This window comes from Cynocephalus volans, chromosome X (assembly GCF_027409185.1).
Source record: "Cynocephalus volans isolate mCynVol1 chromosome X, mCynVol1.pri, whole genome shotgun sequence".
In the NCBI taxonomy this organism is placed as follows: Eukaryota; Metazoa; Chordata; class Mammalia; order Dermoptera; family Cynocephalidae; genus Cynocephalus; species Cynocephalus volans.
The window spans coordinates 153,224,814-154,378,246 of NC_084478.1; the positions used below are offsets into that span (position 1 = coordinate 153,224,814).

At 38.8% G+C, this 1,153,433-nt stretch overlaps 2 protein-coding genes and 2 pseudogenes across 4 annotated transcripts; 2 read left to right on the top strand and 2 right to left on the bottom strand.

Annotated features, from left to right (window-relative positions):
- Positions 1-193,790: 193,790 nt before the first annotated feature.
- LOC134368488 (putative MAGE domain-containing protein MAGEA13P) lies at positions 193,791-194,874 on the top strand (annotated as a pseudogene).
- A 32,707-nt stretch (positions 194,875-227,581) lies between these two features.
- Positions 227,582-235,952, bottom strand: LOC134366793 (ubiquitin-conjugating enzyme E2 D2-like). 2 transcript variants are annotated; one of them, XM_063083229.1, is made up of 2 exons: positions 235,937-235,952; positions 227,582-227,934 (listed from the first exon to the last, which is right to left on the bottom strand). In XM_063083229.1, exons 1-2 carry the CDS (start codon positions 235,938-235,940, stop codon positions 227,582-227,584), a joined length of 357 nt encoding a protein of 118 aa, XP_062939299.1. In that variant the 5' UTR covers positions 235,941-235,952. The 2 variants fall into 2 exon arrangements, with proteins under 2 accessions (XP_062939299.1, XP_062939298.1); XM_063083228.1 differs by lacking the exon at positions 235,937-235,952 and having other exon boundaries at positions 227,582-228,025.
- A 72,683-nt stretch (positions 235,953-308,635) lies between these two features.
- Positions 308,636-313,029, top strand: LOC134368489 (prefoldin subunit 4-like; annotated as a pseudogene).
- A 61,785-nt stretch (positions 313,030-374,814) lies between these two features.
- Positions 374,815-888,542, bottom strand: FGF13 (fibroblast growth factor 13). 2 transcript variants are annotated; one of them, XM_063083445.1, is made up of 7 exons: positions 888,447-888,542; positions 887,606-887,818; positions 577,835-578,002; positions 446,035-446,145; positions 440,643-440,746; positions 377,703-377,901; positions 374,815-376,181 (listed from the first exon to the last, which is right to left on the bottom strand). In XM_063083445.1, the coding sequence occupies exons 2-7, from the start codon at positions 887,652-887,654 to the stop codon at positions 376,045-376,047; spliced, it is 768 nt and encodes a 255-aa protein (XP_062939515.1). In that variant the 5' UTR covers positions 887,655-887,818; positions 888,447-888,542; the 3' UTR covers positions 374,815-376,044. The 2 variants fall into 2 exon arrangements, with proteins under 2 accessions (XP_062939515.1, XP_062939516.1); XM_063083446.1 differs by lacking the exons at positions 577,835-578,002; positions 887,606-887,818; positions 888,447-888,542 and adding an exon at positions 448,038-448,224.
- Positions 888,543-1,153,433: the final 264,891 nt, after the last annotated feature.

Genomic DNA, 1,153,433 nt, shown 5'->3' on the forward strand with positions numbered 1-1,153,433 from the left:
TCTTATATCTGACAAAAAAGACTTTAAACTAAAAACCATAAAAAGAGACAATGAGGGACACTACTTAATGATAAAAGGACTGATCCATCAAGAAGACATAACAATCATAAATATGTACGCACCCAATGTTGGAGCAGCCAGATTTATAAAACAAACTCTATTAGACCTAAAGAAGGAAATAGACACTAATACCATAATAGCAGGGGACCTGAACACTCCACTGTCAATATTAGACAGATCATCTAGGCAAAGAATCAGTAGAGAAACACAAGATCTAAACAAGACTCTAGACCAATTGGAATTGGCAGATATCTACAGAACATTCCACCCAACAACCTCAGAATATTCATTCTTCTCATCAGCACATGGATCATTCTCCAGGATAGATCACATATTAGGCCACAAATCAAGTCTCAATAAATTCAAAAAAATTGGAATTATCCCATGTATCTTCTCAGACCACAACGGATTAAAACTAGAAATTAATAACAAACAAAACTCTGGAAACTATACAAACACATGGAAATTAAACAGCATTCTACTTAATGACATATGGGTCCAAGAAGAAATCAAGCAGGAAATCAAAAAGTTTATTGAAACTAATGAAAACAATGATACATCATACCAAAACCTGTGGGATACTGCAAAAGCTGTATTGAGGGGAAAATTTATTGCATTAAATGCTCACTTCAGAAGAATGGAAAGATGGCAAGTGAACAACCTAACACTTCACCTTAAAGAACTAGAAAAACAAGAACAATCCAATCCTAAAGTTAGCAGACGGAAAGAAATCATTAAGATCAGAGCAGAACTGAATGAAATTGAAAACCAAAAAACAATTCAAAAGATCAACGAATCAAAAAGTTGGTTTTTTGAAAAGATAAATAAAATTGACAAACCATTAGCATGGCTAACAAAAAAAAGAAGAGAGAAGACTCAAATAACAAAAATTAGAAATGAAAAAGGCGATATTACAACTGATTCATCTGAAATACAAGGAATCATTTGAGACTACTATAAACAACTATACGCCAACAAATTTGAAAATCTGGAGGAAATGGATAAATTTCTGGACACACACAAGCTCCCAAAACTGAACCGTGAAGACGTAGAAAATTTGAACAGACCAATAACAATAAAGGAGATTGAAGCTGTTATCAGAAGGCTCCCAACAAAGAAAAGCCCAGGACCAGATGGATTCACAGCAGAATTTTACCAAACATTCAAAGAGGAATTGACACCGATTCTTTACAAACTATTCCAAAAGATTGAAACGGACACAAATCTCCCAAACTCATTCTATGAAGCAAACATCATCCTGATACCAAAACCAGGTAAAGATATAACCAAAAAAGAAAACTACAGGCCCATATCCTTGATGAATATAGATGCAAAAATCCTCACTAAAATACTAGCAAACAGAATACAGCAACACATACGAAAAATTATTCATCACGATCAAGTGGGATTCATCCCAGGGATGCAAGGTTGGTTCAACATACGCAAATCAATAAATGTGATACACCATATTAATAAACTCAAACACAAGGACCATATGATCATCTCTATAGATGCTGAAAAAGCATTTGATAAAGTGCAGCACTCATTCATGACAAAGACCCTCTATAAGTTAGGTATAGAGGGAAAGTATCTCAACATAATTAAAGCCATATATGCCAAACCCACTGCCAATATCATCCTGAATGGGGAAAAGCTGAAAGCTTTTCCTTTAAGAACAGGCACTAGACAAGGATGCCCACTCTCACCACTCCTATTCAACATAGTGTTGGAAGTACTAGCCAGAGCAATCAGAGAAGAGAAGGAAATAAAGGGCATCCAGATTGAAAAAGATGAAGTCAAACTGTCCCTGTTTGCAGATGACATGATCCTATATATCGAACAGCCTAAAACCTCTACAAAAAAACTGTTGGAATTGATAAATGATTTCAGCACCGTAGCAGGATACAAAATCAACACACAAAAATCAGTAGCATTTCTTTTCTCCAATAGTGAACATGCAGAAGGAGAAATCAAGAAAGCCTGCCCATTTACAATAGCCACCAAAAAAATAAAATACTTAGGAATTGAGTTAACCAAGGAGGTGAAAAATCTCTATAATGAGAACTACAAACCACTGCTGAGAGAAATTAGAGAGGATACAAGAAGATGGAAAGATATTCCATGCTCTTGGATTGGAAGAATCAACATAGTGAAAATGTCCATACTACCCAAAGTGATATACAAATTCAATGCAATCCCCATCAAAATTCCAAAGACATTTTTCTCAGAAATGGAAAAAACTATTCAGACATTTATATGGAACAATAAAAGACCACGAATAGCCAAAGCAATGCTCAGCAAAAAAAATAAAGCTGGAGGCATAACACTACCTGACTTTAAGCTATACTACAAAGCTATAATAACCAAAACAGTATGGTACTGGCATAAAAACAGACACACTGACCAATGGAATAGAATAGAGAATCCAGAAATCAACCCACACACTTACTGCCATCTGATCTTTGACAAAGGCACCAAGCCTATTCACTGGGGAAGGGACTGCCTCTTCAGCAAGTGGTGCTGGGATAACTGGATATCGATATGCAGGAGAATGAAACTAGATCCATACCTCTCACCGTATACTAAAATCAACTCAAAATGGATTAAGGATTTAAATATACACCCTGAGACAATAAAACTTCTTAAAGAAAACATAGGAGAAACACTTCAGGAAATAGGACTGGGCACAGACTTCATGAATACGACCCCGAAAACACGGGCAACCAAAGGAAAAATAAACAAATGGGATTATATCAAACTAAAAAGCTTCTGCACAGTAAAAGAAACAATTAAAAGAGTTAAAAGACAACCAACAGAGTGGGAGAAAATATTTGCAAAATATACATCTGACAAAGGATTAATATCCAGAATATATAAGGAACTCAAACAACTTTACAAGAAGAAAACAAGCAGCCCAATTAAAAAATGGGCAAAAGAGCTAAGTAGGCATTTCTCTAAGGAAGATATCCAAATGGCCAACAGACATATGAAAAAATGCTCAACATCACTCAGCATCCGGGAAATGCAAATCAAAACCACATTGAGATACCATCTAACCCCAGTTAGGATGGCTAAAATCCAAAAGACTATGAACGATAAATGCTGGCGAGGCTGCGGAGAAAAAGGAACTCTCATACATTGTTGGTGGGACTGCAAAATGGTGCAGCCTCTATGGAAAATGGTATGGAGGTTCCTTAAACAATTGCAAATAGATCTACCATACGACCCAGCCATCCCACTGTTGGGAATATACCCAGAGGAATGGAAATCATCAAGTCGAAGGTATACCTGTTCCCCAATGTTCATCGCAGCACTCTTTACAATAGCCAAGAGTTGGAACCAGCCCAAATGCCCATCATCAGATGAGTGGATACGGAAAATGTGGTACATCTACACAATGGAATACTACTCAGCTATAAAAACGAATGAAATACTGCCATTTGCAACAACATGGATGGACCTTGAGAGAATTATATTAAGTGAAACAAGTCAGGCACAGAAAGAGAAATACCACATGTTCTCACTTATTGGAGGGAGCTAAAAATTAATATATAAATTCACACACACTCATACACACACACACACACACACAAACCGGGGGGGGGAGGAGAAGATATAACAACCACAATTATTTGAAGTTGATACAACAAGCAAACAGAAAGGACATTGTTGGGGGGGAGGGGGGGAGGGAGAAGGGAGGGAGGTTTTGGTGATGGGGAGCAATAATCAGCTACAATGTATATCGATAAAATAAAATTTAAAAAAATAAATTAAAAAAAATAAAAAATAAAATAAAAGGAGAGCCTGGGTTTCTCCTCTACACAAACTCATATGTTTCTCCTTCACTCAGTATACTATTTAGCTCTGTCTTGTGAATAGGGATTAATCCAGGAGAGAACATGCTAATGCCAATCTTCTGGATCAGAAAAATTATTAACTGACCAGTATCATTAAAAGAATTGAAGATCTAACCCATGTAGTTACCACTTACAGACACAAGTGATTCCTTGATAACACTCATACCATCAAGGTACCGTGGATAGAAAAGATCCTTTTGGATCTTACAGACCGTATAAAAAGTGGTGCTTGTCGAGGGGTATAGGGGACTCTGGCTCTGGGTATTTGCACTCAAAGGGGTAAATCATTAAAGACCAAGATCTGACATCCACAGAATGAATCAGAAATGGTAGAATTTCATATAGATTGAGATATAGAAAAATTATTTGCAAATATCTTTCATTTTATGAGCTATAGTGCAAACCAAGGAGTACAGAGCCTCCTTTTTCTCAGCAAAAAAAAGGCTTTTTGGCACTAATGCACCATGAGGTAGACCTATCTACAAAAGACCACAATTAAAGCAAACTTACTTTTACTTTGTACCAAAGATATGACTTATATCCTAGTCTCTAAAGATTAAAAAAGCTCATGTGCAAAGATAGAGACATCTATGCCTTGAATATTAAAGTTGTCAGTTCCTATTTTTAAAAAGTCAACTTAATGTGCAGTCCTAGATGTCTGAGCTTCATTTTCATTTGCAAAAGGCAGCAGCAAGGATGCTGGCTTCATTTCTCTATCTTTTTGTTAAGTAATAACTGGTCTGAAAGATGAGTTATTTATAATCAACTTATTCATTGTTTTTATTTTTTTTTTAAAGGACAGGTCTAAGGAGAAATCCAGTTATCTTCAGTTGGTTTGGGTTCAGTTGACAGGCTTGTCTTTAGAAAACTAAGTGTTTTATCTCATCTATTGGTGTACGCATTAGAAATTTATTTCAAGCTAGTCTGCTGGGCTTTGCTTTGTGCTATGCGGCATGTTGCTTATATATATATAACAAAAGTGCTCGATGATGCAATCTTACCTCAGAGGTTTTCTGTTCAAGCATTGTACATAAGTGTGGGTAATTTCAACCAGAGTACATACAATGGAAAGATGACTTCAAGTCAAAGCTCTGTCTCTATGACCTTGGACAAGTTACTTAACCTTCTATGCCTCAGTTTTCTCTTGTGTAAAATAAGATGCTTGATTCATTTATCCCACATGTATCATTAGAGTACCAATTATATGCTAAGCACTAAGGTTGTCACAGTGAACAACAGCAAAAAAAGCCTTTGCCTTCATGGAACTTGTAGCCTATATGTAGAGAAAGCCAATAAATATGTAAATAAATAATATGATGTATAATTTCAGAAAGGTGTATGGTTCGTGAAAAAAATAAAGCAGAATAAGGGAGTAGAGAGAGATTGAGAAGATGGGTGGAATAACTTTTTAATAGAATGTTCCATGAAGACTTCTTTGAAGAGGGAATTTTGAGCAGAGACCCAAAGGAAATAGGGAATCCAGCCATACAAAGATCTGAGGGAAGATCGTGCCAGGCAGAAGGAGACAGGAAGTACAAAGACTCTAAGGTGAGTGTGCTTAATATGTTGGAGGTACAGAGAAGAGGCTGGAGCAGACTGAGGAAAATCAAGACAGTAGGAGACATGGCAGGATCATAGAAGGCCTTCTAGGCCATGGTAAAGCATTTGTGTTTTATTTTAAGTAGGATGGGAAGCTATTGGGGGTTTTAGCAAGGCAGTGATTTGATCTAATTTACATTTTTTAAAAGGTAACTCTGTGTGCTATACAGAAAATAAATTGTAAGGGGGCAAGGACGAAAACAAAGAATGGTTAGAAAGCTGTTAACAGTTATCCAGGCAAGAGATGATGCTGCCTTAGACCCTGATTGTCATCAGCAGAGGTGGTGAGAACAGGTCAGATTGGGGACATATTTTGAAGGTAGAGCCCACACAATTTCTTGATAGATTGGATATGGTGTGAGAAGGAAAGAGAGGTGTCAAGAATGATTCTGAGGTTTTAGGCCTGAACAAGTGAAAGGTTTGAGTTGACATCAACTGAGATAGAGAAGATTAAGTGAATACAGCTTGGGAGAAGAATCATAAATTCTTGTCGACATGTCAAGTTTGACATTCTTATTAGAAATTTGAGTGGAAATGTTAAGGTAGCAATTAAATATCTGTGTCTGGAGCTTCAAGAGTACCTAGCTACAGAGAGGCATATTTGGGAATTTTCAGTGTATAGAGGGGTTTTGAAGCCGTAGAAATGGAAAAGTCAACTCCTAAAGGAGAAAGTATAGATAGAGAAGAGAAGAGGTCCAAGAATTGAACATGAGCCTCTTACAGTAAGAGGCTAAATTGATTAGGTGGATGCAACGAAGGAAACTGAGAAGTAACAGCTAGTGAGATACGAGGAGAAGCAAAAGAGAATGGTGTTTCAGAAGGAAGTGTTTCAAGGCAGCATGGCAATGGGGGTGATAAACTGCATCAAATTTTGTTGGAAGATTAAGTAAAATGAGACCTGAGAATTGGTCAACAGACCTAGCCACATTGAGGTTACTGGGAAACATGATAAGGATGGTTGCTGAATGTTTGCTGAAAGCCTGTTGGTTGAGAAGACAATGGAAGGCAAAGGAGGAGAGAAAATGAGTAGAGACAGCCATTTTTAGAAGTTTTGCTATGAATAGGAGCAGAGAAATTATGTAATAACACTATTGATCTTACTGGATTATAATGAAAGTGCTTTGTAAAATGTTAAGTTTATATGCAAATAATTAGTTTATAATAACAATGAATCACTTTCTCATGGCCATAACTGGCAGATTCACTTTACATGTTTCTACATATTCACAGATTATAAACATTTATTAATATTTTTTGTTGGCTACATTAATCTGCATTTTAAGCACATGATAATCTTGACTAAGGGACCCCCTGATATGACACACAAACCTTTTGTCATATTGGTATTAGCCGGAATCCGAGAGGATGTCTACATTTTCCCATCAGCCTATATTCTCTGAAACACACTGCCCAGAGGGATTATACCTCCTCTTCAGTCTTCTATAGAAGCATAAGATCTGTGCAGAAAACAAAATACACGCATCAAAGTTCTAGAGAGGGGCTTGAAGTTGGCATCATAGTTATGGAAAGTGGTACAGCATGTTAGAGAACAAAACATACCTTGATTTCTTTTTTTAAAAAATAAGACAATCATGGAAAGAAGAGGGAAATAAAACTTGCGTTGTAATGAAACATTCAAAGAGACATTGTGGGGTAGACATGCGATTGTCAATTTTTTTCATTCCAAGGTGTCTAAGGAGTTCTTTAGAATCTAATCCTGTTAATTTAAAAAATGGGGGTGGGTGGAGGAGTTTATACCAATAAATTACTGACAGCATTAACTAGTTCTAGAGATTCTGGTCATCACCAGTATTCTCTGTATTCCAAATGATACTTAGCATAAAAGAGAAATGAAATTTTACCTAAGGCAAAGTAAATATTGACTGCCACACCCTTTGTGCCACCAAATACCTAAATGCCAACTCTGGATAATGTTCTTCATGGGGAAAAGTAGTCAACAGATGCATAAACTCTGTTTGTTGACATATTTATTCCCAGAGCTGACTGTATTAATTTTCAAAAACCCTTGCTTTGGTGAGAGCTAGTAGGGAGAAAAAGAAACAAATTCCATGGCATTGTGTAATTATACCCATGTTTAAAAATTTCTTTTTGTTTCACATCAAGATGTAAGGCTTGTCATAGATTATTGTGCACTGACAGCTCTAATAGAAGAAAAAATACAGCAATTAGCCTTGGGGAAACGATATAAACTAATGCACAATTCATGAATTTGCTACTCATTCATACCTGCTGTGATTCTAACAGAATTGATGAGATACAACAGTGAGTGATTTTGAACAATTTTGATTTAATCTTCTGAAAAAACACTTGATGTCAGGATTATTTAAATATGACTTTTCCTTATGGCATGTATGCAGAACAGGCTTTCTTTGACAGAGATTAAGTTCAGTGGTATATGAGGGTACTTCAAAAAGTTCATGAAAAAATAGAATTAAAAGATAATACATTCTTTCCATGAACTTTTTGAAGTATCCTACTTTGACACAACCTTCCTAGGTATGGAATGAGATTCAGGGCAGCTTCATTATTGCCCCAAAAGTACCATACTATGGACTGAATGTTTGCGTTCCCCCCCAAATTCATATGTTGAAGCCTAAATCCCCAATGTGATGGTATTTCTAGGTGAGGCCCTTGGGAGGTGATCAGGTCATAAGAGTTGAGTTCTCGTGAATGGGATTTGTACTCTTATGAGAAGAGACACAAGAGAGATGAACTCTCTCTCCACCATCTGAGGATACAATAAGTAGATGACCATCTGCAAATCAGGAAGCAGGCCCTCACCAGACACCTGATCTGCCAGCTCCTTGATCTTGGACTTCCCAGTCTCCAGAACTGTGAGAAATAAATTTCTGTCATTTATGCTACCCAGTCTATGGTATTCTGTTGTAGAAGCCTGCACAGATATGCATGCCTTGATAGGATACAGTTTCACAGATACAGGTACAATCTGTAGTAGCCAGAAATCTGGGTAGACTCTAACTCAAGCCAGCTTATGCAAAAATGGGAATTTATTGGTTTAGGTTATCAAGTATAGAAGAAGAAGACATATAGATGGTTCTTAGCAATGACTGAAGGAGAAACTTGACTAACCCCTGAATATAGTCTTTTTCTTCATTGCCAGACCATTTTTCAATGTATATCAGTTTTATTTTCTCAAATTAGCTTATAAAATACTAGGAAAGAGATCTTATTGGCTGAACTTCTGTCAGGCTCCCACTCTTACATCAATGAATGGTTCCTTTAGCACTATCTCTGGGAAATATAAGACTACCCATGCTCCCATGAAGCTTGCAGAAATAAGCTTTGGAAAAGTGGTTTCTGGATGAATGCCAGCCACATAGCATTATCCGGACTAAGTCCGGGAGACGTGCTTACCACCTGCCTGGGGTTTGGAGCTATTCATATCTCAAACAAGATAGATAGAAAACCAAATGAAATAAATGTTAAGAATTCACAACTATATATATCTCCCTAATATATCAGTGGGTTTCATTTTGCTGGATTCCCTTCCAGACCCACAGACAACTGTGTTGGAGTTGGCAGGAGCTCATTACTTAGGCTTTCTTTCTTCTTTCTTGAAGCACTAGATAAATAGACATAGGAGCCAGGTGAAATTAAATATTTATTTATAGTCAGTAAAGCTGGATTAGAAGAAATGATTTGGACTGGTTGCCAAATTTGGTGTTCTATATTACTTCTCCTCAAGCTGATATCAAGGAGAGCGACTTAAAGTCTTGCCTGTAGAAGATAGGCCCTGGGCCCTGATCCAGCTATCGTTGCCAGGTATAGCAAGGATAGAGAGAAGAACAAGTGCCCCCAAAGAGAGAGCAAGCAAAAAACAGATGTATGCATGTACCCAGTGACATTTTCCCCTATCTTGTCAATCATACAAATCATTTTTTCCTCTAGGAGAGGAAAAAGTGAGAAATAAATAGAAGACCTTAAAATGTCTTTCTGATACTAATTCCTCCTTAGTAGTGAAGCAAAAGCTCTATAATGAGAACATGAGGACAGAGAAATAGCATCTACACATGCACAAAATATTATTTTTCCATAACCATTATACCATAGTTACATTCTTACTTTACACTTTTTTCACTTTTTATGTCATAATTTTTTTGTCATTTACATTGTCTTCCAAATCATTATTATAATGACTGCATAATGTCTCATCATTTAGATGATTACTGTTTTGCTAGATAATTTACAATTATTAAATATTTAGGTGGTTTCTTATTTTTCTACCTTAGACAATACTTAGACATTTTTGTGATTACAGTTTACTTTTTCTCCTTCTTTAGGATTATTTCCTGAAGTTGAATTCTCAGAGGTAGGATTATTATACTAAAGACTTCACATATTCAAGTTCAAAACATTCATTACAATTTATTCTGCCACCAGTAATGGGGGCATGTGCCAATTTTACCACAACTTTGTGAGCCTCATGGATGACTAATAACAGTTTGGTTTTGATTAATTTAATGGTTACAAAAGGCACTTTTTAAATGTTCTCTTTGATTGCTAGAGGGTTTAAATATTTTCCCATATGTCTGTTTACTGATAGCATTTCCTTTTATAAATTGTTCATCTCCATTACCCACTTATTTATTGAGTGTCTTAATGTTTTTTTAATAATTTGTATGAACTTCTTAGATTATATAGACATTAACCCTTTGCCTCTTACCTTTTTTTATTTTCTACTGTTTGCCCTCTTATTTTTACCATTTTTGTATGTATGTAGAGGTTTAATTTTCATGTAATCCACATCATCCATTTTTCCCTTATAAATTCTTCAATAGCTTCAAAGTTAAGTATATTATTAACCCCTCATTCTAATATCTTTTGGAGGATAGAATTGTAAAAAAAAAAAAAAAAAAACAGTCATGTTACACTTCTAAAAAAGTTTCATAAGAATCAAAGCAAGCTTGAACTAAACCACAGTTTGTAAATGAACTGTTTAAGCTTCAAGTTGATTCTTCCTTATTAATGATGAAATAAACTTTTTCTATTTAAGCAATCAAATATGGATCACAGCGGGAAGTATTAACTTTTAACAATTTCCAAAGAGCAGACCTTCTGTTATTCCATTCACATAAAATACCAGTTGACAGATGGTATTTGCCAGAAAATAGGGGAGAAAAGCATTTGAACAGAGATTTATAAATTGAAAATTTTTTCAAAAGAAGTACCTGTCTATTTGGTGGGATATTTAAGAAATAAGTAGTCTAGGGACAGTGTAGGAAAATAGAAAGAGGAAGGAAGGAAAGGAATTTTGGTCTTATGCCTGATTCAATTTTGACTATATGACTTTCAACAGCTATTTACCCACTCTGAGCCTAAGTTTTCCCCTAATTTTAATAAGGAAATTGGACAGGATAGTTTACCAGATATCTTTTGGTGCTAGCATTCTGATTCTTCATTCATTCATTCCATGAAAATGTCCTGAGACCATTATATGTGGAAGACACAGCTAGTTGCTGAGAATACAATGCTACTTAAGAAACAGTACCTATATTCATTGACCTTTAGTAGGGAAGAGAGAAAGACATAAGTTGAACATTAAAATTCCATGTGATTAGTTCTATAGTAGTGGTGGAGAGGTAGAGTTATGCCCTGGGGGGTAAGGGAGCGCAACAGATGAGCACCCTCTCCTCCTGCCCCCCACCCTCATCTTCATGCTTTACTCAGCACAAGCTAGTTGTCAAAAAGAAGATTTCTGGAGGAGGTGACACCAAACTGAACCTTAAAAAAGAATAGGATTTTGTTAAGGGAAGACGAGGTGTGGGCAGATGAGGAAGTCTCTGGAGGGAAATCAGTAGAAGCAAAGCCTGAGAAGCATAGAACAGCAGTAAGCATATGGAGAACTACCAGATTTGATGGTACTGGAGCTTAGAGTGTGAAGCAGAATAAGCGAGAGACAAGGCTAGAGGACAGGGCTCAGCTCATGGAGGGACCCTTGTGTTAGGCTATGAATTTGGAATTTATTCTAAGATATGGAGAACTATTATATTATTTCAGGCATGAGAATATCGTGGTCAGATTTGTATTCTGGCAGAAGAATACAGGGTGGGTTGGAGGAGAATACAAGTTGAGGCAGGATCAGGTAATGTATCAAAAAGCTATTGTCATAATCCAGGTGTGATCCCAAAGGCTTAAATGAGGACAGTGAGAGTGGCTGTTCAGGTTGTTCACTGCACAATTGTGCCTGACTGAGGGGGCAAATAGGAGCTGAAATACAGTCTGCTCCACATTGCCAAGTCTGTGTCTTGGTAGCACAAGAGGCTGTATTCTTCTGGAGAGAGACACTGTGTTCTAATTCATGCAAGGAAGTCATAAAGGCTAATATCGATGCTGAAGGTAGTTGTCATATACATGGACAGAGAGTTGAGAAATATTTAAGAAAGGTGGATGCAGGACATTTAACAAATGCTAGTATTGAAGAATCTAACTATTTGGCATTTTAAGAAAATATCTATATTATTAGGTGGCATTGACCTTTCCTCTCATTGAATTTGCATGTGTAAGTTATGAAAAATTAAGTTAATTTGTTTAATGAAAAACTACAAAAAACAACTCAACAGTAAAAACAAAACAAACAAAAAACAACAAAAATACCCCTAAATAACCCAATTAAAAAATGGGCAAAGGAGCTGAATAGGCATTTCTCAAAGAAAAATATACAAATGGTTGGCAGACATATGAAAAAATGCTCAACATCAGTAATTATCAGGGAAAACCACACTGAGATATCATCTCACCCCAGTTAGACTGGCTTTGATCAAAAAGATAGAATAACAAATGCTGGCAAGGATGCAGAGAAAGAGGAACCCTCCTACACAGTTGGTGGGACTGTAAATTGGTGCAACCATTATGAAAAATGGTATGAAGTTTCCTCAAATAACTACAAATAGAACTGCCATATGACCCAGCAATTCCATTGCTGGGTATATACCCAGAGGAATGGAAATCATCATATCAAAGATATACTTGCACGCCCATGTTTATCACAGCTCTATTTACAATAGCCAAGAGTTGGAACAAACCTAAATGTCCATTCACGGACAACTAGATAAGGAAAATGTTATATATTTACACAATGGAATACTACTCTGTCATAGAAAAGAATGAAATACTGTCACTCACAGCAACATGGATGACCTTAGAGAAAATTATTTTAAGTGAAATAGGCCAGGCACAGAAAGAGAAATACCACTTCTTCACTCATAAGTGGTACCTAAAAAAGTAAAGAATTTTTTTTTTAAAGAAAGATACAACAATCACAATAATACATTGAACTTTCAAAAGGAGAGGACAGAACTGAGGTTACCAGAGGTGGGAATGGAAGTGGGGGAACGTTAAAGGAGGAATTGGGGCACAAAAAGTGATTACTTTGTATAATATTGAATACACTAATTATCCTCATTTGAGCATCATGTATTGCACACAGGCATTGATATTCAACTCTGTACCCAACAGATATGTATAATCAACTATGTTTCAATAAAAAATAAATGAAAGAAAGGAAGAAAGGAATACTACTAGAATTAACAGCAATTGTTAGTTTAAACATTTCCTCTACCATATTTGGCACACAACTGCTGTCAGCTGGGTTGGGCTATGAGAGATGGTTATAGAACTTCAAGGTCTTTAGGCATATTCACTTTCTTTGTTACTTTTGGTTTTTATACAAACTTTCTAAGAAAGGCAGAGCAAATGGTCTTATTCCTTTATTGTAAAGTGAGAAACCTAGGATCAGAAAGGTTAAGGGACTGGGCATGGTCACACACAGAGATACAAGAGGAGAACCAAGGTTGTCTGGCTCCCAGGCCAGTGTTCATTCCTTCACACCAACTGGCTTGCATGACTATCATCCCTATTATAATCTCACTGCTAAACTAGTCTGAAAGACACAACAGTTGAAAATTCCTATATTAATTTTCAGTAATCATCATGCAGAAATCATATTAATACTTAGAGTTTATTAGTAAAAACAGTTTATCTAACTATAAGATATTACTAACAGTTAGTCCCATTAAACTAATGAAGCTATCTGAATTGGGGGAGGCTCCATTTCTCTGGTATTCATTCCAGCATCTGTGCCGTTGTTCCCTGTATTCACTGTCAAGTGCTACATAACAAATTATCCCAAACCTTAGTGTAATAGATGAATAGATTTAACAAAAAGTCCTATACTAGGTGCTGGGGATACTGTAAGACACAGTCCCTGCCCTCATATGCCTCATGGTTTAGTGGGAAAGGCAAGAAGGCAAGAAGGCAAGAGCAGTGGATTATGATGAGGACTCTGCTGGTGGTAAGCCCAGAGTACCTGGAAGTACAAAGAATGTAAGCTCTTATCTCAAATTCTATGATGACAGGAGAATGAAGGAAATCATCACAGAAGAGGTAAATTATTATTAGAATTCTGTTTTTAGAAGTTAGTATTTCAATGGTAACTGGGGCAGTGGGAGGAAACAGAGTTCTTGGTAGCCAGAAAAGGAAGTGGAAAAGCCTGGCAACAAAATGTTCTCGGGTTACTATATTAGTTAGGCTTTTCCAAAGAAATTGACCCAAAAAGACAGTAAGACGAGTATGTATATATAGGGGCTGTGTGTATGTGTGTGTGTGGAGAGTGAGAGAAAGAGAGAGATTTTAAGGAATTGACTCATACAATTGCAGAGGCTGAGAAGGCTAAATCTGCTGGGTAGGCCAGCAGGTTGGAAACTAAGAAAATAATTGTTGCTGTTTGAGTCTAAAGGCAGTCTGCTGGCAGAATTCCTTCTTGCTCAGGGGAGGTCAGTCTTTTCTATTAAGGCCTTCAACGGATTGGATGAGGTTCATACACATTATGAAGGGTAACCTACTTTACTCAAAGTCTACTGATTTAAATGTGAATGGCATGTAAAATATACTTTCACATAAACATCTAGAATATTGGTTGACCAAATATCCGAGTACTGCAGCATAGCAAAGTTGACACATAAAATTAACCATCATCATTGCTGAACATGATTGAGTGCAACAGAATTCAAGTGGAGAAGAAGGTTTTGCAAGAGAAGAAATTAGAGAGGCAAATAGAGTCCAAATCCTCTAGGATCTTATAAGTCAAGCAAAAAACTGAGGATTGTATCTTGAGGGCAATGAAGAGCTTTGTAAGGCCTAGATTTTCATTTTAGAATAACTCTTCTGCCTGCAGGGTAGAAAGTTAATTGTGGAGGGGAGGACATGAAGAACTAGCAGTGGGAAGACCAGAGAGGGGGAAATGGTTGTGATTCAAGCAAGAGATGATGGTAACCTGGACTAGGGAGATGGTAGCGGAGATGAAGATAAATGGTTGGAATCCAGAGGCAATTTGGAGGTAGCAGCCTCAAGAACTGATCATGGATTTGATGTGTTAGCAAGGCAGTAGTAGTGTAGGATGATACCCAGGTTGCTGATGGGGCACCAGGTAGATAAAGATTTTATTTACTTAGGTAAAAGGAGAAGGAGGAGGTAGTTTGAGGGAAATTATGAAGGGTTTCTTTTGTATATGTTGTTTGAAATACTGCGAGATTTTAGCTAGAGTGGCAATGGAATACACAGAGGTGTATAACTCCATCCTTACTGAAGCAGTGAAAAGTGCTTTTACCTCACCATGGTTTATCTGCCTTTTTCTCTTTAGCAAGCAAGCAAATACATTAACGGTGAATTCTTTTTTTTTTTTGAATTTGGCTCTCAGTGTTGTTTTATTTTTGTCATCTATTTGTTTATTCTCTTGTTTTTTATATATTACAAATATTCATGAGATACAAAGCTGATTGTCCCCCCTCCTGCCCATGATGTGAGGGCCAGATTCATACTGGGGGCATACCCATTACCACCAATTACTTTTGTACCCTTTGTTCCCTCCTAATTATCCCCCCAACCTCCCTCCCTCTCCCCCTCTCCGCTCAACTCCAATTTGTAGCCCTAGGAATGTTCCCTCACTCTGTTGGATCATGGCACTGCTGTGGTCTTTCTTTCCTGCCTTCTTTTCTCTCTTAGCTCCCACATATGAGTGAGCATGTGTGGTATTTATCCCTCTGTGTTTTGCCTGTTACATTCAACATAAATTTCTCCAGGTTCATCCATGTTGTTGCAAATGGGAGAATTTCATTCTTTTTTATGGCAGAGTAGTATTCCATGGTGTATATATACCACAGTTTCCTTATCCAGTCATCTATTGATGGACATTTAGGTTGATTCCATATCTTGGCTACTATAAACAGAGCTGCACTAAACATGCGAGTGCAGGTATCTCTTTGACATGATGATTTCCATTCCTCTGGATATATACCCACAAGAGGGATTGCTGGATCATACGGAAGATCTATCTGTAGTTGTTTGAAAAACTTCCAAATCGTTTTCCAAATTGATTGGACTAATTTGCAGTTCCGTTCTCTCCACACCCTCGCCAGCATTTGTTATTCACCGTCTTTTTTATTACAGCCAGTCTAACTGCAGTGAGGGGGTATCTCAATGTAGTTTTAATTTGCATTTCCCTGATGACCAGTGATGTTGAGCATTTTTTTCATGTATCTGTTGGCCATTTGTATGTCTTCCTTTGAAAAATGTTTATTCAGCTCCTTTGCCCATTTTTTAATTGGGTCATTTATTTTTTTACTGTATAATTGCTTGATTTCTATGTATAATCTGGATATTAGTCCCTTGCCAGATGCATAGTTAGCAAAAATTTTCTCCCACTCTGTAGGTTATCTTTTCACTCTGTTGATTTTTTCTTTTGCTGTGCACAAACTTTTTAGTTTGATATAATCCCATTTGTTTATTTTTTCTTTTGCTGCTTGTGTTCGGGCTCATGTTCATAAAGTCTGTGCCCTGACCTAGCTGCTGAAGTGTTTCACCTATATTTTCCCTTACTAATTTTACAGTTTTGGGTCTTATACCTAGGTCTTTAATCCATTTGGAGTTGATGTTAGTGTATGGTGAGAGATGCATATCTAGTTTCATTCTTCTGCATATGGATATCCAGTTTTCCCAGCATGACTTGTTGAAGAGGCAATCTTTTCTCCAATGAAGATTTTTGTTGCCTTTGTCTAATATCAGATGGCTATAAGCCTGAGAATTGATTTCTGGGTTCTCTATTCTACTCCACTGGTCTGAATGTCTATTTATTTACCAGTACTATGCTGTTTTGGTTACAAAAGCTTTGCAGTATAATTTGAAGTCAGACAGAGTTATGCCTCTGGCTTTGTTTTTTTTTTTTGCTCAGGTTTGCTTTGGTTATTCGTGGTCTTTTGTTTTTCCATGTGAAAGGTAAGATTGTTTTTTTCCATTTCTGTGAAGAATGTCATTGGTATTTTGATGGGGATTGCATTGAATCTGTAGAATGCTTTGGGTAGTATACACATTTTCACAATGTTAATTCTTCCAAGAGCGTGGAATATATTTCCATCTTTTTGTGTCTTCCTTAATTTCTTTCAGAAGTGATTTGTAATTCTCATTGTAGAAGTCTTTCACCTCCTTGGTTAAATTGATCCTTAGGTATCGTATTTTTTGGTGACCATTGTAAATGGGCTTACTTTCTTTATTTCTCTTTCTGTTAATTCATTATTTGAGTAGATAAATGCTACTGATTTGGGTGCATTTATTTTGTATCCTGCAATGTTACTGAAGTTATTAACCAACTCTAGGAGTTTTTTGATAGAGTCTTTAGGTTTTTCTATACATAGTATCATGTCATCTGCAAATAGGGAAAGTTTTACATCATCTTTTCCAATCTGGATTCCCTTTATTTCTTTCTCTTGCCTGCTTGTTCTAGCTAGTACCTCCAGTACTATGTTGAATAGAAGTGGTGAGAGTGGACATCCTTGTATCGTTCCTGTCCTGAAGGGGAAGGGCCTTCAATTTTTCCCCATTCAGAATAATACTGGAGGTGGGCTTGTCATAAATGGCTTTTATTGTATTAAGATATTTTCCTGCTATACCTAATTTGTTTTTGTATGTTGAACCATCCTTGCATCCCTGGGATGAATCCCACTTGATCATAGTGTATAACTTTTAAATATGTTGCTGTATTCTAATTGTTAATATTTTGTTGAGGATTTAAACATCTAGGTTCATCAAGGATATTGGCCTATAATTTTCTTTTTTTGCTGTGTCTTTATCTGTTTTTACTATCAGAGTTATATTGGCCTCATAGAATGAGTTTGGGAGAGTAGCATCTGTTTCAATTGTTTGGAATAGTTTTATGAGAATTGGTATTAACTCCTCTTTAAAAGATTGATAGAATTCAGCTGTAAAGCCACCCAAAACCCAGACTTCTTTTTGTTGGAAGATTGCTAATTACCACTTCTATCTTTTCTTGTTATTGATCTGTTCAGGTTTTCTATCTCTTCTTGGTTCAGTCTTGGTAATTTATATGCATCTAGAAACTTATCCATATCTTCCAGATTTTCAAATTTGTTGTCGTACAGTTGTTTATAATAGTCTCTAATGATTCTTTGTATTTCTGTGGTACCAGTTGTAATGTCTCCCTTTTCATTTCTGATTTTTGTTATTTAGATCTTCTCCCTTTTTTTGTTAATCTAGCTAATGGTATGTCTATTTCTTTTATCTTCTCAAAAAAACTTTTAGTTTTGTTAATTTTTATTGTTTTTTGGGTCCCTATTTCATTTAGTTCTTCTCTGATCTTAATTATTTCTTTCCGTCTACTGCCTTTGGGTTTGGATGGTTGTTGTTTTTTAAGTTCGTTGAGACATATTGTTAGGTTGTTTATTTGAAGTCTGTCCATTCTTTTGATATAAGCATTTACTGCAATATATTTGCCTCTTAGTACTGCTTTTGCAGTATCCCACAAGTTTTGTTATGATTTATCTTTATTTTCATTATTTTCTAGAAATTCTTTGGTTTCCTGTTTAATTTCTTCTTGGACCCATAGGTCATTCAGGAGCCTATTATTTATTTTCCATGTATTTTATAGTTTCCAGCATTTTGCTTATTTTTTTATCTCCAGTTTTAGTCCATTGTGGCCTGAAAAAATTGTTGAAATGATTTTTTTTTATTTAATTTGCTGAGACTAGATTTGTGACCTAATATGTGGTCTATCCTGGAGAATGTACCAGGAGCTGATGAGAAGAAAGTGTATTCTTTAGTTGTTGAGTGAAACGTTCTGTATATATCTGCCAAGTCCAGTTGGTCTAGGGTGTACATTAAATCCTGTGTCTCTTTGTTGACACCTGGAAGTCCTTTCCCATACTGAGAGAGGGGTGTTCAGATCACCCACTATTAATGTATTATGTCCTATCTCCTTCTTTAGGTCTAAGAGTGTTTGCTTTATATATCTGGGTGCTCTGGTATTGGGTGCATACATGTTTATGATTGTTATGTCTTCTAGCTGGATAGTTCTCTTTATCATTATATAGTGGATTTCTTTGTCATTTTAGATGATTTTGGTTTCAAGTCTATTTTGTCCAATATAAGAATAGCTTCTCCTGCTCATTTTTGGTTTCCATTTGCATGGTATATCTTTTTCCATCCCTTCACTTTTAATCTCTGAGTTTCTTTACAGGTGAGGTGGGTTTTCTGAAGACAGCATGTACTTGGGTCTAGCTTTTTAATCCAGTCAGTCAGTCTGTGTCTTTTGAATAAGGATTTTAATCCATTCACATTCAGAGTAGTTATTGAGAAGTGTTGTTTAATTCCTGTCATCTAATTGCTACTTGTTCAGGTGGTTTATATATCTTTTGATCATTATTTCCTCTTTTATTTCTCTTGTTCAATGTGAGTTGGGAATTTAAGGTGGAATGATTTGGCTTCTTTCCCTTTCTTGCTGGCATTTTTGTTTTAACTGTGGGTTTTGCTCTTTCTTGTGTATTCGTGATGGTGGTCACTGTTATTCAGATTCCAGATGAATGGCTCCCTTGAGAATTTCTTGCAGGGCTGGTCGTGTGGTGGTGAACTCCCATAACTTTTGTTTGTCTGGGAAATACACTATTTCTCCCTCATTTCTGAAGGAGAGCCTTGCTGGGTAAAGAATTCTTGGCTGGAAGTTTTTTTCTTTTAGTATTTTGAATATATCGTTCCACTTTATTCTGACCTGTAGGATTTCAGTTGAGAAGTCTGCTGTTAGTTTGATTGGGGTTCCCCTATAAGTGACCTGATGCTTTTCTCTTGCTGCTTGTAGAATTCTCTCTTCATCTTTGAGCTTTGCAAATTTCACTATAGTATGCCTTGGGGAGGATCTTTTTGTGTCAAATCTGTTTGGGGACCTTTGAGCTTCCTGGATCTGAAGGTCTGTATCTTGCCCTACACCTGGGAAGTTTTCTGTTACTATTCCCTTGAGTAGGTTTTCAGTACCTTTTCCTTTCTCCTGCCCTCCAGGAATACCCACAATTTAGATGTTAGAGCACTTGAGGTTGTCTGCTATCTCTCTTAGGTTTTCCTCATTACTTTTCTTTTTTCCTTTTTTTTTTGTCCGCCTGAGTTATTTCAAAAAGACCATCTTTGAGCTCTGAAATTCTTTCTTCTGCTTGCTCTACCCTGCTGCTCAAGCTCTCAGTTGTGTTTTTTATTTCATTGAGTGAGGCTTTCATTTCTATAAGTTCTGCTACACTCTTATTTATGGTATTAATCTCTTTGTAGATTTCCTCCTTCATATTCTGGATGTTTTTTCTTGTTTCATTGTGTTCTCTAATTGAGTCTTCCTTTATTTCTTCAAGTTTTCTTAAGATCATGTCTTGAAATTCTTTTTCAGACATTTTAAGGATTCCCTGTTCCAAGGAGTCTGACTTTGGGACATTACTGTATCCTTTTGGTGGTGTCATTTGTTCTTGATTATTTGTACTTCTAGTGTTTTTTTTTTTTTTTTTTTTTTTTTTTTTTTGCTAACCCTTGGTCATTTGGTAGGGGGTTTACTCCTTCTATTACATTGAAGTTGGCTGTGGAGTGGCCCTGGTTGCTACTGTGGGGGTTGAATTGTCTTTGCTTGATAGTAGGTGTGGTGTTGGTTATGTTAAACCACCTTGGTCCCCATTCGAGATTCTGTGGTCATAGAATGAGCCCCTAGCCCCGTGGAGTTCTGGTGGGCCGAACTCGGTGGGTCAGATCCATAGGCTGGTGCTCCCCTCTGGGTCCAAGGCAGCAGGGTGAGGGAGCCACGTGGAGCCACACAGTTCCTCTGGCTGGTACCTGTGGGTTCACCTGCTCGATGCCAGTTCAGGGTGTGGGGGCGAGGCCTGGAGGTCCCCCCTTCCTGGGTCAGAGGCTGCGAGGTGAGGTGGCCACGTCCACTGACATGGTTCTGCTGGCTGGTGTTCCTCCCAGCCCCCGCTGGCAGACTCACCTGCATCGTGAATTCTTCCTGTTTCTATAACCTAATGATTGTCAGACCTCCTTCCTGCAGTCACTGTGGATGCAATTGAGAATGACACAATGGAGGTGCACACACTAGTAACACCCAAAAAATTCCTGGACATCCATGAGATTCTTAGATTAAATAACGGAATGTGGATTTTTTTTGGCACGAGCGTCCAAGCCATTTCCATTGTTTCCAGAGTTCTGGCCAACTATTTGACTTAGGTGATATCAGATAGACTCCCAGAGTTCCCTCCTAAGTTGTCCTCCATTTTTATCCACACAGGAGCCAATGGGATCCTGTCACATTTTAAATACGATCACATTACTCTTCTGCTCAGAATCCTACCATGGCTCCCCATTTGGCTCTGAGTAAAAGCCAAAGCCCTAATAATGACTTTCATCCTACAGGATCTGTTCCTGACTATTTCTCTGATTTTATGCCATTCTCCCCCTCTTTCCTTCCACTCTAGCCACAGTGGTCTCCTTGTTGTTTCACAAATGCACCAGGTACACCTCCATCTTAGGGTCTTTGTACTTTCTTTGTGCCTGGAATGCTCTTCCATCACACATCATCATAAATGCCACCAGTCTGTACTCCAATGTCACCTCTTCTAAGAGGCCCTCCCTGATCTTCCCTGAAATAAATCTTGCATAAATATGCTACATTCAATGCTTGCCCCTTTGCCCTGCCCCACAAACACACACACATGCACACACACACAGATTCAGTCACTTCTCTCTAAAAGGAAAGTTACTTGGCAGAAACAAATGTTATTTTACAGAAGATCTCCCAAGCTAAGGCAATGTGGTATGATGGAAAAAGAGGGTATGCAGTGGAAGGCAGATGAAGTCAGCTTTCTTTGGGAACAGAGGTGGCCTGGTCCTGCTTAGGCCCTATACCCACTTCTAATGGCTTTCTCTTCTTTTTCTAACATTTCTGTAACATTGCCTTCTCCTGTTGAAATGTCATGTCTCAAGTTCTGCCTCTAGCTCCAGGTTCTGTGTCCTGATTAACTACCCTCAAAAGAAAGGAGCACTTACCTAGCTATTTGAGGTAGAAGACACTGTTCTAAAGGTAGTCCAGGCCTACGAACTCCAGTCTGTCTTCTTTCTCTCTGAGGTCTAGAGTCTTATTATCTCTCTTTCCTCACTGCAATAATCATGTTTTTGTCCATTTCTAGATCTTTTTCAAAGATGGTAGGGCATAGGGTATCCTTCAAAAGAGGGGTCTAAAATCTCCCTGGACTGATGAATGGTTGTGCTGGCTTGAACCCCATTTAGGGGCTATAATGAGTCGGTACAGCATCTCTGATCTAGCTCTGTCACTCTCCATCTCAGGAGTCTACCTCTTATTTCCCATTTGAACTTCTTGAAGTAAATGTTCTACTCTCAGCTTGTGGAGAATACGGTTCTGTTCTTTACCTGACATTTATGTTCCCTGTCAACAACTCATTAGATATGCTAGGGAAAGAAAAAGGGATGGGGTGAGGAATTGAGAGGAGTAAGCCAAAGGGACAGGATATCCTGAAACATGTCATTTGCTTTAGCATTATTCTTATCATGTCTCCTCATCCACTCGATCCTGAACCCCGTGATTGTCCCTGCAACATAAGTCTAATAAACACACCATTATAGTCAAGGAATTTTTTTCTATTGTTTCAAGGCAGTAGGAGTTGGCTTAACAACTTGGTTAATATGTTCAACAGAGACTATTCAAATTATAAATAAAGTGTCAACACTATGTCTTTCCATTTTAAGTTCTCACAGATGTATAGCATCTCACTTGCCAGAATGACAGTTCACTATCAGTGAGAAAACACAGGTAGAGGAAGAAAATACCCAGCAGAAAAATTGAAACTAGCAGAGAACTTCAACATACATCCCTCTATACGGAGTCTAATCTTGACCACTTGCAGTTAGGATTGGAAATCTAGGACAATGTCTCTAAGAGATGGAAATTTCAAACCTTGCAGATAGTTTGTTGCTCCACACTGGTTAGCTATGTTATACCTCTGTAGCTTTTTCACAGGGTTCACTGTCCCTGGAGGGTTCTCTCTATGGTGGCCTCCCTTTCCTTGTCTACCTTGCCAATACCTGTTTTTCTTTCAAGACTCAACTCAAGCCCCACCTCCTTTATTTTTCATGCACCTGTAACACTTTTTAAACTTTTTATTTTTAAATACTTTTTCATTTACAGAAGAGTTGCAGTGATAGTACAGGTAGTTTCTATAAATTCTTCGCCCAGCTTCCTCTAATGTCAGTATCTTACAAAATCATAGCACATTTATCAAAACTAAGAAATTAACATTATTTCAATACTACTAACTAAGCTGTACAATTTATTTGGATTTCACCAGTTTTCCACTGATATCCTTTTACTGTTCCAAGATTCAATCCAAGATCCTACATTGCATTTAGCTGTCATGTCTCCTTAGTCTTCTCCAATCTCTAACAGTTTCTTGGTCTTTCCTTATTTTTCATAATCTTGAAACTTTTGAAGAGTACTGGTCAGGTGTTTTTCAGAATGTCGTGTTTCTCCACTGTTAAGTTATTATTTTTGCATTTCCATGCTCTCTTCATTAGAAGTGACTCAGTAAATGCAGCCTGCACTGAAGAGAAGAGGAATGAAGTTCCACTTCCTGGAGGGAGGAATATCAAAGAGTCTGTGGATATTTGTTAAAACTACCATAGTAACTAATAATATTAGGGTGAGTACATTGAGGTTATGCAGATATTCCATGTCTCCTTAAAGCACTGCCTGCTGCATGTACCCTTGTAGTGTTCTAATAGTGATTTTCTATTTCTCTCATTCCTTCTGCATTTTTAATTGCAATTCTTCTGTGAGGAAGATTTGCTCCTTCTCCTCATTTATTTATTTAGTCATTTATTTATATCTATATGGACTCTTAGTTATTTTATACTTTGGATTATAACTCAAACTGTTACAATTTATTTTCTTGCTCACATTTTCAAATGTTAGAGAGCTATTTTATTTTTTATTTGGCTCCTGTGCCTTTTTGACATCACCTGTAACATTTTATTACACTCTTCTGGGTATGTCTCTATCGTGTCCAATTAGACTGTGAGTCCTTGAAGACAGAAATATCTTACTTATCTTTGTGTCTCCAGTGCTAACACAGTGCTGAACACATGGTAGATCCTTGATAAATGCCTGTTGAATGAATTAAAGGAGCAGAAAAATTGGAGTGGGAGATTTCTCTCACTAATAAAAGAAGAATCCATCACTTCAGGCCCACACAAGCCCATATGAGGCCACAGGACACTTGGATCCAGAGTTGTTTGTAAAGGGTTCATCATTTTCATTGGGATATTATCTAATACAATTGTAGACCAATTTGTGAACAGAATTACTGTGGCCAAAAAAAGAAGGGGTGTTGTTGAGTGGATGATCAGAAGTAGGGTACCCAAAATAGGAAGAGTGTCTCCAGAATCATGGCCTTACAGGCTGGAAATATGCTTTGTAAAGAGCCCTTGAAAGCTATCCATACATATACCTTCCATTTACATAGAGCCCTCACAGTGCCCTCTGACTAAAAAGTCCTCACTGACACCCTAGACAGCCACACCCCATCCAGGATTAGGAGAGTGATATAAATTTTAGAATAAGGTTATTCAGAAAGTCAGAATGTTTGGCCAAGGAATTTAATGCTTTCAGGACATAATTCCTATATCTTAGTGTTTCTAGCATTTATTTTTATTTTTTGTTTGCATTGTGGAAGAAAAAGCCAGCAAGTGGCAGAATTTTACAGAATCTCTGATTCTCATCCATTTTTTTCTTTGGTGAGGACCATCAATCCAGGTTTCCTGATAGAAAACATAAAGATCCTGAAAGCAAATACATATGAAATTTACCCAGGATGCTCTTAGTCTCTGCCCAGGTATTAAAGAGCTAGAAAAAGCTGCACATAGGCTAACCCACAGCTCCTCTAGTGTCACAATGTTCAGAAAAGGAAGATAACCAATCATCTTTGGGGTGGTGTAAAAACGTTTCAATAACTGTAACAGAGTAGGCTATGGTGTCTGTCAGACGAGTTGTAATTCTTCTCTGACTCTTATTTGTTGTATGACCTTGCACAAATTATTTACCTCTCTCAGACTCAGTTTCTTCATCTGTAAAATGGTGATAATAGTGCCAACCTAACAGGTGGTTTTAGTGAGATCATAGATGCAAAGTTTCTAACGAAGTGCTTGCCGTGCAGTAGGTGCTCAAGAATGATACCTGTTATGAAGACTCCAAACCCTCACATTTTCCAAGCTCTTCCTCTTGCAATTTCGAGTTCTTGTCTAGTCTACAGTAAATACCTGGTACTGCCCTACTCCCTCCCAAATGTGAAAACAATTCACAAGTCTTATTTTATATAGTCCCCATACCCCCTGGCTTGCATTCTTTTTTTCTAATTTTTGATCACATTTATAACTCTCCTCAAAATAACTCCAAAAAAGTTTCAAATTGTTACCTGCTGCAAAAGCCTCCAAAATCAGCCTCCTTCTTGTATGTATTGCCCTCTTCAAACATCCTGCCACTCTCTTGATAATAAACTGTTCCTCAGCACATTCTAGTAAAAAGGGATGAAGTCTCTTGTGTTTGTCCCTAGGAAGCCATGTTACTTTCTGATAAAGTGTTACAAGCTTTTTTTGTTCAACAAAAGGAGAGATGGGGACAAATTTACTCCTCATCAGCCAGAATCCCAAGAAGAAAAAAATCCCCATATGTGGAAATTATTATCAACTAAAAATTGATTCAAATGCAATGATTATTTCAGATTGTTACTTGACTTCTGAGTAGCATGAATCTAAAAACACAGAGCTGTAGCATGCATTTCAGCTTCCTCTATATCCAGTCCTCTGCCCAGTTAGGCTAATGGCGATGAATCTTTGAGTACAAGCCTTTACATCAGATTCTGGCTAGCATGGCACTGAATGTTCTATAAGCTGACAGTAAATAAGAAAAACATATCATAAGCACCTACAAAAATTATATGACCTGACCTCATGCCGTGCAAGATATAACTCGTGCAAGATATAACTCCTGTAATCAGGACCAAGTTGGCCATTTTTAGGACACCAGTTCACTGCTATAAATCACCTGCCTTCAGGACTGCGATTTGATCTGTGCAGCTGAGAAGGAAGTTGGGAGCAGCCAGGATATTTGCCTGTAAATATCTTAGGAGAATCTATAAAAGGAAGAGCTGAAAATTATTCAGTGCGGTCAGTGGGGCAAGAAAGAGATTACGGAAATTAAATTGTTGTTTTCCAAGTGTCAGACTAGCTACATCATTAAGGAAAACAGCATGTAACAAAGGGTGAAACAAAGGGCATTCTCAATACTCATCATTAGAATAATTTTACTAACATATTTGTAGGCAAGTTAGTCAGGGATAGAAGGCTACAAACCTCCCCATAGGATGAGTCTCCAGAATAAGAGGACAAGGTCAGGCAGTGTCACTATGACTGTGATTATAAGAATTGAAAACAAAATAGAACGGGTTAGCCATCTGTGGAAATCTTTTCAGAAGCAACCAACCCTAAGAGATGACTTGAAAATGTGTTGCTAATGAAATGAAAGAAAGTCCCTAAAATTTCCTCAGGAAGATGCCAATCAAAATGTCATGCATTTAGGATCTGCTGTAATCTTGGAATTGCTAATTATACTGGGAGACATAAGAGCTGGAATCCTACACTTACTTGTTGAGTGGCCCTGAAAAAGATCTTTGACCTCTCTGAGACTCAGTTTCTTCATCTTGCAACATAGTAAAGGCTTCTATCTACCTGACAGAATTGGCATATTATATGAAAATATTCATTAGAAAGTGCTTTGTGAATGATAACAGCCCTAAAATATTAGTGTGATGATGATGATGAAAGTGACAAAAATGCAAACGGACATGGGCTGTAGAAACAGGAGAATTGTAGCAGATGTTTCTCTTAACTGTGGTTGTGACTAGGTCTCCCGGCCTGGTTTAGGGATATCTTAGGATGCTACTGTCCCCTGTCTACTTCCTTTAACCCTCCTAGCAATAATTACCAGTGATTTGTCATCCAAAGTCCGCATTCACCTCAGAATCATTCCTGCTAACTGAAGACAAATATCTCTCCTTCACTTGCCAAGTCCTCCCCTTTCCTACTTTAAAGCACCTCCCACTTCTCCTTGCAACCATTTCTATGTAATGGAAGAGAGAGAAATCATGGTCTATTTTCCCTCTAACATCTTTCTCTTTATTTCTACCACCTTTTTTTTTCTTTTTGTTTATTACTCCCCAAAATACATATACGTGTAAAAGAAATCAAAAGTATCAGCCTTTGACTAGGTCAATAACCTCAGCCTTTGCTCTAAGGCCCCTTGGGGGTAGGAAACATACTGGTTCATTTGTTTTGTTTTGGGTCTATCTTTGAACACCACTGAGCATTCCTAAATATGTGGGGGCTGATGGTGCTACAGTCCTAAAAGACTACAAAGTCTCTATCCAATGGGATATTTTATCATCTGATTCTGTTACTGACTTCATGTGTATGTTTATCGTCTGCTCATGTTTCCACCCTAACCATCTCTTTTCTAAATCCTGCTCTAGAACTGTTGACTGGTCAAGATTTTGTTCTATGCTGGCAATGTATTGTCAGGATGCATAATCCATTTTGATTGCTTTGGAAAACACTTGAGACAGTGTCAGCATTGGAAAGAACATTACACCATGAGGTAAAGGAGAACTGGTTTCAAGTTCTCAGGCTACCATTAACTAGCTATATGACCTTGAACAAATCACGTTATTTGTTGAATTTCAGTTTTCTCATCTGTACAGTTGGGATCACTGTTTCTCTGCCTGTCTCACATAGCCATTGGGGGAATTTTTCAGTATCCTAGACTGATGTCTCTCATAGTGTTTATTACACTGTGGTTTAATTGTTTGCTTACTTATCTGCCTCCACCACTAGAAGAGCAGTTTCCTGAGGGCAGGACCCTAGCAGAAAGCCAGGCACATAGTAGGTGCTAAATGATACTTGTTTTAAAAAAAAAGAGCACATGAATGAATAAAGTAATGATCATGAAAGTTCTCTGCAATTATATAAAATTATTTCAAATCATTTCAAATGTTCTAGTCAGGTAAGTATTGTAAGTATTTGCATACGCATTTTACAGGTGGAGTGAAAGACTCAGAGGGGTAAAGTACATTGTCCAAGGTGGTACAATGAGTTGGTGATGGAGAAAGGAGGAGCTCCCAGTCTTTTGACTCCTAGTCTAGCTCCTTCTCCACTTTATTATACTGTTTCTAGTCTTGCACTCAGCATTGTTTTATTTTTCTTTTATTTCTTTTTTCTGTCTTTTTTTAATTGAAACAGAGTTGAATATCAATACTGTGTGCAATACTTGATATCAAATGAGGATAATAAGCATATTTATTATTACAATACGTAATCATTCTTGTTAATCTTATTGGTTGGAGTTTTCAGGTATCTTATCCTGGATGAGGTTGTGGTCATGCCCAATTTGGTCTGGGTTTGGGCTTTTCAGAAACATTATAGAGTATAAAAAGTGGTTGGTAGTGTTACCAAGTAAGGGCTTGATGCCTGATACACACAAAAGCCAATACCATGGCACCAGTTTTTGAGAAAAGAAAAGGCTTCACTGAAATGTCTACCAGCAAGGAGATGGGAAACAATGCTCTCAAATCTGTCAAGGGCTGGATGGGTTTTTAAAAGATCAGTAAGGATGAGGGACTGGGAATTGGCTGGTGCTTGTTCAGACCACATGGCTAAGCAACAGGTGATTGGCTGGGCCTGAGTCAGTCCATATGACTCAAGCAAGGGCTGATTGGCTGATGAGTCAAGAGCTGATTGGTTGGGCCTGAATCAAGTCCTTTGGTGGAGAATTTTCAGGTTCGTATGGTGACCAAGGTCATCTGGAGGGCAGGATCCTTTTCTCTGCACATGTTCAGCTTACACCATGCAAGATAACTTGTAAAACAACTTAAGATAGGGAAATAAAACCAGTTTCAGCTAGTTTTAGATGGTTTCAGTAGTGTATGAATTCCATTATGTAGCTTTTTTATCAATTTCATTCTAAAGTAATCTTCTAGGCTAATAAATTCAGTGCAAAAGGGCACAACTTTTGGACAGGGTCCAGCCCAGTAAGAAACTGGTACCAAAGAACTAAAGTTAAAAATATTTTCAGGGATGACCACAATTTGCTGATAATCAGACAGTTGGCAGGAAACCACGCTCCTCTAAATCACTCTAAACCATTTTCTTCTCAGGAAACCAAGTAATTTGCCTTTATTTTATTCAGAAATGGTTACCCTAAAATTCTTTTCATCTAGAATGGATGTTAAAGGGGCAATAATCACTTTTATGAAACAAGAGTAAGACAGATTTCAGTAGCCCTGAAATTGCAATGTCGTGTCTCAATCAATTACATTGAAATAGCAGCAGCTGCAGAGGTGTTGTTACTATAGAAACACAATAAACCTAGCGTATAGAAGTGGACAACAGGACCTAAGCACCCCATGTAATTCTATGTAAAGATATTTCAGCACATAATTATGCCAACTCATGCCACACACAAATACCCCTTTTAATACACAGAGCACAGTCCTTGAAATCTTCCCTGAGGCCCCTTTCTGGGACTGTATTAATAGCAAGTATTGAGTAAGCAAATCTAGATGGCTGCAAGAAAACCCTGTACTAGACTCAATTCATGCTAGAATAGGTCATCCTTCTTGCTCCACCATCATACTCTAGCCCTCAGCAGGATCTCATCTTTTCTCACCTGGGGTATTGCACTAACCTGTTAGGTGTTCCCCCATCCTAGTTTTAGACCACCAACAACTTTTCCTTTACATTGTTCCCAGAGTAATTGTTCTAGAATTCAAATATTTGATCATGTTACTGTCCTATGAAAACTCTTGCCAGTAGTTACCCATAACCTCAGCTGTGTTTCCAAAACTGTATTCTGAGGTTCCATTGTCAAATAAGTTTGAGAAATGCTTCTTATAATATTCCTGCTCCTGGGAGTTCTAGCATGCATAGAAGTGTAATGAGAGTTCTGAAAAGAATTACCATAGAAATTCTGTCTGATTTGCTTAAGCCCAGTTCTTCCTTACTTATTTGACCATAGAGCCCTTTCTTCATACTACACTTATCAACATGTCCAAGCCACTGACATACCAACTTAATAGTCTCTTCAGTGTCTAAGCTGTCTATCACTTTCCAAAAAATGATTGGGTAAGATGTCAGAAGTGAACGATTTCTTAGACCCATGTTCTTTTGTAGTAACAAGTTGCCTAGAAAATCTTGATTTGCTTTTAGCTCATTGGCTTGATCTCTCTCTCTTTTTTTAATTAATCAATAAACATTATTTTACAAAGCAGTTTTAGGTCCACAGCAAAACTGAACAGAAAGTACAAAGTTCCCATATAACTCTGTCCCCACACATGCACAACCTCCCCTACTGTCCACATCCCTCACCACAGTGACACATTTGTTACAATTCATGAACCTACATGGACACATCATCATCACCCAAAGTCCATAATTTACATTAGAGTTCACTCTTGGGAAAATCTTAAATTCTCAATATAAATTAAAATTCCTCATCAATTTCTAACATCAGTTGGGACTACACTTTTGTTTAAAATACAGGGACCAACCAGTTTATTTTTAAGGATCAGTTTTTCACTACTTAATAAAGGTTCTTTATAAAGAACCTTACTTGAACTTGATAAAGAAACTTACTTGAACTTCACAAACTTGGTAATACATCAACACCTTAGGAAATTAGTTGTTCCCATTAGCAACATTTCCCCAAAAGCTGAAGGCTAATCTTTTCCTACTATCAAGGGTGTGACACCAAGGTATAGTACACAAACAGAAGAGATGTGTGCTGAGTTTTGACGGGGGTATAGAAGTTTGCCAAGCAAAGTGGCATCAGGGTTATACGGGAACTTTGCACTTTCTGCTCAATTTTGCTGTGGACCTAAGCTTGCTATGTAAAATAATGTTTATTAATTAGTTAAAAAAAAAAAAAGAGAGATCAAGCCAATGAGCTAAAAACAAAACAGAACAAAAACAACAATAAAAAAAGTTTAAGGTTTTCTAGGCAACTTGTAGGGGAATGGCATCTGATATGGACTGAATTGTGTCCCCACAAAATTCATATGTTGAAGTCCTAACTCCTCATGTGACTGTATTTGGAGAAATGGTCTTTAAAGAAGTAATTAAAGTTAAGTAAATTTACAAGGGTGGATCCCTGCTCCAATAGAACTAGTGCTCTTATAAGAAGAGAAAAGAGCACTAGAGCTCTCTCTACACCACGTGAGGACACAGGGGAAGGTGGCCATCTACAAGCAGGAAGGGGGCCATCACCAGGACCAAACCAGGCTAGCACTCTGATCTGGGACTTCCAGCTTCCAGACCTGTAGAAAATAAATGTCTGTGGTTTAAGCCACCCAGTCTATGGCATTTTGTTATGGCAGCCTAAGCTGACTAATGCAACGTTCAAGCAGAGGGAATAGACTACGTAAAGGTAAAGTGTCATAAGAAAAGAGTTTGCAGAGAGTAGTAGGAAAAGAAGCCAGATTGCAAATGCCCTTTATGCCATTCTACATGTTTTGAAAACAGTAGGCTGACAAGATTAAGTTCAAGGTATGTTCTTTTCAGCAGAAGTTATGGTATTTCAGGAAAAATTTACAGAAAAAAAGAAAAAGAAACCAGTTAGGAAATAGGGCTGGAGCCAGTGAAAGCTACAGGAACTGAAAAGAAAGCTATAAGGTTGATAAAGAATGACCTGATTTTCAGAAGTGAAATTTTCAGTGCCTGCATAATCTTTCAACTGAATTATCACAATAGTTTCTTTACTGTTCTCTCCACATCTACTCTTAACTCAGTCCAACGCTGCCAACCCATTTTTTCTATTGCAACCAAAGTTGTAGAACAATGATACTCAAAATTTAGCATGCATCGGAGGGCTTGCTAGTATATAGACTGCTAGGCCCCATGCCTAGAGATTTGGAGTCAATAGGTCTGGGATGAGACTTGAGAATTTGCACTTCTAACAGCTCCCAGGTGATGCTTTTGCTGCCAGTGCTTAGAAGATACTTTGAAGACCACTGATATGAAGACAATCTGATCAGTCTCCTAAAACCTCCTCAATACCTCTTTAGTGCCTCAGGATAAAGTACTTACTCTGGCTGACAAGGTTCAAGATTATCTGGTCCTCACTCTTTTGCTTTGCCTCATGTCTCACCCCTTCCCTTGTTGTATCGCTTGATATTCTCTACTCTTGCTTTCTGTTTAATGCCTCCATGAATTCACATATATTTTTCCATCTCTGAAACTCACAATAGTCCCCTTTCTCCATGAAACAAATTTCTATTTATCTTTAAAAACTAAACATACCTATAACTTACAAAAACCTCCTCTTAACAGCTAATCAGAAAGAGATGCCCTTTATCTGGGCTGCTAAAACATCTTGTACCCGTTGTATTTACCATGTGGTATTGTAAAGTACCTATTTGCGTGTTTGTTTTCTCCTCTAGAACATGAGCATGTTTGAGGACAGTTCATTCATTTCTATGTTTTCTCAGTGCCTAGCACAGTGCCTCACATAGGAGAAGCTCAATTAGAGTTGAATAAATAAAAGAGTGAATGAATGCAGGAGCTTCAGCTTTAGTAAAGACCACAAGACACTGCTCCAATTTAATTCTTCAACAACCTGTGAGGTAAGCACTATTAGAATACCCATTGTACAGATGAGGAAACTGAGGCTCAGAAATTAAGCAGTCTGCCCATAGTCACACAGCTACTGAGTGGTGAGCCACAACTGGAACCCATGTATGTCTGACTATCCTGTCCAAATAACTGGTTACATAGAATCCAAACATCCTGTGAGCTGCATCTACTTTCAAACATGTAGAAAGTAGATGGCCAAAAGCCATATCTGAGATGTCACTTTAGTGCTAACTGGCCCTTGCAACAGGACTGAGAAATGCTTCTTTTCATCATCCCTCAATGTAGTGTTTGAGAAATGTATAGCCATTGATGAGACTCCACAGCAAAGCAGGAGAAAGAGACTCAGCTTAGCCTCACACACACACACACACAGAGAGAGAGAGAGAGAGAGAGAGAGAGAGAGAGAGAGAGAGAGAGAGAGAGAGATGAGGGAGGATAGCAGCATTAGGCAAAAAGAGGAAGAGGTTGAACAGTGATTCAGATCCAGTGAGACCTCGGCCACTCTGTGGAGTTCTGGAGTGAATATTGCCTGACAGAGGTGTATCCAGTTAGGCTAGGATGTTCAGCCTCTTATATTCTCACCTTGCTATTGCATTATAGCTACCAAAGACATGAATGATTATAAATGAGGTGTCTCAGCTGAAGCAGGTCCAGAGGAGCTGTGAATTGGAGGAAGTCTTCATACTGTATGTCCCACAGCTGGGCAGCAAGTCCTTCATTGATGGGGAATTTAGGCTGAGCATCTATATTAGTCTATTTTTGTTGTTTATAACAGAAATACCTGAGATTGGGTAATTTGTAGAGAAGCAATACTTATTATTTACAGTTTCAGAGGCTGGGAAGTCCAGACTCCAGGGAACACATCTAGTAAGGGCCTCCTTTGGTGGTGGCTTTATAGCAGTGCAGGGTATCACATAGTGATAACAGCAGAGCAGAGAGAGACTGCCTATTCATTTATTCTCATTTTAAAGCCACCAGAACCATGTACACTATTTCAAGAATGGATCAATCCATTCATGAGGGTACAGTCCTCACAAATCCAATCATTCTTCAAGGCCCCACCTTTCCACTACCACAATAGGATTTCCCACCCTCTTCACACTGTCATAGTGTGGGTTGGGTTTCTAATACGTGGACTTTGGGGAACATGATTCACCACAACAGCATCTCTGTGTCCACCACAGTCCACTCCTTTGGACATTTTGATGGATATCTTTTCCTGAGGAGAAACTCAGAAAAAAAGAAGTTAGTGGAGCCAACTACAGCACCTACCACTGCAGTTAATCTCAGAGCTGCAATTGGTACTCACTGTCTTTCCTTCACTAGCCAATGTAGATTTCTCTTACCTTTAGCTACCATACCTGCTGGTCTTATTGACTTCTCTGGTGGTGTGAATTTGACTCTCATCCCGGAGTGATATGAGCCCCTGATCACCATACCTTTCTCAGGTTGTACTGTTGCATTTGTCTATTCAAACTACAATGCAGTAAGGGGCTATCAAGAGGTGCCCAAGTTGATCACCTGGGTTCCATAAGTATTCATCCTGTTACCACCATGTAACAACAACCCTATCTCCTCCTGCTGACCAGTCAATGACTCCTGCAAGATGGTGACTCCTTTTCTCTATTGAGGTCCAAGGACACAAAGTTTCTCAAGGGCTGTAGTGGCAGTTGTAGCTTATAATTCAATGTTACACTTGCTTTATCCCCTGGCAAAATTGCTCTTCCATTGATGGCAAGGACCTCTACTATATCTTTGTTGAGCCCACAGTTGCAGGGACAGAAAACACACAGTCTTCCATTGGGTTATAGGAAGTAATAGTAAATAGGACCACATGTAATTTTATCCATTGGTTCTCAGGTCATTTATTCATCCTATTTAATCATAGCACCATATATAAGTCTTTGATTTAATTCATACACTGCACCCTATAAAAGGAAACCGCACCCTCACAAAGCATGCCTTCAAGCTAGCACTTACCTGAGCTTTCAGCAGGCCTTACTAGTACTCTATCAGGGTGGCGATTTCACGGTGGTACGATATGTGAAACAGCCAGTGGAACCCATGGTTTTACACCTACTCACATACTCCTTTTCTAATAAATTAGGTCTCCTTGTCCAATGAGATATTATGTAGGATTCCATTTTGACAGATCACTTGATAAGCCCTCAGATAGTGGTTCTGGCTGAGGCTTTGCAGGCAAGAAAGGTAAGCCTATGCCTGGGATACCTATCTATTTCTGAGAACAAATCACTGGCCCTTCCATGATGGAAGGGACCCCTATCTTCCATTTGCATCCTCAAACAATGGTTCGATAATGGGAGCTCAGTATTGGCCTCTGTTGCTTGCCAGTTGGACATTTGACACCATCAGAGGCGAGATCGGCATTGGTGAATGGGAACTCATGCTGTGGGGTCTATGTGTAGCCTCAGTTTTTTCTTCCATGTACCCATCATGCCAGTTCTGGGGTGGCCAATGTCAAAAGCCAGCTAATGTAACTGAATTATTCTATTGGGTTGTTCCGCGCTTCTCCCACAGTAGATGCTCTCTGGTGAGTGTTAAAATGTGAAAGAAAGATCTTCACACATTGTGCCCACTCAAATATGTCCATCCACATGGCTCTATCCCAGAGTTCCTTCTCCTAGGCCTGTCAATCTTTTGCTTTTCAGACCCCTGCCAGCCAGACAAGCCATTTGCCACTGTTCACGAGTCTGTACATGTATTGTAACCTCTAGCCACTTCTCCTTTCACAAAAAATGGACAACCTGGTGCACTGCCTGAAACTCTGCTCATTGGGAGAATTGTCCGTCACCGTTGTTTTCCCTGGCCACCCCTGAATTGTATTGCAACTGCCATCCATTTTTGGTTTGCACTCATCTACCAAGCTGACTCATCTTTAAATCAAGTTTGGGCTTTTTGAAACCTCCAGCATCAGCTGATCCTATGGGACCCCCAATAAGGCATAGGCATGGCCGAAGCAAAGATTATGGTGCAAATGTGGTAGATGACATTGGGGTCTCAGCTACTGGTTCATGTAGCTTGCTGGTAACCACTGGTCCTGCTTGCACTTGATCTCAGATGTAGCGCTTTCACCCTATGATGGGTTGTTGCTGGACCCAACAGACCTTATGATTAATGGGTCTGATAGAACCCAACTCAAAATGGGAAATTCCAGATAAGTAGTCACTTGGTATCCTAGAATCAGGTACTCTATTTCTACCAGTGCCCAGTACCACACCAAAAATGTTTCTTTTCAGATGCTTTTAATTCTTCACTCCATATGGCATGTCATTACTCCTGAACTCCAGGGGCTCGTGCTGTGATTCTCCGGCTAAAGCTTTCTACAAACTTCACAAAGCATCTTTTCCCTCACAGATATTTCCAAAACCATAGGGTCTGCAGTCATACTGCTCAGGCAACAAGGCTGCTTGCACTTTGACCTGTTACAGAGTTATTTTCTGCTCTGTGCCCCATTCAAGCTGGTATCTTTGTTTTTCACCTTATATGTAGACTGGAGAAGTATTCCAAGATGAGAAATATGCTCCCTGAAGAACCTAAAGAGGCACATCAGGCACAGTGCTTCCTTCTCTGTGGTAAAGGGAGCAAATGCAACAATCTGTCTTTTCCTTTAGTGAGAAGGTCCCAGCACACTTCTGAAAGCTGGATTCCTAAATACTATCCTGATCTGGCTGACTGTTGAATCTCTTAGCATTTATCTTCCACCCATTGAAGTGGACTGCATGTGGTCTACTAAGTTCTCTAACATGCTAACAGTCTTTTGCTGATATGGCCTAATTAGCACAAAATCATTGATTCAAAGGATCAATGTGATATCCTGCAGAATGTGCAGATCATCCAAATCTCTTCTGGCTACTTGATAACAAATGGTCAGAGATTTCACATAACCCTGAGGCAAAACTGCAAATGTATGTTGATTTTCATCCTTGAGAATGTGAACTTTTCTGATTCTATTTGATTGGTATAGAAAAGAATCTGCTAAATCAGTGGTCACATACCATGTACCTGAGACCATATTAATCTCCTCTAATAAGTATGTCATATCTTGCATTATGGCTGGGGTTTAAGCTACCACTTACCTGACTTTGTGGTAGTCTGTAGCCCGTAGACCATCCAGTGTCTATTCTGTTTCTGCGGGGACCAGACCTGTGAATTAAATAAGATATGATGTAAACTACCACCTCACATCCTTCAGATCCTTAATTATAGTAATAATTTCTCCTACTCTCAGGATGTAATACTGGTTTGAATTTACTGTCTTAGTTTGAGGCAGGGAAGGGGGTGCTGGGGGTCAGGTAGCTATTATCTTGTAGGCCAAGGACCCAGTGTATGGATTACTCCAACTGCCAAATATGCCAATTCAATTATACATTTGGGACCTGGAAAATGAACATTGGGTGTGTTTACAGACCCAGTAGACACACAGTAAGCCAAAACTTAGCTAAGTCTTTATTTTCTGTCTTCCAATATGCCTCCACCCTAATAGAGGAGTCATGACTTTTGCTTGTATCTTGTTTCCCGAACTAGGTGACATGGCTATTCCTAGCTGCAAGAAAGCCTGGGGAAGTGAGCATTTTAATATTATGAGAAGCTGAGCAAACTAAAAACCCAGTCACAATGAGTTCTGTAAGTAAGGAAGAAGTGGAAAATAGATGTTGAGTAGATAACTAGCTGTGTCTGCAACAGCAATGCTTGTTGGGTCCAAGAAATTTATTTTTTTGATATGCCACATTCATTTTATGCTTGAAGCTTAAATAACCAGTCTAGAAGAATTACAGCGATGTTAAGTATTATTCCATTTAAGGTAATGTTTACAAAATGTTGGGGTCTCCTTGCACCAGTGAGTCCATATCCTCAAAATCAGTGCCGATAGGACTCTAAACAACATCTCTGTCTCCAGCTTTTCAACATTTCAGAATCACATTTTCCCAAACTAAAATAAATTAAGAACATTTTCTGTTTTGTGCTGTCTATGACAGAGATAGAGAAAGCCAAATTTTCATTCATCCAGGATTATGTCCTTCCTACACTTTTGGTGGTAAAATTACCTCCTTTATGAAGTGATGATGATAGTAACTTGTACTTAAATCATAATTAATTTACTTAATATTCTTATCTGGAAAAACAATTTTTCCAAATATTTTAACACCAGAAATTAACCCTTAAGATTAAAGGAAGAATGATGCTGACCTTAACCAAATTATCTTATTGTCAGATAATACACAAATGCCTGAGTCCAGAAGAACACAATAAAGTGTTTTTTTCCCTTTGGGTGTTACTATATGTTTCAAATCATTTGAAGTCCAAAGATTATAAACTGTCTTCTATATCATTCAACCCATGATAAGTTTCTTAATGGACAAGAGGTCTTTATTCTACCTTTTCAACTTGAGGGAAACCGATTAAGAGTTATCAAGCATTCTGATCCTTAGACACCTGATGGTTTTCTCAGTATATTAGAAAAAGAGGAGTTTTAGATTCTGAGGGATAAACACAGGAAGTGTGAAGGAAGCTGTTACCTTTGTCTGCCTTCAGGGTGGAGTATCTAAAAAACAATCAGATGTTTTATACTGCAAAGATCAAGCTGCTCTTAGCACTTTCACTCTGCATTATTAGGCTAAAAGAATCTCTAGTTCATTTTTAGCATGGAGTTGCAGGACCAGAGAACAACTTTAGTTATTCGGGCCTACACATGCTTTGTACCACAAAAAGAAAAGCAGAAAGAAAGTAAAAATACGCATCCCAGCTCACCTATATCACTCCCTTCTTCAAACAGATTTTTGAAAATTGATGGGTATAATGAACTCCAAAAGTACAATAGTTGAATTACAGAAGGTTTGTAATGTGTAGTTAAAATAATCTCTAACATCAAAATGGCACTTTAAAGTCACTAAAGACATGCTATTATTCATTACCTCACTTGGTTTTCCTTGGTCTCCTGTGAAGGTACCTGAGCATGGTAGTCATTCACATCGATCACAAATATTTAAACTCTCTCTGCTTCTTGTCACATGGAAAGATTGTACTTTCCAGCCCACTTGAGTTAGATATAGTCATGTGACAAGCTTTGGCCATTGAAGTGTGAGCAGATGTGTCATTTCCTAGTGGAAGCATTTAGAGCCAGTCAATGCTTTGCTACATTTTCTTTTCCCTCTCAGAGTAACCAGCAATGTCCAAGCCTGGGTCTCAGAGTGAAAATGAAAAGTCAGAACAACGTTCCCAGACTACCCAGAATGAACACATACAGTGACTGAGAAATAAACCTTCATTGTTTTTAAGTCACTAAGATTTTGGAGTTGTTCATTACAACAGCATAGCCATGCTTATCCTGGCTAATACAATGAGGCATGACAAGATTGAAGTAGCTTGAATCTTAACAAGAGATTGTTTGTTTGCAAGGAATAGAAACCCATTCAAGCTAGCTTGAGAAAAGTAGGCCACAAAGGTATTATTGTATAAAACCCAAATAGCCAAGCCTTGTGGAACAGGACACATCAGATGGTCTCTCTCTCTTCTTTATTTCTTCTCTCTCTCTCTCTCTCTCATTCTTACTCTTTCTCTCTCACACACATCACATATGTTTCCCTTAACACCTCTGCTTCACTTTTTAGTGCTCACTTAATTTGCATATGGCTCAGCTTGCCTTCCTCCAGGAAATGGCAGTCTTGGGCCCCAGGTCTACATGATCAAATTAATAGAAAATAAGCTGATTGCCTAATCTTGAGTCAAGTTTTCTTCCCTGGATCCTTCGGCTGTGACCAAGACCACAGGGTCATGTGGGAAGTAGGCTGCTCACTTTGTGCTGTAGGCAAGTCATATTCTCTAAGAAGGAATGCACGGAGTAAAATGACAGGCATTTCTAGTTCACTAGTCAAAACTAGTAGGCTTCAGAGCCAGAAATAAAACTCAGATGTCCTGACATCTAGTTCAAGGCTTTTTCCACCACACCACCTGCTGCAGCTTCAAACTCCTGTATTTGGAAGAAATTATTGGACCTAAATTCTATCTGAACCCATGTAATGATAACACTTTAAATAACAGGACACTACTATATTTTTTAAAAATAGGCATGTACAGCAACACAAAAATAAACTGGTATCTCACAGAAGACATTCAGTTTTCATTGGACAACAAGTTAAAACCTGCTTGGATTTATAGCTGTAGAATAGGTACTGTAAGTCTCATTCTCTTGTCTTTCCAATATTTCTGTTTTTTTGTTTTTGTTTGTTCTGAAATATTTTTTTTATTTTTTATTGAAACATAATTGATCATGCATATCTGTGGGGAACCACGTTGAATATCAATACCTGTGTGCAGTATGTGGTGCTCAAACCAGGATAATTAGTATATGCAACATTATACAATGTAATCATTTTTTGTGGCCCTTTACCGATTTCTTGCTTGACCCCCCACCCCCCCTTCTCCTTTTCTCAAGTCTGGTAACTTCAGTTGTGTTCTCTCCTTTTGAAATTTCAATGTATTTTTGTGATGGTTGTATCTCTCTTTATTTTTATTTATTTTTTAGCTCCCACATATGAGTGAGAACATGCAGTATTTCTGTTTCTTTGTCTGGCTTATTTCACTTAACATAATTTTCTCCAAGCTCATCCATGTTGCTGCAAATGGTAGAATTTTGTTCTTTTTTATGTATTGAATAATCTATCTTTGTCCTAAATTCATCTAAAATTTTTTTAAAAGTATCTTTAATTCTCTTCTCCAGCTTTTGGAGATAAAGGTGTTTTTCTATTGAGATATTGTTGGCTCAATTTATAGTTTCTGTAAGTTAATACTAACTCTTTAACTGTTAATGTTTTTTAAAGAACTTGTAATGGCACTGAGATCATTTTAGTAACTTGTATTTCCCCTAAATTAATAAAGCTATTGTTTTTATGTCTCTTGTGATGTTACTCTCACTTTATACATAGTGTTCATAAGTTCAACATGCAAAACTCAATTTCCTCTGAAGATTTTTTGCACAATTTGGATAAGCTACTGCCTTGGATTAAATTGTGTCCCCCAAAGTCCATGTATTACAAACTTAATCCTCACTCTGACAGTGTTAAGAGGGTGGGAAATCCAATTATGGTAATTGGAAGATGAGGCTTTGAAGAGGTGATTAGATTGTGAGGACCATGCCCCAGTGAATGGATTAATCCATTGATGGTTTAATGGTGGTCATGGGCATGGTTCTGAAGGATTTAAAAGAAGAGTGCATGAGAAGCTTTCTCTCTGCTCTGCCATTTCTGCCATGTGAGACCCCTGTGTCACTGTCACCACCAACAAGGCCTTCACCAGATGTGTTCCCTGGACTTTGGACTTTCCAGCCTCTGAAACTGTAAGCAATAAATTTCGTTTTCTTATAAATTACACAGTTTCAAGTATTTATGTTATAAACAACAGAAACGGACTAACAGCTATCATACATTAAATGAGCAGTGGCAAGTTGGTTGTGGATCTGAGAATAGAAATGCCAGGCTTCCCCTAGCATTAGTTCATCTGTAAGACAGATCATAATTCTTCTATCCTCTATAAAGAAGGAAGAAGTTTATCTTTTTCATTCACTTTTCCCCACCCTACATATTATACATATTTTTGTATGTAATTATTGTATAAAATATTTTTATCACATGTTCTCTCTAGCAACCAATACTTTGGCTGTGTTTCTTAAATTTAGAGCTTAATGTTATCCATATAACTGCTCACCCTAAAGCTCCTTTTGGAGGCAGCATGGTGTAGTAGAAAGAACTCAATCCAGGATTAAGACACCTGTATTCTTTGCTCCTTTAGTAAGAGAGACCAACCTTCTACGAGTCATGTAAACTCTTAGCTTTCATTTCCTCATCTGGAAAAGACCTGTTACAATGCTGTTCTAGCCATCTTTCAGGTGCACTGGAGGCTCAAAGGAGATGCACATGAGGATAATTTTAGAAACTGAGAAACAATATGCAAATGTATTATAACATAATCATTATTTTCTATGAGTCTATCTCTTAACAACCTCTTTAAAAACAACATTCAAAGAAAAAACTTAAGAATAATCTTAAATCGAAGATTAAGTGATCTGACTTAGCAGCATCTGATTCATAAATGATTCATATATGCATTTTCCAACAGTTATCCCTACTGTTGTTGTGAATTTAAAAAACAATTGGAACTTTCAGACAAGCTGTAAGTTCACAAATGGAAGGAGGGAAAAAGCTATTTAATAAATAAATAACTTTGAGACACAAGGACAGATTCAGAGTCACACCCTGTAGCTGATGCCCAAATTCTAAATTTCACATGCCCCCGCTGAATGTTTTGCTGCAAGAAATCCTACTAATTATTGACTGCATTGCATTAATATACATCTTCTTTGAAAATGTAAAAATCTCCTCTTAACCCCTGTCCTGCAAGGATGGAGGTTTTGATTGAGATGAAAAGGAAGGTATTTTTGTGCCCAACCACACTTTGTGGGAATGAAGACCTGGGTGATTTTCCATGGTGGGGGACTAGGAGAGCATAAAAGTATTGGACTCCAAGCTTAGGAACAGGAAGGAAGAGATGAGGGGATCATAAAGATAACCTTCATCTATTTGAGATAGATGGTTAGCCTTGTAACCTGAAATGCAAAAAACACTATCCCACCACATTCTCCCACTCCTCCTCCTCCTTTTTCTCCTCCTTCTCCTTTTTTTTTTTTTTTTTTCCTTTTTAACACACCAGCCCTGTGTTAGGACTATAAAGATTATATGGTCCCTAATATCTAGGAGCTTCCTTACCTGAACCCCACATTTCAGGAATATAGCCTTCAGGATGCAGAAATCAGGCCAGTGACATTAAATCTAGAGTTTCATTTCCAACCATTGTTTGCTATATATGCTACCTTTTAGATCACTTTCCTTACGCTGATCTATCTGCTGCCTCTTAGATCAATCCACTTGTCTTATCATTCCTGAGTGTGTCTATGAAAAGGATGGAAGTAGAAGAAGGAAAATAGTGGGTTATGCCAATGGTTACATGAATAGGAGGCAACCGAAGAAAATGACCCCACTTTTCCATTTAAGATTCCAGTTTGATTTTGTGATTAAACTTCTTATCTCAAACTATATGCGAAAGGTTAATCCTTCCAACAAATATTTATTGAGCACCTGCCACATACCAGATACTGTGGTAGATAATATAGTATATTTCAAGATGGATAAGCCACTCTCCACATCCTAAAGAAGTTTACTGTCTAAAGGGAAATAGATGCAGACATCAAATTGCAGTACAGTATGATAAATATTGAACTGGGGAACAAACAGGGTTTATGAGAGGTCAAGAAAGACTTTCTGGAGGACAGGTTTTTAGACATATGAGAAGGAAGTTGGAAGAGTGTTCCTGCTAGAGGGACTAGAATATGCAAAGTTCAGCATCAAGATAAAGCATAACATATTTGAAGATGTGCAAAAAAATCTAGTGTGGCTAGAAGGTAGTGTCAGATGGGAAGGTGGAAGAGTAGCAAGAGACAAGGCTGCAGCCTGAGAAGGGAGCCTTAGAAGTTTTACTAACATATTACTATGTTTCCCTATTGATTGCCATGGTAATTCTGGCAGATTTTGGAATTGGATGAGGTCAGTAAAGAATATCCATCTGCCACATCTAAGGCCAGAAGTAACTGGAGAAATTAAAATAAGTCAGACAAATATAGATAAAAATACCAGCTTTATGTTGGAGAACATGACTTTATATCTGTTATAATGTCAAGGAAACTTGTTAGTACTGCATCCCTAACTTCTGGGCTGGCCACTAATGGAAAGCTATAGTCTTCTACTATAGCAGGTCAGCCTCTGTAAACTTTACGGCATGGAGGAACAGAGAATGCATGCTCCTGAAGGCAAACTACCTCTCAGAGAGAGAGCCCAAAAACTAAAGGATATGAGTTGTCAGATGCCCTGTAATGAACAACCACAATAGCAACAACAATAACAAACTCATCTAGATACATGACAGTAAAATATGAGAACAAAAACACAGAAGATGCCAGAACTCTCCTCCCTGCGCCCCCCCCCCCCAAAAAAAAATAAACACGGAAAAAAGTTATACTGCAAAGGAGCAAGAATCAAATGCCGGCTGGCCAGTTAGCTCACTTGGGAGAGTGTGATGCTGGTAACACCAAGGTCAAGGGTTTGGATCCCTGTACAGTCCAGCCCCTGCCCCTTCCTAAAGAATCAAATGGGCTGTTCATGAGCAATTTGTGCTCCTATGCATCTACTGCTCAACTATCACACTTGAATATCCTCTAACATGGCAAAAAATAGTTGGGTCGCACAAACAAGTAACTTCTCAAGAAAGAGTGAGTAAGGGAATATTTGGGACCTGAAATATTTGAAAAGGGCTTTATTCTGTGCCCAAACGTGACTGGTAAATTGCATATAAAATTCTAGGATGAAAATTATTTTCCCGTAGAAGGTTGAAGGTGTCACATCATTGGGTTGACTAGCACCCAGTTTTTTTCCCTAATAATCTTCCAATCTTCTTTTGAAACTCTAAATAGTCAAATAATTGATTTGTTGGATTATTTCTCTGTTTCTTAATTTTTCTCATATAATTGTTTCTCTGTCTCTTTGTTCTAAATTTTATGAAATCTCCACAACCACTTCTTCTAGCATTTTCTATGAGCTTTTTTTAGTTCTTCGATTGTTCTTGTTTTCCTGGGCCTCCTGGTTCATGTTGCTGTCTTTAAATATCTAGTTATTGTTTTTCCTTCATATTTTAAGATTTGGCAATAGGAAAACTTTTCATATTCAAGACGTTTGTTCACTTACAGATTTTGCTTTAAAGAGATTTCACGAAATGACCTACAGAAGCCATAATCATTCTGGAGGTGCTAACTGCTATACTAGTTTCTTTAATATCCTCACTATGTATTATTTAACTCCTTTAGGAAAGACCCTTATGACTTCATTATTTGTTTGCTTCCCCAGGAGATAAATTTCTGGTGGTTAGTGATGAAGACTTAGCAAATTTCAGTTTTGTGAGACCACATTTATCTTCACTGGTCCATTTGTGCTAAAATAGCCTCTCAATGATTCCACAAGTCAAACCAACCCTTTCCTTATCCCTCTGTCGCATTCATCCATCATTAGTCTTCCATCTACTCTAATACATATTCTAGAAATTTGTCAAAATCTCTTTCCACTGGTAACCTCCTCTACTTATTTTTGTGATTGCGGATTAAAGAAAGCCTCAGGGAAAAGAGTGGTTAAAAGTGTCATCCTCAACTGGGAGCCTTTATGAGTACTTCAAATATTGACAATGGTAGGCTACTTTCTCAAATGATTGTATGAATAATACTGCTACCAGCAATGTATGAGAGTGCCTGTTGCCCTGTGTTCTTAATAGCAGTAGATACTATTGCTCTTTTAATACTGGCCATTCTAATAGGCTAAAAAGTGGCATTTACTTATTGTTTTGATTTGTGGTTCCTTGATTAATAGTAAAGCTGAGTACCATTGGATCTTTCTTAGGTGTGCTTTCCTTTTTCTATGGTTTGCTTTTTTATATACTTTTTTTCTATGGGTTTGGGATACTTTTCATTCATCTGTATGAGCTCTTTGTGTAATACATGTTATATGTGTTGATGGATACCAAATAAATAAAAAGTCAGTTGTATTTTTTTAGAGCAGCAAAAATGTTGGTTTAATATGTTTAAAAATGTTAGTTGTTATGCAACAACAATGAAAAAGTGTACCTAGGAATACATGTAATAAAAGATGTGCATGACGTTTAAGTAGAAAAAGTAGAAAATCACAAAACTTTATTGAAGAACGTTAAAGAAATGGAGATGTGTGGCTTGTTTATGGATAGAAGTCTTAATATCACAAAAATATGAACTCTTTCCTAAGTTATCTATAGATTCAGTGTTAGGTCAATCAAACTCCCCCCAAAATTTATTGTGGAACTTAATAACTAAGAACAAAGAGTCAAGTGTAGCCAGTCACTTCTGAAAAAGAACTTTAGGGTAGAAGAGAGAGAGATAGTCTCTATCTGATATAGATATTTAAAATAAAAAGATAGTTATACACATAGTGTGGCATTAGTGTGGGGATACACAAATGGGTGGATAGAACAGAATACAGAGTCCAGAAACAAATCCAGATATATATACATATATACATACATACATATATATATATACATACATACATACATACATATGTGTGTGTGTGTGTGTGTGTGTGTGTGTGTGTGTGTGTGTTGTGTGTGGAAACCAAATGACACAGATAGGATTGCAGATTAGTGAGTAAAAAACAAAAATATTTAATAAACAATATGATACAACTGGTTTTCCCTATGAAGAAACAAAACTGAGTCCCAGCCTCAGACCTCACACAAAATCAATTTCAGATGGATTAAGGAGGTAAATGTGAAAGGCAAAAACATAAAAAAAAATAAGAAATCAAGAAAGCAAGCCCATTTACAATAGTCACACAATAAATAAATAAACAAACAAACAAACAAATAAATAAATAAAACACCTGGGACTCAACTTAACCAAGGAGGTGAAAGATCTGTACAAGAACTACAAATCACTGTTGAAAGAAATTAAAGAGGACACAAAAAGATGGAAAGACATTCTTTGCTCCTGGATTGGAAGAATTATCATTGTGAAAATGTCCATACTACCCAATGTGATCTACAGATTCAATGCAATCCCCATCAAAATACCAATGACATTCTTCACAGAAATAGAAAAAAGAATCCTAATATTCATATGGAGCAACAAAAGATTTCAAATAGCCAAAGCAGTCTTGAGCAAAAAATAATAAAGCTGGAAACATAACACTACCTGACTTCAAACTATACTACAAAGGTATAGTAACCAAAACAGAATGGTACTGGCATAAAAATAGACACTCAGACCAATGGACCAGAATAGAGAACCCCCAAACCTACAACCAACTGATCTTCAACAAAGGCACCAAGAACATACATTGAGGAAAAGACTGCCTCTTCAATAAATGGTGCTGGGAAAAATGGAAATCCATATGTACAAGAATGAAACTAGACCTGTCCCTCTTACCATATACCAAAATTTATTCAAAATGGATAAAAGACTTAAATGTAAGACCTGAAACTATAAAAATTACAAAAGAAAATGCAGGAAGCACTTCAGGAAGTAGAACCGGGCAAAGACTTTATGAATAAGACCCCAAAAGCACAGGCAAAAAATGGAAAAATAAACAAATGGTATTATATCAAACTACAAAGCACTTACTACAAAAAAAATAAAGTGGATGCCATAATTGTTTCCCTGCAACGTTACCATGAAAATGAGAAATAAAGTATTAAATGCACCAAGTTCCAAACCCCGAAAAATAGTAACTTTTTTTACTTTTGAAAGTTTTTGAGCAGAATGGTAATATAAGAGAAACAATAAAATATTTAAGAAAGACATATTGATGTGGGTGCTAAAGCCAAGGGTACCAGGTTGCCAGCTATTATAATAGTCCATGTGTGAGACAGTGCTGTGACCTGGACCCTGTGATCAGTGTGACAGTGAAGCTTCAGGGCATTTGCTACTTATGCCTATTTTCATATATGTATCAGATTTTGTAATCTCCCTTTTCTGCAAAGCTTTTCTTTCACCTCAAAATAATTCCAAAAAGAAGTGACTGTCAGGAATCCAGGTAGGGGCTACATATTGTCACGTAGAGATCATAGCTTCTAAAGTGATATTATCTGACAAACCACACAGTTATTCATTACTCAGAGCCTGGGAATTCTTTCTATAACTGAGAAGCTAAAAAAAGAAATGTACCCGAAATGTATGCGTCAAACAAAAATGTCCTTGCAGAGAAGTTGGAGAAATAAGTGCAAAAATTATGGTATGGCTGTCTGCTTCATATTTCAGTCATTGTGTCTTATCACTTCCACATGCCCATTAAGGGAGTGATTCCACAAGCAGATACTGAGATTTATATGAAGAAGTACTTGTTAACTTGCGTTTTAGAAAATATGAATATGTAAAGCTTTACATGTGAGAAATTTGGAAAAAATAAAAATGTTAGAGTATGAGTTCATAAAATATAATAAATCATATTAACAAGCATATACTTTGCTATGCATAGTAGCTATATCAGTCTGCCCCATTGATTTTCTTTTAGAAGATTTTATAAACCATATCATTAGACATAGACAACACAGTAAATTGGCATTTTCAAAGTCTAGTCTGATTCAGATAAATGATAAGAGGTACAGAAATGACACATGGACATGCCAGATATGTGGAGGGAAATTTACAGTCATTTCCATTGATTCATTTTCCTCATACCTAAAATCAGATACTGGACTTGAGAAGCATGAGAGAGATACTGATGCTAATTTGACCCTGAGATGTTAGGACAAAACGAACACAAATGAGACATCTTTTGATGCCACAGAAATTGCTACTGACGATTTGTGGGCCATTGGTTAAAATCAAGCTGGTGCTCGTCGATGTCGTTACAGCGCCCTCTAGGACACTGGCCACATTCCTTTCTTGTACAAGAATTTGATTGCGCTTAATATTGCTCAGAAGCCATGAATCAGAATCTGGGCTTGGCAATCTTTGTTACACAGAGGTTTGTATTGGGTGTATGTGTGTTGGGGGCTGAGGGTGATATAAAAATTGAGTATTCTGTGTTTAACTTGAGATTCAGATTAACTGAGTTGAACATGTTTCAATATAGACTTTTTTTTTCAAAAAAGAATTATACACTCAGAAGTGAATCTGTCAGAAGCACTTTAGGGCAGACAGCCTTCAGTATGTAAAAGTCACAAAAAAGTCAGGAAAAATGACTGATGTTGGGGCTACCCAAGGCTAGTCTTTCTCCATAACGGAGACTCGCCACCGGAGACCTGAAGCCATGGTTCTCCCAATGATAGGAAAGTGTCAGGAGAGGGAAATTCGGCAAAAGGAGGCCCTTAGTAAATGGATAAATAACGAAACGAAATAAGCCTGGACACTGAACCCTGCTGAGACTTAGAGTGCTTAAATTGACCAAGAATCGGCTGAGGGAGAGGATCAAGACCACCTTCTGTCAAGTAAGCTAGAAAAGAAACTACCATTCCTTTTTTTGTATTTATTTTGGTTCTCCAGTTGGCTACGTTGTTTTTTACACATGGTGCTGTGTTGAATGTTTTATTTGTTCATTCTACAAATATTTTTTAAGTAACCGTAATGTGGCAGATACTTTGCTCAGTGCAGGCATAAAGTGATGAACAAAATGTTAAATTGATACACTCATCAATTTAACATTCTGATAGGACAGGCAAATATTAAGCAAATTAATCTAGAAATATATGAATGAACAAACACATGCAAATCTAGATAAATACTCTAAAGGAAAATAATAGTGTGCAATAAGGAAAAATAGCAGGAGTACTACAGTTGATTGTGTGTTAGGGAAGGCTTCTCGGAGAAAATGACACATTTCATTTAAAACTCAAAAGAACTATAGTGAAAGGTGTTATTAGTATCCCTATTTTACAAACAAGAACAGGGAGATTTAAAGTAATTAAGTGCCAGCAGGTAACTCAGCTAGTAATGGGAGGAAACTGGAATCAAACCAGGTCTGCCCGACACCATATACATGCTCTTTAACTACAGACTTATACCAAGCATCAGGTTGAGGAGCAGGAGTCTGGGAGTTTCCCTGAACTGCTTGTTCAGGTTTATCTGTGTTCTGAGCAACAGCACTGTCTGGGCCACCTTTCAACCAGAGCTGCTTTACCTTCTTACAAGACCTAACCAGAAGTCAGTGGTCGTAGATTCACAGTAGGACATATCGTTAACAGCATATGATTAGAGTGAAACGTCACTTCATATTTTGGTTTAAACGTTTTTCTATATAAATCTGCTTAAAAATTAACGTTCAGTTATAATTGTGGAACTCTCTCCACCTTTTACAGAAAATATCGGTTAAGTACAGTGTCAGCTAGGCAACTTTTAGAACTACTCTTATTAATAAGGCACCTAGTTGCAGATATAGATACAAGGTACAGATCAAATATTTGATTCAATAATAAGAACAATGGAATAAAATCAAATAAGACAAAGAGCAAATTAATAAAAGGTTAAGAGCAAAAATTAATAAGCCAACACCTAGACCATACAGAATATCAACAACGGCAAAACGTGATTCTTTGGGGAAAGAAAATAGTGATAGACAAACAGCTAGCAAGAGCAAATGTCAGGTCCAAGAAACATTTCCTTATATTCTTTATTGTCAAATGTACCATCTCTGGCTAATTTCTTTTCTCCCACCACAGGAGAAAAAGGTAGCAACGCTTATTTAGCACATTGACATGACTTTTTTGTTTGCATTGAAACAGAATATATTGTTTTTACTCTATAATTTCCTAATAGAATTTACCCAGTGCTGGTTACATCATTACTCTTAACTCTGACCTGTGGCTAAGAACCCACCCAAGCCACATGAAATCATGGGACCTATATGCAAGCTATGCTCTATTGTCCCATCTGATTTCACTTACAAGACACAATTTCTTACAGAATAAAATTATTAAGAATTTCAAGATTGCAACCATAGATCCTTGACCCCTAAGTGTGGGGCACTTCTGAGCACAGGGCCCTGTGTGAGACTGAACTGACAATATGCCCATGAAACCAGCCCTAGTGGATCAAGTGATTGTCCATCACACAGGGACTTTTGCCAGTTAATCTCTTGTAGCTTTAACAGGCAAACCTACTGAGCTAATTCCTTCAGAAGTACATTCTCCAGACTATACCAGTAGAATAATTCTACCAACTAAAGGTTACTTGTTTCACTTTTAAAAATGGAGTCCTGGGGCAATTAAATCAACAAACGAATACTTACACACCCACTGTGCTGTGGGGGAAATTAGCAAAGGTAGTGGCAAGCTTCCTGTTCTCCAAAAGTTCTCAATCTAATTGAAAAGGGAGGAACAAGGTTTGTTAGAGTCATGAGGCACCAAATTGTCCAAAGACTAGCATTGTTAAATTTATAATCCGAGATAGTTAATGAAATATTGGAAAAACCAAGGCCTAAAAATAAAAAAAATCATTGAAGACATCCATGTCTGTGTATAAGCCCACATCCTTTCAAAGCTTGAAATGAGCCAGTTGACATTTGGGATTTTTTTCTGTAAATCTTAGATGGGGTCAAATTCTTTGGCTAGCCAAAATTCTTTCATGATTCATTAACATATCAAAAAAATCACTTAATGATTAGTTTACAATAGTTCATGTTTAAAAACCACAATAAGCCTCTTCACTGTAGAATCAGCTAAAAATCACTCTGTCTGTACAGAGATAAATTTCATATGGTAAAGGAAATGAAAATGGCAATAGCTTATCTCCATTCCTCCAGGAAAGGAAATTGAATATAACATTTTAACCTTAAAAAAAGGCATGAACATTGAAAGCTTAGAAATAAGTCAGTGATAGTTTTGGATAGTGGTGATATTTGCCCAAATCAACCTCTAGAACATTCACTTTCCTCTATTTTTATTACTTGATTAAACTACAAAATCTTAAGATCACAAGAGTTTTATGACTTCTGAGAAACAAGATGGCTACTGTTTAATGTCAGAAATATTTGACTAAAAATAATTGAGCAAAGAAATAATCTAATTCACAAATATATTCTGAACACTTACATTATAGAATGAAGCAGGTAGAGAGAACAGATATATAGCTGTTTTCCTTATGTTGTTCACAATCTAGTTTGGGAGACAAGGTATGTATTACATGGGGAGGGAGTGTCATGATTAATGGTATTCCATAGTAAGTAAGTGGTGAATATATAGAATGGACAATATATAGTGAAATGGAAAAAGCTAGAGCTCTAGGATCTAATCCGGCCAATTCCCCAAATAGCCACTGATACTGAGAAAGCCACTTCAACTCTCTGGTTGGCAACGTACTCATCTGTAAAAGGAGTTGCATCTCAACTCTGGTTGTGCATTAGAATCATCTTGCGATATTTTAAAAATCCCAGTGTCTCTGTCCCAGAGAGTCTGTTTAATTGTTCAGAAATGGGTCCTGAGTAATTGAAATGTCTCTCAGAGTTGTTCTAATGTGTAGCCAGTGTAGAGATTCACTAGACCAGAGGTCCTTTCTGCTCAAATAGCCCAATCATAGGACATTTGTGAATGTCTAGAAGACAGAGGTCACTTTCATTTAGAGGTGATGAGAAAGGCTACATTTGTGTAACTTTAATGGATAACTGGAATCTTAATGGCTAGAAATAAGAAGAAAACAGGCATGAGAGGACGTGCAAGAAAGAAAACGCAACCTGGGTTCAGATAATAGTACATAGACTATTTTTTTTTCAAATACTGTAGTAATGTTTGAAAAAGTGAGTTAAAGATCAATCTAAAGATTTTTGCACCCTATCCTATAAGTAATGGTGAGTTGTAGAAGGTGTTTGATCCAGGGAGAGACATTATTTATTTATTTTTGTTTTTCAAAGAGAATTATGGCAGGCAAAGCCAATTACTAAATTTGTGGGTTCCCTTGTCCAAAACAAAAGAAAAAGTGCCATTATAGGTACATATAAGGCTTTTTTTTTCTTCTGCCATCTCTTGACTTCTCATTGTGTTTTCTATTTCCTATTTAATGTCACTATAAGTTTTTAAAAAATAAGATTTTAAATAATTAGCATGAATTTTACTATTCATCTTTATATTGTGACATGCCAATTTTAAACGCAAATATCAGAGCATTTAACTTGTACGCAAAATCACTAAAATTACGCAATTAGTACTCATGGCTTATGCCTGGAGGTTGCCTAAAGCTAGCCAGGAGAAAAAAAACACAAGCCAGACTCAGGAAAGCTGGAAGGAGACAGAGAGAATACCCCCAGGCCTGGAATTGACTGAAGAAGAGCTCTTCTGGGTACTGGGATACTATCAAGGTGAATGCATACCCCCCTAGGTATACAGGGGCCTTGCCCTACAATATGAGACATGTTCATATACTTACTGCTGTCAGGCTGCCCCTCCCACCAGCCACTGGACCTATACACTGTTCACTGGAGGAGGAAAGGGTCTGAGGAAGTTGACTTAGAGGCATCTTACCAACCCACCACAGACAGGTGACTCCCAAAGATATTTAAACCTCTGCATTGGGATGTGCTTGGTACTTGGATTGGGGATAAGTGGGCAAGAGTCTTGCTCCCACCAAGATTCGTACTCAGGCTACACACCCATGAGACTTCATGTGGTACTGCAAGCCTCGGGTGGGGATAGCTGCCACCATGTCCCATCCTGAGATGTCACAGGGCATGCACGCCAACTTCATTTCTCCCCACACTTTCCCAGGCTCCTGCTGGGGACAAAGAGAGAGACCAGGCATGGCACAAGGTGCCAGAGGGTAAGAGAGAAGGGGGCCAAGACCTGTCCTGGGAAGGTGGCAGAAGATGAGAGTGCATGTGAGCCAAGACTCCAAGCCTCCAGGGCATGCACTATTGTCTCATCTGACTTAAAAAGAGGAATTTCATATTTTCTTTAACTTTTTAAAATTTTTATTAGCATATTCATTCTAAATTGTAATTGTTCCGCATGCCCTCCATCCGACCTATCACTCCTCAACCCCATCCCTTCCTCCTCCCCATTTCTAGCATCCTTATGTTTGTTCTCTCCTTCTGAAAGTTCAACATGTTTTTGTGGTCTTTTCTTTCTTTCTTTCTCTCTTCCTCTTTCTTTCCTTCTTTCTTAACACCCAGTTATGAGTGAGAACACGTGGTATTTCTCTTTCTGTGTCTGGCTTATTTCACTTATTATAATTTTCTCCAGGCTCATCCATATTGCTATAAATGGCAGAATTTCATTGTTTTTTATGGATGAGTAGTATTCCATTGTGTATATATACAACAGTTTCCTTATCCAGTCATCTGTTGATGGACTTTTAGATTGATTCCAAGTCTTGGCTATTGTAAATAGAGCTGTGATAAACATTGAAGTGCAGATATCCATTCGACATGATGAATTCCATTCCTCTGGGTATATACCCAGCAATAGGATTGCTGGGTTGTATGGCAGTTCTATCTATAATTGTTTGAGGAACCTCCATACTATTTTCCATAATAGCTGCATTAATTTATAGTCACACCAGCAGCATAGGAGGGATCCCCTTTCTCCACATCCTCACCAGCATTTGTTATTCACTGTGTTTTTGATAATAGCCCATCTAACTAGGGTGAGATGATATCTCAATGTGGTTTTGATTTTTGATTTCCTGGATGCTGAGTGAGGTTGAGCATTTTTTCATGTGTCTGTTGGCTATTTGTATATCTTCATATTAGAAATGTGTGTTCAGCTCCTTTGCCCGTTTTTTAATTGGTTTACTTGTTTTCTTACTGTCGAGTTGTTTTAGTTCCTTGTATATTCTGGATATTCATCCCTTGTCAGATGCATAGTTTGCAAATATTTTTCTCCCATTCTGTAGGTTGTCTGTTTGCTTTGTTAATTGTTTCTTTTGCTGTGCAGAAGATTTTTGTTTGATATAATCCCATTTGTTTATTTTTCCTTTTGTTGCCTGTGCATTTGGGGTCATATTCATAAAGTCCTTACCAAGTCCTACTTCCTGGAGTGTTTCCACTATTTTTTCTTTTAGTAATTTTATGGTTTTGTGTCTTATATTTAAGTCTTTAATCCATTTTGAATTGGTTTTGGTATATGGTGAGAGGTATAGGGCCAGTTTCATTCTTTAGCATATGGGTGTCCAATTTTCCCAGCATTGTTTATTGAAGAGGGAGTCTTTTGTTTTGTTTTTTGTTTTGTTTTGTTTTGTTTTGTTTTGTTTTGTTTTGTTTTGTTTTAAAGATGACCGGTAAGGGGATCTCAACCCTTGGCTTGGTGTTGTCAAGCCAGTGAGCCAACTGGCCATCCCTACACGGGATCTGAACCCACGGCCTTGGTGTCATCAGCACTGCACTCTCCCGAGTGAGCCACGGGCTGGCCCGAAGAGGGAGTCTTTTCCCCAATGTATGTTTTCATTGCCTTTGTCAAAGATCAGTTGGTTGTGAGTTGTGGGCTGATTCCCAGCTTTTCTATTCTGTTCCATTGATCCAAGTGTCTGTTTTTATGTGAGTACCATCCTGTTTTGCTTACAATAGCTTGTAATATAATTTGAAGTCAGGTAGTGCTATGCCTCTGGCTTTATTTTTTGCCCAGGATTGTTTTGGCTATTTGGGGTCCTTTGTTGTTCTATATAAATGTTAGGACTGTTCTTTATTTCTGTGAAGAATGTCATTGGTATTTTGATGGGGATTGCATGGAATCTGTAGATTGCTTTGGGTAGAATGGACATTTTCATGACGTTAATTCTTCCAATCCAAGAGCATGGACTGTCTTTCCAACTTTTTATGTCCTCTTTAATTTCTTTCAATAGTGTTTTGTAGTTCTCATTGTATTGATCTTTCACCTCCTTGGGTAAATTGATTTCTAGGTATTTTATTTTTTGGCAACTATTGCAAATTGGCTTGTTTTCGTGATTTCTTATTCTGCTAGTTCATTATTGGAGTAGAAAAATACTACTGGCTTTTGCGTGCTGATTTTCTATCCTTCAACATTACTGAAATTATTAATCAGCTCTAAGAGTTTTTGGGTAGAGTCTTTAGGTTTTTCTACATATAAGATCATGTTTTCTGCAAACAGGGGCAGTTTGATTTCATCCTTTCCAATCTGGATGTCCTTTGTTTCTTTCACTTGCCTGATTGCTCCAGCTGGTACTTCCAATACTATGTTAAATAGGAGTGGTCAGAATGGGCGTCCTTGTCTTGTTCCTGTTCTTAAGGGAAAGGCCCTGAGTTTTTCGCCATTCAGAATGATAGTGGTGGTGGGCTTGTCATAAATGGCTTTTATTGTGTTGAGATATTTTCCTTCTGTACCCAATTTGTTGAGAGTCTTTATCACGAAGGGATGTTGAATTTTGTCAAATGCTTTTTCTGCATCTATTGAGATAATCATATGGTTTTTGTCCTTGATTTGGTTGATGTGGTGTATTACATTTATTGACTTGTGTATGTTGAACCATTTTTACATCTCTGGGATGAATCTCGCTTGATCATGGTGTATAATTTTTTTAATGTATTGCTGTATTCTGATTGCCAATATTCTGTTGAGAATTTTTGCATCTGTGTTCATCAAGGATATTGGCCTGTAATTCTCTTTTTTTTTTGTTTTATCTTTGTCTGGTTTGGGTATCAGGGTGATGCTGGCCTCATAGCAAAAGTTTGGGAGAATGGCTCTATTTCAATTTTCTGGAATAGCTCGACAAGAATCATATTAATTCCTCTTTAAAGGTTTGATAGAATTCAGCTGTAAAGCCATCTGGTACTGGTCTCTTTGTTGGAAGATTGCTGATTACCGCTTCAGTCTTATTGCTTGTTTTTGGTGTGTTCAAGTTTTCTATTTCTCCTTTGTTCAGTCTTGGTAGTTTGTATGTTTCCAGAAATTTACCCATTTCCTCCGGGTTTTCATATTTGTTGGCATACATACAGTTGTTTATAATAATCTCTAATGATTCTCTGTATTTCTGTGGTATTAGTTGTAATGTCCCCCTTTTCATTTATGACTTTTGCTACTTGGGTCTTTTTTCTTCATTTTTTGTTGTTGTTGTTAATCTAGTTAGTGGTTTGTCTATTTTATTTATCTTCTCAGAAAACCAATTGTTTATTTCATTGATCTTTTGCAACATATTGGGGGTCTCTATTTCATTTAGTTCTACTCTGATCTTAATTATTTCTTTCCATCTACTACTTTTAGGATTGGATTGTTATTGTTTTTCTAGTTCATTGACCTGTGGCATTAGGTCATTTATTTGAAGCTTTTCTATTATTTTGATGTAAATATTTACTACTATAAACTTCCCCCTTTGTACCACCTTTGCAGTGTCCTACAGGTTTTGGTATGGTGTATCTTTATTTTCATTAGTGTCAAGAAATTTTTTGATTTCATGCTTAATTTTTCTTGGACCCAAAGGTCATTCAAGAGCCTGTTGTTTAGTTTCCATGCACTGGTATAGTTTCCAGAGTCTTGCTTGTTATTGACTTCCATTTTTAAACCATTGTGGTCCAAAAAGATACTTGGAATGATTTTGATTTTTTAAAATTTACTGGGACTTGATTTCAAATGTAACACGTGGTCTATCCTGGAGAATGTTTCATGTGCTGATGAGAAGAATGTATATTCTGTAGTTGTTGAATGAAATGTTCTGTAGATATCTGCCAGGTCTAATTGGTCTAAGGTATATTTTAAATCCTATGTTTCTTTGTTGATTTGTTGCCTGGAGGATCTGTCCAAGGCTGAGAGAGGCATGTTCAGTTCATCCACTGTTATAGTATTAGGGTCTATCTCTCTTTCTTTTTAGGTATAAGAGTGTTTGCTTTACATATCTGGATGCTCCAAAGTTGAGTGTATATATGTTAATGATTGTTATGTCTTCTAGCTGGATAGATCCCTTTATCATTATATAGTGGACTTCTTTTTTTTTTTTTTTTTTTTCTGGTTTAAAGTCTGTTTTATCTGATGTAAGAATAGCTACTCCAACTCATTTTAGGTTTCCATTTGAATGGTATACCTTTTTCCTTCCCTTCATTTTTAGTTTGTGTGAGTCTTTACAGGTGAGGTGAGTCTCTTGAAAACAGGACATAGTTGGGTCTAGCTTTTTAATCCAATGAGTCAGTCTGTGTCTTTTGAATGGGGAGTTTAATTTATTTACATTTAGGGTTGTTACTGACAGGTACTGCTTTACTCCTGTCATTTTATTGCTTCTGTTTAGATATCTCATATATCTTTTGTTTCTTTCTTATCTTTTTTTTTTTCATCTTCAATGTTATTTGGAATTTTGAAGTGGCATGATTTAGCTTCTTTCTCTTTCTCATTTGCATTTTTGTTTTAATGGAAGGTTTTGCTCTTTCTTGTGTATCCATGATAGTCATTATTGCTTTTCAGATTTTGGATGCAGGACCCCTTTGAGAATTTCTTGTGGGGCTGGTCATGTGATGGTGAACTCCCAAATTTTTGTTTATCTGGGAAATACACTATTTCTCCTTCATTTCTGATGGATAGGCTTGCTAGGTATAGAATTCTTAGCTGGCAATATTTTTTCTTTTAGTATTTTGAATATATCATCCCATTTTCTTCTGGCCTGTAAGTTTTCAATTGAGAAGTCTGCAGCTAGTCTGATGGGGCTCCCTTATATGTAAATTGATGTTTTTTTCTTGCTGCTTTTAGAAATATCTCTTTGTTTTTGAGCTTTGCCAGTTTGACTATAATGTGTCTTGGAGAGGATCTCTTCATATTGAATCTGTTTGGGATTTTTGGGCTTCCTGGAGCTGAAGGTCTGCATCTCCCACTATATGTGGGTAGTTTTCTGTTATTATTTCCTTGAATAGGTTTTCAATGCCTTTTCCTTTCTCTTCTCCTTCTGGAATACCCATGATTCAGTTGTCTGAGTTCTTGAGGTTGTCTGCTAGTGCTCTTAGACTTTCTTTGTTATTTTTAATTCTCTTTTTCCATTTTTTTTTTTTTTTGGTCTCCCTGTATTATTTCAAAAAGACCATCTTCAAGTTCTGAAATTCATTCTTCTGCTGTCCTAGCCTGCTGCTAAAGCTCTCTGTTGATTTTTTTTTATTACGTTGAGTGAATCCTTCAGTTCTAGGAGTTTTACTTCATTCTTTTTTAAGGTATTAATCAATTTGTAAATTTCATCTTTAATTTTGTGGATATTTTTTCTTGTTTTAACATGTTATCTAATTGTGTCTTCTCTTATCTCTTTGAGTTTTTTTAAGATCATTGCTCAGAATTCCTTTTCAGACATTTCAAGGGTTTCCTGCTCTATGGGGTCTGGTGCTTGATAATTACTGTATTCCTTCAGTGGTGTCATATCTTGTTTATTTGTAGTTCTAGTATTTTTTTGTTCATGGTTGGTCATTTATTAGGGCACTTGTTTCTTCTATTACTCTGCAGTGGGCTATGAGGAGAAAGCCTTTCTCCTCTATTTGTAGGCTCTGCTAGTGACTCTTTTTATATCAGTGCCATTGAGTGTGTGGTGGACAGCCTGTAGTGTGGCCCTGGCTGCTACTGCAGTGGTGAGCCACCCTTGAGGTGGAAGTACTATTAGTGGTGGCTGTGATAGACTACCTTGGCTCCTTCTTGGGCTGTGGGTGGGCCTCTCCAGGGCTTGGGTCTGGGTCTGGAGTGGTGGCGTGAGGGACAGCACTTAACTCAGCTCCTGCTCAGGTGGTGGGTGGGCCTCTACAGAAAAAGAAAGCAAAATTTTAAAGATAAAATTGTTTTTAAAATTTAAGAGGGCACTTGCAGAGCATTAAAACCCAGTGCCGGGCCTTTTTGACCACAGGGTCCTCTGCAACTGCACTGCTCACATAGCTATGAAGTTGGCCCTTGTGGCAGGAATGTGGAAGGTAGATGCAAAGAGTGAGAGGGGGTTAAAGAATAGATCCAGCCTTGAGGCTATTGTAACACCCTGAGTGAAAGAGCTGGAACTTGAGCAGTGTCAGTGTAGATGGAAATGGAGAGAACCTCTTGTGGCCTGTGGAGAGAAGTAAGTTTGCTGACAAAAGATGAGTATATGCCAGTATGTGTGGAAAGAAGAAATAAACTCGAGGTTGAATGGCTCAGGAAGGCCAAAGGCAATATTTTCTTAGATCAGAAAATATGACCTAGGCCATAGGACCTATACCACATTGGCATAGTCCAACACTGTAATGTCACAGGCAAAATGAAGTGAAAACAAGGGTAGAATAGTGAAGTGCAAAGGCAATCTTTCCCAAAGGCCTTCACTCTTTCACCTCCTAGCCTCTCTGATAGGCCTTCCCTTTTTATCTTTGTCATTATAGCTACAGTATCTATATAAATACTGCCAGGGATTTTTAAGTGGCTCCATGTTTTGCTATGCCATTTTGTGCTGAGCTACAAAAAATACTCTGGCTACCTGCTTATACTTGTATAGCACCTTGGACTGTTTGCACACATGTATTGAGACAGCTACTTCTCCTATCGATATAGTGAACCCTTTCAAGGACTCATTTTAAAAGGGAGTCTTCTTGTCTTCTTTACCTCTGTCTCCAAAGTTCCTGTTTTCTCTTCCCTTTCTTTGACCCTAAAGTTAAGGAGATGAAAAAACACAGCAGTACTTACCAAGGTTATTTTCTTTTTTCTCTGCTCCCCTTCCTCCTCTACAATTACATCTCAGCTGCTGAGAGACTTTTCTGTTAAAGTTGTTGATGTTTAATTTATGCAAAAATATAAGTATATAGTTTGGTAAGATTAGAGAAATGTGTACACCATGTAACATCACAAAAATCTAAATACAGAACACTTACATTATCCATAAAATTTCTTCATATACTTTGCACTTAATCCTCCCACCCTTCATCTTATGCAACCACTGATTTCTATCAACTATAGATTTGCCAGTTCTAAATTTCATAAAAATCAAATCACACAGTATGTTTTTTTCCACTGAAATGTGTGTCACATTTTCCTATTCCTTTGTATGTCTATTGATTTTTCTTTATTTTGTACTTGACAATGTTGATGACACATTTTAAACATTTTAAATTCTGTTATCTTTATCAGAAAACTGTTAATTTCTTTTTAATTACTGAGCAATCATCTTAAACTTTTGTTAGGTGACATTTACACTTTGGGGTAGGTAAGATCTATGAAAATTCCACAGTATTTCCCAAGCTTCTCCTACTTGGTGGAACTCAAGTTTTAAATTTTGAATCCCTTGAAAACTTTGTCAGGGTTTGGTTTTAGTCTTTCTTAGGGTAGTTCTGGAATCAGCCATAGTCTAGTTCTTCATCTTAAGGCACAGTCTTTCTAGTGTCTCAGCTGGATGCACAGGATATTATTGAAGTGTTAATGAGGACTATATACTCTGGCTAGGTCAGACTTCAGTGTTTCCTAGTGCTGACTGACCTCTAATATCTCTCTCCCTTCTCAACCTTATGGAAGCTGCTCTCTAGTAAGCACCATGCACTTGTACCCAGCACTTACAGAAACCAGTCTAGTAATAATGCATTGCCTTTTCTCAGACTCCTGGGTGCCTTTTCCTGTGCAGCTCCTTTCTCTTTAGTGCCCCACCTTACAGATTCCAGCAATTTCATCTTTCCTGAACTCTTATTTCTGCCTCCTCAGTTCATTGGGACTTCTATGTTCTGCTTGGATTTCAGTCCTCTGCACTGTGCTTGTGATATTTTCCTCAAGCAGAGAGCTGTCAGTTGTTTAAAGTCTGAAAACTGTGGTGGTTGCTTTCAATTACCATGCCTCTGGTTAGAGACATGGTGTGTAATTCAATGCCTTTAAGTTATCTACTTAATATATTAAGGTACTTCAAATTTGTTGTCAAAATACAGAATTAAATGACAATACAAATTTTTCTATGAACTTTTTGAAGTACCCTGGTAATTACTATCACTTCATAAAATTGCATTTACAAGATCAGAATTAGTGAGCAGATAGGAAGAAGACTGCATTAGTTATATTACATATATCACCATGGAATGTTCATGATTTACACTGCTGTTTAATACTTCACTCAGGAGTTATTTTTAAAATTGGTTACTTATTTGTTATTCAATACCTCTCATTCCCTTCATAATAATGAGTTTTCTAGTTTTCCATACAATTAATGTTTATTGAAAGTTTACTATAATATGCACACACACAGACTATACTGTGTACTGTGGATATAGAGATCAAATGCAGTTCCTCATGAAACTGTTTGGTGAAAGAAGCAGACAAGTAAACAGATTATTAACATGATAACCAAGTTGTTTGGATATTTAGTACAATAGCTGGGAAACTGACAAATAGGGAAGTATTGACACCTTTCTCACTGGTCTGTTACAAATTTTCCATTAATTTGATTATTCCTTAACATCTTATTTTCCTATCAACCCATGCTCAAACTTCTGTCTCATTCAAAATCGTCCTTGGTTATATCCTTAGAATGAAGAGTAAAGAACAAACCTAAAAAGGCAATAACATATACAACAACTATATAAGAGATAGGCAATATTAAAAGATGTAACTTGAAACGACAAAATGTCAAAAAGGGGTGGGGGAGATGATGCTAAAGCAAGAGTTGGCTTTGTTTTGTTTCTTTTTCTTAGTTATCAAAGTTAAGTTATTATTAGTTTAAAATAATCAGTTATAACTATAACATGATTTTTGTAAGCCTCATGGTAACCATAACACAAAAACTTATAAAAGACACACTGAAAATAAATAGCAAAAAAATGAAAAGACACTCTAGAGAAAACTGCTCAATCACAAAGAAAGACAGTAAGATCAGATAAAAGGAAAAAAGGATCAACAAAACAACCAGAAAAAAGTAATAAAATGGCAGTAACAAGTCCCTATATGTCGATAATAACTCTAAATGTAAATGTATTAAATGCCCCAATTAAATGACACAGAGTGGCTCAATGGATGTAAAACAAGAACCAACAATATGCTGCCTACGAGAAACTCATTTCACCTATAAAGACACACAGTGACTGAAAGTGAAGGGGTGGAAGAAGATATTTCATGCAAATGGAAACCAGAAAAGAACAGGAGTAGCTGTACTTACATCATATAAAATAGACTTCAAGCCAAGGAAAGTAAAAAATGATAAAGAAGGTCATTATATAATGATAGAGGGATCTATTCAACATGAGGACATAACAATTCTAAATATATACATACTCAACTCTGGAGCACCCAGCTATATAAAGCAATTCCTATTGAACCTTAATAGACTCCAACACAATAATGTCTGGGGACTTTAACACCCCACTTTCAGTAAAGGACAGATCAACCAGACAGAAAATTAACCAGGAAACATTAGAATCAATCTCTACTTTAGGCCAATTGACCCTAATGGACATATATAGAATATTTCATCCAACAGATGCAGAATACACATTCTTCTCAGCAGCACATGAAACATTCTCTATAACAGACCACATATTAGGTCACAAAACAAGTCTCAACAATTTTTTAAAAAGTTGAAATCATATCAACTATCTTGTCCTACCACAATGGAATAAAGCTAGAAATCAACGACAAAAGGGACACTAGAAATCGTACAAATACATGGATGTGTCAAGTAAGAAAACAAAAGGAGATTTAAAAATTCCTGGTGATAAATGAAAACACAATATACTGGAAAGTATGGAATACAATGAAAGTAGTTTTAAGAGGGAGGTTTATAGCCATAAATGCCTACATCCACAAAGTTAGTTTCTTTAATTCTTACTACATTGAGTAACACAATATAAACTTTTTCAGATATATCATTTTAGACACAAACATAAATTAAATGAGTTTAAATAGGTGTGTGTTATTCAAACCTTATAAATATGCAATTGCATTAGCAGGGAAAATAAAATACAATTTTATTTCTCCTTTGCCTATGTAGGAAAAATGATAAAGCCATACAATAATTCAATAGACAGTAATTTGATGATTAATCCACGATTGAGTTTATTATAGTTGGCTTCTCCAAATTATAGTGAGACAGAAGGGGTTGAGAAAAAGCACATAAAACACATAGCCCCCTCTTCATTGAAAGACTAAGGGTTTGAATAATTCTATTTGATAGATTTAGTATTGACCTGTAAAAGTAGAGAAAATAGGCCAGGGAAGAAGAGGTAAGCCTGTTGGAAAGAAGTTGAAGTGTGGTTGCTTTAGAGATATAAAACTCCTAGACCTGATCAAAAAGAGATAGACCAAAGGGGTCCTTTTATGTGCTGGAAAAAGTGTCAGAACATTTTCATGAAAAATGAGCAATGATCTTGCTTAACTGCTAAGTGGGTTTCCTGGAGACTTTTTCTGTCCTTATATTCCAACATCAGCAGTTTAATCATGTTTATTCTTTCTTTTTTTTTTTTTTTTTTTTTTTTTTTGTCGTTTTTTCATGACCGTGTGAGTGCACCGGGCATTCCTATATAGGATCCGAACCCGCGGCGGGAGTGTCGCCGCGCTCCCAGCGCCGCACTCTACCGAGTGCGCCACGGGCTCGGCCCGAGTTTAATCATGTTTATGAAGAGAGAAAAGAGCTTGTTGAAACTCCTGTTGCGACTTTTTTCTTTTTTTCCCTCTTTCTTGCACACTGTTCAAAAATCAACCAATAAGTGGAAAACCTACATGGTAATGCCTCAGCTCATTAACATGAAGGGAAAATGAGAGCCATACTGAATAAAGAATAAGTAATCAATCTTAAAAATAACTGCTAATTGATGAAGTATTAAACACCAGTGCAAATGATGGACCTTTCGTGGTGCTATATTTAGTATGATTGAGATTCTTCCATAAAAACTTCATTTTAGAGGAAATGGAAAATTGAGCTTTAGATGAGTGAAAAGTGGGCTTTCAAAATGAAAAGGGATTATATGAAGGATATCCAAATGCTTAGGAATGAAATGCTCAGGACTAAAATTTCAGCGATAATCTATTTCTCTTGTTTCTCTGAATTTTTAGCTTAGAGTGTCCAGGTTCTCAATGCATTGAGGAGAAAAATTTCATTATATAAGTAATAAATATTTAGTATCAGTGAAAGAAAAAGTACTGATAGTTTTTTGTGTTTTGTGGCATGGGGTAACAGAAGAGGGAAGAAAATAAATGTCTTCACTCTGCTAAATTTCAATGTAAACAAGACTAATACATGTGTTTAAGGGCAGAGCTACAAATATTTTTAGAAATACTATGAGTGACTACTTAATCAAAAGATCAAAGATATTTTAGATATAAATCTTTCTATGTTCTTTCGTTTTGAGATTGATTCTGTGTGAATACTGATTCTGTATGATCTGTGGAGCCAAACTTCTTGTGTTCATATCGTATCTCTTCCATTAATTTACTTAATCTCTCTGTGCTTCAGTGTATTCATTTTTTAAGTACACAGGGAATAATATTTTTCTTTTAGTTGTGTAAGGATTTAATAAAATTGTGTATGTAAAGCACCGAAGATAGCTTTGGGCATAAAAGTATATGGTCAATAAGTGACAGTTATGTTATTCACCAAAACGGAAACTCTATAAGAGCATAAACTGTGCATTATTCATAATCACATGCCCAGTATTTTCCCAAGAGCCAGGCACATAATAAACACACAATAAGCTCAACATTTTTCTAGCTTCAACATGAGTAAGAACATGCAGTGTTTGTCTTTCTGTGTCTGACATTTCACTTAACATAATGTCCTTTAGGCTCATTCATGTTGCTGCAAATGATAGGATTTCATTCTTTTCTATGGCTGGATAGTATTCCATTGTGTGTGTGTGTGTGTGTATATATATATATATATATATATATATATATATATATATATATATATATATGGCTCATGTGTTGATGAACACCTAGGTTGATTTCATATCTTGGCTATTGTGAATAGTGCTGCAATAAACATGGGGGTGCAGATATTTCTTTGGTATGCGAATTTTCTTCCCTTTGGAATGCAGCAGTGGCATTGCTGGATCATATGGTAGTTTTATTTTTAGTTTTTTTAAGGAAACTCCATACTGTTTTCCTCAATGGCTGTACTAATTTACATTCCTAGCAACAGTGTATCAAAGTTCCTTTTTCCCTGCATCCTCACCAGCATTTGTTATTTTCTGTCTTTTTCATAATAGCCCTTCTAACTGGGGTGAGAAGATATCTCATTGTGGGTTTGATTTGCATTTCCTTGATTAGTGATGTTGAGCATTTTTTCATATACCTGTTGGCCATTTTTTGTTCTCTTTTGAGAATAAATAAATAAATGTAGAATGAATGAAACTGAGTTACCCACTCTTAACAATTATATGAAAATTGGTCCTATCAAGATGGTGTTGTATGTTGGTAAATTCTCATAGAAAGCAACCATTGTAGCCAACAACAGAGTCCCATGTAGGAAAAGGTTGCTTTTGGCTCTGCTCTTACGTAATGCAGATGCTTGAACTACAATGCCTAACCACTACAGGGCAGAGAGATGGCAATCTGGTTCTGACTGCATACTGGTCTGAATAAATGAAGGTCATTTGGTTTTAATCTTTTGGTGTTTCTTCTTTAAATTATTCCATCACATCTGTGATACATAATAATGTTTTCTCCATAGGTAGTGTGTCTCTAGAAAGATTCTTCCTGAATACCGCAATTTAATCCATGTTTATTTAAGACTATTGGATACAGCAGAAATATTCACTGAAGGCATTTAATTTATTCCTTTTCTTTTGTTAAAGTCCATTTGATCCTCATAGAGTTGATTAAAAGGTACACATAAATATATTTATACCACTCTAGTCCCTTGTATTTTTGATCCCTTTTTTAGTTGAAATTAATCTTCTGGAAGAATACAAACATAAATGAAAAATTCATAATTTACCAGTAGTCAAATAAATAACAAAATGGAGGGAGAAAAGGTTAAGTGTAAGATGCTAGTAAATTCTAATTATATAAAACTATAGCAAAGATCTCATCTGAAAGAGAGCAGAGATAATCAGCAACCTTCTAGCATATATGCACATTGTATAAGCAAGTAAAGTCTGGTCTATGTAGGAAGTAGAACCAGCCAGCTCTGAGCCTTTGGAGATTATTACAGTGATAACATTTGGATTTTATCTGAAATTTGTGGTATTCTTACCAGAGTTATTAAAGGGTTTCCCTTTTAAGTATGCTTGCAAACCCTGTGACAAAATAAGTATTCTAGTCTTTCATATTAGCATACCGGCAACTTATTAACAGAAATGTGTGAATAAATTTTTGAATATAAAATTAACCTCACTTAATTGGGAGGCTAAATATTTCAGTAGATAAAAAGATAGGTATTAGAGTCAGGAAGACCTAGAATCAGAATCTGTATCAGTCACATATGACCTTTAACAAATCCCTTTGTCCTTCTGTACCTCAGTTTCTTCATCTGTAAAATAGAAAGGAATAATATCCAAATAATCCAACTTTAAAGTGTTTAATATTAAGTGTTAAATGCTTTCTTAATCATTTTCAATATATTTTATTAAGTAAGAGACAGAAAGAGGTGTATATCTTAAATATTTTTGAGCTTTAGATATGTATTTAGATTCTTAGTTGCTACTCAATAAAATTAATCACATTTCACTACATACATGAGACTTTTACAAACTAATAAAGTTAGATACTGAGCATTGACATTGAATTTCAGGAAAAGAGCAACACACTTACTATTTAAAAAAATGCCAAAATGATGAAATGTTCTTTTTGACTGTAATGTAAGTAATATACTCAAGTAACTTGCAGTGAGCAAAAGAGTTAGGCTGTGTCACTTGATTTAGAGAATCGCACCTATTTTATTTTAGATTATAAGTGTGATGGCTAGGACTTTCTCCTGTCTTTCAAAGCTATGCAGTCTATATGTAAGGGCAATGGGAATGATTAAGCTCATTTAGATAGGCACACAGATGCCTGTCAATCAGTGACCCAAGCCTTCCTTCAGGACCAACACAATCGGAGAAACTAACCTCTTTCACTTTAGGCTGCATTAAGAATCAGATGTAAATATGGGACTATTAAATGTATAAATGCATTTAGGCCAAATTAAGATAAAAGGCAAAAACTGAAAAGTTAGGAACAATGACTAGAAACAAAGCTTACAGAAGCAAGGCTAATGCAAATAATTTTTAATGGTTTTATTAAGACATAATTCATATACCATAAAATTTATCAATAAGTAGAGTATTCAATGAGTTTTAGTATATTCACAGTGTTGTGCAACCATCACAATGATTCAATCTTAGAACTTTTTTGTTGCTTGAAAGAGAAACCCTACATTTGTTAAGCAGTCAAATCCCATTATCCCCTCCCACCAGTGACAAGAAATCACTAATCTGCTTTCTGTTTCTATGAATTTGCCAATTCTTGACAGTTCATATAAATGAAATCATGCAATATGTGGCCTTTTGTATCTGACTGCTTTCACTTAGCATAATGATTTCAAGGTTCAACCGTGTCAAAGCACGTATCATCACATTATTCTCTTTTATGGCCGAATAATATTCAATTATAGAGATATAACAAGTTTCATTTATTCATTTGTGTTGTGATAGTCATTTGGGTTGCTTCCACTTTTAGGCTGTTATGAATAATGTTGCTATGAACATTCATGCACACGTTTCTGTATGGCTGTATGTTTTTATTTCTCTTGGATATATACCCAGCAGTAGGTCGTGTAATAACTGTTGAGTTGTATGAGTTCTCTTTTTTTATTTTTTTAATATTTTTTAAATTTTTTTTGACAGCTTTTATTGAAAGATAACTGATTATATATATTTGTGGGGTACTAAATCGAATTTCAATATGTGTATACAATATGTGGTGATCAAATCAGGATAATTAGTATATTCATGTTTACACAAAGAATCAGTCTTTGTGACCCTTAACTAGTTTCTCACCAACCCCTCTCTCCCTCCCCCTTTCCCACCTCTAATTAGCACGGTTCTGTTCTCATTTTTTAAAAAGTTTAATGTATTATTGTGATTCTTTCTTTGTTTTTTTTTTTTTCTTTCTTTCTTTCTGTTCTCTCTTTAATTTTAGCTCCCACTTACAAGTGAGAATATGCAGTATTTCTCTTTCTGTACCTGGCTTACTTCAATTCACATAATTTTCTCTAAGTTGCTGCAAATGGCAGTATTTCATTCTTTCTTATGGCAGAGCAGTATTCCATTGTGTATATACACCACATTTTCATAATCTAGTCATGGATATTTAGGTTGATGCCAACTCTTGGCTATCGTAAAGAGAGCTGAAATAAGCATTGGAGTGCAAGTATCCCTTTGACATGATGATTTCCATTCCTTTGGGTATATATGCAGCAGTGGGATTGCCTGGTCATATGGCAATTCTATCTGTAGTTGTCTGAGGAAACTCCATGCTGTTTTCTGTAATGACTTCACTAATTTACAGTCCCACCAGCAATGTAGGAGGGATCCTCTTTCTCCACATCCTCACCAGCACTTGTTATTCTCTGTGTTTTTGATAATAGCCAGTCTAACTAGGGTGAGATGATATCTCAATGTGGTTTTGATTTGCATTTCCTGGATGCTGAGTGATGCTGAGCATTTTTTCATGTGTCTGTTGGCCATTTCTATGTCTTCATATAAGAAATGTCTACTCGGCTCCTTTGCCCATTTTTTAATTGGGTTACTTGTTTTTTTGTTGTTGTTGTTTTTACCATTAAGTTGTTTGAGTTCCTTGTATATTCTGTACGTTAATCTCTTGTCAGATGCATAGCTTGTAAATATTTTCTCCCATGCTGTCGGTTGTCTTTCTGTTCCATTAATTGTTTCTTTTGCTGTGCAGAAGCTTATTAGTTTGATGTAATCCCATTTGTTTATTTTTTCTTTTGTTTCCTGTGCTTTGGGGGTCGTGTTCATAAAGTCTTTCCCCAGTCCTGTATCCTGAAGTGTTTCTCCTATGTTTTCTTTTAGAAATTTTTAAGTTTCAGGTCTTATATTTAAGTCTTAATCCATTTTGAGTCAATTTTTGTATTGTTATGGATCTAGTTTCATTTTTCTACATAATGGATTTCCAGTTTTCCCAGCTCCGTTTATTGAAGAAGCAGTCTTTTCTCCAATGTATGTTCTTGTTTCCTTTGTGAAAGATCAGTTGGCTGTAAGTATGTGGGTTGATTTTCTTGGTTCCCTATTCTGTTCCATTGGTCTGAGTGTCTGTTTTTATGCCAGTACTATGCTGTTTTGGCTATTATAGCTTTGTAGTATAGCCTGAAGTCAGGGAGCATTATGCCTCCAGCTTTATTTTGCTCCAGATTGCTTTGGCTATTCCATATGAATGTTAGGATTGCTTTTTCTATTTCTATGAAGAATGTCATTGGTATTTTTTATGGGAATTGCATTGAATCTGTAGATCACTTTGGGTGGTATGGATAGTTTCACAATGTTAATTCTTCCAATCCAAGAGCATGGTATTTCCATCTTTTTGTGTCCTCTTTAATTTCTTTCAGTCTTGATTTGTAGTTATTGTCCAGATCTTTACCTCCTCGGTTAGACTGATTCCTAGGTATTTCATATTTTTGGTGACTATTTTAAATGAGCTTGCTTTCTTGATTTCTTATTCTGCTAGTTTGTTATTACAATATAAAAATGCTACTGATTTGGGCATGTTGCTTTTATATTCTGCAATTTTATTGAAATCGTTTATCAGTTCTAAGAATTTTTTGATAGAGTTTTTAGGTTTTTCTATATATAGGATCATGTCATCTGCAAACAGGGACAGTTTGACTTTGTATTTTTCAATCTGGATGCCCTTTATTTCTTTCTCTTGCCTGATTGCTCTGGCTAGTACTTACAATACTATGTTAAGTAGGAGTGGTGAGAGTGGGCATCCTTGTCTTGTTCCTGTCCCTAAGGAAAAAGCTTTTAGCTTTTCCCCATTCAGGATGATATCATGTTTCCCATGTATGGCTTTTATTGTGTTGAGATACCTTCCTTCTATACCTGATTTGCTAAGAGTCTTTATCATGAAGGGATGTTGAATTTTGCCAAATGCTTTTTCTGTGTCTATTGAGATAATCATATCGTTTTTGTCCTTGATTTGGTTGATGTGGTGTATCACATTTATTGACTTGTGTATGTTGAACCGTCCTTCTATCCTTGTGATAAATTCAACTTGATCATGGTGCATAATTTTTTTGATGTGTTGCTGTATTCTTATTGCTAATATTTTGTTGAAGATTTTTGTGTCCATGTTCATCTAAGATATTTGTCTGTAATTTTCTTTCTTTGTTGTATCTTTGTCTGGCTTTGGTATCAGGGTGATGCTGGCCTCATAGGATGAGTTTCAGAGAATGGCTTCTGTTTCAATTTTTTCGGAATAGTTCGAGGAGAATTGGTATTAATTCCTCTTTAAAAGTTTGGTAGAATTCAGCTATAAAGCCATCTGGTCCTGGGCTTTTCTTTGTTGGGAGAATGCTGATCACTGCTTCAATGTCATTGCTTGTTATTGATCGGTTCAGGTTTTCTGTGACATCTTGGTTAAGTTTTGGTAATATGTATGTGTTGAGAAATTTATCCATTTCCTGCAGGTTTTCAAATTTATTGACATATAGTTGTTTGTAACAGTGTCTAGTGATTCTTTATATTTCTGTGGTATCAGTCGTAATGTCTCCTCTTTCGTTTCTGATTTTTCTTATTTCAGTCTTCTCTCTTCCTTTGTTTGTTAGCCTTACTAATGGTTTATCTATTTTGTTTATCTTCTCAAAAACACAGCTTTATATTTTATTGATCTTTTGCAACATTTTCTGAGTCTCTATTTCATTTAGTTCTCCTCTGATCTTAGTTATTTCTTTCCATATACTAATTTTGGTGTTGGATTGTTCTTGTTTTTCTAATTCTTTGAGATGTAGCATTAGGTTACTCATTTGAAAACTTTCTATTCTTTTGATGTAAGTGTTTACTGCAATTAACTTTCCTTATCGTACTCTTTTTGCTGTATCCCACAGGCTTTGGTATGATGTGTATTTATTTTTATTAGTGTCAAGAAATTTTTTGATTTCCTGTTTAGTTTTGGGCCCATGGGTCATTTAGGAGCAATTTTTTTAATTTCCATGTGTTCGTATAGTTTCCAGACTTTTGTTTACTATTGATTTCTAATTTTAATCCATTGTGATCTGAATAGATACTTGGAATGATTTCTGTCTTTTTAAGCTTACTGAGACTTGATTTGTGGTCTAACATGTGGTCTGTCCTAGAGAATGTTCCATGTGCTGGTGAGAAGAATGTATGTTGTTGGTTGAAATGTTCTGTAGATATCTGCCAAGGCCTATTGGTCTAAAGTGTGGTTTAAGTCCTGTGTTTCTCTGTTGATTTGTTGCCTAGATGATCTATTCAATGGTGAGAGAGGTGTGTTTAGGTCCCCAGCTATTATCATATAGGGGTCTATCTCCTTCCTTCGGTCTAATAGTGTTTGCTTTATATATCTGGGTGCTCCAGTGTTGAGTGCATATGTATTTATGATTGTTATGTCTTCTAGCTGAATAGATCATTTTATTATTATATGAGGGCCTTCTTTGTCTCTTTTTACGGTTATGGTTTAATGTCTATTTTGTCTGATATAATAATAGCTACTCCTGCTTGTTTTTGGTTTCCATTTGTGTGGTACATGTTTTTACATCCCTTCACTATTAGCCTATGTGCATCTTTACTGGTGAGATGAGTTTCTTAAAGACAGCATATAGTTGGGTTTAGCTTTTTAATCCAATCAGTCAGTCTGTGTCTTTTGAGTAGAGAATTTAATCTATTTAAATTTAGGGTTTTTATTGAGAGGTACTGTCTTACTCCTGTCATTTAATTGCTTTTCCTATGTTTATTTAAATATTGTTTGTTCCTTTCTTTCCCTTCTATTGTTTATCTTCATTTTTGTTGGGTTTTGTGGTGGTATGGTATCATTTCTTTCCCTTTGTCATTTCCATATCTGCTCTACCAGTGGCGTTTGTTCTTTCTAGTGTATTCATGGTGGTGATTGTCGTTTTTGGGGTTCCAGGCACAGTCCTACCTTAAGGATTTCTTGTAGAGCTGGTCACGTGGTGGAGAACTCTCATAGTTTTTCTTGTCTGGGAATACACTATTTCTCCTTCATTTCTGAAGGATAGCCTTGTTGCATAAAGTATTCTTGGTTGGCAGGGTTTTTTTTTTTTTCTTTTAATGCTTTTGAATATATCATCCCAATATCTTTAGGCCTGTAGAGTTTCTGTTGAGAAGTCTGCTGTTAGCCTCGTGTGGATTCTCTTATAGGTGACTTGATGCTTTTCTCTTGCTGTTTTTAGGATTTTCTCTCTGTCTTTGACTTTAAACAGTTTGACTACAATGTGTCTCAGAGAGGACCTTTTGGGGTTGAATCCATGTAGGGACCTTTGAGCCTCTCGTATCTGAAAGTCCATATCTCTAGCAATATTCCTGGGAAGTTTTCTGCAATTATTTCATTGAATATGTTTTCAACTTGGGGTTTCAAGATGGCGGTGGCTGCGGCGGTTGGCACGGAGTAGCTGAGGTGGAAAAGGTGGCCACTGGGCCTCAGGCAGCCGGGAAACTTGTGGACCTTCCTCTTGCCGTCTCTTAAGGGAGGACCGCTGCTGGTGGCCAGTCGTGGGGGGTGACCGCCAATTTGCCCCTGGCAGGAGAGGCTGCCACATTTACAGGCAACAGCTTTGAAGTGTGGAGCAGGAAAAGAACTGTTTCTTAGCTGCAAAAGCGAGTCTCTAAACAGGGAACATGCCGCCAGGGCTGCTGTGGATGCTGACAGGATCCCCGAGGCCGGGGCCGCGCTGAAGGCGGCCAGCTGCCCTATTCAGGATTTGAGGTTTCAGGCCAGCATTAAAGAAGATTCCTGGGAGTGCCTGAGCCGCAACACGGGACCAACTGAACAGCCCAAGGCGGCAGCAGCTGAGAACGGGGAAGGCGACAAACCAGAGGCAGAGAGTGAGCACCAGACCTGGCACAACCCTGTGAGTGACCCCTGGCCCAGCCCTGTTCAGGGGGCTGACGCCCACCTGGCTCCCACCTGCATCACCAGGCCACTCACCGCCCCGGGGCTGCCTCCATTTTCCCAGGGGCTGGCAGCTCTGCCCAGCTCGGCCCCTCACTGAGCCTTCCCACTTGCTTGCCCCAGCGCGGGGCTTTCCGAAGCCTGCGGGCCGGCCTCCCCTCCCACTCCCTTCATGGTTCTCTGGCAGGGCTGGTGGCGTGGGGTGTCTCCGGCCAGTGTTGGGAGGGCAAGGAAGTATGAGCAGACCGACTGTCACTCCACCACACCCTGGACTCCAGCCCCCAGTAAACTTCCTGTTACTGGGAGGCAGATACCATCTCTCCGGCCACCAGTTCAGAAAAACGCCTAACCAATTTCTGGTTGGGAATAGTGTGGTAGGAGAGTTCCCAGGTCCGCTTGAACCTGCCAGAGAGCTGGCTGCAGGTGGGCGCTAGATTCGGTCTATGCCGGGGGGATACAAAGGTGAACAAGTCCCGAGAAAGATGTACACAGTGCTACAAAGGCACCCAGAGCGACCGGTCGTCGGTGCCTACCAGAAACCTGGTAGACTTCCTGGGCGAGGCGGTGCCAAGCAGGGTCTTGAAGGCCCAGCTGATAGACGAGGGTTGCAGAAGACACGCCCCAGCCCAGCACAGTGCGCACAGAGTGGGGAGACGTGCGGCCAGGGAGGCGGACACTCGACAGAAACCACACACCCTGTGGGGTCGCCACTGCATGATCCAACAGCCTGGGCCAGAGCACATGGAACAGGGAGAAGTCCGGCACAGGAAGTGAAAGCTCAACAGAGATCACACACCCTGTGGTACGTGATCCACCAGCCCAGCAGAGTCCAAGCTGACCAGAAAGGTGGCTCCCTGGAGAGGCCCAAGACCCGAGGCAACCACACACACAAGGCACTAGAGGCCAACTGAGCAGTCACGGAGGTAGCCATACCAAATTGGCAACCACAGCAACATCTTTGTTAGTCATTAGACTCAAACCGGTGGACTGTGAAACCCCCTGCCGCAATGAATAAACACCAAAAAAAAGATACCAGAAATACAAAAAATCAAGAAAGTACACCACCAAAAGTTAATAAATCTCAAACTCTAGATCCTATAGAACAAGAGGCCCTTGAAATAACTGACAAGGAATTTCGAGTGATAATTCTAAGGAAACTGAATGAGATACAAGATAACTCAGCTAGACATCATGATGAAATGAGAAAAAGTATACAGGATCTGAAAGAGGAAATGTACAAGGAAATCAATGTCCTGAAAAAAAAAAATGTAGCAGAACTTGCTGAACTGAAGAAGTTATTCAGCGAAATAAAAAACACAACGGAGAGTTTAACCAGCAGGCTTGTCGAAGTTGAAGAGAGAACCTCTGAACTTGAAGATGGGCTGTTTGAAATAACACAAGCAGACGAAAAGAAAGAAAAAAGAATCAAGGACATTGAAGAAAATCTGAGAGAGATATCAGACAACCTTAAGCGCTCAAATATCTGAGTCATGGGTATTCCAGAAGGGGAGGAAAATGGAGATTCCATTGAAAACATATTCAACAAAATAGTGGCAGAAAACTTCCCAGGTATAGGAAAAATCACAGATCTTCAGATCCAGGAAGGTCCACGATCTCCACACGTATTCAACCCAAAAAGGCCTTCTCCAAGACATGTCATAGTCAAATAGGCAAAACTCAGAGATGAAGAGAGAATCTTAAAAGCTGCAAGAGAGAAGCATCAAATCACATATAAGGGAGCCCCAATCAGGCTAACAACAGACTTTTCATCACAAACCCTAAAAGCTAGAAAGGAATGGGATGATATTTTCAAAATACTAAAAGACAAAGATTGCCAGCCAAGAATACTCTACCCTGCAAGGCTATCCTTCCAAAATGAAGGGCAAATAGTCTATTTCTGAGACAAACAAAAACTGCAGGAGTTCACTACCACACGACCACCCTTACAAGAAATCCTCAAGGGAGTACTGGGTTTGGTTCCTGAAAAATAACTACCACTGCCATAAAAACCTAAGAAAAATCAATACCCACTAGTATAATAAAAATGGCATTCATGAAGAGAAAACAAGCAAACAAAAATGCTATCTACAACCTAAGGAACCAACAAACACAGAAACGAAACAGTAAATCAGAAAGCAAGGAACAAAAGACACTTAAGACAACCAAACAACCAATAAAATGCTAGGAATAAATCAACACCTTTCAATAACAACTCTTAATGTAAAAGGCTTAAATTCCCCAATCAAAAGACACAGACTGTCTGACTGGATCAAAAAGGAGGATCCAACTATATGCTGCCTACAAGAGACCCACCTCACCCATAAAGATTCACATAGACTAAGAGTGAAAGGATGGAAAAAGATTTACCATAGAAACAGAAAAGAAAAACGAGCTGGAGTAGCTATTCTTACATCTGACAAAATAGACTTTGAACTAAAAACCATAAAAAGAGACAATGAGGGACACTACTTAATGATAAAAGGACTGATCCATCAAGAAGACATAACAATCATAAATATGCAGATGACATGATCCTATATATCGAACAGCCTAAAACCTCTACAGAAAAACTGCTGGAATTGATAAATGATTTCAGCACAGTAGCAGGATACAAAATCAACACAGAAAAATCAGTAGCATTTCTTTTCTCCAATAGTGAACATGCAGAACGAGAAATCAAGAAAGCCTGCGCATTTACAATAGCCACCAAAAAAATAAAATACTTAGGAATTGAGTTAACCAAGGATGTGAAAAATCTCTATAATGAGAACTACAAACCACTGCTGAGAGAAATTAGAGAGGATACAAGAAGATGGAAAGATATCCCATGCTCTTGGATTGGAAGAATCAACATAGTGAAAATGTCCATACTACCCAAAGTGATATACAAATTCAATGCAATCCCCATCAAAATTCCAAAGACATTTTTCTCAGAAATGGAAAAATCTATCCAGACATTTATATGGAACAATAAAAGACCACGAATAGCCAAAGCAATGCTGAGCAAAAAAAATAAAGCTGGAGGCATAACATTACCTGACTTTAAGCTATAGTACAAAGCTATAATAACCAAAACAGTATGGTACTGGCATAAAAACAGATATACTGACCAATGGAATAGAATAGAGAATCCAGAAATCAACCCACACACTTACTGCCATCTGATCTTTGACAAAGGCACCAAGTCTATTCACTGGGGAAGGGACTGCCTCTTCAGCAAATGGTGCTGGGATAACTGGATATCCATATGCAGGAGAATGAAACTAGATCCATACCTCTCACCGTATACTAAAATCAACTCAAAATATACACCCTGAAACAATAAAACTTCTTAAAGAAAACATAGGAGAAACACTTCAGGAAATAGGACTGGACACAGACTTCATGAATACAACCCCAAAAGCACTGGCAACCAAAGGAAAAATAAACAAATGGGATTATATCAAACTAAAAAGCTTCTGCACAGCAAAAGAAACAATTAACAGAGTTAAAAGACATCTGACAGAGTGGGAGAAAATATTTGCAAAATATACATCTGACAAAGGATTAATATCCAGAATATATAAGGAACTCAAACAACTTTACAAGAAGAAAACAAGCAACCCAATTAAAAAATGGGCAAAAGAGCTAAGTAGGCATTTCTCTAAGGAAGATATACAAATGGCCAACAGACATATGAAATAATGCTCAACATCACTCAGCATCCGGGAAATGCAAATCAAAACCACGTTGAGATACCACCTAACCCCAGTTAGGATGGCTAAAATGCCAAAGACCCTGAACGATAAATGCTGGCGAGGCTGCGGAGAAAAAGGAACTCTCATACATTGTTGGTGGGACTGCAAAATGGTGCAGCCTCTATGGAAAATGGTATGGAGGTTCCTCAAACAATTGCAGATTGATCTACCATACGACCCAGCTATCCCACTGTTGGGAATATACCCAGAGGAATGGAAATCATCAAGTCGAAGGTATACCTGTTCCCCAATGTTCATCGCAGCACTCTTTACAATAGCCAAGAGTTGGAACCAGCCCAAATGTCCATCATTGGATGAGTGGATATGGTAATGTGGTACATCTACACAATGGAATACTACTCTGCTATAAAAGCGAATGAAATACTGCCATTTGCAACAACATGGATGGACCTTGAGAGAATTATATTAAGTGAAACAAGTCAGGCACAGAAAGAGAAATACCACATGTTCTCACTTATTGGTGGGAGCTAAAAATTAATATATAAATTCACACACACACACACACACACACACAAAAAAAAAAAAAAAAAAAACTGGGGGGAAGAAGATATAACAACCACAATTACTTGAAGTTGATACGACAAGCAAACAGAAAGGACATTTTTTTTGGGGGGGGAGGGAGAAAGGAGGGAGGTTTTGGTGATGGGGAACAATAATCATCCACAATGTATATTGACACAATAAAATTTAAAAAATAAATAAATAAAATAAATAAATAAATGAATATGTTTTCAATGTATTTTTCTTTTTCTTCGCCCTCTGGAACACCCATGATTTGGATACTCATGTGCTTAAGGTGGTCTGCTTGCTCTTTCAGTTTTTCTTCACTTTTTTAATTTCTTTTTTCTTTTTATTTATTTATTTGTTTGTTTGTTTGTTTGTTTGTTTGTTTGTTTGTTTATTTTGTCTCCTTGGGTTATTCCAAACTAGTGTCCTCAAGATCAGAAATTCTTTCTTCCACTTGCTCTAGCCTGCTGCATAACTCTCAATTGTAGTTTTTATTTCACTGAATGAGTCCTTCCGTTCCAGGAGTTCTGCTGCATTATTTTTTATGGAAATTATCTCTTTATCAATTTCATCCTTCAAGTCTTGGATTATTTTTCTTGTTTTGTTGCATTGTCTAACTGAATCATTCTGTATCTCTGGGTTCATTTAAGACTGTTGCTCAAAATTCCTTTTCAGACATTTCAAGGGTTTTCTGGTATGCAGGGTCTGGTACTTGAAATTATTGTATTCTTTAGAAGGTGTCATATTTCCTTGTTTGTTAGTATTTCTAGTCTCTCTACATTGATTTTTAGTTATCCAGTTGAGCAGTTGCTTCTTCTATTATTCTGAAGTGGGTTTTGAGGAGAGGGATTTCCTCCTGTAGATGTGTTTTATATTGGTTGCTGAGTAGGGTGTATTAGTATTGGTTCTGGGTAGGCTCAGTAGTGTAGTCTCCATGTGGGTGCTTCTGCCATATTCAGTGTCAGAGTTGTTTGTGAGTGTTTCTGTGGTGTAGTCAATGAGGCACTTAATGATTTCTTGTTGAGATTAGTTGGGACATTGAGATGAGGACTAGCTCAAGAGATCTGGGATGAAGTGCCTGTGTTTCTCACCACTCTTTGGCTGGGGTGAATGACACTAGGTGGACCTGTTGGCTCCCCAGCTAGTGTCCCATGACACTGATGGGTAGACTGGGGTATAATGGATCTCCTCAACTTGAATGAGTGACCCTGGACAAGGTTTCTCTTTCCTTGTTCCTGTAGACCAAGGCTTCTACTGGGTTCTTGCTTCCCTTGGTTGGGGCTGGGTTGGTGGTGGCTGGGAATTTTCTTCTGTACACTATTTGCCTATCTTGGGTTTCTGTATTCTCCAGGTTCTCTAAGTGTGACTCTCTCTGGGTGAAGGCAGTTGTGCTCACTGCACGGGGGTGGTTGGGAATTCACCCTGTGAATTGTGTCACTGAGGTGTGGATCTGCACTGACTTACCTCTTTTTCCTGTCTCTGTTGGTGACCCTTCTTTTGTCAATGCATGATGGCATTTGTGGGTCCTGCCCTCAGTGAATCTGACTGGTGCAGTGGCAGTGGTAGTGGTATGTGTGGCTGCTGGCAATGGCCATGGCAGAAGCAGGGGTTCAGGTGATAGCAGATGGGGATCCCATACCTAGCTAGGCTGGCTAGTGCTTCAGCATTGGCAGGGCATCATGCCCACTGCTGGTCTGACCAATGCAGTAGGCTGGGTGGTGGTTCTGTGCCCTGCTGATCCAGCTGGTGTGATGGCTATGGTAGCAGCAGCCATACTGCACATGACTATGGTGGGCGTTCTGCCCATAGTAGGGCTGGCTGGTGAGGCAACTTGGGCAGGTGTCCCATGTGCAGCTGGTCTGGTTGGTGAGGTAGCATGGAGGCCCCTGGCAATGGCTGCCACATTGCAGTAGGGTGTGGCTGGGGTCCTGGACACAGCAGGGCTGGCTAGTAAGGTCGCTTGGGCAGGGTCCTGGGTGTAGCTTACCTTGCTGGTGCAGCAGCATGGAAGGTCCCCAGCAATGGCTACCACATTGCAGGTGACAGTGTCAGGGGAGTCCCACCCACAGACAGGGTGGTTATTGCTTCAGCATTAGGAGGGGGTCCCATACTCAGCCTTTCCTGCTGGTATGAGATGACTATGGCAGTTGCAGCCACACTGCTTGCAACTATGGCAGGAGGACCCTCAAGTAGCTGAGCTGACTGTTGAGGCTGCTCGGCTGGGGGTCCCATGCATGGCTGGTCTGTCTGGTGTGGTGGCATAGACAGCCACTAGCAAAGGCCACTTCACTGTAGGTGGCTTCAGCAGAGGTCCCACGCTTGGCCAGGTTGACTCATGCAGCAGTGTGGGCAGGGATCCTGTGCATGGCTGGCCTGGTCATAGCTGTAGTGCTGGTTTGGATTGCTACCGGCAGCAGCAGCAGCTGGAGCCATGCTGCAGGTGACAGCAGCATGGGATGGGGTGAAACTCGAAGTGGGAAGGCAGGCAATGGTCCTAGATCCTAACAATGTCACCAGTGAGTGCAGTGTTGGTAGCGGTGGGCCTGTTGTGGTATTCTTCTGTGAGAGAAATGCATCCTAGTTTTCACTAGCCCACCATCTTCCCACAGTTCCCAGAGTTCTTCATATATTCTGAACATAAGTCTCTCATTAGTTATAAGATTTATAAATATTACATCACATTTTGTGTGTTATTTTTATACTTTCTTGATGATATCTTTGGACACACAATTTTAAATATTTTGATGAAGTCCAATTTATCTATTTTTGCTGTTGCTGTTGCCTGTGATTTGGTGTCATATTCAAGACTGCTGCCTGAGCCAAGGTCATATGATTTACTCCTATGTTTTCTTCTAAGAATTATGTAGTTTTAGCTGTTCCATTTAGGTCATTGATCCATTTTGAATTAATTTTTGTATGTGGTGTAAGATAGGGGTATAACTTTATTCTTCCACATGTGGGTATCCAGTTGTCCCAGAATCATTTGTCAAAAAGACTACTTGTCCACATTGAATGGTCTTGGCACAGGTATAAAAAATAAATTGATCATAAATATACAGGTTTATTTCTAGACTTTCAATTGTATTCTATTGATCTATACGTCTACTCTTAGGATGGTTCCACACTACTATCTTTATTACTGTAGCTTTGTGGCAAGATTTTCAAGATTGTTTTGCCAATCCTGGATCCCTTTAATTTCTATATGAATTTTAGAATCAACTTTTAAATTTGTGCAACAACAAACCCAGCTGGGATTGCACATAGTCTGTAGATTAATTTGCGGAGTATTGCCATCTTAATAATATTAAACATTCCAGCCTATGAACACAGGATGTCTTCCATTTATTTAGCTCTTCACTAATTTCTTTCAACAAATCATTTCATAGGAGGAAATTTTTTATGGAATGTCCACTGCCATCTCCTATCACCCTGTTTATTGTTCCTTTTTGTGTTGCTATAACAGAATACCAGAGACCGGGTAATTTATAAAAAGCAGAGGTTTATTTGGCTTATGATTCTGGGACAGCTACATCTGGTGTGGGCCTCAGGCTGCTTCTATTCATGGCAGAAAGCATCAGGCAGCGAGTGGGTACAAGCAGATCACATGCAAGAGGAAGGAAGGGTGGGGGGGCAGGGTCTTTTAAACAACCAGCTCTCACGGGAACTAGTAGAGCGAGGTCTCTCTAGCCACCCCTACCCTCTAGGGAGAGCATTAATCTATTCATGAGGGATCAGCCCCCATGACTCATACAGCTCCCAATACTGCCACATTGGGGATCAGATTTCCACATGAGTTTTGGGGGGACAACACATCCAAACTCTATCACCCTGTGACACCTCTTCTTGGCATCCATATATTCTCATGCTTTGGAGATTTTCAGGGATAATATAATAGACTTGGTGTTCAAACAGATATGGATTTAATATTGTTGTGAGGCACCCTCCTACAAGAAATGTATTTCCATGCCACTCGTGCAGAAAAGGGCAGTTTATTCACTCCAGCTGGCCAACGACCATCATCCAAGGAGAAAATAAGGAAGAGCGGCCTCGGGCCTTGGTCTTGTGGGGGTTTTAAAGGCAAAAACTGCACCCCGTTTGCACACGGATTTGCCCAGGTGAACAACGCAAGCTAGGGAGCTAGGTTACAGAGGCCGAGAATGAGCCATTAGAGCAATCAAACATAGAACTTTTCATTGTGTATGTTCCCATGTAATAGTTCACTGTGTATGGTTCCTGTTCCCATGTAATAGTTTCCTGTGTATGGCTCCTGTTTCTATGTAATGGCTTTTGTTTCTATGAGAAGGTCAACGGTTTCTCATGCAGAAGGGGGGGGGTAGTCTGCAGGTCAGACAGGGGGTAAAATGGAGTTACTTAGGTTAAGCAAGCAATTCTACAGAAGCAGATAGTGTATGTTATGAGGGTGTAGGGAGCTCTATTTCATTCCCAACTCCTCTTTAGGAAGGAATCAAACTATTAATTCATCGGTACTTAATTTGTTGTACTTAGTATGTAAAACAAGGAGTTTGACTGATTGTTCATTAATCAAGGTGACCAGGAAAAAAGATTTTCAAACCAATTTTTATTATTACTATATGACTTTTATTTTGAATGTGTTTCCTGACTAATGCAAGGCTGTTTTTAATACCCAAATGGTTGGTATAGAAACAACAGGTTTTCCTAGAGCCATATTTAATCCACCTTGTTAGTCTGATTGTGTGTATTATACATGGGTGCAGCTGCTGCTGCCCATTCAGATAGGTCCAGCCTCTATGTAGGACACAATGACCACAGCAAAGAGTAAAAAATTAACTTTTTACAACATTGTCAGATTGACCACTTGGTGTAAATTTTTTTATTAAAGCACTTTACATTTTAAAATTGTTATTTAATTGGAAAAACTCTTAATAAACTAGGAATAGAAAGCACCTTTTTTAATCTAATAAAGTGCATCTACAAAAAGCCCACAGCTAACATCATACTTAATGGTGAAAAACTGGGTGCTTTTCCCATAAACTGTGGAATAAGGCAAGCATGCCCATTCTTGCCATTTTTATGCAGCATTGTATGGGGCCAGCATTGTACACTAGCCCATCTGCTCGTGACAAAGAAGGAGGTGCAGATTGGAAAGGAACAAGTAAAACAGTCTTTATCCGTAGATGATATGGTCTTCTGTGTAGAAAATACTGAGGAATCCATACAAAAATCTACTAGAACTAAACATGTTTGGTAATTTTGAGGACCTATGAATAAAGAGTAAAAAGCAATTGTACTTTTATATACTAGCAATGAACAGTCAGAAAATGAACTTAACAATTTTATTCACAGTAGCATTGAAGAGAATAAAATGTTTAAGAACAAATTTAACAAAAGCATGCAAGACTTGTCTGTTGAAAACTACAAAATACTGTTAATAGAAATTAAAGACAATCTAAATAAATGCAGAGACATTTTATGTTTATGGACTAGATTTTTCCCAAATCAATTGGTAGATTCAATGTAACCCCTCTCAAATTCCAGGAGGCTTTTTGCAGAATTGACCGATTGCTTTTGTCGGTGGGTAGGCTACTCTCACAGTTATGGTTAGTGATTTCAGCAAGTTTATCATCTCTGAGGTGAGGCAACAGAGAGGGTGTAATTCCTTGTATGTAGGGGGTGCATTTAGCCCTTAGGAGGGCAAAAGGAAGGAGGCTCACCCAGTTCTCTCCAGTTGCTAGTTTTAATTTGGTAAGTGTTTCTTTTAAAGTCCAATTTATTCATTCTATTTGTCCTGAACTTTGTGGCCTATAAATATAATGTAAATTCCAATTTACTTTTTATGTTTTAGCTAATAACTGGGAAATTTGGGTTGTGAAAGCCAGGCCATTGTCAGACCCCAAGGTCACAGATAGGCCAAATCTGGGGAAAATTTCTTGTAACAATTTTTTTAGTCTTATCTGAGCGGTTTCAGTTTTGATAGGAAAGCCTTCTCCCCATCTAGAAAAAGTGTCTATGAACACTAAAAGGTAGCAATACCCATATTGTTCAGGTTTTACCTCGGTGAAGTTAATTTCCCAGTGTTCACCGGGGTTGGTTCCTTGTGTTCTGGTTCCCTTGATTTGGGCCTTGGATTTACTTGTGATCTGGTAACAATGTCTTTTGTTATTTTGTCAAGATCTTGGATGTAATAATATTTTTTAAAGTTTAGTTAATTTTGTGGATCCAAGGTGTGTTCCTTGATGTATGTGTTTAATTAGCAATCTGCCTAGAGCCTGTGGCAAATAAATCCTGTGGTCTGGCAGAATTTTCTAATTCATGGAATTGTTGGAGGCTTTTGAGATTTTGTCATGTTTTACTTCTTCTTTAATATAATGGGGAGTCGGTGGCAACTGAGATGCTGGAACGACTGTTAAAGAGTCAAATGGCCCCACCGGTTTTAATGTGGCCTTTTTGGCAGTCAAATGTGTAGCAGCATTGCCTTGGGTCTCAAATAAGTTATCTTTCAGGTGCCTCAGACAATGTATGATGGCCACTCTTTTTGGATACCATACGGCCTCAAGGAGGGCTAGTATTTTTGCTTTATTATTGATTGATTGATTGATTGATTGATTGATTGATTGATGTTAATAGTTCTTTTTGTTTGTATAAGGACCTGTGAACATGGGCAGTAGCAAAAGCATATCTGTTGTCAGTATATATGTTAACAGTTTTATCTTTTCCATGCTTTAAAGCCTGTGTTAGGGCTATGAGTTCAGCCTTTTGAGCAGATGTTCTTTGGCTTAAGGCTTGAGCCCAAATGACCCGATCTAAAGTTACCATGGCTGTCCCGGCATACCTGATTCCATTGGAGATGAAACTGCATCCATCAGTGAACAGCATTTCATTAGGCCTTGCTCAGGGCACATCAGTCAGGTCCGGCTGGAGGCCTTAGAGAGTCTTGATTGTTTCGAGGCAGTCATGGACAGGCTCAGTTGGGTTGTCATCCGGGAGGAGGGTAGCCAGATTTAGAGCTGTGGTTTTTAGGAGCTGATCTAGAAATAAAGCCTGATACTGGGTGAAGCAGGAGTTGGTGAGCCTACACTCAGGTGCACTTTGTAAGAGAGTCTGTACAGAGGGGGGACACTAAGCATATGTCTTGTTGGCCTCTTTTACCAGTAAAACAGCTGCCGTTATGGCTCAGAGACGGGTTGGCCATCCTGCAGCTACACTGTTCAACCTTTTGGAGAGGTAGGTGATGGGCCTCTTCCGTGGTCCCAGGGCTTGGGTGAGCACCCCCTTGGCAATGCCTTGCATCTTGGCAACAAACAGGGTGAAGGGCTTCATCAAATAAGGTTGGGGAATTTTTAAATCCTTGGGGGAGGTGAGTTCAATTTAATTGTCCAGAGTATCCTCCCCCAGGGTCAGTCCATTCAGAGGCAAAGAGAGGTTGTCTTACTTCAGCCAGCGGGAGGCTGAGGAAGGCATCCTTAAGATCTAGCTTTTTGGTTTGTTTCTCTTTTGGACTATCTCTATTGTTAAAGACCCTCTGGGCAATTTCAACCAGCTCAGATAACAATTTTCCTTTAAATTCTTCCTGTCTTTGACGCTTTCTCCTAATGTCTGGGGCTGACGGGGTAACAAAGGCAATATTTATTGCCTGCCGGTTTTCTGGGGTCTCAGGGTCCACAGGAGTGTAGGTCCTGTAAGCCTCCATAAGGCCTTCCAGGGAAGCAGTGAGGGGATTGTTTGGTCCCTGAATAGTTTCACTTACTTTTGATAGGTTAGTGGGCTTCCGGGCTGCTGTGCAGAGCCTCCTAAGGAGAGTCTGGTGATACAGGTTGCGCGCCCCCTTACCTTGGTCCATGTTTGGTCCCTGCCTGGGTCTGTTAGAGGAAAACACACATTTGAGGTGAACAGGGTCATCAGAGGGTCAGCCATCATGACCAGTAACAGTTTTCAGGGCCTCCCTCCAGATCCACTTGCATTTTTCTGATGTGCAGAGAGTCTGCAGGAGCTGCTGACAATCATCCCATGTAGGCTGGTGGGTCAAGAAAACAGTTTCCAAGAGGGAGATGAGGCCCTGAGGCTTTTCTGAGAAAGAAGGAGTTCCAGGATCAGGTGGGGGAGCAAGAGGGGGGTTTGGAGGAATGTCAGGGAGAGGCAGTGCTGCTCCAAGTATGGGAAACAGGCAAAGAAAGTCCAGAAATACATCCACAGTTCTGGTCAATTGGTTTCTAACAGAGTTGCCAGAGCAATTCTTTAGGAAAAAGCTATATCTATGTCATGAAAACTATTTACACTACCATTTAAATATTTTATTTATATCTACCTAATTGTTGACTCTGACAACTGTTACACTGTGGAGTTAATAAGGCTGTATATTTCTTTAAAGTAATGAACAGAGTATGCTTTCTTAGCTACCTAATTCACGTTCTTCTGAAGTGTTTTGTCAGTTAACGCTTTCAACCAACTTAAAAGTAATGTTTTCCCCATTTTCCCCATGAGTGGAAAGAATGCAAACAAACCTGTGTTTAACAATAAGGTCAGCATGACATAAAGTAACAAAAGCCAATAAATTGCAAGTAAGGTTGACATTATGGGACTAATCTAGCAGTCCTACAACAGTTTTTCAAATTCTTTTACGTAGCCTTATGTAGTTGTGGATAAGCCTTGGTGCAGCCTCCATGCAAATGCTGGGACTTCTGCCTTGGAATGTGGTCAACTCCAAGGAGGGGAACAGATCCCTTCATATGATTTTTTTTTCTTTTCTTTGGTTACAGTATATCTAGAGATTAAATCATTGCTGTTATGAATTACTGCTGTTTAACTTACCATCAACCTCCAACAAATTTTTCAGTCTTCTCCAGTGAAGGGAGAAGAAATTATTAAAGGAAATACTCTTAGCTTACTTTTAATTTTTAATGCGACCTTGGGTCTTCAGAGGCATCAGAGAGTATGGTAGGTGCTGTGGGGGTTGAAGCCTTCTCCAGAGAAGCTGGAAGAGAAGGCTTAGTTAAAAGCACAGGTGGTGTTTTATTTCCATTCACCCTGGGACATTTTTTTTTATGGCGCCTTTTTAGTCATGACAGCTTGTCAGAGATTATATCCAAACCTGTATGTAAGGGGGTTGTCCCACAGACCTGTTTGGAGGAATTTTGTCCCATTTGTTATATAAGACCACCATTAATGACACACAAAAACACACAACTGGCAACACACAAAAGACAGACAAGTGGCCATGTCCAAAATTACTCTAAGATATCCACAGACACAACAATCACAATGACAAAGACAAACAAGAAACACAGAAACACAATTCCTATTGACTTGCAAGTCCCAAATCCAAATCCAAATTACCAATTGGCCCAATGACATCTTGGGAGCCCGAGGACTAGGGGAGTTAATGCTGTGTCCAGTCAAGTCCAAAAATTGGTGCACTGTCCCTTACTGAGATCTCACCTACCTGGGGAGAGAGTAAAGTGCCCCATCTGCCTCCAGGGAGAAGAAGAGCAACAGCTTCTCTATCTTCTCCTAGGAGATAAGTGCAGGAAGGGATACACTCACAAGAGAAAGAATCTTGCTGGGGCCTCCAAAATGTTGTGAGGCACCTTCCTGCAAGAAATGTATTGACATACCACTCGTGCAGAAAAGGGCAGTTTATTCACTCCAGCTGGCCAGCGACCATCTCCCAGGGAGCAAACAAGGAAGAATGGCCTTGGGTCTTGGTCTTGTGGGGTTTTTAAAGGCAAAAACTACATCCCCTTGGCACAGGGTTTTGTCCAGGTGCACAAAGCAAGCTAAGGAGCTAGGTTACAGAGGCCGAGAATGAGCCATTAGATCAATCAAGGGTACAAGTTTTCACTGTGTATGTTCCCATGTAATAGTTTCCTGTGTATGGCTCCTGTTTCTATGTAACAGCTTTTGTTTCTATGAGAAGGTCAACAGTTTCTCATGCAGAAGAGGGGGGTAGTCTGCAGGTCAGACAGGGGGTAAAATGGAGTTACTTAGGTTAAGCAAGCAATTCTACAGAAGCAGATAGAGTACGTTATGAGCATGTAGGGAGCTCTATTTCAATATCAGCTCTGTCATTAAAAGTCTTTGGGATCATTTGAAAATCTATTCATTTTTCTGTGCCCCAATGACCTCTTCTTTAAAATGGAGAAAATGTCAGCATCAGGATTACTGTAAGGAGTCAATAAGCATTGAAAAGAGTCGGCATGGTTTCTAGCACATGGTGGTCATTCAATAATTGCTACTCTCCTTCTTACGCCTTGCTGACATTAAAATAAATCTTTCCATAAGGTTAGTGCCAATGGATAATGGGAAAACCAATCACTGGTAGTATATGTACTAACTCTCTTAAAATAATAGTCCTTTCTGAGAACTATTTTGGGGAGAATTTAGGAGATGTGCCTTTCAAATCACACAGCACAGGCCTCTCCTCCACAATTGTATTTATGACATTTACTACATGCATGAATCTGTGAGAAATTGCAGACATGTATATGGTGTCAATAATGTTTTGCCTAAAAATATTGACATTAGAGGTGGGGGGACAAAAAATAGAAAACAAATAATTTGTAGCTGTCATCAAATACCTGTCAGTATTTTCTCTAGGTAATTGTCCAAAATAAGCAGTGTGAGGCTTCAGAGGAAGGAAAGAAGAAATGTGGAGAGGACTGATACATAAGGCTAAGTGTAAATAATGTAACTTAGCCTTGAAGTTGAGTAGCCTTAGATAGGAAGAGAAGTGGGGGAAGAGAGAATGGAATGAGTAAAGGCAGCGTATATGTTTGTAGGTGAGGAGTCCTGTTCCTGGTTAAAAACATTTGTGTGATTGTTCAGGTCTGACCATAGGCAATTATAAAGGCTTTACCTAGCAAGCTTCATGCGGAAAAGCTACCCTCCCCACAGAATGCTTGGTGCACAACCATTAAACTGAAGTTTTTGAGGGTACTTGCAGTCAAGGACTTAAGCCCCTCTGTCCGGTCATGCTATTCACATTCTTGTATTCATAGGCCTGGCACCTTCATTCTTAAGTCTTTTTATTTGAGGCCTTGGACAGAGGTTTTCTTCAGGTGCCTCTTCCAGTGCATCCTTACTGGGAGAAAAGGGGGAAACCTTAAAGATACTTTTCCCACTCTTAACTCAGTAACCAGCACTTTTCCACTCTGATTTCCCCCGCCCCCACCTCCAGGAACCTTCCCCAATATCTCAGGATCCATAAAACATAGAAGGCTTTTCTTCAAACTGAGATGACCCCCACATCTGTGCTGATTAACCTGACCCTCGATCAGTGTATCATTCCATGGAGGAAAATGAAACAGGATGAGTTTGCACTTTCTTGGTATTTAGCCTCTCACTTACACTAACTCAGTAAATGACTAAAGGCTTAACTCTTCATTTGTTGGCCTGTTGCTTTAATCAGCTGTTCCCACACCTGGCAGCTCAGCAATCTCTCCAAGCTTAGCTAAGCTCCTGACAGTAGGTAAGAGCAACTTGCTCTGGCTAAATATGCAAAAGAGGAAATTTCTTGGAAGCATACAAGATAGCATAGAGAATTGAAGGAAAAGCTAAAGAAGCTAGTTTCAGAAAGAGCATAGGGTAGAGAACTCTAGGGACTAGGATCTAATTAACAAACTTTTAGGGATCACTTTCTGGATGAATCATGTCCAACTTTTGCATTTAGTACTTATATTACTTCATTTTGATTGAAAATTCCAGACAAAGGGAGTTTGGCTCAATAAGAGCCACATTCCCACTTTGGGTACCTTGTTTGAGAGTCTACCAAGATTGTATCCAACAGGGGTAGGGCAGTTCCCCAGAACAAAAGTTGCTACCAGAAGAAGATTAATGGATGCTGGTAGGAAAAACAAACAGGTGTATTGTAGGGAACCATACATTGTGTTTGAGGAACAGTATGGATTCTAGTTTCCCAGGACTATGGTGTTCATGTAGAGGAGTAGTATTGGATAGAAGGGGAATATCAAGAGCTTACTGTGTGGCATCTTAAAGGTCAGACTAAGAAGTTAGTTCTTTATCCTATAGCCACAAGGATCCATTAAAAATCTTTTGTCAGTGAAGCAGCATGATAAAAGTAATAATTTAAGAAGATTGCCATGGTACATAAGGACAAATTGGGAGGGAAGTGGGAGCAAGGTTACTATAAGAGTGTAAGCATGAGGTATTAGCTATCCGAAGTTTGATGAGTGAAAATAAATTGCTAGACACTGCAAAGGTAGATTTTCATAATTGACTGGTTGGATGAGGGGCAGAGGAGTCAAAGATGAAGCCTGACCAAGAGACGGATTAGAAAGTGAAGAGGAACACCTTGCTTTAAGAGAGAAGAGGACTTCAATTTCTCCATCGGTGTAATAAAGAAGTTAGACTATATTTCTAAAATAACTACTAACTCTCAATTCTTTTGATTATATGAGTTTTTTAAAACAGATTTATTGAGGAATAATTGAGATTTTAAAAAGGGTGCATACATAACGGATACAATTGTATGAGTTTGGACTTATGCATACATCCATGTAATTATCACTACAATCAAGGTAAAATCATATCCATCATCTCCAATAATTTCCTCATGCCCCTTTTTTGTTTGTGGTAAGAGCACTTACCATGAGTTCTACAGCCCTCAACAATTTTTTTATAATGCACAATACATTGTTGTTAACTGTAGGCACTATGTTGTACAGCAGATTTTAGAACTTATTCATCTTGCATAATTGAAACTTTATGCCCATTGAACAACAACTTCCCATTCTTGCCTCTTCCCAGCCCCTGGCAACAACCTCTACTCTCTCCTTCTATGAGTCTGACTATTTTAAATACCTCATATGCATGAAATTATGCAGTATTTATTTTTTTGTGACTCGCTTATTTCACTTAGCATAATGCATTCAAGATTCATTCATGGTGTCACATACGGCAAAATTTCTCTTTTTATAAGAGTGAATAATATTTCATTATAGGTGTACACTGTATTTTCTATATGCATTCATCTTTTGATGGACATTTAGGTTGTTTCTGTATCTTGGTTATTGTGAATAGTGCTACAATAGGTATGGGAGTAAAGGTATCTCTTCATGAACTTGATTTCGATTTGTTCAGATATATGCCTACACGTGGAATAGCTGGATCATATGACAATTACATTTTTAATTTATTGAGCAATCTCCATACTGTTTTTCATAGTGGCTGCACCATTTTACATTTCCACAAACAATGTACATGGGTTCTAATTTCTCCATATTCTTGTCAACACTTGTTATTTATTTGTTATTTTGAAAATAGCCATCCTAATAGGTGTGAGGTGATATTTCATTGTTGCTTTGATTTGCATTTCCCTGACGATGAGTGATGTTGAGCACTTTTTCATATTCTTGTTGGCTATTTGTATGCCTTGGGAGAAATGTCTATTCAGGTCTTTGGCCCAGTTTTTAATTGGGTTATTTGTTTTGTTTTTGTTTTTCCGTTGAGTTGTACCTTTTACCTTATAGTTGTACCTTATAGATTTTAGGTATGTGGTTTGCAAATATTTTCTCCCATTTTTTAAGTTGCCTTTTCATTCTGTTAATTGTTTCTTTCACTGTGTAGAATCTATTTAGTTTGATGTACTTCCATTTATATATATGTTTTGTTTGTTTATTTGCCTGTGCTTTTGGTGCTCTATCTAAGAAAACTGGTTTAATGCTGCTAGCACAGATCTAAAAAATTCAGAGAAGGTACATAACCCTGAGACTTCATTCCCAAGAGGGAGGAAGAGGAGTGGAACATGCAGCCATTATCCTGGCCTTTCAGTGCACTGTCCTAAGGAAAAGAGATGGTTGGCTTACTGCAGCCAAAATTTCTATGCGAGATTGGAAAAAGAGTGCAAACCTGAGACTTCACCCCCAGGAGGGATAGAGTGGAATGTACACATCAATGGAAAAGGTTTGGGAGACTTGCAGAATATTGGGCCAGGCTTATTGGTGAAGGTCTTTTCTTGTCAAAACCAATCTGTAAATACTGGGAGAGGTGGCTGTTTCTTCAAATGCATAGACACCAACACTAAGCTTCAAGGAACACAAAGAATCAGGGAAATGTGATACAACCAAAGGAACAAAATAAATCTGTAATAACTTACCCTAAAGAAATGGAGATCTGTGAATTTCCTGACAAAGAATTCAAAATAATAGTCTTAAAGAAGCTCAGTGAGATACATGAGAACAAAGATAGACAAATAAGTGAAATCAGAAAAATAAATATGATGCGTGAACAAAATAAGAATATCAACAAAGAGATAAGAAACAATAAAAAAGAACCAAACAGAGATTCTGGATCTGAAGAATACAATAACTGAACTTAAAAATTTACTAGAGGAGTTCAGCAGTAACCTTATCAAGCAGAAATGAATTTGAAAAGAAGTCATTTGAAATTTAACAGTCAGAGAAAAAAAAAGAAAAACAGAATGAAAAATAGTAAAGACAGTCTAAAGCCTAACAAATTATGAGACACCATCAAGTGAATCAATATGTGCACTATGGAAGTTCCAGAAATAGAAGAAAGAAGAAAATGAGAAGAAGACTAATTTAAAGAAATAATGGCCCCAAACTTCCCAAATCTGGGGATGGAAATAGATATGCGGATTCATGAAACCCTAAAGACCCCAAACAGGATGAACCTAAATAAGTCTACATTGGAACACATTATAATCCAATTGTCAGAAGTCAAAGACAAAGAGAATTTTCAAAAGCAGCAAGAGAAAAGTTACTCATCGCATACAAGTGAGTGTCAATAAGACTATCAGCAGAAATCTTGCAGGCCAGAAAGGAGCGGGATGATACATTCAAAGTACTAAAAGAAAAAAACTGCCAACCAATAATACAATAACCAGCAAGACTTTTCTTAAAAAATTAATGAGAGGTAAAGACTTTCTGAGAGAAATAAAAGCTTAGGGAGTTCATTACCATCGGTACTGCCTTACAAGAAATGCTAGAGGAAGTTTTTCAAGTTGAAATGGAAGGATGATAAACTAATATGAAAGCATATGGAAGTATAAAACTCACCGATAAAGGTAAATACACAGACTAATACAGAATACTGTAATATTGCAATGGTGGTGTGTAAATCACTAAATTTTAGTATAAAAGTTTTAAAAAGTATTAAAAATAACTACATATACACATTTTTAATGGATATTCAATATAAATTATGTAAATTGTAACATTAATAACATGAAGTGGGGGGGGGTAGAAATAAAAGTGTAAAGTTTTTTATGTGACCAAAGTTAAGTTATCATCTGCTTAAAATAGACTGTCTTAACTGTAAGATGTTTTATGTAAGCTTCATGGTAACCACAAAGAAAATACGTTTGCAAGATACACAAAACAAAAAGAGAAAGGAATCCAAGCATATCACAATAAAAAAAATCATCAAAACATTAGGAAAGACATCAGAAAAGGAAGAGAAACAAAGTAAATTACAAGATGGACAGAAAACAATAAATGAAATGGCAATCCAACTATGAGCTATCTACAAGAGACTCACTTTAGATTTATAAGTTTTGTTTTAGACATATCTGTATGTATACTAGGACTGTGCATGCATTGTTTAAACATATAGGCCCATTATTTGGGGTCTCATGCTAGAGCCTTTATTAAGACACTCATTTTGGTTTGTGTCTCTAGAACTTTGTTGGTCAAGAGATGGTTGGTGTTATTCTCTATAATTCCACAGTAATAGACACACATTTTTATATTTGCATGCCCCTTTACAGATAGAGTACTCTTCACATCTGTAAGTATTCTGCATTTTACCCAGTGAGGTAATCAGTACAGTAATACATACATTTTATTGATGAGAGAACTGAAGCTTAACAAGGTAAAATGACTTGCCCAATGCTACATAGCTAAAAGGTTGAGCTAGGACTAAGATTTAGTTGTTTTGATTCATATTCCAGTACTGTTACCCTATATTAGACTATTAAAAAGGCCTTTGAAGAAATTTAGGCTGCATATAAATGACCTAGGTGAGTGAGTTCTATAGCAAGTGACTATATTACAAGCATTTGTTTCCTTGAAAATCAGATAGCTTTCTTTCCAAAATCCAAAATATGAATTAAACAGAAGAAGGAGAGTCTTGTGCTGCAGAATTATTTCTTCGGGCAAGTTTCAATAATTTCCCTTTTATTTCACTTCTTAACACAATCACATGGTTCAAAATCGGGCACTTAAAAAGAAGCTTATTTGTTGAAAGATTTGATTTCAAAGATGGAAGATAGAAATGAGACCATTCATACAATATTTCTACCTCTCATTCCTGTCCCTTGGAATACTTTTATGGAATGGGCACTTTTGTGGAATGGGCACGGATGTTGTTTATGGTGGACAATATTAATGCATCCTCCTGGACCATTGGAATCTGCTGCACAAGTACCCTGATACTCCCTGTCCTTTATGTTTTCCCATCCCAGGAAGAGCTAGAAGAGAGCAGGCTTGGGTCTCAGGACATCATCTTGAGAAGCATGGATGTTTGGAATGCCTTTTAAAATTCCCACCCATCAGAGTAGAACCAGTTTCCCACTGTTCCTTCCCTCCCAAGGCTGGAACACCAAAAGGGAGAAGAGAGACTCACTGAGTTATTGCTTCCTAAAATAAAGACAAAAGAGAGGTAGGCCTAATAGTATTGGATCAGCTATATTATCTTCTTTAAGGGAAAAATTTAAAAACTCAGAATATCCCTCTGATTGGGTAATTCTGACCAGTACTAAGTTATATTTTGGTCCTCGATGTCCTTTGAAAAAAATAAATAAAGGAAATTTTTAAAAAGCTAGTTAAAATATGATTATCAGTTTGTCCGTAGTCTTTGTTTGTTATAAAAAGGGAAAATTCACATACAAAGTCTAAAATCTGCTTCACAATTTTTGGCTCAACCTTAAGATCAGATAATCACAAACAGAACTTTCTGAAATGTGCTCTACTGTCCATCAGTCCATCTGTCGTATCTAAGAAGAGGTATAGCAATCATCCTTTTGAGCCAACACTTTTATCTTTAAACCTCACAAATTCTGGCTAAGAAAAATATCCACCATAACAAACTAGTTTTCATGGAATATGATTATACCTGTGTTTACCATTAAATTACATAATGTTAGTCTTTGGGGGTGGGGTGGGATTAAGTTAATAGATTTTTTTTTCTATTTTAATTATTTCTTCCCATAAGTATTTTTATCTGGCACTTGCTAAATGTCTGCTAGTGAGTACTTATAGATAACAAAAAATAATTAGCAAATGGAAAACAGATGCTAACAGGAAAAAAGCTAGTAAAAATACTATCCATCTTCTATCCAATTAATATTGCTTTGCAGTATTTGGTAAAATTCGTCAGGTTTGTTTTTCATGCAAGTTTTTCCTCAGTATATGCATTTATGATTACTCTCAGCTTGGAACCGTTTTGACGACCTTTTCATCAAAGTCAGTGTGTATTTCCTGTTGACGCTCAACCCTGAAAGTAAATAGCAGATATTTTGTCCCAAACATTAGCAGATTGAATCTGATAGACCAATCTGAGGCGCCGAAAGGCCATTTCAGTAAAATTAAGATTCAGCAATTAGGAGTTTCAAGATGGCGGCAGCTGCGGCGGCTGGCGCGGAGTAGCTGAGGTGGAAAAGGTGGCCACTGGGCCTCAGGCAGCCGGGAAACTTGTGGACCTTCCTCTGGCCATCTCTTAAGGGAGGACTGCTGCTGCTGGCCGGTCGTGGGGGCTCAACGCCACTTTGCCCCCGGCAGGAGAGGCTGCCTCATTTACAGGCAACAGCTTTGAAGTGTGGAGCAGGAAAAGAACTGATTCTTAGCTGCAAAAGCGAGTCTTGAAACAGGGAACACGGTGCCAGGGCTGCTGTGGATGCAGCCAGGATCCCGTAGGCTGGGGCCGCACTGAAGGCGGCCAGCTGCCCTATCCAGGATTCGAGGTTTCAGGCCGGCATTAAAGAAGACTCCTGGGAGCGCCCGAGCGGCGCCGCGACTGAACAGCCCGAGGCGGCAGCGCCGAGAACACGGAAGGCAACAAACCAGTGACAGAGCGAGCGCCCGACCTGGCACAGCACTGTGAGTGATCCCTGGCAAAGCTCTGTTCGGGGGGTGGATGCCCACGCGGCTCCCCGCCTGCACCACCAGGCCACTCCTTGCCCCGGTGCTGCCTCCATTTTCCCAGGTGCGGGCAGCTCCGCCCCGCTCGGCCATCACTGAGCCCATTTGCTTGGCCTGGCGCGGGGCTTTCCGGACCCTGCGGGCCGACCTCCTCTCCCACTCCCTCCACGGTTCTCTGGCAGGGCTGGGGGTGTGGGGCGTCCCGACCAGTTTTGGGAGGGCTAGGAAGTACGGGCGGGCCGACTGTCACTCCACCACACCCTGGACTCTGGCCCCGGTAAACTTCCTGTTACTGGGAGGCAGATACCATCTCTGCGACCACCAGTTTGGAAAAAAGCCTAACGAATTTCTGGTTGGGAATAGTGCGGTAGGAGAGTTCCCAGGTCCGCTTGAACCTGCCGGAGAGCAGGCTGCAGGCGGGCACTAGACTCGGTTTATACCGGGGGGATACAAAGGTGAACAAGACCCGAGAAAGATCTACACAGTGCTACAAAGGCACCCAGAGAGACCGGTCGTCTGTGCCTAGCAGAAACCTGGTAGACTTCCTGGGCGAGGCGGTGCTGAGCAGGGTCTTGAAGGCCCAGCTGATAGACGAGGGGTGCAGAAGACACGCCCCAGCCCAGCACAGTGTTCACAGAGGGGGGTGACGTGGGGCCAGGGAGGCGGAGTCTCGACAGAAACCACACACCCGGTGGGGTCGCCACTGCACGATCTAACAGCCTGGGCCAGAGCACACGGAAAGGGGAGAAGTCCTGTACAGAAAGTGAAAGCTCAACAGAGATCACACACCCTGTGGTACGTGATCCACCAGCCCAGCAGAGTACAAGCTGACCAGAAAGGTGGATCCCCGGAGAAGCCCAAGACCCGAGGCAACCACACACACAAGACACTAGAGGCCAACTGAGCAGTCACGGCCGGAGCCATACCAAATTGGCAACCACAGCAACATCCTAGTTAGTCATTAGTCTTAAACCGGTGGACTGTGAAACCCCCTGCAACAATGAATAAACACCAAAAAAAAGACACCAGAAATACAAAAAATCAAGAAAGTACACCACCAAAAGTTAATAAATCTCATACTCTAGATCCTATAGAACAAGAAGCCCTTGAAATAACTGACAAGGAATTTCGAGTGATAATTCTAAGGAAACTGAATGAGATACAAGAAAACTCAGCTAGACATCATGATGAAATGAGGAAAAGTATACAGGATCTGAAAGAGGAAATATACAAGGAAATCAATGTCCTGAAAAAAAATGTAGCAGAACTTGCTGAACTGAAGAAGTTATTCAGCGAAATAAAAAACACAACGGAGAGTTTAACCAGCAGGCTTGTCGAAGTTGAAGAGAGAACCTCTGAACTTGAAGATGGGCTGTTTGAAATAACACAAGCAGACAAAAAGAAAGAAAAAAGAATCAAGGACATGGAAGAAAATCTGAGAGAGATATCAGACAACCTCAAGCGCTCAAATATCCGAGTCATGGGTATTCCAGAAGGGGAAGAAAATGGAGATTCCATTGAAAACATATTCAAAAAAATAGTGGCAGAAAACTTCCCAGGTATAGGAAAAATCACAGATCTTCAGATCCAGGAAGCTCAACGATCTCCAAACGTATTCAACCCAAAAAGGCCTTCTCCAAGACATGTCATAGTCAAATTGGCAAAACTCAGAGACAAAGAGAGAATCTTAAAAGCTGCAAGAGAGAAGCGTCAAATCACCTATAAGGGAGCCCCAATCAGGTTAACATCAGACTTTTCATCACAAACCCTAAAAGCTAGAAAGGAATGGGATGATATTTTCAAAATACTAAAAGACAAAGATTGCCAGCCAAGAATACTCTACCCTGCAAGGCTATCCTTCCGAAATGAGGGGCAAATAGTATATTTCTCAGACAAACAAAAACTGCGGGAGTTCACTACCACAAGACCACCCTTACAAGAAATCCTCAAGGGAGTACTGGGTTTGGTTCCTGAAAAATAACTACCACTGCCATAAAAACCTAAGAAAAATCTAAACCCGCTAGTACAATAAAAATGGCATTCATGAAGAGAAAACAAGCTAACAAAAACACTATCTACAACCTAAGGAACCAACAAACAAAGAAACCAAACAGTAAATCAGAAAGCAAGGAACAAAAGACACCTAAGACAACCAAACAACCAATAAAATGCTAGGAATAAATCAACACCTTTCAATAACAACTCTTAATGTTAAAGGCTTAAATTCCCCAATTAAAAGACACAGACTGGCTGACTGGATCAAAAAGCAGGACCCAACTATATGCTGCCTACAAGAGACCCACCTCACCCATAAAGATTCACACAGACTAAGAGTGAAAGGATGGAAAAAGATTTACCATGCAAACAGAAAAGAAAAACGAGCTGGAGTGGCTATTCTTATATCTGACAAAATAGACTTTAAACTAAAAACCATAAAAAGAGACAATGAGGGACACTACTTAATGATAAAAGGACTGATCCATCAAGAAGACATAACAATCATAAATATGTACGCACCCAATGTTGGAGCAGCCAGATTTATAAAACAAACTCTATTAGACCTAAAGAAGGAAATAGACACTAATACCATAATAGCAGGGGACCTGAACACTCCACTGTCAATATTAGACAGATCATCTAGGCAAAGAATCAGTAGAGAAACACAAGAACTAAACAAGACTCTAGACCAATTGGAATTGGCAGATATCTACAGAACATTCCACCCAACAACCTCAGAATATTCATTCTTCTCATCAGCACATGGATCATTCTCCAGGATAGATCACATATTAGGTCACAAATCAAGTCTCAGTAAATTCAAAAAAATTGGAATTATCCCATGTATCTTCTCAGACCACAATGGATTAAAACTAGAAATTAATAACAAACAAAACTCTGGAAACTATACAAACACATGGAAATTAAACAGCATTCTACTTAATGACATATGGGTCCAAGAAGAAATCAAGCAGGAAATCAAAAAGTTTATTGAAACTAATGAAAACAATGATACATCATACCAAAACCTGTGGGATACTGCAAAAGCAGTATTGAGGGGAAAATTTATTGCATTAAATGCTCACTTCAGAAGAATGGAAAGATGGCAAGTGAACAACCTAACACTTCACCTTAAAGAACTAGAAAAACAAGAACAATCCAATCCTAAAGTTAGCAGACGGAAAGAAATCATTAAGATCAGAGCAGAACTGAATGAAATTGAAAACCAAAAAACAATTCAAAAGATCAACGAATCAAAAAGTTGTTTTTTTGAAAAGATAAATAAAATTGACAAACCATTAGCATGGCTAACAAAAAAAAGAAGAGAGAAGACTCAAATAACAAAAATTAGAAATGAAAAAGGCGATATTACAACTGATTCATCTGAAATACAAGGAATCATTCGAGACTACTATAAACAACTGTACGCCAACAAATTTGAAAATCTGGAGGAAATGGATAAATTTCTGGACACACACAAGCTCCCAAAACTGAACCGTGAAGACGTAGAAAATCTGAACAGACCAATAACAATAAAGGAGATTGAAGCTGTTATCAGAAGGCTCCCAACAAAGAAAAGCCCAGGACCAGATGGATTCACAGCAGAATTTTACCAAACATTCAAAGAGGAATTGACACCGATTCTTTACAAACTATTCCAAAAGATTGAAACGGACGCAAATCTCCCAAACTCATTCTATGAAGCAAACATCATCCTGATACCAAAACCAGGTAAAGATATAACCAAAAAAGAAAACTACAGGCCGATATCCTTGATGAATATAGATGCAAAAATCCTCACTAAAATACTAGCAAACAGAATACAGCAACACATACGAAAAATTATTCATCACGATCAAGTGGGATTCATCCCAGGGATGCAAGGTTGGTTCAACATACGCAAATCAATAAATGTGATACACCATATTAATAAACTCAAACACAAGGACCATATGATCATCTCGATAGATGCTGAAAAAGCATTTGATAAAGTTCAGCACTCATTCATGACAAAGACCCTCAATAAGTTAGGTATAGAGGGAAAGTATCTCAACATAATTAAAGCCATATATGACAAACCCACTGCCAATATCATCCTGAATGGGGAAAAGCTGAAAGCTTTTCCTTTAAGAACAGGCACTAGACAAGGATGCCCACTCTCACCACTCCTATTCAACATAGTGTTGGAAGTACTAGCCAGAGCAATCAGAGAAGAGAAGGAAATAAAGGGCATCCAGATTGGAAAAGATGAAGTCAAACTGTCCCTGTTTGCAGATGACATGATCCTATATATCGAACAGCCTAAAACCTCTACAAAAAAACTGTTGGAATTGATAAATGATTTCAGCACAGTAGCAGGATACAAAATCAACACACAAAAATCAGTAGCATTTCTTTTCTCCAATAGTGAACATGCAGAAGGAGAAATCAAGAAAGCCTGCCCATTTACAATAGCCACCAAAAAAATAAAATACTTAGGAATTGAGTTAACCAAGGAGGTGAAAAATCTCTATAATGAGAACTACAAACCACTGCTGAGAGAAATTAGAGAGGATACAAGAAGATGGAAAGATATTCCATGCTCTTGGATTGGAAGAATCAACATAGTGAAAATGTCCATACTACCCAAAGTGATATACAAATTCAATGCAATCCCCATCAAAATTCCAAAGACATTTTTCTCAGAAATGGAAAAAACTATTCAGACATTTATATGGAACAATAAAAGACCACGAATAGCCAAAGCAATGCTCAGCCAAAAAAATAAAGCTGGAGGCATAACACTACCTGACTTTAAGCTATACTACAAAGCTATAATAACCAAAACAGTATGGTACTGGCATAAAAACAGACACACTGACCAATGGAATAGAATAGAGAATCCAGAAATCAACCCACACACTTACTGCCATCTGATCTTTGACAAAGGCACCAAACCTATTCACTGGGGAAGGGACTGCCTCTTCAGCAAGTGGTGCTGGGATAACTGGATATCGATATGCAGGAGAATGAAACTAGATCCATACCTCTCACCGTATACTAAAATCAACTCAAAATGGATTAAGGATTTAAATATACACCCTGAGACAATAAAACTTCTTAAAGAAAACATAGGGGAAACACTTCAGGAAATAGGACTGGGCACAGACTTCATGAATACGACCCCAAAAGCACGGGCAACCAAAGGAAAAATAAACAAATGGGATTATATCAAACTAAAAAGCTTCTGCACAGCAAAAGAAACAATTAAAAGAGTTAAAAGACAACCAACAGAGTGGGAGAAAATATTTGCAAAATATACATCTGACAAAGGATTAATATCCAGAATATATAAGGAACTCAAACAACTTTACAAGAAGAAAACAAGCAACCCAATTAAAAAATGGGCAAAAGAGCTAAGTAGGCATTTCTCTAAGGAAGATATCCAAATGGCCAACAGACATATGAAAAAATGCTCAACATCACTCAGCATCCGGGAAATGCAAATCAAAACCACATTGAGATACCATCTAACCCCAGTTAGGATGGCTAAAATCCAAAAGACTATGAACGATAAATGCTGGCGAGGCTGCGGAGAAAAAGGAACTCTCATACATTGTTGGTGGGACTGCAAAATGGTGCAGCCTCTATGGAAAATGGTATGGAGGTTCCTTAAACAATTGCAAATAGATCTACCATACGACCCAGCCATCCCACTGTTGGGAATATACCCAGAGGAATGGAAATCATCAAGTCAAAGGTATACCTGTTCCCCAATGTTCATCGCAGCACTCTTTACAATAGCCAAGAGTTGGAACCAGCCCAAATGCCCATCATCAGATGAGTGGATACGGAAAATGTGGTACATCTACACAATGGAATACTACTCAGCTATAAAAACGAATGAAATACTGCCATTTGCAACAACATGGATGGACCTTGAGAGAATTATATTAAGTGAAACAAGTCAGGCACAGAAAGAGAAATACCACATGTTCTCACTTATTGGAGGGAGCTAAAAATTAATATATAAATTCACACACACACATACACACATACACACACAAACCGGGGGGCGGGGAGGAAGAAGATATAACAACCACAATTATTTGAAGTTGATACAACAAACAAACAGAAAGGACATTGTTGGGGGGGAGGGGGGGAGGGGGGAGGGAGGGAGGTTTTGGTGATGGGGAGCATTAATCAGCTGCAATGTATATCGACAAAATAAAATTAAAAAAAAAAAAAAAAAAAAAAAAGAAAAAGGACTATTATACAAAGCTGCAAATTCACTCAAAAAAAAATAAAAAAATAAAAAAAATAAAACCCTCAAAAAAAAAAAAAAGATTCAGCAATTAACTGGGCCCACACAAAGTGCCAGGCACTTTGCTAGTTGATGAGGAAAGAAACCCGAATAGAAGAACGTCCTTACACTCAAGACCCTCAGGGTCTCACGGGAGATACAGAAATAAAAGCAAATAATTTTAATACAATGCAGTGTGATACCTCCTACAACAGAGATATGTTCCAAGTGCTGCATGGGCCAAACAGTGGAGGTGCACATCTTCTTAGGTGAAGGTAAGGGGAGGCTTTCCTGAGGTGGGGGATATTTACTTTGGGTCTTGAAGTATGATTAGAAGTTTTTAAGACAAGGCAAGATAGGTAAGGGCAATGTGAAAAGAGTAAAAACTGGTACTGAGACAAGAGGTGCTCAGTTCCCATGGGCTCGGGTTTCAGGACACACCTCTGGGTTTCAAACCACTCCCTGAGATATCAGATCCCCGCTCTAGGTCCTCCCCTAGTGAAGAGTTACTGTTGCTAGTTGGACCTATTTGTGGCACCAAGTGCAGGAAATTGAGACCTCAAGGGGCTGGCTTATGCAAATCCAGTGGCTGGGCATGCTCAGTAGAAAGGGGTTATAAAAGCCAGATGGCCAAGCATGCTCAGTAAAGTAGAATTTATATTCATTAGAAAGCATGAATATGTATTAGCAAAACTATGAAAGTTGAATCCTGGCAGAAGGCAGGGTTGTTGCTCACTTTCCTGGGCCAACCAGCACTTCGCTGGCTGAGGTGTGTGTGCTTTACTTTGTATAAAACTTACTTTCTGGAGGTGGCTGCTCACTCTCTTGAGCCAGCCGGCACTTTGAGCTAAACTCTAAGGGTGTATTTCTTACTTCTGTATTAAACTTGGTGCTGGCCTTGCTCAGTTTCTGGAGCTAGGCCTTACTCTCTCTATGAAATCTGTATCTTATTCATTATATTAAACCTGTTCTCACTTTCTACTGTGACTCTGCTCTTGAATTCTTTCCTGTGGTGGAGTCAAGAACCTGAAAAGAGGATGGAGTGGGTTGAGGCCGACTATCCGGCTTTCCCAGACCCCTTCTCCCGGCATCAGTATGAAGTTAAAATGACTGGTACAGCCAAATATATGGGGCAAAGTAAAAAATTCAAAAAAGCCCATTGGCTTTTTCTATTGATTTACAGCTTAATCATATGAGCACAATGAATATTTAGCGACTATATGATATAAAAAGAACAATCAGAATAAGCTATTATGTCTTCCTGAATCTCATTTAAAACTTAATTAGATCTGGTGGGAAGCTGGCAGAGTCCTGTCTGGGTGGAAGGAGATAGATCTGTCACTGTAAAAAAATATCGAAAGGTCAGCTTATTTCTCCACAAGCCCAGCACTTATCTTTAAACTACACTTTGCAAAGCTGGAAAAATAGATATTTGTGCTAAAAGAGACACTTTGGTTTAAAAATGCTTTTTAAATATGTTTTCATTTGATCCTTAAACCAACCTTTGAGGAGTGGATAAATTGGATATGTATTATTGTCTCCTTTACTCATAATATAAATTAACCTTACAGAAGTAACTTCTTAATTATTATTATATTATATATTATATAATCTTACATATATATAATATATTATATTATATATAATTACAATTATTACTACTATATAATTATTATAATTATAAATTATATTGTAATATAATATTATATATTATTATTCTTGCCTAAATGACTTTAGACAAAAAGAACTTGTCCAAAGTCACAAAGCATATCAGTTTGCAGAGCCAGGACCAAAATCCAGATCTTCTGATACTAAATCTTTTCTTCTCTACTATGCCACAGACTTCGCCAAAGTCTGCAACACATTTACAAAGCAAATTATGTCTTGAAATTCTAATTGTGCTTAAATTGTTCTATAGCAGTCTTCACTGAAAATGAATTGAATTAATTCACTTCTTCAAAATAAACCTATTTATAATCATATCCACCTGGAGTAACGTGTAGGCATAAGGTAACTTTTTTCCAGAAATCATTACAGTAGAAATTTCTGTATTCTTCTCCACCTTGTTCATTGCCCTGGGCAGTTGACTTGTGTAGAATCACACCAACAACCCCCCTTGCCTTTAGCTTCCCACTGGGTTTGGCCAGTGGGAAACACTGTCAGGTAAAAGAAAAAGGCGAAAGAGAGGTTGCAGTATGTATTCCCTTGGATGCCTCCCTGATGGCCTACAGTGGGGTGGCAATGTCCTTCTATTGAAGGCCTCAGCTCTTGCCATGCGGCCCTTCCCATATAACTATACTATCTGGGTTCTAATAATCATTTCCTCCTTTGTCTCTTCAAGTCCATGAGCGGTAACAGTACCCTTTTGTTCTTAGCCCTGGGATATTTCACTATTCCTTATTGCTATTCCTAAATCCTACCCATACTTTCATAAATAGTCCATGCATTAGATTCTCCTCAAATTATCCAAGATGAGTGTGCCATCTGTTTCCTGCCTGGACTCTGACTGATAACACCTTTAATCTTCCTTTTTGTTTCCTTGCATCTATTCCTGACAATCTTCTCATGAAAATTCCTTGTTTTCTAATGACCATCATATATTCACTGGGACATTCTCATTCTCACTGTTCCCCAAATTCTCACCTTCCAGTGCTAGCTCCTGGTCATAAAATCATTCATGTGAATGTCTCTGTCAGATGTGTTTAGTGGTTAAGGATGTAACCTCATAGATACCGAAGAACTGTAGGGTTGGTGCTTAAAATGTAATTGTATTAACTTAATGGTAGGACTCATCACACATTTCACAAATATGGGATATGTATACATAAGAGTGTACACACACACACATATGACACGACTTGATCAGGTGCATCTGGATTTGTTTAAAATTTTCAGTTTTATGCAGTTGACAGTGCACTAGTAAGTCAAAGCTATATGCCTAAATTATGATGACCACGAGTCTTAGAAACTGTTTTTGTCATTTACTACAATTCTTTTCTCAATAATCTTTATTTTGTTGAAAGCAAAAACAATAAGAAAATCAACAAAGAATCCTTATGCTAAGAATATTTGTTAATGTTCTGAGAGCTATTATTTTAAGTACTAACATTGCCACGAATTCTCAACATAAATTGACTTCTCCATGACTACAGTTTTTCCTACATTTAAAATAGGAACCATCTGAGAACGAGTTACTTTATGTTATGTTTCAGGTTAGCTCCTTCAGGTCACACATAAAAAGTCTCTACAATAATCAGAGTTACTTTTTTATGGCACAGTAGTATTCCATGGTGTGTATATGCCACAGTTTCCTTATCCCATCATCCGTTGATGGACATTTAGGTTGGTTCCATATCTTGGCTATTGTAAACAGAGCTGTGATGAACGTGGGAATGCAGGTATCCCTTCAACATGATGATTTCCATTCCTCTGGGTATATGCCCAGAAGAGGGATTGCTGGATCATATGGAAGATCTATCTGTAGTTGTGTGAGAAACTTCCATACTGTTTTCCATAATGGTTGTACCCATTTACAGTCCCTCCAACAGTGTAGGAGCATTCCCTTCTCTCCACACCCTCTCCAGCATTTGTTATTCATCATCTTTTTGATTATAGCCAGTATAACTGGGGTGAGGTGATGTCTCAATGTAGTTTTAATTTGCATTTCCCTGATGACTAGTGATGTTGAACATTTTTTCATGTACCTGTTGGGCATTTGAATGTCTTCCTTTGAAAAATGTCTATTCAGCTCCTTTGCCCATTTTTTAATTGGGTTATTTGTTTTTTTACTGTGTAATTACTTGAGTCCGCATGTCCTCCCTCATAAGTGGGAGATAAGAGAGAAAGAAGGAAGGAAAGAAGGACCACAGTGGTGTGTTGGACTTGCAGAGGGAGAGAGCATACTTAGGGGATAAAAAGTGGAGTGGGGGGGGGAACAGGAGGGGGAGGGAGGTTGGGGATCATTGGGTGGGGAACATGGGGTACAGTCGCAATTTGTGGTAATGGGCATGCTGTCAGTATGGATCTGGCCTTCACATCTTGGGCATGAGGGGTGACAATTGCTTTGTATCTCATGAATATTCATAGCCAATAAAAAATCAGAGTTACTAAGAACAGCTATCTGTACGTTAAAGCAATGCCTATATATCCACATGCCCATCAAATAGCTCAAATGAACATGACCATTTGAAGACTGATATTTTGCAGAGCCACCTTAACTCTGAGAATATTTCTGAAGTTCTCCCTCAGAATACTATAATACAGAGAAAGCATGAGCAAATACGTCAACAACAAACGTTCTTGTTTAGTGTTAGAAAACTACATTCAGCTCTTTTATTATGGATGTGCTAGCTGTTCAGTGAAAGAAACTTTCAGCTGATTCAAATAACTTGTGTATTTTACTGTTGTTGTGCACTAAATTGACTAGTAGTTGCTGTGGCTTTCTGTAACAGAAGGTAAGTTGTGACAAATTCTAGTGGATGGATGAAAACAATGTGGTTAACTTTCTAATGAACATCCACAAATGTTCACCACCAACAAAACAGCTATTGTGGGATTTTAAAAAGATTCCTAAACAATCATCAGAACCTTGATTCTTTAAAATTTGCCAAAGGTAGACAATTTGGTGGTAACTTCTAAAACTGTACTAGAACTAGGACAACTTCCACACACAGAAACAAAGAGAAGAATTTGTTGCCAGGATGTTCTAGTGTCCCTGGGTTTTAAAATAAGTCCCAGTTTTACTCCCAATCTGCAACATCTTATTATCATCACCAAAAAGAATATTTAGTTCTGACGTCTTATATATTTACTATCTTTAAAATATAGCCAGGGAATTGCAGTCCTTGATGCTTACACTTATCTAATTTAGTATCCACAGGCTTTGAATTAATTAATTTAAATTAAATTAGCAAGTGTTCAAATCAAAGAGAACTAAACTAATTAAGGAAAAATAGTCTAACCTGGCACTTTAAACTCTAAGATTTATGGCAGACATTCAAGATTTGAATTTGATTGCATTTATTGAATCAAACCAGGAAGCTATTTTATTCTAATGTTTGAGATGGGTTGTTCTATAGTGAATTTCTACCTAAGATTAGAGGTGGGAGTTCAATTCAGTTCAGCATTTTAATTCTGTGTGCCACATAAGTGCTAGTTACTGGGGATAGACAGATGACTAGATTTCATACCCTACCTTCAAGGAGCCCACAGTCTGAGAGGGATGGAAGAGAAGAGATAATATCACAAGGAATATCTGTTTTTATCTTCTGTCAGTATGAAGCTCACTCTTCTGAAGAGTATCTAACTTCCGAAGACACATTCAGTTCAGAAAACCTTTACTGAGCACCTACTACTATGTGTTGGAAAGTGGTACTAATTTTAGGAACTGAGAATATATAGATGAAATCCTTGTTTCTGTCGTTGAGATGTACCCGAAGGAGACAGAGAAAAGAAACAAATGTTTACAGTAGAAACACAACTTGTTCTAAAAGAGATAGAGGTGATGAGATGTTGCTAACTGTTGCATTCAATAAACATTTAATAAGGGCCCACTATGAACTAACCCATGGGGGTAAAAAGATGAATAAGACATGACAACTTCCCTAGAGGAGCTCACAATTCATTGGAGCTGTGTAACGCAAAGAGCTAAAAATGTTTGCATCAGATGGGTTATTATAGCAAAAAATAAAAAATTTTGAAATTCTCAGCCTTCTAAAAGATATATTGCTGACTTAAGGTAAAACACAAACAGAAAATTCTGAGAACAGAAATAATGAACGATGTACATTTAAAGACTCGAAACTGTCAATTAGATGAATATTAATAAAAAATTTATTTTACTAGGTTGTATCGTTCTTGAAAAATAATTTAAAACCTGAAGTTCAAAAATTATTCACAAGGCAATTATAATTTTTATAAATGAAATTATTTGGTTGCCTCAAATATTTTTCTTGAATTAAATTCTAATTTGTGACATTAGATTCTATTTATACAGCATCAAAATCACTGTTGAGAAAATGTAAGAATTGGTCCACTAGTTTTTACCTACTTTTTGCTAAATGATTTAAATATAACAACAATAATTTTCTATAAATAAAATGATGTTCAGTGATTCACAAAATTGTTGCCTTGGTACCTTTCTGTAATAACAAGAGTTGTTGAATTGTTTAGGTACAGAACTTCTTATGGTTACACAGAGCAGTTTGTTGCATTTATACAGATATATTTGTACTCTTTTCAAGTTCCAAAATTTTTAAATATTAAGATTGCATATGAGTGCCTCCCTAAGACTTCTGCTCCATGGCTAAGGAGCGATGCTTTTTTGAAACTTTTTTACATGCAACTTTTTTCCAGCAGTTAACTTTCTTGTGGGGACTATTCTTCCCCACATAAGTTTTTATCACAGAATTGTGAGGCTGACTAGAGAGCAATTATGCCACTTGCAGAGGAAGATGCTTTCCCCTCCAGTGGCTTCACCTACTATCCAAGTGAATATCAAAGGTTGCTAAGTGTGTGGGAGGAAGACAAATCACTACATCATTAACCCCAAAGGTCACTTGAAAGTATTTTGAGCCTTTAACATGAAATCCAAGAATGCTGTTCTGTACCATATAAATAACCATATCCTTATATTTTTAATATACATACCTGACAATATCTCTAACTCCCTGCCAAGAAATACAAGGATCTTAGAGATAACCCCAATCACCCTTCCCATCTTCTGTGTGTGTGTGTGTGTGTGTGTGTGTTGTCTATCATTATAGTCCCACCCTCTTTTTGATTACATCACCCCAAAATTAGTCACTAATATCATTGTTTATGCTGGAGGTTAGCAAACATGTTTTGCAAAGATGGAATAGTAAATATCTTTGGTTTTGCAGGCCATGAAATCTCTGTCACAACTAATTAACTCTGCTGATGTAGCACGAAAGTGGCCATAGATTTGAGTGGTTGTGTTCCAGTGAAACGGGTGGGTAGGCTTCATTTGACCTGCATGCCATAGTTTGCCAACTCCTGGTTTATATAGCCAGAGCTTTGTCAGCTTTACTTTAACAATTTTCTCCTCCCCCTTTTAAACATTTGCGTCTCACTCCTTGTAGGTTCAATTTCCTTCTTCCTCAAGTGCACCCTCTCTTGCAGCTTTTAGAGTGGGTCTCTAAGGCATAACCACTTTTTGACAGGAAGTTAATTCCTGAAGGCCTTCAATCTAGAGCCCCTAATCTAATTTGACTGGTAAGGATTTCAAGCTTTATATAAACATTACAAGCTCTGATCATTTTCTTGAAAAGGCCCTACAGTAATACAAAATTATACCTACCCTTTTTAATCATGATGTAAATATGGACAAGAGTTACTGAGCAAGGGATTGCTGCCTGATATGCACAGAAAGCCAAACTCTGTGACACTGACTTTTGTTAGAAGAAAGAGCTTTACTGCATGGCTGAACAGCAAGGAGACAGGAAGCAAGCTCAAATCTGTCTCCTTGATCCAGACTTAGGTGAAACTTTTACAGGTTAGAGGACAGGTTGGTGTGCGGAAGTGTTGGTGGTTTTGATTGGGTGGGCTTTAAGTTTGGCCCTTTATAGTAAGGTATCAAGTGGTGGGTTTCAGCACCAGAACTGCCTGGACAATGGACCCCTCTCTTCTGAACGGGTTCTGACACCTCAGGTTCTGGTCATCTCCTGGCCCCACTGGTTCTGTGAGGAGGAATGTTCATGTCGGGTGTTATTTGAAGGTCAAGAATTTTTCTACTGTGCACTCCCTGGTTGCATGACTTGCAAATTTTGGCTCTGGTCCATCTGCAGGGAAGCTTAAGCAATAGTTAAACAGACCCTGTTTGAGTGGGTCGCATGGTTACAAAAGGACTGAAAAGGAATGTGGGAAAATATAAATAATTGATTTGTTAGAATGGTAGGATTGTAGGTGATTCTTATTTTTCTAGTTATGTTTGCTCAATAAATAATTGTTAAAAATTCTTGCTTCAACTGATTCAACTTTCTATTCCTTGGAGAAAAAAGATATTTCTAGCTTTCAAGTAAATTGGTATAATACCAATATCTAAATAGAATAACATTGGTTCCCCTTTGTAAGATCCCAGTTTCTTAAAGAATACCTTAGGGAAAGCTCTTGACAACTCTCTGCAGTTATACTGTCTGGATGACAAAAATGTGTTGACACTGATTCCCAGAAGTATGCACTGGTTCCTTCCCAAGAGGCCTGTGTGTCTACCTCATTTGCCAAAAATTGGCGGCCTCTTGGCATAGGAGCTGCACTGCATAGTTACAGCACAAGTTCTATCAATATCATTTGTGCTGCTGATTTGTTTTAAACAATGACACAGTATTATTTTCTAATATACAGTCCATGATCTAATTCCCCCAGTTGCTGATTTAATCTCAGGCATATGTTGATCTTAATGCCCTTGGCAATGATTGTTTGGGGGAAAAAAATTATCATTGCATAACAAATTGCCTCAAAACTTAATGGCTTAAACAAGCAACTATGTTTTATCTCTCAAGATTCCGTGAGTCTCCTAGGATATTTTTCTGGTCTGGGCTGATTTGATCGATGTCTGCTCTGGTCACTGATATATCTCTGGTCAGCTAGTGGGTTGGCTGGCACCTAGATGTTCAAAAATGACCTCACTCAAGTGTCTGGTGCTTGTCGGACTATTGAATGGGACACCTTGGTTCTCCTCTGTAGCAGGTGCTGTGGCATGCAAACCAGATCCTCCTCTGAAGGGCCAAGATATTTTTCTTTCCCTCAGTGTCTGGAAGGGTTGCCTGCTGACAACTTACTGCTGAACCCATACTCCAATAATTGCTAAAATCAGATGCTTAGCCCAAGGTTGTACTGCCTCACTGAGGGCAGTCCTCATCTGGTGACTGGTTAATCCGAAGATTAAAATGCCTGGCCCATTTGCTGTAACATGGAGCAACTTTGAAGGACCATCTCAGCTCCAGAGCTTTCTAAGGGATCAGCTGAGACCTCTGCTTCAACTGTGTTTCAGCACAACTTTACCCTATGACCAGTCCTACACTCATTACTACATCACAGTTGTTGCCAATAGTACTCTCCCCAAAATTTCTTGCTTGGAAATCTCCATCACAGGATGTTTTCTGGAGAGCATGACCTAAAATATCCTCCATGTGGCTTCTCATCCTCCAGTAGGCTTTCTTGAACTCATTCATCTGAGGATAGTTGCAAGGTGTCCAGGTACATAAAAGTAAATCATAAGGTCTTTTGAGGCCTGGGCTCAGAACTTGCACAATTTTTCTTCTGTCACATAATTTTGGTCAAACTTATCAGTTATTAAAACAAATTTGAATCTGTTAAATAATCTTAATAGTAGTGATGATGATGCTTTTCAATGTTACTTTGTGTCAGGCACTGTTCCAAGCACTATATGTATACTATCTTATTTAATATCACAACCTTGTGAAGTAGGCACTGTTGTTATACTTTTTTATATATGAAAAAACAGTAGAGCTTCATCATGTATTTCCCCAAATAAGCTACTACAACATAAAATCAGTAAAATGCCCCAAGTCCTAACATGGAGATGGGTGACGCAGTTCTGTGATGTACAGGGTAATCATTCAATTGGCTGATTTCATTTGGGGGATTTAAATCATTGAACAATGTTGATGCTAGTGAGAAGTTTCGTTAATTTGAGAATTTTATCAAGCAATTGAAACTTAAAGTAGGAACAGTCAGAGGGCTCACTTATTCTGGTCTTTATTTGGATGCTACAAATGCTGTGGCTTTCAGTGTGCTTGAGCTCATAGACCTTTACCATATTTTATTTACTGAGGGATTTCTATGCTAAAAGAATTTCAGTTGAAGGATTAGTCTGGTATAGTCAAATCCCCTGTTGTGCATCCAAGTAGACATTTAAGCATCAAGCCAGGTCATATTTGAATAGAGCTGGATTTAGTTACTGATCCCATGTATTTATGCTGTCTGCCTTTTATTTTAATGACTGCTTTTCCCCAACCTCTTGATAATCAGAAACTTTCTTTTTATGGTTACTAAAACACTACAGAGACAACATGGATTTAGCAAAGAACTTTATAGAGCTAAAGGCTAATGGTCCCCTCATTCTTCGAATGTAAAAGTGCAGAAACCATTGCTAAGGGAATGTGAGAGCAGTGTTGCAACATTTTCACCTCACTGAGTGACAGGATGAATGTTTGTTCTTCCTGGCTGGTAGGTATTCCCTTTCTCTGTCACAATTCAACATATACTTGACAAAGAGGCTGACCTTTCCATATGGTAAAGATTGCTATTTGGTCACAAGCATGCAAGTTGCTGTCTTCTCATGCTAGAATTTTCAAACAAGTTTTTAGAGAACATAAAGGGCAGCTTAAATACCTTATGATTATAGCATATGCAATTTTCACCATTGCGATATTGTAAGTAGCCTAGAGTTATATTTGTGGATTCTCAGCCTGAAGCTCTAACACTTCCCTGTCACTTGTACTGTAGCTGGAATATTAAAAATATGAATTGTAATATAAACACACATCCCTTTCCCTCCTTAATAAAATTAAATAAAAAGTTATCTTCCAAAGTGGGGCACTGATCAGCTGTATTCTTTAAAAACTGGTCTACCATATGTTATCAGAAAATTTTGGCTGAGAAGGAGGGTGCAGTCTAACTACTTCCTCTAAAATGTAGTAATTGACCTAAAAAAATTATAACTATGTCCCTGGGATAGTTAGTAAAGTCATTAACAAAGGGTGACTGAGCACCAATAAAGTTTGAAAGCTTCCCCAATGAATAGCATCTAGCCAAACCAGAATATTAATTTTTCTTTTATTGTATTTATTACTTATTGAATGTATTAAATTACCAGAGCTCAATATTAGGCTTTCTGACCTCAACATTATTATTGATATTACTCACAGAGTAATTTTCACCCAGGGAAATCATTTTGATTAATCTCTCAGTGGACCAAGAAAAGGTTCTATCTCATTTTCTAATCCTACAGTTGTTACTTCATTCACTTCAGTTGGCCATAGAAAAGATGATTCTCTGAAATTGCCAGGTCATTCTTTTGTATTATATTCGAGTTTGTCTACTTCCATAAGTAGGACAAGACCATAACCTTGATAAAGAGTTCCTAGGGTCCCTGGCTATTCCTCTTCACAGGTCACTAGATATTGTGTCTGCCTGACTCAAGGAAAGTTCGACCTCACCAAGTAGGGCCAAACTTCCCAAACTGAGAGAACATCATCACTTTCATCAATACAGCAATATGCTAAAAATGCTTTTAGCAAATGATTTGTTATAACTGAGCTAAAAACATATAGAACTCCCTGGTTTCCATCTGGGCCTCCATTTGTTTTTATCTTACACAACTGACATGTCAAATAAGACATAGAGAAGCTAATATAATTTTTTTTTTCAAATTGCCCCAATCATAAAGTCTTGGCCCAGTCCTACATCTTGAAGTGTTTTCCCTATATTTTCCACTAGTAGTTTTATAGTTTCAGGTCTTAAACTTAAGTCTTTAATATCCATTTTGAGTTGATTTGGGTATATGGTGAGAGGTACAGGTCTAGTTTCATTCTTCTGCATATGGATGTCCAATGTACTGTGTTACTTGCCTCCTTTGTTATATACTACATAATTGCATGAAACTTTTCCATGTTATTACAGATTCTTAGTACATGTTATTTTAATGACCAAATAAATATCACATCCAAAAAATAATTGCCCCAAATAAGACCAGATAAAGGCCTCAAGGCAGTTTGTTTTCTTTTCTTAAGTCCTTCAATTCCACAGATGAGATCCTGCTCAAGAAGAATTAAAATCAAGTTATCAGATAATTTTATCTATATACACAGTTATTTTCTACAGTATTCAAATCCCTTTGAAATGGTCTTCCCTTTAGCTTTTAGTTTCTTAAGTGTGTTTTTGGTAAAAAAAAAAAAAAAAAAAAAAACCCTGAAATCATCATTATATTGCCACAGGTGGTTTTGCCTTGATTACATTTTTTTCTCAGTCTTTCCCTTGATGTAACTAGGAGCTAGCTTTCTGCTTTGATTTGCCTGAGATTTTAAAAACTAGAAATGCAAATACCATTTTACACCATGAACTGGAGTAAATTTTTTTTTTCTCAGAGTTCTTTGAAGGATCTTTGGTAATACTGGTGTGAGTTGTGTGGCTATTCCTAGCTATGTGGCATGTGAATTACTTTCCTAAAATATGTTCGAACTGATCTGGTCTTCCCAGTCAATTAAAGTCATTTATCAAGATCATTAAAATAAACCCACTTTTCATTCACTCATCTGTGTAGATGGTCCAGACCAATGTGTGTTAGGATCAGCATTTCAATCTACTTTCCCTAGCTTTCCAACTTGCTATGCCACTGTAAACGTGAGTGCCAACAGTCCCTACTAACAACAACATGCACACAAAAAAGGATTTTCAAATGCCAACACTGATGTTTATAACCAGTATTTCTCAGTTTGCGTGCAAAATTTTATTTGTTTTATGTGTTAGATAGCTAGTGGGATATCATTTTAAATATCTGTAGTCAAAGAGCCACCTCTTGATTTAAGCTGTGAATTCTTTAAAGATGGAAACCTCATTAGCCTTGATTATGGACCCTTAAGCTCTAGATTAGTGCTGTGGGCTCTGAGTACATTCTTGGTGAGTTATAGGCTGGTTAGCTAAAAAACATAGGCTGTGAAGAGACTGTTAATTAGGAATGAAATTGTGTAATTGATTAAACAGCATTTAATAAGTTTTAAGAAATTAAAGCTAAGTAAAAGTATCTACTAGTGTCCTTTAAAAATGACCAACACTATAAAAACCATAATTGGAAGTAAACCTGAATGCAAACAATCCACAAAAAATGCAGCATCAGACTCACACCTGTCATGTGTCCTTATTTCTTTCTCCTTTCTCATCATCTGGAGAAGAGTTAAATTAAAGAAGGAAAACCTCATGGGAAGTGATTCTTTGTTTATCATTCTTGTTCTCTTCTGGTTTACCTTGTTTCTTGTAAGTACCTGCATATATGGGAAGTGAATAGTAATAACGGCATCAAACTCATAGCTTGACACAGCATAACTAACTCAGTTTCTGTCCATTACTGTGATCATGAACAGAAAGAGTGTAGGTCTGGTTAATGTTCAATTTGTATCTCCTCCTGAATATCCAAGTATTAATAATATTAAAATAAAGGAGGTAGGTTACAGAGTTAACTGCAATTATTTTATGTCTTTAGCAACTCATGTGAAGCAAGTAGTGGCATTTAATGACAATGCAGTGCTTTTGCTTCCTCTTTCCCTACAAGCCACTTCTAGGTTAAAATTGGCAAAAACTGCTTTTTGTGGCCTCTCACAGTCTGTTACTCCATATGTATGTGCTCCTTTGTACCCTTTTGCTAATTTTTCGGTGAAATATTTAATCTCTTTTGGAGAAATTGAATATTAGCACTAGGCCTCTTCATCCTGCAAGTGAGGAAACTAAGTCCCAAGGAGGTAAAGTGACTTGCCCAATATCACCCACTTAGTTGATTGCACTAAATGTAAATACAATTATGCCGTAATCCAGGACCTGATAAAGCTGTTGTACATTACTTTTAAATACATTAATATTCTTCTATGAAAACTATTCGTAATGGGGGTATTAATGATGTGAGAGTTTTGTGAGGACAGAGGTAAACCCTACATGCAGTAAGTAACTTTCTTCATTTTTTTTAATGTAATAGGTCTATGTGAAATAACACAGTAAGTATCATGAAGTCAACGAGTACTTAGGTTATGATTTCAGCACTAGGAGAAAATAATTATACCACCAACAGTAATTTATCCCAGTTACTTTTACTTCTTTACATATATAGGATTTGAATCTGAACCTGAAGTTCTGAGAACCAGGAGCACTGGTGGTATAAGTCCCATTCTAAGGGCAGGAGAAGACCGATGTCTCAGATCAAGCAGTCAGACAAAGAATTCAACAATTCTCTGCCTTTTTTTTTTTTTTATATGGGCTCTTCACAGATTGAATGATTCCCACCCACACTGGGAAGGGCAATCTGCTTTATGCAGTTTACCAACCCAGTGCTAATCTCTTCTGGAAACACCCTCACAGACACACACAAAATAATATTTAACCAGACATATTGTCATCCTATGGTCCAATCAATTTGACACATAAAATTAACTATCACGTATGGTTAGTGCTTTTAGTGTATGGTATAATGAATCTTTACCTACCTCTAAGGTTGCAAATATATTCTTCTATGTGTTTTTATAGAATGTAGAAGTATAGCTTTTACGTTTCAGTCTATGATCAATAATACATGACACGACAAGCATACAGAAAGGACATTGTTGGGTGGGAGGCGGGAGAGGGAGAAGGGAGGGAGGTTTTGGTAATGGGCCACAATAATCAACCACATTGTATATCGACAAAATAAAATTTAAAAAATAAAATAAAAAATAAAGTAGGCAGTAGGAATCAAGTTTCAGCCTTTCTCTATGTGTTTATCAAATTATGCTAGCTCCTTATCTTGAAAACAGGTAATTTTTCCATTCAGTTCCTTGTTCTGTTTGCCAAAATTTTCTTGTATATGTTTAAATGTATTTCTGCACTCTCTATTGAGTTTCACTTATCTATGTATGTATCATTACATTAATACCATACTTCTTTGATTACCATAGCTTTATAGTAAGGATTGAAATTAGACACTATGAGTTCTCCAGCTTTGTTCTTCTTTTTCATAATTGTTTTATCTGTTATAGATATTCTGCATTTCCATAATAATTTTACAATTATCTTGTTAATTTTCCAAAAAACTTTACGGAATTAGGATTCTGACTGGGATTGCATTGAATCTTTAGATAAATTTGGAGAGAGTTAATATCTTTATAGCATTGGGTCTTTGGATTCATTTATTTAGGCCTTCTTTAATTTCTCTCAGCAATATTATGGAATTTCCAGTATAGACCTCTTGTCTATCTTTTGTTAAATTCAGCCCAACTATTTTTGCTGTTGTAAGTTCTATTAATTTTAAATTTTATTTCCCAAATATTTTCTGCTAGTACAGAAATACAGTTAATTTTTATAGATTGAAACTTCCATTTTTCAGTATTGCTGAATTTACTTTTTAGTTTCAGTATTTTTGTAGATTCCTTAGAATGTTTATATAAAGAACTGTGAAGTCTGTGAATAAAGTAATTTTACATATTTTTTTCTGTCAATGACTTATATTAATTTTTTGTGCCTTCTTGTATAAACTTAGCCCTCTAGAACACTGTCAAAATAAAGCTGGTAAGACCTGATATCATTGCTTTGTTCTTGATCTTGGTGGAAAGCATTCTATATTTCACTGTTAAGTGTGATTTTACCTATTACTGCTTAACAAACTAACTTAAAACTTATTGGCTAAAACTACACTGATTAATAATTTCTCATAATTCTGTGGATTATCTAGGGGCTTTCTCTTCTAGTGTTTGCCAGACTAACTCATGTGGATGCATTCAGCATAATGTTCCCCTGGGGGCCTGATTCAGCTGGGATGCTAGAGCAGCTAGGCCTCTCTTAACAGTCTCAGGGTCTTTCTCTCCACGTGGTCTCTCATCTTTCAATGGTCTAGTTGAGGTTTCCTTACATGGCTGCTGCTATAGGTTAAATGCGCCTTTGAGAGGTGACTGGATTCTGTGCCCACATGAATGGATTAATTCATTGATGGTTTAATGGATGGTCATGGGCATGGTTCAGTTGACTTTAAAAGGAGACCAAGAGAGGACGTTATCTCTCTCTTCCTCAGCCCATTCTCACCATTTGAAATTCTGCTTCTCTGAGGAGAGTCACCACCAAGAAAAATGCACTCACCAGATGTGTTCCCTGGACTTTGGACTCCCTGTCCTTCAAAATTGTAAGAAATAAATTTTATTTCTTTATAAATTACCCAGTTTCAGGTATTCTGTTATAAGCAACAGAAGCGGACTAATACAGCTGCAAGAGAATTTCAAGCAAAAAATAAATGGTAACTGTAAAGACTCTTAAAGCCTAGGCCAAGAAGTCATACAAGGACACTTCTGCCACAGTCTATTGGTCAATAGAAGCCACATGTCCTCACCCATAAGTGGATGCTAAGAAAGAAGGAAAGAAATGAAGAAAGATGAAAGAAAAAGAAAGAAAGAAAGACCACATAATGTATTGAACTTTCAGAAGGAGAGAACAAACTTAAGGACAGTAGAGGTGGGGGGAGGGAGTGTGGGCGTTGGGGAGTGATTGGTTGGGTAAGGGGCATAAAGAATAATTACAATTCGTAATAATGAATATGCCAATAATGATGATAATAAAGAAGGCACATTGCCAGCCTAAATTCAAGGAGAGAGAAAATAAATAGGTCTCACCACTTTGGGGGAGGAATGGTATGTATTTAAATGTGAGGAATTGTTAGTTGCCATCTTTGCAGAAAATCTACCACATTAGCTGTAGGCTTTTTGATAGAGGTCACTTACCAGATTGGGGAATTCCCTTGGATTCTTAGTTTGCTAAAAAAATTTTTAACATTAGAGAGTTTGAGTTTTATCAAATAATTGTACTACATTTATTAAGATGATCATATAGTTTACCTTCTTTATTCTGTTAAAGTCCTGAATTACATTGTGTGATTTTCAAATGTAAAAGCAGCATTAATAGCTGCCATTTACTTATTTATGTGTCAAGTACTTTACATGTATCACTCTTTTTTAAATTTAATTTTTATTTTTAATTGACAAATAAAGATTGTATATATTTGTGTGATAAATTGTGACATTTCAATACATGTATACAATGTGGAATGAGCAAATCAGGCTCTCGTTTTTCCTGAAAAAAAGGTGTTATTTTCCCCATACTATTGTTAAGAAAACTGTGTTTCAGTGTTCAGATTCATTTGCCTAATGTCACTCTGCTAATAAGTGTCAAATCCAAAATTCAAATATTGCTCAGTTGACTCCAAAATCAACATCTTTTTTCTGCATTCTGGTAGTAGGATACTCAAAAAGGTGGAAAATTTCCAGCAACCAATTTTTCTAGTTTCATAATTTTGATGGCTATCTTTATGTAGCTAACATTTGAAATCCTTGAAAACTATTCATTATGTATGGACTTGGTCTATCCACTTTAGCTTTTGACAGTCCACACTTTTTTTTATCAAATACTGAAACTCAAAATATTAAGAAAAATTGGTAATGACTGAATTTGAAAAAGTGTAGCTTCCCTTTCAGACTCAGTCACATTGCAATTAATTACAGAAATATTTTAAACAAAAATTACGTTACAGAACAATCAAACCCAAACTCTATTGCCACTGACTCCCAAATGTGATTAGATAGGATAAGAACATTGAAAATATTGTATATTTCCATCAAACACAATGAATGATCTTAGCTATGACAAAAATGCTGAATGATGGTGAACCTGTGACTGAACAATTGCAGCCCTTTGTATACTACTCCACTTAAAAATATATTTTTGACAATTGTCCTTTGTGATAGTGCACTAAAGGGAATAACAATCTGTTTTAGTCATTTTGAGAATATTACATTATCTGTATTCAATCTCCACTGCAAAAGATACATTTTTGTATCTTTTTTGGTATAATAGTTATAAAACTATGTCTCTATCACCACGTTAACCTATGTCTGTAAATAACAGTCCCATGAATATAAGCCTTTACCATGAATCATACTTAAAAATATTGCTCAGATACCTTAAACTGAGGTTCATGTCCAGTGGTCCTTTACTGCACAAGAACTGGCTCTCCTTTAAAATATGTCCATATAGTACATGTCTATAATGCTCTGAATTTATAGCTCCAAAAATAGAAACTGTTTCAATATAGAGAAGGCTCTTGTATAACACAGACACTGGGGCTAGCTGGTTAGCTCAGTTGGTTACAGTGCAGTCTTATAACACCAAGTTAACAGGTTCAGATCACTATACCGGATAGCCACCCCACCCCCCAAAAAATACCACACAGACACAGACTCTGGTGGTATAATACCAGGAACTCAAGGCATGTTCTTCTGCCCAGAACCATTTTTGCCACTCCTCAATGCCTATCATTCATCCACTTTGACTGGCAATCTTTTTAAAAATGTAAACAAGCAAAGGGTCAACAGATTAATTAAATGATAAGCCCAAATAACATTCTCTAAGACATGCATAACATTCTATATTTTGTAAATTATAATTATACTTTGGAAATTATAATTAGGAAATTATTTTCACCTTCCTTAACTTATCTGATCTTCATCAGAACCTTATGACCTAAGTGGTTACTACAAAATTAGTAGTAGTAGTAGCAGAAGCAGCAGTACTAGTAGTAGCAATAACGATATAATCCTTATATGGCACATACTATGTGCCAAACAATGTTTTAAGCACTTATGTCTATTAAGTCATTGGATCATCACATCAATCTTATGAGGTAGATTCTATTTATATTATTTTTAAAGATGATAAAGCTAAATCATGTAATAGCTAAGCTTCTTGCCCACACCACAAGACTGGTAATTAGTAAGTCAGGATTCAAATCCAGGCAGTCTTGTTTTTAGGGCCTTTGCTCTTAACGACTTACCCAAGATCATTTATTTGTTCACTTACAAAGGAATTATTTACTGAGTACATATTGTATGCCAGGCATTCCTCAAGATTTTGGAGATACAGCAATGAACAAACAATTTTAGTCTCTTCTCACAAGGGGCTTTAATTCTAGAGGGTTAAACACAGTAAATAGAAAGGGAAATTTTAGTTAGTGATAAGTTATATAAGAAAAATAAAGAAGATTGTGTGAAAAACGGTGATGAGTGTGGAGCTACTTATTGATTTTTTTCCTAACTTTACTGAGGTATAATTGACAATTAAAATTATATATGTTTAAGTTGTACAACTCAATGTTTTGATATCCATATGCACTGTGAAATAATCACCATAATAAAGCTGAGTAACATATTCATCACTTTACATAGTTACTGGTTCTTTTCTTGTTTGGGGTGTGTGTGTGTGAGTGGTGAGAACACTTAAGATCTACCCTCTTAACATCTTTCAAGTATACAATGCAGTACTATTAACTATAGTCACACCATTGTACATTAGTTGTTGAGAACTTATTCATCTTATATAACTGAAACTTTGTACCCCTTGACCAACATTTCCCCTTCCCACCCCCCACCAGCTCCAGCATTATTCACAGTAGCCAAGAATACTAGGTTGTTTGGTGAAACAACCTAGGTGTCCATCAACAAATGACTGGTTAAAGAAAATGTGGTAGGGCCGACCCCATTGCTCACTTGGGTGAGTGCGGTGCTGGGAGCGCAGCGGTGCTGGTAGTGCCGAGGCCGCGGGTTCGGATCCTATATAGGGATGGCCAGTGTGCTCACTGGCTGAGTGTGGTGCGGGCGACACCAAGCCAAGGATTACGATCCCCTTACCGGTCACAAAAAGAAAAAAAGAAAGAAAGAAAGAAAGAAAATGTGGTATATGTACACAATGGAATACTGCTCAGCCTTAAAAGGGAAGGAAATCCCACGATTTGTGGCAACATGGATGAACGTGGAGGACATTATGCGAAGTGAAATAGACCAGGCACAGAAAGACAAATACCACATGATCTCACCTGTATGTAGTGGAGCTACTTTTGGTTGGGATCTAAGAAGGCTATTCTGAAGAGAAGACATTGGAGCTGAGACGTGAATAAGAAAAAGAAAGAGCCACATAGAAGACTTTAGGACAGAATTCATAGTAAAGTAAAAATAGCAATAGATCTAAGGTGGGAATGACTAAAAAGATAGAGAGAAAGAGAGAAAATAAGTGTGGCTAGAATGTAGAGAATGAGGGGAAGAGTAACAGAACACAAGGTCAGAGGTATCGAAGGGGATTGATTCTCTAGACACACTTTGGATTTTGCTCTGAGTGAAATGAAAAGACATGAAAGACTTTTAAGCAGGGGAGTGTCAAGGTCTGATTTAAATTTAAATTGGCTATTTCTGGCTGTTGTGTAGAGAGAGAACTTTACAGAGTTAAAAGTGGAAGAAGAAAGGCACTTTAGTGAAAATTAAATGGAATTGGGGCATATTTTGGACTCATAGCTAGTAAAGACAACCTGGATGAGAATCCAGATTGTCTGCTCCTAGAAAACAAGTTTCATTTATAGTATCAAGGGGAGAGGGGGAGAGAGAGAGGAAGAAGAAAGAGAAGGGGAAGGGTGGAGAGAGAAGGGGAGGGAAGGAAAGGGAGAGATTTTGGAGTATGGAGCTCTGAGCAGTATCTCTCAAGTGAGTTGCCACAGTTGAGTGCTTTAGGCAGTAGAAGGTCTCTAGATTTGGGGAGCAGATATTTAGTATTACAGAATAGCAGAAGACCAATTTAGTCAAAAAAACCTCCTCATTGTAGAGTATGGCCAGACAGAATCTAGGTGGCTTCTACGGTGAGAGAAAAAAATATCAGTGTGTATGCTTCATGAAAGTAACTTCTTTATCCTCCCAACTGACAACCCTCCCTCGAATTGATAACCATTACAGAATTTAGTCAACTAAACATAATTTTTTCTTTTGCTTTTTTAATAGAGAGTAATTTAGCAGAGTTCTACCCTCTTTTCTTTTTTTTTCAAATAGGGATGTGTTTAAGCAGATCATGTCTCCTGTGCATCCTAGCCATTCTAGTGTGCTGTGAAAGCCTGATAAACGTTCAATCACTCTAATGACCTAAGACTTCTTCCTGGATGTCCTTAGGCTTTTCTCTGGGGTGTAAAGTCTACATTATTCTGGGAAGTAGTCACACCAATGGCTTGGTCAATTAGTATAGGCATTAGCTGTGACTAGGTCCAAATGATGAAATTGTGTTTTTAAGCATTTTGGATATAAGGCACAATATATCTAAAACTTCCTTTGTAGATTAAATCAAGTTACAGCCAATATTTCATCAAACTCCATTAAACAAAGCATGCCAAGACACAGAGGATCACTGTCTCTCAGCCTTTCTCTTTTGATTCCCTTCTATTGTTAAAACCTCCTCTAAAGAAAAAATTTGAAAGTCATTTTCAAAAGTGTAAATGTCTAATCAGACTTCAGCTATTTATTTACTACTCCAAAGAGATTCTTATTTTAACATGAAAAAAAATATTTAGTCTAAAGAATAAATCTCCAGTTATGAAATTCAGCCATCAATAATAGGGGCAGAACAAACAAATCAAATGTCCCCAGAAAAGCCAACAATGTAGTTCTAGTAAAAAGGTAGTCTGCTGGAGAATTCCCTCTTTCTAGGGGAGGGCATTGTTTTTGTTCTATTCAGGCCTCCAACTGATTGGATGAGGCCCACCCACATTAATGAGGGCAACCTGCTTTCCCCACAGTTCACTGATTTTAAACGTTAATCTCACTCAAAAACATACTCTAAGGAGTCCAGTCAGAGAGGCCCAAGATCTGTGGATACCACATGCCCTATGGTGATAGCACGTGACCCAGCAGGTAGGCCTCACAACAACCACCCACCACCATCCCCAGCCCAGCCAAGTCTGCGCCGATCAGAGAGGTGCCCAATTGGAGAGGCCCAAAACCTTAGGTGACCATGCACATGAGGCACCAGTGGGCAATCAAGCAGACACTGATGCAGCCATACCAAACTGGCAGCCCCAGAAGCATCCTAGCCAGAAAATAGTGTCAAACCAGTGGACTGTGAAATCCCCTACCACAATGACGAAACATCAAAGGATAGACACCAGAAATATGAAAAGTCAAGAAAGTACACAACCAAAGGGTAATAAGTCTCAAGATCTAGATCCTATAGAAAAGAAGCCCTTGAAATTTCTGACAAGGAATTTCAAGTGATAATTCTAAGGAAACTAAATGAGATACAAGAAAATTCAGCTAACCAACATGATGAAATGAGGAAAAGTATACAACACCTGAAAGAAGAAATGTACAAGGAAATCAATGCCCTGAAAAAGAATGTAGCAGATCTTGCCAAGCTGAAGAATTAATTCAATGAAATAAAAAACACAGCAGAGAGTTTAACCAGCAGGCTAGCAGAAGCAGAAGAGAGAACTTCTGACCTTAAAGATGGGCTGTTTTAAATAACACAGGCAAACAAAAAAAAAAAAAGAAAAGAAAAAAGAATTTAAAACATTGAAGAAAACCTAACAGACATATCAGACAACCTTAAGCACTCAAATATCCAACACACAGGTAATCTAGAGAGGGAGGAAAAAGGAGATTGCATTGAAAACATATTCAACAAAATAGTGGCAAAATTTCCCAAGTATAGGAAAAGACACAGATCTTCAGATTCAGGAAGCTCAAAGATCCCCAACTATATTCAACCCAAAAAGGTCTTCTCCAAGATATGTTACAGTCAAATTGGCAAAACTCAAAGACAAAGAGTGAATCTTAAAAGCCACAAGAGAGAAGCATCAAATGACCTATAAAGGAGCCCCAATCAGGTTAACATCAGATTTTTCATCACAAACCCTAAAAGCCAGAAAGGAATGGGATGATATATTCAAAATACTAAAAGACAGAGATTGCCAGCCAAGAATACGCTACCCCACAAGGCTATCCTTCCGAAATGAAGGGCAAATAGTATATTTCTCTGACAAACAAAAACTGCAGGAGTTTACTACCACACAACCACCCTTACAAGAAATTCTCAAGGGAGTACGGGGCTTGCTACCTTAAAAATAACTACCACTGCCATAAAAAGTCAAGAAAAATCAAAACTCACTAGTAAAATAAAAATGCCAACAATGAACAGAGGGAAAAAAAAAGTTTATCTACAATCTAAGGAACACAACAAATACACAAAACAAACAGAAAAACAGAAAGAAAGGAAGAAAAGACACTTAAGACATCCAAAGAAAAATCAAAAAAATGCTAGGAGTTAATCAACAGTTTTCAATAACAACTCTTAATGTAAAAGGATTAAATAGCCCAATCAAAAGACACAAAATTGCTGACTGGATTAAAAAGGTGGACCCAACTATATGCTGCCTTCAAGAGACCCACCTCACCTATAAAGACTCACATAGACTAAGAGTGAAAGGATGGAAAAAGATTTACCATGCAAACAGAAATGAAAAATGAGCTGGAGTAGCTATTCTTATATCTCATAAAATAGACTTTACTCTAAAAACCATAAAAAGAGATAATGTGGGCCACTACATAATGATAAAAGGAATGATCCATCAAGAACATATAACAATCATAAATATATATGCACCCAATGTTGGAGCAGCCAGATTTATAAAGCAAAGTCCATTAGACCTAAAGAAGAAAATAGACACTAATACCATAATAGCAGGGGACCTGAACACCCCACTGTCAACATTGGACAAATCATCTAGGCAAAGAATCAGTAGAGAAACCCAAGATCTAAACAACACCATAGACCAACTGGACTTGGCAGTTATCTACAGAACATTCCATCCAACAACCTCAGAATATTCATTCTTCTTATCAGCACATGGATCATTCTCCAGGATAGATCACATGTTAGGTCACAAATCAATTCTCAACAAATTCAAAAAAATTGGAACTATACCATGTATTTTTTCAGACCACAATGAATTAAAATTACAAATCAATAACAAACAAAATTCTGGAAACTATACAAAAACATGGAAATTAAACAGCATTCTACTTAATGACATATTGGTCCTAGAAGAAATCAAACAGGAAATCAAAAAATTTATTGAAACTAATTAAAACAGTGATACATCATACCAAAACCTGTGGGATACTTCAAAAGCAGTACTAAGGGGGAAATTTATCACATTAAATGCTTACGTCATAAGAACGGAAAGAAGGCAAGTGAACAACCTAATACTTCACCTTAAAGAACTAGAAAAACAAAAGCAGTCCAAACCCAAAGTTAGCAGACAGAAAGAAATCATTAAGATCAGAGCAGAACTGAATGAAATTGAAACCCAAAAAGTGATACAAAAGATCAACGAATCAAAAAGTTGGTTTTTTGAAAAGATAAATAAAATTGACAAACCATTAGCACGGCTAACTAAAAAAGGAACAGAGAAGATCCAAATAACAAAAATTAGAAATGAAAAAGGTGATATTACAACTGATAACTCTGAAATACAAGGAATCACATCAGACTACAATAAACAACAATATGCCAACAAATTTGAAAATCTGGAAGAAATGGATAAGTTTCTGGACACACACAAACTACCAACACGGAACCAAGAAGATGTAGAAAATCTGAACAGACGAATAAAAATAATAGAGATTAAAGCTGTTACCAGAAGGCTCCCAACAAAGAAAAGCTCAGGACCAGATGGATTCACAGCAGAATTCTACCCAACATTCAAAGAGGAATTGACACCAATTCTCTACAAACTATTCCATAAGATTGAAACAGATGCAATTCTCCCAAACTCATTCTATGAAGCAAACATCATCCTGATACCCAAAGCAGGTAAAGATACAACTAAAAAAGAAAACTACAGGCCAATATCCTTGATGAATATAGATGCAAAAATCCTCAATAAAATACTAGCTAACAGAATACAGCAACACATACCAAAACTACACACCATGATCAAGTGGGATTTATCCCAGGGATGCAAGGTTGGTTCAACATACGCAAATCAATAAATGTGATACACCATATCAGTAAAATCAAACACAGATGCTGAAAAAACATTTGATAAAATTCAACACTCATTCATGATAAAGACTTTCTATAAGTTAGGTATAGATGGAAAGTATCTCAACATAATTAAAGCCATATATATATATGATAAACCCACTGCCAATATCATCTTGAATGGGGAAAAGATGAAAGCTTTTCCTTTAAGAACAGGAACTAGACAAGGATGCCCACTCTCACCACTCCTATTCAACATAGTTTTGGAAGTACTAGCCAGAGCAATCAGAGAAGAGAAAGAAATAAAGGGCATCCAGATTGGAAAAGATGAAGTCACACTGTCCCTGTTTGCAGATGACATGATCCTATATATCAAACAGCCTAAAGCCTCTACGAAAAAACTTTTGGAGTTGATGAATGATTTCAGCAAAGTAGCAGGATACAAAATCAACACACAAAAATCAGTAGCATTTCTGTTCTCCAATAGTGAACATGCAGAAAGAGAAATCAAGAAAGCTTGCCCATTTACAATAGCCACCAAAATAAATAAAATACTTAGGAATTGAGTTAACCAAGGATGTGAAAAATCTCTATAATGAGAACTACAAACCACTGCTGAGAGAAATTACAGAGGACACAAGAATATGGAAAGATATTCCATGCTCTTGGATTGGAAGAATCAACATTGTGAAAATGTCCATACTACCCAAAATGATATACAAATTCAATGCAGTCCTTGTCAAAATTCCAATGATGCTTTTCTCAGAAATGGAAAAATTTATGCAGACATTTATATGGAATAACAAAAGACCATGCATAGCCAAAGCAATTCTGAGCAAAAAAAAATAAAGCTGGAGGCATAACACCACCTGACCTTAAACTATACTACAAAGCTGTAATAACCAAATCAGCATGGTACTGGCATAAAAACAGACACACTGATCAATGCAATAGAATAGAGAATCCAGAAATCAACCCACACACCTACAGCCATCTGATCTTTGACAAAGGCACCAAGCCTATACACTGGGGAAGAGACTGCCTCTTCAGCAAATGGTGCTGGGATAACTGGATATCCATATGCAGGAGAATGAAACTAGACCCATACTTCTCACCATATACTAAATTCAACTCAAATAGGATTAAAGAATTAAACATACATCCTGAAACAATAAAACTTCTTAAAGAAAACTTAGGAGAAACACTTCAGGTAGTAGGACTGGGCACAGACTTCATGAATATGACCCTCAAAGCATGGGCAACCAAAAGAAAAATAAACAAATGGAATTATATCAAACTAAAAAGCTTCTGCACAGCAAATAAACAATTAACAGAGTTAAAAGACCACCAACAGAGTGGGAGAAAATATTTGCAAAATATACATCTGACAAAAGATTAATATTCAGAATATACAGGGTACTGAAACAACTTTTCAAGAAAAAAAACAAGTAACTCAATTAAAAAAGGGGCAAAAGAGCTAAATAGGGATTTCTCAAAGGAAGATATACAAATGGCCAACAGACATGAAAAAATGCTCAACATCACTCAGCATTCGGGAAAGGCAAATCAAAACCACACTGAGATACCATCTCACCCCAGTTAAGATGGCTAATGTTCAAAAGACTGTGAATGATAAATGCTGGCGAGGTTGCAGAGAAAAGAGGAACTCTCATACATTGTTGGTGGGACTGCAAAATGGTGCAGCCTATGTGGAAAATGGTGTGGAGGTTCCTCAAACTATTGCGGATAGATCTACCATATGACCCAGCTATCCCACTGCTGGGAATATACCCAGAGGAATAAAAATCACCAAGTTGAAGGTATACCTGTTTCCCAATGTTCATTGCAGCACTATTTACAATAGCTAAGAGTTGGAACCAGCCCAAATGTCCATCATCAGATGAGTGGATATGGAAACTTTGGTATATCTACACAATGGAATACTACTCAGCTATAAAAAAGAATGAAATACTGCCATTTGCAACGACATAGATGGACCTAGAGAGAATTATATTATGTGAAATGAGTCAGGCACAGAAAGAGAAATATCACATGTTCTCACTTATCTGTGGGAGCTAAAAATAAACAAAAAAATACACAAATAACCTGGCGGGGTAGGGGAGGAAAGAAGACACAACAATTAGAGTTCCTTGAAGTTGATACAGACAAGCGAACAGAAAGGACATTGTTGGGAGGGAGGGGGAGAGGGAGGAGGGAGGGAGATTTCGGTAATGGTCCACAATAATCGACCACATTGTATATTGACAAAATAAAATTAAATTAAATAAATAAATCTTAAAATTATACCACTATTGGAAATTAATCAATTTTATTTTACATGTCCTTTTAAAAAAAAATCCTTTAAATTGACATAAAATTAACCATCATATCCACCTTTGATAAGAACTGTTAAAAATATGATTCTGTTTGTTTGCTTCTTATGTGGTTTGCGTTCCCCATTATATTTGATTCTTTTTTGTTTGCATGTCTGTTCAAAATCAGAAAAATAACCACACACATATCCCCATATCTGAAATGTTATATTTTCTTCTATCTGTATAAAGGTATGACAAAGAACTTTTCAGGGATGATTTACCATGTATATATTAACAAATTAACAAATGTTTATATTGTGCCCTTATTATGTGGTAAGGACTGCAGACAAAAACAAAAACAAGTAAGTTGTAGACTTTACTCTCACACACTATTTAAGTGAGGAATAATACAAGTTACCAGTTACCATAAGTAAGGCAGAATAATAATACTATCATATAAGAAGTATAAGCACAATGTTTGGGGTTTCAGAAAAGGGATACATCACATACTACTGAGAGAATTTATTCATTTCTTCCTTCCTTCCTTCAACAAGTATTTATGAAGTTATACTGTAGGTCAAGAACTATTTTAGACTCTGGAGGCAAAGCAGTAAAATGTAAAATAAAAATATCCCTTCCCTCATAGAATTCAGCTCTTAGTGGGGGAAACAGACAGATACCAAATGTCAAAACCAACAAGTAGAGTGGTTTTAGGTCCTGATAATATTACAGATAATGAACTACCATATGATCCAGCAATCCAACTACTGTAATCCAAAAGTAAGAAAATCAGTATATCAAACAGATATTTGCATTCTTGTGTTTATTGCAGCACTATTCGCAATAGACAAGCTATGGAATCAACCCAAGCATCCATCAAGATGAATGAATAAAGAAAATGTGGGAAATGAAATGAAATCTTGTCATTTACAGCAACATGGATGAGCTTGGAGGACATTATATTAAGTGAAGTAAGCCAGTCACAGAAAGAGAAATATCACATATTCTCACTCATATGTGGAAGTTAAGAAAGTTAATACTTAGAAGTAGAGAGTAGAATGGTGTTTGTCAGTAGCTGGAAAGAGTAGGGAGGAGAGGGGCTAGTTAGAGGTTACAGTTAATTAGGAGGAATAAGTTTTAGTATTCTGTAGAACTGTAGGGTTACTGTAATCAACAACAATTTATTGTATAGTTACAATTAGCTAAAGTAAAGTATTTTGAATGTTTGCAACACAAAAAAATAAGAAATGTTTGGGGTAATGAAAAAAAATCAGTCATTGCCAGTATTTCAGGTGATGAGGGAGGGAAGGATGAATAGGTGGAGCACAGAGGATTTTTAGGGCAGCAACATTGTTCTGTATTATACTATATGACATCATGCATTAGGCAAAACCCATAGAACTGTACAATACAAACAGGGAACTCTAGTTTAAAATTCAGTTAATAATAATATATCAATATTGATTCATAATTGTAACAAATGTACCACATTAACATAACATGTCAGTAACAGGAGAAACTGTATATGTGGGTGGGGGGAGAGTATGGGAACTATCTGTACTTTCTGCTCCATTTCTCTGTAAAATCAAAACTGCTATACTTTTTTTAATTTAGGAAAAGAAATATAAAACCTTCTATAGAGAGTGTAAGTTATATATATTTACATGGCTTTATAATATTAATTTGAGTCAGATGAGTCCAAATATATTGTAATACTTTATTTGCTATGTGCTTTTATTTTTTCTCTATTTTGCACAATGAGCAGTTCAAGACGTTATGAAATACTTGAGTGTTAGCCTCGTCTATCTGAAACTGTAAAAAGGAGGATTGAAATGGGCAGGGGGACTACCCCAGAGTATGTACAATATAATGGAAAATGGTCTTCAAACACCTTTGCTCTCTAATTTCACACTGAGATTCATATAAAGTAAGTAGCTCTTTTTATATGCCTCAGTAGAGTGTAAGTCAATCTTAACCTCTAATGTGAGAAAAATTTTGATCAGGTATTTGAATACTTTTCATTTCATATTCATACAGCCTCTGATAATTAGAAGATTTAAAAGTTACCTCATCCAAGCACCTGCTGATGCTGTTATCCCCACCAAGTGCTTGCCTACCTTATAATTTAACACAACTAATGATCTTTCTGAGGCATCCATCCCGTGATTGGTCAGCTTTGATGAAATCATTCTCCTTGTAGCTCACACCCATTTGTCTGAGACCTATACCTAATTAAGTCAGGGATCTTAATGACAGATAATAGAATCCACTCTAGCTAGCATAAACAGAAAGAGACTTATTACACATTGCTAGATAACATACCGAATGTCTAGAAGTGTCAGGGACCCAAGACTGGGTATTACACAGCCAGCAATGTGGAATGCCCAACCAAACTATTGGACCACTCTAGCAGAAATTCCACGAACACCATTGCTTACCACTCAGAACCTATAACTTTGGACAACAAAGAGTAGAACCTCTGCCATAGTCTCCCTAGAAGATTCTAACTCTTTATTCATGGTCACCACCTCCCTCTCAAATAAAAAAGGCAAGTGCATCTTCTTGGTGAAGCCGAGATCACGTGCAGAAGCTTAGATGCAGGGGAATCTAGGAAATGCAGTTTTGTGGTTACAGGACTCTTAGTAGAGGAAGGTAAGATAGAAGAGGACCAAAAAGGGTATTGAGTGAGCCAATTTGCAATATTTATCACATTTCCTTTCTGGGTTTTCTCTAGATTAAACATCTCCAATTCCTTCAAGTGTTGGAGGATGTTGAGGTTTCAAGACAGTTCACCATCTTGGTACTTCTCTTTTGAGCACATCCTAGTGTGTATACATCCTTCAAAATTTCACACAAGAGTAGGATATATTTTTCAGGTATCTTTTGGCCTGTAGAAAATGGAGCCAGCCTATTACCTCTTCAAGATACTGAAGATCTATTAATATAGCCTGATAACATTGTTGACTCATGGAACTTACTGTGTAAGATAGCAGGTCTTTTTCATATGTCTCTCACTGTTTTTAAGGCAGATCACCCCAAAATTGCTACTGTAGTTGTAAAGCTGGTTTTATACACAAAAGTAGGATTTTGAAATATATTACTGTTAAATTCTACCTTGTTAAAATCAGAACCCAAATTGTGATATCAAGAAGCTAAAGAGATGGGCAAAATCTGTTTTTTTCCAATATAAGTCAAATCTACTGGCTTTGTGTCTACTAAGAGTTGGATAATCATGTAACTATGTTCTCACTCAATTCATTAATATAAATGAATAATACAACAAAGCAGAAGATAGAGACCGATTAGAGAAGGGTTAGCACTAATTTCTAAATTAGGGCAAAGACTATTTAACCACATATATGTCAACACAATTATCTGGTCTCAATTTATCCATCTTATATGTATAATACTAGGAAAAATGTAGTAAAATGTCACATACAAAGCCAGTTATGTCATGTTCACAGAATACCCTTTATCCACCAGTCTGACAAAATTCAACTTAATTCACTTCATCACCTTACCCCCATAATAGATGTGCCTCTTGATTTCCCTATGTCTGAAAAAGAGGTTCTTTCTCTTTCAGGTCACCCAGGATTGAATGTTAAAACATCTGTGATACCTTCAATTCCCTCTTCCCATGATCAATTAATTACTAAGCTGCCTTTTTTGTTCTTCCATTATAATGCTCTGGCACTCTTATGTCTCCATTTTGTACTTTCACCACCCTAATCCAGGCCTTTATCTCTTCAGATATGGACCACTGCAAAAGCTTAACTGATTTCCTTCATTCTTTTATTTGGTGACAGTGTGAAGAATGGCTCCCTTTTGTTCCTGTCACTCCCATCAAAAATGCAATCACCCATCTCCTCTGCACATATTTATTAGACATTGTTGAGAGCTGTTTCTTGTTTTTTCCAACCTGTTTGTAAGCAACATGAAAGCAAGGATTACAGTATCAACCCCCACAATCATTGCTCACAGAAATAGTGCACAAATATTGTTTAACAGCAGTTAACTAGAGCCTAAATCCATTGAATCAATTTACTTATTAAAGGTAGCTATGGGATGTTTTTGTAGCACTTATATGAAAATTAATATACGTTAATTTTTTGGACCTAGAACACCAATGCCACATTGAGTTCATCTGAGTGGTCTTGTGGTAAAGTATCAAGAATTTGTCATTAAGAATCTTCCAGATGTATAGGCTACTTCAAGCAGAAATATATCAGACTAAACACTCTGAGTTCAATGCTTCACTTGTAGTATTAGGCTGAATCATATTTGGCAGTACTATCTATCCAGAGACTCATTAAAACCAGATAATGCTGAAGAATATCAAAATGGTTTCCATTTGGACCATCGTGCCAACTTAATAGATGTATGAAAAATAAAATGATTAAGTAGTTTCTTTTAAGGACATAGACCTAACTAGGCAGTTCCTAAAGACAGTCAATATGTGTACATTTATTAGGTCAATGTAGTTGACCTAAATACTTTGAATCATATGACCTAAACACCTGTGACAAGAGAGAGATGGCCTGATACCACACTATGTATGTTCTAGAATAGTGAAAATAAGTTATTACATAACTTTAAAGTCGAACTATTAGTACATAAATATGTTTCAGTTGTATGACTTAAAAGTGAGATAGACACTCCATGAGAGAACCACTTACTGATGGGGGGTATAGCTCAGTAGTTTTCAATCCTGTATATGATACACATTTATCTCAAGTCTCAAAGCAATTAAAAATGTTTTTTAGTCAGTAGAATAATTCATTGTCATTGTAGAGTATTTGGAAAATACAGAAGCATGATTTCTACCACTCAAATATTACTTACTCTTATTACTATTTGGTGGGACTGTATACAATTTTAATATATTTTATATGTAGGCATCTTATTTTGCATATTGTCAAAAGAAATATTTTCTACAGTAAAAATTGCTCTTCATTTTTTATCGTAGAAGATTAGAAATCTTGATTCTTGTTTGATTTTTAGACAGAGCTCTTTAGCTAAAAACCTTATGGGACAAAAGTCCTCGGTTAGGAGGCAATGGCCTACAGCTAGTGGGCAAAAGCCCACCTAATAAATTCTAATCACTGTTTAGGGATGGAATTATGTACTTTGATTATTTAACATACTGATTGTTGTTAAAACATGCTGAAAGAAAAAAAAAGAAAAAAAAACATATTGAAAGAATTGCTGTAGGGAAAAATTTGAAAAATGTTTGCTAACGGCAGGCTGTTGGTAGAAGCTTTATAGACAATTATACTTAGATTTAATCATAATAATGTAACTTGCTTAAATCATTTAAGGAGAGGTTACAGTTTAGATTAGATAAGGAACACAGTTTGATCAACTTAGCTTTTCACAGATTGTGCTTTGTAATGTCACATTGTTAATTTGAATGATGTTACTAGTCTCTATTGTTTAAGCTATGCTTAGCCATAGATAAATTTTGTAACACTGCCCATGTCTTTGTGCTCTTTTGAAATGATTGAATCAACTGATTTTTCTTGTGAAACTTCCCTGTCTTTACAAGAAAAATGGAAGCTAATTTTGAATCAGGGCTGTACCCAGTTTGGCCTGCGAACAGAGGAGTTGCTGAGGCGCAGTCCCTTCAGGCTTCTCATTGCATTCATGGTGCTTTGAGTCATCCTTTTGCATCTCCATTACACAGCGAGAAGTGCAACATTTATATCACTGAGATGCTGCCTAATTGATATCCATACATCTTTTCTTATCAGCATTAATATTCTTGTTGATTTTTATCAGTGATCTAACGAGGAAAGTCAAGAACATATGCACTGCCAAGATAACTGTATAGTGCTTATTTTAGCAATTTTGCTAGCTATTCTGAAGCCCCTTTCTAAAAGACCTCCCTGAAGGCATCATAACCTCTAATGAAATGAAAAGCACTTTAGTAGCTGTCAACAAGTGTCAAATATGCCCCTTCCAGGGAAGACTGAGTGTCTTAACTCTTGGGAGTCTCTCTGGTAAGGAACATTAGATATTGTGAAGACACTGGGAATCAGATCAGAGTTCTAATTCTGATTCTGACACTAAATTACCACTGACCTCCTTTGCTTATCTATATATGGAATTGGGCAGGGGGCGGGGGGAGGTTAGGAGAGGGAACATTTTAAATGATCTGAAAACTCACTGATGACCTAGTCTGTTCTATACAGAAGATGTAGGTGATCAATGTGTTACATATTGGATGTTGAATGACTGAACAGCATCTCTAGCTCAGAAAAGTTAAGCAATTATTTTTCTAGCATTAAATTAACTGGAGATGTAGGAAAAGATAAAGGAAAAAATTTTCTCAGTCCTAAAAATGCTCTTCAGTGAAAAACACAATAGAAAGATCTTCTTGACAACTATGGATATTTGAAAACAGGCACTCAATAATGCTAAGTCCCTGATTTGCTGAGGTTGGAGTCTTGACCCCCTGTTGGCTCCTTCCTATCATAACATTAGTTTTTCTTTGCCTGTTTCTTTTTTCATTTTAATATTGAAACAGTGGATCCACTTTGGTCCATGGTAAATACTAAGGGAAGTCATAAGCCAGGTAATTCATTATGGTAAGGTCTTGAAATATATTATCATGTGCCCTATCTATATCTTTATTAAAGTAGTTAGGGTTAATCTTTTCTGAACTGCATCTGCTGTTAATTCCTTTTAAAATGGACTAGGTAAACAATTATATATGTGTATTAGTAAGGTTTACTATCTAGATAGCCTGTTTTTATTTTTTGGCCCAATTTTAGTGACTCATGGTTGGAGAATCACATTAATTGTATGTCTTTTCAAAACCTTACAGCTGGCAGAGTAGATTATGAATGATAAAAAAGAGCAGAGCTCTGACAAGGACTCACAGTGATAAAGTGCTCGGGCCAGAGACAGGCAAAAACCTACGAATTTAAAATTCCTGTCATGGAAATCTTAACATTTTCGACACTAATCACAGCCACACTTCAGGAATAAGAAAAAGAAGCTCTGCTTCCCTAGCTACCTGCCCCTTTCCTCAGCATTGTTCCTGTGTTTGCCTTCATTAGACCTGGTTTCTCTTTCCTATATTCAAATTGTTCCCTGGTTTGCTTTGCCCACTTAAAGGACAAAGTCAGCAAGAAGTCTTTGTGGTGTCCAGGAAGACAAGAAAACTCTGGGAGAAATGGAGATTTTGCTTGTGAAGTACATTGCCCTGTTACTCCCTGTTACTAGCCATAGGAAGCTGGGGGCGGGGAAAAGGGATTGAGTGTCAGATGAAGGGAGGAGTGAAGGACAGAAGCATCAAGTATCTTTTTTCCCCCATAGGGATCTATGGGAGCTTCTCTCTGAAAGACATGGGGAAATATGAGGAGAAGTGACCAAGCACATTTAATTTCAAGTTTGAAAGCAGTACTCCCTGGCAGCAAGATAATAGACTGAACGATACATAAACCTTCCTCATTGACATTTGGATCCACATGCCACTAGCTCACAGCAGCACAGCAATGATCATCAGCTGAGGACTTCAGAGAAAAGAACAGGGACCAAGAACATTGCATAGAATCAGTGGCAGTTTATAGCATCTCAATAGAATAAGAAAGCGATAGGAAGAAAGATATTTAGAGAAAAAGCCAAATGCTCCATCTTCTTTGAAGTGTTCAGCTCACAGCCACGGAGGTTTCTCAAAGACAGCTCTTGGAAAAACCTTGGGAAAAATAAAAATTCAAGTTTCAACCTAATAATGGAAAGCAGAGGATTAACTAGATGACTGATAAAGCATGTCCCCAATCTTTCTTAATCATGCATTGCTATCAGTAAAATAATAATAATAACTCCTAAAATGGCTGACATTGGGCTAATATGATCTGTTGTTACCATCCATTTTAATTGGCCGGTGCCCAATTAGGCTACAGTACTTCTTAAGGGGATTTTTGAAACATAGAATTTCCTTTCTTGATTCTGCCTGATATACTTCATAGCCGTAAAGGCCTCTTCCAGAGAGTCACTGGGTAGGTCTGGTGGTTTCACAAGAAGCAAACATTGACAGCCCAATGCTGCCAGCTATATAAGGGCTGACAAAGTTAATAAGCCAAGGAAGACTTGGTTAACGGTCACATATAAATTAAAAGAACTAGCAGATACCAGATGATTTAGGATCTCCAAGAAGAGCCTGTTAAGTCTCTCCTCATGAGCTCTTCTACTATGGCTGCTTGCAAGTAGTTCTCATGGCTGCTCACCTCCACCAAAACCAGCAGACCTCAGAAGCTCTAGGTACTCTAAAAACCATGTACCCCAAAATTTCAAATAGCAGCAGGGACACCCTGGGTGGGCCCTCCTGCACAGCACCTATCATGGGTGGAGCAGTTGAAGTAACAGCACTGGCATCTCTAAGGCTGACAAACTTCAGGGTAAGACCCAGACACTAGGTGGTTCTCTGAGGTTTGGAAGCATTTAGTGTGTTTGGTCACTTGCCTATAACTAGTTTCCTGCTGCCTTTTTGTCCAGCTTGTGATTATTGGGTGAGGAAGACAAGCACAACAGAACACTGCCAACACCAGTTCAGTCTGAGGTGTGAGTGGAGGAGAGGCTGTGAGAGTGATAAAAGTAGCATTATAATGCAAACATTCTGATTCTAAAATAAAACATTAAATCCATTCCTATGAACAAGTATAGGAGGGTCTTTGAGGTGGATTAAAGTTCATAATTCTTGTATTTATGTCATCTTATAGTATAGGTGCAGTCCTACCAAGTGGCAGAGAGATAGGCTGTGATAGCCAAACATCTCTTATATTTGATTTGATGCTGTCAAGGACACTGTTCATCCGTGAAAGCTTAGTTCAAAATGGGCAGGTAATTCAGAGAGATGAGTGTCTTACAGAGAATGAGGTATGATGAAAAGGGCACAGATGTTAGAACCAGACAAACCTGGGTTCAGATCGCAGATCTGCCATTAAATGCATATTTTGTGACTTCAATCAAATGAAACTAATAATAGCATCTATTTACTAAGGTTTAATGAGGATTGACTAAAATATGTATAAAAGCCCTAGCACAAGGGCCTGGCACATAAATGCTCAGTAAATGATTCTTCACTTCCACTCCACTTTGCCCTCACTTTCTTGGCCTCGTAAAACAGAATGGCTTAAGGCAAAGACAAAGATATGGGTCTAAGAAGGCAAGAAAGTGAAGGCTGACTGAGCATGGGATTTATTTTCTCCAGACTATAGCTAAAGACAAACTATTTCTGGCTTCTGGGCTCCAAAAGTCTCCTCTATAACAATCTGGGGTATTTAGAAGGGAGGCTAAAACAAACAATTCATTAAACCAGAACATTTAACTTGCTATTACAGGAAGAAGGAGAGAAAGTGTAATGCCTTCTAAAGGCTCCTTGGTCTGTTCTGTGTATCCTTGCTCTGAAGACTCGACCCAGATGGTTTTGATAGGGGATGGGCTTGTCAGCGTTTGGTATGCTCAGCTGTGAGGGTCAGTGGTCTTCCAGCTTCACCATAAATGACTGATAATGGTCTCCATTCATGAAGATCTCATATTGACTCAAGAGAGAAGCCTAGGAATTGAAGAACTGAACTAAAAATTGTGTGGACAGCCTATTCTGAGAATGTAGGAGAAAAATACAAAGAAAAAAATTTCTTTGCTAGGAAGGATACAAACAGCAGTATGGCAAAGCAGGCTGCCCTACTGACCTTGCCTAGGATCAGCCATAAAGGTTTCTCCCAGACAAACCTTACAGATTAGTGGTCGACAGCCCAGGCATCACAAAGAACGTAATTCAGAAAATAGCTGAAAGATACAAATTGGAGCCAAGTTGTTTTCCTAACTAGACTCTGTGGGTGCTTTAAGAACTGCTAAAAAGAAAAAAAAAAAAAAAAGGCAAATATGTTACAAATGTATGACACTTTATATGCAAAATTGGAATTTCTTATGTTGAATTTGCTTGAATATAAATTAGAAGTCATTTCTTTATAAAAAGATTCCCATCAGGATTTTCTTTTGGTAGTGCCTTTTAAAAAGATTTTTCTCCATATGCAACTTTTTGTGAATGTGCCTATCGGGCAAAGGCAGAAAGTCCTGTATAAAGTAGGAAAGAGGTGATGATTTGTGAAGAGCCAAGAAAAGCAGAATGAACTGGACACAACTCTAGTCATTTGTTTAGCTGCCTTCTCTTTCATCATACTGTTTGTATTAATCTGTTTTGTGTTGCTATAACAGAACACCTGAGACTGGGTAATTTATAAAGAAAAGAGGTTTATTTGGCTCATGATTCTGGTACAGCTGCATCTGGTGCGGGTCTCAGGCTGCTTTTATTCATGGCAGAAAGTGGCAGACAGCCGGCGGGTACAGGCAGATCCCATGGCAAGAGGTAGCAAGAGAGAGAGAGAGAGAGGAGGTGCCAGAGTCTTTTAAACAACCATCTCTCATGGGAATTAATAGAGCAAGAACTCACTCACTATCCCCACCCCTCAGGGAGAGCATTAATCCATTCATGAGTGATCCTCACCCATGACTCAAACAGCTCCCAACACTGCCAGATTGGGGATCAGATTTCCACATGTCTTTTTGGGGGGAAAACACATACAAACTCTATCACTGTGCTAACAACCAGTCACGAGGAATAGCTGAAAAAATTACCCAAAAGGCTGAAATTATACGTGTGACAGACAACCTGAATTGTCCGTTTGAAATCAAACATTGCCACAAAGTTGCTATATGCACCATCATCTTTCAATAAGTATTATATTCTGCAGCTACATATTATTGTTAAGACCTATTAAGTACTGATTCTAGGCACCAAGGCAGTCCACGGGTGTCAGCTATAACTCTTTTGGTGATGGAGGAGAAATTATAATTTAGAAAGGCAAGAAGGAAATAAAATTAGTTTCCATTAAAATTAAAGGAAAGCATTAGCTGACTTCATTAAGACAAGTCAAAGCCATTAGGAAATGAAATTACATATCTAAAATCATGAAGCCCACAGATAGAGTAATAAGTATGAAATCTATTTCTCTTCTAAATTTATCCAATGTTTCCTCAAAACCCTGCCAAAAACATAATTCATTCTCTCATGCCCCCTTCCCAGTTAGAGTTATAGAACTTTACAGAAAAGGCTAAAATTACCACATTTGTAAGACGCTCACAAGGTTGTTATTCACATGTTTAGTTCTGGAGTTGTATACTGGCCAAAACAGTCTATACAATCAAGAGTAACTTCAAAATAAGCCAAGTCTTCATTTGTATTTATTAAATACTGCTGTATCAGAGTCCCAGAAGGACATAGATGGCATGTTCAAAGGTTATAATTGAGGAAAGTTTAATATAGAGACCATTTTTACAATGATATAGGCAGAAACCAACAAAGATGGTGAAATACCTAAAAACTAGCAACAGAGGGAAGCTATTGCCATGTCTACGATTAAAGGAATCAGGGGAGGGAGTGGTGTTACTAAAACCCCATGCAAGCTGTAGCTATGAGAGAACGGCATCTCAACAGGGTAGTAATCCTTAATAAAGGACTGGAGGCACTGCCAAAAGCATAACCAGGTTGGCTGTGGGGTGTGGAATCAATACCGTACCCAGTGTCTCTCCCTTCCCTTCCTTTGATCTTATGCTAGTGCCTCCCATTGACTGAATCTGAGATGAAGCGCTAGCTAGGGACCCAGGAGATTCTGTACCTAGAGCCTTCAGGGCACAAAGTAGAGCAGAGAATGGTGGACAATGAATTTGCAGGAACAAATGGAGAATAGCCAATACAACTGTGAATGGGGATTCATAAACCACAGCAATGCGTCCTTAAAATGCCCCATTTCTTTTTCATCCATTTCCTCCACAAATCAATTCTTCTCATAACCCCTAAAAAATCCCCTCTAGTTCTCCCTGTATGTACCTCTTTTTAACATCTTATGCTCCTGGCTTCCCTCTTTACTCTTGATTCATTCTACAGCATAAAATTCCAACAGTGAGTCTAATAAGGCAGAACCCACTTTCTAGTGCGCAGGAAAAAAAAGAGATGAATTATTACCAAGCTTGAATTCTCATTAGCAAGTAGGAAGAGAGAAACATTGGAGGAATTCATTTATTAATAATTTTTATCTCTTTACAATAGGACTTTCTAAAATTTTAATCTTACCACCCTTCCTTGCTATCAGCACCACCGCATCTATTACCACCATTCTATTGTCACTCTGCTAAAGCCATACCTACTAACCTTTAAGGTTGTCAGTCTTCTGTTTTGACTCCTCCAAGACTGAATGCCTCCGTGTTCTCTGCAACCTCTTACCTTTTTCACAGAAATTAGAATATTCTGGAAAGAAGTAAATTGGTGTTAAAATGAATTTTTTTAAAAAACAAAGCAGTAGAGTAATGAGCCTGCAACTAGTTAAGCTTATCATCTTCTGGGTGTGGTTAGGGAAAGACAGTCAAAGACAGTGCTGCTGAGAACACTGTCGTCTCAGGGTGACTTTGTGCATGCCCACGCTGCACACATCAAAGGTCTCACAATGCAGGGGAAAACAGACTTCACCGAAGTAACCCAGCCATTTACTAAACAATTAAAAAAGCAAGCAACAATAACAAGCCCAGGAGGTGGGGTGGGCCAGTACCCGGAGTTGCTATATTATATAATCTAAAATGTCCAGTTTTCAAAAACAATTATGAAACATGAAAAGAAAGAGAAAAGTCTGACACATACAACGGGGGGAAATCAGACAACAGAAAGCAACCTATAAGAAGGAGCAGATGTCAGTATAAGAGACAAAGACTTCAAAGTATCCATTACAAACGTGTTCAAAGAACTAAGTGATCCTCTTCATTTCTGGCACAACATGGATGGACCTAGAGGACATTATGCTCACGGAAATAAGCCGGACACAGAAAGGAAAATATTGACTGATATCCTTTATATGTGGAACCTGGGGGAAAAAAAAAAGTTCAAATATATGAGTACAAAGATAGAGAATAAAACAGTGGTTACCATAGGTGTTTGGGAGCTGGGGAGATGGGGAAATGTCGATGAAAGGGTATAAAGTTTCAGTTAGACCGAAGGAGTAAGCTTTTGAGATCTATTTCAGAGCATGGTGACTATGGTTGATAATAGTGTATTGTATATTTTTAAATTGCTACAATGGTAAATTTCAAATGTCTCACTACATAAAAATGACAAGTGAGGTAATGGATATGTTAATTAGCTTGACTTAATCATTTCACATTGCATATTTATAGCAAAACATCACATTGTACCCCATAAATGTGTACAATTATTATTTGTCAATTAAAAGGAATAATAATTTTAAAAGCACCAAGTGGAAATTCTGTAGCTCAAAAATGCAATAACTGAAACAAAAAATTTACTAGAGGAGCTCAACAGTAGATTTAAAAAGGCAAAAGAAAGAATTACTTTACCTGAGGATAGATCAATAGACATTATGCAATCTAAAGAACAGAGAGAAGAAAGAAGGAAAATAAATAGAGCTTTAAGGAAATGTGGAGCACCATTAAGTGCAACAGCATATGCATAATGGGAGTGACAGAAGAGAAGATAGAGAGAGGAGAAGAAAGAGTATTTAAAGAAATAAAGGCTCAAAATTTCCAAAATTTCTTGCAAAACATTAATCTACACATCCAAGAATCTCTACAAACTCCCAATAGGATAAAAGCAGAGATCCAAAAATGGTCACATCACAGTAAAAGTGTTGAAAGGCAAAGAGAAGGAGAAAATCTTTTAAGCAGCAAGAAAAAATGACTCTACTTATAAGGGAACCCCCATAAGATTAATAGCTAACTTCTCATAAGAAACATTAAAGACAAGAAAACAGTGTGATAATATTCAAAGTGCTCAAAGAAAAAAAAAATGTCAACCAAGAATCCTACATCCAGCAAAACTATATTTAAATAAAGCCATTCCCAAATAAACAAAAATAGAGAATTCGTTACCAGTAGACCTTCCTTACAAGAAATATTAAAGGAAGTTCTTCAGGTTGAAAGCAAATAACTACAGGCAGTAATTCAAGTCTACACACACACCAAAAAAAAAAAAAAAAAAGAGCAGCGGTTAAGGTAATTATGTAATTATAAAATATAGTATAAATGAGTCACATCAGCAAAAATGGTGCAGTAGGCAGCTCCAAGTTTTCATCCCATTCCCATCCCCCACTCCAAAAAGACATCAAAAAACAAGCAGAAACTTTCATAACCAACATTGTCAGAAATCTGAAAAATAGTCAGATGTTTATAGCAACCAAGCAAACAGTTAATCAAGAGAAAGGCAATTTAAAAATGATAGAAAAGTTTTATGATGTTTTCACCTGCTTTTGCCCCACTCCCACACCTGTGTGGCAGTGATCTTTGTCTCTAAGCAATGGCAACCTGCATTCCCAATGTGAGACCATGGTTCCCGGTTCTGGAGGGAGTAAAGCAGACCTAATTCACAAACTATTGTATATGTCTCTTCCAACCAGTCTAGAAGCCACCTGAAAAACTAACAGAAGGTGTTTTCACTCCTATGTGTTTTGCCTAAGTTGGGACTTAGGCTAAAAATGTGGCAGACTTTGCTGGAAGACACTGCAGGCTATACAAACAACCCTCAGATGCTGGGGGCAAAAAATTACAGTCAAAACACACAAGGGTACTTCAATTAGTCTGTGAAAATATTTGTATTATCTTTTAATTCCATTTTTCCACTAATATTTTGAAATACCATCATATAACAAATTACCTAAGGCATGGGGTAAAAACCTACTGAGAGTTTCTTTGTGAAACTAGGATATTCAAAAGCAGCAATGTACATGTGGTAATTTAGAATGACATGTGCACATTTGAGGCAAGACACATGCTAAGAAAAGACTTGAGAAGATCTTAAGCTTTCAACATGGGCTGAATCCTAGGCTCAATGCAATCCTTACTAAGTTTTGAAGCAGTGCTCTGACACAGAGCTAATGTGCAAAGACTGAAATAGGTGTCATTTGTCTGTGCTCCTGGAGGTTAAGAAAATCTCTGTCAAACACTAGTCTAACCAAGAAAGTGAAAGATCTCTACAATGAAAACTATAAAACACTGATGAAAGAAATTAAAGAGGACAAAAAAAATGAAAAGACATTCCACGGTCACGAATGGGAAGAACTGATACTGTTAAAATGACTACACTACCCAAAACAACCTACAGATTTAATGCAATACCTATCAGAATAGTAACAACATTCTTCACACAAATAGAAAAAAAAATCCTAAAATTTGTATAGAATCACAAAAAACCCTAAATAGCCAAAGAAATCCTGAGCAAAAAGAATAAAGCTGGAAGCATCACACTACCTGACTTCAAAATATAAAACAAAGCTATAGCAACCCAAACAGCATGGTACTGGCATAAAAACTGGCCATTATCAAAAAGAGAGAATAACAAATGCTGATGAGGACATGAAGAAAGGGGACCCCTCCTACCTGTTGGTGGGAATGTAAATTAGTATAGCCATTATGGAAAACAGTATGGAGGTTTCTCGGACAACTATAAATAGAACTACCATATGACCCAGCAATCCCACTGGGTCATAATGTACAATCAATTATGTTTCAATAAAAAAAATGGAACAGGAAGTAACAAAAGAGACACTTTTAACATGGAAGAAAACAGGGGAGCGAGATTGGAAAACAAGATTTAACCTTGGTCTTAGGCAAGTAAGCCTCCAAAATCTAAGGTTCAGATTGTCTTTTGGGAAAGAAGGGCAAGAAAAAAATTGTACCACTCACTATTTCCTGTTGAAGCTGAAAGAAAATATGAGTTACTTTCTCTATTAGGAAGTTTATCGTTTCCATTGGTTTGGCAAGGGTTGAAACTAGGCCAGGAGTTCTTGTTGAAGTGGATTAATGGAAGTGTTGAGGGCTGAGAACTAGTTACTATCTGATCATAGAAATCAGAGGAACTTTGTCCAATACCCTGGTTTTACAGAGGAGGAAAACAAGGCCAAGAAATAAGATGTGGTTTTACCAGAAAAATATTGAAGACCTAGAATCCGAGCAAGGCCTTAAGGGATGGTTTGCATTTTACATATTATTATTATTATTGTTATTATTATTATTATTATTATTATTATTATACTCTAATTTCTTTCTTGGCAACAAGGGAAACAAGTTATATGATACTGAAAATACTACGTCAATGTATTTTTTTAAATACCTTCACACACCAAGGAAAAATAGATACAGATATCACTCGTTGGCCTATTTTCTACATGGATCTAGAAACATCTGTCAGTACCCCCTTGAAATGTAATATTTTTAATTAAGTAAATAATGTCTAACTTTTATCAGGTGCTTTAGAGTTGATAAAGCATATATTCAATTTAATGCACACAGCGACCTTATGTGGTAGGCTTTATTATCTGAAATTTTGCAAGTGATGAAACAAATCCAAAGACCATTTAAATAAATCCCCAAGTGTCCAAAATCGTGCAACTAAAAAGTGACTAAAATTCAAACCCAAATTTTGTGACTTCAAGTCAATTCTAGGAATTATCCTTGACTGAATGTCTATGTTGCTACATCCTGTCAATCAAATCCTGCACGTTTTGCCTCCTAAGTAGGCCTTAAATCTGTCCCCTTTTCTCCATGCTTTCTACCCCTGGCCTACTCCAGGCTTTTGTTCTATCGTCCCTGCACTGCTGCAATACTATCTCAACTTTTCTCACCTCCATTCTTGTCTCACTTAAATTTAGCCTTCATGCAATAGCCAATATGCTATCTAAATGCAAATCTGAACATGTACTTATGATATTGCAAATAAAAATGGAAGAACAAGTAAAAAATCAGCAATATTTTAGTCTAAATGGATTAATACATTGTTAGGCGGGACTTCAACCATGTAGTGCGATGTAGTGTCTCTTGGTATATATGCATTCAGCAATTTTATAACTTTATTGAGGAGACAGGATTAACATTCTCAGCACCAACACCCCAAGAGAAAAGGGGGTATATAATAAAGTGCTAAGCTGCATATAATGAAGAGCCAGAATACAAGATAGAAGTACCATAGGATTTATTAGTTTGGTTTCAAAAATTGCTTTGAAAAGATCTTTTTTCAAATTGAAGAATTAGTATACCAGTAAAGTGTCCGCGTTCTTTTGTTTTTCTTTTAATCTTTAAAACACAAACATACACTCAAACACACACGATGCTGTACAATTCCATTAAGATCTCAAGCTCATTAATGAAAACAGTACCTCTGATGAGAACGGTGATTGCTTTCCACTAACACTTTCACACTGATTGGCACCATCTCTGTCTTTCTCAGCCCAAATTGCTTTTCAGGTTGCTGAAGGGAGTTTTTCCTCATCATCGAAGTGAAATGCCAGCCTTATAATAACCACTGCCTAGAGACAGAAGCTAACAATCTACTACACCAAACTTTGATAATCAATTAAACTACTTTATTGAATAAATGAGTCAAATTTTCATCAAGCATCCTCTCCAAGGCCCTAAAGCACAGCCATCCTTTCCTTAAATATCCATTTATCTCAGTGTTTGCCCTGCTTTTTAATTCTCCTATATATCTGTCCATTTTCTATTTTAGCAAAAGATGTATTGTGTATTTGGTAGGCCAGGGAAGCAGGTGTTAGTATAAGACCACTAAATAAAATTTTTTAGTGAAGAGGATGATGAGGATGGGAAGGGAAAGAAATAAAACAGTAAGTACTTTATTATTCTAAGAATGAATTATTTTTAAAAATTTAAAATATACCAAAACATCACAAAATCTTATTTAAAGAAACAAAGCTGCATGAGTGCAAACTAGGACACAGGCCATGTTACTGAATATGAAGATCCCACAGTACACAAATGATCATTCTTTCCAAATTATTCTATACACTGAACACAATAGAAACAATAACATTTATTCTGGAACATAATATTATGTTCATCAGGAAAAATAAATGTATGAGGTCCGTAAAGAAAATTGCACAAAAGGAAAAAAAAATTGAGGATAATTATATTACAAAATAATTTTAAAAGCATAATGTTATCACAAAACAGCTCAGTAAAACAGAACAGAAACTCAACAGATATTACATATATACAAGATATAAATATATAAATATACGATTTAAATGCTGTATCAATTTAATGGAGAAAAAAACAAGATGTCATACATGATGTAACAGGATCTAGCCGACCAACAGAACCTTATATGAGGAAAAAAAACTGTGAAGAAAATTGAAGTCAAATGACAAATCAAAAAAAAAAAAAAAATCCATACTATATAAAGTCCTACTACAAATCGAAGAGGAAAAAGTGACATTTTCCCCAAATTGGCAACTATACGAGAGGTCTTCAAAAAGTTCATAGAAGGATTCACATGATCTTTTAATTCCATTTTTTTCACGAACTTTTTGAAGTACCCTTTTATGAATTCAAAAAACAGAAAGCCAACAAACATGAAGACAATATAAAACATGAAAAAATTTGATCTCACAAATGATAAGGTGATGTGAATAGAGATGTAATTTCACTATTAAACTGGCAAAACCATACAAAATTATAATAATTTGTGTTGGCAATGGAATGGGGAAAGGGAATGTTGATAGGCTGAAATTGGGAGAGTAATCTTGTTAGTCTCTGAAGACAATCTGGCAGCATGCAAAAAAGTCCTAAAATTGTGTATCAGCTGGGACAGTTATTCTGCTTCTAGGAATTTATGTGAAGGAAATAATTATGAAAATGCAGAGATTTAGCTGCAAGCATGTTCACTTCAGTGTTATAATTGATACCAAAAATTATTTCTTATATCTTATTTTTTTACATTTTTTCTCTAAATTTCTATAATTAGCAGTACTTTTATTATAGAAAAAAATAATTATTGTTTGTTTATGAGCAGAGCTAAATAAACTGAAGAAGAGAGCCCGTACTGGCTTAATGGAAAGAATATCGGAAAGAATGACCTGAGTAACTCTTTTTTTTTTTTTGACAGGTAAGGGGGTCGCAACCCTCGGCACGGTGTGGTCTGCACCACGCTCAGCCAGTGAGCGCACCGGCCATCACTATATAGGATCCGAACCCGCGGCCTCCACTATATAGGATCCGAACCCGCGGCCTCAGCGCTAGCAGCGCCGCACTCTCCCGAGTGAGCCACGGGGCTGGCCCTGAGTAACTCTTTTTTTTTTTTTTTTTTGTCGTTTTTTCGTGACCGGCACTCAGCCAGTGAGTGCACCGGTCAGTCCTATATAGGATCCGAACCCGCAGCGGGAGCGTCGCCGCGCTGCCAGCGCAGCACTCTACCGAGTGCGCCACGGGCTCGGCCCTGAGTAACTCTTTTTTTAAAAGGATCTTTATTGAAGAATATGTTAGTTCTTGTTTCTGGCCTCTATTACCCATGCCCCCACAGCTCTTAACAAGCCAAGCTCTATCTAAGATCACCAAGCCTACCATCATCCCTGGCCTGCAGAAAAAAGCCACCATTGAACTTCTCAGTAATGCTAGGGCCCTTCTCACTAGCACATTCCTGAGAGCCTGGTGAATGGTGAGTCCTTTGGGTTCCCTTGTGAAACACAATTCTCTGGTTTTATGGCCCCACACAATACATCCATTCCAGCATTCTCACTTCCCTGAGCATTTTTATTCTTTCCTCTACCATCCGTCAGGAGAACTCTGGCATTTCCACTTCCCACAGCATGAGAGATCACTCTCTCCTGGCTTTTAAGAGACACTCTAGCAGTGAGTTTGTTCCCTCCGGGGGGGGGGGGGGGGCTTGCCAAGGTGTTAAATCCTGTGCCTTAAGGAAGTGCCATCAGGCAATGAATTCTTGATAATTTAGTCTTAAATTCCAGCTCCCTTGGAGAAGCATCCTAAAAATCCAGTCCCAGAAAGTACTATGGCTTCTGCAGGACATAATAGCAAATTTTAGTGGCTCCCTCAGGGTGTGATCTCTTTCCTCCCTATCAGACCCATCACATCCTGAACCAGGTTATTCTGGGATTTAACCCTGGTTATTGGCCTGGCAACCAGGAGAGGAGGTAGTATTCCTCTGGGGGGTTAGGGGGCACCAGTTGCCTTGCATGGGAGAGGCCTCTACAATTTCTTCCCTCCTGGGAAGTGCTAGCTCTCACTCCAGAATGGTGGGTCACTTCTCCAAGCTCTGAGAGGAGATCTACAGAGCCAAAATCCTCCAGAGCATCCTCTCAGATGTCCCCATCTCATGTTTCAGCATCCCTCCCAAGAATAGGCTTGACTTTAGAGTAACAGACTTGCCTCAGCTGACAATTTAAACATCTCTGGATCTCTTAGACACTAGCAGACCCTGAATTTTCTCCTCAGCTGTGTCTATTCTCCTCTAATGAACTACCATGTTGAGCTACCATGGAGATAGTCTGGCTTTCACATTTGGCCTTTAACTGTCTGATGTGGTTGTAGAAGATTGCTTGTAGGGCTGCCCTGTTCATGTCTGTTTGGCCATATCATCATCCAATGAAGAGAAAGGATATGATGCCTACTCCTTCTCATCCAATGAGGAGAAAGGATATGATGCCTACTCCTTCTCATCCAATGAAGAGTTGGAATAGGTTGTTGGCAGAGACCAGGATTAGCACTGTGATGAGGAAGGTGAGTAGGTATTTGAAGAATTTGTTAATGTCAGGGTCTGATTGTATATATCATAGTGAGAATTCCATGATGTGATGAAGAGGGCTACTGGGGTGAAGATCATTGAGAAATAGTCTAATTTGAAGCTGAGGGATAGTTTGATGGTGATTCAGTGTCAGTTAGAGATTACAATGTCTTGTCTAGAGTAGGTAAATATGAGGGCGGGTGTGAGGCTGTTTAGGAAGGTGAATTGGATTGAGGTCTTCATTTAGTGGAGGTAGGTGTTGTCTTTGTATGTGTTGGTGAGGGTAAGGATAATAGGTGTGATAAGAATAATAAGTGAAACTGTTGTTAAGGAGGAAAATAGGTTTATTACTTTTACTTGGAGTTGCACCAGTTTTTTGGTTCCTAAAGCCAATGGATCACTTCTATCCTCTAAAAGTAAGAAAGCCATAGTTTTAAGTATGGTGGCAGGAGTTAGCAGTTCATGCAGTCTTTCTTGGTAGATAAGAAGTTTTGAGCTTCTATTATTAGGCTGACAACCTAATGTTTTGTTTAAACTATATTTACAGTAGGAGGGTCCTAAAATGGTTTGGGGTTGAGGGATAGGAGTAGGAGTGGAATGATATGTATGAGTATCAGAGAGTTTTCTCATGTGAGGGATGGTTTGATATTGTTGATATGGTGTGTGAAGGCTCCTCATTGTGTTATGACTAGTGTGAATAGGGTGTATAGGGCTGTGATTAGTATGTTGAATCCCATGAGAATAATTGTGATGTTTGATCATGAGAATGATGTCATTATTGCAAATAACTCTCCAGTTAGGTTGATGGTTAGCGGGAGGGCTAAGTTTGTTAGGGAGGCTAGTAATCACCATGCTGCTATTAGGGGGAGGAGTGTTTGTAGTCCACCAGCCAGGATTACAGTTCGGCTGTGAATGTGTTCGTAGTTAGAGTTTGCAAGGCAGAAGAGTAGGGATGATGCAAGTCCATGGGCAATTATTAGGGCTGTGGCTCCCATGAATCCTCAGGGTGTTTGGATTAGGATAGCTACAATTACTAGGGCCATGTGGCTAACGGATGAGTAGGCAATGAGGGATTTTAGGTCTGTCTGGCGTAGACAGATGGAGCTTGTTATGATTATTCCTCATAGGGAGAGTACAAGGAAGGGGTAGGTTATAAAGTTGGTTAGGGGGCTTAGGGTGGTGGTGATTCGTATTATCCCATACTCCCCTAGTTTCAGTAGAATTGCTGCAAGGACTATGGATCCGTTGATTGGGGCTTCTACATGTGCTTTTGGTAGTCAGAGGTGGAGTCTGTAGAATGGTATTTTTACCATAAATGCCATTATGCATGCTGCTCATAGAAGGGTGTTGGATCATGGGGGTAGGGGTGTTCGAGTTCAGTGTTGGATTAATAATAGGTTTAATGAGGCGATGGACTTGTGGATGTAGATTAGTGCAATGAGTAGTGGTATGGAGCCAAGGAGGGTGTAGAATTGGAAGTAAAGTCCTGCATTTAGTCATTCTGGTTGGTTGCCTCATCAGGTGATAATAATTAAGGTTGAGATTAGTGTTGCTTCAAACCGGATGTAAAATATGATTAGTTCTGTGGTGGTGAATGTTATGATTAGGAAAATTTGTAGTGAGATTAGTATAAGGATATATAGTTTTTTTCATGTGGTCGTTTCTTTGGAGAGGTGATATTGGCTTGCCATGATTATTAGGGGAAGGAGTCAGGTTCTTAATATTAGAAGGGGGGTTGAGAGGGGGTCTGAGAAGAAGTTTGACAATGTGGTCATGCTGTTCTCGTTATTGCGATCTAGGAAGAGAAAGGTGGTGAGGCTGATCAACAGGCTGTGGGTTGTCGAGTTGATTCAGATTATACCATTGTTAGAGTACCGTGTAGTGGGGATGAGTGTAATCATGGGGATAATGAGTTTTAGCATTGTAGGAGGTTGAGGTTTTGTATGTAGTATAGGCCATAAGTGTTAGAGACTATTATTAGAAGTGCCAGACCTACAGCGGCTTTGCAGGCTGCGAAGACTAGAAGGATGATGGGGAGGGTGTGGGACAGGGTGAAGTGTAGGTTTACGGATAGGAGGGTGCTTTGGATGAATAGGGATAGTATTATGCCTTCTAGGCATAGGAGGGAAGATACGAGGTGGGATCGGTATATTAGTAGTCCTACGATGGATGTGATGTATGCTAGGATAATGTTGACGTAGACTGAGGGCCTTTTAGTAGTTACAAAATATCACAATTTAATGGGTCGAAACCAGTTGTTTTAATTAAACTAACTACTATATTCAGCTCATTCTAGGCCTTTTTGAGTTCATTCACAGGCTAGACCTAGTGCTAGAATGAGGATTAGGGTGAGTGCTATGGTAAGTATTAGTGTGAGGCTGTTTGTTCGGGTGGCTTATGGGAGAGGTAAAAGGAGGGCAATTTCTAGGTCGAATAGTAGGAATGTGATGGCTACCAGGAAAAAGTTTATGGAGAATGGTAGATGGGCAGATCCTATTGGGTCGAACCACATTCATATGGGCTCAATTTTTCTGCATAGATGTTTAGCTGTGGGAGTCAAAAGGCGATGGTGACGAGCAGGAGTGCTGGTGCTATGTTGGTTGGGAGAGTTAATATTAGTTTAATTATTCTTTTCTGGTTTGTGACCAGATCTGATTGATTGGAAGTCAATTGTACTAGCTGGTACTGAAAGAATAGGATCCTCATCAATAGATGGAGATGTATAAGAATAGTCAGACTACATCCACAAAGTGTCAGTATCAGGCTGCGGCTTCAAAGCCAAACTGGTGGTTGGATGTGAAGTGAAATTTTAGTTGGCGTAAAAAGCAGACTGTGAGAAAGGTGGAGCCAATCATTACATGTAGACCATGGAAGCCTGTTGCCATAAAGAATGTTGATCCGTATATGCCGTCGGAAATAGTGAAGGATGTTTCAAAGTATTCTGAGGCTTGGAGAAGTAAGTAAATGCCTAGAGAGACTGTGATGAAGAGGGCTTGGAGTATATGTTCACGGTTTCCTTCTATGAGGCTGTGGTGGTCTCAGGTAATGGATACCCCAGAGGCTAACAGGACCGATGTGCTGAGTAGTGGGACTTCCAGAGGATTGAGGGGGTTGGTGCCTGTTGGTGGCCAGCACCCTCCTAGGTCAGGAGTTGGGGCTGGGCTTGAATGGCAGAAGGCTCAGAAGAATCCATCGAAGAAGAAGATTTCGCATACAATAAACAGAACTATTCCGTATCACAGGCCCATTTGAACAACGGTTGCATGGTGTCCTTGAAACGTGCTCTCTCACACCACATCTCGTTATCATTGATATATGAACTACAAGTATTTTTCTCCCAGTTTGTGAGTTGTCTTTTCATTTTCTTAATGTTTTTTTCTAACTTTTATTTCCATAAGGTCGAACTTTTCAATATTTTATTTTTATGGATCATGTATTTGGTGTCATATTTAAGAACTTGTCTAATCCAAGGTCACAAAGATTTTCTTCTAAAAGTTTTATAGTTTTACCTTTTCCGTTTTGGTATAATAGATTTTGAATTCATTTTTTTGTATGGTGTGAGATAACAGTATAAATTCATCTATTTGCATATGCCATCTAAATGTCCCAGGACCATTTGCTGAAAAGACTATCCCTTCTTTATCAAATTGACTTGGCAACTTTATCAAACATCAATTGACCATAAATTTAAGTGTGTATTTTGAGAATTTTATTTCAGCTCCATTAATAGATATGCCTATCTGTATACCACTGCCACACTGCCTTTACTATTATAGCTTTATAATAAGTTTTGAAATTAGAAAGTGTGAATTCTTCAGCTTTGTTCTTTTTTTCCAAGATTGTTTTGACTATTCTGGGTCCCTTGCATTTTCATATGAATTTTAAGAAGAGCTTATCAATTTCTGCAAAAAGACCACGTGGAAATTTGATTTCATTGACTCTATAGATCAATTTGCCATCTTAACATTATTGAGACTTATAATATATGAACATGAAATGTTTCTCCATTTATTTAGAATTTTTAAAATTTCTCTCAAACATGTTTTGCAGTCTTCAGTGTATAAGGCTAGCTCTTTTGGTCAAATTTTATCTTAAGCATTTGCTTCTTTTTAATGTTATGAATAAAATTATTTTCTTAATTTTGTTTTTAGATTATTCATTGTCTTACAAGAAATACTCTATGATGATCATTTCTAGACTTTTCACACTACTTGCATGATAGAGTGTGGAAATGTATATAAATATGGTTTCCAGGACCATTTGAAATAACTCCATGAACACTGTCCCTCAGAAATCCAAGGCCCAATGTTTAAGAGTTACTTTCATATAAATAGAAAAAAATGGGTTCCTAAAAGTGTGATTTAAAAAAAAAAAAACTGAGCAAATATTGCTTTCTAAATTTAAAGGGAAAGGCTTAAAATAAAATCTCAAATAGACAACTTGTACTAATTTAAAGATTTTCTTTAGTTGGTTTAATTCCTGACAATCAGATTTTATTAGCGAGTATAGCTATATTTTAGAGTTATGATAAATAGGCTGAGAGATGGAGATAAAATCATTTTGATAAAATTCCTCTGTGTAATATTCTATAAATCTACTTGGTCTTCATTCATAGCAATAGAGTTCTTGTTATGGAATAATGTTACAAACCTTTTCACATGTCTTATACAAAATTTATCAGTTAACTATGGCCACAATAACACTATGTGACAAACAACCACAAAATCTCATTGGCATAAATGGTAAACATTTGATTAGCTCACAACTGTTTGGGTCAACTAATCTAAGCTGGGCTCTGCTGGGCAGCTCTGCTAACCTCAATCTTGCTTGCTCATCTATCTGGGAGGAGGCTGACCTAGGCTGGGCTCTGCTGTAGTGACAACTCTGCTCCTCTTTTCTCTCATTCTTCTTTGGGGTCCAGTGGGCTAACCGGAGTCATGTTCTTCTTCTGGCATTAGTAGAGGTCCAAGAAGAGGTGGAGACATGAAAGTCTCTCAAGACATAAGATCAGAACTGGCTCCCTGTTGCTTCCATCTTATCCTACTCTCCAAGGCAAATCACAAAGTCCTACCCAAATTTGAGTGTGGGAGGACACTGCTGCAATGAGGGATTTGAAATGACACAATCAACACCACCACCTTAAAAATAACTGATTACTGAAATTTGGAAATTAACATGAATTCAGTCTCATATTTGAGAGTCTCACCCTTAGATTCTCTCGAAATGACCTTGATAATGCCAACTCAGTGTCAGAGTCAGGGACTCCTGAAAATGCCTTATTATCTGGGATTTTGTTCTGCTTTCTGTGATTTAAGTAAATTTCTAATACAGGGCTATCCTGGTGTGCTGACCTCCACAGTATACCCTGAACTACAGACATTTATCTAAATAACGCTTTAAAATGTCACAACTAATATATTTAATTTGATAAGAAAAACAAATGGCTTTGTGCTTTTAATACTGTGCTCTTAGCATTTGCTAACCATTTGCACATTGCTCCCTCCGATTGTTATCCAGCTCTAATGGATGTATGTGCCACCACTCCCGCAGCCTCTTGTGAAGAGGAGACTCTGAGTGGGATGTTCAGCAGTTGGTATATGATTCCTAGTTGGCCAGACTCCACATAATCACTAAATGGTAGAAATATCTGAGTGTATTACAAAAAGAAGAGAAATGTTTGACATATAATTAGACTGTACTTATTTAGTAAATTATATTGAGAGCAGAGGGAAATTGCATTTTGAACACAAATATCAAGAAGCTAGTATTTCACCATAATTTATAGTTTTGCTATGGTTTCCATTCAGCTCTGACTAGGAAATTATTTTATTTAGTGAATTCTAAATACAGAAAAAAAAAATTTAAAAGACCAATTTACTTAAGTTTTAAATTTCCTACAAATCTTCTTGCGTTAGTAAAAAACTTAAGAATATTTTATAGTCTAAAAACTCATACGAAGTCACATGGCACCCAGATAATACCATGTCTGCAGAATGTCATGAAACCTAAATGAATTAGAAGTTTTGGTTATAGTTAGACATATGTTTGGAAAATAATAAACAATTGGTTAAGTACAAGTCCTCATCTATTCACAAATCTGCTGATCCACAAAGAAACTGACCACAGCCCTTTTTGAATCAATTGATTTTAACAACTGTTTATTGGGTCCTCATTATTTACGAGGCCCATAATAAGTGGTTCTAAAAGACCCAAGTCTAAGAAAAGAAATACATAAAGGAATATTAATGATAAGAACTAACATTTACTGAGTGCTTACTACGTGCCAGGTGCTGTGTTAAGTGTGTTACAGTCATTATAGTCATTATACCATTTAATCCTCACAATACCCCGAAGACATAGGTATTATCATTATTCCCATTTTACAGTTGAGGGAACAGAGATTTAGAATGGTTAAGTAACTGGTACCTGATTTCACAGCTAGTAAAACGGGTAGAGTTTAAATTTGAACACAGTCCTGTCAGTCTTAGTGTTAATCACCATTTTTCAGTAGGGAATAAGTGCTCCTATTTGAAAAAAAAAAGTGCAATAGGTTCACAGAGAAGGAATATATTAGATATTAAGGAAAGGATCCATAAGGGGTAGCAGTTAGGAAGGGAATTCCAGGCAGAAGGATATATCAGCAAAGCTCAAACTCTACAGAGTGCATTCAGGCAATGGCAAGGAATTCTGGCATGGCTGGTGCATTTGGGGGTATGAAGAGGAGAGAAATAAGCCTGGAATGATAGTTTGGGATGAGTTTGTCTTATGTTTTGAAGCTTTTCATAGAAATTTGGTTTTGTTTTTGAAGGCAGGAGGCTGCCATAGAAGGTATTTTATTTTATTTATTTTTTTTTAAATAACTTTTTTTAAAAATTTTATTTTATTTTGTCAATATACAATGTGGTTGATTATTATGGCCCATTTTAGAACAGGGTGAGATGAGTTTAAAATTATGAGATCTTTCTACTTAGCTAAGTAGTGGTGTCATGTGCCATGTGCTTCAGAAAGCTTCAAGCTTCCATTATTATGGCATGCTGGCCCCAATATGGGTGGATAAGAAAATCAGCTTGAAAAGCCCAGGATTGGGCCAGTTTCAGAACTAAATATATAGTGATGCTATTAGATCAAGGTTATATTAAACAAGACTCATATGTAGATGTTTGTAACATCTGGGCTATTTGAAATTTATTTCTCAAATGCATAAAACTGATAGTAAACATTCAGGAATCTCAGGAATCTTTCAGAAAATGTATGAATTATAAACTGAAAGAAATATACCACTTATATAAAGATGACTTCTGAAATGAGTTGTTTAATGCGGTGATGAGGTATCACATTAGGACTAAAATGAACTCTCTTATCCTATTGAAGTTCTTATTTGCATTGTTACTTCCAGAATTCCCATCCTGATTCTCTTGTAGACTTATGTAAATGTTTTTGCATGTAGCAATCCCTTTACTGGGAATGTCCTTTTCGTGTCTCTTTGATTCATTCCTAGTGGTTGTGCAAGACTTAGATTGAGCATCACCACCTTCTCCAGTAAGCTACCCTAGCACATTTTCCCTGTTCAAATCTTGTGGGCGATTAAAGCCCCTTATTCTCTCCTCCAGCTTCTCTTGTAGTTCTTCTTATACTGGATTGCAGTATTCTATTTACTTTTCCATGTCTCAATAACTGTGAGGTCCGTGACTGCAGGGATAGTCTTATTCATTTTGGGGGTGCCCAATTTTTTGATTATTTTTCCACATAACTAACTACATGTGCAATAAAATGTTTGCTGAATGAATGAGTATATATGTATCTGTGCAGCTAAAACCTCTGGGGAAGCAATTTGATTGCTTAAAAGCCATAACTTTAATCCTAAATGCTATAAAATGAGATGAGATAGCCTTTTGTAATGAATGTTTACTTTTATTTAATGATTATATGTTTACAAGGCAGAAAAAATGTTGAAACTAAAAATTGAATGAAATTGAACTATTGCAGCAAGCATCAATCTGAGAATAAATACAAAGACACTCAGAGGATATACTGGAAATAATTAACCTGAAGACCAGTTTTAAGTATGATATTCCCTCATCACATCAAACCCAAGGCAAGGCTGGCTCCACTTTGGGGCCTTTTGCATTTGATCTTCAGTTGATTCTAATTTTCTTTACTATTAAATTTCAGACATTCCTGGGTTAGGACTAAGACAGAATTCATTTTCTACTTTCAACTTATTGACGAGAATCTTTTGATAAGTATTTGAGCTACTGGCTTCTGTACTGTGATAATATTAGGAAAGGCATCTCATAAGTATAAGTTGGTATGTAGCTGTTTCTCTAGTTTGATCGCTAAAATCTGCTGAATTCAAAAACCTATATCATGAAATTCAAAACAAATCTTAGCTCTTTTTCCTTCCATAGTATTTATAAAGATAAAGGTAGCATCAAGTTGTTTTCCTGAACTCCACATACAAACACCCAGAAAATGATTGGTTTTCCCATTGGCATGTGGGCCTACTATACTACAGGAAGCAAATATCCCAATGTAGAACTCGTGAATGGGGCATATATGAGGGTACTTCAGAAAGTTTGTGGGAAAATAGAATTAAAAGATAATACAAATCTTTTCATGAACTTTTTGAAGCATACTCATATTTCTCTTTTGTAAAATATCTTTCTTACTGTAAAATGATTCAGAAGAATTTTCTTCTTCTTGGAGAAATTTAGGACTCGAGATTCCTCTCCTGTCAGGGGTGACCATTTATCTACAATGATGAGCTTATGCTTACATCATGGTTGGAATGTACAGGCGCTAGAGACACTTGCTGTGTTTCTAGTCATACCATGAGTATTCAGGGATATTAAGTGAGCTGATATTGGCTGAAAGCAGAGCGCCCTGCAGTGTAGAAGCTCTGGACCAGGTCTAGCATGGTTCCTGCCTCTACAATCTAGTAATAACATGCACATAGTAGGAGCTAAAAAGGTATATATATTAAATTAGAAAGTCTTCTACATGGCCACTTTTAAAAATTCATTTGTTTCTTGCATGCCCAGTGATATTATTATTAAATGATCAATTTGATACTCCTGCTTAGATTGCATTTTATTTTCCAAATGTATCATACCTTCATAATCTCATTCCTTCACTTAGAAACTAGAAGTTAAGTGTACTGTAATGATGAATAAGCTAACTATATGGATCTAACCACCACACATTGTACATAATTATTGAAAATCAACATTGCACCCCACATGTATGTATAATAAAATAAATAAATAAAATAAAATATGAAAATAAAAGAAACCAGAAGTTAGATGGCCATGCATATTTTATTGAAATCATTGTCTCTTATAAGGTCAGTCATCTTTCAGTTAACACAACCCAGAAATTTCATTCATGAGCATGATTCTAAAGTCTGCGCTTAGAATCTTAATCCACATCTCTGTATTTATCTGTACATTCCTTAAGGTAGGAAATTCTAATTGAAATAGTGATAGGCTTTCCAAATGTTGTTAAACCTATGCCTTCAAAATTGTGACAAGAGCTCCAGCCTTCCACTTCCTCCTTGCCGGGAGCCTGGCCAAGTGCATGTGGATCCAGGAGGCACCCAGCCAGAGAAGAGGAAGATCCACAGAGACCACACACCCTGCGGTGCTGGCACATGACCCAGCAGGTAGGCCTCGCTGCCGCCACCTGACTCAATCCCCAGCCCAGCCAAGTGCACATGGATCAGGGAGGCATCCAGCTGGAGAAGAGGAAGATCTGCAGAGACCGGGAGCCCTGCAGTGCCGGCACGTGACCCAGTAGGTAGGCCTCGTGGCCACCACCCAACTCCATCCCCAGCCTGGCCAAGAGCATGTTGACCAGAGAGGTGCCTCCCCAGATAGGTCCAAGACCCAAGGTGACGATGCACCCAAGGCACTAGTGGCCAACCTAGCAGACACTGACGCAGTCATACCACATTGGCAGCCCCAGCAGCATCCTAGCCAGACAATAGTGTCAAACCAGTGGACCATGAAATCCCCTGCCACAATGGCTAAACATCAAAGAAAGATATCAGAAATATGAAAAGTCAAGAAGGTACACCAAGAAAAGGTAATAACTCTCAAGCTCTAGATTCTACAGAACAAGAAGCCATTGAAATGACTGACAAGGAATTTTGAGTGATAATTTTAAGAAAACTAAATGAGATACAAGAAAACTCAGCTAGACAACACGATGAAATGAGGAAAAGTAAACAGGACCTGAAAGAAGAAACGTACAAGGAAATCAAAGCCCTGAAAAAGAATGTAGCAGAGCTTGCCAAGCTGAAGAATTCATTCAATGAAATAAAAAACACAACAGAGAATTTAACCAGCAGGCTTGGAGAAGCAGAAGAGAGAACTTCTGACTTGGAGATGGGCTGTTTAAAATAACACAAGCAGACAAAAAAAAGAAAAAAATAATTAAAAACATTGAAGAAAATCTGAGAGATATCAGACAACCTTAAGCACTCAAATATCTGAGTCATGGGTATTCCAGAAGGGGAGGAAAAAGGAGATTGCATTGAAAACATATTCAACAAAATAGTGGCAGAAAACTTCCCAGGTATAGGAAAAGACACAGATCTTCAGTTTCAGGAAGCTCAAAGATCCCCAACAGTAGTCAACCCAAAAAGGTCTTCTCCAAGACATGTTATGGTCAAATAGGCATAACTCAAAGACAAAGAGAGAATCGTAAAAGCTGCAGGAGAGAAGCATCAAATCACCTATAACGGAGCCCCAATCAGACTAAACCAACATCAGATTTTTCATCACAAACCCTAAAAGCCAGAAAGGAATGGGATGATATATTCAAAATACTAAAAGACAGAGATTACCAGCAAAGGAAACTCTACCCTGCAAGGATATCCTTCTGAAATGAAGGGCAAATAGTATATTTCTCAGACAAACAAAAAATGTGGGAATTCACTACCACATGACCACCCTTACAAGAAATTCTCAAGGGAGGACTGGGCTTGCTACCTGAAAAACAACTACCACTGCCATAAAAACCCAAGAAAAATCAAAACCCACTAGTAAAATAAAAATGCCAACAATGAACAGAAAACAAAAAAGAAAAAGGTTATCTACACCCCAAGGAACCAACAAGTACAGGAAACAAACAGTAAATCAGAAAGAAAGGAACAAAAGACACTTAAGACATCCAAACAAAAATCAGTAAAATGCTAGGAGTAAATCAACACTTTTCAGTAACAACTATTAATGTAAAAGGATTAAATTCCCCAATCAAAAGACACAGACTGGCTGACTGGATCAAAAAGGAGGACCGAACTATATGTTGCCTTCAAGAGACCCACCTCACCTATAAAGACTCACATAGACTAAGAGAGAAAGGATGGAAAAAGATTTACCATGCAAACAGAAATGAAAAACGAGCTGGAGTAGCTATTCTTATATCAGATAAAATAAACTATAAACTAAAAACCATAAAAAGAGATAATGAGGCCCACTACATAATGATAAAAAGATTGATCCATCAAGAAGACATAACAATCATAAATATGTACACACCCAATGACAGAGCAGCCAGATTTATAATGCAACCTCTATTAGACCTAAAGAAGGAAACAGACACTAATACCATAATAGTAGGGGACCTGAACATCCCACTGTCAATATTGGACAGATCATCTAGGCAAAGAATCAGCAGAGAAACACAACATCTAAACAACATTCTAGACCAACTGGGCTTGGCAGGTATCTCAGAACATTACATCCAACAATATTCATTCTCAGAATATTCATTCTTCTCATCAACATATGGATCATTCTCCAGGATAGATCACATGTTAGGTCACAAATCAAGTCTCAACAAATTCAAAAAAATTGGATTTATCCCATGTATTTTTTCAGACCACAATGGATTAAAATTAGAAATCAATAACAAACAAAATTCTGGAAACTATACAAACAAATGGAAATTAAAAAGCATTTTACTTAATGACATATGGGTCCAAGAAGAAATCAAGCAGGAAATCAAAAAATTTATTGAAACCAATTAAAACAGTGATACATCATACCAAAACCTGTGGGAAACTGCAAAAGCGGTACTAAGGGGGAAATTTATCACATTAAATGCTTACTTCAGAAGAATGAAAAGATGGCAAGTGAACAACCTAATACTTCACCTTAAAGAACAAGAAAATCAAGAACAATCCAAACCGAAAGCTAGCACATGGAAATAAATCATTAAGATCAGAGCAGAAATTAATGAAATTAAAACCCCCCAAAAATACAAAAGATCAATGGATCAAAAAGTTGTTTTTTTGAGAAGAGAAATAAAATTGACAAACCATTAGCATGGCTAACTATAAAAAGAAGAGAGAAGATCCAAATAACAAAAATTAGAAATGAAAAAGTTGATATTACAACTGATACCTCTGAAATACAAGGAACTGCTTGAGACTACAATAAACAACTATATGCCAACAAATTTGAAAATCTGGAGGAATGGATAAATTTATGGACACACACAAACTACCAACACTGAGCAAAGAAAATGTAGAAAATCTGAACAGACCAATAACAATAATAGAGATTAAAGCTATTATCAGAAGGCTCCCAACAAAGAAAAGCTCAGGACCAGATGGATTCACAGCAGAATTTTACCAAACATTCAAAGAGGAATTGACATCAATTCTCTACAAACTATTCCAAAAGATTGAAACAGAGGCAAATCTCCCAAACTCATTCTATGAAGCAAACATCACACTGATACCAAAACCAGATAAAGATACAATTAAAAAAGAAAACTATGGGCTGATATCCTTGACGAATATAGATGCAAATCCCTCAATAAAATACTAGCTAACGGAATACAGCAACACATACGCAAAATTATACACCATGATCAAGTGGGATTCATCCCAGGGATGCAAGATTGGTTCAACATATGCAAATCAATAAATGTGATACACCATATCAGTAAAATCAAACACAAGAACCATATGATCATCTCTATAGAGGCTGAAAAGGCATTTGATAAAATTCGACATTCATTCATGACAAAGACCCTCTATAAGTTAGGTATAGAGGGAAAGTATCTCAACATAATTAAAGCCATGTATGATAAACCCACTGCCAATATCATCCCGAATGGGGAAAAACTGAAAGCTTTTCCTTTAAGAACAGGAACTAGACAAGGATACCCACTCTCACCACTCCTATTCAACATAGTGTTGAAAGTACTAGCCAGAGCAATCAGAGAAGAGAACAAATAAAGGGCATCCAGATTGGAAAAGATGAAGTCACACCGTCCCTGTTTGCAGATGACATGATCCTATATATCAAACAGCCTAAAACCTCTACAAAAAAACTCTTAGAGTTGATAAATGATTTCAGCAAAGTGGCAGGATACAAAATCAACACACAAAAATCAGTAGCATTTCTCTTCTCCAATAGTGAACATGCAGAAAGAGAAATCAAGAAATCTTTCCCATTTACAATAGCCACCGAAAAAATAAAATACTTAGGAATTGAGTTAACCAAGGATGTGAAAAATCTCTACAATGAGAACTACAAACCACCGCTGAGAGAAATTACGGAGGACACAAGAAGATGGAAAGATATCCCATGCTCTTGGATTCGAAGAATCAACATTGTGAAAATGTCCTTACTACCCAAAGTGATATACAAATTCAATGCAGTTCCCATCAAAATTCCAATGCTATTTTTCTCAGAAATGGAAAAAACTATCCTAACATTTATATGGAATAACAAAAGACCACGCATAGCCAAAGCAATTCTGAGCAAAAAAAAAATAAAGCTGGAGGCATAACATTACCTGACCTTAAACTATACTACAAAGCTATAATAACCAAATCAGTATGGTACTGGCATAAAAACAGCACACTGATCAATGCAATAGAATAGAGAATCCAGAAATCAATCCACACACCTACAGCCATCTTATCTTTGACAAAGGCAGCAAGCCTATACACTGGGTAAGAGACTGCCTCTTCAGCAAATGGTGCTGGAATAACTGGATATCCATATGCAGGAGAATGAAACTAGACCCATACTTCTCACCATATACTAAATTCAGCTCAAATAGGATTAAAGAATTAAATATACACCCTGAAACAATAAAACTTCTTAAAGAAAACATAGGAGAAACACTTCAGGTAGTAGGACTGGGCACAGACTTCATGAATACGACCCCCAAAGCACAGGCAAACAAAGGAAAAATAAACAAATGGGATTATATCAAACTAAAAAGCTTCTGCACAGCAAAAGAAACAATTAACAGAGTTAAAAGACATCTGACAGAGTGGGAGAAAATATTTGCAAAATATACATCTGACAAAAGATTAATATTCAGAATATACAAGGTACTGAAACAACTTTACAAGAAAAAAACAAGTAACCCAATTAAATAATGGGCAAAAGAGCTAAGTAGGCATTTCTCAAGGGAAGATATATGAATGGCTAACAGACACATGAAAAAATGCTCAACATCACTCAGCATTCGGGAAATGTAAATCAAAACCACACTGAGATATCATCTTACCCCAGTTAGGATGGCTAATATCCAAAAGACTGTGAATGATAAATGCTGGCTAGGTTGCAGACAAAAAGGAACACTCATACGTTGATGGTGGGACTGCAAAAATGGTGCAGCCTCTATGGAAAATGGTATGGAGGTTCGTCAAATAATTGCAGATAGATCTACCATATGACCCAGCTATCCCGCTGCTGGGAATATACCCAGAGGAATGGAAATTATCAAGTCGAAGGTATACCTGTTCTCCTATGTTCATTACAACACTATTTACAATAGCTAAGAGTTGGAACCAGCCCAAATGTCCATCATCAGATGAGTGGATACAGAAAATGTGGTATATCTACAGAATGGAATACCACTCTGCTCTAAAAAAGAATGAAATACTGCCATTTGCAATGACATGGATGGACCTTGAGAGAATTATATTAAGTGAAACAAGTCAGGCACAGAAAGAGAAATACCACATGTTCTCACTTATTGGTGGGAGCTAAAAATAAATAAATAAATACACAAACAATGGGTGGGGGGAGAAGACACAGCAATTACAATTCCTTGAAATTGACATGACAAGCAAACAGAAAGGACATTGTTGGGAAAGAGGGGGGAGACGGAGGAGGGAAAGAGATTTCGGTAATGGGCCACAATAATCAACCACATTGTATATTGACAAAATAAAATTAAATTAAAAAAAAAAAACTTTATTGAAGATTAAAAAAATTTGTGACAAGATGCAAGAGGGGACTTTCCAACCCTTTAGCAACCTGAAACTCTTGTTTCATTCCAGGACAGTAGAACTGAGGTGTCTGTGACAGTCAGCTTTTATTTTTTTTATTTAGTTTTTTTTTTTTTTGATATTTAAAGTTTAAAGCCTCAAATCCTAAATAACAAAATTATGCCTTGTTATATAGAATATTGTGGTGAATAAAGAAATTAAAGATCTTTTGCTAACAACAGGAACACTAAGAAATGAGAAACCAAATTTTCATATGGTATACTGAGTTGATTTACTTTATGTAATATTTTAGAAGCGTCTTGCATTAGACATATCTTAAAGAATACATTATCAGTACAGCTTCTTTTCATGTTGTATTAGTGATCTCTTGAAATCCAAGCATTTCTTTTTAAGACATCCTCAAGGAAGAACACAGTTTAATTACAAGGAGAGAAGCCAACACAAATACTTTGGCACAGAATTTGCACTCTGCCAGAGTATAATTTATTTCTGTATGTACATGCATAAGAACATATATAGAGAAAAAGAGTATATTTTCTTTTTAGAGCACATTGTTTACTACATTCCCATCAACATAAATAGAAGAAGGGTTAAATAACAGATAATTCCCATGATTTTCACACTCAGTGGCAAAAGTAAGATGAACGTTCATCATTCATTCATTCATTTAACTAAACTTTATTATCTCCTAATTGCCATAATTGTTGGATTTCCTAGGATTCTAGTTCTGAGATGGGTTTCAGTATGCAGGATATTTACTAAAAAGGGCCCTTCAGACCAACGCCTATAGAAGGGAGAGGGAAATAAACAGGAATGAGCAGTGGGAGAAGTCGATTTGTGAGGCAGTCCAATGGCAGCCTTGTCCAACTCCACAGGAATCTCAGAAGCTATAGTTGCCCTTGAGAGTTGCCATCCCCCGCCCCCCGGGTGGGTAGGATCAGGCCTATATACTCCTGAATCAATTACTCATGCTTGGGCCACCTTGGGAAGGGATGTGATCTTGAGCAAGACACCTCTCTGCAGTGGAGGTGATCCCTGAAGAGGCTGATTACTGAAGACTGTCTGCTGACAGTATTCCCAACAGCTGGGCAGCATTCCTTCACTGAAGGAAAATTGGGGTGGCACATATTGTGTTTAACATAGCCACACACTGTGCTAGGGCCTGGAAACATAAAAGTGGGCACAGTTTTTGCTCTTGGAATGCTCAAAATCTTGTGGAATAGATTATCTTGTAAACCACAAACAAAAATAATAATAGTTACTTGTTTTGTGCTATTTATGTAATTTGTTTTGTGTATTTATGGCACTGTTACATTCTACATACATTATCTCTTTTAATCATCACCAGGACCCAATGCGGGTGGTACTATTAATACTCCATTTAACAGAAGAGAAAAAAGAATCAATGGTGAAGTGACTTTCCCAAGGTCCAATGGTGATTGGACCTGAGATTCAAACCCTTTAGTCTGACCCCAGTGTGATAACTGATAAAATAATAGATACTGTAGAAACACAAAAAAAAATAATGATCAACTTTCTTTGCAGAACTGTTTGTAGGTTTCAAAGAGCAGGATCTTTTCTCAAACACAACACCCAACATGTCACTTCCCTGTTTAAAAACCTTCAGTGACTACTCATTGACTTCTAGGACAAAGCCAAACTCATCAGCCTGGGGTGTTCTAAAGCCCTTTATGATCTAGCCTTCCTAGTTATTCATCTTTATCTTTTATTAACTACTTATGGCCTCTCTCATCCCTTACCTCCTCATTTACACACACTCAGTCAGGTTAACCAGCCAGTCCAACTTGCAGTTTCATTACCCAAATAAGTTTATGTTGTTTAAAACTTATTAGCTTTTGCACACACAGCTCCCTCATCCAGGAATGGTCTTACCAGAATGATCCATGACCATCCAACAACTCATATATTCTGGAAGACTGGGCTCAAAGGTCTCCTCCTCTCTGAAGCCCTCCTGAAATTTCCCAGGTATAGTAAATCATGTTCTCTTCTTCATTCCCCACTGTAGTTTGTACATAATTTTTCTATAGTTCCATCATACTGTCTTATAATATTTGTATGGATTTTTACTTCTTTTACCTGAAGACAGAGATTGCATTTTGTCTTATCTTTAGATTTCTAGTCTCTAGAAGTTTCTGGCACAAAGTAGAGGATTGATATATTTTTGGAGTGAGTGGATAAATAAGCCATTCTGGACTCCTACCTCTACTTCACTCCCATACACAATCAGTCACCAAGTCTTGGAGCCTCTTTGAAAAGATTCTTAATCTCTGCTGCCCTCTTCATCTCTGCAAACACTGACTAGTTCAGTGACTTATTTCATGCCTAGACTATGTCAGTAGCTTACTACGTGGTTTTCTTGCCTTTAATTGTGCTCCCTCTTCTGTCGTCTGCATGGTTAGCAGAGTGATTTGTCTGAAATGCAAATGGGATCACATCAATCTCATAGCTAAATCCCTTCCATGGATCCCAACCACACACAAGATAAATTTTATAATTTTAAGTTGCGTATATGGCCTGCTAGTTATTTGTTTCCTACCCATCTCTGTAGCCTCATCTCATTACTTCCTCATATTCAAAGCCAGAATGTTAAAAAATGATACTCTCAAGATGCCTCAAAATTTGACACCTAATCAAGGTCAGTATTCTTTAAATATTTCTTCAGTCATTTTTTAAAGTGAGGATAGGAAGAAATGGACTTCCTAATGATAAAATTATATTCCTCTTTATGTTAAAGGTAAAGGATTTATGACATTACTTTATTCCATCCAATTTCCAAATTCTGACAACTTCTTGGAAAGCAGAGTGAACCATTTAAAATGTAGCTACCAGATGAAATTTCTAATTCCCGATAAATATTCTCATACTTTGCTGCTGACTTTAGGTGACTGTACTCTGGCTGGTCATGGGTTTAATTGTGCCAACTGTAGTTGGAACATGCAACTGGCACATGTGTGTTGCAAAAAACATTCAACAATAAGTCAGTACTGCTAGGAACATTTTTTTTCCTATTTGAGGTACTGAGTATTTCTGTGAAAGAAGGTCCGATTTCTATTTTGCTGGTTATATAATGAGTTGTAGATAGAAACATGACTTAACTGGTGCCATTTACTATTTAACACTTTAATTTTTAACGCCCATAAAATACTTACAGCCTGTGCAGCTGCCTGCCTGGCCTCTTCCTGAGTCTGATTCTGTCCCTACCCACCTTGCCTGACCATACCATATATCTGCAAGTTTTCAACATGCCATAGTTTCCTCAACACATGCTTTTTGAATACATGTTCTCTCATCCTTCAATACCCTTCACTTTTTTTCACTAGGTTTTTTTATTTTATTTTATTGACAAATTATAATTGTATATAATTATGGTGTACGCCATGATGTTATCACACACACACGCACACACACACACACACACAGAGTGTGGAATGATTGATTTAAGCTAATTAGCATATTCATTACCTTAAATACTTATTTACTCCTCCTGTCTAACTGCAACTTTCCACACTTTGATCAACATCCCCCCCAATCCAAGAACCCCCCAGACCCTGATAATTGCCATTCTATTCTTTGCTTCTGTGAGTTTGACTTTTTTAGATTCCACATATACATGAGATTATGCAGTATGTGTCTTCCTGTGCCTGGATTATTCTGCTTAGCATAATGTCATCCAAGTTCATCCATGTTGTTGTAAATGACAGAATGTCCTTCTTCATTGAGTCTGAACAGTATTCTATTGTGTATATTCACACAACATTTTCATTATCCATTCATCCATGGATGGACACTCAGGTTGATTCCATGATTTAGCTATTGTGAATAATGCTGCAATGCAAATATCTCTTCGACATACTGTTTTCAAGATTTCTTTTCAGTGTCATCTCCTCTGTGAAGTATTTTTATGTTTCCCTAATGCCCACCTTCAAGCCACCAGAGGCAAAGTTAGCGTACTCCTTATTTTTTGTTCCTATAGGGCTATATACATGACTTCTAGATTTGTCTTCAGTGATTGAGTAGAAGGTGTCCATTACCAAGATACGTTATAGAGATGCTTGTGAGAAAGATAAAGAGTTTAATTTTGAATATCTTAATTTCAGGTTTCTTTTAGGACACTCGAGTACAAATGTCCAGTATTCTATTGAATGTACATGCATTTACAGTTCAGATGAAAAATATTGGGAAATTTCTTCATGGTGTTTCACATTTCAGCTTGTCTTAAGAGCAGAGTATTCTATGTAGAAGCTCTGGATATAGGGTAATTTATTTACCATGGAATGAGGATTCCCAAAGGTACAGTAGAATAAGACATGAAAGAATCTGTAGTGGAAGGATGATTTAATTTAGAACACTAAGACATGAGAGCAACTATACTCTTGACTTTTAAAATATCTGTATTTAATGACCCTTGTCTACCTAGCAAACTCCTATTCGTTCTTTTATTCTCAACTTAAGAGTCAACACCTCTACCAAGCCTTTCCAAATTTCCCAGAAGACTTAGGTTTCCCTTTCCTATGATATATTTATATTATTATCTACTTTAGTCTATCACTTTTTAAACAGTATTACTTCTGCTGGTTTACATATTTTTCTTTTCTTGTAGGGAAAGGAACAAACGAATAAAATACAAAGAACATAGTCATTTTCTTAAAGTGTATTTATTATAAGTGGGCTTCATGAAAAACGAGTAGAAGAGTATCTTAAATTGTGCTGATAAATATGACAACCGTAAGCAGAAACATACCCAGAATGATCTAATACAGAGCAGAAGTGTGATCTAGTTGTGGGTAGGATGGAGATGCTAAGGAGGATTGTTGCATGGCCAGTGAGCCAACAATGGGGCTTGACCATGGAGGAATATTTGTGGTGTGGAGGGGATGCATAGATGATGATGAAGAGCAGGACATGATGATAAGAAGTGGGATGACAGGAAATGGCTACATTGTTTGAGCACATATGCTAGGCACTTTTTGTACACTATTTCATTTAATGTTCAAACATCACTGCAAGGTAGATGTTGTCATAACCACAAGACTCAGAGATATTATGTAACTGACTCAAAGTTGCAAGGCTAATAACAAGGAAAAACCTTGGCCTGTCTAGCTTCAAATGCTTTTTCCAGTATATCAGCTTTTCCTAATCTGTGTATAACATAATACTGGTACTGTAGTCCCTTTTATCTTCTATTTCACTTTCCGTGGTTTCGGTCAACAATGGTCTGAAAACATAAAATGGAAAATTCCAGAAATACACTCATAAGTTTTAAATCATGCACCATTCTGAGTATTGTGATGAAATCTTGTACCTTCCTGCCCTGCCCCACCTGGAATGTGAATCCTCCCTGTGTACAGGGTATGCAAGCTGTAGATGTTCCCTGCCTCGTAGTCACTTAGTAGCCATCTTGGTTATCAGATCAACTGTTGAGGTATTTCAGTGCTTGTGTTCAAGTGACCTTTGTTTTACTCCATAATGGCCCCAAAGCACAAGAGTAGTGATGCTGACATATTGCTGTAATTGTTCTATTTTATTAGTAGTTATTGTCATTAATCTCTTACTGTGCCTAATTTATAAGTTAAACTTTATCGTAGATGTGTATGTATGTATAGGAAAAAACATACTATATATAGGATCTGGTACTATCCATGGTTTCAGGCATCCACAGATAAAGGGGGACTACTAAATATGCATAACTGGTCAGAAGTTGTTAAACTAGTGTTCCAAACTAGAGAGTTCTAAGGTCAAATAATTAGAGGACACTGAAATAAGTAAGTTATTAGCAGCAGAATTTCTCAGACCTCTTGATATGCTAAGGTTTAGTATGAACCAATAAGAAAAAGAACATAGCATCAGCATTTTCCAAATTAATTTGATTATACTATTGCTTTCTTCACAGACCATCCATTGTCATCTCTCATGACACTAGCATCAGGTCAAAGTCTGGAAATTCTATATCCTACCATGATAGCAAATGTCATATATGTAAAAATCTTATTTTGTTTAACAAGGAGATGTAACCAAAACAAAACTTGCATGGCTTTCACCCACTCATTATCACTCAGAAGTTATAAGCAAGCAGGTTATATGGTCCAGAGTTTCTATGAGCCAGTTCACATTATTAGTTGTCAACCTATCAATCCATTACAGAAGTATTAAAACGGACTTATTCCCTACAAGGGGCACTGACATTTTGCTTCTGATTGGCTCTGGGTAAGAAAATGCTCCTCTCTACCTTAGAAATATTACTCAAGTATAATTATAGATGAATAAAAAGATCTGCCAGTGATCTTATGCCAATTTTGGAAACACCAGTGTGAGTCTTCTTAAACTAGCCACTTTTGTATGTAAAAGTTTGGATTATAAACTCTTAGGGAAAAAATACACTATTCACTATTATATACAGCTAGGCAGTCTACCCGCTCTTCTTTGATCACTGCTCTACTTTGGATGGCCATTTGGTATTTAATTTCTCACCTTCCTGGAGAACCCAGCCCACATTGTTTGCATGTGATTGTATAGGCAAAGGAAAACGGAGACATTAACTAGCCAGTGGAGGCTCTTTTTATATTTCCATGTAGGTATGATTGCAGATGGGTTGCATTTCTCTCACAACCTCAAAATGAATGTAATCTATACTAACTGCTATTTTATTACAAGCGAGTGACATTAGAGTTCCATCTGCTATTTAAAGTAAATGCATTAGAATAAAATTTTAATCCAATTTGGCATAGCAGTTAAAAGTATTGACTCTAGAACACACCATGTGGTCTCCAGCCCTTATTAGCCAGGTGGCATGGAACAAGTAACATATTCTCTTTGCCTTAGCTTCCTCAACTATAGATTAAAGATAATGTTAATCCCTGCCTCACAGAATCTTAGGCAAATTTACTGAACTAACATATATAAAGCACTTAGGACAGTACCTGAAGCATAGTGATGCTACGTAACCAGTAGCAGATTTATTAACTGCAGGGCTTCTCAAAGCCCTTAATATGTTTATGTTTATTATGAATCTATAAGAGCCTAACTGTTAAGAAATGGGGTAGCATTCTATCTTTTTAGTACTGTACTAGAAATCCTAGCTAGCTAGCACTGTAAGACAAGAAAAAAAAAAAAGGTGGTAGGTTTGGAAAGGAGAGAACAGGACTGATATTAATTGCAGACCAGTTTATCTACATGGAATACCAAGAGAACATACAGACAAATTTTTGGAACAAATGAGAGAGTTCAGCTACATTGCTTCAAGTAATACCAGTATGCTAAACTCAGTTTCATTACTACACACTAACAACAAACAGAAATTGCAATTAAAATTAAAGTAACATTGATATTAGTAACACAAATACTAGGTACTTAGAAATAAATCCAATAAAAGATGTACAATAACATTATATACAAAATTATAAAATTTTACTCAAAAGGTATTTTAAAAGCCTAAATAAAAGAAGAGTTGTCATTGTGGGAAGACTCAATAGAGTAAATAGATAAATTCTTGACAAATTAATCTGTAAATTCAGTGTAATTCCAATTAGGAGAGTGAGCTCTGGAAAAAGACTCCTAGTGTTCTAAAGCTAATTTAGCCACTTACTATCTGACCTTGGACGAGTTACTTTACCTTTCTGTACTTCAGTTTTGTTGTCAGATAAATAGAGGTAATGAAGTATTTTTTTCTTTGGGTTCTCATGAAGAATAAATAAAATAATAAAGTGCTTAAAACATCCCTGGCACGTATTCAAGTGCTCTAAAAATGTTGCTTATTATTGTTGTCTTGCTCTATTAAGAACTCCTACAGGTTCATAAAGAAAAGAAACAGATGACCTAATGAAAATAGGAAAGCAAGCTAAAAGGAATTCACAGAATAAAAAATAAAAATGTTCAATATGCATTTAAAACAATTTTTACCAGTAATCTTAAACGGCAAATTTAAACTAAGATATTTCTCCAGTCATATTGACAAAGATTAAAATGAGTTGGCAAGAATGTAAAAGAAATAAGTATTTTTGTACACACCATGAAAGTATAAATTGGCACAACAATTTTGAAGGAAAATATGACAGTATCTAAGAAATTATAAAGTGTGCATACATTTTGAGAGAGCAATTCCATGTATGGGGATTTATCTTACAGAAACAGTCATGTAAGTACACTAAGAAGGAAGCATAAGGATGTTTATTGCCATATTGTTTGTAATATCAGAAAATGAAAAAATCCTAAAGGCTTATATTATTCAGTCAACAAAAATGAAGAGATAGATGTACATTAGTATGGAAAAAATATTTAAGACCTACTGTGAAGTGAAGAGAGCTCAATACAGAAGAGTAAGTCTAATAAGATACCATAATTCAATTTTTTTGTATAAATGTTAGTATACACATAAAAATCTTCTGGAAGAAAATACAGAAACTGATCATTGTGGTGAACTCTGGGGGTGTGAGGGGAGAGAAAATACATTTGTCTTTCATTATCTATTTTAAGCATGTCTCAATTGCCTAAAAATTTTACAAAGTGAGTGCATTACTTTTATGGCAAAATAGACTTACTTCTGCTAAGTTTTTGTTGTTGTTGCTGTTTTGTTTTGTTTTGTTTTGTTTTGTTTTGTTTTGTTTTAATTAACATCGTTCCCACTGTTAAGAATTTTTCTTAGCTTGCTATAAAGGTTAAACTATTTGTCTTCAATTACTAAATACCGAACACTTTTCCAATTCAGCAGAATAAGATGTTTACTTTTTAAATTTATAAACACTTTGGAATACTGATTCATTGACATTTTACTTGTACATTTTCAGGTGCATGCTAAAACTATTATATAGTTCCCAGAGCCAAATCACAGAGGTTTCAGTTCTCTGAATGTGTGAACAATTTTTGTCATTTCCCTATATATATCCTACTCCAGGCTTTGTTTGATCAGCAAGTAACTTCCCCAGCCAATGGTAACTTTGGGATGACTTGGACATTAAAAAGCATGGTTCCTGATACTCTGGGCAGGAGTGGGAGGGAATGCTAGAGAAGCCAAAATGCTCAAGAAAGAGGGCATTCATTTAGCACCTCATAAAGAGCCTTCCCCAAATGACCTTCCACCTCCACTATCTCCCTGTGTTTAATTCTGTTGGCCCACCTGGCAGGGAGAGGGTGTTTCCTCGAAGCCTTTCCCCGTGGCCACCCTATTCAGTCAGTGATTCCTTCTGTTCTTTCACCAAGATCTACTATTTTGGATGTCTTACCTAAATCCCTCCAAAGTAATGTGGCTATATTTAGTATTTAAGTCTTAATGGATATTTGAATCATCCCAATTCCTTCTTACAAATTTCTTTTTAAATCTAGAGGGTTGTGTTAATCTCAGGAAGTGTGTTAACCAGACTAAGGTTTTTTCAGTATAGGTGAAGAGGGAGCAGATATCCACATGCTGAAAGTTGTTCCAGGTGTTTGCATTCAGGAAACTACCTAAAACTGATGAGTTTACCCAGAGGCAGGAGGGAGTGCTTTGTACTGGAGATTCTATCCAGTGTAACTAGAGAAAAAATAAAGGCCTCTACACTGGACTTTACTCAGAGACTCCAAGATAGAGTATGTAGAATATCTTATCAATCTTAAAAAAAAAAAAAAAAAAAAAAAAAAAAAAAAAAAAAAAACACTCTAAGAACTAATAATTGAGTTTAACAGGGTTGTAGGATACAAGATTTTAATACAAAAGTCAATCGTATTTTTATATACTAGCAAGAAACAATTGGAAACTGAAATTTAAAACAGTGCAATTTAAGATAGCATCAGAGAACATGAAATACATAGTGATAAAGGAGCAAAAGATGTAAAACACCAGTACACCAAAAACTACAAATCATTGCATATATAAAATAACGAAAACCTAAATAAATAGTGATACAGGGAAAAAAACACCTATTGAGAAACAGATTTTAGTGGATTGAATTGTGGTCTCCAAAAAAATATGTATAAGTCAACCCCCAGTACCTGTGAATGTGATCTTATTTGGGAAAATGTTCTATGCAAATGTAATAAAATGAACAATCTCAAGGTGAGATCATCCTGAGTTATCTGGGTGGGCCCTAAATCCAATGAAAAGTACCCTTATACAAATGGGAAAAGACATAGAGCACACAAAAGAGAGACACGGGGGAGAAGGTTATGAGAAGACGGAAGCAGAGATTAGAGTTACACAGCTCCAAGCCAAGGAACCCCTGCAACCACCAGAAGATGGAAGAGGTAAGGAAGAATTCTCTCCTAGAGACTTGGGAGACAGTGAAGTCTTACCAACACCTGATTTCAGATTTCAAATCTCCAGAACTGTGAAAGAAAACATTTCTGTTTCAAGCTATGCTGTTTCTTTCTTTTTTTTTTTTTTGCAAGCTATGCTGTTTCTAATACTTTGTTATGGCAGCCCTAGGAAACTAATATACAGATATAAGAATTACAGTGAACCTCTCATCAGAATCCATGAAGAAAAAAGAGAGTGAAATGGAAATTTAAAATATTTTTAAAAATCCACCAACCTAGAATTCTATATCCAGCTAAATTGTTCTTCAAAAGTGAAGGAAAAAGAAAGACTTCTTCAGACAAATAAAAACTGAGCGAGCACATTGTCAGTGGATGTACTTTACCAGAAATGTTATAAAGTTCCTCAGACAGCTAGAAAACTATATAGGTCCAAACCTTAGATCTATATTAAAAAAGGAAGAGTGCTAGAGAAGGAATTAATGAAGAAAAAATAAAGTGATTTATTTTTCTCATTCTTAATTGACATAACTGATAACTGTCTAGTAACAATGTACTAGGTGAACATAGCATATACATAAAATTGAATGATTGCAATGTCATAAGGAATGGGTGGGAGGAATTTAGAATACTTTTAAATAAAATACATGACACGTGAAGCAGTTAGTGTTATTTAAAGGTGAACTTACATTAATCAAAACTGTATATTGTAAACTCTAGGACAACTTAAATTTTTTAAAAAATAAAGAAGTATATTGGATACATGAGGAGACTGAATGAAATGGAATTATGTTAAATACTCAATAAAAGGCAGAGAAGGCAGAAAAAAAGGGAGAAAAAATGAAGAATCAATTAAACAAATAGAAAACAATTAAAAACATGGTAGACATTAATCCAACTATATCAGCAATAACTTTAAATGTGAATTGTCTACAGAAATTTTTTTAAAAAGATAGTAAAAGTCATAGAAAGTAACACCAATTATATATTGCCTACAAGAAATTCATTTTAAATATAAAGACACAGGTTAAAAGTAAGGAATAGAAAGAGATATACTAATAACAATCAAAAGAAATCTGGGGTTAATTTTACAAAAAAACAGACTTCAGAACATCATTAGGGATAAAGAGGGACATTGCATAATGAAAAAAAGAGTCACCTATCCAAGAACATATTACAATACTAAATGCATATGCAACTAATTATAGAGTGTCAGAATATGTGAAGCAAAATCTGATAGAACTGAAAGGAGAAATAGACAAATCCACTATTATATGTGTAGACTTCAATGACATTCTATCAGTAGATCAAGAAGGCAGAAAATCAGTAGGGACATAGGTGACCTAAACAGTACTATCAATCAACTTGATCTACTTGACATTTATAAAATATTCCATTCAATAACAGAATAAATATGCTCCTCAAGTGACATAAAACATTCAGCAAGAGAGAACACATTCAGGTCCATTAAACACACTTTAACCAATTTTGAAAGAATAGAAATAATACAAAGTATGTACACAGACCACAATGGAATTAAAATGAAAATCAATAACACAGAGGTAGCTAGAATATCCCTAAATATTTGGAAATTAAATAACACACTTCTAAATATTCCATGGTTCAAAGAAGTAGCTCCAAGAGATATAAGAAAAAAATATGTATTTGGGCCTAACTTAAAATGAAAATAAAACTTTCTAAATTCTTGAATAAAGCAGCAGAAAATAAAAACAAAAATTAGAGCAAAAATCAATGGAATTCAAAATAAGGAAAGGAACAGAGAAAAATCAATGAAACCCAAAACTAGTTCTTTTAAAACATGAATAAAATTGGTACATTTCTAGTCGGGCTAACTAAGTAAAAAATAAAGAAGACAGAATTACCAGTATCAGAAATGACATGGGGATGTCACTACTAATCCCATGGATATTAAAAAGATAAATACTATGAACAACTCTATGCTTAAAATTTATTAACTTTGACATATTGGACCAATTTCCTGAAAGACAGAAGGTACCAAAACTCACACAAGGGCAAATAGATAAAAATGAATAACCTTATATCTATTAAATCTAATAACTTTCCAAGGAGAAAGCATCAGTACCAGTTGGTTTCACTGGTGAATACTACCAAACTTCTGAAGAAGCATTTGTACCAATTCTTTACAATCTCTTTTAGAAAATAGAAAAAGAGAGAATACTTCCCCACACATTCTTTGAAACCAACATTACCCCAATACCAAAACCAGATAAAAATGTTATCAGAAACTAGAGACCAATATTTTCACGAACATGGACTCCAAATCCTCAAAAAATATTAGTATATTATTAGCAAATCTAACAATGTATGAAATTATATATAATGATTTTATTTGGTTTTATAGTGTCCCGCAAGAATTAATGCCCACCCAGAAACTTAGAATGGGATCTTATTTGGAAATACAGTCATGCATTGCTTAATGACACGGATACATTCTGAGAAATGTGTTGTTAGGTGATTTTGCCACTGTGCGAACATCATAGAGTGTACTTACACAAACCTAGATGATATAGCCTACTACACACCTAGGCTATGTGGTACAGCCATATAATCTTATGGGACCACCATTGTATATGTGGTCTTTCATTGACAGAAACGTCATCATGTAATGCATTACTGTAATCTTTGCAGATGTAATCAAGTTAAGATGAGGTCATACTGGATTAGGAGGGCCATAATCCAGTGACTGGTGTCCTTATAAGAAGATGGAAATTCGGACAGAAGATGCACAGAGTGAACACTATATGATATAAAGGAAGAAAAGATTGGAGTGATACATCTACAAGCTAAGGAAAGCCAAAGATTACAGGCCACCACTGGAAGCTTGAAAGAGCCAAGAAAAGATCCTCCCTTAGAGCCTCCAAAAAGGGCATGGTCCTGCCAACACTTTAATTTCAGACTTCTAGACTACAGAACTGTGAGAAAATAGATTTTTCTGGTTTTAAGCCATCTTGGTTTATCATAATTGTTATAGCAGCCCTAGGATATTTATACAATAACCAAGTATTCCAGTTATGCAAGAAGCAAAATCATATGATCATATCAATTAACACAGAAAAAGTATGTGACAATATACAAAACCAATTTATGACAAAAACTCTCAGCAAACACGGAGGACAATTTTTTTCAAATTTTTAAAGATCTCTACAAAAAACCTACAATGAACATTATTCTTGATAGTGAGAAATTGTATACTTCCACCAAAGATTGAGAAAAAGGCAAAGATGTCCTCTCTTACCATTCCTATTCAACTTTATACTGGAAGTAGTGTAATAAGAAATAAAGAAAAGATATACAGATTGTGGGGGATATGGGCCCACCAGGAGAACACTGGGACACAGCAAGAACAGCTGACCTGCCCCCCAATCAGCACAGGACCACTCAGAGGACACTGGTAAGGAATATAGAACTGATTGGGATGCAGTTTGATGAAAAGACTCAGGCCCAGAAGAGAGTTTCTACACAACACAGGTGGACTGGGTCTCTGGAGAGACAGAAGCACCTATAAAGTCAACCATTATAATCTGAGCTGCACAAAAAGCCTTCTCTAGGGAATCAGCAGCAAAGCAGCAATTTAGCTCAACCACACAGCTCAAGTACTGGTCCCAACAGGAAGTTCCCCCACTTTAGAAGTAAGCAAAGAACAAAAAATTAGTTCCTGCCCAGGCACATTGCCAGTGCCTTGGGGCCAGCCTGGGGAATGAGGCATGGATCTGGGGACTGGAACCCACCTCCCACAACAAGGCACACCACCAGCACCTCAGGGCCTGCCTGGGGACCTGAGGCATGGACCAGGGACTGGACCCCCCTCTCACAACCAGGCACACCACCAGTACCAAGGAGCATGCCAAAAACATCACCTCCATGTGGGTGGCCCACCACAGCCACCACAATAACCATGGCTGCCACAAAAGTGGCTAGATGCCACAACCACCACACAGATGGTCTGCCAGCCACTAGAGTGCATTGACACAAGGAGAGTCACCAGCAGAGACCAAAGAAAAGAAGAGGATGTATCTCTCCACAAAGCCCATTCCAGAGTGACAGAAGAAACATCTGCTCTACTATAATATTGGGGCACCTGAACACACCTCTCATCATTGGACAGATTATCTAGGCAACAAATCAACAGAGTAACCATGACTCTTTCAGAAGAAGAGAAGAAATCTAGGGTAATTAGAGGGGGCGGAGGGAGGGAAGGGGTGATGAGAAGAGATTGGACAAGGGGCATAAAGAATAAGTATGATTTGTCACAATAAATATGCTAGTAATATTGATTTGATCAACATATCTCAACGCTGAACCCCCAAAATAAGTGAAATCAATTGTGATTCAATACAAATTTTTTTTTAATGGGCAAAATATTTGAATAAATACCTCCTCACCAGAGAACATATACTGGTGGCAAATAAGCACATGAAAAGATGTTCAATATCACTTGTCATCAGGAAATTGCAAATTGAAGCAACGGTGACATACCACTACATACCTCTTTGAATAGAATCCAAAAAATTGACAATGCCAGTTGCTGGAAAGAATGTGGAGCAACAGGAACATTCATTAATTGTTAGTGGGAAGCCAAAATGGTACAGCCACTTTGGAAGACAGTTTGCTAGATTCATATAAAGCAGAACATAGTCTTACCACATGACCCAGTAACCATACTTCTACTTATTTATCCAACTAATTTTTAAAAATGTCTTTATGGAGGTTCCTCAAACAATTGCAGATAGATCTGCCATATGACCCAGCTATCCCACTGCTGGGAATATACCCAGAAGAATGGAAATCATCAATCAAAGGTATACCTGTTCCCCAATATTCATCGCAGCACTCTTTACAATAGCCAAGAGTTGGAACCAGCCCAAATGTCCATCATCGGATGAGTGGATACGGAAAATGTGGTACATCTACACAATGGAATACTACTCAGCTGTAAAAAAGAATGAAATACTGCCACTTGCAACAACATGGATGGACCTTGAGAGAATTATATTAAGTGAAACAAGTCAGGCACAGAAAGAGAAATACCACATGTTCTCACTTATTGGTGGGAGCTAAAAATTAATATATAAATTCACACACACACACACACACACACACACACACACACACACAAAAACCGGGGGGGGGAGGGTGGAAGAAGACACAACAACTACAACTCCTTGAAGTTGATACGACAAGCAAACAGAAAGGACATTGTTGGGTGGGAGGCGGGAGAGGGAGGAGGGAGAGGGAGGAGGGAGAGGGAGGAGGGAGGGAGGTTTCAGTAATGGGCCACAATAATCAACCACATTGTATATCGACAAAATAAAATTAAGGGGAAAAAAATGTCTATATGATAACCTACACTTGTATGTACAGCACATTATTTTATAATCTCACAAATCTGGAAGCAATAAAGATGTCCTTCCATAGGTGAATGAATAAACAAACTATGGTATGATCATACAAGGAATTACCATTTATCAATAAAAAAGTATGAGCTATATAGCCATACAAAGACATGGAAAATCTTAAATGCATATTGCCGAGTAAAATAAACCAGTTTGAGCAGGCTAATAGTGTATATTTCCATTTATGTTACACTTTGGAAATGGTAAAACCATAGAGACAGTAAAAGGATCAGTAGATGCTAGTGTTTGGGAGGAGAAGAAAGAGTTTCAGGTTAGCACAGGGGATTTATTAGAGCAGTGAAATTATTTTTTCATGATACTGTAATGGTGGATACATGACACTATACGTTTGTCAAGCACCATAGAACTTTACAGCACAAAGAGTTTACCTTTCTGTATGCAAATTAAAGGAAATCATTTAAGAGGTTGGAGGATCTCAGGATTGTCTGGAGAGTACAATAAAACAACCTAATTGTATTACTAATTTATGAAACAACATCACTGAAGGGTTTGCAAGGGGGGAAGCTGCTGACCTATGAAACTCTGGAAATGAGTGGAGTTTTTAAAAGGTCAGAAAATGAACTGTTCATATAAACCGGCTTCTTATGATTGAATGAGTTAATTCTGCAGCCACTATACCTGTATACTAGAATTGAACAATTAGTTAAATGGATGGCAGATGATGGGAGCCATGTTTCTGACTGTTGGAGTGAATGTTACAGAAAAGCAAGGGGGGAGGCTAGAATAATCCTTCTGGCAATGGATTAGTGTTGGACACATCAATATGTATTCATGTTCAGTTTAATATAGACCCAGATAGTTACCTATACAAGTACATATAGATATGTACATATACATATGTTAATACACATGCACACTCACAGACAGTGGAGAAACCTGAGAAACACCACTTCAGCCAGGTGACCAAGGTGAACACTAACAGTGATAAGTCATGTTGATCAAAAGTACCCTTGATATGATGTGATGAGAATAGCACTTCATTTCTATAGTCTTCCTCTTTAAACTCCATAACTCCAGTTTCATCATGAAAAAACATCATAAAAATCCAAGTTTAGATTCATCCTAGAAAATACCTGACCAGTCATCTTAAAAACTGTCAAAGTCATCAAAACAAGCAAAGTTTGAGAAAATGACACAGCCAGGAGGAACCTAAAGAGACATGATGACTAAAAGTAATGTACTATCCTACATAGGATTTGGGAGCCAAGAAAGGACATTAGGTATCAATATTGGTGGCATCCTTCCTCCTGGTGGGGTGTAAGGGGCCCCTCAGCTCATGACCCTGGGACTCAATTTACAGATGACACCCAATCTCATTTTAGGAATCAATTGTCAGATTGAAGCCTTTCCAAGTACAAGTCCTAAATCTCATTTTGATGGATGAGCAAGACCATTAAGGCAATTCCAAGACAGACAGGTGATTGTTCATGTGCTAAAGGAGGAATCCTTCCCATTAATATCACTGAACGTTCCCTGACCCTTGAGGTCAGGGTTACACCAAGCTTTCTGTCCTCTCTCTCCACTCAGACTGCCCCTGACTTCAGCAAAGAGGGAGGCCTCTCCTTTGCTCCATTAAGTACTTCAAGCCCAGGTAGTGGGGTCTTTCTGTTAAACAACAGTATCTCACAGATATCCTCACCTGAGCAAGAGGAAAGTACATGACCCCCAAACATCCCAGATACTGGAGATCTACAGGGGAGTCTTTCCACTAAACAACAGTATCTCACAGATATACTCACCTGAGCAAGAGGAAAGCACAGGACCCCCAAACACCTCCCTCCAGCAGAAGCTGTCATCCATATGGGGAAAGAGCTAGGATTTACTCTCATCACATGCGGACAATCTGGCACTGCCTCTAAGTTAGTGAAGAATTCCTGGGCCTGTTCAGTGTGTCTGTAGCCAACCCAACCTTGCTTTATCAGGATTTTCTGGAGTAATATTTTCCAGATTACATTTCTTGGATCCCCAGAGTAATATTTTCCAGATTACATTTCTTGGATCCCCCAGGAGTCAGTAGGGGATCTAGTTTAGTGGGAAGTGGAACGAACAGAACACTGGCCCAGGTTGTTTTCTCCCCAGCCACCACTAAGTTCCAGATCCTGCTCTTTGATAGTGAAGGCCCATGAAGGTAGCAAGGCTGTCTACGTCAGAGACAAGGCAACAGAAGGAACAGCTATTTTCTCTCCTCCTCCCCTGCTCATATCATCTCCATCCCTTTTGTTACTGATTTGACCACTGTCTCTAGCGTCTTTCAGTCCTTTTCTCCTCCAGCCTAATTGATGCACTGATTGACCATGCTGCTAGCTTTGTAAATGTTAAAATATAGAAATGTTCATGTTGCAATTCAAAATGCTCTTTTGTTTGAAATTTTTATAATAAAAAATATCTTTGAAGTATATCATTAATTCTCTTAGAATTGATTTGTGTGTATAGTGTAAAGAAAGGTTCCAGTTCCATTTTGTTTTCTGTGTGGACATCCCTAGTCTACGATCATTTATTTAAAAGATTGTTCTTTCCCCAGTCCTCTGCAGTTGTACCTTTTTCATAAATTAAGGATTTGTGTGTAAGTGGGTCTGTTTCAGTTTCATTGTCTATTTGTCAACTTCTGCACCCATAAAAAGCTCTTAACTACTATAGTTTTTTGCCATTCTATCTGGTGGAGTAACTCCTCTTATATTCTATTTTCTCAAGATTATCTTGGCTATGCTTGGCTATTTACATGTCAGTTTAAATTTTAGCATCATCTCATCACATTTCACACAAACACAAAGAAAGAGGTACTCACAAACAAAGCCTTTTGTACTTGTTATTGGGATCGAAATCAATCTGTAGAATAATTTGGGGGCATATTAATATGTTTACAATATTGCAACTTCACAAATAAAAAAGAAAAAAAGAAAAAAAGAAAAAGAAACTTCACATCCATGAACATACAAGTATTACCATTTATATTTAGGTAGGTCTTAATTAATCTATCTAAATAATGCTTTTACATTTTCTCTGTGAATTTCTTAAACCATTTTCAGTATATTTATTCTTAGCTGCTTGATATTTTCAAATAAGATAAAAGTTATATTTTGTTTACTTTCACTTTCATACTGTTGCTTGCTGTAAAAATAAAGTTAATTTTTGTTAATACATTTTATACATAGCAACCTATATACTTTTTTATTGATTGAGTTTATCTTCATTTCTTTGGGATTTTCTTTCTGCATAGTCTAATTATCCATTAATTATGGAAGCTTTGCTTTTCACTTTCCGAATCCTATCCCCCATTCTTTTTTCACTTGTCAGGCCTTAAAAACTAACGCCACCTTAAGTGACATTACAAGTGGTACCATTATGGGCCCACAAGGGCGTATTAACGTGGCAGTCTAAGACGTCGCTGGGAGGAAGTAGGGTGGGAGTGTCTGTGGGAACCTTGCCTTAGCCCTTATTGGCCAAATACACGTGAACACTGCGTGGTTGCAATAGCTAGGCACTGAGACAGGATGCATGCTCTCGTAACCTTTAGGTTGATTGGAGGATGTAAAAAACCTCCCTTCCCCATTTGCCTTTAAAAGCAAGTGCTTGTGTGATAATAAACGGAACTGCTCGACAGAACCCCTGCCGCGTCTGAGTGTCCTTTAACGAGCTGGTTTGGGGCCGGCGGCTGTGCTCACCTCTCTTCGCGGCTCTCTTCCCCTGTCTCCTCCCAACGGGGACCAGAGGGAAAGAGGAATCCGGGCCATCTGCTCGCCCAACAAAAGGGACACCTAGGGAGAGACTGATAACAAGGCTAGGGCTGTTTGGGTCGGCTGGCGGCTGACCCGACATTCATTTTAACATTTTTTTGTGGAGGGGGGGCAGCTGGATGGGTATGGAAATGCAAACCCTTGAACTTGGTGTTATCCACACCATGCTCTAACCAAGTGTGCTAACTGGCCAGCCCCAAATCCTGTCCCTCGTATTTCTTGTGCTTTGCATTACCTTGCTGGCTAGTACACCTATTACAGTATTGAATAGATATGGGGACAACAAGAATTTTTGTCTAGTTCCTAATTTCAAAGTAAACATTTTCAACTTTTCACAAATAAGGATGATATTTGCTGTAGATTTTTCACACATCATGTATGTAAGTTGCTGATATGTTCTTCATAATTAATAAAATTTTACTTTAGAATAGATTTAGATTCACAGATACATTGAAAAGATAGTGTGGAGAGGTCCCCTATGTCCCACACCCAGCTTCCCCTGTTATTAACAACTTACATTAGTATTGTACATTTGTTACTACTAGTAGCAAAAGTCTATGACTTATTTCAAGTTCTATAGTTTTTACCTAAGTTTCTTTTTCTAATCTTCTCTATGACTCCTTAGCCTCTTCTTAACTGTCCCATTTTCTCAGATTTTCTTTGTTTTTTTTATCACCTTGGGAGTTTGGGGAGTTTTGAAGACTACTGGTGAGGTATTTTGTAGAATGGCCCTTAATTGGAATCTATCTGATGTTTCTGCCATGACTAGTCTAGAGTTACAGGTTCAGAAAAGGGAGACCAGAGAGGTGAGGTGCCATTTTCATCATATCAAATCTACAGTGCATAGTATCAGCATGACTTATCACTGATGCTGGCAACTTGATCACCTGACTGAAGTAGTGTTTCCTAGGTTTCTACATTGTAAAATTACTCTTTTTTTGTCCTTTTCATATTGTAATCTTGGAAAGGACTAGCTTCAGCCCACACTTAAGGAGGGGGGGATAACGTTCTATCTCCTTGAGGGTGAAATATTTACATAAATTATTTGGAATTCTTCTGAACACAAGATTTGTCCATTTATTAATACAATCATTTATATCAATATAGAGCCATGTATATTTGTTTTATACTATGGGTTTAACTTTTGTTTTTATAATGAATGGATGTTGATTTTTACTAAACTTTTTTTTGTATTAATTTAGATATGATTTTTTAAAATTTAAACCTGTAACTCTAGTCTAATCATGATAAAAACATCAGATAGATTTAGGTGATTTAGATATGATTGTTTTTTTAAATTTTTTAATATAGTATGCTTGTCCCAGACCTATTTGCCTTCAGATCCACCCCTCACTCATCCCTTGTTCTGCTCTCTATTGTACAGGGCCTGACACATGCAGGCTGAATTCTTTTCCAGTCACTATGGAATGAAACTATAAATCTATAGCAGTAGAAAAGCTGGAAAATCCACAAACACGTAAAAATTAAACAACACACTTTAAAACAACCAATGGGTCAAAGAAGAAATCACAACAGAAATTAGTAAATATTTTCAGACAAGTGAAAACAAAAACAAACATACCAAAACTTATAGTGTGCAGCAAAAGCGGTGCTGAGAGGAAAGTTAATAGCAGTAAATGCTACTCTAGAAAAGAAGACAGATCTCAAAACAACAATCTAACTTTACACTTCAAGAAACTAGAAAAAAAAAACCAAACTAAACCCAAAATTAGCATAAGGAAAGAAATAAAAATCAGAGCAAAAAAATAAAAGAAGTAAAGGGGGGAAAAAACAGTAGAAAAAAATCAATGCATTTGACAGTTTTCTGAAACCATCAATAAAATTAGCAAACTCTTAGCTAGACTAATTAAGAAAAAAAGAGAGAAGACTCATAACTAAAATCAAAAATGAAAGAAAAGACATTACAACTGATGTAACTGAAATAAGGATTGTAAGAGACTACTATGAAAAACTGTACACCAACAAATTTGATAAACCTGGAAGAAATGGATAAATTCCTAGAAACATACCACCTAAGAAAACTAAGCATTAAGGAACAGAAAATCTGAACAGCCTGATATTTAGTAAAGAGATTAAATCAGTAATCAAAAACCTCCCAACAAAGAAAGGCCCAGGATCAGATTGTTTCACTGGAAAATTCTACTAAATATTTTGAAAAGAATTAATATCAATTCTGCTCAATGTCCTTCAAAAAATTGAACACTAGGGTATACTTCCAAACTCATTTTATGAGGGTAGCATTATCCTGATACTATGAAGCTATAATAATCACAGCACTGTGGTACTGGCATAAAGACAGACATACAGACGAATGAAATAGAATGGAGATACCAAAATAAACCCTTGTGTATATGGTCAAATGATCTTGTACAAGCTGGCCAAAACTACATGGTAGGGAAAAGATAAGTCTCTTGAATAAACAGTGTTGAGAAAACTAGATATCCACATGCAAAAGACTGAAGATGGACCCTTATATTACATCTTATGCAAAAATGAGCACAAAATGGATTAAATATCTAAATATAACATCTCAAACTATAAAACTCCCAGAAGGAAACATAGGGAAAACCTTACGACATTTGACAAGGCAATGATTTCTTGGCTATGACATCAAAAGCATGAGAAACAAAAGCAAAAATAGACAAATGAGACTAATCAATAAAAAACTTCTGCACAGCCAAGGATACAATCAACAGAGTGAAAAGGCAACCTGTGGAATGGGAGAAAATATTTGCAAGCCATATAGTAGACAAGAGAATAATATATGCTTTACCACATTATTATTATTTTTTCTTTCTTTCTTTCTTTCTTTTTTCCCCCATGGCTGGTCGGTACAGGGATCAAACCATTACCCAATTCTAAATCCACTTCCACATCTTTAATTATTTGTTATAGCCATAGCCCTCTTTCAGGAAACACCATTTAGATTTATTTCCTGTGGCTACTGTAACAAATTACTCAATCCACACAAGCTACAAACTTAGTGGCTTAAAAGAAAAGTTCTCCCACAGTTTGGGAGACCAGAAGTTTAAAATCAGCCTCAATGGGCTGAAATTAAGTTGTTGGCAAGTGTGTGCTCCCTCTGGAGGCTCTAAGGGGGAATCAATTCCTCACCTCTTTTATTTTCTGGTGCCTTCATTGTGGCCACACCACTCCAATCTTTAAGGACAGTATCTTCAAATCTCTCTCTGATCTATTTTCACATCACCTGCTCCTCCGTGTGTGTCAAAACTTTCTATGCCTCCCTCTCATAAGAAAGCCAATGATTGTATTTATGGCCCACTCATATAATCCAGGAAAATCTCCTCATGACAAGACCCTTAATTTAATCACACCTGCAAATACCTTTTTTTTTTCCAAATAAGGCAATATTTACAGGTTTTCCTTTAAGGGATTCAGATCTGATATCTTGAGAGAGGGGGTTAACACAATATCAAAACCAAAATCTAAACTGCAAAACATGAGACATGCCTGGGGGTGACTGAAAACTGTGTTGTACTGATACTTTTGTTTGGGATATGGGAGTAGGGGGAGGCAGCAGTAAAGCTGGAGAAAGTCTGTAGCCTGCAATAGATATGCTACGGTCTGAGTGTGTCCCCCCAAAATTCATATGTTGAAACTTAATCACCAGTGTGATAGCATTAAAAGGTTGGGCCATTTCGAAGGTGATTAGGCCTTGAGGATTCCACCCTCATGGATAAGATTAGTGTCTTTACAAAAGGGCTTGAGAAAGAGTTCAACCCCTTTTGCCCTTCTGTTTTCTGCCACGTGAGAACACAGAAACAAAGCATCATCTTGGAAGCAGAGACTGAGTTCTCACCAGACACCAAACCTGCCAGTGCCTTCATCTTAGACTTCCCAGTCTCCTGAACTTTAAAGACCCTCAGCAAATCAGGTATAGAAGGAAAGTATCTCAACACAATAAAAGCCATTTACGACAAGCCCACCTCTAATATCATCCTGACTGGGGAAAAACTGGCTTTTCCCTTAATAACAGGAACAAGACAAGGATGCCCACTATCACCACTCCTATTTAGCATAGTATTGGAAGTACTATCCAGCGCAATCAAGCAAGAGAATGAAATTAAGGGCATCCAGATTGGAAAAGATGAAGTCATACTGTCCCTGTTTGCAGAAGACATGACCCTAAGACTCTACCAAAAGAATGCTTAGAGCTGATTAATAATTTCAATAATGTTGCAGGATATAAAATCAATGCCCCTGAATCAGTTGTGTTTATACTCCCCAATAACAAACTACCAGAAAGAGAAATAAAGATTATAAGCCCATTTACAATAGTCACCAAAGAAAAAAAATAACCTAGGAATCAATTTAACCAAGGAGGTGAAAGACCTCTACAATAAGAACTACAAATCACTACTGAAAGAAATTAAAGAAGACACAAAAAGGTGAAGACATTCCGTGCTCTTGGATTGGAAAAATTAACATTGTGAAAATGTCCATACTTCCCAAAGTAATCCACAGATTCAAGGCAATCCCCATCAAAATACCAATGACATTCTTCACAGAAATAGAAAAAACAGTCCTAACATTTATATGGAACAACAAAAGACCCTGAACAGCCCAAGCAATCCTGAGCAAAAAAATTAAAGCTGGAGGCATAACACTACCTGACTTCAAACTATACTACAAAGCTATAGTAACTAAAACAGCATGGTACTGACATAAAAGTAATCACTCGAACCAATGGAACAGAACAGAAAAACCAGAAATCAACCCACATGCTTACAGTCTACTGATCTTTGACAAAGGAACCAAGAACATACACTGGGGAAAAGACTGCCTCTTCAATAAGTGGTGCTGGGCAAAATGGACATCCATATGCAGAAGAATTAAACTAGACCTGCACCTCTTGCCATATACTAAAATCAACTCAAACTGGATTAAATACTTGAGTATAAGACCTGAAACTATAAAACTACTAAAGGAAACATAGGAGAAACACTTTAGGAAGTAGGACTGAGCAATGACTTTATGAATAAGAGCCCAAAAGCACAAGCAAGAAAAGAAAAAAATAAACAAATGGGACTATATCAAAATAAAAAGCTTTTGCACAGCAAAGGAAACAATCAACAGTGTGAAACAACAACCTACAGAACGGAAGAAAATATTTGCAAACTATACATCCAACAAGGGATCTATATCCAGAATATACAAGGAACTCAAGCAACTATATAGTAAAAAACACAAATAACCCAATTTAAAAATGGGCAAAGGAGCTAAATAGACATTTTTCAAAGGAAGACATTCAAATGGCCAACAGATACTTTTTACAAAGCGCAGCATCACTCATCAGGGAAATTCAAATTAAAACCACACTGAGATATCATCTCACCCCAGTTAGGCTGGCTATAATCAAAAAGTCAGAGATTAACAAATGCTGATGAGGATGTAGAGAGAGGGTAACTGTCCTATTCTGTTGGTGGGATGGTAAATTAGTACAGCCTATGTACAATGGAAACAGTATGGAGGTTTCTCAAGCAATTATGGATAGATCTACCACGGGATCCAGCAATCCCACTTCTGGGTATACACCTAAAGGAATGGAAATCATCATGTTGAAGGGATACATGCACTCACATGTTCATCACAGCTGTATTTAGAATAGCCAAAATATGGAACCAACTTAAATGTCCATCGACAGATGACTGGATAAGGAAAATGTGATATATATATACACTATGGAATATTACTCAGCCATAAAAAAAGAATGAAATTCTGCCATTCGAAGCAACATGGATGAGCTTAGAGAAAATTAAGTGAAATAGGCCAGGCACAGAGGGAAAAATACCACATGTTCTCACTCATAAGTGGGAGCTAAGAGAGAAAGAAGGAAAGAAAGACCACAGTAGTGCTTTTCACTTGCAGAGGGAGAGAACATACCGAGGGTTGTCGGGGGTGGAGGGGTGGTGGAGGAGGGAAGTCAGAGAGAGGTGGGGTGGGGACACAGGGAATAATGGCAATTTGTGGTAATGGGCATACTGATAGTATTGATCTGATCATCACATCTTGGACACAGGTGGTGACAGTCAGCTTTGTGCCCCATGAATATACATAACCAATAAAAACAAAACAAATTAAAAAAAATAAAAATGACCCAGTCTCAGGTGTTTTTTTACAGTAGCTGCAACAGACAAAAACAAGTCAGGGGAAAGATTTTAAAGGTTGGCCTCTGCTTCACTGCATAAATCTGAAGCACCGCCTCCAATCACAGATGTCATTAACTGTGGAGTAATATCACGGGAGCAGGAAAGATGGGGTTGACTGAGGCAATATGAATTGAGTCTGTATTAACAAATACCTGAAACCACTTTAGTGGAAGAGGACTGGTCTTTTTAACATGTACTATTTTAACAGAATATGAAGAATGGACTAGAAATAGAATAGCAAGTATAGTGAATCACACATAGTCAAGGTAGGTATTATTTCATTAAAGCATATATATGTATTCTATGCATACACTTGGTAGAGATGTAAAATATATTTCTTACTACAAATGAGGGTTAAAAAACTGAAAAAAAATCATTACACTGGATAATGCAATGTTAGATAACCTCAAAAGAGTAAGACCCCTAAAGAGAATGAAAAGATAAGCCACAGACTGGGAGAAAATATTTACAAATGACATACCTGTTAAAGGACTGTTATCCAAAATATACAAAGAATTCTTAAAACTCAACAATAAGAAAACAACCTTATTAAAAAATGAGCCAAGGGCTGGCCCATGGCTCACTTGGGAGAGTGTGGTGTTGATAGCACCAAGGCCACGGGTTCGGATCCTATATAGGGATGGCCGGTTTGCTCACTGGCTGAGCGTGGTGCTGACAAAACACCAAGCCAAAGGTTGAGATCCCCTTACCTGTTATCTTTAAAAAAAAAAAAAATGAGCCAAAATCCTGAACAGATACCTGACCAAAGAAGATGTACAGATGGCAAATAAACATATGAAAAGATGTTCCACATCAGGTATTATCAGGGAAATGTGAATTAAAATAACAATGAGATACCACTACACATCTATTAAAATGGCCAAAATCTAGAACACTAACAAAACAAAATGCTGGTGAGGATGTGGAGCAACAGGAACTTTCACTCATTGCTGGTGGGAAGGCAAAATGGTATATCCACTTCAAAAGACAGTTTGACAGTTTCTTACAAAACTAAACATGCTTTTGACCATATGATACAGATATCTCCCCAAAGGAGTTGGAAACTTATTTCCACATAAAAACCTGCATACGGATGATTATAACAGCTTTATTTGTAATTGCCAAAATTTGGAAGCAACAAGGATGTCCTTCAGTAGGTGAATGGATAAAGAAACTAATACATTCAGACAATGGAATATTTTTCAGTGATAAAAAGATATGAGCTATCAAACCATGAAAAGACATGGAAGAAACTTAAATGCATATTACTAAGTGAAAGAAGCCAATCTGAAAAGGCTACATATCCTATGTTTCCATTTACATGACATTCTGGAAAAGGCACAACTATGAAGGCAGTAAAATGATCAGAGGTTGTCAAAGATAAGGGGGTAGAGAAGGATGAAGAGAGAGCACAGGCGATTTTTAGGGCAGTGAAACTACTCTGAATGATACCGTAATGGTGGATACATGTCATTGTACTTTTGTCCAAACCTATAAAATGTACAGTACGAAGAATGAACCCTAATGTAAACTATGGACTTTGGGTGATCATGTGTCCATGCAAGTTCATCAATCATAACAAATGCACTACTGTGTTGGGGGATGTTGATAGTGGGGTACCCTGTGAATGTGTGGGGGTAGTGGGTACATGGGAGATCTCTGTACCCTCCTCTCAATTTTGCTGTGAACCCAAAACTGCTCTTAAAAATTTGCCGTTTTAAAAATGAATTTACTACAAAATGTCATAAAGTATAGCAGATTAAATTAATTTTTTTAAGTCTTTTAAAAAGAAGAAAAAGAGCAGGACCTTCCAAAATCAAGCTGCTCAGCCCCTTCTGTGTAGAAAATAAATCTTTTGGAACAAAAGGCTTGAAAAGTCTAAGTCTGTCTGGTGAAGAGACCCTGTGGGAAGCGGTGCTGCTTCTCTGACACTCCACCACGTGTCATGGGGGCTGCTGCTCTCCCTCTGAGCATCTAGCCTAGGACCGGAAACACTCCCTGCAAGAGTTGCAGCTATGCAAACGTTTACAGATGGCGGGGAGGGCGGGTGGAGGGGGTCTCTCACGGAGCATGTAGTCAAGAAGCCAGGACCCAAGGTGAGGACCCTCAAGAGGGGAGGGGGGTCAATATATTTACCCCAGAACAGAGAAGACCATATAGAATCCCATTCCACCCCTGATGTAAGCCCTGGAGACCCCAGACTGGGCTACTAGTCTAAGAACACCCCTTATTTCCAATTCAGGGGTCTCAACGAATTGAGGGCCTTGGTTTGAGGCAGATAGACTCAGGACTGCAGAGGGAGGAGGCCAGCTCAGTGTCGGGAGTCGCTGTGATGATCCTAAGGAAAGACTAAGCAGAACTCCCACCACATAAGATACCGGGCCCCAGGCCCATCCTGCCCCAGCTGTTAGCATTGGGAGGCCTTGGGGACATAATGGCCAGAGGTGGCAAACCCTGACTCCCACTGGGACGGGGAGGGGGGGAGGTTTTCAGGGAAGTGAAGATTTTGGTCTGAGGAGGCAGGACTCAGGTCAGCAAAGGGAGGAGTCCCAGGTCCTGCTTCAAGGCGAGGACCCTTATTTGAGGGCTGAGTTCACCTTCCACCCTCAAGGGGGCTCCACAGAAATGCAATTCTGTTGTCAGCCTTGGGAGGCCCCTCGCAGAGCTGTAAGGAGCAGGCGCCACCACCCACATCCTCCACGATTCTGTGGCAGGGGGGTGTAAGCTCTATCGGGAGAAAATACAAATACTTTGGGGAGGACTGAGGGACTCTCTAACCCAGAACAGAAAGAAAATCCCACAGAAACCTACTGCGCCCCGGCTGTGAGCTTTTGAAGACCCTGCACGAGGTCCAGATGTGGTGCATACTCACTCCCACCTGGTGGCTTCAGTGGCCAGACTCAGTTCAGCAGAAGGAGGAGTCTCAGGCTCTGCCAGGAGTCAGTTTGAAAACAGAGGGGACCCTCTAGACAAGAACAGATGAAGCTCAGCCCTTCCCTGTCCCTGCTTTTGGCCATGATAGGACCCAGGATCAGGGATCATCTACCCCAGAACAGTGGGAAATTCAGAGTCCAGCCTTGCTCCACCTGTCAGCCGTGGGGGGCCAGGGCTGTGCTTGCAGCCTGAGGAGCCCCCTCAATTCCTCTTACAGGGACTCCAGGAACTGGGGGTGAGAGACTTGCTCTGAGTCACATGACCTCAGGTCACAGCAGAAGAAGCCCAGACAGTGCCAAGAGTCAAAGTGAGGTACACACCCTGAATGTGTACCAAGGACCCCACCTGACCCAGAACAGAGGGGACCCCACATCACCTGACTCCACATGCACCTAAAGTCAATCCTGGAGCCTCAGGCTGTGATGGCCAGCTGCACCTGAAGAGCTTTCCACATCCTCCTACAGTTTCCCAGGACACAGGCTGATCAGGAGGACAGAAGACCTGTGCTGCCTTAGATCACTATCTAAAAGGGTGGACATGTTAAGACAGCCTTTATCAGAGCTGACAAGGTTAAGTCTCTCACACTCTTCCTCTCTTGCTCAGGTCACTTGGCCTCATCATCCATCTCCTGCCACGTGCCAGCTGACCCCAACACGAATTATGATGCCAAGAAGTCAGAAGAGTCAGCATTGCAAGCTTGTGGAAAGCCTTGATGCCCAAAGGGAGGCACCAAGCCTGATGGGCACCCAGATTCCTGGAGCTGAGGAGGTGATCAATGTACAGCTTCCTGCAGCTGAGGAGATGGAGGGTGTGCAGTTTCCTGAAGCCGAGGAGGTGGAGGTTGTAGCCTCCTCCTCTACTCTGATCCTGAGCACCCCAGAGGAGGCGCCTACTGCTGGAATACTGGGTCCTTCCCAGAGTCCACAGAGATCCTGCTCCTCTTCCATTACCATCAAATCCACTCCATCGAGCTGATCTGATGAGAGATCCAGAAGCCAGGAAGAGAAGGATCCAAACACCTTGTAGGCTCCTCCAGGTCCAGAGTTCTTTCTCAGTGACATAGTAGAAGAGAAGGTGGCTTAGTTGGTGAAGTTCCTGAGTGTCAAGTATATGATAAAGGAGCCCATCACTGAGGCAGAAATTTTGAAGAGTGTCATCAAAGAGCACAAGGACTACTTCCCTGTGATCTTCAAGAAAGCCTGTGAATGCCTGGAGGTGGTCTTTGGCATTGATGTGAAAGAAGTGAATTCTATCAACCACTCCTATGTGCTTGTCAAAATGCTAGACCTCACCTATGACAGGAGGCTGAGCAATGACCAAGGCATGCCCAAGACAGGCCTCCTGATGCTTATCCTGGGCATGATCTTCACAGAGGGCAACTGTGCCTCTGAGAAGATCTGAAAAGTGCTTGATGTGATTGGGGTGTATGCCAACAAGAAGCATTTCATCTATGGGGAGTGTAGGAAGCTCTTCATCAAAGATTTGGTGCAGGAAAAATACCTAGAGTACCAGCAGGTGCCCAGTGGTGATACTCCATCAGGAATGCTACGAATTCCTGTAGGGTCCAAGGACCCACATGGAAACCAGCACGATGAAAGGCCTAGAGTTTTTCTGCAAGATCTGCAGGAGTGACACAACTTCCTCACCATCCTTGTATGCGGAAGATTTGAAAGATGAGAAAGAGAGAGAGCAGGCTATAATTGCCTGGTCAATTCCAACAGCTTCTCCTGTCCTGAGTAATGTTTGAGGCAGATTCTTCACCCTGTGTTTGCAGAGAGCAGTCAAGGTTCTAAGTAGTGGAGAGCTGACTATAGATTTTATCTTTGTTGTTGTTTTTTGGAGGGGGTGGAATGGGGGTATTTTTCAAATGTTTCTCTTAAAAAATTTATTAGCTTCAGAATCTAAATTCTTGGATGACATTGGTCACACATTTATGGTTGTTTATCAACTTTAACAATAAGTTTTGCTAATATGTAAAAGAAATTGAGAAACCTTCCATCTTATTTTGTGATCTGGAACAAGATATCATGGTGTCAGGATAGAAATTTCCTTAGAAATGTTAAAGAGCCTAGCAATGAAATAGATGAGATCAGTAAATATAGGAAAAACATAAAAGATACTTAATCCTAGGATTTCTGTATTCCTTTTAGTCTTTTGTTTTGTAAGATTAAAGTTATATACCTGATTTGCCTGGCTTATTCAAGAATGTACAAGAAATTAAATCTTAGTAAAAGGGAATCCCAGCTCACTGGCTCTTTTATTCTCCAGATATTAATTGAGCATCTGCTCTTTAGAAGGTACTATTAGTAAAGGGGATTTCTAGGATAAGCAAGAAAGATGGTGAGATGTCCTCTAAGACCTAAAGAGCAACTAAAAAACAAAAAGAGTGAGGAAGTGGGACTCCAAATGTGAGCAGTCAAGTGTAAATGCCCTGAGCCAAGGCAATTTAGCGCTTTGGGCAACTGCAGTTGCTTCTGTGGGCATTAATTTTAAGTTAAGCTGGGTGGTGGCAGGAGCCAGACTCTCAGATGATGTGTTTTAGAGGTGAAAGAAAAGATCATGGGGCAGGTATGGAACGTGTCCTGAACTCTTGTCCTAGTGCAGTTGGACACAGTGCATGAACTAAGTGTTCTCTACACCTCATCTGCAAGAATTTCCTGAGAAATAGGGTGATACTGCTTTGAAGTGGTGCCCAGAAAGCCGTAGGGTGGCACTCTTTTCCCTGGCCTGGGAGAGCCAGAGCCACTCCACTGAAAGGACATCATAGTTAGGTGATCTTGACTGTAATTTGGCTAATTCTAAGTAAGGACTAGATTTTTTGTGGGGATGAAATGAATGAATATAGTGGTTTGAATGAAGGAGGAACTGGGAGGGAGAAAGAGAAGGAGTTAGTCCTTGACTATGATTCTAAGAGCTTTGAGTTGTGTCTGGCTGGGGAAAACTCCCCCACATCCAAATTAAGTAATATGTATACTAATAGGGAAAATTTACTGAGTTTTATCTACAAAGCAGCATTTCTGGCTCATTTGGTGTGTCATGTTCTAGAATACTGCATATCCTCTGAGATATCCTTGATCACACACACATAATCCCAGAAAAGGTGGGGTCATAATCATACTGGTAATTACTGCCATTCGTTAAAGATCCAGTATATCCCAGGCACTGTACCAGGTGCTTTACTTACATTACGTACATTCTAGCAGTCCTACAAGAGGGGGCTTATCAAACCCAATTTACAGATGAAGAACCTAAGATTCATAGCACTTGGCAGTTCGCCCAAGATCATGTGGCTAGTAAAGGCCAAGGCTAGGACTTGACCCCTGGTCTGAATTCATTTAGGCCCACAATGTTCCCAGTCCTCCCAGCCAGAGGCAGAAATTTTGTCTCAGTTTATTTCCCATCTCACTACTCCATAATGTCTTTCAGGCAACAAAAAGAAGAACGTTGTGGTCAAGGTACGAAAAGCAGTCCTAAAGAAGGATGGCAGCATGAGAATCAAACATGATTTGTGGATTGTCTGTGGTCTTTATTTACCTAGGTTCCTCCTGCCTGAGCCCCAGGGTTCTTGAGAGGTGACTCTGCCCAGGTGATGGCATTTCATCCTGTCCCAGCACTTTCCTGCATTACAGCACCCTTCCTCTGGTGTTACCCTGTGTGCCCTCTTGTCCAACTCTGGAACTTAGACAATTCTTGAGCAAATGAGCAAAAGTCTCATAAAGACTTTCTAATGTGGGAAATTGGGCTAAAGTGGAAAAGGTGTGAATATTTTTAATTTTTATAAATATTGCTGAAATTTTATTCTAAAAATGCTGAACGATTCATTTTCTTACAAATTGATGGATGTTTATGCCCTGCATGTTCAGAACCATTTAATATCATCAATCTTTTAAATTTGGGGCAAAGTTGTGGGTAAAAAATATTATCTCACTATTGTTTTAATTTGTATTTCTCCATTTTCTGATTACGTTAAGCAGAAAAATTAACCCCTCACCCATGCAAAACTAGATTAATGCAGTGATGTCCAGAGTAACAGGATTCCTCTGGAAATGTTTTAAAATTCTGAAGTGTCAACAGAACATTTCCACTTTACATTGAAAAGCAAGAATTTGGTCAGAGTGTTCAGGAGCCAGGGAAAGGGACCAGACAGTGCACCAACTAGTGAGGGCCACTGGAAGGATCCAGAGGAATGCAATCGCCACAGTCCATGAGCAAGAACAAATACAAAACCAGGAAAGCCCAAGGTTGACTGGCATTCAGATCTCTGAATCCAGAGTTCAGTGGACAGTGAAGGGACCAGGAGAGAAAGTGGGGAATCTGGGTGGGGAGGGTGACAGCAGAGAACAACTTACATGAACAGGCTTGAGGAATTTCTGAATTGTTGTTACTAGCCAGAAGCTTCCATGTGGTCTAAGTAGGCAGATCTACTGAAGGAGTGGACCAGTGGCTTGCCAGACATCCCACTCTGCCTTAAGTTCCTTTTTTTTACCTCCTGTCAGGAAAAGCATGGCTGTCTTCCCCACATCATTCTGGGTGAGTGACCTCTCTTGACTACTCTAGTGGTCCAGTGCATCCTGGCTGGTACACACATACACACAAACACACACACACACACACACACACGGGTCTTCAAAAATTTCATGGAAATGTGTATTATGAAAAAAACCTTGCATGGATTTCAAAAATTTTTTGCACCAAAATAAACTCATACTAACTTGTTATAACATGTCTGAATAGGATCTAGTTTGAGGCACTAAGAAGAATAAGACAGTTTGAAAAGAGCTCCTATCACAGCAATATGAATTCTGCTAAAATTGAGGCAAGAACATATATCGAATTTATGGTGAAGCTTGGGTGGAAGAAAGGTGAAATCGTTAATGCTTTATGAAAAGAAATCAGTAGTTTACAAATAGGTAACTCATTTTAAGAAGGGACAAAACAATATTGAACATGAAGCCCACAGAGGCAGACCATCCACTTCAATTTGCAAGGAATATATATATATATATAGTGAGTATATACACATATAGTGAGTTTTCAATCACACGTCTGCTACCTCAGGTCACTTTTAAGGCTCCAGTCTTACATACACCAATAGCCTAACCTAGTGTGGCTGTTTTAAGCAGCTGGCAGCTCTGCAGTAACTGAAGTTTGGTTTTTTTGTTTGTTTGTTTGTTTGTTTGTTATGGGAAGCAGAGCATGAGGCTGGAGGCAGTCTTGGACCCAGGTACCTGAAGGTCAGGATTCCATTATCCATCCTGTATCTACTTAGTGGAGAGGAGTTGTCAGAAGCATAGAGCTAATAAATGAGTTCTGTACATTTCAATATTACTAAGAGTAAATTCCTAATATTCTTATCAAAAAAGTTAAATATTTGAGTTGATGGATATGTTAATTAGCTTAATTTAATCTTTTCACATTGTATTAAAAAGTCATACCATTTTGTACTCTATAAATATATGCAACTATAATTGGTCAATATATAATGAAATTTTTTTAAAAAATAGATGAGGGGCCTGTCATTCAAACTAAAGCCTTCCACAGAAATCTAATCCATGAACATGAAAAAGGCAGAGCAGTCTGACTGCAGTGAGAACTCAAATCCTGCCCACTCAGTATCCTTTCATCTCCCTTGGGGGCAGTGGGCCCCCATACTCTGAGCACAGCTAGGAGAGCTCTGTGCTAGAAGACCTTTCATCAGACATGGACGTCATCATACTCCTGCACAGGCATCTATCTATGTGGACTCCATTCTGCCCAATGCACTGAATCCCTATTTTGCTGCCTTTCATACAAACTTAAAACATAAATTATCTAGCCATGACCAATGCCCCAAAATTTCAATCTTACTCAAATTAAAATCAGAATTGAAAGACTGTGGGACACACATTTATGTTTATTTAGACATATTTACATACACCTGGGAGAATATATAACAAAATAGAAAATATATTTCTCCGCTTGTTGAAATATAAGTGGTTTTAAAATATTTTTTTATTGATGGTATATTAGTCTGTTTCTGTTGCTTATAACAAAATACCTGAAACTGGGTGATTTATAATGAAAAATGAAATTTATTGCTTGCAGTTTTGAGGCTTGGAAATCCAATGTCCATTGGGTGGTAGCAGCAGTGACCCAGAGGCCTCATATTGCGAGATGGTAGAACCACAGAGAGCAGAGAGAGACACTCTCCTCTCTCTTCTTTTAAAGCCCTCACAACCACGCCCCTGACTACCATTTTTAATCCATTCACTACAGCATGGTCCTACAATCTAATGACCTCTTCAAGGCCCAACCTTTGATTTCCCACCCTTCCAACAGTCACAGTGGAGTCCAAGTTTGCAACACATAAAACTTGGGGGACAGAATTCAAGCTTCAGTGAGTTTTGTGGGGACATAATTCAATCCACACAGATGGCTTTGAAATTTTCCAACATTTATGAAACACATGTGATTTATCTTTATAATTATAAAATATCATGAATATTTTAAAATATGATTTAAACTACCAAAAATAAGCACATTCTCTAGGTTGTTTGTTTGCAATACTGATCAACCTCTAATGGATTCTACTCAGCCTCTGGTGTGCCTACCACGTGTTTAACTAGAAAGAAGAATAATTGCAATCCAATTAATAGGCTATGGTTAGTCATCCAACTTCCCTCACAGTTTCAAATACAATGCTGCACAGTTAAGAATCTATCTTTTTAAAGCACTTTCTCCAGAAAAAGTATTAACTTGTATTTTAAAAGGGGAATTATATGTACATTTAAATTATATTCTCCACAAAATGATTGCAGCTAATATTTATATGACAGTATACAGTCCATGTTGGGAGAAGGAATTACGATGATCACATTCCTTATTATATGTGTTGTTTTATATGTCTCTTGTCAAGGTGCATAACAAATAAATTGTTATTTAAAAATTATGTTCGGGCCGAGCCCGTGGCGCACTTGGTAGAGTGCTGCGCTGGGAGCGCGGCGACTCTCCCGCCGCGGGTTCGGATCCCATATAGGAATGACCAGTGCGCTCACTGGCTGAGTGCTGGTCACGAAAAAGACAAAAAAATAAAAAATAAAAATAAAAAAAATAAAAAAAATAAAAATTATGTTCTTCATTCATTATTTCGATTAATTTCAAGTTATGCTTGAAAATGCACTTTTACTTAAATACTTGATTATCCTATGAACAATAAAACATTTTCATAAGAGCAATTAGCATTATCCAAAAAAGGTACAAGTGAGCTAATAAGCACCAATATCCTTGCCGATACTGTTTTTTCTTACCAACACCATTTAATATTTAACCAGCATTTCTTTTTGCAAAAATAAAGCTTTTCCTGATTTTTCCAGATTATTAACAACTACAAATTAATACTATAAAATGTTTATTCATTTATATGATTATAACATGTGTCCTGTCATTTTTCCCTTTCTGAAAGCTCCTGCATCATATATCTTTTTTTCTATATGCAGAGTTTCCTAGACTTTAAGCTGTGTCCAAAGCCATTGTTTTTCAATAGTCTATTAAAAAGTTTTTTTGATACTTCAGCTTCTCTTATCCCCCCCAAAAACAGTTTTTGTCCCATTGATATTATAGTTTCTCTAATTTTAATTCCATTGATTTCTGTTCTTATCTATATTACTATTATCTTTCTGCTTACCTTTGGTTTAATTTACTTCTTTATATAGTTTCTTAAGGTGGAAGCTGGTATTATTGAATTAAGTCTTTTCTTTCTGTCTAATAATTTAAGCACTTAGTGACATAAATTTCCCACTAAGCACTGTTTTAGTTGAATCTCACAAATTCTGATATGCTGTAGTTAGATTTTCTTCAGCTCAAAATATTTTCTAATTCTCCTCAGTAATGTTTTTGAAACATGGTTTAGTAAAAATGTGTCACATAATTTCCAAATATCTGTGAACGTTGCACATATAAAAAAGTTAATATTGGGGCCCTAAACGCCAGAAAGAGGAGTTTGGACCTAACGTGCTGAACAGTGGGAGTCACTGATGATTTCTGAGAATTACATTCATATGATCAGAGCTGTGTTTGAGATAAATCAACCTTGAAGGGTTGAATAGATTGGAAGCAGGAAGTAGGTAGATAGGTAAGTAGGAGCCTGCTACTCATTCTGACTATACCATATCCTGCACTTACATGTATTGAACTTCTCAGTTTCTGAAGGATCATATCTCTAAGTATTCAGGCCACTTTGAATTTAAATCTCAATTTAAATGTACTATCAAATTCACTAGTTAGTGTCATCTGCAATCCTAATCAGCACACACTTTAACTATCTACATGAATGACTGGTTTAACTATTATGATGGATAGTCAAGTCAGTTAAATCATTCAAATTGGGCTAAAACTGTTGTTAGTGGATTAGATATTTGCATTTAATATATGCTTTAAAACTATACGAAATTGCTACTTAGCTACATAAAACCTGAAATGTAACCTTCATGACATAATTTGTATGAAATCAGAATCTTATATATCTGTACCTAATTATTCAGACTCATATACCTAGAAGTCTGGTTGCTGTATGTATTTAAAAGGTTTTATGATCTTTTAAATCAAAAAATTTATTTCAACAAATCTCTTGGGACTTACAAATACTGTGGAAGTAGCACCATTGTCACCTAACGTGTGACTTAAAAGGTAAGCAAGATTAATTTGGGCTGGTCTCATAAAATAACATTACATTCTATTTAGAAAATATTCTGCAATTTTAAAGGTTTTCATTATTTTTTTAATACAGTTAAGTATCACAACATTCATATTACGTAGGCAGGAAGTTGGAATAGTCTCTTGATTTGGTACATAAGGACATAGGGATAATTACTTGCTGTGAATGGGAGAAGGGAGAAACTTTTGAAGCCACAGCCCTGCAATTAAAACAACCTGGTAGGGCTTTCACTTTCCCTAACTTGGCTTTTCACAGACAAGACAGCATTGGAGAGACACCTGAATCATGGATTAGATATACAACAGTTTCATCCTGAAGTCACAAGGCAGCTTTCAAAGAACACTAGAGAATATTGTCAGTGGCACTCTTCTTAAGTGTTTTTGGGCATGGACTCCTTTCATAATCTGATGAAAGTTAGGGAAACAGGCACTTTTGCCAAGAAAATTCTCTCATATGTGCATAAAACTAATATTTTTGTCTATAATTTCAAGGCGTTGATAGATTCCTCCCTGTTGTGGATTAAATTGTGCCCCTCCCACAAAGATATATTAAAGTCCTAACCCCCATGTTGGGAAAATAGAATAGTTTGGTCAGGGCCCTCACCTCAGGTCCAGTTGGGTGTGGTTCAGCATCCTTTGTAAGTAAATTGTGTGTGTGTGTGTGTGTGTGTGTAGTTAGTGCACATGCACGCCAATGTATCTTTTTAGTTTTTTTGATATTCTTGTGTTCTTGAGAGAGAAAGAGAGAGAGAGGTAGCAGTTTGAGTGAAGCAGGCAAGCAGATGTCTGCCTCGGGTGTCTGCCTGGCGCAGCCATGCTTTACAACCTATGGCTCCAAGGACCTTTTGGCTGGTTACCTAGCTCATAGACCTGTGTGTAAGGGGTCTGGTGACCAAGTCTGGCATGTGAGGGGTCTGGGGACACAGCCTGGCATGTGAAAGGTTTGTGACCCAGTCTGTGAATGGTCTGGAGGGGTCTGGGAGCTCCAGAGCCAGCCCTAGCTCAACAATCGGCCCAATCGGCAGGATTACCAGCAGGTAAAAAAGCCCGCCAACTGGCATAGTCATGTAGTGCCACAATTGGCATAGTCAGGGCAGGATTAAGAGTGCTACAATTGGCGATGTTGACAGGATTTCAGACATTAGCCATAGCTTAGCGGTGGCTACACAATTGGCATAGTTGGCAGGATTCTGAGCAGGTACGGGAGCCAAAAGCCCTTGGAGGCGGGGAGGAAATGTGGCTATCCTTGATCATGTGGTGTCCGGTGGCCACTTTTCTGCTGACTAGAGCCTGGCTGCTTATCACTATGCTTCAAAATGATCAAGGCTTGTGGCAGAAAGCAGAGTTTTTGGAAGCACAGATAAATGTCCTGGAGGATGACGTGCAGTGACTGGCCACTCCTGCCTCTCACACCAGGGAAGACGACCAACCCAGTGGTGAGTTGGGGAAAACTGTGCATCTCCAGGCATGACCTGTTGTGCACGAGAAATTGAGACAGTAAAGCAGCAGAAATAGGGAGAGCCCCTGGTGGCTCCAGGTATGAGACCTAGGGGTGGATGGTGTAATGTGCTTTAGAGACTATGTAGTAAATGCATATTGCATTTGTCTGAAGGCAAAAGGCTTGGAGGGTACCACTTAAACCTGATGGCCAGCCGGGTGCCATAAAACCTGAGAAAAGAGTGCCACATGCACATAGGCAGATGACCCGAGGATGGGTACCCCTTCAAAATTTCAGGTATGTTTTCACCCGATGAAAAGGTGGAAAAGTTAGTCTCTGTTACTACATGCCTGTCTTGGTAGCAGAGGTTACAGGAGAGCCACAGATATGCACAAGGGCGAGGCAGCCACTCCTTGAGGGACTGGGAAAATGCAGTTGTTTGAACTGTGGGAAAATGCTGCAAAAAACTGCCTGAGACTGAGTGAGTAGCTGGTATAAGCTGAGCTGATTGAGGTAATTCAAAAGCCAGAGAAAAACGCAAGGGAGAAGGAGATGAACTGTTTGTTAAAAACATCTTGGTGGTGCGGCAGCCAGATGCTAAGAGCCAAAGACAACTGGGAAAAAAGCCCTAAATGCATTTGAGAAGTCTGGATGCGTGCCTCACCAATCACAGGGCCCGAGGCCTAGAAGGACTAAGTTGTCCTGGAGAGCAGACTTGAGGTGTCATTGCCCTCAGCAAACTGCTCCCTGCATCCCAGCTGCTCTGGCTGGAGCAATCCTGCCTCAGCACCTCCAAAGAAAAAAGGCCGAAAACCTTGGTGGCATTCATGTTGTGTTAAGTTTGCAGGCCAGCAGTATGTGAGAGTTGTGGAGGCATGGCAGACTCCACCTAGATTTCGGAAGATGTATGAATAAGCTGGGGAACTTAGGCAGAGACCTGCTGCAGGGGTGGAGCCACTGTGGAGGTCATCTATGGAGTAATGTGGAGCAGAAAAGTGGGGTTGGAGCCCCAACAAAGAACCACGGCTGAGGTAACGTCTAGTGAAGCCAGGATGGCAGGACTGCCACCGGGAGCCCAGAACCATGGGGCGGCTGGCAGCATGCAGCGCCAGCCTGGAAAAGCTGCAGGCACCAGGCAGCTCAATGATCTGCACTTGAAACTGTAGGAGCATGGTTACCCAATGCTTTAGGGGTCCAGGTGCTCCAGTGTGCTTAACATTTGCCCTGTTTGGGTTTTGGATTTGTTTGGGGACTGTTTTCCTTTCTATTCCTCCTTTCTGGAATGGGAATGTGTATCCAATGTCTGTTTCATTGTATCTTGGAAGTAGATAAACTTGTTTTTGACTCTTTACAGGTTCACAGCTGGAAGACTTTTGCTTTGGTCTCAGAGGAGACTTTGGACTTTGGACTTTTGAGTTGGTGCTGCAACAAGCTAAAGACTTTTGGGACTGGGATGGAATGTAAATGTAGTATGTAAATGTAAGGTCATTTATCCTCCCTAAGGGAACGTCGTGGAAGATCCTCAATGCATAGATTGTACGGCAAGGACCCTGAAGGGGTGGATTGTTGGGAAAATAGAATAGTTTGGTTAGGGCCCTCACCTCAGGTCCAGTTGGGTGTGGTTCAGCATTCTGTGCAAGCAAATTGTGTGTGTGTGTGTGTGTGTGTGTAGTTAGTGCACATGCACGCCAATGTGTCTTTTTAGTTTTGTTGCTATTCTTGTGTTCCTGAGAGAGACAGAGAGAGGTAGAGAGTAGTTTGAGTGAAGCAGGTGGATGGGTGTCTGCCTCAGGCATCTGCCTGGCATGGCCTTGCTTTCCAACCTATGGCTCCAAGGACCTTTTGGCCAGCTTCCTAGCTCATAGACCTGCATGTAAGGGGTCTGGTGACCCAGCCTGGTGTGTGAGGGGTCTGGGGACCCAGCCTGGAGTGTGAAGGTTTTGTGACCCAGTCTGTGAACAGGCTGGAGGTGTCTGGGAGCTCCAGACCCAACCCTAGCTCAACAATCGGCCCAATCGGCAGGATTACCTGCAGGTAAAAGAGCCCAACAACTGGCGTGGTCATGTAGCTAGACAATTGGTGTTGCAAACAGGATTAAGAGCTTTACAATTGGCACTGTGAGCAGGATTCCAGATATTAGACCTGGCTTCACATCCCAGAATCTGCAAATGTAATTTTATTTGGAAATAGGGTCTTTGCAGATGTAATCATGACATCAGGGTGAGCCCTAATCTAGTATCACTGATATCCTTACAAGAAGAGAGAAAACAATGTGAAAACAGAAACACGGAGAGACTGCCATATGAAGGTGGAGGCAGAGGTCAGAGAGTTGTATCTATAAGCCATGGAATACCAAAGATCCATAATAGTGTGGAGTTCCTTGACATCCACAGAAGACTGAAAAGGTTCTTGAGAATTTTACCAGCATAGCATTGCCAGCCTGGATAAAAGGGGACAAAGGAGGGACAAAATAAAAAAAGAATGACTTCAAGGGCAAAACCATGGATGCAGAGGCCAAAAAGAGCACAAGCCTTGGTGGCAGGGCTGCCACCTCCTGGTTTCCAGGGTGTGGGGCCACTGCACATGGCCAAGTTGGCAAGGCCATGTCAGTGGGCCCAGAGTACAGAGCATCAAGTCACAGAGAATTATCCCTAGGCATTGGAACCTAATGAAATTTGCCCTGCTGTGTTGTGAACTTGCTTTAGACCAGTTGCCCCTTTTTTCCTTCTAATCTCTCCCTTTTGAAATAAGATGTCAGCCAAGGTGAGCCCAGCAGTGGCAGCACGACACAGCTAGGCACGGCCCCTCCCCCTCCCTCCTCCTTGGTCTCAGCAGGGAGCACCAGCCCACGGGATCTGTCCCACCAAGTTGTGCCCAGCAGAACCACGTGGCTCTAGGAGCTCATTCTACCACCACAGATTCTGAAACAGGAACCAAGGTGGTTAAACGTAACCACCACCATACCTACTGATAAGGAAGTCTCCACAGAGTGAGCTGAAGAGCACCTCTGCCCGAGGCCTCTGATAAAGACACCCAAAGAAAAAGGTGTGAGGCTAGGGATGTAAATATGAGAAGATTATGACCTGCCAAGAGTCCTGAGACCTTGACTGCAACTCCCTTCAAAGACTGGAATTCATCGGGTATGCCCCAAGTCTGGTGTGGGGAGGGCAGCTTGCCCTGTGAGGCCTGCCAGATAAAGCCTTTGTAATTGCCTATGGTTAGGCCTGAAAAATCATAAATAGATTTTTTGACCAGAAGCCAGACTCATCAGGGCCCACTAAAAAGAGATTCTGGATTTAATGTAGCGGGTTGGGGGTTGATTGGGAGCAACATGGACAAATAGGTGGCCACACTAAATTACGCTGAAATGCAGATCTGTTTTGTGATACTGTAGAGGAAGGGATTCAAGGACTTAGGGGGAAATGAATGTCAGAATGACTTTTTCATTTAAGATCTGCTCACACACCCAGGCAGGATCCAGAAGACATGCTTTCACCACAACTATAAGAAATCAAATTTCTAAGGGGAGCGCCAGCATCCCTGAAGATCTTCTCTGTGATTGCTCTTCTCTATAGGTCAGAAATCACAGGGGAACTGCTGCCACGGAATTTAGAATCGTAAGTGTATTTGGGGTAATCGGATCCCTGGGTTGCAGAGGCGAAGAGGAAGTACGCAGTCACCAAAGGTCAGGTGGGTGTGGTTACCTTGGTAGCAAAGTCAAAGCAGAAATCAGAATAGTCTGACTTGCAGAGACTTAGAACATAGGCTAGTTAATCATGATGTTTCCAGAAGGGATATAGATAAGAAGCCTACCAATTTCTTATTGGACCTGTATAGGCAGAAGAGTTCTAGGTCAAATGAACAAAAGTCCAACTTGAATTATAAAATCAGAGAGTTACAGCCCCTAAATAAATTTTCAGACTTGAGCCAGTTTACATACCCCGAACTCCTTGAATGAAAGGACCCTGCTACTTTGCCAAAAATTGATATTACTAATCATTCTACCAGCTTTGCCCAAAGGGAACTGTAGCCTTTCACCAGGGTGAATGTGAAATAGAAATAATCATTCATTTAGGAATTACCGGGTATTAGCTCTGAACTGACACTACACAAGACTCAAAACATCACTATAGTCTTCCCGAGTAGAGGCTTATGGAGGTCAGGTGATCAGTGGAGTTTTAGCTCAGTTCATCTCACAGTGCATCCAGGAGGTCCCTAAAGTCATCCTATGATTATTATCCCAGTTCTGGAATGAATAATTGGAAAAGGGATCCTCAGAAACTAGCAGAATCCACTCACTGGTTCTATTACTGTGGAGTGAAAGCTATTATGGAAGGAAAGGCCATGCAGAAGCCAGCAAAACTGCTTCTACCTTAGGTAATTAATAAATCAAAAGCAGTGACATATTCCTGGAGAGATTGCGGAGATTAGTGCCATGATCAACGATTTAAAAGACAAATAAATAAATAAATAAATAAATAAATAAAATAAAATAAAAGATGCAGGGGTGGTGATTCCCACTACATTTCTATTCAACTTGCCTATTTAGCCTGAGCAGAATAGAGATGAATCCTGGAGAATGACAGTGGCTATCATAAACTTAACCAGGTGGTGACTCCATTTGTGGCTACCGTATGAGACATACATGCGTTGCTTTAGCAAATTAGTGCATTCTCTGGCACCTGGTATGCAATTATTGAGGTGGAAAATGATTTTTTCATCATACCTATTAGTAAAGACTACCAGTAACAGTTTGCTTTCAGTTGGCAAGGCCAGAAATACACCTTCACTGACCTGTGTCAGGTGTATATCAACTCTCCAGCCCTATGTCATAATTTAGTTCATGGTGCTCATTTTTGCCTTTCTCATCCATAAGGTATCATACTGATCCATTACATTGATAACACTGTGCTGATTGGACCTAGTAAACAAGAAGAAGCAACAACTCTGGACTTATTGCTAAGACATTTGTATGTCAGAGGGTGGCAAGTAAATCTGACAAAAATTCTGTGGCCTTCTACTTCAGTGAAATTTCTATGGGGTCAGTGGTGGGAGTTATGCTGAGATATTCCTTCAGAGATAAAAGATGAGTTGTTGCATCTGGCTCCATCTATAACCAAAAAGAGGTAAAATGCCTAGTGGTCCTCTTTGGATTTTGGAGGCAACATATTTCTCATTTTGGTGTACTGCTTTGGCCCCTTTACCATGTAACCCAAGAAAGCTGCTAATTTGAGTGAAGCCGAGGACAAAAGAAGGCTCTTCAATAGGTCAAGGTGCTGTGCAAGCTGCTTTGCTACTTGGGCCATATGATCCAGCAGATCCAATGGTCTGGAGGTATCAGTGGCAAATACAGAAGTTTTGGGGGATTTGGCAGGTCCCTATAGATAAATTACAGCTCAGGTCATTATGATTTCAGATTAAAGCCCTGCCATCCTCTGTGGATAATTACTCTCCTTTAGAAAAATAGCTTTTGACTTGCTACTGGGCTTTACAGAAGGACTGAATGTTGACCATGAACCACTAAGTTACTATGAAACCTGAGCTTCCCATCATGAACTAGGTTTTGTCTGACCAACTGCTATAGTTTGAATGTTTTTCCCCTTCCAAAACTCATGTTAAAATGTAATTGCCATTGTAACAGTATTAAGAGGTGGGACCAGTAAGAGGTGATTAGGCTGTGAGGGATCCACCCTCATGGATGGAATTTGTGCCATTATGAAAGGGCAAATTAGCCCCTTCCCTCTTCTTGGTCCCTCTTGCCCTTCTGCCTTTATCCATGGTATTACACAGCAAGAAGGCCCTTGCAAGATGCTAGATTTTGGACTTCCCAGCTTTCAGAACTGTGAGAAACAAATTTTTGTCTATTATAAATTGTCCAGCTGAAGGTAATCTTTTGTAGCAGCACAAAACAGACTAAGATATCCACCAAGCCATAAATTTGAGCATGTACGGCAGCCCTCTATTGTGAAATGGAAGTGGTATATATGAGATCCAGCTTGAGCAAATCCTAAAATAAATGTAAGTTCCGTGAACAAGTAGCCCAAATGCTCATGGTCACACTCCTGCATCACTACCTTCTCTTTCTCAGCCTGCACCTGTGGCCTTATAGGGCATTTCCTACAGTCAGATGACAGAGGAAATTCTAGCTTCTATTAAAGATGACTCTGTGTGATAAGCAGGCTCTACCCAGAAGCAGACAGCTGCAGCACTACAGCCCTGTTCTGAGATTTCCCTGAAAGACAATGGGGAAGGGAAATTCTCTCAGTGGGCAGAACTTTGATAAGTGCACCTCTTTGTTCATTTTGTTTTGAAGGAGGGATGGACAGATGTGAAGTTATGCATCAGTTTATGAGCTATGGCCAAAGGGTTGGCTAGATGGTCAGAGATATGGAAGAAACATGATTGGAAAATTGGTGACAAGAAGGTCTGATTAAGAGGTATGTGAATAGATTCTTTCCAAATGGGTGAAAAACATGATGGTATTTGTGTCCTATGTAAATGCTCATCAAAGGAAGTCCTCAACAGAAGAGGACTTTAATAATCAAATAGATAGGATGACCCATTTTGTAGAATCCAGTTAACATTTTTATCCATCCACCCATGTCATTTTTCAGTAGGCTCATTAACAAAGGGCACTTACAGAGTTTAGGCATGGACTCTGCAATATAGACTTTCCCTCACTAATCCAAACTGGTTCCAGCCACTAGTAAGTGCCAAATCTGCCAACAACAGAGACCATCATTGAATCCCTGATATGACGCCCTTCTCTGTGGTGATCAGCCAGCTACCTGGTGGCAGGTTGATTGCATTTGACTGCTTCCATCATGGTGGGGACAGCATTTTGTTCTTACTGAAATAGACACTTACTCTGGATACAGATTTGCCTATCTTGCATGCAGTACTTCTGCCAAAACTACCGTCTATGGATTACAGAGTGTCTCATCCACCGTAATGGTATTCAACACAGCATCCCTTCTAATTAACAAACTCACCTTACAACAAATGAAGTGTGGCAATGGAGCCATGCTTTTGAAATTCAATGATTTTACCATGTTGCTTATTTCCTGAAGCAACTGGCTTGATGGGATGGTAAATGGCCTTTTGAAGACTCAGTTATAATGCCTGCCTGCTGGGTGACAATACCTTGTAGGGTTGGGGCAAGGTTCTCCCAGAGGCTGTTTATGCCCTGTATCAGCTTCCAATATGAGTTGTTGTTTCTCCCATAACTATGATGCATAGGCCAGTAATCAAGGGATGGAAATACGAGTGGTACCAATATTACCACTAACCTACTAGCCAAATTTGTGCTTCCTATCCCTGTGACTTTGTGCTCTGCAGGCCTAGAGGTATTAGTTCTGAAAGCAGAAATGATTCCACCACGAGTCACAACAGTGATTCTATACAACCAAAAGTTAAGGTTAACATCTGACAACTTTGGGCTCCTCCTGCCTATGAATCAACAGAAAAAGAAGAAAGTTGCTGTGCTGTCTGGCGTGATTGATTCTGATTACCAAGAGTAAATTGGACTGCTGCTTCACAATGGAGGTAAAGAAGAGTATGTCTGTAATTCAGAGGAAACCTTAGAGTGTCTCTGAGTATTACCATGCCCTGTCATTAAAGTCAATAGAAAACTACAACAACCCAATTCAAGCAGTACTACCAATGGCCCAGGTCCTCCAAGCATGATGTTTTGGGTCACCCATTCGGGTAAAGAACCACAACCATTCAAAGTGCCTGCTGAGTGCAAAGGGAATATGTAACAGGTAGTAGAAGAAAGTAGTTTTGTACCCACTATGACCACATGACCAGTTACAGAAGTGATGACGGTAATTGTCTTCCTTATTATGTTATGAATGTGAATATATATCTTTGTCTTCTTCCCTTATTCTCTTATCACAGAATATAAATATATTGTCTTTATAATCACTTTGTATTTAAGTATTGTTGACTTTACATCACAGCATTCTAGGTACACAATATCAAGGAGAATGAACATCTCCTAAGGACTTTGTATCACCTTCCGGGCCAAGAATTAGTGTTTTTGATTTTATACGGGGCAGTTTTATCATATTAGACATATGTATGAACTTGCTATTGTCTTTATTTGGAAATTAAATATGGTTTTAGCAGATTTGCCTGGGTGCCAAGTTAACAATGGGTGAACTTGTGATGTTTAATTTTATGTGTCAGTTTGGCTAGGCCATGGTACCCAGATATTTGGTAAAACACTAATATATATGTTGCTATATTTTTCAGTTGGATTAACATTTAAATCTACTGACTATGAGTAAAGCAGTTTATCCTCTATAATGGTAGTGCGCCTTATCTAACCAGCTGAAAGCCTTAAAAGATAAAAGACTGACGTCCCCCTAGGAATTGGAAAGTTTGCCTCCAGACTAGACTGTCTTTGAACTTGACGTGCAAAATCAACTTTTCCTGGGTCTCCATCCTCCTGGCCTTTCCTGCAGATTTGGGGTTTGCCAGCATTCAGAATTGTATGAGCCAATTCCTTAAAATAAATCTCTCTCTCTCTTCTCTCTCTCTCTGTCTGTATGTGTGTGTATGTGTGTGTATATAAATATGAGGGGTCTTCAAAAAGTTCATGGAAAGATTTGTATTATCTTTTTAAATTATTATTATCTGAACGTAGTTGATGGTATGTATCTGTGGGGTACAGCATTGAATATCAATACCTGTGTGCAGTATGTGATGTTCAAATTAGGATAATTAGTATATTCAACATTATACAATGTAATCGATTTTTGTGGCCCTTTATCAACTCCTCCCTTACCCTATCTCCCCTCCCCCTTTCCCACCTCTGGTAACTTCAGTTCTGTTCTCTTTTTTTGAAAGTTCAATGTATTACTGTGATTGTTGTATCTTTCTTTTCTTTCTTTTTTTTCTTTTTTTTCTTTCTTTCTTTCTTTCTTTCTTTCTTTCTTTCTTTCTTTCTCTCTTAGTTGCCACTTATAAGTGAAGACATGCAGTATTTCTCTTTCTGTGCCTGGCTTATTTCACTTAACATAATTTTCTCTAAGTTCATCCATGTAGCTGTGAATGGCAGGATTTCTTTTTTTTCTTTTTTTTTTTTTTTATGGCAGAGAAGTATTCCACTGTGTAAATATACCACATTCTCCTTATCTTTTCATTCGACCATGGATACTTGGGTTGGTTCCAATTCTTGGATACTATAAACAGAGCTGTGATAAACATGAGAGTGCAGGTATCCCTTCGACATGATGATTTCTGTTCCCTTGGGTATACATCCAGCAGTAAGATTGCTGGATCGTATGGCAGTTCTATCTGGAGTTGTTTGAGGAAACTTTATACCATTTTCCATAATGGCTGCACCAATTTACATTCCCAACAACAGTATAGGATGGTTCCCCTTTCTCCGCATCCTCACCAGCATTTGTTACTCTCTGTCTTTTTGATAATAGCCTGTCTCTCTAGGGTGAAATGATTTCTCAATGTGGTTTTGATCTGCATTTCTCTGATGCTGAGTGATGTTAAGTATTTTTTTCATGTGTCTGTTGGCCATTCATATATCTACCTTTGAGAAAGGCCTATTCAGCTCCTTTGCCCATTTTTTAATCAGGTTATTTTTTTTTTACTGTTAAGTTATTTGAGTTCCTTGTATATTCTGAATATTAATCCTTTGTCAGATGCATATTTTGCAAATATTTTTTCACACTCAGTAGGTTGTCTTTTCACTCTGTCAATTGTTCCTTTTGCTGTGCAGAATCTTTTAGGTTAATATAATCCCACTTGTTTATTTTTCTTTTTGTTGCCTGTACTTTTCGGGTTGTATTCATAAAGTCTTTGTCCAGTCCTACTTCCTGAAGTGTTTCCTCTATGTTTTCTTTTAGGAGTTTTATAGTTTCAGGTCTTATACTTAAGTCTTTAATCTATTTTGAGTTGCTTTTGGTATATGGCAAGTAATACGTGTCTAGTTTCATTCTTCTACATGTGGATGTCCAGTTTCCCAGCACCATTTACTAAGGAGGCGGTCTTTTCCCCAGCGTGTGTTCTTGGTGCCTTTGTCAAAGATCAGTTGGTTGTAAGTATGTAGGATGATTACTGTGTTCTGTGTTCTGTTCCATTGGTTTGTGAGTCTGTTTTTATATTTTTATTTGTTGCTATAGCTTTGTAGCATAATTTGAAGTCATGAAGTGTTATGGCTCCAGCTTTATATACTTATTTATTATTTTGCTCAGGATTGCTTTGGCTATTTGGGGTCTTTTGTTGTTCCATATGAATTTTTCTGCAAACTTTTTGAAGTACGTGTGTGTGTGTGTGTGTGTGTGTGTGTGTGTGTGTGTGTGTGTGTGTGTCTATCCTATCAGTTCTGTTTCTCTGGGGAACACTGACTAATGCACATTGCCACCTTGATAAAAGGATGTCCTGCAGATGCCTTTGGGGCTGGCTGGGACAAAGATTAATGGTATAAACTTTTGGCAGTGTACCAGCATCTTTTCTTTATAGGACCCAGCCTCTTCTTCATTTGAGTGGTTCTAGTCTATAATCTAGCTCAAGTCAGAATTTTTTGTGTTGCTATGATGAATCTCTTTTTATGATTCAAAATAGAGTTTTGTTTACGTGACCCAGAGCCCTCCTGCTTAGATCCAGAAGAATTTAGTAAACTTTCTATCTATTATATTTCTATGAATACCATGATCTGTTGCTTTGCCTCCCACGGATTTGTCACCCCTTTTCCCCAGGTGACAGAGCCACCAAAGATTACTCAAAGCCAATCTCTTCTGGGCAGTGAAAAGCCCCAGAAAGGAGTTAATCTCCCAGAACACTCGAGAGAGAGGCATTCCTTCCATTTGGGAAATTAACCATGAATTGGGGTTCTCTTCCTGCATTTATTTTCCAGACCAGGAAGTTTCAGGAAGAGAACATAGGTGGGGTTTTTGCTAAGTATAGTTTAACAAGTTTAACAATAGAAGCTGGTAACATTAAGTAAGACAGGCAAGGTGACATTCCATAATGCAATTTTCAAGAAGTTAAGTTGATCCACCAATGAAAGCTTGATCTTAGCAAACATTCTCTTCTTGCAGCAATTTCCCAGTATCTTTAAATATCAATCAGTAACCTGTCTGTTCTTTGAGCCAGCAACCTTGCTGTGCTACAATTCTTTATCTTACAACAGAGACTAGCCTGGGGAAAGTTTTCTATCCCCTGCAAGGTCAACATTTTATATATGCTTTTAAGAAGCTAGGCCAAACTGGAAACTGCAAGGCTTTGGAAAACCAGGCCCTGTAAAATACATTTGCTTTATGTATAGTCCACAATGATCAGCTATCCAATGCCACAGGTCTCTGAGGGTCAGACTATTCTGATTCCTTTTTTGAATTTGCTGTCTATTACAGCAACCATGCCCACTTTACCTTTGGTGATTAAGTGCTGCCACTTGGCCCATGAAACCTACAGATCAAAATTGCATTTAGGTTTTACAGTTCAGGGGCAGCAGTTTCCCCTTGTATTTTCTGACCTACAGAGAAGAATGATCACAGAGTTCTTCAAGGATGCTGGGCCTACACTCAAATTTATTTCCCACAGCCATTATGAAAGGTATGTCGTATGGACTCTCCTAGGGTAGGTGAGCAGGTCTTAAATGATAATCCACTGTAACATTCCTTTCTCCCTAAGCCTTTAAATCCCTTACTCTACCATATACTAAGGCAGGTCTGCACTTCAGCTTTATTCACTGTAGGCTACCTTTTTGTCCATGTTTCACACAAGCTATTAGAGCTCTAACCCCCAGAGCTGCAACATTAAAGCAAGAATTTCTTCTAAGTTTACTCATATCAATAAATTTGGCCTTATCTAACTCTATGTTCCTTTCATAATTATCCCACACCCATTTCCTCACATAGTCCCTAAGTATATGCTCATATAAATTGGAAAACTATGTAGTTGTATTGGAGTGTAGCACACTTTCTCATGAATTATACTTTGTACTCCACATTTAGGGGCATGCTATGACTTGATTCTAGTTGTAGGTCTAAAAGCAAAGAGGGGTGGTAAGGTATGTCTTGAAGAGAATCATTAATCTCTTGCAAAGCACTTACCTCTGAAAAGTCCACTAGAGTTTCCTCTGCAAAGTAGGTTTAATCTGCTTAGACAAGGATAAAACTGTTGCTACTACTGGCAAAGAAGACTGATCAGAATTTTGAAGTTCAGTGTCTTTGGCTTTATCAGTATCTCCCCACTTGTGCCTATTACAATTTTCAGTATCCTATTTCTTCTCAATCAACGCCCTCACTTTAACAGTAGATACCCTGCTATGTTGGGAATTCAATTTGTGTTGTAACTCAGTCACTCGCAGTGTGTGTCTGCATTTGATTTTTAGCATTCTTAGCTATGAAGCTACAGGAGATGGAGATTTCTTTCAAGGAAGACCTAAAAACTTTCAGGTCATTTATGCAGCACCTGAGCTGGGAAATTGAATCCCCAAGTTTATCCTTTTTTTCCTCACTTTGTTCGGTGCAATTAGGAGCATCCAAGCAATCTCGTTATACTCATTAGTTTGACAAAAATATTTCAAGCTTATCAGGTACGTCTTCACTCAGAACCTTGCCTCTTTTGTATTTGATTAGGAGGAGTATCCAAGGTGATATTTTGCATACCTCTGTTGCCACATTGTGCCATTGACCATGAGTGTTCACTTTACTACTGGGAAGTAGCTTTAGAACTAATTTGATTAGACAACCAATACCAGAAACCCAAGAAACAATTATAAAACTCATCCTGTGACTCTGTTTCTCTAGAACCACTCTTAGTACTAGAATCTGTATTAGTCAGGGTTGTCCAGAGAAAGAGAACCAATAGATGTATGTGTGTGTGCATGTGTGTGTAATAAAGGAATTGATCCATGTGATTGTGGGGCTAGTATATCCAAAATCTACAGGGCAAGGCAGGGGAGACCAACAGCCTAGAGACCCAGGGAAGAATTGCTATTTTAGCTTGTGTCTGATGTCAGTCTGGAGGCAGAATTCCTGTTTAGGGGGAAGATCTCAGTCTTTTTCTCTTTATTTCTTCAACTGATTGGATAAAGTCCACTCACATTGTGCAGAGTAGTCTGCTTCGCTCAAAGGCTACTGATTTGAGCATTAATCCCACCTAAAAAATACCTTTACAGAGTCATCTAGACTAATTTTTATAAAATATCTGGATAGAGTGGCCCAGTTGACACATAAAATTAATCATCACACACACTGTCCCATCAGCCCAAATTTTGCCTTAGAAAACTTGTCAGATATTCCAGGCAAACTCTTCTTACCAATATCTGCCTGTATCTACCTAAGGGAAACACGTGATAACCTTGCCCCTCTCTCTACAGTCATTGTCTTTCCTCTGATTTTAGTTCAGTTGGTTCTTTTGCAACCTCAAAATTCTGATAGATTTGAAAAAGATCATAAATTTGAAGTTAACCCAGCTCAGACTGGGATCAATGCTGCTTCTAGCTCTCCATATCCTGAGGTGAAACCCATATGTCAGCACTATATTTAAAAATTCCATCCATGTTCTTATGTGTACATCTTACCTGTTGCTTCTACCTGCTGCAGAAGACTTCATGGTGTACCTCCACTGCATTTTGCTTAACTACCATGAAAAACACTGCAGTCAGCATCCTTGTGTGTATGAACTTACAGACCTGTTTCAGAATTTCTCTGAGTATAAATCCAGGAGTTTTTCTAAATTGAAAATTACCTATCTAGAGACATAATTTAAAATCGTCAGGTGAAAGGGCTTATAAATACCAAAGCTTTTTGCTGCTATTGTTCTTCGCTTTCCAAAAGTCTTCTTTTGCCATTACTGCCACCATTATTAGTCCAGTTGATAGAAATTAATAACAATATGTATATATGAATTTGTGTATGAAAGAATCATGAGTCACCAACAGTGCGGGCAAATCTAGAGCAATGTTTTTCAAACTGTTGGTTGTGATCCATGTGAAGGACCTAAGATATTACCTTATTTGCAAACTAATAATTTAACCTGCCACAGTATCATGGATGTTGGCAAAATAGCCTGAGATTTCTGGGTCAGAGACAAAAAACTTTATTTCTCATGGCACAGCAGGTAGCATAAGCTCCATGTTTGTATTACTTTCCCTTGCCACCAAGTCCCATGGGGGAGATGCAGAGCAGCTCAGGTAAAAATAAAAGCTACACACACAGTAGGTTTGTGTCATAGCTGAGAAAACAGGAACTTAGGAAACTCCACAGTCTTATAGGAAGGCTGCTAGAAAACTTGTCTAGTATTTGCTCCAGAGAAAGACATTATCTTTATTATCCTTGTCAAGAAGCAAACCTTCCCTCTTCCCAGAAAAGAGACACTATATCTTACAAGAATTTTTGCTATACAATCATACTCAAAAAGTTGGTTCAGAACAAAGGCCATTAATACCTATGCTTATGACAACATGAGAGATACATGGAGAACTGTTTTTCAATGATCTATTAGTGTGTCATAAAATCTCTTTAGTTGGTCACAATTAGAACATTAATACAGTAAAATGGAATACAAGGGTGCATATCAGGTAATATGCTTACTCATTGTTTTATGATATGTGTTCATCCCATTAATACATATATACACTTATGTGTAATGGATCACGATGTACAATGTATTTCTTACTGTTGGTCATGGTCACAAAAATTTGAAAGCCACTGCCCTAGAAAAGTTTAAATTGCAGAAAGTATAAGTAGGGTAAAGATTCATATGCAAATCAAAACCACACAGAGATACCATCTCACTCCAGTTAGGATGGCTAACACCCAAAAGACTGAGAACAGCAAGTGCTGGAGAGGTTGTGGAGAAAAAGGAACTCTTATCCACTGTTGGTGGGGCTGCAAAATGGTGCAGCCTCTATGGAAAATGGTTTGGAGGTTCCTCAAACAATTGCAGATAGATCTACCATACGACCCAGCTATCCCACTGTTGGGAATATACCCAGAGGAATGGAAATCATCAAGTCGAAGGTATACCTGTTCCCCAGTGTTCATCGCAGCACTCATTACAATAGCCAAGAGTTGGAACCAGCCCAAATGTCCATCATCGGATGAGTGGATATGGAAAATGTGGTATATCTACGCAATGGAACACTACTCAGCTATAAAAAAGAATGAAATACTGCCATTTGCAACAACATGGACGGACCTTGAGAGAATTATATTAAGTGAAACGAGTCAGGCACAGAAAGAGAAATACCACATCTTCTCATTTATTTGTGGGAGCTATAAATAAATAAATAAATAAATAAATAAACACACAAACAAATAAAGGGTGAGGGGAAGAAGACAGAATAACCACAAAAATTCCTTGAACTATTTAAGCCAAGTGCACAGATACGATGTGGGTGGGGGTAGGGGAGGGGGTAGAGAAGAATGGGTAAAGGGGCATGAAAATCAAGTACAATGTATTTTGAAAAGTAAAATAAAAACAAACAAACAAACAAACAAACATGAAAAAGATGTAGGGATCTGAAGTGTATCTTTTACCTTGACATTTTAGTTAGATATTTAGAAATACTGTTAAACTCATTGGAAATCTTTATGAACATCCTATAGTGTCATGACTATCAGGAGTTAGAAAATTATTTATTTACTTTACTTGGTTTGCTCATAGAATTTATAGTGGGTCTGTTGGAATTGTTTATCTTTAATATCCACTTGTAGAAGAAAACCCTATTTACCATGTAGACAGAAGCAATTTAACTATTGAAAGCTTCAAGTATTACTTGATCTGACTTAAAATAGTACTGCTGCTCATGGCCCTTATTTTGTTTATCTTTAAGTCAAAACTGATAGCTCAAGTATTTGAACATAAAAATCCTTATGAATGTTCAAAGAGCACAGTTGGAGACACATAGCTATGGCATTTTTGTTTTTTCTCATGGCAAATAATCTCACTTTGCATTATTAAAAGAAGTCTTCCATTTTTTAATGATGTTAGTTGTTATTCTTTTATCCAAATAATATACTTTAGTGAATCAATGCTTTCCCTCCATTAACAATTGAAAAAAGAAAACCAGAGATAGTGGCATGACTTCTGACAGTCACTGATTAGTATTCTAGGATTATAAGGAAATTAATGTTAATCCTCTTTTATTTTTTCTATTTTTTTATTTTAATTTATTTTATTTATTGAATCAAAATTGATTATACATATTTTGGGGGTTCAACATTGAGATGTGTTGATCAAATCAATATTACTAGCATATGTATTGTTACAAATCGTAGTTACTCTTTATGCCCCTTGTCCAATCTCTCCCCATCCCCTCTCCTTCCCCCCTCCCACCTCTAGTTACCCTAGATTTCTTCTCACCTTCTGAAAGAATAATGGTTACTCTGTTGATTTGTTGCCTAGATGGTCTGTCCAATGCTGACAGGTGTGTTCAGGTCCCCCAATATTATCATAGAGCAGATGCTTCTTCTGTCACCCTGGAATGGGCTTTGTGGAGAGAGACATCCTCTTCTTTTCTTTGGTCTCTGCTGATGACTCTCCTTGTGTCAATGTACTCCACTGGCTGGCAGACCATCTGCGTGGTGGTTGTGGTGTCTAGCTGCTTTTGTGGCAGCTATGGTTATTGTGGTGGCTGTGGTGGGCACACAGATGGAGGTGATGTTTTTGGCATGCTCCTTGGCATTGGCAGTGTGCCTGGTTGTGAGGTGTGTCTGGTCCCCTTTTCCATGCCTATGGTCCCTGGCAGGCACCGAGGCACTGGTGCAGTGTGCCTGGTTATGAGAGGGGGGGTCCGGTTCCCTTCTCCATGCCCCAGGTCACCGGGCAGGCCCTGAGGCCCCTGGGTGGGCCCTGAGGTGCTGGCATGGTGTGCCTGTTTTTGGTGGGGGGTTACAGTCCCCTTCTCCATGCCTCAGGTCCCCAGGCAGGCCCCAAGGTGCTGGTGTGGTGTGCCTGGTTGTGGGAGGGGGATACGGTTCCCTTCTCCATGCCTCAAGTCCCAAGGTGGGCCTCAAGGCACGGGCGTGGTGTGCCTGGATGTAGGAATAGGGTCCGGTCCCTGGCTCCAAGCCTTCATTTCCCAGGCAGGGCCCAAGGCACTGGTGGTGTGCCTGGGCTGGAACTAATTTTTTGTCCTTTGCTTACTTCTAAATGGGGAAACTTCCTGTGGGAATCAGTACTTGAGCTGTGCTGTTGAGGTAAAATGCTGCTTTGCTGCTGTTTCCCAAGAGAAAGCTTTTTGTGCAGCTCAGGGTTTAATGCTTGACCTTATAGGTACTTCTGGCTTTCCAGAAACCCAGTGGATCTGTGTTGTGTAGAAACTCTGATCTAGGCCTGAGGTATTTGATCAAACTGCGCCCCGTGCAATTCTGCATTCCCGACCAGTCTCCTCTGAGTGGTCCTGTGCTGATTGGGGGTGGATCGGCTGCCCTTGCTGTGCCCCAGTGTTCTCCTGGCGGGCCTGTCTCTCCCACCACCAGTGCTCCAAACACCTCTCATGGGATGGGCCTTGTGCCAGTCCCTTGCAATAACTCACCAGCCTCTGAATGGCTCCCTTTTTTCAGTTTTTCTGTCTCCTCGCTCCTGCGTGGGTCCACATGAACCCTATTAGTGGTCTTGCCGTCCTGGAGGCCACCAAGATCCTCTCCTCCTCTGCCACGTCCAAGCAACTCCATCCGAAGAACACAGCTACAGCTTCTGCTGACTCCTGGCCCATGCGCTCAGCAGTTCCAGCCTGGAAGCGGCCGTGGCCCGAAACGCTCAGAGCTGTTTTTACTTTCTCTCATCATAGTTTCTCCTGCCTTTATGAACTCTGTAGGTCTCTCCTCCTCTTCCCCTGAGTTCCAGCTGCCCCAGCTAGGCTGTTGTTGCATTTTTATAGTTGTAAATTGGTTGGTTTGTGGGAGAGAGTGATGCTGGGAACTGTCTATTCTGCCATCTTGACCCGAACTCTGTTAATCCTCTTTTTAAAAGGCAGCACATTTTCCTTCTCATATTTCCTGTTAGAGGAATCTCTCAGAGACAAGAGAGCCATAGCTTCCCTAGTGTCACCAGGACGATTGTGTGATACCCATAGCTCTACTTTTCACCTGTGTGTGAATGACTCTCAAAGCTATAAGCCTAGTCCATTATTTCCTAGGCCCCATACCTGATAATCAGGTTCATTCATCTAAATGTCTCACAAAAATATCAACTTCTCCACATATACAATTCATCTGAACTCCTCGTTTACCCTCCATAAACCTGTTTCCCTTCTTTATTGCTATTTTAGGAAAAGGCAACATTCTCCTAGTTGACCAGGTCAGAAACTTGGAATTCATCCAAGATCAGTGCTTTTCACTTTTTGGCTTAGGATTCCTTTACACTCTTAAAGATTATTGGTGACCCCAAATAGATGTATTATATGTATTAAATTTACCATATTAGAAATTAAAACAGAAATTTTGAACTATTTATTATTTTAAAAATAACAATAAACCCACTGCATGTTAGTATAAATAATGTATTTTTAAGAAAACTAACTGTATTTCCCAAAATAAAAATATTCAGTGAGAGAAGTAGCATTTTAAAAGCTACTTTGGCAAATCTCTATTTTCTGCCTTAGTAGAAGATAGTGGGATTTTCATATCTGTTTCTGCATGAAAGTTGTTGTAATATATGGTTTGGGTTGAAGTATGTGAAGAAAATCTGGCCTCCCACAGACATGTAGTTGGAAAAGGGAGGACCATGCAAACTGTCTGAACCATCTCAAGGACCCTAGGGTCCTGGGACCTCACTTTGAGAACCACTATTTTAGATAACTTTCTCTCATGCAACTCCACCCTATCATGAAACAATATCCAAATCTTGTCAATTGTATATTTAAAATATCTTTCAGGCCTGTCCTGTTTTCTGTATCCTTATTAATACTAGTTTCACTTAGGCCTGAATCATCTCTCATCTGGACTGTCAAAATACCTTGATAACTTGTCTCTGTATTTCACCTGACTTCTGTAATCTGGTTCCCATACTCTCTCTAGAATGATTTTTCAAACATGCAAACCTGACCATATCACTCCCCTGCTCAAATTATTGAATGGCTCTATCATTTAAAGGATCAGTTCTAAACTTGTCTTTAGTATGGCATATAAGACCGTCCGTTTTCAGGCTTCTGCCTGCCTCCAATTATTTGTGTTGTCACATTGAATGAAAAGCTGTTTCTTTTACACAATGTACTTTCTCATGCTTTTGTACCTTTGTGTTATATTCCTTCTATCCACAATGTCCTTTCTATTTCTTATCCCCTTGATGAAATCCTACTCATTCCTCAACATCCAACTCAGATATAATCACCTGGTACCATTCTCCCTTCCCATCCCCATGACAGAATTGGGTAGTGTCTGGTATCTCTGGCTGAAAAAGAATGAAGAAGACATGCATTAACACTTCAAAAATGCTTATCAAATAGGCCATGCTGAATGAATGCTTAATTTTCTTAATATAGTATGGAAACCCCTGCTTCGTTTTTGTTCCCTTACTACAAACATAAAATGCTTGTGAAGATTCATTCACATAATTGTCTAAGGTCATTTATTTTAAGTGGAGGGGAAAGGTTAGTATGTTATAATATTTAACAAGTCATGTCTTGATCGAGTTTTGAAGTCATGCCTAAAAACTCTCAATTCCCATTCTTGGTAGTTTGCTAAGCCCCCACCCCAATTGCCTCCCTCCTAAGACTCCCACACCCCAGAGACCAGGTACCAGATAAATAAGAACAGCCCCTACACCAATTATTCAACTTAACCAATCCACAGGAAACCCGTGAAACCCAGCTAACTACACCCCACTTGCCATACACATAAGCTGCTGCTTACAGCTCCAGCTTGTTCTTACCCTGTCCCCAGGTGCAATTCCTTGTATGGCCTCTTGTGGCCCTCTTCTCTCTTTTGGAGCTGTATGTATCAAAGAGTTCTGCCTTTCATCTGTACAAGGTTAGGATGTTGTGTCCCACAATCAAACAAGTCTTTAAATCTTATCAAACAGTGAGTAATGTAATTTGTAGTCTTAATTCCTAGAAAAATTTGTTGAAAGACTTCTGAACAGAATTGGATCACATGTTCGCAGATTTAGTAAAGCAATGCTGCTTCCCATAGAAAGTGGCAATAAATAAAGAGGACTCAAATTGATATTTTAAGTGGAAAACAATATTCTTTTAAGGAGCTCATCCAGAAAGTGTCAAAAAAAATTTAAACATTAATTGCATTCATCATTTGATAAATGCAAGGACACACTTTCCTGCCCTTTCTACAATCTGTACTCAGGTGGAACAACTCAAATTCTCTTATTTGCAAAGCTATAAAGTATGTAAGCTATACATATGAGCATAAATGGGCTTGAATACTGTCAATAAAGTTAATCTAAACACTTTTATGTAAAAAAAATTTGTATTGGGGAAGAGGTATATTGGTAACTAAGTCAAATTTCATTAACCTTGGCAATCTGCATTAACAATGCAAATTCTCACCTCCTTTTGTTAACAAATAAAAAATTGAACAAGAAGTTCAATGAAATTCAGTGCTCATCTATCAAGGGGTGCTCATTTTCAACCTGATTAAAAATCATTTTTGATTATTGTAAATGCAGATTACTGGGTCCTTCTAGAGGCCTTTGGAGGTGGGACTGGAAATCTATACTTTCAACAAGCCTTCAAATTGATTTTCACATAAGCTAACATCTGTATTTTTAAATAAGTGGGGATGGGTGGAGAGAGAGCTTGTGTGACATCCTTGTCAATGTGCCCTTTCATAAATCCCCAAATGAATTAAATTGACAGATTGTCTTGGTCCCTGCCTTCTCTTTCAGCCATGCTAGGAATATCTGAACTATAGATTTGGCCAGTCCGATCATCTTACTGGCACCCTAGCACAAGTTTATCTATAAAGAAGCAGTCTAGTGAAGAGAAATAATAATAAATAGAAATCCCATTATTGAATGTGTATTCAATGGCATAGGTTAGATCTTTTCCATGCATCATCTTTTTTTTCTTTTTAACTCTAGGAAATATTATAGATACTATTCTCATTTAATACTTGAAAAAACACAGGTTTACAGCAGTTAAGTAATTTATTCAGGGACATATAACTAGTTATTGGTGGAGCCTAGATAAAACACAGTTTTTTGATTCAAATACCCATGCTTTTTCCACACTGCCTCTGATCATAAAACATTAAATCAATTAAAATAAAAGACAAAAGAAAAGAGGTCTCTACGCCACCCAAATCCTCATTTTCTTTCATGGTAGCTAAAGTGTCACAGTCTTTAGGACTCCCCTACTGTCTTTACTCCAGGATCTCGGCTCAGTCCTGATAAGTCCCATGATAAATTCTTCCACCTCTTGTACATCATCAGCTATTTCATTGACTCTGTGAATTACACTAAAACTAAATGCTTATACATATATTTCCTTCCTTAAGGTCCAATTTTATGATACAATAGCCACTGGCCAAAGATGGCTATTTTAATGCAATTAACTCAGTTTAATTAATATTACATTTAAAATTAATTAAAATTAAACAAAATAAAATATTCACTTTCTTGGTTATACTCACCAAATTTCAAGTGGACAATAGCTACACGTGGCTATTGGCTACCATACTGGACAGTGCAGATATAGAACATTCTTATTTGGCAATACTGCCTGAATACATAGGTAAAAGAAAATTTCATATTTGAGGGGTTAGTACCTTTGGTACAGAAACAAACTTTTCCATATATTTATAGTCTTATTTTGATAAATATCTTAAAAATCTTAAGCCATTATTATTTTCATGTTTTGACTTAAAATTACAACACCTCATGTCTTATTCTGTTGCTGCTGCTAAAACAAAATGGCTGAAACTAAGTAATTTATAAACAATAGAAATTTATTTCTTATGATTCTGGAGGCTGAGAAGTCCATAATCAAGGTGCTGGCATTTGATGCTTGCTGAGGGCCTCCTTGCTGTGTTCTCACATGGCAAAACAAGTGAACTCTGTATCCTTACCTGGCAGAAAAGCAGAAGATAGTGAACCCACTCCCTCAAGCTCTTTTATAAGGGCCCTCATCCCACCCATGAGGGCTCCTTGAAATCACTACTTAATCAATTCCTAAAGGCCTCACCTCTTAATACTCTCACATTGATGATTAAATTTCAACACATGAATTTTGGTGCACATTCATACCATAGCACCTCCCCACTCCTTAAAAAGAGTAAGTTATTACAAAATATTTTTAAAGGTAATGATATCAGAAATCTGCTTATTACAGTGATTGGACATTCCTAAATATACAAGTTCTACAGGGAAGATTGGAATGTTTCAATACACACACATATTTTCATAAAACTAATTTTTACCTTTATAACCAGATAGATCCGAGCAGTTAAAACTATCAGGGTCCAATGCTCCATTGTGTTTATTTTTTTTTTATTCAATTTTACTTATATTTATTTTTGTAAGGTACAGTGTGTTGTTGCAATATATGCATATACTGCACGGTGATTCACTTAGGGAAGACAGCATAATTTTGTCCTCATTAGCTTTCCCTCATCCTCTCCACCTTCACCCCCCCAACCTCTGGTAACCATTATTCTACTCTCTACTTCTTCTTCTTTTTCTTTCTTTTTTTAAAAAACACACAAAGATTAATATCCTTATTCTAAAAAGAACTCTTAAAAATGAAGTAGAAAAATATAACCACAAATTTGGTAAAGGACATGAGCAGACGAGTCACGCACCCCAAAGAAGCACAAGTGGCTAATAAGTACATTCTAAGATCTGGTTGTGGGTGGGTGCAAGGCTGGCCCACCACCCTCATCTCAGGACCCCCGGGCTTCCACTGGCTGCATGGCTTGCCTGTAGGAGGCGGGGCCATCTTGTGGCAGCAGTTGTCTTGGACTATCATTTTAAGGTTTTTCTAAAAATTGACACGATGTAAATTTTCTTATTGATATACTTACTGATCTTTAATAATCTGATTCTCCTTGTAACAATATAAACAAAAACTAAAAATAAATGTAAAAATTGTGTCTAAGTTGTTAAAAAAGGAATTATTAAAAGTTCTATTTTAGGGCCGGCCCCGTGGCTAGTAGCGCCGAGGTTCGGTAGCGCAGGTTCGGATCCTATATAGGGACGTCTGGTGCGCTCACTGGCTGAGCGTGGTGCAGACAACACCGTGCCAAGGGTTGCGTTCCCCTTACCAGTCAAAAAAGAAGAGTTCTGTTTTATATTTAGTGCATTTTCTTAAAAAAAAAAAAAAAAAAAAAAAAACTGCTTTATTGAGGTATTGTTTATAGCAAACAGCCTTGGAAGATAGAGGTCTCTCCATGGCAGAAGGTAGATCTATTTGTCTCTGCTTGCTAGCAGTCCCCTTTCAAAGACTTGGGGGTTCCTACACCTGGGGTTTCTCAGCTATGACAGAAACCCATTGGGCATGCAGCACCCATCTGGTCTGCTCCCACATCTCCCCCTTGGAACTTGGTGGGCAAGGGAAAAGGGTGCCAGTGAAGTCATGCTGCCTGCTGTGCCATGACTAATAACAGCCTTTGTCTCTAACGCAGGGGTCCCTGTCATTTCTGCCAACCTCCACCAAAGTGTGACAGGCTAACTTGTAGGACTGCAAGCTGGGTAAAATCTCAGACCTTACTTGGGTCTTGAGAAAACGTAGAAGAAATCAGAGATAGTGGGTATGTTCTGAGAAGCCAGGAACAACCCAGAGGGTGGGAGAGAGGCACAGCGGGCATAGTGGTGGGGGTTGAAGGGGTGGGAGGTGGAGAAAGCTGGGAACAAAACATTTCATTTTGTAAGAACTCCTAGTTCATATCATTTTTGGCCAGTTAAACCTGGACCTCAAAATAGAGGATATGGATTCATATTAATCTCGGTCAAAACCAAAATACCTGAAGATGGACATTATTCAGAAGAAAATGGACTCCTAACCAGCTTTGTAGCCTTTTCCCAGCTTTTCCTAACTGTTGTCAATTCTGAAAGACTCCACATTAAAACTGTCCCCACTGGTCGGTGGAACTGCTCTCCTCATCCTAAAGCCACCCCTCCCCCTTGTTCGTGCTTTGTTTTTCAATTCTAAATCAATAAATTTGTAGTGAAAAGTAGATTAAAACTGGTCTCTTTGTGTCACGCTCCCCCCACACCCTCACATTCCCTCCACCCCACCCATCCCCCCATACCCCCTCCTCACACACCCTGATATGAAGGCTGTGCCCAGAAGGATGCAGAAGACGTTGCTTCATAGAAAGTAATCGAAAGACAACCAATTAATTGGACTACCACGTTCTCTATCTTTATATTAAGTAAATGGAATTATATTTGGGGATCACATGGCATATTTCTGAGTCCATTCTTGAGCTATCCTTTCATATCTCCTCCTGTCATTTTTGTAGATCATCGTAATTTCTGGTACCAGAGAGTCATCTGGGTTGGGGTCACACAACAAGGCGCAGATGGACAGCAACACTTCGGACACGGTCAGCACCGGAGACCACTCGGATCTAAGGATGTCCAGACAGATGTCTCCTTTTTTGTTAATGTTCGGGTGGTAAATGCGGGTGTTGAACGCGATGCTGGGCGGTTTGAAGGGATAATCGGGTGGAAACCGGATCTTCAAGAAGAAGACCCCTCCCTGGTAGGGGCTGTTGTTGGGCCCCATTATGGTTGCTTGCCAGCGAAGCAAATCGTCCCCCACTGGGCCAGCTGAGCACTGGGCCGGGGGGTCGTAGGCCAGGTCGAGGAGCTCCTTCTGGATGCGCTTGAGAGCCATCGACGGCAGCACGTGGCGGCCAATCCTGGTCGCAGTGCCCGGCACCAACTAGAAGGCAGCAGGGATCCCGGGGTGGGAGCAGCGGAGAGTGGCTGGGCCAGCGGGTGGGTCGAGGGAGGCGTCGGTGGAGGCGGTGAGGCGGAAGGTGGCAGAGAGTCAGACTGAGGATGCACGATTCGCTCTGTGAGGTCACAGTGGCACGTGCTGACCACGCATGCAGGGTTGCCAAGGGCGCGTCCCACTGGTGCTGGGGACCGGGGGAGAAAGTGGGGGAGGGGAGGGGAGGGGAGGGGAGGGACGGGGCGGGAGGCAGGGGCTGTGGGTCTTACCCAGAGCTAACAGTCTGCGGTGGCCAGTAGGGCCACACGCACGCACGGTCCTCTGCTGACAGTTTCCAGGATAAATACGATCAGTTCAATGAATTCCCCTCTACCCCTCACCTAGAGTCACCTTCCCTTAACTTCTTACCTCCTTGGCTTTATCCTAATGTGTGTGTGTGTGTGTGTGTGTGTGTGTGTGTGTGTGTGTGTGTGTGTGTGTGTGTGTGTGTGTGTGTGTGTGTGTGTGTAAGTCACACACATCATGGCCCTTTACCTCCATGTGTATTTCCTAAGAAAGACATTGTCTTGTTTAAACAACTTTAGTACATTTAATATCGATACATTTAAAAGTAACTTTTGGTAATGTTTTGGCAAATTTATTTTTCAGGAAGATTTAAAGTCTTCGAAAATTTAATTTGAAGGTAAAACCGCTTTAATTTTGAAGAACTCAGGACAGGAAGGAACAGAGGGAGGGAGGGAAAGAAACCAGTACTCTATGTGGCATATATAACCAGTAAATTTAACATTGATGCAATAGTTATATCTAATCTAGCATCTGTACTCCAGTTTTGTCAATTGACAAACGTCTTTAAAACTCTTTTTAAAACCCCTCCTGTACACGATTCAGTCTAGGATAAGGTAAACTGCCTTTAGTTGACCCGTCTGTTTGGTCTCCTGGAGTCTGGAACATTGTCATGGCCTTTCTGTGTCTTTTATGTCACTGACACTTTTGAAGAATGCAGCACATCCTGCCCCCCAGCCCCTCACCCACATTTCACAGTCTTAAACCTTTAATAATAAACCCAGACAATTTTGGAGACAGGAGGAGGAAAAAGTGAAAAAGACTGCTCTGCTCTGTATTTTGAATATTGTGGTAAAGTTACAAGCACTCCGTGATGTGTAATAGTAGGACATGTTCTCTATTGCTTTTTGTAAAATGAATGGATTTTTACTCATAGGAAATTGTATTCACCAGTCCTCTCTGAAAAGGTGAAAAGCTGACAAATCTTTAGTAACAATGATTATATTTTCCAAGAAGTAAAGTAAGAAATGGGAAGGTCATGTTGTATGAATTAATTGATTCTGATTTCAGATTAAGATGTCTGCGTGTATGTGTATTTTATATAGTATATGTATGTTTATATGTGTGTGTATTTGTGTGTGTGTGTATTCTCACCACTGAAAGATAATATTATTTGAATAAAGTGAATAATGTGAAGTACTTTGCAGATGAGCACTTTTTGTTTTGTTTTGTTTTGTTTTCTAGGGCTGCCATAACAAAGTACCACAAACTGGGTGGCTTAAGAGAACAGGAATTTATTTTCTCACAGTTCTGGAGTCTAGAAGTTTGAAATCAAGGTGGCAGTAGGGCCATGCTACCTCTGAAGTCTCTAGGGAAGAAACCATACTTGCCTCTTCCTAGCTTCTGCTGATTCCTTGCAATTCTTGTCCCTTGGCTAGTGGCTGTGTCATTCAATTCTTGTCTCTATGTTCACATTGACTTCTTCCCTGTGTGTGTTTCTGTGTTTGTCCAAATGTCTCTGTCCTTATAAGGACACCAGTAATTGTGTTTAGTGCCCAACCTAATCCAGTAAGGTCTCACCTTAACTTGATTATATCTGCCAAGACTCTATTTTCAAGTAAGGTGGAAGAAAACAAAGACAAAAACTAGGATACACACACACACACACACACACATACATGCACACACACATATATGTATATATGTTAATTTTATGTATCAATTTGACTGGGTCAAGAGGTGCCCATACATTTGGTCAAACATTATTCTGGGTATGTCTGTAAGGGTACTTCTGGATGAGATTAATATTAAAATTGGCATATTGAGAAAAACAGATTACCCTTCCTAATGTGAGTAGGCCTCATCTAATCAGTTGAATGCCAGAAGAGGACAGAGGGACTGATACTCTTGTGAGTAGAAGGGAACTTCTGCCTGACTACTTTTGATCTAAGACTTTTTTTTTTTTTTTTCTTGCCTTCAGACTATGATTTAAACATTGGCTCTTCCTGGGTCTTCAGCCTACTGACATTCACACTGGATCTAAATCATCAGCTCCCTTGGGCCTCCAGCTTGCCAAATGCAGATCATGGGACATGTCAGCCTCCAGAACCAATTTCTTATTATAAATCTCTCTCTCTACACACACACACACACACACACACACACACACACACACACACACACGTGCGTCCTATTAATCATATTGGTTCTGTTTCTCTGGAGAGCCTTAATATATATTTTGGTACCAAGAGTGGTCCTAGAAGAACAGAATTTTAATCATGAGTTTTCTGAACTGATTTGGGGATTTCTATAATTTGCTCTTTAACCTGAGTAAGTTTAAAGATGCCAATTACTCCATTTCCAGTAATAAAGAATGCACTGATAGTCCATGGCATGGTCTGGCAATACAGATGCACAAAATATCACCACGGATTACTCTTAAGAAATCACTTATAAAAAGCAAGATCTGGGTGACTGTGTATATGATACTTTAGAACATTTTTGGCAAACTATTAGTATGTTGAGATTGATTTCTTGATTGTAATTGTACTGGACAAAGTGAAAAAGAAAAGTATAAGCCCAAGGATTTGAATTTCCTGCTCAGGTGCTTCATAAATGACCTGAAAGTTGCTATGTGTGCCCTGAAAGAGAGCCTTATCTATTATAGCTACAGCGCTAGGATTGCTGGCAATCAAACCCAGAATAACACCCTGCCACTGGCTAAATTACAACGCAAGTTAAACTCCCAGGGTGTCTACTGTTAAAGTCAGGGCACTGATTGAGAAGGAATGGGATCCTGAATGTTGGAATCAGCACATGTGGGAAGACCCTGATAAAGCTGAGAATATTAAATCCCTAAATTCTGAGTCTTTTTTGCCAGTGGAAGAGGCTTCTCCATCCCCAGTAGGAGTGGCTTCTCCACCCCCACCCCACTCTCTCAGCCCCCATCTGAGAGGATTAAGACAGCATTGCCTGAGGAAACTGTAATGGCTCCCTCCAAGGCAATTGCCATTCAAGACAATGATGAGTTTCCTCGGGACTCACCCCTAAAACCGTTCTTGGCTTCTGAACCTATAACTAGACTCTAGTACCAGCAGGCCCCTAAAGGTGAGGTGCAAAATGTAAACCACGAAGAGGTGCACTACACTCCAAAAGAACTATTTGAGCTTTCTAATTTATACAGACAAATCTGGAGAACAGGTCTGGACATGAACACTAAAAGTGTGGGATAATGTTAGAAGGAGAGTAAAGTTGAATCAGGTGGAATTTGTTGATATATGCTTGCTATGCAGACATTTTGCATTTAAAGTTGCATCTCAGGGAGTTAGAAAGGGCTCTAACAGTTCGTTTGGTTGGTCGGCTCAAACTTGGACCAATAGGTGGCCCTCAGTGAACGAGTTAGCAATGCCAGCTTTGCCTTGGTTCAAGTAGAGGAAAGGATTCAAAGGTGAAGAGAGATTAGAATGTTACAGTAGATTTGTCATTTGTCCTTTAAGACTTACTCTCCAACCCTGGGAGGGTGCAGAAGACATAGCTTTCACCATGACTGTGAGAAATAAATTTGTGAGAGGAGTCCTGCCATCCTTGAAAAGTCTTGTGATTGCTCTTCTCTGTAGGCCAGAAATTACCAGGAGTGGGGAGGCTGCTCACACTGAATTAGGAAGACATTGGATTTCGGGGTTGCTTGGGCCAAGTGGTGGCACTTAATGACCAAAGAAATGGTAGGAATAGTTACCATAACAAACAGTAGAGTCAAAGCAATTGGAAGAGTCTGATCTGCAGAGACCTATGGTGTTGGATAGTTGATCATGGTGTTTCTAGAAGGGTAATAGATGTGAAATCTACTAAATTCTTACTGGATCTGTCTAAGCTGAAGAATTCTAGGTCAAATGAATAAGAGTCTACCTAAATCATAAAAACAGTTATGGCCCCTTAATCAATTCCCAGACTTAAGCCAGTTTACAGAGAACCCTTTAAATGAAGGAGAGCCCTTTGAAGAAGGGCTTTTAGTCCCTTTGAAGAAGGACCCTGTACACTGACAAAAAATTTATACTGTTAACTTTTCTCTCATCCTTCCCCAAAGTAACATATCGCTTTTCACAAGGATGACTGTGCATTGGGGAAAAGAAAATGTTCAGACCCTTCATGAACTACTGGACACTGGCTCAGAACTGATGCTAATTCTAGAAGACCCAAAACATCACCATGGTCCAGCAATCCGAGTAAGGGGTTATGGAGGTCAGGGGATCATTGGAGTATTACCTTAAGTCTGCCTCACAGTGGGCCCACTGGGTCCCTGAAATCATCCTGTATTTCCCCAGTTCCAAAATGTGTAATTAGAATGGTCATACTCAGCAGCTCACAGAATACCCAAATTGATTCCCTGACCTTTGAAGTGGAAGCCATCAGGCCTGCCTCTAACTAGAAAAATAGCAAATCAAAAGTAATACTGAAGGTATTGCAGAGATAAGTGCACCCATTAAGGACTTCAAAATTGAAAGAGTGGTTATTTTCACTACATTCCCATTCAACTTGCCTGTTTGACCTGTGCAGAAGACAGATAGATCTTGGAGAATGACAGCAGATTATTGTCAGCTAAACTGTGTGTTGATTTGAATTGCAGCTGCTGTAAAAGATACAGTTTCTTAGTTTGAGCAAATTAACACAGCCCCTGGTATCTGGTATTCAGCTTTTAATCTGGCAGTTCTTTTTTTTTTCTCCGTACCTGTCAATAAGGTTCACCAGAAGCAGTTTTCTTTCAGCTGGCAAGGTCAGCAATACACTTTCACTGTCCTACCTCAGGGATATATCAACTCTTCAGCTCTGCATCCTAATTTATTTTGCAGGGAACTTGATCACCTTTCCCTTCCATAAAACATGACATTGGTTCATTACATTGATTGTGTTGTGCTGATTGGACCTAAAAAGCAAGAAATAGAAGCTGTTTTAGGTGAATTATTGAGACATTTACCTGTCAGAGTATGGAAAATAAATCTGACAAAAATTCAGGGTACTTTTACCTCAGTGAAATTTCTAGGGGGCCAATGGTGTGGTGTATGTTGAGATATCCATTCTAAGGTGAAGGATAAGTTGTTGCATCTTAAAGAGGCACAATGCCTAGTGGGACTTTTTAGATTCTGGAAGCAATATATTCCTCTTTTATGTGTGTTGCTTCAGGCCATTTACCAAGCGACCTGAAATTCTGCTAGTTTTGAGTGAGTACCAGAAAAAGAAAAGGCTCTTCAACAGGTCTAGGGTTCTGTGCAAGTTGCTCTGTCACCTAGGCCATACGATCCAACAGATCCAATGGTGCTTGAAGTATCAGTGGCAGGTAGGGATGCTGTTTGGAACTTTTGGCAGGCCTCTATAGGTGAATTATAGTACAGATCTAAGGATATTGGAGCAAAGATCTGGCATCAGCTGCAGATAACTACTTTCCTTTTGAGAAAATGTTCTTGGCTTGCTTTTGTACCTTAGTAGGGATTAAATGCATGGGCATGCATAGTAACACCCCATCATCAAATGGAAGTAGTATATATGTGATTGGGCCTGCACAGACACTGAAGGCACAAGTAAGTTGCATAAAGAAGTGACCAAATGCTCATGTTCCTCATTTCTGCTACATTACCTTCTCTCTCACAACCTCTAACCATTGGTCTGCAGTGAGTTTCCTAGCTGACAGGGAGATAGAGTATTAAAAATGGTTCTATGTGATATACAGGTTCTACCTGGAAGTCGACATCTGTAGCACTGTAGTTCATTTCTGTGACATCCATGAAGGACAGTGGTGAAAAAGAATCTTTGTAGTGGCCAGAATTTCTAGCAGTTCACCTAGTGCTTCATTTTGTTTTGAAAGAGAAATTGCCAGATGTTCAATTGCATCCTGATAAATGGGTGTGGCTCATGATTTGGCTGGACGGTCAGAGTTTGGAAGGAACATGATTAAAAAATTGGTGACAAGGAAATTTGGGGTTTAGGTATCTGGATATTCCTCTCTGAATGGGAAAAAACAATGCATAAACATATTTGTGCCTCATGTGAATGCGCACAAAAGAGTGACATCAGTAGAGGAGAATTTATTTTTTTTATTTTTATTTATGTTTTATTGAAACATAATTGATTATACATATTTGTGGGGTACAGAATGGAATATCAATACCTGTGTACAATGTGTGATGATCAAATCAGGATTATTAGCATGTTCATCATTACAAAACATAATCATTTCTTGTGTCTGTTAACCGATTTCTTACTAATTCCCCTCCCTTTCCCCCTTTCCCACCTCTAGTAACAACAATTTTGTTCTCTTCTTCTAATAGGTCAACGTATTGTTGTGACTCTTTTTTCTTTCTGTTTCTTTCATTCTTTTTCTTTCCTTCATTCCTTCCTCCTTCCCTCCCTCCTTTCTTTCCTTCTTTCTCTCTTTCTTTCTTACCTGCCACTTGTGAATAAGGGCATACAGTATTTCTCTTGGTGTGCCTAGCTGGTTTCACTTAACATAATTTTATCCAAGTTCACCTATTCTGCTGCAAATGACAGAATTTCATTCTTTTTTACGGCTGAGAGTATTTTATTGTGTATATATACCACATTTTCCTTATCTGGGCATCCATTGATGGACATTTAGGTTGGTTCCAAATCTTGGCTATTGCGAATAGAGCTGCAATACACATGGGCATGCAAGTATCCCTTTGACATAATGATTTCCATTCCTTTGGGTATGTACCTAGAAGTGGGATTGCTGCATTGTATGGTAGTTCTATCTCTAGTTGTCTGAGAAAACTCCATACTGTTTTTCATAATGACTGCATTAATTTACAGTCACACCAACAGTGCAGAAGGGATCCCCTTTCCCCACATCCTTCCAGCATTTGTTATTCTCTTTTTTACAATAGCCAGTCTAACAGGGGTGAGATGATATATCAATGCGGTTTTGATTTGCATTTCCCTGATGATTAGTGATGTTGAGAATTTTATTCATGTACCTTTTGGCCATTTATACGTCCTCCTTTGAAAAATGTCTATTCAGCTCCTTTGCCCATTTTTTAATTGGACTATTTGTTTTTTCACCGTTAAGTTGTTTGAGTTCCTTGTATATTCTGGATATTAATCCCTTATCAGATGCATAGTTAGCAAACATTTTCTCCTATTCTGTAGATTATCTTTTCACTCTGTCGACTGTTTTCTTTGATGTGCAGAAGCTTTTTAGTTTCATATAAACCCTATGTTGCTGTTATTGTTGTTGTCATATACACTTTTGAGGTCTTATTCACGATCTTTGCCTAGTCCTACATCCTGAAGTCTTTCCCCTATGTTTTCCTCTAGGAGCTTTACAGTCTCAAGTCTTATATTTAAGTCTCTAATCCATTTTGAGTTTATTTTGGTATATGGTGACATGTAAGAGTCTAGTTTCATTTCATTCTTCTATACATGAATATCCAGTTTCCCCAGCACAATTTGTTGAAAAGGCTATTCTTTTACTATTGTATATTCTTGGTGCCTTTGTCGAAAATTAGTTGGCTGTAAGTACTTGGTTCAAAATACAAACGTCAATAAATGTGATACATCACATCAACAAACTCAAGGATAAGGACCCTATGATTATCTCAATAGATGCTGAAAAAGCATTTGAAAAAATTCAACATCACTTCATGATAAAGACCCTCAGCAAATTAGAAACAAAAGGAAAATATCACAGCACAATAAAAGCCATTTATGAGAAGCCCACTGCCAATATCATTCCGAATGGGGAAAAATTGAAGGCCTTTCCCATAAGAACAGGAACAATATAAGGATGCCCACTCTCACCACTTCCATTTAACATAGCACTCAAGATACTAGCCAGAGCAATCAGGCAAGAGAAAGAAATAAAGGCAATCCAGATTGGAAAAGATGAAGTCAAAATTTATCTATTTGCACATCATATGATAATATATTTAGAAAAACCTAAAGAATCTATCAAAAAAAACCCTATAGCTAGTTAATAACTTCAGTAATGTTTCAGGATACAAAATAAATGCCCCCAAATCAGGAGCATTTAAATACTCAAATAATGAATTAACAGAAAAAGAAATAAAGAAAGCAAGCCCATTTACAATTGTCACAAAAAGAACAAGACACCTAGGAATCAATTTAACCAAGGAGGTGAAAGACTTCTACAATGAGAACTACAAACCTCTTCTGAAAGAAATTAAAGAAGACACAAAAAGATGGAAAGATATTCCATGCTCTTGGATTAGAAGAATTAACATTATGAAAATGTCTATACTATTCAAAGAGATCTACAGATTCAGTGCAATACCCATCAAAATACCAATGACATTCATCACAGAAATGGAAAAAACAATCTTACCTTTCATATGGAAAAAAAGAAGACCCCAAATAGCCAAAGCATTCTGAGCCAAAAAAAATTAAGCCAGAGGCATAACACTACCTGACTTCAAATTATACTACAAAGCTATTTTAACCAAAACAGCATGGTACTGGTATAAAAGTAAACATTCAGACTAGTAGAGTAGAATTGAGAACCTAGATATACCCCTCGGGCTTATAGCTATCTGATATTGGACAAAGGCAACAAAAATCTACATTGGGGAAAAGACTGACTCTTCAACAAGTGGTGCTGGGAAAACTGGATATCCATATGCAGAAGAATGAAACTAGATATGCATCTCTCACCATACACTAAAATCAACTCAAAATGGATTAAAAACTTAGGTATAAGACCTGAAACTGTAAAATTTCGAAGGGAAAATATAGGTGAAACACTTCAGCAATTAAGTCTGGGCACAGGCTTTATGAACATGAGTCCGAAAGCACAAGCAGCAAAAGAAAAAATAAACAAATGGAACTATATCAAACTAAAAAGTTTCTGCACAGCAAAGGAAACAATCAACAGAGTGAAACAACAACCTTCAGAGTGGGAGAAAATTTTTGCTCACTATGCATCCAACAAGGGATTAATATCCAGAATATACATAGAACTCAAGCAATTATACAGTAAAAAAAACTAATGACCCAATTAAAAAATGGGCAAAGGAGCTAAATAGACATTTTTCAAAGGAAGACATACAAATGGCCAACAGATACATGAAAAATCCTCAACATCACTAGTTACCAGGGAAATGCAAATTAAAACTACACGGAGATATCACCTCCCCCCAGTTAGACTGGCTAAGATCAAAAGGATGGAGAATAACAAATGCCGGTGATGGTGTGGAGAGAAGGGAACACTACTGCACTGTTGGTGGGACTGTAAATTAGTACAACCACTATGGAAAACAATTTGGAGGTTTCCCAAACAACTACAGATAGGCTTTCCATACGATCCAGCAATCCCTCTTCTGGGTATATACCCAGAGGTATGGAAATGATCATGTCGAAGGGATACCTGTACTCCCATGTTCATCACTGCTCTGTTTACAATAAGCAAGACATGGAACCAACCTAAATGTCCATAAATGGAGGGCTGGATAAGGAAGTTGTGCTACGTATTCACAACGGAATACTACTCTGCCATAAAAAGAATGGAATTCTGCCATTCAAAGCAACATGGATATTCTAAGTGAAACTACCCGGGTACAGAAAGAAAAATACCACATGATCGCACTCATAAGTGGGAATCAATCCATCAATAAACAAATAAACAACAAAGAGAGAGAGAAAGAGAAAGAAACAGCAATCACAATAGTACATTGAACTTTTAGAAGGAGAGAAAAGAACTATGGTTACTAGGGTATAAAGGGGAGGGGAGAGGGAGAGGTAGGGAAAGAGGGAGCGTGGCTTATGAGGAATTGATTAACAAACACAAAGAATGACTATGTATTAAAATGATAAATAAGCTAACTATCCTTATCTGACCATCACACATTGTACACAACTATTGAAAGTCAAGATTTTTACCCTACATATATGTATAATAGTTTATCTTTAAAACAGTAATAAAATTAAATTAAATTTTTTAAAAAAAGAAAAGAAAAGATGATGTGAAGACACAGCACAGGGAGAAAGCCATGTGTGGATGAAGCCAGAGATTGGAGTGATGCATCCACACGTCAAGAAATGCCAAGAATTGCTGGCCATCACCAGAAGCTAGACTTGAAACAGATTCTCCCTCAGAACCCTCCTAAGGAACCAATACTGCTAAACCATGATTTTGGACTTCTAGCATACAGAACTGTGAGATAATAAATTTCTATTGTTTTATGCCACTCAGTTTATGGTAGTTTGTGTTTCGATAGCTCTAGCAAACTAATAAATTCACTCTTAAATCCCATCCATGATTTTTTTAGCAGTCTATAAAACCCAGAATCCTTCCATTGGCAGGTATCTGTTCACAGCCACACCTGGTGGCAAGATGCTTTGAATGCAATATAAAGCATATTTTGTTCCACTTTCTATGACTAAGACTAGATAATATTATACGTTTTAAGATCTTTGCATAATTTAATGAACTACTGAAGATTGTGCTTTAAAAACGGGACAGGTTAGTAGCAGAAATTTCATTTCAGTATTCTGATTCTCCTTCTGACAAACCTATTGATAAATGTTTTTACCTGTCTTCTTCATGAACATAGGGTTGAATAACAAATTTGCAGCTGACACTATTTAATGGATATTCAAACACACTCTTTTTCATGTGCCAGATAAAAACACACTATTAGTAAAATAAAATGTAAGCAATGGGCAAATAAACTTTTACCTACTAAACTGTTAGTGTGAGTTTCTTCTTAGGTTGTTAACTGGGATTTATATTATTCTCCAATGCCTATAAAGTCTTTGAAGTATAAAAAATATATGAGTTTAAAAAGGTATGGGTTCATAAGTCAAAAATCAAACAATAGGGACCAGTACATCATATGATTTTGAGGTCAAAGCAGTTGCTAAAAATTCACGAAATAGAGCAGGTTTCACAATGTTAAAAAAAGAAAAAATTGTTTCCATTAAACTTACTTTTCATTTTTCACTATTTAGAGAAAAATACACTGCTCTGTCAAGTTTGAGTTTTGGGCTCTATTTTAAGAAAGGTTTTCTTCTAATTGTTCTTGTGCAATGATAAAAAATATTCTTCCAGTTGGGTATAAAGAGAAAATATAAATATTAGGATCATGAGAATCATTCATTCATCAAATATTTACTGAGTACCTACAATGTGTCTGAAACCACGTTGGACAATGGAAATACCGAGACGAATAAGATATGGTCTTTACCCTCAAGGAATTTTGCTGATATGGAAGACACACAAAATAGCAATTAATGTATATGATGACAAGAGAATTATCTGATCCATCCAGGATTGGTGAGAGACAGTATGGAGGATGGATGTCCTACAGGAAATAGTAACTGAGTTGAATCTTAAAAATGGTAAGTGAATTCCATGTGATAGCACAAACTAAAATGAAATTAAGAAACAGCATGACTGGATGAATAGTATGGGGAATGCTTTTTTTTAGGGAAAATGAGAGGTTATATTTCAGATATGTTGAGCTAGTAGTGCTTGTGGGCCAGCCAGATGAAAATGACCAGCATGCGTCAGGGGAGCATTCTATGTTGACAATATGGATTTAGGAGTCATTAAGATGGAGTGAAAACTGTAAAAGTCAATTAAGAACATTCACAATTGCAGTTGGTAGAATTAAAATCTTCTTGAAGGAAAATTGCCACTCAATGTAATTGTAATCTTAGCTCATCAATACATCATAAAAAGATTCAATACAATGAGTACACAATTATGGCGAAAGGCCCTGGACTTGTCGCAAATTATGTGGTGGAGTTCCTATTTATCTTATTTGTGGAATTATTTTATATTTAGTACACCTGAATATAATGTGGGAAATTGTATCTAGGAATAGGCCAACTCATAGAAAAGCTGGCAATCAATATTCATTATGGCATGCACATATCATTCTCATAACATAAACAAGGTGATTTATATGTTCCAACATGGGCATTCATAAAAAAGAACTCTAGTCTTTAATCCGGTTTAAAACTTTTATTTTCTGACATTGGTTGTAGCTTTAGATAGGAAAGGAAATTGTTCAATTAAAAAAATTGCTCCTTTTTTTTTTTTTTTTTTTTTTTTTTGGTTGGCTGGCTGGTACTGGGATCCAAATCCATGATTTGTTCAATTAAACGTCAGTGAATTAAATGATGTTGGTGAGAAGGTAATGTTCAGATGGAGAGCAGTTTAACTTGGAGAGACAGGATACTTATATGTTAAATAAAACTGAGTCATCAGTGGCCTGTCAAGGCTCTATCATATGTACATCAATAATATACATAGAGGTGATTACTGAGAGCCTAACGTGCCAGGCATAGAACTAAACAATTTACATGTTACCTTATTTAATTTTCATAGAAATCTTATGAACCAGGTATACAGCCATTCCCATTTTATTATTGATAAAATTGAAACTCAGAGAAGTTACTTACCATTTACTGAGAGACAGAAATTTCCCAATTCTCCGTCTAAAAGTATTACACACACACACAGATATATCTATATATTTGTGTGCATGTATACAGATAGATAACACAAATATATATGTATGTATATATACATATATGGGTGTATATATGTTTGTATGTTATGTACATATGTGGGTGAATATATGTGTGCATGTATCTATAAATATATATTTATATGCACACACATATATGAGAAAATGTATAACCTAATTACTTTTTATCATTGCCAAAGTAACTACTATCTCTAATTTCACTGTTTGGCTTATGGTTCACATCATAAAATATTTTTCAAAGGGAACAGTATAACACGGATTTCTTCCTCTCTGAGCACCTATGTTATTAAACAGCCAACATATTGCTTTGCCATATGTCAATTTGCCTTCCTAGATTTGATCCATATAATCTCAGAGTTGAAAATTATTTTAAACTTTATCAAGTCCAACCTCTCTTTCTATGTAGGAATCCCTCTTTGACATTGTTGACATGGTTTCTTAGTCTCTGCTCAAATACCTACCGTGACCAGGAGGAGAAAGATCACCCATTCCACTGTTGGGCAGCTGCAGTAGGTTGTATATCTGTCTTCTAAAGATATGCAGAACCACATTCCATGTAACAACACTCTGCTTTTTGAAGATCTTTTTTACATTTTTTCTTTAATTCTCTATGCTTTTCCTTTTAATGAAATTTCCTTCAGCCTTTTCTTGCATGATTTGTGTAATGGTTTAAAAATATGTCCACATATTCTTTGATACTAGTCTCTTCAAGAAGTGATACTTAATTCTCCTTCTTTTGAGTACCACCGGGACTAATGGATGGAATATGGCAGAAGTGATCATGTAGGACTGCGTCATAAAAGGCACCATAGCTTCTTTCTTATTCTCCCTCTTAGGTCACTTGCTTTGGGGAAAGCCAGGTGCAACATCATAAGGACACTCAATCAACTCTATGGAAAGACCGATGTGGTGAGGTACTAAAGCCTCATGCCTAGATCCATTGCAACACTGAAGCCTTATGCCAAAAGCCATGTGAGTGAGCCATCTTTGAAGTGGATTCTCTCTGGCCCAGTCAACCTTTCATATGACTGCAGCCCTGGCTGATGTCTTGATCACAATCTCATGAGAGAGACTGAGCCAGAATCACTCAGCTAAGCTTCTCTTGTATTACTGACCACAGAAACAGTGAGATAAATGTGTGCTTTTTTAAGCTGCTAAATTTTAGAAGTAATTTTTTATACAGCAAGAAATATAACAAATATGATATGCTTTCTGGATCTTTTCATATTCTTGGCTTCCTCTTCTGGACACATTAAAGTTCGTTGATGTCTATCTTAATATATAACACAATAATTGATCAAATTTGTTCTGATTCCTGCCACTTTACTCAGTGGGACATACAATGAACTATTTTAAGAGTTGCAACATAATAGATTATGAACTTGAAATGAACTGAATCCTCAGATTTTTTTATGAACTTAAGTCATGCTTCCTCTATCCTATGCTTATGCAACTGAATTTTAAAAATCTAAATCACAAATTTGACATTTATCTATATTAAATATTATCTTGTTTGGGATCAAATGCTTCCACCATTCTGAACAATTTGTTTTTCTTTTTATTTTGAGATAGCTAGATTTGCATGAAATTATATGAAATAATACAGAGGGACTCTATCTAGCTTTCCTGCAATCTCCCAATGGTATAGTTTTGCGTAACTATAGTACAACATCACAACCAGGAAATTGACATAGATACAATTCATCTACCTCATTCAAACTTCATGAGTTTTAGATGTACTTGTTTGTATATGAATGTGTATGTGTATGTGTGTCTAGTTTCTGCAATTTTATCAGATGTGTAGGTTTGTATATCTACCATGAAAGTCAAGTACTGAACAGTTCAAAACTACAAAAAAATCCTTGTATTGCCCTTTACTAATCACACCATCTTAACTTCCTCCCCCCACCCCATCCCAACCTCTTGGTAACCACTGATCCACTCCTCAGTGAAAATAGCAGAGTACGTAGCCAAAAGAGATCATCCCTGCACAGAAATACCAAAAAATTGAGCAAAAATTGTCAGAATCAACTGTCCAAACTCTGAAAAATAGTCAACCATTTACACAAACCAAATGAAACAAGAAATCAAGAAAAAAGCAACATTAAAATGGTAGGAAAGGTTTTCTTTTTTTTTTTTTTTTTTTTTACTACTTTTTAAAATTTTTATTTATTTGTTATGAATATTCCTGAGATACAAAGCTAATTGTCACCCCTTTTGCCCATGATGTGAGGGCCAGATTCCTACTGACGGCATACCCATTACCAGAAATTACTTTTGTACCCAGTGTCCCTCACCCAATTATCCCCCAACTTCCTTCCCGCTCCTCTTTCCCCCCCAATCCACTTTGCAGCTCTAGGAATGTTCCCTCCCTCTGTAAGACCACCGTCCTACTATGGTCTTTCCTTCCTTCCTTCTTTCTCTCTTAGCTCCCACATATGAGTGAGCACATGTGGTATTTATCCCTCTGTGCTTTGCTTGTTTCACTCAACATAAGTTTCTCCAGGTTCATCCACGTTGTTGCAAATGGGAGTATTTCATTCTTTTTTGTGGCAGAGTAGTATTCCATGCTATGTATATACCACACTTTCCTTATCTAATCATCCATCGATGGACATTTAGGCTGGTTCCATATCTTGGTTATTGTAAACATAGCTGTGATGAATATGGGACTGCAAGTATGCCTTTGACATGATGATTTCCATTCCTCTGGGTATATAGCCAGAAGAGGGATTGCTGGGGTGTATGGAAGGTCTATCTGTAGTGGTTTGGGAAACCTCCATCCTGTTTTCCATAGTGGTTGTACTAATTTACAGTTCCACCAACAGTTTAGGCGTTTTCTCTTTGCTGCTAGCATTTGTTATTCACCATCTTTTTTATTTTAGCCAGTCTAACAGGGGTGAGGTGGTATCTCAATGTAGTTTTAATTTGCATTTCCCTGATGACTAGTGATGTTGAGTATTTTTTCATGTATCTCTTGGCCATTTATATGTCTTCCTTTGAAAAATGTCTATTCAGCTACTTTGCCCATTTTTTAATTGGGTTGTTTTTTTACTGTATAATTACTTGAGTTCTATGTATATGCTGGATATTAATCCATTGTCAGATGACTAGTTAGCAAAATTTTTTTCACACTCTGTAGGTGGTCTTTTCACTCTGTTGATTGTTTCCTCTGCTGTGCAGAAGCTTTTTAGTTTGATATAGTCCCATTTGTTTATTTTTTCTTTTGTTGCTTGTGCTTTCAGACTCTTGTTCATAAAGCCTGGGCCAAGACCTAGTTACTGAAGTGTTTCACCTATCTTTTCCCTTAGTAATTTTACAGTTTCAGGTCTTACACCTAGGTCTTTAACCCATTTTGAGTTGATTTTAGGGTATGGTGAGAGATGCATATCTAATTTCACTCTTCTGCATATGGATATCCAGTTTTCCCAGCACCACTTGTTGAAGAGTCAGTCTTTTCCCCAATGTAGATTTTCATTGCCTTTGTCCAATATCAGATAGCTATAAGCCCGAGGGGTATATCTAGGTTCTCGATTCTACTCTACTAGTCTGAATGTTTACTTTTATACCAGTACCATGCTGTTTTGGTTACAATCGCTTTGTAGTATAATTTGAAGTCAGGTAGTGTTATGCCTCCAGCTTTATTTTTTTTTGCTAAGGATTGCTTTGGCTATTCGGGGTCTTTTGTTTTTCCATATGAAAGTTAAGATTGTTTTTTCCATTTCCGTGAAGAATGTCATTGGTATTTTGATGGGGATTGCACTGAATCTGTAGATCTCTTAGGGCAGTATACATTTTAACAATGTTAATTCTTCTAATCCAAGAGCATGGAATATCTTTCCATCTTTTTGTGTCTTCTTTAATTTCTTTCAGAAGTGTTTTGTAGTTCTCATTGCAGAGGTCTTTCACCTTCTTGATTAAATTGATCCCTAGGTGTCTTGTTTTTTTGTGACAATTGTAAATGGGCTTGCTTTATTTATTTCTTTTTCTCTTAATTCATTATTTCAGTATTTAAATGCTACTGATTTGGGGGCATTTATTTTGTATCCTGCAACATTACTGAAGTTATTAACCAGTTCTAGGAGTTTTTTGATAAGGTCTTGAAGTTTTCCTACATATAGTATCCTGTCATCTGCAAATAAAGAAAGTTTGACTCCATCTTTTCCAATCTGGATTACCTTTATTTCTTTCTCTTGCCTGATTGCTCTGGCTAGTACCTCGAGTACTATGTTAAATAGAAGTGGTGAGAGTGGGCATCCTTGCCTTGTTCCTGTTCTTCAGGGAAAAGCCTTCAGCTTTTCCCCATTCAGAATGATACTGGTGGTAGGCTTGTCATAAATGGCTTTTATTGTTTTGAGATACTTTCCTTCTATACCTAATTTGTTGAGAGTTTTATCATGAAGGATGTTGAACTTTGTCAAATGCTTTTTCAGCAACTATTGAAGTAATCATATGGTCTTTGTCCTTTAGTTTGTTGATGTGACATATCACATTTATTGGCTTTCATATGTTGAACCATCCTTGCATTCCTGGGATGAATCCCACTTGATCATAGTGTATAATTTTTTTAATATGTTGCTGTATTCTGATTGCTAATATTTTGTTGAGGATTTTAGCATCTAGGTTCATCAAGGATATTGGCCTACCATTTTCTTCTTTGTATCTTTATCTGGTTTTGGTATCAGAGTTATGCTGGCCTCATAGAATGAGTTTGGGAGAGTAGCATCTGTTTCAACTGTTTAGAATAGATTGAGGAGAATTGGTATTAACTCCTCTTTAAAGTTTGATATAATTCAGCTGTAAAACCATCTGGACCCAGAGTTTTCTTTGTTGGAAGATTGCTAATTACCACTTCAATCTCCTTGCTCGTTATTTGCATGTTCAGGTTTTCTATCTCTTCTTGGTTCAGTCTTGGTTGTTTGTACACATCTACAAACTTATCCTTATCTTCCAGATTTTCATATTTGTTGCCATACAGCTGTTTATAATAGTCTCAAATGATTCTTTGTATTTCAGTGTTATCAGTTATAATGTATCCCATTTTATTTCTAATTTTTGTTATTTGGGTCTTTTCTTTTTTTTGTTAACCTAGCTAAAGGTTTGTCTATTTTATTTATCTTCTTGAAAAACCACCTTTTTATTTCGTTGATCTTTTCTATTGCTTTGGGGGTCTCTATTTCATTTAGTTCTGCTCTGATCCTAATTATGTCTTTTTGTCTACTACCTTTAGGTTTGGATTGTTGTTGTTTTTCAAGTTCTCTGAGGTGAAATGTTATGTCATTTATGCAAAGTCTTTCCATTCTTTTGATATAAGCATTTATTGCAATAAATTTACCTCTTAGTAGTGCTTTTGCAGTATCCCACACGTTTTGATATGATGTATCTTTATTTTCTTTAGTTTCTAGAATTTTTTTTTTGTTTCCTGTTTAATTTCTTCTTGGACCTATAGGTCATTCAGGAGCCTATTATTTAATTTCCAGGTATTTGTATATCTTGCAGAGTTTTGCTTATTCTTTATTTCCAATTTTATTCCATTTTTGTCTGAAAAGATAGTTGGAATAATTTCAGTTTTCTTAAATTTGCTGAAACTAAATTTGTGAACTAATATGTGGTCTGTCCTGGAGAATGTACCATGAGCTGATGAGAAGAAAGTGTATTCTTTAGTTGTTGGGTGAATACATGCATACATGTTTATGATTGTTATGTCTTCTAGCTAGATAGTTCCCTTTATCATTACATAATGGCCTCCTTTGTCTTTTTAAATGTTTTTTGGTTTCAAGTCTATTTTGTCTGATATAAGAATAGCTACTCCTGTTCATTTTTAGTATCCATTTGCATGGTACATCTTCTTCCATCCCTTCACTTTTAGTCTATGAGTGTCCTTACAGGTGGGGTGGGTCTCTTGAAGACAGCATATAGTTGGGTCTAGCTTTTTAATCCAGTCAGTTCGTCTGTGTCTTTTGAATGGGGAGTTTAGTCCATTCACATTTAGAGTAATTATTGACAAGTGTTGCTTAATTCCTGTCATCCAATTGCTACTTGTTCAGGTGGTTTATATATCTTTTGATCATTATTTCCCCCTTTATTTCTCTTCTTCAAAGTGAGTTGAGAATTTAAGGTGGAATGATAAATTCTCCTTTCCCTTTCTTGCTGGCATATTTGTTTTAACTGTGGGTTTTGCTCTTTCTTGTGTATTCATGATCATGGTCACCATTATTCAGATTCCAGATGAATGACTCCCTTGAGAATTTCTTGCAGGGCTTATCGTGTGGTGGTGAGCTCCCACAACTTTTGTTTGTATGGAAAATACACTATTTCTCCCTCATTTCTGAAGGAGAGCCTTGCTGGGTAAAGAATTCTTGGCTGGAAGTTTTTTTCTTTTAGTATTTTGAATTTATCATTCACTTTCTTCTGGCCTGTAGGGTTTCAGTTGAGAAGTCTGATGTTAGTTTGATGGGGGTTCCTGTATAAGTGACCTGATGCTTTTCTCTTCCTGCTTGTAGAATTCTCTCTGTGTTTTTGAGCTTTGTGAATTTAACTATAATATGTCTTGGGGAGGATCTTTTGGGGTTGAATCTCTTTGGGGACCTTTGAGCTTCCTCGATCTGAAAGCCTGTATCTTGCCCTACACCTGGGAAGTTTTCAGTTACTATTTCCTTGAGTAGGTTTTCAATACCTTTTCCTTTTTCCTCCCCTTCAGGAATACCCATGATTCAGATGTTAGAGCGCTTGAGGTTGTCTGCTATCTCTCTTAGATTTTCCTCATTATTTTCAATTTTTTTCCTTTTTTTTTTTTGTCTGCCTGAGTTATTTCAAAAAGACCATCTTTGAGCTCTGAAATTCTTTTTTCAGCTTGCTCTACCCTGCTGCTTAAGCGCTCAGTTTTGCTTTTTATTTCATTGAGTGAATCTTTCATTTCTAGAAGTTCTGCTATACTCATTTTTAAGGTATTAATCTCTTTGTAGATTTCCTCCTTCACATTTGAGATATTTTTTCTTGTTTCATTGTGTTCTCTAATTGAGTCTTCCTTTATTTCTTCTAGTTTTCTTAAGATCATTGCATGGAACTCTTTTTCAGACATTTCAAGTGTTCCCTGTTCCATGGAGTCTGACTTTGGAGCATTATTGTATTCTTTTGGTTGTGTCATTTGTTCTTGTTTGTTTGTACTTCTAGTATTTTTTTGTTGATATTGGTCATTTGGTAGAGCATTTGCTTCTTCTATTACACTGAGGTCGGCTGTAGAGTGGCCCTGGTCATTACTGTGGTGGTGAATTCTTTTTGCTTGATAGTAGGTGTGGTGGTGGTTATGATAAACTAACTTGGGTCATGTTCCAGAATGTGGTCATAGAATGAGCCCCTACTGCTGCACAGTTCTGCTGGGCTCACCTTGGGGGGTCAGAGCCCATGGGATGATGTTCCCTTCTGGGTTCAAGTGGGGGGGGGCTGCCTCTAGCCACATGGGTCTGCTGGGCTCATCTCAGCACAGGTCAGGGAGCACACACTGGCCCTCCTCTCTGGGTCTGAGGAGTGTAGGAAAGGTTTTTGATGTTTTTAATTGACCATCCCCCACCCACCTCCTTGGCTCAGCAGCTATATTGAAAATGGCAGCTCACATTCCCTGTGTGGGAGCCTGGTCCCTCATTCGGAAGGGAGCAGATTAGACATTATTCTCAAAGCATTGTGTTTGTCTGTTTCAAGCTGTCTGGTAGCTATCTGAAGGACTGATGCAAGGTGCTTATCTTTGTTTTGCCTAATTCAGAACTCTTGAGGTGGAATAGCGCCTATACCTAGGCCATACTCCAAGAACACTGTAAGACAAATTAACAATCTGCCACCTCTGGAAGCAAGAAATCATGGATGAGGCAAACAACACACATACTGAAAGCCTGGGAGGAAAATCTTGGAAAAGAGTTTTATGGAAAATTAAGGCATTAAAATTCACCTGCATACACAGGGGAATTTTGAAAGCCATGCTATATTAGTCACAGTTCTCCAGAAGGACAGAACCAATAGGATATGTACAAAAATATATGAGAGGGAATCTATTAGGGGAATTGGCTTACTCGACTTTGAAGGCTGAGGAGTCCCACTATAGGCGGTCTGAAAACTGGATGCCAGTAGCATGGTTCAGTCCAAGTCCAAAAGCCTCAGAACCAGTGAAGTCAACAGTGTGATTCTTAGCCCAAGTCCAAAGCCCTGAGAGCCAGGGTTCTCCTAGAACTGAGAGGCTGAAGAGTCTTGAGTTTGGATGTCCTGTGACAAGAGAGAAGACTGTATGCCAGCTCTAGCAGATAGAGAAATACTTTCACCCTCTCCTCTGTTTCCTCTCAGGACCCCTAGTGGATTGGATGGTGCCTGCCCATACTGAGGGAAGATCTTTCCCGCTCAGTCCACTCATGCTTACATGCTAATGTATTCTGGAAACACCCTAATAGACACACCCCAAAATAATGCTTTACTAAATTTCCATATTTTCTTTAATCTAATCAAATTGACACTTAAAATTTACCATCACACGTGCACATACTGAGGGTACAATGCATGCTGAGAAAAGATCTGAAAATACTCTAAACTTTCACCTGTGGCTGATTTCTAGGTTCAGCACAAGCAGGAACTAAAAGCTAAGGCAGACTTATGAATGGCCTGGTTAAGCATCGAAAGACCCAGCACCAGAGACAATCTGGGAAGACAAATTTTTTTTCTCCTTTTTTCTTTCTTTTTTCCACTATATGTTTTAGCTTCAGGCATTCAAGGAAATCTCGGTAAAAACACTAGCTGACTACAAGGTAAAGAAAGAGACTGATTCAGAGACTATACACAATAAGAAATACAAAAGTTTACAAAAATAGATGCTAAACAGAAAAAATCACAATATAAATAAACAAACAATTACAATGCGCTAAACTAAAAAAAAATCCGTGAGGAGGGGGAACAATTTGATTTCTAAGAGTTACCACATTATAATGCTCAGAGTGTCCAGTTTCCAACAAAAAGTTATATCACATGCAAAGAAACAAGAAAGTATGGCCCATTCACAGGATAAATTAACAACTGTCCTTGAGAAAGATCAGACATTGGATTTACTAATGAAAGACTTTAAACCAACTGTCTTAACTATTATCAAAGGACTAAAAGAAACCATACACGAAGAGCTAAAGGAAACCAGTAGAACGATGTCTCAGTAAACAGAGAACATAAACAAAGAGATAAAAATTATAAAATAAACCATACAGAAATTCTGGAGCTGAAAAGCAAAATATCTTAAATTTAAAAATTCACTAGAGGGCTTCAGTAGAAGATTTAAGCAGGCAGAAGAAACAATAAGAGAACTTGAAGATATATCAATAAAAATTATCCGGTTTGAGGATCAGAAAGAAAAAAAAATAGAGCCTAAGTGACTTGTGGGCCACCATCCAGCCTACCTATGTCCATGTAGTGGAAGTTCCAAAAGGAGATGGAAGAGAGAGAGAAAGGGATGAGAAGAATATGAGAAAAAGTAATGGCCTAAACATCCCAAATTTGACAAAAGGCATGAATCTACACATCAAAGAGGCTCAGTAAAGTGAAAAAATGATAAACATAAAGAGGTCCACACTGAAACACATTATAATCAACCTGTTGAAAGAAAACAACAAAGAAAAAATCTTGAAAGCAACAAAGATAAGTGACTCATCCTATGCAAGTGATCATAAATAAGATTAACAGTCAGTTTCTCAGCAGAAATCACAGAATACAGAAGGCATTGGGATGGCATATTTAAAATACTGAAAGAAAATACCTGTCAACCAAAAAATTTATATCCAGCAAAAATCATTTTTTAAAAATAAATGAGAAAATAAGACAATCCCAGATAAATAAAAGCTGAGAGAGTCTATTGCCAGTAGACCTGTATGACAAGAAATGTTATTAGAAGTGCTTCATAAATAAAAGAACACAAGACAGAAAGTCAAAGATATATAAGTAAGTAAAGAACACTGGTAAAGGTTAATAAAAAACCAGTGTCAATTCTAGCAGTTTTTTTGTAGAGGTTTTAGGCTGTTCGATATATAGGATCATGTCATCTGCAAACAGGGACAGTTTGACTTCATCTTTTCCAATCTGGATGCCCTTTATTTCCTTCTCTTCTCTGATTGCTCTGGCTAGTACTTCCAACACTATGTTGAATAGGAGTGGTGAGAGTGGGCATCCTTGTCTAGTTCCTGTTCTTAAAGGAAAAGCTTTCAGCTTTTCCCCATTCAGGATGATATTGGCTGTGGGTTTGGCATATATGCCTTTAATGATGTTGAGATACTTTTCCTCTATACCTAACTTATAGAGGGTCTTTGTCATGAATGAGTGCTGAACTTTATCAAATGCTTTTTCAGCATCTATAGAGATAATCATATGGTCCTTGTGTTTGAGTTTATTAATATGGTGTATCACATTTATTGATTTGCGTATGTTGAACCAACCTTGCATCCCTGGGATGAATCCCACTTGATCGTGATGAATAATTTTTCGTATGTGTTGCTGTATTCTGTTTGCTAGTAATTTAGTGAGGATTTTTGCATCTATATTCATCAGGGATATTGGCCTGTAGTTTTCTTTTTTGGTTATATCTTTACCTGGTTTTGGTATCAGGATGATGTTTGCTTCATAGAATGAGTTTGGGAGATTTGCGTCCGTTTCAATCTTTTGGAATAGTTTGTAAAGAATCGGTGTCAATTCCTGTTTGAATGTTTGGTAAAATTCTGCTGTGAATCCATCTGGTCCTGGGCTTTTCTTTGTTGGGAGCCTTCTGATAACAGCTTCAATCTCCTTTATTGTTATTGGTCTGTTCAAATTTTCTACGTCTTCACGGTTCAGTTTTGGGAGCTTGTGTGTGTCCAGAAATTTATCCATTTCCTCAAGATTTTCAAATTTGTTGGCGTATAGTTGTTTGTAGTAGTCTCGAATGATTCCTTGTATTTCAGATGAATCAGTTGTAATATCGCCTTTTTCATTTCTAATTTTGGTTATTTGAGTCTTCTCTCTTCTTTTTTTTGTTAGCCATGCTAATGGTTTGTCAATTTTATTTATCTTTTCAAAAAACCAACTTTTTGATTCGTTGATCTTTTGAATTGTTTTTTGATCTTTTGAATTGTTTTTTGAATTGTTTTTTGATAAATGATTTCAGCACAGTAGCAGGATACAAAATCAACACTCAAAAATCAGTAGCATTTCTTTTCTCCAATAGTGAACATGCAGAAAGAGAAATCAAGAAAGCCTGCCCATTTACAATAGCCACCAAAAAAATAAAATACTTAGGAATTGAGTTAACCAAGGAGGTGAAAAATCTCTATAATGAGAACTACAAAACACTGCTGAGAGAAATTAGAGAGGATACAAGAAGATGGAAAGATATCCCATGCTCTTGGACTGGAAGAATCAACATAGTGAAAATGTCCATACTACCCAAAGTGATATACAAATTCAATGCAATCCCCATCAAAATTCCAAAGACATTTTTCTCAGAAATGGAAAAAACTATCCAGACATTTATATGGAACAATAAAAGACCACGCATAGCCAAAGCAATGCTCAGCAAAAAAAATAAAGCTGGAGGCATAACACTACCTGACTTTAAGCTATACTACAAAGCTATAATAACCAAAACAGTATGGTACTGGCATAAAAACAGACACACTGACCAATGGAATAGAATAGAGAATCCAGAAATCAACCCACACACTTACTGTCAGCTGATCTTTGACAAAGGCATCAAGCCTATTCAGTGGCGAAGGGACTGCCTCTTCAGCAAATGGTGCTGGGACAACTGGATATCCATATGCAGGAGAATGAAACTTGATCCATACCTCTCGCCGTATACTAAAATCAACTCAAAATGGATTAAGGATTTAAATATACACCCTGAAACAATAAAACTTCTTAAAGAAAACATAGGAGAAACACTTCAGGAAATAGGACTGGACACAGACTTCATGAATACGACCCCAAAAGCACGGGCAACCAAAGGAAAAATAAACAAATGGGATTATATCAAACTAAAAAGCTTCTGCACAGCAAAAGAAACAATTAAAAGAGTTAAAAGACAACCAACAGAGTGGGAGAAAATATTTGCAAAATATACATCTGACAAAGGATTAATATCCAGAATATATAAGGAACTCAAACAACTGTACAAGAAGAAAACAAGCAACCCAATTAAAAAATGGGCAAAAGAGCTAAGTAGGCATTTCTCTAAGGAAGATATACAAATGGCCAACAGACATATCAAAAAATGCTCAACCTCACTCAGCATTCGGGAAATGCAAATCAAAACCACATTGAGATACCATCTAACCCCAGTTAGGATGGCTAAAATCCAAAAGACTATGAACGATAAATGCTGGCGAGGCTGCGGAGAAAAAGGAACTCTCATACATTGTTGGTGGGACTGCAAAATGGTGCAGCCTCTATGGAAAATGGTATGGAGGTTCCTCAAACAATTGCAGATAGATCTACCATACGACCCAGCTATTCCACTGTTGGGAATATACCCAGAAGAATGGAAATCATCAAGTCGAAGGTATACCTGTTTCCCAATGTTCATCGCAGCACTCTTTACAATAGCCAAGAGTTGGAACCAGCCCAAATGCCCATCATCGGATGAGTGGATACGGAAAATGTGGTACATCTACACAATGGAATACTACTCAGCTATAAAAACGGATGAAATACTGCCATTTGCAACAACATGGATGGACCTTGAGAGAATTATATTAAGTGAAACAAGTCAGGCACAGAAAGAGAAATACCACATGTTCTCACTTATTGGTGGGAGCTAAAAATTAATATATAAATTCACACACACACACACACACACACACACACACACACACACACACAGACACACACACACACACACGCACACAAACCGGGGGCGGGGGGAAGAAGATATAACAACCACAATTATTTGAAGTTGATATGACAAGCAAACAGAAAGGACATTGTTGGGGGGGAGGGGGGGAGGGAGGAGGGAGGGAGGTTTTGGTGATGGGGAGCAATAATCAGCCACAATGTATATCGACAAAATAAAATTTAAAAAAAATAAAAATAAAATAAAAAAATCCAGTGTCATTGTAAAGTTGCTTTGTAACTCATTTTTTTCTTTCCTATGTTTTTAAAAGTAAATGCCTAAAACAATAATTATAAATCTATGTTAATGGGTACATCATGTATAAACTTGTAATTTGTTACAGCTATGCATATATAAAAGATGAGGGAAGAAACTGCATGAGAGAAGAGGTTTTGAATTAGTATTGAAGATAAGACAGTACTAATGCATAACAGATTTTAGTAAGTCTAAGAGGTTAATTGTAATTCCTATGGCAATCATAAATAAAATAACTTAAAAATATGGAAAGGGAAATAAAAAAATAATCAAGATTGTACACCACAATAAATCAATTAAACTTAAAGAAGGCAGTATGGAGGAACAGAGGAACAAAAACGGTATCAAACATATAGAAAACAAATGGCAAAATGGTAGACATAAGTTCTCCCATATTACTAATTACTTCAAATGCAAAAGGATTATCTCTCCAGTTAAAAAACTGAGATTGAAATATACAGCCATGTGCTGCATAATGATGTTTCGGTCAATGACAGACCACTTATACTACAGTGGTCAGAGAAATAGGCTAGGTGTAGGCTATACTATCTAGACTTGTGTAAGTATGTACACACTGTGATGTTTGCACAAAGATGTAATCACCTAACAACACATTTCTCCGAATGTCTACCCATTTTCAAGCAAAGCATAACTATAGTTTGGAATGAGGGAGTGTGATGGTTCCAGCTTTGTTCTTAAGAATCCTTTGGCTATTTGGGGTCTTTTGCGATTCAATACGAATTTTAGGATTATTTTTTCTATGTCTGTGAAAAATGCCATTGGAATTTTGATAGGAATTACTTTGAATCTGGTCACTTTTGTAGTGTGAACATTTTAGCAATATTAATTCTTACAATGAACATGGAATATCTTTCTATTTATTTGTGCCTTCACTTTCTTTCATCAATGTCTTATACTTTTCAGTGTATAGATCTTGCTCCTCATTGGTTAAATTTATTTCTAAGTTTTATTGTTGATGCTATTGCAAATACAATTTTTTTCTTAATTTTTTTCATCTAGTTTATTGTTTGTATATAGAAATGCAACTGACTTAAACACTATGGTACTTAAACACATAAAACAGACACATAGACTAAAGGAACAGAATAGCAAGTCCAGAAATAAATCCACTTGTATGCAGTCAACTAATCTTTGACAGGGGTACCAAGAATACACAATGGGGAAAATATAGTCTTTTCCATAAATGATAATGGGAAAAGAGAATATCCACATGAAAAGGAATGAAATTGGACCACTGTCTCACATAATATACAAAAATTAACTCAAAATGAATTAAAAACTGAAATATTAGATCTGAAACCACAAAACAGAAGAAATAATAGTAAAAAAGCTCCTCAAAGTTGGTCTTGGAAATCATTTTTTGGATATAACACCAAAAGCACAGACTACAAAAGCAAAAGTAAACAAGTGGGACAATATCAAACTAAAATGTACAGGAAAAAATATAATAAACAGAGTGAAAAGTTAACCAATGAAATGAGGGAAAATATTTTCAAACCATATATCTAAGGGGTTAATATCCAAAAAATATAAGGAATTCACAAAACTCAAAAGCATAAATAAATAAATTAATTAATAAAAATGGGCAAAGAACCTGAGTAGACATTTTTCCAAAGGAGACATACAAATAGCCAAACATGTATATGGGAAGGTGCTCACCATCAGTAATCATCAGGGAAATGCAAATCAAAACCACAGTGAGATGTCACTTCACCTGTTAGGATGGCTATTATCAAAGAGACAAGAGATAACAAGTGTTGGTGAGAGTATAGAGAAAAGGGAACACTTGTACACCGTTGGTGGGAATGTAAATTGGTACACTCATTATAGAAAACAGTATAGAAACTCCCAGAAAAATTAAAAATAGATCTACATATGATCCAGTAATCCCTCTATTGGGTATACATCCAAAAGAAATAAAATTGGTTGCTCAAAGAGATATCTTCACCCCCATGTTCATTGCAGCATGATACAAAACAGTCACAAGTATCCATTGATGATGAATGGAGAAAGAAATTGTGGTATACATATATATGTATATACAATGGAACATTATTTAGCCACAAAAAGAAGGAATTCTCACCATTTGCAGCAATGTGGATGAACCTGGAGAACATTATGCAAAGTGAAATAAGCCAGACACAGAAAGAAAAATACTGCATGATCTCTCTTATGTGTGTAATCTAAAAAAGTCAAACTCATAGAAGCGGGGAGTACTACAGTGATTGCCAGGGTTGGGGCAGTGGGGGGAATGGGATAGGGTACAAACTTTTAATTATAAAATGCATAAGTTATTGGGATCTAACGTACAGCATGGTGACTATAGTTATACAGAATATTACTATAATAATATAGAATTATTATACTATTAATAATATAATAATATAGAATTATTATTCTGTATTGTTTACTTAAAATTTGATCAGCAAGCAGGTTTTAAGTGTCCTAATCATACACACACAAACACAAAATTGGTAACTGTGGGTGGTGATAGATGTGTTAATTTGACTGTAGTAATTCAGAACACAATGTATACATATATCAAGTCATCACATGATACACCTTGAATATATAAAATTTTTATTTGTTGATTAAATATTTTAAAATAAAAAAGCAGAGATGTGCAGAATGGGATTTTTTAAAGTATGATCCAAATATATGCTGTTTACAAGCAAGAGACTAATTTTAAACCCAGACACAGATAGGTTAAAAGTCAAAGAATGGAGAACAATATTTCATGTAAATTGTAAACGAAAGTGAGCTGAAGTGGCTACATTAAAATCAGACAAAATAGACCTTACATCAAAAATTATTACAAGAGGGAAAAAAGGTACATTATATACTGATTAAAAGGTCAATGAAGTTTGGATCCCTATATAGGGATGGCCGGTTAGCTCACTTGGGAGAACATGGTGCTGACAATACCAAGTCAAGGTTAAGATCCACTTATCGGTCATCTTTTTAGAAAAAGAAAAAAAAAGGTCAATGTTTGTAGCAAGAATATATAACAATTATAAACATATACACACCTAAAAAGAGCCTAAAATACATTTAACAAAAATTAAAAGAATTGAAGAGAGAAATAGTTCTACAATAATAGTTGGAGACTTCAATATCCAACTTTCAATAATGGATGGAACAATTCTAATACTAATAAAGAAAAAAGTACAATAGAGTAATAAACCAATTATATCTTGTGGACATATGCAGAACACACCACACAAAAGCAGCTGAACACATTATTCTCAAGTGCCCATGGAACATCCTCCAGGACAGACATAATGTTAGATTATAAAACAAGCCTCAATAAATTTAAACAGATTTAAATAATCCTAAGCATCTTTTTTGACAACAAGAAAATAAAACTAGAAATCAAAAACAGGAGAAACTGGAAAATTCACAAATATGTAGAAATTAAATGACATACAACATATTCTTAAGCAGCCAATGGGTTAACAAAAAAAATCGCAAAGGAAATTAGAAAATATTTTCAGATGACTGGAAACAAAAATACAACATACCAAAATATGTGGGATTCAGTGAAAGAAGTGCTTAGAGGGAAAATTATAGCTGTAAATGCCTATATGTAAAAAGAAAAACAAACTCAAATCAATAACCCAAATTTATACCTTAAGGGACTAGAAAGAGAGGAGTAAACTAAACCCTAAAATCAACAAAACCAAAAATTGGTTCTTTGAAAAAAAAATCAACAATTTGACAATTTTTTAAATGGATCAACCAAGGAAAAGAGAAAGACTCAAATTCTTAAAATCAGAAATGAAAGTTGAGACATTACGAATGACCTTACAGAAATAAAAATTATTGTAAGAGAATACTATGAACAATTGTACACTAACAAATTAGAAAACGAAGATAAAATGGACAAATTCCTAGAAAGGAACAAACTACTAAAACTGACTCAAAAAGAAATAATAAATCTGAACACACCTATAAGAACAGGTTAAATCAGTACTACAAAACCTCCCATCCATGAAAAGCCCAGGAATAGATGGCTTCACTGGTGAATTCTGCTCTACCTCATACCACATCACATTAAAACTTAATGCAAAATGGATAAATGAACTGTATGAAGGAGGTAAGAATGTAAAAGTCTTAGAAGAAAACATAAGTCTAAATCTTCATGACCTTGGATTTGGCAATGGATCTAAATTATCACACCAAAAGTACAAACAACAAAAGAAAAAAACGGGTAGCGAGAAATTGGTAAATGGACACAAAATAGCTAGTTAGTAAAAATAAGTTCTGTTGATTTACAGTCGAGCTAGGCAGCTATAATTAACATTAACTTCCTGCATGTTTTGAAATGGCTAGAAAAGAGATCGAATGTCCTCAACACAATGAAATGATTATGATTTGTAGTGATGCATATGCTAATTATCCTGATTTGATTATCACACATTATACACAGGTATCAATATTCAATGCTGTACCATACAAATGTCTATAATTAATTACATTTCAATTTTTAAAAAAGAAAAAATAGGTAAATTAAACTGCATCAAGATTTAAAGAAAACTTTCGTGCATCAAAGGACATTATCAGGATAGGGAAAAGACAATTTACACACTAGGAGAAAATATTTGCAAACTATATGTCTGACAAGAATCTAGCATCCAGAATATATGAAAAACTCTAATAATTCAACAAAAACAATCCAATTAAAAATGGGCAAAGAACTTGAATAGCCATTACTTCAAAGAAGATATCCAAATGACAAGCACATGAAAAGATACTCAACATCATTAGTCACTAGGGAAATGCAAATCAAAGCCACAATGACCATCACTTCACACCCACTAGGATAGCTATACTAAAAAAAAATGCAAAATAACAAGTGTTGGCAAAGACGTGGAGAAATTGTTGATGGGAACATAAAATAGTGTTGCTGCTGTGGAAAACAGTTTGGTGGTTCTTCAAGTTAAACATAAAATTACCATATGACCCAGTAATTCCACTGCTGGGTATATACACAAGAGATCTGAAAACAGATGTTCAAACAAAAGCTCGTACACAAATGTTCAGCATAGCCCTATTCACAATAGCCAAGAAAATGGAAAAAAACTTCAAATGTCCATCAAGGGATAAGTGTACAAACAAAATGTGGTATGTCCATACATGGAATATATTCAGCCATAAAAAGGAATGAAGTACTAATACATACTGCAGTATGGACGAACCTTGACAACATTATGCTAGTGAAAGAAAGCGAAAGGTCACATGTTGTATGATTTCATTTATATGAAATATCCAGAATTGGTAAATCCACAGAGACAGAAAGCAGATTGGTGATTGCCAGGAGCTGGGGAAAGGTTTAATGGGGAGTGACTGCTCAGTGAATATCACGTTTACTTTAGAGGTGATGAAAATTATTTGCAACTTGATATAGGTGGTGGTTGCACAACATTTTGAATATCCTAAATGCCACTGAAATGTACTCTCTAAAATGGTTAATTTTATGTTATGCGAATTTCACCTCAATAAAAAATGAGTGGTATGTAAGTGCAATCATACAGTTATGCAACCTTTGAGGTTTGTCGTTTTCATCCAACATAATTCCCTTGAGATCCATCTAATCCATCTGCCTTCTATGTTTTCAGAGAAAATGAAAGGGCCCATGCCAAGCACAAAGCCAGCTAACATGTCAGTGGCATTTTCTTCCCACATTAATATTGTTCTGTTCATATGCATGTATATTTCTACCAGGTGTAATGCCACTTACCTGTCCTATCTCATCTACATTTCTCCCTCTTGCTCCTAAGGCTATAGTGAAATTCTTTGCTGAATTGAATGAATCTTTGAGTTAGTTATTATTGCTGCTGTAGCAAACTACTACAAACTTAGAGGCTTAAAACAACAGGAATTTATTATCTTACAGTTCTGGAGGTCAGAAATGTGAGATGGGCTTCATTTGACTAAAATCATTGTTTCAGCAGGACTGCATTTCCTTTGGATACTTAAGGGGAGAATGTCTCCGTGCCTTTTCCAGCTTTTAGAGACTGCCATCATTCCTTGCTTAGTGGTCCCTCCATCTTCAAATCATATCACTCTAACCTCTGCTCCCATCATCACAGCCCCTCTCTGTTTGCCTAATTCTACTGCCTTCCTTTTATAAGATTGATTACACTGGTGCCACCTGGATATTTCAGGATACCATCCCCACCTCAAGGTCCTTAATCACATCCGTGAAGTTCCTTCCACCATGTAAATTCATATATTCATAGATTCTAGGGATTGGGATGTCAACATACTTGATGGGCCATTATTCAGCCTACCTCAGTATGTTTTGCTGAAATCCAGACATATTGTTTTAACAGCATTCCTTTGATTTACCAGCCTAGTTAGCCTTTCAAGGATCATCAGTGAAATCCATTAATCTAACTGCAGTACATTGAATGAAGTGAATGGAAAGAATCACATTAAAACGAATATATCAATTATGCTGCACCAAAAGCTGGAAACAACAAACTGACTTCTCTAGAGTTACAACTTTTATTAGAACACAACTCTTAACGTGCTGCTATTCACACACTCTGCCTGTTTAGGGACAATGCTTGGGATATTTTGTAGACTCCATATGCATTGATTAGTGAGTCTTTCCCACATGTCTTCACCAAGATAATATTTTGGTGGTTTATGTTATTCATTTGCACTTTCTCACAGTAAAAACACAGTAATACTTTGTACTGGTAAATACAATAAACTGATATTTAAATATTAAGTTTTTTGAAGATTTTTTTATTGTAACAAAGTTGATTGTGCATATCTGTGGGGAACAGAGTTGAGCATCAACATTCATGTGCAGTATGTGATGCTCACATCAGAATGATGATTATATTCAATAATATACACTGTTGTTGCTATTCGAGGCCCTTCGACCAAACTTTCCAGAGGCATGAGAAAATAAAGACAACATAATCTCAGAAAAGCTAAACAGTTCTTCTAAATATATGTAAAATACAAAAGACAGAAATACATTTAGTGTATTTTTATGTATTTAAAGTATGTTCAATACATGCAAAACACAGAAGACAGCAATACAGGTATATGCACACATATGAAATAAATATATATATCCCCTCCTCAAAATGTAAAAGTATATCCAAATAGGAGCATTTTATCCTAATCCTTACTATAGTGGGTCTCCAAAGGAAGTTTCTCATTACCAAACTAAAATTGATTCTCGATATATAAAAGCAAACCCCTTTTTCAGGAGTTCAGACTCAGCATTCCATTAGTACCTGTGGCAGTTACGAGCTGTAAATATAAAATACGTACAAAATTCCACCTTATCTTCTGGACCAGTTGGAAGCAATGGGAGCACTGGAATATTTATTCACTTAGTGTGAGATTCCAAAGGGACCTTAGGAGTCTTCTGGCTTAAATGCTATCTATTAGGTTTGTGGCATCTGTCCATTTAATAAACATGTCTTCTGGGTATTCATGGAATATGTTGACTAAGTAGAGCCAGAGACAGAGACTAAAGCAGGGAGGCCCCTTTAGAACTTTCTTGGCCTTCAGTCTTTGTTTGGATACTTCCTAAGGCTTCTTTGGGCTTTTCTAAGTTATCTGCTACCATCCCCCTCTCTCCTTCCCCTCACACTCTATGCTATCTGCTTTGATGATAATGCTCTTTGCCTGTATTTACACATATACGTGGTTGGACTGTTTTGACATAAGGGAGTTACTGAGGATCTCTCTTTAAGCTTCAGTTTTATTCTATGTTACTAAGTCCAAGGGACAGAAATCTCTTGTTACAGACTGTGGACTCTGTTAATGCTCCGATAATATCCTTACTGCAGTCTGCAGCAACTGGGGATTGCCTTACTTTACCTTTTCCCTATACATCAAATTACATTATTTTTATTTTTTAATCAAATGGTATATATTGATATTTCATTGTTTCTGTGTTTTTCTTTGTTTCCATTGGTCTCTCTAAGCTGTGAGCTGAGAGGGTTGAGAGCCAGACTTTGAAATGAGTCAGCTGTGTAGAGCCCAGACACTGAAAGAGGTTTCCGTAGCAACGAGAGATGTGTGGGAAAGCCTTATGCACACCATAGCTTAGGAAGCAGGATTTACTGGCTGAGGTGCAAAGCTTTTCCTGCATCCTGAAGTTATTTTCTTAGTATAGGGATACTTGGTTTGTGTTAGTTTTAGCTAACAAACATGGTAAAATCTCTTCTCAAGGTAAACTTTGCATTATGCAGAGATAAATTAAATACTGATATTGAACACTCTCTGTTTCAAAAATAACCATAAAAATCAATAAAGCACTATTAACCGAAGGAATCACGCTTTAGTCAACGGTAAATAGCAAAGATATTTGATCTCATCACAAACACATTCACTGCAACAGTGAATTTAATCTGGCAAATGTCTTGCCTCCATCCTTATATGTAAAGCAGTCCTTAAATACATAGAAAATATCTGGCACCTAACAGATTTCCTAGAAGAGATTTCATCTTTCAGCCAATCTTTATTTGATCTGTGATCAGTTGACTTGATTGGTTAAAAATGGTACTAAGTCAAGACTTCTGGTCTGATTTCCTGTTCCTCTCAACCACAAGCAGTTGCAGGTATTGGGCAAAAGTGAAAGAATCAGTGTATTTCCTCATGCACTCCTGGAGAAACAACTCCAAGAGCATTCTGGAAAACTCATCCTTCTGTAATGCAGAGGCCACATATTGCCTGAGGTTTTGAAAACTAATAACAAAAGTCTGTGTGATCTATGAAATATTGCAGTTGAAATATGGGAGTAGCTATAAATAAATTCTGTAATATAAAATTTTTTGTAAAATATTGTATCTTAACCTATAACTAAACATGGTACTTTGCTAAGTGAGGGTTATCCTTCCATAATCTCTGGAGCTATGGTGAGAACTTGGTTTATTAAGAACTATTCCTTTCTCTTTATTTCTGATCTTGTTCTCCACACTCATCTGTCCTCCACGTTGTTCTTACCATTCTGCTGAAAGCCCACAATAAGCTTCATCTCCCCTATAGAAAAATTTTGTTGACTTCTAAAGACCTTATAATTTTCAGGTAAGAACTACCTCAAATTTATGGTAATAATAACTAAAATATTGAATGGCCTTTTAAAAGAGACTCTTACTAAAAGTCATGTGGGGGTGCATATAAACTAGCGGCAATGTTTTGCAACTTCAAGAAATTACTTGCTTCTAGACTCGGCTCCATATTTATAGAATGTCAGAACAAGAATTGCTTTAGTAATCAAGCACCAAGTCCTTCATTTTACAAATGGTGAAACTAAGTTTTTTACTGACAGGAGGTCATTTCTCCTTAAATTTAATGAAAAGAGATTTGGAGATGCTTTTAATTTGAAACATATCTTTCAATTCCCTGTTGATATATATTTTAAAGTCAAATTACATTTAGTTAATATGACTATTTTTCTTCAAAGATCTTATGTATCTGCACTATGGTCTGAATGTTTGTGTTCACCCCAAATCCATATGCTGGAACTAAATCTCAAGTGCAATAGTATTAAGAGGTGGGGATTTTAGGTCATGACAGTAGAGCCCTCATGAGTGGGATTAGTGCCCTTTTAAGAGGCACTTTCTAGCTTCCAGAACTCTGAGCAATACATTTTTGTCATTTGTAAATTACACAGTCTACACTATTTTGCTGTTGAGACCCAAACAGACTAAGACAATCTATAAGGTATTTAATGAAATTAAAAATAAGATATAATCTTCTAGTTTCTATAATTTTTCTGAGACACCTAAAATGGTCTCCCCTCTTTGTTTATGGTAAGTGGAAAATGTTGAAAATTCATAATATCATTCAGACTACTATGCAATGTTCATACACTAAGTATATAAATGGCACACTAACTTTTATTTCTGCATTATTAGGCATAGCTATAGACTCAGCAAGCTACTTCATTCAAGACAAATAGTGTCTTATGGCTCAAATGAAAGAATTTTTGTATTGGTTTTCTGTTATTAGGTAGGCTCGAAATGGAAATAATTCCTATTTAATTTATTTAATTTTCAAATTAATGTACCAATTTTGCTATTCTGCCTGCTTTCCATCTTGGTAGTATTGAGGCAGTAAATTTAACTGAAAACCCAATTACCACTCTGTTGAACAATTAGTATTTTAACAAGTGCACAGTACATAGTTTGTACTTAGTAAATGCCTGTTGAATGAATGGGTGAATGAATGAATGAATGACATCTCTAATTTGTTTTTACCAGTCTTTCCCACAGACTCCTTATTTTCCATCTGACCCCCTCAGATTGTGAGTATTAACCAATTCACCACATTATGGTTTTAAATGCCACATCCATTTCTAATCTGATCCTTTCATTTGAGTCCTAGTTCTAATAGCTCAGCCTGGATACTAGACACGTCCCCTTGAATTGTGAGTTCTTCCTCCCCCACCCCAATCCAATTACGTCCATAAGTGAACTCCCTTTCCCACAGCTATCATCTCCAATCAGATTAAGTTCTATTCCAAATAACTCTGTCCCTGTTAACACTTTTATTATCTTAAGTTATTCAGACTTAAAACTTTGAATCATCTCTAGAAATTTCTACTCACATAGCTCTCATTGCAATTAGTTACAGACACAATTGGTTTCCTTTCAAAACAGCTGTCATTTCCATCATACTACTTTCCTTCTTTCTATGCCCATTCTCAAGTATTTATCTTCTCATCCTTAGACGACTGCAAGAGCCTCCTAGCCAAGCCCCTAGGTTCCAAGTTCTCCCTCACCCCTAATTACCTGTATTGCTCCCACTCTTTGCTATCTCCTACAGCATTTATACTTTGTCTCTCTCAGTTTAGCACAAAATTACATAGTTTTACACTGATCCTCACTGCTACATGTAAAGCCCATTTCCCCTATATGTTATGATCTCCTCAAAAGCAATATTTTACACTGCTCTGTGTTTCTTATAGCCCTGAGCACAGAGTAGCCATTTAGACAATTAAGAAAGGCATATGATTAAAAATAAAGAGAAGGCAAGGTAATAGGAAACAGAGAAGAGGAAAAAATAAAGTGGAAATGAAAGGAAGGGTTTTTTTGCAAAAATACCTTTAGAAGAGTGATATTTCCCAATCCTATCAGACCCTGCCCCTGTTCCACTCACCTTAGTAGAGCAGGTATAAGGCCTCTGTTCTTTAACTTACTCATCATTCTTTTGGTTGTTCTGAATAATCTGAAAGGTAAGAAGCAATAGCAGAGATGAGCTTAGCCTTACCATCAAAATAGAGCCCATAGCGGAGCTGATATCTTGGCTGGAGGACTGAATTTTGAGACAGTTTAGAGGGAGATTGAGGAATAAAGAACCTTTGCTAAAGAAACAAATGAAGGCTCTAATTTCTCTTACAGGGACCACCACCAAGATCTTTTTCGAGTTCCACATCTCTAGTTTCCAACTGATTTCCACAGAAACTTTCAAATAACAATAATGCCTTATGCTTGTGCTATGGCCTGAATGTTTGTGTCCCCCCAGAACTCATTTATTCATACCTAATCCCCAATGCAATAGTAGAAGGAGGTGCGGCCTTTGGGAGGTGATTAGGTCATGAGGGTGGAGCCCTTGTGAATGGGATTAGTGCATTTATAAAAGAGACCCTAGGGACTTTGTTCACCCCTTCCACCATGTGAAGACACATAGAAGGAGCCATCTATGAAGAACAGGCCCTCACCAGACACTGAATCTGCTGGCACCTTGATCTTGGACTTCCCAGCCTCCAGAACTGTAAGTAATCAATTTCTGTCGCTTATAAGTTACCCAATCTAAGGAATTTTGTTATAGCACCCAAAGAGACTAAGACATTTTGTAACATAGTGTTAATCAGAGGGGGCTTGGTTACGTTTCAGTCACATAGAGCCTAAAAATCTCAGAGCCTTAAAACACAAAAATGTATTTCTCACTCACACAAAGTCAACTGGCAATCATCTGGGAGTGTGGTTTTCCTCTATTCAGTGACTCAGTGATTGATGCTCTTTCTTTCTTACAATGCCACCATTTCAACATATTGCCTCTGTGGCTACTAAAGAAGGGGAATAAAGAGCCTGGAGATAGCACGTCAACTCTTAATGCTTTGACTTAGTAGTGACATGTGTCATACCTCCTCACAGTCTATTGGCCAGATCATTTACATGGCCCCAACATAACTAAAAAGATACTGGGGAAAGATAAATAATGCATGTTCTCACTCACATGTGAAAGCTAAAAAAGTTTATCTCATAGAAGTAGAGAGTACAATAGTGGTTACTAGGGACTGGGAAGAGTTGGGGGGGATTTGGAGAGGTTGGTTAATGGATACAAAATTACAGCTAGATAGGAGGAATAAGTTCTAGTGTTCTATAACACTGTAGGGTGACTATACTTAAAATTTGTTGTATAATTTCAAATAGCTAGAATAGGATTTTGAATGTTCCCTACACAAAGAAATGATAAGTGTTTGAGGTGATGGATATGCAAATTACCTTAATTTGATCATTACACTGTGTTTGCATGTATCCAAATATCACAATGTACCCCACAAATATGTACAATTATTATGTGTCAACTAAAAACAATAAGAAAGAGAGAGAGAGAAAGAAAGAGAAAGATACTGGGCTATATAGGGGAACCCACGGAAAATTGGGAATGCACTCCTGTCTATGTTATCCAATCAATTTCATATTTATTTCTTACTTGATACCCACAACAATTCTGTGAGGTCTGTGGGGCAGATAGCAGCTTCTTTGTAGAAATGTAGCAACCAAGGCCCAGAAGGTATAGTAACTTTTCTAAGGTCACAAATTTGACTAGTTCAGAGGTAGAATTAGAAACCAGGATGCTTCTTTTCACTTCTGAGTTCTTCGTGCTTAAAATATTTCCTCCTAAAAGGAAAAAAATCAAGAGGCAGGATCTAAGAAGATTAGAGATGGTCAACTCACTCTATACTCAGTCACTTTCAGCACTTCCAGATTTAAAATGAATATTTCTTTTTAGAATATGTTAATAATAACAAATTTAAAAAGCACTTATTTAGAAAGTTTTAAGAATAAATTATCAGATATTTGATTATTTTAATTAGATCCATGGACTTTTTTTTTTAAACTGGGGGAAAAAAAAAAAAAAGAAAAATCTCTGTTGACCTGACAGCAGTTAGCACCACAAAGCAGTTTAAAGGAAATAGTAGAGAAAGAAAATCTTGCTTAAAAGGTAAAAGGGATGCTGAAAATAAACCTAATCAGAGGAAGTTTAATACTAAATATGTGGTCTTATGTCATGGTCATTTGACATTACACATACACTCGTGAATATACTATGCCAGACAGATAATTGGTCAACCAGACTCAAAAATAATGGACACTCAGAGATGTTATCCAATTTTTAATTGACTACCAGGTTCAGGGAAAAGCATAGTTTTTAATTACTGCCTAATTTTTATCATATGAATGTAATGATTTATTTTCCTTTCGCTGGTACTCAAGTTGTTTCAAATTTGTCACTATCACAAATAAACAAAGTTGCAAAAAATACATTGCACATAAAAAAATAATGGATGTTGCCCATCCATTACTGTCTCTCTTTATACTCTTCTCTCTTACACTTATACACCTCTGTTGTAACACTTGTCACATTGTGTTATGATCATTAATATCAGTATCTCTCTCCTCCCCCAGCTTTTGAAGACAAGGACAGTGTCTTATTGGTTGTTAAAGCCACAACTTGCTTCTCCTTTGAAGGTTTTTCAACTTCTGTTAATCACTTACTCTTCCGTGTTCCTCAGCACTCTGTCCTAGGTCCTCTTTTCTTCTCTTCTCAATCTATACTCTTTTCTTGGGAGATTTCATTAACTCCCATGGATTTAAATACCATCACTATCGTGATGATTCCTGATCTCTGTCTCTGCTTGAACTTTAGACCCATCACCCATTGTCTACAGGACCTCTCCACTGGTCCTGAAACACAACCCATTTCCAGCTGATGCAATAATCTCCCTCCCCACCCCCAAACTGCTACTGTTCTTATGTTCCCTAGCTCTTTGAATGGCACCATCATCCAACCAGTTGCTCAAGACAGATATTTGAAAGTCATTTCTCCTCCTCGCTATCATCCACCATAATCAACCAATCGTCAAATCCTGCCCATTCTACTTCATTAAACATCTCTCAAATCCATAAAATTTTTCTCCATCTCCACTTCCACTAATCAAGACACTATTACCTCCCAACTGGAATATTCCAATCTTTCTTCTTCTACCTCATTTTCCATACTTCAAAGAGTGATCTGTCTAAAATACCAATATGATCTTGTCACTGCCATACTTAAAAATAATAAAGAATAATCTGTTATTACTAGGTGCTTTGAATATATAAAGAAAAAATGCCTGATTCTTTTACAGAACTTGAAATATTGATGAGGGTGGAGATGGAAAAAAGAGAGTGTATAATCAATTACAGGTTTTGTATACAAACAACAGAAACTGGCTGGCTAACTTAAGCAAAAACAAAAATATATATTGAAAGGATAGTGAATAGTTCACAGAACGAACAAATTGCAAGAAAGAAATGGTTGGCCTATTTGTTTGAAGCACCATAAACAATAATCAAACTTTCTCAGATAAAAGAGAACATGATTATTCTGAAGGGATCAAGGACAATTTACTGAAGAAGGTAGTATTTGATCCCACTCTACTTTAAAAGATGCCTAGGATTTGAATGGACATGAATGTAAGGAAGGATGTACACACTAGAAGGCACAGCATGAGGAAAGATTGCTGGATGGAAAAACAAGGAAATAGCTCAGATTAAGTTTTAGGGTCTGTGAAGGGGAGGCAAAATATAACCATGAAAAAGAGAGAATCAGATTAAGGGATTAATTTTAATCTCCAACCAGTGTGGAGATATTGAAGGTTTTTGAGTATGGAATTATAAAATTAGAACTATGCTTTTTGAAGATTAATCTGACTGTATTGTGTTCATTTAAAACAATCTATATAGATAAATTCTATCTGATATTACGGGACGTGTTTAATTTATACGATTGAAACTCATTTCTCTTGCCCTTGTCTCAGTAAAGATAAACAGCTGCTCAACACCAACAGATCAATATTCCTGTACTTGCAGAATGCTCTTACTGAAATGCCTAAGAAGTATTTAAGAATTGTCAGAAGACTTGTGAAGAGCTAGGTTATTGGTGTAAGATAAACCACAAACACACATTGCAATGCAGAATATTGGAACTAAATCTTAATATTTAACCACTTCTCCAGTTGTTGGTTGTTTCTTTTAATGTCTATATATCAGTATGCCAGATGTTAATCAGAATAATGAGTTAATGACAATTATTCCATAGTGAGTGAAATAGTTAAAGAGAAGATCAGCTCCAACAAACATTTATTGAGCATTTAATGGAGCCAGACATTATCCTAGGAAATTTCTATACATGATATTGACGTCAAGAGTGAACTATTTCTTGATCAAGCACCAGGAAACCAGTCTCTCTCCCCTCCCTCCTCACCTAATATTCCACCCTCCCTTCTTGGATGCAAAACAAAACTTCCATATTTGGCTCTTCGTTGTCTTTAGGAAAAGGGACTCGTAGTTTTCTTCTTTCAAAGTATCTCTAGTCTCTGCTAACCACAGGGATCAGAATGGTTATATATCAAAGATTAGCTGATTAGCAGCCAAATGCACAAAAGAAATGCAGTCTCAGCACATTCAATGATATTAGACCATTACTGCCCACTGAGTGAGCTATAAAAGTATCTTCACTGCCTCCACCCTCATCACTGTATTTGGCTTTGTAGTATTGTTCTCCCTATAAGCTGTTACCTGCAGAGTCTGTCATGACACATACTGGCCAGTTATGGTTGAGACTAAACTGCAGAATATTTGTGCTATGCAGGCTAAAGAATTTCTGGGAATTAAGGGTCTTCAGGATGACTTGTCTTAAAATTGATTATTCATGCATCTCACCAACATCACTAAAATACTATATAGTCTAGCCCTTCCAATCCCATAATCCTTCCCTCCAAACAACTTATTTTCTAAAGTGACTCCTCTTTAACTTGAGAAAACATTCTGCCTCAATATTCTTAAAATTTTCTGGTTATGTTAAAGAGGTTTTTTTAAAAAAAGACTTCATATTTAGCTGGTTACTGTGACTGGAAAGACAACATGACAGGGTGCAGCAATACTCAACTTTATTCTTCCGTGGCACAGGGAATGGAAAATGTAAACAAGCTTACCACATGCATCTGAGAAAGTCCCAGTGCACTAGCCATAACTACATACTTTTTCTTCTCATTCAAGAAAGCAGATCAGAATGTGAGAGACTGAGAGTGACCACATATTCTCCTGGTTTTCCTTCTATCCCGTTGTGTCCTTTGTTGGCCCTTTCTCCACAACATGACTTCAAAATTGTGGACTGGTTTGGGGTTAAGTCTTGGGGACATCTCTTCTCATTCTATACTCTTTTGTTAGGGACTTCCCTAGATATCTAAAGATTGATTTAATATTTATATGCTGATGACTTCAAAATTTATATTTTCAAGACAAATCACTTCTCTGATTTCCAGAAGTCCATCTGTTTGTCTATCTACTTGATACTGCCTCTTCAGTATTTCAAAGGCATTGCAAATTCAATTTTTCTCCATAATCTTCCAAACTCAGCTACGTTCTCTTCCAATATTCCATGCCTCAGTGAATAGCTCCACCATTCATCCAGTTTTATAAGTCCAAAACCTAGAATTCCGCTATAAAACCACTTTCTCCCTCAACATCTGTAAAGCTAGGGCTGGGTCTGGAGCTCACAGACCCCTCAAGCCCGTTGTCCAGACTGGGTCACAAACACTTCACACGCAGGTCTACAAGCTAGCTAACAGGAAAAAGGCCCTTGGAGCTGTGGGTGAAGTAATAACAAGCTTTATTTCTAGACCCAAACTCTGCTGACCAGCAGTTCAGAGCTGCTGCCTCACACACTCTGAAGAGCACACCAAAAATAGCTACAAGCTAAAAGGTCACCCATGTGCACCAACTCTACTCCCATACAACTTGTTTACAAAGAATGTGCTGCACCACACCCAACCGGACCTGAGGCAAGGGGGCCTGACTAAACTACTCTATTTTCCTCACAACATCTATAGCTAATCTATCTTCAAGCCAGTTACTAAAATTATAGATGAAGAGATGCACAAATTTAAGCAGATTAATATGAAAGACACACATTTCTCTGTGGAGCAATCTAAATCTAAGGCCGCAGTTGATAAGAAAACATTAATAGAGACTGTAAGAGTTAAGACTCAGGAGCTGTGAAGCCTGGATTCATTTTGGGGGGAGAGAACTTGCATCCATGACTCTTGTGATGATTCTGAATCTGACTTTAACTATGAAACCTGGCCATCTTAAAAGCTCAGTGTACTAAGCTAGTACCTGGCGTATAATTTGTTTTCCATGAAGGTCTGCTCTACCTCCTGGGTTGATTCAGTTCTGTCTGCTAAATCCAATTCTCTAGGAGAAAAGGGAGAAGAATGACCAGGGAGACATGGATAAAGATGGGAATAAAGGGAACAGAAGTGCAGTACTGAAGAAAAAAAAAAAGACAAATAAGATGGTCTTAAACAATAAGAAAATATTTCACCTATAGCTACCTCTGTCCTTTTGCAAAATTACAAAATCAATTTTATCATACACTTATAATTAGATATAAGCCTATGGCAATGATAGTATGCATCATCTTTTACCACTCTCCCCTTACTTATTCCCTTCTAACCACACTGTCTCTTTGCTATTCTTAGAACATACCAGACTTGCCTTAGGGATTTATACTTGCTGTTGCCTCTTCCTGCACCCATCTCTTCCCAGATATCGCCACCGCCTTCTGCCTCACTTCATTCAGGTCACTTCTCAGACAATATTTTATCAGAGATCTTCCTTGAACTGTACTTACTATTGCTCTTATTGTCTGTATCCGCCCAGTAAAACATTAGCTTCGCCAGAATAGGGTCTTCTCTCACCCGTTCTTTTCTTTCTTTCTTTTTTCTTCCCTGTGGTATCTACAGCATTTTAGAATAATGCCAGACTTATAGTGGGAGCTTAATAAATATTTGTTATACAAAAAAAGGGACAAATAATAGATACAACCTAGTGACGAAATACACTAGTGAAAGTTCTTCCTACTAATTACTAACAAATACTAACAAAGAAAGCCTTACTTTGTTAAGCAGCATCAATCTGGTTGGCTAGAATCCAGGAACTAAGACAATTTCTGCCAACACCCACTCAGAGCCCCTTTGCCCCATCCATCTGCTAAGTGTTTCTATTCATGTATTTGCCTGCAGTTTTGTTTTCAGTTCCATCTAAACTTTTTCTTGCCCAAAGGAAGAAGCATAATCTCAGTGTCTGGTACATGTTTAGCCTTTTCCTGTTCAAGATTTGGTGTTATTTCTTTTCCCCGGCATTCAGAACCACAACCCCATCTCCTCACAGGTTATCCTACAGCCAGGCCATCAGCCCTGCTCACCACATTGCTGATCTGAAACAGATTCAGATTTTCTACAGACTCAATTGAGTACCTGCTTCATACTGGGAATGTACAGACAAACTGACTAAGTTGTGTGGGGGCGGTACGATTGTGAGAACTAGTTTTCAAGCTGCTCTTAGGAGCTGCATGTGTAGTTATGCTTATGACAGTAAGCAGCAAAAGATTACATTCATGATCACTAAGCTCTAGAAAAAATACTAAGAATTGAGTTTTTCAAAACTGAAAAGTATAAATGTATACTTATTTGTACAGAACCAAATAAAATACTAATTATTCTAATGAAATTATGTTGGGCCTTTTTCCTATGAAGGTTTTGCGTGGAGCATTTTATAAACATGGTTAAATCAGTCTAGCAAGAAGAATAACAGGAAATACAACTCTCATGCAATAGTTCAGTGGTTATGAAAGGTCCATGAAATTTATAGTACAGACATACTTGAAACTCCCACCTCCTAACTTTTTCAGGGTGATTTTTCCAACAGAAAATATTAACTTAGGAGACAAGAAATAAAAATATTTTCTAGTTTATTTTGCATTTTAGTTATAGTTGAAATATTTTTATGACTCACCTCAGATAGAGCAGGGTACACTTAAAAGAACATTGAAACAAGAACCAGGGTTTAGTCACAGATCTGTCAAAAAAAAAAAAGGAAAAAAATGTCACTCAATTTTAAGCGAGTGACCTATCCTTCATGAACCTCAGTTTTCCCATATGGACAATGAGGAAATGAGTAACAGTGATTCTCAACTGAGGGTTGTAAAACACCTCCGGGGGGATTCTGGAAGCATATAGTGGCATTGAGACATTTAGCAAGCAGGTGCAAGTGGTATCAAAAGTCCTACAATGTACATGCCAGTCCTGTACAGTCAAGAATTGTGTCCCTTAAAATGCCAATTGTGCCCCTATGGGGAAACACTGGACTGGATGATTTTTAAGATTTCTTCCAGTTCTGACATTCTCTGATCTATGTTAATATGTAAACTATTAACACTTGGAACAAACAAAAACATTTTTCAAATGATTTTTTTGGATGTAATATGAAATTTCAACTTTTCTTATAGCTGATAAATTGCCTTGGATGGGAAGTATACACTGGATATGACAAAAATAAGACAAAGGATGAGGAAAAGATAAAATAGACCAATATAATTCCAAGGGGTCTATGTATTCTGTGAAGTGATAAGATATTAACTGTAAGTACACTATGAAAAGATAAGGAAGTAAGCTTCCAATCAAGATGACAGAATAGATGGTCCCCAGTGTCACTGTCTCCCACAAATCAACCAATTTACAACTATTAAAAAACAATGGCAGCCAAGCTGGGTCCATTAGAGCTCAGGGGAAGGGGAGGAGAGACCTACGGAGTGCATGAGGGTGGGAGAAGCCAAAATGAGAGAAAGAAAAAACTGCTCTGAGCATTTCGTGCCACAGCCGCTTCCAGGCTGGAGCAGCTGAGTGCATGGAGCAGGAGCTGGCAAAAGCCACAGCTGTGCCCTTCGGATGAAGTTGCTTGGAGGTGGCAGGAAAGAAGAGGGCCTTGGTGGCCCCTAGGCCAGCAGTACCACCAACAGGGTTCCCATGCACCCAGATAAGACCAAGGAGCCACAACAAATGAAAAACCTAGCCACTCAGAGGCTGGTGAGTCATTGCAAGGGACCGGAGCACAGCTCATCCCATGGGAAGTGTTTGGAGCACAGACAGTCAGGGAGACAGGCCCACCAGGGGAACACTAGGGCACAGCAAGGACAGCTGATCTGTCCCTGAATCAGTGCAGGACCACTCAGAGGGGACTGGTCAGGAATATAGAATTGCATGGGGTGCAGTTTTATGAAAAGACTCAGGCCCAGACCAGTGTTTCTATACGACACAGGTGCACCAGATTTCACCAGATCCAGAAATACCTATAAAGTCAGCAAATAAAACTCGAGCTGCACAAAAAAAATCTTCCCTAGGGAATCAGCAGCAAAGCAGCAATTTAGCTCAACCACAGAGCTCAAGTACTGGTCCCCATAGAAAGTTCCCCCATTTTATAGCTGAGTAGTATTCCATTGTGTAGATGTACCACATTTTCCGTATCCACTCATCCGATGATGGATTGCAACAACATGGATGGACCTTGAGAGAATTATATTAAGTGAAACAAGTCAGGCACAGAAAGAGAAATACCACATGTTCTCACTTATTGGTGGGAGCTAAAAATTAATATATAAATTCACACACACACACACACACACACACACAAACCGGGGGGGGGGGGGGGAGAAGATATAACAACTACAATTATTTGAAGTTGATACGACAAGCAAACAGAAAGGACATTGTTGGGGGGGAGGGGGGGAGGGAGGAGGGAGGGAGGTTTTGGTGATGGGGAGCAATAATCAGCCACAATGTATATCGACAAAATAAAATTAAAAAAAAAAAAAAAAAAAAGTTCCCCCATTTTAGAAGTAAGCAAAGGACAACAAATTAGTTCCAGTGCAGAGTTTAAGTGGTGGGAACAGCAAATAATCCGACACAGAACTGAAAGAAAAAACAAAGTACCCACAACCAGAGACAAAGTTTGATAACTAGTGGTCTCATTTCACCAACGAACAGCTATAACACCTAGAAGGACTGGAAGTTCCCTGAGTTACCAAGCCAGGAAGGGCGAAGGGCCAGGGGCCTCAGCAATGCCCCCCTACACCCACAACCAGTCCTGACGATGGGGGCCTCGGACCTTGGCCACACCCCACCAACAAGTGCAACCACCCCAGCGACAACTACCGAGCCACCACAGGAAAAGCCCCATGCTCTCCTGAGCTGGGGTGGCAGAGGGCAAAAGGCGTCATCCATACCCGCCCCCACCATATGAGCAACTAGCCCAGCAATGACCACCAAGCCACCTCAGGAAGCACTCTGGGCTCTCCCGAGCTGGGGCAGTGGGGGGCCAAGGGTCTCGACCACACCCCACTCCATGCTCAACCAGCCCAGTGACAACCAGCAAGCCTCAGCAAGAAGGGCCCCGGGTTCCTGAGCTGGGGTGGTGGGGTGTGAGGGCTATCGCTACACCCCCTTGACATCTGCACCCAGCCCAGCAGTAACCAAGCCACCAATGGAAGCCCCCCAGTCTCCCCTGTGGGAATGTGTGGGGTCCCACAGACCTCAATCCCACCCCTCCTCCTTCCTCCTTCTTGCACCCCATTTCCTTCTCCTTTCCCCTCTCCCTCTCCCTCCCAACTGCTCTACAACAACATCATAAAATGTAAAAAAATAATATTAATAAAATTAAAAAGAAAGAAAGAAAGAAAGACTATGGATCAAGGGGGAAAAAGTTAAGAAGTATACTGTAATCTCTAGAATAAATACTAAAATAAAAAGAGATACATTAATATGCATAATAATAAAAAATAAATAAATAAATAAAAATTATCACGTGCTGGAGAAACAGGAACTCAAACACTGCTGGTAAGAATATAAATCAGAACAGCCACATTTAGTGGCAATTCAGCATTTTCTAGAACTTGTTAAGATGTGCATGTCCTTTAAGCTAGAGATTCTAGTTCTAGATGTGAGAAACACACATGTGCACAAGAGGACAATTTCAATACAGCACTGCTTGGAATAATAGAAAAATGAAAACAGCCTAACTACTTTTTAATAAGCAAACAAATAAAACATGGCTTATTTGTAAAATAAATAAACTAATTAATTAATTAAATTTTAAAAGGAAGGAGATGTAGCTACAAAGCCAAAAGAAAAAAATAAATGGATTTCTAGAAATGTGTGTTCAATTAATCCAATAGGGGGCAGGAAAGGAGGATTAGTAGGGTAAACAACAGGGTGGACAACAAAAAATAAAGAGTAGAATTGTAGACTAAGTCTAAATACAACAAATATTACATTAAATGTTGATGGTTAATAAGCACTGTAACTAAAATGCAGAAATTGTCAGATGTGTAAGAACCCAGTTGACAGATGTGCTATCAACTAGAGATACACTTTAAATATAAAGACACAAATTGGTTGAAAGAATGTGAAATAAAATATAATATAATAAATAAAATATAACAAAAAAATATATAATGTAAACTGTACATATAGGGAAGCAGGGGTCACTGTATGAATATCAGACAAAACAGACTTCAATACAAGAGTATTATCAGAGATGAAGTAGGGCATTTTACAACAAAAGGAAGGTCAATCCAGGAAGACAAAACAGTCATAAATGTTTATGCACCTAATAAAGAGCTTCACAATAATGAAACAAAGTTGACAATGCTTAAAGCTGAATGACATTTTTCTTTTTTTTTTGTACAGAACTGTGACTAAACCCTGGTTCTTGTTTCAGTTCTCTTTTAACTGGACCATCTGAGGAGGTTGGTCATGAAAATATTTCAACTATAACTAAAGTAAAATAAACTAGAAAATATTTTTTTTTATTTCTTGTCCCCCAAGTTAATATTGTCTGTTGGAAAAATCACCCTGAAAAAGTTGAGGTGGGAGTTTCAAATATGACTGTACTGTAAATTTCATGGACCTTCCATAACCACTGAACTTGTTGCATGAGAGTTGCATTTGACATCCCTCTTCTCTTTCAGCAACTGAAGAATAAGACAAAAATCAATAAAGATATCATATTTCATAACTACATATCATTTATCCCAGGAAGATACAATTGGTTTAATACAAAAAAGTAATTAATGTAAATTTCCATATTTATTGAAAAAAGGAGAAATAGCATTTGGCAAAATTCAACACCCATTCATGATAAGAAATTCCAGCAAACTGGGTATAGAAGGTGTATTAGTCTGTTTTGTATTGCTATAACAGAATACCTGTGACTGGGTGATTTATAAAGAAAACAAAATTTATTGCTTACAGTTTCTGAGGCTGGGAAGTCCAAAGTCCAGGGAACACATCTGGTGAAGGCTTTCTTTGATGGTGACTTCAGTGACAGCAGGTGGAACAGAGAGAGCAAGAGAGAGAGAGAGAGAGAGAGAGAGAGAGACGCTCCTCTTCTATTAAAGCTCTGAGAACAACACCCCGACCACCATTTTTAATCCATTCACTACTGCATGGTCCTACAATCCAATCACCTCTTCACGACTCCACCTTTCAATTACCATAATAGGATTTCCCACCGTCTTAACAGTCACAGTGGGGGCCAAGTTTCTAATACATAAAACTTGGCGGACACAATTCAAGCTTCAGTGACTTTGGGGGGAACATAATTCAATCTACTACATTATATTTTTTTGCAAAACATCCCCAAATGGAAAATAAAATTAAAGCAATACAATTTGCAGTAGCAACAAAAACATCATATCTCTAGAAATAAATCTAATGGCAGATGTGCAAGACCTCTACAATAAAAACTATAAACCATTGCTGAGAAAAATTAATTTTGAAACAAGCATGATGTCAGTTATCTTCAAATTTATCTATAAATTTAATGCAATCTTTAACATAACCCCACTATGCTTTTTTGTAGAATGTGACAATCTTATTCCCTAAATGTATATGGAATTCAAAGGACCTAGATTAGTGAAAATAGTTAGAAAAATAACAAACACCTATATAGGACTGACCGGTGCACTCACTGGCTGAGTGCCGGTCACGAAAAAAAAAAAAAAAAAAAAAAAAAAGAAAAATAACAAACACTATCTTATGTCAAGGATTACTGTAAAATTACATTACTCAAGACAGTATGATACTGGCATAAGGATTAATAGAACAGAGTCCAGAAAAAGACCCACGCATGTATAAACATTATTTAAATTTTGCAAAAGTCATTAAAGCAATCTAATATTGAAAGGAATGTCTTTTCAACAAATGGGAGTAGAAAAACAGGCTATCTGTATGGAAAAATGATAAAACTCAACCCCTACCTCACATCATAAACAAAAATTAATTTGAGATGGATCATATACCTAAATTAAAATAATACATATTGCATATTTATACAATACAATACAACTTAGTAATAAAAAGAAACAAATTACTGATACACAAAACAATATAAAAAAATCTCAAAAATACTATGCTGAATGAAAGAAGCCTTACACAAGAGAATATATAATGCATGATTTCGCTTACATGAAGTTATAGAACAGGAAAAACTAATCTACTGTGGAAAAACACTATAGCATTGCCTCTGGTGAGGATGTGGGCAGGATGTGATTGGGAATGAGGCATTAGGGAATTTTCTGGAGTGATGGTAATGTTCTATACTTGGATAGAGATTTGAGTTACATGGTGAGCCTTTTTATTCAACTCATAGCCCTAGCCGTAAGACTAACAGCCAAAATCACAGCTGGCCACCTACTTACTCATTTGTCAACACTCATTGAATGTTGCACTTAACATTACACAATGCATTTCATTTTCTGTAAATTTCACTTTAAGAACAGAATTGTAAACAAACATTTAACTCTGGTAAATGATATGCAGGCTAAAGTGTTTCCTGATGAGGTAAGCTGATGTCTACCATTTATTCTGAAATGCATTAAAGAAAATAAGATAAATTGATGGATGGAAGGATAGATAGGTAATAAAGCAGGTAATATAAATTGTTCATTCTAAAATCTACATAATGTGTATATTAGTGCTCACTATACTATTCTTCCAACTTTTTTGTGTGCTTCAAAGATTTCATTACAAACTGTTGGTAAAAATCAAACAAACAGACAAAAGGAATAGATGGAAATGTTTATAAGGAATTGTCTCCGAGATATATTAAGTGAAAAAATCAATGCACAGATCAGTATGTATATCAATGTTTCATTTGTGTAATGTATATTATATGTGTATGTATATGTTAGATATAGATATACATTTTCTTGTATTCTATGCATAAAATATTTTGGGGTGAATAGACAAAAGACTGTTAATGGTGGTTGCTTTGTGGCTGCTTCAGGGGGTAGGGACTGGGATTAGAGGAAAACATACTTTTCATTGTATATCATACTATACTTATGAAACTTTATCATATCAGCATATTACTTTATCAAAATGTTATGTAAAAAACCCCAAATAAGCAGAATAATAAAAATATAAATTAATCCAGACATCTCCTTCTCATCTCTATTTAATGAGCTGGCAATGGGCAAGGCTAATTAGGAGAGACTAGGACTTGGAATCCAATTAAGTCTTGCTTGTGCTACTTATCTGGGCAGGCAAGTAATCGGTTTCCGGAAGATCAGTACACACATACTCACACACCTGCATGGACTTTAGACAAGTTATTTAAATTGTCTGAGCCTTTGTTGCTCATCTGTGTGATGGAGATAATAATGTAAGGCTGCAACTTTTAATTACATGGCATGTACAAATACACGGGTGGAGCAAGTTCTCGTCAAAGATCTTAGTCCCCATGATAGTAAACCTCAAAACAGAGTGGTAAAAGAAATCGATTGAAGATCATTTGACTTGCTGGATTTCAAGGAAACAAGGTACCTTTCTTCAGAAGAGCCACCAAAAAGCCCAAATGCTCAGGAAATCATTGATAAACTTCCAGAATAAATTTATGTACTTGAAAGACTTGCGTCCTCCATATTTTGGTAAGGCGACTTAGGTTTATTCTTAATGAGCCCCTGATGTCTGAATGCCTAAGAATCTTTGCTCAGGTGAACCCAAGTCATATGCTGAGTTCCTCGCCCTTAATAAATTTCTTAATGCCAAGAAATACATGATAAATTATAGAAAGAATTCCATTCATTTATTACTTTTCTGTCACTTAAGGGTTAATCTTTACCTAGAAAAATTCTTTATCCAAACAACTATTTTTCTAAAGATTTCAGTTTTATAAGGCTTATTCAACTGCTGGAAGGTTATAGGGACATGGCAAAATGCACATACATATCTGGTTCAGGTTTAGTTTTACACATTTCCACATTTGTCTTTGTACAAAGGGGAAAGGAGGGTCATTAGCAGGCAGGAGAAAGCCAATAGCTGGCCTAGTATACAGAGATGATCCTGGAAATCTGGATGTTTCCATTAGATCAGTGTTTGACTAATTCAGCAGATATTTATTGAGAACCTACCTATTGTGCAGTAGGCACTATGATAGCCACAGTGAAGGCAATTCTGTGAAAGAAAGATCAGGCTCTAGCTTCTGTAGAATTTGCATTCTCATTGGGGAAGATAGACAATAAACAAATAAACATACACAGTAAGGTAACTTTAGATAGTTTTAACTACTATAAAGAAAATGAAAGACAATGCTGTAATTGTGATTTAAAGTGGGGGGAGGGCATCTTTCTCTAGAGTGGTTTGGAAAGGCCTCTGAGGGGATCACGTATTAGCTGAGACTTGAATTATGAGAAAGAGTAAGCTAAACACAGATCTGGACAAAAACACAAGTGAAGGACCGACAAGGACAAGCAACAACAAGGACTAGTTCTTAAACTTAATGTACTGATTTAAGTGACAATTTCTGGGCTCCAACTCCAACTATTCTGATTCAGTAGCTCTGAGTTGAGCACCCACATCTACATTTTAACAAGCTTTATGCCCACCCCAAGATATTTCTGATTCTGATGATCTATGAACCACATTTTGAGAGACATGGACTAAGGGACGGTTTCTTGGTGTGTTGGATGGATTTTTATACTGAAGCCCAAGATGCCTTGGAGAATCCAGAACTTTAGGCCTAGAGAAAGTAACCCTAAAATTTTGTAACCCTAGAGGCATGGGTGACAATGGCAGACCATGCAGAATCTTGTAGCTTTGTCAATCAAGGCTGGAGAGGAGACAGAGATAAGGAGATCAGCTAAGGTAGGGTGGTATAGGCCACAGGTCTAGTCAGGCGATGTTCCAATCAGCAGAAATCAGTGAGATCCGTAAGAGTTGACGGCTGTTCTGAAGGCAGGCTGCTCTCTTTCTTGCTTCATATTTCCTGCTGTGTGGGGGTGGACCTGAGCTCATAGGTGTTGATCGGCAAAAAGAGGATTTCAGAAGCCTGCAGATGTACTCTGTCTCTAAGGGAGAAAGAGGTTGAGATGTTAAGTTTAATTTCTCCCACCAGTAGAAGTATCTACATGCTGTTGACTGAGAAAAACTTGGGTAGGGAGCAGAAGCGATCCACTTTTTATTTCCAACCCAAATGATGATAATGAGCTTTACCACATTCTAATTACTGATTTCTGCCTGGAGGAACATCTTGGCTTTTCCAATTAACAATAATTTAATATGTTATTGCTTATCCTTTGTTCTTTTTCTTTGAGCTCATCCAATTACTGCTTATTGCTTTTGTTTTGTTAGCCCTAAACACCAGTTTTATTATTTTTTTTCTTATGAGATTTTTCTTAGATCTTGTCCTAATAATAAAGTATTTCCAGTTGTATTTAAAATCATGGTTAAATGCTTTATATTTTTGGCGTGTATTTAAAAAGTGGATAAAGTATCATCTGTTTGTTACAAAATATATATCTGCAAGTTACAAAATATCTTTTTGTTGTTTTTTTTTAAACAAATCATTTTCATCTCTTTAAACTATTATCAGTAAAAGTTGTATGCAATTTAAACAAATTGCTTCTTCGTCATAGACCAGTGTCTTTGGAAATAACCCCCTATGTTGATTGGATAATCAGTCCAGGAGCCATTCTGTCCTTTTCTGTCTTTTACATAGTGTGGGACTCAAACCACCCAAGAAACACAATGGTTTCATCATTTTACTGAAATATTTTAGAAAGCGACCAATCACGGGCATAAAATTTTCCAAGATGCCATTCTATCTGCTTTTATTGAACAATAACTGTCTGGTAGGCATTGTAATTAATGTCTTTCAAACAGTGCTTGCAATCTATACCTCATAATTTACTGTATTGCAATATTGTATAGTTCCCAAATGTAACTATAAACTTCTTGAAGGCAGAAAACTTATTATGTCATTGTATGTCCCCATAATGTGAAGCAAAAAACGAGTCAGAGTGGGATTCCAAAGAAACTGATTGATGTTTCAATGCCATCTTTTCCTTTAATGCACTGACTACTTTTGTGTTATATGGGCATCCCTGTGTGTAAATTTCAATAAGGTTTATCTTTTTAACCGAATTCTTCATCTACAACTGCACTGAAATCATGCTTTAGCCCCTCTGTGGGTTCTTAGACAGGCTAAATGATCTGCTGATGGGAGAAAAAAAGAAGCTTGGAATAGACACATTTCTAACAGTTTTTCCAGCCTCCATTAGAAAATTCTATAGCCTAAAGGACAAAGTACAATTTTCAAGACCATTCTATTAACAGAACTCATCAGCTTTATTTCAATGATTTCATTTCTATAATTTCTTAACTAGTAGAAGGAATGTAACCTCTGAGCCATTTATTTACAAGAGGACTACACTTTTCATCATGTCGTATACTTTGGAAAAGGTTATAGATATTGCAGTATCTCAATTACTTAACCTACCCACCCATCCAAAGAGATTGGATATTTTGCCCTACTGCAATAAATCATTGCCTTGTACAAATAAATTATTAGCAACGTGTCTGTGAGCACTCTCACTCTATTCAAATTTTCTAAAAAGCTCTTTAGTCAATTTGTGGTTATCTAAGAGAATGTGTTCTAAATGTTGACCTAATTTCAGCTGTGGAATAGGCTGGGGGTAGAAGAATAAATCTTAAACTTGCGATTGGTTCTAGGCCTGACCATATCACTTATTACTCAAGTAACCCTCGGCAAGTCACCATATTTCTCTAAGGCTTTGACTCATCCCCTGTAATGTTGTCTGCTCTCCCACCTCTCAGGGCTGTGAGTATTTACATGATTTGTAAGTAGTTGAACACAATGCAAATTTAAGGGATGATAGCTGTGTCTTAACCAAACAAATTCTTACCTTGGACTGTTCTTTTATGGATTGAACATAAATTTTCCTGGGGGAAATTCTAATATATAAATAAATAAAATATTTAAAGTCCTATTGGCTAAAACTTGCTTCCCACAGGCAAACATCGCCCAGCTTTCTATCTAGAAATGTGCTTCTGCCCCCTCTTTCTGACTTGACTACCTGATTTCTAACTAGTGCTCTCTCCATTCAATTCCTCCTTATTCTTTCAGGCTGTTTAAAGTCTAGTTCCTCGATAACGTACCCACACCACACTGATTTCTTCCTTCATTGAACTCCCAGACATTTTATGATGGTCTAAGGCATTTGATAAATGCCAGCTCCTCCAGCAATCCTTCCCTGACCACTTCCACCAAATCTGACATATGGGTTCCTCCTCTGCCCCAGAAGCTCTTGGGTGTATTTCTCTTCTAGAAACTGTCACAGTTCATATTTTAAAGAGCATTATGAACTATATCTGACATAAAACTGAGTGAAATAATATTTTGATCTTTTATTTACTCACCATGCAACTTAAGAAATGACATCATTGATGTATTAAAGCCTTCTAAACACCTTTCCTGAACTGCATCCCTCTTCCTAACCCTCAGAGATAGCTACTATTCTGAATTAACATACATTATTCCATGCAATTCCATGTCATTCATCTACACACAGATGCATAACTATACAATATATAGTATTATTTGGCATGTTTTAAAAATCTTATACAAAATTATACTGGAAGTGATGTGCACTTTTACTTGATGTTATTTGTGATAGTCCTCTATGTTATTTATGATAGTTCTCTATGTCCTTGAGTATACTACATTACTCAGTCTTGAATACACTACAATGTATTCATCAATTCTTCTGATGCTTTATTTTTTCAAAAAATATTTTAAGATAACTGTGCTAGAAGCATTCTTTTTTTTTTTTTTTTTTTTTTTTTTTTTTTTTTTTTTTTTTGTCAAGATACTATGTGGTTGATTATTGTGGCCAATTACCGAAACCTATACTTGTCTTTTGCTGTGCATTTCTTTTTTTTTTTTTTTTTTTTTTTTGTAGAGCATATTTATAGAAATTGCTGGGTCACAAATTTATTTACAGCTTAGCACTTTGATAAATATAGACAAATTGGCCTCCAAAGTGTTTGCAAAATTTACACTCCCATCAACATTGTATAAGATTTGCCCTTGCTCTACATATTCTACAACACTTAATATGGTTAGACTTTAAAACTCTGATGCATCTTGTGCCACTCCAAATCCACTCTTCACTCTTTTCTACCCTACTTTTTGAACCGGGAGACTGAACTGTATGGAAGACAGCCAAGGGTTCCTTGACTTTGGCTTCAGCTTCTATTTGGGTTCACACGGAGAGCAACAGAAGGAAACCGAAGGGTGAGCAACTTTCATTCCTCCAGTCCCCTCTCTGTGAAGTAACCACACCACAGGCTGGAATCCTTCCAACATCATTTCTATTGGAGTGACCTTTTCCTTACTGATTTGCAGAAGTTCTTTACATATTCTGGATATAAATTGTTTTTGGAAGGTTATATGCATCGTAAATATCTTCTCTCAGCATATAGCAGGCTTTTCTAATTAAAAAATACTTTTGTATCAAGATTTTTAAAAATTTTATAGTGGTTCTACTTATCAAGTCATTCCTTGTACAGTGTGTAGTTTCTTTGTCTTCTTAAGGAAATATTTATCTACTCTAATGTCATAACGATATTTTCCTAAATTTTTTTTCTAAAAGATTAGTGAAAGTTTTGCTTTTCATATTAGACTTTTAATCCACCTAGAATTGATTTTGTATATAGTGTGAAAGACAAATCCAGCTTTATTTAATTTTCAAGGCCACACTGTCTCTGGGGACACTAGATAGAATCTTTCCTTGCCTTTTCCAGCATCTAGAGGCTGCTTGTTTTCCTTGCATTCCTCGGTTCATGACTGTTTCCTCCCTGTTCAAAGCCCATAGCATAGCAATTTCAAATCTCTCTCTCAGCTGAGTTTGTCATATCTTCTCTATTCTGTTGTAGAATTTGCCTCTTCTCCCATGTATGAGGGTACTCATAATTACATTTTAGGACCCACTTGGATAATCCATGATAATCACCCCTTCTCAAGATCTTTAACTTAATCACATCTACAAAGCCTCTGTTACCTTATAAGGTTACATTTGAAGGATCCAGGGATTACAATCTGGATGTACTGGAGGGCCGTTATTCATTCTACCACACACTCCATCAGATTTGTGAGCTTCTTGAAGGCCTATGGTCTTATTAGCCTTTAAATCTCTAGTGCATCACACATAACAAATATTCAGCAGATGTTTCCTGAATGAATATGATTTTGTTTCATTTCCGTGATATTATCACAAGCACCTTCAAAGAAGCCTTATCTTTCGCTTCTTTTATACCTTTTAATTAATCTATAATAGTTAATCCCTAGTAAATGTAATACATTTGAGACAATATGGTAGAGTAGAAAAAGATCTAGAATTCAGTCCTGATTGTATCACTTATCAGCAATGAATTTTAAGGCAAATCCATTTTTGCTTCTCTGGAATTTTCTTTCTTCACTGCTAAAATGCGGAAAAGAGAATAAGCTTAGCTGGTGAGATCCCAAGCACCTCACTCCTAATTCATCTGGAGCATTTCTACTTTTGTCTGTTCTATATAACCACAGAGCTTTTTTATACAAAATTTTATTTGAAAAAAAGAAAGGGTTCTGCTCCTTTTAGAAACGTTTGAAAATTATTGTTCTCATGGCAGCCCACCATGGGGATACTGGAGCTCAGAGAGGTGCACTGCTTTGCCTCCTGAATTTACTTTTTGAAACTATAACCTTGATACCATTCTTTTAAAACCACTATCTTGAAATCATTATGCTGAAAAGGCCATTAGGATCATTTCTATCTCTATCTTGGGGGTTGCTAACATTCCCTCTTGTCCCTACTCAAAGGACAACTGTGTAAGCTCTAAGATACTGTATAAACATATTACCAGTGGCATATTTCTTATAGGCAGACTAAGATCCAAATCTGCAGCACAATTTCATAAATGCAAAACCACAGCAATTATTTGGGAAGAAAAGGCAGAGCAACACCAGTCAGTCAGTAAGTCAGGCAACTTGCTGTATGCAGTGTGCTGGAGTGTACAAAATGCTCCTTGAAAGCAGAAAATGTCTCACTCCTATTCATACACACACATTTGTATTGAATAGATGACACTATATCTTCCCCAAAGGTACTTATACCTTGGTATGTTGTATCGTATGTGCAACTTTAATCTGTCTCCATCAGTAACACAGCCAAGCTGATTAGATACAGTGTGGGCCAATATTTGCAGTCACTCCATACGACTTACATTGTCTCTCTCTAATCATCACACAGCTCCTAAAGCTCACACCATACATCCAAGAAATGGTCAATAAAATTACTAATGAGGAAGATCTTGGCGTTTCTTTCATGAATTTCCACAGCTTTCCTAAAAAATAAAATAAAATCACAGCCTCATTTTGTTATACGAGAAAGAATCATGTTTATGTATTCTTATCACTTTAACTATCTGTGTGACCCTAAGCAGTTCCTTCCTAACCCTGTGTGTCACTTTTCCCATCTGTAAAATGAGAAGACTCAGACTAAATGATCTCTGAATTCCTGTACAGATTCAAGGGTCCATGATCTATTATTATGTTGAGTAAATACATCAATTTAACCCACTGAATTAGTTTTCTTAGAAGTCTTCATCACTCAGTAACTATTTATTTAATGCTTACTAGGTGCAAAAATTTTACACAGAAAGATAGAAAAAGAGCAGGAAGAAAGTGTTGATTCTGTTAGTAATAGCTAATATTATTCCTTGGCACAAATTGTGATTTATGGATATTTTTTCAAGTTGACCAAGAGTAACCTACAGCAACTTAAGTTAAATGGACTATTGCTCTATACTTAAGTGTCAAAGTCTTAACAGATTCATTCTCTGCAGCAATGATAGGGAAGTAAGAAGCACGCCACTCCTTTCTGAAGCTCAATTAGTTAAAATAAATGCAGTAAGATGGGTAATTTCAATGGACTTTTCAGAAATTCTGCAACAGATCACTTAAGGGTTGAAGAGCAATCTAACTGCTACCAAAAAATAAGTTTACCATTTTTTAAATGTCTCATTCTCTCTATACAACTTAAACTCAGTACTCTCAGTTCTTGATGAATGTGATAATCAAAAAGGGATCAATATTGTAAGTTTTTCTTATAAAAGTTAAGTCTGGTCAATTTTCAAAGTGATTGAAATCAGGGCACAATTTTTATTTTCTTATTTGTATTATTCTTTTGTCTGTAACATAAGATTTATTTTATTTTTTATTTTTTTTATTGAAACAATTGATTATACATATTTGTGGGGTAAAGTTGACCATCAGTATTTGTGTACAATGTGTGATGATCAAATAAGGATAGTTATTTTATTCATCACTACAAAACGTACTCATTCTTTGTGTCTATTAACCAATTTCTCCCTAACCCACCGCCAACCACCACAATTATTCCCCCTTCCCCCCCCAATAACGACAATTCTGTTCTCTCCTTCTGAAAAGTATTATTTTTTTTCTTCCAAATTTTCTTTTATTTTGTCAGTATACAATGTGATTGATTATTGTGTTTCTTCTTTCTTTTCTCTTTCTTTCTTTCCTTTATCTTCCTTTTCTTCTTTCTTTCTTTCTTTCCTTTATCTTCCTTTTCTTTCTTAGCTCCCACTTATGAGTGAGGACATGCAGTAATTCTCTTTCTGTTCCTGGCTTATTTCACTTAGCATAATTTTCTCCAAACTCATTAGTGTTGCTGCAAAGAGCAGAATTTCTTTCTTTTTTATGGCTGAGTAGTATTCCATTGGGTACATATACCACATTTTCTTTATCCAGTCGTCCAACAATGGACATTTAGGTTGGTTCCATATCTTGGCTATTATGTGTAATGGCTGCACCAATATACAGTCCCACCAACAGAGTAGGAGAGTTCCCCTTTCTCCACATCCCTCATCAGCATTTGTTGTTCTCTGTCTTTTTGATAATGGCCAGTCTAACTAGAGTGAGATGAAATCTCAATGTGGTTTTGATTTGCATTTCCCTGGTGCTGAGTGATGTTGAACATTTTTCATGTGTCTTTGGTCATTTGTATATCTTCCTTTGAGAAATGCCTATTCAGCTCCTTTACCCATTTTTTAATTGGGTTATTTGGTTTTTTACTGCTAAGTTGTTTAAGTTCCTTGTATATTCTGGATTTTAATCCTTTGTTGGATGCATAGTTTGCAAATATTTTCTCCCATTCTGCAGGTTGTCTTTTCACTCCGTTGATTGCTTCCGTTGCTGTAAAGAAGCATTTTAGGTTGATATAATCCCATTTGTTTATTTTTTCTTTTGTTGCCTGTGCTTTTTGGGTCTTTACTGGCATAAAAACAGACACAGGGACGAATGGAATAGAATAGAGAATCCAGAAATCAATCCGTGTACTTACAGTCAACTGATCTTTGACAAAGGCACCAAGAATATACATTGGGGAAAGGACAACCTCCTCAATAAATGATGCTGGCAAAACTGGACTTCCATATATACAAAATGAAATTAGACTCATACCTCTCACCACATATCAAAAGCTAGTCAAAATGGATTAAAGACTTAAATGTAGCCTCTCCCTGTCCAAGCCTGAGGATCCAGTACAGAACTCTGCAGCAGCTGTCTGTGGGCCGGCTTCTCCAGGTTTACAGTTCTATGTAAGGAGAGGCTGCCTCATTTACACGCAACAGCTTTGAAGTATGTAACAGGAGAAGAACTGTTTCACAGCTGCCAAGAATACTCTACCCTGCAAGGCTATCCTTCCAAAATGAAGGGCAAAGAGTATATTTCTCAGACAAACAAAAACTGTGGGAGTTCACTACCACACGACCACCCTTACAAGAAATCCTCAAGGGAGTACTGGGTTTGGTTCCTGAAAAATAACTACCACTGCCATAAAAACCCAAGAAAAATCAAAACCCACCAGTATAATAAAAATGGCATTCGTGAAGAGAAAACAATCAAGCAAAAACGCAGTCTACAACCTAAGGAACCAACAAACACAGAAACCAAACAGTAAATCAGAAAGCAAGGAACAAAAGACACCTAAGACAACCAAACAACCAAAAAAATGCTAGGAATAAATCAACACCTTTCAATAACAACTCTTAATGTAAAAGGCTTAAATTCCCCAATCAAAAGACACAGACTGGCTGACTGGATCAAAAAGGAGGACCCAACAATATGCTGCTGCCTACAAGAGACCCACCTCACCCATAAAGATTCACATAGACTAAGAGTGAAAGAATGGAAAAAGATTTACCATGCAAACAGAAATCAAAAACGAGCTGGAGTAGCTATTCTTATATCTGACAAAATAGACTTTAAACTAAAAATCATAAAAAGAGACAATGAGGGACACTACTTAATGATAAAAGGACTGATCCATCAAGAAGACATAACAATCATAAATATGTACGCACCCAATGTTGGAGCAGCCAGATTTATAAAACAAACTCTATTAGACCTAAAGAAGGAAATAGACACTAATACCATAATAGCAGGGGACCTGAACAGCCCACTGTCAATATTAGACAGATCATCTAGGCAAAGAATCAGTAGAGAAACACAAGATCTAAACAATACTCCAGACCAATTGGAATTGGCAGATATCTACAGAACATTCCATCCAACAACCTCAGGATATTCATTCTTCTCATCAGCACATGGATCATTCTCCAGGATAGATCACATATTAGGTCACAAATCAAGTCTCAATAAAATCAAAAAAATTGGAATTATCCCACGTATTTTCTCAGATCACAATGGATTAAAACAAGAAATTAATAACAATCGAAACTCTGGAAACTATACAAACACATGGAAATAAAACAGCATTCTACTTAATGACATATGGGTCCAAGAAGAAATCAAGCAGGAAATCAAAAAATTTATTGAAACTAATGAAAATAATGATACATCATACCAAAACCTGTGGGATACTGCAAAAGCAGGATTAAGGGGGAAATTTATTGCATTAAATGCTCACTTCAGAAGAATGGAAAGATGGCAAGTAAACAACCTAACACTTCACCTTAAAGAACTAGAAAAACAAGAACAATCCAAACCTAAAGTTAGCAGACAGAAAGAAATCATTAAGATCAGAGCAGAACTGAATGAAATGGAAACCCAAAAAACAATACAAAAGATCAATGAATCAAAAAGTTGGTTTTTTGAAAAGATAAATAAAATTGACAAACCATTAGCATGGCTAACAAAAAAGAGAAGAGAGAAGACTCAAATAACAAAAATTAGAAATGAAAAAGGCAATATTACAACTGATTCATCTGAAATACAAGGAATCATTCGAGACTACTATAAACAACTATACGCCAACAAATTTGAAAATCTGGAGGAAATGGATAAATTTCTGGACACACACAAGCTCCCAAAACTGAACCATGAAGACGTAGAAAATTTGAACAGACCAATAACAATAAAGGAGATTGAAGCTGTTATCAGAAGGCTCCCAACAAAGAAAAGCCCAGGACCAGATGGATTCACAGCAGAATTTTATCAAACATTCAAAGAGGAATTGACACCGATTCTTTACAAACTATTCCAAAAGATTGAATCAGAAGCAGATCTCCCAAACTCATTATGAAGTAAACATCATCCTGATACCAAAACCAGGTAAAGATATAACCAAAAAAGAAAACTACAGGCTGATATCCTTGATGAATATAGATGCAAAAATCCTCACTAAAATACTAGCAAACAGAATACAGCAACACATACGTAAAATTATTCACCACGATCAACTGGGATTCATCTCAGGTTGGTTCAACATACGCAAATCAATAAATGTGATATACCATATTAATAAAGTCAAACAGAAGGACCATATGTTCATCTCTATAGATGCTGAAAAAGGATTTGATAAAGTTCAGCACTCATTCACGACAAAGACCCTCTATAAGTTAGGTATAGAGGGAAAGTATCTCAACATAATTAAAACCATATATGACAAATCCACTGCCAATATCATCTTGAATGGGGAAAAGCTGAAAGCTTTTCTTTTAAGAACAGGAGCTAGACAAGAATGCCCACTCTCACCACTCCTATTCAAAATAGTGTTGGAAGTACTAGCCAGAGCAATCAGAGAAGAGAAGGAAATAAAGGGCATCCAGATTGGAAAAGATGAAGTCAAACTGTCCCTGTTTGCAGATGACATGATCCTATATATCGAACAGCCTAAAACCTCTACAAAAAAACTGTTGGAATTGATAAATGATTTCAGCACAGTTGCAGACTACAAAATCAACACACAAAAATCAGTAGCATTTCTTTTCTCCAATAATGAACATGCAGAACGAGAAATCAAGAAATGCTGCCCATTTACAATAGCTACCAAAAAAATAAAATACTTAGGAATTGAGTTAACCAAGGAGGTGAAAAATCTCTATAATGAGAACTACAAACCACTGCTGAGAGAAATTAGAGAGGATACAAGAAGATGGAAAGATATCCCATGCTCTTGGATTGGAAGAATCAACATAGTGAAAATGTCCATACTACCCAAAGTGATATACAAATTCAATGCAATCCCCATCAAAATTCCAAAGACATTTTTCTCAGAAATGGAAAAAACTATCCAGACATTTATATGGAACAATAAAAGACCATGCATAGCCAAAGCAATGCTGAGCAAAAAAAATAAAGCTGGAGGCATAACACTACCTGACTTTAAGCTATACTACAAAGCTATAATAACCAAAACAGTATGGTACTGGCATAAAAACAGACACACTGACCAATGGAATAGAATAGAGAATCCAGAAATCAACCCACACACTTACTGCCATCTGATCTTTCACAAAGGCACCAAGCCTATTCACTGGGGAAGGAACTGCCTCTTCAGCAAATGGTGCTGGGAGAACTGGATATCCATATGCAGGAGAATGAAACTAGATCCATACCTCTCACTGTATACTAAAATCAACTCAAAATGGATTAAGGATTTAAATATACACCCTGAAACAATAAAACTTCTTAAAGAAAACATAGGAGAAACACTTCGGGAAATAGGACTGGACACAGACTTCATGAATACAACCCCAAAAGCACGGGCAACCAAAGGAAAAATAAACAAATGTGATTATATCAAACTAAAAAGCTTCTGCACAGGAAAAGCAACAATTAACAGAGTTAAAAGACAACCAACAGAGTGGGAGAAAATATTTGCCAAATAGACATCTGACAAAGGATTAATATCCAGAATATACAAGGAATTCAAACAACTTTATAAGAAAAAAACAAGCAACCCAATTAAAAAATGGGCAAAAGAGCTAAGTAGGCATTTCTCTAAGGAAGATATACAAATGGCCAACAGACATATCAAAAAATGCTCAACATCACTCAGCATCCAGGAAATGCAAATCAAAACCACACTGAGATACCATCTCACCCCAGTTAGGATGGCTAAAATCCAAAAGACTCTGAACGATAAATGCTGGCGAGGCTGCGGAGAAAAAGGAACTCTCATACATTGTTGGTGGGACTGCAAAATGGTGCAGCCTCTATGGAAAATGGTATGGAGGTTCCTCAAACAATTGCAGATAGATCTACCATACGACCCAGCTATCCCACTGTTGGGAATATACCCAGAGGAATGGAAATCATCAAGTCGAAGGTATACCTGTTCCCCAATGTTCATCGCAGCACTCTTTACAATAGCTAAGAGTTGGAACCAGCCCAAATGCCCATCATCAGATGAGTGGATACGGAAAATGTGGTACATCTACACAATGGAATACTACTCAGCTATAAAAACGAATGAAATACTGCCATTTGCAACAACATGGATGGACCTTGAGAGAATTATATTAAGTGAAACAAGTCAGGCACAGAAAGAGAAATACCACATGTTCTCACTTATTGGTTGGAGCTAAAAATTAATATATAAATTCACACACACACACACACACACACACACACACACACACACACACACACACACAAACCGGGGGGGGAAGAAGATATAACAACCACAATTATTTGAAGTTGATACAATAAGCAAACAGAAAGGACATTGTTGGGGGGGAGGGGGGGAGGGAGAAGGGAGGGAGGTTTTGGTGATGGGGAGCAATAATCAGCCACAATGTATATCGACAAAATAAAATTTAAAAAAAAATTAAATTAAATTAAATTAAGAAAATAAAAAAATAAAAATAAAAATAAAAATGAAAAAAAAAGGGTTTCATAAAATATCCCTCTGAAGATTGCTCTTCCATTATTTTGTGATTAAAACTTTTATATTTGAAACTGCAAAAAAAAAAAAAAAAAAAAATTAAAGGCAAGTTTAACTTTCAACTTCTTCATGAAGACTTTTTGATCCCTCTGTATGAAATCACTCTTTCTTGCTTGTGTTCCCTTCGTAATGTACTAGTTCTTATCAGGTTTTCATTATAGTTGCTATGTTCCTACAAATTCTGACACAATATAAGCACTTGTATGTTTGAAGTGAATTGAATCAGTACATAATTTATACAATACATTGATCAATGTTGTGGTAATATTATTTTGTTGTAACATATGAAATGACTGTTTCTCTTGGTAAAAGAACAGTTGAATACAGATGATTTCACATATTTTACTTAATGTTTAGCTCCATAATTGAATTTTCTTCTATCATTTTTTTCCCAGAAATAAATTTTCACAGTATAGCTGGGTCATGATTTAGCTAGTTTGAGTGCCAAGATTTTCCTAGTTAATATACGGAATGTCAGTTAGACATTTTTATTTCTTTTCCCACCTTTTTAGCAGCCTCATTTTAGACTAGATCATGTCACCTAAACTACAGCACTAAGGTCATGTATGATCAAGGCTAACAGCTAAACAGAGTATAATCACTGAAGAAATGTTGGCATACACACTTAATGGAAAACAGTCAGTTAGGCCAAAAATAGTATGGCCAAACATATTGATTCAAAGGAAAAGTTTAATTTTGGTTTAGCTGATTTGGTTCCCCTGAGAGAATACTATCACATTCTTGCTGCACTTTACAAATGAGCTGAATTCTGATTTCCATCTTTAAATTCATGATGGCCTTGTACATAGGAATTAGTAAAGAATTTTCAAACATGCAAGTGAAATGCACTTGTAACTTCTCTATAACGCACTTCACTGAGTCTACAGAAGTAAATGCTTTCCTGGAAATAGGTAGCATATCACGATGCCAGTCAGTACACTGGAATTATATCTAGAATTTTCTCAACCAAATATGCTCTTTGGCAGTCAGATACACACTGGAAGTTATATGGTTTTATTGTCCTACATTTAAATTTTCTTTTTTATTAGCTAGGTCAATTAATGTCTTTAAAGGTCATAATCCATTGTCAACTGTGTTTCAGACGTTATATTGTTCTGGTAATTTTACTTAATGGCATATTATGAGAATGGTAGAATGATTCTTTAAACTTGGATAGCTAATTACAATTAATTCTATATAAGTGTTTAATAAATAATAATTTGGAAATGCCTTAGAAAGTTGGGGTTTTTTTAAGAAATACATCCTTTGACAAAATCAAGCATCCACTCATTCCTCCTGCAGATCTTGAAAGGAAAAAAATGGGTACCTAGTCAGCTGGCATTCTAAAATAGTTTCTAGGCTCAACCTATGCATTTGAGCCAGCATGAAACTCTTAGAAACTCCTATCTCACTCTTAAACCACTCATTGCTAAATCTGCAGGTAGCCCTGAAAAGAGGCTCAGTGAATTTCTTTAAGCTCCACCTTCAATTCTTCATCATCTATCTTTCTCTGGCCCTATATTGCGAGTCTCCACCCTACTTGAATCTACATCATGGATTCTGCCCTTAGGCCTCACTCTTTTGTCTACAACTCTTGGCTGGATTGTATGTTTATCTGGCTTTAATTTTGTTTTTCTCCCTCTATACTCTCACTCAGTACTCTGAAGATCAAGGCCAAATCCCTATACCCTTGGGATTAGAGCTCAGGTACAACACCCAGGCTTCAGGTAGTCCAAAACCTTCTAATACTGACCATTCTGTAACCTGAAAACCAAATCCACTTGCCAAATACTTTTGAAAGTTTTCAGAAGCCAGAAATCAGGAGAAAGGCATTTTGGTAACTAGATTAAAGGGGTTAAAAAAATAGGTGGGTGCGGGGAGCAGTTCAACAACATGATTTGGAGTCAGGAAGGTTAAGTTTGGATCCCTGCTCAGCCACATAGTAGCTGATGACACTGGGCAAGTTACTTAATTTCTATGGGCTTTTTACTCCTTATGTATAAAATAGGATAACACCTTTTCTACCAGTTTCTTAGGGCTGTTGTAAGAACTAACAAGATATCAGAAATAAAAACGATTTTCAAGCAAAGGAAAATTATTCTTATTGAAACAATAAGGACAAATAAGTAACATTTTGAAAGGAATAAAACCTTTGACACTTTACAAAGTGGCTAACAAAATCATTACCTAAAACATAAAGGTACCCCAACAAATCCTATTTTCCTGCAGCTCCTGGAGCTTCCAAGCAGAGTTAATTGTTCATGCTAACTGTTACTATTTTTTACTTGCGATTTCACCCATTACATTATCACTGATTGCTTACATGAAGAAATAGCTGCCTTTGCATTTCATGTCTTCTTTTCATTATCGAAACTAATACAGCACAGTGACATGAATGATAGCCAATCTGCCACAGCATGTACTACACCTCAAAGCATGATTCATCGATGCAGCTTTGGTAGTGCAGTGCTCTTTGATTTGAAGTTCTGGAGGTCTGTGGTTTCCTTTTATATTAATTTTCAACATGTCCTGTCAGTAATCTAAAGCCGTGTCTTTGGACTAAAGAATGCTGCATTTTAAATGACAAGGACTCTACCTTTCAGTACAGAACTACGTTTGCATACTGATTCAATTTTTTTCTTAGTTCTCATGACCTTGTTTACATAAGAAATAACTGTCACACCGCAATTTGCAAAATGATTTGTTTCACAAAATATTAAATTGCTTTTTCTTAGTTTCCTCTTGGTAAACAGCAAGGCTGAGTTAGTAGAGCTACCACCAAAAAGCTTTTTAATTGAATGAACAGCCATGCTGACAGCTATCCCATTTATAGCTTGTCTGTTTACTTGTAACTTAAAAAAAAAATCTTCCAGTACTTTCTGGGAGACTCTTTCAAAACTATGAGATAATTCTCTTTGTTCTGGGATATCAACTCTTTTCATATCCCCATACCTGTAAAGTAATGTATCTGTGGAGGAGTCAGTTCTCTATTTTTAGCTGTACTAATGGCCAATTTTCACACAATAGAGCAACCTGACCAAACAGTGACCTGAAACAGCATGTTCAGACAGATGACATGTAGACCTGCCACTACAATCCAAAATACTGGCTGTTAAAAGCTGTATGTGGTAACAGTTAAATACAGGGCTGTTTAAAGATGGCACCCACAGCCCAACTTGGGAGAGTTATTTTCAGCTCAGTTTCAGATAGACAGTGAATTCATGCTCTGGGACAATGGAACAAGCCCTTTTACTGGCTAAGTTTGACATTTCAACTGTTTGATACATATTTCTTGAGTCCTTGCCATGTGTCCAAGGCTGTCAAAGTGACTGAATTGTTTGACTGAGTTAGAAGGCAAATACAAAGTTTTAAAGTAGAGATCAAATTTATGAAGTGAAAAACTAAAAACTAAAATGAAAATGTCTGTACCAGGGCCAGAACTTGAGATACCTTAAAAATGCCTCAATTATGGTATCCACAGAACAGGCTGGGGGACAGCCACAACAAGAAGCAGCAAGAGCCAGGGTGCATATGGCCTCAGAATGGGACTGGAGAAATGAGGGCAGATCTCCAGTCATCCTGTTTCCTCCCATAGCTACCAGCTTCCTTAGGAGGGAACACTGGATGCCTCTGTTCTCTTTGACGTACAGACCAATTAGTCTATTGGTAAATATTAACTGACTGTGTGTACAATCTTCTCTAGGGACCATAAGAAAGGGATACAAAGAAACATAATACGGGCTCTGGACTGTAGTTATTTATAGTCTAGTTAGGGATTGAAGATATCTGTGTTTAACAGTCCTATACTAAAAGTTTATGTCACGTGCCAAATGAGAGGCATAGCTTAGAAAGGCTATGGAAGTTCATAGTTCTCATCTATTTAGATGAGTTTTCACCTTTCTTCCCTGACTTCATAAGCTAGGGCACATTCTTTCATGACAGGCTCTCCTAGAGCCTCCAGTTTTCTCGTAGTCCTTTCTTTGAGGATCTGTAACTCTCTGTGATTATTTTATTTCTAGCCACCTCCCCATATAACCTGTAATCAACATGAAAGACAAAGGTCATATTTTTGTTCACCACTGCATCTCCAGCACCTAGCACAATGCTTAGTTTCCCTCTCTGTACTCAAATTTAATATATTTTCTAATATTTATTTTAATGTATTTTAAATATGATTTACATGCAAGAAACTGAATTCATCTAAATTGTTCAAATGTTGATGGATACATACAGCCGTGAAACAACCACTACAATCAAGATATGGATCATCTTTATCACCTCCAAAAGTTCTCTTGAGCCCCTTGGCAATCCATCCCTATGTCTGATACTGGCCCCAGGCAACCACTAGTGTTTTTGTCTCTATAACAGTCTACATTTTCTAGAATTATACATATACAATTATACATTGTGTCTCGCTTCTTCCACTCAGCATAACTGACTATGAGATTCCTTCATGTTATTGTATTGCCACAATAATTTTTCTGCATCCTCCAACAATATTTTCGGGCAAAGAATGTACTTCCATTTTATTATTGTATTCTCCCATATATTATTTCAGTCATTTTCCCATGACAAATGAACAAGCGTGTTCAAGTGGTGTGTGATATTTTGTAATTGACTAATAAGTAAGAATCCTCAGAAAGGCTTCAGAACTATTATCACCGTTAAATGAACTTGGATAAAGTATTGGAATGAGTATTGCATAATTTTAAATATTTAAAAACTCTGGAGTTAACTTTCTTTCTTCTTTATTTTCCTTTTGGCTGACTCCTTGTCAGCTCTACTTGATAGTCATTGTTTTTACCTTGTAATACAGCTAAGAGCTTGTACGAGGAGTAGCAAATGTGTCAGATCTTCCGTTTACTTGTCATTAATTTGTGCTTCTGTTATTTGTATTAGCCTCAAATCTGAGTGTCTTTGAAAAAATATTTTTAAGTTGCCTGTCAATTTTGTAAAAGATTGTATATTTCAAGTTATATTTTTAAAAATCCACAAAGCAATTAACTGGGCTCACAGAAATGGTAACTAGTTGTAACCAGTGTAAAGTGCAGGGAGGAGTGGGGACACCAGCACAGACTCCCGTGTGTGGTGGAACTCATTCTCCAGGACATCTTGCCAACCTTATGCCATGGGTGTTTATATGAACTATTATCACTGTATGACCATATAGACACCAACTGAGGTGCCAGTGAATATTTACATACCCGGTAATAGTAGAGCCTTTTTCTCTCTCCTACTTTTTGAGCCAAAATATAGAAATAGAATATACCTCACTTGAAGATCATTGCTAGTCGGTAGAGTTATTAAGAGTTGTTGAGCAGAGAAGTGACCTGATTACAAAAGGGTGTTTTAATTATATTGACCTGGTGACACTAGAGAATGTAGCACAGGGAGTAGAGACTGGAGACAGAGGAAATAGAGGTGGTGTTTCTTTATTCCCATTTATTTTTTAATTAGTATTTTTAAGTGCTACGTACTCAAAGTAAAAGGTTTAAAGAAATACAGGGGATAAAGTCCTCTTACCCTCCTCAATTTTTGACCCAACTCCTCAGAGCTAGCTACTGTTAATAGTTTATTGTGCATCCTTCTGGATAGACTCTATGTGTATATAGTACATACATAGATGCCTATCCTTGTTATTTGCATAAATGTGATTAACTGTTCACACTGTTCTGAACATTGCCTTTTCACTTACAAATATACCTTGGACATCTTTTCACATATGTAGATAGAGAGCCACCTCATTCCTTTTCATGTACTACTGAGTATTCCGTTATATGAATGTGCCATAATTTTTTAACCAGTCCTCCCTTTTTTAAAAATTTTAATCTTTGTTAGAAATACCATAATGAACATATGTATATATATGTCTTGCATAGGATTATTCTTAGAAGCAAAATTTGCTGGATAAAAGCCCATATCATTTCTATTGCTGCATATCAAACTGCCCTGTATAACAACAGCTATTTGTTTGTTCATGATTTTGTGGGCTGGCATTTTTGGCCAGGCTCGGGTGGCATGGCTCATCTCTGCTCCACATGATGCCAGTGGTATCCACTTATGTGTTTTCAGTCTGTTGGTAGGGTGACTGAGGGCTGGAATGTCTTAGATGGCCTCCCTCACCTGTCAGGGGCCCCCGCTGTGAATGCTACCACAGCTGGGATGATTGGGCCTCTTTTTCTCTCTACATAGTCTCTCTTTCTCCAGGTGGTATCTCATACTCAAGGAGGTTAGCCCAGGCTTGCTCAAAAGGCTGTTGCGACCCAAGCAAGTGAGAGCAAAAGCTGCAAACTTCTTAAGGCCTAGATTTGGAGTCATACAGTGTCAATTCTGCCACATTCTATTGGCCAAAGTAAACCCATAGCATCCCAGATTCAAGGAGTGGGAAAGTAAGCCACCTCCTGATGGAAGTTGCGACAGTTACATTATGAAGATGTGTGTACAGAGACAGAAAAATATTTTGTGGCTATCTTTGTAAACAATCCTCTACAAAAAATTGTGCATTTTTATTTTGAAGGATCTTTCCAATTAGGATAATATGGTAATATTCAGGTAACTGTAGAATAATAATACAAAAATGATGCAAGACACATTGTAAAGGATGAGCTAAGAGAACTTGTTGACTGATTAGCTATGATGTGATAGGCAAGAATTAAAAATTATTTTAATGTTCAGAACTAGACCTCATTGGCCAAGTTTAGAATTTAGGACTGGAAGAAACCATGGGACTATTCTGCTCCAACCCCATCTAATGCTCAGATTCTCTCTACAAACACATTCCTAAGGTGCTTCAGCACCTCCAGTAATAGGAACATCTCTGTCCCTTATGAGAGTTCATTCCATGTTTAGAGAGTACTGCTACAGGGTCTTTTCTGAATCAAGCCAAACTTTACCTCCCTGAAACTTCAACTTCTCAGTCCTACTTCTGATCTGTAGAATCTAGAGAATGATTCTATTCCTCCTTTTCCATAAGGTCTTCAACTATTGAAGCCAATTACCATGTCTTCCTTAGTCTTTTCTTCTCTAGATTAAACATTTCCAGGTCTTTCATCTGTTTTCCATATCAGATCCCTTCCAGAATATTTATCTTCTTTATGGATAGCAGTATGTGGATATGCTCATGTTTGCCAAACTCTCTCTCTTTCAAAATACAGTATCCGCAATGAAATAAAGTACACAAAGATGGTCTGATTAGTAGACAGCAAAAGAGTCATTACCTCTCTCCTGTGATCATTCAGTTTTGATTAATGCAAACCAAGACTACGCTAGCTTTATTTGGAAGCTTCATTTTATACTTTACCCGTTTCTACTTTTAATAAATGAACAAAGTATGGTGTTTGTTTTTCAGATATGCTCCTTTTAACACTGTGCCAGGAGACCCTTGAAAAATCCTGCCCTTCCAAGCCATGAGCTTTTTGCCATTCTCCATGTGACAGTCCTTCATGTATATTTAAAAAATAGGTTTAATAAACTGTTGTTCCTATTTCCAGATAATTTACACATTGCATGCTTTATGAGGGATCAATACATGAAATGCTCTGCAAAATTGTTGTATCCCGCTTTTTGTCTTGTAATTTTTTAAGTATAAAGGAAGCCCACTTCTCAGTGTCCCAAATGAGAAAGGAAAACCTGTAATTAGACACTAAGACTGTCAGTTATCTTGGTTTTAGAAGAGGTCAGGTGTACTCTCACCTAAAAAGTAATAATCAGGTAAGCTTTGCTCTCCTGAGAAGGTAGAAAGGATTGGAGTTTATACTTTTCAAATTTTTAAAACAAAAGAAAGAAACTTTACCAGAATAGGGTCAAAAAATCATTATAGGCAAAAACTAATTGTTCCTTAATATTATCTTTAGTACAAAAAGGCTTTTGTTGAAAAACTCTTTTGACTTTCTTTTTGAGTTCAAAATCTTTTACTTACCTGCCTTATAAAAATAATCAATCAATTTAGAGCCTAGAAAGGAAGTATGTCCCTAGATATCTGTCTAAGAATTCCCTTAACATAAAGTAGCATTTCCCTATACTTACAAAACTGGATTTTTGTCAATGCAATTATGAAACTTTATATTTATTTATATTAATCAAGGTTCATATTTTATTCGGTCAAAGAGTCCAGCTTGGATAAATCTTTAAGTCTCCTGATTATGTCTTAACAATACATTCACCATCCCTACAAAATTCTTGCCATAAGCAGATTTTATATGCATGTTATAAATGCCTTCACCCAAATCATTAAAAAAATTGTTGAACAGGACAATCCCAGATTTCCAGCTCTGAAATATGGCATTAGAAAATTCCCTCCAGGGGAGGAGAGGGAGGAGGGAGGGAGGTTTTGGTAAGGAGCAACAATAATCAACCACAATGTATATCGACAAAATAAAATTTAAAAAAAAAAAAGAAAAGAAAATTCCCTCCAGGACTGCAGTGAGCCATAATCAGCACCTTTTTGGCTGCAGTAAATTAACGGGGGCTGAATCCACCAAGCTCTACTGGGCATCTAGCCCATGCTTGTCTAGCTCATCCAAAAAGACATCATAAGAAACACTAATAGCTGCTTTCCCAATGTCCTCTTTTGTTTTCCTGCCTGAATTCCTAGTTTTAAACTCAGCAAGGTTAAGTTTGTTTTATAGACTGGTGTTTATTTAAACTTCATAAGGAAAGGCATTTCTAATGCAGAGATATTTTTAAATGTCCCTAAGATTCTTTAATTTAAAAATGCCAAATTCATCTATACAACAAATAAAGTGAAATAGCCTAATGCACACTATTCTTAGCTCAATCTGCCAGAGCACATTTGCATAATATCACAATGTACTGATTTCAGCTGTTTGTAATACCAGTACCAGACGGAGCAAGGCCAGGAAACAGAGCGGAAGTGGCTATAGATGCTACAGTACTGCTTTTCATTAATGAGAACCTTAAAGAATGGCCTCCAAAAAATAACACTTGTCAGAGCCTCAAATGTGTGCTGTCTAAAGAGTATTGATTGACCTCGACTAGCTAGGAAATTAGAAAGAGGAGAGTCATAGTGCAACAATTCATCTTTGTCAATAAAAGCAATCTCTGCTTCTACTGAAAATCATCTCTCTCCCGGTTCTTAGGATGCAGTCTTCAAGAGCTGTATATTTCTGTAGCAATCTCCATGTGTTATCTTGGAAAGTCCTTCAATTGCAATAATTATGTGTGCTGACACTTACCACCTTAAACCACTTTTAATCACATTCACCTACCACGTGGGTGAAAGATTGACCCAATATACCAAGGAGTTTCTTAGTACTGTAACATTGGAAATGAAACAAAGTTGCCACTTATATCAATGAGAACTAAAATTTACATTCTATTATATTGTCTGTATAGTAATTTTTTTCATTAAAATGTAAGTGCCATGAAAGCAGGGATGTTATTTTGCTTAATGACATTTCCCTAGTAACAAGATGAGTGCCTGGCACATAGCAGACAATAAATATTCCTGAGATGGATAAATGAATTAATGGTTAACTACTTTAATATATCTACAAAATTTCTACTATGGGCAAGGCAACAGATGCTGTTGAAAATAGCCATTCATTTATTCAAGAAATGTTGACTGCGTATTGTATCACAGACATTGAACTAGGCTCTAAGGGTATTACTATGGAGAAGAAAGAGTGTGATCTCTCAGAGCTTATAGCCCAGTGACTCGTGCCCAGAAGTAAAAGGTAGGTTCTCTGCCCTTGGGAGTTAGCTATTTTAAAATCAAGTTGGGGAAGCAAGACATAAAAACAAAAAAGTTAAATAATGAGACTATAACTTATACAATACAAAAGCTGTCATCTCTTTTTTATATATAGTTCTTAAGTCTTACAGACATCACCTGCAATGAAGTTCATGCCCAGTTTTCTGTTTCGTTGTGTTTAATTAAGGCTTAGCTGCCCTTACCATAAACACATAATCCTATCCCTTCCTTTCTCCTTCTAACTATTTTATTTTCACGTATCATTTTTTCTTTCCTGTATACTGTAAACCTCCAACCAAATAGGAAACAAAATAAAGTGTGATACATCTTGTTTACTTTAAAACGTCTCAACCTTTCTGCCTACACCACCAAAAGCATCATACTTCAAAGTCTGTTGGCTGTATAATCTCAGCACTTTTAATTTAGATGTAGCTACATTTGCATAACAGTTTAGCTGTGGATTTGGCAGGAAATTTCTGAAGAGTTATTTTGGTTCTCTAGAGAGTGTGCCCAGTGTCTAATACACAGATCTCCTGTGCAGTATTGCATTTTTATCTTTGCAAAAAAAGTACCCTGGAGGCTCATACCTTGGCAAAAGCTTTTTTCCCAACAAATAATACGATTAGCAGCATTGCTTTTTCTAAGAGTGATAATGTGGTAAAGCCTGTTGAATTTCTGAAACCATAGTAACAATACAGGAGAAACTCAGTGAAAATGATATTTAATGTTTTGTATGGTTTAATTTTTCTGAGTATAAAAGAAATGCATATTCATAATTATGTATTTGAAAGATGCATAAAAGTAGACAGAGGATTAAAATCACCTACAATCCTACCACCTGAAGCTAACCACTTTAATATGTTGGAGTAAGTCGTTCTAGTTATTTTTTTCTCTGGGTGTATGTGTGTGTGTGCATGCATTTAACAAACTCAGAAGTATACTCTACAGACGAAAGATAGAAAGTAAGTGTTATTTCACGTGCTCCTCTGGTTGATTATTAGAGACTACTAATGTATTGAGGAGAATTCTTAGACAAGGATACTGTGAAGGATTAGTAATGGCTGCCCACTCTCCAAGCTACTTGATTATTACATTTGTGCACTTCTTTTTTAGACAAAATTTGCATACATTAAAATGCACTCATTTTAACTGCACAATTTTGAAAAACAGATTACACCCATATCCAGAAAGTTCTCCAGTGTCCCTTCACAGTCAATCCAGCCCTCCTCCACCTTGGAGGCAACCAGAATTCTGCCTCTTCCAGAATTTCATGCACATATACAAATGCAGTTTGTACTCTTTTGTGTCTGGCTTCTTCACTCAGCATAGTGCATGTGAGATTAATCCACGTGATTTCATGTATCAGTAATTCATTCTGTTTTATTGCTGAGTAGCTTTCCATTGTATAAATATGACATAATTTGTTTATCTGTTTTTCTGTTGATGAACAAAGCTATTTCCAGTTTTTGGCTATTTTGAATAAAAGTGCTATAAAAATTCTGGTGCACACTTTTTTGTATGCATGTTTGAAGATATATTTTTATTTTTATTGAATAAATACCTAGAAGAGAAATGGCTGAGTCATAGGGTAGGTGTACGTTTACTTTTATAACAAACTGCCAGATTTTTTCCAAAGTGGTTGTACCGTTTTCCACTTTACCAAAAATGTATAAGGGTTCAAGTTGCTCTACATCCTCTACCACATTAGATGTTGTATTAGTCCATTTTTGTTGCTTATAACAGAAATACCTGAAACTGGGTAATTTGTAAAGAAACAATATTTATTGCTTACAGTTTCAGCCCAAAGTACAGGGAACACATCTGGTGAGGACCTTATTGGTGGGTGGAGATGTTTCAGAACAACACAGGTGTCACATGATGAATGACTTGAGCTAGAGAGAGAGAATCATAACCACATCCATGATCACCATTAAACCATCAATGGGTCAATCCATTCATGAGGGCATGGTCCTCACAATCTAATCACCTCTTAAAGACCCCAACTTTCTATTACCGTAATAGGATTTCTCACCCTCTTAACACTGTCACAGTGGGGATTAAGTTTCAATGAACTTTAGGGGAACATTCAATCCACGGCACTGGAATCATCAGTCATTCTGGTGGGTATGTTGGCATTACACTGTGACCTAGTCATTAAGATGAAAAGGTTCCTAATACACACATTCTTAGGTCAAGGCCTGATCGGATCCCCGTGGGCACCAATCCTATCCCAATGTGTAGGGTATCATAAAGGCTGCTCCCTGACAAATAATGGGCTGCAGCATAGGGACACAGTATGCAGGAATGAACATTGATTTACCAGTGTCTTGAGAGACTCAGGCCAACTGACAATCAAGCTGGGCCAATCAAAGCAAAACCTAGAAAACACCATGTCTGAGAAAAGAAGCCATAGGAGCTCCTATAGGTGTAGGAAACAGACTTTCCCCTGCTCCACAAGAGCTGAGCAGCAGCTCCCTGTGAGCTGTGTGAACCGCCTCCTGCCAAAGAATTACTCTGCCCAGTGCCTGAGCTTGTCCACCCTAGTTTTTCCTCACTGCCATTCTCGCACACTTGGTGACCAGCCTACTGGAGCTGGCGGGCAAGGAGGCCCACACAACTGCAGGATGTGCATCACCCCAGAATACGTAGAGAGAGCAGTGAACAACAACCCACAGCTCAGCCACCTTTTTGAGGACAACACTATCTCTCAGGCAGATGAATTGTTTGATCCAAGAAAAACTGCTAATGCCTGAGTCCCAGAGCCTAGAAGGAGTTCACACGGCCTCTTCCAACTCCCAAACCATTCCCAGACAAAGGAGCCCCAGGCAGCTGTCATCAGCACATGCTATTAAAAACTGTAAATCCGTGGGCACACTCTGGCTCCTCTCAATTTCAGGCCTTTTGAGTTGAAAGTGTTTTTGAGACATCCATAAAGAGAAATCCCATAAAAAGTTGAAGGGATAGAAGGTATGGTCGGCTTGAGGTGTTTGATTGGATGATTTTAGAGAGGAGCAGTTATGAATGGTGACAGTGCAGGACTCATTAGCTCTGAGGAAGGCCTTGTGAGGCCAGGAAGTTGGCTAGGGGCTTCCTGGGCATGTTGAATTCCCAAATGATGGTGGTAGCTGGGACAGAGCTGAAGACCATGACTATAGTACAGAAGGCTCCATTTGTGAGAAGGAATGCCTAAAGGTCAGAAGGTGACAGCAATAGCAGTGGCGTGGAGAAGGTTGCATAGCAGTTGACATGAGATTAATGGGACTTTTAAATGAAGACTGAGGTATGATGGAGGAAATATTAAACAAATATACAAATAAAAGGAATTATACTCATGCTGATTTCATTTATTATTTATTTATACTCTACCTTATTCCAAAAAAGGTCATGAAGGAGGGATTATTAGCTACCTAGTTCTGTGGTTCTTCCTGTGGAATATACCTTTCTGCCCTCTCTTACAGACATCAGTAAATAATAATATATGTAGGCTACTATATAGCCTAAGGCATGCAATTCAAGAAATTCTTAATGGTTATTAAATATTAATGAACAGATTTATTTACTAATGTATTTCACTGTAAACACAATTATCGATCTCATTCTCAGATGAAACACCAATGAATCTAATGATCATATATTCGATAGAGCACCATAGAGTTATGAGTGATTAGATAAGTGTTTTAAAATGTGTTAGCATATTCTGTGTAAATTCTGACTCAAAAGGAAATACATTTCTTATAAACACTTTTGTACACTGTGCTAAGTTCAAAATAGGTGTCACATTATGTGGTGTAAAAATCTGAGACTAATTTTTAGAAAAAGTAACTATTCACCCTCCCCAGTGCATATCAACATTTGAGGTTCTTTCTTGTTCATCGGATAATCAAGGGCCATCCTCTATTGCCTCTTGTCCTTTTCATAAAGAGCTGGTAAGAGGCCACACAGTTGACTTGAACAACAGAATTAAAAAGACTAGGTTCAAAAGGGTAGTTTACTGCTTACAGTCAATGTGATCTTGGACACTAATTTATTCCCTCTGAGCATCAGTTTATCTATAAAATGGGGATAATAAGAGTTCCTCCATCTTCAGAGTTTTGCAAGAATCAGGTCATCTTATAATTCATTAATGAGAAGGCTGGAATGGAAGTAAAAGCCAATCGTCCCATGGAGAGGTCCTTCGAGAGGTTCTAGGGTCACATTCAGCAAGTTCATAAGATGGGAATAAAATACAGGGACTGTTAAAACAGCATGAATTTTAGGTTTCCCTTTCATGTTTGTTTGTTTGTTTGTTTGTTTGTTTGTTTGTTTGGCAGCTGGTTGGTATGGAGATCTGAACCCTTGACTTTGGTGTTATAACACCTCACTCTAACCAACTGAGCTAACTGGCTAGCCCCTTTCTTGCACCTTAAATATAAACAGAGGCCATATTTAACTAAACTAATGAAGAAAAGCAGCAACACAGAGAGAAGGACAAAGTTAAACAAAGCAATTGATTGCAGAGGAAATAGATATTTCAGGGAATAGTAGATATATTTAAAGAAAATAAAATCTTTCTAAATTAATATTCTTAGATTTGAGGAACTTGTATTACCAATAAAACCAGATATCATGAAAAAATAATGATTCAGAAATAACAAAAAGCTCTTAGGAATTAAAAATATGATTGGTTAAGAAAATTGAAAAGAAGAGACAGAAGAAAAAGTTGAAAAAATTTCCTAGAATATTGGGGAACAAATTAGTGACATAGAGGATCAATCAAAGAGGTCAATATTTGACTAAGAAGAGTTCCAAACAATTAGAGGAAGTTGAGGGTAATAAATTGTCAAAGAAATAACAAAATAAATTTTCCTGGGGGTAGAAAGACATGAATTGTCATATTTAAAGAACTGATAAGAGTTGATTAAAATGAATTTTTTAAAATCCCATATTCAGATTTTCCTCATAAAAGTTTAGAACAACAAGTATGAAGAAAAGATTCTAAAAGCTTCAGTAGGGAGGGAGGACAGTTCATCTGTAAATGAATGAATGTTGGACCAGCACCAGACTTCTTTTGTGTAAAAGTCGATGCTAGCAAACAATACGAGAGTGCCTTCAACACTCTGAGGGAAATGATTTTGACCCTAGTAGTTAGAACTGGCTTCACTGAGCTACATAGCCCATGTAGCTCCTCTGCTGTGTACATGATGACTGTCTTCCTGCTTAGTCTCTCCCTTGAAAAGGAAGATGGGTGAGATCTCTGCAACACAGGAGATTTTTTTTTTTTTTTTAATCATATTTTCCTGGCCTTTTGCATAAATGGAACTTTTTCATTGGATGTTAGAAATTGTATTTTTATGCTGTTGGGGCTTTCTTTGGTTTATTCTTTTAAATAATCTTGGACTTTGTTATCTTACTCAGTTAAGTTAGTTGAGACGACTTTGATCCTCTTGAGCTTGGCCTTTAAGTTTTCTTACAGTGTCCTTTACTCATGAGCTAATATATCTCCTCTACTATGGTGCTACCCTTCTGACAACTCTACCCTATTCCTGTGTGTTATAAAGTTTTTCCACTCTGGCTGGTGGGAGCACAAATTATTCTCAGTCCTGTGGGATTTTCAGAAATGGTTAGGCCTAGTGCTTTACAGTGATTCTATTTCCTGTGTCTGGGAGTTTCCTCTCGTGATGCACAGGAGTAAAAAGCCAAAGACTCAAGGGGAAACCTCTGCAGATCTCTGGAGCTTTCTCCTCCCTGGTACTCCACCCCACAATTACCAGCTGCATTGACCTCCCTGAACTTCAATCTTTGATTCCTCAACTCAGCAACACCACCAGGCTGTTTAGGTGTCCTCCTCCTTCCACACTGCAACTTGGAAAAATCTCCAAGCAATAAATGGGGGCAATTGGATGGATCACCTCACTTATTTCCTTACTCTTGGTAATTATAGTCCTGTGCTGTCTGTTGTCCAGTCTGAAAACCATTGATTCATGCATTTTATCCAGCTTTCTAGTTGCTTAAGCCAAGAGAATAAATCCAATAATTATTACTCTTCTTTTTTCTTAATTTTCCAGCTTTACTGAGGTATGATTGACAAAAAGTGTATGTATTAGGGTGTACAGTGTAATGTTTTGATATGTGTATACATTGTGAAATTCCTATCACTGTAGCATGAATGAATGCAGAAATATGTGACAAAATTCATAGTTTCTTGTCTCCTGCTGATCTTTTAAAGCTTGCCTTTTGTTTCTTTGAACACAGTATGCGTAGCTATTTTGTAGTTGATTGCAGATAGTTCCAATTTCTCAGGTCTTTGTTGGTTATTATTTTTTTTAATTTTTGCATAACAAATTACCATAAATTTAGTCACTTAAATCAACAACCAATTATTAGCTCACAGTTATGTCTGTCAGAAGTTCAGGTGGAGTTCTCTGCTTGGTGTTTCATAAGGCTGAAATCAAGGTTCTAGCCAGCCTGCATTCTCATCTGGAGCTGAGAGTCTCCTTCCAAATTTACATTGTTATGGCAGATTTCGATTTCCTGCAGTTGTAGGACTGAGTTCCTATTTCCCTGCTGACTTTCATCTGGGAGGTGCTCTCAGTTCCCACATGCTATCTGCAGTCCTTGCCACATAGCCCGCTCCAGTCTTCAAAGCTACCAACTCTCCCTTATGTCAAATACCAAGTTACTTCAAAAAGTTCATGGAAAAATAGAATTAAAAGAGAATACAGATCTTTCCATGAACTTTTTGAAGTACCCTCGTCCCTCTCATGCTTCAAATCTCTTCAGCAGAAACAGCCCAGTAAAATTTAAGTGTTTACCTGATTAAGTTAGGCCTACGAAAGATAATCTTCCTATGTGAAAGTCAATTGATTTGGGACCTTAATTACATCTGAAAAATCCCTCCACACAAGCACCTAGATTAATGTTTGAGTGAGTAACTGGAGAGGGAATCTTAGGGAGCTACAAGGGGGTGCATCTTAGAATTTTGCCTACCACAACTGGAACGTTTCAATTGCCTGTGGTTTTTGCTGATTCTTGCTCATGGTGTCCTATTTCCTTATGTATCTAGCTAGAGTTGCATGTTTTCTTGATACTGTATTTGAAACTTTACTAGTAGGAATTATACAAGGCCTGTAATGACAGTTTCCTTCTCCAGAGAGGACTTTTTGTTTGTTTACACCAGGTGCCTGTGGACATTACTATTCCAGCAACACATTAATACAAATTTAAAGTTTGTGTTTGTCTAGACCACCCAATATAATTTGTGGTCTCATTATTTCTGGTTTATTCTTATGTTGTTCTTTAGTATTCCATTTTAGAGTGGGTTGTAATTTACTCAATCTCTTTACCCTAGGAAGACCCTGGGATTTGACCATTGTCTCCATCACCCCAGGATATTGCCAAAAATGCAGGTCATTTTTGCAGTTGTTTCTTTCACATTGAAAAATGTTCTCAGAGCCAAAGTGGCTTTGAGGATTAAGCATCTCTCTTTTGTTTTTCTCTTTCTTAGATTTCAGCTATTTCTCCAGTGTTTTGGTTCTTTAAGAATGTGAGTATAATATTTCATCCAACTTGTTTTAGAAGTATGCCACAGGGCCGACCCCGTGGCGCACTCGGAAGAGTGCAGCGCTGGGAGTGCAGCGACGCTCCCACCGCGGGTTCGGATCCTATATAGGAATGGCCGGTGCACTCACTGGCTGAGTACCGGTCACGAAAAAGACAAAAAAAGAAGAAGTATGCCACAGAAGATTGATCTAATTATCTAGCTGCCAATTTCAGAAGTGAATGTCACTCCATTGTCTTCTAGGTTTAATGCTATTTTTAAGAAACCTAATGGCACTTTCATTTCTGTTCCATTGTATGTGACCAGAGTTTTATTCTACATGGAATATTTTACAAGGCAATCTTTAGCTGTGGTTTGCTATAATTTTATGATAATGTGCGTGGTATGGTAATTTTTTTCCCCATTAATTGTGCTGGGCAGTTAGTGAGCTCTTTTGATCTGGACACCTATCCTTCAGTTCTGGGAATTTGTCTCATATACTTCATAATTTCCTTCTTTGTGATTTCACTGTTCTCTCTTTCTAAAACTTTAATTAGTTCCATGTTTGGCTCCCTGTAATGATCCTCTAATTTCCTTGTCTTTACTCCTTTGTATTCCCTTTATTCCCTTTTTGCCTTTTTCTTCTATTTCACAGAGATTTGCTCAAATTTATCTTCTAATTCTTGATTAAAGAGCTCTTTTTTCTTTTTCTGAATATTTCTTTAAAATATCATCCTGTTCATGTTTAGTGATGAAATTTTTTTCTGATCATTGGGGGTTGTAAATTATGTTATTTAAAGTTTTCGTACATTCCCTGCATTACCTCTGTTTTCTCCAAGTTGTTTTGTTTTCCTCATTTTGAACTCTGTTTTTAATATTACAGTCTTTGCTTAAATGTGTAGTGATTATTGGCTATCCATTCATATCTTATAGTGAATTACTAAAAATGTAATTGGAATTTCTACACTTGAGGGACAGGACATATATGTGAAGTACACAATGTATCAGGAACCTGACTCAGCCAGAGATACCTAAATGTATGTGTGTGTGTATGCATCATATATATGTAATTTTATTTTGGGCCAGTTTCTATAGAGAGGATTTCTCTGATCTCTAAACTTTGGGGCCACTGTTTTGGGAGCCAACAGAGGAAGTGGGGGCTAAGGCCGGTATAAAAATTTGCAGCTAATTCAGTATAGAACCTTACTCCAGACCTTAGTTCAATTTAGTATCCCCCAGTCCAAAAGTCACCTGTGATTTCTTTGACTTTTTTCTCTTCTTTTCTGTATGTAACTGCTTCATTCTTGTAGCTGCAGGGTGGCTTTCTCTGAAATCTCTTAAATTTCCCTCTTCCGTATCACTTACTAGCATGAGATTGTGGCATGTCTTGGAGGCAAGTCTGGGCTAGCACTCCATTATATTCTATTTCAATTGCCTTCCCCAATCATGTAAGTGACTCAGTATCTCAACGCTTCAAATTCAAATTCTTAGGAAAAAGTACCAAATTAAACCAACACTGCTGATAAGTTTGTAAATTGGTATAAACTTTCTTGAGGCTCTTTGCTATTACATCTCAAAAGAACTGAAAGTAAGCATCCCTGGGTAAAAGAGGCACTCAGTGTGCTGGATGCTTGGACAGTGGGCGGGGTTAGCCTCAGAGAGCTGGGGGTATGCAGCTCTGAGGCTGCAGAAGATGTCAATGTTGCTTTCGAAGATCAACAACAGATAAACTAATTTGTGTGGAATATGACTAGAATCGCAGAACTGAAAGAAAAAAACAGAAGTAAAATAAGAAACAACTCCAAAATTTAGATGATGCTTGTGATGATAACACATCATGCTGGTAGATGACTGGTTAATGATACCTTATCAATTTGGTGATGCTTTCATTAGCCATTCTCAAGAATAAACACAGTAAATGTTAGAAGAAGCAGAGAAAAATTTGCAAGAAGAAATTGATGCCTTAGAGTCTATAGAGGAATCAATTCAACAGGTGCTAGCAGATCTGAAGTTTAGTTATACACAAAAAGTAAGCTCAACATAAACATTGAAACTGATAAAACATTTTATAATATTTTAAAATTTTGTTTAATAAATTTGAAAATTGTATTAAATGAAAAAATAAGCATTTCCTTTGACCCAGAAATTTCACTACTGAAAAATTTATCCTAAGAAAATAAACGTGGATATACATAAAAAACTATACATATGTTCAATAGCGCATTATTAACAACACACAAAAAAAACCAGTAAATCAACCTTAATATCCAACAATGAGACTGGCTAAAAATATGTGTGGCACATGCGTGCAATGGAGTAATGAAATACCTGTATCTATCTCTTTATATATGTATATATATACACAAATATATAAATATTTGTATTCTAAACATTTGATGACATGGATTATGACATTTTACATTTAAAAACAAGTTACAAAATTGTATATATAACATGTTCTTATTTTTTTAAAAAAATAGAATAATGCATAAAAAAGTAAGAATATATGTTCTCATGGTCAGAGTTGTTATCTTGGGTAGTGGAATTGGGAGTAACTTTATTCTTTTCCTTTGTATTTTTCTAAATTTTCAAAACTTTTACAGTGAACACATATCCCTAGATCGCTTTTGTAAATATAAAAAGTGAATAAATATTATTTGATTTGATTGATTAAATAAAGAGATATGGGTCTGTACAGATCCTGGGGTTTCTGTGCTAAGAGGCAGGTTGTAAATGAGAAACACTATGTCTTTTCACCATTCTGTTACATGAGAGGCAACATTGATGGAGTACTGATAATTTTTTTCAGGGCCTAATGAGTAGAAATTCTTCCCTGAATCTGTCAGTAGGTTGTCTGTCAGTCTCAATTTTCTGCCACTTTGAGTGTTTATCTTTTTATGTACCTTCATTGGTGGTTCAGTGGGAAGTTGTGCAAGGCTGCATATAGGAAAAATTATTTCTGTTGATCAACAATTCGGTTGTCATATATGTGATGGTATCTTAAGTGGGCATTTTTCTTTTGTATTATTACTTGACAAAGACCAGTAACCCCTCTCACTTCATGGCAGGTTGGACATGGCTTCCTGACATATTGGAGAAATTTTTTGTTTGGTTTGGTTTGGTTTGCATTTATCCCAGATTTCTGAAACAGAGGACAGGTAACCCATCCCCAAATGCAAAAGGAAAGAATGTGACAGTCAAGGGCTCTGGGAGTAACAAGCTTTGTCATTTCCAAAGATCACTTCTGGAGGCAGAGGTTGCTTTGGCTTTGATTTTCTGAATTGTGATTCTAATGCCCTTTCTGAAAAGGGAAAATGATCAGGATCCCAAATAGAAGGCCCTGAAATCAGTGCTGCCCTCTTGGTCTGCAGGAATTTCAAGCACCTTGTACTTGTTAAAGTGCCTGGGGTGAAATCACCCCAAAAGTTTGATTATATCTACTTTGAAATTAAGGCCACCACAAGAAAAAAATAAACTGTATATAGATCCCACTTCTAACGTATGTGTTGGTAAAATTACTCTTTAAATTTTTCTGCTGCAGTGCTGGACGGATACATCTAGTTGTACATAGCTTTTATGTAGATTGGGAAGTGCATTTCTCTTAGAATCTCACTGCAATTTCCTCCTAATATAATTTTCCTTGACACCTTAAAATAAAACTTCTTTTGAACTGCATACTTGTATTTAACGTCTTATATGAGGTACCCTACATATGCATCATTAAGTTGTACAGTTTTATGTTTTAAATGGAGTGAATTTAAAAATGTGAAAATAATCATTCAAAAAATGACGAGGTAGCTGTAGAGAGGGGTCGAGATTCAGTTTTGTGCTATCCTTAAGACAGTTTAATTAGTCTGAATTACTCTCGCCAAAATTAACAAAGCTGAAAAATCCTGACAACTAGTATCAGATTTTTTTTCTCAGCTTAAAGAAAGCTTGGAGATCATCTAAACCTAACTTCTTATATTATAGAAAAGAAAACTAAGAGCTGTGAAGAATAAAGATATAACCTAGGATCATACACCAGAGTCCTAAAATGACTCTTTCCCATGCTTTTTATGAGATGATCAACTGTATAATGCACAGTCTTCAGAGGACACCACGGCAGGTGCCCTATAATAACAAAACTCTGTACTTATTGGTTGAGCAATTATTGATTTTCTATGAAGAGAAAAGAATCAGAACATCTACTGCTTCTACTATCCCTTTAGCTACTTAAATTTAGTTCAGATTTTTTCAAAAGCCTATTTGGTAATCGCATAAAATCACAATCATTAAAGATGAGTCACTCTCCGCTCAAGCAAATTTTTATTCAGATTAATATGTGCTAATCAAGGATAATGGGCTGACCATGAGCAATGATATCAGCTAATAGAAATACATCAGCAAGTTATAAGAATGGTGGCGCTCTTAGGAATAAGCCAGTTTGTAATGAAACAGATCTGTTCCACCTCTGAGCTACAGCTATAGACCTGTCAGTCCTTCAAACTCCTTAAGGTTTATGTTCCCAAGCTTTGGCAGTAGCTAGCAGAAACTAAAAATGAATTTGTAATTCTTTCGCAAAAATTCTTCTGGCATTTAGTGTCTTGTTAAGCACCTAAACAGCAGATAAATCTCAGCTTCATGAAATCTATCTGTTTGGCTCTGCCTCTAATGGAGATGAAACTAAAGGAAAAGACCCTTATATTTCTAATGCCATCATTATTTCTTGCAAAATTATGTGAATATACTATTTTCATTCTGGTATGGACCCCTGTGATGGTTAATTCTAAGTGTCAACTTGATATGATTAAGGAATACATAGAAACCTGGTAAAGCATTATTTTTTGGTGTGTCTGTGAGGGTGTTTCCAGAAGAGATTAGCATGACAGCCTGAGTGGACTAGGTGGGAAAGACCCACCCTCAATATGGACAGGGACCATCCAATCCACTAGGGGCCCAGAGAGAACAAAAACAGAAGAAGGGGCAAATCTTTCTTTATATCCACTGGAGCTGGGATACACTCTTCTCTCCTCTCTGTGGACATCAGAACTCAAGACTCTTCAGCTTTTGGGTTCCAGGACTTACACCAAGGCACCATCTGCTTCCCTGTTTCTAAGGTCTTCAGACTGGGGCTGAGCCATGTTACCAGCATCCGTTTGCAGATGGCCTGTTGTGGGATTCTTCAGCCTTCACAATCACATGAGCCAATTATCCCAATAAATCCCTTCTCATATACTCATATACATATCCTATTGGTTCTGGAGAACCCTCAGTAATACAACCCCTATAGCTGTTTCTTTGTGGGCTTTCAGAGAACAGTTACCAATAGACTTCCCTGGGAATGTGATGGTTGTCTAATGATGACTCAGTTTTCCGTAAAATGTCTGGTTTTCAGAATGTGGTTAATGTCTCCAATTCTCAAGCTCTGCTGCCCCCAACTCCTCCCCCATCTGTCCCACAAGAAGTGATCTTAACCTAAAAATGCAACAGTAACTTCAAACCGATGTACAGTTCCATTTGATTTCTTCTTGAATACACGTGTACATACTTGAAATAGTTGAGGCCACTTTGAATTAAGGAAAATTCTGTATTTCTGAATGCTTTAGATGAAGAATAAAGCACTTTGCATATGGAGTACCTTTATGTTTCCAAAAGCATTTCAAATCCATTGTTTCATTTGATCTTTAAAACAGTACTGTGAGGCCGGCCCCGTGGCTCACTTGGGAGAGTGCGGCGCTGGCCGCGTGTTCGGATCTTATATAGGGATGGCCGATGTGCTCACTGGCTGAGTGTGGTGCGGACAACACCAAGCCAAGGGTTGTGATCCCCTTACCGGTCAAAAAAAAAAAAAACAAACAGTACTGTGAAGATCATGGCACAGGTATTAGCACCCTCATTTTACATCTAAGGAAACTGGGGGTCAGAGGGGCCGAGTGATCTTTCCCAGCTTATATATGGAGTACGTCTTGTAGTAGAGACTAGTACCTATATACATTGACTCCTATCTAAATGACTTTTCTTCTAAACACAGCTGAGACATTTCACTTTTTAAGCTAACTGTTATCACTGATGTTGGTATTAGGCTATTTGCATTAATGAATTTAATAACATTATTTAAATGAACTGTACTATGACTTATAACTAAATGAACATTTCTAAAGTGTTTGAAAAGAGTTAATGAAAATAGTCTTATTACACAATTATTGTTAAGATATTTGGAATTCTACATAGAAAAGTCAAAAAGTCAGAAGATTCTAGGTAATATATAAAAAGCTAGAAAACAGCCCATCATTTTCCGATCAAAAGTTGACCTTTTAAAATTGACAGGATGAGGTTAACAGGGTGACCATTCTCATTTAGCGTATTCAAGCTGGTGTTTCAAGTGGTGAGTACAAAATCCATAAGAACAGAAGAATAAGGCATTTTCACCCTTTGTAAGCCATTGTGTGTCCTCTTTGCCCCTACCTCACTTAATTGTAAGTCTTGTACCCAGCAGGTCTCTATCAGGAAGCTCTTCTTTTCTGATACTTTGAACTCTGGGAAGATACATCCAATCCACTGCCTTCTTCTCTTATGTATTCATCATATCTCTCTCCTTACATTTATCATGCTACCTTTCAATATAGGGGGCAGCATAGTGCTCAAACAAGGATATAGCAGTCAGAATGAGTAAGGTTTGACCTTATCACTTACTGCCCTAGCCACTTCCTGGGCATGTGACCTTGGACTCCTTATCCAAGTTCATTAATTCCTAATCTGTAAAATGGTGCTCATGTATTAATCTGCAGATGGTTGAATAAAAATTCTACATAGCAGGTATATGGCTGATACAGTGCAGGGATTAAGAATAAATGCAGCTCAATTGATCAATAAACCAGATAGTTTGGTTTGAGGATCACCTGTGTCACTTAACTTGGTTGTTAAGCTATTGAATTATGGATAGATAGGTAGGTAGGTAAGTAGGTAGATACATGCATACACACATACATACATAGACAGACATAGATATTGCTAGATAACATCTAGATTCCTCCAAGGCTAATTAATTATGCTACCACTCAAGTATAAACGTATCCTCTACATAGGTCTATATTCTCACATAGTTTCCACAGTTCATTCAACGTGAATTCTTCTTTGGGGATTCTATTTGTTAGGATATTTACGTTGCAAGTAACAGAATACTCAACTAAAAAGTGACTTAAACAATAGGGATTAATGATCTCAATTGATAAGAACTCTAGAGCTATTCCTTTACCAGGGTTTCTAATGGCAAGACCTTGAGTTGGTTTCTCTGCAATTATTTTGGCTTCCCCCTCATGGTTGCAAGATAGCTGCCATACTTCAACGTATCACATTGTCAGAGAACTGGTCAAAGAGTGAAAAGAAGGGAATTTTTCTTTCTCCTACTGCATCCTCTGCCATTCATCAGGAAGGAAACTTTTCACAGAAGCCCCTACCCCCAGCCCCATGCAAGAATTCCCCATATGTTTTTTACACAAGACTGAGTCACATGCTCACCCTTAAACAGCTCACTGGCAGAGGGCAAAGGAGGTACCCATGCTCGGTTTAGACCGGAGAGGTACCCACCTTCTCTAAGCTTGTCACTGCTTATCCTAAACAAAATCAGTGTTCTGTTAGCGAGGTAGCAGGGGGGCATGGCTAGGGCCACACAGAACAGATTTAACCTCTCTTGTAAATTCTAGACACACAGAAATTGCTCAATACCTTTTCCACAGACCAACCCTGAAAATATTTTTAAAAAAATTTATTGTGCACTCTTATGTCTCCTCTTTTTAAAGTTATTTGTCTCCAGATCCCACATGCTTTTATGTCCCATCACCACTCTGGTCCCTTGCTTGTACTGTCTGCTCATTTTAAGAGGGGCATCCAGAAAAGAATGAGGTCCTCTAGGGTGGATTGACAAGTGCAGAGTACACGGGAACTCATCTCCCTCATTCAAGATACTGAATATCTATTAAGGCAGTCCAAGCTTGCACTATTTGTATGATGATATGTAAATTGAACTCATACTGAGCTAGTTGTTTATTATACCTAAGCAAGTCTTTTTGTTTTTCATGTGCTAATGTTGCGCCCCATCACCTATATCATATTAGATACTGTTTGTATTATTTGTGGGATTTTTAGGGGAGGGGTAAAAATTGAATAAAGGTTGTTAAATTGATTCCTCTTAAATTTCATCACGTTAGGTTAAGGTGTCTCTTTTAAAAGTCTTATGCTCTATTTTTTATGCATCTGAATTATGGTAACTGCTGAGGTTCTGTAAAAAAGGGAGCTTTCAGAATTTGTTTAGATTAGAGGTCTCAACCCTGGTTACAAAGCAATATCACCTGGGGAACTGAAAGCAAAACAAATCAAAACAAATACATAAACAAAAACTCCGATGTTCAGGCCCAACCCAAAACCAAGTTAATTAGAACCTCTGGAGATGGGCTTGGGCATCACTACTTTTTTTAACTCCTCAGATAATTCTTATGAGTAGCCAGGCTTGAAAATAACTGTTTTCTATTGACATAAGGCTGGAAGTTCTGGATAACATAGGAAATGGTCGTCTAATTTTAGAATTATAGCTTACTATTATAGAGGCAAGATAGTCCTCTCATGTTTAGATGTCTTTCCAAAATTTTATATATTTTGGACACAAATTAGAAACTCCTTACATTTATTCACATAAAAATGTAATCTCTTTTCCACCCTAATAAAACTATTATTAATATTTTTGTATGTTTTCTCATAGTATCCCATGTATCTCTTTTTTTGTTTTTGTTTTTTTTTTTTTCACTTTTTAAATCAAATTCATATTAAGCCAAAATATTCTCAGGTGCTGTTCTCTATTCCTTATAGTTATTTTAATGAATGTGTAATTTTTCAATAAAGGAATGTAACATACTTTCTTTACTCATTTCACTATCATTAGACATTTAAGATGGATATTTTAGGTAGCACTGCATTGAACACTTTCGTCCATATAATGTTTATAATATTTTGAATAATTTCCTAAGCATAAGTCCCAGAAGTGGAATTAATTAGTCAAAAGATATGAATATTTCATCACATATTTTTAAGTTGCTTTTCAAGAGGTCTATAAAATTTGCAATAAAACTTTCTGCATGCGAGGATACTGATTCTCCCACACTGTTGCCAGAATTAAAATGTATCATTTAATTTGTAACAATTTAATAGACAAAAATGACTTTATATTGCTTTTTTAAAAATTGCCTTTCCTTGATTATCAGCAAGGTTAAATGTATGCCAACTTGTAAATATTTTCCCAATATACTATTTTCCATTTTTTTATTGGAGTGAATGGGGAGGATTGGGAAGAAATAATAATAATATTTTTTAAAGTAGTATGAATGGTCCTGTTGGGAAAACTCAAAATTCAAAATTAATTCTTTCAGTAGCCCGTTTTGCCTTTAAAATGGTACCTACTTATTGCATCAGCCTTATTGTTAATCAGCTGCTCGCGCTCTCGCTTCTGTAACTGTGCTTGCTTATTGCAATAGCTACTGCAGTAGCCACATGAATGCTGAGAAAATGAAACTTAAAGAACCCGGAAGAGTTGGCCTATATAAATCCTGTAAGACCTAAACTCAGGACTCAGATCTTGGAGTGCTAGCTCATCTGGGCCCACCAGCGTAATAAAATACCTGACTCTCCAACCCTCTGAGTGCCGACCACTTCTCTGTTGAGTCCATTCCATAAAAGTCCAATGATAATGTGGTATGATCTGAAGATTTTTATCAATACAATTTTTTGCACCTAAGACTTTATATGTATATACACAAAGCAAAGTAAATAACAGCCTCTGAAAACTTACTGGGCTAAGGTTTACAGACAAAAAGCCCTGGCTATCCTGGGGTAGGGGTAAGGAATAGAAGGGAAAATATAGGCAATAATTAAAAGACATTTGACAGAGTCAATTTCATAACCAGGTTATACTGTACTACACAGGAAAAAATACCTAGAAATAATATAAATTCTAAAAACTTGATCCTGTCTATTTTATGTGAATCTTTCCAATCTACCTTTTAGGCTTTTATGTATGTATTGTAAGTATCCACAATAATACATAATTTCTGTATTATATTTACACAAATAGTATTGTACTATACATCTTATTTTTTCCTCTATTTACTCAACATTATATTGAGATCTATCCCAATCAACTTCATTTGTTTTTACTACTGCATAATTCTATCCTTTGCATATTCCTCACTATTTATACATTCCCTTACTTGCAAATATTCTAATACTTTGCCGTTACTAACACTGCTGCAATGAACATGCTGCTACATATCTTTGTGTGCCTGTGCAGGAATTTCTCTGGACTCTACACTCAAGAATGAAACTGCTGAGTCCTGGGAAATGCACATTTCTGTTTTCCCTAAATTTCCAAATGACTTTTCATAATGGCCACACCAGTTTGCACTTTTACCAAACATACCTGAGGATTCCTGATTATACATATCCTTTCTAGCACTGTATATTATCCAGGTTTTAAAGTCTGGACTACCTGATGAGTATAAAGTAATATTATATTCCTGTTTCATCTCATATATTTCTAATTACTAGTAAGTTTGATCATCTCTTTATATACTTGTTATTCATTTATGTTGATCTTCTGTGAACTTTCTTTTCATAATCTTCATCCATTTTTCTATTCTGCAGCTCCTGTTTTTAATCTCACTGATTTACATAAGTTTCTTGTACATCTAAACCAATGATTCTCAGTAAGGGTAGCACTCCTCTCAAGGGACATTTTGGAAGTGTTGGGGGGGCATGTTTGTTGTCTCAATGATTGCAGTTATTAGCTTTAGTGAGTGAGGGTCAGGAATGTTAAAAATCCTAGATACAAAAAATACTCCCTTCTCTCTCCTGACTTGCAAAAGTTTTGTCAGATATTCATGTAGATGAAAAATCTTTTTTAATACAAAACATAATAGGTTTCAAGTTCAAATAATTTAAAGCACAAAGTAGTCCTGCATTTTGTTCAGGAATGCAACACTCTTTTATTCATAATTTTACATAGGTTTGTTTGGAAGAGCAGCTCACTAATGGCAAAGAGGTTCAAGAATCTGTGACTACAATAAAACATACCTACAGTAGTTTACATTTGTAGCTGTCCCATTCCTAGTGATTTTAAGTAGAGACACAAGCATCTCTCTGCTCCCTTATGTGTTCTAGTGTATTTGGCCTTAACATTTACATTTTAAAACACATATATTCTTATTCTAATTATACACTGTTTTCCTTTTATTCCTCCTGATATAACAATTAGGGCATTATAATGATTATTTTTAATTACCTGTATCAGTACTGGTAGGTAATATTATCTATTTTATTCCAGAATAATACAGGATGGTTGCAAAATGATAAAAGATGGAACATTTGATCTGATAGGATTGAGACCCACTATTTTACATTAATTTGTTTGTGTTTTAGATGTTGACAAAGATCTTCCCCTTGATAAAGTTCCTTATCGTCTTTTTTGTCTGCGATGTCTTCTGATGAACATAGCCTTGGATTTTGATATGGTCAAGTGTACCTTTTCCCATTATATTTTGTTTGTTGCCTTTTTCTTTAAAAAATCTTGAAACCCAATAGTAAATGGATCTTCTATTTTCCTCTAATATAGGTACAGCTCTGCATTTCATCTGGAGTTATTTTTTGTTCATAGTGAGAGGTACAGGTCCTATTTTGTTTTCTCAATGTGGTAAATCAGTTTTTCCAGTTCCCTTTAATCTATCCTTGATTTGTAACACAATTTTGTAATATGTTTTAAAACCTGGTAAGGCAAGACTTTTCTTTTGTCTTCTTTTTAAAAATTGTCTTAGCTATTTGTGAACATTCATTTACTTTTTCCTTTAAATTTTAAAATCTGTTTGCCTACTTACTCCCAATCTAATGCTGGATTTTTTTGTTAGACTTTCATTAAACCTATATATTATCTTGGCTAGAAATTCATACAATATAGTGTCTTTGTATGTGTATTCTTTATTCTCTAAAGTCCCTTGCATACATTTACATTTTCTTCATTGGGTTTTGTGCTATTTGGTTAAGTCAAGTTTTAGATACATTATAGTGCTGTGTACAGTTGTAAATTGTATCTTATTTTCTATTATATTTTCTAATCAAATACTGGTCTAGAGAAATGCTACTGATTTTTTTTTTAATGTTCACTTGTGTTCAGCAACCTTTTTGAACTCTTCAATTAGTTCTAATGGTTTGGGGGTTCTCTTCTGCTTTCTATGCAAATTATCATACCATCTGCAAATAACAAATAACCTCTTCTCTCATGGTATTAATACCTCTTACTCCCTTTACTTTTTTTATTGTATGAACCAGAACCTCTAGTACAGTCTGTTCTAATAAAGCGTATGCATTTCTAAAGAACACCATGCTATGCAAAACCATGTAATAAAACCCACAGGGCTTATGGAAAATGGGGTTTGGGGTACAACACTCAAAAACTTCATCAATCACACATTTTTTAAAAGATAGGAACCAAATAAAGTGATATTACAGATTTACACATGTCAAATGGTTAAGAAATATACAAGTACTTCAATAAATATGACATTTCACCTTGAAAAAGAATGTGGGCGGTGGAAAGGTTGCACCTTGTGAGTTCCTGTGAAGTGAGAGGAGGGTTATCTGAAATCAGGTGGAAAGTTGTAATGCCAATGTGAGTGAGTGTGGCTCATAACACATGATAAACTGAGGGAGCTGGTAGATGTTTGAAGTTTGTGTATGTGTGTATATGTGTGCATGCACACGTATTGGGTACTCTTATGTGGTTCAGTTCAGCTGGGTGTGATTTCCTGTGTTAACCTAGTGTTTCTTGTGGAAGAAATCATGCACAAAGAAACACAAAATGCATGTTATGCTCAAATTGTCCTTACATATTAATCGTATTGGAACAAAATTGTGTTTTCAAAATTAGCATTATATCAGAACCAATGTACTATAAGAAAATGCAGTGGTGACAGTCATCACTCTTGTCTAGTTTCCAACTTTATAGAAAATATGTATATGCTTTCTCCATTAAAAATTGCTTGCTGTAGATTTTTGGTAGATAACCTTTATGAAGTTAAATAGTTTTCACTCTATTCTTAGTTTTGTAATAACTTTTACCATAAAGAGATCCTCTCTTTGGTCTGTTAAAGTGGAAATTACACTGATATAATTTTTCTGGCACAAAACTATTCTTTTATCTCTGGAGTTGATCCTATTTGGTCATGATTTATTATTTTCTCTTATACACTTGAGTTCAGCTACCTAATAACATGTTTAAAGTTTTTATGTTAATAGCCTTTGAAATTTTCATTATTTTTTCTTGTAATATACTTTACTGGTTTTGGTATCAAGGCTGTGGGAGCCCTATAACATGAGTTACTCTGCAAAAAAATTGTATAAGACAGGAGTTAACTATTCTTTGAAAATTTTTAAAACTCAACCATACAAACATTTGGGCCTGGTGTTCGTTTGTAGAGAAGCTTTTTGATTAGCATTTCATTATTTAAATGTGATGAGTTTAATCAAATTTTCAAATTATTGTGCTAGTTTTGGCATTTTATATTTTTTCAGACTGATTCAATTTGTGTAGGCTTTTTAATTTTATTAGTGAATGTTTCTCCTAGTACATATCCAATGAATAGATTCAATTTTTTTCGTGTAATTTTTACACTAGGGTCTAAGGTTTCATATTGTATTTTTATTGTTTTTCAGATGTCTCCAGCTTCACATACTCATAGAGATAAGTCTAGACTATTTGATAAGGGGAAGTTGGTTTGACAAGGATAAGTTTCAGAGCTGAGTTCTCAAAGACAGAAGGGAGGAAATGTTCATGCGCTCTGTGAACGTTAAGAATAGGTAGCATTCTTGCATGCAAAGTTATGAATCAGCAGGTTTCAGGCTGGGGGTACTTGCATATATGCAAAGGACTTATCTCTAAGCATCATAGCTTTTAAAGGGGTGGCGAACATCTTGGTGGACAAATTTATCTTAGAGGTAATGGAGGCTGAAATTAGGAGAACTGACAGTATTTCAATGTATCATATGGCTTAAATATTTTCTCAATGACCACACTAGATTAAAAGTCAGAAATCTTTCCCCAAGTTATATGAATTACAGCAATTTTATGCAAAGTGATGTGTGGAACCTCAAAATAATGACTGAGATTTAATTTTCCACTAATTTTAGTGTTAAGGGCAAAGCCAGATTTAATTTGATTTTTTTTTAAATTAAGGAATGCATCATTTCTTTCACCCAAGTGCCATGGAGCGAATTCATATGATGTTTTTAATGTATTCATATCTATCTGTCTAGATAGATAGATAGATAGATAGATAGACAGACAGATACATAGATAGATCCACTCATTTTCTAGGTTCCTATTGCATTAATAACTTGTATAAGTTTATTCATTATTTATGTTCCTGTGTTCTCTTACCTGCCCAACTGGGTTGTAAGTACCTCAGTTGCTAACATTTAACCCTTTTTTTGCTACTGACTACAGGCTTAAGCCTTTTCTCCTCTTGGCGTGAGTTATCTGTGTAATTGTCACTCTCACGGTCATCTGTATAATGAAGAAAGAGTGTTGAAGCTCCTTATGGTATCTTCCAAATCTCATGTCCTGGGACTCTGTGGCTATAGTATAGCAGGTGCTCAAAAAAAATCATGTTGATTTCAATTATTTCTTAGTGACAGGGTAAGCTGGATATGAAAGATCATTAATGTCTTCTTCACACAAATGTCGTACTTCTCATGGTAAACTTGGAATGATAGAAGCAAATAAGCTTCAACAAGAGCAATCCATGACAGTGAGCCTAGAGACTACTCAGAAAATAAAACTGATCCAAGATCTGAAAGTCCTTTAGTAATTGAAAATTTATCTACAAGGTACTGTGTTCAGTGCTATAGGTTGTACAATATATTAGTCAGAATAGACTTATTTATGCTGCAGAAACAACTGCAAAATATGAGAGGATTAAAGCAACAAAAACGCATTTTTCATTCATACTACTTATGCATTGCGTGTTGGCTGGGGAGTCTACTGCATATCATCTTCACTCAAAAACCTATGCTGAGATAAGCTCCACTTCTGTGCTTCCGTAATTGCTGAGCCAGAAAAAGAGAATGTGATGGATCACATCCTGATTCTTAAAGCTTTGACTTGGAAATAACAAACACACCTTCTACTCACATTTATCTGGCCAACAAGTGACAAGAAGTTAACTTCAAGAGGGCAGAGAAGTGTCACCTACCTTCTACATATCTGGAAGGAAATCACAAATATTTGGTGAATAGCTATAATGATTACCCCACTTGATGATGAATATGAGATAATATGAGGGATCCTCAAAAAGTTCATGAAAAGATTTGTATTATCTTTTAATTATATTTTTCCATGAACTTTTTGAGGTACCTTCACATACGCTTTCAAGGAGCTCGAAGTCTATGACTCATGCCCACGAATAACTCCAAAACATGGCAGAATGTAATAAGCAACAAAGGAAAAATAAAACAAAGTATTGTGGAGCATAAGAAGAGACCTAGTTGGCCATTGCGGTCTGAGGGCCCACCATTCCCTTTTATAAATGTACTTCTTTCACTTCTAGTTTATAGGACCAAACTAATCTCTTTGGTGATCACATCAATTATGCAGATAATTAGGCTTCAGATACCTCACACGGTAATATTTAAGCACAAAGATTTCCAGGTGTACTGCATAGAAAAGATAAAAATGAACGTGAGATCATCGTATACATGTATAAAATATCATTTTACTCCATTAATATGTACAATTATTATGTCAATTAAAATTTTTTGAAATTAAGGAATAGTCCTTGATATTTTTTAAAAAATGTATAGTACTTGATATATACACACACACACGCAAATAAATGTGAGATGGAGTTAAGAGACCCATCAGTCATTGGGCTTGATCTCTTATTTAGCTTAGGAGACAGAATAAATTTTAGGTTCATGTATATAATTCAGTTCAACTGCTGTTATTGTGATTAGTCTGGAGTTTCCATCTATTTCAAACTTTCTTCCAAATACTTGGATTCCTATCTGAAGTGCTTCCCACCAACACTGGCAAAGTGAAAGTGAATCTCATAGTAAACTTTTCAGGGATGGTAGTTAGACCTTGGGCGTCAAAACTAATTACGTTCTGCAGCTTTCCATTTGCAACACAATGTTCACTGAATTACTGCTCGATTCCTTCTAACCATGCTCTGAGGATTTCTCAGTGGATTGAATTAAGGCATGTTTTATTTATTCATTTGTCAGTGATAGGGCTATTAGAACGTCAATTCTAAGCTTCATTATATGTGGAACTTAGATGGTTCTGCTTTTATTTGTGGATTTCTAACTCTCCCGTCATTTTGTAACCTTTGATAATGCATAGCTGAGTACCCAGCTAACTCCTGTTCTTCAGTTCTGCTTTACTTCAGCTGCTGATGCCTCAGTCCAAATACCCGTCCCGACATGAACAGACCCAGATTTCCATCGCTCATGGAATCCCAATCCCAGTCCCAGTGTTTGCCTCAATAATGTGAGCTCTAAATACCAACGTTCCTCTGTGTCACTCTCGACTGTATATTCTTCTTAGTACTATTTATCTGTGTATATGGTCCTCACAGTCAGACACTGCAAAGAAAAGTTCCCAGGAGTTTCTGTAGCCATGCTATTTGGCTGTGGCACAGTTTATATTTATCACGTCCTTATGTAATTTAGAAAGAGGGTTAGAATATGTAAACACTGAAATTGGTATTTTTTTTCTACAGCTGACAAAAATCATAATTTCATTGTTCTGCCAACAGTTTTGTTGTTTTCAAATTCTATGAAATGTTTTTATACATAACTTGTCATCAAAAATTACTAATGTGGTTTTACTCTCTTTCTTCACTCTTAGATGGTGAAATCCCTTCTTTTCCTGAGAAAATAGAAGCAATTAGAAGAGAATTTCCACATCCTCCTCCCTCCAGATCAACGAACCTAACTGCACAGTGCCCAAACACTGCCTCATCCTTACTCCTAACATCAACCCTTCCACTTGCGTAAAGGATCCCTGCACAAGGATTACAACTATCACCCCTTTCCACTGTATCATTCTGTGCTGATGAGAATGATCCGTGACAAAAAGAAAAATCAAATATGTTATATCTCCCAATGAAAAAGAAAAAGAAACCCTTCCTAAACTCTACAACCACTGTCTCCATGCCCCCCACCTCCAGACTAGTTATCTATTGCTATGTAACAAATTCCGAAACTTGGCAGCTGAAAACAAAGTAAATTATCTCACAGTTTAGTCAGGAAATTGGGAGCACCTTAGATGGTGGCTGTGGTTCAGGTTCTCTCATGAGTATCAAGAATCAAGGTATCAGCTAGGGCTTATAAGGTCATTAGCAAGCCTCAGTTTCTCATGGACTATTGGATGGAGGGCCTTAGTTTATCATCACACTACTTGGTCTTCTCTACAGAGTTGCTCACTACATGGCAACTAACTTCCTCCCCTGGCACCAGTGTCCAGAGAGAAACAGAAAAAGAGAGAGGGGCCAAGATAGAAGCCACACCCTTTGTCAATTAAACTTCCACTGCATTCTATCTTTAGGAGTGAGTCACTAAATCTAGCCAAATGAGATTTATCTCTGGGATGCAAGATTGGTTTAATATATGCCGTATAAGTTTGAGCTAAACTCCTAAAAAATGTAGTCTATATTCACCAGCTGGGATGTTGATAGGGATTCTTTCAAATCTATAGATACGTATGAGGAGCAATGTCAGCGACTGTATTACTCATCCAATCCATGAAAATGGGATGACATTCCATTTATTACATATTTCATTTCTTTTTATGATATTTTGTGGTTTTTAGTGTACAAGTCTTCCACTTCTGTGAAATTTACTTTTAAATATTTTATTCTTTTTGATGCCATTGTAAATGGAATTGTCTTAATTTTCAGATTGTTCATTAATAGGTATAAAAATACAATTAATTTTTGTATATTGATCTTATATTCTGTAAACTTTCTGAACTTATTTATTAGTTCTAACAGGTTTTTGTGGATTCCTTAGAATTTCGATGTGTAAGATCATATCATCTGCAAATAGTGATATTTTTACTTCTTCCTTTCTAATCTATATGCTTTTTAAAATTGTTTACTTGTGTAATTGTCCTGACTAAAGCCTTCTATATGATGTTTAGAAATGACAAGAAAAGACATCCTTGTCAGGTTTCTGATCTTAGGGGGAAATTTTTCAGGCTTTCACCATCAAATTTTATGTTAGCTATTGATTTTTTGTAGATGTCCACTGACATTTTGAGAAAGTGTCCCTCTATTGTTAGTCTGTTTTCTTATCATGAAAAGTTTTAGGTTTTGCCCAATTTTTTTCTATTTCTTAATACCTTAATCAATTAATATGGTATATTACATTGATTGATATTTATATGTTGACCTGCATGTAAACCTGAGATAAATCCCACTTGGTCATGATAGATATTTATTTAATATGTTGCTGGATTTCATTTACTAATATTGTGTTGAAGATTTTGCATCTAAATTTGTTAGGGATAATGGTCTGTACTGTTCTTTTCTTTTGATTTTTTTTTTTTTTCTGACTTTGGTATTAGGGTAACACTGACCTCACAGAATGAGGTGGAAAATGTTCCTTTCTCTTCTGTTTTTTGGGAGGGTTTGTGAAATACTGGTGTTAATTCTTTAAACATTTGGCAGACTTCAAAAACAGTGAAGCCATCTGGGCCTGAGCTTTGTGGAAAGTGTTTTAATTACTAATTCAGTTTCTTTACTTATTATAGATCTATTTAGATTTTTAAAATGTTTTTCTCGAGTCATTTTCTGGTAATTCATGTCTTTCCAGGAGTTAACTCATTTCATCTAGGTTATATAATTTGTTGGTATACCAGTGACTATAGTATCACCTAATAATACTGTTTATTTCCGTAAAATCAGCAGAAACATCCTCTCTATCTCTATCTCTATCATCTCCATCTCTATTTCTATATCTATATCTCATTTTTGTTGAATCTAACTAAAGGTTTGTCAGTTTTGTTAGTCTTTTCAAAGAACCAGCTTTTGGTTTCATGGATTTTTATGATTTTTTTCTTTATTCTCTATTTCATTAATTTTCACTTGAATCTTTATTATTTCCCCTTCTGCTTGCTTTAGGTTTAATTTGCTCTTTTTTTCTAGTGTCTTAAGGTGGAAGGTTATGTTATTTATTTGAGATCCTTTCTATTTTTTATCATAGGCATTTATGGATATAAATTTTTCTCTAAGGACTGCCTTAGGTGCATCTCATAAATTTTGTTATATTGTGTCTAATTTTCTTTGATTTCTTTTTTGTTGCATTGGTTATTTAGGATTGCATTTTTTAACTTCCACATAAATGTGAATTTCTCAAATTTCTTTCTGTTATTGATCTTAAATTTTATTCCATTGTGATTGAGAATACACTGCATAATTTCAATCAGTTTATATTTATTTAAAATTGCTTTGTAACCTAACATATAGAACATCCTGAAGACCGTTTTGTGCAGACTTGAGAAGAATGTGTATTTTGCTGTTGTTAAGTGGACTGTTGTATATATGTTCAAGAGGTCTAGGTTTCCATAATGTTATTGTACTTTTCAATTATAAAACACCTATCTTGTACTTTTGTATAATTTAATTTCGATTTCTTTATTGATATTCTCCATTTGGTGTTATATTGGCCTCCTGGTTTCTTTTTTTTTTCTTTTTTTGGTCTATGTTTTCCTTTGGCTTTTGAGTATATTTAAGATAATTGGTTAAAATCTACCAAAGTACCACATTTGTGCTTCTTTAGGGACATTTTTAATCAAGTACTCTTCTTTCTCTTTATGGGCCTCACTTTTTTTTTTTTTAATGCATGTAATATTTTTGTTGAAAATTGGGCATTTTATATAATATAATGTGTCACTGCTGGAAATCATATTTCTCTTCCTCCCTGGGGTTTCTTATTTTTGCTGTTTGTGTAGTGACCTTTCTGAACTAATTCTCTAAAGTCTGTGTTTATTATAAGAAAACTCTATGTTGTTTGTGGCCACTGAAGCCTCTGCTCAGTTAACTTAGTGGTCAATTAATGACTGGACAGAGATTCCCTAAATGCTTGGAACTGATAAGTACCCAGTGTCAGCAGAGTCTCTGTTTCCATGTTGCTGAACACCTTCCACACGCAAGCAGGTAATTTACAACTCTACCTTAATTGTTCACTCCCTGCTTGTCAAAAGGCATAAGTTCGGCCTAAAGTGAGAGCTTAGGACCCTATCAGGTTTTTCCCAAGCAGGCACACAGCCCCAGGAATGCACACAGCCCTACACATCTGTGCAACCTCCTCGATTTCCAGGAATATATTCAAGCTTCTCAAAGCTGCCTATGGACATCTCATTCCACAGCTTTTTTTAAAAAGCTTTTGATTAGCCTGTTGCTTGCTTGAACTGTTACCAACTGCCTCAGATGGTCATAATTTTAAATAACTGCTATAACTGTTTTTAACAAATACTCCCCAGAACAGGTAGTTAGCTTAGGGTGAATTTTGAGTCAGGTCAAATAAAGACGTTAGGAGTGGTGTCTTCCAGGGAACCACCAGACAAATTAAGTAATAATATCTCTGAGAATGGGGCTTTAACAGAGCTCCAACCCCATTCTGTTCTCTCCAGTGGCTGCAAACTGCTGGTTTTCATTCTGGTTGCAGGCTGTTAGATTTTTAAGCTACTGTGAAGCAAGGAAGGGGAGTTTGGGAATAGGGTAAATTAAAATACCACAAGGCTTGCTGCCCTTACCAAGATTCAGCCATTTTTCCTAAATAAATGCTCCCGGATTGTTGCAATTCTGTGGTTAATGTCCAAAGTTCTAAAAAAGTTTATTCTGACAATTTTTACTAGTGTTTACATTGCTTTTGTGAAGAAGAGGGTTTTCAAAGGTTCATACTCCACCTTTCCACTAATGTTGCCTAACTGCTGTTATTATATAAAACATTCGTCCTCCGGATCTTTGCATAGTTAACTACCTCATTTCAGTCAGATCTTTGCTCACACTGTCACTCCTCAGAGTGGACCTTCCCAACCACTGTTTCTAAAATACCCCTAATTACCTTTCCCTGCTATATTATCTTCATAGTGATGTTGGAGGTAGGATCCGGGGTGCCCTATAGCAGGCCTCAACCCACCCTGTCCTCTTACCAGGTTCTTGACTCTGCCCCAGGAAAGAATTCAAGGGCAGAGTCAGTAGAAAGAGAGAACAACTTTTAATATAACAGATAAGAAATACAGGTTCCACAGAGAGAGTGTGGCATAGCTCCAGAGACTGAGCAGGGCCCACACCAAGTTTAACATAAAAGTAAAAAATACTCACCTTAAAGATCAGTACAGAGTGTAGGCTGGCTCACAGAAGTGAGTAGGCACACAACCCTAGGAATGCACATAGCCCTACACACGTGATCCAAAGTAAAGCACACACACCTCAGCTAGCGAAATGCAGGCCACCCCCGGGAAAGTGAGCAACAGCCCCACCTGCTGCGGGGATTCAGCTTTTATAGTTTCTCTATGTAATGAATATTCAGTTAAGGGCATGGCTCCCAGTTAGGTAACATTTAGTCTTGCACATGCTCAGTTGGTCTCTTCCTGGAGCAAGTTCATTGGTCAAATCCCATCACATGCACCAGGCACATCCAAGAATGTTCTGTGCTCTCTAGTACTTCTAGTGGAAAGTCACTCAGCTACCAGGGTTATATAACCCCTCTCTACTGAGCATGCCCTGCCGCTGGATTTGCATAAGCCCAGCTCCTTGTGGTCTCATTCTCCCCATGCTGGTGTTGAAAATAGGTCTAACTAGCAACAGTAACTTTCCTCCAGGGGAGAGACCACAGGAGGAGGCCTGAGACCTCAGGAAGTGGCTGGAAACCCAGAGGCGTGTCCTGATACCTGAACCCAGAGAAACTGAGCACTTCTTGTACCAATAGTACCTGACTTCATAGCACCAGTTATGCTGTATATTTAATCATTTCCTTCTCCTGTAGAATGCCACTCTATAAGGAGGAGGACTTTGTCAATTTTGTTCACAGTTTTAAATCCCTCACATAACACTGTCCTTGGCATATAGTATGAGCTCAATAATTACTTGCTGAATGAATAAATAAATTGATGAATCACTTGTTATTCTAAAAAATCAAATACCTGGCTTAAGAAATCTGTTTTTGATAAAATAAAATTCATCATTTTGAATGAATATCAATGTAGTATATGCATATGGAAAATGTAGAAACATATAGAAAGAAAACAATACTATCCATAGAAACTATTGTGAACATTTTGGTATATATCATATCAATTTGTTTTACGGAATTGGAAATATTTTTTACCTGAACACATTGTTTTTTTAATGATAAGACAGACTTTATTCATACCTTCTCCATTTTTCAAACTTCTGCCTTTCTTCCCACCATCCTTGCCTTTCAGGATACTGTACCTCCTCCCTCATAGAGGATATAGAAGCTAACAGGAATGCACTCATCTTGCTGCCATTTATTCTGCAGATCTACTGCATCTTGCATCAGATGCATCCCTCCTGCTAACACAAGTCAATCCTCCACATTGCTCTGTGTCACCTCCCTCTTCAGTCATTTTCTTCCTCTCTCTCTTTTTTTCCCCTCTAGGCTCCACTCCATCACTAAAAATCCTTCCTTGTGTATTTCGCTCACGTGTTGGAATGTAAGAGCTCAGTCTTGATTTCTTTTCTGTCTCTACAAACTCTGTGTCTGAACTTACCTACTTCTATGGTTTCAAATAACACCCATGTGCTCATGACCTCGACCATTATATCTCTAACCCAGGTCTCTCCCCTGGAGACCAAGACTCCTCTCTGTAGTTGCTTACTTGAGATCTCAAGTCTATTATGTCTTGATTCTCTGCTCCCAAATCTGCTCTATGCTAGCCATCTCTACCTCAATAAATGGCACTTACTCCTGCCACAAACCTGGGAGCTATCCTTGTCACCTCCATCTCTTTCCTCATCCATTCTGAAATCAAACCTGATTATTCTGCTTCCAGTATGTATTCCTCGTTCATTCACTTCTTCCACCCCTCACATGCAAGCTGTCATCTCTCATGACAACCCAAGCCTTCTAACTGGTCTTTTGCTCAAGCTCCTTCCTCTCCATTCTCCACCATTGACCAGAGTGACATTCTAAGATGCAAATCTGTTAGTCTTGCTTAAAGCCTTCCAGTAGATTCTCCTTGTGCTTGGATAAATTCTGAACTCATCTTCGTGGCCTAGAAGCCCTGCCTGAGACTCTGGTGTCACCTTGTTCCAGTTTTGTCCTCCCAGAAGCCGGCCACACCAGCCTTCCAGTTCTTGAGCACACTATTCCTACCTGCAGCTTGACTCACTGCAGGACACATGCATTTAGTTCATGACTGTTGCCTCCTGAACTGCATTTGTTGCTGAGATTCCCCTGCCCATTGCTGATTCCACCTCGGTAGTCACTTGGGACCATGTGACCTCACCTCAAGTTAAAGACCAGCTTGCTTCCCTCTCCTGTATTGTCTCATCTCCTCGTCCTCTTCAGCTTCCTCACCCCACACCTCTAAGCGGTCACCTAGTTCTGCCAAGTCCACCTCTTAAATATTTCAGAAAGGTCTGATTCTTCCCAACTCTACTGTTACTCCATTTCAGACCACCATCATTTCTCACCTGATGTGTTTTAACAGTTTCCTACTTTAATACTGCTTCCCCAAATGAATTTTCCAGTAAGCAGCCTGGATGAGCTTTTCCATTCAGCAAATGTGATGGTATCATTTACTTTTTTTTTTTTTTTTTTTTTGTCGTTTTTTCGTGACCAGCACTCAGCCAGTGAGTGCAGCGGTCAGTCCTATATAGGATCCGAACCCGCGGCGGGAGTGTCGCCGCGCTGCCAGCGCAGCACTCTACCAAGTGCGCCACGGGCTCGGCCCGTATCATTTACTTTTAACTTACAACATGATAGTTTTCAACTCTAGGAATTTGATTTGACTCTTTTATATATACATATATATCTTCCATGTCTCTACTTAACTTTTTGAACACATGTTTTCAAAATTTTTTAATGTCCTTGTCTGCTAATTCTAACATCTGTGTCAGTTCTGGGTCAGTTTCAGTTGTTTAATTTTTTCTTCTTCCTCATCACAGGTCATGTTTTCCTACTTCTTTGCATGCCATGAATTTAACCTTTTTTCTCATGCTGGATATTTTTACATTTCTATAAATACAGTATTCTTAGACTTTGTTCTGGAATATGGATTGGTTACTTGGAAACAATTTGTTTCATTTGAATATTGCCTTTAGGGTTTGTTAGGCAACACCAGAGGAGCGTTTAGCCTTCTCCCTACTACTGAGGTGTAATATTCTTAAGTCTCTACCCACTGTTCCCTGAGTTGAGGTTTTCCAGTCTGGCTGATAGGAACAGACACTATTCCCGGCCGTGTGTGAGCTCAGGGTGTTCTTCCCTATAATCCTTGTTTTCTCACACGCATGTGCTGATCAAAGGGTTCTTTCTCTGTGCAGCTCGTTTCCTTTTTTTATTAATGGAGGTAAAATTCACGTATCATAAAATTCACCATTTTAAACTGTACGATGCAGTGAGTTTTAGTACATCCAATGTGTGCGACAATCACCACGACCTAATTTCACAACATTTTCATCGCCCCAAAAAAGAAACCCATGCCCATTGAGCAGTCACTCCCCATTTCATTTATTTTTTAATGATGCCCTTCTGCCATTGGTATAAAGTCTAAGTTGCTCAAAGTGGCCCACTAGGGAGGTGACATTTCCTCTTCTGGTTTGCCTGGCTCACATCTCTCCACCCTTTAGCTCTCCACTGAGATACTTCTCGTACTGGAAGCCTTTCTCAAAATTGGGCTGGGTGCCCTGCAATTTGCTCAGTGAGTCCCAGACACTTAAACTTCTCTTAGCACTTAAGCTAAGTTGTGTCTGCCTATTTGCCTGGCTGAACACATTTTATAAGTGGGTGAACCATACTTTATTTTATTATTTCTTTATTGTTGGACATTTAATTTGTCTTCAATTTTTTGTTAACTTTTGATGAACATCTTTGTAGAAAAATATTTCCATTTTTATGGCTATTCCCTAAGATTAAAATCCTATAATTAAAGTTTCTGTGTCAAAGAATATACAAAATATTGAGTAATTTTTATACATATTACTAAATTTCCATCCAGAAATGATTTCATTAATTATACCCACATCAGCAGTGTTAGAGATTTCCTATTCCCCCAAAACGTTTCAACTTTGCATACTTGTATATTTATCAGTTCACATACAAATAAAAAATAATGTCTTATTGCCTATTTCTTTAATTATTAATGAGGCCAGGCATTTTTATATGCTTATTAAATATTTATTTTAATTTTATAATTACCCACCACTTGACCATTTTTTTGTTAGTATTCAATTTTTCTTTATTGATAAGGGAATACTCTATTAAGCAAATAATCATTTATTAAACATATAAGCTCTTTCTAGGTTTCTCTTTTCTATTTTTATGTATATTTTAATGTTTTGATTTCTAATGCAGCCAAATGCTATTTTGTTTATGTAAACAATAAACATTATTTCCTGTGTTTTCAATTCTTGATATTTTATATTTTGTTGCTATTGTGAAAGGGATTTTTGTATTTATATTTTCTAAATAATTATATTGACACATTAAAAAGGTATTAATATTTATTTAATTTTAATAGGTACACTTTTTATTGTTCTTAACTATTTATTAGTTATTCCCTTTTATTTTTGTCACTTGAAAATAATGGTTCACTGATTTCTTCATTCAACACATATTTCTTCAGTACCTAATCTATGCCAGACACTGTTCCTCACACTGGGGACATATCCCCAGCCACAGAACAAGACAGATGATAACGCCACTCTCAGAGCAGAAGAACGATAGTGATCAAACAAAACCTTCTACAATATATCAAGTGGTGATAAGTGTTATGAAGAAAAATGAAGCAGGGAAAGAGGATATACAGTGATGATGGCAGAGAAAGTTTGCAATTTTAAATAAGGTGATTCAGAAAGGATTATCTGATAAAGTGACATTTGAGAAAAGACTTGAAGGAAGTTAGAGAGTCAGCTATGAAACGATCTAGATCTGGGTAAACAATGTTCCAGACAGAGAGAAGAGCACATGAAAAGTGCTGCACTGAAGCAGAAATGAGTCTGACATTTTTAAGGAACAGTAAGGGGATCAGTGTGCCTTGTCTGGAGTGAGTAAAAGTGAGAGTAGTAAGAGATGAAGTCAGAGAAGTAGTGAGGGTAGAAGAAGGTGTACAACTTTGTAGAATTTTGGCTTTTATTCAGAGATGAAAAATCATTAATTTTTTTTTTTTTAGGTTTGCTTGTTTTTAAGGACTGTACTCTGATAGAGTTCACATTTCACTGGAGAGATGAAAAACTGAATGAGTAAGTAGATAATAACAGATCGTGATGAGAATTTCAAGGAAAAAATAACAGTGTGGTACGGTAGAATAACTGAGAGGCTGATTTAGTCAGAATGAACAAGGACGGCCCCCATAAGAAGGTAGCACATGAGCTGTGATCTGGATAAAAATCAGCCACGACCAGAACTGAGGGAAGAGAATTCCAGACGTGAGGAGCTGCCCAAAAAAATGTCTTTAGACTAAAGATTGGTTAGTTTGTTTAAGGAGAAGGCAGGAGCCAGTACTGATAGAGCCTGGTGTGTAAAGGAAGAATGCCATGAAGTCAGAAAAATAAAGACAGGCCATATCACACAGTGGTTTGTAGGATGTGGTAAGGAGGTGTTAGCTTTAGTCTAAGGAAAACGGAAGGCCCCTGAGGGTTTTAATTTCTAGGAAGGTACATCCTATGGTTTTTGTTTGGTTTTTGTTTTTTCACTGTGGCCTTTTTTATTTCCTCATGATTGTGGGGTTTTTTAATTTATTTAAATTTGTCTCTATACAATGTAGTTGATTTTCATGTCCCTTTACCAATTTCTCTTTTCCCCCCTTCCTCTCCCCCCCTCCCCTGCATTAAATCATATCTGTTCACTTCTCTTAACAAGTTCAAGGAATTGTTGTGATTATTGTGTCTTCTTCCACCGCCCCATTTATTTGTATATTTATTTATTTGTTTTTATTAGCTCCCAGAAATAAGTGAGAACATTCGGTTTTTCTTTCTCTGCCTGGCTTATTTCACTTAGTATAATTTTGTCTAAGTCCATCCATATTGCCAAGAATGGTGCTTTTTCTTTTTTGTTTTTTTAATAGCAGAGTAGTATTCCACTGTGTAGATATACCACATTTTCCGTATCCACTCATCTGATGATGGACATTTGGGCTGGTTCCAACTCTTGGCTATTGTAAAGAGTGCTGCGATGAACACTGGGGAACAGGTATACCTTCGACTTGATGATTTCCATTCCTCTGGGTATATTCCCAGCAGTGGGATAGCTGGGTCATATGGCAGATCTATCTGCAATTGTTTGAGGAATCTCCAAACCATTTTCCATAGAGGCTGCACCATTTTGCACTCCCACCAACAGTGTATGAGAGTTCCTTTGTCTCCACATCCTCGCCAGCGTTTGTGAATCTTAGTCTTTTGGACATTAGCCATCCTAACTGGAGTGAGATGGTGTCTCAAAGAGGTTTTGATTTGCATTTCCCAAATGCTGAGTGATGTTGAGCATTTTTTCATGTGTCTGTTGGCCATTTGCACATCTTCCTTTGATAAATGCCTATTCAGCTCCTTTGCCCATTTTTTAATTGGGTTACTTGTGTTTTTGCTGTTAAGTTGTTTGTGTTCCTTGTATATCCTGGTTTTTAATCCTTTGTCAGGTATTTATTTTGCAAACATTTTCTCCCACTCTGTTGGTGTCTGTTCTCTCTGTTAATTGTTTATTTTCCTGTGCAGAAGCTTTTTAGTTTTACGTAGTCCCATGTGTTTATTTTTCCTTTGGTTGCCTGTGCCTTTGGGGTGATATTCATAATGTCTATGCCCAATCCTACTTCCTGGAGTGTTTCCCTTATGTTTTCTTTAAGGAGTTTTATTTTTTCAGGATGTGTATTTAATTCTTTAATCCATTTTGAGTTGATTTTTGTATATGGTGACAGGCATGGGTCTATATTCATTCTCCTACATATGAATGTCTAATCTTCCCAGCACCATTTACTGAAGAGGCAGTCACTTCCCCATTGTGCAGTCTTGGTGTCTGTGTCAAAGATCAGATGGCTGTAGATGCATGGGCTGATTTCTGGATTCTCTAATCTGTTCCATTGGTCTGTATGTCTGTTTTTATGCCAGTATCATGCTATTTAAGTTACTATAGCTTTGCAGTATAGTTTAAAGTCAGGTAGTGTTATGCCTCTGACTTTGTTTTTTTTTGCTCGGGATTGCTTTGAATATTCGTGGTCTCATGTTATTCCATATGAATGTTAAGATTGTTTTTTCCATTTCCAATGAGAAAAATGTCACTGGAATTTTGATGGGGATTGCATTGAATCTGTAAATCATTTTGGGTAGGATGGACATTTTCACAATGCTAATTCTTCCAATCCAAGAGCATGAGATATCTTTCCACCTTTTTGTGTCATCTTTGATTTCTCTCAACAGTGGTTTGTAGTTCTTATTGTAGAGATTTTGCACATCCTTGGTTAAATTTATTCCTAGGTATTTTATTTTTTGGTGACTATTGTAAATGGGCTAGCTTTCTTAATTTCTTTCTCTGCCAGTTCATTGTTGGGGTATAGAAATGCTACTGATTTTTGTGTGTTGATTTTGTATCCTGCAACTTTGTGGAAATCGTTTATTAACTCTAAGAGCTTTTTCATAGAGACTTTAGGCTGTTCTATATATAGGATCATATCATTTGCAAACAGGGACAGTTTGACTTCATTTTTTCCATTCTGGATGCCCCCCATTTCCTTCTCATTCCTGATTGCTCTGGCTGACAATTCCAACACTACGTTGAATAGGAGTGGCAAGAGTGGGCATCCTTGTCTTATTCCTGTTCTAAAGGGAAAAGCTTTCAATTTTTCCCCGTTCAGGATGATGTTGGCAGTGGGTTTGTCATATATGGCTTTAATTGTGTTGAGATACTTTCCTTCTATACCCAATTTATAGAGAAATTTTATCATGAATGAATGTTGAATTTTCTCAAATGTTTTTTCCGCATCTATAGAAATGATCATTTGGTTCTTGGCTTTGATTTAGTTGGTATGGTGTATCACATTTATTGATTTGTTTATGTTGAACCAACCTTGCATCCCTGGGATCAATCCCACTTGATCATGATGTATATTTTTATGTATGTGTTACTGTAATCTATTAGTTAGTATTTTATTGAGGATTTTTGCATCTATATTCATCAAAGATATTGGCCTGTAGTTTTCTTTTTTTGTTGTATCTTTGTCTGGTTTTGGTATCAGGGTGATGCTTGCTTCATAGAATGAGTTTGGGAGAATGGACTCTGTTTCAATTTTTTGGAATAGTTTGTAGAGAATTTGGTATTAATTCTTCTTTAAAGGTTTGGTAGAATTCTGCAGTGAAGCCATCCAGTCCTGGGATTTTCTTTTGTGGGAGACCACTGATAACAACTTCAATCTCTTTGACTGTTACTGGTCTGTTCAGATTTTCTATGTCTTCTTCGCTCAGTCTTGGTAGTTTGTGTGTGTCCAAAAATGTATCCATTTCCTCCCGAATTTTCGTATTTGTTGATGTGTAGTTGTTTATAGTAGTTTCTAATGATTCCTTGTATTTCTGAGGTATCAGTTGTAACATTACCTTTTTCATTTCTAGTTTTTGTTATTTGTGTCTTCTCTGTTCTTTTTTTAGCTAGCTTTGCTAATGGTTTGTCAATTTTATTTACCTTTTCAAAAATACAACTTTTTGTTTCATTGATCTGTTGTATCATTTTTGGGGTTTCCATTTAATTTAGTTCTGCTCTGATCTTAATTATTTCTTTCTGTCTACTAATTTGTTAGGTTGTTTAGTTGCCATCTTTCCATTCTCCTGAAGTAAGCATTTAAAGTGATAAATTTACCCCTTAGTACTGCTTTTGCAGTATCTCACAGGTTTTGGTATGATGTGCATTATTTTCATTAGTTTCAATAAATTTTTTGATTTCTTGTTTAATTTCTTCTTCAACACATATGTCATTAAGTAGAATGTTGTTTAATTTCCATGTATTTGTATAGTTTCCAGAGTTTCATTTGTTATTGATTTCTAGTTTTAATCCATTGTGGTCTGAAAAAATACATGGAATAATTCCAATTTTTTTGAATTTGTTGAGACTTGATTTGTGACCTAACATGTGGTCTATCCTGGAGAATGTTCCATGTGCTGATGAGAAGAATGAATATTTTGAGGTTGTTGGATGAAATGTTCTGGAGATATCTGCCAAGTCCAATTGGTCTGAAGTGTTTAGATCTTGTGTTTCTCTGTTGATTTTTTGCCTAGATGATCTGTCCAATGTTGAGGGTGGGGTTTTCAGGTTCCCTACTGTTATGGTGTTAGTGTCTATCACTTTCTTTAGGTGTAACAGTGTTTGCTTTATAAATCTGGTTGCTCCAATGTTGGATGCATATGTATTTATGATTATTATGTCTTCTTGTTGGATAGATCCTTTTATCATTATATACTGCCCTTGTTTATCTTTTTTATGGTTTTTGGTTTAATGTATATTTTATCTGATATAAGAATAGCTACTCCAGCTCATTTTTCATTTCTATTTGCTTGGTATATGTTTTTCTGTCCTTTCAGTCTTAGTCTGTGTGTGTCTTTACAGGTGTATTAGTCCATTTCTTGCTGCTATAAAAGAATACCTGGAACTGGGCAATTTATGTAGAAGAACGACATTTATTGCTTACAGTTTCTGATGCTGGATAGTCCAAAGTCCATCTGGTGGTGGCAATAGCAATCCAGGGGTCTCACATTGCAAGGTGGTGGAAGCACAGTAAGCAAAGAAAGAATTTCTCCTCTTCTTTTAAAGTCCTCAGAACCACGCCCCTGACCACCATTTTTAATCCATTCACCTCAACAAGGTCCTACAATCCAATCACCTCTTCAAGGATCCACCTTCTAATTACCATAATACAATTTCCCACCCTCTTAACAGTCACAGTAGGGACTGTTTCTAATATATAAAACTTAAGAACACAATTCAAGCTTCAATGAGTTTCAGGGGGACATTATTCAATCCACTATAAGAGGTGAGGTGAGTCTCCTGAAGGCAGCATATTGTTGGGTCCATCTTTTTTATCCAATCCATCAGTCTGTGTCTTTTTATTGGGGAATTCAATCCTTTCTTTCTGATTTACTGTTTGTCTTCTGTGTTTGTTGGTTTCTTGGGATGGTAGAGAAACTTTTTTTTTTCTCTTTATTGTTAGCTTTTTTATCTTGCTGGTGGGATTTGTTCTTTCTTGAGTATTCATGGTAGTGATGGTTGTTTTTCAGGTACCAGACCCAGAACTTCCTTGAGAATTTTTTGTTGTGAGGAAAATAGAATAGTTTAGTCAGGCCCCCTCACCTCAAGTCTGGTTGAGGGTGGTGCAGCACATTCCTTGTAAACAAGTTGTGTGTGGGTGCAGTTAATGTGCATGCATGCCATTTTATCTTTTTAGTTTGTTGCTATTGTGTGTTCTTCAGAGTTTGGGAAACAGTGGCTGGCTGGCAGAAAGCTCGTGTCTGAAAATAGAGCATGTTTAATTTGCTGGCAGCTGCTCAGTTTTTCTTTGGACTTTGCCAGTAGCAGTTGAGTTTCTGAGTTTCTCTTTGGACTGCCTAGCTCTGAGAGAGAGAGTGTGTGTGTGTGTGTGTGTGTGTGTGTGTGTGTGTGTGTGCGTGCGCGCGCGTGCGGAATAAAGACTACTCTTTCTTCAATCAAGGCTCCAAGGACCTTTTTTTCCTGTTACCTAGCTTGTAGACGTGGGCGTGAAGGGTTTTTGACGCAGTCTGGACAACGAGCTTGAGGGGTCTGTGAGCTCCAGACTCAGCCCTAGCTGGTCATGTGGTAGTGAACTGCAGTTTTTGTTCATCTTGGAAACATATATTTGACCTTCATTTCAGAAGGATAGCCTTGCTGGGTAAAGTATTCTTGGCTGGCAAGTTTTGTCTTTTAGTATTTTGAATATATCATCCCATTCTCTTCCGGCTTTTAGGGTTTCTGATGAAAAGTCTAATGTTATTCTGATAGGGGCTCCCTTATAGATGACTTTATGCTTCTCTTCTCTGTTGCAGCTCTTAAGATTCTCTCTTTGTCTTTGAGTTTTGCCAATTAAGTATCTCAGTTTTAAATGAAATGCCCTGCTACGTGACACTTAACATTGAATCTAATGGTTGATCAGTGTGGTGCAGTTTGAAGTGCACTAGTCTGGGACTTAGAGTTTCACTTTCCAGCTATGTGACCAAGGAGAAAAAACTCAAATTTCTCCATTTTCTCGTCTGTAAAAAAAATTGTTTTTATTAGAGTATAGTTTTCAACCAAATTTATACTGAGGACTAATACACTTTCCAATGTCTGTAGTGTGAACTTCAGGAATAAACAAATAGAAGAAAGGGTCAGAATAGAGCATGAAATAGCAGACAATAAACTAAGATTCCTTCTCGTCCTAATATTCTACTACATAATCTGTTTCAGTGTGTGACAAGACATTTTTTGGAACTGCCACATTCTTATAAAAAAAAGAGGCTTCTACAATCTCATGAATTAAAGATAGATGATAAATACATAGATGATAGGAATAGATAAATTTCCATACACACATACAGAGCAGTTATTTTAATTTGGCTAGTTTGTATTTTTAAAAGTTTGTGCCGTTTTGCATTTTTCAAAATGTCTACAGAGCTATATGTTACATATTTAATAATAAAACAGAAAAATGATCCTTCTTTTCTCCAAATGACATACATATTTGCGTAGGAGGTTATCTAACAGACCAATGGGCTATGTAATATACCACTGTCAGTTTCCAAAAGGGATGATACAATAACAGCAGCAGCTGCAGCAGTAATAATGATAGGAAACATTAAACCTTTATTTGAGACCTATTTTTTGTTCTATAACTTTATTTTTGTGTTATATAATATAGTTAATAGTTCTTATTTACCATGTGCCAGACCCTGTTCTAACCTCTTTAATCTTCATAAGAAATCTATAAGGGCCGACCCCGTGGCTCACTCAGGAGAGTGTGGCGCTGGGAGCGCAGCTGCACTCCCGCCGTGGGTTTGGATCCTATATAGGGATGGCGGGTGCACTCACTGGCTGAGCACAGTGCAGACGACACCAAGCCAAGGGTTGCGATCCCCTTACCGGTCACACACACACACACACACACACACACAAAAGAAATCTATAAGAAAGGTAGTGTTATTATTTCTATTTAATATATCAAGAAACCTAGGGATATGGAGTTTTACAGCATCAGAAGGGCACACCATCACATGAGTGAAAGCAGAGGGCAACCACAACAACCCAAAGAATGGTGGAAAGGTGAAGACCATTTCTCTGACAGCAGAGCATTTAGGAACTGTTTTCCCTCCTTGTCTCCTAGAGCTGTGGGTCTCAATTGTGTTCAGTTGACACATAAGTTCTGAAAGGTTTTGAACATAACTTGTTACTAATACTGATACAGGAGGTGCTCAGTTTCCCTCGGTTCAGGTTTCAGGACATGCCTGGGTTTCCAGCCTCTCCCTGAGTTCTCAAGCCCCCTGCTCTGAGCTCTCCCCTGGAGGAAAGTTACTGTTGCCAGTTAGATATAATTTCAGCACCAACACAGGGAAAATGAGATCACAAGGGGCTGGCTTATGCAAATCTAGTGGCTGGGCATGCTCAATAGAGAGCATGGGACATTCTTGAATATGCCTGGGGCATGTAAGTGGGAACCACCCCCTTAATTGAATATTTATTAGATAGAAAAACTATAAAAGCCAAATCCCAGCTGAACTTGGGGTGGTTGTTCACTTTCCTGGAGGCAACCACACTCAGCTGCCTGAGGTGTGTGTACTTTACTTTGTACCAAACTTACTTTCAGCAAGCCGCTGCTTACTCTCTTGAGCCACTCTGCACTTTGCACTGAACTTTAAGTATGTTTTTCTTGCTTTTATGTTAGACTTGATGTTTGTACTGAACTTACTTGTGTGTTAGACTTGGTGTGAGCCCTGCTCAGTCTCTGGAGCTATGCCACACTCTCTCTGTGGAACCTGTATTTCTTATCTGTTACATTAAACTTGTTCTCACTTTCTACTCTGAATCTGCCCTTGAAATATTTCCTGTGGCGGAGTCAAGAACCTGGTGAGAGCACAGGGTGGGTTGAGGTTGACTATCAGCCCCCCTGGACACCACCTCTTATATCAATACTAGTTCAAAGACCAAAGCTAGCTAATTATGTACTTTTTAAAGTCTGTGTTTTTATTTTTAATTTTTAAAGTATTCAGTTCAGTGGTTTTTAGAATATTCTCAATGATGTACAACCAACACCACTATCGAATTCCAGAATATTTCAATACCCCCAGAGGAAAGCCCACAATCATTAGCAGTCATTTTCCAATCTTCCCTTACCCCAGTCCCTGGAAACTATAAATGTAATTTCTGCTCTATGAATTTGCCTATTTTGGACATCTTATATCAATGGAATCATACAGTAGGCATTTTGTGTCTGCCTCTTTTCACTTAGTGTGTTTTCAAGTTTCATCCATGTTGTAGCTGTGTCAATACTTCATTCCTTTTTATGTCTGAATAATATTCTATTGTATGGATATACGACATTATTGTTTATCAGTTCATCAGTTGGTGGATGTTTGGGTTGCTTCTACGTTTTAGTTATTGTGAATAATGCTGCTGTGAACATTTATGTATAAGTTTTTAAAAGAACAAATGTTTTTTATTTCTCTTCAGCATATACTATAGTGTAAATGCTGTGTGATACTTCATGGTAACTTCATGATTAACTTTTTGAGGAACGGCCAGACTATTTTTCAAAGTGGCTACAACATTTTACATTCCCACCATCAATTAGTGCATGAGGGTTCCAATTTCTTCACATCTTTGTCAATATGTGTTATTGTCTTTTTTTAAAGCCATTTTAGCAGATGTGTTTATCGCAATCTCATTGTGATTTGCGTTACCCAAATGACTAACAATCTTTTCATGTATCAGTTATTTTTGTGTAGTCTTTGGAGAAATGTCTGTTGCCTAATCTAAAGTCATAATGTTCACTGCAGCTCTGTTTACAATAGCCAAATTATGGAACCAACCTAAATGTCCATCAGTGGATGACTGGATAAGGAAAATGTTGTATATATACACAATGGAATACTACTCAGCCATAAAAAATAATGGAATTCTGCCATTTGCGGCAACATGGATGAGTCTGGAGAAAATTGTGTTAAATGAAATAAGCCAGACAAGGAAAGAGAAGTTCTGCACGTTCTCACTTATAACTGGGAGGAAGGGAGGGAGGAAGGGAGGGAGGGAGGGAAAGAAGGAAGGAAGGAAGGAAACCAAAACAGTAGAGGAAAACAAACCTAAAGATAATAGAGATGGGGGGAGGAAGGAAGGGTGGGTGTTTGGGGAGGGATAAGTCAGGTAAAGGGCATTAAGAAAAATCACAATTTGTAATAATAATATGCTTATAATAAATAACAACAAAAAAATTTAAACAGTTCTGAATGGGAAAAAAAATAAAATAAATAATAATAAAAATTGCCTATCAAGAAAAACAAAAATAAAGTCATGAAGATTTATGACTATGTTTTCTTCTAAGAGATTTGTTTTATATCCTAGATTTAGGAGTCATATCTATTCTGAGTTCATTTTTATGCATGGAGTGAGCAAGTTTATTCTTTTGTGTCTAGGTATCCAGTTGTCCCAGCACCTTTTGTTGAAAAACTTTTCTTTTCACCATTGAATTGTCTTGGCACACTTGAAAGTCAACTGACAATAAATGTAAGGGATTCTTTTGGGTACTCTCAATCATATTCCATTGATCTATATTCTTATAGCATTATCACACTGTCTTGATTATTTCAGCTTTGTTCATTGTTGTTTTTGATTTGGGCATTCTGGTCTCTTGCATTTCTCTATGAATTTCAGGACAAGCTTTTCAATTGTAATAGAAAAAGAAGCTAGGATTTTGATAGGAATTGCATTGAGTCTGTGGATCAATTTGAAGAATGTAATTGTTAGTATTATATGGTAATTTGGCTAGCACTCATTTAATCAAACACTAATCTTAGTGTTGCTATAAAGCTTTTGTAGATGTGGTTAACATCTATGATCAGTTGACGTTAAGTAAAGGCGATCACCTTTGACAATGTGAGTGGGACTTATGCAGTGAATTGATATGTCAAGAGTAGAAACAGGTTTCCTGGAAAAGAAGAAATTCTGTCTCAAGACTTAGCATCAATTCCTGCTTCAGTTTCCAGGCTGCCAGCCTGCCCTACAGATTTTGGACTTGCCAGCCTCCACAATCACATGAACCAATTTATTTTGAAATAAATAAATGTCTTCATAAATATGTTCTCTTTCTCTCCCTCTTTTCCTCCTTCCTTAACTCTGTACTCTGTCCTCCCCTCCCTCTACTCTCTCCTGTTGGTTCTCTTTCTGTGGAAAACCCTGACTGATACAGGGAGTATAGGCATCTTAACAATATGAAGTCTTCTGATTCAGAAACATGGAATGTGTTTACATTTATTACATCTTTTTCATTTGTTTCAACAATGACTTAAAGTTTCCAGGGTACAACTCTTGCACTTCTTTTGTTTCATTTATTTCAAAATATTTTATACTTTTTGATGCTATTGTAAATGAAATTGATTTCTTAATTTCATTTTGGATTATTCTTGATAAGGTACAGAAATATAATTGACTTTTGTTATATTGATTTTTAACCTGTAGTGTTGTTGAACTCCTTTAATAATTCTACTGGTTTATTTGTAAATTCCTTATAATTTTCTCTACACAAGATCTTGATATCTGCAAATAGAGGTAGTTTTACTTTTTTTCTTTCCAATTTGGATTCCTCTTATTTATTTTTCTTGCCAAATTGCTCTGGCTAGAAATTCCAGTAAAATTTTGAAAGGAAATAGAAATATCAGATATTTTGTCTCATTCTGGATCGTAGGGAGATAATGTTCAGTGTTTCACTAATAATAGTAATGGGAGTTGTGAGGTTTTTTGGTTTGTTTTTTGTTTTTTGGGTTTTTTTTGTCTTTTTCGTGACCGGCACTCAGCCAGTGAGTGCACCGGCCATTCCTATATAGGATCCGAACCCGCGGCGGGAGCGTTGCCTCGCTCCCAGCGCCACACTCTCCCGAGTGTGCCACGGGCTCGGCCTGGAGTTGTGAGTTTTTAATGATGACCTTTATCAGGTCAAGGAAGTTCCCTTCTGTGCTTAATTTATGAGTGTTTTTATCATGAAAGGGTGTTGGATATTGTCAAATGGTTTTTCTGGATCTATTGAGATAATTGAATGTTTTTTTTTCTTTTATTGAATTAATATTGTGCATTACATTTTTATATTTTTATACGTTGAATCAACCTTGCATTACTGGGATAAATCCTGTTTCTTTGTGGTGTATATAATTCTTTTTTATGTATTCCTGGATTTGATTTACTAATATACTTTTTAGGATGTCTGGATTTTTATTTATAAGAGATTTTGGTGTAATTTTGCTTCATGTATTTTGGGGTTCTGTTGGTAAGTTCATGTACATTTATAACTGTTATGTCTCCTTGATGGATTTATCATTATCAAATGCCCTTTCTTTCTAGTATCAGTTTTTGTCTTAAAATATATTTTTTCAAATATTAGTATAGTCACTTCTCCTCTATTACGGTTATTTTTTGAATGGTGCATCTTTTTCAGTTATTTTACTCTCGACCTACTTGTGTCTTAGACTCTATAGTGTATTCTTTTAGAGAACATACGTCTAAAATATATCATGTGGTTTTTCTCCATTCTGCCAATCTCTGACTTTGAAGATTTTAATCCATTTATTTTTTATTGTGGTAAAATACATATAACCTAAAATTTACCAATTTAACCATTTTGAATTATACAGTTGAGTGTCACCACTATTCACCTCCAGAATGTTTCCACTTTCCCAAAGTGAAACCCTGTCATTTTATGCACAAAAGTTTTTAATTTTGATTAATCCCAACTTATCTGATTTTTTTATTGCCTGTGCATTCATTGCCATGTCCAATTCATTTACTTTTAATACCATTCCTAATATAATAGAATTGACATCTGCCATTTTGTTATTTGCTTTCTATATGTCTTAGATCGTTTTTGTTCCTTTTCTCCTTTTTTGCTACCTTTTTTTTTTTTGTCATTGAATAGCTATTTTCTACTGTACTACTTTAATTCTTTGTGGGGATTTTTAAAATATGTTTTTTGAGTTATTTTCTTAGTGCTTGCCCTCAGGATCCTAATTAATGTTTTAACTTATAACAGTATATTTCAGGTTTATAACAACTTTTTCAGTAGTATACAAAAACTTTGCTTCATATAGGAGTATATCTCTTTTTCCTCCCTCCTCCTTTGTGCTATCATGGTTACACAAATTCAATCTTTATACATTATAAGTGCACTGTATTAGTCTGTTTTGTGTTGCTATAACAGAAATACCTGAGACTGGTGTTTAATCATCAGGTTTTATCATGGTTGGCAGCTGTGGGATGTGTTGGGTTTTGAGTCAGTGAGCTGAGAAACAATGGGACTACATTACAAACAACCACACAGGGAGCAGAAGTTTTAACTAGGCCAAAGTTGACGAGGTACTAGTGGGTTTCACATAACTTATGTCAGACCTAAAAATGGATGCCCCGGCAGCAACTATATCAAAAAATTTTATGACAGTTCTTCCTTAGGGACAGTTTCTATTAACTGCATTTTTTTCCTATGTGTGAGCCATAGTTTTCAATTTCTTTGCATGTTTCAATTTTTTTGTTAGTGTTGAAAACTGAACAGTTTGAATATTATAATGTGACAAATCTGGAAATCAGATTTCCCCCCTCCGTAGGTATTGCTCTTGTTGCTATTTGCTGTTGTTGATACTGTTTGCTTAGTGACTTTCTTGAACTAATGCTGTAGTCTCTATTCTTTGATGTGTGTGGTCACTGAAGTCTCTGCTCAGTTAGCTTAGTGGTCAGCTAATGATTGGACAGATAATAGATCAGCCACATATGAGAAATTAGGGCCTTCCTAAGTCTTTGCTGGGTATGCACACAGCCCTGCCCATGCGCATGTCTATCTAGATTCCCATAAATATGTTGGAACTTTTCAAACCCACCTATGAACATCTCATTCTCCAGCTTTTTCTTTCATGTTTTTTTGATCAACTTCCTGTTTGCCCCAACTGTAACTGACACCTCAAGCCACTGCAGTGTTGACAATTGCCACCAATTTATTTCAATAAAAGTCTTTTCACTCTTGAATCCAGTCAAATAAAGACAAGGCATGCAAGTTGAAATACTCAGAAAACTGCCAGACAGGTCTTCGACTCCATTTTCTAAGGATGAAGATTTTGGGATGCCTCACACTAATCCTGCCCTTTCCAATGGATGCCACACTGATGGTTTTCTTCCACCATGACTGTGGGGCACTTGGTTTTCAAGAATACTGCAGAGCAGGGGAAAAGAGTATGGAAATAGGACAAGTTAAAATGCCACAAACCTTATTATTTTTAACTAGATTCAGCAAGCTTTGATCAAGTGAAGACTTCTCAGATCAGTGCAAGCCTTTGGCTAATTTCCAGAGTTCCGAAAAAGTCAATTTAGAATTTTTGCCTGTATTCTTGTTGCTTTTATGGAGAAAAGGTTTTGCACAGGTTCTTACTTTGCCATTCCTAAAGTTTTCTCCTAATTATACATTTTCAATAATCAGTCACTGGAAGAAAATTTGTAAACAACATATCTGACAAAGGATTCATACCTAGAATATATAGGACTCTCAAAACTCAATGGTAATTTTTAAAAATCCAATAGAAAATAGAGAAAAGTTATCAACAGTCATTTCACAAAACAGAATACAGAATGAAAAATAAACACAAGATGTTCAATATCATTAAACACTAGGGAAATGCAACTAAAATTCCAAAGATATATCACATGCACTTATCAGAATGGTTAAAATTTTTAAAAATTGTAACAACACTAAATCCTGGCAAGGATGCAAAAAAAACAATCACTTATACATTGCTGGTGGGATCCTATAAGAGTATATCCACTTGGAAAACAGTTTGGCAATTTCTACAAAAGTAAATATGCACTTATTATGTGACTCAGAAACTCTTGTGCATTTACCCAAGAGAAAAGAAAAATAATGTCCACACAAAATATTATACATGAACGTTCACAGCAACTTTATTTGTAATAGCCACCAACTGGAAACACAAATGTTGTTCAGTGGGTGGAGAGTTAAAGTATGGCACATCCATACCATAGACTACTATGCAGCAATAAAAATAAATGCATTACTGATACACACAAGAACTCAGATGGATCTTAAGGGGATTGTGCTGGGTAAGAAGAGTCAATCTGAAAGAGTTACATACTGTATGATGGCATTTATATAACATTTCTGAAATAATAAAATTATAGAGGGAGAGAACAGTTTAATGATTGCCAGCTTTTACAGATGAGAGATGATGGGAGGGAAATGGTTGTGACTATAAAGGAACAACACAGGGAATGTTAGTAGTGATGGGACGGTTTCATATCTTAATCACTGAGGTGGTTTTACAAATCTACACATGATAAAATTGCACAAAACTACATACACATGCACCCACACAAACATGAGTGCATGTAAAATCAGTGAAATCTGAATAAGTGTCGTGGATTGTTCTAATGTCAATTTCTTTGTTTAGATATTGTACTAAAGGTATGTAAACTGTTACCATTGGGGCAAGTAGGTAAAGGGCAAACAGGACTTCTCTGTACCCTTTGCATCTTCCTTTGATTCCATAATTATTTCAAAATAAAAATTTAAAGAAATAAATTGGAATAGACACATGTTTTTCCCACAGTGGAATCACTATACTCAACTACATTCCCATAGCTTTCTTCATATGGAGAAAAAGGGTGGGGAGGAGTCACAGCCAACAATTAAGAAACTAAAAGAAACCCCAGTAGACCTATTTGAGTATATACCATGGCAGAAAGAAAGGTTCAGATCCTCTATCTTCTGTTTCCACAAGGTAAAGAAGGATAATGCAATAATAAGGACAGTTGGAATAGTAGCTTGCCTTATTTGCTTTTGTGTATTTGTTTTTTTAAATTTTACCCTATAAATGTCTAATTGTGGATTTCAAAATGATAGTCTGCCAACCTCACTAAGTGTAATTTTAGATCTAGGGCATTTTCCTACTATGTTACTATTTTATTCTGTGGGAAAAATTCTAGTTCTGAGAAAATGTACAATTTTTGATGTGTTCTCACACTAGCAAGCCAGGGAAGAAAGGGCAGATGAATTTTCCTTAAGAAGCCCTACAGCCCAAGGGACTGAATTGATTCGAGTTTCATAATTGGTGAGAAAAACCCTACTATTTGCTGTGATGTTGCTAGCTTACCAGAAGGTAGTCCTATAACACTTTGTAAATATATAGCACATTCCAGTCGATAGTGTAATTTATTTGTAGACATCCTGTCTTCCTCATTAGACTGCATTCTTTTCTGGGAAAAGAACCATATTTATTCCATCCCTATATTCTGAATACTTGACATAAGACCTGGACCTAGTAAGAACCCAAAATATGCTTGATAAATGAATGATTAAGTGTAGCAGATGAAGTAATCTTTCTTGGAAGATGTTTCATTTTTGGTCCCCAGTCTTGAAAATAACTTTCTTGCTAAAATCAGTGCAGTGAAACAAAAGAACATGTAAACTTTGCTGCCTACAGAAGTGTCTAGGAATAAAATGAGAAAAAATTCCTGATCAGCATCCCCAGATCTAAAGTTCTGAAGAACTACTTGATTAATGCTGAATATCAAGTAATAGAATAATGAAGGGAACTAAAGTGGTTCTGGGAGTTTTATCAATCGAGAGATCCAAGAATACTTCGGAAAGATAGGACTCATTCATTAAATAATATGTTTCAACTGAAATGGTAATTGAAAATGAGAAATTTTAATGCAGTGTGGCTATTAAGTAATAGGACTGATTTTCTCTTATGATTTGAGAAAGCTCTTTTTATAATTACACCTTGTAACATCTGCAAAGACTGAATTTTAAGTATTTAGTATGACATTGTTGAAAGACTCAAATAGCTACCAGCCAGCATATTTATTTACAAAGACTACTAGGAATTGAGGTGGGAGAGTGGGAGGGTGGAAGAGCCAAGGCTAAATCCAGAAGTTTAGACTTGATCATAAATGATCAAACAAAAGAATGATATAACATAAAGGATTTTAGGAAGATTATCTACACAGGATATGAAAGGAGATAGTAGGAGACATTGGTATCAGTCCAGGTGGAAAGGTCCAGAGAAGGTGGCAATAAGAATGGTAAAAAACAGAACTTACCAGTAAGTACTTGGCCACCTTCAATGAGAGACTGAGTATGGAACACAAAGGGGCAATTCAAATATCTTATTTTTCTAAGCTTGAAGCGGATAAGAATGATTTTACTCCTGATTTGGATCAGCCTGAGGAGAGTCTAAGGAGTTCAATTCTTTGTTGATGTGAAGAAATGTCCAAACTTTTGGGAAATGATCTTGAAGCCTGAATTGGATTTAGCTTCAGACTGAAATTTTCGTTCATTTTTGAAATTTTTTGAAATTTTTCATTACTTATTTTCAAACATTATACATTAGCCTGGAGCTATACTGAGTGATCAGTTTACCCAACACTCATAATTTATAGACAAAGCCATGTGGCTCCCTTCTTCCTTGTCTGTTTCCATCTGTAGAAGCTAGAAAGGCCAGACACTTATTTTCCCAGATTCTCTTATATATTTATATATACAAAGGGGTGGCCATGTGACTAAGTTTTGGCCAACAGTGTATAAGGGGGAAATCTGGTGGATTGCTTCACTGTTACAAAATGAAAGTAGCTTGATAAAAATGTTTTATAGCTTCTCTGGCTTCCTAGTTTTTAATGGGAATGTGATGCCTGGAGCTTAGCAGCCATCTTGTACCTCTGAGCTGGCAAGACTAAGGATGGAGAGACAAACTTAAAACGTTTGTACATTACACCATATGTAATTTTAGCTCCCTTCCCTCCCAAAGAAGTGTATAAATATTGAACTCTAGTTACTGATATGTGTGCTGAAATGTTTAAAGGTGAAGTACACTGATGTCTGCAAGTTACTTTGAAGTGCAAAGTAAAATAATTATTATATGGACATGAACATAAGTAGATGGATATATTTGTGTAAAAATATAACAAAAAGGTTTGTATATCACTGGACAATTCTTTAAATTTTTTAATGTTTGAAAAATTGTATAATAAAATGTTGGGCAAAAATGTGTGATGAATATAATCACCAAACTGTTATCCTCAACTTGGAGGTTGTAACAAATTAGGGAGAGGTGTGAACCAAGCTAAATTAAATTGTGACTTTAAGTTTTATTATTTTTGACGAGTTAAATTGCAAAGTAAGCTGAAAGAAGCTGTGTAAGAGAAGAAAACATCAACATGGTAAACAGAATGAGAATGAGGTGTGTGTGTGAGAGAGAAAGAAAGAGAGAGGGAATATTTTAAATTATCTTGGAAAACCCCAAAATTCCAAAATAAACATTTCATGGAAAAATTATTAAAATGTTCATTTTAGATATTGGAGTGATATTAACAAGATGGCAGAATGGGGATTTTTTAATAATTATTTCCCCACAATGCACAATTTTGACAATCACCCACTGATGGGCGTCTGGGAGCTCAGCACACAGATGGAGCAAAAAATATAGGAATAGACACATTGAAGAGGGACAGAAAAACAGTTTTATTTTACCTGTCTCACCCCTCCCCCAAGGTGGCAGAGCTCAGTGCCAAGAGAGACCCCTTTGGCTCATGATTTCTCCCATGGGGTAAAGGGAGAGCATAGTAAGTCCCCAGCTTTCATAGCTATCAGGGACACTGCCCAAGAGGCTCACCTTTTTCTCTCCTGACCCAGAATACTAAGGGGATCAGCACATGTCTGAGTGGCTGAGAGAAGCTGGGAGCACAGGAGAAAAATATGGATTTATAGCAAACAGGGTTTTTGAACTCAACAAAGGGCTGCATATACTACTAAGAGCTTCATGGTCTCCATTAGGAAGTCCATACAAAAGCCACTTGGGATGCCTCAACTGTGGACCCCACAAACTAGTTCAATTTTGCCCCCACAACTCTGGACACCTCCCCACACCATCATCATGGCCTGCTCCCTACATGTGCCATATCCCCAGACATTGAGTGTTAGCTTTTGCAGATGACTCATGAGCATGCACAGTCAGCCAGTTTGACTCTGAAGCGATGTGAGAATACAATAAATAAAGCAAAAAATGCAACAGAGAGCATCCAAGCAGACTTGATCAAGCAGAAGAAAGAATCTGTGAACTCAAATTCAGGTCATTTGAAATTATCCAGTTAGAGGAGAAAAAAAAAAGGGGGATTTCTTTCTTTCCTTTTTTTTTTTTTTTTGATGGCTGGTCAGTACAGGGATCTTAACCCTTGACTGTGGCATTATAAGGCTGGGCTCTAACCAACTGAGCTAACCAGCCAGCCCTGAAAGGAGAAAAGGGAAAATAGAATGAAAAGGAATAAAGAATGCCTAAGAGATTTATGGGACATCACCAAGAGTAACAGTTGCAAATTATGGCAATTCATGAACGAGAAAAGAGAGATTAGGATAAAGCAAATTTAAAAAGAATAATAACAGATATCCCAAATCTGGGGAGAAATATTCAGGTAAATGAGGTTTAATAATTCCTAAACAGGATCAATCGAAAGTGGACTTCCTGAGACACATTATAATCAAACTGTCAAAATTAAAAGTAAAAGATAATATTTTCAAAGGAACAAGAGAAAAGAGAATCATCATGTACAGGAAATGAAGAGATAAGGACTTTCCCTCACAAACAAAAGCTGAGGGAGTTCATTACCACTAGACCTGAGTTACAAGAAATGCTAAAGGGAATTCTTCAAACTGAAACAATAGAAGGCTAATTAGTAACATGAAAACATAAAGCTTGCTGGTAAGGTAAGTATACAGTAAAACTGAGAATACTCTAATACTGTAATAGTGGTGTGCAAATCACTTTAAATTTACTTAAATTAAAAGACAAAAGTTTTTTCTCCCACTCTGTAGGTTGTCATTTCACTCTGTTGATTATTTCCTTTGCTGTGCAGAAACTTTTTAGTTTGACATCTTCCCATTTGTTTATTTTCTCTTTTTCTGCTTGTGCTTTTGGGTTCATGTTCATAAAGCCAGTGCCCAGACCAAGTTGCTGAAGTGTTTCACCTATATTTTCCCTTAGAAATTTTACAGTTTCAGGTCTTATACTTAAGTCTTTAATCCATTTTGAGTTGATTTTAGTGTACGGTGAGAGATGCATATCTAGTTTCATTCTTCTGCATATGGATATCCAGTTTTCTCAGCACCACTTGTTGAAGAGTCAGTCTTTTCCTCAATGTAGATTTTTATTGCCTTTGTCCAGTATCAGATGGCTATAAGCCTGATGGGTGACTTCTGGGTTCTCTATTCTACTCCACTGGTCTGAATGTCTATTTTTATACCAGTACCATGCTGTCTTGGTTCCAATAGCTTTGTAGTATTATTTGAAGTCAGGTAGAGACATTTTTCAAAGAAAGACATACAAATGGCCAACAGATACATGAAAAAATGCTCAACATCACTAGTCATCAGGAAAATGCAAATTAAAACTGCATTGAGATACCACCTCACCCCAGTTAGACTGGCTATAATCAAAAAGATGGTGAATAACAATGCTGGTGAGGGTGTGGGGAGAGGGGAACACTCTTACACTGTTGGTGGGACTGTAAATTAGTACAACCACTATGGAAAACAGAATGGAGGTGTCTCAAACAACTACAGATAGATCTTCCATATGATCCAGCAATCCCTCTTCTGGGTATATACCCAGAGGAATGGAAATCATCATGTTGAAAGGTATCTGCACTCCTATGTTCATCACAGCTCTGTTCACAATAGCCAAGATATGGAAACAACCTAAATGTCCATAGATGGATGATTGGATAAGGAAGCTGTAGTGTATATACACTATGGAATACTACTCTGCCATAAAAAAAAGAGTGAAATACTCCCATTTGCAACAACATGGATGAACCTGGAGAAACTTATGTTGAGTGAAATAAGCAAAGCACAGAGGGATAAATACCTCATGTGCTCATTCATATGTGGGAGCTTAGAGAGAAAGGAAGGAAGGAAAGAAAAACCACAGTAGTGCATTGGTCTTACAGAGGGAGGGAACATTCCTAGGGCTACAAAGCAGAGTGTGGGGGAAAGGGGGTGGGGGAGGGAGGTTGTGGGATAACTGGGTGGGTGACACAGGGTACAAAAGTAATTTCTGGTAATGGGTACGCCCTTAGTATGAATCTGGCCCTCACATCATGGGCACAAAGGGTGACAATTAGCTTTGTATCTCATGAATATTCATAATAATAAAAAAGAAGGAAATTGGCATGCTTATCTGTAAAAAAAAGAAGACAAAAGTGTTAAAAATAACTGTAGCTACAATAACCTAATAGTGGATACACAGTATAAAAATATGTGAATTGTGACATCAAAACATAAAATGGGGAAGGGAACTAAAATTGTAGTGATATTGTGTGCTATCAAAGTTAAGTTGTTATCAGCTTAAAATAGATGGCTATAACTATAATATGCTTTATGTAAGCCTCATGGTAACCACAAAGCAAAAACCTATAGCTGATATGTAAAAGATGAAGATGAAGTTTGTGATTACTGAAAAATCATCAAATAACAAAGGAAGAAAGCAAGAGAGGAAAAAGCAATGAAGAAAATACAAAACAGCCAGAAAACAGTTAACAAAATAGCAATAGTAAGTGCTTATGTACCAGTAATTACTTTAAATGGAAGTAGATTAAATTCTCCAATCAAAAGTTATAGAGTGGCTGAATAAATAAAAAAAGAAGACCCCACTATATGCTTCCTACAACACAGTCCCTTTTTAAGGACACATAGAGGCTAAAAGGGAAGAGATTGAAAAAGACATTCCATGCAAATGGAAACCAAAAGAGAGCAGGAATAGCTATATTTGTGCGAGACAAAATAGAATTTAAATCACAAACTGTTGCAAGAGACAGAGAATGTCATTATATAGTGATAAAGAGGTCCATTCATCAAGAAGATATAACAATTTTGAAGATATATGTACCTAACGTCACAGCATTTAAACATTTAAAACAAATATTAATAGACCTGAAGGTAGAGATAGCCTGCAGTAATATAGCTGCACAGGGCTTCAATACCCCACTTTCAACAATGGACACATTATCCAGACAGAAAATCAATAAGGAAACATTGGACTTGATTCACACTTTAAGCCAAGTAGACATAGCAGACATATACAGAACATGCCATCCAACATCAGATGCACATTCTCCTCAAGTGCACATGGTACATTTTCTAGGAGTGATCATATGTTATGCTACAAAACAAGTTGTAACAAATTTAAGAAGGTTAAAATCATACCAGGTATTGTTTCTGAACACAGTACTATGAAATTGGAAATCAATAACAGGAGGAAAACTCGAAAATTCAGAAATATGTACAAATTAAATACACTGTTGAACATCCAAAGGGTCAAAGAAGAAATCAAAAGGAAAAATCAAAAATATCTTGAAACAGACAAAAATGGAAACACAACATACCAAAATTTACAGGATGTACCAAAAGCAGTCCTAAGAGGGAAGTTTATAACAATAAATGCCCACATTAAAACAAGCATACAAAAAAACCCAACTCAAACAAAAACCTAAGTTTACACCTTAAAGAAGTAGACGAAGAACAAGTACCAAAGTTCACAGAAGAGGGGAAATAACAAAGATCAGAGCAAAAATAAATGAATCAGAAACTAGGAAAACAATAAAAAGAGCAACAAAACTGAGAGGTTTTTTTGAAATATAAAGAAAATTGAGAAGCTGTTAGCTAAAGTAATTAAGAAAGAGGGAGAAGACACAAATGAATAAAATTAGAATTGAAAGGAGACATTACAACTGATACCAGAGAAATGAAAAAGATCATAAGAGACTGCTTTGAACAATTATACACAAACAAATCAGATCCCATAGAGGAAATGGATAAACTTCTAAAAATATACCACCTACCAAGAACGGAATCATGAAGAAATAGAAAATATGAACAGACCAGTAGTGAATAAGGAGATTGAATTAGTAATCAAAAACTTCCCCAAAAAGTAAAGCCCAGAACCAGATGGCATCACTGGTGAATTCTACAAAACAGACAAGAACTAATACCAACCCTTCTAAAAATCTTCCAGAGAACTGAAGAGGAAGGAAAACATGCAAACTTATTTTATGAGGCCAGCATTACACTGATACCAAAGGCAAAACACTACAAGAAAAGAAAATTACAAGCCAGTATCCCTGCAATATCCCTGATAAGCATTGATGCAAAAACCTTCAACAAAATACTATCAAAACAGCACAGCAAAAAAAAAAAAAAAAAAAAAAAAAAAAAATTCACCATGATCAAGTGAAATTTATCCCTGGAATGCAAGGATGCTTCAACTTACTCAAATCAATAAAGTGATACACCATATTAACAAAACGAAGGATAACTATCATATCATTACCTCAATAGATGCAGAAAAAGCATTTAAAAGAATTCAACATTCTTTCATCATTAAAAAATTAGGTATAAAAGGAATGTGCCTCAACATAATAAAAGGTCATATATGACAAGCCCACAGCTAACATTATACTCAGTGGTGAAATGCTAAAAACCTTTCCTTTACAATCATAAACAGGACAAGAATGCAAAAAGAAAAAAAATACTTAGGAACAATTTTAACTAAGGAGGTGAAAGATCTGTACATTGAAAAGTATAAAATACTGATGAAAGAAATTGAGGAAGACAAATAAATGGAACAATATCCTGTCTTCACAGATTGAAATAGTTATTTTTTAAATGTTTATACTACCCAAAGCTATCTACAGATTCAATGCAATCCCTACAAAATCTTAATGGCATTTTTCACAGAAATGGAAATAAACAATCTTAAAAGTTGTATGAATTCACAAAAGTCCCCACATAGCAAAAGTAATCTTGAGAAAGAAGGACAGAACTGAAGGCATCACACTTCCTGATTTTAAGTTATATTACAAAGCTATAATAATCAAAACAGTATGGCACTGGCATAAAAACAGACACATGGACCAATGGAATAGAATACAGAGTCAAAAAATAAACCCCCACTTATATGATCACACACATAATTTTCAAGAAAGGCACTAATAATACACCATGGAGAAAGGATAGTCTCTTCAATAAATGGTGTTTGGAAAACTGAATATCCATATGCAAAATTATGAAATTGAACCCTTATCCTACATCATACACAAAAACCAACTGAAAACAGATTAAGTACTTAAGTGTAAGACCTAAATTTGTGAAACTACTAGATGAAATAAGAACTAAGTTCTTTGGCATTGGTCTTGGCAATTATTTTTTGGATATGACACCAAAAGCACGGGCAATAATAAATAAGTGGGACTACATCAAACTAAAAAGTTTCTGCCCTGCAAAGAAACAGTCAACAATAGGAAAGGGCAATATGAGAAATGGGAGAAAATATTGACAAACCGTATATTTGATAAGGGGTTAATGTCCAAAACATATAAGAAGCTCTTATGACTCAATAGGAAAAACACAAATAACCCAATTTAGAAATGGACAAAGGACCTGAATAGACATTTTTCCCAAGAAAAACATACCAAGGGCCAACACGTACCTGAGAAGCTGCTCAACATCACTAATCATAAGGGAAATTTAACTCAAAACCACAGTGAGATATCATCTCACATGCATTAGGACTAACATTATCAAAAAGTTAAAAAATAACGTGTGTTGGTGAGAGTACAGAGAAAAGTGAGCCCTTGTATACTGTTCAGGGGAATGTAAATTGGTACAGCCATTATGGAAAACAGTACAGAGGTCCCTCTAAAAAATAAAGATGGTACTACCATATGACCCAGCAATCCTACTTTTGGTTATATATCCAAAGGAAATCAGTATGTCAAATAGACATTGGCACTGTCATGTTCATTGCAGCACTATCCACAAAAGACAAGCTATGGAAACAACTTGTGTCCACAGGTGGATAAATGGATAAAGAAAATGTCAATATACATACATACATACACACATACATATATACATATATATATATATATATGTGTGTGTGTGTGTGTGTGTGTGTGTAAAGAAGGAAATCCTGCTATTTGTAACAATGGGACGTTATGCCATGAAATAAGCCAGACACAGAAAGACAAAATACTGCATATCACTTATATATAAAATCTTAAAATTTTGAACTCACAGAAACAGAGAGTAGAATAGTGGTTTCCAGGGCTGGGAGTGGGGTAATGAAGAGATGTAAAAACTATTTTTTATTTTCATTTCACACCTTTATATACCATTTAGATTTCTCAAAATAAATACCAGGATACTTCAGAAAGTTTGTGGAAAAATATAATTGAAAGATAATACTAATCTTTCCATGAACTTTTTGACGCATCCTTGTTTTTGTTACCTTAAAAGATAAAATACGCATTTTAGATGGAGTAATATCATTAGAAGAGTTTCTCTTTCATCATTTTGCTGACTTTTTTTTTCTTTTGATATATGATTGTACTGGTTAAACTATCCAGTATTGCTTAAGTAATTATTTTTAGAGCATGCAAAGTACAGATGGTTTAATAGAAAAGGAGAAATTAGTAAGGGCCATCCACCACAGCCTAATAGGCAAGGCCGTGAATCATACTTCACTCATAGACCATTTCCTTTGGTTTGGTCTACTGAAGAGAATAATATACTCATTGAGTTTCTACAAAAGATTTCAGTGACACTCCAATAATCCAGATCTAGGTGGCTCATAATCTTTTCCAGGTAATGAGATATAATGGAATGAGGCATTGCAGAGAGGTTATTCTTTTCCCAGACATCGCTTGCATACCAGGGGCTCTGCCTCTCACCATTCCAGCTACACTAGGTTAATCAATGTTTCTTTTTACATACCCAGTGCTATTTCATGAGCCTGTGCCTTTGCTTATACTGTCTTTCTGGCCTGAAGCTGTCTACATTACCTTTCTGGCTGTTGCATTCATACTCACTTTTTAAGACTACTGAAAAATTAACTGCTCTTTGAAATATTTAAAATTTCCCTAATCAGAATTTTTCCTTCATTGTGCTCTCCCAGCACGTGGATTTTATTATAAAATTTATGAAAATCTAAGTTTTATGCTTGCATATCTATCTACCACTCTAGACTGAAAGTTTGTAGAAAGCAGAACAGGTGTATTTGGTTTCTAGCACAGTTTAGCCACATGACATAGTTACTGCGTGTGACTCCGAGGAATTTTGAAGCTCTCTTTACCCAAACCTTCCTGAGAGTAGGTAACAAGACATTTTTATTTAGTGTCCTGCTCCACAACACACACACACACACACACACACACACACACACACACACACACACACACACACAAATACACACTATAGGGCAGTGTTTTGTGTTTATCTGGCACTCACTATGTTGGTGAATGTAATGGTGATGTATTTTGAAGTGTTCTTAAAACACGTGAAACTCAAACATTGTTCAAACTGTTTTGTTCAGCTGTTTTACATTAAAGGAAAACCATAGTATAATCAGACTGAGAACGAGTTCCTGTTTTGAAATTTTTAAAGAAGAAAAGAACACTTGGGTTGTAATCATACAGTTTGTACAAGGGTATGAGTGACAGAGAGGTTACATAAGTGAAGAACGTAAAACAATAGTTACTTCCAGTTGGAATTCCACTTTATTAATCCCAGTAAAGAAAGAAAATGTCCCTGTTGTTAAACCCCAGAATCTCTTTTTCTATGAAATTGACTAAGTCTCAATCCATTTATCCTTGTGTGAATGCTTTATCCAGGCCTCACTAACATGCTGTGCAGCATTGACAATTTATAAGGTAATAAATATCTACAGTACCAACAAGCTGAGCAATTGACTCAGAGGAACTGAGTTTTTACTCAATCATTCCATACACTTACTTTAATTAACATTACACAGCACTGAAAACAAATTATTTAAGAGTGCACACAATTATTTAGAGTACAAAATGTGCAGACATGCTAACATGTTGTAGGGCAAACCTGGGCCATACCCCTTCTGTTGTGAGGCCCCCTCCCACAAGAAATGCACTTACACGCCACTCGTGCAGAAAAGGGCAGTTTATTCACTCCAGCTGGCCGGCGTCAGTCTTCCAAGGAGCCGCCAAGGAAGAGCAGCGTCCGGCCTTGGTCTTGTAGGGTTTCTGAAGGCAAAAACTACATCCCGTTGGCACACGGGTTTGTCTAAGTGCACAAAGCAAGCTAGGGAGCTGGGTCACAGAGGCTGAGAATGAGCCGTTGGAGTGATCAAGCATGCAAGTTTTCATTGTGTATGGTTCCTGTTCCCATGTAATAGTTCACCGTGTATGGCTCCTGTTTCTATGCAATTGTTTTTTGTTTCTATGAGAAGGTCAACGGTTTCTCACGCAGAAAGTGGGGGTAGTCTGCAGGTCAGACAGGGGGCAAAACAGAGTTACTTAGGTTAAGCAAGCAATTCTACAGAAGCAGATAGAATAGTTATGAGGGTGTAGGGAGCTCTATTTCACTTCATGTGCACAAGTGTCAGAGCTGGTAGGACAGCTTCAGAAGACAGAGCCCTGGATTTCTAAATTGGCTGTTCCAGTTTCCCTACTGAATAGACATATCATCATCCTCCCAGAGAAGCAAAGTATCTCTGAGTCCTATGTGTGTACTTGGGTGTGTGCGTGTGCGTGTGCGTGTGCGTGTGTGTGTGAAGTGTTTGAATGAAAGAGAGGCAAGAGAGTTTGAAACAAAAACTAACAGGATGGGAAATTGACTTGATATTTGGTTAATTAGTTTACAATTTTAAAACTGAAATCCATCCATGTTGTGTGTTGCAGAAAGACTTCCTGCATGATGACAGAATTGCAGCTGTTACAAATCTCTTCAAGAACACCCACATGGAAATTGAAACATCCCCCAAATGATGCCATATACTTTTCTGTATTCCTTATTAGGGTAAATGTGATAAGAAACACCAGAAACTTGTACTTATGTGATATTAGCAAAAGGGTTGATTGATTTCACATAGATTATTGTTCTCTGTGCAACTAATTCCAGCCAACCTCTAAATAGCAACACGATGTTTACAGATTTAAAAGGCCCAGGATGTGATGGTTCATGAAAGAGGAATTCTCAAATGCCCTTTGGTCTAAATAAATATTTTTCCTTTTTTCTCTCTCCCGGTTTTGGAGCTAAAGAGCACTCCAGAATTAGAAACATATCCTTTTGAGTGTACTATGGCTTGCAGCACGCTCAGTCATTAGGGGAAAGGGGCACACCTGAGGTGATAGACTAAGCTAGCATGGCAGTCAGGTGTTTTCATTCCATGACAGCTAAATGCATCAGGCCAAACCACGGCACCACATCTTTGTGGATAGAGCAATGAAAGGTACAAAAAGTTGTCATTGTAAATATGGTTAATAATTTGGGGTCCTAGTGGCCTGCCCTAGCTACAGTTCACCAACTGTTTTTTTAATTGGAAATGGTCAGATTTTGGTACTGGCAAGTGGCATCCAGCTGTAACCAATATGTAAAATGTGCAAGTGACTTTGTACAGCGGTTGAAAGAATTTTGAGAAGCATAATATAAAAAGTGTAGATTGTCTTAAAGAGACTGTTGGTAAAAAATATGGGTGTTTCTTAAAGACTCTGCCATAAGGGCACATTTTAATTTAACCCATGAATGATACTCTTCAGGTAAATGAGGCTTCTAAGGCACATTTAGATGAAACTTATACGAAATATTTATCAGTACTGATCCCACCACTCCTATCCACAGAATAGTTATAATCAGCTGGTGTAGATGGAGATGATCTTATTAGATATGCATTTTCCCCTGTACGTTCACTTGGACAGTGGATACTTGGAAAACTTGGAAACGTGTAGCTGAGATCTTTGAAAAATTTTTCAGTGAGTGTGACTAGCTTAGGATTGGGGCAATGTGTTGGTAAGGGAGGTGGTGATTAGGGCCACAGATCAATTCCCTTCTCAGGCTTTTCAGGATTCCATGGCAATGAGCATGTGCTCCTTCCATATCTGGGTTTCAAGATGGCGGCGGCTGCGGCGGCTGGCGCGGAGTAGCTGAGGTGGAAAAGGTGGCCACTGGGCCTCAGGCAGCCGGGAAACTTGTGGACCTTCCTCTGGCCATCTCTTAAGGGAGGACTGCTGCTGCTGGCCGGTCGTGGGGGCTCAACGCCACTTTGCCCCCGGCAGGAGAGGCTGCCTCATTTACAGGCAACAGCTTTGAAGTGTGGAGCAGGAAAAGAACTGATTCTTAGCTGCAAAAGTGAGTCTTGAAACAGGGAACACGGCGCCAGGGCTGCTGTGGATGCAGCCAGGATCCCGGAGGCTGGGGCCGCACTGAAGGCGGCCAGCTGCCCTATTCAGGATTCGAGGTTTCAGGCCGGCATTGGGGAGGACTCCTGGGAGCGCCCGAGCGGCGCCGCGACTGAGCAGCCCGAGGCGGCAGCGCCGAGAACACGGAGGGCAACAGACCAGAGACAGAGCGAGCGCCCGACCTGGCGCAGCACTGTGGGTGATCCCTGGCGCAGCTCTGTTCGGGGGGTGGTTGCCCACGCGGCTCCCCGACTGCACCACCAGGCCACTCACTGCCCCGGTGCTGCCTCCATTTTCCCAGGTGCGGGCAGCTCCGCCCTGCTCGGCCATCACTGAGCCCATTTGCTTGGCCTGGCGCAGGGCTTTCCGGACCCTGCGGGCTGGCTTCCTCTCCCACTCCCTCCACGGTTCTCTGGCAGGGCTGGGGGTGTGGGGCGTCCCGACCAGTTTTGGGAGGGCTAGGAAGTACGGGCGGGCCGACTGTCACTCCACCACACCCTGGACTCCGGCCCCGGTAAACTTCCTGTTACTGGGAGGCAGATACCATCTCTGCGACCACCAGTTTGGAAAAAAGCCTAACGAATTTCTGGTTGGGAATAGTGTGGTAGGAGAGTTCCCAGGTCCGCTTGAACCTGCCGGAGAGCAGGCTGCAGGCGGGCACTAGACTCGGTTTATACCGGGGGGATACAAAGGTGAACAAGACCCGAGAAAGATCTACACAGTGTTACAAAGGCACCCAGAGAGACCGGTCGTCTGTGCCTAGCAGAAACCTGGTAGACTTCCTGGGCGAGGCGGTGCTGAGCAGGGTCTTGAAGGCCCAGCTGATAGACGAGGGGTGCAGAAGACACGCCCCAACCCAGCACAGTGTGCACAGAGGGGGGAGACGTGCGGCCAGGGAGGCGGAGACTCGACAGAAACCACACACCCGGTGGGGTCGCCACTGCACGATCTAACAGCCTGGGCCAGAGCACACGGAACGGGGAGAAGTCCTGTACAGAAAGTGAAAGCTCAACAGAGATCACACACCCTGTGGTACGTGATCCACCAGCCCAGCAGAGTACAAGCTGACCAGAAAGGTGGATCCCCGGAGAAGCCCAAGACCCGAGGCAACCACACACACAAGACACTAGAGGCCAACTGAGCAGTCACGGCGGGAGCCATACCAAATTGGCAACAACAGCAACATCCTAGTTAGTCATTAGTCTTAAACCGGTGGACTGTGAAACCCCCTGCCACAATGAATAAACACCAAAAAAAAGACACCAGAAATACAAAAAATCAAGAAAGTACACCACCAAAAGTTAATAAATCTCATACTCTAGATCCTATAGAACAAGAAGCCCTTGAAATAACTGACAAGGAATTTCGAGTGATAATTCTAAAGAAACTGAATGAGATACAAGAAAACTCAGCTAGACATCATGATGAAATGAGGAAAAGTATACAGGATCTGAAAGAGGAAATATACAAGGAAATCAATGTCCTGAAAAAAAATGTAGCAGAACTTGCTGAACTGAAGAAGTTATTCAGCGAAATAAAAAACACAACGGAGAGTTTAACCAGCAGGCTTGTCGAAGTTGAAGAGAGAACCTCTGAACTTGAAGATGGGCTGTTTGAAATAACACAAGCAGACAAAAAGAAAGAAAAAAGAATCAAGAACATGGAAGAAAATCTGAGAGAGATATCAGACAACCTCAAGCGCTCAAATATCCGAGTCATGGGTATTCCAGAAGGGGAGGAAAATGGAGATTCCATTGAAAACATATTCAACAAAATAGTGGCAGAAAACTTCCCAGGTATAGGAAAAATCACAGATCTTCAGATCCAGGAAGCTCAACGATCTCCAAACGTATTCAACCCAAAAAGGCCTTCTCCAAGACATGTCATAGTCAAATTGGCAAAACTCAGAGACAAAGAGAGAATCTTAAAAGCTGCAAGAGAGAAGCGTCAAATCACCTATAAGGGAGCCCCAATCAGGTTAACATCAGACTTTTCATCCCAAACCCTAAAAGCTAGAAAGGAATGGGATGATATTTTCAAAATACTAAAAGACAAAGATTGCCAACCAAGAATACTCTACCCTGCAAGGCTATCCTTCCGAAATGAGGGGCAAATAGTATATTTCTCAGACAAACAAAAACTGCGGGAGTTCACTACCACAAGACCACCCTTACAAGAAATCCTCAAGGGAGTACTGGGTTTGGTTACTGAAAAATAACTACCACTGCCATAAAAACCTAAGAAAAATCTAAACCCGCTAGTACAATAAAAATGGCATTCATGAAGAGAAAACAAGCTAACAAAAACACTATCTACAACCTAAGGAAACAACAAACAAAGAAACCAAACAGTAAATCAGAAAGCAAGGAACAAAAGACACCTAAGACAACCAAACAACCAATAAAATGCTAAGAATAAATCAACACCTTTCAATAACAACTCTTAATGTTAAAGGCTTAAATTCCCCAATTAAAAGACACAGACTGGCTGACTGGATCAAAAAGCAGGACCCAACTATATGCTGCCTACAAGAGACCCACCTCACCCATAAAGATTCACACAGACTAAGAGTGAAAGGATGGAAAAAGATTTACCATGCAAACAGAAAAGAAAAACGAGCTGGAGTGGCTATTCTTATATCTGACAAAATAGACTTTAAACTAAAAACCATAAAAAGAGACAATGAGGGACACTACTTAATGATAAAAGGACTGATCCATCAAGAAGACATAACAATCATAAATATGTACGCACCCAATGTTGGAGCAGCCAGATTTATAAAACAAACTCTATTAGACCTAAAGAAGGAAATAGACACTAATACCATAATAGCAGGGGACCTGAACACTCCACTGTCAATATTAGACAGATCATCTAGGCAAAGAATCAGTAGAGAAACACAAGATCTAAACAGGACTCTAGACCAATTGGAATTGGCAGATATCTACAGAACATTCCACCCAACAACCTCAGAATATTCATTCTTCTCATCAGCACATGGATCATTCTCCAAGATAGATCACATATTAGGTCACAAATCAAGTCTCAATAAATTCAAAAAAATTGGAATTATCCCATGTATCTTCTCAGACCACAATGGATTAAAACTAGAAATTAATAACAAGCGAAACTCTGGAAACTATACAAACACATGGAAATTAAACAGCATTCTACTTAATGACATATGGGTCCAAGAAGAAATCAAGCAGGAAATCAAAAAGTTTATTGAAACTAATGAAAACAATGATACATCATACCAAAACCTGTGGGATACTGCAAAAGCAGTATTGAGGGGAAAATTTATTGCATTAAATGCTCACTTCAGAAGAATGGAAAGATGGCAAGTGAACAACCTAACACTTCACCTTAAAGAACTAGAAAAACAAGAACAATCCAATCCTAAAGTTAGCAGACGGAGAGAAATCATTAAGATCAGAGCAGAACTAAATGAAATTGAAAACCAAAAAACAATTCAAAAGATCAACGAATCAAAAAGTTGGTTTTTTGAAAAGATAAATAAAATTGACAAACCATTAGCATGGCTAACAAAAAAAAGAAGAGAGAAGACTCAAATAACAAAAATTAGAAATGAAAAAGGCGATATTACAACTGATTCATCTGAAATACAAGGAATCATTCGAGACTACTATAAACAACTATACGCCAACAAATTTGAAAATCTGGAGGAAATGGATAAATTTCTGGACACACACAAGCTCCCAAAACTGAACCGTGAAGACGTAGAAAATTTGAACAGACCAATAACAATAAAGGAGATTGAAGCTGTTATCAGAAGGCTCCCAACAAAGAAAAGCCCAGGACCAGATGGATTCACAGCAGAATTTTACCAAACATTCAAAGAGGAATTGACACCGATTCTTTACAAACTATTCCAAAAGATTGAAATGGACGCAAATCTCCCAAACTCATTCTATGAAGCAAACATCATCCTGATACCAAAACCAGGTAAAGATATAACCAAAAAAAAAACTACAGGCCGATATCCTTGATGAATATAGATGCAAAAATCCTCACTAAAATACTAGCAAACAGAATACAGCAACACATACGAAAAATTATTCATCACGATCAAGTGGGATTCATCCCAGGGATGCAAGGTTGGTTCAACATACGCAAATCAATAAATGTGATACACCATATTAATAAACTCAAACACAAGGACCATATGATCATCTCTATAGATGCTGAAAAAGCATTTGATAAAGTTCAGCACTCATTCATGACAAAGACCCTCTATAAGTTAGGTATAGAGGGAAAGTATCTCAACATAATTAAAGCCATATATGCCAAACCCACTGCCAATATCATCCTGAATGGGGAAAAGCTGAAAGCTTTTCCTTTAAGAACAGGAACTAGACAAGGATGCCCACTCTCACCACTCCTATTCAACATAGTGTTGGAAGTACTAGCCAGAGCAATCAGAGAAGAGAAGGAAATAAAGGGCATCCAGATTGGAAAAGATGAAGTCAAACTGTCCCTGTTTGCAGATGACATCATCCTATATATCGAACAGCCTAAAACCTCTACAAAAAAACTGTTGGAATTGATAAATTATTTCAGCACAGTAGCAGGATACAAAATCAACACACAAAAATCAGTAGCATTTCTTTTCTCCAATAGTGAACATGCAGAAGGAGAAATCAAGAAAGCCTGCCCATTTACAATAGCCACCAAAAAAATAAAATACTTAGGAATTGAGTTAACCAAGGAGGTGAAAAATCTCTATAATGAGAACTACAAACCACTGCTGAGAGAAATTAGAGAGGATACAAGAAGATGGAAAGATATTCCATGCTCTTGGATTGGAAGAATCAACATAGTGAAAATGTCCATACTACCCAAAGTGATATACAAATTCAATGCAATCCCCATCAAAATTCCAAAGACATTTTTCTCAGAAATGGAAAAAACTATTCAGACATTTATATGGAACAATAAAAGACCACGAATAGCCAAAGCAATGCTCAGCAAAAAAAATAAAGCTGGAGGCATAACACTACCTGACTTTAAGCTATACTACAAAGCTATAATAACCAAAACAGTATGGTACTGGCATAAAAACAGACACACTGACCAATGGAATAGAATAGAGAATCCAGAAATCAACCCACACACTTACTGCCATCTGATCTTTGACAAAGGCACCAAGCCTATTCACTGGGGAAGGGACTGCCTCTTCAGCAAGTGGTGCTGGGATAACTGGATATCGATATGCAGGAGAATGAAACTAGATCCATACCTCTCACCGTATACTAAAATCAACTCAAAATGGATTAAGGATTTAAATATACACCCTGAGACAATAAAACTTCTTAAAGAAAACATAGGGGAAACACTTCAGGAAATAGGACTGGGCACAGACTTCATGAATACGACCCCAAAAGCACGGGCAACCAAAGGAAAAATAAACAAATGGGATTATATCAAACTAAAAAGCTTCTGCACAGCAAAAGAAACAATTAAAAGAGTTAAAAGACAACCAACAGAGTGGGAGAAAATATTTGCAAAATATACATCTGACAAAGGATTAATATCCAGAATATATAAGGAACTCAAACAACTTTACAAGAAGAAAACAAGCAACCCAATTAAAAAATGGGCAAAAGAGCTAAGTAGGCATTTCTCTAAGGAAGATATCCAAATGGCCAGCAGACATATGAAAAAATGCTCAACATCACTCAGTATCCGGGAAATGCAAATCAAAACCACATTGAGATACCATCTAACCCCAGTTAGGATGGCTAAAATCCAAAAGACTATGAACGATAAATGCTGGCGAGGCTGCGGAGAAAAAGGAACTCTCATACATTGTTGGTGGGACTGCAAAATGGTGCAGCCTCTATGGAAAATGGTATGGAGGTTCCTTAAACAATTGCAAATAGATCTACCATACGACCCAGCCATCCCACTGTTGGGAATATACCCAGAGGAATGGAAATCATCAAGTCGAAGGTATACCTGTTCCCCAATGTTCATCGCAGCACTCTTTACAATAGCCAAGAGTTGGAACCAGCCCAAATGCCCATCATCAGATGAGTGGATACGGAAAATGTGGTACATCTACACAATGGAATACTACTCAGCTATAAAAACGAATGAAATACTGCCATTTGCAACAACATGGATGGACCTCGAGAGAATTATATTAAGTGAAACAAGTCAGGCACAGAAAGAGAAATACCACATGTTCTCACTTATTGGTGGGAGCTAAAAATTAATATATAAATTCATACACACACAAACCGGGGGGGGGGGGGGAAGAAGATATAACAACCACAATTATTTGAAGTTGATACAACAAACAAACAGAAAGGACATGGTTGGGGGGAGGGGGGGAGGGAGAAGGGAGGGAGGTTTTGGTGATGGGGAGCATTAATCAGCTACAATGTATATCGACAAAATAAAATTTAAAAAAAAAAAAAAAAAAAAAAAAAATGAGCATGTGCTCTCTCCAGGTACAAACAAAGCTCCTGAGGGGGTGGGCGGGAACTGGAGCTTATTTTGCTTTCAAAGACTTGCAGGTAGCTCAAGAAAGTAGTTGTATTATTTTCTATATTCTACCCTAGGCCAAATATACTGTAAGGACTGGATATACATTCACAGACAGTAGTGATGCATTAGTTCATTTCTGTTGCTTACAACAAAATACCTGGAATGGGGTGATTTATAAAGAAAATGAAATGTATTGCTTACAGTTTCTGAGTCTGGGAAGACCGAAGTCCATCCGGTGGTGGCAACAGTGACTGGGGGGGTCCACATTGCAAGATGGTAAAGGAGAGAGAGCAGAGAGAGAGAGAGACACTCTCCACTCTCTTCTTTTAAATCCCTCAGAACACGCCCCTGGCCACTATTTTTAATCCATTCACTACTGCATGGTCCTACAATCCGATCACCTCTTCAAGGCCCCACCTTTCAATTACCATAACAGGATTCCCCACCCTCTTAACAGTCACAGTGGAGACCAAGTTTCCAATACATAAAACGTGGGGGACACAATTCAAGCTTCAGTGAGTTTTGGGGGGACATAATTCAATCCAGTACGGGTGAGAACATGAGATCAAGTGCTATGCCTATAGAGCAGTGGTTTTCTAACTGTGGTGAGCATCAGATTGAGGAGATTCCCAGGCCCATCCTAAAACCATGGAAGCATGCAAAACACAGGCGATTCAGGTACCCACAAAAGACTTAAGGACCACCCCTCTACTGCAGTGTGAATATGTTCTCTGTGAAAATACGGCTTCGTGATTAAATATATTTCTTTATCCCAGCGTTTCTCAAAGTTAAGCAGACTTCCTTAATATGGGGCATTTCAGAATGTAATGTGCCAAAGCACACTTTAAATGGTGAAATGGGGAATATCGTATGCTCCTGGCTGTCCAAGTGTGGTTCCCCAGGACCAGCGGCCTCGACATCACCTAGGAACTTGTTAGAAATGCAGTCTTGGGGGCCGACCCCCATGGTGCACTCAGGAGAGTGCAGCGCTGGGAGTGCAGTGACGCTCCCGCCACAGGTTCGGATCCTATATAGGAATGGCCGGTGCGCTCACTGGCTGAGCGCGGTGCGGATGACACCAAGCCAAGGGTTGTGATCCCCTTACCGGTCACGAAAAGACAAAAAAAAAAAAGGAAAAGAAAGAAATGCAGTCTTGGGTCTATCCCAGAATTACTCAATTAGAAACTCTGGAGGCGGGGTCTAGCAATCTGAGTCTTCTTCGAAGCCTTCCAGGGGCTTCTGTTGTGTGTTTAAGTCTGAGAACCAATAGTGTTTGCAGTGTTTTCCAAAACTCTCCGACTACGGAATCTTTTTTGTCTTTCATCAAAGATGCAGCAAGACTAATAATTTTCTGCTATAAGGAATGCTACTGAAGTGTCTGTGTGTGCATGCATGAGTGTGTAACAAAGATATGTGAAAGTGTTGGTATTATCACTCGTAGGGAGGTTTCTTTGAGGACTATTTACTTACTGATTTATTTAAACACCACCTTTTGTTAAAAACAACTTGAGGCAGCTCAAAAAGAATGCTGGGAGTAAAGGATTCTTCTTGGCTCTTTTGACCTCTTCCTATTTATGCCAGGCCTTCCTGAGATACTAAAGTGCTGATTTGTTTATTATAGCAGACCTACGCTATTTCTTTTGAACAATACAAAAGCAAAACCAGCAACCAGAGTAGTCACTAGCCAAACCTTAAATTTTCATGGAGAAAGAAAAAGACAATGCACTCTTTTTCTCTATTGATTGAAAATTGCTAAGACTTAATAGGGAGAGGTGGTTTGAGTGTCTATTGGTGTTTAAAACATGGTACGAAAAGCTCCTTGTCCAAGATAGGCAGCCAGCCTCACCCATGTAGGCATGCTTTAGAGATCAGACAAGATGAAGCAGGATGATGAAAGCTTAAGATGCAATCACAAAGTGACTGGACTGGGTCTGGCTAGGCTGAGTTAGGAGCTCTTGTTGGATGTGGCCCCAGCATCTTAGGAATGGGCCATCTCCCCTCCTTGCAAAAGCATGCTGCTTTGGGCCCCAACACCTTTATTGTGCAGATACCCTGAAAAGTACCAGTCAGTTAAGTTTTACCTGTTCCATCACTCTTCCTATAGAGGGAAGCACTCTTTGCCAGGCAATGGCAGCTTTGGGGGGCTACAGAAAAGTCATCAGCATTAAAGAACATTTACATTTTCCTTCAGCTCTCAGAGGTGGAAAGGACTTTAGATATTTAATCCTGTATATTCTCTCTACAAAGGAGAGAAATGAGGAACAGAGAGGAGAAAAGACACTGAATGGCAGAGAGAATACCAGAACATAGGTCTCATTTGTACAATTCAATCACTGAATGGGAATGAGAATTCAGATTCCAATCTGAAGTCCAAGTATAATAATTAGTACAATAAACACACTTTGAAGAGTTTTCATGTTAACATAAATCTCTATACTTATGTCGATTATCTGAGAGCAGTGACCTTACCTACATAATTCAGTGTTTAACTCCAGTTTCTACTATAGTTAATGGCACATAATGGATGCTCAATAAATACATGTTGAAGAATTTTTCTTTGAATGAATATAAAGTGTTTATTCGGTGCGTATTTGGGTATACAACAACAAATATTAAACAACTTTTTTTTTTTTTTTTACTTTTTGTGCACAGGACAGAAAACTGCCTGTGCATGCTATGTCCACTTTTGGAACACAGATTTTAACAATTATTAATGCACAAAATCTTACATATCATGCAACTCTATGCCAAGATTCCAACTTTCTTCCATGCAACAGATATGAAGATCTAAATGGAAACCTAGCTAAGTCTTAAACACTTTTCCAGTAGCAAGTATAATATATGTTGTTTAGGGGTAACCAGTCTTAACATTTCCTTGTACACAATATTCACGTGCCAAATACAAAGACAGGAGGACTCATACATATACAGATAAAACATTTCTTATTTTAACAACACAAAAGACAACAACACAGTTCCACGTTTCCTGTCTTTACACAAGAAGCCACAACAATATTTTAACATGATACACAAATGGAATTAAGAGAAATCTACACTTGAAGATAATCTTTTCTTAAGTTATCTTTACTGACAGGGGTTGACAATACAACTCATTTTCTACGCACAAAGTACAGCATAAGAACTTGACCAGAATACTACAAATCTTAAAAAAAAAAAGAATAAGAATAAAGGTAAAATCACAAGAACACTGTTACCTTGAGCCTGAGATGCCAATTCAGATTCAACCCTGAATTTGGTTGATTTGGATTAAGTGACACAGAGTCAACAGAACCATTGAATTTTAGAAATGATAAAGTTGCACTACACCAAAGTAAAGTACATTTGAATCAAGCGTAGATGGAAAACATTAAGCCAAGAAAACAACACAGTTCACATAATTTTTTTTTGCCCCTACAAAGCACTTAAGCAATTAAGTTTGTTTTGTTTGTTTTTGAAGAACAATTGTGGTCTTTTAAATTTTCTTGACTGGAGAGCAAATTTGGATCAGCATTCGTGCTGTGAAATATTTTTGGTTTGTCATCTCCGAAGTACGTACAAGTGAGATCATGACAAAATTTGGCAGTCCTTCTCCCAGATTTATTTCACTGATAATGCTTGGCATTCTTTTGCACAAGCTCAATCTGAATTATGGGGCTTTAGTATTTATGATAAGAAGGTCTAATGGCAGATAGAATAGTGAACTCTGCCTGTCTGGTAAACGTCACTGACAAATTTGAACTTTTGGGTGAAGGACTGCTAGAAGAATTCAACAGCACCTGGAGGTAAGGTTCTGTTACAGAGCCCTTGTTTTGCCCTCACTGGCTACGTTGATTCATTGTGACTCATGGATTTGCCTCCGTTCAGCACGCCGGAGACACTTCTGCTCTTGGTTGGGGTCCCACTTCCAGATCGGGAGAACTCCGTGAGATCGTGCAGTGACGGCTCCTTGTACATGGCCACTGAAAAGCACATAAAGATGGTGTAAATGGCCTTCAAATGGGTACACCAATGTATTGTATTCTTGAACATTGCTAAGAGAATAGATTTTAAGTGTTCTCACCACAAAAATAAGTATGTGAGGTAATGCATTTGTTAATTAGCTTAATTTAACAGTTCCATAATGTATACATACTTCAAATATCTTGTTGTTGATAAACTCACAAAATTTTTAATGTGTCAGTTAACAAAATAAATTTTTAAAAGGGATAAAAAGAAAAAAAAAATTTTAAAAAACACCACAGTGTATTGGCCCTCAACTTTTCTTCTGGTTACTAGGCTTCTGGGCCTTAAGCCAAACATGAAAAATGCTGCTTTCAAGGACTGAGTAGACAGTGGACTAGGTCAGATTAAGCAAAAGCTGGTCTTGGTACAGTAGAGTGTAAAGAATTTTAGTGCTTAACTTCTATCACTTATAGCTACAATGAAAGGATTATTAAAAAATGCATTTAATTAAGCTCTTAGAAGTCTAGATATGATATACAGGATACCATGCAAGCGAAATATTAAAATTCAAAACAATTTAAAACACTGATTTCTATCATACTTTAAAATGAAACCCTCCCAGATGCTAAATATTAGCACAATTCTTGGTGTAATAAATGGTAAAAAAGACCAATTATTACTATTGTGCTGTAAATAACTGTACTAGCTTATAATTATGGAGTACTGTTCTAAGTTCTTCACATGCATTATCTCATTTAATCCACATAAGAATCCTATGACGTTTCAGTACTCTGATCCATATTTTATAGATAAACTAGAGGCATGCAGAGGTAATAACCTGTTCGACACCTGAATCTATGTAGTCTGGCTTTAGAAAATGTGCTGTAAAACACAGTGCTATGCTGATTTGAACTGGGCAGTCTGCCCCTATTCTAAACCGCTGTCCTAACCTCAGGCTGCTAACCTCTCTGAGGTCTTCCCCTACTTTCTGGCATTTTTCTTTCCCTTCTCTGCCATCTCTCACTACTTCTAATATCCTTATCTTCCACAGTATATTCCTACCCCTCACCCTTTCCAATTTGCTACTAATTTCCTGATAATGATTGGAAAACAAAATTTTTGGAACAATATTGTTGGGCCCTCAGAGAGGGCTAAAAGAGCTTTCCAGTGAGTGTGAAAGTTGGCACACATTTTAATATCTATGTTTCTGCTGAGGGACCATTTTGGCATAATTTGGGGTTCCTGGCTGTCCTAAGTTAGCAATTAAGCTACTTGCACATAAGTAAGGTATTACTACATGTAAATGTACTATGGAAAAATTAAAATCAGGAGAGTAGATGCTATTGTCAATGCCTTAATGTTTTATGATTTTTAATTATTCCCTTAATATATCTGAGTATTATAGAATGTTCGTAAATTTTTGTATAAATGTCTTAATGTGGAAGAATTATGTTCCACTCTCAAGAGCATGATAAAGGACTGATTTAAATTAGTATTTTTAGTACCATAATCCATGGCTTCTACGATATCAAATTTACCTTTCAGTGGTTTGGGCAGAAAATGGGCTGCGGGCTTGTTCTTCTTCACATGGTTGCCTTTCATGATCTCTCCTTCTTTGTTCAGACCCAGATACCACCCTCGGCCTGACTGCTGCTGACGGTATATCATTGAGGAATATGTCACGTAATAATTTTCAAACACTGATTCTTTGAATTTGCACTCAGGTGTGAAGTGTTCCTGCAACAAAAGTAAATAAACCAAAACTCAATATTTATAGCTATGAATTTCACATAGAACCATCCAGTATTGCCTTTTAGGAGTTTGGAACATATTTTGTTAAATCTTCTATGACCAATGCTCTATTTTAATAGTATAAACTAATATCATTGGAAACCAACAGACTATATATAACATTTCACATGATGCTTTAGAAAAAGCCCTAAGTGAAAGTGCTATTGATCAGTAATTACCTCTCTTTGTAATAGGTGATGGGAAAATTAGAACCAGCCACATAAGTATAATATATTGGACAAGAGCCACAGATTGAAGAGACAGGCATAAAGCTGTCACATGGTGCTTTGTTCCATTCAGAATTAAATATGAGAAAGAAACCATTTGGTCCTTGTACTTAATTTGCATGGATTTGCAAGTTGTTATATACTATGGTTGTCAATTGCACAAGTCTGAAACCTGTGTTACAATGCTGGCTGCCCTTATTTCTAAAAGGATGCTACAAAAAGAGGCTACCTTTTACTTTAAGGTAAACCAAATTCATTTTTTTTTTTTAGATCATTGGACCTTGACTTAAAATAGAAAAAAAAAAATTTCCTCCCTCACCCCATCCTTGTTACAGTAACATTTACAAGCAAATCAATATAGAAGCAAGGAATTTATAGTAATTCTAAAGCAGACATGAGAGAGCAGCCCAGGAGACTTTAAACCCTGGAATATGATTTTCTGCCATGTACCTGGCCATGTTTTCTTTAGACTGGGATGTTCAAATGAAGGACTCCTGACTCAACAGACTGTTTCAGGGGGAAAAAAAACAACCTTTTTAAGGCGTGTGTGTGTGCGCGCGTGCGTACGTGTGCGCGCGCACAGACGCACGCCATTACAAATACCCATTTCTAAGACAAATGAACAGTAGATTTTAATCTAAAAGTGATCCGTAGAATAGCAGAGGGTCCATTCGGAGTGAGATATCATGAGGAAAATGCTAACTGAGCTACACATGATGGAGATGGAGGCAGCAATGAAGCTATCAGATTTTCACTAATTTTCTGAGATGTTATCAGATGTTAACTTTTGATAATATCACAAAAAAGAACCCTTGTAAAAATAGTGCAAGGTCTCTCGGACACCAGTCTTTTCCAAATGTCTCCACGGTCTTACCTACCTTCCTTTTCATATTGGATATCACTCTAAGCAATGCACATTAGCTAAGCAACATCTGAAGCACTCTGTCAGTTCAGCAAAGAAGGACACGTTCCTCAAGCCAGGCAGCTTTTCTCTGAAACTTAAGTATTCAAGCAATTTTCTTTTTTCTGGGAATCCATGAACTGTTTCACTCAGTAATATGCCTGATTCCCCCCATCTGGCCTCCAGAGTGCACAAATTGGAAGATCTTTTTGGGTTATTTCAACCTAGGGGCACACTTGATAGATACTCAGAGGACTCACACAAATTCAACCTACTCAAAAAGAAATTGTATTTCTAAGGCAACTGTCACATGGTAGGAACCAAAGTGTTCTATTTATGGGCTGTGAAAACTCCTCTTTGTAGAAATTCTCAGCATAGGGAAAGCCAAGGTATGACTACAAAGAAATTTGACTAAAAGTTTACACGTTTCCTCTGGTGATGAGCACAACTGCATAGAATGTTGTTAAAATTCTTTGAATATTAAAGCACCATTTGGAAAAAAATCTTCATTTTTGGAGGGTCGACTTCACTTTCATTAAAAGTCAGACACCATTTGAAAAGAAATCTGGTGAATAATACACATGATCAAGGCAGGTGATATTGTTTAGCCACATAAACAATGTATGGCTGATCATGGAAGGATGAGATGGTATCATTGCGTGTTCTAAGGCAGGTCTCGAAAAGGGCTGCATTTAATGTCATGTGTTAGATAGCAGCATTTATTCATTCATTTAATACACAGTTTTTAATGATCTGTTATGTGCTTGGATGGTGCTAAAAATTCATAGGTAAATAATATGTGGCCTCAGACAGCTTACCATGTATTTGTACCCAAGTGACCTGAACACAAGGTGTGCTACCAGAAGTACAGAAAGAGGGGCATACAGGAGGAGATAAATGAGAACAGAGGAAGCTAGACCGAATTCTGATTGGGAGACTGGGAAGGGCTTCACAGAGAGGATGTCATTTTAGCTGAGCCTTTCAATACAGAAAAAAGGGAAAAATATTTCAAGCACACACTTCCTCGGACCTTCCACGTTTCCTGTGTTCCCTGTCTCAGTAACTGGAGTCCATCGTCCGGGCTGTTACTCACACTTAAAACTTCAGCGGACCTTGAAGTTCATTCACATGCTCTCTAGTCTATGGTCTGTGACCTTCACGTTTCATTCCCATTGCCACTGCTCTAGTTTGTGCCCTTCTTACCTCTTCCCTGGACTGCTGTAACCACCTCCTAACTGCTCTCTCCTCTTCTGCTGGCAGATTTGCCTTCCTAAAGCAAAGTTCCCTTCTTCAGAATCTTACAATGATTTTGCCTTGCCTATAGTAAAAACAACTTGATGTGGCATTTAAAAATCTCCATATTTCAGTTATTCCAATGCCGTCCACTGTCATCCTCCACCACAGAACCATGTGTGCTTATGTGCCTTCATAGATGCCATTCCTTTGTGTTTTTTTTATCATTCTTCTATTTCTCCATCTACTTGTTTTCTTCTCATTCCTCAAGGCCTAGCTCAAATATGACCGTTTCTGGAATCTTACAAGGGTTCTTCGAAACATTCATGGAAAAACAGAATTAAAAGGGGATACAAATCTTTCCATAAATGTTCTGAAGTACCCATATATACGATCTTTCCCCAAAAGAGCTGATTACACCCATATCTGTGCTCCCATAAACTCCGTCTATATGTGTGTAATTAGCTGCAGATGGCAAGGAATTTGTCTTATTTCCAAATCTACCTTCCCCCCGTCAAAAATGACTGGTCATACTGCCAAGCACGTGGTAGGACCACTCAATTATTGTTTATAGAATTTGAATTTCAGAGATTCAAGATTAAATATTAAATTCCAGGACTCAGAAGTATCAACCAGTAAAACGTCCGCAGGGTATTTTCTTAATATCATATGATAAATATCATCTGTATGTAGAAGGAGGCTGTCATTGCCTGGACAGATCCTGCATGCGCAATTTAATATCTGTTATGAATTACATGGCATCTACAACGTTCAGAGGAAAAACTTGGCAATTGTTACAACTATTGGAAAATGGCAAGGAAGGACTCAATGAACTGAATACTCTGTCACATCCTGGCAATTTCTTAGTCATCACCACTAAATTTGGACTCAAAATCTCAGTAGAGAGGAAGGAAAAATGAGGCCAAAAAAAGAATGTTGAAGCAACCAAAGGAGTGTTCTGTTCTCTGTGTGTGACACTGTCATTTTATACAGTGTTGGAATGAGTAGGCAGAAAAGGTTTGATTTTTTTCAAATGTGGAAAAATGTGAGCATCTCACCCAACACAGCAAGGTCCACCAAAAAGGGCATGGGTGCAGTTGTGTCTCTCTATGCCTCAGCAGTGATTCATATAAATAACAGCAATTGAACTTGGCCCAAGCAAGGAAAGCCCTATTAAGAGCAGACCAGGCAGACATACTAGTATGCCAAGGAACCAGCCTACTTTGATTGATCTGGAGATGCTCACCAGTGCTCTGGAAGAAGGTAACATAGTGATCTTGATATATAGGAGGCACTAAATGAAGGCAGCAATCACTGTGCTCTGGATTTAATAGGCACTAAACAAATATGTGCTATTATAATGAATGAATGAATGAGTTAAAAAGATGGCATGTATTCCTCCCTGCATAGTCTCTAAGAATTTACTTGGCATGAGTACAAAAGAAAAGGTGCTTTATATCTTGTAACCTTTTTGCATTGATTTCTCTTAAAAGTTGTTTACTTCTCTTGCATATTTGTATTTTTTCAGAGAAATAATGTCCTTTTAGTTCATGAAATAATCAATCTGTCTCTAATATCTTTCCTCTGTATAATCATCTCTATTCCTCTTAAAGTTAAAGGTTTGTTTCTTCTCGGTGCATATTGAAACTTATCTAAGGAATCCATACCAGTTAGTTGTAATGATCATATTTTGGGTAAGGAACAGGGAATCCACATTTAGAACACAAATGGATCCAGGAGCAAAATCTAACACTCCTTTTTAATAATTTACTCACACTATTAAGGGGGAAATAATTCTTTGGAGGTTGAAATATCACTAACAAGAAGTAAACATTTGAAACCCTAAACATCACATCAATAGAATGTACTGGGGAATTGTGACAGCTACATATGTTAAGGTTGATTGCCCTTATCAGGGCATATCGGACCTCCACACAGATTCTGATAGGCAAGTGAAGAAGGCATTAGTGCAATCAGTAATGTTGGATATATGCAAATAACCACAACAGCCAATGGTGTGCCAGAAAACATCTTTGCCCAGATCACAGGCTTGGGACCAGTGTAAATTCCTATTCTCTGTTACAATCAGAAGAAGGAACAGTGCCCTGGGTTGCCCCTGGCACCAAGGGTAAAGTATAGAGAGAGTGCAGTGCCTCTTTGGCTTTCTCAGGTCAGAAGACGTGTGTGCTGTGATGGTAGCTTCCCTGAAGGGAGCCAAGTAAAGGCCAAACCAAACGCCTTCCTGATTAAAATAAGTAATCTAGTAAACATAGGCCTTATTAACAGGTTTTTTCAGACTTTTTTTCCTGCTCTTGTATTTTCAGCTATGGTTCCATGGATAGGGTGGCAGTGTTTCATTTGAGTCCATATCTCAGCATGATGGGAAGCTTTGAGGATTGCCATGTAGACTGTAAATGTTTCCTTTTAACACATTTCTCTCAAAAGAAATATTTTTTAAGTGGGCAGCACTGATTGCCTTGGATCTAGAGAGAGGAACAGTCTACATAAAATGGCAAAACTAAGCCCCTAGACTGTCGAACAAAGCCTGTGATAACAGGACTGCACGTTAAGTATAACGTTTCACATATGTGTATGTTACGCCAAGTGCACAGATCCTGGTATAGATTAATGTTTCTCAGTATATTTTGTTTTATTCACATATAACATTTTTTAAAGTAGGTACCACAGAACACCAAAATGAAAACAGTTTACAGATATATGAGTGGGCATTTAAAACAATGCTTGATAATAAAGCTAGAAACACATGATTTCTTCTTTTCAGCAGGTTCTATAAACATATTTTGACTAATCCACCTTTCCCTTTAGTGCTCCCACTTCCCTTTCCTCCCCTCCTCTCTTCCAGTCACATCTTCGGCAGCCTGATCATCCAATTAATTTAACAATTACTGCCAATAGCAAGGGACACTCTTCTAATTCTGAGCTATGTTCTGATGATAATTAATTTTCTAGATTTAAAGTGAGCAGGTTATTTAAGCAGGTCTAACTTGTGTGGGTCAATTATTCCCCAGCCTAATGAAAATAATATGCAGATTAAAATTAGATTCTCAACTCTGTTAAAAATTTTTAAAAACTGGAATATTAAAACATCAATCATACCCATGGGGGTGACACTGTAACTACCTATATTCTCTATATAGGCTTACTCATCAGTGATTTCAAAATCCAGTACTAATTATTACATTCAGGACTTTGATGTTCTCTCCCAGGGTATATGTGATGTGAATGAACTTCATTATTACTGAGATCAAAGCATGGGAAGAGAGAGGTTGGGGAAGAGGGAATCAACACTGTAGCTAAGCAAAATTATTAATTCATGATAAACAGAGTATGGTTTATTCACTCAGATATTCACTGGACTATGAGATACTTGAGGGCAGCTCCTGGTATAAGGTCTGTCTTATAGTAAATGATCAATACACATCCGATGAAATAAACAGATAAAAAAATGGAATGTCATATGAAGAAACCTGGGAAGCTCCCTTGCGCAAATCTGAAAAAGGGGTAAATGTGGCACTACATTTTTCAAATGAATAGAAGGCTGTTTTAAAGTAGAGACAGACAAGTCAGAAATTGCCTTGGAGGACAGAAAGAGTAAGTGATAAATGGAGGAAAGTTGCCTACAGATAAATGCAATTGAAAACACTGGAAAGGAAGAGAGGAAGAGGAGGGAGGGAGGGAGGGGGAGAAAGAAGAAGAAAAGGCAGAATAATAAAGACAAAACAATGTTTAAATTGCAAGAATAAAGAGATTTCCTGGTAACCAAGACATAGGCATGAAAGTTATACTCTTAGTTTTTGGATCTGTAAATAGTTAACTGTTTCGATCAAATTCTATTAGCCTGATTTTTGTAAAATAGTAAAAAAAATCTGCCAGTCCTGCTGACCTTACTGGATTGTTGTATGAGGACCCAATGAAATGATGTATGTGAAAAAAATCTGAAAACCGTAAAGCTCCACAAACATGAAATGTGGGATTACTTCTGATAATACATGCTCAGAAAACCAGGGCAAAATAAATTCTCTTTTCTTTCCAAGGTTCTTTTTTCACTATGAAATCAATTTACAAAGAAAGGGCCTGGCTATGTGTGTTTTATTAACATGGAAGAATATAAATTCTGCCAAAAATTAGGACTGTGCATGAAATACACTTTGTGTTTAGTGTTCTTTTCCAAGCTTGGTTCCCAGAAAACTGTTTTGCCTCCTTTCATTTTTCATTTCTGTCTGCAGTAGGCTGAAATGGCTGCAGTGTTTCAAGCCACAGCACTAAAGAAATGAGGTGCTTAAAATGGGCTTCGTGAAATACCACACCACAAAATGACTTAAAAGTATGCATGTTAATTAGCAACCACTTGTGAAGAAACGCAAATTATAGTTAAGACTGTGCACATGGGACTATTTTTCTTCATATGTTTACAATGAAATTTCTTGGTAGCATTTTTATCTTCTAAGATATTTCATAGACATTTTAATTTCCCTTATGTTGACCTCACAAAATATGCCAGCACAGTATTGCTTTCTCTCCTTAATTCTTCACAAACAAAAAAGAGAAAAATACTAAAGGGCCTGTCAACCAACAGCCTGTTCAAAATAGAATTAGGACTCAGAGATGACCATATTTTAGCCTGGGAATTCATTCAGTCCTCTCTATTAGGTTGTTCTGGATTTTCATATATTTCTATAAAGCAGTGTCATGCAATGGATTATTCAGAGCTCTCAAATTTTACAAAGCAATTTGTTTTATAAAACACACTAAAATAAGCTAGAAAAAAGAATAAGACCAAACCAAACAAGAATAATACTTCCCTTACAGAGGCTAAGAGGGGTTATTTTTGTCATAATACCCAAATTATATGATCGAAAGGCCTCACTAAGCTCCAAGCCTGGTCAGCAAATACATTTTGAAATGGAATTAACTTGCTGTGATTCATGACAAAGAAAAGGGATGGGCCACATGTCTTCAAGACTGTGTGATTGGCCCCAATGTCAGTCTGACCCAACCTTCCAGAAGAAAATAGATTGTTCAGGCAATCTAATTAGGTGGCAGAGGATGTACTTCATTTCACACATAATATGTTCCAGAAAGATTGTGTGAACAGTAAGTTATATTCTAAAAGTTACTAGGGGATCTCACTGTTGAACAGAAATCTGTGGAAAAGGTATTTTTTTTTTAAGTGCATATTTCTCTAAGGCAAATAACTCCCTAAATATTTTCTGTCTATTATGTGTATTAACTCTGTATATATGCTTTTTTTAATGGCAGGACTGGCCTATGTATTTTTAAAGGTGAATTGAATAACAGATATAATTTCTACAAATAAACCTTCTTGTCTTTTAGCCAGTTAGTAGAATTCATTTGTGTCCACTGGATAGATATTCTCTGTTGCTATGAAGCTTTCTCATTTGTGGCAGTACTCCCCTCTCATAACTTCAGAGTGGGATCTAAATCTACATGCAAGAGAATGAGTTCTGAGGTACTTGTAGTCAGCAGGATATGCTTAGTAGATTGTATCTTTTTAAATAGCTGTTGCAAACATCTGACGGAAAAAATTTCAGAGATCCAACCAACATGCAAAGGAGAAAGGTTCTTTCCTCTTAGATCAATTGAAAAGCTCTAGCAAGGCAGGTAACCTGTTAAAAATAAAATCATACCAAGGTGGGTATATAGGATGTTGTAGCATTTAAGGAAAATGCGAAGATCATAATTTTGATTTGCGTTGGACAGTGGGTATGTTAAATTTGATAGAGTGTGTCTCTGCAGAAGACAATAAGCAGGAGTCTGCTTCTTCAAAGACTTTCAAAGAAGACTTCTTATCTTTTCTCTTGCGTAGGTAGGAAAGCAATGCTAGACAATAGCGACTGCTCAAATGGAAGTCACACTAAAACATGCTTTCCACCGCAAAAGATAAAACCTGGTATCACAGGGCAAGGTGCAAAGGCCTCATCTATAAACCAAGGAGAATGGTGTCCCAGAGGGCTACCAGACTGCTGCATCACATTATGTCTGCAAACTGTTTCTGAGGCTATGAAGCAATAAAGAGAGGAATCTTTCCATGAAGACAGAGCATTTCTACTCTCATTTGCCCCTTGAAACGAGCTAAATGAAAGGATGCTAGTGGCAGTAACATGCCACGAGTCTGAATGGAGGAAGTCAACTCATTAATTTAAGACCTAAATGGAAGAATTCATTCTAACCTACTACTTATTGAGAGCCTACTGTGTGCCAGGCACTGCAGCAGGCCCCTTTGCATACAGAATGATCGGATTTCATGTCGATAACACCTCTTGGTAAAAACTTCAGAGTGAATCTACATCCTTCTGGACTGAGAGGAGAGTTCCCACCACCTCAGCAGGTGAGAAAACCACAGGAAAGGAGCCCTTAACAAGCTTAACAAGTCATTTCTTTATCAACTCAATCACAATTGCACCTTTTCACCGAAAGAATAGTTACTGTGTAGACAACAGCTACAATGTCAACTCCCTTCTAAATGTGCAGTTCCAACATTTGCTGAAGGTTCAGCCTTTCCTCTATTTGTGTGCCCTGCCCCTTTGAACACTGAAGCACTCCATTCAAATCTGCCTCTTCCACGGTCCAGCCTTCTGACTTTAGGCAACTTATGTGTAAATGCTCAATGACTACCAGATCCCTTCCCCTGCCTTAACTTTCACCTTTTGTGACAGATGTGGTCTCTCCCCCACCCCACCCCAACCTGTAACAGGGATTAAAACTAGTGACTGTCAATGAAAACAAATGGAGCAGAGAAGCACCTTCCCATTTCTGTGAGGGGTTAATGTTACACATTAATTGTATGGGTGAGAATCGCTTACAGTAGTGATTCCTTTTCAAGAGTACCAATACATAAGCTTTCGATTTAGAGCTTAAAATACTGTAAGATTCTAAAACTAGAATTACTATAATGTGTATCTAAGCCCAAATGATATTACAGTATAATGGGCCAAATGACATTTACATGTCTTATTTTAATTACTATGTTGCAAAAAGTACAACATCATTATCTTACTTCTTTTGTTCCAAACCACTGTTTTGCTAGTTCTACTATCATTAATGTAGGTTACTGATAAAAAACAATAATGAAAAATCTAATAGTATCTTATGTTAAAGCAGTGCCTACTTTTTAAAAGTTTTCTACAACTGCTTTAACAGTTATGGCATTCAAGTGACAGGTAAGGGACAGTTTAATAAAAATGATAGCAAAGGTAATGATTATAATGGATTTTGGTAGCCTTTTTAAAAAAAAAATTCTCTAAAGAGCTTTTTTTAGAGTCGAAGAAATGGAACCAGAGATGCGAATGCACTGGAACCTGGCTTTAACACTTTCTGCCGGAGAACAAATCCAGAGCAGGGAAGTAGCTGGAATCTGTTTAAGGTAGGTGGTGTTGCCATGTGAGCCCTTTATTTTAAGGCAACCTGATCTCTAAGATGCTCCTGGAGCTCCAGTAGCCCTAACTAGCCCTGGGTTCTGGAGGGAAGGAAGCGTTTCACCACAGAGCAGAAGCCAAGCCAGCCAGCCTGTCTCTCAGGCCACTTCTTTCTACACCACACCAGGCAGCAGCTTTCCATTTATCTTATGTAAATCTGTCACGTTATCATTTTCCTGGATCATACCATGAAAAGTTCATTTTTCTATTGCAAATTGCCCACGACTGAATTTCAGCATATTTTGAGTTTTTTCTTTCCAGTGACTTTCTCTCTACCATAGAAGTTTTTAGGGGATGACCCCAGAGCACCTTGACTGAAACTAGGCTTGTACCTCTTTAAGTGCAGATGTGGATAACAAATATAAAAAGAAATACAAATCAATCTAGTGTGACAGAAAGAGAAACAGAGAGACAGAAAAACAGATAGCATAAAAAGACAACAGATTGAAAACAAAGTAAAAAATATGCTTTGTTTTTCTCAATTCTATAATCCTGTGGGCTTTGAGAAATGCCCCCTCCCAAAGGTTTAATGGGGAAGGTGGGAAAGCAAGTTATTTCCCCTCTGTTGGAGAGGATCTCTGTTTCCTGTCCAAACTCCCAACTGTGCTCAGAGCTCAAGGTGAAATCTGAGAGGACACCCAGGATGAGTTATGTTTTTCTGTAAAGTTAGTATCTACAGAGGAACCAGAGAGAGGAGTAAACCTATTTCTTCCTGGAGATTTTCCTATGTGAAATGTACATCTATCTCAGGAGAAAGAAAAAAAAAAAGTCTGGTCTCTTGAGAAACTCAGGATTTGTGCAAAGTAGTCCTTTGAAAGTTTATTAAAATAAGACTTTGAAATATGAATGTCGCTATCATAAAGTGAATCACATTTTCACAAGGGACATCTAATGCTTAGATGTGTAGCTATGTTGCAGCAGACAAGATCACAATCCCTATTTATGACCAAACTGCCATCATCTGTGATGCTGTTTATTATTATTTTCACCTTATATTATGGTTATGTAGAAACCACTGCAGTGAAGCCAAAATTCTAAAAACGCAATGCGTTACAGGAGTGTTTGGACAAAGTATCTGAGTACAATTCATAACTGAACTTCCAGTAGCTTAGATTAAACTAAATTTGGTTTGTTCTGTATTTCCTGAAATGCTGAAACATTTTCAATTAATATTTTCAAAAGGGTGACATTAAATTTTGAAATAAGCAAATTATAGTTTCTTATCAAAATATGCAATTTAAATTTTTTCATATTTGTTACCTATCACCATAGTTGAAAACACAACGTGATATTATAATATAAACTATGAGAATATATAAAAATGATTAATACTTCATCAGCTTTGTATAACCATTATGTATTTGGAATAATTTTCAGCTTTCATTTTTAACAGTGTGGACTGTTAAAGTATTTGCTTGAGAATGCAAAATGCATAAATTATCCCTGCAGGATGCACTTAAAATTTAAGGTAATTATATAGCATAGAACTGGTGTCAAAGAACTCAAACAAAATAAATAATTCTACAGTCACCCTTTAAAATGATTATTATTCTGTGTTACCAGTGATCTTGATCACTAAAAATCCCTCTCTTTACAATTACATTCACATGATGAATTTTTACTTTGTTCTTTTACCATTAAGTTCTTACAGCTGGCTCTGAAAATTTGCATGCTGTAAAAGCTGAACTAGACAGCTAGTAGAGATGAATCCTCCAGTTAAATTCATGCTGCGAACAGCACCGTAACACTCCCTTATTATATCTTATCATTGCACTTTTATACTAAACATGCATCCAAATCAAGTCCTATTTTTTACATTCCTCCTGCTCAAAATCTTTTAATGGCTCCCTGCTGCCTACAGGATAAAATCTAAACTCCCTGGCCTGGCGTTCAAGGCCCTCCACAATCTGGCACCTGCTTTTCTACAACTTTAGCATGAGATTCCTCAACTCAAGCCAGATTGGAGAAATAACCAGGATGAAAAGTAGCAGAATATTTTTCTTATGAATGGAAAAATAACTCCTACAAACCAATTACTGTGCTTCAGAGGCTGGGATATTCACTAGTTAGAGAGCGAATCACTGGGTCACAAGGAATACATAAATAATCGCTCACAGATTTTTCTTGTGCTTTGCATTATTACTTTTTTAATGCTGAAAAATGACTTGCACTTCTTGAACATCCTAGCTGTCTCATGTCCTGATTCTGCATACTGTAATTTAGCAGGCAGTGTGTTCGTGCAGGGGCTGCCACGGGACCTGCAATTCTTTGGGGGCCACTTGCTAATAATCAGCACCTCTTTTCACAGTGCACAGAGAGAAAGAGTCAAATGTCAGCATGTCAGAAACCTCCAGGCTCAGCTTTGGCTAGAATGCAAAAGCACTTTGCAATTGATTATTTTTGAAGACTTTTCACAGCATCAAGAAAGAGGGTAATGAAATTGTATCTGAACAGAAGGAAGCTAAATTATTTATCTCATACTAATTTTTACCAGATGGCTGGTGATGAAAAATCTATACTGGCAAATATGCTGCATATATTACCTTAAATATAATCAAGGGGGTTAAAACTTTAAATGTTCACAATATATTTCTATTTAGTCTTATGGCTCACATTGATTTCCTACAAAGGTTCTTCTAAGTGCCTGTGATTGGCATATAATAAATCGTGTCACCAAGTCACTATAAGGTTCATCATCTATTCATGAATCATATCAGCAGTTGACGGCTTCTTTTTTCTAACCTTTCAGATATAATAAATTTGGGGTGTCACTACATGACAGTGCCTACTATACCGCTCAACAACAGGAGGATGCACACAACACTCCTTCCCCAAGAGAAATAGAAGGATATGGCCCTCCAGGGAGAAAAATCTCAGAACTAAACTCCCTCACTTGGCTTCAGGCAGAACTGGTTAAATGCTGACTTCCAACTCAAGCACAGTCAGTTGACAGAAAGGTGACGGCTGTAAGGGAGACAGGGTGTACCAGATGTACATCCTTTTCCTTTTCTGCCCAAGTTATGTCTCCAGGGGGAAGGTTGGGTGTGTCCAACGTCCAATTCTTCCCTCCCCGTCCCCATCATGGATCCATTTTTAAATTTTTTTTCCTTTGAAACTCACTAATGGGGAAAGGAGACATGAACCTGTTCTTTGATTGACTTTCAAATGCCAATAGTTCATGAAAAGAGAGAAGAAATGTTGGTTCATATCAGATGAAACATTTTCAGATGAGCCTAGCTATTCTATACTGTTTTCTAGGTAAAGCAGGTAAAAGTTCTGGTCCCGGAAGGGAACTGGTTTGTGTAAAGAATCACAATGCATGATTTTCCTAGAGGGTAAGAACTTCTCTGAACAATATATTTATGTAATGTTTGTTGTTTTGCAGAATGTGCAGTATCACTTCTGGCTGACTTATGAAGACCAATTATCCTATATGACATTTTATGGGGCATATACCCATTCAAGTCAACAAGGATTTCTTAAGTGCCTATCATGTGCACTGCTTTTTCTAAATTAGACTCTGACAATATGGTGCTTAGCACTTTGGGAATAGCATGTGCCTTTTTCAGACAGCTGTCCAAAGAGCACATTCAGGGTCTTAGCCTAAACTCCTGCAGTATCCCAAAGTGTGTTCTTATACTGAGAAGACAGCAGACAAAAACTGAGCTCTACAGGCTACATGGACCAAGCAAGATATAACCCTTCTTCGGGTAAATCTCTTCCTACTAGGATAACCTGATTGAGCATTTAGTCTATTCCAAAAGGATTCATTTGGTAATTTCATCTGTTATAGTTAAGTGTTCTGTTAGCAGCAGCAGCTAAGCATTTACCAATCTCTGAAAACATGTGACTATCCTAGGTCAAGGTATAGATTAAAATTGAAACAGCTTATGTTTAAACCAAAAAACCAGATCCTTCAGAATCGCACATCAGAATGAACAAAGTTGCCAATGCGAAAGAACCTACAAGAACATACAAATCATGCATTCTATGACTAGCTAAATATGATAAATATGAATCAATTTAATCATATTGAACTAAAATTGATACTGTGCACTTTATGCCAATATAAGATAAGAAGGCTCCATTTTCAAGTCACCTTACTGCATGGTAAGATTACTAGTACTTTGATCACCAAAAGCAACATGCTATAAAACACAGACACTTTGGTGTCACTGAAGTTATACTTTCTGCATTTCAGATCTACAGAGGGAATATTTACACAAGCCGTATATTTCTTAAAAACCACCGGGAAGAGGAAGGAACAGGGGGACCATAAGCCAAATAACCAGAATAAAAGACAGGATGAAGACTGAGTAAATATGAACAGAGTTTCACAAGTCACAGCCTTGGGGGAAGCGCCAGAGGCCATGCCCAGTTTTTGGGGACCTTGCTAATTTTCTAGCATTAGAAAGAAAAAGGAGTAGACAAATTAAGCACGTGTGAAGCCGTTAGAATTGGGATGTTTAACTCTGTGCAAACACATCAAATTCTGTGTGCAATTCCAATGAAAAAGCAAAGGTATGGACAGACAAACAGCAACTAGTCATTGGAGGACAGACAGACACAGGAAGTGTGAGAACAGCAGTAGATTAAATATTTTTCTTAGCAATACTACCTCTCTATTCTTCTAGATAGTCTCAATGTTCAGCAACAGTTGCTTACTGTATTTTGAGTAAACCATAATAGGTTTGATTTTCCCTGGGCTTGAGTAAGAAGCTAATAGTAAATTAGGTGCTTAGGAACGTGCCTTACTTCCTTGAGGCCACTGACCCACGATTTAAGGCATAATATGCTTTCCTTGGTTTAGGAAGATGTTCCTGACTCACTTCAGTGGGAGTTGTTTTTGCTGCACTGCTAATGACTGGGTTAAATGAATATACTTGTTTTTTTCTTCTTGTAGTATGGGATGGCCTGAGCTAACTATACCTTCTTGGCAATTCCACTGTGACCCACAGAGCAAATGCCCATGATGTTTGGTTAAAGTTTGAGGTTCATTCTGTGGCTGTGGAACAGAGCAAAGTCAATGAGACTACATGGGGCGGAGCAGTGTGAACTCCTTGACAGCATTCCCTTATTGACTGCGTTGTTTGGCCACTAGCACCATATAAGACATACTTGCAGTAAAACATTAATTTACAACATTAGGTGGATCATGTAGCACCTCTATTCAACACCTTCCAGTGGCTTCTCATCTCACTCAGAGCCAAAGTCAAAGTCCTTTCCTTGGCCTATAAGATCAAATGTGATCTGACCCCCACTACGTCTCTGCTCTCACGTATCATTTGCACTCTTTTTCACTTTACATCCATCACACTTGCTTCCTAGCTTGTCCTGTGAACATGCCAAGCGTATGCCCACCTCAGGGCCTTTGAACACGCTGATACCTCTGCCTGGAATATTTTTCCTACAGATATCCATCTGAACCCTTCCCTCTCATCCTTCAAATGCTACTTTAACATAAAGACTTCCCCCTGTATTAAAGATTATCCCTTATCTCTCAGCACTCCCTATCCCCCTAGCCCTGCTTGTTTATTCTCCAAAGCAAATTACATATTAATTTGTTTGTCTAATGTCTGTCTATCCCTTCTAAAACATAAGCTCCATGAAGACAGATTATGTTTTGTTCATTGCTGTATTCCAGCATTTGGAACAGCGCCTGATGCTCTGTACTCATGCCATAAAATTTTGCTGAATAAAAGGATGGATGAATCCTAGTGGACTGGTAGGTTGAAGAAACAAATTATTACAGATTATTAAGATTTCTGCATAATTATTAAATACTTAGACTTGTCATAAAATATTTAGGCTCCTATTGAGGTACAGTTATCAGGGCTTTAATTTTCACTGTGGTTATAAACTGCATAGAAATTATAAACCAGTATCTCTACCCAAAGAAAAAAAATAAACCTTTACTAATAGTCTTTTGAGCTAAACATGAAAGGCTACTCATAAAAAGGTAGGGCAAGATGAAAGGAAATAGCTAAAGAGAATACCTTTGAAAAGTGTGCCAATAGGTAATTAATCATTGAAAGCTGCAAATCCTGATGGCTAGTAAATTTCAAGGGCTTATGTCAGTAATACATGAAAGTGAAATCTCAACATATTAGAAATGTCAATTCATTGTGGTGAACAAAAGAATAAATGAAGAATACATCTTTCCAAAGAAAATGCTATAATTTTTGATGATTTACTTAAAGTATGTTAAAGATTAAAATATTTAAAAAATCAAGAAAAGATTAGCTAGGGACCTTAATTCAGATGTGTTTTCCAAGGAGACTTAAAACCTGGCATCACTCATGCTTAAACTGCTCTGTGTAGAACACAGGTATGCCAAGCTGATCATATACAGTATAGAATGGTTCATAACTTTTTTTTTTTTGCTGTGAATATTTCCCAAATTTCCCAAAACAAAGATAAGGATTTGTTTTTTCTAGAAAGAGGGATGTTAAATAAGAAATAAATGCCACAATGTGCTAATTAAGTACAATGCTATAAAAAATCACTTCAGTGCCATAATTCCAATGTTGTTTAGAAAAGGAAATAATTTGAAAGGAAGCATAGTGAAGGAGAAAGAAAAAAGAATGGTTTGAATTGTGAATTACACTTGATATAAACAAACATTTAACTTTGTCTATAGCAATAAATGCAAAATGTAGCATCATGTCACTCACTGACCAGCCAGGGTTATGTGAGGCAAGTGGGTACACCTCATGTCTCCATCCCAATGTGCCTTGCTAATAAGTGGACTCAGAAGTAACTGTTTCTAAACAAATGCCTGGGATGGTTTAGCCAGGAGCAGAGGTTCAAGAATCTGATCTAAGTGTAATGAAGAGGCTTGGCTGCATTCCCTGCTAGATAGTCTCTTTTACATATAAACTAACAGACTAGATACCGGACCCATAACAAGAGTAAGGCAACAAGCACATTAGGCCCTCTAGTTGTTCTTTCTATGGAAACTGGTTTTTAAGATATGCTCACTTCAATCAACTGTCTTGGCTTGCTGATTTTGGCACACTGGGAAAAGGAAAAGTGGTAAGAGGAACTGCGTGCCCTTAAAACGATACTAACTAAAGGCTGACGGCAAACAGCTTCCCGGAATGTTGTACTGTACTTCATTTTCCTTTCTGTATTGAGGCAACTTTGCATACCACTTAAGAGAACAGGTTTTAAAGTCGGTAAGTGGCAGAGCAATCATTAGAACCCAGGTCTGAGTAACTCTGGGCAAGTACTGTAACCTGTGTGTTTCAGTTTCCTCATTTCTAAAATAGGAAAACTAATGGTTCTTTCTTCATAGGACTGTTGGGGGGATGAATTAGATTAAGCTTTGTAAAGGGCTACCCAGCCAATAATAAGAAATAGAATTTTCTAAAGCAGATGTTTCTAAATCCAGGAATGAATGGCAGTATTTTAAGATGTTTGCATTCATGTAAAACACAATTTCTTTGTGGCTGAATAAAGTAGCACAGCACTGGCTGCTAACAGAGTCATATCACCCCCAAGTATAAACCCAAGCAGGACTGACAATCAATTAGTGCAGGCAGTCAGCAGCAAATCTGCTTCAGGGTGGATGATTTAGGCTTTTGTTCTCATAATAGGTTGGTGGCAGGTACTGAAATTCTCTGAACTCATTTTTTTTGTAAAGTCTATTTTTCTTTCTGTCTATAATCAGTTGTTATTAGAGCACAGGTTAGGGCCTTCCACCTTTAAGAATTTAAACAATAGTTTCTAAACATCTGGCTAAGAAACCCCAGGGGATTTCTCTGGAAAAGCTCTTCCACTCCTCTGCTCTTTCTCAGCTTTTGAGGAGTGAGGCTGCTTCTCCTGTTGCCAGGCAATGAACTGCAAGAGCTAAAATTTCGATAGTAGCCTCCTAAAAATGTGTTTCATTCTACTGCATCTCCTTCTTGTCTACATCCTAGTTCCTAGGTCTTTCTATTGTTATTTTTTGCTAAAACAAAATCCCCATCTAAAATACTGTCAAAATGTTGCTCTGCAACAGTAATCTGTGCCTGGTAGTTTTCATTTGGGAATGGTCAGATATTAGTAAGAAGGGGATCTGGAGTAGGCACTAGAGTGTAATTAGCAGTTCAATGTCTGTTTCTTCCATTTGATTATAAACTCAGACAAGGCAGAGGCTGTGGACAATCAGTGGATTATTGTTGAATGAATGAATGTTTGGATGGATGGATGGATGGGAATATATATACTATAGGATGCAATATTGAAAGTGGTAGAAGGAATACAGATAAGGAGGAGCAAGAAACATATTTATTCAGGAATTTACTAACTGGTTAATGGAAAAGAAGAGAAGCTGAGATTAGGTACATAATTTATTAAGACTATCAATAAGAGGTGGAAAAGCGAAAAGTGAGAGAGGGTTAAGATTGTGCTACAGAGGGGCTACCAGGGTTGATGTGTGTGGGTGACAGTTACTTGAGAGGGAAAGTGCCTCTTAGAGGCTGCTACCCTGGGTACATTTTAGCCAATCATAATGATATTGTATAATGATGGTGAAGTATAATTATTTATCATCTAATGAAAGGATTTGTACTTAATATCAAAATGTTGTTACTATGTTGATTAATACAGGTTAAGCATCCCTAATCCAAAAATCTAAAATACTCCAAAATCTGAAACTTTTTCAACACTGACATGATTCTCAAAGGAAATGCTCCTTGGAGCATTTTGGATTTTGGATTTTTGTATTAGGAATGCTCAACCAGTATGAATTCTGAAAATATTTTAAAATCTGAAAAAATCTGAAATCTGAAACACTTCTGATCTCAAGTATTTCAGATAAGAGATACTCAAACTGTATTAAACATAATTGCTAATGTTAATGTTTTGCATCTATTCATAGCATATATGTTGATTATGCTAACCCTGTGGTTTGGGGATGTAACTGGAGAATGCACACCTTCGGAGACCATTCTCACTCTGTAGGAGTCATTCAGTACCTATGATACTAGGACACTTCATTCATTCATTCAACAAACACTTACCGAACCCTTATTACATGCATGAAAAGTTCAGACACTATGCTGAGCACTAGGAATACAGCAGTGAACAAGCCATAGGTATTTCTTGCCCTTTCAGAATTTACACTCTGGTTACATAAACAATACGTACATATGCAAATACTCTTTGGCAAGATGAGTAATGAAGTCGGAGTAATCATAGGGCACTATAGGAGCTTGGAGAACAAATCTTCTGACAGATGCCAGCAGGTCACTAACTAATGCTGGTGGGTAAAAATAGGAAAAAAAAGTAGGGGGGCACAACCTCCTTTTCAATATTCTACGTAGTTACTATTCAAGTGTGAAAGAAATGACAGGCAGAATCCTCTGAACCTCAGAAAATAGACACAATGTTCAGGAAAACAGAGAAGGCTGGGAGATCTTAATTTAGGAACATTGTGAGGGCATTTTATTCAGGGAAATGCTGTGCACAGAAAGGAACAATGTGCCAGATATGGACGTTATTAAGGCCTAACTTCCTCAACTGGACTGAGAGTGTTGAATGAAATAATCTCTTGTATTTAATGACCCCTACTGAAGCTTCTCAGAAATGACAGCATTTCATAGATCGCCATTGTATATTCTGAGCTCAATTCCCAATTATCAGTAAAATGACTCCTGCATATTGTTAACCTAGAATGAAATCTTGTTCTTTGGGAATTATAGGAAATCGATTTTAGGAAAAAAAAAGCTAATTAATTGGAATATATTTATTGATTGACTATGGGCAGGGTACTGTACTAGATTTTTGGAAATGGATGAAAGATTTAGTTGAATAATTTAAATTTTGATCTTCTGGGGTCTCATTTATCATGAATAAACACAACCCCTTAACTTACAGATTAGGTGTTTATGTGACTGCATCTACTATTAAAATAACATTAATCACTCCATGTTCTTCAGTGATCTTATTGGAAACACAAATACAGATATACCTTTGGCAATCACTGACTTCCTACCAGCACAAGCGATTAAAGATGATGGGCTTCTGCTTTTACCCCTAAAAAGCCAATATTAGGAGCTTTTGCCTCAAACCATGTGGGTATGTATATTAGTCCATTTCTGTTGCTTATAACAAAATACCTGGAACTGGGTAATTTAGAAAGAAAACAAAATTTATTGCTTACAGCACCAGAGGCTACGAAGTCCAAAGTTCAGGGAACAGAGCTGGTGAAGGCTTTCTTTGGTGGTGACTTCACTGATGTCAGGATATTTATTACATTGTGAAAATCATGAAGCAGAGAGAGACAGACTCTCCTCTTCTTTTAAAGCCCTCAGAACCACACCCCTGACCACCATTTTTAATCCATTCACCTCAACAAGGTCCTACAATCCAATCACCTCTTCAAGGCTCCACCTTTCAATTACCATAATAGGATTTCCTACCCTCTTAACAGTCACAGTGGGTGCTAAGTTTCTAATACATAAAACTTGGTGGACACAATTCAAGCTTCAGTGACTTTGCGGGGGACATAATTCAATCCACTACAGTATGCATAAATTATTTGAAAATGTATAAAAATTTTGACCCAATGTTATACAATAGTATTGCACATGATGATAGAACTACATTCCCTACTTTTTATTATCTCAATTTTCCACTTCATAGCTAGCTGCAGCCATATACTTAAGGAAACCAAATCTTACTGACAGCTAGGCTTTATGGAGGCTTATTCTGGTAATGAACAACAGAAATTCAGTTTATCTCCCAGCATTCTGTCTGCTGGAAAAAACAACCAACGCCTGATACGATTATTGCATTGATGACAAAAATCACAATCTGAAATATTTTATTAATGTAGGTCTTTGATAATTCTCTTTCTTCCTGAATTACTGTATAGGACAGCAGAAAATTCTAATGAAGATCTTGTCTTACTGATTTTTAAAGTGACTATGTCCAAGTTGACAGTTCAAATATTTATTATGCCTAACTGGTTGCTTTCTTTTCTTTTATTGAGGATCAGTTTTGAAAGCGGAGACTGTGAAATAAGCTTCCATTTGTAATTGCAAAACCTTACTAAAACAAAACCACCAGGTGAAGTTGAGCAGTTAGAATTTATCAGGACTACAATATTTGTTTTCAGGAGGGAGGGATGTTTTTCTAAGATAGAAGGAAAAATAAATTTTCTTCACTGAAGTAATTTTCCCAAGTAATTTTCAGAATGAGCAAAAAATCTGAGCCTGTCAAAACAGACAAGTTTCCTTTAAAGAAAGGTGTGAGCAGATACAACCTGCAATTACTAACAGAAATTGCCTTCACTAACAGCTATCAGCTAGGCTGCATAGCACATCCAAGAAACTAATCTTGAAAGCCTCGTTTTCTTTTGTATAGATACTTAAATGAAAGCAACTAGATAATCCAATTATTCTAATTGTACTTTTTAAATTAAACTTTTTGATTTATTTAGGATAGATAACTCAAAAGTTACAATTAGGACAAATTTCAATTTAATTTACGAATATAGAATAATAATTATTCTTACACAGTAGTACAGGAAATGACTTTTTAGTTTGTCTGAAAAACGTTTGGGCATTCAAGTGTCTGCAGTAGCTTATTTTCAAGTCCAGTTACATTCTTTTAGATCCAGGAGTTCTAGTGAGGAAGGATCTATACATCTGTCACCAATTTAACAAAGACCCTTATAAAGTCTGGCAAATGCTTTTAGCCTTGAGATTCATAATTTACACAATGAAAAGAATGATAACCAGTCTTTCTCGGTTACAAGTTAAGCGATGATGAATGTTATTTCTACAAGGCTACATAATCACAGCTTGATTTACTTCTCAAAATTGTCTATAAAAAAGAAGTTATTTTTTAAAGTGTGAGTAAACCCTCATCTCCTGCATATTCTGACAAATACTTCAAATTGAAAGAAATTTGCCCACATCACACCTCAATGATGTAAGTCAAAATACAGGATCTTAACTCAAGCTGATGGTGACTTGCTTTTTCTGTCAACCTTATATAATCTTAAAAGCTGGTCTTCTTATCTCTCTAAGCCTTCTGAAATGTGAAGGACATGAGTAATAGCTTGAAAAAATGAATGACAGATCTTCCCATTACATTAATACTTTCTAAAGCAATGAGTCAAAAATGTTCCATAAAGAGATTTTTTAAAAAATTAAGTGTAAAATGGACATTACAAACTTAATCATTCTTCCTGTCTTCATCAGCCATGTACTTTTACTAATTTGATGCATGCTTGAAGTATCCATGTCTAAATAAAGGTATCATGGAGGTTATTAACTCACTGCTGGTCTCAGAAAATGAAATTTAACTAGATTTCCAATTTAATTTGTAAAAGGAACCCACTCCTTGTCCTCTCTGACAAACCGGTGGGTTGCAAACAAATGATGATGGCCTCACATTGTTTTATTTAACCCACCTGTATATTTTGTTCAAATAACTTACACTTTATCTAGCAAGGCAAGCCTATGATTAGGACTGTCCTTCCTAGAAGTATTCTATGGCACACATTTTATTTGAATGTTGCTCTATCTATGTAAGATATATTTCATTTTTAAATTAAAGTGATTTCGAATGTATGATATGTGGGGGAATTACACAGGGAATACACACTCACTTTAGTGTTCACCTAAAAATATTTTATACTAGCAGAATATATTAACTAGAAGGAATCATTTCTGCCCCAAACACCATCTTATACAATCCAAAGGTCCAACAGAAACACACTGAGGAGGTTTGCTCCTTTAGATAATATATACTGTGTTGTCTTTCCAGAAATCTACTACCACTATTACTAATTCACTGGAGAAGTTAGGGCTAGTGAATGGATAAGTTAGCCTAACTACATTAATTACTTAGCTAGTATATGTGCATGTCATTTTCCTTCCTTCCCCCATCCCCATCATAGCTCTCTTACTTGGCTTTCTCCTTTTGTTGCACACTAAATAAATATGAGCTTGGAAAAGTTTATTAGAAGCAGTATAACACTCAAATCTCATCCTTTCAGACGCTTGGTGCTCCTCTAAAATTGGCTTTTGTGGAAACAGAGTAATGGTTTGCTTTGTACCTCTTTCATAAACCTAAAACTGTGATTCTATTTCTTTAGAAAAAGACCTACAGCTAAGGAAGGATCTAGTTTTCTTTTTCTTTTTTTTTTTTTTTTGTCGTTTTTTCGTGACCGGCACTCAGCCAGTGAGTGCATCGGTCATTCCTATATAGGATCCGAACCCGCGGCGGGAGCGTCGCTGCGCTCCCAGCGCAGCACTCTACCGAGTGCGCCACGGGCTCGGCCCAGGATCTAGTTTTCTAAGCACTGACACTGAGCCTACTCAGTTCTTTGGAGTTCTAGTGAGATGAATGAAAATGCTTCACTGTAGACTCTGATAGTGTTACTGATGCTACATTACTTAATCATATTAGATGCTTTCCATACTAGGACATCCAGGAGGCACCATGATTCTGCTTGGAGGTTTTCCCTGTTTCTCACGTAGTCTTTTGCTTTCACCAATGATATTATATAGTAACTAATTTCTCTCCCTGAGATTACCTTGGTTAAAAAAAAAATTAGAAAGGGAGAGTTGCTACATTAGGTAAGACATAGGTATAGGAATAGTTGAAGATCAGTATTTCACTGTTCATTTTCACAAGTAGTTTGCCATTTTCATATGTTTCATTCTGTAGGCATAGGTTTGTTTCATGTGATTTGATAATTAGGATATAATGAGAAATAGAATCAAGCTGTGAAAATGTTCATGACAAAATCTCAGTAAGCACTATTTCTTTAAATGCGATACAAATTTCATCAGGGGGTTCTAACTTTCTTTATAACCTTACTCTGTGGGAAAAATTAAGCACAATCCTCAGTAAAAATTCTAATCTGCATATTAACCAAGTTTTGCTTCTCTTTGGAGAAGGCAGAGTACAAATGCAAATAAACAAGACATCAATATAAGAAATGAGGGAATTTGCATTACATAAAGCCTCATCCAAGTCTAACTGAGAAATATATATATAAAAAAATCCACATTAGTAAAGTTGAAATTCATGAGGTCCTAATAATGTTCCCCTGCATTCAGTAGGCCTGGCATTGAATGTTCACTTCCTGAGCATTGACAAAATCATGCCATTATTCATTTAATTTCATTATTTCTTCCTATAAAATAGTTCCTTTCCAGACAAGAGGATAGTGATAGGTAATGACAAGTACAATCAAAACGAAAATGTTCCCAGTCGACAATGAATGATTAAACTATTTCAGTAGTAGTCAATACGGTTCCATATTCTTGCTGTGTGCGTTAAAAGACGACTTTGGAATATGCTTCAACCATCATTTAAATATATATTGTTCATCATAAGAAAAATAGCTTACTAAATAATGCTTTCTAAAAAGCATTTGAAAATAAATGCAGCAATCGGCAATAATACTGAATTCATGTCCAGAAAATTTCTAGTTTGAGATGGAACGAAACGTATCCACGGCAGAGGAACAAAATATAATTCAGGTAAAATGGCACATCTGACTCTAAAAAGAGCATTTTGATTCTGTTCGGAAGTTGCAGCAAGGTCTTCTTCAGTTTTCCCTTTACTAATTGCTTCAAATTTATTCTGCAGTAAAAAAACCGAAAACCAAAAAACAAACAAACAAACAAACAAACAAAAAGCCCGGTGTACTAATGGATAACCATTAAGAAGAAGCGAATGGCTTTCAGCTAGCTCCCATTCTCAGTCCAGAGAAGGCATCAGCTGTCGTTCGGAGGCTCTGATGCCTACCGGGTTGTTTCTGCATGCTATAACCAGCCAGCTGATGAGAGCTGGGGTATCCCTTTGCTCTAGAAGGCTCTCAGTTTTCATTTTCTTTTCTATTGTCTGGTCTAAAGCCTTATTTAGGGGTTCTAAACTACCTGTGCTTTGTAAGATGCTCCAACTTGAACAAGACTAGTTCCTCCCCCACCCCCAAAGGCTAGATTCTGAATTAATAGAAAGGAGGAAAAAAAAAAAAAAAACCCAAAACAAAAAAAGAAACCAAGAGCATAAGTTATCCTCGAGAAAAAATTACTTCGAATGTGTTTCTCAGACTTTTGTATTGTGCAATGTGGTATTCAGGGCAGAAATTTATCTTCCTAATTATATTTTGTTTAGGTGAATATTAAAATAATTGTTTTTTGAGCCTCCTCAGACAACGAGGAGGAATTCAGAAGAGTGGTAAGGCTAAGACAACTGGTATTTAAAATTTTCTAGACACAAATCACAATTTTCCATCTGCTAGTTGCTTCTAATCAATCTTGAGTCAAATTTCTGGGAAAAAAAAGTCCATAAAGCAGTTAACATTGCCTTGATTATTTATCACAGATAGTTGAAATTTAACTAACGAGTTTTAGGTAATAAAATCTACAAAGTAGCTGATGCACATCACGAATGGGTTCACATTAAATCCACACCGCAAACCAGGATGGCCAACCAACTTCTAAACTCACATCTTGCATACAGACATCCACTAAAATCTTCAGAATGGCAATATTTGAGTTTATTTGCATTCTGTATCTACTCTCAAATGAATCCTCCTGAACTACTACTCTCCCTCACCCTCCACTATGTAAACATATAATAACTGAATGGGCATGTGGTTGTGGATAAGCTTAGTGACAGACATTCAAATAAACAGGCACATATTTCTTTTATTAAAAAGCAAACTGGCCACCTATGCAAAATCCAAATACAATTTATATCAGAAATCATATAGGGTTGGGGTGTGGGGGTGTGGTTGGAGATGCAGGACACTGATGTCTATCAACATTATCGCAGCTGAAACTAAGTTATTTCAGAGTCACACTGGGGAAGCCCTACAGAAAGTTCCACCGGCATCTTCTTCTACGGTTCACCTGTCTCTTTGGTATTCTTTGTCATCTGATCATCAACTAGCCTAATTTAGACCTCATTTAGCACATCCCCAAGGCTGCTTTTACAAACAGGCAGCTGCTGCTAGAGCATCTTCTTAAACGGGCTCCATAAATGAATAAGAGTATGGCTGTTCCAGTGGCCTGTTTTGGCTCAGTGGTACAATCTCCCAGCTGGCGAATTCCCCAGGAAGTAACCACTACAAGAACAATCTGTTTGATTGATGCAGTGAAGTCTGAAAATTGCTATGGCAAGAAGCTCGCTATCCAGATTGGGGAGGAAACTTTGGCTGGCACAGTTCCTTGAGGACTGTAATGTAAAAAACCCACCTTTTTTTTTTTTGGCCAGAGTCCTCAAAAAGCTCAAAGTTATTCCACATTATTAGTCAGGTCTGAAATGTTATACTCGATACCTGTAAGGGCCCCCCCGCCCCCAACGTATCATTCCTTTGTTTCAGTGAAATTATCTCACTTAACTGGCTTTAGAACATTCAGAAAAGCATCCGGTAAAGTTTAGCTGAAAAAAGGAAGTTGTTACAAGAGAGAGCAATTGCTCATTGACCTTCAAATACTAGTCTGTGGGGGAGAGAGAGAGGAGAGAGAATAAATAAATTTAAAAAATAACAAGAAAAAATTATTCCACAGATGGCTGGTTATAGAACACTTGGCAGTTAGAAAATGCCAAGAGGGTTTCCCACATAAGGCCAAGTAAAATGATTTTACCTCTTTTTAGAAGAAGCAGTGGCAGAAGGATCAAGAAACAGGGAAAGACAGAAAGACAGAGGTGAAAAATCCGGACCTCCCTCTCCTGATAGCAAACAATGGTCTGGCTCCAAGAATTCAAGCAACATATAGTACAGTTTGGCTCTGAGAAGTCCAAAGAAACAACAGTATAAGGAGGGAGTTCCCTTCTCACCCTTTTCCACCTTCCTCACCACTGTTCCACTCAGTTTTATTCCTATGTTGTTTTTAAACTCACTGTGCACTGACCTTAACACTCAAGGGCATGCTGGGTCCAGTGGGCTTTCTGGAAGTGAGGGAACACTTCTGCCAAGATCTCTGTTTGCAGGGAAGGCATTCTTAGTGCCCTGGAGTTTGCTCCTTCAGTTCCTTCACAGCCCTCTAGACCTGCAGAGTATATTCTATCTCAGAGTTTCCAAGGATCACCCCATGGCAAGGTCCAGGTTTCACTTAAGCCTAAAATTCCTTTACTCACAACCAACTTGAAGGGATAAAGTCAGGATGTCTGCCTCTTCTCGGTCCTGTGAGGCCTGGGAACCTGTGTCAATTCTCCTTCAAGTATCATGGTGATTCTACAGCTACCTGGGGTTTGGTTCAAGCCAAGGTTCTTATAATCTCAAATCTTCTTGATCTGTGTAATTAAGTTAGTTTCATCCCCACGCACTGAACAGCCATTGTGCTTACTGCAGTTGCTCCTGACTGGCTTGAGGGGATAGTGGGTGAACTGATACCTGTGCCTTTTAAGCAGACATGGGGAAAATAATTTTGGAAGATTTCATAAACACGTATGTCTGTGCATCTATGACACACTCTTCTGTTTGGGCCTTTGGAAATCTATCATAAGCATCTAGCATGCTGTAGTAATGCCCAAGCATTAATTCTGAGCAATGGATAATACTAAAGGCATTTTATTCCTATTTATGTAGAATATGCAGAGATTATTTTGCAGTAGATTGTTTCAGCATTCTGGGAGTGCTCATTAGATCAAAGCAGTTTATGCAATGGCACTTAATTTTTTAAAGAAAAACAAAAAGCCTTTATCCTCATGTAAAACAGGTGGCAAAAGTGTGCGTCTGACTCCTTTTTAAATAGGCACCAGGATAAAACAGGGCAGTAAAATGTGCTATTTTAAAATAAAAAGAACAGCAATTCGCTGTGAAGAGGAAAAAAAAAAAAAAAAGGGAAGCAATAATGTTAACTAAATTAGGGCTGACACAGGACTGGGAGGCACATGATCTGTTTCCCAGGTAATCATGTGACGAGGGACCCTATCCCCAATGTCTTTTTGTTTTAATATGTGTCCTATCTTTCAGATGTTTTGATAGGGAGTTTTTGTCCTATGACTGAATCCCTCGGTGTTTACACTGTATTTCTTAACCTGCCTATCCACATGTTGAAATCAAGATGTTCAAATCCTGAATGATGGCAGTGTAGACTCTATGAAAACTGTTCAACAAAAGGAATAGATTTATTTTCTTCTTCCCAAGAAAAGCCTGAGTTGCTATAGTACCTCAGAAACATCATCAATAAAGATCCAACATCTAAGAATTTTTTCCCTAGGTATATACACAGCACATTTGCATTCCTGAAAGGAAAAAAAAAATGTGTTTTTATTGTTAGCATCTAGCCATATCCAATTTTCTGCTAATGAGGAAATTGGTGAGAAAGCTACATTCAGTTAAGGTATGATCCAAAAAATGTGTAAGAAGAGAATATTTGAATAAGACGTGTTAGAAAGAAGCACTTAAATAAAGTGGAGAAATTGGGACATGGCAAATTGTACTGAAAAGAGTATTGGTTTGGAGTCAGAAGACTTGATTTCAAATTCCAAATTCCAATTTTACCACTTATTTATTAGCTGTATATCCTTTGGAAAACCACTTCATCTCTCTGAACATCAGTTTCTTTATCTATAAGGACAAAAAATAATCCCTTCCCTGCTATCTCACTAGGTGGCTGCAGAGATCAAATGAGGAAATAAATGTAAAAATGCTATACATTTAAAAATGTTAGACATATGTCAATTATTATTATATACGAACAGGATACAGAAACATCCATAACTCGAAAGTAAAAGGTCATTATTAACAATTTAGTTTCCTAACACTTTTTTAAGGATTTAAGTGCCTGATCTAGATATGTAGGTTGCACATATTTAGGTGTGAACAGTTCCCTGTTCATAAAAACAGAACCAAATAAGCAGAAAACAACCTAAATAGACTATTACTTTTCAGCCATTAAAATGATGATATGGAAGAATATTTTAATATATGGGGGAATATTCATGATAATGAGAAAATAGCAGGTTTCAAACATGGTATGCATAGAGTGAGTCCAAATACATACATATATATATATATGTGTGTGTGTGTGTGTGTGTGTGTGTGTATACACATATACTTTACGTTACATATGTGTATGAATTTATATATTATATATGTATAAAGAGAGAAAGAGAGAGAGTACACATGCTAGCCAACCACTCTAAGGATCTATAATAGAATGTTCCCATTGGTTTTCCCTGGCTAGGGGGATTTCATTTTATGAATACCCTTTTGCATCTTTCAATTTCTCTACAAAGAATAGATATTACATTGGTAAACAGACAATAAACATGCATAAAATCGGTATTTCTTGGGAGAGAAAGAGGGTGGGGAGAGAGAGAGGAGCTCAGTTAGAACCTTAAAATTCTTGTTTAATCTAAGACTATAAGAGAGTTACAAGAATATTTTAATAAATACTGAAGAGACTTGTCAGGGTTGAGTTTCTTCTTATGACCAGACCAGTTGAATTTTCATGAAGCATTGGACTGGTGGAGTTGCTTCCAGGTGACATGATTTTGAAATTGAGTTCCAGTCAACCTTTGCCATGCGGTGGTTGCCTGCGCCCTCTGTATGGGAAACCCTGCCCTGTGCTCCCTTCAGTAAGCATACAGATAGAGTGCAGACCAGGGTCTCCCAACAGCAGCTGATTCAACATTCCACTCCAGATTTTCTCTCTTCAGTTGTGATTTTATGTGGGAAATAGATGGTTCGTTGGGTTACCTTTTCCTTTTAAATTGTCCCACTTCAGTGATGGGCACTGGCTGATGAGAGTGGGTCAGTTTGTCTCCTGTAAAGAACTGCTTTTGGACCTTATATCAATCTTATTAATTCAGTCTTCAAAATAAACAAATATGAAAATTTAATACAAGTAGAATCCCTGTAATCTTCCAAGAATTATAAGTCAGCATGTCATTATATGGACTGTAACAGCAAATAATATCAAACATTTATTACCTTCACGTACTTAACACTGTAAAATGCTGTGCATGTATCCCATTTAATCCTCTTAAGAACCCTATGAGATCTATACTACTCTTATCCCTATTTTGTAGAAAGGAAACTAAAGGACAAAAGGATTAACTCTTTTGCCCCAAATCATAAACCTTATAAGCATTTGAACTGGGTTTCAAACTCATGTAATCTGTCAGGGCCCTTCCTCTTAACCACTGCAATCATTTTGAAGGAAAATATTACATAACCATTTATTAATGATGCTGGAGCCTACTTAAACCTAGGACATCAAAAGGTTGTTGCTACAGGGTAAGAAGGAGGGTTATTCTGTTCTATTTCAGAGAGAGAGAGAGAGACAATGAACGACTCCACTGTTGGCTATTTTGAGTTTGGAGAGCCACATTAGTGATAGGCTAATGTGCAGTAGCCAGTTGAACATACAGGTCTGTCTCTCAAGAGGGAAATTGTCTGCATGTGGATGGTAACTGAAGCCATAAGAATAGATTTAATAATCTAGAGAATATAAGCAAAATGGAAGACAACTACTGAGGCTGGAAACTAGGGTAGGGAAGACATCAAACATTTAAAAAGAGATTAAAGAAGAGGAAAAATCAAAAGAAAAATAGTCGTGGTGTGAAATAGAAAGCAGTGTTGTGAAAGCCATGAGAAGAGTTCCTTTCAATGAAGAGGAGGTGATCAACTTGGTCCAATGCCACAGAAGGGAGAAATAAGGTAAGGACGAAAGGAAACAACAGGTTTTATTTGGCAGTCAATGGTGATCTTAACAAAAAGGCAGAAAATAGAATGAAGAGGGTTGAAAAATTAGCAAATAGATGAGAAAATGAAGAAAGCAAAGGTAAAGTTGGTTCTTGACTATCAAGGAAAAAAAAGACAGGTAAACAGTCTGAGTGGGAAATAGAGTTCCAGGAGGGACTTTCTAGAATGGGGAGTCCTGAAATGATCTATATGCCAGCAGAAAAAAAGCTGGTAGTCCAGAAGATAGTGAAGCTATAGGAAAAAGGATGATTGATATATCTAGGTCCACATGGCTTTGGGAAGGAGCAGAATCAATGAAAAGATAGAGGGGTTAGCCCTGAAAAAGAGGAGGAGCTCTTCTTTTGGGAGAGGGTGTTTGAACAAAACGACCAGTGAGGCCCTTCACAATACTGATGTTCTTTGATAAAGGACAGAAAAGTCTTATAGCTATTGTAGTGAGTTTTGGAAAACTAAGAAAAGAATGTAGTCCCATGGGCTTAGGTTGGCTCTATAGGGCACAACATACGGGAATATTACAAGGATCCAGTCGACTTCAGACACCTATCAGTAACCCCTTCAGCTTGATATAAACTATACTTTTTTCAGCAAAGAACTCTCTCTCTTTTCCTATGGTGCCTGGCTTCTTCTAAAAGCTGAGAATGAAATATCTTTGCATGAAAGTGGCATGCAATCTACATGTAAGTTGACAAGAATATATTGGAAATATGAGGTATGTCACTTTAATAATGTAGATTGGGACTCCCTCACTTACCCCTGGTCCCCATCCTGTCCTTACTATCTCTAGAGTCCCTCTCCTTCTCCCTAAAATACCTTTAGGATTTCTCCTATGTGCATAATAAATAACAGTATGATTTACATTTTAGCACTTCTTCAAAGAGGTTTCCAGGTACTAGATATAAGCAGTAGAAGATCTTCTGTTTTTTCCTTTAGATCTAAATAGTCTGACTCTCAGTATTGCTCATGGGAACTGTTTCAAAGGCTGAAGTGTCAGAATCAGAAACGAAAGAAATGTGTGGGTGGGAAGTTCTACATGCAAACCTGTCATATTCTTCTTTCATTTTCAGACCTGAATATGCATGGATGCAGGAATTATAGCTTATTCCAAAGTTTTTGTTGTCAACATCAAATATAACAAAAAAATGTCAAGAAGATCAGATTGGTATATTTAGGTAAAAATGTTCAACAGACTTGATCTTTTAACTCAAATAGCTCTATCTGTTAATGAGCCCTTTCGTTCCCTTTGAATATACTTTAAGAGAGGGCTCTGGGGCAAAGTACCTCATTTATTCAAATTTCACTACTTTGAAATCACAATAATTTATAAACAGAACAGGGAAGAAACTTCTTTTTGTTTAGCAAATTTTTTTATACATAGAGAACAAAATAATGACTCAGAAAAAGGAAATTTAAAAATATTTGCAAGTCAAATTGTAAAGATGCATACCTAAGGATGTTCACCACAGCATTGTTTTATAAAAACAACAAAGTAAACAATTCATCAACAGAGGACTGGATAAGCAAATTATGGTACATACATACAACAGAATATTATGCATCTTTTTAAAAATAATGATGTGAACATACATTTATTGACATAGAAATACATATACAAAATGTGAGAGAATAAAGCAAGTTACACAACAGCTCATATAGAATTAACTCACTTATGTACAGTCAAGCACATGTACGTGCTATATATACATAGTGTATGAGTGATAGACACCAAAACCTCTGGGTGGTGAGTTTGGGGTGATGTTTTACTTCTTTTCATTTTAGTATAAAATGAAAACTAAAAGTAAAAAAGTACCTGCAAACGAACTTTTCTGGAATCCTCAAACAACTTCAATTAACATGTAAACAACTGAGACACTAATTATACATCGTTTCATTAAATCAGGTAATCTTGGGGCACTTACTAAACAAGAGTTAGCATAGTTTGAGTTAATATAAGAAACAGGTATGATAAGATCTCTTTTAAAAAATACTTTATAAGGCTGACCCACTTCATAATTCTTTTTTAGTTGTAAGTGGGTTGTATGTATGTGTGTGTGAACTGAATAGCAAGTCTCAATGTTGTTCTTTAGCTGTGGGACACATACATCACCATCACCACCATCATCACCACTGTCATCATCATTTCCATTATTAATCTACATCATCATAAAGGATACTAAAAAGATATTAAAATTGATTACATAACTCTTGTGAAAATAAATGAATACATCAAATACTCATAGTGTTCCCTAGCAACAAATCTAAACAAGTAAAAAGGAACCAATGGTTGGACTATAGGACTTCCATATAAATTAGGCTGAGTGACATCTTTGCCATATATAGAGGAATACTCTTAGCAAGCAAAACCTCTGGTTTTCTTATATATATTTACCTGTTTTGAGAGAAATCAGCATTTCCATACCAAGGGATAGAGTAAAATTATGAATCTTAAAAACCCAGGTAATGTTTGTCAGTATGTTTTCCTCATACAGCAGTTGGATATTTATCCATCACATCAACTGAGTTTAAACATTACTATTGGAATTTGCTTCAGTGCCTGAACTAACTAATCAATAATTAAATATTTCAGCCAACATTTATTGAGCACCCACTGTATGCTAGGCACGATTCCAGGCACTGGGGATAGATCACTCAACAAAATAAAGACCCTGCCCTCAGGGAGCTGACATTCTAGTAGATGGAGTCAATAAATAAATAAACATGTACATATTCATTTATTCAACAAAAACAAAAATCCTGCCTACAAAGAATTTATATTCTAGTGTGCAGATACAAACAATATACAAATAAACATTTTATTCAACAAATAATATTCAACATATTTAACATGACTTATTTATATGTGCCGTAGAAATCATGGGTATGTGAAATGGATATATAAATAATGAATAATGGGAGATGGAATAATGGTGACAAAGTGCTATTTTAAATTAAGTAGTCAGGGAAGCCTCTTTGATGAAGAGATATTTAAATGGAGACCTGAAAATAGTAAGGGAGTGAACAATGGGGATATCTGGAGAAGAGGAGTCCATACACAGGGAACAGCCAGTGCAAAGGCTCTAAAGCAGGGGTGGGCTTGTCACGATGTGATTGAAGGAACAGCAGGAAAGTCAACATGAGGAGGGTGCGGTCAGACAGATAGCTATGGGGCCACATCACAGAGGGTCTTCAGGTCTGTTCTCAGGACTTCAGAATTCAAAAGAAATCCACTGGAGAAATCTAAACAGGGGAGTTATCACATGATCTGACTTACATTTGAAAAGGATAACTATTTGGAGAATAGAGTGGGGACACATGAGGATGAAAACTGAGAGAGTATATTAGGAGGCGATTGCAATAATCCTGGTGAGAGAGTAGACCTAGAAGACAGAAGTGGAAGTGATGAGAATTGGTTTGGTTCTGGAGTGCATATATGGTGGAAGAAAAGTCAAGATTTGTTGCTGCATGAATATGTAGTGTTAGAGAAAAAAGAGGAGGCAAAGGTAACTCCAAGGATGTTGACTTAAGCAACTAAAAGGATGGGGTTGCCATTTATTGAGATGGAGAAGACTGTGAACACAGAATATTTAAGGAAGGGATATGAACATTCCTATTTTGGACATTGTAACTGAAAGATGCTAATTAGGCATCTGAATGAAGATGTCAAGGAAGCAGTTGGAAATATGTATGACTCTGGACTTTAGGTAAGAGGTCCAGGCTGGAGAACTTAGGGAGTCACCAGTATATACATAGTATTTGAAGCCATGAGAGTGGTGCATCAAGAGGGTGAGTGCAGATAGAAGAGCTGAGTCCTGGGGCTCATTAAAGTCTATGGGTGAGGAAGATGAGAAAGAGTCGGTAGAGGAGACTTAGAAGGATCAGCCAGTGAGGTAGGAGGAAACTATGAGAGCACGGCGTCCCGGAAGCCAAGAGAAGAAAGTGTTTGGGGGAGGAAGGAGTGGTGAACTGCATCCACCACCACTGTTAGGTCGAGAAGGAGGAGGATTGAGAACTGGACAGTAGACTTGGAAATGTCAAGATAACTGGTGACTTTGAGAAGAATAATTAGGTAGATGAATGGGGGTGGTGGTAAACACCTGATTGGAATAGGATTAAGAGAGAATGGGAGAAGATGAGGTACAGATAAGGAGAATATAATTCTTGGAGGGGTTTTGCTGCAAAAGGAAACTGATAGAGTGGTAGCTAGTGAGAGATGTACAGTTAAGAAAGATTATTCTTAACTAAATGGGAGAAATAAAAGCAAGTTTGTATGCTGATGGGAATGGTATGATAGAGAGGGAAATTTGATCATATAGGAGTGAGAGATAGAGAGGGAACAAATTCTGGACTGATAAACTTGAATAAAAGATATGAGGTTGAATTCACTGCAAAATTGTAAGGGCTGGTCTTATTTGGGAACAAGAAAAATGATCCATAATAACAGGAAGAAAGAAAGAGTATGGGGGCACAGACATAAGTGGATGAGTAGATATGCTGGTGGGAGTATAAGGAAATTTTTTTTCTGACTTTCTGTTTTCTATGTGAAATCAAAACCTTAGCCCGGGGAGGGGTAGGAGACATTCAGGATTTCGAGAGAAAGAAGGTACAAAGTAAACAACTAAATTGGTATAAAAGTAATTCAACTTGGGAAATTCTAGTAATATTAATCCTAATAGGCAGAAGGAGGAAGAGAGAGAGAGAGAAGGGAAAGAGGAGGGAGAGAATGAGAAAATTAAGCACTTACTAGGTACCAGGCACGGTTCTAAGGTTCTTTATATATGGTAACGCAATTAAATCTCACAACCCTATGAACATAGTTTTCTATCTTTATCCCCATATTATACATGAGAAAACTAAGTAAAGTCAATACCTCATTTGAGTAGAGGCTTACTGGGCTGCACTGATGGTCCACTGATGGTCAAGAATTTAAAGTGAAACCAGTCAGAACAGTTGTGGTTTCCTCCAGCTGCACTAGTATAGATGTGGACTTGGCAGAGGTGTAGACTTAACTAGGACTGGGATGTGGCCATTTGATTAATGATAATGGAAGAGATGGAAAATTGAATCAATGGGGTATGAAAGAGTGATTATTATGAGGTCTGTGTCACCTAAACTGGGGAAGGAGAGCAGAGAGGACATGAAAGCAGGTGGAGGGAGGTGAGAGGTGAGAGTTAAGGAACTGTGAAAAGATGTTATAGTGAATACTGTCTCCTGGTGGTATCAAGAAATTGTATGAGTCTGGGGACTAGAAGGAATGAACTGTAAAAGGTAGGAGGTGATAGTCAAAGAGTAGGATGCTTGAAATTGAGATGGGGGGGCAGAGGTTACTATTGATGACAGTCTAAGGTTTTCCATAACAGTGAATGGCTGAGATAGGGTGGACAAAATACAAAATCACTGGAGGAGAAAAGTTCAGGGAAGTGAGAGGTCAGAGCACTTGAGAATCATCTATGTTGATACTGAAGTCAAAAAGAATTATAGCAACAGTAATGTTGGAGGGCATGACAATAAACTAGGAGACAAAACTGTCAATGGGAAATGGATAGTGATGTTGGAGAGAATGATAATCAAATACAAGAAAGGCTCCTAAAGGGTTTTATGTCCTCTTCATGAGAGGTGCAATCAACGGAGAAGTAAATAGTGGACAAGAATTTGGTAGTTCTCATGGTTATGGTTCTGATGAGCTCCCAAGCTCTTGCTGCTTACTTGAATAATCAGTTCACTGTTCCTAGCAATTTGCTAACTTCTGCCACTATTAGCTTATCAATTCTATAGATAGTCTCTCACGGCCTTTGTTCCCACTGAAGCAAGCTAGACTGTGCATGATGCAAAAGCAGAGCTCGTTTGTTGTGAATAGCTCCAAACAGAAATGTTTGGTAGATACAGATATTGTTTTAAAAAGTCCTGGTCACCTAGCCCAAGAAATACAATTTACTCAACTGCAAGGTAAAAGATAAATGAAATCTAAATCTTTCTGAAATTTGAACTATTCATGATTTTGATATGGAAATTTTGAGAAATCATAATAGTCACCTGCCATATTTTTAACTCTACGTTGTATACTATGTGTGACAATAATCCTGTAAAAGAAAAATTCTTGTGATTTTTATATTTATTATTACTATTACTATTATTTATTTTACTCCCTTTTTCACATTGAGGCAATTCTGATCATCTAACATGCATCTAAATGACAATGCCATGAATTAAATCAACACCTACACAAATAAAAAGGAGGGGAAACTGAGGTACGTTAGACAGTGTCTAAAGGGTCCATTGTTTTGCTTTTTTTCTTTTATAAAGGTAATACAATAAAATTAACTTTAGAAACGTTGACAGAGGCATGAAAATAAGAATCACATGTGGTGATAATCATTTTGAATATTTTGGGGTATGTCTGTCTTTCATAGCAAATGAGAGCCAAGAGATGAAGCCTGAGTCCTCCAAAAGGTTCTATGTGGCCATTGTATTCTCAGTCTTTGCGGTATGTAGTAATTCTGGCTTCTGGTAAATCATGGAGAAAATAGATGCTAGTTGCTAAGGCATCACTACTATTAATTAAGGGCTTTGCTCTGGATGAGAAATACTGTTTTGAATGAATAGAAACATTTTTAATCTGCAGTAAAATGACTTAGTATAGAGGTATCCTAGTGGGAAAAATGACTAAAGATTAGAGACAGCAGAAAAAGACATAGGAAGAAAAAGCTGAAAAGCACTTCCATACTTTAGACTTTTTATGGCACAGTGAATCCACAGCTACCTTGTCCCTGACTCTAGTGAGCCTACAAGGTCTGCTAGCCCAGCAGCCTAAGAAGACAGGGTGGTTTGGAACTAAGGTACAGACATAGCACCATTCAGGTTTCAAAGGCATGTTAAAACATGGATGGGATTAATGCACATGGAAAATCCATTCAACTGTCCAGTATAGATTTATTTCCATGAATACATAGTTTTCTTCACCACTGTGTCTCACTGACTTTAGAACACCTTAACTGTGCCCTCAGTCTCCCAATCTATAAAACAGGGAGGCTATAAAGGATAAATGGTTACATTCTCTGAATTCAAGGTTGGATCATCTTTATAAAAACTGTCATGATTTCCTTATAAGAAATTCACAAGGTTATGGACTCTTTCCCATAAACCAGCCAATCAGAAATTTAAAAAGTTGGGAATATGATTAATATTTCAAAGTGGCTCTTTCTTCAAATTTAGTTGATCCTTTCACAGCTTTTCATATTTCCCTATATTATGCACTGCTTGTTACAGTCACGTGCTGATAGAACATCTGTGCAAAACAGAATAGCAAGAATAGTGATGAACTCTGGGATGATATCTCAGGAAATAAAGAAGCATTCCAAATAAATTGTTCCTTGAAATGGATAACTAAGCTGTTAGATTCAGTCATGTCAGTGTTTCTTTCAGTAGCTTTAATGTGCTCTGTGCTCCATTCTGATATACGGCATATACCATTCACACTTATCTCGGGTCCACAACAAAGTTAGAAAGAAGAAGCTACAACTCTGAGCCTATCACAATGCCCTCTTTGTGCTGATTTACAACTGGACCATATGTTTTTAATGCTAGGTAGGTGAGCTGTGGAAAGTCTTAGCTCTGAAATGATCCCAGACTTATATAACATGAACTTGGATGAGTGTAGTGTTTTTTCTACTGATATTCTCAGCTCATTTAACTTAGAAGAGCTTTCAGACTATTATGAACAAAGAAGTACACTCAACCAAATAAAACAGGGTAACGAAGCACCCACAAGAGATGTTTTTCTTTACAAAATGTTTCATACAAAAGTCTAAAAAACCTGGTTGCTTTTCCATAAGCCACACATTTAAGCTAAAATTAAATTTTAGACTCTGCGATTGCATGAGCCTCAAGAAATGTTTCCAAAACTTTTGTTACATAAAAGAAGGCAACCTTAGTCCAATGTTCATTCAACCACAGTGGCGGGGATGCAAACATCTATTGAGCACCTGTATATGACAGATAATTCACATAAGTAATCTCCTTGAACCCCAGGAATATTCCATTTTTTATTGAGGATTCTGTAGTTCAGAAATGTAAGGTAACTTGCCCAAGGCCACAGAGTTGACAAATGATAGAATATACGAGCTTATGGTAACTGTATTGGGTCTCAGGAGTGGATTGCTTTATACCTATTTTCCCTATTCATGAAAATCAAGGCTGTTTGTAGCTACCACAGTAATTCTTCTCCCTGCCTTTCTATAAATATATTATGAGATGGAAAATTTTATACATTATTGTGCCTAAAAAATATTTACAGTGCCCCCAGAAATTGTACCATTGAGGTGGCCTGTCTCTCTAAGACAGAAAAAAAAAAAAAAAAAAAAAAAAAAAAAGTACCAACAATGGAAAGCTACCCCATGGAACTCCTGAGAATTGTCCTGCAAATTAAATGGCCTCAGAATCCCCATAGCTTCTGAGAGAATTATACAAATCTCCATCTTCAAATATATTTTTAGAGGAGGAACTTGAGAACATTGATTTTACTGTTTCTCTAAAATGAAATAATTTGTATATAAATAGGAATTTTATAACAGACTCTAAGTCCTCTAAAAGTTATCTTTAATTTCACTGCCTTTTAGAGATCGATGAAAGGAGTCTGTAAACTATGAAACAGCTTTTCCTCATTCATTTATGAGGAAATAGGACAGAACTCCTTGGGCTTAATTTCCAGAAATCCCAAACATCAACATTTTTGTTACTGGATAAAATTAAACATAAAGGAGCAAATAAGCAAAACTAAGTCAAACCTGGTGCACTAGCCCTTCCTCTCACTGCAGACCACCAAAGCTTGGAGGTTTTATCTGCTAACAATTCCTCTGAAGAATTCTCAAGCATGTTTTCTTGCCAGTAAAAGTAATAAAAACTCCAGGCAACCATGACTTGATGAATTCATAGAAGAGAGAAGATTCCCATATCAGAAGCTTGCAGACATTTTGCAGTAACCCTAATAAAACCAGTTAACATTGTATATAACTAGGGTACTTTGGAGGGTAGATTTATTTTGATTTGACCCACGATTACATATCTTGTATATTCACTTATGCCTAGAGATCCCTTTTGATAAATATGAACTTTTCTAATACTGTTTTGCTGAGTTTGGGATGAAACTGTAGATTGCATAATTACCATCTGAGAGAGTAAAGCCTCTAACTACCACAATTACCCACATTAATTCAAATTGCATGAAAAGAGAAATAACAAATGTTTGGATGACTGAACTATGGGGGAAACTAAACAAACCAGCACAAAGAAAAACCTGATATTAACAGGGGAAGGAAATCATCTGCTTTCTCTTGTTGTATGGGGTAATAATATTTGAACTTTAAGTCCACGTGATTTGCCTCCTGGGCCATAATCAGTGAGGTAAGAATACAGACTGGGCAAGTGAACCCTCATTAAATGATTTAATAACTACATGCATCATAAAAGTGTGTTGCTAAGCCCAAATGAGAATTTTTTTGTTTAGAATATCTCATTACGTACCCTACCATTTTCAAAAGCTGTCTACCTCCCTTTACATAAAGCAAATTGCTGTATTTTGACACTATTCACACATTCATTTGTTATATGAGTCACAGACCATGAAAATGTGACATTTTTCGTAGTTCAGCAGGATGAAGAGCAGGACCATTAAGCAGAGGTAATTAGAAGGCACAAACAGTCATCCCTTATTGTTCAAGCCCAGTTATGTCCCCAGTGGAATCTTAATGTTAGTTTTATATAAATAAACCAGATAATTAAAGCAAGACAAAAATAAAATAATGCTATAATAAAAGATTCATTAGAAACCTGTCCAGTGTTTTGATCAGGAATAGAATAATTGTTCATTTCCCCAGGTATATCTCATCTGTTTCAACTATGATCCCCTGGTTAGCCAGTACTAAGGAACATTCATTACATCTGCACCCTACACAACCTCATTGCTGTGGATTTTATTAAAAATTTAATAATGGATGCAATGTTGATGTATTTATTACTTGCAAAATAGATTATAGGGGCCCCACAGTAAAATAAATCCTATCATTTAATATTTGAGGTAATTGAGAACCTGACAAAGGAAAGGAGCTGCCCAAGTTCTTATCATTTGAATAGGGTTTAGAAGCTACATTCCTAGATTTCTAGTTCAGTGTGACTCCCAGTGCAACTGTGACATTACTAGTTATTCAACCAGAGCTTCTCAAGTATTAAAAAAAACATAATTAATCAAACAGCATTTTATTCCCCACTATTTTGGAATGGTGACAAAGACTTGGTAACATATAGCCTCTGTGAGGAAGAGGGAGAGAGACATACACATAGCACACTCATGGAAACGTACATCATATAAACCTCAAAACTGTTCCCTACTAAACTGAATCATTCTTGATCCAGTCATCTCTTAAAATTATTATGTAAAAAGGAGAAATCATGTTCTCTCAGTCTTTGGCCTATTACATAGTAAAATTTTCTTCTACCATCTATTTACAAAACATTGGTAGAATACTTACTGGGTATTTAGGAATGAATTTTGTATGGTAGGAAATATAATAGAAGGAGAAGGCACCATTATAATTCTCAAATAGCTTAAAACAGGGATACCAGGTTTATATGTGTAAAGAAAAAAAAAAATTGGGAATAAAAGTGGTACATGAATATATTACACACATTTTGCTCTCAGAACCCAAAGTGAGGCACTGTGATGTTTCTGCAGGCTTTTACTAGGTTGTAACATCAGAAGGAAATGGTCTGACATCATCTGATACTTCTTATCTCTAATCTCTGCATTTGCAACCGACATAATTAAGCCCAAACAGGGTATGGCCTTAAGAATCTGTAATCCAACCTCTACTCAAGAGACTTTTGCTGAATAAAACTGTGAAGGTGATGAGTCTTCCCATGAGCAATTCAGGAAAGAAGGGAATGACTGTAGAAATAAACAAACAATAAAGTAAAAACAAACAAGATATCCTATCTCATTTGAATTCAGAATGTCACACCTGAAGGGAAAATGAACTACCAGATATTCTCACAAAAGAAATTTTCAATTAAAAGCAGGAATTACAATTGAGTTGGTAGGGAAGCTTGCTTTGTTTAGCAACCATAAGGACATACAATAAAAATGTTTGGAGGAACACTTTTCTATTGAATTAAGTGGGATGACCACTAAAGGTACATAATTGCCTTGGGGACTATTGTCAATATCACAACAGCAAGAATAACTTTCTAAGACCTTTGGAAATGATATGAATCTGCCACAAGAACATATCAGAGGCAATGATTTCAGAATTCTGCACTCGATTGGGATGCATCAAACTACTAAAGAAAAGTTCATGTATCTTACAAGAAAGCCACTCAATGGTTTCTTGGCCAGCAATGCCTAACAAATAAAAGTACTCCACCTACAACTTCTATAATGAAAGAACCCTCTTGGTGTGACCCTATGCCATAATAAAAGTGTCATGAATGAAAAACAAATTAATAGACAAAATAATGAATTTCAAGTTAGCACTGCTTATTTGCTTTCATAAAATATACCTACTTGGACTTTGCATTTAATACAGCAGTATGAAATAGCAATTCAAATATAATAGTTTTTCTTGACTGCGTGACAAGTGTACATACTGTGATGTAAGGTAATGTAGGCAGCAGGGCTTTGAAAGTATAAATCACCATATGTAACATTATATACTTTAATATTATTATTACACTAGGCTGTCTCTATAATCTAACCATTAGAGTCCTAGAAGCAGGACAAAGTTAGAATGGGAACTGCTTTTAAAATGAAGTTTCTTTGGCATGCCTCAAACTAAACTTCCTCAAATGGGATCCTCCTATATACAATGAAAACATTTATATCAAGGGTTCCCCTATAAACTTTTGACCCATCATGGACTATGATATAGCAGCGCTGCATGTGGCTTCCTGAAAGAATAATTTCCTTAATATACTGAATGAAACGCTGGTTTGTGATGAGATGGTAATAGGTATTAATAGCAAAAAAAGGTTCAATAAAATCTCATTAAAAAGACAAATTGTCTACTATGGCTGTACTTATATAAACTCCCTATGAAAACTATTGTTTGCTATTATCTTGCTGCTAACATTTAAGGACAAAGGTTAATCTTAAATTCTAAGAGAAAAAAATTATTTATGCAAAAGTGATACTGGTTGGCTTCAATTTTTTCCCTAATGTTTCAACAAATGTTTGAGAATGCAGTGTAGCCACTCGGCTGGGTGGACTCATATGCTAACACATAACCTATGAAATAGTCATTGATTCATTAAGAAACTAAATGTTGGTAACATTCAGGAAAAGAAAGTGTTATTGTGCTTATAAAAGTGAAATGGGAACAGGATGAACAATTTGTGAAGTAATTAACTAATGTGCCAGAAATGAACAACTTGCTGGTGATACATTCCAGGGTTTTTCACAGTGGGTACTATTTTCATTTCACCTAACTTGAAAACACCATATGAAATTTGAGATCCCTCAGGTTGAGGAGTGTTGAGACATATAAAAAGCAGGATTTAACCACTTGGATGCGATTTATTCAATAAATCAGTGGGTTAATATCTCATTCTCTTATGACACATTTCATATAGAGAGATCTTAATATAACTTAAACCTCTATACAAATGACATGGATGTCTTGGTAGAATTTCTTGGATTACTGAATTTGGGAGCTGATGAAATCTATATAATATAAGCTCAGAAAATTACAACATATTAAAGGAATGACTCTAACAAATTATGTAAATAACACCTACGGTTGAGGATTAGTTATACTAAGAAAAAGTCTAGAATGTGCATATGTGAAGCCTCTCAAAAGTTGATTTAGTCACTATTCAATGACGTATAATAATACTTCAGGAAATAATAATAATAATAATAAAACACTCAATTGAGCATGCATAGTTAAAGCAAAGTAAAAATCCAAACCAACTAACTGTCCACTTTCTTTCAGCATGCTTTTAGGTCAGCATTTAAACAGTATAATAACCTACCACAGCAGCAATCAAATCTCATATGGTTCCAATTTTTAAACTAAGGCAGTTCATAATTCTGACAAAATGGTCAGTGCTTCCTCTCCCAAATGGAACATTGACCATATAAAAGGACTATTGTCCAGGCTTCTATACCCACCATGAAAAAAAAAAAAAAAAAAAGAAAACTATTTGTCAAGTATTCTGACAGAAAATGCTAAATAAATAATAGGAAAATACGATTTTTAGGTATGGAATCAAACCAGTATCTCATGATTATTCATAACCAATAAAAATGCATAAACATAAATAAATAAGCTTAAAAAAATAAAATGATAGCCTAAAGAAAAAAGAAAAGAAAACAAACATACAAAAACAAAAACCTATTTGCACAGATACTTGTATGAGTATTAGCACAAATGGGGGGAAAGCAATCATAAGCTTATTTGAAAAAGTCTGCCATCATATAATCTCCTCTACTGACTCACTGAATTTTCTCTATTTTATGGCATATCTCTTACCAAGAAGAAAGGACAGGGAGTAGGGGGTCTCTGGGCCAGGAGCTCCTACACTGTTGAACCCTGAGGGTATAGCCTAGCACTTAGAAGCTAGTCAGAATTTCAGAGAGTACTAAAAACCTTGTAGAAGAAACTGAATCTCATTTTCACTTTAGCTCCCTGAAACTGCCAAGACTGAAGTGTCCTGGCTGCCAAAAAGAAAGGTAACTGGGTCTGAAACAAATCTAGCCCAGAATTGTTTCAAACACATCTGGGATTCTTATATATCTTTACTATTACTATTCCTCACCTGTTTGCTTGCATCTTTTGAATGTCTTCATCTGACACAATTACAAAAACAGTACTACCATCCAGGAAGCTTGTTGCAAAACAGCTGCCTCTGTGAGTCCACACTCAGGTGCAAGCCCTGAGAGGCAGAGCCCTTGCCTCTCTTAAAGCAAGGACCATGAATGGTTCATGCAAATAGATGAGCATCACTAGAATGTGTTATAGATAGAGAAAAACAAACAAAACAAAATACCTTCCTTGATGCCAAAACTCCACTAGTCTCATGAAGGCTTCAGAGATTCAGAACAGCTGCTGTCGAGGAGCAGTGGCAAATAAAAGGATGAATTACAGAAAGGAAAAGAGCCTCACCTCAGTCTGGACAGGAGGCATAGCTGATGTAAGTAGGTTACTGAAGAAGAGAAAAGAGCTTCTAAACCACATAAAATAAAATGCTGCTCTGCTTGCCATCCAAGTAGACACATAACATGCCAAGTTCTGCAGCAAAGAAAATCACTGAGAAAAACCACCCATCACAGTTCTGTTGACTCCTATTCTCAAGGTTAATCATGGGTTTGAATAAAGCCTCATACCTGGATTAGAGACACTAGCAGTTAAAGTGTTTGCTGAGCCTATTTTCTTATGTGAAATTTAATAACTGTTAGATTCAAATACTCTTGTGACATACAAATACTTTGATTTATTGACAGCCCTACTGGAAGCAGAACTTTTTTGCTTGAGCAAATAATTTTATTTAGGAATAGAGGAGTACAAAGAAACACAATGAGTTGGCCAGGTGGCTTCCCTTGCTGGTAAAGATATTAGGAAAATAAATGTCATGAACAGTTATAATAAATGTGTTTTGTACCCATTTACTGTCCCTAGTGTTAACCACCCATCTAATCACAGGGAGGTGGTTAATGAGTAACAGGGATCTAGGAGCAGGAGGAAGTGGTAGGGCAAAACCTTGCTCCATTTCTTCATCAGTTATGGGAGTCAATGGCAGAACATAATAATTCCCTTCCGTAGAAATGAGCACTTCTATTCCTCAAAATGCCAGGTGTTAATATAATTTGCACATTATAGCTCCAAGAAGTTGTCACTCTGTCTATGGCTCAGCATTGTTTCTCTTTGCTATGCCTCCCATTTCAGCATGAAATTATAGAAAAATGGAGGGAAAGATATCCCTGTGTCATTGTCCACAGATGTGACGAGGACTCTGATATACCTAAAAACTTTGGTTGGTTGAATTCACCTTAATCCACTTGTGCTGTACAAGTGGAAGACTTTTTTTTTTGAGTCACACAGTTATCAAAATTTTAAAGCACTTCAACCTACACCATTTCTTGATATAATTGAAAACCATTTTCCCATTGTATACAATTTTACCTCCCCATGACATATAAACATGGTCTTAACATGATCTGATTCTAAATACTGTGGTGCCAAGCAACCAATATATATTGTTTAATACAACTGGTAAATTTCCTTAATGATGCACCCTCACCCACCCCCATCCCCAAGGCATTCAAATCGTTTCCCTATATGGAATCTTCTTACAGTGAGTCCTGGGCTAAAAATAGCATTTCCAGGCTGCAGAATTTGGGAATGAAACAGTTTATGCCAATCCTTCCTGTTAGTAGATCAACTATTAACAATTAGCGCTCTAAACTTAGGACAAATCTCCTTATGTACACAGTAAACTCTAGACATTGTGTCTATGGATCAATATAATCACTGTTTGGTTTGCCTAGTACCTTGTAGCCTGGACCATTTCATGCTTCGGGTTCTCTGGGAGTTTCCATGTGTGACTGGGCTCTCTGAGACTGGAGGAACAAAGGGAATTTTCAGGAAATCTTTACTTAAAAGGTTGTGATACTATATAGAAGCCCTTAGCTTCAGGTCTCCTTTAGAGGTTCTATCTTCTTCAGTTCGAATAGCCTGCAAAGAGGCTCTTTCATTAACACTTTTATTACAGTGAATCATTGTTATGACGTGGGCAGGCACCAGGGAATACTTGCACAGTATTTTAAAGAATTATTTAATCAGATCAACAACCAAACACTCGAAGAGAGACTTTTGTTGTTGCCTTGCTGGTTTTATGGCCAGGGTATAGCAATGATTTGTTATGAAAAGCCTTCTTTGTTATAGTATTTGGTATATACAATGGTGTTTTACCTGTTCGAATTTCATTTCTGATAGCTAACACTGTCATTTCCTGCTGTCTCATTGCCAATTATGAAACTATTATAGGAAGATGCGTACCCTCTCTCTGCTAAACATTTTTCATCCTCTGTATTATTACAGTCTAAGTTGTAATACTTTGGAGTTGTTATTTGACTTTTCCAAATTTTTATAAAATATTTTTTTCTTGGGTACAAATCAACATCATCCCTTACTTTTGACTACTCCTATCATATGCTGTGCCTGAATTCCTATACACATCTGCGGCCCTTATGGAAAGGGGTGTTACATGTAATGGCTACTGGCTAGATGCTAAATCCATCCAAGAACAATTGAGGCTTTCCTAGTAGTTCTACTTCCAGGACTGTCAAATGTAGTTAGCATCAGAGTATCTGATGAATACCTTAATCATAATTTTAGCACAGATGTGTTATCTATTCACATATTCAGCCTGGGCAAAACATATTAAATGTATTAGTCAGGGGCTTGCCAGTTATTAACCTTGGTTACAGCTATTATAATGATCAGAGAAATGCTTTCATTTAGAGTTTCTCTGTTGAGAAGTCATAATTCCCTTTAAGCAGTATAATCATTGAAACCAGTGCTGTAGCCTTCAATTTTTTTTTAATGTCTCAGTAATTCACTTTCTTATATAATCGTGAAACATTGTTAAGAGGATCTGTGAAAGTTTAGTTTATAATTGGGCCCTATAGCATGTTTTAAATATTCAAAAGGCCTGACAGAAAAAATAATTGGTCTTTATGTTTTATTATACAAACCTTGATTATTTCAATAACTATGCAGTAAAACACATACTTTCTGCTAGAGACTGCTCTGTAACTAAGGGGAGAGTGGAGAGAAAACAAATCAGTTACTACATGAGTAGAGGATTTGGAAGGAAAATTATTTCAAAGCACAAGTTTCATGGAAAGAAGGGCAACATGGAAAAAAATGCCTTAATGAACTTTTTACCCTACCACATTGCATGGTGCTCGGGCTCTGTGACTCTGGGCAATGTAGGGCTAGGCTGATATCGGAATCCTGCCGACGAAGCCAATTGTCTGGCTCTTTTTACCTGCTTCGGTAATCCTGCCGACTGGGCCAACTGCTGAGCTAGGGCTGGGTCTGGAGCTCAGAGACCCCTCAATCCCATTCCAGACTGGGTCACAAACCCTTCATATGCCAGGCTGGGTCACCAGACCCCTCACACTCCAGGATGGGTCCCTAGACCCTTTACACACAGGTCTATGAGCTAGGTAACCGGCAAACGGGTCCTTGGAAGCCACAGGTTGGAAAGCCATGGCTGCTTGTGCGGCGGGGGCCACCTGAGGCAGTACAACGCCAGCCAAGGTAGTGGTGCTGCACAGGTGCACTAACTCTGCCTACACACAACCTATTCACAGCAAATGCTCGGCAAGATTCTGAACATCTGAGGGGCCCTGGCCATTTTCCTATATTTTCCCAACAATCCACCCCTTCAGGGTCCCTCACCGTATAATCTATACAATCAGAATCTTCCACGACGTTCCCTTAGGATAAATGACTCTTACATTCACACATTACACATTCCATCCCAGTCCCCAAAGTCTTTAGCTTGCTCCAGCACCAACTCAAAAGTTCAAAGTCCAAAGTCTCCTTTGAGACCAAAAGCAAAAGTTCTTTCAGCCGTGAACCTGTAAAGAGTCAAAAATGTTTATCTTTCCTCAAACAATTGCAGATAGATCTACCATACGACCCAGCTATCCCACTGTTGGGAATATACCCAGAGGAATGGAAATCATCAAGTCGAAGGTATACCTGTTCCCCAATGTTCATCGCAGCACTCTTTACAATAGCCAAGAGTTGGAACCAGCCCAAATGCCCATCATCAGATGAGTGGATACGGAAAATGTGGTACATCTACACAATGGAATACTACTCAGCTATAAAAACGAATGAAATACTGCCATTTGCAACAACATGGATGGACCTTGAGAGAATTATATTAAGTGAAACAAGTCAGGCACAGAAAGAGAAATACCACATGTTCTCACTTATTGGTGGGAGCTAAAAATTAATATATAAATTCACACACACACACACACACACACACACACACACACACACACACAAAAACGGGGGGGGGTGAAGAAGATATAACAACCATAATTACTTGAAGTTGATATGACAAGCAAACAGAAAAGACATTGTTGGGGGGGAGGGGGGAAGGGAGAAGGGAGGGAGGTTTTGGTGATGGGGAGCAATAATCAGCCACAATGTATATTGACAAAATAAAATAAAAAAACAGAACAAAACAAACAAACAAACAAAAAAAACGTTTATCTACTTCCAAGATACACTGGGACAGACATTGAGTACACATTCCCATTCCAGAAGGGAGGAATAGAAAGGAAAAACAGGCTCACAAACACATCCAGAACCCAAACAGGGCAAACGTTAAGCACACTGGGGCACCTGGACCCCTAAAGCGTTGGGCAACCTCGCTCCTACAGCTCTGCCAAGTGCAGCCCATTGAGCTACCCTGGTGCCTGAAGCTTCTCTAAGCTGGCACTGCACACTGCCAGCAGCCCCACAGTTCTGGGCTCCTTGTGGCAGTCCCACCATCCTGGCTCCATTAGATATTTCCTCAGCAGGGGTTCTTTTTGGGGGCTCCAACCACACTTTTCTGCTCCACATTGCTCCGTGGATGACCTCCACAGTGGCTCCACCCCTGCAGCAGGTCTCCACCTGAGTCCCCAAACTTTTTCATACATCTTCTGAAATCTAGGTGGAGGCTGTCATGCCTCCACTGCTCTCACATACTGCTGGCCTACAAACTTAACACAACGTGAATGCAACCGAGGTTTTCGGCTGTTTTTCTTTGGAGGTGCTGAGGCAGGATTGCTCCAGCCAGAGTGGCTGGGATGCAGGGAGCAGTTTGCTGAGGTCAATGACACCTCAGGTTTGCCCTCCAGGACAACTCAGTCCTTCTGTGGTGGGTGGGGAACCCTTCCAGACTTCTCAAATGCCTTTAGGGCTTTTTTCCCATTGTCCTGGTTCTTAGCATCTGGTTGCCTCACCACCAAGATAATGTCTTTAGCAAACAGCTTATCTGCTTCACCCTTGCATTTTTCTCCTGCTCTCCAATTCTCTACCTCATGGCCAGGCTGCAAATTTTCCAAATCTTTATGCTCTGCTTCCCTTTTACATTCTGGCTTTTGAGTTACTTCAATCAGCTCGGCTTATACCAGCTACTCACTCAGTCTCAGGCAGTTTTGGCAGTGTTCACCCACAGTTCAAACAGCTGCATTCACTTAGTCCATTAAGGAGTGGCTGCCTCACCCCTGTACATATCTGCGGCACTTTTGTAATCGCTGCCACGGAGACAGGTACATAGTAATGGAGGCTAACTTTTCCATCTTTTCACCAGGTAAAAACACACTTGAAATTCTACAGTGGCACCCATCCTCGGGTCATCTGCCCATCTGCATGTGGCACTTTTCTCAGGTTTATATGGAACCCTTCAAGCCATTTGCCTTCAGACAAATGCAACATGTGTTTTCTATATCTTCTCTAGAGCATGTTACACCATCCATCCCTAAGTCCCACAGTTGCAGTAGCCAGGGGCTCTCCCTGTTTCTGCTGCTTTACTGTCTCAATTTCTCATGCACAACAGGTTGTGCCTGGAGATGCATGGTCTCCCCAACTCACAACTGGGTTGGTTGTCTTCCCTGGTGTGAGAAGCAGGAGTGGCCGGTCACTGTATGCCATCCTCCAGGTATTTGTCCGTGCTTCCAACGACTCTGCTTTCTGCTGCAAATCTCAATCAGTTTGCAGCATAGTGATCAGCAGCCAGGCTCCAGTCAGCAGAAAAGTGGCCACTGGGCACTACATGCTCAAGGACAGCCGCATTTCCTCCCCTTCCCAAGCGGTTTTACACTGTAGTGCCTGGTCTATGCTGCCTTCCAGTACAGTGTGCAGCAACCAGATCCCAGTCAACTGGAAGGTGGACATAGGACACAGCATATTCAAAAGTAGCCACATCTCCTCCTTCTTCCAAGGACTTTCAGCTCCTGTACCTGCTCAGAATCCTGTTGCAGACTATGCCAATTGTGGTGCTGGGGCAAATGTTGGCATCCTGCATCGACTACGCCAATCATAGTGCTCTTGCTAATGTGGCTTTGGGCAATGTAGGGCTAGGCTAATGTCAGAATCCTGCTGACATAGTCAATTGTCAGGCTCTTTTACCTGCCCGTAATCCTGCCACCTGGGCCAATTGCTGAGCTAGGGCTGGGTCTGGAGCTCCCAGACCCCTCAAGCCCGTTCCAGACTGGGTCACGAACCTTCATATGCCAGGTTGGGTCACCAGACCCTTTACATGCAGGTCTATGAGCTATGGAAAGCCATGGCTGCTTGTGTGGCAGCGGCCACCCAAGGCAGTAAAATGCCAGCCAAATTGTGGCGCCACGCAGGTGCACTAACTCCGCCTACACACAACCTATTCACAGCAAATGCTCGGCAAGGTTCTGAACGTCTGAGGGGCCCTGACCATTTTCCTATATTTTCCCAACACACATTATGGATTAAAACAATATAAACAAGAAAGCAGGAACTAAAAGTAATGTTATGTCTTCACCAAGACATGAGACTCATTGGATAACCACATAAAATAAAGCTAAAAAGTCTTATTTGTTCTTTTTCATAAAGCTATTATGCATTACCAAATATATCACTAGAACAATCTCCAAATGTTCAGTGTAGGTTATATATTTAAAACTTAGAATTATTTTAGAAATTCCAAAATAACTAGCACCATCACAACAACTGAGCAGTGCGTATAAGATTGGTTTCTTCTATTCGTGTGTGAGTGTGTGTGTGTGTGTGTGTGTGTGTGTGTGAGAGAGAGAGAGAGAGAGAGAGAGAGAGAGAGAGAGAGAGAGAGATCTCCTTACATCTGGCTTTACTGGCTAAAATTCCTCTTAGTTGTTCCTGCCAATTATTTCATTCTTTAGCTCCAAGAGACTGGCTCTTTGCTACAAATTATGAATTTAGCTTCAGAGTTAAAGTCATGAGACACTCTGTTAAATATGTGCCCCATGACCTCTAATTTGGATTATTTTTTCCACTTGGCCTCAAAAACAGAATATAGAGCCAATCTTACTCTATTTAGCTACAACCACTATTGTCTACTTGATTTCTGAGAAAGTAACACTCTCAGTCATTCTTACACCTATGAAACCAAACCTTCAGTCTGAGTAATTTACCAGCTTTAGGGTATTTTTTTTACAGAGACCATAAAGAGAAGATAATTGACTTTGAAGGCACAAACAACCAGATTTATCCAATTCCATATTCAAATAATGCCAAGCTAGATTTTCTTTCACATTTTAATAAAACTTCCATTAACTGCAAAGAGTACTAAACATGTGAAATAGTCTGTGACTTGGAAAATGTATTTTGGCCTTGAAAATTATGCTGATTCATTGGTGTTCTGAAGAAAAAATCTAAAAGCTACTTTGGTGTACTTTTCACTGCAGTAATTTTAATGAATTATAGTTCAATAGCATCAACACAATAACTGAATACCTCTTAAAAACATAAAATTTATTTCCTTGAACTTAGTAGAGCCATTCAGTAACAAATAAGATGTGCTTGTTTTCTCTCCTTTTCTTCCTGTCAAATAATATAATTTTCTACATTTTCTATTTGTATTGATACCACTCAGAAATGTATGTGTGTGTGTAAAATTATCCTTATAATTCATTAACATGAACTGAAAATCCTCATCAAAATGGTTTAATCCCTTAGCCATTGAATATTTCATCAAAAAAAGTTTGTTAGATATATGCACCAAAGCTGGGAAATTAAGTTTTGATAACACTTTTCCAATTTTATATTAAATAAGCCAATAAGCAAAAATTGTAATCAGAAGTTAGAATATCATCATGCCTACTCTTTTTGGTTTGATATTTTGATTTGATAATGATCATTTTCTTCTCTATTAGATATGATACTGCTTGTGTTTATTTTAAATCTATTTCCTAAACAAGTGAACAATAGAGACAGAGAGAAAGAAAAAAAGAAAGAAAGAAACAACAATCACAGTAATATGATGAACTTTTAGAAAACTAGAGATGGAGAAGAGGAAGGGAGGTGGGGAGGGAGGGGGTGAATGAGGAATTGGTCAACAGACACAAAGAATGAGAGACCCAGAAAATAGAAAAGATCAATGAAACAAAAAGTTGGTTTTTCTAGACACATAGAAACTATCCAGACTGAACCAAGAAGAGACAGAAAAGAAAACCTGAATAGACCAATATTAAGCAATGAGACTGAAGTGGTAATCAGCAATCTTCCAACAAAGAAAAGTCCAGGTCCAGATGGCTTTATAGCTGAATTCTATCAAACTTTTAAAAGAGGAGTTAATACAAATTTTCCTCAAACTATTCCAAAAAATTGAAGCAGAAGCTACTCTCCCAAACTCATTCTATGAGGCCAACATAACTCTAATACCAAAACCAGATAAAGACACAACAAAAAAGAAAATTACAGGCTAATATCCTTGATGAACATGGATGCAAAAATCCTCAAAAAAATATTAGCAATTAGAATACAGCAACACATCAAAAAAAATTATACACCATGATCAACTGGGATTCATCCCAGGGATACAAGGATGATTCAATATATTAAAGTCAATCAATGTGATATGTCACATCAACAAACTCAAGGATAAAGACCATATGATTATCTCAACAGATGCTGAAAAAACATTTGACAAAATTCAACATCCCTTCATGATACTCTCAACAAATTAGGTATAGAAGGAAAGTATCTCAACACAATAAAAGCCATCTATGACAAGCCCACTGCCAGTATCATTCTTAATGGGGAAAAACTGAGGGCCTTTCCTTTAAGAACAGGAACAAGACAAGGATGCCCACTCTCACCACTTCTATGTAATATAGTGCTAGAAGTACTAGCCAGAGCAATCAGGCAAGAGAAAGAAATAAAGGGAATCCAGATTGGAAAAAATGAAGTCAAACTGTCTCTATTTGCAGATGACATGATACTATACATAGAAAAACCTAAAGACTCTAGCATACTGTAATGATGAATAAGCTAACTATACTGATCTAACCACCACACATTCTACACAGTTATTGAAAATCAATGTTGTACCCCAGATGTATGTATAATAAAAAAATTATTCTATTTCCTTTTATAATTGAGTCAGTCACTACCCTAAAGAGCTTTAATGATTAGGCCAGTGCTATATTTAATTCTATTAAATTTGTAAGCTTCTATGATAATAACCCTAGAAGTTAAATTATATGTACTTGCTGATATACATATTTGACATAACTCAAACATTTTACATGCTACAAATATTTGCTTGGACTATTCTCATCACTCTGTATTGATCTATGAGTTTGTCTAAGCTTTAACACCCCTTCTGTATTAGAATATGAACTAGAGATGGCATATCACTGAAAATTAGTTCTTAAAATTGACACACTGAAATCAGAGAAACTACACAAATCATCAAAAGAGTAAGCTTGCAGTTGAGAGGTAAACATACTGAACATCTGAGGCACGTTAACATGAAACAACCCTCACCCATAGTATAAAAGTAAAACATATATCAGAATTGATTTTAATGCACCTGGACAATGTAAACAACACTTCCACTAAATAACTGTACTTAAGCACAATCACTAAAATGCTGAACCTAGAAAATCCTTTGCTGCTGCATCCTATTTTTTATGATACTGGTTGATTTTAAGATAAACATTAATTTTTCTATTTCAGTTTAGCTATCAATAAAAAATAATATATAATATGAATAATATGAGACTTATCTGGAAATCATTGGTCATTTCTCAGTGTACTGGCTAATTATCTTACTTTTCTAAGGAGGTTTGGGATTTCTGAAAATATAATGTTAAAAACTGGGTTCTTAGGAGTAGGATATTTACATGGTCTCAAAGCATCTCTCGATGAATTGTTTACTAGTTGCCAGCACCCCCCAATGAAGAGTTATACAGCAGAAAAATCAAATAACACCTTGATGGATTGTCAAAATTAACATCACGAATGAGGGGCAGATGGACATTGAATACCTCCAGATGTGATACCTCAAGAAGAACATAGTATTGCTTACGTAGTATTCTGGCTAGAAATGCTTAGCCTTAATCCAATTATTAAAATCACCAAACAAATCCCAAAGTGAGAATGCTTATTTTTTAAAAATATCCATCAATGGATGACTGGATTAAGAAAATGTGACATATATGCACAATGGAATACAACTGAGCCATAAAAAATAATGAACTTCTGCCACTTTCAGCAACGTGGATGAGTCTGAAGAAAATTATGTTAAGTGAAATATGCTAGGCACAGAGAGAAATATTGCATGTCCTCACTCATAAGTGGGAGCTAAAAAAGAGATAAAAACAAAACCAAAAAAAAAAAAAAAAAAAAAAAACCCAGATAAATTATAAGCTGAACTACTGAAAGGAGAGAGAAGAACTCTGGTTACTAGAGGCAGGAAAGGGAAGGGAGTAGGGGAAATAGCAAGAGACTGGTTAATAGAAACAAAATTACAGCTAGATAGGAAAAATAAGTCCTATTGGTGTACAGTTGACTCAGAAATCTATAATTAGCAATCAGTCACTGCATGTTACCAAACAACTAGAAGACAGGAGATCAAATGAGCACATCACAAAGAAATTACTAAGTTTCACCATGATGAATATGCTAATTACCCTGAATAGATCATCACACATTGTATATATGTATTGAAATATAACTCTGTATCCCATAAATGTGTACATTCAATATGTTTCAATAAAAAAAAATTTAAAAAGTAAAAATTAAGAAAAGAGGGTGGCCTTTTTTCTTTAAAAATGTCAACGTCATAAAAGACAAAGAAAGGCTGTGAAAATGTTCTCGATTAAAGGAGATTAAAATGATAACTTGATGCAAATATCTGACCCTAGACTGGATCCTGTACTGAAGAAAAAAATGCTATGAGGAACATATTTGTCAACTGACAAAACTGGAATATGGACAGTAGATTAGGAAACATATTGTGTTAATGTTAAAATTACTGCAGTTGATAACTATACTATGGATATATAAGAGAATATCCCTATTCTTATGAAATACACACTGAAATATTTAGGGGTAAAATGCCAGGATATAACATACTCTTGAATGGCTAAGGAAAATATGATAGACATAGACAGATAGAACAAATAGTAAAGCAAATGGGGTAAAATGAATCAGAGTAAATGATACATGGTGTTCTTTGTACTAGGGTTATTCTTGCAGATTTTCTGTAAGTTTGAAATTATTTCCAAATAAAAAATATTTTAAAAAGTAATTAGAACTGGGCTTATGAGGCAACACCTATCTTTCTCTTCTGAGTCCAACAAAAGTCACTCAATAAGTATTTCTTGAGAAACCAGTAGCATGCACTCACTGAGGCACTAGGGATACAGTAGTAAATAAAAAACAGGAATATGAGCTCTCAACATGCTTACATCTCGTAAGAGAGGATGAGGAACAAATATGCAAAATAGTACTTTAAAATAGTGGTAAGGTCTTGAAGAAGATAACTATAGATAATATAGACAGTAAATGTACTACTTTAGTTAAGGTGGTCAGAGATGGCCTTTCTAATGAATGTCATTCCAGTGAAGACATGAACAATGGGAAGGAAACAGCTATGCAGGGAAATAATCCAAATGTCCATCAACTGATAATGAATAAATAAAATGTGGTACGGCCATATCATGGAATATTAGTTAGCCATAAAAAGGAATGAAGTACTATACATGCCACAACAGGTATGAGTATTGAAAACTTTATGCTAAGTGAAAGAAGCCAGTCACAAAAGGTCACATATTATATGATTTCATTTATATGAAATGCCCCAAATAGGCAAATCAACATAGAAAAAAAACTAAATTAGTGGTTGCTTAGGCCTGGCAGAGGGGATGAAGTGTGTCTGCTAATTGGTATAATTACAGCATTTAGTTGACAAAAATATTCTAGAATTGAACAGTGGTGATGATTGCACAAACTTGTCAATATACTAAAAACGAATGAATTATACAATTGAAATGAATGAATTTATGGTCTGTGAAGTATATCACATTAAAGCTGTTAAAAAAAGAAAAAGATCATGGATACTGGAAAACTGGTCAATGACCTGCAGTAAGACGGGTCCAAGGGTATGGCCATGAGAACGGGAAGGTTGAAAAAAAGCAAAATAATATTAAAGCTTAAAATGTCAAAGAGCTCAGAGACCAGGTTATTAGATGGGACATCCACAGGCATTCTGAAGTCACCAAGAATGTTAACATATGACTTAACAATCTCGATGTCAGTGTCTTTGAGAACAAGGACAATGACAAGACACCTAATAGTTGGATTATCTGTAGCTGCTTCTTAGGCTCTCATATCCCTGCCCACCAGCAAAAGTATCTTAAGTGTATGTACGCACGTATTTATACATACACACATGTCAATACACAAATGTATTTCTAAAAGTAGTATGGTTAGAGGCATGATCACATGGAGCTGTTTTCCATGTAATATCCATATTTGTAATATTTAGTTTGCTTAAAATAGCAATTCTAACTGATTTTACAATGGCCAGATTTTTGTAATGGGTGTTGAGAAATCATAAAATTATTTTTAAAAAAATGCATTTTAATTTAATCTAAAAATTAACTTAAGTCATATGACTTTCTTAAGCTTAAAGGGAAGCAAATCTAAGTTTTCAAAAAATTAAAACAAGTAAAGTTAAGATGTCACAGCTACTAAGGGGCTGGTAGTGATTCTTCTGAAGGAGACTGTATCATAAGATGTCGTGAGTGATATATAAGGCCAACTCCATGTGATGGGAAAAGAAACTTGGTAAATTTATGGTTTGTGGAAATAATCCAGTAGAGAAGGAAAATACGTCCCCTTAGTTCAGATTCCAAGTATGACTGTGCCTGTGGGATCAGGAACACATGCTGCCTTATTCCCATGGTGTCAAGCTGACTCTCAGGGAGACCTGCTTTCTGATCTTGCATCTAGTTTGCTATGGTAGTCCCAGGACCATAAAACATGGCAGTAAAACCACCCTTACGTGTCTTCTATGGAAATACATGAATTGAAAAGGCTTATTTGTCAAAGGATCTCTACCTGTCTACATTTTGGCTGCCCCAACCCCAATTCAAGCAACACTGCATACTATGAAAATGGAAAACTAATTTTGATGAAAAGTAAGTAATCAGATGTGCAAAGCTGCTGCTAGTGAGTTCTGGAACATTCCAAAATCAAAACCAAATGCTTTTGGTTTAACTTTGAGTTTTCACTATCCTGTTTTTAATGTCTGTAATCATCCCTCTATTATAATAGATACTAGCACACTAACAATTTTTTTCATATTTAAGACTCTTGATTTTCTAGTTAATGTTTACTTATTTCAAGCAGTCTTGAAAAATTTATTACAAATAGCTTTATGCTATTAAATATTTATACTATGAAGTTTTGAGGAACTCTCAAAGGCTTATGTACAACTCGTTACTGGTAAAGAAAAAACAAAGATAAGAACAAAGTTCTCTATACACAATGAATAATAATTTACTTGCAGTTCCAGAAAGACTCGGTTTTATCATGGACAAAAGTAAATATGTTATGAAATAATGGCTAATTATGATTCTCTGTGCCACAGATGGTTTCTCACTGCCACTTGAGCCTACATCAAGTCTGTCCCCCATGGTAACAAGAAAAAAAGGGAGGGGAAGGTACAGTGCAAGATCCTGAGATTAATCACGGAAAGTAAATTGCTATCTCTGTAACAATAACAACACGGAGATGTTGTTTCTTTATTTAATGGACAAAAAGAAGGAAAGAAATGGTAAAAAAAAAAAAATGTAAAATTGAATTCAAAAGAAACTGAAGGAAGGATATAGAAGCAGAAATGCAAAAGAAGATAGAAAAAAGAAAAGGTGATAAAATAAAAAAGCTCTTCCAAGTATCAGCATTTTCCATCATCTCAAGAAATAGTCCTTCAGAAATGTAAAGGCAATTTGCTGACAAAAGCAGAAAAAAATCTGCATCAGAAATTTAGAAGAAAGAAAAAAGTGCATATAAATTCATGGTTTCTGACATTATCGGGGGGTCCCCAGTGCTATTCAGCAATCATTTTTCTTAGCCCCAGATCAGTGATTTTCAACACGGGCTGAACAAAAGCATCAGCTGGGGAGCTTCAGAAAATATTCATCCACAGTCCTCACACTAAGATATTCTGATACAATTGGTCCTTGTGTAGCACAGAGAATGGAATTTTTGAAAGGTCCCCAGGTGATTCTGACGGGTAGCTAAGGCTGATAACCATTTTCTGATTAGAGTGTAGGGGTCAGCAAACTTTTTTGGCAAAGGGCTAAGTTATTTGATAAATAATTTAGGCTTTGTGGGCCATAAGGTCTCTGTCACAACTACTCAACTCTATTGTTGTAGCACTAAAGCAGCCATAGACAATAAGTAAATGAAAGGGTGTAACTGTTCCAATAAAACTTTATTTATAAAAACAGGAGATGGGCTGGATTTGGCCCATGGCTGTAGTTTACCGACCCCTGGGTATTAACTGTTTCCTCTCCCCTTTCCTAAAACAGCTGTGACAACCCTTCACCTATGCCATCTCTACGCCTCTGACTTTCGACAGATGGTCTCTCACTCTACTTCAATGGGAAAATACAGGTCATCCAGCACGAAATTCTTCCACTTCTTCACCCATCACCTGCAGATGTACATGTACGCCTGCACCTGTACACGTACATCTGCATCCATCCTCATCTCTTTGCCTCCGATTACAGAAGCAGTGTCCCTTCTTTTCAAGGTGAATCTAATCCTTTCACTTATCCTTTTAATTCCATCACCCTCCCATCTCCTCTGGGGCTTCACTCCATAAAGGATTGCATTTCCTATTTCTTTAATCACTCCCTCTCTACTGGCTCCCTTCCTTTAGCTAAGAGATATATTCAAGTGTCTTATCCTCTACCAAAAATCCCTCAAAGTTTTCTTTAACCCTGTGTGTTCCCCTAAATACTCATCCATGTCTCTCCTTCCCTTAGAAATTCTATGCCTACTGCCTCTACTTCCTCTCTTCCCATTAGCCCCTCAAGCTACTATGGTTTGGCTTCTGTTCCCACTACCCCACTGAAAGTGTTTTTGTTAAGATCACATAGGACCCTTATATCATAAATTCATTGTTCCTTTTTTACTTGTTTTATTTGAAGCATTTGACGTTGCTAACTCCTCCTAAAACTCTCTCCCCATTTAGCTTTTGCAATACCATTATATCTGTCATAATTACTACTTCCTCTGCTGGCTGCTTCCAGGATGGTATTTCATAATATTATTTGACGAACTCACTTCTCTTCTTAGGCTACACATTCTCTCCACTATTCCCATGGCATCAACCACCACCTACATGTGATAACTCCCAAATTTTATCTCTAGTTCATGTCCCTTTCTTAAGCTCTAGGTCTCTATTTTCAAATATCGATTGCGGGCTGTATTCAGGTTATCTTTTTCCCCAAATCTGCCTTTTTAAAAATTCCCATTTCGTTAATAGCTTCACCACCAACCCAAATACATGCTAAAGGTAAAATTCTCCTTCTTCCTTATGACTCCTGATAACCCATTGAGCACTACTGTGCAGAGTTTTGAAAAGTCTTTACCTGAAAACACTTAACTTCCATCTGTGCAGTCAGCCAAATTTGGATAATTCTACCCCTACAATATCTCAGCAATTCATCTCCTTTTACCTATTCTCACTGCAAATGCTTTAGGGCAGACCCTAGTCACCTCTCATCAAGATTATTTGCAATAACTTCCTAACAGTTTTTTTTCCCCCCACTAGCCCACATCAGTAGTCCTTTAATTCCATTGCTTATCTTTCCTTTCTCCTTAGGTCATTCTACTGTCCTCCTTTTCCTTGCTTAAGAGGCAGTTAACAAAACTGCACACAGTATTTCTGTAGTGAAGTGCCAGGGTTTCACGTAAGGAAGAGTGGGCCTTTCCCTCTGGTTGCCTTTTCTTCTTGATAAAGTATGATATTTTATTGGGCTTTCTGGGCTCAGCAATATGAGTTGCTGAAATCATTAGGATAGAACTCCATTTTAATAGTGTCTGAGAACCACACTTTAAATAAGATGACAATAAAATGGACTGCCCACCGAGGATGGTGATCGACATGGTAAAGGGACTCCAAGCCACAATCAATAAGGAGTAATGGAAGAACTGGAAAATTTATCCTGGAGAAGATTCAGATTTCTTTCCTGAAGCAGACTAATTTGGATATTTTTTCCCTGTATGACCTCCAAGATCATCAATCAGGCATCTTTTCTCCATAACCAAAATACAGTTCCTTTTCCTTAATAGGAAATGCATACAAAGTCTTCCACATTTTGCCATCTATTGGCCTGTTCATCATGGAAAGGAGGCCTATCAATCTACAATGCTGATTCCCCTGGGAAGCCTTTCTTAGAAATGAACTCACACTGATATTTACCAGTTTCCTGAATGGCAGGCTATCGATTTTCAGTATCAGTTCCCCTAAATGTAATAATGAATAGCCTAATTTTCTTGAGTGGGAGTACCTGGCATATTATCTCATTTAAATGATTTTTCCCATTCTTATTTCAATACTATTTCCAAAATATGTGTTTTTTTAAAACACGTATTGTTGCAAGATTTATTTCTAATCAGTCTTTCTCATCAAGGAACCATAATAGTGACCACAACCCAGTGAAATTCTGGATGCTTTACCAGTAATTATCTCCTATGCCATCTTGCATCTGCCTTCTCAAAAGTATGCCTGATATATTCCATTTCATTCCCATGCCTGCAAAATATAGTTTCAGAAAGCATGTCTTTTATTAAAAACCTACCTTTGCATCTGGTCCTGTTGAGGTAGTCTGTTGATCTTAATGAGGTTATTTAAAATCCTTCATTATTAAATTATCTTACCTTAATGCACAAATCTGAAAAATAAATCCCTTTTCCTATCATTTATAGTAATAGCACTATATTAATAAAGTGACAGATTTCATGAAGTTTGCAATAAATTCAAATCTTTCATTTAGTAAAAAGACTAAAACTCCTACATTTATTAAGCAACCAGGCCTCTGAAACGGCCTGATAGGAATGCTGATTGAGGCATATGCTGGATAATTATCTTTTTATTGTAATCTTTTATCAGGGAACAGGGGAGAGCAAGAGCAGCTAAAGGTAAGTGTTTTATCTGCAGCTTGAGGAATAGATTTCTAGGGTCACAGTAATAACCTCCTTCAAGGCTAGCTAGTACAGAATCTGACAAGCAATTTTCTCCGTTTTAAACATCCTATCATTTTTTTTAAACATATGAATTCAAAACAAAGATTAAAAAATATTAATATATGAAATGATCTCCTGTAATCTGAAACTACATCTACTGGTAGGAATGAAATCCTAACTCTTCTATTGTACCATTTTTGACTATATTTAAACTTTAAAATTCCTTTTAAAAAGTTAAATTTGGCCCCATGTTCTGTACTTAATTGGAGTCTACACTCTTTATAAATTCACCTGAAAAAAGTTCCATTTTTCACTCTGTTCACTCCTGGCTTGTAAGAAAAGGGCAAGCAGGACTTTTAGGTAAGGAGAGGTTGAACTGTGCTTGATGGAAAAATAGTATTTAAAGTAAAGGCAGACAGCAATAGTGTCCTAATAGAACTGAGGATAAGAAATAAAACTCTAGGAACACTTATAGAGCTGGTCTTTGTGTCTTAGTTGATCTGAGGGAGAAACCTCATTAATTTCTTTAGGAGTAAACATGGATAAAAATATGTTGAACCGAGTGATAGGAATGGCTTTGCTTCTTACAGCTGCAAAACAAGACAGTAAGACAGACTATTATACGCTACATAAAATAATAACCCAGATGACACTATATGCAAAAATGTTAAATGAATCATTAATTTTATACTAAAAATGTTAGCTTCAAATGATTAATAAGTAACAGATATAATTTTCACAGGAAATTAATTTGTCCTTTCAAATGAGATATTGCCATTAAGAACACTTCTCCCCTCCACAGAACACTTTTCCCCTCCACAGAAATCAGCAATGATCACACATATATAAGCACATTTTATTTCATATCAGATAAAAACTAGGATAGTCAAAGCATGCACACAGTGTAAGGCTTACCGAGGTGTACAAGTATCCCTCGCTGTTCATTGCCAAATACAGCTTGGTTTGAACACCCTGAATAGCCACCACTCGAAGACCCACAGGGATGAGGTTAAACAGAGCTGAAATTAAAAAGAATGTGAAAACGATGTTACAATTCTGAATTTCAGAGCTTTTCAATGTTTCTAGCAGGACCGTCTGGTCTTTCAAAAGTATTGTGTACTTGGTGAGGACAGACAGATATGTATTGATACTCACACAGATAGATAGGGTCACGTTCTACCTTTTCGTATACTGTACTTGATTCATGACTGTAGTCATGTAACTGGGCTATAACGACATATTTTCAACCTGAAGAAAATGGAAGACTTTGGTCATAATTCCATGGTTTTCATAGTGTTGGAGGTGAGGAACCTTGATTCTTCTGGAAATATCCAGTTCCAGGAATCGGTCTATACATTAAATAGCACCATCCTCAACAAACTATGGTTTTAAACTGCTTCCCTAGATAACTGCTGAAATTCTCACAGGCACAGTTAAGACCTAACCATTTGGGAGAGATTCCTAGACTCTTAGAACAGATACTAACTGTTCCAATGCCCTCATGTAAATTATCTGTATTATTTCCAATGCACAAAACCCCAAAATAAATTCAGCCCTTGCAAAAAAGTCATTTTGTAGTCCTATGTTCCCAGAGTAGTATTTCTTAAAGAACCAACATTTTCCAAGATAGAATTGAAAGGGCTCCTAGCTTTTAGTCTCCAAGAGCAAAGTTTATAAAAATAAAAACAATGAACTTAAGAGAGGTTTATTTTATTATTTTTTTTTGCAAAATAGTTGCAAGCGGGCAGCCAGTTGGTGCCAGTGAGGCCTTCATTTCTTCCATTGTGTGAAACTCATACCCAGGCTCTCCTCACAACCTCATACCACTCACTGGAGACAACCAGTGGGTGCCCTCCCACTACCAGCTGTCTACTCCCTCCCACACCCTGAATAAAAATAAAATGGTACATTTTTAAAACATAGTGCTTGCCATACACATTTTGTGAAAATAGCCTGTGCACCTTTCTCTCAGGAGTCATGGACCAATGATGATGATTTTTGCCTTGTTTTGTACATTTATTGAGAATGCTACATCAGTCTGCTATCATTTCTGTGAACGAAAATGTAAAGAAGTCACCCCACGGGTAAGCATAGCTTTTCTGGGATCGCTTATCTCTGTGCATATATATCCCGTTGCAGTACGTAGGGTAATATGGATGAGAAATATTAATAAAGTACTAAATATTCCTTGGTGAACCTAAAAAGTATCTTTCTCTTAAAATCAGGGTATTACCGAAGAGGAGCTAGGACATATTGTACAGTTCAAAATACAAATGTTCCCACCACATGCCACTGATGGCACTTCATTCAATACTCATCATATTAAAAGCTGTGCCCTTCTGTTATGTGAGGTAAAGGAAAGCAAATTGCACAGATTGCAAGCCAGGATCTCATGCTATATTTGACAATGCAATGCACAGGCAAGAAGTCTAATATCTTTGAGCATGTCATGTATATGTCATATTTCTTTCTGTTGACGATGACTTGTTCACAGCAGGTGCTCAGCACGCATTTGTGAATTGATAACAATCTGTATGGTGAAAACATGATAATATATTTTTGGAAAGTACTAGATCACAATCCCATTATATAAAAGCTCATACTTAGAAAATTAAGAGATCTAAAAAACCAAACTAAAACTTCCATATGGATTTTATTTAAAAGCCATGTCACTACATACCACTTGACAACTACAACACCAACATATGCCTGAAACCTAGTTTAGTCATAGTATTAGATGACAGAGAATGATAAATGAAATTCCAAATTGTTTCTAGAACTTCATTTTTTACAATATTCTGAACCTTCTCATATCTCTTAACGCAGCTTGTAACAAGCAAGGGGGCAGGAAGGGAAGTGGGGAGAGAGAGAGAGAGATTGATTTGATTTTCACCTTGTTCCCAGACCTCTCTCTGGTTTGGGTTTTAATGAGCAATGAAATGTTTAAATTTCGAACATCAGACAACAGTAGGAGGAAGAGAAGCAAAGAACATCAGCAATCCATGCCTAATTCAAAAACATATACCACCACCATACAAAACTTAGACAGCAAATGTAGAGTGGCTAGTCATATTAGTCCAATCTTTCTTTTTTTTTTAGACATTCAAGATAGATAATAAACAGGGCCGGTTTAAAATCTGTCTAAAGGAGACACTCTTTCCAGGTAAAAATGCAAAGAAATTATATCAGGGGTAAGTTTGGACAGAATCAGTATCTTCCTATATGCCTCTGTTTCTCTATATCTGGAGTCCCCTTCCTTCATGGAATTAAGATATTATTTTGGTCAGGATAAAAACACTCTGAATATAAGAAGAAAATAATTGATTTCATTTATGTATTTAAAACACATTCATTAAATTCCTAAAATCTCTTCTTCCATTTCAGTCAGTTTTGAAGAAACTTTTAATAAATAATAGTGCCTTTGTTTCTTGTTTGTTCTCTGTTGTGTCTAAGTAAAAACAATTAAATACCTTCTACCTTAAAGAGACCATTTTTTCAGAGCCATGTACCCAGGTGGCACTTGATGTTTGCTGAAGACAATACTGAAACCATGCTTCTCCGTCAGTTGGGCTAAGGTCAATTTCCCAAAAGGAATAATTAATAAAAGTATTTATGAGTGTAGATTGGAAAGACTTGACAAATTGAACTGGCAATGCCACTCAGGTTTGAAGAAAAAGGGCAAACTATTCTTTTAAAATAGCCTTCACTGCATCCAAGGCAGACAGATATAATAAAACTACTGCCATGAAACGTCTTCATCTTTTCCTTTTCAGTGGAAAATACATAATTTATAATGGCTTATTTGCTCATGATGAGATTTTATTGGACTGACATTTACCATTGTAATAAATCTGCATAAGGTAAGCTTGAATGCATAATATCAAACATATGTCTTTAGAAATGGATATATCTGGGTAAATGTAAACTGATTTATTTTACCACAATCTTGCTAACTCTATCAGAATTAAAATAACATAAAATCAATCAAATTGAACTAAATGAGAAAAATAAGATGAAAAATAATAAAAATTAATAAAAATAAGAAAAGTAAAAAATACATAAACATAATACCAAGAATACATATTAAGAACATAGTATATAAATGGAAGAGTGATAATTGGGAAAAAAAAAAAAAACAACTTGTATTCTTGTTCCATTCGTTTAAAATAATTAATTAAAAAAATCAATGCCAAGAAAACTGCTTGGTTTTATGGGGAAAAAGAACAAATCTGGATGGCTATGACTTCTATTTTGACAGATCAGTTTAATCATTAAACATTCTTGTTTCATGATGGCATGTGCCCCACAATATCCTCAATGGGAGGATAAGCTAACTTAGCTTCCTAGCTTCTGGTCACTCTGAGCATCAGGGTTAGAATCAAGCCTCACTGACTTGCTATTCCTTTTAAGATACTTTCCATTTGTATGCATCATGTTAAGGCAATACTTACCTCTGGTTGACTCACCTCTCTTTATTTCAACCTGCCTAAACGCAGATTCTTGTTATTAAGCTATGTTCTTTAAAGGTCTTCCAGTACCATTAGTACACACAAATACCATGCATATCTGTCAGTTATAAGGTAATCCAAGGTACAAGCTGTGCACATGTAGGAATTGAAGAGTCAAAACCCACTACATGCTTTAAGCTCCATAGTAAGAAATAGAGCCCTGATTTACGTCTGTGTGTTGTGTGATTATCTCCTAAAATGATTACATACAGTGTGATATTGATGAGTTTGGCATATTGCTGTTAATAAGACATAGCACATGAATCATCTGGTTTGTTTGTTTTTAATTTTTCCTCGTCAGGAAATACATATGAACACTGGACCCAAAATATGTCTTCTCTGGGAAAACTTGACTGGGTGGGGCTCACTGGCAGCTAATCATGAACTCCCCTTCAGTGATGCCTAACACACGGTTTTCCTGAGGCGCTCTGCAAAACAGAGCAGCCTATATCCCCTAATTCCTTCCCCAAACACCAATTTGTATATATAATTTATGGGAATGTTTTATCACTACTCATCATATACTAATGTCTGTTATCTGATTATAGCAAATTCCTTTAGTTACACTGGGCTAATTGCTTCAAACAGAAGAGTATGCACAAAAGAACAACTAGGATTCTCTGTAAAACTTTAATATCACTATAATAACACAGCATTTGCAAAACAGTGAAGAACCATTTAGGATGGAGGCTTTTCATCTTAGGTACCAAGAGAGCTTCCTTCAAGGGTAATTAAAGGTGGCTTCCTCTTGAGGTCATAGCTTGGCATCAATCCAGGATGCATTTATAAAAGGTGTGAAACTCTTTAATACTTAACTTTGGGACCCCTGCCTATGGCATTGCTGTCTATAGCCACTCATCTCTATAAAAGCTGCAGAATACTTGTTCGCATTCAGACCTCATATCAAAGTCTGAGGGAAACTCAGGAGAAATCGGGAAAAACATAATAAATTGTGAGAACTAAGTGTTTTAGCCTCATAAAACATTTAATAGGTCAGCAAAAATTTGTAAATTGCCAAAAGAAAAAAAAAAAAACCCCAAACAAAACCCCAAAAACCCACCAACTGCTAGCACTGAAGAAAAGGCTGCAGTATTTGTGAGTTTATGGTTGTATTACTCCAAATAAATAAAGCATATATAATAAAAGGTTATGTAACATTTTGGAATCACGTTCCCTTTAATAATTAGAAATAAAACTGACATTATTTTTGATGCATTTCCTTTTTAGATTCACCATCATTGTCTCCAATTTGGTCTTTACTTAGACCGTGGTTAAAAATAAAGTACTAAAAGAAATCCCTTTACCCACCTGTGGAGGTATCTCAATGTTAAAATCCCAATTAGTCTCAGAGTTATCAGTGTGTATGTGGAGGGGGAGCAGAGGGGAAAGCTTGTAATGAAGTATTCTCGTGGTATAAAGCCACTCCTCTCTCTTGGGATCAGACCAGTTCTTAAGAGTAGAGATAATATGCTATTTCAGGATCAGTGTGTGGGTGAGTATATTTTCTGTGGGTAAAAAGTAATAAAATCCAAAGGACAGCCATAAATCTATCTAGATTACCATGGAGATGACATTTGGATTGTTCTTCAGATGGTGTCAACATTATTTGCTCTAGTTCACTCTTTTAGATATTTTCATATTCAACTTCCTTTAGGTTAACCTGTGTAAACAGGATTATGCAGTGTGACCATATTTTGCATTCACTTCGGGATTGAGCAAGGGTTGTTTATTTTAAAAAATAAAAAGAACGCAATGTCAAGAAAATGCTGGCATATACTATTTATTTTGCAGTCACTTACTGTAAGTGCTGTCCTCGTCTTTGGTGCCGTCAATGGTTCCATCTGCCTGCAGCTGCAAGTGGTAGCCTTGTCGGCTGTATAGTTTGGTAACTATACCCTTAAGCTGAGGCTCTGCAAAGAGAACAATAATTTGGATCAATGGATAAATTGTGCATATGTATGTAGTTGAAAAGACTCAGAATTCGAAATTCTAATCTCATTAACAAATTTTAGTGGAAAAGGTCGAGCTACACTTTTTAAAAGAATCCTCTGGAAGAAAACAAACTCCTGGTTTCATAATAAATCTTCACACTGAAGAAACATTTGATTTCTACTTCACAACATTGGTAAAGCCCTAAGGCTTGTGACAGTGTCTACAGTTTCTGATAGCCTGTCCTTTGGCTTACAGAGTGCTATGCTATCCCATTGAGCATTCGGAATGGGTTGGCAAATGGCATGTTCTGCCTTTTAGCAATGTGCCCATTTTCACGTGGGAGGAAAAGGAGAAATAACAAAGATAATTTAAAGTTGTTTGCCAAGCAGGGACCAAAAACCCACTAGCAAGTGCTTCCTTCAAAAGTACTGCAATTTCAATAAATAATCTCCATTCTAAAAAGGTTGAAAATGCATAAATAACCTGGAACCCTATCAAAGGATTTGTATTTAGAAGACTGAGACTTCAATACAAAAAAAAAAAAAAAAAAAAAAAAGGAGGGGAGAGGAAATAAAACAGCCATCATCATACCCTGTCATATTAATTATCCTTAGATAAAATGGATGTGAAAAGAGCAGGGATTTTGTTGGTGGGAGGAAAGAGAATTAGTTCATAGTTATTTTCTCATTGACTATCAGAAATATGATCATCTAAAATATGGGTTCTTAATTAAAATGATTTTCAATTATGAGTCACCACAGATTAATCAAGTCGCTAATTAACTAATAACCAAAATTTGCTTTTATTGAATACAGACACCTGCGCTGAAATATTTACGTGATTATTCGAGTCACATAATCAGGCTTTGCAACAGCTTAAGCCTTTTTAAAACAAGCCTAATTTACAGCTAATGCATTGAAAACTTTGTACAAACAGAAAAGGTATGTCTGCCTTTTCATTTCAGGGTGTGTAGAACACATAAATGTAGAAATGACAGATCGATGAGTAAGTCTGATTTTATGTAATATTTATCTAGTAAACGGTAAGAAAATAGTGTGAAAGATTCATTTGGTTAAGATTGGCAAATAACCCGCATGTTCGCCTGAAGGTCTACCTTGACGCAACCTGACACCTAGAGCAGTCTGAATTTTCCCTGGTGCCAGAATATCGCGCTACTCTTATCACCGAAAAGGTTCCAAAGGACCCACAATCAGAGCAGGAGTTTAAGTTCTTCAATCTTGCATTTTAGCAGCAAGTAGCCACAGTTTTACTAGTCTAACCAGATCACTAAGCTCTTTGCCGCAAGGTTCTAGAATCCCCCCCCCCCCCCCCCCGCGCAAACATTTCAAACTGCACCACAAGTCAGGTCTGTCCCGGAAAGCTTAAAAGTAATCAAAGAAATGGAATGCCTAGACAGCGGAATGCCACATCCCTTGGGGATGGAAGCTGGAGGGGAAGGGGCTGCCAGGCAGAGATCAAGGCAGGAGAGGGATTCCCCGGGTTCTCCTGGGCGGGAGGGGGAGGGGGGTGATGGTGGCGGTCCGGCTCCGCGCCTGCAATTAGCACGCCACGCACACGATAGCCATGTCTGGGTCACGCCTGCCCAGAGCCCACCGGGCACGCCTCCTGGGCAGAGTGTGCCCCCAGGCTCGGCACCTGTCCTGGGGCAGTTGCAATGCAGCAAGCCTGTTACTGTTACTAAGGAGGCGGGAGGCAATTGCCTTCCCACGCACGCACACCGGCTAGGTGGCCTCATCCGCACAAGATGGGCCACCGACAAACTCATCTACGCCGACATACCCGCCTCCCAACCCCCTCCACACTCGTAAAGTATGGAGAAAATCTCAAAAAAGCTAAAGCCCCTTCCGACCTGGTCTCCTTCTGCGCCGCTTCTTGGAGCCGAAGAGTTTGACCCGGGAAAAGACATTTAACTTGTTTTTGTCGCAGCTGGTCTTGCCTTTGCTGGGGCTGCTGACACACTTGCAAGCGTTAGATTTCTCGCGCTCACGGGCTTGTCTCTTCTGCCGGATCAGCGAGCTGGCGATAGCCGCCGCCATGGCCACGACGCCCACCACCACCACTTCTTCAGCCGCCCCGCTCTGGGTTCGCCGCCTCCTCCTCCTCCTTCGCCGCCGCCGCTCGCCGGCTGGGTCTCGCGCCTTCGCCGCCGCGGTCTCCTCCGCCTGCGCTCGCCCGGGCTTCTCCGCACTCGGGCTTCAGCCGAGGAGGGGGCTCGGCATGCCGTCCGAGCTCCTCAGGCGGTGGGCCGGCTTCCGAGCGGGCTGCGGGCTGCCTGGGTCCGGGCCGACGCCACAGCCGCGGGCCGGGATCGCGGGCGAGACCGGCGGGCGGAGGCTCAGCTGCGCGACTGCGTGCGCTCGGCCCCTGCGCCCCGAGGACACTGTGCAAGTCCAAGCGGCTCGGGTCGGAGTTTGGCGACAGCCCCCACCCGGTGCCGCGCGGAGGGGGCTCAAAGAGGGAGGCGGGCGGAGGGAGCGAGCGCGGGCGGGAGAGAGGCCGGGAGCGCGGGCGGCCGGCGGGAGGGGGAGGAGGAGCGCGCGGGGAGCGCGCCCTCGCCCTGGCCCCTCCGACTCTTCACTAGTCCCTGCAACTTCGCCGCCCGATGATCGGGAAAAGTTGGCCCGTGCCGGCTTTCCGACAGGGATCAAACAGGTAACGGCTTCGCATCTTCGCTGCTGCTGCTGCTGCTGCTGCTCTGGGCGCGGCACAGTCGCAGCACAGGAATGCGGTCGCCGCAGGCACCCTCCGGAACGGCGCGACGGCCTCTCCGCGGCCCCCTCCCCCGGCGGCCCCTCCCTCCCGGCCCGGGCCGCCCCCACCCGCCCCACCCCCCGAGGCCCCAGCGGGCCGCTTGGGCTAACAACACCTGTAGGGGCTTAGGCACTGCCCCATCGCCCCAATCCTTCTCCTCCTTTTCCCGAAAGGAGCTGCGGGAGGAAACAGTGATGCAGGAGGCACCAGGATGAGGTAGTTGGATTGAAGGAGCGGGGGTTTGCTCGGCGATGGGGAGTGGCGGGGTGGGGGTGTTTCTTTCGTGGTTGACTCTTAGCTGGCCAGATTGCGCCTGGGCTGGAGCCCCTGGGAAGTTCCCCAGACCCCTGCCGCAGGCTCGGACTCACCAACACCCCTCCCCCACCACCACACACACCCCCGCTGAGCTATTTTGCATGGCGACACTTGTAGCCATTCTGGAGGAGAGGCCAGGGCTCCCAGACGGGCTCGGCCCCGCGGCGGCGGTAGCAGCAGGCACTGCAGAGCTGCGCCCGCACGCCACGCTGCCACCCAGTGGTCTTCACTGACTCCTCATTCCAGGCCAATCTGCGCGGTCTGAACCCCGTTCTTCCCCCGCGCCCCCTCATCTGTTCGTTCAGGTTTGGGCTCCAAGCAGAGTATTTGGGAAATGCATAGCCGAGCCTCTTTATTTCGGCTCTGTCCCATCTCCAGTCTCCTGGAGACTTTTTCCTTCTTTGTTTCTGCCCCTCAAACTCAGTCAGCCTCCTCCTTCCCTCCAACCCAGAGATCGAGTCTGGCTTTTTGCTGGCCTCACTCTGTTCACAAGTTCTATCCTCTCCCTATGCTATATTTATTCTGGAGGAGAAGAAAGAAGGGGTTTAGAGGTTAGGAATAAAGCAAAGGGATGCTTATCCACATCCCTACCTTCAAACGGACACAATTGTTGTACTATTTTACTTGATTTCTGAGACCGAAAAGGAAGCCCCAAATAGTAAGGCTGCTCTCTCTTGGAGCTGCCACTACACTGTCTTTACTGCACTCCTTACAGCCCTCCCCCACCCGCCCAGATCTTTTCAGAATTGATGTAAATGCAAAACCAAATGCTCAGCTTATCCCCAGACTCCTGCCCTTTTTTCTTGCCTGACCTCCCCACAAGCTCGGACTCAGCCACACAGAAACTCTTTCAGGCTTCTTAGCCCCTCAGAGCTGAATCACCTGACCCTTCTGCAGATTTCGTTGCTGCACAGGGAAAGCTGCTGCTATCTCCCCTTCCACTTCTTCCCAGTCTTGAAATGTCTCTTGCTCCATCAGAAGCACCCTTGAGTGTCTGAAAGGCAGGCTGGGTAAAGGTTGCAGGGGCTGAGATGAATGGTTACAGGAGCCTGATGCCAAAGGGACTGACATTCCCTGCTTAATTCCTCTGTGCTTAGGCCTTTTCCAAAAGAAAAGGGAGGACACGTTAGAAGCGAGTTTCACCACCTCAATTCAAGTATCCACTTCTTCAGACTTTCATTCCTGGGGGAAAAACCCTGGTCTGCTCCCATTGGATCCTGAACGTCTTGAAAATCGTGACTGGGTCTTGCTCACGGCTATATTACCATCTCCTGGCACAGTTCCTGTCACGTAGTGTATGCTCAATAAAAGTTTGTTGAAAATAAGTGATGAATGACTGCTTTATATTGATTCTGAAGGGTAGGAGGATGTTTCCTGGCTCAGAATGTATGCGATTGTTGGTTAAATTCCAGGTACCTTAAAGGGAAATCATCTCACCAACAGAGGGGTCAGAAGAAGCTCTGACCAGGGCCAAATATTTGGGGTGAGGCACGGACAGGTCCCTGCTCACTCTGCATGTTTTCACCTTCCGCTGAACACCAACCCAACTCTTGCATCTCTCTTGAAACCCTGAACTAGAGCAGCCATGAAAAAGCTAAATCAGGATGAAGTTCTCATTCAGGACAGGGATTGACTTTGGGAAGAATGGGGAGATGTTAGGAGGAAAATGGGGAGAGGTTTCCCACGCTCTTTTCCCTCCACTTCTCCTCTGGTAGAGCTCTCAGTGTTTGCTCCTGCAAACACTTTCCATAAAGTATTTTTGGGATGCCTGTAGAATTATTGGTATGGCTGCTCTGAGGGGGATATTAGAGGTAAACAGACCCAGAGAATACTTCAGGAATATATAATGAGGAAGAGGGACATTTAGCATCACAAAGCCTTAAACACAAACATGTAAATACATCAGCTCTGTTTCTAACTCCTGTCTTCCATGCACAACTTTTAAAATGGAGAATTAAACTCTGTGTCGTGAGCTCATGGAACCACTGGCCCAAAGTTGACAACTGGATGATTCTACAGTTGTTTGTGGACACCTTTCTTGCTCTAATCCTTTTCTTCCTCAATTAAATTTTATAATCCTGAAAAATGAGGAATATGGGGGAACCAGACTCTCCCCCTGCCACATGTTCCTTCTCAGCGCACAAAAGGTCCATCTGCCTCTTTGTATCTCTCCTTTATTCTTTCATTTCCATGGACATGAAAAATAAATGGCATGTTATTGATGAGACTGAAGAAGGCCTCTAACTCTCTGTGATCTGTCTGCCTCCAGACCCACACGCATTCTCCTCTCTCCTCCACTAAGAGAACTCCCAGATGTCTGTGACTAGATGGTAAGTTCATCCCAGGGCAGAAAGCGAAGGTAGAGCACTTTAAACTTGGGTCCAAGTCATATTGTCCAATCAGCTTAACCATTAATAAAGCAGGTATTTTCATGCTTTTCTAACCCTCATGTCTATTTCCCAGATGCTTAGAAACTCAGAGAAGAGTATGAATATCACTCTCAAATCCTCAAAGGGGTACTGTGCCAAAACCATCCATCTCAGGAAGGCAAAATGAAAGACAGAATGGCAGGAGATCCTAGAGAAGCATATTTGGATTTTCCTTTCTGCCCCACTGCCACCCCAGACCAATAGTAGGGCATTTTAGTAGGAAAAAGAATAAAGAACTCTCTTTGACACCTATTTCCAAATCCCTTTTTCTCCCGTCTTGCTTTATTCTTAATGGTTCACACTGTACCCTTGCTCTGAAATTTCCTTGATTTCCTTCATTCACAGAGTTTCCATTCTCTCTGCTTAGCTGCAGTGCTTCCAGCTGCTCCTGGAAGACCGTCCTCTCCCCCACTGCACTTCCTAGCAAGCTCCCTCCTTGTCCATGTTCAGGAAGAAGGCATTTTTAGCTCCTTTCTCCAACTCAATTCTCAAAGAATTCCAGCCTGGTTAGCAGGAGGCATGTTTTAATCCTATTTCTGCCCCTAACTGACTGTGTGACCATGGGCAGGTCATTTCTCCTGTTGTAGCCTCAGTTTTCCCATCTTTAAAGTAATGCGTAGACAAGATTGATTGCTTTCAAACTGTGTTCTGCAGCACCGTAGGAGTTCATGGATGTGACGTAAGTTCCCTCACCAACGTTTCAACCATAGCACTTCTGCTTTCTTCTATTTTACATGCTGGGGCTTGTTGTATGATTTCTTTTGAAAAAACTAGATTCAACTACTAAGAACGAAATATTTGAAAACCTCTAGATGAAGTGTTCCTTAAAATTTTTTTTTTGGCTCCTGCATATGCCCCTGGTCCTCTGACCTCTTTAGCTTCCCCTCTTCCTACTTCTCATACCCCCGTTCCCTTCCCACTTCACCAGAACATACGTTCTAAATTGGACTCCAAAGAAAAATATAAAAGTCCCTTTGACTCCACTCCTCATGGGTTCACCGGAGAACCAGGTTTTAGTACTCTCTCCAGAAAGAGTTATGTGAGTTATCAGAGCATAGATTGCTGATGTTCTCTGCCAATCTCTTTTGGCAGGCCTCAGATGAGCTGTAAGGAAGCTGAGGGACCTGCTCTCAAGAGGCATCTCCAGGAGAGAAACAGAAACCCAAACAGATGTAACTTGTGATGAGTAAAAATGAGAGAATTCAGACAGCCTCATCAGGAGCAGCTTTAGTTTTCTGACCATGAAGGAATTGACTGTCTTTCTGAAACTGTGAAAACGAAAGATTTCAAACACCCTTCCTTCATGAAGATAATCAGAGCCACTTACCAGTTTATTCTCCATCTCCACTAATGGTTTATCAAAACATCTGAGTGGCCAGTTACGAGGTCAAGGACTGATGATGAGCTCAAAGGGAGGAAAGGGAGGCAGGTTCAAGTGAACCAAGGTCAAGCAACATTGGGATCTCCTGATTCACTCAGTAGAGTGTAGCAGAGAGAGTATTTCGGAGATGGGGCAGCAATTACCACCTTTTGTGTTCTATCTAATCATGTCCAAAAGCCTAGAGAAACAACTGTATAGAAATACAAATGAAGAGATTCCAGAAAATCCTTTAGAATAGGCTCTTGCCACTTACCTCCAAGCTGGGGGAAAAAAAAGCAATTTAAGGAAAGCTTGTCAATGTGACACAGGAATTCCAGAGACAGAAAGAATGACTACAGTATTCTGTAACATAACCTGACACGTTTATTAGCTGGCAAAGAGTCTCTCCTAGTCAGATCATTTGGGGGAGTTATGCTTCAGAAACAAAGGCCTCCAGAACCAGTTTTTAAGAAATTGATTGGCTCTCTTGATTTGTGTTCAGAATGAAAAGCCACATGGAACCGTAGACTTGCATCATACTAGGCTTGGTCTCTATTATGGCTTCTCTCTGAGATCATTCTCTAAATACTTAAGCTATAGAACTTACTGAAGCCACCTCTGCCTTATATTTAAAATCAATTGAGAACACACTGATTAATTCTGATCCTTAAGAAGAAAAATCCTATAACACATAAAAATTTTATTGTTCAGTCATAATTTATGAACATTAAAACCATAAAACACCCTGATGGTATTAATCATATCTATGAATTCAGCTCTTTGCCATTTAATTAGCCATGGGAGCTGCAACATCCAGAGTTCAAGGCCTCCGATTACCTACTCGGTCATTTAATCAAGAAAACCTGGAGAGAAATAAATTGCTGGGATAGAAGTTTTTCTTTTGATCACAGGAAGAGAACACAAGGAAATGAGCTTAAGCTTTAACATGTAGGGATTTAAGTTTTGTAGGAGAAAAACACTTTTCAGTAAGGGTTGTTAAATAGCATAACTGATTGCTGGTTTTCTTTCCATAGACGCTTTTATGAATATAACAGAAAGCTTATCTATCTGGGTGGACATTTTCCTCAAGACTCTCATTCTGCCATTAAAAACTATACTACTATTTATATACCTGTGACCTGCAACCAAGAAGTGGTCATGGGGAAAGGGGCAAAAGGCAGCAACACCATTAATGAGAAAGCTTCAGGTCCTGTCTGATAGGGCATGGAGTTAGCTAGTGCCTTTGCCTTTGGAAGATCAGACTGGATGAACTTGGTGCATGTGAGTCAAGGCAGGCACACTCATTTCCCAAAGTTTCTCTTGTCCAACCTGCAGGAAATACTTTGTAGAAACTATAAATTTATTCTTAATTAAATGGGTTGCTTCAGTAGAGACAGAGCATCCAAAGTCAACAAAGGCATCAGGTTCAATTCAATAATATTTGAAGATCTTAAAGGAACCATTACTATTTTATATTTTATGAACTGACTGGTGGCTAACAAACATAAGTGAGATGTTTCTATGATGAAACATTAATGGCAGACTGAAAATGTACATTGGGTTCATTTCTTGCCCAGTGAACTAAGTAATCTAAATGAAAGGTAGGAGAAAAAAGTGACGGAGGATTTAAAGCAAAAGCAGACAATCTAATTTTTCTGGATCTAAGCTGTTTCAGGAAGTAAGATTACTGGAAGAAGGTGACCTAAACTCAGGACTTGAGGAAGGGAATGCAGTGTTTGTTAATGATCCAGTCAGTGTTCATTATTACTTAGCACATGGGGGCAAGACTTGCACCTAGCATAAGGAACACTGGATTGATTTTTCTACTTGCCAATGGCACTGCTTCCACCAATTTCCTACCCAGAGTCACCATTTTCTTACAAGAGGAGAGAGATAATGGGAAAATACTTAGTGCTCTCTCAGGATTCAGAGTCTAAACCCATCTCTTTTCAGAAACCAACAAGGATTTTGGCAGGAGAACCTGCTGAATTTGGAGGAAATATTATCCTCCAGATTCTTTAGAGGTGGTAGAAGACAGGTTCATGACCCACCTGAGAACTGTGCAGATATCCTAGATTGCTTTTAAAGTCTCCACTCTACTTTAGATTTTTTTTTTTTTTTTTTTTTTTTTTTTTTTTTTTGCCATAACTGGGTTTTTAAATGGTGATAACACTCAATAAATACTATGGTTATGCTGTGGACTGAATGTCCCCCAAAACTCGTTGAATCTTGATCTCCATTGTAACAGCATTAAGGGGGTGGGAAATCCAATTATGGTAATTAAAAAGTAGGGCCTTTAAAAGCTGATTAGATTGTGAGGACTGTGCCCTTGTGAATGGATTGATCCATTCATGGAGTAATGGGTGTAGTTCTGAGAATGAGTGATAAGCTTAGCTCTCTTGCTGTCCCTGTTCTTGCCCTGTGACACTCTGTGTTGCTGTAGAGAGTCACCCTGCCAGGAAGCAGACTCTCAGATGTGTTCTCTGGACTTTGGACTACCCAGCCTCTGAAATTGTAAAATAAATTTTAATCTTTATAAATTACCCACTTTCAGGTATTCTGTTATAAGCAATATAAATGGATTAATACAGTTTGGACAAGCAACTTAAGTGTCATAACACTATTTCCTTTCATCCTTATAACAACCTGTAAGGTAGGTATTATCATTATTGCCATTTTAGAGGTCTAGAGAGACTGTGTGATATATACCTATGGTTTCTTGGCAACAACACACGTGGCAGTGCCAGTGTTTAAACTAAGAATTCTCAGCCAATAAATACAATTTATGTGTATACGGCCAGCCCTTTGAATATTACTTCTTTCTTCCTTGGCACTGGTCTGGAATTTGGCTCGCTGAACGGTAGTGCCTGGATATGGCTATCTCTTGGCTTGAGTAACTGAAAAAGATGGAATATAGCATGATTTTCAACTAGGTTGTGTGTTTTTTCTTTCTTTAACAAAAGTAAACTATAAAATAAAAAAGAATAGATATGACCTATGCATAGACATGAGCATAGTTCATAACATTTCTAAAAATAACTTCTTAGCATGAAATTTAAAGAAAACAGTGCTCAGTTTTTCACTAAAATTAAATGATTATAAATCACTGCTTACTGTTATTCTGGGTTTCCCAGACCAGGAAATAGTTTGACACTAGGACCTGGTCTGACGGAGGTAGTCTGGCACTTTGGAATGCTATGAGACACAAAGGACACTTCCCGGCCTTTACCTCCATCACTATTTAGCAGAGACAAGAAGTTAAAGCACTCCCAATTCTCTCAGTTCCTTTCGTATAGGGAAAACTGGCTTTCCGCACTGTAGGCTTTTTTTGGTGCCATCTGCTTTCAGCTACAGGAAGCTTGAGTTCAGCCAAAGGAGAGAAAAATATTATATACAGTGTATTTACTTCCATAGTTGGAAGCCCATGACTATCCTTTTGCAATTAGGCGTTTCTCCAGTATCCATTCTAATTTGCTTTAACTTCTCCCTTCCGACAAACAGCTAAAAGTACAGTCAACTGACTGAACTTATTTTGTAACTTCTCTTGCAACCACTGAGGGCCTCAAGCAATTTTAGAACCCGATTTCATAGCAGGGGCCTTGATGCTCATCTAACATCTGATTTTAGAGAAAAGATCTGAGGCAAGAGAAGTTAAATATGAGAGTACTTCAAAAAGTTCATGGAAAAATATAATTAAAAGTTTCATGAACTTTTTGAAATACCCTCATTCATCTGTCTTGGGTCATTTGTTCATTCGTTCATTCACTCATTCAAGATTTACTGAGAACTATCTGCAAAATACTGAGCTAAGACCTAAAAGATACAAAGGTACTAATAGCTATAATGTATTGAGCACTAACTCTATCCCAGGCACGGTTCTAAGTATTTTATCCTTGTTTAGTCATTTAATGCATACAACAACTTCATGAACTTAATCCCATTTTACAGATGAAGAAGCAGAGGCAAAGAGAGGGTAATGAGTTCATTCGGATAGGAAGCGGTGGAGCTGGGATTCAAATCCATGCATTCTGACTTCACATCCCTTGTTCTTAAAAACTGCTGTATTGCTCCTCCAGTGACTGTCCCTGGCTTCAAGTGGAGGAGAACGAGAAGTAAATAAATAACTGAAACACAAGTGCGATAAGCACTGTGAGTGGTACCAAATGTCCAAAGTGATGGGGGAGCCCAAAAGAAGGCACAGCTCCCTCTGTGTGCAGGAGAGCAGGAACTGAGTTCAGCTTCAGAAAAGCAAATGTCAGGTAAGATGAATTGTGGAGAATAAGGAGATTGGAAGCTGGAGAAGAAATTAGGTAAAGCCATATTCTCCTCTGAAAGAACTTACAAAATCTTAGATTGTTATGAATCAACTGATAATTACTTGGTCTAATATTGTAACCCCTCTCCAGTGGTGTACTTTTCTATAAAATATTGTTGACTGGTATGATCATGAAGCATTCTGGGGATTGGGAGATATCAACTGTGCCATGTGGAGATTCTGATGGACATTTGTGAGTTTTTTTTTTTTTTTATCTTGTAAACCAATTGTCTTCCCTTTCCTACTGATGACATTCAGCACATATTGTCAATGGTGATGTTCAAGTATACAGTCGTGATGGATTTACAACTGCCATCAGCAGAGGGTTTAGTAGAAGTAATCCCTTTAGAAAGATGCCAATCAAAATGAACATTACATTGGTGTGTATGCTGCAGTGAATTGGCCTTTCTTTCCTTAAATCACTGAGTGAGGTTGGAGACCAGAGATTTGCACATGGACAGTCATTTAATAATTTTTTATTATTATGACGATAAAACTTTAGGCTAACACATCAGTGAAAGATAATGGGAAAATAGTTGTCCAAGCCAGGTAATATTAGTAATTCCTCTATGTAGATTTCAATATTCTTATTAACAAGGGACAACCAAAATTTGGTTGGTATTTGAATAAATTAAAAACATTAAAAATCTGTCTACTCACTGCCTTCCTTTTTCCCCCTAAAATACCAGTGCCTACTTTCTGTGCCAAAATCTTGATATCATTTGTTCTGAAGAAAAAAATTACTTGACATAATCGTTAAGGGAAACAATGGTGCCCTATTTCACTACAAGAACAGGACAACACAGTGAGTGTGCATGTGTGTGCATGTGCGTGTGCACGTGTGTGTTTGCGTGTGTGCGTGCGTGTGTGTGCATGTGCATGTGCGTGTGTGCGTGCGTGTGCATGTGTGTGTGTGTGTGCATGTGCATGTGCGTGTGTGTGTGCGTGTGCATGTGTGTGTGTGTGTACACTATAGGCCGGCCTCATGCAGTGCTGTAAAGCCAGCACCTCAGCGGAGATGCCCACTGTCCTTATGAGGCCCCAAGGAACCTTGTTCTTCCAGACAAGGTTTTAGGTTCCAGGGGAATTCTTCTCCTTCATTAAAACTGTCCTTTCCTGTATCCCATCTCTGGGTCACTGCTTTCCAATAAGATCGCTCATTAATCAGATACTGTCATCAGTGCTGGGTTAATGGTTACTAATATGTCCTCTTCAGTCCCCTGAGAAATTGGGTCAATCTATCAGGCATACTATGAAGATAATATTATACAGTATGTACCACAAAAGAGCACCTCTAATGGTGACATTTTAAGTGACAGAAAGAAATGCTAGAGTAGCTTCAGGGGAAGGAATAGCTTTGAAGAATTCCTCAATTTAAAAGTCCTGTCAGTTCATATACTGGCTCTATGAATATGTTTGCATATGAGAGTACACATAAGATTGCTGTGCTATTTTTGTTATTAATATAGCATAAATTAATATGTCAGACAAGCTCACTCAGTTCCTGCCCAATCTTTCTTATGCTTCATAGCTAAGATTCTTGAAAAAAAGGTTATCTTGACCAACACCCCCCACTTCCTTACTTCACATCCACCACTGACTGCTTTATTTCATATATATGTATATGTGTATATATATGTATGTGTGTGTGTGTATATATTCCTAGTGATTTCTCCATGCAGATTTCAATATTCATACTAAAGAACAACTAGGATTTAGTTAGTATTTGAATATATTGAAAACATATTAAAAATCTTCCTATTCACTGCATTTCTCTTCAATTGTGCTTCTTCAACTGTTCTACTGTTTTTCTTCAATTCTAGAAATTTAGTTACCAATTCTTCACCTACAGCCTCTCTTTAATTCTCTCTCTATTCATTTTTTTAAAACTTCTATTAGGTTAAACTTCATTCTCTCTTTCACGATAACTTCTCTTTTCTAGTTCTATTTCTTTATCATTCTTTGTGGAATCTGGGTGCTTCACTGATTGCTTGTTTATCTGGATTTAGTCTATTGCTTGATTTTGTTTTTATTTCATTGGTACATACACATATACCACATCATATATTATACAGTAATATTTATATATGACAAATTATGAAATTATACATATACACATAAATATATTATTAATATTGTTTGGATATGTTTGTCCCCCTAAAGCTCATGTTGGAACTTAATCCTCACTGTGACAGTGTTAAAAAGGTGGGAAATTTTATTATGGTAATTGAAAGGTGGGGCCTTGAAGAAGTGATTAGATTTTGAGGACTATGCCTCTTTGAATGGATTGATCCAAACATGGAGTAATGGGCATGGTTCTGATGGCTTTAAAGAAGAGCAAATGAGAAACTTAGCTCTCTCTTGCTCATCCATTCTGCCATCATACACCCTGTGTTGCTGTGAAGAGTCATAACCCACCAACAAGGCCCTCATCAGATGTGTTCCCTGGACTTTGGACTTCCCTGCCTCTGAAACTGTAAGCAATAAATTCTATTTCTTTATAAACTACCCAGTTTTATGTATGTCTGTTATAAGCAACAGAGATGGACTAATACAATTGTGTATAAATACACACGCACACACACGCACACACACACACACACACACACACACACATCTTACAATTTTCATTTGGTCCTTTCAAATCTGTCTGCTATTTTTTTCACACAACATCCTATTCCTGTTCATACCTTCATACCTGTGGATTCTATTCTTTCCTTTATCCCACTGAACATTTTAAAGGCACTTATGTTAATGTCTCTTTCATATTGCCTTATTTCTGGAATACGAATTACCCTGTTTATTGTCACTGCTGACTATTCCTGTGGTGGTTTATTTATCTTCACGCTCTATAAATTTGACTGTGGCTTACCTTCAGCAGGAGACTTGTTTTCTGTAGAAGTCCCACATAAACCCTGGATAGTAGCTTTATGAATGTCTACAGTTTTGTGTCCTTTCTCTGCCAGCACTCTATGGGTTTCACTGGTTACAGATCAGTTTTTATTTTGATTTCCCAGTTTGGTAGTGCAAATTCAGATGTGGATTCCAATTTCTTACACTCTCAGCCCATAATGGACACCCCACTTATATTCTGTGTTCTTAGGTCTTGGGCTCTGATTCATCAAGAACTAGATAGGACTGCTTGACTCCTGGCCTTGTGCAATAAACTCAGGGTTCTGTATCAGGGCTGTGACTTCAAGTTAAGCCACAGGGTGCATCCCCAGTTCTGTTACTCTTGATGGCCATTTAGCTTCACCTGCCGTACTTTGCTTTGGCTTTCAATGGCATTTTTGTTTCTATCACCTGGAGATTTTCTTTCTGATTTTGCTTTTGAATTCTTTTGTATATTGTCAAAGACTTAAGGTAATATTTTATGTACTATTTCTGTTTGGGCAAGCAATACTGTACTTCAACATATGGACTAGAAGTCCCCATTTTATCTTTATAGCTCTAAAACTGCTGTTACTATGGTCAACAATAACCTTCTTATTGTCATATCCAGTGGCTGGTTCTCAGTCATTTATACAACCTTTCAGCGGTATTTGATGCTACTGACCATTCTCTTCTTGACACACAAATCTTCCATTGACTTCTCCGACACTATGCTCTCCTAGTTTCCCTCATGCCTATATCTGACTGCTTTTTCTCTATTTCCTTTTCCAGTCCCTTTTCCTCTTACTGACAATTTGAGTCCTTTAGGACTCAAAACTTCATTCATCCATTCAACAAATGTTCTTTGAGCAACTACCATGTGCCAGGCTGAGGTGTAGGCATTCAGCAGTGAACAAAGCAAACGTGATCCTGCTCACATGAAATTACAGTCTAATGAAAAGTCAGATAATAAACAACATCCATATGTAGTCATAAATTGTGCTCAGTGCTATAAAACAAAAGGACCGAACGCTGTTGAGGAATAATACAGAAGAAGATATCTGAGATTGAAAGGTCAGAGAAGGCCTCTAAAGCAGATAACACCTTGCTGACTCTTGAAATATGATATGGACCCAGCCACATGAAGAGTGCAGAAGAAAAGTACATCTATACTGTGACAACTTCAAAAATCTCCATTGCTTTCATCCGTTCAGATGGCTCCTCTGAGCCTCATATTCATATATGAATACTTCTACCTAAATGCTCTTCAGGACCTCATACTAAACAAATCCATAATTCAACCTATTCCCTGACAATGGCTCTGTTTTTTGTATCCTCCCCGTTTCTGGATGCATCCGCTATCTCGACCAAGCCAGAAACTTGTGCATTATCCTGAACTCTTCCCTTTCTTCCCACCCTACATTCAAGGGGTAGCCAAGTACTGTGAGTTCTGTCTTCTTTATATCCCTCCTAAATTCCTACTGTTAAGACTTTCACCCATACCTATTACATTTTTTGCCTGAATTTCATCATAGCCTCCTTACTGCTTTCTCTACCTCTTCTCTTGCCTGTGCTCAAACTACTCTCCTCACTGCTACAATTCTAACCTAAAATATGATCATGCTATGCCTTGTTAATAAGTCTTCAGTGACTTTCCATCATGTACATGCCTTCCATTATCTGGCCCCAGATTCCCTGTCACATTTACTCCCTGCCACTTTCCCTCTGACACACTGAATTTCAGACACACCAGAGTACTTTCCTTCTCCAAAACAGCCCCCTCCCATCTTTTAGCCACTCCAACTGCTATACTCTTAAAAATGGTATTTCCTCCAATGCATCAAAGCATTCGAGGTTGATCTCGGGTATTATCTCCTCTGGGAAACCTTCCCTAACAACCTCCATGTATAGTCACAGTTTCCTCTTCTCTGCTCCATAGCCCCCAATACATATAGCTATTATGACATCTATAGAATTAATTTCTGTCTGTCGTTCCCACTAAACAGTGAGTTCCCTGAGGAAGGGACTGCAACTTAATCTCTGGGTCCCCACAGCTAGACAGAATAAGGGCTCAATAAATGATGGTTTCACGATTAAATGAATTAGTTAGCTCTTCCTCTCTCCCTTTGGAAAGCAGATAGGCATCTGAAGCAATGAAATGCAGGAGAGATCCGTTTTGATGGAGTAGGTTCATGTACAATACATATTATTAGAGCGTGTAGGATTTAGGCCACGTTTTAATCACAAACAGATAGAAGCAATGTTCAGGCATTGAATTATAAGCAGGGGACTACTGGCTCTTTGTGAAAGGAAAAGTTAAATCATGTTAGTAATTATATTGTTCCATATTTTAGACATACTCTGATATTAAAATACTCCTTTACAAGTATACAACTCCTGGCTTTATGCAGTCACCTCAGGGTTCTGTATCAGGGCTTCCTTCTTCACATCTTTTCTAAACTCAAACTTTAATGATTGACAGAGCCCTTTTACAACCATTGTCTTATTTGATCTGCACAAGAACAGGTAAGGTAGCTAGAGCAAGTTTCAATTGGCTCCATTTTACAAACCAGAAAACTGTGTCCAACCAAGAGGTCATGGTTTGCCTAACATCACACAACTAATTCATTTGTTAATCACTGTAGGCCCTTATGTCATTACAAAGAGGAACTGCAGCGGTTTCTGATGTCTGGTCTCACTCCCTTTCAGTCCCATTAGGCTGCCCCCAAAAGCTTTTGAACAACTGGGTGGTGATTGGCAGGAGTTTTGTTGGCACTCAAAAAAAAAAAAAAAGTAGCAATAATTTTGACTTCACAAAGCAAGTAGCCCAATATCTATTCAAATAATCTCCCATCGAATGTAAGCACTGAAAATGAAATCCAGACTTGAATTACTGCAATTATCCTGCTCAGACTAGAAACCTAATCAACCAGCAGACAGAGGCAAGGTGAAATGAGCTGAGACCACAAAGAAAATTATTCTATGAGAGGGCAGGGGTCTGGGTTTGTTTTTCAGAGCTACATATGTATTAAAAGAAGTGACTCTCTTTCTGAGGCAAACTAATTTAATTTTGATCACATGACATTTTACGCATAACTACCTGCTCCTAGATTTTGAGGAGAGTTTAAATAACAATGTGGCTTTTCTTGGATCCTTTGCCTCAACTCGAATCATAGTTACCATTTTCCTAAGTGTTATACTGAAATTGAAAATGATAATACCCATAAAACCTCTCCAGCGCTGACATTTCCAAGTCTCTTTTACAGCACAAACAAATTAGAAATGGAAAATATAACCTTTCTCACCCCGTAGTTTCTTCACAGGGTATAAAATTGAAAGGTAGTCTATATTACGGAATCATGACTGACTAGCAGGAATAATAAAATGATACAAATGATAATAATAATAGCAGCTAACATTTTTCGAGTACTTACTCTGGACCAGGCACTGTTTTAAATACTTTACATAAGTTAACTTTACATAATTCTCACAATAAACCTACGAGGTAGGGACTATTATTATCCTCATGTCATAGATGAAGATAATGAGGCACAGTGAGATTAAAAACTTTGCCTAAGGTCACATAGCTAATGAGTGGTGGAAGTAGGATACTAACCCAGACAATCCTGCTCTACACAGATATGCAAAGAATTCCAGTTTATAGTTATTTGGCCAGATGGATGGATTACATATTTTATGAATTGTTTCTGACCTTTTTTCTGCTCCCTCTTGCTTTTTATTTTCTGTTTATATCATTGCCAATTAACATTCCAGTAATAGAAGCTCAGGGAAGGCACAGATACTATTACATTTACCGAAAGTTGCTGGGTTTTTTTTTTTTTTTAAGAAATGGGAATACTTCTCCTCTCCAGTTTTTTCCCTTTATGCTCATTGCAGTGATTTATATCATCTTTTACAGCTGTGAAATGACTTCTTCACATGTATATAGCTAACCCTAGTGTTGCCATGGAGATTTAGATCAATGCCATGAGCCAGAGCCTAATTGGCACATTCTGTGGATTAGCAGGGGTATTTGCTAATCCCTACCAAACTCTCCCATCCACTACCACGACTAATCTCACCAGCCGGCAATTCAAGGGATTCATGAATGTTAGGAACCGATCCTCTCAGATTATTTAACACTTCAGTTCTGTTCAGCAACAGCTTAATTAAACGTCAAGGAAAAAAAAGGTCAACAGAAAAATAAAATTAAGTATTTTAAGAAATTAGTTAATGATAGGGAAAGTTGGAATTGACTGCTGTCAGGTAGAACAAAGACTATAATAATGCAATACAACATAAATGGTGCATTTCATCTTGGGTATTCAGGAATTGATCATCGTGACCAAAAGGTAACTATTATTTATTAAGAGTCTTCACTGTGTCTGGCAGTGTGCTAGACACTTCCATATGTGTTATTTAATACACACAACATTGTATTAATTTTCATAACAGTCCTATGATGTAGGCGGTTTTTTTTTTTTTTTTTTTTTTTTTTTACTGGTAAGGAAATTAAGGCCCAGAGAGCTTGAATCATATGCTCAAATTCAGACACCTCACAAGTGACACTATGTGAACAAAGCTAGGGCCACCCAAGCGTGTTTGACTCCTTCTGTACCACTGGAGCGAAACTGTATATGGAGCTTGCTTTCCATCCAACGTCTTGATTCTCTGCAGGACAGAAATAAGGCCAATGAAGAGAAGGTGCGAGGAAACAGATTAGGGCTCATTTTGATGAAGCCATTTCTAACAACAGAGACTGGGCAAAAACAGGTAGCATGGACTATCTTGGGAGGGAATCAATGTCCTGTCACTGGAAGTCTTCACAGAAGGGCTGTGGGGTCACACAGACATGTGCCAACACTTATCAGATGTTGTGGAAGGGATTCTTGCATTTAGTGGATAATTAAATCACATCATCATGAACCGCTTTGTCAAAGCCCCCACCTAAAGATCACCAGGGAAACCTGTCGGTCAAACAAGGCTGAGTATGGAAACATGCTGAGCAAAAGAAAACACCCTTGAGAGATTCTCAGTAATGGCTCAAAAGAGGGAAGTTAGCAAAGAGAGCTTATAGGGTTTTAGAAGCTGGGGTTGGTCATAAGGCAGTTTTAGGGCAAAAGTCTGTAAGTATGGTTCTTACCATATAAAGTCAGGTCGAATTTTGTAAACTAGGTGACTGACTGGAACAGTCAGTGGCCATATCTTTGGGACACATGAACCATGTGGAGTTACTGTTAAAACCATCCAAGCTAAAAAGCAATAAAATGCGAAGAAACTGTCACAGACCAGACTAAGGAGATATGACGTCTAAATGCAATGTGCTGCCTGGATTAAACCCTAGAATAGAACAAGGGCATTAGTAGAAAAACTGACAAAGTCCAAATAAAGTCTGGGGTTTAGTTGATAATAATACACAGTGTTGTTTTATTAGTTTTGGCAAATGTACCATGTAAGATGTTAACTTTAAGGAAAACTGGATGAAGGGTATATGGGAATTCTCTGTACTATCGTTGCAACTTTTTTATAAATCTAAAATTATTCAAATAAGTTTTAAAGTTTATTTTAAAACATTTTGAGTTTCATTTGTCCTGAATATCATGGTTTGCTTCAATTTATCTATTTTGTGAGTGATAGTTCAGTATGTTTCACAAGTTGTGGTTTGCTTCATTTCTTACCTTGATCTGAAAAACCACTTAAGAGTCCATCTAGCCCAAAGAGTTTCTTCTTAACTTGAACTATGGCAAAATAAGTAATGGTATTTCATGGAGTTGGAAAAGAGGTGTCTAAAATAAGAACTATTTTTCACTCATTCTTTTTTTCCCCTAATTTTATTAATTTCTTGGGTACACAAATAATACTGCACCAACAGAGAGGCATGCAAATCCTTTGTCACTGCTTAATAGAAAAGCAACAAGAAAAGACTAGTGACCCATGATATGGTTGTTTACCAGGGGATACAACTCCCTGGATCTAACAACCAGTGCAGGAGAAGTCAAAACAGGTCAAAAATGGCTAGCTCCTTCATGTCTCATTGAATCAGAAACTGCACCCCTGTTCTTTCTAAGCAGTGCTGCAAGATTTCTCAGCATTAAGACCACCAGCACCAGACATTACAAATTTCAAGTCTTTACCTCTTAAGAGGAGCCAGCTGCAGATGGTGTTCCTGATTGTGGTAGAGCAATGCCATTTAGGGCAAAGAGTATTGATAATATAATGGCTTCTCTCCTAACTAAGGATATTTGGCATGTATTTCCACTGATAATTACTTTTACTTGCTCAGGAAGTTTGAAGGTCCTTCTCCTTACCTCCCTGCAAAAATATTAATATTATTGGTAAAGGACAAAGCGTGACTTTGCATTTGCAAAAGTAACACTAGATATTATAATAAGGCAACATTTATTATGGTATTGCACATGATAATTAGAAACAGTAGTTTTATCCAAGATAAATTGTTATTTCCACTTTTCAAACTACAGGCTTGGTGGAATGATAGAAGCAAGCATCCTGGGTTTGAGACTCAGTTCTCCTACTAACTAGTGTTAGGACTTTAGGAAAGCTCTGTCTACACTCTGGGCTTCTATTTCCTCTCCTATAAAATGAGAGACCTAAGTTATGTGACCTCCAAGTCCTATAACATGAAAATGCAACCTCCCTCAATTTAATTAGTCCACCACTAATCAGAAAGACAATGGTTACAGGAGTCTATCACATAGCCACAGAACTATCTTTCCATCATATTTAGTTGCTCTATCAAATTGAAAAATTCATGAAGCACAGGTTTCCTTTAGTCCTGGAGCAAGCTCTCTACTTAGTACAGAAGACAGTGGACCATATGGCAGGGTGGCTAAGAGCATGGGCTTTGTAACTAGGAACTTAGGTGTGGATGTTGATTCAATAGCATGTTAGATACATGACCTTAGGATGCTATCTAACCGCTGTTTTTCAATTTCCTCTAGTGTAAAATGGAAATAACTAAAGTAGCTACCTCCTAGGGTAATTGTGAGAACTAAATGGCTACTATTTGTAAAGAGCCTAGAATGCACCTGGCATGTAGTACACACTCAAGAAATCATAGTTGCTGCTTTTGTTATTCTTCTTGTTGATATTTTATTAAAGCCAGCTTTATCTGCACACATATCTTCACAAAAACAGCCAGAACCTCCCATCTACTGTAGAACAACTGAAATGACTAATATTCAGTTGAGACCTCCAATGGTCACCCATGTCCTGAGCTTGCCCTGGTCTGGGCTGTCTGGAATGGAAAAGAATAAAAGCAAATACTTGTACTGCACTTACTCTATGTGCCAAACACTGGTGCTTTGCATGAATTAATTAGTCTAATCATACGGATGTATTATTATTTTGAGTACTACTCTTACCCCCTAATTTCTGGTTGACAAAACTGAGGCATAGAGGGGTTAAGCAACTTGCCTAAGTGGTAGCTAGTACATATCAGAACCAGGATTTGGAACCAAACAGTCTGGCTCTGGAGTCCCTGCTTTTAACTTTACTTTGCTGCCATAATAATAGCTTGTATTTGTTAAGTGCCCACCAAGTGCCATGCTCATTACAAACCGTATCTCTAATCCTGACAATAACCCTGCAAGGTAGGTATTATATTTATTTCAATTTTTACAGATATGGAAAGTCATGCTCATAAAAACTAAGTAATTTTCCCAACACCACAGAGCTAGTAAGTGCTAAGGTCTGTTTCCAGAACCTGTGTTCTGTCCACTCCACCAAATTGTTTCTTAGCAGGAATAAAATTCATTTTTTTAAACTCAGAGGCTTTTATAGTGGGAGATGAAGGCAAATTTTACCCAGTGTCAAATTTCTGGAGGGGTTGGATAACTGCAACACACAGGAAGCAGAAGCCTTCATTGACACTTCCTGCTGCTAGTCCTGGTCCCCAGGCACTGGGGAGATCTGTAGATCTCTCCAACAAGAAGTTCTCTTATATAAAGGGAGGGAGTTACTGAAGCACATAAAGAAAGCTATCATGAAATTCAAATTGGTTCAACCTTCCTGAGAATGAATCTTAAGTGACCAAAATAACATACTGACTAAAGCCCACAATCACATCACTTTTTACATGATAAAATACAACGAGTTGCATGGAGGATGGAACTGTGGAACTAATTCGCCCTATTTAATTCTATGGGAGAACAGTGCTTCTAGATTTACTGTAGAAAGACATACAATATCAATGAGGCCAATACATTCTTTGTGATTTACTAAGAAAATGGACCTAGTAAAACTGTAGAATTAAGCTAATGATTAATATTTCCTTGTCTTTAAATTAGATGCCTAGAAGTATGGCCCACAAAGAATGCTCCATAAGGCAGTACAGTGGACAACAAAGGGTTGGAAAAACATATAAGTTCTGTGATTTACATGCCTTTCCCATTGAGTATTACATTCACATAACTCCTTAGCTCAATTTTGTGTCAAAAATGTTTCCCAAGTTCAACAAGGTCATAACACTAAATATGAAAAAGAAGACAGATGGGGAAACTTACATTTTACCAGTGACTTTTACTCACCCAGTATTTTAATATTACATTATCCTTTCCAAAGCCACAGTTAGCAAAAACTGAAGAAAAATGTGTGAATTCATAATCTGCTGAAGATCCTTATAGGCAGTAAAATATGAACACATTTATATTATATCAAAGAGTTTTATGAATCCTAATCCATCATGGCATGGCTTATTTACTTACATTCCACTCTAAGCTGATACAATTTCTGCAGCTTTCCTGTTTTGGCTGTGTGGGTTATATCTCCAGGTTTTTCAAAGTTTCAGAGGAAAGTACATCTTTCATCTAGCATTTAAATGTGAGTAGACAGAGATAAAGTTTTTCTCTTTTCTCATTCCCAAATACTCCATCCCTTGAGTCATAGCTCCTTGACTTTTGAAAGATCTTTCACTTAAAATTTACCATGTACAAACTCTGACATCCAAATTAAAGACTGGGTTTAACTAGGCCATATGTGTAATTATTGCTTAGTCAAGCATGCACAGACTTTTGAAATATTACCTGGTTGGTGGATATTTTATTAAAATCATAGTGAGTTCTCTTACTTCTGCAATAGTGGTTCTCAAGCACAAGTCTAAGATTGATCGTAAACAAAACTCAGAAAGTATGAGTTAGAACCCTCCCACATTCTAGGCTTTATAGTGAGAAGGAACGAGTAGTCATCTAATATCTGGGGATGGGAAGAAGAGCTGAGAGAGCTCTTCTTCCACCTAGTGGCCCTCTATGCTATGAGCGGCAAGAGATAAGAAAGAACTCCCTTCCTGCCAGGGTTCAGGTACACAGAGCCTGCAGAAGTCTGAGCTTAAGAAAGAAGAAAAGAGACAAACCATCCAAGTATTCATATCTAGAGTGCTGCTAAAAATGAGATTGTGATCCCGCTCTTAAATAACGTGAAGCTTGCAGTGAAGTCGATGCAAATAAGGCAACGACAAAGCTCAGACCCAGATCAATCTACCAAACAAAATACTAATGGCCTAATAGAAGAAAAGGTATTTCCATTTTTGGACATTGACATAATTTACCTGTTACTATTTTTTTTTTTAACACATAGTGACTTGTATTCAAATAGAAATTAGATAAACGACAACAACAATGGAAGATTTACAAAAAAGGAAGAAAACAGGAAACATTCTTAAGAGGTTACGGGTCAATAGAACCACTCCCAGAGATGGCCCACATAAAGGAATTACCAAGCAGGGACATTAAGATAACTATGATAAATATTTTAAAAGATCTAGTGGAAAAGATGAATAACATTCATGAGTGGATGTATAATTTCAGCATTGAGCTGGGAGCTATAAATAGAGAAAAATGGAAAAGATAGAAATGAAATGTAGAATATCAGAAATGAAGTCTTTTTAAGGGCTAATTAGTTGACTGGATGTGGCAGAGAAAGGAATTTGTGACTTGGTTACACTTGAAAAGAAAGTATCCAAAAAAACAACAGAAAGAAATAAAACTAAACAAAACAAACAAAAAAACTGGAACAGAATGCCTGATATCTGTGAAACAACAGCAAACCATCTGGTGGATGAGTAATTGGAGTCTCAGGAGGAGAGGAAAGAGAGAATCAGACAGAAGAAATATGAAGGGAATAAAGGCCAAGCATCTTTCAAAATTTATTAAAGACAACATCTTATCCAAGAATCTCAGAGAATACCAAACAGGATTAATAAAACAAACAAACAAAAGCTAGGCATATCATATTCAAACTGCTAAAAACCAAAGACAAAGAAAAAATCTTGAAAGTATCCAGAGAAAACAGGAACATTACATACACTGGAACAATAATAAGATAGATATATAACTACTCATCAAAACAATGAGGGACAGAAGACAATGGAATATCTCATCTTTCAAGTTCTGAAAGAAAAATAAAATGTCAAACCTGAATTCCGTATTCAGCAAAAAAATTCTTCAAAGATGAAGTTAAATAAATACATTTTTAGTAAAAAGCAGTTGAAAGAGTTTTTCTTTAGCAGATACACACTACAAGAAATGCACCAAAAACAATTCTTTACAGTGAATAAAAATTATACCACACAGAAACTCAGTTCTGCATGAAGAAGTGAAAAACAGAAGGAGTAAATAAATTGGTAAATATAAAGGCTCTTTACTTAAAAAATAATGGGTGCATGTATGTAGAAATCCCATCAAAGACTACTGGCAGTTATAGTAAAAATAATAAAAATTAACAAGGGGTTTTATAGCACATATAGAATAAAATATAGTCACGCACCCTGTAAGCACATTTCATTCATGACAGACCACATATATGATGGTGGTCCCATAAGATTATAACACCACACTTTTACTGTACCTTTTCTATGTTTAGATATGATAAGATACACAAATACCATTGTCTTGCAATGGCCTACAGCATTCAGTACAGTAACATGCTGCACAGCTGTGTAGCCTTGCAGCAATGGATGATACCATGTAGCCTAGGCGTGTAGTAGGCTATACCATAAAGGTTTGTGTAAATACCCTCTGTGATGTTCACAGAATGACAAAATCACCTAATGACACATTTCTCAGAATGTATCCTGGTCATTAAGCATCGCGTGATTGTATATGAGAAAACAACCCCAAAGGCCCTGAGTGGGATAATCAGAGGAACAGTGCTGTACATGTCTTACCTTGTTTGTAAAGTAATAGATTATGGTTTGAAGTAAGTTAAAGATGTAATCTTGAGAAACTGTTAAAAATAATGCAAAGAATGTAATATGAAGAAAAAAATTATGCAATATACCCCAAAAATGCCAGGAAAGAGGAATAGAGAGACACAGAGAAGATGGGACAAATAGAACTCAACCACCAAAATGGAAGATTTATATCCAAACATATCAATAAGTATGATGTGTACTAAAAACCCCTAAATATAAAGCAGAATTTGGGGACTGTAAGAAAAAGAGACTCAATTACATCTTATTTGCAGGATATCCACTTTAAACACAAAGACACAAAGACAATGAAAGTCAAAGGATGGAAAATATACACATTGCAAACACTAAGATGAACAAAGATGGTGTGGCTGTACTAGTATTAGATAAAGTGTACTTCATTGTAAGGAATATTACCAGAGATAATGAAAGAAATTTCGTAATTATAAAATGGCAATTTTTCAAGAATATACAATTCCTATATGTGATTTCACCTACTAGCAAAGGTACTACATACTTGAAGCAAAAATTGATGGAACTAAAAGGAAACATAGATAAATCCACAATCATGGCTGGAAGTTTCAATACTCATCTTAGAGGAATTGACAGAATATGCAGACAAAAAATCAGAATATTGAAAAACTTAATAACACTATCAATCAATTTGACCTGATATACATTTTATAGAACTGACCAATAGCAGAAAACACATTTTTATCAAGTGCACAGGGAATATCCAAGTAAATCACAAGCTGAGCCATAATACAAGTTTAAATAAATTTCTAAGAATCAAAATCAAACAGAATATGTTATCTGACTGCAAAAATATCAAATTTAAAATCATTATCAAGAATGTAAGTACACCAGCCCCCCAAATTGGAAATCAAACACCACACATCTACATAAGTAATGAGCAAAAGAAAAATTCAAAAGGGACATTAGAAAGTACTTTGAATTGAATGATAATTAAACTATAGTATATCAAAATAAGTAAAGTCCTTTTAGAAAAATTTGTAGCTTTAAAGCTCCTTCTCAAAAAGAAAAAAAAGAAGTTATTTTAAAAAATGATTTATGTTTCCACCTTAAGAAACTAAAAAAAGAACCAATTAAACTCCAAATAAGTAAGAGGAAGGAAAAATGGGAAGGGAAATTAATGACATAGAAAACAAATAATCACCAACGCAAATGTTGGTTCTTTGAAAAGATTAATAAAATTTTAAACCACTAAAAAAGAGAAAAAATACAAACTATTAATATAATAAATAGAAGTGAGGACATCACTAAAGATTCTAGAGACATTAAAAGGATAATGAGGGGCTGTTGTAAGCAACTAAAAAGTAAGACAACATTTTTTTTTTTAAATACGAAAAAGGACTTGAACAGATACCTCACTGAAGAAGATATACAAATGACCACTAAGCACATGAAAAAATATCCAACATAACATCATTGGGGATCAGGCAGATGTAAATTAAAACCAAAATGCAATACCCCTTTATACACACAACAATGGGTAGAACAAGATAACTGAGAACCCGAATGTGGTGATTCTGTGGAACAATCAGAGCTCTCATATGTCGGTGTGAGGAAATTGTTTGGCAGTAGCTTAAAATGTTAAACTTATATCAACCTTGTGATCCAACAATTTCATTGTTAGGTGTTTGTCCAAAAGAAATTAAAACATAGGTCCACAAAAAGATTTGTAAAAAATGTTTACAGCACCTTTACTCATTAAAGCCAAAAGCTGGAAACAATCCAGATGTCCCTGAATGCAAAAATAGATAAACAAACTGGCATAGTCATGCAATGAAATACCACTCAGCAATAAAATTTAGTGATTTACTGATATACACAGAAACATGGGTGAATTTCAGAAACATTGTTCTGGATGAAAGAAGCCAGACACACAAAAAAGCACATAGTGCAATGTTTCCATTTATATGAAGTTCTAAAATGTAGAAAACGAACCTATGTTGATAGAAATAAGTTCAGTGGTTGCTTCTGGTGGCAGAGGGATGTTGAGTAGGAAGGGGCATAAGAAAACTTTCTGGGGTAATAAAAATGTTCTGTATCTTGATAGAGGAATGGATTACATAAGTGAGTGCCTTTTTCAAGACTGATCAAACTGTCTACTTAACATCTGAGCACTTTACAGTATATAAATTATACCTAAATAGCAAAAAACTTAAAAAAGCAATACGCACTCAACTTCTTGTGTGTGGATAAGTGAGGTTGGTGAGGTGAGGCTGACAATGAAGACTGGTAAGAGAGGCATTACCGGAGAAGAATACTTACAGAGGATTTCTCTCAGTGAGATACGCAGTGTCTTCCTGTATCAGAATCACATGGAATGCTTATTAAAATGTAGATTCTTGGGTTCCAATCAACTCAGCTTGGATCTCCAGTTTTAACCAGTTTCACAGAGGATATTGCTGGCACACACTAAAGTTTGAGAACAGCTGGGTTGCAAAATTATCAGCCCAGAATACAGAATTCTATCATGCAGAAATGGTCTAGTTAGACAACATTAAAGCTAATGCTTAAAATGTGATTTTGATATTTTCATGAGTTATGAGTGTTATGAGTCAGCTTTCATATGTCTATAAAATCAAATTATTTTATTTTATTGAGATGAGTTGACACTAATTTTTAGTTGGATGTTTAAAAGTTTGAGCATCTGACAGAAACTATAACTTTAATTGAGATTCTAAATCTTCCTATGTCATTTATGTGAATTGTCAATATGTACTCATGTGAAAATGTCTAAGGAAATTGAGTTATACTGCATCAAAACAATAGCTTTGTTTCTATTAAGCATAAAGCATTCACGGAATTGCTATTAGGAACATAAAAACACCTGCCCAGGATTGATAGTACGCAAAGACTACAAACCTCTTACACTGTAATTTTAAATATGTAAAAATCTTTCAGTCAGAAACGTAGCAATCAGCCAATCAACAAACCAATATTTGCTGAAAATCTGGGATAGCATGGCATTACATGGACCTGCTTTAAGACTGGCTACAATGTTCATTAATAGTGGATCTTGATCATGTTATGTAACCTCTGATACTCAGTTTCCCCAACATTAAAATGAGGAAAATATTAACCTACCTTGCAGGGTTGTTGTAAGAATTAGAGTTATACCTGTACAGTATTTAAGTTGGGGACTGGCCGGCTTATTTGATGCTTAACAAATGGTAGCCGTTATTTCTTGGTCACACAGTCTAACCATTAGGGTGATTATTTAAGCCTTCTTTTCTAAACCAAGAGGAGCAAAGAAATTGTTGACCAAGAACAAGGATCAACTGGATCACATACTTAGAGAATAAAATATTGTGGAGAGGAAAAAAATAAGAACCTGACTTCTTGTCCTTAAATTCACTTTCCCTTGTCTTTGGAGTATTAAGATATATAGGACAGGATTATGATGCGACTTGGGGGAAAGCGACCAGAAAGGTTCTTGAGTTTCTTCTAGACTATGTATGTCATGTTTTTATTCACTAGAAGCTAGCACAGTGCCTGTATGGCAGGTTCTCAGTGCATATTTGTTGAGTGAATGAAAGGGGACAGAAGGAATCCTCACAGCTTGAATGCAGTCCAGTCCAGCTCCCCAGAAAACTATATTAAGGTATGGGATTAAGCTACCAGCTAGTAATAGTAAACTTGACTAGTTTTGTTCTCTTTCTGGTTATCTTAGTATACTGCGGTGCAGCAATGTTTAACTAAGAAGTCAAGGAATTCTCAGGACCCAACCAAGTTGTTTTTTTTTCCCCTCACAAAAATGACATTTTTAGTTACTATCATATTTTTTAGTTATTGTACTATTGATTAGGGAGATAAAAGAAGTGTTGGATATGGTTCTTGCCTCCTACGAATTTATAATCTAGTAGGAGAAATGAGCACAAAGATAAATACAATAAAAGGGAGTTTAGGATAAGTGTCATGTGACTGGGTTAGTCAGTAAGTACTATGAGAGTTCTAGACAAGAAATCCCATTTGGTTGGGGGGGATAGGAAAGGCATCTCAGAGCACCTAAACTGAAGTCTCACACACGTTTAAGTCCCTGGTTAAATTACACGTCCTCGATGAGGCTGTCTCAAATCCAGCCAGCAGAAGGCATCTGTCCTAGTCTTGTTCCCCTGTGGCTTTTTGTATTTCTATTATAGCCCTCATCACAGTGTGTCTGGTATAAGCTAGCTGGGCAAGCAGACTGTGTCTTTCTGGAAGGCAGGGTCTATGGCTCTTTCACCTTGGCACCTTCCTCGTTGTCTAGCACATCACAGAGAGGACACTGCCTAAAGTATAGATTAATGAATTAGAAAATTTCCTCTAAGTCCAAGAGAGGCGATTGGATTGGCTGAAGTAGTTCTTGTAGGGAAAAAAGGAGAAAGGACTAAAAAGGTATGTATAGCCAGACTATTGAGGTCTTTGCTTACAGAATAAAGTCAACCCCTAACTGGCTGACACTCAAAGTAAAGCCAGTAAATGTTTTCATATAAGCAAGGAACACGAAGAAAGTGACATTTGGAGGCCTTATTTGATTCCATTATACTAGCTACTATTAAAGCCAGAAAAATATCTTCTTACTCAACTATGCAATTAAGCCTGAGTAGAACAATGAATAGCACAAAGAATACTGGAATATTTGGTATTTACACAGAGGTGCAGGCACATAATCAACCAAAGAAACAGTTCTAGTAAATATCTCCAACTCGGACTCCTCTGGAGCCCTGGTGTATGCCTGAATAACATCTACCCTGTCATGTAAAAAGAGGCTCCTGAAGTATAACTCTTAGCCCTCTCAAAACAGAATAAAGGATAGCGTATATTGGGAAAGAGCCAATATTTGGACACTGCAGCTACATGTTAAACTAGCTTGGTTAAACTACATGTTAAACTTGGCATGGGTAACAGATTAGAGTTTTGGGTCCAGTAGATACGTGTATACCTTATTTAAATACGTTAAGTGGTCATACCTGTTATTTACAATTCCCTTTGAGTAAAGTTTTAAAAATTCTATTTTAGAAGGCAATAGTATCCTGTCATAGCAGATAATAGCTGCTAAATAGTAAGAAACACTCTTCAGAAACTTACAAAACAAAGTAGGCAAATTTAGATGTAACCATTTTTAACATTCTCACAAATGAGCCATTATTATATTACAATATAGATAGGCTTAGCAAGCCCTAGTCAAATAATTCCTTCTGAACAGAATGCAGATATCTTGTTTTCATTCTAGCATGACAAAAATCAAGACTTTCAAATGGATAGATTAAAGAATAATCTTTTAAATTGTCTATTATATAAGAAGTTTTCACTTTACAGAAACACTCACAAAAGGGTTCATTTCCTCACTACACACCCCATGTGGATTTCAAATGGAACTTGATTTACATATAATTTTCTGGAAACAATTTTATTGTATAAAGCAAGACGCATTTGTACTGCTAATTGAGATATGCCTAAACTTTTAGGCCATGCCCAGTGGCACTGCTGGAATTAAAAGAAAAGTTATGGCATATTCATCTTTTTCCCACAAAACTGGTATCCCAAGTGGAAGTAACAGCTCTTTCTCCCCAGGAGGCACTCACTTCCTGTGAATGCTCTCCTTCCTTCACAAGAGCTTAGCTGCTGGGATGAACTGTGCTCCCACCCAAAACATCTTCACATCCCGTAGTATTCTCAACTCCGAAGCCTCCAGTTTCTAAAGCGAATGGCAAAAGGCAAATATAGACTTCCACTGTATGTTCTAAAGACACAAATTGAAGACAGCCATTTATGGTTTGTTTTATAAGATCACCTTCGATTGTTTAATCGTTTGTCCAAAGAAAATACACTCAACTATTTTTTAGTGCTCTATGCAGCCATTTTGGATATACACAGTCACTCAACAAACACTGAGTATCTACTAAGCTACAAGCCAGGGCAAGGCAGTCAGACCTGCATATTATGAGAAGATACTTTGACGCACTGCCTTGGTGATAACGCTTGGAATGAGTGATATATGGAACAGCTGAATCCCCTGAAAAAGGGACTAAAAGTTTATTGATTAAAAAAAAAAAAACAATTAATAAATATATCATTTTCTAAGTGCCCGTAGCTAAGAAAAATGATTAACAAATATATTGTTTCCTATAGCCCCCTAAGAGAGGGAAATCTGTCTTCATGTACTCTGTATTTTGAAAACGCTAAGTCAGTATGATATGTTGACTAGTAGGCAGGTGTAGGCATGGCCACTGAATAGAAGGCTCCAAACCAGCCAGAAACAGTAAAAAGCATGAAAGGACCTAGAAAAGCTGAAGAAGTAGTCGAGGACAAGCAGAAGGCATCATGGCATAGACCAAAACACTTAGAAAAGTAAATGGATGAGCTAAAACAGGGTAGGTTAGACACAAGACTAAAAGGGTAGGCTAAAGAAACTATGGATCCCTAACTTAAGTAAGCATAATCATGAGAGCTTCCAGGCTGTGAAGGGTTACACAGAACACAGATACTGTTTCTTCTTTAGCTTCCCTGAGGACCAAATGGGAGGCACCAGACTTAACTGGAGGATGGGCGACTTATGGTGAATGTTCTTGTCCTGAGAACTGTTGAAATGAGTTTTTTAGAGCGGTTGTAGATGTGGCTAAGACAGTTTCATCTGTATACAAGGGATGAAGTGCTTTCTTGTCTGAAGGCAAAGAGGTAAACTACCTGACTTTTGTGAGGACTTGCCATTCTTTGGTTGCATAATCCTTTCTCCCGGTCCATTTGCCTTGTGCTACCATGAATTCAGAGCCTACCCTATATCGCATCAGGCACTTTGAACATTCTTTTCAAAGACGAATATCTGCAGCATCTCCAGTCACTGCCAATCCATCCCATAGTTTGCATTCATTTCTGCAAAGGGACTCAGTTGCTCTTAATACACATCTATTAAAATGGACACGTATGTTTATAACATTCCATCCATCAGTCTAGAAGTCTTTTGTAAGCATAAAGCTGGTTTGTGCTTGAATCTAACCAAACAGCTTAGATGGCAATCAAATCACACTTCCAATTAACAAATGCACATGCCAATTCAATAACTGGTGAGTATTACCTGTGTCACAGACCTTACTCAGCAAATAATTGTTGTACACGTTCTACTCAAATACTTTATATGCAGAGTGATGAGTGTAAATGTCTCCACCATATATACCATATCCTGAGTTGAGGGGCATAGAGTCTATATATAGTTCCTTCCTTCAAGGAGGATTATAAAGTATCTCCTATTTGGCAAGTAAAAACCCTAGTGGGTTTATTAGAGTCATGAACTGTGAGAATAATCAGAAAATTAAACGCTGAAATGACCTCACAAATTCTATAATAATTTTCATCATTAATAATGCCCTTCATGTGCTAACCTTTCAAATAAGCCTTTTTCTAATTGATGGGGAAATCAATCAAAAATAACCAAATAAATAACGCCCATGCAAAACAACAGATAAATCTGAACCCTCACTTGGGGATGCTCTAAGACCACTCCAAGTAGCTCAGGAGATCCTGTGAAGTAACTCAGAAGGGAAAGCCTATTAATCCAGTTAATTACATGAATAAACACATGCTACTCAGCAGTTTCAAGACTGGGGGAGGATCCTGAAGAAACAAACAAAAATCACGTGAGTAATCACTCATCTGGACAAAATGTTCTAGCAAAATAAAACATTTAAAGAAGTTAGCATTCTCTGGAATCTTTTCAAGTTCAATGACAAAGAAAGTGCAGAGTTTCAATGAAAGCATTTGCTGGATGAGGTTACTTTACTCAGATAATAAGAAGATTGGCAAAAAGTCTTCCAAGAAACGATGTCACTTTTTAGGTACGTGTTAAAATTTCCTATCAAAAAGAAGGCAGCGGAGTGATTTCAACCTTCCAAAAGAGTCCCTGACCTGCTGTTTTCCTAGAGGCTTGAAACCAGCCGCTCCGGCAACCTTCCCTCAGCTTGTTTTTCTCCGTGAGCTAGAGGCTTTTGGGCGTTGGTTCCATCAGCTATTTGCGGCATCTCCGCTGCCGCCATGGAGGAACAGATTTTCTCCTAGTTTCACTTCGACATTACGGAGTACCTATCTTTTGTGATTTCCCTGAAGATTCACCTAATAAGATTCTCAGAGTTAATGTGTGATTGTGTCCATCTTTTCCTAGCTCTGTCACCCTCCCTCTTGTTAAGCTGAAAGAAAAATGCAATTAAAGCCAATTATAATTACTTAATTCTCTTTTCCTCCCTTAGAAGTTAAAATTGATGTTTTCTGCTGTATGCATACAGTAAATATGAGTCTAGAGGTCGGAAATCTCTCCTGAATCAGCTAGTGCCACTGTTTCTTAAATACAAATAGGGCTTTAAATAGCCAGATATACACATTCACTCTAACTATTCATATCTTCTTATTATAATTCCTCCTATTAAGCAAAGCAAAACAAAACAATAAAGGGTGCATTTTTCAAGGAGTCCATGCTCAACAGCCAAATATCATGGAGTATGGGGAACCAAGAGATCCTGTCCCATCTGGAAAGAAAAAGGTCTCAACAGAAAGATCCACAGCATAATTTTGTTAATTTCTACAAAGGCATTAATGCCCAGAATAAGCTTTCAAATACATGTCCTTCACAAACATTGCTTAAATAAATCTTACCTGAATACGACTTCCTTAACAAAGCCATGCTTCTTTATGAGCTGGTCCTACCCAGACAATTGCTGTCTACATTTGGAGCAGACAGAGAGAGGAGATCAGAGAAAGTTTAAGGCATATCTAAAGTATTCTCCAAGGTACTGGCCAGAAACATCAAGCCCATACTCGCGGTATAGAGAGATCATTAATGGGCATTAGTGACAGACCATTATGACTCTCACAGATCATTAATGATTCATCATGTAGCAGTATTGTTCTGGCAGTAATCAGACCACTGCTTGGACTCAGATATAAGCTTTGCCCATACTATTTGCTTAAACTTATTATTTCCAAGCATAAAATTTTATTTTGCCTTCTAGAATTACGAAAAATGGTCTGTAACAGGATCCCTCAGCACATTAGAAGAGCTTTTGGAGCTAGCTGCCTTATTTGGTAGACGCTTCTCCCACAGACACAAATCTTGTAGTCTGAAAGGCTCCCCAATAGCTTTTGGGATGTAGAAATGTGTCTTTTATTTTGAAATTGAATTATTGATGAATAGAAAATGCTACAAGCAAAACAGACATTTGTAAGAATTATAGTGGCTTAATCCCCTGTAACAATTACTTGTAAAATGTTCAAATTCTACCTGAACCTTCAGTTTTTTGTCTAAAAAATACATTTTCATATTATCACAGGGTCTACTAGCAGACTCTAAAATGGCTTTCAGCTAATTATAACAAAAAGTAAGAACAGACTACTTTAGCATCATACCATACACATTACTGAAACACTCAATAGTATTAATATGGAAATCAAAATTTTAAGAAATTGCCGTTCTTTTTATTTTCGCTTTATGGAAGAGCCACTATTTTGGTTAAAAATTCAAATGGAAATGGAAATTTAAGTTATTCTGGGACCAAATGAGTCTTTCCTATTGAACAGATTGGATTCTCCTTCTGTGTAGCTCTGGGAAAACTTCCCTTGAATCAGAAAGAAAGGAAATCTGTCTCAAGTTCTGAATATTGTCACTATCAATGAATACTGAAGAATTACTGACACCCACAGGGAGCTATATTTATTGAGCCCCATCACCCATATTCTGTGCTATATGGAAAAGAAGATTATGAATATCCAAAAGCATCCCATGAACTTACATATTTTGTTCTTTAAGCTTTTCTGAAAAATCAAAATTGCATTGTGCTCTCTCCCTCCATTTTCCATCCAACACTAAGAGTGTAACAGACAATAGCTGCAAACGTTAGCCCCTCCCAAAGGGATCCAGCCTCAAGTGAAATTGGTTTAGCTGTGAAGACGGAATTTCAGTAGTAGGCACAAGATGGAGGATATTTGCTCTAGCCAGAAATCAAACACCCTCCTCTAACCTCCAATAGCCATCCACAGCCCAGGGATCTGAACATCAGGAGCCCTTAGAATCCAAAAAAAGCAGAAGGGCTGTTCCTTGATATGATGTTGATAGGTGGGAGGGGGGAGAGGCAGGGGAGAGAGGGAAAGGGGAGGGAGGAATCAGTAAAGGGACACGATAATCAACTACATTGTATATTGATAAAATTAAAAAAAAAAAAAAGGGCTGTTCCTTTGCAGGGCTGACTTCCTGGACATATGACTTATGGGGCTGCACAGGTCCCTGCTCTGAGAAGGGCCCTGCACTTGGTTTACTGCTTTTCTCTGTTTTGAAATTCTTAACAATTTTTGAACAAGGGGCCCTGCATTTTCATTTTGCACTAGGCCCTGCAAGTTAGGTAGCCTTTAGAAAATCATCTAACTAGTCAATTATGCTTAAACGGGCAGATGATCAGCTTCAGGCTGTGGCCATGGGGGCTTCCTCATTGCCCTTTGATCGGGAAGCCGTGCTAGTGCTCAGGCCACCCGGTGCACAGTTGCACACACTCAGATTCCTGTTTGCAAACCAAAACGGCTAATGGAAGAATTTAGGCTTCAGTGAACTCCTTACACAGAAGAGATGCCAACTTCCTTCAAACAAAAATAGAAAACCCTAATATGGAGGCAGTCTCTTTTGGCCAATGTAAGAGCCCTTTAAAAAAGGCATTTCTCAAGGGACAAAACTCAGTCATCTCAATATGAGTGGTCTTGTTGGGCCTGATCAAGAGACTCAGTCTTTCAGCCGGGCCATAGCTTCTTATAATGGCCCTGCAGGGGCTGCACTAGTTAGTGCAGGGAAGAAGAGGGGGTCCCTTGGGATAGGAACAACTCGATTTTTGGATGTCTAGACTGCACAGAAATAAACAAAATGAGGGCTGACACGGAGCCAAATTGCAAGGCAGGTCAAATTATTTCTGCTATCCTCTCTCTCCTTTCCCCTGAAGTAATTTTCAGCCACTCAGGGTCTTCAAGCTGCTCTCTAGCCAGTGGTAACTCCATTGCAAGAGTGATCCATGCCCCCCCCAGTACCCCGTGCTCCCACCTTCTCTTGCATCCCATGTCCCCTTATTCTCCCAGTCCTCAGTGCGGCTGCTGTTGGTCAGATATTATGAAGGAAAGCGCTCCAATTAAACTAATCACACAAAGTGTCAATTTTCCCAAAGGTGTTTTCATTTTGGAAGCAAGTATCTTGTTCTCCAATTAGCGTACTTTTATGTTGCGTGACCACTGAAAGGATTTTAAGTGACAGAAAGGCACAAGGGATGGGATGGTAGCACTCACCTGTTCTGCTTAGCCTTATATATTTCAATGACTTCCTCATTTCTTTATTGATTTCCGTTTCTAAACCTTAAGACTAAAGTCCCTCCACACTTTAGAAAGTACCAGGGGGAGTGGGTTCATGCTGAGCCAGCCCGTTGGCTCAGGGTACCCGACCCCCCGCCAACTCCACACTGCCAGACTGAGTTTTCTGAACTACCAGGCTCTTTCACGGGCAGCTTTTACTTCCTTTTCAATGGTTTTAATCCAGACAGAGTCAATACTGGGGTCAGCAGTCGGTGCTGTGTCATGCATCTTTTTCTAATAGATGCCATCGGCAACAAACTCTCTCTCTCTCTGCCAGTCAACCAATAGAACCCCTCTGAAATTGCAATCCATCACCTGCCCCTACAGGCAGAGCCCAACGAAAGAGAGGCTGACACATCTAGTTAACTCTCTAGTGAGTGGCCTTTAATCCTAGCCCACGAAGTTACAGATAGCCAAGCTTTCATCGCCTTGTGGTCAAGCAGCCCAAGTAAGCTTCCTGCCTTCCTGGAGGCCTCAATCAATACCCTGCCCTCTTCTTAGAGCCCAGACACATCAAAGGCAATAATGCCTGAGATTTAATCGTTTCGCATTAAAACACAAAGCTCTGTCTCCAGGCCCACTTGACAGTTTAATTGTTTTAAAATGTCTGCAGAAGGTGATGTAAACAGATTTGTAGTACGTTGTTTACCTGCTGTGCCACCACAGCCTCTTGGCTAATTAATAAGTGCATTTTGCTGCAAATTGGGCAGGTTGGCTGCACTGATCCCTCACCTTGGGAAGAAGTTACGGGAGAGAGGAATTTATGGGAGCAAGAATAGATATATTCTTCATTAAAAAGCACTGGGTACTAATGAGTTGAAATCTAATATTCATGCAAAAGCCTGAACACAGATGTTTATGGCAGTCCTACTCACAATTGCACAAACTTGGAAGTGACCAAGATGTCCTTCCGCAGGTAAATGGATAAACTGTGGCACATCCAGAGAATGGAACATCATTGAGCACTAAAAAGAAATGAGCTATCAAGCCATGAAAAAGACACGAGGAAACTTAAATACATACTACGAAGAGAAAGAAGCCAATCTGAAAAGGCAATTCCAGCTATGTGACACGCTGAAAAAGGCAAAACTATAGAGACAGTAAAAAGATCAGTGGTTGCCAGGGGATGAGGGGCGACAGGGATGAACAGGTGGAGCACAGAGGATTTTTAGGGCAGTGAAACTTGTCTGTATGATACTATAATGGTGGATGCGTGCCATCATTTACATTTGTCCAAACCCATAGACTGCACAGCACCAAGAGTGAACCCTAATGTAAACTATGGACTTTGGGTGATAATGATGTGTCACTGTAAGTTCATCAATTTTAATAAATGTACCATTCTGGTGGGGGATGTTTCTAGAAGGGAGGCCATGGAAGAGGGGAGGCCGTGGAAGAGAGGGAGCCCGGGCTATATGGGAACTCTCTGTATTTTATGTTCAATTTTCCTGCGAACCTAAAACTACTATAAAAAATAAAGTCTATTTAAAAAACCAAAAAAAGGTACTGGGTACCTAATACATTCCAGGAGTATGTTTTCTCATTTAATCCTCATGACAACCCTGTAAGGTGTTCTTTGTTTTGTTTTCTTGTTGCAGGTGAGGAAACTCTGGCTAAGAGAGGTGAAGGTCCTTGTTCAAGGGCACATAGCTAGCAACTGGCTGCACTACTGTTAGAGGTCTCAGAAACTCACTTGGTGGTTAAACTGAATACCCTCGATGGTGTCTCTCAACCCAGAATTTTCCGGATTCTGTATTGCTCTTCCTCCATAAAGCATTCTCCAGTGAATCCAATTGCTCGAAGTCCATCAGCACTGCCCTAGTCACTCATTTCCTACAATACTAAAGAGTTCCAGGGAGGAAAGGAAATGCTTTATGTAAAAGTATAGGTCGTAGGATTGGGGTGATAATCATTTCTTCATTGGGCTATTGTAAGAATTAAATAAGATATTCATGTAAAAGGCTCAGTGCAGTGCCTGGCAACTTGTGAACAGTCAAGGAGAGTTAGTCCTCTTCTCTTACTCTTAGTCTCTATTTGCCCATTCACTTGTCTCCCCTGTAATCTCATCGTTATCCTTCCTGACATTTTTGGCAGCATTCTTGTGAAAACAGATCAATAAGCAAGCGATCTGCAAACATTAACTGAATCCTTCCGATGTACCAGGCCCTTTGCCATGTGCAGGAGTTACAAATATGGTAAACACACACATACACACAGAACTCTGGAGCTGAAGGGGCAAGTCTAAGGGAGAAGACAGACATGGAGGCAGTTCAGAAATATCACTCAAAATCCAAGGCTGCATGCTGAAGGCAGAAACTGGAGATAAGATGAAGACAAGATTTGATTTGCCTAAGTCACTGGTTACACGAATTACAACTTTCCCAAATACTGACTGTGTTTGCGTGCCCCCCATTATGATCTCGTAGGAAACAACTATGACCTAGTGCACACAGTAGGTCTGTGTGCTCTTAGTGACAAGAGCTGACTGATCTCCCGTCTCTGATACCTGGACAAGTCTTCAAAATAGTCTGTATCAGGGTTAAAAGCAGCATATCATATGCTTTTATTCTGCTTGATTCTGATTTGACATTGTAGCACATAACACCTAAATTTGTTAATGAACAAATTCCAGATATACCACAAATTATACGTCTTTAAACTTCATGCCTGGATCTTTTAAAGGTACTAGATGCGTGTTTGTGCCTACGAACATGTGCATGTGTGCATCTTATCAGCAGAAAGGCTTGTTCCAGGCAAACGTGATTTTCAAGCACGATGGGAGAGTTATTCATTTCTCGCACAATTGTACGCAATGCGGAGAAAATAGAAAAGTTGCTTGGTTTCTGCAGTTCTTCCCTCTGAGACAGAACAAATTTATGAAGATTGGTTTCTTTTTGTGTTCATAGCACCCCCTTGTGGAAATCTAGCATATTTCAGTTGGATGCTAATCCCTGCCAACAATGCACCAACTCCCCTTTCAACAAATTTTATTTTTCCTCTCAAAAATTTTATGGAGGGAGAAAATAAATATTTAGATTTTTCTAGATTCATATCTCATGGCCATAGGAACAGAATAATCCCATTATAGTCCTCTTTGTTTATTTCATTTATTTTAAAGATTCTATTGGCCAATTTAAAAATTAATGGCAAATACTTGCCCTAATTTAGGGAAACTTCCTTTTCATTCTTTGATTCAGCAGACATTTCCTGGGTGCTTATTATGGACTAGGCCTGTTCTAAGTGCTTAGGACACAGGAATAAGTAAGCCCAGGCCCCAGGCGGGAAGGAGCTTGTCCTGAGCCGGGAGGCTTTCAGTGCCGTCTTCAAAATGGTAAGTCTCGGTGGCTAGACCAGGCCTGGTAAGACTCAAAGAAGGTGAGAGGGAGCCAGAAAGGCTTCACAGGGCAGTAGGTAGTTAGTGTGCGCACTGAGAGCTGAACAGTTGTTCCTGAAGCACGTGGGATTGGTGAAGGAGATAGGGTATTCCAGGCAGAAAACGTAGAGAAAGACATAGAGGTGTGAAACAACTTGAAACCAGATGGGACACCTGTGACATTAGAAGCCGTTTGGCATGGCCACAAAGTGGGCACAGAGGAGAGGATCTGGATCTTGCACACTGAAAAAGTAGGCAGGGGAAAATTTAGGAAGCCAGTTTAAGGAGATTAGACTCTATCCCAAAGGCAACTGGGGTGTACACCAGAAAGGATTTAAACTGCTTACAGAAAGGTGACCTGGGCTGCAGCATGGAGAATGTGAGAGGTGGGGTTAAGACGGGAGACAGGGAGCTTGGTTAAGAGACACAGGGGAGAGTGATGAGGATCTAAATTAGCACCTTACTGTGAGGGTGGAGGCTGGAGCTGTAAATTCCCTTTGAAGACCTGACCAAAGCTTGCACTGCTGCCTATAAAGAATTTAGTTCCATTGACCGCAAAACAATTTCCTGGAAATAATTGGCTTTTGGGTTGGGGCAGGGCAGGAAGGGATAATTTTAAATAGCTATCTAAGGTACTCTGATTTGGCCAGCACAATGCAGATGGACTTCAGCCCATCCACAGATTTTCAGGGAAGCAACAGAGCAAAGTAATGCAAAGCACAGGCTCTGGAGTCACACCCACACAGATCTGAATCCTACTCATTGTTAGCTGTGTTCCTTGGGCCTGTTTCCTCATCTTTTTGAGCCTTAGTTTCCTCCTCTGTAAAACAGACATAATAATTGTATCTATCTCATAGGGTGGTTATAAGAACTTAATGAGGTAATATATGCAAAGCACTTACACATGCCTGGCATGTAGTAAGCAGTTGATAAAGGTTACTTTCTTTCAACTTCCTCTTCCTTGGCCAGTGTGCCCAGACAAATTAGTCTGGCAGCAGAATCCTATGGGTTTTCTAAAGCAGTCAAGAAAAAGACAGGTAAACAAGAAAAGGTGATCCAGCCAAGATAGGAGGCTAAATGGATTCGGCATTACTGGGAGCCTGTGGGTAGGTAGTGCAGGGAGGTAGAGCAGAGGTAAGTCTGGAGAAATTCTTTGAGTCAAGGTGCACCTCACAGCAATGGCTTTTTATATGATTCTTCTAGAGTTAGCATTTCTCAAAGTGAGTCCTGGGGAATACTAATCCATAAAGATTCTCTTACTGAAAAGGTCCCATGATCAGTAAGTTTGAGAAAGGCCACACCCTACTTTTGGAGATTCATATTATACATTTGGCTTGTTGAAGATTCAAATAAAGCCTACTGTAAAGAAACCTATCGAATGTGAAAAACTCTGGGTTAAACACACTAATTTGCCCCCAGAATCCTTTATTTTCCACAATTACTACTAATGTCCCATAATACTAGTATTCAGTGAAAAATACTTTGAGGGCATGCCAAGGCCAATGTCTCCTGAGCACAGGCCTCTTTAGCCATGATTGACAGACAGAATCACTCAGAGAGATGTCCCTTAGTGGCCTTCAAGGGTCTTAATCCCAGGTTGGCACTATATTCTCAGATGGCCACAGTGGGATGGGGTCAGAAAGTTTCCAAGGATGGGGATAACTCCACTGCTTCTAGTTTTTCTGGTTTCCAGGCTAGGACTCTCTTTCTTAGGGAGGTTTAGGGTGCCTGGTACCTAGGAAATGGTAAAACTGAAGTTTTTGAAGAAAGCAGTTCGCTTGACCTGGCTAGAGCTTCTCAGCCTGCCAGTGATTCTAGACTTGAGGGGTGGTAACCTGAATGGGAGGAAAGGGAGAGAACTCAAATATCATTTCTCAACCCCAAGGGCTTTCTGGGGCTTGCACTGCTCCAGCAGCATAAGCCCCCTCCTTTGACACATAAGGTAACTGACACTAAGGAAGTTTGATCATGAGTTACAAACCATTCTGCTGCTTTGTTCCAAAGCAATTTAAATAGTGTTTCATTTAATTGCACAAAATTTTGATGACCTTGAGATGGGTACTTTTATGAACTGAACTATGACCCCCCAAATGCATATGTTGAAACCCTAACACTCAATATGACTGCATTTGAATATAGGGCCTTTAAGGAAGTAATTAAGGTTAAATGAGGTCACAAGGGTGGAGCCCTAATCGAATAGGACTGGTGTCCTTATAAGAGAAAGACACTGCAGCTTGCTCTTTCTTTCCATGCACACACAGAGGAAAGGCCATGTGAGGACACAGCACGAGGCAGCCTTCTACAAGCCAGGAAGAGAGGCCTCACCAGAAACCGACCCTTACGGAACCTTGATTTTGGACCTCTAGCTTCCTGAACTGTAAGAAAATAAATTTCTGTTGTTTAACCCTCCCAATCTGTGGTATTTTGTTATGGCCGCTCTAGCAGATCAATACAGTACCTATTTCTTTTACAACATATATAACTTTGCCATTTATTTTTCAAGCAACCCTACCTAGAAGAAAAGATAGCAATTCAAACTTATAAACCTATACAATGCTTAAGCAAAGTTGAGCAACCAGGAATGGTTTAAAAATGGAAATGCACTGTACAACACTGTGCTTATAGTTAACAACAATTATTGCACATTAAAAAAATTTAAGAGAGTAGATCTCATGTGTTCTTAGCACAATAAAAAATAAATTAAAAATGGAAATGAAATTTTAACAAAAGAGAAACAAAAGGCAAAATTGCAATTGCCAAATGAGAAGTGAATCAGCAAATGTTTAATGAGTGCCTAATCTGTACTGGGTGGGCTCTGTGCTTAGCTATAGGAGGCTGGGGTGGGAAACACAATTTTGAATAAAACCTAGTCACTTTCTTCAAGGAGTCCAGCATTTAGTGGAGGAAACAGACAACTAAACAGTTACACTGAATGCAAAGAAGTTCTTTGTTAAAGAGAAGGAACATCTAACTCATTGGTTGGGGATTGGAAGGCTGGAGTCAGGGAAGGCATCCCAGAGAAGGTGATATTAAGCTGAAACCTCAAGGAAAAGCAGGAGGCAACCAGGTGAAGAGAGTAACTGCTCTAGAAACTGGCAGAAACCAGAGAAATCATACGCAGCCAGAGCCCTCAATGAGCTCGTAGCTTCCAGGGGAGAGAGACCCAACACACAAACACACATACTTACCTTAAAAGTGGTAAGATGTAATGACAGATGTGGTATAAGGCATTATGAAATCACAAAGGAGGATACCTACCAAACCCAGCCTCAGGGGTGGTCAGGGAAGCCTTTCTCAGGTTAGGTGTTTGCAGCTGAGTTTCAAAAGCCAGTGGTCATTAGCCATGCCAGTTTGGGGGAAAGGTAGAAATGTGTGGGGCTAAGAGAATTGCAAGCAGAAGAAACAAGTACAAAGACACTCGGGCTTGAGACAGTATGGTACGGTTTAGAAATGCAGGCAGTCTAGAATGGCTGCAGCATGGATTTCCAGGGATGGGATTTGATACAATTCTGTATGCCATGGGGAGCCATGCCAGGGTTTGAAGCAAGGTCGAGAGACCTGCTCTGACTGGCATTTTAGAAAGATCACAGTGGCTGTGGCATGAAGACTAGTGTGGTGGTTACAAGTGCCAGACTAGAGGCGGAGAGACCTTTGAAGACGATGTCAGTTGTCCAGAGAGCAATGCTGATAGCCTAAATGAAGGCAATGACACCGCGGATAGAGAAAAGGCAACAGGTTTCAGAGCCACGGTGCATGCAGAATCTACAGAACTTAGTTATGGACTGGAGATGGGGAGGTGAGGATGAGGGAGGTATCAAGAGGGAGGTGTAGGTGTGTACTCTACAGTGTCGGACCTGGGCAACTGGATGGTTAGGGCGCTTGTCAGTCATTGAAATAGGGAACCTGGGAGTTCATTTCCCCAATTTTCTATGTTTACAGGTGAGGACACTAAACTTGCCCAACATCACTCAAAATGTGAATGACAGCTGGTACTACAAGCCAGTGTTTCCTGATTCTTTACCAAGTAATTCTTCTGCTGCACATGTGTACATGTGTGTGTATACCCCCCCCCCCCAACACACATAAATTCAGTTTTGGATATGCCTGTAAGGTATGGCAGTGGAGATGATCTAGAAGTAGTAGGTCTGGAACATGGAACCTGGGCTTGAGATAAAGATTCTGTAGCGATGAGCAGAAATGGCCATTGCAGTCATGGCAGGGGTGTGGGGATGGAAGAGATACTCTACGAAGAAAGCATAGAGCAAGACAAAAAGAAGGCTGAGCATGCAACCACAAGAAACACTAATATTTATGGCAGAAGAAGAGGAGGCAGTGAAGGAAACTAGGGAAGAATGGCCAAAAGGTAGGAGACAAACTAGGTAATAAGTGTTGTCACAGAAACCAAAGGAAGGGAGAGTTTCAGGAAGGCAGATGGGCCTCCTGAGAGTTCAAGTTAGATACTCAAGTTATTTCTGGATTATATGAAACTGCCTTTTGGAAACAGAAGTCCTGGGGCACTTGGTGAAAGTGGTATGAAAAGGGAGGTGAGGAAGTTATTTCCTTCCCCTCTCCTCTTCTCTGCGTCCTCTATTGACCCCTTGCCAGCCACCAGCATAATCACGCACTATTGTCCAACTAGCAGAATCTGGGTTCTAGGGGTCAGAAAAGAAATGTGAGTCCCCAAAGAATTTCTCCTGGCTTCATTCCTGCCTTAGTTCAAAATGATCCATGCTCAGAGGTATAGACAGGTTCTGATGGGGGTGGGGAGGTTAGTGGGAGGGCCACTCTATGTCTCATAGTTGATTAAATGGAGGAGTTCATGCATAAGAAGATGTCACTCTTTAATTCCTCTAAGTGTCTCTTGGCCTTGCTTTTATACCATTTCCACTAGCATCTTTTCTTTAAAGTTTTACTAGCTTACATTGTTGAAAAGCACCACCTCCCTTTTTGCTTCTCTCCATGACCATTATCAGAAAATTATATTCACAAGCTGGAACAGAATGTCCAGTAGAAACAGATCCTACTTCAAAATCCTGTATATAGAATGCATCACATCAACTGGTATATATATATGAGGCATATCCATGGCCAAAACTAACAGTGTGACGAGGGCAGGCCTAAATCATCTTATGGAAGAAGTGGAGAAATAACCCTGTTTGCCATCATTATCACCATCATCATCATCAACGTGATAGCAATTATTATATTATATTTACTAGATAATTTACTTTTCACCACCATTACAGCTATTATTATTTTTCCCATTTTACAGATGACAAAAAAAAAGCCCAGATTATGGAGAGTAGAACCTACTCAGGTTCACACAGTAAGTAGCAGAACCTAAACTTGAACCCATAATTAACTCCACATATTATATATATACCATGGAATACTACTCTACCATAAAAAAAGAATGAAATCTGCCCATTTGCAACAACATGGATGAGCTTGGAGAAACTTATGCTGAGTGAAATAAGCAAAACACAGGGATAAATACCACATGTGCTCACTCGTGAGTGGGAACTAAGGGAGAAAGAAGGAAGGAAAGAAAGTCCACCTTGGTGTATTGGACTTGCAGAGGGAGAGAACATACTTTGGGATATGAAGTGGAGTGGGGGAGAAGGGAGAGGGGGAGAGAGGTGGAGGATAATTGGGTGGGGGACACGGGGTACAATTGCAATTTGTGGTAATGGGCATGCTGCCAGTATAGATCTGGCCTTCACATCTTGGGCATGAGGGTTGACAATCAGCTTTGTATCTCATGAATATTCATAACCAATAAAAAAACCCTCTACATATATTATTAACTGAGCACCTACAAGGGACCATATTCCAGAGAAGAGTTCTCCAAAGTGGAATTCATGAGCTTCAGGAATGGACAAGAAAACTGAATGTGAGAAGAGCATATTGGAACTTCAATGATAATTCCTTTTCTCATCTTTTAAAATTTGGTATATATTTTATAATACAGAATATATTTAGATGTATACATTAATAAATATGCACACTCAGGTAGACGTGTGTCATCAAAAAGTTTATAGGTGGCTGGTCTAAAGATAGTGGAAAACAAGACCTCACTACCCCTGACCTCCTGGAGTTCATACATATGACAGTCCATGCCTGAGCCCATGCTCCTGAGCCTCTGATTTTATACTGTCTTGAAGTACACAAGCCCTTTGCATTGTTGGGAACAAAGCGCAGACCATGGGTTTAATCTAAACTATATTTTTGTGAACGATTATTTTCTAGACATTTATCCTCTGAGGCTATTTCTCATTGTCAGAAAAATCAGAAGTATCTATGTTTGAATCAGCACCTTCCATAACTCATTTTTATTGATGATAATTTTTTTATAGTTGAAACATGAAAATAATCTTAAAATTTCAAATATGTACCCAGATAACTGATAGCTAACTTACAGGTTAGCTTCAACTTTCTCACACTCTCTAAGCACTATTTTGTGCTTATGTGTTTAATGCATTTATACATCAGATATTTATTGAGAGCACACTGGGTTCCAGGAATTGTTCTAGGCACTATGGATTTCAAGTAGTCATTCAATTTGTATGTCACCATGTCCCAAATTTTGTCATTTCCAAAAGCTAAATGCTAGGGAGAGCTTTACTTATCTGGAGTATTGTTTTTGCCTTTGCTGTTTCTTAGCCACCTACAGCAGAGAGGAGGAAGACACTGTCATTTACTCAGCTTTGTCAGATAAGAATACAGCAAATATGTTGGAACTTATTGTATTGGTAGAAATCAAGTCACAGTTCCAGAAGTGATTTCCCATTTTGATGGCTATGAGCTACACTCTGGATTTCTAGAGTGCAGATATCAGGATGTGTCTGATTTATCAAGTGTCTACCCTATCACTATGCTAGAATTCCAAGAGAGCCTAATTCAGCTGAAAATAAACAAGGCCAAACTATAAGATTCCTGGAACAGTTGAGATGAATATATGAATCCTATGGCCATCTCGACCTCTCTAGTTCTGTGGCCAAATCTGTGCAATGTTTGAGTCTAACACTTTTCTGGGAAAGAAAATTTTTCTTTCATGAAATATCTCAGGTTAAGCTGAGAGCCTCTCTCAATGGTAAAATATGGAGACAGGATTGAGACGTACCCTGGCTGACTACAGTAGACGGTAAGGGAGAATAGTTCAGTCTATTAAATAGGGATATTCTTGTTGACCGAATCAAAATTGATCAGATACTAGGCTTCTAAAGGTGCTCTTTTGTTTGAATTAAGCTGAATAATCTGTTTTTTTTTTTTTTTTTCCTGGACTGGTTGTGTCTTGCTGCTCTCTGAATAGCCAATAGGTTATTTCTCACTCTTGTTATCAGCAATGACAGGAAAATCATACTGCCAACACCTAAACAGATTTCTTTCTGATCATGGGACCTGCAACTGACAAAATGCCAAGGCCTCTGATCATAGTGGCAACAAATGGCTTCCACTTGAAATCTACTTTATCAGAATTTAATATGTATGTGTTACGAACACACAGGCCTAACTGGAATTTTGGATAGAAGGTATCTTCTTGTGTTTCTTCTACTTGGGAAGTGTGCTAAATACAGTTGTCCCTTGGTATCTGTGAGGGATTGGTTCCAGGACCTCCTGAGGCTACCAAAATACCCAGATGCTCACATCCCTTAAATGAAATGGCGTATTTGCATATAACCTATGTATATCCTCCTGTGTACTTTAAATCATCTCTGAATTACCTATAATACCTAATACAATGTAAATGTTATGTTATAAAATAAGTGTTATACTGTATTTTTATTTGTATTTTTATTGTATTGTTACTTTTTACTTTTTTAAAAAAAATATTTTCGATCTTTGGTTGGTTGAATCTGCAGATAAGAAGGGCTGACAGTATATTTAAATGTTGATGCTTGAAACTGGAGAGAGAACTTCCAGTAAAACGGATATAGTATAATTCAACATATGCATATAACATGCACTAAAATGTAGGCTCCGTGAGGACATGAATATTTGTTTGATTCCTTGTTGTGTCCTCAGCACCTTTTATAATACCTGGCACATGCAGGACACTCATTTCTTCGAATGAATGAATGGATACAAGTCTCAGGAATACCGTCCATGGGATTACTTGACTGCTTCATCCTCTCCTTTTGGGCATACTGAATTTCTTTCTGCTTCATGAGTAAGCCATGCTCCCTCTCCCACTGGGCTTTTGCTTCTTTTCTTGCTGCTATCTTGAATGTCCATTTCCAGAAAACTACCCCCTCCCCCACACAAACACATTATTTTACCATGTTAACTGAACTGAGACTGCAGTCTTCAGAAAGGCCTGCTTGCACAGTTGGCCCTGAGCTGAAGTCTGGGAACTTGGCTGGTGAAAGTTCCCTATGCTAATACGAAACTTCTATTAAATGATAAATGTAGCTCACTGTGTATAAACAGTTTTGCACAAACAATGTGGTTTATGCTGAACACCTACCTGTTGTTCTTCTGGGCATCTAAAATTTGGGAACTTACCAGAAGGAGGGTGCCCATGTGACCAACCCTCAGCAAAATCCCTGGGCATTGCATCTCTTAAAGAGCTGCCCTGGTAGACAACATTTCACATGTGTTGCACACTTGGTGCTGGAGAAAATAAGCGGGTCCTGTGTGATTGCACTGGGAGAGGACTCTTGGAAGCTTGTGACTGGTTTCTTCCAGACTTCTCCCCATGCACCTTTTCTCTTTGCTGATTTTGCTTTGTATCCTTTTGCTGTAATCAACCTTATCCATAAGCACGACTACATGCTGAGCCCTACTGAACCATTAAACCTGGGGGTAGTCTTGGAAACCTCTAATATATCTTCTAGTATATGCTCATCACATTTTTTTATGATCATCACATTTAATGAAATAAACAAAATAGCCTTAGATCTACTCTAGACTGTAAGCTCCATGAGGGCAATGACCTTGCTGGTTTCCTTCACATTACCTCCAGTGCCTAGCTCAGTGCATGGCACACCATGGATATTTGAAATAATAATGGAATTCAGGAATCAATGAAAGAACAAATAAATAAAGCAGGGAACTCTGTATAAAAAATTAAATCCTTAAGACTCGACCCTTACAAACCCACTGTTAAAGGTAGAAAAGTGGTTAAACTCAATATTCGTTCTGATTTTTACAACTCATGGTCCAACAACTTCTTGTGGAACACGTCTAAAATTAAAGAGCTAATTAGAAAATATGATCTAATGCATTTAGTTTTTTCTCTCGCACTTATCCTAGCACTTGGCATACCTAAGGCATTAGAAATGGTTAATAAACAAATCAAAACATACAGCAAGTTCAAACTCTACAATCAAATTGCTATATTAGTTTATTCTCAGAATAAGAAATCAGCCTGGACTGTGAAAATTCATTCGTTAGCAAGTCATCACAAATTTGCATTTCCTTTCTGAAAAACTTATCTGTACTTTATAAAATCACTTATTTTTAGAGAAGATCTCTAAGCTTCCGGCTATAACCCATTTACTGTACTGATGGGAAAACAAAGGTTCAGAAAGAGAAAAAGAATCAGGGTACTCTCTTAACTATACATGGGGTGTTATGGATTGAATTGTGTCCCCACAAAATTCGTATGTTGAAGTCCGAATCCCATGTACCTCAGAATGTGACCCTATTTGGAGACAGAGGTGATTAAGTTCAAATGAGGCCCTTATGGTAGACCCCAATCCAGTATGACTGGTGTCCCTATAAGAAGAAGAGATTAGGATTAGGACACACCAAGAGACACCAGGGCTGAATGCACACAGAGGAAAGGCCATCTGAGGACACAGTGAGAAGGTGGTCATCTGGTGGTCATCTGCAAGCCAAGGAGTGAGGCGTCAGGAAAAACCAAACAAGCCAACACCATGAACTGGAACTTCCAGCCTCCAGAATTGTGAGAAAATAAATCCCTGAAGTTTAAGTCACCCAGTATCTTGTTATGGCAGCCCTAGCAGACTCGTATAAGGGGTTTCTCATCCTTCAGATGACCATCTTTTCTACACATCCCCGTCGGACCAGAGAAAAGAGAAGGCAGTTGGCGGTCAAGGACTCGAGAAGCCCTAGGCAGCTTCTCCCTTCCTCCAGCTGCCCAGTCAAATTTCAGGCTGGAGAAGCCAAGCAGCCAGTGGGAGCTGGGGTGGGGGCGGGAAGTAGTCTGCCTGGGCTGCCAGTTGGAAGCAGGCCTGCTGTGTGCTGGTTATTAGCAGGCAGGTTCCTGGAGATGGCAGCATTAGCTAATGATTACTCCTTCAGGCAGTACAGCTGCCTTTTTGCTTTTTCCCTAGCAATTTGCGGCAAGGGGAGATAAGCAATGGGCCCAAAGAAAGCAAGGACCCTTGCCAGGGCCATATGTTTCTAACTGGGATGAGGAGCCCTAGCTAAGCTTTTAGAAAAAACATCTTTCTCTTGGCTAATTGCAATCCCGCTGCCCCAGCCCCACGGCAGAGCACAGCTTCCACAAATGTCAGGTTGCCTGGGGACAATCGTACCATGGCATCGCTCAGTCTAGGGTGTGAATTCCCCATTCCAGTTATCCTGTTGAATTCACAGTCCTGTCCATCCCCTTTGTCCCCCTTCCCCAATATGCCATGCATATTTCTGGCTCCAGGCTTGTGTTCCTGCTGCATACTCCATCTGGAATGTCCTCCTTCCCTTTATCTAATTCCAGTCCTTTTCCTACTTCTAGGCTCAACTATGCCCCTGTCATCCACAAAGACTTCCTTGGGCACCACAATCTGCAGTAACGTCTCTTTCCCTGCTCACATGATGCAATGGGACGAGAGGCTTGTAACTGAGCTGTCTACAAGGAGCTGCGGAGCACAGAAGGGAGTAGGGGGATGGGGGCAGGGAATGGAAGAGATGAGAAACAATCCTGTCTGTGCACCTAAGATGGCACTTACTGGCATGGCACCTAATCACGTGCTGTCTGAGGAGCATGTATGGCATCATGGTTTGACTCTTAGGTCACATTACACTTTATCTACCTTGGTCCCCTCCAACCTTGCCCCTCTCCCTGGCCCCTCACCCATGAAGTGAGCTTTACCTGTGGTGTGTGTCACTGAGTATTTGCCCAAGCTGCTTGCAATTCTCTGACCTTAGTAGGTGTTGAATATGCATTTAGAGGTGGATATTAATCCAGCATGGCACCTCAGTGAATTTCTGAGAAAATCTAAAAATAACCATTTTGCAGTTATTTTCTGTCATCGGTAACATGTCAGTCAAGAGCTTGAAGGAGGAGCTAGCTGCTGTCAACTTTCTGTGCCTAGAAATGTGTGTGAGCCCATGGTGAGCTGGCAGTATACAGGACATGGCAAAGGGGCACAGGCAGGAGGACACTAAAAAAATGCCTAACACAGGATCCCTGACCTTCAAGTATTCAGATTAATAAGGAAGACAATGTTCTGAGTGCTACAATGAGGAGTGGACGTGTGCGAGCAGCTGGAAGACAGAAAGGGAATGGGAAGCGAGGAACGTTTACCAAGAACCTACGATATACCAGGTTCTATGACAGCTGTTTACCTGGTGCTGTAGACTGGATGTCCCCCCAACCTCACTGATGCTTAAATCCCCACTGTGACTGTTAAGAGATTGTGAAATCCTATTATGGTCATTGAAAGGTGGGGCCTTGAAGAGGTAATTAGATTGTAGGATGTGCCACAGTGAATGGATTAATAAAGATGGTCAGAGGTGTGCTTCTGAGGGCTTTAAAAAGAGAATGAATGAGGAGGTTACTCTCTGCTCTCTCTGCTTCCACCATCTTGCATTGTGAGACCCCTGTGTCACTGTTGCTACCACCTGATGTATTCCTTGGACCCTGGACTTCCCAGCCTCAGAAACTGTAAGCAATAAATTTTGTTTTCTTACAAAGTACCCATTTGCAGGTATTTATGATATAAGTAACAGAAATGGACTAATGCACCTGGATTATCTAATTCAATTCCTTTAGTAACTCTGTGAAGTTGGAACTGTTTAATAACAGTTCTGATGCGACACACAGCAGAGTTAGTTGGCTTGCCCAGAGTGTACACCAAAAATGTCATAGGTTCAAGATTTGAACTTGGGTCAATTGAACTCCAGGGGCTGTACTGTTACCCACTGTGCTGAACTGGCATATGCAGTACTAACACTGTCCTCATGTAATGCTTCAGCTCTGACTTCGTGGTGACTTGACTCTTTCTTGGTAGGAATAAGAAGCTGTGTCTGCTCCTCCCACTCCAGCTGGAAGGGAGCAACAAATACAGGGGAAGCCAGAGCAATCCCTAAATGTCACCACCATATCACCTCTTCCATCAGATTGTAGAGGGCCTCATCCTCCTCTCTCAATGTACAAGTTGGGGCTGGAAAAGAGGCCCACCCTGGGTTCACACAGCATGTCTTCTGACTCTCAGTGCACTTTCTTTGCATCCGGATTTTACTCCTGGGATGTTACACCTTCTCCAAACCATGGCCATGCCTTTCCATGCACAATGCACAGTCTTTTCCAGACACAGCTCAGCCAGAGGAACCAACTGCTAAGACCTAAGCAAGTGGGCCACTAAACTGGCCAGAGAAATACAGAAAGCTCCTAGGTCCCAGCACCCAGCATTCAAACTCTCAACTTCTCTCTGCTCTGGCTCTTCAACCCTCTCTTCTCAGTGAGGAGAATCCAGTCTTCTTCCTCTCACGCAGGACACACAAGTCCCTTGGCACACTGTGTGCCCCCTCCTGAACCTGCTCAGCTCCCACAGCCTGCCCTGAAGCATTCTGGTCCCGCAGCCCCTTTTTGCTTTTCAGCAAAAAGAGTTTTGATTACAAAAGCCCTCAGAAGTAAAATCATTTATCCTTGTTAAAGGACGCAGACAAAATCAATACATGCGTTCTATCCCATATAACAGTCATTTCATTTGTGCTAATTAAACAATAGATCCACAATCAAATATTTGGGTATATACTAATGGAAAATAATGAAAGTGGCTCATGTGAATAAATCCATGTGCTCCTCCCTTTTTAATCATGTTAGGATGGTATGCACACACTTTAATACAAATGCGCTCACATTCCAGGTCTCCTTGGACAGCAGGCAGGTTCCTTCCTTGCACGTGAACTCTTTAAGGCCAACAGGGTAGCTAAGAGCAAATCACAGCCCTTGCGAAATGAACATGAGCTGAGAGGGTAGCATGTCTCCCACACATAGCCCACACTCAGTTTCCGTCACAAGTTGGTCTTTCTGAGTCATTGTTGGCTTTGGGTTCATAAATAAAGCAGCAAGTTTCTGGTTAATTGTAGATCCCCTGACCAAGGGCTTGGGATGACATCATGAATCTGATGAAACCACTTTTGCTGCAAGATCTCAACACTCCTAACTTTCTGCCATAGACTGGGAACACTGCATACACCAGGTGAATGTCAGTGCCCTGACATCTCCGTAGGGCTTATTTCAGACTGGTCGCCTTCCTTGTAAAATGCCATTTATGGCAACTAGCTAAGAGGGAGCTATTTATAGTAAGCGAAGCAGGGCACTGCTCCCACAGACACCTCAAGTGTGCTTTTTCATCACCTGTTTCTCTGGATAAGCAAACAAGGGGAGAACGAAGTGCTGATACAGGCCGAGGAAAATGAAAGTGTGTGCAGCAGCTACAGAGGACCAGCTGGCTGTTGCCAGGCCCTGGGTCACAGGGGAAATGAGATGTTCTTTAACCCTGCTCAGTGCCTGCCTCACTGTGCTTCCTAGTCCTGGGCACTGCATTGTCTCTGTTGTCCTACTTCTCAAGTACAGCTTGCAAAAGTGAAAAGGGTACAGGCTCTGGAGTCAGAGAGACCTACACTGCCTTCTTCACTTAGATGCCATGTGACTTTGGGTAATCACTTCACCTCCCTGAACACTAGTTCCTCATCTGTAACTTGGGGCTATGCAGGGTTGTCGTGAAGTTAAGAAGAGTAAAGCAGCTTGTACATCATAGGCCTTCAGTAAATGGCAATTGTTACTGCTAATACTGAAGGTCAGGATCCTGTATGTCACCTTTTCTTTATTCCTAACAATGATTAACCCCAGCAATTTTATGAATGAAAGCAGCCTTTGATAAGTCCTTGCTATATGCCAGGAACTCTGCTAGATGTTATGCATGCCTCGCTGGGGCATATTAGGGTAGGGTGGGGATAAGTGGGGAGATGATTGTTATAATGAAAGGAATTTTCTAGTTCCTAAATTTCTGTCACCCTTAGCCACCTTTATTAATCTTAAAGATGCTCATATCAGAGTTCCTAAACAGTGTACAATTAATCCAGATCAAAGTTATTTACACTGTAGTTCACTTACCACATTCACTCTCTTTAAACAATTCATCCTAAACTGAATAGATAAAAAGGCGCCACTGTGTGGTTTGAAGGTCTGTGTGTGTGTGTGTTTGTATGTGTGTGCACTCTCATGCCGAAGAGAAAGGCTCTTTGCAAGTGTCTGAGAAGTGGTGCATTAAGCCCCTCCTCCTTCTTTGGCATTCCAGTGCTGAGTCCTGAGAGGAGGACAAGGCAGCTGAGCAAGCCTGCAGTGATGCTGGCCTCACTTTGCAAGGTTGGAGCCACCTTAGAGAATTGAGATTTTGGAACCCCCCAACCTGGGTGGGGGAGTGCATTGGGGGATTTGGCCAAAACGAAGGGAGAAATGTACAAACCACCTATCGCAGGTTAGAGGAAGAGGGCTAGGAGGTTTGCCTTTGTCCACACCACCCCTCCTCTTCCAGCCCTCACAAAACTCTGCGAAGCTCAGAAAGGTTAACTGCCTTGCCCAAGGTCACACAGCTAGACAGAGGCATAGCCAGGATTCCACTCCAATGTGGTCTCATTGTCAAGGCCTCCAGCTTTCCTCATGTACCATGATGTATCATTAGGGACTTTATGGACAGGTCACTGAGTCAACAGCAGAGCCAAATTATAACCACATCTAAATTGTGTTAATCCAGGCCCTCTACCAACTCACCATAAGAGGTGCCTAGAAAGCTACATGTAAAAAGAAACCTGGAACAATCAATAAGGACAGGTAAAAGTGAAAGCTAAACTTTTCGCCAGCTTCTAGAAACACGTGTCTGGTCATATATCACATTATCATAGGTACTGCTTCAAAATCATAAACATGCAGATTTATGTTCCTCTCTGGCCCTATCTCAGCAGAAAATCCATGTTCAGTGTGCCTAAAAGAACCCCAGAGGGTTCATTTAAGTCAACTAAGAGGACCCTTGTCAATACTTTTTATGGCCCTTGAGATTAAATATTCTCTATGATGCTGCCTGCTCCCCTCTCACTTGCCATACAGATCTTATTAACTATTACTTAAGAATTTGATAAAGGTCACAGACACAATTTTTTTACTGTTATTACCAAACTCAGTCATCTCCCTTGAATTGAACAGTACTGCTCTCCCAAGGCTCTGAGCACTTCGTTACTCCTGGAACTGCTTTGGAAATGTTCAAGGCCAAAGGCTTTCAAAGGGCCACTGAGGCAGCAGGCACATAATAAGGAGGCATGCTGATGTCCACAGGGTGAAAGCCAGTGGCAAGTCAGACCATCAAAGAGCAAATGGACAGTGCACTTCTGGGTGATGTCTGCCCCACTGGACTTGAGAGCAGCAGCTGGGGCTCAGGACTCCACTGCCCAGCACAGTGGCAGTAATCAGTGCCCACCAATGTGGCACCAAGTGTCCACCTGTTTGTCAAATCCAAAGGATATTTTTCAACCCTTAGCTTCAAAAGACCTCTTGTCAGCATTTGACATTGAGAACCACACTTTGTTCTTTGATAGTTCACCACCCTTGGCTTTCCTGACCCTGCATTATCCTCTTCAGCTTCCCATCTCCTGCATCTCCTCCTTTGTCTCATTTCCTGCCTCATCTTCTACTTCTGGACTCCTAACTGTAGGTGGTACTCAAGGTCTGTCAATAACTCTCTTTTCTTTCTCTTCCTTCTTTTCTCTCTAGATCAGTGCTGTCCAACAGAGCTTTCTTTTTTATAGAAAGGTATGTTCAATACCTTTGCTGTCCAATATGGTAGCCACTTGCTATACATGGCCATTGAGAAATTAAGTGTGACTAGTGTGACTGAATAACTGAATTTTTAATTTTATCTAATTTTAATAAATTAAAACTTAACTAGGTGTGTGGAGTGAGTGCACATCTTTTTGGATAGTGCAGCTCTAGACACTTGCATGTAGCAGTCTCATCTCATGCCCTGGCTTCAGGTAGCACCTCCATGTACATGATTCCTCAATGTCCTTTGGCTTGATACCAACCGCCCAATGATGCCTTTGACCTGGTAACCAGCTATGTGTGAAAGAACTTCAAAGCTGCTACCTCCAATAAAATCTCTATGTACATACAATACACCAGCACATACAATAAATACTTGTTAAATGAAAGGATGAACAAAGGACAGTAAGTTAATTTTAATTTCATCCATTTTTGTGAGAACTAGATTTTTGGACTGAGAACAAGACTGTTCAAAGAACAAATTAGTTGGCTGGTGTTCAAAGATAAAACCTATGCTCTTCTCCAAATTTATTACATTCTGTCACCACATGTAGGGCCTGAAGAGCTTAGATTCCATCCTCTGGGGAGGAAGCATACTGTTGGAGTTAAGATCTTGGTATCTGCAGTCAGACTGTTTGTGTACAAATCCTGGCTCTACCATTTACAAGCTGTGCAATAGTGGACAAGTTACTTAACCTCTCTATGCTTCAGTTTCTCATCTATAAAAGGGGGAAAAATAATAATAGGCCTATTGTGAGGATTAAATGAGATTATGCATAAAGTTGCACCTAGAACAATATGTGGCATACAATAACAGTAATACTAACAGCTAATATGGACATGGATCACAATCTTCCTGCGTTCACTAAATCTGGCTTGGGCATGTTATTTATTGAGAAGTTCAGTGACTCTGGATCTTAGATCTAAAATGAGGAACTCTTAAGAAGGCCCCCAAACCCCAGAACCTCTAAGGAGTAAAACTGCTGAGTAGGCATGGTCTCATAGACTCTGTTCTGGAGTGCTCTGAGCCCCTGGACCTTCAAGCCTTGTAGGGGCTGCTAACAAGTTAGTATGATTGTTTTAATAGCTGACTACAAAATTCTGGAAGGTATTCTGGATTTATGAAGGGATAGTTCTTAAAATGGCTGAGTTTTTCACCATACCTAACTACAGCTAGAGACAACAGAGCCCCCTGCTCAGCTCATAGCAAACTTGGGGAAAATGTTTAGGTATATGTATATATATATGTGTATTGTAAAATATATATTATCTTGTATATGTATATATTATATATATATATATATATATACGTATTTTCCCAAGCTTGCTGTAAGTTAAGCAGGGGGTTCCATTGTCTCTATATTGTGTTGTGTTTGTGTACAACTACATATTATGCATAACATAAAAAATATGTATTATATATACACACATATCTTATATAATATGGAGACGTTTCCCCTATTTGAGTAGATCCTTAATAGCTACAACTCTAGTTGGGAAATCATGTGTGTTCATGCTGGTTTGAGTACAGATAGATGGCTCACTCCACAAATGTCTGCAGTCCTTCCATGTCATATCCAACACATTTTCTTGTGCACAAAAGTGTGGTTGTTGTATCTGTAAAGCCACGGTGTCTCTTGTACAGCAAGCAAGATAATTGGATGGTAAGACCCTAAAGTCAACATTTGTTTTTGGATTGAGCGTTCTGGTAATAGTTAATTAGCATCCTCAAGCACAGTATTACCCTCTATACTAAATCACGAACCTTAACTCAGCTGCTCCAGAGTTGGCATTCTTCCCTTTGTGCACCACCCGTTCCCTGCCTTGAATTCACCAGCTGTAAAACAAGGCCTTCAATTCTTTTTCCACATGGTAAGTTGCAGCTACGTGTTACATCCAGTGCAATGGGACAGCACTGTCATTCTTGCATTTATATACTGGACAGTGAGAAAACAGCTAGGGAAATGGCTGTACCAGGGCAGCAGCCTGACAGTGTTCACACTGCCAGCTAGTTGTTCTTTAGGAAGAAGCAGAGGGCCATCAACCAGATACCTTGCTGTCAACCTTGTGCCTGAGACATAGTAGAAAGAAAGACACTGCCAGTTACACAGATTCAATCATTCTAAAACAGCCTTCCTTCTCCCTGCATGAGTAGCCTTTGCTGACTGTTTCTAGCTTATACCTGGAGCTGAGAAGCCCCTTTCATTTCCAGGGAGCCTCAGATCCAGAGCCCCATGAGAGCAGTCCAGCAGCTCAGGAACAAACTATGATTAGGCAGCATGTCAGTTCTGAACCTGGGCCAATGGACTTTTGGCAGCTTTTCCAGATGAAAGCATGTGTAATTAACCCTCTGATACTCTAGCTGAATAAAATCAAATTCTATTGCTCCACCTGAAATAAAATCTGGGTATGGGGAAAACCTCTAACCCCTGCTAATGTAAACATCCAACTTTTTACAAATAGTATAACAGTTGCTAGGCATGGGCCCTTGGGCATGCTGTTTAACCTCTCGGGGTTGCAGTTAGCAATCTGTGGTCCAAAGGCCAAATCTGGCCCACTGCCATCTGCTTCTACACAGTAGCAAGTTAAGAATGGCTTTCACATTTTTAAATGATTGAAAAATCCAAAGAATAAAAGTATTTCATGATACACAAAAATTAGATGAAATTCAAACTTCAGAATCCATAAGTAAAGTTTTATCAGAGCACAGTCATACCCATTTGCTTCTGTAATGTCTGTGGCTGCTTGTTAACTACAGTGGCAAAGTTAAGTAGTTGGAACAGATACTCAAAGCCTAAAATGTTTACTGTCTAGCCCTTCACAGTAAAAGTTTTCCAACCCCTTTCTTAGTGCTCCAATAGCATCTTTTATGAAATGCAGTTGTTAACTGTGCCTTTAAGACTTTTATAGGGATTCAATTAGATGATGCATGTAAGTGTTCCTTCTTGGGGATGTGAAAGGCAACACAGAGGCAGGAAGGAAATATGGGGTTATCTGTGGATGGTTGTTACTTCCTCTTTTTAATCAGTTCCCCAACAATAAGGACAAGGATTGATTCAACACAATAAACATGTGTTAAGGCTGCTGACACCGGGTAGGCCCAAGGCAGGCAGAAAACTCCTCCAGCCATCTGCACTGTGCCACTCCACCCACATGGAAAGCAGGATCCCTCACCGCCGACACTGGGCAAGCCCCAGGCAAGCAGAAAACCTGGCCAGCCACCCGCACCATGTCGCTCTGCATGTGCAGAAGGCAGGACCCCACACTGCCGACAACAGGCAGGATCCAAACAGGCAGAAAACCTGGCAAGCCACCCATACATGCCATGTCATGCCATGCTACCTGCGCAGAAGGCAGGACCCCACACCACTGACACTGGGGAGGCCTCACAGAGCTTCCTCAACAGCCACTACCACAGCTTCTACTGCTATAAGGATGACTTGCTGCCACAATAACATCCAAAACCAAAGTGCAGGAGGCCATCTGCATATTTGACTTTGTTGACATAAGGAAAGTTACTTGAGAAGCCTGGAAAAAGAGGATGAAATCTACAAAAGTCCAGTTTGGAGTAATAGAAGGAGCAACTGAACTACCAGATGACAAGAAATCAATGTAGAGATAGCAGAAATATGAAAAAACAAGAAAATATGACACCACCAAAGGAATATAGTAATTCTTAAGTACCAGACCCTACAGAACAGGAAACCCTTGAAATGACTGAAAAGGAATTTTGAATAACTATCTTAAGGAAACCCAATGAAATAAGAGAGAACTCAGATAACACAATGAATTGAGGAAAAATATCCAGGATAAGGAGGAAATTTACAAAGAGATTAATACCTTAAAAAAGACTGTAGCACAACTCCTGGATGTGAAATACACATTCAATTAAATAAAAAACACAACACGGAGCATAAGCAATAGATTAGAGCAAGCAGAATTTCTGAATTCAAAGATGGTCTTTATGAAATAACCCAGGCAGACAAAAAAAAAATAATAATAATTTTACAAAATAAAGTCTAAGAGAGCTAACAGACAACCTTAAGCTCACAAACATCTGAATCATGGGTGTTCCAGAATGGGAGGAGAAAGGCAAAGGCACTGAAAAAATGTTCAATGAAATAATAACAGCAAATATCCCAGGTATAGGGAGAGACACAGACCTTTGAATCCAGGAGGCTCAAAAATCCCCAAATAGATTCAGTCCAAAAAGATTCTCTCAAAGACACATTATAATCAAAATGGCAAAGTGCAAAGGCAAAAAGAGAATCCTAAAAGCAGCAAGAGAAAAGCACTAAGTCACTTATAAGGGAGTCCCCATCAGACTAACAGCAGAACTCTGAACCAAACCTCTACAGGCAAGAAGAAAATGGGGTGACATATTCAAAATATGAAAAGAAAAAAACTTCCAGCCAAGAATATTATACCCAGAAAGGCTATCCTTCAGATATGAAAGAAAAATAGTGTATTTTCCAGACAAACAAAAACTGTGGGAGTTCATCACCACATGATCAGCTCTGCAAGGAATTCTCAAGGGAGTCCTGCATCTGGAATCTAAAAAATAATAATCACTACTGCATACCCAAGAAAGAAAAAAACCCACTGGTGAAACACAAATGCAAATGAGAAAGGAAAAAGAAACTAAATCTCATCACCTCAAAAAAAACCACAGACATTGAAGATGAATAACAAAAGGGGTGAAAGGGACAGAAGATATTTAAAACATCTAAGCAAAAAGTGATAGAATGCCAGCAATAAGACAATATCTGTCAATAAAAGCCCTAAATGTAAATGGATTAAACTCCCACTCAAAAGACACAGACTGACAGATTGGTCCAAAAAGCTAGACCCAACCATTTGCTGTCTTTAAGAGACTCACCTCACCTGTACAGATGGACACAGACTAATATTGAAGGGATAGTAAAAGATATATCATGCAAATGGAAACCAAAACGAGCAGGAGTAGCTATTCTTATATCAGATAAAATAGACTTTAAACCAAAAACCATAAATAAAGACAAGGAAGGCCACTATATAATAAAAAAGGGATCTATCCAAGAAGAAGACATAACAATCATAAATTTATATATATATATATGTATCCACCCAACACTGGAGCACAGAGCTACATAAAGCAAAGACTATTAGAGCTAAAGAAAAACATAGGCCCAAACATGATAATAGTAATGGAACATCAACACCCCTCTCTCAGCATTGGACAGATCTTCTAGAGAAACACAGGATTTAAACTGCACCTTAGACCAACTGGACCTGGCAGATATCTACCAAAAATTTCATCCAACAACTACATAATATACATTCTTTTTATGAACACGTGGAGCATTCACCAAGGTAGACAACATGCTGGGTCACAAATCAAATCTCAATAACTTCTAAAAAACTGAAATCATCTCAAGTGTCTTTTCAGACCACAACAGATTAAAACTAGAAAATAACAACAAATGAAACTAAGGACTCTATACAAATACATGTAAATTTAACAACAGGCTCCTGAAAGACCAAGAAGAAATTAAACAGGAAATCAAAAAATTTCTTGAAAATAATGAAAATACACATCATGCCAAAACCTATGGGATACTACAAAAGGAATACTAAGAGGGAAGTTTATTGCAATAAACACAACAAAAGAATAGAAAGATGTCAAATAAACAAACTAATGCTACTCCCAGAAGAAATAGAAAAGCAGGAACAATCCAATTCCAAAATTAGTAGATGGAAAGAAATAATTAAGATCACAGTAGAACTAAATGAAATAAAGACCCACTCAAAATGATATAAAAGATCAGTGAAGCAAAAAGTTGGTTTTTTTTCAAGAAGATAAACAAAATAGACAAACTGTTAGATAAGCTAACTAAAAAAAGAGAGAAGACCCAAATTACAAAAATGACAAATGAAAAAGAAGACTTTACAACTGATACCAATGAAATACAAAAAAATCATGAGGCTATTACAAAAAAGTTGTGTTTATATTCTCCCATAACAAAATAACAGAGAAATCAAGAAAGTAAGCCCATTTACAATAGTCATCAAAAAAATGAAATACCTAGGAATCTATTTAACCAAGGAGGTAAATGATCTCTACAATGAAAATTACAATTCACTACTGAAAGAAATTAAAGAAGATGCAAAATGATGGAAAGATAGTCCATGCTCTTGGATTGGAAGAATCAACATTGTGAAAATGTCCATACTACCTAAAGTGATCTACAGATTCAACGCAATCCCCATCAAAATACCAATGACATTCTTCACAGAAATAGAACAAATAATCCTAACATTCATATGGAACAACAAAAGACCCCGGATAGCCAAAGCAATCTTGAGCAAAAAAAGTAAAGCTGGAGACATAACACTACCTGTCTTCAAATTATACTACAAAGCTATAGTAATCAAAACATAAAAATAGACACTTGGACCAATGGAACAGAATAGAGAACCCAGAAATCGACCCACAGACTTACAGCCAACTCATCTTTGACAAAGGCACCAAGAACATACATTGGGGAAAAGACTGCCTCTTCAATAAATGATGCTGGGAAAACTGCATATTTGTATGCAGAAGAATGAAACTAGACCCATACTTCTTACCATATACCAAAATCAACTCAAAATGGGTTAAAGACTTAAGTATAGAAGACCTGAAACTATAAAACTGTTAAGGGGAAACATAGGGGAAACACTTTAGGAAGTAGGACAGGGCAAAGACTTTATGAATAAGAACTTACAAACAGAAGCAACAAAAGAAAAAAATAAACAAATGGAATTACACCAAAATAAAAAGATTCTGCACAGCAAACCATCAACAGACTGAAATGACAAACTACAGAATGGGAGAAAATATCTGCAAACTATACATCTGATAAGTGATTAATATCCAGAACATTAAAGGAACTCAAACAACTATACAGTAAAAAAGACAAATAACCCAATTAGAAAATGGGCAAGGGAGGTGAATAGACATTTTTCAAAGGAAGACATACAAATTGCCAATAGGTATTTAAAAATTGCTCCACATCACTAATCATCAGGGAAATGCAAATTAAAACAACATCGAGATATCATCTTACCCCAGTTAGACTGACCATAATCAAAAATGTGAGAATAACAAATGCTGGTGAGGATGTGGAGAGAAGGGAACCCTCCTACACTGTTGGTGGGACTGTAAATTAGTGTAGCCATGATGGAAAACAGTATGGTGGTTTCTCAAACAACTACAGATAGAGCTACCATATGATCCAGCAATCCCACTTCTAGGTATGTACCCAAAGGAATGGAAATCATCATGTCGAAGGGATACCTGCACTCCCATGTTCATCATAGCTCTATTTACAATAGCCAAGATACAAAACCAATGTAAATCTCTATCGATGGACAACTAGATAAGGAAAATGTGGTATATATACACTATGGAATATTACTCAGCCATAAAAAAGAATGCAATTCTGCCATTTGCAGCAACATGGATAAGCTTGGAGAAACTTATGTTGAGTGAAATAAGCAAAGCACAGAGGGAAAAATACCACATGTCCTCACTCATAAGTGGGAGATAAGAGAGAAAGAAGGAAGGAAAGAAAGAGCACAGTGGTGCGTTGGACTTGCAGAGGGAGAGAACAGATGTAGGTTTGCCAGTGCTGGGGGAAGTCAGGGAGAGGTTGGGTGGGGGGCACGGGTAACACCTGCAATTTGTGGTAATGGGCATGCTGATAGTATTGATCTGATCATCACATCTTTGGCACAGGTGGTGATGGTCATCTTTGTAGCCCATGAATATGCACTATCAATTAAAAAAATTTAAAAATTGTTTAAATTTTTAAAAAATTAAATCTGCACAAAATACAAAAAATAAGACATGTTGTAAGCCTTCGAATGGCAAAAGAAAAAAAAAATTGTTAAGAACTTAGAAGGTGGAGGGATCTTGTTTGGATATGAGCTCTACCACTTCCTTAATATTTAAGTTGAATGTCTTGTGATTTCTCCGAACCTCTTTCCTCACCTGTAAAATGGGTTAATAATATATCATCATATTTAATGTTCATGGCAGTCCACCGAAAGTAGCAATTAGCTAAGCCCAAGTGTTTTTTTAATGCAAAAATGCAAAAATGCCTTGCATACAAGTGTGATTATTACTGCATGTACTGTCTCTCCCTCATTCACTTGCTTAGTCACACCTCCAGATAATGCTAGATCCATTAGACATGGATTCCCCTTACAGAAACTAACTACACGTGTTGCCTTTTTCCAGATAGGTTCTGTGGTCTTGTCCTCTATCATAGATTCCACCAGCTTATTTGACATGGAAAGCTAGACTGGCTCATCTCACTGGTACCATGCCAGGCACCCTGTCCCAGTGCCCATGTGTCACACACAGCAGAAAGCACCCAAAACTATTTCAAAACAAAGCAAGGTACAATTTGAATTAGAGATGGCCTGAAGTTTAAGGACTGGAGAAGAGTTCAGAAAAAGGGTAACCACATAAAATGAACAAGTGGTACACTATCGTGGTTAAGAGAGCTGGCTCAGCAGTTAGTTGGGCTTGGGTTTGAATCACCGACTTTGCCCCTTAGAGCTATGAGGCTTGGAACAAACCATATTCCATCTCTTTGAGCCTATAAAAATGCTTCAAGGTTTCTCCATTGCCCTAGAGATAACATTCCCATCCCTCATACAACCCTCGAGGCACTGCACAATCTCTGTCTACTCTCAAGCCTTACTGGGCCTGTTTCAGTCCCTGAATGTTTCATGCTTTTTCTTATTAAAGGGATGCTGTACATGCTATTTCCTCTGCTGGGAATCAAATCCCACTCTACACTCTCGTCCATTTCACCTAGTTAGCAACAGTTCATCTTTCAGACCTCACCTCTGCTTGAACGTTATTTCTCTAAGAAAGCTCTCCCTAACTCCGCCCCCATGTCTACACAACTGCTTTAATTCTTTCTCATGGACCACCACTGCACCCTGTGCTTCTGTGTACTAGCATTTGACACCAATACTTACATTTATAAAAGTATAATTGGACATTATTCGTTAAATGTATGTCTCACCCATGAGAGTAGGGACTGGGTCTTGTTTGCCATTTTCCCTCTAGCACATAGATTTGTGCTTGCCACATGGTAGGTAGTCAATAACTGCATGTTGGATAAATAAAGGCGTGACTCAGTGATGTGTTCTTGTTAATGTGAAATTTTAAAGCACATCAACTTGAGCTAACAACTGTACAGGGGTCAGGCCGCTGATGATAAAATGGCTTGGAGAGCAGGAATAAGTTTTTCAGAGTAGCAGTTCCAATCTCCCTGCTGACATGACTCCAGGGCAAACCCACTTCTCTTTGCCATTGTTAGTTAGAACGCTATTAGAAGCCAAATAATGTAGCCCATATTTAGGTAGTTTAAATATTTTTTTGACGTTGCACGTGATTTATAATGTCTACAAAGGCAGAGCTTAGATGGCTGATGTTTCCTTACATTGCAGCAAATTAAGGTGTCTGTTTTCCCCAGCAGGTGTGTGAATACTGTAAATCCAATTAATGCTAATGACAGCATGTGCCTGCAAAGAGAGCCAACTGAATGAGGGAGGTTGTTCTTATTATAATCTTCTCACAACCTCCCACTGCCTCACCAAGGCAGCAGCTTTTTTTTCTTTTATTCAAAATATTTTAATATTTACTTGTACATATTTTTCCTTCTTGAAATAAGAATATCAATAATCTCACCCATATTTTCCAGGTCTTTTACCGAAGATATAAGCTCCACATAAGCCCCATTTTGGCAGAGTATACTGAACTCTGTTCTCAGGCAGTCAGTGATGCTTCTCTAACTTTAATGTCTAGGGCTTGCCGGTTAGCCCACTCGGTGAGAGCATGGTGCTGATAGCACCAAAGTCAGGAGTGCCGATCCCCATACAGACCAGCCACCAAAACAACAACAGAACAACTTTAATGTGTGTACAAATCCTATTGGGATCTTGTTAATTCTTACTCAGGAGGTCTGGGCTGGGGATACTTCATTTCACACTGCTGGTCCGTGGACCATACTTTGAGAGGCAAGGCCCTAAGGGATACTTCAGTCTTTCTCTGATATCGTTATATTACCTGATGTGATCCTTCTGAACCATCCCAAAAGAGCAGAAATTCAGGACATCAACCTGAAATTCGGGGGGCCATAGTCAAGAATTTTCCCATGAAACACTCTCTGGGAAGCTATGGGATGTTCCAAGCTTGATATATAATGGCTACAAGCAGGGGCCCTAGTCAAAGCAGACATAGCTTTGCACCCTGGCCCAGCCCTCTACTAGTTGTATGACCTTGGCCAGGGCATGTAACCTTACTGAGCATCAGTTTCTCATCTTTGGAAAGGGAATAAAATTCCAGAGGGGAATCTGGAGGATGAGAATCTACAGCGTCTGGCCGTGATTATATTAGCACAGCTAAGGGTCATCTGCTCTGCCCCATAAAGCGTGGCCAGCTAGGCTTCATCATTGGCAGTTTCCTCTTTTGAAAATACCTGCTCAGAGAAGAGGCCCCTGAAGGGATTGCAAAGCTCCAGAGATTTGGGACTGGGCCCTTGGCCCTTCCAAATCATTACTGTCATGATCTCCTTCAGGGGCAGCAACATGGGAGTCTGGCATCATCCCGGGCTTCCCTCTCCACAGCCGCGGCCACTCTTTCAGGCCTGGCTATCTAGGCACCTGTCATCTTATCTTCAAACTCCATGAAAGACTTGCTTTTTGAACTAGAAATATTCTTCCCTCCATGGAAACTGGAAAGGTTTGTAGTTCTAGGCCTGCATTACCTGATGTATGAGCTCTGGAGTCAGATGGTCCAAATCTCATGTCTGCCGTTTAGTAGCTGAATTCAGGATACAGGTTACCCTTAGGGGTTTAGTGATCAGAGTGGATCTTGTTGGGGTGCTGGTAATGTTCTGCTTTCTCATCTGGGTGAACACATATTATTTAGGTGTGTTCAGTTTGTAAATATTAATCATTAAATATAATATGTGCACTCTTCTGTATGTATGTTATACTTTACTACAAAATTAAAAATGGGCCATTTCTATTAACCCAACTGCAAATAATATTAAATAATCTGAATAAATGCTTTTATGTGCCAAAAGCAAAAGTAAGTAGTATAGTAAAAAAAAAAGAAAGAAAAGAAAAGAAAAAGAAAAAGAAAAAAGAAAAAATCTCATGAATGGCCAATCTCTGTGCCAACAACATAGAAGGTGACATCCCATTAATCCTCACAGCCAGCCTATTTCCTTTTATTATGGTCTGTGTGCCAGAAGCTGCAAGAAGCAGATTCATGGAATCCCAGAATCCCTGAGGGAAGAGGAGGGAAGACTGAGCAATTTGGGGTCCAGCACAGCATACTCCTGATGGGTTTGGTTCTGTGCCAGGTGGTGTCTAATTGTTTATGCTGTATCAGCTACCAGTTGATCATAATTGTTTACGCTGTATCAGGGTTGAACATGACTCAGCTGACTGTTCTAATAACACTGTCACAGTGCTTGATCTATCACATATATAGCAATAATACATACTCAATCCATGACTATTTGGCAAGTAGGCATAAATGGATCCTATTTCATGGTAGTCACTGAGGTTAGGATTGTTTTCTTGAAGACAATTTGTGAGAACATAGAGAGGAGCTGCACTGAACTTCCATTTAATTATACACTACAAAGGATTTATAGTAGACTTAATGGCAGTATAGTGAGGTGGTTAAGCATGCAGGTTTTGGTGTCAGATAGACACTGGTTCAAGTTCTTCCTCTGCTAGTTAACAGCTGTGTGACTTTTCACAAGTTACTTAACCTCTCTGTGCCTCAGTTTTGCTATAATGGGATTGGGTTGTTATGAAGACTAAATGAGATAACATTTGTAAAATGCACTTAGCCCACTGCCTGGCAGAGAGTAAATACTCAATACATAATCATTATTATAGCATTATGCCTGTGACTCATTAAAAATCATTAAGTTAAAATGTGGAACATGCCTGGTGGAAAGTTAGTGTTTGATAAATGCTGTTATTACCTTGAGACCACTGTTTGAGAGATTAGCTTTGGTGTGGGATCGTTCAGTCCACAGGGCAACTGGGTATTTTCCGGATTAGCTAGCTGTGGTGTCATCTGGACTTGTAAATGAAAGGAAAGTAAAGGTGAGTCTAAATGACTGTTCCTGAAGAGGGCTTGCAAAGCCCCCCTGGACTTGAGCCAGCCAACCTTGTATCCGGCCTCTCATGCTGCCCCCAGCAATCAATCATCCAGTTCCAGGAAGTCTCTATAGAGAAAGAGTTGAGCATCATTTCACCTAAGCATAATCCCTGAAACTTTATAGATTTCCCTCACTTTCTATTTATTCATGTAGATACTCATTTTAATCTCCTTTAGAACATAATTTCCCCATGTGTGTTCCAAAAAATAGTAGTCTTGAAAAATGTATTATAAAGTTAAAAAAAGTTACGTGATCAACTAAGGTGGGCATTCTGCATACTATACCCTGCTGTTGAGATCCATTACATACATTGGCCTATTAAAGGCTCTGACAAGTCTTGCCATTCATTCAATCACTTGTCCATTCATTCATTTAATAAAATATGTATTGAGTGCCTACTATTTGCCAGTCACTATTCTAGGCACTGGAGGGAATATAACAGGAACAAAACTGCCCCACAGGACATTGTTTAATCCAGTGTTTCCCAAATCATTTTTTCTGTAAAGATTCTTCATGATTTGCCACTTTCACTTCAGCTGAAATGAGTATCTTGAGGTTTCCAAAGCATAGCATTCAGTTTCACACCTCTGTGAACTTGCTGGGGCCATGTCACTCTCTGCCTAGAATGCCTTTTCTCTCTTCAACCCCCTCCTGCCTCACTAACCCATTCTTCCGTTTGGATTCTGCTCAAGCTCCACCTTCTCCTGGGAATTCCTTTTAGTTCCATGCCACCAGGCTGAGATGGCTTTCCCTTCTCTGGGCTCTCCTCGTATCCTATGCACATCCTCTCCCATGGCATGTTTTGTAACGATCTCTTTACTTGTCTGTCCCATGCCAGATTCTGATTTCCTAGAAGGAAGGGACTGTGCCCCATCCATCTCTGTATTCCCGGAACTTAACATGGTGCTTGGCTCTCAGCAGTGACTTTGCAAATGAGTGTTAAATGTTGGTGTGAATCAGGGCCAAATGTCTAGTGCCTTTATGCAGATTTTTTAAAAGGCACTTGTTCTGTGCAGGAGCAGCCTGGGAGTGCATGAATTGGCAAGTGCAAAGAACATATGTGCATGTGTAGGCAACGGTGGGGTGGGCAAGTTGGGAGGTGCCCTTTCTCCTGAGTGCAAGGCTTGGGAAACAAAATGTGGGTTGGTCTTCATCCCTAACTGATCCCTCTGGCCTGGCACCTTTACACCAGCAGTCCTGGAGTGGAAGAACAGGGTCCCAGGCCACACTGGGGGATTTTGGAAAGAACATGATTCTGATTACCCTCCACTGCCCTTTCAGACTGTGAAACATTGTAAGTCTAAAATGAGTAAACTAACGAAAATTATCGATGCCAGCCTACATATAACTAGCATGTTTCCTTTCTCTTGCTTAAATTACTATATGAGTTGGATGTACTCAGCTGATGGCCCATTCACCAAATCAGACATCTGCTGCTCATTTGTCTCTAAGAAATCGGAGAGCATACAGCAGGATTCCCACTACAATGAAACAAGTTAAAATTGGGCTTACTGCTGTATCTCATTTATGTAGTCTGGAAATTATAAATAGCATTTAGGGTTGCCAGATAAAATATAGGATGCCCAGTTAAATTTGAATTTCAAATGAACAATGATTTTTTAAGTATAAGTCTATCCCAGGCAATATTTGGGGCAGACTTATACTAAAAATTATTTTGTTGTGGTTTATCTTAAATTTAAATTTAATTGTGCATCTTTCATTTTTGTTTCATAATCTGAAAGACCTACATATGGTGCCTGTGTGTATTAAGAGCTAAAATAGGAAATATTTTTTTGGTACTGCCCCTCCAGAAAAAGGTACATTTGGGGCAGTAATTAGAGGAGACATATGAGAACATTCTGTGGTCCTTCCCTGACTGCAGGATAGTGTATACAAGGAGAAGAGATACAGTCATGATTCACAAAGAGAAAGCAGTTTTCTCTCAGAAAGGAAGGGAGCAAACTCACCTTGGAAGGATTTAGAACATCAAGGTCTGGTTGCTAATTCTGAGGAGGCTGCGATAACAGATACATTTGAAGTTAAAAGTAGAAAGTGCCTTCATTTTTCCTGTTGATTTGTTAGGTTTTGCTCTCTCTCTGTTTTCATAAATTCATTTGTTCAGAAATTTATTTTTTCTTTAAAGTGTTTTTTTATAATTTTACATTGAGCAGAATAAAAAGACCTATGTTTGAGGGTTTTATAAAAACAAGAATTAAATGTGATAACACATTTTTGGGGAGGGGGGCAGCCGGCTGGTATGAGAATCTGAACCCTTGACCTTGGTGTTATAACACCATGCTCTAAACAACTGAGCTAACTGGCCAGCCTAAATGTGGTAACACATTTAAGCACCTAAAAAGAATAAATATTCCAGAAATTGGAGCTGCTAATATTATCATCTCTATTGTTGTAATTATTTCTACATCTGGAGCAATCTATCATCTACCAGTATATAACAGGAAGGACTACCTCTTAGAAAAGGGGACTTCCATACCTCAAACATCACTCTCAAGGCTGTATTTGTGCTTTCAAATTATGACAATCACAACAACAGCAAATGTTTTATCTAGACAGAATTTTGATGGTGTTTATCTTCATTCCTTATTTATTTTATGTGTCAGTCCTTTAACTTCATGCTATTTTTAACCATTTTTTAACATCGACATTGGGCAAACTTTGGTAAGTTTTGTTAACAAGTTGCAAAGGTGGGCAGAGGTTGTGTCTCACCTTCTACTCAAAAGCGCATTCTGACAGACAAACTATGAATTAGAAACTTGAACTCTACCACAAATTGATCTACTACAGTTTTGGCCAAGCCACTTTTGATTGTACCTCTGTGACCTATTTAATAGGTCATTAGCTTCAAAAACTTTTAAAATCTATGAAGTACTCTAACTACTAAATACCAAATAGATCGTGGGTTAAGCTGGCTTTACTTTTCATATTGTTACTTCCTAATAGGAATCTGGACAAAGTATCATTGATAGAATCTTGCTAACAGAACTAGCTATGAAAGTATCTACAGTGGGCTCAAATCACAGTGGCATGGAAGAATATCTCTGTACCATTGACTGAGCTAACTGCTGTGTCATTTTTAAAGTTCAAGTTGATGGCTGGTGCATATTTAGTGGAAAAAAAAATGGCCTCATTGAAAAATGATAGAAATAACTGGTCAAGATTCAGCACAAGCCAATGGTAGTTGCCACGTAAAATTAAAAGAAGTATCAGGTGTCCAGGAGGCAAGTCAATTCAAATACAGCCATGAAATCAGTTAGCCTGCCCATATGGCCTGTGCTCCCCACAGCTTGTGGTGTGCCTGGGAATCTGTCCTGGTGCACAGTGCTGCTCCTTCCAGTGGGGTCGCATGCAGTCTTCCAGAAAAAACCCTGACCTCACTGTGCCCCTTGAGGACAGAGGAGCAAAAGTGGACTTGACAATGGACGCAGTTGATGGCTTCCCAAATGTTGATGATCAAGTTGGGGAGAGTGCAAACATGTCATTGTTCCCACTTGGATAACTTATGAAACATTAAACACCAATAACAGCCCAACAGCCTAAGAACTTAGAAATACTGAACTTGGATCTCAAGACTCAAATGGTGAACGTTATCCACGTTTTGTAAAGCCATGTTACTATACATTGTTAGATGGTTGAGGCATTAAAACCAAAGTGAAATTTCTTATTCCACAGCAGTTAACCTTTATAGTCTTACTTCTTAGCTGTCAATACTTTTACTATGGCACAACAATTAATTTATGGTTAAGCAATTTATTACATAATATATTTCATGGAGAGGTGGTTTCACAGCTTGAGGACAGAGAGCATTCAGCATTGACCAAGTATCTACAGAGCAGGCTTAATGTATTATATGCCAGCAATGGGCATACACTTGCCCTTATGTTGTGTAGCTTCTTTCCAGCTCTTTTAGCTGAATTTGTTAAAGTTAACCCAGAATGGGGTTTCCCTTCACAAGCTTGCACATGAATGGATTCAAATAATATAGGTCTTGGCTTACTCTTCCTATATACTTGACACAAGCCTCCATGCACTCCAGCGGCACCAGTCTTTAGTCCTTTTATTTTCCCATGCCTTTGTTTGAGCTCCTGCCTTGGGCCCAGACTTTACAGAGGTGATGATCTAGCAAAAAAGAAGTTGGTAAGAGTGTTTCTACCCATTCCTCACAAGAAGTGGGAAAAGTAGGAACTCAATAAGTAAATTCTTGGTAAATTTAAAAAAAGAAATGAAAGAATCAATACTAAAATTTAGCTAATCCTACAAAGCACAACTCAAATGTTTTCAGTGCAGTAACAGAGATGATGATGGTGATGATGAAGGTGATGATGATGATGATGGTAACGAAGACAGCTAAAATTTATATAGCACTCACTATGCGTGAGGAACTAATATAAGTGCTTTGTACATATTAAATCATTTAATCTTCACTTCAATCTTATGAGGTAGGCTCTATGTGATTCTAATTTATAGATGAGGAAACTGAGGCGTAGAAAAGTATAGCAGCTTGATCAGAGTCACCCAGCGGTAAGTAGCAAAATTAACATTCAAACCAAATTTGGTGCCAGAGTCCTTGCTCTCACCAGCAATGCCAAACTGTTGTGCTTTCCTAGAGCTCTCATAGCACTTCTGCAGAATTTGGCTTAACCCAACACTGTTGACACAACAAAAACGACTAGAATACAAGGCATGCTGTCTAAGTGTTCGCTTGCACACTGAATAGTGAGACTCGTGAAGGCAGGGGCCCATGTCTTATTCATCTCTGTGTCCTCCAGGGCTAGCACAGTATCCAGACCTATCATATGCCCAGACTAAAATTTTTTAACCGATTTGAAATATTAGGCTGATCCGTATAAAATTGACATTGTTATAGGTCAAAATAGTTGATTATCACACATTTCATTTAGTCCAACCTACTAGAATATGAACAAACCCACCAGCTTTGAAGCTACCCATATTCTTCATGCTCTTTAAGTGATTTATTAATTTGCAGCATATTGATAATTATAGGAAGAAAAAAATACCATCAGATAGTCTACTCACCTACTACTGACAAAGCCAGGACAAGAAAGAGTTTGCAGTCCTTGATCTCTTCATGCATATATTTTATTCTTCATTTTCTTCTATGGCAGGTACATAATAATGCCTTGGAGGATCTACAACACCGTTTTTAAAGGTCTTCAAATCAACAATGGACAGTGTATGAGACATTTTATCAAGGTGATATCCAGCTTGACCAAGTCTCCACCCCATTCCTATCCCCTCTCATTCATTCATTTATTCAACAAATAATTATCAAACATTTCTTCCAGACTGAGCCTCAGAAATACAAAGAAAACATACTGTACTCCGTTCCCGTTGGTGGCTTTTTGTGATCCCTAAATGGTAATGATAGAGCACTCCACAAGGTGGCACTCCTAATTCTTCTTTGTATCACTTTTCATTGTGATAAAAGATCTTATGATTCTTCCACTGTCACAGAACAAATAGAACCATGACTTTTGTTTCACAATTTATGTAGCTGAATGCTTATATTAACATACTTCAGACACTTGAAACCATTTCGTTTTCTCAGGGACTTTCAAATATTACTTTGAGAGAGGGTATATGCTATAGCACGGAGGCATATCGTGATGTGAGGGAGTTGGAACCTTTTCCTATGCTGGTCCCTACCCTAGAGGTGCCCTCAGGCTTAAGGAAAAGAAGGTCAGAAAGATGCATATAATACTACAGGCAAGCAGCACTCAAGCAGAACATTCACTGAGGCTGGTGGAGTTCAGTGGGCCTTGAACACTCTCCTAAAGCTTCCCAGGGAAGTAGATGCTCCAATTGTATCTTGGAGTTCCTCATACCCAGTTGTCCCATCCTCACTATTCCTAGCAAGACTGGTGCCTGGGCCTGTGCCCACCTTCACCTAGACCCTCTCTACAATAAACACTAATTGAGCTGAATTTGGCAAATTTCAACCAATGATTATACTTCAAGGAAATATCCTAAGGCTGGAAAGAATAATTATGAAAATAATAGTAACATTTATTGAATGCTGTATAGCAGAGTTTGCTAAACATTTTGCAGGCCTTATCTCATTTAATACTCACATGAACCTTATGAGATATTTTATGTACATAACAAAAACAATTTACTAACACCCTATACTAAGTACTTTTCAATCACTATAACGTTCCTATGAGGATATATGCTATTATCCTTTCCATTTTATAGGAAACTGAGGGACAGAGATATTTAAGTGATTTGCTGAAGTTCTCATAACTGGTAAGAAGCACGGCTGGGGTTCATTGCCAAGAATGTCATACTCCAGGGTCTGATCTCTTAAGCTGCTTCTTTGTTTCTTATAAAAATAATTAAGTCCACCAACCAAGGATATCCTCAAAAATTCCTGTTATAGGCCAGGTGAGTCCCTGCCTGAGAGAGGCCCCAGACACTGACCCCCATGCCCTGAGGCAGCAGTGCCAAGTCCCAGCACCCTCCACACAGGATCCAGGCCATGCCAGGTGAGTCCCTGCCCCCAAGAGATGCCCCAGCCACAGACCCAAGGGCCCCAAGGCAGTGGTGCAGAGTCCTGGCACCCTCCACACAGGATGCAAGCCATGACAGGCAAGTCCCTGCCCCTGAGAGAGGCCCCAGCCACAGTCCCCCAGGCTCTGAGGCAGTAACAGGCAGCTGAGCAGCAACAAAACTCCCTGATATTGCTGCAGACACCAGGGTGGAACAAGCAGACTGTGAAAGCCTCTGCCACAATGACTGAACAACAATGGAGAGATACTAGAAATATGGAAAACCAGGAAAGTATGACACTACTAAAGGAATATAATAACTCTCAAGTTCTAGACCCTATAGAACAGGAAGTCTTTGAAATGACTGACAAGGAATTTTGAGCAACAATTGTAAGGAAACTAAATGAGATATAAGAAGATTCAGTTAGACAACATAATGAAATGAGAAAAAGTATACAGGACCTGAAAGAGGAAATGTACAAAGAAAGCAGTGCCTTGAAAAAGAATGTAGCAGAGCTTGTGGAGCTGAAGGATTCATTCAATGAAATAAAAAGCACAACAGAGAGTCTAATCAGCAGGCTTTCAGAAGCAGAAGAGATAACTTCTGACCTTGAAGATGGGTTGTTTGAAATAACACAGGAAGACAAAAAAGAAAAAAAAAGAAAAAAAGACTTAAAAACATTGAAGAAAATCTAAGAGAGATATCAGACAACCTTAAGCGCTCAAATACTCGAATCATGGGTATTCCAGAGGAGGAGAAAAAAGGAAATGGCATTGAATAAATATTCAATGAAACAATAGCAGAAAACTTCCCAGTTATAGGGAGAGATTCAGATCTTCAGATTCAGGAGGTTCAAAGATCCCCAAACATATTAAACCCCAAAAGGTCCTCTCTAAGACATGTTATAGTGAAATTGGCAAAACCCAAAGACAAAGAAAGAACCTTAAAAGCTGCAAGAGAGAAGCATCAAGTCACCTATAAGGGAGCCCCTATCAGAATAACATCAGACTTTTCATCAGAAGCCCTAAAAGCCAGAAGAGAATGGGATGATATATTCAAAATACTAAAAGAAAAAAATTGTCAGCCAAGGATACTTTACCCAGCAAGGGTAACTTTCTGAAATGAAGGACAAATAGTATATTTCCCAGAAAAGCAAAAATTGTGGGAGGAGTTCACTACCACATGACCAGCCCTACAAGAAATTCTCAAGGGAGTCCTGGGTCTGGTACCTGAAAAACAACCATCACTACCATGAATACTCAAGGAAGAACAAAACCCACCAGTAAAATAAAATGTTAACAATAAAGAGAAAAAAATGTTTATCTACTATTCCAAGAAACCAACAAACACAAAAGACAAATAGTAAATCAGAAATAAAGGAACAAAAGATATTTAAAACATCCAAACAAAAATGAATAAAATGCCAGGAGTAAATCAATACCTCTCAATAATAACTCTTAATGTAAAATGATTGAATTCCCCACTCAAAAGACACAGACTGACTGACTGAATTAAAAAGATGGACACAACAATATGCTGCCTTCAAGAGACCCACTTCACCTGTACAGACACACATAGACTGAGTGAAAGGATAAAAAAGATTTACCATGCAAATAGAAATGAAAAAAGAGATGGAGGAGCTATTCTTATACCAGATAAAATGGACTTTAAACCAAAAACCATAAAAAATGATAAAGGTGGACACTATATAATGATAAAAGGATCTATCCAACAAGAAGACATAACCATCATAAATATATATGCACTCAACATTGGAGCAGCCAGATTTATAAAGCAAACCCTATTAGATCTAAAGAAAGAGATAGACACTAATACCATAATAGTAGGGAATCTGAACAACACACTTTGACATTGGACAGATCATCTAAGCAAAAATTCAACAGAGAAACACAAGATCTAAACAACACTTTAGACCAATTGGATTTGGCAGATATCTACAGAACATTCTATCCAACAGCCTCAAAATATTCATTCTTCTCATCAGCACATGGAGCATTCTCCAGGATAGACCACATGTTAGGTCACAAATCAATCAACTTTCAGCAAATTTTAAGAAATTGGAATTATTCCATGTATTTTTTCAGACAAGAATGGATTAAAACTGGAAATCAATAACAAACAAAAGTCTGGAAACTATACAAACACATGGAAGTTAAACAACATTCTACTTAATGACATATGGACCAAAGAAGAAATTAAACAGGAAATCAAAACATTTATTGAAAAAGTGAAAATAATGAGACAGCATACCAAAACCTGCAGGATACTGCAAAAGAAGTACAAAGGGGGAAATTTGTCACATTAAATGCTTACTTCAGAAGAATGGAAAGATGGCAAGTAAACAACCTAACACTTCACCTTAAAGAATGAGAAAAACAAGAACACTCCAAATGTCCATACTACCCAAAATGTTCTACAATTTCAACACAATCCCCATTAAAATTCCAATGACATTTTTCTCAGAATTGTAAAAACAATCCTAACATTCATGTGGAAGAACAAAAGACCACAAATAACCAAAGCAATCCTGAGGAAAAAAAATAAAGCTAGAGGCATAACACTACCTGACTTTAAACTATACTACAAGGCTATGGTAACCAAAACAGCATGGTACTGGCTTAAATACAGACAGACAGACCAATGGAACAGAATAGAAAACCCAGAAATCAACCAATGCATCTACAGCCATCTGATTTTTAACAAAGTCACCAATACTAAACACTAGGGAAGAGACTGCCTCTTTCGTTAATGGTGCTGGGAAAATTGGACATTCATATTGTAGGAGAATGAAACTAGACCCATATCTCTTACCATATACCAAAACCAACTCAAAATGGATTAAAGAATTAAACATCATCCCAAAACAATAAAACTCCTTAAAGAAAACATAGGGAAAACACTCGAGGAAGTAGGATTGGATACAATCTTGATGAATACAACCCGAAAAGCACAGGCAACCAAAGGAAAAATAAACAAATGGGATTATATCAAACTAAAAAACTTCTGAACAGCAAAAGAAACAATCAACAGAGTGAAAAGACAACCAAAAGAGAGGGAGAAAATATTTGCAAAATATACATGTGACAAAGGATTACTAATGAGAATATACAAGGAACTCAAACAACTTTACAGCAAAAAAACAAGTACCTCAATTAAAAAATGGGCAAAAGAGCTGAATAGGCATTTCAGCCTATTCAGGAAGATATATGGATGGCCAACAGACGCATGAAAAAGTCCTCAACATCACTCAACATCCGGGAAATGCAAATCAAAACCACTTTGAGATACCATCTCACTCCAGTTAAGATGGCTAATATCCAAAAGACTGGGAATGACAAATGTTGGTGAGGATGTGGAGAAAATGGAACCTGCCAACACTGTTGGTGGGAGTTCAGAATGGTGCAGCTTTAATGGAAAATGGTATGGAGGTTCCTCAAACAATTACAGATACATTTACCATATGACCCAGCTATTCCACTGCTGGGAATGTACCCAAGAGGAATGGAAATCATCATGTTGAAAGGATACCTGCACTCCCATGTTTATTGCAGCACTATTTACAATAGCCAAGAGTTGGAACCAGCCTAAATGCCCATCATCGGATGAGTGGATAAGGAAAATGTGGTCTATGTATACAATGGAATACTACTCTGCTATAAAAAAAAAAAAAATGAAATACTACCATTTGCAGCAACATGGATGGACTTAGAGAAAATTATATTAAGTGAAATAAGCCAGGCACAGAAAGAGAAATACTGCATGTTCTCACTTATTTGTGTGAGCTAATAAAAATAAATAAGTAAATATACAAACGAATGGCGGGGGGGGGGGGAAGAAGACAAAACAGTCACATCAATTCCTTGAACTTTTTAAAAGAAGTGAATAGATATGTTGATGGGGGAGGGGGGAGAGGAAGGGAAGGAAAGGAGGAATTGGTAAAGGGACAGGAAAATCAACTGTACAGTATATTGATAAATTAAATTTTTTTAAAAAATCATGTTTTTTACCTTAAATATATATACACAAATAAAAAATAAATTTAAGAAAAAAAGAATTCCTGCTACGAAACCTATAAACTTACATAAGTCTGCATGTTCTTTCCTCCCCAACCCTGGCTAATGCTTATATTCTCATCTGTGTTCTGGGTTCTTTTTTGTGGCCTCACTCTATTGATTGTCCTCTCCCTATTTGTTCCTGCTTTTGGCATTTAAAACATAATCAGACTACAGGTCCAGACAAGATGGTGTAGACATATCTCTTCCTGCTCCAAAGCACAAAGTACAACTATAAACTGTGGGAGTAATGGGCAAAGTAGTAAAAGGAAGGCTAACTAGTTGAGGATCCCAGGACTGAAGAAATAGCACAGTGGCAATATGGCACCGTCCCAATAGAAGCAGGTATTCTGGACCCAGCATTTCCTGATCCTAGGCTAATGCTGAGTGAAAAAAGTCTATTCCAAAAGATTACATACAGTATGATTTCGTTTATATAACATTAATGAAATGACAAAATTATAGAAATGGAGAGCAGATTATTGGTTGCAAGTGATTAGGGACTGAGGGGAATGCAGGAGGGTGGTAGGCGTGGTTAAGAAAAGGATATAGTAGAGATCACTGTGGTACTGAAACTGTGCAGTGTCTTGACAATGGTGGTGCCTGCACAAATGATAAAGCTGTTTAGAATTTAATACACACATGCTCAGGTGAGTGCAGATGGTGCTGGGGAACTCTGGATAGGACTGCTGTTCTATATCAGTGTCAATATACTAGTCGGGGTACTATACTGTGTTATTACAGGATGTTACCATTGGGCAAATCTGAACAGGTTGTGCAAGGGATCTCTCTGTGTTATTTCTTGCAATTGCATGTGAATTATAATTAATGACAATAATATTTTCAGTTAAAAAAAATAATAAAGCATTACTCAACTTAAAAAATAATATCCTTCATTTAGGGCTCCATATTCCTATCTAGCTACCACCTATTTTTTTTAGTTTTTTTTCACAGCTAAATTTCTAGAAAAGGTCTTCTGACTTCTCTGTCTTATTTTCTTATCACCAATCAGTCCCCAATTCGAAATGGCTCTTGTCAAGGTCAACAATGATCTTGTCATTAAATCCAATGTTCACCTTTCTAACCTTATTTTACTTGATGTCTTGACTGGTTGACTGCTCCTTCCTCCTGGAAACATCTTTCCCTCTTCTACTTTACTGGCCGATCCTTGATCCTGCTTTTGGACCCTTATGTCTCTGTCTGCCTACTTCTCTTCCTTCCTGTTCACCTACCATTGTAATCTCATTCTAGTAATTCCCTAATTTCATCAAAACCTGCAAGGTGCTGACCTCACCACCCTCTCGCAGGTCATCATGTAACTCATGTCTTCACTTCTCTCTATGCAGACCTTAGAGCTAATAATCTATTATATCCACTCTTTTCTAAACATTCTTAACTCTTAATTTCTCTATTTCTCCATCACATCTGCTTTGCAAAATCTCAGCTCTCGTTAACTCTGCTCTCTGCCTACTTCATCACTGTATTTTAGTAGCTGAATGTTGCCAGAGAGAAACACAAATCCATGTTGACAGGTTTCATTTTAAAATCGTGGACTTACATTTCCAACGAGCCCTCTGTGTTGCCTGAACATCTTACCTCAGTGCCCTTTAATGTTCATGTTCCCACTCTCCAAAACATCTATTTTACCGCTTTTTCTCTCTTCTCAAACCACCAAACACATCTAACAACTGACCCTTCACTCACAGATGATGCCCTTGCCCCACTTAATCGACCAAGCAGGAACACCACAGTGCAATGTCCTTGCTTCCCTCCATGGCTAGCTCCTTCACTTGTGCCGCGGTATCCATCTAAGCCCAGCTAGCCTTCCCAAGGACTTCCCTCTCTTTCTGCATCTTAAAAACTTTCCTCTCTACATGAGCATCCTCATCAGCAATCAGGTATGCCCTATTTTTCCCCAGCTCACTCTAACCTAGCTTCTGTCTCCACCGCTCTAGAGACACTACGTTTGTCAAAGTCATCAACCACCTTCATGTAATCAAAGTCAGCGGTCTGTTCTCTACTCTTCATTTACTTGAGCTCCCAGCAGGACTTGACACAGCCAACTAACTATTCCATCCTTTTTAAAACCTGTTCTCTGGGCTTCCAGGACACTGACTGCACTCTCCTGAATCTATTTCCATCTCACTGGCCTTTCCTTCCCAATCTGTTTTGCAGGCTCTTTTTCTTCTCACCCTAAGTGACCTCATTCAGTCCTATAAATTTAAATACTATCTATGTGTTGATGACTCCCAAGTTTGCATTTCTACTCTTATGTCCAACTGACTACTTGAGATATCCACCTGGATGTCTGATAGGTATCGCAAACCTAACATGGCCACACGATTCTTCCCTATGAATCTTCTCCCTTAGACATTCTCAGTTGTTCACCTAAAAAAGCTAGAATTGATTCCACTCATTTTCTCACTTCCTGCTCAACTCTTTCACAAGTCCTTCCGACTCTACCTCCACAAATGTATCCCCGTTCTGCCTAACTGTTATCAATCACTGCTATTGCCATCCTAATCTATCCACCATATCCATATGGCCCAAAGCAACTGCTTCTGGTATTTTTTTCTGAGCTTCTATAATCTCTTAGCATCCATTCTCCACTCCGTATCAGAGTACTCTTTTTTAAAAAAATAAATGAAATCATTTACTCCCTCTCTTAATATCTGCTAGGAACTGCCCAACAGACTTATAATAAATTTCAAATTCCTTTTCCTACTTATTTTTTCCAACCACTCCTGTGGGAAAAGCCAGAGAAGGATTTCAGTCTCCACTTTCCACGAAAAACACAAAGAACAAAAAGGAAAAAAAACAACAACTTGGGGAGAGAAAAAGGGAACTAAAATACAAACACTCACTCTGTATCTGCACCTGACGAGGAGAAAGCTGCTTTATTTTCAGAAAATCGAAAGTCATGGCAGCTCTTTCCCAAGCATGGGTTACCCAGTCTGCCACCTCCAGAGCTTTCCCCGAGGGCCTGCTTTCCGGATTTCTCTAAACTGAAGCCCCTGTTTCAAGTAGGCTGATTTCTTCAAGGTGTCACAGTGAGCCAAATAACTTCCTGCCTCTAAAGTTTGTTAGAATTCCCCCAACCATCTCCTCACTTCATGTCCTACTGTTTTTCCATCATTCACAACCAAGGCCAGAGGGTAGCACTGGCCAAAGAAAGGCAACAAAAACTTTTTGGCCTCTTGTCTTTTGGTCTAGCCAAATCTGTCACTAACTAGGTGTGTGTGACCAGAGCAAGCCACATAACTGGGCCTTAAAATTGTGAAATGGTCCCTATTAACATTAAAATTCCATAATAAATTTAAACTTCTATTTTTCAAGTTGTAACACATAACCAGTTCTACTAGCATCAAGTCAAAGGGAAAAAATGCAATAGGTAATTTTGAAAAAAAAAAATCACTAAGCATTTCCCTTTTTTTCTTAGAAAGCCTACATCATTAACCAATGCTTCAATCTTTGTGTGTGTGTGTGTGTGTGTGTGTGTGTGTGTGAAACAGAGAAATCTTAAACTCTTCATCCAAATTGCCAATATCTACCCACTTACTAGCTTAAAATTTGCAACAGTTTTAGACTAATTTCTTTAAAGTGGTATGTCTTGCTTGACTTTTCAAAGGAGAAGACTTTTCCTCATTATCTACACTGTGAACATGTTTTAAAAGAAATTAAATGAGGAACGATTAATTGATATTTGAATTAGCCCTTAATCAGAGAGATGGGCTGTGGAAGCTTCAGGAAAGCATTGTTTCTGGTCGCCCAGATTTTGCTGCACTGAGAAAGAGTGCAGTTCAGGCTGCTTTAACAAATTACCACAGACTGGGTGGCTTAAACAATAAACACTTATTTCTCACAGTTCTGGAGGCTGGAAGTCTGAGATCAGGGTGCCAGCATGGTCAGCTTCTGGTGAGGACCATCTTCCAGGTTGCAGAAAGTGGACTTCTCGTTGTATCCTCACATGGAGGAAGGACAGCTAGCTAGCTTTCTAGCCTCTTTTAAGAGCACTAATCATATTTAATTACTTAATTACCTCCCAAAGTCCCCCCCCCAATACCTTCACATTGGGATTGGAGTCTCAATGTATAAATTTTGAGGGGACATGAACATTCCATCTACGGCACTAGGGCAAACCCCAACTGCCCACCCAGTACCCAACCTGAAAGCCTCACCGCCTTCCTGCCTCCATGCTCTCTTTCCTTCCCTATATCCTATCCATCACCTGGTCCTGATGAATCTGCCTCAGAAACATTTCCCAGATAGGCTCAGACCTAAAGAGGCTCTCTTCACCTTCACTCATCTTACGCTTTTTTTGCTGTGTGTTTTCCAATCTCTATGCCTTTGTCCTCTGCCTTTAGTAAAATACCCACCTCTAATATCCATGCTTAGCTCCCATCTCTCCTCTCAAATGCACCTGCAACACCTCCTTCTCTGGGAAGCCTCCCCTGACTCTGCAAGACACAGGCATGCTTTCCTTCCTCTGTACTCTTCCAGCAGCTTGTCCACACCCTTCCCCAAATGCACCAGAGTGTATCACAATAACTTTTCACGTTTACCTGTTAACACTCAGTCTTCTTCATCTCTGTATTACCAGCACCTGGCATAAGGCTGGTGAATTCAAAGCATTTATTTACTGTCTATTGAATAAATGAGTGCAAAAATGGATCCTCAAAACCTGGATTTGCTTATTTGGGAAACAAAAAAGTTGTACATCCTTTACCTAATGCCTAGAAGGATAGCCAGGCCCACCTTTTTAATGTCAGGCTGTTAAATGGCTGTTTGATTTTAAAAGTCCTTGTCTTCTACCATGGGTTGTACTATTGCATTTGAACTGATGGAAAATCTAGCTGCTGTGTTGTATTTAACTGCAATCAAAGGAGGAAGTAACAAGGCTAATGTGGACTCCTAGATTGTTGTCTTGGAAGGCTCCCTCGGTGGTCTGAATCGTAGTATCTTGATGTCACAGCAATACTTTAATTTTTGTACAAAGCAAGATATTTATGAGTAGTCAAGCTGGTTTTGTCACTTTAATGACCCTAATTGGAATTTTCCAGTAAAACAAGAAGAAAAACTCCATAAGCATTTGGCTAGAAAAATGAAATGCAATTAAAAAGGGTCCATTTGTTAGTCGTCTACATTTCTCAACATATCCCCAGGACATATTTAAAATCTGTGAATTTTGACAGAAAAGACATTAGCTTTGATCTGTGGTCTTGATATCAAAATGTTCACCACAGTTAAAAATGTTTGCTCATTAAAACAATTCACTCCCAACTTCTTTATTCCATTCTAAATTCCTCAAATTTATTCAATTTTGCTTGAGTGAGGACGACTTAACTGTTTCCCAAGGAATTAATTTTGGGGGCCATAAGCTGAGTGGTGTTGCTAGTTTCCCACTGTGCTCCTATATTTTCCCTCCTAAGTCCAACCTTTTCTACAGAAGAACCAAGATGTATCTCTGCATTGCGTTATAGTGCAGGGCAGAATGTCTGGCGTAGACTAGGCTCTCTGTAAACTATAGCTAACAACAGCAACACGAATACATTTAATAAACATGCATTGACACCAGCTGCATTTTCTGTACATTATTAAATCCTAACCCCTTTGCAAGTTAAGAGTTATCCCTATTATTCAGATGAGGAAACTGAGATTTAGAGAGTTTCAGTGTCTTGCCCCAGATTACGTGGTTAGTGGGGTGGTGGAGCCAGAAAACAAACCCACATCTCTCTGTTTTTAAAGCCTAGGTAATTTTTTTCTGTCTCCCAAAAGCCTCTGATCAAAGTCGATATCTTCATTCCATTTCTATTTTGCAGGTGAGTAATTTGAGTCCTAAAGAGGTTAAAGTAACTTGTCCAAGGTCACATCACCAAGAAATATTGGAGTAACTTCTAATCCAGTTCTGTCAGATTCCTAAATTCATACTCTCTTCTGCTACCCTGTTTCAGTGAACAAAAGGGCCTCAGATGGCCTAAGACTGATTCTATGGGGTATCACGGGAGCCAGAGGACTGAGATGCATGATGGGTGAAAGGTGATGTTTAAAAAGGTGGGAGGGGAGGGCAGCCATAGTCCTATCTTCATATTCCTAGTGACCTAATTTGGCCCAGACAGCCTGGTTCCCTGTGGTTCAGAGCACAGTTTGGGGATGCCAAGCCCACTGTAGTGGGTTGAATGGTGGTTTCCCCAAAGTGTCCCTGTCCTAATCCCTGGAACCCATGAATGTTACCATATTTGGGAAAAGGGCCTTTGCAAATGTAATTAAGGACTTTAAGATCATCCTAGATAATCTGAGCGGGCCTTTTATAAGGACAAGGATCCTTACAAAAGAAAGGCAGAGGGATATTTGAGACAGATAGATGAGAAGACACAGAACAGTAGGTGATATGAAGACAGAGGCAGAGATTGGAGTGATGCAGCTGCAAGAAAAGGAACACCAAGGAATTCCTGGATCCACTAAAAGCTAGAAGAGACAAGAAACAGATTCTCCTCTAGAGCATCTAGAGGGAGTGCAGCCCTGCTGACAAATTGATTTTAGATTTCTGGCCTCCAGAAATGCCAAGAGAATGAAATTCTGTTGATTAAAGCCACCAAGTTTGTGTTAACTTGTTACAGCAGCCATAGGAAACTAATACGTTCCCTGAGCATGGTTTGAGGTTCCTCCATCTCTAGACACACCAGAGGATACTTTTGTCCCTCTAGGGCTATATCATTGACTACGAAAAATCCCCAGCCAGGGAATCCAGGATGCTCAGCATGCAGGGTGTGGGCCAAACTTCTTGGACTGCAAGGCAGAGGGAGTCAGTGGGTGGCAGTCAGGGCCTCACAAGGACCCTGTGGTTGGAAATACCTCCTGGTCTAATAGCTGTGGTAGGAAATTCTTGATAGGTTGTGAAAGTAAGGATTCTAACAAAGGAGGAATCAATACCATACAACAGGTATTAACCTACAAACATGAGGGCTTCAGCTAGATTTCAATTAAGGCAATCTGTCCTGCCTTTAAACTTCATTTGAAGCTTCATGATGTGGTGAAATGAGCATGGGTTTTGGCCTAAAAACCTGTATTTGAATTCTGGCCCTGTCCAAGGTCACACAGTTATTAAGCTGACATGACTAGAAATTTCTCAGTCTCCTTATAAGTAAAATGAGGATAATGACAGTAACTATCTCACAGAGATGCTGTCAGGATGGATTAAATTAAATATTACAAGTTTACATGTAGTACCATGGACACCAAATAAGTGCACATTAAAAAGTACTTGTTGCTCTATTCCGTCAGGACACCTCAGCTGCAGCTTTATTACTGTCATCCTTTCATGAGCTGGTTTGGGAATAAGGGGCAGAGGCTCTATTCTCATGCCCAGAGCTGTAACTGAAGTGGACGATGGATCAAAACAGCAGCCATCTGCAACAGAACATCCAGCCCCTCCATCCCAGACCCATTTCTCAAAGTGAGGAAGTGGTAAAATCCAGTGTAGTTTATAAATCTGAAAAGAGGTGATAGTTTCCCACTTTATCTGCTAATTATTTCTCATGTTTTACAGTAAAATTACTTGGGCAAGTAATGTGATTGTCCCTAACCACTATTTTTTGCAACTTAGGTTAAAATTTAGTCACATTTATAAAATGAATGATTGACAGAGATTAAACTTAAAAAATGAAATCAACAAAACCGTTCAAGCCACCATCACAGCTAATGGGCTAAACACTGTCATGATATTCAGTGATGAAATGCATTTGAGTGGCTAGGGAGATTGGTTGATGCAAGGGACATGGCGTTTGGAATAAATACTTTCTGTGAAGTCACACTTCATTTGCATTGTGACATCAAATGACTCAATTCATTTTCATCTGTTACACTCAGTTCACAGGCCTTACCTGCAGTCTAATCTGTCATATTCTTTTAGAGGTGTTACAAGAAGATCTGTCAGCATGACAAGTGGTTGTCTTTTATGCCTATTGTTCAGTGTTCCTGTGCTCTGGGATTCTGACAACTGAGAAAACTCCTGTAACTTCTTATTTAATCATAGGGAACCTCAGAGGTGAGGAAACTGACCTATTGTCCCAAAGGCAATAATTTTGTTTTAAAATATTCTCCAGGAAAAGAGAGGTCAGGATGGAGTAAGAAAAATTCTATGTGCTTTTAACAGTCTCTCTTACTGTTACCAACTCACAGGTTAACATTCTCTTCAGAATGTCAGTCATTAAAAAGAGAAAAAAATGGACTCATGAATAACTCCAGCCAGGAATAGTACAATGCATGTGTTTGTCCTTAATTGAAGAGGTATTTTGACATTTTGTGCTTTGCCTGACATCTTAGAGTTTCTCCATGGAAGTACACAAGAAGTCAAACTCAAACAATCCAAGTGAGGCATTCTTCGTTCTGTTGGGAGTTCTCTTTACGACTACAAACAAAAGGTATACGAAGGGTCAAGTTATTCTCTCGAGAAGCTAAACTGTAGGTGGAATGGAGCCAAATTAATTAACTACTACATAGGTTTAAGTTATTTATAAACCTGAGAAATAAGCACAGCCCAGATTCCCAAGTGCCTCCAGGTAACACACTTAATGCTTTATTGACCAGTTAAAAATACCCTGAGCCTCACTTCTATAATGTAGAAATTTGGGTTTAGCCATGTCAGTTTTGCCAGCCTTACTTATTCCTCACAGTATACCATTTGGGAAAAAAGCCTACAATAAGCACAATAACAAAACACAGTCCTAAAATAAACACAATGAATTTAGGCTAGTTATACCGTGAGCTACTCCTGTAAGTGGCAGACTTACTCTGAATCATCAAGATCATCCCAAATTGAATGGTTGTCATGGATGCTTGGCAGATAACACATGAACAGCAGGTCTAGGGCAGGTGAGTTCGGGAACGCACCACCTATGTTGGAAAAACAACAGTACTGGGAATGATTCCTTTCATCGATCACGTGGCCCACATAGAGGTCTCATTCCAGTCAAGTTCAGCCTAAAAGAAATATAGGACTGCACTAGTCCAGGTGAGTCTGGAGAAGTGGGCCATAAATAATAATAAAATTTATTGTCCAAATCAGGACATTTGAGGACACGAGGGGGAGCTATTAATAATTTTACGGAGACCTAGCTATATAAGGCAGCAGGCAGGCACTGCTAATAATATACCTCATTGGCTACAGATAGCCAACACTTTGTACAATGCCTGGCATATAGTAAAGTTTAATAAAGGTTTGTTGAATGAATAAATTAATAAATTAAAAATTGTATCACTTTACTTCTCCAATGACTTTTAGGCACTGATCACTAGAGTTGGTGTACCATTATTAAGGACTTGGTGGTAGTAATGGTCTTGATCTGATTGTGCTATAATAAAGGGAGAGAATGGTGTTCTAACCACCAAATCCTATGGCTTCATCTTAGCTCACACACTGTACTTGATCTTTTGAAGTATCTGATGTTACCAGCCAACCCCTCTCTTATCTTAGTTTCCACGACATTGGGCTATCCTGGTTTTCTTCATATCTCTCTGAACACTGTTCTCTGGCCTCTTTTCCTATTTCTCTTATTGTTTTTTTTTTTTTTTTAATTACTCCACACTAAAAGCAGATATTCACAGGGGTTCCATCCGTGATTCCATTTCCCCTTTTCCTCTATACCCTCCCTTAGTTGCCTTACCTACTCCTGTATACTACTCACATAATTCTCAAATTTTGGTACCCCTCCAAAGAATCAATTCTGCAATACCAGGTTCCTTCAGCATGTTAGACTCATAATATTTGAACAGAACTCAACTTACCATCTTCAGCTAACTCTTCCTTCAGATGTCCTTTTATGAAGGGCAGCTCTATTTATTGAGGAACCAAGGCTTGAAACCCCAGCCTCATCATTTTTTCTTCTCTCTCTCTGAGCCACACATCCAGGACAACCCCAAGTTCTCCTGGTCCTTTTTACCCAATTACACCTGTGTCTGTCAAACTCTAATGGCAATTGCCTTGGTTCAGGTCCACCATCTCTTACTTGCCATAGCGTACCTACCATGATTTGAAAATTCCTCTCTTTGGATGTCAAGGCCTAGCCTACCTTAGCTGCAAAACTGCTACTGCTGAAAACAAGTGGGAGTGATTCAGAGCAGAGACTTCTAATATCCCTTCAAATAGCTAGCAGGGAATGTAGGGGATAGGGATCCAGAAATCAGATTAGGATGAGCAACTAGATTGCTGGGGAACAGAGGTGAGGGTGTGGGAGGGGGAGGGGGTTATTGCCTCATGTTTATTGAGGCTCCTTCTGTATCATTCATCTCTACCTGGGCTAGTCTCTCTCACATACTAATTGTCCTGGGTGGGGATCTTGGCAGTTTAGACAGAACCTTCAGGATTTTCACCCACACAGCCTACTGGGCGAGACTCAAAGGAACACTGTCCACAGAATATATTTTATTTTTTTTTTGTCTTTTTTATTTTTATTTTTTTTCGTGACCGGCACCCAGCCAGTGAGTGCACCGGCCATTCCCATATAGGATCTGAACCCGCGGCGGGAGCGTTGCCACGCTCCCAGCGCCACACTCTTCCGAGTGCGCCACAGGCTCGGCCCCACAGAATATATTTTAGTGGCCAAGATTATGCATTGGTCCTGAGCCCCAGAATGTGATTTTAGTTTATGAAGCAGGAAAGATAGTGCCTCAGTTATCTGAGGATATCACTGTAGGGAATCTCCTGGCTACTACGGAAATCTATTTACATGTCCTTCCTGACTGGTTGACAATGTTTCAGCCTAGAGTCCTGGTGAAGCCTTCCTCTCTTTCACACAATTCCATAGTGTTTCAAGAAAACAGAAAACAGCATAGCTTTCACAAAAGCACAGTGTTGCAGTTACATTTGCTCCCTGTGTAGCAGAGTTGATCTTTTGATTATATGCCAGATGTGATGGCAGTACCATACCGAATCCGATTCGGGACTAAGAAGCAAATGATAAAAATTAAATCCATACTCTGAACAATAAAGCCCACTTTGGTTCAGCCTGTGCCATCTTTTCTGCCTGAGTCCTGGAATGGAGTCAGTTCTCCAGGTGACCCCTCCAAAGAGAGGCACATGTTACCAAATTTAGACTTAGTGTGCTTTATAAAACCTTGCACACTTTGCTCCCACAGAATTTAAATTTTCCTCCTCATTCACTTAAAATGTCCTTACCTCCCTAACAAGGAAAAAGTGTTGAAGCTAAACAGCCAACACTCGGCTTCTAATTTATCCTCTCAAACCCCTTTTCCTGAGCTTATTAGTACCATTCACTTTACCCTAGTGGACAGCTAAATTCCCCAAATGTGGCATTATGTTTTCTCATAAAATACTGTATGTCATTGTCATAGCTCCTCTTGCCACCATTGCTACCTGTCATATGTCACCTGTGCCTAACTTATGCAATTTACTATGCACCAATTTCCCTGGCTATGTAGACACAATCATTATTTGGAGCCAATAATGCTTTGATCAATGGTGCTTTTAATCACAATTATTCAGCATTAATTATTCCAATATAATATACGTGTCTGTGGGATGTGTATACACACACACACACACACTTGAAACCACATACATTATTGAGATCTTCCTGATTCGCAAAAGGAGAATCATTAACTTGCTTTTCTGCTTTGTCAATTTGACTTAGGTTCTTTTGTATAAATACACACATCCTATTTTTAAAATGCTTCCTTGCAATTCAAATCTACGTTACATAAGTATATCAGAAGAAACCATTCATATTCGGTCTTGCTTTATGCTATATTGTGGTAAGGTTTGAAACAGATGAATATTCAATTTTTGAGACTGTCTTTTCTACTAAACTACATTCGAATGACTTTAACTTTGGAATTGGTTTCCTTACAGTCTTACAGTTTCATTTCAGACTATGGGGTCTAAAAGATCCCACACTACTTTTAAAGAAATATTGAAATACCAGCTTAATAGTAGGGTAAAGGTTGATAATATTATTTAATACTGTATAATAATTCATTACGGATAAAAAGTCTCATAACAATGATTGGTTGATACAAATCAAATTGAAAAGGCAGGCATTTTAAACAGGTGCAAAATTAACGTCAGGTGTTAAATTGATATGGGTTTATGTATTTTATATAAACACAAATTTGTATACGTATAACCTCCTATACATTCAACTTTGTATAAAAACCCTCAGATATGGATAGCAAAAATCATCTATATATGGTGATTTTGAGAAAATAAAATACAAGGTAATATCAGATGTCATGTTACTTTCAGATTTTGGTGTCTGAGGAAACTGTCCTTAAGCCCTTTCAAAATACTTTGTTATATATGTTTCGATAGTTGATACATTACATCTGAAATAAAATTAAATGAGATAATGACAGAAAACCATGATAAACATAAGCACACACATATATTGAAGAAGGAATCTAAATGTAAAAATGGCTGATGCTCTCATTAAATGGACTGGATGAACTGCATTTTTTTAATGCGATATTTGATTGGAACTGTGCTCTAGCAATCTAAAATGGGAGGTGGGAGTGGGGGAATCTGAGACTCTCAATCCTCTGCTAATTGGCTCAAATAAAAAGCATAAAAATTGCACAATCTTAAAAAGTGTAGAGCCAGTTGAATTCTGTAAATTTTAGGACCTAACTACTTTTTAAGAAGATGTTATTTTATTGTGGTAAGAACACAACATGAGATCTGCTCTTTTTCTAAAATTTTACGGGCACAATACATTATTGTTGACTATAGGTACAATGCTGTACAGCAGATCTCTAGACCTTATTCACCTTTATTAACTGAAGCTGTATGCCCTTTGATTAGTAACTCCCCATTTCCACCTCCTACTTTTAATCCTAGAGGAAAAGGGTGAAAGGTTGGCGCATGTATTAGTCCATTTCTGTTGCATATAACAAAATATCTGAAACTGGGTAATTTATAAAGAAAATGAAAATTATTTCTTACAGTTTTAGAGGCTGGGAAGTCCAATGTCCAGGGAACACATCTGGTGATGGCCTTCCTCCTTGGTGGGGTGACTCTCTACAGCAACTCAGTGTGTCACATGGCAAGAATGGGCTGAGCAAGAGAGAGCTAACCTTCTCACACGCTCTCTTTATAAAGCACTCGGAACCACACCTCTTGCTCCACGAATGGATCAATCCATTCAAAGGGGCACAGTCCTCACAATCTAATCACCTCTTAAAAGCCCCACCTTTCAAATATCATAATAGGATTTCCCACCCTCTTAGCACTGTTACAATGGGGGTAAAGCTCCAACACATGACTTTTGGGGGACACATTTAACCCACAGCATGGTACCAGTAAAAATCTGAGGTGTCTGATGACTTGAATAGAAATGTCTCCAAGCTCTGTGTGTAGTTCATCTTGGTGGCCCTAGGATGGAGCATGTTGCTTGGCACATAGTGGGTGCTCAATAAACGGTGGTTAATAAACGAATAGATTAATGAAAACAAGATACTTAAATAACAACATTGTTTTCCAAAATAGTCTTTCAAATTATTTAATTCCAAATTATTTAATGGCAAATGGTGTGTATATACCTCTCCATGCCCATCTTACTTTAGTCATTTTTGTTGTTAATTTTGATGGCTGATCCTCCCCTTAAAACTCATATTTTCCTGCTACATAACTTACCTAACCATAAAAATAAATATCTTCTTATGTTTGGCCAACAGCTGAAAAGAATTCTGAAAAAAGTTCCAAATTTAATGAAAGACTCTAGTCATATTAGAAGTCTGAATCAATTATTTTTATTTTGTAGAACAGTAAATTTCAAACTTTATGTAACTAAAACCATATGTGGAACTTGAAATACAAAGCAAAAGCAGAGTTGCTATGCATGGGGAGGCAGCCTTTAGTTCCACTCTGATAACCTCTGTCACCTAACCTCATCATTTCTCTCCCAGCACTCTGCAAGAAAGAATTCCTAGAGCTCCCAAAGGCAAAGTTTGAAAATTACTGCCCTAGGACACGCCTTCAGCAGGGATAGAGAAGGGAAGCTGACTTCTATCTCACGGTAGGGCTATGAGGACATAAATTTGGAGCTGGACAACATGGATTGACTCGAAATAATGTATCACAAGGTAAAATAAGCAAGAGCGACAACCAGATTATGGTGGCTTCCTAGAACAGCACATCCTGTGCTCCTGTTGGTGGCAGCTGCCTCAGCAGAAACACGGAAGCTGCTGTCAACATTCACAGTGTATCAGCACAGCCTGCCAACATTTCCAAGTGTAGAAAATGCATTTCTCCCCATGAGCTCTCCCCCTGCACATCTGTATTTCCTTCATAGCTTCTATGCCTGAGAAACCAAGTTGATACTACTCTAAGGAAACCACTCTGCATCCTAGCCCAAGCAGAGATTGTAATTCCAGGAGGCAGCGGTTATCTTTGGTGCTAGAGATAGGCCACATAGGGCACAAGTATTTGAGATTCCTTGAAAGTCATGTGCCATGCTGCACTCGTCTGTCCACATCCCTTGACAATGAGTAAACACTATAGCAAAACTGGGACATTTTCGTCCCAAAGCAAAGCGGAGCACAACATCCAGGGCACTCTCAGGAAATGTCAAAGTCATCAACTCAAGCTATATTAAAACACATTCTCACAAATAACTAAGGCTACACTATACTTTATCAGAGCTTTAATTACCCATGCCCTTCCTCTCTCCCTGGGCAGAGCCTCCAAGACCAAGAACAACTGCGAGTCATACAGGAAGCCTCCTACCACTGCAGTTTTCAATAATCTCTATGCTCTAGGGCCTCTGTTTGTACTTATCATTTCTACTACAACACTTTTTACTGACTTGCTTTTGCTTCCTGAATTGTACTATAATGATTTTCTGCCTCCTAAACCAGAGTAGAGGCTCCCTTAAGACAAACACTGTATAATATATACTAATGAACCACTTAGTTCTAGGACAAACTTTTATAAATACCATATAGGAAAAGGTTGTGCCCAATATATAGCTCCATTATTGACTTGTTTCTCAATGTCCACATTCATAAAGCCAACTGCCAACTGCATATAAATATCTTCACTTCAACGTGTGGTAGACACCTCTAAACTGACAGGATCATAAGAGGACTCTAGATTTCCAATCCCACCTCCAGTCCATCTTTCTTTCTCCCCAAATATTTCTTATGTCAGTAAATGGCACCACTATCCACCCAGTTGGATAAACTTTACCCTTCATTCTTGTCTTTCCTTCATCCTTCATTCTTGTCTTTCCTTCATCTTCCAGTCCAAACCATCATTACATCTCATTAATTCTACCTATAAAATATATTCCAAATCCAACCAGTTTTCATCATATCCACTATCACTCTAGAGTCTAAGCCAAACCACCATCATCTTCTGCCTATTAATGCACCAAGCCCTCTAACTGAGCTATCCACTTTTGCTGTTGCTCCATTATAGGCCATTCCTTCATAATGAGCTCCCGACATTCATCTATCAAAAAGCAGGTAAGAATCCCAGCCAGTGTCTCCAGCTCTTTCAACTATTCCTCACAGCAGATGCTTTCTTGGCCTCTCTGCATCTATGGCTGCTCTCCTCCAGATTCTCTCCAGTTTGTCAGTGTTTCCCTTAATCTATAGTCTCACAAATGAAGGCAAAGCAGAGCACTGTGTACCTTGATCTGGTCACCACACTTGTTTTAATGAAACTTGAATAAATATACTATTTCAATAGCTGCTAAGTAGAAAGTAGTGGCTGCTTCTAAGTTTGCAGTCACTCTAGATACCCTTTTCCAGATGTCAAGAGCAATTCAAGTGAATCAGCTTTTTTTCTGACTTTTACCTATGCAATTCTACTTTTGAACCTCAGTGTAGAGTTTTCTCCACTTGTTGAGTTTGGGCTGCTCATTCCAGACTGTCAAGATGTTTTTGAATCTTCATTATCATCACTTACCCTCATTCTCTTTGATTTTGGTAAGCATGCTCTATGGTTTCAGAGAAGTCACTGATGAGACTAAATAAATGAATGAAAGAGTGTAGTAAATGGTGCACTAAGACATTTCCATCTTGGTATACAGTTGGGAAAGGTCAGGAACAAATTTGTTCTTCTCTTTTATACTTGTTATATATGCACATGGCATGGTTGTTAAATACATTTTTCACATTCTAAATAACTTTAATATTCCAAAGTAAATCTGTTTTTCTTAATTTAAAGTTTTTCCATCCATAAAAGATAGAAAAGTAGACTTGAAGAAATAAAAAGACATTCCTTGTTCTTTGAAAGGACAACTCAGCGGTATAAAGATGTCAATTAATTTATAAATTTAAGAGAATCCCAATAAAAATATCAACAAGATTTTTTTTTAGAGTTAGACAAGCTGTCTCTAAACCTCATGTGGAAAAATGAACAATAGTCAGGGAAACACCAAAATGAAAAACTATGAGCAGGTGATTGTCCTACTAAAACATACTAAAAAGCATCTATAATTAAAAAGTTGTGGGGATTGCATCAAACTAAGCAGCTTCTGCACAGCAAAGAAACAATCAACAGAGTGAAGATACAATCTACAGAACAGGAGAAAATATGTGCAAACCATACATCTGATAAGGTGTTAATATACAAAACATTTAAGAAACTCAAACAACTTAATAGTAAAAAAAAAATAATAATTAGATTGAATTATGGGAAAAGGGCCTGAATAGATATTTCTCAAAAGAAGGCACTTAAATGGCCAACAGATATATGAAAAAATGCTGAACATTATTAATCATCAGGGAAATGCATATTAAAACCACAGTGAGATATCACCTCACATCTGTTATTATCCAAAAGACAAAGATAACAAGTGTTGGCAAGGATATAAAGAAAAGGAAACCCTTGTATACAGTTGGTGGAAATGTAAATTAGTACAACTATTATGGGAAATAGTAGAAGGTTCTACAAAAAATTAAAAATAGAATTACCATATGATCCAGCAATCCCACTTCTGGGTATATATCCAAAGAAGTCAGCATGTCAACAAAATATCTGTGCTCCTGTGTTCACTGCAGCATGATTTACAATAACTAAGATATGGAGTCAACCTAAGTGTCCATTGATGGGTGAATGGATAAAGAAAATGTGTTACATGTACACAATGAAATGCTATTCAGCCTTTAAAAAAAGGAAATCCTGTCATTTGCGACAACAGGGATGAACCTGGAGGACATTATGTTTAAAATGAAATAAGTCAGGCAGGCACAGAAAGACAAATAGTGCATGATCTCACATACATGTGGAATCTAAAAAAGTCAAAATCATAGAGGCAGAGAGTAGAATAGTGGTTTCCGGGGCTGGGAGAGGTGATGAAGTTGGTTAAAATGAACAATGTTTCAGTTAGACAGGAGGAATAAGTTCCTAAGATCTAATGTACAGCATGGTTACTGTAGGTAATATTATATGCTTGAAAAGAGTAGATCTTAAGTGTTCTCAATCAAAAAAATAAGTATGTGAGGTGATGGATATGTAAATTAGCTTGATCCCATCATTTTACAATATATACATATATCAAAACATCACATGTACACTGTAAATATATACAATTTTATTTGTCAGTTACACCTTAATAAAGCTGGGGAAAAATGAAAAAAAATTAATAAAAGGGTGGTACTGACACACCAATAGAGACCAAGGAAACAACAGAAAGTTCAGAAATAGATCCAAGTAAAAATAGAACTTTAGAATATGACAAAAACGACATCTCGACTAACTTAAGCAAAGATGGACATTTTTGGTGGTGCTGGGACAATGGTTATCCATTTGTAGAAAGATAAATTAGATCCACACTTCACACATAAATAAGAATAAATTCCAATTGGATTGGGGATCTAAATGCTCAGTGAAACCATACAAGTACTAGAAGAAAACACAGGTGAGCTCCTTTTTAAGCTGAGTGTAGAAAGAGTTCCTCTAACTAGAAATCCTAATTCAGATATGATAAAACAAATGACTGCTCGATCTGACAAATATAACAACAACAGCAGCAAAAACTAATGCATGCAAAAAACCCCATAAACAAATCAAAAGATAGCTGACAAACCAGGAGAAATATCTGAAACATGTATAACAGATAAATGGCTAATATCCCTAATATATAAAGTATTCTTAAAATTTGGGGAATAAAAACAAATCCCAAATAGAAAAATGACCAAAAAGATGAAGATAAATCACAGAAAAGATAGCAAAATAGCCTTTAAGCTTATGAAAAAAAATTCATCCTCACTCATAACAAAGGCCTTGTAAACTAAAACTACATTGAAATGCCATTTTTCACCTATTAGATTTGCAAAAAATAAAAAATATAACACTCTGTAGGGGAGGCTGTGAAGAAACAGTCACTCTCATATATTGCTGATGGGGATGCAAAGTGGTACAACCCTTCTGAAGGTAATTAGGAAATAGTTAACAAAATTACTTATGTATTTTGACCCACCAACCCCACTTATCAGAATTTACCCTGAGCATATATCACCAACAAATACAAAAATACATAAGCACAAGGTTATTGCAGCATTGTTTGTAAGTACAAAAATACAGGAAACAATGATGTAATACAGAATGTTGTTCTTAAGACTTTTCTGGAATTCCAAAATCATGTCAAAATTGAAAGTTAAAAAAAAAAAAAGGATACTTTTTCCTCTAAGGAGACCTTTAGGAGGTTATCAGAAGAATACTCAGGACTCTTGTTGTCATAGTATCCATCTCACGCTGCATTTTGAAAATAATTAGAGCACCAAGGCTTTGAATGCATAAGTGAAAAGAAGATTTTACAAATCATTAATCACACTATTGTAGTCCTCTTTAGATTGACAATAAATTCTAGAAGAAGTCAGTTAATCAGTCAACAATATTTATCTTGAGAATTTCAACTGTGTGGAGAACATTTCTGGAGGCTCTATGATATTAGGGAAGAAGTGAGGGAGGTGGTTCTGGTTATTCATCCACATACCCCTTAGTGAGCAGGAAATAGGTATACTGCCAGGGTGGTAAAAGCATGGCTACTGGGCTTTCATCCCTCTGTATGGGAGGGAGGACAGGCCCTAAGCCCTTATTCCTTCAAAAGTTTCCTACAGATTAATGTCCTCAGCATGATGCAGTCTGAAATTGTTTGATTTGAAACTCAAACAGTAACATGAAGATTGCTGATTTTTAATTTCTTTCAGAATGTAAAGGCCATCTATGGATCTCTCTTTCTGCATAAATTGGCAGTCTAAATTTCATACAATTTTGCCACTTCTCTGTAGGAAGCATGTATGCTCTCCTTTTAAAAAAAATGTCAGTGGTATATCATGGATGCTGTGGAGGCAATGTGTAAAGGAATGGATAAGATGGGTTATTAGAATTATAACCTCTAAAGTCTCTTCTCATTCAAAGATGGCATGATTACATGGTTTAATACCTCTGAAAAATTTCTGATCCCCCTTCCAGAAGAAGTAATTATATGTGCTACCTTTGTGCTTCCTCCAGTTTTGCACTTAGGCCACTGGAGTGAAGTTAAACACATGTTTGTCTACAAGGGTTGGCAAACTTTTGTAATCAAGAATCAGATAGTAAATATGTTGGGTTTGGGGGCCATATTGTCTCTGTTCCAACTACTCAGTTCTGCTGTTGTGATGCAAAAGTGCCCATAGACAATATAAATGTGACTGGGTATGGATGTGTTACAATAAAACTTTACTTACAAAAACACAGGGTAGGTGGGATTTGCCCTTGGGACACAGTTTGCTGGCTCCTGGTCTGCAACACTCAAGACAGATGTCATGGTCTACGTTTTGACATCTCCAGTTCTAGTGCAGTACCTAGAATCCTTAAACTAGTTGTTGAATGAGTGTGTAGTTGACCATAGGGTCAAAATGTGGGGTTATTCCCAGAGATTCCTACATATCGAATTTCTCACAGATTGTGAAGTGTGGAAATAACCTTAATCATAATTGCAATCCAATCATCAATTTAATGTCTGAATAACATCTATGACACTCCCACCAAATTGCTGTCCATTTCTGCTTAAATATCTCTGATAGAGTTTGGATGTGTTGTCCCCACCAAAACTCATGTGGAAATCTGATCCCCAATGTGGCAGTACTGGAAGCTGTTTGAGTCATGGGGGCAGATCCCTCATGAACGGATTAATACTCTCCCTGGGGGAAGAGGGGTAGTGAGTGAGTTCTAGATCCCGTGAGAGCTGGTTGCTTAAAAGACACTGGCACCTCCTCTCTCTCTCTTGCTTCCTCTCGCCATGTGATCTACTTGTACCCACCAGCTGCCTGCCGCTTTCTACCATGAGCAAAAGCAGCCTGAGGCCCGTGCCACACACAGATGTCCCAGAATTGTAAGCCAAATAAACCTCTGTTCTTTATAAGTTACCTAGTCTCAGGTATTTCTGTTATAGCAACACAAATGGACTAATACAATCTCCAATGATAGGAAACTCACTATGACCTAAGGTATCATAATCTATTTTATGGAGGCTGTGCCCAAATGAAAACATTTCTTATTTGAACCCAAATCTATCTCCTTCAATTAGTCCTGGCACCTCCTAATCACACTCCATATATGAGAGGTCTTCAAAACGTTCATGAAGGATTCCTATTATCTTTTATTTCTATTTGCCACAAAGTTTTTGAAATACATATGCCAGAAAAGACCTCAGATTTCATTTAGCTCACATTCCTCATTTTATAGATAAGAAATGAACACTCAGAGAGATCTAGAGCTTAGTCACAGTGGCCCAGACTGTCAGCAATAGAACTCTGAAATAGGCAATTTGGTGTGTGCTGGCATCTCTGGCTAGATTCCCTGCAGAGTTAATAAAACTAAATCATCCTTGGTTTACTTTTGGAGTACTGTTTTCTTTTCTTTCCTTTTCTGTAAGCAGTAATACTTTTCTTAAAATGAATTTTAAAATAAAATAAAATGGTTGTGCACTTGGTTATAGCCAACCACAAATATGAACTGGGATATGATATAGGTTGTTCAACCTCATAGTTAGGTGACTTCTCTGACCCTTCTAGCTCTAGGACTTAATCTGTCAAATGAAAAAGGTAGAATACTTTTAAGCACACTATGGACACTTTTTTCGTTTTTCCAGAAGTCCCATTGTTATCATATCAGAAAATATTACAATTTCTATAGTGGTTACGATCAAGCTCTTGAGACTTGGTTTCAAATCTGAGATCTGACACTTACTTGTTAACCTGGGGGCAGGGCGTTTAGCCTTTTTGAGGTTAAGTATCCTTACATGTAAGTTGAAGATATTAGTACCTACCTCACAGGGTTATTGTAGGGACAAAAAATCTATTATATAAACGGTATATAGTAGTGATCACTACGTGGAATTTGTCAGTAACCTAAGAATTCTGAGAAAAAAGCAAGCTAGGAACTTAAACTATAAGACTGGGTGTGGGTGTGGGGGTGGCACTGAATAATTAACGCCTCTAGCCACTACAAAACGGAAAGTTTCCCTAGAGATGGAACTCCTCGGTGACACCTCTTCCACCTTTGGCCCTTGATGGAGTTCGGATGTGTTGTCCCCACCAAAACTCATGTGGAAATCTGATCCGCAATGTGGCAGTGCTGGAAGCTGTTTGAGTCATGGGGGCGGATCCCTCATGAATGGATTAATGCTCTCCCTGTGGGAGGAGGGCCTGAGTGAGATCTCACTCTATTAGTTCCCACAAGAGCTGGTTGTTCAAAAGACCCTGGCACCTCCCATCTCTCTCTCTTGCTTCCTCTCGCCATGTGATCTGCTTGTACCCGCCAGCTGCCTGCTGCTTTCTGCTATGAGTAGAAGCAGCCTGAGGCCTGTGCCAGATGCAGCTATCCCAGAATCATAAGCCAAATAGACCTCTGTTCTTTATAAATTACCCAGTCTCAGGTATTTCTGTTATAGCAACACAAAATGGACTAAAACAGCCTTCGTATCATAAAGCCTCTAGATCTTTCTACAAAATCTCTAGCCTCTTGTCCTTCAAGTATTCATTCATAAAGGTATGGCTCAAGCGTGGAAAACATTTCCAGTGTTTGTTTTCAAAATATTGTTTTAAAATGGGACATTAAAAGTAATGGCCAAGTGGTCTATTGATGTTAGTACCCAATCAGTATGGACATATAGATGGCCATCAATTTCCTACTCCAAAGAAGAAACTTTCAATCATGGAAGCTGACTCTAAGCAGTGTTTAAAATTGGTGCATATAGTGCTTACTTCTTTATTCTCTGGGGAGGAAAAATAGCTCCTTTATTTTAGGAAAATCTATGTTATGTTCATACTACTCACTACAAAACTGCATGTTGCGCTCACACACACTTCAAGCAATAACTCGAAGGTGGGATATTGTAATTTGCACTAAAGAATCAGAAGATAACACTAACAAGTTAGGTCAAGTATCTTATCCAAAGTAACCAATTAGGCCAAAGATCAAGCCAACACTTGAATGAATATTTTCTGCCACTTAATTCTGTGTGGGTGGCACTCAACTTCTCAGGATTTAATCAATTTGTGTCCCCAAGAAACAAATAAAATCTAATAGAAATTACAATAAAAATGGTAGGTGGTATACAATATTGAACAAAAAGAATGAAGATAGTGAAACAAAAATTGTATTACTCAAGCAAACAGCTATAAAGTGACAATAAGGTAGATACCATAAAGAATTCAAAAGAAGTAGCAAAAAGGATTTCTGTCCTCAAAAAAACTTACCAATTACAGACAGAAACATCAACTTTCATTCAATTCATCAATTCAATTCCATTTGATTTAATTATCGTTCAGTTCCACAAACATTTAGTGAGAGCTTGCCATGTGCCTGGTGCTGTGCTAGACACTGAAGATGCATACAATAGAGCCTCCAACTTCTAGCACAGAGGCAGACAATCTTTCTGTAAAAGGCAGATAATAAAGATTTTAGGCTTCGTGGGCCATTCAGTCTCTGTTGCAACTATTCGCCTCTGCCACTGGAGCATGAAAGCAGCAAAAGACAATATGTAAATGAAAGACTGTGGCTTCCAATGAAACTTTGTTTACTAAAACATGGAATTTGGCCCCTGGGCTGTTGTTCACTGACCCCTGCTCTGAGCTCCCAGACTAGTTCATGAGACAAGTTAATTCACACCTGAGGATAATGGAAAAAGTGTATTATTTGAGATATGAATGGGGAAATTAATGCTGCCTCACAGAAGGGCTAATGAAAAGCTTCTTATAGGAAATGGCACTTGATCTGGACCCTGAAGAAAGAGCAGGATTTGGGAGAACTTAGTGCAAGTAAATTTGTGGAGGGTTGCCTGTGCATGGTGCTCCTGGAGAACGAAGAATAGTTCAGTGCATTTAAAGTACAAAAGGACAGGAGAGGAGTGGTGAAAGAAGAAGCTGTGGAGGTTGACAAGAACCAGGTCAGGGAGGGTCTAGGAGGTCATACTCACGAAACTGGGCATTACCATGCAGTCAACAGTGGGCACTAAAGAATTCTTAAGCAGAAAAAGATGTGACCAGATATGTGTTTTACCAAAATTGTTCAGGAATCAGTGAGGATGATGAGCTTGGGTGAGATGGCAGAAGACTAAAGACAGAGAGGCTGGATAGGAGAATGTGGCCATAGTACAAACAGCCAGTAGGAAAGCTTTCATCTTAGGCTTTATTGGTGAGGTGAGAACAGAAGATGCATTCTGGACATAATCTACAAGTGCATGGTCCAAGATGGTATCCTCTAGCAACACAGAGCTCTTGAGTGCTTGAAATTGAGCTAATGTGACTAAGCAACAGAATATTTAATTTGCTTAAAATTTTAATTAATTTAAATTGAAATGTAAAAACCAGTACTTGATCCATTTAGTGGAAAACTTCCAAGTATGTTTGGAACAAATTGGATAATGTGGATCTACTTTTTCAACTGTAAATTTGATGAAGTCACAATACAGACTAAGTATTTCCAATGAATAATTGGTATCTGCACTGAGATGTACTTTAAATGTAAAATATACACCAGATTTTTAAAGACTTAGTATTTAAAAGGTATACTATTTCACCAAAAAGTGGTATAATGTTTAAATGTTGAAATAATATCTCAGACATATTACAGTAAATGAAATATATTACTAAAATTAAGTCTACCTGTTTCTTTTTAGTTTTTTAATGTGGCTACTAGAAAACAAAAAATTACACACACGGCTCACATTATGCTTCCATTGGACATGCTACCACAGAGGTGGGATTTCTATGATTCTGTGACTAGTAACATGGAACAGAGCTGGGGTACCAATGGGGATAAGATTGAATGTTACGAGGAAGAATATAAGAGAAAGACGATTTCAAGCCTTAAAAAAAAAAAAAATCAAATTATCATCCCATAGCCTACATGCCAAGCCCAGTTTCTTCAAACTACAGAAAGGGACCAAGGTTCATACACTCTGCAACTCCATGCCCAGCACCTAGTACAGGTCCTCATATATGAGGTTACTTCAAAAAGTTCACAGAAAGATTCATATTATCTTTTATTTTTCCATGAGCTTTTTGAAGTGCCCTCATACTGGAGGCGTACAGTATCTGACGATGAAGATAATATCATCATACACACTGAACTTCAAGGTCAGATCAAGGCAAGAAATGTGACTGACCCTCTGCCCAGGATTTTTGTGATTGATTACAACCACTTTAAAGCATACAGAAGGCCTTCTTTATCTCTACCTGCAGAAATAAGGACAGGTGGAACAACCATATTCTTCACATTAAGAGCCAAAGCAATTCCTTACCTTTACTTTGTTACACATAGTAATGTTAAGGTTTGTCAACAGTTTTCCTAGACCAGAGTTATAGATAGTGTGATGAGAATTTTTCAAGATACTTCAGTGGCAGTCAATAACCTGGTGGAAATAAGTTACCAAAAGCTACCTGGGTTCACTGAAAGAGAAGGGTCATTTCATATGGGCAGGAAACAGATGGCACATTCAAGGGAGTAAATGAAGAGTGTTTAATCCCACTCCTGGGGATATATCCAGAGGATTGGAAAACATCAGGTCAAAGGGATACCTGCACTCCCATGTTTGTCGCAGCTCTGTTTACAATAGCTAGTTGATGGAACCAACCTAAGCGTCCATCAATGGATGACTGGATAAGGCAATTGTGGTATATATACACAATGGAATAATGCTCAGTCATAAAAAAGAATGAAATTCTACCATCTGACGTGGATGAAACTGGAGAAAATTATCCTGAGTGAAACAACCCAGGTACAGAAAGAGAAATACCACATGTTCTCATTCATAACTGGGAGCTGAATCCATAAATAAGCAAATGAACAATAAAGAGAGACAGAGAGAAAGAAAGAAAGAAAGAACAATCACAGTAATACATTGAACTTTTAGAAAACTGGAGGTGGAAAAGGGGAGGGGAGGGCGTGAGGGGAGGGCTAATGAGGAACTGGTCAATGGACACAAAGAATGGTTGTGTATCATAATGATGAATAAGCTAACTATACTGATCTAACCACCACATATTCTACACAATTATTGAAAATCAATGTTGAACCCCACAAGTATGAATAATAAAAAATAAATAAGTAAATAAATAAAAAGTTAAAAAAATTAAAAAAATAAAGAAGCATGAGTAGCACTCAGGGAACCCTTGTGATGTTGAAGCTCCAGGGATGAGCAAGAGTAGAAAATTATCACACTTTGCTAAGGGTCAAATGTGTCCCCCAAAGTTTCATGTATTATAAACTTAATGCTCACTGTGACAGTGTCAAGAGGGTGGGAAATCCTATCTATGGTAATTGAAAGGTTGGGTCTTGAAGAGGTGATTATGTTGTGAGGACTGTACTCTTGTGAATAGATTGATCCATTCATGAAGTAATGGGTATGGTTCTGACGGCTTTATAAGGAAAGCAAGCGAGAAGCTTGGATCTCCCTGTTGCTCAAGCTATTTTCCATGTGACACCGTGCATTGCTTTGAAGAGTCACCCACAAACAAGGCCCTCACCAGATATGTTCCCTGGACTTTGGACTTCCCAGCCTCTAAAACTGTAAGAAATGAATTTTATTTCTTCATAAATTACCCAGTTTCGGGTATTTTGTTATGAGCAACAAAGACGGACTAATACACACTTAAACCTGGAAGGGAAAGAGGAGAGAGTTATTACTGGATTCTAGAAAGAGCCATATGCAGCCTTGGAAGAAGGACCACTGAGAGAGAAGCACCAACCTTTCTCTCCTGTCCTCCAATCTCTTGCCAGTGTTCCTCACTGTCCTACTTTAACTGAACCAACTTGAAGCCAGAGGGCAAGGATTTCTGGATGATTCACTCAGCCCATACCTCATGGCCAGAACAGGGACAAAACGTGGTAGAGTATGAATCTAGGGAAGCAAATAGGAAATATTTGCCCTCTGAATTCATTCTCCAGCTCAGGTGTGTAATCTGTTAATCTACAGCAGATATTAAAACCTAGGCATAACCTGTGCTTAAATAATGAAGAACTTAATGAAAAGGGAAATGAATTAATAGGGATACAAGCAAACACAAACAAATCCTTACATTAAACACTACAAAAATATCTGGAAAAGGAATGAGATTGACCCAACATCATTCATCATTCTTTGGAAAAAACCTGCCTTGCCCATCATTTTTTTTTTTCTTTTTCTCTTTCTAAAACAGAATTTTCCCCATGTTCTGGCACAGAGGCTTCAACAGGGACAAAATATTTTAAATCAGTGGTTCTCAACTGGGATGGTTTTTGCCTCCCAGGGCATATTTGGTAATTCTGGAGACATTTTTGGTTGTCACAACTGGAAGGAGAGGGGGGCAGTGGCATGCCATTCATATGTCAAGGGGAAGAGACTAGAGATCCAAAAAAAAAAAAAAAAAGCCACCTTACAATGCACAGGTCAGCACCCCACAACAAAATGATCTGGTCCAAGATGTCAATAATGTTGAGGTTGAGAAGCCCTGTTTTACATGCAGACATTCTTGTTGATTTAAGAAAGTGAAAATGTGAAAAAAGTAGATTTAAAAAATCAAAGATTGGTATACCAATAAAATAAATTTAAAAATATTCATATTGTAGCCCTGTAACAGGAAACGTATCTTCTCTGAAATAAAGTGTACTTTTTCCTGCAACATAAAGTCTAGGAAGACCTTAAAATTAAAGTGACTTTCTTAAAATAGTCAGATGGCTATTTTGAAGCCAGGCCTTAGTCTGTCAAATTGTTCATTGAGTGTGTAATTTACTTACACATAAGAATTTTCAGACAACTAATAGCGATATGCAATAGCTTTCAACCTACTTGCTTTTGATTGAATACTGGCATTCAAGTTCTTAAAAGAAACAGTGACCAACTGAGGGTAATGATCACAGGATGAAGCTTCTTCATGACTCCTGAGGTCATTCACAAACCTTTTCAAATATCTGAAAGCAACTGGTATCGTTCTGCATGGTCCCACAGCAGTAGAGAGAGGTGGGAGGAAAAAGGAAAATCAATTAATAATGGTGCAAGTTAACTTTCCCTCTGTCCTTTCTTATTGAATATTCACAATGACCCCAGTTGGTAGGTACTAATATTATGACCATTTTACATATGTGGTGGCTGAGAGAACTTAAATGCCATTCCCAAGGTCAACTATCTGGTCAGTGGTTGAGCTGGAGGTCTTAATAACTATGTTCAAGATAGAAGTATGGAGAGTATTGAAATGATTCAGGCAAGGATAAAAAGAGACATTTGGATAAATTGACCATTTAGGTCACTTCTAAACCCGAGGTTGCCAACAAGTAGAGTACAAAGTAATAAAATTCACTTTTGGAAGAAAGTGAATCTCCTTGCATGAAAAGCAAAGTAAGGTCATTAAGATACCTGCAGCTAACGACTAAGATGCAACTACTAGCTGTCACCAGGTTGCCAACCTCAAAAGTAAGCAACACTCTCAGTCCCTTGGCTAGGGGAGCACTTCATTCTTCCTTCCTCTTCAATCAATTTCCTGTCTACCAGCATCATTCCCCTGACCCTGCCAACAGGATAGAGCCTGAGCCAATCGGATTCTCTTGTCTGCCAGTCCTTGCTAAATGCTGAAACCGTGCTTTGCATCTTGGATGAAAGAGTAAGCCGATGATAATTACTGCCTCCAAATTCACTATGTGTCCTTATACACATTGAACAGCAAAGATGGCAGAATTGTCTTTCAATTTAATGAGAAATCACTAAAATCACTCAGGCTCTCACAGAGAGGTGAAGGTACAGTGGCTGAGAAGGGATTTTGTGTATTGGAGTCAATTATTTTAAGAGGCTACTGCCCCCTTACAATCAAGAAGCTAAAAGGTTCGATTTCTTAGCATCCAGTGGAACAGGAAGGAAGGAACCAAATACTGTATTAATTTCCTATCAGTAGAACATCTAAGAAAGGGACATTGCTATTTACTGCTTTAAAATTTGAAAAATGGAGAATCTGTAATAGTATGATCAAAATTTTGGTTAAAGTGGCCATGCCGTTCCTTACCTAGCGGGCAGTGTCATGAGGCCACAGTAGTTATCCATTACTGCCAGCACTAGGCTTTTACTGAGAACCTGGGTATTGGAGATACCAAGTTGAGCTCACCCTAGTCCTCCAGGAGTTCCAAGTGTAGCAGACAGAAAAGCAAGTCAGCTATGAACACACACTGTGGTACAATACAGATAGAGCCTGTGGGATCACCAACTCTGCCCACAGTACTATGGGGATGAGGAAAATGTCACTGATCAGGGAATATCATTCCAGGTCTTATGGAGGAGGCGGAAGGCGGGAAAGGCAGAGGAAGCAGCATGAACAAAGTCATGAGGCATGAAACTCCACAGCATAACTGGGGAGTGGCAAGTGGTCTTTATGTGCCTGGAACAAAGGAGGCTTTGAGAGGAAATGTGACCAGGAGAGGGTCTGGATTCAATGACACTGTGACAACGGGTAGGGCAGTGGACTATGGGGTCCAAACTTGTAGAAGTAAAGTGCACCTTGAAGGTATTTCAGTTCAATTCCCCATACAATTACTCTTGGCACTACTACTATAAGTGCTATAAATGACACTATGACTAGAACTGTCAACAGTTTTGAACATTTACTAGCTGCTAGTTTCTATGTTTTGTGATACATACTGTTCAGTCCGTTGATATGCACTGTTTCATTTGATCCTTGAAAGAACCATACCATGTCCATACCATGGTATCCATTTAAGGGATCAAAACATTTCACCAATGTATTATGTGTATACAGGCGATAGCTGAAGTATGGGAGTGAACCTGTAATTCATTTTCCTTTATTTCCACCTGCCAGTTAGTACCCAAAGGCATCTAGTCTCCAGAGCTCCTTTACCTGAGCATATTTAAATTTTGAAAGAGAGCACAGCCAGTGAAGTGAGAAAGAAGAAGCTAGAAATGTAAGAAAGGAAGGACTGACCAAAATCAAAGTCACTGAAGGGGCAGGAAGAGTGTGGTCCACAGCACATGCGGAAAGGGAAAGGAGGATTAACTTTGCACAGGAAGAGAGACATTTCCCATGAGATGGGGAATGGGATAGAGGATGATGGCAAATGTAGGTAAGTTTGAAGGTGCAGAAGAGGGAAGCTCAGGGAGTTCGGCCAGACTTTCTTCCGCAAAGTTGGGAGTAGGCTTCAGATGGGGCAGAGGCTTGAGCCCAGTGGCAGAGTTTTAGGACATCTGCTGTGGAAGACGAAAGAGGGAGAACACAGGAGACATGACTGACCTGATGACTTCAATAATAAGGCTGTACCCTAGATGCACCTGACCTACTCACTTGCAAGTGTAAAGGGCCAATGGGGGAATTCTTTTATTATGTCCTACAGTACAAATAACCTAAAAAAATTAGAACCTGACTGACTGTGATACTTTTTGTTCAAAAGTGACCTTATGAAGGTCAAAAGTTAAGGGAGAACTGAAGATACATAATAATAACAACAACATCTTATTCTTAGTAATAAAAAACACATCTTCAGTGGAGCCATGTCAATGATCTTGGCCATAAATACAGACCAAGTTTCACTGAATTCTGCCTATATTTCCTCTAAGCATATTCAAAGAGCCCATAATATGTTAACATTCAGCCTTTAAAGAAAAGGGATTGGGCATGTTTAGGATTTTCTATGTTAAAAAGTCTCTAACTCACATCCCTTCGTTCACTTTGCTGTGGTTTCATGGCCTCTAAGGAAAAGGAGCAATGTCTTTCTGCTTCAGTAAGCAGACCATTACATTTTGCTGCAAGGGAATTATATGCCCTACTCGATTTGTGCTTAAGAACGATATTTGTGCTCAAACATTTTCTCCTTTGGGCATTTTCTCCACCACACAGGTAGCTCCCAATCCATTTCTTATGCATAAGGGGCCACAAGCCCAAGGACTTGAGAAAAGCAGTTCTTTAAAGAGGGTAATTCTAGGCCCACTGGATAAGAGCATGGGATGGTTGAACTGTCATGCTGCTCATTTCTCTCCCCTACCTACCACTGGAATGTCTTGGTTGTGAGCAATCCACAGGCAGGTTTTGATTGTTTCCATGTTCTTAGGAGTCACTTGTTGGGACAATACAGACAAAATAGTTAAAGTCTTTGGAGTCAGACAGATGTGGGCTCAAATCCCAGCTCCAAAATTTACGAGCTAGGTGACCTTGGGCAAGGAAATTCAAATTTATGCTTCAAGTCTCCATTCTCTCATCTTGAAATTGGGGAAAATAATAAGATCAAATATTGCTGTGAGGATTACAAAAGATAGTGTGTATAAGCCTTACCATGGTCCGTGGCACATAGTGGTGCTCTAGAATGTGCAGCTAAATGAATAACTCAGTGCTTTCTCTTGCCTTTGCTTCAAAAGTAAAAGGTACTCTTTTGTCCTTTACTTTTCTAGGCCCCCATGATAAGCACCCAAACCCTCTCAAAATGGGATGCTACGGTTAAGAACTTGACCTCTGGACTCTGATGGCCTGGGTTTGAGTCCCTGTTCTACTACTTACAAGCTGTGTGACCTCAGACAAGTTACCTTTCAAAGCCTGAGTTTTCTCATCTTCAAAATGGAAATTAAATGAAATCATGTATGTAAAGCACAGAGATTAGCATTTAATATAGACTAAAAATGTAAGCAATTGATATTATTATTGGATAGGCTCACTTTTAGCTCATGAAGATAAGCTGACATTTTCCAGGGGCAGTCTGACAAAAACTGAATTCTAAGCTTCCCACCAATAGAGTGCAAAGTTGTGCACTACACTTGGTTCCATGGTGGCAGTCAAACTCACATCAGAATGGTTATTTGGTACATCTACACAATGGAATACTACTCAGCTATAAAAACGAATGAAATACTGCCATTTGCAACAACATGGATGGACCTTGAGAGAATTATATTAAGTGAAACAAGTCAGGCACAGAAAGAGAAATACCACATGTTCTCACTTATTGGAGGGAGCTAAACATTAATATATAAATTCACACACACTCACACACACACACACACACACACACACACACACAAACCGGGGGGGGGGGGGAAGAAGATATAACAACCACAATTATTTGAAGTTGATACAACAAGCAAACAGAAAGGACATTGTTGGGGGGAGGGGGGGAGGGAGAAGGGAGGGAGGTTTTGGTGATGGGGAGCATTAATCAGCTACAATGTATATCGACAAAATAAAATTAAAAAAAAAAAAAAAAAAAAAAAAAAAAGAATGGTTATTTGTTTGGCTTCTCCAGCAGGAAGTTTTTAATTCTCCAGAGCAATGAAGAAATAGTTTGGCTGCACTAGGCCAACTGTGAGGACTTCTAGTCCCTCCAGTTGTGGTTCTTATAATGCAGGCAAGGGCATTTACAGAAATAGCATCTAAGCTTTCCTTGATTGAAAAGCAATCCATCCTCTCACTGTCAGCTCAACTTTATAAAGGTACTTTCTAGAAAATCATTACAGCTGTCCTTTCTTAAATATTTGGCTGTGCTATTTCCCACAAGACCTTAGTATTATAACTCTTCAGTTTTAGGATGATTTGCCCAATGCATTAGGTACTCTTGGGAAATAGTTTGCTGTTTCTGGAAACCTCTTAACTCTTGTAGGCTAAGTGAATACCATTAGACAAAGTATATCTACAATGTACTAAGGGAACCCAGGTGGCCTAAAAGTTGGCACACCCCTTAAATGCCTAATTCATTTCTGTGCAAGTCATTTATAATGTTTAAACAAAAATCTATCCAGAACAAAACCAAAGAATGGTGCCTTTTCGCAGAATATAAAATATAAAACACAGGTCTAAAGTACACATTTCTCAAATGGTAAAAGGAAAGACCTGTATGGTAATGTTTCACAAAAATATTCCAGCCACGAAAGTCTCTTCATGATCTCCCAACTACTACAGAAACAAAATATCAGATCCTAAAAATGCTGCTAAGGGATGGAATCAAACCACATAGCCCAAGGCAGCTATCCCTTACCATACCAAATAAAATGGTTTGATCTTAGAAAGCTGCATATAAATCAATGCTTATTTAAATATACTTTGTAATGGCTTTACAAAGCAATCTTGCAGTGAATCCTTTAGCACAATGAATACTCACTCCCATTGACCTCTTTTATAAACGTAAATGCTCAAATAGTAATATTTAAAGTGGAATTTAATTATGACCCAAGAGACCCTAGCTGAAAGACAAGCCATAAAGCTATGACATCAGAAACTGTTGTACAAGGGTGTATATATGGCACTTAGCCTTCTACATATGAAATTATGCTCCCTGTTCTATTGGCTACACTTTCAAATTCAGCTGGTATCAAAGGAAAACTCTGCCAGCTACTGAAGCATGCTGTAATGATGGAAGAATTTGCACACTGGTAGAAAATGGCATTGAGAACCAACCTCCTGGAAACTTCTGATGAACAGATCGGCATGTTCTATGGTCCTGGTGGCCTGATCACAGTGACTGAAACTTCACAGCCCCTGCCTATTGAAGGACTCTTTTGAAGTGGAGAGACAGTGGAAGAAAGTTGAAGTTCCTGAATACGGAAATGAAAACAGCAAGAACAGAAGAGCTTTCATGGTGGGGTGGGGGGGAGTGGATACAGTACTTTATAATTGCAAAAACAATTTCATATGCAAAAGATAAATAATACAGGACTCTTCAGAGTCTTTAATAATTTAACGTGCAGTGTAAATCTCCAGGGTAGAAATATGGCAAGCTGTTGTTTCTCAAATAGTTTTTACTCTTGGGACCTTTCCTTAGGGAGCATTTTATTTGAGTAGCATTGGGAAATGCTGTTATAAAGACAATTTTAACAACTATGAAAATAACTAGTATTTACTAAGTGCCAGGGACAGAATATGTGAAACTCAGGAATTAGTCTAGAAGCAGAGTGCAAGATAGGTCCCAGTGAGTAGTTTGGGAAAATAGCTAAAAACTGATGAGGACTCTGAGGGTCCCTTTACACATAGCCACAACAGGATAGGCTTTAAGGATGGCAGGATGAGTTAAAAGACTCACCTAGAGCTGAGTCATCATAATCAGTAATAATGATAGTATCACCCAGCTAGTAAGTGGCAGAGGTGGGGTTGAAACCCAGGTTTGTTCAACAACTAGTTCTGTATTCTTTTCACCCGACTAGAACCGTCTTGCATTAATACACTGGCGAAGACAAATTCTGAAGGACCTTCAGGATATCACATACAGTGGTTTACACTATAGTTAATTGCACCCTGCAGAAGGCACTAGGAGAAAATGATACAAATGAATGGATTCTCACAGCTCAGAATTAAAAATACAGAAAAATATAATCAGCAACCCAAAACTCAAAGTAACCCTTCAAGAAGATTCTATGTGGAGGCTAATTGCCTTGACACTGTAATGAATCTACTATTCACTCTGCATTTTAAAATTTCCATTAAGGTTGAGCAACACTCAAGAGACAGACTTTATTGTGCAACACATTCTGTGAAAGCCACCTACTAGTAAGACTGGCACACCCTTAAAAACGACGAAGAACACAATATTTTCCAATTCTGAGAAGTATTTATTTGTGTGTTAAGAGATAATAGAGAGTCTTCTTTACTTGGTTTGCCACCCTGCCTGCCTTCTAAAACAGCAGCATTGTGGTCCTCAATTGAGAGGCTTGAATTGGGCACCCTCTAAAGAAGACATAGGACCTGCCCTCCATGGGAAAACAAAACCCTTTAATTCTAGGCAGGCAATGATAAGAACTGAAATGGAGGGACTCAGCAAAGAGCTGGAAAATCAAGAGCAAAGGGATGATTCCATAAGTATCTCAGGACAGAAATGTTGGGAATAGATGTGGGAAGGCAAGCGCTAAGGCTGGATGTGAGTAAGGCTTTTAACAGTTTTGAACTTGACTAACTTTGGAATTACAGGGATGAGCTATGTTGTCCATAGTAAAATAAAAGTGAAAAATTTCAAGTTAAAAAAAAAAGTCCAGATATGAAGATATTCAGTAAATCAGGTCTTCCATTTATGGATGAACAGATTTGAGTGTATATGCAGCAACCATCTTTATTGCTAACAAGAGATTTATCAATGCAGTGTTTTATATGTCTAGTATTGCTGTTACTCTAGGATAAAATATTTTGTAAATAGAGAATACTAATTTAAATTTATTTATTTATTTATTTATTTATTTTTTACTTTCCATTATCAGTTTTTTTAAATTTTCTTTATTTTAACTTCTCAACATACATTGCAGTTGATTTTTGTGACCCTTTACCTGTTCCTCTTTCCCCTCTTCCTTCCCCCCCCTGCCCACATCATATCTGTTCACTTGTCTTAACAAGTTCAAGGAATTGTTGTGATTGTTTAGTCACATCTCAAACAACAGCTTAAGTCTCCAACCTAGGTGATACCCCAAGTGGAAGAGCCATCTGGTTTAGATCACTTATAGTTCAAAATTCAAATTGCATTTTATTTTTAACACCTATGGGTTCACTAGTTCTGCCTTTCCTAAACGCTTTGAGCCTTGGTTTCCTCATGTATAAAATTGGGATAAAATACCTACATTACAGGATTTCTATAGAGATTAGAAAACCTTGAGGTGGTATCTGGCCCAGATTGGACCTTCAACGAAACGGTGGTTGTGCTTATTGCTGCTCCTAATCCAATGCCAGGTCCTGGGGACAGGAGAGGAAAGGTGAGATAGAGACCTGGCTTGAGGCAATATTGCACAAGGCTCTATGGTTTCCATTCAAACTGGAATATCACTCTGTTTTCCTAACTGTTCATTAAACTTCTCCATCACCTAAACCATCAGAATTTGGAATCGTTGTAAGAATATTAGAGATTAGAGCAGCTGGGTGTTCACAGTGGTGCTGACTCTATGAATAATAGGCTTAAAAGAAAACTGGGTAATTTGGAAAGCTCTATACTTATAGTTAGATAATAAACATCCTACCATTGTACCTAATGCTCACCTAGGAACAGTTTATATGTGGGGATGATATAGATTGTTATTCAACTTTTAGAAGAAATAGGCAAATATAGGAGTAGATGGATGGTAAAATTTTATGTGCACTAGTCCCCCTACCTCCACGTGCTATTCCACAGAGTATACTGTAATACGACAGGGGTTTCTAAATGAAAAGTGGAATGATAAGTGAAAGTCCACCTGGCTCCTTTCGGAATAGAACCTCCCCACGTTGACTCTCACTGTGTCTGGAAGGGAAGAAAGAAGATGTAGGCAGGAGAGCATGAATGCCAGTATAGCCCCAACGTGGGGACTGATGAATGAAGGAGTGATGTGAAATGTGATGTCTATGACTCTAAATCAGGAAATAGAGGTATGAAGACCAACAGCCAGGGTGCTATTCTACCAACCAAGCATTCTCTCTTGTCTCAGCTTCTAGCTGTCTATGGTGAGGGGATTCTCTTTGCTCCAAAGTATTTCTTCACGAAGGGTCACAAAAGAGGAGGTTCTTTACATCAGGGTCATGACAGCATTAGGTCTCTAAAGTCAAGTTTAGAGGAGATAAAGGAAGAGTTAAAGGGTCACCAAAGGTAAAGCATGCTCACCTCCTGATCCACCTCAAGGTGGTCCTCAAGGTCTCCCTTTTTGAGAAAGCAGAGGTTTTGTACCTCAATTCCCTCATTTTCTAATGGTGTGATACTGGGTAAGTTACTTCGCTAATTCGATCATATCAACTGAAGTTTAAAATGAAGATAGTGATACGACAAGCAAACAGAAAAGACATTGTCGGGGGGGAGGGGGGAAGGAGGAGGGAGGGAGGTTTTGGTGATGGGGAGCAATAATCAGCCACAATGTATATCAACAAAATAAAAATTAAAAAAAATAAATAAATAAAAAAATAAAATAAAATAAAATGAAGATAGTCAAGTACTTAGAAAATGTTACTTTTCTTTCTCCCCATTCCCACACCAGGCCATACCTAGGCTTTACTCTTCTCAAAGCTACACCAGAATTAAGATCAGGAGTTTCAGCAAGAATCTGGAAAAGAAGTCCATGGCCATCACCATATGGCCATGAAGCCTTCCAGCTCAATCAAGGCAGCAAAAACTTGAAACTTTAATGTAGTCAGACTTCAACAATTATCTACTAGTCCAATTTCCATTCTAACTGTGCATAAAGTTGTTAGGGAACGTAGTAACAAGTTGAATCTTATTTTGAACCATTCTGAGAAATAAAAAACAAGAAGAGAATTCAGTACCCATTCAATCCATTTCTTTCTCTATTTTACAGATACGGATATAGAGACCCAAGGAAGGAACTGACCTTATCCAAAATTACATAAGTCACTGGGGGAATTTTACTATGATAAAGGAATAAAATCAAAGCTAAAAAACAAGAACCAGATAAAGTGCAATTGCTTTTGAAAAAATAAATCAAAATATACTAAATTAGCTGAGAAATGAATTTAATTCAGTTCTTCGATAGTCCTTTGGAGTGTTAATTTCTCTGAACTTTGATGAGTTTAATTCTCATACGTCCCCCAAAATATTAAGCCAAGCTTCACAAAATTCTTTTTTTCTTGATCTCACGGGCTTGTTGGCAATGTAAAGGAATCAAGATGTTGTAGGGAAAAGAAATGGCTCCTTTTTAGGGATGTTTTAAAGACTAAATACTCTGAGTGAAGCAATGAGTCCAGTGTCTGGCACAATTCTAGGTACCCAATGTTAGTTGAATCTGAATGGTTAGACTGATTATTCTAAGCTTTTGAATTTTCAGCTAGATATAAAAACATGCAAAAGAAAATACTGATGAATGAGTTCACATCTGCTTATCATCAGCTCTGCTGAAGAAATATTAGACTGAGCAGAAATCTTCTAATAGGACTGCAATGAAAACACCATCCTGACTGAGGTTGTATTTGAGCCGGGGCCTGTGACACAAACTGACTTACATTACTTTGCATATATAAGAGTTTTGACTGTAAGCTCCTAGAAGGCAGAGACTCATATTTTGCCAGATCTTCAACAGTAGACAGAAGAAAGAAACCAAGTTGGTAGTAATTAAATGACTGTGGAATGACTAATTTAACTCGCTGAAGCCTCAGTTTTCTTACACCAAATCACTGCATTAAGCCCTATTAGAAAGTTTTATAAATAGTTTAGATAACTTAAAAGTTTTGGAGAGGTAGAGCAATAATCAGGAAGAAAAAGGCAGAATTTGTATTAAGTTGAAACTATTACCTGAGTAATACAAGGGAGGAGAACATTGGTTGTGATTAAACAGAAGCATATTGACTGGCTCTTAGAGAAATAGAGTAATTTTCAAACCATATCTATTTTATTTGCATAGTTATTATATAGCCTAGTGGATTTTAACAGGGTGATCTTTCTCCTCATGGGACATTTGGTAATGTCAGGAGATATTTTTGGTTGTCACAACCTGGGGAGAAGGAGCCCTACTGGCATCTAGTGGGTGGAGTCCAAGGGCACAGCTCAGCATCTTACAATGTACAGGACAGCCCCTGACAGCAAAGAATTATCTGGCCCAAAAGGTTAATAGTGCCGAGGTTGTGAAACCCTGCTCTAGCCCAACACAAGGCCTGGCACTACTGATTGACGGAAAAATAATTATGTCAATTAATTTTTACAGCAGGAAAAAAGCAGTAACAAATATGCTCACTGGGTTCCAGGTCTCGCTTGTACTTTCCATGTTAATGTGCGGTAATTTTTTAACCCAATGTTACTCATGATCAATTATTAGAATGTGTTGGTTGATTTGTCCAAATCTTTTATGTAGAAAATAATTAGGCAACACTGCCTAAAGATAACACATAGTAAATCCCTGGAGTACTCTAGGGGCATGGGTCTACTTCTGATTTTCCCAGTGTCCGCTTCCTACCCCTTTCACAAGCAGTAACAGTACTAAACAAGAGAGAAGACGAAGCTCAGTTGGTGTGTTAATTCTAACCTTCTTCCCTCTAGCTTCAGAGGTATTTCTCCTTCCTCTTCAAAGCCCTTTCTCAAGGCTAGCAGACAAGTGAGAAAAGGATATCAAAGGCTTTCACAAGCTGCAGGAATATATAGTCTCCCTGGTTAGCTTACATATATCACTACTGAGACCCCAACCTACATTTAAAGCACAAGATCCTGTCCCAGCACACATTCAATTGAGACAAAGTTAGGAAGGAAAGCAACATTGACTATGTCAACGAAAAAAATTGAGTGTCATTAAAGGTAGGTATATAAATGCAATATTTTCTACCATAACAATTTCTTGTCTTGAGCAAAAAGAGCATTCAGCAGCTCTAGCCTCTAGTGTTAGCTTAGAAATGGGTAGTATACTGTCGTGGTCTGAATTAAGGGGCAATCCTAGCATAAGGCTTCCTTCACAACAAAAAGTTTTCCCAAACATTCTACCTTACACTATGAAAAGTGAATTAATTTAATTTATTTTCTCATCTTGAAGACACGAAGTCTCTTTCCTCACTTGAGGCCACTAAGGAAGAGTTATTTGACCTCAGACAATGGGACACATTGAACAGGAAACTTTCATCTAATTTTGCATGGGAAGTTAACATTTTCTTGGGATCCAAATTCACAAATCCTAGATGAAAACTCAGCTCAATTATATAGATTCTATATTTTACTGTCAACCCAACATTCATTCAGCACAAAACTGTATATTTGTTCTTTTTAAATGCTATCTCTTGATTCAGCAAGAAACCTTCACTGCTAGACAAGGAATCAATTTCCAGTCTAGGAAGACCGCGTGTTTGTAAAGTTGGCAGAAAACTTGCTTTACTTGAAACTCATGTAATGTCATCCTTGATTGCGGTATATTAATACAGTGCCAAAGTATGTCAGTTTTAAAGTACCAAATTCAAGAGGGGATTTAATTTTAATTTTAATTCCCAGTGGTCCAATATCTTTAAGTTACTGGGAAAAAAAAAAAGTATCGAGCAAGCTTAACTACATTAAGAAGGACAAACAACAAAAGAACAAATCAGTCTTGGCAAAGAGTTATACTTTAGATGCATTATGGAAAAGGAAAATCAATGACCTTTACAAAGACCTATTCTTTCTTTAGACAGTATGGGATTCCTTATCATTCCATCTATCAAGGTTCATTCCAACCCAACTCACTTCAGTGATTGTTACCAGGGTGTGAGAGGTGGAGAGATATCTCCTCTACATTGAAATGAATTGGGCTACAAAGCCTAGACATTAAAAGGAATACATGAAAGGTTTGCTTACAGTTAGCACCTCCGTGCATTCTGCGCTATGTACCTATCCCTTCTTCCTGAAGTCCAGTCCACCCTTGGATTCCTTAGTACTTCATTCTCCCGGTTTTCCTTCTTTCACTTCTGAGGTTTCCTTCCTTCTGTATACCTTAAAATGCTGGTGTGTCTCAGGGCTCGCTTCTCTACCTACTCTCTCTCCCCAAGTCTCTCCTCTGCTCCCAGGGTTTTAATACTGGCCTCAGGCCGTAAGTCTCAAATGTCTGCTACCAGCCTAGAACTCATTCCTGAGCAATTTGAAGGCAAGGCCGTGCAGTGTCTGACACACAGAAAAGTTGCTCAGTGAGTGTTGAATGAACCAATGAATGAATGAAATATCAAACTGGACACACGGGACATGAGTGGGAGACACGTGGAGGAGAGCTGAATTGTCCTACACAAAAGCCATCTTAGAACATTCAGTACCACCCTGGCTTACCAGCTCACCACAAATGTATGATTGGCCCAGGCAAAATTATCAATGCCCAGTTTAGATCAGCAGAACCACCTACACAACCTACAGCCTAAGAGAAATAAACAAAATTATTGCTGTTTTAAGCCACTGTGTTTTGGAGTGATTTTCAATGCAACACGATCTAACTAGATCTAGACTATTCGAAGTCTGCCTTTCTTGCTAGTCTTTAATTCCGCTTGAGGGCAGAGATAGTTTCTCTCTCGTCATACTGTGCCTAGAACCCAGCATAATGCCTGGCTTGTGCAAGATGCTCGATAAATATCTATTGGCAAATATATCAGTTCTGTTCATGGTAATTAGAAGCACTCGATCACCTGCTTTCTGGTTAGGACAAATGGTCTGTTGAACTCAGAATGTCAAAATTTGTCAGATGAATAAGTTATTTGTAATGATAAGTATTTACTGAGCACTTATTGTTGCTAGACACTGTGCCATGCTTGCGGCATGTACTTAACAAAGGTCTACTTAATAGGGATGAAATAAAGGCTGTGCATTTAAATGACGTCTTTATTGGGAAAGGAGGTATATCTCCTTTAAGACACCAGTAGCTGTTTTCAAAGAAAAAGCTGCACTAGAAAAAATTCCCAAACTATTCTGATTTGTTCTGGGGATTTTTTTCCTCCCTCAGTAAATATTCTGGGTATATTTAACCAATTATCCACTAAGTGAACAGCTAACCATGCATGCCAATTAGAGATTTACTGAAGCAGTTCAAGAATTTTGAACATGGATCCAAAATGCTACCTTCTCAGAGAAAAGCCAACGTGAATACAGAAGGAAAATGGCTGAAAAGAAAAAAGAGAAAAGTTACTGGCTGGCAACTTCTATAATCCCCAGTTTTTGAAATGCCCTTTGTTCCTCCCTTGTTGCATGAAAAGCACCAGATTTTGCTCACAGCCTGAGGCAACCTGCTAGACAAATGTCCTTACTGTATGAATGGTTTGTTTGAGTCTACATTATCCCATAAAGGGCTGTGATTAGTCTGGGCTTTGCTGGGCTGGATGTATCCTAGAAAGGGCTCCAGTAGAGGGACTATGTGAGGTTGAGAAGTGTTTTTCCACAATAAACTATTTTAAATAGTGGTGTGTGTCCATTTGTGTGTGTGTGTGTGTGTGTGTGTGTCCACATCCTCTTTGAATGGAAACTAGCAACCACAAAGGGGCACATTTCCCTTGTCCCGGTGTTTTGTGTTTTGGGAAGGGGCAGAATCAAGTGTGCCACCATGGGGGCAATGGCAGGTCTCTGGTGCAGTTCATCTGAGATGGCTCCTGCCCCATTAAAATCCCCAGTGAAGGATCTGCACCTAATCTAGGAAGTTACCTGTGCTTGCACAAGGAAAAAGAGACAGAAGCAGCAAATATCCCCAATATGGACGTGTTAGTCCCTATAATCTCCCTGTATTTGTGGAAAGACTGTCCTAAAAAGGGGGCCACCCTTCTCAGTGTACAAGATCACACAATCCAAGGTGGGCACAAACATCTAGAACATGAATGGAACGCATGAGGTCTCACTGGGAATGCCCAAACCTGAATGAACTAAAAACAAGCCTTCTCTACCTGTGTAAACCCCACCTCAGAAACACGGCTCTCCCAGAACTCTGCATCACCCCATCTCTTTTCTTGGGGAGGCAGCTCATGGCAGAATCAGTGAAGGGTGCTTTAAGGCCTAGAGGTTCCAGGAGGTAAACTACGGGTTTGAAGCAATTACTACATTTAAGTGTGCATTGCAGGGAAAGAGACCTGCAGTGAGTAGATGTTCATACAGGGAAAAAAAGGGAAGCACACTTGAAAAATCTCTGGGGTGCTGTTTTGTTTAACCCCTTGCCTACTGCTTATCCTAACATTCAAACCAGGATGTGAGGAACGCACAACAGAAGTTCCCCATTGGGTGCACTGGGTATGCGCACTCTGCTAAGAAGTTAACAATGGTTCTACAGTTTTCTTCTAAACAGTAGCTCTCACTGACAGTGGATAGAATGGCGCTGAGCTCTTTTCTCATGTCCTGCACCTGAAAGGAGGAGTCTTGGCATAAGAGGAGCTGAGGCAGCACAGTGTGGTGGAAGAGGTCAGGCTTGAGAGCTAAACAGACTTGGCTTCAAATCCCACTTAAGACAATCATTAGTTGTGACTTTGAAAAGTGATTTCACATCTCTATTCTCCAGTTTTCCCATCAGGCCCTTCAAGACTGATGCCACTTACCTAATGGGGTGGTTAGGAAGATTGGCAATAATAAACTTAAAGGACGTGGCACATAAAAGATGCTAAAAATGACAGCTAAGCACAATACAGAATGTTTTGCACAGAATACATCACAAAAGTACCTGGAATCTCCTTCTTCATGCTTCTGAAGGGAAATGGACCACAGCATGCAATCCCACTCTTTGTGAAAGTCACAGAGAACAATATCTTGACAGTGACCCAACCCAGTTTGGCAGGACTTTCTTCTCCTGTGCCTTAAGTCACTTCTCACTAGGTAATGAAGGTCCTGTCGTGCAGGGACTTAGGTCATCAGATAATATTGTGTGAGACAAGCTTTTGAGGTGGAGGGTCCACTGGCCTAAGGTGATTGGGAGCTGCAGGCAGCTGAGAAGCTTACACCAACACAGTGAATAAATCCCAACTCTGACACTGTAGATTTTAAAGCATTTTGACCAAGTCAAATTTGATGAGATTTTCCCCTGAAAACATCTTAAAATTAAATCTGGCTGTAGCTCTATTCTCTCAAGAACAAGCCATCTCTTAAATCTTTTTTGGGTTTTTTACTGGCATATCCAGAAAACAAAATGGGAGCTCCTTCTAGGGCAACCCTTGGTATGGGACACATTCTTGTGTAACTGAAAGACCATGGACTTTGGAGTGAGATAAGCTGCCACTGAGTACTGGCTTTACCATTTCCCCATCAGGTGACCTTTGACAAGCTATTTCACTTCTCTGAGTCTTTTTCCTCTTCCATAAAATGGAGAGAAAAAAAAAAATCCCTACTTACGTACCTCCGAGGACTGTTGTGAGAATTAAGATGATGTTAGGTAAAGTGCTTGGCACATACTATGTTCTGGATGAATGTCAATTATTGTTTTCATTAATTACCTTAGTCTAGAGATCAGGGTTCCCAAAAGTGATAAAAGAGAATTTGTTGCTGATATCCAGACCTCTAGGTGATATCTAATCCCACAGGACAGGAAAAGTGCTCAGCAAAAGTCTTGACTGCACTCACATCAATGTTGGTAATTTTATTGAACTGGGAAAAAATTAAGCAAGAGAGTCAGCTTTTTAATAATTAGAAATGACCTTTTTCATTTCTACTATTATACATAGAGGGAAGCATCCCTGGATTGAAGAAAGGAGAGTGGGCAAGCAACCCATTTATATCTTTTATTCAGGAACAGTTTTACTGTATTCAAATCGAATTTAATTATTCATTAACTTTTCTACTCTTTGTGTGCCCAAAGTCATCAGTTTCTTGGGGGTAAGAACCATTTCATTTACTCCTTTTGAGCGCCACACTCTGCCTAACCCTAGGCCCACAGAATGAGCAAGTACCTTCTGAGTCCCTTGTACTTACGACAACCCCTTACTCCCACAAAGCTGAGGATGGAATGTGAACAGCACTTTATTCTTTTAAACTCAAGATGTCTTTTCTGCATTAAAATTGCTTTCAGATAACAAATGCATGTATCAGGCCTGAAAACTGAGCATATGGGGAAGCCATGGAGAGAAAAAGGCCTTGGAAGCCAGAATAACCAGATTCAAATCAAGTCCTGCTATTTATTGGGGAAGTGACTTAACCTTTCTGTATCTTACTTTGCTCACCTGTGAGATGGTGGCAGCAGCTCCTACTGGACAGGGTTGTTGTGACCATGCCTCTCAATGGCTTCACACAGTGAATGGCTTCACTGTATGGAGACGTAACCCAGAGGAAGTATGCCCTCTCCCCTTTCCTCCTTGTAGATCTGGTCTTCGAGCCAATGTACACTTGTTGCTTCCAAAGCTGGACATGTTGAAGGGTTATTCTGGAGCTGTTCTGAGGATACATATCTTTAAATAGCTGGGGCTCATAAGTAGAAATCCGCTAGCACATGGGTGGAAGTGGACAAGTGATTTTCATGTGTTGGAGTGTGGATACTGGCTGTGAGGCAAGACAAGGGTAAGTGTTGATAAAAAGCAGGATGTAAGGCCTCTTGTTCAACACTTTCCCAGGGGCTTTATTCAAACGGCTTATTCTTAAGCACACTGCGAAATGCTATAGAGTATAACAAATGAATACCTGAATCAATGTAATCTAGAATGCTAGAAATGATTTACAAACACGGACAGCAGTTACAGCTTTCCAATCATGTCAAAGTCGGTTTTCACATACATGCTGCTGTGATACTTGGATGCTGCAGTAGCTGATTAGGGCAATGCCTCAGTGATAACAGTCTCTGGTGTAACCCAGGGATAGATACCCAGATCACGAGCAGCTCGAGTTTTGTAACCTCACTCTGGAGCAGTAGCAGTCAAGTAAAGAAGTAGCAGTGCTTTTCTGGCATATTGAAACACCCTTTTTTCCTTCTCCATTTTCTTCTTTACACTCACCCCTGGGTCCTGAGAACCTCTTCCACCCACATTTGCAAGGTGAATCAGTTTCAGAGTGGAAGTGCTGCAGCGATTGCAAGAAAGGATGTTGGTCACAAGGTGGCAGATTACCATGCTTCTACCAAAAAGCCTGGGTATTTTTCTAAAAGCGCAGAGTGGCAAAGAGGCAAGGGAACTTCAGAAAAAGGTGTGTGTGTGCATGTGTCTATGTGTGTGTCTGAGTCTGTCTGGTGGGAAAGATGAATACCTTACATGCCCACAAGTTCTAAAGGTCATAGAGGTGCTGCCTGTCCAGCTGTGCCCGCTAATCACAGGACACCTCCTGAAGAGGCCCATGTAATCAGCATGATAACTTTTCTGAATTGACAGGTGACATCACTCAAACAGACCTTATGCCAAGGTGATTATTTTCTAAGGCAGCAATTCTAGCCCTCTTAGCACATTAGAATCACCTGGGGAGATTTCAGGAAAGTGCCCAAGTCAAGCTTTCGCCACAAAAGAGTTTGCAGAGTTTTTTGTTTGTTTGATTGGTTTTGTTCTGATGTTGGGCTCAGGCATCAATTTTATTTAAAAGGTCCTCAGGTGATTACAATGTGCAGACTCGGTTGAGAACAGCTAATCTAAAGCAGAGTTACTCAAAGTATGGTCCACAGACCTGGCACTGGTCTGTGAACTATGTCTCTAAACACTTTTTTTAGTTCAGCTGACATTATTTTTCACAGCAAGAGAGCAATGCTTTCTTTTTTTTTTTTTTTTTTTTTTGGTGGCTGACCAGTACGAGGATCCGAACCCATGACCTTGGAGTTATAAGGCTGTGCTCTAACTGAGCTAACTGGCCAGCCCAACAATACTTTCTTGGTAATGGAAGCAGTGCATTGATTTACATTTGGGCACAGCCCAAATCTAGTCATGGATTGTAACAAACAATTTCAGACCCAGCACTGATCCACGGACCCCACTTTGAGTAGCACTACCCTGAAGGCAGGGGTGGGAATCAGAGAAAAAAGACACAGCAATCATTTTCAAAAGTGTGCTACTCGTCAATGCCCAGCTTTGAGGGTGATACACTGCTAAGTGGAGCCATAAAGCCTTCCCCCTTGTGGGATGTTAATAGAGGTTATGAGTGAAAAGGATCCAGTAGCTAGAGAAGATCTTGTTTACAACCGAACAGCCCAAAGTAAGACAGTTTCCTAATCTGCAAGACTTCTCAAAACCTTTAATATACTCATACAGCATTGTGACTCTTTAAGAGTGCTGTGAAATTCAGAAAACGTATATTTGGTTTTTTTATTTAGTATTATGAATTTTTTTCTTTGTAGACAATACATTTTATTTTATTTTGTTTTATCAATATACAATGTAGTTTATTTTCGTGTCCCTTAACCAATTCCTCTTCCCTCCTTCCTCTGCCCCCTACCCCCATCAACATCATATCTGTTCACTTGTCTTAACAAGTTCAAGGAATTGTTGTGGAAAACAAATATTTGACCACAGAATCTGTCTTTTCACATGATCAGTGTTTCATGAAACATAATTGGGAAACATAATTAAAAAACATTGATCAGATGATTATTTAAGAACCTGTGAAAGAGTGGGGCCGAGCCCGTGGCGCACTCGGGAGAGTGCGGTGCTGGGACATGAAAAAGACAAAAAAAAAAAAAAAAAAGAACCTGTGAAAGAGTATAGTTCATTCCTGCATTCTCTTCAAACAAGCAAGTGAGTTATTTAAAACAAAAGACAGAGTGAGAACTGGAGCAGAGGCAGCAGCACATTCTTGGTTATCCTCTTAATAGAGGCCGACATCCATGTATTAGGGTTGGGCTTGATTTGGGGAATCAAAGAAACCTCATTCAGGCTGGTCTTTACGGGCATGGAACATAGTCATGCCGGGTCAGAAGGGCAGATTTCTTAAGTGGTTTATCAACTGGCTGTGAAGAGAAAAATACCAAGAGGAGTTGCTGAGACATCAGAGCCCAGGAGCATGTTGACAACACTATCCCTGATGTACCAACTTTGAACAGGACAGCATCCATATAGATGGATAATTTCCAGTCTCTTTTAAGCTTTGCATATCTATCACCTAAACATTCATCATTTCTTTGTGGCTATAACATTCAAGATCCTCTTTTCTGGCTACCTTGAAATATACAATACAATATTATTAGCTATTGTCATCCTAGAGCACCAGAACTTATTCTTCCTATCTAACTGTGACTTTGTCCCAGTCTACCAACCTTTCCACAGCCCACCCTCCCCACTCCCCTTCCTTGCCTCTGGTAACCACTATTCTACTCTCTATTTCTCCAGGTTTTTTTTTCAAATATTATACTTTTTTTTTTTTTTTACCAAGTTCACAATAAGTCTATTCAAAATAGAAAAACTGCAGTCTTAGTACATGTATCATATCTGCAGGGTTATCTCATCTGTATTTAATACTTTTATTTTATTTATTTATTTTTTTAATTTTATTTTTTTGTGTGGGTCTTTTTTTTGGTTATGAATATTCATGAGATACAAAGCTGATTGTCACCCCTCATGCCCAAGATGTGAAGGCCAGATCCATACTGGCAGCATGCCCATTACCACAAATTGCATTTGTACCCCATGTCCCCCACCCAATTATACTTTTTGACTTTTAAAAAAATAAAAAATAAAAATCATCACCATACACCGTCATTCATCCAGTAGACCTATCAGAGCGCTTTCCCAGAGTAGTGTCATTTTAAACATAAATACCTGAAACAGATCATCAGTGCAGGCTTCACATAGGAGAAATATCTGCCCCCAATATTAGCTCAGGAAAACCTCAGTCAAGAGAGTTGCAAAGGAGAGACTACTTTGTCTCAAGAAAACACCAATACCACCATGATGGGAAAACTTAAGCTCAAGGGAGAGGGGAGGCCTGTTGCTTTAAAAAGTGAATCATATTTGCAAAGAATGAATGGTTATTAGTTTCAACTGTGAAAGCCAGCCTGGAGACTGAACTGAGATGCATATATTCAATAAGAGAATAACAAATGCCCATCCTGTCTTGAAATTGAATTATTGGCTACTAAGTATACTTCCTTGATTAGATTATGAGTTTTCCAGAGAGTCTAAACCATCCCCCAAATATGACTTAATTTTGTGTTTGCTGCCATAAGGTGGGGGAAATAGGAGAAAGGAGAAAATGGGTTTCAATGGCCTTGCTAGTTTCCTAATGTTATTAGAACATAACAGGTTGTCTTCGAAGAAATAATTGACATGTAACCGAGAGAAACTCATTTGAAGACTCTGTGCTAACCACCAAGGCCTTCAGATTTCTGACTTTAATTTGGACACATATTTTTATCTTTCTTGTGACACAGCAATTAAGCTGCCATTTGCTTCAATGAGCAAAGAAAACTCTCTAGCGTCATTTTGTCATCCTTCAAGTCATAAATCAAAGGCAGGGTGACCCTAACCCATAGTTACTTTGAAATAAAAAGATTAGGAATAAAGTCTTTTTATCTATTCAGAGTCATCCGAACATATGTCCTTGTGTTTTTCTAACAGAGTAGAAATATCTTCTCAATTCTCATCCACAAAGGGACAGGCATGGAACCCAGTGATATCCTTCCTGAAAATCAAGACATTTTCAGGTGTCAGACATCAGAGTTTGTTAATGAGCTCTAGCTTAGGGACAAAAGGATCTAATAACAGTAGTTTAGTTTTATTGAAGTGACTATTAATTTAAAATAAAAGTAATTCATTTTTCCCAAAAGGAGAATTAGCATTAAAAAGAGGAAGACACAACAGGACACAACAAAGTTGAAAAAAAATGATGAAAAGAAAAACATGTCCCTCAGCATGTTCCTTAATATTCTCCTACCTTCTTCCATTTAGGCAAGACTGATATTTATAGTTATATAATGCTGTTTCTAGGATAAAGAAACAGAGGTATTATCAAAGTAACAGTCATTGTGCTAGTTACAGATGTACCCCCTTAACAGTCAGCACATCTTCTTGCTTTCTTTTGAAGCTATTGTACTTCATCACCAGTCTTGAGCACAGATTCTCTTCTCCTCCAACCGAAACCACTATGTATGGTTGGATGCCTCTGAATAAAAAGGTTACGAATGTCCTGAGGGAGATGGAGTGTGTGCATTTTTTTTTTAAATCACATGAAAACAGGACTACAGGAAAGAAGCCAAATGCCTGATTAAAACACAGTGACAAATCGCTGAACTCTGTAATATTTTCCTACATTGTGTTAACCCCTTCAAATTTACTATTATAATCAGAGTTTTCAATCCTAAAAGCAAACACTGGGGATGCATGATTTTTTTTTTCTCTGTAGATGTTCAACACTGTCTACTTGCAAGCACGTAGCTCTTGGTGTGATTCTTTTTAACAATTTTTAAACATTAGTAAAAGCCCAATAAGTGGTATTTAGGAAGCAGCAACTATGTTGATAAGAGATTGGCTTCCAGGAGTTACTCTAAATCAGTGATTTCATTTTGGCACACAGAGCATAGAAAGAAAAACTGAACAAAAGAAAAAAGCATATGAAGATTATACTTTCTCTTGCCAAAAAGCTCCTGGAACAGTAAGAAAAAAGATTTTGGTAACAATCTCCACTCTCTATGTGGCTTTCTTGTAACAAAGAACGTTGCTGATACTGGGCCAAGTTAGACTCTCAGATACTTATGTGTGCTTGTTCAGCCAAATTTCAGTACTCACGTAAGATTAAATCATAAGTGGTTTTCAAGAAAATAATTACATCACTGACAATCACAAATATTTGGAACAGATTAAAGAATTTGTTTTGGAACTGGCTGTTCATAAAAAGAAACCTGGTTTTGGCAAAGTATAATTTGGCCTTAATGTATACTGAAAAGCTAGTGAGATATTTCACTCTGTGTATTGTTTTACATGCATTCTGAGGGTCCTGGGCATAATATAAGAATGTCTTTAAAAAAAATAGATGACTGTGAATAATATTAAATAAGTTATCTGTACCATATCTTAAGTGGCCATAAATTATGAAAATAACATAGCCCTTACAAACCACTGCCAACCAAAAGAAACTCTAAGACTTTATCTAGACTAATAAAAAAAATGTTGGTTGATTTTATCAGTTCCGAAAGGAAAAGTAAATTACTTCTGCCTGTATCATAATACATATAAACCTCTTTGACTTAATTTAATCATTGCTAAAACTTAATGCTATTCAAACTTTTATTTTCCCCAAATACAAATAAAATTTTCATTTTTTACGTGAGGGTTTTCTGACATTATATGAACACAACGTCATTTAGAAGAGGTCATACTGGCAGGTTGGCACTGCACAGACCAAACAGTGGATGACTTATCCATCCTGTCCATTGCCTTCATCTGCTGTGAAACTGGTGGAATTGCACAGCCAAGGTCAATTAAACTCTCATGCTTTCGCACGGAAGACCATGAAAGGGACTACCTCTTCGAAATACCTCACATGATAATTACATATTTAATGTATGGACATGGTTTAGATTTAAGATACTATTCATTTGTAATAAAGAGGTATTTTATTTCTACTAATTATAATAAAATGTTATAGCAACTTTAAGTGAGAACTGATATCTTACAGCATTTAAAAACCAATCTTGCAAAAATCTTCCTGGTTGCCAGAATGGCCATTGAACCCTTGCAAACCCACTGTTACTTCACCTCCTGGAAATGACGAGCTTCAGTATCCTACATGAAGTAAGCATGTTAATTTCTTGGCACTGTTTCCTTATTTATCCAAGTTCTGTTCCACAGCATGTTTTCTTTCGCCCCCATCTAAGGTCTTCTGGATCCTGTTAATTTGTACAGAGATCAAGTATTTTCATTTTAAGGTCTGTGTTCACCATTAGTTTCTGGGTCTTTGAAGGGGTACAGTAAGATTGTAAATAGTATTAAAAGGTCATCCTGGAAAACCTCTAATGAGTCTAATCCTATTCACGAATAATTCATGGGAATCGGGAGGGAAATATTGAAATTCTGCCATCATAAAGAACCTGGCAAGTGGCTAAGACTAAAGGAAATCTTCAATCTGAAGGAAGACAATGCCCATCATCAAAGTGTACACGTGAAAAAGCTGACAGCCACGTTAAAAACCATGGCAGCCACTCAATATGTGGATGAAATGACAGATTAAAGACTATCCAAACCTTGTACAAGAGAGTTAAACTGCTACCCATTCTCTAAAAAATTCCTCATATCTGAAAATACTCATAACAGTATTCACAGTACACTCCAGATGGTACTTGAAAATTAACAGATCCTGTCAAAATTATATGTAGTAATAAAAGGGACGGGGTCTTAAATTTAGTTATTCAACTGTTTTTTTATTAATTGGAAGGACTGTTAAAACAATTTTAAGTGTCTAACCCAATTGCTTGACTTAATTGAACCAGCTGTTTTTTAAATGGTTTATTTTTCTTACCCAAAACAAATTTTTTCAGGCTGATGTGTAAGTACAGTAACAGTATCTATCTACATATTTGTATCTATATAATTTTAGAGAAAAGAAAGCAGAAAATATTGGAATGCATTATTTGTAGTAAAGTAATTGTTTACTAAAGTACAAAATCAAGTTAATATCTTCTCTACTAAACCACCAAAAGATTGATTTTACTCACTGTAAAGGGCCACCATTTACACATTCAGATGAATAAGTGTTGACATCAGAACTCACAACCAAAGTGTATAACTCGAATACCAAAAGTATGGGTAGAAAATAAATGCAAATGCTCTATTCTATTGCTGAAATAGAATTAAACATACACACTTATAGGCTTCTCATTTTCTGCCAATGAACATTAAAATCTCTGTTTGGAAGGAAGAGAAAGGGAAACTTTGAGATCTAAAATTTTGCTTCCAAAATTAATAAAATGTTACAGCAACTTTAAGGGAGAACTGAAGACTATATCTGAAGCATTTAAAAAACAGTTCTGTAAAAATATTGTAGGTTGCCAGACTAGACTAGAGTCTGTTTGGCTAATTTCCTTACACACCAAACTTTAAACCGAACCACATGCAGTCTTTTCCAGATCAGAAAAACAGTTTTAAAAAGGATTTCCATAACGTTGCAAAAGGGCAACTTGAAATAGAAACAAGGTCACTTTTAGAAATCATACAAGAAGCATTCATGCAAAAGTGTACACCAACTGCCAAAGGACAGGTGAATTTTGTCACTTCCAATGTTATTCATTGCTAAACTGCATCAATAGTATTTGATATGAGGGGAGGATGGGCTTTTTCACACTAAGTATTTAATTAGCGTATACATTATCATTGTCAAATGTCATTTTGGAAGTTGAAATGTACACGATGGCAATCAATTTACCACATTTTATTTGTAATGTGAAAAATATTCCTGTTTGATATATGCAAAATTTGGAAAAACGAATGTACTCTTTCTGGCCACATCAGGTACTTTGGATAGATTTGTGACATGGATTGCAAGGAATACCTTATTAACCTCAGTTTAAGTAACAGCAAGTAGAGTTGTCCAAACCTGTAATTGAGCTGAAAAGAAAAACAAACTACTCATAGCTTCCTCGAGGCATGCATTTTACTATGGTAAAGTGCAACCGGGCGTGCATTAGATAAAGTCTGGACCTGCTTCAGCGAACTAAGTAGATCATGAGCATTCTTCGAGCGCAAGACAGAAGCTTTATGGAGTGGAGGAGAATTAGAAAATTTGAAACAATCTTCTCATTATTTCATTTCAGAAGTGTCATTCCTCAGCCAACTGCTGCTTCAGAAATGCAAGGTGATGGGAACAGACTTGGCCAGATGTTGGCTACAAGAGCAAGCAGCTTTGGCAGCCAAAACGGGACAGTGTAATGACACCAACTGAAAATGTTTCAGCTGCGAAAAGCAGGCAGATGTTGTGCGCTGTGCCACATATGACTGTATTATACAGTGTCCCATCTGAAACTGCATAACACATTTGCTGGCGAACCAGGGAGCCTCCTAGCAATGGCAGGGGCCGAACAACACACAGCACACCAGAGGGCAATGCACAATCCAAAAGAAAAAGAAAGAGAGAAGAATGAGAGAAAACAAGCAAAACACACATCTGTCGTGCACAAACCTTCGGGCTCTGTGTTCTCTTTGTGGTGTACTTGCTTCAGCGGGCAGCAGAAGATTTCGTGACACTTAGCACGAAAGGGGGACTCTTTTTTCTTTAATTCCGCGGATTGGATGGAATCTTGCCGTAACATAATGTATTCCTGTGTGCCAGGGGGGGCGTCATCCAGAACTGTGGTCACCACATAACAAAATGAACTCAAGTTAGAGGTACGTGAAAGCAGCAAACGTCTTCAACCAAATCTACTCCCAGGGAAGACTAAAGAAACAACATTGCTAAGAAAAGTTTCAAAGAAAAACATCTAATAGTGTGGTGATTTTAATTTTAGGGGCTTAGATTAAAATACTAAAGCCCTAGGAATAGCTACTCGACTATATATATATACCTCTATGGTTAGTACAATGACAATTGAACAGTGGTAAATTGTACTCGAAGTGCAATAAAATATTTTAATATCAATACTCATGTTGTATCTAAAAAAACACCATGGAGAGCTCACGTGTTCCAATTTGAAAAACAATATAAATATTTACAGGTGAAGCTGGCTAATGTCCACCAATTATCAGTGAATTCGTTTACGTATCGATTCTTGGTCCGCTCCTGGTTAAGGCCTGACATCCAAGCAATATGCAATGAATCTGATGGAAAAATTAAGGTCACTGCTCTTTACTTTTTGATTTCCAAAGAGAAATAGGGCTGTTGCAAATATTCTTCAGATGTTAAAAACCCCTTAATGGAGACCAGAGATTCCAGTGGAGAGCCTAATAATCAACACTGGATCAAAGACCTACCTTGTTGAACCTTGGAAGAGTTGGGCCTGGTTTACGAAATTTGGCCTTAGATGTACACCAGGCTCCTCTCAGTCCACATTTTCTTTCTAGGCACTTTGTGCATTTCCTAAGCAGGATTGTGTACCACTAGTGTTTTTTCCCTGCAAAAACAAGATGTCTGCCTTTACAGGGTCCACTACTACATTCTTTAGTCTGAAAACCACCCACCAAAGTAGGTGAAAATTGGATCTGAATTTGCAGAAACAGGGAACTGACCCCAGAATGGATTTTTTTCTCTTTCACACCCTTCCCAATGGGGCCATTCCACTTCACCAGGAGTGAGTCAGTGCCTCCAAAGCTGTGGTTAATGATGCACTGACTCATTCTAGTCCCTCAAATGCATACAGTTAACATGCATTTAGGAGGACTGATACCACCAGCAAACTTCTGATGGGGAGAATAATGCCCTGATGTTGGTAAAAATGAATAAATAAATAAATAAACAGCTTATGGCTGAATTTAGAGAGGATGTGAATATTTTGTGTTCGGCAAAACATTCCTAGCTCATTGACTGGGAGCTTGATGGGCTTTAAGAACTTCCGTGTTGGGGGGGAAATGGTATCAAAACCAACATAACTTTTAAATTAGTATTATGAGTTTAAAACAAGTGATTGATAGATCGCCTGGGAGTGGAATTGTCTTCCTTTATAAGTCATTAAATTATGCAAGGAGGTGATGAATATTTTAGTCAGTTCTCTTTTTATCTTCCTCTAGCATTCAGCAGCAGTAATCAAAAATATCATACAGACAAACCACCGTAGCTTTTTCCAGCAAAGAGTTCCCTTCTTCTACTAGGAATGTGACTATAACTTCTTAGAGTTTTGTTGAATTCACATCTTTGCTAGCAACAGCTGCCATTCAAAACATCTCCAACCATTTCCTGCCATGAGCAGATAACTATGATAATATAGACACTTATCAAATTCCAGCATCACAGCTGAAGACAAATTCTGGTTTACCATCCGAAATATTTTTTTTAAAATTCCCGAAATTGAAACTCTTAAAAAAAAAAATAAGCACCCACAATTATATGGAAAATGAGGAACTCTATTTTCATGCATTGCTATATAGGAAACATACTCGTATTTTAAGATTAAAGGGCAACTGGAGGATTAAAAAGAAAGAAAAACTTTTGGGTAATGCATAGGGAACTTGTTATTCAGAAGTATGTCATAAATATCGGTAAATTGTCTCCCATTTTCATCATTCAGTACCACCAATGATGTCACAACGGGCATTTCTGGAGATTAATGGTGGACTGAATCTAATAGCTTTTGGCTAACTCTCCAGCCATCAGCTTTGCACAGCTGGTCATGAATTGCCAGAAAATGCCTTGCACTGCCATCATTATTGTTTAATTAGATACAACTGGTTATTTGTAACACAACAAAATTCTAGTGAAAGCCACATGCTGACTGACAAAAGAGCTAACCCCCAAATTCGTCATGATGTGAGAAAGCATGAAGGTCACAAAAGTGCAGGATAATTGCTTTCCACAAAATTCTCTCTCTCCTGTTTTTTCCTCAAATTGAATTTAGCAAGTGTAAAAGGTGCCAAAATAAGAGTATTTAAGGAGCTATCTGAGTAATAACCACAGGCATAGACCATTTCCTTAGAAGTCGTGGACATCTGGGAGTTAATTGCTCAGCATTGGGTCATGGGCTGTCTCTACTCAATGCCTCAACCATCAGAAAATTCAGACAAAACAGAAAAAAATAAATAAAAGAGCAGTCAATCTAATGGTAGCTTGGTGTCATGTTGACACAAGAGCTAGACACATTTTAGATTTTTTAACCAGAAGTGGCATTGAATAGGCAAAACCTCAGGTCTATAAAATCTCCGAACTTGAGGATATTTTGGAAAGTATTATATCAAATCCACGTATTCCCAGAGTTCCTTCAAGTCAAACAGTGGCTAGTGCAATAGACAGCAGCAGGAGTTGAGAGGTTAATTCCCACAGGACCCCCAGCACTAAGGCAAGTGAATACCTTAGTTCTACTTCACCAAGAAAGGGATGAGAATGCATTGTTTCCAAGGGTCACCAGCCCTAGAAAGGGGAAAGGGGGCTTGCAAAGAAGTCAGCTCATCGAAATGGGAAGAAAGAATGGGATTCCTAATCTGACTTAGTCCAATGTTTTCTGCTATTTTCCCCTTTCCAGTGCATTCCTTTCTTGCACACAACCTCTGTCCTCTGTTCATCTGAACTACTTGTCCACATTTCACTCAGTAACTCCTGCTGCCTTTCCAACAATATATTTATCCAATGTTGGAGGTGGACAAAAAAATTCTTGTAATTAGGTACACACTGGACTTACACAAAGCTTCCTCTTGTTTCAGAGGTGCAACGTGACTCTTTAAAACAAACAAGCTAGTAAAAGTGGCTCATGATTCACTTCTAAATCGGGGAGCACCACCCTTTGTGAAAGGCTACTGAGCCCCATGACAACAACTGCCAAGGAGTAGGCATCTGTGGGAAAGTGTACCCACATAGCCAGTGCCCCCAGCCTTGATCACACAGCTCCCCCCACTACTCAGGACTCCAAAGTCCCACAGAGGAAATACAGAATTGGAGGAGACAGTGCACACATGCAAATCCACACATCCACAGACACGCAGACACTGACGGGTGGCATACTCTGACACAGAGGTAACAAGAAATAAGTAACTTCAGTGGTGGAGTGATAGTTACGAGCACAATTTACAAAAGAGCTAGTTCCCATTACAAAAGGTGTTCTATTCAGTAACCCTTAGGCGGGCAAGACTGCATCTAGATTTGGATTCTCAGCAGCAGCAGCACTGGACTGACAATAAACCATCCCTGTTCCTCTCTAGGCTTTTCAGCAATCACCAAGATCAAGGACACGGTCAGAGAGCAGTCATGGTAAGAGAAAAGAGTTTGATAGGCTCTAAGCCTGCTGACCTGGTCTGAGGTACTCATGTTCACAGAAACACAGTATTACCATTTCACACTAGACATAAAGAAAGCACAAATCTGTAGCAAAACTTAATCTCTGATAAAAACAAATTTTGATGTAATGTGTCTTTTAAATGTATGTTTAATTAAAGAAGCTGATCATTTATTTTTCCTTTGTTCAGAAGGTCCAGTTCTTAGTTTACTCCATAAAAGTTATATCAATAAATATAATATTAGCCTCATAAAACAGCTACCCAAATATTTGAAAGTATGACAAACACCATGATGTAATCTTCCGTGTCATTCCAAACACAATTTCTATAGAGATGATTTAATGCAACTCCTTTGTTTTATTTATCTATCTATCTATCTATTTATTTATTTCGAATATTCAGGAGATACAAAGCTGATTTTCCCCCCTCCTGCCCATGATGAGGGGGCCAGATTCATATTGGGGACATACCCATTACCAGAAATTTGCTTTTGTACCCTTTGTCCCTTTACGATTATCTCCCAACCTCCCTCCCCCTCCCCCTCTCACCTCCACTCCAATTTGTAGCCCTAGGAATATTCCCTCCCTCTGTTGGATCATGTGACTACTGTGGTCTTTCTTTCCTGCCTTCCTTTCTCTCTTAGCTCCCACACATGAGTGAGCACATGAGGTATTTATCCCTCTGTGCTTTGCTTGTTTCACTCAATATAAGTTTCTCCATGTTCATCCCTGTTGTTGCAATTGGGAGAATTTCATTCTTTTTTATGGCAGAGTAGTATTCCATAGTGTATATACACCACAGTTTCCTTATCTAATCATCTATTAGTGGACATTTAGGTTGGTTCCATATCTTGGCTATTGTAAACAGAGCTGCGATAAACATGGGAGTGCAGGTATCTCTTTGACATGATGATTTCCATTCCTCTGGATATATACCCAGAAGAGGGATTGCTGGATCATATGGAAGATCTATCTGTAGTTGTTTGAGAAACCTCCAAATTGTTTTCCAAAGTGGTTGTACTAATTTACATTCCCACCAACAGTGCAGTAGTGTTCCCTTCTCTCCACACCCTCGCCAGCATTTGTTATTCACTGTCTTTTTGATCATAGCCAGTCTAACTGGAGTGAGGTGGTATCTCAATGCCGGAGGCATAACTCTGCCTGACTTCAAATTATACTACAAAGCTGTTGTAACCAAAACAGCAGGGTACTGGTATAAAAATAGACATTCAGACCAGTGGAGTAGAATAGAGAACCCAGAAATCACCCCTCAGGCTTATAGCCATCTGATATTAGATAAAGTCAACAAAAATCTACACTGGTGAAAAGATTGCCTCTTCAACAAGTGGTGCTGGGAAAACTGGATATCCACATGCAGAAGAATGAAACTTGATATGTATCTCTCACCATACACAAATCAATCAAAATGTATTAAAGACCTAGGTATAAGACCCGAAAATGTAAAATTACTAAGAGAAAATATAGGTGAAACAGTTCAGCAGTTAGGTCAGGGCACAGGCTTTATGAACATGAGCCCAAAAGCACAAGCAGCAAAAGAAAAAATAAACAAATGGGACTATATCAAACTAAAAAGTTTCTGCACAGCAAAAGAAACAATCAACAGAGTGAAAAGACAACCTACAGAGTGGGAGAAAAGTTTTGCCAACTGTGCATCCAACAAGGGACTAATATCCAGAATATACATAGAATTCAAGCAATTATACAGTAAAAAAAACAAATGACCTAATTAAAAAATGGGCAAAGGAGCTGAATAGACATTTTTCAAAGGAAGACATACAAATAGCCAACAGATACATGAAAAAATGCTCAACATCACTAGTCATCAGGGAAATGCAAATTAAAAGCAATTCCGTTGTTTTAAAACATAAGAAAGATAAAGCTCAGGAAGGGGAAGAGATAAAAGTCATACAGTAAGTTATTGGAAAAGCCTAGCCTATAAGTCAAGATTCCAGTTTGTTTGCCATTATGTCTATTGTAAAAACATCAGTACGTTAGGCAACGACTGGTTTCTTTAGTATTTCTAAGCTTCCAAGATTACCCTTATCTCCAACAATTTTTTCTTTCTTTAAAGACAGAAAAGCAACCAAGAGACATCCTAGGAAACTATTGAGACAATGCCACAAAGGCACCTGCCCCCTTACCAGGCCATTGTAATTCATAAGGTTTGCTGGCTTCAGATTGGAAGCAGTTAACAAGCCCTCAATTATTTTATGATGCTCAGAAAGACGGAGCAAATGCCGGCAAGGTTGTGGAGAAAAGGGAACTCTCCTTCACTGTTGGCAGGACTTTAGTACAGCCATTATGAAAAACGGTATGGAAGTTTCTCAAATAACAGATAGAACTACCATAACATCCAGCAATCCCACTTCTGGGTATATACGCAAAGGAATGGAAATCACCAGGTCGACAGTATACCTGCACTCCCATGTTTATCACAGCTCTATTTATAATAGCCAAGATATGGAACCAACCTAAATGTCAATCGATGGATGACTGGATAAAGAAAATGTGGTATATATACACAATTGAATACTACTCAGCCATAAAAGAATGAAATTCTGCCATTCACAGCAACACGGATGAGCTTGGAGAAAATTATGTTAAGTGAAATAAACCAGGCACAGAAAGAGATACCACATGTGTTCACTCATAAGGAAGGAAAGATCACAATAAAACGTTCAATTTTCAGAAGGAGGGAACAGACCTGTAGTTACCAGAAGTGGGAAAGGGGGAGGGGGAGGGCAGTTAGAGACTAACTGGATAATGGACACAAAGAATAATTATGATTTGTAATGATGAAAATGCTAATAATATTGATTTGATCATCACATACTGTACACAAATACAGACAGTCAAATCTGTACCCCGTCAATATGTGCAATCAATTATGTTTCAATTCAAAAAGAAACTTAAAGACTTTTTAAAAAATTATTTTATGATGCTGTTTTTTGCTTTTTTAAAAATTTTATTTTATTTTTTTATTTATTTTTAATTTTTTAATTTTTTATTTTTTTTAATTTTGTCGATATACATTGTGGCTGATTATTGCTCCCCATCACCAAAACCTCCCTCCCTTCTCCCTCCCCCCCTTCCCCCCAACAATGTCCTTTCTGTTTGCTTGTCGTATCAACTTCAAATAATTGTGGTTGTTATATCTTCTTCCCCCCCCCCCGTTTTTGTGTGTGTGTGTGTGTGTGTGTGTGTGTGAATTTATATATTAATTTTTAGCTCCCACCAATAAGTGAGAACATGTGGTATTTCTCTTTCTGTGCCTGACTTGTTTCACTTAATATAATTCTCTCAAGGTCCATCCATGTTGTTGCAAATGGCAGTATTTCATTCGTTTTTATACCTGAGTAGTATTCCATGGTGTAGATATACCACATTTTCCGTATCCACTCATCTGATGATGGGCATTTGGGCTGGTTCCAACTCTTGGCTATTGTAAAGAGTGCTGCGATAAACATTGGGAAACAGGTATACCTTCGACTTGATGATTTCCATTCCTCTGGGTATATTCCCAACAGTGGGATAGCTGGGTCGTATGGTAGATCTATCTGCAATTGTTTGAGGAACCTCCATACCATTTTCCATAGAGGCTGCACCATTTTGCAGTCCCACCAACAATGTATGAGAGTTCCTTTTTCTCCGCAGCCTCGCCAGCATTTATCCTTCAGAGTCTTTTGGATTTTAGCCATCCTAACTGGGGTTAGATGGTATCTCAATGTGGTTTTGATTTGCATTTCCCGGATGCTGAGTGATGTTGAGCATTTTTTCATATGTCTGTTGGCCATTTGGATATCTTCCTTAGAGAAATGCCTATTTAGCTCTTTTGCCCATTTTTTAATTGGGTTGCTTGTTTCTTTTTGTAAAGTTGTTTGAGTTCCTTATATATTCTGGATATTAATCCTTTGTCAGATGTATATTTTGCAAATATTTTCTCCCACTCTGTTGGTTGTCTTTGAACTCTTTTAATTGTTTCTTTTGCTGTGCAGAAGCTTTTTAGTTTCATATAATCCCATTTGTTTATTTTACCTTTGGTTGCCTGTGCTTTTGGGGTCGTATTCATGAAGTCTGTGCCCAGTCCTATTTCCTGAAGTGTTTCTCCTATGTTTTCTTTAAGGAGTTTTATTGTTTCAGGGTGTATATTTAAATCCTTAATCCATTTTGAGTTGATTTTAGTATACGGCGAGAGGTATGGATCTAGTTTCATTCTCCTGCATATGGATATCCAGTTATCCCAGCACCATTTGCTGAAGAGGCAGTCCCTTCCCCAGTGAATAGGCTTGGTGCCTTTGTCAAAGATCAGATGGCAGTAAGTGTGTGGGTTGATTTCTGGATTCTCTATTCTATTCCATTGGTCAGTGTGTCTGTTTTTATGCCAGTACCATACTGTTTTGGTTATTATAGCTTTGTAGTATAGCTTAAAGTCAGGTAGTGTTATGCCTCCAGCTTTATTTTTTTTGCTCAGCATTGCTTTGGCTATGCGTGGTCTTTTATTGTTCCATATAAATTACTGGATAGTTTTTTCCATTTCTGAGAAAAATGTCTTTGGAATTTTGATGGGGATTGCATTGAATTTGTATATCACTTTGGGTAGTATGGACATTTTCACTATGTTGATTCTTCCAATCCAAGAGCATGGGATATCTTTCCATCTTCTTGTATCCTCTCTAATTTCTCTCAGCAGTGGTAAATGATTTCAGCAAAGTAGCAGGATACAAAATCAACACACAAAAATCAGTAGCATTTCTTTTCTCCAATAGTGAACATGCAGAACGAGCAATCAAGAAAGCATGCCCATTTACAATAGCCACCAAAAAAATAAAATACTTAGGAATTGAGTTAACCAAGGAGGTGAAAAATCTCTATAATGAGAACTACAAACCTTTGCTTTTTTTTTTATTGAAAAATAATTGACTATACATATTTGTGGGGTAGAGTTAAATATCAATACCTGTGTACAATGTGTGATGATCAAATCAGGATAATTAGCATGTTCATCATAACAAATCATAATTATTTTTTGTCTCCATTACCCAATTTCTCCCTAACTCCCCCCCCTTTCCCACCTCTAGTAAGCACAGTTCTGTTCTCTCCTTCTGAAAGTTCAGTGTATTATTGTGATTGTTCTCTCTCTCTCTCCCACTTATGAGTGAGGACATGAGGTATTTCTCTTTCTGTGCCTGGCTTATAAATGAACTCTTCATGAAGGCGATTCAACATAATTAATGATACGTGATTTTAAATCAAAGCAAATCTGAGATCACCAGGGAAACGGAAATGAATACAGGAAGAGAGTACCAATCAAATGTATTAGACATGTACTAGTGACTCCAGCAAGAAAATACTTAAAAATATTTATGAAACAGAAAATATAGAAAAATATACAGATTATCAAATGGCCTCATATAATCAAAAAGAAAATGGGAAGAAAATGGAGTAATTACAGTGATTACTCTTCCATGTCACTGAGCACCCGTCATGCTGAAAAACACTGAACCACAGGATATGGTAGCACATGAACTCCATTCTTCCAGTCAGCCAACTATCTACTTATCTGTGTGTGATACAGCTGCTTTATTGGCATAGTGGACATGATCGAGATGGCAAGTTTAAATATGCAAGAATAACTTCAGTAAATAACTCACTGAATGGAACAGACTAATGCTAATGGTCATTTGATTTAGCCAAGGTAGAAACAACTTTAAAATATTTCTATAAATTTCAGTTACTTTCTCCTTTGCAACCTCCCCATTCTCCATTCAGTCCCCCAAGCACTACTAGGTCTTCTTCCATTCTATCTTTCCTTAGGCCATTGTGCTCTTGTCATGATAGTATAAGATGCAAACTCCCTACCATGGTGGCCCCCACCTCCTCAATCCCATCGCATACCTCTCTTCTTGACCACACTAGCTTTCTATCAGCCCCTAGAATACGCCAGGCTCTTTCCTGCCTCAAGATCTTACACTTGCTATTCCCTCTGAGTGCTCCTTTATGTCCTTCAAGGTTCTACTAAAGTGCCACCTCCTCAGAAATGCCTTTTTAGCCACCTTAGGTAGATTTGCACTTGTCACAATCTGTAATTGTTTGTGTATGTATGTATTTGTCTCTTGTCTGACTCTACTCACAAGAATACAAGCTCCCTGAGGCAAGGACATTGTATGTCCCGTTTACCATTCTGTATGTGGGGTCCAAGTCAGTGTCTCACTCATAATACACACAGAGAATTCTAATTAACCAGTTGAAGGATGCCTTTCTTCATGCAGCCTTACCACAATGCTAAGGCAAATGGTCAACTCACTCTCCTAACTCCTAATTTCTGTATAACTCTTTAGGAAATTTATCTTTGTGATGTCTTGAAACAGCTTTTGGGTTATTATCATGGGCTTTTACTGAAAAGTTAGATTGATAGTTATTTTCATATAAAGTAAGCCCTCTGTATTTATGGGTTCTGCATCTGTGAATTCAACCAATCACAGATCAAAAATATTTTAAAAATTGCATCTGTACTGAACAATTACAGACTTTTATTCTTGTCATTAGTCCCTGAAGCATACACTATAACCACTTTGCACATAGCATTTACATTGTACTAGGTATTATAAGTAATGCAGAGATGATTTAATGTACATGGGAGGATGTGCGTAGGTTACATGCAAATACTAGGCCATTTTATATCAGGGACTTGAGCATCTGCGGATTTTGGTGTCTTCAGGAGGTCTTGGATCTGTCCCCCACAGATACCAATCATACTTGGAGAATGACTGCCCCAAGCTAGTTGTTTTGTGTCTCCCAGTTATCTCTGCCTATCTGCATTCTCCTCTGCCCAGAGCAAACACAATCTAAACCAGTGGTTTTCAGCTGCAGCATTAGAATCACCTGGCAGACTTTTAAAAACTAAAATACCCATGTTGCCACACCGGACCAATTAAACCATAATCTCCTGGCTGGGGCCTGAGTAGTAGTAGGTTTTAAAGCTCCTTAGATGATTTAACTGCATAGCCAGGGTTGAGAATTCCTGCTCTCTCTTGCTCTCTCTCTCTCTCTTCCTGTTTTTTAAAATGACTATTACCTCACTAGCCAATATCGCTGAGTTGAATAAAACCAAACTCGCTTCTTCTAATCACCCCTCAAGATTTTGAGCTAGTGAGTCAATCAGGACTTTGAACATATGTCCTTGCCCTGAAGCCAGTCAGTGATGTTGTGTTTCTCCACCCCATATAGGCTCCTCAGCCTTGGGGTCCATACAGAACCATTTCAAACTTTACATAAACTGCAACCTCAGAGCAGTCCAAACTCACAGTCAGAAGATAAAAAGGCACCAAAAACTCACTGGGAACCTTGTTGGTGACTGGCTACTTAAATACACTGGATCTTCCATAAAGGTCATAAAGACATCACAATGAAGGGAACTGGGGCTATATTTTCTAGAAATTGTTTCCTTGAATCCTGTAATTTAGTAGTTCTCCAGCCTGCTGTACATCAGAATCACCCAGGTGACTTTTATAAAATGCCCATGCCTGGGCCCCACCTGCAGAGATTCTGGTTTAATTGGTCTATGAGTGGGGTTTGGGCCTTAGTAGTCTAAACAGTTCCCCAAGTGGTTTAAGGTGTAGCAAGGGTGGCAAATCAATGTGGCCAAGTGAAGGAGCAAGAAAAAAACCCACCCATACAAGCACAATTAACTGCAGAGAAGATGTTTTCCTGAGCAAAGAAAGAAGAGCTCTAGAAGAAACTAGGACTCTGGGACCTTGGAAAAGTTAAGTATCCTCTTTGAGACTTACTTTCCTCACCCATCAAATTGGGTGATAGCTACTTTTAAGTGTAAGCTCTGAATCAGCAGCATGGGTATCACCTGAGAACTTATTAGAAACACAGATTCATGAATACAACCCCAAAAGCACGGGCAACCAAAGGAAAAATAAACAAATGGGATTATATCAAACTAAAAAGCTTCTGCACAGCAAAAGAAACAATTAAAAGAGTTAAAAGACAACCAACAGAGTGGGAGAAAATATTTGCAAAATATACATCTGACAAAGGATTAATATCCAGAATATATAAGGAACTCAAACAACTTTACAAGAAGAAAACAAGCAACCCAATTAAAAAATGGGCAAAAGAGCTAAGTAGGCATTTCTCTAAGGAAGATATCCAAATGGCCAACAGACATATGAAAAAATGCTCAACATCACTCAGCATCCGGGAAATGCAAATCAAAACCACATTGAGATACCATCTAACCCCAGTTAGGATGGCTAAAATCCAAAAGACTATGAACGATAAATGCTGGCGAGGCTGCGGAGAAAAAGGAGCTCTCATACATTGTTGGTGGGACTGCAAAATGGTGCAGCCTCTATGGAAAATGGTATGGAGGTTCCTTAAACAATTGCAAATAGATCTACCATACGACCCAGCCATCCCACTGTTGGGAATATACCCAGAGGAATGGAAATCATCAAGTCGAAGGTATACCTGTTCCTCAATGTTCATCGCAGCACTCTTTACAATAGCCAAGAGCTGGAACCAGCCCAAATGCCCATCATCAGATGAGTGGATACGGAAAATGTGGTACATCTACACAATGGAATACTACTCAGCTATAAAAACGAATGAAATACTGCCATTTGCAACAACATGGATGGACCTTGAGAGAATTATATTAAGTGAAACAAGTCAGGCACAGAAAGAGAAATACCACATGTTCTCACTTATTGGAGGGAGCTAAAAATTAATATATAAATTCACACACACACACACACAAACCGGGAGGGGGGGGGGAAGAAGATATAACAACCACAATTATTTGAAGTTGATACAACAAGCAAACAGAAAGGACATTGTTGGGGGGAGGGGGGGGGGAGAAGGGAGGGAGGTTTTGGTGATGGGGAGCAATAATCAGCTACAATGTATATTGACAAAATAAAATTAAAAAAAAAAAAAAAAAAAAAAAAAAAAGAAACACAGACTCTCAGTCCTGCCAAGTCCAGGCAAAATCGGAATCTGTATGCTCACAGGTTCCAAAGTGATCGCTGTGCACACTGAAGTTTGAGATGCACCTAGTACAGTGGCGGGCATGTAGTTGGTACTAAGTATGGGTTCATTCCCCTCTTTCCAGAGGCCAAATATTTATTTGGGCAGTAGTTAAATGTATATTCATGGAAACACGGCCATGGGGTAGAGGAAAGAGTACTTTTGCTACCTACTGCATGACCTCGGGCAAGTCAATTTCCTACTTTTTACAGATGAAACTGCATCACAACATTTAACTCCTAACAGGTTTTTAACAATTAAAAAAAGATGATGTGGGTATAAGCATCCAGCACAATGCCTAGCCCATGATAGGTACTACAAGTACCTAAGTATTAACTGAGGCTGAATTCAAGTTAACGTGAAGACATATTCTCAAGAAAAAAATGTCAACCACCTATAGTCTTGCTGGTCTTAAGGCTTCACATGACCTTCAGTTTAGTTTTCTAACAAAAGTAGAGTGAATGACCCAGGGGAGAAGAAAGATGGCTATACTGCTCATGGATTATCAAATTGATTGACAAACAGTACTTTCAAAATGCCATCTGGAATTTCTTGAAAATGTTTGATTGTGACTGGTTTCATTGAAAAAATGTATTTGGTCTTACTCACTTTGTTTTTAATGTAATATGCTTCTGGTCACAGTGTCCTAGGGACTGAAACATCTAAGCAGCCTTTAAAGATTACTTACAGATTGATTCCAGGCATTGCTTTGCACTAAATTTGGCCTATTTCTCCATGTATAATTATGGAGGTCACTGGCCTCATTCAAGGCAAATGTTCCCAGGTAACTCACTTCTCTTTGCATTTAGTTCCAGCCAGCTCTGTCCTCTGTGTGTGTGTGTGTGTGTGTGTCTAGACACATGCTTTTGCTTTTAATAACTATTAATACAGAAGCTCCAGTTAGGCTCACAAAATGATGTCATAGCTCTTCAGAAACTTTCTTGCCTGAGATCTTCTCAGCCTTTGATCTTAAGAACTTTCTCGGGCAAGATCACAGGCTAAATTGCTAGAGAAAGCCTATTTTCTCTTCTCAATCTTTTCCATTTTTAGAGCATCAAATCTCAGAGGACTGAGGTTTTCTGTCCAATATACTAGAGAGTGCACTCTCAAGCATTATGCCTGTGTCTTCCTAGAAACTGTGCTTGTGAAGACCACACCTCTTCACATGGCATGCAGGAAGAGTCCTGCACTACTCATCATTATTCCCTTCATATTTTTATTTCACATTTGAAAGCTAAACTCTGATCCAAATCTCATGGGCCACAGGAGAAGTTTGGTTCTGGTGGTTGCTCCAAGTCTCCAGGGATGTCATGGGAGCTCAGGAAATACCACCTCATGGGCTCCTTTGACAGCCAGGAATTCCTTGGTCTTGATGATTGTGGCTGGAAAATTATACTGCAATATTCCTTAGAAATTATATGATTGGGAGAGTTATCAATGCCATCGAACTCACCTCCACCTCTCCATAAGCCCTCCCCTTAAAAAGAAAAGGTATCCAAGTAGCAAATTTATTTTACTTTATTACTCAGGAAGTACCCTTATTTTCAAGCAAGCAAATATCTCTTCTTTCCCCTTCCTGCCAGTATGCTGTGATCATATATGCTTCTATCACCTATTGGTGCCTCTCTTCACCCCCCGTGGCACTGATGAAAATTCACTCAAGAACATTAGCAACCCTTCTTGACTGACCCTTTGGCAGGAACCATAAATCAAATACCAGTATATAAGCTGATCTATAAAAACCATCTCTCAAAAACTATGAAGTATGTATATGTCATTGTGGCTTTGAGCCACCCGGCTTTCCATGTAATATGGTGATGGAGTTTGGATGTACTGTCCTCCCAGAACTCATGTGGAAATTTGATCTCCAGTGTGGCAGTTTGAGTTATGGGGGTGGATCCCTCATGAATGGGTTAATGCTCTCCCTCAGGGCAGGGGGCCTGAGTGAGTTCTCGCTCTATTAGTTCCCACAAGAACTGGTTGCTTAAAAGACCCTGGCACCTCCTCTCTCTCTCTTGCTTCCTCTCACCATGTGATCTGTTTGTACCCACCAGCAGTCTGCTGCTTTCCACCATGAGTAGAAGTAGCCTGAGGCCCGTGCCAGATGCAGCTGTCCCAGAATCATAAGCCAAATAAACCTCTGATCTGGATAAATTACCCAGTCTCAGGTATTTCTGTTATAGCAACACAAAATGGACTAATACATATGGCTTTGCCAGGGATTAGAGTAATGGCAAAAGGAGGAAGAAGGTGAAGGAAGGGAGGTAGGACAAGGCTCTTCCAATTGATCAAGCCATGAGCAATGGCTCCTCTTGTTTCATTTACAGCCATCTGATCTTTGACAAGGGCACCAAGCCTATACACTGGGGAAGGGACTGCCTCTTTAGCAAATGGTGCTGGGAGAACTGGATATCCATATGCAGGAGAATGAAACTAGACTCGTACCTTTCACCATACACTAAAGTCAACTCAAAATGGATTAAAGAATTAAATATACACCCTGAAACAATAAAACTTCTTAAAGAAAACATAGGAGAAACACTTCAGGAAATAGGACTGGACACAGACTTCATGAATACGACCCCAAAAGCACGAGCAACCAAAGGAAAAATAAACAAATGGGATTATATCAAACTAAAGAGCTTCTGCACAGCAAAGGAAACAATTAACAGTTAAAAGACAACCAACAGAGTGGGAGAAAATATTTGCAAAATACACATCCGACAAAGGATTAATATCCAGAATATACAAGGAACTCAAACCACTTTACAAGAAAAAAACAAGCAACCCAGTTAAAAAACGGGTAAAAGAGCTAAGGAGGCATTTCTCTAAGGAAGATATCCAAATGGCCAACAGACATATGAAAAAATGCTCAACATCACTCAGCATCCGGGAAATGCAAATCAAAACTACACTGAGATACCATCTCATCCTAGTTAGGATGGCTAAAATCCAAAAGACTCTGAACGATAAATGCTGGCGAGGTTGCGGAGAAAAAGGAACTCTCATACATTGTTGGTGGGACTGCAAAATGGTGCAGCCTCTATGGAAAATGGTATGGAGATTCCTCAAACAATTGAAGATAGATCTACCATACGACCCAGCTATCCCACTGCTGGGAATATACCCATAGGAATGGAAATCATCAAGTCGAAGGTATACCTGTTCCCCAATGTTCATTGCAGCACTCTTTACAACAGGCAAGAGTTGGAACCAGCCCAAATGTCCATCATCGGATGAGTGGATACAGAAAATGTGGTATATCTACACAATGGAATACTACTCAGCTATAAAAAAGAATGAAATACTGCCATTTGCAACAACATGGATGGACCTAGAGAGAATTATATTAAGTGAAACAAGTCAGGCAAAGAAAGAGAAATACCACATTTTCTCACTTATTGGTGGGAGATAAAAATAAATAAATTCACACACACACACACACACACAAAAAAAAAAAAAAAAAAAAAACCGGGGCGGGGGGGAAGAAGACACAACAACTACAATTCCTTGAAGTTGATACGACAAGCCAACAGAAAGGACATTGTTGGGGGGGAGCGGGTAGAGGGAGGAGGGAGGGGGGCTTCGGTAATGGGCCACAATAATCAACCACATTGTATATCGACAAAATAAAATTTTTAAAAAATATAAAAATAAATAAAAAATAAAAATAAAAATATGCAGAGGCTAAACCCTTCTCTCCCTAGTTAGTCACAAGCTCCGCTCAAGCTTATCAAAAGGCAGTTAGTTCAATTTGGCCCCAACAGCATATTCATCAATTTGCAAGCTCAAATGGTCCTCAACACCTCCAGGAAATGCAGCTCTCTACCTATATGCTCTGGAGGAATTTGTTCCCCTTAGATAGTTAGAGGAAGCATACTTTTAGCTAATATAAAGCACTAGAATATAACTCGCAATTACAATAGTTGAAATCCAGAAAATAATTCTAATAAAGAAAGAAACATTCCACTTAAATGGGTGCTTTTCTTTGCACTCCTGCCTGCCATGGTTTCTAACTCCCCATTCAGTCAATAGAGCTGGTGTTCCTTCTCAGGAGGGCTGTCCCTGCAGGGATTACAGATGGAAGAATACGTTGTGCCAGATTAGAACCCACTCCAAATTAGTTTGAGAGGAATTTCAAAGCAAATAGTATTTGAGTTTGTTTACTCTTGGCAGCACTTCTGTTTAAGAAAAAGACATTATGATTACTTTAAAAGCTTCAGGCCATCAAATGTCCTTAAATAGCATTTAATGATTTAGGTGAAAATGAATCCTAAACACTTAGATTTAACTTCCCCCTCATTCCCTATAAACCCAGCTGGTTAAGTGAGGTTTTAGCAAAAGAGCACTTGGCTTCCTCTATCCCATTAAAGGTAATGTCTTCCAAGTTGGGCTCTAAGCTGGGTTTGGTGCTCAGATTTTGAATTTTAGGAATACTAACATTATTTTTTTAAAGGTAGCAAAATAGAGTTACTGATGTGTACCACGCATTAACATATTTCCAATATTCACAGCAACCTATGAGGCAGGTAATATTATTGTGCCCATTTGACACAGAGATGGAATGTCAAAGAGGTTAAATAACATGTCCAGAGTAACCCAGCTATCAAGATGTAGAGCTGGGATTCAAACCCAGGTCTGTATGCCTCTAGAGCCTATCCTCCTACCCACTATGCCATATCTTATATTTGATTGTATATCTGCAATAGGCAGAATAATGGCCCCTCAAGAAAAGCCCATGTCCTAATCCCTAGAACCTGTGACTATGTTACCTTAAGGTTGCACATGAAATTAAGGTCACTAATCAGTTGACCTTTACTTGGGGGAGATTAGCCTGGATTATCCAGGTAGACCCAATGTAATTACATAAACTCTTCGAATCAAAAGAGGGAGGTAGAAGAGTGGGTCAGGCAGATGAAAAGGAGGGAGAGATTAAAATATGAGAGGACTTGACCTGCCACTGCTGGCTCTGAAGGAGCAGGAAGGGGACCATGAGACAAGGAATACACATAGCCTCTAGAAGCTGGGAATGGTCCTCAGTTGACAATAGGCAAGGAAACAGGGATCTCTGTTCTAAGAGCAACTGAATTCTGCTAATAACCAAAATGACCAGGGGAGCAGATCCTCCCCCAGAGCCTCAAAAAAAGAATGCACCCTTGCTAAGATCTTAATTTTGGCCTGGAGAGATGGATGTCTGACTTCTGACCTATGGAAATGTAAGAAAATAAATTTCTGTTGTTTAAGCCACTAAGTTTGTAGCCATTTGTTATGGCAGCAATAGAAAACCAGTACAAACCTTAACACTGAAAGCCTAAATAGGTTCTAAAGCCCATGAGCCTTCTATACTTACTTTAATAACAATAATCAAATATTGTATGTGGAATTGACATATGTTCACCATTTTTAACCTGAGAAAAAAACATACATGAAACAACGCATCCTTTGAAGTTTTTTATTTTCCATTCTCTCTCATACTTACCTTCCACCATTCTTTCGACAAATACTTATTGGGAACCTACTATATGCCAGGCATTGTTTGAAGCATACAGTATACAGGAGATGGGAAAAGAGTAGACAAAAGCCCTGGCCCTCACGGAGTTTGCACATTTGGGAGTAGTGAGGAGTAAACGGACAGTAAACAAATCACTAAAATGAGACCTCCAAGGATCTGAGTCACTGATTGGAAGGGAGCTTCTCTGAATTGCTGCTAGACCCACGTAAGTAAGAAATAAACTTTTTTTTTCAACGAAATAATATGCAGTTATTAAAAGAGGTAAGAAACAGGTAATTGTAAGAAATCTCTAAGGAATAAGAGGACGGGGGCGGGGGTGTAGATTACAGAACAGTATGTAGAGCCAGAAAATTACGGTTTTGAAAAAATGAGGTGGGGGAAGGTCACATGTGCAGACAGGGGCCTAGAGGAAAATATGCCAACCTACTAACAATGGTTATTTCTGGGAATTGCTTCAGTTTCCTTCTACCTAGAGCAGTCTTCAGTTTTCTTCTTCTTTTTTTTTTTTTTTTCATGACACTATCTGGTTAAGGAAACCTGTGCCACTTGTTCCACAGAATGTCCAACCTCTGGGTCATTTAAGTTGTTGTGTTGTATAACTGATTCCTCTATCCCCTGTGTTTTCTGTAACTGGAAGTTAAGTCTGAAATCTTTTTATTATTATTACTATTATTATAAAGGATCAACAAAATTTGCAGATCTTTATCTAGACTGATGAAGAAAAAGAGAGAGAAGACTGAAATTGCTAAAATCAGAAATATAAAGCAGGGACATTACTACATTGTCGTTATGGCGGTTTTTGTGGTGGTAAGATTTAGTTTCTCTTTCTCATTTGCATTTTTGCTCTATCTGTGGGTTTTGTCCTTTCCTGTGTATTCGTGGTAGTGATTATCTTTTTCTAGATTCCAGATGCAGGACTTCCTTGAGGATATCTTGCAGGGCTGGTCACGTGGTGGTGACTCCTGCAGTTTTTGTCTGTCCAGAAAATGCACTATTTCCCCTCATTTCTAAAAGAAAGCCTTGCTGGGTCTAGTATTCTTAGCTGGCAGTCTTTTTCTTTTAGTATTTTGAATATATCATCCCATTTTCTTCTGGCCTGTAGAGCTTCTTTTGAGAAGTTTGCTGTTAGTGTAATAGGGGCTCCCTTATATGTGATTTGACACTTTTCTCTTGCTTCTTTTAAGATTCTCTCTTTGTCTTTGAGCTTTGCCAGTTTGACTATAATGTGTCTTGGAGAAGATCTTTTTAGATTGCATCTTTTTGGGGATCTTTGAGCCTCGTGGATCTGCAGGTCTGTGTCTGTCCCTATACCTGGGAAGTTTTCCATTATTATTTCATCAAATAGGTTTTCAGTGCCTTTTCCTTCCTCCCCCTCTTCTGGAACACCCATGATTTGGATGTTTGTGTGCTTCAGGTTGTCTGCTAGCTCTCTTAGAGTTTCTTCATTTTTTTAAAATTCTTTTTTCTTTTTTTGTTCACCTGGTTTATTTAGAAAAAAGACTATCTTCAACATCAGAAATTATTTCTTCTGCTTGTTCTAGCCTGTTGCTTAAGCTATCAGTTGTGTTTTTCATTTCATTGAGTGAATCATTCATTTCCATGAGTTCTGGTACACTCTTTTTAAAGGTATTAATATGATCGCAAATTTCCCCCTTCATATCCTGGATTTTTTTCTTGTTTCATTATAATGTCTAAATGAGTTTTCTCATATCTCAGTGAGTTTCCTTGATACTGTTGATTGGAATTCCTTTTCAGTCATTTCGAGGGTTTCCTGCTCTATAGGGTCTGGTATTTGAGAATTACTGTATTCTTTTGGCGGTGTCATATTTTCCTGGGTTTTCATATTTCTAGTATCTCTACATTGATGCCTGGTTATCTGATAGAGCAGTTGCTTCTTCTATTACTCTGAAGTAGTCTGTGAGGACAGAGATGTCCTCTTCTTTTTCTGGTGTCTGCTGGTGACTCTCCTTGTGTTAATGCAGGCGAGTGTCTGACAGGCCACCTGAATGGTGGCTATGGCTACTGCTGTGGCGCTGAGCCAGTTTGCAGCAGCTGTGACTATGGCAGTGGCTGTGGTGGGCCACCCACATGGAAGTGGTGTTTTTGGTGTGCTACTTCCCTGTTTGTGGGTGGGGCATGCTGCCCTCATCTCCTGCCTCGGACCTTGGGCATGCTCTGGTGCTTGCCTGCTTCTGGGTGGAGGGGGCTGCCCTAACCTCCTGTCTACAACCCTGGGCATGCTCTCAGAAATAAACTCTTATGAGTTAAGCTCCCAATATGTCAGTTAGTTTTCTATTACTGTGGTATAACCTAGCCTCATCTAATTATCATAGAAAGTCTGAATAAGGAGAAGACATTGGAGCAGAGGCCTGGAGGAAGAGCAGAAGAGAGTGAGCTATGGAGATATTTAGGGGGAGAGTGTTTCCAGTAGAGGGATCAAAAATGCAAAGGTCCTGAGATAGAAGTGGAAATTGCTGTTTTTGCACAAAATGAAGGCCAGTATGGCTGGAACTGAAAGATTGAGGGGGAAAGTGGCAGAGGTGAGGTCAGAAAGGTAACAGGAAACCATTGTGATTACTGTGGTTAATGCTGACTGTCAGGGAATCATCGGATGGTTTTAGGCAGAAGAATGATGTGATCTGGCTTATGTGTTCAAAGTCTCACTCTTGCTGATATGTACAGAATAGACTTCACGGGATAAAGATAGAAGCAGAGAGACTAGTTAGGAGGTGTATTAGTCTGTTTCTGTTGCTTATAGCAAAATACATGGGACTGGGTATTTTATAAGTAAAATGAATTTGATTGCTTACAGTTTCTGAGGCTGTGACTTCCAACATCCAGGGAACACATCTGGTGAGGGTCTTGGTGGTGGTTACAGTGACACAGGGTATCACATTGTGAAACAACGGAGCTGGGAGAGTCTAATCTCCTTATTCACTCTTCTTTTAAAGCCCTTCAAACCACACTCATGACCACCATTATTAATCCATCCGTTATGGCATGGTCCTAAAATGTAATCACCTCTTCAAGGCCCCACCTTTCAATTACCATAATAGGATTTCCCAACCTCAACTGTTACAGTGGGGATTAAGCTTCTAATATATGAAATTTGGGGGACACAATTCAATCAATCAACAGCAGGAAGCTACTGCTATAATCCACGCAAGAGAGGATAGTAATCAGGTCCAGTGGCAGAGACATACGTGGGAAGAAGTGGTTGGATTCTGGTTATGTACACTAGGAATCTAGACTCCTATGAACAGAAATCGTATTAGTCCATTTCTTTTGCTTATAACATAAATACCCGAAACTGGGTGATTTATAAAGAAAACAATTTGTTGCTTATAGTTTTGGAGGCTAGGAAGTTCGCAGTGCAGGGGACACATCGGGTGAGGGTCTTGGAGATGGTGACCATGACCCACGGGTCTCACATGGCAGAAATGATAGAGAAGAGAGAGAAAAACTCTCACATGCTCCATTTTTAAAGCCCTCAGAACCACAACCCTGACCACCATTTTTAATCCATTCACTACAGTATGGTCCTACAATCTAATTATCTCTTCAAGGCCCCACCTTTCAATTATCATAATAGGATTTCCAACCCTCAACAGTTACAGTGGGAATTAAGCTTCTAATATATGAACTTTAGGGGACACAATTCAATGAATCCACAGCAGAAGTCATGTCTGTCAACACTATTTAATATAGATACACTTTGATAATAATTCCATGGAATACACACTTCCCAGAGGGAAGACACTTACTATGGATTAGCTGATTCTACTCTTTGGGAAAGGAGGAAAGATATGTCACACTTAGCTCTCACGTGCAATATCTCATTATACTAAATATGTCTATATAGAATGTGATCAGCAAACATTAACATTGCAGGATGGTATTGATGGCAGTGAGGGACATAATGATGGGCTGTTAGCAAAACAACATTCTTGAGAAATCAGTTCTCTTGAACCCCTACACCATTCTTGTTTCTGTCCTCTAGGCCTGTTTTCCTTCTGTTTTTATTTCAGAGATCCTGCCAAACAAATCTAACACTTCAAGTGCTAGTGGGTGAAGGAAATGGGAAAACAACCTAGAACCAAGGTCCCCGGACTCCTAGCCCAGCCTAGATTCTACTCCTCACTGTATAAACCACAACATCTGTGGGAGTCCAGACTTCCTCAGCTGGAGTTGACCAGATGATCTCTGAAGTCTTTTCCGGAACTTACATGGGGGGTGGGGGAGGGGGAGTGTTCCTTCTTTCTCTTTTATATGTCCTTCAGTATGAAGCCCACTAGCATAATACCGCTGGTTTCCCTCTGCCCCATTGTTTACTCTTTTCTGGAAGTGGTAGACTGGAGAGGTTTTCAAAAAGAAACTAGCATTTCTAGCCCCACTCCTTCCTTATTTCTTTCTCTTTGGGAGCCAGCTCATTACAGAAAGCAGAAAGCATGCATTCTGCTCTCCTCCCTTATGCCTTAAGTTTTGTAGGTGGAGGGCCTGTGACAGGTGAGGGTTGGGAGAAGAAGACAGAGGTCCGATGTGACTCAGAGTTGTCCAAGACCAAGTGGTTATGTCTGTCTAATTCTGGGTTTCATTATTAGAATGTCCACCTCTTCACAGATAAAGTAATTTTCCCCAGCACAACCTTTACTGGTAATAAAGATAATATTTTGCTTTTTATACATCTTTCTCTTTTGCCTTGTGTCTTAATTTGTTCACAACTTGGACAAAGGGAGAAAAAGACTGGAGTTTTTTGTATCCCTCCCCTCCCCCAAAAAATAACCTCCCAGAAATATTTGTGAATGCTCAGAATCATGGCCTTCAAAGTATTGTTGGAGAAGCCTAAAAACCTCTAGAGAATGGCAAGCTGTGCTGGCCAATCTGGCTCTGGCTCACTGTTTTTCATGGTCAAGGCCAGTGCACTACAAGGACAGGAAAACTGGGAGGGAGGAATGAAGAAAATACAAGGCAGAGGAGAGGGAAGAGAGGAATGAGTGCCGGCTTGCTTCTTTACAGATGGAAGGAACAGGACACCACCTTAATTTAAAAACCTTCTGCTGCCATGGAAATTACTAGTTATTGACTGATATTCTTATAGTCCCATATATAAGGCTGTCAAGAGTCTTATTTCAAAGCAGCAATAAGGGGATAAGGAAAGATAATACAGGGCTGGCCAGAGAGCTCAGTTGGCTAGAGCATGGTGCTGATAACACCAAGGTCCAGAGTTTGATCCCTGTACTGGCCAGCTGTATAATGCAGGCCATTCAGGGGAACAGGGACACTAATGCAAGGGGGAAATGCAGATGTGAATTCATTCCTCCTGAATTGCATCAGAGCCAACTGTCCACACTGGCAGGCAATGCAGACTTCCCAAGTCTGACCTCTCTGTCTTTACTGATGGCCCCTCTCTGTTAGTCCCCACTGACATGCCTCCAATTTTTGCATTAGTTAGACTCATACTGAGAAACCTGGTCATTTGGGGACTGCCTGTTGGTGTCATCTGGAAATTGAAACATGCCACTCTTCACGAGCTTGAAAACTGTCAGCTGAGGGCATGGAACCATTTCCCAGTTCTTATACTAAAGACAGTCTTCTGCTTCCTCCTTAACGGACAGTTGAGTGTAGTTCAAGATTGTACGTAAGAAAGCCAGAGCAAAAAGTTTCACATCAGTTCTCTCCCAGCCAACCAGATGTTTCATAGCTGATTGATAGAAGAGATACCTTTAGAGTTCTTATGATATACAGAAGAATCATATTTTTTTTAGAGTTGTCTGGAGAGCAGTCCTTTTATCTCTTTTCTCTCCCAATGTCTTTGTGTAATACCTTTTTAACTGACAACCTCACAAAGACAAGCTTCATGTGTGGGAGATATTCTCAGCTGCTTGAGACATCACTTGACACAAGTCCCTATCTGGCAAAGAGATTCTCAGGTGAGGCTATAGCAACCTTGGAAGAATGTTTTGGCCTCAGAGTAGGGTGGCTCATGTTCAGATCTAGGAAGTAACCGACCCACATACGATTTTGGGTTGCCAACCTTTTTCAGCAGGCTCTTTCTCTGTAATCTGCCCTTCTCTGCCAAAAACTTTGGGAGTCCCTTACTAAATTTCTGGTGAGCAAAAGAAGAACATGGTTCTTTTTTTGATATCCACATTTACAGTGATCACAATGAATGGAGGAAGTAGCAAAGCAAGTAGAAAGAAGAGGCAATAGGCACCCAAGCTGGGAGACTCGAGGAAGCAAAGGCCTCTTGCTCTGCACTGACTTCATCTTTGCCTCTTTGTTCCTGAGCAAGTGCAGCTTGCTTCTCTTCTCGCAGCAGCTCACTGGAGGCACACAGCCTAAAATGCTGTAACCACATCTGTATTGTGCTCAAGCAACAGATGCCAGAAACAGCCTGAGGAAGGCCCCTCAGTTCCAACTCAGGTTCACAGGAATAGCAGGATTTGGATGAGACCAGTTGTCATGATAATTGGATTAGCCCCACTTGTCAGGGGAAAGGTTGTGCAATTACTGAAGAACAATGTGATGGTTAATTTTATGTATTAACTTGATTGGGCCATGGGGTGCCCAGATATTTGGTTAAACATTATTCTGGGTGAATCTGTGAGTGTGCTTTTTAAATCAGTAGACTGAGTAAAGCAGATTGACCTCCCTAATGTGGGTGGGCCTCATCAAATCAGTTGAAGGCCTGAATAGAACAAAGAGGCTGACCCTCCCCTGCCAGCCTTTGAGCTAAGCCATCAGCTTTTCTCTTGCCTTTGAACTTAAACTAAAACATCAGTTCTTCCTAAATCTCAAGCCTGCCAGCCCATGAACTACAGCATCAACACTTCTGGGTCTCTAACTTGCTGACTGACCCTGCAGATCTTGGGACTTGCCTGCCTCTACAACCATGTGAGAGTTAATTCTGAGCCAATTCAATCTACCTATTTATTTATCAATCAATCTACCTATTTATCTGTCTATCAACAATCTATATACCACACACACACACACACACACACACACACACACACACACACACACACACACACACACACACACACACACACACACCCTACTGGTTCTGTTTCTTTGGAGTACTCTGACTAATGCAAACACACATCATAGGAAGGTAAAACACACGAAGGGACCACTTGCCCATTTCCTTAACCAAAGTTTGGTTAAGCTACATTGGTTTTTCTCCCCATATCTTACCAATGCTGGGTGATAGTTCCACATTATGGGAGGCACACCTTAGAGTAATGCCCAGTGGATTACACCCTTGTATAATCCACTCCCTTAAAATGTGGCAGAACCTGTGACGTTCTTTCAGCCAATGAAATAGGGCAAAGGTAAAGAGATTTTTAAGACATATTTCAGGTCCCAAATCAGTGGATTTTGAGTTCATCAAAAGGGACAGTAATCTAGGTGGGCCTGACTTAATCAGATGACTGAATTAAAAGAGAGATTCACCTGCTGGCCTTGAAGAAGTAAGCTGCCATGTGAGCAGGCCTGGGAGAGGACCATGTGGCAAGGAACTCTGAGAAGTCTCTAGGAGCTGAGAATGGCCCCTGGATGACAGCAATAAAAAAGGATGTTGGTCCTACAGCCATAAACAGCTAAATTCTGCCAACAATCACATGAGCTTAGAAGAGGACCCTGACCTTCAGAAAGAAATATAGCCCAGCCAACACCTTGATTAGGCACTGTGAGATCCTGAACAGGAGCCAGCTATGTCATGCCCTCCAAACATTCACTGGCAAGGACTTTACTAGCCTCAAATGTGATGTCACTTTAAGGTTTTGGGTGTTAAGGTTGAAGAAAAGCTGTGGTGATGGACCAGAGTAGTTAGTATGGATCTCACTATGTGTTCTATAAAGATTCCATGATAAAGATAAACAATTATCTCAATATTTGGCATTAGCCACCTCAGAAAGGTTACAACAAAAGAAACATTTCTTAATAGATCTGAGTAAAGCAAATAAAGGACCAGTAATATTTCTTCCATCTAAAATACAGTCATTCTAAATATGAAATATATAATAGTCCTTTTATGAGCATTTAATTTTTATTCCTAGAAGGGACTCATTTGTGGTCATCTTTATTTTCTTTCAGAGAGAATGATTATTTATTTGAAAATACTTTCACTTCATTTTAAATAATGAAACTACTTTTAACTAACTTTATTTTTAATTGGACAAGGTTCTATTTCTTCATAATATTTTTATTGTGGTAAAATATATAAACATAAAACTTGCCATCTTAACCATTTTTAAGTGCACAATTCAGTGGCATTAATTACATTTGGCATGCTCAGCATGTTGTGCAACCATCACCACTATTTCCAAAACTTTGTCATCACCATAAACAGAAAGTCTGTAAGCATTAAACAGTAACTTCCCATCTCCCTCTCCCACCAGTCTCTGGCAGCATATAATCTACTTTCTGTCTCCATGAATTTGCCTAAGTGGAATCATATAATATTTGTCCTTTGTGGTCTCCCTTATTTTACTTAGCATGTTGTCAAGGTTTATCCATGTTGTAGCATAAATAAGAACCTTGTTCTTTTTATGGCTGAGTAATTTTCCATTGTTGTATATACCACATTTTATTTATCCATTCATCTATTGATGGACACTGGGGTTTTTTCTAACTTTTAGCTATTGTGAATAATACTGCAATGAACATTGACACACAAATATGTGTTCAAGTCCCTGTTTTTAATTCATTAGGGTATATACCTACAAGTGGAATTTCTGGGTTGGATGGTGGGTCTATGTATAGCCATTTGAAGAAATGCCAAACTGTTGTCCACAGTGGCTGCACCATTTTACATTTCCACCAGCATTGTACGAGGGTTCAATTTTCTCCATATCCTCATCAACACTTGCCATTTTCCTTTAAAAAAAAAAATATATATATATACAAGCTAATGGGTGTGAAGTGATATCTCACTGCGGTTTTGATATGCATTACCCTAATGACTAAGGATATCGAGCATCTTTTCATGTGCTTATTGGACAACTGTATATCTTCTTTGGAGAAATGTCTACTTAAGTCCTTTGCCCATTAAAATTTTTTTTGTATCTTTTTGTTGTTGAATTTTAGGAGTTCTTTTTATATTCTAGAAATTATTCCCTAAGATATATGACTCACAGATATTTTCTTCTATAGGTTGTCTTTTCACTTTCCTCAAAATGTTCTTTGATGCACAAAAGTTTTTAATTTTGGTGAAGTCCAACTTTTAAAATTTTTCTTCTGTTGCTCATGCCTTTGCTGTAATACCTAAGAATCAATTACCAAATCCAAGTTCATTAAGATATACCCCTATGTTCTCTAAGAGTTTTATGGTTTTAGATCTTATAGTTTAGGTGTTGATCCACTGAGTTAATTTTCGTATATGGTTTGAGGCAGGGGTCCAACTTAATTCTTTTGCATGTGGATATTGACTTGTCCCACCACCATCTGTTAAAGAGACTGCTGTTTCCCCATTAAATGGGCTTAGAAAGCCTGGTCAATAAAATCAATTGGCCTTAGATGTATGATTTTATTTCTGGGCTCTCAATTCTATTACACTGGTCTATATGTCTATCCTTATGCTAGCAGTATCACACTGTTTTGATTACTATAATTTGTAGTAAGTTTAAAAGCATGAGTCCTCCAACTTTGTTCTTTTTCATGATGGGGGCTATATAGAAGCCCCTTGTAATTGCATATGAATTTGAGGGCTAGCTTTTCCATTCCTGCAAAAAGTGCTGTTAGAATTTTGACAGAGATTGCACTGAATCTGTAGATCACATTTGGTAGTATTGGCATCCTAACAATGTTAAGTCTTTCTATCCATGAACACAGGATGCTTTTCCACTTATTTAGATGTTAATTTCTTTCAATGGTTTGTAGTTTTCAGTGTACAAGTCTTTTATCTCCTTGGTTAAATTCATTCATAGGTATTTCATTATTTTAGATGTTATTGTAAGTGAAATTGATGTTTAAGTTTTCTTTTCAGATTTTTACTGCTGGTGAATAGAAACACAATTGAATTTGCATTTTATACCCTGCCACTTTGTTCAGTTTGTTTATTAGCTCTTGTAGATTTCTTGTGGATTCATTGGGATTTTTATATATAATATTATGTCACATGCAAAGAAATAGTTGTACTTATTTCTTTGCAATTTGAGTGCCTTTTATTGCTTTCTCTTGCCTTATTGCTCTGGCTAGAACTTCCACTGCAAAGTTGAAGAGAAGTGATGAAACTGGGCATCTTTTTCTTGCTCCTAATCTTAGGGGGAAAGCTTTCAGCCTTTCACCAATAAGTAAAATGTTACCTGTGGGTTTTTCACATATGCCTTCTATCATGTTGATGAAGTTCCTTAGTATTCCTAGTTTTCTGAGTGCTTTTATTATAAAAGAGTGATGGATTTTGTCAAATGCCTTTTCTGTATCAATTAAGATGATCCCTGTTTTTCTTTCCTTCATTCTATCAATATGATGTATTGCATTGATTGATTTTCTTATGTTGAGTCACCCCTGCATTCTTGGGATAAATCCCATTTGGTCATGGTGTATAATCCTTTTTAATATGCTGTTGGATATGGTTTGCTAGTATTTTTTTTGAGGATTTTTGCATTTGTATTCAAATGGGATATTGGTCTGTAATTTTCTTTTATTGTGATGTCCTTATCTGTCTTTGGTAGCAAGGTAATTTTGGCCTCATAGAATGAGTTAGAATGTATTCCCTCCACTTCTGTTTTATGGATGAGTTTCAGAAGAATTGTTGTTAATTCTCTAAATGTTTGGTAGAATTCACCAGGAGAGCCATCTCATCCTGAACTTTTTGTTGTTGGGAGGTTTTAAATTATTGATTCAATCTCCTTACTAGTTGTAGGTCTATTCAGATATTCTATTTCTTCATTATTCAGTCTTGGCAGGTTGTCTGTTTTAAGAATTTGTCTGTTTCATCTAGGTTATCCAATTTGTTGGCATACTTGCTCACAATATTCTCTTATAATCATTTCTATTTCTGTGAGGTCAGTAGTAATGTTCCCACTTCCATTTTTTATTTTCATTATTTTTGTCTTCTCTCTTCTTTTCCTTGTCAACCTAGCTGAAATCTTGTCAATTTTGCTGATCTTTTCAAACAATGAGCTTCTTGTTTGGTTGATTCTCCTGATTGCTTTTCTATTCTCTATTTTTTAATCTCTGCTCTAATTTTTATTATTACCTTCCTTTTCTAGCTTTAAGTTTAGTATGTTTTTCTTTCTATATATTCTCAAGGTGTAAAGTTAGGTTACTGATTTGATATCTTCCTTTTTTTTAAATGTAGGCATTTATAGTTACAAATTTCCATCTGAGAACTGCCTTTGCCGTATCTTATAAGTTTTGGTATGTTGTGTTTTTGTTTTCAGTAATCCCTAAGTATTTTCTAATTTCACTTGTGATTTCTTTAGTCATTGGTTGTTCAACAGTGTGTTGCTTAATTTCCATATATTCCTAAATTTTCCAATTATCCTATTGAATTTTAGCTTCATGCTATTGTGGTAGGAAAAGGTACTTTGGATGACTTCAATCTTTTTAAGACTCTTGAGACTTGTTTTGTAATCTCACATATGGTTTTATCCTGAAGAATGTTCCATGTGCATTTGAGAAAAATGTCTATTCTGCTGTTTTGAAGTTGAGTATTCTATATATGCTTGCAGGTCTAGTTGGTGTATACAATAATGCTCTATAGTTCTGTAGAACAGTTGTTCTATACGATAATCACTTTAAGAGAAAAAGTTTGGCATTATCATGTTGGAATCAAATAACTTTCTGAAAAACTAAGTCTCCTCTCTCATCTATCTATCCTCAGAAGAGCTCCAAATTCTTCACAGACAACCAAAAAAACCTTTAGCTCTGCACTAAGTAAGGAGTTAAATCAAGGGAAACATGGTATCATTTTATACTTCCGAGTATTTAAGCCATGAAAAGTAAACTGGTGGTTAGCCTCAGCTGTCATTTTGTGGGACACATGAATGGGGTTGATTCTAGAAAAGAGGACATCTGATACCTAGGCCTGAAATTAATACACCAGACCAGTGATTTTCAAACTTCCTTCAATAGTAGAACCCTTTCTTCAAACCAACTGCTGCATGAAAACCCAATACATACACTGGTTTGAGGAGGGGTTAAAGAGGGAACCCTACTGGCTTTCTTTCTACCCCTCCCCACCCTCAAACCTCTCTCCTCATGCCAGGCGGTTTGAAAACCACTGCCCTAGAGCACAGGCTTTGAGGTTAGGAGAAAGGATGGAGAAGCCTGCCCCAGAAAACTTTCTGTTATCTCTGCCTCTAGGACATTGGCAGCCACCATTTGTATCTGAAGTACCAAGTCAGGCACAGAGTAGATACGATATGGAGAAGAAACCTAGACCCATGGCTCAGGCAAAGTGCAGAGCTGTCATCTTTAGCATCAGTTGTCCAAGGCTTGTGTTTTCTACGGCAATGTCAGCACTCATCTCACTGCAGCTCTTCCATGCACCAAGCAAATAAAATCAGCCCAGTGCAAACATTTTCTCTTACGCTCAATTCCCAGAGACTGCAAAAGTAACCCCCTGTGGTTTGGAAGTTAAGCCTAACTTCATCTGTCAGAATTTGTATCTTCCTGCATCTTCAGCCAAACATTGGAAACCAGACATTAGGCAGTGAGGGGCAGAGGACCAGAGACCAGCACATGTGATCCCACCTCGTAAAAGAAAGTTTTCACTGAGGCCCATAAGAGGAGCTCATCTCCAAACTGGGAAGCCAAGGCCTGCACTTAGCAGAGCAAGCACAGGCTGACAGAGAGATCAATCTCTTCATGGGGATAGAAGGCATGCTACTAGGCACCTGGAGTGTACAGTTATGATCACTGAAAGACTGATTAAACAGGAGACAATGAGCTCAGTCACTTTAGCTGTGCGGCATGGAAGATCCGAAACCATCCATTCATTCCACAATTTTTGTTCAGCAGCCTCTATGAGCCAGACACTGTTCCACTGCAGAAACACCCATAGCAATCAGAGGAATATGTGGTTAGGAGAGACTCAGGATTCACAGAATCACCTGGTGGCAAGACTCATAACCCACCAGGCTGCAGAATGTCCATATCTCCAACGGCGATGAAAGAGACAAAATGAACATCCAATGACAAGTGAGAACTGGTAGGAGGCAGTGAGCCCCAGGTTCTGCCTCTGCCACTCCCTTGCTGTGGGACCTAGACCAAGTTAGTTCCTGTCTGGGTCCCAGTTTCCTTCTCTGTGAAATGAGACAGTTGGAAGAAACCAAGGCTACTCCTCGCAAAATCTATAGGAGTAGAGACTGAAAAGCAAATATTAAATCGGGCGCCCATCCTAGGATATAGACTATAAGCTTCAACCTCTCTTACACTGTAATAATGATGACGACAAATAATAATAGTGCAATATCAATGATGATAGCAGCTAGTTTACTGAATGCTTAATAGGTCCCAAGCACTCTTCCTATGTGATCATTTTCCTGAATCTTCCCAAGTATCTTGCCAGACTGCTGGGTTTGGAAAAAGCACATTTGTGCTTTAAGAACCAGAAAATTAAGAGGCAGACCATTCAAAGGTCACAGGACATGAGTTTCCCATCTTCATCTCACACTCCTCCTCACTCCTCCTGATACCCCACTATTTTACTTCCTCTTTATCCAGTTTTGAAACTCATCTAGCCTAATCATAAATCTTATAAATCGGGGTTTTGATGCTTTCCCCTATCCCTCTGCATGGTCCCAAGTGCCCTGGGCAGTACATTGTGTATGCATAGTTGGAATATTTCCTCAAATTCTTTCAATGTATGACAGAGTTAGTTTTTATTTCATGGGAAAGTATTTTGTATTTCAATTCATGTTTTATATTCATGTATCTATACATACTGGAAAAGGTAACATAATCCTGTGCTCTTCTTGCTCTGAGATAATTATCCTATGTGAAATTTGTCAATAATCAGCATCATTTCTATTGGATGCTACCAAAATGTTTTCATGCAGTGGGTGAAAAACACTGAATGTTGTTATCATGATAATGCAGAGGAGATCTGAACAACTTGCTGTGTTACCAGTAGAATGGTAACCAGTTCGAAGTGTTCAGCATTTCAGTTTAAAAAGTGCTTCCCCATATAGTCCCTCATTCTGTTTTAATTTTAATCTTCCTAACGACTCTGAAATAAACAAGGCAAGTATTATCCTGATTGTAACAGTGAGGGAAGCTGAGGTTCAGGAAGTTATTTGTTTAAGGCTACCCACAAAATGCATGACAGAATTAGGAACACAACCAGTTCTCTGATCCCAAATCTAGCATCTAACACAGATACATTTCTTAGGTTCAAAGAAGCTCATTAGCATATCCAATTAATCAACAACCACTATGTACCAGATACTGAATGGACTCTATAAGGGGCATACAGAGGTGAGAAAACCAATAAATGCTTACACGAGGTTAATAAATGAGTAAATCGATCATGGCCTCTTCAAGTCTTGTCTTATACAGCTGTCCAAAGAGAAGGTGTAATATATAACAGCTATGTTAATATGATAACATAGACTTTTCTTTCCATAGGGCGTCATACTAGACACCTTGCACAAATGTACAACCTGAAAACCTTTTAAGCTAGGCCAATTGAGGGCTAGTAGCAAACTTAGAAGCAACCTTGGAAAGGAAAACACCATAAGACAAAGATTATTCAATTAAGTTCTGTTAGCATTGCCTCTTGAGAGCAAATTATTCCAGACAACTCTTTTTATTTTCCTTTTTGAATTTAAATACAACAACAACAACAAAAAGAGTCAAAGGGGGTCCCAAAAAACATGTCAAGGAACTGTACTTCCAGAGGGAAACACAAAGATTTAATCAGCACCTCCACACACTTAGCTGCTGGAAGAGACAGTAATGCTTTTCTCATTGAACGAAAAGGCAACAAACCCTTAATTTTTTCCATGTTTTGGCAAGAAAATTATAAGTAGCTGTGCCCCCTGGGTATAGCATGAAATCTAAATACAGGCGGGTGTATACAATCCCAATGTGTGAATGCTGTCACTTAGAGGCATGAGTGCCACTTAGCATCTGGGGTGGGAGGAGAAGGTAGGAGCCCTTCTTAGCCAGGTGCCCTACAGGAGCTGCTCAAGCCCATGTACATGCTTTACAAAGGGTATTTTGCTCTGGCCAGGTTTACTCTCTCTTTTGCTGGATGGGGCACAGTGCCAACCTAGCAGGTGCCCTGGCATCTATGCAGAGGTGTGGTAGGCTTCTCTCTCACCCCCAGTTTCACCATGGAGTTTGTGTTGACTCAGCTTGGCCACTTCATACACATCGTGGATGAATTTATGATGACAGTTACAGGGTTATGTCCTGTGTCCTGACCAATCCTATCACCAGTGCATACACCTGGGCATAGGGTAATGAAGTGACAGAATAGAGCCAGCCCCACTACTGGAAATATAGGCCATACAGCATCTGCAAAAGCCTAGCAAGTATCCAAGCCATCAGATTCTGGAGAGCTCCCCCATCTTAGGAGTGACCAACCACAAAGACAACCCACCAATGTCTTGCAGAACAAGGTCCCTAGAAAGTTTCCTGTGAGACCCAGAATAGGGCCTCAGTCAACATTTTTAATTGAATCACTTCCAATTGGGCATCTTTAAAATAATGGCCAGCAGGAGAGGTCCCTGCCATCTTTGATGCTCTGAATTATTGACAGTTCTACTTTCTGCTACAAAAAGAAAAATAAAAGACCCAGTCACCACATCCTCCAGAGGGCACCAAGTGCTTGTTCACTCACTACCTACCCTTGCCCCCTATCACCACCCTCTCCCTGCTGTCTAAAATTTTAACCATCCAGTTAAACTGGAAGCAAGCCAATCCTAACCTACTGAGGTGGGTTGGTAGGTTTGTTTGTTTCTGCTTGTTGACTGTTGGCAAATCCTGAGGGAGTAATTGCAGCTTGAGGATGTAGGCACAAGCAGCTCTGAGACCAGTTCTAAAGAGTCGAGATCAGCATCCTGTACAACACAACATGGCATTAATCGGTGATATTTCTCAATAGTAACTAAACAGGAGACATGCTAATGAACAGGAGGTGGCAAATATGCTGCCAGATGACAGAGAAGGACAAGGAAACAGGAAGCTGTGCAAATGATGAAAAAGAACGGAAAATGAAGCCCAGGAAGAATAAAGCCACACTCCAGAAGCTCTGGCTCACAGACCCATTCCGTGGGAAGCACACTCAGCCTCCAGGAGGCTTGAATGAGAAGAGCACTACCTCGGCAAAGTATCGGAGGAAACAGATTTGGTTTGAATAAATGGAGATGCACTGGAATCCCCACCCCGAGAGAGGGTGGAACAATGATACTGACAAGTGTAGCACCAAAAATATTGCCTTTCCCTACCAATTGTCTCCAGAAGGGCATAGCAGTTAGAAGACTTGAGATCTATGAGGGTACATTATAAAGTTTGTGGAAAAATTGAATTAAAAGATAATACAAATCTTTCTGCGAACTTTTTGAAGGCCCCTTGTATTTCTGCCTCTGCCAATTACTAGCTTTGTGATCTTGGACTAGTCACTTAAATCTCTGAATCTCTATTTCTTCATCTGCAAAGTGGGGATGATTGCGCCTCCCCTGCCTACTTCACAGGACAGTATTAAGGTGAGGGACGGGGCAACTCACAACATCTGGACCACTCTAGGTGAATATGGCCAGGCAAAGTGAGTATCTTAAACCATCTGAACTGCCCTGGTTTCATACCTTAGGAGCGGCTCTGTGAAAAGGGGAATCAAATATCCTCAGGGCCATGGTCAAATCTGTACCAAAGGTAGGTAGCAGACAACCTCAAGGAGCTGGAGAGGCCCTTCAGGATCTTGGATTTGCTCTTGCACAGCCCATGCAATGAGAGACTTTGGTAGCAGTTTTCTCACTCTACTCGCTAAAGTTTGGATTTATAACCAGACACTTGTTACCCAAAGCATTTGTTCTCTGAAGAAAGTCAGTTTGCCCACTAGTGAGAAGTGGGAGGCAGGCAAATTTGTCACTTGGTTTTACCGAGATGGGTTCAGACTTTCCAGCCACAGCTTATTTCCCCTTCCTAAGGACCAGGCTGTAGTTAACCAAAAGGTATGTAAAACACTGGGGTTTCTCAGAAAAAGGCAGGTACTATACTCACTCATATGCAATTGCAAGATTGTAGGAAGGAAGTCGATATGTACTGACTAGGATTCCAGAAAACTCACAGGAGGTATCTAAAGGGACCCTCCTGTGGATTCACTTACCAATGTAAAAAGAATCAATCACTGTAACACAATGCCAACAGGACCCTAGTTAAAACTCCCCACTCCACTGAGCAGCAGACTTAGAAAGACATTTGCAGGTGTCGACAATGGCACATTCAGTGCTATCTACTTCACAATATACCACTATGGGATGTGGTGGAGACTGGCATGAATGATCTGCCACACAATCCATGGCTCCTGGTTAAATTAAATGTAACCCAAAATCAACATTTGAAGAAACAAATATAACATATTAGCTTTCCAAAAAATATGTTGCTGAAAGTTTGTCTTAAGCCAGTTTCCCTAGAAGCAGATCCTGACACAGATTCTTTAGGGAGAATGAGTAAGCAGGAGGGGGCAGAGGAAGGAGCTAACAAAGCAAGGCTGTGGTCTCAGCTGGAGTCTACCTTTAACCTGCTCGCATGGGGAGCACTGGACCATGAATGAGGCAAGGGGATCGAGACAGTCACCGGCTGTGGGCTGCCCCTAGGCCTCCTGCTACAGGGAAGGGGGCAACTATAAGTCTTGCCAATCAGGACTCCCAGTAGTTAAAGGTATAAGTACACCAACCTGGTAAAGGAAATCTGGGCAGGGCACTAATAGTGTCCATCACACTATTTGAACATCACTAGATACCTTGTAAACCAAACTTCTTACCAAGGGCTGGCCAGCTTCCTGGACACCTCTCTGACCTCATCTCCTCTAGCTTCTCCCTTGCTTACCCCACTCCAACCACATTGAAGAATACTATCATTTTAAGGTCTCTGCACTTGCTGCTTCCGCTGTCTGGAGATCTCTTCACATTGATGCCTAGATTACCTCCTCCCTTACCTCCTTTAGTTCATTACTGGATGCCATCTTCTCAATGTAGCCTTCTTTAACCCACCCCCAACATTGGCATCCCTTAAATGTCAGCTCCAAGAGAGCGGAAAGTTTGGTCTCTCTCTCTTTTTTTTTTTTTAAATTCACTGATGTATCTCCAGTGTCTAGAACAATGACTGGTTCATTAAATATTTGTCAAATAAATAAATGAATATTTCGTAATGTTTATGCCCTCTCCCTTAAGCTTGGGCTAACTGGAATATATTTCCAACATTCACATTTTCCCCTCTATTTCATCTACACCATTTCCAGTGCATTAGGTTCACTCTAAAAAACATTTACAGTAATGGTCTTGTTTATTCCCACTTCATATTTTCAAATGTTCACCAAATCAACTACAGTCATTGCATCCACATGGGTTATGAGTCATGTTTGTTTTGGAAGTGGAATGCTTAGAGCTTCCAATTCTGCCAGTCATGTGGGACAAGACTCTATAAGAAAGAATCCACTGTCACTTACCAAGTGGACAAATAACATTCAAATAGAATGAAGGTGCATTGTACATCCTAGAAAGAAACTCAAGTCCCCCATCCACACCCTAATAAGATGCATCTGAATAGAAATCCATGTACTTTCCATCACCTGAAGATATCCATTATATACTACTTATTTTGGGAAACTGAGAAAATAATGCATGCTACTGTTTATATTTCTTCTACAATATATAATACAATGTTTATCAGCAAAATCAATACTTATTGAATGAGTTCTTTGGATCTGGGATGAAAAAGAAATCCTATTATATCATTGTATTCCTGCATACATAGTATATATTTTGAAAAGCCAAATGTTTTACTAACTGGTTCATTTCAGTGAGGCACAAAAACAGAATTACATGGTCTTATAGGCTTCTCAAAGAATGAGTTTACTTTCACCATGTACAACAGAAAATGTGCCGAGCAATGGCTCCAAAACCTTAGTAGCTTCATGACCTTGGGCTCTTCCAGCCTTATGTTTCTTCACCTGTAAAATGGGAAAAACTCTCATTGGGGTTGTTATGAGGATTTCATGAGATCATGAGTGTAAAAGGACTCTGTACAGCATGATGCACACACAAGGTTTAAGGTAAATCTGGCCTTTCAGAGGGCCTCTAAAAGTGAGCATGTATAAGGGTTGCTTAATGGCTTTAATTCGCTGGAAACACACACACACACACACACACACACACACACACACACACACTATAAGGGTTGCTTAATGGCTTTAATTCGCTGGAAACACACACACACACACACACACACACACACACAGAAGATACAGAGGCCTTATAAATTATGACCACGAAGTACTATGGACACGATGGTAGGAAACTGGGATTCAACAGTCACTTGACATCTGAAATTAGCAGATGTGGTCTATCTTGTGCTTCTAAGTCCAATCTTGTGCTTTTGTACCTGTTAAACAACTATGACTGGGAGTCCTGCCAGGAAAAGCAAACTTTGGCTTTTATCCCAGACTGCTCCTTTGTCTCTGGGCTGGTGTCATTGGCTTCATTCTAGTCTGGTAAGTAGCCGCGATGTAGCACGGTGATTAAGAGCATGGGCTATGCATCCTACAGTCCTGAATTACTAACTGAGCAAGCTGAATCCTGCTGCAAAACCTCCCTGAGTCCTGACATCCTCATTTGGAAAATGGGGAAATGAGTAAGAGTATGAGTATTTACCTCACTTAAAGGGCTAATAGGATTAAATACATGAAATGTGTAAAATGTTTAGTCCACAGAAAACTCGAAAAGGGCCAGCTATGACTGTCACACAGCGGAATGGGAGAAATAAAGCATGTGTGGAGGTGCAGAAGAGAGCTGGATAATCCAGGCTGGGGGTACAGGTAGAAAGAAAAGGCCTTCTCTGCTGTAGTACAGGTGAGAATGGCCATCTGTGAATGGCTCCCAAATTTTTGTTCCAAAAAACCTTACATTTTACAGTCCCAGGTTTCTGCTATGCTCAGTGAGCATTCAGGAAGCCCTCTCCAATTCTTAGAACACAAGCTAAGCTGCTTCATCTGGCCAAGTCATCACAGATGTGACTGACCAGGCCTCTTACTCGTTGAGCCACCATGTGACAACATGGCAAAAACACTGGACTTGGAGTCAGAAGACTTCAAGTTTCAACCCTCCCACTTACCAGCACAGTGACGTTGGCTAACTCCCTCTACTTCCCCACGAGAATATAAGCTTCTGGAGGGGAGGGACCATATTGAAATGTGTTCATCTAGCCCCAGCACAGTGACTCAAACCTCCTAAGTGCTCGATAATGAGTTGGTATATGAATTAAAAACATGTATGTTTCTGAGTCTCAATTTCCTTTTGCGTTCAAGGGGATAACAGTCACCCTGCCTCTCAGGTTGTTTTGGAGACTGAACAGTGGCTCCTGCAGTAACCTCTCCTTCACCTCCCCTAGCATTTATCCCACTTAATTGTGACTGCCTTTTCATGATGGCTTCCTCTGCCTCGTAGAATGTCTGTCATGACTTCCCTCCTCCTTCTACTCCCTTCTAGTTTAATGCCTATCCATCCATCAATTCTCAGCTCAAAAGGCCCTTTCTCTGACTCTTCAGAGCTCCTCCTATTATTATAACTCTTCCTTTACGTCCTCCATGGAACTCAAATTATACCGTATTTGTACGGTGATTTCATTCTTCCCACTAGATTGTAAAGACCATCAGGGCAGAGCCTGTGTCTATCTTGCTTACTGTATTTTTCGTGCCTTGGCCGATTGCTGTCCTACATGAACAGCTTAACAAATATTTGTTGGATGAATGTGTGACTGACCAAGTGAATAAATGAATGCATGAGATACCAAAAAAATAGTGGAAATGATCCTCCTTTCTGTCTCACCCTTTTACAGAACCTTCCAGTTGTCAGTTTAAGACTATCGCCACTGTATGATATCATTCCATTCCAATGCTCTTAGGAGTATCACTTTACAAGTCATATTATTTACCAGGAAAAATGCACTATAAAATATGCTCAGATACTGAAGCTGAGAAAGCCAGCACTCCACCTCAGTCGTTGTGGACACCCACCTGTCGCATTATGATCACAAGGGAACTTTCTTGTCCTTGGACCCTCACCATCTCTTCTACATCTAGGATTTGAGCCCCTAGGCTCCCACCTCTCTAGCTTTGTCGTTCCAGTCTTATAAGACCCAGGCTCAGCAGGTCCTCATCTAGGGTGGTGCTTTCCAGTATCCCTAAAGTTAGCAGCTGACATTTAGCATTCCTTTTGGCTTAGCAAGGGTAATAGGGAGTGGTGAGAGGGACGAGGGATAATCTTTGCTTGCTTCTCAAGGTCCTGCCATTTTTTCTTCTTTGCCATCCTCCTGCCCACTCATAGGACTGAGGAAAAGGGAAAAACTCCACCTGCTACCTATAAAAGCCATGAGCTAGCTCCCTTTAGAGGATCTCTCTGCTTAATAACCACAGCCTTCCTGGGAATTCAGCATTATGATTGTTCCTGTGTTCCGAATGAAGAAACTCTATGACCAACCATTCCCCTGGTGGCAGCCCCATGAATGCCACCTCTCTTCTGATATTTTTGTCCACAAGAAGGCCCTCGTGTGATATAAATGTAATGCCTGACACTATAATTGTTGTTTTTGCTGTCCACCATCAACATTAGAATCATTCATCCAACTAATACTTTTTAAGCACCAGCCATGGGCTCAGCACTGTTCTCAGGCTGAACAAGACAGACATAGAGCTGTAAGAATGGGGGTGGGAACAGAAAGACAGAAGTAAATAGACATTACAGTACAGTGAGTGCTATAATTGGAGAAATAAAGTATGTGTGGGGGTGCAGCAAAGAGCTGGGGGTACAGGTGGAAAGAAAAAGTCTTTGCTGTCGTACAGATGAGCAGGGCCAAATCCAAGTAGGCTAATAACATAAAGCCTTTCCAGTCTTCCCCTCGCAAAGTATTCTTTTAATTATCAGGTGTCTTATCACTGCCCACTCTATGCCAAGCACAGTGGCGTGCACTGGGGATGCAAAGGGAAACAAGGCAAACTTGGCCGCTGCCCTTAGACGGCAATTTGGACCAGGTGGAATCAATCCCCCTGCCCCACCCCAGCAAGAATATTTGATTGTTTTTCCTCCCAACAGAAGTCCTTTGATTTAATGCCACCATGACAAACCCCAAGGGTAACAACAGGCAGTCTGTCCAGGATTAGGACATCTCCTTAGAAACTTACAAAAAGAAAACCCATCAAATCTCCATGGTGTCTTAGAGAAGACAGCACGGGTGGCTTTTACAACACATCCCATAGCCTGGCTCTCTTGAACAGACCCATAAAGAAAATGACAAATAACTCGAAGCAGCAGGCATGGAGAGAGCTTCAAGAAAAATCATTCTTATTCGTATGCCAGAGAACAGAGTTATTAAATCCTTGCTTATAACTGTGTGTCAAGGCTAGAGCAAAGTCTGTCATGAAGGAAGGGCCCTGCACGGTGCTGAGCCAGACATTGGGCTTCAGGGGCTCAGAATGAAGGGAGAGGCTAGATGTTAATGTATTTTGGAAACCCACTCATTTTAACATGAGGGGAAGATGTTACCCAACCTCTACCTTCTGAACTTTTTCTGTGTAGATACTTCAGCACCATGAGGGTTCGAGATCATTCAACAATTTGTTCATTCTGCAAATATTTTTGTCGTATCCGTTAAGTGTCCAGCACAGAACCAAGTTACATATGAGACAGTGATAGAGCTTTTTCTTTCCCTAAGACATATGGATCACTGGTGCCATTAACACCATCCCTCCCATTTTGTGTCAAATTGCACACACTGACAGCAATGACAGCAAAAGCAGAAACATAGGGCTTTCTCTGTTCTAAGTACCATACGTATATTAATTCCTCACAATAACCCTATGAGGAAGGTCCTATTATTATTCCCATTTTACCGACAAGGAAACTAAGGCACAGGAAGGTTAAGTAACTTGACCAAGTTGTAGCATTTGCATTTTTTTTGCTTAATTACTCAATCTGGTGTTGACATATATCACCCAGGAATGTTTTCAGTACACTTACCATGTGCCAAACTGAGATATGCTGTGCTGGCCTTTACTGAGGTTTCGTAGCCCCTCAATTATTAAGCAATCAAGCACCTATAAGTACCGATTATCAAAGAGGTTCTTGGGTCTATTCTAAGGTGCTGAGGGAGTGTCTTAGTTAGCCAGGGCTGCTATAATAAAATACCACAGACTGGGTGGCTTAAACACCAAATATTTATTTCTCACAGTTCTGGAGGCTGGAAGTCCAAGATCAGGGTTTCAGCATGGTCAGGTTCTGGTGACGGCTGTCTTCTTGGTTGCAGATGATGCTTTCTTGCTGTGTCCTCAATGGCACAGAGAGAGGGCTCTGGTCTCTTCCTCTTCTTATAAGTCCACTAATCCCATCATGGGGGTGCCCCCCTAATGACCTGATCTAAACCTACTTACCTCCCAAAGGCCCCACCTCCAAATACCATCACATTGGGGAGTAGGACTTCAACATATGAACAGGGGGAGGAGGGGGGCAAACATTCAGTAAATACCAGGGAGATAAGAGCTGATGTCCTACTCTTATCTTCCCAGCTAGAGTATGTGCTCTTTTAGAGCAGATTAATAGCCAATCACGTAGTGGTTAAGAGTATAGGTTCTGAATTCATGTGAGAACTGGGTTTAAATCCCAGTTTCACTACTTATAAACTATATGTCCTTGGGCAAGTTGCTCAACCCCCCTGAACCTGATAAAATGTGCAAAATGATAATATTGAATGGTAGAAATGTATATTACCGATGTAAAACTGTAAGTACAGTGCCTGACACAAGGCAAACAATGCATACTAGCGATATATACATATTTCACAATAATATATGTACATATGTATACCACAAGCAGCAGAGAATACTTAAGTAGGGAATCAGTGGTACTGAGGACAAGTACTGGAGGAAGTCAGCAGAGACAGGCTCAGCATAAACTGCAGGTGTCAGAGAAGGCTTCATGGACAAGGTAGAGCTGAAGGGTGCTTAAGAATAAGTGAAGCACAGGAGGGAGGCACTTCATATGGGGGAACAACCTGAGCTAATATAGAGGCCTGGGGGTGGGAAGGAGCAGGAGCCTTCAAAGGGGTGGTCAGGGGCTCAGGCTGCCAGGAATAGCTGGTACTTAGTGGGGAGCCTCTAGTTATAAGCTTGGTTGGTTTAGATGAGAACTTGAATGCCAGGAAGAGGAGTTAGGGGCCTATATATCAGTGGGTTCTGGAGATCCTGGTTGAGAATTCAGGGAAAGCACATATGGATGGTAAATACGCTTAGTTGCCTGACTGTCTTTTTTGCAGTTTAAAGTGCCCTGAGAACTCACCCATCCAATATTTACTGAGCACCCCATACATACATAAATGTGGGAAAGAAACAAAGGAGGGGGAGAGAGAGGGAAAGAGAGAAAGGAGGAAGAAAAGAAACTGAGGGTGATGTTGTAGGAAGCTACAAAACAGAATGCAAGGGCTGACTACTGAGGCGGCTCAACAAATCCATGCAGCACTCGAAGCACAGGAAACAGAAAAGAAAGGAGCCAACCAAGAGACTCCAAGGAGCATGAGAAGGACCCCAGAAGAAACTTAGAAGGACAGGTCAGATGGTATGGGTAACTGGCCTGACTCTGGTGATATCTATACCCCCCTCCTGCCCTGACCCTTTGCTTTTTAAGTTATCCCTCTCTATGGGTTGAATGCTTCCCCCAGAGGTTCATGTATTGGAAACTTAATCCCCACTGTGACAGTGTTAAGAGAGTGGGGAATCCTATTATGATAATTGAAAGGTGGGCCTTTAAGAGGTGATTAGATTGTGAGGACTGTCCCCTTGTGAATGGATTCATCCATGGATGATTTTACAGGTGGCAGTCAGCGTGATTCTGATGGCTTTAAATGGAGAGCAAATGAAGAGGTTAGCTCTCTCTTTCTCAGCCAATTTGCCATGTATACCCTGCATAGCTATAGAAGAAGACCCTCACCTGGACTTTGGACTTCCCAGCCTCCAAACTCTAAGAAATAAATTTTATTTCTTTATCAGTTACCTAGTTTCAGGTATTCTATTATAAGCAACAGAAACAGAGTAATATACCTTCCTAATCCGTTTTGGTCATTTACCTCCCAAGTGGAACTCACAGCAAGTGTATAAACAAGGCTTGTCCTTGCATTCACAATTTTGACACCTTACATGGGAGTGGTACTTTGGAGATTTACAAAGTGCCCCCATTTATATATTATCTATCAAAATCTTCACAGCTCTCTTGTGAGGTGGTTAGGAAGGAATTATCACCCTCATCTCACAGGTAAGGAAGCTGATGCCTGGAGAGTTGAAATGACTTTCCCAAGAGCACACATTAGTCAGCTAATAAGCAACAAACAGGGTACATCCATCCAAATGCTCCCTTCACTCTACTATGCTCCCTCTCTTGCAATGAGCTGAGCTTCCTGCTTGGGGATGATTTCATGTCATCAGTCACTTAGGGGTAAAGACAAAAACCCAGGCCTCAGAGCAAATCTTCTACCTGAGGCCTGTCTTGTTCAACTCCTTGCTAGGTGGATCACTTTGAGTAAGTATGAATAAGTCATCTAACCTGCAGGTGAGCCACCTAGCATAGTTCCTATAATAGAAGCTATTATACTGAACAGACCCACAATGGTAACGCTGACTCCAGCCTGTCCACAAAATGCTCTACAGTGCACTAATCAGACAGAGCTGCAATCTGAATGAGCCAAGCAGAGGGCCCAGCAGGGCGTTTCACTTCTTCTCATGCTTATACTCATTATTATTACAGGTCCACCGTACCTTATTGCCTTAGCAATTCCAAACTCAAAAAAGCTCTAAAGACCAAAAGATATATATATATCTTTTGGTCTTTAGAGCTTTTTTATATATATATATATATAAAACCTGAACTGATCTTATTTGGTAGCAAAATTTGACCTGAACTGCCATGAGGCTACTTACTGTCTTTATTTGTACCACTTCATTATCATTCTAATATACAAAAATGTTCTGTGTTCCCAAACACACTGGGTCTCAGGGAGTTTGAAAGAAAGGCTGAAGGACCTTCCATGCTTACCTTACACAGTTCTTTTTTTTTTTTTTTTTTTTTTTTTCAGATCCTAGGAAAGACATTTTTCACCAATTCTTTATTTGAAAAGGCTCTATTTGGGGGGCATTTAGCCAAGTAACTGGTCATATTCACTGAAAATCAGACTTTTTTTTCCTTATAACATTTTGTTTTATATTGGTTATGAATATTCATGGGGTACAGAGAAAATTGTCACCACTCGTGCCTAAGATGTGATGGCCAGATCCATACTGGCAGCATGTCCATTACCACAGATTGTTGTTATACCCCCTGCCCCCCACCCAATTATCCCCACATTTATCCCCGAACCCCCTCCACTTTGTATCCCTAGGTATGTTCTCTCCCTCTGCAAGTCCAACACACCACTCTGGTCTTTCTATGTTTCCTTCTTTCTCTCTTAGCTTCCACTTATGAGAAAGTACATACCTCTGTGCTTTGCTTATTTCACTCAAAGTAAGTTTAAGAAGAAAATTTAAATCTATGTAAATTTTCTAGACATTCTTAGAAAAAAAGACTTTGTGAATATGAAAGCAATTATCATATAATTGGGAACTGCAGCTATAAGGATGAGCTTATATTATAACAATGTCAATCTATGTGGTTACAATGATTGTGGGATCATTGAAAAATAAAAGACCAAAATTTCAATACACCAAGAAACCTGGCAAGCAACTGTTTCTGTGAAAGTGATCCAGCAGGTTTAGCCTGAACTGTGTATTTCACTTCCCCATATAAGGGCTCCAGTGGCTGCTGTAGACTCTCCACCAGAGCCAGGGGATACACATGTGCCTGAGGTTGGCTCCCTTGGGGTCTTCTTAGCCTCTAAATTCTATTTCTTGTTGCACAGAACCTTCATTGTATTTTTAGATATTTGATTTGGAAGAATTTTCTTTCAGGCCCTTCTGACTAATCCCTAGACTCAATGCTTCATTAAAAAAATAATAATAATAACAAGAAGAAAAACAGGATCTGAGCTACCTCACCATACTTATTCAGCTCTGCATTCATAGCACAGAGTCAAAGAGGTATCTGATGGTTATTATTACCAAGGATGTAGTGACGGTTTCACAAATAATTAGAACCTAACTCTCCTTATCATAAGAAGTGAGCCAAGGATACAGTGCGACGCAGTCTCCACAGCCTGTTTGCTTTGTTAACTTGCTAGTGTGCCAAATCCAGTTATTTGCAACAACATATTCCAATTTTCCTGGGAATCTGTAAAATTGCACTGCATATGGGCACAATCAATATCTTTAAATGTAGTCTGTAATGATGGTTCACGTTTTCAGGCTTGGTCTCCAAATAGAACTAGTATGGTCTTGGTGGTTTTGAGTTTAAACAATACTTGGTTGCATTTTATTCACTGGGAAACCAAGTTTTTCATGCCAAAATGACCCCATAAGTATATTATTGCATCTGTACTCTATTCATAAATAGCACTAGAGAGATTCAATTCAGCAATTCTATGAGGACTACAACCAAGAAGTAACTCAAGGGACTAGAATGCAAATGGCCCATTCAGAAAAAAATAAAAGAAAATAGCAACATTTATTGACAAAATTTCCTGATGCCTTACTAAAACTCTCTTGTCAACCTAATTTATTTGATATTCATGAAATGTAAATTAAAACAAACCCAAACCTACCGCTACCGCCCATGTAGCTACTCCATTCCAACCACCTTCCCGTTGGGAATGACATGCATGAGATCAATATGAAGCCAGGAGTAGAATGTACCCAAAGGGGAAAGCAAGCACTAACAAGTTTTCTTTTTAGATAAAGCTATATTGATATGAGCTAGTGGGCACAGAACTGATCACATTATGTTAAATAAAATTTATAATCCCCTTCCCACCCCAGATTACTGAAATGTAATTGTAAAAGACTGCACTCTTCCCTGCCTCTACTCTGTGCCATACTTAAGTTTAAATTAACATGTTTCTGCTTACAAGTTGCACATGCCCTTTGTGGAAAATCTGGAAATTAAGAAAACTGTAAAGAAACTAACAACTACATACAAACCCAACAACTAGAAATAATCCTCTATTGACATCTTGGAAATTGTTTTTCTTCCAGGTCTTTTTTTTCTATATATTGTTCATTTTTCTCCTGTGCAATTAGTGTCAAACTTTTATATCCAATCTTTTCACCTAACAATATATAATAGGCATTATAAATGTCACGAAAATTCATTGTCAACGTAAATTTTAAATGACCACATAATATGCTACATCCAATCCCTTAATGTTGAACATTAACACCTAAGGCAGCAATGAACATTTAAATCAGATTTGCAGACACAATGAAGACAATGACAGTAGCATATTTTGATTTACGACTAGATATAGAATTACAAGTTCAAAGGGTATGTGCATTCTAAGGTTTTAGCTACATCTTGTCAACATGATTTACAGGAAGATTTTTTTGAATCTATTTTTCCAACAGCAGTGTACTTGAATACCAGTCTCAACATAATGCTCTTCAACAGCAGGTGTTATTAAAATGCAAATAAGCGAAACTGCCTTTTGCCAGTTTAATAAATATAAAATAAATGTTTCATTAATTTGGATTTTCTTGATTACTAGAGAAGGAAGTTGAACATTTTCTCATAGGTTTATCGGCTGTTTGTAGATTATATTTTGTGAAATGACTCTTTGAGCTCTTTGAGATTGGAGCCATATTTATTTTTTATTTTTCTAAATTTTATTTATTTATTTATTATTACTTTACATTCTAAGATATTGTGGAGCAGTTGGGGGAGGGGAAAGGGTGGGAGGAAGAGAAAGGAAGGGGTGCTTGGTCAAGGCCCATGGCACCCCCCTCATTCTGGCAGGGGAGCCCAGGGGGCTTCCAGTGGCACCTCTGTGGCTGAGTTAGATGCAGACTTTGGGGGGGCATGGCTAAGGCCATCGGCCACCCAAGACTGGTGCCATATTTAAAACAATGAGATTCTAAATATTTTCAAAGAAGAAGAAAGAAGGTTTATTCATACCTCCGTATGTCTATCCTAAATACCTCTGTCTACTGTCTAAACCTACTTCCCCTTATGTTGTCCTCATGGGGATAGCTGGCTTTCTCTATTCCTTTAGACATAGAAACATCTTAACTAGTTTCTTAGCCTACTCTTCCTTAGAAAGAAAGATCATTAGTCCAATGGTTCTCAATATTTAGTTCACATAATAATCATTCAGTGCGATTGTTAAAATATGGACTTCCCTATCCCTTTCAGAGACTCTAATTCAGTAAATCTTGGGTGGGACCGAGAAAGTGCACTTTAACAAGCACCCCAGGTAACTCTGAGGTAGGTTATATAGACCACAGTTTGAGAAGCACAGCTTTAACCACTTGTCCTAGATCTTTGGCAACCCTAGAAATTCCATGGGAAGTCTCTTGTGCCCACCTTACCAGTTTCCTCTCCAGTGTTTCCCTACAGGGACACTTTGGCAGCATTTGGACCTGGATAATTCCTTTTTGTGCGAGACATCTTACTTGTCTTAGTCTATTTCTGTTTTTCATAAAAGAATACCTGAAACTGAGTAATTTATAAAGAAAGCAAAATTTATTTCTTACAGTTTTAGAGGTTGGGAAGCCCAAAGTCTACAGAACACATTTTGTGAGGGCCTTCTTTGGTGGTGACTCTCTACAGTGACACACATGGCTAATGACTGAGCAAGAGAGCTGACCTCGCTTGCTCTCCTTTTAAAGCCATCACAACCATGCTCATTACCACCCATTAAACTATCAACTTATTACTCCAAGAATGGATCAATCCATTCACAAAGGCATAGTCCTCACAATATAACTGCCTCTTTAAGGCCCCACCTTTCAATTACCATAATAGGATTTTCCACTCTCTTAACACTGTTACAGTAGGGATTAGTGTCCAACACATGAACCTTTGGGTGACACATCCAACCCTAGCACTATTCAATGCAGAGCATTTCACAACTCTGGCACCTTCCCACAAAATGCCAATAGTTCTCTTCAGTTAGTGCAACAACCCAAAACATGCCAAGCATTTTTCCAAATGACCCCCTAGAGGGTAACACTGCCCCTGGATGAGCTTCTCAGAATCCTTTTGGCTAAAATTGTTAGGGTACATCTAACCAGTGTTGAGACTTTTGAGAGACACTCATTCTGTGTGTGTGTGTGTGTGTGTGTGTGTGTGTGTGTGTGTGTGTGTTTAACCCAATATCATGCTTGTTTCTTTCTTTTTATATTGACTATATATATTTGTGGGGCACAGAATCGAATATCAATACGTGTATACAATATATGGTGTTCAAATCAGGATAATTAGTATATTCATGTTTACAAAATGTAATCAATCTTTGTGACCCTTAACTAGTTTCTCACCAACCCCCCTCCCCCTCCCCCTTTCCCACCTCTAATAACCACAGTTGTTCTTTTTTTTTAAGTTTAATGCATTAATGTGATTCTTTCCTTGATTCCTTCCTTCCTTCCTCTTTCTTTTAACTCCCACTTATTCTTTTTAACAGCCCCAGATCTAATTGTTACCCCCTCAGAGAAGATAAAGACATGGCACACACAAGATGGTAGAAGTAGAGCAGAGAGGGATCTAAGGAATGAAGAGCACACATCTGTCTCCTTTGGCCTCTATGCATAAGTATCCTATTTAATCACAATAGAGGAACAATAAGGAGTTGGAGAGCTAAACAATGATTGCTCATATGCCTCTCAGATAATAAAGGTCTTGCTATACTCTTCACTGACGGTGTCATACTATGTCCAGGTTGACTCTGGTTTTCAGTAACCAGGTGGCTGCTGGCAGTGGAGGCTAAGCTCTATGGAGTATGCTATCTTGGAATGTGCATCACACAAGAGCAAAGATGGCCAGAGTGAGACATTTGGTATACACTGGGCAGTTCTTTGCAGCAAGAGGGCAGTTTGTGTGAAAGTTCACTGGCACTTTGGTCACTATAAGTTTTAGTGACCCCAGGCCTTTTTTTTCTTCCTTCCTGGCAGTGAAGCAGCAGTGAGGTGGGTATGCCATGAAAACAACTGAACTAATAGTTGATCACCTGAGATTAAGATGAAAGAATCAATTTCTGCCTGAGTCTATGGAACGGAATGGTCCAGCTAGCATGATTGTCAGCTTCTTGGATTCATTTTATTTTTTGTCCCATGTGGGTTGGAGGAGATAGGCTGAAGAAGTGACTTTACTAGGGATACCTTCTGGTTAATAACGTCATGAGGATCCAAGTCTGAGAGCCACTCAAAATGCAAAGCAGGAAAAATGCCATGGAGCTGAGAGTGAGTGTGCAGGGCCATATTGTACAGGCAGTCGGGGTGGGGACAGTCATCTCTACTGCTCCCACTGCTTATGCAACTGCTTGGGGATGGGCATTTTTGCCCTCTGATTGATGGCCAAAGTAAAAGGACCCAGCACCCAGTAAATGACTACAAGGTCATTTTTGAGAGTTCCAAAGACAAGACCCCAGAGTAATAGTGACAATAAAATTCTCTGGGCAGCAATACCTTTAGGGCATTCATTCATGCCTGCTGGTGGCAAGGACCCCTAATGGATTCCTCTCTCCAGGACTTTTGCTGGTATATTTACTGGCCACATAACCTCTTGGCAGCAAAAAACACTAATAATCACTTGTTCCTTCTTCCAACTCCCCATTCCCTCAGCTCCCAAGGCTGTACTTTCTGTCTTGCCCCTGAAATGGCCCCAGTAAGTCCACACTTACACATTCAGACTGAAAATATGGAACACCCAATTTGGCTCTGTATGTATTCTTGATACTGTCCTTGGGCCCTTCTTATTCACCAACCTATTTTTTTTCCAGCTTTATATTGAGGTTTAATTAAAAAATAGAACTATACATATTCAACGTGTACAGTTTAATGATTTGATATACTTACAAGTTGTGTAATGATTACCACAATGAAATTAATTTACACATCCATCACCATCCGTAGTCACCATTTGTGTGTGTGTGTGTGTTGTGTGTATGTGTGTGATGAGGACGCTTATATCTGATAAAGGGTTAATATCTAAAATATATAAGACACTAATGCAATTCAATACCAACAACAACAAAAAAACAACAAATAACCCAATTTAAAAATAGGCAAAGAACCTGAATAGATATTTCTCCAAAGAAGACATACAAACGGTTAACAGGCATATACAAAGGTATTCAACATCACTTAATCTTTAGGGAAATGCAAATCAAAACCAAAGTAAGATATCACCTCACCCTTGCTATGATGGATGGCTACTACCAAAAAGACGAGATAAATGTTAGCAAAGATGTAGACAAAAGGGAACTCTTTCTTGTACACTGTTGGTGGGAATGTAAATTGGTGCAGCCGTTATGGGAAAGTGTAAAGTTTCTTTAAAAAATTAAAAATAGAAATACCAGTCCTATTTCCTGAAGTGTTTCTCCTATGTTTTCTTTAAGAAGTTTTATTGTTTCAGGGTGTATATTTAAATCCTTAATCCATTTTGAGTTGATTTTAGTATACGGTGAGAGGTATGGATCTAGTTTCATTCTCCTGCTTCATGACTACGACCCCAAAAGCACGGGCAACCAAAGGAAAAATAAACAAATGGGATTATATCAAACTAAAAAGCTTCTGCACAGCAAAAGAAACAATTAACAGAGTTAAAAGACAACCAACAGAGTGGGAGAAAATATTTGCAAAATATACATCTGACAAAGGATTAATATCCAGAATATATAAGGAACTCAAACAACTGTACAAGAAGAAAACAAGCAACCCAATTAAAAAATGGGCAAAAGAGCTAAGTAGGCATTTCTCTAAGGAAGATATACAAATGGCCAACAGACATATGAAAAAATGCTCAACATCACTCAGCATCCGGGAAATGCAAATCAAAACCACATTGAGATACCATCTCACCCCAGTTAGGATGGCTAAAATCCAAAAGACTCTGAACGATAAATGCTGGCGAGGCTGCAGAGAAAAAGGAACTCTCATACATTGTTGGTGGGACTGCAAAATGATGCAGCCTCTATGGAAAATGGTATGGAGGTTCCTCAAACAATTGCAGATAGATCTACCATATGACCCAGCTATCCCACTGTTGGGAATATACCCAGAAGAATGGAAATCATCAAGTCGAAGGTATACCTGTTCCCCAATGTTCATCGCAGCACTCTTTACAATAGCCAAGAGTTGGAACCAGCCCAAATGCCCATCATCAGATGAGTGGATACGGAAAATGTGGTACATCTACACAATGGAATACTACTCAGCTATAAAAACGAATGAAATACTGCCATTTGCAACAACATGGATGGACCTTGAGAGAATTATATTAAGTGAAACAAGTCAGGCACAGAAAGAGAAATACCACATGTTCTCACTTATTGGTGGGAGCTAAAAATTAATATATAAATTCACACACACACACACACACACACACAAACCGGGGGGGGGGGGAAGAAGATATAACAACCACAATTATTTGAAGTTGATACGACAAGCAAACAGAAAGGACATTGTTGGGGGGGAGGGGGGGAGGGAGAAGGGAGGGAGGTTTTGGTGATGGGGAGCAATAATCAGCCACAATGTATATCGACAAAATAAAATTTAAAAAAAAAAAAAAGGACTCAGTGGGTGCTCAGAAAGTTTTTGTTGAATGAATAAATGAATGAAGACAGGAAACAAAAATAAAAAAATAAAAATAAAAATAAAAATAAAAATAGAAATACCATATAAATGATCCCACTCTTAGATATATATCCAAGGGGGAAAAAATGAAATCAGTATGTCAAAAAGATGCCTGCATTCCCATGTTCATTGCAGCAATACTCACAGTAGTCAAGAGATGGAATCAGCCTAAGTGTCCATCAGTGCATGAATAGATAAAGAAAATGTGGTATATATACATAATGGAATATTATTCAGCCTTAAAAAAGAAGGAAATCCTGTTGTTTGTGACAACTTGGATGAATTTGGAAGATGTTATGTAAAGTGAAATAAGCCAAGCACAGAAAGATAAATAGTGCATGATCTCACATGTGGAATCTAAAAAAGTTGGACTCATAGAAGTACAGTGTGGAATGGTGATTACTAGGGGCTTGGGTTGGTAGTAAGTGGGTATATGGGGAGATTTTGAAGTGAACAAAATTTCAGTTAGATGCAAGGAATAAGTCTGTAAGATCTATGGCCCAATATGGTGACTATAGTTAATAATAATGTATCTTTCAAAATTGCTGAGAGTAAACTTCAAATGTTCTCACCACAAAAAACAAGTATGTGAGATGATGGATATGTTAATTAGCTTGATTAATCATTCCACAATGTATTCATATATCAAAACATCACACTGTACCCATAACTATATACAATTATCATTTGTCAATTAAAATAAAAATTTAAGAAATGTACACCTGTGATAAATATGATATGGAGATTAAATATCAATATCTCAGCACACAATATGAGTTCTAAATCATTTATGCCTGTGCTTTTACAACACCCTCCAACTGGTCGCTATTTCTAGCCTCTCACTTTACTAATCCGGCCTGCACACGGCCACCAAATTAATTTTCCTAAAGCATTGCTTTCATCATTTAAGTGTCTACTCTAACGTTTCAATGGTTTCCTGCTTCTTACAAGATTATCTAAACTCCTCAGCCTAGTCTTCCTAAAGCAGCATTTGTGCAAATAAATAGGCTTTGGAGTTAGACAGACATGGGTTTGAATCTGGGCTCTGCTACTTACTAGCTATGTGAACTTAAGCAGAATGCCTAATTTCTCTAAGCCTCAGGGTCCTTATTTGTTAAATGGAAAAAACAATTACTCTTCTACATCTGAGACTTTTACATGTTATTCCTCCTGCTTGGAATGCCTTCCCCAACCATTCCTCTGCCCATCACTGTCTGAATGGCTCCCACTTATCTTTCAGAACACTGTTGCAGTAGCAGTAGCACATTGGGCTGAAGAGTAACAAGATAATGTAGATGATGGCAGATGACATTGAGTGTCTAAATCCCAGATCCAATCAAAAGTTCCAGGGGGGGCTTGACTCAATCTGGCTTGGCTAAATGAACATGGATCTCAGGCTTGGAATGGTGCACACTCTATTGATCAATAACTACTGCAACCAATTATGTGAGCGGGCCCTAAGGCCACATGACATCAGGCACAATTGTTGTTGGAAATCTAGAAGGAAAATTTACCAGTGAAGCATCAGAGCAGCAGAGCCAGCCACAGCAGATGCCGCACAACTGCCACATCTCTGTCTGCCGAGCCAGCACTATTTCTGTTGTACTGGGTTCAGGGGGCTACCTGAGGCTTGCTACACTTGCTGATTAAGCTGGGCACAGCAGACACAGGCCCCAAAAGCTTGCTCCACCAAACTGCTATGAGGCTGATGAGTCTCCGCCTTCAAACCACATCTAGAGCCTGCATGATCAGCCATGGCAGTCTGCCATGAGAGTACATTTCAGGGCCAGGGCACTGGTACAGATGCACATCTGAACCAGGATTATTCACTCTGTGATAAAGGAACTCAAAAGCCCATGCCTTTGTTTTTTCTTGATGAGGCCAAACATTCATAGGACTCTCACAAACACCTCACAGATCACGGAACACCCGATGGATTTTTGGTAACACTGCTGACAAATTGCACCACATGTACAAAGCTTAGACTTCACATCAGCTGGCTCTGAAGTTTAATCCCACTTACCTAAAAAAAAAAAAAAAAAAAAAAAATGCCATGGGATCTTTCTCCAGCTACAAGAGGAATATTTACTCCGCTATTTAAAAATGCTTCCTCTGACATTAACAATAATAACACAAATTAAGATTTCCTAATAAAGCAAGAGACAAGCAAGGTGAAGAGGAGTATGAGCACTATTTTATTTCATCGCATACCCTTTAAATACCTAAGATCTGTGAGTTGTTTGAGGGTAAACACTACCTATATTATTCACCTCTGCATTATCAGTGACTAGCACAGCATATCCACTGGGGCCAGGCCAGACCAAGCACTTTACTAGGCACTTAGTAGGTGCTCGGTTTATGTGTGGTGAACTGAACTGATGGTTTTGTCACATTTCCTTCTACTCAGTCACTGAGGCAGACATTTAAGTGCAAGCAAGGACCCTGAAGGGCCCAGTACCCACTTTGCGCTTCAGTTCTTTGAGAAAGAAACACATGGGATTATTTCACCTCCGGTCAGCATGTCTAGATTCCCCTTTTCTTGTGTCCTCTTACTATTTTAACGCACTCTTAACTTTTTTTTTTAATAGAAGCTTCAAAGAATATTGAGAGATGATTACATGCCCTAAGTTTGCTGGGGATGGGGAGATTCGTGAGAGGCAGAGAATCAAAAAGAGAATCATTTCTTTTAACATCTTCATAAAATATCAGAGCAATTTTAGAGATGGAAAGGAGAGGATCTGCGTCATCTGCCTTCAGTATTCAATTGTCAGTTTGAGGGAGAAATAATTGAGAAAAGCTGCTTGGTGATTTACTGTTCCCTCCATGACTTTGCTCCTATTCTTTCTCTTAGGCCCACGCAAAGGCTTGAAAGGACACCATCACATTAAAATTGTTGGAACAGTTCCTCTCACTGAGGAAAGACTTTTCTGGCATTTACTCTCATGCTGGTGGAATTGGCTTTCTTTCCCTGCTCCATCATGATTCCAGCAATAAGGTGCACTGAGTTAGAACCCAGATTCATTGCTCTCTTTTGTGCACTTCCAGGTTTTCTAGCCTTTACTTAGTCATTCAAGCCTAAATTGATTGTTTTTGTGGCTTGCATATTGGAAGGGCTTATATGGGGGGGGGAGCTTGTTTATTGTGGGGGGTGGTATCAGAACTTGGAGAAATTGACACTTACTGGCTGTAGGCTGAGGTTGATATGTGTGAGTAGGGGAAACATAGGGAAAAAGAAGCTTGTATTTCAATACAACTTTCAACGTCATTATAAGATGATTACAATCCCCCCTGCCATGTGCAGCAGAGCACCCTGCCCAGGCTTTTCCCTGCACTCACAGCCCACAGAGCAGCTTTCCAGACTGGGGAACGTAACCTTTTCAGCCCTTTCTAAGCACAAAATGATGGTCACATCAGCACAATTCTCTCCATTTTGGGGGGGAATGGTTGCCAAAGTTGCCATTCTAGAAAAGCTTGGTGAGGTTCCATGAAAAATAGGCTGCTTGGCTCAAGTGACACATGCTGAGAGAAGCCTCTGGATCTCAAACAAGAAAGCAGCCAGAGTTAGAAAAGAGTTTCAAAACTATATATTGTGATGGGCCAAGACAAGAATGAGTTGGCCATCCTCACTCAGCCTTGCGTTTCTCCACTGAAGAAACTTCACTGCAGTATACTTACCTGTAAAAACCTATTTTTAGCTTTTCTGCACGTAATTGACAAATGAGTAACTAACTCCCATTTCCTCCAGGAAGTTGCCTGCAATTTAGAAGCATGAAGCAGCGAACTAGGCCAGCTCCCTAAGTGAGGTCACTCCCTTTCAGTTAGAAAATTGGAAATTGCACAGTGATGTGTGCGTATCAACGTATCAGAGTCCACATGTGTGTAAGCATATGTGCATGTGCCCTGAGCCTACGGTCATGGAAAAGGCTGAGTTTTAGAGAGGGAAACTGGGAGAAGAGAAAAAGAATAACAATTAAAGTTGTTAATAACTATATGTCCTATCAGCAGCAGGTTCTTTTTAATCATTAAAAATGCGAAGTGAATTGAAATCATTTTTACTATACATTGGCCAACACTTTGGGCTCCCACTAGCTGCTCAGTGGCATTCTAAGTTCCACAAGTTGACCATATTACTAACTACAGTACAAACCTCCACTAACTCAGGGTTCCGCACAGGATCATGTCCAAAGTCCTTAACAACCCATCCTGCTGCACTATTCCATTTTCATCCTCTATCTCTTAGCATGTCAAAACTGCAACTTTTGATACTCATCCCCTAACACCTGTTCCTTCTCTCAATCTGCCCCATCTCGATAAAAGGCACCACCCAGTAACATGGTACAAAATCCGGGTTTCTCTCTTTCCCACACCCTCGATTCCAATCCATCAGCAGGTCCTATGGGTTCTACAACTAAAATAGGTCCCAAACCCAATCACTCTCACCATCCTCACTGCCACCACCATAGTCTGAGCTACCCCTACTTCTCTGCTGGACTCCTCCAGCAGGTTCCTAATTTATCTCCCCACTTGCATTTTTGTTTAATTCCACCCAATTATTCACATAAGCTCCAGAGCAGCTCTTCAGAAACGAAAACCTGTGTTGTCTCTTTCTGCTTCACACAGTCCAAGGCTTCTCACGTTACTTAGAAGAAAATCCACCCCCCTTAGCATAGCCTTACAGGATGTAGCCCCCACATACCTCCCTGGCCTCATCTCCCGACACTCTCCCTAGTTCATTACTCTTTTCTGTCTTTTGCACATAATCAGCTCGTTCCTGCCTTAGAGGCTTTGCAATTTCTCTGCCCTAGGCCTCAAACACTCATTCACTCTTAATTTGGGCTAGGCTAGCCACTTCTCATTATTAAGGTTTCACTCATAAGACCCAGACTGCTCTAGTTAAAGAAGTGTTCCTCAGTTACTCTTTGCTCACCCTGCTATAACTGTTTTAGAACATCTATGACTCTCTGACATTAGCTCTATGCTGGTTTATATGTTATTCTGCATCTCTTTGTGGTTTTTTTTCCCAAAGACCTCCCGTATGCTTTTATTTAAAGACTTCATTTAAGTATCAGCAGTTATCCCAAATAGACTTTATAGCTAAAGGAACCAATCTCGGATCATACATCATATCCAGTTGTCTTGTAATGCCAGACATCTTCAATATGAAACCGTTCCTCAATCTTTCCTTGAATTTTATCACTTTGATATTTCTGAAGATTTCAGGTTAGTAGTTTTGTAGAATGCTCCTCAAATTGGATGTCCCATGTTTCTTCATGAACATGCAATGCTGTTCTGGCCGGAATATCATAGAACTGATGTTGTGTTTTCTTTATTGCCTCCTATTAAGTGACACATGATGTTAATTTGTCCCATTACTGGTGATGTTAACTTTGATCATTTGATTTTGTAACGTAAAATCACTTTTCACCTACTTTTGTCTCATGTTAATTAATAACCATTTTGTGGTAAGGAACTTTGATATTATATCAAATCTGCCATCTCACTTTCCTTTTTAATTATTATTATTATTAGTTTTTTATTGATTATACATCTTCACGGAGTACAGAGTTGATCGCCAGCACCTGTGCCCAAGATGTGTTGAGTAAATCAGTGCTATCAGCATGCCCACCTCCTCAAATTGTAATTATTCCCCATGTCCCCCAACCAACCTCTCCCCAATGCCCCTCTCCCCAACCCCCACCCCAGCAACCCTAGATCTGTTCTCTGTCTCTGCAAGTTCCACACACCATTGTCGTCTTTCTGTCTTTCCTTCTTTCTCTCTTCGTTCCCACTTCTGAATGAGGACATGTGGTATTTTTCCCTCTGTGCCTGGCTTATTTCCCTTAACATAATGTTTTCCAAACTCATCCATGTTGCTGCAAATGGCAGAATCTCGTTCTTTTTTATGGCTGAGTAGTATGTGACTGTGTATACATACCACGTTTTCCTTATCCAGTCATCCGTTGAAGGACATTTAGGTTGGTTCCATATCTTGGCTATTGTTAATAGAGCTGTGTGAATGTGGGAGTGCAGGTATCCCTTCAACATGATGATTTCCATTCCTTTGGCTATAAACCCAGAAGTGGAACTGCTGGATCATATGGTAGATCTATATGTAGTTGTTTGAGAAACCTCCATACTGTTTTCCATAGTGGCTGTACTAATTTACAGTCTCACCAACAGTGTAGAAGAGTTCCCTTTTCTCCACATCCTCACCAGCATTTGTTATTCTCAGTTTTTTTGGTAACAGCCAGTCTGACTAGGGTCAGGTGATATTTCAATGTGGTTTGGTTTGCATTTCCCTGATGATTAGTGACACAGAGCATTTTTTCACATACTGTTGGCCATTTGTATGTCTTCCTTCGAAAAATGTCTGTCCAGCTCCTTTGCCCATTTCTTTAACTGGATTATTTGTTTTTTTACTGTGTACTTATTTGAGTTCTTTGCATATTCTGGGTATTAATCCTTTGTCAGATGTATAATTTGCAAATATTTTCTCCCATTCTGTAGGCTGTCTTTTCACTGTGTTGATTATTTCCTTTGCTGTGCAGAAGCTTTTTAGTTTGATATAATCCCATTTATTTATTTTTTCTTTTATTCTTTGTGCTTTTGGGGTCTTATTCATAAAGTCTTTGCCCAGTCCTATTTCCTGAAGTGTTTCCCCTATGTTTTCCTTTAGTAGTTGTATAGTTTCAGGTCTTATATTTCAGTCTTTAATCCATTCTGAGTTGACTTTGGTATGTGGTGAGAGGTACAGGTCTAGTTTCATTCTTTTGCATAAGGATGTCCAATTTTCCCAGCACCATTTATTGAAGAGGCCGTCTTTTCCCCGATGTATGTTCTCATTGCCTTTGTCAATGATCAGTTGGCTATAAGTCTGTCAGTTGATTTCTGTGTTCTCTATTCTGTTCCATTGGTCCGAGTGTTTATTTTATGCCAGTAATATGCTGTTTTGGTTATTATAGCTTTGTATTATAATTTGAAGTCAGGTAGCGTTATGCCTCCAGCTTTATTCTTTTATAAGGTGGTGATTTCTCTTTCCTCCCCAGTGTCAGTATTTGGCATGTAGTGTGATATGCATTGAGTAAATTATAATGCAGGGGGTTGGGTTGTTTGCTGGAACCTTACCCAAGTTTGGTAGTTTGGATACAGGTCTTAAGCCCAGTGGCCATCCTGCACCTCTCTCTACATCACCAGGATGCACAGGAGAATGGAGAGCTCAGTATGCCAAGGGCACAGCTGCCAGGGTAAGGGGCCAGGGTGAAGGATTACATATTCCCTTGACGTTATAGCATTCCTCTTGTCGTGAGCCATCAATTTGCTCATTCCCAGATGTCCTATGCTCTCGTCCACCTCTGAGCCTTTGGATACACACTGTTTCCTTTCTCTTTTCCATGCCTTATCTTCCTGCCAAACTGTTACTGATCTTATGAAACTCAGTACTACAAGCGTCATGCCTCTGCAAATATTTCCATCACTCACACTCCTTCCTCTGGCCTTCACTGTATCTTGTACAGGTAACTTAACAATTACAAATTGTTTCTGGTCCAAAATGTAAGCCCCATGAAGTCAGGAACTGGGTTTGTCATGTTACTGTGTCCCCAGCACCTGACACAAGGCCTGGTACATAAGGAAATGGATTCATTCATTCATTTGTTTGACATTCATTGAGCACTTAGTGTCAGGAAAAAAATCCAAGGCCAGTGCCCTTTCCACCATGACAGACTACGGTTACTGGTGGTGATATTACAACTGCATTCCTTGCTCCAGTTACATATCCAGTTTGCTTGAAGGTGTCAGGATTCATGGAAATTAGGTGATGAAAACCCCTTGCTATTTTTAACCCATACAGATCCACAGTAAAGTGGATGCTTTCTGAGAAAAGAAGACCCAGCCTGCAGTACAGAGAGGTAAACAGATGGACATGATGAAAACAAGGTTAGTAGACATGGAAGACAAAATGAGAAATGCCAAGCAAAGTCTAACAGGACTTTCAGAAGGAGATAATAGACAGAATGGGTGTGAGGAAAACATTTTGAGATACAAGAGCAATAATTTCCAAGAACTGAAGAAAGAGACATGAATCCTTAGACTTAAGAAATACACTAGACTCCAAGAAGGAAAAATAAAAACAAATCTCTACCTACACATTGTAGTGAAAGTGTAAGGCCTTGAAGAAAAAACAAAAATATTTCAAGTGACTAAAGAAAAACAAAAGTTTGCCTACAAAAGAAAGGCAATCAGATTAACAGACTTCTCATCAGCAACAAACAGTCATGTTTTTGAAGTGCTGAGGCTGTCACTGGGGACTAAGACATCTCTACGTAGCAAATCTACCATTAAAAGAGTAAAAGTGAAATTTCAACCTCTTCAGACAAAATAAAACTGAGAGAGTTTATTGCTTATAAAACTTCACTAAAAGATACACTGCAGTTCAAATAGAAGGCAACTGAATCCAAATAAACGGAGTATAGGGGAAAAAATGGCAAGTAAAGCAGTTGCTAGTGAATCTAAATAAACACTAACTGAAAAACAGGCTGAGGGAATGTTTCGGTGGCTTTAGTAATTCAATTTATTTTTCTCCGATCTGCTCCTTGTTCTCTGAAGAAAACCATCCCTTCTTTTCTGGATTTGATCACCCCTGTACCTTTTCTTCCTTTCCACAGATACTCTCATAATCTCATTTTTAACTAATAATTGCAATCTTTGTTCCATCAACTTTTTACTTGTCTTTTTTTTTTTTTTGCTCCATCAACTTTTTACTTGTCTTTTTTTTTTTTTTTTTTTGAGAGAGAGGCATATCTAAATTGAAGTTTTATTTCTTCCCCATCTTTCTGTCAGTGTGATAATAACAAGTAGGAAACATAAAACAGAAGGAATAAAAAAGTCATAGTGATTAAAACCCTGCATAAGAAACATCTTGGTAGAGATATTTAAATACCAATAATACAATTATGCAGTCAATGGCTTTTTGAACTCTATTAAGGAATTCTGGATATATTTGCTAATAGCCTCTATATTTAAAGCAAAACACAAATTATATGCAGCATCACCTAAATGCCTAAGTAAAAGTATAAAATCATTTATAAGTGCCTCTAAAGAACTCATCATCACATTTGACTAAACTCTCTTAGTTTATAAAACTCGTGTAATTAAATATCATAAAAGAACAGACAAAAAGGTTATAAATTTTATATGGAAAATAGCAGCACCTCATGATTAATATTTGAACCTAGAAAACTAGATTAGACAAAGAGTCAACTTTACATCATCTGCTACAGTAAGAAAAAGACTTAAATGAAGATCAATTTCATAGAAGCTGAAATCCTCTATTGTTTCCGAAAACAGGGAAAAGAATAAGGATAAAAAAAGATCCAGTCCCCAGTAAGAGTTTCCAGTCCCTAAAGGTTTAAACACAGCTTGATAATTAAAAATGAAAAAGACAAATACTAATTACCAGATATTGTCAATCATCAAGGGACAAGCTTGGTGATTGTCCCTTGAATACAAGCTTCTGGGACATCAATAAAAACCAGCTCTCCAAATTCCCATTACTGAATATGCCAACAGTCAAAATTTAAGGTTGATATACTGCTGGAAAATGTTATTATAGAAAAGAAGACAAGAAAAGTGACAAGTCTATAAAAAATTAAAATGGCAAAATGAGTAGGGACCAATAAAACTATACTCTATCAGCCAAAAAGCAATCAATCTAGTCCAGGGAAGTGATTTCTCCTGGTACAGTGAGGTCGGCAGCTGTTTAACACAGCATAACCCAGCACCCTGGAGGCTCCCCATCTCTCAACCACATTGCAGGTCAGGCTGAGAATGGGAGTTATTCTCAAGGACTTAAAGTACCTTATTTTTACAGGGGATTTGTATCTTTGTTCCCTAAAACAGAAAGGAGTGGTTGAAGTGGAATTCAAACTTCATCATGATCATTGCTCCTTCTAAAGAAGTCGCCAAACCCAAAACGAGCAGATCAAAAGGACACTGGCTTGTGTCAAGATACTTTAAGTATGGTTACACAAATGCAGCTCAAATAAGTTTCAAAGAAGCACTTTGCAATTGACAGGACAATATGATTGAGTATTTCTGTGTGTGTTGGGGGGAAGATCTAAATAAAATATGGTGGGAACCGCATTGGTATCTCTGGCAAGGATACAAGGTGACTGCTGCAGATTGAATTGTTTGGAACATCTATCATCCTCTGCATACATGTGTTGAGAACCTACCAGATTCCAGGCCCTTTGCGAGGCCCTGGGAAGATGGAGGTATCCAAATACAGGGCCTGCCCTTAAGATACCTCTGTTCTAGATCATTGGTTCTCAATCAGCATTAGCTGAACAATAATACTTTGGGGGTGGGGGGCACTGGAAATTCTGTAATTCAGTGGTTCTGACTCTTGGGTACACAGTAAAACCCCCTAGGCCTTACCCCCAGACATTTTGATGTACTCAGCCTATGCTGGAGCCTGGACACTGGTAATTATTAGAAGCCTTCCCAAGTGATTTTAATATGCAATAGTGGGGAGAACCACTGAGCCAGCTGGGAAAAGAAACACATGCCCCCCGAGAAATCACATGGGCTACTTTTCTTCCTTCACGATTTATGAATTCAACTGGTAGAATATGTTGAAAAGTAAAACTTGGTAAAAAATAGATTTTTCTCTAATGTAACAGGAATCCATGAGCCAAGAGTCTACACTTCTTTTATTAGGGATTTACTCATTATCTACAAATCAATACAAAATATTGAAAAGGACTTTGAAATCTCAGTGAATTCACAATACATGTAAGAACAATCATGACCCAATCCAGGAAAGAAAGGACAATGAGGAAATCTGGTAGTGGTTTGAACACTGAAAAGGAACGCAGGTCCAGATTGGGTTGAGAGGCACAGAATTCCCCTAAGATCTAGAGTCTTGGGACAGAGAGCTGACTGAGCACAAAACCCATGGAGTAGATGGTGCTGGAGCTTACCAGTTCTTTGGAAACAAGACAGTGACCCTTGAATCCTGCATGGATACACAGTCTCTCTCCTGTTCTAATGTAGCTCTCCTCTAAAAGGAATAATAAAACTCTTTAACTGGCTAATTATAATACAAACACACGATCCAGACTTTAATTTTCATAAACACAAGATAATGATGTGTCTACTCTGCCAGTGGATTGCACCAGGTGCTGCCGTGTGGATAAGCTATGCTCAGGATGAAAATAGGAGTCCATGCACTCCCCCAGCCAGGCAGCTGACAGCACCTGGAAGCTCCCAGAAGGAAATGAGCCTCTGTAGGGAACCTGACAACTTTAGGATGCACATACAAATATATGCTGCCCTTGGAGAGCTCAGTGCGCTGCTTTTACTCCCTGTGATTTTGTGGTCTGATTTATTTTTGTTGCATTTTATTTGGGGAAGGGAAGTACAAGAAAACTGCACTTTCATGAAAGAAAGTGAGTAGAAAAGTAGCCAGAAAGCCCTAACATGCTCTGGCTTTGTAAAACACTTTCAGTTGGTAAATGGGGTTACTTAGGCCATGTCACCAGCAGGGGAAAGTCCACATTAGAGCATGTCAGAATGGTATCCTTATTCCTAAACCTTGAAGAAAAGGAACTACCATTCTCTATCTGGTCTGGACTTTACCACCAAGCCACAACTGAGCCAAAGGATGTACAATGAGCTCTTTGTGCCAGAGATCAATGAGGTGTATTCTGCTGTGCTAGTTTGAGTTTATAATGACAAGTCCTTGGGTGTTACAGGTTAAGTAGACACACACAAAACATCCACTTCATGTGATCAGTTTGGTGAAAGAGTTTTACAGAGTTGGGTGGGAATCACGGAAAGAAATCCCCTCCAAAAAAACCAATCCAAAATACTATCAAGTGAATCCTCAGTCTGGTATGTCTGGAATCATTGCACCCAGGCCCATGATCAAATCCTGGCTCTGCCATTTATTCATGTTTTGACCCCAAGGCCACAGAGGCAAGTCACTTAACTCCCAGGTCTAATTTTCCTTAAGTGCAAAATGGGCAGTATTGACCACGCAGAGTTGCTGTGAGGATTTATTGAGTTAATATGCAGCATTCAATGAATATTAACCACTCTTGTCATTTTTATTGGTGTACTTATTGTCTTCTGGATACAAGGTTCATTCATTCACACAATTCATTCATTTGACGTATATTTCCTGAGCACCTACCATGTGCTAGGCACTGTTCTAGGCCCTTGGGACACAGCTGTGAATATTGCCAAGCCCCTGTCTTCTTGAACCTAATGCTCAAGTGGGTGAGACAGACAATAGAAAAACTAATAAACATAATAGTTGTTGTGTCAGGGAGTGAGTGATATGTGGAAGAACAGTAATAAAGGCTAGAAGGAGAGGCAATGACAGGGGCTACTTTAAATAAAATGCCAAAGAAAACCTCACTGAGTGTGACACTGAGCAGAGACCTGAGGTTTCAACAGTCTTGGTGACTAGACCACCTTTTAAAAAATGTAATCACTCAGGCGATTGGTATAGCATGCTCCCTCAGCCCTCAGTTCAGTGAGACTTGGAGTCCTACATCTCTTTTTCCCAGCATTCATGTTTTGGTTGCCCAGGGATGTGCAATTATGCTGACAGCATTGCACCAGGGCTGGCAAAAAGTCTCATCTGCAGCCCAGCTAAAAAATCTTGAATGTTAAAGTTTGGCAGATCGTTATTCCACCTGCCGATCTCTACAGAGTAAGCTGCTACCTTTTTTTTCTTCTTCTTCTAAAAATAGATGGCTGCCTCACTGAGGTGCTGTGTAACAAAGAGGCTGCCTGGCTCTCTAGCCCATTTAATTTCTATTATTCAAGTTGGCTAGAACAGTAGAGTTAGCTCCTGCCTCCCCAAGGAATTGTGGCCAGCCAGTGAGGCACAGAAAACGTGGATGCCCTGTTAGGAAAAGCCTTGGGGAAACTTCTTAGCTCTGCTTAACTGAGGGAGTTATCCTACTGTCTCCCCAGTGCACAGGATTGCATAGTATCACCTTCATTAAGACAAAATCTACTGGAAGGGCATTCTGACCTACCTCAGTTGCCTTTAGCCACATCTTTGCTAGCTCCCCCTCCCCTCTCCCTAATAGACTGGGGAGTTAAAGTGCAGGCTGCAGCTGGAGTTCTAGTAATTCAGCCTTGAGAGAGAGAACAGAAGCTAAGTCAAAATGCCTACGGCATAGACATTGCATTCCTGACATTAACAGTACTGTAGGAAGCATCCCAAGTGGACTTTTCATTTCCTGCTCCCTTTCTGGGCTGGGATGAGGCCAGGCATAGAGGCCCTGTTTCAAAGAGAGGTCATGCCACTGAGCACGCTCCTTGAGGGCAGGGATGGGGTTGGGCTTTTGGAGAATCCTGAGTATCTAGCATCATGCATGGCTCTCTGATCTAGGCCATCCTGATAACCAGATTTATTCGTGATTTCATTATTACACCTGTTTTCTTAATGAGCCATATATGTTTGGGGGTTTATTGGCAGCTGTAATTGGTTTTGATAATTTAGAACCTAATTGTTATTTATTAAATCAGGCTGATTAGAAAGGCAGCCTGATATGCTAGAAAAGCCCTAGGTGTGAAGTCAAAAGACTTGGGTTTTAATATGTTTCCAAGTAGTAAAAGAAAATGCATAGGGAGAAGACAGAAAAAAAGATATTTGCTATCTGGCATACCAAATGTGCCAAAATGATAATAGTGAATATGTCTGTGGAGTGAAATTATGGCCGCTGTATTTCTTCTTTACAATTTTCCATATTTTTTCAAATTTTATCTAGTGAGCATGTCAAATCAGAACAATGACATCATATAAGATGAGAGATCACGGTTAGAATCTTCTTTTTATCATTTATTACTTGTGTCACTTTGGAGTCAGGCACAGTCTCTTTTGTAGGTCCTTAGTTTTCCCATCTATAAAAGGAGGAAGAGCCTTCAGTTCTACCATTCTGTGCTGCTAATGCATTTTTTATTGTATTCATTTTTTGACTGCCAATTTAAAGAGCTGGGATAGTACCACTACTTTAAGTCGCCATGACCAGAGCTGCCGTGTACTGCTGGAGCTAATCCTTCCTGCAGGGTTCCGATTTGCAGTCTGAGAGCTCGCAGGTACTGCTATTATTCTGCATCTGCTTGTGAGTCACAGCCTGACATTGGCTCTTGAAGTACTATTGCTGCCCAAGTGTGGGATTAATAACAAACTATTCATAACATCTGCCTTCAGCTGAAGGAATTTATTTAACATTCTGTCTTGGAGTGTTCATCAGACACACAGAACACAGTATACCGATTATTTCATTTAATCCTTATAACTACACTATGAAACAGGAACAAGTATTTGCATTATTGTCCTCATTTTATGAATGAGGAAAACGAGGTGCTGTGAAGCACACAGCTAGATGCCAGAATTTGAACGCATGTCTGTTCACCCACGTTAAGTGAATTTGACTGAAGCAAACTATGGGCAGCTAGCTTTCCTGGGGGTTACTGAGCTTCTAGTTGTTTCCATGCAAGTTTTCCTCTGTGATTTAGGAACTTCAAATTTTCGGACAAGAATAATTTTGTGGTTGTGCTGTTTCCCTGGTCCCCAGAGCATGGACGCAATGATTGGCACTGTAAAAGCCTCTACCACTGCTCTCACCTGGAGTGGGAGGCTTGGGAGTGGGTGTGGAAGAAACTGACAGAGTCCTCGAATGGTGTAGGTGGTAATTATGCAGGATCTGTGCTCCTCCCATTTGAGAATTCCCCCAAACCCAGAGAGAGGCAGCAGACCACATGGCAAGCTCCTGGGTGTGAGACTGAGTGACATACTAGTGGAGGCTTCCCGACTTTGTTTTATTGTCTCAATTCAATTTGGTCCTAAAGTAGAGCCCAACCATGCTCTGAGATTTGAGGAGTTAGCATTGGCTTCTGATTGGCATGCACACCCTATGGAAGGGTATTTTTTCTCAGCTTTGTGCTAACATGACATTTTTATCACAAGGGCCAATGGCAAAGTGTATGCATGCAACGAGTAAGGTCAAAGAGCAGCAGATTTCCAATTGGTGGGTGCAACTCCACAACTTGCTAGCTACGTGATGTTGGACAAGTCCTGGAAGCTCACTGAACTCCATTTTCTGCATCAACAAATTGAAGATAGTAAACCTATCTCACAGCATGTTTATGAGGATTAAATAAGGATATTTTCCCAAAATAAGATAATATTATCTGGGTATGTTGATAGGCATTTGGTGGGTGTGTAAGTGAATTAATATGCACATGAGCAGGGAGTGTATCATGATCTAATGAGTCTGGGAAACACTGTGTTAAACAAAATTAAGTTACTGTATTAAGAGCTCTTATACCATCAACTAACTATCAAGGAGTCTAGAAGCTGCTCAGAAGCCTTATGGACAGCTCAAGGCAGGCCAAGAGTGTTAGGCTGGCCTGAGGAAGTTATCCTGGACCACCAGCTTATTGGGAGTGTGTAGAGACAAGATCAAGCTATGAACCACAGGCCCTCCTGCCTTTGCCTGAAGGGGATAATCTGTCAGGAGTCTTCAGGGTTCAGGAGTTCAGCTCAAGGTCAACAACCACTCAGGCTGGCCCCAAGCTGGTTTCCAAGGCCCTCAGTCATTATCAGTCTGGTCACTTTTGACCACCAACAGCTGCCCATAAGATTGGCTGGCAAGATCTGATGTATGCAAAGGCCAGAGTACATTTAAGAAGACATTAAGGTAGCTTAGCCTAGAGGCAACATTGGTATCTTGGTATGGTTGTGGTCAGGCTCCCAGGCAGACAGGGCAAAACCAGCAAAATTAGAAAGTTCAAGTAGGAGCCAAAGAATAGCAAGATGGGAGCTTCAGCTTCCAAAAGCCCCAAATGAGTCTAACCTCAACAGAGGAAAACACTGCAAGTTCTGAAAGGCTGGTCTTTCTTTCTGCTAGATTAGTAATATTAAAGAGGGCATCCTGATTCTGGCTAAAGCCAAACAAAGAGCTGAGATTTGAAGGAGACATCGTATGTTATAAAACAGCAAGGAAAATACACTTTGGCTCTATGGAAACCCAGATGAGCATCTACCATCGCTCTCAAAAACTTGGCCTCTACACACATGACCCAGGCAGTTAATCTATTGAACATGTGCAATGTACCAGCTGTACCAGCTACACTACACACATTATATTTAATGATTTAATCATGTGCCTAGAGTAACACTAGTGGCAAGAGCCAGGACTGAAATCCAGGTCGATCTGATTCCAAAGCCCAGGCTTTTTCATTTATACTGTGAGGTAAGCAGGTGGTTTGGCTTTCCTGAACCTCTTGGTCTCTGTGTTTCAGCAACATGATCTAGTGATGGATCCTTACTAGTATCTCACAACTGGCTCCCCACGCCTGCAGAGCTCCTGTCATTTATTCACTCCCACGGCTCATAAGCCGCAGCATCCCAGGCTTTTTTTAATATATAAGGGAAGTGTTAGGATGCCTGGATACCTAACAAATCCTTGGATGACTGTATTAGTCTGTTTTGTGTTACTATAACAGAAATACCTGAGACTGGGTAATTTATAAAGAACAGAGGTTTATTTGGCTTACGATTCTGGGACAGCTGCATCTGGCATGGGCCTCACGTTGCTTCTACTCATGGCAGGAAGTGGCAGGCAGCTGGCGGGTACAGGCAGATCACATGGCAAGAGGAAGCAAGAGAGAGAGAGAGAGGAGGTGCCAGAGTCTTTTAAGCAACCAGCTCTCATGGGAACTAACAGAGTGAGAACTCTTTCATTACTCCCCCCACCTAGGGAGAGCATTAATCTATTCATGAGGGATCCGCCCCCATGACCCAAACTGTCACACTGGGGATGAGATTTCCACATGAGTTCTGGGAAGACAATACATCCAAATTCCATCAATATCTAAATAGTAAAATGAACCCCCAACTTACGTCAAGAAAGGAGAAATGACTCCTTTTTTGGGATAATCCGAAAGTCTTTCAGTAGATTTTGAAGACAATTTCACACATACCTTGCCTGTAGCCACTGCCAGGCTATTTTTCCAACTGTTTTCTATAGTGGGAATGTCTGTATCTGGTCAAATCCCATGTGTCTTTCAAAGTCTATCTCAAACCTCATTTCCCGTTATGAAGTATTTGCTCATTCTCCCAACATGTGGGGACCTTCACTACTCTGAATCTCTTTGGCAAATATTTTATCTTGTATCATAGGCAACTAATAATTTATCCCTACCCCAAATTTCACAACCCTGACTGTGAACTTGTCAAAGCAATGATTCCTCACATCTATATGTTCTGAGACACCCAAAATGACTCCCTGTCCCAGAAATGATTCCTTGACTTAAATGGACATATAAATGCCCAACACACATTCTGACAGAACAACTCCTAGTTTTCTTGAAAAAAGAATAAAGGGAGTGATGCCCTAAGTCCCTGAGCAAACATTTCCCTGCACTCTTGGAGAGTGGTCTTTGCATATAACCCAGGAGAAGTAGCATGGCAAGTTTTATTACAATGTTTGAGGTTGACATAAAAAATACTAACCCAGACAAATTCTAACCAAAATGTGTAATTCCTTTTAAATCATTCTATTTAAAATGACAAGCAGAGATTGAGTAATCCAAGGTTGACGAATGGATACTTCCATCCCCCCCCAATTTGTCTTCCCCTTCATCTGCTGGGTATACATTTCTACTGACACCATAATGTTTCCATGGCAATTCACATTTTGAACTTTTCACAATCATTCTCCTTTTGCATTTAGCATGCTAAACAAGAGTGGTAAGGTATAGGAGACAGGGAAAGACTCAACTATAGAGATGTTAAAGGTCACCCTTCAAATCAGTGGCAGATCTGAGAATACAACACAGACTTCAGAGACTTGGGCTCTGAAGCCATATTAATCAACAAGCCAGCTGTCCATACAAAGGAAAGAAAGACAAATTTAACTGAATTAGAGTTAGAAACTTCCTCTATAAGCATACCATTATTTAATCAATTTAGAGTAAGGGAGTAACACAAGTTGACCAAAACTGGGCAACTCAAGGAGCAGGTTAATGAACATAGATTCCCAAGCCCCACCCAACACCCACTGAATCAACATCTTGGAAACTCTACTATGAATCTACATTTTAACAGGCTCCCAAGAGATTCTATTTTGTAGCTATGTTTAAGGCCAAGGATTTATGCAACTGCAGTCTCACTCCCAGGTATTGCCCTGAAGTCCCCATTCAAAATGGCAGCTGGGGTTGGGGAAGGGTGTGAATAGTTCTCAGGCTGCATCCAGGGAAAGTGAAATCCTTAAAGATCCCTAAACAGGTCTCTGGAAGACAGCATCCTGACCCTTCCTCTGGTTGCACCCAGTGTTTGACTCTGACAGTTCCTCAGAGCCAGCTTTTCAGTCTTGTGTTGTCCTGGTATGAAGAGAAAACAGGCCCCTAGCAAAGACAGCTCATTCAAACCCAGGATATGATTTCACAGCAATAAACTGTGAACACAGTTTCCTTACATCTCAAACCTATTTGCAACCAGACAGCATCATTCCCCTTTTAAGGGCAGGACCTTGTTAAGATTGTCTTCCGCACCTGAGCAGAAAAAGCCTCTACAATTTAGAAGCCCCAATTAGACTTGTGAAAACCTGATGAATTAAATTACCCAGAATTACAACAATAAACAAGACAGTAAGGAGGGAAAAAATGAAAAAAACAAAACAAAACAAAAAAACCCCCACAACTACCAGGTCAAACAAGGAGCATTTTAAAATCAGCCTTAAAATATAATAATATGATTTGACCAGTTTTGTCAGTTCTTAATGATTGGAAGAATCCAGCTGCTTGTTTTTGGTGTCTGATGCAAAGATAAGACTCCAAAAAGAAATAACTTAAGGGAAACAGCATGTCCCCACCCCAGGATTAAATCCAGACCAATCTTGAGGGAAGGTTCACACTGCTATCCTGTTAGCATTATTTGTATTGGGCTTCAACCAGGTGAGTTAATGCCTCATTAATGAGAGCAAGGCCACCACTGAGATAATTCCTCCCTTCCAGGGCATAAAAATAAAGAAAATACAAAAAGCCATGGAAAATTTTCATGTGTCTTTAACAAACTTCATTCACTAATCACAAATCAATCATCAGACCTCTCAGAGATCCTGCTCTTTGGGCTCCTCCTGAGAGGAGCTACTGCTCCCCAGGCAGCTCATGGCCAAGTAAGCATTGAGGTCCAGGCAAAAGGGCACTGGACCAGATGGTTCCACCCAGAGTGGCCATTACCTTTCACACAAATACCAGTATAGTCCTGTCAGCCCCATCCAGTTTCCATGAATCCTTCCACCTTTATTTTATAACTACCCCACACTGTATTCATAACTACTCCATATTGTAGTCTAGCCAGTGTTCCTTCTCCCATTCCCAGAAGATGAAAAGCCTAGCCCCACCTGCTGCCTTCATTCTCATTTTCCCCAGACAGCAGGGCTGGAGTATCTGTGGCACAGGGTACATTTATCTCTGCCTTTTCCTTAGATCTGATCTGCCTGACAGCATGTTGACAGCTTCCAAACCCACAAATGGTTTACAAAGCTTTTGTAAAGCCAAGACCTCACTATCATTTCTGAGCTTCACTTGGACAAATAGAAAAATAAAAGAAAGAAAGGAAAAACAATCTGTTTTATTTGTACAAAAAAAATTATCATGCTTCTGTTGGCAGAGTCCTGGTGAGAATTCCTGGTGGGAAAAAAAAAGGAGTAGTGGGAAAACTCCAAGGAAAGACTCAATCTCAGAAAATCCACCAGGTGGTTTCAGGTTCCACAGCAAATGCTGCGCTATGTATACACCACCCCTTGACATTGCCCACTCCCGTGCACATGTACAGCTGTCTACTGCAAGTATCTGCAATTTCTGCCTGACAGAGTGCATTCTATGACCCTATGAGCTTGCTCAACTTGGGCATGGGGTAAGCTGGAGAGTTAGTAATTGCCCAGGAGTTGACATTCCCCGGAGTAGTCCTTAACCATTGACTGATAAGTTAGTGAAGAACTACTCCAGTTTTTTCAACCCTGAGGTGTGTTCTACACAACTCCTACGGTCTCCACGATGACTGAGTCCCAGCTGCCCACAGTCATAATCTTCTCACTGATGTACTCTGTTCTGGCTTACATTCCTTTCTTCCCTGTCTCATTTCCCTACTCCATTAATGGTGCTTCCTGGAATCAACCCCCAAATAAACCACCTGAACTCAAATCTTGTCTCAGGGTCTACTTCAGGGAGAAGCTGACTTATGACCCTTATCATCATCATCAGACCCAGTAAGTTTGGAAGAAGGAACTGGGCATGCTCAGCTCAGCTTCTTTCTCTCTCTTGGAATCTGCTTACTTCAAAGAACATGTATTCTTGTTTGCTTGGCCACAGACCTAAGCCATGATCTCCAAACAACTTTATTAGAAGTTGAGGTGATACTCTCATCTCTGTCTACCCCACTACTGTGTCTCATTTTGTTCAGGACCTAGATGTGGAATGAAGGGGTGTTATCTATCAGCCCACTAAAGCCTCAACAGGAGCCTGTGTCTTGTCATTATCCATTGTCAGAAGGAATCCCAAATCCCCAAGGGCTCAAGCTGATGGATGTATGGTCTTCTCTTCATTATTATTATCAATTTCTGCATACACTCTTCAGAGAGGTAAACATCCTCATGTCTTGCCAAGTGAACTTTGGAAAACTATTTAAACCTCTCTGCACTTCCATCACAGGATTTTCATGAGGATTAGATATGAAATAAAGTGCTTTTTCAAATGCCTGGCGTGTAGTATGCATAGAACAAATGATAAATTTAAATGGTGAAATGCCTTGGCTTCTCCAAGTTCTTCCTGGTCCTAGCACCTTCAATGATCACATTTACTTCTTACCCATTTTATAGCAAATACTTCTACAGATACATCTTTGTCCTGGATCATAAGAAGTTGCAGGGTGTGAACAGCAAGCAGTCCTGTAATGTTTGAGTGATTTTCCTCAATTGGTCCTTCTGGTGTTACACAAAGGCACCTCCAGAGCTCTGGGAGTCCTATTGATCATAGAGCAACATTTGCTCCATGACCCCCATAGAGTCGATTTTAAGACAGCAGGAGAAGACTTGTAAATTTCACTATCCCGGTCAGGGAAGGCAAATTCCTGACATATGGGTCACTCTGACACTTCTGAGTCCATAGTGGCCAAACAGTTCTTACAATGCTTCTGAACACAGACTCCTGGTATCTTTCACTAATTGACTGGAGCTGACAAGTGAAATGAACCAATTTGCAATCCCTGATCTGGTTAAACTAGATCATGGAAGAAGCATGCTTCATAATGTAGGAGAGCCTGCAGGGAAAAGAAAAGTTCTGCATTCTGATAAACCACCATCAGAAGGAGACAGCAATGAGTCAGAGAAGAAGAGCTAGCTTTCAGTGCTTCACATTGATTATAAATTCCTGTTTCTGATGTTGACAAAGATATAAGTAAGAGAAATATTAATATGAAGCAGGCAGAACAAATTAACTCTTTTCTGACAAATCAAATGCTTTTAACAAGCTGCTTCAGTTAGGAGAATGATCACATTCTGCTTACTGTTCAGGCATCACATCAATATCCAATTGAGTAGTGATCCTATTTTGGTGAGACCAATATGAGCAGAAGCAGAAAGAACTTTAGGATCAAGTTGTCCAAACCTCTCTTTGTAAAGATGGGAACACTGATTTCTACAAAGGAAAAGGAATTTGCCAAAGTCCACACAGTGAGTTAGTGGTAGAGTCTTGAACACAACTAAGATGTCCTGGTTTCTGCACCAAAACTCTTTTTACTAAACCAGATTGCCTCTAAATTACCCAAACAAAACAAAAACGAAAAGTGGGGAGCAAGAGTGAAGGGGAGAGAGAGAATGAGGGGAACAGCAAGACAGGGTCAAATGTGACAGTTTTATTTTTTAAGCTGACCCTGACGATAGCTGTGTAGTGGCTTCAAATGACGCTATTAATTATGCAAAAGTAACGAGAAATAAAGAAAAAGATGCAGCATTATATCGAATAACAAATCAGCCTAAAACTTAGGTAAATGCACTTTTAGCTTGGACCTCCCCCACTGTTATGGACTGAATGTGCCCATTCCAAAATTCAAATGTTAAAACCCTAACCCCCAAGGAGATGGTATTAGGAGGAGGGGCCATTGGGAGGTAACTAGTGATAAATGAGGTCATAAGGGTAGGGACTCCTTAATAGGATTTAGTGGTCTTTTAAGAAGAGGAAGAGACACCAGAGCTTCCTCTGTGTGCCATGTGACAGTACAACAGGAAAGTGGCCATCTGCAACCAGGAAGAGGGCTCTGACCAGAACCCGACCATGCTAGCACCCTGATCTTGGACTTCCAGCATCCAGAACTCTGAGAAATAAATGTCTGCTGTTTGAGCCACTCAGTCTATGATATTTTGTTACAGCAGCCCCAGCTGACTAAGACATTCACACTTCACTAGACTTTTTGAAGCAGCACATCTCACCCAAGGTAATTTACTTTCCCATCATTTACAACACATTCTAAATGATAGTTCACTTCTGGACAATTAATTCAAGTTCACCAAAGAGTATGGAAGTGGGCTGACCATGTCTCATGCTTTCATGTACTGTAGTTTCCTCCTTATTTTCCTTCTTTTTTTTTTTTTTTTTTTTTTTTTTATAACTTTTAAGTTGACTTGGTATGAGTTATTTTGTTACAGGCAGCATCTGGGAGTATTTCAGAGCCCACAGGTTACCATGACATAAGATTAGGCTTTCAGCTTTCTAATTAAGAATGGGCTTCTTGCTTCATGATAAAAGTCAATGTCCAGGAGCAGCAGGAAATGACCAGAAAGGAGGCACTATGTTCTTCTCACTAACCATCAAAACAATTATCCTGAGTTATGATGAATCTGAAAGGAATGTACATGATTACTTTACCTGAAATAAGGAGCTGCCTAGAATTTTATAAAGTCTGGACCATCTCAGTTAAAAAGAACTGTGTCTGTCTATGATGGGGGATGAGAACCATACCCTCAGATAATTTAAACAGTTTGGGTCAAAACCTTTCCAAAACAATTGATACACTTCTCTGCTTCCTAAAATAGAGGACAAAAAAATATGACTGTTTTCTTGTGCTTTAGTATTATTTTCATGTAGCTCTTGGCTCTTGACAGTAAGGCTTCTCGTTCATACATGCTCTCTTTGGGAAGTGGACTTCAGCTTTCCTTCACTTTCTCATGCTTAACCAACCCCTTCCACTACCAAGGCCACCCACTGCCTTGAGCTGCCAGACCCTATTCTCTACGCTGAGCAGCTTGGCTTACAGATCTCTGGCCAGTCCTGCTTCTTCCATGATCTCTCATGGATCATGAGAGAGTTTGCCTTTGAACTAAACTGTGGTGCTTAGTGAGGTCTTATGTCTGTTTATTATAACTGCTTCTCCCTCATCCCCACATTCAATAAAGGGTCACTGATCACTTACTGTGGATTAGGCACTGTGCTGAGGGATACAACTGTTAAACAGGCACAGTCTCTTCTCTCATGGAGCCTCCAGTAGAGTGGGGGAACATGGGCAAGCAAACATGCGCATTGTGAGAAGTGTTATAATGAGGATAGCACAGGGTGATGTTTAAACATAAAGGAGGAGTTCAGAACAAGTCTTGGGAAATGTCAAGGAAGACATCCCAGAGGAGCTGATATTTGAGTCCTGAAGGATGACCAGAAGTGGATGACAGACTGGCAGACAGCACAATCAATTGAGATGGGCTGAAAAATCATCATCATTTGTTGTCATTAGAGTATTCTGTCTATGAAATTTCCCTTACCCCTTCCAATGTACTGTTTCTAATGTGTAAGGTGCTTTAAGTATTAGTACTATGTATAAATTAAGAGCAAAGAGACTGACTCTAGGGGATTACCTGTGAAAAAGGTGCAAAAGGATTTCTTATACAAGACTACAGAAACCATCAACCATAAAGGAAATGATTAATAAATATGACTACATTAAAACTTAAAATGTGCATGTAAAAAAGACACCTTGAATAAAGCAAGTCAATAGGTGACATACTAGACAACATTTGTAGTATATTTGACAAAAAAAAGGAAAAGATTAGTAGTAACAATAAAGAACTCTAACAAGTCAGTAAGAAAGGGGCCAAGAAGTTCATTAGAAAAAAGTGGGCAAAGGATATGAACAGGAATTTCAATGAAGAGAAAGCCCCAGTGGCTTTCTCACATATAATCTTAAAAATAATAATTAACAAAATAAATCAATACATTGTGTAATGATAAATATAGTAATTATCGTGATTTGAGCATCACATATTGCACATAGGTATTGATAATCAACGCTGTACCCTCCAGATACATACAATCAATTATGTTTTAATAAAAAAAGAAAAAGAAAAAAAAGGTACAACCACCCCTCAGAAAAAATAGTTTGACAGTACTTTTCAAAATTAAAAATGGACTTACCATACAACCCCACAGTTGTATTCTTGGCATTTATTTCAGAGAAATGATGACTTGGTTTTAAAACTGAAAGTTACTCAAATGTCCTTCAATTGGTAAATAGTTAAACACAGCACACAACTTGGACGCACCTCAAGGAAATTATGCCGAGTGAAAAAAGTCAATCTCAAAAAGTTACATACTGTATGATTCCTTTTATCTAATATTTCTGAAATAACATAATTATATAGATGAAGGACAAGTTAGTTGCTAGGGATTAAGGAAAAGACAAAAGGACAAGAGTGGTTATAAAGGAGTAACAGTGGAATCTTGTGCATAGAGGAATATGTTAACTGTGGTGGTGATTACACAAGACTACACATATGATGAAATTACATAGAAATGCATCCACACACACACAAATGACTGCATATATAACTGGTGAAATCTGCAGAAGCTCTAAGAATTTTACCAATGATTTTGATATTGTACTACAGTTGTAAAAGATGTTAATATTGGAGGAAGCTGGAAAAAGGTGCACAAAACTTCCCTGTATATTTCTTTGCAACTTTCTGTTAATCCAAAATTATTTCAAAATAAAAAGTCTTAAAAAATTAAATAGGAGAAAGGTTAGATTTGAGGTGAAGTAGGCAAAATGTTAACTTTTATCTTGGCAGGATGTAAGAGGAAGTAATAGTATTTTCTGCACCAATATTGTATGTTTAAATTCTTTTGTGATCATAACAAATAATAATTGTAATAGAAAAAACAGGTTTGAAGTCAAGCATACCTAGTTTAAATCACAGATCTCTCACTTACTAGCTAAATGTCACTTAATCTCTTGGAATATCATTTCCCACTTTTATAAAGTCAGCATAATAATCCTTGGCTTAGACAGATTTCTTATTATGAAATTAATTAAAATAATGGATATAACATGCCTGGCATATACTATGAATGTGATTAATGGCTGGTGTAAAATGATGATAATGGTGATGATAAAGGTTGTTCCTTTTTATGTAGTCTCAGCTGAAATTAATTTGACATGTCCCCAAAAAGCATGCCAAAGTTTATTCAAGTTAACCTATGGAGGTTTTTTCTTACATGAGGACAAGTATACCTTTGGTGGTTTTCTTCACTTTAGCAACATCAAATCATATTATCCTTTAGATAATTTTTCAGAAGTCCATAAAATGTTACAACATAGAAGGTAAATTGTGATAACTGATGAGCTATCAACACTGCCACAGAGTTGTATGACTGTTGTTTAATCTTTTAACAACAGAGAAAAGTAGAACTGGAGGAGTGGGGTGAGAGTAACTTCTAGGAACAATGCTCCATGTTCTCTTGGTCTTCTCTACTCTCTATCTCGTCTCCATAGATATAAGTTTCAACAGTTTTTGGCAAGGCTCCATGAACTCGGTCAACTGCATACAAAAGAACTGACACAGATGTTTAATGTAGTTAATATATCATGGAAAGAGTATAGCCTAGTTCTTAGAGCATGAATCCTAAATTTAGCTCTGGACTTGAGATCTAGCTCTGCCACTTACTTCTTGTATGTTCTCAAAGTACTTAACATCTCTGGGCCTCAATTTTCTTATCTATAAAAATACAATTGATAAAACCTACTTCATAAGGTTATTTTAAGAATGAAATGAAATAATCTATATAGAACTTGTAGCATGGTGCCAGACACATAATAAATACTCAAGAATTACCTGATATTATTCTGCATATGGATATACAGTTTTCCCACCATCACTTGATGAAGAGGCAGTCCGTTCCCCAATGTACATTTTTGTTGCCTTTTTCCAATATCAGATGGCTATAAGCCTGAGGGGTGATTTCTGGGTTCTCAATTCTACTCCACTGGTCTGAATGTCTATTTTTATACCAGTACCATGCTGTTTTGCTTACAATACCTTTGTAGTATAATTTGAAGTCAGGTAGTGTTATGTCTCCAGCTTTATTTTTTTGCTCAGGATTGCTTTGGCTATTCGGGGTCTTTTGTTGTTCCATATGAACGGTAAGATTGTTTTCTCCATTTCCGTGAAGAACGTCACTGGTATTTTGACAGGGATTGCACTGAATCTGAAGATCACTTTGGGTAGTATGGACATTTTCACAATGTTAATCCTTCCAGTCCAACATCATGGAATATCTTTCCATCTTTTTGTGTCTTTAATTTCTTTCAGAAGTGGTTTATAGTTCTCATGGTAAAGGTCTTTCACCTCCTTGGTTAAAGTGAACCCCAGGTACTTTATTTTTTTGTGACAATTGAAAATTGAATTACTTTCTTGATTTCTCTTTCTGTTCGTTCATTATTTGAGCATATAAATGCAACTCATTTGGGGGCATTTATTTTGTATCCTGCACCGTTACTGAAGTTATTTACCAGCTCTAGGCATTTTTTGATAGTCTTTGGGTTTTTCTATATACAGTATCATGTCATCTGCAAATAGAGACAGGTTGACTTCATTTTTTCCAATCTGGATTCCCTTTATTTTTTTCTCTTGTCTGATTGCTCTAGGTAGTATCTCCAGTACTATGTTAAATAGTAGTGGATAGAGTGGGCAATCCTTGTCTTGTTCCTGTTCTTAAGGGAAAGGCCCTCAGTTCTTCCCCATTCAGGATGATACTGGTGGTGGACTTTTACTGGGTTGAGATATTTTCCTTCTGTACCTAATTTGTTGAGATTCTTTATCGTGAAGGGATGTTGAATTTTGTCAAATGCTTTTTCAGCATCTACTGAGATAATCATATGGTCTTTGCCCTTGAGTTTGTTGATGTGATGTCACATTTATTGACTTTCATATGTTGAACCATCCTTGCATCCCTGGGATGAATCCCACTTGAACATACTGTATAATTTTTTTTTTTTTTTTGTCTTTTTGTGACCGGTAAGGGGATCGCGATCCTTGGCTTGGTGTCGGCCGCACTGCGCTCAGCCAGTGAGTGCACTGGCCATTCCTATATAGGATCCGAACCCGCGGCAGGAGCGCCGCTGCACTCCCAAGCGCTGCACTCTCCCGAGTGCACCACGGGGCCGGCCCCTGTATAATATTTTTAATGTGCTGCTGTATTCTGATTGCTAACATTTTGTTGAGGATTTTTGCATCTATGTTCATCAAGGATATTGGCCTGTAATTTTCTTTTTTTGTAGTGTCTTTATCTGGTTTTGGTATCAGAGTTATGTTGGACTCACAGAATGAGTTTGGGAGGGTAGCTTCTATTTTAATTGTTTGGAATAGTTTGAGGAGAACTTGTAGTAACTCCTCTTTAAAAGTTTGATAGAATTCAGCTGTAAAGCCATCTGGACCCATACTTTTCTTTGTTGGAAGATTGCTAATTACCACTTCAATCTCCTTGCTTGTTATTGGTCTGTTCAGGTTTTCTATCTCTTCTTGGTTCACTCTTGGTAGTTTGTAGGTGTCTAGAAAATTATCCATATCTTCCAGATTTTCATATTTGTAGTCATACAGTAGTTTATAATAGTCTCTAATGATTATTTGTATTTCTGGGTCTCTCACCATAAACTAAAATCAACTCAAAATGGATTAAAGACTTAGGTATAAGACCCAAAAATGTAAAATTACTAAGGGAAAATATAGGTGAAACACTCCAGCAACTAGGTCTGAGCACAGACTTTATGAACAGGAGCCTGAAAGCACAAGCAGTAAAAGGAAAAATAAACAAATGGGACTATATCAAACTAAAAAGCTTCTGCACAGCAAAGGAAACAATCAACAGAGTTAAACGACAACCTACAGAGTGGGAGAAAAGTTTTGCTAACTATGCATCTGACAAGGGATTAATATCCATAATATACAAGGAGCTCAAACAATTATATAGTAAAAAAACAAATAACCCAATTAAAAATGGGCAAAGAGCTGAACAGACATTTTTCAAAGGAAGGCATATAAATGGCCAACAGGTACATGAAAAAATGTTCACCATCTCTAGTCATCAGGGAAATGCAAATTAAAACCTCATTGAGATCCCACCTCACCGCAGTTAGACTAGCTATAATCAAAAAGATGGTAAACAACAAATGCTGGTGAGGGTGTGGGGAGAAGGGAACACTCCTACACTGTTGGTGGGATTGTTAATTAGTACAACCACAATGGAAAACATTATGGAGGTTTCTCATACAACTACAGATAGATCTTCCACATGAGATCTTCCACATGATCCAGCAATCTCATTTCTGGGTTTATACCCAGAGGAATGGAAATCATCATGTCAAAGGGATACCTGCACTCCCACGTTCATTGAAGCTCTGTTTACAATAGCCAACACATGGAACCAACCTGAATGTCCATCGATGGATGATTGGACAAGGAAGCCATGGTGTGTGTATATATATATAACGGAATACTACTCTGCCATAAAAAAAGAATGACATACTCCCATTTGCAATAACATAGATGAGCCTGGAGAAATTTATGTTGAGTGAAATAAGCAAAGCACCGAGGGATAAATACCACATGACCTCACTCATATGTGGGAGCCAAGAGAGAAAGAAGGAAGGAAAGAAAGACCACATTAGTGTATTGGACTTGCAGAGGGAGAGAACATTCTATAGGCTACAAAGTGGAGTGGGGAGGAAGGGTAGAGGCAGAGGGAGTTTGGGGATAATTGGATGGGGGACACGGGATACAAATGCAATGTGTGGTAATGGGTATACAGCCAGTATGAATCTGTCCCCCACATCACAGGCATGAGGGGTGACAATCAGCTTTGTATCTCATGAATATTCATAATCAATAAAAAAAGGATTACAACTAAAAAGAAAAAAGAATTACCTAATATTAGTCTACCAAACCATAAAGTATTGCTTACATAAAAAGCAAGCTCTACTGACCACGACATGTTGTCTCAAAAGTTCCTGAAGGGAATTAAGAGGTCATAGAAAAGGAGTTGGCTTACATTAATCCACTCATCACTGCTGCCACGGAGAAGTTATGCAGTGTGAACTCCTAAGTACGTAAAGTCTTCATTTTATTGTGTGAACTCAGGTGGTGATACACTATAAGTATTTATCAAGTTATTTGCATATTTGTTATTTAATTTTATTGTATTAATTATAACTCCAAAGTGGCCCTGCCTTTTTGTGACAATGTCAATGGGATATGTGTTATAAGAAATGCCATTACTAAGTTCCTTAGGGTGAGTCTTACAGGTATCCTTTCCTGCCCTATCACTACCAATTCCCTTCGTATTTCTGACTTCCAGCTGTAAAGAGCCCTTGAAGCTGTGGTTTCTCCACATGTCTTATTTACGTCAGCCTAAGAAATATATCTTGTGATTTATAGGAAGAGAGTCAATATTTCTGGAACAGCTTTGATTGCACAGTGGCATATGAACAAATTTAACGGTGTTTCAAGGATCTTTCTATCTAACCTCACAATTCTACTTGTTGGTGATATAGTTTTTCCACAAGAGATATATGAGTGTATGCTACACTAGTGCTGCACTGTGCTAAGCACTGTAGGGTAATCCAAAAAACATGAGGTAGAACGCATGCTTCAAAAGAGTTGAAAATCTATTGGGGAGATAAAACTTATGAAACAACTAGAGGAATCGTCCAATCATGTCCTTCTCATGTGTCTTAGTCCATTTCTGTTGTTTATAACAAAATACTCAGAACTGTGTGATTTATAAGAAAACAAAATTTATCGCTTACAGCTTCTGAGTCTGGGAAGTCCAAAGTCTATCTTGTGGTGGTGACAGTGACCCAGCAGTCTCACATTGCAAGATGATAGAAGCAGAGAGAGAGACTCTCCTCTTCTTTTACAGCCCTCAGAACCACACCCCTGACCACCATTTTTAACCCATTCACTACTGCATGGTCCTACAATCTAATCGCCTCTTAAAGGCTCCACCTTTCAATTACCATAATAGGATTCCCCACCCTCTTAACAGTCACAGTGGGGGCTAAGTTTCTAATACATAAAACTTGGGGGACACAACTCAAGCTTCAGGGAGTTTTGAGGGGACATAATTCAATCCACTACATCATAGAATTCAAAAAATATTCAAGATCTCTGTATCATTGTTCCTTATAAGTTTAAAGTTCAGGTGTTAATAACTGATTTTGCTGTTGGCTATGCCCCAAATAAATCTCTCCAAGAAATCACTTCCCATTTCTGAAAATGTTTCCATTGCTGTATTTCATCACAGAAAATGAACCTAAATTAGGAATTTCTAACATCATGAGTGGAAGCAATGTTTATTCTATCAACCAGATACCAAACAGGCTTCCAGTGACAGTGTCTGAATATTCTCATAGCTTTCCCTCTTCCATAGCACAAGTCTTGATCCCCTCATCAAGATGGACCCAAAGGTTCTAATCACACTCATAAGGAAAGAACATGGTAGGTTACTGCAGGGTGGCTGGCACAGGGCTCTGCAAGCCTTAATCGATGCCTATTATCTTCTTTCGCTGCAGTCCCCTACTGGATGAGCCCATTCATTTCCATTCATTCATTGGCTTTAGCAATCGTCTTTAGGGGGTTGATACTCAAAGCAGCATTTGTAGGACTTAACTTGATGCTCAGCTATAGACTTGCCTTCCGGACGTCCATTAGGCTTCATCTTCCCAAACCAGATTTCCTCGAGAATTCACACTTCTATCAGGAGCACCACCACGTTCCCATCCACCCAGTGTTGACTCCATAAACACACATTTGATTCTTCTCTCTCTATTTTCCCACATCTAAGCTGCCAACAAGTCCTGATAGTTTAGTCCCCAAATATCTATATCTGCCTACTTCTCATTTTTACTGTCACATTTCGTAGCTTATGCTAATATTTTCACTTATGCATAGTACTACGGGTAAGTGAAATGTTTCTTAGTAAGACGTCCTGCTTCATATTTTGCCCCATCCATTCATTCTCCATACAAGAAGCAGAGTGTTCTTTCTAGACTGCAAATCCACATCAAACACCCCGTATATATTTGTTGAACTGGCAAGAATTAAACTGCTTTACCAAATCTTCCTAAATGGCAGTGCCCTTATTCAGACAATGTGCATATTAATGATTCAGAGATGCTCTGAATGCTAGAAAACAAGCATAATGTCTCAGGAGTTGAAGAAAAAAACACACTTCTATCTATTATATTCATATTGTATTAAATTGCCAGCATTTTTGCAGTATGGTGAGCTTCATAACACCAATTTATTAATGTTGTGAGTTTATATTTATGATACTGCCATTTGAAAAGTGAGTAAAATTCTGAGAGTAAGGTACTCACACTAAGATAGGGCATACTACTGGCCCATCCAGTGCAACAAGGAGGAAATCACTAATTTAAGCCCTGGTGAACGTGAGAGGTTAATTTACTTCCCAAACCTGAGCCATTTATTTTCAGCTCTGCTTACTTACTAAAGGATCAAACAGAATATATTTAACTATATCATCAAAACAGAAGGATGAATCACTGACTTTTCTAGGTTGGTAGTAGAGCAATTGATGTGCTGGTATAACCTTGCAGATACCATTTTGTACAGCTACACTGAGTGACACAGTGCCAGTCAGGCAAGCCACCCCGTGACGTTATTGAATGAATGCAGGCCTTCTATACTACCCTTGTGGTTTCCCGGTTATACTTCTGTCCCATGTCAGACAGGGCTAGATGCCTGCCTGCTTATCATTCCCATGTCATGCCTTCTCCTGAAAAATGCAGATGACCCACTCCTACCATTGCCTCCTCCTTCACAAAACTCAAGTCACATGGACCTTTTGTAGCATTCTCAAACCACCACTGAGCTCTGTCCTGTCTCTAGGCCTTTGCACTTGCTGTCTCCTCCACCTGAAATGCTCTTCCTCTAGATAAGCATGTGTCTGGCTGCTTCTCATCATTTGGGTGTCACCTCAAATGTCACCTCTTGTATTTAAAGGAGCAACCCTCACCACCAGCTCGGATGCTCTTTAGCCCATTACCAAGGCATTCTGTCTCCTGTGGCATCATTACCTCTGCACTTCTGAATTGATCAAGACAGGAAAAGATAACCATGTGGAAACTTTGATGCTAGAATTTATAACCTTTTGCTGATGAAAAGTTCCTTTTGATTTTCCTGGAGCTTTATGAGGTAGTGGAGAGAGGATGTACTGGTCAGCCCCTTTTTGATTACAGATGGCAGAAACCCCACCCAAATTAACTTTGGCAACAATGAGAATTTATTGGCTCACAAATGGGATGTCCAAGGAGATATATTGGTTTCAGACATGGCAAAATCTAAGGGTTTGAACAATGTCAACACAACTCTGCCTCTCTTCTCCATCCCTCAGCTTTGCTTTTCTCTGTGATGGCTTCATTTCCAGAGAGGATTTTCCCATATTTGGAAAAGATGGTCACCAGAAGCACTAGGATCTGTGCTAGAGACATAGACGTGAATCAGAAAGACATGTTCCTTGCTCTCTTGGAGGCATGACTTGGGGAATAATGAGCCATTGGGGCATCTACCCCTGTCTGACACCACACAGGAGTAAAATGGACAACAATTCAGGCTGCAAAGACATACACATGTGCAAATAAAGAAACAAATAGGGTAATTTCTGATAGTGACAGGTACTGTTTAATATACCCTTAAGACACCTTGGTCACAGCTTCTCTATTTCAGTTTAGCTAGTCTTTACAGAAGACCTACTCTGTGCTTTCCTGTGACAAAGGGTTGGGGTTCAGAATTGAGTAAACAAGCTTCTGTCCTTAGAAAAACACACGGCACTATGTTTACTGTTCTGATAGCTCATCTAAGCTCCCCAGTAAGCATAGCAGGATAGAAACCATAGGGGATCTCCTAACCAAGAGCTGTGGACCATTCTAGTAAGTGAACTCACAAGTGGTTGAAGCAGGGCAAAAGTCAAGAAGAAATATTGGTAAAACAGCCTATATATGAAGTGGTGAAGGGCAGAACCAGAGTACTGGGTGTGGTAATCGAGAGGAAGAGATGAGCCATCAGGGAGCCTGGATGAATGGTGGCTCCCTGAGAGCTACCAGGAAATCAAGGAGCAGCATTTCTCAATGAAAATAGTAGGGCAGGGAGAGATGGTTGGTTGGTTTGGGACATGTTAATGTGAAAGATATATGGAAAGCAGTGATCATTATCATTTCTGTTCCCATTTGTTGGGGGCCTAAAAGTGTCAAGAACTATGCTTCGTATACATTATTCCACTTAATTACACATCTCAGCAAGGTAGATGTTGTTAGCCCAACTTTTTACTTATGCGACAGAGCGCACTTAGAGAAGTTATGGAACTCACACAAGAACACACAGCAGGTGAGTGGCACAGCCATCATTCGACCCTCTATCACTATCTGGACCTTTCCACCTTAGCACATGGCCTCATCACAACCTATACTTTCAAAAACAGCAGCCACAATGATCTTCTTGTCTTACCTTCTTATTAAAATCATTTCTAGTTGAAGAAAGAAGCAAGCAGGATGACTAAACCCCAACAGGAAGGTTGATTTATTTTGGAAGACTTTTCACAAGACTCCTTAAGGAGCTCTCTGACAGTGCTAATTTTAACCAAGTCATTGTGAAGCAACCTTGGATTCCTCCATGCAAGGCAAAGTACAAACACAAGCGTATGACTCAGCACAAACCAGCTGTGCCTCTCCCTCCACCCCAGTATCCACACCCCAAAAGGGATGAGTAACAGCTCCCGGGTCGACTAAAACTTGTTCAGAAAGCCCCCCATGTCCCCCATGCCCCCAGTTTCCCATACTACAGCTTTTGCACCTCTTCCCAAAGAGGCTACCCTAGTGGATCCTCTTCCAGTAATCCTCTCTTGCCCTAGTATTGAAGGCAGGACATGGCCTACAAATGATAAGTGTCAGTGAGCATATGTTTTCTGAGACCGCTGATCAAAGACAGAGGTAGGCAAGGAAGGACTCAGGTTGTAGTAACAGCAGCAGCAGTAACAGCCACAGAAATCTGGTCTCAATTTTGGAAGGAGGTCCTTCACTTACAGAGCTCTTAGATGCTTGTTTCCATTACTGTTACCATAGCAGAGCTGCCCAGAACACTCTAAACCCAAAATCTCCCAATGATTTTGTCCTTTCTCTCTTGTTGATCCCACCCCCGCCCCCAAGAAATAGAGAAAGATGATTCTTTAGACTTTGGCTCCACAGCCAACGGTCCAGAAGATGGCAGTTGTTCTTCCTTGCTCTTCTGAAGAGCCAAAGATCCTCTTCAATGCCACTTGTCAATCACATGATCAGTTATTCACTCCACAAATATATAATGATCCACTTCTGTGTGTAAGACACTATTTTAGGCTTCAGTGATACAGCCTGACCCAAACAAACAAGGATTTTTGCTTTCATGAAGAAGTGGAGGGAAACAGACAATATGCAATCACCATAATAAATGTCAACTATGTAGTGTAATAAAAAATATAGTAGAATTTGATGAAAAAAGGAAAATGTGAGCAGAATAAGAGGAACCAGGAGTGCCAGAGTTGGGGGTAGATGGTAGGTAGTGGTATTGAATAGGATGGTCATTCACATTGTAAGAGATGAGCAAAGACTGGAATGAGATGAAGAATTTGATCCAAGGGATATGTGAGAAAAGCCCATTCCATGCTGTAGGAACAATCAGTGCAAAGGCCCGAAGGTGGGAGCATGCCTGCTGTATTAGAAGAGGCCTGTGTGGCCAGAGCAGAGTGAGTGAGTCTTATTCAGTCAGCCTCGTAGAAAGCCAAGATAATTCATTTAGTCCCAGAATGCAAACCTTGTACCAGCTTTGTTATCTAATGCATTTGAACAAAATACCCAAACGGGAGCTCCAATGCTATTTTCATAGCTGCATCCCCACTAAAAGCAGGCCTGACTCAAAAAATATTTGTTGAATGGGCAAATGAAGAGATAAAAGAATTAATAAATGAATGTAAAATTCTGACTTTTATTATTACAAACGGATCTCCCTTGCAGCCTATCCAGTTCTCATTGAGTCCTCGGTCCTGGGATCTTTAGACCTCTTCAGCTGGGCTCTAGGGTTCAACCCACTGACTTTCACATTGAAACAACCCACAGTCCACTCTGCGGTTGCCCTTGCTGTGCTGCATGGAATAGACCGCACTGCATCTTTAACAAGTGTCTCTCCCTGGCCCTGTTTGCTTATGCTCAGATCCAATGTATTTAACAACATCATTGCTCACTAGTCCTTCACTTCTCAATCCCATCTCTCCACTGCTTCCTCCTACACTTGCTTAAATTAATTTCCTCTTGAATTCCCTACAGACTTAGAACAAATCACATGTCAACTTAATAGATCTTACTACCTTCCCCTTTGACTATGGTTTATTCAACAAACACTCCTAGTGTGCCCGAGAGGTGCTGAGCACCATTAAAGAAGAAAATGTCATGGTCCATACCGTGGAGAAGATTTCCACCTATCAAACTGATACAAGCCATGCTATTAGCACCAGAAAAGAGGCCAGGTCAGTCAGCCACTCCTGTGTGCTGCTGGTGGAAGTATAAATTGGTATACTCTTTCCAGCAAGCAATTTGAAACTAGGTTATAAGACCTTAAAATTTCACATCATTTTCCCTACTAATTTCAGTTTTTGAAAGCTGGAAGACTGAAAACACACAGATATGGCCAAATGTTTACCTATAAAACTATTTATTTGAATCATTATTTAGGAGGAAAAACATGACAATTAAATTGCCCCAAATTAGTAAATATTTTTATATACTACTACAACTATATAGTCTCTGGGAATATTTAATGACATGGGGAAATGTTCACTACATACTGCTAAGAAAAAAATGAGCAAAAAACTGTATGTATAGTATTGTTATAATTTTATTTTATATATGTGCATAAAATATTGGAAAGAAATTTAAAATACCAAGTTGATCTTTGAATAGGTAGGGTTACAAGAATTTTGTAAACTTCCTGCATCCCTCAGAGTGAACAAATATTTTAATTTATATACTAAATTTTTATAAATGCATAATTTATAAATTTTTTAATTAAATACTTTAAATATTCTAAAATAAGCAATAGGCATTATACAAAAAATATGTATCCTAGTTTTTGGCATCTTCTCCAAGATAAGGGGCATGTGTTTTCTATACATGTACTGCATTACATCTAGAGTGGGAGGAGTCAGAGATTTCTGAATCTCTTCCGTTTCTGCCTTTGAGGGACACAGTGCTCTTTTTTTTTTTTTTTTTTTTTTTTTCCTCGTGACCGGTACTCAGCCAGTGAGTGCAGCGGCCATTCCTATATAGGATCCGAACCCGCGGCGGGAGCGTCGAATGGCCATATTCATTCATTTACCGATTTTTTTTTTTTTTTTTTTTTTTGACACAGTCCTCTTGCAGGAAGATGTTATCACAGTGTTCTCAGAAATAGAAGTCTAGACCCGGGGGTGCCCTTGCCTCTCTGGAATCCCCTTATCCCCAGAGGGCAGCATACTACCCTTTCTCATGGGGAGAAAGAAACCACCAAATTTCCCCTCAGAGAGGAATCTGCAGGAGCCCGAAATCAAAGAACTATATATCCTGGGAAGAAATCTTAGAAAATGCACACTCCAGTTTCACAACTCCCTATCAAGGGCAAGAATTTCCTCTACAGTTTCTGTGGGAGTGGGCCAGCTAGATGTGCCCCAACACCAATGAGACATGAAGACTTCCCTCTTCCACACTTAAAATGATCTCCTAAAACATAGACCCACCCTACTTATCTATCCCGTTTACATTCTCACCACTTCCCACCAAAGACAGCCTGGTTTTCGGTAATACCAATCTGTCTACTGTTTACCAAACACACCATGTTCAGGTCAGATATTAAGCCTCTTCTTGGGCTTTTGCTCTTTCTTTCAACAGCAACTGTCTGTTCTTGAAATAACGATCGTTTCTCTGCTCTCTTCTCAAAGCCATATGACTTGCCCCACTAGGCATAGCTGATTGAATCAGAATGGACAACTGACCCAAGTCAGGCCACTTTAGCATCAGGACATGGGAATTCTGGCCAATCTCTGTTTGTTTCTCAAACTAGAAAATAGATGTAAAGCTGAGGTTGATGTGGCCACAAGTATGTGAAAGCAAAAAAAAAAAAAAAAAAAAAGAGAGAGAAAGAGAAAAGAAAAGGAAAGCACACACACACAAACTTTCATGTGTGTATATGTCTGCGTCTGTGTTTAGTATGGGGAAGAGGAGAGAAGAGATAAGCTTGGAGCTATCTTAGAAGTAGCAACATGTGTCTATATAACCCAAGATGATGGAACAAGTTATCTTGGGATCTTGACCTTCCAGTTGGTGGATCCTGGCACAAGATCCAGGGGCAGGCTGTAGTCATAGACTCCTCCAATAAAAGGGAGACTCCTCCTCTCCCTTTTACTTAAGCAGTTCAAATGGATTCTCAACTTATTTACACCAACATGCACATTTGTAATAAGTTAGCCAGTAAAAAATCATTAAAATAATTGTCTTCATACTAAAGGATAAGCTCCATGAGAGCCCAGACGATGTCTGGCTGATTCTTCATTCTGCCCCTAGCATTTAGCAAGTAAGAGACCTTCAACAACTATTTGCCTTAGTTGGGCAGCATCATGAATCCCTGCCCCCTGTGCTTACAGTATTCTCCCAATTCTACTCAATCCAGTTCAAGCTCCATTTTCCCTGAGCCCCTTTCCTGGCTGCATGAGTCCACAGTGATGACATCTCTTCCCCTGTACTACTCCAGAGTAACTGTAGTCCACACTATTCACTCTGGCCCACTGTCAAGAACTGCCTTAGCTGTGTGCATGTGTTCCATCTTTTCAAAAGATTATAAGCTCTTTGAAAGCAGGGGCTACCCTGTGTCCTACTTCTCAGTAAACTTCTAGTCCCTAGTACTATCTTTGGTGAGAGCAGATGCTTAATAAATACTTGCCTAATAAATGCAGCACACATTCTAAATTTGCCTTTTCCAGTCCCTAACCAGTCTTTGGCAGAAAACTGACAAGTTTTGAAGACATAGGCTCAAGCCAGCAGTGTATTGGGTGCCTAGCTGCAAGCGGCCTGAAAGAGTTAATAAGCTTCATCAAGTCTGGGAAAATATAACTTATTTACATTGAGGCCAACGTATTTATGAAACTCCCATTGAAGCATGTGCTGTGCTAGGGAGTCTGATGTTTTTTTTCTGCTGTGTTTATTCCATAATAAAGTAATGTTTCTATCTGAAAGCTGCTTGAATTCAACTCATAACTACTGTTTTCACTTATTTAGTAAAATCAAAGTTTAGACTGTAGGGTTTTGTCTATTTTAATGTTCACCGAAACAAGGTAGATGAATAATGAAATGCAAATAGAATGGAAAATATAACCTACTGTTTTTTGAATGGGGCAACTTTTCCCCCCAGAAATGAAGTATATGAACAAAACATTCTGCTGCTACTAAGGAGTACAGACCTCAAAGTTTTAAAATCTTTTCTTTTTAAAGTCCAAAATAATCATTTGCCAAACATTATTTCTCATCATGAACCTAAGAACCTATGCTGTCAAATTCTACCCAGTTTCACTTGCTACATCACTCTCCCTGTGCAGTTATCTCAGCAGCTTAGTGGAAATGATAACAAATAAGCCCAAGAAGCTTCTGTGCTGTAGTTGTTTACCAAAAGCCTGTCACAGGGACCACACACAGCTCAAACCACAACTTGACCAAACAGATTTATAATTGAAGTTGAAAAGTCAAGAGCTGTGGAGACACCCCAAACCTCCCTTGGCTGCTCTAGGCTGAAGCACTTGATGTATCCCTAGCAACTTAGGTCACCAAGGTACACACATATCCTACATTTAATAATTGGTTGTCAGCAGGAAACTAAAAATGAAAAGAAAGGATGGTAGAAATGAGGAGGAAAAAACCCTCTAAAACCGATTCTCTTCTAAAGCAAATTTCTCATGAATTATAAATTGAAAAGGATTTCTACCATCATCAGAATTCCAGTCATTTTTCCCCCTAATGGCCAATCTTTAGGGCTATTTACTCCCTAACTACTCAAGATGCTTAGCAATAGTGACTATGTGCTGTAGGAGATACTAGGGTACCTGAGCACTGTATACACATCATTTGTAATAGCAGACTTGCTTCTTTTCTGAGGAGCATGAAGAAAAGGATCCTCTTTTTATAACTGCTGACTTTTCCCTAGCCAGCAGTCAAGGCCGCAGGCCCATCTACAGCTGGGGAGCAGACAGTGACAGGGACTCTTCCAGCTAAAGATGCTTATAGGAATCCCTCAAGTGAACATTGTCTAAGATAGTATGACCCCCCTTTCCTTTAGCGCAGATGTTTTTGTGAAACTCCAACACACCAGGGAGCTGAAAGTCTAAGCAGAATTCTTTTGTCAAGAATCAAAATGATGAACCGACACCTCTAAGCTGAACCAGGAAAATAAACTCATTAAAAACAGAACATGTCACATTATTTAGTTTGGGAGCTGATTTTCTTCCAATCCTAAAAACAACTCTCTGTGGCCAAATTGCTCCAGGCCTCCAACATACCCAACATAGCCCTATGTGAATAGAGGCATCAGCTTCTGCAGTTGATCTACATAAGCCTGTATTTTTCTAGTTTTATCCAAGGATATGGAGATGGCAGAATTTACTGTTTGCAAAAACTCAGATGTACTCTTCTCAGCTGGATCCTAAAGGCATATGAGCTAGCAAGAAGAGCCTAACAAAAGGCAATTTGCAGCATTCAAATACAGGTTTATGTGTTCAAATAAAAACAAACAAGTATGTAAATAAGAAAGAATGACCAAAGCTTAGTTTCTAAGAAATGGGCTCTGAATGTGTAGCTGATGTGTTTCCCATGTCCATTACCCAACAGCTTAGGTGGCCACACAGAATGAAACTCCAGCAGCAAACTACCCTCCCCCCCATTTTAAAGGTTGTTCCTCCATGGAGTTTGGGGTAGCTCACTCCTTCCAAAGGCAGGGATTAGCCAGTAATACATTATCTCTAAGAGAGTCGATGGCCATTTACTGTTCCTAAGATTGGTTGCAATGGGGTATTTGTCACTCCCAACAGTGTCCTTCTAAACTTAAATATTGTCATGAAAATAAAAGGTGTACGGCGTAAAGGCAGAACAGCGTAGGACCTGTTGCAGCAAAACAGCTCACTAATCCCATCCTTCCATACCAGATCACAGCTTACTAAACCATTAAAACCAAACCTCTTCCCAGAACTAAACTGAAAGATAACCCCAGCTAAAAGTAGAAAGGGAGAAAACAAGCCAGGAGTGGAATGTGTGTGTTTATTTGTTAAGCATTAAATTTGTCTGCTTCTTTGTTGTTTTTATACCCCTGCACTGTCTGCCAGAATCCACAGAGATCTTTATAGTCTGGACCTCATTGCTAGTCCCTGTGCTCTACGGCCCTGGCTTGTAGAGGCACCAACATCTCCAGCCTGGAAGCAATTTATGTTTACTGGCTGGGCCACAGTGTTAGTAGTCTGGAGCTACAGTTGAGGTCTATGTCTGCCACTTACTGTGTAAGACCTAGGGCAAGTCTGACCCCTCCAGGTCTCCTTTTCCTCATCTATAAAAAGAGGGCTCTCCACATCTTTTCTAGCCTGAAATAGCTTTCTGACCAGGGGCACACTAATTTTTAAGAACACCAGAATTTGTTGGAGGGTAACAGTGATAGACTTGGGGAAGATTCTCCAAGGTTATTTCTTAACATAGACACCTAGCAACTGACTCAAGGGTTAAATACATGGCCCCTATGACCCAGGTTGTGTAGTGTAGCTTGAGAGTTCAGCCAATCAGACAGAGAGGGAAAAAGAGAGCCCTACCCCATCCCACACACACACACCGTGAGGAGCTCTGAGAACTCAGTAAATGTGAAGAGGGCAAGGGACTCTGGTTGAATGACAGTGTGTTCACCTTAAGGCTAAACAGTGAAATGCATGGCCTCTTAGCAATGGCTTCCTAACTGGTCTCTGTGCTCCAGGCCTTGCTTCCTTCATGCCATCCTGCTGTCAGATAAATACGCCTTACATATTTTCGTCATGTCAATGTCCAAAACTTGTTCAAAACTTGTACTGGCTCCATGGGATTGACCATGTCATCTTTAGATTCTCAGAGGCAACAAATGCAGCTGTACACATTAACTAGATTAAGTGATGAACCTGCTTGCCTAAGTGGTAGAGTACAGGTGATTGTAATTTTCTGTTTTGCTAATCAATATTTCAAAATGTTCTGTAATCAACAGGTATTTTCTTAGAATTCAATGCAAACTTCTTTGCTTTTTACTTTAAAGAGCTACATCCCAGATACCAGCAATGAACAAGGCACTCTGTATAGTTCTCTGAGCAAGACTTGGCTGACTTGGAGGGGCTTCTAGACTACCCAGGGATGTGGCAAGTAGAGGAATAATTATGCCATGGGCAAAATGTGGCAACAGCTGTAAGGGCGGTCCTAGAAAAAATGTGATTGGAATTCAGAGGATGGAGTGGGCCCATAGCTGAGAGGCAGGAGAAGGTGCATTCTCCTTAAAAAACCAATAAGTATGAGGGAGTAGAAACGTTCTTCCCCTAAATGACCACACTTAAAAATTGCTTCGTTTGACCATGGGTGCAAATGCACAAATGCATTATCATCATGACAAGAACTGCTTGTCAATCCTGCCTAATGGCTCTGAGGCATAATAACTGTTAGGCATCTTGTCTAACGTGTCAGAATACCTTGAGGGGAATGTGTATTTTATTTCAAACGTGCATTGCTCGCAGAATGTGGCTCTTTGCTCACAGCTTTGGAAACAAACTGGATGAAATGTGCTGTAGGTTGCAAAACTGCATCTATGATTTGGTTGCTTAGTAGGTTGGAAACATGCTCCCATGGGAAGAAGTGGTAGTTGCTCAAGTCAATCCATAATAAATGCTACTCAACTCATTCTCATTATTATATAAATGTACTCAGTACTTTGACATTCGGCCCAAGCAATCTTTCTGGGAGGTAAGCAAGGCAGGAGTCATTATTCACCTAGCCCAGATGAAGAAAGAATCAAAGAAGTTTGAAAGGCCTTGCCAAAGAACCCACAGCCAGTAAGGGCAGGAGTTTGGGGAAAAAATGCTGTGCATATTACCAAAGCTAGCCTAGTCAGAACATAATTGGTGGCAAATTTTTCCCCCTTTTCTCCTCCTGCCCTGGACTCTAGCATACCCAGAAATTCAGAAGGAGAGACATGAGAAGGGAGAGAGGAGGACACCTCCCAAATTTGGCAGAAAATGAGTGCTCCTTCTGCCCTACAGCATCAGAACTGATGGTTCCAAAGCCTTTAGTCTTTGCAGAAAACTTTGCAGGTGACTCCTTCAGTGGGTCAGGGCTTATGTAAGTCAAGGTCTGCCAGCTCTGTACTGTAAGTACAAACAAGACTAGAGTCATCCATATGATCCAGCAATCCCACTTCTTGGTATTCACCCAGAGGCATGGAAATCATCATGTCGAAGGGATACCTGCACTCCCATGTTCATCACAGCTCTGTTTATAATAGCCAAGATATGGAACCAAACTAAACATCCATCAATGGATGACTGGATAAGGAAACTGTGGTATATATACATAATGGAATACTACCTCTGCCATAATAAAGAATGAAATACTCCTATTTGCAACAACATGGATGAGCCTGGAGAAACTTATGTTGAGTGAAATAAGCAAAGCACAGAGGGATAAACACCACATGATCTCACTCATATGTGGGAGCTAAGAGAGAAAGAAGGAAGGAAAGAAAGACCACATTGGGGCATTGGACTTGCAGAGGGAGAGAACATTCCTTGGGATACAAAGTGGAGTGGGGAGGGGGAAGGGGGATAGGGAGGGAGCCTGGGGATAACTGGGTGGGGGACTTGGGATACAATCGCAATTTGTGGCAATGAGCATGCTGCCAGTATGGATCTGGCCTTCACATTTTGGGCAGGTGTGACAATCAACTTTGTATTTCATGAATATTCATAACCAATAAAAAGAAAAGACTCGAGTCATGTCAAACACTCATGGGAAGCTAGGAAGCCGAGCATTTGAGAATTGTGGGCCACAGCTTGAGCAAAAAATGCTCTTTCCACAAGCTTCACGATACTTCTCTGCAGAGTGCACCATGATCTGGCACCATCCCGTATTGCCCACAGGGTATTTCTCAAATAAGGGCATTCAGTAGCCTAACAACTGAGATGGTACATAGGAGGATAAATTAGTTTCTCATGACTTGAAAAGAATCAGGTGCCAAGTTCAAGCAATCTCCGCACTTATTATTCTTCTTCCAACCCTGCCAAATCATCAAAGGCTTTGAGTGCCCACGTTTTTTTTGACAGGAACTAAGAGGTGAAAAATGGAACACCCAGGGTGGTGTGTGCTTGGCTGTTTTTTAATTTAACTTTCTGAAGTTAACACACAGTAAAGTTGACTTTTCGTGGTGTATGGTTGTGTGAGTTTTTACACAAGTGTGGATTCGTGGAACCACCGCTACAACTGATCACTCCAACGCACTCATACTACCCCTTTCAGTCACACCACCAACCACCCGCTGCTCTTAACTGCTGACAACCACTGCTATGTTCTCCGTCGCTATAGCTGTGCCTTTTCAAGAATGTCATATAAAAGTGAAAAACGGGACCTATGTGGTACGTGTTTCATTCTGATGTGCATGAGGCATGCTTACAGGCTTTGCTGCTTCCACCTGCGAGGAGTTAAGTGTACAGCCAGGCTGGGCTGGGGGTTAAGAAGTTGTGGTGAAGACTTAACCTCTCTGCTGCTTCTCCAGAGTCCCTTATGCATCTTTAGAGCCACCGAAAGCAACAAGGCATACTGGGTGATTTCGAGGCTCCCAAGTTGCACCTGAGCAAAGCCAAATCATCTCAAAATTCTTGCTAAGGCTCAATCATCTCCTGGAGAGAAGGCTCTGTATCCTACACAGGATGTGCTACCACAGACCAGTGAGCCTATTCCATTCTCCTGCTTCTTCCCAAAGGTCCACTCCTGGGCTGCTTCTCTTTACACAGAAAGAGCTCTCCCTCAGTAATCTTACTGAAGTCTGCCAAAATTCCCTAGAGCTTCAGCCCAGACCCAAAGGAAACATCATTGGCACTTAAGAGCCCATGTTTTGGACTTCAAACATCTGCCTGGTTTGAAGCCTGGCTTTGTCAATTTCGAACTGGATGACCCTGTGAAAATTATCCAACCTCGTTGTGACTAGGTTTCCTCATCTGAAGGGTGGGGACTAATAAAAGATATCACACAAGGTTATTGTAAAGATTAAATGAGATAACGCACATGAAGACTTACTTACTTCCTGGGCATAGTAAGGGCTCACTAAGCATTAGCTGTTATTATAATAATTATAACATCAATGGTATTTCCTTATTAACATCTCAGTCTCTTACATCAGACTATGAACTGAGCTCCTTGAGAGCAGGGACCTGCTGTCATTCATCTGTACATCCCTGGTGTCCACCATAATGGCTGACCAGAAAAGATTTTGGCTAACCCCTGCTCACCCTTTAATAAATTCATTCAACAAATATTAATTGAGCACCTATTATGCATTCCTTTCTATGGAAGGGCACATTTCTATGGGAAAAATATCTGTGAAAACTCACATATTCTGGTCTCCAGGGGGAGTCCCCACACTGGGGAATGCAAGGCCATGGATGGAGGGGGCATCACAATTCTGTAGGGTAGAGATTACACTTCAGGAGAGAAAAGGCATTAAAGGTCTGTGCCTACGTGGGATGAAGGTGACTTCACCTTTCTTTACCTCTGCTTGAGAGAACACCTTCCTGCAAAGATAGGCCATCTCTCTCAACTGATGCTCTTACATGACTGGTATGACAAGGGCAGGCCCAGGGCTCCTGTTCTGCTTCAGAAGAGGTGCCCTCCATCTCTACTCCCTTCTTTAAAGAGCTTAGCAGAAACCCAGAGAGAGAGAAAGAGTGTAGACAAAATTAGCTCTTCTGGTCTTAAAAGTCTAGTTCAGCTCACTAAGGCTAGGGTTACACAGTCATGTTGGGAACCAAAGCCCCAGAAAGTGTTCCTTTGTGTATATCATGGGGAAAGCTGGCAAGGTCTTGGCAAATACCAATATTTCTAGCACAACTTATAATAACACACATACAGATACATACAGACTGGATTTGAGTGTATCTATACTCATTTCAGTATCCAAATCATCTCCGTATGACACCTAACGCTACCCTGTGATTGCCTTCTGACTCTCTAAATTATGGGCTATATGTGGGCAAGAGCTGGGCCCTGGTCCTCATGATACTGCTAGTGTGTGGCATAGCACCTGGTACATCGGTGGTTCTCCGTTAATATTTGCCAAATGAATACATGTATGTAGTTATGTACAGACAGTCCCCAACTTAAGATTGCTGTACTTACAATTTTTCAACTTGATGGTGCAAAAGCAATACACACTCAGTAGAAATGGTACTTTGAATTTTGAATTTTAATCTTTTCTCAGGCTAGTGATATGTGCTATGATATTCACAAGGGTAAACAATGTATACTCTACAGTGCACTATATTGCCAGTGTTTTTTGGATATTGTGTTTTGTGTTTCCACATCCCTTCATGTCTACAAAACATCCATTTTCAACTTATATTTTCAATTTACAATGGGAATATCTGGATATAACCCCATCATAAGTCAAGGAGTGTCTGTACATATTAACGACTGCCTGAATGAATGCACTTTTCTCTGCTATCCCATGAAATCACATATCCCACTACACTGTAATTTTTTATGCCCCAATCCCCAGTCTCTACTGCAGCTAACACTGTGTCTGACAACAGCATAGACTCTCTGTTAATATTTGTTGAAAGAGTAACTCCAGGTGAATGATCTAGAAAAGGGAAATCAAAGGTCAAGGAGAAGAGAAAGCCATTAACAATCAGAGAGAATATTTCGCACAACACATTTGAGAGAAAAGATTAGGATTGGAGACAGATATAGGAAGTCAATTGCATAAACATTAAAGAATGGGGAATGGATGAGCTCACTGGGGCAGGATGTTGATGGAGAGAAGAAAGCCCAGCAAGCCCTAAGGAACCCTACCACTTAGCGAATGGTTAGAGGGGAGAAGACAGTAACTGAGACTGAACAGGAGTGGCCAGTGAGGGAAGAGACCAGGAGAACACTAAGTTAAGTAAACCAAGAGAAGAGATCAGTCAACTGGTGGTTGCTGCTAAGAGAAGACCGGACCATTCTACTGGGCAACACAGGAGTTCACGGGTGAACTTGACAAGAGGAGTCTCAATGGAGGGATGGCTGGAATGAGACGAGGAGAGAATGGGAGAAGAAGTGAAGGCTGTCAGTACACACACAAAGAGTAAGTCCTTCTTCCAATCTTTGGAGAATCTTAGTCTGCTTGCCAAATACCTTTAGTGCTTCATTTCTTTCCCACTACTTGAAAAGACATTTCTCCTGGCCAAATCAGAGCAGTTCTAGGATGCAAATCACAGGCATCCAGAAAAGGGAGCCAAGGTGGCAAGCTCTTGGCCTGGGATTCACTGGATTTTGCAACCCCAAAGAACCATGCCTTAACTGCCTGTGCAGCCCTCTCTTTGCCGTGGAACCCCTGGCACATTCTCAGCCATGTTTCCACCCATTCCATCCATTATTAATTACATCATTGTAATTAAAAAAAAAAAAAAACAAGGGATAATTTAGGATGCACTAAGATGGAGTTGCAACAAAATACTTTGTTATTCAAAGATGAATTTTTAAATGAAACATCTAAATACAGATTTCTCCCCAAGAGATGTTCTGATTTGAGGCTGAGCTTGATGTACTTCCAAGAAACTGTCTAATTACAGATTAGGCCCTCAACCTAGATACTTAGGTAAGTTTCTCATGCAGAACACAACACAGTGTTCTCTACCCAGCTTCTCAAGCAGGGCTGGGGTGCAGAGCAAGGCTAGGGACAGACTAGCTGTGATGAGAAACTTGCCCACTAGACCTTAAGAGGCATTTGCTAAGGTTTCCCTGTATTGGGGTGGTTGGCTTTAAACATAATGTTAATTTTACTTTTCTTTTCAAGTGCTTGAGGAAGAGAGGCTGGTATTTAAAGCTATTTCCTAAAACAAAACCAAAAAAAAAAAAAATCTGAAATCTGATTTGTTCCAAGATTTTTGTGCTTGGTTGAGATAGTGCCAGAACAATAAAGCTGGGCCTGATGTGGCCTCCTACTGACATTGCGAAAGCAGCTAGTGAGGATTTATTTATGGACACCAGGCCAAAGATCAACTGGCCCAGGTCAGGACCTAATTCAAATGATGTCTTCCTTTAATTGTATGCTAAAAGCAAGAAGCCACAAATATTGCTTGATATTTCACAAATTGCAAATCTCCAGTCTTGTACAGAGGGAAAGTCCTCAAATCTCACAGGATGCCATTGAAGTGGAAGGTCCCTGCTCCTGAAACTGAAGGCCACATTGAGCTGTATCCATGGCCTCTCATTCCTCTGAAAAAGTGGCACTTCTGGTCTACAGGCATCTGATGCCCCTTCTCCACTAGTGAGTCTGTGCTCAAGCTGTCTGTCACCTAGAGTCCCTTGAAACCAAGGCCACAATCTGAAAGAGCACCAGACAGAGTTTAAATCTGCAGTCTGTAGACTGGTGTCAGAATTCCCTGAGTTAGACTCGCTGGCCCAATAGAGAAGACCCCCTCATTAGTGTCATGTTCAAAGAAACAGAGACGAGAAGTCCAGACATTCCTCGTCCTGCAAAATTCTGTCATTCTCATCTATCTTTTATTGAGCAACTACTTACAATATGTCTGGCATGGCAAGAAGGGTTCTTAACGTGGATTATCTCATTCGAGCCACACAATAAGTCTTGGAAGTTGGTACTAGTCTTCTCCCCACTTCTTAGGCAAGCAAACTGAGGCTGAGAGAGGGTGAGCCATTTGTCCCAGGTCATATATGTAATGAATGACAGAGCTCAGACCCAGAGCCCAGGCTCCCACTCTTGCACACTGTCTCTTCTGGAGCAAAGTGCCTTCAATAAGCACAGAGTGCCATCTCCATTCGGAAGGATCCTCCTCTCCCTTCCGCTCCCAACCCAAACAGACAGGACTGGAGTAAGTTTTAACACATACACATCTATATAATAATTTGGCAAAGAAAGAGACATCTTGGAGGCAGCCTACAAGCCCTAACCCTAGGTCAGCTGTGAATCAGCCACAGTTCTGGGTCCAATGAACCCGGTCACTTAGGCAATGAGAAAATGTCTTTGGTTTTTCTCTCCTCCCCTGGCTTCCTTACAAAAGCCATTAAGAAGAAATGCACCCTTTTGTTTGCTTGCTACAAGAGCTAATTCTTCCTGTCCATAGAAAGAATCCTTCTCAGAATTTTACCTGGAACAACAGATCTCTGGACAGTTAATTAAGAATCCATTCTTAACTAGACTCAAAGGTATTTTCTAAGTTCACAAGGGAGAAAAAACCCAACCTAAATACTGAAAGAAAAAGAAAACTGGGGAAATTCTCATTATACTAGCTCCTTGTATATTGTGCTCTTCAAGTATCCTGATTGTTTTGCCATTCAACAAACAACTTTTCATCTTAGAGATTGCTCTAGGCCATTTGCAAGATTGAAAAATTTTATTTGAGCCTGATGAACAGTTTCTGCAAGCATTATACCGTCCAAGATTCTACTTTGCTTATGAAATTTATATCAAGTCCATCTAACACCCACCCCGCTCCAAACCCACCTGTTTTCTCCTACTGACTATAAACCGTCAATACAAATTACATTGTGTATTTTTCTTTCACTGTGGGTGACATGGAAGGGGAGTGTTGATCAGTGACTAGGCAATCTGTTCTTCTGGGCATCGAAGTGGGCTCCAGGGCTGTGCATGAGAATGTTACAGCTCACTCCCACAATCCATGGTCTGTGATGAGGGTCTGCAGAGGCCCCTTTCGAGGTCCAGTAGGAATTGTGTAGTAGGGACTCACCATCTAGACTTGCAGCCTGTGCACACTCATTCTGGTCAATGTGAATGGCACCCGACACACAGGACAGTACATGGCAGTTAAAGCCCTGCACTTGAACCCGTATCTATGAGAGTATGGGCTTGGTTGGGCTCCCAAATATGAATTCCTGTGAAAATCACATAAAGTACACACTGCTGAAGCTTGATTATCTGACTTGTCAAATATGTCAAAAATGTCATTAACTAAGAATGACCAATAGATGTGTTCCACATGATTAACTGCAGGGCATCTGAACAGTAATAGTTAGAGCCATCAGGCTAAATGTAGGAAAAACCAAAAAGCTAACTGGCTCTTCACTGTGCCTCCATCTAGAAGGACTGGGAATGAGCCATCCTACGGTATTCTTATTCAAATTCTAATTGTTTTAGCAAAGATCATCACCGTAAAGGGGATGAGGGCAGAAGAGGCATGCGCATTTGACTTCTGAGAATAATTCCATGCCTTTTTCAGCCCTAGTAGAAATGTAACAGGATAATATGGACACTATATGCCCACCTAAGTGAACCTTTCTAAGAAAGCAAGGACAACATCACCTGAGATAGTCTAGAGGGGGATGTCTGTAATCATCCACGGAAAGGACAGGAAGCTGGGTACAAATTCAGGGCTGAGAATTGCCTATTAGCATTATTTTACAAGTTAATCACTGAGTACATCATGGATTATTCCTTTGTACCTCCTATGTAACCCCATGAGATAAGTATTACTGTCCCTATTCTATTGACTCATCAAAAAATACCTATGGAATGCCCACATGTGCAACACAAATAAGTTCAGTGTGATAAGAAATTGATCCACGGTCACACAGCCCCTAAGTGGCAGAGCCAGATGTTGAACCCAGGTATTTGTGACTCGTACACCTGTTCCCTTTCCACAGGACTACACTCTCATCCCAGCTTCCGTGGTGCCTTCTGTTATCCAAAAGATTTGGTCCCCACGACTGCCATCCTCAAAGGTCCCAAATAGAATTGGCCATTTCTTCCTTCCCATCTCATTAAAAAGCCCTCATCATCACAGAGTAAAACACAGTCCTAAGCTCTTAGACCAAAGGCACATGAAAATTAGGGAGATGGAGAAAGAGGACTGAGACTCAGGAGACATGAGTTCTGGTCCTCTTTGCCATTAAGATGCCATGTGATCTTACTCCAATCACTTTGCCTTTTAAATCTTAGTCCCCTCATCCTTCCTTATAGGAGAATAAGATAAATGGCTCTCCACAAGGATTATAAGGAGGTCATAATAGGAGTCCACGAGCTATTTTTAACATTTCAATAAGCCTAAGGGAGATGGATTGTAAAGATCCCTAAGATCAAGTCAACCCCAGTGAAATCAACCATCTAGTACCTTCGCTTCGGGAAGGAATAACAGCTTATTGTGGTCACGCTGGTTATTTCATGCTGGCCAAATGTCCTAATGGGCGGTCACCAAGGGCTCTGAGCAACAGACCATGGGAAAAGGAATTATGGTGTGATAAAGGCAATTTGCTCAGTAGGCTTGATATTTCTAAACATGGAATGGGGAGGAATTAATTAAAGATGCCTTGGTGATGAAAACTTCTGGAACCACTAGATTAGATCATTTCTAAGGAATCTTCCAGCTCAAAAACTCTTTAAAGCACTCCTGAGCAGCCAGTAGACCATAGGCTGCATCTTAGAGCCAAGTAGGCTAATCTCAGAGTGAAAGATTAAAAAGCAGCTTCTGTATTGCTGTCCCTTAAATATACCTAGATATTAAATGTTTAAGTGGCTGAAAAGCAGTGGAAATTTTCTCTCTAGTATTTTTCTATTCAGGAAAAGGGTGATCTAAAACTTGAATAAACATTTCCCACCACCTCATCACCGCCATGGAGATAATAAAGCCATTTTAATTTTGAAAACCCTCCATCCTTCCTTCCTTCCCTCTGATCCTACCTATTGAGTGTCTACTGTTTATCCCACACACAGTTTTCTTCTTTCCAGTTTGACCTTACATGAAAGCCATTGGTCAGCACTGCTCTAAGGACTCTGTTCTTCTTGGTAGTAGGTGGGCTGAGGTGAGGTGCTGAGCATATGGAGGCAATCTACTCTGAGGAGAGGTTAGAGGAGAACTGCAAGGGGCCGCCCTGTAAAAGGTAGATCGTCAGAATCTGCAGATTCCCATGATGGGCCTGCTGTATAATAGAGGGCTTGGGCTTTCACTTCCTACATCTTTATATGCAAAATGGCGTTCCTTACTGCTGTGTGATGAGGGGTACATGGGCCCTGCACTGAACTTCTTTCGATGCAAAGTTCTAAGTCCTAAAAGCATGTGGAGTCATGAAGATGATTTGTGTAAAAACTGCTCCTCTACTTCTCCAGCACAAATACTGATCTCCACCATCTTGCTTAATGAGGGTAAGTCACAGGTAGCAATAGAAAAGGTAGTCAAACATCCACAAGTCATTCAGGCAGTGGGTCTGAAGGAAGCCAGTTTAGTTCAGCACTCCTGTCTATGCCAATGAACAGGGGGCGGTGCGGGGGGGCATTCCTAGGAGAGGGGATTCTACCCACCCAGGGCTCTTTATTACAATGCTTATTAACACCACTTGCCAACAGAACTGATCAACCCTTTGTCAGGAAAGCATCCAGGAACTGAGGCTTATCTTGGTGAGTGTGTTTTCAGTTAAGTGATTATGCACAAACTAAAAATAATAGGTACACGGAGAAAAAATGAGGGGGTAGGAGAGATAGCAGGCCAGAAATAGTTTTGTATCAGAAATGAACAAAGAGAGGCTGGGCAGGCCGGTTGATTAGAGTGCAGCCTTATAACCCCAAGGTCACGGGTTTGGATCCTGGTACCGGCCAGCCACAAAAAGAAAAGAAAAAAAAAGAAAAGAAGCAAAGAAAACATCCTCTGTGTACTCACAGAGCCTGTGGGTTATCCCCAGAGAAGCTTGACTCATACCATACCATAAGCTTGCCAATCAACTGTAAAAGACTATTGCCTAATTAGATGATGTAGATAAATTGACAATTTAGCTTTTCCAGGTACATATTCTACTGCATTTTTCTACAATTATTATTTGTTTTTGTCAAATTGTTTCCTAAGAAGTAGACTCCTCCAAGTTATAACTTCCAAATAACTCAGGTAAAAAAGGCAGTTCAACAAATATAAAGAGGTATAGTGGTTAAAAACAACAGTCTGCAGCCAGACTGAACGAGCTGAAGTTTTGGTTCTGCCACTTACTATCTGTGTGACCTTGGGAAAGTTACTTAACAGCCCCAAGCCTCAGTTTCCCCACTTGTAAGGTAGGTATGTTGCCTGTTTTGCAGAGCTATTGTGAGGATTAGAAATAACACACAGCAGGCACCTAATACAAGGATGATTTATTAGTAGCGAGAGGAAAGCATTGGAATGGAACACTGAAACGTGGACTGAACTCACTAAATGTTCTGCTTCACAGAGCCTAGGGAGAAAAGAGCCCCTGTATCATGGTTGGCACCACTAGGCATTTGAAACTAGTAAGCAATTATTAATGGCTTCAATTCTACTTATAAATGTTTCCAGGAGGACAAAATGTGCAACAGTTGAAAGTGAATGAACACAGTGAGTTGGACGTACAAAGAATAATTTAGCAAAGGAGTTGGAGGTGATCAAAAGACTTGAATGTTTGCTCTGCCTCCATTTAACTCCTTTGAACCTCAATTTCTGCATCTGGAAAGGGGACAGAACAATCCCTAACCAATCACTTCAATATGTTTTAGTGAAAATCAAATGAGATATAGAAGGCAAGTGTAAACTCTGAAGAATTCAACAGTAGGAAGCATTGCTATTATCACCACCATTATCATTTTTAAACGGCCCTCCAATTCTCTGAAATGTATTTTATCTGTCACTGGAACTGCTAACAACCCCTTCCTCTGCAAAGAATCCATCTTTCATTGGGTGGAAAGAGTATCACAAAATGTGTCACAATAATAGAAAATGTTTAAAGAACTGGGATGCTCCTGAATTTTCCTGCATAATCTCCAACCACTTCAAAGTTTGGGAACAAAACTTCATGAGGAGCAATGCACATACACAAACCATTTTTGCTATTGCAAAGCAATGCGTTGTGACAAAATGAACTGGAGCTTGATTGCAGAGGCCATAGGACAAATCTGAATCACTTCATTACACCAGTGTGGCTGAAAGGGCTCTCTGCACAATCACCCCCCAATTCGTATCTCAATGTATAATTAACCACTTTGCTGTCACCATGTCCTGATTCTTCATTTGCACAAGTCTGCATGACAAGCTCAGAAATGGAGGCAGCAAATGAGGCGATACTAGAACGAATGTAGTCAAGTATGAGTATATGATAAAAGCATATGAATAAACGATGATTGTAAACATCTAGAAACCCTTTCATAAAATGATGTTTTTTCATTTTAATTCAACAGCTTGAAATGAGAAATAACTTTTTTTTTCAATTCCTGATAAGGGATATATGTGGAAAGGGCATGAATTTACAGTCGGATAGATTTATATTCAAATCCCGACTCCAGGACTTACTAGTTCTCTGCCTTTAAGCAAATCATTTTGGCCTCTCTGAACCTTAATTTCCTCATCTGGAAAATGGGAGTATAAATATTTATTTTGCTGAGTGATTTTGAGGAGTAAATAAAAAATCCTATCACAGTGCCTGGCTCATAGTAGGTGTTCACCAAGTGTTAACTTTTGTGATGAGGAAGATATATGAATTGTACTTGAGTAATTTCCAAGCACAACCATGACACTACAGTCCCAGCTCTCAGATGATATGATATTTGGAGAACCAAGACTAAAATAATAAATCCATCACAAAGTAATCATGAAGCTATTTGCTCCTGATCACAAAGCTACTATAGGGCTGTTACTGGCTGAACTGTACCACCCAAAATTAGTACGTTGAAGTCCTAACCCCGAGTATTTCAGAGGGGGCTGTATTTGGAGATAGTGCCTTTAAAGAGGTAATTAAGGTAAAATGAGGTCATATGGGTAGGGCCCTAATCAAAACTGACCTGTGTCCCTTTTTTTAAAAAAATTTTTTATTGAATCAAAATTGATTATACATATTTTGGGGGTTCATCATTAAGATATGTTGATCAAATCAATATTACTAGCATATATATTGTTACAAATCATAATTATTCTTTATGCCCCTTGTCCAATCTCTCCCCATCCTCTTCTCCCACCCCCCTTCCCCCTCTAATCGCCCTAGATTTCTTCTCTCCTTCTGAAAGAGTAATGGTTACTCTGTTGATTTGTTGCCTAGATGATCTGTCCAATGCTGAGAGGTGTGATCAGTTCCCCCAATATTATCATAGAGCAGATGCTTCTTCTGTCACTCTGAAATGGGCTTTGTGGAGAGAGATATCCTCTTCTTTTCCTTATCTCTGCTGGTGACTCTCCTTGTGTCAATGCACTCCAGTGGCTGGCAGGCCATCCGTGTGGTGGTTGTGGCATCTAGCTGCTTTTGTGGCAGCCATGGTTATTGTGGTGGCTGTGGTGCTCCACCCACATGGAGGTGATGTTTTTGGCATGCTCTTTGGTGCTGTCAGTGGGCTTGGCTGTGGAGAGTGTCCGGTCCCCAATCCAGGCCTCAGATCCCTGGGCAGGACCCAAGGTGCTGGCATGGTGTGCCTGGTTGTGGGAGGGGGGTCTGGTCCCCCTCTCCATGCCTCAGGTTCCTGGGTGGGCCCCGAGGCACTGGCACAGTGTGCCTGGTTGTGGGAGGGGAGTCCAGTCCCTAGCTTCATACCTTGGGTCCCCAGGGAGGCTCCAAGTCACTAGAGGTATGAGTGGTTGTGGGCAGGGGTCCTGTCCCTGGCTCCATGCCTCCTGTCTCCTGGCAGGCCCCAAGGCACTGGTGGTGTGCCTGGGCCAGAACTAATTTTTTGTTCTTTGCTTACTTCTAACATGGGGAACTTTCTGTGGGAACCAGTAGTTGAGCTGTGTGGTTGAGCTAAATTGCTGCTTTGCTGCTGTTTCCCTAGGGAAGGCTTTTTGTGCAGCTCAGGGTTTAATGGCTGACCTTATAGGTACTTCCGCGTCTCCAGTAGTGTAGAAACTCTGATCTGGGCCAGAGTTTTTTCATCAAACTGCACCCCATGCCATTCTGCATTCCCAACCAGTCTCCTCGGAGTGGTCCTGTGCTGATTAGGGGGTGGATCGACTGTCCTTGCAGTGTCCCAGTGTTCTCACAGTGGGCCTGTCTCCCCCACCACCCATGCTCCAAACACTTCCCATGGGACGGGTCCTGTGCCAGTCCTTTGCATTCACTCACCAGCCTCTAAATGGCTCACTTTTTTTCAGCTGTTCTGGCTCCTCACTCCTGTGTGGATCCACAGGAACCAGTGGTCTTGCTGTCCTGGGGGTCACCAACGTCCTCTTCTCCCCTGCCACCTCCAAGTAACTCCATCTGAAGGGCACAGCTGTGGCTTCTGCTCGCTCTTGCTCCATGCACTCAGCAGCTCCAGCATTAAAGCAGCCACGGCCTGAAGCACTCAGAGTAGTTCTTTCTTTCTGTCATCATGGCTTCTCCCGCCTTCATGAACTCCATAGGTCTCTCCTCCTGTTCTCCTGAGCTCCAGCGGCCCCAGTTTGGCTGATGTTACATTTTTATAGTTGTAAATTGGTTGATTTGTGGGAGACAGTGATGCTGGGGACCATCTAGTCTGCCATCTTGACCAGAACTCCCACCCTGACCTGTGTCCTTTTAGGAAGAGGAAATTTGGTCACAGATAAGAATGCACACATGGAAGAAAGACAAAAAGAGACACAGCAAGATGGCCACTTACAAACCAAGGAGAAAGGCATTAGAAGGGAACCAACTCTGCTAACACCTTGATGTCAGACTTTCAGCCTCCAAAACTGTGAAGAAATAAATTTCTGTTGTTTAAACCCCCCAGCCTATGATACTTTTATTATGTCAGCTAGAGCAACCTAGTACAAGGGCTTACCCAGACAGAAGGGGCAGGTGCGTCATGCTTATTAACTCACCCGTGTTAACCAGAGTACACGTCAATGCCTATGAACTCTCCAGTGAGATGTGACGTAAAGGTCCTCAAATCATTCTGATGATATGCCTGCAAAAGGAGATGATGAACTCAAAGCATGAGTAAGAGGATGATGTTGCTTGTTGGCATTTTTTCAAAAAGATTCATAGGGGTGAGGACCTCATGAGGGTCCAGACAAAGAGAACTTAGGACAGGAAGCACATGCTGAGCCCCCACTGGTGGCAGTGAAGGCTCCTGGAGCAGAAAAACAGAGAAATGATTCAGAGCTGAGGCCTTTGGGAAGGGTTCCTGGAGGAAGAGAGACCAGAATGCCAGGTGGGGGGCTTTTGGCTTAATCATAATGTGCAGCCATACACAGGAGTTGTGCAATCAGTAGAGGACTCTAACATTGTCACAACTATTGCTCCATATTTAGCCATTAAGACAAAATCCACCTCAGATCTTACAACTCCGGAGTTCAGAGACTAAAAGACTTCCCCATTTCTCTTTTATAACTCAGTTTCCTAGTTTATGGCAGGAACTCCTAGTGTAAAAAACTGGACTCCTCATGCTCTCAATTTGAACACACTTTGTCTCTACCACTGACAGGTCCCACATTCTGTTGTACAGTGCATGAAGCTGACTGCATGCCTATCTGTGCTCCCTGCAGCCCCTGACTACTAAAAACAGAACTATTGCTCCTATACAAAATTACTGTAATGAGGCAGAATGGGTGAATCAATTAAGAGAGGTAGGGAGAGTCATTTATTGGTACAACAACCCCACTAGGTAGGCATTCTTATTTCTATTGTACAGGTGAAGAAATCTAGTCAGTAGCTGGGCCAGGATTACAGCTGAGATTTGTTTGGCACCAAAATTTGTGATCTTTCTACTATAGCACTGCTACAGAAGTCAAGAGTGAGAAATTACATCTAGTTGAAGAGATCTGGGAAGACATCATATTTGAGCTTGAGCTTGACCTTGAAGATGGGTTTAATAGTTTCCTTTGTGCCATAACAAATTGACACAAAGTCGGTCACTTAAAACAACAGAAATGTACTTATTTTTACAGTCCAGGAGGCTAGAAGTCTGAAATTAAAGTGTAGGTGGGGCAATTCTCTGTATGAAGGCTCTAGAGAAGCATTTGTTCTTGCCTCTTTCTAGCTTCTGGTGGTTGCCAGCAATCCTTGGTGTTTTTTGACTTGTAGCTGCATCACTCCAATCTCTGCCTCCATCTTCATATGGCCTTCTGCCCTATGCATCTGTGACTCTGTGACTCCACGTAACTCTGTGACTCTGTGATTCTTACAAGGACACCAGTCATTGGATTAGGGCCCACTCTAACTCAGTATGATCTCATCTTAACTAATTACATCTGCAAAGACCCTATTTCCAAAAGAGGTCACATTCTGAGGTTCCAGGTGGATGTTAATTTGTGGGGAACACTATCCAATGCAGTATAGATGGATATACTTTTAGCAGATAGATATGGAAGGAAAGACTTCTCAAGTTGACAGGGTGGAACAACATGAATAAAGATAAAGAAACAGTAAAACATGGGACTTACCTGGAGAACAGTAAGTGGTTTACTGCGGTGAGAAAGAATTAAGAGTATATATGTAGGTTAAGACCAGATCATGAAGGGTTTAAAATGATTCCCATGGGGAGAACATCAGTAGATATTGCTCCAAAGGCTTGGTTAAAGTCTTTGATGCCTTCAAAAGGCAAAAAGAATACTCAGCCTTTCATGTTTTGGTCTGTGTATTCACCCTGAAAATAGCAGCATAACAGTAACAGAAAACAATTTTCATGCACAATCCTCTCCCTCCCCTCCCCACCACAACAGGAAAACATTATGAGGGGAAATGTATGGAGCAAATGCCACATTCTTCTCCATTACATGGAATGATTTGAACGTGTATTTCCATCATTCAGACATGACAAATAGCCAGGGATCCTCCTCTATGATTCAGAAATGCAATGAATCAACGAGTGATGTGCAAAATGACCCTACATATCAAATAGATATATTCTGTGAATATAGTTCTTGAAGAGAGGAGAAAACCTTCACCTTCTTTAGGAGGTAACTCATTTGAAATTCAATATTTCACCTTAGTTCACTATAACACATAAAAGTGGTAATACAAGTCACTACAAATATGAGGTTAACCAATAAGTACCATTTTTGAGTGCCTACTATGTGCCAGATAATGTATCAATATTCTATGAAACACTCAAAATATTCCTCAGTACTTATTTAAACCCTGTATTATAGATGACAGAAGTAAAGCTCACAACAATCAAGTAATATATCCACATATTCAAGTTCCATGTTGGTTTCATCGCAAAGTACGAAGCATGTATATATAGCCTATTCTTCTTGGTGGGTCATTTTTATGTTTACCAAGTCTGGTGGGGAGAAAAAGGCAACTGTCCCCTGCATTTGCCTCTGGCATTAAAAGCTCTTGGTGAGACTGGTAAAATATGAATGAAAATTATTATAATAGCAGCAGATACCACTTGTTAAGGGCTTACTATGTGCTATGCCCTGTGTTAAGAAGTGATCATATACTTATTTATTTAATCCTCATAATTACCCTGTAAGATAAGCTAGTGTTATTATCTCCTTTATACAAAGGAGAGAACTGACACACAGAAAGATCAAGTGTCTTACCCAAGATTACACTGCTGGTATTAAACCGGGATTCAAATGCAGTGTGGTTGAATTTCAAAGCTGTCCTGTTGAATTCTGCAGTATACTGCCTCCCATCAGCTCATTCTGATAAAAATGATCTGATGAACTAATATATCCACTATAAAAAGTAAGGGCAGAGTCAGAATACATACAGTAGTCATCAAAATGTAGGCTTTTAAAGATACCAAAGGAGAATATCTTCATGAACTTGGAGTTGGCAAATATTTCTTAGGACACAAAGTATGAACTATAAAAGAAAAAATTAGACCTCACCAAAATGAAAAGATTCTATACATCAAGAGAACAGAAAAAGAATAAGCAAGCCACTGTCTGAGAAAAATATTCACAAAAAAATATCAAGAATATATAAAGAACTCTTACAACTCAAGAAGAGTATAAACAACCCAATAAAAATACGTATCTTGAACAGATTCTTCACAAAGACATGAATGGCCAATAAGAAATGAAATAGTGTTCATCAGAGAAAAATCATGGAAATACACATTAAAAACCACAATGATATAGCAACACACCCACTAGATTGGCTAAAGTTAAAAAGACTGCAAATATCAAGTGCTAACAAGGACATGGAGCATCTGCCACTCTCATACATTGTTGGTGGCCATGTAAAATGTTATAGCCTATTTGGAAATATGCTTAGTAGTTCCTCGAAATGTTAGACATACTCTTTCCATGTCACCCAAGAAATCTACATCTAGATAAATACACAAGAGAAATAAAAACATTTGTCTGCAAAAATACCTAAACACAAATGTTCATGGCAACTTTATCTGAAATGTCAAAAAACCAAAAACAATTCAAAATACCCATCAGCAGAAGAGCGATAAACAAACTGTGGTATAGCCATACATGGGGATTCTACTTAGCAATAAAAAAGGGACTATTGATACATGTAACACCATGGACAGATCTTAAAGCCTGGCTGAAAGAAAAAAGCCAGACACAAAGGAGTTCATTGTGTATCATTCCATTTACATGAAATTCTAGAAAAGACAAAACCAACCTGTGGCGAAAAAATATCAGAACAGCCTTTGTCTCCAGAGTGACTGGGGTAGTTGACTGGAAAGGGACAAAAGAGAACTTTCTAGAGTGAAGAAAATGTTCTATATGTTGATAGGGATGTGGGTTACACTGGCATAAGCATTTTTCAAAGCTCAAAAAATTGTACAACAGATATTGGTGTGTTACATGGTTTGTATATTTAACCTAAGACAAACATGAGTATGTGTGTGTGTGTGTGTGTGTGTGTGTGTGTGATAATTCTTTAAGAAAGTGAGCTTTGAAATCATACAGACTTGGGTTGAATCCAGGCCCCATCACTTAATTAATTCCACAAATTATGTATTTACCGAGCCTCTGTTGTATGCCAGGCACTTTTCTCATTGCTTGGGGTACAAACAGACAAATAGTTGTTTGACCAAAACAGACACACATCACTGCCCTCACAAAGTTGTTTGGATACTTTGTTAGGTGTAACAAATAACTCAATGAAGAATTTTAAGAGAGGAAGTAAAATGACCAATTTGCATTTTAAAATATCATTCTCATCTCTGTTGAGCAAATGAAAATCATTTATCAGTTGTGTGGCCTTAGGTAAGTCACTTTACATCTCTGAGCTGTATCTTCTTTGTTTTAAAATTGTGAAAAATATTAATGCCTATCTCAAGAATTATCATAAGAATTATAGAAATACACATAGCTATGGACACTTAGAAGTTGCTCAATAGCTATTATTATAATCTACCCTGAGATAATTCTACCGCATTACATGTATTGTTAAACTTCATGACTTAGGTTTCAGTCATAAAATAGAGCAAATGCATTTTTTAAATGATCTAAGATCAGCTGGAAAAGCCAATAGGAAGCAGATCCCTCAAAGTTTATTCTGTTCTGTAAGACCCCCTATAATGTGACATCAAAGCATTTTAGCAGGAACAAAATGAATTTTCCACAGGGAAAATCTCATCTTTGAGGCCCTCAAGAAAAAGTGTAAATACTCTCACTTTTTCTATGTGAAAATCACCATGTTTGATTGGTCCAGGAAGTAGTGGACCTGATTAATGAGGAGACAATTTTGTGAGACTAGAAGTTTTAGGACTGAAGGAAGTCAGGGAACAAAGAATTTTTAGAACTTCCTACATCAGTAGTTCTGTACCTGACTACTCATCAGAATCACTCGCAGGACTTGAAATACAATATACACCCTGTGACCACACCCTAGATCTCTACAATCAGACTGTTTGGGAGTGACACCTGTGCATCTGCACTTAAAAAAACCTGAAAAATTCTTGAGATGATTTTAATACATTCAAGTCCTGGATTAACATAAACAGCAACTGCTCAAGTACAAATCCCTCATTCCCTAACTGGAAAAATGAGGCCAAAGAGTGGAGAGAGAACTAGATCATGATTCACACAATAGTTAGTGTTTGAACCACTGCTCTTACACCCACACCCTGCCACGTTTTCCATGTTTCCCTCCATTCAATAAAGATACAGATGACTGGTGGTGAGTGCAACATTCAGAATACAAAGTCTGCTTTGAGGTTGTCATGAAGACAGGCAAGGGGAGCAATCATTTGGTACTCAGTCTCACTTTTACTCCTCCAAACACTCTCCTGACATGGATATTATTTTCTCCATTTTGATGGATGAAGAAATGGACGTCCAACAAGAATAAGTTAACTTGGCCAAAGTCACACAAGTAGTAATTAGCAGAGCCATGTCTTAAATTCATATCTGACTCAATCCAAAGTATGTGCTCTTAACCATGACATCCTGCCACTCTCCTGGTTTGGAATTATGGCCTGGCAATCTTTCATCAGTTTTCAGTCCCCTAGATAGGCTGAAGCTATGTGTAAGTGAATCTCTGGCCTGGCAGATGAATTCTTTGTTTCTGATGTAGTACAGAGAAACCCCACCCAAAGAAACATCGGTCTTCAACTCAGGAAGTCTAAAGACAACCTTGCCTCTAACCTCAACAAAGGTGTCTGTGAACTGCCTTTTTGCTTTCTTCAGCTTGTTTGTTTGTTCGTTTGTTTCTCTCCACTCTGGCACCCTGAAGCAGTGTCCTCATCCTGGATCAACATACAGCAAAGGGAGACCAGAGCAGACTAGGCTTAGCTTGCCCATAGTCAGGTCCATAACAGGTAGATACTGCAGCTGGGGCTGTCAGGTTTCTTGACAATGACAAAGTAGGTTAGAAGACTGGGGTGAAGACCAGCCCAATAATAGCCTGGGTTGTCTAGCCAGCGGCCTGAAGCCAAGCAGGCACCATTCCGGGCCAGGGCCAGCTGCCACTTCTTTAAGAATTATGGGCAGAGCGTGTTTGTGGAAAGCCAACAGGATGGCACCTTGTTAAGGACAAAGAGGATGCTTTTGACTGTAATGTGTATTCGAATAAAGTACATGCCATAAAATGGAGGCAGGTCACAAAGACAAGAGAACTGGCAGAAATGAGACAAAATGAAGGAAGGCCTTGATGAAGTGACTACAGACAAGTCATGTGTATTTCCACTTCCTGCTGCTCCAATGGCAGTGCTTGCTATATCACTGTGCATTTAAAATACATTGTGTCCAGGCTCTTCGTGAAGCTAATGTGGTATGGGTGGTAGGAGGTTTACTATTAGAAGAGAAATGAGGGCTGGCTGTGGCTCTGCCCTCAAAGACAAGGCCATGGGTTCCAGTCTAAGCTCTGCCATTGACTGGATGCATGACCTTGCGTTAGTCACCTCTGCTCTCTTTCAATCAACTTTCTCATATGAAAGAATGAAGGGATTGGACTAAATCACTACCTTTGAAACTGTATTCCTCAGAACCTCCTCAGAAACCACTTTGGGGGAGGGTAGGGGGGGACAAAACTCAGCCTCTCCCTCCATTTTACCCCCTTTAACCAGAGGTTTCTATGGATAAAATGACTTTGAAAACCAGTGAACTCAGTGATGTATAGGGTTGATCCAGCACTGAATTTCTGTGGTCCTCATGTGGCAAGCATCCACGAGTGGGCTAAATCCTTGAGACCCCAGTAAGTAGATGTTGAATTATATGTATATATGCTAAAGCACACTTCTGGGGGGAAGAGTTCATAGCTTTCATTATATTCTCAAAAGAGTCCATGATCCCTGCTAGAGGGGATGTGGAATGTTCAAGAGGCCCCATAACTGAGAAATCTATTACACTGTAAATTAAGATTATGTATAAATTAGGATATTAGTATATGTCTACAAGGATTTAAAAAAATGAAAAAGAAAGGAGAGCAAGAGAGACATCAGCTCCCATCTAATCTACCACATCAGAGTTAGAGAAATCATCACAAGCCACACAGTCTCTTCAAAGAGGAGACTGGAAGCATTGTCCAACCTAATTAGAACACATTGTAGTGAGGAGAAACAATTAATACATGCATAATACAGTATCAAAATGTATAAATGATTTCATGGTATTCAGAAAGGCTTGGAACAGCTGCTGGGTGCTATTTAGCAGAAAAGTGGATGAAAAATGAACAGGCACAGAAATAGATTTACTTTTCATCTCCAAATCAAATTCATGTTCAATTCAAAACAAAGAAAGCAGAGGGGAGTTAAAAGTTCAGCCACCAGAATTAGAATCCTCACTTGACTTTCTTGGCACATAGTAGGCCCTCAATAAACACTTGCTGATGGACTATGAGACTGTCTCAAATCATTCACTGGTAGAAACATTAAACTCTTTCAGGCCCCTGGTCCTTTCTCATGAGTCATAAAATCCCTTCTCTTCCTTTTATTTATTTATTTACTTTTATGACTTTTTTTTTGGAAACATGATTGATTGTACTTATCTGTGGGGCCCAGGGTTCAATATCAATACCTGTTTGCAATATGTGATGCTCAAATCAGGATAATTCTTATATTCAACCTTAACTTTCTGGGCATCTATTAGAGTCCCCTTCCTGGAAAGGCCCTCTAAGTATTCCCATTTCTGGACAGTTCTCAGAATTCCTGCAGTTACAAACTGGTGTGTGGCAGTTTGGGGAACAAATCAACTGGGAAAGAGTTCATGAATGTCCCTTCACACCTGTCTTAGCATTGGCTAGCCAGTCCCCATAAGTACCCCCTGGAATGATGTAGCCGAGGTGATTCCCCTGACTTGGCTTAGCACATGCCTCTCACCTTCTCTCTGCCCTCACCTCGCCACAGCAGCCCATGCCCCACGCAAACCCTATTGGTGCTTGCCACATACTACGTTGGATTGTTGGATTTATTTTCCATACAGTTATCTAACCTTCCCTATTACTGCATACTCTGTGAGAACAAGGAGATAAAAAACCAAACAGAATCTTCAAGTTGGTGTTTTGCTTACAGAAAATGCTATATAGCTTACCTTATTTGCTCCATTTCTAACCATCCCCTTTGATTGTGTAATGATAACGATAGTAATTTTCCTGATTTGAGGATCACGTATTGCACACAGGTATTGACAGCCAACGCTGTACCCTACAGATATGTATGATCAATTATGCTTCAATTAAAAATGAATAAAAAACTAATACTACCAAAATACAAATAAATAAATAAATAAGCAATGTAGTTAACAGGAAAGTTATTTCTATTTTATCATTTAACAGCCCTTTGACTGTGGTCAGGATCAAGTAGCTATGTCTCAGTTTTATCATCTGTAAAATGGGGATGGTAATATCCTCTCACTTATACATACATTCAACAAATACTCGTTGAGCAGCTACTCTCAACCAGGCTAGGAGCTTGGCTTAAAGTGTTTTCAGAAAAGGCAGCTTTGGAGTCTACTTCCACTATGTCTCCAGTGTATAAAGAGATTTAAACATGAAGCAAATAATATCTTTCAAGTGCAACTGGTGTATGAGTTGATAGGGAAGTTTCTAGGATGCTGCAGACACATACAACAGCAAGGCACTGAGTTCTAACCTAATCTGTGCAGCAGGAAGACTTCACTGAGAGCAAGGAGAAGCCTACAACAAAAAGGGGTTGAGGGAGTTTTCCAGGCAGAGGAAAAGCGAATGCAAATAAGGAATCTGGGGCCTGAAAGAGCTTAACTCTAGATCAGAAATCAGCAAAGGATGGCCCATGGAATAATCTGGCCCAGCACTGTTTTTCTATGGCCTGCGAGCTAAGAATGGTGTCTAGCTCTTCAAGGGCTCGCATAAATTTTAGCTGAATCTGAGCCTACTTGAAATCTGGGATTTTCTAAATATCCAGAGAGGTGATCAGGTGCCTTAGAGATAAGCAGGGCAGTGGATATTTCTCCTTTCTTCTGCCATAGAGCATTTGAAACATCAAATAACATGTAGTTCCATCTGTCCAAGAAGGCAAGTCTGACAAAGCTTGAGATGGGTGTAAACCTTCCTGAGCAAAGGAAAGCCAGATTTCCCAAACCCACCTGACCCCTAACCTGAATTCCCCCTGCAGGTCAACTTCTTGGTCTTGTTAATGAGAGAACAGCAGGGGAACATGCTGTTTCCTCTGAATGTGCTTCCCAGGCTATGCCCCTCATCTCCACCTCCTTTCTTCCTTCAGGTCTTACTTTGGATGTTAACTCTCTTCAGAAGCCTTACTTAACTCCTCCCTCAGGCTGTGTTAGGGGTCTCTGCTCTGTGCTCCTGCTGCCTGCTGCACCTCCCACCACGTGGTATTGTGATCTATCCCTCCTTCAGAGCACCAATGGCATTCACCTCATGCACCGCTGTATCCCCAGGGTATAGCCCAGTGCTTGGCACAAAGGATGGGCTCAGGAAATGTTTGTTAACTCAATGAAGAAACAAGTGAAGGGCAGAGGTTGAAAGGAAAGGGGCCTAAGGGAGATGGCAAGTCTTGGAGAAGAGAGGAGGTTAACCCCTGGGAAATCAACATCAGTGACACATGGGTGGAGAGACTCAAACCACGATTTTGAATACAAATTATTCTACCCAACTGCACAATGCTTTCGCTATCTATCTCTTGACAATGGCCAAGACAAAATATGGCAAACAGAATATAAGGCTATGAGGAGATTTATGTACAACCACAAGAAAGTATAAGACTATAACTTTAGGAGGAGATAAAATGGAAACTACGGCAGTCTATAACTAATCATCACACAATCAGTATGTTCATAAAATTGCCTGGAAGCAGGAATGAGAATTGGAAGCAACGCAATGAGAAGTTGATCTGCCTCCTTACTCTTCCAGATAAAACCAAAAAACAAAAAACTAAAGCCCCCCACAGTAAAGGTGCTTGTCCTAACTCAGCCAGCTACCGAAAGCAGAACTAGACTTTGTATCTCCTGACTCCATCCTTATCTATTTCATCTGACGTTCCTCAGGAAAATGATTAAAATAAAATAAAAACATACTTCTTGCAAGCTCTGACAATTATTACATAGCAAGAGAATATGAAGGCAAAGATTAATTCACCTGTGTGTGAGGGAGATTTCATTTAATTTCTTAGTCGAATATTAAGTTGTAGAGACAATGATTAATAAGCCAAGTCATAGGAGGAAATATTCATCCCTTCCATACATTTTAGGAAATATCAACTGTAAAATTTAGTGACATTTTCTTGACTATGCAATCCTACTGGGTCATAATACAAAACTAGTTATAACTTTTCCCAGCCAAGAAGACGTGGAAGTAAATCGATTTTCTCCTTTTCTCCCTCCTTTCCTCTCTCCCTTTTTCCCTTCTTTTCTGTTTTTCCCCTCCCTCCCTCTCTTCCTTCCTTTCTCTGTCTTACTATTTCTGAGTCCAGACTGAGTGCTGGATACTGTAAAGACAGAGCAGAAAAAGACACTGTCCCCCATTAAATAGAGAACATCGTGAGGACTGGGTCTGACATGCAATCAATGAGAAACAACAGCAAAGCAGACGCTATAATGAAACTACAAAAAGGCACAGAGAAAAGAGGAAAGCAGGATGAAATCTCCCTTAGGCATAATGCTAACAAGCTGATTCCTGAAAGAGGAGACGGCGATTTCTAGCCCAAGACATGGTGAGGAAATTACTTCACCATATGTAAAGACACAAAAGTTCTAGAAATGATGCATTTGTTGTTTGTTGCTCCCACTAGAATGTAAATTCCATGAAGAAAGGATCTTTTGTCTATTGCTCACTGCAATATAAGGAGTGTCTAGACAAGTACCTGGCATATAAGTCTCCATGGAATGATATTCTGAAGCTGTAAATATTTTGGATAACTAGGAAATAAACAGGGAAGATGAGATTTGAAACTGGATAGAAAAAGGGCAAACTGGGCAGAGTTTTTTATATCATGCTAAGGAGCTCATGCTTTATTCTGCAGAGACAATAGGCAGTCATTGAAAGACTGAATGGGAAAGTGACATAGTCAACTGTGTGCCAGAAAATTTATGCTGGAGTAAAGGGGGTGAGAAGGGTGGCAGAGAGGATTGATTGGAGGTAAAGAGGCCTGTTATGTTATTGCCATAATCTGTGATTGAGATAATGAGAGCGCGAAGTAAGGTAGGGCAGTGGGGATAGGGATTTATTTAAGGGGCAAACCGAGAAGTTTATGGCAGCAAAGATTTGGGGAGATGGGTGAAAGAGAATGAAATACCTAGACTTCCAGGTTTCTGACTTACATGCTGGTATCACTCACAAAGATTCGAAATACACACAGTAGAGCAGTTTGCAAAGGGGAAGATCAAATAGGGGATACAATTGTATAATGCCCGAAAAATAAAATGACATTGTTTATAAAACTTGTCACAAGGTACCATGACACGTTTTTCATTATTGGTATTTTCTTTTTTTATATAAGAGCACTGGCTTCTAAACCCAAAATGCAATGTAAGAGGAATGCCTTTTAATTAGCACATCACTGCAACAAATTAGCTGATAGCTTGTCATTGCCTCCTATGTGTAACTAGCAGCAGGAAACAAAATTTGAAATTCTAACACCAATGGAAACCCCAAAAGCCACCTGAGTCAATGATTATATCCATACATCCATCCTGCTTTGTTGACAGGCAAGTCACTCAAAGCAAATCAATCAAGCCTGTTTTTGACTGGCTGACTCACCTGCCATAAGGGCGGTGCATGAAAATGGCAGCAATCTTAGACTAAAGTGAGTGAAAGTCATAGAGATCTGATTGTGTGCATGTGTGTGCACACACCTGATGTTGTACTGCATGTACGAGTACATGTCATGCATGCTTAACGCTATAATGCCAAAGTGGAGAGAAGAAAAAGAAGTCCACATTTTGTGAGCACTAAGTATGTTTTGGGCACTTTACATACACTGCTTTTATTCAATCGTCACAGCACGCTTACTAACCAGAAGGAAGATACAATCTGTTAGATTCACGAAGACAGGGACAGTGTCTGTTTTATTCGCCAGTGTATCTACAGTGCCTAGCACACTGTCTGGCACGTGGTTGGTACTAAATGAGTATTTTAAAAAAATAATTGAGTGGAAGGAGGGAAGGAAGGTGGGCATCAAGCCCTATTTTAGTGTGTTGGACAGTAAGGGACACAGCTGGGGTTTATTCTTTGCTCCCATAGCCTGTGCTATGTCTACTCTACCATATTGTTCTCCACAATGACATAGGAGGGGGAGAAGAACAATGTGTCCCTCTGTTTAAGAAACGGTGGTCTACAGAAACAGCACCTATTCAGATGCTCCTAAAACAGCCTTCCCGAAAAGTCTTTGACCCAGAACTCGCCCCGAAGTTTCTAAGTTCAGGAGTGTTTCCAGTTATACCTAACACACCTTCAGGAGAAATTTCAGTTCACACAAGCACCAAAGGGACCCACGATATTTGCAGGTGACTAAAAAACAAGTGCATTTGAAAGTTAATGAATAGATCACTTCCAAAAATGGTATTTCTCTCCTTGTTTCTTTCAACAAACCTTTCCGATTCCTTTAAGTTCCCACCCATTATCCATAACGTTTTGCAGCAGTCAGATCCTGTTTTCAAATAAGACAAGACATAAAATGCTTTTAGGTACTACAGTTGAGAAATTATAGATAAATATTGCACTTAGATGCTTCAGTAATTCAAATGACCACATAACAGTAGCATTAAGTCCTTTAATCTTTCAGCAAACTCATTGGCAACTTGACTGAGCAAAATTCAAAAAGTTGGCCTCAGCAGTTAACAAACATTAAGTGAGTTCATGATGAACTCTGTTTTCCTAGACTTCAGAAATCTTGTGTATCTAAGTATGGAAGCAGAGTGTAAGCAAGTTAGGGCAACACCAGCCATGGTGGCCTGCAACACTGGGTGTTCACTGGGGACAGGTAGGACAGGGTATTAATGCCAAGGGCCTGGAGTCAAATGGAGATATACTTAATTATGGCTCCAGTACTTACTAGCTGTGTAGCTTTCGGCAAGTTACTTATCCTCTCAAAACATCAGTTTCCTCTGAAAAATGGGAACAATAATACCTACTTCCTAGGGACATTGTTAGAATTAAATATAATGTTACATGTAAAGCAATTAATCCAGTGCCAAGTACCTAGAAAGTGCTCATAAATGCTAGGTGTTTTAAATATTATCTTCAGCACACATGAACAGAATCACATGATTCAAATGGGTGGCATGTTTTTACTTCAAGATGATCCCTTCCTTCAAAGAGTTTATATTTTGGCTGTGTGGATAAGACAAATACCTGACATACCACCGTAATGGTAGATATTCAGTGGATGTTTATTCTGTGAATAAGTGAACTAATAAGTTTCATGTAGGAAATAGAACAAACCACAAGAGTTAAGGCATGGAAGTTACGATCAGTGGCGCTTATTCAGAAAATAATACTTGTTCTCACACTAGCATAGTGGGTCAGAGATACCCTACCTCAGGTACTACTACAGGCCTATGTGATCTGAACCCCATCTGTAAGGGGAGATCAGACAACCAGATCACGTATTGCCTCTAGGATAGAGAGCCTGAATGGTCACCAGATCCAGTGGGTGCTAATTTCCTTCGAGGAACTGCCTCAGCCTCAGTGGGGTCAGAAGGGCTTGGCATGTGAGCCAGTGCTGGAATTGAGTGCTGGAGCAACCTGAATTGGATTGAGCCAGAAGAGAAACTGAAGACTGAGCCTAAGATTTTCTCCTCAGCATCAAAGCCAGGTCAACAGGTGAGTTCAGCGCTTGAAAGAGGAACAAGGGTCAGAGGCCAGAGCAAAGTTGGGAAGAATAAAAGAAGCTGAAAAGACTATGATGTTAACAGAACTGGGCTGCACATAATGCTTTGCTATTGGGTGCTGGGTACCTGATGAGTTTATTAAAAGAATGAGTGGGATCAGTATAAGGGGTCTTCAAAAAGTTCATGGAAGGATTTGTATTATCTTTTAATTCCATTTTTCACGAACTTCTTGAAGTGCCCTCACCGTGGAGCTCTCTGGCTGGCATCATTTTATTCATTTCATAATATGGTCTATTTAGGATCCCCTGACCCTGGGAACAAGGCTCAGACAAGACTGCCACCCTGCAGAAGCCCCATCTCTATACAAGGGTACTTCGAGAAGTTCGTGGAAAAATAGAATTAAAAGATAATTCGAAACTTTCCATGAACTTTTTGAAGTCCCCTTGTAGTTCTGCCCAGTTGCTATTCTGCAACCTCATTCTCACCTCTCAACGGCCTTCTTACTGGGTCATTATCTCCTCTGTCTGCTTGTAAGTCGTCTACTCCTGAACATTTAGGGAAGGGTAGGAGAACCCCTCAATGTGAGAAAGTCAGGAAACAGAAAAGTCTAACAGCAGATCACATTTGCCCAATATAAGTTTTGGAGCCTAACAGGTAGGATTTTACTTACAGTATTACAGCATCAGTAGTTTTTTACATTCATCACAGCTCAATAAAGGAGGCTGTGACAATTAGCACGTTGTATGGACTGACATCAACACAATGTTAAGTAAGCATACGTGTAGAAGACACAAAGCTACATGAGATGCAGTCCCTGTCCTCCCGGAACTCACTATCTAGTACAAGCAAGTGCTGTAATTACAGGCACTGTAAATCAGAACACATAGTGTGACTAAAGATTTCCATGCCTCTTCTGGTGCCAGAGGCAGTGTAGAAAGAAGAGTGTAGAGGCTAAAAATACTACAGTTTCTAGGACACTTTGATGATCCTGCCCAGAGACTGGCTGACAAACTTCTTCCTTCTGTACCTTTCAGACTGATTGCTTCAAAGCAGCCTTGGCTGATTTTTCAGTGGAGAAACAATAATGAAAGAAACAATGCTCCCCGTGTGCATGGCACTTCACTGTATACAGAGAGCTTTCGTGTGAATTATTCCCTTTGAGGATCACAGCAAGCCTATGACGTGTGCAGGAAAAGCATTGTTATCTCCATTTTCCAGATGAAAGTACAGACTCAGAAAGTGAGGTTAAATGTCTTGTCCAAGATCACACCCCTAGAAAATGGCAGCATTGGGATTCAAACCCAGGGTTTCTGATTCTAAGCTCTTCTACCGCACACCACAGTGTTAAAGCACGAGAGGACCATAGAGAGGAAAGGTCTTCAGTATGACTGGGGGCTCAGGGAAGGTTCCTGGGAAGACGTAGAATTTGAACTGCGATTAGTAGAATGAATAGTTCTTTGACCAGCAAATCCAGAGGAAAGAAAGGGCCCCGGAGGAAGTATGGTGTGAGCAAGAGGGAATGGCAAAAAAGCATGGCAGGTGCCAACAGAACTGAGAGCAGTTCGCTGAGGCTGCAGGAACAGAACAGAGAAAGAAGGCTGAGAATGAGGGGAAGGGCAAAATCACAAACGACTTCGATGTTTAGGCTGGAAAAGACTGCACCTGCTAAAAATCAAGGAGCTACAGAGAGTTTCAGAATAGCAGAGGTCAAGGTCACTGTGCTATGTCTTCAGGAGCTGAAGCCGGCAGCAGTGTGAATGCACTGGGAAGGCGGCTTTTGTCCTATATAGGAAATGCGGCTCGAGGGAGTAGTCTGAGACATGCCACAGTAGATTTTGAGTGACTGCTCATTGGATACTTCTCTCTCAATAGGAAAACATTTTTTTTTTTTTTTTTTTTTTTTTTTTTTTTGGTGGCCGACTGGTGCAGGGATTGAACCCTGGACCTTGGTGTTAGAAGTACCACACTCTAACCAACTGAGCTAACTGGCCAGCCCTGGAAAACAAATTTAAAAGCTTGAATTACATTCATGGCCATTCACTGACAATTGTTACTTTCAGTCTGGTCTTTCAATACTGTATTACCTGTGTAATACACAGGACTCAGAAAAGCTCCTGAACCCTGGAGACCACCCCAAAGCAGGGCCCACCTTCCCATGACTTTCAGGGTGAATCAGTTCTAATAAATATGTTTACTCTGTAAACATTAGTGACAGCTTTCAACAGTTACCCCTATTTTAAAGAAAATAAAAAGTATTTATGAGAATTTCCTGGGGGGATAAAAGGGACCTTGCAAATGGATTAAGGTGGGTTATTAGCAGATAGACAGAATGACATTTTATGTAAAGAAAACAGGCACAACATCACATTTGGGATTTGATTGCTGAAATTACAGTCTTTTTCTCCATGGTCAAACGGAATAAAAGGTCACAGTCACCATTTTCTCCACAGAAGGCTGCTGAAGTTACAATTTTAATATGTATGGTTTCCACAAATAACAGAGGTTTTACAGTGCTCTATAAAATAGCTTCTTTTATAATAGCAAATGTTCAAATCATTTAAGGTGTTAACTATAACTCAATGCACTTTTAAAATATTAAAAATGCGAACCATGAACTGTTTTAACCTGGATATTAGAAATGCAGAAAGGTTTTAGAAGGTCTATAACTTTATTCACATGACAAACACTGGCCCCAAAAACTGCCTGGATAACACTGTGAGTGACTCTCAGTTCATGTGGTCCAATCCAGTACCTCTTTACGTTCCAAATATGTTAAATATAATTCATTTTCTTGACTTATATTAAGTGTTTCTCTTTCTCTTAAAGGACTAGTTAAGTTTTCAAAATATAATGTGTTATAAGATGAAGAAGGCATTGAAATACCATCTGTATCTAGCTCTGGTAAATAGTAGGAGATTATGTTCACAGCCCACAAAATCTTAAGTGATCTTGCTTATCATCTACTACTTAATAGGCAAATGGAATCAACACTAACTACTAATTTGATGTGGGGTAACTACATGAAAATAGAGTGGGAGAGTGTTTTTTGATTCTTTAGTTTTTGTTTTGTTTTGCCACAGACTGTGACTTCCACACAATCACATTCCATTCCTAAAGAATTGGACATTGCACAGCAGGTATCTTAATATACTTCCTCATGGACATCTTACTGACCTTAATTGGTAAGAACTTACCTACATGTGCACAGGCCTCAAATTATATTTGGCTGAGAAGCCTGGCTGTAAGAAAAGGAGGAATGAAGGAGGAGAACACAGATGAAATGTGAGAAAGGGGAGCAGAGCTAGTGGGAGAGATGAAGAGGGTAACAAAAGGATGGACAGAGCTGGAAGAGAAACATATGAGGCCCCACTTGGACCTCGCCCCTGCTTAAAAGTCATGCTATCAACCACGTGGCACTCACCGTCCTTGAGTCGGACGTACTTTCACTGTTCTCTTAACCCATTTAAGCTAGTTTACTACTCAAAGATTAAAGGTAACTGACAAAAACAAAGCTGAAGTCCTGGACCTGTGTTGACCAAAATGGTAGCCACTATCCACATGTGGCTATTTAAATTTAACTGTAAATTAATGTTAAATACAATGAAAAATTCAGTTTCTCATTCAGATTAGCCAGATTGCAAATGTGCGAGAGGCATATGCGACTAGTGGTTAGCATATCAAATAGTGTAGGGATAGAACATTTCTCTCATCATAGAAAGTTTCATTGGCCAGCACTGTCTTAAACAACTATTTCAGATGTCGCTTGATGAATTTTCCATAACACTGCCCAGCCTCTCCCTACTGCAGGTCTGATCTCTCTCCTTTGGAGCTTTTCCCTATGCAAATTTAATGTACTTTCCGACCTGTTTAGTCTCCATGGGTTAGCCAACCTGGTGCCCTTTAAGGTTAGATGACTTGATCATTTCAATCAAATTTGATGATAACAATAGCTAACATTTATTGAATACTTGTTATGATTATACCAGGTACCTCTAAGCACTTGACGTATCGTATATTCAATCCTCACAACCCATTTTACAAAGGGGGAAACTAATGCATTGAGAGGCTAACATGTCAAAAGTCATACTGCCACCAAGCAGCAGAACAATATTTGAACCTAGGCACTTTGACTTCAGAGCCAGTTATGCACAAGATTATTGAATGTTATAGAGGATTTTGAGATAAAGTAAAAGAGCTCATGCACTTTGAGACTTTACCATTAATCCAGCAAACTATCAAAATTAGTTTAATAGTAAACAATTCAAAAAACCTGAAAATTACCAAGAGGTTTTGGCGTAATAGTAAAGTGCCTTTTTCACTAATATGGAACGGGTTTCTTAAATGACAGGTTTTTGAATGAAGGTTTGTTAAGTGGTCGCCCTACCCGCTTAACCTGCAAGTAATGTCAGGGCAGATACAAACAAGTAACTATCATTCTGGAATTCTTTATGTACACACAACTTCCTATGAAGAGGTCAGACCTCTTATCTTCTATGAGAAAACCCCACTGTGACTGCCTAAAGAGATGACAGTTACATAAACATAGGACAAATTAATGAGACATCACAGGGCAGGAATGGCAAATCAAAACACCTGTATGCCAGTACCAACTCTGCCACTGGTTAACAAGAATTGCCACCCTGGGTGAGTCCATTTTTCTTTCTAGGTCTCAGTTGGCCCATCAGCAAAATAAGGGAGTAGTAGACAAGATCACAGATTTTCAAATTTAGGTATCCAACTTTCCAGAGGGTGAGCACCCTGGTGTATCTGCCCATTGTTTTTATTTTTATTATTTTTCGTGGCTGGCTGGTATGGGGATCTGAACCCTTGACCTTGGTGTTATCAGCACTACACTCTAACCAAATGAGCTAACCGGCCAGCCTTGCTCATAGTTTTTAGATTCTCCTTTCCCATCTCCATTTCCTAGACATCCCTTTTCCCATTTGACAAAAGAGAGACCTCTTGACCATCCTGAATTTTAGTATGGATCATTGTCCCAGGAGGTAAAATACTCTGGGCTACCAAACAACAAAGGAAGGATTCAAGAACACAGAGGCTCCTGAAGGAGAGTCCCTGGAGAGCAAAGCAGAGTGTTTGGGTAAGAAGTATTGATAAAGCAGAGCCTTTATTTCATCCAGGTGACAAAGCATGGCAAGACTCTGTGCTGTATCTACCTGTCCTCATGTTAGAATGCAATAGTGAGATGCTTTTCACAGGGGAATATAATGAAATCAGACTTTTCCTAACAGAAAGCCGATCTGAGTTGGCGGACTGGTTTGAGATTACATTGTGAACATTTTCCTTAAAAATGAATGAGCTAACTGAGCAATTCTAAGGTTGTGATGAAAATATACTTACAGTGTATAATATGCAATATGCTGAACATCATGTCCTTTGTAACCATTTAAACTCATGATTAAAATATATACACATATATCTCAATATAAAGATGTATGGATAGTTATGTGGTTTTTCAAAATACCTTTATCCTTTTAGGGGGAATATAAGCAAAAACAACTGAGGATCACTGAACTAGATATTCTTAAAATTCTTTCCATCTCTATCAGGCTCGGCTTCTCTTATGCTCAGAAGCATTTTTTACCCATTCCTTTTAATCCCTGAGCCAAACCTTACCTGATTTTAAGTCTTCAGCATTTATATCACTGATTCTGCACATTTCTTTGAAATATGTAACATCTTACTTTTCAAATTCTTAACTAGGAATCAAAAAGAATCTACCACTTCATCTCTCTCCTTACTCATGAGTGCTCATCAGTAATAATTTCATGTCGTCTTTACCATGTGGACTTGATTAGGGAGAGAATGTTTTCTTTTAAAAACCAAATTTTGCATTAGTTGCCACTTTGTTCTTGCAATTAGCTACAAAATGCAAAACAATTGCTAAAGCTCTTCCCATGAAACAGCTGGTTGATAAATGCTAATAATCTCTAGAGAATAGTAATGATAGTCAGCACTATGTATGCTTCCAGAAGTATTTTTTGGCATTAATGGCAGGCAAAACATAGAAGAAATTCATGTTTAGAAGAGATACAGGTTGTTTCCTAGATGATAAGAATAGGGTTTGCTTGTCAATGCCCATTAATTTTGGTGACCTCTTGGTCTATGTATTCAATTTACAGACAAAAGGATGAAATGGAGCAGACAAAACAAGCAGGAAGAAAGTTTCCATTCACATATTCAGGAAATAGATATTGAAAGCCTAATATGTGCCAGGACTTGGGTTAAGTACCAGGGACGGAAAAAGATAAAGCAGCAGCAGCCTCTGCCTTCTACAGGCTCACAGTTTCAATATGAGATGAGATCAAAAACAAAACTGTCAACTTTGTTTATTTCACTCTAATGGCAATGGTACCTTAAGAGTGGAAGGCTGTGAGAACACAGAAAAGGAACAGTGTGAGGAAGTTCTGGGGTGAGCAAGAAAAGCTTTTTAGACAAAGTAATGCTTGTGCTAAGATTGGAAGACTGAGCAAGAGTTAGAGGGAAGGGACATTCTAGGTAGAGAAACAGCAGGTGCAATGGCAAGGGGATGTGAAAAAACCTGCCCCAGTCAGAGAACCACAGCTGGAATAGGAGTGTTCACATGCTTGCGTGCACACACACGCACACACACACACAAACACGCACACACAAACACACACACACACACTCACACACATATCAGGGAGGAGGCTTATTGTGGTGGTAATTGGGGCAGTTGAAAGATCAGGGCTCTATTAGTCATGCTAAGGAATGCAAGAACTGTCCTGAAAAAATGATCCTACGTTGAGCAACTTCAATATGCGAGGTATATGCCAATACACTGGGAGTGAAGGGCAAGACATGAAGATGGGTAGGACATACTCCATTGAAGGGCCCATAGATCAATTATTTACACTATCAACCACCCACATGTGATTTCAGAAAATTTTCAATCAATCCTTCTCTGCAGGTTCAGGGGTTCTAGTCTAATAGTCCACTTAGACCGCTGTCCACAGAGTGGTGAAAATTAGGGAGCAGCCCACATGTGTCAGCTTATCCCCAATATCGATCTACAAGAATATGACATTAATTCTAGGCTCAGGAGTCATGCCATGAAACTCCTCTCATGATCAGTCCCCTCATCTTCATTCTCACCCTTATTTCTATCTCCTTTCCACACACTTCTTGGATTCATTTCATTCCTTTGCTCCCATCCCCTGCCTTAGATCTGGCTTCTAGAATCAGTCACCATTAGGCGGTCAGAATCAAGGATCAGACTGGGCATCTAATCAGAGCTGAGAAGCTTGGCAAGGCTTGGAAGAAGAGTCAGTAAGGAAAGGTGTGTTAAATACTGCTGGAGTGTGGCCACTTTGGAGAGCATGTGGGTAGGGTTGTAGCTGACAGAAAAGGACTTGATGAATGTGACAGAATGGTATCAGATGAAGTTGCTCTTGTAGGCTGAAGAATTTAATCAGGGTTGCGGAAAGGTCTTCAAAGTCAGGATTGCAGGCGTGACCAGAGATAGGGTGTGAACAGATCTGGGAAATGCATCTGAGTTTTTGAGTATTGTCAGGATTCAGGGATCTGATTTGAGTTAAGGGATATATTTGTGCTTGGAATATAGTGAGGGCTGGGAGACGTAACGCAGCCCCTTATACTTCCTTTTTCTCAATTTCAAGCCCCATCATTTTCTCTACTTTATCAATATCCTCAGCCCTTGCCCTGTGGGATGTCACATTCCTTGTCTAGCCCCTCCACATAGTCAGCACACACCTATGCTAAGGAAAACCAAAGAGGACAAAACTCAAGCTCATAATGTGTGTTTTTGAATGAGGAACAAATCATTGATAGTGGGGAAAAATGGCTTCCGGCTTTCAGTAACAGATTTCCACATGGAAATTCAGGAAGCTATAGAGAAAGTTGCACAAGAAAGCCTGAAGAAATTATCATATCAGCCAAATATGATAGAAGCCATGCCTTCACAGACTGGTAGGAGAGAAACCTTAATACATACAATCCAGAAGCAGAGCAGAAATCAGCATGAGCTGGAGCGAGAAAAGCATGGCCCAACAACCAGGAGGCCGAGGTTCACATCCCGGCACTGCCACCAGCTAGTCGAGAGAGTCTTTGAGCAAATTGCATTCCTCTCCCGACCCTCAGTTCCTCTACCTATAAAATGAGGAGCTTTTATTTGCATTTCCCTGGCGATTGGTGATGTTGAGCATTGTTTTGCATACCTGCTTATCATTCGCATGTCTTTTTTGGAGAAATGTTTATTTAAGTACTTTGCCCATTTATTTAGTTGGAATTATTTCGGGTTTTTGCTACTGAGTTGTGGGAGTTTCTTATATTTTTTGGATATTAACCCCTTATCAGATGTACGGTTTGCAAATATTTTCTCCTATTCCATAGGTTGTCTCTTCACTGTGTTGATTGTTTCTTTTGAGGGTGCAGAAGCTTTTTATTTTGACGCAGTCCCATCTGTCTATTTTTGCTTTTGTTGCCTGCGCTTTTGATGTCACATCCAAAAAAATGATTGCCAAGACAAGTGTGAAGAAGCTTCTTCCCTATGTTATCTTCTAAAAGTTTCACAGTTTCATATCTTACATTTAAGTCTTTAATCAATTTTGAGTTGATTTTTTGTGTATGGTTTGAGATAAGGGCCCCTCATTCTTTTGTATGTGGATATCCAGTATTCCCAGCACCATTTGCTGAAGAGACTGTCCTTCCCCACTGTGTACTCTTGGCACCCTTATCAAAGATCAGTTGATCTGTGGGTTTATTTCTGAAAAAGTGCAAATCAAGAACACAATGAGATATCACCTCACACCTGTTAGAATGGCTACTGTATTTTAAAAAATAATAATAAGAAGTATTAGTGAGAATGTGAAGAAATTGGAACCCATGTACACTGTTGATAGGAATGTAAAATGGGGCAGCTGCCATGGAAAACCGTATGGAGGTTCCTCAAAATATTAAAACTAGAACTACCATATGATTCAGCAATACCACTTTGGGGTATTTATCCCCCCAAATTGAAATCAGGATCTCAAAGAGATATTTACACTCTCATGTTCACTGCAGCATTATTCACAATAGCCAAGATATGAAAATAACTCAAATGAGATGAATGGATAAAGAAGATGTGGTGTATACATACAGTGGGATATTATTTAGCACTAAAGAAGGTAGAAATCCTGTCATATGCTACAATATGGATGCACTGTAAGGATATTATGCTGAATAAAAAAAGCCCGTCACAGAAGGCCATATGCTGCATGACACCACTTATATGATATATTAGTATATAAAATGTTTGAGGTGATGGATATGCTAATTACCCTGATATGATCACTGCACACTGTATAAATGTACCCACATATCACATTATACTCCATAAACATAAACAATTATCATGGCTTAATAAAGAAAAAGAAATTGCAAAGAAAAAAAAATAGTCAAAAACACATAGAAGCAGAGGGTAGAATGGTGGTTGCCAGGGGCTGGGGGGAGGGGAAAACAGGGAGTTGCTATTTGACTGGTGTTAAATATGCTGTATAACATTGTGGCTATAGTCAGTGAAACGTTATTGTACATTTAAAAATTTGTTAAGAAGGTAGGTCTCATGTTAAGTGTTCTTACCTCAATTAAAAAGGGGGGGGACCTTTGACTGGTAGGTAATGAAGACTAGAGCTGGAAGGGACTTCAGTGTTTTGTTTGTGGATTTGTTTTGTGTTGTTTCTTAAGTGGAAGCAAGATAAAAATGCAGAGTACTGAACTTCTGCGTCAGTTCACTGCGTGGATTTTTTTTTTTTTTTAATCTCTGTATTTTTTTTTTTTTCTTTAAGAGCAATGAAGCAACACTGTCATCAGTTCTCATTAAAATGAAAGCACTGCTGGAGATGTTCCCCAGCCACAGAAATTACCTACAGCACTAATAGGAGGAAGGCAGCTTGGGGAAATATTAATAGCATCACACCTAATCATACTAATGCCTTTTAGTGAGTTAATAGCTTCTTTTCAAAGAGCTCAAATGGCACACCCCTACTTTTAGCACACTTGTCCTCATGACATCCCTGTAGAGTAAGGAACAAAAACATCAGCATCCTCCATTAGACCTATGTGGAAGAGAAAGCTTGGGCTGTGTCTAGATCACAGCAAACACGTTTTGGCAAAGAACTAAATGTTTCACAGATTCACAGATAGAAACTGATGTCCTTTTTTTTTTTTTTTTAACGAGCCAGTTTTACAGAGACACAGAGAGGAAGGGACAGTGTCAGGGATGCAAGAGAACTCGGGTCTGCTGTTTCTCAGTCTACGGCTTCCCACATGCCTCTGCCTACCTAATATGTCTGATGAACAGGATGGAATTTCCTGTGATAACATCTCCCAAGTATTCTGGTTTATGACAGAGATTAAAAATAAAAGTGACCCTTAATCCAAATCTCCTACCAGCTTCTTTGTGAGTACAATTTAGAAGAGGAGAAATATTTGTAGCCAAACAGGCTAAAGGAGCTTGAAAGTGCTTCCACGCTTTGCCTAAGGTTAATCTGGACAAGTGGGGACTCCAAGCAGACCCTGCATGCAGCTACTGAGCCACACATGCGCTTCCCTCCAGCTGAGAGTCCAGGAGAAAAAAAACAGACCAGCTTCTTGCCAAAGGCAATCGAAAAGGGACTTGACTATTGCCAAACCCCAGGAAAATGGTTATTTACGAATATGAGTGACTACTGAATGTAGTTTCCAATTTACCAAATGCTGGTCTTAAAGAAATGCATTAATTATTACCTAAGCTATTGTCATTTGAAAATAAGTAAACAGTAAACTAAAATATCATTTCCTCAAAAAAAAAAAAAAACCACAAATAAAATGAAAAAAATTAAAATTTAAAAAACTAACTAAAAAAGTAATAATAAAACAAAATATTTCCTCAGTTAAATGATTAGCATTGGAATAATCTTTTTAGGAGTGACTATCATCATTTTGATGAGTAAAAGCCCTCTGGTCATAAAATTAAACATGGCATTTTTTTTTCCTACAAGGTGTCTTGAGAGAAAGACTGCTGGCATTACGTGTTCTATATAGATAGCTTGACTACTTGAAAAAAATATAATCAGCTTTGGAATCTGAAGACTTTACATACATTAACTCATTTTATCCTTACAACAACCAGATAACTAGGCACTATTTTATCCACTTTACAGATGAGAAAACTGAAGCATTAAAGAGATTGAGGAACTCACCTAATGTCACATAGTTTATAAGCGATAAAGATAAGATGCAAACTGAAACAGGCTACTTCCAGAGCTCATGCCCTTAAGCACTATGTGTTTCTGCCTATGAGCACTGAAACTTACCAATGGTAGCATTGTTTGTTTAGATTTTTCGTCCCTATAAGAGCAAAATGGTGCCCGTCTATGACTGATCATAGTAATTACAACCAAAATAACATTTTGAGCTCATCTAGCACAATTTCTGTCATTTTACTCATGGGGAAACTGAGGCCCAAGCCAGATCCAAGATCAAATAATGAGTGAATGTCAGAACCCAGAATTGAAGCTATGTGCCACGACCCCACACTTGGCCCAGCCTGGATTTCTACCACCACACCATGCACTTGAAGCTGAACGTGCTCTCTATACTGGGTTGGAAATCCAGTTAATTGGTGAGTCATCAGGAGCTTGTACTGCTCCACATGGAAGGAGGAAGGGCACACTTTCCCACATAATGGAAACATTTCTCAAGAGAAGGCTGACACCAACTAAATTAGCTCTATGGTAAATTTCTATAAAGCAACCCGACTTTCCCGCTAAATCCATTTTAAAAATAGAAATGTGTTACATTTGATTTTCTTGTCACATGATATTATGAAAAATATATCAGAATAAAGAGCCACAGGAAGAAAACATGGAAAATTAACAGAAATAGAAAGAACATTTTTAAAAAATACCCATTATCCTGCCATCTCTTCAAGCCAAATATTTAATACTGCTATAATGTTGCTTGGACAACAAATATTTAAAATGAACAAAATTTCAAGAACCTTCAGAAGAAAGAAAAGAAGGTAGCACAGCTTTTTAAATGTTTGTATCCCTCTGGAGGCATGTACTGAATTAAATGGCCCAACCACACTTCAGGAGATTCAACCCCTACAAACCAAGGAACTGGAGATATGGGCAAGAGACAGAAAAGGCCCAATTAAGGTTTCTCTGATGGACAGCACAAATGCTGTGTCGCATCCACAAAAGCAGCAGCAGGTTTGGTAGGAGTGAGTGTAAGCATCCTCTGTTTTTCTAGGGATCTAATTATTGTGTTTATTTTTATGTTATTTGTTATTGAAACATAGTCGATTATGCATATTTGAGGGGTACAGAGTTGACTATAGGTATTTGTGTACAATATGTGGTGATCAGATCAGGATAATTAGCATATTCATCACTGCAAAACGTAATCATTCCTTGTGCCCATTTTAAATATTCACATCTCCCTGGGTCACTGCTTGCTCTGGCCTGTCCTTTCCCTTTCCTTATGGTCTTCACTCCTAGACTCTGCTCCTAATCTACTATTGCCCCTCCGGCTTATTCTGAATACTCTGCCAGGGCTGCTAGAACCAACATCAGCAGCTAAATGGAAGGTACACATCCTGCAGGTAGCTCCAGATGTGCAGCTCTGCAGAAGCAACTCATGGCTTCAATTCATTTAATTAAATTTTTAAATACAAAATTGGATAATTTTTCAGTTAAGGCAAAGATTTGGCTGATGTTCGCTTAGTTGAATAATCTTAACATTGACCAAAATGACTTCTTATTTGCTCAGATTGTGGAGGAACTGCTGATCTAAACGATGTATAAAAAAAGTTAACATTAGCAAATTAGCTGATAGTGGCAATCAGATACATCAGAGAAAATAAATGAACCCACATTGAAAATTTCTCAGGGATGATAGTGAGGTTAACATTTGTTTTCTTAAAAGCTGTTATTCAGCTTTTGCATATAAAATACATGTACAACATTTTGGTGATAAACTAAGCATATATAAAGCATCTATTCATTTGTAAGTTCACGCTCAATGTTGATGAGGGGACAAAAACATAATCTACATTACTTCATTCATAACCTATAATAACACTGAAGACAGGAAATCTTTTTCTCATTTTAATAATGAAAATAGTCCATCGTTTTATTATTACACATAAAAATAAGTTTGGTTTGTAAACTCAGTCACTGCTCTCTGGTTTTCACTTGTTCCCTAGTTACCAACAAAAAGCAGAATCATTTTCCACCTAACTCTTTTGGAGTCTCTTTTGTAGGCTCTTTTGGTTATATACTCCTTGCTTAAATCTTGTTATTCCAAAGCCTCCTTTGTTGCACTAGTCCATTTTCTGTTGCTTGTAACAGAATATCTCAATGAAACTGAGTAATTTATAAAGAAAAGAAATTTATTTTTTACAGTTTTGGAGGCTGGGAAGTCCAAGAACAGGGGGCACATCTGGTGAGGGCCTTCTACCCAGTGGAACTCTCTACAGGGTCCTGGGGCCATGCAGGCTATCACATGGTGAAAATGGCATGAGCTCTTTAACATGCTCACTTGCTCTTCTTATAAAGCCAGGAGTGCCACTCCCTTTACAACCCACTAAACCATTAACCCATTACTCCACAAATGGATTAGTCTATTTACTACAGCAAAGTCATCCCGATCCAGTCACTTCTTAAAGTCCCTATCTTTCAACACTGCCATAGTCTGATCTCCCACCCTCTTAAGACTGTTACAATGGGAATCAAGCTTCAATGCGTTTTGGGGGGACATGAAATCGACAGCATTTGTTAACCTCTTCTTCTCCCATTATACTCTCTCCTGCTGTGAATATTATCTGCTCTCTGGCTTCAATTGTCCATATGCTAATGACTCTCAAATCACCTTATTTTCTGTAGTAGACTAACTTGGCAATTAAGTCAACAAATCAGATTTCTAACTCTCCTTACAGTGCTACATAAATATTTGCTGAATGAGCAAATGAATAATTGAATGTAACTATACTATATAATAATGAGCTATTATCATAGCCTCCTTAGCTGGAATCTCCAAATCATGTTGTACAAAAATGTAGGAAAGCACACAGATTGAAAATGTGCCCAAATTTGTTACAATTTTTCTAAAAGGATCCAGGTTTTTAATGTAAATATTGTCATTCAAAATAGCTCTGCTCTGCCATTAGCATGCAGCAGAAGTATGCTTGAAAGAGTTTGCAAGCATCAGTATATGTGATTGTAACATGTAACATGCATCACACATATTACAATCAAGAACTTCATTTACAACTTGGTTGAGTGGGACAGCCAATCCACCTAGCTGCATCATTTTAAAATACAATAACAGAAAGCAGGAGCTAGAACTTGCATGGATAGAGTTTGGATGTGTTGTCCCCCCAAAAGTCATGTAGAAATTTGATCCCCAATGTGGCAGTGTTGGAAACTGATTGAGTCATGGGAGTGGATCCCTCATGAATGGATTAATGTTCTCCCTAGGTGGAAGGATTAATGAGTGAGATCTCACTCTATTAGTTCCCACAAGAGCTGATTGTTCAAAGGACCCTGGCACCTCCTCTCTCTCTCTCTCTCTCTCTCTCTCACTCTTGCTTCCTGTCGCCAAGTGATCTGCTTTTACCCACTGGCTGCCTGACACTTTCCGCCATGAGTAGAAGCAGCCTGAGGCCTGTGACAGATGCAGCTGTCCCAGAATCATAAGCCAAATAAACCTCCTTTCTTTATAAATTACCCAGTCTCAGGTATTTCTGTTTTTGCAACACAAAATGGACTAATACACGCATAAACAGGGTTTTGAAGTTTGAGGGGTGAAAGAGAAAATTATATACTGACATCTCACTCTGAGCATGATTGCAGGCATCTTCCCTACTGTACCTGGTCTCTCAGTGAATTTCTGTATTTCATTTTCTGGCCACTAGGGAGTATATACACATACTCTGGAGACTGCTGAGAAAAGAAGTCAATAATGATTAAGTAACAGTTTTAGAAGCAAGATGAGGACTAAGATTTTTGCACTCTTCCTTTTAACATGTCACCTTGGCTGTCTGCTACCCCTTATAGATGAATAAAAACTGTGCTCTACTGCCACAGCAAGTTTGAGAAATAAGGCTTTTCTTTTAAGCTGATGACATGTTTTTAATATCTCCAATCAGGAACAATGGAAGAGGAAACTAAGAGAATAATAGTACATTACTTGTACTTAACTACCAGAGAGGACTCCTTATTAACTGTATTAAAATGAGAACTGCCCTCCCTGGAAACAACTTTGTCAATATGGAAGAACTCCATTAAGCAACTGCTTTGGTGTCCTGGGATTTTATTTTACTGCCAAGTTGTTCTGGCCACGACACCAGGAGGCAATGCTGATCATAACCATGCTTCTCACAAAAGCCTCACTAGATTTTCCTACAGCTGGGGACAGCTGGTGACAGCCATCTTGAAAATTTTCTAACTCTAAGTGCTTACTTAGAAATAACCTGGCATATGGTAGATACTCAGTAAACAATAACTATTATTATTAGTTTTTTGTATTTAGAAATCCCTGAGCTAAAGAAACTTCCTGGTATTGTCATAGATATCTGGAATAGGGAGATCCCATTTGAAAATAACATTCAAACTTAGAGGTCTCACAGAGATACAGCTACAAGGGAAATCATCACAGTTTGGGAAACAGCACAGACACTGAACCATAATAAGAGACTGATTAAATTTGATAGTTGAGCCACACAATGAATATTACGCAGATATAAAAATAATGATTTAAAAGGATAATGACATGGGAAAACATTTATGATTACTGTTACATGGAAAAAAGCAGATTACACGTCTCAGTGAGGTTAAATGACCTGCCCAGAGTTACATAACTACCATGAGGAAGCACCACGAAAAGAACCAAGATCCTGTCCCTTCAAGGTAGACATAGCCCTGTAGGCACATATAGACTGAGCCTTTGGGAAAACAAAGTGTCATTCCCTTGGGAGTAGGCAGCTCCAAGGCAGGGCTCCAGGCTTAGTTAGCAGAGCATAGGCTGGATTCTAGCCCCCACTAGCTCCCTCCCTCTGTATCTTTGTGCATCTCGCAAACCTCAAGTCTCCTTTGAAATGGAGGCTCCAGGCCCAGTGCAAGCCCATGGATATCAAAGCTCTGAGTCAAACCATCAGGAGGAAAGGATAATAGGGCTGGCCCAGAATTTAGTAGTCACCCTCCCGTTCATGCCTTTTCATGATGTTATGGCTGTAACATAACTGCTACAGGCTGAGGGATTGATGCTACCTAAGGATCCTGGGAGAAATATTACTAATAATCACAAAAATTGAGTGCATGCCTTCCTTCGACTATGGTACTTAGAAGACAACTTCCTTGCATGGAATTTACTGGGAACCCTTGCACCCTTTGAAAGAAGCACTTATTATTGCTCTCATATAATGCACACCTGCTGCGTGTTGGGTACTTTACAGGCACCTTGCAAGAGATGTGGACATTCTGGTCAATACTCTTTTTCCAGTCTTGGCTCACCGCGTGGACCTCAGCAAGTCGCTGGCCCTCTCTGGGTCTCATTTCCTTGTCTAAATCATCAGGGATGGTCGAGATCATCTCTAAAAGTCTTTTCAGCTCTGACCTTTATGACTTTATAGCTCCATTTTCCTTTTAGAAAGAAGTCAGATCCCTGAGTCAGGTGGGGAGTGGGAGGGAAGCAGAAGTAGCAGCATCTACAACAATGGAGATGGCTGGCATTTTGAGGCTTCCCAATCACAGCTGTATTTCTTTAAAGATAAAAATTCAGGGAAGAGAGGATTTTGGAAACTATTTCAAGTACCTATAAGTGCCTGTTGGACAATCTTATGTAATACAACTTATATTGCCCGTGACCTTCAGGAACATTGTAAAGCAGCCTTCTCCCAAATGTCACCAAAAATTAACACCGTTTAACTTCTGTACTAGGTAGCTGAAAAAGTTTCCTTTTGCACTGGTTTGCATTCCCATCAGCAATGATGACAGTACCTATTTCCCCATAGTCTCACCAACAGAATATGTTGTCATACTTTTTAAATTGTCACCAGACTGAGAGGAGAGAAATGTCATTTTGGTATTGCTTTAATTTGCATTTATCTAATTATGAATGAGTTTAAACATTTTTTCTATGTTTATGAGACATGTATGTGTATTATCTTTTCATGTCTTTTTACCATTTCTCTATCAGGTTTTTAGCCATTCTGCCCTCAATTTAAGAGTCTGATGTCATATATTGGGGATATTAGCCTTTTGTGATATAGTATAAATATTTTCTTCCAGTTATTTAGCTGTCTCTTGACTTTGTTTATGATGTTTTATAGTACAATTGTTTTTACTTTTATGTAGTCAAATCTATCGATCTTTTATGTATTTAATTATTTTTGCGTCTGAAATTTGAGTAATAGTTAGAAAACCTTTTCCTACAACAAAGGTTAAGAGAAACTCACCCACATTTTCTTCTAGCATTTCTGTAGTTTCATTTTTTACATTCATTTAGCTGTTCCATTTGGTGTTTAATACTTTTATGTAGTGTGAGAGATATAGGCTTAATTAAATATTTACAGTAATGGAGTACAATCCATAAAATAAAATTAGTATACTGAGGTACATACTGATAAAAATAAACAACGGAATGAACAAATAAATGGAGGGGATGAGAGATTTGAATTCTTCCTTACAGTAGAATTCAAATTAATAAAAGAAGAAGGAATGATATAAACAGAATATTACCACTGGGAAAACACCACAAAAATTAGTGTTACACTCAAGAAATATTGATGGGTGCTAAAATTTCCCTATAAGATAATAATTAATACAAAGGAAAACTAGTATCTTTATTGTGAAATGACTTGGTGACACCACATCATCCAAGTGATCAAGGTTAACATCACCAATAAGGAGACCGCACCTCTTAATATGATGCATCGGGAAGGACATGACATCCTTCTGTGTCATTTCTGCCAAAAATTCATAAGCACACAATTTCCGTACAAAGTAAGTTGACTTGTTATTATTTTAGGATATTATCTCTTGTATTTTCCTATGCATACAAGTGCAATATATACTATATATTATGAATTATACTGAATATATAGAGTATTTTTTCACGTAGCATTTACATCAATACACTCAGGAAACACAGGAAATTTAGGGGTTTTAACCCTGCTTCATATTTCATCAGAGTATGTATTAAAGTACTAACTAATCCTCTACTGTTCAATATTTTATGATTTGCTTCACACAATATCACTCTTATAAATGATGTCACAATGTATTGAAAGATATATAAAAATGATCTCCACTTTTGAGAGAATTTCCCTAGGTCAAAAAATATTCTTTCACATTATGCTTTTTAATAATTGCATTGCATTTCATCACATGTTCCATGTTCTTAACTAACTTCGTGTTATTGGATGAGAGGTTGTATCTAACATCATACTATGAGAAATAATCCTACACCAAACTTCTCTGTAAAAATGGCTTTATGCACATCTTTGATTCTTTATGTTAAACGAATTCCTAGAAGCGGAATTGTGGAATCAGAGGCTTCACAACGTTTTAAGATTTTGATACCTACTGCCAAGTTGTCCTCAGAAAGAGAATATAATTTTAACCCTCACTAGAAGGCTATGAAAGTACCCTTACCAGTATGGGTGCAATACACGTCATCATTGTTTTTAAGTCTCTGATTTACACGTAGAAACTATTTCACTTACGTCAATTTTTTCTTCTTTTAGTTGAGCTAAACACTTTAGTTTCATTTAAATGTGAGTTACTTGAACCCGTGAAGATGTTTAAAATATCATCTGTTTGGTACTGTATATTTTGATAACATGCAATATATGAAAAGGGTAGGAAAAGTATTATTATCTCTATTCCTATTTTTGCAAATTAGGAAGTTGATTCTCAGAAAGTCAAAACAATTGTCCCAAGGTCAGTGTAAGACCAGACCTTCTAGCACTCTTCCTATTTCCCTCTCAACCTGAAGTTGTTTAGTAAACACAGAGCTGGTAAGCAAACCAAGCTTTTCCAAGTGCGCATAAAAATGTACTATATATAATTCAGCTATGGAGTTGGCCCAGCCCTCTCCCCTCCTCTCGCCTTTCCCTTCTAGCATTATCTTGGCAAAAGAAAGCAAAGGGAGGAGAAAAGAAAGGCAGCTGGGCTCAGGAGGTCTCCCAAGCATAACTAGAACATATTTTATTCACTTCAGCATTTGGCTCCAAAACAGTACTTGAGATGACAGTCTGTGAGGTGCCTCGGGGCCAGTCACATGGCCTCCCTACCGATGTCCTATCTAGGTTGCTCCAGCCTCCCTGGCCCCAGCGTCTCTCCAGTTTGCCTTTTGCATGGAGATCCAAGAAGAAATGGGCCACTCAAGGGACAGTTGCTTTCTCCCACACAATACAAATATGCTCATTTCCTAATTTTAGTTTCTGTGTTTTTAAAGAGAGATGCAAATGCACTAATACTTTTCAGTCAAAGTCACATTTGATTTTGTGTCTTTCCGAAATATTAATGTCCTTTCCTCACACCAAATACTCAAAATAGACCACTGTAGTAAATAGCTTCAGCATTCTTTCAAATGACTTAATCTTAGGGCTGGTCAGTTAATTCAGTTGGTTAGAGCTTGGTGTTGCTCATACCAAGGTCAAGGTCTGGATCACCAAACTGGCCAGCCACCAAAAAAAAAAAAAAAAAAATACAGAGATGTCAAATGACTTAATCTTAAATAACTATCAATTTTACTCTATGAAAGTACTTCAAACATGCACATATATGTATATGCATATATATGTATACACACATATATGTGCTATACACATAGTGTGTGTTGTGTAAACACACATGATAAATGCCCATTTTTCATATGAATGAAGACACTAGATATGGGTCCAGAAGCAGGGAAAAAGGAACTAGCATTCATTAAGACACTACTATGTGCCAGGTACTATAATTATATATTTCATTTAACTTTTAAAGTATCCATTGAAATGGGACAAGATGGCACTGGGTTGGTCTCTCAGACCTATTAGACATATTTTGAATTCAGGTTCCCTGATCATATAGAATGTCTCCAGTAAGTCTGTGTCAGGTGACTTCACTTTGGGCAGTGTTAATTTGGGATGGTTCCCAGCATAGATGAGTAGATGCACCTCCTTACAAAATTGCTGTCTGAGGTGTGTCACCAGTTTTTATATCTTCCAGAAGATTCTGTACAATCGGAGTAATTTAGCAGGAGAGAGAAGCCAGGATCATTCATGGGGAGACAAAAGGATCAAAATTCTTGCAAAATTGAGGCTCAAGGTGTGTCCCCAATTCTGTTGTCCACATCACACCTGATGCCAGAGTAAATCTGAGCTGTTGGGAGTAATTCTAGGATGGTACCAATGGAGACAGACAAATCCAACTCCTTACAAAATTAAGGCACACAATGTGTCATTTCTTTTAAGCCTCCTTTATGATGTCGAATGGCTCAGTGGAAGATGACAGGCCAGAATCGTTTGCTGTGGAGATGGATGAATGGACCCCAAAATGGAAGTCCAAGGCATGTCTCCAACTCTTAAATCTTCCAGATTGTATCAAATGTCTCTAGTATACCTGCATTGAGTAAAATCCACTTTGGAGGATCTTCTTCAGTGGAGATAAGTAAATCAAACTCTTTAAAAGATATGCCCTCAAATAAACTATATCAGGTAAATTAGCATTAGAATTGCCAGACCAGGACAGCTTGCATTAAAGATAAGTGAATCAAACCCTTTAGAAAATTGAGGCCTGAGGTGTGTCTCAACTCTTCATTTGGGGACGTTGGGAGACCACTTATTTCCATCTGCCATGAAGCCCCAGGTGACAAATTATTTTTGCACTGTTCATACCTTAGGAAGCTGCCAAAAGTAACTACCCCAAATCCATAAAGGGCTAGAAATTTTCAGGGTTTCTAAGGGGAGGCAAGCCTGCCACAGTTGTCACTGTGATGCTGCTGAAGAAACGTTGTCCATGCGCATGACCATGTACTTATGGAGCTTTCACTGGGCCATACACCTGGATGGCCAATCTGGAGCAGGCGGAAAGACTGGACTGAGCCTTTGAGGCCAAAGGGACTCCACTGTTGGTCTCTCAGGAATTTTCCCTTCCTTTATTTGTTTTTGTTTAAACTTTTTAAACAACTTAATTTAAATATAATTTGCATACCATATAACTCATCATTTAAAGCGAACATTAAATAATTTTTTAGTATATTCATAGAATTGTCCAACCGTCACCACAATCAATTCTAGAACATTTTAATCACCCCAAAAAGAAACTCCATACACTTAGCTGTCAATCCCCCATTTTCCCCTCACATCTTCCCATCCCAAGGCAATCACTAATCCATTTTCTGTCTCTATAGATTTGCCTGTTCTGGACATTTCATATAAATGGAATCATACCATTTTTTTAAGTAACTCTGAAATGTAGTTATTTTCACATCTTATAAAAAAGGAAATGAATGCTCAGAGAAGTTAAATAATTTCCCCATGAACACACAGGTGCACAGTGGTGAAGCCAGGAAATAAACCAGAGTATGCCTGGATCCTCTTCCACCTTACATCTTCCAGAAGACCTGGATTCCAGCCCTGCCTTAGCCACTATTTTGCTTTGTGAAACAGAATGATTCAATACATACTTTGGATGTATGATAGAAAAGACTTAGTAAGAATTCGTCTGTAAGCGTGCAGACACAGACAGCTTCTGGCTTGAACAACTGGGTGAATGAAAGTTCCATTTATTGAAAAGGAGATAAGTGAAGGGAAGGGTAGGTCAAGAGAGATACATTAAATAAAGAGCCAAACTAATATTACAGAATATAAAACCAAATCTGAACATTCTGAAGATCTCCAGAGTGCAAAAGTCAAAAACTAAAACCTGGAAAAGAAGAGAGAAAGAAAAAATAGATATGAAGGGTAGGGCTGACTTAGGTATCACAGGCATTCCTGAGGAAGAAGCCAGAATAACCAGAAAACAAAGATTAAATACCTAAGGGAGGATAACTTTTCCAAGCTGAAGAAAAAGCCGAGCATATTGATAAAATGCATTCCCCAAATTCCGGACGAAATCAATAAAGAGAGCCACACCTAGATAAATACGGGTGTGTTTGTGTGTATACGTGTGCACATTAAAGACTACAACGACCCAGTCTTTAAAAATTAATAGTAATTATAATTATAAAACAGTAACTCTAAGGCTGGCTTTCTTCAGGAATTTGTTCTCCTTCTGATCTTTAGTATTGCAGAATTTTGCTAGAAAAAAACTAAGACCTTAAGGACCCGAAAGTTGTGGAATAAAAGTACTAGCAACAATTTTATCATCATTTAATTTTTTTTTTTTTTTTTTGTTTTTTTTTTTTTTGTTTTTGTTTTTTTTTTTTTTTTTTTTTTTTTTTTAATTTTATTTTGTCGATATACATTGTAGCTGATTAATGCTCCCCATCACCAAAACCTCCCTCCCTTCTCCCTCCCCCCCTCCCCCCCAACCATGTCCTTTCTATTTGTTTGTTGTATCAACTTCAAATAATTGTGGTTGTTATATCTTCTTCCCCCCCCCCCCGGTTTGTGTGTGTATGTGTGTATGTGTGTGTGTGAATTTATATATTAATTTTTAGCTCCCACCAATAAGTGAGAACATGTGGTATTTCTCTTTCTGTGCCTGACTTGTTTCACTTAATATAATTCTCTCGAGGTCCATCCATGTTGTTGCAAATGGCAGTATTTCATTCGTTTTTATAGCTGAGTAGTATTCCATTGTGTAGATGTACCACATTTTCCGTATCCACTCTTCTGATGATGGGCATTTGGGCTGGTTCCAACTCTTGGCTATTGTAAAGAGTGCTGCGATGAACATTGGGGAACAGGTATACCTTCGACTTGATGATTTCCATTCCTCTGGGTATATTCCCAACAGTGGGATGGCTGGGTCGTATGGTAGATCTATTTGCAATTGTTTAAGGAACCTCCATACCATTTTCCATAGAGGCTGCACCATTTTGCAGTCCCACCAACAATGTATGAGAGTTCCTTTTTCTCCGCAGCCTCGCCAGCATTTATCGTTCATAGTCTTTTGGATTTTAGCCATCCTAACTGGGGTTAGATGGTATCTCAATGTGGTTTTGATTTGCATTTCCCGGATGCTGAGTGATGTTGAGCATTTTTTCATATGTCTGTTGGCCATTTGTATATCTTCCTTAGAGAAATGCCTACTTAGCTCTTTTGCCCATTTTTTAATTGGGTTGCTTGTTTTCTTCTTGTAAAGTTGTTTGAGTTCCTTATATATTCTGGATATTAATCCTTTGTCAGATGTATATTTTGCAAATATTTTCTCCCACTCTGTTGGTTGTCTTTTAACTCTTTTAATTGTTTCTTTTGCTGTGCAGAAGCTTTTTAGTTTGATATAATCCCATTTGTTTATTTTTCCTTTGGTTGCCCGTGCTTTTGGGGTCGTATTCATGAAGTCTGTGCCCAGTCCTATTTCCTGAAGTGTTTCCCCTATGTTTTCTTTAAGAAGTTTTATTGTCTCAGGGTGTATATTTAAATCCTTAATCCATTTTGAGTTGATTTTAGTATATGGTGAGAGGTATGGATCTAGTTTCATTCTCCTGCATAACGATATCCAGTTATCCCAGCACCACTTGCTGAAGAGGCAGTCCCTTCCCCAGTGAATAGGCTTGGTGCCTTTGTCAAAGATCAGATGGCAGTAAGTGTGAGGGTTGATTTCTGGATTCTCTATTCTATTCCATTGGTCAGTGTGTCTGTTTTTATGCCAGTACCATACTGTTTTGGTTATTATAGCTTTGTAGTATAGCTTAAAGTCAGGTAGTGTTATGCCTCCAGCTTTATTTTTTTTGCTGAGCATTGCTTTGGCTATTCGTGGTCTTTTATTGTTCCATATAAATGTCTGAATAGTTTTTTCCATTTCTGAGAAAAATGTCTTTGGAATTTTGATGGGGATTGCATTGAATTTGTATATCACTTTGGGTAGTATGGACATTTTCACTATGTTGATTCTTCCAATCCAAGAGCATGGGATATCTTTCCATCTTCTTGTATCCTCTCTAATTTCTCTCAGCAGTGGTTTGTAGTTTATCATCATTTAAAATGATCACATTGAGCCGTAAAGAAGCAGTGCAGAGTAAGGGAAAAACCATCAAACTAGGTGCCCTGGCTAGTGGTGCTGGTTACATGAAATCACTGTTTCCTTGAGATTTGGTTCCTTCCTATTTAACATCAGGATAATTATATTTTCTTATAGTTTCAGAAGAAGAAGTGAAGATTTATTCTTACTTAGAATTACAAATTAATCAGCAGAATCAGCCCAATATTTTTCACTTTCCTTTCTTAAAATACTTCTGCTCTATCGTTCCCCTTTTCAAGTCCCTCTTCTCTTTCTTTATATACTCTTTATTCAATCCAGTTCTTATCATTTCCTTCACTAAAATGGTTCGTTGTATGAGCATTTGTAGTCCATGTGCTGCTGAAGGTGATTTTGTAGAGGAAGTGAAACATATTCATCACATTCAACAACCAGAAGCACCCAAGGTGTCCCCACCAAGGCCAGCAACCCAAAGATGCTACTTGATCAGGGGAAACAATTCCCACCCCAGCCACATGAGGGAGCATTACAATCATCACAGAAAGCAAATGTGTGTCAAACATATATGAGTTTCTTCAAAAAAAGCAAGCTTAGACTTCCCACCAGTGAAATGAATAGCACACTCTTCCAATGGGACACTTTGCAAGGAGAGCAGCTGCATACCCTCTGGTGATGCTGCTTATCAGTTCTGAGCCAGGCACTATTCCAAGCACTTCAAATGTATTAACTCATTCACTCTTCACAAAAAACCATGTGAGATTCTCACTATCATTAACCCCATTCTACCAATGAGGAAACCAAGGTTATGATTTACAATATCTGGGTAGAGCATATAAGCAAATTATTCTGGAGGCAAGTTAAAGGATTGGCATTATCTATAATAACTTTCTAAACCCCTCTGGTCTAAATTAGAGCTCGTGATTTTTTTCCTGTAAAGAGCCAGATAGTGAATATTTTAGGTACTGTGGGCCATACAGCCTCTGCTGCGACTACTCAACTCTGCCATAAGCAGCCCTAGGCAATATATGAACAAATGGGCATGGCTCTACTCCAAACTTTATTAATGAACACTGAAATCTAAATTTCATATGATTTTTCCCGGATCACAGGATCTCATTCTTCTGTAGATTTTTTTTTCAACCATTTAAAAATGTAAAATGCATTCTTAGCTTGTGGGCCATAGAGAAACAGAAAGCACGATGAATTTGGCTAGTGAGCTGTAGCTTGTTGAGCCCTGGTCTAAATCAGTAAGACAGCTGTTAACAAATCCACAGCATAGTAATCACAAGGATAAATTTGATTTCAAGCATAAATCGTAACAGAAAGAAAGAAAGGCAGACAGGCAGTGAAAAAGAGAAAGAAACAAACAAACAAAAAAAAAACAAGAAAAAGCACAAGTGCAAGGGGGAGCAAGAGAGAGAGACACACACACAGAGAGAACATACTTTGATCCAGTCATTATACTTCTAAGAATTTATCTTAAGTAATCATGAATGTGTGCAGATTAATTTCTGCTCAAGGATGTTAATACCATCTTAATTTATAATCCAAAAAAGATAAAAATAATCCAGATAAATAACATGAGAAGACTGGTTAAATAGATACAATAAGTCAGTGGAATACTATAGTGAATATCATGATGTGGAAGAGTATTAATGATGTGATAATGTTCATAAAACAATCAGGAAAAAATAAAAAATATGTTGCTATGATCTCATTTTTGCAAAAAGCATAGACAAAAAATGATTGAATAAATTGCATCAAAAGGTTAACAGTGAACATCTCCAGCTGATGAGATTAAAAGTTATTTCTTTTTCTTCTATATTTTTAATATTTTTTACAATGAATATGTCTTACTTTCATAATCAACAAAAAAAGAAGTCAAACTTCTACCTGTTTCCACCCCAGTCAAGTAGTGCTATAAAATTTCAGAAGAATTTCTAAATGTTTCTCCTAGCTTGAAACATTTTTGGCTAAGATGTCCCCACCAACGCCAGCAACCCAAAGACACTATTTGATCAGAGAGAACAACAATTTTTTTTCTCCTGATGGGGTGGTTCTTCTGTCCGTGGTGACAGTGAACCCACAGAAGACCATTGGTGGTGATGCCCCCAAGCAGTAGGAAAGCAGTAATCAATGAAATCCACACATAGTGCCCCAAACATAATTTTGGTCAGAACTTTCCCTGGAAGCCATATTTTAAAGACTATTTCAAAGTAAATAATTTGAAAACTGTATCCAAGCAAACTGTCAGCCTGGTAAGAAATACCTTGAAGTTTGGGGTCCTTATCTAAACTCAAGCTCTGTATTCCAAGTGTTTTCACCCCTGATTCACTTTTCTACGACTCACAGGACTGCAAGGAAGCTCCATAAAGCTAACCATTGGCCTTAATGCACCAACCTGAGGCCAGCAAATCTCAATATTTCTCCATCATCCTTGATCATTGCCCAAAATAAAAGTTCCTTCCTCATCTGTAGACTCATTCTCACCCCCCTGTGCTGCTTCTCTCTGCCTCAAGCTCCCAGTACTGCCCTAGTTCATACACCTTCTCATTGCGTGTTGTGGATCCTTAAGACCACAAATTCATCTATTTCCTGGAACCTGGCTCATCTCTGATGACATGCTTTCCCTGCAGGGTCTCTGATGAAGACTGGTTATCTTCCATCTGCTCCTCACATCTCATTATAGAAATGGTGGTGATTTAGCCCTGTTGTTTAAACACAATATCATGATCATTACTCCAAAATCCTTATGTAAAAACCTCTGGTCTCTTGAAATGCTTGTTTCCCAGCTATATACTTCTCTAGGCCTCCAAATAACTCTTCCACATTCATGACCTGTTCAGGTGATTGTGGAGCACAGCTTACTGCCTCCTTCACCCCATCCTGACATCACCTGGAGACAGTCCTGCAGTCCATTGTTCTCTGCATTTTCTCCCAACCTACCAGACTTCTATCTTCACTTCCATTATTACCCTGCCCAGATCTGATGGCTACAATACAAATTACTTGCCCTCCAGCCCCCTCAGCTTCTTCTTACCACTGTCTTTCTGCCACAACCCCAAATCCCAAACCATGGTCCAATCCTACAATCTACCCTTCCTGCTCTACACAGCAAAAGAAGAGTCGTGCAAACCAGGAAGCTTAGCATCATTACAAATTCACGATCTCCAAACTTTGCTGAAGTCTCAGCAACAAGCCTTTATACTTTCATCAGTCCATTCTCTATTTCCCTTAACGACCTTGTTAAGCTTTTACTACCTTGCTCAAAAGCCCCTAGCTCAACACCTGCCCCCTCTGATTTTAATATTTGGCTGGCCTCTCTGCTGCATGAAGGCAATTGAGACCTTCAGCTATGATTCCCTTAACTGTCCACGTAACAACATAAACATTCACAAATCAAGAATGAGGACTGAGGGGCCGAGCCCGTGGCGCACTGGGGAGAGTGCGGTGACGCTCCCGCCACGGGTTCGGATCCTATATAGGAATGGCCGGTGCACTCACTGGCTGAGTGCCGGTCACGAAAAAGACAAAAAAAAAAGAGTGAGGACTGAGGGATCCCTCATCCAGTTCAAGATCAATCCTTCCCCCTGTGCTCTGGCCCAGATCCCTTCCTGTCGCCTCTGGGATATTGGTCCTCAAGTCTCTCTATATATCTCAAGAGACTCTCCATTGCCTTAAAATTTTTCAAAATATACCTTTCTTACGGATGAGTTCCCTCTAGAACCCACACTCAAACCCCAGCAAAACCTTTGGTAGGACTAGATTATTCACCAATGGTCTCTCTTCCTTCACTCCCTACTCACCTCTCATTCCACTTATCTGCTTCTTGCCCTTCAATTTCATATAAGGGGCTTTTGGTACAGTCAGTATTGACCTCCCATCTACAAAGTCCTGTGGCTGTCTTCAGGCTTTATCGTTCTGGACCTCTCTTTCATGTCTGACAACGTTGAACATTTGCTCCATCTTGAATCTTCCTCTTCCTTTGGCATCCACAACAAAGCACATTCCTGATCCCATGTGCACCTATCTGACTCACGGCCTCTTTTGTGATTCCTGCCATAGGATCTAGGACTAACTTTCACATGTGTATGCTTAATGTTGCTCATTATATTCCAATTCCCATTGTCCAAATTTCCCTGCCCTTATACCACTTCATCAGTGAAATGTCCTTTTAATGACTAATTAAGATTTTAAGAAAATAAATATCTTTTAAAAGATGATGCCCTTATCACCTTTATGTCACATTATATGGTATAACTTTTTGTAAAAATGTTAATATATTTCTCCCTAAAGTTAGGAGAGCCACAGCATGGGATGGTAGAAAGGGTCTTGGTTTAATTATTTAAAAATGAAATTTTCATCAACATTATTTTCAAATTATTCTGTGGATTCATTGAGATAAAAGTGCCAAAGTGAATGACCGGAATACATCCTGGCACAAAGTAAGTCACATAATAAACGTTTGTTGAATCTAAATCTAAAGTCATTGAGTCTCCCTGGCTATTAAACAATTGGCCAATTGGAAAAATATAAAGTTGGTCCAGGCAAGTAAAGCATATCAGTCCAACAAATTGTCTGGTGTACTCAGATCGAGGCCAGGGGTCAGTATCCCCTGGCATATGTACCAAAGTATGCAAATGATGTCTCTGGGGGGAGGCCCAGAGGCTGCCTCCACGCTCCTCCACCGCTCCTGCCAGCAACATGGTGACAACCGACAGCATTAAAGAGGTGGGAGAGCTGGAGCCTGAGCTCCTATGGCAGGCATGCACAGCAGAAGTGGGAAACATCTACTGCTGCTTCAACCAGTGTTCAGTCAGCATTCTCCTTCCCCAACTGACCCAGCACACCTTGGCACACCCTTTAGAAAGTGGCCAAACACCAGCATAAAGAAAACCAGTGGCAGATGGACTGGATCTTGATTTTTCCAAGCAATCATTTTGGCTTTATGCAGCCAGTCTTTGAGCGCTTGTCCTCCCCAAGATTAATGAGGTCACCATGGGAGTTTGTGAATAGACACAGGAGGTGAAACTGCCACATTTCTTTAGCTCCTCTTTTTTGGCTGTCAAGTGAAATTACCCACTGTGGCTTTAGTAGTGCCCAAGGCAATCACAAATTTAGCACACATTACACATATCCATTGCATCTCTTCTACTGTGCCCCTTATTCAAAGTGGCATTTGATTGTATTGGTAAAATATTTGTTCTTATGTAAGTTTCCTTAGAACCTTATAAAACGTACTGTCACTTGCAATCTAACTGATACAGAGATGTTTACATAATGTGACACTGATCTTTTTGAAATTCAGGAGTGGCATGCATAACACTTTTCCATAATGAGATACAGCTTTTTTTTTCTTACATTTTGTTAAAAATACAAATGTTTAAACACTTACCTACAGAGTTAATGAGCTTTGTGATGCAGGAAACTGTAGACCAAAGTAGCACAACATGTCACACACTACCTTTCTTGAGTCCAAAAGACTCATTTTTAAGGCTTTGTATTGATATTCAACTCTACCCCACAAATATGTACAATCAATTTATTTTTCAATAAATAAATAAATAAATTTCTCAAGTCATTTATCTCCCTAAACATAATCTCATTCATACTTTGCAGTTACTTCACGAATTCAATTTATATCCAAATGTATACTCTAATGGTGACATTTAAAACACGCAACATCAATTAACATCTGTGCTTCTTTTGTTCAAAGCACAGACAGGTTTGTTTAAAGTCAAGTTTTCATTCAATACTGATAGGCCATAAATAGAGATATGTCTTTAAACATGCTAAATAAAAGGCCAAGAGCCCTTTCTACTCTTTCTTTAACGTCAGTATAAATAAAGAGGCATAAAAATGCAGGCAGGCAAAGACTAAAAGGACAATCTAGACTCAAGAGAGGAAAAATTCTGGACCAACATGCACCTGCTCTTCCAGGCCAGCCATTTCTTCTCAAATTTTTGAAACAATATCACAAAGTGTCACAACACAGTGCATACGGATACATTTTGGCAAACTGTCTGTGTCTACATGCTTTCAAAGGAATGGACAATACAGAAAGATCTAAGGCAGACTATCAATCACACAGCACCCTTCCACTCAGATATCACTATCAATATTTAAGCACCAGTCCCTTATTTGTCTAGGGGCAAGTGAGCTAATATAAACATGTCCACCCAAACACATCGTGCATGCAAAGCTAAGATCACAATGTATACAGAAGTCTTTTTACCATCATTATACTGTAAATATTTTCTCGTATCACTAAATACCTTTATATACATAATTTTTAGTATTTATATATCAAACTCTATCCATATGTAAGTAGCAAGTTAAAAATAGGTTTGTAAAAAGAAAAACAATGGTATTCAGATTACCTTGGGTTTGATAGAAAATTTGGAGGTTTGAAGTGGTAACAAATGTAGTATTCCTTGCATTTTTTTTCCAATTGTATGAAATGCCTTGAGAATTCCTGGCATGTAAACAAAAGAGCAATCAGGCATCTGTGCTATGGGAAAAACAAAGACCAAATGATGACGGCCCAAACCTCATGTTATTCCATCTTTCGTTATAGGTCCTGAGAAAGATCCACCCTATGTTTAGGTTAAGGCTGAAGTGTGTGTGTGTGGGGTGTGTGTGTGTGTGTGTGTGTGTGTGTGTGTGTGTGTGTGTGTGTGTGTGTGTGTGTGTGTGTATTTTGTAAGGAGGAGGTGTGTAATCACTGCAGCACTTTAACGAAAGAAGTTCTGCTTTAATCTGTTCTATACATATTGGACTCATCAGTAGCCTTTAAAAAAAAAAAAAAGATTCTGCTGCCAAATACATAAATCCACACACACAAAAATAAAATAAAATAAAATGTGAAAAGCACTGGTATAGGAGAAAAACCCAGTACTTAGAGCCTATGGACTGGGTTCATGTCTTGGCTCAGTGTTGTCAGCACCTTTATGACCTTAAGGATATCATTTTTTCTCTTTAAGTCTCAAATTTCCTTACTGTAAAGTGAAGACAAAAATACCCATCTCATAGGATTGTTGTTATGTAGTAATGGATAATATCAAAAAAAAGCACATGTACCTAGTACATGGTAGGTACTTAATACATATTAGATGAGGCTGAATCTACCTGCTTAGTGGTCCTCAGAAAAGACAAAATTAAAAGAGGATTGTCAAAAAATCAGTTCAGTCCAAGTATGGTACTGCTCATAGTCTAAAATATCATCAACCAGTTAGTTCAATGATCTAGACCAGGTTTGGCAAACTTTTTCTGTAAAGGTCAGATAGTAAATATTTTGGGCTTTACACATTGTACCATCTGTGTCGCAACCACTCAACTCTGCTATTGTAGTAGGAAACCAGAAATAGACCCCACATAAACAAATGAACATGGTCCGATAAATCTTTACTTACAAAATCATGTGGCCTGTCTGTAGCTATACTTTGCCAACCCCTGGTCTTGATCTTTGCATGAGGTCAGCCTGGCAAGTAATGTGGGGAAACCATAGCACAAAATCCTCCACAGAACTTGCCTTAGGACTAAGAAAGAACTTGTCTTAGGAGTAAGAAAGGACATGTCTTAGGAATAAGAAAGGATACCAAGGAGGCTAGTGGAAGAGATATAAGCTGGATTCTTGCCCCAGTGACCTTAACCCAATAACAAGTAAATTTCTTGTTCTGGGGGCTGAGCCTCAGCAAACTGAGTCAATGACAACCAAAGTGGGCCCCATTATGAGGAAGCCCCAGGTCCTCTAACAATCCTACCAGATACCCTGCCAGCAGCTGCACACAATTCATTAATGTTTGCATCTTTATGTGCCCGCAACAATGTGTGATTTAGGCATCTGTTTCAGTTACCTACTGCTGTGTAAAAAACAACCCCAAATTAGTGACTCCAGACAACCGTTTACTGTATTATCTCACAGCTCTGTGAGTTAACTGGGCTAGGCTATGAGGTTCTTACTTGGGTCTCTCCTGTAGGCAGACGGCAGCTGGAGTCCTGTAAAGGTTCACTTGGGCTGGATATCCAAGATGGCTTTTCTACTCACATGCCTGGCAACTAAACTGGGCGCTGGCCAGACATTGCTCTGTCCGTGTGACCTCTTCATATTTAAGTTTCCTCAAAATGGTAAAAGTAGGGTAGCCAGACTTCTCACCTAGTGCCTAGCTTCTCATAGAATGAACATTCCAAGAGACTCAGACAGAAGTTGCAAGGCTTCTTGTGGTCTAGCCTAGAAAATCATGCAGGGTAACTTCCACCACATTCTATTGGTCAAAAGCTAGCCCAAGTTCAAAGGCAGGGCCTGAATACTGGAAAGCATGTTCTAGGGAAATGAGTATTTCCCTAGACTATTTGGCTACAAACTGCAGCATGTCAGAAATTTTGGTCAAAGTCTCCCCACCTTCCTAAGGGACACGCAGAGCCACTTTAGAATAAAGATGTAAAATCTCCTCCAAAAAGCTGAAGATGTTTTTAAGACATTTTTTTTAAAGCTGACCTTTGAGGAGAAAAGCAATCATTGCCCAAGATTCTATACATGAAACTTGTTTGAAGGTAAATCCAAAGCAAGAAGGCAACAGCTCTTGGATTATTCAACAAAAACATAGCAGAAAAGATAAACCAACAGGGAATCTCAAAATTACAGCAACCCAAGAGAGCATCAAATTCAATTTCCCACACAAGACAGGTGACCTTTCTGCAATAAATTTTAGGGAACTGACATTTTTACCAACTACTCTATGCCCTATGGCGTGCTAAATGGTTTGCATACTCTCATTATTAACTCCTCACATCAACCCTATAAGGTCATTATAAAGTAGGCAATATCATTACTCCCATTTTACAGATAAGGAAACTGAGGCTCAGATAAGTTAAGTGATTTACCTTAGGACACATATTTAGGAATTAGCAGCAATAAGATCAAAAGCCTGTTCTGACTGATGTCAAGTCCAGTGCTTTTGGCACTATGCCACTCTGATCCTCTGGCCGACCAGCATCTGTACATGAGAAGTAATCAAACATTGATTCCTTTGTGAAATAGTCCATTCTAATATTGGACAGTTTAATGATCAGAGGGAAAAAATGCTCCCTTAGTGATCTACCCCAACTGTTTGTGTGGTCAATCAAAAAGCCTTTCCTGCAGGGACTCTTATTCTTAGAATGCATGGCTGGGTTGCAATGGCAACATAACTCCTCGAAAAAATATGTAAATTGTGCTGTTTACAGGTGTATTTTATGACAGTGGTTCTACAACTTTGATCAGATTCTAAAAAAAAAGCTTAAGAGCAACCCATTTATGAAGAATGCAGAGTTATGTCTATTCATAAAGACAGCTAACATGGACCATGGTCTTCATGAGTTCACATTCCACTCAAGCAGACAGAAAATGCATCTATGCAACAACATCAGGTACAAAATAATGTAATTAACACTGAATTGGTCCCTACCCCTCCAGGGATATAAGAGGGCTGAGCAGATGCTTTCCCCACTAATTGTTTTGGTGATAGAACCCTTTCTCTAAGTGAAATCCTGTGCTGATGCCAAACATGCGACACAGATTAAAATGGAATTTCTTAGGTCAAAGCAACAGCCCTTTCAATTCAGCCTTTGTTGCACCAAACACTCCATCTTCCACTAACTTGTTGAAGCCCCTGAGACTCCTCCAGAGTATACCTCTAGGTTTCTTTGAAGCACAATCTGAAACACGACGTATAACTGTTAGGATAGTCTCTGAGAACTCATTTATCACTATACATCCCTATGTTTTCCTGTAGTGCTACGTCTCTATATTATACCCAAGTACTAAATCAGCATATAATGCGTTGCTCCTAGCTAGGTTACACAGAGAGGTGCCTGGGACTCAGAGTGAATGAGGAAAAGACAGTCCAAAAAGGAAAGAGAAGAACCCATCCTCAAAGCCACAGACAAAGGGGCACTTGGCTTAGACATTGGGAGGCATAGGTAGAAAGGAAGGCATCAGCCAAGTCACTGAGCAGCCTAAGGAGCTTTGATACATCAGTAGAAGCAAGAGGGAGCTCGTGTACACACTCTGCAGCTCCCTGCTTGCTGCTCTGCTGGGGTATGAATGACTGAGGAACCATGACAACTGAGATGGATGGATGTTTCTTTACTCATTTCTCTACCATCTTTTTTTTTTTTTTTTTTTTTTTTTTTTGTCTTTTTCGTGACCAGTACTCAGCCAGTGAGTGCACCGGCCATTCCTATATAGGATCCGAACCCGCGGCGGAAGCGTCTCCGCATTCCCAGCTCCGCACTCTCCTGAGTGCGCCACAGGCTCGGCCCTCTCTACCATCTTGCTGCTGCAAGTTAATAACCTTGCAGTCTCAGGAGGCAGATCGCAAACATTTCAAAGGAACCAAGGAGGACTTCAATGGACTTTCTGTTCTTCTTTGAATTTTGTGGTGCCAAGGAAGAATCGGGCTTATTTGTCAGCTCTTCTTTCCTGGCCTGGTGAAATAATTACAAGACCAGAGTCAGAATATCTGATTATACTTGAAAAGAAATGCACTTGATATTCGGGGGCTAATTTGGAGAGATTTGTGGGCCTTCCGTTTCCCTTCAGCTCTGTGGGGAAACTCCCAGTTTGCATTTGGATTACATCAAAGCAGAGCAAAATTGGCATTTCTGGCAGCTATTGCTTTATTAAACAAATCAACTTTATCTGGAAAGGTAAGTTACATTGGACATTTTTCTTTCCATATCAGATTTGCAGAAAGGTACTATGTAAACAAGTAATGTTAATAGTAACAATAAAAATGATTAAATTCATTCATAAACTTTTGAGAAAGAGAAAAGCCAGGGAGTTCACACTTATTCATCATGTAAAGAGTCTAACCTTCCTTGACACCTGGATTTAACAAACCTTTATCAATCAAGTACTTAGGCATGACAGAATTTTCACCAGGTGGCCACGAGGCTTGCATTACTGTCCCTATTTTAGAGATGAGGAAATCAGGGCTCAGAATGGTCTACTGGCTGCCGAAAGTAACACTGTTGAGAAACAGAGAGATTAACAATTTTTGACTCTGAGTTCAAAGCTATTTCCAATATAGCCCAGTTTCTTTCTTACAGGGAAATGATCAAAATCTTATTGAAAAAAAAAGCCATGCAAACGCATATGGCATTTCATGACACCCTTCTCTGTGGTTCTATCCCCAACTGCCATGTTTCAGGCACCCTTTACTTCCTGACCAGATGACTGTGGCATAGGGCAAAGCTCCAGAAGCCCCTTCAAATCATTGAAATAGGCAATGGTCTTGGAAGCATTCAACATACCAACTAATATGACCTCTTTTTGCACACAGCAAGTGTTAACTAAAAGTGAAAATTAGTTTCAGATGAGCTGATTTTCCTGTATTGCTACATGTCTTATTATGATCTCTAATATAACATCTGAAGAGAAAGGCGTCAGCAGGGAAAAGTCATGTCCAGCAACAAAGTCCACATGCTACCTGAGCATTCTGTCTTCTCTCACTGAGTGATTATGGCTGTCCTGCTCCAAGAATGACTTCTCTCAGCATTATAGACTTTACCAAGTGTCTTTCAGACATGGAATACATATACTTTATAATCGCAATGGCAAAATCCACTTATTTAGTACTTACTCTGTGCCAGGCACCCTGCTAGGTGCTGGAAATATAGCGACCAAAAAAGCCAGTGTCCTAGAGCCTACAGTCTAGCAGGGGAGACAGATGTTCACCAAGCAATCACCATTTGGTAAAACAAGTGGCCCAACAGGAAAAATATCTACAACAGGGAAACAGGTCTGAAAACAAAGAGAAGCTCCAAATGGAAAGAATGAGGAAGAGTTAGCTAGGTGAATGATGGAAGGAGGGAGAGAATGTGACCCAGACAGAGGGAAGAGCATGTATGAAGGCCCAGAAGCAAGACAGAGCATGTTCTAGAAACTGAAAGAAGCACACTGTGACTAGAGTTGCACAAGTATGTGGGGGTGGAGGGAGGGGAAGTGGGGAGTGGTTTAAAAGCTGAAGAGATAAACAGGGGCCCAATTCTTAGAGGACCTCACAGGTCAAGGTGTCTGGAGCCCCGTGGAAAGCCACTAAAGCAAATGTAGATTACAAGTGTCTTGAAGACTGGGCTTGTTTTTCTTAAGTACTGGCTTTGTTGATTTTTCTACTCCTATTTATTTTGCTTAAAAAGAAGCCCTTTGAGGACAGATAAGTGTTCTGAAAGAAAATGAATGTTTTTGTCATGTTGCAGGGGGAAGATATTTTGTCATGTTGCAGTGGAATTAGGACTTTTCTAACTTTTTTTTTTACTTTTAAAACATATTGTGAATAATTCTTCTTTTTTATTAAAAAGTGAAAGTGTATGGGAATATTTTCATGATAACATCACAAAGGACAATGTCTTTTATTTCCTCTGCAGGAGGATTGACTAATGCAGTGCTATTTGCAGTATCCAATGGATGGGAATATCCCATAGCGGTGAATAGACCCAGTATAACACCGTATGGCAATGGTTTGTCTTTCTATCACCCATCCACCCACCAATCCATCTTTTGCCTAATTTCAAAGATCATTTGAAGCAGCTCCAATAAATATATTAAAAAATATGACTTTGAAAGAAGGTAAAGAAATTAGGAGGAAAGGTGAATCAAAATGTCACTAAGATCAAGTCCAGATCAGAACTGCACTCAGAAATGTACACTAGAAGTCCTGTATAGCTGTTAGGAAATGCCACAAACTTGATTTTGAGCTTTCCGTTGGTGAAAGCACAGAGACCCCAATCAGTTGTCACAGTGATCTTCAACTTTGGCTGCTCACTCGAATCACTGGAAAACAGGAGGAGAGCTTTTGAAAAATCCTCACCGCAGAAAAATTAAATTTCTGAGAGTGAGGCCATGCATTAATATTCCTAATATGCAGCTATGGTTTTGTTATTCATTGGGTCTGACCACTGAATAACAAAATTCCAAATGCCCATAAGCTAAGAAACACACTTATTGCTCAAGAAAAACACAGCTTTTCCTGGCAATGAGGACTGAGAAAACTTCCCCCTCTTATGGGTTCTTCTAAAGTATACAGAACGGGATATGCTCGTCAACGCTCTCAATGCCATCCCTACCACGAACACAATGACAGGTCTCTGACGAACAGTCTTTGGAGAGTGCTCCATTGGAAGACTAGTACCTAGTGCTGAAGTACAATTCAGAGAAGCTCGGCTTAGGATGGTTGATGTGCATTTCAGGGACACAACTCTCCGATGTGATCATTTCATAAAGAAAGAGCATTTCTAGAGGAGCAGACAGAAAAATAGAGTTTCCTTACCCACTCATCCACCCCCAAAAGAGAAGGCCTTTGAAATTCAAGCACATTTGTCAGCAGCCAGGAAAAGTAACAGCTCAGTGTTCAATAATTCCAGATGATACACTTAAGGCACAGGAGATATGAAATGTCCTTAGTTTTCCAAGGGACCAGTAAGTAAATCTTAAAAGTCATTTTTATGTCAAGCAAATGCTTAAGGACTACAGAGAAAGTCACTAGTGATCTATGGAATAATAACACACTTGACCTATGAAATAGGAGATGATTTGAGAATTTTATTGATTTTTGACACTTACCAATGCAACAGAAACACCCCATCATCAAAAATGTGTTTAAGCATCATACGTTATAGAGCTCCAATTTTATAATCCACTTTGAAAATCAAATAACAGCCCAGATGCTGTTATAAGCATGGCATTCTGCTGCTTCTCACAGCCAGCCTCTGGCTTGGTAGTCTCTCAAAAGTCTTTTGTGCCCCCTTCTCATTTCTCTGAGTTCCATGGGGTTTGATTAACCGCCTCTCCAGGGTTTCTACCTCTTCTTATCATCTACAGTGGAAATTTGCAGATTGTTCACTATTATTTTCAAACTTCTTTTTAGCCCCAGAATCTTTTTCTTTTTTTGATAAAATCTGACCTAGAAGTCAAATGAGCATTTCTCAAAGGAAGACAAACAAATGGCCAACAGACACATGAAAAAATATTCAACATCACTAAACATCAGAGAAATGCAAATCAAAACCACATTGAGATATAATCTCATCCCAGCTAGACTGGCCATTATCAAAAAGACAGAGAATAACAAATGCTGATGAGGATGTGGAGAAAGGGGAACCCTGCTACACTGTTGGTGAGACTGTAAATTAGCACAGCCACTATGGAAAACAGTATGGAGGCTCCTCAAACAACTACAGATAAATCTACCACATGATCCAGCAATGCCACTGTTGAGTATATACCCAAAGGAATGGAAAGCATCATGTCAAAGGGATACCTTCACTCCCATGTTTATCACAGCTCTATTTAGAATAGCCAAGAGTTGGAACCAACCTACACACCATGGAAAGATGACTGGATAAGGAAAATGTGGTGTATATACACAGTGAAATACTACTCTGCCATAAAAAAAAAAAAAGAATGAAATTCTGCCATTCACAGCAAATGGATGAATTTAGAGAAAATTATGTTAAGTGAAATAAGCCAAGCACAGAAAAAGAAATACTACATGTCCTCCACTCATAAGTGGGAGCCCAAAAAAAAAAAAGGTAGAACAGTAACAGTAATTCGTTGAACTTTCCAAAGGGGAGAGCAGAACTGAGACCACCAGAGGTGGGAAAGGAGGGGGTAAGGGAAGAATTGGTAAAGGGCCACAAAAAACGATCACATTGTATAATATTGAACACACTAATTATCCTGATTTGAGTGTCACATATTGCACACAGGTATGGATATTCAACACTGTACCCCACAGATATGTACCACCAATTATGTTTCAATAAAAGAAAAAATGGAAGTCAGACATTTAAAAAATGGATAAGCATTGAGCTTCTCTGGTTGAAGGAACCCCATCATCCCATGCCCTCCCCCTCAAAAGCTCTAGGTCTCTGGTGTGCTCAGCTTGAGGTGCACTGCCTTGCAGCAAGCACCAGTTTAGGTGACAGTTGATGCCCTGAAGCTGAAGGTAGATGTATATCAAGCAGCAGAATCCCCTAGCTCCAATAGGGACAGCACTCTTCTACCATCTTCAATAGGTTGGCCGCTTTACACTTCACCACCTGCTTGTCCCACACCTTCCTGAAACCCGGCATTCTTCCACCGCTTCTCTACGATAGTAAGTGCGGTGTTGAGTGAAAAAGGCACTGAACTCAGAGTAGACAAAGCTGGGTTGCATCTCCAGCTGCACTGTTTACTAAATACAGGCAAGACTTCTCAAATCTCTGACCATCACTTTCCCTCTGTATATACTGAAGAAAATAATTCCTTCCTCACAGGGTTGCTGTGAATGTTACAAGAGATGTTTATGAACCTGCTTGGTAGATGAAAGTGTAGAAATAAAAGGCTATTTTATTAGTTTCCTATCGTTGCTGTAAAAAATTACCACAAGCTTTGTGTCAGAAAACAACACATTTATTATTTTACAGTTCTGGAGGTCAAAAGTTCAAAATGGGTTTCACTGGGCTAAAATTAAGGCATTAGCAGGGATGTGTTCCTTCTGGAAGCTCTAGTAAAGAATCCATTTCTCTGCCTTTTCCAACTTCTAGAGGCTTCTCGCATTCCTTGGCTCATGCCCCCACATCACTCTGTCCTCTATAACGAGGTCATATCTCCTTCTCTGACTCTCTCTCCTCTCTCATAAAGACCTTTGTAATTATACTGGGCCTGCGTGGATAATCCAGAATAATCTCCCCATCTCAAAATCCTTAACTGCATCTGCAAAGCCCGTTTTACCATGTAAGATAACATATTCACATTTCCAAGGATTAGGACATAGGCGTCGTTGGGGTGAGGGGGGCATTATTCAGCCTACGACAGTTACATATTATACACAGCTGGATAGCCTCCATTTGTCTCTCTGCAACTACACTCCACTCCCCTGCACCAGCTCTGTGCTCCAGAAGGCTGATCTCTACAGACTGCGTCAACCCAGCTCCCTTCGCCTGTGGCTTCCACTTGGGTTTGGCCAATAGAGTGAAGGAAGGGCAGAGTATGTGTTCCTGCCACCAGATTCCTGGGTGCTGGGCTACATGTTGGCATTAGTTGTGTTCCTCTGCTGTCAGCAGGCCTTCTGAGTGTGGCTGCTGCCTTCCCCAGGCTCCCCAGGCCCCCTCCTCTTGCACCATCAGGCTAAGGGCTGACAATAGTTCCCTGCTATTGCTTGCCCTATATGCTTCCCCCTCCCTTGCTGGTTTCCTTTAATCATTAATCCTAAACCTTGACTGCAGCTTTGTAAATAGGCCCTTTATTAAATTATCCTCTAATTGCCCCCGTTAGTGCACTACCTATTTCCTGCTGGGACCCCCCCCCCAACTGATAAAAATACTGAAATTACTTTCAGAATTATCTCTTTGATAATGTTGACAGCTCCTCGTTACTTTTCTAAATAAAGGAAAGGTATATTTTTTCAAAATCATCAGAACATAAGCTTCTTTTAGTTCTTTGAATAGGCCAAGCTCTTTCCACTGCAGGACCTTTCTACATGCTGTTCCATCTGGCTGAAATTCTCTTCCCATTGCTAGCTCCTTATTATTTGGATCTCAGCTTGGATGTCATCACTTAACAGAAGTCCTCCCCGATCCTCTGATTTAAGTTAGACCACCATTATTCTCTATAACAGCAGTGCTTGTTTCCCTCGTTACATTTTTTCACCATTTGTAGTCATTTAATTAATTAATTTGTTTTTCTGTCTCCACAAGGGCAAGGGATCATCATATCTACCTTATTCTCTACTGCACACCCAGGGATAAGCACAAGGCCTTAAAACTATATGGAAGTGAATGCCAGATGCAAGAGTGGAAGGACTATGATTTGCACAGTGTCATTAAATATTTTATCTCATTTAATCCTTAGAACAAGTATGTGGATGAGCTGATATTAAATTTTATTTTACATTAAAGGAAGCCAATATTTAGTGAAGGTAAGTAACTTGCTGAAGGTTAATCAGCTAGTAAGCTTAGAATGAGATTTGAAAGCAGGCATCCCTTATTCTGCAGCTCTCGCCAACAGCAGCTAACATTTATTGAACACTTACTTTTTGCTAGGCCTGTAAAAGTGCTTTATAGGCATTCTATCATTTAAATGCTCATGAAAATCCTACAAAGTGGTAATCATTATCCTTACTTAACAATGAAGAAACTGAGGCTCAGAGAGGTGACATGGCTTGCTGGGGGATCACCCAGCTCAGAAGCAGTAAAGTTGAGATTTAAGTCCAGTAGAGTCTGACTCCAGAGCATGTTACTTTGCATCAGGAAGTGCCAGAGCCTTCAGAACAGCGTCAGAAACACTGAAGCCTACAATAAGGTAAGGCTTCCCTAAAAAGGATGTGTTTCATGTTTTCCATTAAGGATGAAAGGGGAAAGGCCAGGCTTGTTCTTAGGAATAACAGTGTGCTGTAATCAGAAGACAGGGAAAGCAGAGATTTTCAATTGCTATTTTTTGCTTCTATATTCTCCATCAAAGGTAATGAGCTAACAACTGGAAAAGGAAGAACTAAGGTAGTTTGTAAGAGAATAATGGGGTGGGGGTGGGGCAAAGCTAGGCATGGAGGCTGGAAAAGAACCTCTGGCCATCCTAAGTGATTTCTACTTACTGGAATAGAAGCTCCATAAAGGCAGGGCTGTTGTTCTGTTCATCCTGGATCCCTAGAACAGCAACTGTCACATAGAAGGCACTCTGTCAGTATTTTATGAATGAACTAACTCTCCTGGAACATTCAGATGACATCCTAGGCACAGAGAGCATCTGCAGATTAGATTTCTGAGTGACTCTTTGTAATGTGAAGAAAGGTGAAGAATGTAAAACACATCAGAAGACTAGGAATGGGCAAATATTTTTCAAAAAGGCTGAGTATTTACATTTTCAAACAAACTGAATGAGACCGATGAGATATTTCCCAAGAGTGGTTCATTTAACAGAACGGTTTGGGAGAACTTACCTATGAGAAACCCTAGTATTCACCATCACCTTTTGTTACATTAATTGAACATTTAACGTGTGCAGGGACTGTATGATGCATTTCAAGTGCTTATACTGTTTAACCCTCATAATAGTCCTGTAAGATAAGTACTACTATTTTTCTCTTTTCACAGGTGAAGAAAATGAGGCACAGAGAAGTTGAGTAACTTGCCCTGGTCTGACTCCAAAACCTGGCCCATCTCATCACTGTAGTAACTAAACCTGCCAAGGAAGTTGAAGACAATCTCCAGGCATACAAGTTAATTAAGAGATTCACAGAATAAAGAATTCAGTGTCATTGACGTATTACTTGTGTGAGGGGAGGGGAGTTTAGAGACAGAGGGCAAGAGAGATGCAAGGCAGCTAGAAATTGAATGTAGATTAGATTGGCAACATCAAAAGATAGTTAAGAACTAAAATCCTTGGTGAGGTAGGAGGAGGTCAAGACTTGCCTAAGAAAACAGAAGTTCAGACAACCTTCAGTTGACCCATATAATATGTATGCTAACACAACAAAGGTTGTTTTTTCTTTAAGTCTCCTATTATGTAGAATAGAATCGGCAGATCCATTGTCTAATATAACCCATTTAAATGAATGAGATAGCACTCGAGAGGATTAGCTAGGATTATAATGTGTGCACAAACACATTGATGCTTATATGGTTAGCTGTGTTGTAACCAGAATATCTATCTTGAGTATTTTCTGCAGGAAGGACTCCTCTCACCGACACCTAAAGTTATATTCTAGATGAATTTCCTTTTTTATTAATTACTACACACATTCATCCATCTATCTGACATTTACTGAGCACTTAGCGTATTTTCAGCACTGCACTTGGTCACATCTTAGCTTTGTTCTTTCACATAAACCCCGGTACTTTAACAGAATGCAGTTGCTTCAACAGATCTGATTCTGTGTTCTAATTGCAATCGTAGTTCCTAACTTTTTTCAGGTAACTCTAATAAATGTTTTTGAGTTACATTAACCACACCAACTTGGATTTTAATTTAATGTAAAAGCTGGCATTTAAACAACATCACAACTTTTAATGATTGGAGCTGGAAGGACAACATAAAAAACCCACTAGCAGAATTTATGCACATCTCAGATACTAAACAGCAAAAGCATATACTCTCTAAAAAGGAAATGATGTCCATTCTTCTCTCAAAAACACTCAAAAATTACTTATGGTGCTTAGTAGCCTGTCATATAGAGGAAATAGTCCGAACATTCAATCACATGAGTAAAACTGCTGACCTGTCAGAATATTCTATCATGGTATTCGACAATACTGGGCATTTAGCCATTAACTAGAAGAATGGGTATGTCAAAATTACCTAAGAATTTAAATGAAATTAACACAGAACATGCCTCCTTTAAGGCATGGTTACCGGTGGCTATTTCCATTTCAAAAGCCTGAGCTATATGCTCTGTCTATAGAATAGTGCTGTTATTCTTAGCAAGATATGGGTGTTCTCTGTGGCCCACACTAATGTGGTACCAACCACTCAAAACATAGGTTTGGGGTATGTGGTGGCAGATCCATGGGAAGAGAGTCATTTGGACCAGGAATCATCTTATGAATGGCGTGCTGTGCCGGTAAAATACCCCTGGTAGTGCCTGACAATGGTTAAGTGGAGAAGGCGAAGATAAAATCGACTCGTTGGGAGTGCCTGCATTTGGGAGTTTAGGGACAGACTCATGTACTACACGAAGATGGTAAATTTTCTCACCTGTAAGTCAAAACTGGCAAACACAATGTAATTACTGCCATGGAAGTTGCCTACCTATTAACATCCATTTATGTAAAAGAAATTGATTTTAATAAAAAGTACAGCTAATGATTTCATTTTGTTTCTTAATTTAAGTATTATTTTAAAAGACAGATGAACCACTGTAATTTACTCAATTTAGTGCAGTGCTCATCTTGGCTGAATTATGTGTCATTTTTTTGGACTTCCCCCTTTAAATATTTTATGAACTGACATAACGTGAATGAGGTCACTTATCACTGGAAGACATCACCATACAATGTTAAATTTGTATTTCAGAGAATTGGATTTTTGAGAATTGGATTTTTAAGTGTATCATGGATTCTGATTAGTGCATTATTATTTCATTTTTAAAAATTTATGCTCAGCTTTTGGAAACTAAGTTTATGGAGGACAGAAAATTTTCCTTGTTTCCGTATCCACAATGTTTGTCACACTCCTTTGGTACATTATAGGTCCTCAATAGGTTTGTGTTTAATGTGTGGATGTTAGTTATTCCTCCCATCTGTGTGCTCCATTTACCTGTCCTATGTGTACATGTGAAGGGACTTCAGCTGGAGTAGCAGTCCTGGCTTTTTCTCCACCTGTGACTTACTGAACCCAAAGGAGGAGCAAGTTATCTAGTTGGTGGCACACATCCTCCGGGCTTCATTACTCAATTTGAGAGAGCTCATCAATAATATTAAAAGGCCAAAACTGTGAAAAACAGTTTGGCAGTTTCTTAAGTTAAACACAGAATTACCATACAGCCCAGAGATTCCACTCCTAGGGATCTACCCGAAAGAACTGAAAGCAGGTATGCAAACAAATACTTGAACATGAAAGTTCACAGCAGCATTATTCACAACAGCCAAAAACTATTATGGATGAATACACAAAATGTGGTACATCCACACAATGAAAATATTATTCATCATAAAAATGAATAAAGTACTAATACATGCTACAACATGGGCAAACCCTTGAAAATATTATGCTAAGTGGAATAAACCAGGCACAGAGAGCAACATATTGTAGGATTCCATTCATATGAAATATCCAGAATAAGCCAATCCATAGATTTAAGCCAGGGGCTTAAAGGAGGGGAAGTCGTGGGGGAGGAAAAACTGTTTTATAGGTATGGGGTTCCATTTTGGGGTGATGAAAATGTTTTAGAACTAGATAGAGGTGGTGGTTACACAACATTGTGAATATATTAAATACCACTACATTGTACACTTTAAAGTGATTACAAAGGTAAATATTATGGTGTGTGTATTTCACCACAGTAAAAAAACCAAAACAATAAAAAGACCAAAACACATATTGGGCATTAATTCTTTTCTGTCCTCTTCTGCCCAGGATCAGTAAGAAGCAGTGCCTGGGGTAAATGTAGCTGCTCCAAGGGCTCAAGCTTGCCCTTGGGTTTGCTGTCCCAGCATCTGGACTTGAGGCAGTTGGGGGGATTCAATAGAGTGCAAGTGTTAGCAAACCCTTTTCTCTACAGATCTACAGCCAAATTCTCCTGTCAGCTTTACTACTAACAATGTTATGTTGGCATTCTGTCTCCATCTGTCTGCCTCTTGAATCTTATTTCTCAAGTAACTTTTAACTTAGAAAACAAAGAATGGAATGCTATTTATTGGCATCCCCCACCCTCATCAACAAAATGAACAAGGTGACAATTGTAGATCCTGTGGCTTCATCCAGAGCATCTGACTGCAATATAATGACTTAAAGGTTGAATGGTAAAGGGTTAACGACAGAGCAAGGCCTGTAGGACCCCCTCCACTGCAGCACATTTCACTTAACTTAATTTTTTCTAAGTTCATCCCTGTTGTGGCAAATGGCAGAATTTCATTCCTTTTTTTATGGCAGAGTAGTATTCGATTGTGTATATATGGCACATTTTCCTTATCCAGTCGTGAGTCAATGGACATTTAGGTTGGTTCCAACTCTTGGCTATTGTAAACAGAGCTGGGAAAAACACAGGAGTGCAGGTATCCTTTGGGTTTATCTGGGTATATTTTATTAATGACCTAAGAATCCACCTATGTCACCATCTATCACACCTTCTCAGGTTCTGGATAGTGCATGACTCAAAATTGATTTTTTTTAAAGAATTACCCCATTTATTATTTCTATGGCTGGTTCCACCATGATAATTTCATTATCTAGCAAAGTCAAACCTCTAAAATCAAGATATAATTTATTTTTTAAATTTTTAATTGATTTTTAGATGACAAATGAAAAATTACGTATATTTATGGTAAACAATGTGATGTTTTCTACATTTATATATTGTGGAATGAGTAAATCAAACTAACATCTCTCACCTCACATACTTATTTTTTGTGATAAGAACATCTAAGATCTACTCTCTTAGCAAATTTCAAGTATACAATACATTATTGTTAACTATAGCCACCATGCTGTACAACAGACCTCCAGAACAAATGCCTGCTCTGCCACTTTGGGGCTGCATGACCCCGGAGAAGTTAGTCAAACTTATTGAGCCTCAATTTCCTCACCCATAAAATAGAAAAATTAGCATTACATATGAGGGGACTTCAGAAAGTTCATGGGCTGGCCGGTTGTTCAGTTGGGTAGAGCATGGTGTTGGTAACAGCAAGGTCAAGGGTTCATATCCCTGTACCGGCCAGCTGCCAAAAAAGCAAAACAAACAAAAAACCTTGTGGAAAAATGGAATTAAATGAAAACACAAATCTTTCCATGAACTTTTTGAAGAGCCCTCGTACCTGTAAGAGGAGTTGGAGACTTGAATGAAAGTATTCCACATTTTTAAGTAGTACCTGGCACACAGTGTGTGCTTTATGCATGTCAGTTTACTCCCTTTGTAATGAGATTGCTTTTCTCAGTCTTTAAATGTGGGTTAGTTACATTACAAGGGCTGTTTTGCTTTATAAATAATAGATAGTTAAATAAATAAATAAATAATTTATTATTATTAATAGTATTATAAAGAATATAACACTGGTCCTTATCTTTTTGGCTCATTGTAACCTTTCTTTTTTTTTTTTTTTTCATTTGTATTACATCAAAGGTATCATTTTTTTGGGGGGGGGGAATTGTAATTGATTATACATATCTGTGGGATGCAGCATTGAATATCAATACCTGTGTGCAATATGTTATGCTCAAATCAGGATAATTAGTATTTTCAACATTACAGATACTAAAAGAAAAAAACTGCCAGACAAGAATGCTCTGCCCAGCAAGGCTATCCTTCAGGAATGAAGGAGAAATAGTGTAACCTTTCTGACAATACAGAAGTAACTAAAGTAAAAGTGATAGTATTCCCTTTCCTCATCCCCGATGTCACAAGCATTAAGTTATATGTTTACATTACCATATAAGCAAAAACATATATGTCCATATTTGGTCTTACTTTTTAACAAAATGCGATCATACTATACATGCAATTGTAACATTTGCTTGTTTTATTTAATTAGATATAGTGGACAGTCTTTCAAGTTTATAGATAGCCAGATCTTCAACATTTTTTACGAGCTGCATATTACCCCAAAGTGGAGATTTATCACAATTTATCCAACTATTTCCCTACAGATGGTCATTCTGATTCTTTGCAGTTTTTTAATACTCCAAATAAATGTTTCAACAAATTTTTCTGAAAATACATCTTTATAGGATGGATTTTTTTTCTCTGAATAATTCCCAAAAATAGGATTACTGGGTCAAAGCATATACACATATAGATGCTAATAAATACTGCCACATTAAACTCCTAATACGTTGTAGTCATTTGCACCTCCACGAGTAGTGTTGAGAATACTTTTGTCCACACCCTTAACAAATGTAAATGTTATTAATCCATTTTATTTGGGTCAGTGTGATGACATCTCATTTAAATTTGCCATTACCTGATGAATAGTGGGATTGAGAACCTTTTCATCTTTGTATTTTCTTTATGGATGATCATTCAAGTTCCTTCCAGGTTTTTCATATCCCAAATAAATGCTTTAACAAATTTGTAATTTCTCTTTTAAATTGCCGTTCAAATCCTTTGTTCATTTATCCAGTAGGTAATTCTTTTTTCTTATAAATTTGTAGGAGTATTTTGTATTATTAGTAACATCAACCTTTTTTTCTGTATGCAACAAGTTTCTCTCAACTGATTAATTTCATGTAATTAAATCTGTGGATTTTTTTCTTTAAAGAATACGGATCCATATCCTTTTTTAAAAAACATCACCCTACAGTCATGTACATACTTTCTTACACTTTGTAATACTTCAAAAAGTTCTCTTTTCACATTTCACCTTTAATATATATATATAGAATTTACCTTCATATTTGTCATGAAGTGGTTCTGTTTTTACTTTCTTCTAACACTACAGATTGAAAAAGCCACTCTTTTTCTACTGACTTCAATAACACCTTTACCATACAGCAGGCTTTCACATATACTTAGATCTTTATTTTTCATTCTGCTCCATTGATTTGTTTGTCCCCGTTTGGACAAATATCATACTCACTTGTGAATATTGAATTTCATATAGGACAGGGGAACTTTTCCCTCACACTTCTTTTTTTCCCCAAGAGTTCCTTAACAATTCTAGTACATTTGTTCTTCCATATGAACTTCAGAATTATGATCTCAAGTTTTAAAAAAATATCATAAGTGTTTAAGATAATAACTCTTGCCATGCAGGGGCATTGTATGTCTCTCACCTTATGAAAGTCCTTTTTTTTTTTTTTTTTTTGCTCTTATATAAAATGTTATTATTTTTCACACAGATTGTATCTTTCCAATTAATTCTATTCCTAAGTGATTTTGTAAATTACCATCTTATCTGTGAATGGGATTGTGTCCTGTTTCTAACTGGTTAGTGCAAGTGTAAATAAAAGCAACTAATTTTTTTAAGTATTTATTTTGCATCAAGCCATATTATTAAATTCTTATTCATTCTAATGATTTTATAGTTGCATACCATGGATTTTATAGATATATAATGATATCACATGCAAATAATGATAATTTTGTCATTTTTTCTGTTTATAAAACTAATTTCTTTTCTCTGACATATAATATTAAGAAGTACCTGTAAAACAATGTTGAATAATAGTGACAATGGGGGAAATCCCTGTCTTGTTTCTGATTTTAGTGGAAATTCCATTGGTATTTCTTTATTTATTATGATGTTTACTATTGGTTTATGGTAAATACATTTCATCATGTTTAAGGAGTAGCTTTCTACTCCTATTTTACTTAACATTGAGAATTTATTCCTGGTTTTAAAAACTCTAGATGTATTTTCTTTTTTCTGTATCTACTGATGATATGGCTTATCTTTTTGAAATCTATCATACTGAGAGATCTATCTATCACACTGATTGATTACCAATTGTTGAACTAGCCTTGGATTCCTAGAATAAACCTGACTATGTAATTAAAGTATTTTTGTCACTCTTCCCTTCCAACTCTTGCTCTTCTCCACCCAACAGTCACCCTGAGTCCATGGAGATGATTGAGTTAATGGGAACCTATTTGTTTGGGAATGTCAAATAACTGGCTTGTATATGCCCCTGACTTTTGTGGTCTCCACAATGGCTAGGGTGCCTCTGCCCCGCAGTTCTTGGCTTTTTCAGGTCAGGAGCTTTCCATGAGTCACGTGGCAGCTGGGCTTCAGAAGGAAGCTGGTCTGAGTTTGCTAAGTTGCTTGCCTATGCAGATGTTATTTCTATCCTGCTGACTGAATGACTTTTCATAATGCAGCCATACATGGCACAGATGGCAATAAGTTTTGGAATCCCATAGCATTTCTTCTGATTTCTGAGATCAGTGCATTTGTGTAATGGGCAGTCAGGAGAACAATTTGGGCTACCTTTTAAATAAAACTCCCATGAACATTTGGGAATAATCTGAATCTTTTGATGCCACAGTTCGAAGCCCAATCAATTAAAATATTCCTTTGCCTGAATGTGAAAAAAACTTTAAAACAATGCATAGTGACATATCTTCACCATGCTTTGCTTTTCCAGAACAGTCCCTCCCAAGTTATGGCTCAGACTCATTTCTGTCATTCATTGAGTATGTGCACAGCTGACTCTGTAGGCAGTATGCTAGGCTCTGGGTGCCCCATGTGAGTCAAAAAACTGCTCTCAAGGCACCCTGTCTAATAGGGAAGAGACATATGCTAACAAATCAATGAGATACAATGAGATAAGGTACAATAATAAAAGGAGGTACAGGACCCACCTCCTTCAAGTCTTCTCCCTCACCCTCCATCTTGGATACAGTAACTGATTTTCTTTCTCTAATCTTAATCAGGGGCCTCACCAAAAGCAATAATCCTTCAAGACACTACCTTTCAAAATTCAGTAACATACTAAGAAGAGTAGCTCATCATCTCTGTATCCACAGCAGCACCTAACAAAGAGCCTTGCTCTGAATCAGTAGATGCCCTGTCTGTGTTTTGGATTGCATGAAAGAACAAATGCAGTCAAATATCAAAACCATTAGAGCCTGCAGAGGCAGTGCCCAAAACAAAAATGAATGAATGAATAGAAAAGTACATAAAAAGGCTGAAAAAATATATAAATGCACATAAAATCACCACCACTGCCACAAAGTTCTCTCCCTCAAGTAAAATGACATTAATAGCACCACTGACTCTCAGAGGGAATCCATTACATTTTAAAATAGAATATGTGATACGTCTCCAACTTATTTTCTTGGAGATGTTGGGCGTATCCCGACAAAATCTAGATTTTGCTTTCGTGCACTTGTTTTTTGGTCACTTGGAAATGTAATGGCTCAGAAGAACCATTTTCAGTCATAGTTAATTTAATTTCCTAAAATAATTCTATGCCTCAAAGAAATTAGACTTTACCATATGTGTATAAAAAATTGGCCAATACTTCATATATACTCCTCCTCTCTGGCTCTTTCTCATGACATCCTTTATATAAGTGTGAGAAGCATTGTCCCAAATTCAAATTCTTCACTGACTGATTCAATAAACTTTTAACTGCCTGGCATAACTGGGGAATGGCATACATGGGTTAATGAAATACGCCAGTTATTGGAGACCAGCCAAATATACTTAGAACCCCATTAAATATACCATGCAAAGATAGAAATGTGCAAAAGTGAAATAATAGTAAGTCAAATTCGACCTTTCTCTAATGATTCAGTAGTTCTGTTGAAGCCAATAATCCAGGTGTAAGATGTACCTAGGTGTCACGGTAGGTCATTCATCATTGGGGATATCTATTACCACCATCATTCCAGCCTTAAGGATGGCTAACATATCACAGAGATATATGCTGTAGAATGTCACAGGCACTACTTTATTTAGATATCACAGAACCTTAAAATCTGAAGAACCTGACGATCATTTAGCCTGGTGGTTTTCCATTTTACCAAGTACCTTTTATTCAAATGAAACCCTTAGAAGAGACCCTATATACAAACCAGTGAAAAATGGAACTACTTGAAGTTGGGGGTTAAGGTCTCAGTGTCCCTCAGTCAGTGATCTCTGAGGCACCTCTGTGGAAGCCTATGACTCTGCAGAATATGGTTAATAATTAAGAGTTTTGACTAAACCAGCAGTTTTCGGATGAGAAAGAAGTCCACGCCAACGAAGTGACTTTCTCAGGGTCACACTATAAAGCAGTGACTGATCTAGAACTAGAAACCAAGTCTGCTGGCTCCCAGTTAAAGGGCATTTTCCCTTAACTAGCAGTTTGCCTCAGCAGTCTCTCTTGCCTTATATTTTCCCCAGAAAATAGGAGTGCGTGAGCACCGGTTTCTGAGAGTTTCGTGCTAAGCACATGACTGATTTCAGCCATGTTTGGAAAGTCCTTCTGGCAAAACTAGATCTTTCTCTTGTTTTAGGTCACTAATCCAACAATGGGGTATCCCAGATCCAGGAGTTTATAGAAGTGACAAGTCTCTGAAGCTTTATTTCTAACATCTACTTAGATAGCAGGAGTTGCTTTACATTTACTCGTCTGCTTGTATCTTTATGTGATGTGTGATGTATTGGTTTTTCTATTGAAATATTCTTTCCAACATCGTTAGCCTTGTTTTAGTATCCTAGACCCTAGCACTGGTAATAATGGTTATTTATAAAAATCATACGTTAAAAATAATAAAAAAAAAATAGATATTTGGGGGGTTTGGGGAATCAACAAAGGCCACTGCCCTTGTTCCTAGCCCACAGCCTTCTCCAGCAGAGTCTAATGGTGCTTACCATATAAGGAAGACCTACTAACGCTAGGTGCTTTACACAAATTATTTCTCTGAAATGGGTACATATGATCACATTTTACAGCCCAGGAACTGAGGATCAGATAACTACTGCAGTACTAAGGTTCTTCCATTTTAAGTAAATTCACAGTGCACCAAAAGGTCAGACTTTGCAACTTGGACAGCCAGTCAAAGTGTTAGTGTCTCCATCTGAGAAGCAGAGAAAACAAGATCGACCCAGGGCAGTCTCCTCACAATGAGGATTAGGGAGCTCATGTTTATAGCATTTCTCTTAATCTCCTTTGAAAAAATACAAACTCTATGAAATTTCAGAGCATTGTTGTTATTACAAGGGATTTTGAAAACTGCTGAACGTACTTTCAACTCGAAAGATTGTGCTGGGAATCATTTTAATTCAGATTCTCATTTGGTATGAAAGCAATAAACATCTTTTTAAAAGATTTCTTTGTCTGTTGTAAGTGGTTATGAGTAATAATGTGGGTGTTAATCTTTTTAATTCTTCCTGAGCTATTTGAAATTCTTAATCATGATCAGAGAATAAAACAGAACAAGACATTATATGTATCATTAAAAACCGTATTTGCTGAAAAGTCACTTTCGGTTTTCTTTCTCTGGCTTAAGTGATAGTAGTTCTCAGTGACAGAGCACGCAGACTTTCAGTGGTAGGAGAGCTGCTTCTTTGACTTTCAATTTAAGCCCTGAAAGCATACAGTTTTTCTTTCTACCAAACATTAATTTCAATCTCTGCAAATTAGCAGAACAGAGGAAGCAAACATGAGTGGAGGAAGGTATCTGGGGAAGTAGAAAGAATTTTGCAATTGGAGTCAGGAGACCTGCCTACTGGGCCCAGGTTGGCTGGCCACGTCCATTCCTTTTTCTGAACTTCAACTTTTTCATCTATAAAATGATGGAATTAGATACATGACCTCTAAGGCCCTCCCAGCACTTGGCTATTATCTATAAGATAATGGGGTGTAAGACAGAGTCTACTAGTAAAACACAATCACCCGGCAAAGGTGCATTGGCTACCTACTTTGTGTCAGGCCTGTGCTGAAAGATACAAAAGACATGGGCCTTCAGAGAGAAGCCTCCAAATGTAGACTGGGTAAAGAAGAGCCAGGTTCCCAGTAGAAGTGGCATCTGAGCTAAATCTGGAGTGCTCTGTCCACATATTTTAGAAAGGACTGGGAAATACTTGTAGCTCTAATTAAGGACCTAGGTAGGAAATGACCTAAGATTAATTTACAGAAGTTTGTTTTGGTGCTATTTTCTGAATATCACAAGATAAAAAAACCTATAGAAGATATAAAAACCTCTAGTGAACAACTACGACAACAACAAAAACAGACTTCCCACCAGAATGGCTAAAATTGAAGACATTGACCGTACCAGGTGCTAGCAAGAACATGGAGCAACTGAAACTCTTACACACTACAGTAAAATGCAAAATTGTGTAGCCACTTTGGAAAACAATTTAGCATATGTATTAACCCGTTGTATTGTTATAACAGAAATACCTGAGACTGGGTAATTTATAAAGAACAGAGGTTTATTTGGCTTACGATTCTGGGACAGCTGCATCTGGCACGGGCCTCAGGCTGCTTCTACTCATGGCGGAAAACATCAGGCAGCCAGTGGATATAAGCAGATCACATAGAGAGAGGAAGCAAGGGGGGGGGGGTGCCAGGGTCTTTTTAAACAACCAGCTCTGGCTGGAACTAGTAGAGTAAGAACTCACTCATTAAACCCCCTCTCCCAGGAAAAGCATTAATCCATTCATGAGGGATCCGCCCCCATGACTCAAGCAGTTTCCAACACTGCCACATTGGGGATCAAATTTCCACATGAGTTTTGGAGGGGACAACACATCCAAACTCCATCAGCATATGACCCAGCAATTCCACTATTAGGTATATACCAAGAGATAGCATATATCCAAGAGAATAAAGAATATATGTCCACAAAAAGACTTGTACATAAATGTTCACAGCACAATTATTCATAATAGCCACAAAGTAGAAACAACCCAAATCTCCATCAACTGATAAATGGATAAACAAATTTTGGTATACCCAATGAAATATTATCAGGCAGTAAGAATAAGTAAGTATTGAAACATGCTACAACATGGATAAACCTTGAGAACATGCTAAGTGAAAGAAGACAGTTACAAAAGCTGCATATTGTATGATTCCATTTGTATGAAATGTAAAGAATAGAAAAATCCAATCTATTGTGTGAAAAGTTATAGCAGTTACCCTTGTGGTGAGGAGTAATGTCTGCAAGAGGGCAAGAGAAGGACTTCTGGGGCGCTGGTAATGTTATCTGTCTTGATTTGGATGCTGATTACTATAATTTGTTCAATTTGTAAACATTTAATGAGGTATATACACTTAGGATTTGTGAACTTTTCTGTGTGAATGTCATTCTCTTAAAGTACTTTCCTAAAAATCTAAAGAAGCTACTTATAATTCATCTGTTTCTATCTTCTATGGGCATATTAATTCTACACAATCAAATACCTGCATCATCTTGAATGCTATGTTTGAACACAAAACCAGAAAAGGAGCAGTATAGCTTTGATGTGATTTTCTTCCCTTACTCACTGGAAAGGTTTCAAAGATTTTCAGGATCATAAATAGCAAGTATCTTATGGCTGACATTCTGGGTATCCAAAGTAAGAAGGCAGATATTTTAAATATAAAAGACAATGTTTTTACTCCCTCCTTGCACCAATCCATAGATCCATTTTGTTTAACAAATACTGACTTTTAAACCTTCACAGCCATAGATCTAGTCATATAAATGACTAAAGTGTTATTTTTTAGACAGTGGACTGGGTCCAATTTCCTATATTAGTTGTTGAATTGACCATCCATTCAATGATACTAAAACAGTGTATGTACACACTGATTTCCAACATAATGTTGTGAGATGCATACTAAAATAAGATGAAAAAATCCATAATTAATAATTATATCAGAACTGTTTATTAGCACGAAGCAGCACATCAACAAATGTATAGAATAATTGCAGGCTCCCAAAATGAACAGAAACATTTCTAAATGAATACATAATTCAGCCATGCTCGTTCATATACGCAGAGAGGATTTCAGATCAAACATCAGGACTCATGAACCCTACCGCCTAAAATCTGATGACCGGAGCCTGGGTAGCTGCATGAGATGAGGTCCTCATTTGATCTCTGCTGGCCTTCCCTTTTTCTCTCCTTAAAAGTTACACGAGTTCAAGGGGCTTAATCAACCAAAAAGTTACTCTTCAGAACTGCCTTCCTCTTTCATGTTCTGAGATTGAAAGAAAAGGGAGGAGGTTATGGAGAGAAAGACATTCTTTATTAGTAAGGCCAAAAGCCTGAAAATTCTGCGGAATTTTGAGAAATGACTTTCTAATCTTTAACAAAAACCAACCAAAAGCTAAATGATTAAAATATAACCACTGGGCCCTTTTCTTTCAAAAAGTTTTTAGTGATGCATAAAAAAGAAAGAATAAAAAAAAAAAAAAACCCTTTTTAAGTTCCTCTGGTTCAGCTTGTAAATGGGCCTCTTCATCTAGAATCCTGAGTCATTTGACCCCTCAGCTCTCCTCGGCAGAGTCACCACACAGTGTACCTGAGTCACCACCACAATAATAGAGGCTGTTACACCAGGCTTTTCTTCAAGGGTAGAGAGAAAAATATCCTCTAAGTACAAAAGTCCAGGAGGGTCTCTCTGCTTCACTGCTTCAGATTTGGCAGGCACAAGGAGATAAGACTGAACTTTTTCAAGTGTCCTCAGGGAACTTTACAGTTGTGGGTGCCCCACTATACAAAAGTCGTATACCAAGATCTCATATATGTGTGAGTTTGTTTCTGGAATTCCAATTTTGCTCTATCAGTATATGTGTCTATTCCTGTACCCAAATCACACTTTTTATTAATACAGTGTGATAATAATTCTTAACTTCTGACAGAACTCGTCTTTCTGTCTCACTCTTTTTCTCCAAGAGAATCTTGGCTAAGATTTTTCCTTTCTCTTTTTGTACAAATTTTAGGATAAATTTGTCTGTTTCCATGAAAAAGGTATTTGGAGAATTAACTTCTTTATGATACTGAGTCTTCCAACCCATCAAAATGGTATATCTCTCCTATTTAGATCATTGTTTATGTTCTTCAATAAAATTTTATAATATTTTCTTGTCAGGTGTATTTCTAGATTTATTATGGGTTTGCTGCTATTTTGAATGGGATTTTTTTTTCCTTTGCAATTTGGCAATTTATCTTGCAAATAAACTCTAATTCTAGTATATTTCCCTAAATTAACTAAACAGCTAAGGAAATAGATCTTATGCTCTTGAAAATAGCTGACATTCTGAGCTCACCAAATTTTAGTCAATTTTGCCCTATTTTAAACAAAATAGGGCAATTCCTATTATGTTCAAAGACTGCTTTTTAGTTTGTGTGCATTATTTCTTCAAACTAATTTCAGAAATTATATTTTTTCTTATAAAAGCTTCTACTTTCCCTATATGGGACTCTCCTCCATTGTGGTAGTTCTAAATACAAAGTTTTACTTCTTATTCTTTAGAATATTTGTTGATGCTTAATTTTCACTTAATTTATATGAGTATACTTATTCAAAGTCATGTTTTTTCTTCTTAGAAAGTTCTAGGTTTAGAGAACATATTATTTAGTTGCGCATGCACACACACACACATGCAAACAAACCTTATCTGCTTTTTATATTATATGAAGCACTGCTTCTTGACACTGTTTACCTTGTTTCGCAATAATATTCCCTTTTAACTGTTCTCATTTCTAGTCATTCTGTCCTTACTTTGCTCATTATTTTTTTTAATCTTTGAAGATCTCTTTGTTATAGACAAAGCAGCTTCTTGTTTTAGGTATAGGTTCACATTCTTTAGTTAACTCAGTACTTAGTGTAAAGGAACTATCTTCCATCTTAGTGTAAAGGAACTAATCATCTGCTTATTCAAGATAACTGTCCTCTGCAACGGAGGCTCCAACAGGTGAAATGGATCCACAACCATCTAAATACTTATATCTAGAGGGGGGGAGGGAGAAGGGAGGGAGGTTTTGGTGATGGGGAGCAATAATCAGCCACAATGTATATCGACAAAATAAAAATAAAAAATTTTTTTAAAAATTTAAAAAAATAAAAATTAAAAAAAATAAATAAAAATAAATAAATAAATACTTATATCTACAATTATCCAAGATCTTTTTCTAAATCTTCACCAATTCATAAGTTTCAAGGACTCTTTGAGGTGATATCATATTTTTGATTCGTAAAACAGTTTTAAAATCCTCTTGCAATGACTCACTCAAAGGTTAAAAGTTTCAGAGTAATGGTTTACTTACATTCTATGAAAATAATTACAGAAATCTAGGGCTTTAGCCTTTAAATAGTTTCTTATCTACTTATAAAATTCTTGAAGTATTTATATATCCTTTTGGTCTTCCCCTTCCTTTCTTTATACCCTTTTCCTTGAAACTTTCCAAATAGCTTTTGAAAATCAATGGGACTTTTTTTCTTTTAATTGGGACATATTTGATTGTGCATATCTGTGCAGTACAAAATTTAATATCAATACCTGTGTGTAACATGCCATGTTCAAATCAGGATAATTAGTATATTCATCATTATACAATGTAATCAATTTTCATGGCCCTTTACCAATAATTCCTCCCTTTCCCCCATCCCTCTCCTCCTTTCCCGCCCCCGGCAACCTCAGTTCTGTTCTCCTCTTAAAAAGTTCAACGTATTATTGTGATTGGTATATCCTTTTATTCTTTTTTTAGTTAACAGATAAAATTGTATGTATTTGTTGTATACAATATGTTTTGAACTATATATTACATTGTGGAATGACTAAATCTAGCTAATTAACATATGCATTACTTCGCATACTTATCATTTTTGTGGTGTGAACACTTAACATCCACACTTACTATTTTTCAAGAATATAATACATATGTTCCCAATTTCACAATGGTTCAACTTAGGATTTTTCAGCTTTACTGTGGTGTGAAACTGATCCACATTCAGTAGAGTTTGGAATGTATGTGGTATAATACTCTCACCATGCTGGGCAGCGGCAGCGAGCTCCTAGTCAGCCACGTGGTCACAAGAGTAAACATCCAATACTCTGCAGTGCACTGTGTTACCAGAATTTTTTGGATATTGTGTTTTGTGTATTTGCATCCCATCATATCTACAAAACATCCATTTTCAACTCATGATATTTTCAAATTATGATGGGTTTATCAGGATGTAACTCCATCCTAAATCACGTAGCGTCTGTATACTTTTATTAACTGTAGTCACCATGTTGTACAATAGATGTCTTGAAATTATTCCACCTATCTAACTGACCGCCATCTCCCCAACTCCCCCTGCAACCTCTCCAGCCCTGGTAACCACCATTTTACTCTCTGGTTCTATGAGATCAACGTTTTTAGATTCCATGTATACGTGAGATCATGAAGTATTTGTCTTTCTGTGCCTGGCTTATTTCAGTTAACATAATGTCCTCCAGGTTCATCCATGTTGCTGCAAATGACAAAATTTCCTTCTTTTTATGGCTGAAGAGTATTCCATTGTGTGTATACCATTTTCTTTGTTCATTCATCCACTCATGGACACAAAGGTTGATTCCATATTTTGGCTATTGTAAATAGTGCTGCAGTAAACATGGGAGTACAGGTATCTCTTTAGTATGCTAATTTCCTTTCCTTTAAACATACAAAGAGTAGGGGGGTTGCTGGATCATGTGATAGTTCTATATTTAATTTGAAAGAAAACCTCCATTTTATTTTCTAAAATAGGTGTACTGATTTACATTCCTACCAACAGTGTACAAGGGTTTCCTTTTCTCTGATACTTGTTACCTTTTGTCTTTTTGATATTAGCCATTTAAACAGGAGTGAGATGATATCCCACTGTGGTTTTAATTTGCATTTTCCTGAGGATCAGTGAGTTTTTATTGGTTATGGATATTCATGAAATACAAAACTGATTGTCACCCCTCATGCCCAAGATGTGAAGACCAGATCCATACTGCATGCAGCATGCACCTTACCACAAATTGTGTTTGTATCCCATGTCCCCCACGCAATTATCCTCCACCTCTACTCTGCCCCCTTTCCCCCCAACTCCACTTTGTATACCAAGGTATGTTCTCTCCCTCTGCAAGTCCAAAGCACCACTGTGGACTTTCTTTCTTTCCATCTTTCTCTCTTAGCTCCCAATTATGAGTGAGTACATGCAATTTTTATCCCTCTGTGCTTTGCTTATTTCACTCAACATAAGTTTCTCCAGGCTCATCCACGTTGTTGCAAATGGGAGAATTTCATTGTTCTTTATGGCAGAATAGTATTCTATGGTGTATATATGCCACAGTTACATTATCCAATCATCCATCAATGGACATTTAGGTTGGTTCCATGTCTTGGCTACTGTAGACAGAGCTGCGATGAACATGGGAGTGCAGGTATCCCTTCAACATGATGATTTCCATTCCTCTGGGTATATACCCAGAAGTGAGATTGCTGGATTGTATGGAAGATCTATGTGTAGTTGTTGAGGAACCTCCATACTGTTTTCCATAGCGGTTGTTCTAATTTACAGTCCCATCAACAGTGCAGGAGCATTTCCTTCTCTCCACACCCTCGCCGGCATTTGTTATTCACTGTCTTTTTGATTATAGCCAGTCTAACTGGGGTGAGATGGTATCTCAATGCAGTTTTAATTTGCATTTCCCTGATGACTAGTGATGTTGAGCACTTTTTCATGTACCTGTTGGCCATTTGTATGTCCTCCTTTAAAAAATGTTTATTCAGCTCCTTTGCCCATTTTTTAATTGGGTTATTTGGTTTTTTACTCTGTAATTGCTTGAGTTCCTTGTATATTATGGATATTAGTCCCTTGTCCGATGCATAATTAGCAAAAATTTTCTCCCACTCTGTAGGTTGTCATTTCACTCTCTTGATTGTTTCCTTTGCTGTGCAGAAGGTTTTTAGTTTGATTTGGTCCCATTTGATTATTTTTTCTTTTGCTGTTGTGCTTTTGAGCTCATATTCATAAAGTCTACCCAAATTGAACCAAGAAGGAATGGAAAACCTGAACAGACCAATAACAAGCAACGAGATTGAAGTGGTAATCTGCAATCTTCCAACAAAGAAAAGTCCAGGTCTGGATGGCTTTACAGCAGAATTCTATCAAACTTTTAAAGAGGAGTTAATACCAATTCTCCTCAAACCATTCCAAAAAATTGAAGCCAAACTTACTCTCCCAAATTCATTCTATGAGACCAACATAACTCTAATACCAAAACCAGATAAAGACACAACCAAAAAATTACAGGCCAATATCCTTGATGAACATAGATGCAAAAATCCTCAACAAAATATTAGCAATCAGAATACAGCAACTCATCAAAATCTTATACACCATGATCAAGTAAGTTTCACCCCAGGGGTACAAGGAAGGTTCAACATATGAAAGTCAACAAATATGATACATCACATCAACAAACTCAAGGACAAAGACCATATGATTATCTCAATAGATGCTGAAAAAGCATTTGAGAAAATTCAACGTCCCTTCATGATAAAGACTCTCAACAAATTAGGTATGGAAGGAAAGTATCTTAACACAATAAAAGCCATCTATGACAAGCCTACCACCAATACCATTCTGAATGGGGAAAAACTGAAGGCTTTCCCCTTAAGAACAGGAACAAGACAAGGATGCACACTCTCACCACTTCTATTTAACATAGTACTGGAGGTACTAGCCAGAGCAATCTGGCAAGAGAAAGAAATAAAGGGAATCCAGATTGGAAAAGACGAAGTCAAACTCTCTCCATTTGCAGATGACATGATATTATATATAGAAAAACCCAAACTCTATCAAAAAACTCCTAGAGCTGGTTAATAACTTCAGTAATGTTGCAGGACACAAAATAAATGCCCCCAAATCAGGAGCATTTACATGCTCAAATAATGAATTAACAGAAAGAGAAATAAATAAAGCAAGCCCATTTACAATTGTCATGAAAAAAACAAAATATCTGGTGATCAATTTAACTAAGGAAGTGAAAGATCTCTACAATGAGAACTAAAAACCACTAGTGAAAGAAATTAGACACAAAAAAATGGAAAGATATTCCATGCTCTTGGATTGGAAGAATTAATATTGTGAAAATGTCTATACTACACAAAGCAATCTACAGATTCAATGCAATCCCCATCAAAATACCAGTGGCATTCTTCACAGAAATGGAAAAAACAATCTTAGCTTTCATATGGAACAACAAAAGATCCTAAATAGCCAAAGCAATCCTGAACAAAAAATTAAAGCCAGTGGCATAACACTACCTGACTTGAAATTATACCACAAAAGCTACTATAACCAAAACAGCATGGTACTGGGATAAAAATAGACACTCAGACCAGTGGAGCAGAATTGAGAACCCAGAAATCACCCCTCAGGCTTATAGCCATCTGCTATTGGACAAAGGCAGAAAAAATCTACATTGGGGAAAAGACTGCCTCTTCAACAAGTGGTGCTGGGAAAATTGGATATACATATGCAGAAGACTGAAACTAGATATGCACCTCTTACCACATTCTAAAATCAACTCAAAATTGATTAAAAACTTAAGTATAAGACCTGAAACTGTAAAATTACTAAGGGAAAGCACAGGTGAAGCACTTCAGGAATTAGGTCTGTGAACAGATCAGTGATGTTGAGTAGTTTTTTCATTTATCTATTGGCCATTTGTATGTCTTCTTTTGGGAAATGTCTATCCAGGTCCTATGCCCATTTTTCAGTCAGGTATCTGCTTTTTATATTGAGTTTTTTTTCAGTTCCTTATGTATTTTAGATATTAACACTTTATCAGATGTATAGTTTGCAAATATTTTCTCCCATTCTATAGGTTGTCTCTTCACTCTGTTGTTTTCTAAGCTATGCATAAGCTTTTAGCCTGATGTAATCCCATTTGTCTATTTTTGCTTTTGTTGCCTGCGCTTTATTCCTATCCAAAAAAAATTTTTTCCTACCCAAAAAATTGTTGCCCAGACCAATGTCATGAAGCTTTCCCCTGTTTTCTTCTAGCAGTTTTATAGTTTCAGATCTTACATTTAAGTCTTTAATCCATTTTAGGTTGATTTTTGTACATGTTATAAAATAAGGGTGTAATTTCATTCTTGTGACTGTGGATATCCAATTTCCCCAGCATTATTTATTAAGGTGACAGTCCTTTCCCCATTATGTGTTCTTAGCACCTTTGTTGAAAATTGATTGATTGTAAATGCATGTATTTATTTCTGAGTTCTCTATGCTGTTCCATTGGTCTATGTGTCTGTTTTTATGCTGTTTTAGTTACTGTAGGTTTATAGTATACTTTGAAGTCAGGTAGTGTAATACCTCCAGCTTTGTTCCTTTTGCTCAAGATTGCTTTGGCAATTCCAGGACTTTCATGAAAAAAATAGGATTGTTTTTTCTATTTGCATGAAGAATGTCATTAATATTTTGATAGGGATTGCACTGAATCTGTAGATTTCTTTGAGTAGTATAGACATTTTAATGATATTAATTCTTACAGTCCATGAATGTGGGATATCTTTCCATTTATTTGTGTCCTCTTCAATTTCTTCAGTGGTACTGGTTTAAGGAAAATTAACTAGATGAACTTGCTTTACTGCACTCAGGAGAGGGAACACATTCCCTAAAAGGGTGTTGACTCCTTTACTTAGGTGAGAAAAGAATGAATTGAACTTTGAATAATCTAGTATCAGAAGAATCAGTGTTATCCGTTTGATATTCAATTTTCATAGCAGTAGCTAAATCAAAGCCACTATGGACTTGGAAGAAGAACCCCTGCAAAGGGACATTCTCTAAGTTACTACCAACAATCTTATTCATCTTCATTTGTTTTTTGCTTTAAATTGGTTAATTTCTATTTAGAGGGCCTGGAAAAAAAGAAAAGAAAACCTTATGACTCAAGCATATTGTGGCAGTGTGTGTGTGTGTGTGTGTGTGTGTGTGTGTGTGTGTGTGAAATCTTGCACAAACAACTTAAGACCTGAAAAAATGTTAAGAGGTGAGAGAAGAGGCATCAACGCACAATTTTGGATGCCATATTGGTTATCAGAATTGTCTCTTATGACATGTTCTCTTTGGTTCTCATTGCTGCAGAGGAGTACTATTGATTTTTATATTGATCCTATGCCCAGAAGACTTGTTGAACTTTATATTAGCTCTATTAGCTTCTCTACATGTTCTCTTACATTATCTGTGTAGACAATCATGCTATCTATGAACAATAACAATATATGAGGGTACCACAAAAAGTTCATGGAAAGATTAGTATAACTTTTAGTTCTATTTTTCAAGAACTTTTTGAAGTACCCTCATATTTTCAACCCTTATATATATTTTTTCAATGATCTTGTTAGGACCTCATTTACAATGCCCCCAAAAACTTGTGAGTTGGGGGATGTTTAGCAGTCTTCTTCCTGACTTGAAAGGACATCTGGACATCCAATATTTCATCATCAAGCATAATGTTTGCTGTAGGGTTTTGGTACATAACTTTTATCAAGTGAAGAATCTGTATCTAGTTTGTTAGGTATCTTTTTGTTTGTTTTTAATCGTCAATGTTTTTTGAAACTTATTGAATGATTTATATACTTCTTGGGATGACAAAAAGGCTTGTTTTCTCCTTTAATCTAGTTTACAGTTGTGAATTTCACACCATATTGGATTTCTGTCAAACAACCTGGTCTTTATGATACTGGCTTTTTGGTACTCGATATTTCCTTAACGGCTTAGTACAAGGTCAATCTTTGTACATGTTCCCAATTTGTTAGAAAAGAATTTGTATTCTCTAATCACTGGGTGCAAGGTTCTATACATGTCCACTGGATGAGATTTAACCATTTTGGTATTCAAAGCTTCTATATTTTAATAACATTTGTTAGCTCAATCTGTCACTTTATGAACACGGTATGTTAAAATCCCCCACTATGATTATGTACTTGTCAATGTCCCCTCATAATTCTGTCGATTTCTGCTCCATGTATTTTGAAGATGTGAGATGGACCAGGTTCAAGATGGTTATTTTGTGTGTGGAAGTATTACTTTTATTAAGTAATGTCCTTCTTTATCTTTAATGATGATTTTGTCATTAATGTGCATTTTATCAGATATTGTCTAAACCATATTTTTTATGTTAACATTTGTCTGATATTTATTTTCCCATCTATTTACTTTCAACATTTCTTCATCATATGTTATAGTTGTGTCTAGTATAACAAGCATAGACACGTGTTCTTTCAAAAATCCAACTTGGGAATCTTTGGTTTTTTAACCAGATAATTTGCTCTCTATATTTATTATAATTACTGATTACTTCAACCATCTAATTTTGAGTTTTGTATTTACCATATTGTTTCTACTTCTCTGCCTACCATCTTACTGATAGAATTTTCATTTTTATGTTTTATGACTTCTATTAGTTTGCAAACTTTATATTTTATTGCCATTCTTTTAGTGGTACTGATAACTTTCTTACACAATACTTGCCTTTTAAAAGCATGAAGTTAATCAATATCTCTATCCTCCTCCTACACAGTGTAAGGACTTAGAATGCTTTAAATCTGATAACCCCTTTCCACCTTCCATGCTATTGTTACTCAGGTTTTAGTTCCACCTTATTTTAACCTCTTGAAAGTAATGACTATTATTGTTTTATGCAGCCCATTTTCATTTAGATTTGCATACTTGTTTATCAATATCACTGGTACCCATTGCTTGTTGCATCTTATGCCCTCATTCTGTTTCAATCAGTTTCCAATACAGTCCATCCTGTAGTAGTACTTTTCTCAAGGGCCTGTTAGTCATAAAATTCCTCCAGCTTTTTCATCTCAAAATGCCTTTATTTTACCCTCCCTTTTCAACAATAGTGTTATGAGCCCAACTGTGTGCCCCCAAAATCCATATGTTGAAGCCCTAATGCTTAATGTGACTATATTTGGAGATAGGGCCTTTAAGGAGGTAATTAAGGTTAAATGAATTCTTCGGGGGCCCTAATCCAATAGGACTGGTGTCCTTATAAGAAGAAAAAGAGACACCAGAGATCAATCTCTCTCTCTCTCTCCATGTGCACACAGAGGAAAGCCCATGTGAGGACAAAGGGATAGGCCCCATACTGTACTTTTTATAATTAGAGTTTCTAATCCTTCCTTCATCTAGTTTATCATTTCAACATTTCGTTTTATTGTCTTTGGTATTATTTTATTTTTCCTAGTTTGGGGATGCTTGCTCTCTCCTTTTCTTCATCTTGTGTTTTTCCCTCCATTTCCCCATGAGGACTGTAACCTCAGTTCTGTATCTTTTTCTCCACAAAACTCAAAAACACTTGGCTTACACTGCCCAGTACAGTGCAAAGAAAACATGTTTTGGAGTCAGATAGAAAAATGTCCAGTTTCTACATGACTCCAAAAAGGGCACAACCTTGAACATGTTACTTAAGCTTTCTGAGTCTTAGTATCCTCAGTTGAGAAGTAGGAATAATAATAATAATAACAATATTAATAACAACCTTATAAGAGCTGTTACAAAGCCCAAATAATAAAATGAGGTTAAGGTATCTGGTGTACAGGAAGACTTTAATAAATATTAGTCTTGTAACCATCTCTATCCCACTTGCTCTCTTCAGGTTTTAAGGTAATTATCTCTTTCTTATGTTATAGATCCCTGCATACTAACATTAGCCTCCCTATTAGACAAAAGAATTCCTGCTTAGTCAAGTGGAAGGAGGAAATAGTGGGGCATCCCCATCACTGCCTTCCCTGAAGATGTCTACCACAGGCCCTGCCAAGAGAACCTATATCACAACAAACATCAATCAAATGGAACCAAACCATTTGAAAGGCACAGGCATCTAGTTTAAATGTTTTCCTTCTCTCTACCGGAAATGTTATGTAGATACCCAGAATCAAAATCTCCACTTACAGAGCTATTTGTTTTCTATCCTAATTGGACATTGTGCAAAATTATTACAGGGTTTAGTGTGATGAGCTAGCAAGAAATGTTTGCCAGTTTTCAAAGGTTTGGGAGAAGATGCTATAACCCTGAAAGGCAGTCTCTTTTTAATTCTGTTCAGAAGTGTTTGTAGCTCTCAGAACAAAACATAGTCCTTGGGCTGTCTTTTCTCAGATAGCTGGCACTAAATTTCTCTTTACTGTTATCAGTTTCCTAAATAAGTGTATTTGTATTTAATTACTGCTCAATGCTGGCAAGACTTCTGTTGGTTCTTTTGTTTAGCACTTTAGGATGAGAGGAATAATGTGTGTGATGTCATGTCAATGTTCCTTTATACATTTCAAAGCCAATTTTCATCACAAAAATGTACAACTTATCCAGACCACCAGCCTCAAGGGATTGCACTTAATATAATTTTGAAGAAATTCTAAATACTCCAAGCTAGCTCTATCTTCCCTTCATAAATCAAGTGTGAACAGAATGTTTTTGTTGAAAAGCCGACACCTAAAGGGAGGTTATACATAGCAGATGATCTGAGCAATAAAGCCCAGTGTCTCTCAACTCATTAGATATGTTAGGCCATACCTGGAAGAAAATAAGCTAATTAAGGCTCAGAGAAGTAAAGTAACTAACTTACCCAAGTATCCATTTTTCTCTTTGCTTCTACCCTAGTGCAATCCACCACCATGCCTGAGCCTATTAAGCAGCCACGTAAATAGTCTCCCTGCCTCCAGTGTAGCTCCTGCTTTCATCCATTCTCCACCTCATACTTCCAGAGTCATCTATTTAAAACATCATCTTACATAAAACCTGCCAGTGGATTCCCATTGCTCTTACACTAATGTTCAAGTGCTTTACAATGGACAGGTAGGCCTGCCCACTCCTTTCTCATCTCCTCAGCCTCACTTTTGTCACTTTCTCCCTCATGCACTGTGCTCCAGACGTGCTGCCTTTCATGCAGTGCAAGAGAACGCACTGTATTCTCTTTATACGTCTTAGGATTTTTGAGCCTGTTCTTCCCTCTTTCAGGAATGCTCCCTTTACACACCCTTATCTAAATAACTCTTTATTCTTCATATTCATTCTTCATACCTCAACTCCTCTTCTTCAGGGCATGAAGTTCCATCAGTGAGGTTCACTGATGCCCCCAGACTAGGCCAGGTCTCTCAAAACATGTACTTTTTCTTCATAGTGCCTACCATGTTTGTAACATAGTAAGTTGAATAGCTATTTGGTAAATACATGAATCACTTGATTAATGGCTGTCTTCCTGACCAGATTGTAAGCTCCAAAAAGATTACTAGTTAAGCAGTACATCCAGGATTTAAACGCAAGGATTCAGTCTCTCCTTATTCCCTCCCATTCCCCAAACTCTATCTTCCTACTCTTCTGATCTTCTGTCCTCTACCTACCTGGCCAGTGGTCTCACAATAGGCACTGTCTGATCCCTTGGTGGCTCAGTGGTGGCTATTCCTTCTTCCACCTATACACACATTGACAACTGCTCTTTGTCTTGGGAGAGGCTTCCTTGTAGGCAGAAGAAGCAGTCACCTGCTAAAACCTAAAACTCCACCATCAAGGTATTGTTCCTTCCAATAAGAATGGCTGTCTCCATGTAGCCCTCTTTCAAAATGCCCATAAGCCTACTGGGGGGAAGGTCATGCTTGCCTTATCCACACCTCAGAGTCGATGTTTTTGTGAGTCCACTCTCTTTACCTGGCTCAGAGTGGACTGAGGCACTCAAATAATTAGATGGAAGAAGGAAGTGAAATCAAAAGAAATGGAGGAGAAAGAGAAGGCTTCCAGTCTGTCCACAGGCTAAATCTGCCTCTCTTCTCCTGCCTGCCTACTTTCCCATTTGCAGTTAGTTCGGAATGGGTAATTCAATTTTCAAACCTTTATATACCTGTATATTAAATTACCCGTACCAAACCAATGGCAAATTTTGTGTATGTGAGTGTGTATTTCTCTGAGTACCTCCATCTATATAGCTTGAATCTATAACAATCATCCAGTATTACCCATAAGAAAAAGTACTCTCTGGTGATTATACTGGTGGCCCCTTTTTTGGCCATTTAGAGCCTCCATGCATGGAGACATCCTTCCCTAGACTTAATGTTCCCCATTAGCAAGAACATCATATAAATGGCTTCTCTGGTCACCTCACACTGAAGCAGTCTGTAGGCCATTAGTGCCTTCTGGATTAGAAAACCCAAAAAAGTGTAAAATGAGAATGTGTAATCTGAATGTGGCCTAATTATCTCATGGTCACATACAATCAGTGCAATCACTGGAATAAATGCACTGGTATGGAAGTATGATTTGCACTCATTGGTATATCTTACCATTTACTTTCAGTAGTATCCGGTTTTCATGTCTGCCAGATGCTAAACAGAAAAAGTAAAAAGAAGGGGTGAAGCCTCTTCTACATGTTCAAAGATTAATTTGCTTTAAAGCAAGCAACATTAGTGGATGGTATCTGTTTTCATTTTAACGGCCCGATATTTTCTCTTCTTTCATCTCATTGACCAGTGAAATAAGGACATTAAATAGAAATATGAATAAAATGCAACTCTGTGCTACATAAGGTTGCTAATGGGTTATGATAATACACAAAACTGAACACTAGAAAGGTAAAAAAGAACCACTCAACTGAGGTGGAATCTGACTCTCACCTGGGAATTGGGGAAGAGGAAAAGTTTTATTTTTTTCCTCAGTGCCCTACATTATAATCCTCTGATCTTTTGGTAACTCTATTCAGGAACTCAGTGCCTTGAGGGTAGTAAGACCACTTGGCACATGTGATGAAATACGCCTCTGAGGTGTGCCCAGAAGTATCAGAGGAGGTGTTTCAGCCTACCTCCCACTACAGCCCAGAGAGAAAACAGTACCTAGCACAGATGTGTTTATTTGGTGACACAAGAGAAGAAAGAATGCTCCTGTAATGCCCAGATTTGAAGAGGTGGGTTTGTGGAACTGGAAGACTGTTTTTCCTGTATCGCCTGCACCTGAACTGCTTTTAGGATCAATTTGTTGTTCTGCAAAAAGAGTGTGAGGCTGACTGGCACTGAGGGCACAGTTTCAGTTCAAGTGCATTGATTCAACATTGATGTCACTGCTTTCTAGTTGGCTCCGGTTTTCCCCACTCATCAGACTCTTTGGTAGTACTCAATAAATGCCAGTTGAGTCTTAACAAAATGTACTCCCATTTAAAAAGCCACTGGAATATAACTAAAATAAAGATCACCACTGGAGGGTTTATTACTGATTAGTTTATAACACAATTCTGTTTGGAGAAGCTTAGGTGTATTAAAAATAAAACCCACCTTTGAATGCCAAAGGGAATTTTTGCTACACTATATTTGGAAATACTGTGCCACTTCATTACAGAATAGAATGCAGTATTAGGTGACTCCATTCTTAGGGTTAGGGACCACGTTTCATGGTCTCTATGTCCCCATCACCTAGTACAGTGCCAGGCACACCATAAGCATCCAATACATGCATACATACTTTTATAGGGTGGCATCATAGCATGAAAACTGAGCCAGCCCCTGAGCACAGACTTGAGGCAGGTGCCTCATAAAGCCATCTTTTAGGAACCATTTAAGAGTAGTGATTCTCAGGGGGATGGACCTCCAGATAATATTAAGTATATTTTTTGCTATGTACTGGCCAAAATCCATTTTACCTCCTCTTTCCTAGTGTCTTCTATCTAACTTGAGCAACTCAATCAGCATCTCCAGAGCCAGGGCTTAAGCTGGCGCATGTGTGCGTATGTGTTTAGTTTCCGCAGTGATCGTGATTCATATGCCTAGTTAAGAGTCAGTAATTTAGGAAGTCATTAAAACATGAGTGGGGGGGAAGCAAACAACTCAAGCCATTAGCATAGTTCTAGAAAATCTGAATAAAGCTAGGTGAATTAACCCATCCCTGTGAGTCAAGCAGAAGAAATTGGACCCTCGCATGGCTGCGAATTGTCTTTGCGAGTGTGCTAACACTTCTGCCTCCATTGGTTTGCCCTAAACAATCTATCACCAAAACAAGGATGGTCCAGCCATTTCCAGAGATGACACCATTGAATGGTGCTCACCAGGCCTGATAGATGGGACGGTAAGGACAATGTCATAATCTATGTGGTGCTAACTTAATACCAAAGATTACATTTTATTTGCAGTTAACATAGCCAATTCTTTCCCCACTGAATTTTTGAAGACTTAGGGAAATAGTCTAAACCTCAATGTTATTGCAGAATCAAGAAGCAACTACTGTCCCAGTTCCATAACAAATGCAGATCAAATACATTTGAATTGGAACAGTAAATTTAATTTGCAGGTTTCTGTCTACATGTCCTGCTTCCTTTTTCTTTGATAAGGTTAGTGAACAAAGTTCAGAGGACTTTTTCAGTTCAGATGTTTTCCCATAATGGCAAATCAATCTGCTCAGGCAAACAGAACATCAAAATGCTCACAATAAGGAGCTATCATTGGAAGTTGATCTGATTTACACATAAATATAACCCACTAAAGTTTAAATGAAACTTTGTAGAGAAAGAAAATTGGCTAAAAAAATGTTTGAGTCTTTTAAAGCAGCTACTATAATAATAACTGCAGAAGCATGCACAAATTGTGCCAACTCTAATCAATCTTGTGTATTTCTTCCACACTGTTACAAAATACATTTCATAGAAGGGTAGAGCAAGCTCGCAGCAGGCAAAATGTGGCGGCTGAAGTCAGGCATAGCTAATTTGCTTCTCAGGACAGATGGAATCGACAGAATTCACCAATCCATCCTGATCAGCTCTGATATGGAGGACCGATTCCCAGCATGCGTTACTTCTATGGGTTTTATGTTGATGAAATAGGACTCTTGGATCTGGATGGATATAGAAGATGTGATGGTATGTGAGCAGAAAGCATATCCTATTTTACATGCTGGCATTAAGTATGATAAGAAGGCAATTTGTCATGCCAAGCCTAATGAAGAGGGAGCCAGGAGCAGGTCTCAGACTGAGCTGAGAACTCACAGAGAGGAGTTGGGGTAGAGGGCAGTATGATAGCATGGAGAAAAACAAGATGATAGCCTAATATACATGGAACTAGCTAAACAAGAAGATATAATCAGGGATCAGAGATGAAGGGGCAGAGGCATGGCCCCACAGCCTTAGTCGTCAGAATATATACTAGGAGCCCGGAACACAAGTCTTCAGAACAGCTGCCCAGGACATACACCACGCTCCCTTTAGCCACCTTTAGAATCCCTATCTGAGAACAAAAAGGATGAAGGATTTGAGGTTGAGCCCTATCCATACCTTCACCCCAACCAGTACCTAACATAATGACAACATACAGTGGCCATTAGGAGAGTTCTGTTGAATAGACAGAGAGATGGATGAGTGCACCAACTTTAACATGCAAAGTCTTGGGAACTGAAAGGCAGTGCAGGAGTGGTTTGGAGTGTGGACAACATAATCATGAAGTCTGGGTTCAAAACCTGGCTCTGCAGCTTGTTAGCTATGTCATATTAGATAAATTACCCAACCTCATCGAAAAAGGGGGTAAAAGTACTGAATTCCTATGACTCTTATGAAGATTAAATGAGTTAGTGCATCTAAAGCACGTAGTAAAGTGCCTTCTACACGGTGAGTACCCAGTAAATGTTAGTTGTTGCTATCGTTGTTATTATTACTATCATCATCATTATAGAATGGCCGGAGGCTTTCATATTCACCAAAACAGAGATACCGGTACACTACCCCCAAAAATCATTTAAAAAGCAGAATCACAGTGAGTTCTTCCAAAAAATACCTGTTATGAAGTTTCTTAATAATAAATAATCTACAAGCTCAGTGCCAATCTCCTTTGCTAACACACATGTGCTTCTCCTTGTGCTCTGCCGTTCCCTCACACGCTCCCCCATACCTGTTTGTAGCTAGGGAGGACATGTTCCATACCTCTGTAAAAATATTATCTGTCAAGTTATAAAATGAGAGAGGGCACAGAAAAAGGTAAGGAGGAAACATTAAGGAGGCCAAGGGAGATGAATTCAAGAAGAGGTTTGGATACACCCTCAATTCCCATGACCCTCTCTTCCTCTATCATGTACCCTTGGCAAAACCCCAACTGGGGTTAAATCCAAGTCTTTGATGACTCCATGCCTGCTCCCAAGCAGCTTAACATGGCTAGAAAAACACACAACTATGCTCTCCGTTCTCCTTTAAACTGACGACCTCAAACCTCCAGAGTGGGCATTCAGAGCTGTCTGCCATGTATTCCCTTAGAGAACTGTTTCATACATTCACTTCTCTGTTCATACCTCTTCTCTTTCCTCCTCCTTGCTAGCAGCTGATGCCCAAGCTTCTCATAAATAGAAGTGAATAGAGAAAATAGAGGGCCTTCGCAGATGTAATCAAATTAAACAAAGCCATACTGGATTAAACTGGGTCCTAAATCCAATGAACGGTGTCCTTATAAGAAGAAAACACAGAGACACACACACAGAAACCCATATGAAGAGGGAGACAGAGATTGGAGGGAGACAGGTATAAGTCGAGAAATTGCCAGTAGCCACTAGAAGCTAGGAAGAGTCAAGAAGGAATTCCCTAGAGCCTTGAGAGAGAGCATGGCCCTACTGCCACCATGATTTCAGACTTCTACCTTCCAGAACTGTAAAAGAACAAATATCCATTGTTTTAAGCTATTCTGTTTGTGGTGACTTGTTATGGCAGCCCTAAGAAATGAATACAGCTGTTTTATTTTTCTTCATAGCATCATTACATTATAGGGAGTTCCTGATAATATAATATAGGTCTATTTGTTTACTGTTTGTCTCCTCCATTAGAATATAAACTCCTTGAGGATAAAGTTGCATAGTACTGGGCACTTACTAGGCATTCAAGGAATATTGGTGGAATCTATGAGAAAATAAAGGAAGGAAGGAAAAAAATGAATTTTTCACTGTGTGAAATTCCATTTTGTATGCTTATAGTTCTACTTATAGTTCTCTCTCTCAGACTCAATGGGGAGGCGCCATTGGCTTGCACTTTCTGTCTGAGGGTAAGATTCTATGCTTCTGAGCACTGCAGCCAGGATGAATGAAGGGTCAAATGAGATGATGGAATAGCAGCTTATTGATTAGACAGCATACACAATACACACCAGAGAAGTCATCATGAATATTAGAATGGAGAAGAAGAAAATGAATGAGTAGGAGGAGGAAGAGAAAGGGAAAGTGGGGAGGGGTGAAGAAGGTAGAATACAAGGAAGAGGGAGAAAATGAGATGAAAGAGAAATTATTTCGTCTACATGTCATTGGTGAATAGAATTTTTACTGAAGATTGTACGTGTGACCCCTAAACTCTTGACACTCTGGCAGTCACCAGTTTGGGCACCTTGCACAAGTCCCTTCCTTGTCTGGGTCTTGGTTTTCCCACCAGTCAATGCAGGGGGTTGGCACCTTAGATGGTTGCCAAGGACCTTCGCAGCACTCACCTTTGTAAATCTATAACCTCTGCAGTAGCCAGTTTGTGATCTGGGTCAGCAGAGCCACCAAGCACCAAGACCAACCAGGACACAGATTGGGAATTCAGAAGATGTCCTTGAAAAGAAGCAGAGACTCCCAGTGCCAAAATTATTTCAGTCTGTGAATGGAACCTTAGCTGCCTTCCCGTAGCCCCAAGCTTTATTCCCAGGAAGACATTCTCCCCGGGGGCCTATAGATGTGTATGTCTCAATTTACAGCTTTACTTTCCTGAAAAATAAATAGCACAAACTATCATTTGTTCCCCAGTGCAGAATGAAATAGTCCAATGAAGTTCAGCCAACTTGTCCTTTTATTGGCTCTTTAATGATGAATTCATTTTAGCTCTTAGACCCAGAACTTAACTCACAGTAACACTTAATGTAAATGAGACCTCTCTCAATCTCTGCTCCTGGCTCCCTTCAAACGTCCATAAATCACACCTAGCTGCCTCAGGCATGGCCACTCTAGTCTTACTTTGGGGAAGGATCCAGCGTGGCAGGCACCACACTTCCACAGAAATTAACCAGAGGCAGACATCCCCAGAGAAAGCCAGCCCAGGTTGGGAGTAGAAAGGGCACAGTATAAACATCATGTTGTTTCCTTATTGTTAAATCTTTTCAAGATAACTGGCACGGAATCTAAATCCCTTACCCATGTGTAGCCTCTGAATATCTTGTAACTCAAAGAAGAACTGTGGTATATGGGAAAGAATACTAGATGTAGAACCCAAAAGATCCAAGTAAAATCTTGGCTCTACCACTTTGGGCAATTTACATAATCTCTCTGAGCCTCCTGACTCTCCCCATCTCTAAAACAGAGATTGTAATAGTACATAACAAATAAGTTTGAATATGATACCTTTATCTAAAGCATGTAGCATAGTTCCTGATACATATGTGTACAATAAATATCAGCTATTGCTAGTAGTAGTATTAAAGAAAATAATGGGTATGTGTATGCTGCGTAAAATAAAAAGAGACACCCAAAGTGTATTTGCATAATAGTTGACCCCAACGTGAGTGACTACATTTTTGCCTTAGTTTTATTACATTGCATCATCATCATCATCATCACCAAGAGCAAACGGCACATATTCAAACTTGTCCAAATGTGGGCACAAATTCATAGGCATGCTTCAGCATTGTTATGAGAGCTGTCAATTGAAAACTACCTGCTATGGATTAAATGTGCCCCTAAAAGTTCATATATTGGAAGTTTGACTCTTATTATAATAGTATTAAGATGTTTTATTTTATTCTTTATAAACCTATCTTGTATTAATTTTAACAAACATATTTTACTTTGGAAATAAAATAATATAAAGCATATAATCTCACTTTTGCAAATATATAGCATATATGTAAAAATGCAGGAAAAATTTCTCAAAGACTTTATTTTTTTATTTTTTATTATTTTTTTATTATTTATTTATTTTATTTTATTTTATTTTATTTTTATTTTTTTGTCTTTTTCGTGACCGGTACTCACCCAGTGAGTGCCCCTGCCATTCCTACATAGGATCCGAGCCCGCGGCGGAAGCGTTGCCGCGCTCCCAGCGCCACACTCTCCCAAGTGCGCCACAGGCTCGGCCCAAAGACTTTAGATTAAATGGTAATTCTCTCTGGATAACAGAAAGTTAGGTGATTTTTACTTTTTCTTTGGACTTAGCTGAACTTTCTAGGTTTTGATCTTAATGATTTGTTTTAAACAATGAACTTGTATTTGTTCAATGCCATGATAGATACAGTCCATAGTCCTAAGTCTCTAAGTCTGTCAAAGTAGCTAAAACTACTGCTAGTTTTTTCTGCATTCACTTTTCTGGGCCTCTTTAAAATTATTTTTAAATAAATTTTATTGTTGGATCAGATTCTCTGCCTTCATGCCATTTTTTAGAATGTGTTCCGTGCACCCAAAACTCTTTGATATACTGTACAATGGCAGCATGTTTTGATAGTTGTATTGAGCAAACTCACCTTTGTTTGATACAGTTATTTTGGTTGTGAGAAGTAGGTGATGGGTTATGGATTACTCAGTAATGCTCCACACCTTCTTGGCCCTAATACTTTATCCCTGGAAAAGCTGAAAATCTGGGTTTCATCTGGTTCTCAAAAACACTGTCATTAACACAGCAGTTTCTTTGTCTGCACTTCTCACATCACCTGCTCCATAACCCAGCTAGACTGCTTATTTGAAGCACACACACACAAAAATCTTTCCATCCACAGCCAAGAAAATTATACCTACTTGTTCTTTGTACGGATTAATTTCTGAGAAGGCCTGTGATCAAATGGCTCTCGAATGTGTCTCTCCATAGTTGGACCATATGGTTGCCGGTGATCTGCTTTTTGGAATCAAAGGAGCATTGACACGAAAGAGGCAGCAAGGACCTTCTAGAACATCTTGTTAAGTTACATATCACCAATTTGCAGTGTTGCGACACCTTCATACAGCCATTTGGAGTCTGAACTGAAGTGTGTCATTCCTGCAAAATGGCAGGTTTTTGAAAAGATCCTGTGCAGCTCTAGCATGTTGAGGAGTTTGGATACACTTGGAGAAAATGGTCTGAATTAAATTTGGTTCCCAGCCTCCAAAGTTTACCCATTGCACACCCCAATAGTGAAGTCCTACATGCTGATTCAAAATTATTTGCTAGACTTCAAAACAAGACAAAGGATCTCAACTTGTTTCTTGCCTATCAGAGAGGCAACAATGATATGTTCAGTGTAACTTAAGCAGGAAGAAGAGGGGAGGAAATCCTATTTGTTAACATATCCCCATCTGTGCACATAATCAATTTAGAACCAAGGCCAATTTTTTTCTTTTCTTTCTTTCTTTTTTTTTTTTTTTTTTTACCAAAATATTAAATGACATTTATTAGCTTCTGCCAATATTTTCTACTTTATAGTAGCACATGTTCTTGTAACCTGTCCAGCTGTGGTGTAGGGTTGAAGTGAAATATATAAAAACAAAAATAACATGTCTTGGAAATATTTGACTGTTCTTCCCTACACAGGCAAGGCCAATTTTATGGTGGGGCTTTTGACACAAAAGAACAACCTACAGAGTTTTCTCAGGCATATTCGACAAAGCCAGCTGCTGTTGTATTCATTCAGCATTACATGCAAGAAAAAAAAAAAAAAAAAACCCAAAACAAATAACCCCTGATCACAATAATACATTGAACTTTCAGAAGGAGAGAACAGAACTGTGGTTACTGAAAGTGGGAAAGGGGAAGGGTTAGGGGAGTCAGTAAGAATTTCATTAATGGACACAATGAATGATTACATGTTGTAATGATAAATAAGCTAATTATCCTGATTTGACCATCACATATTGTACACAAGTATTGATAGTCAATTCTGTACCCCACAAATATGTAACATCAATTGTGTTAATTGAAAAAAAGAAAAAAAAAGAATGCCAATGACGTCCTCTCTCAGAGTCTCCAATCCAGGGATAAAATGAAAAGGCTGGATTGGATGACCGTTGTGATTTTTGCAGCCATTTTTTCCACAGTGACACTCCTGCGATGAACATACTCCTGTGGGGGTGCTGTGGTATGAATGTTTGTGTCTCCCAAACTTCATGTTGAAATCTTAGCCCCCAATCTGGAGCCCCCATGAATGGGATTACTTCCCTTATAAAAGAGGCCACAGAGAACTTTCTCACCACTTCCACCATGTGAGGAACAGTGAGAAGGCTCCATCTATGAGCCAGAAAGTGGGCTTTCACCAGACGTCGAATTTGCTGGTGACTTGATCTTGAACTTCCAGCCTCCAGAACTGTGAGAAATAAATTTCTGTTGTTTATAAGCCACTCAATTTATGGTATTTTGCTAGAGCAGCCCAAAGACAGGGTACCCAGATCATGATATAACCCCCAAAATAAGTCCTATTCTGTGTGTATGTGTATTCTTCTGTGTACGTGTGTGTGTGTGTGTGTGTGTGTGTATGTGTGTGTGTGTGTGTATGTGTTGGGGAGGAAGCAAGGCAGTGAGGCAGCTGAGGACAGATGGCTGAAGCACCCCAGGAGAGTCCTAGCATACAGGGCAGCAGGTAACTCATAGACTGTGGTAGTGCAACCTAATTTATTTCAAAAGGTACATCAAAGTTGAAAACTCCTGGACTACATAAATACTCTTCAAAGTAACTGAATTGAATCAAAAAGAGTATTATCGTTATCAAATGTTTAAGTATCCAAACTTCCCTGTGACTGTTGTCTATGTGGTAGCTAAGTGAACTCTTATGCAGGAGTGAAAACAATGTTTCAGATGTCCTCTTCCTGTCCATGTAGACATCCACGTCGCTAATTCCATTCAGTAATGGTGGGCTGACAGAAATGATGGGTGTGGAGACAAAAGACCTGGACTCAAATTTTGCCTCTGCCACCAACTAGCTTTATATGCCTCAGTTTCTTCATCTGAACTCAAATCCTGGGGCAACTTTCTGCCATGTCCTAAACTTCTTTATAGTTTGCTCTCCTTATCTATAAAATAAGGATAATAATAATTTTTATCTCCTAGGCTTGTTTTTAAGGATTTAATGAAATGATACTTGTAGAACTGTTCAAGCTGCCTATAGCATAGAAAATGCTCAATAAATGTTAGTGATAGGTAATAGTAACATCATCTCTGCTACCAATATTATTAAGGGGTTTTCATAGCTCCCAGAATACAGTAGTCACTCAACATTGGCTTTTATTTGGTGGCTGGCCAGTATAGGGATTGAACCCTGGACAACATTGCCTTTTGAATGCATGTACTAGTACAGTCACTAACAACAATAGCTACATCTCTGAGCTGTGATGTGTCAAGCACCATGACCGTAGCAGGCAGTCTAACATGAAGAAACTTAAATAATACTAATAACAACGCCTCTGCATGATAAGTCCCCAGTAGAGGTTTCCAGAGATCAAGAAATTGGCATCATTAGTCACACCACTAGTAAGTGCCAAAATCAGGATTTGAACTCAGGCCTGTATTACTGGAGAGTGACTATTGATAATAATATAGCAAAGCTTCATTGAGTATTCACTGTGTACCAGGAATTGTACCCAATAGTAAACCTGCATTATGACTGTGTCAGACAGATCCTGAATAACCATAAAATACTGCCTTGGTTTCCAGGGTCATAAATAAGAAAGGCATTGGAAATACTTGATGAACTTGGGTCTCAGAAGGCAAAAAAACTCAGAGGCTACCCCGTGGTCTTTGTCCTAGTCCGAAATGGAATTGTGTTAGTCTGTTTCTGTTGCATATAACAAAATACCTGGAACATGGTAATTTATAAAGAAAACAAAATTTATTGCTTACAGTTTCAGAGGCTGGGAAGTTCAAAGTTCAAGGAACACATTTGGTGAAGGCTTTCTTTGGTGGTGACTTCAGTGACAGAAGGGTATCATATTGAGAAAATGGTGGAGCAGAGAGAGCAGAACAGAGCGAGACAGACTCTCAGAACCACTCCCCTGACCACCATTTTTAATCCGTTCACTACTGCATGGGCCTACAATCCAATCACCTCTTCAAGGCTCCACCTTTCAATTTCCATAACAGGATTTCCCACCCTCTTAACAGTCACAGTGGGGGCCAAGTTTCTAACACATAAAACTTGGGTGACACAATTCAAGCTTCAGTGAGTTTTGTGCAGGGCAATTCAATCCACTACAGGAATGAAGCAAAAGTAGCACAAGCCCATGCTATGAAGGGAACAATTTGGGCTCTAAGTCAGAAAACACAGTCACACAAACCCTTCTTGGAAACTATGGCCATAGAATCTTACAGCTATCTAGGACTTTGGAAAGCAAACTTTGCAACCCCCCTGATTAGTAGACCAGAAGCCTGAAGTCCTGATGTCCTGAGAAGGGGAGCAGTGCAGTCACGTCCCACAGAACTTCAGGGGTTTTGTAAGCTTTTAGTCAGTCTGCTAGGTGGGGCCACCACATTTACCAAGGACTCTGTTAGGGCCCCAAGGCAGAATGTGACAATAAATCTGGCACAGATCCTGGCCCTCAAGGAGCTCACTGTCCACTGAAGGAGACAGTCAAGTCACGAGTACATGAATTTGAGCCAGGAGGAAAATTCAACGACAAGGCTATGTGAGTTCCAATTGGGGGTAGGATGTCAAGGAGAGCTTGGTAAAATGGATGCTATTGACGAATGACAGGTAAAATTACGAGAAGGGAAAACGTTTAGGTAAACAATTGTAGCAGAGGCAGAAAACTTTAAGGTATGTTCAGCAAGAGTTCCAGGGTCCAGTTTGGCTGGAAGTGAGCCCAGGTGAAAAGAAACAGAGGGACATAAGCTGTTCAGTGATTGCAAAGCCCATGGACAAGAAGCTGAGGAGGGAAGACTGTGTTCCTCAGCTGTTGGAGTCTGGGTGATAGAACTGGGCCTTAGAAAGATGTACCTGGCACTGCTTTACAGTAAATGCTGGAAGTGGAAGTAACCAGAAAGGGGAGGCATGGGAAGTCAGTGAATAATTAGGAGGCTATTGGTTGCGGGAACAGAAAAGAGGTATCAAAGGAGCCTGCCTGAAGTGGGGCAATGGCCTGGGAAGTGGAGCAGAGGGGCGGATGCTAGATATACTTTTCCTTCCTTTCCACTAGATCTGTGCTGAATGGCATCGCAGTGACCTGAAGCAGTAGAGTCCCAGCTCACACCCACCTTACTCCTTAGAGGCTTTTGCTCCCTGAAAAGATGTGACTAAATGGTTTCTGATTACTCAGTCCTTCTACTTTTTTCTGCATCAAACTCTGGAATAATTGAGCACCTTTTAACATTCTCAAATCTTAAATATTATGACCACATCAGCACATTCCTACCAAATGCCTTTTTTTCAGGGAGGGGGTGGGATGCACAGGCAGAAGCCAACCAGACCAAACAACAGCACTTACTATGATCACATCAAGCACTGCATCGCACTGTGTGGGACCACTGCTTTTCTGGGTCTCAGCTCCTAGCTGGAGCTTCCTGCTGCACCAGTCCCCAAATAACAAAAGGTGCGTACCTCCCAGGATCAGAACGAACAGGAAACACAACTTGGCAATTAAATATGTCGATTAGAAAGCTAGTATTTACTTGCCAACTGAAACTGCAAAAGTAGCTAGGAGGCATAGAGCAGAAGGTGATTCCTCATTAATTCTCCACCATGTTCTTAGACATTCCAAGAAACCTGAAAGCCCTGCCCGAGAAACTAATCCTTGGCGCTGCGTGCTTATGTCTGACCTACCCAGAGCAATTTGCACGATCTTCCCACCATTCAGTGAAGATATCTGCTGAAAATTAACTACGTGGATCTGGTTGTCTCTCCTAAGACAAGTTACTGATCTTAGAATAAAGCAATAATGTTCAATAAAGCCATGTCTGTACTAGTAGAAAACATCCCAAATCTTCCTATAACAAAATCTGTTTCACAGTTTTCACAAAGAAAAATGGAACAACCTCAAGCGAGCAAAAGAGCTTGAAGCAATCAACAAGGACAAGAATAACAAAGAGGGAGGCATCACTCTTCCGAGGATGAGCACTGGGGCGTGCTGCAAACACCTGTGGAGCACAATTTACCAGAAGCAACTGCAAGCAGAGTCTTCCCTATGAAAAGAGACGTAAAACTAATGGGCCGGTCAGCCTTCTGCAACACACCAGGCAGAAGGTATGGTTCTAGTGGACTAGGAACAGTTGTCACAATCACACCCCAGCTTTCACAGCTATGTGCTTTTGTGCCTTCGAAGTTGTCCCTCGCTAATTCTAATGTACTGCCCTGCCTGTGCTCACAACTTTCAGACAGTTCTTCCTTGGGAGCTGCCTTCGGAGCTGCTCCTATACTTTTAAACATCACATCTGGTATTGTTACGAGAGCCAGGGGACAGTGGAGAAGCAAGTGGCAGCTGTAACTGGCTGAAGAAAAAGAGATAAGCCCCAACCTCCTGCCAGGAAGCAGGGACTCTCAGAGATATTGAAAAAGCTCTGGACTTACTACTGTACTTAGTCAGCTATTACTTTATATGTTAACGGAAGATGTGATCCTTTGCAAAATGCTTTTCTAGGGAGGACAACTAATTCCCTCAGATTGCAGAGGGTGCCAGTGAATCCAGCCTGCTGGGTTTCCACAGAGCCAAGACTCACGTGCTGGGGAGCACTCAGGACACCGGGCTTAGGTGACGTACACAAGAGCCCAACAGTGGCGCTGCTCTCACAACGCCGCCTATGACTGAATTTTATTGTCTTCTGAGCCCTCTGATAATAAACAATTGTACTGCTACTGTTCAGAAAACTGCACACACTATGCCCAAGTGCTTAGACAGACATTATTTCACTGGATTCTCCCAATACTTCGTGGTCAGGGTTTTTATCTCCATCAATAGGTGAAGATACTGAGATGGTGAAAGATGAAATGACTTGACCAAGGTCACTTTGCTTAGTAGAGGATGCCAGGGGTAACAGCTCAGCCTAATACAGTAATGTGAATGAAGAAAAGACTAGCAAACCTCATACACCCTTCAGATATCAGGTGTCTTTCATACAGGCCCTCTCTAGTGCCTATTTGTTTGTTTTAGTTAGATTAATATCCTAAGAGAGGCTTTTTTTCCCTCTTTTTTAAACTGAAACATAACTGATTGTACACATCTGTGGGGCATCATGTTGAATATCAATACCTGTGTGCAATATGTGATGCTCAAATCAGGATAATTAGTATATTCAGTATTACACAATGTAATCATTTTTTGTGGCCTTTTACCAATTCCTTACTAACCTCCCTCCTCCTTTCCCACGTCTGTTGGCCTCAGTTCTGTTCTCTACTTCTGAAAGTTCAATGTATCATTGTGATTGTTGTATCTTTCTTTCTTATTTATTTATTTTCACCTCCCATTTATGAATGAGGACACGTGGTATTTCTCTTTCTGTGCCTGGCTTATTTCACTTGACATAATTTTCTCTAAGTTCATCCATGTTGCAGCAAATGGCAGAATTTCATTCTTTTTATGGCAGAGTAGTATTCTGTTGTGTATATATACCACACTTTCCTTATCCAGTCATCTCTCAATGGACATTTAGGTTGGTTCCATGTCTTGGCTATTATAAATAGAGCTGCAATAAACGTGAGAGTGCAGGTATCCCTTCAACACGAAGCTTCTTTAATTTGCATGAATTAGAGACAGAACTTGGAATGGACTGCAAGGAAGTGGAGCTAGTGGAGGGGCTGACTGTAGAAGAGCTGAGGCTCAGCATGCTTAAGAGCCACCTCCAGGTAAGAGGAGGTGCATACAGTGGAAGGCCGTAGTCTGCCAAGGGCAAGGCCATACAGAGACACTAGGAGTCCTGTTGAATAAGGTTTAGAAACCGCGGAGGGGAAGTGGTAGATTAACTGGTACAAAACTATGCTCTCTACCCTAAGTGAATCAATGTATTGGCACAACACACTGTACCCCACAAATGTGTACAAATAAAAGCTAAAATTTTAAAAAAAATGGAAGAGAAGAAGGCTGACCCAAACAAGCCAACCAAACCCCCACTGAGGGCCAACTATGTGGGAGTCATGGTAGGGAGTCCAAAATCAATTACAAAATGTGTTCTCAGTCTCTAAGGCACTTAAAACTTAACTGAAATTAGAGAGCATGTTCACTAGAAAAGATAAATGATAGAAAGGGTAGCCTACACTGAGGGACAAATAGAGTTTCCCAAAGTGGGACGTTCCATCAAAAGTCCTAAATCTTAATGCAGGATCGACCTCAACTCTGCTATGTGACTCTGGTTGAGACATTCCCCCTCTCTGGTCTCTAGCTCCTCATCTACATAATGAGGGGTTTGGACCAGATGACCTGCAAGACTACTGACCTTGCAGCCCTAAAATAGCTCTGTGGATTTGTGAGGGGAAGGGAGGAAAAATGTGCTCTCCTGGCCAGCAGAGGACTGCTGGAAACTGTAAACTACAAATTGACCCCAAATATATGCAGTTCCCAAATACTCATGCTGTCTGGCTTGCTCTCTGAGCTGTTTCCTGCTTTCATAGAGACAGTTGTCTCTCTCTCCTTTAATCAAGGAAGCTGTTGTTTCCAAAAGCTGGATGTTGGTGTGCTCAGGTTTCAGGAACAGTCTACAGATGGGTTTGGAATGACATGAAAAACCGGAGACTTTTGTTTCTACAGAAGCTCCAGATCCTTCCAAAACCCGTAGCCCTCACTCAGGGAATAGAGACCTCTTTTGGACACTAAAGTATTTGAAAAACTAACCTTGGGATAGGGAGATCCAGGAAGGAGCTACTCATGTAACAGGTGTTCAATAAATAGCTGAGGTTTTAAGATGAAGCAATAAAGAAGAGATAACTTGGGTAGTAAAAGAACAGAGTTCATCAAACTTTGCTTTGAATCTCATCTTTACCCTCTACTAGCTGGGTGGCCTCAGCTAAATTGCTTAACCTCTCTGAATATCTGTTACCTCATTTGTAAAACTGAAGATGATAATAGTACCTACCTCTTTGAGTTGTTATAAAGATGTAAATGGCTTGGCACAATACTTGGAATACAGTAGATACTCTATAAAGGACAACAATTATGAGTATATCCAGCCATCACTTATTGTATCATTGGTGATGGAGAAGATTTTAGAGGTAAGGAAATCTTCACGTTACTATCACTCCAGAATGAATGCCTGGTCAACTCCACTCAGTCTAAGTTCGATTGAGTTGAACAGATTCTGACTAATCCCCTGCTAAGTGTTTAGAATGCAGGCATGAATGGCACAAGGTCTTGCCTTCAAGAGGCTCACAACCTACAGGAGTTTGCATACATGTAAGCAACTCTAATATAAAACAGCATGATACTTGCTATGGAGACGTTTGGGAGAATATGTGCTAGAAACACAGGAGAAGGAGATACCTATTTTGGTTGGAGAGAAAAAGGGAAAATCATTGAACAGGTAGAAATTGAGATGAGCCTTGAGAAACAATCAGCATGTCAAAAGATAAGGACGTGGGAAAGGGTGGTCAAAATGGTGGGAAGGGCATAAACACAGGTCTGGGTTATGGAAGTTAAAAATATATCAGAAGTACACTAGTCCAATGTGGCTAGAACTCAAAGTAATGCATAGAAAAATAGGTTTACTTTTTTAAAAATGGAAAGGTATGCTGGGACTAGATCATAAAGGGCCTTGAAAATCCTCCTGTAGTTTGTAAGTGTGGAAGATATTTATACGATTAGTTCCATGATTTAATAACGTTGTTTTTGCAATTATGCGGACTTTGAAATAAAAGGGAGTAATAGTGGAAGCAGAGGCACAAATAAACAATATTAAGAATTAAAAGGGTCATAACTGTATATGCAACAGAGAATAAAAAGATCAGACAATGTTAAAAGCAAGCTTACACCCATAAATTTAGAAATTTCAATAAAATATCCAAATTACTAGAAAAATATTTTTAAATTGACTCAAGAATGGTCCTATAACCATTACATTTTTTTTTAACTTCTCATTAAGCAAATGCCAGGAAAGTTCAACTAAATATTAAAGAAACAGATAATTCCAATCTTCTACAAACTCTTCTAGAGAAAAAAAGAGACGAACATTTCCCAGCTCATTTTATGAGGCTACTCTCACCTTGGCACAAAAATAGACAAGAATAATATGAGAAAGGAAAAATACATATAAATATAACCTGTGAACATAAATGCAAAAATGCTAAACAAAATATTAGCAGATGAAATCTAGTAATATACAGAAAAGAAAATAAATCATGACCAAGTTGGGTTAATTCCATGAACTTAAATTTCTTTGTATATTAAAATTCTATGAGTGTAAAGCACTGCATTGCTTTAAAGGATTAAAGGAGAAAGAGAGAAAAATAACTATGCTATGTGATCATCTCAAAAGACACAGAAAATGCACTCAATAAAAGTCAACATCTACTCACAATAAAATCTCTTAGCTCACTATGGGTGGTAATTTCCCAACCTGAAAGCTATTTGTAGGAAATATTTTGGAAACATTATAACTCAAGAGTAAAATACTGTAAGTATTCTATTTAAAAATCAGGAACAAAAGAAGAATGTCTACTGGTAAAACTCTGATTCAACATTGCTTATAGGTCTTAACCAGTGCAGTAAGGCAAAACAATGGAATAGATAGCATAAGGATTAGAAAGGAAGAAAAAAAAGTGTGTTATTATTTGCAGATGATATGATTGACTACATACAATAAAAAAATCGTATAAACTACTAGAATTTTATTCAGAGAATTTAGCAAGGTTGCCAGATACAGGCTTCTAAATACAGGTAACACTCTATTTTCCAAGCTATATGGTCAAAACATGGGTGTTTGTTTTCTTTTTTAATTTTAACTTTTTTTAATCTTAGTGCATACATTATATGCAGTCTTTATATGCATATTTCACCGTACACATTAAAAAACAAACAAACAAAAAGTTTGGAGGCAGAAATAAAAGTGCTGTGGCTCTCATGATATTCCAGGTGAGAGAGGGGAGGGCTTTGGAACAGGGAACTGACAGAGTGGAGGGGCCACCTGGGGGCTGTTAGGAGAAGCTCCAAGGAGAGAGCAAAAGGGGTCTGAATAGGGCAGCACAGAGTCACTCTCGCCTCTCTGTCAATGACGACTCCACTCCATTAGCAACCTTTACCCCAGACCTCCTTTCGTGACAGCCCGCCTCTGTATCCCCTGCTAGGAGACAGTGGGAGCTGATCTCTCCTGCCCTCATGGCTACAAGTGGCCAACTAGAGTCTCATATCAGCCCCCTGGTTAGCTTCCTCTGGCCACTCCCTGTCTGCAGGCTCAGACTATTTAGTCCTGGCCTTAGAATGACATCACCAAATGGATCAAGCTAATATGCATTTACTGGGTCTGACTGACCCAGCCTCACTTGTTATGATAAAAGTTAGAAGTAACAACCTCATTTTAAGATAAGAACAGATCTTACTCACTAAAATAGTCTCTATTAAAGGCATCATAACCTGTCATGTTGCTTTCCACGACTGGTTCTTTTGGCTGCAGAGAGTAGTTCTGTCTCAAAAATAACAATGATTCAAGACCCTAAGCCTCAATACTGGCCAGACAGCTGTTAGAGTACTGACAAATACAGAATCAAGGCTTGTTCTTTTGCTTCATTCAGGACTAGTGACTGGCCTCCTGGATACAAGTTACTTCAACTTTCTGCCCTTCAACCTTGCTGCTTCTGTCCTTTCCCCTGCCCCATCTCTGGTTCTCACCTATGAATTGAAAGGAAAGACAAGGAAAGACGCTCATCCCAGGGGTATATCAAACTCCACTCCAAAGAATTCTAGCTGAGCCTGAGGAGGAGGAAGGAAAACAGTGAATCCTCCATCCACATTTGAAGCACAGCAGCTCCAATATGATCTGTTTGAAATTAGACTTTGAATAAGATTTCAGAGAGGATTTTTAAAAACTCCCTGTAAGAAGAAAACAAAGCAAAACAAACCTTAAAAGGTGTGAAAACTGCTATATTAGAAGACCTCTGGTCATGAAAATGACAACTTATTCCTAGACAACTTAAGTCCAAAAAGCCATAACCTGAAGTACTGAAAGCAATTGAGAGGGAGAATGTGACCAGGGCCTATCCGTATCCCCAGAATAAAGCAATAGCTTTAGTCCATTCATGTGGGCGGGCAATCCTGCCCCTTACTGTGACACATACACACGCACGCACACACACACGCAGAAACCATCAAGGAGAGAAAATAACTTCTTTGGGGCTGGAACCCCTCATATTATGGCATAACAAAGACTGGGTATGGGCTGAAGTTTGCAGAGAAGATGGCCCCAGCTTGGAACACTGCTTTACCATGTGTAATACACCACATACAAGGGACCCACAAGCATAAGATTAAAGAGGTGAGGAAAAGCTTCCAAACAGGTACCTCAGGAAAGACATGCTAGCACTTAGAAGTGAGAGGAATGGAGAGATGGTGAGAGGGAGAGAAAGAGAGGGACGGAAGGAAGGAGTGAGAGAGGAAAGGAAGGAGACATAGTAGAAGGAGGAAAGAGAGGATAATAAGCAAGAGTGGGAGACCCTGAGCAGAACTGACAATAAACAACACTAGGAATTTGATCAGAAGTCCAAACCCCAAACAGTGGTTAACGCAGGGGGAGGCAGACTGCCACCTAGAAACTCGGTGCTTAAAGGGCCAAGCAGAGGATTCTTTGATGGAGGTGCAATACAAGAGTACTTCAAAATTTCATGGAAAAATAGAATTAAAGATAATGTGAATCTTTCCGTGAATTTTCTGAAGACTTCTTATACAGGGAAGAAGAAGAGAAGCTTTTTCCCTTTAAAAAAATATGAATACCTGTGAACAGTAGGATTCCTCCACTAGCCAAGAAAGGTGGAAAGCTTCATAATAATTACCACTTTCTTGAAAACTAAAAGCTCAAGAGGTCAAGCACTGCATTTGAGAAGATACCGCAGCATTCCTAGGGACTTGGTTCAGGGATGTGATCTCTCATATATAGCCAAGAGGGAAAGACTGTAAGAAATGGATATGCTACCTTCCATCCTCCAGTCTTTTCCCACAGTTCCATGAGTGAAGAAAGGCGGGTGCTGTGGCTTAGCATCTTGGGAAGACACAGAAAAGATCAAGCAACAGGAGTGACCTTTTGTAAGGTGCTGTGAGTTTGTGCAGTCCTCAAACACGACACATGCCCGTTCAAACTGGACAAGCCCATCAAGACTGGAGAACTTTTGCTGCCAAACCATAAATGTACTGGACTCAGAGACCCAACTCTGACCTCTGCTGAGATGCTGCATTAGTTCCAAAGGCCATACTCTCCTCAAAGCCATTCTAACAAGAAGCCAATAGTCTACTGTCCCTCCAGCACTTATTAATACCGTGGTTTGGTTAGCAATCAATAAATGTACTTTGTAATCATCCTTGAAGCCAATAGCTATTGAATAGTCCACCTAAAAACTGCACAATTTATTTTTCTGCTGTTCCAACTACAGCATTTGTTTTGAACACATTCTATTATTTGTGGTTTATAATCAGGCATGGTACCGTATTTTTAAGTAAAAATCAGGTTTGTAATTTTGGAAAAGAATGTTCAATGGATTGGATATTACTTTGCCTTTCAAAAAAACTGAAAGAGCTATTATACTTCAGGAATAAAAAGTAGAATTTGAGGAAGTATAAAATCTTCAGAATAAATATAAACTATGGCTGCTCTCCCTGTAAGAGGCTCAGGCATCTAACTTGGGCTGCCTTCCTTCCTTCCTTGCTGGCTCCTCGGGGACTTCCTGGGAGAACACAGCCAAGGCATTCATTCCATGGGACTTCTGCTTTCTGATCTCACTGGGCTATTCTGAACTCGGTTTATTTCAATAATTCAGGCTTGAGTTGTCTGCTTCCATATTTCACAACACAGAACTTACACAGAAAGAGGAGAACTTATGCAGGCCATGGCCTTTGCTTAGGGCTGATGCCCTAGTGAGAGGGCTGAGTCGTTATAGCATGAGCACGCTGTAGCAACATCTGTGCATGATTCATACTGTGATGCATAGATGGTTGCTTTTGCGAACTCTCTCTTACAAATTACATTTGTTGACAATGGTGTTGATGCATTCACCAAAACCAATTTATTTAAAATAGAACTTCAAGTAGTTCTAATAGACATCATCTAATTGTATAACATCCTTACCTGTCCTTTTGAGAAATTTAAGCATATTACAAAGCCACATGCCTGTTTCCATGTTATGCAACTATTTGTTTCTTTCTAACAGCTGTCCCAGTGGTGGTAAGATTGGTGCCCAGGCTCTTAGAGAATTTTGGTCAATGTGAAGGACTGGGCTGAAAATGGCCCCCCAGGAAGATTTGAACCTCTCCCTCTCTCTTGCCTCTCTTTACACTCTCCTCTCTTCTTTGCTAAACTCAGTCCTCTTTCAAGGTCTAGCATCAGCCTTCCCTCATCTATGAAGCTGTCATGACTTTTCTCAAAATTTCTATGACATCTATAATCCTCACCACAATACAGTGTCTTAGAGTTCCTCCAGTTGTTCATGTACGTGCATCTTCTCCTCCCTACTGTTTTATAACATGATAATTATTATCATCAAACAGCATGCTTAGGCCCCAACATACACTCATGCCATGACACAGTAAGGGAAAATAAAAATGTGCTTAGAGACAGAAGTTCTAATTTTAAGTCCTTGCTTCATCACTTACTAAGAAGGTGGCCCTGGAAAAGACACCTAACTTGTGTGGGCCTTAATTTCCTCATCTGCAAAATGGGATTAATGATGGGTGATGACAAAGGAGGAGGAGGGAGATCAGAAGGGGCGGGAAGAGCAAAAGAAGTCATTGTCAGCACAACGTTGTTGAAATTACAAACTTTGCCTTCTGATAGACCTGAGTTCTATCACTTACCCACTGAAACACCAAATATGAGTTACTTAGGCTGAGTCTGCGTCCTCCTCTATGAAATTGGAACAATAATTCCTACCCCACTGACCTGTCTTTTTAGTTAATGAATAAGAGAATCTAGGACAGGGCCTGGCATAGAACAGTGCCTGAGACAAATGACGGGGATTATTATTATACTCTTGATCATGATTATGAGGCATACTTGATCCCTGACCTCAAGGAGTTCCTAGTCCAGCCAAGGAAATAGGTAAGAGAAGCACCCGCCTCCCAGCGTGCAGCAGCACATGCTGAGGGCAAACCTGCAGTTAAGGCCAGCGACAGCCTCAGGGGGTGTAAGGGAAGGGGAAGACTCCATGTGCAAGCAGGGCTTAGAAGGGCCCGATTTCATCAGCCAGAAAGCAGAAAGGCACTTCAAGCAGAAGGAAGACAGTAAAGGCAAGACAGAAAGAAATGGATTTGAGGAATGATGCCTAGATCCATGGAAACATAAGAGAGAGATCGTGTTGAGGATCTGGGGAGTTAAGGCGGGGGCAGGACAAAGGCTCAGTAAAGCATAGTTCCCTCCACGTCCCTTCCCCAGCATTAAGCGTCCACTCCGTGCCTTGCACTTTCCCACAGTAAATCCAAACGTGGAAGTTTAAACAACATCCTGAAGGGAAAGGGAAATCAGAGATGACTTCTGATCAGAGGGGTGACATAATGAGAGCTCCACTTCAGGAAAATGAATCTGAGAGTGCTGTGCAGAATACACTTAAGAGGCCAGTTAGTTCGTAAAACCCAAAAGATGGAAACAACCCAAATGTCCATCAACGACTGGATAAACAAAACATGGCATATCCAGACAATGAAATATTACTCAGCCATCAAAAAAATGAAGTACTGATACATGCTACATGTGAACCTTAAAAACACTATGCTAAGTGAAAGATGCCAATCACAAAAGGCCACATATTACATAAGTACACTTATTTGAAAGTCCAGAATAGGCAAATCCATATAAGCAGAAAGTAGATTAGTGGTGGCTTAGGGCTGGGGGTGAGGGAACAGTGACATGATAGCTAAAGGGTTTGGGGCTTCATTCTGACGTGATGAAAGTGTTCTAAAATTGACTGTGATGATGATACCTGTGAATATACAAAACCATTGCACTGTACACCTTCACTGGGTGAAATGTATGGTGTGTGAATTATACCTCCATAGAGATGTTTTTAAAAGAGGCCAGTTAGGAGCCACTGCAGTAGTCCAAGCCTGAAGTACTGCAGGCCTGAGGCTGAGAATGGAGGACAGAGGGAGCAACATGGGAGGGGAAGAAGTGAGAACACATTCTCAGACCTAGACTGAGAAGGAGGGAGATTCGTACTGCTTTGAAAGGTAGGCTCCCTGTGCCCTCTACAACTTGGAAGAGTGATGGAAATACAGGAGATCATCACCCGGCCTGGGATTTAGACCTGCCTTAGACACTCACTACCTCTTTGACCTGGATTGAGTAGCTGAACCTCTTTGAGCCTCAATTTCCTCATCTGTAAAATGGGGGGAATGGTAGTATCTGTCTCATAGAGTTGTTCTAGGGATTTAATGATGAAAGTATATTAATGTTCTGTAAAATGCCTGACACATAGAAGGTCCTCAATAAATATTAGCCATCATAATCATCATTATCATTATTCATAAATACTTTTGACTAAACAGGGAGAACAATAGAGTAAAGGATGGAACAATGGAGTAATGGATCAGGTAGTTTACCTGATCTTTGAATTCAGAGGAGTGGTCTGTAGGGCCTGGTATTTGGTGAGGCCCAGGCTGGGGTTTCTTGTCATTGTCACTGAGATATGCACACATATTAGCTGATGTGACTTCACTGCCCAAAATACCTCTTAAGCTGGGTTGCCAAAAAGGAGAGAAAAACTTAACAGCCAGTCTATCAGTAAGGAATACCCTCAGAGAAATGTGGCATTTGGCACCCAAGAGTAACTAGGGGCACTGGGGAACACTGGACCACTCTATCCTAATTTGGGCTTGGCCATTTCCTTGGCCATTTCCTGCCTGATAATAGGAGAATATATACCCAAAGCAGTCACAAATACATTGTCTTAGTCTGCTTGGGCTGCTGTAACAAAGTACCATAGACTGGATTATTTGTAAACAACAAACATTTAGTTCTCACAGTTCTGGCAGCTGGAATTCTGAGATCAGGGTTCCAGCATGGTCAGCTTCTGTTGAGGGCCTTCTTCCAGGTTGCAGACAGCCAATTTCTCCTTGTATCTTCACAAGGAGGAAAGAGAGGGAGCTAGCTCTCTGGTCTCTTCTTATAAGGGCACTTTAAGTCCATTTATGAGGGTGGAGCCCCCATAACCAAATAACCTCCCAAAGGCCCCATCTCTTAATATTATCACATTGGGCATTAGATTTCGATTTATGAATTTGGAGGGGACACAAACATTCCGTCTGTAACACACACCCACTCACACTCTTTGCTGTGAAGCCAGGATTAACTCAGAAGTCAGCAAACCGCTGCTCATGAACCAAACCCAGCCTACCATCTGGTTTCGTACATAAAGTTTTACTAGAACATAGCCACGACCATTTGTTTCTGCTAGCTTTCTGCTATTTTCATACTACAAAGACAGTGTTGAGTAGGTGTAACAGACACCTTAAGGCCCATGAAGGCTCAAATATTTAGTCTGGCCCTTTACAGAAAAAGTTTTCCGAACCTGGATTTAAGTTATAGAAAGCCCACTACTGTGTCCTTTGTAATTTTCTATTTCTTTCAACATTTTTTTTCCATTTTAAAATCTTTATTCTTTACTGTATTTTACCTACTGATATTACCATTATTAATAGCAACATTGTTTTTTGGTAAGACATACAGGATTCCCCATGTGGCCACCTCTCAACAGACTTAAACAGGCTTCAAGCACAAAAGGCAGTAACTCAGGGCTGTTAGACATTTTAAAAAATAAAGCCTGTTTATGATTTATTCCTTTACCTCCATTGCCATGCTATGATTGACATCCTTGAGGTGCCATGTGTAATAGAGAGACAAGGTGGTGTGGGGATCAGACACCGGTTGGGAACCAGGAAGGCTGCATTCTAGTCCCAGCCTTTCCACTCACTTGCTCAGCGATGTAGGGGAAATTGTTTCCCTTTTCTGGACTGCAGGGTCCTCCTCTGGTTGAACTTGAGTCTCTCTGTGTTCCCTTCTGGCTCCCTGACTCAGGATCTAAACTCTATAGAATATAAACTACTATAGTTTACCTTTGTGGCCACGAGCTCCTACCCTGGAGTCAGGCAGGCCTCGATGTAAACATGGCATTTGCACTTGGCCTGCTCATGAACATCAGACTGATGACTTAACCTCTTAAAGACACAGTTTCTTCAATTGTCAAAAAGTGAGGATCCAGTAAGATAGAGCATATAAAGCAATTAGCACAGGGTAAGACACATAGTGAGCACTCAATAAACGGGAGCACTTATTAACACTATTACTAAATATTTGGTTTTTATGTACTAAATACTTAAATCACATCATCATCTTTTTAGAATATGTTAAGATACATTATTTAACATTATAATATTTTAGAATGCATTCCAGGATGGCATGACTAAGAAAAAATTATATAAAAGAGTCTAAACTTACAGAAAAATTAGATTAGAAGACAAACGTTTATATTACAAAAGGGCTTTTTTTCCTTTATGAAATAATTCTTCACAGGTTTCTTGCTTGTAAAAAGTAAACTTCCCCCAAGAAAAAATGATTTGCTGTACAACTATGTGGTTTCCATTCAATTATTCAAAATCACTTCCATTGTGTGAAAAAATACAGTATGTTTGGTACACATCATGGGGAAGCACTCGGTTGACTTTTGTTGGCAATAGCAGCATTCCAGAAGTAATTTGACTGACACTGTATGGGCATGCTAATCCTGTACGTTTGCAAACTAGAGCAACAGCAAACCTGCAGTTCTAATGCAAGATCTCTGCCTGAGAAGCCATCCTAAGATGAATCTCTCCCACGTGCTCCCACAAGTGTGACAGCATCCTCCCCGTGATGGAGCATGTTCCACACACGGAGGCGCCCTTAAGCCTCCTGGTAACTCCACAGAGGCAGTCAAGATTGATTACCTCATTTGTCAGATGACTCAACAGAGCCACAGGGAAGTTTGGTGACTTACCCAGGACCATCCAACTAGTCAGCCACAGAGGTGGTGTTCAAAGTCCAGTGCTATTTCTTACTATACCTTTGACATGGCTTTGTTCAATTCCAATGCCATAAACTTCTGGAAAAAGGTTGTGCTTTGCTTGTAGGAGCCCAGAGTTCTATAATTTCCTGCTGACTATGGTCTTACTGACCCTGCACTTATAAACTTCTAGGGCCAAATAGAGAGCTAGCCTTCACAGATGGAATGGGACCACAGAATAATGGATTTGGGCTTCCGTGATGTTTATCCTCATTGTTGTTTCTCGTAGCTGATTTAAATATTTTAATGAGTCATTTTATTGGGCTTAGGCTTAAAGAATATGTGAGCAAAGAGGATGACTTCTAAGATCTTGTTAGGATTCCAAATTTACTGACGAAAATAAGTGAAAGCTACTACATAGAGTTAAAACAGGGCTTTGACATTTTTTACGAATGGGTTTTAAACTCTTCATTGCCAAGTGCAAAGGAGCCTGGATTTGCTGATGCAATCAGTGCCATGAAGGCCAGGGGGGAGATGAAGATGACTCTAAAAAGAAGCTAGGCGGGGGGATGCAAGAGTCCCTGAGCAGCAGCAACTCTGTAAGGCCACTGTTCCACCCCCCACCCCCACCCCTTTCTCCAACAGACAAGGAAATCGAGCCTCAGGATACTTCCAGAAGGCTTCAGAAGCTTGTAAATTATCCTCTATGCAGAAGCCAAGCTATTTTTTCACTGTTATTCCACTTTTAATATGTATCAAACCCTGGGGATATAAAAGTGATTAAGACACAGTCCTACCCTTAAGAGATATACAGTATAGTGGGGAGGAGGGGTGTGGACAAGAAAACTGACAAGTACAACAAGTACAACAAAGTGTGATAAACAGAGACACAGGCTAGGCACTATCATAAGGGGCAGCTGCTCCCTTGTAACCATGCTTATAGAGTAATTTAACATCTCAGATCATGGTTGTGAAGGGAGAAGCATATTGTAACTTGCTCCTGTGAGATTGCTTTCCCTGAAACAAAAGCAACTGGTTATTTGTCATGAATACACTACATACTAGAAACCTTCTCAAAAGCCAAGGCAACAAAATAAACCAGGCCCTGCAGATGGAGCATAATCAGAACGCCTTAGGTCATTGATAAAATATGCTGATCCTGAAATATTTATCCTTCACTGATGAACAGAGAAGGATTAGGATATGAAAGCTGACCTCTCAGGCCATCTGCCAGGGCTAAGTTTGAATCTCCAGTGAATCTTGGGAAAGAGAGTTTAAAATACGTATTTATAGAAGTAGCTAGAGAATGAGAGAAAGATGGAGAAAGGAAGGGAGGGATGAGAGCGAGAGAAGGGAGGGAAAGAGATGCAATGGGGATGACTTTGTGCCTTTGATGTCACCCCCTCTTCTTCTGGAGGTCCCAGCACATGTGGATTATGAGGACTCATTCATGGACAGATATTCAGGCCCCCAAATTGTAAAGTATTAAATGACATAAGGAAACTGAACAGAAGGAGAAGAAGGAGTCGATGACAACAGTGATGAGAAGGAAGAGGAGGAGGAGAGACAACAGTGACAGTAGTAATGATTTTACTGAATACCTAGTATTAGCTCATTTAATTAATGAAAACATTGCGGGGAAACAGTAATAGTCAAGGAATCTGGATTCAAATCTTGGCTCTGTCACTTCCTTGCTGGCCACGTCAGGCTTCAGCTTCCTCATCTGTAAAATGAAATAATCATCCCTCTCCTAACCATCAGGAAGACTGTGAAGACCAAATGAGATGATGCAAGCAAATAGACAGTGGCAAACTTTCGAAAGTATTGTACAGATGTTAGTTATCATTACCATTTTTCATAATTTTATTTCCCATGATGGAACACTGTTTGCCTTTGACATAAAGCAATGTACCTTTTCAAGTCCCTTGTGAGTTACAGTTATGAGTAAGGGACAGCTTTGTTGTTGTTTTCACATCAAATAAAACACATATGTATAAAAATACTTTCTGAAGGTTAAAAGTCACAAACCTAGAAAGTCCTGATCGCTGGAAATTCTAAGCTATGGACAGTCTGGTAAATGCTCTGGTCAGGTATCCGATGAGACCCTAATGCCTTATAATCCCTGCTCTGCCTGGGCGGCTGCCGCAGAAGAGTGCTTTCTCTGATCGAACTGGAGACATGGGGCACAGAGGAAAGACATGTGATGGATTCTGCTTTAAGAGGATGCCAAATCAGATTATGGTCAACATTTTGTATTATCGTTCTTCTGTTCTTATAAAAGCCATACAAGCTCATGCTAGAAAAAAAATCAGAATATACATATAAGAAAATAGAATCAACTAAAAATTGTTAGAACTGTGCTACCTACAGACAACCATGGTTAATACCCTTTAGTATGTATTTTAAGATTTCATACTATGCATACATACATGGGTTTTTAAGAAAACAATGATCATTAGTAATCTTTTTTAAAAGTAAGAATATTTTATTACAAAAATAAGTGCGTCTTATAAAATGAAGAATATTAGATAATGAATGCAAGGAAGAAATGAGACATGGGAGGGGAACCACACTAACATCTTCTACTCTATGTTCTCTTGACAGCTATTCGAATTTGCTCCTGTGGTATCTGTCCCTGCTCTGGGTGATGGGACCAGCTCATTAGTTTACTAACAACCAACCCAGCAATGCAGAAGGCTCCCAGCTGTCAACACATGTCACACGTGGAGCACTTCAATGCCAACAAAAGGGATGAGAATCATAAGATACAGACCAGGACACCTGCAGTATATTTTTGAATGAAGATGAAGATGAAAAAGAATACATGGGAGGAGAAGAAAGAGGAGGAGGAGACAAATCCATGTCCTAGATGCTATTCTCTTTTAGAAAACTAAGGCTTTCTCAGTGATTAAGAGCATGGGCTTTGGAGTCAAGAAGAAATAATTTGGCATTTGGGCTCAGCCACTCATTAGTAGTGTGACTATGGACCAGCCACTTCTTTCTGAGCACCCATTTCCTTACATGTGAAGTAGGAATGAATAATGACTAAAACTTCCTCATGGGGTTGTTGAGAGGCTCAAGTGAAACAGTACATGTTAAGTGCTTAGAACAAAGCCTGCCCTGTGCAATTCAACCTTCGGAGCCCTGAGGTATATAAGCTGGGAGGAATTTAGAGATCATGGAGTCCAAGCTCTTCATTTCTCAAAGGAGGCACTAAGACTCAAAGAGGCGTAGATGGTTTACCAATAACACACACCTATTTTCAATTAGTTCAGCAAATATTTATTGAGCATTTGGGTACAACACTATGCTGGGGGGAATAAAATGTGTCTCATAGGTGAAGATGCTTACAATCTGTGCAAGTTACTTAATCCTTCTGTGAAAATCTCAGTCTTCTCATCTAGAAACTGGGCAATAATTGTACCTACCTCATAGGGTAAGGATTAAATGCATTCAGATTAACTGAGTGAATATATATAGTCTAGAACACTGCCTGGAACGTAGTAAGCTATATATGTTTTTACTTTTACATAAATATATGAAATATATTTATATTTAACATATTTATATATTCTACATTTGGAATAGATGTGTACACACATTATATATGTATACATTTATAAATTTTTCATTTTTATATACTTATACACTTGAGAGACTACAGTAAGGCAAAGGCCATCTTCCTACATCTCCAGCTATTTAGTTTTTTACTCCCAGCAAGCAAAGTTGCAGAGACATGGAATGTTCCACAGCAGTGTTCCAGTGCCCAGGCACTAGCTTCGCGAGTGTTGAGAGATGACTGCAGTGGCAGTGGTGGTGGTCTCCTGCCCCTGGACTGTAGCATTAGCCATGTGTCCTGACATCCAGCATTCCAAATGGTAGCGAGTCCCCCCCTTTCTGGATGTGAAAGCAACAGCAGCTCCCTTTGGTAGGTCAGTTCTGTGTTGGTGTTCTGAGTGTCTGTCATTACTGGAGATCCAGACGGGAGCCCCCGCCTCCACCCACCACAGCCATTTTGTAAATACCTAATTAACAGTACTAAAATACCTGTCTTAGCTTGTGCCGCCTACAGATGAATGTTGACTGTTACAGATGGGTAAGATGTCAAAAGACACAGATTGAATGGAGAGCAAATAAATACACCCCAGCTGGTGGAAATAGCCTGAGCAAAGTAGCACAGCAGGGATGTGCAGGATACATTCGGGTGACCCTGAGGAGAAGGGGCCTCTTGCCAGAGTGGACAGTCACAGCAAGTCTGGCAAGGGTTTGCTGTGGGGACTGACGCATCAAAATGAACCCCATGATCATGCTATCAGACATCAGAGAGGACTGGAAATAATTGTACACTACACCAGTGAGTCAGGGCTGGGAGAGCCTCGGTACCACTACAACCCTCAACAGTTCTCTTTTAGAACTGGGGAAAGAAAATTTGGAGAAATACAGTTATGGCATCACACTCCAAAGATGAAAGATGTTTTTAGCAGGAAGGAGAAAGATAGAACCAAGGCTGTCTAACACTGAATGACTTTCTTGCTTCTAAACAGAAATTTTTGATTAAAGCATATCAATATTAACTCTATGTTATAGGATTCCAGTATTTCCGCCAAGAGAGTTCTGTTGCAGTGCCATAGAAAATGTCCCTAATGAAACTGTTTCAGTTTATGAATGCTATCTATTTCTAGAAAAAAACACACGCTGCTGCTTGTCATAAATGGGGAGAGTTTACATAAGAAAAACAAAACAGAACACCCAAAAGGAACAGTACATTTAAAATAAAATGCTTCAGTACTGCCAAAAATGAGCACAACAAATAGCTGATACATTTTCCTCATTCCAAATTCCTTACACATGAAGTGTTTTTCAATCTCCACTTTTTATCTGACATATTAAAATTTAGTCATTAAACTGCTGATGAACAACTCCTCCACCCCGTTTCTTCTACGTGGAAAAATAAAACACATGGGTAGTGATGTGTCAGAAACACTGCAAAGTTTTATTCCATGACCAATTAGTAGTCGAAACAATCATAAATTCTAAGACCAATAAAAACTGGGGCTGTATTTTTTTGACACCAAAAAGAAAACCAATCACTTCTTTATTGTAGAAAAACAGAAAAAGTACAAGCTTTGAGTCAAATAGGCATGGGGTTGAGTCCTGGCTCCAAAGCCTTCTAGGCGCATGATCTTGGGCAAGTTTCTCAATCTCTTTGTGCCTTGATTTCCTCATCTGTAAAATGGAGGTTATGACACACTTAACAGGGCTGTCATTAGATTAAATAAAATAATATTTGTTGAACTCCTACCACAGTGCACAACCTATAGTAAGCTCTCGATTAGCCTTCACCACTGAGTTACCCTACCTTTTTATAATAATAGCTTTGAGATATAATTCATATACCGTACAATTTACCCATTTGATGTGGGTCATTCAATGCTTTTTTCGTATTTAAAAAAATCATAATAAGGGGGTTGAGTTGGTTAGCTCAGTTGGTTAGAGCACAGTGCTGATAACACCAAGGTCAAGGGTTCGGATCCCTGTACTGGCCAGATGCAGATAGGTAGATAGATAGATAGATAGATAGATAGATAGATAGATAGATAGATAGATAGATAGATAGATAGATAGATAGATAATAACAACAGTTGGGCAACCATCACCACAGTCTAACCTTAAAATATTCTTGTTCTGATCCTTATAAGAGCCAGCCGCAAATAAATCAATAAATAGATAAATAAATCAATAAATATTAACAGCTGAGCAACCATCACTACAGTCTAATCTTAAATATTCTTGTTTGGGTCCCTGTACCGGCCAGCTGCAAATAGATAGATAGATAAATAGATAGATAGATAGAGAGAGAGAGAGAGAGAGAGAGAGAGATCGATCTAACAGTTGGGCAACCATCACCTCAGTCTAATCTTAAAATATTCTTGTCTCCCCAGAAAGAAACCATATACCCATCAGCAGTCACTATATTCCTTTTTAATCCCTATAAAGGGTTGCTAAGACCTTAGGCCCTGGAGCCCAACCCAACTGGGTTCAAATCCAAGCTATACTACTTACTAGCTGTGTGACCCTCGATAAGTTGCTTCACCTTACTGTGTCTTAGCTTCCTCACTGTAAGATGGCAGTGAAAATAATTCCTACCTTATAGGCCAGTTATGAGGATCAAGTGAGACAACATGTACACAGCATCTGCTAACAGCTGACCCACAGTAAGCGCCAGATGAATGGCAGCCATCAGCACTGCAATCCACCTCCTTTGCATTCATTCTGCTTATTTTCCTCTTCCCCTTTTCACATGTCCTTCGTATCACTTCATGAGAATACATCCCCAGGACCTGGACAGTGCCTCACACATGGTAAGCACAATATGTATTTCACAAATTAATTATGTAGCATGTGTGTGTGTTTGTCTATGTTTCTTTTCATTTTCTGTTCCTATTCCAGAAAATAAAATTAAAATGTCTTCTTGAACAGTAGCAAGACACTGTGAAAACAAAAGGAGGAATGTTCACATCTAATGGCAACTAAAGGAAATTTTATCTAAGGGCTGTGTCTATCAACACTGCTCCAAATTATCAAAATCACTATCTGCATTCAGCCACAGAGACGTAGTGGAATTCAGTCACATTCTAGAGCTCCAGACCAAGCTGTTGGTTCTCTCTCCACCAGCCCTTCTTTCTCACACTTTCTCACATCCTTCAAATGTACGAACCTGCACCTGCCAGGTTCTCCAACAGTTCCAAGAAGGTTCTTACTGAAGTTATAATTTAAAAACAGGCCACCAGATATCACATTCTATGCTCTCTCGGGTACATCACACTTGTTAGAATCATTAATGTTTTTCAGGAATTAAAAAGAAAAGTATACTTCCCTGTTTGTGCATTCTGCAATGGTAGTAGGTAACACAGAGGCAGAAAAACACTACTAAAAGAATAACCATTCAATATTCAATAGCAGATGTTGCTACTTCAAACCAGGTTGGGGCTTGTTAGTACTTTACATATTGTTTGAAATACATGGTTAAATTTTAATGAATTACCTCTTTACTCTTTCTTTAGTAAAAGTACATTCACAACTCTCACTTGGTGAGAATGCCTTCTACTTGTTGAATAAGTGGCAGCATAATCAAGCAGAAAGAACACTAGAGTGGGAGGCCACTAACTAGCCAAGTGCTTTTGCTCCTCTGAATCTCCATTTCCTCTTCCGGAAAAATGAGGGGGACTGAACCAGGGATGACTAAGGGCCCTTCCGGCTCTAATATTCTCAGATTCTCTGGTGTCTCTAGGCAAAGCAAAACTGACTTTGGATTCTCTTAACACCTACTTAATTTAAATAAGTAATGTCTTTATAGCCTTGGATGGCAAATCATCAAGTGACTTAATCATGAGCTACTCTGAGAAGAGCAGAGAGCTCAGGTCTCCTTCCAAAGCCTCAGGACCAGGTTAACTAGAAGCTGGCTTAATAAAGGGAATGAGAGAAAATTCATGCTCATGGAAAAAATGCCCTTTGTATAAAATAATTTGCCTTGGAAGGTCTGAATTGTTTTGCCTTGATGTAAACAAACTCCATTAAGCAAAAAAGAACTGGTTCTGCTTTTGAAAATATAATTACCTAAAACCTATATGTACAAAATAGATGAATAAGGGGGCAACCGCTCATATTACAAAGAAAACACGGGCAGCAGTCCAACAGACCTGAATGGATTCAAATCCTGGTTTTGACAATTAAATGCTAGGTATGTGAACTAGCTAAGCCAGTTTTGTTCAACAACTGGATATTTATTGGGTATTGACTAAATGCCAGGTCCTGGGTCAGGGTATAGGACTACCAAAATTAGTACAATCGGTCCCTGCCCATGAGGATCCCATTATTTCATGGGTGGGACAGTCACTTAAATAGGAAGCTTTTCTGGAGGAGGTGACACTTCAGCAAGGGTTTGAACTACTTACCCAAGCTCTCTGAACCTCAGTTTCCTCATCTGTTCAATGGATAAAATGAGGTCTGCCTCACAGGACTGATGTGAGAATTCAATGAGGCCATCAGTGGAGAAAATGGACATAATAAAAATCAACAATAGTACCTGTGATGTTTTCTTGATCTTACGTAAAACACGACTTATATAATCTACTTATTTTCATTTTAATTATTTCTTGTCTGTCTACCCCACTAGAATGCCCTACACAAGGACAGGAATCTTTGTTTTGTTCTTAATATATATTCCCAGTACCTAGAACAGTACTTTACTTATAATAAGTGCTCTTTAGATAGTTCTGGAAGGAAGGAAGAAAGGGAAGAAGGAAGGGAGGGAGGGACTGTAGAAAACTTTGCTAATTTTAGTGAAACATAAAACAATCTATGTCAAAAGTGTGTGTATTATACAAATACAACTTCATGTTAAGTCCCTGAGCTCCCCCTTCCAAGTATAAGACATGAGAAGTAAAGTGGTATGTCAACCTAGAAACTCCACTAACATCACAGCCATTTCAAAATTAATGTGTCTCAAACTGCACTCTTGCTATTCCCCCAAACCTGTTGCTCTCAGCCTTCCCCATCTCAGTAAATGTTACCATCCACTCCTACCCTTCACATCCCTCCAGTCTGTTTCAGATCTGCTAGTTGACTATCCAACATCCATTCTCTACTTACTTCTTACTAACAAAGCCCCCATTTTATTCAGTGTGACTATGTTTCTGGCTAAAAGACAGCATGTCCCAGCCTCCTTTGGATCTGACATGTAAATGACAGCCATTGAGTGAGGCTTCCGAAGATTGCTCTTCAAAGAGACTGACTTAGCTGGGAGAGAAGCCCTTTAGTGTTGTCTACCTTCTTCCTCCTCCTTCCTGACTGAAAGGCTAGCAGGCATCTTGAATGAAGAAATGACTTTAAGGATGGAAGTCTCATTCTAATTCTGGAGGAGACAGAACAGAAAGCTAGAAAAAAGGCTGTGTCCTGATGACATCATGGAACCACCATATCTATCTTGGACTGCTTACCTCCAGAGTTCTTTTATGTGACAGAAACATATTTGTTTACTACTTTGAGGGATTTCTGTTATCTTGAGTTGCCTGACTTTTCTAATCAAGTTCCCAGCAGAAATATTTGTTTCCTCCATACCATTTCTTAAAAGTTTTTATTAAGTTGATTATTTCTCCGTGTTTTTGTTGTTTTGTTGTTTGTCTGTCTACCTTCTCAACTAGAAACGTCAACCCCATGACTACAGAGACGGTGTCTGCCTGGTACGTCATCTCATAGTATGTGCCTGGCACATAATAAGAGCTTAATAAATATTTTTCAAATAAATTATTCAAGCAGCTTGAAGATAGTATGATACACAGTGGGTGCACAAGGTCACTCACATATTTAAAAATCACGAGGTGCTCTTTAACTCAATGAGTAAATACACAGATCTCCAGGATCACGTCTGTTAATACAACCCAACAAAAATTTATTGAGCACCTACTAGGTGCCAAACCTATGCTGGAGACTAAAAGGTAGTATCCCCATGTTAATTTCATAGCACTTCATACAAAAACTCTCAATTTCAAAAGCAAATTAACAAAAGCAACCAGACTCTGATCGTGGGCCACTTTGAAATCTTAACAAGGAATATAGGATGAGTGATCATTGCTAATTTTCATTAAAAATGCACAAGTTCCAAAATAGTGGAATGCTCATATTATGGCATTAGGATGAATATCTTTAATTTATTTTGTTCATTTCTAGCGTATTTCTTTTCTATTGGTATTTTTCCTTCTTGGTCAAGAAAATACAGAAACAAATACTTCTCATTTATTCCAAAAGGCCAAAAGTTTTGGGTAATTAATATATGACAGACTATAATAATTCTACTGTGACTTTATCTATCTTGGTAGTTGAATTCTTCCCATGAGTATTATTTTAGCATTTTTCTGAATCTTGAAAAAGACTATAAATATTAATATGAAAAACGCAAGTGTCCTTTCTCACTGCAAACCTGAAAGCTGATTTTAATAGCCTTTTCATGGAAACACCCTAAATTAATAGTTGGATCCTGTTGCTTCTAGTTGGTGAAAAAAGGGAAAAAGGGAGCAGGAAAAAAATTCCATTTTGCACTGTGTCTTGTTAACCAGGAAGAAGAAAGAAAAGAACACCAGGGGAGGATGTTAGTAAGGAAGGGAAAGGCCAAATTGAAGAACATACAGCAGGAGGGAGAAAGGTACACAGTGACCATGTTCCTGTCTCTGCCATGGCAACCACCTGATTACTGATGGCTAGACTTCCCTGGGGACTGCTAATGAGAAAGTAAAGCAGACCACTTTGCTTCCCAAGATGAGATATGCAACCAGCCTGGACATTAAAAAATATCAGCCACAGTACCGCATGAAGAATAGCCAAGCTATAAGGCCTCCTGAATGTAAACATAGAACAACAGTAACAGCTATCATTAACTTAGAACGTAAGATGTGCCCAACGCTGTGTGAAGGACCTCTTAGGGCAATCACTTAGGTCAACAGAAAAGAAAAGTAAAAAGAAAGAAAAGGTACCAGAGACCATTTAGCCTAGCACTTCCCAATTTGGGGTGATTTTAGGTGATTTTACCCCCTCCCCCAGGGACATTTTGCAATATCTGGAGACATTTTTGGTGGTCACAACCGGGGGCAGGGGAGGGTTACTGGCATCTAGTTGGTAGAGGCCAAGATGCTCCTAAATATCTCACAATGAACAGGACAGTCCCAAATGGCAAAGAATTATCCAGTCCAAAATGTCAATGGTTGAGAAATTCCAATGAAGCTCTACCCCTTATGGTACAGAGGAGGAGATTGAGGTCCAGAAGGAATATGTCTTGTCCAAGGTCATTCTTATTTTTCTATCTGTCATCTATATACCTATCTTTTATCCATCCCTCTATCCATTCATCAAACCTTAGTTTAAAATTTAATTTTAATAAAGAGTACTGTTACTCATCTAAAAAAATAATGATAGCAACAGGACAGCTATAAGCAAGAGGGGAGACATCACCCATCTCACCACCCCCGCCCCCACTGCATCCCACAGATGCCTGAGGTGATACCTTCCTGCTGCTCAGGACCCAAACAATGAGCTCCCTGCCCTTCCTCCACACTACCCATTCATTTACTCAAAGACACATCCCATCTCATGCTTCCTCACATATTTGATCCTCTTCATATCATTTCCTTGGTTCAAGGCCCTGAACTGGGGCTGCAGTAGGGGATAAAGAGGTCTAGAGAAAAATAAGGCACAGTCAGGTCCTCTAGGGATTCCCCGGGCTGGTAAGGGATGGAGGGGACAATGAACCATTTTCCACCAGGATGCTGGGATAAGAGCCTCTGGAGGTTATGCAGTCCTATGGGCAGCCACGGGAGGAAAGGAATACATATGGCAGCTGGGAGAATGAGGGAAGGCTTCCTGAAGGAGGTAGCAGGCATTCTGCATGGCCAAAGGCAAGCAGAAGATTGCCCCTTTATAGAAATGTACATACTGGGAAATGAGGAGAATCCACAAAGGAGGAGACAGATAGAAAAAGAGCCTCAGATCCCCTCTAGTTTTAGACCTTTTACATTTAGGCAAAACAAGAGGATTTTCCAGAAACCTCGTATATGCCCTCAACTCAACGATTTACAGATTCTATTGCCAGTGAAATAAAAAAAAAAAACAAATTCCTTACCTTGGCATTCAATGCCCTTCACTTCCCAATTTAAACTACATCTGCCTCTTCAGGTACCTGCCAAGGGTTCCAAATTGGTCTTCTCATCACCACCAAAACTCCCCAGGAGCTTCCCTCCTTCTTGCCTTCACCAGTATGTAAATCTTTCCCTCTCAGAGCACCCAAGTACTTCCCTACCTTTCACACTAGCAGCTTGCACTCCCCCAATAATAAGAGTTACTCTTTGTATTCATCGCAATTATGAGAATGAGTAGTAATTGGTAAATAACACCTTCACTCACTGAGTACTAACCATGTGCCAGACACTGTTCCAGGCCCTTTACGTGTATTAACTTACTTAATCTTCGCAAGGATGCAATGTCATCAGCCCCATTTTGCATTCAGAGACACTGAGGCACAGAGAGGTGATGTAAGTTGCCCAAGGTCACTCGGCTAACAGGTGGCTGAGCAGGGATTCAAATTCAGCTCTGGTAGGCACCACAGCTCAGCTGCTTTCCACCATGCTACGCAGTGTCCCAAGGGCCTTCCTGCTGTGTGATGCCTTCCTTGAGCCCCCAGCTCTCTGAGATCCTTGTTCCTCTGAACTCTGAAGCACACAGGGTCTGCAACTGTTGTAGTCCACATCAACTACCAATAGAAATCATCAATAGTAATCATAGCAGACATTAAAACAGTCCTTCTATGTGGCAGGCAACCTTTTAACTGCTTGACACAGTTTAACTCATTTAACAATCCTATTATCATCGCCCCCATTCTACAGATGAGGCAAGCAAAGCACAAAAAGGTAAAGGCCCTTGCCAAAGGCCCACGACTAGTAAGTGGTCAAGCTAGGTTTTGAACTTAGGCAGTCTGGCTTGCATGCTGTCTTCCTAATCACTGTATTGCACTACCTCTGATATATTAACTCATTTAATCTGCACATCAGCCCCATGAAGTAGGTACCATCATCCATATTTTTATAGATGAGGAATCTGAGGTTCAGAGATGTTAAGTAACTTGCCCAAGGTCCTGCAGCCCACAGGAAGAGGAACTGGGATTGGAATCTAAGCAGTCAGGCTGCAGCCCCTCCCAATGAATTCTCTTAGGTCTCCCCAGCTAGATCCTCTAAACCACAACAAGAAACAACAGGTTTGAAAAAGCATTTTCAAGATACACTCCCACAGGCCCCCAGGAAGCTGCCCCCAAGGAGATCTACTTGGGCCCTGATCTCAGTTAGTTCAGGACATGGCCCAAAGGCAGCTGCTGAGCTGGGCCTCCTAGCCCTCCAGGCGCCATGTGCTGTGGACCAGCCAGAGGACCCAGGGCCCTGCCTTCCTGGCCCCAGACTGAATTCAGGCCTAAAATGACAAGCAGATTCACTATCGAAATACAGATGACTAATGAAGGCAGAGGAGGCAGGAAAAAATGACAAGTGTATTACTCATTTTTAAACCACAAACATACAATTATAACCTTACTCACTAATAATTTCAGGTGGCACTCTCCTGACAAGTAAGGATGACTCTCTGCATGCGATAGGAACATTTTATAGTAGCAAGTGGTATAGGGAGAAGCATATAATCATTTATTGTTGTTTTTATTTCCCCGAAGGGCTTCCAATATTATGATTCTGACATCACTATAATTTATTACATTTCCTTCTATTCCCCATCAATAGAACCTGTCACAGAGTGAGTTACCAACTCTCATCCTCCATGAAGAGACAGGACAGGATTTAAATGTTTATACTGCTTCCTTGACATAAACATCTCCACACCAACTCATTTGTAAAATAATCAAGTATACAAGGAAAAAGAGGGGCGATGTGTCCAGATTTTGAAGATTTGGATTCCAGAAGTGGCTCCACACTACCTGTGTGATCATGAGCAAGGCAGTCACCACTCTAGGCATGTTTTAGTGGTACCCAGGATTTGCTTTAATCAGATGTGGTAAGACACACAGACATGAAAATGATTATCATCAGCAAGCTTAAGACTAGCTAGTTTGAATCATTTCAGCAGGCTCTGGGTTCAAAGGCTGTCCCTAGTTGTCTGCTACCTGGCCCTCAGGTAAGTAGGGCAGGGGGATAGTGACCCAAAGTGCAAGAGCTCCATAGAGGAAATGGCTGGGGATGTGGGCTCTGGACTGGTTGGTTTGCATATGAAAGGAACAGTCAAAGCTGAGCTGTTTACTATCTCTAGCAAGAGGCTAACACTGGGAAGGGCAGTCCCTCCAGGGACAGCAAGGTCCCAACATGTCAAAGCATCAGAATACGGAAAATAAAAGACTAATTAACACAAGGCCTCAATTCCCCTCTGTATAACAGGAGATAGCAATTGTGGTGTGGGGTTTATTTGAGGAGTAAATACCATATCTGTAAGTGCAAGTTTCTCCGTGATATTACAGAACCACATAGATGTAAAGCTGCTGGGTCGAAGTCACAGGGAGGCAGATTTTGATTCAAGAACCTGCTACAAAAGGGTTTCATCACTACTACTCCACTGGCACCATGCTTGTCGTGATCAATGATCTCCACGTTGCCAAATCCAACAGGCAATTCTCAATCGTCATTGCATTCAACCTTTCTGCAGCACTTGACATGGACACATTTTCTGCACATGGCTTCTGTGACTAGCAGTCTCTTGATTCCTATGCTTCCTCTTTGCCCAGTCCTTCTCAGTCTCCTCTAAAGAATCTTTAAATATATAACAGGCTACTCAAAGTTTGCATGTTCAAAATTGAATTCTTGATTACTCCCATCCAAACCTTTCCCCGCAGGCTTCCTCATCTTAGTAAAGGGGGGCTGCCATTCACTCAGTCCCCGAGACCGAAATCCTTGGCACCATCCTCTCTTTTTCTCACACCCACGTCCAACTCATCAGCAAGTCTTGTCATCTATCTTCAAAAATACACTTCTCAGGCAGAGTTTCCTAACTTTGGCACTATCGATATTTTGAGCCAGACAATTCTTGGGGGGTGGGGGGGTGGCTTTCCTATGTTTAGCAGCATACCTGGCCTCTACCACTAGACGCCAGTAGCAAGCCTCCCCCTCCCCAAGTTGTGACAATCAAAAATGTCTCCAGACAATGCAAAATGTTCCCCAGGGTGGGATGGGGAAAAAAAGTCACCTCCGGTTGAAAACCACTGCCCTAAAATAATCACTTCTCACCACCTCCACCCAAGCCCAAGCCACCATCAGCTTTCCCCTGGAGGAGGGCAACAGTCCTGCTCCTACCACTGCCTTCCTGAAGTCTATCCTGAAAAGAACATCCACTGATCCTTTAAAAATACATGTCAAATCATGTCACTTCCCTGCTCAAAACTCTCCAAAGACTTCTGACTGCATTAAAAAAAAATCTCAGTGTTGTGATCGTGGTTTACGAGGCCCTTCATGATCTAGCTGCTGCCTACCTCTCAAAGCTTCTCTCCTGCCACTGTCCCCCTCTCTCCCTCCATCACGGCCTGCTTGCTGGTCGTCAAACATTACACGCAGGTCCTGAGCACAGACCCTTTGTACCACCTCTTCTCTCTGCCTGGCATGCTCTTGCCCAGTTGTTCAAGATGGCTCACTCACTATATTGAGGTCTCAGCTTAAATGTCACCTCCTTGGAGAGCACTTTTCTAGCTAAAACAGCATCCCAGGCACTATCCCCTTCTTTTTTTTCTTTCAAGGCACTTAGCACAACCTGACATTATATACTTATCTATTGCCTGTCTTGTCGATTAGAATGTCAGTTCTATGAGGGCAGGGACTTTGTCCTGTTTACCACTGCATCCCCAACACTAAAAATGGTGCTGCACGCAACACACAGCATGCAGCATGCAGTGAGTGTTGAATAAAAAAGTGTTCAATATATGTGGTCTAAGGCCTAAAATTAAAGCCCAATATTATGTGCTGCTTTGGCACACTGTCAAATTAGGAGGACCTCAAATGCCCTAACCACAAGTTCCCCTCTCCCCTCTGCTCCTGTGGATAAGGTCCCCTAGCCAAACAATCCTCCTTATGCAGGGGATCAGACACAGTTCTTGCTTTATACATGAGTAGTGAGTTTCAGTTCCCTGTCAGCTCATGGAATTATTCAAACAAGCCAATAATATCCTCCCAATAAACCACGGCACACCACCCTCTTGATACTACAAAGCCTGCTTCCCATAGCACCTGCTGGTTCGCTTTGTTCAAAAGTGAAACCCCCACATGTCCCTGAACGGCATGTGGTGTTCTCCCTGGTCTGTGAGTATATGTGACTAACAAACTGCCATCAATCTCATCCATCCAGTGTCAGATGTCGTGTGTTGAGCCATCCCCATAACCCCAGGGCAGGAATCTCTCCCTCCCCAATGGGATGAATAAGAAGATTCTCATATCTGATGGGCTTTAATTGTGAAAAGATTTCTGTGTAAATCTTTTTACAATTAGAAATCTTTTCTCAATTAAAGCCCCTCAGATATGGGAATTTAGCTCTTACTTCCCTCTCAGCCTTTTCTTCTTCAAGATAAACATCACCCAGTCCCCTTGGTGCTCTCATAGGCCTTGATTCCAGACCCTCTCCATCCTTATGCACTACTCCGGTGTCCAGATCATGCCTGTCTTACAACACAGGCCCTACACATGAGCACAGGAACTCCCCTCCACAAATGGCCTGACCACTGAGATGCAAACAGCACAGGCTCTGGAGACAGACAACTCGGGGGTCCAGCCAGAGCTCTGGAGCTTCCACTCTGAGTCATCCTGGCCAGCTTACTTGGCTTCTGGAAGTCTTAGTTTCCTCACCTGGAAAATGGGAATAACAGCAAATTCTTCATAAGGTTTTTATGACACTCAACAGAGAGCACATTTGTATAGAGCCTGGTCCCGAGCTGGTACTCACTAAGCAGTTGCAATTATTACCATAATCAAGTCAGAAAAGACAAATCATACACAGGAGTGAACTAGGGCTGGGGGTGGAAGGCGGGCTGAGAACAGGCTGAGGACGAGCACAGCCAGCCTAGGTGTCCAAATGGGAACTCTCTTATGTGTCTCCTCGGGAAAGAAGGTGCTGCTGCTAAGTCCAATCCCAGCTGCGAGCACATTCTCAGGCTCCAAAACAGGAGTCCAATTACCAAAATCACATGATACATGTTTTGTGTTTCTATGCATGACACAGAAAAAAAAAAACTTTTTATTTTTTTTCCAAAATTATGATGACAAAATGGTCATGACATGAAACAAGGACCCAATCAACTCAAATCCATTATGGAAGCAAGGGGGGAAGTCACAAAAATAGAAATTGCTACAGATCTGACTTCAGGCATATTTTTAAGTCTCCTTAGAAACAGTCTCCCTATGGGAATATTCATGTTTAGGACTGATTATTTCATAAATGTCTTCAATCTGATCCAGAAAAAAAAACTGTTGTCACTAACACCAGCAATTCCTTTTGGCAATAAAAAGATGTTCAGCTCTTTTTTCAGCTTGCAAAATTATGGATTTTGTAGTGTTCTACTTGCCATTCATTTAAAAAATAATTAGTTAAGAATGAAAATGATTTTTTCCCTTTGGGGAAACTCCAATATCATCTGGAAGAGTTCCTATGTTTAGATGCAGTTCCACAGCCCTTAACGTAATGCTAGGTAAATCCATTAAGCAATCGTGGGCTGGGCACCTGCTCAGTGCCTGGCCCTGTGTTAGGGGAGACAGTATGAATTAAGACAAATGGTTGACAGGCACACAGCTGTTGCAGAGCCAAGACCTTGGAAACGGGTAGTCTGTTAGGTGGAAAAAACAAGGGTAGAGGCTGATGATAGGTCTAGAGTGCTAGAACCGGTCCCACTTCTCACGGCCCAGTCCATACCCACCTCCTCTATCTCACCTACATGCCATATCCCACCTGCACCCCTGGCTCCTGCTGCTAGTGCCTGGATCCCCCTGTGCCTGGGCTTCCTTGTCTGACCATGTGAGATGCTTAATACACAAGAAACTGGCTGGTTTTGAGCAAGTCACTTCACCCCTATGAGTCGCTGGATCCTCACAGTCAAATGTGGATGATAAGTGTACCTACCTATATCTTATATGGTAGGGTGCACTTCGGCAGTCAGCCATGGCTGGAATCCAGCCAAGTTTATTTGTTTACCTTTTGTCAATGGCAGCTTTTGCACTACAAGGCAGAGTTGAGTAGTTGGCACAAAGACTGTATGGCCCACAAAGCCTAAAATATTTACTATCTGGCCCTTTACAGCAAACATTTGCAGATCCCTGTTCTAGAATGTCCTCCCGTTTCTCTCCTTGAATAAGTCCTACTCACCTTTTAAAAATCAGCTCGAGTCCTCTCCTCCAGGAAGCCTTCCCAGACCACTTACCTTGCCAGTGCCCCAAGGGAATCTGAACCTTCTTTTCATATGCCTCCCTCCCCCACTTTGCACTCAGTTCATGCCCCTGTCAAAGCACTAATCACACTGGGTTGGAATTATCTGTCTGAAACCCAAGACAGTGAGTTCTCCGGGGGCAGGCTCATTCATCTGTGGATCCTGAACATGCAGCACACAGAACATGGCCTGGAAATGGTACTAAATAAATCCTGCTGTAATGAATGGGTTTGGCTGGCCTGTCTTTTTAATGTCACACAAAGCTGTACCAGTCAGCATTCAACAACAGTCTTCACACTTACTTGAAGTCACAGTCATGACCCTTTGGTGAGAATAATGACCGCTGGAGGGAGTTGTTCTCCAGTAGGTAGGTGTGGCCGAAGTGACATCAGCAGGAGAGTCCAACCTGCCCCTGCTGCTTGCCCAGAAGGTTCATCCACCAAGCCTTGAGTCCTAAAGGCTGTTTTCAAATCTTTCTCCACTCAAATATCAGTTCTGAGCACAGCTTTACCAGGGATCTGTTGGCTGAGTTCCAGCTCACCAAACCCAGCTTCAGCCAGTCCCCAACCTGCCACATCACACCCACCACATTTTGAACTGCCTCATTCACTGTATACCAACGTACCCATGGGCTGACTTTTGACCTGGTCATTTTCTTCTTAGGTACTAATCTTAGTATCAGGGCTGGGGCACAGTGCCACAGAAAAAAAGCACTGGACTTGGAGTCAGAAGACCTAGGCATTACTAATAGCTCCTCCACTTTCTAACTTGTGAGAACCTTGAGCAGCTCAGGCCTCAGCTTCCTTATTTTATAATTTGGAGAAGCTACTGCCACCTGATCAGAGGAAGTGAGGAGATCACAGGAGTAAAATGCTCTTCTCTCTGGGAAGCAGTAATTCTCAAGAGATATGAGCACACCCTCCTCCCCCAGGAAGGCACTGCAGAGTCATGCGGGTGCTTTCTCAAACTTTATCCAGCACTGGGAAGATCCGGAACATGTCCTTTCCCTCTTGAGAATCAGAGCTGGGTGAGGCATGTACCTTTACCGATGGTAGGTGGTGCTTGTTTCTCAAAGGTCTGGGGTAGGAAAAGGGCTAAAAACCACCACTCTGGTGTACAAATGGAAGAGGACTTTGTTGTACAGTGCTGTAAAAGAGGCTAACAAGGAATGGGGCTCCAGTGATTTTTCCCAACCTCTATCATGCCATGGCATTTAGCACAGAATGCCAGTGGTACATGGCATACCAGGGGAACAGCTGAGGCTGCTCCACAGGCACCCCAGGGCCAGCACCCCTGGCAGTCATAAGGGCTGAGGGGAATGACTTGTCAAACACGCCTTAGGTCATTTTTCAGCACATCCTTAGGAAGCTGGGCTCCAACAGGAGTTCGTAACTTCAAGACATATGACCACCTTTCTGGAGTAAGTGAGCCAGCTGTAGCCACCTCTCCCAATGCCAGGGTAAGAAGTGTACCTGTGATCATCGCCCCATCAACCCCAGCACACCAGGCATCAAAACCATGTCCTACCACATTAAAAAGGTCCTGCACCCAGCTATCCTACTGCTGGGAATATACCCAGAGGAATGGAAATCATCAAGTCGAAGGTATACCTGTTCCCCAATGTTCATCGCAGCACTCTTTACAATAGCCAAGAGTTGGAACCAGCCCAAATGTCCATCATCGGATGAGTGGATACGGAAAATGTGGTACATCTACACAATGGAATACTACTCAGCTATCAAAACGAATGAAATACTGCCATTTGCAACAACATGGATGGACCTTGAGAGAATTATATTAAGTGAAACGAGTCAGGCACAGAAAGAGAAATACCACATGTTCTCACTTATTGGTGGGAGCTAAAAATTAATATATAAATTCACACACACACACACACAAAAAAAAAAAAAACCGGGGGGGGGGCAAGAAGATATAACAACCACAATTACTTGAAGTTGATACGACAAGCAAACAGAAAGGACATTGTTGGGGGGGGAGCGAGGAGAGGGAGGAGGGAGGGAGGTTTTGGTAAGGGGCAACAATAATCAACCACAATGTATATAGACAAAATAAAAGTTAAAAATAAAAAAATAAAACTGCATAAAGATCATAAAAAAATAAAAATAAAAAAAATAAAAAATAAATAAAAAGGTCCTGCAATCCTTTTGCACTTTGGGCTGGGGCTTGATGTCGCTTTAGGACCTCAACCTGCTTTGAAAGAGCTTCTTGGCTCTCTGCCCTGAGTCTACCTCTCTCTCCACCTCTGAATTTCCCTAGCCTGGACTCATAGGTATTGTCCTACCCTAGCCCAAATCCCAACCTATTCTCAATCAGGGACCATGATTCGCCCATGAGCTTAAGAAACTCAAGAGCTGAAGAAACTCAGCATCAGGACCAGGATCATCCTCAGAACCAGTGATGTTCTGGTCCTGGGCTCTAGTTCTCTTCATTCAATAATGTGTGTGGGGGGCTCCTCTGCACGGGCAGTCTGTCCAATGGTATGGAGCCATGCTCCCCAAAGATGGTTCTTCAACAAAATAATCAGAGAACATATGTACACACACACACACACACACACACACACACACACACACATATAATTAATATAATATGTATATAAAAGAATATAATGAAATATTTAATACGATATAGTATATAATAACATGTAATAGATTCATCATATCTTACACCTCCAGATCTACTGAATCTGATTCACCAAGGTCAGGATATCTGCCTTTTCCAAGGCTCCTCAAGTGATTCTGATAATGAGCCCACCTTGGAAACTGACAGTGTGGGGAACAGGGAGAAGGAGACCGAAATCCCACCTTCAAGGATTTTGGTGGAGAAGACAAGCCTGTACAAGAGTAGAGTTAGCATTGTCTTCTTTAGGTTCTTCATGGAACAAGTAAACTACTCCATAAGCACAGCACGGGGTGAGGCATTTTTGTTAGGGACGCTTGAGAAAGATTTCACACTGGAGATGGGCACCAAAAGATGGGAGATTTCTTGCATCTGAAAAGTGGGAATGGGGCTGGCTGCTTAGCTCAGTTGACTAGAGAGTGGCCTTGTAACACCAAGGTCAAGGGTTTGGATCCCTGCACCAGCCAGCCACCAAAAAAAATAAATAAATAAAAAAGTGAAAGGGGGGAGGGGCCAGACCCAAAGCAGCAAGAGAAAGCAAGGCAATACCAGACCAGTCCCCATGTTCACACTTCTCACAATTTTTATGAAGACAGTGAAGAGTGACAGCTCCCAAGCATCATGGGGGCACTACCTGAGCACTCCACATGCGGGAGGAAAAAAAAATCCAGGCAGAGAACTAAAAGGCAGATCTTTCTTTTGCTTGAAAATGTCAGCAGGCGGACTACTAGATCCACACATTCTCCTCTTTTCTGACTATGACCACTCCTGACTCATTTGGTTAAAAATGAGGGCCAGTCCCTGACGTTCCAAGTTATCAATTCTTTGATACTTTAGAGAAAGTATTAGTCAGTCCCAAGCCCATTTTCAAAGCCCTGCAATAAGGATCCCTTTCTCCTTTCAACCAATATTTATGGAGTACATTCTATGAAGCAGGCACAGTGCTAGGAACTGGATGGATATGGAATAAGAAACTAACTCAAGACTGAACAAGTATATGACAGAAAGTATAACTTCAAGACGCTGCAGAGAGTCCTCACCAAGAAGAAGGCCCTCACCAGATGCACCTCCTCAACCTTGGACTTCCAAACTGTAAGAAATAAATTCCATTTCCTTATAAACTAAAAAAAAAAAGAAAGAAAGCATTGTGCCGGCCCGTGGCTCACTCCGGAGAGTGCAGTGCTGTTAACACCAAGGCCACAGGTTCATATCCCATATAGGGATGGCCGGTTAGCTCACTGGGAGAGCGTGGTGATGACAACACCAAGTCAAGGGTTAAGATCCCCTTACCGGTCATCTTTCTTAAAAAAAAATTAAAAAAAAAAAAAAAGGAAAACATAACTTCAAATGATCCAATTTTAAAAGTATTTAGTATTTTTATCTGTTTGTTTTTCTAGATGAATTTTGCTAGCAATTTTTCACATCTTATAAAGTATCCCATCAGGTCTTTAATTGGCATGTACTGACACTATATATTAACTCAGGGAATACTGTAATCTTTCCCATATTTTGTCTTTTCAACTGGAGCAAGGTCTCTCTCCCTTCATTTATTTAAAGTCTTTTATTCCTCCCATTAGGATTGTATAATTTTATTTAAATAACTCTCATGTCCCAAATTAAATTAACGCCCAAGTATTTAATGTATTCTGTCTCCATTGCAAATGAATTATCTTCATTATATTCTTCAGTTGTTTGCAACTAGAAACCTATGTTAATTTGCCTTGCATTTCATGAAGTTGCTAAGCTCATTTACACCAAGCAGTATATGATGATCTTGTATGTCCTACATATGCACAGTCTTTCTAGTGTGTATCCCCAGCACCTATCACCATGCCTGGCGTACAGTAGGTGCTAGGCCTGTGGAAGAAAGGTTTGCCTTCATCTTTTTCCTTACTAACGGCTATAGCTCAAATTTCTAGTACAATGCTAAAAAATGGTAGAAACTTAGTCCTACCTTTGTCTTCTGTAATTTTTTCTATTTTTATGAAATGTGTTAGTTCTTATATTTAAATATATGAAAATCATACACATGTTCGGGTTGCCACATAAATTGTCCAAGAACAGTTGTTCCATCTATCGGATGCTTTTTCAATATCTATTGAGAAAAAAATTATTTTAACTGTGTTTACATTAATATGATTGATTATCATAATTTTCATTTTATCACCTTATCCTGTGCTCCTGGGTTAAATCCCATTTAGTCAAAGGTAGATTTTTCAGTGGAATTATTTTCTATTTATAATTGTTGAATAAATAATGAATATCCATAAGTAAGGTTGGCCTACAATGTTTTCTTTTTTTTCCCAATGTGAGGATTGAAATCATATTTCCTCAAAATGTAAATTAGGAATTGAGTAAAATAGTATCAATTCAATACTTAAAAACAATTTATAACAGTAATTATTTTTATTTTGGTAGAAAGTACAACGTAGGAAAAGATTATGAACTTTCTAGCCAGGCAGATCTAGGTTCAAATCCCAGCTCAACATATTACTCATTTGCTGTGTGACTCAGACAAGCCATTTAACTTTTCTGAGCCTATTATATCAACTGTAAACTGGTTTTACTAATAGCTCTCATATGAAGTACTTCAAAAAGTTCATGGAAAGATTCATATTATCTTTAAATTCTATTTTTCCATGAACTTTTTGAAATACCCTTGTATACATAGTTTTATGGATTGGAACTTATAGGTATGATGTTGAGTGTGTGAGTGTGTGTGTGTGTGTGAGTGTGAGTGTGTGTGTGTGTGTGTGTGTGTGTGTGTAAAGGATCTAGTCCACAACAGGCCATGAGTGTGTGTGTGTGTGTGTGTGTGAGTGTGTGTGTGTGTGTGTGTGTGTGTGTGTGTGTGTGTGTGTGTATAAAGGATCTAGTCCACAACAGGCCATCAAAAATTATTAACATTACTCTAAAGTCTGGGGTCTTTCTATTAATCTACTATGGCCAAATACCCATGGTTTATGGGGGTTTCACAGTAAGACTTTAATGACTTCTCCTATTTCTTCTTCTGTTATTGGTCTATTTATGTCTTCTCTTTAATCATGTATGAGTTTTTATATTTTGTAATTTTGCAGGGAGTCATTTATTCCCAGTCTGATTTATCTGATTTATTAGCACATAGTGGAGGGTAACATTTCCCTGCAAATTTCTAAATCCTTTACATTTGTTTTCAGATCTCCTGTCTCACTTGTAATTTAATGAATATGTGTTTTCTTTTTCTTTTTTAGTTAGGCAAACAGCTGTTCATTTTTTCAAAAATTAGCTGTAGGATTTGTCAGCTTTTTCTCCAGTTTATCTATTTCTGCTTTTAGGTTTATTACTTCCTCTGCCCACCATTCCTGGCTTCTGACATTGCTCCTACTCAAAGATATCTAGGTGCAAGCTTCATTCCTTATGTTTTGCCTTTCCTTTCTAACCAACACAAATACCTCAAGTAATGCCTCTTCCTCTAAACACCACTTTGGCAACATCCCACATTATTTTGTTATGTTCATATTTATGTTTGTTTTCCCTATTAAAAAGTCTAGGTTATTAGATTCTGCACTTCTCTCAGAATCAAGGTGTTATTTAAGAGAGCATGTTGTTAATTTCCTTACTTATTTCTCATTTCATTATGGCTTCATAAAATGCTTTTTTCATTTTTTTGTCTTTTAATATTTCAAAGGATGTATCTAAGTCCAGGCATATCATTAATTTTTATGAATGATCTGCATACATTTGCAAAGAAATTTTATCACTGCCTATATTAGTCTGTTTCTGTTGCTTATAACAAAATACTTGGAACTAGGTACTTTATAAGAAGATGAAATTCATTGCTTACAGTCTCAGAGGCTGGGAAGTCCAAAGTCCAGGGAACACATATGGTGAGTCTTCTTTGGTGGTGATGCAGAGTATCACATTGCAAGATGAAGAAAGTAAAGAGAGAGAGAGATTCTCACATGTTCTCCTTTTAAGGCCCTCAGAACCATGCCCTTGACCACCATTATTAATCCATTCAGTAGGCATGGTCCTCAGAATCTAATCACCTCTTCAAGGACCCACCTTTCAATTACTGTAATAGAATTTTCCACTCTCAACAGTTACAATGGTGGGTAAGCTTTAGTGACTTAAAACTTGGGGTATACAATTCAATCCCTATCACTACCTTAAAAAGATAATGTGATTAGTTTGAAATTTATGCCATCATTTTTAATTAAAATAAGAGCAAGAGGACTCTGAAAAAATGGTGTGTTTTCTTTTTTAGATTTTAATCTTAATTATGGGAATTCTTCCAAAGTAAAATGAAATGCTGTTAATTTCCTAATGTTTCCACTTAACAAAAGAATGACAGTTATTCTAAACAAAATATTTTAATGTTTTAATTCTAACCCAATGTAGTAATTCATGGTATTTAAACTCATGGAAAATAATGAAGTCTTCTTTCAGTAGAATTTAAATACACCAGTGTTGCAATATGCACCTTTTTAGATAAGTGGCCCTTGGTCAGGGGAAAAAATCCGCATACTTCTTTTCTAACAATTGGCCAGCACTTCCCAATGTATATCCATTGGGTATTAATGGGGAGTAAGTGAGGAAAAGCCTTTGGTGGTCAAATACATTGCGGAAATGCTACATTACACAAAGGTTTTCTTACTGCAAAATTTCTTGGACTCTTCATATACTAATTCAGATTATGAATCTCTAAGAGAGGAATATAGGTTCCCAGTATTTGACCATGAAACCCTTTATTGCTCAGCATGTTGAAGGACTAATACAACTAGTACTCCCATAAGATACAGTTTGTCAACCACTATTGGTAAATAACAAAAGTCTCTCTCTAAGGGCAGAGCTGCCTGGGCCTTTGGAAGCAGGTTCCCCAGGTAAGCATAAATCTGCCCCAGCAGGAGGTTCAGTGAAGTCAAGCAGGGAATAGTTCTTCAAGGACTATGAGAAAAAAATTCTCACCAGTAGTCTGCAGCAAAGCAAATGCTAATGGGGGACAAAGAGTGAGACGAATGCCCTAATGGCTGCTGTACACATTTCAAAGGGTGTCCATCCCTTAAGGGCCAAAGCAGAGACTGCCCCAAGTCAAACTGAGCTTTAGATAGCACAGGAAGAAGAACAACCTCATATTATAACAAATGTGTCCCTCCTCCTTTGAGGTTCACAACTATGCAACTATGGTGCCTCCCTCTCTCCTCATCACTGTCATCTCAAGACTCATGGGCACTTTCTCACATTCACTGGGGGCTGTGGCACCTGGCTCCTAGGGTTTCTTTCTGCTGCAAGCCCCACCTTCACCCTAGGTGACTTCAGTATACACGTGGATAACATATCCAGCCTGTGGCCTCTCAGTTCCTTGCTTTCCTCATCTCCAAAGATGTTCAGCTCCACATGCCCATGTTGAACCCCAGAATTTCTACTCACCTGGAACAGTCCAACTCTGAAATCTTAAATTCAAACAGCCTACTTTCTGATCACTACTTTTCTCGGCCTTTTATTCTCACTCTTCCAGTATGAAGTCTCTCAAGCCACCTTTGCCTTCCATCTTAGACACCATGGTCTCTGACTTCAATCATTCTGTTATCAATACACTGAACTTCTTTGCCTCCTTTCCTTTCAATTTTTCCCACCTGGCAAACTCCTAACCCCAGATCAACACAGCAGAACACATGTCATGGAACCATATAGACTGGTGGCACCACATAGTCATGCTGTCCGATCTCAGCTGGTCTTCAACCCTGCTTACCAACTGTCCAATGTGTCCTAGTCCAATTTCTCTCCCATTCCTCAGTACAGCTCACTTAATCTTTCCATCTATTTCCTCAAGCTTGACCTTACTACCTGTTAAAATATAGCTCCTTTTTACCCCTCCACTTCATCTGCCATTCTCCAGATAGCACTGAACTATTTATTGTTCTCAGAAGACATTGTGGTATCTCTTGCCACCAAGACTTTGAACATGCTGTTTCCTCTTCCTGGAATTCCTTTCTTCTGTCCTGGGTGAAACTTACCTGCTCTTTAGGTGAGCCTGCCAGTGCCAGCCAGCCAGCCGAACTGCACAGCTCCACGCAATCCCCCGTCCACCCCGTGCCTTGGACCCAGGCAGGGGGGAGCTCGAGGCCCTGCCCTGCTGCCCCAAACTGGCAACACGCAGGTGAGCCCGCCAGTGCCGGCCAGCCAGCAGAACAGCACAGCTCCACGTGGCCCCTCATCCTGCCTCAGACCCAGGGGGGAGCACCAGCCTATGGATCCAATCCACCAAGTTTGGCCCAGCAGAACTCCACGTGTTAGGGGCTCATTCTATGACCACAAAGTCTAGAACAGGAACCAAGTTGGTTTAACATAATCACCACCACACCTACTGTCAAGTAAGACAGCTCACCGTCCGCAGTAGCAACCAAGGCCACTCCACAGCCAACCTCAGTGTAATAGAAGAAGCAAACCCCCTACAAAATGACCAAGCATTAGCAAAAAAACACTAGAAGTACAAACAATAAAGAAGAAATGACACCATTGAAAGGATACAGTAATGCCCCAATGTCAGACTCCATGGAACAGGGAAACCTTGAAATGTCTGAAAAAGAATTTCAAGAAATGATCTTAAGAAAACTTGAAGAAATAATGGAAAACTCAATTAGAGAACACAATGAAACAAGAAAAAACATCCAGAATATGAAGGAGGAAATCTACAAAGAGATTAATACCATAAAAAAGAGTGTAGCAGAACTTCTAGGAATGAAAGACCCACTCAATGAAATAAAAAACATGACTGAGCGCTTGAGCAGCAGGTTAGAGCAAGCAGAAGAAAGAATCTCAGAGCTTGAAGATGGTCTTTTTGAAATAACTTAGGCAGACAAAGAAAAGGAAAAAAGAATTAAAAATAATGAGGAAAACCTAAGAGAGATATCAGATAATCTCAAGCACTCTAACAATGGAATTTTGGGTATTCCTGAAGGGCAAGAGAAGGTAAAAGGTATCAAAAACCTACTCAAGGAAATAATAACTGAAAACTTCCCAGGTGTAGGGCGAGTTACAGACCTTCAGATCGAGGAAGCTCAAAGGTCCCCAAACAGATTCAACCCAAAAATATCTTCCCCAAGACATATTATAGTTAAATTCACAAAGCTCAAAGACAAAGAGAGAATTCTACAAGCATCAAAAGAAAAGCGTCAGGTCACTTATAGGGCAGCCCTCATCAAACTAACAGCAGACTTCTCAACCGAAACCCTACAGGCCAGAAGAATTCTTTACCCAGCAAGGCTCTCCTTCAGAAATGAGGGAGAAATAGTGTATTTCCCAGACAAACAAAAGTTGTGGGAGTTCACCACCACATGGCCAGCCCTGCAAGAAATTCTCAAGGGAGCCATTCATCTGGAATCTGAATAACAGTGACCACCATCACGAATACACAAGAAAGAGCAAAACCCACAGTTAAAACAAAAATGCCAGCAAGAAAGGGAAAGAAGCTAAACCATTCCACCTTAAATCCCCAACTCACATTAGAGGAGAGAAATAAAAGGGGAAATAATGATCTGAAAGATATTTAAACCACCTAATTAGCAATTAAATGACAGGAATTAAAGAACACTTCTCAATAACTACTCTAAATGTGAATAGACTAAACTACCATTCAAAAGACACAGATTAACTGACTGAATTAAAAAGCTAGACCCAAGTATATGCTCTCTTCAAGAGACCCACCTCACCTGTAAAGACACTCAGAGACTAAAAGTGAAGGGATGGAAAAAGATATACCATGCAAATGGAAACCAAAAACGAGCAGGAGTAGCTATTCTCATATCAGACAAAATAGACTTTACACCAAAAAACATTTAAAAAGACAAAGAAGGCCATTATATAATTATAAAGGGAACTATCCAGCTAGAAGACATAACAATCATAAAAATGTATGCACCCAATACCAGAGCACCCAGATATATCAAGCAAACACTCCTAGACCTAAAGAAGGAGATAGGTCTTAATGCATTAATAGTGGGTGATCTGAACAGCCCTCTCTCAGTATGGGACAGGACTTCCAGGGAACAACTCAACAAAGAGACACAGGATTTAATCTACACCCTAGATCAACTGACTTGGCAGATATATGCAGAACATTTCACTCAACAGCTACAGAATACACTTCTCATCAGCTCCTGGTACATTCTCCAGAATAGACCACATATTAGGTAACAAATCTAGTCTCAGCAAATTTTAAAAAATTGAAACCATTCCAGCAATCTTTTCAGACCACAACGGACTAAAACTGGAGATAAACAATAAGCAAATCACTGGAAGATATACAAATACATGGAAAATAAATAATATGCTCCTGAATGACCTATGGTCCAAGAAGAAATTAAACAGGAAATCAAAAAATTTCTAGAAACTAATGAAAATAAAGATACATCATACCAAAACTTGTGGGATACTGCAAAAGCAGTACTAAGAGGGAAATTTATTGCAGTAAATGCTTATATCAAAAAAATGGAAAGACTCCAAATAAACGACCTAATGCTACACCTCAAAGAACTTGAAAACAACAACAATCCAAACCTAAAGGCAGTAGATGGAAATAATTAAGATCAGAGCAGAACTAAATGAAATAGAGACCCAAAAAACAATAGAAAAGATTAACAAAACTAAAAGTTGGTTTTTCAAGAAGATAAACAAAATAGACACACCATTAGCTAGATTAACAAAAGAAGAAAGAAGACCCAAATAACAAAAATCAGAAATGAAAAGGGAGCCATTACAACTGACACCACAGAAATACAAAGAATCATTAGAGACTATTATAAACAACTGTATGACAACAAATTTGAAAATCTGGAAGATATGTACAAGTTTCTAGACACATATAAATTACCAAAACTGAACAAAGAAGAGATAGAAAACCTGAACAGACCAATAACAAGCAAGGAGATTGAAGCAGTAATCAGCAGTCTGCCAACAAAAAAAAGCCTGAGTCCGGATGGCTTTACAGCTGAATTCTATCAAACTTTTAAAGAGGAGTTAATACCAATTCCCATGAAACTCTTCCAAACAATTAAAACAGACTCTACTCTCCCAAACTCATTCTATGAGGCCAACATAACTCTGATACCAAAACCAGATAAAGACACAACAAAAAAAGAAAATTGCAGGCAATATCCTTGATGAACATAGATGCTAAAATCCTCAACAAAATATTAGCAATTAGAATACAAGAACATATTAAAAAAAAAATTATACACTATGATCAAGTGGGATTTATCCCTGGGATGCAAGGATGATTCAACATATGAAAGTCAATAAATGTTATAGATCACATCAACAAGCTCAAGGATAAAGACCATATGATTATCTCAATAGATGCTGAAAAGGCATTTTACAAAATTCCACATTCCTTCATGATAAAGACTCTCAACAAATTAGGTATAGAAGGAAAATATCTTAACACAATAAAAGCCATTTATTCCAAGCCTACCACCAGTATTACTCTGAATGGGGAAAAATTAAGGCCTTCCCCTTAAGGACAGGAACAAGACAAGGATGTCCACTCTCACCACTTCTATTCAACATAGTGCTGGAGGTACTAGCTAGAGCAATCAGGCAAGAGAACGAAATAAAGGGAATCCAGATTGGAGATGATGAAGTCAAACTTTCCCTATTTGCAGATGACATGATACTATATATAGAAAACCCTAAAGACTCTATCAAAAAACTCCTAGAGCTGGTTAATGATTTCAGTAATGTTGCAGGATACAAAATAAATGCCCAGAAATCAGTAGCATTTATATACTCAAATAATTAACAGAAAGAGAAATAAAGAAAGTAAGCCCATTTACAATTGTCACCAAAAAAATACAATACCTTGGGATCAATTTAACTGAGGAGGTTAAAGACCTCTACAATGAGAATTACAAACCACTTCTGAAGGAAATTAAAGAAGACACAAAAAGATGGAAATATATTCCATGCTCTTGGATTGGAAGAATTAACACTGTGAAAATGTCTATACTACCCAAAGCAATCTACAGATTCAATGCAATCCCCATCAAAATAACAATGACATTCTTCAAAGAAATAGAAAAAACAATCTTACCTTTCATACGGAAAAACAAAAGACCATGAATAGCCAAAGCAATCCTGAGCAAAAAAAAAAAACAAAGCCAGAGGCATAATTCTGCCTGCCTTCAAATTATACTACAAAGCTGTTGTAACCAAAACAGCAGGGTACTGGAATAAAAATAGACATTCAGACCAGTGGAGTAGAATAGAGAACCCAGAAATCACTCCTCAGGCTTATAGCCACCTGATATTAGACAAAGGCAACAAAAATCTACATTGGGGAAAGGATTGCCTCTTCAACAAGTGGTGCTGGGAAAACTGGATATCCATATGCAGAAGAATGAAACTTGATATGCTTCCCTCACCATACACTAAAATCAACTCGAAATGGATTAAAGACCTAGCTATAAGACCCAAAACCGTAAAATTACTAAGGGAAAATATAGGTGAAACATTTTAGCAGTTAGGTCAGGGCACAGGCTTTATGAACATGAGCCCAAAAGCACAAGCAGCAAAAGAAAATGTAAACAAATGGGACTATATCAAACTAAAAAGTTTCTGCACAGCAAAAGAAACAATCAACAGAGTGAAAAGACAACCTACAGAGTGGGAGAAAATTTTTGCCAACCATGCATCTGACAAGGGACTAATATCCAGAATATACATAGAACTCAAGCAATTATACAGTAAAAAAATAAATGGCCCAATTAAAAAATGGACAAAGGAGCTGAATAGATATTTTTCAAAGGAAGACATACAGGTGGTCAACAGATACATGAAAAAATGCTCAACATCACTAGTCATCAGGGAAATGCAAATGAAAACTACATTGAGAAAGCACCTCACTCCAGTTAGACTGGCTATGATCAAAAAGACAATGAATAACAAATGCTGGCGAGCGTGTGTAGAGAAGGGAACACTACTGCACTGTTGTCAGGACTGTAAATTAGTACAGCCACTTTGGAAAACAATTTGGAGGTTTCTCAAACAACTACAGATAGATCTTCCATATAATCCAACAATCCCTCTTCTGGGTATTTACCCAGAGGAATGGAAATCATCATATCGAAGGGATACCTGCACTCCCATGTTTATTGCAGCTCTGTTTACAATAGCCAAGATATGGAACCAACCTATATGTCCATCAATAGATGATTGGATAAGGAAACTGTGGTATATATACACCATGGAATACTACTCTGCCATAAAAAAGAATGAAATTCTCCCGTTTGCAACAACATGGATGAACCTGGAGAAACTTATGTTGAGTGAAACAGGCAAAGCACAGAGGGATAAATACCACATGTGCTCACTCATATGTGGGAGCTAAGAGAGAAAGGAAGGCAGGAAAGAAAGACCACAGTAGCACCGTGATCCAACAGAGGGAGGGAATATTCCTAGGACTACAAATTGGAGTGGAGGGTAGAGGGAGAGGGGGAGGAAGGTTGGGGGATAATTGGAAGGGGACAAAGGGTACAAAAGCAATTTCTGGTAATTGCTATGTCCCCAATATGAATCTGGCCCCACATGATGGGAAGGAGGGGGGACAATCAGCTTTGTATCTCATGAATATTTGAAATAAATAAATATATAGACAGAGAGATTAATTAATTAATTAATTAATTAATTAATTAATTAATTAAAGAAACCTGCCTGCTCTTTAGCCTAGATACAACCTCTCAGGGAATGCTTTACCTGACTCTCATCACCTTGAATCATGATTTCCTCAAAACCCAAGCACCTCAACCCATAAACTGCTGGACCCTCCTTGAAAGCAGGGACCATTCTTGTTCACTCTTGGGACCCCAATACACCTCACAGAGTAGTTCCCAAATGCCATAGTCCCAAATGTTGAAATCCTAAAAAACCTAAATCTCTAAAGTATGATATCCTTAAAGTCTAAAATCACTAACGTCTAAAATCCTAAAAATCACAATCCTAAATATTAAAATTTCTCAAGATCTCAGCTCTTTGAGCGACTGCATATATGGTGGTGATCCAAGGTGGATTTTGATCAGTCTCATCAAGACTTAGTTGTCCATCACCACACTCAGGTGACCGTAGTTATAAAGCTGAGTGCACACAATCACCAATCACAGTGATATACATTTATACATTTCACTTGTTGACCTATTTCTTTATGAATACAGTTCATCTATTCATAACTGTTATGCCCAAGCAACTGTCATTAGTATACCTGAGCGTTTATGCTTGCAAAAATATTGCCTATTTTATGTAAAGTGGCCTATAAAGTGTTCTGCCATGTTTTTACATGTTGCTCAAATAAATCTGCTTTTAAAAATGTAAATCAATGCCTTTTAAATATTTTTTTAAATTATTTTTTCTAGAATTATATTTTGGGGATTTTGCTCTTTCAGGATTTAGACTTAAGGGATTTTTTATTTTTCGGGATTTCAACATTCGAGACTATGGCGTTTGGGATTGTGTCTTTTGTGACTATGGCCCAAACCCACAGGACACACACCGAACAAGTTTCCAAAAATTCTTAAGAGACTTTCATGAGGCACCTTATGTGGAGTTTTCTGGGTCCTCTTCTGGATTCCACCAACTGTCCAGAGGAAGGTACTTAGCTGAGTGATTGCTAAATTACAGACTTTCCACCATGTAGATCCCAGGCATGTGCCAGATGCACAACCATGTTCATTAGGGCTAAGTGGACAGAAGCCCACCAAAGGATTCCACTTGGGACCCAGGCTAGGGATGAGGAGTTTGAAATAGCAAAAGTACCAGAGTCCTCAGCCCCTAATTGAGAAACATTCACCTTTGCCAATCTTTCTTGCCAAAAATACTTTGACTGTGTCAACCCTACTGCCTGCTGATGGAGCTTCAAGACTGCAACAGCAGGCCAAACCCTATTTGACGACTCATCTATTAAGTTGGCTATTGTATGTGTGTTGAGAGAAAACATTTCAAATCACTGTGAAGCACTGTTTACATGTCCAGTTCAAGTTCTCCGCCTTGTATTCAGTGTCTGATCTGGCCAATGCACTAACCTGGTCTGTGAGAATGCAAAGATGAACAACGTCCAATCACCATCCTTGCAGATGGTATCCAGAGTAAAAGTTGGAAAGTGAAAAAAAAAAAAAAACCCTCAAAATGATTAAAGACTTAAATATAAGACCTGACACTTTAAAACTCCTTCAAGAAAACATACAGGAAATACTCCAGGATGTAGGGTTGGGCAAAGACTACATGAATAAGACCCCAAAAGCAAAGATAACAAAAGAAAAAATAAGCAAATGGTATTATATAAAACTAAAAACCTTCTGCACAGCCAAGATAACAATCAACAGAGTGAAGAGACAACCTACATAATGAGAGAACATATTTGCAAACTGTGTGATGGAGTTTTGATGCATTGTCTTCCCAGAACTCATGTGGAAATCTGATGCCCAATGTGGCAGTGTTGGGAGCTGTTTGAGTCATAGGGGCGGATCCCTCATGAATAGATTAATGCCCCCTCTCGGGGGGGTAGTGAATTAGTTCTCACTCTTTTAGTTCCTGTGAGAGCTGGTTGTTTAAAAGACCGTTTCTTGCTTCCTCACGCCATGTGATCTGCTTGTATCTGCCAGCTGCCTGCCACTTTCTGCCATGAGTAGAAACAGCTTGAGGCCCATGCCAGATGCAGCTGTCCCAGAATCATGTGCCAAATAAACCTCTGTTCTTTATAAATTACCCAGTCTCAGGTATTCTGTTATGCAACACTGCACATCCAACAGGGGATTAATAACCAGCCTATACAAGGAACTCAAACAACTTAACAGTAAAGAAACAAGTAATCTGATTAAAAAATTGGGAGATTAGTTGAATAGGCATTTCTAAAAGGAAGATATACAAATGGCCAACAGACACATGAAAAAATGCTCAACATCACTAAGCATCATGGAAATGCAAATCAAAACCACACTGAGATATCATCTCATGCCAATCAGACTGGCTATTATCAAAACGTCAGAGAATAACAAATGATGGCAAGGATGTGAAGAAAGAGGAAACTTTTAGCACTGTTGATGAGACTGTAAATTAGTACAGCCGTTATGGAGAACAGTATGAAGGTTCCTTAAACAACTGCAGATAGAACTGCCATAAAATCCAGCAATCCCACTACTGGGTACATACCCAAAGGAATGGAAATCATCATGTCAAAGGGATATCGGTACTCCCATGTTTATCGCAGCTCTATTACAATAGCCAGGCTATAGAACCAACCTAAAGGCCCATGGATGGATGACTGGATAAGGAAAATGTGGTATGTGTGTACACACACACACACACACACACACACACACACACACACACACACACACAATGGAATACTACTAAGCCATTAAAAAGAATGAAATTCTCCATTCACATCAACATGGATGTGCCTGGAGAAAATTATGTTAAGTGAAACAACCCAGGCACAGAAAGAGAAATACTACATGTCCTCACTCATAAGTGGAAGCTGAATCAATAAATAAACAAATAAACAATAAAGAAAGAAAAAGAGAGAAAGAAACAACAATCACAATAATATGTCAAACTTTTAGAAGGAGAGAACAGAACTGTGGTTATTAGAAGTGGAAAAGAGGAGGGGGAGGAGGAGAAGGGGGTTAACAACAAATTAATGAAAAATTGGTCAACAGACACCAAAATGACTGTATTGTAATGATGAATAAGCTAACTATCCTGATTTGACCATCACATATTGTACACAACTACTGATAGTCAACTTTGTACCACACAAATATGTATAATTAACTATGCTTCTATTTAAAAAAGTGAAATTTCCCTTGCTCCCTTCTCCTAAGCTTGACTAGGGACTGTCCTCTATCAATGCAATGTTGGAAAGACCCACTGGAACCAATATCAGCAATAATAACAATAGCAGCCATTATTTATTAAGCACTTACTAGGTGCACCAGGCACTGTGCACTAAGCATATTACATGCATCTTCTCATTTATTCCTCATAATAGCCCTTTGAGGTAGATGTTCTTATCAGCCCCACATTGCAGATGGGAAAACTGAGGGCTAGAGGAGCTAAGTAACTTTTTCAGGTTCAAACACCCAGTAAGTGGTAAAGTTGGGATTCAAACCCACTTCTGCTCAACTAAAAGCACAAGTTCTTAACCACAACACTCACTACCTTAGAGAAGCTAGTGAGGAAGTAGAAGCCAGCTGAAGAAGTGAGGCAGCAGGATTTAGTCATTCTGCTCCTCCCTCTTTCTGCACTAAGGACAAAATAGTATGGTCGTAGCAGGCCCATGCTGGGCTCAAAGAGCAGGTCTACGACTCATATCCCATCAGCCATTTTGACATGAACAGCTCTTTCCATAACAGACCCAAGAGCACAGGAGCTCAAGGCAGCAACTGAAACCCACTTAGTAATACACCCATATCTTAGAGACACACAATGCAAGAGAAACAACAGCACAGACTGGGTACAGATCATCTACCCTGGGCCTCAGAATGCCCTGGCTGAGATTTCCAGTTCACAAAGCACTTTCACATGCATGGCCTCACCTGATCCTCCTGGCAATCTTTCAGGAGAGGTGTAATTCTCTTGCTTCTGATTAGAGGAAAGTGAGGTTCAAGGATCCCAAATGACTTGCCAGTATCACACAGGTTGTATGGGACAGAACGTGAACACCAACCCAGGTCTTCTGATCCCAAACCCCGAGTTTGTCCATACAAAATCACACTTGTTATTAATTAACATAAGCCCATCACCATGCTGCTAAGCAAGTTAAGCTAAGACTTACTGAGTACCTTACTCTCTACAGAAAAGTATATGAAACACCCAGGGGGGCACTAAAATAGACATGAGTTATGTGTCCTTATGTGCACACAGAAACACTTAGCTGGGAATGAGGAGATCACTTAAAGCCCAACAAAATGTTAGCATATTTTTAGAAGAGCCTATTAAAATGTTAAATTCCTTACAGTCTTGAAAAGGAGACTATGAACACCTAAGTAGAATTGCATGCCAGGCACTATACTAGTCGCTAGACGTAAAAGGTAAAATAAGGCACAGTATAAGTGAAATATGCAGAGAAGCATAAAGAGGAAGTTTAGGTGCTAGGAACAGTGTGTGCAAAGGCACCAAGGCAAGAGACAGTATGGTGATTGCTTCCTTCTTGAAACACTCTACACCTGTTTTTGTGAAGCACAGCCTCCTAGTTTTCCTTCCACACTTCAAACATTCTGTTTCTATGTGTCTCACTGAGTCCACTCTTCCCAGCCTTTAAAAGTGGTATTCCTCAACTTGGTTATGCCTTTTTCTCTTCCCACTCTACTCTTCAACAAGCCCATCCATAATCCATGGTTTCAGTTCCCATTCATATCTTCTTTCGGGTTAACCCCTAAATCTCCATCTCCAGTCTGGGTCACACATCTGAAATCCAGACTTGTATATCACAGGTATCTCCAAATCAACCCCAGTTCAAACTGGAGTCATTCACCCACCTCATCACCAAACTGCTCTGTGTCTAGTGCTCCCAGTAAATGGTATCACCTAGTTGCTCCAGCCAGACATCCAGGAGTCATCCTTGACTCCTCCCTCACCCTCAGCAAGTCCTGTGGGTCAGCCCTATGTTCTATCTATCAGATTTGCCCACACTTCTCCATCCTCAGGACCCCATCCAGGTCTGGAAGTCACCTAACAGATCTAGTGCAACAGCCTGCTAATGCCCTCCCTTCAAATCCGTTCTGTATCGAGTCATTCTGATCTTACCATCTCTACACGAACCCACTGGTCCAAGTCATCGTTTCCTTGTTTCCACTTTGTTACTTACAGTCAATTTCAACAGAGCATTTGGGGATGGGGGGCCGCAGGGCAGATAGCTATCAGACTTGTCCTGTTAAAACATCATGCACATTATATCATTCTTCCAATGGCTTCCCATCTCACTCACCATGAAAACTAAAATCCTTACATTGGCCAACATGGCTCTCCACTATGTGGGTCCCTACTACATCAGTGATTTCAGCTCCCGCCACTCTCCCTTGCTAACTCCACTCCAGCCACATCGGCCTTGTCACTTGGCCTTGAACATACCAATTCTCCTATCTTCTTAGGGCTTTTGAGCTTGCTCTTCAATCTGTCTGTAAAGCTCTTCTCCTTTATGGTCCATCTCTCACTTCATTCAGGCCTTTGCTGAAATTCCACCTTCTGCATGAGGCCTTCTCTCGCCACATTATATCAATTTGCACCCTTTCCCCCACTGCACGCTCTCGGACCTTTGCTGCTCTTCATAGTACTCCTTACCACCTGATATGCTCTGTAGATACTGGCTAGTTCTTTACTATCTCCCCACACCACCCCAGTAGATAGAAAGGAATTTTCTGTCTATTTTATTTCCTGACTTATACCCAGAGCCTAGGAATGTAGTAAACGCTCAATAATTACTTGTGGAATGAATAGTAACTGCACTGACCTTTTCGAAATGTAAATGCAAATTGGATCATGTTACCCCAGGCTCAAAATCCTTTAATAACTTCTCACGGCCATTAGAAAAAGATTCAAGCATCATGTCGTGCCACCCTCTGCTCACTCTTTCTGCTCCAGCCCTGCTGGACCTCTCTGTCTACCATGCTATTATTTCTTCTACTGATGGGTCTTCCACCTGCTGTTCCCTCCGCCTGCCATGCTGTCCTCCCTTGTCATCATACACTAATCCCTCCACATCCTTTTAGCCCAGCGGAAAAGTCACTTTCTTTTTTTTTTTTAAAGATGACTGGTAAGGGGATCTTAACCCTTGACTTGGTGTTGTCAGCACCACGCTCTCCCAAGTGAGGTAACCAGCCATCCCTACACAGGGATCCAAACACGTGGCCTTGGCGTTATCAGCACCACACTCTCCCAAGTGAGCCACAGGCTGGCCCTACAAGCCACTTTCTTATGGAAGCCTGCTCAGAGTCCCTAGACTAAGGCAAGTCCCTCGGGTTTATGTATGTCCTTTGCAGACTTTCCCACTTCTCTTATTAACTTATTTATATTTAGCTCTTCTACATTCTGTTTCCCCTAATAAACCATGAAGATGGAGACCATCTCTATCCTACTCAGTACTCCGGTTCCTAGTAAGCATACAGTAGGTACTCAGTAAATATTTGTTAACTGAATACTAAAAGCAAGTGCCTGATAATGTAGCTCTAATCGCATTAACATGTGTACATGTAAAGTCACAGATCTGATGCACTCTGGAACCCACACACTCATTAGTCTCAAGACCAGAACAAAAGCAGCTCAGACCAACTAAAGATACTGCAGGGCTCCTGCACTCAGAGTACGTGCTCTGCCTGAAGAGCCCATACGCAAAATAAGACCACCCCATTCCTTCTGTGAAATCTAAATTGGTGCTGTAATCACTAGTTCTTTCCAAGTGCATCTGCCACCTGAATGCAAAGATGGATGGTTTCCAAAACTGAGTTACGATAAATGTGTTTCACCACATTTTTTTTTCTATGCTGCAAGCAATGACTGAGATGTTTATTGTCAATATTTTAGTTGTCAGGTGAGAAAATAGCATAGATAATCGGCTATAGGTTCTGTAGATAAAAATGACAGCTAACAGAACGAAAAAGATAAAAATACCACCACATAAAAACATCATAAATGGCATCACAGACAATAAAAACAGACAAGGTGTAAACTTCCAGAGAGTAACAAAGTACTCTCTCCAAGAAAACTGTAAATAAATACATGGTTCTTCAAAATCTGCTGCTAAATAGTACATCTCTCTAATTCTTAACAGTGTGGGGGATGAAATGGAGTTTGGCTTTTGAGTATAGTGTAATGGTTAAGAAAGAGGACCTGGGCACCAGATTGCCTGGGTTCAACTCCTGGCTTAGTCACTTTCCAAGCCATGTGACCTTAGGGAAGTGGTGTTATTTCAATGGGCCTTGGGTTTCATCTGTAGAATCGAGTAAGAATAACGCTTCTATCAGAGGTTGTTGTGAGGATTAAATGCCCTAAGATATGAAAAGAACAGAATAAGCACACACCAAACGTTTGTTATTTTCATTGTGGTGGTACTTCTTATCATCATCCACATATAAAATGAGCTAAAGGCTTAAAGAAATATTGGCAAGCAGAAGTCCTGATAGACTTTTTAATGAAAAGAAGAATGTCTGGGCATTTGGAGATCATCAAAGTCCATTCAAAACAAAATATTGTAACAACACATTGTTAAAGATAGGGCTTAGCAATGAAAACACTACATTCTCTCTAAATGTGATAAGCAGGATGAACAACAGGAGGAACCCATGAGATCAAAAGGCCAATGGGAAATGTCCTGCCTCTGAGAATCATGCTATAAAGATTCTGAAAGGCAGACAGAGGTCTCTAAGTTCATTTATGTTTGGATATTTATTTGGTAATCTGGGTTATTGATTACACATTAGTCATGCCTACATTAATAATCCCAGTAGTTTGAAAGAGTCCCAGTGCTTCCACAGTCATCAACAGTGTGCTTAAGGTTATTTACAGGTATGCCATACATTGTGAAAATGGATAAGCGTCCACACTGCAGCCATAACATGGGCCTACCTAAATGCTCAATGTTAACAAAAACCTAACAGACAGTTACAAAGATTAACATTATAACTCTGGTTCCATTGGAATGGGCATTAATTTTGTGTTACTGGTACTCATATTAGTGAAGGTTTAACACATTCCCAAAGTATGTACCCTAGTACACTCTGTGTGTTGGTGGCTTCCTCAGGCTGTGGAGGAGAACTGACTGCAAGAGTGGGTTCTCTGTGCAAGACCTGACTGCTCAATTAGGGAAGGTGACCTCCATTCACCCCAATCTGGACATGCTTGTCCCCAAACTTCCTCTGGACTTGAAGACAAAGTAACCTCAATAAGAAGCTGCTCTTCTAGGTGCTGGGCTTCTTCCCGCCAAGGTGGACACCAACCTAAGACTCCTCTAGAGCAGGACTGGAGCCTCTGCAATCAGATTGGGGCTGCATCAAAACCTAGTCCTGAGAGACTTCCATGCACCCTGGCCTTTAAAACCAGCTGATCACATAAATCAAGCTCTCCAGTTCTCTGAACTGCCTTCTAGTGTGGTCTCAGGTTCAAAGGACTTTTTCTTTCTCTTGCTTCCCCGATAGGCACCTGCCAACCCCAAATTTCTGTTAGTCCCTGCCTGCCTCCACACTTCCCTTCCCTGTGGTCAGATCCACAGACCATCAACCTGTTAGATGAAGCCCACCCAGACCCAAACCAAGAAAAGGTGGGCCTGGCAGGTTGCAGTGTTCCCTTCCCTGACTTCTGGTTCTCACCTGTGGCTGCTAGCCTCAGGCCTGGGAGAGACTGCTCACTGAGCTGCAGCCCTCACCTGTCACAGGCTCTGTACCAGCCGCCCATTGGCAAGGGAAGCCTGGGCCACCTCTGCCTGTGTGAAAAAGACTCTGAGTTGCAGTCCAGCCCCGCCCTGGCCAGCCCTTTTTCTCCACCCCTGAAGGTGGAGGAAACCCTGAAGACAAGAAGCTTCTTCCCTCTGAATCACTGCCTAATACACTCCCCCCCACACACACACCTGCTTTCTGAGGGGTCAGCTCACATCCACATCCTATAAGAAACAAAGACCTGAGATTGCACTTCCTGTCCTGATTATCCCTCAAGCCGGATCATTTATCTCCAGTTCCCACAGCCATGCCCCTCTGTCAGGTCTCCTTATTCCTTTCCTGGGCTCCTGCAATGGTCTCCATCCTGGTCTCTTCACCCAACCTTCCCTCATCCTTACGCTGCCAAAGGCTTCCTCCTAAAACCAAGTCAGATCCTGTCACCCCACTGAAAAGATCTTCAACAGGTCCCCACTATTTAGAGAAATAAATTCCAAAGGGCTAAGCATAGCATCAAAGCCCTCTATAGCAACAATCTTCAAAGTAAACTTTTTGATCTCAGGATCTTAAAAATAATCAAGAGGCAGCATACAAAAGGGCAATTTCCGAAAGGAAAAAAAAAATGAAAACAACTGAGTACTCCGAAGAGCTTTTATTTACGTGGGTTATATCTGTAAATATCTGTTGTATTATAAATTAAAACTAAATGTTTTTAAATACTCAGCTATCAATGCATTTAAAATTAACAATAAAAACCCTACAACATGTTCATCAAAATAATATATTTACATTGTAACATAAATACATATTTTTATGAAAAATAACATTTTTATTAAAAATAACCCTATTTTTCAAAACAACCAGAAATGTAGGTAAGAGCGGCACTGTTCTGTATTTTTGCAAATCTCTTTATGTCTGGCTTACTGGAGGACAGCTGATTTTGTCATGTTTGCTTCTGCACTCGATTTGTTATGATAGGTTGTTTTAGCTGAGAGACACGAAAAACCTTGTCTTACACAGATACATAATCAGAAAAGGAAGGACTTCACAGACCCCCTCAAAGGAACTTGGGTGGCTTCCTAGGGGTGGATTATGGGTATCAGAGTCAGGGAAAGGTGGAAGAGAGGAATTACAAAAAGGCACAAGGAAATTTGGGGGAGGAATGAATATGTTCATTATCTTGATTGTGGTGATGGCTTCGCAGTATATACATACATCAAAACTTGTCAAATTACACATTTTAAATATATGCTATTTTGTGTGTCAGTTATACTTAAAGCTGTTTAAAACACAGAAAGAAAAGTAAAAAAAAAAAAAAAAAAAAAAGAAATACTGCTTACCATGGCTTCAATCTCCCTTTCTTCCTCCTGTGCCTCCCCCTAAAGCCACACGACCTACACTGCAGCTGTGGGTCACTAACAGTGGCGTCCCAGACCCACCCACACTGACCCCTTCCTCTGCCTGAAATGCCTTTCCCCACCGATGCCTCCACTCTCTGCCTCTCCCCACTCCTCTGACAGGAGAAATTCCTCAAAATCTACATCAAATGCCATCCACCCTAAGAAGCCTTCCTACACCCTCTCCAGGGGGAACTAAGCTATTTTTATCTCAATTTTTGTGGGTCAGAAAGGAATTAGGTGAGAGCAACTGGGGGACATCTCAATCTGAATTTCCTCAGATTGACTTATCTCCTGTTAATCATCTTTGAATCAAGAAAAGACACCAAAAAGGGGATTGAAGAAGCCTATAAGTGGATGAAGGCAGCCCAAGACAAACAGCCTAGTGCTATGGGACCTATTGGGAATATCCATCTCCTCCATGTCCAGCTCCCCCCATCCCCCACCACACACACACATCACACACATAACACAGAGCAAGTGGCTGGAGCCACATACTGCATGGAGCTTCCTGAGGGCAAGGGCCACACTCAGTCATCTATAATCTCCAAGTGCCTGGCCCACTGCAGGTGCTCACAAAATATCTGTGCTGCGAGGAAGGCAGGACCTCCTCAGTAAGACTCAGCTTCCTCAGTAAGCCCTTCAGACATAAAAGGCATCTAAAAGTATCCACCTGCCAGTTTGTCACAAGTCCTTATTAACAGAGGGTATTCATTTCCTAGGGCTGCCACTATGGTTTGAATGTGTCCCCCAAAGTTCATGTGTTGGAAACAATCCCCAATGCAACAGTGTTGACAGGTGGGACCTTTAAGAGATGATTGGTCATGAGGGCTCTGCCCTTGTGAATGGATTAATACTGTTATCACCAGAGTGGGTCTGCCATGGCAGGAGTGGGCTCCTGATAAAAGGGTGAGTTTGGACCCCCTCTCTTCCGCACCGTGCTCTCTTGCCCTTCCACCTTCTGCCATGGAATGACACAGCAAGAAGACCCTTGCCAGATGTGGGGTGCCTCAACCTCGAACATCCCCTCAACCTCAAATGTCCCAGTCTCCAGAACTGTAAGAAATAAACCTCTGTTCTTTATAAATAATAATCCAGTGTCAAGAATTCTGTTATAGCAGCAACAAAACAGACTAAGACAGCTGCCATAACAAAACCACCAACTGGGTGGCTTAAAACAACAGGAATGTATTCTCCCACGGTTCTGGAATCTAGAAGTCAAAAATCAAGGTGTTGGCAGGGGCATGCTTCCTCTGAAGGCTCTTCTAGCTTCTTCTGGCTTCTGGTGGTGGCCGACAATCCTCAGCATTCCTTGGCTTGTAGCTGCATAACTCCAATCTCTGCCTCTGTCTTCATGTGACCCTGTTGGTCTCTGTGTGTCTCCAAATCTCTTGCTCCTTATAAGGACACCATTCATTTGATTTGTGGACCACTTTAATTCAGTATGAGCTCATCTTAACTTGATTACATCTGCAAAATACCCTATTCCAAATAAGGTCACATTCTGAGGATCTGGGTAGACATGAATGTGGGGTACACTATTCAGCTCAGTACACAGAGCACGTGTGAAAGTGCCTGGTACACAGTAGGTACCTGGCTCATGCAAATAACCTCTCGTCTTTCTGCAAAGGCAGAAGAGTAGCAAAGGCTCCCATCACAGAGGGGTGACCAGGGCTTGTGGAGGACTTCCTAACCAAGTGAGAGTGACTAGAAGGGAAAAGAAAGACAGCAGTGGGATGAGAACTGTTGTCTTCTCAGCTCCTGCCCTCCTCCCATGCCTGCTCTGCCCCCATGTCTCTTTGCTCCCTCACCCCACAGCCACGTAGTCAGTCCCATACAGAATGCACACCTACCTATTCAGAGTAGAACTTCATATGCTATCCAGGAATCACCTCCTTACACTTACAGACTACCATTTAATGCTAAAATTTCTCTGTGATGGGGATGGAATTTCTCAGCGAGAAAATATGTTTGTTGTATACAACCAGCACAATAAATCATAAAGGCCAGCAGCTTTTTCAAATTTGTGAAAGGGAAAGAATGACTCAATAAAATCACCCTACAGATGCTTTCCCAACTAGCTATGATCCAGAATGCTGCGAGGTGAAAGGGCTTTCTAACGTCAGTGGCCACCGGTTTAAAAAAAAAAAAAAAGAAATATTATGGTAAAGCATAAAAAAAATAACAAGTAAATATTATATGTTCATCTTTAACACTGAAAGGCCAGAAATGTTCAACAAAACCCACATTTGACAACCTGCACTTGAGCTGCTAGCTGTAATGAGTGTCTTCCTAACGTTGATTTTGCTGTAAATGCATAACAGGCCCTGCTGGCCCTCAGAGGCTTGGATGCATGGAAGTATGGTGACAATCATGGGGACAGATCTGGCAGCGTCCTGATCCCCCTGCCCAGAACATGGAAATTTGTCAGACAATGAGATGGCGGGCCTCAAGTCCCTGCTGTGATTCCCTTTCGTCCCCAATACTAAATCTTAAGAACAATTTTGAGTTACTCTAAACATCATTACTTCTCAAAAGCAACTTGGACTTCGTCCCCCACAATGTGAAAATGTGACCTTTTCTGCTGTCAGTTTTGGTGATTTGGTGAAGTATTTACAAAACCCTATTGTCTCCCTTAAGGATTCTTTTTCTCTCTCTGCTTTTCTTCTGTCTTTACTCTCCTTCTATTTTTTCAGGATGTTCACACTGCTTTTTTCCAATCGTGATACTTAACACATCATGAATTTGCACCATTTCAAAGGTTTTCCATTTCGAGACCTATCTACATAATACATACTATTGCAATACATTAGATTAAGGATTTAAAAATTAAGTTAGAAACATGGAATTGCCCTCAAAAGGAAGACCACATGCCATGTTAGATTGAGAATACTTTGTTAAATGAATATAAGAACCCAGTCTTCACAAATGCTGAAAATTGACAGTGCTCACAAGGGCTACTACTGTTATATATGGCTAGTATGTTTGGTGAAAGAAAAATGTGTTTAAGTTTAAAAAGTCCTAAGAATAGCAGCTAGGTATCTGGGTCAAATTCTCATTCAAGTAATTACATTTTCCCAACCAAACATTAATTAGCATTTCCTAATAACACTGTTGGAAAATGCTACTTGATAAGATCATTTGAGCAGATACATATCCACCATATACAAAAGAAACCCCAGACTCCCCATGGGTTACTTTTTCTATGAATTGGAAATCTGTAGTCCCTTATTTAAGAGTGAACCTCCACTAGAGGAATCTTGGACAGCCCGTTAAGAAAAAGATAAACTTCATGTGAATACTCTCTCTAAACTCTTCAGAGAAAATAATGACACTAATCATTTGCTATCTGGCATAAAACCTATTGGTGCATACCACCTATCCAGAACTCAGGTCAGACCTACACCCACACACCAAGTTCCAGAAATTTTATCCACAGGAGAGCTCCTTACCTCCTCACTGAGAACTTCCTTTCTCCTACTTTATACAAAGTTTTTACAGAGTTGGATACTGATCTCCAACTGAAAATTCTAGAACTATCAAATTCAGAAGGAGGAGAGCAAGGCCCCTATAACAACTCAAAGTGATAGCTACTAGTCTACCAGGGAAGGAGACAGAAAAACTCAGAAACATCAGTCCAAGAACTCAAAGACTGGTCCCAGACCATTTGGTGCAGGATAAAGTGATCTCATACCTCAAGAATTGATACTTATTAGGAAGATTTTGAGTTTCTAATAAAAGATAAAATATATGCAGCAGTATTTACTCCAAAAAAGCAAAGTAATGACTGGTACATTTTAGAAAGAGACCTATTCAAACTATTTAAATTACAACTAATTTTTGCTATCTAAGTGGCAAATGGTCAAACTCGGCTATCCACAATGACTCCCTCCCTGGGGTTTAGGGAGATGAGCTGGTGTTAAGGAGAAGGCTTCATTTGGAAGTGGTGGCTTGGGATTCTTATAAATGGAACATCTTCTTTTTTTCCTGTTGGATCCAACCTTCATATAGCCTGTGAAGTAGGCTGTGTCCATGTGCAGTGCCTTCTCTCTATTCTATCATCTATTGACTAAGCCTTTTCTGTGTGCCAAGCACAGTACTAGGTACTGGCAATAGGAACATGTCAGAAGTGGCCAGTGCCTGCACAGAGCTGGCACACTAGGCAGCTTATAAAATACCAACTACTTAGTGTGTGATAAGCACTGGGATGCAGTGAGCCCAAGAGATACAAGAACTCCAAGAAGAGGCCACTAACCCTGCCTTGGCCACATTGATGTAGAACCCTGACACCAGCAGCCCAGGCCCCTTGCTTCAGTGCCCCACTTCGGCTGCTCGCCCATGGCAATGGCTCATGCCCTGAATCTTTTCTGATCCTCTGTCCATACCCTTTTAACACTCAGCTCTCCTGGGCCCCATATGTTAGGGAGTTAAGAGGACTCAATTAGATAAACAATGCAGTCTCAAGATGGTCAATATAGTCTCCAAGGAGGTGAAAATTGGTTCTTGGGGAGGGAGGCAAAAAAAATCTTACATATAACTATGGTTAGTGGCCCTCCAAAGCTCAACCCTACCCAAAAAAATCTTATGGCTTATAATTTCATTTCTCCTATACACTTCTCTTGAGTACCACACAAGCAGCACTGACACTGAGTTCATAGAAAATACACAAAATGTATGGAAGATCAGTGCTACAAAACCATGGTGAATAGATGGCTGTAACTGGAGGCTTCCTCTCAATTAATTGTTCATTCTAGAAGTTATATATAGCAAGAGATGGCCAATGTGTGCCTAGTGGCTGCCACTGGCTGCCTTGTGAATGTTGTTTATATTTGGTCCTCAGTTTATATTTTATTGTTTAATTCGAAAAATGTTATTCGACCCATCATTAATAATGTCAGATGTGAAGAAAAACTGTCAGCAAGATCTGGATGAATATCTAGCAGCTAGTTAAATTAGAAATTATGTTTCCATATCAAGCAATAGTTAAAAGTTCAATTCAGTAAAAATAATTTTAAGAAGTTAATTTTTTCGACGCTTTACTTTTGCTGGAAAAACAGCAATTTTGAATCTTTTTAAAAAAATTTGATCACATTGCTATTATTACTACTTATTTCTATAAATCGGTAACTTGTATATGTAATTTGATACATTGCAACATTTAAGTAAATAAATTACATTAAAAGTTAGCAAATACACATAGAGTTAATCATTAATAGGATTTAATTTTTAATTTAATTTTTAACTTAAAAACGTTAGTCAATCTTAATCCTGCATGTTATAAAAGGAGTAAATATGCCTTATACTAATTTTTCTGTATAAAGCACACTCATACATACAATAATACATAAATAGACAGCATATCACTGGTATTAAAATTTCATGGGAAGCAATTAGGAAAAAAATGTCTAAAAAGGCTTGCTCCTGAGCCGGGGTGGTAGGGGGCCAAGGACCTCAGCCACACACCCCCAACACCCACAACAAACCCAGTGATGAGCACTGAACAGGAAGCACCTCGGGCTCCTGACCTGCAGTGGTGGGGGACCGAGGGTTTCAGCCACATATCCCTGACATCTGCATCCAGCCCAGCAACACCCACTGACCCACCACTGGAAGACCACTAGTCTCCCCTGAAGGAATGAGGGGGGTGCCACAGGCCTCAACCGTGCCCTCCCTCCTTCCTCCTCTTGCCCTATTTCCTTTCCCCTTCGCCTCTCTCCAGCCCCCCCAACTGCTCTACAACATCATCTTAGAATTTTAAAAAGTAATAATAGTAATAAACAAATAAACTTTTCAAATAAATAAATAAATAAATAAAAAGGCTCTTTAGGGGAGCAATAATGAAAAACTTAAAAGTCTTGAGAAACACTGAGATAAACCAATTTCTATTGGAGAGATCCTAAGATGGCGGTGGCTGCGGTGGCTGGCGCGGAGTAGCTGAGGTGGAAAAGGCGGCCACTGGACCTTAGGCAGCCAGTAAATTGTGGACCTTCCTCTTGCCGTCTCTTAAGGGAGGACCGCTGCTGGTGGCTGGTCGTGGGGGCTGACCGCCACTTTGCCCTTGGCAGGAGAGGCTGCCTCATTTACAGGCAACAGCTTTGAAGTATGGAGCAGGAAAAGAACTGTTTCTTAGCTGCAAAAGTGAGTCTCTAAACAGGGAACACGGTGCCGGGGCTGCTGTTGACGCTGCCAGGATCCCGGAGGCCGGGGCTGCACTGAAGGTGGCCAGCTGCCCTATTCAGGATTCAAGGTTTCAGGCTGGCATAAAAGAAGATTCCTGGGAGCGCCCGAGCCGTGCCGCGGGACCGAGTGAGCAGCCCGAGGCGGTGGCGACCAAGAACAGGGACAGCGATGACGCAGAGGCAGAGAGGGAGCCGCCTGACCCGGCACAGACCCAAGAGTAACTCCCAGCCTGGCCCGGCCCTGCCGGGGGGGGGGGGGGGGGGGGGGCCGGCTTCCGCCTTCCCTACTGGGCTACTCATGGGCCCCAGGGCTGCCTCCATTTTATCAGGTGGTGGCGGCTCCAGCCGGCTCGGCCGAGCCTGTCCTCCTTGCCCGGCTCACCTCCTCACTGAGCCTTCCCACTTGCTTGCCCCGGCACGGGGCTTCCCGGGGCCTGCGGGCTGGCCTCCCCTCCCACTCCCTCCGTGGTTCTCTGGCGAGGCTGGTGGCATCGGGCGTCCCCAGCCAGCTTCAGGAGGGCAAGGAAGTGTTGGCTGGGCTGACTGTCACTCCACTGCACCCTGGGCTTCAGCCCCCAGTAAACTTCCTGTTACTGGGAGGGAGATACCATCTCTGCGGCCACCAGTTCGGAAAACACCTAACCAATTTCTGATTAGGAATAGTGTGGTCGGAGAGTTCCCGAGTTCGCTTGAACCTGCGGGAGAGCTGATTGTGGATGGGCACCAGACTCAGTCCGCGCCAGGGGGATTTAAAGGTGAACCGTGTGCTGCGGGCTCCTCCCCCGAGGAGTCATGCTCTGGTGTGGGAGATAAGACAAGTACACAAATAACCGCGATACCAGGAAGAAGGTGATAAGTCCCAAGAAAGATCTACACAGTGCTACAAAGGCACCCAGAGTGACCGGTCATCTGCGCCTAGCAGAAACCTGGTAGACTTCCTGGGCGAGGCAGTACCGAGCAGGGTCTTGAAGGCCCAGCTGATAGACGAGGGTTGGAGAAGACACGTCACACCCCAGCCCAGTGAGCAAAGAGCAGGGAGACGTCCGGCTAGGGAGGCGGAGACTCGACAGAAACCACACACCCTGTGGGGTCGCCACTGCATGCTCCAGCAGCCCAAGCCAGAGAGCACGGAACAGGGAGAAGTCCTGCACAGGAAGTGGAAGCTCAGCAGAGACCACACACCCTGCGGTACCGCCCCATGATCAAGCAGCACAGCAGAGTCCAAGCTCACCAGAGAGGTGGCTCCCCAAAGAGGCCCAAGACCCGAGGCAACCACACACACAAGGCACTAGAGGCCAACTGAGCAGTCATGGAGGTAGCCATACCAAATTGGCAACCACAGCAACATCTTAGTTAGTCAATACTCTCAAACCGGTGGACTGTGAAACCCCCTGCCACAATGAATAAACATCAAAAAAAAAGATACCAGAAATACAAAAAATCAAGAAAGTACACCACCAAAAGTTAATAAATCTCAAACTCTAGATCCTATAGATCAAGAAGCCCTTGAAATGACTGACAAGGAATTTCGAGTTATAATTCTAAGGAAACTGAATGAGATACAAGAAAACTCAGCTAGACAGCATGATGAAACGAGGAAATGTATACAGGACCAGAAAGAGGAAATGTACAAGGAAATAAATCCTGAATAAAAATTTGGCAGAACTTGCCGAACTGAAAAAGTTATTCAGCGAAATAAAAAACACAATGGAGAGTTTAACCAGCAGGTTGTTGAAGTTGAAGAGAGAACCTCTGAACTTGAAGATGGGCTGTTTGAAATAACACAAGCAGACAAAAGGAAAAAGAAAAAAGAATCAAAGACATTGAAGAAAATCTGAGAGAGATATCAGACAACCTTAAGCGCTCAAATATCCGAGTCATGGGTATTCCAGAAGGGGAGGAAAATGGAGAGTGCATTGAAAACATATTCAACAAAATAGTGGTAGAAAACTTCTCAGATATAGAAAAAAATCACAGATCTTCAGATCCAGGAAGCTCAGCGATCTCCATATGAATTCAACCCAAAAAGGCCTTCTCCAAGACATGTTATAGTCAAATTGGCGAAACTCAGAGATAAAGAGAGAATCTTAAAAGCTTCAAGAGAGAAGCATCAAATCACCTATAAGGGAACCCCAATCAGGCTAACATCAGACTTTTCATCACAAACCCTAAAAGCTAGAAAGGAATGGGATGATATTTTCAAAATACTAAAAGACAAAGATTGCCAGCCAAGAATACTCTACCCTGCAAGGCTATCCTTCCGAAATGAAGGGCAAATAGTATATTTCTCAGACAAACAAAAACTGTGGGAGTTCACTACCACACGACCACCCTTACAAGAAATCCTCAAGGGAGTACTGGGTTTGGTTCCTGAAAAATAACTACCACTGCTATAAAAGCAAAAGAAAAATCAATACCCACTAGTATAATAAAAATGGCATTCATGAAGAGAAAACAAGCAAACAAAAACGCTATCTACAACCTAAGGAACCAACAAACACAGAAACCAAACAGTAAATCAGAAAGCAAGGAACAAAAGACACCTAAGACAACCAAACAACCAATAAAATGCTGGGAATAAATCAACACCTTTCAATAACAACTCTTAATGTAAAAGGCTTAAATTCCCCAATCCAAAGACACAGACTGGCTGACTGGATCAAAAAGGTGGACCCAACTATATGCTGCCTTCAAGAGACCCACCTCACCCATAAAGATTCACATAGACTAAGAGTGAAAGGATGGAAAAAGATTTACCATGCAAACAGAAAAGAAAAACGAGCTGCAGTAGCTATTCTTATATCTGACAAAATAGACCTTAAACTAAAAACCATAAAAAGAGACAATGAGGGACACTACTTAATGATAAAAGGACTGATCCATCAAGAAGACATAACAATCATAAATTTCTACGCACCCAATGTTGGAGCAGCCAGATTTATAAAACAAACTCTATTAGAACTAAAGAAGGAAATAGACACTAATATCATAATAGCAGCGGACCTGAACACCCCACTGTCAATATGGGACAGATCATCTAGGCAAAGAATCAGTAGAGAAACACAAGATCTAAACAAGACTCTAGACCAATTGGAATTGGCAGATATCTACAGAACATTCCATCCAACAACCTCAGAATATTCATTCTTCTCATCAGCACATGGATCATTCTCCAGGATACATCACATATTAGGTCACAAATCAAGTCTCAATAAATTCAAAAAAATTGGAATTATCCCATGTATTTTCTCAGACCACAATGGATTAAAACTAAAAATGAATGACAAACGAAATTCTGGAAACTATACAAACACATGGAAATTAAACAGCATTGTACTTAATGACATATGGGTCCAAGAAAAAATCAAGCAGGAAATCAAAAAATTTATTGAAACTAATGAAAATAATGATACATCATACCAAAACCTGTGGAATACTGCAAAAGCAGTATTAAGGGGGAAATTTATTGCATTAAATGCTCACCTCAGAAGAATGGAAAGATGGCAAGTGAACAACCTAACACTTCACCTTAAAGAACTAGAAAAACAAGAACAATCCAAACCTAAAGTTAGCAGACGGAAAGAAATCATTAAGATCAGAGCATAACTGAATGAAATTGAAACCCAAAAAACAATACAAAAGATCAATGAATCAAAAAGTTGGTTTTTTGAAAAGATAAATAAAATTGACAAACCATTAGCATGGCTAACAAAAAAAAAGAAGAGAGAAGACTCAAATAAAAAAAATTAGAAATAAAAAAGGTGATATTACAACTGATTCACCTGAAATACAAGGAATCATTCGAGACTACTATAAACAACTATACGCCAACAAATTTAAAAATCTGGAGGAAATGGATAAATTTCTGGACACACACAAGCTCCCGAAACTGAGCCATGAAGATATAGAAAATCTGAACAGACCAATAACAATAAAGGAGATTGAAGCTGTTATGAGAAACCTCCCAACAAAGAAAAGCCCAGGACCAGAGGGATTCACAGCAGAATTTTACCACACATTCAAACAGGAATTGACACCAATTCTTTACAAACTATTCCAAAGATTGAAACAGACGCAAGTCTTCCGAACTCTTTCTATAAAGCAAACATCATCCTGATACCAAAACCAGGAAAAGATATAACCAAAAAAGAAAACTACAGGCGAATATCCTTGATGAATATAGATGCAAAAATCCTCACTAAAATACTAGTAAACAGAATACAACAACACATACGTAAAATTATTCACCACGATCAAGTTTGGTTCATCACAGGGATGCAAGGTTGGTTCAACATACGCAAATCAAAAAAAATAAAAAATAAAAAATAAGAAAAATAGAAAAAACATACGCAAACCAATAAATGTGATACAGCATATTAATAAAGTCAAACACAAGGACCATATGATCATCTCTATTGATGCTGAAAAAGCATTTGATAAAATTCAGCACTCATTCATGACAAAGACCCTCTATAAGTTAGGTATAGACGGAAAGTATCTCAACATAATTAAAGCCATATATGATAAACCCACCACCAATATCATCCTGAATGGGGAAAAGCTGAAAGCTTTTCCTTTAAGAACGGGAACTAGACTAGGATGCCCACTCTCACCACTCCTATTCAACATATTGTTGGAAGTACTAGCCAGAGCAATCAGAGAAGAGAAGGAAATAAAGGGCATCCAGATTGGAAAAGATGAAGTCAAACTGTTCCTGTTTGCAGATGACATGATCCTATATATCGAACAGCCTAAAGCCTCTACAAAAAAACTCTTGGAGCTGATAAATGACTTCAGCACAGTAGCAGGATACAAAATCAACACAGAAAAATCAGTAGCATTTCTTTTCTCCAATAGTGAACATGCAGAACGAGAAATCAAGAAAGCCTGCCCATTTACAATAGCCACCAAAAAAATAAAATACGTAGGAATTAACCAGAGTTAACCAAGGATGTGAAAAATCTCTATAATGAGAACTACAAACCACTGCTGAGAGAAATTAGAGAGGCTACAAGAAAATGGAAAGATATCCCATGCTCTTGGTTTGGAAGAATCAACATAGTGAAAATGTCCATACTACCCAAAGTGATATACAAATTCAATGTAATCCCCATCAAAATTCCAAAGACATTTTTCTCAGAAATGGAAAGAACTATCCAGACATTTATATGGAATAACAAAAGACCACGCATAGCCAAAGCAACGTTGAGCAAAAAAAATAAAGCTGGAGGCATAACACTACCTGACTTTAAACTATATTACAAAGCTATAATAACCAAAACAGTATGGTACTGGCATAAAAACAGACACACTGATCAATGGAATAGAATAGTCAATCCAGAAATCAACCCACACACCTACAGCCATCTGATCTTTGACAAAGGCACCAAGCCTATACACTGGGGAAGAGACTGCCTCTTTAGCAAATGGTGCTGGGATAACTGTATATCAATATGCAGGAGAATGAATCTAGACCCATACCTTTCACCATACACTAAAGTCAACTCAAAATGGATTAAAGAATTAAATATAAACCCTGAAACAATAAAACTTCTTAAAGAAAACATAGGAGAGACACTTCAGGAAATAGGCCTGGACAGAGACTTCATGAATACGACCGCAAAAGCACAGGCAACCAAAGGAAAAGTAAAGAAATGGGATTATATCAAACTAAAGAGCCTTTGCACAGCAAAAGAAACAATGAACAGAGTTAAAAGACAACCAACAGAGTGGAAGAAAATATTTGCAAAATATACATCTGACAAAGGATTAATATCCAGAATATACAAGGAACTCAAACATCTTTACAAGAAAAAAACAAGCAACCCAATTAAAAAATGGGCAAAAGAGCTAAGTAGGCATTTCTCTAAGGAAGATATACAAATGGCCAACAAACATTTGAAAAAATGCTCAACATCACTCAGCATCCGGGAAATGCAAATCAAAACCACACTGAGATACCATCTAACCCCAGTTAGGATGGCTAAAATCCAAAAGACTCTGAACGATAAATGCTGGCCAGGTTGCGGAGAAAAAGGAACTCTCATACATTGTTGGTGGGACTGCAAAATGGTGCAGCCTCTATGGAAAATGGTATGGAGGTTCCTCACACAATTGCAGATAGATCTACCATACGACCCAGCTATCCCACTGTTGGGAATATACCCAGAGGAATGGAAATCATCAAGTCGAAGGTATACCTGTTCCCCAATGTTTATCGCAGCACTCTTTACAATAGCCAAGAGTTGGAACCAGCCCAAATGCCCATCATCAGATGAGTGGATATGGAAAATGTGGTACATCTACACAATGGAATACTACTCAGCTATCAAAACGAATGAAATACTGCCATTTGCAACAACATGGATGGACCTTGAGAGAATTATAGTAAGTGAAACAAGTCAGGCACAGAAAGAGAAATACCACATGTTCTCACTTATTAGTGGGAGCTAAAAATTAATATATAAATTCACACACACACACACAAAAAAAACCCGGGGGTAGGGGTGAGAAGATATAACAACCACAATTTCTTGAAGTTGATACGACAAGCAAACAGAAAGGACATTGTTGGGGGGGAGGGAGGTTTTGGTAAGGGGCAACAATAATCAACCACAATGTATATCCACAAAATAAAATTTTTAAAAAAATAAAATAAAATAAATAAACGTCAAAATAAATAAATAAATAAATAAAGGATCCTTAATTACTGTTCCAAAAAAAAAAAAAAAAAACCAATTTCCATTGCCTGAACAGGAACTAATCACACCATTAACAGAGACTGGGTAACGAGAGGGTGCCTCAGTGCACTAGAATTTGAAGAATCCCCTGAAGATGGAAAATACATGGGATCAGGCGGACAAGAGAAAAAGAAACAGTAGCACAAATCATGTGTGTGAAGATTTATTCCAGAAAAAGACAAAAGTTCAGAGTGAGCTAGCACAAAAAGACGGAGAAGGCCCTGGGGCAAAATTACCAGGGTGGTTAAGTTAAAAAACAAGGCCAGTGTGTACTGGGCTGTAAGTGCTCCCGTGTGGGCCAGCACACAGGCACACACTCATACAGAACACAAAGGCCTTTAACCACAGACCGAAACCTGAAAACTAGGCTCCACAAAAGGGAACTCTAGCTCCACAACCTGAGCTAGATGCTGGAGCCAATTCTGAACCGACATGGATGCGGGAAAAAAAGCTAGAAAGGTGGCTCTATCCAGAATGGAGATATCTTGAAGCCTTCCTTGTTCAGAATGAAGCTCTGCTCATTCTCATTTGGGAGCTGAGGTCCCCAGCCTGAACACACCAAACACCCTGAAATGGCTTCCCACTGCCCTGGGGAGAAAAATCAAATCTCTGAAGGAAAGTGCACAAAACTCTTCTGGGTGCCCCCCATACCCTGTGCTTCAGCCAAACTGAATTACTTCCTGTTCTTCCAACATGTGCTTCTCTCGCTCCCTCGCTCACTTGTGTGACCTCCCACCGGCTTCCCCTTTGTTGGGAACACTTTTTTACCTCCAGCCCTTTGCACTGCTCCTTTTCTGGGTACCTCCTACTCATTTGTGGGAGACTCAGCTCTTCCACCTTCTCCCACTCTCACCCCCCTCAAGGTCAAACTGGGTGCCCTACTGTGTACCTTTTCTCTCTCAGCCCTCAGACAAATAAGCAGACAATTCGAGTCTAGCATTGTTTAAGCACTCACTGGACTGTGAGCTCCATGAGGGCAGGGATAGTCTCTGCCTTTCTTATCAATATATCCCCAGAGCCTCATTCAGGTTAATAGCTCAATACAAACATTGATCAGATTTAACTGAAATGGGTGGAAGAGAGATTTGGAGGCTGGGAGGGCTTTTGGTTGTCAATTCATCCTCACAGACAGCCAAGAACTCCAACTATTGGCAGGTCCAACCTGGCTTCCACTTTCCCAGCTATTTCTGGTTTTATAGGAATTTGCCTCAATGTCTATTTCCACATGAGGTTTTTCAACCACAGCTGCCAGCATCTTTATCAAGAGGTAATGCAAAAAAAAAAAAAAAAAAAAAAAAAAAAGCAAAGTTTTGATCTGGAAATTAAGAAATCTGAGGAGTTTGAAGACTGGTCCTATACCTGGCCAGATTTCTGACCTTAGCCAAGTACCCTCCTCAGTCAGTGAAATAAAAGAAATGGGCCATAATGTATCCTAGGTTCTTTCTCTTGCTCTAACATTCTACGACTTTTAATCCTAATTTATAAATCTAGTTATACCTGTACCACTGGGTGGATGAGAGTTTTCTTTTTTTAAAATATAAGAAGTAGGAAAAATAAAAGAGAAAGAGAAATAGCTATTTTGTGGGTTAAATTGTGTCCCCCCAAAAGATATGCTCACATCCTAACCCCTAGTATCTGTGAATGTGACCTTATTTAGAAATAGGGTTTCTGCAAGATGAGGTCATAGTGAATTAGGGGGGGAACTAACCCAATGACTGGTGTACTTATAAGCAGAAGGAAATATGGACACAGAGAAAGAGGAGATACACGCAGACACACAGGGGAGAGGCCCCTGGGAAAACAGAGACAAAGATTAGAATGTCAAGGACAGCCAGCAACCACCAGAAGCTAGAAAAGGCAAAGATGCATTCTCTCCTAGAGACCTTGGGGGAAGCCTGGGCTTACCGATACTTGGACTTCAGACTTTTAGCCTCCAGAACTGTGAGACAATAAATTTTTCTGTTGTTTCAAGGCATCATGTTTGTGATCATTGGTTACAGCAGTCCTAGAAAACTAATGGAGGTACCATTCAGAGAAAAGACCAAACACAGAAGAAGTGTCCTTATTTTACCTAAGATCTAACATCCCTTGACTACCCCTTGTCCTGTACTTGGGTCCTGGTAGTGGGAGGACTTCCAACAACTGCTAGAAAGATGAGATTCTGGCTACACAGAAAGTAAGCACATGTGCAGGAGTGGGCAAGGGGGCTGAAAATAGCCTACTTAGAGCCACTATGACGTTTTCCTATTCAGAACATTTTGTGCTGATCACAAAGCATGCCATAACTCATCATTTTAAGAGCATCAATGAAGCGATGTATTTACCAACCCCAAATCAGCAACACGGAGGTATCTAGGACAACATATCAATTGTTTCAAGAAAGAGATGGATGAATATATAACATGACCACAGAAGCAAACAATTATAAGCAAGGGCTCTTCTGAGCATATTAACTGGAAGGAGTGTGCCCAGATAATCACTGCATGTTAATCAGAGAGGTCTCAAATATATATCAAAATGTAGCTACTAAGTGACAATAGGCCCTGAACAAGAACGACAAAAGGTTCAATTGCTTTTCATTAAGCAAAGGCTTCCGGAAACAAAAAAGTATAGTCTGCAAAAGCAAAAATGATGTGGCAAGCGTAGTCGGGAGCCCTGGGCTCTGTCCGCAGCTCTGCATTCGATTAAGGAACGTAACAGCAGTTGTACTTTTAGTATTTTTTTATCGAGAAAACACCGAACCACAAACAGCTACCATGCATTCAGTAGTCCTTTTAATTTGCATGTTAGTAATAATAAGGATTAACACATACGGCACTTACCTTTGTACCAGACACTGTTGTAAGCACTTTTTTACAACATCTAATGGAAGCCAGATGACAGCCTTGTGAAGTAGATATTATTATATTCATTTTTCGGGTAAGGAAACTGAGACTCAGAGAAGCCAAGTACTTGTCTAGCATCATCACACATCACATAGCTTGTTTATTCTACATGCAGAATCTCAAACCAAACAGCCTGGTTCATTGCCTGCCGTCTTAACACTATTCACATACTTGTGAAAAACTGGAGCATATATTCAGGCCATGTTAATCATTTAGTCAATAGCTAATACTAAGTGTGCATAGGACACCTAGGTGTGCATTAACAGTACCCCCATACCCTCAGGGTCAGGACCTGCAGATTGGGACCCAGTGCTAAAGATACTTTAAAGTCTAATCCAGCTCCATCTCTCTGTGAACGGCCCTTCCAGGTGAGGGCTGGCCAACAAGTATCTACTAGAAGGAAAACCCCTTAAGAACCCACCTTAGGCAAATAAATCCCCCAGCACTCAGGTGGCAGGAAGTACAGGGATACAATTTCTTTGACTTTTTAGGTTGTCCCCCATGAGTTATCTTCAGGAGACTGAAGCTGTGTACTCCCTGACTCACCATGCTTGGGTAGGAATGTGTAAGGTCCTAGGGACAGAAAGAAAGGCAGAGATGCTCAAAGGCCCTTACTTGCCACAACACATAAGACTACCCCAGCAGTCTTCAGAGGTGTAAGTGGTTCTCAAACTTTAGTATACACAAGAATAATCAGGGTAGCTTAGTACAAATTAGGACCAACTCCCAGAGATTCTTATTCAGTAACTCTAACATGTCTAGTTTACCTCTCATCCATTTTTACCTGCACTAATGGAATATTTGCCTACCTACCATTTCTCCCTGATTCAAAGCTCCAAGAATGCTCCTCCTAAAACTGAAGTGAGATCATGTCACTCCCCTTCCTCAAAAACCATCAGTGACAATACAGACAAATAATTTTTAACAAGGTCATTCATCACAGCCCTCACATAAAGAATTATAAATTTCTGAAACAGCCAACAATAGCCAAAATTTATTACATCCATATAATAGAACAGTATACAATCATTACAAATGATGTTTTGAGAATGTTTTAATCACATCAAAAAATGTTCACAATAAGATAGATGAAAAACCATAAGAAGAATGGTTGTAAACATGTATAACTTCCACTGAATAAACACTGAAAAAATTCACCAAAAACTTGAGTGAGCTAAATACCCTGACATGATCACTGCATACTGTATGAATGTACCCAAATACCACATTGTACTCCATAAATATATACAAATATCAGGGCTCAATTAAGAAAAATAAATTTAAAAGAAAAAATATTTTCAGACACAGAAGCAGGTTAGAGGTTACCAGTAACTGGGGAAAAGGAATATTGAGAAGTTATTGCTTTATGGGTACAGAGTTTATGTTTAGAATGATGAAAAAGTTTTGGAAATAAATTAAAGGTAGTGGTTGCACAGCATTGTGAATGTAATTAATTCCAAACAATTGTATGTTTTAAAATGCTTAAAATGGCAATTCTTATGTTATATATATATTACCACAATAAAAAATAATTTTTTTAAAAAAGGTAACTAAGTTGGTTAAAAAAAAAAAAATTAACCAAAAACTTGAGTAGTTCTTCCCTTGGATGAATTATGCTGTCTTTTGTATGTATCTATATTTTCTAGGTTTCCTACAACGAACATGTAATGAAGAAAAACACAATAAAATAGTCTGTAAATAATGTCTAAGACTCCTCAATGTCAGGTAAATGCTGCCAAACCTGGCAGTCAAGACCATCCAGGACTCTTGCTACTTTATTCAGCCTCATCTCCAAATACATCTACCCTCCAGCCACAATGAACAACTTCCTCCTCCTCGGTTACAGACCATGTCTTTGCTCACATGGTCGTTTCAGCCTGGAAAGAAGCCCCTTCCCTTGCCATGGACACTTTTACATCTCTTACTCAACTGTCAGAAGCCATCCCCTCCAGGAATGCTTCTCTGATCCCCTACTGATGAACATCCCCCTCTTTTGCTTTCCTACAGCAAGTTACTTTCTAGCTTGTTTGCTACTTCGTTTATCATTCATTCAATTCCTCTTTCACTCACACAGTCGGCAGCTTACAAGTCTCTCTGCCCTACAGAAAACAAACACTGGGAAGGCAGAGACCATGCCTGAACCAACTATCAACTCTTCACCTTGCCCAATGGCTTAGATATCACACACATTCAAGAAAAGGAGTGTTGAAATGAAACACACGGGGTATTTATGTCAGGTAAATCATTACATCTTTTATAAAGTGGCTGACTATGATTTGGGTACAATGGGACATCAACTCCTAATTAAATTCAGCAGTTTGCAGGATAAATACAGCCATTGAGCAAATTTCCCGGCTGCAGACATCACGACTATACACTGTCATGAGGAACAAACTTAACATAAGGTAAGACAAGGTACATCGCAACCCACATGCCAACACCTTTGAACTTCACAGGCCACAATGAATGAAGGTGAGGAAAAAGTACCAGGTCCCTATGCCACTGCTTTATGTCAAATTGCAATAAGGAACTAAGTAAACACCATAAAGCCATCTGAGGAAAACTAGAGCCAGATAGAAGCTGTTGGAAAAATCTAAGGGTAAAATGGACTATTCCAGGCAACATTCGAAGGGGCAGGAGTGTTAATTTGAGAAAAGAATGGAAAAGAAAGTGACATTTGCCATTTCCCCATATAAAACTCTCCGTCAAGTCTCCATCACCTAAGAGATAATGAACAAGATCCTTACCATGATACATAAGATCTTTCGTGATCTAGACCAGCCTCTATATCCAGCCTCCCTCTTAACCTGCACACATGCTACCCAAACTGACTTTTTCAGATGTTATTCCCTCGGCAGTCCAATTTGACAAACTCTTATTCATCCACCAAGACTCATGTCAAATACTCTGTCTGAGAAGCCTCCCTTGAGAAATTATCCTACATGAATTAGCATCTCCTTCCTTTTGTGTTCCTTTAATACATTGTATTTAAGTCAACTGAAGCACCTGACAAAATATGCTGTCTCCCGTACTGGACTGTGAGCTCTTCAAGGGTAAAGTAAACTCTATGTACCCCATAGTTGGCATAGTAGCTGGTATATAGTAACATTCAATAAATATTTATGGGAAAATGGTAGGTTTAATCTAAACATCAAGAAAGAATATATTTTAATTACAGAGATGAAGATAAGCAAAAATCAAATCAGCAATTACATAAACACACATACACACACGTCTGCACACACGCCAAGCAATATGTCAGCATTGTGTTAATTATAGCAAAATAGAGGCACAGTCAATATCAATCATCTCAACTCACCCTGGGTAACCTTCTATTACCAATATCTGAGATATGAGTGTTGGTGACACCTGAAGATGAGGACATCTCACTCAGGGATGTGGTAATAACAGTGTGCCAGTTGAGTTATGTTCAACAATGCCAATATATCAAATCCACGGCCAGATGTCAAAACCTCAACTGACCGTGATCCCTCATGAGTGAGACATAATGATAAAGATTCTGATCACCAATGTCTCCTGGAATCTCAGAGCCCATGAGTGATATTTGCACTGATGAGCTACAAGTTTGATCCAGAAGATAAATATGGCATCATTTATCAGCCCACAAAATCAAACAAATTCCCACTTAGAAAAAATGTGGGACAATGTCATAATGTACATGCCATAAACTGCTTTTTTAAAAAAGCACTAGAGTTTTCTCAAACATTAAAGCATAAATGCTGTAGAGTAGTAATTTGCAAACTACAACAATGCAACTTTACCAGAATATAAACTACAAATATCTATCCTTTCAAAAACCATACAATTTTACTTAAAGGGAAGACATTATACTTCACAAACATAAGACTCTGGAGTTCAAAATGAAAACTTGGATACTATTCTATTCCCTGCCTAAATGAATAAATCTGGGAGCACAGTTTACAGATGCATGCTGTTTCATTTTAAACCTTTTGTGAACTGAACTATTTTTCATAGTATTTTCATGACAGTTTCACACTTAATCAAGATGCCAGGTCTCTAAATCCAAGCAAATGTTGTGTAAACAGAATTCTAGAAGTTTCATTATTGAAACCATCCAATCAGGGTTTAGGAAGGTACAGATTTTGGTACCATATACTTAAAAGTGGCCTATAAGTATATCAGATAAAATCCCCAAAACTGACTTTCTTGCTGCTTAGATCTTTCAGAAAGTTCACTTCAAATATACTTATAATTTTAAAAATATTCTTTTTATTTTACAGTAAAAAGGTAACAGTCTTACCCATAATAAATAATAAATAACAGTTTTTACTTCTCTACCTTATGTATAGCAACAACTTAATATCTAAGTTAATTTTGAAGGGAAAAAAAGAGAGCTACAAAAGAATAAATATAGTAAAAGGCCTTCTACATAAAGTTAAAAGAATGAAAAACACATGATATATTCTTACCAGATAGCTCTAAATGTAGTAGCGATATTACAATCATGGAAGTGATTCACACCAAATTCAGAATCCTGGTGTTAAAGGTGAACAAAACTAACACCATCTTGTGCCCCACCCACCATGTTGACTCCCGTTTAACCTCATTCCTTTGTTTCACTAGCCAGTTATAGATTAACCTTAGGGCAAACATAAAGGGAATATAGGTTTCAGGGAGTAGATGACTTATTACAGTGGGTGGCATCAGCAATCTGTGCACTAACATCACAAGACCACCTGCCTCATAGATCACAAGACACCTGGTGATGTTATCAACTTATTTTTAAGATGTTTCCTTGAAGTTATTTTTAGCAACAGAGATTTGCCATATAAACTTTGCCTAAACCCAGAGAACTAGGGCTGTCATCTGCTGTAGACATCTGAATCTTCACTGCATACAACTTTCCTGTATGTAAGTCACCCCTGCAATAACTATCTTTGTATCCAGTGTGGACTTGCCTACTTCCTTCTTTGATCTCAAAGTACCTTCTCAGTTCAGAGGACATTATACTTTAACTCCCTCCTCATATGCCTGGTAGCCTCCAAGCAGGAGGGAAGGGAATGTGATCAGTGAGGGACACACAAGGAGCTTCCACTGCATCAATAATGTTTTGTTGCATCAAGTGGTGGAATCATATGTGCTCACTGGATTATTCTTCATTCCATTTTTATATCTGATATATTTGCTACTAATTTTTAAAAGCCAATGCTAGCATTAATTCCTTGAATTCCTTTTATAGGACATAACTAAAAGTAAAGGATGCTCATGTTGTTGAACTGAGAGGCATCCTTTCTTAGTAAAGACAAGTTTATCAAGATATAAAGTGTGAAGCTACTGCTGTAATTGAGGAGACAGTCTTCTGATTACAAATAAAGAATATTAATAGCCAAAATGTATCCAGCACTTAATATGTGATAGGCACTGTGTTAAGCACTTTACACAAATTATATTCTTTAGTCTTCATAAAGACCCACTGAAGGAGATTCTAGTATTATTTTATGTTTATTAGATACTAGAGTTATTCCTGTTTGACAGATACTGAAGCTGATGCTCCAAGAGGTAGGGAAGTTGTACAAGGTCACACACCTAGTAAAGATCAGGCAGTGCCTTGATTCCAACTCCAACTTCCCAGTCCTGTCCTGCTTTTCACCACCTCTTCATACCGTCTTCCCAATATCCAGTGCCAGAGCATCTGGTGTCTTTGTGTGAATTAGAAAAAGGCACTCCCTCGAGTGCTGTCTGGGTTCCAGCCCCACTCACCCCAAGGGCCAGGTGTCCTTGTATGGTGGCCCTGCATAACTATATACAGTAGCCCTGCCTCCCGCTCCCCTTGCTTATTTCTGACCCAGGCACCACTTTAACCCCCCACCCCCACTTTCTTCTTAGAACCTAGGAGCCCCTTTCATGAATTCAGCTTGATTGGAGTACAAACAATTGTGCTGAATGCCTTGGGAACTACAGTATCCTTAGGTATCAAAGAATTCTCCAGATCTCTTGCCAGTGAGACACCAGCATAAGTGAAAGCCTCTAAAAGAGACCAGGCTGATTTTCCCCACACAAGCCTGCCTTCCCAGTCCTCAACTGTGCCAGCAGGAGGCCAATTTCCCTCTCCAGGCAGCATGGAAAACAACAGCCTGGGCTCTTAGTGGAGCACACAGATCCCTGCAGCACAGTGGCATTCAAACTACATTTGCCAAGCTATATGGGGTTCGAAGAGGTGTCTCAGGAAACATCACGCAATAGAAGAATTTCAGTGGAACTATCAGACATGTATCCAGGCCCCATTCCCACCTGAAGCTTGATCCTTATCTTTATTGCAGTTTGTGTAAGATTTCCTTTTAACAAAGCATCCTATTGCTAAAACTGCAGAAGTAATTAAAAGTATAAAAACCATTGTCCTAAATCCTTTCAGTCCACCCTCCATCTTTCCCAGGCAATATTTGTTTACACATTTTTGCCCCACAGCCACCCCTCCCTCAGCAAGCCAAGCTTTTCTCATTTGTGCTAACACACCCTCCTTACCACTGCTGGAGTGGTGTTTCTAAAGCACACATCCATTGTGCCTCTTTCCTGCATACGGCCTTTGAAGTCCAAGTGCTCAGTCAGGCCTACCAGGTCTGCTGGAATCTGGTCCCTGCCCTCTTCCTAGCTTGTACTCTTGCTACTCACTTGCCATATACCTGCACTCTCTATACCAAAGTAATTGCCATTCCCCAGCATGACATGCTCTCACAGATCTCTGGGACTTTATAGGTGCCATTCATTCTGCCAAGAATGCCTTTCCCCAACTCAAGCCCTGGAAAACTCATATTCATCCTTCAAGACTCAGCTAAATGTCATCACTTTTGTGAAACCTTCTTTGGCCCTCCCCCAGCTTCCACACCTTGGCAGAGTACTGGCTCCCTCCTCTGTGCTTCCAACCATTTCGCACTCATTTCTCTTATGTTTCTTGCCACAATATGCTGTAAATATCTGTTCATGAGGTTGCCCGGGTAATTATCTGGATATGTCTTAGCACTACCTATAAAGTCTGAAAGACATTGGCATGACATTCGAAGCTGTCCTTACAAATCTGGCTTCAACTTACTTTACTAACCTGACCTCTCTTCATTTCCCTTCCCAAGCCCTAGACTCCAAGAAAAATCTATTCCTCACTGTTAGTCAGCATGCCACACTATTTCTCAACCCTTTGACTATTCCCTCTACCTCCCCCCCATGTCTTCATGCCTAGATCCTACCTTTCTATCAAAGTCCAGCTCCAGTTGTCATCTTTCATGAAGACTTCCCTGAGTCCCCTAGAAGGAATCAATTTCTTCCTTCCCTGAATTTCCATACGCCCTTGATGTTATCTTTATGTCTGTCTTATCCCCTGTGGACAAATAGATTGTGAGCTCCTGGCAAGCAAGGTGTGCCCCATTCATCTCTTAGTCCCCAGATACAACAGTGGGTGTCCAATGCAAATTTACTGAAAGAATAAGGATGCATTCTCGGGGCTATTTTTAAAAGAAGGAACATGTGAAATGCAAATTCTGGATTGTGCTCCTTTTGCCTCCTTAAGAAAACTATTATTAGATGCCTAATTCATCTTACACAGTACAACATAGTACCCAAAGAGCATTGAAAAAGCTCATGAAAGAAACAGTGAAAGGGAATGGGGAAGGAGAATGTTTCTTAATGGCTTCTGATGGGAGGTTCTAATCCAGCCCTCCACTATATGCTTTTAGACCATAATCTCCCTGCAGCAGAAATGGGGGTGTGAACAGACCCAGTGCCTCAATCTGGGCTCTGCCTTGCTGTACTGTTTGTTTGTCTGCTTGTCTCCCTATCCCCACTAGTAATGACTTTTATTTTATGAAAAGAAAAAAAATCAATTTCATATCTAAATCTGATGATTTTTTTTTTAATATATAAGGCATTAATAACAAATCAGCATGCCCGTTATTCAACAGCTTCCTGATTAGGCCTGAAGACTTACCACAGTCATGTGAAAGAGTGTGCTAATTGTTTTCTTTTCAATGTATGATTTCCAAATGAATAAGTTAGAATGCTAATGACTTTATACAAGAAAACAATGGATTATCTTCTCTACATTGTGATTATGATATTGCTTTGACATGTAGCTGATTCATAAACTTTTCAAGAGTGAAGAATGTGCATTGTTGTGTTATTTTCCTTTATAAACATTCAAGTCACTTCTATGTGACTGGTTCCCTTTCTTTACTGCAAAAAAACTGAAGAGCATACTAGAATGTGTTTTGCCCCCAGTGGGTCTTCAATAAATATAGTTGTTTAAAACCAGCTTCATCAAGATATAATTCTAACATAAAAACTCAGATATGACTGTGTATTTCTACTTTATTTGTATTAAATTCCCTGCTGTTCCATAAAAATCCCATATACTTTTCAAAACATTTGAAATGGTTTTGAAATTTTTTTTAACTCCTTAATATCAGGACCCAATTCCAATTTAGTCTAAAGTGGTATGTGATTAATTTGATGGCTCTTCGGCTAGTTCTGTAGCAGGCTGGAAGGCCAGTCTTAGCAAAGAGATTACATTAACTCTTTCTGGCCAGCAGGTCATCTGCGGAAAGGACCATCAGCCAGGTCTACAGGAGCCTTGTTTCCCAATCCAAACTTTGGCTTGTGCCCACACTCCTACTCGCATTGCTTATACTTCTTCCTTCCTCTTGCCCTCTTTCCATTTTCCACCCTTGCCTAATCTGGCTTCCTCTTTCTTGGCTCTCAGCACAAACCAGGTATTTGATCTACCCTTGGATTCCAAGGTTCTAGTTTGAGGAGTAGAACATTACTCAGCAAACCTATGCACAAAATTCTAAAGACAGAAGTTTTTAAAGATCAACTTTTTTCACTATTGGCAGACACTGGAAAGCTCTGGGGACAATTTAGATAGTATTCCGCAAACCCTATGCAAGAAGTCTGCAACCTCAAATTAATCTTTATATTCATGTTCCAACAGTCAGAATCTGCTGGCAGACACAGATTTTCTCAAATCAAGACACAAATTTTACATAACACCTGATTAGGCTAGGAGACTTGCAAATTTTATTACCCTTTTTTTTTTAATCCTGAGCCAAGAACCAAAAGACACTTTAGTTTCCAGATTTATACTAGACATATCCCAGCCCCCAGCTGACTTCCACTATCAGGCAGTCAACAAATATTCATCAAACATATATTATAGGCTAGGTACTAAGAGAGATTCAAAGGCAGTATAAAACCTGGCTGGCACCAATACTCAGAAAGATTATAATATAGTTAGAGAAACAAAAAATTGACAAATTTTAAAGGTTAGTTACCAATCTAAGGCAATTTGCACGTGCCAATGAATACAGCATGCCAATGAATATAGCGTCAACAAATGATGCAGGAGGTACTTCCTTGACAAACCCAACACAACAGAAATGTCTGTTCTGAAAGAAAAGGATCGGTCCAGAGGCATTATGGTGCCCTACTAGAAATCAGAAGATCTGGGCTTTAGTCCCAGCTATGCTGCTGACTATCTCTTGGCCCTGAACCAGCATGTTAACCTCCTTGGCTCTCAAGTGTACAACCACCTGTCCCACCTACCTGATCATATTGTTTTAAAGAACAAGTAGTATGACTGATGGAAAGCATTTCCAGAAGCTATACTTTGCTATGCCAATAAACCTTGGGCAAATCTTTTACCCTCTCCAGGCCTCGGTTTCTTCAACTATAGAAAGAATGTTGGGTTGATCTCTGAAGGTCACTAAGTTTAGGATGATGACAGAAAATGTAAAGAAAGGAAGTGAGAGACATCAATAATACCATACTGCCAGAGAAAATGAAAAGAGAGAATGTTGCCAGGTATATAGGCATTTTCATGCTAACACCCCAACAATCCCATCACAAACTTAAAGCCAAAGCCCACACTCCACACCACCATGCCATATAAGGAATTTTTGTACTATTGGAAAAATTGAAACTCCCTATGAAAACTTTACGGGGGTGGGGGCCAGGGGCAGATCCGAAATGTGATTACCAAAGTTAGAATATCTCAACTGTCAGGGCTTTAAACAAAGATCGAGTGAACTATGCCCAGAAAAACACTGCACCATGTGTTTCATGTGGTCTCAATCTGCATAATTTGGGTGTCAGATCTATAATCATAATTTTGGTGTGAGGTATGTAATCATAGTCAATTTCTTTCATTCTTTGTCACAAACTCATTCCAGTTATTTCCCTACTTTATCCTCTGATTGCAGAAAAGAATAAAGGATTAAACTGCACATCAGTGTTCTAGAACCTTTGTATATCTCTTTCCTTATCTTAAAATTATTGACTCAGCAAAAGAATGGAAAAAAGAAAGGAACAAAGGGAAAGTGGCAGGGGGGGAGAGAAGGAGAGGGGAAGATATAACCATCTGAGATCACCAGTTGGAATGCAAACTCTTTAGAGGCAAAGACCAGGCCTTATCAATCTTAAATTTTTTACAATGACCAGTACCTAGCTGGGCACTAAGCTAAATGATGACGATCTTCTAGAATTTACATTCCCTAGGGGTAGTTCATGCACAAATTGCTCTGAGCTGAGGTAGCCACTGCAAGAATTCCATTATCCAGAATCCTCAAAAATTGAGTTTTCTAAAATATTGAGACTTGCTTTTTTTTTTTTTTTTCTTAGTTCTGTTTCTCTTTGAATGAAAAAGAAAAACTCATTCTAACGTATACCATATGCTTTCTTAACTTTTCAAGTGAGGGATCTCAAACATGATTTGTCTACCTTATGTTCATCAGTCATTACAATGGGCTGCACACACAACTTAAGATGCAAAAGAAGGTGGTGTACAATGAAGTTGCCTGATTTAACTGGTGTTATATGTGGTCTCCGTCCCCCACCACTTCTAAACTGCACAGGTTGGCACACTGACCCCCTCCCCCAGGGACTACTGTACTATAGGTTGCTGACCTGTATTCCTGCCTCCAAATACAGCCAGCAAGTAGAAGTACTCTATAACTGTGCTACTTTCAGGTAGCATCAATTCAACAGTCATTCACGTAACTATTTCAATGTGCCAGAGAATGGTTCCATTGTTTACTGAAGGTTGGAGCAAGCTGAAAAGATGGCTAATAAAAAAGTAGTATGATATGCTTTTCAACGACATTTGAACAGATTACTGAAGTACTATCAGAAACATAAACCGATTCATTTGCTCATTCAACAACCATTTATGCAAGGCAGCTCTACAGAGCCAAAAGATCAGAGCCTCTACCTTTATGTGGTCCACAGACTATTGAGGAGCAGACATACAAACCAACTACTGCAGTACAATGAAATCACTGCTGCTTTAACAGAGATGCTCAAATTGCAGTGACACACAGGAGGACCTAGAGCCAGGTCTCTCTGGGGGTTTCTGGGAAGGCCTCACAAAAGAGGCAGCACAAGGCATATAGATACCAGCCCTGCCCTTGGGTCTACATGGAATACTGAGGTATAGCAAGCAGCCCCCCAAACCCTCCTCCACTTTAACCTCACCCGCTCACCCCAGGAATGCACAGATGTACTGCCATTTGAGCTGCCTCTTCTCTTCCCTTTTGCCCCAGCGATCTCCACAGCTCACACTGGTTGTGATGACCACCCCTTTCAGCCATCCAGCTCCCCACTGCAGAGAGTCCAGGCCTCTGGCCAGGTGGCAAATTGAGGTCAGTTGGCTGGCTCTAGTCTGGACCTGTGGGCAAGGCAACAAACACAAGGAAGGGCAACCCTGAAAGAGAAATCTCCTGCCCAGCTACAGCCAGCCATTCCACAAGCAGAAACTTCCTACTGTGTACCAAGGCACTGTGTTTGAATTACACCAGTCTCTGCCCTCAAGAAGCCCACAGTCTAGTGAGCAGTAGACACATAAACAGATAATGTAATGCAGTATGATCAGTACTATAATCCAGGAACTTACTAATAAAGTGCTGACACAATAGCCGAATTGCCCAATAGGCTTAAATAGAGAAGTGGGTAAGGTGGGGAGGGTTGATGTTTGAACTGGGCCTTGAAGGGACTGGTAGGGCTTTTCCAGGTGGGTGAGGTTGGGAAGAGCCTTTGTGGCAGATACCGCTGGTTCTTCACTGAACAGAGTTCCTTCACCAGCCCTTTTTTGCCTCTCTAGCAGAACCCTGACTTTATGCAGACTATTGCTTTAGACAGAGACCCTCTAGGCCACTAATCTCCATAAAGAATGCTAAAGCAATAATAATAAGAGTAGCAAAGACTTACATAGTGTTTACTACATGTCAGTATTCTAAGTATCATGTACTGACTTAATCCACACAGCAACTCAATGAGGCCCATGAGGTAGGTACTATTGTTATGCCCATTTTACAGATGGGGAAGGTGCTAGGGGTTGAATATGTCCCCCCAGAGTTCACGTATTAGAAACTTGACCCACATGTAACAGCATTAAGAGGATGGGAAATTGAATTATGGCAGGTGAAAGGTGAGGCCTTTAAGAGGTGATTAGATTTGTAAGGACTGTGCCTTCATGAATGGATTGATCCATTCACGGAGTAATGGGCATGGTTCTGATGGCTTTATAAGGAGAGCAAGTGAACAGGTTAGCTCTCTTGCTCAGCCCATTCTCACCATGTGATACCCTGCATTGAAGAAAGCCCTCACCAGATGTGTTCCCTAGACTTTGGACTTCTCAGCCTCTGAAACTGTAACAAATAAATTTTACTAATTTTCATCTACCCAGTTTCAGGTATTCTGTTATAAGCAACAGAAAATGGACTAATGCAAAAAGTAAGGCACAAACCCTGCATGTGTAACTGCTACACCGTATTCCCTTTATTATGAGATACTGAAAGTTCAATACAGCAAAAAGGACTTCAGTGAGCAGTCTCAGGGGTATATGCTGGCTTAAATATGTAAGGGCAAAAGTCAGGGAGAGGGGACATTGAAAGGCATTTCCTAAATAGTTTAAACTGTCCTTCCTGAAAAACTTCCAATCTTCGAACTTCAATAGGACCACATCAGTCTTTTATGCTGAATAAATTGTCATCAGCTTGCTCCTTTTGAAACTGCGTATTGTTCTAGTTCATATACTATTAAATATTCTATAATATCTCCATCACTGAATGACAACAAGGCAACAGAAATGCAAAAGCTCTCCTGCTGACTCGGGCCTGCCACTTTCATAGTACGTTCATTATCTTTTATTTGTCAATAGTAAATTGTCCACATGTTCCCTTGGGGTGGGGTGAGGAAGGTATTAAAATAAAATAATCTGGGCTATGAAAGCTTAGAAACCAAACATGTATTTGTCAATAGTAAATTGTCCACATGTTCCCTTGGGGTGGGGTGGGTAAGGTATCAAAATAAAATAGTCTGGGCTATGAAAGCTTAGAAACCAAACATTAATTTCAAATGTGAATAATGCTAATTGGGGGAAATTTCTGATAAAAGGTTTTGTGTTCTTTGGATGGCTGAACAATCTTCCATCAGTAAGGGCTTTCAAGGGAAAAGCAAGTCTGCTCATTAAGAAAACTGTACTTACATGTATAATGCTATAGCAAGTGCTTTCACATACCGTACCTTGTTTTATTCTCCAACAAGCTTAGTAGGTGCTTAATATTATCACTCTCATTGTAGAGGCTCAGAAAGTTGAGTCCCAGGGAAGTGAAGATGCTCACCCAAGGGCACTCAGTTCCTGTCCTCTTTTCACAAGCACACACAGTTCCCTCCTCCCCCATCACCCCGTTCAAATCTTTATATAACAAATGAGCACTCAACCCAAGACAAAGGAGAAGGGCAAATCTGCAGCCCCTTCCCAACTGCAACAGCTACTTGTCTGAGCGTGGATCCTCTCCCCAGCTACATGTGCACACACTTGGCAGTCAGGACATGCCCAAAGACTGATCTCATGCCCAGATCTTGTCCAACGGAAGCTGAAGCAATAATTTTTCACTTTGGGTTTGTGATCTCCTCAGTATGGGATCAACTCTGCCCTTCCAGACCTAGTGGGTCTTTCCCACTTTGTCTACTTGGTAGCGGCAAGGGTAAAGCAGAACATTGTTGAGGGAGACATGAAGAGTATACATTTGCTAGTGCTAACATTAATCCACAACAAATATGAACAAGAACCATTCCCCCCAAGACTTACTCACAACACTACTCAATGCATGTAATTCAACAGTGCTCTCGCCTGCACCTTGAGAGTCCTCAAGAGAGGCTGATCTATTAGCTGATACTTCCTCCTAGTTTCAGGAGTCAAATGGACTAAAGTAGCTCAAGCTGAACCTCCATACCAGGTAGATACTCCTTCTTCCGAGATATCAGCACAGTTCATGCTTTCTTTAGCATAAACAAAAATCTAGCATGCTTGCATTTGCAAATCAGCAAGTAGTTTCAACACCAAAGCAGGTATATCCACGGGTACATACCAATTTAGTACATGCAAATCTTATCTGTATGCATATACAGAAATTTCAGAGGGTGCAATAAAAAAAGCTGTTCATCCACTTTAAGATTCAAATAACTGGTGACTACATTTGAAATTCTGCCTTGCAGAATTTATACAGGAATGCAGAAGGAAGGACTTCACTACTGTTCAGTAAAAAACAACTCTAACTGCCTGAATTTCGGGTAATATATGTTTTACATTTTTTATTCCTGAGCACTTTTCTTTTCTCCAGGCAACATGCAAAGGTTGGCAACCCTCTTTGCCCAGATATCTACAAGACTGCCCCTCAGGTTTTTACTCAAATGTTATCTTCTCAGTGAGTCTATCCCTGACCATCATACTCAAAACAGCCATTTACCACTACACTACCACCATGCACACACATTCCCAGATTTAATTTCCTCCATAACACTTGTCAGCAGATAACATATCTTTTTACCTATATATTTTGCTTACTGTATGTCCATCAACACACACACACACACACACACACACACACACACACACACACACACACACACACACACACACACACGAGTGTAAGCCTGGGAGGGCACGGATAGTTGTTTTATTTACTGCTATATAACCTATGGCTAGACCAGTGGTTCTTGGCTGCTATGAGTTGAATGTGTACCCCAAAAGTTCATGTATTGGAAACTTGATTCCCATTGTAACAGTGTTAAGAGGGTGGGAAATCCAATTACAGTTTTTGAAAGGTGGGGCCTTTAAGAGGTAATTAAATTGTGGGGACTGTGCTCTTGTGAATGGATTAATCCATTCATGAAGTAATGAGTTATTATGGGCGTGTTTCTGATGGCTTTATAAGGAGAGCAAATGAGGTTAGCTGTCTCTTGCTCAGTTCATTCTTGACACATGACACCCCGCATTGCTATAGAGAGTCACCACCAAGAATGCCCTCACCAGATGTGTTCCCTGGACCTTGGACTTCCCAGCCTCCAAATAGTAAGAAATAAATTTCATATCTTTATAAATTACCCAGTTTCAAGTATTCTGTTATAAGCAACAGAAGTGGACTAATACATTGGCACATAGTATGTACTCAATAAATATTAGCTGAATAAATGTTGAATGAAAAATCCTTGTTTTCAAAGTTGAAATAAAATTTTCTCATACAAACCGTGTTATTTCAGAATAAACAACCTTTTTCCTTTCTTCATTTGCTAATGCATTTCTGAGATAACATGATCATCATTTTCTTTAGAGAAAGCACTCAAATGCATATTCCAGGACTCTTTATTGGGAAGACTCTCATTATTATAGTCTCAAATGTAAACCATTCAGTTCTAGCTCATGCACAGATGAAACCAGCGCTCATAAGTACCTGTATTAACTTTGTTCTGCACTGGAGTAAAACTCATTAAACAAGACCCAACAATATCGAATTCATAAATCCCACAGGGCCAGCCTTTAGCTATCTGTGGGGAAAGTGTACGCTGAGTACGTTGTAACACCTTCCAACCACTCTCGCAATAACCACCTTTACTTATTTTTTTAATTTTAATTTATCAATATATAATGTAGCTGATTTCTGTGTCCCTTTACCAATTTTTCCTTTTAAAGATGATAAGATTTTTATTTCTTCATTATGGCAAATCATGAAACCCATAAAATTTTGCTAGCTAAAAGTTCATGTTAATTTGTATATTTGTGCATAATAAAAAGTGTCTCTTTTAACTTACTATATAATATTGGCTTTCCATTCTACTATTCAGATGCCACCTGATGCAATGATTCCAAATCAGTGTGGCTTTACAGCACTGACCTTAAAATCTACTCTTTGTCAACAGCAGTATCAATCCCTGTACATTTCCCCTTAACTAGGATTGGGTTGCTAACAGTTGTAGTTTTGGCTTTTACGTTTAGTGTTTCTGAAACAAGAGAAGACAGTGTTGCACAAGACTATGCAAAGTGGGGTCTCTCCCCTGGAGTGAGCAGAGGAAGCCCCCGGACAGCAGCGACAGCCCACTGTGGAACTCCTGCACCCCCACTGCAGTAAGTGTGGGGTAGAGTCAAGACACAGATTCTCTGAAAAATCTCTTCAGGGGCTTCTGTTCTCTGCCTTTCCCCACTCCCAATAACAACCACCTGTAAGTTCTTAGGGGAAAAGTCTACTATAAACACTAAATCCTCAGAAGCTATCATCTTGTTAATAACAGCACCCCTACAACTTAAGTCAGGATCTGGCATTATCATCCACATTTTACAGATAGGAATTTTGATATAAAGCACTTAAGTGATCTTCTGTGGCACTAAATAAAGGTAGGCAAGATAATAGCAAAGCAGAGGGGAAAAACCTGAGTTCTTAAGTACCAGTCCAATGCGGGGGACCATTACACCACACTTACTCTAAGGTCTGATTTCCTCTTTTGACTGGTTTAGTCCTCATTTGAAAATATAGTCCTAGCAGTAAGCTCCAGATAACAAAGACTAAATATGCTAATCTGTACCTATCCATGAAATGTACTTGTATGAGTGTACCTGCGTAATGTCAGTTCATTTACTGAGGGTTTGTATGTATGTACCTTAGAAGAAAAGGATATTAGGGTCGTTATGAATCAACATTGAAAATCAGTCTGCAATCACAGTGGGGAACATAAGAGATGAAGAAAAGGAGATGCACACAGAAGTGATACTGCCCAATCAATCACACAGTTAGTAAGTCCTATAGATGGAACTGCATTCCAGAAACATAAGCATCATCATTCTTGATTCCTCTCTCCCCCTTAATTAAATGAGATATCAATGCACCACTCATATTATTATTGGAACTAAACCCAATCTCCCCCAATCACTGAACAGTGCTCTCAAATCTTTAGAGATCGTCCATCTTCATTCCTACCCTACCGAGCCTCAGCCTGGACCACTGTGCCAGCTTTCCCACTGCTTTTCCAGCCAGGAAGACCTCTTAAAAATATACATCAGATCACAAGACTTCCCATCATGAAACCTTCCACAGGCTTCCCAATGCATTTAAAATGAAATCCAGACACCTCATCCTGATAGAGAAAGCCCTCAATGCCTTTGTGTGCTGGCCCCTCCTACCTCTCCAGGTGCACTTCATGCCTCTCTAGCCATAATGCATGTCATGCAGTGCTTCACGTTCATGTTTACATTTGCAATACCTCTCCCTCTTTCTCTCTCTCTCCCTTCCTTCCCTTCATTCCTCTCACTTCTTTGTCATCCGATATGCTGTTCCCCCCATTGAAACTCTCTTCCCCCTCCCCTCTTTGTTGGGCCAGCTCCTAACTTTTCTGATTCCAGCTGATCATTTTTCTCAAGGAAGCTTGCCTGGTGCTTCTTTCTAGGCCAAGATAGCTGCCCTCCTCTGGGCTTGCACAGCTTCCTGGGCATCCCCTATGACAATACTGGTCACATTGTGTTTATCCCAATCAACTATTTCCTTGTCTGTCTTCCCCACTAGACTGTGAGCCCCACGAGGGCAGGAACCACCTATAGCTTGGTCACCTTTTTCCAACACCTAGAATCAAGCCTGACACAGAGCTGTCACCTTATACATGTTCACTGAAAGAATAAGTGATATGCATGTAACTATCCTGAAATTTCTGTGCAGCAACGTCTGGGCAATATTCGTGAAATTACATTTACCTTCATGCAACTGCTTTTGCATGTTGAGGCTGAGAGTCAATATGAGCAATATAACGACGTCAGAAATGAGTTGTGTCCTGCCTGAGTACACCCTAAGCTGTCAAGAACGGTATTATGTGTTAAATATAAATGTTCTTAATAAAAATACATGATCTACTAATACTAGCCATAAAACTATGTACTTTTGTATGAATAAAGTTGATTCAGCTACTTTCTGGAGTGCTTGTGTCTTATTGCTAAGCAATCCATATTCTGAATAGCTAAGAAGTTATCTCTCACTCCTGTTACCAATAAAAAAGAAATCACAGCTGCAGACACATGTGGATTTTTGATCATGGAACAACAATCAACAAAACCCCAAGGCCTCTGATGCAATGAGTTTTATTCATTTAAAAGGATAGTGTCCCGAAGTTTTGTTCACAGTTGGCATTTAAACAAGTACGTTACATTATCATTGAGCTCACTGAGCTTGCCTGTCTCTTCATATATTTCTTCCTATTAGGGAACCTCCTTGTTAACGCATGGAAAAATGCTATTTTTGATATTCCTGCTTAAAAATTGCAATCAATGAGACTGCCCACTGAAAAGAGAGTGGCATACATCAGCATATGCAATGACTAGCTGTGTAACTACAGTGACTCATTCCCCTAAGAATGCTGAACTTCCTTCAGTTCTCTAAGTAAGCCATGTTCTTGCTCATTTCCCAGCCTATACATGTCCTGTTTCCACTCTCCGGGACACTCTCCTTCCTCCTCTTTAACTGACAAGCTCTTACTCATCCTTCAGGTGTCAGGTTAATGATACAACTACTGCCACCACCCAGCTACATCACCTCCCTTTCCTATGAGCGTTCCTAGCTCTCTGTCCTCCGCAGTCAGGGCACTGCTTCCTTGTTTATTTCTCCCACTGTCAGCTCCGTAAGAGCAGGAACAGGGACTTTCCTCCTCAACAGTGTTTCCCCAGTGCCTGGCGCTGGGCCTGCCATATGGTTGATGCTCTTCGAATGAATGGAGTCCAGATTCTCAGGCATGTGTCTCTAAAGCGTTGTCTATCACCTGAAAATAAATGTATCTGCATGCTTTCTGCCTACCAATGGGAAATAGAATATATTAAACATTGCTAGGGCCTTTATCAGAAACTGGAGTCCACTTTAGGAGATTTCTATTTCTGGAAACTTATAAAGATGTTGGAGAGGGTTCAGAAGAAGGTAGGGGGCATGAAAAACAAGGTTTAGAAGCCAATACATGGAGTGAGGAATCTGTGCCGTAATACAAGCACAGCACTCACAGCGCTAGCTGCCCAGCCCAAAGCCACACACAGCACCTATGCATACATACCGTCTTCAGAGGTGGCTGGGAGAAGAGAGAATGCATAGTAGAAATATCAGAGTGACCTACCCAAATCAAAGCTAAAGTTCAGGCTTGGCTGTTTCCTCTATTTGATGCCAAGTATTCAACAAATGTTTTTTTAACTCCCCACAAAGGTTAAAAAAACCCAACTTAATTGCCACATACTTCAACCCACTTCGTGCTCCTGAACATTTGCTTCGTCTCATACATACAAGAAGCAAATAAAAACAAACAAAATGTCAAACTGTTCCAAGACTAACTAGGAAGTTACATTTTTCCAAATAACAGAAAGAGTCAAATTTCTACTCAAACAAGCATTAACTGCAATTGCTTCATGGGCCAGGCTCTGTCCTAGGTATTAGGAATGCAGAAATGAATGACAGGGTCCCCGAGCTCAACAAGTTAACAGTATAGTGGGAGGACATACAAAGCAAAAGGGAAATGGCAATGAACGACAAAGGGCATAGGAAGGCACAATCCACTCCAAATGCAGGGATAAAGGATCATGGAGGCTATCACGGAGCAAGTACATTATTTCTACAAAAAAAGTCACTGTACAAAAAAAAGCATAAACAATAAACAGACCTAAGAGGACCTAGAAAAGCCTGTTCTCTCTTCTCAGGGTTCCCTAACTTGCCAGTCATCTGGATTGGCACCTCACTACTCCAGGTCCTTGACGGTTTGGGTTCTTCCTTCATTTTGCTCACACCATTATTTTGATAACCTAAGACTAAAGATTGAGGAAACAAATCAAGTATGTTAGAATAACTTCTCCCATCAATTAAAAAAAATAAAAAGATCTACACCCATGTACACAACAGCATTATTCACAGTAGTCAAAAGGTGAAAACAACCCAAATGATCCTCTGTGGATGAACTGATAAACAAAATGTGGTATACAATTAAAATGGAATATTATTCAGCCTTACAAAGGAAGGAAATTCTGACACATGCTACAACGTAGATGAACCTCGAGGACATTATGTGAAATCAAACAAGCCAGTCACAAAATGACAAATACTGTATGGTTCCACTTATATGAGGTATCTAAAGTACCAAACCCATGGAAACAGAATGTAGAATGGTGGTTGCCAGGGACTAGGAGGGAGAGGAAATGGGGAGTTGTATGGGTATAGAGTTTCAGTTTTGCAAGATAAAAAGGTTTTAATAATTGGTTACACAGCAATGTGAATATACTTAACAGTACTGGAGTATGCACTTAAAATGAATAAGATGGTAAATTTTGTGTTAGGTATATTTTACCATAATTAAAAATAAAAATAAAATTTTAAAGAGGGCTTGTGCTACCATTCTACACAATGTATTATCATGAAGCTCTACTCTAAGAAAACATGGTTGTTGTACACAAACACTCCAAATGTGTAACTTGTGTAGAAATACTGTATTCCATCTAATAAAGGTTTCCTCACCTAAGGCATAAGTAAGAAAAAATGTAATCCTTCAGTTCTTTAAGTCATGTGTAACTACAATGGTACAACAGGGGGTGAACATACTTTTAAAAACTTTTCTTGCCTTTGTGGGGGAAAAACAATACAAGCAGTCTTATTTAGGTCACAGCAGTTACTGTAAACATCCCAAGGAAAGCTTATTAATAACAGCCACCCACATAGGACCTGGTTTCAACCAGGGAATGTCATGGAGTCAGTGGAAGGAAAACTGGGGAACAATTCTTTTGGACTTTAGAAATTAGAATGTTAGCATCTTTTTGTATTTCAACTTGGATTTAGAAATAGCAGATAGAGCCAATATTTTAAATAAGGAATTTGGACTAGATGGTATCTGAAGGGCCTTCTGGCTGTACATCATAACAATTGGTTGCTTGCTTGATAAAAGAAAAAAATGAGAAAAACATCCCGAATATTTATGTCAATCCTTGATTCTGCTACCAGTAGAGTAAAGGAGGCCACCTGCCTGAATCTGTCAGTGCGTTCACATGAAAATGCACTGGGCCAGGCCCTTGCCACTAACTTGCTCTGTAACCTTGGACAGGTCACTGCCCCTCTGCGGGCCTGATTTCTCTCCTTTGCAGTGGGAAGTTTGGACCAAACAATCACTAAGGTCCCTTCCAGCCATTATAATCCATGACTAAAAGCCTGGGGAACATAATGGTGATGGCTGCAGAAAAATGTGAATATACTTAATGCCACAAAACTGGACACTGAAAAATGGTGAAAATGGTAAATATTATGTTGTATATTTTACCACAGTAGAAAATTTTAAATAATTAAAAATTTTTAAAAAGATGCTGGGACACAAAAACAGCCACTCTGAGCAGCAGTTTATAATTAGAATTGCAGGAAACTCTCACACTTCCACAAGAGGCCTCTAGGCTTGGTTTTATTTCTTTAGTTTTAATCAAGTAGTCCTTGATCCCTTAAAAAAAAAAATCAGGTACACTAGAGATGAAAGAAAAACTTCTCATAAAGCAATAACTCTTTCAATATTGTAACTATGAGAGGTCTTCAGAAAGTTCATGGAAAGATTCATATGATCTTTTAATTCTATTTTTCCACTAACTTTTTGAAGTACTCTCGTATCTCCCCATTGACCACGTGAGTCCAATGCATATATTTAAGGCTTTCATAAACCGAGCCTCACCTGTATACAACAGCATCAATACAGAAGCAGGCTAGACCAAAGCTCACTCGCAGCAGAGCAACTACTCTCCTTTCTTCCAGCCGTGGAAACTGAGCAACTCAACTCCGGCTCAAAGGCAGGAAACAAGTTTACTATCTTCTACCGGGTTTCTGAGATCCTATGGAGATGCCTCTGTACTAAAAAATCAATATAAGATTTTTCAAGGTATTCAGTTTTGTCACTTGTCTGGAGACAATGGCCTCAGAAAAGAAGATGAACTGCCTTACTTCCTTTTCCTCCCTTTTTGTGCATGCTGCCCTTTAAAGACAGGCTCTTTGTGCCATAAATTCAAAGGTTGCTTTTATGTCCAGTGGAGTGGAGGGAGGAAGCCGGGTGTTTTTTAAATTGTGAAATCTGTCAAAGTCCCAAAGGCTCTTGTGATACAAATCAGGTCATCCTATACAGCCTGAACCCCCAATTCCATAGGGGAAGTAAAAACCATTTATAACTCAAAGTAACTAGCAATAATAGGTCAATGCACTTGATTGGTCAGGAACCAATTACAGGGACATTGCTTAGTGGCTGGTGGATTAGACGAGGTGAGGGTGCACCTAGGCCTGGCCCAACCCGCACACTCCCACCCCCACCTCCTACCTGCTGACAGATACACGCAGGCAAGTGATGTCCAAGAAGAAAATTCCTTTGCCCACCCCACATCACCCTGCTCTGGACTGGCAGAGGAATATCTCAGAAAAAGTCCCATTCCCACTCCTTATCCCACCACATTAAGATCCACTGAGGTTCAAGCCACCAAAAGGGTCAAAATATTTGGGCATTGACCTCTGCTATCCCAACAGCTGTGCTGGGACTGCCAGCTCTGAATGGTATCCCCAAAACTCCCTCTCAGCCCTGCCCTCTCTGGAAGGGCCCCGGATTTGGAATTCTCTTCCTTACCCATTTTCTCCTAAAGAAAGGGCAGCAAGAGGAAGAATGGAGGAGAGATTGGCAATAAGAAAAAAGAAAGAGGAGCAAAAAGGGAGAAAGGAAGCTTCCAAACAGAAGGACTTTAGAGGTTAAATCAACCCATAAAAAAACTGAGGACCCAAAGTACACAGTTGACAACAACGTTGTGCCTAGACTTCAGGGCTCCACCTCACATAACATTTTTGGAGTTGTTGACCCCTTTGAGAATACGTTGAAAGCTATGAACCCCACTCATGAGAAAAAATACACGTTTATGCATAATTTCTAGGGGTCCTGTGATTGTCTCTAGGACAATGTTTTCCCAACTTGCCTGATGATTAGAATCACATAGACATTTGTTTACAATTCAAATTACTAGGCTCACTTCCTGAAGTTCTGATTCAGTAGGTCAAGGGGAGGTTTTTGTTTTTTATTTTTTTATTTTTATTTTTTTCCCTAACAAGAACAAGCCCTACAGGTGATTCTTAACCTCAGGCAAGCTAAGAAACTCAGCTGTGCACTAGAACCACTTGAGGAGTTTTATAAAAAATATGGCTTCCTAAGCCTCATGCCCCGACCTAATGAATCAGATTCTCATAGTGGGGGATCTGTGTGGTGAGAAGTGATGGTGATGCCCAAGAGGGTTCAGGAACCACAGTTTTAGTGGTCCATGGACCACAGATTAACAACCCATGTCTGACTCCATCCAGGTTGCCTCCTTGGTAGTTCGGCTGGCCAGGGTCCCGATGGCTATTATGAGCACCAATATAGAGCAGACTGCTTCATGCGCTGAAAGTCTGGTTCCCAGAAGTAAACGTGCAAAACACGAGCTTCATGAAGGCAGGGTTAGTTATCTGTTCTGCTCACTGCTTGTATTCTCAGTGTCTAAAGCAGCAGCTGGCTCATAAAATGTTCAATAAATATTTATTGAGTAAATCAATGGATGAATTAGTATAACTGAAATCCCTTCAATTGGGGTATGACTGTCAGACAGAAGTGTGAATCTATCACTAAAAAGCCTCTAACAAGAATCCTCTAACTTCAATCATCAATATAAAAATCACTACTATTTTAATAATATTATCAATATTATCATTGACCAAATTCTATGTAGCTGGCATGGACTTTGATGCTTTCCACACGGTTTCCCATTTAATTCTTAAAATAATCACATGAAACAAATTTAACTATCTTCATTTTGGAATAACTGAGGCTTAGAAAGGTTATTTGCCAAAGATCATTCAGCAAATAAGTGGAGCTCAGATGTGAACCAAGTCTCTAAAATCCACACTTTCAACCAGGTAGCCAGTTTTACATGGAAGATGGCCCATTGGAAAGCAGCAATTATGTCCCAAATAAAATCAGCAATATTAAATCCAGCTAGATTGTTGCTGTCATTCTGAGGGCTTTTGGTATAGAGTTGCAAAGGTATAGGAGGATTTAAAGAAACCTAGGAAGGATGCTGAGCATTATCATTAAAGAATGCATTTATTGAGCACCTGTTTTGTGAAAAGGATCCTTGAGGAGATTACAATCTAGTTGGGGAGATAAGACATAAGCAGGAGAAAAATTAACCATGAAATACACCCAAAGTAGTTCATGGATATTGCCAGATGGATGACCCAGAAGCCCAGTGCAGGGAGTAAGCAGTTCCTGCTGGAGGCTTTCCAGAGGACGTATGTTAAGCTTAGACATGAAGCATCATAAAATAGCGACATAATAAGAAGGGCATTCCAGATCCAGAAATAGTGGGAGCTGGAGCAGAAAAGTCAATTTGAAGACAACCAATAAGCAGTACTTTGTTTATATTATTTTTATCATTATACCATTAATATGATTCTATATATCTATCTGCTGTAGAGAAAATAGAAAATACAAATAAAAACTGTAAATCTTCTATAAGCTAACTACCCAGAGATTCCTTTGATGTATATTCTATCAGGATTTATTCTAAGCATATTTGTTGTGTATTTGTTTAGACATATGCATAGTTGTCTACATGTATTTAATTTTGTGTTTGCAGATTTATACATGCATATATGTATCCCAATATAGGCACATATTCCTATACGTACTTTTATAAAATACTAACAGTGCTTCCGGAGTTCAGTGAGAAAGATCTCAAGGAGGTGCAGAAAAACCTTTCACACCCACAGGCAAAAAATCACCATCTCTCCTTTGTCACCTCCAAGTCCACGCCCAGTACACACACTAAAAATGGTGGTACAGATTATTTAATCACATAGAATATCATTGTAACATGTTGTTGAGAAAAAACAGCAGGTTACAGTATATTCAGCATGATCTCACACGCAGACTTAAAGATAATTATCCATGTGTGTGAGTGCATTATAATATGCAGAGAAAAAAGACTGGAAGGAAAATCTCAGAAAGTTAACCTGGAAGTGGAACCTTGGATGATATTTTTTCTTCTCTATGTTTTTATGATGCTCCAAACTGTCCCCGGTAAACATGCGTTATTTTATAATCTGAAAAAAGCAACGCAATGAAACATAAGCAATATAAAAGCACGCAAGTTAACGGAAAACAGCCGTCAGCGTTCTGCTCAAGATGCATCCTCGGTTTCTGAACAGCTAAAACCAAATTAGCATTAATCAGAGGACAGAGGAAGCAAAGCTCTTGTGTGGGCCAAGCCCTGACTTCAAGGCTCTGATTGGAATCCTGGCCTTCTGTGTCTGCCTTTTAGGCTCCCAGCGGTTGGGTCAGGTGTATGGAGAGCAAGGACGCCTTGATGCGGGGGCCTGGGGGGAAGGGAGGGCGAAGGGGCGGGCCACCAGCGCCACCAGCGCTGCTCTGGCCACCACCATCTTAACGCTGCCTCCCACCCGCTGCAAAGCGCGCGCGGGCTGGACCGCGAGGCTGCGGGCTGCCCCGGAGCACCGGGACTCTTTCCCCGCCGCCCCGGGTGCCCTGGCCCGGGTCGCCGCCCTCTCCGCGGCGCCTGCACACGAGCCGGCCGGGCGGTGGGCACCAAGGGCAAGGGGGCCAAACCCTCCACTGCCCACCGCCGCCGCCGCCGCCGCCGCCCGGAAGGAGCTTTGTCATGCCCGGCGCCGAGCGGCTCTTCGCCAAGTTTCACCTTCGGTGACACAACTTTTCCGTGTTTCTTTTTTAAGCAGCTGCCACATCACGAGGCTAATGAGCACACTGAGGTTGGTAATAAACCCTCCTGCCAGATACACGGCGACTGAGGGACGCTGGTTGACCAAACCGTTCAGCGCGATCGTCCAGTTCCCAGCTAGTCGGAAAACAAATGCTCCCCGGAATGACAGCATCTAGGAGCGCCCTGCCCTGTTTCCAAGAGAATGGCTCACATTGTTCCCAGAGCTCCGAAAACCACGCGCAAATCCAAGAGCTCTTGGAAGCCTTCATGTTCAGTAAGCCCCCCAAAGGGAGAGGCAAGCGTACACACAGAGAATCAAAGGCAAAATAAGCAGGTCAATTCTCAATACTTTCAAAGTTATGGTTGAAAGAAGATTCTGAAAATATCTATGGGCATATTCCAGAACTGCACTCAGCCTGCCTTCTTTAGGTTGTTTACTTCTACTTTTAACAGCAAGATAAATATTTTAAGAACTCTAGCTGTTTACCAACCCCCAGTTCCAGAGCAGTAGAAATGCTACTGACATTATATGGAGGGATTTTTGAGAACTGGGTTTCATGTTTGTTATTAAACTTACCTATAACCATGCAATACAGCCGTCACTGTTAATAACGGCTGTTAAACATAGGTTCTGCAGCGCAGAGAAACACTACATGATTCCCAACTTTGAGAACTATAATTAATATGCTTGTTCAAAGCCTATGTCTCTGTTAACAAGATATATTTTTGGAAATATTATCTAACTGAAGGCAGCATAAATAGTATAAAAAATAAAGCTCACACTTTTTTATTTTTCCATCTAAAATGAGTTATATAATGAGTGAAAAGCTTCTTCTGTGGAGCCACACTTTAAGGGAAAGGGGGAATTTCTTTCACTGTAGTTAACATAGCTATCAAGGGAGAAAATCCAGAAATCAGCATCCTCCAATGAACCCAGCACACCCTAAGGAACCCCATTGCCTTAGTAAAAACCACTGACATCTGTTGACAAGAAAAGGAGGGAGGGAAATAAGGAGAGAGGGGGAGAGAGGGAGGGAGATGAGGTACGGTTGAGAGAGAAAGACAGAGAAGGGAAATGAGACATATGATTCGGAAGAGAGACAGACTGAAAGCATATGCCATGTAATGAAAAATAAAATAAACGAGTGGAGTTTTACTCAGCAGTGAACTAAGAGGAAGTGAAATCTTGAAAACACAGGTGAAACAAGCTCCCAGATACAGTTCTGGAAAAGAGTACCATTGTTTTCAAACTGACAAATCTGGAAAGCCACAGTCAAGTGGCCAATGCAACTGTGGCAAATGCCCTGTAGCGGTTCAAGGGAACGGCCAAGTGAGGTGAGATGCACGTTGGAAAGCGTAAAGTCAGAATGTCCAAGAACAGAGTGGAAGGAAGGGGCACTTTGAGCACCTTTATGGTAGGACTGGGTTTCTTTCATCTCTGTTTGCCAAGGCCCAGCACAGGTCCTAGTATAGAAAAGGCACTCACATGGGCTGGCCAGTTAGCTCAGTTGGTTCGAGTGCAGTGTTATAACAGTTAGCTCATTTGGTTCGAGTCCGGTGTTATAACATCAAGGTCAAGGGTTCAGATCCCCATATAGGCCAGCCACCAAAAGAAAAAAAAAAGTCACTCAAGAAATGTTCAGAGATTTGTTCAGCTGAACAAAGACTACTGGAGCAACTATGCTTGTATAGGCACACTCTTCCTAATTATGTCTATGTTGGCAAATGGAAGTAATTTTGTCTTTGTGCAAACCTGGATTAGAAAAGGAGAAAAGGGAGGCAGCATAACATGGCGGTTAGTGGTTAGGAGGTGGATTTGGAGTCAATCAAACCCAGTTCAAATCCTCACTCCACCATCTGGCTAGCTGAATGAGATCTCTGGACGGCCTCAGTCTCTGAGACTCAGTTTTTTTCATCTGTCAAATGGGAAGAACAGTATGTATATCTATCCTTCATAGCACTGTGCTAGTAATTTGCAACCCACGAACTGTGTGACCTCATACAAGCTACACAATCTCTCTGAGCTTTAATTTTCTCATCTCTAAAGTCTGTATGTACTAATAACTACTTCCATTTGGCTGTCATGAGGATTAAATGAGATATATGTGAAAATAACATACACCTTGCACATAGTAAGTGTTCAATAATTTAGAAACTACTATAATAATGATACCAATCTTCATTATTGTTATTGAATGATTAATAAAACACACCACTGCCTAAAGGAATTTTCTACCTTGCCTAGGTCATTCAACAACTATTCCTTGTAGCCTAACCAGGAGGTACAAGGCCCTATTAAGTGCTCCATGTGGGGCAGGGTGGGGGCCTTCCAAGAAACCAAAGGACAGGACAAGAAGAAGAGGTACCAACAGAGGAAGGAACCAAGCTGAAAGAGGAGGTAGCCAGTTGTCAGAGATCAAAGAGTGCATACTGCGTGATTGTATTTATACAAATTCAATAACAGGCAAAACTAATACAGTCATGTGCTGCATGAGGACATATTAGGGACAAACTGCATATACAATAGTGGTCAGAGCAATAGGCTATACCATATGGCCTAGGTGTGTAGTAGGCTATGCCATCTAGGTTTGTGTAACTACACACTATGATGTTCAAACAAGACAAAATAGCCTAAGGATGCATTTCTCAGAACATATTCCCATCTTTAAGCGACGCATAATTATAACGTTTAAAAATTGACTCTTTTCTTTTTTTTTTTTTTTTTTTTTTAAATTTTATTTTGTCGATATACATTGTGGCTGATTATTGCTCCCCATCACCAAAACCTCCCTCCCTTCTCCCTCCCCCCCACCCCCCCAACAATGTTCTTTCTGTTTGCTTGTCGTATCAACTTCAAATAATTGTGGTTGTTATATCTTCTTCTTTTCTAATTTGGCTTCTAACCAGGCCTGCCTTTCACCAGAACTTTTCTTTTCTTTCTTCCCAGGCCTTACTGACACGATCCAGAAAGAAGGACAGACATGTACAGCTGGGAATTTTAGCAGGCCAAATAGTGATTATCCAGAACAAATCTGATGTCTCTGCAGGCAGGCCAAGCAAGCCACCCAGCTCAGGCCAGCGCTACTGTACTCCCTAGAATGTCAACCAAAATCGTACACCAACAAAAGCTGAGAGTGATTTACAGGAATCAGCAAGGACACCTATTACCCTCTGCCCTTTGCCTAGGGGGAAGGTCATTAGTCAGGGGCACCAATACCATTCCCATTTTAAAATCAACACTAAAAGTAATTTCAAAGGACAGAAGCAAGAGTAAAACATGAGAACTGCTTTACGGTAATATCAATATACAGTAATTGTAATTTAAGCCAAATGTTTATTACAACCCAGATCCCTTAATAAAATAGTCCTTCATTTTCCCATCATGCCCCAAGAATCAAGAGTTTATCTCATTTCTAATAAGAACCCCCCATTTTCAGGATTAATACCCTGGAAAACACTGCTTTGGGGAGAAAAAAAAAAGTGGTCAGACAATTCGAGGAGAAATTGGACTTGAAGGCTGGAGTGATGATCATAATGATTACTACATATTATTTCACTTTTTATTAGGAAATTAGTGCATTTACCTGGAAATCCACAACCCTAAGAAATGTTTCATCAAGATATGACATTCAACAAAGTGATAAGATGCCCTGTTAAAAATGTCAGAAATAAGATTCAACTGAGTTTGTACAACTGATATATCACAAATGGATAACCTACATTTTAAGTTGATAGAGACTGTCTAAGATGAACCATGTTACACAGGAAAATGTGCCTGAAATCCACTCCTTAGCCTGTGCTACTAAATCCTGGTGATGACGTGTCTTCTGGATAGGGAGACGTAAATTGGTGACTGCAGAAAATGTGTTATGCGGAATTTGTGCTCTGTACTAATTGGTGAAACCATATTATGTGCCTAATCTTCACATTTCAAAGGTAATGTTAAGCTTAGAGAAGTAACAAACATGTAGAATCTCCTCCACCCACTGTATTTTAATTCATGTGGGTTTTTTTCTCCGTAAATTGTTTAATGTTGGCAATTTTTTTCAATTCCTTTTAAATTTCTCAACTCCAAAAATATAAGCCATAATGAAGCAGACACTAGAAAGCCTTTTTATTGGATATATTTGAAGAGCTGCGACACATTCCGGTTGTTCTGCGTTGATTGTAATTCCCAGAATGAGGAGTTGATTTGGACATAAAACAGCACAGCTGCAAAGAGACCTGGAATGCTGTTTCCTCTCCCTACTCACTGCCTCACAAATTAGCCCTCCAGCTTCCCACCCAAACCCTGATTCCAAGTATCTCCCCAGTTCTGACCCTGTCCTCAAGGTCACTGTCACAGGCATGGACCTTGATCCTTTCTTTCACCCACAGTTCACTTTCTGTTTCTCACCCAAGTCCCACTCTCACTCCAATGTCACACACATCTCCAGCTCTAGGATGAATCCTAACCCGTTTTAATGATTTAAACTGCACTCAAAAGAGACTTAGAGGAAGCAGTACTGAGCTAGGGAGAAGATATAATACCCCTAACCCACGCCCCAACTTGCTCCCCCTTCTAGCTTCAGCCTCTGTCAATAAAGAAGCTGCACACCATTAGATATAATAATGAAGAGGATTTGGGGACACTGTGCACTCATCTCCTGCACCTATCCTCAAGAACACACTATCATTTCTGATTAGAGATCTCTCTGGCCACACTCCCTCACCAAAGCTGTGATCACCATCTTCAGTACAGAAGAGACTGAGTGGCTTATGACACTGTCCATAAAACCTCAGGTCCATGATGACAAGGTGAAAGAGCAAATCCCTACGTGAGTAATAAATTATGATTGTTATTTTTTAATGAAAGGTCACCAACATTATAATTCCTTGTCAGTAAAATACCTCTAAACACCTGCTTCACTTGTCCTAAACCTGAGAAAGACACTTGACAGAACCTATTATAGTAAACCACCAAGACCAAGATGATCTTTTGGAATGGCATGCAGGGCTCAAGCCTTGATATGCTGGCTGCCTGGCCACAATGCTCTGTCCTTCTGAGGTTTGGTAGGAAGGCTGCTGGCAAAGGCCAGGAAGTGAACAGAAAGTGAGCTGTGGTCATAAATGCATGTAGGCACCACAATCCATTACAGCAACAGCTGTGCGAGTGGCTGGCTTCTTGGACTATGCATGGAATCATCCTCCATCGTCCAGCAGCCAGCATGAGCCCAGGCTGATGCTAGTGTTGTCACACTGAGAGAAGCCACAGCCAACGTGGCCTTGAAAATTGCCTTGATCTGGTGACTCTCCAGGCTAAGCACAAAGGAAAGGGTTGTTGAAAAAACACACCCAACTTCAAACGCGTAGCTACAAACCAAATAACAGTTTTGAAATCGAGAATTGGCTAGCACTTTTACTCATTCCAGAAAAGATTTGGCTTTATATGTAGCAGGCTACAAGTTTTCCAATGCCACAGGAACACAGTTGCAGTAAACCAGACACAGCCTTAACTGAGTGCTTCTCCAACAGAAAACTGCTGAAAAGATCTTAATGTGACAAGGTAGTGAATCAAAGCTAATATCTGCTTGAACAACCAAATGTTCGGTTTTCTTCCCTGAAATGAAAATAGATCTTCCCATTTAGGAGCTGTGTGACACAAACTATACACACCTGCCAATTTTGAAGTTTGTGCAAAGCATAAATACATACACAAAAGGTGACTGGCTATACAAGAGGCCTTTTTAATAGTTTCCAACAGAATCAAGATCCCTGCCCCCTTCCCAAAGAGAACAGTCTATCTTGTCTGTCTACAATTGAAAAGGTTATCAAAAAGATCACTGTCCCTCACTGGTCTTAACCTCAATGAGTTGAAGAAAATGTCACTTAAAAAGACAATCAGCAATGTACGCAGCACAAAATAAATGACTGACTACCTTCTATCTGCACTTTAAAAACTCTAGAAACGCTGTACTCTATGATAATCTTTTATGTAGTTATGATAGGTTGTGGGCATGAGCCCCAACTGATGGGGTTGGAGGCTGAATTTAAACAAGCAGTAGGCTATGAAAACAGATTATAAAATTCACTCAAACTTTTATGAAATTGATTTGATTCAATCATTTGTCACAGCATTGTTCAAAATTAAATGTGTGTGATATGCAAAGTATCTATTAAATGTTTGTCTTACTATATTACGAAGAATATGCTAAGGAGTTCCTTAGCTTAAAAAAATTCAAAGATGACCTACATATGAAAATTTGTAAATAATCAAACCTCTTCATGAATATGGCCAACACAAATAAACTTTATTGGCTAAAAAGATGAATAGACCTGGTATCTTTCATCTCTAACATAAAACGTTGTCTTTAAAATTTATTCATATAAAACTTTTCACATACATGAAAAGAGAAAATAATCATGACTATTATGAATTCACTATTTTGAAAATGCTCTAGATTCAACAACCAACAGAAAGGCTGAAATGGCAATCTTCCTCTTAGCAGCCATAAAATCCCTATCTCCTAAGGAAAGTAAACTCCCTTCTTAAAAGTTGCCTTATAAAATTCCTTTAATTTGTTCTAATTACAACCATAATTCCAAGTGCTAATTACACAATTCCTCAAAAGAGTTACGTGGTTTCAAATGTGGTGAGTCGACATAACAAAATACTGACATATGCCTAACAAAAATTTTCATTATTGAGTTATAAAAACCTGTCCTAATGTATCCAGACTTGTTAATCCACTCTAGACAACTGCAAATTATATTCCTAAAACAGCAACTCATTTTCTGTGAATGAATTTGGTTTCAGGGTGCCTCAAAGGTAGCCTGAAATAAGCCTTAGGTTACCACCTGATGGAAATCAGGAACCAAAGTTCCAGAAACAAACTTGAAATACTTGCAGATTCAGAAGGGGAATGACTTGCCTAGATCAATTTGGTGCTAAAATCTTCAATTGCATTTACTTCTCTGGGCCCGCAGTGGAAAACAAAACCTTTTAATCACCCTTTAAGTCATTTTCCTGTATTATATGAGTGTGTTTGAGGCTCTCCACAATTAGGAAAGCGCTGAAAATTAGGAAATCAGGAAAGCAGCAGTTCTGCTTTACGAAGTTACTCTTTCAATTAATCTGCGCGCCTCAAACAGCCAGCGCCATGAGTGGATTTAAAGGGGTTGAATTCTAGCCTTGAGCCAGGCCGGTGGCAACACCGACCCTTATGACAACAGATCTAAACCCCACCCAAACTTCCCCAGCCTTTCCTCACCTCTTTGCCTAGTTGGAAGCGAACCGGCTCCATTTAGAAACAAGGATAAAGGCCCTGAGCTGAAGACTTTGACAACTTTCCGCGGGGGAGGGCTGGTGCTGCCCTAGAATCTCCCGGGAAAGAAAGCTCTGAGAGATGGGAGAGGCGAGAAGGAGGAGATGAGAAAAGGGAATAGAAAATAGAGTGGGAGGGAAAGGGGCCCGAGGGCTCTGAGAGGAACTGGGGCCCCCGTGAACGAAAGCTGGGGCTCCCCCCCGCTGCAGCCACACTTCTGCAGCGTGGACTCGGCGTGGGTCGCTGCGGTTTAATGCTCCTGGGGCCCTCGGGGCCAGTCCAGCCCACTCCAGCGTCTGCTCTGTGGCCATTCCAGACACTTGCCCCTAAGGAAACTGCTGTTCCCCACTGCTCTTCCACACCCCCCTCTCTGTGCCCCTCTCTGCACACTGGTCTCCAAGCTGCTGTTTCCAGCTTACATTCCGGAGCTACGCGCCGTATCCTCAGCAAGGCAACGGCTAGGACTGGCGAGTAGGGGGTGGGGGAGGACGCCCCTTCCTTTGCCTGAGTTCTCCCTAGCCTGAGCCCCGTTGTGCTGCGCCTCCCCAACCCGCCGGTGGGAGGCCCCAGGCCGAGACGCGCACTCCAGGGGACCAGTGGCCGGGTGCCCGGGTCAAGTGGCTGAACCTCAGCGAGCGGAGGCAGGGGACTGTCCCTTGCCGCGGAGGCCCACTCCCGCTGGGCACTAGTGGCAAGGGGACAACAGCCTTTGTTCTCCCGGGGCTTGGCGAGGCTGCGCTGCCGAGGCGCAGAGCGGGCGGCGCCTGGGCACCGGGATTGCTCACTTTTGCACGCGGCGTGTCGAAGGGTGCAAGCTTCTGCCTTCCCGGGGTGGGTTGGGGGGGCAAGGAGTTGAGGAGTAAGGGGTTTGAGAGGGAAAGGAGCGTGGGGGGAGGGGTTCTGCTTCTCGGCCAGGCTCTTTGTTTGCATTGGGGGCGGGGAGAGGGGGTTGAAGGTGGGTTCGAGCTTGGGTTCTGAGAGCGGGGCAGATTCCTGAGTATGTCACCATGTTGCGCCCGCGCAACACACAAATGCACACTCGCGCACACGCACACACATGTAACTCGCACAGACAGGCGGCCGGCCGGTAGCAGGCAGCGCGGTTCCCGGCGCTCCGGGCTGCAGCAGCTTCGTCTACCCGCAGCGCCACCACGGTGCGTCCAGAGGGGGAGTGGAGGAGGCTGGAGGCACTCGAGGGGCGACCATTCCGCGAGGAAGGAGGGAAAGTGGTGCAAACCCAGACCCCCCCACAGCGGCCCCAGCCCCCCCTCTCTCGCCCGGGGTCGCAGAGGTCACGGGCAGCTTAGGCTCCGGGAAGGAGACAGGGAGCCACCGGAGGGCGGCGCGCACGCGAGGGGACGAGGGAAACCAGGGGAAGGGAAGCAGGCGGACTCGGCAGGCGGGCTTACCCTTAGAAGCATCTTTCTCCTCTTTGGGCTTGGTCACCTTTCCACTCATAGATCCCAGCTTGCTTGACAAGGTTCGCCCAGGAGACGGAAGTCCTCGCCGAGCGGGCCGGACTTGGGAGAGTGCTTAGGGCGGCAAGTCGCGACCGCGAGCTCCCCTCGGTGTGGCTCGGGGCGGAATCCGCTTTTCCCCACCGCTGCCGCCGCCGCCGCTGCCTGCGAAAGAATGGGGAGGAAAGGAGAGGGGTGAAGGAGGAGCCGCCGTCGCCGTCGCCGCCGCCGCGAGCCCGAGCGGCCGGCCGCGCTCAAGAAGTGAAGAGACAAAGCGGCGCGGCGCTTCCTCCGCGCCCCGCGCCCGCCTCTCCTGCCCGCCCGCGGAGAGCCGCGCTCGCCACCCCCGGGGCGGCCGACAGGCGCGGCCGGGACTTCCCGGCTTCGCCGCCGGCCTCCCCGGGCTCCGCGCGGGCCGCGCCGGGAGTTGCCTGGGTGGGCTGCCCGCACACTGGCGGGCTGCTTTCTCCCGCCTCTCCCAATCCGCTGCGGGCCGCCAACTCAATCAAAATTAAACCCCAAGAAAGGTTTAAAAAAAAAATCAAAACAAAGACGAAAATATTCACTTAAAAATAACGAGCGTCCCCGAAAGGGAAATGTTTGAACATGTGACGAGCAACGTGTGAGCCTGTTACACCGCAGAGCCGCGCAGCTTCTCGCCCGCGGGGAATCGGGAGGGCAGGGTCGCCTCTTTCTTTCTTTCTGTTTAACCCGTTTTCAGGTTGCTATTACGTTGCCAAAAGGGGGGCCCGAGTCTGTCGCGGGAGGAGGAGCGGGAGGCGATGGCCCTTACCTGCTCTCTCCCTCTCCCTACACGCACACCCCCTCGGAGCTCGCCCGCTCCCTCGCTCGCGCTCTGCTTCCAAAGAACTCTCGGGTCCCAGAAAGCCGCGAATCAGCCCCGCGGCGCCTTCTATATACACGGCAAGGTGTGGGCACGCGGGGGGCGGGGGCCGCGAGGGCGGGGCCCCATCGAGCCGCCTGCCGGCTGTAGTAAAAGGAGAGCTCGGCAGGGGCGCGCCGACGTCAGCCGGGTTGGCCAAACCCCCGCTAGCCCCGCGGAGTGCGGCTGAGCGTGTCGGCCGGGCGTCCCCCGGACCCTCCGAGGCAGGCAGGGCCCGCGGGCGCCGCTGGAGCGGGATCGCACTATTGGCCGCAGAGATCGAAGCCCCCCCCGCCCACCTCCACCGCTGTTACTCCCTCTGCTCCCAGCGCCTGCCTTCCCGGCTGCGCTGCTGGGGCCCGCGCTGGTCGCCACCTACACTTTGGGGACTCCACTGTTGGCAACTGCTTGCACCGAGCGGTGGAATCTCAGTCCCGGAGCCGGTGACTCTTTGCCTCCTGCCAGCTGTCCAAGTTGAGACAGCCGGGCTGTCGGGGAGGAGAAGGGCGGGCTGGGATCTGGGTGTCACTAGGGGAGAGTGAAACTGACCGCGGCGGCTGCCACCTCCCACCCCCACCCCCACACGCAGGCCCCTCCTCCTAGGGCTGGTCGCTCTGGTTGGCAAACTGGACGCAAAGAGTGCCCACCACCCAGCATGGCCAACCACAGGCAAATGGGGTGAGGTGGGACTGGGGGTGAGTGCTGGATAGGAATAAGTAGTCGCCTGGGGCATGCTTGTGACAAAACCCAGGAAAGGTCCCTGAAGATTAGAACTAGAAGGAAAACTCAAAAATTGTTCTACTGGGGACAGATGGGGAAGGGGGGACCAGGGTAATCAGGAATCAGCCCTCGGAACGTTCGGGGAAACCATTTCCTCGATGGCCCTTTCTGGGAATGCGGATCCCCGGGAGCCTGGTGCTCTGTTGAGGGACTAAGGTGGCCACTAGCAGGACGTGGTCTTCAGAGCCGTCCATTAATCAGACCACAGGCTTCAGCCTGGCCTTGTAGATGGGGTAGCAACTCCCATGCAGAAAATCCGTTTTCCCTGGTCCCACTCAACCCCACCCCCCTCCTTAATTCAGTTTTGTTAATGGCATTAAACCAGGCGAAGAAATCATATAGATGGATTAGTCCTACTGAATCCCAGGCGGTAACTCAATTACAAGAGCCTGCTGCGGCTTTCAAGACCAGGAGCGTGGGCCGCCCCTGCTGCCAGGCCGGGTCTAAAGGTCGGCCACCCTTTAAACTCAATTTGCAGACTCCACCCTCAGTCTGGGAGGAACCCGAGGCCTGTTTTTTCTTGTAAATAATATCTAATAATCTGGACCTTGATGACACAATGCGATTATCCAACCCAGGGTTAGACCATTAATACTAGTAAGTCTGGGAAGAAAGGAATTTCTCTTTGAATGACGGGAATTCACAAGAAGTGGAGACTTGGATGTGTTTAGAGGAAAGGGTGAGGGGAAGCGGGGAAAGTTCTTAAATAATTTGTACCCAATGACGATTACCATTGATTTAGCACCTAACCTGTGCCAAGCAGTGTGCTAAATGTTTCACGTCAATATCTTATTTCATTTTCACAACAGCCCTAAGGAAGTGTTGGTACTGTTATTTCCATTTTACAAATGAGAAAAATGAGGCTCAGAGAGGTTAAGTAACTTGCCAGGAGGTCCCACAGCTGGTAAGTGGTGGAGCCTGGATAACAAACTAGGGGAGCCAGGCTAGGAAACCAGGTGGGTCTGTCTCTAAAACCAGTGTTCTTCTATTATATCACATGGTCTCTCAGCACTCCTGTCACCCTCTTAATGGAGGAAGGGGGCACATTTTCACTGGACCTATCTGCCAGTCCTTAACTCCTAAACCTTTTCAAACTCCTCTAACTCAGCACATTCAATCACCACACATACACACACACACACACACACACACACACACACACACACACACACACACATCTCTCTTGTGTACACATGTCATGGCTTTGTCCACATCCAAGCAACAAGACCTCCTTTTGGGAAGAGATATTAAGCATGGTATTTATGCGCATACTGGGTGTCTCAGCTTTCCTGCCATATTAAGATTTCCGGGAAAGTTCTCTGCGCAGATAAGACCTGGCCCTCCTTCCCCTCCAAGCCCTATCTTCAACAGCACTTCCAGCAAGGATAACTTCCAGCTGGAAGCCAGATATCATCACTCTGTTCCTTAAAAGACACTAATAGTCAACATATGGCTAAACCCAGGTTAGTTAATATGACAGGAGAGTTAAGATGTCTGCTTGGAAGTATTAGTGGAGTCTGTCCATGAGCACAAACAGGTAAAATAGTGTGTTTCTTCAGTGTAAACCACTTTGGAAAAGAAATAATCAGAAGATAAAGGAAATAGACACCTCATGCAGGAACACTCTGGTAGTGTGTGCTCATAGTGGGGTGAATCAATGACATCGTAAGGGCATTTATGCCAGAGACCAAGGATTATGAATATTCAAGTGCAAGGACAAGCAATCTCGTCTAAACAAAGCTTCTGAAGACCCTGCTAGAGAGGTCACGGGCAGTCTGTTTTGTATGTGATGTTTCATATGAGCAGGGTGTGTTGGTACTGGCTCAGAAAAAGGCATGCTCCAGCCTGCAGACTCTAAGCTACTTGGTAATGCAGAATTGTCAGCTGGAAGACCATCTGACATCTGTGTGAGGGGGGTCAGGGGTGGTCTTTTCCCCACCCAGACCCATCTCCCTCATCTCACTGGGGTGGAAGTACCCTCCATCTTCAGCCTAGCAATCTACACTATCTGGTCACTTCACTTTTCTCTGCCTTGTCACTATGGTAAAATGAGTCCTGTCCTGTTTCTGCCCCTCCTGTAAGAGAAAATTCCATAAACCTGAAAAAGCATGGGGCACAGGGGTTGTCCTGTGTGGTCGAGTGATTTAGTCATGGAATTAAAGCAATATTCTAAAACAAAATGTTGCATAGCTAGTGTCTGTTTCCTGCCAATCCCCAAATGCCTCAAGACACCAGCCTCTGGATTCCAGATTTGCTCATCCTCCAGCTGCTCTAAGCAATGTTTCTTGGCAAGAGGCCAGGTGGTTCCATTGTCTGTTCTGGGGAGTGAGGTTGGGTTGAGCAAGGGTACAGAGGACACATACACTGAGACTTTCTCTGGGCAATTTTGGGCTGCCTAGTGTACAGACATTGTCATCAGGCACCAAATTAGAAGTTTTAGTGGCAAGACTGCTTCTCACTGGACAAAACATGTTTTTCATTTGTGAAAACACTTCACAGCAGAAAGCTGGTTGAAAAGAAGGCAGCCTGACAAATGCTACACTTCCAGCCAGGGTGCTTGAGAGGAAGAAAGGCCTGCTGGGCCAAGATCTGGGAGCTGGAAGTCATTTTCATTTTTAAGCTCATGTCTCAGCAGTTTGAACTTTCAAATCCAAATACTAGAGCTTTGAAAGACATTCATTTCTGATTCAAACCCTGCAGTGTTTATCCACATCATGATTTAAGGTTGCTTTCTATTGGAATCTCAGGGGAGTTGATGGATTTCTGGAACATAAGAACTGGGGAAGATAATCTCCTAAGATGGCTATCGTGGCAGTTTTAAAACATGGCCATTGAGAAGTGAGCACTATGTCCTTACCCCTTGATCCTGGCTGGGCTTGTGACTGTTTCAACTTATAGAGTATGGTGGAAGCGAAGCTCTGTCACTTTTAGGCTAGGTTAGAAAAGGCCACGTAGCTTCTGCCTGGCCCTTTTGGGACGTTTGCTCTGGGGAAAGCCAGCTGCCATGTATGAAGTTTGCCCACCCTGAGACTGCCATACTAGAGAGTTCACATCTAGGTTCTCCAGCTGACAGTGCTAGCTGAGGTTCCAAACGACAGCCAGCATTGCTTGTGAGCCAAGGGAGAGATCCATCTTAGACACCCAGCCCAATCTAACCACCAGATGACTGCAGCCCCAGGTAACATCTGACTGCAACTTCATGAGAGACCCCTCAGTGGAGAACTACCCAGTGGAGCCCTTCTCAAATTCCTGACCTGTAAAATTGTGAGCAAAATTAATTGTTTTTAGTTGCTCAGTTTTAGGGTAATATGCTAGGTAGCAATAGTAACTGGAACAGCAACCAACAAGTTTTCCTAATCTTGTATGTATATGCAGCTCCATCCTGCAGAGCTAATATATGGTTCCCTTACCCTTGAATCCAGGCTGGCCTTATGACCTGCTTTTACCAATAGAATGTGGCCAAAGTGATGCTGTACCAGTTCCGGGCCTAGACTTTAAGAGACTTGGCAGGTCCACATTCTCTATGGGAGAAGCCATTCACTGTATAACAAGTCAGACACCCTGAGATCCATGCTGTGAGTATGTCCAAGCCAGCCATATGAAGATGCTATGTAAAGGAGAACCGAGGAACCCAGGTGATGGCAAGAACCAAGGCTCCAGAGCTACGATGCCAGCCAAGCCATCCCAACCAGCTACTGGCCATTCAAGCTGTGAGATTTCACGGGGCAGAAAAGAGCCGTCCCAGCTGCACCCTGTCCAAATTCCTGACCCACAGAATTGTGAGCAGAATGGCTGCTGTTTGAAGCCACTCAGTTTTCGGGTGATGTGTTACACAGCAATAGATAATTGAAATGAGAATCCTAGAATCATTTTGGGGCCAAGTCTTTTTTGTTCCCTAAGTTTGTCTTCTATAGACCAGAATGGATTTTTGGAGTGAAGAAAAGTTAAAACACAGAGAGACGCCAATGATTTATCCGACAACAGCTTCACACTAAGACCTTTCCAATCTACACCAAGCAGATATGTGATTTTCTGCATGCCGTAATATTGAACACTTGGGCCGTTATAAAGTGATGTTGGGATGACTGTCAGGAACGGACATCTTTTAAATGTTTTGTCACTTTCTTCGCCAGTGAAGGAGGAAAAAATGATCTAGAGCTTGTTCAAGTATTTAGTCTTGCTCCCAGACAACGAATGTCACTGGGCAGCATGGGCTCTGCACCCAGAATCTCCATCATCCCAAGCATTCAGAATCTCCCATGTCAAACAGGAGAGGTAATCAAAGTTGGCCTTTTCCTACAGCATGCTCCTGACTTTCTCTACATCCAAAACAGAGGACCTGGCCACCATCTGCCCCAGTAAGTAACACACAAACAACTTTGGCCTCTGTCAGTTTCCAGAAGATTTTCAAATCTTGCTCTTGCCTTCATTCTAGTAGACATGGTAAAAGAAAACAGTTCAGGCAAGAAAATTTTATTTCTTGAAAAATTCTTGGATATAGTGGCAAGTAGTTAGCATACTTGCATTTGCCTATATCTTGACTTCTCTCAACCAGATTGTGAATTCCTAGATGACAAGGACTGTGTGCGAATCTTCTAAGACTAACTCCCCTAGTGCCCACCCTTTGAGTTAGTGACTATTATTATCTCCATTTTCCAGATGAGGAAACAAGTTCAGGAAGGTGAAGCAATTTACCCAAAATCACACAGCTAGTGAAAGGTACACCCAGGATTGAGACTCAGGTAGGTCCTTCTGCTTCCAAAGTCCCTGCTCTTTTCACTATGAAACTGCATATTTTGTAAATATTATGGAATAATAAGTACCTCTGGAATGTCCCTTGAAGCCAAGCATTAGAGCAAGAGCAGAGGTCTCAAGGCATTCATTTTCTGTCAACACCTGACCCCCTGATGTTGTAACATGGAGGTGCGCTGTCCAGATTCCACTTCCAGGAAAGGCTTGCTGCCAGCTATGGGGAGTGTGAGCAATGGGCAGCCTCCAGCTGTCAGCTCTGTCAGGGTCTGCTTCAGCTGCAGAACTGCCTCACCTGAGGCTATGTCCTTCCTAGGGCAGCCCACGTCCAGTGACAGCCATTTTAGATGAGCACAGGCACTCTGTAGACAATAGTCACTCCAGAGCTCCTGCCTGGTTAGCTGAAGCTTTGCTGGTCCTGCTTCACAGTTCATCTTGTCCCTCTACCCAATCCCGCCTCCTCCTTGCTTCCTAGTGAACATCTTCCACTGCAAACTCTACCTGCTTTTAGAGATCCCAGCCTGTGACACCTTCTCCTTCTATTTCTCTCCAACTCTGTCTTATTGCCCAGGCTTTTGGTAAAGAGAGATTCTGGGAATCTTCCTCTTCCTCTGATAGTTTAAGCAATCTTCACTGTGTTGGCAGTCCCACTTGCCTCTGACTAACATGTCTTCTTGGATAGTTGTTCACAGCCTTCTTTGGAGTGCCAGAGGTTGGGGCCTGGATTTATGCTTGCCCATAAAGCCCTGATACCCAGCTGGTACTGTATACAACTGTTACATTTTAGGGAAAGAAGACTGACTTGCAGATGGTCAAGAAAGAACAAGCTGGACTTCTAATGATGAGACACTTATCCCTGTGCTTTCCTTCACTTGAAACTCTTCACAACCCAAGTAGTGTGATTTTACCTGGCACTGAATGGATATGTACCTGGCACATAGTTGGAGTGACTTTACCTATTACACTGTTGTCATAACTGTATCTGCCATATTGTGCCTAAGTGCGATCTTCTCTAAGGGACCTCCTTACTAATGTACTCTTCTCAGATCCCCACTTCTGCCTTTCTTTATCCTTCCCCATTCCACTTCTCCCAGTGCAGCCACCTGTACTATCCCCCTTTTCATGTTCTTATCCTCTTTCCCACTACCAGGGTCTAGCATGGTTATTCCTTATTACATATTATCCTATATTTATTCTACTCTATTACACAAAGCCTCCCTCCTCCCTACGCCACCCAGCCTGCAAGGTAAGGATTTACTGTTGTCTGCTTTTGGGGAGAGCAACACAGACCAGTGATAAAAGATTTGTCTCACTGCTGCTAGGATAGCAAAAGAGGGGGCCCTCTGAGGGTCCCCACTTGCTATGGAAGGAAAAAAGCAACAGCCTCATTTTGCTTTGCTGTAGGCATGTACCAGAAGTACTGTCAAGGCAGTGAGACTAATGACCAAAAATAGGGGAGGCAATTAATATATGGTGCTTTTTATAAACTATCATTTCCTCTTTGTAACTGTCCTAATGTTAGATATTGTTACCCTCTAATTATAAAAAATGCAAAGAGCTGAGAAAAGGAATTTACCTTCTCAGGTCCCACCACTATTGAATAGCACTAGTAGGATCTGTACCCACATCTTTCTGTTGCCTGTGCTCCTTGCACTGCCAGATGTTGACATTGTCAAGAAGGCTCAAGTTGGCATGGGCTAGAAGATTCTGAAAGAATCCATGAATAGTGAGCTATGCTCTGGCTTTGGTGTTAGTGAAGAGGACATTTTTGAGAACCACATCAAAGCATGCCACTCAAGAGAGCTATGGTACTGTGACCAAAGGCAGAATAGTCCTCTCCAGAGGCTTCCTTAGCCACATCCATAATCGTACACTGCTACTATTTGTCCTTTCTTCTGGGGTACTGTGCTGATTGTCTGTTGTCGACTCAGTTACCACTGCCACTTTTTTAAGGTGGGGAACTTAGGTTTCCCAGAAGCCCCTTCCCTGTATGTTTCCAGGTTAGAGTTTGCCTTGGAGAGAAACTCACTCAAGACATGGAAGATGGGAGTGAAGCAGAAGTTACTGTTCTAAGCAGGCTGTGATGGTCAGACAGTGTGACTTCACAGACCTCTTCCAAGTAGCCTCTGCAGCTATACCTGGCAGCTTCTCAGAATGCTGGTGAGTTTTGGTTTCCTCACCTCCCCCAGGGCTTCAAGTTGAAGTCATTAGAGACATTAGTCTGATCCACCAGTATAAACTTTCTGGACCTTCACTCTTCTAGCTTTTCCCACTTTGCATGAGCCTAGTTTTAAAAAAAATATATATGAAGTCCCCTATCACTGTAATATTTTAGTGGCTCTATTTTCATAAGTGTAACCAGACTCATGCAGGCATCCACCCAGAGCCTCACCATCAGCCCTCGGTATCATTAAGCAACTCCCTGGGCAATAATATAACTAAAGTCCAGTCATATAAAGGCCTTTTTTCTTCCTCTTTAGAAACCACACAAGACTCTGGGAATATGGTCTCCTAAGCAAGGGTTGTTTCCCATTCCCAGCTCTAAGCTACCTGCCCCTCCTCATCCAAATAGCTATTGAGGCCTATGGAGAAGAGTTGGATGTAAGTGAAGTTCTAGACACTGTAGGAATCTCAGCAGAAAGAAGTGTGATTAGCTTTCTCTCTCTAGTGCCTACCAAAACTTGGGTCCAGTACAAGAAAAGACCAGTGCAAAGAGAGCAGGCCTGTGTTCCTGGTCTCCTAGGCCTTCCAGAGGCCAAGAAGAAATAAACCAAAGGAGCAGATGGAGCCAGTACAGAAAGCTTCCTCCAGGTACTTGGCTTCCCACCATGTGAGGGCCTATTACCATTTGGGAAGCTCCTTTTATATCATGAGCTGACCCCAGTGGGCTGACAACAAAATACTTCATAACCATCTCTGTGGGCCCAGCAACCAGAAACTAGAGAACAATTGATTAAGCAATGCATACCTAAAGAAACAAACTGGTGAGAGGAGATACAAGTGACAACTTGAAAATCACCACCACCACCGATGACAGTATAGGAGCAAATAAGGAGATTCAAGTGCAGAATAAAAATAGGCTTTCTAGAACGGCAAAAATGTGATTTCCCAAGTAAACAGTTCAGGAGATGAATTGAAGGAGAAGGTGGTCATGGCTGAGACCCAAAACAGTGGCATGGAAGAAGAATCCCGAAGCACAAAGTCAAAAATACTGAGATAGAGAAATTATGAGGGAAAATGTAGGCGACTTGGAGGGTAGATCCCAAAGAGTAATATCTTCTAGAAGGAGAAGAGGGAAGAAACAGAGTAAAGGCAGTAATTTTTTGGAAAGATAATGGAAAAGAGCTTTTCTGATCATAACAGCTATAAAATTTAAAGAAATAATTTAAAAGATGAAAAAAATAACTGCTCGGAAATTAAGAAATATATTCTTAGACCACCATTGGATCAAAAGAGAAATTACAAACTATCTAGAAAGCAATTAGAAAGAACACTTTATTCTAAATATATGTGGCACAGAGAGTGCAGTACTCAGAAAATAAAATAAAATCTTAAGTGCCTTCAGAAACTTAGTGTTTGTCTTAAGATATTTGGGAAAAAACACAAATTAAACCAAAAAGAACTAGGGAAAAGCTTTAATAACAAAAGGCTGGAATGAATGAAATAGCCAAAAAGTGTTCTTTGAGAAAACCAGTAAAACAGATAACCCTCTTGCAAGTCAAATTAAGGGAAAAGCAAGAATAAATATTTTCGAGAGTTGACATGAAAAAGGAGTCATAACCACACATTCAAAAGACAAATAATTATAAAAGATACTACATTAAACTCTACTGCAGCACACTTGAAAACCTAGATAAAAAGGATGACTTTTTAGAAATCCAAATTAACCCAACAAGTGAAAAAACTGAATAGGCCAATTATCAAATAAGAGAATAAAATTAAGAATGCATATCTCCCTCTGAAAAAGTCATCATAGCAGAGACGTTCACTTGTTTTAATTCAACTTAAAAAAAAAAAAAAAAAGCATGTAATTTCAATGTCATTCAAACTATTCCAGGCCATAAAAGAAGAAAACCCCTTAATTCTCTTTTATAAAGCCAACCTAAATTTAATCACCAAACCTACAAAGGACACTACAAAAAAGAAATCTACAGACACTCTCATTTTTTAATATAGATGCTGACATTTTGCATGAAACATTAGCAAATACAATCCAACAATCTTTCAATAAAGTAAAATTATAACCTATGAGGGTGTGGTGGATTATAGTTATCAGTCCCAATTCTTCACTTCTCCCTGTGTCCAGGAATTTTTTCATAGTGTACATTTCCCTGTCCCTTAACTTTGAGATGAGTCAAGTGACTTTCTGTGGCAAATAAAATGAAGTGGAAGTGTGCCACTTCCCAGCCTAGGCCTTGAGAAGCCTGGTGCATTTCCTCCTTCCCTCTTGTGTCTCTTCAGTCGCCTTGAGACTAGCCTGGCTAGCCTGCATGCCCTGGCAGGAGGATAAAAGTTGCCTGGGGCAGCCACCACAATCTGAAGCAAAGTATCCCCAAAAGACCAACACACCTACAGTGACCATCAAGCCTCAAGCCGGTCAGCTGAGCCCAGACTTGATCAGTCAGACCCCAGCTAACCTGAAGACACATAAGCAATAACAAATGATTGTTGTTTTCTAAGCCACTGAGATTTTGGCTGGTTTATTTCACAGAAATTACTAGTTGACTTATAGGATCAAATTTTCAAATGCAAAGGAGGCTCAATATCAGCAAATTTATCAACATAATTTATGACATCAATAAATTAAAGGGGAAAACCATATGAACGATGATATCAAGAAGGCTTAAAACTCAATTGATAAAATTCTAAGTTAAATAGGATAAGAAGGAAATCTCTTAAAATAGTGCATACTGTTTATCAAACCCGAATGCCAAATATAATCTCAACAGCAAAGCACTGATCTATCCAAATAAAATTCACAACTAGACAAGAATCCCTACTATCATTATCCCTGTTATTATTCAACATTGCCTTAGAGGTACTAATAAAAAAGACAAAAATGAACTAATATAAATATCAGAAAAGATATCTATTTCTTTGTCAGTTAATGTTATAGTTTTACAACTAGAAAATTAACACACTGTAGTAAAATCTGTGAGACTTATTCCGAGAATTTGGTACAGTGAAGACATACAAGGTTACCATACAAAACAAATAGTGTTTACCTGTTCCAGCAATAAACTCCAAGAAATAAAAATGGAAAAAATATATTCACAATAATGAAAAAACCTACATAATACACAGGACTAAATTGAACAAGAAAAGCATAAGACCACAATGAGGAAAACTGCAATACTTACAAAAGGATATAAAACAAAATCTGAAAAAAAGGAATGAATGCATTCATTGGAGATTTTAAAATCATAAGACTTTTTAATCATAAAACTTCAATTCTCCCAAAGTCAATATTATGGTTTTAAGTTTCACCTTAAATCCCCAACGTGATTTTTCAGGGGAAAAGGAAGGGATTTATCTAATACAATCTTAATGGAAGAATAAACACCCTAGAATAGCCATGAAAAATAAGAATAATGAGAGAGAAATATCTTTACCAGATATCAGAATATACTCTAAAGCCACTGTAATCAAAGCAAAACATGGTAGTGGCATAGAAGTAACAGACAATTAAACAAAAGGAACAAAATAGAGAATGAAGAATTAAATCCCATATATAAGCATTTAATATGTGATAATGATGGTATTTCATTTCAATGGGGAAAAGATGGATTGTTAATGAACAGTACGGATGCAACTGGCTATTAATTTGAAATAAAATTGGACCTCTATTTTATACCTAAAATCAATATAGTTTTCAGATAAAGACATATTTAAATACAAAAATAGTAAAAGTCCTGCAAGAAAATCTAAGGAACTATATGCACAACGTAGGAGAGGGGAGATCCCTCTTAACCAATCCTCAAAACCCAGAAGTTATAAAAGAAATTCAATTATATATAAATTTTCAAAATTTTGGCACAAGACACAATAACTAAAATCAATAGATAAACAAGAAACTGAAAACATAGAGAACCTGAAAACCAGAGAACACATGAGGGGCTTATAGCTATAGTATATACCAAGTGCTCTTAACAAGCAAGTAGACAAGGTAAAACAACCCACTCAGGCAAAAGATATGAAGAACAAATTCACAGAGAAATTCAAATGGCCAATAAGTTTTTCAAAAGATGCTCAGACTCATAAATAACCGCAGATACTTAAAGTAACAGTGAGATGACCCTTTTTACCCATAGGACTGGCAAAATTTAAAAAGAGTTGTAAGATCAACTCTTGGTGGGATTGCAGGAAAAAGTGTATTTACATATGTTGCTGGTGGACTTGTGAATTTGTAACATGCTTTTTTAAAAGCAATATGGCAACTTTTAATAAAATTAAAACCAATATGCATGGACTCTTCAACTCAGCTATTCCATTCGTGGGAATCTGTTCTAGAGTAAGAAAAACAACAGCACATAAGGATGCATATACAAAGGTGTTTATTACACTGTTGCTTTTTAGTGGCAAAAAAAAAAAAAATTGGAAGCAAAGTAAATGCCTACTAAAGGTGGAATGGTTGGATAAGTTATTCTCCATCTACAGCACAAAATGCTGTGCAGCCATTCAAAGAAGTGAAATCGAGTGATTGCACCTGACTTGTGGGTTTTGTTGAATGGGAGTAATACTAACAATGATAATAACAAATGTTTATATATAGCACTGTTTTAAGTGCTTTATGTATTTTAACCCATTGAGTCCTCACAACAACTCTATGAGAAGGGTATTGTTATCATCTTCATTTTCTAGAAGAGGAAACTGAAGCCCAGAGACCCTAAGGTTACATAGCGAGTAAAAGGCAAGAGGAATAAGATAGAAAAGTGTAACATGACATAATTCCTGTAAAATAATCTATAATAAAAAGATGGGCATGTGCTTATGTGTACATTTGCATATTACGTGTTTTATATAATGATATGAGAATGAAAATATGGAAAGATACATATTAGGCTGATAACACAGATTATTATATATAATATAATTATATTGTATGTTATATATGTAAAGTAAATCAAAAATAATTAAGGAGCTGTAGCATTTCAATAAGGAACAATAGGGCTAGCCGGTTAGCTCAGTTGGTGAGAGTACGGTGTTGTAACACCGAGGTCAAGGGTTCAGATCCCTGTACCGGTCAGCTGCCAAAAATAAAATAAAATAAGGGACGATACCAAAGGAGTTGCACTGGCTGCTCCAGGGGAGGCAAAGAAGGGAAGCCTGTCCCAAGTGAAGCCTGTCCAGATCCCCATCACGCAATGTCTCCTGCCCCTCGTCTGCACCCCTTGGCACTCTGCTCATCCCTCCCTTATGGCAGAACTACTGTATTTAAAAATGCCAGGTGCTCCCCATCCTACCTAAGCCAAGAGACTCGCTGGAATTCGGTCATCACTGTGCTCTGAGATTGCCCAACAACAGAAAGCTTCTAAGACCCCACTTTGTGTGTAACTTCAGATTTGGGGAATGGAGACAGAGAGAAGATCTGCCTCGTGTCCACATCTCGTATGGAAAATAAAGTTTCATCTCGGGACAAGTTTTATCCTCCCTGCTATCTCCGGCAGAGAGATTTAAACTTCACCACCCCACCACCCCTACTGACACACTCCACGCTCATGCCTAAGGTATAAACAGAGATAAATGAGCAGAGAGAGATCTCTTCTCCCAAGGAGCTTGAGTTCTCGAAGAAAAAATATGCCTTTTATATTAGGTACTCAGTGAGTGTTTGCAGAGTGACAGAAATGAGGATATACATGAATAATTCAAATATAAGGCAGAGAGTGAAGTGTTACAGAGCTACAAACAAAATGCTATAAGAGTTGGAGTAGGGAGGGGTGAAAATTTCCAGAAATGGTTTCGTAGAGATTGCATTTGAGCAGGATGCAGTGTTTCTGAACGTGTGATTAGCATCAGATCCCCTGAGGTGCTGAAGAACTCCAGACCTACTGAATCAGAATCCCCGGAAGTAAGAGCCAGGAGTTGGCATTTTTACGAAGCCCAGTGTGTCATTCTTATGCACACTATATATAGTACAGGCCATGAGAAATGGGGTAGAGTTGGGTGTGCAGAGAAGGGAAAAAGGACACAGCAGCTGATGGCAATAGAATGAGTAGTGTTTAGGCATGAAAGAAAAATGAAAAACAGTTGCATATTCAATGTGAATGGGGGTGCTGGAGATGGTGAAAAGGAATAATGAGGAATAAGGTTGGAAAAGTGGGTTAGGACTGGTTCAGAGAGGGCTTGGGGAATGCCAAGTTAAGGAGTTTGAACTCGATTCTAAAGACAAAAGAAAACCTTTTAAGACATTTGAGACAAACTAGCAAGCAAAACAAAAATAGGAAGACTTTGACTTTTACCAGGCTTCCCAAATCCAGCCGTGCATCAAAATTACCAGGATTGGCTGCTAAAAGTCCAGGTTCTGGGGCTCCACCCCCAGACAGTCTGAATCAAAATTTCCAGGGAGGCTGCCCAGAAATTATACTTTTAAACAATATTTCCAGGTGATTCCTGGGAAGTCAGCCTGGCATTGGTTCAAGAAATGGAGTTTGGGAACCACTGCTTTACTGACAAGTGCATTCCTGAAAAGTTGTTTGTATGCGGAGATTTTATCTGTGGTCACTTGTTCAAAGTACTGGACATGTGTGCTATTTAGAGGCAACCTCCAGCAAATCTCCTTGTTTAGCAAAAGAAAACAAAATCATTTTCTCTACAGTGTTTTGATAGAACACATACCCAGTTTAAATGCAAACCCTCTGAGAACTTTCAACAAAATGTGACAACACATTTGGGTGCCTGGTATTAGTGATGACATATGGTTGTACAAATGGCACATGGGAAAAATAATTGAAAATGTTTAAGTTTCATCTAGTTTTGCAGCATAATGAATGAATCTTAAAGTGATATTGGAAAGGACAAAGTGCTAGTAGGATGTGATGCTGATAGAGCCATGGCTTCAAAATGGAAATATCCTACCACGGAGCAATGACGAGATTGCAGGAAAGTTGAGGCAACAATCTAGGTAAGATCATGTGGTCATTCACTGCAACTCATGCTCCAATAAAGATTAGACCATATGACCATCAGGGTGTTTCTTCTAGCTTTAACATTTTAAGTTTATGTTATTTGGACACTCATCTACCTTGAAGTCAGGTAAAAGGAAAAAAATTGGGAGGGGATATGATGTTCAAGTATCAGTCTAATTCACTTTTCTATAAAATGCACAGACACAGATGATTCTCAGTCTGAAGGTTTGTTTCTTTAAGCCATGTGATATTTTTAAGATTGTCATTTTCATTTAAAGAAAGCATGTCTGTTACTAAAGTATCTCTTCATTTTCATGAAAACACCTTGTTTGGCAAGCTGGAGTATTGGCATAGCAGTTTGCTTAGCACAATGCTCGAAAACCAACTTCGAGTAAGAAATTGCTAGTGTTTAACCTTCCAACAGCCGAGCCTGCTTCTTTTCCTCTCAGAAGTCTCTTAACCTCCCCCAGAACTTTCCACTTCCCTTGCAATTCCACCTCCTTCGCCAAGGTCCATTGCTATAAACAGGCTAGAAATCAGAGATGAGTCCTGACAGCAGGATTTCAGGAAGGTAATGGAATCTGAGCAAGTCTTTTGTGCACCTGGGTTGGAATCTCTCTTTCACAGGGACTGCCTGAACTATAGGAATCCCTGCTCTGGGCAGCTCTGTATTAATCTCCACTGCTTCATAACAGAAAAAGCAAACACAGATAACCAGCGCCCTGAGCCAAATTCAAATCTACACAGTAATGGGACAGGAAGGACAAGGCACCTAGAATAAAGCAGCTGTAAGTAGAGAAGTTGAGAAAGGGTTAAATTTAACACGTGAGGTGCATTCTTGCTGGCTAATCCCTTGGCTTTTAGGCGGGGGATGAAAGAAAAGGAATTAGTTTCCAAACATTACTATGGTTTGATCAGTGTGTTGGGAGCATGGACTTGTATTTTTATTTGTAGACTATGTCTTGCCCTGATATTTGTCTCCCTGCCCCCAGGCCCAGAGGAAACCTGGGCCTAGGTTACCCAAGAGGATTCAAATTCCCATAGCAGTTTTCCCAATGCGTTTGGTTTCACCTACCTTAGAAGTGGAGAAGCAATGGGTCTGTTGGTGAGGAACAAGCAAGATCCCACCATGGGCCCTGTTATTACCAGTACCAGCGGTCACACAGTCCCGGGGATAGGAAGCTTCTTGGTCGCATCGTCACTGCGCATTTCTGAGATTTGCAAGAGTCTGCATCTGAGCCAAAGCACCCCAACTCCCTAAGCCCCTCCTGCCTTCAAGGGCTCCAGGAAGGAAAAGCAGATAGTCCAGAGTGATTGCAGGGGCCAGTGGTCCCTGTGCGGTTCATATCAGACTGTTCTGCGGAGTGGTAAGTCACAGGGTCTATATTGCAGCTATTTTTAGTGAAACCAAATTCCTTCCCCAAGTTCTCTTGCTTCCAATTTGTTCTAAGTGTAGGAGACCAGCTGTGGTCAGATCATCTTACTGGACCAAGACTCTGTCAAGGCAAAGGGACTAAACCAAGGAGACAGAGCAAAGAGCTCCTTACTGTTGGTGCTTTGGCCCTTTCTCAACGTCTCAGAAATCTCCAGAGGAGGAGGATCCTTTGGAATGGAAAGTGTTACTACCCAGGGGAGTGGGCATTCCCCTCCAACCTGGCGGAAACTTGATAGGTAGACGACATGAGGGGGAAAAATTGAGAAGTTGGCAGTCCTTTCCCTCTCTTTCCTAATTCTTACACACACACACACACACACACACACACACACACACACACACACACACACACACACACACACACACACACACGCCAGGTTCTGCACACACACACACACACACACACACACACACACACACACACACACGCCAGGTTCTGCAGGCCAAATCCGGATCTTGGCCAGACTTGCTAGAAGGGTCTAGAAAAGAATGTCATCATCCAGGAGCCAGGCTGGGGGTGAAAGTATGAGGAGAACTTATGTCTAGTCATTTTGCAGCTGTCATTCATTATTCTAAGAGGCAGTTTTAATGGGAAAGAAAATTCAGGGAAGATTTATTTTGGCTTCAGACATTGTCCAGAGGTGTTAATTCAGAAGAAGACAGCTCTCTGGGTTCCTGAAAGTGCTAATTGCCTTCCTTAGATTCATGTATGTAAGTGTTTTACAAACTGTGGGCTATCACCCATTAGACAGTAACAAAATTTATTTAGTGGGCCATCATCAGCATTTTAAAAATGAAAAGAAATAAAATAAATAAAATAGAACAGAATAGAGACGAGAATAGAATAGAGGGCACTGCCCGTAGTAAGGGTATGTTCTGTGAAACTTTTGTTTTTTTATATACACAAGGGGTCTTCAAAAAGTCCATGGAAAGATTCATATTATCTTGTAATTCAAATTTTCAACGAACTTTTTGAAGTACCCTCATAAGTGTACTCAATCACCACATAAAATATATTTCTTTCTGTTGGTCACCATAAAATTTTGCGTTTTTGAAAAACACTTATCTGGATGATTTGGTAGAGAAGAACATGAGGGTAAACCCTCAGGCCATCCCCAATTTCATAAACATTACTACTATTATAACCACTATTTTGGGGGTGTTCATTATTGTGTCAGGCACTATTCTAAGTATTTCATGTTCATCATCTTATTTAATCCTTATTACAGCCCTCTGTGATAGATTTATCTCAGTTTTACAGAAGCAGCAGCTGAGGCTCAGTATCAAGTTCAAGCAGCTAGTAAGGGAAAGAGCTAGGGTATGAACATGAACCTAGGTACGTCTGTCTCCAACGTTTGTGTTCTTAACTCTAATCCACTGCCTTCTTCAATTGGTCAATACACAGTTAAATTCATTAAACAGATATAAAAATCTTGGCTGTGCTGGTAGCTTTATATAAAATAAAATGAAAGTGGATTCCTGGGAACTTCTAGTAACTAGTAACCTCACTAACAAGAGGGTTTAATTTTGAATAAGTTGCCTATTTGACTCAGAACCCCTGAGGTCCCAAACTTAACCTCAGGACTCGCTAATGGACATCTGAAAAATGAGCTGGAGGAATATGACTTCAAGACACTCTATTTTCATGTCCTTACTCCTCTAGTTGCTTCCATTCTATTCCACACAGAAATCTTGTCCCAGGGCACATTTGGTTTTTGTCTTTTTATAGTTTGAGCTAAATCAGTTCACTTTTGAGTTGATGAGGAAAAGAATCATACTTATTCCACTTCCAAAATAAGCTCCTCTTTTGAGTACACAGAAAGCTCAGAAAAGGAGGCTGAAACTTTGAAACTTCCCACTTCACATATGGGGACTTCTAGGTCCTCATTGCTTTTAAATTTACTTTAAAATTTCCTAGTGATTTGCTCATTTTGCAAACTCCTATGTTCTGTTGTCATTTTTGTAATTTCCAGGGCACACACCCTGCACATATGCACACATGTTATAGACCAGAGGAACTGGCCTCAACAAGTGCCTGCGTGTGGAAAGTGCATACGTATGTGTGTGTTTGGGGCGGAGCAAATAGAAGGGGAAATACTGAATATAGCCTCCTGCAGAGCTCCTGCAGGAGTGCAGGTTAGGTCAAAGATGCCCAAAAGGGAAAGGCCCCCTACTGTTTCCTGGCTGTTTGCATGGGCCAGAGCAACACCGCATGGCTGCTGGCATCAGAATGGAATTCTCTCCTCACCAGGGAAGGCTGAAACTTGACCTAACTGACTATTAGCTTCTCTGTAGCAGTTCCTGGCCACTCATCAGAGCTTCTCTGATCTCTTTGTTTGGAATGAAAACTAATTGACTCATAACACGTGCAGAATTTCCAGGCAAGAAGTTCCCCATTGTTATCAGCATCCTGACCAGACGCTGGGGCCACAGGTGCTATCAGGAGTCCAGCCCAAATCTCAGCTCCCCACCATGGGGACCCAGCAGCTTCCTGGCTGGGCTTCACTCTTAGGAGCAGACATCACCCCCACCTGTAGCCACATCCTTCCGACGCTTTTCAAAACAGGAACAGTTGTCTCAGAGCTTGCTTTCTCCTGGCTATTCTATTTTTGCCGGGATGGAATAGGATATTGCAGGCCTGCTCTGGCCAGAGCTGGGCTGACTTGTCTAAAGGGAGCCCAGGTCTCCCTGCCCCAGGGCTCCCCACCCTGGGGCATGCTCCTGGCCCTGCCTCTTGCCCATCACCACACTCATGAAAGCAGTGTGGGGAGGACAAAGAAACGGGGGTTCTGCTTCTCAACCTTACCACTCTGCCTGAAGCTTCTATGAACAAAGGACATTTAATAATAGAATTCCTCCTCTGGTATTTATAGCACCAATTGCTTAAAGCTGTTTTAAGCTTTATTTTTAAAATCCTAGTCTTTGTCACAACCTCCCCGGGAACTGAAGCAGAAGGCAGGTATTAGCAGCTCCACTTTGCAGATCAGGAGACTGAGGGATCAATGAAGAGAGACTCTTCCAAGGATGGACGAAAGCAGCTGAAAGTGCACAGCCCAGTCAAGCACTGTGCCAGGGTGATGAGGCTGTGGTCCTTCACTCGCTCACTCATTCATCCATTCACCCAATATTGTCCTGATTTTTTTCTAGCCACTGCACTAGGCACCAGGGATACAGAGATGAGCAAGTGATAGTCTTCTGTTTCTTCAACAAATACATTCCGAGGAAACAAAAGAGGGAGGAAACAAACTTAATGACTGAAAGAAATTTGAGAGATGTATCTACCAAATGTAATGCGTGGACCTTGTTTGCACTCTGAATCAAACATGCCAAATGTAAGAACACATTTATGAGACAAGAGGGAGAATCTTAATAAGGGCTGAATACCCCATAATTAAAGAATTGTTGTTAATTTTTTAGATGTGAATAATTACTGTGTTAAATTACCTTACCATTTAGAGATAGATAACAACACAGTTATAAATGAAATGATGTGATGTTTGAGATTGGAGGAAATGGGTAGGGATATAGACAAAACATGAATGCCCTTGAGCTGATGATTGTTTCACCCAGGTAATGGGTACAGGGTAGTGTACTGTACTTTTTTCTTTAGTTTTGTATCTGCCTGAAATTTTCCCCAATAGATGAATAAAAATAATTTTTTTAAAAAAAGGAAAGGAGTCATAGTACCTGCCCTCAAGGAACTCCCAGAGCCTGCATTCCCTGGAGAGCTTTACTGACAGCCATTTGAGATGAAGCCAATATCTGCTGAGTTGCAACGGTCAAGATCAAGGAGCATGAGGCCCCGGTATGGGGCCATGGGTTCAGAAACAAGTTAGCTGAAGCACTGACAAGGCAGGACAGGAGCATCCCTGACTGCTGTGGTGGCTGATGTCATTCTCTCACAATCAGGGACTCAGGTGATGTTTTAACTGAAAGGGCCCTGAGATCCTCAGGTCCTGAAGTGAGGAAACTGAGTCTGAGAGGCTCGAAGTGGCTTCCCAGTGCTGCACAGCAAACAACTGGTAAAATCAGCAGTCTAAAATCTGGGGTCCTGCCACAAGAAGACCGTATTCTTTAAACATTTATAGGATGACTCCTTTGTGCCAGAAGCCATGCTAGACACTATTACACTGTCATTTGACTTCCAGAGCCTCAAAGGCAGAGGAATCCATATCTCTTCCATTCTACTGCCCTTAGTCCAAGATCCCCTACACAGTAAACTGGAGTTGAATTTAATTAGAGTTGCGGTCCTGAAGAGAAATTTTCCTTTGTCTTAATCTGACATATGCTATGGGTTGAATTGTTTCCTTTCCCACCTCCCAAAAAACATTCCTGTGTTGAAGTCCTAACCTCTTGTAGCTCAGAATGTGACCATATTTGGAGACAGGGTCCTCACAGATGTAATTAGTTAAAATGAGGTCATTAGGATAATAGGATTTAATCTGAGTGGTGTTTTTATCAAATGGGGAAATTTGAATATAGTGACAGACTCACATAGAGGGAAGACAATGTGAAGAGAAGAAGAAAATGATCATCGGCAAGCCAAGGAGAAAGGCCTGGAACAGATCCTTCCTTCACAGTCCTCTGAAGAAACCAACTGTAGTGGATTGAATTATGTCCCCCCCAAACTCACTGAAGCTTGAATTGTGTCCCCCAAGTTTTATGTATTAGAAACTTAGCCCCCATGGTGACTCTTAAGAAGGTGGGAAATACTATTATGGTAATTGAAAGGTGGAGCCTTGAAGAGATGATTGGATTGTAGGACTGTGCAATAGTGAATGGATTAAAAATGGTGGTCAGGGGCGTGGTTCTGAGGGCTTTAAAAGAAGAGAGAGTGAGTCTGTCTCTCTGCTTCCAACATCTTGCTATGTGAGACCCTTGGGTCACTGTTGCCACCACCAGATGGACTTTGGACTTCCCAGACTCAGAAACTGTAAGCAGTAAATTTCATTTTCTTTATAATTACCCAGTTCCAATGTATTTTGTTATAAGCAACAAAAATGGACTAATACACCAATTGTACCAACATCTTGATTGTAGACTTCCAGCCGCCAGAGCTGCAACACAATACATTTCTGCTGTTTAAGCCACCCAGTTTGTGGTACTTTGTTTTGGCAGACCTAGAAAACTAATACGGCATATCTGAGTAGGTAGGTGAGTTTTGGGGGGGAGCAGCTGATGGAGGGTTGATGGAGAAGGAATTCATTTCACAAATATGTATTGTGCCCCGCTGGTGTGGCAGGTACTGTGCAAGGCTCCATGGGGGCTATAAAGATGGCCTTTTACTCCCAGTTCCTTGATAAGTGGTAGTCATAGACATGACACGTTCACCCACAACTATGACACAGAGCAGGAAGTAAGCAGAACCACGAAGGAAGTACCGATAAAGTACCAGTGGAGTTTAGAACAGGAGGAGGAGGATCTTTTCCAGCTAAGAGAAGAAAAGAAATACTGAAGACTAAATAAAAATGCTGCCAGTTATGTCTTAAAGAACAGGTAAAATTTACAGAAGCTGTGATATCAGGAAAGGACACTTACAGTGAAAGAAACAGTATAAGCAGTCATGGAAGTGGCATAAAAAAGTGGGCTCTAAGGGTAACAGTGAGTAGTTCTTTAGATCAAAGTCTAAGGTGAGAGAAAGAGAGACCAACATGAAAAATCTCAAAAGGTAGCCAGGTGCTATGGTTTGAATGTCCCATGCAAAACTCATGTTGAAATTTAGTTGCCATTGTAACAGTATTGAGAAGAGGGACCATTAAGAATTGATTAGGCCCTCATGAATGGATTAATGCCATTATTGTTATTTCAGGAGTGGGTTAGTTATTGTGGGAGTGGGCTCCTCATATAAAGGATGAGTTCAGTCCAATTTCCTTTCTCTGTGTGTGTACTCTCACCCTCACTCATCCTCCTTGCCATGTGATGGTTTCTGTAAGAAGGCCCTCACCAGGTGTAACCCCTCAGTCTTGGACTTCCCAGCCTCCAGAATCATGAGCCAAATAAATTTCTTTTCTTTATAAATTACCCCACTCTCTGGTATTTTGTTATAGCAGCAGAAAACAGGCTAAGACACTAAGAAACCAGTTAAAAGGCAGTTGTAGGAGTGTAGATAAGATAGTAGGTGGTGGCCTGAAGTAGAACAGAGACAGAGAAGAAGGTTTGAGTCAGATAATGTAGCTCAGAATGTAATTAATGAAACTTTTTCTCAGAGATATTGGAAGTTACCTGGTTTAGTAGACTAATAGGACTTAGATGAGTCAGGGTGCTCTGCTCTGTGCCAGGCTCCATGCTTGGCCCTGGGGCCTGCAGACCTAGCAGTGAACAAAACTATGGTCATTATCCTCATGAAGCTCAAGTTGGTAGGGATGGGGTCGTATGTATCAGTTAACTGCACATTCATTACATTACACTTTGAGAAATGCTAAAGAAGAAGATATATGTGGTTGTGAGGAGGTGTGTTAGTTTTCTGTTACTTATAACAGAATATCTGAAACTGGATAGTTTATAAGAAAATGAAATTTATTTCTGACAGTTTTGGAGGCCGGGAAGTCCAAAGTCCAGGGGTGCATCTGGTGAGGGCCTTCCTCTTGGTGGAAACTCTACAAAGTTCCATGGAGACACAGGCAATCATATCACAAGGACTGGGCAAGAGCATGTCTTTTTGTGATCACTTGCTGTCCTTTTTAAGCCACCAACCTACTTCCTGATAACCCATTAATCTGTGAATAGATTAATCCATTCACGAGGGCATAGTCCTCATGATCCAATTGCCTCTTAAAGACTCCGCTTTCAAATACCATATTGGGGATTCAGTTCCAACATGAGGGGGACATCGAAACCACAGTGGAAGTAATAAATTGAGACCAGAAAGTAAAAGAAGTTGGTGGTGGGGGGCGGAATGAGGGTTGGGAGGGAAACTTCTCAAGTAAAAGGAAGGCTGTGAACTGGGGAAAGCCTTAAGGGAGGGTCAATGCAGTTGGAGCATATAAAGCATGGGAGAACATGGCATACGAAGAAGTTAGAAAGGCAGAGAGGAAACAGCTTACATAGGGCCCTATGGGCCGCAGTAAGGAGTGGAGACTGACTTCATCCTGAAAGAAATGGGAAGCCATTAAAGTGTCTTAAGCAAGGGGTTGACATGCTAAGATTTGCATTTTTAAAATATCTTACTGGCAGCATTGTGGAAACTTGATTGGTAGAGATAGGAATAGAAGCAGGAGACCAACTGGCCAAGTATTGCAGAGAACTAAGTGAGGAACAATGGTGGCCTAGAATAGGGTGATGGAATGAATATAGAGAGAAGTGGACACATTTAATAAGAATTTAGGAAATAGAATCAACAGAATGAGGTGCCTACCTGGAAGTGAGGGTGAAGGCATGGAAGTAGTCAGAGATAACTCCTAGGGTTTTGGCCAGAGCAGCTAGATGGTAGAGGTTGGGGTTAGGGCGAATAGGTGTGGGAGAGAGTGAAGATCACAAGATCAGTTTTGGAATCCGGTGCCCAGTGCTCGCTGAGCAGTCCGGCAAGGGTACAGTGGCTTCACCAGGCTTAAGGCTAAGTTTGTCTAACTCCCTCTCTCTCAGAGCAATCTGTAGGCAAAAGCAATGAGCAACCTGGGGTGTCATGGTGCCCACTGCTCATTACTGCCCAGGGGAGCATTTCCAAGGTGATCATGCTGGGTCTGTGCTCTCTGTGATCTCTGTTCTCTAGAAGCTTCTTATCTGAGACCTTGTATGGATGGGTTCAGACCCTATACGGATGGCACCAGCAGATTCAGACAAGGAGATTCTGTATCAGTCTGGAAGTGCTAAGACAGAGCACTCCCACCTCCCACCTCAAGAGACTCTGGAAGTGCTTTCCTAGCCATGAGCCCATTTATTCTTCCTGACAGCATCGTGACAAAGACAGGAAATGAAATGCTGGACAGATGGGGAGGCTGAGGCCAGAGAGATGAAGTAATCTGTCCAAGTCAATCAGCAAATGATTCCATGTGCATGCTTTGGGGACTGTGAATTCTTTGTTCATCTCTCTCTCCTTCTCCATGTGTCAGTACCCTTAGCACCTAGCACATGGCGTGGCACGGATAAGGAATGTGCAAGCACTTAGGGAAAGATCTAAAGTGTTCTTCTTTTTTAAAATCCTAATTAGACACAGGAAACAGCAGCTCCTTCCTAAAGCTCTCTAGACACTAAAGTTCCTATCTAAAGCTATCTGGACACCATTTTCAGAGATACAAAACTCACCCTCCAGAACATGTAGTTTTGGAGGAACTGCTTTTATTTGATGTCATTTGTTACATATATAAAACATTTCTGATATAGTTTGGATAAAGTTGCCCCCCACAAAGTTCATGTTGAAATCAATATGCCACATCCCCACCTTGGCAGTGTTGGGAAGTGTTTGGGTCATGGGGGCGGATCCCTCATGAATGGATTAATGCCCTCCCTGGGCCAGGGGTAGTGAGTGAGTTCTCGCTCTATTAGTTCCCACAAGAGCTGGTTGTCTTAAGGAGCGAGGCACCTCCCCTCCTCCTCTCTCTCTTGCTTCCTCTCGCCATGTGATCTCCTTGCATCTGCTGGTTGCCTGCCATTTTCCACCATGAGTAGAAGCAGCGTGAGGCCCACACAAGAGGGAGCAGCCCCAGAATCAAGAGCCAAATAAACCTCTTTTCTTTATAAATTACCCAGTCTCAGATATTCTGTTATAGCAACACAAAAACGGACTAATACAATTTCAAAGTGCCAAGCAAAAAAATGGTGAGGCGGGGCCTTCTAGAAGCCAAATGATCCTTAGTTAAAAAAATTTAGTCAAGGAAAGTGACTTTAATAAGCACACAGACCGTCATCTGGGAAAACAAAATTTGCAAAGGGAGCAGCAGACCTTCGTCCCAGAAGCCTGGGGTCAGCAATAGGATTGCCAATCCTGGAGATGGGGAGGACAGGTTAGGGGGAGGAGGTAAAAGAGGAAAACAGTTCTCCTGGTGGAAGAATCCACATAGGCAGAGACAGAGAAGGTGGCCAGCTTTGGAGCTGCTCAGTCCTTCAGGCTGGGATCTGCATATGGTTGGGCCAAACTTAGCAAGAGGCCAATGGATTTCTGGTTTGAAAGATAAGGGGAAAAGGCAGAGAAGGGCTTCTCTGAATGTATTAGTTAGCAATTTTGATTACAAGTGACAGAACCCCAACTTAATCAGGCTTCCTCTGTCAGGTTGGTCCCTCTCTGATAAACTCAGAAATACAAGTCTACTGAAAAGAGACCTCTTTTCCAATAATTCCAACCACAATTCCAGAGTTGAGTATCATTGAACTTGGTTGAGTCACATGTGTAATCTCAAACCATCACTGTGGCTAAGAGGCTGGAATTCATCAGTAGGCCAGGCCCGGGTCGCATGCTTACCCCTGAGGGGTGGATGGGACTCAATCCTACCCAAACCAATGGACTGAGAGCAGGGGCCAAATGGTTCCTCAGTGAAAAGTTAGTGTCATCAGAAGATGGGGAAATGAATGTTGGGTAGGAGAACCAATGGAAGTCTACTGCACTGGAGATTGAGGCTGTGGAAAATAATTCACATGAAAACCTGTGAGGGGAATGAGCCATGGCAGGAGATGAGGAAACAACACTGGATATGGTTGGGAGAGGAGCGTCGGTTGAGAAAAGCTATTGGGATGGCTTCGGGGACTTTTGCCTTGTGCTTGGGGCAGCGACTGAATTCTTCACAGGACTGATGAGAAAAATGCTCCTCTGCTGGGTTAGTCAATAAAGGGAGGGTCTCACTCTGGTCGTGTGTTGTGGAGAAGCCAAACACTTGTGCCGTGGGCTAACCCAGTGTTTTTGGTCCAAACCCCTTCATACATCTTAGCTATTATAAAGGCTAACAAGATCCATCCTGTGCAACAGCGGCCCTGGAGTTATGTCAGGAAAGGGCTCCTGAAGCGTAGCCCAGTCTGGCTCCTCCGATTACAAGGCAGTCGGAGAGAGAGTGGGAATGAGAATCAGCCTGCTGGAGTCACACCATCTCTCTGAGCTTTACTCGTCTTATCTGTAAAATACAGATCACAGTAATGTCTTACCTGGTTCATGGTAGACCCTCAAAAATGGTAGCTCCTTTTCTATTATTATCCCACCTCCTCACCTCCACACACACGAATTCCAAGGTGACACGGATCTGTTAGTCTTCAGCTGAGCCATAGCCTGAAAATCTGAAACAGAGGTCCACCGTCCTATCTTCTGCCCCTCGTCACCCCTTGGGGTCACCTGGAGTTGCCTGATGGCCTGCTCTCTCTTACTCTGTGAGGGAGTGAGATGGCCGGATGCCGCCTTGCCCAGCAATCTGGGGATGTTACTGGTTTGCTCACATGATCATCCTGTCCTACCAGTGGACCGAGAGGTTCATCATGTTTCCAAAACTCAAGTGGAAGGCCGGCCTGTGGCTCACTCGGTAGAGTGCGGTGCTGATAACACCAAGGCCACGGGTTCGGATCCTATATAGGGATGGCCGGTTTGCTCACTGGCTGAGCGTGGTGCTGACAAAACTCAAGTGAAACTTAGAGGTCATCTGTTCGGATTCTCTCCTCTTTTTACAGATAAGAAGACTGAGGCCCAGAAGGGAGAAGGAATTGGCTCGAGGTCACACAATATCTTAGGGACAGAGTCAGGCGTAGACATCAGGGCTGAAAGACCAGTGCTCTTTCTACTGCTACACAGCTGCTTGCAAACCTCTTTTGTTTTCACCAAATATAATATACTTTATCAGCTAAAACAACTTCTTTCAACATGCAACTACAATAAAAACTTTCAGAGCTGAGGAAAAGGGATTAAATGAGGACTGCTCCTCAAAAGAAAGTCGTCCTTCTGTTCATCCGACCAGGGCTGATTATGTGCAGTGGGCGGTGTGAGGGAAGGAGGCCCCTGGGTCTGAGCCACATATTCACAGAGGACCTCAAAATGAAACTTTTGACATAGTTTTTAAATGACACTAAAAACAACAGCCAACACAAGGTACTTGTGTATCAGGCCCGGGTCTGAACCCTTTAAAGATAATAACTCACTTAATCCAATTAAGGTCCCACAACGGTGATATTTTAAGTGCACATTAAAATTGTAAATATGTTAATATTTTAAACATAGCAAAAATACTGTAACTTTATTTTGGCATTACTTATTTTCTTAATATATCACAAGCTCCGAACAGTGAAAGAAGCCTGGGTCTATGGGCCTGGGAAAGGATTTGCCATCATCTACCATCTATCATCCATCATCCATCATCCATCCATCCATCCGTCCATCGACCCTCCCATCCACCCTCCCATCCATCCATCCATCCATCCATCCATCCGTCCATCCATCCATCATCCATCATCTATCCATCCATCCATCCATCCACCCATCCACCTCCCATCCATCCATCCACCCTCCCATCCATCCATCTATCCATCCATCCACCCATCCACCTCCCATCCATCCATCCACCCTCCCATCCATCCATCCATCCATCCATCCATCCACCCATGCACCTCCCATCCATCCATCCACCTCCCATCCATTCATCCACCCGTCCACTTCCCATCCATCCATATCCATCCATCCACCCACCTCCCATCCATCCATCCACCCATCCATCCACCCATCCATCCATCCATCCATCCATCCATCCGTCCATCCATCCATCATCCATCCATCCATCCATCCAACATTGCTGAGTTCCTCCCATACACCAGGCCCTGTGCTTGGTGATGGTGATACACAGATGGAGAGGACACAGCACCTGTGCGTGACTTGTTCACAGTCTGGTAGAGGAGGAGTAAGTATGAACAGGCCAAGAGCATGGAAACCACTGCAGAGTGGTGGCACAGAGGCATGGAGGAGGGGCACCTTGCCCAATCTGTTTGCTTAATTGTTATAGAGAGAAGTGACAGGGAAGACTTACCCAAGGAGATGACACCTCAGAGGACACCAGAACAGCAGCAGGAGACCTCAGCAAGAATTCTTTGGCTGCTGAGGTCGTAGAGTCCTTGGAATATCTGAGGAAAACTGTATCTTTCTAGATAATGCATATATTCTTATATACACATGTCACCTTTTCAGAGGTGAATTTAAAACCCAGCTCCACCACTCACTAGCTGTGAGACTTTGGGCCTCAGTTACCTAATTGGTAAAAGAAGAACAGTAGTGCTTGCCTCCCTCTCAGGGTAGTTGTGACCATCAAATACAAAATTGTGTGTTAAGCACCTGCAGAGACTTGGCAACCAATATGTTGTAGTTCCTTTTCCTTTCCCTAAGTGAAATTAATTTTGAAAAGCAATGAGATGACAACATAGCCAAGAGGGCAAATTCATACTTTCTTGTTTCATATGGAGTCTATTTATTTTCCCTGCCACTTCTATCACACAGGTTAGTCTGTCTGGCCTCATTTTTCCCAAGTGGCTCCTTATGGCCAACTCCTTAGATTATTTGAAGCTCCTTAGGGTTCTCACAAAGATCTGATCCCTGCTCAGAACAGGAGGCATTTTTTTTTTCCTTTGGGGAAGTCTTCCTTTCTACCTGAAAAGACTTCAATGCCTTTTCTTGCCGGGCTCTTACTAGTCCTCTAGCCACATACAAATTCCCAACTCGAACAGAATAGTGGCGTGGGCTGGAGATGCTGTGGCAGGTCTTTGGAAAATACCTCCACCCCCCCAACTAATCTCTTAGCTTACCTTTTAGGGTCTGTACTAGTTCCCTAGGGTTGCTGTAACAAAGTATCACAAACCGGGTGGCTTAAACTACAGAAATTTATCCTCTCGCAGTTCTGGAGGCCAGACGTTTGAAATCAAAGGGTGGGTAGGGTTGGATCCTTCTGGAGTCTGAGAAAGAGGTCTCACTGCTGTCTCTCCTCTAGCTTCTGGTGGTTGCCGGCAGCCCTTGGCGTTGATTTGCTCCTACATGCATCACTCCAGTCTCTGCCACCATCGTCACATCCCCTTCTCTGTGTCTCTCTGTGTCAAATCTTCTTTGTTTTACAAGGATACTTGTCATTGGATTTAGGGCACATCCACATAATTCAGGATGATCTCATCTCAAGATCCTTAACTTAATTCCAACTGCAAAAACCCTTTTTCCAAATAGGATCACATTCATACAATCTGGGAATTAGGACCTGGACATGTCTTTTGTGGGGCTCGCCGTTCAGCCTGCTACAGGCCTTATTTCTTTGACTCAAGTCCAACCTTTTCAAATCTGGCATTTAGGCTTTTATATGATGTTACTACCCTTGAGTAAAAGGAAAAAAAAAATCAGTTACAAATTGGTGCCAGACACAGTGTTGAGAGCTGTGTATGCATTACCTCATTTAATCCCCACAACCTTTGTAAGAGGCGGATGCTATGATTATCTCTATTTTACAGATGAGGCTGAGAGTGCTTCAGTAATTTTTCTCAAGTCACACAGCTAGTGAAGCTGGCATTCAAACATCTCTGCCTGATTCTGAAACTTAGTTGATCAAGCACTGGCCTTGGGTTCATTGCTTTCTGTGCTTTACAAATAGAAACACATCTAACATTCACAAGGACCCTACGAGTTAATAGCTCCCCTCAACCCACTACCACAATAGATGAGGGACTTGAGGCACAGAGAGATTTAGTCACAAAGGTAATATGGCTAAAAGACCATCCATGAGCCTAGATGTTCCTTATCTATAAGATTAGGAACAAAGATTTACTGAATACCTACTGCATGTCAGGCACTTTGTGTTTTTTCACATGCGGTCTTCCCTGAAAACCTGTGGAACAGATACTATTATTATTCCATTTTACAAAAGGGAACCTGGGACTGAGAGGGGTGAAATAACTTGCCCATGCATGATGGAAGTGGAACACAAACCCATGTCTTTGCAATTGGCTATGTTTTTTTCCATTGGCTCCCTTGTCCTCCAGAGTAGTGTGAGGATCTGGGGAGATAATGTGCACAACTGGGCTTCACTTTGAAAAGAAGAGTCCTATGGAAAATTTAGTATTTATAGTATCCTTATAGTAGTCCTTCTCTTCATCGTCATTGTCATTGTCATTGTGACATCATCATTGAAGTATTATTGCAGTTGCCCAACCTGAAAAGCCCAAGGCCAAGGTCAGCACTACTGGGCACTACTGGCTTGGAGAGTTCTGATCTGACTCTGACACTTTTGGAAAAAAAAAAAAAAAATTACATAACCTGAGGGAAGGAGGATGAGTTGGCATGACACACACAGGTCAGTTACATTGCAGTCACGCTTGGAGTGTCTAATTAAGCATCAGGAGTGTGCCTCTTGGCAAGAGCTGAAAAGAGGGTCAGGGCAAACACACACACACCCCTCACACACAAGGGACTGAGAAAGTAGAACATGGAGGTGCAGTAGAGCCATGTGGCACCAAGGGCTTCTCAAAGCAGGCCCAGCTGTTAACAATGCTGAAGCAGGGCTGGAGATCGGGGGAGGACAGAGTTGATGCTGTCAGAAACCCAGTTTATTTATGCACACTAGACATCAAGGGCAGCGGAGATTCAACCACACAGGGCATGTCCTCCAATACACCAGCATTCCTAGTGTTTCTTTTGAATGAGACAATCAGGCCTGAACCTTGAGCTGGCCTTGACTCCTTCTTCACCATTACCTACTGAGGGACTTGTATTGTGGTGGTAGACCTGGTTCCAAAAGTCTCAGGTGCTATGCCTGTGGTCCCCACGTCTTTTTGAGAAACTGTTCTTCCACTGTGATTATGTGACTCTAGGGAGCTGTCATTCATACGTCTAAATATATAGTGCTCATAAGGGATAAGCCTGGCCAATCCACATCCTTCCCTGGGATTTTTCACATTGGAACTGGGTGTGAGGACCCTCCTCTTTGCTGCTGGGTCAATAGTCTGGAAGGATGTGAACTTGAGGCTGCCATGCGGTCAGGTTTGTTATGTCAGGGAGAACGCCAGACCCCAGCAGGGGGTCTGAATGAAGCTGACACATAAAGAGAAGAGAGATAAGAGGAGGACATGATGCCTGAGAGCATTCTTCTTTCGGATTTCCTGCTCTCCCCAAGGCTCCATTCTTGTCCTTTACTTAGTTTGGTCATTGGAACCAATACATTCTGGTTTTTTGTTTGTTTGTTTGTTTTTGGTTTAAGCTCAATTAAATTGTTTTTCTGTCACTTTTAACCAAACAGTTCTTATACCTTCACATGCCTATAAGACTCCTAATAATTCTATGAAATTGACATAGTTTGGATATAATTGGCCCTCCAAAACTCATCCCCAATGTGGGAGTTTTGGGAGGTATTTGGGTCATGGGGGTGAATCCCTCATGAATAGATTAATACCCCCCCCGGGGGAAGCAGGGGTAGTGAGTAATTTCTCACTCTATTAGTTTCCGTGAGAATTGGTTGTTTAAAGGAACCTGGCCGGCATCTCCCTTGCCTCTCTCTTGCTTCCTCTTGACATCTGATCTCCTTGCACCCTCCAGCTGCCCTGCCATGAGGAGAAGCACCCTGAGGCCTGTGCTAGATGCAGGTGTCCCTGAATAGTGTGCCAAATAAACCTCTATTCTTTATAAATTACCCAGTCTCAGGTGTTCTGTTATAGCAACACAGAAACAGACTGATAAAGAAAATTGGTACTGAGGAATGGGGTGTTGCCATACAGATACCTGAAAATGTGAAAGTGGTTGTGGAACTGGGTCATGGACAAAGGTTGGAGAAGTTTTGGAGGACTCAGAACAAGACAAAAAGATGACGAGAAGTTTGGAACTTCTTAGTGATTGGCTAAATGGCTGTGACCAGAATGATGATAGGAATGTGAATGACAAATGCCAGGCTGATGATGAGGTCTCAGATAGGAATGAGGAACTTATCGGGATGTGGACAAAAGATCACCCTTGCTGTACCAAAGCAAGGAACTTGGCTGCATTGGGTCCATGCCCTAGGACTTTATAGAAGGTGGGACTTAACAGTTATGAACTGGGATATCTAGCAGAAGGAAATTCTACAGAAAATATTGAAGGTGTTGGGAGGCTGCTTTTAACTGCATATAGTAAAATGAGAGAAAAGAGAAATTAACTAAAGATGGATTTGATAATTAAAAGGGAAGCAGAAAAAAACTATAAAACACTGATTAAAGAAATTATAGAAGACACAATAAATGGAAAGACATTCCATTCTCATAGATTGGAAGAATAAAAATGACCATACCACCCATAGCACTGTATAGATTCAATGCAGTCCCCATCAAACTACCAATGACATACTTCACAGAAATAGAAAAAACAGTTCAAAAACTTATACCAAACAAGAAATCCTGAATAGCCAAAGAAATCCTGAGCAAAAAGAACAAAGTGTGGGGTATTACACTCCCTGACTTCAAAATATACTACAAAGCTACAGGAATCAAACAGCATGGTATTGGCACAGAAACAGATACATAGACCAATGGAACAACAGACAGAATTCAGAAATAATTCCATATACCTACAACCAGCTGATTTTTGACAAAGGAGCCAACAACACACATTGGGAAAAGAAAAGTCTCTTCAGCAAAGGGTGCTGGGAAAACTGGATATCCACATGCAGAAGAATGAAACTAGCCCCTTACCTCTTGCCAAATACCAAAATTAACTCAAGATGGATTAAAGACTTAAATGTAACACCTGAAATGATAAAACTTCTAGAAGAAAACATAGGGGAAACACTTGAGGACATAAGTCTGGGCAAAGAGTTTATGAATAATACTTCACAAGCACAAGGAACAAAAGCAAAAATTAACAAATAGGATTATATCCAAGGAAAAAGCTTCTCCACAACAAAAGAAACAATTGACAGAATGAAAAAACAACCTGCAGAATGGGGGTAAATATTTGCAAACTATGCATCTGACAAGAGATTAATAGCCAGAATACACAAGGAACTCAAACAACTTAACAGTTAAAAAACAAATGATCCAATTAAAAAATGGGCAAAGGAGATGAATAGACATTTTTCAAAGGAAGACATGCAAATGGCCAAGAGGCACGTGAAAAAATGCTCAACATCACTAATCATCAGAGAAATGCAAATTGAAACCACAATGAGATATCTCACCTCAATTAGAATGGCTATTATCAAAAAGACAGAAAATAACAATGTTGATGAGGATACAGAGAAAGGGGAACCCTTGTACATTGTCAGTATGTTGGAGGCAACAGGACTGAAGCCATATGGGAACCTAAAACTGCCTGGGCTGCAGGGGTTGGGAGCGGATTTTAAATAGTGTTACACTCTCTTTGTCACCTCTCTCCCCCTGGGTGATGGAGATACAAAAAGGATTACTCAAAGCCCATTTCTTCTGAGCAGTGAGAAGCCCCCAAGGGGTTAATTTTCCAGGAACCCTCAAGAGAGAGGCATTCCTCCTTGGAAAAAAAACCCTGAACTGGGGTTCTTTCTCAGTATTTATTCTCCAGGCCAGAAAGTTACAGAAAAGGAGTTATGGCTAACTATAATTCCACAATAGAGGCTGGTAAGATCAGTGAAATAACAAAGTGACATTCCATAATGCAATTTGCAAAAGGATGTCAATCCACCAACAAAAGCTTGTTCTTAGCAAATACTGTCTTTTCCTATAGCAGTTTCCTCAGTATTTTTACATAACAATAAAGCAACTTTAGGTTACCCTGCACCAAGGATGTCTGTCCTTGAGTCAGCAATTTTGCTGTGTTACAATTCTTTATCTATAACAGAGAGTTTAGCCTGGGGAAAGTTTCCCATCTTTGGCAAGCTTAACATTTCTATATGTAATTGTAAAAGGTTAGGTTATACTTGAAACTGCAGGGCTTTGGAAGCTAGTCCCTGTGAAATACATTTGCTTTATAAATGTTAGTATACTCCACAAAAAAGGATAGTTTTTTTTCTTCTCTCCACTCTTTCTTCCCATCCTGACATTCTTACCTTGCTTGCTAAATAGGAAAACAAGGCTGAGAAGCTAATTAGTGCTTTGCACAGCTAACAGTTCTTTATTTGAGACTTGCAGAGTTTTGAGAAATGATCAAGGCCAAATGACTGGAAGCTGACCTTGGGCACCAGTCAAGTACACGGGTGCAAATCAAAACCTTGCAGGGTCCTGAGATAACAGCGAAGATGAGAACAGAAACAGATGAGGCCTTGTTGAGACCTCATACCTGACTCATAGACATGGACCCGTTGTACCTCACGTCTCCTTCTCTCCTGCTTTTCACCTCTCATGTTCCATTCCCTCAACCCCTCCTTTAAAAACCCCTCAGTAAATCTAACTCTGGGAGGTGGGATAGCCTACCATCTCCTTCCGCTCAATGCATCTGCTTTTCTAACACCAACAATTTGACTTCTGAGTCTTTTTTTCTTTCCTTCTCAAGGGCCAGGGAGCCAGACCTGAGTTTAGTAACAAGTGGGAATGCAAATTACTACAGCCATTATGGAAAATGGTATGGAGGATTCTCAAACAACTTCAGATAGAACTAACATACCATCCAGCAATCCCACTACTCGGTATGTACACAAAGGAATGGAAATCATCGTGTCGAAGGGAAACCTGCACGCCCATGTTTACTGCAGCTCTATTTACAATAGCCAAAACTTGGTACCAACGTAAATGTCCATCAAGGGATGACTGGATAAAGAAAAGTGGCACATATACATAATAGAATACTATTCAGCTGTACAAAAGGATGAAATTCTGCCATTTGCAGCAACATGGATGAGCTTGGAGAAAATTATGTTAAGTGAAATAAGCCAGGGAGAGAAATAGAAATACCATATGTGCTCACTCATATGTAGAAGTTAAAATAAGCTGATCTCATAGAAGTAAAGAGTGGAATAGTGGTTACTAGAGACTGGTCAGGGGAAGGGGAAGAAGGGGATGGGACGAATCACCTTTAAAATTTCATTCATGACAATCAGCTTCTTCTGGCATGCACTTCAAAACCCTTCCAGCCTCTATCCATTACCCAGTCATGAGGCAGCTTCCACATTTTTAGTTATTTGTTACACAGCAGCACTCCACTTCTAGATACCAATTTCTGTCTTACTTCATGCTGCTATAACAAATTATCATAGACTAAGTGACTTATAAACAATAGAAATTTATTCCTTGCAGTTATGGAGGCTGGAAGTCCAAGGTCAGGGTATCAACATGGCTGGGTTCTGGTGAGAAGCCTCTTCGGGTTGCAGTCTGCTGTCTCCTCCTTGTACCCTCACATGCTGGAAGAAAAGAGACAGCTCTTTGGCCTCTTCTTGTAAAGAAACTAATCCCATTTTTGAGGGCTTCAACCCTCGTGACTTAATTACCTGTTAAAGGCTCCACCTGAAAATACCATGACATTGGGGATTAGATTTCTACACATGAATTTTGGGGGAGCACAAACATTCAGTCCATAACAGGCTGGAGAGTGTCTTCTTACCATTTTTTCCTGCCTTCTCTAAATATTTTCATCTGTGCTTAATAATGCCTAAATTTCCTTGTTTTGAATTTGATAGAGTATTTGATATGAAGGAGAAACAAATGATCAAATTTGATAGAATTTATACACAGAAGCTTATGCCTCCCATGGTGAGATTGATGATGTCATAAACCCCTAGAACAGACTGAACCATAGAAAAGAGAGCAGTTACCTTAGTAGAAGAAGCATTTGGACAGAGCTGGGGACATGAATCTTTGTATTTATGTTCTACTTTTGTCCATTTGGACAAACACTTATTTAAATACAAACAAAAATGATGTTGCTCCTGCTACTACAGGTATGTGCCTATCGTTAAAACTTATAAATTATGATCTATTGTGCATTCAAGGGTTTAATTAGAAAAGCAAGCTGTGTGTAAGAAATCTGCTACTACTTTGGTGTTACCATTAGCACTTCTTCAATAATTTCTTAGGCAATAGCTGATATTTTTATCTGTGTGAAAAGTTCAAGCAAATATAAGCATATAAAGTACAGAATTATGGTCCTCCTTCACCCACCTTCCCCACCAAATCCACCAACCCCCCTCCCAACCAAACTAGATAATAATATGTGAATGAATCTGGCATGGGACTTAATATATAGTCGGTTTTCAACAGGGTTTTTTCCTGTCACATCCCCTTTCCCATCATATAAATTCACACACACATTAACACTCAAGTGTATTCACACATGTACAATATACACACAGGCACACACTCAAAAACCTAGGTAATGTGGTTAGCAAGCCATGACACAGGGGTAACCCAGGTACTGGTACACAGTAGCCAGTGATGCCTCCTGTATTTGACTTCTAGACTGTGGCTGGGGACATGATAGAGGAAAGAAAATGAAAGTGGAACACTTATCAGGCTTAAAAAAACCATTGATGAAGGCATTTGATTTTGACCTAAAGTGGCAAACCACTATCAAAATGGAAGAAAATAGTTACCTCCTTCACTAACGATACAATCTCTTTGCAGGAGCTAAGTGCCTTGAATCAATGGAGACAAAAAGGGACAATTCTAGGAGAGATCCACTCATTATCCTAATTGGTTTTATGATCACGGCCATCTTCTTTGCCTGTACCTGTTTTCGTCATCATTTTATATGCGATCATTCCCCCAGAGGGAAAACGTAAGTTTTACACCTTTAAAGTAAGAATATAAGGTGTCACATGCAGGCAGGTTCATTAAATACTAACAAATGTTAAAAAATAAAATGCAAGGTGTGTATGTGGAATAACCCTAACTTTTTAAAGTTGATCTCACTGAAGTAGAGAGTAGAATAGTGGTTACTAAAGACTGGAGGGGGAGAGGGGACAGGGGGGATGGGGAGAGGGTGGCCAGTGGGTACAAAGCATCAGATAGGAAGAATGGGGTCTAGTGTTCCATAGTAATATAAGGGAGACTCCAGTTAACCACAAAGCACTGGGTATCTTTGAAAAGCTAGTCAAGATGATGCTGAATGCTCCTAACAGAAAGAAGTGACAAAGGTTTGAGGTGATGGATATACTAAGCACCTGATATGACCATTGCACACAGTATGAATGCACCCAAATATCATATTGTGCTCTATAAATGTATACAGTTATGATGGATCAATTAAGAAAAATAAAAGGAAGGGAAAAAAAGAGAGAAATAGAAAGTACAATGACGGTCACCAAAATCAGGGAAAGGGACAAGGGAGTGGGGATTGGGGAAAGGTGAGTAGACCGGTACAAAGTCCCAAAGTTACAGGTAGATAGGAAGGAAAAGTTCTGGTGCCCTAGGGTGACAGTAACTAATCATACTGTATCGTATATTTTAAGACAGCCAGAAAAGAGGGTCTTGAATGTTGTAACCGCAAAGAAATGATGAATGTTTAGGTGACAGATGCGCTAACTATTCTGACTGGATCATTATACAACATATGCATGTATTGAAACAACAAACTGTACCCCATAAACATGTACAGTTAAAAGAATAAAAAATTTTTAAAAAGAGTGCAAGGCGTGTGTACATATACATATGTGCAGGTTTCATTGGTGTTCAGTTCAATTAATGCTAACTTTAGACTTATAAAGAGCTACCAACCTCTCGTGGGTGAATACTTTCTCTTGAATTATATCAATTCTTAAATATTTTCAAGTACATTAGCAACTTTAGCCAAAGCTGTCTTCTATTTGGGGGTCAGCTGAACCCCAAGCTATTAATTTCATTATAAATTCAGTCTAGGACAAGAAGGGCCCCGGGTTCCCAAGCTGGGGCTTTGGGGACAAGGGCTTTTGCCACACCCTGTTGACATCTGCACCCAGCCCAGCAATGACCAAGCCACCATTGGAAGCCCCCAAGTCTCCCCTGTGGGAATGTGGGGGTGCCACAGGCCTCAGTCCCACCCCTCCTCCTACCTCCTTCTTCCATCATCACATTTCCTTCCCCTTTCCCCTCTCCCTCTTCCTCCCAACTGCTCTGCAACATCATAGAATGTAAAAAAATAGTATTAATAAATATGTATATCAGGAAAAAAATGAAAAATAAATAAATAAATAAATAAATAAAAGATTTAATAGCATAAAAATCTATTCACTGTTGTTACTCTCATGATCTCAGTCCCTGTCTTTCTTAAAGGAGGACCAGGCTGGCCCTGATTTAGTGGTTTTCTAAAAATTTTCCAGTCGAAGGACTTGTGACTAAAATGTGGCACCGGTGCTCTATCTCTTTAGTTTTAGAGGAATATTTTGAATATAAACATGCACAGATAAATAACTTGATGTTGTAAATATAATAGGAAAACAACGACTTTGTTCTAAAGAGGCTTTTTTTTCTTGTGACATGTTATCGGGTTTTCGATTTTTTTTGATTATACATATTTACGGGGTACAGAGTTGACTATCAGTATCTGTGTACAATATGTGATGATCAAATCAGTATTATTAGCATGTCCGTAGTTACAAATCATAGTTCTGGAATAAGTGAGATTCTCTCTCAGCAGTAGATTTGCAACAACTTTGTGTCATTCCATATGTAGGCTATATGGTTATTTGCTATGGTTGAAACAGTAAAATACTCTCAAGAGAAAACATTCAACATGAGTTCATATCTGTAACCTGAGTCATGGCTTTTGTCGCACTCCAATTCTTACTTTGCTTAGTTTTCCTACCAGAGAGAGATAAAAAAGACCAAAGGTCTAAAGGGACACAGAACCCTGTGTTTTCTGATGATAGTAATAGAACTCTTTTGTTTTAAATTGTTATACTCCAAATTTTCTATATTTGCAGGATGAAGAAAAAAAATACAGCAGCCAAGTCATCCAGGCCATCCGAGACACCAGTCAGTGAATCCAAGACAGGCGGTCCGTGCGGTCCAGAGAAACAACCCATGCCGTCCACTGTAGACAAGTTATCCGGACCCATGAGTCCAGAAAAGTCACCCATACCATCTAGTGCAGAAAAGTTAATAAGGCCATCAAACTCAAAACAATTATTCAGGTCATCTCAGCTGGAAAAGCCATGTAGACCACATGGTCTAAAAAAACAATATAACTTAGCTCGTGCCCATAAGCCAGTCAGTCAAGTCAGTTCATCCTATCCAGTTAAGCCAGTCAGGCCACTTTGGCCAGCCAGTCAACGATATCTGGCCAGGCCATCCAAGCCACTTTGCCCACCCTGCCCACAAAATCAAATCCTGCCACCCAAGCCATCCAATCTACACAAATTGGCCAAACCACCCAATCATCGTAATCTAAAAAGGTCAGTGAGTATAGGCAGGGCAGTCATGTTATCCAGCCCTGATGAATTAGCCAAGACTTGTCAATACTACAAGGAAAGATGCCTTGTTTGCAAAACTTTTTCTGTGCCTTTGGTCCATGATATTTCTGAGGCAACGAAGAACAGAGCTAGAAATCTACCTGTTTCAAGTAAAGTGAAGTCTTTCCGCAGGTCCTGTCATAAGGTAGATTTCAGGGACACTGCATACAGTAACAATGTGGGTGACAGTGTTATGGCATATGCCAGTAATGATAACAGTGCTATGGAGATAACCATAATTTGCAACAGAAGGCACATTGAAAGTCATCCTTAAAGGGACCCTAAATAATTAAAAGTTCAATAAAAATAAAATGCAACTATGTAAAAGCAAGTTATACTGACTCTTTTATGCTCACCATCCCTTAAGATGCTGATAGAAGGCAAATTCACTGTGATTACTATTGATTTTTAGGTTTTCTTGTTTGTTATTTGTGGCTGGCCAGTACTGGGATCCGAACCCATGACGTTGGTGTTATAAGGCTGTCCTCTAACCAACTGAGCCAGCCCCAAGATCACTATTGAGATTCTGTCTTTCTCGGAGGCAATTTATTTAAAAAATAGCAATTAAATACATGATGTAACAAGTTAGTATTGTAATCATCATTGCATTTTAGAGGCACAAGACTCTTCATGTATCTTACTTAGATCTGGTCTCTCAGGTGGTAACCATAAACATACACTCACAAACCTGGAAAAGAACTGCAGAGTGGGTACACTGGACTCCTCCCCTTGGATTAGCTCTCAGCTGAAGTCCCAATCCAATTAAGTTTATTTTTTAATGTTTATGCGCAGTCCTCACAGGTTAAGACTGTCTCTTTTTCTGCATGCTCAGTGCTTGTTGGAAATAGCTCTGTGCTATGGACTCAATGTTTGTGTTCCCCCAAAATCCATGTGCTGAAACCTAATTCCCTATGTGATGGCATTAGGAGGTGGGGTCTTTGGAAGGTAATTAGGTCATGAGGGTGGAGACCTCATGAATGGTATTAGTCTCCTTATAAGGGGCTGAAGAGACCAGAGTTCAACCCTTCCACCACGTGAGGACACAGTGAAAAGACTTCATCAATGAACCACAGAGCCGGCCTTCATCAGACACTGAGTCTAATGATACCTTGATCCTGGATTTGGATTTCCCCATTTTATGTGAGAAATAAATTTCTGTGGTTTATAAGCCACCCTGTTTATGGTATTTGTTATAGCAGTCCAAACGAGCTATTACTCTGTGTGTTTGCTTCTGGCTGAGTTGGGGAAATTCCCGATAACCACTTCTAACGCCACTGCCTCTGGTGGCTGCTACCTAAAGTGAGGATCCAGCTGGCAGCACCGCACCTGCAGCTCCATGATATTGGTCTCAGGGCTCTAATCTTCATAACTCTAAACAAGGCTCTTTGTTCTTTTTGTTCCCTTCAAAAGGATAAAAGAGTCTGCCCTGGTGTGCACTCTCGGAAGGTTCCAGTTGGAGGTCTGCTCATCTAGCCATTTCCCCACATGGCTCCTCCCCACTCTGAATCAGCAGCGGGTGAGAGGCCTGGGGAGAACCTCGGAATTATATCCTCTAACTTCCCCATTGATGAAACGTTATCCTTGCCTTCTCCCAAGGGCATGGTTGAGAAAAGCAGGCCAAGTTCTGAGCTGCCAGCCTATAATCTAGTAGCGTGCAGTTTGTCCCATGCACGTCAATCAGGCATAAGTTAACTGCCAGTAGACAGCACATATTGAATGTGTACTATTTGTCAGGCACTGTACTAGTCCCCTGTTCCTTTTTTTATGTACTAGGTTCTAAGGTCATGTTCAAGTTTGCTGATTCACTAAAAGGATTCACAAGACTCAATAACAGGTGATACTCATGGCTAAGGTTTTTTACAGCAAAATGATACAGACCAACAGCAACAGAAAACAACATATGTATCAGGAAAAACCCAGAGAGGTCAAGCACAGGTTTTTGAGTACTTCCCTATGTGGGACCACACGAGATGTGCTTTCTCTCTAGCAGCAAACCATCCAGACATGTGCAGAATGTCTCTGTCCAGGGAAGACTGTTCAAGCCTCCGCGTGTGAGGCTTTCATTGAGAGCCGGTCACATAAAAACATCATGCTACCTGACCAGCAGGAGCCCAACAACGAAACCAGGTGCACGTCATCTACTAAATGCTTGAACTGCGATGTGAATCTATGATTGGTTTGTGCTCAGTCTTTCATTATGTTGTGCTGCCTTCTCACTACTAGCTACTGAGACACTGATTATTCACCCTGTGTTAGTCTGTTCCTGTTGCTTATAACAAAATACATGGAACTGGGTAATTTGTAAAAGAATGAGCTTTATTGTTTACAGTTTCAGAGGCTCCAAAGTCCAGGGAACACATCAAGTGAGGGTCTTTTTGGTGGTGGCTTTACAGCAATGCAGGGGTGTCACATGCCAGAAAACGGTGGAGCAGAAAGAGACTAACCTCTCATGTGCTCTCCTTTTAAAGCCCTCAAGACCACGCCCCGACCACCATTATTAATCCGTTCATTAGGGCATGTTCCTCAGAATCTAATCACCTCTTCAAGGCTCCATCATCCAATTACCATAATAGGGTTTCCCACCCTCTTAAAACTTGGGAGATAATTCCAGTTTCAATAGTTTTGGGGGGACATAATTCAATCCACTATACCCTCAAAGGAGAAATGTAAGTTTTACACCTCTAAATTAGGAATGTAAGGTGTCACATGAAGGGAGGTTGAATAAATGCTAGCAAATCTTAAAAAAACAAATGCAAGGTGTATATGTGGAATAACCCTAACTTTTTACAGTTGATCTCACAGAAGTAGAGAGTAAAATAGTGGTTACTAAAGACTGGTGGGGAGAGGGGACAGGGGGGATGGGGAGAGGGTGGCCAGTGGGTACAAAGCATCAGATAGGAAGAATGGGGTCTAGTGTTCTATATAAGGGAGACTCCAGTTAACCACAAAGCACTGGGTATCTTTGAAAAGCTAGTCAAGATGATGCTGAATGTTCCTAACAGAAAGAAGTGACAAAGCTTTGAGGTGATGGATATACTAATCACCCTGATATGACCATTGCAGACAGTATGAATGCACCCAAATATCATATTGTGCTCCATAAATGTATACAGTTATGATGGGTCAATTAAGAAAAAAAAGGAAAGCAGAGCATAAATTTTGGAAAACTCACCGCAGTCTGGTCCTGTGGTAGAGAATGAGAGAGAATTTTCAGAAGAATCCAAGTGTGCAGAGGAAGAATTTGTTGCGAAAGACATTAGCATGGCTATGAAGCAGCCAGGTGCTAATAGCCAAGACAGTGCGAGAAGAAGGGCCCTGAAGGCATTTCAGAAGTCTTCCAGGCAGCCCCACTCATCACAGGCCCAGAGGCCCATGAGGACTGAAAGGTTCTGCTGCCCTGAGCTGCCTTGGGACAGTGCTCGCCGCATGGGGGCAGCATCCGCATCCTCACTGCTCTAGCTAGAGCAGCCTTGCCTCAAGCCACCCCAAGTATGGTTCATGCTGCAGCTCTGGAGAGTGCAAGTGGTAAGCCTTGTTTGGCAGCGTCCACGTGGTGTCGTCTGTAGGACAGCGGAACACGAGATTGGCGGAGGCATGGCACCAGATTTCAGAGGATGTATGGGAGGCCAGGCAGAGATCTGCTACAGCGGCAGAGCCACTGCAGAAGGCATCAACTAGAGAGAGCAACGTTGAGCAGAAATGTGAGGTTGGAGCCGCCACAGAGAGCCCCCAACAGGGCAATGTCTAGTAGAGCCAAGGGAGTTGGGGCTGCCACGAGGACCCCAGAACTGTAGGGCCATTGGCAACATGCAATGCCCACCTGGAAAAGCCTTGGGCACCAGTACAACCCAGTGGACTGCTCTTGGCAGAGCCATGGGGGCGGGGCTGCCCAATGCTTTGGAGGCCCAAATCTCCCACCGCGCCCAGGAGGCAGAACTTGGAATCGAAGGAGATAATTTTGGAGCTTTAAGATTTAATGTTTGCCTTTTTGGGTTTTGTCCTTGCTTAGGGTTTCTTTCTCCTTTCTTCTGGCCTATTCTTCCCTTTTGGAATGGGAATGTGCACGCAATGTCTGTTCCACCATTGTATCTTGGAAGTAGATGAATTTGGTTTTGATTTTTACAGGTTCACAGCTGGAAGGAGAGTTTTGCCTTTGAGTCTCAGATGAGACTTTAGACTTCTAAGTTAGCGTAAGAACAAGCTAAGACTTTTGGAACTATTGGGACGGAATGATTTGATTTTGTATGTGGGAAGGACATGAGTTTTGGGGGATCAGGGGCAGAATGATATAGTTTGGATCTATTGCCCCCCAAAGCCCATGTTGAAATCTGATCCCCAACTTGGCAGTGTTCGGAAGTGTTGGGTCATGGGGTGCAAATCCCTTGTGAGTAGATTAATGCCCTGGAGCAGGACACTAGTGAGTGAGTTCTTGCTCTATTAGTTCTATTAGAGCTGGTTGTTCAAAGGAGCCTGGCACCTCCCTTCCCTGTCACTTGTGTCCTCTGGCCATGTGGTCTCCTTGCGCCTGCTGGCTGCCCTGCCGCCTTCTGCCATGAGTAGAAGCAGCCTGAGGCTTGTGCCAGGTGCAGCTGTGCCAGAATCATGAGCCAAATGAACCTCTTTTCTTTATAAATTGCCCAGTCACAGGTGTTCTGTTATAGCACCACAAAAACGGACTACAGCAGTAGTCCAGGTGGTTGGATGCCTCACATTTCACTGAGGCAGCTAGCCCCATTTTACAGATGAAGAGGAACTGAGCCACTGAAAAGTTAAATTGTCCTCAGGCCCACAGATAGTGGGTGAGAAAGCCTGGAATCTGTGTTTTTTCCCCACTCCTTGCTACTAAATACTATTAGTTTCATCCCTGAACCATGTGTTGTAGTCCTCCTTTCCTTTCTGTCCCTCCTGATGTCACTCTGGGTTACAGCTCCTTTGCCCATTTCCTAGTGTAATACAGTAGCATCCTCTCTAGTTCCCCTGCCTCTTCCTATATCCAACCCATTGTTTTTAAACCAGTATTCTTAAGACATACTTATGGTTATGTAATTTACTGAGTTAAAAAATCTTTAAAGGCTTCCTGTTGCCTGCTCGATCAACTAGTTAGCCTGGCATTTAAGGCCATTCACAGCCTAAGCCTAAGCAACCTTTACATGTTCCCCTTCCTTTCCCTTGCTACCCATTGTCCAGATTCCAGCTAAAGCAGACATGCCCCCCGCATTATTACTTCCACCCCTTTGCTCAAGTAGATCTTCCACCTGAAATGCCCCTGTGGCCACTGTGAAAATCTAACCAGTTTCTTTAAGGTCCATCTCAGAGGCCATCACTTTCATAAAGCCTTCCCAGGGCCACTAATTGTCATGTTTCCCTCTCAGATCCTCATGCACCCCACCCCCACGACCACGGCCTTTAGGGTACTTTTCACATTCTGCTAGGTATTATAGCCATCATAAGATTTTTTCCAAAATCTTTACCAATCCAAGAGTGTCTGGAAGACAGAGTGTGTGCCTTCTTTCCCGATTTCATTCAACATACATTCTCCAGCACCTTTTGCATGCTTGGCCCTGTGCTCTGTGCTGGGGATAGTTAATAATATTAGATAACATGCCAGGCACTACACTAGTCTGACAGCTTTACACACATTAGCTCATATAATGCTTACAATAGTTCTACAAGGTGTGTGTTGCTGTGCCCATTTTACAGATGATGAAACAGAGGTACAGATAAGTTAAGCAACTTTCCTAAGATTGCACAGCTATTGAGTGGCGAAGCTGGAGTACAAATACAGGCAGTCTGGTCCTGTAGGTACTAGGCCAGGCACTATGACAGGCTGTCTTTGTGAGCTCTCTTCTCTCCCAGCACTCTCTTCCTAAATGACCCTATCTACTCCTGCATCTTCATTGCTTTATTCTTTCATCCTCTGACATCACACAGTTTTACTGGGTGCCTATTATGAGCCAGGAACTGATGGTGATTCAGCAATGTAGTGGGCTGAATGATGGCCCCAAAGATATATCCACATACTAATCCTTGGAGCCTGTAAATGTTACCTTGCTTAACAAAGATGTGTGAAATTAAGAATCTTGAGAGGAGGAGCTTATCCTAATTGCCTGGGTGGGCCCAGTGTAATCACAAGGGTCCTTATAAGAGGGAGGCAGGAAGGTCAGAGTCAGTGGCGATGTGACAATGGAAGCAGAGATTGGAATGATACGGCCACAAGCCAAGGACCTCTGGCAGCCACCAGAAGTGGAAAGAGGCAAAAACAGATTCCTCCCTCGAGCTCCGGAGGGAGCGCAGCCCCGCTGACACCTTGATGTGGGCCTAGTGATACTGAGTTCAGACTTCCGGCCTCCAGCACCGGGAGAGAATGCATTCCTGTTGTTTGCAGCCACTCAATTTGTGGTAATTTGTTATGGCAGCCCTAGAAAATAATACAAACAGTGAGCAAGATAAATGTGATTTCTGCTCTCATGGCATGGGCAAGACAGATACCAGAAAAAAAAAATTAGGTCACTGAGTGGGATATGCAGGGCACTATGAGATCGTCTACACCTGCCAGCCCCTGGCTCTTCTGCTCATCATACACGTGAGGGGGACAAAGGGATAAGAGGGTGGCTGAGGGCTGGAAGGGGGTCTTAATATATTGAGCAAGCATGGCAGGAGTGCTTTTTGAGCACTGCCACTGAAAACGTGAATTTATCACGGAATTGTTTTAAGAGACTAACAATTGAAGGACATCATCCTCATCCTTCTGCCATCAGCATTTTTATAGAAATTACACAGAGACTCTTATAGCCTCTGCCCAAAAGAGTGCCTCTCTCCTTTGTGAACATACGTGCACGGGTCCCTGAAGATGCAGCCCTGCAGTGTCTTATGCTGGCATGACGCGTGGGTCTCCATTAAGCTGGTAGTGGCTGGCTAGAGTGCTGTTTTGAGAAAGACTCAGAGGCCATGTCCAGGTTTAGTGAGAAAGAGTGTCGTGATTGATCAGTGATACCTGCCATAGGCTACATATCACGGAATAGGAGCACATAGATCAGGCTTTTCTGACCATGTCCTAGACCAGTGGCTTTCAAACTTTAGCTCACATCAGAATCAGCTGGAGGGCTCGTTAAAACACAGACTGCTGGGCCTGGCTCCCAGAGTTTCTAACTCGGTAGATTTGGGGCTAGGCCTGAGAATTTATACTAGGCACAAATTCCCCAGTGCTGTTGATGCTGCTGGTCCAGGCACAACACTTTGCAAACCACTGCTCTAGAGTGATTCTCAAACTTTAATATGAGTACGAATCATCTGGGGTTCTTGTTAAAATGTAGATTCTGATTCAGCAGGTCTGGGGTGAGGCCCGAGACACTGTATTTCTTGTTAGCTCCCAGGCAACGTTTTTGCTGTACTATGGGATATGTAGCGTAAATGCTGGACGTAGCCCTATTCCCCCTCCATGTGCATACCAGAGTTCCCCTCCCTCCTGGGAAAATACCCCTGGCCAAGGTAGCTCCCCAAGGAAAGGCACATCGCCTTTAAGACAAACCGACGACTGGAGGAAGCAAGGACCCTAAGTAAATGAATTGCCACACTGGCACTAAAGCTCTCTGGTGCCAGGAGAGTAGTGAATGGATAAACTTATCTACTCAGCCAGATCTCCCAGCTCTGAGTTATGTGAGCTGGGTGAGTGTCTGCACATAAGCCTGCAAATGATTTACACGCCTACTTTGTTTTTATTTTATTTTATTTTACTATTTTTTATTTTTTTTAATTTTTATTGAATCATAATTGATTTGTACATATTTTTGGGATTCAATGTTGACATATGTTGATGAAATCAATATTGCTAGTATATACATTGTTACAAATTGTACTTATTCTTTATGCCCCTTGTCTAATCTCTCCCTATCCCCCTCTCCCTCCCCTCTCCTACCACTGATAGCCCAAGATTTCTTCTCTCCCTCTGAAAGAGTAATGGTTACTCTGTTGATTTGTTGCCTAGATGATCTGTCCAGTGCTGAGAGGTGTGATCAGGTCCCCCAATATTATCGTAGAGCAGCTGCTTCTTCTGTCACTCTGGAATGGGCTTTGTGGAGAGAGACAACCTCTTCCTTTCTTTGGTCTCTGCTGGTGACTCTCCTTGTGTCAATGCACTCGAGTGGCTGGAGGACCATCTGTGTGGTGATTGTGACATCTAGCCACTTTCAGTGGTAGTTACTGTGGTGGCTGTGGTGGGCCACCGAAATAGAAGTGATGTTTTTTGGCATGCTCCTTGGCACTGGCAGTGTGCCTTGTTGTGGGGGCTCTGGTCCCCAGCTCTATGCCACAGGACCCTGGGTGGGCCCCAACGCACTGGTGGTGTGGCTGGTTGTGGGAGGGGGGGGTCCAGTCTCCGGCTCAATGCCTCAGGTCCCTGGGTGGGCCCCAACATGCTGGCAGTGTGCCTGGCTGTGGGAGGAGTTCCAGTCCCCAGATCCATACCTCAGGTCCCCTGGTGGGCCCCTAGTCACTGGTGGTCTGTCTGGCCCAGATCTAACTTTTTGTCTTTTACTTACTTCTAAAATGGGAGAACTTCCTGTGGGAACCAGTACTTGAGCTGTGTGGTTGAGCTCAATTGCTGCTTTGCTACTGATTCCCTGGGGAAGGCTTTTTGTGCAGCTCAGGGTTTAATGGTTGACCTTATAGGTACTTCTGGATCTCCAGAGACCTGATGCACCTAGGTTGTATAAAAACTCTCATCTGGGCCTGAGTCTTCTCATCAAACTGCACCCCATGTAATTCTATATTCCCGACCCGTCACCTCTGCATGGTCCGGTGCTTACTGGGGGTGGATTGGCTATCCTTGCTGTGTCCCAGTGTTCTCCCAGTGGGCCTGTCTCCCCCACCGCCTGTACTGCAAACACTTCCTATGGGATGGACCATGTACCAGTCCCTTGTGATGACTCACCGGCCTCTGAGTGGCTACTTTTTTTCAGTTGTTATGGTTCCTTGGTCCTGTGTGGGTCCACAGGAACCCTCTTAGTGGTCTTGGTGTCCTGGAGGCCACCAAGGCTCCCTTGTCCCCTGCTGCCTCCAAGCACCTCCATCCAAAGGGCACAGCTGTGGCTTTTGCCGGCTCCTGCTCTGTGTGCTCAGCAGCTCCAACCTTAAAGTGGCTGTGGCCTGAAACGCTCTGAGCAGTTTTTTCTTTCTCTCATTGTGTCTTCTCCCACCTTCATGAACTCTGTAGGTCTCTCCTCCTCTTCTTCTGAGCTCTAGCAGCCCCAGCTTGGCTGTTGTTGCTTTTTTATAGTTGTAAATTGGCTGATTTGTGGGAGAGAGTGATGCTGGGGACCCTCTATTCCACCATCTTGACCGGAAGCCTACATGCCTACTTTGATCTGTTCACTATATAACTGTTGCATGTATCCCATGGTTGCACAGATATCCAGCTGATCGGCCACCATCAGTAACTTTCATAGGTCCAATAAACCAATGCCTCTATCCATTGGGCCACTGGGTGAGTTCTTTGGAGTAGGCAAACACTGCACTAGTGCCCTCTCTGATTTGGGGCTCCCATGGTACACTTGGGTTAAGTGGCAAGATATTCCAGAGAAACTCCCTGTTGAAGCAACCATGGGAGACATGGAGAGGACAGGGGGTGAGGGGATGGGAATGTCACAGGGGGAAATGGCTGGGCGGGCCACTGTTTCAATGTGGTCCTATATCGCCATCTTGGTAAATAGCTGGGGACTGCTGTGTGAGTAAGGGGATGCCTCCCAAACAGCAACAGGACTTCTGGAGGTGTTAAAGGCAGTCAAGAAAAGAGGAGGTATTCAAACAAAGAACACAAGGCCATTGCTGCTGTGATAGCATGGCCTCTCCTCTGGGGGCTCAGGCTAGTTACTGAAAAGGAAATTGAGTCGTGAAATCAAGGACAAAGGTTAAAGGAAGACTTAAGATTACAAAGAGGGGCTCGTTTAACTCAGGCTGATAGCAAGGATATGATAGTGCGTCAGCTGGACCGATCCACTGACCAGCTGCATGATTTGGCATGCCATTTTTTGAAAATAAAAGGGAAGCAGCTGCCACAGGCTAAGATCCATGTGATAGTTTCAAATCCAGAGTGGAAAATGGGGGCCCACTTCTGAGTCCAATACCTCCGATGAGGAAGATGAGAATTTCCAAGTCGAGGTAATCAATAATGAAGCAGGAAATCCTTGGACTAGGCCAGTAATAATGCAAAAGCTTAAGACTAGGCAACAGCAACCAGAAGGGCAAAACGCCTAAGATTTACCTCCTCCACTAAAATATATGCGTACAGGCGCCCACCCATACACTTCGGCAGAGCTGGTAGAACTGGCTACTAAGTTTCAGCAGTGTTAGGTTCAGTACCCTCCCTAAAAGTCTTACAAACCCCCTGCTTTCCTTAGTTCGGGGGAACTGATCTGGCTCAGTCTCCCCTCCACATTAGTGGAAATAAAGCTTTTGGCTGAAATGGCACCAGCTCAGGTCTCTCTCTCTTTTCTCCATCTCGTCAAACCTAACATTTATTGGCACCCAGGGGGTGGAAAGGCAGAAAAAGCATTCCTGGGTGGCTGCTCCATTTGTGGGCTACGGGGGCTGATGGCATAATACTGTCAGGGGATGTGCTGGCAAAAATGGTGTCAGTCACCAATCTTCCCTTGCTCTGGCTGCATATGTGGAGCAGAGCAATATGTCGAAAATGCATCCCTGTTAACTTGTGTCATGGTGGGCTGCCATGCCGCATGGCCTGATGAAGGGAGCATTCCGGGAGTGCCCCCTGGGTGGTCTACTATGGAGGATTTGCAAGAATTCCTTAGGGAATTGGATATGAGACATGCTATTTGCCAAGATCTGTTCCATGGTCCGGACTTGGTGCAATTTACTGGAGGAATGAAAGACAGGGTTATACAGTTGGCTCCTAGTAGCTGCTATGGAACGTTGGCATCTGTTCTGTCGCTCCCAGTAGTGCAATCAGTTCAGAGGGTGGCGTAAGACATTAGCTGATCTAGGGGAAACTGAAGTTATATGACAAAAGAAAGGTATTCACAAGGTAAAGGAAGCTGCACAATGAGGGAAAAGAGGGAAAAAGGGAGACCAGAAAGAACCAGTGAAAGTTACAAGGAAACAGCTGTGGATGGACCTAACTGAGGCAGGGATCGATCCCCCAAAAAGAGATGAGCAGCCAAATGTGACATTGCTTAAGTTGTTGCAACAGCTGCCCAAAGAGAAACAGTTTTAGCTCCTGCCAGAAAAGTGACTGGAGACGCGGCTGATAAGAGGATGCACTCCTTTAGGGGTAGCGCAGGCGGAACCAAAGCTGAAGGAATTCATGAAATTGCCCTCTACAGGGGACCTCTTCAGCTCACCCCAAGTGGAGCCCAGTGTTCCTCCAGAGGAAGACGAGACAGATTTTCATGTTCCTTTGGTCCCGAGCCCAGGGGTGGGGCCAAGGGATGGAGGAAATGTGAACTGTTTCCATCGACAGGAGGTCCCATGTTGAACTCACTATGTACTGGTCTTCACAGAACATATAAAGGGTGTTTGCCTTGGTAGGGACAGGATCTGAATGGACATTGATATATGGGAATCCATCAAAATTAAAGGGGCCGATTACTGCTATAGATAGGTATGGTGGGCAATCCAATGAAGTAAGAAAGGTGAAGTTAACTTTAAGGATTGGGAGGCTCCTCCCCAGGGAACATGTTGTGTATATCTCCCCAATCAGGGAATACATACTCAGGATTGATAAACTGCAAGGTTTGTGTTTGCATATTAGTGCGGGGGAGTTTTGTCTGCAAAGTAGGGATGTGAAAGAAGTACAGAGAGGTAAAGCACAGCACCCTCCGGTGCAACTTCCATCACCCCAGTGAGTAGTGGCAACTAAGCAATATCAGTTGCTGGGGGGAGTCACAAGGAAATTGGGGAAACTATACTGTAATTAGCCAAGGTGATATATCTGCCCTGTGTGGCCCATCTGTAAACCAGATGGCACCTGGAGAACGACTGTGGACTACAGGGAGCTAAATAAAGTAATTCCCCCTTTACATGTGGTTGCACCCAATATTACAGATATTATGGATAGATTAGGAACTCAGTTGGGATCATATAATGCTGTATGAGACTTGGCTAATGCTTTCTCTAGTTTTGATATCCATCCAGATAGTCAAGACCAATTTGCCCTCATGTGGGAAGGATGCCAGTGGACATTCATGATTTTGCCAAAGGGTTACCTGCATAACCCTACCATCTGCCACCGAATGGTCGCAGAAGACTTGGAAAAATGGACGGTGCCTCTGTCAATGAGACTATTCCATTATATTGATGACATTATGTTAACCTCTGATTCTCTTACAGATCTGGAAGAGGCTACACCATCCTTTATTGCTCACTTACAGAGGAGGGGATGGGCTATAAACCAAAACAAGGTCCAGGGACCTGGATAATATGTGAAGTTTTGGGGTGTCATTTGGTCAGGTAAGACAAAAGTCATGCCCTCCATGGTAATAGATAAGAATCAGGCATACCTTATGTCAACTACTGTTAAACAATTACAGGAATTTCTGGGATTGTTAGGATACCAGAGGGTGTTTATTCCCCACTTAGCTCAAATAGTGAAGCCCCTATACAAGCTACTAAAAAAGGGAGCACAATAGAATTAAACGTCTCAGTTCAAGCTACTTTTGGTTCTGGAAACGCAGCAGTAGGGGGCATACAAGCATTGGGCATTCTAAATCCAGTACTACCCTGTGAATTGGACATAAATATTTCCCAGGAGGGCTATGCTTGCTGGTTATGGCAACGACAGGAGAAAGCTCGCCTCCCTATAGGGTTTTGGTCCCTGATATAACCCCATTGAACAACAAATAAACACTGTTTATCAAGCATTGCCAGCCACAGAACTGGTCACCAGACAGGCAGCTGTGACAGTGAAAACAGCATTGCCAATTGCTGGATGGATTTATGACATCTCCATGCGACACCACAGTTCCAGTGCTGACAACTACGGTGATCAAGTGGTGCGTCTACTTACAACAATGCAGTAAGTTATCCACACGTTCCTCGAGCCACAACTACAGCAGTTATTGGAACTTGCCACATTTGTGGATCCAGTTGATATGCCCGCTGAACCCATGGTATTGACTCCCTCACCTATTAAGGAAGGTGTGCTGCCGGTGCCAGAAGCTTGGTATACTGATGGCTTCTGTTGAGGGCATCCCCTCAGTGGAAAGCTGTCACTTACCAACCATCAACTGATACCATCTGGATGGATGATGGCACCAGGCAAAACAGCCAGTGGGCTGAACTGTAAGCAGTATGGATGGTGATAGCCAAAGAGAAAGGCCTGGTAACCATCTGTACTGAGAGTTGGGCAGTTTTTAAGGGTCTCATGCTGTAGCTGCCCCAATGGAAAAGACAGTACTAGATGATCATGAATAAGCCCCTGTGGGGTCAGGACATGTGGCAAAATATATATGCAATTAGCCAACGTAAATCAGTGACTGTGTACCATGTATCTGGGCATAGCCCATTGGGCAGCTGGGCAATGACAAGGCTGATGCCCAAGCCCATGTGGCTGGAAGACGTCTCTGCCAAAGATGTGGATGCCCGGTTACACAAGAAAATGAAACACGCTGGACAAAAGACACTATGGGAATGGCCAAAGCCTGGAGGCTACTGATCTGGTATGCTGACATTGTGATTGCCTGTCAGAACTGTCCTGTCTGCGTGGAATGACATCCACATAAGCTTCCTCAAGAGATGGAACAGGTGTGTTGGGGAGATGCACCCCTGAATCTTTGGCAAATAGACTATATAGGGCCACTCCCCTTATCAGATGGGTCTTGTTATTCATTAACATCTATAGACACCGGTACAGGCATTATGCAAGTTTACCCCAGCAAACAGGCCACCCAGAGAACAACAACCAGAGGACTGGCACAACTCGTGGCTGCCTATGGGATCCCCAAAGTCATTGAGAGTGACCAAGGCACCCATTTCACCAGACAACAGGTAAAACAGTGGGCCAGTGCCTATAACATCACTTGGAAGTTTCATCTTCCCTATAAACCAAACGGGGAAAGGCTTCATAGGAAGATACAATGGAATGCTTAAGGAGGCCTTGAAGACAGAATAGCACACTCTGCAGGGGTGGAAAGCAAAGTTAGCAGAAGCCCTACGGACACTGAATGAGAGCCCCAGATCCAGATGCCCCTCCCCGCTGAACACATTGATGCAGCCTTGGACAGTGGCCATAAGACTGCAAATTAAGACTCGAGAGACTTTACTAAGACCTCACAGGGGAAGGAAAAATAACTTCTTATTGTCGGCCCCTCAAGACATAGTTCCTGGAGTGAGTGTGCTCCATTGGCCCTGGGAAATTCAAACCAAACCACGCTGGTGCTCCCTGCTGTCTCCCCGGGGTGAAGGAATAGAAAGGGGATAGAGATTTTTCCATCAGTGATAGGACAATAGGCAAACACCGTGAGATGTCACAACCCCACAGACCAGATTATACAGAAAGGGACTATTATTATTTCCTTCTGGAGCTTTTGGGTCCCCCCCAACCATCATAGATAAAATAGCCCCTGGACCTAATAGAGCTTGGTATGCTAAGCCGGGGAAGCCCCCCACTTAGTGTAACTATATTGTCTCAAAATAAAACTGTTGCTTGTGCGTTACCTGATAAACATGACTTACCACTTTTAGTACCTGTAAAACATCTTTCTCATCATCCCTAGTATGGCCACAGGGAACACCTATCTTCAATGGGCTGCAACCCTGGCCCGAGTACATAATACATCAACCTGCTGGGTCTGCTTGAAGTTCCCGTTATCTGCCTTGCCAGATCTGCCATGGACAAAGCAATTGGCAAATCAGACTGAATGGATGTGGCTGCGAGTGTGGAAAAAATGGAAAATTACTAACCTCACCCAGCACATGATAGGGTATGAGGAAATTAAGGAGAAAATATTTGCATTAGTTAAAGGACAGTTTAACCAAACTCTTCCTATCCTGGGGTATTCAGTGTGGGATGGAGTGGGCTGGCTGACTGCAGTGCAAATACAGTTCAAAGCACCAGCCCCATTCTGCATAGAAAGGTTGAATGGGACAGATAATGAAACCATGTGAAAAGTGGGAGGGACCCCCAAAGAATTGTATTTGGATGCAGTGCACAATTCTCTATTCCACCTAGTGGACATGTGGAAGTTTAATATGATGCAAAGACTGTGAGGGTGGAATATTTGTATGTAGGGGTGGAATGTAGGGTAAATGCTGGACATAACCCAACTTCCCCTCCCCATGCATACCAGAGTTCCCCTTCCCCCCTGGGGAACCAACCCTGGCCAAGGTAGTTACCCAAAGAAAAGTACGTCCCCTTTAAGACAAACTGAGGACTGGTGGAAGCAGGGACCTTAAGTAAATGAATTAGCACACTGGCACTAAAGCACTCTGGTGCCAGGAGAGTAACGTGTAGATTAACTTATCTACTCAGCCGGATCTCCCAGCTCTGAGTTATGTGAGCTGGGTGAGGGTCTGCACATAAGTCTGCAAATGATTTACATGCCTACTTTGATTTGTTCACTATATAACTGTTGTATGTACTCCGTGGCAGTGCAGATATCCAGCTGACCGGCTGCCATCAGTAACTCTCGTAAATCCAATAAACCAATACCTCTACCCATTGGGCCACTGGGTGAGTTCTTTGGAATACGCAAACACCACGAAAGTGCTCTCTCAGATTTGGGGCTTCCACATTACAGGCTACATTTCTCATTTGTGATGACATGGCACACAAGTGTGCCAAGGGACTATTTGAGGTGTCACAAGTATTTATAACTAATTACTATCTCTAAAAGTAAATTAAGGGAGATTCATTTTTCTCTCTGTTTAAAATGTCTGCCTTTTACTTGCATACTTTTATAGTATGACAGAAAGGGACGCAATTACAGCAAATAAACCAGGAATTGTGTACAAACTCAGAGACCATTCCATCTGTGCAGTAGTCCACAGTTCATGTCATGCCTCTGACGGCTGTCCATCATGTGTAGCAGAACAAGGCTAAGACCACTGGGCCAGAGAGTTAGGATGCAGTCCCTTGGCAAAGGACACCCTACTTCTTCCCTTTAAACTGAATTATAAGGACATCATGCAGGGTGAGGAAAGAGATAGTAAGCTCTTTAATTAAAAGGGGCAAGCAGGAACACAGTAGGGTGATCAACCATCCTGGTTTGCCCAAGACTGAATGGCTACTCAGGATGCAGGAATTTCAGTGCAAAACCCTAGACAGTCCCCGGCAAACAAGGATGGTTGGTCACCCTAGCATCCAACACCTTTCTTCTACTCTTCTCACATTTCGTGTTCCCATTCTACATAATTCCTTGCCCCTCCCCAAATACATCATATTCTCAGGAGAATTTCTGGTGCACACAGGAGAGTAATTACCTGCCTTCCAATAGGGTTACAGAAGTTTATATATCCATCTTCATAGGGAGAAGGGGAGATGGGGAATTAGGAGTAAATGACTCTTAGGGAGGGGTCTCAGTGGGTCTGGGGAACGTACAATGGCCCAAACAGTCTGGGGGCCCTCCTCCTGCAGATAAGTCAATGACTGGTAAATGATTTTCTTCAAAATACTGAATGGGACTGAAATAGAAGACAATGATCTGTGATAAGAGCTTGCCAAAGGGTGTTCATAGACTCCAGTCTTTCTTCCTGTGATGAGTCAAATTAAATGTGAATTCAGGGAAAGGACCAGAGGTAAATGCCTTCCTTCTTGATGGTCCAGACTTTAGGCAGATAAGAGAAATGATAGCAGATTGAGAGATGATGAGGAGTCTGTGGTATGTGGGTAATCCTTTTGAGGGGCAACAAGGAAATAAAAATCAACTCGTGAATGATTTTCTTGTGAGATTAAATGAGTCAGACATTAAAGTAGAAAGATTCATTCAGGTGTGGCTGCATTTCTCAGTTGCCTATCCTGTTATAGACAATGAGACTAGAAGCAATTGTTCTCCTTGGCCCAGGTTATATGCAGATGAGGGAAGAGCTTCTTCCAGCGTCTGCTGTTCTCTAAAGGCCTCTAATTTAAAATATTCATTATTCCAGGATTTCATGTTTTCAGATGAAATTTCCTGGGGTCTTTCAATGAAAATACATTTTCTCTATTGGTTCCAGAATATCAACCAATCAGGGGATATCTCTGTCTTCAGAAGGCAAAGGAAGAACCAGAGTAACTCCGAGGGGGGGTGGGGAAAGGTATAAGGAGCAGGTTGCTTAGCCTGCCTGTGATATGGGCAAAAAGAGTCTGGGCCATTCACACCAGCTCACCAGAGGAGGGATCACACAGGGAACTGGGTTCAGAGCTCGCCAAGCTAGGGCTGGGTCTGGAGCTCACAGACCCCTCAAGCCCGTTCACAGACTGGGTCACAAACCCTTCATACACCAGGCTGGGTCACCAGACCCCTTCACGCAGGTCTATGAGCTAGGTAACTGGCCAAAACGTCCTTGGAGCCATAGGTTGGAAAGCATGGCTGCGCCAGGCATATGCCCGAGGGAGATGCCCACCCACCTGCTTCACTAAAACTACTCTCTCCCTCTCTCTCTGTCTCTGTCTCTGTTTCTCTCTCTCTCTCCCTGAAGAACACAAGAACAGCAACAAAACTAAAAAGATACATTGACGCACATGCACACTAACTACACACACACACACACACACGTACACACACACACACACACACAATTTGCTTACAATGGATGCTGAACCACACCCAACTGGACTCGAGGCAAGGGCCCTGACCAAATTATTCTATTTTCCCAACAGAGTTCCAGCCACTAATGTGGTTTTGGAGATGCTTTCAACCTTCAGAAACCTAGAGCTGTAGGAGAAAATAGCTTGAAGTGTTAGTAGATTTGGAAATATGAACAAATTCTTTGTAATATCCAGTAACCAATTGAGCTTCCTTATTTCCCCAACTACCAATTACAGTTATTTCCGTTATTTTCCCCTATCTTCCAAGTAATATTTTTTGGCATTAGCTTAGCTCAGTTACATTGGCTCCCATTTCAAGGGAACACTTTATCCCATAAGACAGTAGTTCGTGTAAGGTGATCTTTACACATGGTCTTGAAAGATCTGATTACTGAAGCCCCCAAACAATCTCATTATCAAATGTTTTAATGATGATAATCCTGGCATGTGGTCCTTCCCATTAGTTTCAAGCTTGTATATGTTTTTTTAAAAAAGAGCTATATCTCAGTTTGTCAGTTCAACAGACAAAGCTTTTTAATCAAATACATATTCACCTTGGTAAAAGAATAGCTCTGATATGGAAATTACAACACTGGACTACTATAGCAGTAGCTGAAGAAAGCACATGAGCAAAATTCTCATGAGAGCAATTCAGCCATATGTACAAAGAAGTCTTAAGCAATGCGTTTATACATATCCTTTGTTTCAATTGCACTTCTAGGAATTTAAAGTAAGAAATAGAGACTTATGCACAGACTGTGCTTCTGCTTAGGATGCAGAAAGGTGCAATATCATGTCATTTCCAGCCAAACAATGAGAAAAAGCTGGATAATTTATAAAAAACAAACAAACAAACAAACAAAACAACTTTTCTTGAGCCCATGAGAAATCTGAAGTCACAGAGCAACCAAACAAAATGAATTCCAGAGTCACCAGTCCCTCTAAGGAGAGATGAAACACATGATCTGTTTCATCTTTGGCAGAGTGAGGCTGCCACACAAGTGGTTAAGAAATTGGCTAACATTTTAATGAATTATTAAATGCCAACCCTGGTATAGCGTATCATTCTGGAATAGGTAAGAAGCACACACATAAGGAGAGCTCACACTTACTTCCACAGACCTCCACTGGGTATTCACTAGAAAGATTTAAGGAAAGGCATGAAACTGGGGAGAACTCCCCTCAGTGACACAGGCATGCAGGAGATGATTGGCTGCTGCTGGGAGACCAGCGCAAGTCCCACTTACTTCCCTGGAGCTTTCTTTTTTTCTGAAGCAGAAGCTTTAGGTCACTGAAGGAATGGCAGACAATTATTTTGCTCCCTAGCTCCAAGCAGAAATCTATTGCTTCAGGAGGAGAGGTAGAAGCAAAAACCTTCTGGCCCTGTGAGTCCACCTTGGGCTCAGGATTCTGCAAGGATCAAGCAAATTCACCTTGGGCTCAAGAATTTAACATCACCTGGGAGAGGGGAAGGAAACTCCCACACCAGATCAACCATAAAAAAAGGCAGACATTGGCTGCCACAGGGAAGAGAGGTAAGAATACTGAGAAAGTCCTAAAGTTGAGTCCCAGGTACACAAAGCTTACCTAAGAAAGAGGCTGGATCAGAACAAAAGAAATCCTTTCTATCTCCCACCTTGAGCCTAGCACTGAGTAACAAGCAACAGTAATTTAGCAAGCATGTAAAAAGAGCACCTCTGTAGTGCAGATGTGTAAGGATTGGTGAAAGCTGAGGGGGGTAATGGAAATACTGAGAAAAACCCATCAGCACCCTAGTTTCATTCTAAGCACAAGGTAAGGGCAACCAATATCAGGAGGAATTTGAAGACCATGTCACAGTTAAGGTAAAGGCAGCAACAACAGAACCCAAATCCCCCTCAACTCCTGACTAGATTGACACAACCCCTAACACTAATGGTGTGACCAACAACAACAAAAATTTTTAAAAGAGGGGTAATCATTTTCAGGCTAAATGCTATTTACCTCCATCTCTAATGGTCCTCTATCCATGATGTCCAGCATTCAATCAAAAATTACAAGAAACACCAAAAAAAGCAACTTAAAAAAATTGTCAAGAGATAACATGATCAATAGAACTCGACTTAGAGATAACCCATTTGTTGGAATTTTTAAACAGGGACCTTAAAATAAATATTAATATATTAAAGGCAGAAGGAATATGATGGTAGATGGAAATTTGGATGCATGCAAATAAATTAAAAGTGCTAGAAATGTTAAAATTAAACATAAAGTATATTATTTTTGCATTTTAATTGCTTTAAAAGATAATTCACAACTTCAATTTTTGAGTAACTTGGAGAAAGCCCATTACATGCTCTCTCCCACTTAATACAGTTATAAAACCTTGAGTGCATGTGTGAGCTTCTATTTGAGGACTCTGGAAAGTGGATAGGAGCAAGCCAGTTGAAGCAGTAGACCATAAGCCAAAGTATCACCAAACTGGCCATGAGTTTACTTTTCTCTACCCTCTCTGCTATCCTCTAGCCTAGACTTAATGCAGCCTGAAACCTGGAAGTGGGAATTGAAGTGGACAAAGAAAGCTTCAGGAGAAACTCTCTAGTTATTGCTCAAGAAGCAGGAAGGTAACTTCCTAATGCTCAAAGTGGGGAAAATCTACATCAATTTTTTTTTTCATTCTTTCACACTCCAGCCCCCAAGCAGTTCTGTATCAGTGGCAGCAGCAGTAACAGAAACAGCAATAGAGACTGGTAGGAGCCAAAAACTCTGAAGGAGAACTATCTTCTCAAATCGGAGGAGCTGTGGTCCAAAAAGGGTGGGCTGAACCTATATTTCTTCCCCTGCTTTCTTTGCCCTTATCCTCCACAAGTTGGTGCCAAATGTGGGCACAGTTATGGGAATTTCACAGCAGTGTGGGGTAAATACAGCTCCAGCTACTGAGCCAAAGGACCAAAAAGGGAAGGCCCAGGAAACCAAAAGTAACTGTGAGATCACAGAGAAAGAGAGACACAGAGAGGGTGAATACATCAGGATAGCAAACCCATAAAGTTGTTTATGAAATCATGTGCATGTGTGAATCTAACCTTAAACAGACTAATGTACACTTTGAGAATTGAGTGAGAGTACAGCCCACCATTCAGGTCCCAGACAGGACACTGGGTGGTGCATACATTGGGACAGATGCCAATAGCACTTTGAAGACTTTGAAAATGGAACTAACATTGAAACCAGAACCCACAGAAGGCCGGTTGGAACTTGTGGCCTGAACCTAACAGGAATGACTGTTTGCAAAAGCTAAAATATCAACATTCTCCGTTGGATTTAAACAAGACCCAGTCTCATAATATGATATTTTTAGTGTTGGAAATACAACCCAAAATTACTCAGCATATAAAGAAAGAGGAAAATGTAAATTTGCATGGGAAAAAATAATCAACAGATACCAATGCCAAGATGACACAGATGTTGGAATTATCTGACAAAGCAGCTATTAAAAAATTATTTGTTTAAGGAAGGAAGTTGTTAAAAATGCCTTATAAAGTAAGGATGAATGAATAAAAAGGTATAAACTTCAAGTACAAAAAAGATATCCACAAGAACCAAATGTAAATTTTAGAACTGAGAAATAACTTAGCCAAAATAAAAAACCTAATGGAAGGGTTTGGTGTAGCAGAATGGAGATAACAGAGAAAGAATCAGTACACTTGAAGATAGGCCAAGAAAAATAATCCAATATAAAAAAGAAGAGAAAAAATTAAATTCAAAAACAGAGCCTCAGGCACATGGGGACAAACCCAAAAGACCTGACAATTATGTCACAGAAGGTTAAAAAGGAGAAGAGAAAGAGTACAGTGCTGAAAAAATATTTGAAAAAATTGTGGTTGAAATCTTCCCAAATTTGGTGAAAGACATAAACCTATAGCTTCAAGAAGTTCAGTGAACCCCCCAAAAAGATAAGGCCAAAGAAATCCATGCCCATCATAATCAAATTGCTAAAAACTAGAAACAAAGAAAAATCCTTGAAAGCAGACAGAAACAGCACATCACCTGTAGAAAATAGTGATGCGAATGACTGGATTTCTCATAAATAACTATGGAAATCAGAAAGAAAGGGCATAGCATTTTAAAAGGCTGAAAGAAAATAATTGTTAACCCCGAATTCCATATTACAGCATAATTATTCTTTAGGAATAATGGGGAAATAGACATTCTCAACTGAAAGAAAACTAAGAGAATTTATAGCCAGCAGATCTGCTCTAAAAGAACTGCTAAAGAAAGGTTTTAAAGAGAAGAGAAATGATACCTGAAGGAAACTTGGTAAATCAGGGATGAAGAAAGAGCAAGAGAAATAGGTAAGCATAACTGGCCATTCTTCTCTTCCCAAGTTTTTAAAAACATGTTTGACAACTGAAACAGAAAAAATTATAATATTGTGTGATGTGGGGTTTTCTGTGAAGCACAAACTATGGCATAGAGTGGGGAGGATAACAGGACCTATATGGTGGTAAGGTTTTCAATATTCTAAAAGTCATAAAATATTTGTTCTAATTAGACTATGGAAGGTAATTAAGATATAATTATTATACACATAGTATCCCTAAAGCAACCAATAAATATACAGACAGATATATTAAGAAATAAGGGATAAAAATCTTCAAAGAACCCAAAGGAAGACAGGAGAGGGGAAATAATAACAAGCAAACAAAAAACACAAAGAACCAACAGAAAACAAATAATGCAATACTATACCTAAATCCAAATATATTGTACAATGGACATTTAAAATATTGTATATTAATAATGACATTAAATATAAATGCTTCAAAGACATCAATTGAAGGACAGAGATTGTCAGAATGTTTGAATTCTTTCATCAGCATTGTGTAGTTTTCAGCATACAAGAACTGTATGTGTTTTGTTAAATTTATACCTAAGTATTTCATTTGGGGGAGTGATTGTAAATGGTATTATGTTTTTAACTTCTGCTTCTGCATTTTCATGGTTAAGTGTACAGAAATGAAGTTGATTTTTGTGAGTTGCTCTTGTATCCTGTGACCTTGCTGAACTCACTTATTAGCTTTAGGGTGTTTTTTGTTTGTTTTTATGTAGATTCTTTGGGATTTTCTATATAGATGACCATGTCTTCTATAAATAGTGACAATTTTATTTCTTTCTTCCAAACTGTATACTTTTTTCCTTGCCAATTGCAGTGACTGGAATTTTCAGTACTATGCTGAATAAGAGTGTCTTGTTCCCAATTTTAGGGAGAAAGAATTCAGTCTTTCACTATTAAGTATAATGTTAGTTGTAGAATTTTTGTACATGTTCTTTATCAAATTGAGAAAATTCCCTCTATTCCTATTTTTTTTGAGAGGTTTTATCATGAATGGGTGTTAAATGTTCTCAAATGCTTTTCTTCATTAATTGTATGACAATGTGATTTTTCATTTTATATCTGTTGATATAGTACACTGATTGCCTTTTAAATACTGAACCAGCCTTTCATCTCTGAATCAATCCACACTTGGAGATGGTGTATACTTCGTTTTATGTGTTGCTGAGTTATATTTGCTAATCTTTTGTTTAAAATTTTTGCATCTATATTCATGACAAATATTGGTCTGTAATTTACTTTTTTTTTGTATTGTCCTTGTATAGTTTATGTCTTCTGCCTTTTCTGTTTTTCTTTCATAGTCTTGTTACGGGTTTTCTTGATATTATTGACCTTTTCGAAGAACCAAGTCTTTAAATCAGTGTTTTTCTGGTTTTAATTTCATTGATTTCTACTCTTTTCTTTAATATTTTCTTCCTTCTGCTTGCCTTGAATTTACTTTGTACTTCCTTTTCTAGGTTCTCGAGGTTAAAGCTTAGATTATTAATTTGAGACTTCTATTCTATTGTATGTAAACAGTGCTGTAAAGTTTCCTTTCAACACCAATTTAGCTGTCTTGCAAATTTTGATATGTTGCTGTATTTTTATTTTAATTCAGTTTAATGTAATTTTTAATTTCATTGAAACTTCCTTTTAGAAACATGGGTTGTTCACTAGTGTGTGTTTAGTTTTCAATTGTTTGGAGATTTTTCTGATATCTTTCTGTTATTGGTTTCTAATTTGATTCCATTGTGGTTATAGAATACATTCTATATGATTTCAATCTTTAAAAATTTGCTGATGTGGGTTTTATGCCAAGATATGTCTGTCTTGGTAGATGTTTTGTGGGCATTTGATAAAAATGTGTATTCTGCTGTATTTGGATAGAGTGTTCTATAAATGTCAATTAAATCCTGCTGATTGATAATATTGTTGATTTCTTCTATATCTTCACTGATTTTCTGTCTAGTTGTTTCATCAAATGATTAGGGAGGGGTGTTGAAGTCCCTAACTATAATTGTGGATTTGTCTGCTTTATCTGTTTTTGCTCTGCATAATTTGCAGCTCTATTGTTTCATGTATTCACATCTAGGATTCCTATGTCTTCTTGGTGAATTGACACTTTTGTCATTATATTATGTCTCTTTCTTTCCCTGGTAATTTTCTTTGATCTAAAGTCTACTTCATCTGATATTAATATAGCCACTCTTGATGTCTTTATTCCCTTCTTTTACTTTCAACTTGCCTCTATTATTATATTTTAAGTGAGTTTCTTATTACAGCATTTGGTTGGGTCATGTTTTTTAATCCACAATGACAATATCAGTTTCTAACTGGTATATTTAGACCGTATTCATTTAATGTAACTATTGCTTTGTTAGGTACTAAGTCTGCTTTTTTATTTTTTGTTTTCTGTTTATTTTCTATTCTTTTCTATTCTGTTTTCTTTTTCTAGTATTCATATGGGCTACTTGAACAATTTTTGAAACACCATTTTGATTTATCTACACTGTTTTTGAGTGTTTCACTTTGTAAAACAGTCTTCTTAAAGTAGTTTAAAGTAGTTTCACGAGATATATTATTGTACATACCTCAATTATCACAGTTTACTGGTGTCATCATATAACCTGTTTGATTAAAGTGTAGAAACATTACTTCCATTTACATCCTTTTATTCTTCACATTTATGATATAATTGTCTTAAATAGCTGCTCTGTGTTCAATTAGAACCACATCATACAGTGTTATAATTCTTGTTTCAACTGTCAATGTAATTTAGAAAATCCAAGAGAAGAAGGAAAGCCTATTTTAGTTATCCATATTTTTACTTACTGTGTTCCTTTTTCCTCCCTGATGCTCCAAGCTTTCTTTCTTAAAATCATTTCTTTTCTTTTTAAAGAACTTCCTTTAGTGTTTCTTTTAGGGCAGGTCTGCTGATAACAAATTCTCTTAGTTTTCCTTCATCTGAGAATGTTTTGAATTTCCCTTATTCCTGAAGTGTATTTTCACTGTGTATAGAATTATGGGTTGACAGTTATTTTGTTTCAGCACTTGGAAAACATTGCACCAGTTTCTTATAGACTGTATGGTTTCTGATGAGAAATCTCTCATTCCAATGATTTTCCATATAGGCAAGAGGTCATTTTTCTGTCACTTCTTTGAAGATTTTTTCTTTGCCTTTATCTTACAGAAGTTTAATTATGATATGACTTGGAATAGATTTCTTTGGGTTTTTTTTTTTTTTTGAGCTTTGCTCAGTTTCTTGAATCTGTATGTTTATGTTTTTGCCAAATTTGGGTAATTTTCAGCTATTATTCTTTAAGTACTTTTTCAGCTCTGCTCTCTTTCTTTTCTCTTCTAGAACTCATTACATTAGTGTTAGATATTTTGCTATGGTCTTACAGATCCTTGGGTAATTTCTATTATTCTACCTTTTAGTTCACTGATTCTGCTCTGTCCTCTCCATTTTGCTGTTGAATCGATCTACTGAGATTTTTATTTCAGTTGATGTGTTTTTCAGTTCTAAAATTTATATTTTCTTTCTCTTTACATTCTCTATTTCTTTGTTGAGACTTTTCATTTCTTTGCTAAGGTTTTCTTTTGTTTTGAAGCATGTTTGTAATTGCTCCTTAAAGTATTTTTTATAATGACTACCTTTAAATCTTTGTCAGATAATTCTAACATCTATATTATCTTGGTGATGGCATCTATACATTGCCTTTTGACATTCAGTTTGAGATCTTCCTGTTTTTTGATTTTTTTTGGATGACACATAATTTTCAATAGAAACCTGGAAATTTTTGTATTGCATTCTAAAATTCTGGATATGATTATTTAGGGGAACACTAGTGGGAGAACATTCTGGGTTCAAGTCTGGAGTTAACAAAATTCTTTTTAACCCTTTGCAGTGTATATTACTTAATATAGATAACAATATAAAAATTATTTTAAAAACTCATCTTTGAAAAAAATACATAACAGTACGACCATGTAGTAATTTGGTAAATGAAAATAAATGTTTATGTCAAGAGAAAAAAATATTTGGTAATTAAGACAATATGATGAGAAACTAGATAAACCTCTTTAAATGAAAGAACATCATAACTTTTCTTATGAAACATTTCAATGAAAATAAACAAAAGAAATTATAACTTTGTCACTCCTAGGTTTAAAAAATGTAAAATAAATCAGGTTTCTTTATAACAAAATAAAAAACTCAAAGACCCATAATGTAATTCACCATAACAATAGATGAGTTTTTAAGAAAATTTAACCATCTCACTTGATTCAGCAAAATTATTTGACAAGATTCAACAATCCTTCACATTGAAAACTCTCAGGAAATGGGAAGAGAAGAGAAATTCCTAAAACTGATAAAGGGCACTTAGGAAAAAAAAAAAAAAACCATATCCAGCAGATCTTCTCTAGAAAAATGCTATATTATACTAAATGATGAAAGATGGGATGTCTACTCTCACCTCTCTTATTCAACATTATACTGGACATCGTAGCTACAAATGTAAGAGAAGTAAAAAACTAAAGATTTAAAAGAAAGAAACAAAACTGCCTTCATTCATACAAAACATAATTCTACCTGGGAAAAATTTTCAAACATTCTACTAAACATCTTCTAGAACAAATTTAGCAAAGTTGTAGGATATAGGGTCAATACACAAATATCAATTGTATTTCTATATAATGGCAATGAACAATTGGAAAATAAAACTTAAAAAGAAGTATTATCATTTACGATAGCACCAAAACCACAAAACACATATAAATCTAAGAAAGTATGTGCAAAATCTATATACTTAAAGTATATCTTCATTGTAATATTGGTTTTAGTATATAAAAACTGCAAACTAGATGAGTGCCAGTAATCAAAGTTTGGATAAATGTATGTTTCTTTCAAATAAAGAAACATGATTCAACAATTTAAAAAGACATTGTAGATTATTATTTATTAAAATGTGGTTTCAATATGTTGTGTTTAAAAAGCAAATTAAAAAAAATATGTGTGATAAAATTTTGTTTAAGATTATCTGTATATGTGTAGGCATAGCAATGAATTGCAATAGATATGCACCAAGTTTTGAATGACAACTTGACTGATAAGATTATGGGCGTTTTATACTTTTTCATCTATTTGCTTATCTGTTTTTCCTCATTTTTATGCATAAACATGTATAGCTCATGTCATAAAAAATAAATAATAAATTTTTTGTACATTAAATTTGTTCTCTATCAGCTCTCTTATATGGTTGAGAAGGAATGCTACACAGCGATATATATGTATCACCTTTCTATGTGTCTCTTCATCTAAGTAGCTCTCTAGATAAATCTAGCCCCAAACTCATCATGTGGCTATGTTGAGATTTGGGTTGTTTCATTTAATCTTCATATTGTGAACATTCTAGAATCTTAATAACATTTTCTATTTTCCAAAAATACCTTAAGATCCACTTATATTTTGACATTCACATACAATTTTCTTTTTGAATTTCCTTTTTTTAGCCCTATTCCCTTTGATTTGATAATATGACACATCAGTAATTCCAACAGTAGATTTAATCAAACAGTAGTATAAATGATCACATTTCTATTTGCATTTTAAAATATGACTAAGTGTTTATATCATGTATATATTTAATTCAGATGCTGCTAAGGAACTTAATTTCTGTTTTACTTGCATTGTCTGCTTTGGAAAAATCACTAATTTACATCTAGAAATTACTATTATGTTAAAATGTTCCTGAGCCAAAATCAGATTCTAAATCATCAACAAAGTCTTTTTCCTGATACTTTTTTCTAAAAGTCTCCTATTCTCTCCATACCCTTTAAAGGATTATGGAAATCATTATACACTGGCCAGTCATTGGATTTGAAAAAGAATACTGACCCAAGGCTATAGTATATGATGACAGAATTGAGTGAAAATTAAATACTGGTAACTGAGTTAACTACATCTGCTGCATAGCATAGCATTTAGGAGAACAGGCTCTGGAGTCAGACTAGTTGGGTTTCAAAATCTGGCCTACTGGCCAGGGGACATTGGCCTCCATTTTCTCCTCTGTAAAATAAAAATAATGCCAGTATGATTGTAGGTTCTGTTCAAGATGGTGGAGAGTCTCTTCCTGGTGTTGCTCTCTCCCACAGAGTGACCAATTTGCAGCTTTTGAGGAGCAGTGATGGAGGACCTGAAATCTGTGCTGGAGTGGACAGAAGCCGCCTGCCGTGGGACCCCAGTTCAGGTTGCTCCCCATTCCATAGAGACACTTTAGAGCTTCTGGGCCCACATGCCCTGAGCCTGCCAGCTGGAGAAGGCAAGCAGGGCCAGGGTGGGGCTTTAGGTGCAGGCTGTGCCATTTCTGTGAGTGACTTGAGAGGCTCCTGGCTCCCAAGCCGCAAGCCAGATGAGCCGGCGAAGGCAGGTGGGGTGGGGTTTCTGGTTGAGGCTAGTTTCTGCTGTCCAGAAGCAGCAGTCCCTTCAGGATCCAAGCCAGACATCAGGGTGAAGTGAGTGGACTGTGATACCCCCGGCCACAATGACAAAACACCAAAGGAAAGAAAGCAGAAATATGAAAAATCAGAAAGTACATTGCCCCCAAAGGAAATTAATAACTTTCAAGTGCTAGATCGTATAGAGCTGGAAGTCTTTGAAAGGACAGGGAAACTAAATGAGATACAAGAAAACTCAGTGAAACAACACAATGAAATGAGAAAAAGTATACAGGATCTGAAAGAAGAAATGTACAAAGAAATCAATGCCTTGAAAAAGAATGTAGCTAAGCTTGTGGAGCTGAAGGATTCATTCAATTAAATAAAAAACACAACAGAGAGTTTAATCAGCAGACTTGAACAAACAGAAGAGAGAATTTCTGAACTCAATGTCAAGCTGTTTGAATTATCACAGGCAAACCAGAAAAAAGAACAAAGAATGAAAAAGCTTGAAGAAAATTTAAGAGAGACAAGTCTCTCCGATCCCCAGATTCAGGAAGCCCAAAGATTGCCAAACACATTCAACCCAGAAAGGTCATCTCCAAGACATGTGATAATCAAACTGACAAAATTCAAAGACAAAGAGAGAATTTTAAAAGCTGCAAGAGAGAAGTGACAAGTCACCTATAAGGGAGCCCTAATCAGAATAACATCAGACTGTTCATCAGACACTCTAAAAGCCAGAAAAGCATGAGATGTTATATTCAAAACACTAAAGGACAAAAATTGCCAGCCAAGAATACTGGACCCAGCAAGGCTATCCTTCCAAAATGAAGGACAAATAGTATGTTTCTCAGACAAACAAAAACTGTGGGAGTTCACTACCACATGACCAGCCCTACAAGAAATTCTCAAGGAAGTACTGGGTTTAATACCACAAAAATAACCATCACTGCCATGAATACAGAAGAAAGAACAATACCTACCAGCAAAACAGAAATGCTAACAAAAGAGAAAAAAAATAGTTTATCTATCACCCCAAGAAACCAACAAATACAGAAGACAAACAGAAAATTTGAAAGAAAGGAACAAAAGATACTTAAGACATCTAAACAAAAATCAGTATAATGCTAGAAGTAAATCAACACATTTCAATAATAACTCTGAATGTAAAGGGACTAAATTCCCCACTGAAAAGACACAGACTGACTGACTGGATTAAAAAGATGGACCCAACAAAATGTTGTCTCCAAGAGACTCACTTGACCCATAAAGACACATATAGACTGAGAGTGAAAGGATGGAAAAAGATATGTCATGTAAGTAGAAATGAAAAATGAGCTGGAGTAGATATTCTTACATCCGATAAAATAGACTTTAAACCAAAAACCATTAAAAGAGGTAAAGATGACCAATATATAATGATAAAAGATCTATCCATCAAGAAGGCATAACACTCATAAGTATATATGCACCTAATGTTGGAGCAGCCAGATTTACAAAGCAAACACTATTAGATCTAAAGAAAGAAAGAGACACTAACACCATAATAGTGGGGGACCTGAACACCCCACCTCTCATAATTGGACAGATCATCTAGGCAAAAAATCAACAGAGAAACGCAAGATCTGAACAATACTTTAGACAAATTGGATTTGGCGGATATCTACAAAACATTCCACCCAACAACCTCAGAGTATTCATTCTTCTCATCAGCACATGGAACATTCTCCAGGATAGACCACATGTTAGGTCACAAAGGAAGTCTTAACAAATTCAAAAAAGTTTGAATTATTCCATGTATTTTTTCTGATCACAATGGATTAAAATTAGAAATCAATAATAAATGAAACTCTGAAAACTATACAAACTCATGGAAATTAAACAACATTCTACTTAATGTCATGTGGGTCCAAGAAGAAATTAAACAGGAAATCCAAAAATTTCTTGAAACTAATGAAAATAGTGACACATCATACCAAAACCTGTGGGATACTGCAAAAGCAGTATTAAGGGGGAAATTTATTGCATTAAATGCTTACTTCAGAAGAATAGAAAGATGGCAAATAAATAACCTAACACTTCACCTTAAAGATCTAGAAAAACAAGAACAGTCCAAACCTAAAGTTAGTAGACAGAAAGAAATAATTAAGATCAGAGCAGAACTAAATGAAATAGAAACATGAAAAACAACACAAAAGATCAATGAAACAAAAAGTTGGTGTTTTGAAAAGATTAGTAAAATTGCAAACCATTAGCAAGACTAACTAAGAAAAGAAGAGAGAAGACCCAAATAACAAAAATTAGAAATGAAAAAGGTGGTATTACAGCCAACACATCAGAAATACAAGGAATCATTAGAGACTACTATAAACATCTATATGCCAACAAATTTCAAAATCTGGAAGAAATGAATAAATTTCTGGATGCATGTAAATAACCAAAACTGAGACAAGAAGATATAGAATATCTGAACAGCCCAATAACAATAAAAGAGATTGAAGCTGTTATCAGAAGTCTCTCAGTAAAGAAAAGCCCAGGACTAGATGGGATCACTTCAGAGTCCTACCAAACCCTCAAAGAGGAACTGGTACCAATTCTCTACAAACTGTCCCAAAAGATTGAAGCAGAGGCCATTCTCCCAAACTCATTCTATGAGGCAAATGTCAACCTGATACCAAAACCAGACAAAGATGCATCAAAAATAGAAAACTACAGGCCAATATCCTTGATGAATATAGATGCAAAAATCCTCAGTAAAATACTAGCTAACAGAATACGGCAACACATACACAAAATTACACACTATGATCAAGTGGGAATCATCCCAGGGATGCAAGCTTGGTTTGACATATGCAAATCAATATATGTGATACACCACATTAATAAAAACACAGACAAAAACCACATGATCATCTCTATTGATGCTGAAAAAGCATTTGACAAAATTAAACATCCTTTCATGATAAAGACTCTCTACAAGTTAGGCATAGATGGAAAGTATCTCAATATAATTAAAGCCATATACGATAAGCCCACTGCCAATATCATCCTGAATGGGGAAAACCTGAAAGCTTTTCCCTTCAAAACAGGAACTTGACAAGAATGCCCACTCTCACCACTCCTGTTCAACATTGTATTGGATGTATTAGTCAAAGGAATCAGAGAAGAGAAGGAAAAAAAGTCATCCAGATTGGAAAGAATGAAGTCAACCTGTCCCTTTTTGCAGATGATATGATCCTATATATTGAAAAGCCTAAAGCTTCTATAAAAAAACTCCTAGAGTTGATAAATGATTTCAGCAAAGTTTCAGGTTACAAAATCAGCACATAAAATCAGTAGCATTTCTATACTCCAACAGTGAACATACAGAAAAAGAAATCAAGAAAGCTAGCCCATTTATAACAGTCACCAAAAAATAAAATGTTTAGGAATAAAGCTGACCAAGGATGTGAAAAATTTCTATGAAGAGAACTAAAAACCACTGTTGAGAGAAATTAAAGAGGACACAAGAAGATGGAAAGATATCCCATGCTCTAGAATTGGACCAATTAACATTGTGAAAATGTCCATATTACCAAAAGTGATCTACAGATTCAAGGCAATCCCCATCAAAATTCCAATGACATTTCTCTCTGAGATGAAGAAAGCTATCCAGACACTTATATGGAAAAACAAAAGACCACACATAGCCAAAGCAATCCTGAGCAAAAAAAAAAATAAAGCTGAAGGCATAACACTACCTGACTTTAAACTATATTACAAAGCTATAATAACCAAAACAGCATAATACTGGCATAAAAATAGACACACAGACCAATGGAATAGAATAGAAAACCCAGAAATCAATCCACACACCTACAGCCATCTGGTCTTTGACAAAGGCAGCAAAGCTACATACTGGGGAAGAGACTGCCTTTTCAACAAGTGGTGCTGGGAAAACTGGATACTCATATGCAGGAGAATGAAACTGGACCCATATCTTTCACCATATACCAAAATCAACTCAATATGGATTAAAGAATTAAATATACATCTGGAAACAATAAAATTCCTTAAAGAAAACATAGAAGAAACACTCCAGGAAGTAGGAGTGAGTACAGAATTTATGAATAGGACCCAAAAGGCACAGGCAACTAAAGGTAAAATAAACAAATGGGATTATATCAAACTAAAAAGCTTCTGCACAGTAAAAGGAACAATCAACTGAGTAAAAGAACATCCGACAGAGTGGGAGAAAATATTTGCAAAATATACATCTGACAAAGGATTAATATCAAAAGGAACAATCAACTGAGTAAAAGAACATCCGACAGAGTGGGAGAAAATATTTGCAAAATATACATCTGACAAAGGATTAATATCCAGAATATACAAGGAACTGAAACAACTTTACAGCAAAAAACCAAATAACCCAATTAAAAAATGGGAAAAGGAGCTGAACAGGCATTTCTCAAAGGAAGATATATGAATGACCAACAGACATATGAAAAAATGCTCAATACCACTCATCATCTGGGAAATGCAAATCAAAATCACACTGAGATACCATGTCACTCCAGTTAGGATGGCTAACATCCAAAAGACTGAGAACGATAAGTGCTGGAGAGGTTCAGAGAAAAAGGAATTCTCATCCACTGTTGGTGGGGCTGCAAAATGGTGCAGCCTTTATGGAAAATAATATGGAGGTTCCTCAAACAATTACAGATAGATCTACCATATGACCTAGCAATTCCACTGCTGGGAATATACCCAGAGGAATGGAAATCATCATGCCAAAGTGATACCTGTACTCCAATGTTTATTGCAGCTCTATATACAATAGCCAAGAGTTGGAACCAGCCCAAATGTCCATCATCAGATGAGTGGATACGGAAACTGTGGTACATCTACACAATGGAATACCACTCTGCTATAAAAAAGAATGAAATACTGCCATTCGCAACAACATGGATGGACTTAGTGAAAATCATATTAAGTGAAACAAGTCAGGCACAGAAAGAGAAATACCACATGTTCTCACTTATTTGTGGGAGCTAAAAATTAATAAATAAATATAGAAACAAATAAAGCGTGGGGGGAAGAAGACAGAATAAACACAAATATTCCTTGAACTATTTAAGTCAAGTGCACAGATACGATGTGGGGTGGAGGTGGTGGTGAGGAACGGGTAAAAGGGCATGAAAATCAAGTACAATGTATTTTGAGAAGTAAAATTAAATAAAATACAATTTTTTAAAAAAAGAATCACATTGTGATGAACTTAAATTTCTTGTGAGAATCAGGAGCTATCCACAGGAACAATAACATAGGCAATTTCTACACAGAATAATAAAATAATTGTTTGATTCAAACAAAAGAAAATAATGCCAGTACCTTCCTCAGAAGGATGATATGAGGATTAGCTGAGTCACTACAAGTGAAGTACTTAGAATAGTGCCTGGTACATAGTAAGAACTCAATAAATGTTATCTATTATTATCTGATAAACTGGCAGTTTAGGGTGAAGGGTTTCAGGATACAGTGGAATAAAGATTATATTAAGAGATCCTAATTAATCTAATGACAGCTATGTGACAGGCAAAATATATCAAAATTTATTTACTTAGTACTGAATTCCACGTACCTGTGCTAAATGCTATTGCATAACATTATCTGGTTTAATGTAATCCCCCCAATAATTCGATGGGGTAAGTATAAGCATCTCCATTTCATAAGCAGCATAGCATAGTGGATAATTCAGGCCTAGAATCAGACTGCTAGGGTTTTGATCCTGGCTTTATCATTTATTAGCTATGTGACCTGGGGTAGATGACTTAAACATTCAGAGCTTCAGTTTTCCCATTTCTAAAGAGGAGAACACTTTCAACCAAAAGCCTATGTCATGGGGTATTTGTGAGGATTAAATGAGCTACTGAATATTAAAGTTTTAGCACAGTGTCTGTCATGTAAGTGGTCAACAACTTTAAGCTGTTATTATTGCTACTAGAACAGATAATAAAAGTATTTTGTCCCATGTCACATAGCTCCCTAATTCTCCATTTCATGTTCTTTCCATGGCTCTGTGTTGCTTGTGATAGCGATTCAATTCTCTTTTCTTGATTTCATTGAAGATCTTCATCCTAAAATAAGTGTTGTGATCTTTGGCTGTAGTAATGGCTCTCTTGCTATTCAAAAAGGCAAAGATTCCTGGACAGATTTAGATAGTCTAAGTTAAATGTTGAACAGAGAGCAGGAGTGGATTCTTTCCATGTAGCACATAGCATGTCATCACAGATCCAAGGCTGAAAGGTAGATACTAGTAATAACGGCTTTGTCACCTATAGCACAGGTATTTGCGTGATTTGTGAACTATCTTGTTGCGTTTACCTAGTGATTATAAGTATACAGCATATATGATCCAATACTCTGGCAAACCTTACTGAGAAGGTCAGTAAGTGAACTTCCGGGAGTGTGGTTTTGTCCAAGCAAAGATGAGATGAGAAAATACTTGGTTCTTAGCCCTTCTCTGTGGAAGGATGGCAAGATGGCATGTAACTACAAAAAGGCAAGCATCAAAATCCACATTCATGAAGAATTCTTTCCATGGAGACAACCAAGGAGCTCTAGGCATTGATCTCACCTGGACAGCCTTGAATACCTTTGGTAAGATATAGCCTCTGAATTTGACAGCCAAAACATTTTTGTTTCCTTTGATGACAAAAGAAGTTATTTGTATCCTTAGATGTCGCAGCTTCAACTGTAAAATGGGACCAAACCAACTTGAGTTTTTGTTTTATTTAAGCAATGTTATTAAAAGATCCTTTTGAAAACTTTGAAGATCAAAATTTCCAAGTCAAAATGGCCATGAGAGACATCTTAGCAAGAATACTGAATTTGGTGAAACATTACAGAAAAACAATATGAGAAGTGGCTAAGTATAATGCCTCTTTACTTTATTCTGTGTGTTGCAACATTTACGTTATACTTGAATTGTCCTCTGAGGAAGCTATATAAAACTTGCAACACTAAATGAAAATGCAATGCAATTAGTCTATATCTGTGTTTGGGGAAACTTCTTTGAAGCAAATTATACATCAAGAGTATAGCTTCAAACAAGTAATACTAAGTACTGTAAAGCAAAATACACATTAACAAAAGTACTTTTATCTTTGCATCCTTGTCTGGGATCAGCTTTGTCATAAAACTCCCTTACCAATTTTTTGGTTCCTACAAATATCAAGCCAAAGGGACTTCTTGTCAAGATAGTGTACTGAGATAAGAAGAACAAAAATGAAAAAAAAAATCCTGCTCCAAACACAAATCATTTTAAAATACACGGTCAAGGTTACGAACAAGAAGAGGAAATCCTCTTGTGCCCCAAACCGAGAAGGACCTCAAAGTCAGAATGGCAAGTGACTGTTGAAATAAAGCAGCTCATGGAGATAAAAGGGACAGGTCTGGGAGTTTGGATTTTAACACCTCCTCGGGAACAGCAAATTAGGAATCAGGCCCATGTGGAAAGCTAGAATTGAGCTCCCTATGTAAAGTCACATGCAACAAAAAAACATGTCCCTTATATAAAACAAGTAATAGGAAAACTCTGCCTCCTAGCCAAGGGAAGCCAGAAAGTAGCTCATCATCTTCTTGGCTCTGTGGGTACAAAAGAAGAGCCAACTGCAAGAACAGGTCCCCAAATCTGCATCATTCATGGATGTAAAATCCCAGTTCACAATACTTGCATGTTTTGGTAACCTTAAGCTATGAAATAAATATAAAAATAAGTTTGAAAAAAGTTATTTCTGTAGGGATCCCAAAGAGACAGCCAAACTGACCTATAGGATTGTACGTGCAACCAAAGGATCCAGGATGTCTACTGAAAATAGCTCCCTCTGAAGACTGGTTGACATTCAGGAATTATAAGAAAACAAAATACCATGAGTGAGAATTAGGCCCCTCAGAAATAGAAATAAATCAGCATTTCAAATGTATTTAGTTTAATAATGGGTATGTGGGGGGCGGGGGAAGAAGACACAACAATCACAACCATTCCTCGAACTTGTTAAGACAAGTGAACAGATATAATGTAGTGAAGGGGGTAGGGGAGAGAGGGAGGGGGGAAGAGGAATGGGTAAAGGATCACGAAAATCAACTACAATCTATATTAAGAAGTTCAAATTTTAAAAAAGAAATATTTGTTAAATAAAAAAAGTATTTACTTTAACCTCTCTTTGGAATTTTTTTTAAAGGAAGAAATAGAAAGGAATATAGTAAGAATCAGTAGATTTGGATAATATATAAATAAGAACTTCAAAAATTGAAAAATGTGATCACTGAAATTAAAAAAAAAAAAAAAAAACTTAAACAATATATTAGAGATAGCCGAAAAGAGTCAAATAACCTGGAAGACAAGTTTGAGGACATCACTGAAAATGCAGCACACAGAGATAAGGAGATGATAAACATGAAAAAGAGGTCAAGATACATGAAAGACAGAAAAAGAAGAGCCAACACCTGGCAATCAGGAGTTTTAGAAGCTTACAGTGCAGACACAATTTTCAAGGCAATAATTGCTGAAAACTTTTCAAAGCTGAAAAAAGCTTGTATCCCCAGATTCATGTAGCAGAACCCTGAATTCCTAGCAGGATCAGTTAAAACAAATCACAACTAGACACACTGTGGTGAAATCGCAAAATAATTAGCAGCCAGAGAGAAAATACAGATTAATCACAAAGGAAAGAAAGCCATATTGGCTGTAGATATCACATCACTGATAAAAGATGTCAGAAAGCAGCAGAATAATGTATTCTTAGTGCTAAGGGAAAATAACAATCTAATAAGCTATACAAAGCTAAAGTGTCATCCTATCCCGGAGGCCGGGGCCGCGCTGAAGGCGGCCAGCTGCCCTATTCAGGATTCGAGGTTTCAGGCCGGCATTAAAGAAGATTCCTGGGAGCGCCCGAGCCGCGCCGCGACTGAACAGCCCGAGGGGGCAGCGGCTGAGAACTGGGAAAGGCGGCAAACCAGAGACAGAGAGCGAGCACCTGACCTGGCACAGCACTGTGAGTGATCCCTGGCACAGCTCTGTTCGGGGGGTGGATGCCCACGCGGCTCCCCTGCACCACCAGCCCACTCACCGCCGGTGCTGCCTCCATTTTCCCAGGTGCGGGCAGCTCCGCCCTGCTCGGCCATCACTGAGCCCTCCCACTTGCTGGCCTGGCGCCAGGCTTTCCGGAGCCTGCGGACCGGCCTCGGCTCCCACTCCCTCTGTGGTTCTCTGGCGGGGCTGGTGGCGGAGGGCGTCCCAGGCCAGTTTCGGGAGGGCAACGAAGTACGGGCGGGCCGACTGTCACTCCACCATACCCTGGACTCCGGCCCCAGGTAAACTCCCTGTTACTGGGAGGCAGATACCATCTGTGCGGCCACCAGTTTGGAAAAAAGCCTAACGAATTTCTGGTTGGGAATAGTGTGGTAGGAGAGTTCCCAGGTCCGCTTGAACCTGCCGGAGACCAGGCTGCAGGTGGGCGCTAGACTCGGTTTATACTGGGGGGATACAAAGGTGAACAAGACCCGAGAAAGATCTACATAGTGCCACAAAGGCACCCAGAGAGACCGGTCGTCTGTGCCCAGCAGAAACCTGGTAGACTTCCTGGGCGAGGCGGTGCCGAGCAGGGTCTTGAAGGCCCAGCTGTTAGACGAGGGGTGCAGAAGACACGCCCCAGCCCAGCACAGTGCGCACAGAGGGGGGAGACGTGCGGCCAGGGAGGCGGAGACTCGACAAAAACCACACACCCGGTGGGGTCGCTACTGCACGATCTAACAGCCTGGGCCAGAGCACACGGAACAGGGAGAAATCCTGCACAGGAAGTGAAAGCTCAACAGAGATCACACACCCTGTGGTACGTGACCCACCAGCCCAGCAGAGTCCAAGCTGACCAGAAAGGTGGCTCCCCGGAGAAGCCCAAGACCCGAGGCAACCACACACACAAGGCACTAGAGGCCAACTGAGCAGTCACGGAGGGAGCCATACGAAATTGGCAACCACAGCAACATCCTAGTTAGTCATTAGTCTCAAACCGGTGAACTGTGAAACCCCCGGCCACAATGAATAAACATCAAAAAAAAGATACCAGAAATACAAAAAATCAAGAAAGTACACCACCAAAAGTTAATAAATCTCAAACTCTAGATCCTATAGAACAAGAAGCCCTTGAAATGACTGACAAGGAATTTCGAGTGATAATTCTAAAGAAACTGAATGAGATACAAGAAAACTCAGCTAGACATCATGATGAAATGAGGAAAAGTATACAGGATCTGAAAGAGGAAATGTACAAGGAAATCAATGTCCTGAAAAAAAATGTAGCAGAACTTGCTGAACTGAAGAAGTTATTCAACGAAATAAAAAACACAACGGAGAGTTTAACCAGCAGGCTTGTCGAAGTTGAAGAGAGAACCTCTGAACTTGAAGATGGGCTGTTTGAAATAACACAAGCCGACAAAAAGAAAGAAAAAAGAATCAAGGACATGGAAGAAAATCTGAGAGAGATATCAGACAACCTCAAGCGTTCAAATATCCGAGTCATGGGTATTCCAGAAGGGGAGGAAAATGGAGATTCCATTGAAAACATATTCAACAAAATAGTGGCAGAAAACTTCCCCGGTATAGGAAAAATCACAGATCTTCAGATCCAGGAAGCTCAACGAACTCCAAACGTATTCAACCCAAAAAGGCCTTCTCCAAGACATGTCATAGTCAAATTGGCAAAACTCAGAGACAAAGAGAGAATCTTAAAAGCTGCAAGAGAGAAGCGTCAAATCACCTATAAGGGAGCCCCAATCAGGTTAACATCAGACTTTTCATCACAAACCCTAAAAGCTAGAAAGGAATGGGATGATATTTTCAAAATACTAAAAGACAAAGATTGCCAGCCAAGAATACTCTACCCTGCAAGGCTATCCTTCCGAAATGAGGGGCAAATAGTATATTTCTCAGACAAACAAAAACTGCGAGAGTTCACTACCACACGACCACCCTTACAAGAAATCCTCAAGGGAGTACTGGGTTTGGTTCCTGAAAAATAACTACCACTGCCATAAAAACCCAAGAAAAATCTAAACCCGCTAGTATAATAAAAATGGCATTCATGAAGAGAAAACAAGCTAACAAAAACACTATCTACAACCTAAGGAACCAACAAACACAGAAAACAAACAGTAAATCAGAAAGCAAGGAACAAAAGACACTTAAGACAACCAAACAACCAATAAAATGCTAGGAATAAATCAACACCTTTCAATAACAACTCTTAATGTAAAAGGCTTAAATTCCCCAATTAAAAGACACAGACTGGCTGACTGGATCAAAAAGCAGGACCCAACTATATGCTGTCTACAAGAGACCCACCTCACCCATAAAGATTCAAACAGACTAAGAGTGAAAGGATGGAAAAAGATTTACCATGCAAACAGAAAAGAAAAACGAGCTGGAGTAGCTATTCTTATATCTGACAAAATAGACTTTAAACTAAAAACCATAAAAAGAGACAATGAGGGACACTACTTAATGATAAAAGGACTGATCCATCAAGAAGACATAACAATCATAAATATGTATGCACCCAATGTTGGAGCAGCCAGATTTATAAAACAAACTCTATTAGACCTAAAGAAGGAAATAGACACTAATACCATAATAGCAGGGGACCTGAACACCCCACTGTCAATATTAGACAGATCATCTAGGCAAAGAATCAGTAGAGAAACACAAGATCTAAACAAGACTCTAGACCAATTGGAATTGGCAGATATCTACAGAACATTCCACCCAACAACCTCAGAATATTCATTCTTCTCATCAGCACATGGATCATTCTCCAGGATAGATCACATATTAGGTCACAAATCAAGTCTCAATAAATTCAAAAAAATTGGAATTATCCCATGTATCTTCTCAGACCACAATGGATTAAAACTAGAAATTAATAACAAACGAACCTCTGGAAACTATACAAACACATGGAAGTTAAACAGCATTCTACTTAATGACATATGGGTCCAAGAAGAAATCAAGCAGGAAATCAAAAAATTTATTGAAACTAATGAAAACAATGATACATCATACCAAAACCTGTGGGATACTGCAAAAGCAGTATTGAGGGGAAAATTTATTGCATTAAACGCTCACTTCAGAAGAATAGAAAGATGGCAAGTGAACAACCTAACACTTCACCTTAAAGAACTAGAAAAACAAGAACAATCCAAACCTAAAGTTAGCAGACGGAAAGAAATCATTAAGATCAGAGCAGAACTGAATGAAATTGAAAACCAAAAAACAATTCAAAAGATCAACGAATCAAAAAGTTGGTTTTTTGAAAAGATAAATAAAATTGACAAACCATTAGCATGGCTAACAAAAAAAAGAAGAGAGAAGACTCAAATAACAAAAATTAGAAATGAAAAAGGCGATATTACAACTGATTCATCTGAAATACAAGGAATCATTCGAGACTACTATAAACAACTATACGCCAACAAATTTGAAAATCTGGAGGAAATGGATAAATTTCTGGACACACACAAGCTCCCAAAACTGAACCGTGAAGACGTAGAAAATTTGAACAGACCAGTAACAATAAAGGAGATTGAAGCTGTTATCAGAAGGCTCCCAACAAAGAAAAGCCCAGGACCAGATGGATTTACAGCAGAATTTTACCAAACATTCAAAGAGGAATTGACACCAATTCTTTACAAACTATTCCAAAAGATTGAAATGGACGCAAATCTCCCAAACTCATTCTATGAAGCAAACATCATCCTGATACCAAAACCAGGTAAAGATATAACCAAAAAAGAAAACTACAGGCCAATATCCCTGATGAATATAGATGCAAAAATCCTCACTAAATTACTAGCAAACAGAATACAGCAACACATACGAAAAATTATTCATCACGATCAAGTGGGATTCATCCCAGGGATGCAAGGTTGGTTCAACATACGCAAATCAATAAATGTGATACACCATATTAATAAACTCAAACACAAGGACCATATGATCATCTCTTTAGATGCTGAAAAAGCATTTGATAAAGTTCAGCACTCATTCATGACAAAGACCCTCTATAAGTTAGGTATAGAGGGAAAGTATCTCAACATAATTAAAGCCATATATGACAAACCCACAGCCAATATCATCCTGAATGGGGAAAAGCTGAAAGCTTTTCCTTTAAGAACAGGAACTAGACAAGGATGCCCACTCTCACCACTCCTATTCAACATAGTCTTGGAAGTACTAGCCAGAGCAATCAGAGAAGAGAAGGAAATAAAGGGCATCCAGATTGGAAAAGATGAAGTCAAACTGTCCCTGTTTGCAGATGACATGATCCTATATATCGAACAGCCTAAAACCTCTACAAAAAAACTGTTGGAATTGATAAATGATTTCAGCACAGTAGCAGGATACAAAATCAACACACAAAAATCAATAGCATTTCTTTTCTCCAATAGTGAACATGCAGAAAGAGAAATCAAGAAAGCCTGCCCATTTACACTAGCCACCAAAAAAAAAAAATACTTAGGAATTGAGTTAACCAAGGAGGTGAAAAATCTCTATAATGAGAACTACAAAACACTGCTGAGAGAAATTAGAGAGGATACAAGAAGATGGAAAGATATCCCATGCTCTTGGATTGGAAGAATCAACATAGTGAAAATGTCCATACTACCCAAAGTTATATACAAATTCAATGCAATCCCCATCAAAATTCCAAAGACATTTTTCTCAGAAATGGAAAAAACTATCCAGACATTTATATGGAACAATAAAAGACCACGCATAGCCAAAGCAATGCTCAGCAAAAAAAATAAAGCTGGAGGCATAACACTACCTGGCTTCAAACTATACTACAAAGCTATAATAACCAAAACAGTATGGTACTGGCATAAAAACAGACACACTGACCAATGGAATAGAATAGAGAATCCAGAAATCAACCCACACACTTACTGTCAGCTGATCTTTGACAAAGGCATCAAGCCTATTCAGTGGCAAAGGGACTGCCTCTTCAGCAAATGGTGCTGGGACAACTGGATATCCATATGCAGGAGAATGAAACTAGATCCATACCTCTCGCCGTATACTAAAATCAACTCAAAATGGATTAAGGATTTAAATATACACCCTGAAACAATAAAACTTCTTAAAGAAAACATAGGAGAAACACTTCAGGAAATAGGACTGGGTACAGACTTCATGAATACGACCCCAAAAGCACGGGCAACCAAAGGAAAAATAAACAAATGGGATTATATCAAACTAAAAAGCTTCTGCACAGCAAAAGAAACAATTAAAAGAGTTAAAAGACAACCAACAGAGTGGGAGAAAATATTTGCAAAATATACATCTGACAAAGGATTAATATCCAGAATATATAAGGAACTCAAACAACTGTACAAGAAGAAAACAAGCAACCCAATTAAAAAATGGGCAAAAGAGCTAAGTAGGCATTTCTCTAAGGAAGATATACAAATGGCCAACAGACATATGAAAAAATGCTCAACATCACTCAGCATCCGGGAAATGCAAATCAAAACCACATTGAGATACCATCTAACCCCAGTTAGGATGGCTAAAATCCAAAAGACTATGAACGATAAATGCTGGCGAGGCTGCGGAGAAAAAGGAACTCTCATACATTGTTGGTGGGACTGCAAAATGGTGCAGCCTCTATGGAAAATGGTATGGAGGTTCCTTAAACAATTGCAAATAGATCTACCATACGACCCAGCCATCCCACTGTTGGGAATATACCCAGAGGAATGGAAATCATCAAGTCGAAGGTATACCTGTTCCCCAATGTTCATCGCAGCACTCTTTACAATAGCCAAGAGTTGGAACCAGCCCAAATGCCCATCATCAGATGAGTGGATACGGAAAATGTGGTACATCTACACAATGGAATACTACTCAGCTATAAAAACGAATGAAATACTGCCATTTGCAACAACATGGATGGACCTCGAGAGAATTATATTAAGTGAAACAAGTCAGGCACAGAAAGAGAAATACCACATGTTCTCACTTATTGGTGGGAGCTAAAAATTAATATATAAATTCACACACACACATACACACATACACACACAAACCGGGGGGGGGGGGGAAGAAGATATAACAACCACAATTATTTGAAGTTGATACAACAAACAAACAGAAAGGACATGGTTGGGGGGGAGGGGGGGAGGGAGAAGGGAGGGAGGTTTTGGTGATGGGGAGCATTAATCAGCTACAATGTATATCGACAAAATAAAATTAAAAAAAAAAAAAAAAAAAAAAAAAAAAAAAAAACCACATTGAGATACCATCTAACCCCAGTTAGGATGGCTAAAATCCAAAAGACTATGAACGATAAATGCTGGCGAGGTTGCGGAGAAAAAGGAACTCTCATACATTGTTGGTGGGACTGCAAAATGGTGCAGCCTCTATGGAAAATGGTATGGAGGTTCCTCAAACAATTGCAGATAGATCTACCATACGACCCAGCTATCCCACTGTTGGGAATATACCCAGAAGAATGGAAATCATCAAGTCGAAGGTATACCTGTTTCCCAATGTTCATCGCAGCCCTCTTTACAATAGCCAAGAGTTGGAACCAGCCCAAATGCCCATCATCGGATGAGTGGATACGGAAAATGTGGTACATCTACACAATGGAATACTACTCAGCTATAAAAACGAATGAAATACTGCCATTTGCAACAACATGGATGGACCTTGAGAGAATTATATTAAGTGAAACAAGTCAGGCACAGAAAGAGAAATACCACATGTTCTCACTTATTGGTGGGAGCTAAAAATTAATATATAAATTCACACACACACACACACACACACACACACACACACACACGCACACAAACCGGGGGGGGGGTGGGGGAAGAAGATATAACAACCACAATTACTTGAAGTTGATATGACAAGCAAACAGAAAGGACATTGTTGGGGGGGACGGGGGGAGGGAGAAGGGAGGGAGGTTTTGGTGATGGGGAGCAATAATCAGCCACAATGTATATCGACAAAATAAAATTAAAAAAAATAAAAATAAAAAATAAATAAATAAAAAATAAAAAACATGAAAGAAAAAATAAATAAATAAATAAAGTGTCATCCTAGAGGAAGCATAAAATAAAGAATTTTACAGACATATAAATCTTGAGTTTGTTACAAACTAAGAGAATTAAATGATACATTACTACAAGAAGAAAATAGAAGCTAGAAGAAAAGCATTAGATGCAAAAAAAAGCACTGTAAGCAAAGTGCTAAACACTTTGATGAATCTAAATTTTATTTCCACAACTAGTACATAGCATTTTCTATGAGCCAGACAGTGTGATAAACACTACAACAACCTTGTGAGATAGTTACTGATATAAACCTATTTTATAAATGAGAACACTGAGACTCAGAGAGGTTTACTAACTTTCTCATGGTCTCATAGCTAGTAAACGACAGAGTTTGGCTAAAGAGTCTGTGTTCATAAACACTTTGCTCTAAAATGCCACTTCAATAAATGTCAAGTGTATAAGTTTACTAATAAAAGTGGTAAATATAAGTTGAAACTAAACTTCTAAACAATAGTAACATAGAAGATGGAAAGTGTGAACTCAGAATTAAAGCAGTTTAAAGTCATTTTGTTGTTCAGGAGGATAGAAATATTGATTAATTTTAGTTTGTATTAAATACAAAGAGTAAAAATTTAAGAGTAGCCACTAAGAAAATAGAAATAAAATGTATGCCAAACCAAGAGAGGGGGGAAATAGGAATAAAGAATCTTTGATTACTCCAATAAGCAGGTTAAAAAAAAAAGTTAAAGAAAAAGCATAGTAAAAAGAAAACACAAACTAAAATAAGAAATACACTAAAATACTTAAATGATAAATGTAAACAGATTAAATACCTCTATTAAAGGAGATTGTCATATTGGATTAAAAAACAGCTAGCCATGTGCTATTTATAGGAAGTACATATAAAACATAATGATACACAAAGTAAAGAAATTGAAAATACTCTTAGAGCTGATAAGAGATTTCAGTAAAGTTGTAGGATTTCAGTAAAGTTACAGGCAAGAGCCAGTAGCTTTTTAATAATTCAATAACAAACTAGCCGAAAATCAAGAAAACAAGCTCATTTATAATAGTCACCAAAAAAAAAAAAAAAAAAAAAAAAAAACCCAGGAATCAATTTAACCAAGGAGGTGGAAGATATCTACAATAAGAACTGCAAATCATTGTTGAAATAAATTGAAGAGCATACAAAAAGATAGAAAGACACTCCATGCTTGGAAGAATTAACATTGTGAAAATATCCATACTCCCTAAAGCTATCAACAAAGTCCATGCAGTCGCCATCAAAATACCAATGACATTCTTCACAGAAACAGATAAACGATCCTAATATTCATATGAAACAACAAAAGACCCCAAATAACCAAAGCATTCCTGAGCAAAAAATAAATTAATAAATGAAGCCGGAGGCATAACACTACCTGACTTCAAATTATTCTACAAAGCTATAGTAACCAAAACAGCATGATACTAGAATAAAAAAAGACACACGGATCAATGGAAAATAATAGAGAACCTGGAAATAGATCCATGTATCTACAGATCTTTAACAAAGGCAACAAGAACATACATTAGGGAAAGGAAAGCCTCTTCAATAAATGGTGCTGGGAAAACTGGATATCCATATGCAGAAGAAAGAAAGTAGACCCCTATCTTTCACCATAAACCAAAATCAATTTGAAATGGGCAAAAAAGTATTATGGAGAAGACTTCTAAAGCACAGGCAACAAAAGTAAAAATAGACAAATGATATTACATTAAATTAAAAAGTTTCTGCACAACAAAGGAAACAATCAACAGAGTAAAGAGGCAACTGGCTGAATGTGAAAAAATATTTGCAAACTATTTATCCAAAAAGGGATTAATATTCATAATATACAAAGAACTTAAGCAATTCAACAGCAAAAAAAAAAAAAAAAAAAAAAAAACAACCAAATAATTTGATTTAAAAAATGGGCAAATGAACTGAATAGACATTTATCAAAAGAAGGTATATAAATGGTCAGCAGGAATATGACAAAAATGCTCAACATCACTAATTATTAGGGAAATGCAAATCAAAACCATAATAAGATATCATCTCACCCTAGTTAGAATGGCTATTGTCAAAAAGACAGAAAATAACAAATGCTGGTGAGGATGTGGAGAAAGGGGAACTCTTCTACACTATTGGTGGGACTGCAAATTAGTGCAGTCACTATGGAAAACAGTATGGAGGTTTCTCAAACAACTACAGATAGAACTACCATACAATCGAGGAATCCCATTTCTGGGCATATACCCAAAGGAATGGAAATCATCATGTTGAAGAGATACATGCATTTCCATGTTCATCGCAGCTCTATTTACAATAGCCAAGATATGGAACCAACCTAAATGTCTATCGACAGATGACCGGATAAGGAAAATGTGGTATATATACGAGATGGAATACTACTCAGCCATAAAAAAGAATAAAATCCTGTCATTGGCAGCATCATAGATGAGCCTGAGAGACATCGTGTTAAGTGAAATAAGTAAGCCATAGAAAGATAAACACCACTTATTCTCATTCATATGTGGGAGCTAAAAAATGCTGAGTTTATAGAAGTAGAGAGTAGAATTGTGGTTACTAGAGATTGGGAAGGGGAGATGGGAGGGACGATAGGGAATTTGTTTAATGGATACAAAATTACAGCTAGACAGGAAAAATAAGTTCTGGTGGTGTCCAGTGCTAGGCATCTGTAATTAACAATAATTTATTATATGTTCTTGAATTGCTATAAGAGAAGAGCTCAAATGCTCTCATTGCAAAGAAATGATAAATGGTCATGATGATGAATATGCTAATTACACTGTATACCTTGTATACATGTATTGAAATGTAACTCTGTACCACCAAAATATGTACAATGTGTCAATTAAAAATAAATAAATTTTAAAATCATAATTCATTAATGAAAACATTATTCTTAATGATTTATCATTGGGCAGCTGTTAAGTCATCCTAGAATCTTTTCTTAGGCAGATCAATTTCAGGAGAGTATATAAGGAGAGGATATGGAAATAAATACAGAGTGCCTATGTGTTTGTTCCCAGGAATATACACACTCCAATTCAAAAATCAGTTTTACTCTGCCATCTTTTTAAAAAAAAATTTTATTAGCATATTCATTTTTACAAATTGTAATTATTCTTTATGCCCCTTACCCGACCAATCACTCCCCAACTCCCACCTCCCCCCCATCTCTAGTATCCTTAGGTTCATTCTCTCCTTCTGAAAGTTCAACATATTGTTGTGGTCTTTCCTTCCTTCCTTCCTTCCTTCCTTCCTTCCTTCCTTCCTTCCTTCCTTCCTTCCTTCCTTCCTTCCTTTTCTTTCTTTCCTTCTTTCTTAGCACCCAGTTATGAGTGAGGACATGAGGTATTTCTCTTTCTGTGTCTGGATTATTTCACTTAACATAATTTTCTATCATCTTAAAAATAAAAGTTTTTGTGACATAATTTTGTATTATAAAATGAAAATATCTGATGCAAAATATTAACATTTATTAATTTGGGATATGGGTACTTAGGTGAATCTGTTTTAGAACTCTCTATACTTTTCTGTGTTTAAATATAATTTAAATACAGTATAATTCATTCTAACTTGACAATGGTTAAAATGACCTAATGAGAACATCTGGCTCAAGTCTGAGTACAAACCCTAGCGCATCTATTTTCCTTTGTGGCATTTAGTTGTTTTGATTTCTGATTGCACTATGAAGTTCAAAATGTACTGTTTAAAATAACCATTTAAGGGCCAGCCCATGGCTCACTCGAGAGAGTGCGGTGCTGATAAAATAACTATTTAAAATCCACTGAAGGGCGTGTACAGAATGTGGAGGCTTGTCACATTTGAAAGCCCCAGATATGGCTGATGAGCATGTATGTTTGCAGGCACCCACCACCATCCCATCACCACCCACCCATGCTCACACCAACACACTCTGAAAATGCTCTGTGTAAAAGATTCTTGAGAACAAGATCATAGCCAGAGTTTGGTAACCAGGATATTTGGACTAGGAACTGATAGGGTTGAGGCAGAGTGTAATATGACAGTGAAACTACCTAGCCTGAAGACTGTGGCATAAGCAGTAAATGCAAAGCTTGATCACACAGCTTAGATGGCCAAAATATAGGCAAGTCAAGAAGTGTTCATTGAGTAGCTATGACACCACAGCTGTATAAATATTATTGCAAAAGCAGTCCATTAGGTGAGAAAAAGTACAGATTTAGGAGTCAGGGTGACCTGGGATCAAATCCTGGTTGTGCTGCCATGCGCTTGCTGAGTGATCTCAAACATTTTGTTTAATCTTTGCAAGGCTTAGTTTCATAGCTTGCAAAATGAGGTTATAGCACCTATCTGAAAAGAGTGTTGTGAGGATTAAATCAAATGAGATGATTTTATGTAATAGGTCCTGGTCAAGCCTAACACAGAGTAAGCATTAATTTAAAACAGTTTTCTTTTATTTTGTCTACTTTCTCAAACAACTACAGATAGATCTTCCATACGATCCAGCAATCCCACTTCTGGGTATATACCCAAAGGAAAGAAAATCATCATGTCAAAGGGATACCTGCACTCCCATGTTCATTGCAGCTCTATTCACTATAGCCAAGATATGGAACCAACCGAAATGTCCATCGATGGATGATTGGATAAGGAAACTGTGGTATATATACACTATGGAATACTACTCTGCCATTAAAAAAAATGAAATTCTCCCATTCACAACAACATGGATGAGCTTGGAGAAACTTATGTTGAGTGAAATAAGCAAAGCACAGAGGGATAAATACCACATGTACTCACTCATAAGTGAGAGCTAAGAGAGAAAGAAGGAAGGAAAGAAAGACCATAGTGGTGCTTTGGGCTTGCAGAGGGAGAGAACATACTTAGGGATACAAAGTGGAGTGGGGGGAAAGGGAGATGGGGAGGGAGGTTGGGGATAACTGGGTGGGGGACATGGGATATAGTCACAATTTGTGGTAATGGGCATGCTGCCAGTATGGATCTGGCCATCACATCTTGGGCACGAGTGGTGACAATCAGCTTTGCACCCCACGAATATTCATAACCAATAAAAAAATAAAAAATAAAATAATATAAAAAATTCTTTGAAATGTAGATTGAAAAGATAATATGAATCTTTCCGTGATCTTTTTGAAGTACCCTCGTGTGTGTGTGTGCACGCCTGTGTATTTGTGTACATATATATAATTTCTTTTTCTGAACCATTGTGACTAAGTTGGAGACATTTTGCCACTCAACTCTTACATACTTCAAGGTATATTTCTTAAGAATGAGGACATTCTCTTTTTCTTATAGTGGTAAATATACACAACATGAAATTTACCATTTTAGCTATTTTTATGTCTACAATTCAACAGCATTAAGTACATTAACAATGTTGTGCAACCATCTCCACTATCCATCTCCAGAACTTTTTTCATCATCCAAAACTGAAACTCTATACCCATTAAACAGTAACTCTTCATTCCCCCTTTTCCCTAGTTCCTGGCAATTCCACTCTCTTTCTCTATGACTTGAGTACTCTATGTACCTCATAAAAGTGAAATTGTATAGTATTAGTCTTTTGGGGACTGTCTTATTTCACTTAGCACAATGTCTTCAAGGTTAACCTCTGTGTAGCATGTTCTTCCTCTTTAAGGCTGAATAATATTCCATTGTATATATATACCACATTTGGATTATCCATTCATCCACTGATGGCCACTTGGGTTGCTTCCACCTTTTGATTATTGTGAATAATGCTGCTAGTAACATGAGTGTACAAATATCTGTCCGAGTTTCTGCTTACAATTTTTTTTTTTTTGGTATATACCCTGAAGTGGAATTGCTGGATCATATGGTAATTTTATTCTTAATTTTTTGAAAAACCATCACACTGTTTTACATAAGGGCTGCACAATTTTATATTCCTATCAGCAGTGCATGAGGATTCTAAACTCTTTACATCCTTGCCAACACTTGTTAATTTCTGTTGTTTTAATAATAGCCATTCTAATGGGTATAAAATTGTATCTCATTGTGGTTTTGATATGCTTTTCCCAAATGATAGTGATGTTGAGCATTTTTTATGTTCTTATTACCCATTTACATGTCTTCTTTAAATTATGTATCTTCTTTGGATATACAAATCTTATTTTCTTCTAAGAATTTTAGTTTTAGTTCTTAGTTAAGCCTTTGATCCTCTTTGAGCTGATTTTTGTATATGGTATAAGGTAAGAGTTCAACTTTATTCTTTTACATGTGGATATCCAGTTTTCCCAGGACCACTTATTGAAAAAACTGTTCTTTCCCCATCGAATGGTCGTGGCATCCTTCCTTGTTGAAAATCAATTAATCATAGATATGTAAGTCTATTTCTGGACTCTCAATTCTATTCCATTGATCTATATGTCTATCCTTATGGCAATACCACACTGCCTGGACTATAGTTGCTTTATATTAAGTTTTGAAATCAGGAACTGTGAGTCCTCCAACTTTGTTCTTCTTTATCAGGATTATTTTGGCTATTTGGGGCCTCTTGAAATTCCATATAAACTTTAGGACTGATTTGTCCATTTATGCAAAAAAAAATAGGTAATTGGAATTTTGATAAGGATTGCATTGAATCTTTAGATTAATTTGGGGAATATTGCCATGTTAACAATATTAAGTCTTCCATTTTATGAACACATATCTTGCCATTTATTTAATACTTCTTTAATTTCTTTTAGCAATGTTTGTAATTTTTAGTGTACAAGTCTTGCTCCACCTTGGTTAAATTTACTGCTAAGCACTTCATTTTCTGATGCTATTGTAAATGAAATTATTTTCTTTAACTCTTGTATGGATTGTTCATTGCTAGTGCACAGAAATACAAATGATCTTTGTATGTTGATCTTGTATCCCGGAGCTTTTCTGAGTTTGTTTATTAGCACTAGTACATTTTGTGGATGCTTTAAGAATTTATATACGTAAGATCATGTTATCTGATAATATAGATAGTTTTACTTCTCCCTTTCCAGTTTGTATATATAATTTTTTCTTGCCTAATTGCTCTGGCTAGAACTTCTAGTACAATGTTTAATGGAAGTGGCAAAAGCAAGCATCCTTGTATAGTTGCTGATCTTAGGGGGAGAGCTATGAGTCTTTTACCATTAAGCATGATGTTCATGATGGGTTTTTCATAAATTCCCTTTACGATGTTGAGGAAGTTCTCTTCTACTAGTTTTCTGAGCATTTTTATTATGAAAGGATGTTAACTTTTATCAAATGCATTTTATGCATCAATTGAGATAATTAGGTACATTTTTTTACTTTCATTCTATTAACGTGGTATATTGTGTTATGGACTGAATTGTGTCTTCCCCAAATCCATATGTTGAAGCCATATGGTTCTGAGGAAGACATATGTATTTGTGATCCATATGTATTTGTGAATACATAATATTTATGAATAGTGCCTTAAAGGAGGTAATTAAGATTAAATGAAGTCACAAAAATGTGGCCCTAATCCAATAGTACTCGTATTCTTATTAGAAGAGAAAGAGACACCGTGAGTGTGTGTGGACAGAGGAAAGGCCATGTGAAGATACATCAAGAAGATGGCTGTCTGCAAGCCAAGGACAGAGAACTCACCAGAAACCAACAGTGACAGTACCTTGTTCTTGAACTTTCAGCATCCAGAACTCAGAGAAATTTCTGTTGTTTAGCCACCCAGTCTGTGTTATTCGGTTATGGTATACCCAGCATACAAATACACATTGATTTTTTTTCTTTTTTATGTTGAAGCCCTTGCTTTCCTTAGACAAATCTCAATGGCTTATGGTTTATAATCTAATACACTGGTGGATTTTGTTTACTAGAATACAATTGAGGATTTTAGCTTCTATATTCTTATGGGATATTGGTCTATAGTTTCGTTCAGTTTTCTGAGGCATATTTATAATAGCTAAGTTATAGTCCTTGGCTAATAAGTCTATCATCTGTGCTCCCTCAAGGAAAGTTTCTATTGACTGTTTTTTCCCCCTGTATATGAACCATGCATTTTAGTTTCTTGGTATATCTCTTAATTTTTGTTCCAAACCAAACATTTATGACAATATGATAGGGCAACTATAAAAATCAGATCCTCTCTTTCCAGGATTTATTGTTGCTGCTGTTTGTTGTTGTTTTGTTTTTGTTTATGTTTCTTTGTTCAGTGGCTTTCCTAGACCAGTTTTGTAAAGTTTGTATTATCTTTCATGTGTAGCAATGGTCATCGAAGTGGTCAGCTAATGATTCAATGAAGATTCCTTAAATGCTGTTAACCAAACCAATAAGTCTTCCACCTTTGCCTAGAGCCTCTGTGTGTGTGTGTGTTTTAGGGTACATGTTTAAATGTGCCAGCAGTTTACAACTCTGCCTTAGCTTTTACTTCCTGAGATATTAGGGCTTTCTCAGGACATTCCTGGGTATACGCACGTTCCTGTGCAAACACATGGCTTACCAGATGCCCAGGACTTTGTTGGAGTTTTTCAAAACATTCCATGGACCTCTCAGTCCCCAGTTCTTCCCCTAAAGTTTTTTGGCTGGCCTCTTTTTTGCCCCAATTGGTTCTGTCATCTCAGGTAGCTGCAATGTTAAGTGATTTTTACTGAGTGTTTTTACCAAACACCCTACAGATAGGGTTGTTAACAATAAGCAAGACCTGATTGGGTCAAAGAAAGAAAACCCCTGAGAATGGCACTTCTCTGCATGCTATGATAGGTCAAATAGTCAAACTTTTCTAGGGATGGGCATTGGGGGAGCTCTAATCCATTCTTCTTTTTCCAGCGGCTGCAAAGCTGCTGGTTTCCAAGGCTATTGTTGAGTTGGGGAGAGGAGGATGTAAATAGGGTAAGTTAAAACACCACAAAGTTCTCTGTTCTTAGCAAGACTCAGCTGTTTTTCTTGAATAAAATGCTCCATGGAGTTTTGAAAGCCCTTGGTTAATTTCCAGAGTTTTGAAAAGATGATTTTGACCATATTTGCAAGTGTTTTTGTTGCTTTAACAGAGGAGTATATTTTTGGAGGTCCTTACTCTGCCATTCTCCAAGCACTTCTCCTTTTCTATTGCTTCTTTGATTTTAGACCCATATTGTCTCTGTGACCTTGGGCAATTCACATTACTTCTCAGGGCTCTCATCCTTTGTATAATATAGAGGGGGTTGGAGGTGTGAAAGTTAGATACTCTCATGATTATTTTTTTTACTGAGTCAATGCACTTTAATTTTTTAATTAATTTATTTTATTTATTGAATCAAAATTGATTATACATATTTTGGGGGTTCAACATTGAGATATGTTGATCAAATCAATATTACTAGCATAATTATTCTTTATGCCCCTTGTCCAATCTCTCCCCATCCCCCTGTCCCTCCCCGCTCTCACCTCTGATAACCCTAGATTTCTTCTTTACCTCTTAAAGAGTAACAGTTATTCTGTTGATTTGTTGCCTAGATAATCTATCCAATGCTGAGATATGTGATCAGGTCCCCCAATATTATCATAGAGCAGATGCTTCTTCTGTCACTCTGGAATGTGCTTTGTGGAGAGAGACATCCTCTTCTTTTCTTTGGTCTCTGCTGGTGACTCTCCTTGTGTCAATGCACTCCAGTGGCTGGCAGACCATCTGTGTGGTGGTTGTGGCATCTAGCTACCTTTGCAGCAGCCATGGTTATTGTGGTAGCTGTGGTGGCCCACCCAAATGGAGGCGATGTTTTTGCATGCTCCTTGGCCCTGGCAATGTCCCTGATTGTGGGGTGTGTCTGGCCCCTGGCTCCATACCTCGGGCCCCTGGGCAGGCCACTGGGCACTGGCACAGTGTGGCTTTTTGTGGGAGGGGGTCCACTCCCCAGCTCCATGCCTCAGGTCACTGGGCAGGCCCTGAGGTGCTGGTGCCTGGTTGTGGGAGGGGGGTCTGGTCCCCTTCTCCATGCCTTGTGTCCTCAGGTGGGCCCTAAGGTTCTGGCATGGTGTGCCTGGTTGTGGGAGGGGGGGTCTGGTCCCCAGATCCATGCCCTAGACCCCCGGGTGGGGTCCCAAGGCACTGGTGGTGTGCCTGGATGTGGGAGTGGGGTCTGGTCACCTTCTCAATGCCTCGGGTCTCTGGGCAGGCCCCAAGGCATTGGCATTGTGTGCCTGTTTGTGGGAGAGGGGTCTGGTCCCTGATCCATGCCTTGGGTCCCCAGGCACGACCTGAAGTACTGGTGTGGTGTGCCTGGTTGTGGACGGGGGGTCCAGTTCCCGACTCCTTTCCTCAGGTCCCTGGGTGGGCCCCAAGGTGCTGGTGGTGTGCCTGAATGTGGGAGTGGAGTCTGGCCACCTTCTCAATGCCTTGGGTCTCCAGGCAGGCCCTAAGGTGCTGGCGAGGTGTGCCTGGTTGTGGGAGGGGGGTCCAGTCCCCTTCTCCATGCCTTTTTGCACTTTAACTTTTCATGATGTTATTAATACTCTATTTCATTGATTCTAAGATGTACTTTTAAAAGTTTTAACATCACTAAAATCAGAATGCATATAATAATTAATGTGTGAGACAGCATTGTGTCACAATTTAACTTTCAGTGTTAAAAGTTTTCTGATAGTATATAACATAAGAGAATCTGGCATAAGTGGAATCTTAGATTCTATGAGGTACGTTAAGTTTGTCCTATTCAGAAGGCTGTAATGCATGTTAAAACATGGCAAGCTGATTCAAGCTTTTTGGTAAGGGTGACCAGACAATATATTTGTTTTCTTCAAGCCCTAGACCCGGCCTGAAGTATTGTTAGACTATCTAAAACAGCCCCTTCTCTATAAACCTCAAAGCATGGAAAAAGAGGTGAAGATGGATTGTAAACCTCAACCTGTTGATCTGTAATCTTAGATCATTAAAACTGACAGGAATCCTAGGGATCAATGTCCAACCTCCTCTTTGTTCATATTGGGGCACTGAGGTCCCAGCTTGGCAAAGGGACTTCTCAAAGTCGCTCAGGGAGGTAGTGGCAGAGTAAATTAGTACCATGGTCTATTGCTCTTTTCTATTAGATCAGGCTGCCTCTCTTTTATCCCTTCCCTTTGAGTTTCACATTTATCTGTATATCAATTTTCAAACCATTCTAAAGGCATTCTCCCCACCTTAATCAGCAGTTAGAATGGAGACAGCTACATATTCTAAAAATCAGTAAACCATATTTGTATTTCAAGTAATGTGATTCCCATTTAGAAATGAATAAAAATGCCAAGATAAGCCAGAACCCTTTTGCAGACCAGGTTCTCCTTCCAGGCACCAGCCAAATCACTATTTGTGAGAAGGGACAGGCTGGCAGCAGTCTTTGTTAACCCTTAGGTAACTCAAATGTTTATAAGTCATTGGGTCAGGAAATGCAAGATTTAGGCTCAGCCCTGGAAATAGCTAGGGGGAGGTATGACCCGAGGTCTTAGTTGGTGGGGAAACACTTGGACTGAGGCTTTGGCAGTCAAAAATGAAGCAATCTTGGAGGTAATATTTTGCAGAGAAGCTGTATCCAGTGCCAAACAGATAGGGATTAAGGATATTGAAAAAGTGCATAGCCCTTGATGTAGATATTCGGTTTCTAGGAATTAATTCTTTGAAAATAACAAGCTAGGCACACAAAAATGTATATATAAGGAGGAATACAGAAATACTGCTTATTAAAGTTATAAACTAGAAATAATTTAATATTCAACATTATTATTGTTGTTGTTTAAATGATAGTCCTTTATAGTGAAATGCATCCATCTTTATATGCACCTATCAAAAATAAAAATAAAATATGTATTTATGGTGATGGAAAAATTTCACAGTTGATCAAAAAGCAGGTTATAAGATAGTGTGTGAATTATAATGCTATGTTTGTAATTAAAAATATATGTGTCTCTATATGGATAGTGTATTAGCTTGTTTCTCTTGCTTATAACAAAATACCCGGAACTGGGTGATTTGTAAAGAAAAATGAAATTTATTGCTTACAGTTTCTGAAACTGGGAAGTCCAAAGTCCACCTGGTGGTGGTGACAGTAACCTAGTTGTCTCACATTGCAAGATGATGGAAGCAGAGAGAACAGAGAGAGAAAGAGAGAGAGAAAGACAGACTCTCTTCTTTCTTCTTTTAATGTCCTCAGAACCATGCCCTGACCACCATTTTTAATCCATTCACTACTGCACAGTCCTACAATCCAATCACCTCTTCAAGGTTCCACCTTTCAATTACCATAATAGGATTTCCCATCCTCTTAACAGTCACAGAGGGGGCTAAGTTTCTAATACATAAAATGTGGGGAACTCAATTCAAGCTTCAGTGAGTTTTGGGGGAACATAATTTAATCCACTACAGATAGGAAAAAAACTGGAAGTATGTCCACCAAATGTCAAAATTGGTTTTTTATGGTTGGTGGAGTTAATGCATTTTTTTTCCTTTGCTTGTCTATATTATATATATCTTCTACAAAGAATATGTATTTTTGCTTAATTAAAAAATTTAACACTTAATAAAAAGTAAGACAGACCATTTAAAGCAAAAAAAGCTAAGTAGCAGTGGAAATGAATCTACAAAGCTGAAAAGATGGATTGTAGACAACTGAGTGGTGCCAGGGAAAGATGGAACATTGCTCTGCGGTGAAAGCTGTTCTGGCTTTCTGGAATGCTCCTGTGCAGGAGTACAGGGGAAGGTCCTGAGAGCTTAAGGGCCAGTGCCCCAGAGAAAGGTACTGTCTTTTGCCCACATGTCCACACACTCCCCAAAGCAACCCCTAGCCCAGTGCCCCGAGTAAGTGCTCTGTAAATGTTTAATGACTGAATAATGATAAACAGATACACAGCTATTAGTCACTCATTAAGAAACAAATGTTTTTACATAACACGGGAGAGGCAAAAACTGCATGATTGCAGTCAAATCTCCAATTAATATTTCAGAAAGAAACACTTTATTTACCACATTTTGATATCTTCAAATAAAGTATACACAGAGATTACTCATTCAACTGCATTTCCATGACTTCCCCTGAGTTTGGAGGAAAATATGCCTCCGAGCCCAGTGCACTGTAAAAGATTTATTGTATTAGAATTACCTCTCATCCTTATGAAATGATAAAATCCAAGTTTGCTTTGAAAGAGTCTGGAGCAGTCATCCTTAATCTAATTCTCACTCTGGCACTGACTAGTATGGGATGTTGAATAGGTCATATACACCCCACCCCCTGAAGCCTCCATCTGTACAGTCTGTATAAAACCTTCAGATTTAAGATTAATGACTCCACAGGTGGATGACAGCTACAATCAGCCTCTTTGTCACCTGTTAAAAACAATGAAGATTCTTTGCATTCCTGCCCAAGGCCCTGTGTCCATTGGGGTTTCTTATATTGAATATACAAATCTCCCTTCTCCAAATGAGTAGATTCTGCTTGTATTTACCCTCATGAGTTAGAGTCACTGCTGAAGGGTTGAGAGGACAGGTTCATCTCCAGATAGACCCAAGAGGACTGGTGGTGGGGAAGGAAGACTCTTCTCTAGTCAGTAGTGACCACCGCCCATTAAACTCCTTCTCAAAATTATCTCCATCCGCCATATTCCACCAACTGGAGAGAGAATAGAAGTTATTAACCAATTGGTGTCTATGTTTTAACCATCTGTGCATGGTGTAGTGGATTGAATTATGTCCCCTCCAAATTCATTGATGCTTGAATTATGTCCCCAAAGTTTTATATATTAGAAACTTGGCCTCCACTGTGACAGTTGAGGGTGGAAAATCCTGTTATGGTGATTAAAGTGTGGAGCCTTGAAGAGGTGATTGGACTGTGGGACCGTGCAGTAGTGAATGGATTAAAACTGATGGTCAGGGGCGTGGTTGTGAGGGCTTTAAAAGAAGAGAGGAGAGTCTGACTATTGCCATCGCCAGATGGACTTTGGACTTCCCAGCCTCAGAAACTGTAAGCAATAAATTTCGCTTTCTTTACAAATTACCCAGTTCCGTGTATTTTGTTATAAGCAACAGAAATGGACTAATACACATGGGTAGCAAATAGTCTCACTCAAAGTTTTGTTGATTTCTTTTCATGAGGGAGAAGAAAGGAATAAAAGGAAGGATATAAGAAAATGGAGAAAGGAGGTTGTTCCTCCTACTATATATCAGATCCCTTCTCATCAATGTTTCTGTTTTCCTTGGCTTGTTCCACCTTCTTCCTTTCTATCTGTATTATGGAAACCCAGAAATTATTTTTTCCTCTATATTAGTTAGGGTAAATAATGCTAGCTTCTGTACCTCAAATTTTAGTGGCTTAACAGAACAAAGTTGTTTCTAATTCATTTCGCAATCCAATGCAAGTACTCTTGGTTGGGCAGCTCCCGCATTGTCATCTAGGTTCCTTTAAGTCCTCAGAATTCTCTCTATGAATCTAAAAGGGAATGAGGATCACATGGAGTGGTTACGGGTTAAGTTGGAACACAGTGCGCATCATTTCTTATTTTATGTGCCATAATCACATGGTCACACCTTGTTGTGGGGGAGCCTGGGAACTACAGTTGAGTTGTGTGCCTAAGAGAGAGAGTAGAATGCAAATAACAGGGTACTTCAGAAAGTTCATGGAAAGATTCATACTATCTCTTAGTTCTACTTTTCATAAATCTTTTGAAGTTCCCTCGTACTAGTGAGTGCTAGGGGTCTCTGCCACGTCCTCCAAGGTCAAGAGCCTCCATTCTTTGATTTTCAATCAAAAATGCAAATCATCAAGTCATTACATCTGAAGATGTTTAAAGACTAAAGGAGACTAAGTGGAGATCCTGAAACTGACCACAGCATGACTAATACGTCCTCTAAATAACAAAAGGGAATATTCAGCCCACAAATTAGAGGTTATTTAAATGAAGACAGAACTTTCTACTGACAGAAGGAGCTGCTTTCTGACAGTAAAGTACTCAGTGGCTGAGTCACATAATTAGAGGTGAATGACAGGTGATACAAGCTCTGCACACCAAATCTCAGGCTCTGACATCAAGCTGCTACTCAGGGGAAGTTAAAAAATGAGACCAATGGGAGACGTGCAGTGGGAGAGGTTGCAGCATTTCCATCTGTCTGGAGACATCTGAGGGTATTTCAAAAAGTTTGTGGAAAAATAGAATGGAAAGACAGTCTGAATCTTTCCGTGAGCTTTTTGAAGTACCCTCTTATTTCCAGGCTTTGGCAGGCAGTGGGTTTGATGGAAAGAGAACAGGCTGTGGAGGTAGACACTTTGGTTTTAAGCCCTGGCCCTGTCATTTACCAGGTTTGTGGCCTTGGGAAAATAACTCAGCCTCTCTGAGTTCTCCAATCACTAAGATGGATGTAATAGTGATACTTTTCCCACAGTTCCTGGGAAGGATAAATAATTTGTTTAAAAGCGATTGTCATGAAACTTGGCATTGAGGAGATGCCCAATAGAGTCTCTCTTTTAAAAAATATTGGCAAGCTAGTTTCTCAGTGTGGAGAGCCTGCTGTTCTCACCTGTCCTCCTGTCTCAGATAACCAACCAGGTAAAGGGGAGGGAGGAGACAGTAAGGTCAGAGAGCTGACAGGGACCTTTAGGCCATTGCAAGGGCTTTGGTTGTCATTTTGAGCAAGGTGGAGGAATCATTATTTTTTTAGATTAATTCATTTATTTCTGATTATACATATTTATGGGGTACAGAGTTGACTATCAGTATTTGTGTACAGTATGTGATGATCAAATCAATATTATTAGCATGGTCATCATTACAAATTGCAATTATTCTTTGTGTCCATGACCCAATTTCTCCCTAATCCTCCTTCCCCTCCCCCTTTCCCACCTCTATTCTCTCCTTCTGAAAGTTCAACATGTTTTGTGGTCTTTCTTTTCTTTCTTTGGAGGAATCTTTAGGGACATTAGTACCTACCTTCCAAGTTTGCTTTGCAGATCAAAGGAAATAATGTAAGTCAGTGCAGGGCCCAGTGACTGGCACATACACATCAGCTATTATCATAAACAGTACTGATATTATTTCTTACTCCTCTTCTGATGAGATGGCTGGGTGAGGAGAAAGGGGAAAGAAACTGTGGAGTCCCTTTGGCTGGCCTCAGTCTTCTCAGTCATGGAGAGGGTGCGATGGGGGCAGAATGGAGGGCTTGAGGCGTCACACCAGCCTCATCAGCCTCACAGGAGGACATCTGAAGACAGAATGAGATCATTCCTGTAAAGTTCTTTGTGCTCCAGAGGAGAAAGATGTCCTACGAATTTAAGTCACTATTATTTGAAAGCCAAATGCCAGGCTTTGAAATGTAGCCTGCCTCTCTTCAATATCTAGTCATGTTTCCACGGCACAGGAAGAAAAAAAAAAAATCCAACTGTTTATATGCAGTAGTATTTCTGGTAACTGAACTTATTAGTTTAAAAGGCAATATTTACAGAGCTCACAAAATAGCATGCTTTCTGTCCACAGAGACCTGTTTTAATTAAAGCTCCACCTTTAAAATTCATTAAAGTAATCAGTTCTAAGAGATTAGGAGCTCATATATTAGATTTCAACATGCGAGTGCCACATATTCCTTTCTGCAGGTGCAGGAGGCAGTAATTTAAACAATTGTAAAGACCTCTTCTTTCATTTGATTTCCATTTTATTTAAAGGCATTGACTTGCTAGCCTCAGGAATTTCACTTTTATATTAGGCATGAGCGGTTCGGTTACCTGTTATGTAGATCAGCTCATTACTATTGTCACCTGGGCAAAGCTGTGACTCAGAAGCTGGTGCTGGCTCTTCCAGGAAGATGGATGGAAAGGGGCAGTTGACTGTTGAGAGACAAAATGTCATCATGTTCCCCTGCCACAAAGAGGCTTTGCTATTATACCCTGGATCCCTGGCCTCGCAGGGGAGAAGTGTGGCTGGAAGAGCTCAGTGGGGCAGCTTAGAGAGGCAAGGATATAATAACAAAAGCAATAGCAACCCCAGCCACAATAACTATTAGTACTACACTGGTCGGAGCACTTACTGTGTGTTAGGTCTACACATTATGTTTTGTGAGCCTCATATCAACCCTGTGAGGGGGACCCTTTTGTCATCTTCATTTCTTAGATGAGGCTCAGAGAGCTAGGTCACTTGCCAAAACCCACACAGAGATGAAGTGACAGGAAAGAGCAGTAGAGGAGAGAAAACAATTGGCTTTGGAATCCCATTATGGCCACTTTCTAGATGTGAGGTCCTTGACTTAATTTCTCTCCATGTTGGTTGGCCCATATGTGAAATGGGCATGGTTATATCTATCTTTGCAGGGCTGTGGCAAGAATCAAAAGAAGAAACTCAAGTAAAGCATTTAGCACAGAGCCTGGCACATAGGACACGCCCAAAGTGGGGTGGCTTTCTGTATCATGACACTGAAATCTGAAGCTAGGCATCCAAGTGCCAGAGAACCAGTGACCTCATGCCTCAATTGCATCTCTCACAACCCCGATTGGGAGACCAGAGAAGCCAACAGGAAAGGCACCCTGCAAAGGGAAGATGGGGATTTAAATCAGCTTGTGTTGGGGATGCAGAAGAAGTCTGAGGATGAGGAGGCTGTGGCAGCAGAGAACAGTCAGCACCTTTCCTCACAGAGGAAGTGGAGCAGAGGTTTCATTTAAGGCACCCAAGCAGGTATCCCAGGTACAGGCTGGCAGCACAGAATAATGAGGCCAGGGAGGTGACAGCTGGGCTCTGAAAGGGGTCTCAGCTGCTTCTCCCGGGAAAACAAGCTGTCACTGCCAGATGGAATGACTAAGAAAGGCCCTTGATGGCAAGCTTGTCTGGCCTCCTCAGTTTCCACATGGGGACACCAAGGCCTCATGGTTGTAAGTCACATGGTTTTAAGTCTATTCCATTTTCTTGAATGTCCAAAGAGCAAGTCTCTAGACACTGCAGTTCAAGATGAGTCTGCCACATTACTAGATGTTTGATCCTGACAAAATTACCTAAACCCTTTATGCCTTGGTTTTCTTATCTGTAATGAAGTACCAACTTCATAGCATTTTTCAAGAATTAAATGAAAGAATGTCTGTAAAACCCTTAGCGCAGTTCTTGACACCTGGTAAGCATCCAGTACATAGAAGCTTCTTCTTACCTTTCCCAAATTCTCTGGAACTTTACCCCCCCATCACAGTCACCTGCTCTGCTGTCCACCCACCTCTGCTGCCCCTAAAAGCCATCCTTCGAAGCTTGCCTAGATGCCTGCTATTGCTCACCCCCATTAGGGTGGCAGTTAGGCCCTCACTACCAATGTCCACACTGGTGAGGTGTCTATTCTGTGGGCTCCTGCCTCACTGTTCCTGCCCTGGGAGCCCCTCTACGACAGCTGAGCCCCAAAGGGATTAGCTCCAGGAGTCCCCTCTGGACAGGTCTGCCTTACCAGCTATGGCTTCTCTTGCTGAGAATACAGAGTGTGCCTCTTGCAGTTTTGGTATTCAGTAGCAGGCTCCTACAGCTGCCTTTCTTGATGTCCTAGAGGCGATGCTGGTGTCTACCCCTGAACCAGACTCACTCACTCCTTTGCCAGTCACTGAGCTGGGCACTGAGACCACAGGTGGCGAGCAAGATGAATACAGGAATCCAAAATGACACTCAATTAAACAAGAAATAACAACACAAGGTGATTAGAACTATTGATTTGCTTATTTAACCAGTATGGATTGGACCCATATTTTGTGCCAAGTACTACACTAGGTGTTAGAAATATGATGGTGAATCAAAACTAGACACTGTTCCTGGCCATATGGTGCTTACAGTCTAGCAAAGGAGACTGCATAATTATAACCATATACTTCTTGCAACTACTTGCTTAATGTGAAGGTGATGGGAAGAAAAGCAACAAGCAGCTAAGAGAGCAGATAATGGGGTGCCTGGCCCAGCTTGGAGAATTAAGGGGGTTTCCCCAAGAAAGTAACATTTGACCTGAGCTCTAAAGGAAAGAATTATTTAGGCAAAGACAGTAGGAAGCAGGGTAGTAGGTGGAAACCATTAGGAGAAACCAGTAGAGGCAGAGGAAACATGAGGGAAGTCCCCAAGAAAGGAAAGCATGTGGCAAGTTTAAGGAGTTAAGAGATGGCTAGTGTATCTGGGGATAATCAGCAAAGAGAAGAATGATACCACACAAGGCCTGTGTCCATGATAAGAAGTTTAGACTTTCTTTTAGGGGAAATGGGGAGCAGTTGATATATTTTAAGCCAGAGAGTGACATGATCTGACATATTTTTGAAAGATCTGGCCACTATGTGGAGAATAGATCATGAGAAGGTGGACCAGAGAGAAAGTGCAGATACCAGTTCTGATGCTATTATGCAGTGAGAGATGATGGTAGCTTTGACTAGGAGGGTGGTAAGAAGGAATGAGAGAAGTGGGTTGATTTGAGAAGGACATCAGAGTTATGACTGAAAAGAGTTGGTGATGAATTGGATGTGGAGTGTGAGGGAGACAGAAATTTCAAGAATAACTCCTTGATTTCAGCCTTGCATGCTGGGTGGATGGTGGAGTCATTCATTGAGATGCAAAACACAGGAGAAAGAGCAGGTTTGGAGCAGGGTGAGGCGATGGCGAGTTCATTTTGAGATGTGCTGAACTGATGTGCCTTAGAGACATGGAAGTGGACAGTTCCATATATAGATCTGGAGCTCAGAGAAAAGGTGTAGCTTGGAGATAGACATCTGGATGCTGTCAATTCAGCACAGAGGTGATAACTGAAGCCAGGGAGGGAATGAATTCACCTAGGAAGAGTGGAAAGTGAGTGCTAAAGAGGACCAAAGACAGAACTCTGATCATCTCCAACAGTGAAAAGCTAGGGAGTAGAGGAAAAACTGAGGAGACTGAGAAGAGCCAGCCAGACATAGAGCTAGGAAAGAGAGTGCTTCAAGGAGGGAGTGGTCAACAGTAGCTCCTGGGACAGATGTCAAGTAAGATGAGGACTAAAATATCCATTAGATGTAAGGACATAGAGGTGTTTATGCAGGGTGAAGAACCAGCCCAGCCCCACCATGCTCCCCTTTAGCTGAGAGGCATTCTTTGGGTGACTGGCCTTAAGTTGTGAAATCCAACCTCAAGTTCTTCATATGACCCTTTGACCTTTTTCAAGGCCCACCCATGTGTTGAGAAAAACTCCAGTGACTGAGTAGTACCACCCTCAGTACAGTTCATTCAATCCTTCAGGTCTCTGGGTTACTCCCAACTGATTGGTGTTCCAGGCATCATTTTTATAACTACCACTTATCACTAATTTCTTCCTAATTCTGGCTTCATGTCATTTTCCTTTTAAGGGCTAATAGTTATGCATTAGCTACAATTTATTCTTACAATTACTTTTGAAGGGCTCAGCAATGATGGTAGTTTTCAACCCTATACTATAAAATGTGTTTTCAAGGCTATTATAATCACATAATTGTATAAATAAGTGAATGAACAAGTTATCCAAAGCAAAATGCTGTTAGACTCCAGGCATTCCATCTTATGCTTTAGTACTCCAGGTGTTTTGCCTTTCAAGTACCTCCCAACAACCTTCCTCATCCCTGCATGGATACACAAAAACGAAGGTGCAAGGCTGGATTACTACAGCAGCAGACAAAAACTTTCAGGTACATTTTAGATAGGAAATTTGATGATGCAGAAGTCATTGAGAAATGGACAGTTATTTAAAACCACAAAAATTCATTATTTAATAAACCAAATGCAGGATCACAATTCAAAATTTCAAAATGAGTTTCAAAATTAGTTGTTTTCTTATATAGGAATGCAGAGCATATTGAGGGCAGATTTCCCTCATGTTCTACAAGTGCATTCATTAACATCTCCTTTGAGGATTCTCATCAAGTTTGGTTTCAAAAATGCCACTCCTGACTATTTAACATTTGGACAAAATGGTTTCCCGTTACTCTCTACTTGTATTTCAATGTATTAGGAATATCAGAGAATGTTATCTACCCAGGTTGGCATCTCAAAAAAGCCATATACAGTAATTATGGGTGCTGTGGATTGAATGTTCCCCTGAACTCATTGAGGCTTGGTCCCCACTGTGACAATATCAAGGTGGTAGGAAATCCTATTATGGTAATTGAAAGGTGGGGCCTTGAAGAGGTGATCAGATTGTAAGGACGATGCCCAAGTAAATGGATTAATCATCCATGGATGGTTTAATGATGGTCATGGGTGTGATTCTGAGGAGAAGAAAAGTAGTTAAAAGGAGAAGTGAGTTAGCTCTCGCTCTGCTCCTGCCATATCTGCCATGTGACACTCTGCTTTGCTGTGAAAAGTCACTACTCACCAACAAGACTCTCACCAGATGTGTTCCTTGGACTTTGGACTTCTCAATCTCTGAAACTATAAGCAATAAATCTCATTTTCTTACCAATTACCCAGTTCCAACTGTTTTGTTATAAGCAACAGAAACGGACTAACACAGTGGGTAAGGAAGAGAAGCCCAGATGTGATGTATGCATATCACGTATTTTGTATGTGTGGCATGAAGTCTGCTGGCTCCTTCAGGGAATTTTGCCATTTTTCTGGGCTCTAGGCCGCACTCAAAAACTCGGGGAATATACCTTTTCAGGCAGCTGAGCACTTCCTACCGATGACTCTTTAACTCAATTCACATGTAACTTTAAAAAACAATTACCATGTTACACTGAGCTCTCACAATAATCTACTTTAGTCTCCATTCCCTTTTCTGAGGCCCAGACTCCACTCAGATAAGAGTCTGCTTCTAGAAGTTTTGCTTCTCACTGAATGCCTCCCCGATTCTCTGAGGCTTGCTGGTTTGTGTCGTTGTTACTTCTAGATATCTTCTGGAAAGTCTTCTCATATAAGAAAACAGTCAACCTCACAAGAATCACCAGCCCACTTGTGATGTCTCCGCACGAAGTGACACACCCTTTCTTTATAAAGTCCTTCTTACTCTGCTATTGCTGGTCATTGATAAAACAGACCTGATTTACAGTGACCAATTCTATGGCCCAATCCCATTTGAAAATTGGTACATTCTTTTTCAGAAGTCTACACCCTAAATCTCCACAGGCTTCTCCGGCCCTTTGCTTGTGTCTGTTACCAGAAGGGACCACAGAAGCATAACATGCAAATTAGTAGCTAAGAAGCAGAGAGCCCCTAACACCCATCAAAGGTTTGAAGTTTTTTGTTTTAAAGCAGAACTTTCTGATTTCAACTGACTTCTTTTTTAAAGATATCAATGCCTTAACTCCAGTTTAAGAAATGAAAAAAAGATGACTTCTCCACTATTTGGAAAGCCCAAAGCCAACTACTTCAGTTTGCAAAAGAAAAACAAAACAAAACAAAAATCTTAGTATCATTATCTCGATATGTGACACCTGGATTCTCTTTTATTTCATGATCTGCTTGATTTTTATCATTGTTAGTTTTAAATATTTCCTGCAAAGTTCCCAAAACTTGATATTACACGGTTAAGTGGCTCTAAAGTAATGTTAGTACTTCCTAAGACTCGTTAACAATGAAGAGCAAGGACGGTATATGAACTTCTAGATGAGCTGTGTTCTAAAATGAACGGCTTATAAATAAACAATATATTTGTGATTTGGGGCATTACTAATATACCCTCGTTAAGAAAATCCTACTCATATAAATTCACACACACACACACACACACAAAAACCGGGGGGGGGGGGAAGAAGACATAACAACCACAATTACTTGAAGTTGATACGACAAGCAAACAGAAAGGACATTGTTGGGGGGGAGGGGGGGAGGCAGAAGGGAGGGAGGTTCTGGTGATGGGGAGCAATAATCAGCTACAATGTATATCGACAAAATAAAATTTAAAAAAAAAAAAAGAAAAGAAAATCCTACTCACAAAACTCAGAAACAATACAGATAGATTAGAGAGAGTTTATTTGCATTACAAAAGGCCTGTTCAGTTTACAAAAGGATTCACCATAAGGCTTTTTAATGAAAGAGCATTTGTACAAGATTTCTGTTTATAAAAATAAAAACATCAATTTGTGCCAGAGTTACAGGAACTCTCCTATGGGTAATGTGAGATCCACCCTCTGTTAGACGATTTATCTTGGGCCACCTGTGATGGAAGGCCCCACTCGGGAATGTGCTGGCTGACTCCAGCAAGACCCTGGAATCCACTGAATAATTCTAAGCTCATATCTCCCAAATGCCCCACTCTTCTTATCTGTTTTCTGAATGCACCTGTGTGGAGGAGTGTCCTAACAAAACAATCTTCTGGGACATTTCATCTCAGAGACAAAATCTGGCCTAATTCTGTGTTATCCCGAGCTTGAGGAATCATACCACGGCTACCCTCTCATTTTCCAGCCTTCTGACCACCAACCATTGGGAAGTTTAGCAGTCAGGTCCTCCCGGATCCATGTAACTTGACCTCAGTGCCCATCTGCAGAGACAGGGCTCTATATTCCTGCTGATGTTGGATGTGGATGAAACCACTTTGTCTCCACTTAGAAATTTTGTTAATGATTGACTTAAAATATCCACAAAGGTTCTTTTTGGGTATAAGCCCCAATTTGTGACTGGAAGCTCTGCCAAAAAAGGCTATTTGTTAATTTAAGCACCAGGCTGTAGATCCCCTCATAGGAAAATAAGTGGAGAGAAATGCTGCCTTGATTTCTGGGGAGAGAGTCACAGGGAAACAAGGCATTCACCTTGAGATAAGGTGAATTCAACTGGGGGTGGGGGCAAGGCAAAGGGTTGCTCTAAAATGTATGGTAATGATGTTGCATTTCTTTGCACTTGCTAGTTTCCAGAGAAATCAGCAAATAACATAAAAAGAGAACCATTCTGTAATTCCCCAAGAGGGAAATCAGGGAGCAAACTTTACCATTCAGGGGCCCACCCTAGTTCGGTGGGACAGATTTCCTTCCCATATCAACTGGGGGAAAAACAGGAAGAAACGAAGTGAGCATCACAAAAACAGGGACTGGTTCTCCTGATCTGGAGATGAGCTGGAAAGGCAGATGGAAGCAGTGGAGCATATTACTAGAAAGAGCCTGTGGAGCCTGGCAGCTCAGTAGACCTGGGTGTGAATCCTAGCTCCATCATTTATTCTCTGTGAAACTTGGACAAGGACTTACTTCATCTCTCTCATGAGAGGATTTCTCATCTGGAAAATTGGGAGAAGACCATCAACCTTGTAGGTTTGTTGTTAAGTGTTAAATGAGGTGGTATATGTAAAGGGTTTAAAAAGCACAGAGCCTGGTACATAGAGAATGTTCTCAATAAATATTGAATTAATACATGACTACACATAAATATTGAAACAAAAGCTATCCCTTTAATTCTTTCTAAAGCTTAAGCAGGGTCAAGGGAACACCTAGAGTTGTGACATAATGAAAACTAGACAGGTCACTGGGCTGTTGATGCAAATCATAGCTCTGGGAAGCATTTGATTCTCAGATAACATTTACAGTAAGTTAACAAGGATGGTCTAATCAAATACTGCAAGCAAAAACAGAGTTAGATTAAGTGTGGGCGATTACCACTCATGGATGGTAAAATTGTCAACTCCGCAGTTAAGCCCAGTTCTTTGGGTCACATAACCAGTGCACATAGCAATAGCACGACTTCTTTAGATACAATTTACCTGAGAGGAAAATTATTGTCTGTTCAGAACCTGCTCAAAAGCATGGTACCCATGATAACAGTCCTGTCCAATAATGATCAGTTACTGAACTCAGTATTTTAGGGGAATGGAGAAGATTCCAATGTTTTCCCTTTCAATCCTGTGATTTCCAGTCATAGAGGTTTCAGGAACAAGGTAACCCCCACCCTGAGGTTCTCCTTCTTCTCAAATTAGGCCCATTGGTTCTTCTTCTTGTTGTCTTGGATTAGTTCAATGAGAAACACATTGCTAGAAATAGTGACATGAACAGGTGTTCTACAAAGCAAAGGAAAACAGAACATGAAACTTGCTTTGGCTTAATGAATCTCTTTTCCTTCACCCATTTTTGTATTGGAGAAAATATTAGCCAATCTCTCTTACCAAACTGCAGCAGCAACCCTTTGCCTTGTCCCCACCCCCAGTTGAATTCACCTTATCTCAGGGTGAATGCCTTATTTCCCTGTGACTCTCTGCGCAGAAGTCAAGGCAGCATTTCTCTCCACTTATTTTCCTATGAGGGGATCTACAGCCTGGTGCCATAGAAATTTACTATAGGCTCCAAAGTGCTCTTTATGCAAGGACCCCATAGTGGCTATCGCAGAACTCTTCAGGCAGACAGGAAGCTTAGGCTTCATTTGTACCTGGGCTACACTAATTACTATAAATGTTCTTTCTTTCTTTCTTTCTTTCCTTTTCATTACAAACTTCTTTTTTTTTGGTTTTTTTTTGGTTAACAAACTTCAATTCTTTTATTTTGGTTTACAAACTCAATTCTTTTATTGGCAAAAAAAGGGGGGGCTTTGGGGATTGGATAGTACTGACAGACATGGTGAGAACGTAGGATCTTAGATTGACACCATACATTTCAGTGTGGAGGGGGGTGGTGAGCAGAAAGGACAAATTACACGGCTCCAAGTCATTTAGTATTGATCTAAGCTTTGTGTTACACAAACCAATTTAGACTATTCTGAAGTATAAATTGAGCTATATACCTAATTCTGAGAATGCGTGAAGTAATTAATTAATATAAGACAGAACCAGACCATCCCAAAAGATTAATAAACTAAGTATCAGTAGTGGTCCTATATCTCGTTGCATTTTGGAAGATAAAATTAATTCATTTGCAAATATTTATCAACCAAACACAGCTGCTGTTTTTGACCTTTGGCAGTTCGCTGCCCACCTTCTGTAGGTACCATTCATGTATGCCTTCATCTAGTATTTATTGAGCACCACAAGTGAGAGACACTTATTTGATTGGTAAATTTGGGTAGATTACCTGGACATTCTCAACTCATTTCAGTCCTCCTTTACCTTGGGAGCAACTGTACTCATGAGAACAAGTGTTCTACGCTACTCTTCCAGGAAGTTGGCCGGTCCTGCTCTTGTGCTGCCTGTATTTAGGTGGAGAAGTCTGCCTAAATGCAATCCATTCAACAGACACTTCGACTTGCCGTATTAGTCTGTTTCTGTTGCTTATAACAAAATAACTTATAACTAAGGCATGGTCCTACAATCTAATCACCTCTTCAAGGCCTCCATCTTTCAATTACCATAATAGGATTTCCCACCGTCAACAGTTACAGTGGGGGTTTAAGCTTCAATGAGGTTGGGGGGAGGACATCCAATCTACAGCATTCCACCCCTGACTCCCTAAAACTTATGTCCTTTTCACATACAAATACATTCATTTCATCCCCAAAGTCTTAACTTTTTTCAATTCAAAAGTCCAAGGTTCGAAGTCATATCTGTGAAATCAAAATTAGTTATCTACTTCCAAGATACAGTGCTGGGGCAAACATAGGGTACATATTCCACTCAAAAAGGGGGAAACAGGCCAAAAGAAAGGTGTAATAGGTCCTAAGCAAGTCCAAAACCCAGCAGGGCAGACAGTAAATCTTAAGACTGGAGAATCATGTACCCTGACTCCATGTTCAGCATCCTCTGCATGCTGATGTGTAGGTTGGGTGCCCAATTCCTCAGGTAGCTCTGCTCCTATGGCTTTCCTGGTGTCAGGCCACACTTCTGCTCTCCCAGGCTGGTGTTCTACTCTGGTAGCCCCACAGGTCTGGGGTCTCCATGGCAGTCCCGCTCTCATGGCTCTACGAGGAAGGCATTGATGGGGTTTTTCTGGAAGGCTCGATGTGGTGAATCCAACCCTGTGACAAATCTCTTCCTGGGCTCTCAGGCGTTTCCACACATCCTTTGAAATCAGGGTGAAGGCTCCTGGATTAGTCCATTTTTTGTGCTGCTGTAACAGAATACCTGAGACTGGGTAATTTATAAAGAATGGAGGTTTATTTGATTTATGATTCTGGGACAGCTGCATCTGGTGCAGGCATCAGGCTGCTTATACTCATGGCAGAAAGTGGCAGGCAGCTGGCAGGTACAAGCAGATCACATGGCTGGAGGAAGCAAGAGAGAGATAGGGGAGGGGCCAGGGTCTTTTAAACAACCAGCTCTTGCAGGAACTAATACAGAGATAACTTACTCACTACCCCCACACCCCAGGGAGAGTATTAATCCATTCATGAGGGATCTTCCCCATGTTTCAAACAGCTCCCAACACTGTCACATTGGGGATCAGATTTCCACATGGGTTCCTGGAGGACAATACATCCAAACTCCATCAGCTCCTAAGCCTCCACAGCTCTGGCATTCTGTGAGCCTGCAAACCTAACACCACGTGGATGCTGCCAAGGCTTCTGGCTTGTGTCTTCCAAAGCTGTGGGTCCAGTCACACCTCGGGCTAATTTAGCCATGGCTGAAGCAGCCAAAGCAGCTGGGGTCCAGGTGTGGGGAGCAGCATCCAGAGGTAGCCCTGGGCAGTGAGCCCATAGAGGGCACCTCAGACCTGTTCCCCAAGACTATTCTGTCTCCCTAGGCCTCTGTGCCTGAAATGCGAGGGTTGGCCCCAGGGGCTTCTGCAAAGCCTTCAGGGCCTTTCACCCGTCTCTTAATAATCCCTTTCTTTTGTACTAATCTTCTAAGCACCACTGCATTTTTCTCCTGAAAATGCTCTCTGCTTCTGTACCACATGGTCAGGCTGCAAATTTTCCAAATCTTTACGCTCTGTTTCCCTTTTAAATTCTGTCTTTATGTCATGCTTTTGCTGCCATAACTCAGCATAGCCTGTTGCAAATATCCACACAGCTTCCTTAATACTTTGCTGCTTATAAATTTCTTCTGCCAAATACCCTGGTTCAGCACCTTGAAGTTCCACATTCCATAAGATTTGGGGGCATGAACAAAATGCAGCCAAGTTCCTTGCCAGTTCATAGCAAGGGTGATCTTTGCCCCAGTTTCCAATAAGTCTCTTTTCATTTACATTTGAGAACTTTTCGAAATGGCCTTTACTATCCATATTTCTATCAGCATTCTGCTCACCACCATTTAACCAATCTCTAAGAAGTTCCAAACTTTCCCTGGTTTTCTTGTCTTTTAAACTCCCAGCAGCAGCTAGGCTTTTTCTAGCTTGCTCCTCCAAATTCTTCCAGCCTCTCCTCAATACAAAGCCACTTCTATATTCTCAAGTATTTGTTATAAGCAACACCACTCTTCTCTGGTACCAATTTTCTGTATTAGTGTGTTTCTGTTACTTATAATAAAATACTAGGAACTTGGCAATTTATTAAAGAAAATGAAATTTATTGCTTACATTTTCGGAGGTTGGGAAGTCTACAGTGTAGGGAACACATCTGATGAAGATCTTGGTGGTGGCGACAGTGACCCAGGGTTCTCACATGGCAGAAAATGGTGGAGGAGAGAGAGCAATAGTTCCCCATGCATTCTACTTTCAAAGCCCTCAGAACCACACCCCTGACCACCATTATTAATGCATTCACTAAGGCATGGTCCTACAGTCTAATCACCTCTTAAAGGCCCCACCTATCAATTACCATAATAGGACTTCCCACCCTCAACAGTTAAAGTGGGGATTTAAGCTTTTATGAAGTGGGGAGGGGGTGCACCCAATCTACAGCATTGGGACTTTGAGAGCCCCTCATAAGCACCAATTGTATGCCAGGCACATAGTCTAAGTTCTGGGGATATAATGGTGAGCATCATAAACAGAGATCTTGCCTTCATGGAGCTTATATGTCTAAGTCTCCCAGGAAACATTTCTGGTGTGAATTGCATTTCTCTCACTATCACTTGTGTAGCATGTTACCTGCATAGAGTAGGCCAATGGGGCAGTCCCCAGGCCATATGACATCAGTGGCAGGGCCAGGTAGATATCTTGCACTGCTTTCTTGCTCATGCCTTTTCCTAAGATTGCTTTGCTCAGAGTTGTGTTCCTAAGGGATGAAACTGTTGCTGAAATATAGGCGGAATCCTGCCTATTATACCTGATGTTGAAACTTGGCACTTTTTTCCTTTTCAATTACTGTTCTCTTCTTGTTTATAGAACACATCAATGCCCTGTGGCAGAGTCAAAGCTTTTGAAGGTTCACTGCTAAGGATTCAGCATTACTTCAAAGCCCTGGACATTTTAAGTCTTAACCATATCTCAAATATAAATTTCTAAATAAGACCAGAGAGTTTTCAAAAATATTTTATTTGGTGCACTATGCTTTCTAAGATTATTTCAATGTTTTGAGGTGTGCAAGTCCAGAAGAACAACCTGGAACAATTATAATTTTACTAGATGAATTGCCATTACCTCCACCAAGTCTTAATCAACATGCTTTGACTGAGTGCCAACAAAGTGCCCAGAGGAGTGGTAACTGTCAACCCCTGCTTGCACCAGCTCTGCCCAGCTTTAAGTACAAAAAGCCTATAAGATATATGCAGAGCAGGATACCAGAAGTTCAATCCCCACTAGGGGTAGGCTTAATCTCAGTCCTGCTGTCTGAAATTTGCTCTCTGGTGTATCTAAGACAAGACTTTGGGCACTCATATGCCAACTGAAATACAGCCTCCCGTCCAAACCTCATTGTATGCGCCCAGCCACAGTTTCTAATGATTATTCCTGTTACCCATCTGCACTACAGCTCTGCTCTGCTCCCACTATTCACACTTGTCTCATGCTTAAGAATTTACATGATAACTAGCTTTACAATCATCTTTTTCATATGCTCTACATTTAGACTGCCAAAGTCACGGTCACATGTGACCTAAAACTAATCTCAGTTAGAGTCAGACCTAGAGATTCCAAAGGGGTTAGTGGTGATATAGCTGGGTGAGAAGAAGTTAGCAATAATTGGTTTGGAGGAAGAGAAAGAAATATGGACACTTTATCATCTCTCCCTTCTCACACACTGACTGAAAGATGGGTTAAAACTATAGTGATTATTTTCCAAACCATAAGTCTTCAAGACACAATCTATCAAACAAATGTTTATGCCACTTACAATGTAAAGACACTCAGAGATAGAGTTTGTAACCTCAATCATTGACAGTTTGATTGTATATATGATTGCTTATAGCAGGGGTTAAAAATATTAATGTCTACAAGGGCCAAATACATAAGTAAGTGCAATGGACTAAATGTAAGAAAATAGGGAGTTGGGGGATGTTGGTAAAACAAAGTGCGCCTGCTCTATTTAAAGACATACATGTTTAGTTTTAAAAAAATTTTAAAAACCTATAGGTCTAATTAAGCAGGTCTGTGGGTTGGATTTCTCCTAGGAGCCACCAGTTTGTTAGAATTAGGTTTACAGAGATAAAATATAATTGTATTACCTTCAAAACTTCAAGTTTTTTTATCTCTGTTGCTGATGTTCTTCTAGGTAGAATTATTCAGCTTTGTACAACTGTGGAACAACAGAAGGAACACTAGATTCAGGAGCAGAAGACCTGGATGTGAGTTTAGATCTTCTAAAACATACTGGTAAGCCCCTTCTCTTCTTTTTTTTTTTTTTTTTTGAAAATATTTCATTGGAATTTTATGCATTTAAGGTGTATAGCATGATGTTTTGATACGTGAGGGTACTTCAAAAAGTTCATGGAAAAATAGAATTAAAAGATAATACCAATGATTCCATGAACTTTTGGAAGACCCCTGGTACATGTACATAGTGAACTGATTACTACAGTTAAGCTAATTAACTTGTCCATCTCTTCACATAGTTATGATTTTTGGTGTGTGGCGAGAACACTTAAGATCTGCTCTCTTAGCAAATTTCAAGTATACAATACAGTATTATTAACTACAGTCCCCATGCTATACATTAGATCTCTAGAAGGATTTAATTCTTCATCTGTAAAGTTGCCTGCTCCAGGTGACCTTATAGGCACCAAAACCCCTTCATCTCTAACATTCTTTGTTCCATCTCAAATCTTGCCTTCAGGAATGAGGTTCTGGGAAAGAGAAGGTGAAGGATATTGGGATACCACTGTTTACTTTCATGATGTGCAAATAAGATGCCCATGATAAAGATCTGAAAGAATGCATTTCATTAAGACTCATGACCAGCAGTTAAACTCAGCATGTGCGCATGCGTATAAATGGTTTGGGAGTGGACATAGTGAGGAGGCAAGTGGCAGGGTTCCATTTTGATCTTTTTCCAATAATGCTGATCTATAGGTCTGGTTTATGAATAATTGTGAGCAGGCACACAAGAAATGGATACTGGCTAAACATTTTTTCATTCACCATTAATTAATTATTCACTCATTTATTCAAGAAACACTGAGCACCTCAACTTCTGGGGATGCAGGGCTAAATGAGCAAGGTCCTTTGTCCCATGGAGCTCATTAACAAGTATTAAGAGGTGTCATGTTTCACTGAAGAATATAACAAACGACAGGGATGTAGTGGCTGAGGTGTTTCCAAATGGCTTTCTCCCTTCAGGTATAAATCAGTTGTACTCAAACTGGTCCTGGAGTCACAAGGTTCCTCTTGGGTGCTTCTGGGACTGTCATGGGAAGGAAGTAGTGGAGGCTGAATGGGTGAGACATTAAATACAGCATCTCTGCCTTGATGCAATTTCTATATTGGGATTCTTCACACAATTTCACTTGAAAAAAAAAATAGTTTTACTAGTCGTGGTAGGCTGAATAGTGTCCCCCATCCCCCAAAATGTATATATCCTAATCCCCTGTAAATATGTTACCTTATAAGGCAAAAGGGACTTGGCAAATGTGTTTAAATTAGGGATCTTCAGAGGAGCAGATTATCCAGGATTGTATAGTTGGGACCAATGTAATCACAAGGGACCTCATAAAAGGGAGGCAAAGAGACTGGAAGCAGAGGTGTGAGTGATGCAATTGCTGGATGAGGAATGTGGTGACCTCCAGATGCTGGAATAAGCAGGGAATAAATTCTAGATCCTCTACAAGGAACACAGCCCTTCTGACACCTTGATTTTAGCCCAGTGAGACCCAATGTGAACTGTTGACTTCTGGAACTGTAAGATAATAAGTTTGTGGTGATTTGTTACAGCAACAATAGCAAACTAGTACCAGGATACTTCAAAAAGTTCATAGAAAGATTCATATTATCTTTTAATTCTATTTTTCTAAGAACTTTTTGAAGTACCCTCATACAGTACTATAAAATATCTGGTGCTTGGAGGCCTCTCTAATCAAAGCCAAGCCTCCTTTAACCTAGAGTTAGAAAGATGTGTTCCCAGAGCAGTTCCTCTCCACGACTCTTTCTAGGGCCCTTCTAATCCTGGCACCACAGGTACAATTCTATGTGCGAGCTACCCAAGGGCCCCAATTTTGAGATGATTCCGCCTCCACCAGCTTCTCCAGGCCAGAAGCTGATGTCTCTTGCTTTAGATACAGCTCAAAAACTTCCAGTTTTCTCCTCTGTGAGAGCACTGACCTATCTCTGCAAGCCACTTGCTAGTTAGTTAACAATCTGAAAAGGATATACGAATGCGTATTCTTCTCCTTCCTATTTCCTAACCTGGCTGGATTAACAGCTAATCAGAAATTAATGCTATGAGTGGGCACTTCTGACTCAAGAGGGAACAAGTCAGCAAGACATTTAAGTGCGCGTTTGATTGCCTGCCTCCACTCCAACAGGGTTAACGATCATAAGGCAGGGAACTTAGTTGTCATCATTTCCCATAGGGATTTTGGTTGTTCTTTTAGTTCCTGAATTGGAAATAAACAGTGCATGGTAAAAACTCATTACATAGCGAGGTCAAAAGAGGTTTTCTTCAGTGCCTCTTTTGATTTGGAGTGTCAGGGCAGGGGAGAGGAAGGCTCAGTTAGCCTCAGTATCAGGCGATTTGGGTTCTACTACCAATTTGCTGTGTAACTTTAAAGTCCCTCAGTTTACTTATCTGTAAAATTGGGATAAGGAACTTGATATTGAAGAATCTCTATTTTGGCAGTCTGGATCAAAGATCCAGATTTTGGATCAAAAAATCCGCTGTCAGATTTTTGGATTTCATAGACCAGTAAAATTTCTTCCAAACATTTTATGTATATGTATAAACAAATATAGTTGGTCCTCTGTACCTGCAGGTGAAACCAACCATGATCAAAAATATTCAAAAAAATAAAAAATAACAATGCAACAATAATTGAAGAAAATGTGGCATATATACACAATGGAATACTATTCAGCCATAAAAAGAATGAAATTCTGCCATTTGTAGCAGCAGCAGGATGAGCTTGGAGAAAATTATGTTAAGTAAAATAAGCCAGGCACAAAAAGAGAAATAGTGCATGTCCTCACTCATATCTGGGAACTAAAAACAAAAACAAAAACAAAAACAAATATATAATAATAATAATAAGTTAAACTATTAAAAGGAGCAAAAAGAACTGTGGTTACTAAAGGTGGGGGGGAATGGGGAGCGAGAGGCTGGTTAATGGACACAAAATTACAGCTAGGTAGAAAGCATAAGTTCTACCGGTGTTCAGTTGACCTAAGAATCTATAATTAACAATGAATACTGCATGTTATCAAACAGCTAGAAGAGAGGAGATCAAATGTTCACATCACAAAGAAATGATTAAGTTTTGCAGTGATGGATATGCTAATTGCCCTGATTAAATCATCACACATGGTACAAATGAATTGAAACATAACTCTGTACCACATAAAGATGTTGCTTTGCCTCCCATGGATTTGTCACTCCTCTTCCCCTGGGTGACAGAGCCACAAAGGATTATTCAAAGCCCATCTCTTCTGAGCACTGAGAAGGGGTTAATCTCCTGGAACCCTCAAGAGTGAGGCATTCCCTCCTTGGGAAATTAATCACGAATTGGGGTTCTCTTCCCGCATTTATTCTCCATACCAGGAAGTTACAGGAAGAGGACATAGGTGGGTTTATAGTTTAACAATATAGGCTGGTAACATTCAGTAAGACAAGCAAAGTGACACTCCATAATGCAATTTGCAAGAGGTTGTCGATCCACCAACAAAAGCTTGATCTTAGCAAACATTCTCTCTCTTTACAGCAATTTCCCAGTATCTTTACATATCAGTCAGTAACCTGTCTGTCCTCTGGCCAGCAACCTTGCTGTGTTACAATTCTTTATTTTACAACAGAGACTATAGCCTGGGGAAAATTTCCTGTCTTTTGCAAGGTCAACATTTTATACATACTTTTAAGAAGTTAGGCTAAACCTGAAACTATAAGAAACTAGGCCCTGTGATATATATTTGCTTTATAAATATTGGTATATTCCACGTAAATAGGTACAATCAATATGTTTCAATAAAAAATTAATAAAAATAATACAAATAAAAGTAATATAGTATAATAACTATTTACATAGCATTTACACTATATTAGGTATTATAAGTAATCTAGATATGATTTAAAGTACGTAGGAGGATGTGTGTAGGTTACATGCAAATATTACATCATTTTATATCAGGGATTTGAGTATCTGTGGATTTTGGTATCCCTGTGGGGTCCTGGAACCAATTTTCCTGTTGTAGCAAGGGACAACTGTATATATAAATCCTGTATTTATATATATAGTAATGTGTCACATAACGAAGGGGCTACATTGTGAGAAATGTGTCACTAGGCACTTTCATGGTTGTGTGAGCATCATAGGGTGCACTTACACAAACCTAAATGGTATAGCCTACTACACACTTGGGCTATGTGGTATAGCCTTTGCTTCTAGGCTACAAACCTCTACAGCATGTTACTGAAATGAATACTGTAGGCAATTGTAACACAATAGTAAATATTTGTGTATCTAAACATATCTAAATATAGACAAGGTACAGTAAAAATACAGTATAAAAGATAAAAAATGGTACACCTGTATAGGGCACTTACCATGAAGTGCCATCTATAAAATTACCATCTATAAAATTTATAGATATACTCCCTCTAGGTCTTCCTTCAATACACATGTAATAGTTTATATTTAAAATTAAAAAAAAAATTTTTTTTTCTCATTACAAAAGTAGTAAGTATTCTTTTTTTTTTTTTTTTTTGGCAGCTAGCAGGTACAGGAGTCGAACTCTGGACCTTGGTGTTATCAGCACCACACAGAATTTATAGAGAACTCTATACTTATATACGTATAAAATATATATTTATAAATATATATAAATCCCATATATTTAGATATAGAATATACATTTATATATAGGATTTATATGTTTATATGCGTATAAATATACTTATATAGAATTTATACATTCACATACACATATAAATATATTTATAAAATAAATATATTTAAATACATATAAATATACAAATTCTATATATGTAAATATATATGTGTGTGTGTGTGTGTGTGTGTTATATGGGTATACACATATATAGGACTTACAAAGTTTGCCAAGTGAAGGCATTTTAAAAAGTAACTATGATAATTTTATGAAATAAAAAACATTTTATTACCAACAGTGTTGGAAGGGCATAATCTCAAAATAGAGGACAGTTCATTACATTGAATCTTTTGAGCTTTATGAAAAACTTACTACCTTGTCTTTATTTTTTCTCATTTAGATACAGATATGGAAAATATTGTCAAAGACTTTCAAAGTTCCTCATCCCGACCTTTAGAATTCAATGTTCTATAGCACCAAAGCTTTCTTTGTTCTCTCCTTCCATCCGCTGGTTGGGTGATCACTTCCACCATGTCCGCTCACTGACACTCCAGTCAGAACCTCATCTAGGAGTATACCATTGGGCTTTTCCTCTCCAGGAGAGAAAGAACAGCTCTGCCTCCTCAGAGGACAAGAAGGAAAATAAAGTGGCAAAGGAAGCTGAGTTTGATGAGTTGGAAAAAATCAAACAAACAAATCAAAAGAACATGCATGAGTGTGCACACATACACATTTCAAAAGAAGAATCTAGGAAATTTGAAGTTCGGCCTCAGGCGTCTGAAGCTGGGTTGTATTTATGTGACTCAGGTTCACAGTGTAAAATGCCATGCCCCAGGTCTCTCCACTCATCAGGGCAGGCTGGACAGCTATTTTAAAGTCAGGACTCTTGAAACATTTCAACAAATGCCACTGAAATTGTCCCAGGTCAGAAATGTTGGGGCTGCCTATTGCTTCCGAAGATTGATCCCTGTTGCTGTATTCTGCTGACGTTTTCCTCTCAGAGACTCAGAGAGGTTAAGTAACTTACTTAAAGTCACAAATCAGTCAGTGGGAAAGCTGGAATCCTACTGAGGACTGTTGAAATGCACTGCCTGTGTTCTTAACCACAGTGATATACTGCCTTCCAAATAATCCATTTTTACCATAGCGTAGGCTGTATGATGGTTTGATTTCCCACTCATCAAGAATTTTTCAAAAAATCCAAATAATAGAATGGGAATGATAAAGCAATTGTGATAAAATCTGGGTGAAGGGTAAATGGGAGTTCTTTGTAACTATTTCTGTAAGTATGAAATTATTTCAAAATGAAACATTACAAAAAAAAATAAAGACTGCCAAAAGTTCAAATCTTGCAAGTTTGTTGAAAATGATCACAAAGGCCAGAGTGTGTTGAGTGCTTATGTGTCAGGCACTATACAAAACACTTTATATGTGTTACTTCATGTAATTCTCACAACGCTTTGAGTGAAGTACTACAAATATCCCCAACTTACAGATGAGGAAACTGAGGCACTGAGAAATTAAGTAAACTGACATAGGTCACAAAGTGGTAGAGCCTGGACTTGAAGCATGATCTGGATTGGTGCTTGTCCACTATAGCACGCTGCTTGGCTATGGGACATTGATATTTCAAGCATACAGATGTGAATAGATAAAGATACAGCAAATACCCATTTACCCACATTTGGTGTTATCAAATCTTAACTTGGATGTCATATTTATTTCAGATCCTGTTTTTTTAAGAAATAGAAAGCATTTCAGATAGAGTTGAGAACCCTATTGTACCCACCCCAATTCCATTTCCCACTTGTCTTTTCATCCTGTTAGTTAGAAAATCACTATTAAAGTTCCCATAAGTATGTTTTCATAATTTTACACCATACATATACATCTATAAACAATATATATTATTGATTTGTGTGTTTTTCAACATTTGACAATTGAGGTTATACTGTATCATGAGGCAACTTGGTTTTTTTCACTCAACATTATGTTTTCAAAATATTGTGTTGTATGCCTGTGCAGAATTTCTAAATTACAGAATCAAATTGATCAGTTGTTTTCTTTGTGATTTCTGCTTTTTTGCTTCATTTTGTTTTGTCTTGTTTTGTTTAAGAAAACTTTCCCTGTTCTATTATCTTAATTCATGGTTTGGTTTTTTTTTTGGTTTTTTGTTTGTTTGTTTGTTTTGTTTTGTTTTGTTTTTTTAGCTTCTATAACAGAATACTTGAGGCTGAGTAATTCTAATCAACAGAAATTTATTTCTCGAAGTTCTGGAGTCTGGAAGTCCAAGATCAAGGTGGTAGCAGATTGGTTGTCTGGTGAGGGCTGCTCTCTGCTGCAAATATGTCGCCTTGATGCTGTGTCCTTCAGAGGGGTGGAACACTGTGTCCTCACACGGTGGAAGGCAGAAGGACAAACGGAACAAACTCCCTCCATCAAGCCCTTTTATAAGGGCATCTAATCCCCCTCACAAGAGAGGATCCCTCATGGCCTAATCACCTCTTAAAGGCCCCACCACGTAATACCATCACATTGGCCACACCTGAGTTTTAGAGGAGACACGTTCAAACCATAGTTTCTGTGGTCATAAAGATTTTCTCCTGTGTTGTTTGTTTTTTGAATTATGTGTAATTGAGGTTTAATTTTATTTTTCCCCATATGTATAACCATTCTACTAGAACCATGTATTGAATGATACTTCTCTTCCCCCACTGATCTGAAATGCCACCTCTGACATGTATCAAGTCTCCATGTATATATGGGTGTATTTGTGAGCGCTCTGTTCTCGTCTGTGGATGTTGTTGTGTCCCTCCCAGCAACAAGACACAGCGTTTTAATTACTTTAGCTTTATAAGAAGTTTTGATATCAAATAGAGCAGAATCCTCTGTTTAGTTCTCCCAAAATCTCTTCGATATTTCTCCCTTATTTTTCTATTCTCTGAAATATAAGATTTGGAAAAGACGAGAAATATCTGATCCTTGTAGATTTGGTAAAAGTTTTCTGTAAAATTTCCTGAGCCTAGTGTCTTTTAAGGTAGAAAATTTTTGAATACCAATTCAATTTTAGTGATGTTTATTGGTTTATGGATGTTTGTGTTTTCTTCAGTCACTTGTGATACATTTTCTGGGAAATTATTCAAGTTTATTGGCATAAAGTTGATTATAGTTTTACCTTCTGATCATCGAAATCTCTAATTTAACTGTATAATCATTGCATTCCCTTTTTTGTGTGTCTTTTCTTGTTGGTATTTTCTCATTGTACTCATTTTTTTTTCCTCCAAACAACCAACTTTTAATTTTGTTGATCCTCTACGGTTTCTTGGTTTTCTACCGAACTCGATTTCTGCCCTTGTCTTTACAATTTCCTTCATTTTAATTTATTTTGTTTTCTAGATTTTTGAGTTGAGCACTTAACTAGTTTATTTTCAACCTTTCTTAATTTTTTATTAAAGGTAATTAAGATTAAGTAATTACCTTTAATTATTACTTTAGCAAGAAGACACTAGATTTTATACTATAATCCCTTTGTCATATAGGTTTTTTTTATTTTTTATTTATTTTTTAATTTTTTTGTACCCTTGGGTATTTATTTAGAGAAATAAAAACTATGTGAACACAAAAACTGATATATGAAAAGAAAAAACAAAACAAAACAAAAAACCTGATACATGACTATTCATATAAACCTTATTTATAATAGCCAAAATTGGACACAAACCAAATGCTCTTTAACAGATGAATGTCTAAATAAACTGTGGTACATTTATGCCTCGGACTATTACACAGCAATAAAAAGGAATCAGCTATTAATACATGCAACAACTTGGATGGATCTCAAGGGAATGATGCTAAATGAAAAAAAATCCAAAGGTTATATGCTGTATGATTCCACTTATATAACATTTTCAAAATAGCAAAATTATAGATATAAAGAACAGATTAGTAGTTCCAATGGTTAGGGATTGGAGATGAAGGAAAAGGGGATGGGTGTGGCCATAAAGAGATTGCACAAGGGAGTCTTGTGGTGATGTAACAGTTCTGTATCTAATTGTAGTTCTAGTTGCATGAATCTACACATGCGATAAAATTACATACTATACACACCACTCTCACACACACAAACAACTGCATAGAAATTTGGTGAAATATGAGTAAGTTCTGTGGTTCATACCAATGTTAATTTCCTGATTTTGATAATGGACTATAGTTATTTAAGATGTCACCATTGGGAAAAACTGAATGAAAGGTACATGACATTTTCCTGGACATTTTTTTTGAAACTATCCAAAGTTTACTTGTATGTTTGATATTTTTAAAATTCAGTAACATTTTCACATATCTATCAGTTAGAATGCCTTTGACTGCAAATAGCAAACAATCCAAATAAAAATGTATTAAATAAGTGGAGGGTTTTGTTTTATTTTTAAATAATTTGATAGAAAAGTTGCAAAAGTAGTAAGATTCCCTATGTACCACAACCCAAATTCCACAAATGTAACATTTTACCCTGCTTGATTTAACTTTTTTATTCTCTCTTTTACTTTCACAAATACACACAGAAACACACACAATTGTATGTATTAACTGCTTTGTCGAAAGAAAGCTGTTGACATAAACCCTCTTTATGCCTCATAATTTAGTGTGTATTTTCTAAAAATACGGTTATTCTTTTACATAATTATAGTGCAATTATCAAATATCAGGAAATTGGCATTGATACATTATTATAATGTACAGATCTTACTTACATTTCTCCAGTTGTCCTGCTAATGTCCTTTTTAGCATAAAGATCCAATCCAGAATCATGTACTGCATTTAGTTGTCATGTTTCTTTAGTCTCCTTTACTTTGGAACAATCCCTTGGCATCTTGTTGTCTTTCAAGATCTTGACAATTTTGAAGAGTACAGACCATTTACAGAATATCCATCAATTTGGGTTTGTTTGATGTTTCCTTGTAATGGCGGTATTCCTTGTCCTTCCCTCTTGTCTAAATCCTTGTTTTTATTTTTGTTTTAATTGTGTTAGCTAATATCTGCCTGTATGTAAAAAATATTTAGTTATGTTAAAAGTTAACAGCAAAATGCAATTTCTGAGCTCTGTGACCGTGGTTTGCCAGCCTGTCAATTCTTCCTGTGAGAGGCTGTGCTAAACCTCAGCTGTCAACATTTCCTGTATGAATGAGAGACTGTTTTTTGCTCTCTGGCTCTTTGCAGAGAGCATCTTAATCACAGTAACCCAGTTTTTGCACCCAGCTCTGATAAAGCCCCTTACTCACCTTGAACTCTGCCTAAATAAAGACAGAGCCAATAGAAAGGCTGGCACAAGAAAAGTATTAAAAACCCCAGATCTCTCGGCATTCGGGGCTCAGGATTTGGAACACAAGTTCCTCTGAAGCCTGCCGGCAATAAATTATCTGACTTTTCCTTCTCTCTGAGTAACTGCATCTCATTGGCGACTCCTTCCCGTACCATCCTCACGGTTAAATGTAGGTTATATAACTTTGGCAGAGCTATCACTGAAATTGTTACGTCCTTCTCGTATCATATCAGGAGACACATGATACCTATTTATCCTATTTCTAGTGATGTTAATTTTGATCACTTGGTTATGGTGGTGTCTTCCAGGTTTCTCCATTATAAAGTTGCTCTGCCCCTTTGTTATTAATGTGTCTTATAGACAAGATCCCTTGAACATATGTAAATATGATGTTTCTCATCAAATTTTAACCCGTTTTACCATCCACTGATGATTCTTGACAAATGTTGCTTTTCTATTATTTTTTCTACATTTATCAGTTAACTTCTTTGTGTGTGAGGAAGAGCTTTCACTCCTACTCCATTTATTTATTATTTATTTATATTTGTATGGACTTGAGGATTCTTAGCAGGACCTAGTGAGAAGAATTAGGCAGCTGGGTACAAAGCTGAATGAGGCACTCACTCTCAGTGTCATATGAGCAAGTGCTTTCTTAAAAGTGACATGCTTAGGGCCTTTTGTTTCTGTTTCTGCTTCTATTCTCATCCCTTCCCATCTAGCAATTTCATAGTTGTCTCCATCCTGCCCTACAGGTCCCTATTCCAAAACCAGGTCTTACAGGGTCAGTTTCTGCCCAATGGTGATATTGAAGATGTGACAGATCCTTTCACTGAACAAATGAACAACTTGGCTTATTCCTATGTCATGAGGATGTATCTGTGTTCTCCTACTTACCTGCTTACGCCCATATCTTGCAGGGGCTACGGTCTCAGGTAACATTTTGTAGCTTCCTTGCATGAGACAAGGTGAAGTGTTCTCTCCCCTATTCCCAGTTCTTGATTTTAAACATTGAGTTAGCCCTGATCCCACTTCATATCTGTAACACTTTAGCCACCTTCCCCAAAGGACCTAAATCTTTGACCATCATTGCTTATTACTAGACCAGGAAACCAGCAACACTCAGCCTTGTTTGTGCATGTACTTTTCTCTTCTAGATCTTATCCATGGAGATGCCTGTCTTTTACCCGAAACCACTTGTGCCTTTCTGTTTATCTTTTCTGATTTTATTCATCAGCACAACTGTCTGTAGCAGAGGAGTTATCCATGTATGTGCCACCTCAAAGGACATGTCATTTCTCTTATTTTTCATTCAGAAATATTTAACCTATGTGTGTAGACACATTATAAATGATTGATCTATTATGTTAATTATGGTTTTAAAGCCTCCTAAAGAAATTTGTATGCACTTTCTTTATTTTATTTAGATATTTGAAATCTAGCTAATAATATATTCCAGTGTTAAACACAAGCTTCAGATTTCAAATAAGAGAAGCTGGAGAATTAAATGCAAACATGATAGGAGAGCTTCATAAGAAAGCTTGATTACCACTGTAACGTGAAGAAGAGGAAAAATGAAGTGAATTAGTCCTATTAGATATTACAGATCAAGCTTTTAGCTTCTGCAACAAATACCTAAAAAAGGAGAAAGGGGTTATTTTTGTCTTATGTATACATGTGAATTTTGTTTTCATTAATAGTTATGATAACAGATTTTCTTTCAGAGGAGAGGCTAATTGTCAATTTATCCAGGTTTTGGCCAACTTTACTATAAAAATAATGTGGTATATACAGTATGTTTAACGATCAGATAATAAAAGCATTTTAAGAAAGAACTGGAGGTTAGCATTTTAGGCTTTTAGAAATTTTTTGTTGGGGCTGAATATTGAAATCAAAGGCATGTTCAACATTTTAAATACCTAAGCTCATCCTCTTCAGAGACTGATTTATGTATCAACTAGCTGACATGGGTTTGTGCTGAAAACGTGTAGCTTTAGCTACGTAAGACAAGCGACTAATTACCCCCAGGCAGCCATTAAATGAACAGACAATCTCTCTTAAGTTAAATAACAGACTTAATATCTATAACATTAATGACAATTCATGAAATATAACAAAAGTGATGAAAACGCAAGTCTTTCAGAATCATGGAATAAAAGGTTGTAAATATTAAACTCAAACTTTCATTTTAGGACTCATCTTCACATATTCTCAAATCCTTTGCTTTATTTCAAAACATTTCATTTCAATAGTTACAAAACGAAAAGACTTTGGGAGGTATGAAATTAACATGTTGACTGCTTAAAGAATGATATAAATACAGATATTACAAACTGGGGTCAATGCCTAGTAGTCTAACAAAAGCCCTACAAGTACTACACTGCACGATAGATATATTTCATTTTTAAACCTGTTGTGCATTAGATAGCAAAATGTTCTGGCGAAGATTTTTTTTCCTCAAAAGCCTAGCCATGCAAGGAAAGGTCACTGTCTTACACTTAACATCATGGCTTCCTCTCCTCCCATTCTCTCTTACCACTATCTCAGGCTGAGCCCTTATCACCTCTTGCCTCGGTTATTATAACATACTCCAAGCTTGTCTCACTATTTTTCATGAAAATGGAACAGGGATTTCCATTTACTGTATTATTACTGTGGGTCAGGCAGAGCATTTCACATGTGTGTCTGGTTTATTCCTCACAACATCTCTGTGTGGCAGGTACATTCCATTGTCATCTTCATTCTCCAGCTTAGACAATTGAGGATCGAGAGAGAGAGAGAGAGAGAGAGAGAGAGAGAGAGAGAGAGAGAGAGAGAATGCCTTGCCTAAGATCACACAGCTAGTCAATGACAGAGCCTGGCACCTGGCTTCAGACTCAGGCCTCCAGGGGCTGTGCCTATTGTCCTGTGCTTGGACTTATAGAAATAGTGTCTTAACTCACTCCAGTTTCTGTCATTCAAGCCATCCATGCATACCAATGCCTGAGAATCTTCCTAAAACACAGCTCTCACCCTTTCCTTTCTACCTTCTCAGGAAATTTGACCAACCCCCCATTGTCGATAGGATAGAGTCCCAGAAGTCCTGTAATCGAGCCCAGTGGACCTTTCCAATACTATTGTGATTTCTCTGTCCCAACCACACCTCTATGCATGGTCCCTGTTGCCTACCTCTGTTTGTTCATGACATTCACCCACATCCGGCTACATCATCTTGCTTACCCTGTTTCCTCATCTACAAACTGGGAATAACGACGTTGTTCTTCTGAGACCCAGTCATGATGGGGTTCAGGTATCTAGTACAATGCTTGGCATATAGCAGGTGCTACATAAAGGGAGTTTCTGGCAGTTCAAGTCTTATCTATCCCCCAAAAGTGCACCTAATCACCTTATCTTCCTTCATGCCATTAATGGACATTTCAGTCAGAAATGGTATGTCCCTTTTCTATAGAACTACCTCTCCTTCCTCCTCTTCCTCCTCTCCTTTTTTATTACATACATGGCACTTATTACATTGGAGTTTTTGTTACAATGATTCATGTCCAGGGTCCATTCCCCACTGATTAGAACACAAATTCACAATGGGCAAGGGCCTTGTTTTCATGTTTTTGGCTTCCTTGCAGGCTGGTGTTTTAGAATCAGAAAAGCTGGCATTTGAGTCTCAGTACTGCACCATACAACTTAGATGACCTTGGGGAAATTATTTTGCACCTCAGTTTCCCTATCTGCATGATGGAGGTGATAATAATACTTACCTCTCAAGGCTTCTGTGAGGTTATTTTTTTAAAATGAAGTTCTCCACACATAATTGAACATAGTATTTTAATGAATACATTGTAAAGTTTCTGTATTTATCTGGTTTCTACAACAATGCACCTAAGTGTCCAGGCTGATCCGAAACTGAGCTTAATGACTGAGGAAACAGGCTCTGGAATTAACTTCTTGAGTTCAATCTCAGCTTTGCCTCCTATTGTCTGTGCTTGGGAAAATTAATTTCTCTAAGCCTCAATTTCTTCATCTGCAAAATGGGTATGATAATAATAGTCCCTTTCTTACATGATTGTTTTGAGCTTTGAAACTACCATTAGTAAAGCATCTACTGCAATATTCCAGCACATTGTTGGTGCTTGATCCATTTACATAATTAGTGCTCAGTAAAAATCAATATGTGTGTGTGTGTGTTTACATACATATGACATAAACCTACTTTCTTCACTATGCCTCTTTGACAGGCATGGCTTGCCCTGTTTTCCCATTTCCCAGTGAGAAGACTAATGTACACAGCAGTGATCTGATCCCCAGTACTATTACAGATAGAACTTCATCCCAGAGCTGTGTCTAGTTCTAGCTTCACTAGAATATGTGGCTTCAATACTGGAGGACTAGAGATTCTCACTATTTGCATTCACTGCTCATCGGAACAATCAAGATAGAATCTACACACTATATATTTTAGTAGTAAAAGGAATATCACGCCAAGAAACTATCAATTTCTCCTAGCTAAAATGACCTCTTACTACAAAACAGGGGCCCAGTAATGCTCCTTGGAAAATTACAGTTCTGTTACTAGAGTGCCTCTTCATCTGGAAGGAAAATTGCCCATTCATACAGTTGAGCAATGATGAATAAAACATGCTGGTAGTGAAATAAACTAGGTATGAGGTCCCATTTAATTCTATTCCACTGTGTCAGCACATTCTGTGGAGATAGGTTTCCTAGACTGCCACAGGGTTTTGCTACTAAATACTTAAAATAGCAGGGATTGGGTGCCTTATTGCTTCCCATCCTGTTGAAGCAGGCTTGTATCCAAGTATAATGCGTAGAAGCATAAGTGCTCCTGCTTATCAAAAATATGTATGAGATTGATACATTGAAAATAATGCCTCTACTTATAAGGCCCTGTAGTTTTGGTACAAATCTGAGTGTCGCAGGGTTGGGCCAGCTTCTCCTACTACAGTAGCTACTTCCTCAGAGGCATTTCTAATACAAAGTACGATAAATATTTGTGAATCTCTCAAGTAGTATTTGGTCCAGTAAGACAATGAATGACTTCTCCAATGGTCCTCATTTGAGGACACAAGGATTAACGAGGCAGAAGAGCTCATTACTCTATCACAGCAACAGGATAATTTTCATCATCACTGTTGTTAATATTTGTTGTTATCTACTGAATACTTATTTTGCAACAGGCACTTTCCAACATGCAACTCTGGGAGATGGGTATTAGGATCTCTACTTTCAGTACTAGCCATGTGACCTTGGACAAGTTATTTTACCTCTCAGCTCCTCTACCTAATCATGGGTAAAATGGTGTCTGTGCCACAACAATTCATTGAACTTTCATAAGGAGAACAAACCTAAGGACACTAGAGATGAGGGGGAGGAACAGAGGAGGTTTGAGGAGGGAGGGACAGGTCAGGTAAAGGGCATAAAGACAAATCATGATTTGTAATAATGAATATGCTAATAATAAAAAAATAAATAAATTGTAAAAGTAGTAGAGAAGTACCTTTAAAAAATAATTTCAAATGTTCTGTTAAAGAAGAATGGTAATGATAAATAAATAAATAAAATGGTGTCTGCAGGAAATTTTTGTCCTCACAGGTACAAATGTACACAGGGACATACACAGATGTCAGAGAATGAAACCAGTGATTTGCTGCTGTGTGTTTTGTGAACAAACTTCATCTGAAACACTCTTAACAGTGTTGGGCACTTCAAATGACAGCTGAAATTACCAACTGCATCCAAATTGCTACAGTGGATCCTTGGTGTAGAGGAAAGATCAGTGAGCACTGCGACCTGGACATGGGTTTCAGCTTGACTGCTTAGTCTCTGAGAGACTTTAAACAAGACAGTTAACGTCTCTGAGATTGATCTGGAGACACACTAACTGGGTTTAAATCCCAGTTCTGCCATTTGCTAAATTTGTGACCTTAAATAAGTTATTTAAAATTGGCATGTCTCATTTTCTTTATCCATGAAATGTCTGAACCTATTTCATAGGGTTCTTTTGAGGGCTAGGAAGAATATGTGCAAATTGCTTAGCACAATGCTTGTCCCATAGTATGTGCTTAGTAAATTTCCATTGTTACTGCTGTTATTTTCTGTAAAGTGTGTAAAAGTACTTAATGTATGTGCCCTATGGGGTTGCTGCAAAAGCATTACATGGGGAATGTCATGATACCTTCAAATGCGTAGTATTTTAAATTCCGTCTCCAAGCTGGTAGAGACTCTAAGTGCCCAGCTATTTTTACCTCTCTTCCCTACTCAAGAATTCAAATCCCACAAATGGAATAGAGCTGCAAATGTTGCATCCATGTAAAATCCTTACAGTATGCAGAATTTCTTCAGCTTTTGTCCTGCTGTTCCTTCCTTCTGGTAGCCATATATTGTTTTAGATGCTGTCTGATCCCACCTCAGGTCTCCTGAGATCACCAAGCCCTTTCTGATGTGACAGGGTTGAAGCCTGTACCTTTATTCCTCCCCTTATTCCCAAAACATAGCTGTTGGTATAAGGAAGAAGACACGTTACTTAAAAGTAATTCAGGGCCGAGCCCGTGGCGCACTCGGGAGAGTGTGGCGCTGGGAGTGCAGCGACGCTCCCGCCGCGGGTTCAGATCCTATATAGGAATGGCCGGTGCGCTCACTGGCTGAGTGCCGGTCACGAAAAAGACAAAAAAAAAAAAAAAAAGTAATTAAAATCTATTTTGTATTCAATGGCCATATAAAAAAAGACATCTCTAGTATTGGATAGAATCAATTATAAAGTACATTAAAGTCAATAACGGCTGATTGATATAGATACTATCAAGAATCCATTATATTTGTCAATGTGTGTCAAGGGCTTTAAAAATGTGTATATCTTTAAAACAGTAATTCTACCAGGAATTTATAACAAGGAAATAGTCAATCAAAATATAGTTAAATGAATTCATAGTACAATTATTTATAATTGGTATTTGTAATAGAAAAAAAATGAAAGCAGAAAAATATCCGGTAATACGGGACTGGTTAAATGAATTATGGTAGAGTTGAATGACATGCAATCATGAAAACGTTTTCAACAAAATTCAATGACATCAAAATATGCTCACAATAAGAGGTTAAATATTAAAAGCAGAGTACAAAACCATGCATAAAATCTGTTCATTAGAAAACCCCAACTATCCTTCAGTAAAGACTTGGAGAAAACGCCAAATGCAATAGATATGTCTAGGTTAAGGGATTATGAATCATTTTTATTGCTTTTCTTTTCTTCATTATACTTTATCCTCTTCAAGTTTGCTCTAATGTTCATGTAGGGAGGCAGCATTTGGTGGCCGTAAAGTGTGCAGGCTCCAGAGTCAAAAGACTCATGTTCTAATTCTAGCACTGCTACTTGAACTAGTATTAGTACTTGTACTTGAACAAGATACAGAATTTCTTTGAACCTCAGTTTCCTTGTATGTTGAAAAGAAATAATAATATTTACCTCAGAAAGTTGTGGGAATTAGTTGATGCATGCAAAGCACTGACCCTAGTACTAGCTCTTAGTATGGACTCAAAAGTTCAATGGACAGTTTCATTTAGGATATTTGTATCAATATTTAAAAATAAAATGGGTCTACTTTTTCTCAAAAAAAAAGTATGTCACTTCTATGCATTACTTTTATCATCGGAAAGAAAATATTATTTTAAAAATAGCTCTGGACTTTAATACCCAAGGTTGGTCATAGACCTCAGGCATTTTGTTTGCCTGGACGCTTGTTGAATAGCAAAACATGAGCAGAGTAAAGAAAATGCTTAAATAAAGGCTCCATTTAAAACGTATCACGTAAAACTTGTCCTGGATGAAAAAGAATTTGTACTCTGAAGCTTCTATGGGGGAAAAAACCCAGTTTCTTTCGTTTTGAGCACAGATCTAGCAAAAAATCAGATCCCAGTTCCCTGGAACATTTACCAAGGGTGTGTGCTTTATGAGCACTCTGCACGTCTTCATCATGTCATGCATTTCTATGTTTTATGAGATGGTGATGGTGTGAGTTGTCTCAGCATGTGCTAGATGCACAGTCCATCTCTCATCAGTAATCCTTTCCAGATAAGCCATGTCAGATTGAACTGTGCATGTCTATCAGCTTCCTTACACAAACCTGGGGTACAAAAAGACACTGGACAGGTGACAGCACGAACTGGATTGTAAGTAGTTCATCAATCACTCTTCAAAAAGCAGGGCAGGGACAATTATTCCCTCCTTCTTCAATGAGTAATCAGCCCTAGGTAAGATAACCCAAAATCATTTTGAGATGCCAACCTCACAACCCACTATCAGGTCAAGAGGCAGGAGATGAATTGAGTTCAGACATGGGAGGAAATATAGACAGTTCACCAAAGCATTGTGCACAGACAAAGCAGCACCCAGCATAGACTAAGGTCATACTGAGGTAAATGACTGAAGATACCAAGCCAGAACAGACATAAGGTGGCAAATCAGAGTCTGAGGGAGATGGCTCAATGTTCAAGAAGGCTGCACAGAGGAAACAAGATAGTAAAGAAATTTGTGTGGGAACCATGGGTCAGAGAATGACACATTTTTGCTTGTTAGATTATTCAGGAACAATTTGGGTACTCTCAACAACTTCAAGAAAACTCCCTGGGGAGAAATCTTCCAAACCCAATAACTGCCCTGGAAAATTACACAACAACACTAGTGCTCACTGGACTCACAACTAGAGGCTGTGAGTGCTCACCAGTATCCATGCTCTCTTCTTCTTGGCCACACAGCTAGATTACATTTCCAGCCACCCTTGTGAGGGGAAGTGACCATATTACTTCCAGGCTGGCCCCCTAACACCCACTACATGTAACAGCTCCCCCACCCCAGTCTCTGGGAAATTGCATTAGACTGTAAGAGGAAAATAAACTTTTTTGTGTGTTTACTCAATGAGTCTTTGGGGTAGTTTGTTACAGCAGTTAGCCTATCTTAATGGCTCTGCTTGTATTGTCTCTTCATCCCTATATGAGCACCACAATTATATTCCGAAGTTACATCTCTTAAATATACTGTCAACTCTCTTTTTTAAATATATTTTTTCTTCTTGATATAATGGCAATACATGCTCAGTGCAAGAAATATGAGACACTAAACAACACAAAGAAGACAACGAAGATCATTCATAATCATTCACCATTCAGAGATAATTGAGGTTTGTGTCCTGTCAATATATTTTTAGGAGTGTTTATGCATGTATATATTTCAAAATTGAAACCAGATTGTACATCATGTACATTCAATACATGTGCTCCCTCATCATAATTTTTACAGCTATATAGGAAATTATTTAATAAGAAAATAACATTAACAAATAACCAGTTAGAAAATATAATCAAAGAAAACAATCCATTTAAAATAGCAACAGAAATGATTCTTCCAAAAACAATTATCTTGAAAATATTCACAAATTTGAACAATCAAAGTAAAATACGATGGGGTTTCATTTTGAATCGGCCACAACTTACTCTAAACTTCAAATGGAAGTATGACTTGTAAGAAACCCAAGAAAAATTCTGAAAAAGAAGAGTAGTGAGAGGGTGCAAGCAATAACACCTATTAAAATGCCATAAAGCTTGTGTAATTAACACAGTTTGATACAAGTAGATGAATAGACAAATCAATGGGACAGAACAGAGAGCCTAGAAATAGGCCCAAATATATTACAAAATTTGTGTTATTATGAAAGAGCCATTTCAAATAAACAAGGAAATGATATTAAGCCAACTGGCTAGCCTTTTGAAAATAAAAATACAGTTGGATAACTGCCTCATTTCTTATACCAAAATAAATACCAGATGAATAAAAATGATGAGTTAAAAAAACGTAATACCACTAATGTGACAAAACAGGGAAAACTGATTTATTATATTCTTAGAAGTGTTTTGTAAGTATGACAAGACAGAGACAATTGACTAAATTAAAATTTAAAACTTTCCAAGTATCAAAATACCATGAATATCAAGACCAATGTTAAAAGATAAGTGGCAGATAAAATAATTTCAACATATATGGCAAAGAATCTAAACACTCAATATACTAAGAAGTTATAAACACAACTAAAATAAATGTAATAATCCATAAGAAAAATGGGCAAAGAACATGTATATAGAAAAACAAATGCAAATTACTCTTAAATATATGAAAAGATGATCAATTCACTCAAAGCAAAAGAGATACAAAAGTAAACTAAAACAAACGATTATTTCCCAACTATGACAGAAAAGGATAAAAAACTATATTGTGTTAGATCAGGATATGGAGAGACACCCTCATTCATTACTGTTGGTAATTAAACTGGGGCACCCTCTTTGAAGGATAATTTGGTGTGATATTTATCAAGATTGTAAATGTACATACACTGTGACCTAGTGATTCCAGTAATAGCCATTTATCCTATGACTCTATGTGCATGTGAGCAATGATGTGTATGAAGATAATGCCTTCAAAATTATTTCCAATAGCAAAAGACTGTCAACAACTTTGTGACTGTTTACATAAATTATAGGATATCTATATATTTAAATACCATGTAGCCATTACAAATAATGAGAGAAAGCCATTCATACTGAAATGGAAACATCCCCAAGACACATTGTTAAATGATAAAAACAAGGTTCAGAACAGTGTGTAGAATATGCAATCATGTGTATTTAAAAAAGCAGGGAGAAAAAACATACAAATATGCTTGTATACAAACAGAATATCTCTTAAAAGACACAAAATAATTGCAAAGTTTACTTCTAAGGAGGGTGACTTGGGGGTTAGAGGTGGTGGTAAAGGGCATTTTATTCTTCAGTGTATAACCTTTGGTAGCTTTTGACTTTTCCCCCATGTGCACATATTATTAAAAATATTAAGAAAAAAAGGTCAAATTTCGGAACCCTCTGTGATGTACCTTTTGTGAGAGGTTAGCATTTCCACGTAAACATCCAGAGAACAGAATGCTTGGATTTTTCAGAGGAGAAAAAATCCAGTACAAAATTGTCCCAGCTTAGTTTCCCAATTAATCCAAATTCTAATGTAGAAAAAATTATGCATCCTTCGTGTGAAAAGTAGTAAAGCTAAATTTTAGCCATGACTACTGCAAAACTAAAACTGAAACCTGCTAACTGTTCAAAGAAAGGCAAGATATAATTACTGGGAAGGAAAGGATAACAAAAGGATGTTGGATTAGATGCTCGGCATATTTAATCTTCAAGGCAAGTGTGTGAGGTAGGAGTTATCTCTGTCGTACAGATGAAGAAACAAACTCATAGAGAGGAATGAATTTGCCCGGGGTGACATGGCTGGTGACTCTGAGAAAGCAAAGAGAAAACAATCAACTCAGAGGTCCACTGATTAAAATGAACAGGTGTTTTTGCCATTCTTACCAGCTCAGCAAGTGTCTAATGAAATCCAGGAGCATACAGTTCTTGTGCTCCCCAAGGGCATTCTTGTGCTCATCATTTTTCCCCATCTGGAAGGACATGAAGTTTACAATTAAAAGATGGTACCTAATCTCTACGAATCCCAGATTCCTTATCCATAGAATGAAAAGCACCTATTTAGCAGGGCTGTTATGAGGATTCAAAATAAATTCTGTAAATTGCCTGGCACATCATGGACACTCAATACATGGTAGCCCCTAGCATTGTTACCATGATCAACTGAAAGTGAAATTTGCATGGGCAACACTGGGCATCTGATTCCAGATTATGAAAATTTCTGGAAGCAGAATACTGAAGGACATAAGAATGTGAGCTTTGGAGTCTGACCTCTGTATGAGTCCTGACTTTACCACCTCCGAGCTGTGTGACTCTGAACAAGTCATTTAATGTTTCCTCTCCTGTAGAAAGAGGATGATAGTTTGCGGACACTGTCTCATAGGTCTGTAAGTATTCAGTGAGATGATGCACATGACTTGTTTAGCAAGTGCCTGGCATATAACAGATGACAAATAAATGTAATGTTCTATCACACACCTTTCTGTACTTAAATGTAGATCTCTATGTGGATCCGAACTCATTCATCCTGGCTTTAGACATCCAATACAGAGATACTCATAACAAAGGAAGAGGAAACATATATCAATAATCACCATCTCTGCTGTCAAAAATCCTCTTTGGTCTTCCTTAAATGTCACCTCTTCCATGACCTTCTTCCTTCATCCACCTCCAGAGAGATCAGGACTCCTACAGCACCCTGATCATACTTCTTTCACAGCCTATTTCGAGAGCCCATGTGGCTTAGTTAGGCTGACCATATAATTTGTTGTTCAAATTGAGACACTTTCGAGAGGGAAAAGGTGTGCTACTAATCATTTCAGTGGAACAACAAGAATAAACCAGGACTGCCCTAAAGAATCCAGGACGCATAATTCCATGCTTAGTGGAATGAGAAGCTTTGGTTTAGATGAAGCCCAGCTCCACCAGGTACTAGATGTGTGTGGTCTCTGTCAACGCTTGCACATAATAGGTATTTAGCAAATGATAACTATTACTTTCGTGCACTTGTAATCCCTAATAAATTGTTAGCTTCTTGAAGTAGACAGATCAGGTTTTAACTGCTTTTACATCCCCCCAGTACCTCATTTACGTGATGCCTGAAAAACATTAGGTGCTTGTGGAACTTTGGAGCAAGTGACACCTGTTACCACAATCTAGGGAAAGTGTCCCCCTGCATGGAGAATAGCAAATAGCATAACAATGCCTGCCATCAGGAGCAGCAGTCAACTTACCCCAGGATGTCAGCTCATTCTGTGATTTGGGGTTGCCAAGAAAGACATGACATACACACGCACTAGGTGGAGCTACTCTTTTACTCACATAGAGACGAGACAAAGCAAGATTAGCTTCAGGTGTGGGCATTGGTCCCCATGGTCCTCACAGCCGGCACAAGGACATGGTGTGTACCCGCCCCTCTCATGCCATAAGCGAGGGACCCTGTTTCCTTCCCACCAGCAACAGATAATAGCAGTGTTGTTGGCCACGTGCTATAGGATGCAGACACTTAAGCAAAACAAAGGAGCACATTGAGTCTGAAACAGGGAAAGATATTCCCATATAAGGCAATAAGCCCAGCACAGGCTGTGAGGGTTCTTTATCTATTAGTAAGGAAGTGCTCTAGGCCTATGACCCATTCTTGTGCAGCCAAGCAGGGGTCAAAAGACTGCATGCTAGACTGACTTTCCCCAGAGTGCCTAATGAATATGTATTTGACTGAGTGAATTGGAGTAAATATTGTGTTCTTTTGCCTGGAATCTACATTCTTAACTAGGCCTTTCAGGGTTGATTGAGAGGGAGGAGCAGGTGTCACCAAGTAGCTCCTGAGAATGGAAGTGTCAGACAGCACTAAGGGATTCATGGTAATCTATTGATTGATATATTAATTTAAATATTCAAACATTTGTCAAATGTTATGTGCTATTTTTATAGATATAAAGCTAGTTATATAGATAATATAATATCTAAACTAGATATAATGATGACTAAGACTTAGTCTCTGTCCTCATGGAGCTCACTGTTTATGAAGGATATGGGCAAGGGGAACTGGTGATTATGGTGAGCCATAATAAGTGCACTGATAGAAGTTGACCCGGAAGGTGGTACACATATCCAGACCTGGAGATCAAAATCTTAATTCTAGAATGGCAAAATTGTAGAGCTAGGAAGGATCTCAGAGAACAGTTTAATCAGTTGCAACAATAGTAAAAATTGACCACCATTTGTTGAATGCTTACTATGTATCAAGCAGTAGGGTAAGAGCTCTACGTGCCCTTAACCTCACAATAGTCCCTTGCAATATGTCTAATTATTGTCCCCATTTTACAGATGAGGAAACTGAGGATCAGGGAAGTTAGGTAATTTTCCCAAGGTCACACAGCTAGGAGATGGCAGAGCTGGGCTTTATGTAACCCACGCATGTCTGGCTGCCAAGCCTGGGCCCTTTTTTGCCTCTTTTTGCAGCAAAACCTCCTGCTCCTAACACCTCTTGGCTCCAGATTCCCAGACCTGCACCCCTGGATCTTTATCAGTACTCTAGAAACATGCTTCACTGAGCGCTGAGCTCCAGAAATCATTTCCAGGGTCAGAATCCTGATACACATATTAAAACTCTGTCCAGTCTCTCTGATGTGTGTGTGTCCAGCTATTGTCCCATTTGAAGCTAGAAGCCCAGCCTTCAGTTAAGTCCTGAGGCTCAAAAGCAGCCAGCCTCTGCTCTTACTACATCAGGAATCTCCTGAGCCTGGGGCCCACAAGCTCCCCAGGCCTACACTATCTGGTCCCTGTGCACATACTGGGGAAAGGGCTTGTACCCTGTGTCTGCTCCACTGACTCTTCAGGACAAGCCTTATCCGAGACCCTGAGGACAGTATCTGTCTTTACTGGGCTCCTTCACCTCCATCTAGGGAGCCCAAAGTCATAGATAGCTCAGACGCCCTGGAGTCCAGAAGAGTAAAGAAAGAGCCAACTCAGAGAGGCACAGTCCAGACCATCCTTTCATTTCTGAAGGCTTTCCTTCCCAGGTGGGAAGTGAGCTGTCTTAAAACCGAGGCTTGAAAATACTTCTACAGTTTCGAGTGGGTGTAGGGACAACTCAGGGATCACCGTGTATGGTTTATAGAAATTAGTGAGTTCTCTGAGGGAATTTTCATAAAGAACCCCTTAATAATGGTTCTAGAAATGCACTTGTCTCAGCCCCGGTCCTGTATGACCTTGGCACCCTTCTTACTACCTTCATCTCTAAGTATTTTCACCTTATTCTGCCACACCTTTTAGCTGATGTTATTGCATCCGTGGTGGGGAAGGAAAAAAAAAAAACAATGCAAGTATCTGGAGTGACACAGAGAGGAGTTAGAATCCACTCTGCCACCCACTGGCAGTGTGGCAACATTTGATCCCCTCTCAACTTCAGTTTTCTCATCTCGTAGATGAGGCTGACAATATTTACTTTAGAAAGCAGCTGTGGGGACTATATGAAGAAATGCACATAAACGTGCTTTGTAAATGTCAAAATGGAGTAGAGGCAGCATAGTGCCTGGCACATAGAAAGTGTTCGAGAAATGTGTACTTGCAATGAAATGTGAGTTAGGGAGTTCTGCAGTGATGGGTAACCAGATTGGTGAACAGCCACACAAGAGCCCAGCCGGGTCCTCTCCTCATAGGCAGCCAGCAGCTTTCTCCTAACACCCCACAGCATGCTATTATCCCTTCTAACTTTGACTATTGACACTGGCTAATCTGTAACAACCATCTCTAATGGTAATCTTTACTTTGTCCAATCCAATACTTTATTATTAAGTACATATTGAACTGAAATAGAATTGTCTCAAATTTATTCACAGTAAACACAGCTTTGCAAATTATCCACTTTGCCCCTTCCAGATGGTGGTTAGAAATGCTGGCCAAATGCAAGCATTTATTGGCTATTTTATTTAGGTGCCAACTTGGGTTCAAAACACTGCCCTCTGTTACTTGTGTGCAAATAAATGGAAATTTATTTTGAGAATTTGAAAGCAAAATTTTAACGCTGGCTGGTATATAAACAATCAATAGCCAGGTTGTTCTCAGTGATCACTATTTTTGCTGGCATTTCAGGATGTAAGCTGAGTTGATGAGTCCCATGTATAATGAGCACCAAAATTCAATGCTTCCTGCACCAAGATGATGTACAGTTCATTTAAGTGTTTCCATCTGGAGCTTGAAACACTTTCATATCCTAACCAATATGTGAAAACAACTTTGAAGCCATTATAAAGTACTGGGCTTTGTCATACTCCAAACCAAAGGATTTGCCATGAAATTTAGAACAATTCAAATTGAGTTACCAGCTAAGTATAAGAATAACTCAAGGAATAATACAAGCCTGAAAGATTGATTCAGTTTCCTGGTGACTAACAAATATCAAACTCCACTTTCTGATGCAAAATTATGGAATAAAAATGTGTCACATTGACAACAACAGAAAATACCAAAGTAAATCCAGCCTGAGCTGCGAAAGGTGCAGAGGTAGAGCCTCCCAACTGAGTTGGCTCTTTGTATGATGTCAACCCTTACCCAGTTAATAAATGTACAATCCCAGCCCCTCTTAGATCAATAGATAAATGCTATTTATTTCTTCAATAAATATTTATTGAGCATCTACTGTGTACACTGAGCTAAAAACTGTTAGAAGACCCTGCCCAGGGATTACATTTCATGTGGGAGAGACACCAAACAAGTAAATAAGCAAATAGATGATTAAATATTATGAGAAATGGCAAAATAGAAAAAAGTGGGGAGCTGTATGGAGAATAATGGAGTTGGAGAAAACATTGTTTTTTCACTTTTTATTGTGCTTAATATATTTTTGTGAATATTTTCTCCTAGCATTTGGCTTGCATTTTCATTTTCTTAATGGTATGGTTTGATAAATAGAAGTTCTTTAATTTCATTAAGTCTGATTGACCAATATTTTTTCTTTTATGTTTATTTCTTTCTGTGTTCTGTCTTCAAAAATGTTGCCTATCCCAGATTACAAATATATTCTCCTAGAAGCTGCTGCGGATTGATTGAATTGTGTCCCCCAAAGTTCATATATTAGAAGCTTAATTCTCACTGTAACTGTTCAGGGTAGGAAATACTATTATGGTAATTGAAAGGTGGGGCCTTGAAGAGGTGATTAAGTTGATGGTTTAATAATGGTCATGAGTGTGGTTCTGAGGGCTTAAAAAGGAGAGCACATGAGAGTCTCTCTTTCTCTGCTCTGCCATTTTCTGCCATGTGAGACCCCTTGCATTGCTGTAAAGCCACCACCAAAGAAGACCCTCACCTGATGTGTTCCCTGGACTTTGGATTTCCCAGGCTCTGAAACTGTAAGCAATAAATTTCATTTTCTTCCAAAGTACCCAGTTCCAAGTATTTTGTTATAAGCAACAGAAATGCAGTAGTACAGAAGCTTTGTAGTTTAAGCATATTTATATTTATGATCCATCTTGAATTACATTTTGTGTCTGGTGTGAGGTAGGGGTCAAGGTTTTTTTTTGTTGTTGCTGCTGTTGTTTTCTGTATGGTTATCCAGCTACTCCAACATCATTTGTTGAAAAGACTTTATTTTCCTAACTGAACTACTTGCACACATGTGTCAAAAATCAACTGACTTTGGAAGTTTGGGTTCATTTTTAGAATCCCTATTATGTTTTGTTGATATATTTTTCTATCCTTATGCCAGTACCACACTGTCTTTTTTATTATCATTATTGAAACATAATTGATTGTACATATCTGTGGGGTAGCACATTGAATATTAATACCTGTGTGCAATATGTGATGCTCAAGTAAGGATAATTAGTATATTCAACATTACACAATGTAATCATTTTTTGTGGCCCTTTACCGATTTCTTGTTAACTCCCCTTCCTGCTCTCCCTTTCCCACCTCTGGTAATCTCAGTTCTGTTCTCTCCTTTTGCCATACTGTCTTAATTACTGAAACTTTATAGTAAGATTTGAAGTAGTATATATAAGCCACTAACTTTATTATTTGTTTTCAAGATTTGGCTATTATAGGTCCTTTGAATTTCCACATAAATTTTAGAAAGAGTTTGTCAATTCTTAGAAGAGAACCTGCCACAATTTTATTGCATAAATCCAGCAATTACTTTGAAGAGAATGAACATCTTAATAATATTTTAGTCTTTATCCAGCAGTTTTTGTGCTTTTCAATGTAAAGATCATGTACATCTGTTGTTAATTTTTCCCCTAAATTATGTTATGTTTTGATGCTATTATAAGCAGAATTGTTTGCTTAAATTTTCCCCGTTGTTTTGTGCCACTGTAGGGATATAATATTGCTTTTTGTATATTAAGCCATGCATCTTGCTTGATTCATTTATTAGTTTGAATATTTGTTTTGTGCATTCCTTAAAATTTTCTACAAAACAATAATGTTGTGTATGAATAGATATGTTTTTACATTTTCTTTTCTCTTGCCTTATTGCACTTGCTACAATCTCCAGAACAATGTTTAATAGAAATAGTGAGAATGGGCACCCTTGCCTAATTCTGAACTTTAGGAAAAGTGCTAGTATTTCATCATTAAATATCATGAGGCATGTAGGTTATCAGACGGAGGAAGTTTCCTTCCATTTCTGGTCTGCTGAGAATTTTTTTAAAAATCATAAACAGGCAAAAATATTCCATAATGATGAATATACTCTAATGGTGATACATGATATTACACATTTTGCAAAACCCAAATAACTGTACAACACAAAGAAGGAATTCTAATTGTGTTCATATATCAATATTGGTTCATAATTGTAACAAAATGTACCACATTAATGTAACATGTTAATAATGGGAGAAACTTTGTATGTGTGTGGTGGGGTAGGGTAAGGAAACTATCTGGACTTTCTTCTCAGTTTTTCTATAAAGTCTATTAAAACAAAAGAGATAAAAGTTTTTTTAAAAAGGCAGCACGACATAGTGATAGCAGAGTGGTGTAGGAATCAGACAGAGTATAAACCTGGATTGGCAATTTACAGCACCTCTTCATGCCTCAACTTCCTCATTTATAAAATGGGGATAACAGCTCCTAAATCATAAAATTGTTCTGAGGACACAAGGGCATAGCATATTAGAAAGGAATTTTGCAAAGCAATATATATGAGTCAATTCTGATAGGATTTAATGGTATTGAGGTAATTGTCCCTATTTATATTTTAAACCAAAACAATAAAGTACGGTTTGCTGCTCTGTAAAAAAAAAAAAAAAAAAAAAAAAAAAAAATCATTGCGTCAAAATCTTCTTACATCTACTGAAATAATCATACCTTTTTACCTTTATTCTATCAATACGATTAATTACACCAATAGAGTTGTGAATGTTAAACCAAGCTTGCATCCCTGTAGTAAACACCATCAGGTCGCAATATAGGTCTGGAGTTTTCTTTATGGGAAATTTTTTATTTATAGTATTGAATTCAATTATTTTATTAGATATAGGGCTATAAAAGATTTCTAGTCCATCTTGGGTCATTTTGATAATTTGTTTTTTGAAAAACTTTGTCCACATCAATGATGTTGCTAAATTAACTGGATTACAATTATAAATAAGATTCCCTTACTATCCTTTTTGATACTTTTATGATGTGAGGTGGTATTCCACTTCATTTTTAGTGTAGGTAATTTGTGTTTTCTCTATTTCTTGATCACTCTAGGTGTTTATCAAATTTTAAAACTTGTTAAAGGAAGAACTTTTGGTTTTGTTAACTTTCTCTATTGTTTGTCTTCCTTTTGTTTCATTAATTTCTGTTTAATTTTTAAATGATTATTTACTTCTTTCCGTTTACCTTTGTTTCATTTGCTTCTCTTCCTCATGGTTCTTTTGGAGAAACCTTAGATTACTGATTTTAAATTTCTTCTTTTTCTGTAATAAGCTTTTAAAGCTGCAACTTTTACCTTAAGCACTGCTTTAACTGCTTTTTAAGTATTATAATATGTTGTAATTTAATTATCTTTCTGTTTGAAACATTTTCTAATTTCACTTGCAATTTCTTCCTCAACTGATGGGTTGTTCAAAAGTTCATTTTTCTGTTTATGTTTGTTTGTTTTTGTTTATAGTTTTAAAACATGTGGGGCTTTTCTAGCTATCCATGTTATTGATTTTAACATATTCTGTATGACTTTAACCTTTTGTAATGTTTGAGACTTATTTTGTGGCCTAGCATAAGGTCGGTTTTGTTCAATATTCCATGTTCACAGAATGTACACTCTGCAGTTGTTGTGTGTGGTGTCATGTTCATTTTATTTAGGTCAAGAATGTTTATAGACATTATTTATTTAAGTACTTATTATACCCTATGCTGTCTCTCCTCTCCTTCTGAGACTCTCAAAACTATTCTACCATTTGATGTTGTGCCATAGTTCACAGTTAATTTTTTCCTTCAGAATGGGTATGTTTTATTTATCTAATCTTCAAGTTTACCTATCCATTATACTGTCACCTCTAATCTGCTCTTCAACGACTGATTTTTAAAATTTTAGATATTTATTTTTTAGTTCTAATTCTTTTCATTTCATTTTGTTTTATATGATTTCTGTTCTTCTGCTGAGATTTCCCATCTGAATTTTCAATGTGAGCATGTGTAAGGAAATACATTTTCACCTTAGAACAACATAGCCCTGTCCCATTAATTTCAATATGAGGGATTCTCCTTTTCATTCTTTTTAATATGAGATGAATTGTAATTTAAAATTTTCAGCAAAAAAAATAAAACTGGAGGCATAACACTACCTGGCTTTAAACTATACTACAAAGCTATAATGACCAAAACAGCATGGTACTGGCATGAAAACAGACACCCTGATCAATGGAATAGAATAGACAATCCAGAAATCAACCCACACACCTACAGCCATCTGATCTTTGACAAAGGCACCAAGCATATACACTGGGGAAGAGACTGCCTCTTCAGCAAATGGTGCTGGGAGAACTGGATATCAATATGCAGGAGAATGAAACTAGACCCATAACTTTCACCATACACTAAAGTCAACTCAAAATGGATTAAAGAATTAAATATACACCCTGAAACAATAAAACTTCTTAAAGAAAACATAGGAGAAACACTTCAGGAAGTAGGACTGGGCATAGACTTCATGAATATGACCTCGAAAGCATGGGCAACCAAAGGAAAAATAAATAAGTGGGATTATATCAAACTAAAAAGCTTCTGCACAGCAAAAGAAACAATTAACAGAGTTCAAAGACAACCAACAGAGTGGGAGAAAATATTTGCAAAATATACATCTGACAAAGTATTAATATCCAGAATATACAAGGAACTGAAACAACTTTACAAGAAAAAGACAAGTAACCCAATTCAAAAGTGGGCAAAAGAGCTAAATAGGAATTTCTCCAAGGAAGATATACAAATGGCCAAAAGACACATGAAAAAATGATCAACATCACTCAACATTCGGGAAATGAAAATCAAAACCACATTGAGATACCATCTAACCCCAGTTAGGATGGCTAACATCCAAAAGACTGTGAATGATAGATGCTGGCGAGGTTGCGGAGAAAAAGGAACTCTCATACATTGTTGGTGGGACTGCAAAATGGTGCAGCCTCTATGGAAAATGGTATGGAGGTTCCTCAAACAATTGCAGATAGATCTACAATTTTTGTAAATATTTCATAGATAGAAGAAGTGAATATATACTTCATTTTTGTAGGATATAGAATTGTGAATACACCCATTAAATCAAATATGTTGATTGGATTATTTTTATTCTCAACACTTTGCTTAGGTTGTTTTTAGATTTAACAAAAAAGTGAAAGGGGTATACAATTGTCTGCTACAACTTTATAAAGTTCGCCCTAAAATTTGAGCAATGATTTTTATACCTTTAGCTATTATTTTGAAGATACATAATAACTTATGACCACAAAATCTTTTTAATTATAGCTTTTTTAATTGAATGATGTCCTATTTTATCTGTTTAACGTTCACAGATTTAAATTTCATTTAGCTGATGTAACTATTCTATTCCTGCTCCCTTTTTGCTTCTATTTACGTGTTATCTTTTTCCTATCCATTTATTTTCATGTTTCCTTTATAAATTTGTTCTAGATATTTTTTTTTTTGGAACAAGGAATAGCTGGATTTCTCTCCCTTTAAGTAGGGGAATTCATCCTGTTCCTATTAAAACTAATATGTTTAGTCTTTTTCCTGTCATCATGTTTTGTGTTAACTATACAAGGTGCATTCTCCCTAGTTCTCTTCTTTCTTTTCTTGATTTTTGCTGGTCAGGTTAGTCTTTGTTTCTTTTAATCTTCTTGTTTTGGACTGTGTTTTCAGTTTTGTTCATAGTTGCTATTCCATTTTTAATAATCACAATTATACTTCTGTTTACTCCATCATTAAATGAAAAGATAACTATACATTTTCCCAATCCTCTCCATACCTTTAGAATGATTTTATTTCAGCACTCCCCTTTCTTTATTTTAGTTTCAAAATGTCAATAGGTCTTTCCTTATAGTATGTCTCATTATTTCAACAACTGCTATTTTACATTAGTATAAATTCCTATTTACACTATGATAATTTATTTAGATTTGCCTAAATATAGTGTAAAATTTGCTGTTTACTATTGTTTTGTCTCCTCTTTATCTTTCTCTGTTCTGAGGTCTCTACTCTGATTTATTGTCTTTTATCTGGTCTACCTTATGAAATCTATCTTCTTAAGTAAATTCTGCCATTATAATATATGCATAGTAATATACTTTATGAATACTTGCATATCTGCCTATCTCTTTCCTTTACTCTGAAAAGTGAATATCTTAATGCGAAAAAATTTTGTTGTAACAGTATTTTTCCTTTATTAGGTTGTGACTATTGCTCCAGTATTCAGATTCCATAATTACATATGAAAATTCTAATACTGGTCTGATTCTCCTTCCATTGTAAGTAACTTACTCTCTGTCTGGACCTTGGGCAGATTTTCTCTTTCTGTGGAACTCAAGGATTTCATCAGGGTATGTGTAGGTGTATGTCTTCTCTAACTAATACTGCATGAATTTGATGAGGCTTTTGCATCTTCATGTTCAAGGCTTTCTTCAAATCAGGGTCTTTCTTCTTTATTACCTGTTTAAATATTTCCTCTCTTCCAGAATTTTCCCCCTCCTTCTAAAACTCTAAATACTCTCATGTTCAGCCTCCTGGATCTATCCTCCAAGTATCTCTCCCCACCTATTTCTATTTCTTTGTATTTTTCTCTGGTTCTGACTTATTTCTTCTATTGGATCTTCCAAGTAGCTAACATGACATTCAACAATGACTACCTTCTCTTTCATTTCATCCATTGAATTAATAGAAAATCATATTATTTAAAGTCCACTTGGTATCTTTCAATGTTCTAACTGAATTTAAGAATTTGTAATTTTTGTTAAAATTCTCTCCTGAAAGTTCCAAAATTCTACATAAATAGGAACCACTGAAAACATTGTTCAACAAGGTTTACTTCTCATTGTAACTGAATTTCATTAAGTGCAGTATTATTTGTCTTAATCTTCTCATGTTTGGTTTACGCTGAGTCTTCAGTTAAGACTGGGTCTTTCGAATAGTGGCAGTTTTCCACTCTGTGTTCTAGTAGAAAACCGTTAGCTCCCCAATGAAGCACAGATCAAAAGTTTCTCTGATCCCAGAACTTATGAAGCACAAGAAGAATTTATCACCCAACTTCAGGGACTGTACAGCTCAACCCACCAGTTCATTTCTAGGTCAAAAATTGGTAAAGAACAAGATTATGCAGCATCCCAGATCCACAAGCAAATGAAAAGATGAAGCTCTTCCCTGGTTCTTGCCTCAGACCTCTCTGCCACTGATCCCAGGGCTTCTACACAGCTCAAAGTGCCTCAAGGTTCTATACCTTCTTTACCACCCAGAGATACTGGTAGAGTTTGTGGACTCAAATATACCATCTGGGTTTAACTTCTTGCCTGCTAATGTCTTATTCAGAAAGAGAGTTGAGGAAAATTTCGTATGGATAAGGACTCAGGGATGTTGCTCTCAAGCCATCATCTTTCCAGAATCCCCCCTGTGTTAATATAGATCAAGTGTTGATAAACTGTGGCCCGTGGGCCAAATCTGTCTCAGTAACTCTTTTGTATGACTAATGAGCTTAGAACTGTTTTACGTCTTTAAATTGTTAAAAAAAAATAAGAAGATCCATATTTTGTGACACATGAAAGTTACATAAAATTCAAATTTCAGTGTCCTTAAATATAGTTTCATAGAAACACAACCACATTCATTTATTTACATACTATTTATAGCTGCTTTCATACGACAATAGTAGACTTAAGTAGTTACAACAGAAGCCATACGTCCTGAAAACCCTATCTGGTCCTTTACAGAAAAAGATGGTCAATATCTGAAATATACCATTGAAAAATATTTGATAAAAATCTGCAAACAGATATCAAAAAGTAAAATATACAGCTGAAAAAATAAGGCATACAAAGGAGAAAGCTACAGATAATGATTAACTCTAGATGTTATTAGAAAAGTATAAGGTGAAGTAATTATATTTGTTATCTATTGCTGTGAAACAAATTACTACAAAATTTAGAGGCTTCAAACAATAAACACTTACTTGCTGTTGTAAGTTTCTGTTGGTCAGGAATACAGGAGTAACTCAGCTAGGTGATTCTAGTTCAGGTTCATTACATGGTTAGAGATGAAGTCATCTGAAGATCTGAGTGGAGCTGGAGAATCCACCTTCAAGATAGCTCATGCATATGACTGTTAGCAGAAGGCCTCCATTTCTTTCTGGCTGTATGGGGGAGTCCTTTATTTCTCACCATGTGGACTTCTTCATAGGATGCTTAAATGTCCTCACAACATGGTAGGTTCAAAGTGAGCAATTCAAGAGAAACAACAAAGATGAAGCTGTAACTCTTTTTATGACCCAGTCTCCAAAGTTGCACATTATTGCTTCCACTTTTTTTTTATTATTCTTTCAAAGAAAGTCACTAAGTCCAGCCCATACTCACGGGAAGAATTAGACTCCACTTCATGAAGTAAGGAGTGTAAGGAATGTATAGCCACATTTTAAAGCCACCATAATGCAGAAGCCAAAAATTTGAGGGTAAAAATTATTTTATTAGAAATTGAATGCACAACCTCAAACCACTAGGGCAGAAAAGATGTAACAAGAAAAAATGACGGCCCCAACAAATGACAAGGAATATGCAAGGAGAAGTAACTACAAAGTTTGGTAAACAGTAAATAGAAAATAAAATGGTGGTAATGACTAAGCATATCATTAATTACTACGTACTTTAAAGGGTTATGTTCTCCTATTTAAAGGGAGATTCTCAGATTGGATTTTAAAGTCTAATTATGTAGTTTTTTAAAAAGAAACTCACCTAAAACAAAATGACAAAGAAAGGTCAAAAGCAAAGAGAAGGAAATAGAAAGGATAGAGAATATTTGAAAGACAACTAACAAAAATAATCTAATACTAATTTAAAGAAAGTTCTACTCAAAGATAATCCACCTACTTTTCAAACACATATGGAACCTTCTCAAAAATTAATCATGCACTATTTCATACACAGGCACACACACACACAAACAAAACAAAACACACACACAAAACACATGCACATTACAAAAGAGATGTCATAGAAACAAAATCTAATGATAATAATGCAATAAATTTAGACACCAACTAGAAAACGTTAACTACAAAAAAATCTAAAAACCCAGAAACAGAGATTCAAAAAATCTTCTAGACAGTTTTTAAATATTGAACATTTTAAACAATATAATGTAGCAACTCTTGAAATCAGATTATTCCCTTCTCCCAAGGGTTTGCTGTTGTTGCTGCTGCTTATTATACTGCATGCTTAGTGCCAGTAAAATCTATATTCTTTGTCATGTATGGCCACTCAAGTCTCTGCTTGGTTACCTTAGTGGTCAGGTAATAATTGCATAGTTTTCATTAAATGCTTTGAACCATTAAGTTTCTCACCCTTTGCCAAGGGGATATGTGTACGTGTTGGGGCACACCTTCAATGCTCCAGCAGGCGATTGTTAACTCTGCCTTAGCCTTTACTTCCTGCTCACACAAAACCAAGGTCAGCCAAAGATCAGAGATGAGGACCTTCTCAGCCCTCTGAATGCACACAGTCCTACACATGACATGACCTTCTAGATTCTCTGGGAAGTGTCAGAACTTAAGCTTCTTAAGGACATTTGATTTTCAGTTTTTCCTTTTAAGTGTTTTGATTACCTTGTTGTTTGATCCAACTGTTTCCTCCTCTGCAGGTAGCTGAGACTTAAACAATTGCCCCTAATTGCTTTCTACAAATACCCCTGGGGAAAAGGCTCTAGAAAAAAACTTTAGAAAAACTCTCTACTGGTCAAATAGAGACAAGCCCAGGGCTGGCTGGTTAGCACTGCTGGTTGGAGCACAGTGTTGATAACACCAAAGTCAAGGGTTTGGATCCCCTTACCAAACATATGCAAAACAAAACAAACAAAAAAAACTAAACTAAGAAAACCCCAAAATGTCTTTAAGACAAGCCCTGCAAAATGGAATTTTCCAGGGAAATTCCAGACAGGTAAAATAATAACAGTTATCTGGGAATGGGGTTTTGGAAGGGATCCAATACCATTCTGCACCCTTCAGTGCTCACTAGGTTGTTAATTTTCAAAAATAAAAAGGAGCTGGTGGGACTGGAGTGGAAATAGGACTAGCTAAAATGCCACAAAGCTTGTGGTTCTTGCCACAATTTGGCCATTTTTCCAGAATAAACACTCCTCAGATTATTGCAAGTCTATTTGGGTTAATTTCTAGAATTCTGAAAATTTGATTTTGACAATTTTTGCTAGTGTTCTCTATACTTTTTAAAAGAGTGGATTTTTGTAGGTTTTTACTCCACCATTCTAAAGATGTTCCTAGATTATTTCAGAGTTAAAGACAAATTCATAATGGAAATTACAAGTTGTTTTAAACCTAAACAATGAATTAAAAACTACATATCTACCTGAGCGATACAGTCACCATTTCTTCAGAGTAAAATTTATACAAGAATGTGCATTAACTAGAAAATAAAAAAAGGCCAACAACAAATAAACTGTATTTTTTAACTCAGGAAACAATAAAAAGAACCAAAATAAATAAAGCTAAAGAAAGTATAAGAAAAAAATTAAAGATAAAATCAGGAAATACTGAAATTTAACAAAACAAACAATCCCTGTAGAACTCAAAATTCCTTTAATATTTTTATTAAGCCTCAATGAGTGCTTTCAGTACTCTAAAGCAGTGCTGTCCAATAGAACTTTCTGTAGTGATATAAATCTGTACTATATTCTGCACTGCCTGCTTTAGTAACCATCATACACAGGTGACTAGTAAGTCCTTGAAATGCAAATGAGGAACTGAATTTTGCATTCTATTTTTATTTACTTAATTTAACTGAAAGTAGTTACTCGGCCACATTGCTGAGTCATGAGTGATGAGAAGGAGTGAGCAAAATAAAGAATGGGAAGAATGGCAACTTATGGGAGCAAATGGCAATGGAAAGGTTTTGAGGTAGGAACAAGTCAACAACATGTATAATCAATGATGTTTCCTTTAAAAAAAGAATAGGAATAATAAAAACATTCAACACTCTTAAAAAAAAAAAAAAGAAGGGCGGTTTCAAGATGGCGGTGGCTGCGGTGGTTGGTGCGGAGTAGCTGAGGTGGAAAAGGTGGCCACTGGGCCTTAGGCAGCCGGGAAACTTGTGGACCTTCCTCTTGCCATCTCTTAAGGGAGGACCGCTGCTGGTGGCCAGTCGTGGGGGCTGACCGCCACTTTGCCCTCAGCAGGAGTGGCTGCCTCATTTACAGGCAACAGCTTTGAAGTATGGAGCAGTTAAAGAACTGTTTCTTAACTGCAAAAGTGAGTCTCTAAACAGGGAACATGGCGCCAGGGCTGCTGTGGATGCAGACAGGATCCCAGAGGCTGGGGCCACGCTGAAGGTGGCCAGCTGCCCTATTCATGATTCGAGAGTTCAGGCCAGCATAAAAGAAGATTCCTGGGAGCGCCCGAGCTGCACCGTGGGACCGAGCGAGCAGCCCGAGGTGGCGGGAACCGAGAACGGGGAAGGTGACAAACCAGAGGCAGAGAGTGAGCGCCCGACCTAGCACAGCCCTGTGAGTGACACCCGACCCAGGCCTGCTCGGTGGGCTGAGGCCCACCCGGCTTCCGCCTGCATCACCAGGCCACTCACCGCCCCGGGGCTGCCTCCATTTTCTCAGGGGGTGGCAGCTCCGGTATGGCTCAGCCAAGCCTGTCTTCCTCGCCGGGCTCGGCTCCTCACTGAGCCATCCCAATTGCTTGCCCCGGCGCTGGGCTTCCCGGTGCCTACAGGCTGGCCTCCCAGCCCACACCCTCCGCAGTTCTCTGGTGGGGCTGGTGGCATGGGGCAACCCTGGCCAGCGTCGGTAGGGCAAGGAAGTATGGGTGGGGCCGAAAGTCACTCCACCACACCCTGGACTCCGGATCCCGGTAAACTTCCTGTTACCGGGAGGCAGATACCATCTCTATGGCCACCAGTTCGGAAAAAATCCTAACCAATTTCTGGTTACGAATAGTGTGGTTGGAAAGTTCCCAAGTCTACTTGAACCTGACGGAGAGCTGACTGCAGGCGGGCACCAGACTCAGTCCGTGCCAGGGGGATACAAAGGTGAACCATGTGCTGCAGGCTCCTCCCCCGAGGAGCTCATGCTCTGGTGAGGGAGATAAGACAAGTACACAAATAACCGCGATACCAGGAGGAAGGTGATAAGTCCCGAGAAAGATCTACACAGTGCTACAAAGGCACCCAGAGTGACCGGTCATCTGTGCCTAGCAGATACCTGGTACACTTCCTGGGCGAGGCGGTGCCGAGCAGGGTCTTGAAGGCCCAGCTGATAGACGAGGGGTGCAGAAGACACGTCCCGGCCAAGCCCAGTGCGCACAGAATGGGGTGACGTATGGACAGGGAGGCGGAGACTCGACAGAAACCACACACCCTGTGGTGTCACCACTGCAAGATCCAACAGCCTGGGCCAGAGCACACGGAACAGGGAGAAGTCCTGCACGGGAAGTGAAAGCTCAGCAGAGATCACACACCCTGTGGTACGTGATCCAGCAGCCCAGCAGAGTCCAAGCTGACCAGAGACGTGGCTCCCCGGAGAGGCCCAAGACCCGAGACAACCATACACACAAGGCACTAGAGGCCAACTGAGCAGTCACGGAGGTAGCCATACCAAATTGGCAACCACAGCAACATCTTAGTCAATAGTCTCAAACTGGTGGACTGTGAAACCCCCTGCCACAATGAATAAACATAAAAAAAAAAAGATACCAGAAATACAAAAAAATCAAGAAAGTACACCACCAAAAGTTAATAAATCTCAAACTCTAGATCCTATAGAACAAGAAGTCCTTGAAATGACTGACAAGGAATTTCAAGTGATAATTCTAAGGAAAATGAATGAGATACAAGAAAACTCAGCTAGACATCATAATGAAATGAGAAAAAGTATACAGGATCTGAAAGAGGAAATGTACAAAGAAATCAATGTCCTGAAAAAAAATGTAGCAGAACTTGCTGCACTGAAGAAGTTATTCAGCGAAATAAAAAACACAATGGAGATTTTAACCTGCAGGCTTGTCGAAGTTGAAGAGAGAATCTCTGAACTTGAAGATGGGCTGTTTGAAATAACACAAGCAGACAAAAAGAAAGAAAAAAGAATCAAAGACATTGAAGAAAATCTGAGATACATATCAGACAACTTTAAGCGCTCAAATATCCAAGTCATGGGTATTCCAGAAGGGGAGGAAAATGGAGATTGCATTGAAAACATATTCAACAAAATAGTGGCAGAAAACTTCCCAGTTATAGGAAAAATCACAGATCTTCAGAACCAGGAAGCTCAACGATCTCCACACGTATTCAACCCAAAAATGCCTTCTCCAAGACATGTTATACTCAAATTGGCAAAACTCAGAGACAAAGAGAGAATCTTAAAAGCTGCAAGAGAGAAGCGTCAAATCACCTAAAAGGGAGCCCCAATCAGGCTAACATCAGACTTTTCATCACAAACCCTTAAAGATAGAAAGGAATGGGATGATATTTTCAAAATACTAAAAGACAAAGATTGCCAGCCATGAATACTCTACCCTGCAAGGCTATCCTTCCAAAATGAAGGGTAAATAGTATATTTCTCAGACAAACAAAAACTGCGGGAGTTCACTACCACACGACGACCCTTACAAGAAATCCTCAAGGGAGTACTGGGTTTGGTTCCTGAAAAATAACTACCACTGCCATAAAAACCCAAGAAAAATCAAAACACACCAGTATAATAAAAATGGCATTCATGAAGAGAAAAAAAACAAACAAAATCGCTATCTACAACCTAAGGAACCAACAAACACAGAAACCAAACAGTAAATCAGAAAGCAGGGAACAAAAGACACCTAAGACAACCAAACAACCAATAAAATGCTAGGAATAAATCAACACCTTTCAATAACAACTCTTAATGTAAAAGGCTTAAATTCCCCAATCAAAAGACACAGACTGGCTGAATGGATCAAAAAGGAGGACCCAACAATATGCTGCATACAAGAGACCCACCTCAACCATAAAGATTCACATAGACTAAGAGTGAAAGGATGGAAAAAGATTTACCATGCAAACAGAAAAGAAAAACGAGCTGGAGTAGCTATTCTTATATCTGACAAAATAGACTTTTAACTAAAACCCATAAAAAGAGACAATGAGGGACACTACTTAATGATAAAAGGAATGATCCATCAAGAAGACACAACACTCATAAACATGTAGGCACCCAATGTTGGAACAGCCAGATTTATAAAACAAAAACTATTAGACCTAAAAAAGGAAATAGACACTACTACCATAATAGCAGGGGACCTGAACACCCCACTGTCTATAATAGTCAGATCATGTAGGCAAGGAATCAGTAGAGAAACAGAAGATCTAAGCAAGACTCTAGACCAATTGGAATTGGCAGATATCTAGAGAACATTCCATCCAACAACCTCAGAATATTCATTCTTCTCATCACCATATGGATCATTCTCCAGGATAGATAACATATTAGGTCATAAATCAAGTCTCAATATATTCAAAAAAATTGGAATTCTCCCATGTATTTTCTCAGACCACAATGGATTAAAACTAGAAATTAATAACAAATGAAACTCTGGAAACTATGCAAACACGTGGAAATTAAACAGCATTCTACTTAATGACATATGGGTCAAAGAGGAAATCAAGCAGGAAATCATAAATTTATTGAAACTAGTGAAAATAATGATATGTCATACCAAAACCTGTGGGATACTGCAAAAGCAGTATTAAGGGGGAAATTTATTGCATTAAATGCTCATCAAAGAAGAATGGAAAGATGGCAAGTGAACAACATAACACTTCACCTTAAAGAACAAGAAAACCAAGAACAATCCAAACCCAAAGTAAGCAGACGGAAAGAAATCATTAAGATCAGAGCAGAACTGAATGAAATTGAAACCAAAAAAACAATACAAAAGATCAATGAATCAAAAAGTTGGTTTTTCAAAAAATAAATAAAATTGACAAACCATTAGCATGGTTAACTAAAAAAAGAAGAGAGAAGACTCAAATAACAAAAATTAGAAATGAAAGAGGCGATATTACAACTGATTCATCTGAAATACAAGGAATCATTCGAGACTACTATAAACAACTATACGCCAACATATTTGAAAATCTGGAGGAAATGGATACATTTCTGGACTCACACAAGCTCCCAAAACTGAACCATGAAGATGTAGAAAATTTGAACAGACCAATAACAATAAAGGAGATTGAAGCTGTTATCAGAAGGCTCCCAAGAAAGAAAAGCCCAGGACCAGATGAATTCACAGCAGAATCTTACCAAACATTCAAAGAGGAATTGACACCGATTCTTTACAAGCTATTCCAAAAGATTGAAACAGACGCAAATCTCCCAAACTCATTCTATGAAGCAAACCTCATCCTGATACCCAAACCAGGTAAAGATATAACCAAAAAAGAAAACTACAGGCCGATATCCTTGATGAATATAGATGCAAAAATCCTCACTAAAATACTAGCAAACAGAATACAGCAACACATACGAAAAATTATTCACCAGGATCATGTGGGAGTCACCCCAGAGATTCAATGTTGGTTCAACATATGCAAATCAATAAATGTGATACACCATATTAATAAAGTCAAACACAAGGACCATATGATCATCTCTATAGATGCTGAAAAAGCATTTGATAAAGTTCAGCACTCATTCATGGCAAAGATCCTCTATAAGTTAGGTATAGAGGGAAAGTATCTCAACATCATTAAAGCCGTATATGCCAAACCCACTGCCAATATCATCCTGAATGGGGAAAAGCTGAAAGCTTTTCCTTTAAGAACAGGAACTAGACGAGGATGCCCACTCTCAACACTCCTATTCAACATAGTCTTGGAAGTACTAGCCAGAGCAATCAGAGAAGAGAAGGAAATAAAAGGCATCCAGATTGGAAAAGATGAAGTCAAACTGTCCCTGTTTGCAGATGACATGATCCTATATATCGAACAGCCTAAAACCTCTACGAAGAAACTGTTGGAATTGATAAATGATTCCAGCACCGTAGCAGGATACAAAATCAACACACAAAAATCAGTAGCATTTCTTTTCTCCAATAGTGAACATGCAGACCAAGAAATCAAGAAAGCCTGCCCATTTACAATAGCCACCAAAAAAATAAAATACTTAGGAATTGAGTAAACCAAGGAGATGAAAAATCTCTATAATGAGAACTAGAAACCACTGCTGAGAGAAATTAGAGAGGATACAAGAAGATGGAAAGCTATCCCATGCTCTTGGATTGGAAGAATCAACACAGTGAAAATGTCCATACTACCCAAAGTGATATACAAATTCAATGCAAACCCCATTAAAATTCAAAAGACATTTTTCTCAGAAATGGAAAAAGCTATCCAGTCATTTATATGGAACAATAAAAGACCACGCATAGCCAAAGCAATGCTGAGCAAAAAAAATAAAGCTGGAGGCATAACACTACCTGGCTTTAAACTATACTACAAAGCTATAATAACCAAAACAGTATGGTACTGGCATAAAAACAGACACACTGACCAATGGAATAGAATAGAGGATCCAGAAATCAGCCCACACACTTACTGCCATCTGATCTTTGACAAAGGCACCAAGCCTATTCACTGGGGAAGGGACTGCCTCTTCAGCAAATGGTGCTGGGATAACTGGATATCCATATGCAGGAGAAAGAAACTAGATCCATACCTCTCACCGTATACTAAAATCAACTCACAGTGGATTAAAGATTTAAATATACACCCTGAAACAATAAATCTCCTTAAAGAAAACATAGGAGAAACACTCCAGGAAATAGGACTGGACAGAGACTTCATGAATACGACCCCAAAAGCACAGGCAACCAAAGGAAAAATAAACAAATGGGATTATATCAAACTAAAAAGCTTCTGCACAGCAAAAGAAACAATTAACAGAGTTCAAAGACAACCAACAGTGTGGGAGAAAATAGTTGCAAAATACACATCTGACAAAGGATTAATATCCAAGGAACTCAAACAACTTTACAAGAAGAAAACAAGCAACCCAATTAAAAAATGGGCAAAAGAGCTAAGTAGGCATTTCTCTAAGGAAGATATACAAATGGCCACCGACATATGAAAAAATGCTCAACGTCACTCAGCACCCGGGAAATGCAAATCAAAACCACACTGAGATACCATCCAACCCCAGTTAGGAATCCTAAAATCCAACAGACTCTGAACGATAAATGCGGGCGAGGTTGCGGAGAAAAAGGAACTCTCATACATTGTTGGTGGGACTGCAAAATGGTGCAGCCTCTATGGAAAATGGTATGGAGGTTCCTCAAACAATTGCAGATAGATCTACCATACGACCCAGCTATCCCACTGTTGGGAATATACCCAGAGGAATGGAAATCATCAAGTCGAAGGTATACCTGTTCCCCAATGTTCATCGCAACACTCTTTACAATAGCCAAGAGTTGGAAGCAGCCCAAATGTCCATCATCAGATGAGTGGATAGGGAAAATATGGTACATCTACACAATGGAGTACTACTCAGCTATAAAAACGAATGAAATACTGCCATTTGCAACAACATGGATGGACCTCGAGAGAATTATATTAAGTGAAACAAGTCAGGCACAGAAAGAGAAATACCACATGTTCTCAGTTATTGGTGGGAGCTAAAAATTAATATATAAATTCACACACACACACACACAAAAAAACCGGGTGGGCGGAAGAAGATATAACAACCACAATTACTTGAAGATGATACGACAAGCAAACAGATAGGACATTGTTGGGGGGAAGGGGGAGAGGTAGGGAGGTTTTGGTGATGGGGAGCAATAATCAGCCAAAAGGTATATCGACAAAATAAAATTTTAAAAAATATGTAAATAGAGTAAATAAATAAAATAAAGAACTAGAAAACCAAGAACAATCCAAACCTAAAGTTAGCAGACGGAAAGAAATCATTAAGATCAGAGCAGAAATGAATGAAATTGAAACCCAAGAAACAATACAAAAGATCAATGAATCAAAAAGTTGGTTTTTCAAAAAATAAATAAAATTGACAAACCATTAGCATGGTTAACTAAAAAAAGAAGAGAGAAGACTCAAATAACAAAACTTAGAAATGAAAAAGGCGATATTACAACTGATTCATCTGAAATACAAGGAATCATTCGAGACTACTATAAACAACTATACGCCAACATATTTGAAAATCTGGAGGAAATGGATACATTTTTGGACACACACAAGCTCCCAAAACTGAACCATGAAGATGTAGAAAATTTGAACAGACCAATAACAATAAAGGAGATTGAAGCTGTTATCAGAAGGCTCCCAAGAAAGAAAAGCCCAGGACCAGATGGATTCACAGCAGAATTTTACCAAACATTCAAAGAGGAATTGACACCGGTTCGTTACAAACTATTCCAAAAGATTGAAACAGACGCAAATCTCCCAAACTCATTCTATGAAGCAAACATCATCCTGATACCCAAACCAGGTAAAGATATAACCAAAAAAGAAAACTACAGGCCGATATCCTTGATGAATATAGATGCAAAAATCCTCACTAAAATACTAGCAAACAGAATACAGCAACACATACGAAAAATTATACACCACGATCAAGTGGGATTCACCCCAGGGATGCAAGGTTGGTTCAACATACGCAAATCAATAAATGTGATACACCATATTAATAAAGTCAAAAACAAGGACCATATGATCATCTCTATAGATGCTGAAAAAGCATTTGATAAAGTTCAGCACTCATTCATGGCAAAGATCCTCTATAAGTTAGGTATAGAGGGAAAGTATCTCAACATCATTAAAGCCATATATGCCAAACCCACTGCCAATATCTTCCTGAATGGGGCAAAGCTGAAAGCTTTTCCTTTAAGAACAGGAACTAGACAAGGATGGCCACTCTCACCACTCATATTCAACATAGTCTTGGAAGTACTAGCCAGAGCAATCAGAGAAGAGAAGGATATAACGGGCATCCAGATTGGAAAAGATGAAGTCAAACTGTCCCTGTTTGCAGATGACATGATCCTATATATCTAACAGCCTAAAACCTCTACAAAGAAACTGTTGGAATTGATAAATGATTTCAGCACAGTAGCAGGATACAAAATCAACACACAAATATCAGTGGCATTTCTTTTCTCCAGTAGTGAACATGCAGAACAAGAAATCAAGAAAGCCTGCCCATTGACGAAAGCCACCAAAAAAATAAAATACTTAGGAATTGAGTTAACCAAGGAGGTGAAAAATCTCTATAATGAGAACTACAAACCACTGCTCAGAGAAATTAGAGAGGATACAAGAAGATGGAAAGATATCCCATGCTCTTGGATTGGAAGAATCAACATAGTGAAAATGTCCATACCACCCAAAGTGATATACAAATTCAATGCAATCCCCAACAAAATTCCAAAGACATTTTTCTCAGAAATGGAAAAAACTATCCAGTCATTTATATGGAATAATAAAAGACCACGCATAGCCAAAGCAATGCTGAGCAAAAAAAATAAGGCTGGAGCAAAAAAAAAAAAACTACCTGGCTTCAAACTATACTACAAAGCTATAATAACCAAAACAGTATGGTACTGGCATAAAAACAGACACGCTGAATAATGGAATAGAATAGAGGATCCAGAAATCAACCCACACACTTACTGCCATCTGATCTTTGACAAATGCACCAAGCCTATTCACTGGGGAAGGGACAGCCTCTTCAGCAAATGGTGCTGGGATAACTGGATATCCATATGCAGGAGAATGAAACTAGAGCCATACCTCTCACCGAATACTAAAATCAACTCAAAATGGAGTAAGGATTTAAATATACACCCTGAAGCAATAAAACTTCTTAAAGAAAACATAGGAGAAACTCTCCAGGAAATAGGACTGGACACAGTCTTCATGAAGACGACCCCAAAAGCACGGGCAACCAAAGGAAAAATAAACAAATGGGATTATATCAAACTAAAAACTTCTGCACAGCAAAAGAAGCAATTAACAGAGTTAAAAGACAACCAACGGAGTGGGAGAAATATTTGCAAAATATACATCTGACAAAGGATTAATATCCAAGGAACTCAAACAACTTTACAAGAAGAAAACAAGCAACCCAATTAAAAAATGGGCAAAAGAGCTAAGTAGGCATTTCTCTAAGGAAGATATACAAATGGCCAACAGACATATGAAAAAATGCTCAACGTCACTCAGCATCCGGGAAATGCAAATCAAAACCACACTGAGATACCATCTAACCCCAGTTAGGATGGCTAAAATCCAAAAGACTCTGAACGATAAATGCTGGCGAGGTTGCGGAGAAAAAGGTACTCTCATACATTGTTGGTGGGACTGCAAAATGGTGCAGCCTCTATGGAAAATGGTATGGAGGTTCCTCAAACAATTGCAGATAGATCTACCATACGACCCAGCTATCCCACTGTTGGGAATATACCCAGAGGAATGGAAATCATCAAGTCGAAGGGATACCTGTTCCCCAATGTTCATCGCAGCACTCTTTACAATAGCCAAGAGTTGGAAGCAGCCCAAATGTCCATCATCAGATGAGTGGATAGGGAAAATGTGGTACATCTACACCATGGAATACTACTCAGCTATAAAAACGAATGAAATACTGCCATTTGCAACAACATGGATGGACCTCGAGAGAATTAAGTGAAACAAGTCAGGCACAGAAAGAGAAATACCACATGTTCTCACTTATTGGTGGGACCTAAAAATTAATATATACATTCACACACACACACACACAAAAAAACCGGGGGGGCGGAAGAAGATATAACAACCACAATTACTTGAAGATGATACGACAAGCAAACAGATAGGACATTGTTGGGGGGAAGGGGGTGAGGTAGGGAGGTTTTGGTGATGGGGAGCAATAATCAGCCAAAAGGTATATCGACAAAATAAAATTTTAAAAAAATATGTAAATAGAGTAAATAAATAAAATAAAGAACTAGAAAACCAAGAACAATCCAAACCCAAATTTAGCAGACGGAAAGAAATCATTAAGATCAGAGCAGAACTGAATGAAATTGAAACCCAAGAAACAATACAAAAGATCAATGAATCAAAAAGTTGGTTTTTCAAAAAATAAATAAAATTGACAAACCATTAGCATGGTTAACTAAAAAAAGAAGAGAGAAGACTCAAATAACAAAACTTAGAAATGAAAAAGGCGATATTACAACTGATTCATCTGAAATACAAGGAATCATTCGAGACTACTATAAACAACTATACGCCAACATATTTGAAAATCTGGAGGAAATGGATACATTTCTGGACACACACAAGCTCCCCAAACTGAACCATGAACATGTAGAAAATTTGAGCAGACCAATAACAATAAAGGAGATTGAAGCTGTTATCAGAAGGCTCCCAAGAAAGAAAAGCCCAGGACCAGATGGATTCACAGCAGAATTTCACCAAACATTCAAAGAGGAATTGACACCGGTTCGTTACAAACTATTCCAAAAGATTGAAACAGACGCAAATCTCCCAAACTCATTCTATGAAGCAAACATCATCCTGATACCCAAACCAGGTAAAGATATAAGCAAAAAAGAAAACTACAGGCCGATATCCTTGATGAATATAGATGCAAAAATCCTCACTAAAATACTAGCAAACAGAATACAGCAACACATACGAAAAATTATACACCACGATCAAGTGGGATTCACCCCAGGGATGCAAGGTTGGTTCAACATACGCAAATCAATAAATGTGATACACCATATTAATAAAGTCAAACACAAGGACCATATGATCATCTCTATAGATGCTGAAAAAGCATTTGATAAAGTTCAGCACTCATTCATGGCAAAGATCCTCTATAAGTTAGGTATAGAGGGAAAGTATCTCAACATCATTAAAGCCATATATGCCAAACCCACTGCCAATATCATCCTGAATGGGGCAAAGCTGAAAGCTTTTCCGTTAAGAACAGGAACTAGACGAGGATGCCCACTCTCACCACTCCTATTCAACATAGTCTTGGAAGTACTAGCCAGAGCAATCAGAGAAGAGAAGGATATAACGGGCATCCAGATTGGAAAAGATGAAGTCAAACTGTCCCTGTTTGCAGATGACATGATCCTATATATCGAACAGCCTAAAACCTCTACCAAGAAACTGTTGGAATTGATAAATGATTTCAGCACAGTCGCAGGATTCAAAATCAACACACAAATATCAGTGGCATTTCTTTTCTCCAGTAGTGAACATGCAGAACAAGAAATCAAGAAAGCCTGCCCATTGACGAAAGCCACCAAAAAAATAAAATACTTAGGAATTGAGTTAACCAAGGAGGTGAAAAATCTCTATAATGAGAACCACAAACCACTGCTCAGAGAAATTAGAGAGGATACAAGAAGATGGAAAGATATCCCATGCTCTTGGATTGGAAGAATCAACATAGTGAAAATGTCCATACCACCCAAAGTGATATACAAATTCAATGCAATCCCCATCAAAATTCCAAAGACATTTTTCTCAGAAATGGAAAAAACTATCCAGTCATTTATATGGAATAATAAAAGACCACGCATAGCCAAAGCAATGCTGAGCAAAAAAAATAAGGCTGGAGGCATAACACTACCTGGCTTCAAACTATACTACAAAGCTATAATAAACAAAACAGTATGGTACTGGCATAAAAACAGACACGCTGAATAATGGAATAGAATAGAGGATCCAGAAATCAACCCACACACTTACTGCCATCTGATCTTTGACAAAGGCACCAAGCCTATTCACTGGGGAAGGGACAGCCTCTTCAGCAAATGGTGCTGGGATAACTGGATATCCATATGCAGGAGAATGAAACTAGAGCCATACCTCTCACCGAATACTAAAATCAACGCAAAATGGAGTAAGGATTTAAATATACACCCTGAAGCAATAAAACTCCTTAAAGAAAACATAGGAGAAACACTCCAGGAAATAGGACTGGACACAGTCTTCATGAAGACGACCCCAAAAGCACGGGCAACCAAAGGAAAAATAAACAAATGGGATTATATCAAACTAAAAAGCTTCTGCACAGCAAAAGAAGCAATTAACAGAGTTAAAAGACAACCAACGGAGTGGGAGAAATATTTGCAAAATATACATCTGACAAAGGATTAATATCCAAGGAACTCAAACAACTTTACAAGAAGAAAACAAGCAACCCAATTAAAAAATGGGCAAAAGAGCTAAGTAGGCATTTCTCTAAGGAAGATATACAAATGGCCAACAGACATATGAAAAAATGCTCAACGTCACTCAGCATCCGGGAAATGCAAATCAAAACCACACTGAGATACCATCTAACCCCAGTTAGGATGGCTAAAATCCAAAAGACTCTGAACGATAAATGCTGGCGAGGTTGCGGAGAAAAAGGTACTCTCATACATTGTTGGTGGGACTGCAAAATGGTGCAGCCTCTATGGAAAATGGTATGGAGGTTCCTCAAACAATTGCAGATAGATCTACCATACGACCCAGCTATCCCACTGTTGGGAATATACCCAGAGGAATGGAAATCATCAAGTCGAAGGGATACCTGTTCCCCAATGTTCATCGCAGCACTCTTTACAATAGCCAAGAGTTGGAAGCAGCCCAAATGTCCATCATCAGATGAGTGGATAGGGAAAATGTGGTACATCTACACCATGGAATACTACTCAGCTATAAAAACGAATGAAATACTGCCATTTGCAACAACATGGATGGACCTCGAGAGAATTAAGTGAAACAAGTCAGGCACAGAAAGAGAAATACCACATGTTCTCACTTATTGGTGGGACCTAAAAATTAATATATACATTCACACACACACACACACAAAAAAACCGGGGGGGCGGAAGAAGATATAACAACCACAATTACTTGAAGATGATACGACAAGCAAACAGATAGGACATTGTTGGGGGGAAGGGGGAGAGGTAGGGAGGTTTTGGTGATGGGGAGCAATAATCAGCCAAAAGGTATATCGACAAAATAAAATTTTAAAAAATATGTAAATAGAGTAAATAAATAAAATAAAGAACTAGAAAACCAAGAACAATCCAAACCTAAAGTTAGCAGACGGAAAGAAATCATTAAGATCAGAGCAGAAATGAATGAAATTGAAACCCAAGAAACAATACAAAAGATCAATGAATCAAAAAGTTGGTTTTTCAAAAAATAAATAAAATTGACAAACCATTAGCATGGTTAACTAAAAAAAGAAGAGAGAAGACTCAAATAACAAAACTTAGAAATGAAAAAGGCGATATTACAACTGATTCATCTGAAATACAAGGAATCATTCGAGACTACTATAAACAACTATACGCCAACATATTTGAAAATCTGGAGGAAATGGATACATTTTTGGACACACACAAGCTCCCAAAACTGAACCATGAAGATGTAGAAAATTTGATCAGACCAATAACAATAAAGGAGATTGAAGCTGTTATCAGAAGGCTCCCAAGAAAGAAAAGCCCAGGACCAGATGGATTCACAGCAGAATTTTACCAAACATTCAAAGAGGAATTGACACCGGTTCGTTACAAACTATTCCAAAAGATTGAAACAGACGCAAATCTCCCAAACTCATTCTATGAAGCAAACATCATCCTGATACCCAAACCAGGTAAAGATATAACCAAAAAAGAAAACTACAGGCCGATATCCTTGATGAATATAGATGCAAAAATCCTCACTAAAATACTAGCAAACAGAATACAGCAACACATACGAAAAATTATACACCACGATCAAGTGGGATTCACCCCAGGGATGCAAGGTTGTTTCAACATACGCAAATCAATAAATGTGATACACCATATTAATAAAGTCAAAAACAAGGACCATATGATCATCTCTATAGATGCTGAAAAAGCATTTGATAAAGTTCAGCACTCATTCATGGCAAAGATCCTCTATAAGTTAGGTATAGAGGGAAAGTATCTCAACATCATTAAAGCCATATATGCCAAACCCACTGCCAATATCTTCCTGAATGGGGCAAAGCTGAAAGCTTTTCCTTTAAGAACAGGAACTAGACAAGGATGGCCACTCTCACCACTCATATTCAACATAGTCTTGGAAGTACTAGCCAGAGCAATCAGAGAAGAGAAGGATATAACGGGCATCCAGATTGGAAAAGATGAAGTCAAACTGTCCCTGTTTGCAGATGACATGATCCTATATATCTAACAGCCTAAAACCTCTACAAAGAAACTGTTGGAATTGATAAATGATTTCAGCACAGTAGCAGGATACAAAATCAACACACAAATATCAGTGGCATTTCTTTTCTCCAGTAGTGAACATGCAGAACAAGAAATCAAGAAAGCCTGCCCATTGACGAAAGCCACCAAAAAAATAAAATACTTAGGAATTGAGTTAACCAAGGAGGTGAAAAATCTCTATAATGAGAACTACAAACCACTGCTCAGAGAAATTAGAGAGGATACAAGAAGATGGAAAGATATCCCATGCTCTTGGATTGGAAGAATCAACATAGTGAAAATGTCCATACCACCCAAAGTGATATACAAATTCAATGCAATCCCCAACAAAATTCCAAAGACATTTTTCTCAGAAATGGAAAAAACTATCCAGTCATTTATATGGAATAATAAAAGACCACGCATAGCCAAAGCAATGCTGAGCAAAAAAAATAAGGCTGGAGGCATAACACTACCTGGCTTCAAACTATACTACAAAGCTATAATAACCAAAACAGTATGGTACTGGCATAAAAACAGACACGCTGAATAATGGAATAGAATAGAGGATCCAGAAATCAACCCACACACTTACTGCCATCTGATCTTTGACAAAGGCACCAAGCCTATTCACTGGGGAAGGGACAGCCTCTTCAGCAAATGGTGCTGGGATAACTGGATATCCATATGCAGGAGAATGAAACTAGAGCCATACCTCTCACCGAATACTAAAATCAACTCAAAATGGAGTAAGGATTTAAATATACACCCTGAAGCAATAAAACTTCTTAAAGAAAACATAGGAGAAACTCTCCAGGAAATAGGACTGGACACAGTCTTCATGAAGACGACCCCAAAAGCACGGGCAACCAAAGGAAAAATAAACAAATGGGATTATATCAAACTAAAAACTTCTGCACAGCAAAAGAAGCAATTAACAGAGTTAAAAGACAACCAACGGAGTGGGAGAAATATTTGCAAAATATACATCTGACAAAGGATTAATATCCAAGGAACTCAAACAACTTTACAAGAAGAAAACAAGCAACCCAATTAAAAAATGGGCAAAAGAGCTAAGTAGGCATTTCTCTAAGGAAGATATACAAATGGCCAACAGACATATGAAAAAATGCTCAACGTCACTCAGCATCCGGGAAATGCAAATCAAAACCACACTGAGATACCATCTAACCCCAGTTAGGATGGCTAAAATCCAAAAGACTCTGAACGATAAATGCTGGCGAGGTTGCGGAGAAAAAGGTACTCTCATACATTGTTGGTGGGACTGCAAAATGGTGCAGCCTCTATGGAAAATGGTATGGAGGTTCCTCAAACAATTGCAGATAGATCTACCATACGACCCAGCTATCCCACTGTTGGGAATATACCCAGAGGAATGGAAATCATCAAGTCGAAGGGATACCTGTTCCCCAATGTTCATCGCAGCACTCTTTACAATAGCCAAGAGTTGGAAGCAGCCCAAATGTCCATCATCAGATGAGTGGATAGGGAAAATGTGGTACATCTACACCATGGAATACTACTCAGCTATAAAAACGAATGAAATACTGCCATTTGCAACAACATGGATGGACCTCGAGAGAATTAAGTGAAACAAGTCAGGCACAGAAAGAGAAATACCACATGTTCTCACTTATTGGTGGGACCTAAAAATTAATATATACATTCACACACACACACACACAAAAAAACCGGGGGGGCGGAAGAAGATATAACAACCACAATTACTTGAAGATGATACGACAAGCAAACAGATAGGACATTGTTGGGGGGAAGGGGGTGAGGTAGGGAGGTTTTGGTGATGGGGAGCAATAATCAGCCAAAAGGTATATCGACAAAATAAAATTTTAAAAAAATATGTAAATAGAGTAAATAAATAAAATAAAGAACTAGAAAACCAAGAACAATCCAAACCCAAATTTAGCAGACGGAAAGAAATCATTAAGATCAGAGCAGAACTGAATGAAATTGAAACCCAAGAAACAATACAAAAGATCAATGAATCAAAAAGTTGGTTTTTCAAAAAATAAATAAAATTGACAAACCATTAGCATGGTTAACTAAAAAAAGAAGAGAGAAGACTCAAATAACAAAACTTAGAAATGAAAAAGGCGATATTACAACTGATTCATCTGAAATACAAGGAATCATTCGAGACTACTATAAACAACTATACGCCAACATATTTGAAAATCTGGAGGAAATGGATACATTTCTGGACACACACAAGCTCCCCAAACTGAACCATGAACATGTAGAAAATTTGAGCAGACCAATAACAATAAAGGAGATTGAAGCTGTTATCAGAAGGCTCCCAAGAAAGAAAAGCCCAGGACCAGATGGATTCACAGCAGAATTTCACCAAACATTCAAAGAGGAATTGACACCGGTTCGTTACAAACTATTCCAAAAGATTGAAACAGACGCAAATCTCCCAAACTCATTCTATGAAGCAAACATCATCCTGATACCCAAACCAGGTAAAGATATAACCAAAAAAGAAAACTACAGGCCGATATCCTTGATGAATATAGATGCAAAAATCCTCACTAAAATACTAGCAAACAGAATACAGCAACACATACGAAAAATTATACACCACGATCAAGTGGGATTCACCCCAGGGATGCAAGGTTGTTTCAACATACGCAAATCAATAAATGTGATACACCATATTAATAAAGTCAAAAACAAGGACCATATGATCATCTCTATAGATGCTGAAAAAGCATTTGATAAAGTTCAGCACTCATTCATGGCAAAGATCCTCTATAAGTTAGGTATAGAGGGAAAGTATCTCAACATCATTAAAGCCATATATGCCAAACCCACTGCCAATATCTTCCTGAATGGGGCAAAGCTGAAAGCTTTTCCTTTAAGAACAGGAACTAGACAAGGATGGCCACTCTCACCACTCATATTCAACATAGTCTTGGAAGTACTAGCCAGAGCAATCAGAGAAGAGAAGGATATAACGGGCATCCAGATTGGAAAAGATGAAGTCAAACTGTCCCTGTTTGCAGATGACATGATCCTATATATCTAACAGCCTAAAACCTCTACAAAGAAACTGTTGGAATTGATAAATGATTTCAGCACAGTAGCAGGATACAAAATCAACACACAAATATCAGTGGCATTTCTTTTCTCCAGTAGTGAACATGCAGAACAAGAAATCAAGAAAGCCTGCCCATTGACGAAAGCCACCAAAAAAATAAAATACTTAGGAATTGAGTTAACCAAGGAGGTGAAAAATCTCTATAATGAGAACTACAAACCACTGCTCAGAGAAATTAGAGAGGATACAAGAAGATGGAAAGATATCCCATGCTCTTGGATTGGAAGAATCAACATAGTGAAAATGTCCATACCACCCAAAGTGATATACAAATTCAATGCAATCCCCAACAAAATTCCAAAGACATTTTTCTCAGAAATGGAAAAAACTATCCAGTCATTTATATGGAATAATAAAAGACCACGCATAGCCAAAGCAATGCTGAGCAAAAAAAATAAGGCTGGAGGCATAACACTACCTGGCTTCAAACTATACTACAAAGCTATAATAACCAAAACAGTATGGTACTGGCATAAAAACAGACACGCTGAATAATGGAATAGAATAGAGGATCCAGAAATCAACCCACACACTTACTGCCATCTGATCTTTGACAAAGGCACCAAGCCTATTCACTGGGGAAGGGACAGCCTCTTCAGCAAATGGTGCTGGGATAACTGGATATCCATATGCAGGAGAATGAAACTAGAGCCATACCTCTCACCGAATACTAAAATCAACTCAAAATGGAGTAAGGATTTAAATATACACCCTGAAGCAATAAAACTTCTTAAAGAAAACATAGGAGAAACTCTCCAGGAAATAGGACTGGACACAGTCTTCATGAAGACGACCCCAAAAGCACGGGCAACCAAAGGAAAAATAAACAAATGGGATTATATCAAACTAAAAACTTCTGCACAGCAAAAGAAGCAATTAACAGAGTTAAAAGACAACCAACGGAGTGGGAGAAATATTTGCAAAATATACATCTGACAAAGGATTAATATCCAAGGAACTCAAACAACTTTACAAGAAGAAAACAAGCAACCCAATTAAAAAATGGGCAAAAGAGCTAAGTAGGCATTTCTCTAAGGAAGATATACAAATGGCCAACAGACATATGAAAAAATGCTCAACGTCACTCAGCATCCGGGAAATGCAAATCAAAACCACACTGAGATACCATCTAACCCCAGTTAGGATGGCTAAAATCCAAAAGACTCTGAACGATAAATGCTGGCGAGGTTGCGGAGAAAAAGGTACTCTCATACATTGTTGGTGGGACTGCAAAATGGTGCAGCCTCTATGGAAAATGGTATGGAGGTTCCTCAAACAATTGCAGATAGATCTACCATACGACCCAGCTATCCCACTGTTGGGAATATACCCAGAGGAATGGAAATCATCAAGTCGAAGGGATACCTGTTCCCCAATGTTCATCGCAGCACTCTTTACAATAGCCAAGAGTTGGAAGCAGCCCAAATGTCCATCATCAGATGAGTGGATAGGGAAAATGTGGTACATCTACACCATGGAATACTACTCAGCTATAAAAACGAATGAAATACTGCCATTTGCAACAACATGGATGGACCTCGAGAGAATTAAGTGAAACAAGTCAGGCACAGAAAGAGAAATACCACATGTTCTCACTTATTGGTGGGACCTAAAAATTAATATATACATTCACACACACACACACACAAAAAAACCGGGGGGGCGGAAGAAGATATAACAACCACAATTACTTGAAGATGATACGACAAGCAAACAGATAGGACATTGTTGGGGGGAAGGGGGTGAGGTAGGGAGGTTTTGGTGATGGGGAGCAATAATCAGCCAAAAGGTATATCGACAAAATAAAATTTTAAAAAAATATGTAAATAGAGTAAATAAATAAAATAAAGAACTAGAAAACCAAGAACAATCCAAACCCAAATTTAGCAGACGGAAAGAAATCATTAAGATCAGAGCAGAACTGAATGAAATTGAAACCCAAGAAACAATACAAAAGATCAATGAATCAAAAAGTTGGTTTTTCAAAAAATAAATAAAATTGACAAACCATTAGCATGGTTAACTAAAAAAAGAAGAGAGAAGACTCAAATAACAAAACTTAGAAATGAAAAAGGCGATATTACAACTGATTCATCTGAAATACAAGGAATCATTCGAGACTACTATAAACAACTATACGCCAACATATTTGAAAATCTGGAGGAAATGGATACATTTCTGGACACACACAAGCTCCCCAAACTGAACCATGAACATGTAGAAAATTTGAGCAGACCAATAACAATAAAGGAGATTGAAGCTGTTATCAGAAGGCTCCCAAGAAAGAAAAGCCCAGGACCAGATGGATTCACAGCAGAATTTCACCAAACATTCAAAGAGGAATTGACACCGGTTCGTTACAAACTATTCCAAAAGATTGAAACAGACGCAAATCTCCCAAACTCATTCTATGAAGCAAACATCATCCTGATACCCAAACCAGGTAAAGATATAACCAAAAAAGAAAACTACAGGCCGATATCCTTGATGAATATAGATGCAAAAATCCTCACTAAAATACTAGCAAACAGAATACAGCAACACATACGAAAAATTATACACCACGATCAAGTGGGATTCACCCCAGGGATGCAAGGTTGTTTCAACATACGCAAATCAATAAATGTGATACACCATATTAATAAAGTCAAAAACAAGGACCATATGATCATCTCTATAGATGCTGAAAAAGCATTTGATAAAGTTCAGCACTCATTCATGGCAAAGATCCTCTATAAGTTAGGTATAGAGGGAAAGTATCTCAACATCATTAAAGCCATATATGCCAAACCCACTGCCAATATCTTCCTGAATGGGGCAAAGCTGAAAGCTTTTCCTTTAAGAACAGGAACTAGACAAGGATGGCCACTCTCACCACTCATATTCAACATAGTCTTGGAAGTACTAGCCAGAGCAATCAGAGAAGAGAAGGATATAACGGGCATCCAGATTGGAAAAGATGAAGTCAAACTGTCCCTGTTTGCAGATGACATGATCCTATATATCTAACAGCCTAAAACCTCTACAAAGAAACTGTTGGAATTGATAAATGATTTCAGCACAGTAGCAGGATACAAAATCAACACACAAATATCAGTGGCATTTCTTTTCTCCAGTAGTGAACATGCAGAACAAGAAATCAAGAAAGCCTGCCCATTGACGAAAGCCACCAAAAAAATAAAATACTTAGGAATTGAGTTAACCAAGGAGGTGAAAAATCTCTATAATGAGAACTACAAACCACTGCTCAGAGAAATTAGAGAGGATACAAGAAGATGGAAAGATATCCCATGCTCTTGGATTGGAAGAATCAACATAGTGAAAATGTCCATACCACCCAAAGTGATATACAAATTCAATGCAATCCCCAACAAAATTCCAAAGACATTTTTCTCAGAAATGGAAAAAACTATCCAGTCATTTATATGGAATAATAAAAGACCACGCATAGCCAAAGCAATGCTGAGCAAAAAAAATAAGGCTGGAGGCATAACACTACCTGGCTTCAAACTATACTACAAAGCTATAATAACCAAAACAGTATGGTACTGGCATAAAAACAGACACGCTGAATAATGGAATAGAATAGAGGATCCAGAAATCAACCCACACACTTACTGCCATCTGATCTTTGACAAAGGCACCAAGCCTATTCACTGGGGAAGGGACAGCCTCTTCAGCAAATGGTGCTGGGATAACTGGATATCCATATGCAGGAGAATGAAACTAGAGCCATACCTCTCACCGAATACTAAAATCAACTCAAAATGGAGTAAGGATTTAAATATACACCCTGAAGCAATAAAACTTCTTAAAGAAAACATAGGAGAAACTCTCCAGGAAATAGGACTGGACACAGTCTTCATGAAGACGACCCCAAAAGCACGGGCAACCAAAGGAAAAATAAACAAATGGGATTATATCAAACTAAAAACTTCTGCACAGCAAAAGAAGCAATTAACAGAGTTAAAAGACAACCAACGGAGTGGGAGAAATATTTGCAAAATATACATCTGACAAAGGATTAATATCCAAGGAACTCAAACAACTTTACAAGAAGAAAACAAGCAACCCAATTAAAAAATGGGCAAAAGAGCTAAGTAGGCATTTCTCTAAGGAAGATATACAAATGGCCAACAGACATATGAAAAAATGCTCAACGTCACTCAGCATCCGGGAAATGCAAATCAAAACCACACTGAGATACCATCTAACCCCAGTTAGGATGGCTAAAATCCAAAAGACTCTGAACGATAAATGCTGGCGAGGTTGCGGAGAAAAAGGTACTCTCATACATTGTTGGTGGGACTGCAAAATGGTGCAGCCTCTATGGAAAATGGTATGGAGGTTCCTCAAACAATTGCAGATAGATCTACCATACGACCCAGCTATCCCACTGTTGGGAATATACCCAGAGGAATGGAAATCATCAAGTCGAAGGGATACCTGTTCCCCAATGTTCATCGCAGCACTCTTTACAATAGCCAAGAGTTGGAAGCAGCCCAAATGTCCATCATCAGATGAGTGGATAGGGAAAATGTGGTACATCTACACCATGGAATACTACTCAGCTATAAAAACGAATGAAATACTGCCATTTGCAACAACATGGATGGACCTCGAGAGAATTAAGTGAAACAAGTCAGGCACAGAAAGAGAAATACCACATGTTCTCACTTATTGGTGGGACCTAAAAATTAATATATACATTCACACACACACACACAAAAAAAAAAACCGGGGGGGCGGAAGAAGATATAACAACCACAATTACTTGAAGATGATACGACAAGCAAACAGATAGGACATTGTTGGGGGGAAGGGGGTGAGGTAGGGAGGTTTTGGTGATGGGGAGCAATAATCAGCCAAAAGGTATATCGACAAAATAAAATTTTAAAAAAATATGTAAATAGAGTAAATAAATAAAATAAAGAACTAGAAAACCAAGAACAATCCAAACCCAAATTTAGCAGACGGAAAGAAATCATTAAGATCAGAGCAGAACTGAATGAAATTGAAACCCAAGAAACAATACAAAAGATCAATGAATCAAAAAGTTGGTTTTTCAAAAAATAAATAAAATTGACAAACCATTAGCATGGTTAACTAAAAAAAGAAGAGAGAAGACTCAAATAACAAAACTTAGAAATGAAAAAGGCGATATTACAACTGATTCATCTGAAATACAAGGAATCATTCGAGACTACTATAAACAACTATACGCCAACATATTTGAAAATCTGGAGGAAATGGATACATTTCTGGACACACACAAGCTCCCCAAACTGAACCATGAACATGTAGAAAATTTGAGCAGACCAATAACAATAAAGGAGATTGAAGCTGTTATCAGAAGGCTCCCAAGAAAGAAAAGCCCAGGACCAGATGGATTCACAGCAGAATTTCACCAAACATTCAAAGAGGAATTGACACCGGTTCGTTACAAACTATTCCAAAAGATTGAAACAGACGCAAATCTCCCAAACTCATTCTATGAAGCAAACAGCATCCTGATACCCAAACCAGGTAAAGATATAACCAAAAAAGAAAACTACAGGCCGATATCCTTGATGAATATAGATGCAAAAATCCTCACTAAAATACTAGCAAACAGAATACAGCAACACATACGAAAAATTATACACCACGATCAAGTGGGATTCACCCCAGGGATGCAAGGTTGGTTCAACATACGCAAATCAATAAATGTGATACACCATATTAATAAAGTCAAACACAAGGACCATATGATCATCTCTATAGATGCTGAAAAAGCATTTGATAAAGTTCAGCACTCATTCATGGCAAAGATCCTCTATAAGTTAGGTATAGAGGGAAAGTATCTCAACATCATTAAAGCCATATATGCCAAACCCACTGCCAATAACATCCTGAATGGGGAAAAGCTGAAAGCTTTTCCTTTAAGAACAGGAACTAGACGAGGATGCCCACTCTCACCACTCCTATTCAACATAGTCTTGGAAGTACTAGCCAGAGCAATCAGAGAAGAGAAGGATATAACGGGCATCCAGATTGGAAAAGATGAAGTCAAACTGTCCCTGTTTGCAGATGACATGATCCTATATATCGAACAGCCTAAAACCTCTACCAAGAAACTGTTGGAATTGATAAATGATTTCAGCACAGTCGCAGGATACAAAATCAACACACAAATATCAGTGGCATTTCTTTTCTCCAGTAGTGAACATGCAGAACAAGAAATCAAGAAAGCCTGCCCATTGACGAAAGCCACCAAAAAAATAAAATACTTAGGAATTGAGTTAACCAAGGAGGTGAAAAATCTCTATAATGAGAACCACAAACCACTGCTCAGAGAAATTAGAGAGGATACAAGAAGATGGAAAGATATCCCATGCTCTTGGATTGGAAGAATCAACATAGTGAAAATGTCCATACCACCCAAAGTGATATACAAATTCAATGCAATCTCCATCAAAATTCCAAAGACATTTTTCTCAGAAATGGAAAAAACTATCCAGTCATTTATATGGAATAATAAAAGACCACGCATAGCCAAAGCAATGCTGAGCAAAAAAAATAAGGCTGGAGGCATAACACTACCTGGCTTCAAACTATACTACAAAGCTATAATAAACAAAACAGTATGGTACTGGCATAAAAACAGACACGCTGAATAATGGAATAGAATAGAGGATCCAGAAATCAACCCACACACTTACTGCCATCTGATCTTTGACAAAGGCACCAAGCCTATTCACTGGGGAAGGGACAGCCTCTTCAGCAAATGGTGCTGGGATAACTGGATATCCATATGCAGGAGAATGAAACTAGAGCCATACCTCTCACCGAATACTAAAATCAACGCAAAATGGAGTAAGGATTTAAATATACACCCTGAAGCAATAAAACTCCTTAAAGAAAACATAGGAGAAACACTCCAGGAAATAGGACTGGACACAGTCTTCATGAAGACGACCCCAAAAGCACGGGCAACCAAAGGAAAAATAAACAAATGGGATTATATCAAACTAAAAAGCTTCTGCACAGCAAAAGAAGCAATTAACAGAGTTAAAAGACAACCAACGGAGTGGGAGAAATATTTGCAAAATATACATCTGACAAAGGATTAATATCCAAGGAACTCAAACAACTTTACAAGAAGAAAACAAGCAACCCAATTAAAAAATGGGCAAAAGAGCTAAGTAGGCATTTCTCTAAGGAAGATATACAAATGGCCAACAGACATATGAAAAAATGCTCAACGTCACTCAGCATCCGGGAAATGCAAATCAAAACCACACTGAGATACCATCTAACCCCAGTTAGGATGGCTAAAATCCAAAAGACTCTGAACGATAAATGCTGGCGAGGTTGCGGAGAAAAAGGTACTCTCATACATTGTTGGTGGGACTGCAAAATGGTGCAGCCTCTATGGAAAATGGTATGGAGGTTCCTCAAACAATTGCAGATAGATCTACCATACGACCCAGCTATCCCACTGTTGGGAATATACCCAGAGGAATGGAAATCATCAAGTCGAAGGGATACCTGTTCCCCAATGTTCATCGCAGCACTCTTTACAATAGCCAAGAGTTGGAAGCAGCCCAAATGTCCATCATCAGATGAGTGGATAGGGAAAATGTGGTACATCTACACCATGGAATACTACTCAGCTATAAAAACGAATGAAATACTGCCATTTGCAACAACATGGATGGACCTCGAGAGAATTAAGTGAAACAAGTCAGGCACAGAAAGAGAAATACCACATGTTCTCACTTATTGGTGGGACCTAAAAATTAATATATACATTCACACACACACACACACAAAAAAACCGGGGGGGCGGAAGAAGATATAACAACCACAATTACTTGAAGATGATACGACAAGCAAACAGATAGGACATTGTTGGGGGGAAGGGGGAGAGGTAGGGAGGTTTTGGTGATGGGGAGCAATAATCAGCCAAAAGGTATATCGACAAAATAAAATTTTAAAAAATATGTAAATAGAGTAAATAAATAAAATAAAGAACTAGAAAACCAAGAACAAGCCAAACCTAAAGTTAGCAGACGGAAAGAAATCATTAAGATCAGAGCAGAAATGAATGAAATTGAAACCCAAGAAACAATACAAAAGATCAATGAATCAAAAAGTTGGTTTTTCAAAAAATAAATAAAATTGACAAACCATTAGCATGGTTAACTAAAAAAAGAAGAGAGAAGACTCAAATAACAAAACTTAGAAATGAAAAAGGCGATATTACAACTGATTCATCTGAAATACAAGGAATCATTCGAGACTACTATAAACAACTATACGCCAACATATTTGAAAATCTGGAGGAAATGGATACATTTTTGGACACACACAAGCTCCCAAAACTGAACCATGAAGATGTAGAAAATTTGAACAGACCAATAACAATAAAGGAGATTGAAGCTGTTATCAGAAGGCTCCCAAGAAAGAAAAGCCCAGGACCAGATGGATTCACAGCAGAATTTTACCAAACATTCAAAGAGGAATTGACACCGGTTCATTACAAACTATTCCAAAAGATTGAAACAGACGCAAATCTCCCAAACTCATTCTATGAAGCAAACATCATCCTGATACCCAAACCAGGTAAAGATATAACCAAAAAAGAAAACTACAGGCCGATATCCTTGATGAATATAGATGCAAAAATCCTCACTAAAATACTAGCAAACAGAATACAGCAACACATACGAAAAATTATACACCACGATCAAGTGGGATTCACCCCAGGGATGCAAGGTTGTTTCAACATACGCAAATCAATAAATGTGATACACCATATTAATAAAGTCAAAAACAAGGACCATATGATCATCTCTATAGATGCTGAAAAAGCATTTGATAAAGTTCAGCACTCATTCATGGCAAAGATCCTCTATAAGTTAGGTATAGAGGGAAAGTATCTCAACATCATTAAAGCCATATATGCCAAACCCACTGCCAATATCTTCCTGAATGGGGCAAAGCTGAAAGCTTTTCCTTTAAGAACAGGAACTAGACAAGGATGGCCACTCTCACCACTCATATTCAACATAGTCTTGGAAGTACTAGCCAGAGCAATCAGAGAAGAGAAGGATATAACGGGCATCCAGATTGGAAAAGATGAAGTCAAACTGTCCCTGTTTGCAGATGACATGATCCTATATATCTAACAGCCTAAAACCTCTACAAAGAAACTGTTGGAATTGATAAATGATTTCAGCACAGTAGCAGGATACAAAATCAACACACAAATATCAGTGGCATTTCTTTTCTCCAGTAGTGAACATGCAGAACAAGAAATCAAGAAAGCCTGCCCATTGACGAAAGCCACCAAAAAAATAAAATACTTAGGAATTGAGTTAACCAAGGAGGTGAAAAATCTCTATAATGAGAACTACAAACCACTGCTCAGAGAAATTAGAGAGGATACAAGAAGATGGAAAGATATCCCATGCTCTTGGATTGGAAGAATCAACATAGTGAAAATGTCCATACCACCCAAAGTGATATACAAATTCAATGCAATCCCCAACAAAATTCCAAAGACATTTTTCTCAGAAATGGAAAAAACTATCCAGTCATTTATATGGAATAATAAAAGACCACGCATAGCCAAAGCAATGCTGAGCAAAAAAAATAAGGCTGGAGGCATAACACTACCTGGCTTCAAACTATACTACAAAGCTATAATAACCAAAACAGTATGGTACTGGCATAAAAACAGACACGCTGAATAATGGAATAGAATAGAGGATCCAGAAATCAACCCACACACTTACTGCCATCTGATCTTTGACAAAGGCACCAAGCCTATTCACTGGGGAAGGGACAGCCTCTTCAGCAAATGGTGCTGGGATAACTGGATATCCATATGCAGGAGAATGAAACTAGAGCCATACCTCTCACCGAATACTAAAATCAACGCAAAATGGAGTAAGGATTTAAATATACACCCTGAAGCAATAAAACTCCTTAAAGAAAACATAGGAGAAACACTCCAGGAAATAGGACTGGACACAGTCTTCATGAAGACGACCCCAAAAGCACGGGCAACCAAAGGAAAAATAAACAAATGGGATTATATCAAACTAAAAAGCTTCTGCACAGCAAAAGAAGCAATTAACAGAGTTAAAAGACAACCAACGGAGTGGGAGAAATATTTGCAAAATATACATCTGACAAAGGATTAATATCCAAGGAACTCAAACAACTTTACAAGAAGAAAACAAGCAACCCAATTAAAAAATGGGCAAAAGAGCTAAGTAGGCATTTCTCTAAGGAAGATATACAAATGGCCAACAGACATATGAAAAAATGCTCAACGTCACTCAGCATCCGGGAAATGCAAATCAAAACCACACTGAGATACCATCTAACCCCAGTTAGGATGGCTAAAATCCAAAAGACTCTGAACGATAAATGCTGGCGAGGTTGCGGAGAAAAAGGTACTCTCATACATTGTTGGTGGGACTGCAAAATGGTGCAGCCTCTATGGAAAATGGTATGGAGGTTCCTCAAACAATTGCAGATAGATCTACCATACGACCCAGCTATCCCACTGTTGGGAATATACCCAGAGGAATGGAAATCATCAAGTCGAAGGGATACCTGTTCCCCAATGTTCATCGCAGCACTCTTTACAATAGCCAAGAGTTGGAAGCAGCCCAAATGTCCATCATCAGATGAGTGGATAGGGAAAATGTGGTACATCTACACCATGGAATACTACTCAGCTATAAAAACGAATGAAATACTGCCATTTGCAACAACATGGATGGACCTCGAGAGAATTAAGTGAAACAAGTCAGGCACAGAAAGAGAAATACCACATGTTCTCACTTATTGGTGGGACCTAAAAATTAATATATACATTCACACACACACACACACAAAAAAACCGGGGGGGCGGAAGAAGATATAACAACCACAATTACTTGAAGATGATACGACAAGCAAACAGATAGGACATTGTTGGGGGGAAGGGGGAGAGGTAGGGAGGTTTTGGTGATGGGGAGCAATAATCAGCCAAAAGGTATATCGACAAAATAAAATTTTAAAAAAATATGTAAATAGAGTAAATAAATAAAATAAAGAACTAGAAAACCAAGAACAATCCAAACCCAAATTTAGCAGACGGAAAGAAATCATTAAGATCAGAGCAGAACTGAATGAAATTGAAACCCAAGAAACAATACAAAAGATCAATGAATCAAAAAGTTGGTTTTTCAAAAAATAAATAAAATTGACAAACCATTAGCATGGTTAACTAAAAAAAGAAGAGAGAAGACTCAAATAACAAAACTTAGAAATGAAAAAGGCGATATTACAACTGATTCATCTGAAATACAAGGAATCATTCGAGACTACTATAAACAACTATACGCCAACATATTTGAAAATCTGGAGGAAATGGATACATTTCTGGACACACACAAGCTCCCCAAACTGAACCATGAACATGTAGAAAATTTGAGCAGACCAATAACAATAAAGGAGATTGAAGCTGTTATCAGAAGGCTCCCAAGAAAGAAAAGCCCAGGACCAGATGGATTCACAGCAGAATTTCACCAAACATTCAAAGAGGAATTGACACCGGTTCGTTACAAACTATTCCAAAAGATTGAAACAGACGCAAATCTCCCAAACTCATTCTATGAAGCAAACATCATCCTGATACCCAAACCAGGTAAAGATATAACCAAAAAAGAAAACTACAGGCCGATATCCTTGATGAATATAGATGCAAAAATCCTCACTAAAATACTAGCAAACAGAATACAGCAACACATACGAAAAATTATACACCACGATCAAGTGGGATTCACCCCAGGGATGCAAGGTTGTTTCAACATACGCAAATCAATAAATGTGATACACCATATTAATAAAGTCAAAAACAAGGACCATATGATCATCTCTATAGATGCTGAAAAAGCATTTGATAAAGTTCAGCACTCATTCATGGCAAAGATCCTCTATAAGTTAGGTATAGAGGGAAAGTATCTCAACATCATTAAAGCCATATATGCCAAACCCACTGCCAATATCTTCCTGAATGGGGCAAAGCTGAAAGCTTTTCCTTTAAGAACAGGAACTAGACAAGGATGGCCACTCTCACCACTCATATTCAACATAGTCTTGGAAGTACTAGCCAGAGCAATCAGAGAAGAGAAGGATATAACGGGCATCCAGATTGGAAAAGATGAAGTCAAACTGTCCCTGTTTGCAGATGACATGATCCTATATATCTAACAGCCTAAAACCTCTACAAAGAAACTGTTGGAATTGATAAATGATTTCAGCACAGTAGCAGGATACAAAATCAACACACAAATATCAGTGGCATTTCTTTTCTCCAGTAGTGAACATGCAGAACAAGAAATCAAGAAAGCCTGCCCATTGACGAAAGCCACCAAAAAAATAAAATACTTAGGAATTGAGTTAACCAAGGAGGTGAAAAATCTCTATAATGAGAACTACAAACCACTGCTCAGAGAAATTAGAGAGGATACAAGAAGATGGAAAGATATCCCATGCTCTTGGATTGGAAGAATCAACATAGTGAAAATGTCCATACCACCCAAAGTGATATACAAATTCAATGCAATCCCCAACAAAATTCCAAAGACATTTTTCTCAGAAATGGAAAAAACTATCCAGTCATTTATATGGAATAATAAAAGACCACGCATAGCCAAAGCAATGCTGAGCAAAAAAAATAAGGCTGGAGGCATAACACTACCTGGCTTCAAACTATACTACAAAGCTATAATAACCAAAACAGTATGGTACTGGCATAAAAACAGACACGCTGAATAATGGAATAGAATAGAGGATCCAGAAATCAACCCACACACTTACTGCCATCTGATCTTTGACAAAGGCACCAAGCCTATTCACTGGGGAAGGGACAGCCTCTTCAGCAAATGGTGCTGGGATAACTGGATATCCATATGCAGGAGAATGAAACTAGAGCCATACCTCTCACCGAATACTAAAATCAACGCAAAATGGAGTAAGGATTTAAATATACACCCTGAAGCAATAAAACTCCTTAAAGAAAACATAGGAGAAACACTCCAGGAAATAGGACTGGACACAGTCTTCATGAAGACGACCCCAAAAGCACGGGCAACCAAAGGAAAAATAAACAAATGGGATTATATCAAACTAAAAAGCTTCTGCACAGCAAAAGAAGCAATTAACAGAGTTAAAAGACAACCAACGGAGTGGGAGAAATATTTGCAAAATATACATCTGACAAAGGATTAATATCCAAGGAACTCAAACAACTTTACAAGAAGAAAACAAGCAACCCAATTAAAAAATGGGCAAAAGAGCTAAGTAGGCATTTCTCTAAGGAAGATATACAAATGGCCAACAGACATATGAAAAAATGCTCAACGTCACTCAGCATCCGGGAAATGCAAATCAAAACCACACTGAGATACCATCTAACCCCAGTTAGGATGGCTAAAATCCAAAAGACTCTGAACGATAAATGCTGGCGAGGTTGCGGAGAAAAAGGTACTCTCATACATTGTTGGTGGGACTGCAAAATGGTGCAGCCTCTATGGAAAATGGTATGGAGGTTCCTCAAACAATTGCAGATAGATCTACCATACGACCCAGCTATCCCACTGTTGGGAATATACCCAGAGGAATGGAAATCATCAAGTCGAAGGGATACCTGTTCCCCAATGTTCATCGCAGCACTCTTTACAATAGCCAAGAGTTGGAAGCAGCCCAAATGTCCATCATCAGATGAGTGGATAGGGAAAATGTGGTACATCTACACCATGGAATACTACTCAGCTATAAAAACGAATGAAATACTGCCATTTGCAACAACATGGATGGACCTCGAGAGAATTAAGTGAAACAAGTCAGGCACAGAAAGAGAAATACCACATGTTCTCACTTATTGGTGGGACCTAAAAATTAATATATACATTCACACACACACACACAAAAAAAAACCGGGGGGGCGGAAGAAGATATAACAACCACAATTACTTGAAGATGATACGACAAGCAAACAGATAGGACATTGTTGGGGGGAAGGGGGTGAGGTAGGGAGGTTTTGGTGATGGGGAGCAATAATCAGCCAAAAGGTATATCGACAAAATAAAATTTTAAAAAAATATGTAAATAGAGTAAATAAATAAAATAAAGAACTAGAAAACCAAGAACAATCCAAACCCAAATTTAGCAGACGGAAAGAAATCATTAAGATCAGAGCAGAACTGAATGAAATTGAAACCCAAGAAACAATACAAAAGATCAATGAATCAAAAAGTTGGTTTTTCAAAAAATAAATAAAATTGACAAACCATTAGCATGGTTAACTAAAAAAAGAAGAGAGAAGACTCAAATAACAAAACTTAGAAATGAAAAAGGCGATATTACAACTGATTCATCTGAAATACAAGGAATCATTCGAGACTACTATAAACAACTATACGCCAACATATTTGAAAATCTGGAGGAAATGGATACATTTCTGGACACACACAAGCTCCCCAAACTGAACCATGAACATGTAGAAAATTTGAGCAGACCAATAACAATAAAGGAGATTGAAGCTGTTATCAGAAGGCTCCCAAGAAAGAAAAGCCCAGGACCAGATGGATTCACAGCAGAATTTCACCAAACATTCAAAGAGGAATTGACACCGGTTCGTTACAAACTATTCCAAAAGATTGAAACAGACGCAAATCTCCCAAACTCATTCTATGAAGCAAACATCATCCTGATACCCAAACCAGGTAAAGATATAACCAAAAAAGAAAACTACAGGCCGATATCCTTGATGAATATAGATGCAAAAATCCTCACTAAAATACTAGCAAACAGAATACAGCAACACATACGAAAAATTATACACCACGATCAAGTGGGATTCACCCCAGGGATGCAAGGTTGGTTCAACATACGCAAATCAATAAATGTGATACACCATATTAATAAAGTCAAACACAAGGACCATATGATCATCTCTATAGATGCTGAAAAAGCATTTGATAAAGTTCAGCACTCATTCATGGCAAAGATCCTCTATAAGTTAGGTATAGAGGGAAAGTATCTCAACATCATTAAAGCCATATATGCCAAACCCACTGCCAATATCATCCTGAATGGGGAAAAGCTGAAAGCTTTTCCTTTAAGAACAGGAACTAGACGAGGATGCCCACTCTCACCACTCCTATTCAACATAGTCTTGGAAGTACTAGCCAGAGCAATCAGAGAAGAGAAGGATATAACGGGCATCCAGATTGGAAAAGATGAAGTCAAACTGTCCCTGTTTGCAGATGACATGATCCTATATATCGAACAGCCTAAAACCTCTACCAAGAAACTGTTGGAATTGATAAATGATTTCAGCACAGTCGCAGGATACAAAATCAACACACAAATATCAGTGGCATTTCTTTTCTCCAGTAGTGAACATGCAGAACAAGAAATCAAGAAAGCCTGCCCATTGACGAAAGCCACCAAAAAAATAAAATACTTAGGAATTGAGTTAACCAAGGAGGTGAAAAATCTCTATAATGAGAACCACAAACCACTGCTCAGAGAAATTAGAGAGGATACAAGAAGATGGAAAGATATCCCATGCTCTTGGATTGGAAGAATCAACATAGTGAAAATGTCCATACCACCCAAAGTGATATACAAATTCAATGCAATCCCCATCAAAATTCCAAAGACATTTTTCTCAGAAATGGAAAAAACTATCCAGTCATTTATATGGAATAATAAAAGACCACGCATAGCCAAAGCAATGCTGAGCAAAAAAAATAAGGCTGGAGGCATAACACTACCTGGCTTCAAACTATACTACAAAGCTATAATAAACAAAACAGTATGGTACTGGCATAAAAACAGACACGCTGAATAATGGAATAGAATAGAGGATCCAGAAATCAACCCACACACTTACTGCCATCTGATCTTTGACAAAGGCACCAAGCCTATTCACTGGGGAAGGGACAGCCTCTTCAGCAAATGGTGCTGGGATAACTGGATATCCATATGCAGGAGAATGAAACTAGAGCCATACCTCTCACCGAATACTAAAATCAACGCAAAATGGAGTAAGGATTTAAATATACACCCTGAAGCAATAAAACTCCTTAAAGAAAACATAGGAGAAACACTCCAGGAAATAGGACTGGACACAGTCTTCATGAAGACGACCCCAAAAGCACGGGCAACCAAAGGAAAAATAAACAAATGGGATTATATCAAACTAAAAAGCTTCTGCACAGCAAAAGAAGCAATTAACAGAGTTAAAAGACAACCAACGGAGTGGGAGAAATATTTGCAAAATATACATCTGACAAAGGATTAATATCCAAGGAACTCAAACAACTTTACAAGAAGAAAACAAGCAACCCAATTAAAAAATGGGCAAAAGAGCTAAGTAGGCATTTCTCTAAGGAAGATATACAAATGGCCAACAGACATATGAAAAAATGCTCAACGTCACTCAGCATCCGGGAAATGCAAATCAAAACCACACTGAGATACCATCTAACCCCAGTTAGGATGGCTAAAATCCAAAAGACTCTGAACGATAAATGCTGGCGAGGTTGCGGAGAAAAAGGTACTCTCATACATTGTTGGTGGGACTGCAAAATGGTGCAGCCTCTATGGAAAATGGTATGGAGGTTCCTCAAACAATTGCAGATAGATCTACCATACGACCCAGCTATCCCACTGTTGGGAATATACCCAGAGGAATGGAAATCATCAAGTCGAAGGGATACCTGTTCCCCAATGTTCATCGCAGCACTCTTTACAATAGCCAAGAGTTGGAAGCAGCCCAAATGTCCATCATCAGATGAGTGGATAGGGAAAATGTGGTACATCTACACCATGGAATACTACTCAGCTATAAAAACGAATGAAATACTGCCATTTGCAACAACATGGATGGACCTCGAGAGAATTAAGTGAAACAAGTCAGGCACAGAAAGAGAAATACCACATGTTCTCACTTATTGGTGGGACCTAAAAATTAATATATACATTCACACACACACACACACAAAAAAACCGGGGGGGCGGAAGAAGATATAACAACCACAATTACTTGAAGATGATACGACAAGCAAACAGATAGGACATTGTTGGGGGGAAGGGGGAGAGGTAGGGAGGTTTTGGTGATGGGGAGCAATAATCAGCCAAAAGGTATATCGACAAAATAAAATTTTAAAAAATATGTAAATAGAGTAAATAAATAAAATAAAGAACTAGAAAACCAAGAACAATCCAAACCTAAAGTTAGCAGACGGAAAGAAATCATTAAGATCAGAGCAGAAATGAATGAAATTGAAACCCAAGAAACAATACAAAAGATCAATGAATCAAAAAGTTGGTTTTTCAAAAAATAAATAAAATTGACAAACCATTAGCATGGTTAACTAAAAAAAGAAGAGAGAAGACTCAAATAACAAAACTTAGAAATGAAAAAGGCGATATTACAACTGATTCATCTGAAATACAAGGAATCATTCGAGACTACTATAAACAACTATACGCCAACATATTTGAAAATCTGGAGGAAATGGATACATTTTTGGACACACACAAGCTCCCAAAACTGAACCATGAAGATGTAGAAAATTTGAACAGACCAATAACAATAAAGGAGATTGAAGCTGTTATCAGAAGGCTCCCAAGAAAGAAAAGCCCAGGACCAGATGGATTCACAGCAGAATTTTACCAAACATTCAAAGAGGAATTGACACCGGTTCATTACAAACTATTCCAAAAGATTGAAACAGACGCAAATCTCCCAAACTCATTCTATGAAGCAAACATCATCCTGATACCCAAACCAGGTAAAGATATAACCAAAAAAGAAAACTACAGGCCGATATCCTTGATGAATATAGATGCAAAAATCCTCACTAAAATACTAGCAAACAGAATACAGCAACACATACGAAAAATTATACACCACGATCAAGTGGGATTCACCCCAGGGATGCAAGGTTGTTTCAACATACGCAAATCAATAAATGTGATACACCATATTAATAAAGTCAAAAACAAGGACCATATGATCATCTCTATAGATGCTGAAAAAGCATTTGATAAAGTTCAGCACTCATTCATGGCAAAGATCCTCTATAAGTTAGGTATAGAGGGAAAGTATCTCAACATCATTAAAGCCATATATGCCAAACCCACTGCCAATATCTTCCTGAATGGGGCAAAGCTGAAAGCTTTTCCTTTAAGAACAGGAACTAGACAAGGATGGCCACTCTCACCACTCATATTCAACATAGTCTTGGAAGTACTAGCCAGAGCAATCAGAGAAGAGAAGGATATAACGGGCATCCAGATTGGAAAAGATGAAGTCAAACTGTCCCTGTTTGCAGATGACATGATCCTATATATCTAACAGCCTAAAACCTCTACAAAGAAACTGTTGGAATTGATAAATGATTTCAGCACAGTAGCAGGATACAAAATCAACACACAAATATCAGTGGCATTTCTTTTCTCCAGTAGTGAACATGCAGAACAAGAAATCAAGAAAGCCTGCCCATTGACGAAAGCCACCAAAAAAATAAAATACTTAGGAATTGAGTTAACCAAGGAGGTGAAAAATCTCTATAATGAGAACTACAAACCACTGCTCAGAGAAATTAGAGAGGATACAAGAAGATGGAAAGATATCCCATGCTCTTGGATTGGAAGAATCAACATAGTGAAAATGTCCATACCACCCAAAGTGATATACAAATTCAATGCAATCCCCAACAAAATTCCAAAGACATTTTTCTCAGAAATGGAAAAAACTATCCAGTCATTTATATGGAATAATAAAAGACCACGCATAGCCAAAGCAATGCTGAGCAAAAAAAATAAGGCTGGAGGCATAACACTACCTGGCTTCAAACTATACTACAAAGCTATAATAACCAAAACAGTATGGTACTGGCATAAAAACAGACACGCTGAATAATGGAATAGAATAGAGGATCCAGAAATCAACCCACACACTTACTGCCATCTGATCTTTGACAAAGGCACCAAGCCTATTCACTGGGGAAGGGACAGCCTCTTCAGCAAATGGTGCTGGGATAACTGGATATCCATATGCAGGAGAATGAAACTAGAGCCATACCTCTCACCGAATACTAAAATCAACGCAAAATGGAGTAAGGATTTAAATATACACCCTGAAGCAATAAAACTCCTTAAAGAAAACATAGGAGAAACACTCCAGGAAATAGGACTGGACACAGTCTTCATGAAGACGACCCCAAAAGCACGGGCAACCAAAGGAAAAATAAACAAATGGGATTATATCAAACTAAAAAGCTTCTGCACAGCAAAAGAAGCAATTAACAGAGTTAAAAGACAACCAACGGAGTGGGAGAAATATTTGCAAAATATACATCTGACAAAGGATTAATATCCAAGGAACTCAAACAACTTTACAAGAAGAAAACAAGCAACCCAATTAAAAAATGGGCAAAAGAGCTAAGTAGGCATTTCTCTAAGGAAGATATACAAATGGCCAACAGACATATGAAAAAATGCTCAACGTCACTCAGCATCCGGGAAATGCAAATCAAAACCACACTGAGATACCATCTAACCCCAGTTAGGATGGCTAAAATCCAAAAGACTCTGAACGATAAATGCTGGCGAGGTTGCGGAGAAAAAGGTACTCTCATACATTGTTGGTGGGACTGCAAAATGGTGCAGCCTCTATGGAAAATGGTATGGAGGTTCCTCAAACAATTGCAGATAGATCTACCATACGACCCAGCTATCCCACTGTTGGGAATATACCCAGAGGAATGGAAATCATCAAGTCGAAGGGATACCTGTTCCCCAATGTTCATCGCAGCACTCTTTACAATAGCCAAGAGTTGGAAGCAGCCCAAATGTCCATCATCAGATGAGTGGATAGGGAAAATGTGGTACATCTACACCATGGAATACTACTCAGCTATAAAAACGAATGAAATACTGCCATTTGCAACAACATGGATGGACCTCGAGAGAATTAAGTGAAACAAGTCAGGCACAGAAAGAGAAATACCACATGTTCTCACTTATTGGTGGGACCTAAAAATTAATATATACATTCACACACACACACACACAAAAAAACCGGGGGGGCGGAAGAAGATATAACAACCACAATTACTTGAAGATGATACGACAAGCAAACAGATAGGACATTGTTGGGGGGAAGGGGGTGAGGTAGGGAGGTTTTGGTGATGGGGAGCAATAATCAGCCAAAAGGTATATCGACAAAATAAAATTTTAAAAAAATATGTAAATAGAGTAAATAAATAAAATAAAGAACTAGAAAACCAAGAACAATCCAAACCCAAATTTAGCAGACGGAAAGAAATCATTAAGATCAGAGCAGAACTGAATGAAATTGAAACCCAAGAAACAATACAAAAGATCAATGAATCAAAAAGTTGGTTTTTCAAAAAATAAATAAAATTGACAAACCATTAGCATGGTTAACTAAAAAAAGAAGAGAGAAGACTCAAATAACAAAACTTAGAAATGAAAAAGGCGATATTACAACTGATTCATCTGAAATACAAGGAATCATTCGAGACTACTATAAACAACTATACGCCAACATATTTGAAAATCTGGAGGAAATGGATACATTTCTGGACACACACAAGCTCCCCAAACTGAACCATGAACATGTAGAAAATTTGAGCAGACCAATAACAATAAAGGAGATTGAAGCTGTTATCAGAAGGCTCCCAAGAAAGAAAAGCCCAGGACCAGATGGATTCACAGCAGAATTTCACCAAACATTCAAAGAGGAATTGACACCGGTTCGTTACAAACTATTCCAAAAGATTGAAACAGACGCAAATCTCCCAAACTCATTCTATGAAGCAAACATCATCCTGATACCCAAACCAGGTAAAGATATAACCAAAAAAGAAAACTACAGGCCGATATCCTTGATGAATATAGATGCAAAAATCCTCACTAAAATACTAGCAAACAGAATACAGCAACACATACGAAAAATTATACACCACGATCAAGTGGGATTCACCCCAGGGATGCAAGGTTGGTTCAACATACGCAAATCAATAAATGTGATACACCATATTAATAAAGTCAAACACAAGGACCATATGATCATCTCTATAGATGCTGAAAAAGCATTTGATAAAGTTCAGCACTCATTCATGGCAAAGATCCTCTATAAGTTAGGTATAGAGGGAAAGTATCTCAACATCATTAAAGCCATATATGCCAAACCCACTGCCAATATCATCCTGAATGGGGAAAAGCTGAAAGCTTTTCCTTTAAGAACAGGAACTAGACGAGGATGCCCACTCTCACCACTCCTATTCAACATAGTCTTGGAAGTACTAGCCAGAGCAATCAGAGAAGAGAAGGATATAACGGGCATCCAGATTGGAAAAGATGAAGTCAAACTGTCCCTGTTTGCAGATGACATGATCCTATATATCGAACAGCCTAAAACCTCTACCAAGAAACTGTTGGAATTGATAAATGATTTCAGCACAGTCGCAGGATACAAAATCAACACACAAATATCAGTGGCATTTCTTTTCTCCAGTAGTGAACATGCAGAACAAGAAATCAAGAAAGCCTGCCCATTGACGAAAGCCACCAAAAAAATAAAATACTTAGGAATTGAGTTAACCAAGGAGGTGAAAAATCTCTATAATGAGAACCACAAACCACTGCTCAGAGAAATTAGAGAGGATACAAGAAGATGGAAAGATATCCCATGCTCTTGGATTGGAAGAATCAACATAGTGAAAATGTCCATACCACCCAAAGTGATATACAAATTCAATGCAATCCCCATCAAAATTCCAAAGACATTTTTCTCAGAAATGGAAAAAACTATCCAGTCATTTATATGGAATAATAAAAGACCACGCATAGCCAAAGCAATGCTGAGCAAAAAAAATAAGGCTGGAGGCATAACACTACCTGGCTTTAAACTATACTACAAAGCTATAATAACCAAAACAGTATGGTACTGGCATAAAAACAGACACACTGAATAATGGAATAGAATAGAGGATCCAGAAATCAACCCACACACTTACTGCCATCTGATCTTTGACAAAGGCACCAAGCCTATTCACTGGGGAAGGGACAGCCTCTTCAGCAAATGGTGCTGGGATAACTGGATATCCATATGCAGGAGAATGAAACTAGAGCCATACCACTCACCGAATACTAAAATCAACTCAAAATGGAGTAAGGATTTAAATATACACCCTGAAGCAATAAAACTCCTTAAAGAAAACATAGGAGAAACACTCCAGGAAATAGGACTGGACACAGTCTTCATGAAGACGACCCCAAAAGCACGGGCAAAAAAGGAAAAATAAACAAATGGGATTATATCAAACTAAAAAGCTTCTGCACAGCAAAAGAAGCAATTAACAGAGTTAAAAGACAACCAACGGAGTGGGAGAAATATTTGCAAAATATACATCTGACAAAGGATTAATATCCAAGGAACTCAAACAACTTTACAAGAAGAAAACAAGCAACCCAATTAAAAAATGGGCAAAAGAGCTAAGTAGGCATTTCTCTAAGGAAGATATACAAATGGCCAACAGACATATGAAAAAATGCTCAACGTCACTCAGCATCCGGGAAATGCAAATCAAAACCACACTGAGATACCATCTAACCCCAGTTAGGATGGCTAAAATCCAAAAGACTCTGAACGATAAATGCTGGCGAGGTTGCGGAGAAAAAGGAACTCTCATACATTGTTGGTGGGACTGCAAAATGGTGCAGCCTCTATGGAAAATGGTATGGAGGTTCCTCAAACAATTGCAGATAGATCTACCATACGACCCAGCTATCCCACTGTTGGGAATATACCCAGAGGAATGGAAATCATCAAGTCGAAGGGATACCTGTTCCCCAATGTTCATCGCAGCACTCTTTACAATAGCCAAGAGTTGGAAGCAGCCCAAATGTCCATCATCAGATGAGTGGATAGGGAAAATGTGGTACATCTACACCATGGAATACTACTCAGCTATAAAAACGAATGAAATACTGCCATTTGCAACAACATGGATGGACCTCGAGAGAATTAAGTGAAACAAGTCAGGCACAGAAAGAGAAATACCACATGTTCTCACTTATTGGTGGGACCTAAAAATTAATATATACATTCACACACACACACACACAAAAAAACCGGGGGGGCGGAAGAAGATATAACAACCACAATTACTTGAAGATGATACGACAAGCAAACAGATAGGACATTGTTGGGGGGAAGGGGGTGAGGTAGGGAGGTTTTGGTGATGGGGAGCAATAATCAGCCAAAAGGTATATCGACAAAATAAAATTTTAAAAAAATATGTAAATAGAGTAAATAAATAAAATAAAGAACTAGAAAACCAAGAACAATCCAAACCCAAATTTAGCAGACGGAAAGAAATCATTAAGATCAGAGCAGAACTGAATGAAATTGAAACCCAAGAAACAATACAAAAGATCAATGAATCAAAAAGTTGGTTTTTCAAAAAATAAATAAAATTGACAAACCATTAGCATGGTTAACTAAAAAAAGAAGAGAGAAGACTCAAATAACAAAACTTAGAAATGAAAAAGGCGATATTACAACTGATTCATCTGAAATACAAGGAATCATTCGAGACTACTATAAACAACTATACGCCAACATATTTGAAAATCTGGAGGAAATGGATACATTTCTGGACACACACAAGCTCCCCAAACTGAACCATGAACATGTAGAAAATTTGAGCAGACCAATAACAATAAAGGAGATTGAAGCTGTTATCAGAAGGCTCCCAAGAAAGAAAAGCCCAGGACCAGATGGATTCACAGCAGAATTTCACCAAACATTCAAAGAGGAATTGACACCGGTTCGTTACAAACTATTCCAAAAGATTGAAACAGACGCAAATCTCCCAAACTCATTCTATGAAGCAAACATCATCCTGATACCCAAACCAGGTAAAGATATAACCAAAAAAGAAAACTACAGGCCGATATCCTTGATGAATATAGATGCAAAAATCCTCACTAAAATACTAGCAAACAGAATACAGCAACACATACGAAAAATTATACACCACGATCAAGTGGGATTCACCCCAGGGATGCAAGGTTGGTTCAACATACGCAAATCAATAAATGTGATACACCATATTAATAAAGTCAAACACAAGGACCATATGATCATCTCTATAGATGCTGAAAAAGCATTTGATAAAGTTCAGCACTCATTCATGGCAAAGATCCTCTATAAGTTAGGTATAGAGGGAAAGTATCTCAACATCATTAAAGCCATATATGCCAAACCCACTGCCAATATCATCCTGAATGGGGAAAAGCTGAAAGCTTTTCCTTTAAGAACAGGAACTAGACGAGGATGCCCACTCTCACCACTCCTATTCAACATAGTCTTGGAAGTACTAGCCAGAGCAATCAGAGAAGAGAAGGATATAACGGGCATCCAGATTGGAAAAGATGAAGTCAAACTGTCCCTGTTTGCAGATGACATGATCCTATATATCGAACAGCCTAAAACCTCTACCAAGAAACTGTTGGAATTGATAAATGATTTCAGCACAGTCGCAGGATACAAAATCAACACACAAATATCAGTGGCATTTCTTTTCTCCAGTAGTGAACATGCAGAACAAGAAATCAAGAAAGCCTGCCCATTGACGAAAGCCACCAAAAAAATAAAATACTTAGGAATTGAGTTAACCAAGGAGGTGAAAAATCTCTATAATGAGAACCACAAACCACTGCTCAGAGAAATTAGAGAGGATACAAGAAGATGGAAAGATATCCCATGCTCTTGGATTGGAAGAATCAACATAGTGAAAATGTCCATACCACCCAAAGTGATATACAAATTCAATGCAATCCCCATCAAAATTCCAAAGACATTTTTCTCAGAAATGGAAAAAACTATCCAGTCATTTATATGGAATAATAAAAGACCACGCATAGCCAAAGCAATGCTGAGCAAAAAAAATAAGGCTGGAGGCATAACACTACCTGGCTTCAAACTATACTACAAAGCTATAATAAACAAAACAGTATGGTACTGGCATAAAAACAGACACGCTGAATAATGGAATAGAATAGAGGATCCAGAAATCAACCCACACACTTACTGCCATCTGATCTTTGACAAAGGCACCAAGCCTATTCACTGGGGAAGGGACAGCCTCTTCAGCAAATGGTGCTGGGATAACTGGATATCCATATGCAGGAGAATGAAACTAGAGCCATACCTCTCACCGAATACTAAAATCAACGCAAAATGGAGTAAGGATTTAAATATACACCCTGAAGCAATAAAACTCCTTAAAGAAAACATAGGAGAAACACTCCAGGAAATAGGACTGGACACAGTCTTCATGAAGACGACCCCAAAAGCACGGGCAACCAAAGGAAAAATAAACAAATGGGATTATATCAAACTAAAAAGCTTCTGCACAGCAAAAGAAGCAATTAACAGAGTTAAAAGACAACCAACGGAGTGGGAGAAATATTTGCAAAATATACATCTGACAAAGGATTAATATCCAAGGAACTCAAACAACTTTACAAGAAGAAAACAAGCAACCCAATTAAAAAATGGGCAAAAGAGCTAAGTAGGCATTTCTCTAAGGAAGATATACAAATGGCCAACAGACATATGAAAAAATGCTCAACGTCACTCAGCATCCGGGAAATGCAAATCAAAACCACACTGAGATACCATCTAACCCCAGTTAGGATGGCTAAAATCCAAAAGACTCTGAACGATAAATGCTGGCGAGGTTGCGGAGAAAAAGGTACTCTCATACATTGTTGGTGGGACTGCAAAATGGTGCAGCCTCTATGGAAAATGGTATGGAGGTTCCTCAAACAATTGCAGATAGATCTACCATACGACCCAGCTATCCCACTGTTGGGAATATACCCAGAGGAATGGAAATCATCAAGTCGAAGGTATACCTGTTCCCCAATGTTCATCGCAGCACTCTTTACAATAGCCAAGAGTTGGAAGCAGCCCAAATGTCCATCATCAGATGAGTGGATAGGGAAAATGTGGTACATCTACACCATGGAATACTACTCAGCTATAAAAACGAATGAAATACTGCCATTTGCAACAACATGGATGGACCTCGAGAGAATTAAGTGAAACAAGTCAGGCACAGAAAGAGAAATACCACATGTTCTCACTTATTGGTGGGACCTAAAAATTAATATATACATTCACACACACACACACAAAAAAAAACCGGGGGGGCGGAAGAAGATATAACAACCACAATTACTTGAAGATGATACGACAAGCAAACAGATAGGACATTGTTGGGGGGAAGGGGGTGAGGTAGGGAGGTTTTGGTGATGGGGAGCAATAATCAGCCAAAAGGTATATCGACAAAATAAAATTTTAAAAAAATATGTAAATAGAGTAAATAAATAAAATAAAGAACTAGAAAACCAAGAACAATCCAAACCCAAATTTAGCAGACGGAAAGAAATCATTAAGATCAGAGCAGAACTGAATGAAATTGAAACCCAAGAAACAATACAAAAGATCAATGAATCAAAAAGTTGGTTTTTCAAAAAATAAATAAAATTGACAAACCATTAGCATGGTTAACTAAAAAAAGAAGAGAGAAGACTCAAATAACAAAACTTAGAAATGAAAAAGGCGATATTACAACTGATTCATCTGAAATACAAGGAATCATTCGAGACTACTATAAACAACTATACGCCAACATATTTGAAAATCTGGAGGAAATGGATACATTTCTGGACACACACAAGCTCCCCAAACTGAACCATGAACATGTAGAAAATTTGAGCAGACCAATAACAATAAAGGAGATTGAAGCTGTTATCAGAAGGCTCCCAAGAAAGAAAAGCCCAGGACCAGATGGATTCACAGCAGAATTTCACCAAACATTCAAAGAGGAATTGACACCGGTTCGTTACAAACTATTCCAAAAGATTGAAACAGACGCAAATCTCCCAAACTCATTCTATGAAGCAAACATCATCCTGATACCCAAACCAGGTAAAGATATAACCAAAAAAGAAAACTACAGGCCGATATCCTTGATGAATATAGATGCAAAAATCCTCACTAAAATACTAGCAAACAGAATACAGCAACACATACGAAAAATTATACACCACGATCAAGTGGGATTCACCCCAGGGATGCAAGGTTGGTTCAACATACGCAAATCAATAAATGTGATACACCATATTAATAAAGTCAAACACAAGGACCATATGATCATCTCTATAGATGCTGAAAAAGCATTTGATAAAGTTCAGCACTCATTCATGGCAAAGATCCTCTATAAGTTAGGTATAGAGGGAAAGTATCTCAACATCATTAAAGCCATATATGCCAAACCCACTGCCAATATCATCCTGAATGGGGAAAAGCTGAAAGCTTTTCCTTTAAGAACAGGAACTAGACGAGGATGCCCACTCTCACCACTCCTATTCAACATAGTCTTGGAAGTACTAGCCAGAGCAATCAGAGAAGAGAAGGATATAACGGGCATCCAGATTGGAAAAGATGAAGTCAAACTGTCCCTGTTTGCAGATGACATGATCCTATATATCGAACAGCCTAAAACCTCTACAAAGAAACTGTTGGAATTGATAAATGATTTCAGCACAGTAGCAGGATACAAAATCAACACACAAATATCAGTGGCATTTCTTTTCTCCAGTAGTGAACATGCAGAACAAGAAATCAAGAAAGCCTGCCCATTGACGAAAGCCACCAAAAAAATAAAATACTTAGGAATTGAGTTAACCAAGGAGGTGAAAAATCTCTATAATGAGAACCACAAACCACTGCTCAGAGAAATTAGAGAGGATACAAGAAGATGGAAAGATATCCCATGCTCTTGGATTGGAAGAATCAACATAGTGAAAATGTCCATACCACCCAAAGTGATATACAAATTCAATGCAATCCCCATCAAAATTCCAAAGACATTTTTCTCAGAAATGGAAAAAACTATCCAGTCATTTATATGGAATAATAAAAGACCACGCATAGCCAAAGCAATGCTGAGCAAAAAAAATAAGGCTGGAGGCATAACACTACCTGGCTTTAAACTATACTACAAAGCTATAATAACCAAAACAGTATGGTACTGGCATAAAAACAGACACGCTGAATAATGGAATAGAATAGAGGATCCAGAAATCAACCCACACACTTACTGCCATCTGATCTTTGACAAAGGCACCAAGCCTATTCACTGGGGAAGGGACAGCCTCTTCAGCAAATGGTGCTGGGATAACTGGATATCCATATGCAGGAGAATGAAACTAGAGCCATACCACTCACCGAATACTAAAATCAACTCAAAATGGAGTAAGGATTTAAATATACACCCTGAAGCAATAAAACTCCTTAAAGAAAACATAGGAGAAACACTCCAGGAAATAGGACTGGACACAGTCTTCATGAAGACGACCCCAAAAGCACGGGCAAAAAAGGAAAAATAAACAAATGGGATTATATCAAACTAAAAAGCTTCTGCACAGCAAAAGAAGCAATTAACAGAGTTAAAAGACAACCAACGGAGTGGGAGAAATATTTGCAAAATATACATCTGACAAAGGATTAATATCCAAGGAACTCAAACAACTTTACAAGAAGAAAACAAGCAACCCAATTAAAAAATGGGCAAAAGAGCTAAGTAGGCATTTCTCTAAGGAAGATATACAAATGGCCAACAGACATATGAAAAAATGCTCAACGTCACTCAGCATCCGGGAAATGCAAATCAAAACGACACTGAGATACCATCTAACCCCAGTTAGGATGGCTAAAATCCAAAAGACTCTGAACCATAAATGCTGGCGAGGTTGCGGAGAAAAAGGAACTCTCATACATTGTTGGTGGGACTGCAAAATGGTGCAGCCTCTATGGAAAATGGTATGGAGGGTCCTCAAACAATTGCAGATAGATCTACCATACGACCCAGCTATCCCACTGTTGGGAATATACCCAGAGGAATGGAAATCATCAAGTCGAAGGGATACCTGTTCCCCAATGTTCATCGCAGCACTCTTTACAATAGCCAAGAGTTGGAAGCAGCCCAAATGTTCATCATCAGATGAGTGGATAGGGAAAATGTGGTACATCTACACCATGGAATACTACTCAGCTATAAAAACGAATGAAATACTGCCATTTGCAACAACATGGATGGACCTCGAGAGAATTAAGTGAAACAAGTCAGGCACAGAAAGAGAAATACCACATGTTCTCACTTATTGGTGGGAGCTAAACATTAATATATAAATTCACACACACACACACACAAAAAAACCGGGGGGCGGAAGAAGGTATAACAACCACAATTACTTGAAGATGATACGACAAGCAAACAGATAGGACATTGTTGGGGGGAAGGGGGAGAGGTAGGGAGGTTTTGGTGATGGGGAGCAATAATCAGCCAAAAGGTATGTCGACAAAATAAAATTTTAAAAAAATATGTAAATAGAGTAAATAAATAAAATAAAGAACTAGAAAACCAAGAACAATCCAAACCTAAAGTTAGCAGACGGAAAGAAATCATTAAGATCAGAGCAGAACTGAATGAAATTGAAACCCAAGAAACAATACAAAAGATCAATGAATCAAAAAGTTGGTTTTTCAAAAAATAAATAAAATTGACAAACCATTAGCATGGTTAACTAAAAAAAGAAGAGAGAAGACTCAAATAACAAAACTTAGAAATGAAAAAGGCGATATTACAACTGATTCATCTGAAATACAAGGAATCATTCGAGACTACTTTAAACAACTATACGCCAACATATTTGAAAATCTGGAGGAAATGGATACATTTCTGGACACACACAAGCTCCCCAAACTGAACCATGAAGATGTAGAAAATTTGAGCAGACCAATAACAATAAAGGAGATTGAAGCTGTTATCAGAAGGCTCCCAAGAAAGAAAAGCCCAGGACCAGATGGATTCACAGCAGAATTTCACCAAACATTCAAAGAGGAATTGACACCGGTTCGTTACAAACTATTCCAAAAGATTGAAACAGACGCAAATCTCCCAAACTCATTCTATGAAGCAAACATCATCCTGATACCCAAACCAGGTAAAGATATAACCAAAAAAGAAAACTACAGGCCGATATCCTTGATGAATATAGATGCAAAAATCCTCACTAAAATACTAGCAAACAGAATACAGCAACACATACGAAAAATTATACACCACAATCAAGTGGGATTCACCCCAGGGATGCAAGGTTGGTTCAACATACGCAAATCAATAAATGTGATACACCATATTAATAAAGTCAAACACAAGGACCATATGATCATCTCTATAGATGCTGAAAAAGCATTTGATAAAGTTCAGCACTCATTCATGGCAAAGATCCTCTATAAGTTAGGTATAGAGGGAAAGTATCTCAACATCATTAAAGCCATATATGCCAAACCCACTGCCAATATCATCGTGAATGGGGAAAAGCTGAAAGCTTTTCCTTTAAGAACAGGAACTAGACGAGGATGCCCACTCTCACCACTCCTATTCAACATAGTCTTGGAAGTACTAGCCAGAGCAATCAGAGAAGAGAAGGATATAACGGGCATCCAGATTGGAAAAGATGAAGTCAAACTGTCCCTGTTTGCAGATGACATGATCCTATATATCGAACAGCCTAAAACCTCTACAAAGAAACTGTTGGAATTGATAAATGATTTCAGCACAGTAGCAGGATACAAAATCAACACACAAATATCAGTGGCATTTCTTTTCTCCAGTAGTGAACATGCAGAACAAGAAATCAAGAAAGCCTGCCCATTGACGAAAGCCACCAAAAAAATAAAATACTTAGGAATTGAGTTAACCAAGGAGGTGAAAAATCTCTATAATGAGAACTACAAACCACTGCTCAGAGAAATTAGAGAGGATACAAGAAGATGGAAAGATATCCCATGCTCTTGGATTGGAAGAATCAACATAGTGAAAATGTCCATACTACCCAAAGTGATATACAAATTCAATGCAATCCCCATCAAAATTCCAAAGACATTTTTCTCAGAAATGGAAAAAACTATCCAGTCATTTATATGGAATAATAAAAGACCACGCATAGCCAAAGCAATGCTGAGCAAAAAAAATAAGGCTGGAGGCATAACACTACCTGGCTTTAAACTATACTACAAAGCTATAATAACCAAAACAGTATGGTACTGGCATAAAAACAGACACACTGAATAATGGAATAGAATAGAGGATCCAGAAATCAACCCACACACTTACTGCCATCTGATCTTTGACAAAGGCACCAAGCCTATTCACTGGGGAAGGGACAGCCTCTTCAGCAAAGGGTGCTGGGATAACTGGATATCCATATGCAGGAGAATGAAACTAGAGCCATACCTCTCACCGAATACTAAAATCAACTCAAAATGGAGTAAGGATTTAAATATACACCCTGAAGCAATAAAACTCCTTAAAGAAAACATAGGAGAAACACTCCAGGAAATAGGACTGGACACAGTCTTCATGAAGACGACCCCAAAAGCACGGGCAACCAAAGGAAAAATAAACAAATGGGATTATATCAAACTAAAAAGCTTCTGCACAGCAAAAGAAGCAATTAACAGAGTTAAAAGACAACCAACGGAGTGGGAGAAATATTTGCAAAATATACATCTGACAAAGGATTAATATCCAAGGAACTCAAACAACTTTACAAGAAGAAAACAAGCAACCCAATTAAAAAATGGGCAAAAGAGCTAAGTAGGCATTTCTCTAAGGAAGATATACAAATGGCCAACAGACATATGAAAAAATGCTCAACGTCACTCAGCATCCGGGAAATGCAAATCAAAACCACACTGAGATACCATCTAACCCCAGTTAGGATGGCTAAAATCCAAAAGACTCTGAACAATAAATGCTGGCGAGGTTGCGGAGAAAAAGGAACTCTCATACATTTTTGGTGGGACTGCAAAATGGTGCAGCCTCTATGGAAAATGGTATGGAGGTTCCTCAAACAATTGCAGATAGATCTACCATACGACCCAGCTATCCCACTGTTGGGAATATACCCAGAGGAATGGAAATCATCAAGTCGAAGGGATACCTGTTCCCCAATGTTCATCGCAGCACTCTTTACAATAGCCAAGAGTTGGAAGCAGCCCAAATGTCCATCATCAGATGAGTGGATAGGGAAAATGTGGTACATCTACACCATGGAATACTACTCAGCTATAAAAACGAATGAAATACTGCCATTTGCAACAACATGGATGGACCTCGAGAGAATTAAGTGAAACAAGTCAGGCACAGAAAGAGAAATACCACATGTTCTCACTTATTGGTGGGAGCTAAAAATTAATATATACATTCACACACACACACACACACAAAAACCGGGGGGCGGAAGAAGGTATAACAACCACAATTACTTGAAGATGATACGACAAGCAAACAGATAGGACATTGTTGGGGGGAAGGGGGAGAGGTAGGGAGGTTTTGGTGATGGGGAGCAATAATCAGCCAAAAGGTATGTCAACAAAATAAAATTTTAAAAAAATATGTAAATAGAGTAAATAAATAAAATAAAGAACTAGAAAACCAAGAACAATCCAAACCTAAAGTTAGCAGACGGAAAGAAATCATTAAGATCAGAGCAGAACTGAATGAAATTGAAACCCAAGAAACAATACAAAAGATCAATGAATCAAAAAGTTGGTTTTTCAAAAAATAAATAAAATTGACAAACCATTAGCATGGTTAACTAAAAAAAGAAGAGAGAAGACTCAAATAACAAAACTTAGAAATGAAAAAGGCGATATTACAACTGATTCATCTTAAATACAAGGAATCATTCGAGACTACTATAAACAACTCTACGCCAACATATTTGAAAATCTGGAGGAAATGGATACATTTCTGGACACACACAAGCTCCCCAAACTGAACCATGAACATGTAGAAAATTTGAGCAGACCAATAACAATAAAGGAGATTGAAGCTGTTATCAGAAGGCTCCCAAGAAAGAAAAGCCCAGGACCAGATGGATTCACAGCAGAATTTCACCAAACATTCAAAGAGGAATTGACACCGGTTTGTTACAAACTATTCCAAAAGATTGAAACAGACGCAAATCTCCCAAACTCATTCTATGAAGCAAACATCATCCTGATACCCAAACCAGGTAAAGATATAACCAAAAAAGAAAACTACAGGCCGATATCCTTGATGAATATAGATGCAAAAATCCTCACTAAAATACTAGCAAACAGAATACAGCAACACATACGAAAAATTATACACCACAATCAAGTGGGATTCACCCCAGGGATGCAAGGTTGGTTCAACATACGCAAATCAATAAATGTGATACACCATATTAATAAAGTCAAACACAAGGACCATATGATCATCTCTATAGATGCTGAAAAAGCATTTGATAAAGTTCAGCACTCATTCATGGCAAAGATCCTCTATAAGTTAGGTATAGAGGGAAAGTATCTCAACATCATTAAAGCCATATATGCCAAACCCACTGCCAATATCATCCTGAATGGGGAAAAGCTGAAAGCTTTTCCTTTAAGAACAGGAACTAGACGAGGATGCCCACTCTCACCACTCCTATTCAACATAGTCTTGGAAGTACTAGCCAGAGCAATCAGAGAAGAGAAGGATATAACGGGCATCCAGATTGGAAAAGATGAAGTCAAACTGTCCCTGTTTGCAGATGACATGATCCTATATATCGAACAGCCTAAAACCTCTACAAAGAAACTGTTGGAATTGATAAATGATTTCAGCACAGTAGCAGGATACAAAATCAACACACAAATATCAGTGGCATTTCTTTTCTCCAGTAGTGAACATGCAGAACAAGAAATCAAGAAAGCCTGCCCATTGACGAAAGCCACCAAAAAAATAAAATACTTAGGAATTGAGTTAACCAAGGAGGTGAAAAATCTCTATAATGAGAACTACAAACCACTGCTCAGAGAAATTAGAGAGGATACAAGAAGATGGAAAGATATCCCATGCTCTTGGATTGGAAGAATCAACATAGTGAAAATGTCCATACCACCCAAAGTGATATACAAATTCAATGCAATCCCCATCAAAATTCCAAAGACATTTTTCTCAGAAATGGAAAAAACTATCCAGTCATTTATATGGAATAATAAAAGACCACGCATAGCCAAAGCAATGCTGAGCAAAAAAAATAAGGCTGGAGGCATAACACTACCTGGCTTTAAACTATACTACAAAGCTATAATAACCAAAACAGTATGGTACTGGCATAAAAACAGACACACTGAATAATGGAATAGAATAGAGGATCCAGAAATCAACCCACACACTTACTGCCATCTGATCTTTGACAAAGGCACCAAGCCTATTCACTGGGGAAGGGACAGCCTCTTCAGCAAATGGTGCTGGGATAACTGGATATCCATATGCAGGAGAATGAAACTAGAGCCATACCTCTCACCGAATACTAAAATCAACTCAAAATGGAGTAAGGATTTAAATATACACCCTGAAGCAATAAAACTCCTTAAAGAAAACATAGGAGAAACACTCCAGGAAATAGGACTGGACACAGTCTTCATGAAGACGACCCCAAAAGCACGGGCAACCAAAGGAAAAATAAACAAATGGGATTATATCAAACTAAAAAGCTTCTGCACAGCAAAAGAAGCAATTAACAGAGTTAAAAGACAACCAACGGAGTGGGAGAAATATTTGCAAAATATACATCTGACAAAGGATTAATATCCAAGGAACTCAAACAACTTTACAAGAAGAAAACAAGCAACCCAATTAAAAAATGGGCAAAAGAGCTAAGTAGGCATTTCTCTAAGGAAGATATACAAATGGCCAACAGACATATGAAAAAATGCTCAACGTCACTCAGCATCCGGGAAATGCAAATCAAAACCACACTGAGATACCATCTAACCCCAGTTAGGATGGCTAAAATCCAAAAGACTCTGAACCATAAATGCTGGCGAGGTTGCGGAGAAAAAGGAACTCTCATACATTGTTGGTGGGACTGCAAAATGGTGCAGCCTCTATGGAAAATGGTATGGAGGTTCCTCAAACAATTGCAGATAGATCTACCATACGACCCAGCTATCCCACTGTTGGGAATATACCCAGAGGAATGGAAATCATCAAGTCGAAGGGATACCTGTTCCCCAATGTTCATCGCAGCACTCTTTACAATAGCCAAGAGTTGGAAGCAGCCCAAATGTCCATCATCAGATGAGTGGATAGGGAAAATGTGGTACATCTACACCATGGAATACTACTCAGCTATAAAAATGAATGAAATACTGCCATTTGCAACAGCATGGATGGACCTCGAGAGAATTAAGTGAAACAAGTCAGGCACAGAAAGAGAAATACCACATGTTCTCACTTATTGGTGGGAGCTAAAAATTAATATATAAATTCACACACACACACACACAAAAAAACCGGGGGGCGGAAGAAGGTATAACAACCACAATTACTTGAAGATGATACGACAAGCAAACAGATAGGACATTGTTGGGGGGAAGGGGGAGAGGTAGGGAGGTTTTGGTGATGGGGAGCAATAATCAGCCAAAAGGTATGTCAACAAAATAAAATTTTAAAAAAATATGTAAATAGAGTAAATAAATAAAATAAAGAACTAGAAAACCAAGAACAATCCAAACCTAAAGTTAGCAGACGGAAAGAAATCATTAAGATCAGAGCAGAACTGAATGAAATTGAAACCCAAGAAACAATACAAAAGATCAATGAATCAAAAAGTTGGTTTTTCAAAAAATAAATAAAATTGACAAACCATTAGCATGGTTAACTAAAAAAAGAAGAGAGAAGACTCAAATAACAAAACTTAGAAATGAAAAAGGCGATATTACAACTGATTCATCTGAAATACAAGGAATCATTCGAGACTACTATAAACAACTATACGCCAACATATTTGAAAATCTGGAGGAAATGGATACATTTCTGGACACACACAAGCTCCCCAAACTGAACCATGAAGATGTAGAAAATTTGAGCAGACCAATAACAATAAAGGAGATTGAAGCTGTTATCAGAAGGCTCCCAAGAAAGAAAAGCCCAGGACCAGATGGATTCACAGCAGAATTTCACCAAACATTCAAAGAGGAATTGACACCGGTTTGTTACAAACTATTCCAAAAGATTGAAACAGACGCAAATCTCCCAAACTCATTCTATGAAGCAAACATCATCCTGATACCCAAACCAGGTAAAGATATAACCAAAAAAGAAAACTACAGGCCGATATCCTTGATGAATATAGATGCAAAAATCCTCACTAAAATACTAGCAAACAGAATACAGCAACACATACGAAAAATTATACACCACAATCAAGTGGGATTCACCCCAGGGATGCAAGGTTGGTTCAACATACGCAAATCAATAAATGTGATACACCATATTAATAAAGTCAAACACAAGGACCATATGATCATCTCTATAGATGCTGAAAAAGCATTTGATAAAGTTCAGCACTCATTCATGGCAAAGATCCTCTATAAGTTAGGTATAGAGGGAAAGTATCTCAACATCATTAAAGCCATATATGCCAAACCCACTGCCAATATCATCCTGAATGGGGAACAGCTGAAAGCTTTTCCTTTAAGAACAGGAACTAGACGAGGATGCCCACTCTCACCACTCCTATTCAACATAGTCTTGGAAGTACTAGCCAGAGCAATCAGAGAAGAGAAGGATATAACGGGCATCCAGATTGGAAAAGATGAAGTCAAACTGTCCCTGTTTGCAGATGACATGATCCTATATATCGAACAGCCTAAAACCTCTACCAAGAAACTGTTGGAATTGATAAATGATTTCAGCACAGTAGCAGGATACAAAATCAACACACAAATATCAGTGGCATTTCTTTTCTCCAGTAGTGAACATGCAGAACAAGAAATCAAGAAAGCCTGCCCATTGACGAAAGCCACCAAAAAAATAAAATACTTAGGAATTGAGTTAACCAAGGAGGTGAAAAATCTCTATAATGAGAAATACAAACCACTGCTCAGAGAAATTAGAGAGGATACAAGAAGATGGAAAGATATCCCATGCTCTTGGATTGAAGAATCAACATAGTGAAAATGTCCATACTACCCAAAGTGATATACAAATTCAATGCAATCCCCATCAAAATTCCAAAGACATTTTTCTCAGAAATGGAAAAAACTATCCAGTCATTTATATGGAATAATAAAAGACCACGCATAGCCAAAGCAATGCTGAGCAAAAAAAATAAGGCTGGAGGCATAACACTACCTGGCTTTAAACTATACTACAAAGCTATAATAACCAAAACAGTATGGTACTGGCATAAAAACAGACACACTGAATAATGGAATAGAATAGAGGATCCAGAAATCAACCCACACACTTACTGCCATCTGATCTTTGACAAAGGCACCAAGCCTATTCACTGGGGAAGGGACAGCCTCTTCAGCAAATGGTGCTGGGATAACTGGATATCCATATGCAGGAGAATGAAACTAGAGCCATACCTCTCACCGAATACTAAAATCAACTCAAAATGGAGTAAGGATTTAAATATACACCCTGAAGCAATAAAACTCCTTAAAGAAAACATAGGAGAAACACTCCAGGAAATAGGACTGGACACAGTCTTCATGAAGACGACCCCAAAAGCACGGGCAACCAAAGGAAAAATAAACAAATGGGATTATATCAAACTAAAAAGCTTCTGCACAGCAAAAGAAGCAATTAACAGAGTTAAAAGACAACCAACGGAGTGGGAGAAATATTTGCAAAATATACATCTGACAAAGGATTAATATCCAAGGAACTCAAACAACTTTACAAGAAGAAAACAAGCAACCCAATTAAAAAATGGGCAAAAGAGCTAAGTAGGCATTTCTCTAAGGAAGATATACAAATGGCCAACAGACATATGAAAAAATGCTCAACGTCACTCAGCATCCGGGAAATGCAAATCAAAACCACACTGAGATACCATCTAACCCCAGTTAGGATGGCTAAAATCCAAAAGACTCTGAACGATAAATGCTGGCGAGGTTGCGGAGAAAAAGGAACTCTCATACATTGTTGGTGGGACTGCAAAATGGTGCAGCCTCTATGGAAAATGGTATGGAGGTTCCTCAAACAATTGCAGATAGATCTACCATACGACCCAGCTATCCCACTGTTGGGAATATACCCAGAGGAATGGAAATCATCAAGTCGAAGGGATACCTGTTCCCCAATGTTCATCGCAGCACTCTTTACAATAGCCAAGAGTTGGAAGCAGCCCAAATGTCCATCATCAGATGAGTGGATAGGGAAAATGTGGTACATCTACACCATGGAATACTACTCAGCTATAAAAATGAATGAAATACTGCCATTTGCAACAGCATGGATGGACCTCGAGAGAATTAAGTGAAACAAGTCAGGCACAGAAAGAGAAATACCACATGTTCTCACTTATTGGTGGGAGCTAAAAATTAATATATAAATTCACACACACACACACACAAAAAAACCGGGGGGTGGAAGAAGGTATAACAACCACAATTACTTGAAGATGATACGACAAGCAAACAGATAGGACATTGTTGGGGGGAAGGGGGAGAGGTAGGGAGGTTTTGGTGATGGGGAGCAATAATCATCCAAAAGGTATGTCGACAAAATAAAATTTTAAAAAAATATGTAAATAGAGTAAATAAATAAAATAAAGAACTAGAAAACCAAGAACAATCCAAACCTAAAGTTAGCAGACGGAAAGAAATCATTAAGATCAGAGCAGAACTGAATGAAATTGAAACCCAAGAAACAATACAAAAGATCAATGAATCAAAAAGTTGGTTTTTCAAAAAATAAATAAAATTGACAAACCATTAGCATGGTTAACTAAAAAAAGAAGAGAGAAGACTCAAATAACAAAACTTAGAAATGAAAAAGACGATATTACAACTGATTCATCTGAAATACAAGGAATCATTCGAGACTACTATAAACAACTCTACGCCAACATATTTGAAAATCTGGAGGAAATGGATACATTTCTGGACACACACAAGCTCCCCAAACTGAACCATGAAGATGTAGAAAATTTGAACAGACCAATAACAATAAAGGAGATTGAAGCTGTTATCAGAAGGCTCCCAAGAAAGAAAAGCCCAGGACCAGATGGATTCACAGCAGAATTTTACCAAACATTCAAAGAGGAATTGACACTGGTTCGTTACAAACTATTCCAAAAGATTGAAACAGACGCAAATCTCCCAAACTCATTCTATGAAGCAAATATCATCCTGATACCCAAACCAGGTAAAGATATAACCAAAAAAGAAAACTACAGGCCGATATCCTTGATGAATATAGATGCAAAAATCCTCACTAAAATACTAGCAAACAGAATACAGCAACACATACGAAAAATTATTCACCACGATCAAGTGGGATTCACCCCAGGGATGCAAGGTTGGTTCACCATAAGCAAATCAATAAATGTGATACACCATATTAATAAACTCAAACACAAGGACCATAAGATCATCTCTATAGATGATGAAAAAGCATTTGATTAATTTCAACACTCATTCATGACAAAGACCCTGTATAAGTTAGGTATAGAGGGAAAGTATCTCAACATCATTAAAGCCATATATGCCAAACCCACTGCCAATATCTTCCTGAATGGGGCAAAGCTGAAAGCTTTTCCTTTAAGAACAGGAACTAGATGAGGATGCCCACTCTCACCACTCCGATTCAACATAGTCTTGGAAGTACTAGCCAGAGCAATCAGAGAAGAGAAGGATATAACGGGCATCCAGATTGGAAAAGATGAAGTCAAACTGTCCCTGTTTGCAGATGACATGATCCTATATATCGAACAGCCTAAAACCTCTACAAAGAAACTGTTGGAATTGATAAATGATTTCAGCACAGTAGCAGGATACAAAATCAACACACAAATATCAGTGGCATTTCTTTTCTCCAGTAGTGAACATGCAGAACAAGAAATCAAGAAAGCCTGCCCATTGACGAAAGCCACCAAAAAAATAAAATACTTAGGAATTGAGTTAACCAAGGAGGTGAAAAATCTCTATAATGAGAACTACAAACCACTGCTCAGAGAAATTAGAGAGGATACAAGAAGATGGAAAGATATCCCATGCTCTTGGATTGGAAGAATCAACATAGTGAAAATGTCCATACCACCCAAAGTGATATACAAATTCAATGCAATCCCCATCAAAATTCCAAAGACATTTTTCTCAGAAATGGAAAAAACTATCCAGTCATTTATATGGAATAATAAAAGACCACGCATAGCCAAAGCAATGCTGAGCAAAAAAAATAAGGCTGGAGGCATAACACTACCTGGCTTTAAACTATACTACAAAGCTATAATAACCAAAACAGTATGGTACTGGCATAAAAACAGACACACTGAATAATGGAATAGAATAGAGGATCCAGAAATCAACCCACACACTTACTGCCATCTGATCTTTGACAAAGGCACCAAGCCTATTCACTGGGGAAGGGACAGCCTCTTCAGCAAATGGTGCTGGGATAACTGGATATCCATACGCAGGGGAATGAAACTAGAGCCATACCTCTCACCGAATACTAAAATCAACTCAAAATGGAGTAAGTATTTAAATATACACCCTGAAGCATTAAAACTCCTTAAAGAAAACATAGGAGAAACACTCCAGGAAATAGGACTGGACACAGTCTTCATGAAGACGACCCCAAAAGCACGGGCAACCAAAGGAAAAATAAACAAATGGGATTATATCAAACTAAAAAGTTTCTGCACAGCAAAAGAAGCAATTAACAGAGTTAAAAGACAACCAACGGAGTGGGAGAAATATTTGCAAAATATACATCTGACAAAGGATTAATATCCAAGGAACTCAAACAACTTTACAAGAAGAAAACAAGCAACCCAATTAAAAAATGGGCAAAAGAGCTAAGTAGGCATTTCTCTAAGGAAGATATACAAATGGCCAACAGACATATGAAAAAATGCTCAACGTCACTCAGCATCCGGGAAATGCAATTCAAAACCACACTGAGATACCATCTAACTCCAGTTAGGATGGCTAAAATCCAAAAGACTCTGAACGATAAATGCTGGCGAGGTTGCGGAGAAAAAGGAACTCTCATACATTGTTGGTGGGACTGCAAAATGGTGCAGCCTCTATGGAAAATGGTATGGAGGTTCCTCAAACAATTGCAGATAGATCTACCATACGACCCAGCTATCCCACTGTTGGGAATATACCGAGAGGAATGGAAATCATCAAGACGAAGGGATTCCTGTTCCCCAATGTTCATCGCAGCACTCTTTACAATAGCCAAGAGTTGGAAGCAGCCCAAATGTCCATCATCAGATGAGTGGATAGGGAAAATGTGATACATCTACACCATGGAATACTACTCAGCTATAAAAACGAATGAAATACTGCCATTTGCAACAACATGGATGGACCTCGAGAGAATTAAGTGAAACAAGTCAGGCACAGAAAGAGAAATACCACATGTTCTCACTTATTGGTGGGAGCTAAAAATTAATATATAAATTCACACACACACACACACAAAAAAACCGGGGGGGCGGAAGAAGATATAACAACCACAATTACTTGAAGATGATATGACAAGCAAACAGATAGGACATTGTTGGGGGGAAGGGGGAGAGGTAGGGAGGTTTTGGTGATGGGGAGCAATAATCAGCCAAAAGGTATATCGACAAAATAAAATTTTAAAAAAATATGTAAATAGAGTAAATAAATAAAATAAAGAACTAGAAAACCAAGAACAATCCAAACCCAAATTTAGCAGACGGAAAGAAATCATTAAGATCAGAGCAGAACTGAATGAAATTGAAACCCAAAAAACAATACAAAAGATCAATGAATCAAAAAGTTGGTTTTTCAAAAAATAAATAAAATTGACAAACCATTAGCATGGTTAACTAAAAAAAGAAGAGAGAAGACTCAAATAACAAAACTTAGAAATGAAAAAGGCGATATTACAACTGATTCATCTGAAATACAAGGAATCATTCGAGACTACTATAAACAACTCTACGCCAACATATTTGAAAATCTGGAGAAAATGGATACATTTCTGGACACACACAAGCTCCCCAAACTGAACCATGAAGATGTAGAAAATTTGAGCAGACCAATAACAATAAAGGAGATTGAAGATGTTATCAGAAGGCTCCCAAGAAAGAAAAGCCCAGGACCAGATGGATTCACAGCAGAATTTCACCAAACATTCAAAGAGGAATTGACACCGGTTCGTTACAAACTATTCCAAAAGATTGAAACAGACGCAAATCTCCCAAACTCATTCTATGAAGCAAATATCATCCTGATACCCAAACCAGGTAAAGATATAACCAAAAAAGAAAACTACAGGCTGATATCCTTGATGAATATAGATGCAAAAATCCTCACTAAAATACTAGCAAACAGAATACAGCAACACATACGAAAAATTATACACCACAATCAAGTGGGATTCACCCCAGGGAAGCAAGGTTGGTTCAACATACGCAAATCAATAAATGTGATACACCATATTAATAAAGTCAAACACAAGGACCACATGATCATCTCTATAGATGCTGAAAAAGCATTTCATAAAGTTCAGCACTCATTCATGGCAAAGATCCTCTATAAGTTAGGTATAGAGGGAAAGTATCTCAACATCATTAAAGCCATATATGCCAAACCCACTGCCAATATCATCCTGAATGGGGAAAAGCTGAAAGCTTTTCCTTTAAGAACAGGAACTAGACGAGGATGCCCACTCTCACCACTCCTATTCAACATAGTCTTGGAAGTACTAGCCAGAGCAATCAGAGAAGAGAAGGATATAACGGGCATCCAGATTGGAAAAGATGAAGTCAAACTGTCCCTGGTTGCAGATGACATGATCCTATATATCGAACAGCCTAAAACCTCTACAAAGAAACTGTTGGAATTGATAAATGATTTCAGCACAGTAGCAGGATACAAAATCAACACACAAATATCAGTGGCATTTCTTTTCTCCAGTAGTGAACATGCAGAACAAGAAATCAAGAAAGCCTGCCCATTTACAATAGCCACCAAAAAAATAAAATACTTAGGAATTGAGTTAACCAAGGAGGTGAAAAATCTCTATAATGAGAACTACAAACCACTGCTCAGAGAAATTAGAGAGGATACAAGAAGATGGAAAGATATCCCATGCTCTTGGATTGGAAGAATCAACATAGTGAAAATGTCCATACTACCCAAAGTGATATACAAATTCAATGCAATCCCCATCAAAATTCCAAAGCCATTTTTCTCAGAAATGGAAAAAACTATCCAGTCATTTATATGGAATAATAAAAGACCACGCATAGCCAAAGCAATGCTGAGCAAAAAAAATAAGGCTGGAGGCATAACACTACCTGGCTTTAAACTATACTACAAAGCTATAATAACCAAAACTGTATGGTACTGGCATAAAAACAGACACACTGAATAATGGAATAGAATAGAGGATCCAGAAATCAACCCACACACTTACTGCCATCTGATCTTTGACAAAGGCACCAAGCCTATTCACTGGGGAAGTGACAGCCTCTTCAGCAAATGGTGCTGGGATAACTGGATATCCATATGCAGGGGAATGAAACTAGAGCCATACCTCTCACCGAATACTAAAATCAACTCAAAATGGAGTAAGTATTTAAATATACACCCTGAAGCATTAAAACTCCTTAAAGAAAACATAGGAGAAACACTCCAGGAAATAGGACTGGACACAGTCTTCATGAAGACGACCCCAAAAGCACGGGCAACCAAAGGAAAAATAAACAAATGGGATTATATCAAACTAAAAAGTTTCTGCACAGCAAAAGAAGCAATTAACAGAGTTAAAAGACAACCAACGGAGTGGGAGAAATATTTGCAAAATATACATCTGACAAAGGATTAATATCCAAGGAACTCAAACAACTTTACAAGAAGAAAACAAGCAACCCAATTAAAAAATGGGCAAAAGAGCTAAGTAGGCATTTCTCTAAGGAAGATATACAAATGGCCAACAGACATATGAAAAAATGCTCAACGTCACTCAGCATCCGGGAAATGCAATTCAAAACCACACTGAGATACCATCTAACTCCAGTTAGGATGGCTAAAATCCAAAAGACTCTGAACGATAAATGCTGGCGAGGTTGCGGAGAAAAAGGAACTCTCATACATTGTTGGTGGGACTGCAAAATGGTGCAGCCTCTATGGAAAATGGTATGGAGGTTCCTCAAACAATTGCAGATAGATCTACCATACGACCCAGCTATCCCACTGTTGGGAATATACCGAGAGGAATGGAAATCATCAAGACGAAGGGATTCCTGTTCCCCAATGTTCATCGCAGCACTCTTTACAATAGCCAAGAGTTGGAAGCAGCCCAAATGTCCATCATCAGATGAGTGGATAGGGAAAATGTGATACATCTACACCATGGAATACTACTCAGCTATAAAAACGAATGAAATACTGCCATTTGCAACAACATGGATGGACCTCGAGAGAATTAAGTGAAACAAGTCAGGCACAGAAAGAGAAATACCACATGTTCTCACTTATTGGTGGGAGCTAAAAATTAATATATAAATTCACACACACACACACACAAAAAAACCGGGGGGGCGGAAGAAGATATAACAACCACAATTACTTGAAGATGATATGACAAGCAAACAGATAGGACATTGTTGGGGGGAAGGGGGAGAGGTAGGGAGGTTTTGGTGATGGGGAGCAATAATCAGCCAAAAGGTATATCGACAAAATAAAATTTTAAAAAAATATGTAAATAGAGTAAATAAATAAAATAAAGAACTAGAAAACCAAGAACAATCCAAACCCAAATTTAGCAGACGGAAAGAAATCATTAAGATCAGAGCAGAACTGAATGAAATTGAAACCCAAAAAACAATACAAAAGATCAATGAATCAAAAAGTTGGTTTTTCAAAAAATAAATAAAATTGACAAACCATTAGCATGGTTAACTAAAAAAAGAAGAGAGAAGACTCAAATAACAAAACTTAGAAATGAAAAAGGCGATATTACAACTGATTCATCTGAAATACAAGGAATCATTCGAGACTACTATAAACAACTCTACGCCAACATATTTGAAAATCTGGAGAAAATGGATACATTTCTGGACACACACAAGCTCCCCAAACTGAACCATGAAGATGTAGAAAATTTGAGCAGACCAATAACAATAAAGGAGATTGAAGATGTTATCAGAAGGCTCCCAAGAAAGAAAAGCCCAGGACCAGATGGATTCACAGCAGAATTTCACCAAACATTCAAAGAGGAATTGACACCGGTTCGTTACAAACTATTCCAAAAGATTGAAACAGACGCAAATCTCCCAAACTCATTCTATGAAGCAAATATCATCCTGATACCCAAACCAGGTAAAGATATAACCAAAAAAGAAAACTACAGGCTGATATCCTTGATGAATATAGATGCAAAAATCCTCACTAAAATACTAGCAAACAGAATACAGCAACACATACGAAAAATTATACACCACAATCAAGTGGGATTCACCCCAGGGAAGCAAGGTTGGTTCAACATACGCAAATCAATAAATGTGATACACCATATTAATAAAGTCAAACACAAGGACCACATGATCATCTCTATAGATGCTGAAAAAGCATTTCATAAAGTTCAGCACTCATTCATGGCAAAGATCCTCTATAAGTTAGGTATAGAGGGAAAGTATCTCAACATCATTAAAGCCATATATGCCAAACCCACTGCCAATATCATCCTGAATGGGGAAAAGCTGAAAGCTTTTCCTTTAAGAACAGGAACTAGACGAGGATGCCCACTCTCACCACTCCTATTCAACATAGTCTTGGAAGTACTAGCCAGAGCAATCAGAGAAGAGAAGGATATAACGGGCATCCAGATTGGAAAAGATGAAGTCAAACTGTCCCTGGTTGCAGATGACATGATCCTATATATCGAACAGCCTAAAACCTCTACAAAGAAACTGTTGGAATTGATAAATGATTTCAGCACAGTAGCAGGATACAAAATCAACACACAAATATCAGTGGCATTTCTTTTCTCCAGTAGTGAACATGCAGAACAAGAAATCAAGAAAGCCTGCCCATTTACAATAGCCACCAAAAAAATAAAATACTTAGGAATTGAGTTAACCAAGGAGGTGAAAAATCTCTATAATGAGAACTACAAACCACTGCTCAGAGAAATTAGAGAGGATACAAGAAGATGGAAAGATATCCCATGCTCTTGGATTGGAAGAATCAACATAGTGAAAATGTCCATACTACCCAAAGTGATATACAAATTCAATGCAATCCCCATCAAAATTCCAAAGCCATTTTTCTCAGAAATGGAAAAAACTATCCAGTCATTTATATGGAATAATAAAAGACCACGCATAGCCAAAGCAATGCTGAGCAAAAAAAATAAGGCTGGAGGCATAACACTACCTGGCTTTAAACTATACTACAAAGCTATAATAACCAAAACTGTATGGTACTGGCATAAAAACAGACACACTGAATAATGGAATAGAATAGAGGATCCAGAAATCAACCCACACACTTACTGCCATCTGATCTTTGACAAAGGCACCAAGCCTATTCACTGGGGAAGTGACAGCCTCTTCAGCAAATGGTGCTGGGATAACTGGATATCCATATGCAGGAGAATGAAACTAGAGCCATACCTCTCACCGAATACTAAAATCAACTCAAAATGGAGTAAAGATTTAAATATACACCCTGAAGCAATAAAACTCCTTAAAGAAAACATAGGAGAAACACTCCAGGAAATAGGACTGGGCACAGTCTTCATGAAGACGACCCCAAAAGCACGGGCAACCAAAGGAAAAATAAACAAATGGGATTATATCAAACTAAAAAGCTTCTGCACAGCAAAAGAAGCAATTAACAGAGTTAAAAGACAACCAACGGAGTGGGAGAAATATTTGCAAAATATACATCTGACAAAGGATTAATATCCAAGGAACTCAAACAACTTTACAAGAAGAAAACAAGCAACCCAATTAAAAAATGGGCAAAAGAGCTAAGTAGGCATTTCTCTAAGGAAGATATACAAATGGCCAACAGACATATGAAAAAATGCTCAACGTCACTCAGCATCCGGGAAATGCAAATCAAAACCACACTGAGATACCATCTAACCCCAGTTAGGATGGCTAAAATCCAAAAGACTCTGAACGATAAATGCGGGCGAGGTTGCGGAGAAAAAGGAACTCTCATACATTGTTGGTGGGACTGCAAAATGGTGCAGCCTCTATGGAAAATGGTATGGAGGTTCCTCAAACAATTGCAGATAGATCTACCATACGACCCAGCTATCCCACTGTTGGGAATATACCCAGAGGAATGGAAATCATCAAGTCGAAGGGATACCTGTTCCCCAATGTTCATCGCAGCACTCTTTACAATAGCCAAGAGTTGGAACCAGCCCAAATGTCCATCATCAGATGAGTGGATAGGGAAAATGTGGTACATCTACAGCATGGAATACTACTCAGCTATAAAAACGAATGAAATACTGCCATTTGCAACAACATGGATGGACCTCGAGAGAATTAAGTGAAACAAGTCAGGCACAGAAAGAGAAATACCACATGTTCTCACTTATTGGTGGGAGCTGAAAATTAATATATAAATTCACACACACACGCACACAAAAAAACCGGGGGGGCGGAAGAAGATATAACAACCACAATTACTTGAAGATGATACGACAAGCAAACAGATAGGACATTGTTGGGGGGAATGGGGAGAGGTAGGGAGGTTTTGGTGATGGGGAGCAATAATCAGCCAAAAGGTATATCGACAAAATAAAATTTTAAAAAAATATGTAAATAGAGTAAATAAATAAAATAAAGAACTAGAAAACCAAGAACAATCCAAACCTAAAGTTAGCAGACGGAAAGAAATCATTAAGATCAGAGCAGAACTGAATGAAATTGAAACCCAAAAAACAATAGAAAAGATCAATGAATCAAAAAGTTGGTTTTTCAAAAAATAAATAAAATTGACAATCCATTAGCATGGTTAACTAAAAAAAGAAGAGAGAAGACTCAAATAACAAAAATTAGAAATGAAAAAGGCGATATTACAACTGATTCATCTGAAATACAAGGAATCATTCGAGACTACTATAAACAACTATGCGCCAACACATTTGAAAATCTGGAGGAAATGGATAAATTTCTGGACACACACAAGCTCCCAAAACTGAACCATGAAGACGTAGAAAATTTGAACAGACCAATAACAATAAAGGAGATTGAAGCTGTTATCAGAAGGCTCCCAACAAAGAAAAGCCCAGGACCAGATGTATTCACAGCAGAATTTTACCAAACATTCAAAGATTAATTGACATCGGTTCGTTACAAACTATTCCAAAAGATTGAAACAGACGCAAATCTCCCAAACTCATTCTATGAAGCAAACATCATCCTGCTACCCAAACCAGGTAAAGATATAACCAAAAAAGAAAACTACAGGCCGATATCCTTGATGAATATAGATGCAAAAATCCTCACTAAAATACTAGCAAACATAATACAGCAACACATATGAAAAATTATTCACCACGATCATGTGGGAGTCACCCCAGAGATTCAATGTTGGTTCAACATATGCAAATCAATAAATGTGATACACCATATTAATAAAGTCAAACACAAGGACCATATGATCATCTCTATAGATGATAAAAAAGCATTTGAGAAAGTTCAGCACTCATTCTTGACAAAGACCCTCTATAAGTTAGGTATAGAGGGAAAGTATCTCAACATCATTAAAGCCATATATGCCAAACCCACTGCCAATATCATCCTGAATGGGGAAAAGCTGAAAGCTTTTCCTTTAAGAACAGGAACTAGACGAGGATGCCCACTCTCACCACTCCTATTCAACATAGTCTTGGAAGTACTAGCCAGAGCAATCAGAGAAGAGAACGAAATAAAAGGCATCCAGATTGGAAAAGATGAAGTCAAACTGTCCCTGTTTGCAGATGACATGATCCTATATATCGAACAGCCTAAAACCTCTACAAAGAAACTGTTGGAATTGATAAATGATTTCAGCACAGTAGCAGGATACAAAATCAACACACAAAAATCAGTAGCATTTCTTTTCTCCAATAGTGAACATGCAGAACAAGAAATCAAGAAAGCCTGCCCATTTACAATAGCCACCAAAAAAATAAAATACTTAGGAATTGAGTTAACCAAGGAAGAGAAAAATCTCTATAATGAGAACTACAAACCACTGCTCAGAGAAATTAGAGAGGATACAAGAAGATGGAAAGATATCCCATGCTCTTGGATTGGAAGAATCAACATAGTGGAAATGTCCATACTACCCAAAGTGATATACAAATTCATTGCAATCCCCATCAAAATTCCAAAGACATTTTTCTCAGAAATGGAAAAAACTATCCAGTCATATATATGGAATAATAAAAGACCACGCATAGCCAAAGCAATGCTGAGCAAAAAAAATAAAGTTGGAGGCATAACACTACCAGGCTTTAAACTATACTACAAAGCTATAATAACCAAAACAGTATGGTACTGGCATAAAAACAGACACACTGAAAAATGGAATAGAATAGAGGATCCAGAAATCAACCCACACACTTACTGCCATCTGATCTTTGACAAAGGCACCAAGCCTATTCACTGGGGAAGGGACAGCCTCTTCAGCAAATGGTGCTGGGATAACTGGATATCCATATGCAGGAGAATGAAACTAGATCCATACCTCTCACCGTATACTAAAATCAACTCAAAATGGATTAAGGATTTAAATATACACCCTGAAACAATAAAACTCCTGAAAGAAAACATAGGAGAAACACTCCAGGAAATAGGACTGGACACAGACTTCATGAATACGACCCCAAAAGCACGAGCAACCAAAGTAAAAATAAACAAATGGGATTACATCAAACTAAAAAGATTCTGCACAGCAAAAGAAACAATTAACAGAGTTCAAAGACAACCAACAGAGTGGGAGAAAATATTTGCAAAATATACATCTGACAAAGGATTAATATTCAAGGAACTCAATCAACTTTATAAGAAGAAAACAAGCAACCCAATTAAAAAATGGGCAAAAGAGCTAAGTAGGCATTTCTCTAAGGAAGATATACAAATGGCCAACAGACATATGAAAAAATGCTCAACGTCACTCAGCATCCGGGAAATGCAAATCAAAACCACACTGAGATACCATCTAACCCTAGTTAGGATGGCTAAAATCCAAAAGACTCTGAACGATAAATGCTGGCGAGGTTGCGGAGAAAAAGGAACTCTCATACTTTGTTGCTGGGACTGCGAAATGGTGCAGCCTCTATGGAAAATGGTATGGAGGTTCCTCAAACAATTGCAGATAGATCTACCATACGACCCAGCTATCCCACTGTTGGGAATATACCCAGTGGAATGGAAATCATCAAGTCAAAGGTATACCTGTTCCCCAACGTTCATCGCAGCACTCTTTACAATAGCCAAGAGTTGGAACCAGCCCAATGTCCATCATCAGATGAGTGGATAGGGAAAATGTGGTACATCTACAGCATGGAATACTACTCAGCTATAAAAACGAATGAAATACTGCCATTTGCAACAACATGGATGGACCTCGAGAGAATTATATTAAGTGAAACAAGTCAGGCACAGAAAGAGAAATACCACATGTTCTCACTTATTGGTGGGAGCTAAAAATTAATATATAAATTCACACAAACACGCACACAAAAAAACCGGGGGGGCGGAAGAAGATATAACAACCACAATTACTTGAAGATGATACGACAAGCAAACAGATAGGACATTGTTGTGGGGAAGGGGGAGAGGGAGAAGTTAGGGAGGTTTTGGTGATGGGGAGCAATAATCAGCCAAAATGTATATGGACAAAATAAAATTTAAAAAAAATATGTAAATAGAGTAAATAAATAAAATAAAGAACTAGAAAACCACGAACAATCCAAAGCTAAAGTTAGCAGACGGAAAGAAATCATTAAGATCAGAGCAGAACTGAATGAAATTGAAACCCAAAAAACAATACAAAAGATCAATGAATCAAAAAGTTGGTTTTTCAAAAAATAAATAAAACTGACAAACCATTAGCATGGTTAACTAAAAAAAGAAGAGAGAAGACTCAAATAACAGAAATTAGAAATGAAAAAGGCGATATTACAACTGATTCATCTGAAATACAAGGAATCATTCGAGACTACTATAAACAACTATACGCCAACATATTTGAAAATCTGGAGGAAATGGATACATTTCTGGACACACACAAGCTCCCAAAACTGAACCATGAAGATGTAGAAAATTTGAGCAGACCAATAACAATAAAGGAGATTGAAGATATTATCAGAAGGCTCCCAAGAAATAATAGCCCAGGACCAGATGTATTCACAGCAGAATTTTACAAAACATTCAAAGAAGAATTGACACCGATTCTTTACAAACTATTCCAAAAGATTGAAACAGACGCAAATCTCCCAAACTCATTCTATGAAGCAAACATCATCCTGATACCCAAACCAGGTAAAGATATAACCAAAAAAGAAAACTACAGGCCGATATCCTTGATGAATATAGATGCAAAAATCCTCACTAAAATACTAGCAAACAGAATACAGCAACACATACGAAAAATTATTCACCACGATCATGTGGGAGTCACCCCAGAGATTCAATGTTGGTTCAACATATGCAAATCAATAAATGTGATACACCATATTAATAAAGTCAAACACAAGGACCATATGATCATCTCTATAGATGCTGAAAAAGCATTTGATAAAGTTCAGCACTCATTCATGGCAAAGATCCTCTATAAGTTAGGTATAGAGGGAAAGTATCTCAACATCATTAAAGCCATATATGCCAAACCCACTGCCAATATCATCCTGAATGGGGAACAGCTGAAAGCTTTTCCTTTAAGAACAGGAACTAGACGAGGATGCCCACTCTCACCACTCCTATTCAACATAGTCTTGGAAGTACTAGCCAGAGCAATCAGAGAAGAGAAGGATATAACGGGCATCCAGATTGGAAAAGATGAAGTCAAACTGTCCCTGTTTGCAGATGACATGATCCTATATATCGAACAGCCTAAAACCTCTACAAAGAAACTGTTGGAATTGATAAATGATTTCAGCACAGTAGCAGGATACAAAATCAACACACAAATATCAGTGGCATTTCTTTTCTCCAGTAGTGAACATGCAGAACAAGAAATCAAGAAAGCCTGCCCATTGACGAAAGCCACCAAAAAAATAAAATACTTAGGAATTGAGTTAACCAAGGAGGTGAAAAATCTCTATAATGAGAACTACAAACCACTGCTCAGAGAAATTAGAGAGGATACAAGAAGATGGAAAGATATCCCATGCTCTTGGATTGGAAGAATCAACATAGTGAAAATGTCCATACTACCCAAAGTGATATACAAATTCAATGCAATCCCCATCAAAATTCCAAAGACATTTTTCTCAGAAATGGAAAAAACTATCCAGTCATTTATATGGAATAATAAAAGACCACGCATAGCCAAAGCAATGCTGAGCAAAAATAATAAAGATGGAGGCATAACACTACCAGGCTTTAAACTATACTACAAAGCTATAATAACCAAAACAGTATGGCACTGGCATAAAAACAGACACACTGAACAATGGAATAGAATAGAGGATCCAGAAATCAACCCACACACTTACTGCCATCTGATCTTTGACAAAGGCACCAAGCCTATTCACTGGGGAAGGGACTGCCTCTTCAGCAAATGGTGCTGGGATAACTGGATATCCATGTGCAGGAGAATGAAACTAGATCCATACCTCTCACCGAATACTAAAATCAACTCAAAATGGAGTATGGATTTAAATATACACCCTGAAGCAATAAAACTCCTGAAAGAAAACATAGGAGAAACACTCCAGGAAATAGGACTGGGCACAGTCTTCATGAAGACGACCCCAAAAGCACGGGCAACCAAAGGAAAAATAAACAAATGGGATTATATCAAACTAAAAAGCTTCTGCACAGCAAAAGAAGCAATTAACCGAGTTAAAAGACAACCAACGGAGTGGGAGAAATATTTGCAAAATATACATCTGAGAAAGGATTAACATCCAAGGAACTCAAACAACTTTACAAGAAGAAAACAAGCAACCCAATTAAAAAATGGGCAAAAGAGCTAAGTAGGCATTTCTCTAAGGAAGATATACAAATGGCCAACAGACATATGAAAAAATGCTCAACGTCACTCAGCATCCGGGAAATGCAAATCAAAACCACACTGAGATACCATCTAACCCCAGTTAGGATGGCTAAAATCCAAAAGACTCTGAACGATAAATGCTGGCGAGGTTGCGGAGAAAAAGGAACTCTCATACATTGTTGGTGGGACTGCAAAATGGTGCAGCCTCTATGGAAAATGGTATGGAGGTTCCTCAAACAATTGCAGATAGATCTACCATACGACCCAGCTATCCCACTGTTGGGAATATACCCAGAGGAATGGAAATAATCAAGTCGAAGGGTTACCTGTTCCCCAATGTTCATCGCAGCACTCTTTACAATAGCCAAGAGTTGGAAGCAGCCCAAATGTCCATCATCAGATGAGTGGATAGGGAAAATGTGGTACATCTACACCATGGAATACTACTCAGCTATAAAAACGAATGAAATACTGCCATTTGCAACAACATGGATGGACATCGAGAGAATTATATTAAGTGAAACAAGTCAGGCACAGAAAGAGAAATACCACATGTTCTCACTTATTGGTGGGAGCTAAAAATTAATATATAAATTCACACACACACACACACAAAAAAAACCCGGGGGGGCGGAAGAAGATATAACAACCACAATTACTTGAAGATGATACGACAAGCAAACAGATAGGACATTGTTGGGGGGAAGGGGGAGAGGTAGGGAGGTTTTGGTGATGGGGAGCAATAATCAGCCAAAAGGTATATCGACAAAATAAAATTTTAAAAAAATATGTAAATAGAGTAAATAAATAAAATAAAGAACTAGAAAACCAAGGACAATCCAAACCCAAATTTAGCAGACGGAAAGAAATCATTAAGATCAGAGCAGAACTGAATGAAATTGAAACCCAAGAAACAAAACAAAAGATCAATGAATCAAAAAGTTGGTTTTTCAAAAAATAAATAAAATTGACAAACTATTAGCATGGTTAACTAAAAAAAGAAGAGAGAAGACTCAAATAACAAAACTTAGAAATGAAAAAGGCGATATTACAACTGATTCATCAGAAATACAAGGAATCATTAGAGACTACTATAAACAACTATACGAAAACATATTAGAAAATCTGGAGGAAATGGATACATTTCTGGACACACACAAGCTCCCAAAACTGAACCATGAAGACGTAGAAAATTTGAACAGACCAATAACAATAAAGGAGATTGAAGCTGTTATCAGAAGGCTCCCAAGAAAGAAAAGCCCAGGACCAGATGGATTCACAGCAGAATTTTACCAAACATTCAAAGAGGAATTGACACCGGTTCGTTACAAACTACTCCAAAAGATTGAAACAGACGCAAATCCCCCAAACTCATTCTATGAACCAAACATCATCCTGATACCCAAACCAGGTAAAGATATAACCAAAAAAGAAAACTACAGGCCGATATCCTTGATGAATATAGATGCAAAAATCCTCACTAAAATACTAGCAAACAGAATACAGCAACACATACGAAAAATTATACACCACGATCAAGTGGGATTCACCCCAGGGATGCAAGGTTGGTTCAACATACGCAAATCAATAAATGTGATACACCATATTAATAAAGTCAAAAACAAGGACCATATGATCATCTCTATAGATGCTGAAAAAGCATTTGATAAAGTTCAGCACTCATTCATGGCAAAGACCCTCTATAAGTTAGGTTTAGAGGGAAAGTATCTCAACATCATTAAAGCCATATATGCCAAAGCCACTGCCAATATCATCGTGAATGGGGAAAAGCTGAAAGCTTTTCCTTTAAGAACAGGAACTAGACGAGGATGCCCACTCTCACCACTCCTATTCAACATAGTCTTGGAAGTACTAGCCAGAGCAATCAGAGAAGAGAAGGATATAACGGACATCCAGATTGGAAAAGATGAAGTCAAACTGTCCCTGTTTGCAGATGACATGATCCTATATATCGAACAGCCTAAAACCTCTACAAAGAAACTGTTGGAATTGATAAATGATTTCAGCACAGTAGCAGGATACAAAATCAACACACAAATATCAGTGGCATTTCTTTTCTCCAGTAGTGAACATGCAGAACAAGAAATCAAGAAAGCCTGCCCATTGACGAAAGCCACCAAAAAAATAAAATACTTAGGAATTGAGTTAACCAAGGAGGTGAAAAATCTCTATAATGAGAACTACAAACCACTGCTCAGAGAAATTAGAGAGGATACAAGAAGATGGAAAGATATCCCATGCTCTTGGATTGGAAGAATCAACATAGTGAAAATGTCCATACTACACAAAGTGATATACAAATTCAATGCAATCCCCATCAAAATTCCAAAGACATTTTTCTCAGAAATGGAAAAAACTATCCAGTCATTTATATGGAATAATAAAAGACCACGCATAGCCAAAGCAATGCTGAGCAAAAATAATAAAGATGGAGGCATAACACTACCAGGCTTTAAACTATACTACAAAGCTATAATAACCAAAACAGTATGGCACTGGCATAAAAACAGACACACTGAACAATGGAATAGAATAGAGGATCCAGAAATCAACCCACACACTTACTGCCATCTGATCTTTGACAAAGGCACCAAGCCTATTCACTGGGGAAGGGACTGCCTCTTCAGCAAATGGTGCTGGGATAACTGGATATCCATATGCAGGAGAATGAAACTAGATCCATACCTCTCACCGAATACTAAAATCAACTCAAAATGGAGTAAGGATTTAAATATACACCCTGAAGCAATAAAACTCCTTAAAGAAAACATAGGAGAAACACTCCAGGAAATAGGACTGGGCACAGTCTTCATGAAGACGACCCCAAAAGCACGGGCAACCAAAGGAAAAATAAACAAATGGGATTATATCAAACTAAAAAGCTTCTGCACAGCAAAAGAAGCAATTAACAGAGTTAAAAGACAACCAACGGAGTGGGAGAAATATTTGCAAAATATACATCTGACAAAGGATTAATATCCAAGGAACTCAAACAACTTTACAAGAAGAAAACAAGCAACCCAATTAAAAAATGGGCAAAAGAGCTAAGTAGGCATTTCTCTAAGGAAGATATACAAATGGCCAACAGACATATGAAAAAATGCTCAACGTCACTCAGCATCCGGGAAATGCAAATCAAAACCACACTGAGATACCATCTAACCCCAGTTAGGATGGCTAAAATCCAAAAGAATCTGAACGATAAATGCTGGCGAGGTTGCGGAGAAAAAGGAACTCTCATACATTGTTGGTGGGACTGCAAAATGGTGCAGCCTCTATGGAAAATGGTATGGAGGTTCCTCAAACAATTGCAGATAGATCTACCATACGACCCAGCTATCCCACTGTTGGGAATATAACCAGAGGAATGGAAATCATCAAGTCGAAGGGATACCTGTTCCCCAATGTTCATCGCAGCACTCTTTACAATAGCCAAGAGTTGGAAGCAGCCCAAATGTCCATCATCAGATGAGTGGATAGGGAAAATGTGGTACATCTACACCATGGAATACTACTCAGCTATAAAAACGAATGAAATACTGCCATTTGCAACAACATGGATGGACCTCGAGAGAATTAAGTGAAACAAGTCAGGCACAGAAAGAGAAATACCACATGTTCTCACTTATTGGTGGGAGCTAAAAATTAATATATAAATTCACACACACACACACACACAAAAACCGGGGGGCGGAAGAAGGTATAACAACCACAATTACTTGAAGATGATACGACAAGCAAACAGATAGGACATTGTTGGGGGGAAGGGGGAGAGGTAGGGAGGTTTTGGTGATGGGGAGCAATAATCAGCCAAAAGGTATGTCAACAAAATAAAATTTTAAAAAAATATGTAAATAGAGTAAATAAATAAAATAAAGAACTAGAAAACCAAGAACAATCCAAACCTAAAGTTAGCAGACGGAAAGAAATCATTAAGATCAGAGCAGAACTGAATGAAATTGAAACCCAAGAAACAATACAAAAGATCAATGAATCAAAAAGTTGGTTTTTCAAAAAATAAATAAAATTGACAAACCATTAGCATGGTTAACTAAAAAAAGAAGAGAGAAGACTCAAATAACAAAACTTAGAAATGAAAAAGGCGATATTACAACTGATTCATCTGAAATACAAGGAATCATTCGAGACTACTATAAACAACTATACGCCAACATATTTGAAAATCTGGAGGAAATGGATACATTTCTGGACACACACAAGCTCCCCAAACTGAACCATGAAGATGTAGAAAATTTGAGCAGACCAATAACAATAAAGGAGATTGAAGCTGTTATCAGAAGGCTCCCAAGAAAGAAAAGCCCAGGACCAGATGGATTCACAGCAGAATTTCACCTAACATTCAAAGAGGAATTGACACCGGTTCGTTACAAACTATTCCAAAAGATTGAAACAGACGCAAATCTCCCAAACTCATTCTATGAAGCAAACATCATCCTGATACCCAAACCAGGTAAAGATATAACCAAAAAAGAAAACTACAGGCCGATATCCTTGATGAATATAGATGCAAAAATCCTCACTAAAATACTAGCAAACATAATACAGCAACACATACGAAAAATTATACACCACAATCAAGTGGGATTCACCCCAGGGATGCAAGGTTGGTTCAACATACGCAAATCAATAAATGTGATACACCATATTAATAAAGTCAAACACAAGGACCATATGATCATCTCTATAGATGCTGAAAAAGCATTTGATAAAGTTCAGCACTCATTCATGGCAAAGATCCTCTATAAGTTAGGTATAGAGGGAAAGTATCTCAACATCATTAAAGCCATATATGCCAAACCCACTGCCAATATCATCGTGAATGGGGAAAAGCTGAAAGCTTTTCCTTTAAGAACAGGAACTAGACGAGGATGCCCACTCTCACCACTCCTATTCAACATAGTCTTGGAAGTACTAGCCAGAGCAATCAGAGAAGAGAAGGATATAACGGGCATCCAGATTGGAAAAGATGAAGTCAAACTGTCCCTGTTTGCAGATGACATGATCCTATATATCGAACAGCCTAAAACCTCTACAAAGAAACTGTTGGAATTGATAAATGATTTCAGCACAGTAGCAGGATACAAAATCAACACACAAATATCAGTGGCATTTCTTTTCTCCAGTTGTGAACATGCAGAACAAGAAATCAAGAAAGCCTGCCCATTGACGAAAGCCACCAAAAAAATAAAATACTTAGGAATTGAGTTAACCAAGGAGGTGAAAAATCTCTATAATGAGAACTACAAACCACTGCTCAGAGAAATTAGAGAGGATAGAAGAAGATGGAAAGATATCCCATGCTCTTGGATTGGAAGAATCAACATAGTGAAAATGTCCATACTACCCAAAGTGATATACAAATTCAATGCAATCCCCATCAAAATTCCAAAGACATTTTTCTCAGAAATGGAAAAAACTATCCAGTCATTTATATGGAATAATAAAAGACCACGCATAGCCAAAGCAATGCTGAGCAAAAAAAATAAGGCTGGAGGCATAACACTACCTGGCTTTAAACTATACTACAAAGCTATAATAACCAAAACAGTATGGTACTGGCATAAAAACAGACACACTGAATAATGGAATAGAATAGAGGATCCAGAAATCAACCCACACACTTACTGCCATCTGATCTTTGACAAAGGCACCAAGCCTATTCACTGGGGAAGGGACAGCCTCTTCAGCAAATGGTGCTGGGATAACTGGATATCCATATGCAGGAGAATGAAACTAGAGCCATACCTCTCACCGAATACTAAAATCAACTCAAAATGGAGTAAGGATTTAAATATACACCCTGAAGCAATAAAACTCCTTAAAGAAAACATAGGAGAAACACTCCAGGAAATAGGACTGGACACAGTCTTCATGAAGACGACCCCAAAAGCACGGGCAACCAAAGGAAAAATAAACAAATGGGATTATATCAAACTAAAAAGCTTCTGCACAGCAAAAGAAGCAATTAACAGAGTTAAAAGACAACCAACGGAGTGGGAGAAATATTTGCAAAATATACATCTGACAAAGGATTAATATCCAAGGAACTCAAACAACTTTACAAGAAGAAAACAAGCAACCCAATTAAAAAATGGGCAAAAGAGCTAAGTAGGCATTTCTCTAAGGAAGATATACAAATGGCCAACAGACATATGAAAAAATGCTCAACGTCACTCAGCATCCGGGAAATGCAAATCAAAACCACACTGAGATACCATCTAACCCCAGTTAGGATGGCTAAAATCCAAAAGACTCTGAACGATAAATGCTGGCGAGGTTGCGGAGAAAAAGGAACTCTCATACATTGTTGGTGGGACTGCAAAATGGTGCAGCCTCTATGGAAAATGGTATGGAGGTTCCTCAAACAATTGCAGATAGATCTACCATACGACCCAGCTATCCCACTGTTGGGAATATACCCAGAGGAATGGAAATCATCAAGTAGAAGGGATACCTGTTCCCCAATGTTCATCGCAGCACTCTTTACAATAGCCAAGAGTTGGAAGCAGCCCAAATGTCCATCATCAGATGAGTGGATAGGGAAAATGTGGTACATCTACACCATGGAATACTACTCAGCTATAAAAACCAATGAAATACTGCCATTTGCAACAACATGGATGGACCTCGAGAGAATTATATTAAGTGAAACAAGTCAGGCACAGAAAGAGAAATACCACATGTTCTCACTTATTGGTGGGAGCTAAAAATTAATATATAAATTCACATACACACACACACAAAAAAACCAGGGGGGCGGAAGAAGATATAACAACCACAATTACTTGAAGATGATACGACAAGCAAACAGATAGGACATTGTTGGGGGGAAGGGGGAGAGGTAGGGAGGTTTTGGTGATGGGGAGCAATAATCAGCCAAAAGGTATTTCGACAAAATAAAATTTTAAAAAAATATGTATATAGAGTAAATAAATAAAATAAAGAACTAGAAAACCAAGAACAATCCAAACCCAAATTTAGCAGACGGAAAGAAATCATTAAGATCAGAGCAGAACTGAATGAAATTGAAACCCAAGAAACAATACAAAAGATCAATGAATCAAAAAGTTGGTTTTTCAAAAATTAAATAAAATTGACAAACCATTAGCATGGTTAACTAAAAAAAGAAGAGAGAAGACTCAAATAACAAAAATTAGAAATGAAAAAGGCGATATTACAACTGATTCATCTGAAATACAAGGAATCATTCGAGACTACTATAAACAACTATACGCCAACATGTTTGAAAATCTGGAGGAAATGGATACATTTCTGGACACACACAAGCTCCCAAAACTGAACCATGAAGATGTAGAAAATTTGAGCAGACCAATAACAATAAAGGAGATTGAAGCTGTTATCAGAAGGCTCCCAAGAAAGAAAAGCCCTGGACCAGATGGATTCACAGCAGAATTTTACCAAACATTCAAAGAGGAATTGACACCGGTTCGTTACAAACTATTCCAAAAGATTGAAACAGACGCAAATCTCCCAAACTCATTCTATGAAGCAAACCTCATCCTGATACCCAAACCAGGTAAAGATATAACCAAAAAAGAAAACTACAGGCCGATATCCTTGATGAATATAGATGCAAAAATCCTCACAAAAATACTAGCAAACAGAATACAGCAACACATACGAAAAATTATACACCACAATCAAGTGGGATTCACCCCAGGGATGCAAGGTTGGTTCAACATACTCAAATCAATAAATGTTATACACCATATTAATAAAGTCAAAAACAAGGACCATATGATCATCTCTATAGATGCTGAAAAAGCATTTGATAAAGTTCAGCACTCATTCATGGCAAAGATCCTCTATAAGTTAGGTATAGAGGGAAAGTATCTCAACATCATTAAAGCCATATATGCCAAAGCCACTGCCAATATCATCGTGAATGGGGAAAAGCTGAAAGCTTTTCCTTTAAGAACAGGAACTAGACGAGGATGCCCACTCTCACCACTCCTATTCAACATAGTCTTGGAAGTACTAGCCAGAGCAATCAGAGAAGAGAAGGATATAACGGACATCCAGATTGGAAAAGATGAAGTCAAACTGTCCCTGTTTGCAGATGACATGATCCTATATATCGAACAGCCTAAAACCTCTACAAAGAAACTGTTGGAATTGATAAATGATTTCAGCACAGTAGCAGGATACAAAATCAACACACAAATATCAGTGGCATTTCTTTTCTCCAGTTGTGAACATGCAGAACAAGAAATCAAGAAAGCCTGCCCATTGACGAAAGCCACCAAAAAAATAAAATACTTAGGAATTGAGTTAACCAAGGAGGTGAAAAATCTCTATAATGAGAACTACAAACCACTGCTCAGAGAAATTAGAGAGGATAGAAGAAAATGGAAAGATATCCCATGCTCTTGGATTGGAAGAATCAACATAGTGAAAATGTCCATACTACCCAAAGTGATATACAAATTCAATGCAATCCCCATCAAAATTCCAAAGACATTTTTCTCAGAAATGGAAAAAACTATCCAGTCATTTATATGGAATAATAAAAGACCACGCATAGCCAAAGCAATGCTGAGCAAAAAAGATAAGGCTGGAGGCATAACACTACCTGGCTTTAAACTATACTACAAAGCTATAATAACCAAAACAGTATGGTACTGGCATAAAAACAGACACACTGAATAATGGAATAGAATAGAGGATCCAGAAATCAACCCACACACTTACTGCCATCTGATCTTTGACAAAGGCACCAAGCCTATTCACTGGGGAAGGGACAGCCTCTTCAGCAAATGGTGCTGGGATAACTGGATATCCATATGCAGGAGAATGAAACTAGAGCCATACCTCTCACCGAATACTAAAATCAACTCAAAATGGAGTAAGGATTTAAATATACACCCTGAAGCAATAAAACTCCTTAAAGAAAACATAGGAGAAACACTCCAGGAAATAGGACTGGACACAGTCTTCATGAAGACGACCCCAAAAGCACGGGCAACCAAAGGAAAAATAAACAAATGGGATTATATCAAACTAAAAAGCTTCTGCACAGCAAAAGAAGCAATTAACAGAGTTAAAAGACAACCAACGGAGTGGGAGAAATATTTGCAAAATATACATCTGACAAAGGATTAATATCCAAGGAACTCAAACAACTTTACAAGAAGAAAACAAGCAACCCAATTAAAAAATGGGCAAAAGAGCTAAGTAGGCATTTCTCTAAGGAAGATATACAAATGGCCAACAGACATATGAAAAAATGCTCAACGTCACTCAGCATCCGGGAAATGCAAATCAAAACCACACTGAGATACCATCTAACCCCAGTTAGGATGGCTAAAATCCAAAAGACTCTGAACGATAAATGCGGGCGAGGTTGCGGAGAAAAAGGAACTCTCATACATTGTTGGTGGGACTGCAAAATGGTGCAGCCTCTATGGAAAATGGTATGGAGGTTCCTCAAACAATTGCAGATAGATCTACCATACGACCCAGCTATCCCACTGTTGGGAATATACCCAGAGGAATGGAAATCATCAAGTAGAAGGGATACCTGTTCCCCAATGTTCATCGCAGCACTCTTTACAATAGCCAAGAGTTGGAAGCAGCCCAAATGTCCATCATCAGATGAGTGGATAGGGAAAATGTGGTACATCTACACCATGGAATACTACTCAGCTATAAAAACCAATGAAATACTGCCATTTGCAACAACATGGATGGACCTCGAGAGAATTATATTAAGTGAAACAAGTCAGGCACAGAAAGAGAAATACCACATGTTCTCACTTATTGGTGGGAGCTAAAAATTAATATATAAATTCACATACACACACACACAAAAAAACCAGGGGGGCGGAAGAAGATATAACAACCACAATTACTTGAAGATGATACGACAAGCAAACAGATAGGACATTGTTGGGGGGAAGGGGGAGAGGTAGGGAGGTTTTGGTGATGGGGAGCAATAATCAGCCAAAAGGTATTTCGACAAAATAAAATTTTAAAAAAATATGTATATAGAGTAAATAAATAAAATAAAAAACTAGAAAACCAAGAACAATCCAAACCCAAATTTAGCAGACGGAAAGAAATCATTAAGATCAGAGCAGAACTGAATGAAATTGAAACCTAAGAAACAATACAAAAGATCAATGAATCAAAAAGTTGGTTTTTCAAAAATTAAATAAAATTGACAAACCATTAGCATGGTTAACTAAAAAAAGAAGAGAGAAGACTCAAATAACAAAAATTAGAAATGAAAAAGGCGATATTACAACTGATTCATCTGAAATACAAGGAATCATTCGAGACTACTATAAACAACTATACGCCAACATGTTTGAAAATCTGGAGGAAATGGATACATTTCTGGACACACACAAGCTCCCAAAACTGAACCATGAAGATGTAGAAAATTTGAGCAGACCAATAACAATAAAGGAGATTGAAGCTGTTATCAGAAGGCTCCCAAGAAAGAAAAGCCCTGGACCAGATGGATTCACAGCAGAATTTTACCAAACATTCAAAGAGGAATTGACACCGGTTCGTTACAAACTATTCCAAAAGATTGAAACAGACGCAAATCTCCCAAACTCATTCTATGAAGCAAACCTCATCCTGATACCCAAACCAGGTAAAGATATAACCAAAAAAGAAAACTACAGGCCGATATCCTTGATGAATATAGATGCAAAAATCCTCACTAAAATACTAGCAAACAGAATACAGCAACACATACGAAAAATTATACACCACAATCAAGTGGGATTCACCCCAGGGATGCAAGGTTGGTTCAACATACTCAAATCAATAAATGTGATACACCATATTAATAAAGTCAAAAACAAGGACCATATGATCATCTCTATAGATGCTGAAAAAGCATTTGATAAAGTTCAGCACTCATTCATGGCAAAGATCCTCTATAAGTTAGGTATAGAGGGAAAGTATCTCAACATCATTAAAGCCATATATGCCAAACCCACTGCCAATATCATCGTGAATGGGGAAAAGCTGAAAGCTTTTCCTTTAAGATCAGGAACTAGACGAGGATGCCCACTCTCACCACTCCTATTCAACATAGTCTTGGAAGTACTAGCCAGAGCAATCAGAGAAGAGAAGGATATAACGGGCATCCAGATTGGAAAAGATGAAGTCAAACTGTCCCTGTTTGCAGATGACATGATCCTATATATCGAACAGTCTAAAACCTCTACAAAGAAACTGTTGGAATTGATAAATGATTTCAGCACAGTAGCAGGATACAAAATCAACACACAAATATCAGTGGCATTTCTTTTCTCCAGTAGTGAACATGCAGAACAAGAAATCAAGAAAGCCTGCCCATTGACGAAAGCCACCAAAAAAATAAAATACTTAGGAATTGAGTTAAGCAAGGAGGTGAAAAATCTCTATAATGAGAACTACAAACCACTGCTCAGAGAAATTAGAGAGGATACAAAAAGATGGAAAGATATCCCATGCTCTTGGATTGGAAGAATCAACATAGTGAAAATGTCCATACCACCCAAAGTGATATACAAATTCAATGCAATCCCCATCAAAATTCCAAAGACATTTTTCTCAGAAATGGAAAAAACTATCCAGTCATTTATATGGAATAATAAAAGACCACGCATAGCCAAAGCAATGCTGAGCAAAAAAAATAAGGCTGGAGGCATAACACTACCTGGCTTTAAACTATACTACAAAGCTATAATAACCAAAACAGTATGGTACTGGCATAAAAACAGACACACTGAATAATGGAATAGAATAGAGGATCCAGAAATCAACCCACACACTTACTGCCATCTGATCTTTGACAAAGGCACCAAGCCTATTCACTGGGGAAGGGACAGCCTCTTCAGCAAATGGTGCTGGGATAACTGGATATCCATATGCAGGAGAATGAAACTAGAGCCATACCTCTCACCGAATACTAAAATCAACTCAAAATGGAGTAAGGATTTAAATATACACCCTGAAGCAATAAAACTCCTTAAAGAAAACATAGGAGAAACACTCCAGGAAATAAGACTGGACACAGTCTTCATGAAGACGACCCCAAAAGCACGGGCAACCAAAGGAAAAATAAACAAATGGGATTATATCAAACTAAAAAGCTTCTGCACAGCAAAAGAAGCAATTAACAGAGTTAAAAGACAACCAACGGAGTGGGAGAAATATTTGCAAAATATACATCTGACAAAGGATTAATATCCAAGGAACTCAAACAACTTTACAAGAAGAAAACAAGCAACCCAATTAAAAAATGGGCTAAAGAGCTAAGTAGGCATTTCTCTAAGGAAGATATACAAATGGCCAACAGACATATGAAAAAATGCTCAACATCACTCAGCATCCGGGAAATGCAAATCAAAACCACACTGAGATACCATCTAACCCCAGTTAGGATGGCTAAAATCCAAAAGACTCTGAACGATAAATGCGGGCGAGGTTGCGGAGAAAAAGGAACTCTCATACATTGTTGGTGGGACTGCAAAATGGTGCAGCCTCTATGGAAAATGGTATGGAGGTTCCTCAAACAATTGCAGATAGATCTACCATACGACCCAGCTATCCCACTGTTGGGAATATACCCAGAGGAATGGAAATCATCAAGTCAAAGGTATACCTGTTCCCCAAAGTTCATCGCAGCACTCTTTACAATAGCCAAGAGTTGGAACCAGCGCAATGTCCATCATCTGCTGAGTGGATAGGGAAAATGTGGTACATCTACACCATGGAATACTACTCAGCTATAAAAACGAATGAAATACTGCCATTTGCAACAACATGGATGGACCTCGAGAGAATTATATTAAGTGAAACAAGTCAGGCAGAGAAAGAGAAATACCACATGTTCTCACTTATTGGTGAGAGCTAAAAATGAATATATAAATTCACACACACAGACACACACACACACACACACACACACAAAAGCGGGGGGGGAGCGGAAGAAGTTATAACAACCACAATTACTTGAAGATGATACAACAAGCAGATAGGACATTGCTGTGGGGAAGGGGGAGAGGGAGAAGTTAGGGAGGCTTTGGTGATGGGGAGCAATAATCAGCCAAAATGTATATCGACAAAATAAAATTTAAAAAAAATATGTAAATAGAGTAAATAAATAAAATAAAGAACTAGAAAACCAGGAACAATCCAAAGCTAAAGTTAGCACACGGAAAGAAATCATTAAGATCAGAGAAGAACTGAATGAAATTGAAACCCAAAAAACTATACAAAAGATCAATGAATCAAAAAGTTGGTTTTTCAAAAAATAAATATAATTGACAAACCATTAGCATGGTTAACTAAAAAAAGAAGAGAGAAGACTCAAATAACAAAAATTAGAAATGAAAAAGGCGATATTACAACTGATTCATCTGAAATACAAGGAATCATTCGAGACTACTATAAACAACTATGCGCCAACATATTTGAAAATCTGGAGGAAATGGATAAATTTCTGGACACACACAAGCTCCCAAAACTGAACCATGAAGACGTAGAAAATTTGAACAGACAAATAACAATAAAGGAGATTGAAGCTGTTATCAGAAGGCTCCCAAGAAAGAAAAGCCCAGGACCAGATGTATTCACAGCAGAATTTTACCAAACATTCAAAGAGGAATTGACACCGGTTCGTTACAAACTATTCCAAAAGATTGAAACAGACGCAAATCTCCCAAACTCATTCTATGAAGCAAACATCATCCTGATACCCACACCAGGTAAAGATATAACCAAAAAAGAAAACTACAGGCCGATATCCTTGATGAATATAGATGCAAAAATCCTCACTAAAATACTAGCAAACAGAATACAGCAACACATACGAAAAATTATTCACCACGATCATGTGGGAGTCACCTCAGAGATTCAATGTTGGTTCAACATATGCAAATCAATAAATGTGATACACCATATTAATAAAGTCAAACACAAGGACCATATGATCATCTCTATAGATGCTGAAAAAGCATTTGATAAAGTTCAGCACTCATTCATGGCAAAGATCCTCTATAAGTTAGGTATAGAGGGAAAGTATCTCAACATCATTAAAGCCATATATGCCAAAGCCACTGCCAATATCATCGTGAATGGGGAAAAGCTGAAATCTTTTCCTTTAAGAACAGGAACTAGACGAGGATGCCCACTCTCACCACTCCTATTCAACATAGTCTTGGAAGTACTAGCCAGAGCAATCAGAGAAGGGAAGGATATAACGGACAAACAGATTGGAAAAGATGAAGTCAAACTGTCCCTGTTTGCAGATGACATGATCCTATATATCGAACAGCCTAAAACCTCTACAAAGAAACTGTTGGAATTGATAAATGATTTCAGCACAGTAGCAGGATACAAAATCAACACACAAATATCAGTGGCATTTCTTTTCTCCAGTTGTGAACATGCAGAACAAGAAATCAAGAAAGCCTGCCCATTGACGAAAGCCACCAAAAAAATAAAATACTTAGGAATTGAGTTAACCAAGGAGGTGAAAAATCTCTATAATGAGAACTACAAACCACTGCTCAGAGAAATTAGAGAGGATAGAAGAAGATGGAAAGATATCCCATGCTCTTGGATTGGAAGAATCAACATAGTGAAAATGTCCATACTACCCAAAGTGATATACAAATTCAATGCAATCCCCATCAAAATTCCAAAGACATTTTTCTCAGAAATGGAAAAAACTATCCAGTCATTTATATGGAATAATAAAAGACCACGCATAGCCAAAGCAATGCTGAGCAAAAAAAATAAGGCTGGAGGCATAACACTACCTGGCTTTAAACTATACTACAAAGCTATAATAACCAAAACAGTATGGTACTGGCATAAAAACAGACACACTGAATAATGGAATAGAATAGAGGATCCAGAAATCAACCCACACACTTACTGCCATCTGATCTTTGACAAAGGCACCAAGCCTATTCACTGGGGAAGGGACAGCCTCTTCAGCAAATGGTGCTGGGATAACTGGATATCCATATGCAGGAGAATGAAACTAGAGCCATACCTCTCACCGAATACTAAAATCAACTCAAAATGGAGTAAGGATTTAAATATACACCCTGAAGCAATAAAACTCCTTAAAGAAAACATAGGAGAAACACTCCAGGAAATAGGACTGGACACAGTCTTCATGAAGACGACCCCAAAAGCACGGGCAACCAAAGGAAAAATAAACAAATGGGATTATATCAAACTAAAAAGCTTCTGCACAGCAAAAGAAGCAATTAACAGAGTTAAAAGACAACCAACGGAGTGGGAGAAATATTTGCAAAATATACATCTGACAAAGGATTAATATCCAAGGAACTCAAACAACTTTACAAGAAGAAAACAAGCAACCCAATTAAAAAATGGGCAAAAGAGCTAAGTAGGCATTTCTCTAAGGAAGATATACAAATGGCCAACAGACATATGAAAAAATGCTCAACGTCACTCAGCATCCGGGAAATGCAAATCAAAACCACACTGAGATACCATCTAACCCCAGTTAGGATGGCTAAAATCCAAAAGACTCTGAACGATAAATGCGGGCGAGGTTGCGGAGAAAAAGGAACTCTCATACATTGTTGGTGGGACTGCAAAATGGTGCAGCCTCTATGGAAAATGGTATGGAGGTTCCTCAAACAATTGCAGATAGATCTACCATACGACCCAGCTATCCCACTGTTGGGAATATACCCAGAGGAATGGAAATCATCAAGTAGAAGGGATACCTGTTCCCCAATGTTCATCGCAGCACTCTTTACAGTAGCCAAGAGTTGGAAGCAGCCCAAATGTCCATCATCAGATGAGTGGATAGGGAAAATGTGGTACATCTACACCATGGAATACTACTCAGCTATAAAAACCAATGAAATACTGCCATTTGCAACAACATGGATGGACCTCGAGAGAATTATATTAAGTGAAACAAGTCAGGCACAGAAAGAGAAATACCACATGTTCTCACTTATTGGTGGGAGCTAAAAATTAATATATAAATTCACATACACACACACACAAAAAAACCAGGGGGGCGGAAGAAGATATAACAACCACAATTACTTGAAGATGATACGACAAGCAAACAGATAGGACATTGTTGGGGGGAAGGGGGAGAGGTAGGGAGGTTTTGGTGATGGGGAGCAATAATCAGCCAAAAGGTATTTCGACAAAATAAAATTTTAAAAAAATATGTATATAGAGTAAATAAATAAAATAAAGAACTAGAAAACCAAGAACAATCCAAACCCAAATTTAGCAGACGGAAAGAAATCATTAAGATCAGAGCAGAACTGAATGAAATTGAAACCCAAGAAACAATACAAAAGATCAATGAATCAAAAAGTTGGTTTTTCAAAAATTAAATAAAATTGACAAACCATTAGCATGGTTAACTAAAAAAAGAAGAGAGAAGACTCAAATAACAAAAATTAGAAATGAAAAAGGCGATATTACAACTGATTCATCTGAAATACAAGGAATCATTCGAGACTACTATAAACAACTATACGCCAACATGTTTGAAAATCTGGAGGAAATGGATACATTTCTGGACACACACAAGCTCCCAAAACTGAACCATGAAGATGTAGAAAATTTGAGCAGACCAATAACAATAAAGGAGATTGAAGCTGTTATCAGAAGGCTCCCAAGAAAGAAAAGCCCTGGACCAGATGGATTCACAGCAGAATTTTACCAAACATTCAAAGAGGAATTGACACCGGTTCGTTACAAACTATTCCAAAAGATTGAAACAGACGCAAATCTCCCAAACTCATTCTATGAAGCAAACCTCATCCTGATACCCAAACCAGGTAAAGATATAACCAAAAAAGAAAACTACAGGCCGATATCCTTGATGAATATAGATGCAAAAATCCTCACAAAAATACTAGCAAACAGAATACAGCAACACATACGAAAAATTATACACCACAATCAAGTGGGATTCACCCCAGGGATGCAAGGTTGGTTCAACATACTCAAATCAATAAATGTTATACACCATATTAATAAAGTCAAAAACAAGGACCATATGATCATCTCTATAGATGCTGAAAAAGCATTTGATAAAGTTCAGCACTCATTCATGGCAAAGATCCTCTATAAGTTAGGTATAGAGGGAAAGTATCTCAACATCATTAAAGCCATATATGCCAAAGCCACTGCCAATATCATCGTGAATGGGGAAAAGCTGAAAGCTTTTCCTTTAAGAACAGGAACTAGACGAGGATGCCCACTCTCACCACTCCTATTCAACATAGTCTTGGAAGTACTAGCCAGAGCAATCAGAGAAGAGAAGGATATAACGGACATCCAGATTGGAAAAGATGAAGTCAAACTGTCCCTGTTTGCAGATGACATGATCCTATATATCGAACAGCCTAAAACCTCTACAAAGAAACTGTTGGAATTGATAAATGATTTCAGCACAGTAGCAGGATACAAAATCAACACACAAATATCAGTGGCATTTCTTTTCTCCAGTTGTGAACATGCAGAACAAGAAATCAAGAAAGCCTGCCCATTGACGAAAGCCACCAAAAAAATAAAATACTTAGGAATTGAGTTAACCAAGGAGGTGAAAAATCTCTATAATGAGAACTACAAACCACTGCTCAGAGAAATTAGAGAGGATAGAAGAAAATGGAAAGATATCCCATGCTCTTGGATTGGAAGAATCAACATAGTGAAAATGTCCATACTACCCAAAGTGATATACAAATTCAATGCAATCCCCATCAAAATTCCAAAGACATTTTTCTCAGAAATGGAAAAAACTATCCAGTCATTTATATGGAATAATAAAAGACCACGCATAGCCAAAGCAATGCTGAGCAAAAAAAATAAGGCTGGAGGCATAACACTACCTGGCTTTAAACTATACTACAAAGCTATAATAACCAAAACAGTATGGTACTGGCATAAAAACAGACACACTGAATAATGGAATAGAATAGAGGATCCAGAAATCAACCCACACACTTACTGCCATCTGATCTTTGACAAAGGCACCAAGCCTATTCACTGGGGAAGGGACAGCCTCTTCAGCAAATGGTGCTGGGATAACTGGATATCCATATGCAGGAGAATGAAACTAGAGCCATACCTCTCACCGAATACTAAAATCAACTCAAAATGGAGTAAGGATTTAAATATACACCCTGAAGCAATAAAACTCCTTAAAGAAAACATAGGAGAAACACTCCAGGAAATAGGACTGGACACAGTCTTCATGAAGACGACCCCAAAAGCACGGGCAACCAAAGGAAAAATAAACAAATGGGATTATATCAAACTAAAAAGCTTCTGCACAGCAAAAGAAGCAATTAACAGAGTTAAAAGACAACCAACGGAGTGGGAGAAATATTTGCAAAATATACATCTGACAAAGGATTAATATCCAAGGAACTCAAACAACTTTACAAGAAGAAAACAAGCAACCCAATTAAAAAATGGGCAAAAGAGCTAAGTAGGCATTTCTCTAAGGAAGATATACAAATGGCCAACAGACATATGAAAAAATGCTCAACGTCACTCAGCATCCGGGAAATGCAAATCAAAACCACACTGAGATACCATCTAACCCCAGTTAGGATGGCTAAAATCCAAAAGACTCTGAACGATAAATGCGGGCGAGGTTGCGGAGAAAAAGGAACTCTCATACATTGTTGGTGGGACTGCAAAATGGTGCAGCCTCTATGGAAAATGGTATGGAGGTTCCTCAAACAATTGCAGATAGATCTACCATACGACCCAGCTATCCCACTGTTGGGAATATACCCAGAGGAATGGAAATCATCAAGTAGAAGGGATACCTGTTCCCCAATGTTCATCGCAGCACTCTTTACAATAGCCAAGAGTTGGAAGCAGCCCAAATGTCCATCATCAGATGAGTGGATAGGGAAAATGTGGTACATCTACACCATGGAATACTACTCAGCTATAAAAACCAATGAAATACTGCCATTTGCAACAACATGGATGGACCTCGAGAGAATTATATTAAGTGAAACAAGTCAGGCACAGAAAGAGAAATACCACATGTTCTCACTTATTGGTGGGAGCTAAAAATTAATATATAAATTCACATACACACACACACAAAAAAACCAGGGGGGCGGAAGAAGATATAACAACCACAATTACTTGAAGATGATACGACAAGCAAACAGATAGGACATTGTTGGGGGGAAGGGGGAGAGGTAGGGAGGTTTTGGTGATGGGGAGCAATAATCAGCCAAAAGGTATTTCGACAAAATAAAATTTTAAAAAAATATGTATATAGAGTAAATAAATAAAATAAAAAACTAGAAAACCAAGAACAATCCAAACCCAAATTTAGCAGACGGAAAGAAATCATTAAGATCAGAGCAGAACTGAATGAAATTGAAACCTAAGAAACAATACAAAAGATCAATGAATCAAAAAGTTGGTTTTTCAAAAATTAAATAAAATTGACAAACCATTAGCATGGTTAACTAAAAAAAGAAGAGAGAAGACTCAAATAACAAAAATTAGAAATGAAAAAGGCGATATTACAACTGATTCATCTGAAATACAAGGAATCATTCGAGACTACTATAAACAACTATACGCCAACATGTTTGAAAATCTGGAGGAAATGGATACATTTCTGGACACACACAAGCTCCCAAAACTGAACCATGAAGATGTAGAAAATTTGAGCAGACCAATAACAATAAAGGAGATTGAAGCTGTTATCAGAAGGCTCCCAAGAAAGAAAAGCCCTGGACCAGATGGATTCACAGCAGAATTTTACCAAACATTCAAAGAGGAATTGACACCGGTTCGTTACAAACTATTCCAAAAGATTGAAACAGACGCAAATCTCCCAAACTCATTCTATGAAGCAAACCTCATCCTGATACCCAAACCAGGTAAAGATATAACCAAAAAAGAAAACTACAGGCCGATATCCTTGATGAATATAGATGCAAAAATCCTCACTAAAATACTAGCAAACAGAATACAGCAACACATACGAAAAATTATACACCACAATCAAGTGGGATTCACCCCAGGGATGCAAGGTTGGTTCAACATACTCAAATCAATAAATGTGATACACCATATTAATAAAGTCAAAAACAAGGACCATATGATCATCTCTATAGATGCTGAAAAAGCATTTGATAAAGTTCAGCACTCATTCATGGCAAAGATCCTCTATAAGTTAGGTATAGAGGGAAAGTATCTCAACATCATTAAAGCCATATATGCCAAACCCACTGCCAATATCATCGTGAATGGGGAAAAGCTGAAAGCTTTTCCTTTAAGATCAGGAACTAGACGAGGATGCCCAATCTCACCACTCCTATTCAACATAGTCTTGGAAGTACTAGCCAGAGCAATCAGAGAAGAGAAGGATATAACGGGCATCCAGATTGGAAAAGATGAAGTCATACTGTCCCTGTTTGCAGATGACATGATCCTATATATCGAACAGTCTAAAACCTCTACAAAGAAACTGTTGGAATTGATAAATGATTTCAGCACAGTAGCAGGATACAAAATCAACACACAAATATCAGTGGCATTTCTTTTCTCCAGTAGTGAACATGCAGAACAAGAAATCAAGAAAGCCTGCCCATTGACGAAAGCCACCAAAAAAATAAAATACTTAGGAATTGAGTTAAGCAAGGAGGTGAAAAATCTCTATAATGAGAACTACAAACCACTGCTCAGAGAAATTAGAGAGGATACAAAAAGATGGAAAGATATCCCATGCTCTTGGATTGGAAGAATCAACATAGTGAAAATGTCCATACCACCCAAAGTGATATACAAATTCAATGCAATCCCCATCAAAATTCCAAAGACATTTTTCTCAGAAATGGAAAAAACTATCCAGTCATTTATATGGAATAATAAAAGACCACGCATAGCCAAAGCAATGCTGAGCAAAAAAAATAAGGCTGGAGGCATAACACTACCTGGCTTTAAACTATACTACAAAGCTATAATAACCAAAACAGTATGGTACTGGCATAAAAACAGACACACTGAATAATGGAATAGAATAGAGGATCCAGAAATCAACCCACACACTTACTGCCATCTGATCTTTGACAAAGGCACCAAGCCTATTCACTGGGGAAGGGACAGCCTCTTCAGCAAATGATGCTGGGATAACTGGATATCCATATGCAGGAGAATGAAACTAGAGCCATACCTCTCACCGAATACTAAAATCAACTCAAAATGGAGTAAGGATTTAAATATACACCCTGAAGCAATAAAACTCCTTAAAGAAAACATAGGAGAAACACTCCAGGAAATAAGACTGGACACAGTCTTCATGAAGACGACCCCAAAAGCACGGGCAACCAAAGGAAAAATAAACAAATGGGATTATATCAAACTAAAAAGCTTCTGCACAGCAAAAGAAGCAATTAACAGAGTTAAAAGACAACCAACGGAGTGGGAGAAATATTTGCAAAATATACATCTGACAAAGGATTAATATCCAAGGAACTCAAACAACTTTACAAGAAGAAAACAAGCAACCCAATTAAAAAATGGGCTAAAGAGCTAAGTAGGCATTTCTCTAAGGAAGATATACAAATGGCCAACAGACATATGAAAAAATGCTCAACATCACTCAGCATCCGGGAAATGCAAATCAAAACCACACTGAGATACCATCTAACCCCAGTTAGGATGGCTAAAATCCAAAAGACTCTGAACGATAAATGCTGGCGAGGTTGCGGAGAAAAAGGAACTCTCATACATTGTTGGTGGGACTGCAAAATGGTGCAGCCTCTATGGAAAATGGTATGGAGGTTCCTCAAACAATTGCAGATAGATCTACCATACGACCCAGCTATCCCACTGTTGGGAATATACCCAGAGGAATGGAAATCATCAAGTCAAAGGTATACCTGTTCCCCAAAGTTCATCGCAGCACTCTTTACAATAGCCAAGAGTTGGAACCAGCGCAATGTCCATCATCTGCTGAGTGGATAGGGAAAATGTGGTACATCTACACCATGGAATACTACTCAGCTATAAAAACGAATGAAATACTGCCATTTGCAACAACATGGATGGACCTCGAGAGAATTATATTAAGTGAAACAAGTCAGGCAGAGAAAGAGAAATACCACATGTTCTCACTTATTGGTGAGAGCTAAAAATGAATATATAAATTCACACACACAGACACACACACACACACACACACACACACAAAAGCGGGGGGGGAGCGGAAGAAGTTATAACAACCACAATTACTTGAAGATGATACAACAAGCAGATAGGACATTGCTGTGGGGAAGGGGGAGAGGGAGAAGTTAGGGAGGCTTTGGTGATGGGGAGCAATAATCAGCCAAAATGTATATCGACAAAATAAAATTTAAAAAAAATATGTAAATAGAGTAAATAAATAAAATAAAGAACTAGAAAACCAGGAACAATCCAAAGCTAAAGTTAGCACACGGAAAGAAATCATTAAGATCAGAGAAGAACTGAATGAAATTGAAACCCAAAAAACTATACAAAAGATCAATGAATCAAAAAGTTGGTTTTTCAAAAAATAAATATAATTGACAAACCATTAGCATGGTTAACTAAAAAAAGAAGAGAGAAGACTCAAATAACAAAAATTAGAAATGAAAAAGGCGATATTACAACTGATTCATCTGAAATACAAGGAATCATTCGAGACTACTATAAACAACTATGCGCCAACATATTTGAAAATCTGGAGGAAATGGATAAATTTCTGGACACACACAAGCTCCCAAAACTGAACCATGAAGACGTAGAAAATTTGAACAGACAAATAACAATAAAGGAGATTGAAGCTGTTATCAGAAGGCTCCCAAGAAAGAAAAGACCAGGACCAGATGTATTCACAGCAGAATTTTACCAAACATTCAAAGAGGAATTGACACCGGTTCGTTACAAACTATTCCAAAAGATTGAAACAGACGCAAATCTCCCAAACTCATTCTATGAAGCAAACATCATCCTGATACCCACACCAGGTAAAGATATAACCAAAAAAGAAAACTACAGGCCGATATCCTTGATGAATATAGATGCAAAAATCCTCACTAAAATACTAGCAAACAGAATACAGCAACACATACGAAAAATTATTCACCACGATCATGTGGGAGTCACCTCAGAGATTCAATGTTGGTTCAACATATGCAAATCAATAAATGTGATACACCATATTAATAAAGTCAAACACAAGGACCATATGATCATCTCTATAGATGCTGAAAAAGCATTTGATAAAGTTCAGCACTCATTCATGGCAAAGATCCTCTATAAGTTAGGTATAGAGGGAAAGTATCTCAACATCATTAAAGCCATATATGCCAAAGCCACTGCCAATATCATCGTGAATGGGGAAAAGCTGAAATCTTTTCCTTTAAGAACAGGAACTAGACGAGGATGCCCACTCTCACCACTCCTATTCAACATAGTCTTGGAAGTACTAGCCAGAGCAATCAGAGAAGGGAAGGATATAACGGACAAACAGATTGGAAAAGATGAAGTCAAACTGTCCCTGTTTGCAGATGACATGATCCTATATATCGAACAGCCTAAAACCTCTACAAAGAAACTGTTGGAATTGATAAATGATTTCAGCACAGTAGCAGGATACAAAATCAACACACAAATATCAGTGGCATTTCTTTTCTCCAGTTGTGAACATGCAGAACAAGAAATCAAGAAAGCCTGCCCATTGACGAAAGCCACCAAAAAAATAAAATACTTAGGAATTGAGTTAACCAAGGAGGTGAAAAATCTCTATAATGAGAACTACAAACCACTGCTCAGAGAAATTAGAGAGGATAGAAGAAGATGGAAAGATATCCCATGCTCTTGGATTGGAAGAATCAACATAGTGAAAATGTCCATACTACCCAAAGTGATATACAAATTCAATGCAATCCCCATCAAAATTCCAAAGACATTTTTCTCAGAAATGGAAAAAACTATCCAGTCATTTATATGGAATAATAAAAGACCACGCATAGCCAAAGCAATGCTGAGCAAAAAAAATAAGGCTGGAGGCATAACACTACCTGGCTTTAAACTATACTACAAAGCTATAATAACCAAAACAGTATGGTACTGGCATAAAAACAGACACACTGAATAATGGAATAGAATAGAGGATCCAGAAATCAACCCACACACTTACTGCCATCTGATCTTTGACAAAGGCACCAAGCCTATTCACTGGGGAAGGGACAGCCTCTTCAGCAAATGGTGCTGGGATAACTGGATATCCATATGCAGGAGAATGAAACTAGAGCCATACCTCTCACCGAATACTAAAATCAACTCAAAATGGAGTAAGGATTTAAATATACACCCTGAAGCAATAAAACTCCTTAAAGAAAACATAGGAGAAACACTCCAGGAAATAGGACTGGACACAGTCTTCATGAAGACGACCCCAAAAGCACGGGCAACCAAAGGAAAAATAAACAAATGGGATTATATCAAACTAAAAAGCTTCTGCACAGCAAAAGAAGCAATTAACAGAGTTAAAAGACAACCAACGGAGTGGGAGAAATATTTGCAAAATATACATCTGACAAAGGATTAATATCCAAGGAACTCAAACAACTTTACAAGAAGAAAACAAGCAACCCAATTAAAAAATGGGCAAAAGAGCTAAGTAGGCATTTCTCTAAGGAAGATATACAAATGGCCAACAGACATATGAAAAAATGCTCAACGTCACTCAGCATCCGGGAAATGCAAATCAAAACCACACTGAGATACCATCTAACCCCAGTTAGGATGGCTAAAATCCAAAAGACTCTGAACGATAAATGCGGGCGAGGTTGCGGAGAAAAAGGAACTCTCATACATTGTTGGTGGGACTGCAAAATGGTGCAGCCTCTATGGAAAATGGTATGGAGGTTCCTCAAACAATTGCAGATAGATCTACCATACGACCCAGCTATCCCACTGTTGGGAATATACCCAGAGGAATGGAAATCATCAAGTAGAAGGGATACCTGTTCCCCAATGTTCATCGCAGCACTCTTTACAGTAGCCAAGAGTTGGAAGCAGCCCAAATGTCCATCATCAGATGAGTGGATAGGGAAAATGTGGTACATCTACACCATGGAATACTACTCAGCTATAAAAACCAATGAAATACTGCCATTTGCAACAACATGGATGGACCTCGAGAGAATTATATTAAGTGAAACAAGTCAGGCACAGAAAGAGAAATACCACATGTTCTCACTTATTGGTGGGAGCTAAAAATTAATATATAAATTCACATACACACACACACAAAAAAACCGGGGGGGCGGAAGAAGATATAACAACCACAATTACTTGAAGATGATACGACAAGCAAACAGATAGGACATTGTTGGGGGGAAGGGGGAGAGGTAGGGAGGTTTTGGTGATGGGGAGCAATAATCAGCCAAAAGGTATTTCGACAAAATAAAATTTTAAAAAAATATGTATATAGAGTAAATAAATAAAATAAAGAACTAGAAAACCAAGAACAATCCAAACCCAAATTTAGCAGACGGAAAGAAATCATTAAGATCAGAGCAGAACTGAATGAAATTGAAACCCAAGAAACAATACAAAAGATCAATGAATCAAAAAGTTGGTTTTTCAAAAATTAAATAAAATTGACAAACCATTAGCATGGTTAACTAAAAAAAGAAGAGAGAAGACTCAAATAACAAAAATTAGAAATGAAAAAGGCGATATTACAACTGATTCATCTGAAATACAAGGAATCATTCGAGACTACTATAAACAACTATACGCCAACATGTTTGAAAATCTGGAGGAAATGGATACATTTCTGGACACACACAAGCTCCCAAAACTGAACCATGAAGATGTAGAAAATTTGAGCAGATCAATAACAATAAAGGAGATTGAAGCTGTTATCAGAAGGCTCCCAAGAAAGAAAAGCCCTGGACCAGATGGATTCACAGCAGAATTTTACCAAACATTCAAAGAGGAATTGACACCGGTTCGTTACAAACTATTCCAAAAGATTGAAACAGACGCAAATCTCCCAAACTCATTCTATGAAGCAAACCTCATCCTGATACCCAAACCAGGTAAAGATATAACCAAAAAAGAAAACTACAGGCCGATATCCTTGATGAATATAGATGCAAAAATCCTCACAAAAATACTAGCAAACAGAATACAGCAACACATACGAAAAATTATACACCACAATCAAGTGGGATTCACCCCAGGGATGCAAGGTTGGTTCAACATACTCAAATCAATAAATGTGATACACCATATTAATAAAGTCAAAAACAAGGACCATATGATCATCTCTATAGATGCTGAAAAAGCATTTGATAAAGTTCAGCACTCATTCATGGCAAAGATCCTCTATAAGTTAGGTATAGAGGGAAAGTATCTCAACATCATTAAAGCCATATATGCCAAAGCCACTGCCAATATCATCCTGAATGGGGAAAAGCTGAAAGCTTTTCCTTTAAGAACAGGAACTAGACGAGGATGCCCACTCTCACCACTCCTATTCAACATAGTCTTGGAAGTACTAGCCAGAGCAATCAGAGAAGAGAAGGATATAACGGACATCCAGATTGGAAAAGATGAAGTCAAACTGTCCCTGTTTGCAGATGACATGATCCTATATATCGAACAGCCTAAAACCTCTACAAAGAAACTGTTGGAATTGATAAATGATTTCAGCACAGTAGCAGGATACAAAATCAACACACAAATATCAGTGGCATTTCTTTTCTCCAGTTGTGAACATGCAGAACAAGAAATCAAGAAAGCCTGCCCATTGACGAAAGCCACCAAAAAAATAAAATACTTAGGAATTGAGTTAACCAAGGAGGTGAAAAATCTCTATAATGAGAACTACAAACCACTGCTCAGAGAAATTAGAGAGGATAGAAGAAAATGGAAAGATATCCCATGCTCTTGGATTGGAAGAATCAACATAGTGAAAATGTCCATACTACCCAAAGTGATATACAAATTCAATGCAATCCCCATCAAAATTCCAAAGACATTTTTCTCAGAAATGGAAAAAACTATCCAGTCATTTATATGGAATAATAAAAGACCACGCATAGCCAAAGCAATGCTGAGCAAAAAAAATAAGGCTGGAGGCATAACACTACCTGGCTTTAAACTATACTACAAAGCTATAATAACCAAAACAGTATGGTACTGGCATAAAAACAGACACACTGAATAATGGAATAGAATAGAGGATCCAGAAATCAACCCACACACTTACTGCCATCTGATCTTTGACAAAGGCACCAAGCCTATTCACTGGGGAAGGGACAGCCTCTTCAGCAAATGGTGCTGGGATAACTGGATATCCATATGCAGGAGAATGAAACTAGAGCCATACCTCTCACCGAATACTAAAATCAACTCAAAATGGAGTAAGGATTTAAATATACACCCTGAAGCAATAAAACTCCTTAAAGAAAACATAGGAGAAACACTCCAGGAAATAGGACTGGACACAGTCTTCATGAAGACGACCCCAAAAGCACGGGCAACCAAAGGAAAAATAAACAAATGGGATTATATCAAACTAAAAAGCTTCTGCACAGCAAAAGAAGCAATTAACAGAGTTAAAAGACAACCAACGGAGTGGGAGAAATATTTGCAAAATATACATCTGACAAAGGATTAATATCCAAGGAACTCAAACAACTTTACAAGAAGAAAACAAGCAACCCAATTAAAAAATGGGCAAAAGAGCTAAGTAGGCATTTCTCTAAGGAAGATATACAAATGGCCAACAGACATATGAAAAAATGCTCAACGTCACTCAGCATCCGGGAAATGCAAATCAAAACCACACTGAGATACCATCTAACCCCAGTTAGGATGGCTAAAATCCAAAAGACTCTGAACGATAAATGCGGGCGAGGTTGCGGAGAAAAAGGAACTCTCATACATTGTTGGTGGGACTGCAAAATGGTGCAGCCTCTATGGAAAATGGTATGGAGGTTCCTCAAACAATTGCAGATAGATCTACCATACGACCCAGCTATCCCACTGTTGGGAATATACCCAGAGGAATGGAAATCATCAAGTAGAAGGGATACCTGTTCCCCAATGTTCATCGCAGCACTCTTTACAATAGCCAAGAGTTGGAAGCAGCCCAAATGTCCATCATCAGATGAGTGGATAGGGAAAATGTGGTACATCTACACCATGGAATACTACTCAGCTATAAAAACGAATGAAATACTGCCATTTGCAACAACATGGATGGACCTCGAGAGAATTATATTAAGTGAAACAAGTCAGGCAGAGAAAGAGAAATACCACATGTTCTCACTTATTGGTGATAGCTAAAAATGAATATATAAATTCACACACACAGACACACACACACACACACACACACACACAAAAGCGGGGGGGGAGCGGAAGAAGTTATAACAACCACAATTACTTGAAGATGATACAACAAGCAGATAGGACATTGCTGTGGGGAAGGGGGAGAGGGAGAAGTTAGGGAGGCTTTGGTGATGGGGAGCAATAATCAGCCAAAATGTATATCGACAAAATAAAATTTTAAAAAAATATGTAAATAGAGTAAATAAATAAAATAAAGAACTAGAAAACCAGGAACAATCCAAAGCTAAAGTTAGCACACGGAAAGAAATCATTAAGATCAGAGCAGAACTGAATGAAATTGAAACCCAAAAAACTATACAAAAGATCAATGAATCAAAAAGTTGGTTTTTCAAAAAATAAATATAATTGACAAACCATTAGCATGGTTAACTAAAAAAAGAAGAGAGAAGACTCAAATAACAAAAATTAGAAATGAAAAAGGCGATATTACAACTGATTCATCTGAAATACAAGGAATCATTCGAGACTACTATAAACAACTATGCGCCAACATATTTGAAAATCTGGAGGAAATGGATAAATTTCTGGACACACACAAGCTCCCAAAACTGAACCATGAAGACGTAGAAAATTTGAACAGACAAATAACAATAAAGGAGATTGAAGCTGTTATCAGAAGGCTCCCAAGAAAGAAAAGCCCAGGACCAGATGTATTCACAGCAGAATTTTACCAAACATTCAAAGAGGAATTGACACCGGTTCGTTACAAACTATTCCAAAAGATTGAAACAGACGCAAATCTCCCAAACTCATTCTATGAAGCAAACATCATCCTGATACCCACACCATGTAAATATATAACCAAAAAAGAAAACTACAGGCCGATATCCTTGATGAATATAGATGCAAAAATCCTCACTAAAATACTAGCAAACATAATACAGCAACACATACGAAAAATTATTCACCACGATCATGTGGGAGTCACCTCAGAGATTCAATGTTGGTTCAACATATGCAAATCAATAAATGTGATACACCATATTAATAAAGTCAAACACAAGGACCATATGATCATCTCTATAGATGCTGAAAAAGCATTTGATAAAGTTCAGCACTCATTCTTGAAAAAGACGCTCTATAAGTTAGGTATAGTGGGAAAGTATCTCAACATCATTAAAGCCATATATGCCAAACCCACTGCCAATATCATCCTGAATGGGGAAAAGCTGAAAGCTTTTCCTTTAAGAACCGGAACTAGACGAGGATGCCCACTCTCACCACTCCTATTCAACATAGTCTTGGAAGTACTAGCCAGAGCAATCAGAGAAGAGAAGGATATAACGGGCATCCAGATTGGAAAAGATGAAGTCAAACTGTCCCTGTTTGCAGATGACATGATCCTATATATCGAACAGCCTAAAACCTCTACCAAGAAACTGTTGGAATTGATAAATGATTTCAGCACAGTAGCAGGATACAAAATCAACACACAAATATCAGTGGCATTTCTTTTCTCCAGTAGTGAACATGCAGAACAAGAAGTCAAGAAAGCCGGCGCATTTACAATAGCCACCAAAAAAATAAAATACTTAGGAATTGAGTTAACCAAGGAGGTGAAAAATCTCTATAATGAGAACTACAAACCACTGCTCAGAGAAATTAGAGAGGATACAAGAAGATGGAAAGATATCCCATGCTCTTGGATTGGAAGAATCAACATAGTGAAAATGTCCATACTACCCAAAGTGATATACAAATTCAATGCAATCCCCATCAAAATTCCAAAGACATTTTTCTCAGAAATGGAAAAAACTATCCAGTCATATATATGGAATAATAAAAGACCACGCATAGCCAAAGCAATGCAGAGCAAAAAAAATAAAGTTGGAGGCATAACACTATCAGGCTTTAAACTATACTACAAAGCTATAATAACCAAAACAGTATGGTACTGGCATAAAAACAGACACACTGAACAATGGAATAGAATAGAGGATCCAGAAATCAACCCACACACTTACTGCCATCTGATCTTTGACAAAGGCACCAAGCCTATTCACTGGGGAAGGGACAGCCTCTTCAGCAAATGGTGCTGGGATAAGTGGATATCCATATACAGGAGAATGAAACTAGATCCATACCTCTCACCGTATACTAAAATCAACTAAAAATGGATTAAGGATTTAAATATACACCCTGAAACAATAAAACTCCTGAAAGAAAACATAGGAGAAACACTCCAGGAAATAGGACTGGACACAGACTTCATGAATACGACCCCAAAAGCACGGGCAACCAAAGGAAAAATAAACAAATGGGATTACATCAAACTAAAAAGCTTCTGCACAGCAAAAGAAACAATTAACAGAGTTCAAAGACAACCAACAGAGTGGGAGAAAATATTTGCAAAATATACATCTGACAAAGGATTAATATCCAAGGAACTCAATCAACTTTATAAGAAGAAAACAAGCAACCCAATTAAAAAATGGGCAAAAGAGCTAAGTAGGCATTTCTCTAAGGAAGATATACAAATGGCCAACAGACATATGAAAAAATGCTCAACGTCACTCAGCATCCGGGAAATGCAAATCAAAACCACACTGAGATACCATCTAACCCTAGTTAGGATGGCTAAAATCCAAAAGACTCTGAACGATAAATGCTGGCGACTTTGCGGAGAAAAAGGAACTCTCATACTTTGTTGGTGGGACTGCAAAATGGTGCAGCCTCTATGGAAAATGGTATGGAGGTTCCTCAAACAATTGCAGATAGATCTACCATATGACCCAGCTATCCCACTGTTGGGAATATACCCAGAGGAATGGAAATCATCAAGTCAAAGGTACACCTGTTCCCCAACGTTCATCGCAGCACTCTTTACAATAGCCAAGAGTTGGAACCAGCCCAATGTCCATCATCAGATTAGTGGATCGGGAAAATGTGGTACATCTACACCATGGAATACTACTCAGCTATAAAAACGAATGAAATACTGCCATTTGCAACAACATGGATGGACCTCGAGAGAATTATATTAAGTGAAACAAGTCAGGCACAGAAAGAGAAATACCACATGTTCTCACTTATCGGTGGGAGCTAAAAATTAATATATAAATTCACATACACACACACACAAAAAAACCAGGGGGGCGGAAGAAGATATAACAACCACAATTACTTGAAGATGATACGACAAGCAAACAGATAGGACATTGTTGTGGGGAAGGGGGAGAGGGAGAAGTTAGGGAGGTTTTGGTGATGGGGAGCAATAATCAGCCAAAAGGTATATGGACAAAATAAAATTTAAAAAAAATATGTAAATAGAGTAAATAAATAAAATAAAGAACTAGAAAACCAGGAACAATCCAAAGCTAAAGTTAGCAGACGGAAAGAAATCATTAAGATCAGAGCAGAACTGAATGAAATTGAAACCCAAAAAACAATACAAAAGATCAATGAATCAAAAAGTTGGTTTTTCAAAAAATAAATAAAATTGACAAACCATTAGCATGGTTAACTAAAAAAAGAAGAGAGAAGACTCAAATAACAGAAATTAGAAATGAAAAAGGCGATATTACAACTGATTCATCTGAAATACAAGGAATCATTCGAGACTACTATAAACAACTATACGCCAACATCTTTGAAAATCTGGAGGAAATGGATACATTTCTGGACACACACAAGCTCCCAAAACTGAACCATGAAGATGTAGAAAATTTGAGCAGACCAATAACAATAAAGGAGATTGAAGATATTATCAGAAGGCTCCCAAGAAATAATAGCCCAGGACCAGATGTATTCACAGCAGAATTTTACAAAACATTCAAAGAAGAATTGACACCGATTCTTTACAAACTATTCCAAAAGATTGAAACAGACGCAAATCTCCCAAACTCATTCTATGAAGCAAACATCATCCTGATACCCAAACCAGGTAAAGATATAACCAAAAAAGAAAACTACAGGCCGATATCCTTGATGAATATAGATGCAAAAATCCTCACTAAAATACTAGCAAACAGAATACAGCAACACATACGAAAAATTATTCACCACGATCATGTGGGAGTCACCCCAGAGATTCAATGTTGGTTCAACATATGCAAATCAATAAATGTGATACACCATATTAATAAAGTCAAACACAAGGACCATATGATCATCTCTATAGATGCTGAAAAAGCATTTGATAAAGTTCAGCACTCATTCATGGCAAAGATCCTCTATAAGTTAGGTATAGAGGGAAAGTATCTCAACATCATTAAAGCCATATATGCCAAACCCACTGCCAATATCATCCTGAATGGGGAACAGCTGAAAGCTTTTCCTTTAAGAACAGGAACTAGACGAGGATGCCCACTCTCACCACTCCTATTCAACATAGTCTTGGAAGTACTAGCCAGAGCAATCAGAGAAGAGAAGGATATAATGGGCATCCAGATTGGAAAAGATGAAGTCAAACTGTCCCTGTTTGCAGATGACATGATCCTATATATCGAACAGCCTAAAACCTCTACAAAGAAACTGTTGGAATTGATAAATGATTTCAGCACAGTAGCAGGATACAAAATCAACACACAAATATCAGTGGCATTTCTTTTCTCCAGTAGTGAACATGCAGAACAAGAAATCAAGAAAGCCTGCCCATTGACGAAAGCCACCAAAAAAATAAAATACTTAGGAATTGAGTTAACCAAGGAGGTGAAAAATCTCTATAATGAGAACTACAAACCACTGCTCAGAGAAATTAGAGAGGATACAAGAAGATGGAAAGATATCCCATGCTCTTGGATTGGAAGAATCAACATAGTGAAAATGTCCATACTACCCAAAGTGATATACAAATTCAATGCAATCCCCATCAAAATTCCAAAGACATTTTTCTCAGAAATGGAAAAAACTATCCAGTCATTTATATGGAATAATAAAAGACCACGCATAGCCAAAGCAATGCTGAGCAAAAATAATAAAGATGGAGGCATAACACTACCAGGCTTTAAACTATACTACAAAGCTATAATAACCAAAACAGTATGGCACTGGCATATAAACAGACACACTGAACAATGGAATAGAATAGAGGATCCAGAAATCAACCCACACACTTACTGCCATCTGATCTTTGACAAAGGCACCAAGCCTATTCACTGGGGAAGGGACTGACTCTTCAGCAAATGGTGCTGGGATAACTGGATATCCATATGCAGGAGAATGAAACTAGATCCATACCTCTCACCGAATACTAAAATCAACTCAAAATGGAGTAAGGATTTAAATATACACCCTGAAGCAATAAAACTCCTGAAAGAAAACATAGGAGAAACACTCCAGGAAATAGGACTGGGCACAGTCTTCATGAAGACGACCCCAAAAGCATGGGCAACCAAAGGAAAAATAAACAAATGGGATTATATCAAACTAAAAAGCTTCTGCACAGCAAAAGAAGCAATTAACCGAGTTAAAAGACAACCAACGGAGTGGGAGAAATATTTGCAAAATATACATCTGAGAAAGGATTAACATCCAAGGAACTCAAACAACTTTACAAGAAGAAAACAAGCAACCCAATTAAAAAATGGGCAAAAGAGCTAAGTAGGCATTTCTCTAAGGAAGATATACAAATGGCCAACAGACATATGAAAAAATGCTCAACGTCACTCAGCATCCGGGAAATGCAAATCAAAACCACACTGAGATACCATCTAACCCCAGTTAGGATGGCTAAAATCCAAAAGACTCTGAACGATAAATGCTGGCGAGGTTGCGGAGAAAAAGGAACTCTCATACATTGTTGGTGGGACTGCAAAATGGTGCAGCCTCTATGGAAAATGGTATGGAGGTTCCTCAAACAATTGCAGATAGATCTACCATACGACCCAGCTATCCCACTGTTGGGAATATACCCAGAGGAATGGAAATCATCAAGTCGAAGGGTTACCTGTTCCCCAATGTTCATCGCAGCACTCTTTACAATAGCCAAGAGTTGGAAGCAGCCCAAATGTCCATCATCAGATGAGTGGATAGGGAAAATGTGGTACATCTACACCATGGAATACTACTCAGCTATAAAAACGAATGAAATACTGCCATTTGCAACAACATGGATGGACCTCGAGAGAATTAAGTGAAACAAGTCAGGCACAGAAAGAGAAATACCACATGTTCTCACTTATTGGTGGGAGCTCAAAATTAATATATAAATTCACACACACACACACACACAAAAACCGGGGGGCGGAAGAAGGTATAACAACCACAATTACTTGAAGATGATACGACAAGCAAACAGATAGGACATTGTTGGGGGGAAGGGGGAGAGGTAGGGAGGTTTTGGTGATGGGGAGCAATAATCAGCCAAAAGGTATGTCAACAAAATAAAAATTTAAAAAAATATGTAAATAGAGTAAATAAATAAAATAAAGAACTAGAAAACCAAGAACAATCCAAACCTAAAGTTAGCAGACGGAAAGAAATCATTAAGATCAGAGCAGAACTGAATGAAATTGAAACCCAAGAAACAATACAAAAGATCAATGAATCAAAAAGTTGGTTTTTCAAAAAATTAATAAAATTGACAAACCATTAGCATGGTTAACTAAAAAAAGAAGAGAGAAGACTCAAATAACAAAACTGAGAAATGAAAAAGGCGATATTACAACTGATTCATCTGAAATACAAGGAATCATTCGAGACTACTATAAACAACTATACGCCAACATATTTGAAAATCTGGAGGAAATGGATACATTTCTGGACACACACAAGCTCCCCAAACTGAACCATGAAGATGTAGAAAATTTGAGCAGACCAATAACAATAAAGGAGATTGAAGCTGTTATCAGAAGGCTCCCAAGAAAGAAAAGCCCAGGACCAGATGGATTCACAGCAGAATTTCACCAAACATTCAAAGAGGAATTGACACCGGTTTGTTACAAACTATTCCAAAAGATTGAAACAGACGCAAATCTCCCAAACTCATTCTATGAAGCAAACATCATCCTGATACCCAAACCAGGTAAAGATATAACCAAAAAAGAAAACTACAGGCCGATATCCTTGATGAATATAGATGCAAAAATCCTCACTAAAATACTAGCAAACAGAATACAGCAACACATACGAAAAATTATACACCACAATCAAGTGGGATTCACCCCAGGGATGCAAGGTTGGTTCAACATACGCAAATCAATAAATGTGATACACCATATTAATAAAGTCAAACACAAGGACCATATGATCATCTCTATAGATGCTGAAAAAGCATTTGATAAAGTTCAGCACTCATTCATGGCAAAGATCCTCTATAAGTTAGGTATAGAGGGAAAGTATCTCAACATCATTAAAGCCATATATGCCAAACCCACTGCCAATATCATCCTGAATGGGGAAAAGCTGAAAGCTTTTCCTTTAAGAACAGGAACTAGACGAGGATGCCCACTCTCACCACTCCTATTCAACATAGTCTTGGAAGTACTAGCCAGAGCAATCAGAGAAGAGAAGGAAATAAAGAGCATCCAGATTGGAAAAGATGAAGTCAAACTGTCCCTGTTTGCAGATGACATGATCCTATATATCGAACAGCCTAAAACCTCTACAAAGAAACTGTTGGAATTGATAAATGATTTCAGCACAGTAGCAGGATACAAAATCAACACACAAATATCAGTGGCATTTCTTTTCTCCAGTAGTGAACATGCAGAACAAGAAATCAAGAAAGCCTGCCCATTGACGAAAGCCACCAGAAAAATAAAATACTTAGGAATTGAGTTAACCAAGGAGGTGAAAAATCTCTATAATGAGAACTACAAACCACTGCTCAGAGAAATTAGAGAGGATACAAGAAGATGGAAAGATATCCCATGCTCTTGGATTGGAAGAATCAACATAGTGAAAATGTCTATACCACCCAAAGTGATATACAAATTCAATGCAATCCCCATCAAAATTCCAAAGACATTTTTCTCAGAAATGGAAAAAACTATCCAGTCATTTATATGGAATAATAAAAGACCACGCATAGCCAAAGCAATGCTGAGCAAAAAAAATAAGGCTGGAGGCATAACACTACCTGGCTTTAAACTATACTACAAAGCTATAATAACCAAAACAGTATGGTACTGGCATAAAAACAGACACACTGAATAATGGAATAGAATAGAGGATCCAGAAATCAACCCACACACTTACTGCCATCTGATCTTTGACAAAGGCACCAAGCCTATTCACTGGGGAAGGGACAGCCTCTTCAGCAAATGGTGCTGGGATAACTGGATATCCATATGCAGGAGAATGAAACTAGAGCCATACCTCTCACCGAATACTAAAATCAACTCAAAATGGAGTAAGGATTTAAATATACACCCTGAAGCAATAAAACTCCTTAAAGAAAACATAGGAGAAACACTCCAGGAAATAGGACTGGACACAGTCTTCATGAAGACGACCCCAAAAGCACGGGCAACCAAAGGAAAAATAAACAAATGGGATTATATCAAACTAAAAAGCTTCTGCACAGCAAAAGAAGCAATTAACAGAGTTAAAAGACAACCAACGGAGTGGGAGAAATATTTGCAAAATATACATCTGACAAAGGATTAATATCCAAGGAACTCAAACAACTTTACAAGAAGAAAACAAGCAACCCAATTAAAAAATGGGCAAAAGAGCTAAGTAGGCATTTCTCTAAGGAAGATATACAAATGGCCAACAGACATATGAAAAAATGCTCAACGTCACTCAGCATCCGGGAAATGCAAATCAAAACCACACTGAGATACCATCTAACCCCAGTTAGGATGGCTAAAATCCAAAAGACTCTGAACAATAAATGCTGGCGAGGTTGCGGAGAAAAAGGAACTCTCATACATTGTTGGTGGGACTGCAAAATGGTGCAGCCTCTATGGAAAATGGTATGGAGGTTCCTCAAACAATTGCAGATAGATCTACCATACGACCCAGCTATCCCACTGTTGGGAATATACCCAGAGGAATGGAAATCATCAAGTCGAAGGGATACCTGTTCCCCAATGTTCATCGCAGCACTCTTTACAATAGCCAAGAGTTGGAAGCAGCCCAAATGTCCATCATCAGATGAGTGGATAGGGAAAATGTGGTACATCTACACCATGGAATACTACTCAGCTATAAAAACGAATGAAATACTGCCATTTGCAACAACATGGATGGACCTCGAGAGAATTAAGTGAAACAAGTCAGGCACAGAAAGAGAAATACCACATGTTCTCACTTATTGGTGGGAGCTGAAAATTAATATATAAATTCACACACACACACACACACACAAAAACCGGGGGGGCGGAAGAAGATATAACAACCACAATTACTTGAAGATGATACGACAAGCAAACAGATAGGACATTGTTGGGGGGAAGGGGGAGAGGTAGTGAGGTTTTGGTGATGGGGAGCAATAATCAGCCAAAAGGTATATCGACAAAATAAAATTTTAAAAAAATATGTAAATAGAGTAAATAAATAAAATAAAGAACTAGAAAACCAAGAACAATCCAAACCCAAATTTAGCAGACGGAAAGAAATCATTAAGATCAGAGCAGAACTGAATGAAATTGAAACCCAAAAAAACAATACAAAAGATCAATGAATCAAAAAGTTGGTTTTTCAAAAAATAAATAAAATTGACGAACCATTAGCATGGTTAACTAAAAAAAGAAGAGAGAAGACTCAAATAACAAAAATTAGAAATGAAAAAGGCGATATTACAACTGATTCATCTGAAATACAAGGAATCATTCGAGACTACTATAAACAACTATACGCCCACATATTTGAAAATCTGGAGGAAATGGATAAATTTCTGGACACACACAAGCTCCCCAAACTGAACCATGAAGATGTAGAAAATTTGAGCAGACCAATAACAATAAAGGAGATTGAAGATGTTATCAGAAGGCTCCCAAGAAAGAAAAGCCCAGGACCAGATGGATTCACAGCAGAATTTCACCAAACATTCAAAGAAGAATTGACACCGGTTCGTTACACACTATTCCAAAAGATTGAAACAGACGCAAATCTCCCAAGCTCATTCTATGAAGCAAACATCATCCTGATACCCAAACCAGGTAAAGATATAACCAAAAAAGTAAACTACAGGCCGATATCCTTGATGAATATAGATGCAAAAATCCTCACTAAAATACAAGAAACAGAATACAGCAACACATACGAAAAATTATACACCACAATCAAGTGGGATTCACCCCAGGGATGCAAGGTTGGTTCAACATACGCAAATCAATAAATGTGATACACCATATTAATAAAGTCAAAAACAAGGACCATATGATCATCTCTATAGATGCTGAAAAAGCATTTGATAAAGTTCAGCACTCATTCATGGCAAAGATCCTCTATAAGTTAGGTATAGAGGGAAAGTATCTCAACATCATTAAAGCCATATATGCCAAACCCACTGCCAATATCATCCTGAATGGGGAAAAGCTGAAAGCTTTTCCTTTAAGAACAGGAACTAGACGAGGATGCCCACTCTCACCACTCCTATTCAACATAGTCTTGGAAGTACTAGCCAGAGCAATCAGAGAAGAGAAGGATATAACGGGCATCCAGATTGGAAAAGATGAAGTCAAACTGTCCCTGGTTGCAGATGACATGATCCTATGTATCGAACAGCCTAAAACCTCTACAAAGAAACTGTTGGAATTGATAAATGATTTCAGCACAGTAGCAGGATACAAAATCAACACACAAATATCAGTGGCATTTCTTTTCTCCAGTAGTGAACATGCAGAACAAGAAATCAAGAAAGCCTGCCCATTGACGAAAGCCACCAAAAAAATAAAATACTTAGGAATTGAGTTAACCAAGGAGGTGAAAAATCTCTATAATGAGAACTACAAACCACTGCTCAGAGAAATTAGAGAGGATACAAGAAGATGGAAAGATATCCCATGCTCTTGGATTGGAAGAATCAACATAGTGAAAATGTCCATACTACCCAAAGTGATATACAAATTCAATGCAATCCCCATCAAAATTCCAAAGACATTTTTCTCAGAAATGGAAAAAACTATCCAGTCATTTATATGGAATAATAAAAGACCACACATAGCCAAAGCAATGCTGAGCAAAAAAAATAAGGCTGGAGGCATAACACTACCTGGCTTTAAACTATACTACAAAGCTATAATAACCAAAACAGTATGGCACTGGCATAAAAACTGACACACTGAACAATGGAATAGAATAGAGGATCCAGAAATCAACCCACACACTTACTGCCATCTGATCTTTGACAAAGGCACCAAGCCTATTCACTGGGGAAGGGACTGCCTCTTCAGCAAATGGTGCTGGGATAACTGGATATCCATATGCAGGAGAATGAAACTAGATCCATACCTCTCACCGAATACTAAAATCAACTCAAAATGGAGTAAGGATTTAAATATACACCCTGAAGCAATAAAACTCCTTAAAGAAAACATAGGAGAAACACTCCAGGAAATAGGACTGGGCACAGTCTTCATGAAGACAACCCCAAAAGCACGGGCAACCAAAGGAAAAATAAACAAATGGGATTATATCAAACTAAAAAGCTTCTGCACAGCAAAAGAAGCAATTAACAGAGTTAAAAGACAACCAACGGAGTGGGAGAAATATTTGCAAAATATACATCTGACAAAGGATTAATATCCAAGGAACTCAAACAACTTTACAAGAAGAAAACAAGCAACCCAATTAAAAAATGGGCAAAAGAGCTAAGTAGGCATTTCTCTAAGGAAGATATACAAATGGCCAACAGACATATGAAAAAATGCTCAACGTCACTCAGCATCCGGGAAATGCAAATCAAAACCACACTGAGATACCATCTAACCCCAGTTAGGATGGCTAAAATCCAAAAGACTCTGAACGATAAATGCTGGCGAGGTTGCGGAGAAAAAGGAACTCTCATACATTGTTGGTGGGACTGCAAAATGGTGCAGCCTCTATGGAAAATGGTATGGAGGTTCCTCAAACAATTGCAGATAGATCTACCATATGACCCAGCTATCCCACTGTTGGGAATATACCCACAGGAATGGAAATAATCAAGTCGAAGGGTTACCTGTTCCCCAATGTTCATCGCAGCACTCTTTACAATAGCCAAGAGTTGGAAGCAGCCCAAATGTCCATCATCAGATGAGTGGATAGGGAAAATGTGGTACATCTACACCATGGAATACTACTCAGCTATAAAAACGAATGAAATACTGCCATTTGCAACAACATGGATGGACCACGAGAGAATTATATTAAGTGAAACAAGTCAGGCACAGAAAGAGAAATACCACATGTTCTCACTTATTGGTGGGAGCTAAAAATTAATATATAAATTCACACACACACGCACACAAAAAAACCGGGGGGGCGGAAGAAGATATAACAACGACAATTACTTGAAGATGATACGACAAGCAAACAGATAGGACATTTTTGGGGGGAATGGGGTGAGGTAGGGAGGTTTTGGTGATGGGGAGCAATAATCAGCCAAAAGGTATTTCGACAAAATAAAATTTTAAAAAAATATGTAAATAGAGTAAATAAATAAAATAAAGAACTAGAAAACCAAGAACAATCCAAACCTAAAGTTAGCAGACGGAAAGAAATCATTAAGATCAGAACAGAACTGAATGAAATTGAAACCCAAGAAACAAAACAAAAGATCAATGAATCAAAAAGTTGGTTTTTCAAAAAATAAATAAAATTGACAAACCATTAGCATGGTTAACTAAAAAAAGAAGAGAGAAGACTCAAATAACAAATCTTAGAAATGAAAAAGGCGATATTACAACTGATTCATCAGAAATACAAGGAATCATTAGAGACTACTATAAACAACTATACGAAAACATATTAGAAAATCTGGAGGAAATGGATACATTTCTGGACTCACACAAGCTCCCAAAACTGAACCATGAAGACGTAGAAAATTTGAACAGACCAATAACAATAAAGGAGATTGAAGCTGTTATCAGAAGGCTCCAAAGAAAGAAAAGCCCAGGACCAGATGTATTCACAGCAGAATTTTACCAAACATTCAAAGAGGAATCGACACCGGTTCGTTACAAACTACTCCAAAAGATTGAAACAGACGCAAATCTCCCAAACTCATTCTATGAAGCAAACCTCATCCTGATACCCAAACCAGGTAAAGATATAACCAAAAAAGAAAACTACAGGCCGATATCCTTGATGAATATAGATGCAAAAATCCTCACTAAAATACTAGCAAACAGGATACAGCAACACATACGAAAAATTATACATCACGATCAAGTGGGATTCACCCCAGGGATGCAAGGTTGGTTCAACATACGCAAATCAATAAATGTGATACACCATATTAATAAAGTCAAAAACAAGGACCATATGATCATCTCTATAGATGCTGAAAAAGCATTTGATAAAGTTCAGCACTCATTCATGGCAAAGACCCTCTATAAGTTAGGTTTAGAGTGAAACTATCTCAACATCATTAAAGCCATATATGCCAAACCCACTGCCAGTATCATCCTGAAAGGGGAAAAGCTGAAAGCTTTTCCTTTAAGAACAGGAACTAGACGAGGATGCCCACTCTCACCACTCCTATTCAACATAGTCTTGGAAGTACTAGCCAGAGCAATTAGAGAAGAGAAGGAAATAAAGAGCATCCAGATTGGAAAAGATGAAGTCAAACTGTCCCTGTTTGCAGATGACATGATCCTATATATCGAACAGCCTAAAACCTCTACAAAGAAACTGTTGGAATTGATAAATGATTTCAGCACAGTAGCAGGATACAAAATCAACACACAAATATCAGTGGCATTTCTTTTCTCCAGTAGTGAACATGCAGAACAAGAAATCAAGAAAGCCTGCCCATTGACGAAAGCCACCAAAAAAATAAAATACTTAGGAATTGAGTTAACCAAGGAGGTGAAAAATCTCTATAATGAGAACTACAAACCACTGCTCAGAGAAATTAGAGAGGATACAAGAAGATGGAAAGATATCCCATGCTCTTGGATTGGAAGAATCAACATAGTGAAAATGTCCATACTAC

What these genes read in the sequence shown, in the direction of transcription:
- LOC134366793 (XM_063083228.1), bottom strand. Translation starts at nt 228,025, where the DNA reads ATGGCTCTCAAGCGCATCCAGAAGGAGCTCCTCGACCTGGCCTACGAC.
- FGF13 (XM_063083445.1), bottom strand. Translation starts at nt 887,654, where the DNA reads ATGAGTGGAAAGGTGACCAAGCCCAAAGAGGAGAAAGATGCTTCTAAG. An exon ending in AGACGAGGACAGCACTTACA is followed by an intron (nt 440,747 to 446,034) that starts GTAAGTGACTGC and finishes TTTTAATTTCAG; the next exon opens with CTCTGTTTAACCTCATCCCT. An exon ending in TCTGCCCAAACCACTGAAAG is followed by an intron (nt 376,182 to 377,702) that starts GTAAATTTGATA and finishes TGTGCTTTTCAG; the next exon opens with TGGCCATGTACAAGGAGCCG.